This window comes from Bombus fervidus, chromosome 2 (assembly GCF_041682495.2).
Source record: "Bombus fervidus isolate BK054 chromosome 2, iyBomFerv1, whole genome shotgun sequence".
In the NCBI taxonomy this organism is placed as follows: domain Eukaryota; kingdom Metazoa; phylum Arthropoda; class Insecta; order Hymenoptera; family Apidae; genus Bombus; species Bombus fervidus.
Genome location: NC_091518.1, coordinates 7622190 through 8775622, shown reverse-complemented (window position 1 = coordinate 8775622; position 1153433 = coordinate 7622190). Strand labels below are relative to the sequence as shown.

The following is a 1153433-nucleotide window of genomic DNA, read 5'->3' as shown; positions in this document are numbered from 1 at the left end:
TATATGGTAATAGTATATAACGTTATACGTTATAAGGTAGTGCTATATAACGTTATGCGTTATAAGGTAATAGTATATAACGATATACCTTATAACGTAATGCTACATAACGTTATACGTTATATGGTAACAGTATACAACGCTATACGTTAAAAGGTAATAGTATATAACGTTATACGTTACAAGGTAATAGTATGTAACGTATAAACGTTAGAAGGTAACAGTATATAACGTTATACGTTATAAGGTAACAGTATATAACGTTATACGTTATAGGGTAACAGTATATAACGAAATGCGTTAGAAGGTAACAGTATATAACGTTATACGTTATAAGGTAACAGTATATAACGTATAACGTTATAAGGTAACAGTATATAACCATAAGCGTTAGAAGGTAACAGTATATAACGTTATACGTTATAAGGTAATAGTATATAACGTTATACGTTATAAGGTAATAGTATATAGCGTTATAAGCTATAACGTAATGCTACATAACGTTATACGTTATAAGGTAATAGTATATAACGTTATACGTTACAAGGTAATAGTATATAACGTATAACGTTATAAGGTAATAGTATATAACGTATAACGTTAGAAGGTAACAGTATATAACGTTATACGTTATAAGGTAACACTATGTAACGTTATACGTTATAGGGTAATAGTATATAACGTCATAAGCTATAACGTAATATTACATAACGTTATACGTTATAAGGTAATAGTGTATAACGTTATACGTTATAACGTAATCGTTCATAACGATATACGTTATATGGTAATAGTATATAACGTTATACGTTATAAGGTAGTGCTATATAACGTTATGCGTTATAAGGTAATAGTATATAACGATATACCTTATAACGTAATGCTACATAACGTTATACGTTATATGGTAACAGTATACAACGCTATACGTTAAAAGGTAATAGTATATAACGTTATACGTTACAAGGTAATAGTATGTAACGTATAAACGTTAGAAGGTAACAGTATATAACGTTATACGTTATAAGGTAACAGTATATAACGTTATACGTTATAGGGTAACAGTATATAACGAAATGCGTTAGAAGGTAACAGTATATAACGTTATACGTTATAAGGTAACAGTATATAACGTATAACGTTATAAGGTAACAGTATATAACCATATGCGTTAGAAGGTAACAGTATATAACGTTATACGTTATAAGGTAATAGTATATAACGTTATACGTTATAAGGTAATAGTATATAGCGTTATAAGCTATAACGTAATGCTACATAACGTTATACGTTATAAGGTAATAGTATATAACGTTATACGTTACAAGGTAATAGTATATAACGTATAACGTTATAAGGTAATAGTATATAACGTATAACGTTAGAAGGTAACAGTATATAACGTTATACGTTATAAGGTAACACTATGTAACGTTATACGTTATAGGGTAATAGTATATAACGTTATAAGCTATAACGTAATATTACATAACGTTATACGTTATAAGGTAATAGTGTATAACGTTATACGTTATAACGTAATCGTTTATAACGATATACGTTATATGGTAATAGTATATAACGTTATACGTTATAAGGTAGTGCTATATAACGTTATGCGTTATAAGGTAATAGTATATAACGATATACCTTATAACGTAATGCTACATAACGTTATACGTTATATGGTAACAGTATACAACGCTATACGTTAAAAGGTAATAGTATATAACGTTATACGTTACAAGGTAATAGTATGTAACGTATAAACGTTAGAAGGTAACAGTATATAACGTTATACGTTATAAGGTAACAGTATATAACGTTATACGTTATAGGGTAACAGTATATAACGAAATGCGTTAGAAGGTAACAGTATATAACGTTATACGTTATAAGGTAATAGTATATAACGTTATACGTTATAAGGTAATAGTATATAACGTTATAAGCTATAACGTAATGCTACATAACGTTATACGTTATAAGGTAATAGTATATAACGTTATACGATACAAGGTAATAGTATATAACGTATAACGTTATAAGGTAATAGTATATAACGTATAACGTTAGAAGGTAACAGTATATAACGTTATACGTTATAAGGTAACACTATATAACGTTATACGTTATAGGGTAATAGTATATAACGTTATAAGCTATAACGTAATGCTACACAACGTTATACATTATAAGGTAATAGTATGCAACGCTATACGTTATAAGGTAATAGTATATAACGTTATACGTTACAAGGTAATAGTATGTAACGTATAAACGTTAGAAGGTAACAGTATATAACGTTATACGTTATAAGGTAACAGTATATAACGTTATACGTTATAGGGTAATAGTATATAACGTTATACGTTATAGGGTAATAGTATATAACGTTATAAGCTATGACGTAATGCCACACAACGTTATACGTTATAAGGTAATAGTATATAACGCTATACGTTATAAGGTAATAGTATATAACGTATAACGTTATAAGGTACTAGTGTATAACGTATAACTTTATAAGGTAACAGTATATAACGTATTACGTTATAAGGTAGTAGTGTATAACGTTATACGTTATAACGTAATCGTTTATAACGATATACGTTATATGGTAATAGTATATAACGTTATACGTTATAAGGTAGTGCTACATAACGTTATACGTTATAAGATAATAGTATATAACGATATACCTTATTACGTAATGCTACATAACGTTATACGTTATATGGTAACAGTATACAACGCTATACGTTATAAGGTAATAGTATATAACGTTATACGTTATAAGGTAACAGTATATAACGTTCTAAGCTATAACGTAATGCTACATAACGTTATACGTTACAAGGTAGTAGTATATAACGTTATACGTAATAAGGTAATAGTATATAACGATATACCTTATAACGTAATGCTACATAACGTTATACGTTATAAGGTAATAGTATATAACGTTATAAGCTGTAACGTAATATTACATAACGTTATACGTTATAAGGTGATAGTATACAATGTTATACGATAGAAGGTAATAGTATATAACTTATAACGTTATAAGGTAATAGTATATGACGTTATACGTTATAAGGTAACAGTATATAACGTTATACGTTGTAAGGTAATAGTACATAACGTTATACGTTATAGCGTAATGCTACATAACGTGATACGTTACAAGGTAATAGTATATAACGTATAAACGTTAGAAGGTAACAGTATATAACGTTATACGTTATAAGGTAACAGTATATAACGTTATACGTTATAGGGTAATAGTATATAACGTTATACGTTATAAGGTAATAGTATACAACGTTATACGCTATAACGTAATGCTACATAACGATATACGTTATATGGTAATGGTATAAAACGTTATACGTTATAACGTAATGCTACATAACGTTATACGTTGTAAGGTAATAGTACATAACGTTATACGTTATAGCGTAATGCTACATAACGTTATTCGTTATAAGGTAATAGTATATAACGTTATACGTTATAAGGTAATAGTATATAACGTTATAAGCTATAACGTAATGCTACATAACGTTATTCGTTATATGGTAATAGTATATAACGTTATACGTTACAAGGTAATAGTATATAACGTATAACGTTATAAGGTAATAGTATATAACGTATAACGTTAGAAGGTAACAGTATATAACGTTATACGTTATAAGGTAACACTATATAACGTTATACGTTATAGGGTAATAGTATATAACGTTATAAGCTATAACGTAATGCTACACAACGTTATACGTTATAAGGTAATAGTATATAACGCTATACGTTATAAGGTAATAGTATATAACGCATAACGTTATAAGGTACTAGTGTATAACGTATAACTTTATAAGGTAACAGTATATAACGTATTACGTTATAAGGTAGTAGTGTATAACGTTATACGTTATAACGTAATCGTTTATAACGATATACGTTATATGGTAATAGTATATAACGTTATACGGTATAAGGTAGTGCTACATAACGTTATACGTTATAAGGTAATAGTATATAACGATATAACTTATAACGTAATGCTACATAACGTTATACGTTATAAGGTAACAGTATACAACGCTATACGTTATAAGGTAATAGTATATAACGTTATACGTTATAAGGTAATAGTATATAACGTTATAAGCTATAACGTAATGCTACATAACGTTATACGTTACAAGGTAGTAGTATATAACGTATAACGTTATAAGGTAATAGTATATAACGTTATACCTTATAACGTAATGCTACATAACGTTATACGATATAAGGTAATAGTATATAACGTATAACGTTATAAGGTAATAATATATAACGTATAACGTTATAAGGTAACAGTATATAACGTTATACGTTATAAGGTAACAGTATATAACGTTATACGTTGTAAGGTAATAGTACATAACGTTATACGTTATAGCGTAATGCTACATAACGTTATACGTTGCAAGGTAATAGTATATAACGTATAAACGTTAGAAGGTAACAGTATATAACTTTATACGTTATAAGGTAACAGTATATAACGTTATACGTTATAGGGTAATAGTATATAACGTTATACGTTATAAGGTAATAGTATACAACGTTATACGCTATAACGTAATGCTACATAACGATATACCTTATATGGTAATGGTATATAACGTTATACGTTATAACGTAATGCTACATAACGTTATACGTTGTAAGGTAATAGTACATAACGTTATACGTTATAGCGTAATGCTACATAACGTTATACGTTACAAGGTAATAGTATATAACGTATAAACGTTAGAGGGTAACAGTATATAACGTTATACGTTATAAGGTAACAGTATATAACTTTATACGTTATAGGGTAATAGTATATTACGTTATACGTTATAGGGTAATAGTATATAACGTTATAAGCTATAACGTAATGCTACACAACGTTATACGTTATAAGGTAATAGTATATAACGCTATACGTTATAAGGTAATAGTATATAACGTATAACGTTATAAGGTACTAGTGTATAACGTATAACTTTATAAGGTAACAGTATATAACGTATTACGTTATAAGGTAATAGTATATAACGCTATACGTTATACGGTAATAGTATATAACGTATAACGTTATAAGGTACTAGTGTATAACGTATAACTTTATAAGGTAACAGTATATAACGTTATACGTTATAAGGTAATAGTATACAACGTTATACGCTATAACGTAATGCTACATAACGATATACGTTATATAGTAATGGTATATAACGTTATACGTTATAACGTAATGCTACATAACGTTATACGTTGTAAGGTAATAGTACATAACGTTATACGTTATAGCGTAATGCTACATAACGTTATACGTTGCAAGGTAATAGTATATAACGTATAAACGTTAGAAGGTAACAGTATATAACTTTATACGTTATAAGGTAACAGTATATAACGTTATACGTTATAGGGTAATAGTATATAACGTTATACGTTATAAGGTAGTAGTATACAACGTTATACGCTATAACGTAATGCTACATAACGATATACCTTATATGGTAATGATATATAACGTTATACGTTATAACGTAATGCTACATAACGTTATACGTTGTAAGGTAATAGTACATAACGTTATACGTTATAGCGTAATGCTACATAACGTTATACGTTACAAGGTAATAGTATATAACGTATAAACGTTAGAAGGTAACAGTATATAACGTTATACGTTATAAGGTAACAGTATATAACTTTATACGTTATAGGGTAATAGTATATAACGTTATACGTTATAAGGAAATAGTATATAACGTTATACGTTGTAAGGTAATAGTACATAACGTTATACGTTATAGCGTAATGCTACATAACGTTATACGTTACAAGGTAATAGTATATAACGTATAAACGTTAGAAGGTAACAGTATATAACGTTATACGTTATAAGGTAACAGTATATAACGTTATACGTTATAGGGAAATAGTATATAACGTTATACGTTATAAGGTAATAGTATACAACGTTATACGCTATAACGTCATGCTACATAACGATATACGTTATATGGTAATAGTATATAACGTTATACGTTATAACGTAATGCTACATAACGTTGTACGTTATAAGGTAATAGTATATAACGTTATACGTTATAACGTAATGCTACATAAGGTTATACGTTATAAGGTAATATTACATAACGTATAACGTTATCAGGTAACAGTATATAACGTATAACGTTATAAGGTAACAATATATAACGATATGCGTTAGAAGGTAACAGTATATAACCTTATACGTTATAAGGTAATAGTATATAACGTATAACGTTATAAAGTAATAGTATATAACGTATAACGTTAGAAGGTAACAGTATATAACGTTATACGTTATAAGGTAACACTATATAACGTTATACGTTATAGGGTAATAGTATATAACGTTATCGGCTATAACGTAATGCTACACAACGTTATACGTTATAAGGTAATAGTATACAACGCTATACGTTATAAGGTAATAGTATATAACGTTATACGTTACAAGGTAATAGTATGTAACGTATAAACGTTAGAAGGTAACAGTATATAACGTTATACGTTATAAGGTAACAGTATATAACGTTATACGTTATAGGGTAATAGTATATAACGTTATACGTTATAGGGTAATAGTATATAACGTTATAAGCTATAACGTAATGCTACACAACGTTATACGTTATAAGGTAATAGTATATAACGCTATACGTTATAAGGTAATAGTATATAACGTATAACGTTATAAGGTACTAGTGTATAACGTATAACTTTATAAGGTAACAGTATATAACGTATTACGTTATAAGGTAATAGTGTATAACGTTATACGTTATAACGTAATCGTTTATAACGATATACGTTATATGGTAATAGTATATAACGTTATACGTTATAAGGTAGTGCTACATAACGTTATACGTTATAAGGTAATAGTATATAACGATATACCTTATTACGTAATGCTACATAACGTTATACGTTATATGGTAACAGTATACAACGCTATACGTTATAAGGTAATAGTATATAACGTTATACGTTATAAGGTAACCGTATATAACGTTATAAGCTATAACGTAATGCTACATAACGTTATACGTTACAAGGTAGTAGTATATAACGTTATACGTAATAAGGTAATAGTATATAACGATATACCTTATAACGTAATGCTACATAACGTTATACGTTATAAGGTAATAATATATAACGTTATAAGCTGTAACGTAATATTACATAACGTTATACGTTATAAGGTAACAGTATATAACGTATAACGTTATAAGGTACTAGTGTATAACGTATAACTTTATAAGGTAACAGTATATAACGTATTACGTTATAAGGTAATAGTATATAACGCTATACGTTATAAGGTAATAGTATATAACGTATAACGTTATAAGGTACTAGTGTATAACGTATAACTTTATAAGGTAACAGTATATAACGTTATACGTTATAAGGTAATAGTATACAACGTTATACGCTATAACGTAATGCTACATAACGATATACGTTATATGGTAATGGTATATAACGTTATACGTTATAACGTAATGCTACATAACGTTATACGTTGTAAGGTAATAGTACATAACGTTATACGTTATAGCGTAATGCTACATAACGTTATACGTTGCAAGGTAATAGTATATAACGTATAAACGTTAGAAGGTAACAGTATATAACTTTATACGTTATAAGGTAACAGTATATAACGTTATACGTTATAGGGTAATAGTATATAACGTTATACGTTATAAGGTAATAGTATATAACGTTATACGTTATAACGTAATGCTACATAAGGTTATACGTTATAAGGTAATATTACATAACGTATAACGTTATCAGGTAACAGTATATAACGTATAACGTTATAAGGTAACAGTATATAACGTTATACGTTATAAGGTAACACTATATAACGTTATACGTTATAGGGTAATAGTATATAACGTTATAGGCTATAACGTAATGCTACACAACGTTATACGTTATAAGGTAATAGTATACTACGCTATACGTTATAAGGTAATAGTATATAACGTTATACGTTACAAGGTAATAGTATGTAACGTATAAACGTTAGAAGGTAACAGTATATAACGTTATACGTTATAAGGTAACAGTATATAACGTTATACGTTATAGGGTAATAGTATATAACGTTATACGTTATAGGGTAATAGTATATAACGTTATAAGCTATAACGTAATGCTACACAACGTTATACGTTATAAGGTAATAGTATATAACGCTATACGTTATAAGGTAATAGTATATAACGTATAACGTTATAAGGTACTAGTATATAACGTATAACTTTATAAGGTAACAGTATATAACGTATTACGTTATAAGGTAGTAGTGTATAACGTTATACGTTATAACGTAATCGTTTATAACGATATACGTTATATGGTAATAGTATATAACGTTATACGTTATAAGGTAGTGCTACATAACGTTATACGTTATAAGGTAATAGTATATAACGATATACCTTATTACGTAATGCTACATAACGTTATACGTTATATGGTAACAGTATACAACGCTATACGTTATAAGGTAATAGTATATAACGTTATACGTTATAAGGTAACAGTATATAACGTTATAAGCTATAACGTAATGCTACATAACGTTATACGTTACAAGGTAGTAGTATATAACGTTATACGTTATAACGTAATGCTACATAAGGTTATACGTTATAAGGTAATATTACATAACGTATAACGTTATCAGGTAACAGTATATAACGTATAACGTTATAAGGTAACAGTATATAACGTTATACGTTATAAGGTAATAGTATATAACGTATAACGTTATAAGGTAATAGTATATAACGTATAACGTTAGAAGGTAACAGTATATAACGTTATACGTTATAAGGTAACACTATATAACGTTATACGTTATAGGGTAATAGTATATAACGTTATAGGCTATAACGTAATGCTACACAACGTTATACGTTATAAGGTAATAGTATACAACGCTATACGTTATAAGGTAATAGTATATAACGTTATACGTTATAAGGTATCAGTATATAACGTTATAAGCTATAACGTAATGCTACATAACGTTATACGTTATAAGGCGATAGTATACAATGTTATACGATAGAAGGTAATAGTATATAACTTATAACGTTATAAGGTAATAGTATATGACGTTATACGATATAAGGTAATAGTATATAACGTATAACGTTAGAAGGTAATAATATATAACGTATAACGTTATAAGGTAACAGTATATAACGTTATACGTTATAAGGTAATAGTATATAACGTATAACGTTATAAGGTAATAGTATATAACGTATAACGTTAGAAGGTAACAGTATATAACGTTATACGTTATAAGGTAACACTATATAACGTTATACGTTATAGGGTAATAGTATATAACGTTATAGGCTATAACGTAATGCTGCACAACGTTATACGTTATAAGGTAATAGTATATAACGTTATACGTTATAAGGTAACAGTATATAACGTTATAAGCTATAACGTAATGCTACATAACGTTATACGTTACAAGGTAGTAGTATATAACGTTATACGTTATAACGTAATGCTACATAAGGTTATACGTTATAAGGTAATATTACATAACGTATAACGTTATCAGGTAACAGTATATAACGTATAACGTTATAAGGTAACAGTATATAACGATATGCGTTAGAAGGTAACAGTATATAACGTTATACGTTATAAGGTAATAGTATATAACGTATAACGTTATAAGGTAATAGTATATAACGTATAACGTTAGAAGGTAACAGTATATAACGTTATACGTTATAAGGTAACACTATATAACGTTATACGTTATAGGGTAATAGTATATAACGTTATAGGCTATAACGTAATGCTACACAACGTTATACGTTATAAGGTAATAGTATACAACGCTATACGTTATAAGGTAATAGTATATAACGTTATACGTTACAAGGTAATAGTATGTAACGTATAAACGTTAGAAGGTAACAGTATATAACGTTATACGTTATAAGGTAACAGTATATAACGTTATACGTTATAGGGTAATAGTATATAACGTTATACGTTATAGGGTAATAGTATATAACGTTATAAGCTATAACGTAATGCTACACAACGTTATACGTTATAAGGTAATAGTATATAACGCTATATGTTATAAGGTAATAGTATATAAAGTATAACGTTATAAGGTACTAGTGTATAACGTATAACTTTATAAGGTAACAGTATATAACGTATTACGTTATAAGGTAATAGTGTATAACGTTATACGTTATAACGTAATCGTTTATAACGATATACGTTATATGGTAATAGTATATAACGTTATACGTTATAAGGTAGTGCTACATAACGTTATACGTTATAAGGTAATAGTATATAACGATATACCTTATTACGTAATGCTACATAACGTTATACGTTATAAGGTAACAGTATACAACGCTATACGTTATATGGTAATAGTATATAACGTTATACGTTATAAGGTAACAGTATATAACGTTATAAGCTATAACGTAATGCTACATAACGTTATACGTTACAAGGTAGTAGTATATAACGTTATACGTAATAAGGTAATAGTATATAACGATATACCTTATAACGTAATGCTACATAACGTTATACGTTATAAGGTAATAGTATATAACGTTATAAGCTGTAACGTAATATTACATAACGTTATACGTTATAAGGTGATAGTATACAATGTTATACGATAGAAGGTAATAGTATATAACTTATAACGTTATAAGGTAATAGTATATGACGTTATACGATATAAGGTAATAGTATATAACGTATAACGTTAGAAGGTAATAATATATAACGTATAACGTTATAGGGTAATAGTATATAACGTTATAAGCTATAACGTAATGCTACACAACGTTATACGTTATAAGGTAATAGTATACAACGCTATACGTTATAAGGTAATAGTATATAACGTTATACGTTACAAGGTAATAGTATGTAACGTATAAACGTTAGAAGGTAACAGTATATAACGTTATACGTTATAAGGTAATAGTATACAACGCTATACGTTATAAGGTAATAGTATATAACGTTATACGTTACAAGGTAATAGTATGTAACGTATAAACGTTAGAAGGTAACAGTATATAACGTTATACGTTATAAGGTAACAGTATATAACGTTATACGTTATAGGGTAATAGTATATAACGTTATACGTTATAGGGTAATAGTATATAACGTTATAAGCTATAACGTAATGCTACACAACGTTATACGTTATAAGGTAATAGTATATAACGCTATACGTTATAAGGTAATAGTATATAACGTATAACGTTATAAGGTAACAGTATATAACGTTATAAGCTATAACGTAATGCTACATAACGTTATACGTTACAAGGTAGTAGTATATAACGTTATACGTTATAACGTAATGCTACATAAGGTTATACGTTATAAGGTAATATTACATAACGTATAACGTTATCAGGTAACAGTACATAACGTATAACGTTATAAGGTAACAGTATATAACGATATGCGTTAGAAGGTAACAGTATATAACGTTATACGTTATAAGGTAATAGTATATAACGTATAACGTTATAAGGTAATAGTATATAACGTATAACGTTAGAAGGTAACAGTATATAACGTTATACGTTATAAGGTAACACTATATAACGTTATACGTTATAGGGTAATAGTATATAACGTTATAGGCTATAACGTAATGCTACACAACGTTATACGTTATAAGGTAATAGTATACAACGCTATACGTTATAAGGTAATAGTATATAACGTTATACGTTACAAGGTAATAGTATGTAACGTATAAACGTTAGAAGGTAACAGTATATAACGTTATACGTTATAAGGTAACAGTATATAACGTTATACGTTATAGGGTAATAGTATATAACGTTATACGTTATAGGGTAATAGTATATAACGTTATAAGCTATAACGTAATGCTACACAACGTTATACGTTATAAGGTAATAGTATATAACGCTATACGTTATAAGGTAATAGTATATAACGTATAACGTTATAAGGTACTAGTGTATAACGTATAACTTTATAAGGTAACAGTATATAACGTATTACGTTATAAGGTAATAGTGTATAACGTTATACGTTATAACGTAATCGTTTATAACGATATACGTTATATGGTAATAGTATATAACGTTATACGTTATAAGGTAGTGCTACATAACGTTATACGTTATAAGGTAATAGTATATAACGATATACCTTATTACGTAATGCTACATAACGTTATACGTTATATGGTAACAGTATACAACGCTATACGTTATAAGGTAATAGTATATAACGTTATACGTTATAAGGTAACAGTATATAACGTTATAAGCTATAACGTAATGCTACATAACGTTATACGTTACAAGGTAGTAGTATATAACGTTATACGTTATAACGTAATGCTACATAAGGTTATACGTTATAAGGTAATATTACATAACGTATAACGTTATCAGGTAACAGTATATAACGTATAACGTTATAAGGTAACAGTATATAACGATATGCGTTAGAAGGTAACAGTATATAACGTTATACGTTATAAGGTAATAGTATATAACGTATAACGTTATAAGGTAATAGTATATAACGTATAACGTTAGAAGGTAACAGTATATAACGTTATACGTTATAAGGTAACACTATATAACGTTATACGTTATAGGGTAATAGTATATAACGTTATAGGCTATAACGTAATGCTACACAACGTTATACGTTATAAGGTAATAGTATACAACGCTATACGTTATAAGGTAATAGTATATAACGTTATACGTTACAAGGTAATAGTATGTAACGTATAAACGTTAGAAGGTAACAGTATATAACGTTATACGTTATAAGGTAACAGTATATAACGTTATACGTTATAGGGTAATAGTATATAACGTTATACGTTATAGGGTAATAGTATATAACGTTATAAGCTATAACGTAATGCTACACAACGTTATACGTTATAAGGTAATAGTATATAACGCTATACGTTATAAGGTAATAGTATATAACGTATAACGTTATAAGGTACTAGTGTATAACGTATAACTTTATAAGGTAACAGTATATAACGTATTACGTTATAAGGTAATAGTGTATAACGTTATACGTTATAACGTAATCGTTTATAACGATATACGTTATATGGTAATAGTATATAACGTTATACGTTATAAGGTAGTGCTACATAACGTTATACGTTATAAGGTAATAGTATATAACGATATACCTTATTACGTAATGCTACATAACGTTATACGTTATAAGGTAACAGTATACAACGCTATACGTTATAAGGTAATAGTATATAACGTTATACGTTATAAGGTAACAGTATATAACGTTATAAGCTATAACGTAGTGCTACATAACGTTATACGTTACAAGGTAGTAGTATATAACGTTATACGTAATAAGGTAATAGTATATAACGATATACCTTATAACGTAATGCTACATAACGTTATACGTTATAAGGTAATAGTATATAACGTTATAAGCTGTAACGTAATATTACATAACGTTATACGTTATAAGGTGATAGTATACAATGTTATACGATAGAAGGTAATAGTATATAACTTATAACGTTATAAGGTAATAGTATATGACGTTATACGATATAAGGTAATAGTATATAACGTATAACGTTATAAGGTAATAATATATAACGTATAACGTTATAAGGTAACAGTATATAACGTTATACGTTATAAGGTAACAGTATATAACGTTATACGTTGTAAGGTAATAGTACATAACGTTATACGTTATAGCGTAATGCTACATAACGTTATACGTTACAAGGTAATAGTATATAACGTATAAACGTTAGAAGGTAACAGTATATAACGTTATACGTTATAAGGTAACAGTATATAACGTTATACGTTATAAGGTAACAGTATATAACGTTACACGTTATAGGGTAATAGTATATAACGTTATACGTTATAGGGTAATAGTATATAACGTTATAAGCTATAACGTAATGCTACACAACGTTATACGTTATAAGGTAATAGTATACAACGCTATACGTTATAAGGTAATAGTATATAACGTTATACGTTATAAGGTAACAGTATATAACGTTATAAGCTATAACGTAATGCTACATAACGTTATACGTTACAAGGTAGTAGTATATAACGTTATACGTTATAACGTAATGCTACATAAGGTTATACGTTATAAGGTAATATTACATAACGTATATCGTTATCAGGTAACAGTATCTAACGTATAACGTTATAAGGTAACAGTATATAACGATATGCGTTAGAAGGTAACAGTATATAACGTTATACGTTATAAGGTAATAGTATATAACGTATAACGTTATAAGGTAATAGTATATAACGTATAACGTTAGAAGGTAACAGTATATAACGTTATACGTTATAAGGTAACACTATATAACGTTATACGTTATAGGGTAATAGTATATAACGTTATAGGCTATAACGTAATGCTACACAACGTTATACGTTATAAGGTAATAGTATACAACGCTATACGTTATAAGGTAATAGTATATAACGTTATACGTTACAAGGTAATAGTATGTAACGTATAAACGTTAGAAGGTAACAGTATATAACGTTATACGTTATAAGGTAACAGTATATAACGTTATACGTTATAGGGTAATAGTATATAACGTTATACGTTATAGGGTAATAGTATATAACGTTATAACCTATAACCTAATGCTACACAACGTTATACGTTATAAGGTAATAGTATATAACGCTATACGTTATAAGGTAATAGTATATAACGTATAACGTTATAAGGTACTAGTGTATAACGTATAACTTTATAAGGTAACAGTATATAACGTATTACGTTATAAGGTAATAGTGTATAACGTTATACGTTATAACGTAATCGTTTATAACGATATACGTTATATGGTAATAGTATATAACGTTATACGTTATAAGGTAGTGCTACATAACGTTATACGTTATAAGGTAATAGTATATAACGATATACCTTATTACGTAATGCTATATAACGTTATACGTTATATGGTAACAGTATACAACGCTATACGTTATAAGCTAATAGTATATAACGTTATACGTTATAAGGTAACAGTATATAACGTTATAAGCTATAACGTAATGCTACATAACGTTATACGTTACAAGGTAGTAGTATATAACGTTATACGTAATAAGGTAATAGTATATAACGATATACCTTATAACGTAATGCTACATAACGTTATACGTTATAAGGTAATAGTATATAACGTTATAAGCTGTAACGTAATATTACATAACGTTATACGTTATAAGGTGATAGTATACAATGTTATACGATAGAAGGTAATAGTATATAACTTATAACGTTATAAGGTAATAGTATATGACGTTATACGATATAAGGTAATAGTATATAACGTATAACGTTATAAGGTAATAATATATAACGTATAACGTTATAAGGTAACAGTATATAACGTTATACGTTGTAAGGTAACAGTATATAACGTTATACGTTGTAATGTAATAGTACATAACGTTATACGTTATAGCGTAATGCTACATAACGTTATACGTTACAAGGTAATAGTATATAACGTATAAACGTTAGAAGGTAACAGTATATAACGTTATACGTTATAAGGTAACAGTATATAACGTTATACGTTATAGGGTAATAGTATACAACGTTATACGTTATAAGGTAATAGTATACAACGTTATACGCTATAACGTAATGCTACATAACGATATACGTTATATGGTAATGGTATATAACGTTATACGTTATAACGTAATGCTACATAACGTTATACGTTGTAAGGTAATAGTACATAACGTTATACGTTATAGCGTAATGCTACATAACGTTATACGTTATAACGTAATGCTACATAACGTTATACGTTGTAAGGTAATAGTACATAACGTTATACGTTATAGCGTAATGCTACATAACGTTATTCGTTATAAGGTAATAGTATATAACGTTATACGTTACAAGGTAATAGTATATAACGTATAACGTTATAAGGTAATAGTATATAACGTATAACGTTAGAAGGTAACAGTATATAACGTTATACGTTATAAGGTAACACTATATAACGTTATACGTTATAGGGTAATAGTATATAACGTTATAAGCTATAACGTAATGCTACACAACGTTATACGTTATAAGGTAATAGTATATAACGCTATACGTTATAAGGTAATAGTATATAACGTATAACGTTATAAGGTACTAGTATATAACGTATAACTTTATAAGGTAACAGTAAATAACGTATTACGTTATAAGGTAGTAGTGTATAACGTTATACGTTATAACGTAATCGTTTATAACGATATACGTTATATGGTAATAGTATATAACGTTATACGGTATAAGGTAGTGCTACATAACGTTATACGTTATAAGGTAATAGTATATAACGATATAACTTATAACGTAATGCTACATAACGTTATACGTTATATGGTAACAGTATACAACGCTATACGTTATAAGGTAATAGTATATAACGTTATGCGTTATAAGGTAACAGTATATAACGTTATAAGCTATAACGTAATGGTTACATAACGTTATACGTTACAAGGTAGTAGTATATAACGTTATACGTAATAAGGTAATAGTATATAACAATATACCTTATAACGTAATGCTACATAACGTTATACGTTATAAGGTAATAGTATATAACGTTATAAGTTGTAACGTTATATTACATAACGTTATACGTTATAAGGTGATAGTATATAATGTTATACGATATAAGGTAATAGTATATAACTTATAACGTTATAAGGTAATAGTATATGACGTTATACAATATAAGGTAATAGTATATAACGTATAACGTTATAAGGTAATAATATATAACGTATAACGTTACAAGGTACTAGTATATAACGTATCACTTTATAAGGTAACAGTATATAACGTTATACGTTATAAGGTAATAGTGTATAACGTTATACGTTATAACGTAATAGTATATAACGTTATACGTTATAAGGTAATAGTATATAACGTTATAAGCTATAACGTAATGCTACATAACGTTATACGTTACAAGGTAGTAGTATATAACGTATAACGTTATAAGGTAATAGTATATAACGTTATACGTTGTAAGGTAATAGTACATAACGTTATACGTTATAGCGTAATGCTACATAACGTTATACGTTACAAGGTAATAGTATATAACGTATAAACGTTAGAAGGTAACAGTATATAACGTTATACGTTATAAGGTAACAGTATATAACTTTATACGTTATAGGGTAATAGTATATAACGTCATACGTTATAAGGAAATAGTATATAACGTTATACGTTGTAAGGTAATAGTACATAACGTTATACGTTATAGCGTAATGCTACATAACGTTATACGTTACAAGGTAATAGTATATAACGTATAAACGTTAGAAGGTAACAGTATATAACGTTATACGTTATAAGGTAACAGTATATAACTTTATACGTTATAGGGTAATAGTATACAACGTCATACGTTATAAGGAAATAGTATATAACGTTATACGTTGTAAGGTAATAGTACATAACGTTATACGTTATAGCGTAATGCTACATAACGTTATACGTTACAAGGTAATAGTATATAACGTATAAACGTTAGAAGGTAACAGTATATAACGTTATACGTTATAAGGTAACAGTATATAACGTTATACGTTATAGGGTAATAGTATATAACGCTATACGTTATAAGGTAATAGTATACAACGTTATACGCTATAACGTAATGCTACATAACGATATACGTTATATGGTAATAGTATATAACGTTATACGTTATAACGTAATGCTACATAACGTTTTACGTTATAAGGTAATAGTATATAACGTTATACAGTATAACGTAATGCTACATAACGATATACGTTATATGGTAATAGTATATAACGTTATACGTTATAACGTAATGCTACATAACGTTTTACGTTATAAGGTAATAGTATATAACGTTATACGTTATAACGTAATGCTACATAAGGTTATACGTTATAAGGTAATAGTATATAACGTATAACGTTATAAGGTACTAGTATATAACGTATAACTTTATAAGGTAACAGTATATAACGTATTACGTTATAAGGTAGTAGTGTATAACGTTATACGTTATAACGTAATCGTTTATAACGATATACGTTATACGGTAATAGTATATAACGTTATACGGTATAAGGTAGTGCTACATAACGTTATACGTTATAAGGTAATAGTATATAACGATATAACTTATAACGTAATGCTACATAACGTTATACTTTATATGGTAACAGTATACAACGCTATACGTTATAAGGTAATAGTATATAACGTTATACGTTATAAGGTAACAGTATATAACGTTATAAGCTATAACGTAATGGTTACATAACGTTATACGTTACAAGGTAGTATTATATAACGTTATACGTAATAAGGTAATAGTATATAACAACATACCTTATAACGTAATGCTACATAACGTTATACGTTATATGGTAACAGTATACAACGCTATACGTTATAAGGTAATAGTATATAACGTTATAAGCTGTAACGAAATATTACATAACGTTATACGTTATAAGGTGATAGTATATAATGTTATACGATATAAGGTAATAGTATATAACTTATAACGTTATAAGGTAATAGTATATGACGTTATACGATATAAGGTAATAGTATATAACGTATAACGTTATAAGGTAATAATATATAACGTATAACGTTATAAGGTACTAGTATATAACGTATCACTTTATAAGGTAACAGTATATAATGTTATACGTTATAAGGTAATAGTGTATAACGTTATACGTTATAACGTAATAGTATATAACGTTATACGTTATAAGGTAATAGTATATAACGTTATACGTTATCAGGTAGTGCTACATAACGTTATACGTTATAAGGTAATAGTATATAACGATATACCTTATAACGTAATGCTACATAACGTTATACGTTATATGGTAACAGTATACAACGCTATACGTTATAAGGTAATAGTATATAACGTTATACGTTACAAGGTAATAGTATGTAACGTATAAACGTTAGAAGGTAACAGTATATAACGTTATACGTTATAAGGTAACAGTATATAACGTTATACGTTATAGGGTAACAGTATATAACGAAATGCGTTAGAAGGTAACAGTATATAACGTTATACGTTATAAGGTAATAGTATATAACGTTATACGTTATAAGGTAATAGTATATAACGTTATAAGCTATAACGTAATGCTACATAACGTTATACGTTATAAGGTAATAGTATATAACGTTATACGTTACAAGGTAATAGTATATAACGTATAACGTTATAAGGTAATAGTATATAACGTATAACGTTAGAAGGTAACAGTATATAACGTTATACGTTATAAGGTAACACTATATAACGTTATACGTTATAAGGTAATGGTATATAACGTTATACGTTATAACGTAATGCTACATAAGGTTATACGTTATAAGGTAATAGTACATAACGTATAACGTTATAAGGTAACAGTATATAACGTATAACGTTATAAGGTAACAGTATATAACGATATGCGTTAGAAGGTAATAGTATATAACGTTATACGTTATAAGGTAATAGTATATAACGTTATACGTTGTAAGGTAATAGTACATAACGTTATACGTTATAGCGTAATGCTACATAACGTTATACGTTACAAGGTAATAGTATATAACGTATAAACGTTATAACGTAATGCTACATAAGGTTATACGTTTTAAGGTAATAGTACATAACGTATAACGTTATCGGGTAACAGTATATAACGTATAACGTTATAAGGTATCAGTATATAACGTTATACGTTATAAGGTAACAGTATATAACGTTATACCTTATAACGTAATGCCACATAACGTTATACGTAATAAGGTAATAGTATACAACGTTATACGTTATAAAGTAATGCTACATAACGTTATACGTTATAAGGTAATAGTACATAACGTTATACGTTATAGCGTAATGCTACATAACGTTATACGTTACAAGGTAATAGTATATAACGTTATAAGCTATAACGTAATGCTACATAACGTTATTCATTATAAGGTAATAGTATATAACGTTATACGTTACAAGGTAATAGTATATAACGTTATACGTTATAACGTAATGCTACATAACGTTTTACGTTATAAGGTAATAGTATATAACGTTATACGTTATAACGAAATGCTACATAAGGTTATACGTTATAAGGTAATAGTACATAACGTATAACGTTATCGGGTAACAGTATATAACGTATAACGTTATAAGGTAACAGTATATAACGATATGCGTTAGAAGGTAACAGTATATAACGTTATACGTTATAAGGTAATAGTATATAACGTTATACGTTATAAGGTAATAGTATATAACGTTATAAGCTATAACGTAATGCTACATAACGTTATTCATTATAAGGTAATAGTATATAACGTATAACGTTATAAGGTAATAGTATATAACGTATAACGTTAGAAGGTAACAGTATATAACGTTATACGTTATAAGGTAACACTATATAACGTTATACGTTATAGGGTAATAGTATATAACCTTATAAGCTATAACGTAATGCTACACAACGTTATACGTTATAAGGTAATAGTATATAACGCTATACGTTTTAAGGTAATAGTATATAACGTTATACGTTATAAGGTAATAGTATATAACGTTATAAGCTATAACGTAATGCTACATAACGTTATTCATTATAAGGTAATAGTATATAACGTTATACGTTACAAGGTAATAGTATATAACGTTATACGTTATAACGTAATGCTACATAACGTTTTACGTTATAAGGTAATAGTATATAACGTTATACGTTATAACGTAATGCTACATAAGGTTATACGTTATAAGGTAATAGTACATAACGTATAACGTTATCGGGTAACAGTATATAACGTATAACGTTATAAGGTAACAGTATATAACGATATGCGTTAGAAGGTAACAGTATATAACGTTATACGTTATAAGGTAATAGTATATAACGTTATACGTTATAAGGTAATAGTATATAACGTTATAAGCTATACCGTAATGCTACATAACGTTATTCATTATACGGTAATAGTATATAACGTTATACGTTACAAGGTAATAGTATATAACGTATAACGTTATAAGGTAATAGTATATAACGTATAACGTTAGAAGGTAACAGTATATAACGTTATACGTTATAAGGTAACACTATATAACGTTATACGTTATAGGGTAATAGTATATAACGTTATAAGCTATAACGTAATGCTACACAACGTTATACGTTATAAGGTAATAGTATATAACGCTATACGTTATAAGGTAATAGTATATAACGTATAACGTTATAAGGTACTAGTATATAACGTATAACTTTATAAGGTAACAGTATATAACGTATTACGTTATAAGGTAGTAGTGTATAACGTTATACGTTATAACGTAATCGTTTATAACGATATACGTTATATGGTAATAGTATATAACGTTACACGGTATAAGGTAGTGCTACATAACGTTATACGTTATAAGGTAATAGTATATAACGATATAACTTATAACGTAATGCTACATAACGTTATACGTTATATGGTAACAGTATACAACGCTATACGTTATAAGGTAATAGTACATAACGTTATACGTTATAAGGTAACAGTATATAACGTTATAAGCTATAACGTAATGCTACATAACGTTATACGTTACAAGGTAGTAGTATATAACGTTATACGTAATAAGGTAATAGTATATAACAATATACCTTATAACGTAATGCTACATAACGTTATACGTTATAAGGTAATAGTATATAACGTTATAAGCTGTAACGTAATATTACATAACGTTATACGTTATAAGGCGGTAGTATATAATGTTATACGATATAAGGTAATAGTATATAACTTATAACGTTATAAGGTAATAGTATATGACGTTATACGATATAAGGTAATAGTATATAACATATAACGTTATAAGGTAATAATATATAACGTATAACGTTATAAGGTAACAGTATATAACGTTATACGTTATAAGGTAACACTATATAACGTTATACGTTGTAAGGTAATAGTACATGACGATATACGTTATAGCGTAATGCTGCATAACGTTATACGTTACAAGGTAATAGTATATAACGTATAACGTTAGAAGGTAACAGTATATAACGTCATACGTTATAAGGTAACACTATATAACGTTATACGTTATAGGGTAATGGTATATAACGTTATACGTTATAACGTAATGCTACATAAGGTTATACGTTATAAGGTAATAGTACATAACGTATAACGTTATAAGGTAACAGTATATAACGTATAACGTTATAAGGTAACAGTATATAACGATATGCGTTAGAAGGTAATAGTATATAACGTTATACGTTATAAGGTAATAGTATATAACGTTATACGTTGTAAGGTAATAGTACATAACGTTATACGTTATAGCGTAATGCTACATAACGTTATACGTTACAAGGTAATAGTATATAACGTATAAACGTTATAACGTAATGCTACATAAGGTTATACGTTTTAAGGTAATAGTACATAACGTATAACGTTATCGGGTAACAGTATATAACGTATAACGTTATAAGGTAACAGTATATAACGATATGCGTTAGAAGGTAACAGTATATAACGTTATACGTTATAAGGTAACACTATATAACGTTATACGTTATAAGGTAATGGTATATAACGTTATACGTTATAACGTAATGCTACATAGGGTTATACGTTATAAGGTAACAGTATATAACGTTATACGTTATAAGGTAATAGTATATAACGTTATACGTTATAAGGTAATAGTATATAACGTTATAAGCTATAACGTAATGCTACATAACGTTATTCATTATAAGGTAATAGTATATAACGTTATACGTTACAAGGTAATAGTATATAACGTTATACGTTATAACGTAATGCTACATAACGTTTTACGTTATAAGGTAATAGTATATAACGTTATACGTTATAACGAAATGCTACATAAGGTTATACGTTATAAGGTAATAGTACATAACGTATAACGTTATCGGGTAACAGTATATAACGTATAACGTTATAAGGTAACAGTATATAACGATATGCGTTAGAAGGTAACAGTATATAACGTTATACGTTATAAGGTAATAGTATATAACGTTATACGTTATAAGGTAATAGTATATAACGTTATAAGCTATAACGTAATGCTACATAACGTTATTCATTATAAGGTAATAGTATATAACGTATAACGTTATAAGGTAATAGTATATAACGTATAACGTTAGAAGGTAACAGTATATAACGTTATACGTTATAAGGTAACACTATATAACGTTATACGTTATAGGGTAATAGTATATAACGTTATAAGCTATAACGTAATGCTACACAACGTTATACGTTATAAGGTAATAGTATATAACGCTATACGTTTTAAGGTAATAGTATATAACTTTATACGTTATAAGGTAATAGTATATAACGTTATAAGCTATAACGTAATGCTACATAACGTTATTCATTATAAGGTAATAGTATATAACGTTATACGTTACAAGGTAATAGTATATAACGTTATACGTTATAACGTAATGCTACATAACGTTTTACGTTATAAGGTAATAGTATATAACGTTATACGTTATAACGTAATGCTACATAAGGTTATACGTTATAAGGTAATAGTACATAACGTATAACGTTATCGGGTAACAGTATATAACGTATAACGTTATAAGGTAACAGTATATAACGATATGCGTTAGAAGGTAACAGTATATAACGTTATACGTTATAAGGTAATAGTATATAACGTTATACGTTATAAGGTAATAGTATATAACGTTATAAGCTATACCGTAATGCTACATAACGTTATTCATTATAAGGTAATAGTATATAACGTTATACGTTACAAGGTAATAGTATATAACGTATAACGTTATAAGGTAATAGTATATAACGTATAACGTTAGAAGGTAACAGTATATAACGTTATACGTTATAAGGTAACACTATATAACGTTATACGTTATAGGGTAATAGTATATAACGTTATAAGCTATAACGTAATGCTACACAACGTTATACGTTATAAGGTAATAGTATATAACGCTATACGTTATAAGGTAATAGTATATAACGTATAACGTTATAAGGTACTAGTATATAACGTATAACTTTATAAGGTAACAGTATATAACGTATTACGTTATAAGGTAGTAGTGTATAACGTTATACGTTATAAGGTAATAGTATATAACGATATAACTTATAACGTAATGCTACATAACGTTATACGTTATATGGTAACAGTATACAACGCTATACGTTATAAGGTAATAGTACATAACGTTATACGTTATAAGGTAACAGTATATAACGTTATAAGCTATAACGTAATGCTACATAACGTTATACGTTACAAGGTAGTAGTATATAACGTTATACGTAATAAGGTAATAGTATATAACAATATACCTTATAACGTAATGCTACATAACGTTATACGTTATAAGGTAATAGTATATAACGTTATAAGCTGTAACGTAATATTACATAACGTTATACGTTATAAGGCGGTAGTATATAATGTTATACGATATAAGGTAATAGTATATAACTTATAACGTTATAAGGTAATAGTATATGACGTTATACGATATAAGGTAATAGTATATAACGTATAACGTTATAAGGTAATAATATATAACGTATAACGTTATAAGGTAACAGTATATAACGTTATACGTTATAAGGTAACACTATATAACGTTATACGTTGTAAGGTAATAGTACATGACGATATACGTTATAGCGTAATGCTGCATAACGTTATACGTTACAAGGTAATAGTATATAACGTATAAACGTTAGAAGGAAACAGTATATAACGTATAACGTTATAAGGTAACAGTATATAGCGATATGAGTTAGAAGGTAACAGTATATAACGTTATACGTTATAAGGAAATAGTATATAACGTTATACGTTATAAGGTAATAGTATATAACGTTATAAGCTATAACGTAATGCTACATAACGTTATACGTTATAAGGAAATAGTATATAACGTTATACGTTACGAGGTAATAGTATATAACGTATAACGTTATAAGGTAATAGTATATAACGTATAACGTTAGAAGGTTACAGTATATAACGTTATACGTTATAAGGTAACACTATATAACGTTATACGTTATAGGGTAATAGTATATAACGTTATAAGCTATAACGTAATGCTACATAACGTTATACGTTATAAGGAAATAGTATATAACGTTATACGTTACAAGGTAATAGTATATAACGTATAACGTTATAAGGTAATAGTATATAACGTATAACGTTATAAGGTACTAGTATATAACGCATAACTTTATAAGGTAACAGTATATAACGTATTACGTTATAAGGTAATAGTGTATAACGTTATACGTTATAACGTAGTGCTACATAACGTTATACGTTATAAGATAATAGTATATAACGATATACCTTATAACGTAATGCTACATAACGTTATACGTTATATGGTAACAGTATACAACGCTATACGTTATAAGGTAATAGTATATAACGTTATACGTTATAAGGTAATAGTATATAACGTTATAAGCTATAACGTAATGCTACATAACGTTATACGTTACAAGGTAGTAGTATATAACGTTATACGTTGTAAGGTAATAGTATATAACGTTATACGTTGTAAGGTAATAGTACATAACGTTATACGTTATAGCGTAATGCTACATAACGTTATACGTTACAAGGTAATAGTATATAACGTATAAACGTTAGTAGGTAACAGTATATAACGTTATACGTTATAAGGTAACAGTATATAACGTTATACGTTATAGGGTAATAGTATATAACGTTATACGTTATAAGGTAATAGTATACAACGTTATACGCTATAACGTAATGCTACATAACGTTATACGTTATATGGTAACAGTATACAACGCTATACGTTATAAGGTAATAGTATATAACGTTATACGTTATAAGGTAATAGTATATAACGTTATAAGCTATAACGTAATGCTACATAACGTTATACGTTACAAGGTAGTAGTATATAACGTTATACGTTGTAAGGTAATAGTATATAACGTTATACGTTGTAAGGTAATAGTACATAACGTTATACGTTATAGCGTAATGCTACATAACGTTATACGTTACAAGGTAATAGTATATAACGTATAAACGTTAGTAGGTAACAGTATATAACGTTATACGTTATAAGGTAACAGTATATAACGTTATACGTTATAGGGTAATAGTATATAACGTTATACGTTATAAGGTAATAGTATACAACGTTATACGCTATAACGTAATGCTACATAACGATATACGTTATATGGTAATAGTATATAACGTTATACGTTATAACGTAATGCTACATAACGTTTTACGTTATAAGGTAATAGTATATAACGTTATACGTTATAACGTAATGCTACATAAGGTTATACGTTATAAGGTAATAGTACATTACGTATAACGTTATCAGGTAACAGTATATAACGTATAACGTTATAAGGTAACAGTATATAACGATATGCGTTAGAAGGTAACAGTATATAACGTTATACGTTATAAGGTAATAGTATATAACGTTATACGTTATAAGGTAATAGTATATAACGTTATAAGCTATAGCGTAATGCTACATAACGTTATTCATTATAAGGTAATAGTATATAACGTTATACGTTACAAGGTAATAGTATATAACGTATAACGTTATAAGGTAATAGTATATAACGTATAACGTTAGAAGGTAACAGTATATAACGTTATACGTTATAAGGTAATACTATATAACGTTATACGTTATAGGGTAATAGTATATAACGTTATAAGCTATAACGTAATGCTACACAACGTTATACGTTATAAGGTAATAGTATATAACGCTATACGTTATAAGGTAATAGTATATAACGTATAACGTTATAAGGTACTAGTATATAACGTATAACTTTATAAGGTAACAGTATATAACGTATTACGTTATAAGGTAGTAGTGTATAACGTTATACGTTATAACGTAATCGTTTATAACGATATACGTTATATGGTAATAGTATATAACGTTATACGGTATAAGGTAGTGCTACATAACGTTATACGTTATATGGTAATAGTATATAACGATATAACTTATAACGTAATGCTACATAACGTTATACGTTACAAGGTAGTAGTATATAACGTAATACGTAATAAGGTAATAGTATATAACAATATACCTTATAACGTAATGCTACATAACGTTATACGTTATAAGTTAATAGTATATAACGTTATAAGCTGTATAGTAATATTACATAACGTTATACGTTATAAGGTGGTAGTATATAATGTTATACGATATAAGGTAATAGTATATAACTTATAACGTTATAAGGTAATAGTATATGACGTTATACGATATAAGGTAATAGTATATAACGTATAACGTTATAAGGTAATAATATATAACGTATAACGTTATAAGGTACTAGTATATAACGTATAACTTTATTAGGTAACAGTATATAACGTATTACGTTATAAGGTAGTAGTGTATAACGTTATACGTTATAACGTAATCGTTTATAACGATATACGTTATATGGTAATGGTATATAACGTTATACGTTATAACGTAATGCTACATAACGTTATACGTTGTAAGGTAATAGTACATAACGTTATACGTTACAAGGTAATAGTATATAACGTATAAACGTTAGAAGGTAACAGTATATAACGTTATACGTTATAAGGTAACAGTATATAACGTTATACGTTATAGGGTAATAGTATATAACGCTATACGTTATAAGGTAATAGTATACAACGTTATACGCTATAACGTAATGCTACATAACGATATACGTTATATGGTAATAGTATATAACGTTATACGTTATAACGTAATGCTACATAACGTTTTACGTTATAAGGTAATAGTATATAACGTTATACGTTATAACGTAATGCTACATAAGGTTATACGTTATAAGGTAATAGTATATAACGTATAACGTTATAAGGTACTAGTATATAACGTATAACTTTATAAGGTAACAGTATATAACGTATTACGTTATAAGGTAGTAGTGTATAACGTATAACGTTATAAGGTACTAGTATATAACGTATAACTTTATAAGGTAACAGTATATAACGTATTACGTTATAAGGTAGTAGTGTATAACGTTATACGTTATAACGTAATCGTTTATAACGATATACGTTATATGGTAATAGTATATAACGTTATACGGTATAAGGTAGTGCTACATAACGTTATACGTTATAAGGTAATAGTATATAACGATATAACTTATAACGTAATGCTACATAACGTTATACGTTATATGGTAACAGTATACAACGCTATACGTTATAAGGTAATAGTACATAACGTTATACGTTATAAGGTAACAGTATATAACGTTATAAGCTATAACGTAATGCTACATAACGTTATACGTTACAAGGTAGTAGTATATAACGTTATACGTAATAAGGTAATAGTATATAACAATATACCTTATAACGTAATGCTACATAACGTTATACGTTATAAGGTAATAGTATATAACGTTATAAGCTGTAACGTAATATTACATAACGTTATACGTTATAAGGCGGTAGTATATGATGTTATACGATATAAGGTAATAGTATATAACTTATAACGTTATAAGGTAATAGTATATGACGTTATACGATATAAGGTAATAGTATATAACGTATAACGTTATAAGGTAATAATATATAACGTATAACGTTATAAGGTAACAGTATATAACGTTATACGTTATAAGGTAACACTATATAACGTTATACGTTGTAAGGTAATAGTACATGACGATATACGTTATAGCGTAATGCTGCATAACGTTATACGTTACAAGGTAATAGTATATAACGTATAAACGTTAGAAGGTAACAGTATATAACGTATAACGTTATAAGGTAACAGTATATAGCGATATGAGTTAGAAGGTAACAGTATATAACGTTATACGTTATAAGGAAATAGTATATAACGTTATACGTTATAAGGTAATAGTATATAACGTTATAAGCTATAACGTAATGCTACATAACGTTATACGTTATAAGGTAACACTATATAACGTTATACGTTATAGGGTAATAGTATATAACGTTATAAGCTGTAACGTAATGCTACACAACGTTATACGTTACAAGGTAATAGTATATAACGCTATACGTTATAAGGTAATAGTATATAACGTATAACGTTATAAGGTACTAGTATATAACGTATAACTTTATAAGGTAACAGTATATAACGTATTACGTTATAAGGTAATAGTGTATAACGTTATACGTTATAACGTAGTGCTACATAACGTTATACGTTATAACGTAGTGCTACATAACGTTATACGTTATAACGTAATCGTTTATAACGATATACGTTATATGGTAATAGTATATAACGTTATACGGTATAAGGTAGTGCTACATAACGTTATACGTTATAAGGTAATAGTATATAACGATATAACTTATAACGTAATGCTACATAACGTTATACGTTATATGGTAACAGTATACAACGCTATACGTTATAAGGTAATAGTACATAACGTTATACGTTATAAGGTAACAGTATATAACGTTATAAGCTATAACGTAATGCTACATAACGTTATACGTTACAAGGTAGTAGTATATAACGTTATACGTAATAAGGTAATAGTATATAACAATATACCTTATAACGTAATGCTACATAACGTTATACGTTATAAGGTAATAGTATATAACGTTATAAGCTGTAACGTAATATTACATAACGTTATACGTTATAAGGCGGTAGTATATAATGTTATACGATATAAGGTAATAGTATGTAACTTATAACGTTATAAGGAAATAGTATATGACGTTATACGATATAAGGTAATAGTATATAACGTATAACGTTATAAGGTAATAATATATAACGTATAACGTTATAAGGTAACAGTATATAACGTTATACGTTATAAGGTAACACTATATAACGTTATACGTTGTAAGGTAATAGTACATGACGATATACGTTATAGCGTAATGCTGCATAACGTTATACGTTACAAGGTAATAGTATATAACGTATAAACGTTAGAAGGTAACAGTATATAACGTATAACGTTATAAGGTAACAGTATATAGCGATATGAGTTAGAAGGTAACAGTATATAACGTTATACGTTATAAGGAAATAGTATATAACGTTATACGTTATAAGGTAATAGTATATAACGTTATAAGCTATAACGTAATGCTACATAACGTTATACGTTATAAGGAAATAGTATATAACGTTATACGTTACGAGGTAATAGTATATAACGTATAACGTTATAAGGTAATAGTATATAACGTATAACGTTAGAAGGTTACAGTATATAACGTTATACGTTATAAGGTAACACTATATAACGTTATACGTTATAGGGTAATAGTATATAACGTTATAAGCTATAACGTAATGCTACACAACGTTATACGTTACAAGGTAATAGTATATAACGCTATACGTTATAAGGTAATAGTATATAACGTATAACGTTATAAGGTACTAGTATATAACGTATAACTTTATAAGGTAACAGTATATAACGTATTACGTTATAAGGTAATAGTGTATAACGTTATACGTTATAACGTAGTGCTACATAACGTTATACGTTATAAGGTAATAGTATATAACGATATACCTTATAACGTAATGCTACATAACGTTATACGTTATATGGTAACAGTATACAACGCTATACGTTATAAGGTAATAGTATATAACGTTATACGTTATAAGGTAATAGTATATAACGTTATAAGCTATAACGTAATGCTACATAACGTTATACGTTACAAGGTAGTAGTATATAACGTTATACGTTATAAGGTAATAGTATATAACGTTATACGTTGTAAGGTAATAGTACATAACGTTATACGTTATAGCGTAATGCTACATAACGTTATACGTTACAAGGTAATAGTATATAACGTATAAACGTTAGAAGGTAACAGTATATAACGTTATACGTTATAAGGTAACAGTATATAACGTTATACGTTATGGGGTAATAGTATATAACGTTATACGTTATAAGGTAATAGTATACAACGTTATACGCTATAACGTAATGCTACATAACGATATACGTTATATGGTAATAGTATATAACGTTATACGTTATAACGTAATGCTACATAACGTTTTACGTTATACGGTAATAGTATATAACGTTATAAGCTATAACGTAATGCTACATAACGTTATACGTTATAAGGAAATAGTATATAACGTTATACGTTACAAGGTAATAGTATATAACGTATAACGTTATAAGGTAATAGTATATAACGTATAACGTTAGAAGGTTACAGTATATAACGTTATACGTTATAAGGTAACACTATATAACGTTATACGTTATAGGGTAATAGTATATAACGTTATAAGCTATAACGTAATGCTACACAACGTTATACGTTACAAGGTAATAGTATATAACGCTATACGTTATAAGGTAATAGTATATAACGTATAACGTTATAAGGTACTAGTATATAACGCATAACTTTATAAGGTAACAGTATATAACGTATTACGTTATAAGGTAATAGTGTATAACGTTATACGTTATAACGTAGTGCTACATAACGTTATACGTTATAAGATAATAGTATATAACGATATACCTTATAACGTAATGCTACATAACGTTATACGTTATATGGTAACAGTATACAACGCTATACGTTATAAGGTAATAGTATATAACGTTATACGTTATAAGGTAATAGTATATAACGTTATAAGCTATAACGTAATGCTACATAACGTTATACGTTACAAGGTAGTAGTATATAACGTTATACGTTGTAAGGTAATAGTATATAACGTTATACGTTGTAAGGTAATAGTACATAACGTTATACGTTATAGCGTAATGCTACATAACGTTATACGTTACAAGGTAATAGTATATAACGTATAAACGTTAGTAGGTAACAGTATATAACGTTATACGTTATAAGGTAACAGTATATAACGTTATACGTTATAGGGTAATAGTATATAACGTTATACGTTATAAGGTAATAGTATACAACGTTATACGCTATAACGTAATGCTACATAACGATATACGTTATATGGTAATAGTATATAACGTTATACGTTATAACGTAATGCTACATAACGTTTTACGTTATAAGGTAATAGTATATAACGTTATACGTTATAACGTAATGCTACATAAGGTTATACGTTATAAGGTAATAGTACATAACGTATAACGCTATCAGGTAACAGTATATAACGTATAACGTTATAAGGTAACAGTATATAACGATATGCGTTAGAAGGTAACAGTATATAACGTTATACGTTATAAGGTAATAGTATATAACGTTATACGTTATAAGGTAATAGTATATAACGTTATAAGCTATAACGTAATGCTACATAACGTTATTCATTATAAGGTAATAGTATATAACGTTATACGTTACAAGGTAATAGTATATAACGTATAACGTTATAAGGTAATAGTATATAACGTATAACGTTAGAAGGTAACAGTATATAACGTTATACGTTATAAGGTAATACTATATAACGTTATACGTTATAGGGTAATAGTATATAACGTTATAAGCTATAACGTAATGCTACACAACGTTATACGTTATAAGGTAATAGTATATAACGCTATACGTTATAAGGTAATAGTATATAACGTATAACGTTATAAGGTACTAGTATATAACGTATAACTTTATAAGGTAACAGTATATAACGTATTACGTTATAAGGTAGTAGTGTATAACGTTATACGTTATAACGTAATCGTTTATAACGATATACGTTATATGGTAATAGTATATAACGTTATACGGTATAAGGTAGTGCTACATAACGTTATACGTTATATGGTAATAGTATATAACGATATAACTTATAACGTAATGCTACATAACGTTATACGTTACAAGGTAGTAGTATATAACGTAATACGTAATAAGGTAATAGTATATAACAATATACCTTATAACGTAATGCTACATAACGTTATACGTTATAAGTTAATAGTATATAACGTTATAAGCTGTATAGTAATATTACATAACGTTATACGTTATAAGGTGGTAGTATATAATGTTATACGATATAAGGTAATAGTATATAACTTATAACGTTATAAGGTAATAGTATATGACGTTATACGATATAAGGTAATAGTATATAACGTATAACGTTATAAGGTAATAATATATAACGTATAACGTTATAAGGTACTAGTATATAACGTATAACTTTATTAGGTAACAGTATATAACGTATTACGTTATAAGGTAGTAGTGTATAACGTTATACGTTATAACGTAATCGTTTATAACGATATACGTTATATGGTAATGGTATATAACGTTATACGTTATAACGTAATGCTACATAACGTTATACGTTGTAAGGTAATAGTACATAACGTTATACGTTACAAGGTAATAGTATATAACGTATAAACGTTAGAAGGTAACAGTATATAACGTTATACGTTATAAGGTAACAGTATATAACGTTATACGTTATAGGGTAATAGTATATAACGCTATACGTTATAAGGTAATAGTATACAACGTTATACGCTATAACGTAATGCTACATAACGATATACGTTATATGGTAATAGTATATAACGTTATACGTTATAACGTAATGCTACATAACGTTTTACGTTATAAGGTAATAGTATATAACGTTATACGTTATAACGTAATGCTACATAAGGTTATACGTTATAAGGTAATAGTATATAACGTATAACGTTATAAGGTACTAGTATATAACGTATAACTTTATAAGGTAACAGTATATAACGTATTACGTTATAAGGTAGTAGTGTATAACGTTATACGTTATAACGTAATCGTTTATAACGATATACGTTATACGGTAATAGTATATAACGTTATACGGTATAAGGTAGTGCTACATAACGTTATACGTTATAAGGTAATAGTATATAACGATATAACTTATAACGTAATGCTACATAACGTTATACTTTATATGGTAACAGTATACAACGCTATACGTTATAAGGTAATAGTATATAACGTTATACGTTATAAGGTAACAGTATATAACGTTATAAGCTATAACGTAATGGTTACATGACGTTATACGTTACAAGGTAGTATTATATAACGTTATACGTAATAAGGTAATAGTATATAACAATATACCTTATAACGTAATGCTACATAACGTTATACGTTATATGGTAACAGTATACAACGCTATACGTTATAAGGTAATAGTATATAACGTTATAAGCTGTAACGAAATATTACATAACGTTATACGTTATAAGGTGATAGTATATAATGTTATACGATATAAGGTAATAGTATATAACTTATAACGTTATAAGGTAATAGTATATGACGTTATACGATATAAGGTAATAGTATATAACGTATAACGTTATAAGGTAATAATATATAACGTATAACGTTATAAGGTACTAGTATATAACGTATCACTTTATAAGGTAACAGTATATAACGTTATACGTTATAAGGTAATAGTGTATAACGTTATACGTTATAACGTAATAGTATATAACGTTATACGTTATAAGGTAATAGTATATAACGTTATACGTTATCAGGTAGTGCTACATAACGTTATACGTTATAAGGTAATAGTATATAACGATATACCTTATAACGTAATGCTACATAACGTTATACGTTATATGGTAACAGTATACAACGCTATACGTTATAAGGTAATAGTATATAACGTTATACGTTACAAGGTAATAGTATGTAACGTATAAACGTTAGAAGGTAACAGTATATAACGTCATACGTTATAAGGTAACAGTATATAACGTTATACGTTATAGGGTAACAGTATATAACGAAATGCGTTAGAAGGTAACAGTATATAACGTTATACGTTATAAGGTAATAGTATATAACGTTATACGTTATAAGGTAATAGTATATAACGTTATAAGCTATAACGTAATGCTACATAACGTTATACGTTATAAGGTAATAGTATATAACGTTATACGTTACAAGGTAATAGTATATAACGTATAACGTTATAAGGTAATAGTATATAACGTATAACGTTAGAAGGTAACAGTATATAACGTTATACGTTATAAGGTAACACTATATAACGTTATACGTTATAAGGTAATGGTATATAACGTTATACGTTGTAAGGTAATAGTACATAACGTTATACGTTATAGCGTAATGCTACATAACGTTATACGTTACAAGGTAATAGTATATAACGTATAAACGTTATAACGTAATGCTACATAAGGTTATACGTTATAAGGTAATAGTACATAACGTATAACGTTATCGGGTAACAGTATATAACGTATAACGTTATAAGGTAATAGTATATAACGTTATAAGCTATAACGTAATGCTACATAACGTTATTCATTATAAGGTAATAGTATATAACGTTATACGTTACAAGGTAATCGTATATAACGTTATACGTTATAACGTAATGCTACATAACGTTTTACGTTATAAGGTAATAGTATATAACGTTATACGTTATAACGTAATGCTACATAAGGTTATACGTTATAAGGTAATAGTACATAACGTATAACGTTATCGGGTAACAGTATATAACGTATAACGTTATAAGGTAACAGTATATAACGATATGCGTTAGAAGGTAACAGTATATAACGTTATACGTTATAAGGTAATAGTATATAACGTTATACGTTATAAGGTAATAGTATATAACGTTATAAGCTATAACGTAATGCTACATAACGTTATTCATTATAAGGTAATAGTATATAACGTATAACGTTATAAGGTAATAGTATATAACGTATAACGTTAGAAGGTAACAGTATATAACGTTATACGTTATAAGGTAACACTATATAACGTTATACGTTATAGGGTAATAGTATATAACGTTATAAGCTATAACGTAATGCTACACAACGTTATACGTTATAAGGTAATAGTATATAACGCTATACGTTATAAGGTAATAGTATATAACGTTATACGTTATGAGGTAATAGTATATAACGTTATAAGCTATAACGTAATGCTACATAACGTTATTCATTATAAGGTAATAGTATATAACGTTATACGTTACAAGGTAATAGTATATAACGTTATACGTTATAACGTAATGCTACATAACGTTTTACGTTATAAGGTAATAGTATATGACGTTATACGTTATAACGTAATGCTACATAAGGTTATACGTTATAAGGTAATAGTACATAACGTATAACGTTATCGGGTAACAGTATATAACGTATAACGTTATAAGGTAACAGTATATAACGATATGCGTTAGAAGGTAACAGTATATAACGTTATACGTTATAAGGTAATAGTATATAACGTTATACGTTATAAGGTAATAGTATATAACGTTATAAGCTATAACGTAATGCTACATAACGTTATTCATTATAAGGTAATAGTATATAACGTTATACGTTACAAGGTAATAGTATATAACGTTATAAGCTATAACGTAATGCTACACAACGTTATACGTTATAAGGTAATAGTATATAACGCTATACGTTATAAGGTAATAGTATATAACGTATAACGTTATAAGGTACTAGTATATAACGTATAACTTTATAAGGTAACAGTATATAACGTATTACGTTATAAGGTAGTAGTGTATAACGTTATACGTTATAACGTAATCGTTTATAACGATATACGTTATATGGTAATAGTATATAACGTTATACGGTATAAGGTAGTGCTACATAACGTTATACGTTATATGGTAATAGTATATAACGATATAACTTATAACGTAATGCTACATAACCTTATACGTTACAAGGTAGTAGTATATAACGTAATACGTAATAAGGTAATAGTATATAACAATATACCTTATAACGTAATGCTACATAACGTTATACGTTATAAGTTAATAGTATATAACGTTATAAGCTGTAACGTAATATTACATAACGTTATACGTTATAAGGTGGTAGTATATAATGTTATACGATATAAGGTAATAGTATATAACTTATAACGTTATAAGGTAACAGTATATGACGTTATACGATATAAGGTAATAGTATATAACGTATAACGTTATAAGGTAATAATATATAACGTATAACGTTATAAGGTAACAGTATATAACGTTATACGTTATAAGGTAACAGTATATAACGTTATACGTTGTAAGGTAATAGTACATAACGATATACGTTATAGCGTAATGCTACATAACGTTATACGTTACAAGGTAATAGTATATAACGTATAAACGTTAGAAGGTAACAGTATATAACGTTATACGTTATAAGGTAACAGTATATAACGTTATATGTTATAGGGTAATAGTATATAACGTTATACGTTATAAGGTAATAGTATACAACGTTATACGTTATAACGTAATGCTACATAACGTTTTACGTTATAAGGTAATAGTATATAACGTTATACGTTATAACGTAATTCTACATAAGGTTATACGTTATAAGGTAATAGTACATAACGTAAAACGTTATCAGGTAACAGTATATAACGTATAACGTTATAAGGTAACAGTATATAACGATATGCGTTAGAAGATAACAGTATATAACGTTATACGTTATAAGGTAATAGTATATAACGTTATACGTTATAAGGTAATAGTATATAACGTTATAAGCTATAACGTAATGCTACATAACGTTATACGTTATAAGGTAATAGTATATAACGTTATACGTTACAAGGTAATAGTATATAAAGTATAACGTTATAAGGTAATAGTATATAACGTATAACGTTAGAAGGTAACAGTATATAACGTTATACGTTATAACGTAACACTATATAACGTTATACGTTATAGGGTAATAGTATATAACGTTATAAGCTGTAACGTAATGCTACACAACGTTATACGTTATAAGGTAATAGTATATAACGCTATACGTTATAAGGTAATAGTATATAACGTATAACGTTATAAGGTACTAGTATATAACGTATAACTTTATAAGGTAACAGTATATAACGTATTACGTTATAAGGTAATAGTGTATGACGTTATACGTTATAACGTAATCGTTTATAACGATATACGTTATATGGTAATAGTATATAACGTTATACGTTATAAGGTAGTGCTACATAACGTTATACGTTATAAGGTAATAGTATATAACGATATACCTTATAACGTAATGCTACATAACGTTATACGTTATATGGTAACAGTATACAACGCTATACGTTATAAGGTAATAGTATATAACGTTATACGTTATAAGGTAATAGTATATAACGTTATACCTTATAACGTAATGCTACATAACGTTATACGTTATAAGGTAATAGTATATAACGTTATACGTTATAACGTAATGCTACATATCGTTATACGTTATTGCGTAATGCTACATAACGTTATACGTTATAAGGTATTGGTATATAACGTTATACGTTACATGGTAATAGTACATAACGTATAACGCTATAAGGTAACAGTTTATAACGATATACGTTATAAGGTAATAGTACATAACGTACAACGCTATAAGGTAACAGTATATAACGTAATACCTTATGACGTAATGCTATAAATCGTTATACGTTATATGGTAATAGTTTATAATGTTATACGTTATAAGGTAATGCTACATAACGTCATACGTTATAACATAATAGTATATAACCTTATACGTTATAAGGTAATAGTATATAACGTATAACGTTATAAGGTAATAGTATATAACGTATACCGTTATAAGGTAATAGTATCGAACGTTATACCTTATAACGTAATGCTACACAACGTTATACGTTATAAGGTAATAGTATATAACGTTATACGTTATAACGTAATGCTACATAACGTTATACGTTACAAGGAAATAGTATATAACGTATAACGTTAGCAGGTAACAGTATATAACGTTATACGTTATAAGGTAACAGTATATAACGTTAAACGTTATAGGGCTACAGTATATAACGTTATACGTTATAGGGTAATAGTATACAACGTTATACGGTATAACGTAATGCTACATAACGATATACGTTATATGGTAATAGTATATAACGTTATACGTTATAACGTAATGCTACATAACGTTATACGTTATAAGGTAATAGTACACAACGTTATACGCTATAACGTAATGCTACATAACGTTATACGTTACATGGTAATAGTACATAACGTATAACGCTATAAGGTAACAGTTTATAACGATATACGTTATAAGGTAATAGTACATAACGTACAACGCTATAAGGTAACAGTATATAACGTAATACCTTATGACGTAATGCTATAAATCGTTATACGTTATATGGTAATAGTTTATAATGTTATACGTTATAAGGTAATGCTACATAACGTCATACGTTATAACATAATAGTATATAACCTTATACGTTCTAAGGTAATAGTATATAACGTATAACCTTATAAGGTAATAGTATATAACGTATAACGTTATAAGGTAATAGTATCGAACGTTATACCTTATAACGTAATGCTACACAACGTTATACGTTATAAGGTAATAGTATATAACGTTATACGTTATAACGTAATGCTACATAACGTTATACGTTATAAGATAATAGTATATGACGTATAACGTTATAAGTTAATAGTATATAACGTATAACGTTATAAGGTAACAGTATATAACTATATGCGTTAGAAGGTAACAGTATATAACGTTATACGTTATAAGGTAGTAGTGTATAACGTTATTCGTTATAACGTAATGCTACATAACGTTATACGTTACAAGGAAATAGTATATAACGTATAACGTTAGCAGGTAACAGTATATAACGTTATACGTTATAAGGTAACAGTATATAACGTTAAACGTTATAGGGCTACAGTATATAACGTTATACGTTATAAGGTAATAGTATACAACGTTATACGCTATAACGTAATGCTACATAACGTTATACGTTACATGGTAATAGTACATAACGTATAACGCTATAAGGTAACTGTTTATAACGATATACGTTATAAGGTAATAGTACATAACGTACAACGCTATAAGGTAACAGTATATAACGTAATACCTTATGACGTAATGCTATAAAACGTTATACGTTATATGGTAATAGTTTATAATGTTATACGTTATAAGGTAATGCTACATAACGTCATACGTTATAACATAATAGTATATAACCTTATACGTTATAAGGTAATAGTATATAACGTATAACGTTATAAGGTAATAGTATATAACAATTAACGTTATAAGGTAATAGTATATAACGTATAACGTTATAAGGTACTAGTATATAACGTATAACTTTATAAGGTAACAGTATATAACGTATTACGTTATAAGGTAATAGTGTATAACGTTATACGTTATAACGTAGTGCTACATAACGTTATACGTTATAAGGTAATAGTATATAACGATATACCTTATAACGTAATGCTACATAACGTTATACGTTATATGGTAACAGTATACAACGCTATACGTTATAAGGTAATAGTATATAACGTTATACGTTATAAGGTAATAGTATATAACGTTATAAGCTATAACGTAATGCTACATAACGTTATACGTTACAAGGTAGTAGTATATAACGTTATACGTTATAAGGTAATAGTATATAACGTTATACGTTGTAAGGTAATAGTACATAACGTTATACGTTATAGCGTAATGCTACATAACGCTATACGTTACAAGGTAATAGTATATAACGTATAAACGTTAGAAGGTAACAGTATATAACGTTATACGTTATAAGGTAACAGTATATAACGTTATACGTTATAGGGTAATAGTATATAACGTTATACGTTATAAGGTAATAGTATACAACGTTATACGCTATAACGTAATGCTACATAACGATATACGTTATATGGTAATAGTATATAAGGTTATACGTTATAACGTAATGCTACATAACGTTTTACGTTATAAGGTAATGCTACATAACGTCATACGTTATAACATAATAGTATATAACCTTATACGTTATAAGGTAATAGTATATAACGTATAACGTTATAAGGTAATAGTATCGAACGTTATACCTTATAACGTAATGCTACACAACGTTATACGTTATAAGGTAATAGTATATAACGTTATACGTTATAACGTAATGCTACATAACGTTATAAGTTATAAGATAATAGTATATGACGTATAACGTTATAAGTTAATAGTATATAACGTATAACGTTATAAGGTAACAGTATATAACTATATGCGTTAGAAGGTAACAGTATATAACGTTATACGTTACAAGGTAGTAGTGTATAACGTTATTCGTTATAACGTAATGCTACATAACGTTATACGTTACAAGGAAATAGTATATAACGTATAACGTTAGCAGGTAACAGTATATAACGTTATACGTTATAAGGTAGTAGTGTATAACGTTATTCGTTATAACGTAATGCTACATAACGTTATACGTTACAAGGAAATAGTATATAACGTATAACGTTAGCAGGTAACAGTATATAACGTTATACGTTATAAGGTAACAGTATATAACGTTAAACGTTATAGGGCTACAGTATATAACGTTATACGTTATAAGGTAATGCTACATAACGTTATACGTTATAAGGTAATAGTATACAACGTTATACGCTATAACGTAATGCTACATAACGTTATACGTTACAAGGTAATAGTACATAACGTATAACGCTATAAGGTAACTGTTTATAACTTTATACGTTATAAGGTAATAGTACATAACGTACAACGCTATAAGGTAACAGTATATAACGTAATACCATATGACGTAATGCTATAAAACGTTATACGTTATATGGTAATAGTTTATAATGTTATACGTTATAAGGTAATGCTACATAACGTCATACGTTATAACATAATAGTATATAACCTTATACGTTATAAGGTAATAGTATATAACGTATAACGGTATAAGGTAATAGTATATAACGATTAACGTTATAAGGTAATAGTATATAACGTTATACGATATAAGGTAATAGTATATAACTTATAACGTTATAAGGTAATAGTATATGACGTATAACGTTATAAGGTAAGAGTATGTAACGTTATACGTTCTAACGTAATGCTACATAACGTTATACGTTACAAGGAAATAGTACATAACGTATGACGTTATAAGGTAATAGCATATAACGTATAACGTAATAAGGTAACAGTATATAACGATATGCGTTATAAGGTAACAGGATATAGCGTTATACGTTATAAGGTAATAGTACATAACTTAAAACGTTATAAGGTAATAGTATATAACGTATAACGTTATAAGGTAAGAGTATATAACGTTATACGTTACAAGGTAACAGTATATAACGTTATACGTTGTAAGGTAATAGTAAATAACGTTATACGTTATAGCGTAATGCTACATAACGTTATACGTTATTAGGTAATAGTATATAACGATATACCTTATAACGTAATGCTACACAACGTTATACGTTATAAGGTAATAGTATATAACGTTATAAGCTATAACGTAATGCTACATAACGTTATACGTTATATGGTAACAGTATACAACGTTATACGTTACAAGGTAATAGTATATAACGTATAACGTTATAATGTAATAGTATATAACGTTATACCTTATCACGTAATGCTACATAACGTTATACGTTATAAGGTAATAGTGTATAACGTTATACGTTATAACGTAATCGTTTATAACGATATACGTTATATGGTAATAGTATATAACGTTATGCGAAATAAGGTAGTGCTACATAACTTTATACGTTATAAGGTAATAGTATATAACATTATACCTTATAACGTAATGCTACATAACGTTATACGTTATATGGTAATAGTTTATAATGTTATACGCGATAAGGTAATGCTACATAACGTTATACGTTATAACGTAATGCTACAGAACGTTATACGTTATAAGGTAATAGTACATAACGTATAACGTTATAAGCTAATAGTATATAACGTATAACGTTATAAGGTAACAGTATATAACGTATAACTATATAAGGTAACAGTATATAACGTTATACGGTATAAGGTAACAGTATATAACGTTATACGTTATAAGGTAATAGTACATAACGTTATACGTTATAGCGTAATGCTACACAACGTTATACGTTATAAGGTAATAGTATATAACGATGTACCTCATAACGTAGTGCTACATAACGTTATACGTTATAAGGTAATAGTACATAACGTATAACGTTATAAGGTAATAGTATATAACGTATAACGTTATAAGGTAACAGTATATAACGTTACACGTTATAAGGTAATATTATAGAGCGCTATTCGTTGTAACGTAATGCTGCATAACGTTATGCGTTATAAGGTAATAGTACATAACGTATAACGTTATAAGGTAATAGTATATAACGTATAACGTTATAAGGTAACAGTATATACCGTATAACTATATAAGGTAACAGTATATAACGTTATACGGTATAACGTAACAGTATATAACGTTATACGTTATAAGGTAATAGTACATAACGTTATACGTTATAGCGTAATGCTACACAACGTTATACGTTATAAGGTAATAGTATATAACGATGTACCTCATAACGTAGTGCTACATAACGTTATACGTTATAAGGTAATAGTACATACCGTATAGCGTTATAAGGTAATAGTATATGACGTATAACGTTATAAGGTAACAGTATATAACGTTACACGTTATAAGGTAATATTATAGAGCGCTATTCGTTATAACGTAATGCTGCATAACGTTATGCGTTATAAGGTAATAGTATATAACGTTATACGATATAAGGTAATAGTGTATAACGTATAACGTTATAAGGTAATAGTATATAACGTATAACGTTATAAGGTAATAGTATATAACGTATAACGTTATAAGATAACAGTATATAACGTTATACGTTATAAGGTAATATTATAGAGCGCTATTCGTTATAACGTAATGCTACATAACGATATACGTTATATGGTAATAGTATATAACGTTATACGTTATAACGTAATGCTACATAACGTTTTACGTTATAAGGTAATAGTATATAATGTTATACGTTATGACGTAATGCTACATAAGGTTATACGTTATGAGGTAATAGTACATAACGTATAACGTTATCGGGTAACAGTATATAACGTATAACGTTATAAGGTAACAGTATATAACGATATGCGTTAGAAGGTAACAGTATATAACGTTATACGTTATAAGGTAATAGTATATAACGTTATACGTTATAAGGTAATGGTATATAACGTTATAAGCTATAACGTAATGCTACACAACGTTATACGTTATAAGGTAATAGTATATAACGCTATACGTTATAAGGTAATAGTATATAACGTATAACGTTATAAGGTACTAGTATATAACGTATAACTTTATAAGGTAACAGTATATAACGTATTACGTTATAAGGTAATAGTGTATAACGTTATACGTTATAACGTAATCGTTTATAACGATATACGTTATATGGTAATAGTATATAACGTTATACGTTATAAGGTAATAGTATATAACGTTATAAGCTGTAACGTAATATTACATAACGTTATACGTTATAAGGTGATAGTATATAATGTTATACGATATAAGGTAATCGTTTATAACGATATACGTTATATGGTAATAGTATATAACGTTATACGGTATAAGGTAGTGCTACATAACGTTATACGTTATAAGGTAATAGTATATAAAGATATAACTTATAACGTAATGCTACATAACGTTTTACGTTATAAGGTAATAGTACATAACGTATAACGTTATCAGGTAACAGTATATAACGTATAACGTTAGAAGGTAATAGTACATAACGTATAACGTTATCAGGTAACAGTATATAACGTATAACGTTATAAGGTAACTGTATATAACGATATGCGTTAGAAGGTAACAGTATATAACGTTATACGTTATAACGTAATCGTTTATAACGATATACGTTATATGGTAATAGTATATAACGTTATACGTTATAAGGTAATAGTATACAACGTTATACGCTATAACGTAATGCTACATAACGATATACGTTATATGGTAATAGTATATAACGTTATACGTTATAGCGTAATGCTACATAACGTTATACGTTACAAGGTAATAGTATATAACGTATAAACGTTAGAAGGCAACAGTATATAACGTATAACGTTATAAGGTAACAGTATATAACGATATGCGTTAGAAGGTAACAGTATATAACGTTATACGTCATAAGGTAATAGTATATAACGTTATACGTTATAAGGTAATAGTATATAACGTTATAAGCTATAACGTAATGCTACATAACGTTATACGTTATAAGGTAATAGTATATAACGTTATACGTTACAAGGTAATAGTATATAACGTATAACGTTATAAGGTAATAGTATATAACGTATAACGTTAGAAGGTTCCAGTATATAACGTTATACGTTATTGGGTAATAGTATATAACGTTATACGTTATAAGGTAATAGTACATAACGTATAACGTTATCAGGTAACAGTATATATCGTATAACGTTATAAGGTAACAGTATATAACGATATGCGTTAGAAGGTAACAGTATATAACGTTATACGTTATAAGGTAATAGTATATAACGTTATACGTTATAAGGTAATAGTATATAACGTTATAAGCTATAACGTAATGCTACATAACGTTATACGTTATAAGGTAATAGTATATATCGTTATACGTTACAAGGTAATAGTATATAACGTATAACGTTATAAGGTAATAGTATATAACGTATAACGTTAGAAGGTAACAGTATATAACGTTATACGTTATAAGGTAACACTATATAACGTTATACGTTATAGGGTAATAGTATATAACGTTATAAGCTATAACGTAATGCTACACAACGTTATACGTTATAAGGTAATAGTATATAACGGTATACGTTATAAGGTAATAGTATATAACGTATAACGTTATAAGGTACTAGTATATAACGTATAACTTTATAAGGTAACAGTATATAACGTATTACGTTATAAGGTAGTAGTGTATAACGTTATACGTTATAACATAATCGTTTATAACGATATACGTTATATGGTAACAGTATACGACGCTATACGTTATAAGGTAATAGTATATAACGTTATACGTTATAAGGTAACAGTATATAACGTTATAAGCTATAACGTAATGCTACATAACGTTATACGTTACAAGGTAGTAGTATATAACGTTATACGTAATATGGTAATAGTATATAACGATATACCTTATAACGTAATGCTACATAACGTTATACGTTATAAGGTAATAGTATATAACGTTATAAGCTGTAACGTAATATTACATAACGCTATACGTTATAAGGTGATAGTATATAATGTTATACGATATAAGGTAATAGTATATAACTTATAACGTTATAAGGTAATAGTATATGACGTTATACGTTATAAGGTAATAGTATATAACGTATAACGTTATAAGGTAATAATATATAACGTATAGCGTTATAAGGTAACAGTATATAACGTTATACGTTATGAGGTAACAGTATATAACGTTATACGTTGTAAGGTAATAGTACATAACGTTATACGTTACAGCGTAATGCTACATAACGTTATACGTTACAAGGTAATAGTATATAACGTATAAACGTTAGAAGGTAACAGTATATAACGTTATACGTTATAAGGTAACAGTATATAACGTTATACGTTATAGGGTAATAGTATATAACGTTATACGTTATAAGGTAATAGTATACAACGTTATACGCTATAACGTAATGCTACATAACGATATACGTTATATGGTAATAGTATATAACGTTATACGTTATAACGTAATGCTACATAACGTTTTACGTTTTAAGGTAATAGTATATAACGTTATACGTTATAACGTAATGCTACATATGGTTATACGTTATAAGGTAATAGTACATAACGTATAACGTTATCAGGTAACAGTATATAACGTATAACGTTATAAGGTAACAGTATATAACGATATGCCTTAGAAGGTAACAGTATATAACGTTATACGTTATAAGGTAATAGTATATAACGTTATACGTTATAAGGTAATAGTATATAACGTTATAAGCTATAACGTAATGCTACATAACGTTATACGTTATAAGGTAATAGTATATAACGTTATACGTTACAAGGTAATAGTATATAACGTATAACGTTATAAGGTAATAGTATATAACGTATAACGTTAGAAGGTAACAGTATATAACGTTATACGTTATAAGGTAACACTATATAACGTTATACGTTATAGGGTAATAGTATATAACGTTATAAGCTATAACGTAATGCTACACAACGTTATACGTTATAAGGTAATAGTATATAACGGTATACGTTATAAGGTAATAGTATATAACGTATAACGTTATAAGGTACTAGTATATAACGTATAACTTTATAAGGTAACAGTATATAACGTATTACGTTATAAGGTAGTAGTGTATAACGTTATACGTTATAACGTAATCGTTTATAACGATATACGTTATATGGTAATAGTATATAACGTTATACGTTATAAGGTAGTGCTACATAACGTTATACGTTATAAGGTAATAGTATATAACGATATACCTTATAACGTAATGCTACATAACGTTATACGTTATATGGTAACAGTATACAACGCTATACGTTATAAGGTAATAGTATATAACATTATACGTTATAAGGTAACAGTATATAACGTTATAAGCTATAACGTAATGCTACATAACGTTATACGTTACAAAGTAGTAGTATATAACGTTATACGTAATAAGGTAATAGTATATAACAATATACCTTATAACGTAATGCTACATAACGTTATACGTTATAAGGTAATAGTATATAACGTTATAAGCTGTAACGTAATATTACATAACGTTATACGTTATAAGGTGTTAGTATATAATGTTATACGATATAAGGTAATAGTATATAACTTATAACGTTATAAGGTAATAGTATATGACGTTATACGATATAAGGTAATAGTATATAACATTATACGTTATAAGGTGACAGTATATAACGTTATACGTTATAAGGTAACAGTATATAACGTTATACGTTGTAAGGTAATAGTACATAACGTTATACGTTATAGCGTAATGCTACATAACGTTATACGTTGCAAGGTAATAGTATATAACGTATAAACGTTAGAAGGTAACAGTATATAACGTTATACGTTATAAGGTAACAGTATATAACGTTATACGTTATAGGGTAATAGTATATAACGTTATACGTTATAACGTAATCGTTTATAACGATATACGTTATATGGTAATAGTATATAACGTTATACGTTATAAGGTAATAGTATATAACGTTATAAGCTGTAACGTAATATTACATAACGTTATACGTTATAAGGTGATAGTATATAATGTTATACGATATAAGGTAATCGTTTATAACGATATACGTTATATGGTAATAGTATATAACGTTATACGGTATAAGGTAGTGCTACATAACGTTATACGTTATAAGGTAATAGTATATAAAGATATAACTTATAACGTAATGCTACATAACGTTTTACGTTATAAGGTAATAGTACATAACGTATAACGTTATCAGGTAACAGTATATAACGTATAACGTTAGAAGGTAATAGTACATAACGTATAACGTTATCAGGTAACAGTATATAACGTATAACGTTATAAGGTAACTGTATATAACGATATGCGTTAGAAGGTAACAGTATATAACGTTATACGTTATAACGTAATCGTTTATAACGATATACGTTATATGGTAATAGTATATAACGTTATACGTTATAAGGTAATAGTATACAACGTTATACGCTATAACGTAATGCTACATAACGATATACGTTATATGGTAATAGTATATAACGTTATACGTTATAGCGTAATGCTACATAACGTTATACGTTACAAGGTAATAGTATATAACGTATAAACGTTAGAAGGCAACAGTATATAACGTATAACGTTATAAGGTAACAGTATATAACGATATGCGTTAGAAGGTAACAGTATATAACGTTATACGTCATAAGGTAATAGTATATAACGTTATACGTTATAAGGTAATAGTATATAACGTTATAAGCTATAACGTAATGCTACATAACGTTATACGTTATAAGGTAATAGTATATAACGTTATACGTTACAAGGTAATAGTATATAACGTATAACGTTATAAGGTAATAGTATATAACGTATAACGTTAGAAGGTTCCAGTATATAACGTTATACGTTATAGGGTAATAGTATATAACGTTATACGTTATAAGGTAATAGTACATAACGTATAACGTTATCAGGTAACAGTATATATCGTATAACGTTATAAGGTAACAGTATATAACGATATGCGTTAGAAGGTAACAGTATATAACGTTATACGTTATAAGGTAATAGTATATAACGTTATACGTTATAAGGTAATAGTATATAACGTTATAAGCTATAACGTAATGCTACATAACGTTATACGTTATAAGGTAATAGTATATATCGTTATACGTTACAAGGTAATAGTATATAACGTATAACGTTATAAGGTAATAGTATATAACGGATAACGTTAGAAGGTAACAGTATATAACGTTATACGTTATAAGGTAACACTATATAACGTTATACGTTATAGGGTAATAGTATATAACGTTATAAGCTATAACGTAATGCTACACAACGTTATACGTTATAAGGTAATAGTATATAACGGTATACGTTATAAGGTAATAGTATATAACGTATAACGTTATAAGGTACTAGTATATAACGTATAACTTTATAAGGTAACAGTATATAACGTATTACGTTATAAGGTAGTAGTGTATAACGTTATACGTTATAACATAATCGTTTATAACGATATACGTTATATGGTAACAGTATACGACGCTATACGTTATAAGGTAATAGTATATAACGTTATACGTTATAAGGTAACAGTATATAACGTTATAAGCTATAACGTAATGCTACATAACGTTATACGTTACAAGGTAGTAGTATATAACGTTATACGTAATATGGTAATAGTATATAACGATATACCTTATAACGTAATGCTACATAACGTTATACGTTATAAGGTAATAGTATATAACGTTATAAGCTGTAACGTAATATTACATAACGCTATACGTTATAAGGTGATAGTATATAATGTTATACGATATAAGGTAATAGTATATAACTTATAACGTTATAAGGTAATAGTATATGACGTTATACGTTATAAGGTAATAGTATATAACGTATAACGTTATAAGGTAATAATATATAACGTATAACGTTATAAGGTAACAGTATATAACGTTATACGTTATGAGGTAACAGTATATAACGTTATACGTTGTAAGGTAATAGTACATAACGTTATACGTTACAGCGTAATGCTACATAACGTTATACGTTACAAGGTAATAGTATATAACGTATAAACGTTAGAAGGTAACAGTATATAACGTTATACGTTATAAGGTAACAGTATATAACGTTATACGTTATAGGGTAATAGTATATAACGTTATACGTTATAAGGTAATAGTATACAACGTTATACGCTATAACGTAATGCTACATAACGATATACGTTATATGGTAATAGTATATAACGTTATACGTTATAACGTAATGCTACATAACGTTTTACGTTTTAAGGTAATAGTATATAACGTTATACGTTATAACGTAATGCTACATATGGTTATACGTTATAAGGTAATAGTACATAACGTATAACGTTATCAGGTAACAGTATATAACGTATAACGTTATAAGGTAACAGTATATAACGATATGCCTTAGAAGGTAACAGTATATAACGTTATACGTTATAAGGTAATAGTATATAACGTTATACGTTATAAGGTAATAGTATATAACGTTATAAGCTATAACGTAATGCTACATAACGTTATACGTTATAAGGTAATAGTATATAACGTTATACGTTACAAGGTAATAGTATATAACGTATAACGTTATAAGGTAATAGTATATAACGTATAACGTTAGAAGGTAACAGTATATAACGTTATACGTTATAAGGTAACACTATATAACGTTATACGTTATAGGGTAATAGTATATAACGTTATAAGCTATAACGTAATGCTACACAACGTTATACGTTATAAGGTAATAGTATATAACGGTATACGTTATAAGGTAATAGTATATAACGTATAACGTTATAAGGTACTAGTATATAACGTATAACTTTATAAGGTAACAGTATATAACGTATTACGTTATAAGGTAGTAGTGTATAACGTTATACGTTATAACGTAATCGTTTATAACGATATACGTTATATGGTAATAGTATATAACGTTATACGTTATAAGGTAGTGCTACATAACGTTATACGTTATAAGGTAATAGTATATAACGATATACCTTATAACGTAATGCTACATAACGTTATACGTTATATGGTAACAGTATACAACGCTATACGTTATAAGGTAATAGTATATAACATTATACGTTATAAGGTAACAGTATATAACGTTATAAGCTATAACGTAATGCTACATAACGTTATACGTTACAAAGTAGTAGTATATAACGTTATACGTAATAAGGTAATAGTATATAACAATATACCTTATAACGTAATGCTACATAACGTTATACGTTATAAGGTAATAGTATATAACGTTATAAGCTGTAACGTAATATTACATAACGTTATACGTTATAAGGTGTTAGTATATAATGTTATACGATATAAGGTAATAGTATATAACTTATAACGTTATAAGGTAATAGTATATGACGTTATACGATATAAGGTAATAGTATATAACATTATACGTTATAAGGTGACAGTATATAACGTTATACGTTATAAGGTAACAGTATATAACGTTATACGTTGTAAGGTAATAGTACATAACGTTATACGTTATAGCGTAATGCTACATAACGTTATACGTTGCAAGGTAATAGTATATAACGTATAAACGTTAGAAGGTAACAGTATATAACGTTATACGTTATAAGGTAACAGTATATAACGTTATACGTTATAGGGTAATAGTATATAACGTTATACGTTATAAGGTAATAGTATACAACGTTATACGCTATAACGTAATGCTACATAACGATATACGTTATATGGTAATAGTATATAACGTTATACGTTATAACGTAATGCTACATAACGTTTTACGTTATAAGGTAATAGTACATAACGTATAACGTTATCAGGTAACAGTATATAACGTATAACGTTATAAGGTAACAGTATATAACGATATGCGTTAGAAGGTAACAGTATATAACGTTATACGTTATAAGGTAATAGTATATAACGTTATACGTTATAAGGTAACAGTATATAACGTTATACGTTGTAAGGTAATAGTACATAACGTTATACGTTATAGCGTAATGCTACATAACGTTATACGTTACAAGGTAATAGTATATAACGTATAAACGTTAGAAGGTTACAGTATATAACGTTATACGTTATAAGGTAACAGTATATAACGTTATACGTTATAGGGTAATAGTATATAACGTTATACGTTATAAGGTAATAGTATACAACGTTATACGCTATAACGTAATGCTACATAACGATATACGTTATATGGTAATAGTATATAACGTTATACGTTATAACGTAATGCTACATAACGTTTTACGTTATAAGGTAATAGTACATAACGTATAACGTTATCAGGTAACAGTATATAACGTATAACGTTATAAGGTAACAGTATATAACGATATGCGTTAGAAGGTAACAGTATATAACGTTATACGTTATAAGGTAATAGTATATAACGTTATACGTTATAAGGTAATAGTATATAACGTTATAAGCTATAACGTAATGCTACATAACGTTATACGTTATAAGGTAATAGTATATAACGTTATACGTTACAAGGTAATAGTATATAACGTATAACGTTATAAGGTACTAGTATATAACGTATAACTTTATAAGCTAACAGTATATAACGTATTACGTTATAAGGTAATAGTGTATAACGTTATACGTTATAACGTAATCGTTTATAACGATATACGTTATATGGTAATAGTATATAACGTTATACGTTATAAGGTAGTGCTACATAACGTTATACGTTATAAGGTAATAGTATATAACGATATACCTTATAACGTAATGCTACATAACGTTATACGTTATATGGTAACAGTATACAACGCTATACGTTATAAGGTAATAGTATATAACGTTATACGTTATAAGGTAATAGTATATAACGTTATAAGCTATAACGTAATGCTACATAACGTTATACGTTACAAGGTAGTAGTATATAACGTTATACGTTATAAGGTAATAGTATATAACGATATACCTTATAACGTAATGCTACATAACGTTATACGTTATATGGTAACAGTATACAACGCTATACGTTATAAGGTAATAGTATATAACGCTATACGTTATAAGGTAATAGTATATAATGTTATACGATATAAGGTAATAGTACATAACGTATAACGTTATAAGGTAATAGTATATGACGTTATACGATATAAGGTAATAGTATATAACGTTATACGTTACAAGGTAATAGTATATAACGTATAACGTTATAAGGTAATGGTATATAACGTTATACGTTATAACGTAATGCTACATAAAGTTATACGTTATAAGGTAATGGTATATAACGTTATACGTTATAACGTAATGCTACATAAAGTTATACGTTATAAGGTAATAGTATATAACGTATATCGTTATACGGTACTAGTATATAACGTATCACTTTATAAGGTAACAGTATATAACGTTATACGTTATAAGGTAATAGTGTATAACGTTATACGTTATAACGTAATAGTATATAACGTTATACGTTATAAGGTAATAGTATATAACGTTATAAGGTATAACGTAATGCTACATAACGTTATACGTTACAAGGTAGTAGTATATAACGTAAAACGTTATAAGGTAATAGTATATAACGTTATACCTTATAACGTAATGCTACATAACGTTATACGTTATATGGTAACAGTATACAACGCTATACGTTATAAGGTAATAGTATATAACGTTATACGTTATAAGGTAATAGTATATAATGTTATACGATATAAGGTAATAGTACATAACGTATAACGTTATAAGGTAATAGTATATGACGTTATACGATATAAGGTAATAGTATATAACGTTATACGTTACAAGGTAATAGTATATAACGTATAACGTTATAAGGTAATAGTACATAACGTATAACGTTATCAGGTAACAGTATATAACGTATAACGTTATAAGGTAACAGTATATAACGATATGCGTTAGAAGGTAACAGTATATAACGTTATACGTTATAAGGTAATAGTATATAACGTTATACGTTATAAGGTAATAGTATATAACGTTATAAGCTATAACGTAATGCTACATAACGTTATACGTTATAAGGTAATAGTATATAACGTTATACGTTACAAGGTAATAGTATATAACGTATAAACGTTAGAAGGTAACAGTATATAACGTTATACGTTATAAGGTAACAGTATATAACGTTATACGTTATAGGGTAATAGTATATAACGTTATACGTTATAAGGTAATAGTATACAACGTTATACGCTATAACGTAATGCTACATAACGATATACGTTATATGGTAATAGTATATAACGTTATACGTTATAACGTAATGCTACATAACGTTTTACGTTATAAGGTAATAGTACATAACGTATAACGTTATCAGGTAACAGTATATAACGTATAACGTTATAAGGTAACAGTATATAACGATATGCGTTAGAAGGTAACAGTATATAACGTTATACGTTATAAGGTAATAGTATATAACGTTATACGTTATAAGGTAATAGTATATAACGTTATAAGCTATAACGTAATGCTACATAACGTTATACGTTATAAGGTAATAGTATATAACGTTATACGTTACAAGGTAATAGTATATAACGTATAAACGTTAGAAGGTAACAGTATATAACGTTATACGTTATAAGGTAACAGTATATAACGTTATACGTTATAGGGTAATAGTATATAACGTTATACGTTATAAGGTAATAGTATACAACGTTATACGCTATAACGTAATGCTACATAACGATATACGTTATATGGTAATAGTATATAACGTTATACGTTATAACGTAATGCTACATAACGTTTTACGTTATAAGGTAATAGTACATAACGTATAACGTTATCAGGTAACAGTATATAACGTATAACGTTATAAGGTAACAGTATATAACGATATGCGTTAGAAGGTAACAGTATATAACGTTATACGTTATAAGGTAATAGTATATAACGTTATACGTTATAAGGTAATAGTATATAACGTTATAAGCTATAACGTAATGCTACATAACATTATACGTTATAAGGTAATAGTATATAACGTTATACGTTACAAGGTAATAGTATATAACGTATAACGTTATAAGGTACTAGTATATAACGTATAACTTTATAAGGTAACAGTATATAACGTATTACGTTATAAGGTAATAGTGTATAACGTTATACGTTATAACGTAATCGTTTATAACGATATACGTTATATGGTAATAGTATATAACGTTATACGTTATAAGGTAGTGCTACATAACGTTATACGTTATAAGGTAATAGTATATAACGATATACCTTATAACGTAATGCTACATAACGTTATACGTTATATGGTAACAGTATACAACGCTATACGTTATAAGGTAATAGTATATAACGTTATACGTTATAAGGTAATAGTATATAACGTTATAAGCTATAACGTAATGCTACATAACGTTATACGTTACAAGGTAGTAGTATATAACGTTATACGTTATAAGGTAATAGTATATAACGATATACCTTATAACGTAATGCTACATAACGTTATACGTTATATGGTAACAGTATACAACGCTATACGTTATAAGGTAATAGTATATAACGCTATACGTTATAAGCTAATAGTATATAATGTTATACGATATAAGGTAATAGTACATAACGTATAACGTTATAAGGTAATAGTATATGACGTTATACGATATAAGGTAATAGTATATAACGTTATACGTTACAAGGTAATAGTATATAACGTATAACGTTATAAGGTAATGGTATATAACGTTATACGTTATAACGTAATGCTACATAAAGTTATACGTTATAAGGTAATGGTATATAACGTTATACGTTATAACGTAATGCTACATAAAGTTATACGTTATAAGGTAATAGTATATAACGTATATCGTTATACGGTACTAGTATATAACGTATCACTTTATAAGGTAACAGTATATAACGTTATACGTTATAAGGTAATAGTGTATAACGTTATACGTTATAACGTAATAGTATATAACGTTATACGTTATAAGGTAATAGTATATAACGTTATAAGCTATAACGTAATGCTACATAACGTTATACGTTACAAGGTAGTAGTATATAACGTAAAACGTTATAAGGTAATAGTATATAACGTTATACCTTATAACGTAATGCTACATAACGTTATACGTTATATGGTAACAGTATACAACGCTATACGTTATAAGGTAATAGTATATAACGTTATACGTTATAAGGTAATAGTATATAATGTTATACGATATAAGGTAATAGTACATAACGTATAACGTTATAAGGTAATAGTATATGACGTTATACGATATAAGGTAATAGTATATAACGTTATACGTTACAAGGTAATAGTATATAACGTATAACGTTATAAGGTAATGGTATATAAAGTTATACGTTATAACGTAATGCTACATAAGGTTATACGTTATAAGGTGATAGTACATAACGTATAACGTTATAAGGTAACAGGATATAACGTTATACGTTACAAGGTAATAGTATATAACGTATAACGTTAGAAGGTAACAGTATATAACGTTATACGTTATAAGGTAATAGTATACAACGTTATACGCTATAACGTAATGCTACATAACGATATACGTTATATGGTAATAGTATATAACGTTATACGTTATAACGTAATGCTACATAACGTTTTACGTTATAAGGTAATAGTATATAACGTTATACGTTATAACGTAATGCTACATAAGGTTATACGTTATAAGGTAATAGTACATAACGTATAACGTTATCAGGTAACAGTATATAACGTATAACGTTATAAGGTAACAGTATATAACGATATGCGTTAGAAGGTAACAGTATATAACGTTATACGTTATAAGGTAATAGTATATAACGTTATACGTTATAAGGTAATAGTATATAACGTTATAAGCTATAACGTAATGCTACACAACGTTATACGTTATAAGGTAATAGTATATTACGTTATACGTTAAAAGGTAATAGTATATAACGTATAACGTTATAAGGTAATAGTATATAACGTATAACGTTAGAAGGTAACAGTATATAACGTTATACGTTATAACGTAACACTATATAACGTTATACGTTATAGGGTAATAGTATATAACGTTATAAGCTGTAACGTAATGCTACACAACGTTATACGTTATAAGGTAATAGTATATAACGCTATACGTTATAAGGTAATAGTATATAACGTATAACGTTATAAGGTACTAGTATATAACGTATAACTTTATAAGGTAACAGTATATAACGTATTACGTTATAGGGTAATAGTGTATAACGTTATACGTTATAACGTAATCGTTTATAACGATATACGTTATATGGTAATAGTATATAACGTTATACGTTATAAGGTAGTGCTACATAACGTTATACGTTATTAGGTAGTGCTACATAACGTTATACGTTATAAGGTAATAGTATATAACGATATACCTTATAACGTAATGCTACATAACGTTATACGTTATATGGTAACAGTATACAACGCTATACGTTATAAGATAATAGTATATAACGTTATACGTTATAAGGTAATAGTATATAACGTTATACCTTATAACGTAATGCTACATAACGTTATACGTTATAAGGTAATAGTATATAACGTTATACGTTATAACGTAATGCTACATATCGTTATACGTTATAGCGTAATGCTACATAACGTTATACGTTATAAGGTGTTGGTATATAACGTTATACGTTACAAGGTAATAGTATATAACGTATAACGTTATAAGGTAATAGTATCGAACGTTATACCTTATAACGTAATGCTACACAACGTTATACGTTATAAGGTAATAGTATATAATGTTATACGTTATAACGTAATGCTACATAACGTTATACGTTATAAGATAATAGTACATGACGTATAACGTTATAAGTTAATAGTATATAACGTTATACGTTATAAGGTAATAGTATATAACGTTATACCTTATAACGTAATGCTACATAACGTTATACGTTATAAGGTAATAGTATATAACGTTATACGTTATAACGTAATGCTACATATCGTTATACGTTATAGCGTAATGCTACATAACGTTATACGTTATAAGGTGTTGGTATATAACGTTATACGTTACAAGGTAATAGTATATAACGTATAACGTTATAAGGTAATAGTATCGAACGTTATACCTTATAACGTAATGCTACACAACGTTATACGTTATAAGGTAATAGTATACAACGTTATACGCTATAACGTAATGCTACATAACGATATACGTTATATGGTAATAGTATATAACGTTATACGTTATAACGTAATGCTACATAACGTTTTACGTTATAAGGTAATAGTATATAACGTTATACGTTATAACGTAATGCTACATAAGGTTATACGTTATAAGGTAATAGTACATAACGTATAACGTTATCAGGTAACAGTATATAACGTATAACGTTATAAGGTAACAGTATATAACGATATGCGTTAGAAGGTAACAGTATATAACGTTATACGTTATAAGGTGTTGGTATATAACGTTATACGTTATAAGGTAATAGTGTATAACGTTATACGTTATAACGTAATAGTATATAACGTTATACGTTATAAGGTAATAGTATATAACGTTATAAGGTATAACGTAATGCTACATAACGTTATACGTTACAAGGTAGTAGTATATAACGTAAAACGTTATAAGGTAATAGTATATAACGTTATACCTTATAACGTAATGCTACATAACGTTATACGTTATATGGTAACAGTATACAACGCTATACGTTATAAGGTAATAGTATATAACGTTATACGTTATAAGGTAATAGTATATAATGTTATACGATATAAGGTAATAGTACATAACGTATAACGTTATAAGGTAATAGTATATGACGTTATACGATATAAGGTAATAGTATATAACGTTATACGTTACAAGGTAATAGTATATAACGTATAACGTTATAAGGTAATGGTATATAACGTTATACGTTATAACGTAATGCTACATAAAGTTATACGTTATAAGGTAATGGTATATAACGTTATACGTTATAACGTAATGCTACATAAAGTTATACGTTATAAGGTAATAGTATATAACGTATATCGTTATACGGTACTAGTATATAACGTATCACTTTATAAGGTAACAGTATATAACGTTATACGTTATAAGGTAATAGTGTATAACGTTATACGTTATAACGTAATAGTATATAACGTTATACGTTATAAGGTAATAGTATATAACGTTATAAGCTATAACGTAATGCTACATAACGTTATACGTTACAAGGTAGTAGTATATAACGTAAAACGTTATAAGGTAATAGTATATAACGTTATACCTTATAACGTAATGCTACATAACGTTATACGTTATATGGTAACAGTATACAACGCTATACGTTATAAGGTAATAGTATATAACGTTATACGTTATAAGGTAATAGTATATAATGTTATACGATATAAGGTAATAGTACATAACGTATAACGTTATAAGGTAATAGTATATGACGTTATACGATATAAGGTAATAGTATATAACGTTATACGTTACAAGGTAATAGTATATAACGTATAACGTTATAAGGTAATGGTATATAAAGTTATACGTTATAACGTAATGCTACATAAGGTTATACGTTATAAGGTGATAGTACATAACGTATAACGTTATAAGGTAACAGGATATAACGTTATACGTTACAAGGTAATAGTATATAACGTATAACGTTAGAAGGTAACAGTATATAACGTTATACGTTATAAGGTAATAGTATACAACGTTATACGCTATAACGTAATGCTACATAACGATATACGTTATATGGTAATAGTATATAACGTTATACGTTATAACGTAATGCTACATAACGTTTTACGTTATAAGGTAATAGTATATAACGTTATACGTTATAACGTAATGCTACATAAGGTTATACGTTATAAGGTAATAGTACATAACGTATAACGTTATCAGGTAACAGTATATAACGTATAACGTTATAAGGTAACAGTATATAACGATATGCGTTAGAAGGTAACAGTATATAACGTTATACGTTATAAGGTAATAGTATATAACGTTATACGTTATAAGGTAATAGTATATAACGTTATAAGCTATAACGTAATGCTACACAACGTTATACGTTATAAGGTAATAGTATATTACGTTATACGTTAAAAGGTAATAGTATATAACGTATAACGTTATAAGGTAATAGTATATAACGTATAACGTTAGAAGGTAACAGTATATAACGTTATACGTTATAACGTAACACTATATAACGTTATACGTTATAGGGTAATAGTATATAACGTTATAAGCTGTAACGTAATGCTACACAACGTTATACGTTATAAGGTAATAGTATATAACGCTATACGTTATAAGGTAATAGTATATAACGTATAACGTTATAAGGTACTAGTATATAACGTATAACTTTATAAGGTAACAGTATATAACGTATTACGTTATAGGGTAATAGTGTATAACGTTATACGTTATAACGTAATCGTTTATAACGATATACGTTATATGGTAATAGTATATAACGTTATACGTTATAAGGTAGTGCTACATAACGTTATACGTTATTAGGTAGTGCTACATAACGTTATACGTTATAAGGTAATAGTATATAACGATATACCTTATAACGTAATGCTACATAACGTTATACGTTATATGGTAACAGTATACAACGCTATACGTTATAAGATAATAGTATATAACGTTATACGTTATAAGGTAATAGTATATAACGTTATACCTTATAACGTAATGCTACATAACGTTATACGTTATAAGGTAATAGTATATAACGTTATACGTTATAACGTAATGCTACATATCGTTATACGTTATAGCGTAATGCTACATAACGTTATACGTTATAAGGTGTTGGTATATAACGTTATACGTTACAAGGTAATAGTATATAACGTATAACGTTATAAGGTAATAGTATCGAACGTTATACCTTATAACGTAATGCTACACAACGTTATACGTTATAAGGTAATAGTATATAATGTTATACGTTATAACGTAATGCTACATAACGTTATACGTTATAAGATAATAGTACATGACGTATAACGTTATAAGTTAATAGTATATAACGTATAACGTTATAAGGTAACAGTATATAACTATATGCGTTAGAAGGTAACAGTATATAACGTTATACGTTATAGGGTAATAGTATATAACGTTATAAGCTATAACGTAATGCTACTTAACGTTATACGTTATAAGGTAATAGTATATAACGTTATACGTTACACGGTAATAGTATATAACGTATAACTTTATAAGGTAATAGTATATAACGTATAACTTTATAAGGTAACAGTATATAACGTTATACGTTATAAGGTAATGCTACATATCGTTATACGTTATAGCGTAATGCTACATAACGTTATACGTTATAAGGTGTTGGTATATAACGTTATACGTTACAAGGAAATAGTATATAACGTATAACGTTAGCAGGTAACAGTATATAACGTCATACGTTATAAGGTAATAGTCTATAACGTTATACGTTATAAGGTAATAGTATATAACGTTATACGATATAAGGTAATAGTGTATAACGTATAACGTTATAAGGTAATAGTATATAACGTATAACTATATAAGGTAACAGTCTATAACGTTATACGGTATAAGGTAACAGTATATAACGTATAACGTTAGAGGGTAACAGTATATAACGTTATACGTTATAAGGTAACAGTATATAACGTTATACGTTATAGGGTAATAGTATATAACGATGTACCTCATAACGTAATGCTACATAACGTTATACGTTATAAGGTAATAATAAATAACGTATAACGTTATAAGGTGATAGTATATAACGTATAACGTTACGGTAACAGTATATAACGTTATACGTTATAAGGTAACAGTATCTAACGTTATACGTTATAAGGTAATATTATAGAGCGTTATACGTTATAACGTAATGCTACATAACGTTATACGTTATAAGGTAATAGTACATAACGTATAACGTTATAAGGTGATAGTATATAACGTATAACGTTAGAAGGTAACAGTATATAACGTTATACGTTATAAGGTAACAGTATATAACGTTATACCTTATAACGTAATGCTATATAACGTTATACGTTATAAGGTAATAGTACATAACGTTATACGTTATAGCGTAATGCTACACAACGTTATACGTTATAAGGTAATAGTATATAACGATGTACCTCATAACGTAATGCTACATAACGTTATACGTTATAAGGTAATAGTACATAACGTATAACGTTATAAGGTGATAGTATATAACGTATAACGTTATATGGTAACAGTATATAACGTTATACGTTATAAGGTAACAGTATATAACGTTATACGTTATAAGGAAATAGTATATAACGTTATACGATATAAGGTAATAGTGTATAACGTATAACGTTATAAGGTAATTGTATATAACGTATAACTATATAAGGTAACAGTATATAACGTTATACGTTATAAGGTAACAGTATATAACGTTATACCTTATAACGTAATGCTACATAACGTTATACGTTATAAGGTAATAGTACATAACGTATAACGTTATAAGGTGATAGTATATAACGTATAACGTTAAGGTAACAGTATATAACGTTATACGTTATAAGGTAACAGTATCTAACGTTATACGTTATAAGGTAATATTATAGAGCGTTATACGTTATAAGGTAATATTATAGAGCGTTATACGTTATAACGTAATGCTACATAACGTTATACGTTATAAGGTAATAGTACATAACGTATAACGTTATAAGGTGATAGTATATAACGTATAACGTTATATGGTAACAGTATATAACGTTATACGTTATAAGGTAACAGTATATAACGTTATACGTTATAAGGAAATAGTATATAACGTTATACGATATAAGGTAATAGTGTATAACGTATAACGTTACAAGGTAATTGTATATAACGTATAACTATATAAGGTAACAGTATATAACGTTATACGTTATAAGGTAACAGTATATAACGTTATACCTTATAACGTAATGCTACATAACGTTATACGTTATAAGGTAATAGTACATAACGTTATACGTTATAGCGTAATGCTACACAACGTTATACGTTATAAGGTAATAGTATATAACGATGTACCTCATAACGTAATGCTACATAACGTTATACGTTATAAGGTAATAGTACATAACGTATAACGTTATAAGGTGATAGTATATAACGTATAACGTTATATGGTAACAGTATATAACGTTATACGTTATAAGGTAACAGTATATAACGTTATACGTTATAAGGAAATAGTATATAACGTTATACGATATAAGGTAATAGTGTATAACGTATAACGTTATAAGGTAATTGTATATAACGTATAACTATATAAGGTAACAGTATATAACGTTATACGTTATAAGGTAACAGTATATAACGTTATACGTTATAGGGTAATAGTATATAACGTTATACGCTATAAGGTAATAGTATACAACGTTATACGCCATAACGTAATGCTACATAACGATATACGTAATATGGTAATAGTACATAACGTATAACGTTATAACGTAATAGTATATAACGTTATACGTTATAAGATAATAGTATATAACGTTATAAGCTATAACGTAATGCTACACAACGCTATACGTTATAAGGTAATAGTATATAACGATATACGTTATAAGGTAACAGTATATAACGTTATACGTTATAGGGTAATAGTATATAACGTTATACGTTATAAGGTAATAGTATACAACGTTATACGCCATAACGTAATGCTACATAACGATATACGTTATATGGTAATAGTATATAACGTCTTACGTTATAAGGTAGAGCTACATAACGATATACGTTTCCAGGTAATAGTATATAACGTATAACGTTAGAAGGTAACAGTATATAACGATATACGTTATAAGGTAACAGTATATAACGTTATACCTTATAACGTAATGCTACATAACGTTATACGTTATAAGGTAATAGTATATAACGTTATACGTTATAACGTAATGCTACATAACGTTATACGTTATAAGATAATAGCACATAACGTTATACGTTATAGCGTAATGCTACATAACGTTATACGTTACAAGGTAATAGTATATAACGTATAACGTTAGAAGGTAACAGTATATAACGTTATACGTTATAAGGTAACAGTATATAACGTTATACGTTATAAGGTAACAGTATATAACGTTATACGTTATAGGGTTATAGTGTATAACGTTATACGTTATATGGTAATAGTATATAACGTTATACGTTATAACGTAATGCTACATAACGTTATAGGTTATAAGGTAATAGTACATAACGTTATACGTTATAGCGTAATGCTACATAACGTTATACGTTACAAGGTAATAGTATATAACGTATAACGTTAGAAGGTAAAAGTATATAACGTTATACGTTATATGGTAACAGTATATAACGTCTTACGTTATAAGGTAACAGTATATAAAGTTATACGTTATAAGGTAATATTATAGAGCGTTATACGTTATAACGTAATGCTGCATAACGTTATACGTTATAAGGTGATAGTATATAACGTAATACGATATAAGGTAATCGTGTATAACGTATAACGTTATAAGGTAATAGTATATACCGTATAACTATATAAGGTAACAGTATATAACGTTATACGTTATAAGGTAATAGTACATAACGTTATACGTTATGGCGTAATGCTACATAACGTTATACGTTATATGGTGACAGTATACAACGCTATACGTTATAAGGTAATAGTATACAACGTTATACGTTATATGGTAATAGTACGTAACGTTATACGTTATAAGGTAATGGTATATAACGTTATACGTTACAAGGTAATAGTATATAACGTATAACGTTATAAGGTAATAGTATATAACGTTATACCCTATAACGTAATGCTACATAACGTTATACGTTATAAGGTAATAGTATATAACGTTATAAGCTACAACGTAATGCTACATAACGTTATACGTTATAACGTAATGGTATATAACGTTATACGTTATAGCGTAATGCTACATAACGTTATACGTTACAAGGTAATAGTATATAACTTATAACGTTAGAAGGTGACAGTATATAACGTTATACGTTATAAGGTAACAGTATATAACGTTATACGTTATGGGGTAATAGTATATAACGTTATACGCTATAAGGTAATAGTATACAACGTTATACGCCATAACGTAATGCTACATAACGATATACGTAATATGGTAATAGTACATAACGTATAACGTTATAACGTAATAGTATATAACGTTATACGTTATAAGATAATAGTATACAACGTTATAAGCTATAACGTAATGCTACACAACGTTATACGTTATAAGGTAATAGTATATAACGATATACGTTATAAGGTAACAGTATATAACGTTATACGTTATAGGGTAATAGTATATAACGTTATACGTTATAAGGTAATAGTATACAACGTTATACGCCATAACGTAATGCTACATAACGATATACGTTATATGGTAATAGTATATAACGTCTTACGTTATAAGGTAGAGCTACATAACGTTATACGTTACCAGGTAATAGTATATAACGTACAACGTTAGAAGGTAACAGTATATAACGTTATACGTTATAAGGTAATAGTATATAACGTTATACCTTATAACGTAATGCTATATAACGTTATACGTTATAAGGTAATAGTACATAACGTTATACGTTATAGCGTAATGCTACACAACGTTATACGTTATAAGGTAATAGTATATAACGATGTACCTCATAACGTAATGCTACATAACGTTATACGTTATAAGGTAATAGTACATAACGTATAACGTTATAAGGTGATAGTATATAACGTATAACGTTATATGGTAACAGTATATAACGTTATACGTTATAAGGTAACAGTATATAACGTTATACGTTATAAGGAAATAGTATATAACGTTATACGATATAAGGTAATAGTGTATAACGTATAACGTTATAAGGTAATTGTATATAACGTATAACTATATAAGGTAACAGTATATAACGTTATACGTTATAAGGTAACAGTATATAACGTTATACCTTATAACGTAATGCTACATAACGTTATACGTTATAAGGTAATAGTACATAACGTATAACGTTATAAGGTGATAGTATATAACGTATAACGTTAAGGTAACAGTATATAACGTTATACGTTATAAGGTAACAGTATCTAACGTTATACGTTATAAGGTAATATTATAGAGCGTTATACGTTATAAGGTAATATTATAGAGCGTTATACGTTATAACGTAATGCTACATAACGTTATACGTTATAAGGTAATAGTACATAACGTATAACGTTATAAGGTGATAGTATATAACGTATAACGTTATATGGTAACAGTATATAACGTTATACGTTATAAGGTAACAGTATATAACGTTATACGTTATAAGGAAATAGTATATAACGTTATACGATATAAGGTAATAGTGTATAACGTATAACGTTACAAGGTAATTGTATATAACGTATAACTATATAAGGTAACAGTATATAACGTTATACGTTATAAGGTAACAGTATATAACGTTATACCTTATAACGTAATGCTACATAACGTTATACGTTATAAGGTAATAGTACATAACGTTATACGTTATAGCGTAATGCTACACAACGTTATACGTTATAAGGTAATAGTATATAACGATGTACCTCATAACGTAATGCTACATAACGTTATACGTTATAAGGTAATAGTACATAACGTATAACGTTATAAGGTGATAGTATATAACGTATAACGTTATATGGTAACAGTATATAACGTTATACGTTATAAGGTAACAGTATATAACGTTATACGTTATAAGGAAATAGTATATAACGTTATACGATATAAGGTAATAGTGTATAACGTATAACGTTATAAGGTAATTGTATATAACGTATAACTATATAAGGTAACAGTATATAACGTTATACGTTATAAGGTAACAGTATATAACGTTATACGTTATAGGGTAATAGTATATAACGTTATACGCTATAAGGTAATAGTATACAACGTTATACGCCATAACGTAATGCTACATAACGATATACGTAATATGGTAATAGTACATAACGTATAACGTTATAACGTAATAGTATATAACGTTATACGTTATAAGATAATAGTATATAACGTTATAAGCTATAACGTAATGCTACACAACGCTATACGTTATAAGGTAATAGTATATAACGATATACGTTATAAGGTAACAGTATATAACGTTATACGTTATAGGGTAATAGTATATAACGTTATACGTTATAAGGTAATAGTATACAACGTTATACGCCATAACGTAATGCTACATAACGATATACGTTATATGGTAATAGTATATAACGTCTTACGTTATAAGGTAGAGCTACATAACGATATACGTTTCCAGGTAATAGTATATAACGTATAACGTTAGAAGGTAACAGTATATAACGATATACGTTATAAGGTAACAGTATATAACGTTATACCTTATAACGTAATGCTACATAACGTTATACGTTATAAGGTAATAGTATATAACGTTATACGTTATAACGTAATGCTACATAACGTTATACGTTATAAGATAATAGCACATAACGTTATACGTTATAGCGTAATGCTACATAACGTTATACGTTACAAGGTAATAGTATATAACGTATAACGTTAGAAGGTAACAGTATATAACGTTATACGTTATAAGGTAACAGTATATAACGTTATACGTTATAAGGTAACAGTATATAACGTTATACGTTATAGGGTTATAGTGTATAACGTTATACGTTATATGGTAATAGTATATAACGTTATACGTTATAACGTAATGCTACATAACGTTATAGGTTATAAGGTAATAGTACATAACGTTATACGTTATAGCGTAATGCTACATAACGTTATACGTTACAAGGTAATAGTATATAACGTATAACGTTAGAAGGTAAAAGTATATAACGTTATACGTTATATGGTAACAGTATATAACGTCTTACGTTATAAGGTAACAGTATATAAAGTTATACGTTATAAGGTAATATTATAGAGCGTTATACGTTATAACGTAATGCTGCATAACGTTATACGTTATAAGGTGATAGTATATAACGTAATACGATATAAGGTAATCGTGTATAACGTATAACGTTATAAGGTAATAGTATATACCGTATAACTATATAAGGTAACAGTATATAACGTTATACGTTATAAGGTAATAGTACATAACGTTATACGTTATGGCGTAATGCTACATAACGTTATACGTTATATGGTGACAGTATACAACGCTATACGTTATAAGGTAATAGTATACAACGTTATACGTTATATGGTAATAGTACGTAACGTTATACGTTATAAGGTAATGGTATATAACGTTATACGTTACAAGGTAATAGTATATAACGTATAACGTTATAAGGTAATAGTATATAACGTTATACCCTATAACGTAATGCTACATAACGTTATACGTTATAAGGTAATAGTATATAACGTTATAAGCTACAACGTAATGCTACATAACGTTATACGTTATAACGTAATGGTATATAACGTTATACGTTATAGCGTAATGCTACATAACGTTATACGTTACAAGGTAATAGTATATAACTTATAACGTTAGAAGGTGACAGTATATAACGTTATACGTTATAAGGTAACAGTATATAACGTTATACGTTATGGGGTAATAGTATATAACGTTATACGCTATAAGGTAATAGTATACAACGTTATACGCCATAACGTAATGCTACATAACGATATACGTAATATGGTAATAGTACATAACGTATAACGTTATAACGTAATAGTATATAACGTTATACGTTATAAGATAATAGTATACAACGTTATAAGCTATAACGTAATGCTACACAACGTTATACGTTATAAGGTAATAGTATATAACGATATACGTTATAAGGTAACAGTATATAACGTTATACGTTATAGGGTAATAGTATATAACGTTATACGTTATAAGGTAATAGTATACAACGTTATACGCCATAACGTAATGCTACATAACGATATACGTTATATGGTAATAGTATATAACGTCTTACGTTATAAGGTAGAGCTACATAACGTTATACGTTACCAGGTAATAGTATATAACGTACAACGTTAGAAGGTAACAGTATATAACGTTATACGTTATAAGGTAACAGTATATAACGTTATACCTTATAACGTAATGCTACATAACGTTATACGTTATAAGGTAATAGTATTTAACGTTATACGTTATAACGTAATGCTACATAACGTTATACGTTATAAGGTAATAGCACATAACGTTATACGTTATAGCGTAATGCTACATAACGTCATACGTTACAAGGTAATAGTATATAACGTATAACGTTAGAAGGTAACAGTATATAACGTTGTACGTTATAAGGTAACAGTATATAACGTTATACCTTATAACGTAATGCCACATAACGTTATACGTAATAAGGTAATAGTATATAACGTTATACGTTATAAAGTAATGCTACATAACGTTATACGTTATAAGGTAATAGTACATAACGTTATACGTTATAGCGTAATGCTACATAACGTTATACGTTACAAGGTAATAGTATATAACGTATAACGTTAGAAGATAACAGTATATAACGTTATACGTTAGAAGGTAACAGGATATAACGTTATACGTTATAGGGTAATAGTATATAACGTTATACGTTATATGGTAATAGTATATAACGTTATACGTTATAACGTAATGCTACATAACGTTATACGTTATAAGGTAATAGTACATAACGTTATACGTTATAGCGTAATGCTACATAACGTTATACGTTACAAGGTAATAGTATATAACGTATAACGTTAGAAGGTAAAAGTATATAACGTTATACGTTATATGGTAACAGTATATAACGTTATACGTTATGGGGTAATAGTATATAACGTTATACGCTATAAGGTAATAGTATACAACGTTATACGCCATAACGTAATGCTACATAACGATATACGTAATATGGTAATAGTACATAACGTATAACGTTATAACGTAATAGTATATAACGTTATACGTTATAAGATAATAGTATACAACGTTATAAGCTATAACGTAATGCTACACAACGTTATACGTTATAAGGTAATAGTATATAACGATATACGTTATAAGGTAACAGTATATAACGTTATACGTTATAGGGTAATAGTATATAATGTTATACGTTATAAGGTAATAGTATACAACGTTATACGCCATAACGTAATGCTACATAACGATATACGTTATATGGTAATAGTATATAACGTCTTACGTTATAAGGTAGAGCTACATAACGTTATACGTTACCAGGTAATAGTATATAACGTACAACGTTAGAAGGTAACAGTATATAACGTTATACGTTATAAGGTAAGAGTATATAACGTTATACCTTATAACGTAATGCTACATAACGTTATACGTTATAAGGTAATAGTATATAACGTTATACGTTATAACGTAATGCTACATAACGTTATACGTTATAAGGTAATAGCACATAACGTTATACGTTATAGCGTAATGCTACATAACGTCATACGTTACAAGGTAATAGTATATAACGTATAACGTTAGAAGGTAACAGTATATAACGTTGTACGTTATAAGGTAACAGTATATAACGTTATACCTTATAACGTAATGCCACATAACGTTATACGTAATAAGGTAATAGTATATAACGTTATACGTTATAAAGTAATGCTACATAACGTTATACGTTATAAGGTAATAGTACATAACGTTATACGTTATAGCGTAATGCTACATAACGTTATACGTTACAAGGTAATAGTATATAACGTATAACGTTAGAAGATAACAGTATATAACGTTATACGTTAGAAGGTAACAGGATATAACGTTATACGTTATAGGGTAATAGTATGTAACGTTATACGTTATATGGTAATAGTATATAACGTTATACGTTATAACGTAATGCTACATAACGTTATACGTTATAAGGTAATAGTACATAACGTTATACGTTATAGCGTAATGCTACATAACGTTATACGTTACAAGGTAATAGTATATAACGTATAACGTTAGAAGGTAAAAGTATATAACGTTATACGTTATATGGTAACAGTATATAACGTTATACGTTATAAGGTAATATTATAGAGCGTTATACGTTATAACGTAATGCTGCATAACGTTATACGTTATAAGGTAATAGTATATAACGTAATACGATATAAGGTAATCGTGTATAACGTATAACGTTATAAGGTAATAGTATATAACGTATAACTATATAAGGTAACAGTATATAACGTTATACGTTATAAGGTAATAGTACATAACGTATAACGTTATAAGGTGATAGCATATAACGTATAACGTTATAAGGTAACAGTATATAACGTTATACGTTATAAGGTAACAGTATATAACGTTATACGTTATAGGGTAATAGTACATAACGTTATACGTTATATGGTAACAGTATACAACGCTATACGTTATAAGGTAATAGTATACAACGTTATACGTTATAAGGTAATAGTACATAACGTTATACGTTATAAGGTAATGGTATATAACGTTATACGTTACAAGGTAATAGTATATAACGTATAACGTTATAAGGTAATAGTATATAACGTTATACCTTATAACGTAATGCTACATAACGTTATACGTTATATGGTAATAGTATATAACGTTTTACGTTATAACGTAATGCTACATAACGATATACGTTATAAGGTAATAGTACATAACGTATAACGTTATAAGGTAACAGTATATAACGTTATACGATATAAGGTAATAGTATATAACGTATAACGTTATAGGGTAATAGTATATAACGCATATCGCTATAAGGTAACAGTATATAACGTTATACGTTATAAGGTAACAGTATATAACGTTAGACGTTGAAAGGTAATAGTAAATAACGTTATACGTTATAGCGTAATGCTACATAACGTTATACGTTATATGGTAACAGTATACAACGTTATACGCCATAACGTAATGCTACATAACGGTATACGTTATATGGTAATAGTATATAACGTCTTACGTTATAAGGTAGAGCTACATAACGTTATACGTTACAAGGTAATAGTATATAACGTATAACGTTAGAAGGTAAAAGTATATAACGTTATACGTTATATGGTAACAGTATATAACGTCGTACGTTATAAGGTAACAGTATATAACGTTATACGTTATAAGGTAACAGTATATAACGTTATACGTTATAAGATAATATTATAGAGCGTTATTCGTTATAACGTAATGCTGCATAACGTTATACGTTATAAGGTAACAGTATATAACGTATAACGTTAGAAGGTAACAGTATATAACGTTATACGTTATAAGGTAATATTATAGAGCGTTATACGTTATAACGTAATGCTGCATAACGTTATACGTTATAAGGTAATAGTATATAACGTAATACGATATAAGGTAATCGTGTATAACGTATAACGTTATAAGGTAATAGTATATAACGTATAACTATATAAGGTAACAGTATATAACGTTATACGTTATAAGGTAATAGTACATAACGTATAACGTTATAAGGTGATTGCATATAACGTATAACGTTATAAGGTAACAGTATATAACGTTATACGTTATAAGGTAACAGTATATAACGTTATACGTTATAGGGTAATAGTACATAACGTTATACGTTATAGCGTAATGCTACATAACGTTATACGTTATATGGTAACAGTATACAACGCTATACGTTATAAGGTAATAGTATACAACGTTATACGTTATAGGGTAATAGTATATAACGTTATACGTTATAAGGTAACAGTACATAACGTTATACGGTATAGCGTAATGCTACATAACGTTATACGTTACAAGGTAATAGTATATAACGTATAACGTTAGAAGGTAACAGTATATAACGTTATACGTTATAAGGTAACAGTATATATCGTTATACCTTATAACGTAATGCTACATAACGTTATACGTTATAAGGTAATAGTATATAACGTTATACGTTATAACATAATGCTACATAACGTTATACGTTATAAGGTAACAGTACATAACGTTATACGTTATAGCGTAATGCTACATAACGTTATACGTTATAAGGTAATAGTACATAACGTTATACGTTATAGCGTAATGCTACATAACGTTATACGTTATATGGTAACAGTATACAACGCTATACGTTATAAGGTAATAGTATACAACGTTAATCGTTATAAGGTAATAGTACATAACGTTATACGTTATAAGGTAATGGTATATAACGTTATACGTTACAAGGTAATAGTATATAACGTATAACGTTATAAGGTAATAGTATATAACGTTATACCTTATAACGTAATGCTACATAACGTTATACGTTATATGGTAATAGTATATAACGTTTTACGTTATAACGTAATGCTACATAACGATATACGTTATAAGGTAATAGTACATAACGTATAACGTTATAGGGTAATAGTATATAACGCATATCGCTATAAGGTAACAGTATATAACGTTATACGTTATAAGGTAACAGTATATAACGTTAGACGTTGAAAGGTAATAGTAAATAACGTTATACGTTATAGCGTAATGCTACATAACGTTATACGTTATATGGTAACAGTATACAACGTTATACGCCATAACGTAATGCTACATAACGGTATACGTTATATGGTAATAGTATATAACGTCTTACGTTATAAGGTAGAGCTACATAACGTTATACGTTACAAGGTAATAGTATATAACGTATAACGTTAGAAGGTAAAAGTATATAACGTTATACGTTATATGGTAACAGTATATAACGTCGTACGTTATAAGGTAACAGTATATAACGTTATACGTTATAAGGTAACAGTATATAACGTTATACGTTATAAGATAATATTATAGAGCGTTATTCGTTATAACGTAATGCTGCATAACGTTATACGTTATAAGGTAATAGTATATAACGTTATACGATATAAGGTAATAGTGTATAACGTATAACGTTATAAGGTAATTGTATATAACGTATAACTATATAAGGTAACAGTATATAACGTTATACGGTATAAGGTAACAGTATATAACGTATAACGTTAGAAGGTAACAGTATATAACGTTATACGTTATAAGGTAACAGTATATAACGTTATACGTTATAGGGTAAGAGTATATAACGTTATACGTTATAAGGTAATAGTATACAACGTTATACGCCATAACGTAATGCTACATAACGATATACGTAATATGGAAATAGTACATAACGTATAACGTTATAAGGTAACAGTATATAACGTTATACGATATAAGGTAATAGTATATAACGTATAACGTCATAGGGTAATAGTATATAACGTATAACGTTATAAGGTAACAGTATATAACGTTATACGTTATAAGGTAACAGTATATAACATTAGACGTTGAAAGGTAATAGTAAATAACGTTATACGTTATAGCGTAATGCTACATAACGATATACGTTATATGGTAACAGTATACAACGTTATACGCCATAACGTAATGCTGCATAGCGGTATACGTTATATGGTAATAGTATATAACGTCTTACGTTATAAGGTAGAGCTACATAACGTTATACGTTATAAGGTAACAGTATATAACGTTATACGTTATAAGGTAACAGTATATAACGTTATACGTTATAAGGTAACAGTATATAACGTTATACCTTATATCGTAATGCTACATAACGTTATACGTTATAAGGTAATAGTACATAACGTTATACGTTATAGCGTAATGCTACACAATGTTATACGTTATAAGGTAATAGTATATAACGATGTACCTCATAACGTAACGCTACATAACGTTATACGTTATAAGGTAATAGTACATAACGTATAACGTTATAAGGTGATAGTATATAACGTATGACGTTATAAGGTAACAGTATATAACGTTATACGTCATAAGGTAACAGTATATAACGTTATACGTTATAAGGTAATATTATAGAGCGTTATACGTTATAACGTAATGCTGCATAACGTTATACGTTATCAGGTAATAGTATATAACGTTATACGATATAAGGTAATAGTGTATAACGTATAACGTTATAAGGTAATTGTATATAACGTATAACTATATAAGGTAACAGTATATAACGTTATACGGTATAAGGTAACAGTATATAACGTATAACGTTAGAAGGTAACAGTATTTAACGTTATACGTTATAAGGTAACAGTATATAACGTTATACGTTATAGGGTAATAGTATATAACGTTATACGCTATAAGGTAATAGTATACAAAGTTATACGCCATAACGTAATGCTACATAACGATATACGTAATATGGTAATAGTACATAACGTATAACGTTATAACGTAATAGTATATAACGTTATACGTTATAAGATAATAGTATATAACGTTATAAGCTATAACGTAATGCTACACAACGTTATACGTTATAAGGTAATAGTATATAACGATATACGTTATAAGGTAACAGTATATAACGTATGACGTTATAAGGTAACAGTATATAACGTTATACGTTATAAGGTAACAGTATATAACGTTATACGTTATAAGGTAATATTATAGAGCGTTATACGTTATAACGTAATGCTGCATAACGTTATACGTTATAAGGTAATAGTATATAACGTTATACGATATAAGGTAATAGTGTATAACGTATAACGTTATAAGGTAATTGTATATAACGTATAACTATATAAGGTAACAGTATATAACGTTATACGGTATAAGGTAACAGTATATAACGTATAACGTTAGAAGGTAACAGTATTTAACGTTATACGTTATAAGGTAACAGTATATAACGTTATACGTTATAGGGTAATAGTATATAACGTTATACGCTATAAGGTAATAGTATACAAAGTTATACGCCATAACGTAATGCTACATAACGATATACGTAATATGGTAATAGTACATAACGTATAACGTTATAACGTAATAGTATATAACGTTATACGTTATAAGATAATAGTATATAACGTTATAAGCTATAACGTAATGCTACACAACGTTATACGTTATAAGGTAATAGTATATAACGATATACGTTATAAGGTAACAGTATATAACGTTATACGTTATAGGGTAAGAGTATATAACGTTATACGTTATAAGGTAATAGTATACAACGTTATACGCCATAACGTAATGCTACATAACGATATACGTTATATGGTAATAGTATATAACGTCTTACGTTATAAGGTAGAGCTACATAACGTTATACGTTACCAGGTAATAGTATATAACGTACAACGTTAGAAGGTAACAGTATATAACGTTATACGTTATACGGTAACAGTATATAACGTTATACCTTATAACGTAATGCTACATAACGTTATACGTTATAAGGTAATAGTATAAAACGTTATACGTTATAACGTAATGCTACATAACGGTATACGTTATAAGGTAATAGCACATAACGTTATACGTTATAGCGTAATGCTACATAACGTCATACGTTACAAGGTAATAGTATATAACGTATAACGTTAGAAGGTAACAGTATATAACGTTGTACGTTATATGGTAACAGTATATAACGTTATACCTTATAACGTAATGCCACATAACGTTATACGTTATAAGGTAATAGTATATAACGTTATACGTTATAACGTAATGCTACATAACGTTATACGTTATAAGGTAATGCTACATAACGTTATACGTTATAAGGTAATAGTACATAACGTTATACGTTATAGCGTAATGCTACACAATGTTATACGTTATAAGGTAATAGTATATAACGATGTACCTCATAACGTAATGCTACATAACGTTATACGTTATAAGGTAATAGTACATAACGTATAACGTTATAAGGTGATAGTATATAACGTATAACGTTATAAGGTAACAGTATATAACGTTATATGTTATAAGGTAACAGTATATAACGTTATACGTTATAAGGTAATATTATAGAGCGTTATACGTTATAACGTAATGCTGCATAACGTTATACGTTATAAGGTAATAGTATATAACGTTATACGATATAAGGTAATAGTGTATAACGTATAACGTTATAAGGTAATTGTATATAACGTATAACTATATAAGGTAACAGTATATAACGTTTTACAGTATAAGGTAACAGTATATAACGTATAACGTTAGAAGGTAACAGTATATAACGTTATACGTTATAAAGTAACAGTATATAACGTTATACGTTATAGGGTAATAGTATATAACGTTATACGCTATAAGGTAATAGTATACAAAGTTATACGCCATAACGTAATGCTACATAACGATATACGTAATATGGTAATAGTACATAACGTATAACGTTATAACGTAATAGTATATAACGTTATACGTTATAAGATAATAGTATATAACGTTATAAGCTATAACGTAATGCTACACAACGTTATACGTTATAAGGTAATAGTATATAACGATATACGTTATAAGGTAACAGTATATAACGTTATACGTTATAGGGTAATAGTATATAACGTTATACGTTATAAGGTAATAGTATACAACGTTATACGCCATAACGTAATGCTACATAACGATATACGTTATATGGTAATAGTATATAACGTCTTACGTTATAAGGTAGAGCTACATAACGTTATACGTTACCAGGTAATAGTATATAACGTACAAAGTTAGAAGGTAACAGTATATAACGTTATACGTTATAAGGTAACAGTATATAACGTTATACCTTATAACGTAATGCTACATAACGTTGTACGTTATAAGGTAATAGTATATAACGTTATACGTTATAACGTAATGCTACATAACGTTATACGTTATAAGGTAATAGCACATAACGTTATACGTTATAGCGTAATGCTACATAACGTCATACGTTACAAGGTAATAGTATATAACGTATAACGGTAGAAGGTAACAGTATATAACGTTGTACGTTATAAGGTAACAGTATATAACGTTATACCTTATAACGTAATGCCACATAACGTTATACGTTACAAGGTACTAGTATATAACGTATAACGTTAGAAGGTAACAGTATATAACGTTATACGTTATAAGGTAACAGTATATAACGTTATACGTTATAGGGTAATAGTATATAACGTTATACGTTATATGGTAATAGTATATAACGTTATACGTTATAACATAATGCTACATAACGTTATACGTTATAAGGTAATAGTACATAACGTTATACGTTATAGCGTAATGCTACATAACGTTATACGTTACAAGGTAATGGTATATAACGTATAACGTTAGAAGGTAAAAGTATATAACGTTATACGTTATATGGTAACAGTATATAACGTCGTACGTTATAAGGTAACAGTATATAACGTTATACGTTATAAGGTAATATTATAGAGCGTTATACGTTATAACGTAATGCTGCATAACGTTATACGTTATAAGGTAATAGTATATAACGTAATACGATATAAGGTAATCGTGTATAACGTATAACGTTATAAGGTAATAGTATATAACTTATAACTATATAAGGTAACAGTATATAACGTTATACGTTATAAGGTAATAGTATATAACGTATAACGTTAGAAGGTAACAGTATATAACGTTGTACGTTATAAGGTAACAGTATATAACGTTATACCTTATAACGTAATGCCACATAACGTTATACGTAATAAGGTAATAGTATATAACGTTATAGGTTATAAGGTAACAGTATATAACGTTATACGTTATAGGGTAATAGTATATAACGTTATACGTTATAGCGTAATGCTACATAACGTTATACGTTACAAGGTAATAGTATATAACGTATAACGTTAGAAGGTGACAGTATATAACGTTATACGTTATAAGGTAACAGTATATAACGTTATACGTTATAGGGTAATAGTATATAACGTTATACGTTATAAGGTAACAGTACATAACGTTATACGGTATAGCGTAATGCTACATAACGTTATACGTTACAAGGTAATAGTATATAACGTATAACGTTATAAGGTAATAGTATATAACGTATAACTATATAAGGTAACAGTATATAACGTTATACGGTATAACGTAACAGTATATAACGTATAACGTTAGAAGGTAACAGTATATAACGTTATACGTTATAAGGTAACAGTATATAACGTTATACGTTATAGGGTAATAGTATATAACGTTATACGTTATAAGGTAATAGTATACAACGTTATACGCCATAACGTAATGCTACATAACGATATACGTTATATGGTAATAGTATACAACGTCTTACGTTATAAGGTAGAGCTACATAACGTTATACGTTACCAGGTAATAGTATATAACGTACAACGTTAGAAGGTAACAGTATATAACGTTATACGTTATAAGGTAACAGTATATAACGTTATACCTTATAACGTAATGCTACATAACGTTATACGTTATAAGGTAATAGTATATAACGTTATACGTTATAGCGTAATGCTACATAACGTTATACGTTACAAGGTAATAGTATATAACGTATAACGTTAGAAGGTAACAGTATATAACGTTATACGTTATAAGGTAACAGTATATAACGTTATACGTTATAGGGTAATAGTATATAACGTTATACGTTATATGGTAATAGTATATAACGTTATACGTTATAACGTAATGCTACATAACGTTATACGTTATAAGGTAATAGTACATAACGTTATACGTTATAGCGTAATGCTACATAACGTTATACGTTACAAGGTAATAGTATATAACGTATAACGTTAGAAGGTAAAAGTATATAACGTTATACGTTATATGGTAACAGTATATAACGTCGTACGTTATAAGGTAACAGTATATAACGTTATACGTTATAAGGTAATATTATAGAGCGTTATACGTTATAACGTAATGCTGCATAACGTTATACGTTATAAGGTAATAGTATATAACGTAATACGATATAAGGTAATCGTGTATAACGTATAACGTTATAAGGTAATAGTATATAACGTATAACTATATAAGGTAACAGTATATAACGTTATACGTTATAAGGTAATAGTACATAACGTATAACGTTATAAGGTGATAGCATATAACGTATAACGTTACAAGGTAACAGTATATAACGTTATACGTTATAAGGTAACAGTATATAACGTTATACGTTATAGGGTAATAGTATATAACGTTATACGTTATAGCGTAATGCTAGATAACGTTATACGTTACAAGGTAATAGTATATAACGTATAACGTTAGAAGGTGACAGTATATAACGTTATACGTTATAAGGTAACAGTATATAACGTTATACGTTATAGGGTAATAGTATATAACGTTATACGTTATAGCGTAATGCTACATAACGTTATACGTTATAAGGTAATAGTACATAACGTTATACGTTATAGCGTAATGCTACATAACGTTATACGTTATATGGTAACAGTATACAACGCTATACGTTATAAGGTAATAGTATACAACGTTATACGTTATAAGGTAATAGTACATAACGTTATACGTTATAAGGTAATGGTATATAACGTTATACGTTACAAGGTAATAGTATATAACGTATAACGTTATAGCGTAATGCTACATAACGTTATACGTTACAAGGTAATAGTATATAACGTATAACGTTAGAAGGTGACAGTATATAACGTTATACGTTATAAGGTAACAGTATATAACGTTATACCTTATAACGTAATGCCACATAACGTTATACGTAATAAGGTAATAGTATATAACGTTATAGGTTATAAGGTAACAGTATATAACGTTATACGTTATAGGGTAATAGTATATAACGTTATACGTTATAGCGTAATGCTACATAACGTTATACGTTACAAGGTAATAGTATATAACGTATAACGTTAGAAGGTGACAGTATATAACGTTATACGTTATAAGGTAACAGTATATAACGTTATACGTTATAGGGTAATAGTATATAACGTTATACGTTATAAGGTAACAGTACATAACGTTATACGTTATAGCGTAATGCTACATAACGTTATACGTTACAAGGTAATAGTATATAACGTATAACGTTATAAGGTAATAGTATATAACGTAGAACTATATAAGGTAACAGTATATAACGTTATACGGTATAACGTAACAGTATATAACGTATAACGTTAGAAGGTAACAGTATATAACGTTATACGTTATAAGGTAACAGTATATAACGTTATACGTTATATGGTAATAGTATATAACGTCTTACGTTATAAGGTAGAGCTACATAACGTTATACGTTATAAGGAAACAGTATATAACGTTATACGTTATAAGGTATCAGTATATAACGTTATACGTTATAAGGTAACAGTATATAACGTTATACCTTATATCGTAATGCTACATAACGTTATACGTTATAAGGTGATAGTACATAACGTTATACGTTATAAGGTGATAGTACATAACGTTATACGTTATAGCGTAATGCTACACAATGTTATACGTTATAAGGTAATAGTATATAACGATGTACCTCATAACGTAATGCTACATAACGATATACGTTATATGGTAATAGTATATAACGTCTTACGTTATAAGGTAGAGCTACATAACGTTATACGTTACCAGGTAATAGTATATAACGTACAAAGTTAGAAGGTAACAGTATATAACGTTATACGTTATAAGGTAACAGTATATAACGTTATACCTTATAACGTAATGCTACATAACGTTGTACGTTATAAGGTAATAGTATATAACGTTATACGTTATAACGTAATGCTACATAACGTTATACGTTATAAGGTAATAGCACATAACGTTATACGTTATAGCGTAATGCTACATAACGTCATACGTTACAAGGTAATAGTATATAACGTATAACGGTAGAAGGTAACAGTATATAACGTTGTACGTTATAAGGTAACAGTATATAACGTTATACCTTATAACGTAATGCCACATAACGTTATACGTAATAAGGTAATAGTATATAACGTTATACGTTATAAAGTAATGCTACATAACGTTATACGTTATAAGGTAATAGTACATAACGTTATACGTTATAGGGTAATGCTACATAACGTTATACGTTACAAGGTAATAGTATATAACGTATAACGTTAGAAGGTAACAGTATATAACGTTATACGTTATAAGGTAACAGTATATAACGTTATACGTTATAGGGTAATAGTATATAACGTTATACGTTATATGGTAATAGTATATAACGTTATACGTTATAACATAATGCTACATAACGTTATACGTTATAAGGTAATAGTACATAACGTTATACGTTATAGCGTAATGCTACATAACGTTATACGTTACAAGGTAATGGTATATAACGTATAACGTTAGAAGGTAAAAGTATATAACGTTATACGTTATATGGTAACAGTATATAACGTCGTACGTTATAAGGTAACAGTATATAACGTTATACGTTATAAGGTAATATTATAGAGCGTTATACGTTATAACGTAATGCTGCATAACGTTATACGTTATAAGGTAATAGTATATAACGTAATACGATATAAGGTAATCGTGTATAACGTATAACGTTATAAGGTAATAGTATATAACTTATAACTATATAAGGTAACAGTATATAACGTTATACGTTATAAGGTAATAGTATATAACGTATAACGTTAGAAGGTAACAGTATATAACGTTGTACGTTCTAAGGTAACAGTATATAACGTTATACCTTATAACGTAATGCCACATAACGTTATACGTAATAAGGTAATAGTATATAACGTTATAGGTTATAAGGTAACAGTATATAACGTTATACGTTATAGGGTAATAGTATATAACGTTATACGTTATAGCGTAATGCTACATAACGTTATACGTTACAAGGTAATAGTATATAACGTATAACGTTAGAAGGTGACAGTATATAACGTTATACGTTATAAGGTAACAGTATATAACGTTATACGTTATAGGGTAATAGTATATAACGTTATACGTTATAAGGTAACAGTACATAACGTTGTACGGTATAGCGTAATGCTACATAACGTTATACGTTACAAGGTAATAGTATATAACGTATAACGTTATAAGGTAATAGTATATAACGTATAACTATATAAGGTAACAGTATATAACGTTATACGGTATAACGTAACAGTATATAACGTATAACGTTAGAAGGTAACAGTATATAACGTTATACGTTATAAGGTAACAGTATATAACGTTATACGTTATAGGGTAATAGTATATAACGTTATACGTTATAAGGTAATAGTATACAACGTTATACGCCATAACGTAATGCTACATAACGATATACGTTATATGGTAATAGTATACAACGTCTTACGTTATAAGGTAGAGCTACATAACGTTATACGTTACCAGGTAATAGTATATAACGTACAACGTTAGAAGGTAACAGTATATAACGTTATACGTTATAAGGTAACAGTATATAACGTTATACCTTATAACGTAATGCTACATAACGTTATACGTTATAAGGTAATAGTATATAACGTTATACGTTATAGCGTAATGCTACATAACGTTATACGTTACAAGGTAATAGTATATAACGTATAACGTTAGAAGGTAACAGTATATAACGTTATACGTTATAAGGTAACAGTATATAACGTTATACGTTATAGGGTAATAGTATATAACGTTATACGTTATATGGTAATAGTATATAACGTTATACGTTATAACGTAATGCTACATAACGTTATACGTTATAAGGTAATAGTACATAACGTTATACGTTATAGCGTAATGCTACATAACGTTATACGTTACAAGGTAATAGTATATAACGTATAACGTTAGAAGGTAAAAGTATATAACGTTATACGTTATATGGTAACAGTATATAACGTCGTACGTTATAAGGTAACAGTATATAACGTTATACGTTATAAGGTAATATTATAGAGCGTTATACGTTATAACGTAATGCTGCATAACGTTATACGTTATAAGGTAATAGTATATAACGTAATACGATATAAGGTAATCGTGTATAACGTATAACGTTATAAGGTAATAGTATATAACGTATAACTATATAAGGTAACAGTATATAACGTTATACGTTATAAGGTAATAGTACATAACGTATAACGTTATAAGGTGATAGCATATAACGTATAACGTTACAAGGTAACAGTATATAACGTTATACGTTATAAGGTAACAGTATATAACGTTATACGTTATAGGGTAATAGTATATAACGTTATACGTTATAGCGTAATGCTAGATAACGTTATACGTTACAAGGTAATAGTATATAACGTATAACGTTAGAAGGTGACAGTATATAACGTTATACGTTATAAGGTAACAGTATATAACGTTATACGTTATAGGGTAATAGTATATAACGTTATACGTTATAGCGTAATGCTACATAACGTTATACGTTATAAGGTAATAGTACATAACGTTATACGTTATAGCGTAATGCTACATAACGTTATACGTTATATGGTAACAGTATACAACGCTATACGTTATAAGGTAATAGTATACAACGTTATACGTTATAAGGTAATAGTACATAACGTTATACGTTATAAGGTAATGGTATATAACGTTATACGTTACAAGGTAATAGTATATAACGTATAACGTTATAGCGTAATGCTACATAACGTTATACGTTACAAGGTAATAGTATATAACGTATAACGTTAGAAGGTGACAGTATATAACGTTATACGTTATAAGGTAACAGTATATAACGTTATACCTTATAACGTAATGCCACATAACGTTATACGTAATAAGGTAATAGTATATAACGTTATAGGTTATAAGGTAACAGTATATAACGTTATACGTTATAGGGTAATAGTATATAACGTTATACGTTATAGCGTAATGCTACATAACGTTATACGTTACAAGGTAATAGTATATAACGTATAACGTTAGAAGGTGACAGTATATAACGTTATACGTTATAAGGTAACAGTATATAACGTTATACGTTATAGGGTAATAGTATATAACGTTATACGTTATAAGGTAACAGTACATAACGTTATACGTTATAGCGTAATGCTACATAACGTTATACGTTACAAGGTAATAGTATATAACGTATAACGTTATAAGGTAATAGTATATAACGTAGAACTATATAAGGTAACAGTATATAACGTTATACGGTATAACGTAACAGTATATAACGTATAACGTTAGAAGGTAACAGTATATAACGTTATACGTTATAAGGTAACAGTATATAACGTTATACGTTATATGGTAATAGTATATAACGTCTTACGTTATAAGGTAGAGCTACATAACGTTATACGTTATAAGGAAACAGTATATAACGTTATACGTTATAAGGTATCAGTATATAACGTTATACGTTATAAGGTAACAGTATATAACGTTATACCTTATATCGTAATGCTACATAACGTTATACGTTATAAGGTGATAGTACATAACGTTATACGTTATAAGGTGATAGTACATAACGTTATACGTTATAGCGTAATGCTACACAATGTTATACGTTATAAGGTAATAGTATATAACGATGTACCTCATAACGTAATGCTACATAACGATATACGTTATATGGTAATAGTATATAACGTCTTACGTTATAAGGTAGAGCTACATAACGTTATACGTTACCAGGTAATAGTATATAACGTACAAAGTTAGAAGGTAACAGTATATAACGTTATACGTTATAAGGTAACAGTATATAACGTTATACCTTATAACGTAATGCTACATAACGTTGTACGTTATAAGGTAATAGTATATAACGTTATACGTTATAACGTAATGCTACATAACGTTATACGTTATAAGGTAATAGCACATAACGTTATACGTTATAGCGTAATGCTACATAACGTCATACGTTACAAGGTAATAGTATATAACGTATAACGGTAGAAGGTAACAGTATATAACGTTGTACGTTATAAGGTAACAGTATATAACGTTATACCTTATAACGTAATGCCACATAACGTTATACGTAATAAGGTAATAGTATATAACGTTATACGTTATAAAGTAATGCTACATAACGTTATACGTTATAAGGTAATAGTACATAACGTTATACGTTATAGGGTAATGCTACATAACGTTATACGTTACAAGGTAATAGTATATAACGTATAACGTTAGAAGGTAACAGTATATAACGTTATACGTTATATGGTAACAGTATATAACGTCGTACGTTATAAGGTAACAGTATATAACGTTATACGTTATAAGGTAATATTATAGAGCGTTATACGTTATAACGTAATGCTGCATAACGTTATACGTTATAAGGTAATAGTATATAACGTAATACGATATAAGGTAATCGTGTATAACGTATAACGTTATAAGGTAATAGTATATAACTTATAACTATATAAGGTAACAGTATATAACGTTATACGTTATAAGGTAATAGTATATAACGTATAACGTTAGAAGGTAACAGTATATAACGTTGTACGTTATAAGGTAACAGTATATAACGTTATACCTTATAACGTAATGCCACATAACGTTATACGTAATAAGGTAATAGTATATAACGTTACAGGTTATAAGGTAACAGTATATAACGTTATACGTTATAGGGTAATAGTATATAACGTTATACGTTATAGCGTAATGCTACATAACGTTATACGTTACACGGTAATAGTATATAACGTATAACGTTAGAAGGTGACAGTATATAACGTTATACGTTATAAGGTAACAGTATATAACGTTATACGTTATAGGGTAATAGTATATAACGTTATACGTTATAAGGTAACAGTACATAACGTTATACGGTATAGCGTAATGCTACATAACGTTATACGTTACAAGGTAATAGTATATAACGTATAACGTTATAAGGTAATAGTATATAACGTATAACTATATAAGGTAACAGTATATAACGTTATACGGTATAACGTAACAGTATATAACGTATAACGTTAGAAGGTAACAGTATATAACGTTATACGTTATAAGGTAACAGTATATAACGTTATACGTTATAGGGTAATAGTATATAACGTTATACGTTATAAGGTAATAGTATACAACGTTATACGCCATAACGTAATGCTACATAACGATATACGTTATATGGTAATAGTATACAACGTCTTACGTTATAAGGTAGAGCTACATAACGTTATACGTTACCAGGTAATAGTATATAACGTACAACGTTAGAAGGTAACAGTATATAACGTTATACGTTATAAGGTAACAGTATATAACGTTATACCTTATAACGTAATGCTACATAACGTTATACGTTATAAGGTAATAGTATATAACGTTATACGTTATAGCGTAATGCTACATAACGTTATACGTTACAAGGTAATAGTATATAACGTATATCGTTAGAAGGTAACAGTATATAACGTTATACGTTATAAGGTAACAGTATATAACGTTATACGTTATAGGGTAATAGTATATAACGTTATACGTTATATGGTAATAGTATATAACGTTATACGTTATAACGTAATGCTACATAACGTTATACGTTATAAGGTAATAGTACATAACGTTATACGTTATAGCGTAATGCTACATAACGTTATACGTTACAAGGTAATAGTATATAACGTATAACGTTAGAAGGTAAAAGTATATAACGTTATACGTTATATGGTAACAGTATATAACGTCGTACGTTATAAGGTAACAGTATATAACGTTATACGTTATAAGGTAATATTATAGAGCGTTATACGTTATAACGTAATGCTGCATAACGTTATACGTTATAAGGTAATAGTATATAACGTAATACGATATAAGGTAATCGTGTATAACGTATAACGTTATAAGGTAATAGTATATAACGTATAACTATATAAGGTAACAGTATATAACGTTATACGTTATAAGGTAATAGTACATAACGTATAACGTTATAAGGTGATAGCATATAACGTATAACGTTACAAGGTAACAGTATATAACGTTATACGTTATAAGGTAACAGTATATAACGTTATACGTTATAGGGTAATAGTATATAACGTTATACGTTATAGCGTAATGCTAGATAACGTTATACGTTACAAGGTAATAGTATATAACGTATAACGTTAGAAGGTGACAGTATATAACGTTATACGTTATAAGGTAACAGTATATAACGTTATACGTTATAGGGTAATAGTATATAACGTTATACGTTATAGCGTAATGCTACATAACGTTATACGTTATAAGGTAATAGTACATAACGTTATACGTTATAGCGTAATGCTACATAACGTTATACGTTATATGGTAACAGTATACAACGCTATACGTTATAAGGTAATAGTATACAACGTTATACGTTATAAGGTAATAGTACATAACGTTATACGTTATAAGGTAATGGTATATAACGTTATACGTTACAAGGTAATAGTATATAACGTATAACGTTATAAGGTAATAGTATGTAACGTTATACCTTATAACGTAATGCTACATAACGTTATACGTTATAAGGTAATCGTATATAACGTTATAAGCTACAACGTAATGCTACATAACGTTATACGTTATAAGGTAATAGTATATAACGTTATAAGCTACAACGTAATGCTACATAACGATATACGTTATATGGTAATAGTATATAACGTAATACGTTATAGCGTAATGCTACATAACGTTATACGTTACAAGGTAATAGTATATAACGTATAACGTGAGAAGGTAACAGTATATAACGTTATACGTTATAAGGTAACAGTATATAACGTTATACGTTATAGGGTAATAGTATATAACGCATATCGCTATAAGGTAACAGTATATAACGTTATACATTATAAGGTAACAGTATATAACGTTAGACGTTGAAAGGTAATAGTAAATAACGTTATACGTTATAGCGTAATGCTACATAACGTTATACGTTATATGGTAACAGTATACAACGTTATACGCCATAACGTAATGCTACATAACGGTATACGTTATATGGTAATTGTATATAACGTCTTACGTTATAAGGTAGAGCTACATAACGTTATACGTTACAAGGTAATAGTATATAACGTATAACGTTAGAAGGTAAAAGTATATAACGTTATACGTTATATGGTAACAGTATATAACGTCGTACGTTATAAGGTAACAGTATATAACGTTATACGTTATAAGGTAACAGTATATAACGTTATACGTTATAAGGTAATATTATAGAGCGTTATTCGTTATAACGTAATGCTGCATAACGTTATAGGTTATAAGGTAATAGTATATAACGTTATACGCTATAAGGTAATAGTATACAACGTTATACGCCATAACGTAATGCTACATAACGATATACGTAATATGGTAATAGTACATAACGTATAACGTTATAACGTAATAGTATATAACGTTATACGTTATAAGATAATAGTATATAACGTTATAAGCTATAACGTAATGCTACACAACGTTATACGTTATAAGGTAATAGTATATAACGATATACGTTATAAGGTAACAGTATATAACGTTATACGTTATAGGGTAATAGTATATAACGTTATACGTTATAAGGTAATAGTATACAACGTTATACGCCATAACGTAATGCTACATAACGATATACGTTATATGGTAATAGTACATAACGTTATACGTTATAGCGTAATGCTACATAACGTTATACGTTATAAGGTAATAGTACATAACGTTATACGTTATAGCGTAATGCTACATAACGTTATACGTTACAAGGTAATAGTATATAACGTATAACGTTAGAAGGTAACAGTATATAACGTTATACGTTATAAGGTAACAGTATATAACGTTATACGTTATAGGGTAATAGTATATAACGTTATACGTTATAACGTAATGCTACATAACGTTATACGTTACAAGGTAATAGTATATAACGTATAACGTTAGAAGGTAACAGTATATAACGTTATACGTTATATGGTAACAGTATATAACGTCGTACGTTATAAGGTAACAGTATATAACGTTATACGTTATAAGGTAATATTATAGAGCGTTATACGTTATAACGTAATGCTGCATAACGTTATACGTTATAAGGTAATAGTATATAACGTAATACGATATAAGGTAATCGTGTATAACGTATAACGTTATAAGGTAATAGTATATAACGTATAACTATATAAGGTAACAGTATATAACGTTATACGTTATAAGGTAATAGTACATAACGTATAACGTTATAAGGTGATAGCATATAACGTATAACGTTATAAGGTAACAGTATATAACGTTATACGTTATAAGGTAACAGTATATAACGTTATACGTTATAGGGTAATAGTATATAACGTTATACGTTATAGGGTAATAGTATATAACGTTATACATTATAGCGTAATGCTACATAACGTTATACGTTACAAGGTAATAGTATATAACGTATAACGTTAGAAGGTGACAGTATATAACGTTATACGTTATAAGGTAACAGTATATAACGTTATACGTTATAGGGTAATAGTATATTACGTTATACGTTATAAGGTAACAGTACATAACGTTATACGGTATAGCGTAATGCTACATAACGTTATACGTTATAGGGTAATAGTATATAACGTTATACGTTATATGGTAATAGTATATAACGTTATACGTTATAACGTAATGCTACATAACGTTATACGTTATAAGGTAATAGTACATAACGTTATACGTTATAGCGTAATGCTACATAACGTTATACGATACAAGGTAATAGTATATAACGTATAACGTTAGAAGGTAAAAGTATATAACGTTATACGTTATATGGTAACAGTATATAACGTCGTACGTTATATGGTAACAGTATATAACGTTATACGTTATAAGGTAATATTATAGAGCGTTATACGTTATAACATAATGCTGCATATCGTTATACGTTATAAGGTAATAGTATATAACGTAATACGATATAAGGTAATCGTGTATAACGTATAACGTTATAAGGTAATAGTATATAACGTATAACTATATAAGGTAACAGTATATAACGTTATACGTTATAAGGTAATAGTACATAACGTATAACGTTATAAGGTGATAGCATATAACGTATAACGTTATAAGGTAACAGTATATAACGTTATACGTTATAAGGTAACAGTATATAACGTTATACGTTATAGGGTAATAGTATATAACGTTATACGTTATAGCGTAATGCTACATAACGTTATACGTTACCAGGTAATAGTATATAACGTATAACGTTAGAAGGTGACAGTATATAACGTTATACGTTATAAGGTAACAGTATATAACGTTATACGTTATAGGGTAATAGTATATAACGTTATACGTTATAAGGTAACACTACATAACGTTATACGGTATAGCGTAATGCTACATAACGTTATACGTTACAAGGTAATAGTATATAACGTATAACGTTATAAGGTAATAGTATATAACGTATAACTATATAAGGTAACAGTATATAACGTTATACGGTATAACGTAACAGTATATAACGTTATACGTTATAAGGTAATAGTATATAACGTTATACGCCATAACGTAATGCTACATAACGGTATACGTTATATGGTAATAGTATATAACGTCTTACGTTATAAGGTAGAGCTACATAACGTTATACGTTACAAGGTAATAGTATATAACGTATAACGTTAGAAGGTAACAGTATATAACGTTATACGTTATATGGTAACAGTATATAACGTTATACCTTATAACGTAATGCTACATAACGTTATACGTTATAAGGTAATAGTATATAACGTTATACGTTATAGCGTAATGCTACATAACGTCATACGTTATAAGGTAATAGTACATAACGTTATACGTTACAGCGTAATGCTACATAACGTTATACGTTATATGGTGACAGTATACAACGCTATACGTTATAAGGTAATAGTATACAACGTTATACGTTATAAGGTAATAGTACGTAACGTTATACGTTATAAGGTAATGGTATATAACGTTATACGTTACAAGGTAATAGTATATAACGTATAACGTTATAAGGTAATAGTATATAACGTTATACATTATAACGTAATGCTACATAACGTTACACGTTATAAGGTAATAGTATATAACGTTATAAGCTACAGCGTAATGCTACATAACGTTATACGTTATAAGGTAATGGTATATAACGTTATACGTTATAGCGTAATGCTACATAACGTTATACGTTACAAGGTAATAGTAAATAACGTATAACGTTAGAAGGTGACAGTATATAACGTCATACGTTATAAGGTAACAGTATATAACGTTATACGTTATAGGGTAATAGTATATAACGTTATACGTTAGAAGGTAATAGTATACAACGTTATACGCTATAACGTAATGCTACATAACGATATACGTTATATGGTAATAGTATATAACGTATAACGTGAGAAGGTAACAGTATATAACGTTATACGTTATAAGGTAACAGTATATAACGTTATACGTTATAGGGTAATAGTATATAACGTTATACGTTATAGCGTAATGCTACATAACGTTATACGTTACAAGATAATAGTATATAACGTATAACGTTAGAAGGTGACAGTATATAACGTTATACGTTATAAGGTAACAGTATATAACGTTATACGTTATAGGGTAATAGTATATAACGTTATACGTTATAAGGTAACAGTACATAACGCTATACGGTATAGCGTAATGCTACATAACGTTATACGTTACAAGGTAATAGTATACAACGCTATACGTTATAAGGTAATAGTATACAACGTTATACGTTATAAGGTAATAGTACATAACGTTATACGTTATAAGGTAATGGTATATAACGTTATACGTTACAAGGTAATATTATATAACGTATAACATTATAAGGTAATAGTATATAACGTTATACGTTATAACATAATGCTACATAACGTTATACGTTATAAGGTAACAGTACATAACGTTGTACGTTATAGCGTAATGCTACATAACGTTATACGTTATAAGGTAATAGTACATAACGTTATACGTTATAGCGTAATGCTACATAACGTTATACGTTATATGGTAACAGTATACAACGCTATACGTTATAAGGTAATAGTATACAACGTTATACGTTATAAGGTAATAGTACATAACGTTATACGTTATGAGGTAATGGTATATAACGTTGCACGTTACAAGGTAATAGTATATAACGTATAACATTATAAGGTAATAGTATATAACGTTATACCTTATAACGTAATGCTACATAACGTTATACGTTATAAGGTAATAGTATATAACGTTATAAGCTACAACGTAATGCTACATGACGTTATACGTTATAAGGTAATAGTATATAACGTTATAAGCTACAACGTAATGCTAGATAACGATATACGTTATATGGTAATAGTATATAACGTAATACGTTATAGCGTAATGCTACATAACGTTATACGTTACAAGGTAATAGTATATAACGTATAACGTGAGAAGGTAACAGTATATAACGTTATACGTTATAAGGTAACAGTATATAACGTTATACGTTATAGGGTAATAGTATATAACGTTATACGTTATATGGTAATAGTATATTACGTTTTACGTTATAACGTAATGCTACATAACGATATACGTTATAAGGTAATAGTACATAACGTATAACGTTATAAGGTAACAGTATATAACGTTATAGGATATAAGGTAATAGTATATAACGTATAACGTTATAAGGTAACAGTATATAACGTTATACGTTAGAAGGTAACAGTATATAACGTTATACGTTATAAGGTAACAGTATATAACGTTATACCTTATAACGTAATGCTACATAACGTTATACGTTATAAGGTAATAGTACATAACGTTATACGTTATAGCGTAATGCTACACAACGTTATACGTTATAAGGTAATAGTATATAACGATGTACCTCACAACGTAATGCTACATAACGTTATACGATATAAGGTAATAGTACATAACGTATAACGTTATAAGGTGATAGCATATAACGTATAACGTTATAAGGTAACAGTATATAACGTTATACGTTATAAGGTAACAGTATATAACGTTATACGTTATAAGGTAATAATATAGAGCGTTATACGTTATAACGTAATGCTGCATAACGTTATACGTTATAAGGTAATAGTATATAACGTTAAACGATATAAGGTAATAGTGTATAACGTATAACGTTATAACTTAATTGTATATAACGTATAACTATATAAGGTAACAGTATATAACGTTATACGGTATAAGGTAACAGTATATAACGTATAACGTTAGAAGGTAACAGTATATAACGTTATACGTTATAAGGTAACAGTATATAACGTTATACGTTATAGGGTAATAGTATATAACGTTATACGTTATAAGGTAATAGTATATAACGTATAACGTTATAGGGTACTAGTATATAACGTATAACGTTATAAGGTAATAGTATACAACGTTATACGCCATAACGTAATGCTACATAACGTTATACGTTACAAGGTAATAGTATATAACGTATAACGTTAGAAGGTAACAGTATATAACGTTATACGTTATAGGGTAATAGTATATAACGTTATACGTTATATGGTAATAGTATATAACGTTATACGTTATAACGTAATGCTACATAACGTTATACGTTATAAGGTAATAGTACATAACGTTATACGTTATAGCGTAATGCTACATAACGTTATACGTTACAAGGTAATAGTATATAACGTATAACGTTAGAAGGTAAAAGTATATAACGTTATACGTTATATGGTAATAGTATATAACGTCTTACGTTATAAGGTAACAGTATATAACGTTATACGTTATAGGGTAATAGTATATAACGTTATACGTTATATGGTAATAGTATATAACGTTATACGTTATAACGTAATGCTACATAACGTTATACGTTATAAGGTAATAGTACATAACGTTATACGTTATAGCGTAATGCTACATAACGTTATACGTTACAAGGTAATAGTATATAACGTATAACGTTAGAAGGTAAAAGTATATAACGTTATACGTTATATGGTAATAGTATATAACGTCTTACGTTATAAGGTAACAGTATATAACGTTATACGTTATAAGGTAATATTATAGAGCGTTATACGTTATAACGTAATGCTGCATAACGTTATACGTTATAAGGTAATAGTATATAACGTAATACGATATAAGGTAATCGTGTATAACGTATAACGTTATAAGGTAATAGTATATAACGTACAACTATATAAGGTAACAGTATATAACGTTATACGGTATCAGGTAACAGTATATAACGTATAACGTTAGAAGGTAACAGTATATAACGTTATACGTTATAAGGTAACAGTATATAACGTTATACGTTATAAGGTAACAGTATATAACGTTATATGTTATAGGGTAATAGTATATAACGTTATACGTTATAAGGTAATAGTACATAACGTTATACGTTATAGCGTAATGCTACACAACGTTATACGTTATAAGGTAATAGTATATAACGATGTACCTCATAACGTAATGCTACATAACGTTATACGTTATAAGGTAATAGTACATAACGTATAACGTTATAAGGTAATAGTATATAACGTATAACGTTATAAGGGAACAGTATATAACGTTATACGTTATAAGGTAACAGTATATAACGTTTTACGTTATAAGGTAATATTATAGAGCGTTATACGTTATAACGTAATGCTGCATAACGTTATACGTTATAAGGTAATAGTATATAACGTTATACGAGATAAGGTAATAGTGTATAACGTATAACGTTATAAGGTTATAGTATATAACGTATAACTATATAAGGTAACAGTATATAACGTTGTACGGTATAACGTAACAGTATATAACGTATAACGTTAGAAGGTAACAGTTTATAACGTTATACGTTATAAGGTAACAGTATATAACGTTATACGTTGTAGGGTAATAGTATATAACGTTATACGTTATAAGGTGATAGTATACAACGTTATACGCCATAACGTAATGCTACATAACGATATACGTTATATGGTAATAGTACATAACGTATAACGTTATAAGGTAATAGTATATAACGTATAACGTTATAAGGTAACAGTATATAACGTTATACGTTATAAGGTAACTGTATATAACGTTATACGTTATAAGGTAACAGTATATAACGTTATGCGTTGAAAGGTAATAGTATATAACGTTATACCTTATAACGTAATGCTACATAACGTTATACGTTATAAGGTAATAGTATATAACGTAATACGTTATAACGTAATGCTACATAACGCTATACGTTATAAGGTAATAGTACATAACGTTATACCTTATAACGTAATGCTACATAACGCTATACGTTATAAGGTAATAGTACATAACGTTATACCTTATAACGTAATGCTACATAACGTTAAACGTTATAAGGTAATATTATATAACGTTATACCTTATAACGTAATGCTACATAACGTTATACGTTATAAGGTAATAGTATATAACGTTATACGTTATAACATAATGCTACATAACGTTATACGTTATAAGGTAACAGTACATAACGTTATACGTTATAGCGTAATGCTACATAACGTTATACGTTACAAGGTAATAGTATATAACGTATAACGTTAGAAGGTGACAGTATATAACGTTATACGTTATAAGGTAATAGTATACAACGTTATACGTTATATGGTAACAGTATACAACGCTATACGTTATAAGGTAATAGTATACAACGTTATACGTTATAAGGCAATAGTATATAACGTTATAAGCTACAACGTAATGCTACATAACGTTATACGTTATAAGGTAATGGTATATAACGTTATACGTTATAGCGTAATGCTACATAACGTTATACCTTATAACGTAATGCTACATAACGTTATACGTTATAAGGTAATAGTATATAACGTTATACGTTATAACGTAATGCTACATAACGTTATACGTTATAAGGTAAGAGCACATAACGTTATACGTTATAGCGTAATGCTACATAACGTTATACGTTACAAGGTAATAGTATATAACGTATACCGTTAGAAGGTAACAGTATATAACGTTATACGTTATAAGGTAACAGTACATAACGTTATACCTTATAACGTAATGCCACATAACGTTATACGTAATAAGGTAATAGTATATAACGTTATACGTTATAAAGTAATGCTACATAACGTTATACGTTATAAGGTAATAGTACATAACGTTATACGTTATAGCGTAATGCTACATAACGTTATACGTTACAAGGTAATAGTATATAACGTATAACGTTAGAAGGTAACAGTATATAAAGTTATACGTTATAAGGTAACAGTATATAACGTTATACGTTATAGGGTAATAGTATATAACGTTATACGTTATATGGTAATAGTATATAACGTTATACGTTATAACGTAATGCTACATAATCTTATACGTTATAAGGTAATAGTACATAACGTTATACGTTGTGGCGTAATGCTACATAACGTTATACGTTACAAGGTAATAGTATATAACGTATAACGTTAGAAGGTAGAAGTATATAACGTTAAACGTTATATGGTAATAGTATATAACGTCTTACGTTATAAGGTAACAGTATATAACGTTATACGTTATAAGGTAATATTATAGAGCGTTATACGTTATAACGTAATGCTGCATAACGTTATACGTTATAAGGTAATAGTATATAACGTAATACGATATAAGGTAATCGTGTATAACGTATAACGTTATAAGGTAATAGTATATAACGTATAACTATATAAGGTAACAGTATATAACGTTATACGGTATAAGGTAACAGTATATAACGTATAACGTTAGAAGGTAACAGTATATAACGTTATACGTTATAAGGTAACAGTATATAACGTTATACGTTATAAGGTAACAGTATATAACGTTATACGTTATAGGGTAATAGTATATAACGTTATACGTTATAAGGTAATAGTACATAACGTTATACGTTATAGCGTAATGCTACACAACGTTATACGTTATAAGGTAATAGTATATAACGATGTACCTAATAACGTAATGCTACATAACGTTATACGTTGTAAGGTAATAGTACATAACGTATAACGTTATAAGGTAATAGTATATAACGTATAACGTTATAAGGTAACAGTATATAACGTTATACGTTATAAGGTTACAGTATATAACGTTATACGTTATAAGGTAATATTATAGAGCGTTATACGTTATAACGTAATGCTGCATAACGTTATACGTTATAAGGTAATAGTATATAACGTTATACGTTATAAAGTACTGCTACATAACGTTAAACGTTATAAGGTAATAGTACATAACGTTATACGTTATAGCGTGATGCTACATAACGTTATACGTTACAAGGTAATAGTATATAACGTATAACGTTAGAAGGTAACAGTATATAACGTTATACGTTATAAGGTAACAGTATATAACGTTATACGTTATAGGGTAATAGTATATAACGTTATACGTTATATGGTAATAGTATATAACGTTATACGTTATAACGTAATGCTACATAACGTTATACGTTATAAGGTAATAGTACATAACGTTATACGTTGTAGCGTAATGCTACATAACGTTATACGTTACAAGGTAATAGTATATAACGTATAACGTTAGAAGGCAAAAGTATATAACGTTATACGTTATATGGTAATAGTATATAACGTCTTACGTTATAAGGTAACAGTATATAACGTTATACGTTATAAGGTAATATTATAGAGCGTTATACGTTATAACGTAATGCTGCATAACGTTATACGTTATAAGGTAATAGTATATAACGTAATACGATATAAGGTAATCGTGTATAACGTATAACGTTATAAGGTAATAGTATATAACGTATAACTATATAAGGCAACAGTATATAACGTTATACGGTATAAGGTAACAGTATATAACGTATAACGTTAGAAGGTAACAGTATATAACGTTATACGTTATAAGGTAACAGTATATAACGTTATACGTTATAAGGTAACAGTATATAACGTTATACGTTATAGGGTAATATTATATAACGTTATACGTTATAAGGTAATAGTATATAACGATGTACCTCATAACGTAATGCTACATAACGTTATACGTTGTAAGGTAATAGTACATAACGTATAACGTTATAAGGTAATAGTATATAACGTATAACGTTATAAGGTAACAGTATATAACGTTATACGTTATAAGGTTACAGTATATAACGTTATACGTTATAAGGTAACAGTATATAACGTTATACGTTGAAAGGTAATAGTACATAACGTTATACGTTATAGCGTAATGCTACATAACGTTATACGTTACAAGGTAATAGTATATAACGTATAACGTTAGAAGGTAACAGTATATAACGCTATACGTTATAAGGTAAGAGTATATAACGTTATACCTTATAACGTAATGCTACATAACGTTATACGTTATAAGGTAATAGTATATAACGTTATACGTTATAACATAATGCTACATAACGTTATACGTTATGGCGTAATGCTACATAACGTTATACGTTATAAGGTAATGGTATATAACGTTATACGTTATAGCGTAATGCTACATAACGTTATACGTTACAAGATAATAGTATATAACGTATAACGTGAGAAGGTAACAGTATATAACGTTATACGTTATAAGGTAACAGTATATAACGTTATACGTTATAAGGTAACAGTATATAACGTTATACCTTATAACGTAATGCCACATAACGTTATACGTAAAAAGGTAATAGTATATAACGTTATACGATATAAAGTAATGCTACATAACGTTATACGTTATACGGTAATAGTACATAACGTTATACGTTATAGCGTAATGCTACATAACGTTATACGTTACAAGGTAATAGTATATAACGTATAACGTTAGAAGGTAACAGTATATAAAGTTATACGTTATAAGGTAACAGTATATAACGTTATACGTTATAGGGTAATAGTATATAACGTTATACGTTATATGGTAATAGTATATAACGTTATACGTTATAACGTAATGCTACATAACGTTATACGTTATAAGGTAATAGTACATAACGTTATACGTTGTAGCGTAATGCTACATAACGTTATACGTTACAAGGTAATAGTATATAACGTATAACGTTAGAAGGTAAAAGTATATAACGTTAAACGTTATATGGTAATAGTATATAACGTCTTACGTTATAAGGTAACAGTATATAACGTTATACGTCATAAGGTAATATTATAGAGCGTTATACGTTATAACGTAATGCTGCATAACGTTATACGTTATAAGGTAATAGTATATAACGTAATACGATATAAGGTAATCGTGTATAACGTATAACGTTATAAGGTAATAGTATATGACGTATAACTATATAAGGTAACAGTATATAACGTTATACGTTATAAGGTAACAGTATATAACGTTATACGTTATAAGGTAATAGTACATAACGTTATACGTTATAGCGTAATGCTACACAACGTTATACGTTATAAGGTAATAATATATAACGATGTACCTCATAACGTAATGCTACATAACGTTATACGTTGTAAGGTAATAGTACATAACGTATAACGTTATAAGGTAATAGTATATAACGTATAACGTTATAAGGTAACAGTATATAACGTTATACGTTATAAGGTTACAGTATATAACGTTATACGTTATAAGGTAATATTATAGAGCGTTATACGTTATAACGTAATGCTGCATAACGTTATACGTTATATGGTAACAGTATATAACGTTATACGTTATAGGGTAATAGTATATAACGTTATACGTTATAAGGTAATAGTATACAACGTTATACGCCGTAACGTAATGCTACATAACGATATACGGTATATGGTAATAGTACATAACGTATAACGTTATAAGGTAATAGTATATAACGTATAACGTTATAAGGTAACAGTATATAACGTTATACGTTATAAGGTAACAGTATATAACGTTATACGTCATGAGGTAACAGTATATAACGTTATACGTTGAAAGGTAATAGTATACAACGTTATACCTTATAACGTAATGCTACATAACGTTATACGTTATAAGGTAATAGTATATAACGTTATACGTTATAACGTAATGCTACATAACGTTATACGTTATAAGGTAATAGTACATAACGTTATACCTTATAACGTAATGCTACATAACGTTAAACGTTATAAGGTAATAGTATACAACGTTATACCTTATAACGTAACGGTACATAACGTTATACGTTATAAGGTAATAGTATATAACGTTATACGTTATAACATAATGCTACATAACGTTATACGTTACAAGGTAATAGTATATAACGTATAACGTGAGAAGGTAACAGTATATAACGTTATACGTTATAAGGTAATAGTATATAACGTTATACGTTATAACATAATGCTACATAACGTTATACGTTATAAGGTAAGAGTATATAACGTTATACCTTATAACGTAATGCTACATAACGTTATACGTTATAAGGTAATAGTATATAACGTTATACGTTATAACATAATGCTACATAACGTTATACGTTATAGCGTAATGCTACATAACGTTATACGTTATAACGTAATGCTACATAACGATATACGTTATAAGGTAATAGTACATAACGTATAACGTTATAAGGTAACAGTATATAACGTTATACGATATAAGGTAATAGTATATAACGTATAACGTTATAGGGTAATGGTATATAACGTATAACGTTATAAGGTAACAGTATATAACGTTATACGTTATAAGGTAACAGTATATAACGTTAGACGTTGAAAGGTAATAGTAAATAACGTTATACGTTATAGCGTAATGCTACATAACGTTATACGTTATATGGTAACAGTATACAACGCTATACGTTATAGGGTAATAGTATACAACGTTATATGTTATAAGGTAACAGTATATAACGTATAACGATAGAAGGTAACAGTATATAACGTTATACGATATAAGGTAACAGTATATAACGTTATACGTTACAGGGTAATAGTATATAACGTTATACGTTATAAGGTAATAGTATACAACGTTATACGTTATAAGGTAATAGTATATAACGTTATAAGCTACAACGTAATGCTACATAACGTTATACGTTATAAGGTAATGGTATATAACGTTATACGTTATAGCGTAATGCTACATAACGTTATACGTTATAGCGTAATGCTACATAACGCTATACGTTACAAGGTAATAGTATATAACGTATAACGTTAGAAGGTGACAGTATATAACGTTATACGTTATAAGGTAATAGTATACAACGTTATACGTTATATGGTAACAGTATACAACGCTATACGTTATAAGGTAATAGTATACAACGTTATACGTTATAAGGTAATAGTATATAACGTTATAAGCTACAACGTAATGCTACATAACGTTATACGTTATAAGGTAATGGTATATAACGTTATACGTTATAGCGTAATGCTACATAACGTTATACCTTATAACGTAATGCTACATAACGTTATACGTTGTAAGGTAATAGTACATAACGTATAACGTTATAAGGTAATAGTATATAACGTATAACGTTATAAGGTAACAGTATATAACGTTATACGTTATAAGGTTACAGTATATAACGTTATACGCTATAAGGTAATATTATAGAGCGTTATACGTTATAACGTAATGCTGCATAACGTTATACGTTATAAGGTAATAGTATATAACGTTATACGTTATAAAGTACTGCTACATAACGTTATACGTTATAAGGTAATAGTACATAACGTTATACGTTATAGCGTAATGCTACATAACGTTATACGTTACAAGGTAATAGTATATAACGTATAACGTTAGAAGGTAACAGTATATAACGTTATACGTTATAAGGTAACAGTATATAACGTTATACGTTATAGGGTAATAGTATATAACGTTATACGTTATATGGTAATAGTATATAACGTTATACGTTATAACGTAATGCTACATAACGTTATACGTTATAAGGTAATAGTACATAACGTTATACGTTGTAGCGTAATGCTACATAACGTTATACGTTACAAGGTAATAGTATATAACGTATAACGTTAGAAGGCAAAAGTATATAACGTTATACGTTATATGGTAATAGTATATAACGTCTTACGTTATAAGGTAACAGTATATAACGTTATACGTTATAAGGTAATATTATAGAGCGTTATACGTTATAACGTAATGCTGCATAACGTTATACGTTATAAGGTAATAGTATATAACGTAATACGATATAAGGTAATCGTGTATAACGTATAACGTTATAAGGTAATAGTATATAACGTATAACTATATAAGGCAACAGTATATAACGTTATACGGTATAAGGTAACAGTATATAACGTATAACGTTAGAAGGTAACAGTATATAACGTTATACGTTATAAGGTAACAGTATATAACGTTATACGTTATAAGGTAACAGTATATAACGTTATACGTTATAGGGTAATATTATATAACGTTATACGTTATAAGGTAATAGTATATAACGATGTACCTCATAACGTAATGCTACATAACGTTATACGTTGTAAGGTAATAGTACATAACGTATAACGTTATAAGGTAATAGTATATAACGTATAACGTTATAAGGTAACAGTATATAACGTTATACGTTATAAGGTTACAGTATATAACGTTATACGTTATAAGGTAATATTATAGAGCGTTATACGTTATAACGTAATGCTGCATAACGTTATACCTTATAAGGTAATAGTATATAACGTTATACGATATAAGGTAATAGTGTATAACGTATAACGTTATAAGGTAATAGTATATAACGTATAACTATATAAGGTAACAGTATATAACGTTATACGGTATAACGTAACAGTATATAACGTATAACGTTAGAAGGTAACAGTATATAACGTTATACGTTATAAGGTAACAGTATATAACGTTATACGTTAGAGGGTAATAGTATATAACGTTATACGTTATAAGGTAATAGTATGCAACGTTATACGCCATAACGTAATGCTACATAACGATATACGTTATATGGTAATAGTACATAACGTATAACGTTATAAGGTAATAGTATATAACGTATAACGTTATAAGGTAACAGTATATAACGTATAACGTTATAAGGTAACAGTATATAACGTTATACGTTATAAGGTAACAGTATATAACGTTATACGTTGTAAGGCAACAGTATATAACGTTATACGTTGAAAGGTAATAGTACATAACGTTATACGTTATAGCGAAATGCTACATAACGTTATACGTTACAAGGTAATTGTATATAACGTATAACGTTAGAAGGTAACAGTATATAACGCTATACGTTATAAGGTAAGAGTATATAACGTTATACCTTATAACGTAATGCTACATAACGTTATACGTTATAAGGTAATAGTATATAACGTTATACGTTATAACATAATGCTACATAACGTTATACGTTATAGCGTAATGCTACATAACGTTATACGTTATAAGGTAATGGTATATAACGTTATACGTTATAGCGTAATGCTACATAACGTTATACGTTACAAGGTAATAGTATATAACGTATAACGTGAGAAGGTAACAGTATATAACGTTATACGTTATAAGGTAATATTATAGAGCGTTATACGTTATAACGTAATGCTGCATAACGTTATACGTTATAAGGTAATAGTATATAACGTAATACGATATAAGGTAATCGTGTATAACGTATAACGTTATAAGGTAATAGTATATAACGTATAACTATATAAGGTAACAGTATATAACGTTATACGGTATAAGGTAACAGTATATAACGTATAACGTTAGAAGGTAACAGTATATAACGTTATACGTTATAAGGTAACAGTATATAACGTTATACGTTATAAGGTAACAGTATATAACGTATAACGTTAGAAGGTAACAGTATATAACGTTATACGTTATAAGGTAACAGCATATAACGTTATACGTTATATGGTAATAGTATATAACGTTATGCGTTAAAAGGTAGTGCTACGTAACTTTATACGTTATAAGGTAATAGTACATAACGTATATCTTTATAAGGTAACAGTATATAACGTTATACGTTATAAGGTAACAGTATATAACGTTATACGTTATAAGGTAATAGTACATAACGTTATACGTTATAGCGTAATGCTACACAACGTTATACGTTATAAGGTAATAGTATATAACGATGTACCTCATAACGTAATGCTACATAACGTTATACGTTGTAAGGTAATAGTACATAACGTATAACGTTATAAGGTAATAGTATATAACGTATAACGTTATAAGGTAATAGTATATAACGTATAACGTTATAAGGTAACAGTATATAACGTTATACGTTATAAGGTAACAGTATATAACGTTATACGTTATGAGGTAACAGTATATAACGTTATACGTTGAAAGGTAATAGTATACAACGTTATACGCCATAACGTAATGCTACATAACGATATACGTTATATGGTAATAGTACATAACGTATAACGTTATAAGGTAATAGTATATAACGTATAACGTTATAAGGTAACAGTATATAACGTTATACGTTATAAGGTAACAGTATATAACGTTATACGTTATGAGGTAACAGTATATAACGTTATACGTTGAAAGGTAATAGTATATAACGTTATACCTTATAACGTAATGCTACATAACGTTATACGTTATAAGGTAACAGTATATAACGTTATACGTTATAACGTAATGCTACATAACGTTATACGTTATAAGGTAATAGTACATAACGTTATACCTTATAACGTAATGCTACATAACGTTAAACGTTATAAGGTAATAGTATACAACGTTATACCTTATAACGTAACGGTACATGACGTTATACGTTATAAGGTAATAGTATATAACGTTATACGTTATAACATAATGCTACATAACGTTATACGTTATAAGGTAACAGTACATAACGTTATACGTGATAGCGTAATGCTACATAACGTTATACGTTACAAGGTAATAGTATATAACGTATAACGTGAGAAGGTAACAGTATATAACGTTATACGTTATAAGGTAATAGTATATAACGTTATACGTTATAACATAATGCTACATAACGTTATACGTTATAAGGTAAGAGTATATAACGTTATACCTTATAACGTAATGCTACATAACGTTATACGTTATAAGGTAATAGTATATAACGTTATACGTTATAACATAATGCTACATAACGTTATACGTTATAGCGTAATGCTACATAACGTTATACGTTATAACGTAATGCTACATAACGATATACGTTATAAGGTAATAGTACATAACGTATAACGTTATAAGGTAACAGTATATAACGTTATACGATATAAGGTAATAGTATATAACGTATAACGTTATAGGGTAATGGTATATAACGTATAACGTTATAAGGTAATAGTATATAACGTTATACGTTATAAGGTAACAGTATATAACGTTAGACGTTGAAAGCTAATTGTAAATAACGTTATACGTTATAGCGTAATGCTACATAACGTTATACGTTATATGGTAACAGTATACAACGCTATACGTTATAGGGTAATAGTATACAACGTTATATGTTATAAGGTAACAGTATATAACGTATAACGATAGAAGGTAACAGTATATAACGTTATACGATATAAGGTAACAGTATATAACGTTATACGTTACAGGGTAATAGTATATAACGTTATACGTTATAAGGTAATAGTATACAACGTTATACGCCATAACGTAATGCTACATAACGATATACGTTATATGGTAATAGTATATAACGTCTTACGTTATAAGGTAGAGCTACATAACGTTATACGTTACAAGGAATAGTATATAACGTATAACGTTAGAAGGTAACAGTATATAACGTTATACGTTATAAGGTAATATTATAGAGCGTTATACGTTATAACGTAATGCTACATAACGTTATACGTTATAAGGTAATAGTATATAACGTTATACGATATAAGGTAATAGTGTATAACGTATAACGTTATAAGGTAATAGTACATAACGTTATACGTTATAGCGTAATGCTACACAACGTTATACGTTATAAGGTAATAGTATATAACGATGTACCTCATAACGTAATGCTACATAACGTTATACGTTATAAGGTAATAGTACATAACGTATAACGTTATAAGGTAATAGTATATAACGTATAACGTTACAAGGTAACAGTATATAACGTTATACGTTATAAGGTAACAGTATATAACGCTATACGTTATACGGTAATATTATAGAGCGTTATACGGTATAACGTAATGTTGCATAACGTTATACGTTATGAGGTAATAGTATATAACGTTATACGATATAAGGTAATAGTGTATAACGTATAACGTTATAAGCTAATAGTATATAACGTATAACTATATAAGGTAACAGCATATAACGTTATACGGTATAAGGTAACAGTATATAACGTTATACGTTATAAGGTAATAGTACATAACGTTATACGTTATAGCGTAATGCTACACAACGTTATACGTTATAAGGTAATAGTATATAGCGTTATACGATATAAGGTAATAGTGTATAACATATAACGTTATAAGGTAATAGTATATAACGTATAACTATATAAGGTAACAGTATATACCGTTATACGGTATACGGTAACAGTATATAACGTTATACGTTATAAGGTAACAGTATATAACGTTATACCTTATAACGTAATGCTACACAACGTTATACGTTATAAGGTAATAGTATATAACGATGTACCTCATAACGTAATGCTACATAACGTTATACGTTACAAGGTAATAGTACATAACGTATAACGTTATAAGGTAATAGTATATAACGTATAACGTTATAAGGTAACAGTATGTAACGTTATACGTTATAAGGTAACAGTATATAACGTTATACGTTATAAGGTAATATTATAGAGCGTTATACGTTATAACGTAATGCTGCATAACGTTATACGTTATAGGGTAATAGTATATAACGTTATACGATATAAGGTAATAGTGTATAACGTATAACGTTATAAGCTAATAGTATATAACTTATAACTATATAAGGTAACAGCATATAACGTTATACGGTATAAGGTAACAGTATATAACGTTATACGTTTTAAGGTAATAGTACATAACGTTATACGTTATAGCGTAATGCTACACAACGTTATACGTTATAAGGTAATAGTATATAACGTTATACGATATAAGGTAATAGTGTATAACATATAACGTTATAAGGTAATAGTATATAACGTATAACTATATAAGGTAACAGTATATACCGTTATACGGTATACGGTAAAAGTATATAACGTTATACGTTATAAGGTAATAGTACATAACGTTATACGTTATAGCGTAATGCTACATAACGTTATACGTTATAAGGTAATAGTATATAACGATGTACCTTATAACGTAATGCTACATAACGTTATACGTTATAAGGTAATAGTACATAACGTTATACCTTATAGCGTAATGCTACACAACGTTATACGTTATAAGGTAATAGTATATAACGTTATACGATATAAGGTAATAGTGTATAACATATAACGTTATAAGGTAATAGTATATAACGTATAACTATATAAGGTAACAGTATATACCGTTATACGGTATACGGTAACAGTATATAACGTTATACGTTATAAGGTAATAGTACATAACGTTATACCTTATAACGTAATGCTACATAACGTTATACGTTATAAGGTAACAGTACATAACGTTATACGTTATAGCGTAATGCTACATAACGTTATACGTTACAAGGTAATAGTATATAACGTATAACGTTAGAAGGTGACAGTATATAACGTTATACGTTATAAGGTAATAGTATACAACGTTATACGTTATATGGTAACAGTATACAACGCTATACGTTATAAGGTAATAGTATACAACGTTATACGTTATAAGGTAATAGTATATAACGTTATAAGCTACAACGTAATGCTACATAACGTTATACGTTATAAGGTAATGGTATATAACGTTATACGTTATAGCGTAATGCTACATAACGTTATACCTTATAACGTAATGCTACATAACGTTATACGTTATAAGGTAATAGTATATAACGTTATACGTTATAACGTAATGCTACATAACGTTATACGTTATAAGGTAATAGCACATAACGTTATACGTTATAGCGTAATGCTACATAACGTTATACGTTACAAGGTAATAGTATATAACGTATAACGTTAGAAGGTAACAGTATATAACGTTATCCGTTATAAGGTAACAGTATATAACGTTATACCTTATAACGTAATGCCACATAACGTTATACGTAATAAGGTAATAGTATATAACGTTATACGTTATAAAGTAATGCTACATAACGTTATACGTTATAAGGTAATAGTACATAACGTTATACGTTATAGCGTAATGCTACATAACGTTATACGTTACAAGGTAATAGTATATAACGTATAACGTTAGAAGGTAACAGTATATAAAGTTATACGTTATAAGGTAACAGTATATAACGTTATACGTTATCGGGTAATAGTATATAACGTTATACGTTATATGGTAATAGTATATAACGTTATACGTTATAACGTAATGCTACATAACGTTATACGTTATAAGGTAATAGTACATAACGTTATACGTTATAGCGTAATGCTACATAACGTTATACGTTACAAGGTAATAGTTTATAACGTATAACGTTAGAAGGTAACAGTATATAACGTTATACGTTATAAGGTAACAGTATATAACGTCATACGTTATAGGGTAATAGTATATAACGTTATACGTTATATGGTAATAGTATATAACGTTATACGTTATAACGTAATGCTACATAACGTTATACGTTTTATGGTAATAGTATATAACGTTATACGTTATAACGTAATGCTACATAACGTTATACGTTATAAGGTAATAGTACATAACGTTATACGTTGTAGCGTAATGCTACATAACGTTATACGTTACAAGGTAATAGTATATAACGTATAACGTTGGAAGGCAAAAGTATATAACGTTATACGTTATATGGTAATAGTATATAACGTCTTACGTTATAAGGTAACAGTATATAACGTTATACGTTATAAGGTAATATTATAGAGCGTTATACGTTATAACGTAATGCTGCATAACGTTATACGTTATAAGGTAATAGTATATAACGTAATACGATATAAGGTAATCGTGTATAACGTATAACGTTATAAGGTAATAGTATATAACGTATAACTATATAAGGTAACAGTATATAACGTTATACGGTATAAGGTAACAGTATATAACGCATAACGTTAGAAGGTAACAGTATATAACGTTATACGTTATAAGGTAACAGTATATAACGTTATACGTTATAAGGTAACAGTATATAACGTTATACGTTATAGGGTAATAGTATATAACGTTATACGTTATAAGGTAATAGTACATAACGTTATACGTTATAGCGTAATGCTACACAACGTTATACGTTATAAGGTAATAGTATATAACGATGTACCTCATAACGTAATGCTACATAACGTTATACGTTGTAAGGTAATAGTACATAACGTATAACGTTATAAGGTAATAGTATATAACGTATAACGTTATAAGGTAACAGTATATAACGTTATACGTTATAAGGTTACAGTATATAACGTTATACGTTATAAGGTAATATTATAGAGCGTTATACGTTATAACGTAATGCTGCATAACGTTATACGTTATAAGGTAATAGTATATAACGTTATACGATATAAGGTAATAGTGTATAACGTTATACGTTATAGGGTAATAGTATATAACGTTATACGTTATAAGGTAATAGTATACAACGTTATACGCCATAACGTAATGCTACATAACGATATACGTTATATGGTAATAGTACATAACGTATAACGTTATAAGGTAATAGTATATAACGTATAACGTTATAAGGTAACAGTATATAACGTTATACGTTATAAGGTAACAGTATATAACGTTATACGTTATAAGGTAACAGTATATAACGTTATACGATATAAGGTAATAGTATATAACGTATAACGTTATAGGGTAATGGTATATAACGTATAACGTTATAAGGTAACAGTATATAACGTTATACGTTATAGCGTAATGCTACATAACGTTATACGTTACAAGGTAATAGTATATAACGTATAACGTTAGAAGGTAACAGTATATAACGTTATACGTTATAAGGTAAGAGTATATAACGTTATACCTTATAACGTAATGCTACATAACGTTATACGTTATAAGGTAATAGTATATAACGTTATACGTTATAACATAATGCTACATAACGTTATACGTTATAGCGTAATGCTACATAACGTTATACGTTATAAGGTAATGGTATATAACGTTATACGTTATAGCGTAATGCTACATAACGTTATACGTTACAAGGTAATAGTATATAACGTATAACGTGAGAAGGTAACAGTATATAACGTTATACGTTATAAGGTAACAGTATATAACGTTATACGTTATAGGGTAATAGTATATAACGTTATACGTTATATGGTAATAGTATATAACGTTATACGTTATAACGTAATGCTACATAACGATATACGTTATAAGGTAATAGTACATAACGTATAACGTTATAAGGTAACAGTATATAACGTTATACGATATAAGGTAATAGTATATAACGTATAACGTTATAGGGTAATGGTATATAACGTATAACGTTATAAGGTAACAGTATATAACGTTATACGTTATAAGGTAACAGTATATAACGTTATACGTTATAAGGTAAGAGTATATAACGTTATACCTTATAACGTAATGCTACATAACGTTATACGTTATAAGGTAATAGTATATAACGTTATACGTTATAACATAATGCTACATAACGTTATACGTTATAGCGTAATGCTACATAACGTTATACGTTATAAGGTAATGGTATATAACGTTATACGTTATAGCGTAATGCTACATAACGTTATACGTTACAAGGTAATAGTATATAACGTATAACGTGAGAAGGTAACAGTATATAACGTTATACGTTATAAGGTAACAGTATATAACGTTATACGTTATAGGGTAATAGTATATAACGTTATACGTTATATGGTAATAGTATATAACGTTATACGTTATAACGTAATGCTACATAACGATATACGTTATAAGGTAATAGTACATAACGTATAACGTTATAAGGTAACAGTATATAACGTTATACGATATAAGGTAATAGTATATAACGTATAACGTTATAGGGTAATGGTATATAACGTATAACGTTATAAGGTAACAGTATATAACGTTATACGTTATAAGGTAACAGTATATAACGTTAGACGTTGAAAGGTAATAGTAAATAACGTTATACGTTATAGCGTAATGCTACATAACGTTATACGTTATATGGTAACAGTATACAACGCTATACGTTATAGGGTAATAGTATACAACGTTATACGTTATAAGGTAACAGTATATAACGTATAACGATAGAAGGTAACAGTATATAACGTTATACGATATAAGGTAACAGTATATAACGTTATACGTTATAGGGTAATAGTATATAACGTTATACGTTATAAGGTAATAGTATACAACGTTATACGCCATAACGTAATGCTACATAACGATATACGTTATATGGTAATAGTATATAACGTCTTACGTTATAAGGTAGAGCTACATAACGTTATACGTTACAAGGAATAGTATATAACGTATAACGTTAGAAGGTAACAGTATATAACGTTATACGTTATAAGGTAACAGTATATAACGTTATACGTTATAAGGTAATATTATAGAGCGTTATACGTTATAACGTAATGCTGCATAACGTTATACGTTATAAGGTAATAGTATATAACGTTATACGATATAAGGTAATAGTGTATAACGTATAACGTTATAAGGTAATAGTATATAACGTATAAATATATAAGGTAACAGTATATAACGTTATACGGTATAAGGTAACAGTATATAACGTTATACGTTATAAGGTAATAGTACATAACGTTATACGTTATAGCGTACTGCTACACAACGTTATACGTTATAAGGTAATAGTATATAACGTATAACGTTATAAGGTAATAGTATATAACGTATAACGTTATAAGGTAATAGTATATAACGTATAACGTTATAAGGTAACAGTATATAACGTGATACGTTATAAGGTAACAGTATATAACGTTATACCTTATAACGTAATGCTACATAACGTTATACGTAATATGGTAACAGTATACAACGCTATACGTTGTAGGGTAATAGTATACAACGTTATACGTTATAAGGTAACAGTATATAACGTATAACGTTAGAAGGTAACAGTATATAACGTTATACGTTATAAGGTAACAGCATATAACGTTATACGTTATATGGTAATAGTATATAACGTTATGCGTTAAAAGGTAGCGCTACGTAACTTTATACGTTATAAGGTAATAGTACATAACGTATATCGTTATAAGGTAACAGTATATAACGTTATACGTTATAAGGTAACAGTATATAACGTTATACGTTATAAGGTAATAGTACATAACGTTATACGTTATAGCGTAATGCTACACAACGTTATACGTTATAAGGTAATAGTATATAACGATGTACCTCATAACGTAATGCTACATAACGTTATACGTTATAAGGTAATAGTACATAACGTATAACGCTATAAGGTAATAGTATATAACGTATAACGTTGTAAGGTAACAGTATATAACGTTATACGTTATAAGGTAACAGTATATAACGTATAACGTTATAGGGTAATGGTATATAACGTATAACGTTATAAGGTAACAGTATATAACGTTATACGTTATAAGGTAACAGTATATAACGTTAGACGTTGAAAGGTAATAGTAAATAACGTTATACGTTATAGCGTAATGCTACATAACGTTATACGTTATATGGTAACAGTATACAACGCTATACGTTATAGGGTAATAGTATACAACGTTATACGTTATAAGGTAACAGTATATAACGTATAACGATAGAAGGTAACAGTATATAACGTTATACGTTATAAGGTAACAGTATATAACGTTATACGTTATAAGGTAATATTATAGAGCGTTATACGTTATAACGTAATGCTACATAACGTTATACGTTATAAGGTAATAGTATATAACGTTATACGATATAAGGTAATAGTGTATAACGTATAACGTTATAAGGTAATAGTATATAACGTATAAATATATAAGGTAACAGTATATAACGTTATACGGTATAAGGTAACAGTATATAACGTTATACGTTATAAGGTAATAGTACATAACGTTATACGTTATAGCGTAATGCTACACAACGTTATACGTTATAAGGTAATAGTATATAACGTATAACGTTATAAGGTAATAGTATATAACGTATAACGTTATAAGGTAATAGTATATAACGTATAACGTTATAAGGTAACAGTATATAACGTGATACGTTATAAGGTAACAGTATATTACGTTATACCTTATAACGTAATGCTACATAACGTTATACGTAATATGGTAACAGTATACAACGCTATACGTTATAGGGTAATAGTATACAACGTTATACGTTATAAGGTAACAGTATATAACGTATAACGTTGAAAAGTAATAGTAAATAACGTTATACGTTATGGCGTAATGCTACATAACGTTATACGTTATATGGTAACAGTATACAACGCTATACGTTGTAGGGTAATAGTATACAACGTTATACGTTATAAGGTAACAGTATATAACGTATAACGTTAGAAGGTAACAGTATATAACGTTATACGTTATAAGGTAACAGCATATAACGTTATACGTTATATGGTAATAGTATATAACGTTATGCGTTAAAAGGTAGCGCTACGTAACTTTATACGTTATAAGGTAATAGTACATAACGTATATCGTTATAAGGTAACAGTATATAACGTTATACGTTATAAGGTAACAGTATATAACGTTATACGTTATAAGGTAATAGTACATAACGTTATACGTTATAGCGTAATGCTACACAACGTTATACGTTATAAGGTAATAGTATATAACGATGTACCTCATAACGTAATGCTACATAACGTTATACGTTATAAGGTAATAGTACATAACGTATAACGCTATAAGGTAATAGTATATAACGTATAACGTTATAAGGTAACAGTATATAACGTTATACGTTATAAGGTAACAGTATATAACGTTATACCTTATAACGTAATGCTACACAACGTTATACGTTATAAGGTAATAGTATATAACGATGTACCTCATAACGTAATGCTACATAACGTTATACGTTACAAGGTAATAGTACATAACGTATAACGTTATAAGGTAATAGTATATAACGTATAACGTTATAAGGTAACAGTATATAATGTTATACGTTATAAGGTAACAGAATATAACGTTATACGTTATAAGGTAATATTATAGAGCGTTATACGTTATAACGTAATGCTGCATAACGTTATACGTTATAGGGTAATAGTATATAACGTTATACGATATAAGGTAATAGTGTATAACGTATAACGTTATAAGCTAATAGTATATAACGTATAACTATATAAGGTAACAGCATATAACGTTATACGGTATAAGGTAACAGTATATAACGTTATACGTTATAAGGTAATAGTACATAACGTTATACGTTATTGCGTAATGCTACATAACGTTATACGTTATAAGGTAATATTATATAACGATGTACCTTATAACGTAATGCTACAAAACGTTATACGTTATAAGGTAATAGTATATAACGTTATACGTTATAACGTAATGCTACGTAACGTTATACGTTATAAGGTAATAGTACATAACGTCATACGTTATAGCGTAATGCTACATAACGTTATACGTTACAAGGTAATAGTATATAACGTATAACGTTAGAAGGTAACAGTATATAACGTTATACGTTGTAAGGTAACAGTATATAACGTTATACGTTATAGGGTAATAGTATATAATATTATACGTTATGTGGTAATAGTATATAACGTTATACCTTGTAACGTAATGCTACACAACGTTATACGTTATAAGGTAATAGTATATAACGATGTACCTCATAACGTAATGCTACATAACGTTATACGTTACAAGGTAATAGTACATAACGTATAACGTTATAAGGTAATAGTATATAACGTATAACGTTATAAGGTAACAGTATATAACGTATAACGTTGAAAAGTAATAGTAAATAACGTTATACGTTATGGCGTAATGCTACATAACGTTATACGTTATAAGGTAACAGTATATAACGTTATACGTTATAGGGTAATAGTATATAACGTTATACGTTATAAGGTAATAGTATACAACGTTATACGATATAAGGTAATAGTATATAACGTATAACGTTATAAGGTAATAGTATATAACGTTATACGATATAAGGTAATAGTGTATAACATATAACGTTATAATGTAATAGTATATAACGTATAACTATATAAGGTAACAGTATATAACGTTATACGTTATAGGGTAATAGTATATAATATTATACGTTATGTGGTAATAGTATATAACGTTATACCTTGTAACGTAATGCTACACAACGTTATACGTTATAAGGTAATAGTATATAACGATGTACCTCATAACGTAATGCTACATAACGTTATACGTTACAAGGTAATAGTACATAACGTATAACGTTATAAGGTAATAGTATATAACGTATAACGTTATAAGGTAACAGTATATAACGTTATACGTTATAAGGTAACAGTATATAACGTTATACGTTGAAAGGTAATAGTAAAAAACGTTATACGTTATAGCGTAATGCTACATAACGTTATACGTTATATGGTAACAGTATACAACGCTATACGTTATAGGGTAATAGTATACAACGTTATACGTTATAAGGTAACAGTATATAACGTATAACGTTGAAAAGTAATAGTAAATAACGTTATACGTTATGGCGTAATGCTACATAACGTTATACGTTATAAGGTAATAGTACATAACGTTATACGTTACAAGGTAATAGTATATAACGTATAACGTTAGAAGGTAACAGTATATAACGTATAACTATATAAGGTAACAGTATATAACGTTATACGTTATAGGGTAATAGTATATAATATTATACGTTATGTGGTAATAGTATATAACGTTATACCTTGTAACGTAATGCTACACAACGTTATACGTTATAAGGTAATAGTATATAACGATGTACCTCATAACGTAATGCTACATAACGTTATACGTTACAAGGTAATAGTACATAACGTATAACGTTATAAGGTAATAGTATATAACGTATAACGTTATAAGGTAACAGTATATAACGTTATACGTTATAAGGTAACAGTATATAACGTTATACGTTGAAAGGTAATAGTAAATAACGTTATACGTTATAGCGTAATGCTACATAACGTTATACGTTATATGGTAACAGTATACAACGCTATACGTTATAGGGTAATAGTATACAACGTTATACGTTATAAGGTAACAGTATATAACGTATAACGTTGAAAAGTAATAGTAAATAACGTTATACGTTATAAGGTAACAGCAAATAACGTTATACGTTATAGGGTAACAGTATATAACGTTATACTTATAAGGTAACAGTATATAACGTAATACCTTATAACGTAATGCCACATAACGTTACACGTTATAAGGTAATAGTATATAACGTTATACGTTATAAAGTAATGCTACATAACGTTATACGTTATAAGGTAACAGTATATAACGTTATACGTTAGAGGGTAATAGTATATAACGTTATACGTTATAAGGTAATAGTATACAACGTTATACGATATAAGGTAATAGTATATAACGTATAACGTTATAAGGTAATAGTATATAACGTTATACGATATAAGGTAATAGTGTATAACATATAACGTTATAAGGTAATAGTATATAACGTATAACTATATAAGGTAACAGTATATACCGTTATACGGTATACGGTAACAGTATATAACGTTATACGTTATAGGGTAATAGTATATAACGTTATACGTTATATGGTAATAGTATATAACGTTACACATTATAACGTAATGCTACATAACGTTATACGTCATACGGTAACAGTATATAACGTGATACGTTATAGGGTAATAGTATATAACGTTATACGTTATAAGGTAATAGTATACAACGTTATACGATATAAGGTAATAGTATATAACGTATAACGTTATAAGGTAATAGTATATAACGTATAACGTTATAAGGTAATAGTATATAACGTATAACGTTATAAGGTAACAGTATATAACGTGATACGTTATAAGGTAACAGTATATTACGTTATACCTTATAACGTAATGCTACATAACGTTATACGTAATATGGTAACAGTATACAACGCTATACGTTATAGGGTAATAGTATACAACGTTATACGTTATAAGGTAACAGTATATAACGTATAACGTTGAAAAGTAATAGTAAATAACGTTATACGTTATGGCGTAATGCTACATAACGTTATACGTTATATGGTAACAGTATACAACGCTATACGTTGTAGGGTAATAGTATACAACGTTATACGTTATAAGGTAACAGTATATAACGTATAACGTTAGAAGGTAACAGTATATAACGTTATACGTTATAAGGTAACAGCATATAACGTTATACGTTATATGGTAATAGTATATAACGTTATGCGTTAAAAGGTAGCGCTACGTAACTTTATACGTTATAAGGTAATAGTACATAACGTATATCGTTATAAGGTAACAGTATATAACGTTATACGTTATAAGGTAACAGTATATAACGTTATACGTTATAAGGTAATAGTACATAACGTTATACGTTATAGCGTAATGCTACACAACGTTATACGTTATAAGGTAATAGTATATAACGATGTACCTCATAACGTAATGCTACATAACGTTATACGTTATAAGGTAATAGTACATAACGTATAACGCTATAAGGTAATAGTATATAACGTATAACGTTATAAGGTAACAGTATATAACGTTATACGTTATAAGGTAACAGTATATAACGTTATACCTTATAACGTAATGCTACACAACGTTATACGTTATAAGGTAATAGTATATAACGATGTACCTTATAACGTAATGCTACAAAACGTTATACGTTATAAGGTAATAGTATATAACGTTATACGTTATAACGTAATGCTACGTAACGTTATACGTTATAAGGTAATAGTACATAACGTCATACGTTATAGCGTAATGCTACATAACGTTATACGTTACAAGGTAATAGTATATAACGTATAACGTTAGAAGGTAACAGTATATAACGTTATACGTTGTAAGGTAACAGTATATAACGTTATACGTTATAGGGTAATAGTATATAATATTATACGTTATGTGGTAATAGTATATAACGTTATACCTTGTAACGTAATGCTACACAACGTTATACGTTATAAGGTAATAGTATATAACGATGTACCTCATAACGTAATGCTACATAACGTTATACGTTACAAGGTAATAGTACATAACGTATAACGTTATAAGGTAATAGTATATAACGTATAACGTTATAAGGTAACAGTATATAACGTATAACGTTGAAAAGTAATAGTAAATAACGTTATACGTTATGGCGTAATGCTACATAACGTTATACGTTATAAGGTAACAGTATATAACGTTATACGTTATAGGGTAATAGTATATAACGTTATACGTTATAAGGTAATAGTATACTACGTTATACGATATAAGGTAATAGTATATAACGTATAACGTTATAAGGTAATAGTATATAACGTTATACGATATAAGGTAATAGTGTATAACATATAACGTTATAATGTAATAGTATATAACGTATAACTATATAAGGTAACAGTATATAACGTTATACGTTATAGGGTAATAGTATATAATATTATACGTTATGTGGTAATAGTATATAACGTTATACCTTGTAACGTAATGCTACACAACGTTATACGTTATAAGGTAATAGTATATAACGATGTACCTCATAACGTAATGCTACATAACGTTATACGTTACAAGGTAATAGTACATAACGTATAACGTTATAAGGTAATAGTATATAACGTATAACGTTATAAGGTAACGGTATATAACGTTATACGTTATAAGGTAACAGTATATAACGTTATACGTTGAAAGGTAATAGTAAATAACGTTATACGTTATAGCGTAATGCTACATAACGTTATACGTTATATGGTAACAGTATACAACGCTATACGTTATAGGGTAATAGTATACAACGTTATACGTTATAAGGTAACAGTATATAACGTATAACGTTGAAAAGTAATAGTAAATAACGTTATACGTTATGGCGTAATGCTACATAACGTTATACGTTATAAGGTAATAGTACATAACGTTATACGTTACAAGGTAATAGTATATAACGTATAACGTTAGAAGGTAACAGTATATAACGTATAACTATATAAGGTAACAGTATATAACGTTATACGTTATAGGGTAATAGTATATAATATTATACGTTATGTGGTAATAGTATATAACGTTATACCTTGTAACGTAATGCTACACAACGTTATACGTTATAAGGTAATAGTATATAACGATGTACCTCATAACGTAATGCTACATAACGTTATACGTTACAAGGTAATAGTACATAACGTATAACGTTATAAGGTAATAGTATATAACGTATAACGTTATAAGGTAACAGTATATAACGTTATACGTTATAAGGTAACAGTATATAACGTTATACGTTGAAAAGTAATAGTAAATAACGTTATACGTTATGGCGTAATGCTACATAACGTTATACGTTATATGGTAACAGTATACAACGCTATACGTTGTAGGGTAATAGTATACAACGTTATACGTTATAAGGTAACAGTATATAACGTATAACGTTAGAAGGTAATAGTATATAACGTTATACGTTATAAGGTAACAGCAAATAACGTTATACGTTATAGGGTAACAGTATATAACGTTATACTTATAAGGTAACAGTATATAACGTAATACCTTATAACGTAATGCCACATAACGTTACACGTTATAAGGTAATAGTATATAACGTTATACGTTATAAAGTAATGCTACATAACGTTATACGTTATAAGGTAACAGTATATAACGTTATACGTTAGAGGGTAATAGTATATAACGTTATACGTTATAAGGTAATAGTATACAACGTTATACGATATAAGGTAATAGTATATAACGTATAACGTTATAAGGTAATAGTATATAACGTTATACGATATAAGGTAATAGTGTATAACATATAACGTTATAAGGTAATAGTATATAACGTATAACTATATAAGGTAACAGTATATACCGTTATACGGTATACGGTAACAGTATATAACGTTATACGTTATAGGGTAATAGTATATAACGTTATACGTTATATGGTAATAGTATATAACGTTACACATTATAACGTAATGCTACATAACGTTATACGTCATACGGTAACAGTATATAACGTGATACGTTATAGGGTAATAGTATATAACGTTATACGTTATAAGGTAATAGTATACAACGTTATACGATATAAGGTAATAGTATATAACGTATAACGTTATAAGGTAATAGTATATAACGTTATACGATATAAGGTAATAGTGTATAACATATAACGTTATAAGGTAATAGTATATAACGTATAACTATATAAGGTAACAGTATATACCGTTATACGGTATACGGTAACAGTATATAACGTTATACGTTATAAGGTAATAGTACATAACGTTATACGTTATAGCGTAATGCTACATAACGTTATACGTTATAAGGTAATAGTATATAACGATGTACCTTATAACGTAATGCTACATAACGTTATACGTTATAAGGTAATAGTATATAACGTTATACGTTATAACGTAATGCTACGTAACGTTATACGTTATAAGGTAATAGTACATAACGTTATACGTTACAAGGTAATAGTATATAACGTATAACGTTAGAAGGTATCAGTATATAACGTTATACGTTATAAGGTAACAGTATATAACGTTATACCTTATAACGTAATGCCACATAACGTTATACGTAATAAGGTAATAGTATACAACGTTATACGTTATAAAGTAATGCTACATAACGTTATACGTTATAAGGTAATAGTACATAACGTTATACGTTATAGCGTAATGCTACATAACGTTATACGTTACAAGGTAATAGTATATAACGTATAACGTTAGAAGGTAACAGTATATAACGTTATACGTTATAAGGTAACAGTATATAACGTTATACGTTATAGGGTAATAGTGTATAACGTTATACGTTATAACGTAATCGTTTATAACGATATACGTTATATGGTAATAGTATATAACGTTATGCGTTAAAAGGTAGTGCTACATAACTTTATACGTTATAAGGTAATAGTACATAACGTATATCGTTATAAGGTAACAGTATATAACGTTATACGTTATAAGGTAACAGTATATAACGTTATACGTTATAAGGTAATAGTACATAACGTTATACGTTATAGCGTAATGCTACACAACGTTATACGTTATAAGGTAATAGTATATAACGATGTACCTCATAACGTAATGCTACATAACGTTATACGTTACAAGGTAATAGTACATAACGTATATCGTTATAAGGTAATAGTATATAACGTATAACGTTATAAGGTAACAGTATATAACGTTATACCTTATAACGTAATGCCACATAACGTTATACGTAATAAGGTAATAGTATATAACGTTATACGTTATAAAGTAATGCTACATAACGTTATACGTTACAAGGTAATAGTATATAACGTATAACGTTAGAAGGTAACAGTATATAGCGTTATACATTATAAGGTAACAGTATATAACGTTATACGTTATCGGGTACTAGTATATAACGTTATACGTTATATGGTAATAGTATATAACGTTATACGTTATAACGTAATGCTACATAACGTTATACGTTATAAGGTAATAGTACATAACGTTATACGTTGTAGCGTAATGCTACATAACGTTATACGTTACAAGGTAATAGTATATAACGTATAACGTTAGAAGGCAAAAGTATATAACGTTATACGTTATATGGTAATAGTATATAACGTCTTACGTTATAAGGTAACAGTATATAACGTTATACGTTATAAGGTAATATTATAGAGCGTTATACGTTATAACGTAATGCTGCATAACGTTATACGTTATAAGGTAATAGTATATAACGTAATACGATATAAGGTAATCGTGTATAACGTATAACGTTATAAGGTAATAGTATATAACGTATAACTATATAAGGTAACAGTATATAACGTTATACGGTATAAGGTAACAGTATATAACGTATAACGTTAGAAGGTAACAGTATATAACGTTCTACGTTATAAGGTAACAGTATATAACGTTATACGTTATAAGGTAACAGTATATAACGTTATACGTTATAGGGTAATAGTATATAACGTTATACGTTATAGCGTAATGCTACACAACGTTATACGTTATAAGGTAATAGTATATAACGATGTACCTCATAACGTAAAGCTACATAACGATATACGTTATATGGTAATAGTACATAACGTATAACGTTATAAGGTAATAGTATATAACGTATAACGTTATAAGGTAACAGTATATAACGTTATACGTTATAAGGTAACAGTATATAACGTTATACGTTATAAGGTAACAGTATATAACGGTATACGTTGAAAGGTAATAGTATATAACGTTATACCTTATAACGTAATGCTACATAACGTTATACGTTATAAGGTAATAGTATATAACGTTATACCTTATAACGTAACGGTACATAACGTTATACGTTATAAGGTAATAGTATATAACGTTATACGTTATAACATAATGCTACATAACGTTATACGTTATAAGGTAACAGTACATAACGTTATACGTTATAGCGTAATGCTACATAACGTTATACGTTACAAGGTAATAGTATATAACGTATAACGTTAGAAGGTAACAGTATATAACGTTATACGCTATAAGGTAAGAGTATATAACGTTATACCTTATAACGTAATGCTACATAACGTTATACGTTATAAGGTAATAGTATATAACGTTATACGTTATAACATAATGCTACATAACGTTATACGTTATAGCGTAATGCTACATAACGTTATACGTTATAAGGTAATGGTATATAACGTTATACGTTATAGCGTAATGCTACATAACGTTATACGTTACAAGGTAATAGTATATAACGTATAACGTTATAAGGTAACAGTATATAACGTTATACGATATAAGGTAATAGTATATAACGTATAACGTTATAGGGTAATGGTATATAACGTATAACGTTATAAGGTAATAGTATATAACGTATAACGTTATAAGGTAACAGTATATAACGTTATACGTTATAAGGTAACAGTATATAACGTTATACGTTATAAGGTTACAGTATATAACGTTATACGTTGAAAGGTAATAGTATATAACGTTATACCTTATAACGTAATGCTACATAACGTTATACGTTATAAGGTAATAGTATATAACGTTATACGATATAAGGTAATAGTGTATAACGTATAACGTTATAAGGTAATAGTATATAACGTATAACTATATAAGGTAACAGTATATAACGTTATACGGTATAACGTAACAGTATATAACGTATAAGGTTAGAAGGTAACAGTATATAACGTTATACGTTATAAGGTAACAGTATATAACGTTATACGTTATAGGGTAATAGTATATAACGTTATACGTTATAAGGTAATAGTATACAACGTTATACGCCATAACGTAAAGCTACATAACGATATACGTTATATGGTAATAGTACATAACGTATAACGTTATAAGGTAATAGTATATAACGTATAACGTTCTAAGGTAACAGTATATAACGTTATACGTTATAAGGTAACAGTATATAACGTTATACGTTATAAGGTAACAGTATATAACGTTATACGTTGAAAGGTAATAGTATATAACGTTATACCTTATAACGTAATGCTACATAACGTTATACGTTATAAGGTAATAGTATATAACGTTATACCTTATAACGTAACGGTACATAACGTTATACGTTATAAGGTAATAGTATATAACGTTATACGTTATAACATAATGCTACATAACGTTATACGTTATAAGGTAACAGTACATAACGTTATACGTTATAGCGTAATGCTACATAACGTTATACGTTACAAGGTAATAGTATATAACGTATAACGTTAGAAGGTAAAAGTATATAACGTTATACGTTATAAGGTAAGAGTATATAACGTTATACCTTATAACGTAATGCTACATAACGTTATACGTTATAAGGTAATAGTATATAACGTTATACGTTATAACATAATGCTACATAACGTTATACGTTATAGCGTAATGCTACATAACGTTATACGTTATAAGGTAATGGTATATAACGTTATACGTTATAGCGTAATGCTACATAACGTTATACGATATAAGGTAATAGTATATAACGTATAACGTTATAGGGTAATGGTATATAACGTATAACGTTATAAGGTAACAGTATATAACGTTATACGTTATAAGGTAACAGTATATAACGTATAACGTTAGAAGGTAACAGTATATAACGTTATACGTTATAAGGTAACAGTATATAACGTTATACGTTATAAGGTAATATTATAGAGCGTTATACGTTATAACGTAATGCTGCATAACGATATACGTTATATGGTAATAGTATATAACGTCTTACGTTATAAGGTAGAGCTACATAACGTTATACGTTACAAGGAATAGTATATAACGTATAACGTTAGAAGGTAACAGTATATAACGTTATACGTTATAAGGTAACAGTATATAACGTTATACGTTATAAGGTAATATTATAGAGCGTTATACGTTATAACGTAATGCTGCATAACGTTATACGTTATAAGGTAATAGTATATAACGTTATACGATATAAGGTAATAGTGTATAACGTATAACGTTATAAGGTAATAGTATATAACGTATAAATATATAAGGTAACAGTATATAACGTTATACGGTATAAGGTAACAGTATATAACGTTATACGTTATAAGGTAATAGTACATAACGTTATACGTTATAGCGTAATGCTACACAACGTTATACGTTATAAGGTAATAGTATATAACGTATAACGTTATAAGGTAACAGTATATAACGTATCACGTTATAAGGTAATAGTATATAACGTATAACGTTATAAGGTAACAGTATATAACGTGATACGTTATAAGGTAACAGTATATAACGTTATACCTTATAACGTAATGCTACATAACGTTATACGTAATATGGTAACAGTATACAACGCTATACGTCATAGGGTAATAGTATACAACGTTATACGTTATAAGGTAACAGTATATAACGTATAACGTTGAAAAGTAATAGTAAATAACGTTATACGTTATGGCGTAATGCTACATAACGTTATACGTTATAAGGTAACAGTACATAACGTTATACGTTATAGCGTAATGCTACATAACGTTATACGTTACAAGGTAATAGTATATAACGTATAACGTTAGAAGGTAACGGTATATAACGTTATACGTTATAAGGTAAGAGTATATAACGTTATACCTTATAACGTAATGCTACATAACGTTATACGTTATAAGGTAATAGTATATAACGTTATACGTTATAACATAATGCTACATAACGTTATACGTTATAGCGTAATGCTACATAACGTTATACGTTATAAGGTAATGGTATATAACGTTATACGTTATAGCGTAATGCTACATAACGTTATACGTTACAAGGTAATAGTATATAACGTATAACGTGAGAAGGTAACAGTATATAACGTTATACGTTATAAGGTAACAGTATATAACGTTATACGTTATAGGGTAATAGTATATAACGTTATACGTTATATGGTAATAGTATATAACGTTATACGTTATAACGTAATGCTACATAACGATATACGTTATAAGGTAATAGTACATAACGTATAACGTTATAAGGTAACAGTATATAACGTTATACGATATAAGGTAATAGTATATAACGTATAACGTTATAGGGTAATGGTATATAACGTATAACGTTATAAGGTAACAGTATATAACGTTATACGTTATAAGGTAACAGTATATAACGTTAGACGTTGAAAGGTAATAGTAAATAACGTTATACGTTATAGCGTAATGCTACATAACGTTATACGTTATATGGTAACAGTATACAACGCTATACGTTATAGGGTAATAGTATACAACGTTATACGTTATAAGGTAACAGTATATAACGTATAACGATAGAAGGTAACAGTATATAACGTTATACGATATAAGGTAACAGTATATAACGTTATACGTTATAGGGTAATAGTATATAACGTTATACGTTATAAGGTAATAGTATACAACGTTATACGCCATAACGTAATGCTACATAACGATATACGTTATATGGTAATAGTATATAACGTCTTACGTTATAAGGTAGAGCTACATAACGTTATACGTTACAAGGAATAGTATATAACGCATAACGTTAGAAGGTAACAGTATATAACGTTATACGTTATAAGGTAACAGTATATAACGTTATACGTTATAAGGTAATATTATAGAGCGTTATACGTTATAACGTAATGCTGCATAACGTTATACGTTATAAGGTAATAGTATATAACGTTATACGATATAAGGTAATAGTGTATAACGTGTAACGTTATAAGGTAATAGTATATAACGTATAAATATATAAGGTAACAGTATATAACGTTATACGGTATAAGGTAACAGTATATAACGTTATACGTTATAAGGTAATAGTACATAACGTTATACGTTATAGCGTAATGCTACACAACGTTATACGTTATAAGGTAATAGTATATAACGTATAACGTTATAAGGTAATAGTATATAACGTATAACGTTATAAGGTAATAGTATATAACGTATAACGTTATAAGGTAACAGTATATAACGTGATACGTTATAAGGTAACAGTATATAACGTTATACCTTATAACGTAATGCTACATAACGTTATACGTAATATGGTAACAGTATACAACGCTATACCTTATAGGGTAATAGTATACAACGTTATACGTTATAAGGTAACAGTATATAACGTATAACGTTGAAAAGTAATAGTAAATAACGTTATACGTTATGGCGTAATGCTACATAACGTTATACGTTATATGGTAACAGTATACAACGCTATACGTTGTAGGGTAATAGTATACAACGTTATACGTTATAAGGTAACAGTATATAACGTATAACGTTAGAAGGTAACAGTATATAACGTTATACGTTATACGGTAACAGCATATAACGTTATACGTTATATGGTAATAGTATATAACGTTATGCGTTAAAAGGTAGCGCTACGTAACTTTATACGTTATAAGGTAATAGTACATAACGTATATCGTTATAAGGTAACAGTATATAACGTTATACGTTATAAGGTAACAGTATATAACGTTATACGTTATAAGGTAATAGTACATAACGTTATACGTTATAGCGTAATGCTACACAACGTTATACGTTATAAGGTAATAGTATATAACGATGTACCTCATAACGTAATGCTACATAACGTTGTACGTTATAAGGTAATAGTACATAACGTATAACGCTATAAGGTAATAGTATATAACGTATAACGTTATAAGGTAACAGTATATAACGTTATACGTTATAAGGTAACAGTATATAACGTTATACCTTATAACGTAATGCTACACAACGTTATACGTTATAAGGTAATAGTATATAACGATGTACCTCATAACGTAATGCTACATAACGTTATACGTTACAAGGTAATAGTACATAACGTATAACGTTATAAGGTAATAGTATATAACGTATAACGTTATAAGGTAACAGTATATAATGTTATACGTTATAAGGTAACAGAATATAACGTTATACGTTATAAGGTAATATTATAGAGCGTTATACGTTATAACGTAATGCTACATAACGTTATACGTTATAGGGTAATAGTATATAACGTTATACGATATAAGGTAATAGTGTATAACGTATAACGTTATAAGCTAATAGTATATAACGTATAACTATATAAGGTAACAGCATATAACGTTATACGGTATAAGGTAACAGTATATAACGTTATACGTTATAAGGTAATAGTACATAACGTTATACGTTATTGCGTAATGCTACATAACGTTATACGTTATAAGGTAATATTATATAACGATGTACCTTATAACGTAATGCTACATAACGTTATACGTTATAAGGTAATAGTATATAACGTTATACGTTATAACGTAATGCTACGTAACGTTATACGTGATAAGGTAATAGTACATAACGTTATACGTTATAGCGTAATGCTACACAACGTTATACGTTATAAGGTAATAGTATATAACGATGTACCTCATAACGTAATGCTACATAACGTTGTACGTTATAAGGTAATAGTACATAACGTATAACGCTATAAGGTAATAGTATATAACGTATAACGTTATAAGGTAACAGTATATAACGTTATACGTTATAAGGTAACAGTATATAACGTTATACCTTATAACGTAATGCTACACAACGTTATACGTTATAAGGTAATAGTATATAACGATGTACCTCATAACGTAATGCTACATAACGTTATACGTTACAAGGTAATAGTACATAACGTATAACGTTATAAGGTAATAGTATATAACGTATAACGTTATAAGGTAACAGTATATAATGTTATACGTTATAAGGTAACAGAATATAACGTTATACGTTATAAGGTAATATTATAGAGCGTTATACGTTATAACGTAATGCTACATAACGTTATACGTTATAGGGTAATAGTATATAACGTTATACGATATAAGGTAATAGTGTATAACGTATAATGTTATAAGCTAATAGTATATAACGTATAACTATATAAGGTAACAGCATATAACGTTATACGGTATAAGGTAACAGTATATAACGTTATACGTTATAAGGTAATAGTACATAACGTTATACGTTATTGCGTAATGCTACATAACGTTATACGTTATAAGGTAATATTATATAACGATGTACCTTATAACGTAATGCTACATAACGTTATACGTTATAAGGTAATAGTATATAACGTTATACGTTATAACGTAATGCTACGTAACGTTATACGTTATAAGGTAATAGTACATAACGTCATACGTTATAGCGTAATGCTACATAACGTTATACGTTACAAGGTAATAGTATATAACGTATAACGTTAGAAGGTAACAGTATATAACGTTATACGTTGTAAGGTAACAGTATATAACGTTATACGTTATAGGGTAATAGTATATAACGTTATACGTTATAACATAATGCTACATAACGTTATACGTTATAGCGTAATGCTACATAACGTTATACGTTATAAGGTAATGGTATATAACGTTATACGTTATAGCGTAATGCTACATAACGTTATACGTTACAAGGTAATAGTATATAACGTATAACGTGAGAAGGTAACAGTATATAACGATATACGTTATAAGGTAACAGTATATAACGTTATACGTTATAGGGTAATAGTATATAACGTTATACGTTATATGGTAATAGTATATAACGTTATACGTTATAACGTAATGCTACATAACGATATACGTTATAAGGTAATAGTACATAACGTATAACGTTATACGGTAACAGTATATAACGTTATACGATATAAGGTAATAGTATATAACGTATAACGTTATAGGGTAATGGTATATAACGTAAAACGTTATAAGGTAACAGTATATAACGTTATACGTTATAAGGTAACAGTATATAACGTTAGACGTTGAAAGGTAATAGTAAATAACGTTATACGTTATAGCGTAATGCTACATAACGTTATACGTTATATGGTAACAGTATACAACGCTATACGTTATAGGGTAATAGTATACAACGTTATACGTTATAAGGTAACAGTATATAACGTATAACGATAGAAGGTAACAGTATATAACGTTATACGATATAAGGTAACAGTATATAACGTTATACGTTATAGGGTAATAGTATATAACGTTATACGTTATAAGGTAATAGTATACAACGTTATACGCCATAACGTAATGCTACATAACGATATACGTTATATGGTAATAGTATATAACGTCTTACGTTATAAGGTAGAGCTACATAACGTTATACGTTACAAGGAATAGTATATAACGTATAACGTTAGAAGGTAACAGTATATAACGTTATACGTTATAAGGTAACAGTATATAACGTTTTACGTTATAAGGTAATATTATAGAGCGTTATACGTTATAACGTAATGCTGCATAACGTTATACGTTATAAGGTAATAGTATATAACGTTATACGATATAAGGTAATAGTGTATAACGTATAACGTTATAAGGTAATAGTATATAACGTATAAATATATAAGGTAACAGTATATAACGTTATACGGTATAAGGTAACAGTATATAACGTTATACGTTATAAGGTAATAGTACATAACGTTATACGTTATAGCGTAATGCTACACAACGTTATACGTTATAAGGTAATAGTATATAACGTATAACGTTATAAGGTAATAGTATATAACGTATAACGTTATAAGGTAATAGTATATAACGTATAACGTCATAAGGTAACAGTATATAACGTGATACGTTATAAGGTAACAGTATATAACGTTATACCTTATAACGTAATGCTACATAACGTTATACGTAATATGGTAACAGTATACAACGCTATACGTTATAGGGTAATAGTATACAACGTTATACGTTATAAGGTAACAGTATATAACGTATAACGTTGAAAAGTAATAGTAAATAACGTTATACGTTATGGCGTAATGCTACATAACGTTATACGTTATATGGTAACAGTATACAACGCTATACGTTGTAGGGTAATAGTATACAACGTTATACGTTATAAGGTAACAGTATATAACGTATAACGTTAGAAGGTAACAGTATATAACGTTATACGTTATACGGTAACAGCATATAACGTTATACGTTATATGGTAATAGTATATAACGTTATGCGTTAAAAGGTAGCGCTACGTAACTTTATACGTTATAAGGTAATAGTACATAACGTATATCGTTATAAGGTAACAGTATATAACGTTATACGTTATAAGGTAACAGTATATAACGTTATACGTTATAAGGTAATAGTACATAACGTTATACGTTATAGCGTAATGCTACACAACGTTATACGTTATAAGGTAATAGTATATAACGATGTACCTCATAACGTAATGCTACATAACGTTGTACGTTATAAGGTAATAGTATATAACGTATAACGCTATAAGGTAATAGTATATAACGTATAACGTTATAAGGTAACAGTATATAACGTTATACGTTATAAGGTAACAGTATATAACGTTATACCTTATAACGTAATGCTACACAACGTTATACGTTATAAGGTAATAGTATATAACGATGTACCTCATAACGTAATGCTACATAACGTTATACGTTACAAGGTAATAGTACATAACGTATAACGTTATAAGGTAATAGTATATAACGTATAACGTTATAAGGTAACAGTATATAATGTTATACGTTATAAGGTAACAGAATATAACGTTATACGTTATAAGGTAATATTATAGAGCGTTATACGTTATAACGTAATGCTACATAACGTTATACGTTATAGGGTAATAGTATATAATGTTATACGATATAAGGTAATAGTGTATAACGTATAGCGTTATAAGCTAATAGTATATAACGTATAACTATATAAGGTAACAGCATATAACGTTATACGGTATAAGGTAACAGCATATAACGTTATACGGTATAAGGTAACAGTATATAACGTTATACGTTATAAGGTAATAGTACATAACGTTATACGTTATTGCGTAATGCTACATAACGTTATACGTTATAAGGTAATATTATATAACGATGTACCTTATAACGTAATGCTACATAACGTTATACGTTATAAGGTAATAGTATATAACGTTATACGTTATAACGTAATGGTACGTAACGTTATACGTTATAAGGTAATAGTACATAACGTCATACGTTATAGCGTAATGCTACATAACGTTATACGTTACAAGGTAATAGTATATAACGTATAACGTTAGAAGGTAACAGTATATAACGTTATACGTTGTAAGGTAACAGTATATAACGTTATACGTTATAGGGTAATAGTATATAATATTATACGTTATGTGGTAATAGTATATAACGTTATACCTTGTAACGTAATGCTACACAACGTTATACGTTATAAGGTAATAGTATATAACGATGTACCTCATAACGTAATGCTACATAACGTTATACGTTACAAGGTAATAGTACATAACGTATAACGATATAAGGTAATAGTATATAACGTATAACGTTATAAGGTAACAGTATATAACGTTATACGTTATAAGGTAACAGTATATAACGTTATACGTTGAAAGGTAATAGTAAATAACGTTATACGTTATAGCGTAATGCTACATAACGTTATACGTTATATGGTAACAGTATACAACGCTATACGTTATAGGGTAATAGTATACAACGTTATACGTTATAAGGTAACAGTATATAACGTATAACGTTGAAAAGTAATAGTAAATAACGTTATACGTTATGGCGTAATGCTACATAACGTTATACGTTATATGGTAACAGTATACAACGCTATACGTTGTAGGGCAATAGTATACAACGTTATACGTTATAAGGTAACAGTATATAACGTATAACGTTAGAAGGTAACAGTATATAACGTTATACGTTATAAGGTAACAGCATATAACGTTATACGTTATAGGGTAACAGTATATAACGTTATACTTATAAGGTAACAGTATATAACGTAATACCTTATAACGTAATGCCACATAACGTTACACGTTATAAGGTAATAGTATATAACGTTATACGTTATAAAGTAATGCTACATAACGTTATACGTTATAAGGTAACAGTATATAACGTTATACGTTATAGGGTAATAGTATATAACGTTATACGTTATAAGGTAATAGTATACAACGTTATACGATATAAGGTAATAGTATATAACGTATAACGTTATAAGGTAATAGTATATAACGTTATACGATATAAGGTAATAGTGCATAACATATAACGTTATAAGGTAATAGTATATAACGTATAACTATATAAGGTAACAGCATATACCGTTATACGGTATACGGTAACAGTATATAACGTTATACGTTATAGGGTAATAGTATATAACGTTATACGTTATATGGTAATAGTATATAACGTTACACATTATAACGTAATGCTACATAACGTTATACGTCATAAGGTAACAGTATATAACGTGATACGTTATAGGGTAATAGTATATAACGTTATACGTTATAAGGTAATAGTATACAACGTTATACGATATAAGGTAATAGTATATAACGTATAACGTTATAAGGTAATAGTATATAACGTTATACGATATAAGGTAATAGTGTATAACATATAACGTTATAAGGTAATAGTATATAACGTATAACTATATAAGGTAACAGTATATACCGTTATACGGTATACGGTAACAGTATATAACGTTATACGTTATAAGGTAATAGTACATAACGTTATACGTTATAGCGTAATGCTACATAACGTTATACGTTATAAGGTAATAGTATATAACGATGTACCTTATAACGTAATGCTACATAACGTTATACGTTATAAGGTAATAGTATATAACGTTATACGTTATAACGTAATGCTACGTAACGTTATACGTTATAAGGTAATAGTACATAACGTTATACGTTACAAGGTAATAGTATATAACGTATAACGTTAGAAGGTAACAGTATATAACGTTATACGTTATAAGGTAATAGTATATAACGTTATACGTTATAGCGTCATGCTACACAACGTTATACGTTATAAGGTAATAGTATATAACGATGTACCTCATAACGTAATGCTACATAACGTTATACGTTATAGCGTAATGCTACATAATGTTATACGTTACAAGGTAATAGTATATAACGTATAACGTTAGAAGGTAACAGTATATAACGTTATACGTTATAAGGTAACAGTATATAACGTTATACGTTATAAGGTAATAGTGTATAACGTTATACGTTATAACGTAATCGTTTATAACGATATACGTTATATGGTAATAGTATATAACGTTATGCGTTAAAAGGTAGTGCTACATAACTTTATACGTTATAAGGTAATAGTACATAACGTATATCGTTATAAGGTAACAGTATATAACGTTATACGTTATAAGGTAACAGTATATAACGTTATACGTTATAAGGTAATAGTACATAACGTTATACGTTATAGCGTAATGCTACACAACGCTATACGTTATAAGGTAATACAACATATCATTACACCTTATAACGTAACACTACATATCGTTATACGTCATAACGTAATAGTATATATCGTTATACGTTATAACGTAACACTACATATCTTTATACGTTATAACGTAATAGTATATATTGTTATACGTTAGAACGTAACACTACATATCGTTATACGTTATAACGTAATAGGATATATCGTTATACGTTATAACGCGAGAGTATATAACGTTATACGTTAGAAGGAAATCGTATATAACGTTATACGTTGTAAGGTAATAGTATATAACGTTATACGTTATAAGCTAATAGTATATATCGTTATACCTTATAACGTAATACTATATACCTTTAAACGTTATAACGCAGTAGTATATAATGTTATACTTTCTAAGGTTATACCATATAACGTTATACGTTATAAGGTAATGCTACATAACGATATACGTTATAACGTAATAGTGTATAACTTTATTCGTTATAACGTAATAGGATATAACGTTACACGTTATAAAGTAAAGTTACATATCGTTATACGTTATAAGGTAATAGTATATAACGTTATACGATATAAGGTAATAGTGTATAACGTATAACGTTATAGGGTAATAGTATATAACGTATAACGTTATAAGGTAACAGTATATAACGTTATACGTTATAAGGTAACAGTATATAACGTTATACGTTATAAGGTAACAGTATATAACGCTATACGTTATAGGGTAATAGTATACAACGTTATACGTTATAAGGTAACAGTATATAACGTATAACGTTGAAAAGTAATAGTAAATAACGTTATACGTTATGGCGTAATGCTACATAACGTTATACGTTATATGGTAACAGTATACAACGCTATACGTTGTAGGGTAATAGTATACAACGTTATACGTTATAAGGTAACAGTATATAACGTATAACGTTAGAAGGTAACAGTATATAACGTTATACGTTATAAGGTAACAGCATATACCGTTATACGTTATAGGGTAATAGTATATAACGTTATACGTTATAAGGTAATAGTATACAACGTTATACGCTATAACGTAATGCTACATAACGATATACGTTATATGGTAATAGTATATAACGTCTTACGTTATAAGGTAACAGTATATAACGTTATACTTATAAGGTCACAGTATATAACGTTATACCTTATAACGTAATGCCACATAACGTTACACGTTATAAGGTAATAGTATATAACGTTATACGTTATAAAGTAATGCTACATAACGTTATACGTTACAAGGTAATAGTATATAACGTATAACGTTAGAAGGTAACAGTATATAACGCTATACGCTATAGCGTAATGCTACATAACGTTATACGTTACAAGGTAATAGTATATAACGTATAACGTTAGAAGGTAACAGTATATAACGTTATACTTATAAGGTAACAGTATATAACGTTATACCTTATAACGTAATGCCACATAACGTTACACGTTATAAGGTAATAGTATATAACGTTATACGTTATAAAGTAATGCTACATAACGTTATACGTTATAAGGTAACAGTATATAACGTTATACGTTATAGGGTAATAGTATATAACGTTATACGTTATAAGGTAATAGTATACAACGTTATACGATATAAGGTAATAGTATATAACATATAACATTATAAGGAAATAGTATATAACGTTATGCGATATAAGGTAATAGTGTATAACATATAACGTTATAAGGTAATAGTATAAAACGTATAACTATATAAGGTAACAGTATATACCGTTATACGGTATACGGTAACAGTATATAACGTTATACGTTATAGGGTAATAGTATATAACGTTATACGTTATATGGTAATAGTATATAACGTTACACATTATAACGTAATGCTACATAACGTTATACGTCATAAGGTAACAGTATATAACGTGATACGTTATAGGGCAATAGTATATAACGTTATACGTTATAAGGTAATAGTATACAACGTTATACGATATAAGGTAATAGTGTATAACATATAACGTTATAAGGTAATAGTATATAACGTATAACTATATAAGGTAACAGTATATACCGTTATACGGTATACGGTAACAGTATATAACGTTATACGTTATAAGGTAATAGTACATAACGTTATACGTTATAGCGTAATGCTACATAACGTTATACGTTATAAGGTAATAGTATATAACGATGTACCTTATAACGTAATGCTACATAACGTTATACGTTATAAGGTAATAGTATATAACGTTATACGTTATAACGTAATGCTACGTAACGTTATACGTTATAAGGTAATAGTAAATAACGTTATACGTTACAAGGTAATAGTATATAACGTATAACGTTAGAAGGTAACAGTATATAACGTTATACGTTATAAGGTAATAGTATATAACGTTATACGTTATAGCGTCATGCTACACAACGTTATACGTTATAAGGTAATAGTATATAACGATGTACCTCATAACGTAATGCTACATAACGTTATACGTTATAGCGTAATGCTACATAACGTTATACGTTACAAGGTAATAGTATATAACGTATAACGTTAGAAGGTAACAGTATATAACGTTATACGTTATAAGGTAACAGTATATAACGTTATACGTTATAAGGTAATATTATAGAGCGTTATACGTTATAACGTAATGCTGCATAACGTTTTACGTTATAAGGTAATAGTATATAACGTATAACGTTATAAGGTAATAGTATATAACGTATAACTATATAAGGTAACAGTATATAACGTTATACGTTATAAGGTAACAGTATATAACGTTATACGTTATAAGGTAATAGTGTATAACGTTATACGTTATAACGTAATCGTTTATAACGATATACGTTATATGGTAATAGTATATAACGTTATGCGTTAAAAGGTAGTGCTACATAACTTTATACGTTATAAGGTAATAGTACATAACGTATATCGTTATAAGGTAACAGTATATAACGTTATACGTTATAAGGTAACAGTATATAACGTTATACGTTATAAGGTAATAGTACATAACGTTATACGTTATAACGTAATGCTACATAACGTTATACGTTACAAGGTAATAGTACATAACGTATATCGTTATAAGGTAATAGTATATAACGTATAACGTTATAAGGTAGCAGTATATAACGTTATACGTTATAAGGTAACAATATACAACGCTATACGTTATAAGGTAACAGTATATAACGTTATACGTTATAAGGTAATATTATAGAACGTTATACGTTATAACGTAATGCTGCATAACGTTATACGTTGTAAGGTAATAGTATATAACGTTATACGATATAAGGTAATAGTGTATAACGTATAACGTTATAAGGTAATATTATATAACGTATAACTATATAAGGTAACAGTATATAACGTATAACGTTAGAAGGTAACAGTATATAACGTTATACGTTATAAGGTAACAATATACAACGCTATACGTTATAAGGTAATACAACATATCATTACACCTTATAACGTAACACTACATATCGTTATACGTCATAACGTAATAGTATATATCGTTATACGTTATAACGTAACACTACATACCTTTATACGTTATAACGTAATAGTATATATTGTTATACGTTAGAACGTAACACTACATATCGTTATACGTTATAACGTAATAGGATATATCGTTATACGTTATAACGCGAGAGTATATAACGTTATACGTTAGAAGGAAATCGTATATAACGTTATACGTTGTAAGGTAATAGTATATAACGTTATACGTTATAAGCTAATAGTATATATCGTTATACCTTATAACGTAATACTATATACCTTTAAACGTTATAACGCAGTAGTATATAATGTTATACTTTCTAAGGTTATACCATATAACGTTATACGTTATAAGGTAATGCTACATAACGATATACGTTATAACGTAATAGTGTATAACTTTATTCGTTATAACGTAATAGGATATAACGTTACACGTTATAAAGTAAAGTTACATATCGTTATACGTTATAAGGTAATAGTATATAACGTTATACGATATAAGGTAATAGTGTATAACGTATAACGTTATAGGGTAATAGTATATAACGTATAACGTTATAAGGTAACAGTATATAACGTTATACGTTATAAGGTAACAGTATATAACGTATAACGTTGAAAGGTAATAGTAAATAACGTTATACGTTATAGCGTAATGCTACATAACGTTATACGTTATATGGTAACAGTATACAACGCTATACGTTATAGGGTAATAGTATACAACGTTATACGTTATAAGGTAACAGTATATAACGTATAACGTTGAAAAGTAATAGTAAATAACGTTATACGTTATGGCGTAATGCTACATAACGTTATACGTTATAAGGTAATAGTACATAACGTTATACGTTAGAAGGTAATAGTATATAACGTATAACGTTAGAAGGTAACAGTATATAACGTTATACGTTATAAGGTAACAGTATATAACGTTATACCTTATAACGTAATGCCACATAACGTTATACGTAATAAGGTAATAGTATATAACGATGTACCTCATAACGTAATGCTACATAACGTTATACGTTATAAGGTAATAGTACATAACGTATAACGCTATAAGGTAATAGTATATAACGTATAACGTTATAAGGTAACAGTATATAACGTTATACGTTATAAGGTAACAGTATATAACGTTATACCTTATAACGTAATGCTACACAACGTTATACGTTATAAGGTAATAGTATATAACGATGTACCTCATAACGTAATGCTACATAACGTTATACGTTACAAGGTAATAGTACATAACGTATATCGTTATAAGGTAATAGTATATAACGTATAACGTTAGAAGGTAACAGTATATAACGTAATACGTTATAAGGTAACAGTATATAACGTTATACGTTATAAGGTAATAGTGTATAACGTTATACGTTATAACGTAATCGTTTATAACGATATACGTTATATGGTAATAGTATATAACGTTATGCGTTAAAAGGTAGTGCTACATAACTTTATACGTTATAAGGTAATATTACATAACGTATATCGTTATAAGGTAACAGTATATAACATTATACGTTATAAGGTAACAGTATATAACGTTATACGTTTTAAGGTAATACTATATAACGTTATACGTTATACGGTAATAGTATATAACGTTATACGTTATAAGGTAATAGTATATAGCGTTATACGTTATAAGCTAATAGCATATAATGTTATACTTTATAAGGTAATACTATATAACGCTATACGTTATAAGGTAATACCATATAACGTTATACGTTATAACGTAGTGCTACATCACGTTATACGTTGAAGGGTAATAGCATATAACGTTGTACGTTATAGGGTAATACTATATTACGTTATCCCTTAGAACGTAATGGTATATAACGATATACGTTATAAGCTAATAGTATATAACTTTATACGTTATAAAGTAATACTATATAACGTTATACGTTGGAACGTAATAGTATATAACGTTATACGTTATAAGGTAATACTATATAACGTTATCCCTTAGAACGTAATCGTATATAACGTTATACATTATAAGGAAATAGCATACAACGTTATAAGTTATAACGTAATAGTATATAACGTTATACGTTGTAAGGTAATAGTATATAACGCTATACATTATAAAGTAACGCTACGTACCGTTATACATTATAACGTAATAGGATATGACGTTACACGTTATAACGTAATAGTATATAACGTTATACATTATATGGAAATAGTATATAACGTTATAAGTTATAACATAATAGTATATAACGTTATACGTTATAAAGTAAGAGTATATAACGGTATACGTTATAATTTAATACTATATAACGTTATACGTTATAAGGTAATACCATATAATGTTATACGTTATAGCGAATTAGTATATAACGTTACACGTTAGAACGTAACGCTTCGTATCGTTATACGTTATAACGTAACACTACATATCGTTATAAGTTATAACGCAATGGTATATAACGTTGTACGTTATAGAGTAAGAGTATATAACGTTATAAGTTACAACGTAATAGTATATAACTTTATACGTTATAACGTAACATCTCTATATGTGGCGACACATGCGTCATAGGACGAAGCGAAGCGGGAGCGGCTCCTGTCGTTGTTTTGCCTCGGGACATGGACATCGCCTTGACATACGAAACGCAATGATGAACAAGCTCCCCACAGAACAATGTCGCCGCTATCTGCAACCGTCGGTGTAATATAAATTCGAATTTTCTGACTCTCCCCCGACCAGTATAAATAAGCGGACACGAGCTCGAGCGCTAATTAGTTAGTTACGAATAATTCGAGCACCCATTTTGTAGGCGATTATCGGAACACGAAAGCATTGACGAGTCTTTATCGAATATCTACAAGCGATGTACCTAAGCGGGTTAAAATCTCCTGTACCAACGTCTATTGACATTATCAGTTATTTAAGTGCTTGATTTGAAATGCATTGAACAATTACAACAGCAAGCATCCTGATTATTTCTGTATTCAATATACCCAAATCTGCATAGATCATCCGCCACATATATAACTTTATATCTTACAACGTAATATTATGTAACGTTACACATTACAACGTAATACTATATAACATACGTTATACCATAACACTATATACTATATTACGTTTTAACGTAATACTGTATAACGTAATATTATATAACGTAATACCATATAACGCCATACTACATAACGTAATACTATATTACCTTACACGTAATAACGTAATACTATATTACGTTATACGTAATAACATAATACTATATAACGTATTACTATGTAACGTTACACATTACAACGTAATACTATTTAACGCTATACGTAATAACATTATACGTTAGACCGTAACGCTGTATAACGTAATACGTTATAACGTAATACTGTATAACGTAATACTATAGAGAGTAGTAGCATATAACTTTATAAGTTATAACGTATTGCTACATAACATTATATGTTATACCGTGATACTATATAACGTTATACGTTATACCGTAATACTATATAAAGTAATACTATATTACGTTATACATTATAACGTAATACTATATAACGTTACTCATTACAACGTAATTATATATAACGTTATACGTTATAATGTAATACCTTATAACGTTATACTACATAACGTAATACTTTATTTCGTTATACGTTGTAACGTAACACTATATAGCGTAATACGTTATAGCGTTTTACTTTATTACGTAATACGTTGTAACCTATTACGCTATAACGTAATACTATATAACGTATTACTACATTATGTAATAATATTGAACGTAATATATTAGAACGTACTGTATTATACCGTGTTATGATTATATATTGCGTAATATTATATAACATGATGGGGTATTACGTATTATTATATGTCTTAATGCATTATGACATAATAGAATATCTAATTACCATGGTTACTTGTGAAATTCTGTAGTAATCTTATTAGTACTAGCAGATATCTTCTCTATTGCGCAATAATAGTGCCTAATACAAATGAAGACTCGTTACGCTCCTCTAATCATAATGTTAACCCGACATATATATCTTAAGTACTTTTTACCACGGTCAAAATTATTCGATTACGACGGCTATTAATATATTACCTTTTATTGACACCTATTTATAGTTATTTTAAAAATGTGCGTATAGAGATCGATAATTACATGGACGGTATATTTTGAAATTTTTGTAATTGTTTTTTGTAATGGTTAAAAATCCTCATCCGAGTGATCTAGTTTACTAACCATACGTTTTTCTTGTCCAACCTTCAAGTTAAAATTCTCAATTTTTGCTCCTCCTACAGAGTCTAGAATATCATTATCATCGTCGTTATTGAGATCACAATCGATTAAACGAGTCACTGTCACTATCTAGCGAGCCATCAGTTTCATTTGATTCTTGAATAGTCCCTCTCTGACGTCCAGATTTCCGTAAATACGATGCTGTGATATTTGCGTTCTTAATGATCGGCTAGCTATTGTATTATAAACATGTTTTAATAGCTATTATATTAATTTTGTTAAAATAATTACATATTATAACATGCTCTTAAAAATATTGAGAAGAAAACTGCCCTATATTTTTACCTGATTTCAATCGACTACTTGGTTTTATTTTCTTGGAATTTTGTTTTTCTATATTAGCGAGAGGAAGCAGAGACTCGAAAATTAATAGAATTAATATAGAATCATTTCCTTCCATTATGCTTTCAAACTTAACATCTTTTGCCTTCATTTTTTCTAATTGTTTTCGTTTTGTTTCTTGCCTATTATGAATTGAAAAACATAATATTATATTTTCTGCATAGTAAGCATTAATTTTGTTATTTGTATATGTATTTCAAATCTTTCTTACTCTGTCTTAGCTGCATTTTCATACAAGTGTTCAAGGTATGCAAAGTAGCGAAATTTTTTAATGTAGTCGTCATATAAAACTCTTAATTCAGCTTCAAATGTTCCAAATTCCTCCATGAAAACTGGATGTACCTTTCTTAATGTTCGCAATCTCTTTTGATTGCTGTTAAGCTCTGCACGTTATCCTTCGATTCTTGTATCCAAACTTTGCTCTGTGTCCTTTAATCATTAGAGAAATTATAATGGAATATTTAAAGATTAGAGAAATTATTAAAGAATATTTTACCATTCTAAGAATAAAATGAAGAGGTAGTAATACCTTAACATTCTCAATTTGCTTTTTAGTGTCATCAATTTCTTTATGTACATTTTCTATAACACTTTTCAAGACCATCTCAATTTCTGTAATGTCAAATTGTCTAGCAACTTTTGAGTTACGAATCTCTCTGAGATCAACTTCACGACCTAATAAGTCAAAAAGTGATGCACCAGTAACAGTCAATTGACTGGCTAACTGCCTAGTTGATTTTAATTCATTTACTTTATTGGAAATGTCAAAACTAACTGTACTAAAATTACACTGTATATAACAGACATTATACTGTTATTAATACTATTATTTTGTGCATCGTATAGTAATGTGGCTACTTTTAGTAATTCTTTTACAGTATAGCCATCAGCTTGGTATAATATTTTTGTATTTAATTTGACATTTGTTTTTAAAGCCTGTATTAAAATCATTTGACAATGATAAATTTCAGTATAAAAATATAAAAACAACATAGTATAAACAGTACAATATTAATCCATTAAAAAATACAAATATTAATTTGTTATTTTTATTTTTTTATAATTTCGTTAATGAGAAGTTGATACTTCCAGAGGAACTTAAAATTAAAATTAGAAATTATATTAATTAGGTGCCTTTTCTATGCATGCTTAAAAATTAAATAATAATGAAGAAATAAACATAGATGGTAAAAATATAAATTATAAAGTTCGATGATGAAACATTTTATTTTCATGAAATATAAAACTAAAAAAATTAAAAATTACAAACTGCAAGTTTTATTATCATAAATTCAGCAACTGCACGTATTAATGAAATACACCCTTCTTCGGTATTATGTTCACTAGATATATCTGCATCTAGGTCAAATCTTTTGAGCAGCCAAACAAGAATTTCAGCACCCAGTGGAAAATTTGGTAGTGGCAAATTTCCAACAGAAATTAATCTAGGATAACCAAGGACTCGCATCATTTCCGTAAAATGTATCAAAAAAATAAATATAATTATCAAGTTTTATCAAGTTATATTTTGATTTACGTTGAGCACGTTGTCAAGGAAATATCGAGTTTCATACATTATATATATAAGACATTATTTTTCTTTGAATCATAGGTTCAAAAGAAGGCCTTTGAAAATATTACTCAAAATTTTGATTCATACATTTTTTCTACTTCTATTGTAACCATAAATACATACCAAATTAAGCCAATTTAATTGCAATTATAGTAACTAAATCGTAATATATCAATTTTTTTAAAGAATTCCAAGTTTATATAATGTAATACTTATAATTCGCAAATGAATGATGGTACATATTGGTATTCAATATTTACATCAGAATGACAATTATTAATTAATTTAATTATTTTTTCTAAAGTGGATTAAATATATATTTTAAAAAATTCATAAAAATTAATAAAAGTCAAATTAAGAAAATCACCATCTAATATTAAAAATCACTAATATTCGAAATCATTACTGCTATAATAATACATTCATATATTTTGTATTACTGCTATAATAATACATTCATATATTTTGTATTATATTTCATTTATTGAAAAGTGTATTGTTGTATGTACAATATATAACATAAAGAAGAGTAAAAGTCCATAGTAGAAGCTCCTCTAAATTGTTTGATTTCAGAACGTCTTTGTTTTTCAAGAAGTCTTTGTCTTGCTACTCTAAGATACAGTTTTCTTTTCATTTCCAAAGTTTCAGGAGGTATTTCTGATGGTGGTTTAGCCACTTCTCATATTATTTATCTCAATTTTTTAAGAGCATCAGCTAAATTTAATTGTTGAGATCTTGTTACCTCTGACTTGATTATTATGCAACCCTCTTTGGATAATTTATTTTTATATTGTAATGATATAATTATTTAAAACCTTTCTTATGTGAAATTAGTACTTATAGTTGTAACATTTGTTTGTAGTTGTGAAAAATTACAAACCTGTTCGAATAATTTATTTCTAATATCCTCTGCTAGCCACGTAGCACTTTCTACATGCAACCTTAAATCTACTTTACTATTTGTGCGATTTATATGCTGTCCTCCAGCACCGCTATGAGGTATAGGTAGTATCAAGTTCTTTAATTAGTATACATAGTATTCATCATAACCTGAGAATGTTATACAATTATATAGTATAAATAATTCTTAATTATAAGTCTTTATATTTCATAACGTATAAGATAATTTTAAAAAATTGTTTAGTTAAAGTTAGTTATGTTAATTTTATTTTAAACATAAATATCAAAAATATTTTTAGCAAGATTTTAAATAAATAATTAGGAAATTTCGTACGTGAAATCAACAAAATAAAATGTACAAAATAGTAGATTCTAGTACATTATTAAATTATTATAAACTTACGAAGGTTGGCGTGAACCGTATTAAATTGCTTGTGGGATATAACTTATCAAGAAAAAAAGCACTTTTGTAAGCAAAGTCTCTTCCAAGAATACAAAATTGATTATGTATTATATCTGTCTTAAAAATTCAAGTCTACTGTCTGCTGACAATAATCATTTTGTCGTTTCTTTAAATTCTTAAATCATACCATAACCTATACTGCGGTAATAACAAACGTGTCATCTGAACGTTGCTAGTAGCTACAAGTTCCAGAATCGATTCTCACAAAAATTCTTTGTAATATTTCGATATTTCGATATTTCGATTTCAATATATGTTAAGCAGTCAGTGAAAGATGCTCTGTTGTGTGCCTATTTAATGCAATATTAATTTGGCTTATCATAAAAAGTGCATGACATATTAGTGGTTAGTGTTCTGTTTATATCGATTATAGTAAAGCATGTGGTAAGATATTTCAAGTAAGTGCATTTTTTCTTAAATTATAACATTTAATTCATGTAGCAACGCCAGTAAATTTTTTAATGCCTCAGTACCTTTTTAAGTTAAAGTTAATTCATTTCAATTCAGTTCTCAGTATCGTGTTTTACATGTTCTCGCATCACTAGGATAATCAGGAATGACTAATTTAAAATAATTTAGTAATATGCTAAAAACTTATTACAATTTCTTGTATATATGTATATATGTATCGTAAGTATATATACATACGTATTAATATAGAAGGTAAAATTATACAATTTTACATAAAATAGAAATCAATTGAGAGAAATAAAAAACAATAAACAAACTAACAAATAATTAACAAATAATAGTGAGTAAATCGACGAATTTCGAAATTTGAAAAACTCGTTCAATACTATACTAATTAATAAACACAAATTAGCATCAATTATTAAAACGAGTATAAAGTCGCATCAGTATTTTCATAATGCATTTTTGTCTCACGTGTTTAGAGAGCTTCAGAATCCTTTAATCATTATATTGTAACTTTCAACGTTATCGATTCACCATAGAATATAATTATAGCATGTGCAATGGTTCAGAATTCAAACTGTAAATTTTGATTTGAAATTATAAATAAAGTATAGAACAGGACATCGTATAGTCGTAAATAAAGTACGTATAGAATTCTATATATAATTTTACAATACTTGTTTATTTCTATTATAAAGCAATTTAATGTGATTCATGTAGAACAAGTTTATAAGAAAAGGTTATTGGGTATAGAAATTATCATGAGGGCTAGATTCATTTAGTTAAGAAGAAGTACACAAGAAATTGTCACATACTACCAAAAAATCAAAAAATTGTACATCGCATTTAATATTTTACAATTTCAAAAAATAATACGAATCTTGTTAATAGTCCAAATTTAATTACACACGATTAAATAATATTGATTTCTATGTACACAAGTAAGTACAACATACATACAATTATTTTATACACAACTATAATACACAATACATAGAATTCTTCTTTGATGGAATGTTGGTCGCGCATAACACCTGATTACTAGGTATTAAATTTCACAGTGAGTGTGAATGACTATCTCGTAAAACAATGAAAGCACCGGTATACATTTGTTTGCGGTTAGGTTTTATTACCAAAATTACAAACCGGAGAATAATGAACTGGTCAAGGTTGCTGACGTATTACCGCATTTCAAAAGAAGGAATATTCATAAATATTGTGACCAAACTATTTATATAATAATTTAAGAATTTTCTAACATTTTTAATGCCTTTTGAGAATGTTGAAATTATTAATGAATTAAAAGAATACCACAGTAAGGAATATGGTAACCCATCGCAAAACTATATTCGCAAGCTGTATCATTCTTTCTCCAAAATGTATAGTTAACAACACTAACGCCTTGTTAGAAAAGAAACGTCTTAGTTTTGAGAATGTGTTATCATTTTACTCGATTTTCCTCTTTTGCTAATATAAGAATAAGTAATGAAATTCTACTGAACAATTAAGTATTGTATTACTCGGGAAAGTATTTGAACAGTTATCATAGAAAACTTTTACGTATACATTCTGTATATTTTATGTTTATATAAAACGTTTTCAAATTTCATTGACACTATAATGAAACACAACTAACTTGATTATATCGATAAAATTTAAATGAAATTGTGTACAGAAGTTACGAGACATTTACTACAAAAAATGTTTAAGAAAAATTAGTATACGGTACAAATAGCAGTCTTACACCTATAATTAGTATTTAATGCTATAGTATTATAATATATAATATTAATATGTTTGACTGAATATTGAAATTTTTTAGCAGAATGAATAATTGACTGTTTAAATATTTCTGAGATCTCTGCGAGATATGTACTTGCACTAAATATTTTGTAGCTTTCTTCTACAGTTTCAATAGCACATTTCCCACGATATCGCTCTATTACCAATATAATCATGATAATTCTAATCATTATAATCGTAATCTTATCGTAATCTTACAGTTGTATTTTCATTACAGTATTAATGAAATTTTAAAATATTTCTATACGTGACCACGTATAAACATAAATTTCTACAGTTGGTTTCTCTAACATAAGTGTTCGAATACCGTTGTGAGATAGGTTCCTAAATAAACTATACTATTTAGGTTAGTAAATATACTATAGGTTCCTAAGTATTTAAATATCTATCTAAAAATCTAAGAATAGTTCAGATGTGCTATTTTTCTGTCTGGAAGTATCATTCTTAGTCAAAAAACTGATAAGTCGGATATTTAATATTTTTAACGATATTCGATAAAACTACGTATTGTTGTAAAGTACACAAAACTATTGGCGTAATCGTTGTTTTGCAATGGTCTGAAGGATTGCACAAACGCATTCTGGAAAAGACGGTAATAACTGACAAGCGATCTGCCGCAAGGACGCCGAACTTCTTAACTCGACTGTGCGTTTTTCCCGGCTAAATATTGTGACAAGGCCGCTGCTTTACGGTGTTGCGGGTTATTGCACCAACGAAAATTTATTTGTCGTAAGTCGTAAAATCGATTGCACTCATTGATTATTTATTAATAATTAATAAAGTAATTTGTGAAACAGATTCAATAGTAGGATGTACCTTATTTCGTCAAGTACACGTGGATTCTAATTCAATAATATATAGTTAAATTCATATAGAATTGGATGTAGAAAGTATTCGTACACTCTTTAAAACAGAATAACTTTTTTAAAATTGGATCAAACGACTTGAGTCTTTTTGATAAGATAGAAGGATCAGTTTACTAGATGACGTGTACAAAACGTGTACAAAAGAATATAGTAAAGGTTAATTTTTACAACTTTTCTTTTTTCTAAGGCTGTAATAAAAATTTTGAAACGTACACTTTGTAGATGTATGGTCAGCTACATACAATGCTATAGTGAATATTTCATCGAAATCGAATGACGTTACTATGTGCTACAAACAGTTAAAAATGGTGAAAATTGCAGTTTTTCAGTGAGTTTCAAATCTTATGAAACATCTTGTATATAACTGGCATAAATCTTCAAAATGTGTCATTTACATTTTCATTACAGGCTTACATTGAAAAGTTGTAGAAAGCGACCTTTATTATTTTCTTCATAGGACCAATCACAATTTTTTCAAAAATGTTTTGTACATCATCTGTATGTAGTATACAGTAAACTAATTCTTCTATCTTTTCAATAGAACTCAAGTTGTTTGGTCCAATTTTAAAAAAGTTATTCCATTTCAAAGAATGTACAAATACTTTTTATACCCATTGCGTATGTATAATATTGAGGTATAATATCATATATATCATTCATAAGTATTCACACATTTGGCTGATTTGTATTGATAATGTTTGAATTCGCTCAGAACGTGAAAATTAGTAATGAATTAATCATTACAGGCAGCATTTACTATCGTCCTATGGAGTCAACAGACTATATATTACTTAAATTATTTATTAAAAAGATAATAATAATATATTTTATTATGTACTACAGATAGTACTGTATATACATTTGTTATTTAAATATCGTTGCGTGTATTATGTCATCAGAGACCTTTTATCGGTTAAAAGGAATCTTGTTTAAAGGAATCTGACTTATAATTCAGAAATCTGAAGATAAAGAAGTTATCAAGTAACAAAATTCTTCTGCAAGTTTTAACAATTATGAACACTAGCTTTAATACTGCATATTGGTTTTTAAAAGTCTATTTAATCACATCATAATATTCGTAGTATGTTATACATACTTAGCTATAACCATAAGAAATAAACTCATTGAAACTAGATTTACCTATAATTGTACAATTAAGATATATTTTAACAAAAATAAGTATATGTTCGGAAGTATTTTTAAGCGGTGATGTAATTGAATATATTATATACATATATATTACAGAGGTTAACAAACCTCGCTATGATAGAAGTGTTGTATGTTTTATTGGAAAGATATTTTTATGCGTATATATGTATGTGTATATACATGTAGAGAAAATACTACATTATGTATTGTATTAGGTTAAGAATCTATACGTTTGGGCAGATATGAAAAGAAGACTGTGTAAAATAATAGTTTTTAAAAAATTAGATTTATTAGAAATTAAATTCTATTCATTTTGTATAAATACATATAAATATCTTTTTCATTATAATAATATTCATTCTAAAAATATTCAATCAAGATGGAACAGTGTTTCCTAAGAAATATAAATATGAGAAATGAAATTCCAACAGCGACTCGTATAAGTAAAAACAAGTGACTTTACACGAAGAAATCGTAAAAGCGTAAGAATTGAAAAGGTTTCAGTAAAGATTATTTATTTAATGATGTTCCGTACGAAGCTTCAGTTTTTTAAATAATGAAACAATAAACAGTAACAAATGAGAGTCTTGATGCTTTTACGGTCTATATTATCACTTGGCACTGTTATATTTAATATTACTTCAGATAAGACAATTTGAAGCTTTCTGAAAAGGAGAAGAAGAAGAAGATTTCCGACGTTTCGCCAGTATTGCAGCTGGCTTCAGGATATCGCGCTAATACTCGAAAGATGAAGTAATATTAAATGTAATAATACCAAACGTAATGCGAATTGCGATAACAAAGGGATAATTAATATATAAATTAAGACCTCTGTGATTTTGTTAAGAAACACTTTTGCTTTTAGAAAATGAAAGTAATTTCAATTATTAAATGTTCACCATTATTCATTTTTTAAACATCCTAATTAAGCATTATTCTTTTCCTAGGTTCTAAAATTGTTGGAATAACAAACTTCTTTTTTAAGGTAAAATCTCTCTTGCAAATTTTATTCATAAGATTATAGTTTTAAGATTAGTTAGTAATCTTATTATCTAAATTCTTACAAAAGCCACTTCATTCATTCAACGCGTATAAAATTCAACAAGCATTTATAAGCTCACAATACTATCAGATGACGATACCCATAGCTGCTGCCGCACAATCATTCTCAATAATATTCAAATTTTGTGGCAGTTGTTTAAATCTTTAAGTTGTTCACCTTCCGTATCACAAGTCCATTTAGTCCAACGCACAGTTGGAAAGTGGCAAAATTTCACAGGTTAGCAGTGGTCATGATGATTCAATCGAACCAACTCATGAAACAATGTATGATGAAAGTTTACTCGTCGATACTGAGTCGATACTACTGATAGCATTGACACAAAATTGCAATTATCGTAACATTACGCGGACGACGTGCGTTTATATATTTATGATGCGATTTTTCGTATAAGTGTTGTTGGATACTATTTGATTACACGTATGTACATTAACGTCCATAAGTTTAGTCAGCTTAGAAGTAACAGTAGATATTTAAATTTGATCAAAGCGTACAGATGAACGATGAATTAACTAAAAGCAGTATCTATCAGTTACTATCTTTTTATGAAATTGGTAAAATATAAATTTAGGTTGGTTATTAAAGGGCATATAGCAATAATATATGTTACTATTTAATATATATTCTACTACACATATTTGTTATTTAAATGGTACTAATTGTATCAACATTAGAAGTCTTTCTATCAGTTTAGGAGATCCTTCTTAATCTGACTTATGAATCAAAAATCCACAAATCTAAAGATAAAGAGTTTACTAAGTAACAAGATGATTATACGAGGTTTGACAATTTACAACCACCAGCTTTACTACGATACTACATATTGCATTTTAAAAATTAATATCATCGTGCCATAATCTTCTTGTATATTCTATGGTATTGTATTATATCTTATATAATCTTATGTCTATTCTTACATACGTAGTTAAGGTGATTATAAAAATTAACGATCATAATTTCATTTATCTGTAATTTTAGAATTAAAATATATCTTGAATTAAAGAATAAGCAAGTTTCTGGATATTTTTGTATAGTAGTGTATATGTATCATACATATTACCACGTATGGGATTTAATGTTTTCCACTTGTCGTCATTTCGTCTAACAAGGAGCATCCAATAGAACGAACAAATAGAGAAGGAGTGGACGAGAAGGAGAAAAAATGGAAAGAAGGATTGCACAATTTGGCGCATGACCGCAGCCTGGTGGAACGCGCATTCACGTACAAGCGCACGAATACGCGATTTATCTCGTATGAGTCGCGTGGCGGCTAGATTCTATTTTATAGGTGACTGTGTAATTCACGATATGGTTGTCGAGTAAAATATCTTCGTGTCACGCGAACCTAAATGGCTTGCAAGCTTGCTTTCGCGTATTTAATACATTTTGCAGTTGATTGTTTCAGGTTTGATGAGGAATTTTTGTAAATATTTTATTTTTTAGGTTCTTTCTTCTTTTTCCTTTTTCAAATGTTGACTATTTAGATAATTAGTCGATTATTCATATATGGTTTATTCTGTATTGTTCATTCATATTATGAGTATTAGATGTCTTTGTTGTGCAGTTGTGCAGAAATTCACAACTTTTTCTAAATTTGCAATATTTTTTAATTGAACTCGTTCGATTAATTCCTTGCGTTACAATTACTCTGGTGGTAAATGCATTACAGTAAATTAACAGTTCCTTTCCTTCCATTGTTTGGGACCCTATAGTCAGAAGCCGCATACGGTCCCATACATATGTATATGCTCTAATTCTTCTTTCACCACATACACGACATTCAGTCAATCGTCAAAGACAGCTTTTCTTATGTTTATTCATCTATGGACCGTAAAGTGAAAAATGCCTTTAGAAACTCTTATAAATTTTGCAACTGTGCGTGAAATTTTCGATAAAAAGCACAGCTTAAAGTGTCGTTTAAACAAAATCCGGTAAGAACTATCCATATACATTTTTGATAACATATCGTCAAATACGTTACATTTTTATGTTAGGAATAATCGATGGAATTTGTAAACAAATTTGAGAAAACATTTCAATATCGTAGTACAAAAAGAAGAAAAAGAAAGAATGGCCATTATTAATATTTCTAGTCAAAGTAATAATACTCAAGAATACTAACCATACAGTTTTCCAAGTAATATCAACGATAGACTGTCGAAATTGTATTTTGACTTGACATTATCCGAGGACCAAAACAGCACGTTTCATAGCTTCGTTCATCAAATATTTCTTTCAACTTCTCAAATTTTACAATGTAATCTCTTTAAAGAATTTTTTAATCTAATACAATACCACTATAATGATTATACAGATAAAATCATAATATATAACACAATTAAAACGTATGTAACGCGATTTTTATGCCGTTGGACGTAACCGCATTTATGGTGTAAGCATACCTTGCCTTACGATATAAGTGATGAGCGCGATAAAAGATGATCTTTGGTCTTTTTAGAGGCATTAAGATAACCGACAAAATTATTTTAATGAAAGAGTACTGTCGCTACGTGCAACTTACCGAGAAAGTTAGGAGAGAGTCGAATTTGAGTTAACTTTCATACGCTTCGAGAGAATTTTTTATCCGATATGGAAGTTAAGAATTCGTAACATCCTTAAAAGGCATAATTGACGTTTTGAGAACGATCAAAATATACTTCTTTTTATTAATGTACGTTGATATTAATATCATGTAATTTTGTAACGCAACTGTCGTAGACAATTAATTAAAGTCATTTGTTTGTGGTTAATGGCATCTGGATTCTTGTCTTTCAGCGTTAATTTAGTTTGGATAAAGTTGTATTAAAATAATATAAAATCATTATCAGAATTACTACAAATTAGGATTTCCAGTAATTCCTATTCTATATGATAAATTTATTGATAGATGGATTTATTTAAAGTGGGTTAAATAGGAAACGATAGTTATTTAATATGAACTTAATGTAGTAATGTGATACAATTAAGATAACTAGATTCATAATTCACAATTCACAATTAGTAATTAACCACTCATAACAACTCGGCAACTAATAATTAACCAACTCGCAACTCGCTCGCAACTCTCTCTCTCTCTCGACTTAACTCTCGACCCGCAACTAACTCCTCGCAACTAGATTCTCAATTAACAACTGACGATTAATCGTCCTCCTTCCTCAAGCATCCCTTTATCGTCTTTTCATGCCCGCGTTCAGCTGTCATTAATTCAGTCACTTGTGAAAGAAGTTATTTAGAGTATTTTAAACTATTATAAGAACATTTAATAATATATACATCAGTAGCGACAGATAAACAATTGTACGACATGTTCGCTGCATTATCGGCGTCTATTATGTCTTGTAATAAAATTATGATATTACTATAATACGATATAAAAGCTTTATCCTAGAATATGTCTTACAATATAGATGCTCAGTCTCTTGGTCAGCACCATGTTGGCTCTATCACGTACATATACTCATATACTTTTTGAACAAAATAAGGAATCTTAATCTTAGCATCTTAAAATAACATAGCATAAAATTTGTATTTTAAAACGTAACTTTTTAGATAACTAAGTGTATTGCTTTTTTTTTTGAGCTCTTCATCTTTTATTTTTACATCTGTTTGATTATTCTTAAGGTCTATCGCATTTTCTTCTCACTGCCTACTCTCTGTTTAGTACTGTATTTAGTTTGCTTCTTACACTATTATTACCAATAGATAGTGTGTTTTCATTTATTTCCTGTTTAACAATCTTGAATTTACTATTATTTGAATCCCGTATGATATGTTTCTTGTGTCGATTAACAAACCTTTTCGATTTTGTTAAAATATTACAAGATATTCCCGATTTATCAAATACTTTATTTTTATCATTTTGTATTTTAACCTTATCATCAACTGAGAAATCCGAAAGAATCTTTGTTTTCCTGCCAAAATGCTTTTTTTGTGTGATTTGTCTGCCCCACAATTTGGCTTTGTTTCATAATCATTGTCTTTCGTATTTTCATAATTCATATCGAACGTTAGTAAATATTTATTTTCTAATAGGACTCAATATGGATCTTTATTATCAAATTTCGCTTTCTTCAACATGCGTTTAACAGTCTGAATATGTTCTTCGACCATTCCGTTACTTTGTAGATATCTTGTAGGTGATATTCTTAAAATCCCAGTTTTTTCCAAAATTTTCTACTTGTATATTGCGTTCCTTCATCAGACTATACAATCTTTTATATATCGCATCTTGCAAAACTAAACTTTAATGCATTTATTGTATCTTCACTAACGTTTTGTAGAAGACATATTTCTACACATTTCGAATAATAATCTATAATTAGGAGATAGTTCTTGTTCTTAAATTCTAATAAGTCTGTACCTATTTTGATGGTGTTTCTGATACCTCACGAGATATTAATGGGTCTTGTTTGTTACTTTCTTGAAAACATAAGCAAGTTTTGCAATTTTAAATCATTTGTTCTATCTGCATATTTATACCTAGTCAAAAAAGTATATCTCGCGCTTTATTTTAATTTTTTTCCATGTCTAAGTGACTATAGTATAACCTATTTAACATTTCTTTCCTTAGACTATGTGGAACTACAACCCTATCATTCTTAACTTCTTAGGTACGGTTGAATTTTGTTGGGGCTCTTTCTTTGTACGGCAGAGTTTGACGCGAACTACGCGTGAACGATATGTTCTACGCGAACTGCAATGTTTGACGGATAATGCTGCTCTCTACGCAAGCATAAAAGAAATTGGAATAGATATTTTAATTTTTATAGAAACGAAATAATGGATACTTGAATTAACTCTTGAACAACTGACCGTCTAACAGAATTTTCATATTTCAAAATTAATAAATTTTATATTTTCCTTTTAATTTTTCTTTATTCACTAGTTATATAATTTACTTATAAAATATTACTTTTTTTTTGGTTTAGTGAGTTTTAGAAATGTGTCTTTCACATATTCTACATTTCATTGTGATGTTGTTATTGCCAACACTATTTTAAACATTTTCGCAATACATCTCGGTGTTCCTATTTTCGAAGTTTTCCTTTGGTATTTCCAACGATGCTCGCCACATATTCCTAAAGAATTGCCGTTCTATTTTCAAATTTACTAACGCGTCTCTCAATATTTTTAGTTTATTCATTACCTAAGGTTTCAACAAATATTTTTCATCTCAAGATACATCATTAGTACACGTATCCATATTTTCTACTAAATTATTAAAGGCAAAACTTTCGTTTATTCATTCGTTTCTTTATTCAGACATTGCAATATTTATGAAAATGACATTTCGTATAAATTTTTACTTGGAAATTTTTGAGCGGAAGTTCGTGTAATCCAGTTAATGATACACAATCAATTTACTTTTGTACATTACTGGAACAAGTGGGTTTTTTGGATTAAACAGATACTGTATAATTTATGTAGAAATGTGCATTTTGTCCAGTGATCATTTATTAATTGAATTTTATAATATACTTCATGCTTAAATAGAAATAGAAGCTGCAAATCTGTTTCATTGTACAAGTTAACGAATTGCGTCGGGTTCTGAAAAAGTTTACTATCCGTAAGAGTTTATATACTTTGAATCATTTATAAACATTTTATCAATAATTCATATTTACGATGACATTTAGAGTATCTGAAACACTCGAGAACCAAACGTTTCTCCGGGAAGGTACATCAATCGCAATCATTGCTAGGCATGCTGTTCAGTAATACAGGCGGCAACGCGTATGATTTGTCGTTTTCAAGGGAGAATTAGAAAACGATCGCTAATGATCTTTCGTACATCGTTCTTCTTCATTATCTGTACAGTCGACCAAGACATATTTCGCTCGGACATATCGGCATTTTACCGTTTTCGTAATAAATTATGCAGACAAAGATGCGACGACTCACGTGTTCCGCATACGGAACAGGATCTTAATTATTCTCCTCGCCCGATGGAAATGCGATAGTAGCATGGAAAACTTAATCGTTCTCTTTGAAAAAATGGAAATAAGGATCATTAAAAGAAAGGGAAATCCCGTTGGCGTTACTTGTTCTTGTTGGCGTCACGGTTACTTGTGTATGATTACTCTGTTTGTTTGCGAGAAGTTCTGTGTATGATGCGATATTTGATAATATTTAAAAATAGCTTTGACGACGGATTTGAAAGTTATAAATAATCAGTTACTTAGCAGCTTGGACTGGGGAATGACGGCTGCTATATTTGATGAAATGGAAAAAGTGTTTAATTGAGAATTTCTATAAAAGAAATCGGGTTTATGAAGAGAAAATTTGATCAAGGCAATTATCTTTCCAAAGTATGCAAAGATTTGAAGATTAACGGAAAATTGGTCGATTCAATCGATCAAACCAAATTTTAATTATTTTACCTGCAATGCGCTATACTATCTGCAAGGGAATATAGGTATGTCAAGTAGCATTTTTTCTGAAACAAAATTGTGCAACAATTTCTTTAGATAATACATAAAATAGAAGTCATTTAGCATCTACTATGTAATTCAGCTACCCTATATATTAATGAATGCATTCGAAAGTGTCATACAATAAAAACATAATCCATTTCGGTTAATATATTTTGAATAAATTACTATAGTAAATAATTTATTTTAGTAATACTGCATACCGTGTGTCTGGTGGAATAATTAAGAGTCTGAAATAGTAAACGATACACGTGTCAAGAAAGAAAGTTTATTTACTAGAAAATTTTCATACAGAATACAGTAAAAAATTATAGGCACTATATAATACTTTATAGTTACTACTCACAGTAGAATACTTTATTTTACCTTCTCACTAACATAGCTTAGGGCTGTAGTAATACATAGTAATACATAGATATGGATCGTAGGTATCAATTAAGATGTGATCGGAGGAAATGAAAGTATACAAGTGTACAAATAAATAAATTTGACATAGTTCGACATAGTTGACTAGTTCGACATCATTTATTCTCTTTCTAAATCTATAGAGATAATAAATGCAGAAAGTTCATACGTATAACTTTCAAATGACGCATAATTTAAGTATTAAAATTAGCAGAAATGCATTTGTTGTTTCCATTAAAAATCTTTTTTTCTGTCATTTAACTTTTACCATTTGCGCTGTTCAAGTTTGAAATTTCCACGGAAACACCACTTTGAAAGTGAAGCCCTCGATTAACAAAACATTTGCTTCTTTATAATTCTAAAATATTCCATTATGTGTGCATTGTGTGGTTGCATTTGAATATAATATTTCTATATCGTAAAACGAATCTTCTAAATGTCTTGGTATCTGTTGATACAACAAAATTAAGTGCGTCTACACATCTGCAATCTGTTTTACGTGTATACCGTGTTTAGACACAGGTTTATCGAATGTAGACCTTATCTAGGAAATTTGCATTGGCTTTAGATCCTGGAAGAAGTATTTCTATCGACCGTACGGTTTACGTAATTGCCTTTTATCTAATTCGCGCATGATTGATGTTCCGCGATTACGTCTTCATGAAGGAACTCTATTTGTCCATGAACTTCAACAGGCGTTCACGCGAATCACCGTAAGATACAGTTGAAGATGTTTTGTTCTAACCTTGAGAGAAGCTACGCAACACCTGTAGCAAAATTTCGTTTTTAAATTCATCCTCCTTTATTCACCTTCGAATTTTCCATTGGTTCATACTTTTACATTTTATTCTTACAATTAAATATACTTTTTTAAAATCTCATCTTTCATTTTCAATCTTCTTAACTCCTCCTTTTAATCTTATTATAATTTGTCATTGCTCATTATTTTATGCAATAAAGAAACGTTGTGTTCATCTTTCGCAAAAATGTTCTCGAATTTTTTTAGATATGCAGCACTTAAATGTAAGTTAAAATGTTTGTTTTAAATATAAGTTAAAATGTTATAAAAATCAAGAAATATTTTAAAGAAACGAAAACGTTATTGGATAGAAGAATTTCGAAGATAATAATTAACAGGATTAAGTGCATCTTTTATGGCGTTTTTTACATTTTAATTATATGTTAAAGTTTCAATTTTTATAAAAATGAAACAAAAATTTTTTAATGAGACGAGAGCGGGATTAAATATAAAGAATTTCGATCTGAAGATTTCTTATCTTTGAATCACTTTTATGGCGATTTTTTATTTTAATTGTATACAAAAATATTATGTTTCTCAAAATCATGACATCTTTTTGAAGGAAACAAAACCACGATTATATTAGAACAATTTAATTTTTAATTTGAATGATTTATTGAAGTTCTAAAATATCTTAGCTTTTTTTGCTCCATTTTATATTCGTCCAGGATTTCTTTTCTAGATATTTCGTCTCTAAATTCATCATTTCTGATTTTATTCTTTGGTTTATTCTTGTTGATTTGTCTTTATGGTTAATGGGTTTATACATTCCTTTCTGTTCTTGACTGTTCTTTTATATTCCATTTACGCTTTAGATTCTATTTCAGATTCGTATTGATGTATTTCTCACCGATATCTTTAATCTTTTTCCTGAACTTATTCTGTTTAACTTTTCCTCTTATTTATCGTATAAAATCTTATATAATCGTCTCCCTAATTTACTCAAAATCTTTCTATGATACGTAGTATCAAATTCCAGTAAATTCTTGTAAATTTTAAAATTACATACATATTTATGTACATACATACATACATACATATATACATACATATTATTAATATTTCTAGATTTTTTAAATTTTCCTCTTTTTAGATTTTGTCTGTCTTTTCACCTTAAATTAATCTCTTTAAATTTCCTTCTTAAATTTTCCTTAGATCAGTGCTTTTAGATCTTCTTTCTAACCTGTCGCCTTACCAACAAATTTCTTTGAGATTAGAACAAAATTCAAGGCAATATTTAGAAAAAATTTATAATTCAAACCAATGGCCTTTTCATGACATTATATCGAAATTATAATAATGGATATAAATAAATCGTGAAATATTAGCTTTGAAATAAACTAGTACATTCGTTCAACGTGACTCATTCTATCCTTTGAAAGCCTTTGTTTGATTGGTTCATTTATCATTCTAACACTACTGTGTTCGAAGCTTCACGTATCATATTTTCAGTCAGTTATCCAACTTCTTTCAATGTGCGCGGAAGTGAAATTTCCAACAAATTGGGTTTATTGCGTGATTCGAGATTCGACATTTGGACACACAGATTTAACTTTACACAATGAAATAATCGAAAACAACATTCAAAGGGCAAATTCAATATTTGGAAACGTATTCCATTTTAAAAGTGAAATATTGTCTTCCATTGTTTGGTAGAAAATGAATCGTGAAATGCTCGTGGAGTTAAAATTTCAATTAAGGTTTATTAACAATTAGATGTGAGTAGGACTTTATATCCATTAATTACCTTGTTAGTATGTAAGAGATTATTTTATTTATTACGCAATAGGTAGACTACAGATTTTTATGCGTTTATGAGAAATTGAAACGTTCACAAAATGCACATAATACGCAAAAATATATAAAATTCAAAAATTAGAACATTAAATATAATTAAACAGCAGATTTTTTAATAAATTTATGGGAAATTTGTAAATTTATTTCATGCACAGAATGCACATAAAATGTAAAAATATATAAAATATCCAACGCAGAGAATTTGTTACAATATTCAATATCTAAAACATATTTCTTCTTAAGTTTTATTTTGTTATTCTTTGTTTTATTATTTTATTTATCTATTTATTTATTTTGTTATTTGTTATTATATATTTTGCTATATGTTCTGTTTATAAAAATATGAATTTCCATAAACATCTGCAGTCTAATATCAATATTTAATAGATAAAATAATCTGTGCCTAGATTTCATTTCTTTAATTATATTCATAGGAATATAAACTTCCATGAATATGCGCTGTTTAGTATTAAGTTATTATCTTCGTTCGTTCTTCATTTAAAAGCGATTTATTTTTAAAACGCGTAGAAGTTGTTAATTAAATACTTAATACTTTTACGTGAATTTATTTTTATTAAGATTTTATTTTTATCAAGAGGGATTCACAAGATGATTAAATTAAATATGTGGATAATTATTTTGTTAAATTTAATTTGAGAAGCCAATTTATAGACATATAATGCGCCTGTAGTTTTTGAACCTAAGGTATATCCTGAATCAACGATTTGAAATACAGATGGGCAGTTAAAGTTGGTAGAATATCGACTCAGAAATCCAAGCCATCTTACTCCAAAAATATTTCAACTTTAAAAATAGTTAGCTGTTTCATTTTTATATTCGATTTTGGATGTGACTGACAATAAGAAAGTGAGAAAAACAAGTTTAATAAATTGTCCATGTTGACAGCTTAACGATGTTCCGACTACTAAATTCAAGGAAAAGGAATTTTCGACTATCTAAAAATCAGAATTCGTTATGCGATAAATTATCATTCTTAAATTATGATTTAGAAGTCCATTCCTTTTTCAGTTACTTATAGATGAATCTGTGCACCGTACACTTTCTCGGTTATATTATTTTTCCTTATATATATATGTCGATGTATGCACCTATATTTGTATAAAATACATAATGATATTAAAGTTATATTAACTGAAAGTACATATAAAATTCATATAAAAATTATGTCTCAGTTTTTAATTTTTCGACAAAACGTACTTGAATTTCCTATGACATATCGTATGAAGATATGTAGTTTATATGTAAAATTAAGAAAAAAGTGTTATACAAAGTTTGGTTATAAACACATTGTTATACATTGTTATATATATTGTTATATAAAAAATGTTGAGTGAGCAATGAATTTAGGTATAAATTCTTATTATACTTAGGTATAAAAATAGCATCGTTTCACAGTTCATTATTCTGTTCTTAAAAAGCCCCTTATTTCTTTTTCTTTTTTTTTTTTTTTTTTTTTGTAGAAATTATTTATAAATTACAATTCCTATAATTTGTGCAGAGAAATCAGGGACATTCAATTTCAAATTATTACTATTATTAAATCCTATTTAAAACTGACTTTAAAACAATTTCCTTGCATAACTAGGTAAATTATAATCCCAGCGCGTTACTCCAATCGTTTTACGCTTCAATGGGAAAATACGGTGTAGCGCGATACGTGGCTACACAGATTTACTTTTCGATCGGTAAATTATAATCGTTGCAGTGTTACTTTCTCTCGCAATGGCGGAACATTTATATTTACAGAGAATTCGTGAGAGGCGTGTAAAGAAGCGTTGCTGGTCGAACGCGTTGTAGTCAGCGTGGAATGCAAGTCTGCGACTGATTTACCAATCGACGCACGTATGCCTAGAAAATCCAATTTTTTTCTTATGGCACTCGATTACGCAAGTACCTGGCCGACGTGGCGGTTATAAATTGTTTTACCTCTGCAGCGACATTCGGATCGAACGTGATTCAGCCGAATTCTCGGGTTGGATTGTATAAAAAACCGTTCCGAGGACGAGAAAAACTAGTTTACGGGATTACCAGTTATTCTGGATTTTTCGGCGAATTTCATTTCTGCAGATAAATTTCACGACTTTTTGTTTATCGATGAGAGGAAAGATAACGAAATGGTATATCAGAGATAGGATTGTAAGTTTAGTAAAAATTGCAGCTCATTGGAAATTAGACAGATATTCGAAAGCTAGTATTTTTTAAATGACATGTAATTTTTTGAACGATTTGTAACGATTTAGGAGTATTATACGGATGAAATAGTTTTGGCCTTATTTAAAAAGTGGAAGTAAAAAATTAAATATATTTTGTGGTGTACGTATATTCACAAACACATTTTCTACTAGCTTTTTATTTTCTCTTTCATTAATTTGATTACTGTTCTTTTCATTTTAAGATGTCATTCTTCTTTCATATTTTTGCAGAGTACTTTAAAGTTTCATTTTTTTAAGGCGCTCTTCTTATCTCATAAAATAGTACAATTTAGTATGCTATGACATATATGTAGATATTTCTTGCATTAACTTCTCATTTTTACATTTTTAATTTTAACGATTGATGTTCTTTATCATTTTGATCTTAGTATTCTTTCAATTTTACTTAAACATTACCTTAGAATTTTATATTTCTGAAAATATTTCTCTGAATTATTTACGTTCGGTAGATTGTATTATTCAATGTTTATGTGCTTCTAAATTGGTCATTTTTCATAAATGGATAGATAACCTTTTTTTTTAATTTTCTTTCTGCGATAATTATACTATATGAGCTAAAATCATACTTTATTTTTGTAGAATGATTTTAAACCCATTTTCCTTTAACATTTTTCTTTTTTTGCTAAGAATCGAAATAATTATAACAATTGAACAAGATTATGAAATAGCAGTGATTGTACAGATAGTTTAATCAATTCAAATAATTAAAGAAAGAACAGGAATAGAAGATTTCACTTAATAGATATAATCGGTCATTCCATTCTTTATTGTATAGTACTCTGATGTATACATTTGGTTTCGTATCTATATGTTAAATTTATGTTTTTAAGGTAGTCATTTTTAAGAAGGAAACATTGTAATTTTCAAAAGGATATTGTTAAGAAAATTATATAATTTTATGGAATTATATAATTACGTTTACGTGTAACTTTCCATGAAACTTCGATAATTTATTTTATGATCGAACGAGAATCACGTTATATGTTATTTTACCCACAATTTCTGTCTATTACTTTCCTGTAAACTTAGAGAAAAGTGCACCTTTCTCGCAAGTTCTTCTACTCTCGGAATAAAGGTGTTGTTCACAAACCTTTCATCAAAAACTATTTTCCTTAATCTTTTCCAAAATCCCAAATTCTCTCTGACGTAAGTAATACCAAGAACAATTTTTGTGACTCACAATACTGCACCGCACAGTATATATTTTGATCGATGAATTGACTTCTTTAGTTTCATTTTTGGTTTTATTGAATGGCCAAATTATTAAATTATTACGTATGTGTATTCATTATTAGTGAAATTCTATGTTATTTTTTATACTATATGCATATATAAAACTTTGTTAAAATATATTATGCATTGAAATTTATGACAAACATAAATTTACTTCCAGTATTTCATTTTAATCATTTTCATAAATTATGTGCAGTTGGGTTTGTTCTTCGAAATCATTTATCTTTTGTTTGAAATCCAAGAGAAATATTTGGTATTCCATTTTTCATGACTCATTTTCTATCGTGTTACATAAAGATTAACGAAATTGTAGGAACTTTTAACAAATTTATTCAGTTACGAATGTATTGTATATCCATAAATTTGTAAATTTTGTGTATTTTGTAATATATTTTTGCGCATTTCATGTATTTTCATGTAATTTTCCGTAATTTTTTAGAAAATGCAGAAATGTTTAATACATTGTACTTTTAATTGATGCACTTTCACAATTGATTTTTATTCAAAAAATTTTGTTTTGTTTAATTTCACAGAAAACGTTTTATCTTTGGTGGTACGTCATTTTTAAAAGCAAGAGTAGATAAAATTTCTTGTTGCATCAAATAAGGAGAATCGCGTAATTATGATTTGCAATAGCTGTAACAACGTCTAACTAAGAATACGTCTAAAATAGAAGTTAAAAATTTATGCTTGATACTAAATATAACTTAATATTCTACTAAAATTAAGAACGTAACTTATCTAATTCTAAACAATTAAAACATCAATTACAATTAAATTAAATTACATTTAGTAGGAAGAGTTTTTCAAATCGATAAAGATCCAGTGAAGTTAAAATCTGGTAAAAATATTCAATTAAATTAAAAGTACAAGGCTGAATGACTTTAAACGCTTCGTGTCGAAAAATCAACGATTAAATTACGAATTACAATTAAGATGACAAATATTTTAACATTCTGTGTATGTTATTACCTATTCAGTCTGAGAGAGAATTTAGGTAATTAGAGATTCTTAAAAAAAGACAAAATTTACTTTTGATCATCATTTGTTCTCCTCCATAAATACCTATGTGTCGCAAAAAGTCCAATAACCTTCGGCCGATTTTCGAAACCTTTGTTTTTCTTTGGCACTAGTTCGGTCAACATTCTTCGCGGATATAGTCGTGATCGAGTTGAAATTTACGCACTTCGAGACCATGACCCACCTTGATAAATCGTTTGTATCCGATTCTCTGTTTTCACATGTTTGGAATGATCGAATGATCGCACGACCTTCATCGCGTCTCGTCCTCCGAGTTATTTTGAAGTCTGCGTGCGTTCAATCTTCACAGGTAAACTGTTTTTTTGAAATCAAATAAAGATTAAACTATTTGATGAATAGCATTGACGTGGATCGCGACTATAAATACTTTTGTTTATAACAATTTATAACAAATTATTAAAGTTTGATTATTTTAAAATGAAATTTATCCATTTTTCGTGCTCTAGAATATTTCGGACCATGCAAAGAATTTAAAAATATGATATAACAAAAATAATAATAACAACAAATAATAATAATAACATGTTGCACCATCCATACATTCTACTGCTTTCGGATATAATATATTATATTCTGGAATTTAAAAGTGTAAATATTGAAGTAAACTCTGACATGATTTTTATCTGTTTTTGTCAAAATAAATATATCATTTGAAGAGAAACACAAGATGAATTTGATGAGTTCATGGTTTTAATCTACAGCAGTTTTGTTAACAAAAACATGAAAATAATTGTATTATAGCAAATTATCTAATATACTGTTATTCATACCCATTGCTATCTATATCGTATATAAGATTATTAAGGAACCACATGTCCGATCTTTCCGTGTTAATTTAGTGACAGATTAGTAGATATTGTGTAACGATAATTATACAGATGTTACAAAAAAAAGGTCCCATACTTAAAAAGTTTATAGTAGTCATCAGAAGAAGTAAAAAATGTCTAATCAATATAGGTGTTAAAGGTAATCCTTTCGATGTGAAGTCAACTTTTATTATTTATTAGGTTTCGCCCATGACGTCGTTCGCGTCGATTAGTAATACACAGTTTTTAAACAGTTGTTTTTATGAATAAGATATCTAGATATCTTTTATGCCAATAGTTAAACTATTCTCTGTAAAAAATATTAAATTATAAGAATGTTCGACTTCAGAATAAACACGACGTAAACAACCATCGTTGCTTGACATCCCATTTTTTCCAATTGTTCGACCAAACATGAGAACGTATACCACTCAGATGGCAGGCTATGTCTCAGTTTCTACGAAACGGATCAAGATGTAACCTACCCTATTTTCTTTCCGGACACTAAGCTGTGCAACAGAGAAAACTTCATGAAGATCCATAGTTTAAATCAATAGCTTTTACGTGATGCGAGTACAAACATACAAACGAACAAATAGGCAAGAATTTTCGAACTAATTTTTTGTTTCTGGCTGATTGTTATATTTCTTTTAGATTATATATATGTCGGAGATGAAAGGACAACGGGGCCATCCGTTGGAATTACTTGGAAAAACCTCAATAGCATTCATGAAATAACTCAAACACAGCCATTCGAAACTTGAGACAATGAGCTTGGACTCGAAGCGACGACCGGTCGCCGAGTGTAGCCACGGTCACGGGATGAACGTTCCACCTTTTTTTTTTTTTTTTTTTTTTTTATCGTGGGGAAATCCTCATGGACACTCGGCGCTGCGTAGCAACGACCGCGTAGTGTCGGACTCTTACCGACTAAAACCCCACGGTGGTCATCCCGACGTTCAGAGGTGCACCCGGGGTCTCTTGCGAATCACTACCGAGTGCGACCTCGTCGTCTATCTCCCTGCCGTTGTAGTTGTCTAGGGAGGCGTCCCGGCTTGAGTTGGAAAGCTAGGGGGAACCACTCCCCCTAGCGCCACGTCCCCTAGTACGGAGCCCCTGCGACGTTGATGCGACGATCTACTGGGATCGGCTCTTCTCTTCCGGCCTCTTTCTGCCCGCTCCTTTCTCTGCATAACCTCCTCGCAGTAGGTGCGGACAGCGTTAAAGTCCTGGGGCCCTCGGAGCATGGCCTCAACGACCGCTTCCGGAGCCAACCTCTCGCCGATGTCGAGCTGCAGGACGCGCCACGGTTCCGCCCACGCTGGACAAAACTCCAGCGTGTGCTGCGACGTGTCCTCCTCTTCCCCGCAGTGGTGACAGGTGGACGTCACCTCCCGCCCGATCTTCAGCAGGTACTCACCAAAGACCCCGTGTCCGGTGAGCATCTGTGTCGTCCTGAAGGTGAGCGGAACCTCGCCTTGATCTCTCCAGGCCTCCCAATTGGGAAGCACGGTGCGGACGGCTCGGTGTGGCCGCCTGGCGTCCTCCTCCATCAGCTGGGAGCGCCACCGCTCCCAGATTTCCAGCTTTGCCTCTTCCCGGACGTTCGAGGCCGAGAGGCCGTCCGGCGACAGCGCCGCCGTCGAAGGCGGTGCCCTCAGGTGTTCATACACCCGACAGAGTTCAAGGGCCCGCAGCTCAAACGGGGGCGACGCCGCCAGCACTGTCGCCGACTCGTAGGATATTGTTCGATATCCTCTGGCTATTCGGATAGCGGTCGTCCTTTGCAGTCTCCTCACCAGGGTACGACTGCGACAGTTGGCCATCAGATCTTGGGCCCACACCGGTGCCCCATAGAGGACCCGGGACCGGATCACTCCCTCGTAGAGTCGGCGGACTCCCGACCCTGCTCCGCCTATATTCGGAAGAAGGCCGCACAAGGCGTTGGCTGCGGCCGTCACCCTCGGGTCCAGGAGCTCGAAATGTGGTCCGAACGTCCACCGACTGTCGATGGTGAGGCCCAGATACCTCATACGACACTTCACCGGCACCGCTTCGCCATTTATGACCACGGACAAACCATCGGGAGGGGATCCCCTGCGGCGGTAGTCGAAGAACCACAGGGCCTCCGACCTGACCGGCGACACGCTCAATTCCAGTCGCTGAATAGCGTGCACCGCGCATGCCACAGCGTCTTCCGTGAGAATCATGGTCTCGCTCCACCACCGTCCCCCGGCTAGCACCAAGGTATCGTCGGCGTAACAAACCAAGCCCGTGCCCGGGGGCATCGGGCATCGAAGGACGGAGTCGTAGGCCGTGATCCACAAGATCGGTCCTAGCACCGAACCCTGCGGGACGCCGCGCTCCACACGTCTTCTCTCTTCCCCGTTCCTCCCAGTGAAGGTGATCCATCTATCGTTCAGGTAGGCTTCGATGACCTCAACCAGGTACGCCGGCATCTCGAAGTGTCGCAGAGCCTCCATTATCTTCGCCCAGGTGATAGAGTTGAAGGCGTTGCTGACGTCCAGGGAGACCGCTACCGCCATCCCGTAGCGGAAACCATGTCCTCCGCCATGCTCCTCACCCGCTTCACAGCATCCACCGTGGAGCGACCCCGGCGAAAGCCGTACTGATTGTCGTGCCATCCGGGAACCCGCCCCGAGATATGGGCCTCCAGACGGGCGGCGATCACCCTCTCGAAGAGCTCCCCGATCTCGTTCAGCAGGCATATCGGCCTGTACGCCGACGGCGAGTCCGGCGGACGACCCTCCTTTCGCAGCAGGACCAATCTCGCCGTCCGCCACATCCGCGGGTAGATGCCCTCCCTCAGGCATCGGGTAAACAGATGCCGCACGCGAGGGGCCACCACCTCCATCGTCTCCGCCCAGACTCGGCCCGGAACTCCGTCCGCCGCCGTTGCCGTTGACGACGTCTCGCCCCTGCCGGAGGAGAGGGACGATCCCGACCATCCCGCGTCGCTGTCCTGACGCGGAAACAGCGTCCCGATGACCTTGGCCAGCAGCACCGGATCCATGTTGGCGGTCAGCGGGAGGGCCGCGAGTCGTAACTTCCTCGTTACCACCTTGTACGGCCGCCCCCACGGGTCAGACTCAACCGCCTCGATCAGCTCCTTCCAAGACCGAGCCTTCGCGATCTTGATCTCCCGCTGCAGAGTCCGTCTCGCCTCTCTGTAGACTCCGTAGCAGTGGGAGATCTCCTCTTCGTCGCGCGTCCTTCTACGGCGACTTGCCCTCAGAAATCTTCTGCGTGCCCGCTCGCAGCTCGCCCGCAACTCCGCGATCTCCGGCGTCCACCAGTGAACGCAGCGGTTGCGTCCACCGCCCGGGACGGAGCGCGGCATCGACGCGTCGCACGCCGCGCTCATGTGTCCTTGGAGAATCTCCGTCTCCTCGTCGACGCTTCCCAGACTGGTCGTCCCTTGGGCGTCCCAGCTCCACGCCGAGAATCGTCTCGGGCCATCGGGCTGCCGCCCGCAACATCTCCCTGTCCCGCTCCTTCAGGCGCCATCTGGGTGGTTGTGATGGGCCGGAGCGGTTCGCACCACCTCGGGCATTTGGTTGTTATTCTCGTCCACGTCCTCCGAGACCACCTCCATAAATATGTAGAGGTGATCGGACAGGGTCTCGACTCCCTCGGCCACTCTCCAGTCACGAATCCTCGGGTACAGCTCCGAGGTGGCCCACGTGATGTCGACCACGGAGGACCCCCTCGACGCCACGCAGGTGCTCGCCGTACCCTTGTTTACCAGCAGGAGTCCGAGTCCCGCAGCCCAGTCTATCAGCCATCTTCCTCTGGTGTTCGTCGCGGAGTTCCTCCACTGCGTCGAGTGGGCATTGAAGTCCCCGAGGACCAGCACCTGGCGGGGAAAGCACCTTTTGACACATTCACCGACATCGTCCAGAAAGTCCCCGAACGCGGCCAGGCAGCTGTTGGGGGAGATGTAGACCGCCACCACCGCTATTCCTGCCCATTCGACCGCGACGTAGCCGCTGCCACGGTCAAGCAGGGCGCCAAAGGCGCCCAGGGTCGGCGTCCAAGTTACGGCCGTCAATCCGTCCAAATCCCCGATCCAGTTGGGAGCGTCAGGGACGCGATACGGCTCGGCCACTGTCGCGAGGGTGACCTTCTCTCCCGGATGGTCTGGAGGAGCAGGTCATGCGCCCTTCTCGATCTGCCCAAGTTGCATTGGAGGAGACGGTTAAAATCACTCAATCACCTCCATGGCCTCCTCCCGGCCATCCACCGCTGGATGTTCGACGGTGCTCCCCTCTTGCATTACCTCCGCGGTCGGTTCGCGGATCGGTGGCTTCCTCTTAGCTCTCGGCACATCCTGTGGTTGGCTGGCGCCCCCAGCGACTCGCACAACGGGCACTTGGGCGCGGAGGCGGGACACCCCCTGGCACGATGCCCGCAACCGCCACACCTGTAGCACAGATGCCCGCGATCCACGTTGGACGTGCAGGTTACCCGCACGTGCCCCAGCTCCAGGCACTTAAAACACTGCAAGGGACTCTTCGGGATAGCCGTGACCCTCGCCATGGACCAGCCCAGAGCTACTTTCCCGTCCCGGGCTAATTTCCGGGCTCCGGCCACCGAGCACCTTACCCATGCAGTCCCGAGGCCGTATCTGGTGGTACGGATCTCTCCGACCTGCGCCTCCGTGCTTCCGCATCCCGCCGCTGAGGCCAGCGCCTGCCGCAGCTCCTCCTTAGCGACCGAGATGTCTATCCCGGCCACGCTCAACTCCGCCGTCCTGTTCGGGGCCGCTACTCTCACCGCGGCCGGGTCCAGCACCTCGGCCAGACGCGTCGCCAATCGCGACGCCTTTCCTCTGTCTTTGTCGCCGGGGAGCCGCATAATTATACCCCCGGTCATCGATTTCTTCATTCCGAGGGACTCGACGCCGATCTCCGCAAGCGGGACCTTCTGTCGCGCCGTCGCGAGAACATCGGCGTACGATGTCTTAACCCCCTCGTTGATAGTCAACGTCACCGCGGACGTACGCGGTGCGCGGGGGAGCCCGGCCGTTTTCGTCGCCTGCGCCATTCCTTTCTTGGTCACTAGTGCGGCGCCCGTCTTCCGTGCGCCCGTTAGTCTTGACGAAGGAGCAACAGGCGTTCCCTCTTTTTTCTCCTCCTTCCTTGCGGCCCTTTTCTTCCGCGGCCGTCTTTCCACCACCCTCCATTCGCCACCCTCCTGCTCCCTCGGGAGCATTGTGGCTTGGGTGACCCGTGGGGCAGCAGGTTGGTCCGCCTTGCGCCGGGGTTCGGGGCTGCGCGGTCTTCGGCCCCCGAACCGTTCCTCGATGGCCCTCATGATGGAGGGACCGAGTTCGTCCATCTTTTTCTCTAAGGCGTCCAGACGCGCGCCTTCTTGTTTCCCCTCCCGCGGAAGGTGGCCGGGCTCAATAGCCCGACCGTTGCACCGCGGGCACTCGTGGGTGCGAGCGGCCAGCCTCGTTATCTCTTTACGCAAGGCCGCGTTTTCCTCCTCCAACGCGGTCAGCCTTGCTTCCGCGAGCCTGGCGGCCGTGGAGCTACCGCTGTGGACCACCTCGGCCCTCTGCAGGTTCAGCTCCCTCCATGCGGCGGCGACGTAGGTCGCCGCGTCCTTTAGGTCCTTAATGCTTGCTCCCTTCAGGTTCGACGATACCGCCGCCACCCGCAAGATCTTTGACACCTGCCTGGTGAACTCGGCGCTCACGTCGGCCGCCGAGCTCATCCGTATATCCAGTGTCAAATCCACAGAGATTTCCGGGGTCAGCGTCATAATGCGCCTTCTCTTCCCCCCGGAGACAGTCGATCCCAGGGATGATCGCGACGCGAAAGAGGCGACCGAATCCTCGTCATCGGACCTCATCCGCGTTCGTAGCGCCCTTACCGGCGCGAGGCCCGTTACCGCGGCCGGTGCGAGGAAGACGCCGTCCGCTCCACCCGCGGTTCTCCGCGATGCTCTTGTCACTCTTCTCGGAGGTTCCTTGCGAATCTCCGTACTACTGCATCCCGCCTCGCCAGACGTGAAAACACATCCGGGGGCCTGGCGGTCCACCCCCGAACGGCCGTGGTCGTGAGATGACGACGCAGGTGAGCCCACTTGACTACCCACCGCTGCGCCGGTACTGGGGTATCCCTCCCCTGCACCGTAAACCATTTTCCTTTTGTGGTCGCTATCCATAGTAGTATAGTATATATTTTGTTGCCGCGGTCATCAACCACAGTCCGTCCTGGTGCCACTCGCTCTTTCGCACCCTGCCCCGGTCAAAGCCGGTGCAGGGTGTCGGGGAGCCCCACAAGAAGGTGAGGTGAGTGGTCTTGACAGGTATGGGCCCACCAACTTCTCCGAAACTCTCCGCATCGGAAAAATTGACAGGCGCCAGAGGCACCGACCAGCTGCCACCCGACTGTAAGAGAGCATCAGATCCATCAGGGTTTCCCGGGACTTGTTCCTACTGCCCGAAAACCCATGCCCGCCTCATGCTCCCCATGAATGTTCCACCTAACAGAGATATGAAGTTACATAGCTTTCCTTTAAAGAATTGGCCGTACCGGCACTTGACAATAAAACATTCCAGCGGCCACACACAGACCCCATTCTTTGGGTAAGATGGTCGCCAGATGTCGACGCATCATTCGCAGTTTATGTTCAGATAGCCTGAGGAACCGTTACAAATCTTAGGATCTGGTTAACTAAAGTCCTTTAGATTGGCAAACAGTCTTTATTATATCAGCCCGTATATCTGTCACCTATTGCGGCAAGATACGGGAGATCTGCTTTCCTTACGTACGACGTTTCCCGCTAGGAACCCTCTCTCGAGAGCGGCTAGCATCCTTTTCTAACCGCCAACATGGAGATTAACCAATTAACAGCAACGTCTATTTCCCTCACCCTCCGAGCGGAAGCTTTCTTTGACGAATCCGATGACCTCGTGCCCTTAGGCACATCCCACCATAGTTTTCCTCTGCAGCGTCGTTGCGACGGAAAGTCATTCTTTTTCTTACAGTCGCATTAGTTAGATACCTAGTGTGTTTGTACGATCAGTGAATAATCTACGTCTTAGTAGAGAGTTAATCAAGCGATCCTCGTATCACGAGGAGTAAGTCGAGTTTGACTTAGACTTTGAAGTAAAGTAGATCAGTTATCCCGTGGGCCGTGGATTCGCTATACCGACCCCACGATCGTTGTCATTATCGTTCGAGTATCGAGACCGGTAGTTTATCTTGTATTTGTGACAATAAAAGATATCATCGATTGTACACCGACGATGAGCGACCCTGGCGCAGATTCTTTACACGCCCCAAACCCAAGTGTTAACCCTAACCCGACATATATATATATATATGTATTGTAAGCGCGGATCCATTTGTCATTCTAACGTGGCAATTGTAAATATATATTTTGTGAACAATTAAAACCAATTAAAGCCAATAAAAACCGTATTTTCTATAACCGTGTTCCGTACCCTAAAGAGTCTTTAAGAACTTTCTGGAGGGGCCGCTTAAATACTTTGGTCCATCTAGCGCCTATAAATAATGTGTTGCTTTTACGACAACGAATAAGAAATGCGTATCGTACAATACGGAGCATGGAAGGAATATTTGAAAATTTACGATCCACAGATATGTTTCGTGTAAAAATGAAAGGAAAACATGTCGAACGTCTACAAATATGAAGATTTGTGCTACATTTTCATTTATAGAGTGTATAGTATATCCAATATAATAATATTAAAGAGGCTCAGTCATGATATCGGACGCTAATGAATAATAGAAGTTCTAAATGCATTTTAAGTATTCCACCAGATTTTGTATACTGCTACTCTGTACTCACCTGTGTTTATCTTTTTACAATATTTTTTCATGATTATTATCTTTAATATATTGTATAAAATGTTTCAGAATACTTTTTAAGGTCAGTTTTTAAATTAATGTTTCCTCACGTGAAACGAAACCAAAGATTTTCATTACGTGCTCTTATATCTTGATATCGTTAACTGTAATCAAAGAAACCGATTTGTTGACCATTATCGTAAGTTCTCGATTGTGACAATTTCAATTCACTCTCGCCCTTGCGTCTTCGCCATTAACGACTTCCTTTACTATCTCAGATCGAGCAATTAAACCAGCGTTTATGGTAGAAACCAGTCAACCTCAACCCTGATTCGCTCGTCCTTTCTTTCTGAAGCAACGTCACCGAAATTTCTCAATTCGTTCAGTGAAAAAACACCTTGCAACATGATTGTAACATCGTAAAGGTATTAGAATAGCCATTGTTAGTTTTTACATGAATTTGAATATTCATTGTGTAAGATATTAGAGAATGGCAATTGGTCAGTAATTCCACTTAAAAGTATTTAGAAACAGAGACATTGTGCTACTTACAAAGCGGACATAGAAATATTTTTCATTTGAAATATTTTCTAAGAATGTGGTATACAATATTTTGATTTTCTAGGTTTTCAGATTCATAGTCCATGTGCTTTTGTGAACAAAGAATTCTTAAAAATTGAAATATGTAGATTGATTCAATAATTTTTATTATTTATGAATTTTGAATTTCGTACGATCACTACGAAATCATCTGTGGGCGCCTTTACTTAAAATAAAGGAATCTCTGAAAAATCTTTCATATCAATTTTCACATCATAATAGGTATTATCATTAACAATAGGAATAAAACGAATCGTATTAGCATCTTTAATAGCGTTCTTGTCGGTTTAAAGATATAGCAGGAATGTTAAATATGCTTATTTTGCAACTAAAATACTTTAAATTAAAATATTGGCAATTAAAACACTAAACAATAGGTATTTTAAATTATTATAACAATTGTTTAAAAAATTAAATCTCTACATTATTAAATTAAAAGCACAAAATTTTCTTTTACATTTAATGTAAATTACATGTAATTGGGACGTTGTAATGGTAAATGATGTAAGTACCAGAGATGAAGATTTTCAATACAAATGAAAAGCACGTACTTGTTAATTTTGGCACTTACATCGTTTATCACTTGGACGCTATATGCTTTTAACATTTACCACCTTCATAAATCAATAGGATAAATAGATAAATGACACTTTGGTGTTTTCCAACTGCGTGTAGTTTGCACTTACATTTCTAACTTTATCTTAAAATGAATTCTCGTATTTGCTATTTCTTACTACTAAAAAAGTAATTTTTGTTCCTCTTTGATAGTTATACTCCCTTCAAAAGTACGTATTAGGAAACTTATTTACTTTCGATAAGATTACAAAATTACTTATAAACCATTTAAAAAGAGCTTTAAGCAAATAGTTATTTATAGAAATTGCTGAAAGTTTACGCAATATTCTGTTGGATTGCTTGCAAGAATTATATAAAATTTCTGTGACTTTAAAAATATAGACTGAATATAAAACTAATGAAACAGTTTACACAAATTATCAAATGTTTCTTTAGAACACGAATATTCGTCATATTTGTGAATTTCTTCACGTTTTTATTTCTACATTACACAATATTACACAATGGTACATATTTTATCTTCGGTTAATAACTTTTAAATAGTGTTAAACATAATCTTCGCCCAGTGAAACCTTCGTATGTTTGAAGAATTACGAAAATTTATGTTCTAGAATTAAGAGTTAGTACAAATGACTTGTTGAAAGTGAAAATTCAAAATGTTGAAAAGTATTTAATAATGCATTTAATTCGTGACGATGTAGTCAGTTGTAAAAAATATTTAGTTTTAATGTGTTATATGAAACTGACTAATTAACGATTTCATGTAATAATTAGCGAGTGATCCATATCATTGTATACTTTATTACTCGTTGTGTTTGATATTTCTAAGATGGTTGACTTAACATTTCAATGCATGAAAATATAATTATCGCTGGACACAGATGTGTGTTTTGACTAATCTAATGATCTAAAGATCTAATGATCGAAAGATGGTTCGTTACACAAGGTTGTCGGTAGGTATGCTTTGAGAAAGTTTATCCAGGAAATGGGTGACCCTGTATGTTAGATTGAAACTGCCACATCAGAATCAGTAATTATTCGCTTCGTTCAATCTTAGTTATCCTTCAAATGACACGATTGAAATTTTCTTCTTGCAATTTTGTTGCGTACGTATATTGGAAATATGGAAAATTTAAATCTCGTTGAAATACATAGTAAATAAAGTACTTCATTGCTAAACATTTCTTCATAATTGCAGTACAGAAAATAGATTATTTTGCACGAAGTTCTGAAAATTCATAAATTTTGTTAGCTAATCATTATTTAGTTATTTTTTAGCTGAACGTGAATTAAATTCGAAGATTGGGTTGGAAAAATAAAATAATTTCTCCTCTTTTCTTTTCTACTCTTTGAATTTTCTACTCTTAGAATCATAATGTGTGATCTGTAACTTTCAGCATTTTTTACAATTTATAGATAGTTTCATTTAACTGTATATTACTTGAAGGAATTGAATAGAGTAAAATTCAATGAACGAAAGAAAAATCATTAAAAATATTACCTATGCATAATTATTATACCTTGTATGATATATGATTATTATTTCACATTACATATTTCAATATGATGCTTGTTTAATTTGAATAAGTTTAGCTATAAATAATAAATAATTATAGCTATAAATTTCTTCGAAATCACAATAGAAATTAACCTGAAAACAAGGAAAAGCCTCGTGCATGCAATAAAATTTCTTCTTTGTGCAGTTAAATACGACGTCTATAAGAGACAGTAGTACGTAAATTACTGTATATTTTTTATCTTCCGAGATACATTGGATGAAATTAAATAGTGTACAGAGATAACTGTTTACACATGAAGTTGCAATGTGTTTCTCTTCGATTATACTCGTGTAAGATCTACGATTAATATTGGATCAGGTAAACAAAATTAAATTTTGTGACAAACGTTAAGAAATATGCTTTGTTTGAATTATATAATTACGTTTAACAAAAAATAAATAAAAAATAATCCAATAAGATGTTAGGATATCCTTGGATTTAATGACTGCATGCCATCTGCGTGGCACTGATTCAATTAATCGAACACAATGTGCAATCGATATTTTGCACGATATTTTTGTAATTTTTCGCACTAACTCCCACTTTCTTTGTAAAAGATCGACTATCCAGTTGACGTCTAGTGTGATGCCACAAATGTTCAATTGGGGTCAAGTCAGGAAATTGAGTTGGCCACTTAATTATTTTAACATCTTGTTCCAGAAGAAATGTGTTAATTAATTTAGAAGAATATTTCAGAATGGCAACATATAAGATTGCGAATCAACTATCTGTATTAGCGGACCAGGACCATTGTTAGTATAGGTATTTAACATTGAAACTTATTGTATGTTCATGTATGCATCTACACAGCTAATGTATCTCACAAGATGTCGGAATAACACAGTCATTTTCAAGCGATCATTATGTTTCTTTACTTTTATCAGTAAGTGTATGTATATGATGCTATAATCGTTAAGCCATAAAAAATTAAGATGTATTTATATTTATAATCGAGGTTGAAAATCCAAACAACGACTTGTTTTCCTCACTTGATAAATCTTTCTCGATCATTTCAATTAGAATCAACTATCGACCCATTCCAATACCAAACGGAGAGGATTACGAAAAAGAATTCATATACGTAAGTGCAAAAAAATTCGCGAAGGTACATGTATATACAGAATGTCAGAAAACATATGGACGATACCGAGTTTTACATTCCGAAACAAACGAACGAAATTAAACATAACGATCGAAATCCTATCGCCGTTTGTATTAGTGTTTGCGGATAGAGAGAAAAATACATCAGCATATCACTCGTACGTACATATCCAGCGTAAAATAAAATTATCCATAACTTGCAAAATTATTCTGAAACGACATTTTTATACATTAACTTTTTTCACTTCTTTCTTATTCAGAGTTGATCCTATAAGCAGCGCTCATTTCTTATTATCAAACGTTCCATTGCTTTTGTAATAGGGCATTGTCTTTTTAGTTACTGAATATCTATTACTTTCTTCTTACTATAATTAGATTACTTAATACTAATTATACTAATTATATACTATTATTAGATTATCATTCGTAGAAAGAGTATTCCTTGTATTCTAAGATAATGTGATTTGTCATTGATACAGCGTTGCACAGTTTACAAAATACGACCTGATTGATATTCTATTTAATCAATTGTTCTAAAAGAAATGTGATTAATTTTCTCGGCGCATGAAACTACCACGATGCACTCAACGGTGCAATTTTGTGACATCCTATACAAATGCACACGAAGCTCGTCTTGCACGACGATTACTCGACACACAGCATCTACACGCGAGGAATTACGCGCGTCGGTCGTGACGAACGCGCGCGGCTACGTCTACGATCATTAAAGACCAATCCTTCGGTATGGTAGGAACGCGTCTCTTCTTCTCGTCTTTACCCAGAGAGTAGCACGTATAATACACACAGTGAATTGCAACCGTGAGCCAGGGTTGCGTAACGGATCACCGAGTCCCGCGAGTCCGTTGTGTTGCTAGCGAGCAGGGAAACACACTAGCTGACTAATGCACGAAGATGCATCTCTCCCTCGGTTACAACAAGCCGGCCCCTAAGCGTCGTTCAGCCGCCTGCATATTATGAAACAAGGATGTCTGCGACGGAAAGCGGGTCACTGCACGGTTCGTTTATTTGTTGCGCCCGGTTCCTGCATCGTTTCACCTAGCCACCGTCCTCTTTGCTCCTCTTTCTTCGCTCGAGTTATCGAAAACAGTTCGATCAACATCGTTTGCCATCTCGCGCCATCGTCTAGTCTAGCGCGTAGATCGCCAACACGAGAATGGTTTATAGCGGACGTTTTCAAGAGGGTTCAAGATGAATGTAGTGCACAAGATGTCACGCGAAAGAATCTTGTAATGACCGTATAATGGCTAATTTTATGAACTTATGTCGATGAAATAAAAATAGTAGTGTTTCAGCACTTATTTGAAATCATTTTTCATGGATATCGTGAAGCTAATTTGACTCGATTGGAGGTGTATTGGTTATTGAAGTATCAGCTGGAAACTTGATATATGCAGATTGCTGTTTGGAAGTACCTACTGTTTGACCGTTTAGTTGTTCGACATTCATTAAACGTTAGAACATTTTTGTATGTTATATAAGAAAAGAAAGAATACCGGAAGGTGGTTTAGGAAATTTATCCACCTATATTGTTGTACAATGTACCGCTCAGTGTCATGTTTTATCAATCTTTATGGTTTTTCTCATGAATATGAAATATAATATCCGACTGAACGTTTATATATAATAGTTTTGTATCTCGCAATGTAATCGTGATTATTGGAACTGATCGATTATTATCGGAATATCCAGTAATAGGATATCAGAAATTGAAATACACAATTACATTCAATACAAAGAAAGGCATAATTAATTTAAGAAAAATTACATTATACATTTCATTCAAAATGTTCAAATTGTTATGTGTGTGTGTGTGTTTAATACCAATATTTATAAAATAGTTTGAAACAAGTAATCTTCCCTTACATTGTTCAAAATGTTACTATGTTACTAAATGTTACTACTAATGTTACTAACCTAACCCCAATATTCATCATGATTAATAATCACAGGTAATCGTATTTACTGCATGATTTGTCAGACATGATTTATTTGAATCCATCAGGAGATAAACAATTTATGTGATGGAAGCTCACTGATTTTCCCCGTCAATTATGATTTTTTGTTTAGATAAATGACCTTACGCCGTATGTCTATTAATTCTCATTTTACTTGTAATTATCCATACATGGGATATTTGAGGATATTAGACGTCAAGGGTTTAAATGTTAAATAACTAATTTAATCGCTAATTTAACTAATGATTATATATCCACCTTAATTGTCAGTTGGAATTATACATCGATCAAATAAAAATTTAATTGTAAATCACAATTCATATAAAAATATCTTTGTAATTAGTAACTGGTTATCATTAGACTACGATAATTTATACAAATTTATATTTTTATGAATATAATTAAAAAGATGGCACTTGAACAAAAATTTTGTTTGTATAGAAAATTATGTGCATTCTGTACATCTTCAAATTTCCAATAAATGTATAAAAATTCAATCAAGTTATCTTTAATTGCATTAAAACTTGCTCAACACTGATGGCTACCTACGTATGTTTATCTACATAGATAAACATAAATCTTGTGTTAATTTGTACAAGTATCATCATTTCATCAGCCTCGAGAATGTCTCTAATTTATCACGCGAATTTCTTCATCTTTATAAACTAGATTGTAACTCAGACATTGCATAATGTTAGTCCAACACGGTACTTTTAATATGGAGCAAGTTCGCTCGAATTTACTGAAATATTTTATTTTTGTGCTGGAAGCGAGAAATATTTTCTTTGCTTTTTGAGAACCTATAGTTTCTTTCGTATTTCTTAACTACGGCGATTTTACAAAAAAATTACTAATTTAAAAAAATAGATGCGCCTGACAAGTACCTACATTACAAAATCTATTCCTATGGGATTAGAAATTCAAAACAGATTTCACAATATGCATTGCATCCTCGCATTCATTGATTACCGCAACGATTGGCATTACGGTGTTTACTTCTGTAAATCAGATTATTCAACACTCTGGTATGCTTTCATTAATTCAAGAGAGAGTAGTAAAAATGTATGTCATAGTAAATAGGCAATCTATTATTAGAATAAGCACACCCCCGATCATAGTTGTTAAGACGCTAACGTAAAATAAGGTAAATCTTAGAAACGATTAGGAAATCACATTGAAATTTGTGTTAAAGTAAATTGGGAGCATAGAATTTTGAGATAAATAAATACTTGATATATTCAGTATTATCATAAAGATCTCATCTTTCTATATAATAACTTTAAATTTCTTTTCGTTTATATCCATTATGTCTCTGGGTCGTCGCCATACAATACCAGCATTCTAATAATCAATATCAATATTATTAATTTTTCTATCGTATTTGCTCTTGTTTAATTCCAAATTTTCGCTCAAATTGTAGATAAACTTCTGTATTTTGCATCCAGTTTATACAACACATCGTCTTCCTAATAATCTAATATTTATGAACATTAGTGTAGTTTATTATTTCATCAATTCGTGTCCAATCCTATTAGCATACGTTGGGTAATTACGTGTGGCAGTCGCCACGTGTGGTACAATCGCAAACGTCCTTGATACAAGTGTACGTACTTTACGCCACCGATGACCTGCTGACCCATAGCTAACCTGATGGAAAGACACGAAAAAATGATTGTGCTCTTTTGCACACTACGAAAGTCCATCAGCTGAACCGAGTGGTCCAGAGATTCTCAAGATTAGAAATAAAGAGTGTCCTTGCGCGATACGAGCCTCCTATTGCACGTTAGGATAAAATTCCTTCGAGAAGATACTGACTGCTTTCCACTCGAAGCGATCGTGTTTCTCGTTGCGAAGGTTTCGACTAAACTTTTCCAGTTGCACCTCGTGCTCTGTCACCAAGAACATCGAGCAGACTGAACGTCTTTCAGATTCTGTCGTTGATAACACTCGTTTAAATATTCTGAAAAAAGGTATGCATGTACTTTTTCTCAGTGTGATGCATTGGATTAAGTTTTCGAACGGTTTGAAGAGGCATTGTCTTGTTATAGATGGTTTCTTTGAACCAAACTGAGGTCACGAAAAATACTTTGCGCACAGTTATTTTATTCTCTTGCAAGTTAGTTTCGCTCTAATAAAGTTTCGCTTCAAAGTATTTGAGGAATAATTTGCTTGTGATTACTTTACTTCATTTTGGATCTCTCTTATTTAATTATTTATTTTTTTTGAAAGTATTTTTGAGAAATGCTTTGTATACAATTATTTCATCTTCTTATGTTATTTCCTTTGCTCTACAATAGCTTTGTCTCCTCCGAATCTTCTGCTTAAGGTGATTTAATATGAATCACCTTGTATTTGATTAATAAACTTTTTAAATTTACCAACGATACCGACGAATTGTTATTAGTATACATTTTACTTAATTGGGAAGTAAAAGTATAACTAATTTGGAAAGATGTAAATTCTGACCTGCATTTCTGTGCATATGAATAAATTCTACTTTTGAGTGAAAATTAAAATTGTGGGAGATAAGTTAGTGAAAGCTTTAAAGTTGTAGCTTCTACTTTTGCCTATAGTTTCGATTATACTGTTGTAAATCAGCTATAGAAATGGAACTGAAAGAGAACTTTGCTTCATCCTCTAAATTATAATCATTATAACGATTGTTTTATTATGATATATCATATTATATATATTTTGTACAATTTCATGCATTTAAATTTTGCGATATAATTATACACTTGTACCAGATTATAAAACTTGTTTGATTCTTGCGTTTGTAATATTTGCATGTATTCAGTATATTTTACGTAAATATGATAAAACTTTGACTTTGCGTTTGTAATATTTGCACGAGTTGCGTAAATTTTACATAAATAAAATAACTAAAATTCCACGTATCCTTGTGTCATTCAGATAGTTTATTTTTATAAACCGATGGCCATCTTAAAAAACATTCTAATAATTTAGAAAAAGATGCAGGAACATGTATATAATTTTTATATTTTAACACTGAAATTGAACAATAAATCACTTTTGTCCCTGATAATGAACATATAGCGTGACTTGATCTCCAGATTAATGCATTTTCTTCTTGAAATGCGGAAGCGATTATTTGTCGAGAAAAGTTGTATCTCTATTTCAATAACGTTGAAAGATTGTCCCCATTATACTTGCTGGAATAGAAGTACGCGTGGTATTCTTGTTGTGCTGGATGAAGATGAAAACGTATTGAAAACACATGACATTGTACATTACATTGAATAGAAGCGAGTGTTTGATATTGACATGAAGGAGGAAGGTTAATTAGGGTTAACGTCGATGATATATCCACGTCAATGTAAAATAATCCACTGTTCCAGCAGCGAGATATTGTCGGAGAGTCAAACGTTCTACGGGATACTTTATGGAAATCAATACTTCACAGTTTCTCCGACGTTTCAGGAATTTTGAAAATGCGATGAAGCAATAAGATGTTCTAGCAATTAATTGCAGTTCTTATTCATAGAATTTTGTCCATGATTATAACGAAAAGTTATCCTTTTTTAATGGAACGCATAAAATTAATTTTTTATATAGAAAGGTAGAAGTATGATTGTTAAATACATTTTGATATTTTATTTTTAGGAAATTTAAACTGTAGTTTAAAATTACATATGGTTATATAATGCTTAACAAAACAGTAGTAGCAATATAGTTTATTTATTTAGATTATTTTTATCTTATGAATTTATTATGATAACGTAACATGAAGTTTATAATGATAACAAAACAATAGCAATAATATATTTATTTTCCTTACTTCTATCTTATTAATTTATTTTCCTTCACTTTTCAAAATTTATTTTTTGATTTATTTCGTTGTTAGAATATTTGAAAGATATCCTCAGCCTCAAATATTGTGAAGTATTCAATTAATAAAATTAAAAGTTAAACAAATCAAAGAAAAAATTTTAATGTTTCTTGCATATTATTGTATTTTCATTGTCAGACTTAATCGGTTATTAAGTCGTGAAAAGAATATAACGTTGTTTAATACGTTCACAGTTTCTCGGATCCAACAATTCACACGTACTCTTACAATGTTCATGTGACTAACTCATTGCTATATATATCATGTAAGTTTCGAAAATACGAAATTTTCTGGAAGAAACTTTCTCTGATAATTTATATAAAGTATAAATAAAGTTTTTCATATATAAGAATTGTCAAATACAACACTAAAAGTATATAAAGTTATATAATGTTATATATATAGTATAAACAATGAAAATTTGATCAGCAGTAAACTAAGAATTATAAAATAATAATGAGAATAAGAAAGATTAGGGAATGTTAGCAAGTAATAATTGTTTTTATTTTGATTAAGCTATTTTTAAAGTTATTTATTTTTCTACATATATTTTTGTCATTCATAGTCATTTCATTAATAATTCTGTATGGAAAATATGCGTTATAGTAATACGATTCGTAGTGACATTTCTTCGTCATATTATTATAGGTACAGCGTAAAGTGACATGTTCGACCAATAGAAAATTTTCATTTTTGCGTAAATTTAATTCAAAGGGTCTGAATTCAGCTTCTTTAAATATTAAATGATTACTTTACACCTATAATAGATTTATATGTAGTATTATTCAAAGTAGTATAATTACATTGTCATTTGTTCCATACAGAAGCCAAATCAATTAATTCCATCAAAATTCATCATTCGATTTTTAAAGAATTGTATACCGATTACGTACTACAATACTAACAAACTTTCAGATGATAATTAAAATGTTCTCAGAGAATGGAATTATTCAGTTTAACTTTTAGCAATGAGCAACGACGCATTTAAGTAAAGAAGTAAATGAATGATTCCACTGTGATTCTTCTATACTAATTTTATATTTACTTGTCATGATATTACACGATACATGTGCACGATAAAGTCAAGCTTACTTTAAAGAATTGAGTAACTCTTCCCAATTAAGATTCATTAAGTCCACTACACGCTGATAGCGTGAATCCGATCGATACTCATCCTGTTCGCGATTGCATTCCAGAATAATCCTCTTGGCGTAACAAGATGTAACGCAAGTAGGAGAAAGTTATGTTTTTAGCGCATATTACCTGCCATATTCGACCGCATTCGGTGACCAATTCTCTATACGTAAACGTATTGTATAAGAATGAACTATATTCGTGGCCAACGAACGCGTACAATGATGTGCAAATCAACTGGACGTGTAATTACACTTCGTTTGTTTTCCAGAACATATTAAAACATCTCTGACTAAATGACGCCTGTGTTTAAAACGTATACAATTTTGGTATCAGAAATCGTGGTATTTTCATGAATCGCCGAGTTGCTAACGAATAAAAGGAAACTTTTATTTACGGCTATATAACAGTATGTAAAATTGTTTACGAAATTGCGTTAGATAATGCGATTCAAGACAGGATGAACAGTGAGTCAGGTAGTCACAAACTGGAAACTACCGTTTGCGAAATTGAATAAAGAATTGTTTCGTGCAACTCCACTTTCTTTGTTGTATGCGTTTTGTTTAACTGTAGTTAAACATCGCTGCTCGTTTTCATGGAAGTATATTCTGCATTTGCTAATGGAAAAAATTGATTATATTTCTTGAGATCATAAAAATGTATCCATAGCACAGTCTAAAGCTATACAATAGCTAGACGGAGAAGTTATACGATACAACTTAATTAATTATAAAACTAAGGGAATTTAAAAGTTAATATACGTAACTGAATTTGAATCTCCAGAATCTTGACTTGCACCAATGTGATTTTCAGTCTGCCATGCTGTTGTTAAAGATGATTATTGTGATACTGTTTATAAAGGAACATTAGATTTTCCATAAATGAGGAATTTTTATATCTTTTATTTTTCATTGCGTGAATGAAGATTTTCTTGTATTGTGTACAATGAAAAGATAATTATTTTCTTTTATTCACATTCACTTGATTAATAATTGTAATGTAAAAATCATAATACTAATAAAAATAACGATTCTTAATTATTTTTTGCAAGATCTGAAAAGGAATGACTATAGCTTTTAAACGAAGAGAATCGAAGTTATTATTTGAAAGTTAGATAGAATATATTCAAAATCCAAAATTCAATCCAATAATTTACGAATGCTCGTCGATTAAATTCGATTCTCAGTTTTCAAAGGCGTTTCATTCGTGTTATATTCATCTGGTTTCGCTATTTGATACAACTTTTATTTTATTTATTAGTTTTGTAGGAATTTTAACAACATAATGATAGCAATTTAAAATAAACGATTCATTTCGTTGAAAGATGAATAATAATGTTTAATATCACGATTGCTTATGCAGTCACTTCTTTTATACCTAATCGTTTAAACAAGTGCTTACTCAATTTTATATTTTACAGATATACCCACAATATGTATATTAAAATAATCAGAAGAACGAATCAGGAAACATTAATTATAATTAATTATTTTATGAGATTCATAATTATCCTGTATCCAAGCATGAAAGTATTTAATTATACAAAGTCATCTTCATTCAATTGCTTTCGCAGAACAGATGCATCGATGCATACATATAATCATAGTTTCTACCTGTTCCTTATCGGTATGCAAAATTAAAAAATTATCATATCGGCAAGCAGAACCTATTTCATTAATTGATGTTTGTAATTTTGTAGTTAATTTCTTTTTAATTTACCCTTTAAATGGAATCAGTATTTATTCAACTTCTATTACATAATAAAACTTTGCAATTAATTTTGTAATCTCATAGAAAGCATAACTAAATATATCCAAAATATAATTATCAATTCATTATTCACTATTATTATGAATTAATATATGACATAACCAAAGATATTACAAATATTCTGAAGATGGTATTTATATTATATTCTCCTAAAACTATGCTTACCAATTGTACATAAATATGCAGGAGCTGAATTTAAAGACAGGTATTTCTACAGTATATTGTTACAATGCTACAACATATAATTTAAGGCGTGAATTGCAATCATTCTATATCTCTGATATATGTATCTACAATCGATAAATGATTATACAAGTATAATAGAAATCTGAGAAGCAGGAACTTATTAGATAGTGTTCTAGAAGTAAGCGTAGTATTAAGTCCGCTGGAACCTGACACATGCACTTTCTTCACCGATTACAAGTTAGTTCTGATTATATGAGCAACTGAGTATCTATAGTGTTACTAAAATATATGTATGTAATATATTAGTAAATTGCTAAATTCTGAGTTGTATGTAGATTTCAATTGCACAAACAATGTATATAATTTGATAATTTCACATCAAACAGTATAAACAGCTGACTTATAGTTTATAGAATTCACTTTCCCCCTGACCCATATGAGCTAAATTAATATTATTAAAGAAAGTTTACAAATGACAAATTGTAAATTAGCATTGTTAATAAATACTCTTGCATAATAACCAATGCTAACTAGTTTGATAATGACAAAACAAAGAAAATTTTGTAAATAAACGTTCCAAATTAAAAAATCCTCTTATTGGGAGAAAAGTTGTAAAATCAAAAGGAAATGTCCATAACTTATCATCATAATTATTATTTTTAACACTTAATATTATTAATTGTTAAATTATCGTACAAGAGAAAGTCATGTTGCTAATTTCTAAAATTATTTCAACAATCACTTTTGTTAACAAACTTTTATTACCATGTAAACAAATTTATTAATAGTACTGGTAATTTGTAAACTGTGACTTAACAAATTTCTCTAATAGTATTAGTCTAATTATGCAAGAAGATAAAGTTAAAAAAAAAATCCAGGAGGTAAATTAAGTTATCAAAATAAGGAGTCAACAAGGGTTAATCTAATCCTTCGATCATCGAATTTCCTTCCATTGTTCCATTCGATGAAAGCATATCGAATAGAAGAGGTCTGTACGTGAGTCAACGTTATTTTTAAAGGCAGTTGCGTTTAGGAGCCCGGCCAAAAGCGGACTTAAAATGCGTACGTGTCGATGCTCGTGTCTCGCTTCCGTTTACGAACCATCGCATTCCGATGCGACGTGAGTTAATCGATGATAAATCCGAACCTTGAACCGATTTCGAACGCATGTTAGACACGAATGTAGGTGACGCCATATCCTTCATTCACCGGCGAATATTTCGTAGACGAGACTTTTCAAGGTCTTATTGAGGCCGCTTATACGTAATCTTGATGACCGATCGAATTCACCAACTCAATGCGTTTCGCGTATTATTACGATATTTTTCATCTAGTCGATGAATGCTTAATGATCGTACCTATATATCAGATTGATCCGAAAATTTATTCTTTCGTGTTTGTTCTTCGAATGGGAAGAGGTTAATTGTTTTAGTCTGCATGTCTATCAATTAGTCTTCGATGTAATATTTATCATCTCATATGATTATTTCTTACTTAACTCGCGATTCATTTGTTCTGTTGCTACTGAACTTTTCATTTTTGCTATTGAAATATTTTTCTATCCCTGAAAGTAATAGAACACTAAATACAGATTCGTGAGCCGTCAAAACATTACAACAAAGAATCTGTGCAGCTGATCTATCTTAAGAAAACTAGACAAAAAATACACAAGGGATTTAATTTGCTAAATCCATGATATAGACCAATGAGAAAATATCTGCGTGAATAAATGATAGTATTAAATTTATACGCGGTGTTTTGTGACAGATTATTGTAACAACCGTAGTTTTACAGTGAATACGTAAATATGGTGTACAAAGCTCCGTATACAATCTAATAAAGGCACAATGTAATCAAGTTTTATAGATACTTTATTCTATTATTGTATCTATGTATAGAAATATAAATGTATAGAAAAAGGGATGAGAAACGTGACTTATTTCTTTTTAATTTAAACTGGATCGGTACAAGTTATAAAATGCAAAGATGAACAATTTTACCCCGCGAAGGGTAAGCAAGAGACTTTATGATGATGCAAGACTGCAAGAATATGCTGAAATGTTTCTTCCAATAAAATATCTAGAAATTTATTAAGAGATGGATCATATGCATAGAGGATGAAAAGAATTACGTAGAAAAACATTATATGCCCTTTTACTTTTTTACCTTCACTCGGACAAATTGAATACATGATGCGTTTCAAATTTGTTTTGAAATTTATTAACAACTATTACCAAATATTTTAAGCCTTTTACAAATGTAAATGGACCGTGAAGAATATTCTTTATGCATTACTATCGGAACTTTAACAAAGGATTCAAAAATATATTATGTAAAAGTAAAAATGATTTCTCAAAAATCATTTTTATCAATGAGTATATTAATTAACCTATTTTTGTTTATATTATAGAAATATGTGTATTAATACTTATAAACTATTCTAGCAATGATAATTTCGATTAAATTGTTTTTAATTTGTGCTTTTAATTTCATACCTCTTATTTTCTCTTGTATTTATATTAATAAGCAATTTTCTAATCTTCATCTAGTGACAAAATAATAAATTAACTTTTTCTCAAATAAAAAAATATTAAACATTCAATTGTCAAGTGGCAAATATCATAAATATTATATACTGTATAATAATACTGTTTAAATAATACTGTTCTTAAATATTAATACTATCGTCTTTGTTAATAACTAAATAATAAAAAGAATATATTATTATTATATAATACGAAATTTACATAATATTTTCCAAAATGCTATCTTCATGCAAATTAGACGCACCAAATAATCACGAAACTGTCGTTCAAGTAACTGCATTCGTCTGATATTCCATATCGTAGTACCTTCATCGTAGTTTGTCATCGTTAAACACAAGAAAAGCTAACATGCATCATCAGAAAGTACTCATTTAACCCAGTTAGTTTAAACACGCTAACGAGAAACAAATGTCAGGATGTAGAAGCGAAAACTCCTAACAAAAGTGACTAACATAAAAAAACAGACAAAAGAATGGAAAGATCGCTACAAACATGACCATAAACGCGTGATACTTTTCTATTGTAATCTTCTTGTCCGGAAGGGTACGCTTGGAAAACGTTTTCATCTCAATCGATTAATAAATATCTTTCATCCAGGAAACACATTCTCATGGAAAAAGCGTCATAACTATAGCTCAACCTAGTTAACTTTACTTTCTCTCACTTTGCTCGATAAAGTTGATAGAGATAATAACGCTCTGTATGACATTGGGGATAACGTACAAATTCTATTTCTGCTGTTAACCGCCATATAACCATTTTATCACCTAAATTGTTTAAATTCTAAGATTCAGAAGTAGCCGTTTTGAAAAACTACATCTCTATAACATATACTTACATATTTCGATACGATGACGCAGGTAAAACAAACTATTAACTAAATGACCAACATATTTCACGAAATATATTATGTTATTTCGCAAATATGCAATGAGTTCCAACAGATACATATTACCGACCATGATACGAATATAAAATGAATATCGTCTATCCATTGCTATAGTAGAGAATAGATTTGTTGTAAAGTTTTGCATATTTTTAAATTAGTATGTGTTCTATAGAAATCAAAATTTAAAAAGAAAAATCTACTTAGAATTCTGGTTTTAGAAGATCTTCGTAGAAAAATTTAGCTTTTGTCAAAAATGTATTGAAAGGAAAGAAATAATTATTAATCTACGGTATTAATTCTAAACTAATAATAGAATTAGCGAATGATACAATATATAAGTATGTATAACTAGAAATATGATTCCATATTTGTAAAAATTTATAACTAATATATTGAGAATTAAATAGTTGTTTTAGTTATATTATTATTCAGGTATTCTTTTGAATCAAAAACTTAACCGATCTTTATCAAAATCTATCTGTCGTTTCCATTAATCGGTTAAAGATGACGACCATTTTTAAACACCAAACGTGTAATTCTATGGCGTATTATAGCTACGTGTCTTCGAATTCCTAACCATCCTTGGACATCCAACACTTTCTCTAGCAAAGAGGCGAAGTTACTAGTATAAATCGCACGATAGTACTACAACGGCATCGGATTAATTGCTTTCGACAATATTTTAAAATACGTCGTTGCTAAATGCGTAGGCGACAAGTTAAATAAGAACTCTCTAACGTATATCACCGATCCATGATGTGCTTCTGATGGTAAAAGCGTGATTTGATAATATTAGCTTCTTGCATGTGGAACGTTGTCCTTTCAAAGTTTGAAATAAACATATGGCATAAATGCTATCTGAAATTTCTTCAGTAATAATTCATTAGTTCTTAATATCAGTAAATTGATAAGCGTTAAGTTGTAGGTTATATGGACAACTGTTTCATAAAAATTTATTCAAGCATATATGCATCGCGTTATGTATAATAGAATTATCTCTTTTGTAGCTTTTTAAGAATATGTTATATAATTAATACAATAAGAATTGCTTACTAGTGTGAGCACCCTGTAATCTGACATAACTTAGTATGAGAAGAATAGAGAATTTCTTTTTAACTTCGCAAGAAAAAATCAAGAGATAACTTATGATAGCGCAGAATCCTGATTTTGATGTAAAAATTTGGAAGTTCGCAACTCTAAATTCTCGGAATAATAATACTTTTTCGTTTATTTTATTTTGTATTATTTTCGTCAATTTTGGCTTGAGATTTTCGACAATACAACAAATAATTTAATATATAATTAATATATTTAATAATTTAATAATTTACCAGTACCTTTCTTTTTATTTTTATCAAATTCTCTACATTTTTTACTACTGTTCCAACAGTTCATTCGAGTAATGAATAGTATATACATATAGTAAATAGTAAATTTATTCTTTCACATGTAACAAATAGTAAATTACAACATAATTTACACGGTAGTTTTTATGCGCGATCTTAATTTACGCGGCCAGTCACGTCAGTGCTGTAAGAGATAAGGATAAAAGTACATTACGTCGCGCTAGTCATCATACGTATACATATTTTTTCTTTCGTTCTGATAGACTTTATTTACGCGATCTTCATTCGCCTAAAACGAATCCATGTGGAACGGATACTCCGCGTAAATTGAGGGATGGATGCACCTAAATATATAAATGTCAAAATTAATCGATATGTATTTTATGTTTCTTTTAAAAATTTTGATTTCTGTGACTTACAGACGCACATAAAGATCCTCTTACTTTATTAAGATTTTACTACTTAATATATTATAAAAAAAAGGTTCGATTTATTTACATAAGGCATTTAGTAACGTCGTTTAATGCTTTAAATGTCATGTAATAATAAGTTTATTTTTAAGACAATATGAAACACAATAGTCTACACGTATCAAATAGATGTTGATCTACAATAAAATAAAAGAGCATACTATAAAAGTTTTTATCTTCTAAATCCTAAAGATTTTATATATTTAGATTCTGAAGGATCAATTCAAAATAAACATAACGTACCCACACTATATCATTTTTTTAAGAAAGTTTAATGAACATTGAATTACGTGTAACATAATCAATTAATTATTGGGTCAACTTAAGGTTGAACTTTCTCAACTGTAGCTTTGATGATTTAGACAAACACCTTGAAAAAGCGTATTTATATTGATAGTTAGATAAAAAGAAGTTAACGTATTCTATATAAAAGTATAATAATGTAGCTCATCGAGCATTGATACGTTCAAATTACACATAAGACAAAAAGAAGAAAAGGAAGTTTGTCTGTTCTTTATTTTTATTTTTTTTACAAGTTCAACTATGGTTTTAAGAGCAATATATCGGTGCCCATCTGCCATCTTCTATGATCATAATTAATGCGAAATTTTTATATACACAGAGAAAACTGTTCTATTACAATGAATTATGTACGTATTGAAAATCGGAGGAATAGTTATGATAATAGTTGTGATCAGATTTAATTAATTTAAGTTTGTGTTGAAATTTCTTTATCATGATAATGTTCAGCGTGTAATATTTTTCTCCCTCGGAGTGTAAATCGTAATCGTGCAAAAATCCACTGAATAATGAAGAAAATCATTATATTAATTCTTGCGCTCTGTTGCTGTATCACGCAAACGAAGAGAAATACATTCTCTTATAACGCTAGACGTATATCTGGGGGGTCTATTCGCGTAAAAAGGAGATTTGTTGGATTTCAGAACTTAAAATTTGTAAGCTTTTGTACATCGCGAGAATAAACATATATATATATATATATATATATATATATATATATATATATATATATATATATATATATATATATATATATATATATATATATATATATAAAGAAAAAGTGTGAGTGTGACATTATAGGAATCCGCGTTACAGCAAAATGCGTTATATGGAGGATTCGGTGTGCTTCGCATAAAAATACTTCTTTTTAGTCACTATATATTTTTAAACCATCGATCCATCCCTCTCGTTCTCTCGGCATCGCTTGCGTATTACTTTAGCCACCGAGCAATGTTATAAAATCCAAAAAGTCAACAAAACTGGACTTATATCTTTCCCGTGCTCTTCATATGGTGATGTGACACGAGTTAACGTGACGCGTACGGACGCGGCATGGCGTTCGTGCACGCGTATGCTCGTCACACGCAAGAATTGCTCATTGAGTAACGCTCACTCTCGCTATTGATACGAGCCCGTATGACACACTGACACAGAAATCGACTTTATGGCGGCTGCTCCTCGCGTCACCGATAGAGGGGCAAAAAGAATCTCGACGAGTAAAAAAGAAGGAATCAGCGTTATCGTGAACGGTGCTTGAGTATTTTGTCGGAGGTAATAATTTTAATGTTACGAACGTTACGAAACGCCTAGGTGAAACTTGTTATTGCACCTCCTTTATTTATTCACTTCGTTTTTATTCGGCTTGGACGGTTTGTAAAGTTACAGATTAGTGATAAAACAGAGAGAAAGAGAGTAATGACTTGGTGTATTATTTCTAGGAAATGTTCTTTTTTCATAATGCGATTTGTTTCTTGATTGCAATGATATAGATTGTTAATGAAGACAGAAACAGATAATTGCTAGAACCAGTTTCTTTTTTTAAAGAAATTGTATCGTATCGGTTCAGTAGAAATAAATGATAAATGAAGTAGTTGTTATACGGTAGAATCTCAATTATCTAAATTAATGCTAATTAAAGATAAAAGTCTCAGTCTCTTTACTTTCAAATGAGAAAAGGTTACTTATCTTGAACTAACTAGCCCCAAATCTTCTATTAATCGATGGGCAATCGATTCATAGTCGATCGTTTTATTAATTGATGTTCCAATAATCGAGATTTCACTGTACTAATAAATTGTCTTGTTTTTGTTTGAAAATTGTTTGAAGAAGATTCTTTTCTGTTCTTTTTAGCCAATTTATAGGGAAGAATGATCATGTTTTGTTTTCGCATAAGAATAGGTAAATCCGTTCAACCTTGTAGTTTTTCGATAAAAAAATGGAGAGAAATTTTTCCTTTCTTTTCTTACTTTTCCTTTGGGAAATTACTTCCTGTTCATCCAATCGAACTTATGAGGTAGATTTTTAATAAAGACTGAAGGAAGGTACAAAAATACTGAAATTTTACGAAAAAGACTTCCACCAGTAAAAATACATTGATCTTCTTTATAACGCTTATAATTACATGAATGCATTAGAATAACCACTATATGATCATATTGTAATAAATTTGGGTTTCGAATTGTTCTTTTCATTATGTTCCGAAAAATATTATTCCAAGTTTTGTAAAATCCACATAAATTATGAATTCGATATTCCTTATTTTCAAGTATCGTGAAGAAAAACGAAGAAAATTTAGAGAATCAGTGACAAATAACAGTATTACAGTTTTCTCTTCGAAAACTATAATAATTCAATTTCATGCCTATTCATCACAAAGGGCATACTGGGAAATTTCTCATGTTATTTTAAGTAGAAGATATACGAAGCAAAAGATCACAAATCGACATTTAATTTTATATATGTAGATCATATTGCAGGTAAACGATATACACGCTTCTTGATATAATCTATATAAAGAATCTGAAGCGTTCAAATGAACATTTCATAGGTTACAATCTAATATTAAAATACATATTCATGTACTGTTGCATATACATGCTTGTTATAGATTCTAAAATATACATATACATATGTAGCTATGCATAATAAAAATATTCGCACAGATTAGATCCTTTTGTAAAATTTTATGTAGTTTCGTGAAGCATAAAATTCTATTTATCTTGTTCTTTTGTAAAATATAACGTTCAAAGTTTCGCGAGAATCGATTCTAGAACCGTTTTGGGATTAAATTATTTATTTGGGAGTAAAATATAATGACTCTAGATTGATATATTGGGCCTAATATTGGTTCTACGATAAAGTGAAACTTAAAAATCAAAGTAACATAGAAAATAATTTTCTAGCTGTCTTATGCAATGTATTTAACCTTTAAATTCGAATTTTATATTCGATCTTTTCAGTCGAAATTTTACAAAGGAATTAATTAAAGAATCATGTTTACAAATCTACACAGAATATGACAAAACAAGGCACCCTATAGTCACTGTACATTATATGATATTTTGGTGAATTAATTTACTGAACCTAGATACAAGAGTTTAAATTTCTTTCATGATACTTTGCAAGACAATGCTGCTTTCTTTTGTTTAGTGTTTAAATTGGATAATCGAATGTATTGATTGTATTTTAACATCACTGTTTATACTAGTATAAAATTATTCCGCAGTCATCCTCTTGGAAAGATTATAGGCATATCTAGATTAATTAATTTTTATGGGGACAATAAATTACTGTTTTTTCCTACAAAATTTTTGTCCGGAATGCATTTTCTACTAATTTAATTTATAACATCCACTTCTATGGACATTTTGTCATACTACTTTTATAAAAATCTTTAAATTTCTTTTTAAAAAAGGATTTGTTCTATTTTCACCTGAAAATTATTTTATCTTTTCTAGTTAAACCGATTATATTCCCTGAAAGAATGAATATTCGTTGGTATTAAGTTTTTCATTATAAAAAGCTTTCCTATGTACCCAATTCTTAAAGGACTAATGGAAATATTTTATTCTCATCTCTTGTAAGCTATAGAAGCAAAGTTTACGTTGACTTATATAGCAGTGTTTATTATATTTATTATAATATTGTTAATACTAGAACTACCACTCTATAATACATACTTAGATATCCTACATGTAAATCATTATAATTCAAGTGATATTAATGAAAATAAATATATTTAAATTCATTTTATGTCTCTATTCAAATAACAGTTAATATCGATCTTAGCAAAAATATCTGTATGTTTCCAAAATATAATCGTAAAAAAGGAAAATCTGAAATCTGCCATGTTAACGGGTTTGGTAATTCCAGTGTTAACTTATTTATATGAGTTTATATTTATGAACGAAGATGGTTATAGAATTTAAAATAACTTAAATAAAAGGACTTAAATGGAAAATAAATTAAATACTATTTACAAAATAGCAGCAGTAGCAACGATTTAACATTATCTGCTATTTATTAAGTTTCTTGTTCGAAGTTATGTATATAATGAATTCGACGAAAGAATGTAAAAGGACGAGTAACTGAACATCATATATGCTCACGTGGAGACTACTCGGTCACATTGTAGATTGGTGGCATGCGTCGCGTGCAGGTAACCTCGAAAAAACGACCTTTCGAATTTCACTGGAACACCAATGAAATTCCTCTCCCTCCTACTTTTTTTTCTTCCTCCTTTTCCCTTTACAGCTGCCAGTCAAAGGACCCGGATGATCGAGTCATTGCTCTTCTTACGTTTGCAAATTAAACGATTCGGTCAGAGAAATTTCGAAAACAAGGCTCGCGGGATAGGCCGCTCGCGAGTCTTCGAATCTCGAATGCTCTTTCATTCCGCATTCGTCGAAGGCAGAGAGAGACACCGGAAGCACAGACGTAACGATCCATAAAAGAATGTTGCCTCTGCACGCGTGACAGCGAATTCTTATACATACCACCATTTTCTTTGTTCTTCTTTTTTTCTCTATAATGGAAGATTGCAAGAGAAGAATAAAATAAGTCATATTCTGTCGGGAAGCAGTTTCAGAATTCGGTACATTGTTATTCAATTTTATATTATCAAAATTGTCTTCTCATTTGGTTCTGGAACCAAACGTGTATTGCTCCGCACTCTTTGTAATTTTAAAAATCTTACTTGTCATAATATTACAATTTTAGAAGATATTAAAGTATCGCTTGCCTTAAGAATTATAGAAAAGTCAAGTTATAAGCTATATTGAACCCCTTGATATACAAATTTTTGTCTATTATTATTACAAATTATTACTAATTTCTTATAGCAATTAACCGATACCTTATAATAACTAATTGACACCGAAACATTGAAGATAAAGGTATAATGTATCTTTTGTTACATACATAGTAAAATATTTTAGTTTAAGATAGCTTAAATTAATGAAGATGAATGAAGAAAATAACTGATAGAGTAGAAAACAATCTATTATAGACATATACACCGTATGTGTCTGTCGATCTAATATTTTATTTTTGTTCTTAACAATGCCATTTTAAAATACTACCTTTGTCATAAAATCAACAAACATATGCTTATGTTTTTCTCCTGTGATCTTCAATTGATTCAATAAAAGGTGATATTTCGTTTTTATTAGTTCAAGACGATATAATATTAATTATACTGTAGAATGGATTTATTTAATGAAATAGTAGCAGATCATAGGTATTGTTTTAGTTCGAGCAGTGATTAGGAAATGAAGTTTGTTGTAAGATGTTTAAGAAAAGAATAAGCAGGAACTAGTATAACTTTTAGGAGATTTTCTGAGATTTTAAAATTAGATTTCGCTCTGTTATATAACATATACAATTACTTTGTTTATATAAACACAAGTAGTTAACAGTATAAATGCCATATTATATTTTAATACTGCTTAAATGCTACTAGATAATTATCCCTTTCACATTCAGCGTTGTATATAAGCAATGTTGTGTTTTTAATAAATTATTAAATAAAAATAAATATATTTTTCTATCTTAGATAAAAGCGGTTTCAAACTTTTAGAAATATTCAAAACTGTGGCAGAAATACGTATCTATGATTGTTAATTAATAAACGATAGTTTTTTCCGCATGTTAAAGAGTTCGTTTCTAAAAGGCTTAATGATTGAGTAATTAAGTAAAATAATAAATTTTAGTAACTGAAAATTAATACTTGATGAAATTTATGTCTATTAATATTTATCAATTTATTGGGTATTATAAAGAAATATTTTTTTAAAAAAGGAAAAGAAATGCGGAACAGCAAAAGTTTGCTATTCCTATTAAATCATTTTTGTGCCTTCTGTTCATATTTAAATAAGGTGCACGAATTACGTCTATAAAGAACTTAAAAATGATAAAATGAAAATATCTTAACTCGGCATTTAAGAGCATGTTCTTTCACAGTGGTGAAATTTTGTTTAAAGTTTAATAAACTGTCTGTTAGGAGGGCAATAATTTAATAAGGTCTTGCTTCTTTGTCGTTGAAGTACAGTTTTCAATTTCAAGGAGGATTACGTTACCCGGACGAGTAGAAAGCTAGCGGTGCTCTCGGACATTGCGGTTATATCATTACCATGATTTGTGAGTATCAATCAATATTTGAATTCAGAAGTGGCGTAAATTAATGCAAAAGGAGAAATTTTTCCTGGATCACTGTGATCGTAGAATTTAAACTTTGTTAGAAAGTCAATGTTTTGATTCTGCTTCTCCTTTTACATTCGTTCGAATTCGTTTTCATTATGCTTCTGCAAGTGGCTTGTATTTCTTCACGCTTCCGGTAAATTCCTGTGCTTTAATTGTTTTAAATTGCTTTAATTGCAAACGGGAATGTTACTTTAATTAATTTGCGATTTCATATCGATTATAGCACATATCTTTTCTTTTCTTTTTTTTTGTTTTGTTTTTTTTTTTTTTTTTTCTTATTATGTATAGGATTATACTTTGAATACAAGCTATACTTTACAAATTGGCATCTTATAGAAATGATAATCTATGACTAGAAGCTATTTCTAAAGTATAGTGTATTTATAGTATACCAGATACTGTGTTTTTATCTAATAACAGAGAAGCTTATAAAACTTTACTAATGTCAGGCTACAATGACTTGCACAAAAGATATTATAACGAATGAAAGGGAGTAGATACTATAAAAGACAAGAAGAAAACATTCGTGTCCTGAAATCTTCTGTCTTTTTACTTCCTGTTTTATGATCACAAATATTTATAAAAGGTTATTGTATGCCGTAGTTGAATTCATCAGCAACATTTTTTTTATGCAAGAAAATACTTTTCCATTGAGGGCGGCCATACGTATTTAAAAAAAGATATTGCAAATATAGAAAAAAATTGATATATTTTATGATATCGGTAAAAAACGCTGTGAAACATTTTCTTCTTTTGCTTTCTTCATACACTTATAATCTGTGAGGAAAAGGGTGCCCTGTATATGTATGTGTTTTTTAATATTGTTTACTTCAGTTTAATTACTAGTAAATCGTTATACAAATGAATTAGCAAACATCAACTATTTTCATTCCTCTCTTTAAGTGTGATTAATGTACTCCAAAATTATATATATATATATATATATTTATATAATAATAAATTATATATATAATCGCCGTCCCCTTACTCCCTAAAGTTTACAAAAAACAAATATACATAAAAGGTTACTATTAAAGGCAAAAATTGACAAAAAATTTTACTTTCCTCCAGTTATAAACGCAACAGGATTTTTGACGCGCTTCCATTTCTAGATATCTTATTAGAATGCGGAAATGTTAGGCAATACCTCGTGTAAACGTAACTTAACGAAACAACTTGCCATTTTGTCTACTACAGTCTGACGTTTTTCAATAAATGTCGCGTCAACAAGAATAATAAATCGAGGAACGACTGGAACACCTCCACAGTTGATGTTTCATGTGAACATACTGAATAATTGGAATTTATAGAATATTTAGAATATAGAATATTTTTGTTATAAAGTTACAAATTAAAAAATTGATTATTAATTAAATAACATTTTTACGATTTTTTAGTTAAATAACACTCCAATCTGAATTATACAGATGGTGTCAACTTGCTATGCTTAATAGTTCTGCCTAATTTCTCATTTTGTATTCTGTTCGCCAATTTACGTACAGATTAATCCTATTTATTACGTGAAAGTACTAAATATTAATTTAAATTATAAATCAAATTATAAATGAATTATTGTAAAATCGAATAAATCAAGCTATTGTAAGTCATCATTACAAGACAGACTACAGTAGGCTACTATCATTAAAGCAGGCTACAGTAGGTGATCCATAGTGATCATCAGACTCAAGACTCACGAGACAAATAGAAATATTGTTTTCTCTATTATTGAAGTATCTATATTGTCAGAATTTTTTATCCCTTGGGAATAATCGCGATTTCCTTTCTACGAAACTGTTGTCTAACCTTTAAATCAAAGAGTTGTTAATATGCAGTTAAAATGGGAAATTATCTTATGTATGTAATAAATCTTTCTTATTTATTTCAAACTTTTGAGTGACAGGAGATGCGATTGGAACATAAGTAATTTAAGCATCAAAGTAGAGGTAGGTAAGAAGGATGCAAGGGGAGAAAATCTGTAGCAATAAATAATAGATTCTATAATATTAATCCTTATGTTAAATATTTTAACATAATTTACTTATTTATATATTTATACCTGAAAATTCCCACTTTTCCATTACTCCGTTTATCTTTCTGGGCACGAATTATGATACTGATTAAAAGCTGGGTAGAATGAATAAAAAATTTGGACATTCACAATTTTCATATGCTCAGTAATAGAATTATTAGTAAAACAATTTCCAAGATTTTTAATACTCAAACTCATCACAATCAATCATATAATTACATGTTCTTAAGCTAAAATAGTATGTTATTTCAATATATGAAAATAATGGAAAGTAATGTAATAAAATACAAATACTTTATACATATACATACATATAACATGTTAAATAAATTTTATTGTAAAACGAAATATTAGATATCATTTTATATTAATAATAAAATTTTAATATATCAGAATGATGTATTAAAAAATGAATAAAACACAAAATATAGTAGCTTAGTCATAAGATAAAATTTTCGTGGCTCTATTGTTAAACAGGACACCTTGTATATACATATCTGTTTCTCGATTTCCGCGAGTCTCCGTACAACTCGGCGATTTTTCACTCGTCTCTTTGGCTGAACGCACATCGGCGTTGTTAACGTTGAGAACAAAGAGGGGAGTACTTTATAGCCTCCTTCTTTCTCCTTCAACAACACTTTCACTGCATGTCCCGTGACTCTGATCCCCTTGCCTCCCTCGTCGCTCTTGCCCTCGTTACGATACAGGTGTGCACGTGAAATTTTTGTCCATTCGAGGTTCTTGTTTCCTCGTGTAACTCCCGGACAATAGCTTTCTAGGGAATTACGGAATGAGGAAAAATAGTGGTGAGCCATTTTCAAGATCAGCTTCGACGATCAACCAATGAATTCGGAAGCTTCTTTCGACACGGATCCATCGACTTCCTAGACGAATTGCTCAACTATATTTCGTGTTTCTAGGATTGCTTGTGATTGTCGAGTGCTTGATAGAGTTTATGGTTATAATTTGTCACGTTAGAGAGTGAAAATTGTAAGTAAAGAATGATCTTATAACGTTTGCAACAATATAATAGTATACGTCTTAGTATTTATAATGCACTGTTTAGAGTGAATATGTTCATATCGTATTTCTGAAATTAATCGAGATATTAATATGAAAATTTAAAGATATACTAAGGAGATTTTGATTATTATTTCTATATTATTTATTTAATATTATTCAACATATATGTTATCTTATATCTGTACTTTGCAATATGATTATTCCACATAAACTCCAATTAGCACATTTCATCGTTAAAGTGTTAATATGAGTAGATTCGTCACTGCATTTATTTTATTTTTACTTCATTGATGATTATTTTTTTTTTTTTTTTTTTTTATAGGAAAAGAAGGATCGTAAAGTAGTTGGGACAAATAGGTCCATAGAATTTAACTGAGACAAAACACACATGCGTTATGAAATCATTATGGAACTAGGGTTGCTTTCAATTATCATAATTGAGGCTAATACCTTAACTATTTTTGTTTTTCTATAAATTTTTAGATCTGTTTGTTAAAAGCAAATTTCATAATTTATCATATATTATCAATTAAGGGAATTTATTAGTTATTAGTATCGAAGGAAAGATTAATACAAATTTCGATATAAAAGAGAATACAATAAAAATATATAGCTTACTTTTTATGTAATATTTAAAGCATAATAAAAAATGTCATTATTAAATATCATTGTTTGGTCTGAAGCTATTTTGTTATTTCTTGTTACCAATTACCTGTTCTTGGAAAATATATTTTTAGCTTATTTTTAAAGACGATATGTTGTAAAATAAAATAATATAAATGATGTATCGTTCTCAAACAAAGCGTTTCCTACCAAAACTGCGCACCATTAAAAATTGCTAAGTGGTTTGGAAATCAAGAGTACCAGGTGTTATCTAAACATTACGTAAAATATAGTAAATTGTAGAAAATCTTAACCTATTGTATTTTTGGTAAAAATAGATTTCGAAGAAGATAACGGGATAGAATGTTTCGCTTTCTTGCGTTTACACGATAGCAAGTTTTGCCGTGGCAAAGTGTAATTCAATTAAATTGCGTTCCTAATCGTAATGTTGTTGTTTTTTGTCTCCAATTTGCAAACTTTGAGCAACGATAAAATGTAACACAATTTAGCTAGTACATACATTGGATTTATAGAAATATCTGATAGAAAAGTAAAATTGATAACTAAAAATTAAAATTTTGAAGAGAAATATATAAAACGTTTTTCTTTAGAAATGTGAAAGTAATCTATTTGTACTACAGTTTCTACAATGTAAGCAACTTTGCGATGTTTTCCTGTTCACTTATGTATATTTCCCGCATTTGAAAATATTCCCCCAATGATGGTATAATTACGTTGTGATATTTGCATCATGGTACATGTTTCGATAACTGAACAATTGATCACTGAACAAATTTTAAATACTTACCGTTTTCAAGAAATTCATGAAGGATGAACTTTCACGAAAATTCGTATCAAACTTAAAGTATTTTGCACGTACATCACACATACACACACACACACACACACACACACACACACACATATTTTGAACTTACCTCAATTTTATATTAAAGGAAATTGATCAAATCCACAGAAACTAACCGTTCGATTTCTGGAAACTTAAACCGCAATAATGTATCGTAAGATGTAAGAACATACTTAAAACTTAGAGTAAGAAGATGATTGTTGTTTTTAAGTGGTACAATAATTGTATTACTATTCATTTAACGTATCATACATTTGAATTTAATTGACATACATTCCGTCAAATTATTTAAGTCAATTATCTGTCAGTCGATTTTAACGATACTTAATTTTATTTATTAATTCTGCTTCTATTTATTATTCTAATTTGTTAGTGGTAGTGAAATAATCACCAATGTAATTTCCATAAAGTTGTTAGCGTTTTAAATCCTACGATATAATTGTAACGAACAAATGTTTTAAACTGTTAGTTATCAAAAAGAACTGAATGTTTGAGAACAAACTGCATCTTAAAGACGGAAGTAAAAGTTACCCACGGAAATATGAACCTAAAGTGCAGCCTGCCAGTTAAAGCATCACGAGTTCAAAGCTCTGAATGCAGGAAGTAGTATTTCACCCTCAGGCGAACAGTCACCTTGGTTTTAGAACCCGGTTGTTTCTATTCCGTATACCTTCCTTTCTTCTTCTTTGCCTCGTTTCTCACATGTTTCCATCTTCATCGATGTACTATCGCTATTTATCTTACGCCCCTCTTTTTTCCAGAATTTCAATTTTTTGTAGGAAATAAGATTTGTTCGAGCACAAAAATTGAGACAAGAGAAGAATTTAAGTCGAATAAGCTTCGTTCGAAGAGTGCAATTTTTTCCAAATTAAAACGTTTATTGTCCGTATTATTGGCAACTTAATTTGTCTTTATGTCTAACAATTATCGAGTATCAATTAGAGTACGTTGGAGTACTGTAGTTGGAATTGATGGAATTATAAAATATATCGGTGGAGTTTTTATCTGTAAGAATGAGAAGGATTTGAAACTGTCCAAAGATGTATAAGGCTCCTAATTACGAGACCCTAAATAGAAAAAAAAAAAATAGGTCGTCAAATTGGGATCATATACAAAAAGTTCACTTTTCTAATTAGCAAGCACGTTATAAGTGGCAAATTATTCTTGGCTACACAAATGATTAATCGATTAATTAAATACGTAAATGGTCGCGTACATGGTAATTAATTTTCAGGGCGGACGTAAAGATTTGAGAATATTTTGTCTTAAGTTTGGGACGAACTGATACAATACAAGAGTAATTTCATCAGGAATTGATCGATCATTCTAAACATTTTTTGTTTGAAACAGTGAAATGGTAGATGTAAAAAACAATTTGTGATTTAGTAACAAAATCGAAGTTTCTCCGCGGATGAAAGTAGAATTACAAGCAGGATGTCAATTTATATTCAAGGGTCAAGGTCACGACATGGCTTTAACGTCGAAACAGAGTTGGGCGTTGTAGGTAGGGATCTCCCCATGTTCTACTTACTTTTATGTGGCCTCGTTTTTATTACTCGCTCAGTTTATTGAAATCTATTGATTTAATCGTTTCAGGATGTTTTCTCATGAATATGTTGATAATAGTTCAATATCATTGCATAGGAACAATTTGTTACGTGGTACTAATTCTAGATATAATATAGTTATAAATTATTATGGACAGAGTGAAACTAAAATTTTTGCTCGTTTTAAATATTTTCTTGTATTCTAATTCAAACATCAGGTTAGATTTTAATAGTTTTCTTATTTATTGTAATGTAATAATACATAGTTCATAATTGTTTAAAAGTATGTTTATACCAGAATTTGAAAATTATTTTTGTATAGAACAGGTGTACTAATTAACTTATATTGTGTTTTATATAAGAATATGAATTTTAAAGATTTAAACATATTCTACATAGAAATATAAATTGTGAGCCTGATTTTTCATAAGTATAAAGAATTTGTAAAATGAAGAAAATATTTTCCTAGGAGAAAAGATAGCTTTATGCTCTATGGTTGGAGTTAAATATTTCACTTTTTGAATGAAGGGATTGAAAAAACAAGTGATACAAATGATAAAATCTGTCAGTAAGAAAGATTATGTGAAATTTTAAATATAAAATAAATAACGTTATAAAGTTACACTTTAATAAACATATTTTCATGTTCTTAAACATCAAAATACGTTACTATTCATATTAATAAGGACTTGAAAATTCATAAGAGCAACTTTTAGGTAAATATGGATCGGATGTTTCATTTTCTGTATCTATCTCGTTTTGGGGAAAAATGATGTTTGTACCACTCTTTCCTAACGGGTCTCTCAATTATGAAGAACATTCTAAAACTAAAATTTCACTCCATCAGCCATAAGAATCATTCGCCGCTTCTTTATCCGTTCCCCGATCATTTTTAAAAACTCGACGCAACTACTAAATTACTTCCTTACAATTTCACTTCATTCAATTTTTTCCTCATCTAAGTATTCTCACGAAGTGCGCGGGAAAAATCGTATAGGGAACAGTGAAGGTGCGAGATATATCGTTGGACGATCCTTTCGTCCGATCACATGACAATTACGACACTCTATTCTGATCGTCGAGGATTCCTTATTCGTCGTTTCTAGGAATTTTTGTAACACTCTCGTTTCAACCTCTTCCTTGAACACCTCGATACCGAAGCGTCGATCCCATCGATGTTCACCAACCTCCATCTCTTATTACGCGGACAGGAATGAAAAAATATGAAAAACAATAGGAGAGAGAACAGAAGAGACGAGAGAGATGAGCATAGACGCATCATCATCGCGTACACTCATGTGACGAACCGAAGGAGGTTCGATAGCGTAATGCTGAATGCTTGTAACTTTCTGTCTTTCTACGATTAAATCAGAGTGAAACAATGGTAATCTATAGATTGTTTGGTTTTTATGCATTTAAAATAGAAAAATATGAATAGAAAAATACGATGGCAAATAAAATAGGTACAATGTATTGGTTTATAAAATAAATTCGTCTTGCTTTTACATCTATTATATAAACGGAGAAAACAGGTCGAATGTATGTTACAATATGATCTAATATATCTAATATTTATGTTATTATAATAATTAGTATTATTCTCTCGTTAATTTTACTTACATTTATTATATAATATTACTCTATAATGATATATAGTAGAACATATAATTTTTCATTATATTATTATTTTGAAATATACTAAAAAGAAATACGCGGTGTTCCGCATAATATACTCGTAATACAGCTACGGGGTGATTCTATATGAAAGAATAAATACAATATTCTAAAAAATTTTCTTTATCTAGGGCTTAATTTTTGAGAGAATCAACTTTGAAATCTGTGTACAATTCTACTGTAACAAAATTCAATAAAAAGAAGGAAATATTTACATATGAGAATGTAGAAATATATATAAGCAAAGAATATATAGAATATACAATTAACATGTTACTAAAATTTCGATGCAAATGTTATTTAGATAGAAACATTATTATGATCATAATTTACAATTAATTACACATACCTATAATTTTTTTCTTTTCTAAAAATGAATAGTATAATATAATCGAAAAAATTAATATTATTATTGAAATAATGACAAAATATTTAGCTATTGTTATGAACCATTTCTTCAACCACTTGAGATCTGTTTCCTTCGATCCTTTTTCCTTCCTTATTAATCATTTTTCTTTATCGTTTCTATCTTTGGTTATTTCAATTATAATCGGTATACTGACGTGACATTTTAGCGTCTAAGATATCAAGCGATTATTTTTGATTTACACATTTCGAAAACGAAAGAAAAATGGAAGTTTAATAATAGTTGTTTACTAATTTTGATAAAAAATGAAATAATTTTATCAGTTTCAGATTAATTTGATGGTTATTATGTTTGGTTCTATCAATTTATAATTCCTATAATTAATTTATAATTATTACTCTGAAATTCCAAAATAGAAATGTTTCCAACTTTTCCTGCCAATATTGATTCCTTTATAATCGTTATATTCTTAATTATTTTCCCAGTTCTAATTTTCTTTAAATTTAACGACGGAATAAAATGTCTTTTTATTTATTTCTTACACGTTATTTTTCGTTTCTTTTCAAAATTTTGACTTTATATCTCTTATAGGTTTGAAAACAGGTAGCTTTTAATTCATGATATACAATGTTTTATGGAAATCTTAACAAATACCGTACAAAATTAATGAAACTACTCCGCATTAAAAAAAAGAGCTGTAAAATCTAAAATCGTGTAGTTCTATGCACAAAAAACATGGAACGATGAAACTGTTAAATGCTTCAACTATGAGTTGTTCTAGGTTCCCAGTATTGTAACTGGTTCTATCCAATACGCAGAGAATACAGCAACGCCGAAGCGCTTTTCAATTACCCTCTCTACAAATTGGTTCCGCGAAAAATCGAGTCGATCCCTCGTTCCAGCAATTTTTCTATATCACTTCCCGTCACGTAACTATCGTACCAAAACCATTCGTACATACAGTCACGCGCAAATCTCATTGCGATGGTTTCGCTTATAGGATTAAACATCTATACATATACTAGAAACAGATAAAAATATTTGCAATAAAATAAATGTTTAGGGTTAGTTACATACAGTAAAAAGTAAGTCAAATGGTAAATTTTCTCGACTAGATATATCATTACATATTATTTTAAATTTATTGCTTTCTACGATTTTAATAAATAGTATTTGTGGTAGTTTTTTAAGTATAATATCAATATGGACTTTTATCCATAGAGCAACATTTAAATTCCTGCATGTTATTTTCGTATATTTTGTTTCGAAACTATGATCATTTGCAATCGACAGTTTCCTACTATTTGTTCTTTGCAACTTCTGCGCTATTCTTTTCGGTTTTTGTTACCGAATTTCCGAGAAATAATTTATATACAATAATAATTGTACAATTCATTGTAATGCAAGTAATGATGCTTTACTAACATTTTAAATTCTGAATTTTAATCAGTTTCCGCCATTCTCCTTTATAATTTATCTTGCATTATATGTAATTACAAATACAATATTGTGAAAGAAAGTAAGAAAGATATCGGTGCGATTTATCAGCGACAAAATATTTACAGGATAATTTAGGTAATAGAGTGAAGATAAAATATCTGCGCAGTGTGTAAAACGTAATTATGCAATTGTCTACAAGAAGCCTTGAATGAATTAACATTTGATTAGTTAAGAAACATATCCGAAGAATGACAAGAATTTGCAATGTCAATAAGAATCTAACCATGTAGTTTTTATCGGAAAGTAGTCAAATAAATTGATAATTAGCACTCGATAATTCAACTCTCCGTTATTTAATTTATCATCACATATTTCTACTATAACAAAGAAACGTCAAAGATTTTGAAAAATGTTTCTGAGAAAACAGATTTAAAACAATTTTACGTATGGAGCAAATATCGTGAAGCTGAATAAGCAATTAGTAACTAATCAGCATCTCAAACTTTATATCAGTACCAGTATTATTAAGATATATTTTAAAGTATCGAATAGTGAAAAAGAAGTAAGAAGAAATTCACCAAAATGTGAATGCTATAGATTATTACAGCTATTTGATTATCTTTGATTTTTAAATATAATCGCATTCGATCCGCAGTTTTCAAAAATAGGCCTAGGGAGCATATAAGCTATATTTCATACATTTTATATATATTTCATTTTATATATTTCATATATAAGAAGGAAAGAAGCATATATCACATTTCTTGGGAGCATCGCGTCGAGAGAAGCCAAGGAACAGATCGGTCAGCTCGCACGTGAGAGTCATCGCCGAGATTGAATCCGTCTGAAAAGCGGGTGAACCCGGCGCGTATCAGTAGGTTCCTTCCGCGTGGTGCTTTCGCCGTCGTTCCACTCCCTGTCGTTGCAACTCGTTCTGTTCGGCTCCGTTTTCTTCTTAGCACGTGACGAGAGGTTCCCCCGGACTCTTCTGCTCGTCCTTGTCGGGTTCCACTCGTTCCGTCCCACGTCAGCCTACGGTTCATCCATAAATGCCTCCCGTTTCTCACATGACCGGTAACGTGGTGCTTTCTCTCTCGCTTAAATCGGTCTATCGAGTTGCATGTAAGAGAAGAGGCAACAACAGGCAGCGTTCTAACAACCACCGATCGTTCGATCCTTCTTCTCCTCCATATCCCAGCGTCATCGTTTCTTCGTCTTTTCTTCGCGTGTATTTTCCTTCGTCCTCCACCTCGAGTCCCTGTAAGTACGTTCTTCTTCCCTCTCGGAGCGTAATTGCAGCGTCGTGCTTTCTTGCTCGCTTCAATCAGTCCTCCTCGTTGGATGTATGTACGTAACCAGGAGGACCATCGTCCTCGCGCTTCCACAGAGAACGTCTATCCTCTTGACTGCTTCTCTTATCCTCCACCTGGTAACTCGTAAGGTTTTCCTTCTTTTCACGTGACTGAAGTAACTCGCTTTCTCGCTCAACTACACGATCCTCCGTCTTCCTCTTTCCTGTTCGAACTCGTGACTCGTCGGTCTTCGCTGGTGCCTCTCGCGGCACCTCTCGCTTTCACTCGTCCGTGTGAAGAGGCTATCGCAGGCCCTGAGAGCTCAGTATCCGCCGGACCGTCGCGTGGTTCGATGTCGTGCACGAAGCACGACTGGTGCTAAGGCCTGAGAAGAAGAAAGTGTTTTTCGCTTAGTCGTTATATCGGTACGTTCGTCTCTTAAAAAGAGTAAAAGCTAAAATCGGTAAAAAGCTAAATCAGGCCTGTGGACACGCGTGACCTCTCTGGAAAAATTGTGATCACTTCGAGAGTATCGAGACAAAGAAATCTTATCAGGGTATCGTGCACCGTGCTCAATTGAACATGGGCAGATTCGATTCGTTCAGGTAAGGATTCTTCACTTGTTTCTTCAGAGTAACTACTCTGGTCTTGTTGGATGGTATAGAGTATGATTATAAGGTCAACTAGGAGGTAGAGTCAATGGGTTTGGAAGGAATTAGTAACTGGCAAGGCATTTTCTTTTTGTTATCGTTGAAACACGTATTTTGCAAATATCGCTGTGAGAGTTTTTGAATTTTTGACTTACTGTCTTGCGAAAGAATTGATTTCGACGAAATCAATTGCCTTCTTTTGAAAGGGCACGATGATACATTCAGTAGTATGATCAATATAGCGATCCGAAGACTTAACCCCTTGGAATACCTGCAGTGCGCTCATAACGATACAGAGAATGTTCCGAATATGACGAAAATAAATTATTCTTGTTAGAAACATGAATTTTAGTAGGTAAATTTAAAGGACTGACAATTGTCGAATATAGATTGCATATAACATTTTAATGCTCTTTATGCAATAAGATATCAAAGTATATAACGACTGCCAACAATTGTTAGTCTAAATTATTATTTTATTTCGATCGAAATTATATATTGAACTTTGTATAAATAATTTTAAATATTGCATTCAGGAAGCTATCATACATCACACGTTACGCTTGTGCAATAGGCTTTTACTTTCAAAATAGTATGATAATACTATCGTACGTATCCTCTGTCAGAAACTTCAGTGAGTCTTTCTTATATGTATTCTGACAGCCAGGAAAGGAAATATGTTTCTTAAAGAAATTGCGAGACGAAGGATTGATCCACGACGTTGGTTCCACGAGAATTACGAAAGTGGCTCAAATAAAAAATTTGGCATTTTGTCACTTACTTCGTATCTTTTTCTGACCAATATTGAAATAACATATATTCGCTGTCAAAAGAAGTAATTGAGGATTAAATATTTTAGCAGGGATGATATAATATTCAGATATCTCTATACGAAGAATTGTGTATTTAACAACGTTAGATTATTGCAAAAATTGCAACAACAGAAATTGAAATATATAACAGATATATAGCGTAGAAATTAAATTTATCCATTTATTAATGAAGATAATAGAAATATTTAATAATAATAATAGAAAAGAAAGAAAATCATGAAATATTACGTTAGAGAATACGTATTCATTTATTCCAGTATTGTTATTTATAAATTTATATTTAAAGCTTTTTAGATAAATATTTACAGTTCAAAAATAACAAAACAAAATGATTAATGTCCAAGAATATTTTTGAGATTCCTATTTTTATTATTCCTAATTGAAAAGCTAAAGTATTCTCTAAAAGACATAATTTGCAATCAAATTATTTATGAAATATCAAGCAAATGTAATATCACATTTACCAAGAGAAAGTATTTTCTTATTTTATGACTGAATTTAGCAACACTCAATGATATTTCTGAGATAGACTTGTTACTTTAAATGAAGTATTTTGTCCACGAATTAGCTCAAAAGATATTTATAAATAAATCGATATTTTATATGACCTCCTTTTGCCTTCTCAGAAGCGGCTGTTCTTTTGAGAAAGTTGCCGAATAACTTTTTAATAAACTTGTTGAGCATTTTCTATCATTTTCTCCTCGATACTTCAAACAGCTGATTCCCATTTTTAACATTTTTAACTTTCTTTCCGTTCCTGACTCATTTTAGACAATTTTATACGTATTCTACATCACTATGTTGTTTAACCCTTCTAACTCTACCTCAGTAGCATTCTGTAGCTGAATTTTATATCTTTAATTTCTTATCGTAAATACAAAAGATAAAAATCTTTGCTCAGAAATATTTTCTAATATAATTTTATAAGTATTTTGAATATTATATGCAATTTCATACAAGTACTATGAATTTTTAACCAAGAAATATAAAACTTATGTCGAAAAAGTTAAGATAAAAGGAACATGAAAGAATATAATGTGGAAGGAAAAACAAACTAATGCGCACATATTTTATAAAGAATCGTTCGAAGGAATGCTAAAAAAATAAGTCATTATGAATCTGCAAATGTTCCCTGAAAAATCTCGAATTGCTAATTTTGATTCCGGTAATCCCAGTATCACAGACTTAAACGGAGATTTAAACACGAAACGACTAACGTGACGCAAAAACTATGTAAAAATTCATTTACATAATCCATGGCCTAAAAAACATTCCACCGAAAATATTTCGTCGTGATCAGAAGACCGGCAAACATATACAGGCTGACTTTTGCACAACACCGGTGTGTGTACGTGTTCGAGTCTAATAAGGAGAGACACAGTCGAACTGACCGAAGTCTGACTGGAATAGGGTCTCGGCTTCGAAGGCTGATGCACGGCGAATCCTCGACTCGGAGGCTCGTTGCGTGTATCTTTAATTGTGCTCGGTTGCCTAAGATCTGACGTGTATCAACGTAACGAGTTAAGTAACGCGTGGGCGTTCAGTGTGTACGCGATATAGAAATGTCAGATTTCTCATGGTAATCCCGTATGTTGTACCGTTGCGGATACCGAGCATCGCGAGTCATTTCTGTCGATTGTGTGTGCTCGTTGCGAGCGCGTGCAGGGAATCAGAATCGATCGTAAATTCGTCGACGGGACAGGAAGTGGACGTACAACAGTGAAAGTCGACGGATACGTTTTTCAAATTTTCGAGTCACGAATCACGCTTCTTGACCCTCCTGTTGTTTAGTGGCACAGATAGGACGTTGCTGATAACGATGAGTCGTTTGGTGGGTAAAGGGGAATCATTTTATTGTAATGATACGACGATATGTAGCAATTGTGTTATATTGGTGATTACCGGAATGATACGACCCGCATAACGAAACAGTTTCGGTTGTCAAACTGGCTCTATCAAGAGAAACTGTGGCTTACACTAACGTTTAAAAGTATCCGGATACCTGATTATTTTTAAGATGCATTTCTATTCCAAAATTAAAAGCAAGTAGATTCGTAATAATTTTATTTTCTTTTTTTTTTTTTATAATAATCGTAACTATACACGTTCACGAAAGTATTCGAACACAGAAAATTTTTACGTATATATAATGTTTGTAATACGAAACCTTGTAAAATTCCATTAATACTGTACCGAGACACGACTATCCTAATTATACCGATAAAATTTAAAATCAATCTTGAATCAATTTGAAAATGTATATAAAAGTAGCGAGATATTCGTTGTAATCTTTTAAGTGAAAAAATTGAAAATACATCTTTTAGTGAAAATTTAGTATATAGTATGAATACTTGTCTTAAATATACATATAATCAGTGTTGAAAAGATGATATTTAAGTTCTATTTCTAAAAAGAAACTTTTATTTAATGCGATTAAATGAATTCCTGATTCCATTTATCTGATCGTGAATTCCTACTATATGAAAGGAAAATCATAGGCAGAGGGGTGAATCAGTGAATTTTCATTATATGTAAACTCCACTTATGCACATACTATTTTTCTGAATCCTACTCTAGCGTATTTGTTCAGATTTTTATTCTATCTGTGATTTTTATTTTATTAAAGTACCTCAGGAAATATTTCACATTTTTAAATGTGAGTTATTAAAATAGAATGAAGAGTAGAAACGTAAATAAGGAGAAAATATTGTAACGCTGTAATTAGTGTGGAGAAACCGTTCAGACGATACATCTATATGGCAGCGTGAATCATATATTCTTACTTAACTTATGCATAACGTTTATTGAGTAAACGATTGTACACTGAAGTGTATTTTTCTTGAACTAAAAAACATTGATTTCTATGAATTAAGTTCGCGTTTCACGATACTATAGTTGTGATTTCTTATCGGGTATGAATAGTTTTACTGAAATAAAATAAATAACATTAGAGTAATTAAAAATTAATATTTCGATAAACAATTTAAAAAAGTGTGAAAACGACAAACAGATGTACTTAACATTTTGTAGAATATCTTAATAATGTAAATATATTCAGAGTAGAAAGTAGAATACTAATTATACCAAATATTAATTTTTAACTTACTTTACTATCTCCAATCTTTATATTACTGCCACATTTACTTAATTTTTTAGTTGAAAATCAAAGGACATAAGCCAAATAATAAAATAGGAATTACATTCATAATTATTAAAATATATAACTAATTCATTGTACGTAATCCTTAAGGATTAACAAGTGTTAGTTACAAAATTTTCCCAATAATAGATTTGCACAAACGTAATTATAATGTATTTGCTAAAGGAAAAATAAGTTTTAACGAGATGAACACTTTTCACTTGATTCAACAAAAGACGATAGAAACGAAAACGCGTGATTTCCACAAATGAACTGTTATCTTGTTAAATTTCCAGTAAACTATCTGACGTTAAATATCGAAGGAATCGTGAATCGATTTTCCTCGTGATTATCACTGATCGATCGTTGTAATTGAACCGTTTAATCGCCTATAAACGCTACGTAATCCTTCTTTATATTCTTAGTACTTAACCATTATTATGAAGCTATTGTTTAAGATATAATGTAAGTTGCAAATTTTATAGTGCGTTGATAAAATCTTCCATAAATAATAGGAGCAATCGATTGTTGTAAGTTTCGGCGCATTGAAGTATGTAGAGCTTCCAGTGCAAGTAGTATAAGACGCTATAGGTCAGACTCGAACGAATTCTCGTAATAGGTGAATTTTATATTTGATCTTATAGTACCTTGGCTTTTATTTTATACAAAATGATATAATAATTCATTTACAATAGCTTTCCTTGCCAAATTTGTGACTCTAAATAACGAATTGGTAAAAAATAAAGATGATATTTTTGTTGCACATATATAAAGTTTGAAATATGTTCGAAAAAATTTTTTAAACGAGGTCACCATAAAAATTACTTTATAGATTATTTATACGTTTAAAGAATTTAATGTAGAATATTTTTCTTATATATGAGATTAAATTTTGGAAAGTACTTATTAATGGCGAACATTAATATTTGAATATCAATTTAAAAATGCTTTGGATTTTAATCGCAGTCATCTTATTCTCTAAGATAATTTTTTGACATACTTTTAATTATATTATTTGAAACAATAAAAAAATTTTTTATTTTTAGGATGATGATCAAGGTGTAATTATTATTTTATAATAATTATAATTATTAATACTTTCAATATATAAATGAAAAGATTTTAAATTGTACACACTTATCTGTAATGGTATAATTGGGTACAGCGTGATTCTATGTGAAAAAAATAAATTAAGAATATGGAATTTTTTCATATGACTCTTCGTTTTTGAGAAAATCAAGTTTGGAAAGTTATTGAGTATACTTAAACTTGTCTAAGTGGAGACTAAGCATGACTAAACAGTCAGCAGGAGATTATTACATATACGAAAATAAATCAAAACTGTAAAATAAATTTTGTCCATTTAAGCTGTCATTTTTCAGAAAATAAAGTTTGAACGTTTAAATGCTAAGAACTGGCCAGGCGTATGATACATTCTCAAATTTATTTTTCTCTAAAAGAAAGCATTTTATGAAAAAAATTTTATTCCATATTTCTAACTTATCTTTCCTTGTAGGAATCATCCTGTATCACTTGTACCACCAGTTACGCAACATCGTGTATATATTTAAAAAAATTGCTTATTTCAGAAACATAAGCTACTAGACTTTAAGATCTAGTTGATCATTTAGAAACAAGTACACTTTTCTGACATTTACACGTATACGTACTGAAGAAACATTTACTTCGCTGAATTTTGTAACATTATTCAAGTAAATAATTGTATTTAACAGTATTTTTATCGAATATTTAGATTAATTGGTGTGAAACTATATGCGAATGACTATCGAGCAGCGAAAACCCGATAAAATGAATTTCGATGTGTTTATAGCTACATGCATTTATGTAAAAATACATTCTATGGATCGTAAAAGTAGTAACGATTTAATTGAATAAAGAGGATTCTCTTATTACTGAGAATTACTGGGACTTGAATCACGAGAGTTTCCGAGAGATAAATTATACTAATACACGAAGAAAAATTCCAGAATCAATCGTGGAAAACACGGTGAGTAAGAAAAGTATGCCTGTTAATGAAAGCATTTAGAATTCACTAAATTACCGAATATGTTTAATGAGTTTGATTTAGTAACAAATATTTTATTAATTTAGAGAGCGAAATTGTTCAAATAATAATAAATTGTTTAAATAACGTAAAGCATGTATTTTACAACTTCTTTTTTATGAAACTTCAAGAATTTGAATTTATATTTGTTATACACAATTTACTTTAGATTTTTTATAATTCTTAGATGTTTTTTATTATTTTATAATATTATAATAACGAAGTTTAGCATCAATACGCGAAACAATTTATTTTTAGAGCTTTATGTCATTTTTGTTAAAATTGAAATGTCCTTATACTAGTAATACTAGTTTATATTTTTCTATGGGGAATTCATTTCATGATAACTTGAAAATTAATGAACACTTTTTCGGTTAGCTATTCTGCTTATTTATCAAAAATCACTTTCCTTTTCATGATCGAATTACGCAATTACATAGTCGATAGTATTAGACTCGTGATATATAGCGAAATGATAGTGTACAGTATACATCAAGGCATACAATTTTTCATTAAATGGATCGAGTTAATGTGTTGCATAGTTTTTTGTCATCTTACCGTAGCCGACAACCTTTAATCCTTTCAATTACGGTATCCTATTCAATGCTTCCTTATTGAGAAGATATTGATCTCTCGCTTTGAAGGACATAATCTGTATGATACACTATGGTAAAAAACATGAATATTTATGAAGATAAAAAATAAACGTTCTACGATTGAAATATACTAATATTTTTAATAATTTAGATATTTAAATAAATGTGTTTCGTAAATATAATTACGTTGTTAGATTTTAGACACGAGCTATTGATCGTAGACAATTAAATGTAATTAGCAACCTTCACGCAGTTTTGTTGGATACCGACAAGTGTGATATTAAATGAGCCATACGTAGTAATTATAGAAAAATGCCATGAAGTTTGTAAAACTTTATAGTTCTGTGAAGTGAATGTATTATAACAGTAAAAGTTAATAAATCTTAAAACTTTTAAATCAATATTTAATGAAATCTGGATACTTGAGATTTTATATAAAAATTTGAATATTCCTATATAGCCTTCAGCAAAACCAGCTTGCCAAAACTACGAAAACTTTCACGAAAGAATAATTATTTCTTATGTAATTTTTCATTTCTATAATTCGGTAAAAATTTGTACGTTTTAGCTTTAATCGTTTGTAATTTTATCGAAGAAGTGTTAAATATTAATTTTGAAAGTGTATCGAAATTTTTATAAGCTATATGGTTTAATCGCTACAACGAACTCCACTGGATGTCTCTAATTATATTCCAAGCTTGAGCGATTGTGTTTCGCAACGTTTAGTACGCATTATATAAAATATAGAAGTTAATTATTTCATACATCGTTACCTTTATTATCATCACTATGGTAATTGTTATTTCTGGTATTTCATTTCAGTATAGATTAAACATTGCGTTTTCTTTTTTTAATAATCCATATACGGTACTGTGCAAAAATCTGAGGCACAGGAATCGAAATCTTTTACTCCAAATTGTCGGCTCACAAATTTTTGAAAAATATTGACTAAAGACGTGCATATACGAAATTGTTTAGAATGTGGCAAAAAGGAAATACTAAAGCCATAAACCAGTATTTGGAGGTAATATAAATAGAATGGCAGGAACTAGTGAGTCTACTGAAAAATTATTACTTGAAATAATTCTCATTATCTAACAAGTAAATAAAGAAAAATGAAAATACATCAATAAAATTAGTACTAGCTAATTACTAAATAGTAATTACTTACAAACTAGTGTTACACAGACTAAATATTACTAATTAATATTAAAAACGAAGCAAATATTAATTATTAAATCTTGAATTAAGTACTTTTTAAAACACACAAACTTAATTAAAATAACACCAAGAGTTTTTTAGTCAAATATTAATTCATGAAAGTGAAATATTTCCATTAGTAATAGTAATATTATTAGTAATAGTACTTTAAACTTTTTGTTTGATTAGTTCAGTTATTTGGAATGTCTCAGAGGCATACATACTGTTAATAGTCTTAAGTAGGTATTTCTACAGGCATCGTGGACATAAGAGAAGCACGCTTTCACGCGTATAGTGTAAAAATATACTATCTTCTCCTCCATTTTGATACGTGTTTCTAGCTCGTTTAACGCAAACGATATATTATATAAATAACATATCTGCAAGAGTTTTCCATTGATAGAAAGTAAGCGTAAAAGTAAAGATTTATAGAAATCATGCGTGCACGTACAGTGAAATCTTTGCCATTCTCGTGCAAAAGTTCTGAATCTCATTTTACTTATCAACGTGCCTTCTACCGAAAAATTTTAAGAACGGCGATTAAATTCAGATTTCCTAACAAATAATGAAAGAAAATTAATTGTATATATTGTATTACTGTAATGTAGGTATTTTATAAAATTGGAGTTATGGTCAAAGTGCCTGCAAAAGTATTTTTAAACTGTGTATCATCATAGATTACCACAATAGTTACTATTATTATTACAAAGCATAATACTCTAAAATTAATTTTGGATTAGATTACTTAATTTTAACGACCACTACTAACAATTAATGCATAAAATGTAGAATGTAAATTAAAATTATATGTCGTAAACTAAAAGTAACGGTACACAAAAATCTATTGAGATAGGATTAGTAATAGAAACATAAGTAAAGAAAATTATCGAAACTAGAAGATAAGAAATAGAAATTAATATATCGTTACTTAATTTAATTTTAATAGTTTAATTTTGAGTTGAAAATAATTTATTAGGAGATGCAATGGAAACGTGGCGGGAAAGCAAAGATATCAGACAATAAAATCAGAAATTAAGAGTGAAAAGATATATGTGATATTATAAAACCGGATGCACGCATGGAAATAAAAGAAAAGCTCAAAATAGTAACAAATTTGTGTGTATTTGTTTTTAAAATTTAAGAGTGACTAAAAGAAAGGGCGACCAAACGTAACTAAAATTACTCTCTAGCGTGTTATAGTATAATCCTTATTACCATATAAGACTATAAAGAAACGATAATTACGCAGTTTTTTAATTTTTGCATTGCTTCTTCAATACTGCAGCACCAAAGTTAGCTATGATGTGTAATAGGAAGCATTTTATGCAGTTTTTACTTGCTCATAAATCCGTTGTTTTGTATTAATCATTCTTTACGAAGTGCGGAATATACAAGATGTACTGAAGTGAAAGGAATTAGTTTTAAATGAGATTCTTCAAATTCCTCGTTTAACATGCTCTAGGAATGTCGCGGTATTTTTCAGGTGACGCGATCAACTTATTTATTTTGAGTGACTTAAGGAACAAATCGTTCTTATTATAATCGAAATTAATTCTCCGAAAGTCCGATTTTATTTAAATTGTAAGTTTCAAGAAACAGATACTTCTATACAAGTATATTATTATCAGACTTTTTTACAAACTATTCTCTTTCCGTGCTATAAGCTCTATGTACTACATAAAATATTATACAAAAAAAGAAAATAAAGTTCTTAATTTCTTCTCAATTACAGGCTAATAAAAAGTAATACATACGAGTTTAAGATCCCGAATTGTTTTTGGACATCATAATAAATTTAAATGGCAGATAAAATAAAATACACCAAGAAAATGCTAAAATTATTTAGAGAATATTTTATTATAAAATATTGGGCATTGTCAGTTGTTCTTTATCATATAATTTTCTGTCTTATTTACGAAGAAACCTATATATGCAACTGTTTTTCTGTTACTCCTTCTAAAGAGATTACATTCTTCGTTATATTATTTGCTTAATATCTTAAAGGATTATTTCTCATTTATAATATTTATCTCATTCTTATCGACAACTTTTCATTCCTTCTATGATAATACTTTTCACATTCAGTCCTTTTTAAATGCTTTCTTCAGGGGAACTACCATAAACCAAACTGCTCAATTTCATGCCATGATTTTAATATGAAAATCCGTGACCTTATTCGCATGTAATAGTATTAACTACTTGTATTATGATATTGAGTCACAGTCGCCGTACAGATTATGGTTCAAATACAACAACGACACGTTGTATTCGTAATAAAGTTTCTTTTTAACACCATCTTAAGCTTTAGTAAGGACCATCAGACATAAATTACATACACTGTTTGAATACTTCACCTCTTTTGCCAAGTGCGAAATCATCCCTGCACGAGCACTTTTTCGGTAGAAATACATCACATTCGACACGGTTTAGAAAATTACTTAAATGTCTTCTAAAAAGTCTTAAGGTAATGAATTGGTCCAAACGATACAGCAGAATTCTAGGGTAAAAGATTTTCTAATATAATCAAAATTTTCGTGGCCCATCCTTTACTTTGAACCTAACACTATAAGGATGTAATTTTAGGCGAAGTTCGTATATTATAATTGCACAAAAGGATTAGAAAAATCTTAATGAAATTCTTCCTTTAAAATCTTGACATATAAAACTTCTTAAAATAGTCGAAGCCCATGACCTCTTCTACGAACCTGGTCGTTCTATTGTAGAGCTACGTGAATGCAAGTTTAGGAAAAAATCGTACGTTACAATGGTAATTTAAACGTCATTCAACAAAGTAGAGTCATATATTCAGAATTTTTAGGTAAAAATCTTTCTGTAAGGTGATATAATTCAAATTCATAGTCTCCTTTCTTATTTTAATCTTGATCGTTTTACTGCAATGTACGGTAATTTTGAATTTGATCGTTCCATTTTAACGTCATAGGAAATTTTACGAAAAGTTCGTACCTATAAATATCGCAATGTTAATATGAACGATACCTGAAAAAAGAGTTAAAAAGGTTAAAGAAATGCATATAAGATAGAAGCCCAAATATTATCGCCCAAAATAATTGATTCAGTTGCCTGTCCTATATTTTAAACCTGATGGTTCTCGTCGAATTATACGTATACAAGATACATATCTGAATATACGAGTGCAATTTTAAGAAATAGAATGTTATCAAGTGTATTCCGCGGGTCTGTGTTACGGTTATCATCCCAGATGACGTACGTTACGACGATTAGTAATCTAATAATGCACGTGTTCGTTCTACCGTAAATCCACTACGGTTGTAAACACAGGTATCCTTGCGGGAGTGCAACGTCCTTCGTTGTCTCTGTTGCAGATGCGCACGTCCTCAGTTTCACTGGCGGCCGCGACAGGAAATTTTCAAACGACTAAACGGCAAAACGAAAAAATTACAGCTTGTCGAACGGAACTGACGAGTCAATGAACACTGGCGCGGCCACGGTTAGATTACATGCCTGCGGAAAGTAGCTTTCCGTGATATGTAGCTCGTTAATCATTTCGCAAAATAGCGCGTATTTCGTTAGTCGCGACGACAGCCTAGCCAAGTAATCGCGTTAGGTCCGTATCATTTGACCGACACTGTTTTCACCGACAACAATTCATCGACGCTAAACTTCACCGATACTAGACTTCACCGACATCAGCTTTGACCGATGACAACAGTGACCGACATAGAGTTTAACCAACTGCTTACAGCGAGCTCGGTCAAAGTACGCATTTAGTTTCCAGTATTGTATCGGTTTGCGTTCCATTTTCGCCCGTATAACACGTGCAACACTGATTTAACGTACATACGTACGCGATGCTCGTTCGCTCCGCTCGCTCGAAAAAATCTAGTCGAAACGAATATCAATTTGCCACGCGAGCAAATGAAAGGAACACATTTTCGTCGAAAATCATCCCCTCTCTCTGAATTGGTATTAATTTAGACTATAATTCTCCTGACGAGCGGGCAACGCTGACGACTCTAACACTCGCTGCTATCCATAAAACACAGCATGCCTTACTAAAACTCGTAAATATATCGTCGATCATTGTTGTCGGTAAAATCTAGCGTGGATGAACTATGGTTAGTGTACCGTTGTCCATGAAAACTATGTCGATCGATTCGGATCGGCGAAATAATCCGTATGCGACCAAATAGCTCGAAATCGAAAAGCGAGAGGATGTTTTCACGCTACTTGTGCGTTTATAAATTTGGTCCGTTCGCTTGAATATCGTTTGACCGTATCTGTATCATTGTGTTGAGAGTCACATAAAAGCGATATTAACGAAGTCTACTGTTATAAAGTATTTTTATTACAAATTAGCTTCTCAACACTAGCTGTCATGAATGGAATATATGAACTATGTAGGAGCAAAAATGTTCCATCCTATTAAGTGAAAATTCCACAATTTTAATACTAGGATGCATAGTTAGTAATGCTTCAAGAACGAAACAATTGACTTCGATCAGCTTAACTTCTCTGTGGTTGATCAAAATAACCGACTTTAATGACGTTAATTAATTTCATTAAATTGATTAATATTTCTTAGCAATCGTATAAATTTACAATGATGCATTTTTGGAAATTTGAATAATTTCACGTAAAATATATAGATAGACGCTATAGATAGATGCCTTGTATAACGTGGTAGAAATGAGATAATAGATGGCAGGAGGAATAGATGTGATTTGTTCTACATAGTACATGCTTCTCTCACACAGTCGTGGAGACACAACATCTTTGTTGCGGGTTAAAACTGTCGTGTCTCAAATTGAAACCTGCACAGCATTGCGTGATGCAGAAAGCAAACGAGACACGTCAGAAGCGAATGAAATATGAACATGAAAGTACTGGCATAGATACACACTCAGAGTCTTAAGACTAGAACTATCAAATCTATTAAAGTAATAAGAACTTCGAATTCTTGACTTCATAATTACCGGAAATAATATTATATTATAAAGCAATAATAATATAATAAATGTACGTTTCTTTTTAGCATATCATTTTAATTTTAATCATCCATACACAGAATATGTAGGTACATATCTATCTATCTATCGATTATCTATCCCAGTACTATATCAAAGTGTGTCGTCAAGACCTAAACTGTAAAAGTACCGGTAATATTAAAAGTGAAGTCATACGAAACGAACATAATATTCTTCTTGTCCCTGTGTGGCATAGTTATCTTTTCATCTGTATTTCATGCGATTAGGAAATGATTCCACGTACGAAAATAAGTCGATCGTGTGAAATAAAATTTACATTACATTAACATTTATCATGCGAAAAGCTTCCTTTCGAGGAAAGTTAGCATGTAATATGTATCTAATTAAAAATTTAAATTTTAATTTGCATAGACGAAATTAGATGCAAATAGTAGGACGAAGATTGATGTTTCGCAACAGAGTATTGCTTTAAAACAATATTATTGTTTTTAAAAAAGTAACAAAAAAAGGGGAATCCGTGTGAATAGCAGATATGAATTGTTTAAATAAAAACTTTATTCAAACTTTTCTCGAATTAATTAAACATGTTCGTCATTTTTTTGAACAGATGATTCAGGAAGATATTTTCGTCGGCACGTGCACGGAGATGAAACAAGTTTTTGTCTGAGATAATGCACGTACTAACAAATATGAATGATTCATAATTATCATGATGCATCTCTAAGTAACAAATTAGATCATAAGGCAAAAGGTCAGTATTGTCAGTGCGTGAAAACAATGACATTAAATCATTTTTTCTGTACAATTTTTTTGTTTCCTTTTACTATCTGTGATACCTGACAGTTTATACATTCACGTACAATATGTGTAGTAAAGCTAAGAAAATCTAGATATATTTTAGATACATTCGTCAGATACATTTTTCCATTATCATAATGTACCTCGAGTATCATTTTGAATCAATAGAATATATCAGGTTCTTCCTCATCATATACTAAAATTTTGTTATGCTCGTTATTTGTGACAGTTAAATCTCCGCACTGAAGCTCTCCTCATACTTGTTCTTTTCTTTGAATATCTTATCATATTTTAATGTTAACGACCTGCATAATCATATTCCACGATAGCTGCGAGTCGACATTGCTATAGCGAAAAAATTAAGTCACTGAAAGTAGCACATTCTTTTTAATCTTATGATAGGATGAAAATTTTGAATTTTGAACTATAAGGTATTTGCAACGTCTATACAGCCGAATTTTCATTATGTATTAGAAATAATTTTATCTTTTTTCTTTTTAATGCGGTTACTAATATAGTGTATAGCGTATAGTGTATACTATAGTTGTATACACAAAGTGAATATCATTGAATATTATTCCCAAGGTATTTGTATAGTGACTCACGAAAGTATTCGTACTTGTAATCACTTTTTATAATTATATTATGTATGTTATACGAAAGATTTTAAAATTCCATTAGCGCTGTCATAGGATTCGACTATTATGACTACATTAGTAAAACTTGAAATAACTCTGAAAATATACATATATAAGAATTACAACACATTTAACACGAGTGTACATTTTGGATATATGATAAAAATATTTAACCAATCAATCATCTTATTGTTAGTCAACATTCAGGAGAATCACCTTTAATATTTGTTGTATACTTAAGATTACCTACAATTTATATTGCGGGCTCGTGTTTTGTTAAATAATTTTTTATTAATTTTTCAGCAAATATCTCGTAACTTCTATATAAATTTTCGAATTAGTCTGAAATTTTATCCATGTAATCATGACAGTCGTGTCTCATTACCATGCTAATGAAACTTCGAAATTTTTTTCAAAACATACACGATATAAGCGTGGATAAAATTTTTCTACGATAAGCGTTACAAATATTTTTGTTAGCCACTGCATACACAATTATCGATAATTAATTAATTGTTACGAAATTGTAACTGATTCTCACGTTTTTCAATCTATCGTATAGTTCTCGACCCGCAACAAAACATTTTTTATCGTAAATCGTGATAGGTCACTGCCATGAAAAGATATTGTCACCGCGAACAGACATCCGTGATAAAACGTTGCGATTATTTACAGTGTTCTTTGAATTTAGACTTAATCCTTGAAATTATATTTCAAACTCTTTTTGGTGTTTAACAAACTTTCGAGCTATCGTAAAGGAAGCTTTATTTTAAATTTACATTCCTTAATTTAACTCTGATCACGTCTCAATAAATGAAAGGATTTATAATGTTTTAAGAAAAATTTTGACACAGAATTAAAACAAGAAATCATATATATTAACAACAACTCTATCATATTTTCTCCAAATTTAAGAAGTTTATTAATGTTTGAAAAATATAGTTCAAATTATAGCAGGATGAATAAAAAAATCTATAAACTACAAAATTTGATATTTATCATCTTTCAGATTTATACATATTGTTAATTCGTCCAGTCGCGGGGAGACGTCGCGTTGTAGCGCGTCAACGGGAGTCGTAAATTCCCGCTACGATTGCACGAATCGACACCACGAACAGGGCGATCCCCTTATTTCTTTTGGGAGAATAGGGGGTGATTGGGTTGGAATATAACTGGACTTTACAGTTATATAATATATGTATATTTATTTACACTGGATTACAATAGTTAACGTGAACCGAACGTGTTTGAATTCGTCGTGTCGGAAAGCGCCGTGATGAACCCGAAGGTTGTTCGATTTGATAGTTAGAGCAACGAGAACTTGACTGAGTTATGTTAGAACTTGACGGCCCGATGAGTGTTAGAACCGTAGACTTGACTACCCGAGGGGTGTTAGAACAGTGAACTTGACTGTCCGAGGGATATTAGAACAATGATTGACCCGTCTCGTACTATTTAGGAAGAAAGCTCGATGTGGGTGTATCCTTGTTGAACTAAGAACACGGATTCGTAGTTCACACTTTTCGGTAGAAAAGTGAGGGTAACGATCAGCGATGCCCATTGGGTTTTGCCAATGTTAATGAATAAAATACGAGGAGACAGTCCTCGGCAGATGTGGTTCACGCGTGTTTCTGCCCTTGAGAAAAACTCGATACCTCGCTGGGCAAACCTCCGCTTTCTCCGTAATGAGTGAGAGCGTGCAATAAACCTAAGGACCCTTTTAAGGGACCACTCATAAACCGAAGATGTTCAAAGAATGCAACTTTATAGCTAACAGATGTGGGCTATGGTGGTTCCTTGGGTTTATTGCGGGTCAGTGTGACGATGTGCAGGCCTCGGCGGCCTGACCATGAGGGACGTCGCAGGTACCGACTCACGCGACGTAACACATATTTTGTTTTATTTATTCGAATTGTTTGTTTCTTTGTTAGACTAAATACAAGCAGGACATATTTGGCATTAATAAATTTGAAAAATTTCTTCTGCACCAGTACAAGTACGAATTCATCTAAGAATATAACAATCATTTACCAAAATAATATTCTAAATTAAGACTTATGTAACATTGATAACTCAATGTACGTATTTGTTCAAAATATCTCTTTGAAAATTCTCAACTATTTAATTATAATGATAAACGCTTCATTTATTATACTATACTACGTCGACAAATTAATCGATCAATATTTTATACTTCCGAAATCGTAGAATTTGTATCCATCCACTTGTACACAATAGACAATTTCCTCCAATTTCGACTTCCGGAGAAACTTAAACACGCTATCCCGTAAATATTCAATTGTGCCAACGTTTCTGCCAATTTCTAATCTTCCACGGTTCTTGTATACGGACATCCGGATTTCATTAAAATAATCACATTAATTTGAAAATCGAAGCGTACCAATGTGTTTCGTTAGAGAGAAAGCAGAGTTTACCCCAACACTATTAAATGGATCACAATTATATACGCGATTCGTTATTCTCCACTGCTGGATGTGTAACTACCTTTTTTTATGCGTTGCAATTCCTTGCTTTCGAAGAGCGCGTGTTGAAGTATATCAATGGGAAGAGAGTAAATACTTCGTAGCTCGTAGTTTCGAGAGAGAAAGTAACTCGCATGTTACTTGTGGAACAGCGTAATTATGCGCACATACACCTAGAAATAGTCCTCTTTCGAGGCTAATATATTCTTATTCAAACTCAAACAAGGAATCAAGTATAAATTTCAATAGTATTGTACTTATTGAATAAAAAGTAGAGCGAAACAAGGAAGAGACGTAGAATTGAAGATAAGAGAAAAAAGAAGCGAAAAACATAGATTGACAAGTACATTAGAATAATAATTGAATATTATACAACGATGAACACAAATGTAAATTATGTGATTACAGTTACATTAATGCAAAGATAATAAGTTACTTGTGTTATCGTTTGAACAAGCCTATTCTGTGATATTCACATGTAACGAAAGAAAATATTTAAAAACTTCGGTACCATTCGTATTGACTGGAAACTGTTAGAAATAAAAAATAGACATACGCATATCTCTATATATTTGTATATATGTATATATGTTGCCAATTTTAAATTCATACAACACAAAATTTGAAAATGTACTTAAAAGTGGAGATTAATTTATGCCATTTTCCAGTTATCGAATTAACATATTAAACAACTTAATTAACGAACTACTGACTGAATTACATTGATTTATAATTAATCTATTATTATATTTTACAATTATATTTTACCTTAATATACTTTATACATTAGATAGGATTAACTGGTTATTATCTCGAACTTAACCTTCTATAACCAGGATTTCATTTACTCATGAGAACAAAACTCATAATCAATTACACTTCCTGACTCTGATCTAAAAATCAACGATTAATAACATTAGACATAAATTACTTGGTACAAACAAAATAATAAATTAATAAAATATAATAGCGCGATAATAAGAAAGTGAAATATCAAACTTAAAATATTTAGATACGCGAGCAATATAACTTTCTCTATAACCAAGCAGTATATTACGGTATATGATAGTTAATATCCATATTACGATGATCTAAGTTGGAAAGCTTTTACCTACGAAACCAGCGTCAGCGATCAGAAAGCAATTAATTTTAAAGACCAATGACTCCAGTGAATTATGCCGCGAAGAAGCATGAGAAAAGTTACGTAAATTATTGTCACACCTGTATCTTGTGTGATTACGGTAAGAAGCGTGCGTAACGAGGATAACGATGTCAAAGATGATGAAGTCAAGGAGAGCGACTTTTAACGACAATCTTTCTCTTTCTTGTTCGCATCTTCATGACAATTTCGATTTTTTCTCTTCATTACTCTGTTTTGTCAATATTACGATAGACTCACTGCCAGTCAAAAGAAAAGTTTCTTAAAATAGAAATTAAAAAATTTCTCTAAAAATGTTTTTCTATGCTATATATAAATATTTTTCATATAATATAGTTCTTACTTGATAATTCTTCAATTGTGTATGAAGAAACATTTTCAATATTTAACATATAAATGTGGACATAATTTGGATATAAATGTAGATTTAATTTGAAACTGCGAAACCATGATTTTTGAAATTGTAATTTGATTGTGTAACTCACTGTAAAATGTGAGGTGTGAAAAAGAGTAGTTTATTAGAAATATAAAAATTTGGTATGTTTGCATTTGTAAAATGTACAGGTTTATTTTTTCGAAATAACAGCAAATAAACGCACAGATTTGTAAATTCAGAATATCAAATTATGGTAATTCTAGAAAATTATAATATTTACCTTCATGCAAAATTTTTTAAATGCGTTGGAGGATGTTTTCACAATTAGAGATCTTCCAATAAATTTGCATAATATTTAAAAAAAATTTAATTATTATATCATGTAATTCGATTCTTTTATATTGTCCAAGTAATAAACAATAAATATACAACTTTATACATACAACATATGAAATTACTGTATTTTTACAAAATTATAATATCTTAATTCGTACCGAATTTATAAAACGATTTGCTTTTCTCACATTTCGAATTTCGTTTTCTTCATTTTTTTAAAAATAAGAAGTAAAATATAAAACTGTAAGTGAACTATATGAATTACATTTAAAAAATCTAAAGCATAACTATAAAGCATATATTATAACTTTATAAATTCAAGATGTTAAATTACTATACTTCAAAAAAATGATATTTTACTTCGTATAAAACTTATAAAATTTGCTTGTAAAATTTTGATATCTGCTCTTCTCATTTTTTTAAAACACTAAAAAACTATATCTCATTTCCTTCTTATAGAATTGCTTAATTCTTTTATGCAATCATTTCCTTCTATACTTAGGATTGTCCTTATATTAAACGTCGTTTTATTTCAAAGGTGTTTAATGTTAAACAAGCCGTAAGACACACTTTTCTTTTTCTTTCTCAATGTATACCTATTTGCTATTACGTGGCTGATAATTTATTCCGTTTAAATGTCGCCGCCATGTACAGAGCTTAAATGTAATACACAATTGGCTGAAATTAAAAAATTGCACGTACTGAAACTATCTGATCGTATAGGTCGATAATCCGATCTATTGTTCAACGGGACTAGTTTGCTCGATATCTTTAATCGTTGATATCGAAACGTAGAATTATTACGTGCAAAGAGAAACCGAATGAGTAATCTCTACTGATTGTTTTAACGTAACGATAATGTATTAATTGTAGCTACGTATATTCGTAATTTGAATTCATTTGCATTTTATTTGAATGAATTACGAATTACGGATACAATTTATTTTTAACTTTCAAGGTACGTATGCCATTAAAAATGGGAATTACATATGTCATATTGTTGTTTAGAGATAAATCATTGATAATCAAAGAGTATTAATAACTTGCTTCCATGCTTAATAATTTATTTTCAAATGATAGTATTATATTCTATAAAATATTATATCTTATTTATTTTATCTATTATATTTTATTTCTCGAAATAAAGATTCTTAAAGGCATGATTGAATATATTTTGTATTTTCCTCTTCTTTTTCTTCTTCTCCTTCGTCTTCTGCGTTTTACTGCGTTTTACTTCGTCGACTGCGGGACGCACTAACAACGACGTTGAGTCTGGAACAGAATATAGTGGGAAAATGGTTAGAATAATAAAAAGAACAGATTGTTAGGTATATATAAATATTTTTGACATATCCTTAGTAAAGGCATTTTGTTTTCTTCATTTTTTAAATGTTTAGTAAATTATTTTACCCGTTTATCTTGTTGCATAATAAAAATTGATATCCTTGGGAATCGTAAAACAGTACTTAAAAAGTCGCAGGTGACATTCGGTTACATAAAAATTAACGAATATGCTGAATTTTTGATCTCATCACTTTCACTTTTATTTGCTTGTCCAGAATGTTTGTAAGATCACCTAAAAGTTCAGAGAAATATAGTGTCATAATTTAAATACCTACAGATATTCTGGTAAAAGCTATACGATGATACGCCATACGAGATTACATGTGCTATATACATTTAGATTAAAGATAAATTTTTTAAAAATAATTAAGATCATAATCTCTCTATTTAAATTATCCACCTATTCATCCTGCATAGTTAAATTTAATTAAGAGGTTGCGCGGACTAGTTAGTTAATAAGAAAGGCAACCAGGAAAGTATCATTTAAAATCAAAGATTAAAATCAAATCAAAGAACTCTTTTTTGAAGAGTTTGGAGACCTTGAAGATTTTTGAAGAAGATTATAATAATAATTGTTACTGGATTCTTAAATTGAAAGATTGTTTAATTAGACATCAATGTGTGCGTTAAATTTCTCCACTTCTTAAATTTAACAAGGTAATACCATAAACTAGATTTTGTTGTATCATCTATATATTAGGTATTATTAATTACAACAAAGAAAGATATTTAGGAAATATGCATCGAATACTAAAGAGAATACTAAAAATTGTTGAAGATATCAATAGAAATATTAAATATTAGAGCTTCCATTGTAATAGCGATCGATAGCGATGTTATAACAATATTATGAAATTTGTGTCATTTTTTATATAGAAATTAATTTGAAGTAAATATATTTAAACTGGTTGGAGACACAAGTTTAATATTATGTAAGCGTTAGTTCAACCTTAAGCGTAAAAGTGTATGACTGATAACTTTTCATTGAAAAATCGACTGAAACGCAAGAAAATGCTATCGAGAAATAATGGAAATAAAATAATCTACGATTGATGACAGGGAAAATAGTATTTCCGATAAAAGTAAACTATTTATTTTACCATTATTCGACGCTCGACTCATACGGAAATTACTTTGATTAAATATACATTAATTGCAACACATGACGCTTTAGAGAAACATCAGAAAATTTTATTTTTACAAGCTTATTTTAAGCGTTGAATAATGATGGTAATAATGTCTTTCAATAATCTTGCTATTAAAATGTTTGATATTAAGTTTAATAACAAAAAATAATTCGTATATCCACGCATATAAATGTGAGAGACTAATAAACTGTTTCGAAAGGAAGAAACTACAGTAGCGCACGATGAATTTTGAAATACCAATATGGTCAATAAATTTCTATAAATCTACTATGATAAGATTAATCACTTGCGGAAACAAGGCTTGCATCCACCCAACGATAGATCAGATCTTGCGAATTTCACCGATATGGTGTCGAAACTGGAATTCGACTGGATTATCGTGGTCATGGTGACCTTCGATTGCAACGTGGAAAGACGCGTCCGTGTCGTCCGACACGGGGCCGTTTTTCTCGTGGGCAAACGTGTCGGACCGCTCTCGAGAAACGTCCCAGAAGCACTTTCACCCGCGGACACTTCCTCCTTGACAGCGTCGATTTTATTCCTCGTTGATAGCCCGGGGAAACGGTCGACCCTCGCTCGGCTATGCTCATTCACCAGGCCGCCCTTCTTTTTCCTCCGAGCACGTTTTCAGCATCGAAGCTCACCTTCTCTCTTACGAACCGGCCAGGGAAAGAAGCAACAAGGTCGCGCGGCCTTATATTGTGCAAGGCGAATGTTGAGACAATGAAACTAGCACAAAACCATAGTGCAACCGACGTTTTTCGCGCACAAATCACGCCTGTTCCAACAGAATTTCTTAACGCTTTAATTCATTCCCGGCATTCATTAGTACCGTTAGATGCCTAAATGTTTAATCGAGTCAGCGAAGGAAAGTCGTTTGAGAATTTGTTGATTTGTAGTATTTGGCGAATAGGGTAGGCGATTTTTTGTTGAATTAAAGTTTAGTTTATGCTAATATACTTATATGAAAGGCTATAAAGTATGTTGTAAAGTTTTGTATTATATAGAGTACGTATTATTTATATTGCGCTACAGTTTGTTTCGTATCGTATCAATCATTTTGAGTAATTAGTTAAGGGAGCGGGAATATTAAGTTTTTTATTTTCCAAGAAATTGACATTGAAGAATAAATTGAATTGCGTAATGTAAAACGCTATAGTTAATTTAATTACAATCAGGATTGCCTTCTTTAATCTTGGATCTACGACCAGAGAAATTTCTGATTAGAAAAAGACAAACAAATTAATTAGCTAAACGTGTTTCTAAATATTCGGTATACGATTTAAGATGGTAATAATAAATAATCTTTTTGAAACAGCTAAGGCTTTGGAACAGCTACGTATTAATTAATTATTCAAAGGTGAAGATTGAAACATAGATCTTTGAAAATATAAACAGCTCTTTCATATTCGGATTTTAATTCATAATAACTAAATTTAACCTATCTATTTGTAAAATAGATTTACCTTTACAATACAGATTTTTGATGAAAGATTTCTTATTTTGAAGAAACGTTTCATTAAAGAAATAGAAATCTGATCATTTTATATTTTTTGTACTTTTGATAATAATTTGTAATAAATTATTGCTAAAAAGTTAATTGATATATTATTTTCAAATAGAGGAACTTTAAAGATAGCATTTGGAGAATTTTCGAATTCTGATATAACCAACAACTTTTACAATATTTTTAGAATATTTAAGCTAAACTGTTTTTAAAAGAGGCATATAGAATCACGTGGAAATTATTTTGATTAAATACCCGATACGTCGAGGAAACTACTTACGTGCAGTAAATATTTTATTCGAGAAAATCATTATCAACAAACGAATAAAATTTCTTGATACTTTGATTCGATGGATTTTTTGACGACTTATAACGTACGTGGAAAAAGACAGAAGGCGGAAGCTCGTTAAAAGTATGTACATCGCGAAGCATCTCAACCATATATCGCCTCTGTAATTATTTTAGTCAAATTTATATCATTTACACCGAACAGGAAGAGCAATTAAAAATCATATCGTGGCTTTCTAACAAAACCACGAAGAAAACTAAACTGCAACTCTGGTCGCTTCTGAATATCCCCTTTCTAAGTCAAACATACGACTCTAAAATTGGCGATTGGTCAGCAGGCACGTTCACTTCTCATCGTTCCAGGGAACGTGAAAGTAACAAGTACAGCTGAATCGTCCAATAAGATCAAGTCCAAAAAAAAGAAAGGGGGAAGAAGCAGGAAAATGAAAGCAGAAGAAAACGAGTGGAACAAGGTGTGTGTGTCTGTAAGAGAGAAAGAGAGAGAGAGGGAGAGAGAGAGAGAGAGAGAGAGAGGGAGAGAGAGAGAGAGAGAGTGAAAGAGAAAAGTGGATTTATCTAGACGCGTTCAGAGATGCATGAACCATCGAACAGATAGATATTCGTCTGTAAATCTTGTCTGACATTGATTTTTCGAACGACGAGGGATGTACACACCGTATCCTCACAAAATGTGAGATTCTTGAAAGAGAGGCACGTGCGTAGTCGAGGAGAAAGATTTCTCCAGTTTCCGTTGACCCACTGACACTGAATCACCGGTGTTCGTGCGCGTACTCGTGTCTCGTATCCAGCAAAGAAAATAACCTCGTATCTACCTGGCTGGTACCAGGCCATTATCGTTTCTGGTAGCCCGTAAATGCTGAGCATCGTGTTTGTTACGCATCGAAAACGTGGCCCTTAAACGAAGATCGTTAGGATTCTTTCACAGTACGAACATTGTATATAAAACGATACCGATTGCCATTCGATAGTTTCCCATTAGAAAGCGAGGGTTGCCCTTTTCTTTTGTATTTCCTCACCTTCTAAGATGATGGTTGTTTTGTAAACTACGCGGTGATATGCGATAGAACCTCCGTATTCGAGTACAGAGACATAATTATTATTCCGCGATGCTTATAAAAAGACATTTGCATACCATTGTGTTTATTGTAGCATTTACATATTAAGTAATTAGGCCTCGGTTTATTAAATTTCTTATTATGCAATAGTACTTTTACGTGACTATAAAGATTTAAGATCGTGGAAGTGAAATGTAGAACCTGATAAAGAAACACTTCATTGGAAAGTAAGGCTGCAAATACATTTCGTAGTCACTGTATATCTCAAAGAAAGTAGTAGGATGTAAATGTAGTATTTCTTTAATTACTTTTAATTGCTATATCCTCTTCGCTGCCAAATCATATAAGTTTTTTAATACGTTGGATCGTGTTGAATTGCATTCGATTTGTCCCTATAAAGTCACTTTTACCTTATTCTTATTCTATTTCGGTATGAGGATTTAAAATTTAGGTAATAGTATTTATTCAAATTCAATAACATAGGTACAGGTAATGACATTTCTGTATTTGTTTGACGTACAGTGACTATAAAAAGTATTGGCACATACCCTTACGTTTCAACGAAGCGTCTTTATCATATTCTACGTTTCATTTTCATACATAAGATCAAATTTTTATAGTCATAAAAGTACTATCAAGTTATTTGAAATTTAAATGTGTTTGAATCTATCTAAGTAGTACATACATGTCATAATAGATAAAATGTTGTAAAGATTTTTTGTAGCCACTGTACGTTCATATTTGCCAATACTAAATCAGAAAATATCGTTCGCTTGGTAGAACATTTCGATAGGTCTTTGAGTACTGAAGATTCCATTATTCTTGATTACAGCATTTACGCATTTAGTATAGAATCTTCGATCATTGAAAGTAAAACGAAAAGCGTACTTCTCTGTTTGATGAAAAAGTTCTTGAAATTCGGTATTAGTATTGAGCTATTCGGAAGTTCGTAGCGTATTTGACGGTCGGTCATGTATTTAGGGGAACAGAGAAAGATATAATCAGATGAAATGCAAATTTGACATCGTTTATAGTTAGCAAAGGAAATTAAAATGTCCGGAATTGGGTAATTACAAAGATTTTCTATTTTAGTAAGACAAGGAAAATAGGTAAAAAATTCAATTTCATTGACCGGATGTAACATAGTTACGCTGCCATTTGTTCTGGCTTCTATAAAACTTGTAAGACCGAAATTAATTTCGAGAAACTGAATACTCGTGTCAGGGACATCAAAAATATTTGAGGTAACGGTGTATATTTTATTTAATAAGATGCTAATTCTGTCGAGATATATTATCTTCACACTTTTCTTAAATTTCTCTATAAATTTTCTGAATACTTTAATACGTCCTGTGGAGAAAACGCGATTGCTATAGTATATATTGATCGAAGCAATTATTAGATTGATATGCGTATAAACTGATTTTTTCTTTTTTTCCTTTTGTGAGAAGGAAAGAGGAATTTTAATATCTGAAAAATGTTGCAGTAAATGATAAAGGAATAATATTTGAAAACTGGATCTGTAGTTGTCACCTCGTGAGTAAAATCACTTTGTAACTATTTTTTATGGTTACATTGTTGGAACATTAATCTGAATTATTGGAAGAATATAAAATCCGAACTTTAATTTCATGATACGATGACCGTAGAAAATAATTAGTCGAGGCCGAGGAATATTGTAAAACGTATTTGTTGAAATTTATTAATTTCTTAATTTAAGTTTGATGGTAAGTATTCGAAAATAACTAAACGATATTGCAATCCAAATAACATAACGAAAGTAGTAACTTTTACTTAGTTTTTTCACATAGTTTTCTCAGAAACGTTTTTATATGTAAGTACAGAAGATAAATAAAGAGATCTTCTTGTAAGATATATATTTTTACTGGTACTGCCTACTTTTTACGTAACCTGTAAAAATAATAAGTAAATATTACCGATATGTAAGAGAAATTTATATTAATCTTATATCTGAGCTAGATTTATCGCGCAAATTTATATTAATCTTATATCTAGGCTTGATTTATCGCGGAAATGAATCAAGGAAAACAAAAATTAAGTTGCTCTAACTTAAAAAAGAAACATAATTGGGGTAACTGATAAAACGAAAAATGTACACGTTATAAATAAAAATGAAACTTCCCGTTAAAAGGAAACATATTTTATTAGAATCGAACAATTTATAATTCAGCAACTTCTAATACGTCTATTATTTGGCTAACACTAATTTCATCCTGGTGGTGAAAAATAAGTTTAAGCGAAGGATTTAAACAGTTTCAGAACCAATTTAACGGCTGTTCAAAGCAGATTAATTTAAATAATTGCTTATAATAAGCGATAAGGGTAGCAGAATTAGATGAAATTACATTAAAGATTTAACATTTTGTATCTGCACATGCAAAAATAATTCTTTCCAGTAGTTAAAAATTTGATAAATTTTTATAAACAAATAATTTTTACGTCCTATTTGTAAAATTTTATTCTAAGCGGCGAAGGAAGTTTTTTGTTACAAAAAAATTCAAGATGAAAACATACTGTTAATTATTAATAAATTACTTAAATTTCTTCTGATTATACCGAGTGTCATTCTTTTCGAATTGGATAAACTTTTTCCATATTTTTGCATAATTATGATTATTCGATATTCGTATTTAGTCTAAATGAAATACCACGTTCTAACAGAATTTTGTTTATTGTGTCATTTTAACGAGTTGCGTTAAATAAAGGAAAAACTACGGAAATATCATATCCTCGATACTAAGTTCAGTAAAAATACGCATTTTGCACACACTCTCGGAACTTTCCAATGTGATGTATTCTTATTCTTACTATCTATATGTTTGTATTCTTAACGCATAGCATACGTGCCTAGACATAATTTAGTAATTTTTACCCACTCGATATTGTTATGTTAACTTTAATGTTTTAACGATCAACATAAAAGTAAAATAAGACAAGCTCTGAGATATGAAGCCATTATTCTTAAATATTATATTATATTGTTTCATTCATTTTTTAATTTGTTTAGAGTATTTAAATAAGTAAAAAGTATTTTACATAGATAACATCTAAATATACGAGAGATAAATACTTAAATTGAAAGTTATATATTGATTTGTAATTGAGTTGCTATGTTTAGTATATGTTTAATATATTAATATCGGTTATATCCCTGTATACTATATTTCTAGGTTTTTAAATATTTAAACGTTTCTAATACCAATTTTGATTAAATTTAACATATATGTTTTATGCATAATTACTCTTAAAAGTTATATAACAAAATTAACAAGTCGAAATAATAACAATCAATGCGTCATATATTATACGATAAAACCATTCGTTACTGTAATAAATAATCCCTACCTAAAACTGAAATTAATTCGAGTAATAACGAATAAAACCAAAACTGATTTAAATTGGGTATATCAATTAAAAGCTAACAAAAGGAATAAGAATTTCCATTGATGCACTGTACGGTTCACTTTCTGTTTCGTTTTCTCTCTCACTCTTTTTCTTACTATTAGTAAGTACTACGCGCAAATATAATAACTTGTAAGCTTTTCTTACCTCACGTATTCATAAATTCTCCGCAGTCGACGTTAAATAGTTTCCTTAACTGTGTGCCACTTATCTGGCCTAAAATGGTAATTTCTATGCTAACAAACGACAATACAGCTGAAAGTCATAAAAGAATTTCGTTTTTCACGTTGAATTCTCGCAAGGGATAAATCTCTGAAGTGACTTAGTAGAAAAGGAAATTGTCTGGATTGGATTAGGAAGCGGCCTAGGAATTTCCGCGTAACAGCCAAGTAAAGTCAAGACCGAGAGAATAAGGAATGAAAATCAGTATCTCTTCGAACTCTGATTGATGTCTATTTAATCGCAAATGTGGTAGATCGATCGTTTGAACAAAGTGAAATCTGATAAATGCGTCGTCGTATTCAGAAAATTTCCTGGCACGTGTTTTAATTGCACTGATCGATGACTTTCTTATGTACGTTGATATAATTTGAAACGTAAGTTAATCGACATATGGAAATAGGAATATCGTATAGTAGGAAATTATGATATTTGAAATAGGAATATGTATCGCTTAATTGGAAATGTTGTTGGAATAGAATATGGTGCAATGAAAAATGCAGTTCGATAGAAATATTGTTTAACTGGAAATTTCGTTTAATAAGAAATTTAGTTGGAATAAATATATCGTTAAAAAAGACATTTAATCGAAATAAAAATGTTGTAGAAATTTATGTAAAATGGAAAATTGCATTTGCGGAGTAGAAAAATTACATTCCAATAAAACTTTAACGATTCACTGATTTATTTATAGAAGAAAGAATGTTTCACAATAATTTAAGAGAGAGAGAGAAACAGAGGAAGACAATTTCGATAGCTTTTAACTAAACACACGCGATATTTCAAGGATTTACGATCGACAAAACAAATGATATTTATTGTTTAAAACACAATAAAAGGAATTAGAAATATGTGCCGCTTCGTAATAAAAATTAATATTATAATGAATGCGAAGGAAAATCATTTCATTCACAAAACAATTTAACATAAATTAGATATTTTTCAGTACACAAATATCGTGATATCAAAATTTTAGATTTACATGTAATAAAACGAAGGTTCAAATAATCTCAAATAAAAATTTATCAGATATTTGATAATTCATGTCGATTGTTTTGATGTATATTATGTTACTAAAATAATACATTAAAAAGCGACGAAACTCTGTAATCAAGAAGGAAAAAGTATAATAGTAATCAGAAGTCTTTTTGCATCAGAATGTGAAAGTTTTACGGGATCGGAAATGAAAATCAGAAGTTTTTATAATACGTCACATTAAAGATGGATTGCTTTAGTCGAATAATGTATATATATGGAACATGTGATATCGTGATCACGAAAACTAGAACAGTGTAACGCAGAAGCAAGAAAACTGTACTCTGCTCGCGTTTCCTGACATTGAAATGATTTATAGAAACAGTAAGGAAAGTTTCATGCATCGACAGGCAGAAAAGTGAGCGTTCATTAGGTGTAGTGAAGGTGAACAAACCGTAGAAAAGTACGAAGTCACTTGCATTGTGCTTATCGACTTGGTTCGAGGCTAAAGGAAAAGAAAGACGAGATTCGTTTGATTTCTAATTTATTTATTTGTTTTATTGTAAATATGGATTTGCGTAAAAACATGTGAGAAAGTTCCAGTGATCGTAATGGCAGAGTAATAATTTTGTAGATGTAGAAAATATTTTGTTCGGATGAAAGACACATTTTTTGTGTAGTCAGCGTGAAAAATCCGATCATTCGTATCGATATGCTGTTGGATATATTTTTGAGTGTTGATTCAGTGTATTTCTTTACAGTTCGATATATCTTTTACATTTTAAACCAGAATGATGGAGTACATTGTCACAAACTAAACGTATGTAACATATATATAATTACATAAAACTTATACTTATAACATGTATATAACTACTAAAACTACAAATTAATTAACCTTCTAATAATTGTCAATATTGCTCTTAACTCTGTTCATAATATATTTCATATTTCGGTAATTGATACAGTGATATGCTTAATATTCTATCACGTGTTCTTCTCAAATATGATATTTTATAATTCATTTCTGCGCAGTGATCCGTGTAAAGTAATCTTCAAAATTATATACATATTCTTTCCCTCATTTTATTTTCGCATTGTACAAACCATTTCTTTAAACTGTTCCATATCAACTGACTAAATTTATCATAATTATTTTGAAATATTTTCAATAACATCTAATTTATCCTTCTTAGTAATAGTAACTAGTGCATACATTCGACTTGATAATTTAAATCTTGGATACATACTTTTCTGGCTTCTTATTTCATAAAGGTTAGACAGTTATAAATACTACAAATTTACGACAAATCACATATATTCAATATTTAATATTCATGTATTGAACAGTATGTACATTTACACATATTAAAACGATTTGTAATAGAAATATGAAAAATTGAATATTGGTCATCATAAATGATAGTCGTTTTATACGAAATTTTTAGACAATATGAAATAGAAGTTGTCGAGAAACGTGGCATTTAAAGAAAGTTAAACACATCCTTTATTATACTTGGATTATTTTTAATAACAAATATATAAACATAGAATAATGAAATTAGATGGTTATCGAAAAAGTGCACTAAATGATGATTGACGTAAGAACTACTTTTATGTTTTATTTGCGAAGTCGACGTTTCATATTGCACCAATCTCTAATGTTCTTCAATATTTCAGACTCTTCAAAGTTCTCGTTATCACAAGTCTTATCACAATTCAAACTCCTTCATTTGCACTTACATCAATTGCACCCAGAACCTGTTTGCACTGGAACCAAACTTTCCAACACGCAAGATCACAGCGTTCCATCATGACCGAGAGAAAAGACAGATGCAAGTTCACCGAGTTTTTCCAAAAGAGCAGCCATTGTCCGTGACCCGCGGAGTTAGAATCACGATTTAATCAGGTTTTCTGCCTCGTCGAGAGATCAGACGAGGCAGATTGAAAGCGCAAGTCGAATCCAGCACGAAGCGCGTTAATGCGATCGTTCGCATACCCTTTGGATGGATCTGAGGCCGTGTTTTCCCACGCACTTAAAAAATTTCCATACAAACAAACGACATGGTCGTTCGAAGCAAAATAACGAGTCTTTATTAAACAGGTTCTCTTTCTTCCAGCGACTTTCTTAACGCTTTCGAAAGCCGTGAAAGGAATTTCATGCCGCTTCTCCTCGATAACGTCCGATATATATATTGGGTTGTTCGGGAAGTTCGTAGAGAAATTTCAGAAAAATTTCAAGATACGATAGAATCTCGACTATCGGGACATCGATCAGATAAAAAACTCGTAGACAGTCCCTTGCAGAAAATAGTAGGAAACAAAAATAAAAACTGAACACGATTGTTGCATTTGTATGACAAACGTTTTTGTTCCTTCTTAATGTTAATATTTGTAAAATACCTTGAACAAAGTTATATGTTTATCAAAAGTGCTTCTACGAATACTTCTATTTAAAATTATCTGATTACAATTTGAATTAAATTATAAAAATCTAATTGATCACAGTTCTATCGTAATATCATCGGTTGATTTTGAGAGGCTTGTAAAAATTAAATCTAAAATTGAAGTATTTCGTAGGATGAGATTTTAGCGACAAGCAGTAATGCACATTAACAGCAATTATTCGAAATAATTATATCTCATATTCACACGTTGTAATATGATTATTTAATATAATATGCCAATAAGCGTGTTGCGTGGTTAAAGTATTAATACGAGTAAGTCCTACATTGTTCACTTTCAAATTTTTATTTGTTTCGTCGCCGATTTTTTCTATAAAAGGGGAACGTTCGAAGTTAGTTTTATAGAACTGAATTGAAACAGTAAAAATAGCACATGTTTATAGGATTAGAATTATTGTGGATTAAAATTCGATAAAGTTATTTGGCGTGTTCGGTGGTTAAAATATTAAGACACCTAAAATTAATACACTAAATAAACATTCATTAACACGTTGATTCCCACGCGATATTTCTATATGTTTCGCTTACGGGCCGCGATATTTAATTTTCATAAAATATATATTACGTTGCGATAAAATTGATTGAAAGTCATTGGTTGTCAAATAGGACACTTTTCATTTCATTCCGTTGCTTGCGTTATTTAAAATTTTGTATTCTAATTTATCTTATTATGATCATTGTAACAATGTATGTTACAATGAATCAGCATATAATTTCCTTAGCCAAAAAGATGAAGATCGATCCGATGTGAAAGAGCGATAGATATCATTTAAACAGTCCACTTCCTGTTCGATTCTCGCGGGAAGAACAGGGTCGACTCACCCTCCTATGCAGGAATTCTCCAACTTGCTCCTCTCCGATCTGGTTTCTATTTGGCCCCGGGGGAACCGAGCAGGCCCACCTTTTCCTCTGTCCACCTACATATACGCGATATCATCGAAAGTCGAAATCGAAAGGCCAGTGTCTCCCAACCGATCGTCATTGAAATTGTGTTTTTCTGTAGTGGCGCGTAAGAATGTTAGAGTTACTTTCTAAGACAAGATCGACGAAGCAAACGTCTTTTCTTCATCAATGGACTGCGGTACCTTTTAGATCATGGTGTTTGGAAAGGAGATTGAATTGAAATTATTAGGTTCCGGTTGAAAGATTGTATATTGTATTAGTATGGCGGAGATTAGTTAACATTCGAGTCGAATTGGTAGCATCTCGTTGTTAGGTACGTTCAGGTGTTTTAATAGGTTTAAAGGTTAATTGTAAAGGTGGTTTGATGGTTAAATGTCTCAGAATTGTTAGGATAAGAATGGTTAGAATATTTACTTATTTATTGAAATATACAGAATGTAGAATATTTAGAATAGTTTAGTGATTGTACGTGATATAAATGGCAGAATTTTTAATTTGAAGGCGCTACAGATTTTAACAGAATGTAAAATTTTAACAGAAAAATCTATGTATACGAATATATTGGAACGCGTTACTATATCCTTCAAAGTTCACGATAAAATGTGTTAAAGAGACAGAAATTTTATTTATTATTTCTTTCAGTAACCTTGATTTTTAAGAAACTACATTTGTAATATATTTTCTTTGGTCCTTTCGATTGACTAAAAAATTGAAAAGATGGTTTCATATATAGATGCAATTAATTGAGGTTCTAGCGTTATTAACAGTTCAAAACTAAGAAATGTTCTAATTTTACGTTATGTAATTGTATTGACAGTCTGAATTACACAAACAGATTGTGGTTGTATTAATAAAATAATTAATATTAAACATACACAAATATTAAACAAGATATTCTGGTTTTATGAAGAAAAATTATTGCGATTAGTCCGGCTTGAATAAAAGGAAATGCATAAATGAAAATTTGTTCAATGCATGAGTTAAATTGCTAAATTTAAATGAGTTTTATTAAATGAATTTTAAATGAATGCTCACATACATACATAGTTATTTGTTATAGTTTAGTAAAGCTGAATTAACATACATACATATTTTGTACTAATTTACAATATCAATATAAAATGATATCGACTTGAACTTTTAATTCATTCATAGCACCTATTATAAAATACCATCTCATATGGCAAAGGAATTTCATTTTAATACAATTGATTAATATTTTAATCCCATTATTCTTGTATTATCCTAAAAAAATAAGTAATAAAATAACTCACTTAAATCCGTGTCCTGATGTATTTAATCCATTACAAATTTATGGTTCCAACTTAGAACCTGAAATTTTGTACTATAATTTATTGATGTATATCGTAAATATTATATACAACAATTTTAAAGCAACTTTAATACATGATATATATTTATTACGAATATTAGTACCAAACTTATATTTAGTATGAATATATGTACGAATGACATCGTAAAAGAACGCAGGTAGTTAACAATTCAATCTTTAAAATCTCAAATGAACGTGGACATCAGATTGAAGCGTCAAAATATTAACATGGCTTGTTTTTACAATCATTCAAAAAGAATAAAAGGAATGTAAAGCTGTTAAAAGGAAGCTGTTTAAAGGAAGCTGTTAAAAATCAAGAATGGCGAGATACCTACTCGACGCGATTTATAGTACGAAAGGTCAACGATTACTTCGTAATCGGCGTTTTTCTCTCGGAGAATCCTCGTTCCTCACAACTCGCGATCACCCACACACTCGGCTCACTTTCGAAAAAATTCCGCTTAATTCAGCTGTTCTCAATTCTCCATTCTCTCTTTTGTTTTCTAATAACTCTCGTCCTTGCCATTCCCATTACTAATTTTAAACAATGATAACTCTCTTTTCGTTTTCACTCTTCTTTAGGCAATAAAACATCAATTTATTAAAAAATATTAACTTCTCCTAAAGAATACTAAATTTTCAACATTTTAACCAGTTATCTCCTAACGTTTATTCAGTTTTACCTCCTGTCTTGTTATACATCTATTATCAATATAATCCTAAGATGACAACATTAAATATTGATGTTTATTAAGTTTTATTTTCTATCTTGATATAACGTTTATCAATATTTATTTAACATATTCACTTATGTTATTAAAATATAGCTATTTCTTTCTAGAAGTTGTATATCGTTTTTATCAGAAATATCCTCAGTTTACTATAGATATGACTACCATCTTTTGAAAAGAATAATTAGAAGATGGTTTTACTATAGTTTGCGATTTTTATCATAACATTTATATTGCCCAACATTCTTTGGAATAAACAACCGTTTTCTAAAACTAACTAGAAGAAATACGAATATTTAATTAACAAAGTAGATTTAGACCCAAAATAGAAAGAAATGTATTATTTTCCAAAACATCGTAAAAATATTCCGTAATATCTACGTGAAATAATAATGCTTGTTTTAACCTCATTGCTTACTACTTACTGCTTTATTTTCCTCCTAAATTCTCTTTTAACTGTATAAAAATAAGAACCCATTAATATCCGTAATTATTACCACTGGAAATCTAATAATCTCGTTTTAGATAATTATTTGCCACGACATATATGCCAATACCAGCGAATGTTTTAAATAATTTATATATATTAATTCAATTTGTCAAACTAAATTTATTAGAAATATTTCTCAATACTCACAGTCGTTAATTTCTTAACCCCACGCCAATTTCATCAAAATTCATTAATCATAAATTTTATTGGTCTTACGTCACTCTACGTCTCTCGCCTATTTCCAAGTGTAGATCAAAGAAATCGAATTAAAAAAAAGCGGTTCTTTCCAAGTAAGAATTTCACCAAGGATAATCGTTAAAAGGCGCTTCATCTTTTCTCCCTCTTTTTTTTGGATCGCGCGCGTCTCGTCCACGCGGGAAGATCGCTAAGCAGCGCAGACTTGCTGAAAGTTTGCTGGTTGAAAACATTTCGACGCTTGTAGTTATTTTCTATGAATACATCGTACATATTATACAAAAGATTTTGAAATTTCATTAATATTGTAACGACTATCGTGGTTATATCGATAAAATCTGAGATAGATTTGAAAATGTAGGTAGAAACACAGAAATATTTAGTGCACGTGTGCAGTTAGTCACAAAAGTATTCCAAGACATATAACAACTTGAAATTTTGTTAACATTGTCGTCAGACTCGACCATTATGTTTGTATCGAGAAAGTTTGAAAAAATTTGGAAATGTACATAGAAGCTGTAAGATATTCAATGCAAGTATATATTTCGCAGAATTACAAAATTGTTCAAAAGAAAAAGTCAATTTATATTAACGAACCTCAATATACAGCGACACCATTTTTGACATTTATTATTCATGCTGTATACTAATTTTCCATTATATAGGTATATACTTTGCAGTAAAAATGTTGTAATTTCTATGTAAATCTCTCTTCAGATTGATCTCAAATTTTACCAGTATAATCTTGCAGTCGTATTTCATTACGACTAATGCAAATGAAATTTTCAATGTTTTATACATAGCAGGCACAAAATATATAAATAAAATTCCTTCGTGAGAAGTGTTGAAATATCGTGGTGAGCCACCCACGATACGTGTAAGAAACTCACGGCACTTTTGCTGTTTCGATGATCTTACTTCCAAGAAAAAACGAGATGAGAGGGAAATCGTTGTTGTAAATAACGTTTTCGATGCGTAACTCGCGAGTCGAGATTGCGATAAAACGTCGATCGGAGCGGGGAAAAATTCTTCTACCCGATTCTCGAGCGAATCCGCTCGCTGCTCTTGATCTTTCATGGCCTTTCTCTCTCTTTCTCTCTTTCTATCAATACCAACCTCCCTTTTTCTCTCGTTCTCGTTGTCTATCTTTTCTGTCTTTCTTCAGCACCGCATTTCTCTCCTGCTCTCGCAGAGAAAGTATGCGCAGTTCAGCAGAGACATTCGTCGAAGTCGCATACCGATGATTTTAAAGATACCTGGCAGTATTTAGTACGAGAGAATCGTGTTCCCCTTACTTGCACTTAAACTATGGTTGAAATAGGTTTGAAAGAGAGAGAATAAGAGAAGAGAATGATACTGTTTATGGATGTATATGACCGTCTGCAATTTTACTTGATTTAATTAGAAAATTGATGACACACAGAAAGATCTATCATAACTGTGATCTTTGTGATTGTTAATAACTGGACTGCGGATTTGTATGTATTTATGGACAAATTTGAGAATCGAAAATGCACACGATGCATATATATTATATGGGAAAATATATAAAATATTCAAAGTACAGTGTTTATTATGATATTTATTGAGTACAACAAGGGTTTTGTCTTCCATTTATTTAAGCATGTTCATAAAAATAAAAAAGTGTATAAAAATTCGGAGTATAATTGTTACAGTTGTATGCAGTAAATGTAAGTTTACTGCATACAACTGGAATATTATGAATGCGAATAATATATTTATATGAATATTAATATTAGACACAGTGGATAGGAAATTGATTTTTAAGAGCTACTATAAATTTACATCTTTACGACTGTCTTATGCAATTGAAGCAATATTATCAGTGAAAGTCTACAAGTTACAAAATTCAATTTCCTTGCATAATAATCTAATACAAGTATAATAGAGTCCAGTAATAAAATACGTAAGGTTGTATAAAAACTTTAAAAGTTCTACTTGTGATGTACTGTGTTCCTTTTGATGTTTCATCTTCTTAATCATTCCTATTACCACACCTTTACTATTTCAAGATAAAAAATTTAACATATACGTTATCACAACGTATCATTTTAATGTACATACATATATTTTATACAACATTTTAATATGCTGTCCGTAAATTAAATAATAACAAATAAATAAATGATTAGTCTTACAAGTTTAGTCTTACAAAATTCTGTTTATATGGACGCTTAAATGTACTAGTTATATTACTAATTTAATTTATAACAAAATTACAAGTTTAACTTATAATAAAATTATAATATACTAATATTATAATTATGATATGATTATAATATTATAATAAAATTATAATATATATGTATATAGAAAGTGTTTGCGTAATAGAAGCCTATAACCTGAAACGTACGACACCATCTATAATTTATTAATAGGGTATTAAATGGATAATATTATGCAAAATTATGTATCGAATGAAGGCTGTTTTTCTAACTGATAGAAGAAAGGTTATCATCACGATTAACTCAAGGTGTGATATTTAAAACCGGTAGGTATGTATGTACATCAACGGATATTGAACTATAATATTTTACTGCTGAGCTGTATAATAGATACTATAAACGTGTAACTTGCTAATATCATAAACATATAGCAAGTGCTATATAATCATTAATTTATTTTAATATTTTATCATTAATACATTTCACATTAGTATAATTTACGTTGTAGAACAATTATTCCTGTATTATTTCGACATAATGCGATTCGAAATGTTTCCGAAAATATTTTCTCTTCGGCGTGAATATTCATCGTCTGACTGAATTTGTTCTTTTATTTTTTGCTTCAGGTGCAGCTTAGATCTGCTATCCACTATAATCTTTGTAGCCTTGGCAGTCACAGCGACAGTCCACCATTTTGATATTTCAGGCAAGTAGAAATTCTTAATTAATTCCTTCGAAGTATCTGAATATATATAGACTACGCTTTAAGAACCCATTTCTTCAGCTAACCAAAACCATTGCTTATAAATTGATAGCTTACAAGGCAATTGCTTGTAATAATATTGAAAGAAGATCTGAAAAATAATAAGAATTATAGTTACTAAATTAGCACAATAAAATTCATATAAAATTAACGATTACTATTAGAAATATTTAACAATTTCTTTTAAAATGTTGATGTAAAAAGAAATGAAAATCATAATATTAGAAGGATTAATTTATTTCCTGAATAATATTTGTGATGTTTGTTCGTAGTGTTGAATAGTATCGTTTAGACCTTTTATTTCCAAAGTTTTGTTTGTCATTCAGGTTAAGCAGAAAGGATAAAACGAAAAGATAAAAATTATTATTTTAACTATATCTTAATTGTTTTACAATCTCTCTGAAATATTCATTAACACTATCAAAACCAATACGTTGTCTTTAATAATTTTCCTTATACATTTGTTATTCACAGTTTTAGCGTGCTCGACGTTATTTTCCTCATCTCCTGGCCATTGCAAAAGTTCAAAATTGCAAAGTTCAAGGAATCTTTCAGCGTGCGTTAACAAAATTAAAATATGCACCGAAAACTCGAAAATCGTGTTTTTTTTAATAGCCATGTGTCTGTTGTGCAACGAAAAAGGCACATGATTGTTGCTGTTACAATTTTGAGGAGAATTGTCGAAGACAATCGTGAGATTTCTCTCACGCCGCAGCAAAAATTGGTTGTTGTTGTTGATCGCGATGATGTTCCATAGTTACATCACAAAATCAACTCGCGAATATCTCGTTAGTATTAAGGAACTCATTAATGTAATCATTAATCATCTTTCATTCGCTGTACGTCGCGTCGCGTAGTAATTCCTTTAAGTTACGCTGGCACATGAAACTATTTAATCACTTGCCACAGAAAATTTTTATGAACATATTATGTACAAGTACATTAAAGGAATCATTTTGAAATTTCATTACCACTGTAAGAAGACAGTGTAAAGACTATCGTCATTATATCCATAATTGAAAATGTATATGGCAGATACAGGAAAGTTACCTTAAACTCTAAAAGATTATATAAGATATTTATTAAATAATTACCATTACTACAGATATGAATAGCGATCTTAAACGTAACAATTAGTACAAATTGGTCTCATTATAGTAACAGTAAATAATTGACTGTTCAAATTCTTTGACGCTTTTTACAAAGTGCTGCAATAGCTATCTCATAATTTCCATATACATTTTCAGATTCGTTTCACCAGTATAATCATAATGGTCGTGTTTCGTTACATAGAATTCAAATATTTAAAAATGTTTTGCATAAATTATTCATAAAATTTTAGATAAATGAACATATTTTTAATATTGTTAATCTGTGAAATATCGTTATATAAATGATTTGCAATTAATCAATAAATAATAGATTTTACATTTTCTAAAGTCACGTAGTTATTTCTTGAATTAATAACTTTTCTTAAAATATGCGTATAAATATATGTTTTGGAATATTTTCATATCAAGAAAAAAAAAAGAAATGTAATAAATTGAGAAACCCAGACACTATAATCTATTGCAAATTTCTTATATACTTTCTATATCAATTTTGAAAGTTTATTTAATTTATTATCTGTTTACTTTCTTGTACTAACGTTTTTTAATACTTTTCTATATTACTTTTGCCCTCATGAGTCTATGACGTAAACTGTGATACTTAAAAGCTTAAGTTTTATGCAGAAGTATAAGTAATATGATTAATTGCGTTATTTTTATTGACACGAAGCTGTCAAATTATATATGTAATAATAAAAAAAACGATAACTTTTTATAATGAAACATTTCTTTGCTTATGAGATAGAAAAATGATTAATTATAATTGACAATTTCTTAATCTGGTAAGAAATATAGAAAATAACAACTATTGTGAATATGATGCTAATAACGACGAAATAAAATAATAAGCATAAAAGATAGTATATAAAAAATATAGATATATAAGATGTGACTGAAATTATTCTATAAATAAACAGCAATGATTTCTTATGCAAAACTATTCAAATGTATGGAATACATTTTTTTTCCATGACTTAGGCTCTGAAAAATTTGAATGTAAATATTCACTGTATACATACGTGCATTCATATACACATACATACACGTATAGACAATATATTATAGGATATTAATATTTTTCTCCATATTAAGCATTGTTATTTGTTAATAATAATTTGTGAAATAACTATAGTCTGCAGAATTTGTAAAGCGTTGAGAAAAGGTTTACTATATATATTATACAAATAACATTTTACACAAATAATATTGCATATACTATATATTTTTATACACCATGATATTCCTACTAAATTTATAAGAAAAATTATGCTCTATTCGCAGATTATGTTTATGGAGTTGATCATGATTTGCAAGCAAGAGCACGCGCAGGAATCGAGGCAGAAAGATTCACTTACCAAACGAATGCTAGGTAAGTTTGCCTATCTCTGTACTGTTCAATATCTTATGTCGATTTATAGTATAAACATCTTAACGATTTTTCTTAAACTGTTTTATTAGTTGATGTACATTAATCTAAATTTTCTTAAATGTCAAGTAACAAGTATATACATACATATACTTTGTATTTAATAGAGGTCTTCGTTTTATATGCCATTATAATAATTAAGATCACGTCGTCTATTACAGTTTGGATTTCCATGATATTTTATAAATATATTCTACAAAATTGTGAAATTTTCGAAATGCGATTCATATAAAAAATATTGGCATTTTTAAACGTATATACAATAGAATATTCATGTACGATGTTTATCAAGATATTTAACTGAGTTATAGTAACCACTGGCGTCAAATGTAACGTGTCATTAAAAACTAATTAATCACAGTCAATTGAAATGGTTTATCAAGTAATAAGTATCGAAGAATATCGATTCGTCACTTTCTCCTCATTAATTGTGTAGCAGGGCGCACGTTACTTTTCGTTCAAAGCAACAGGACAGTTCCGATAGATTCAATGCAATTACCTAATTCATTAATGTTTTAGTGAATTTTTTATGCCAGAAATATCGAAGGTCCCTTGCTCCATCTAGTTTATAATGAAACTCGTCACAGCTGAGTTAGTGCAATTTCTCGGATAAAAACATTTGTTTGTACGCGTTACTATGCATCATAAAGCATAAAATATTCTCTTTATTTTTCATTTATTGTTACATAATACGTTGAAAAGTATATGGAGAATGTTACAAATAACGAAATAATATAAATATTATGTTGTTCCATATTGATTACTTTTATCCATTAATTTTTGTTCATTGTAGTTTCTCTAGAAATTTGTTCGTCTTTTAAATAATATATAAGAAATGTATTAATAGATCTTCAAATATATTTGTAATGGAAAAATAATTTTAATACGCATCGTCTAGATAACAGCTTGTCAATCGTAGATTTCATAAAACTGACTGATTGATTTTGTTAAACTCGTAATTTTAATATAGAACTTCCTCAGTTATGTTGAATCTAACTTGTTGAACTTTACTTCTGATTGAGTGAAAGAATCTTGTACGCTGACTCGAATACGAATCGATTTGATACAATTGTTGATGCTGTTCTCTCAAAAACAACTAGAGAGGCCAACTTTTCTCTATCATAAATCTGGTGTAGGTAGGTAATTATCTCCAAAAGATTTTGGAAAAAAGAAAATTTTCTGTTTATCATTATTAGACTGCAGATGTTCATGCGTTTTAAGTAAAAGATTTAAATATTCAGAAAACACAAGAATTAATGTGCAAGAATATACAAAATATCCAAAGTAAAGCTTTCGTTATAAAATTTAGTATCTGAAATGAATCTGTACATACTACGATTTCTATTAAAAATATAATCTGCTATATAATCAATATAATATTATTACTAGATTGTTAATCACAATTCGCTACTGTCCTTCCGAACAATGTTTCAATAGATGATCAGTTATTCATTTTTCATAACGAATTTCTTTAAAAGTAGGCCATTTCTGGTCATAAACGACCTTGTTCCTTAACAAACACTTCGTTAGTTATGTTCTAACCATTGACTATTTATGTACCGACCACTAACGGTTACGTTTATGTCATCTCAAGGCAAGTTCGGGCCATTACATTGTGAAGTCAATAATGATAGTCAAATAATATTTACTGCAAACTATAAAGACCAGTTCACACCCTAGAGTTAATCTCTCCCATATGAAACTTATAGTTAGTTACTGTCAATACTTAGGTCAATATTGTCTTAAACCCAGCTGTTATTAGATTGTCCGAAAAGTTTCTTTCGTTTTATAAGGAAATAACTTTTTTTTTCTTTGTTTTTTAGTAGTTTATTAAATTACGTACTAACATAATAATAAAAATAGAACGAAATGGATCACACCTAATTCAATAAAATAATATAAAACAGAAATTGTTGTTCATCTATTATCACCTTATGAAACGAAAGAAACTTTTCGGACAACCTAATATATTCATATAATATTAAAATAATATTAAATAATATTATACGAATATTATTTAATATTAAATAATATTATACGAATATTATTTAATATTCCAATAGTAAAAATATTACATCAAGGCTATTTCACGATAACAATTAATATTTATAACATTCTACTGAAACGTACCTTGTATACACTGAAAACAGACATATATATTTAGAAGCTTGTTTAAATTAAACACTTTCTCTTACAGCCAATTTTATTTTGCTATATACGTATGCTTTAATCCTTTTGATCCTATGCATTGCTTGTGAACATACATATTAGATATTCGTTATTCTATGAATTTTTATGACTCGAATACGTTCAACGAAATTTACGATCATTCTTTTTCAGAAAAAACATGCATCATAATTATGCGGACTGTTTATTTATTATTTCTTCATAAACTTTATAGAATGATCACAAATGTATTATCCCTTTAACCTAGTAGCTACGAAAAGTAAGAGCGCTCAATACTTCGATTCCTAATCTCTTGGACGTAAAACTCTTTTGTACTTATGAGCCCATTATTTTTTAATACGTTCCTTCGTTTCTATCGAAAATAAATTATACCTACAATTGCTTATAACGTAGATAATTATACTATTAGGTAAAACGTCTTTATTAGTCTCTATTAGGTAAAAACGTTCATCCCGTGACCGTGGCTACGTTCGGCGACTAGTTGTCATCTCGAGCCCAAGCTCATTATCGCAGATCTCGAACAATTATAATCGGGTTAACTTATGAGATTAAAGTGTTGCGGATTTTCCTAAGAATTCCAAAGAGAAGACAGGTATAGGGAAGACAAATATTACTTAAACTTAAATGTATAGGATATATAACGTATATGTACATATATAAAAAATATATATACATAAAATAAAATTGTAATATAAATATAAAATTTAATATAATATAAAATATAATATATAATAGAAACATAAAATATGATATAACAATATATATATATATATAATATATTATAGTATGTATGTAAGCATGCTACGTATATAGGCAATTGTAACTAAAAGAGATTCTCCTTTTCATCAACTACATCATCACTACAAACTTCCGATCTACCGTACAATATTCTCTTCATCCCTTTCGTGGCAGATAGTCGTTTAATTTTTGCGGGTGATTGCGCAACGTCGTTTCCAAGGAAGCTAGGTATTCGCAGAGAAAACTGCAAAGCGTCGGCCGAATTAAAACGGCAGATTAAAAGCGCATCAGCCTGACGAAACGGCCGGAACGTTGCAGCGCATATCCTGAAACCGCAAAACGTAATTACCGTTCAACCTCGTGATACCTTTCGCCGAATTGGAGAAGGTGAATTGCCCGATGCGGAAAGTGAATCGCAATTACAGTTAAATCGCGAATTATGTCGCGATATAGTTGCAAAACCCGACTTGACTGCTACAGTTACTCGCAAAAATTAAATTATGTGTATAGCTATATATCTAGGTTAATTAGGAAAGTATTTGTTTAACTCTTAGCTCTCCTTTTGTGAAACGTTATAAAGTTGTACTTGTATTAAAGTTGTATTTCTTTGAAATATTCGTTGAAATTGAAATTGATCACGTTCAATTGTTTTGTGATAAAATTTGGACAAATTTGTTGTACAGAATAATTCACGCAACTGGAACAACTCATATCAGTTTTTCGATTGGAATTATTAGTTTGGGATTGTTCGTTTTTGAATTTTATGAATTAAATTTAACCATGAAATTTTTCCTGATCGTTATCGATCATATCGAGGAAAAAGAAATTTGCTGGAAATAACGTGTATACCATGTTACAATGACTTATAATACAGTAAATCAGATTTCTTGATAGGGTGTACCAAACTGTCGATTTTTCAACGATTTTTCAGGCATTTCCGTTAATTTGACACAAAAATGTCTTGAATAAGAAACTAATTAATCGAATAAAAATGTTTCAATCGACTACATATTACAATATAGGACGTTCCGAGAAAGTTGTTTTTTTTTTACAAAAACTCAATCACCTTGTCTTTCTTAACGGCGTTACGTATTTTCGACTACATACTATGGCAGCTTACGTTAAGTCGAGTTTTCTGTTACGTCGTGACGCTTCCACTGGTACAAAGAACCGAAGTACTGTTTTTATAACAGGAATTGTAATCAGATGTTACAACTGTTACCGAATACTTTGGGAAGTAACTGTATATTTGCCAGTGTCCTGCAGAGGAACGTCGAATTACGCCAAAACTTGAGCAATATTCGAGTTTTCGGAAAGTTTGGGCCAAATTTCGTTTCATATGACTCTGGCCAACGATTATTTACTCGTAGACGCAAAAATGGGTTTGTCTCACTTTTTAAGCATTGGATAATGCGACGATAATACGAAAATAATGATTCAGTTTAAGAATGTGGATTTACGTTGGTAAAAAGGACTGTACGTCCAAAATTTTTTGTTTACTTACTCCTGGTTTTAAATGGCGTTTAATCTTGGGTAACTGTGGAAAGATTAATGGTTCTTCTGCAATTAGTGACGTTTCTTGTGATTCACGATACTGTGTATTATGGAACATGTATCCTGTAGGGACAGTTTCGTTGTTGCAATTTCAAGAGATTTATTGTATTGGGGCCTTTTAGAGAGTTTCTATTAGTTAAAGTGAAGTGTTTCGTATATTGATTGTGTATGACGTTTTATACTCAATATTTACCTTGGTCCATAATTTATATTGCTGAATCGTGATATGAGAAAATACGATTATCTCATTTTGTTGAACACTACAATAAGACTTTTCGAATAAGTCATAGTAATTGTACGTAATTGTACAGTGCAAGGTATTGTCTCGTTCAATTCTTTTTTCTCTTAATATTTTTACTCGCATTCAGTATCTAATAAAAATCAAAATAGTTTCCAGATATCAACTTTGTACAAGAGCAAGTTTTGAAGAAAATAGTAGCTTTTAATTGAATTTCTTCATTTTTATATTAACAGATAATGATGTGAGATTATTAAACAACACTTGTCAAGTTTATAATTTTTATAATTTTGTGAACACTTTGTTATAACGAAACATATTGTAATAAAAGACATAAAATGTACACCATAACTTTAAAATGTGATTTTTATAATATTTATAAAATGTTCATAGAAATCGAACTGGTGGAATTCAAAAGCTCACACAATATGTACCATCGAATTATCGAATTATTTATTATACCAGTAATTCTCAAGTATATTCTAAAACGAGGTCTTTCTAACAATGAAACTAGATCTCAGTCTAAGTACACCAATATAATACTCTTTACAATGAGCTCCGACTAGAATAAATAGATGTGATTGTGAGTGCTAAATTTATTATATATCGAATCCTAATTCAATTTCTTCCCATTCGATTTGTTTGTATCTTAACAACGCTATTAACATATAGCTAATTTGCTATCGTAAAAAATCAACAGTCGTTGACAGTATCTCTAATTCTCATTCCCAACTTTCCTACAATTAATCCTAATATAAATTAATAACATAATGCGCGAATCGCAAATCAGCCACAATTACAAACTAAAAAGTTCCGTCAACGAGATTTAAAACGAAACGAAAGATACAAGACCCTTCGAAAATGCCATTGTTCTACATAATACTGCCTTCAAAATTCAATTCGCCTACCTTATTACTCTTCTTCCCACAACACGTCCAAATTCGACAAACAGAGAAAGAACAAACGAAGCAGCTTCGCAAAACAAACGTAAAAGGGCACTGCGAACAAAAAGGAAGTGTCGAAGGAACAGAAGTGCAATAAACGGACGTGACGAGGCTTTCCAGTAGCTCGGCCAGTCCGGCCTCCATCCTTCTTGCTCTATTTTCTTGCTTTTTCTCGCGGTAACTCTGCCACGAACGAACTTTTACTTTCATGGCCGAGAAAAGGAGTGTCGGTTGCCGGCGCGTCCTTCCGTGGCGGCATTTCAGCCACGAGGAAGGTTTCTCATCCGATCATTACCGGTACTATCGCCTTTCCTCGGCCACAGAAAGGTGGCTGGCCGCGCATCGGCGCGCGCCACATCGCGCAGTGCTTGCAAACGGATATGTCAGCAGGAATAATTCGTACTTTTCATTATTTTATTATATTTATTCCCCGATTGTTGTTTTGCCTTGAAATCTCTATATTCCTAAGAATCCTTAAATAGAACGTAGTCTATTTTTGGATAGACTTTGGATGTTTATTTGATCGAAACGAAGTTTGATCTTCGTGTACGTCATTAACACTTTCGATACAGGAGAAGTTTCACGATTCTTGCTTTCTGTGACGAACATTGGAGAAATATTTTTGTACGTGGTTTTAACCTCTTAACCTTTACGTGGAATAACCTCCTGTCAATTATTTACTTCTGTCCAGTCTGTAATTAGCCAAGTTCAAGACAAATTTTGAGATTCGATCTTTTCGAAAACGATGCATCATATGAAAACACATTATTCTATACTTTCGACCTGTTTCATCATCTTATTGTTAATCTTGTCACGATTGTTGAGATACTCTGTAATAATTATATAAATCTTCCATAATTATAAATCAATTAAAAATCAATCGGTGGCCGCCGCGTCGATGTTGCACCGATGAGAAACGCGAAGACCGCGATCGTCGTCGCAGGGCTTCCTTCCTGGCTGACCGAGAAATCCGCTAGGCTCATCGTTTCTTTCTCCGCAAATTGTTGTTGCAAGGTCGGTTTTTTTTGCTACCGATAGAAAGTCGCTACGGTTGCTTTAACTCCGACCGACAGGGTCGTTTTTTACGCTGTTCCTTTCGGTTTCTATGCCTTCTTTGGATGAAAAAGCTCGTAGAAATATGTACGTGTGCGTTTATGTTTGAATTTGATCATAGAATTCTATACACACCTCGCAAAATTTAATTTTGTATAACTTTCGCTTGTGTAAGATCCATTAGAAATCAGCCAATTTTATTGTAGTTCACGCGACACTCGATAAACTCGGTTTACGATTGCCGAAATTTTCATCAAACACAAAATTATTCATCAAAGATCCGTTATTAAATGGAATACGAAATCCAATATCCTTTCAATTAACTTATTTTACTTGATATATTTGGCTTGTTGGATGATTGCAAGATCTACTTTGCTATCTATCCTAAACTACTTATAGCTGGATGGAAGAACCTTTACAATATTTGAATATCACGTGAAAAAGTTAAAATGGTCTCGTGCTAATTTAGTTCGAAGGACATAATTCTGTATGCAATAGCTTTCCTAAATTAATAATACGAATCTTACTATCTTTTAAATTTACAAAAGCATTCAAATTAAACGTAGAAAGCAAGCTGATAATAAATAAGAGTAATAAATAAAAAATTAATAATAGAAAAATAAAATATAATATAAGATATAATATTAAGAGGAAACCAAATCATGACGCTATCCATATTCAGAAATACATAGAAATAGGTAGAGAGTGAGGTAAGTTGAAACACTGTTAATACATTTTTTAAGTCGTTCGTTTTGAAAATTAGAGTACACATAAAAACTTTATTGTGTACTTTTCGACTTATTATTTCATAATGAATATTCTATGTATTTATGTATCTATGAAAAATAAAAATGTGGAGAAGCATAGACAATGCACATAATATACAAAATATTGGAAGTATCCCTTATAGCATTTGAAGAACGAAATAAATCTCAATTTACTTCCTCTTTCTTTCGTTGTATTTGTAAAAACATCCATGATCTAATAACGAATGATCTCCATTTTTAGCACATTCAGTCCATAGTTGGTAAAGATAGGTATAAAGAATGTTTGAATATGTGTATAAAAATGATGAATTTCTAAAAATTGAAATAATCTTACTGTTCGTATCGTTTTTCATAAGAAAGTGAAAGAGAGAATCCTTTGATTTAGTAAATTATTAAAATAACTTAAATTTAACAATCTCACAATGATTCTCCTCTTTTAAAAAGTCTCCCTCTTGGTGTAAAGACAGGAGGAAAATACGAATTAAGAAGCAGATCTCATTCTTTCGATTATTCTTTGTTCGCAGGGAACTGTAGTTCCTCTAATTGATAATACTGGCATACGTCCGATACAGCTTCAGATATTGTTCCCGCGGAGCAATTTGTACGTACATAACACGCAATCCTTTACTGTGCGAAAGCGATTTGATTTATAACCATGCACATGCATCAGCAGGCAACTTCTTATTGTTAGACATTTTACATGGCTCACATGACTCACGCATGAATTATACTTCCTCGTTGTTGTTGTACCATAAATTCCTCATGGAAAAATCGCAAATCGTTTCCTTTTTTTCTTATCATTTTTCTTTCCATTCTTCTCTTTTCTTTTTTTTTTCAAAATCTTCTCCACGACGATTCAGACGTCCATTTCCTTGCAGAATAGAAAGTCACGACGATTATCTACGTTACGTTAACTGATTGAACGGTTTGAGTGTCACGAGTAATTTATTACGGCTCGTAAAACTCGCACAGGACTTACTTAAATACGAACGCGAACCGATCACACTTGATATGTGTTATATTATTGCAACATTTGGACGTTTTAGCTGACACGAAGATTACTTGTTGAGAAAAATCAGTGATCTTAATTAAGGGTTTAAATGATGGCTTATTAACCTGTTGCGTATACGATCGAACTCGAAAAAGCTTTTTCGAAAAATGATTTTTTTCAGAAATACCGACTGGATAGTTCGTTATAGGGTGGAAGAAGCAATAAGAGAACTGAATAGTAATTTTCCTATTGCTTCTTTCGTTTACAATGAACTATCCAGCTAAAATTTTTGAAAAAATCAGTTTTTGGACTTATATATATGTCGGAGATGAAAGGACATCGGGGCCTTTCTTTTGGAATGTTTCGGAAGGTTTCCAATACTTTAGTCCAGACTTTTTATTATAACTGTACTTAAACAATAAAAGTCAATTATGTTTGCCCGAGATTTTAGACAGTGGACTTGAACTCGAAGTGACATAACGAGACGCTGAACGTAACCACGGTCACTACAACTATTTCTTTTTAAAGAGAGCTATACAATTATTCTATACCTCTATTAGGTAAAACGTTCATCCCGTGATCGCGACTACGTTCGACGACTAGTTATCGCCTCGAGTCCAAGCTCATTATCGCAAATCTCGGACAATTACAATTGGGTTAACTTATAGAGATTAAAGTATTGGGGATTTTCTAAAGAATTCCAAAGGAAAGGTCCGGTGTCCTTTCATCTCCGACATATATATATAGTAACTTATGTTAGTGTTCGTCTTTTCTTCAAAATTTCTCGATATTAGTATACCAAAAATAATTTCATGTACCTATGTTGATTCGTTCTAATAAATTTAGTTCAGCTTTTTTCAATTTGTTTCGTGTAATTAAAAATGGACTTAATTGATAAGATTTATTTTATACAAATCCTTTGATATTTCCAGGTACCAAAATAGGCCAGAATCGAACGATGCTCCCTGCAGAATCATACCGGATAGACCTTGTCCGCCAAGCAAGTATAGGACACCTTCTGGTGCCTGTAATAATATACGACATCCTGTTTGGGGTGCTCGTGGTGCACCCTTCTTGAAATTACTGCCACCAGTATATGCCGATGGTAAGTAATTATATTCATGAATAATACATATACCGAAGCGTGAATAAAATAATTCAGATCAGATATCAAAAGGAACACGAAAGCTACATGAACGTTTAACTTGAAGAATGAGGAAAAAAAACAGTAAAATATATTATTTGCACAGCTATCATCTTTTGCAAATTAATCTGAGCAAGCGCGAGTCAATATTTTCATACAACTATCGTTATTTATTTTAGACATTATATTAGTTGTTTATAGTTCTATCTATCATTATAATAAGTTACTAAAAACTCGTTTATATTAGGTAATTTTTGGTCGAGCGATTGAGTCGACGACCTTAAGTTGTGCAAATTCACCTGGGCAAACACAGTGTTAACCAAATCGAAAATGACTTATAGTTGCCGAATTGAAAATAACACGTTCTTCTATTTTTGGATGAACGACCTGATCATTTCAACTTAATCGCCTAATGTGAACACGACTTAAGGATCCAGTTGAAAACATACGTTGAGTTTTACAATTTTTGCAAAAGATTCGTTTGTTTCAGAAATTTTAGCGATTGAAATATTTGATTGTAATTTGTTAAGTTTTCTCTTATAGAAGTTGAATTAATATCGATGCGTATGGTTTATATACACAATGCAGAATAGAATGATCCGGTTTGTTTGTTACATAAAACAAAACAATCTTCCTATAGACTCCTATTTTATATAATTTCATTTATTTAATTTCATAATTGTTTTTTCTTGAAAATATGCATATCGATAAATGGAGATTCATTCACTTTCTTCGCATTTCATAAAGTATAGCGTTCCCTTTGTTTTTCTTAAATTTTATAATCGATACTTCGGAATGTTCAAGCTGTAGCAAAATTTTAAACTCGCATAAAACGTACGACGAATGAAACTGAAATGTCAATTTTGTATTTTTTGTTGTGTTCGGTTACGTAATCATACTAGATGAATCTTACACAGAATTTATCAGCTAATAAGCTAACAAATTAATTAGATGCGTTAATTAATAATGACATTCGATATTTATAATTGGATTATAAGAAAAATCTAGTAAACTAAATCTTCTTTACTACGAATATCAAAGAACCTCTATTTTGATATTGAAAGATGTTAACGTGAAATTATATAGCTTATGTTTTTTTTTTTTTTTTTTTTGTGAAAGATATATAGTAAAAAAACGAATGAAATGCTTTTATATGAAGTTTCGTATACAATGCTATAATCGAGGCTATTAAAATAAAGAGAAGTATTCTAAGCGATTTTGAGAAATCTAGTCTATATGTAAATATGAGCGAAATTATAATTTATTATTGGTATTTTATATCACAGAAGATATCACAGAAATTATGCGTAGAAAGTTTTAAATGTCAATAGTTACGTAACTATTAAATAGTTTTCAAAAATTTATTAATGATTGCTCTGTGTAATTTACTTACATTATACGTTACAAAAATGATTAAAAACAGGTTATTATTAAAGTCAGATAATAATTTCTAATAAGATATAAGCTTATTTAAATAAGATATACATTAAAGACAGATAATAATTTCCAGTTAATTAATTTGTATATTTTCTAATAATTTTAAAGACCGAAAAATGAATTACAAACTCAAACTGATAAACTCAAAGTTTAGTTTGTCCTTTCTTGTTGCACTTGTAAAAGAAATACAATCGTAAGAAATTATAGTTCGTTTCAAGCATTCTTTTTCCTCATTTAACATTTTTTTCTAATTATAATCAAAAAAATATAGGAAATATATTTTTATACTGAAATATGAATTATATGCACTATCTTGCATATCTTACTGTCTATAAACTACGGATCGCTTAGCACATTTATTGTTAGTACAGGCTTAAGTAGCTTAAATTAGTGGTGTTAACCAGGCCATACTTCAACCAAAAATTTCTCTAATTGAACCTCTCAAAAGTCAAAATGACCAATTAGGTAATATTTTCTGTAAATTCCTTAATATTTTTTCTAGTTGTCTTAAAAAAACAGATTACCTCTTTCCGTAGATTCACTTGTCACAAGGAGACAGCATAGATAACAATAAATTGAAAGGAAAATTTGCAAAAATATTTGAACGTATCTTCGCGTTTTTCTGCTTTTTAATTTATCGAATTAGTAAAAAAATGTATATCAAAGAAAGATCAGTTTCAAATACATCGACCAACCAAAGCAGATGTCAATCCTTGCAAATGTAAATGCGATATAATTTATTTGTAACAAAGATTACTAATACGATACTAATAACGATCACGACAATTGTGTCTCATTACAGTACTAATACAATTTTTAAAGAATTTTATGTAACTGGAGAAACGCGTTTATTATAAAAAAAAAATCTAAATTGTTATATATCGAAGATTTTATTACAAATCTATCTCACTCCAATTAGCGTGTAATTAGTGTTCCGTAATTTATGGGCGAGAGCGTACGTGCAAAGATTGTTCGAGAGTATTCGGTCCTCGACGATCGTCCCCAGATCCGTTACAACCACTTTCCGTATCGCGAATGGAAAGTGAAAATTGGAACGAGCTAGACGTACGAGCTAGACCTACGAACTGAGAGATCCATTTCGAAGAGCGTTGGCATGCTCGCGAGGATTAGAAACGGCGAATTAGCATGCCAGAGGGAGCGGCAAGCCAACGAAATAGAGAGTCCCTCGCCGAGTATCGATTGCGCCATCGTCCGCGCGAATAATAATTGATTCCACCTGCGATCACCGTCCTCTTCGACTTATTACGCGTTCACCGACAAAGCGGAACAATTCCGATCAGGAATTTTTTCTGCGCGAGGAAAACACGCAATCGAACGCTTCTTCCTGCATATTCTCTCAGTGTGATATATATACAGAGGCTCGCAGAAATATTCCAACACTTGCCACAAAGAATGTTTATTAGTGTATCATCTGTTTTATATGAAACTTTTTGAAATTCCATTAACACTGTAACAAGACACTGTATAAGACTTTTATTAGAAACGGATGCTAAAGATGATCTCGTTAAATACAGCTTACTAACATAGTCGATAGCTGATATAATTGACAGAGCGAGTAATCGATTGTTCAAATAATGTTTGCTTATTTTTGTAATGTGTATGCTTGTAACGAATATCTTCCAATTTCTAAATAGGTTTTCAGATTCGTTTCAAATTTTAGCTATATAAGTACGATAGCCGTGTTTCATTACAGTGCTAATGAGATTTGGAAGAATTTTGTATAACACGTATAATTCATTTATATTGTACAATTGTTTATGAAAATTTATGGAAATTTTCTGTAGTAAGTATTCAAATATCTTCATCGGCCACTATAACAGTTTCGTTCGATTTATCGATTGAAATGATGTTGCAAAATGTGGTTTTTTTAGAGAAATTCATTGGTGCTGGCGTTGATTGGAAGATATTATTGGCAAATTGTGAAAGCTGATTGAAAAATAAAATATAATTGTTAAAGACAGTTTAATTAAAGGTTTATATTAAAATTCAATTAATTTCTTACAATATAATGTAAGAGAATAAAATACTCGTAATTTTGAACCGATATTATTCTATTTCTTTTTTTTTTTTCAAGTTAGTATTTTGAGAATGACTTAAAAGTTGTGCACAGCTATGTATTAATCACGTTGCAAGTATATAGTAACCATTTGCTAAAGACACGTATAATATATGTTCTTCACAACCGCAAAATTATATTTTTTCCATTCATTTCAATTATGTAAAATGATTATTTATATGCGTATTGCGTATTGCTATTTCGATCCGAATATGAAAAACATTTTCAGTTAGAAGCGATATAGCTTGAGAATGCAGAAGTTTTTGAACTTACAAAGTATAGAAAATAAATTTTACTATCCTCAGCCTTTTACTAATTGTTACACAAACAAAGATGTTTGATTTGTATTGCATCTTGCTGATTCTTCAGTATGTTTGAACTTCTATTCAGACTTAGCATGACTACGTTAATCTTACTTTTTACGTACCTGCATATATGTATGAACTTAAATAGTATCTCATTGTTTAGTTATTTTTCTAATCAAAATCTTCGTGAAATATTTTTGAAAACTTAATAACCACGAAAAAAGAAAATAGAAAATTAGTAACTACATTTTATCATCTAGAAAAAAAAAATATATATATATATATTTAATACGAAATTCAGTCCTTTCTCTTGATTCTTGATATTTTGCTGTGCTACGTAACACTTTCTTACTACCTTCTTTCTAATTTTAAGTTTAATGTTCTATGATGAAAAATTAACGGCATTTTCGAAAGTTTATTAGTTACATAATGTTTGAATAATGACATTTTAGCAAAATGTACTTCCATATAACCGATTTCTTTTTTACTTTACTACAGTTTACTGCAAGTATAGAACGATACGTAAGATCTGAAATTGAATGGTTCCAGAGTAAAGGAGAAGAAGAAATTCTTGTGAAAGTGAAGAACCGTAGAAGGAATTAAATTATAATTAAGGATTGAATTGCTCGTAATAATTAGATCCTGATCTAAGTTCTCGTATATAACAATTTACCACCTAATAATATCTGTGTATTCGCGATTCACAATTTCTGAGTTATAAACTTTTCATTCATAACTTTATAATTTCACGTCAAATTAGATAAAAAAATAAAGTGTAACTTGTAGAATTTTTCATAAACTTTCAGTTGCTTTATTATCGAATTAAATAAAATTACCAAATATTAACTTATGATACGTAACTTCCGATTTATAAAATTTTACTAATAATATTAGCGAACGTTTATACATTTCTGAAACATGTATGAACATAAAATGCATAGAGTGCAGAAACGTATAAAATATGCAAGGCATAAAAGTTACAACGTATATAAAATTATAATGTGTACGTGGATAAAACAAGTCCTTGGTCAACGACAGGTCTTGTTTCTTTAATTGTATTCATAAATATGTGAATTATATATTACGTAGCTATTTATCGTAAAGTAATAAGATATAATAAGATGTATAAGATATATAACTAGGGGTCGCTGAACGCTTGACAGTTAGGGATGCGGAAGAAAAGCGAAACTACGGATAAAAATTGAATAGAAAGTTACAGTCGCATCAATGAGTGTACACGAATAATCCTACATTATGAATAATTCTCGTACGAAAGGCATTTTCCACGTTGTCAGATTAGATACGCGATCATTATTAACGTAACCTAACACAATTCACAAAAGCTTCGCGATCGATGTTCACTTCCTCTAGTTCTAGAAATATATCCGCAAACTTTTCGTAACAGTTCGCACACAATATGCGGTCTCCCCATGTACTATCTCAATGCGGTTTTAAAAATGATTCGTTACATCCAGCTTTTTCTTTGTACTTTTTTTGTTTGATCTCTTTTTTATTTTAAAATTAATCGCAACTAAGAATTAAGATTTCATTTCGAAAGTCAATTTTTGTATCGTTGGATAGCAAACCTTTGGTTTTTTAAAAATAAATTGTAAATTCTCTGTTCGTGTCAATCTAACTTACATTGAAAAGATTCTATTTTTAAAGTAAATTTATGTCTAAACAATAATTTACTTTTAAAATCAGTTGATATTATGTGTATTATAATAGCATAAAATCACATTAAATTGCGATTCATTCTACTGGATATTATTTTCAAAAATCACATTAACATGTCAAACAATTCCTCAGCAGCTTGTGGCAATGTAGCGCAGAGAAATTATTAACTAAAATTTATTCATATTATGTTAATAATATATAATTACTTCAATACTTTAGGAAATATTTTGCTTGTTAAAAATTATTTTCGAAATGTTCGTTATCTTCTATTAAATATAGTACACTTTAATTAGTAACTTCATCTTCTGCTTCAACGTCATAAATAACTAAAAAGCGTGCTACGAAACGTTAGAGTGACTACTAAAAATTATTTCTAAAAAAACAAATTAATTTGCATTACAACTAACGCGATTGTCAGTTTATTCGACAATTAAATCTGACAAAGTGTTAATTAAAACCAGGACAATGAAATTCATCGGAAGTGTGATTTTGGACGCGGCAAGGGAAGGCGCAAGACAGTTGGCGCCTGTATCCAAGGAAAAAAAAGATGCAAACGAAAATATGAAAGTGAAAAGAGCGAAGAAAGTGACTCGGGTGCTCTGGCCAGTGGTTCCCCGTGCCTACCTTTCAACAGCGTTGACCCAAAATACCTCTGATCGCCATCGAAGAGTACATGCTTCCACGTATTTTCGTCGCGTCGATTTAATCGAAAGTCTCTCATGTAGCTAAACTGTCGGTGTTGACCAGAATAGCAATCGGCTCAAGAATTTGTACAACGTAACATGTTCGATTGAATGAGTTAAAATAATGAACTCATCAAACGAGATGATCGATACTTGTCAGAATGAGGAATTTGCTTACCCGAGTGCACTAGCGTATGCAGTGAAATCTAACAATAAATAGGTGTGCACCTTATTCTAAGAATTAATCTATCGTTCTAACTTAATCTATAACTTAACATGTCCTTTCTTTTAAATCTGGATATATTAACATTTGTCATTGTTTTAACTTCGCCTATATTTTCTTTTCGTATATAGTAAATTTTGATATATCAAGGCCTATAATTGTAAAAAAGTCAATCCAAAAGGATTATTACCAGATTATAGTTTATGAAAAAATTACCTAAGAAGAATGTGTTAATCTCTGAATAAAAGAAAAGATGGTAACTGTTGAAGACGATTAGGAGAAGAAAATGTTATTGTTTGTTACTAAATATACACTAAGTATACATTTATAGCTAATCTTAAAATTGTTGATAAGTTTCCAGCTCCTAGAAAAAAATCATCATGCATCACATTATACATTGTTCGAATCATATACATACATAATCTTTTCTAACGAAATTCTTGCCTATCTTTTACTCTTTTGACGTTATGGCTTGTTTTAGCGAAGGAAAAAGACCTTACGTAAAAATTATTTTTCGTAACCATTGGCAAACCAGAAGCTACCTCCGACTTTGATCATTTTTTTTATCTCGACCATATATCAGATAATATTTAATGGAATATAAATTTTAGGAATAATATTATAGAACGTAAATTTTATTCTATCGAATACTTTATTATTAAAAAATAAATAAGAAATTAAAATAAAATTTATGTTCCATTCAATATGATTCTTAAAACTTGTATTCTGTGCAATGCTATTCCTAAAACTAGTACATTCGTGGGCTGCTTCAATTGCTAGGAACACCCTGTATATGCATCGTAGTTAAACGCATTTACAAGTAAACCAAGTTTCGTCTCAGACATTTACGAGAATATTTAAATGCCGCTGTTTCCCATGCTTGTCTCTACACACGCATATGAATCAACCTAATTAGGGGCAAGGACAGGTCTTATTGAAATACTTTTCGAACTCTGTTCACCCGTTTCCCATCGTTAGACGAATATTCGTAGCAATCGACAGATTGATTAAACACGTCGATTCAACATCATCATCGTGTCACCATAAATCCTGTCGGTACAAACGTATCGATAGACATATCGAACCGTAAAAAGACGATTGTAACCGCGTAAGACACGTGTGCCTCATTGTCAGCCTACTTTAAAGTCGAGATTCATCGAGTACGGATAGACACGCGTAACCATGACACAGAATTTCGACACACCTTGTACATTTCGAGGTTTGTTAGGTCCTCCTTTCCTCCTGCGTCACATCGTCATTAAGGTGAATCTGAATCATTCTATGCAACCAGAAATTCAGAGAATTTTTTATCAGCTTCGATGGAATTGACGATTTTGGGTCAGGAAAGTAATGTCTATTTTAATGATCATGTAAGTGAGTCAACTATATTTTATTTAGATCACAATAATTATTAATATAATATATATTCTTGCGTATTATGTGTACTGTGTGCTACTTTTGCATCTCACTTAATATCTATTGTTTTCTATGATTTTACCATCGCTTCCTTGTACCATTTTCATAAAAAAAGCTGATTCTGATATTAAAAACTGGTATACGATGTTCGATTCCAACTAATTTTTTTATATTACATCCATTTAAATAATTCTGTATTGACCAAAAATAATGATAGTCTCATAGTGCCATGTTTAGAGAATAGAGGGGATGAGAAAGAAATTCAAGTATGTACTCTTTTCAGATTCATGTAATTGAAACAAAAACAGACTGCCGCGTTTCATGCCTAATTATCAAAATTGTACATTGACTTTTAAGCTTAGATGAAGATCAAGTGCTTTATGAATACAAAAAATCATATTTACAAAATAATTTTATTTTAAACTGCGGTGCATGATCCATCTAAGAGCGGTTTTCTTGGTACGGTCAAAAACCGACATTACTTTCCCACCAATCTAATAACACATGGCAAGAAGACGATTCGAGAATTCTTCAGAAGTAAAAGGATTGACAAATATCGTGAATTTCTGAATCAGGAATTTTTTATCAAAATATTTACGTCATATGAGAGTATGATTTGGAACACGTAATGTATACATGAGATTATGAAGTTAGCAAATTACATAATGCAATACAACAGTATAGGGAATTATTATAAAAAAAGATAAATTTTCCTACGTGCAGAAATAAATAGCATATTTTTTTAATGGAATAATAAATCCGCTCGTTTGTTGATTATTAGTTACATTCATTAGTCCGAAGAAATATTGTAAGAATTGTTACTTATGCTGCTACATCCGAAATGGACAAATATTCAAAAGGGAACCAAAGAATCTCAAACAGTTTGTATAATTCGGTTTGCTTGTGTTTAAACAACATGAAAATTATAAACAAATGACATATAATGCTATATATTATACGTATGTCTAGATATTACACGAGTGAATTCAGAAGATGTAAGATGTAAGATGGAGAGATGTAGAACTTTCTATTTTTAGACCTGCATATTTTTAAAGAAATTCCGATAAATAAAAGAAAGGATTATCTTTGAACGTGGTAGATAGAAAAATTGTTTTAAGTCATATCGATAATACCGATGGACTATGATGATATGAAAAGGTATTTGTAGATTCATATAAAAATTTTAAATTTTAAACATTTTTCAAAAAATACCGAATAAAATGTAAATATCAAAATACCGAAAAAAATGTTCAATTCGGAATGTAATTTATCGAAACGCTTAAGCAATAATATCTTAACTTCGGTGCTATTATCGAAGATTAACTCATCCAAAAAGAATAACGTTAATACTAAATAACAGTATTTTCTATCATGTCATATACATCAGTTCGTACATGTGAAATCAATTTGTCGAATTACATATACATTAACGTGTTTTTAGAATTATTCAAGAAAATTATCGTTGAAAAATATTACTGTTATAAATTGCATTAAGTACTAAGTACCATATTGCATTACTTTTGTTGCTGCATAATCTTATTCAACATTGAACAATCAACATCACAGCTCAAAGTCTGGCACCTCATAAAATAATGTAAAGTAACTTTCTACTTTGAATGAATATTACTATTCTGCTTCTTAATATAGTATACCTGATCTCACTTATGATTAAAGATAGCGAAATTTACTACAACTTTCTAGACCAATACTTATGTTCGACAAATCAAATAAATCTTATTAGAAATCGAAAGCTTTTTGTCAGCATCATATAAAGTTACTATGCCTATATAATTCAAGCAAATTCCGTCTTTATTTATGAAAATAATTTCCAATTTTGCAATGTTGAATATAACGTAAAATATATAATAAGATATAAAAATATATAAGAAATATATATAATAAATAATTTTTATATTAAAATAAATTCAATTTAATAAGGTTGATTTAATTAAATTTTATCTGAAATTGTTATTCAACACTATTCTTATACTTTTTTGAAAATAAAATATTAAATTTAGCTGAATCAAAGAAACTATCGTTCGTTTAAAGTTGCTAATTAGAAAGGAAGAAGAAAATCAAAACTTTTGTCGAGTATCTAATAAGAAAAATAACAAAGCAAATGTGAAAATAAATAATACAATACAGTATGTACAATAACTTGCGATAGCTGACGTAAAAAGTATTTGAATTTTTCTAATACGAAAATTTTAATCAAGTAATTCTCTTCCTATTATTATTCACATTAAAGTAATATCAAAACTTAATATTCTACGTATACATACATGCACGCATGTGCCTATATATATCTTCTAAAAATATATTTTCTACTTTGAAGCATCAACATTAAAAAAAATCAAACTTGCTACTTTTATATATAATTTATTACACCATTTATCATACCACGTTTAACACCGAAACGCAATTATCCCGTACTATTGTTAGGTTACAACTACGTACGCCAAATGATTCTTCATTATTCATTGTCGAAAATACTAAAGGCAAAATTACCATCATTTGACACAATTTGTCGCGTTAAAGAGTATAAATTCTTGTACCCGGAGCCACCGTAACTCATCAATTTTCCATGTAATATGACCAAGAATAATAAACTGTATTGGGTAACGTTTAATTTAACGCAGATATTGCTGATCACAGTCTGCGCTGGCCAACCATTTAATCTGATTTACGTCGCACACCCCCGTGAAGTAAGAATGGAAACCGCGGCCATAATAAACTCCGTAGAGAGGAAATTATCTTTCGTTTGTGTGATAATATACTATAGTGCAATGTAGAGAACACGTCTACCACCTTGTCGCAAGGCTTGTTTCGACAACTTACAATTGATGCGCTTGTTATTTAAAAAATATTATGCTACGACATTTGCGAAAGATGTCAGAGACACTCATTTTCTTATTTTATTTGTCATATAAAAGACCTATTATAAATTGTTAATAAAACTCATATAGCATGAAAATATACCAGCAGATTTATTGTAACGTCCCTTACAACTCCGTTCTTATTTAGAAAGCTATTTAAAAAATAAATATTTAAGATTTTAAAAGTTTGATAAATTCCACAATTGATAGATAAATAGCTTTGTATAAATAAGTTTTAGGAAATAAAGTAATAAATATTGTTATATATATTATAATTATTATAACTAAACTGCGGATGTTTAAACAAAATTCGTATCTTTATGAATATAACTAGAGAAACAGCCCACCATAACGAACAAAATACTTTAACATAGTAACTAAATGTTGTGATTAACACTATACTTTGACATATATAGTTTTATATATTGGCATATTGCGCATATCCAGCAATTTTTGCTGTTTAAATTTCCTATGAAGCCATCCGTTTTTAAACGGATTACCTATGTAATAATTCCCTTTTAACCGCCTTTTCTACGATACGCAGCAATTACGTTGGATCTATTCTTCTCCTGGACTATTTATTATTATTATTATTATTATATTACTATATTATTTCTGTACATAACATACGTATGTTATTTATATTAATATTACACATATATTTCATAAATATGAAATTATAAAATACATAATTCACAATATAATAATATAAAATTCAGAAACAAGATGAATCAGTGTAGAACTAGGAAATTGATATAAATACATATTTACAGCGTAATTAAGTTGAAATTGTGAATATGTACATTTCTGTGAATAAACATCAAGGCGCTTATGAAAAACGAAGTAATGATAAAAAATTGAAAACAATTGTTGGAAACTTATCTTTACCCAAATATATACATATATTTGGTACCTTATTCAAAAAATCGACTAAACATAAAATTTGTGTCTCACCATCAAACTTAAATGCAACTACTGTCTGTTATCAGGTATCGCTAGTCCGCGGCAGTCAGTCGGAAACCACGTGCTCCCAACTCCTACAAAAGCAGTATCAATGCTGATTAGCCATCTGCGGCCCACCTCAGAAGCTCACGAGGGTTTAACGAGTTTGTCTGGTGTATGGTCAGAACTAATACTCCAAGACATCGCATCTACAGTACACCCATCGAACAAGCAAAATATCTGTTGCTCTGGAACGGCAAGACACCCGGAATGTTACGAAATCCGCGACGAACAAGGCAAATGCATAGAATATTGGCGCTCTGTACCAAGTCTGACCATGCACAAATGTAACTTCGAAACCAGAGAACAGATGAATGGAGCATCGGCGTACTTAGATGGTTCCCACATTTATGGACCAACGGACGAACAATTACATCGGCTGAGAACGTACAGTGAAGGGAAAGTGGACGTTTCTAACTGCGAAATGTGTAATAATACAGAAGATAAGGCTTTAGGAATGATATACGCTGCTCTTTTGAACGAACATAATCGAATAGCAAATGAATTGGCCAGGGCCAATGAGCATTGGGACGACACGAAATTATTCCTGGAAGCTCGTCGAGTGGTCGTCGCACAGATTCAACATGTTACTTTGAACGAATACATGCCGAGCATTCTCGGAGAAGGCGCTCGAACGGATCCAGAATTGATGCCTGTTACGAGCGGATTCTACAATGGTTACTCGTCTTCGAACGTGGGAGGCACATACGATGCGGTCGCGTTGGCGGCTCTCCGTGCTCTGACATCGCTCCGTAAACACGCTATGGACGATTCCACGTGCTTGGAAGACCACGTGATCGCGTCAGCCAATCGCGTGAGTCTGGATTTGAGTCAATCCGCTTTCGAAGCACGCGTTGATGTAAACGCACGCTTCGTACACGTGGGTCGCGATCATGGCATTCCTGGATATGTCAAGTTTGTGGAGGATTGTTCTGGACACAATGTCACGGTAGGTTTATACCAATTTAATTATACGTGAGATTTATTTATAGGTTAGAATTTTTGATCTCATAATAACTTTATAAAATGTAAGTTTCATGCACTGCATAATATGTGTGATAGTGACTGACCGTTTCTTACATAATATTAAAATACAAATAAAATGCAAATAATAAAATACATACATTATATAGCGAATAGGTATTATTTAAAACTATTAGCTTATACGTATACGTATACGTAGAGTTAGCGTTTTCTTTATATTAATACGTCCTTAATAATCTATCTTTACAATTTTTTATTTTTCTGTAGCCTTAAAAAAGATTCTAAATGATGACAACATAAAATTGGCAGATTGGTCTAAGAATAGATTTTAGAATGTATTAAAATAAAAATTTAGACTTATTTGTAATTATTCGTGTATAGATTTTTCGTTTCGTTTTGAAATATGTATGTTAAGAAGATTTACTTTATAGGGATTACAATCACTAGATCCTATGTATTCTAGATTCTAAAAGTTGAACTAGAGACTTATTGCCCATCACTAATCTGAATTTTACTTCTCTTTTATTTAAATTATTGTCAATCTGATATTAGTTATATTTTTATTAAAATTTAGTTTAATAATGAAATTATAATTTATAAAATATTATGCTTATATCTATATCTTTTTTCAGCATAAAATTCTTAATTATTTCGTATTTTATGTAATATGTGTTGTATGAAAATTTAATCTTTTTTGTAAGTTACATTGAGTTATTTTCTCATTGAGAGAATTACTTATAGAAAATGATAAAATTATATGAAAAGACAATTATACTTAGATTTAATTAACAATTTCATATTTTAAATATTTTACTTTAAACTTCAAAATAAGACAAAAGATACTATAGAAATGTGCTTTTTCTTTTTTTTGCAGCTCCAAAATTTCATGGATTTGGAACATGTTATGCACCCCACGCACGTAAGGCTATTGGAATCCATATATTCACAAGTAGAAGACATCGACCTTCTTCTTGGTGGAATTTTAGAAATTCCCAGAAGGGGTGCAACAGTCGGCCCAACGTTCGAATGCCTTTTAAAGAGACAATTCATCAAAACTAGGAACTCTGATCGATTCTGGTATGAGAACGACATCCCGCCTTCCGGATTGACTGCAACCCAATTGGCCGAAATTAGAAAAGTTTCTTTAGCTGGTATCCTCTGCGGCAACACGAAAATCGAGAGAGTTCAGCCAAAAGCATTTATCCAGCAAGATCCATATTTAAATGCTAGAATTAATTGCGATCAACACAGTGTACTTGATATAGCTCCATGGAGAGAAGAACCTCTTCCAGAGCCTACCAAAGAAGTGGTAACTGGCAGCAGATCTGTGATTCCAGAATTTATTCCAGAACTCAGTCCTAGTTTGATAGCTGCAGCTGTGAAGAAAGCTGAGGCAGATCTGATCCGAAGGAAACAACTGGAGTACAATTCCTGGTTACAACAGAGAATAGCAGATCCTAAATCTCCAGCTGGGACGGCTGCCAGTTTCTCGAAAGCCAACAGAGATGCTCTTTTATTAGCCAACTCTTCGATTATGTACGAGTTAGCTACTAATGAAATTTTGAATAGTATTCATAGCTTGAGACGTAGGAAACGACAGATCTTCGATACCACAGACAACATCCTTGGTTTTCCTACTAATGACTTCTCTGATTTACTACAGAATGTTGATATCTCTGGATTCTTATCTCAAAAGAAGCCTACTAATCACGACGAGATCGAATGTCCCGTAGATGACAGTCCTTGCGATCCAACTAGTCCATATAGAACGTTATCAGGTCACTGCAATAATTTACGTAATCCTAATCTTGGGAAATCGTTGACAACATTCGCAAGATTACTTCCTCCAGTCTACGAAGATGGAGTGTCAAAGCCGAGAAGCACATCTGTTACTGGAGTACCTTTACCAAACCCCAGAGTTATCTCTACAGTGATCCACCCTGATATATCCAATCTTCATAATCGATATACATTAATGGTCATGCAGTATGCCCAATTTTTGGACCACGATCTCACAATGACGCCGATTCACAAGGGTTTCGCTGAGTCTATACCAAGCTGTCGTTCGTGTGATTCTCCTCGTACGGTTCATCCTGAATGCAATCCCTTCCCAGTGCCTCCTGGTGATCATTATTATCCCACCGTGAACGTAACTTCCGGTGCGCGAATGTGTTTCCCGTTTATGAGGTCTCTACCAGGTCAACAGCACCTGGGACCTCGAGAACAGATCAATCAGAACACCGGTTTCTTAGATGCATCCGTGATCTACGGTGAAAATACTTGCATTTGTAATGTTCTGAGAGGTTTTAACGGCCGCATGAACATCACTCAGAGCCCACATAGAGGAAATAAGGACCTTTTGCCACAATCTCCCACGCATCCAGAGTGCAAAGCTAAATCGGGCTACTGTTTCATTGGTGGTGATGGTAGGGCATCTGAACAACCTGGATTGACTGTTATGCATACGATGTGGATACGAGAGCATAACAGAATCGTGGAAGGACTAAGACAGGTGAATCCTCATTGGGATGGTGAAAAACTCTTCCAGCATTCTCGTCGTATAATCAGCGCCATGTTGCAACATATTACGTATAACGAGTTTCTTCCGCGAATTCTCGGTTGGAATGCAGTCACTCTATATGGATTAAAGCTTCTACCTCAAGGCTATTACAAAGAATATTCACCTACATGCAATCCTAGCGTGCTTAATGAATTCGCTTCTGCTGCTTATAGAATTGGTCACTCGCTCTTGAGGCCTCATTTACCTAGGATGGATCGTAATTATCAAAATGTAGAACCTTCTATTTTATTGAGAGATGGGTTCTTTGATCCAGATATGCTGTATCAAAACGGTATGATGGATGAAATGACACGCGGATTGGTGGCCACTCCTATGGAGACCTTGGATCAATTTATAACCGGAGAAGTAACCAATCATTTATTTGAAATTCGTGGAATTCCGTATTCTGGAATCGATCTTGTTGCGCTCAATATTCAGCGTGCCAGGGATCATGGTATACCATCGTACAATAATTACAGAGCTCTGTGTAATCTGAAGAGAGCTACCACTTTCGAAGATTTGTCGAGGGAGATGGCACCAGAGGTTATAGCTCGGATGAAACGAATCTACACATCGGTAGATGACATCGATTTGTTCCCTGGCGGAATGAGCGAAAGACCTCTTCAAGGTGGACTCGTAGGACCCACGTTCGCGTGCATAATCGCGATACAGTTTAGGCAGTCGAGAAAGTGCGATCGATTTTGGTACGAAACCGACGACCCCAACATCCGATTCACTGAGCATCAACTCGCAGCAATTCGGAAATCTACGTTGTCTAAAGTTTTGTGCGAAAACATGGACGAGCATAACGAGATGCAACGAGCGGCATTTGATTTGCCAAGCAATTTCCTAAATCCACGAGTTCCTTGCGGTTCTATGCCACATATAGACTTGTCCGCTTGGAGAGAAACGAGGCACGGTTGTCAAATCGGAGGAAGAAACGTAGCTCTTGGAGAGTCTGGCTTCCCTACACCTTGTACTAGTTGCGTTTGCACAGCTGAAGGTGTACGTACCCTTTACTTTTTATTTTAATTTATTTAGAAAAATAACGTATCATTAATTCTTGTACGTTTTATGAAAAGATGGGAATTAAGAAAATTTTACCTATATTATATGTTATTTTAATTTTCCTCTTTTTTTTGTTTTCGTTTCAGACTCAATGCGCTTCTTTGAGGATTACCGACTGTAATCAGCTTCTACGTGAAGCTTCTCGAGAGGCGATTTTACGCGACGACGTATGTACGGCACAGTGCGGCTTCGTCTTAGCAGCGACGGAAGCTACCTCGAGACTTCAGCAATTCACTACACCAACCAGCTTTCCCGGTTTCGTGCCACACAGAAACAGCCTAAGAAGCGTACCAACGCCGGTTTCGTTCAACGGTTTCAAGTTACCCGATCTCTCGCAATTCATCGGTTGAACAAGAAAATGGTCTTCAAAAAGACTTCTCGTATAACTGGTCGCTTATTAACTATCACACGCAAGAGACCACTGTCTTCCTTCAAGAGACTGTACAACGACAGTGACGTTGGTTTTGTAACGAGCTGCGCTCATCGTTAATAATCGAACAATTTTCTCTGTACAGAAACACGAATCAAGAATTACGCATGCCGGCTCGTACATTTCGATAAAAATCATCCGTGAAGAGAGTGAAGAAATAATATATTAAGATTCGCATATGTATTATATATACGACTGGAAACGTTTTAAACGAGACACTGTTTCATTTTGTAAGAAATATCTCTCATGTTTTTTTTTTTTTTTTTTTTTTTTTTTTATTTGTTATGTTTAGTAATATTATTTTATAGATTATAAGAAGTATTTAATTTGCGCGAAAAATCATATACTCAAGTAACAAAAGTGTAAAGAGGTCAGTACACGACGTGCCCTGTATAATAAAGCTGTCATTGGCAGTTGGAGGAAAAATTGTACAGTGATCTCGTAGTACGTAATTGCAGTGTGAAGATAAAGACTTTAATAAATTGTCACAGCACTTAATGAAATAGTGACATTCGTTAGATAAAAGGAATACACAAGTGAATATCTTAATGGGCGGATGAGTGATATGTGTATCAAAGGAGTTGCGCTGGTGTTTGACATAGCGAAATTGTTTTTATACTTGTATAGTAATTATAATGCGAAAATAACAAATGCGAACACAAAATTTAATTCTGAATGTCTTTCTTCTTATCATTACACCTCTATCTAATTTTGTAGTATAATAGTGACATGTATAACGTTAATAAATGTTAATGTTTCTTTTTCCTTTTCTTCTTTATAATAAATAGTGAACGGCGTCCCACACTTCCATGACTTATTAGACTATAATGAAGGTTGGTCCGCTTTTTAGTCTTCTCAAGAATACCACAATTAATAGGCTGATTTGAGACGTTGATTATACAGATCTGATATTTACAAAAACATATGGTAGATATCAGCCAATTAAATACAATTCCAACACGAGTCATTATGAAAATTCGTTCTGTGTCGTTTCATTTAAACACTTCTATAAATGAAGTGTTCGTTCCGTTTTTTTCTTTTTCTTCATTTAAAGTACTTTACACTATTTGTGAATCGTTAGATTTTTAACTGGCAGGAACTTCTTGTTTATTATTCAGCACAGCAGTATTCTCTTGTATTGCAGGCGTTTGTTCTATACATCGCCAAAGACCATATGTTTTGCCAACAGTTGTTTGCCATAATCTCAAGGTACCGTCTTCTGAACCGCTAGCGTATAATTCACCATCTGGCGAGAAACGTACACAATGTACAGGACCAAAGTGGCCTTTGAATGATTCTGAAAATGATTTTAAATATTTGTAGATATATTAATATTAAAGAAATATGTATAGCTATTTGCTCATTTTGTAAACTTATGTATTACAATATTAACTTACCAATTTCTGTACCCGTAGCATAATCAAACTTGTACATTTTTAAGTCTTCTCCTCCACATACAAAAATACTACAATCTGGATGCAAACTAGCACTATTCATTTGCGTTGGCGCAGTGTACTCACGTAACTTGGTTAATCTGCACAAATAATTACAATTTTCCTCAAGTGCTACCAATAAGTAATGAAGAAACATGAATAAAAGATATACAATCTATTAAAATGTAAAATATACACTGGAAAGTACTTCCTAGTGGGCCAAGGTTAACTTGGAGGTTCTGTAGAAAATCCATGTTCAGGATATTAATGTGTCTGTACCAACAGGTGTACAAGCAGGTACATTACACACTAACCTTGAACTTGTTTTGCTGACTTCATTTATTTTATATTTTAAGATATGCTGTACGGATTATGGTAAAACAGAAAGAAATGGACATACTCTCTGCTATTCCAAAAGGTGACTATGTTGGAGTGAGTTGTGGTAATAATGTTCCCATCTCTTGACACTTCCATAGAATTTGGAATTGCTGGAAAATCTAACCTTCTTACTTCTTGACCACTCTTTCTGTCCCAAACTCTCAATGTTTTGTCATCGCCACAGGTAATTAATGCAGTATCATTATTGAAAAACGTAACATGCCTGATACCATTTTTATGACCTGAGAACACCTGTTGATGTTACTGATTAAATAAAGCAGTACTAAATATTATATCTTTGTAAAATATAATTATAAATACACGATATGTACCTGTGGTGCTGCATCTGGTTTGTTAAGATCATAAATCCGCACAAGTTTCTCATTAGAACCTGTGCACAAATAATTAGAATCAATGCTGAAGTTGACAGACTTCACAATATGTTTGTGTTGAAATGAATGAATTTCTTCTCCTTTAATTGCATCCCAAACTTTAGCATTAAAATCCGCAGCTCCTGAAGCAGCTCTTGTAGCCCGAGGGTTTAATGCAACACCCCATACCGCTCCTTTATGTCCTTCAAATGTTCCAATCCAATCTCCAGTATCTCCTTGTCGTAACATAGGTTTGCCATCTAAAAATACATCAATTTGTTTGTTAGCATAAATTTGCAACTAAGGAAGCACTATAATTTTGAAAATTCATTCATCGTCTAACAAAATGGAGTAAATAAAGCAGATATTTAATTTAATGTACTTTAATAAAATAGATTAGTCAAAAACTTTCATCCAATTAGGATAACATACATAGATGTATATGCACGTAAATACATTAGCGAAATATAGCGAAATTTAAGTAATTCATAAACCTGTTTCGATACTATAGAAAAAATTCATCAGGAAATCCATATCGTCGCAAATGTATAGTATCTAACCTCGAAACCCGTAACTTATAAAACCTTGGTTTTCAAAGAAACTGGGCCAAGGCGATCAAGAACTGAACGTTGTCGATCGCAGAGAAAAAGAAGATTGACCGATACGAATCAACAACGAGTTCCTTCTCGAGGCAGGAGATTAAAAAATTAATTACCTTTACACGCCGAAATCAGATAATATCCAGATTCAGTGATATCGGAGAATGCAAGATGCACCACAGGTCTAGTATGTCCACTACATGTCAGCGGAGTTTGTCTCAAATTCGCCATAGTGTGTAATTACAATCGCAAACAATGGGTCGTCCTCTTTTTTCGATGCACCAACACCCCTTAGGGTGCGAGGAAGAGATTTACTTGCAAATCTACTTCCACACTCCCTGTGAACTTTCCACGATCTCTAAAACCAATTCCAACGAACCGTCACCATCTACGTACGACGCGACACTGATCGTCGTGAATGTAGCAAGCGCACAAAACTGTAGGCCAAGTTCAGACAGGAAGAACGTTATGGCGGCCTCGAGAACTTTTCAACTCGCTTCAACCAGTTTCGAGGACGAAACCTGAAAGTGTATTCCTGTTCTTCCTTTAACAGACATCCAGAAAATTGTCTTCTGTAGATCAGTTAACAAATATGGTAGTCAATCTGTGTGTACATTATACGAATTTTCTAAGCAGCACATTATCTGTTTATTTATAATTTTCACGTATTTGAACAAAATACTTAAACATATGTACATTATTCTGTTTAAATATTTTCTTAGAAGTGTTTGAAGATATACTAAATACATATGTATATTTAGAAATCTATTCAAGGGTCAACTATAAGGAATTAAAAGAATCAAAGATTTAATTGTAATTTATATACTATATAAAAAGTTCATCATAATTTAACACATAAATTTAATATATGAGTAAGTACATATTCGGCCAGTATAATGTAATATATTAATAAATTCATATATGTATATATTTTATTATTATAATAAAAACATTTTAATTTCAATGGCATTTTACGACAACGTCTAAAATAATACTTTTATATTATGAAATATATTTATCAATTTTTCAATATGAAACCATAATTTTTTACATATATAGAAAACTTTATTACAATCCTTTTGTTTACAAATATAAAAATAAAAAGAGAAATATTAAATTAAAGAAAATTTAAATATCTATACATGTATATGTAGCGGATTTTAATTATTATCGAAGAGTAGTTTTATAAAATTTGTTGTCTACTTTTTCGTAATTTTTTTATTGTATGGGTAATGTATAAAATATGTTTTAAAGAACGTCTGGATCGAACTTTACGTCCTTGATAGCTTCTGTTGCCTCTCTCTAAAATTCGTGGTTTGTTTTCGTAGTATCTATATCTATCTTTGTTTACCACGTGATTTCGTTGACGACCGTGAGTGGCTACAACCGATCTCTTTCCCTTCGAATAACCTTAAAGCCTGTTCTGGGAAATGTAAACTTATGCATCGTGCAAAGACTGACAAGCAGTAGAATATGTGAAACAATGCGATAAAAGTAGGTCGAGTTAGAGAAAAGAATGACGAATACGAACTGTGGATAATAGTTTATTGTAAGTACAATTGGAATTTAACCAATTATTGCAACATATTACTTCTCTATTACTAACATTCAACAGATATAAGTATAGTTCAGTGATTCTTTCAGTCTATTAATGAATGTAACTATAATGAATGTAATCATAATATTGCATACAAATTTTTCTGGAAACAGAATAAAATTAGTATTAACTTCGAATGTGTTATAAGATACTGAGAGGAATTTATACGACAAACAATTAATTTAATATATTTTTACAAATAATTAATTTATTTATATAGGTTATGCTGTTTTCAAACGTGCAACAAAAATTGAATCAACTGCAAAACAATAGTTAAAATGTACTTTATACTGAAATAAGACACATTTGTATTAACGATATGCTAATGTTATATTTGCCACATAAAAAATATATTATTTATATTTCATAAATGTTAGAGTTGGTTAATTTGAATATATATTTTTGAAATTAAATGAAACCGCCCTTATCGCAAGCCGAAATAGCTCAGTTGGGAGAGCGTTAGACTGAAGATCTAGATGTCCCCGGTTCGATCCCGGGTTTCGGCAGTTTTCTTTTTCTTTCATCTATTTTTTTGTAAATATTTACGTCTTATGTTCAAGTAAATACTATATTCAGCTAAGAGATATATTTTATATGTCTTTGGATGAATTAGATTGAATGTTCGTTATTAGAAATATATTCACATACATTTGATTTAGAAGTATTAATATAAATTATATATTTCACTAGAATCTTATTTTTGTTTATAATTTTCCATACTCTTGTATACATATGTTTTCTAAGATTAACCATCATTTTCACATATTTCCGATGATTAACAAAAATTGTTAATATTATTGATAAAAATTATTTAATTTTCGGTCTGATACATGTTTGAGTATTAAAAATATCCAAAAAATTATTTTTTAAATAAGAAGTCAAGGCGACCTTGAATTTTTAAATGGCATCATATATTTTGGACTCCACAGAGTAGCAGCTAACGTCAAGACGAATCAACGTCCTACAATACTATGACTCTTAGATGACCTTCAGATTTACAAATCCGAAAATTATCCCATTTCTATTAAAACATATATTAGATATAAGGCTAATACTGTCAAATTAATAAGTTTTTAAACTTATCCAACGATTATAATAATATTGCCTTGCACTACATCAATACACGTTAGAATGAACTAATACTGTTGACTTAAACTTGTTAAACTTAAATTTCTGAGTTCAAGATCATCTCAAAATGATCTCAGAATCATAATCAATCATGGCGATCTCAATTTTTTATCGCAAAAAAATATTTTTGGAAATTTTTAATTTACAAACATGTAGTTGATCGAAAATTATCTAACTTTTGTGCAAAACATTCCTTCCAGAAGTTGTAAGAAATGCCGCTCAGAAATACTTGAATATCAGAAATATTTGAAAATTGACGGTTAAACTTACAGGATATACCCTGTATATATTATTTGAAACATGCGTTTGAGATTGAAATAATACTGCAGTAAGTAATACTAAATGAATATACATATATAAATAATAATAAAATTATTGAAAGAACTAAGAACATTTATTATATATATTTTATTATGTACTTACATATATATTAAGATGTATGTATTTTTGAATGAAATAATTATGTATAGTAATAATTACATTAGTGATCCTTTTTACCATTTAATAAATAAGATTTCAATAACTTTCTAGCTATTTTAGGTAGTATAACAATTTTTCAGAAGAGTTATATGCATTCATCTATTACAGATTATCTATGCTAGTATACATGAAAACTTATAACTTTTTGCAAAATATTTAATATTTGATTACATATGTAGATAAAAATATAAGCAACAATTTTTCAATAGTAACGGTAACAGGGAAAAAATGAAACTATAAACTTAGTACAGTAAAAACATCGTATCTATAATAAAATTGTTAATCATTAGTAGAAATATCAACAAAAATCTATTATATTTACATTTATTGTTTCTATCCAATATACTAACAATATAACTTTTATATAATATAACTATAATAATTTATTATAATATAACTTTTGGAATATTTAAAATTGGATTTTATTCCAGTTGTTAGTGAGTAATATCCATTTTTCATTTCGTTATTTCGTATAATGTTCTTTTTTAAGTATTTATGACAGTGAAAAAATTTTTCTATGATAGTATTTACGTTAATACGTGGTCATGTTTATGGTTGAAATAATAACGTTCTTTGAAACTGATGGGCTACATATCTGGCTAATGCGTCTGACAGCGACGAATACTCTCATGCGAGTAAACACTAAACGACCCGGTTGTGGGACGAAAAACAATACAGATTGGAATTACCTTGCGTAAATAATACACGGAAAAACTGAATCATGGTTGAACGAGAATTTTCAGATAATATTTTATTGTTTTTGAATCGGTAAAAAAATTGATGGAAAGCTAATTTATCTTTTAAACTTATATTGGTATATACACTTACATATGTGGAACGTATAATAATAACATTGTGGCATTTTTTCAAAATATGTTTATGATTTTTTAAGCTACTTTTTATTAAATTCTAACGTAATGATAGAATAATGAAGTTAATATTGGTAATTGTTTTCATTCCTTTTTTCCTCTTTATTTTGATACCTTTTCTTCTATAGCATTTTGATATTAAATAACTTCTCATATTTTTGTTTGAAATATTATACATATAACATTTTGTATTAATATGTGTATTTTATATTATAATTGTTTCAATATTGACTGTATTAAAAATTGATATGACAATTACAATGTTTTGAAATAAATTGGTATATGTATCATCCTTTTTTAACAAAAGAGGGATAACGATATCGACATGTGCTGAAACAACATGTCAAAAGTTACGTGTCCATATAAAAGATTTAATTTTCCAACGAAAAATAGTTGCAGCGCATAGATCATGGTTTCAGTGTTAGGAACCTTTAATTAAATCCATTACGGAATACAGTTTCTGGAAAATAAATGAAATTTATGTTGCGATGTATATAACGAGGAGAGATTGGAAACCTAATCGCATTAAGCGTATACTTTGTTTAAGTATAATGAATGAAGATTGAATAATTAAACTTTATATTTAAATTTTATTTTTGATATACATATTTTTTATGAAATGAAATAAACACAAGAAAAAATAATGAGATTATGAATAATTCCATCAAGAATAATATTAATATTATTATTAAATTTATTATTATTAATATAATATATAATATATATAATATAAATATTATTATTAAAATTGATATTATTTTAATTTTATTTAATTAGGTAGCAATTGAATTTATTTTATAATTTTCGAAGAAAAAAGGTACATTACATGGTAAATTTAAAAAATTTTTATTATGTACATTTCATAGTTACATTATTTAATATAATTTTTCATATTACTGACCTTTTAATTTTTACTCAGTTTTTTTTTTTTTTAATTAAATGTAGTTACTCATTTACGAGTTTTTAATTTCTTCTTTAAATTAAATAATTATGGAATTAATTATTAAGTTATAATTCACTTTTATAAGAACATATTTTACCTTAAAGAAGGATCGCAATTTCAATTATTAAAGACTGAAAAATTTCCCAAACAATTTCTCATATTCTTTCATTATAACTTTTAATGCAAAAATTCTCCAAACAATTTTAAAGCATTTAGCTGTTATTTGAATTTGACTAAAAGAGAATGTTTCATTTCAGTCTTTTAAATGTTTTTTTTTTTCAATGTTTACTTTTTCAGAAAATTATTCGTAGATATCTTCTTCCATTTCGAATTTGGGACAGATTTTGCATGCACATGAAAGGATTATGAAATCAATGATTTTTGTGCGATCTATATCAATACAATCTTAATTTTAGGTCAGCTTATCAGATTATGTAAAGCATATAAAAGCTTGTGGTTCATACCACTTTGTTGTTTTTAATATGCATATGTATGATTACTGCATGGAAATATGTCTTCCATTAAGTGAATTATCTTCTTGTACTGAAAAATTAAAATTTTGTATTGAAATTAAAACAAAGTTCGCTGTTATAAAAATTTATTTCCATTTTTAGTAATGTAGAGACTTGATGTTATTATCTATTGTTAACAAACTTTACATTCGAACAGAATGGTCTTATGTATTTATCTCGAATAGCAATGAATTTTATTTATCTGATCTTTAATATATTGGCAAAGCATATTTACCTATATCTGTAGATTTCAATCCATCGTGAACAATTCGAAAATTTAATTAACAATTAATTTTTTTGAAGAAAGGTCAAATTACAGTTATTCAGATTCTTCTCGCCTCTACTTTTTATTCGTGCTTAAAAAATTTCGCTTATATCGTTCTTAAGGTATATCTATACTAAAATATATTTTTGTATTATTAAAGTTTTTCTTTCAATTTATGGAGCATTTATAATAAAAAGTGAAAAAGGAATAAAAATTGACCATCTAAAATTAGAACTTCCTAGTAAGTACAATATAACGTATATTAACTATTAAGAACTATAATAATTCTTAATTTTTAAATCTAATTGAAATTAGTCGAAAACTTATTAAATATTAGCTAATAAATAATATAATTTCAACATACATATTTTCTCTTCTGTCTTCATTAGAAACAAAGATAGAAAAATAAAATGAACGAAAGCAGTTACATATATCAACAATTATTCATAACCATTAGGCCAATTTTAGTAGTTAACGCAAGTGATTATCATCAAATTCTGACAATTAAAGTAAGCCCGAACTCTAATAAACTTAATTATATTATTAATAATCAAATAAAACTAAATTCATACTATCATAATATTCTCGAAAGTTATTTATACAACTTATTATTTACCTGTGTTTCGAGAGTTTCGTATAAAAAAAACAGTAAACATTTTTTGTTTCTAGAAGTTACAACGAGTGTCCCATTCCTATCTTAACGTTTACTGTATTAACAAGCAAACGTCTTTCGAAACACGTCGCAGCTCATAAATATGAAAATGCATAATGCCTATAATCATCATAAATGAGAAAATTATGTTTCTCCATAAATGTGTTTTTGAACGTATAAACTCAGATTTGATGTTCTCGCGTGCCTGTTGCTCTGCAGCGCATATGTATGTACTCACTAGTTAAAGCATATATACATACACAAACACCCATATGCGCGCACATACTCACACCTTTGAAGTCGAAGTCGCGTATTACACGGGGACAAACTAGGAAAGGAAAACCACGTCGGATGTCAGATTTGCGCGACGACAGGAGCTTGCGAAGTCTGTTTCCGTGGTATCCATGGATCTCGTGTACGAAAACAGGGAAAGGCACTTTTTAAATCTGAGAAAAAAGTTGCTGAGCGTCGCGTGCGGTTAGCAATGGCCATTCGCGCGATCCGATTGGTCAATACTCGCACGTGCGCGTTGCTGCTTTTTCGGAAACGGTGCAAGGAGGCTCGATGCACCGTGCTCAGTCGGTTTTAGTCGTCTTCTATGGGAGGATGTTGGCCGGTGGTTTACCTGTGACGAAACGTCAAGCGGGATTTTCTTAACTTTTCCCATCGACTCCTCGTGTCAGAAATATTAATTGTTATGAGACGATAAGAGATCAGTCTTATCTATCGTGTTCAAAAGTTTGACGTTGCGTATAAACGTGATAGTCCTTGGTTGATCGCGATTGTTTACGTGGTAGGAGTCAGTGCACGGACTAAAAACATAGAGGGCCCCTTTGGAGAACCGCGATTGTGCAACGTTCACACGTGCTTTCTCACGTACGATCGTCAATCGATTTAATCGTTCGTTTGTGAGCAAGACTGAGGAACGAAGCTAGTGAAAAATGAAAACTGCATCGTTAATCGCTCTTGTTGTCTGTCTGCAATATCATATCACTGGTTCCTTGGCTGGTGAGTCGTGTTTTCTGTCAGTTTGCTAATTTTTTTATTTTCAGCGGTAATCGTTATTGTTGGAGATAATGTATTTAGTCGCCAACAGATGGCAATTGGTGCTATCGATTGACACCTATAAATCAATGGTCTTTAGCTTCATGTTTCCGTTATCCCGTTTTCCTTGTTTCGAGCGGCGTGTGAGCAACACTTTGGTGTGTGCTTTGATGATCAAATGTTAAGCAGTTTTCACGTTGGTTGTTTTATAACTTTTACTTTTCCTACCTAAACATTATTTTCAATAAAAACCCAACAGTCGTGTAATAACATTCTGAGCAAACTTTGATTAGGAATTCAGATGTTGCTGTTAGATATTGACAATTACATGATGATCAAGGATGTAATATTTCTTACCGTTATAAATATGTATATTATTTTTAACGTAATTTGATTAATTAGGAATAACTTTCATAAAGAGCTTAGAATTCTTATTTTTGTTTGTTATGTAGATTCGTGTAATGTAAATCTCGAAGTATACAGGGAATGTTAAATATTTGATGAATATTTTAATTGTATCTACTTTAAATAATATAAAATAAAATTTTATAAAGGGAGAGAGATTATCACAATGTGAAGCGCTTTCAAAAGGAAAGCGTAATATATTTCCTTGTAAACGAATTAAAGAAACTATGATGGAAATGACTAATGATGTAGGATCTATATGTTCAGATTTTATTTGCTATCGATTGTATGATATAAACATATTATATCATGGAGATAATATATGAGAACAAAGTATCTACAATTAAATTTATTAGAATTTCTTATTATTTAAAACTTATTTAAGAGGAGTAGATAGAACAAAAATAATATTAATAAAGAAATAGAAGTTAATACTATTTAGAGAAAAGTTTTTGTTTACGTAATACATATGCTTTATATAACCTATTTATGCTATTTTTGTTAAAAAATATATTTTGTATTTAATAATAATTAAATTAGTTTGTCATTCCACGTGCAAAACATTTCTCATTCATTTTCGATACTTAAAATTATTTTTAATTATTTTCACCTGGATTTTTCCTCATTATACTAACAAAATGTTTTTGTTTTATGTAAAATGTTGTTTAATTATAATTACTAATTAGTTGTTAAAATTATAAATCTAGAAACTGTGTTACTCGCGAAAAATATATTGAGATAAAATAGCTTCTGGAGTTAATTCTTCCGATTGTCAGTTAATATTGGAATCCCTTGTCTCGGAAGCAAAAATAATAATATATTTGCATTCACAGGTTACATATTGAATTAAAGCAAACCAGATTATTCTTATAAAATGTAGAATATGTATGTATATATTAATCAGGCTTAATAATGTAAAATATACATCTTACTAAACACACGGACGTGCATGCATCTCTTACTAAATCAAAAAGTCGAGTATAAAATATAAATAGAAATTCTCCTTTTCCGTCACAGATAAGCAAAAAATTATATGTTGTATCTCGTAAAATTGATGTGTCCTATTTACTCTTACGTTTGCTTTTTCTACGTTCGTTAATTCTCAACAACTGGAACGAACTTACCGCATCAAATACCGCAAAATCGATTTAACCCTCATCCATCCCTCGTGTCAATTTGACACGTTGCCATAAACATAAAGAAATACACGCACATGCTGCTTTATTATTGATGGAGGATGCGTGTGATTTTATATTAGAATGTATACAATTTTTATTTATCTTATTTTTTACTTTTAACAAACACATTCACGAATTTATAACTGTTTATTTCATTGATTTTTGGTAATAATTGGTGTCAACCTGATATGAAGAGACAAATTAGCTTAGGAAAATGGCAGTTAAAAACCCACTATTACATATTTCACTTAAAGTTCCATGTGTTAGCGAAATCTTCCTCAGAGTTGTAGAAAATAACTTATCTTCGCGAAATTTCACGTGTACAAATAAGAAAAAAGAATAGAATTTCACACAGGCAAACTATATAATAATAGATAATCTAATAAATAAAAAACGATGGTCTGTTATTTTGTTGCTTAATTTCTATATATCGATTGTTAACATTTTCCTGCTAAATTCTTGATGTAAATGATGAACGTTTTATAAACGTTTTAAAGATGTCGTTTTTTGTTTATTTAATTAATATTGTTTTCATTTATAGTGATCTATATTTATAGATTTTTTGTAAATAGATATGGAGTAACATCACATATTCTTTTATTAATCTGTATCACCATATTAATACCACTACGAACAAATATGTTTCTAGCTAGTGAAAAAATGGGGGTAAAATTTCAACCATTTCTAGTATTTGCCAAAAGGAATAAAAAAGTTGTTGTCATTATCGTATCGGTGTATATTCCAGAAATCAATCGATACTTTTTATGGTAAAATGTACATAATTTTGTATTTCCTGGTTGGGTCACTTTATATGTTTGATTTACTCATCCACAATGAATAACGCGGTGAAATTAAAACAACAAATGGAACATTTGAGACATTGAGAGAAGGTAGAAAATTGTTTGAAATTGTATAGATATTTAGTTTCACACACATAATTTATACGTGTGTATGTCGCATTGAAATAAAAGAAAAATACATCAAACATCTCTTATAAAAATTAAATTAAATAATTGACTATGATTTTTTTGTTAATATTAATAGTAAATTTTTTATAAATTTTTATAATTATATACTATAATTTCTCCTTTTACTCCCTTACTTATAACATTCTGTAAATCCACTGGTTGCCTAGATTCACAAATTCTACACGTGTCTCGATACCTCTGAATCTGCCATTGTGTACGCTTCTCCGATCACGTTGTACAATATGCCTCTACTAAAATCAATGGAGTCTGTAATCGAATTTCCTTCGAGAGAATCGATATGTGTACGTAGGTTTGAGACCTGGTTGATATCGAGTACGATTACTTTTGATTTTTCTACACACTACGTAGGATCATGGGCGAAATAGAATGCTGATGCTGCTTATGACCGTCTGTGTATCGTAGATAAGCTGTATAGTTGGTTAGCATAATACGTTCGTGATTGTAAAGACGAAAATTCCTTCGAAAAAACGGTTACCTTCTACGGATGGACGAATGTTCCCGAGAAAAATATCGCTCCGCATCTCACAGGGTAATCCTTCTCTGACACAAGTTCAAATTGCTCGTATTTTTCTTGGCCAGAAGACTGTCGTTGAAGGTCCTTAGTGTGCGTGTTGGATTTTTGTGTTTGACGATGTCGAGGTCGCAAGGTGAACGAGTATCTTGAGTATCTTATTTGTCGGGGTTGTTATTTTAATACTCGCGACGAATCTGAGGTTTTTGTTGTATAAAATCATAATAAGTTTTTAATCACATTCATTTATTTACTTCCACAGATTTGTAATTTAATTACGAATATAGCGAATCTTGGAGTTCCACTGATAATAATTATTATCAACTGGTATCGTCATAGGTGGCTACAATAGTTGGAGTTAATATTAGAATAATTTATTTTAATTCTTGTATTTTGTAAAATAAAAGTTTATAAATCCATGCATGAACACAGTGAGCTTCTGGAAGACCGACCCTAGGGTTCCAGTTAATTTTAAGATAATTAATTTTAATTTGTGTTTTGCACTTTATACAATAAAGATTGTTAATAGCGTTTATCATATAAAATATAGAATCTTCTCTTCCAGTTCAAATTGAAATTAAATATTCTGAAATTAAACAATTTCTGTAGCTCGAATTATAGTTGTCATCTGTAACCTAAAGATACTAGCTAGTAATAAATTAGCTTCTTATACGATCAATTTCGATCGCTTGTAATTTCTGGAAGTATATTACTCTAACTTAAAAGAAAAAATGTTTGAGATAATAGATACTTGGTCTTTTATCGTACGTTATGTATATGATTCAATATATTTGGAATTTCACTTGTGTATACTAATATTTGAGTATACTCCTGGTTTAACCTCCATAGGGGATGAATAGAGATTAATTCTAACCCACATTTATAGACTCAGCTCTATAATATTTGAGATAAAATCCATTGAACAATTCTCCAGATGTTCCCAAATTTATGCGTGTAGTAGAATTTTTAAAGAATTTATGAAGATGTAATATTGATGATCCCAGAGTATGTAATACAGTAGAAATTGTATTGTGTACTGTGAAACTATATTGAAACTGTATAGAATTGTGAATATCTTGTTCGTTATAAGTTCATATTGTGATATTGGTGATGGATTTATGACTTGCAATATATGTGTGTAAGAGAATGTTTTAAATATTTCATTCTTTTTATAGGTTGGTATTTTAATATTCATAATAGGTTATAATATGCTAGAATTTTCATTATATCTGAAGTAATCGAAGTTATAATTATTGGAGAACTTGAAATATGAGAGGTATCTATAGATATTGGAACTTGTTAAGAGCCAAGTAGGACCAAGTTATTTTTTTATGAATAATTATTGGAATATCAATTTCGTGTGCGGATATTTACATCTTTATAAGAGGAAATATTTAAGAACATTATATTATTCGGATATTTACTATTCTGTTATCAGAAAACGACGATTTTGTATATTATTTGAGACGAATAACCTATTTTACTACAATATTAAGTGACTCATAAAAATCCATGGCATTTTGAATAGACATCAGTGTTGAATTTTTTACAGATTTAATGAAAAAAGACACTTGTAGTTATTTTCTGCTAAATAATAAGTCTTTTCATTCGGATAAATAGAACTATGTATTTTCTAAAATTCTCCATTTTTAATAACAAGATGCAGGAATTAAACTAGTACTTTAGAGTTGTTCAATAAGAAAAGTATCGTTCTGCTTCAATAAAATAACATTAGATTTGATCTTCGTACGAAGTGTAAATATGAATTCTTTCACCTTTCTATCTCCTCGGTTTTATTCGTCGTTTTCATTTATCTTACTTCTGTTATCAACTTCCATTTACATATTTTTGCAAAATTTTATTTTTATCTTTAAATGACAAGAAGAATTGGATTCACTGGATAAATATGAAAATTATTTTGAAAAATCTACTCAGTTAAATGAAGAGAAAAAGCAAAATTTATACATGCGTTGTTACATACATATATGTATATACATACATCACTGATAATAAATTATAATTATATTAAAATGATAATTCTAAACTATAAATTTTCTTCAAATTCGTCTATGAATTTTTCAAATAATTGGATAAATTTTAGAATGATTATTAATCCACAAATATTCCATGAAATGCATATAGTATCGCACACTAACAATGAAATTTCTCGTTTCTAAAAAATAATAGAACCACCTTCTTTAACGAAACCATCTATTATACATTACTTTATCTGTATTCGTGTTTATTTCTTCCAATATGTACTTGTATAAATCTCTTTAATACGAATCTGTTAAGTCGTTTTATAAATTCCTTCGCCTGTTTGTCACCAATTTTCAATAAAGCGCTGTCCCAAAGCACAAGCAGATACTCAAAACCACGTTACCTTTTAATCGTTTATTTTTTAAATTGATATTTAATTTTAATGAATGCGTGACTTAAATTACAAACTTTGCTAAATGCAAATTTCCAAATTCCCCTATTAATATTTATCTAACGCTAAATAATTTCAATTCCAACGTACACATCTGCATTTTCTACAAAAATTCTCAACAGTCCAATCACCATTCATCACATGGTTCGTTCTGTAAACAATATGCTTCCATTGTTTCTGTCAAAATTTCCTGATTTAGGCTCACGCAGGTTTAGTTCGTCGCGAGTTGAAATTCTTCGTAGGCAGAAGGGTTGTATTACGCCGGTCGAATGGTCGAGGGCGCTTTATGGGAAACTAGAATCGCGCGTCTACACGCTCGTGGAAGTTGTAACAGCTAACGAGTAGGGTGGAACCGCCCCATCCTCTGAAGTTTCCTCTCTGGCGGTCTTTAAGAAGCGCGTCGCCTCCTAGAACGCTGCACTCGTCCTCGGAAACGTTTGTTTCAATGCTCTCTAGCGGCGAGAGGGCAGGGAAAAGAGCCGAGTAATTTCCAGGGAAATTTTTGGAGCTGAAGTAATGCCGGCACAATTTCAACGATAACCTTTTTTCCCTACTCTCTCTCTCTCTCTCTCTCTCTCTGTTTTTTTTCTTCAACCTTTCTTCCTTTTTTATATTTCCTTCTTTTTTTCTATTTTCTGTGTTCGAGTTGTTCGCATGGTCTCCACCTCTTGGACATTTTCGAGCATCATTGTCGGTGTTCACTAGCAGACAATACTCGTCGAGGAATTATGAAACTGGCCAAGCAATTGTTAAGAGTAACAGGTTTCGTTAATGGCGGTGGTTGTTGCAAATGACGCGTTCTATACAATTTTTTTAAGAAGAATATACTATGGTTATTATTAAGCAACGTTTTGGGTTAATGTTTGGGGAAAATGGTCGTTGGAGCGAAAATATGACGATTTTTGATAATCCGTGAAATTTTGTTTCTCAGAGAGATATTTCTTTTTTTTGATATGTAAATTGTGTACAAAAAATTCAAGAAATATGAAGTATTGTTCTAAGACAGTATTAGAAACAAATATCTATATTTCTTACGAAAGAAGAAATCCTTTGGATTGAGGAAATGTTTGATACACTGACTAACATGGCTACACATATGAAGCACTGATTACAGAATTTATATAAGATAATGAAAGAAAGTAATCTAATCACAATCGTAAAAGTGTCTAATAAAAATAGCGTACAATTCCTGAATTTGTAGTTTCGCAAATTACAGCGGTTAAATTTTACCGTTTAGGGTATATGATACAGCACCTTACTCTAGATATTGTTATCTTATTATGAAGTTATGATATTATTATAATGTTAGACTTCATTGTTAGGAAAAAATATCTATTTTATAAATTTAAAATTCAATCAATATATTAATTTAGTACTAGAGAAGGAGATTAGTTGTAGTAGATACATTTGCAATAACTTCCTTAGTAAATCTCATTAATCTTCCAATTGAAAAATGAATTATTAGATATGTCGAATATAATACGACAAATAAGAATAAAGAAATACGAAGAATATCAAAATGATCATTGTTACAGCAAAAGGTAAAAAACTTGAATATTGTTTATTTTGGAGTTATTGTTTTAAATATATATTCTGGACATGTAACGAACAGACAAATGTTATTATTCATAATTATTCATAGAAATAGAGGAATTTCAGATTTTAATAAAATTTTATTCTCAATATCTAGTTTTTGTTCTAAAGTATTAAAAATTTCTAATTACTTAAGATATCTAAAAAATTAATCAGAATATTTTCTACGTTTTCTATTATAAGAACAAAGATACTTGTGTCGTGACAAAAAATTTTATTAAATATTTTTGACGTTTCATATATTATTCTTTATGTTGTACATAGATTCTTTAGTCCATGTCAAATATTTCTTACACCGAGAGGTTTGCTTCTGATGAGAAATATATTTATAACATTGTTTCTTTACATAGCTAAAAGAATATTTTATATTTCTTGAACTTTTCTCTACAAAATTTACCTATCGAGGAAACGAAGAATATTCCATCGAAATCGAAAACGTTAAAACTTAATGTATTAAAAATTATCTCGTTAATTTGAAAAAGGATTGCATTGTTAATTTGAGAAAAAACATCGACTTTGTGTAAAAGAGCACAAATATTCGTCCAAGAACCTAAAGTATTCAGATCTTCCTTGGATCACTAGTATATGCGTTAAAATTAAAATTTCTTGTGCGACAATTTCGTCAAAGGAATTCTTCAAAGACCCGTCTAACGATCCTTCGTTAACAAAGCGTGTTCCAAAATTTATTATTAATCCACAAAACCCGTAACGTGCACACTCTATACTCTCTGTCAGTGAACAGCAGTGAACAGTACTCGTAAAAAATACGAGCACTTGACCCTTTTATAATTAGCGCTCGTTGCTCTTTCCTTCTCTTCTCATTTTCTCTTCAGTGTCACCGACCCGTTTCATAATATCGAAATTTACACATTAAAAATTTATTGTTAGTAAAAAGTTTCAATATATGCCGTAGAAATCGGCTAAAAAGAATATCTCTCTCACTCTCGATCCTGGTGAAAATAGCTATAGAAATGTCCCAGAAGAGCCTAAGATATTTCAATTTTTGAGAAAATGTTATTAGTGATAAAAAAAATTGGATTTCGGAAGAATTTAATGCGATAGACGAAGAGATTAATGGAAAATTCCTTTCTTTGAAAGGTAGATTAGAAAAATATGTAGGTGATAGAAATAACAGCGGATGATTATTGAGAGAAATTATAGATACACATAATATAATTATAATATAATGCACATAATTAAAATGGATAAGATAATAATTCCAGAGACACATGTACCTATGAAGTTCCTGCACACTTCGTTGTGAATAAATTGTAAATTTTTGTGCATTTGTTTCTATTCATTCGAGTATTTTATTTTGGATATTGTATATATGTATTTACACAGTCTACCTATGATCTTCCCTAACATGTAAATTAACAGCATTGTACGCGCTTTATGCGGCAAATGAGCCGCTTATTTCCCAGATTGGTTAACCCCACGAAGCAGAAAGTGGAGAAGACCAATGAAATTACATCAGATAAGCATCAATCAAGTGTTACAGCACTGAAATTTCAAAAAATGTGAGAAAGTGGAGTTGATCACTTTGGTCTATAAATAACTGAAACATAGCAAATATAGCAAGTTCGCGTCTTGATTTATAAAAAGTCTATGAAATTTACTATTCCTCATCTTTCGTTGTCTCTTGGGTGTAATCGATTCGTTTCATCTTACGGAATTACATATATCAAAAACTTATTAGCAAGAATTTCGAGTATATTCCTTAGGAACCAGTTACAAGGAATATCTCTTCGTTATCTAGGCGAAAATGACCGCGGAAAAGTCCCAAAGGAGTCTGAGATAGGATAAAGTGTATCGCAATAGAAAGACAGAGGAATTTCCCTGTCGAGTTTGGCCTAATCGACGGGGTAAATTTTAATATTCCGAAATATATCGTCGTGCAAGCGTGAGTAATTCGTAGCTATTGCGCACTGCGTCAGAAGATTCTTGCCAGCCACGAGTCTTGATTAAATTTCTTGATTATCTCGTGATTCGCCGGCTATGCGGATGGATGGCGGTTTCAAAGTCGAGCTTTCGTGGCCTTGAAGGTCTGTCTGGGAAATACATAGCTGGTTACGAACTGCAGTTTCCCTTTTTTCTTCTTTTCTCCTTCCTTCTTTTGTTGTGTTGCCTATGGTGATTGTAGCGTCTTTGATGAAGTCCGACGGTTAATAGGATAAATTTTTCATTTTAACAAGATCGGAGAGACGAAGAAGCAGAATGAATATAGAAGTTAATAGAAGAAATGTTTCAGAATTATGTCTTTTTTGTGTGAATTTCAAGTTTTTAAGTCCATAAGATAGATTTGATGATAACACTGAACATGATAAGCCCATATTTTTTCATTTTCTGACCTAACGTCGTATAAATAAGTCATGTTTATTTTCATCTTATTAACAATTTTATATGCAGATATAAATGAAAACACAATTTTGAAATAAGAAAGCCATCCTTTATTTGGTTTCTGCATTAAATTTGTATCTATGTTCTGCTCCTCCAAAATGTTTAAAAGATCACAGAAATTCTTGGTTATAAACTCCGATGAATTTACGAATGTCAGAAAACCTACAAAGATGGTCTTATCACGTTTTTGTGATCTTTATGTGAAGTAGTTGAAGAAAGTAAGCGATTCGAAGATGTAAAGCCTTTTGAGAGTTGATAAATGTTTTGTGGGAAACGAATAAGACTAGTTTAGTATCTATATTAATTTATCTTTGTTAATATTGTTAGTCTGCATATAGTTAATGTTAGTAATACTTTTTAAATGTTCAAGAAATCAATAGAAACGTACATTTAATTCTGAAATGAAATGGAAAGGTAGTTTTAATGTAAAATCGATTGACAAATTTATTGAATTTTGAAATTACTCTTCCATAAAAGATGTCACTTAATGTTTCAGAACTCACTTGAAACGTGAAAGTAGATATTGTTGATTTAATATTATTTTAAACCGCAGATGATGGAAGCACGTAATAAAGGAACGGTGAAAAGGTTATAATCTTACAAAATGTGATTGAAAAGTAGGAAAACATGATAAAGGAAATTTTCATAATTCTTTTAGCAAAGAGGAAAAATTCTATGAAGCGATTTTGTGTGACGAAAGAGTTGCAATGCAAAATATAATTTTATTATTAAGTCATTTTGTATGGAAGAAAGTTTTTTCTGTTTCGAACTTTAAAAATAATACACAGTTTTATTGGATATTATGAAATGCTAGTAACGAAGAATAAATGCATATATAGTTACTTGTTTTTAATTTGTATTACCATTTATCATTTTTATTTTTAAATTTATATTATTGCTTATTATCTTCATTTTGTATGAAAAAATGTTTATTTATTTTTAAATAATTCGCAGTTTTACTAAATATTCTAAGATAATAGTTGAGAAATATAAGTTATTGTTTTTTATCTTCAGTTTTAAATTCAGATACTTATATTTCTTGTATCTTAATTAAAACGTTTACATTTGCAACTTCGTTGATGCTTCATTTAGAAAAAGGAAGACATTTTATGCAAACATCTGCAGCTTAGCTTCCGTTTTTTTCCAAAGTATATATTTTACTTAAGTCGCCTCTTTGTAATTAGCAAATTAATTAACAAATTAATTAACAAATTTCTCAGAGTTAGACTTTATATTTTTTTACATTTTTGTATACATTTTTGTATAAATAAAGGAAGCTGTTGATACAATGAATTTTTGCGAAAAGTATCGTAAGATGTAGTAAGAATATTACTGAAAAATTCACTTAATTTAAGCTCAACGGATTTAACAATACGTTTATTGATCCACGTTTAATTTTATACCTCAGCCGTATTTTACATATTATCATTTAATTATATATATATATATAGGATTGGTTATTATAATTGGCATTTATTCCAATTACTGAATTATATCTATTTAGTGTACTGTTTGTTGAAATTAAATAAAATTGATGCAAAAATTTAATAATATACCAACAAATATGATCAGCATAAATTTTGTCAGTATTGTTTTAATCAAGCATAAAATTCTTTATAATTTGCATGAAAATACGCGTATTTGTTATTATACACTGTCTCGTTAATTCGTCTTCTTTTAATTTTTGCAAAATTCATAAATACGATTTGTGATCAGATCAATGCTTGGTGATCATAATAAGTCAACATAATAAATTTTTTTAACTTTTTCATATTTTGCACCGCTATTATGTATGAATACAAAATTCTAATGGATCAGCTATTTCTTTAATAGTCTGAGTTATCTCGTCTTATATGTATGAAATATAACGATGTATTATACAACACCAACGTATTAAAATTTACACAAATTATTATACGTATATATGTACTCGCACGAAAGTATCCGGACATTTGCTTTGATAAGACGTATCATCACATTTAAGTAATATAAAATAACATTTAAATCGGACCTTCGGTATTTTAAATCAAGTTGTCCCGTTGGATCTCTTTTTATGAAACCTTTAAGGATTTTAATCTGTACGTCATCGATAAATAATGTAGCAACTTTACAGCAAACAGAAAATAAATGTAATATAATGCGAAAAATACCTACTTTATGCTACAGCACATTGAAATGAAAGGAAGACACATCGAACGACAGTTTACAGAGATGAAAACAAATCGTTATATTTTGTATCAAAATATTTAATTCTCTCTTCAGATTGGTTCCATCTTTTGCTCGTTCCAACGAGTATTATAACAAACTCTTAAATTATTTTTCCGTAACACTTTTTATAGCAATATTATATCGGTATATCGTAAGCACTAACACACATAACCATAAGGAAATAAACGTTTCTAAGCATCGCGAAGTTAAACAGCTGGTAGGAATCCGTAACTCAACGTGTTTTGACATTTTTTCGCTAACGATTATATTAGAGAGCAACGACCCTCGACACCAGCGCTCGTACTTTACATAAACCCATTACTTATCCTCGTTTCTCGTATAAAATTTGCAAATTGCTGGGAAATACCGGAAGCGAAATAAAAATAGGCTGATCCGTGGGATATTTTGCCTCGCGTAAGTGGACCGCGACCGAGAAACTTTCAGAAACATTGACGCCTACAAGCGTACATATAAAGTATCTTATAAATATAGTATCGCTCGAAAGGAATCGAGCAATTGCTTATTTTTGACAGAATATAATTTTATTACAATATCACGAATGATAATTGTGTATTAATAAATAATGACTATATTCTTTATTATTATTTGTTGTTACGACAAAAATTCGTTTTAATCAGATAGAAGATATGGAATGAGAAAATTTCATGTGTAAGGACGAAGTAAAGTAGGGCGCAATTTTTGAACAAAATTTATAATAAATATATTTTAGCAATATTATTTACTCTTAAAGTATCTACATGTTCTCTGAAATGTAGGTCAGATAAGAAAAGTTTTCTTAAACTTATACTGTAATTAATTCAGGCAACAATTTTTCGAAATCAGTAGAAACACTGCCCATGTATTTTTAAAGGAAATAATTAAATGTTGCTACATTAATTTGGTTCCATAAGAAGATGACAAGTATTGTATCACTAAATACTACTAACACTATTGCTACAAATTAGCCAGTGTCCGGATACTTTTGATTGGTTGTTATAAGTATGTATTTGTACGTAGAAAACAACTTTAACTACAAAATTGTGGTTTCAAACTATAACATCTTTATACTTTTTAATCAGCGTAACTACGTATAATAATATATTATATTTCGAGTGAAGTGATTTCTGAAAATTAACATGTAATAATAAAATTGGCATTTGTAATTGCCAAAACTTATACAAGTACTTTTTTCTACTTGACAAACTCTTTATCTACAGATCTTTTGATTGTTAAATTATAAATTAATTACATTGAGAAGGTTCTTCTAAATTGATAAAAAGATGTTGATATAATCAATGATATTTAAATAGTAAATGTAACTGTGTATATGTACAGTAGTATATGCATGAAGTAAATAGTAAAATATATTTTTGGTGTTTTCTAATAGTTCGTCATTATAGTTTAGTGATTCCATACACGGATACTACTAGATACTGTTATTAGATATGTACATACATACATGTGGTGGCTCAAAAAAGTATTTGGACATCTACCATAGAAAACATTCATATGTATATTATGTGTGTTGTATAAAACATTTTGAAATTTGTTCCATGTAATGAGATATTGTTAATGTTAATTAATGAGATATAACTGTCATGACATTATTATTGGCAAAATTTGAAATCAATTTGAGAACGTATATAGAAGTTACTATATATGCATGTAGTACTTATATACATAGTAGAAAAGATATCTTTATATAGATCATAGTATCACATATGTAGTAAATATTTAGTATAAATAGCTTATTTAAAAGTAGAATAAGTAAATTAACGCAAGTTATAGTTCCATTGAATATTTCGACGTATTAGTATACCAGATAGGTGTCTAAATACTTTTGTACTCTCTGCGAAATATATGTACATGCACTAAATATCTTGTAATTCCAATATATATCTTTAGATTCGTTTCAAAATTTATCAATACAATTATGATAACCGAGTCTCATGATAATGCGAATAAAGTTTCAAAGTGTTTTATGATATTATAGGATATATTTATAAACAGTTGTTATATGTGTTCAAAGACTTTCGTGAGCATCTGTACGTAATCTGCACGAACGAATAAATACATACAACGCACTAATATCATAGTTTCGTTGGCTTTCGACCTTCGCCGGATATTAGCACGAATTTAAATGTCCTTTCTCGCAAGCGAAGTGGAAAAATCTCTCGTTATCTTTGAAAGCCGTTTCGTCCCGTGGCAGAGCCTCGAAGCTTGCCACACACCGCGCCTCAGGGACGCGAAAACGTGTCGAGGTATAAAGTGAAATTGAAAGGAGACCCCAGGAATTTTCCCTATCTGCCTCTCTGTCTCGAATCCGGAATCGTCTCTTTCTTACCAGACGGCAAACTGGTATACGAGAACGTTGGATACGAGGTTTGTGTAAAGCCTCAGGCTTTGCCGATGTTATTTAAGCAGTGGTAGAGCCGTACGTACGGCCAGACGAACCACATTCACTCTGCCTTATCCTTTGCCACTCTACTTCTTCGGACGTCGTGATGCGAGTCTCGCGTCGCGTGTTATCGATGCTTCAACGCACTGTTTCTTGGTTGATTAATCGTTCTTTGATTTCTTTCGTAATTGGTTAATTTTCCCATTGCAAGCAATGCCGAAATCGCGTTCCACCTATTCTGTTAATTTCGGTGACCGCGCTTTTTTTTATCATATTATGGTATTCGAAGCTTAGAATGACTTTTTTACGATTTCTTTGAAATTTGGACAACGCGTTATTTAATATATTATTTATTCACGATTGAATTTTTAGAAAGTTAAAATCTTAACATGTAATCCCTGTAGTCACAGCCGCAGAGATGTTTTTTCGATTAATTACGGAAAAGCCTTTCTTACAAAGTTGTTAAGAAACTATTATGTTGCGTAAAATGCTTTTCGAATAAAAGTAATGTGAAATATGTAACATCAGTAATTTCGGCGTCCAAAATGTTATTTGTAATACGTATTATTATGTGAAGTTCTGTTCTTCTCTGAATTGTCTGTTAGTATGCGCTTGTAAAAAGCTTAGACAACCAAGAAATTTCTTCCTAGAAATACAATCTGAGACGTGCACAGAAAATATGGCTTTCGAGTCTCGGTGTGTTTTACTTTTGGGAAATATTGTCCCACTACAAATACCTTAAAAGTCTCTTTATGATAATCCTATATAACATGTAAATTTCATCCGCGATTTTCTATAGGGAGATATGAAAATCGCCGGCGGCTAGTAATTGTTGATGTAGGAAATGTAGAGACGAGATTGATAGTTGGTAACTGAACGTTGTTGTTTTTATTTAATTTTGTAGAATTTCATAGGTTATGTAAATTTTTAAGGAAAGCAATATATCTGCATCGTTGATATAAAATATTTTTAATTAAACAATTATGAAATACATATTTCATGTAAGAAATTTCGAAGAAGAATAAAAATGTATATAAATTTCAGCGAGTTGTAGAATATCGGGGATAATTTATAATACATGAATTTAATGTTATTCGATTCTGGAAATAAATATGAAAATAGTGCAAATAATTTTTTAGCATCTAACACATTTTACAATGATTGGTGATTGTTTGATTTCAAGTACGTAGTACGAGTTTGAATAAGTTTCAATGTAAAATATAATACGCATAATTAGTTTTGAAAATTGTGTTGAAAGAGACTAAATGTTGAAGCTATCTAGCAAGAAATCAAATAAACAAAATTCTTTATGTATGAAGAGAAATAAGGAAAAAATTACTACAAACATTGAAAGTTTATTTAGAAATTGTAACAATTGGATAAAGATAATATTTCTAAATATTCTACTTTAATCCTAAAAGGTTAACGTTAATACTTTGCTTTCACCGATACATGTTATATCCTTCACCCTCTTCTATCTTTTTGTAGGTTATTAAATACTTTGTAATCTATTTCTATCGCACGATGGTTAACCACAACAGTGTAAAATCTAATTTTGTTATGTTATTGTAATTTCCTAATAAACTGCTTGTAGACCTACAACTAAGATTTTATCTTATGGACTAAAATTAAATCTAAAATTAATACAAAATTTTGTCACGAATATAATTTCTATTTATGTAGTGTATGAGTGTACCTTATAGAAAAACCGCAATCTGATAACGCAAAACAAGAGGTTTTGTTTAAAATGTATAAATATAGTTTTTATTATGTGGAGATAATTCCAGTCCTAAATTTCACAAGCTGCAAGGATTAAAGAGATTTATTTTTCTACACATATTTGCGAGAAGCAATATATAATTGCTTTTTACATGAACTAACTGAAGGTCTTATGCAATATACAACAGTATTATCTGTAGATTGATGCACTTTAATAGATTAATACATTTTCAGTTATTTTTTATGTATAGACATACAGTGGGAAACATCTTTCTATACTTTTCTAATCTCGTTATCTGTGCTGGTTATACTAATTTAATACTCTATCCTAATAGATTAAACTTTGGAATGATTAAAAAGTAGCTATATACTCTTAAGGAAATATCATACCTGAAACAAGAAATAAAGCTTTCTTGTATTAAAAAGTTAGTTCATATGGTAAGACATCTCATTGATGAAACATGATACTTAAAATAAAGTATCACGTCCTAAACAGTAAATAAACCTTTTTTGCATTAGAAAATCAATTCGTGCGATGAAATACTTCACTGGCGAACGCTTGAGCTCACGAGTATCTAAATTAGTCTGGGATCCATATCGCTGCAATTTTTTCATCACGATATACGAACCCAAGTAATACAAGAACCGATTCTCTATATATGTTATTAGTTTGATTAAAATTTGATATCTTTCAAATGCAGCCATCGAGGAAATTGTTTTGAAGATTCGTTTTATTCTTCGAACGTTCATCGATGTTGGTCAAGTATCAAACTTTCAACGTTTTCTGTTATTTTGGCTAGCGACATTGCAGCACGATAAATATTTCAATCACCGTGGAACGTGAATGGTTTCAGCAATTTGCCAAGCTTGCGTGGTAAGTGGGTCTAATCGTGTAAATCTATAGCTGCGCGATATCAGTTTTTCAGTAAGTTGTAAACTTATGAAACAAGTCTCGGGAATATCCTCTTTCAAATGTCATTCCTATGAGCGTACGGCTCATAAGGCTCGCTACTTTTGCCATTACCTCTGCCTGTACTTTTACCTCGTAGTTCGCCGCGCGGTTATACTTATCCTGTTTTAGCTCTTCAGAGCTCGAGTTGCTCGCGTTCGGGCATGTTCAGACGTTAAAACTGCCCGGGAATTGTTTCTCTTGCAGCAAATAAGAAAACAAGAAAGCGAAGAGAGGATGAGCTGTTTGTGTTATATGGAATTGAACATTTTCGAAAACTTTGTGCGATTTTATAGTATTAGATATATTTACGTTATTTATTTACAGAAGTATATATCTATTTATTATTTTTTTAATTATATTTTATTATATTTATTTACAGAAGTCATGCACTGATCGTGGATATTTATAGCAATTGATATTTTTATGAAAATAATCTATTTCTAGTAATAGTGATTCTCCATTAATCTGTATTATCGTTCCCTTTTGTAGGGACTTTATTGTTCGTTGGAGAAATAATCTCGAACAATGGTATTGTCTTCTTTATAGACTCTGAATGTCTTTTTTATCCTACGACAATCAGAACAAATGGTATTCGGATGGTAAACCAAATTAAGTAATTTTGTAGTTTAATCTTTTAATTTTAGAACAAATATAAAAAGACACTTTTTTTGCCAATGAAATATTATTAGTTTTTTATTAGGTTTTTTGAAGTATATGCAAATATCCGTAATCATAGTGGTAGAATAAATAGGCGAGACTATGAAAACAGTTAATTACTAGCGAATTACTTATTGTTAGTAGAACATAGTAGAACACAAATTATAAAATTTTACATCTAAAGAGATTATAGTAAGAAAAGAAACACTATTGAAGCGAAGAGGTATAGATAATTTTAATTATTTCAAATGATCTATTATTACTAAATTGATTGGTATTTGTGAAACACGTTAATAAAAATAGATAGCGATACAAGTCGTATTACAAAGTTTAAGTATCATACTTTTTATCGAGAGAGCCCTTCTGTAGCACTGAAAGTGAAATGTTTGCTCACCCAATAATGAATTTATAAAAGTTCCATTATATTATTTTATAATATGAGATATCCGTTCGGACACTTCAGATTCTTTTTGTAAATTCCACCACGAAGAAATCTTCATCTACGTAACTATTATTATTATTATATGTAACTTCTAATATATAGTTTAATAGTAATAAGAATTCGTATAGTTGTGAATAACACGTTCATCACACAATTCGAGACATTATAATCCGCAAAAACAGACTATGACGTGGCACTGTAACGAGCTCTGTCATAATGGGAGCATAAAATTTTTAACTGAGACGTTGAAGTAAAATTCTCGCTCGTAACAGTTTTTGTCCTACTTGAAAAACTTATACCAAGCCATATTTTTCACGCTGGTTTATGCGGTCGTTTGCTTGATCTGGCGCGATTTCTCTTCTCCTTGCATCATAATGTAAACTCTCTAGACTTGCTATTTTCTTTCTCTGCTCCCCTTTTCGGCGTGCTTTCTTTTTCAATTGCACAGCCGTTACACGCGTGTTTGTTTTTTGTACTATTAGCACAAAGGCAAATTGTTGCCCTGCTTTGAAGTCTTTCTGCAGTGGACGAAATATGTAGGTACGTAGGTAAAAAGCTGTAGTCTTTTATTCCGTAATAATATAACTGCTCGCTGGACCCGTATAGGTAAAGCACTTTTTGTTCTAAGGAAACACGAGTTTCGTGTCATTTCTTTGCTTTTTCGTATCTCCGCTTACATGTTTATGACATTTTGACATTTACATTTTTATACAATTTTATGATACAATATGGATACAATATTTATTATTCACGTTATTATTCCTTGTGACATTTTGTATGTTCCTTTTCGTTCACACATATTGTATCGTTGAAAAGAATAGAAGAACTAAACGGTTAATTAAAAGTCGAGGGGTTTATTTGAACATTTACAGTTTACATAGAGCTTAACTAAAACATTAAATTTACGAAAAATGTTTAGGCTGCGAGGAATTCTTTCGCAAGTAAAACTTTCTCCGAGCAATATTGAATAACGAATACTCGAATAACGAACACGATGAGAGAGTCGGCGCGAAGGCAGCTATCTCCGCGTGGAAACAAATACCTTTATATGGTACGAATAATGTAGAAAATTCCTGAAAGTTTGATGGATGATCGGTAATTATAAATTCGGGAGCGAATAGCGTGTTGTTCAGTTACGTTGTTGACTGCGAGCGAATCTGTCTATCTGTATTGAACAGTAAACAAATAATTAATTCCCTTGCAAGAATATTCTTTTCCCGCTTCTCTTCTTACAAGATTATAATCATATATGATATATTGCTTCACTTTCGTGTAATTTAAGTGACCGAATAAAGATTAAAATTATAAGTCTATTATTCATTTTCTTAAAGAGATTTTAATTCGATGAATTCAACATGATTTTCTCGACAAGTTTCTCATATGTAGATACTTGTTAAATTTCAAAAATAGAAGGAAATTACTTTTATAAGATTGTGATTAATGTTATGACGTTAGTTTCGACATGAGTTTCAGGAAATTGGGAGAAAATTTAAGAACTTTAGATATTCTTGGATATCTCTGGATGGTAGATTTAATAACTAATTTAAGAAGATGAGATTCCACGTGATATATCAACGTATAGAGCGTTGAGAACGGTTTATATCAAGAATATTATATGCGACTATTAAAATATGTTTGAAAAATTCAAATAGAAGTTTAATTAGAGAATTTTTAAAGTAATTTAATTTTTCTTGACGCGGAGAGATGTCTGACCATTGACAGTCCACTATCACTGATGCCCCTCTATTCCTTTATAAGTTTCGTTTGCCTTTCATATCTCATTAGTCAAATTAACCTCGCTTTCATAAATTTCATTAAATTATAAGACTGTAAAATCTTCGAAAAATAATGTTTACTTTTTAAAAAAATATTATGAAATATTTCTGCATTATTAGTACGAATATAATCTCTCAAGCTTCATCTTTGTTCATAATCTTTGAAAAGACTAGAAAATTGATTTTCTCTGTAATTTACAGGAATTTCATAACTTCAAGATTGAAAGTAAGTTCACGTCACATGCGAATAACTGCAACAAAAGACTGTTTACAATAGAGTTATTACAGTATGTTAGTTTGTATAATATTCTTTGAATATTAAAAATTAAAATTTTTGGAGGTAAATGGAAAATAATTTTGTACATTACTAAAACTAATTTTCGAAATTTCTTTTGTTATTATATTTTAATTTTAAAATATAATAACATATGTATATTTCATAACGAAATATGTAAATAATCATTCACCAAATAATTTAGTATGTTATTTATGTTAAGTTATTCACAGAAACAGAAATAACTATACCTATATATATAATCTTTTAGTACAATTAAAGACTAAAATTAAAGCTAAATTTTAATCCTACATTTATTTAAAATGCTATATAGACGAAAACTGTAGCAACTTTTTTAGTGCTTTTTTAAAGTACTGTTGAAGATTGCATTTGTAGAGCGCTTCATCTTGAAGCAAACGGTATCGTCTTCTTATTTCGCTGAGACACTTTCCGTTTCATGCGATTACCGAACGAAAGCTTCTTCTTTATTCCAACAATGCAGTAACTGTAAATTCTTATAATCAAGGTCTTTTTGTAGCACCAGCCATCTTCTGATTAAGTATTAATTTTTGAATCGTAAATTTATACTTATATAATAATTTAATTTAATCCTATTGCGTTCCTTTGGTAATTCTCGACTCAATCGGTTTTACGTCTAAAATTTTCGTTTTATAAAAAAGCGTCTTTGTGTTGTAAAATGATTTCATATGGTTGGAAAACTTTTTAAGCTTGAGAAAAATATGGTAACAATGCCATTAATCACTTAGGGAGTGAATTAAAAAATAATCCTATGTGAAATCCAAAATTTGTGTTATTATCAATTTAATAATATTTCATTGTGCTCAACTATAAATTACGATTCGAATTATAAATATATTTGGAATGTTTTTGTAATATCGTATCCTAATGCTTTGTTATTCTAATTTTAGAAATTTTTAATATTGTAATACTAATACTTTACTTTACTTTATAATATAATATTATCAAGAAATTTATGCATATTTGTGTACATGCGTTTTCAAATAAATAAACATAGGGTACTAGTGAGTGAAGCAAAATTTTTATATTGCATCGTTTTGACTTTATGTTAAAGCTTGTCATAAGACGTTAAAGATATTTTTGTTTGTTGAAACGAGAACAAGGTTCAGACGTAAAATTTGAAAAGCCGTAGTATGTTTAAAATATTAATATAAAATATTCAATATAATACTCGAAATAGGACGAAATAAAATACTACTGCTTGATTTTCAAACATTGCAAACAGCCATTATATTGTAGTATTAATAGACGTTAATAAAATGTTAAATGTTAAACAATATGGTAAAAAAATTAGGAATTGCACACAACACCGGAGACTCGATACTGTAATTAATTAAATTATTTAAACCTTGCATATAACAGTTTAAAGCATGATCACATGACTATAAACTGTGTTATGTAATTTGTGGTAATTCGAGACTCTCGAATGAGTTTGATTCAGAAAGGAATGTTGTTCAGTTTGAATAACAATACCTTCTGTTTCATACTCCCTTTGTGAACCATGGCGTCTATTCTTGCGTGCAAATGCATCTCTCTCTATATGTAGTTAGTTAACTCGTCTTCAATATATTATACTTTGGTTTAAGGTAATAGTTGTAGTCATAAAACTGTAAAATGGATTTTACAAAGAAGCGAATATTTTTGAATTTCAATGTTTCAAAAATGGAAACCAAACGGTTTCGTGTTTGGATAAATAGTATATAATCATGTTATATATCGTGTTTAGGTAAATGATGTAAAGTAATATTAGATGTGTGCGGTTAATCACCCCTGAAAATGGGTTTGTTTCGGGAATTTTTTTCGGGTTCTGGCGACATTCCGAAAATTTTCCTGACACATAAACATGTTGGCTACGTACCCGTAATTTCGTGACCCGATTTACAATTCGGAAGTGATGCTATTATGGTGGCACTTGACGACGCAACTTTCCGACGGCTTCGCGACACAAAGCGCTATACCATCAAACCGTAAGGCCGACATTATAATTATTTCTTATAAATATTTAGCCGATGAAAGTTTTGACTCTGAAAATCCGCGTAAAATCATGATCGTGCAGAGCGATAAGCGTTAAGCGACAAAACAAGTAACGCAACGGCCAATACCAATGTTCCCAGTGCCAATTTTAAGGTTTACTGTTTACCGCTCTCTGTATGGTCACGATCTAATCAGCCGCTTCACGGCAACCTGCTAATAAAAGCTAACCCAAATCGAACCCAATACTCACGATTCAAATGTATTGAGAGTAAGCCATAGAACAGATTAAAACTACTAAATTTTTAACAAAGGTATCGTCAAAATCCATGAGAACGTGCATCAACAGATTGGCCAAAATTTTTTACGGTAACCTGGAAAACTCCTAAAAAATGTCATTCTAACCGAATGTTTTGCAGCGCGGATGCTATACTAGAACCATAACTTTCTCACCTTTTAATATTTTAATTTTAAATTAGTCCTCCCATTAGAGCACTATTCAATTTTTGTTTCGTCACATTTTTAATTAAGTTGTTTTTTCTTCGTATCGTTAGATTTTCAGCTTAAGTTTTCTGCTTTTTAAACCGACTTTTGCAAATATATATTTCGTTTCAATTAACGTTTAAGATGAAATTGACGGTTTAAAAGCAAGGCAGATTTTTTAATTTGAAATGGAACATGTTTTTCACTTTCCAAAATTGTTAGAAAAAAGAATTGTTTAGAAAAGGTAACACTATGCGAAAGTAACAGTTTGACGAATAAAGTGACTTTTTGCTATATTTTAGCATCTTTCTTTGCCATCATAAAAGAAAATGACAGAACTTCCTTGGTTACCTGATAGGTACATGCGTCGCAGATAGCTCGTGCAAAGCGTTACACGAGCCGCATTATAAGTACGTCAAACAAAATTGATTCCAAAAGTGAACTATTCGCTATGGTAAGAGTACCATAATCACATATCCGATAAAAGTATAACGTTTAACGAGAAAAATGTCATAATGATGAAAAACTGTTTCACTATCTTTTTTAATAAATAAAATTTAATAGCGAAAAATATTTATAAATTTCACTAGTTTATTATTGGTACACATAATATTTTATTAGGGAATTTTATGTAATATTTTATTAAAGAATTTTATGTAAATTGAGAAAGAGCGCAAATTCTTCTTGCTAGGTTATTGAGGAATTAATGTCTCTGCTTATTATTATTAATTATTGCTTATTCTTAGCCTAATTTTCTATTTTAAAATTCACTTTTCTTAGTTATGTTACTTCTTCTTAACAGATCGATGATATCTATCATGCTTTACTTTAACTTAAGCAAAAAACATCGTTATAAATAAATACTTCTAAGTGTATGAAATTTCTTTCACAAATATTCAACTTCAGCGACCAATGCTACGCATGGCCACAATATTTTTCTCATAAGCAATAAAAAGTTCTCGCCTTTCTCGTAATTTTTTTTTAATAAATTTACCTTCGAACAGAGGAATTCAACTTTTCAATAGGATTCTCACTTTTCCCCCATGACACTCGTCTTCTTCTGACGAATCATTTTATTTTATAATATTTTGCTTAATACAAGGTTGGTCAAAATGTTCGCTTTCTAAGTAACTTGATGGGATCTAAACATCAAAACGATTTACACGAGGAAGCTGGTGCAACTGATTTTCTGCACTTGACTTTAATGTTTCGAGTATGTCGGTTATTTCCCGCGTGGTATAACGTTGAGCGTCCTCAATTAAATTGTTCGCTATCAACCTTAACTGATCTACCCGACCGTGGAATAACACCCAACAAGAAATGTCCAGTACGAAACTTGGCAAACCACTTTTGACACGCTTGATCAGTCACAGCATTTTCTCCATGCACTGCACAAATCCTTTTTCGCGTTGTTGTTATTGCGTTCTTACCTTGTCCAAAATAATACAGCATAACATGTAGAAAATACTACTTGTTTTCTTCTATCTTTTTTCTTCTATCTTCAATGTTAGCACAATCGCAGCCAGCCCTGTCACGCGAGTCTATAATTTTCAAAGATTATTACCATCTCAGCGTTGTTATTCATTTGTTTATCGCTGAACGAACGAAAGTTTTATCTGTCGTTCGCGCTCTAGTAATGTATTATAAAATAACTTTTTAAAGATCCATTCGATAGGATATCCAACGTTTTGCAAACCACAAGTTATGGCTTATGACTGTAATAGTGGCGCCATTGATGATTTAGAGAAAGCTGTAACAATAAATAATAAAGTTCTCATCGTTGTGAAATGCACATAACTTGCACGTGGATATGAACAAGCAGCTATAGATTTTGAAATATTAATAAATAGAACTATGTGGTCAGTTGCGAATGTGTTAAAATAGCTATGCAAAAATTTGCCAATCTTCATAATTTTTCTAAAAATGCAAGCTATTACGATAAATTTCATAGCATAACCTGGGGAAACTATATTGGACAAAGTGCGAGACGTCTAAAGCGTTGCTAAAGCCACCTTGTGGGAAAAACTGAACGAACCTTTTTGGCCAACCCGATATAATCTCATTCTTCCGGAATCACGTAGCCACAAATTTTGTTTTCTTTAAACGACCAGGTGCATTCACGAGGATGCAGTTGTATCAGCTGGCTCAGCCGCGGCGAACGATGGCCGGCGTATACAGTTTTCGACAGGATAAATGGCGCGGTGTATAAGGGTAATTTAATGGGCGTAAAGGCAATGGACCAGTGGCAATTTATCTTTCCAACGGTACTCGTTTTCGTTCTAAGCGGTGAAAGAAAGCTTGGGAAATACCGTGACGAAGAATGAGAGGGCGTAAAAAGGGACGACGGTGACCGCCGAAAGAAAAATGTCGAATGGTGAATGGACGAACCAGGCTAAAAAGAATAGGAAAGAAAGAACAATGGTCGGTCGGAGTCGATATTGTAATGCTCTCGTTATGGTAAACGTTCGGTCGAATCGCGAGTTTCGATTCGATCAGCCGTTCGTAAATAATTCTGTCGACGTTTTTTAGAGATCAGTTAATCGAATGGTCGATTTCGTTAGCGGCGAAGATACAGGTTCGCATCTTCTTTCGTTTCTCTTCTTTTAGGATTCGTAATTCTAAGTTCTAACAGATTGGTAAAACAAATAAGTTCGATCGTTGATTAGATGTTTCAATTCTAAAACGAGAGCGTTTCTACAATTACTAAGCACGTATAAAATATTTTGGGCGAAATTAATTAATAAATATTGTTTTTTATTAAATATAGATATATTCCTATCTTATTTTCATCGTGTTGATTTCTATAATACTATAATGCGCTGTAGGTATACAAAGATTGGTTATTTTAGTGCTAAATCTTGAGAAATAAATGATTATCGGACAATGTCGTCTTCTTTCTATTTTTATTTCTACTAATACGATTATATTTATATTTATCAAAATATGTATACATTTATAAAAGAAGTTAATTTACTGGAAGATTAAAATGTATGTTTTGTTATGGTAATAAAAGCTAATAAGTAACGAAGTAACAAAAACATTGGAATTTTGTATAAATTTGTTTATGAATTTTAGGTTGATAAAGGACTGCTTTTTTAAATACTTATCAATGTCTTTTGTAAATTAAAGTATCATGACAGTGATGTTATATAATGTTACTAGGTATATGATAATGCATTATAATTTTAATAACTTTAATAAATCAAGAGTGTTTCAACCTACAAGTTATTCCTCACTTGCGTTGTTAACAAAGAATCGTTTGCTATAAAAGTAACTTAACCGTTAAGAGAATACGAGTTTTTCGAAACATTACGAAAAGTAAAAAAAAAAAAAAAAAAAAAAGAAATGGAGTATTCAGAGCGATTTCAACTTCAGCTGCGTCGCTACAAAACTTCAATGTAGAGCAGCAGTATTAAAAGCAGAAACGTGTAAACAACTACCAGGAAATTCGTTAATATAGTTGAAATAGCAGCAAGCGTTAAGAGCATTCAAAATATTTTATAAAGCTGTAGGTGTTTGCAGCTACACAGAATTAGAAAGTATTCACCAGTTAGTTAATGAAGGAGTACATGTATTATAATATTTTCTGTTTTTTTCTCATTTTTAATCGAAACTAGTAGTTTATGAGTTTACGTCTTTTGCTCCTTACATTGTGAGGATAGTAACGGCATGTAATTTTCTGACTGTGGTATATATTGCGATTGATGTTTCTTTTTACATAAAATTTAATTTTTGTGGAAAATCAATAACAAAAATCCAACTGTGCTGCTGAGGCGACGTGAAATAAGGGGAACAATAAATTACGAGAGTTCTTATATTAAATTTAACGTAACATGGTATATAATTATTACGCAAAATAAAAATTTGAAAGCTACTATATATTCCTATGGCTTGATGCTAGAAATTCCAATGTCATATTTTCAACGACCATAATGGCACTTACATATGCTAATATCCAAATTTTTCACAAAATAAACCTTTTGCAAAAAATACCAAAGTCGATATAGAAAACACAAATAGCACAAGTTTTAATTTTCTCTTCTTTTACTAGAAAAGAAATTTGAAAAAACAGAGACATCTTTGCTAGAAATTATTTTAACAGGTATCACAGTAAGTGATAATATCTCAGCTTCATCAATGCTAACGTTGATACTTCTTGCACCAAGCCACAGATTTGTAACGTTCAAAGTACAACAACTGTATTTTCAAATCCTATATTGTAGGCAAAATGAAAAAGCTTTTCATTATATAATTAATCGAACTTATTATTTACCAGTAAACATCCCTCAATTTATACGTTTGCCACTGTGTATAGACGAAAATGTAGACTTTTGCGGCTGACTATATAATATAGAAAATACAGGGAATTTAACTGGCAAATTTTAATCTTATTTTTATTCGTAGAACATACCAGCGAAGTGTAAGTTCGTGAAAAATCCTAGAACACGGTGTATAACAATTTCTTTCCAACACGATACAGATGTAAAAAAGACGATATTTCACATTTAAGGAGTGGGTCTGTGTGTTTTTTTACAACTGACTGCGGAAAATTCATAAAATATAACTGTTTACATTTCAATCTTATTTTTAGCTACATAATATTATAACAAAGCTTATATGAACAAATTCCAGTGCACGCTGTATAAACGTTTCTTTTCAACGTGATACAAATGTAAAAAAAAAGGAGATATCAGCGTGGCCACAAATTATGAGAACGATTGATTATTACGAATTGTATAATACATAGGTTTCGCGATGCGCCCTATTAATTGTTTTTTATATTATTTGGACCATAAATTTAATAATCGCAAAAAACGCGGAAAAACGTTGCAAGTGAATTCCCTTCTGACCGGGGAGATGGCGTTACATCAATTTGTGTAATCATATTCGAGCGAATGGCTTTCCCGTTGCACGGATAACAATGCGCGCGGCTAACGAGCACAACACAGATCTTATTTATGATTTTATTTTCGATATCCGCGGTATGTTACTTTATTCTCGTGCGTTTTCCTTTGACGAACGATAATTAAAGCGCAAAATATATTCGTTTGTATTCGCGAAACATTCTGTCATTTTTGCCAGTTCAACATCAGAGGAGTTGTTAACTTTTACCATGTCTTTTTTCTACGTTCCTCGTTTATCTCCAGCTGTGTCGTAAACCTGTTCTTGATTTCTTTCAGTAGTGTAAATTGTGGTATATTTTGCACTGTTAATCTTGCTGACGGTATAAAGAATGCACATTATGTGATCTCTTCGTACTGATATGTTTTTGCAAGGGAAAAAGAAAAACCATTGTAACGATAATGTGAAAACATCGAAATAATGTTCGCGCAAATTCGTGAGATGTTTCTTCGCAATATTTGTAGGTACATATATGCATTCTAAAGAAAAATGATTTCCAGCATGATATTGATACAATTGGTACCGTCGACGCAAGATTATTTAAGTTTTCTTCATGAACCTTTTGTCTTTGTATCTTGTCTAAAGAAATATGTCTAAAAGAAAATATCTGTTAGTGTAAAATTGTGGAAAGTTTTTTTTTCAAATATATATATATATCTACAATATAATATACAAAACATCTTTTTACTTCTTTGTAATTTTTACTTCTTTGTTATATTTATAATCTCATTACTTATCTTATCACTTACAAGGAGATGGCAAGAACTGTGAAAGCTCGAATAAATTGGCTGTACGTGTATTCGATGCTTTACGTTGATGGTAAAATAGCCCCAAAAGTATTTGAGTGTCTGGCATTTTGTTTTCGGGAAATTAACCGAGAAGTTATGTTTTTGGTTCAGCCATTTTTTATGTTGTAGATCTTTTTACTGCAATTTCTACCCGCAGAATTGTAAAAATACGCAGCAGTAGCATAACAGATAAAAATAATCGAAATTTTATCTACCAAAATAAATTCTAAAAACTTTAATATTAAAGGGAAACATAATATTAAAATTAAAAGAATTTATAAAGTAAGACATGAAAAATATTTATTAATTTCTCGAAAACAAAGGATAATACACTCATGTTCTTTTGAGACTATTAGGTTGGCAACTAAGTGATTGTGGATTTTGGCAATAGGTGGTATTCCATAAATATAAGGAACGAACGCATTGATAACAAAATAATGACGTACTTATTTCAGCAAAAGTTATCAAAAGAATCGGTTAAGAATGACTTACCTTTGTGACCTTTAAGATAACAAGGAATTTTACCATCTACTAAAACGTCGAATACACATACAGTGAACTCGTTCGAGATTTCATAGTTCTTATCATATTCTTGTTAACAAGACAAAATCAAAGCATATCGATGAGATAAATGTGCTTACTTATTCGTGCACAAAGAATCAAATCTTGGCTGAATATTTGATGTAACAAGGTTCTTCGAGGTTAACCGATATTTTAGTATTACGGTCGTCAATGATGAAGATGTCGTTTTGCAATAGATATATATGGTATAATATATCGTAAGCGTGTTTAAGCCCATTTTAGAAATTGCCAACAATCCTGTCCTAATTTAAAGCAAAAACCCACTTAAACGATTTTTTAAAATGCTGGTGTTCTATAGCTATGTCGATAATAATTTAGTGAATTCCTCGTGATCCTCTAATGGGATGATTGGCATTTTTCGTTTCGCTAGTGTGTGGCAGTTGCACAAATTTTTATGTTCGCATAATTCTATTGCACGACCACGTTTTAGTTAATTTAAGAATCCCTGTTCTAAGGAAAGAGGTTCTTGATACGACGTTTACTGTTAATGCAAAGTTGCGAAAGTTGTACAGGAAAATGGATACTTCACAATATGTGTTTTTGTATTCGTATTTGCTTCTAAAGAACGATAGCTCTTGGTATGTGACACTTATCGTTAATGTAAAATTATGGAGGCATTTTCTATAACGTTCCTGTGTTCGTATCGTTATCTTAAAAGTATAACAGTTAGTTAGTTAATGTATCTAAAGCGTGAATTTTTTGAAGAAAAATGATTTTTGACACGTGACACTTAATCTTGATGTAAAATTTTAATCAATGAAATGCGAAGTGTTTTTATAACATTCTGGTGTTCGTATCATTATCCAAAGGAAGAAGAACAACGATCATTAATATTAAATCATAAAAGTTCTTTCCATAATATTGGTACATTTGTATCTTTTTTTTAAAGAAAAATGACACTCGATGTAAAATTGTGAAAGTTTTTTTAATATCGGTTTTGCATTCGTATATTTACCTAACATAGTATTTCCGTATTCATACATTTTCGTAAATAAATTTGAGAAAATAAGAAGTTATTTGGAACAGTTTATTCCATTCACGTTTGTAAATAAGTGTATTCGTAGAAAATATTTCAGGATAAAGTGTTGACTAATATATTTCCGTCCAAAATGGGTAGAATAGAGAAATCATCGTACATTGTACTGGCACGACGAAAAGATTAACCTCCCTTGGGATGTTGTATGCTCTATTCTGAGAAGATTTGCTTTGTGCTGCTTATCATCTATTCGAAAACGGTCAAGAACATTATGAAACATGACGAAAAAGTTTCTTATCCTAGATTTATGGTAGTCCCTTACCATTTTTATTTTTATTTTTGCTTGCTGCACAATGTATCATTTATTTATTTTGGATTATAGTAGATAGACTACAATATAACAAAGCGGAATAAAGAATACTGTTAACAGAAAATTCTATGCAAATAGTATGAAATAAGATTCGTGCGATATAAAAACATAAATATAAGGAACGAACGCATTAATAAGAAAATAATGACGTATTTATTCCAGTAAAAGTTATCAAAAGAATCGGTTAAAAATGACTTAGCTTTACAAACTTTAAGATAACAAGGGAGTTAAACAAAGCAATTTCCTTAATCTCATTTCTTCTCCGTAATTAATATCCTGAAAAATTTTGCAAAAATCTAGCTCATTCTTCATAAAATCTTATTCTTCTTAATTTTCAAATTACTCAAGGGCTGAAATTTGCTTCTGAATTTAAGATAAAATTAACATTTAAACACCGTTTTAACGTGCGCATACACGACCTAATGAAATAAATTTCCACAAAGCTGTTAGCCATAAAGCTCGCGTCTCATCATAAAATAGCAAAACATCGAAGAATACAGTTCCTGTGTTTGACCCGTATGGCACGAGAATAAATACGACTATTCGAATGTAATCCATCCTTTATGAGCTTTTGTTCTATACTATCAATGAAACTTGGAAACCAATGACCGTATTTAGTGCCGAGCTCGACATACCGACACAAACTATACCGCGTGTTTTATTACCTACATCGCCATTAGAGCTTACCGATCAGTCCACAAAAGAAAACAAAACTCATCATTCAAATAATATGTTAACCTTCTGCGTTCTTTGGATTATTTTCAACACAATTATATTTTTCTGTTGCTAGAAAGTTTCATGTGTACGAGAGAAAAGTTGTTACTGACACGTGTGATGTATCATTTCAATTTTAGATTTCCTTCGAACACTGCAAGTCCTTTCGTTTTTTAAAAAGAAATGAAATGAAATGAAATGAAATGAAACGAAATGAAAACGTTGAGATATTGGGAACCCAGCATAGTTACAAATTGAAAAAGTAGGTAATTTTCAGTCAATTACCTTGAAAAATTTTTTAAAGCATATCTCTTTCGTTCTATCGTTATAACGTTCTGTATAAGTAGTAAACCTTTCAACGTTCAACGAAATTTGTTTCACCCACTTTTTAATGCATTTCTAAACATGGCAAAGTTGTTCATGTTTTGAATCTAGCATAAATGGAACAGCATTTTAATCATTTAAAGTGCACCTCTCCTGTGGACCTTGAAGTTTCAGTACGCGGTACATTCGATTCAACGCGTGTATAGGAAGTTCATGAAATAAATATAAACTTCTCGCGTAAAAATGTTTTATCCTATCTTAAAATACGAGAGAAATGAAAGAGGAATAGTGAAAGTTATGCAGTTCCGTTAAATAAAATACGTTTAGAAAGTCAAATGTAATAGAAAAAATAATATAAGCAGCTTCGTGTAACGATTTTATTTTGTAATTATCTTTATTTCCGATGAACAATGGGGGTTGTAAAACAATTTTATGCGTGAAATAAAATAAATATATCGTTTGGAGCAAATTTCAATATCACTCGACGACACAAAACAATATAAAATGTCTTTGCTATACAAAGTTACTCAATAACACGAAATAGCTTTTCGCTCACAATTCCATTCGACAATTGTTCCGTGCACGCATTTTTTGCATAGTATATAGGGTGTTTCGTTTCGATATTTCGCATTGAATATAGATACTTTCTTAAATCAATATTCTAGACAAAAATAAGGAAATGTTTAATTTCCCTGCTTTTTTTCAAACTATTGTTATTTTATTACTTTATATCATTTGAAGGTCGACATATTATGGATAATTGAAACCTATTCTTCGTCAGATGCAATAATACGATAATAAAAAATATATTATTACGAGACTGTGAATGTTTAGCTTTCTATGAACACAACTAGAAAAATGAAACCTTGATAGAAATTTGTTTTACTTACTAAATATTATAACGAGAACTATATCTACTCTTACATATTAGACACGCACATCCTGTACATTTAAATTTCTCATAAATGCATACAAGTTTTCAACAATCGTAAAAACTCAAAGAAATCAGCTGGAGGGAAAAGATCATCGATCATTACATTTATACTGTCTATTAACTTGGCATATTTTCTACTTCGATAGGAGTAATGCAGATATTAAAATGTTTGAAGAAAATGAAACACCCAGCATACTAATAGCTGCCCGTTACCTCTTTTTTTTTTTTTATTTTATGGTCTCTTTTACTGAATCCAGGGAAGCTGACAAACGTACTCAGGACACATTTCGTGACGTCCATCTAAAACCTTGGGTGTCCATACGCTTTTCCTTTACGCCCTAATTCCATGTATGTACTAGGTCCTTTCCCGCACATCTAACACTCCAAATCGTGTGATTAGAAATAAAGATTCATGTTCATTTATCAACTTCTCACGTTCGTGAATATTACGTAATTTTTGAAACATTAAAAAATAACAATTTAGTAGTTTCTATTTGCAGAATTATTATTAATAACGTTCGCCGTTACTCTTTCAAAATATGTATTTTGTACTTTTCCCCTAATCTAAAAATCTTCTATTTTGTTTCTAAATAACTATTTGTAATACATGTACCGTATATTAGCAAGAAACAATGTAACTGTTAGCGTATCATAATTCCTTTCTAAAAAAATATTTAAAGAAATTTTCTTTCTGAAGGAAATTAAAGACAATTTGAAGGAAGATCGAAAGAAAGAAAATTAAAAATGATTAAAGATCCTTAGAAAATTAAACGATATAATGGAAAATGACAGAAGTTGAAGATATTTTTCACAAACGTCTAATTTATGCAGCATATTCAAACCAAATCCTTTCTGAACGTTACCATTATTAAAACAGCTGCCGCGTTAATTATTTTCAGCTGCGTATTAAAATAATCCTTTGAAAATTTAAATATATCTTTTAAACTGTTATGCTATCTTGTAGGAAGATGGATTTATTAATATTCCCGTTAAGTAGTTATTTGTATTATAAAAGAATTAACATCAGAATGTAATTATTTGTAGTAATGGTTGTTATAGTAATAAATAAAAATATCAGAAATTTTGAAAACGTATGATTTTATTATTAATTAAATTTATTTTCTGCCGATTTTTTTTCATGGAAGTGAGAATGAATAATGTGAGATCTTTAAAAAATATCTAATTAAGGAGTGAATTCCAAACTGAAACTTCCAAAATACCTAACTTTTAACATAAACTGAGATAATTTAAATCTCAACATCACACATTTATTTATTTTCCTATCGACATTCTAATTTCAAGTGTGCAAGTGTAGTAAATTCTGCAAGAACATCTGATACGCGTAATATTTATTTGTCGTTAATAATTTTTATGAAAATGAAAAACAAATTTCCGAAGTACTCGATTTCTAAGATCATTCAAAACAATTAGGACTAAAATAATAGAATTCACCCAATGCATCTATCTGCTCTCGACAAACCTAGAAGTGTAAGAAGAAAACTGGAACAAGTTTCGGAAAAGTGCGTAATATCAAAAAATAATACAAATGCATTTTTTTCAAGCAGATAAGTATTTACAGAAACTAATGCGTATAATCCGTGTATAATAATTATTCTGTATTCTAACTTCGATCGAGAGAAAGAATGTTCGAAACGTTAAGTGAATTGACATTCAAAGTTTCTTTCTTCGAAATTATAATAATAGCGGAGAAACGAATAGACACAGTACCGAGTACTGAGAGACTACAAATTAATTAAATTAAAGAATATTTTGATATTTCGAAATATTCAGATTATCCTGTCAATCTTTATCCATAATTTAAAAGATTTCAGAGACCAAAGATTTTCCAAAGTTTTCGAATTAAAGATTTCATCCGGATTTCTCTCCTCCCCTGAGCCGCTCGATTATTCATATGTTGGACGCAGCACAGACATTCGCGAACCATCATGATCGACAGTGAAATGGAAAAAAGGGAAGTAAAAACGGAGGAAACAGTCGATAAGTCTGCGTCAATAAGGTTCCATCTAAAAGTCGAAGTGACCTGCGAAGTATCGATACAAGTAGATCCGGCGAGACCTCGAAATACGTACGATGAATACGTATATCGTTTCTGTCCCGATACGGTTTAGATCACAGAGAGAAGTTGTTTCGTTTGACAAAGTATCGTGAGGTAAATAGGATTTGAGCACAGAACTTGGTACGAAGTTTGCGCAGCCGGAACACGAAAGACAGAGACGAGATGAACTTGGACTTTCGCTCGCGACCCTACCTTGAATTTAACTGTAAGTTTGATGGAGTTACTCCGACGAGAAATAAATTGCTCGATGAATTTTTATTAGAATCGCTTTCTGTGTAATTCCTTCAACGTGCTAGGGTCAAGGTGATTTTAAAATGGATTGGATTAGAACGTTTGTAGTCGAATTAAAATCTTGAACTGTTCCTTTCTTCATTGCTTGTAACTTGTAAGTTAATGAGTTTTTAAGTATTTCTCTGCAGTTTGTTTCCGTTGAATCTCATAAGTTTTGCTTTAAAAGTTACTCTTTATGTACTACGGACAATATAATTAATAATACGATATAGTTTTATTCTAAATTTTTGAAGTTCTGTTCTTTTTTAACCAAGCATGCTAATTACATATTCATTTATGTTGCAGCATAAAATTAAATCTACATTAATCTTAAAGTGTCACATACGTATGACGTTAGTAGCGAACGTGTTATCTAATTATTTCAGGTTATTTAATTTTTATCTGTAACGTACAACTGTACGTATCACTGTATCAGTGATAGATAATTAGAAAATAATTAATAATTACAGTCGTAATTATAGTTAATCATTTAAATAGGAATAAAATAGGAAGATAATTTAGATAAGCGTACGAAAGTAACAATTCTTATTTTAATCAGAATATTATTCAGTGTCCTATGGTAGAAATCTAATACATTAATGAATCTTACATTGCTTTAAATAACTGAAAGACTCTTTACTTAAAGAATTATTTTCTTAAGTTTTAGATTGTATCTTAAATTTTGCAAATGCCAAAATATGGTTAATCCGATTTATTTATATGTTACTCTCATAAATTGAAAGCTATAATATATGTATTCTTTTCTTCTAATATATTCACATAGTCTTAGAATATATTCATTATTTAAAAAAAAGACAGTCAGTATTTTAAAGAAACTTATGTATGGGTAATGGAATAAAAAGCTGAGTATAAAAATATGCATTCCAAGGGGCACACTCAACCACCTATGTAAATTTAGCGACTCGGGATTTCAAATAGTTGAAATAATTGAGAACTTTTTACTCTTGCATTTTGATGAAATGATAAAATGACAAAAGTAAATGAAAGAATAAGAAATTAATTATTTTTTAAATTATTTACTTTTATGACGGAGAAACGACGATTAGCACAATTTATCTGAAAGACACTGCAAAAATAATTAAACTTTGAAACATCTAATTTCATAGTACCTAAAAATTACCATCCTTAATAATGTCTTTTAAAAAAGTAAGCTAATTGTTTGACCTCGATGATTTTAATGTCCTCAAAGTATGTTATCGATGTTAACATTCTGAACAACTATTTTCTATACACATAATCACCGCTTGGTCTTAGTTTTCTAGATATTCGCCAACAACTTCGATTATATTTGGATTACGGTTATACTTCGTATAACTGTATAAAAAAAAGAAATCAATAGATTATAAGTCAGACCAAAGTACTTATCTGCATATACTGTTCGGTATTTGATCGTCATTAGGCAGCTGGTAACATTAGCATGACGTAATTTTGGACAAATCGAATGATATACGAAATGTTGCACTTTATTCTAAACTTCAAACGCTCAAAGATGTAACGGAGATACCTATCGTCACTGAAAAATTGTTTATGAAACAAAAATTTATAAAACGAATCGTCAAATAATAATAATAACAATAAAAGTTAAAACCAAACGACCGTATATATTACATAATATGTATAGGAAAAAATTGTTTAAAATGTTGATCTTGACAACACGTTTCAAAGTCATTGAAATCGATGAGATCGCGCCTGTTGTCGATAATTACCAAAAATAATCTGCATAGGTATCCGCAGTCTAGTTATTCGTAACCAAATATCAGTTATGACAGCTATGGTTCCTGTAACTAACATCGTTCGAATGATTCGAACCGTGTGATTCGAACCTATTCACGACACACGCGTATTATCGACGCGCAAGAGCAGAAAGGAGGTTGCGAACGTGATGTAGAGAGTAATCAAGCAAAATGTGAAATATTAAAGGCAACGGGCGTCTTTTAGTTCTTGGCACTTGAGAAGATAACGCAGAAGGCCTGTGCCTGTGCCAGTACCGTTTTTCGCCTAAATGTTCTCCGTGGCTGGCCGCTTTTAGCGAAAAAGCCCTCAGCCTTGTGTATAACGCTCGCTCGTTTGTCCGTGTGTTCGTGACCGAGACTTTTTATGCAGCCTATACACTCGTGAGTTACACGCTCACACTCGCTAATGCACGCCTTCATGCTGGCGAAAAAACAAAAGACTTGACGCGTTCGACGGGCCGTGTATGACGTATAACACGATGTCGCGATTTTAAGCGAATCTGGTCGCCTTGGGAGGTCGCTTTATACTCGTTTAAAAGTGGAAAATATCCTAACAGGCTGAAAATTAGACGCATTTTTAAGGCAATTTTCATCGCATAAACAACAATACAAGTAAATCAATTTATTGCTTATTACGGTTTGCTACGCCCCTTGAATCATTTTCCACCTAATCGTGCTTTTCTATGGTTAATAAACTTTTTATGTTTGAAGGAAGTACGAGAGAATTGATTTTAACACACGTAATTTTACAGTAAAATATTTCTTGAAATATGAAAATATTAAAGATCTCTTTACTTAACAGAATGATAAGAAGCTTAGGATATAAAAATTCGCAGTTTATACAACAGAGTTAATACGGTATATAAGGGAAATCTATATAAAAGTTTTAACTTTGTATGTATTTATAACTTATTAAGTTACAACATAAATTACGCGATCATAAAATTGTACGTATTGAATGCCTTCATAATGGAATAGAAATAATAATACGATAAAATAGTAAGGAACGTTCTTGAATAATAATGATAGTTTTCATTGAATATCAAGGAGTCTTTTATTTAATGAAAGCACATCTTCAATGGTTAATAGATTTTTTTGAATTTGAAAAGGATATTGTTAATTTTAATTTTGATTTTAAAATCGTTTTTAAAACATTAAGATTAACAGGATTAGGGGAAACTAAGGTAAAACCGAGACATTAAGAATGAAATGGGATAACTCTGAAATTAATATACGTATTTAAACATAAATCTTAAGTGTAATTTATGAAAGTAATAATTTTATTAAACAATATTTTACCCCGTGGTCTGCGTAAAACCTAATACACTGTACTATTCCCAACATCTGTAACATTGGAATTCGTTCGATTCTTTAGATTTCCAACGAGTGCATGGATCCACCTAGAACAAGTTATATACTGCACCCAACTTTCATTCGATCTAGATACACCATAAGGTTCCTGGCAATAAATACAAATATCTTCATTGCGATTATTTTCTTTTTTTTTTTTTTTTTTTGTTTGCGTCGTTACTACTGTTATTATCACTTGGATTCCTGTTTAACTTTGCGCTTTTACAATCAAAATAATAATACGTGAAACACTGTCTCAATGCGTTTGTAGTACGGACACTTGTCTATTGGAACAAAACCGGGTGATGGATTTTATCCCGTCCGACTTTTCTAACGTATGCAAATCTACGAGTATCATAGGTTACTGATGCCACCATGGAAACTTGAAAAAGAATCACTTACATATTCATGCTTTAATAGACGACATTATATTTAAACAACAAATAGCATAATTGTTACGAAAAAGTACTTACTTCAACAATACCGTTAATCAGAAAGTTTATAATTCGTTGAAAATTAGATCACAGTACTTACAAACATGAAAAGCGTCATAATGTTACAAAACATAACTGTATCGCGATCGTATTGTGTTTATGCGCTAATTCAAATGACGACAATTGATGGCTACATTGACGCGGAAAAGCTTTTTAAAAGTTTTAAAAATAATAGTAGGTCCCTGTATGTACATACGTGACACACCTGGATGGCAGTGACTGGTTCCTATCGATCTTGAGATGCCAGAGACTACGCGGTTATCTTCGCGGTTATGGTGACCGAGCAGTTACAACGGATCGAAGATCTTCGCAATATATGACATATCGACCGTTTCGTCATTTCGTAGTGCACAACTGCTCGACGGCATCCCAGAAATTTCCAAGCATCTTCGCCGTTGTCAAGTCGCCCAGAATTTTCGACTTGATCTGACTGTCGATCAGACCAGTGAGGATTCGAGACTCGTTCGAAGCCCACTGCCGAATGTCAAGCTCTCTTTCGTGGAACGGATCAATGACCTGATCATGCGTTCGTGCCTTCTTGTATGTATCTACGCCAGTTAACCGATCGTCTATGTATAGGTCCCATTGTGTCGGTGGATGCCGCTATCGGGAAGTTTCTCTGTTCGTCTTCCGCAAGTTCCGCAACAGACATTTTGTGGCGAGATAAGGCGCTGGCGTCAGCCCGACTGTGTTTAACTCATACGTTAGGAACCGATCTTCGTCGTCTCTTCGCAGGATACGTTGATAGCAGCGATCTTCCAAGCGGATCACGAGTCTCATCGATACATCTTTTCGATATCTCCCGCTAACGCGTATGAGTACATGCGGAATCAAAGGAACGCTGCAAAGATGGTGTTTTGTACTCGATTTTTCCGATCTATCAGAAACCATTCGAACCTTTCTTGTGGAACTCGAGAGTTTGTAAACCGCGTCATGCGACAGGTAGAAACCTCGCGCGTTGATCGCTTTTACGCGCGCCATAAGCCCTAGTATGCGGTATTTGTTTATAATCGCGGTGTACTCGTTCCATAAGCCCGGTTTGTGTTCGAGTTTTCGTTCGAACGAAAGAAACCGATGCAACGCGATTCCCTGAACTGGGTCTTCTTCTCGTTGAACAGCGATGCGACGATGTGGCGTCCGGAGTTGTCACGTTGGTTTTGTCGGACGAAGCAATCCTCGCAAATTTGTTCCTCGGATGAGGAATGTTATCTGGTGCGTCCCTCTTCTACTTCCCAGGATTTTTTCATATCGAAAACCAACGTGATGACGAATGTCTTTTGTGTCGCTCTTTTTCCGGCTATCGGTACGCTCACCCCGATGATCTATCCCAGCTGTATTTTCTGCAGTATGAGGTCCGAACCGTCGGGAGGGAATAGGTCGTGCTATCCGATACTGAAGCACGCCAGTGTTGTGTTGCAGCCAATCAGCATATCGACAGGGGGTGGACGATACAATTCCGGGTTGGATAACTTGAGATTTGGCGGTATCTGTAACCTCGAGCGGTCGGTCTGCACTTCGGGAATCGATTTCGCAATTTTCGAAACCCTGAAGAACTGAAGAACAATTGCTCTCGTTCGAAATTCGACGAGCGCAATTTGATTGACACCGATGGCCGTGGATGCCCCTGTTCATGGCAACCGTAGTCTCGTTGCGAGATCTTCCGCCATGAAGCTCGATCTCGATCACGTATCGACAAGCGTGCGTCATGGTATCGGTTTCTTGTCCGGCTGAGTACGTATATGTGCGCAGCCGCCATTAGTTCGTCTAATTCTGAGTGATCGTATGTAATAAAAGTTACGTCGCGTCGTCGTTGGAAGGGCTGTCCGGATTGAGATAACTAGGTTAGTTAATCCCTGTCTGTTAACGTTGCGATGCAATCTCGTGTTGTACGTTCGATCGCGCACGGTTGTTGACTGGCTAGATTTGAGGCAGTTGCGGCAAAATTCAGCCTTTTGAAACTGCCTTTATACGCTGTTCTACGGACATGTCAATGAATTTCGACGTATTCCTTCAACGATGTTAACTACGTCTTGAACATGCGTTGCTTGCTTTTAAATACGCGAATGCGTTGATCGCTATCGATATTCGCGGATAAAGACATTTTCAGAAAACATTCAGAACACATTTCGAACATCTCGAAACATTTCGAAATCGAAAATTATAAACGAAATGGAGGAGGGGATGCAGTTGGTAACTGGTAAACCGGTAAAATTGCAGGATACGATATCGATAATCGAAACGAGCTTACCACGACCTGCGATCGTTTGCCTTGCTTGTTGGTACGAAATGGACGCCTTGTCCCTCCCCGTGTTTACCTCGATGTTGCTGACTGCTCTCCTGTTGCTCTCGTGATGCGCAGGATCTTCTGCATCTCCTGAAATGATGATCCGGCTCGAGAGCCTAAAGAAGTGCACGTGCCTGTGTGTACGTCGGATGTCGATGACTTTGCCTGCCGAATTGAATGAGCGATGAACAATCAACGACGCTAAGGGTAATTTTTCTCTAAACGATGAAAAGGTTTCCAATTGTCCCCGACTGCTTGGACAAGATTCGCGAATGATCGTTCAGAATGGTTAAACGACACGTTACTCCACGAATGCCTGGCGACGATTGCTGCGATTAAAAGGCTCGCACGAGGCTGTCCACCGATCGTTCGACGGATTAAACGATGCTTCACTTCATGAAAGTTTGGATGCGTTGACGAGTCGGAAAACGCAGATGAGACTGCTCTTTCCAAACGCTGAGATATTAAGCTATTTTTACTCCGTGTCTGGTGAAAAAGGCGTTGACGATTCGTAAGCTAGAACAAGACTGCCTCTCTGAGAATGCTGGAAGACTAATGATTCTCACTCCACGACTGGCGGGGAAGATGTTAACGATTCAAAGGTACGAACGAGACTGTCGTGCTAGACTCGACCGGGTATTAGCAAGGTCCTAAAATATGCATGATAATTGGTTTTTAGCGAACGCAAGAAAATGCCTAATCAGCATGCTCGCTCGCTGGGTGTTATTCACTGTACTTTCATGCACGAAGAACGGAAGATCTTTGGCAGAAAGGGCGCGAGCGATACCTGCAGGAGCCTAATGCTTTAATGTTAATTGGGCAAGGATCGTGGTAATTCTTCCTCGATCGATTGGATCGTTACAATTAACTGTTATTTTGACAGTAATCGCGCTCATAACACGCTCGACTACTGAGAACGTGGGAAATTAAAAGAAGTGTCACGATTATTGAAAGGGGTCATTTTAAATGCTGAAGTCTTGTTCCCTAAAATAGCCTCCTGATTGCGAGAGTGAACGTCGTAATCACATTTTCCACGACAATCCTAACGTTTCTTGTTTCTTTGGATGGAACAGTTTCTGCTTTACCCATGTACTCGGTGCCGGGCTCCTAATATAAATATTTGTATAGGGAAAAGGCGTACAACGTTGCATGCTTGAGGCTACAGATTTCTAATAATTGAATTTATGAAACGAATTGTGTAATCAGAGTTATATATGTTTTCATAATCAATGAATTAATAATATAACATAAACATATATATCTATGTAATTCAAAGATTCAACATACATATAATTCTCGTATTACTTAGTTGGATGATGAAGTAGAATCTTTTCTGTTCCCGATTTATCCCGTATGAAAAATCATCTTCTTATTATTGTATTCCTTAGGTTCGTCTGATTCGGCATTTCTTCCCGACAGATTTATTTTTTCATTGCTATTATAAAAAGATTGAACAGTAATATAAAGCTTAAATGGAAAATTTATAATTCTGAGGAATTCTAAATTTTATACTCCATTTTTAAGTGTATTTATTGGAATGGAAATAAGCGAGAAAATTCGTTGAACAATTTTCGAAAATGTCACTTAGTAGCATCGTGCACGCTCTCTATCTTACTCGACTAATTGTAAGTCAGGTATCCTGTGCGTCCATGTCAGTGATTCTACGATAATTAGAAGATCCGTCAGTGCAGGTGTCCGTTGTTATCTACGCGTGTGCGCGGCGTTACAAGAGGAAATTCAAAGGATAAAAATAAGATGTATCAATTATTATTAGAAGAAGGCGACAAACGTTTAAAATGCATTTTAACTTTATATTTTTCTCTATTGCAAAGTTAGTGGCATCTTGTATCAAGTTAAGAATTTCAAAAAATAGTAGTAAATGCTTTTTTTATATCGATGACTTAGCATAGTTTATCTAGTCCGTAATTCCGAAAGAGGTATTTTATGAAGGTATTTTACCAGATAATAATAATAAAATATTTAGGAAAATAATTGAACATATCCAGTTCATTTTTTCTTTATCTCTTTTTATTTGCAAAGCACGTTAGCCATGAAATCAACATGGCAAGCAATTCATAAACTGCTTATTGGAAAATTGAAAATACAATAACGTCGATTGTGTACCACAGTTTCTAAAATATTTTAATTCTAAGGCTGTCATTTTTTCTTTTTTTTTTTTAATTTCTCGGTTCTATACTGCCAATTTGTGTCAGTTTTATCTTTTTTTTTTTTTATCCAGTTTAAAATATTGAATCATTATATATTTCACAGCAAACTGTATGACGTAACTTTGCTTAAAAAGTAAAAGACGCGGATTATTTCAAACGTTTCAACATATCTTGCAAAATGAAAATATTCTAGATAGGATAATTTAAATAAAGGAGATGGTATGAATCATATACATTGTGATTTTATACTGTTTGTCGATAATATGTTTCCTTAAACAGAAAATAAAACCGCAAACGAAAAAGTAATATGTAAAAAAAAAAGTAATATATAAATTTGTTCAACATTTAAGAATCATGTCTATCTATACAAAGAATTGAATGAACATATGCTTGAAATTCTGCTGTCTCACGGTTGTTTCGCTGTTTAACGACGAGCGCCTTAGGAGCAAGAATCGAAGGAAAGTCGCGGGGTTACGCAAGCGCTCGTGAACGAAATTAGCGATTCAATTTGGAAGTTGCGGGAGAAAAGAGAAACTCGCGAGAACAGTTTAGGGAAAGTTTGTTCGTGGTTATTTGAAAATTAGCGGGGAAGTTTATCGGATGCAAAAGAGAAGGAAGCGAAGAGGAAGAAGCCTTGTGCGAGGTGTAAGAACCATGAGGTTTTGTGGTTGCTTGCAAGAAACGGACAGGAAATCTTTGGTAGCTTTGAATTGTTACGATTTGAATTTCAAGTTGGAATTTGTGGAGAAAAGGAGAAATTTGTAAAAACAAAAGAAGGAATTCACTTTTTATCGTTTAAAAACATTTCGGCATTTTTTAAGCTGTTTACAGAGGAAAATAAGCGAGACGGTATAATAATATCTTTATTTAACAGTCGCTTACGTTTTTTATTTGTCGCTTCATTTTTCTTAAGGATAAAATACCACATTTGCATTTACGAAAACTAAAGTTCGTTTAATTAACATTGATTTGTTTCATTAATTTCCAATTTCGTAATTTTCGTTAAGGATAAATTGTGTGGCAATTTACATTTACATTCGCATCTGCAAGGAATAAAGCTGGACCTAATTGGAATTGATTCGTTTTGATTAATTTTCAATCTCGTAACTATAAAAGTTTCTAATTAAAGGACAACTCTGTTAACAGGTTAATACAGAGGAAATAATAAAGTCGACTGAAAATTAAGTAAATCTGTTTATCGTTGTCTGGAAGTTGAATTGTTTATAAAGCTGCTTGGAAAGTTCCATAACGTCATTAAGAAATGTTTAGTTTAGTGTTTCATATTAGTTTGAAATATCATCAGGAAAAGGGAAGATACTGTACGTTCTTTAAAAAGAATCGTATTTTCGAGGATAAAAACTCGCACGAAGAACATTTATTTCAAATTTGTGAAACGATATCTTTCTCGTAAAAGGAGACTTTTCGCTTTAAATGTGCATCCAAACTTAATATTAGGGAACATTTCTTTTTTATTGTTCTTATTTTTTGAATAATTATTAGGATACTCTATGGAAATTAGTCGATTCTTTTTTAGGTACTTTATGCGATATTTTATTCTGCAAACATGGCAACATTCAAGCAGGCTATGCAGTTTCAGAGAGAAAAAGAGAGAGGAAAGTAAAAAAGCTCGCGTATCAGTGAAAGCTCCAGCTTCATCTCGATTGTTGCGTGCTACTAGAGAGAACGAAATTTTTTCTTCCATTTTTCCCGAAACTGCAGGTGGAAGCATACAAAAGGTACACGGATTACGTAACTATGCAATTGTTTTGTCTTTGTTGCATTCGCCATTGTTTCATATTTCTAGCAAGTACGTGATTGTCGTCCATAAAATTAACCATAAGAATTCAACACCACATTGTTTCATTGTTCCAAGATATTCATTTTGATTTAATTTTTTGATTGAATTTTTCAGTGAATTTATGAATAGACGTTTTGGGTGTGTTATAAGCGTGTATACAGGATGTCCCATTTAAATCGTTTCCTGCGAATATCTTTCAAAAGATTTTATTCGTGATACCGCAAAATGTTTCCAACAAAAGTTATATGGTTTTGAGAGGGATGCAATTTTATGTTAATAGTATTTTTCGAGATGAAAACGTAGAACGAAACATATAAACATCAACTTAATAGTTTTCAGTGAAACTATATAGTTTTTAATATATTAATCGATCCGTCTTGGCATATCCTATAAAAAGTTTTTAACTTAGTTATATCGGAAAATCATTAGTTTAGCAGATATTTTAACTTTTATTTTCTAGAACCTATCATGTGAAAGAAAAGGAAAGTAGTACGTTTCTCTGACGTATATTCGTATATCCTCTACGCTTGTACCAACAAAACAGCTACTGGCGTCAAATTATATCTCTTTCGAAACGATTTAACTTTTGCTCAAAACATTTTTCGGTATTATGAATGGTTTCAGAGATATGCGCAATTGAAGCTTTTAAATTGTTTGATTGATTAATGCTCACGTTTAATCCCTTCACTGTTGAACTGATAGGTGTGTGATATGGGCACGCCGAAAAGTACAAATCGTTGGAACTTATAATGCATGAGTATTTTAATATTATATATATAATATTAAATATACATTTAAATATAACTATTTATATATATATGTGTATGTATGTATTTTCTGTTTTAAACGTTTAACGAATATAATAATAAAATGACGAAGAATTGAGAATAAACGATTTAGGAAACAATTATTTTTTCATTTGCAAGACCTTCTGAAGTATATATTAATAAATACGTTAGGTATAATGACATGTAGGATATGAAATTTATAGGACCATATTTAACGGTTTGCCCAAGTAAAGGATTAGAATCTATCATATATGGGACTACTTACTAAACTATGAGTGACTAATTCTACATAAAATCCACATAAGACAATTTATTCTAATTTTTCCAATATGCTTATTGTAACGCACTTCTATTTTAATAAATTATGGAAGGGTTTAAAGAAATAAGTGGGCAGTTGGTAATTATAAATATTGATCGCTAATAATCACTAAATAATTAATTGTAGCACGCATATAATTTAGCACACTGATATAAATCTACAAAATGTACTTTTTATATTTTCTGTATATATGTATATGTATTATGTGTTCTGTGTATGTATTATAGCTGCAATATTTTCAACAATTTTTTACGCGTCATCTAGTAAACTTTTAACTTCTCGAGTCGTTTGATCCAATGTTAAAAAAAGTTATTTTGTTTTAGATCTATTAACCATGAAAACTGACTCATACTTGATCTTGAGATTAGATTCAAATATTAATTTCACGACAAAGTGAGTTTTAATAATTAATTTTTAACCCAATTGACGATTAAATATTTCCTCTAATAATCGCAGATTGCAATTACTCATCGATTAAATAGAGATTTAATGGTGGTATTTGATGGTAAAATATTCCAATCGAAATTGCTTCTCATTTGTATTAAATATAATTTCATCAATTGTATTAAATATAGCCCAATACTCATATACATGTATATAATAATTATATTAAATATAAACAAGATATACAAATAAATTTGTAACATTAAAAGCAAGATAAAGAAATTTGTAAATGTTAAATTTGTAAAGAAATTTTGTTGCATACAGAAACATAAATTATATGGTAAACATTCTTATCTCATAGCTTGTCGAATAAAATTTATTTCATGTTTCTTTACCTATAGCAGTTGCTTTGTCATTTATGACATTGTTACGATATTCTTGTGAATTTGAATAACGTGATATGTTTTGTAGCTAAAACCTAGATAATGTAATTGTCTGAATGCAGCATAATCAGATGAGATATACATACAATACTGCAACGGATCGAAATAATGTTACACATGACAGAATCGCATGCAAATTTTCTCATCTAAGCCTGCACATTGTACATTTCTCTTTCAGAGGAATATCATCAAAGGTTGTGAAGTTATATTTGTAAGACTATAAATATGACATAATTAAACTGTTCTTGCATTATTCGGTCAACGATTTATATCATTCCTCAAGAAAAATTTCTACAAAGTGTGGCATTTTAGTTATAAAAATATGATTAAGCACACAATATTTAATATTAATTTTTACCGTAGGTAAGTAACTGATTAATAGTTGTTATTAAAGATTTACACTTAGTATATAAATCGGAACTTGTTAACAATCGAATAGCTCTTTTTGTTATTAACAATGAACCGTTGATAAGTAAAGTTGTATACGTTTATTCAATCTTTTTAATGGTTATCCTATTTTAAATGGCATTTTTAAAATATTTATTATAATTGCATATTTGTGAAAAGATACACTCTAAGCAGTACCTAGTCTCACAAATAGAATAATATTCAGAAGTGGTTTAAAATTTTGAGGATTAGTAATACAGAATATTAATGTGATCCTATATTTGATGAACGGAGAAGTGAATTAATTAGGAAGCTAAAAAATTTAATCTTTTTCTTCCATTATCTTATGTACTCGTTTCCCCAAAACTGTAATCTAATAATATAGAAAAATGTATTGTAATTTTAAATAAATTAGTGCATTTCTAATGTAATTTTAACTGAATAAATTGTATTTGTAATTGTAATTCGTCTTTTAATTTGGGAAATGTACCGCAAAATAATTTCTTCGCAAGGATTTAAATTACTTCTATAAAAGAAAAGAAATTATTCGATTTAATAATAATAATAATAATAATATTGACCATTCCATATAGAAGAAGAAAGTATAACTTCCATATCCGAAGTTTTCTTTTCCTTTTTTTCCCCAAAATTAACATTGACAATTCCGTACTATGAAACATTAATTCTGCAATAACTCAAATTTCTATACGATTTTGTTCTTTCGTTTTCTAAAACAATTACGTAACGTAATATCAACAACTACGTAATATAAAAAATTGCAATTCAAATAATCTAAATTTCCTTGTATTCCAAATATATATTTTTATGTAAAAATTAACATTTACGATTCTGCAGCATGAGAAATGAAAATCTAAATGCTCTAAATTTTAGGAAGCAGAATGGTAAACTTTTGCGAATTAAAATGTAAAAGCTAAATGCCTTAAATGATCGTTTCACATCATTGAAATTAATATTTGAGTAATATAATTATCATACAGTTTTTGTTTTATTTCCCGCAACAAAAGTTAACGTTACTGATCCCATTGAAGGAGAAATCGAGACCCAACGTTCCAAACCTTCGTATAATCGTTTTATTTCCCTACCCAAAAATTATCACTAGCAACCCTATATGTGTAACACAAAAAATTGAAATCGAGATACCTGAATTTTTTGTGCAACTTCTCCCTCTCCTTGCAACCTTTTGCTTTTTTTATCGGGAAATCAACATCAGAAATTTCATAGCCATGAACGATAGAACCCTAAATATCTGGGATTTTTATAGGAAATCTTCCTCTCGCCTTTTCAAGCTTCTCGAAGCAATCACAACGAAAAATGATCGGCTCTTGTGGTAAAAGCGCGTGTGCGATTAATCGAGCGCGAACGATTGTCCGTAATGAAAGCAAAAACGTGCGAAGTCTGAGCGCTTTCAAGGGGGTTTGACGTATTAAAAGGGCACTGTATTCTCCTTATACGCGCGGAACGAGGTTATACGAGTGCCTTGCAATTACAGGCTCACTTGACACAGATTGTCGTGTCTGAAAGTTCCCGCCGCCTACGACTTTAACTGCCACCGGAAATTAGTTGGCGACAAGTATCGCGTGGCCGTCCGTACGCGTGCAAAACGCATTAAAGTGGTTACATAGTTTATGGGAGGGCTGTTACTTCGCTCATTCCTACAATTTAGTTTAATTCATGATCTCTGCCAGGTATACGACATTGTGTCGCGATTCTAAGCGAATATATGACACTTGGAAGACTTGCTTCATACTCGTTTCAGGATAAAAAAGACTCGGAAAATTGTTTTCAAATAAACAGTGCACGTAAATCCAGTTATTGCTTATTACTGGTCCATCCTAAGCTAAATTATTCTGAATCATTTTCGACTCAGTTGCATTTTTCTGTTCTTAAAAGGCTTTTCTAAGCTCCAGGACGATACGAAAGAAAGGACTGCAGGTATACGTAATTTCTAGTTTCAATTTTCCTGCTTTGTTTCTTTTTCTCGAGATTTTTCTTTCTTGTGTTCGGCAACAAAACGAGATGGAAACAAAATTTCGAAGCAAAGGTTGATATAATAAGAGAAATCTACACAGAAATCGTTTACGTACTTCAAGTTTTAGCTTCTATAACCTTTCAATTTGCAAAATAGACCAGAACTGGTACTTGTTATATGATCGATATTTCATAATCAGTATAACACGAATAATGTAATGTACGTTGTACGATATAGACCCCGTTCTAAATATCCGAGCTAAATGACTGCGATAACGTTGGAAACCATTCATCAGATTTTCTCTATTATCTTCGGCTACTCTTTGTGACAATGACATACAATTTAAAAATTCATATGCATTACTATTCTCTTTAGACACGCGTTCGAAACGTAGTTACTTCGATCATTACTAGAATATAGTTTAATTAATCTCTGTGAAATTACCGTTTCTCTGAAGCTTTCTATGAAACAGTGATCAAAGAATTTAAAATACCATCGAAAACAAATCTATGTACGCTTTGTCCGTACAGGTATTGTATCTACTCTGCTCTAGTTACGTACTCTTTGCTTGCACATGCATTATAACCTGTTTTAGTTACATGTGTGCCGTTTGTTTATACGAATATTCTAAGTATTTGTAAAGCTGAAATAAGAAACAGCGGCGGGACTTATGTTTCTGATCTGGAAATTTGAACGATGCGAGCAGGTTCCGATAATTGTTCATTATGCAGCCAACGTTTGCATATTGAAATGGGGAAATTGGTTATTGGAATTGCAATAGGGTAATTATAATATTTAGTGGAGTAACGGTACTGTTTGTATCAACCTCATTCCTGGTGATATTGTGCTTGTAATTGTTAACGTGTGTAAGAAATTGTTTATACAGAGAAGGTAATATTTGGTAGAATATCAAGGTTTTATTCCTTTTATACTTTAGGAATATTTGCTAACAATGGAAATGTTTATATTATATCATGAAATATTATAAAGTTTTATTTCGGTAGAATTAAAATATTGTTATTTAAAATTGATAATATTAGGTAGTTGGTTACTCAAGCATCGACAATTGTTCGTAAGCTATTAGTATTAATATCTGATAGATTCAATATTTGATACCGACATTTTATGTGTGAGTAATACGTAGCTATATGCGAACAGGAATTAAGAAACGAAACGAGGACGATTAAAGATATGTATACTGTGATAATTTACAATATTAAAATTCTGTTGAAATAAAACCTTCTTCTTCTTCGTAAATATTCATATAGTACGGATACGTCTGTATGGCGACTTAAATTCGTTAGATCACCATATCGATGCGAATCAAATTTAATTAATTTTAATTAACTAAATACACAAAGTAAACCAATGATTAATTAACACTAACTAAATAGGTAAACTACTTAATTACCAATAATACAAATAATGTAATTGCTACTGGTACTTCCATAATATGGCATTGCATTATTTTTGGTCATTTCAATTTAGATAATTGAATTTGTAATAACAGCAATAATAATAATAATAATAGTAATAATGATACAATAGTTCTTTTTTCATTTATTATTCGAATGTTTTAATTGTTCAGTATAAAAGATGAAACCTTCGCAATTGTAATAAGCCTAACTTTACGAAGCATCGCTATTGTAAATTAAATTCATAAGATTTTTCACTACGTTTATAAAATAAATAAGCATATATTTTTTTTGTCAATGACATATTTTGGATTATTTCGATATATTTGATATTACACAAACACAATATTGCGGATACATAGAAGAGAAACGTAAAATTTGGTTTGAAGGCATTAATAAACAGTGACGAAAAAATATCGTAATATAAAAGTATTATGTCACAGATAAAAATTCATTATGTTTTCGGTTCAAATTTTTCTCCCAATGACCATTTCCAATAATTGATAAATGTCTGCAATATTTATAATAGTTACTTTTTGATTTATGGTAGTGATTCGCCGTGTTAAATGCAACTGAATAGTATACAGATGAATACAATATCAAGCCTTTATACATTCATGTTCCAGATATTTTTGACACAACATTGATTTGTTTTATGTATATAGTGTTCGAATAATGTAATAGAAGGATATTGTAACTGAATAATTTCGCAAACGAAAATTTCATACGATAAAAAATTGTCAATAATAAATCATTATTTGTCCACGAGATCAAATAGGTTACACTAAATAAAAAATTTATCAGACATTTATCGAACAATGATTTAATTAACTATTTGAAATCTCATGCCAGATTTATTTCAATAGATTTTTTAATTTTTATATAGTATAATTTTTATAATTCGAAGCAACACTAAAGTTAATTAGAATTTCAAATATATTTTTATTAAATCAAAATAAAGTTAATTTTCATAATTAGTAATAATAAAAGCAACGATGACAAACAGTAGCAAATATGTGATCCATTACCATTATCCACTAATCATTCAAACGTAGATAATTCGTTTCAGAAGCAGGTAAATATCTACGTTAAATGACTTAACGAATAAAATAACTCGTGATCGATTTTAGATCGAAAATGTATAATCAATTTATCGTCATTTATTAGCAGCAGATTTATTATCGAATTGGTAAATCAAATTATAATTTATCTCTAGGCAATTGCTTACAAATCAATCTCGTATAATACATGCTTGTTTTGGACACGCATACAAATACCTACAACACGGTTTATCTAATATGGTGGTTGGTTTCGGTGACACGCCGCAATTTCTCTACTTTAATCAGACTTGCGATGAATTTTGCTGTGACAGGTTTACTTTCAATAACGTCCCAATTGTTAATACCACGGTTCGTGCAGATTAAAAACTTTTGGGAATTAAATTGTAACACTTGTATGAAAGAGAAAAGCCGTATTTACATCGAAATCGTACACGTGTATGTGTATATTGCATTAAAGAGACAACATATTCAAAATATATGGAGCATGAAGTATTTAGTTGAAATATTAACACAAAGAGAATAATGTAAATACAAAACAATTAGTAAAGTGTCATAAATTATAAGGGATATATGTATCTTATACTGGGTGTTATGTAACTGATACAACCTTGTAGAGGATGATTCTATTTGAATAAATAAGTCGAAAACATGGAATAAGATTTTTTCATATTACGCCTCGTTTCCGAGAAAATCGAGTTTGAATATTTGTCGAGTTTACTTAAATTCAGCCAAGTACCAACTAAGTATTATTTACTAGGTTATTATACAAGGAGAAATAAGTAGCAATCGTGAAATAAAAGCATCGATTTTCAAGAAAATTAAGTTTGAACATGTTTAGTTAGGAAGTGGTTTGGTATACGTGCACTGTACATATTCAAATTTAATTTTCTCGAAAAGAAAGCATCCTATTAAAAAATTTTACACTACATTATTAATTTAATTTCACATGTAGATTAACTTTCTATCGATTATTTACTCCTCTTCAGTTCAGGATTAGTCAAGTTTAAGTATAGTTGACAGATTTTCAAACTCGATCTTTTTGAAAACGAAGCTTCATATGAAAACACTTTATCCTATATTTTTGACTTTTCTTTTTACATAGAATCACTTTCTACCTGATTTTAATCAGTTGCACGATACCCTGTAAGTATAAAGAAAAGATAAAGCAACGCTATGTCTAAAGCAAAATGTTATTAATTTCCTTAAATATTTCTAATTGGCTTATGATAGTGTGCGTATAGTACAATTTTACTGAAGTCAACAATTCGTCGAAAGCAGATTTATTACCTATTATAAAAGTTGAGTCAATAAATTAGCATAAAACAATGAAAATATTTTTAATGAAAGAATAAATAGTAGTTTATTTAGCATCTGAACAAAATTGAAGAATAAATTATTTGAAATTTTAATTTTTGAACTTTAATATTGTAGATAAAAAATAATGAAATCTAATATAACATAACAAAATTCAATTTCATTTCATTTTGTTACAAAACTATTGTAGCAGTTGTTGTTACTACTATCACTACTATTATTGCTATTTTAACAAACAAGAAATACGAACAACAGCGAAATTTCTAAATTAACCATTCATTAATGATCCAAACATAACGAAATACTTTTAATTGCGATAATTCATCGGCTTATAATTAAATATCTTATGAAGCTCGTTAGCCTCTTTATCAGCTTCGCTTATTGTATTTTGTAATTTAATATTTTTCAATGAGATTGGTTACTATTGTAGATTTAATTTCAGTACCTAAGAAATAAATTTATCGAGTAAAACTATTTGATTGTTACAGATTTTGTCGTCTTTTGCTCATATATTTACATCTGTTTGAGGCTTTTCATAAATCGTAGACGATTGAAACGTTTATGTTACAGATATATCGTTAAAAAGAAATTTATGAAATATTGCTGGAGAAATTATCTCTTTTATTGAAAATTTAATCCATAATTTTGTTCGTTTTGTAACGAACTGCATCTTAGAGGCTGCATTTTATGCGAGTTTTAGGTGGAATAATTTGCAATGCGGACAGCTTCCATAGCTTTCTTTAAATATGTAGATTAGTAATTCGTTTTGATCGTCATGAAACTTTTTGACAGGAGAAATATTCAATATTCTGTACCAGACTATAGAAGAATATATTAATAATAAACATGAAAAATTCAACTGTGACTGAATAAACGGATTGTCCAGATATATCGACAGATAATCACGAGTAACAATGAATTATATCGAAGAAGACTATAATACAAACTTCGGTTAAAACAATTAATTTCTTTCATTTCAAAGAGTAAATACGACTAATCTTCGCGATCAATCTAATATGTACACTCCTCAATGTTGATATCTTATCTTTAAAGTTTGCCAAAGTTTTCACATTTGATACGAAATATTAAAAATTTCATAAATCAATCGAAAAGTGCGCGGGGAAGTTAGACCATGTTGACGAAAGAATTTCTGTAACTTTTCTCAAATTTTCGAGCCATCCATCCCCGAAACGGATTACCCGGCGTAGACAGGTATAATGCGACTGCAATTTAGAAGAGATTTCGTTGGTAGCTTATGAGCCGACGGCGTGCAATCCTCTTGTTTTTTCCGCTTTGTCGAACGGTTAAAGCGACCGAGAAAATAGGTCAGCGGCACATTGCGAAATCAACGGCCGAGCTTTATGAACTGCTTTATGAATTTCTATATTTTTGCCACGCGAAAAAGTTCTCCTTTCTTCTCTCCCCTTTTACCGCAAGAAATACCAATCGACTCGAAATTATATCTTCCGACTTGAATAGAGAATTCTGTCGCGTCAATCGGATTTTAGATTCCCGTTTATAGAGATGGAACGAGTTATCTGTGGAATTGAAAGAATTTTTCAGAAAATCTTGTCTATCGCAATTGAGATTTTTCTTTTACGACGATGGAGGAACTAATTTTCAAAATGGGAAATTTGTTGGTAATGTCGATTTTTCAGAATCAGGGATTCTAATTTATTAATTAACTCGATACAGTGTAAGTGTTATACTCCATACTTCAGGAGGACGAATCTACGCACTAAAACATGTTATGACTATATGCTCCATATAACCATAGTGACCTACGTAGATTATGAGTTCTGAATGTTTAAAGATAATGTATTGCAACACACACTACTGCATGTCTTATCATTCAGTTCTGTACCTGCTCGTAAATACCAGACATTCTTCGGATGGTCTCAAATCTATTTTCTGTCCTTTCTCTCGGATGATCTACATCGTTCACCTGCGTTGAATAAACGATAGATTTCACATAGCCTCAAAAACAGAAACCCTGATGAATAGATTAGATTCAATTTAGACTATAGTAGCCATGCAACGTAAAAAGGAAGCAAAGCAAAAACGTCAAACGTTTTCTTTAATCATCCATAACTCGGAAACTGAGGCTGCACGTACAACACACGTTCGTATTTATTTTATAGATTCGCCTCCTATGAAGTATGTATTTATAGCACAGTCTGTACATTCCTTTATATTGGTTCCTTAGTGCGTTACTTTATACATACAGTGGCTACAAAAAAATATTTGTGTACGCGTCCCAACATGTTGTGAGCAGGTTGACGGAGGAAAGTAGTTGTAGACCAAACAGTTGATTACAAAGTGGACTGTATGATTTTATTAGATGCGTGACTTAATAGTTGCCTAATAGGAACTGTTCCTTCTAGATATGATGCATAATATGTCGTGTTCGATGATCAGACTACGACCCTTGAACATCGTAAGATGAAGGAAGACCGTACTCGACCAATGACTGTTCGTAACTGACTATCGTATCTCGCGGTTGGACTTCGATTGTTGAATCTCGTAAGACGAAAGAGAACCGTACTCTATGACTGACTCGTTGAGTCTGACTCGTCGTGTCCGGCGGCCATACCATTATCTAAGGGTGTCGTAAAGCGGAGGAACAACCCTACTCTTGATGACTGCTTTTTGGCGCCTCTGCTCTTTGTGTATGGCGGCCAGACCACCTTTGGTTTGGTTTCCGTCAGGTGGGAGATAATAGCTCTAGAGGATTGATTCTTCGCATTTGCCCCGCTGTTGATCGCTTATGTTGGGGGTGAAGGATAAAAGTTTGCTACTTTTACCGAGTGGTTTATGACACTGTTAGTCGTCCAAGAGTTTTCAGGTCCAGACCCTTCTTAGGACCCATTCTGCAGTCTCATAAATCCTTACCTTTTCAATGGTCCTGAACAATTTGCACTGAATAATTAAGTGAAATATATTAAATTTCTTATCATTTAGTAGCATGTACTTACTTTCATACGATTACAATAATTTGGTACTGAAAATGAAATGTAGGAACTGAGAAAAAGGCACCTCATTGAAACTATAGATATTAAATGTTTTTGATTCTTTTACATATTTTTTTATATTACAGTCTAAAGATACATCCAGCTATATCTAAAATATATTCCAGTGTTATACTCGATAATTATATTCTCAAATGTTTATTATAGTAATAATTTAGATGATTGTATCCTAATTCGGCACTTGGAACTTAAAATTTCAGAATTTTTCAAAATTAAGTAAGATGACTGAGAAGAACCATTCTTTAGATATATCATAAGACTATCCTGAATCGTATTTACTCTATTTCAAATGTTTTCATGAGAAACTTGTCTGATCTTCGGTTTTCAAAGTAAACTATTACTGCTTCCGTTATTGTTTTATACAAACGTATATTCTTCCACGAATATCGACTCTGTTCTGTGAATTCAAGAAATAAAATGGGACATAATAAGAAACCTCTTTGTATCGGTTAGCTTTTATCTGATTCGAGAAATGTAACCAAGATTGAATTTCCAATGGGTTTATTGTTCATTGGAGAATGGTTATGCTTACTATTCTTCGCGATACTGCATTGTATTATTATACAATAACGTTTCTACCAAATAGTCTATTTGTAATAACTATTGTTGTTGGTAGACTGCAACATTTTACGCAGATTAATACAATTTTTATGGACACAATTAAAGAAACAGAACTTAAATAGATCCGAATCGTTTTGCTTATTAAAAATTATAACAAATACTGTGCTTTGAATATTTTATATATTTTTGTATTACATCGTTTAGACAATTCGTAACGAAATTAGCGAAAAATTTAATTAGAATTAGAACCTTCGTCGTGTATAACTTCACGAGTCTCTTCTTTCAAAACAAATTCTTCGTTTTTTCTAGCAATGAATTCCTTTAAATAGCTTTTGCAAACTTTTAGAGTATTTAATTTCTTGTCTACTTCTTTTGAATAAATTTTTGTTTTTAATAATAAAAGCATACCACATTCGGCGAATGAGATAAACAGAGGTGAATATTCGAGCTATCATAAACAATTTCTTGGATATATAAAGTTCAACAATGTCACGATGAAAAAAAGAAATCTGAAACCGATTAGGTGCAGTGCTTATTCAAATGTTTCATTATTCGATAAATCATTAAAATTCGTTATTTGAAATCCACAATAAAAACGATCAATCCAATATATTCTATATCTAATTATCACTCTAGATGTTAGTTTCTATCATTCATGCTACATTTAGAGATAGTAAATAATCGTATTCTTATACCGTCTTCAACAAAAATCTAATTGTAAGCATTTAATTACAGCGATTACAATTACAAACAGTAATTACGCTTATAATAAGGAAGAAACGAAAACAGAGTCGTTTAAACGGAAACGTGTATGCAGTTACTATCTATCATTTATCGGTGCGTGATATTAACAATAACGAAATAATTTTTCAATTTCAACAATAAAGCTTTTGACGTCTCTAATTAGTAAACGTGAACGTCGAAATCAAAACATGATGCAATAATGGTGTTCTTTTATTAATATATTTTCACATTTCTCGTAACGTCAATTAAATTGTTTAACTTTTTGGTAAATCATTTTGGAATAAACATAGTTTATTTCTACAGTCCTAACAAATGTGCCGAAAATGTATCAATTTGACATTGTTTCAGAACTGAATAATTTGTGTTGGAATAAAAAATAAAGTATAATATTTGTTATTGATTTCTTTAATTTAAGAGGTTACAGACTCATGTAAATAATATAGCTATACGCATAAATTTGGAAACTTTTATACATTGTTGTTATATGTTCCATTATTTATATATTATTTAACATTTAATACTTCTTTATTATTATTTATATACTATATGTTATGTTGTTTACTATTTATGTATAGGTATAAAAATGTGTAAAATCTAGTTAAAGTAGACTCTCCTAAATTCATTTGAAAAGCTACGTCCAAACGATTTACCAAAATGATATAGTACTATTTAGCATATCTAAAGCTGAAATACCACACATCAAATTAATCTCGTGTGGCTAGCATTGCACGATGATTAAAACATGCAGTTGGCACGAGGTTAATTATTTCAGCGATATAAACAGAGAAATTTAACTACGATTTATATATGACATTTATTTGTTATTTAACTCTTCGCAACTAGAATTTCGTTTGCCTACGAAGATAAAGGTATAATTGATTATCATTTTTATACTTCATTTCGGAAATCAAGGAATCATTAATTCCTATAAATATTGGATTGTTCGAAAAGTTTGGAACATTTTGGAGAATCGACTAAATCCCTTGACACGCATTTGACCAAATTGGAAGGATTATTTAAAAAAAGAGGATTGGTCACTATGAACTGTGTTCGATAACGGAACACTGAATTTGGATGAATATCGCTCCCAGTCGGAAAATTTTAAATGCGGTAATTAAAAGATTTCTTTATTAAGAGAGTAAGACAAGAGGCCAGTTTCCAGAGTTTCTAAGAAACTGTTGTATACGTCATTCTGAAACTTTGGAGTTCTATTCTATCTGTTACATACTTTTCAGGAACATATAGCATCGTTTGGAGAAAATTAATCATTTAGTTTGAAATTATGACAGTTTTAGAACGCACAATGAAATATTCTTTTAGACGACAAATTTAATATCAGCAGTTGCGACTGAAAGTTCAAAGAGAATCCTAATTAATCTATAACTCATGAGTGCAGTTGTAGTCTGAATTAGAAAATGAGAGAAAGAGAAAGATAGAGGAATAGAGGAATGGTATTGGTTAGTGAATGTTAACATAAATCACAAAAGGATATTTATCGAACATTTCTAAAAAATTTAGAGCAAATCGAATAATCTATGTCTGAATTATTAGCCGTTTTGGAGAATTTTTCTTTGAGAGAAATACCTTTAACATGCACATAATACATAAAAAACAATATATCATATTTATAATTAATCAGCTACCTCAGATCCGAGAAGAACGTTTTCCTGTAGACAATGTAGAATTCAAAACAGAATTTTAGCCATCTTCGACGTTTACTTGTATCTTTTCTCACTGATGGGAGAAAAATCTAGTAACAGTTAATTCCTTACTTCGTTACACAACATCATTATTCTACTCTTTACGAAATAACATTGCTGAAAAAACTATTTGAAAGATTACATTAAGGAGAATTTTTCAAAAGAAAGGTAGCTAAAGCTGATAGTTAATCGAATCAGAGATAACGAAATGCTGATCTTGGACGAGTGTTGCTTCTAAACATATTAGAAGACATAATTTTTCAACAAACTCGCGTTCAGCTTCATGCATATTATATCGATGTAGAACCGAAAAGCAGGAAGAATTGGATCTCAGCTGGGTATTTTAGCTCATCCGCCCTATTTCCCGTTTCCCAGGTATAATATCATCCGACTATCATTCATTTCGACCTTTGCAAAACTCCTTTCATTGCAAGAAATTGTATGAGAAGAAGCTGGCAAATGCAAGCTGGAAGAACTTATTTCTGAAAGGTACGAAAATGTTCTCCGAAGAAGATAGGTTATGACACATAAACTGTGTCTAGTAGTTGAAAAATCGATTCATACAATATTCAATATGAATACAAAGACGTATATTTAATACTATATTAAGTGCCTATACACGTGGAATTCAAATTTTTTATTGAATCGATTACAGCGTACCTACCACACAGGTTACATTACGTTTTTTCATTGCATAATCCGTCGACCACTATCAAATATAATAATTCTCGTTGGAGTATTACACAAAGTTCACAATTACGTATTCGCAATGAAAATTCTATACTCTACTAAATATCCTTCTAGTAAATCATACATATTTGTGTCTGTATTTATACATAATAATAGCAAACAATAGTAATAATAATAATAATGATGATAATAATGATAATAATAATTTCATTGGTAGGATTAGCGTTAGAACTATCGATCTTTAACCTGTAGTTAGATATATTATACAGAGAAGATTGACAGATTTTGTATCATATTTTTAATCATATTTTCTCCCAATAAAATTAAGTACTAATTCTGTCAAAAATGCCTATATGTATTTGATAATTGTGAAGATAAAAATTTGAAAACTGTAACTTTTTGTGTATGTGTATGTGACTGATTTCACATCAATAGTCAATCATATAGAGGACTTGTGTAGAGGATGATTGATCGTGAGATTTATTAGACGAGATTGCCCGTTGTTGAAACCGTCAAATATATTTAAAATGATTAAATAAATAATTACAGATAACGTTCAAAAAGACGCTCGTACTAACGGATTCGCTAAGACAGTGTATAAGTCGCAAAATAAACTCGTTGATAATTGATCGATACTCGGTAGATACTCGTTGGTAATTAATTGATACTGCTCGATAACTGTTAGATCTTACGGTCGCGTTCGTTTATTTATACTGGTCGGGGGAGAGCCAGAAAACTTGAATTCGAGTTTGTACGTAGCGGCGACATTGTTTTGCCCGAAGTTTATTTATTATTGTTAGGAAGATGATACATTTACACTGTACATGCGAATGCGTGTGTAAGCGTCAGAGGGCGTCCAGGCTTTAGTTGGGACAAAAGACGATTGGCAGTCGTTTAGAAGCATCTGAAAGAGTCGGTTGACAACAAGCGTGCGTGCGAGTAGGTTTCCGAGGTCTTCAGAGTATAAGATATATGTATAACTGTTGTGTGCCGAATAAAGTAAATTATTTGTATTTCCGAATCCCTGCTATATCTTTACAATTATTACATTACGTGTTTCATGATTTGATTTGAACATGATTTGAATTGTCCTCTAGCTCATGTGCCGCTACAATCGTATGTATTGCAAGTTTCAAAAAACTCTACGAATCGTACCACTAATTAATATCTAAAAGCCACATTAAAGTTGGAGAATCTTGGCAAATTTCACTGTCCCTATAGAAGCCCATAAGCCTATTTACCTTACATAGTAACGCAAGGATACGTCAAAGATATCGCTTTGTTACACTCTGAGAGTTCATTTCGATACGATATTCACTATCTACGTTGGCTCGCGAAAGTATCTGAATTTACCACAGACGTTCTATGTAACTTTGCACTTTCAAATTTCCTGTGAATGCATAAAAATCAGCAGTCTACTCATAACAGTGGTAATGAAAAAGATATTCCCTGTGACACATACAATATAAAAGATACCTTATGTTGTAATATAATATGGAATAAGTGTCCGAATGTTTTTCTGAATCTGCGTATGTACAACTTTCTTCCTTCCTCTCTTTAATTTAACGTAAGACTCAAATCGATATCGTTTATTAAGTCGCTGCGATTTTTTTTCTCATTCTCCCAAGAAGATTAAAAGAAGGAAGAAAAAAATAGCTGCTTCTACATTGGAGCAATTAGCTTTCGATTGTATTGGACCTTCGGCCGAATGGCCTAATCAACTTAATTCCACGATAGTAGACGCCGTATCAATGTTGCGATGCGGTTTAAGTGCACTAATTTGTAAATGGTATCATGTAATTTGCACTCGACAGTCAAGTGCAATTTCCATGGAATCGATCGTCCGACATGCGTACACATTGCGTCGTGGAATGCTTTGAACAATCTGCAGCTTGTTGTTTCAGTAACGTATGCTTACACTGGACCAAACCACTGTTTGATATCGTTCACAAAGTTGCTATCGCCTCCTTCGTGACTAATCAATGACTTTATGATAGTTCGTTCTCTAACATTTCCATCTTTTGGAAAGTTTTCAATCTTTTGAACGAGCTGGTTTGGGGTTAAGCGAATGTTCGAATGAGATCAGTTCGAGCTCAATGTAAAGAAATTGATATTGGTGTTGTTTCGATTGCATGGTTTATGATACGAATAGGACAATTCATGAAAGGATAGATTGAATAAACTGTATCGGAAATTTTAATTCTAGTTTACCAGAGCTCCTCCCCTGCCCACGCATTTGATTTACTATAAATACTGCTCATTAAAATGCTCACAGCACGATTCAGGGTGATGATTTTGATAACATACTGAAAAATTAAAAAATTATCGAAATCCGAGGTGGCATCTTCTTTGTAAATATTTACTCGTACAGTAATCGGAGTACGTGTTTCCAATCACATTCAGAAAGTTTATATAGATCGTATGAGGTGTCAATTATTTATTAGGCAGAAATATGAGACTCGAGTGATGCAGGTATATTTCTTGTTTTAGTTTCACTTTAGCAGATCATTTGATCGCAGTTGTTACAGAAAGTAAAGGATTAACAGTAGATAAATGTTCTTCTATCAGAATATTGAAAGTATAATGAAGATATCGATATTTTGATCAGAACCGCACCAAGTGCTCAAATACTTACGCACAGTTAGATTCTCTTTTCAGAAAACCAATTTTTTAGAGATAGAGATCTGCATTAACAGCCAGTACGCGATTTAGTAGATATTTATCAGATTTGGGCGATATATGTCAGCTTTTTCGTATCTTTCTATGCCTTGATAAGAACACTATTCTGTTACGAACCTCGGAATTTGCAAAGCTCGATGATGCTCAATTAATCACCTAATGATTTTTCACCTAATGAATTTAATGATTTTTCCATCCAGCTCAGACTCTGTGGAATTTTTATCTTATCACCAAGCTATCATTCATTCCCATGCCAGAGATATCTATCTATGTTCTGCTTATAAAGACAGATCGCGTTGAAGACGTAATGAAAGAAAAGGTACTAAAAACCTTCAATTATAGTTTTATATCGTTACGAATATTCTTTCTTTAGAACATAAATGTATGTTTCAGATCACTCTTCATAGAGTTCTAAATCAATCTTCCTATACTTTTATAGGATCTTTGCAGCAAATACAACACAGAATACCTATCACGGTTTTCGTTACATCATCACGTTTCACGTCTGTCAATTTGGATAGTCCTTCGAGAGATACCAGTCGATATATGCACACATGGAGATCTTTTTCAGCTTGAAAGATCGTTTTCAATGTCGTCAAATAACGGAATGTTATTAACTCCTAGTACCAGAATCTGATTGAAATCTGCTGATCTTCGGTCGGTTTAGTTTGGTTTTGTACTTACGTTTATCGAACGAGAGTCGGTGATTAATATCGATAAGTACTGTTTTTAAAGTTACAACCGAATCTATTACGTTTTTAATAAGCAGCAATGAAGCATATGTAAGCATTATATGTAGGTACATATAAAATGTTTTGTCAGTGTAAAATTGTGAAATTCGTAAAACCGTCGACGTAAAGCTAATGTCAATTTGGAGTACTAGAATTGGATCGGAAAAATGATTCATGTAAATTAACCTTTGCCGAATGACACCAAACAAAAACACCAACGTGACAAACCAAACTGGGTCACTTTCTGCTCACGCATACGTCGTACTTTTGAAAACTAAATTAAGGTCTGGTCTCATATAAAAGACAGGAGGAAATATAAATATTCTATAAATTTAGTGTTTTTTATTTGTAAGTTAAGGTTTATGAGGAGTATTTACGTCGTTGCGCACACGCGAACCGTTAAAAGGATCTGTTATAGAAATGGATATTCGTTTTTCATACGCCACATAGCATAGCGCACCGCGTGTACCTCGTTGTATTATCTAGTTTAACCACTATCATAATGTAATATCATGACAAATGTCGTATATTATAATAAAATATATTTGTAATTAAATTGCTAATATAGACGCAGTGTATTGATTTATTAGACACGTAACCATAATTTATTTACATAGAGTTTGTGTAGCAAAAGGTATTTTGTTTTGTCGCATGCTGATTACGTATATATTGTAAATATTTTGTACATTTTGTGGGATATTTGTCATTATTTTTGGTCCAGCTATTATCGCAGAAATATCGCAGAATTACGCGATCGAGTATACCCGATGTGACGCAACATTGTTACCATTGGGTCAAAAACATAGGTCAAAAGTAACCCGGTCGGTCTGCATGAAGGTTAAAAATCTCTTCCTCGCTGAAACGCATATTTTGTTGTAACTCGTAACAGGTGTAGCATCATACAAAGCATTTGATAATTATATATAATTAGAAACAATTTTAAGCAAAATAAGCCAAGAGCGATGAAAGTTCGATCGAGTCGTGTGGATTTTCTGGCTAAAATTTCTTATATATCAAGGTACAGTTACCTGAGACATCTGAGCTTCAACGTGTTAAAATTCAATCTTGAACTTTGCGCAAAGTATTCAAACTTTTATATTATAAGATACCACTAGTGTTTAATATACGAATGAAGGAATGAGAAAGTGTCGTGTACCTTAGCTTCAGCAAGGAAAAATATTAGAAACGAGAAAATGATTGAAATTGCGCTATAACAATATAGTCTAAGTCAACAAAGCGACATTGTGTAACGTAAACGACAAAATAGCTTCCAGGAAAAAAGTAATACACGTCACTGAATTATAGTAATTTATGACTAGTAGAATGAGTAGAAGTATCCTCGCAGAGAAGAATGATCGTCGAGCTCTCAGTGTACATTTCAAAAGTTATTTTTAAAGTTTCAAATTAAATAGTCTTTTTTTAACTTTACATCGTTTAAAAATTATTCGTAACCGAACTTGCTGAATCACAAGGCAAATTATTTTGCTTGAGGAGGAAAAATTGAAAATCTCCGTAGAACATGCAGAGCATACACCGCTGCTGAGCAAAGAAGTTGCATAGAATTTGTTCTTCTTGTAATATTCTTCCACATCCAGACGAATGTTTTGAAAAATATTCTACGCTATTGAAATATTAATACTTCATTCAATTGATGAATAAATTCATATAAAACGTGAATGTATATTATATAGGATATATGATAAAGTTTCAATAATGATGATGTATTTGATGCACTTTTTTCGAAAAGTTCACCGTAATTATGCTATAATAGACTGACAATGAACGACGACAGGTGGTAAGATATACGCGGGAGTCGGCGATAGTGCAATAAGTGGGAATTAATGGACAAATGTGCCTAATTCTTATTATGTCACTATATATTGTAAGTTCGTCAAATTTCGAGTCCTATTATTTAAACATCCGGTGTATATGTCAGCCTTCGTAATTCTATTTTCGACCAATTCTCCAATTTATCAGCAGGTATAATAAATTCTGTTAAGTAGGAAATTTTCATTTAATTTACATAATTAACATGACAACTTTGTTTGTCAAGCTGTTCGCTATTTAATATTCTCATATAAACTACATTACAGCAATTTCAGACAAATCATTGTCACGTAACTTTCACGTAATATTAGTCATTTGGGATCAAGCAGATTTAGTTCGTACTGTATAATTTCCAATGGGTTAACATAAACGTTATATATCGCTAACAGTTATCTTCTATTGATTATAATTCATGCGTTATCTATGCTCGACTATTGGTTGTCACAACCGTAACTGCATCCCATAATTCAGGCAATTTAATACTGGATAAGTTTACGAGGTCCCTATAACTGTATATTGTATTTATTATTTATTGCCCTGTAATAGTATAATAGGATATAATAAAATGTATAGTACCGTATGATTATGTGACTGTACAGTGTTTAGTATAACAACACTTACCATGTCTAAAAGTGAGAAAAATTACCATTTATTTAAATCCAAGTTATTAGATTTATCGAAATTACAAAATATCAAATATTCGGAACTCTGTTACTTTTGCAAATTTTTAAATCTTCTAATTTTCCAAGCTTTACATTTTTACACCTTCGAACCTTTAAATTATCAAACTTCGACTTAATTATTAAACATTCGAATTATCAAAATTCCCGGTTTTTTAATGTTCATATCGTCAGATATATTTCATTTACCAACAATTTCTAAACTTGTCAATTTTTCTATATTTTCATTCTCAAATACGTAAATTTTCAAGTTTCCAAATTTTGAAACCTTCGAATTATCAAACTTTCTGTTCTTTCTTCTTAAATTCCTTAACTTCGAAGTTCTCGAACTTCTCAGATCAGAATGTTATCAATTACAATATATTTCTAGACGAAGGGACAATTGTAAATATTATTTCTTTAGCCTTAATAGAGAATTCACAAACTTTCTAAAACGCTATTGTACTTATAAAATTTCTTTCATTTAATTTATGAAAGCCTATGATATAATAACAATCAATCATGATATATAAAAGGCAACGAAATAAAATTCCACATTGCCAGGAGGAAAAAGCTTTAACTAATTTCAACAGTCATTTGTTCCTTTGTCTTATTCACTCCATTGTGTCTATTAAAAAAAAAATTCGCGCATACGTTTTTATTTTTTCTCTCGAAAGAAACGGAAATGAAATTTCTCTGAAAAACGAAAGCCGGGCGCGTTCATTTTTTTTTTTTTTTTTTTCTCATTGTTCCGTTTGCTCGCTTTGATCGACGATATGAAAACGACGAGCTCGGCGAAACTTTTCGCCCGAATCGAATGTAACTTTTGCTAGGAACGTAGCGAACGTCGTCGTCGGTTTTGATAAGGAAACTGGTCGGGAAGGTCGGAGGAGGATCGGTAGACAAATAGTTCTTTTCAGTCAACCGTGGCACGATGTCTTCTCTTCGAATGAAAGCGAGGCGAACGTCTCGTGATTTTTCACTGACGAGAAATATCGACGTCACCGATATCTGCGATTTGTGTCCTAGTACTATTGTGTATTGTCCATATCAGAATTCTACGAAACACGATTTAACTGCAGGTTTACCTTGTCTTTCGCGATACAGGAAAAGAGATAGATAGGTAGATAGTGAGAGAGGGGGAGGGGAAGAGAAAGATAAAGGTTTTTATTCATAAAAAAGTGGAATTAAGTTCTAGCGTTTATTAATAATTGTAGTAATATTTATTCTTTGATCCGTTCCAAAGGAAACAAAAAGGGCCTTTTTCTTTGTGGAATAGTAGAAAATGGTGACCGTCTTACACAATAATTTAGGGATTCATAACAAAAATGATCCTTGTGCATATTTTTCTGTTTTTCTGCAGAACTCTAATATTTTTAATTTCCATTCAATATATTTCAAACTTTTTGATACAAAATATTCATCATATTATACAACTGCTGGAAGGCTATTTGTAATTATATCATAAAAGGATTGTGTTTAATTAAAAAATGGAATTGTATTTTGTGTTGAACATTAACTTACTGTTAGAACCGTTTAATTTTCATTTGACTGTGTATTGAGTTCAGACATAGATAATTCTTTATGATATGCCTCTGACTACTAGGATACAGAATTATCCAAAAGGTCGAGAAACTTTACAAGAGTCATTTTTGTAATGAGCTTTTTAATTGGAAAGCGGCAAGAGACAATTTGGAAAATAACAAAATTCAAGATTAATTAATATATTTATCAAGGAAACTAAATTATTGAACAAATTAATAATGTTTCATACATATTATGTACTACAAGCTGTATACTGTATAATACTAATTATATATATATATATATATTACATATATATGTCGAGTTGTCATTAGGATTAGGGGCGTGTAACGAATCTTCACTTGAATTAGCCATCGTTGTTATACAATAGAGATAATGTTTGTTGGTACAAGTATGGTTATTATAGATTTCGACAAATAACCGCGGTGATTGGATACTCCAGATACTAATGACAATGGTCTTAGGTTCGATAACGCATCCACGGTCAACGGGGTAGCAAATGTACTTTCTTCCAAAGTCTAAGTCGAACTCGACTTACTTGTACACAGTACAAGTATTACTCAACTAACTCTTTGTTAAAACGTAGAGTATTCACTGATCGTAAAGTTGTGTAACTCGTTAATGAGATCGTACGTGAATGACTTTCCGTCACGATGATGCTGCAGAGGAAAACTATGATGGGGTGTGTCTAAGGATACGAGATCATCGGATTCGTCGAGGAAAGTCTTCGTTGGGAAAGTGAGGGAAATGGACGTTGCTGTTAATTGGTTAATTTCTATGTTGGTTGTTGAAGAAGGATGTTAACCGCCCTTGAGGGAAAGTCGCCAGCAGGAAGCGTCGTACGTGAGAAAAGCAGAAATATACTGTGAAGATGTATCGACATTTGACAATCATCTTACCCGGAGAATAGGATCTTTGTGTGGCGAGACACGGGACAGAAACCGTTAAAAAGTTTACCGTCGAGTGCCGCTACAACTATATTTTTTTTTAAGGAGAGCTATACATACCTCTGTTAGGTAAAAACGTTCATCCCGTGACCGCGACTACGTTTAGCGATTAGTTGCGTCACTGCGAGCCCAAACTCATTGTCACTAATCTCGGGCAAACATAATCAGACTAACTTATAAACAATTACTTAATTACAGCTATGATAAAAAGTCTAGACTAAAGTATTGGGTATTTGCCCAAAAATCCCAAAGGAAAGGTCCCGATGTTCTTTCATCTCCGACATATATATTATCCCAAAATACCGCCAATATCCCTGTAGCTGATGTCAACAGTAAACACTAACTCTGAAACGAAATCAATGTACATATTTCTGTTGTATATATAGTTCTTTGTAATTTTTCAATATTATGTCAAATAGGACGAATAATTTGTAAAATTTCCTTACAAACTTTTGTTTTATTATCGATATTTTAATCTGTTTGAACGTTGGCAAACTTGTTACAATATGCAAACGAATTTATTAACAGTGGTAATTACCAGTTTTTGGCTCGTAACATTTCATTAATAACAGTATTAATTCATTTTTGCAAGACGATTGTTATGATAGGAATAGAATGTTTTTTCGTACTTCTGTTTACTTTTAGATTTATATTTTGCGAAACATCGGATGATAACATTAACATTAGAAGTCAAATTGTGAAACAAAGTGCAAAAATTGTATAATCGCACAATTATTGAAAAAATAAATGAAGCCATGTACATGTTGTTTTTAACATTTTACTAAAGAAGGTTTTCAACATTTGTATTGGTAAATATTTTAACGTGGAAATGGTAGACAAACGTTGAGGAATTTTTCTGGTTTGAGTTATGAAGGATTGAGAATTTGTCAATTAAATTCCTTGCTCGCGTAATAGAACATCTGTCATCCGAATGTTCCAGCTTCTCTGATTTTTATAATGGTCGTTTTTTACCCTTTAACGTTAGTAATAATGCAGTATGATAAATTTATAACTTTATACGATTTGTTAAATTGTTTATAATTATATAAAATAATCGGAAATGAAAGACGCCTGAAAAGATTAATATACCGTGGTAAAATTTATTTACAAGCAAATAAAATATCCAATCTTCTATTATTGCACTTTGGCCTATAGCATACAAACTTTGATACACTACCATCACATCATTTTAAAGATGTTTCTATCGCATGACTGACATCGTGCTAATACTTTCAAGATCTAAATGTTCGATGGATAACGAATTAAAAGAATAGTTTGCAGGACTCTAATATCTTATGATTGAGGCAAATGTCGCAAATTTGTAAAAATAGATTAATAGTGTATTTTATTCAGAAGAAAAAATGGTGTGTTTTAAAATGTCATTATTTTCGTCAACCATCTAAATTAATTCTTCTTCTATAAAAGATAACTTGAGAGATTTTAATCAAATATTACACATTAATTAAAACAGATCAAGCTTGCCCGAAAAATTAAAAAATTCAATTGATGGTTTCAATTGAAAAAGTTTCAATGCAATAGATAGTATTCAGTCAATTAAAAAAAATTAACTGCAATAAACAAGATTCGATCGATTAAAAGAGATATTACAATCTACCTATATTAATAATTTTGTGGAGAAACAATGGAACTGAAAAATACATTTAGTTTTCAAATGAATGAAGCAAGATTACAGAGAAGAAATTATTATGCTCAATGAATAACTAAAACGGTAATTAAATAAAAACGTATTCTACGTAGAAATTTCCATGAATTAAGAGTATCTATATAAAGGTGCGTTCAGAAGTACAATAACGGCTAATTTTTAAATAATCGTTCAACTTTATTGCGTTCACTGACGTGTAAATATTCGTACTTATCGCAAGAAAATAATGTCAATGATCTCTACAGAATGTATTATAAAAATCATCCAAAGCTCGTTTAATCCTTGATCCCACAAGAACGAAACAAACAAAGCTTTATATTCAGTTTTTAATTAATCAAAAGAATTGGATATTAATTTGAACATCGAAGTTTATTGAAATGTTAAAAACGCGTCGACTTTGTATATAATTGATTTTACAAGTGTGTTTTATGCAAATAAACTACATTAATTTCATAACAGAAGACTAATCCTTTAAGGATTCGCAAAGGTCCCACTTGAAACGTTAGAATTATTTCTGTAGACACTTTAGAGAAGAAAAGAAAATATACAACGAATAAATTGATATTCGATTATAATCTTTTTATTTTTAAGATGTTAATCACTCCTGACGTCTCATTTTATTCACATAATTTAATTATTTAATCATAGCTATTTATTTTCTTTTATTCTATATTTTTGTTTATCTTTATTCGCAGACATTACAACATGTTAAAAGACCCTCAAATATAATACATTAATAATTTAAAAAAATAATTAAAACGCTATTTAAATAAAATCAGATATATTCACGATAAAAAATAAAATATAAATAAATGTACAGATTAAATGTATAGATTAAATATTCCATCTATCGGTAGTTAAGTAACAAAGAAACAAAATAGAAATGAAAATATAGATAAAAGCTAGAGATAAAATATTCTATCTTCAGTAATTAAACCATTCCATGTCAACTTTATCCAACTTGTCACTTCACAATATTTCTTCACATACTCTATAAATTAATTCTCTCGGGAAACTAGGTTTACATTGTCCAAGCGGAAAATCAATTTGCTCTTTCACTTCGATATTCTTTCGTATCGAAACTCCTGCAATCAAGACACACGAGCTCTTTGTTCAAACATGTACGCTTCACGCAGGAATAACCAACGTTATTTCTCGGGCGCGTTTCAAATTTGTCCTTTTACGACGAATCTCGTAAACGTTGGCGCACTCGTTAACCCGTCCGTGACGTAAGTCACCGAATATATGAATAGTGGCAACGTTATTTTACGAACACCGAGTGGGTGGCGCGATATTAAACGGCGGAAGGAAGTATTTGAGCGATGAGGAAAAAAGAAAAGGTGAGAACTAGGAATGAGAATTCCTCGTTGGCTGGTCCAAGAGGACACGATCATCGTTTCTTTCCGCGTTTATCTTCACGCCTTCTGTCTCTTTTTTCACGTCTTTCCCTGTCATATTCTCTGTGTTTATATCATTTTCTTATTTCATGTTTACTCGTTCTATTCGTCTCTTTTGTCCCTTTTCTTTTTGTTATCCTCTGATCTCTCTTTTTCTTCTGATAGTGCCAAATTTTGTAATTTTCTATTTCTTTCAATTCAGTTTTTCTCCTGGCTACTTCATTCTTCGTTATTTTCTATTTACTTTCCCATTCGGTTCTTTCTCCTTTCACCTGTGTCTTCTTTCGATTTCATTTTCTAAATTTTCTATTCCTTTATCAATCCCTCTCTTCTCTCCTTTCTTTTGTCTACCTTTGATTGTCATCTTTGTTCCGATCGCCCCTGTCTTCGTCATTTTCTATTTCATTGTGCATTATTTCTGTGTCTCTTTCCCTATATTTTTCTTCAATTTCCTTTTCTTCTTCTAGATGCTTCTATCTTCCGTATTCTATATTTATTTGTTCGACCTTATCTTTATGCTCTTTCGTTTGATTTTATTTGATTTTCTCGCCCCTGTCAGCAGTTTTTATCTTCACCATTTTCTATTTACTTCCTTTTTCTTTGTCTTCTTTTTTCTACCTCCTTTCAGTTTCTTTTTTTTTCCTCGGCTGTTCCTATAATTCCATACTGGCTTTTACGAGAATTAACCACCATTTTTTCTTTCTGAGTCTATATGCTCTACCTATTTCTTCCTGCTGTTTCTCGTCCTATTTTCCGCATCATTCCTCACTTCTTGTTTGTTTACTCCTTTTCTTTTGTTTTCTCTTGATTTCCCTTTCCCTCCTTGTTGCTACTCATATCCTTTTTATTTAGTACCTATTTATCCATCATTTTCTTTCGTTTCCTTTTTCTCCTAATTACTCCTACCATCTTCATTTTCTATTTGTTCGTGCCTATTCCTGATTTCTGTCTCCTTAGATTTATCTTCTCTTTACAGCTATTGCTATTGTCGTTATTTTCCATTTTCCAGTCTGCTCATTTCTCTGTCCCTTTTCTTGTATCTTCCTGTGATCTCTCTTTTTCTTCTAACTATTCCTGCCTTCCTTACTTCTCCTTTACTTTCCTTTCCTTACTTCTTCTTTCACTTTTTCTTTTTTCTGACTACTCATATTTTTGTCGTATTTTATTTGTTTGTCCATCTCTTTCTTTAATCTCTCTCGGATTTGTTTTCTTTACAAAGCCAGCTTCCACTTTTGCCATTTTCCATTTCAACGGAATTTTCCATTCCAACTATTTCGATCCTCGTAATTTTCTATTTACTTGTCCGTTTTTTTGTTTATATTCGTTCTTTTATCGTCTTCCTTTGATTCCTTTTTTCCCAGCTGCTCCCAGCTCCACAATTTACTTTCATTTACTTGCTTTTTCTATCTGCCTTTAATTCCTCCTTTTCCCTCAACTACTCTATCCTCGTTTCGTTCTACATTTTACAAATTTCTGTCTTTCCGCCCTGCACTCTGTTTCATCCTTGTGGCGAGCTTTCCTTTCTTGGAGCATAGTCACGCTCGTATCTCGGACAATTCAATTGCATTTGTTTACGAAACACGAGGACGTGTTTTACAGGCGTTTGAACACAGCTAAATCGCGCTATCCGTTTTTCTCGAACGTCGTATCTTGTTCGTTGCTCAAAGCACTTGTGAAGGAGACTGCTTTAACGACAGTTTAACCGTCAATGGTTGTTTAAGTAGTGTAGGACGAGCGCTGACAAAAGCCTGCTGTTTTTTACTCTAGTTTTGCGGACAATATCAGCACAGGAAATTTGACCAAAACTTTGCATGTTGCTGGGAAATCTAAATACACGGTACATGTATGTTTCTGCCAGTTGTAATCCACACACAGTCGGTGTAATTGAAATTTGGTAGGTTTTGTATCAGCGTTAATTAATGTTCATAATTTGAAATCTTTAGCAGTCAATGAGCTGGTTTAGTTGCCAATGATTTGATTCAAATTGTATTATTTGATTGTATATTTGATTCAAAAGCAGCGCTTTACAGCGCAGTCGTTATATTACAATCAGCGAATTCATATATGGATATAAAATTTTATTTATCGCGTTCCCTGCCTATAGTTTTTATATTTAATCCCAAGATCGAATAAAGAAGTAGTTGCGTAATATCGTGTTGATAGACAACGCAATGAATTTAAACTTGACTGAAAGAAATTTTTTTAAATTGTAAAGTATGTCTTATTACATTTTCTCTCGTGTAATCTTCATTTGCTTACTAAGCTGGAATTAATCTTGACTATTAACTGTATTAAAACATAAAAAGATCCTTTCCATTTCAGTTATAGTTTTCTAAGAGTCGAAATTGTGGACGGACATCGATATCAAATATAACTCGACATCTTAAAATTAATGAAACGTAAAAATTCTATTGTACGCTAAAGTCAATTTTCAGCGTAAGTCAACAGAAATCAATATTATTTAGAATCATGACTTTTACTAATTATCGGAGACTGAATGCACTGTATTGTTAACGTTACTTAATAATTTAAACCCAACGAAATTGGGAAAATATTTACATCGATTTCTAAAAGCTGAAACTGTGATTAACAGAAATTGACGAATAAAAATTGCAGCAGCAAAATCAGTGGATTCAATTTAAAAGACAACGACATTTCTAAGAATTATATTCATCCCAAACCTATGTGGCTTACTTAAAAAACGATAATTACTAATAATTACATCTGACGAAATTTATGAATTTTATTGGAGGAATGACAGTTCCTAAAGATTACATTTATCAAAATCTACAAAATCATATTCATCCTATTATTGCCAAACGTCTCTCAGTAACTTAACAACGACGGAATTCAGAAATGTTGTTTATTTTAAGGTACCACAACTCAAAAATAATTCGAATCTTCGCGTTCTACTTAAAAAGTGGCTGTTTCCGAAAATTACATTCATCGTGTTATTGTAGAATTATTATCGGAATAGATAGATAGATTATCGGAATCCCGATTAATGGAACGATCGATTACCGGAACTTCGATTGTTTGAATAGCGTTGTTTCTAAGAAATAAGGAGAAATATGTATTTATGTCCTGTTGAAGTGGTCGCCACTTCTAAGAAAACTCTACTCTGGTCTTTAGTTTTCTCAAGCACTGAAGCCATCGACAGCGCATAGACAAAAGATTGCGTCGAAGACAAACCATAAGCGGTACATATGCGACGTTGGCTTCAGGGTTTTTCAGTCTTAGGGTAACTGCTAACGTGCGGATCTGGACCAGCTCACATTGTATTCCACACTTTGTACTTTAATATACACAATATATATATATTTCTACCTTACAATTTATCCACGCGTTTCTTTGTATCCACATACATCAAATAACCTTAACATGTCCAATGTGTGTATATGCTGTGTGTTTATTTTGACGATGTCTTCGGGTTATTATTAGTATTTATACATTTGATTCTATCAGTAATGTTCGTATTTCTTACTATATGAAGATGTCAGTGAAACGAAAACGTGTAGTCTTATCCTTAGAAACGAAAAATGAAATAATAAATGGATTATAACAGGGTGAAATTATAACTGACGGATATGGGAGTGGTAAATCTCAGATAACTATGAAACGTCGAAATCCCTGGATTTCTACTTGGAAAATGCCGGTATCGGGGAGAAGATCCGCAGCACCAGCGCCTTTGTGTCCTCAAGGAGTGATCGTGATGAAAACTGATCCGACATCCCCATTAAATCGCAGCTATGCGACATACGTCGACCTGGCTCCGAGTTACAGAACATAATGGACGGAAGGAATGCAGCTGCACGTAGTTCGATAATCACAGGCACATTACGCCGTATCGGTCGGAGGAAGCAAACATTCTCTCTCCCTCCCTCTCTCTCTTTCTCATTCGAAAAAAATATATGAGAAAAGATCTTCCATCAGAGAGCTCGGTACATATTCGCTGGATTTCTTCGCAGAAATGTTTTTTTTTCTTATCCAAGTTATGTTCACGATATAGGGTATTTATCCGTAGAAACGAATGGAAAGAGATATTTTATTGATTTAAACGTTTTATATCGCGACGCAATGTGTCTCAGAGATATCTGCGGAGAGACGAGATATGAAGTAGTTTCAGCGCACAGATATTGGTGATCCTGGTTCTCAGTGAGGTGAAAAGGGACAGCGGAAACATTGATGAATGTTTATATGCATTCATGGAGATATTTATGTAGGAAATTATTTAAATGAAAATCATTGAGAAATGACCATTTTATATAAATATGATTTATTTATTTGGCTTATTTAAACAAAAATAATTGAGAAATGATTATTTTATATAAGCGTTATTTTATTCGGCTACGTGCTGCTTGAAATGATTATGACTTAGTTTGTTTAAATAAGTAAATTTACGTAATTTTTTTCAATTATTCCATTATGCAGCTATCAAATCAAATAATTTTTTATTGTATACGTATGTAATATTTAACAGGCTTGAATATTATTTAAGCAAAATGTTTGGGAAGTAATTATTTGAATAATATATTCTTAGTTAATGGTAATGTTATTTTGGAACAATTAATATATTAGCCTATGTGAAAAAGGAAATGAGTTTGTCCCAAATTGTTTCGTTATTTACCTGTGACATGGAATAATTTCATAATATATTTAATATTCTATATTTGAATAGATGTGTACCTTACTTTTTATCTTAATATTGGAACATAGTTTTCTTGTAGTTGTTGTTTTGTATAAGTGGGGATGATTTAAATATCGTGTTGTTTATTCTATTTTTTGTATCTCATTTTAGTTTACCTTTAGTTTATTCTATTTTGTTCTTCATTCTATTATTATTGTAACCTTAAAATACGTAAACAATTTCTTTCTAACAGTATAACGTTTAATTATAAAATAGGTCTTTCGTTTATTTTCACGTAACACTAATATTCGTGTCTGTTTACGTTCTGGAATTTTTCTAATCGGTTTGAATTGCGAAGTAAATTTAATTTATATAATTATTTTGTATAATCTTAACACCAGAAGAATGTAACGTCAATATTCTTATAATATACCAAGAAGTGGTTCATATTCTCATAAAATAAATAGTACGATATCTAAATCATCCCGTTTTATGCAAACCAACAAATATGGAGATAGTGTTGTGTCTGAATATTAATGTAAATAACTTTATATCCTGAAATAATCTCTTGAATAGTTTTTTTATCTTGTTATAGAAATATTATCAACTACGTCAGAAATACTAACAGAGATTTCCTCACAGTATTTCACGCACTCATGCTCAGAAATTAATAGCTGTAATTCAGAATAGAACAATTCGTTCACTGCACCATATCCTAATATAATTCAACTACATTATTATGGTATAAAATTATATGAATCAATATTATTTGCTATTCTATCTGAGAGAAGTAGAAAACGGATAGTCATTTAAAAATGTCCCACACTAGCCGGCGTCCCTTTCCCAGAGGACGCGTGGTGTCCATGAGAATTTCCCCACGTATAAAAAAAAGTCATTTAAGAATAATTTATTCAATGTCAATATAAAACAAGGTTCCTTTTCGTACATTACTTTTAAAATGAAAATAATAAAACAGTTGAAAACATACATTATTTCAAATTATTATATTTACAGGATTAAATTAAAGAAGATATTACGAAGTTACTTTTTTCTTGTCTTTTGTTTTATTTACTTTTGTTTTGAAATTAACAGATGAAACGCATAGAGGATTAAGCAGAATTTATTTTTCCATAGTATGTTACCAATGTTGTAAAATGGTAAGAAATATACACATAAGGAAATATACAAAGCTTGTAAACCTTTCTCAAAAGGAACGTGAATAATATCAGAGACTCAACTGTGCACGAGATGCTACTCTGTATTTCAGTTTCTCATAATTCACAAAATTACATTTCACGGGTAAGTTTATCGAATTCTGTTTTACATAATTTACGCTCACTCGTCTCTTTTAAAGTGGATAAAGAGACATCTATCTCTGACAAAACTTATCTTACTTAAATAAACGATACAAATATTCACTCTTTGTCAAATCTTTAGTCTTAATGAGAAACGTTAGTCTTAAATATTTAGCGTAATAGATTTACAGCTTTAATATATTTTTCTATTTTTACCTTATAATGTTGACACAACACTGATTTAATTATGACTATTTAATTAAATTTATGATACTTATCGTAAATAATTTGAATAATAAATTTTTATTTATTGAAATTTATTGAATTTATATGAAATTTAGAAGATTATAATGATAAAATGTTAGCTTTCATAGTTTTTGATTTACAGATTGCTGCTATAATTTTAAAGGCTATTATTTATCAATGATTATGTATCACCTTAAATCTTAAAGCTGAGAATTTTCTCTTTCATATAGATGATTCCAATTTTTTAATATTCAAGTAGATAATGTTACCTTATTGTTTAAAAACTGTTTACCTTTGGATTATTTAATTTTCTGAGCTACGAAGCAAATATTTCTTCTGACTGTGACACAGCAGAGACTACAGATATACCAAAATGTGGTATATAAAATTTGCAGATTCATCAACGAGTCGCCTATTTAATTGTAAAAAGAAATATACATAATGTTGTTAATTCTTTAACAGGCAATTTAAATTCATAATCTGCTGAATTCATAACACTGTTGCTAAGTATCGCAAATTTTATCATTTGATAAGATTCAACCTACACTTTTTACTACAACAAATCTACCAAAATGACAAGTTCAATTTTCTAATATTTACATTATTTACGCATTCTTTTCATGATTCAGTGAATGATGATTCTTTTAAAGGTTGCCATTTTGTATGTCACAACCTATAATTTAAGCGTAATATCCAAAGTATGTGAAGTCTTTTGACTTTTAAAGGTTAAAATACCATTATCCTACATTAGATTGCTCTTCAAACTTACATACGGTTTCAATTCTTTGATCTTTCCTGTATAAACACATTTTTTTCGACATTCAGTAAAGTATGAAGCATTGGAAAACAGACGTTTCATATAATTAGGCTGATTTTTATGCACTTAGAGAAAATGTGAAAGTGCAAAATTGCACGGAATGCATATAATATGGAAAAAAGTATATGAAGCATACAGAGTATGGTGTTTCTTACAATACTTGGTAAGATAAAACAATTGGTAAAACAACTTTCTACGGAGATTCTACTTTTTCAATTATATTCTCAAAAATATTCTGCATGAAAGTCGAGATTCTATACGCAATATTATGACCTTTGGACTTGCAATAATTAAAATACCATTACTCAACAAATTAAATCAATTCCTAAAATCATTCATCCTCGTTAACAATTTCTCCCTTCTTGTACACGTTTCCTCCTCGCTAATAATTTTCAACCGATTTCACCACGACCAAAGCGACGAAACTTCGCCCGATCATCGAATTTCTAGCGAAGCTAGGCTTTTCAACTATCGGTTTTAATCAAATCCGTCCGCGAAAATTAGTGTCCGCGCAAGCGTGGCAACTAAGCACGACCTAATTCCGTAATTAAAGCGAGCGTTAAGCGCGTCTGCCAATGGCTGGATGTTCGGAATCGTGAAGAGCAACACGATGTCGTTTCGCAGCCCTTTGCGATCAATCGTCGTCGATCGAGCGAAAAGGCGGCAGAGAACGGACTCGCGCCGTGTTAAATGCGAACCTCTTCCACTGGATTGAATCCTCGAACGGGTGGACAGGCTGGCGGCGGTTGCCGTGCCACGATTCACTGGCTTGAATAATTTACTTCATCGTCCGGGAACCGCCGACGCTGAAAGCGTCGCGCTGACTTTCGACTTTCGCCGCACAGATCCTGCAGACGCAGCTTACAATCGACTTTCCCTTATGTCGTCGGATCTCTCCACCTTGTGTGACTTTTTATAAGAATTTTTTTTTTTTTTTTTTTTGTAAGACAAATTGGAAGTTTCCGATGATATAAATGCTAGACTGCGATTTATGGAATCTTCATGGTACTATAAGCGTATTTGGAAGAGTCGCGCGACAGGTTAAATCTTATGCAAAAATAAACCGAGAACATAGAACAAAACTTTTTGACACGAGGTTTATGTGAAAATTAAAATTAATAATATCTATCCTGTACGTAATATGTAATGACTGTTGCATGTATGATTACGTTAGCATCGTTTTGATAAAAGCATTTGCAAGTGTTGATTTTTTCCTTTCTAGCTTAGTTTCTGAGAAAATTAATTTTGGACGTTCATCGCATACATATTAGGTCAACCGAAAAGTTTCCTTCGTTTTATGAGGAAATAATGGACGCACAACATTTACCGTTTTATATTATTTTATCGAATTACGTATGATCCATTTTGTTCTATCAAAATGAAGATCACAACGTTCGACAGATTAGGTTTCATGTTTGTATAAAGATGCATCGTTGTAGAAGAAGAAAAATCAATGTTAATTTTGTCAAAAATTCTTATATATGTTTATATATTACTTCCATTGTATTACAATATTATTTATTTATATTACTTACATTATATTACTTATCCACTATATTACTTTATGTTATAATACTTCCATATGTTTGGTAATTGTGGAAGTAAGAAATGTGGAACTTGTTTATTTTGCCGATTTTGATCATGTTAGTGTTAAGATTCCGATACATACATAAGTACATAACAAAATTAGCACAGTGATAAGTCATAATATTCGTAGTAAAATTTTTTTCTGTATTTTTTTAAACCGTAAGAAAAACAAAGAAATATGTAAAAATTTGTATATACATCATCCATATATATCCCAGGACAACGTTATTTATTAATTTTTCCACTGCTAGAACAACGATGAACTCATAAGCAGAAAATACCGATTACCTGAAGTTCTATCTGATTCATATCGATTCGCTAGCTTTAGGTCTCAAAATATGCATCAGTTATGTATGCAATCAATGCTGAAACATGGAGTTGCGTGTGTTGTGACATCAGACAAATGCTTTGAATATTTCCTGTAGTCATGCATAACACGAAAATTAAAATACGCAAGACACAAGTGTATATGACGTATTTTACTTATTTTAACACGTACATTTAACCCCTGAAATATGGACATGCATTTATGAATCACCCTTATACGTATAGCTATACAGCAGATAATTTTTTAAGGCCATACATTGATACGTTTTTAAAGGCCGAATATCTAAATATTACAAGAGTACATGAAAATAAAATGAAAATAAAATTAAAGTACCTATAATTGAAATATAGCTTAAATAATATTATGAAACGATCTTGGTTTCATTATTCCGTTTATTAAAGAATGCTAATCAATGTAATTTACCACTTATTAAAGAAATGAAAAGTAAAAATGAACGAGACCAATCCACGATGCTAGCATATGTAAAATAGCTTTTAGCACGAAAGCTCTTTTTTGTTAGTGGATTGAATCTCGACTATCTTTGTCTGAATAATTCTGACGCACATACATAAATATGCGGTTTTGCTCTAAGAGCAACCGGAAATGTTTGTTTTCATTGCTTTCCCAAGAAGATTATAGTCGCTACGATGTTTCAGGAATTAGCTACGAATTATGCAGTTGTGTGTGTTGCTATCTTTTGCGGCCGACATTTAACGTTTTCCAGGCACGAACATCATTTTTACTTTTTATTTTCATTAATTATTAATAATATCTGCTTATTTCTTAATGCAGTACCAATTAAAGGGAAATTTTATTGATAACTTTGAATTTCATTTTATTTCATTATTATTTGATAACTACTCTATTACTTTCTATAAAATATTTCTTCCGTTATATACTTTTGTCTTAAAATTTCTAATATACTTCTCGTTCCCGAATTCTTCACTCGTTCTTAGAAATTTTTACCCTCATACACATACCTACACACACACTTTTTCATCCACTATGCTGTTAGGCTACTGCGCTAATAAGAATTTCTACTCTGTTGGTGCATAATAAGACCTCGTTTTTTTAAATAAAATATAGTTAATCTTGCATAGTACCTTCAAAATATCATGTTATTTAATCAAAAGGTAATTATTTTGATAATTCCAGATTTATAAAAACTATTATCCGTAGTATTTAAAAATTCTTACAATGGAACCGTTATTAATATATCTGGCTATGCTACCAACCAAACAGCTATGCGACTTAAAAGTCAGATAATCAACAAAAATGGACTTATCATACCTTTTCCCGTATGCTTTTTATTTCCTATCGTTTTGCCATTGCTTCAGTCACGGTATAAGTTGACCATTAATTGCTTATAAATACGAACAATCAACGGTTATAATCAAGTCGAATTAGTCATCGGTACGACGAACCGCAGTTTGGCGGAAATTCGAGTTTACGAGCGGTCACTTCGATTTCGCGTAAACGTTCCTTCTCGACCGATAGGAAATTTCGGAAACATCTAAAGTGACAATTAGGATAATTGCCGTGTGATGTCGTCGTTAGAGCCGATTTGGGTTACGTACATCCACTCAGTAACAGAATAGAAAATAGGATTTACTTTAAAGCGGAGCTTCCAATTGAACGTTGTTTCTACCACCACTATACAGAACAAAGATGCGAATATTTAAGTAATTACATTTACTGTAGCGATTGCCAAAGATTATTTCAACTGCTCAGTTTCAGTTTGTTCCAATCTCTGAGCTAAATAATACAGGCATCATCCATCTTAAAGCGGAAGTAACGAAGTAAAATCTTTTTGTACGAAATATAATGGCTCATGGAACCATTTGAACGCTACACTATGTGTATTACGCGAAATACTTTGAAATTTCATTAATGTTATAATAAGACACGGCGATCGTGATTATATGTAGTAATCAAATTTGAGATCAATCTGGGAAAAATTACAAGATTTATTACGAATATAAATTTAGTAAAAAATAAAAAAAAAAAATACAACACGAATAATCATCTCAAATACAGTTATTATAATAAGCATTGGAGATGGTCCTGTTTAAATATCTACTTACACTAAATATCTTGTTGTTTCTATATGTACATTTTTTAATTTATTTCAAACTTTACCGATATAATCACGATAATCGTGTATCATTACAGTGCTAATGAGACTTCAAAATGTTTCATATCACACAAATAATATATTGCTAAAAAATCTCTATGAATGTTTGAATATACTCGTAAAATACTATACTTTTTAAATTAAATAAAATGATATCTATCGTATTGCTTATATGGCATTCTTGTTGAATCTAAAATGTGTCTCATACTGAAAAAAGTAGCTTCGAATCGATAACTCACACTCGAGACGAAAATAGAAGCTACTTAATTCGAGACTCGTATCCTTAACCCTTCGCGATCAATTTTCAAAGGGCAGTGTCAGATATAGCGTATATACGTTCTTTGGAATGTTTTTCCATTTATTTTTGTTCAACAAAATAGATGATCTAATGTTTCAATGTAATGGATACAGTAGAAAGAAATACTTTAAACAAATTCTGTAATGGAAGAAGTTTCTATATGTTTGATGCTATTAAAATAAATTTATTGTTTTCGCTAGAAGCGCCATTACATTGATACAAGTAATAGACTGATTTAAGTAATGTCTAGATGCACTGTACGAAGATTATTTATAAAAGGTAGGAATGAAAAATCATAAACTAAATTAAAATTATGTAAATTCCAATAATAATTGTAAATGAATGAAAATCACGAATGATACGTTGAAGTTGGAGATGGTGAAATATAAATAGTTTATATCCTTCATAGAAAGTCAATAATTTCCTTTATTATTATTTATCTTTTCAATGTCTTCTTTATCTTTTATCAACAGATCTTCGGCATCTATAGACGAAAACTATCTGTAACTTAATTTTTTATCTTCTTCTTTGTCAAAGTAGGAGTAACAAGACATAAAAATAAATTTTTCCAAATTAATACGAAGCTCTATAAAATAACCTAAAATTCAGTTTATCTAAATTTATGCTTAAATTTACATTACTTTCTGTTTTTTACTTTCAAATAATTTTGCAACTTTTTAAAACAATTCTTATAATAATCTCACATATTGTTATCTTAGACTCATCAAACCTTCTTCTCTTTCTCATTTCGTTAACTAGTTTTCTCAATCTTTATATTTATCTATTTCTTTTACCTTCGACATAAATGCAACTTCAAAAAGACAAACTGTTTTCATTACTAAGACAACTTGAACAAAGAAGACATTATATTCGTGTTATGTGTGTACATGTACATAGGTATGCATATCAAAACTCGTAGAATATTTTGAGCGTATTTGTTGAAAGTTTCTGAGCAGTCGCCAAGCTTCAAACAAAACCTGCTGGTGCTTCAAAAGGAGACTCCTCAGTAATTAAACGTGTTTCATCCTTTCGGTACTTCCAAAGGATGTCCCTTTCTTTGCGTCCTTTTTTTTACATCTTTTGCCTCTCCCCTCTTCCTCTTCCTTTCTTCTTTCTCCACTTTTTTCACTTCTCTTCCACTTGTCTTTTCTTGTTAATCTCTCCTTCAGTTTTATCTATGAATATTTCGCTCCTCTTTTTCTATATCGTCGCAGCATGTTTCATATTTTATTTTTTATTACGTTCCAGCACAGTTTCTGGTATTTTACGTTCTACTACCTCTTCTCTTCGTTTCTTTCTACCGGGGGAAGTTTTCCATATTTTTGCTCTTGCTTCTCCGCGTTTTTTTTTATTACTCTTAACACTATTCTTTGATTCATGAGTTCTCCTTGGTATTTCCATTTGCTCTTTATAGACAAAAAAGATTATCATCAGGAAACGTTTTATTGTTTCATTTCCAAATTGCAACGTTATTCTTTGGTTTATTAATTTATTTCATTTTGGCATTCTATTAGCACGTTTATCAAATTGTTAAATTTATACGTAGTTTGTTTACATTAAGTTAAGAGAAGTTTGTTTAATATATTATACATTATATTCTGTTTTACCGTGATTCTTGAGCTTCATTCGCAATGGCATAACCAGTGTGAAGTTATTTTATTTGATACGAAACGTTCTTTGAAGTTTCAAATGAAGTTGAGGTTCTTTCAATTGTGCCTTCAAACTTTATTTTTTATTAACCTTACTCAAATCTTCTTTTTCTGAGAGCCTTACACAGCTATATAAAATTAACTGAATATGGTATTAGGTTACAAAGTTCGTACAAATACATTCGTTTAAACTTGGATATTACGTTGTCTGGAAACTCGAAACAAATGTTAGACGATTATAAATTGCGTATAGCGGGAATTGAAAACAAACTCGTAAAAATGGGCGTTTCCTACTTTTTCTTGTGTGAAGGAAATTTTACTATTAGCAATATTTCAGCAAATATGATCTTCGTTATTCATTACTTGAGGCCAGTTTATTCGAACTGAAGTAATTTAACTGCTATGAGCACAAGCTTCACTCGAAGCTATGTGACTAATTTGGACAAGACTTTAAATATTTCACTTGTGTTTGATAGTAAAAATGGCAGGAGAAAATTCTTTTTCCCAAAGAGTCAAATATAATAAACACGAAATTTACCCACAGTTATATTTTTTAAGATTTTGAGGTTTTATATATTTTTATCATTGCAATATAATAATTGAGATCAAAACCAACCCATTCCTATATAAATATTTACTTGGCAAATTCTAGTTTCTCAAACAAAAGCGACTGTGTTTTCAAAGGTTCCAACCAATTTTTTTTTTTTTTTTTTTTTACTAATTTTGAGTTTTGCTATGACATACAAATTTACTCGTATTATATAAGATAGAATGAAGAATGATTGACAGAATAGAACATTGCATAGCGGACAATACATGACTCGTTTCAAAATTTGATCGACTACGAAGATTGCGTTATGATATTTTCTTTCATATCTTTCAAGTTAAAATCAATAATAGAGACCAATTTCTGCTGACGCTATACATATATTTTTTTATCATAAATACACATTTACGAATCATCTTGTACATTTCTGTTAGATAAAAACACACCCATATGACGTAACAGAGCAACCTAGAAAACAACACTGAACTTTTAGTAGGTATCGGAAACATGTGCAATTAACAGTTGGCTATCCTATAGGTATATCGATCTGCCTAATACCTTCTTCCTCTGCTCTCTGTTTCTCTTTGTTGGTAACTTATTCTCCATCTATGCTATTATCCATAAATTTAATCAGCCACGTGCGCGTATCAAACGAAAAACAGAAGAACCTTGTCTACCGTTGTTTTATTGCAAAATAGTTATTAGTTGACAGGCGAGTGTTGTCATTTTGTGTATTTTGTATTAGATTATTTAGAAAGACACGAGCATTATTTTTTTTTCTTAGAAACTTTTCCGAGTCGTTGTTCATTAGCTCATTAGCTCTAATGAATTTTATTTGAATTCTTTAAAACTTTTAAAAACCTTTTATGAAAACTAAAGTATGTTACGTCTGATAAATGGAATCGACCATTCTAATTAACATCTATTGTCTATTGTCTATCGATGGATACGAGTTCCGTCGTTAAGTTGCGGAAAGACGAAATGTTTGTAATTAGTTAACTTCAAATATTTCTCTTTGATTTCTTTTAATATACGACTAAGATCATAACTCGGCATTTTGTCAAATTATATTTCTCGCAACACACCGACTGTTAGATTGGTTACGGATTTTTCGATATATTTAGCCAAATATATTTAGAAATTTATCTGGCGATATTCACAAATCGGAGATAGTTGAAATGTACATGTAGTTATATTTTAATTATTTCCAGTACTTTAATAAATTATTAATTAAGTAAATGATAAATGTATTTGTTCTTGATAAAACTGATCTCAAATTTCAATTCCTTAAAAAATTATTCGAAGAAACCATTCCTTTTATATGCAAAAGAAGAACTCCGCCGGCAATAGATTATTCATTAAAACGTAAACTCTTATCAAAAATATGTACCAAATATTGTTTGAGAAATTATTTGTCGTCAAAAATTTAATCAATAAATTATTTGATAACGAAGTGCATTTTATACATTTTATATTGCTTCTTTTTCTTTTTAAGCAGGAAGAGTATTGCGACCAATTCTCATAGGGAATTTTTTTATATTGCTAGATTGATAGATAGAAGAATTGTCGATCGAAGAGATATCTCAACACGTTTTAGATGAATTGATAGTTTGCTTAGAGCCTGGATATTTAAGAAATATTTTGACAGAAGAAAGTTCAATACTTATAGCATTGTAAAAATTTTAAACGCTATCGAAAAATTTAAGTAATTTTTTGCCTACATACGCATTGCACATATTTTTACAGTTAAAATGAATCTTACATTTAATAAAAAAAAAAATATAGTTAGAATCTAACTATATCGACACTGAAAAGGTACGACTATTTTAAAAGTTCAACAGCCAGAGAATAAAATGTTTAGATATCTGATTAGATAGGCGAAAGACAATCGAGTAACAATAAATATTATATCGAATGTGTGGTATATTCCTTTTGCAAAAACCAAAACGATGAAAATTTCCGATCATCCTAATACGTTAATAACGTCGCTCCAAAAATTGAGCAAAGAACAATTGTACATCGTTCAAATTGACTTCTTTTTCTGAGTTTTTTTAATGCTCTAATATATGTATACGTACGTTTATTTAATTTCGACCTCGCGTACAATTTCCTCTAAAATAATATACACATGTCTCTCCATCGCACATTCTCATCCTTTCATATCTGTACTTTTCCATTCTTTTTACTCTATAACAATCTTGCGATTAACGTATTACTCGCTCAGTTAACTCTACTATTACGCTTGTTTATTCCGTGATATTAATTTTCCTTCTTTCCTTTTTATTATGGATCAGATAGCTTTATACGTTATCTCTGTCACAGATTGGATTACTGAGTTGAAATCGTTAATACAATACAAGTCAGAAAACCATATGCTCAAAGATTTCACAAAATAACTTTAGCCTCCGTGTATCATCAATGTCATTAATATTATAATGCTATTTCAATTTAAACAAAATTATTGATAATTCAAAGTATGCCTAAAATTGGTCCGTGTATTTAAAATAATTAAAATAAAATAAAGTCACATTCAACTTGTACTAGTTTTCAATTAATGTTCTAAAGCGGAATTTGAATTTTGGATCAATTTCAGTCAGAGATTGGAGTAGTTATGACCAGAGATGATCGTTGCTTTGCTAAATCGTAACTAGTAGTGGCTGTTTGTTTGATTTTATCCGACCACTCTTAACCTTATCTGACACCTAACTGCACTGAGAGAAGACGCTGGTCTGATTCTCATTTCCTCCAGAGTGTTCCTGTCGAGAGAGAAAGAGAAATTGTTTTTCAATCTGATCTTCAGAATTCGTATTTCCTTTCGTTTTAATAGATCGGCGTATATGAAAGATCTCTTCTCCGAAGTTCAAGTTCGATATTTTAGAAGCAATAAGATATGTATCGCAATTTCTGAAATCAGATCGCGATATGTAACATAACTTTGGATATATAATTGGCCAAATTAGTTGACGTTATCACGTAATTCGATTTTCATCAAAGTGCCTTTCATTATCCTGTACGATCGAGGCTCGATCTTGGTTATTAATTTCTTCGAACCGTTCAATTTCCACAGGTATCCGTTTGAAAATGGATCGGAATTTCTTGATCACATTGTAACAAGTTACGAAATACACCGAACTATAATTTTGTTAATGACAAATACGAAAGCAAAATAGTGAATTGTAATATATAATAAATTTGTCATTTGTTCGCTTTCATCTGCAAACGGAGAAAACGGGACAAAGTAATATATGTTGCAGCATAATATTACGTATAATATTATCTATCGTAGGATGATTAAAAAGCGATGTTTTATAATACAGTAGCTCGTCGTTTAAACTAAATTGTTACATAACGGACTATTTGAAAAGCTTGTAACGTTTTCAAGATTAGAAGATAATTATTTGTCGTAAGCTTCTATGCAATAACATGCTGAGTTTAGAGAAATGTTCTTAATTGGATATTAAATGTAATAATTAATAAGAAGAAGTTCGCGATCGATTAATAGTAGTTGTTTTCTAACGAGACAGAATTAGACTTCGTATTTATGAACAACATGCCAGAAATGTTGGCTTTCATTAACAATTGAAATATTCAATTTCATTTGCCTCATTTAATAGATACATAATTTATCCTGATCTTTATGAATCTCTTTTTAATGATAGTGATCGTGAAACTGTCCAATAAACCATAAAACAAACAATGTTGGGATTATACATATAATAAAATGTTGTAATAAAATTCTAAAAGATAAATTAACTTTAAATTCTTCTCAAATTTTGCTTTCGAATCAAGCTTTTCGAACAACGCAATATCTCAAGCAATTTTATTTCCTATCAGATACCTGGATGTAGAGGATATAAGATAATACTATTTCAATAATGCTATTTTATATACGTAATAGAGAAACGTTTTTATTTCGTTTGGACAATTTATATTGACGAACGTATAAATAGGGGAATATTTGCTCATAAATTCAACTAATTCTATTATAAAATGTTTTATATTGATTTATTATCCTATAATATGAGATTTAAAAGTATTTATTTAAAACTAGAAAAATGATCATTTTTTTTCACTTTACCCAGTATTATTTTTACGCAGAATGACGGGAAGATTCAGTCTATACAAAAAACTTGCATTTTCGTTTTAAAAAAACAATACAAATATTTAATGCACATGCATCACTAGCATCGCAGTCACAATGAAGTATGGCCGCATGGATGTAATATTTTTTGAAACATATATTTTCTCCTTCTGACATTTGTTCAAATTTCACGGAGAAAATTTTACTTTCTTTCCATCTTATATACATTCTTCTGTGATTACTTATGAATCGTAATTTATGAATCACGGCGTATATTCGATCTCTCCATCTTTCATTTTGTCTTCTTTTCCCATTCCTCTTTCCATCTTAGATTTGGTTGGCAGCGATCAACGACGCGATTCGCATATGAATCGAGCTTAACGAGAGTCGGTTGTCTGACTGAGGAGACCAGGTAGTGCAAATTTGTTCGTCTAGAGCGCGAGCACCGGCAAGAAGAGAAATATGAACTTGGCCTAAGGTTATGAGCTCGGCGCGGCACGTTTCCGGTTGCAAATAAGCTCGCCGGCCGCCTAGAAATTTTCTTAAGCATAAATTAGCCAATGAGCAAGCCCCTGTGCCGCTGCGGAAATTGCCAGAACTATGGAATGTTTTCCCTAACTTTCTGACATTTTGTTAAAAGCATGCGATGCTGAAAGTCGCCACACTAATTTCTACGCGGGCTTCTCCAATTAACTCCTTTCAAGTGTTTTCCCTCTCCTCGTTTCCCATTTCTTTTTCCTATTTCCATCTCTCTCTCTCGTTCACTTCCTCTCGTTTCCCATTTTCTCTTCCATGTCTTTCGTTTTGATTCTTTAAGAGTTGATGAAAATTTTATGCTTTACATATAAAGTGTCGGAAAAATTACACCATGCGAATTTTTCTCTTTCCTACGCTGTTCTCCCTTTTCTTGTTGTTTTCCTTTCTCCTGTGTAAAGATTGTGCTTTCACGTGAAAATGTAATTCTCATTGGAGTGTAAATTGATTTATCTTGTCTGATCATGCTATGCATAAACTTTCGCTGCAAATACGTATAAGCTATATTAGTATGGAGTAAACCTTAATAGTATTATGCAACATTGAAGTTACAATACATGGACTTTAACCCTTATCCGTTTCCTGTGTCAATTTGCCACGAATAAAAAAGTAATATGTCGTGCATCAGATTTGAGAATTATGCAGGTGACATGTTTGAAGAATAATTATTTAAATAATACGTTATCTTATTTCTATCAAATCAAACAATATTTTATACTGTTTGATATTTTCTATTTAATACGATTAATAATTTTGAAATACGAATAATACTTCAAGTAATTTCTGATTCTATCATCTCAACATCGTTAGTTGCATCAGAAATACACTAATTTCTTTAAAATGTCTCGAAAGCCCAGTCACGTATGATCGAAAGATAATTAAAATTAAAATAAGTCTGAGAGCAAATGCTGTTACCTTGTAAAATAATTCGGCTGTGTCTTTCATAACTCAAATGAATGTAAAATACAATATTTAGAATTCAAATAAATATAACAACCCAAATTAATTGTCATTTTATTTGGAAGAGTTAACTAAAGCATTATTTGAAAACAATTATTTGAAAATGACGTATTCGATTTTTTCTGTCTGAAATTTTCTCATTGAAATAATCCATTACTTTAAATTGTCATTTTTTATCTTTACCATCTTTCTTTGTATCTTTTTTATGAATTTTCAGCGTACATATAACTGACGAAAATCTACGAAACGTATTGTTGAAATTTTCGTTACTCATATAAAATAGTTGTAAAAAGCGACCTGTACTATTTTCTTCGCTATTTCGACCAATTGCAGTTTACTCAAAATTTTTTAAACGTCGTCTGATAAACTAATCCTTCCAACGTCTCAATAAAACGAGTCGTTTGGTCCACTTTCAAAACAGTTATTCTATTTTAAAGAGCGTAAAAAGTATCATCTTTTCTAATGTCAATAAGACAATTCATAAATGTAACACAATTTATTGTTCTACTATACTAATTTTTGTTCACTTTGCCAATTTAACACCAAAAAGACTAATTAAAGTAGGAAAATGGTAAACAGATAGCGGTCAAACAAAGTATGTTTAGGAAATTGATATTAGTATGATTTAAACTTTAAGAGTCTATCTTATATTTATGTATTTAATTTCAGAATTACAGTATATATAGTCTTTAGTGTATAGCCATGATACTTAATATCTTTCAGAAACTTGTCTACTTACGTATTATATATACAAATTTAAGAGTTAGTTCTACTTCAATTACGTAATGCACTTCATAAAGCGTCACGTCGTCCATTTAAATAACTTTCAGTAGCATGGAAAAGTCTGTGACGTTTAATCCTTGTTTGCAAACTAATTTTCCACTCGCGGAAAGAAATCGCAAACCATGCTCCATTACATAATAAATTCCATATTTCTACTTGATAAAGTGATACTACATTACAGTATCATTGTAATACGCTGCACTGGTTCTTTACATTAATCATTCATTATTATTTCGATCTCATAAGGAAAATATTATTAAAAATAAAATCTGGAGTTTAGCATAACTTCTTTTTTTATGAGAAAAGAAAGATTACATCGTAGAAGGTTAACATTAGCAATGGCGATTTTAAAAATGAAAAATTTGGAATATATCTTGCTGATTGAATACATTACATGTACGATGTGATTTATTTGAAATATTATGAAAAGTTGGTGAGTTTTCTTTGGCCATAGACCTTTTTTCGTGGTACAACAATTTTTGTCACTTACATGTATGAAGATTGATGAATATTTAATAACCTGCAATATTTCTTAAAGTAATGACTGCTGATTGAAACGTAGAAAATATATTTTTCTTCCAATCCAAAATAAAAGCCAATCGAATGATTATCGTACAAAATTCTTAAGATAATTATTATGTGAACTGGAGAATTAGGAGAGATTAAGCAATCATTAAAAGTTATGAAAAAATATAATTCGGCACTTGATATTTGTGCAATAAAAAAAGGTATACCATTATTGATATACTAATAAATTTATTTAGAAAATTGTAATTTAAAATGTACAATTGAAATGTTACACAAAATAATAAACGTCATAATCATTTTGAATGAGATTTTGTAATTAATACCTAAAGATCCGAATAAAGCTATTATTTTCCTATAATTAAATATCCCAAACACTTTGGTGTTTGGATATTGGATTTTTTAATTTTTTTGAATAAATTTTACTTTCGCCGGCGACATACCTTTACGCAGTAATAAACTGGGAATGTAGAACGCCAACCTTTATTGTAATAAATTATTCAAGAAAATGACATTTTCAGTTCTCTAAAAAAAGATGAATTGAAATAAAGGTGCCGATGATAAGAATATGCTACCATGAAATATTGATTAGCAGGAAGTCGACACATTGAAAATCTTCAAACAAATCAAAAACACAACTGAATACGTTATAGTAAGCTTGTTCCAATATCATTTTTTCATTTCAATTTTTTTTTTTTTAATATTAAGTTGCAGATATTCTAAACTACAAAAAAGAAGCATAAAATAAAAATAAGTCAAATAAATAAGTATCAAAATTGGAAACGAATATTAAGATTGTCTGATGATTATATTTTTTGTGATTATTCATCTTCTATCAGCAAAGGGTGATACAAATAAAAATGTATTGCAGATTTTTACTTTAATACAAAGTATGAAATGAAATAATAGAATCATTTATCTCTGGTTTCTTCAAAAAGCTAATAAATTCGGAAGCCGCACAGTACCGTGTTATAGCTAAACACAACATTTAATAATTATTCCTTGTCACGATGCACATACGCTCTCGAGGAAATTGCCACTGACAAACGCCGATTTTCGTGTAATGCCGATCCAATGGGCAAAATTCCGCAACACAGTTTAAGTTCTAATAATCCACGCGACAACACATGGATTTATACGGTCACGGAAACTTGTTTTGCATGGCTAGTGCATTCATATAAATGTGGCTTTTAATTAATTTACGTAATTTCTCATACTAGGTTGATAACGTAAACGGGACAGACGTTTACTGGTTTCATTAATTGCGCAAGACAAGTTTTGCAGTTTGGGATCGTTCCTCTACAATGATACGTGACTATGAATTATATTCGATGTTTGTCTTTACTTTTTTCTTGTATTTTCCTTCTCTTTTTTACTTTGTTTTATGTGTCTGCTTCCGTGCAGCATTTTTCATTTCCACGTTAAATGTAAACGTCCTAACTCCCGATTATTGAATTTCCTTGTGTAAACAGGAAAATGCAGTTTCTCAGCGACCAGATGCAAAATTTAGAGATACTGTTGATACAAAAAATTCAACGAGACTCGTTCCGATTGGACAACGTTTAATAACGGCGCGGTGCGCGACGATCTGAATTTTGAATTTATTCGATTCAATTCTACCACCTGATTAAAATCAAGATCCACACTGACGTTTATGAATCAGTTAATCAGTGACGCCTTTAACAATCAATCGGGGCTCTGAGATGCGTTTAAAGCTACATATATATAGTACGCACAAATTTTATGAAATATATTTAAGGTAATTCATGTTACTATTATTAATACACACAGGTACAAAACTATAAAGAAAGAACGCGATTGTGTATATGTATAGGAACTTATATAATACATACATAAGTCTCATTTTCCTTATAGAAAACTAATTTTAAAATAATAAAACAGATTTTACTTGAAATAACAATTTCAAAGTAAAAAGGACGCTTTTCATTTGGTTCTTGCATTACATCTGTATTTTTTCCATTCTCCTGAATATTTCAAAAATATCCTTGGTTTTCACAAAATGTTGGGAATTTATCAATTATTTCTAGATGTTTTTTTGCATTCTATATATGTATTATGGATTATATTATTTTGTTGTACTAAATATGTACTCCCTTTTAAATATCTGATGATATTAAACTGGAGTAAACACTTTTTCCTGTGATCTTTATATAATTTATATAATCAAATTATGTTATAAAAATTTAACACATGTGACTATATTGCGAAACGAATTTAAATTACCAAGAGTACCATTACATTTAGAGAAAAGTATGTCATTCTAGTATTTATTAAATCATTTTGTTTTTCAGAAAAGTATAATAAAGGTATTCGTTTATAATGATTCTTCCTATTTTTTCCCACTTCTGCAATTCTTATCTCTTGTGAAAGATGAAATCTGTTTTTAATTTTATTTTTATACGTGGCTGTATAATTTAAACATTTTCTACTCAATGTTGTTCACAATCAACATAAAGGCATGAAAACTTTTTTCTGCTTGATTACATGATTCATTCCATGATTCTACACAGTGGCCCATATCTGGATTATATCATTGTTTGCCATATCTGTCCGCCTATTAAGACCTTCAGGATCATGTTTGTAATTTCTGCGACTGATGCTTGATATTCCAGTGCTTTGTGCTTGCTAGCTTATCTGGTTCGTATACATTTACTTCATATCTTTCGCTGATACAATCTCAAAGAGACAAGAAAACTATAATTTTATGAGAAATATGTATAGAATATATTACAGTAAATTCAATCGAGCGAACACTTGTAAGTTTCATGCAAATGAGTAATAATTCCGGTGGACCTTACTTGTAGCTCTGAAAGTATAAAACAATAAATACGAACATCTAGTACGGTAATTAAATATAGAAAAAAAAGTATGTCTTTCTGTATCTTATAGCATCATGCGTTTGAATTAAAAATTTGTATTTTAGAACAAATTTGATTCATTGATATGTTTAATAGTTAATAGTGTCTGTAGTATACTAAATACTAAAACTATAAATAATGATCTAAAAGAGTAAACCAAAATGATGAATTATTCGATATTTTTAACTTCATCTTTACTTAACTGTAAATTTTTCTGGGGCACGTTCCATTTTTCGCTGACTACTTTTACGAATAACTTTTTTAATTCTTACTTGTGTTATACTTAGAAGTTAGATGTAACTTTCATGTAATCTTTACTTCGTAACTTTAATTTACTTTGCTTTATACGTTACTTTTGTTATAAGAAAGGAAAGAACAAACTGTAAAGAATAACTTAAAGGATTATATATCAAAACATCAATTAATTGGTCCAGTACCCACTATTCCTCATTATTCGAATAACCTGATATCTAAACGTTCTATTATACTATCCGAATATTCTGTTATACAAACAGGATGTTTGCTAGTAACAGATGCTTTCTTCTGTTACAAATATAATTATTATATATATTATTACATTTATCAGAGCATAAACAATGCACGAGAATGATGAAAATCACTACGAACAAATGAAATTTAATAGTATTATCGGAAAGTTCCATTATTCGAATATTTTTATCCCCTTATTAGTTCCTGATATTGGAAACTCTACTGCATCAAACTACAAACCTATATACCTTTCTCAGGTGGCTAATGGCTTGTACAAATGTTTAACGTGGCTTTAAATAACGAAAGGAAAAGAGATATTCAAAAACATAACGATTAAAAATCCATTTTCCATTAACATATTTTCATAGAACAATCTTCTGTTGTAGAAAGGGAGACGTTATAAAAAATTCTTCCTACACTTCATACAACATATGATTATCATTTTACAAGAACGGAATAAAAAATCTCTACGCTAGTTAATTGTGCATTTTGGCCAGCTCAAACTCTTCATACTATTTGATTGACAAATTGACAATATTCTTTTCAACCAAACAGCGATATTTACGTTTATTTCATTCTACAATAGTTCCAGTCAGCAATAAAACTAACGTTCAGTATCATTGAGTAGCCCTCAATAATAGAACAACGAACATCGACAGCAATGTATACGATCGACTATCGATGAACTGTAAAGGCCACGATACAACGATGACATTAACTAGTTAACGCCCTGAATAATCTACGTTACCGCATTACGCCACGAATGAAGTACCAATACTACCAACTTTCATTCTGTTGTATCCTGACGGATTAAATTACGCTATAGGCTTAATCGTAATTTCGTCATATTACAATAAAGTACTTGTCAGTAATTAACTTTCCAACAAAGAGACTTGCGTCTTTACACGAGTTTCAAAGAATTTATGGAATCTATATTATATGTGTAACTTGTATTTTACATGTGATACGTGTAATGCGTACATTATAATGAAGTATAACTGGCTCGTGTTTGCCATAAAATTTATTGAGCTAGCTATTAAATACATAAAAATCCGGAACGATCTTGTAAGAGTTGCACATTGGCTCATAAAAGTATTTAAACGGTTACCATAGAAAATTTTTATGTTCGTATTGTAGGCTTTATGCGAACAGTTCTGAAATTTCGTTTAAACAATAACGAAAGACGACTGCTATGACTGATATGATCAATCTGAAAAAATATACAGATGTTGCAAGATATTTATTGTCGGAAAAGGTATGTTTGAATGTGTTTAACAAACTCTGTAAACATTTTCTTTGAGTATCCTTTCTTGAAATTGAAAAAATGTGTCTCCTTCAAATTTATGTTGGAATTAATGCCTGCGTCGTTCTGACCATTTGCCTTTTATTAAGTTTGACAATATTTATTAACAATTTTTATAAGGAGGTCAAAAACATATGTAGGTCATAGATATACTGATATTGATAGGTTGTGGAAACGAATGGAGTTGTCAGATAAGTGAAATGTCAATCGGAAATAGCAATGAATATTATATTGAAAACTAATTAATCTAGAGTAATAAAGATTACTAAATACTCAAGCTAGATTTTAAACTATAATCTTATAGGATACATAAAGTTCGCTAATTTCCACGCGTGTAGATAAAAATACTGCATTACGCATAAGTGATAACTCGTCTAATTCAGAACGATGTTTCCTCGGTAGATAATAAACTTGTTACATTGTATGGCACAGCAGAGACGAAACCTATTTGCAATATTTTCACGTAAGGCTGTCTAATAATTTTCATCGTGTAAGCGCACGGGACATTCCTATATCCAACGCCATTAACTTTTTCACGCTAAGCTTTGGGATTTTTAGATAGAAAGCAGCCTGATGAGGCTGTCCGAAATTGCGCGTTCGCGTGCAGCATGTTGCTAATATTTATGTGTATACGGAGCTCACGCCATGGAACGTAATATCCCTTGGACAAACAGTTTAGCTCCAGGCTCGAAAATGCGCTCTACCGTGCAACACTTTTCCGAATTTTAAAAAATATACGCGATCAACAGATACGGAAATTTTACGATCAAAGTCAATTGTTGCACTGTAAAAATAAAGTAATAACGTTTGAATGGTATCAGGTTCGATGAAAAGGTAGGTTTTTATACGGAAAAGAAGAAAGAAAAAAGTTTGTGCATATATCACTGTTGACCAGAAAACGTAGCCACCAGCTGATACCTCCAATATGCATGATGCAACACATACTAATGCATGTATTTTTGCGATTTTAGAGGCATTTATTCGAGTTTTTGCATCCGAATGATTGCAATTTTCATGCAAATCATTTGATCGAAAGCAGCCTGTGCTTTTTGATCACCCTTTAATTCTTTTTCAGTTACATTGCGTAAATATAGCTTACAAGTAGAAATCAAGAAATACGATACCTCGGATGAGTTGGGTGTACATGCTTTTGGTGGTAAATTATTAGTTATTGATGGTAAAACGGCTGCAAAATGAATTGAGCGTATGGTTCTTTGAAACGTTAAAGCAGTATCGTCTTTTACTTTTGAACTTCGTACTAATTAAAAACAGACACGTATCACTTTTAATTATGTTTAAATTACAAACGTACCGAAATGCTCCTAAAAATATTTTCTCTGTAAACATATATCTATGATATGATTTATATGATATATCAAAATATTTCATTTTTAAGCATATTAGTAGAAATAGTAAGGAATTCTGTGCTCTCAGTTATATTACAATCTATATTTTTTATTTTTATATTTTTATTTCTCTGTAAAACCTTTATAGCGTCGATGTTTTATTTTTTAAATATCATATCACTTATTATTGTGTTTGTACTATAAGCCAGAAAATGATTATAAACTCAATGGCAAATGATGTGACGTTGATTTAGTAGCCAATTCTCTTCCAATCTTAATTTAATGAAACCTAAGCTGAAGTTATTAAAATCAATCCATCCACTTTAGTCTCAACGTCATAGCAAATAACTCTAATAGCAAATAACGTGTAAAAAGTGATAATAATGTGACAGACGTTTTAACTTGAAAAACCAATCAAGTGCCGATAACTCCGAAGATTCACAATTAAAAATCAAAACGCAGTAGCGGCAATAATTATTAAATCAATGTTTCTGGAAAATGAATACATACTTGAAAAACGGGGGAGGGATGATACTTGAATGATTGAAAAGTACTTGAACTGCTTGGAGATACTTGAAAAACGCAAAACTACTCGAACGATTGAAATTATTTCGACTTTCTATAAATGCACATAAAAGTATTGAAAAATTATGAACGAGATGCGCATTCATTTTCGGTACCTCGCGTTTCATAAAAGAAAGATAAGAGATTCTGCAAGTAATATTTTTAACGTTTACCAAGACAAAGTGATTTGATTTAGGAAAGCAGATTTTTATTTGGAAAATCAGCCACGTTCGGAATATCTGTCTCGAGTAGATGAAGACAAAATTAAAAGATATTTTTATGAAAAACGTCAAAGAATAAAAAGGTGCTATTGCATCAAAACAATAAACGCCATAAACTAATTCGATGATCCAATGATAAAAGCATACAAAAATATTGTTTTTTCTTCGAGCCCAAAAAGGTCATACACATTCCATTCCATCATACCCGGATTACAAGCAAAATAAATGGACCTATTCCATGATTAAATCACAATCTATTAACTAATTGCCAGAGTTTTAAAAAAGCTGGTGCTAAAATCGAATGTAAAAAAATGCACGAAATAAACCGAGCGAATCGAATAACGATGTCAACCAGTGATATATATATATAGATGACGCACAAATCCCATTCTGCAATACCTTTTCAACGGGTGCGCGGATTAACGCATAGTCCTCCCAAATCAATTTTCTCGCGATTCAAGGGAAAACGGGCCGTAAGGACGAATATTGCTTTCGATAAATCAGCATTTTCGCGAGACAATAGAAAAGTGTTCATTTCATGCACACGCTGGAGAAGAAATAGTTCGCGTACGTTCAGACTCTTAAGCATCTATTTGCCCGTTCTTTTTCCATGCTTTTTCCCGCCTTTCCCGCGTTTCTCCTGCTTTTTCCCTGCTTTTCTCCCGCTTTTTTTCTTGTATTCTCCGGTTCGAAATCCCGCTGGAAGAAGCACAATCGCTAACGGGTCTCATTTTCCGCTCTCATACGAGAACAACATGCTATTTCCCGTCTCATTCCCTTTTTCTCTCCGTTTATCCGTTTCTCGTTGTTTGCACGCTCGTCCGTGCATCGAGTGCTCCACACGACCAACCGCGGAATCTCCTAGCTTTCGATATCTCTAGCAGGATTTTTCTGGGATCCTATCAAGGTCTGTAGAAAATTGAAACGTCCTTCTATCGTTTTTATCGTATTGTTTTGATTTTTCTTCGCCTCTCGTCTCTTCATTTTAATTCGCGTGTACGATTCGATAATAGGAGACATATTAATTTATCGGTTACTTAGATTCGTGTGACGATGACGGTAATGCGGTATGATTACGGCGAAATATATTATTGAATGTGTTAATAAATTGAAAATTGTGGCTTATGTATTCATGCGAATAACATATGTTCAATTATATGCATGCTGATGAGTTTTCACTAACTTCTGTGGAGATATTTCGTATTATTTAAATAAAATTGTCGACAGCAAAATGTTAAATTATTTCTTTCTAAGAAATTTTGATATTCTCGAAATTAAAAAATTTTTTTACAATTTCGATTATTATAGAATTTCTCGTAAAATTTTCTTGACCCACTATCTAAATAATTTAGATGATTAAATTGTTAATTATTCGAATAAGCTTTGAATCTAATTTGTAGCGGAGAATCTGATTTACATGCCAAAGAAACTAATAAATATGAAAATTATGTAGAAATATATTTTGCACGCCTTTATACTTTCATATCTCGCGTTTATTTCTTGATATCTGAAAAACATAAAAATTGCTTTCGTCGAAATACTCTTGACTCTTTAAATCATATTTTCGGAGAATTTTTAGTAAAGGATATGATCCACATTTAGAAAAAACTATAGACAGGTACACTTAGTAAATAGATTGCAAATGTTTGTGCAAATTTTCTAAACACAACTGAAAAAAAAATTGTTTTATATTTTAATTTTTAGATGGAGTACTATTTTATTGTTATGCACATTCTATACATTTTTGCGCTTAAAAATTTTCCACAAACACATTACATCTACATCTGCAGTTTATTAATAAGCATAAAAACTATATGCAAAAAATGTCATTCGTATATTTCCATGCTATCAGGATACTTAAAAAATTTTCTTATATATTTAGAAAACAAAAAGAGTTGATACAATCCTATAATAATCCAATAACTCTCCGATACAATAGAACCATCCGTGCCACCAAATTATCACTAAATTATTAAAAAAAAAAACTGACTAGGACCTCGGTAAAAAGAAAACAGAGAGAAATTTATTTGCACACGATATTTCCTAGCACCAGATAATTCACGTTCCTGACCAGTCACTGCAAACAAGATTACCAATTCAATAACGTCGAAGACGACGTTTTTTCTGCCTTTAATCTCGCTCGATCATTGGGAATTCAATTAAACTTCAAAGCGATCATTCATACGATCTCGATGCCTCGTTAATTCTTCATCGCGATTATCCGTTAATTCTTGATTACCCTAAGCGTCCCTGGCGACCCTCTTTTCGCAGTTACACAACGAGCTTCCGCCTTTTCTCTTGGCTGGCTTCCCCAATTTCTGCTTGTTTGCGCGCCCGTTGCTTCATTAAAGGCTCTACGGGACTGGTCTCGTAATTTCCAGTTCCCAGATGTCTTGATCGAGCTTCCTTCAACCTTTGTCTACACCTTCCATCTGTTCTGCTCTGCTCTATTTACCTCCTCCTGCTTATCTCGTACTTATGTTATATTCGATAGTACCTATGTGTTTTGTTAGAGTTGATACGAGTGTCTGTCGCTTCAAAGTGCAGACTGTACTCTTTTTTCGTGGAATGGAATCTTAATGGTACTGCTGGGAAATAGAAAAAATTCGATATATTCTGCTGAATACTATTCTCTTACATTGTTCGTGCAGTATAGCATAGGAGGCTTGTAATATAGTGTTCTTTGTATTGTAAATTGAGTTAATTGTAAGTATTATGATTTTTCGGTAATTCGATCCAATCTTTTCACTTGGAGTTTGTATGTAATTCATGAGTTTGCCAAATTAAATTATCGATAGGTTTTTATCATTGTTAATTAACCAAATGCATGCTAATTGATACACGTACAAAATGTTAGGTATTTAATTAGTATACTTTGAGGGCATCCTGTTTAGCTACTTATAATTTATTATTATTACAAAAACAGATTCTAGGTTTTACATACCTAGATAGTGTTAACAAATAAAGTAACTACTCTTGCTGTAATTCCTACAGTTTGTAATATCCGCGTGCAATACAAATTTTCCATATAAAATAATTAGAAACACACATTCTTCAAACGTAATTTAGACGACTGTTAAATGGTAGTAATATCCAATATTACAATTTTTAAAATATTCAATATCTTTCAATATCTGGCTCATAAACATTTCGAAACAATTACTATCCGTATTTATAGCGCATACTATTTACGTCAACGCTAAAATAGTAACTAATTACTTTATTAAACAAGGCCTTTATTGAATATTTGATGATATAATTTTTGTATGTTTGGAAAGAGATATATAAAAATTGGTCTTTGTTATTACAACAACTGCCTTTAATTACTACCGTGGATTTGTCCTTTTATAGTCTACGTGAGCATGGTTGAAAAATAAATTACGTACTTTCGTAAGTTCGTCTACCGCAAGGGGGTGGCGTAAGTAATTCACACAAATTCTCAAAAATAACTTTTGTAACTTTTCAATTTTGAAGTTGATCAATTGTGCTTTCGAGTGGCTCATATAATTCTGCTCTTGTTCCTCACTTTTGTCATCTACATGTAGTTCTAGTCTACTCTTAATGGAAACCACGATCTCGATTGGTTAATATCCCAGTATCGTCCACAGCTTAATAGCCAATCACGTGGCATGGCCACGATGTTCATTTGTTTTGCGGGACAATGTGCCATCCAATTTTCTTCGCGTACAATCGATTTCTCCGGCCAACCAGGATGCATGTCTTCCGATGTTCTCCCGTTTGTCAGCTGTCCTTCCTCCTGAACGCAACCCTATTTCAAGATTGGTTGGTCCACAATCGACCACCCCATTCTAGTTTATTTATTCCTAAGGTTATTTATTTGGGTGACAAGGTTTTTTCCAATATCTGCTTCATAACAGTTCGTCGATTTCAGTTATAGTATTATTATAGTTTTATCATTGTAGCTATTATGAAACAAGCCGATCAGTTTTATTATTTCTTTTGTTTGTGACCGATAATGATGGTAATATTAATGGACAGATAATAAATTTTAGTAAAATTTATTAGTAGCTAAACGTACCATTGTCACAAGTTATTTAGTCATTAAAGACTGTAATTGCTTTATCCCATTAGGATTTTAGGTTTACATGGTTATATAGGTATACATAAGTATACATATACTACTCGCAAAATTAGCATATTATGATTCAAATAATATATATACACAAATATTACATACAACTAAAATTAAAGAATTTGGGTATTGTATTTAGACATATTTATTTATTTATTAGATTATTATTTAGATGCATATTATGATATTTAGATGTTATGTTTGTAATAGAGACAAAATTAATTTTTTACAGTGTATTCTAATATTAAAAGTAGGTCTAAACTTCTAATGGTTTAAATATAATTACATATGTAAGAGTAGTATTTTATTTTATTTAAAGTATTGATAAATTATACATACAAGGAATTGTTTCTTTCTTTACAATTCGTCTAAGTAAATAGTTTCTTATAAGAATAGCTTTTAATTTATAAATATAATAATATGAAACAGTAAATTATGTTTTGTTGTTAAGTTACATTTTTAAAACACTCTACGTTCCTTATTTTCCTCAAATATCGTCCATGGAATAACAAGTAGATCCTTATTGTCAAGATTAATTAACTCTTCGTTCTTTCCACTTAATTTAATTTTCCTCGCTTTAGCAACATCTCTAGAAATGTTGATAGAGAACACTTCTTTATTGTTCGCTTTATTCTTTGAATTGCTGTTAAGAAGCAGTTTTAGGACTCTTCTGGAATTTTAAAAAAATCTTTTTCAGCATAAGAATATTCGAATTATTTTTAACTTTATATTCTACGATTATATTTCTAGGACTCTCCACATTAAAATACATTTGTGTTTACCAGTAATTTATTTTTTATCTACTCAATGTAGGTGAAACTTTAATTTAAAACCTTTAATATAGTGCCGTACATATATTCAAGCGTAGATAAAAGACAATAATCTTATCTTCTTCAGTCTCCGTAATTTTTTTCTTGCGCTTACGTAACAAGGCAATGAAAAACGAATAAAATAAATGAAAAAGGAAAAGAGTGCTGATTTTAATGTGTATACCTACTTTCATAAAAAGCCTTTAAAGTATCTTATCGTAGAGGCAATAAAGATTTCGCTTTAAAGCCTACATGCAAATCTACTCAAGTTTAAATCACGCTTCAATTGAATACTCAGGATAAAAACGATATACACTTTTTGCCGCTGCACAGAAAACAGTTTCTTTTAAAATAATGATTCTGTTGGGAATTGTGGATCTTAGTCGCCGAAATAAATGTATAGAAACATTTACATTACACGTAGGAATGATATTAAAATAGTTTCATATTTATTTAATATGTGATTTACAAAATATCCGTAGATACCCATTGCACGTGTCTCAGCATCTTTTTCCCACCATGCGTACGGAACAATTGCATTCTTTTGTTCTACAGGACGCTGCGCATGTACATATTCCCACACACACACTCATACTCATATGCGTGTCACTACTTCGCGGCTAATCCGGTGTAACACACAAAATTACATATATCTCAATAGATTCATCGTTACATAACGAAACTTCAACGTATTCTTTCCATATTTGAATCGAACTTTTTTAACTGATAATGCAAGTGATCTTCCGTGTAAATTGTGAAAATCGTTAAAAGAATGAAATTTTACATTAAAATATTAAAGTAACCATGGTAAAAAGAATACAGTTTCAGTATGGTTTTAATCGAACAGTAAATATGAAATTGTTAAGATAGTAAATGTTTGGCGTAACAAAAAGGGGAATTTTGAAATTTATAAAAGTTATTTGTACAAGTATGTAAATTCAGTGCAGACTTTAATTAAACGTAATAACTAGGTTTTAATTCAACAGTTGTTACCTTTTAATATTTCTATATGATTACATGCAACGAAAGAAATAGAATGTAAACAAAGATTTTTTTCATTCATTAAATATTACAGCAAGTATTTAATATTTTTTTGTATTTATATAAGTTTGTTATATTTTATACACATATTTCTAACATTCATCTGACTAACTGCATTTTAGATATTTTTATTATATCTTTAAATATCATATCAGTATTTCATGCATATTTTTATCATTAAATTTTCCATAAATGCATGATCATTCGTAATCTACTTATTAGTATCTAATAAGGATATTTATGCATTTGTGAAAAATATAAAGATGTAAAAATACAGATAATATATAAAAATGCATAAAATATCCGCAATAGAATACTTTCTGTAATATTTAATAGGAAAACCAATTTCCTATCTAGATTTCATCTTTTTCATTAACATGTTCGTAATAAAGATGCAAATTTATATAAATATCTCCAATCTATTAACAAGACATTGTCTATGTTTATTATCTCAAGAATACATTCTGCAAGGATGAATGGATATCCGAGAATCACGAATCCTTTTAACAAAATCCTTAGATAAAATCTTTTATCGATAAGTACAAGAATATAAACTATCCTATCGTATCGTAGCATGATACACGATCAAAGATGTAGGTACTATCACGTTGAAAGAAAAGAGAATAAAATGTGTAAATGGAACATATAGAGACTTTTTCAATTTTCTGCTCGACGCGACTATATGTAATCTTGGCCGGAGATTCGTGGCACAGCTGGATTCGCAGTAGGGAAAAGTCATGGACGACCCTAATCCTGAAATCCCCGATGCCTAAGAAGATCCTTCTCACGTGGAGAATATCAAGAAGCAGGTGCTCATCCAGGTCGTAGCAACCTCCGCTGCTCTAATTAAGAATTACTGCTAGCCTGACTTTGGTTTCTTGATAAGATCAGTCTTAGATGCTTTTAACGGTTTAACTTCGTGTTTATTTTACTTCAATACAATCGCTATTTACGAGGATCTTTCAACAAAACTTAATTGTAAGAGAAAATTTTTACTATTTTCATGTACTGTATAGGTAGTGTTTGTTTAACACTTTATCTTATGCGCTATGATATTTGATTATGGTTTGATGTTGTTACGTAAAGGAAGTGCAGCATATTTGGAGTACTGTCGTTAATTTGGTATATCGAGTAATATCTGAAAAATGACTAACGTTATCTAATTTATAACATCGTAATTGATAGAGACGAAAGACCTGTTAACCAATGACATTTGTGGACGAACCGTAATTTTCACATTTCCGACTCAATCCGCAGAGTAAAAAAATGTCATTTTGCAAATGATTTTGATCAAGTATTCAATCGTTATAATCATGGTTAAAATATGTTAAAGCGTTAGAAGAAATCATTTAATCTAGCCATTTGTTCGTATATTAAGTTCTATGGTTTCGTGTCAATTTTACGACTGTGGCGGATGATGTATGGAGATTTGGGTATATTGATTACAGAAATAATCAGGATGCTTGCTGTTGCAACCGTCCAATGCATTTCAAATCAATTACTTAAATAACTGATAACGTCGATAGACGTTCTTACAGGAGATTTTATTTCGCTGAAGTAAATCGCTTGTAGATACTCGACAAAGACTCGTAAATGCTTTCGTGTCGTGATAATCGCCTACCAAATGATTACTCGTATTATTCGTAACTAACTAACGCTCGCGCTCGTGTCCGCTTATTTATATTGGTCGGGGGAGAGTCAGAAAATTCGAATTCATGTTTCATCGACGGTTGCACGTAGCGGCAACATTGTTTTGCCCGGAGTTTGTTTATCATTAAGTTTTATGCGTCAAGGCGGTGTCAATGTCCCGAGGCAAAACAACGACATGAGTCGCTCTCGCTTCGCTTCGTTCTATGACTCATGTGTCGCCACACGACATTTCGAAAATACAAAAAGTGTCGTGAAATAGGTTTTAATGCCATGTTGCTAATGTGGAATCCCGAAGGAAAATCTATCGAGAAAAACGCTGTGTGTCTTTTCTGCGATGTAAATTGCAGCGAAGACGAAAGAGGAGAAAAGGGGGTACAGTATTTCATATGTGAAATACTGCACTTGTGATTATTGCGAATGAATTTGATGATTTAGAATTGATGTGATGTAATTTTTGCGTCTATTAGGTACGAGAAAATAATTGTATTATCTGATTTTTTAATTTTGTGAAGCAAAGGTAAGTTTCTATTAATACTAATACTATCACTAATAATTTTATTATTAATCTACTAATCTAGTTTCTACCAATGACAATCTACTAATACTCTAATAATTAGACTAAAGTTTCATATTATACTTTTTCACTATTATTGGGAATTTAAAATATACATAAAAGTTCATTAGTTTCCCTGTGATATTGTGCAATTTTATTTGTTTCCATCCTTTGCCATAATGTTTTACTCGTTTTAAACAAATTACCTATTCCAAATACGTTGCACTTCCACTATGTACTTTCACTGCAGAATTCGATTTTTAATTTCCTGCTAAAACTTATTCCCTTTTATAGTAGAAATTGATGACGAGTTGATGACATATATCACTAACACCTATATTAGTAGAGTAAGAAGTTCGACAAAGCTTGATAATTCAAGACATTGCTTCTTTCTACACTTAAATCTATACGAAAATATTATACTGTTTAAATTAAATTAATTGTGGATTTAATTAATTGTGGATTGATGTGTCATGTGAAATATCTATTATTTGATATAATATATCGTATGGTTTGAACGATGTTAGATCGATAGTATAGAAATAATAATCAAAACTTGTTTAGTATGTCCATAAATGTTTATATTATTATTTTGAGTAATTTAGAAAATACTATTTGAAAAATATGAATACGGTAAAAGTAGCCTGTCGTTAAAGAGTTAATCTAATGCGCTTATCTCACTTCTATTTTCTTCCTTCCATTTTTTCTCCCTTTCTTTACTTTTTTCGCTCTTTCTTTTCTCTTTTTCAACGTGTATTGCCACAGGAAAGTTTAAGATTATTTCTAATATTAACGGGTTATGAAGAAGCGTAAACTAGAAATTAATGTACTTTGTTATCTCTTATCTTCAATAAAAATGTTGAAGATATTTTTCCATTATATCGTCAAATCTGTGCCTTTTATTTTCGTAGTAATAGTAGTAATAGTAATATTTCATTGCTTTTTTATTTTACACGCTTTGAACAAATTCACAGATTACAGGATTTTCCAACTGAAAATTATTTTCACATATCTTAAGGAACTTCTTGTTGCTACTCGTTAAATAATTAATTTCCTACAATTGCAAGTATAAGATTAAATACGAAGACAAGGAATTGAGAGTATTACGTCAGAATTCGTATCATAAACAATTTTTATATGAATACAAGCTTGATTAGATATAATCAAATTATTCTACTATAATTGTATTTAATTTAAAATATATAAAAATCCCAATACCACATTTATATGGTATATCACAATATTCTTATCATTTCCATTAAAAAATTAAACCTGCTTTTCATCAAATAATTGATTCCAATATTTTGAGTGACGGTTTATTGGAAACTTAATTTATTTAGATCTTCTTATGAATAATGATTCTAAAACCTTTTTATTGTTCGTATATCTACATTCAAACTTTCTTTCATCATACGAGATGAATAGAAATACTAGATGGAAAATCTGAATTAAATTCTATAACCGTTCAAACCACTGGCGATTTTGGCTAAAAGATTCATAGTAACGCGACAACGTGGACTGCGTGATAAAACATTCAATCGTGTACTGAACGTATGATCACATATATGTATGTATATGCATGTACCATTTTTTAAATTTAGTTCTTGATTGAATTTCGTTTAAAAACCGATCCATAATACGTGACATTTTATACGTTTCAGTTGTATTGTTTTCCAAGCTGAAAGAAAATTTTGTCACGTAACGTTCTCCGTATGAATTGGCCACTGGGAATTTTTCAAGGCAACGAAGTTTTGCTGATCTAGCTTCAGAACTTAATAACTTTTCCACGAATTAACATACCCTCATGAAATTTTTATCATGCTTTCAAATGAAACGAACGTTGGTGTGCGCGCGACATTGAGCTTTCTGCAAGAAAAAGAAACTATTTTAGTTTTTATTGAACAGCCTTCGTACTTGCACTATCGCCGACAGAAATATTTGCTCATTCAGTTCTTTCCACTTTATTGAACACATTCGCTGCCTCGGTAGATTGGAATAAAGGGTCCGCCACAGATTATATTTTGTTTTTTGTACTTTTACATTTAGTAACGCAATATACTTTCATTATAAACAAAATATATTCCATGATACATATACATTCGATGATACATGCATATTCTACGCAAATGTACATAGGCATACAATCTTATTCATAGATTAACACGTTCGTCGCCACGTCGCACATATCTATGCGACGGGTATACTACCGTGGGGGCCACCAAATGATGGTGACGCTCTTCTTGTTCGAGTTAATTAATTAAATATACGATATTATATATAGGATATACAACATAAAAATATTAAAAACACATTATACCATACTTTTTATCAATTTATATTCTGAATAATATATTACATTATCCTATATCGTATGGTATTCGTTAAAACATTCCAAACACATTTGGGGTGATTTTGGGCACTTCGAAAAATAATTAGACTCCGTTATCATTACTTTCCTCACTTTCAAATATATTTTCACGCTGTTTACTGAACATTTTGACGATGAAAAAATCACCGATGTACGTCTCACAAGTATGCTTCTCGACTAAATGAAAGATCTGAGATATCTGCCATGAGATCCCTCGGAATACTCTTGCTGGATAGCTTATCGCTTTCTCCATTTCAGAAATAAATAATCTTTTCTTTATAATGAATCGAAGGCGATAAACAATGAATCGAAGGGGATAAACAATGAATTGAAGGCGATAAACAATGAATCGAAGGCGATAAACGACGAATTCTTGCTTGTCGCTCTATTTACGTTCTGCGTACCGGCGGTCGGATTTGGGCCCCGTAGGAAACTTAGCCGAATCACGCTGGGCGACGAACGTGTTAAGGAAATGAAGTCTTTGGCTCCTAATTCATAAATAGGCCGTGTAACTTGATGTATGAATAAAAAATATCCAGCATGATAAACTTATCTAAAAATACAGTTTATATCAAATATGTTCATCAATTGTACAATAAAATTTTTTTTATTAACACGTGGCCAAAGCTGAAAATAGAATAACTGTTTTAAATGTATTAATCCATTGTGAGACGTTTTCAGTACGATTAAAGAAACATTGTATCATGTCCTCACATCTCTTCGTAAAAAGAAAATTACAGTTAAATACATTACCATGCTGTTCGTGATACTTTTAATCCTTCCATAAAGGAATTACTGTTATTTTTTCGCCGCAAGTTCTTAATTACAGTTCATGGGGAATTTATTATTCCTCTGTGTCATTATCCTTACGCTTTATAGCAAACTTCTCCTTCGTTCGTAATCACGAAATCGTGCTTAATTCTTATTACAATTGCTTGATTAAAATGCACATTAAATTGTATTAATTCCAAAGTAGGTCCGTTTCGATGAAACAAATATTTCGCCGAAATTCTATTTTAATTGCGATACATTCCGATTAAAATGCATATTAAAATATAGTCCGGACAGATTGTATCACATTTCAAAGGCGAGCAAACTTTATTTAAAAGTAAAGCGACGCGGATTTGAAATAACAATACCATTTCGAAATGAACACGGTATCGATCTGTTTCAAATAATAACTGCTGGAAATGACGAAAACAATTTATTACCTTTCATTTTAATATTGAAACAACTACATGCAGAGATGCTTCGTTTTATTCTTATCTTAGTAAACTTCAGTACGTGACAATACGAAATAAACAATTATATAGAAAATAAAACGCAAACAAGTCGTTTATAATGTCGTACAATATCGCAGAAATACTTTCACAGAGAATCTCTGAATATTTTTGTCAGAGACATTTTAAAAATTCTTTTTCAAATAATTTTTTTCGAATTATTAGGTCTATGCGAACATTTGTTTATTTTTTGTATCAAATTACTTTTTGTTTTTATTAATTAGTTTTTGATGAAACTTTGTAAGCAATCTGACAGTATAAATGAAATTTTATCCTAGAATAAACAAGAATTTTTATATTTATTAAAAATGTTTTGAGAGAGTTAGGTCGATAAAAAAGTAAATCATAAATGATTCAATTTGCTTATATAATGTGAAGAAATGTTTATCTATGGAGCATTAATTTTAAAATCTTTTACCCAAATGGTTGTAAAACGCTGATAATGTGATATCTATTTATTATAAAAGAATAAATTTTTATAGTTTAAATACAATGAACTTTTTATCGAACAAAACTTTTACATCGTCCTAATTACAATATTGCATTTCAAAAATAATATTTAAAACAATTTTTTGAAAGAACACAATATGTTTGTGTATTAGGTATGTTATAATATTGCATAGATAGGATTAAATTTATTAAATTATTATAATATTTATTAATATTGATAACAAAATATTAATATTTGTAATAGCTTTGAATTATTCCATTCTTATTTCTGATTATATTTATAATGCTTATTTAGATTATTGTCATTTACAAAGATATTTATTGTTTCTGAAATATTACCAAATTTAATATACTGTGTTGAATTTTATTCACTGAAAGATCGCAGTCTGATTTGAATATTGCTGAATTAACCAGAATAGAAACGAATTGCTAGAAGTTTTTCTTATGAGCTTTTCTTGTGAGAAGATGCAAAAAATGAATTTGAACTAATCTTGTTAGAAATGAAATATATAAAGAATACTTGAAAATAAAACTAAGTGTGAAAAAAAGAAAGATTGTATTTCGTTGAAATATTTCTTTGATGAATTCGGTATGTGATAGAAATTATTTATTCCCTACACTATGTTTTTGCCTATAATTAGAAGAATTCAAGTACCTAACACATTCCAGGTATTATATAAAATAAATTAACGTAATATGAATTTGAATAAATGAACGAATAATCAAGCGAAAGTTTAAAAAATATAAAAAATTAATTTAAAACTGTAGCGTGTGTTTCATTACTTTTGCAGAGTTACGGTTTAATTGTTCTCATTATGCTTTGTAGTCTAATTACAGTTCCATGGAATTCCATGTACCCTTTCTGTCTGTATGAGGTGGGTACAGAATTCTAGATCAGTTTGTAAATTGTTCGCGTCTGTGTCTAGGAAATAGACGATAATTGTTCTGTTCGAGTCTGGAATTTTACTAAATTAATTTTATTACAGTGTGTCAAGTTTCGTATTTGTTTATAAAAATATAAAATAGAAATACATTAAATATATTTTATTAAAATTAAAAATTCATATTTTTCAGAAAAGTCTTTTATGTACTGAAATGAAATATTTAAACAACTTTTCGATAATCTATCGTGCATAATGGACGCTTGACTTCGATAAAAAGCGATTACCAATGATTAACAGTTTATTTATCATTTCTGAGACGTGATTTCTCTGCTAGAATACTCTAGCAATACGTATACACGTATCTGATCTCGTGCACCGGTATATGCACGACGAGGAATTGTTGAAAGGCTTCTCGAGAGAGATCCTAATCCTATAAACATAATCCGCAAATCCTAACCGTCTAAGCACCTCGTTGCACGACGAATATCAAGAAGCAAGCGCTCATCCAGCTCTTGCCTCGAGATTCACTGTAATCAAGGCTCACGCTAATGTATATTTTCTTTGCCAGCTCTTGCATAGGTAATTTAAATTCACGACACACTGAATTTTTCTATGTGAAAAGATATCCATTGTTTTCTAATAGATTTTCGAGATTTTAAACGATTTACGAAATCCTGTAAGAATTCTAAACATTTTGTCAACATTATATATTATCGGTATTAGTATTATCAATTATCAGTTGAATTTATTAATTTTTATAGGTTTTATTAATTATTATCTTTGCTAATTGTTCGTGTTTAAAAACACAAATACGAACAGAGACAGAGGCTTGTCGACTTGAAGTATAAAATTAATGCGCGTACCTGAAAAATTCTCAAACTTATTTTTCGGCCTATTTGTACAGAGGGAGTTATACTTTGTAATATGATAAAGAAAGAAAAATTTGTTACTCTAATAGAAATAATATAAGAGTTACAAATTTTCTTTTAATAAATGCAATCTTAAAATACTACTCAAACGGATTAAATAGTAAGATAAAGAAAGATATTAAATACTTTTACTTAAAAAATTTCCCTCTTCTTGGGTTCTTTGATTACAAATGTTATTACATTTAATTTCGTTAAAAATTATCGTTTTGACTGTCTATAATTAACTTGACAAATACCAAATAACTGTCATTTTACAATGCGTATTTTGTAATATTCAATGAAAGTAAACACCCAAGTCAGCAACATTATCAAAATATTTCGGATAATAATTTCTCAATTTATTCTTATTTTTTCATATATAGTTTCATTTGTTGTTATATATAAATTGATTTAATTAAAATTTATCTGTCTTTACTATTAATTTTTAATTTCATTATTATATGTAGCAATTTCTGGTTCTAAGGGACCAGAATTACGCACATTCTCTATTTCTCCATTTCCTTATTCCCCACTATACATTATGACATTATGTGTTCGTAACAATTTGTGACACCTTTGATATTACCAAAAGCTCTATATTTCGTTAAGAATTTCATTCTTTCCAAGAAATATTTTCATACAAATTCTACTAAAGTTAAAGCTAATTCTAGATAAAAGTTAAGAGAGAAAGGGAAAATAGGTTAAAAGACACAATGAACGAGCAACATAATAACTATATCGCGTGAATCTTGATTTCGAAATTAATTCGCCTACTATCCTTATAATCTTTCATTCCACGGCAATCTCGAAATTTAACGAGTTATCCGACTTTAATCTTTTAAGAAGAATTCTCTAGACTCCTGACTAAAGTTAGTGAACTCGTTCTTCTTCTGAGATGGATCTTAAATCTCCTGACTACTTTAGTCAGCAACCAAGAGATTTTGTATTTTGTTGAGAATGAATTTTACAACTAATGCTTATAAGTCTTTTCCAATGGAAGCACAAGAAAGTTATTTATGCAAACTATTTTGATTTCAAATACGTATTTTTATTACAACAGCGGAGAAGTGAAATGTTCTCAGCTTTACGAAACCCATTATATTCTAGTCCATTATCTATAATATAGCAGACTGCAAATGTTTATGAAAATTTGTATTTTTCTGAATACAATTAAAGAAGTAGTACTTATACAGAGAACTATTTCATTCTCTAGATATAACAATAACTATTACATTCTGTACATTATGTATATTTTTACATAGTATTATTGATGGTGTAGTATCGTAAACTATTATGATTAATTTACAATGAATGGATTGTACAGATGTTGATTAAACAGGAAACGATGGTTGGTTAACGTGAACTAAATACAATAACGTACTATAATTTAGACAACTCAATAGTTAATTTGCAACTCTCGTCACCACGGATCCAACGCTCTCTTTCTCACGCGGACCACACTCTCTCGACAACACTAGCAACACTATCTCGACAACGCAACTCGCACTCCCTGATTTCTCGATTCACACTCTCTGGCTTCTTCACCGACACTGGAGTGCTAATTCGTCCTTAGCATCCCTTTGTCTTTTCTTAGCCTCATCACGCACGTGTTCCGCATCCGCTCATGGCCAGGGTCACGTACGCCTTTTTTACGAAACTATTCAATTTAAGGACCGACGACACATTTGTTACGTAAAATCACAAGTCACAACTCAGATTATAAAATATACAAGAAGGTTGGGCCGAAACACAGCTATTAACTTTCTTTCTTATTGCACTTTATTATGCACTTAATAATTACAATTGCGTGTACACTGAGTTGGCACGTATAAATTACACTTTATATAGATCTAAGGGTAGAAACACGGTAAAAAGGTGTTGACTGTTCGAAAGTTGGAGAATCAGTAAAGTTCAGTGACGATGTTGTGGCGGAGGAAAGCTAGTGATGGGTGGGTTTAAGGACACGAAAAGAGCTGATTTATTAAGGAAATAGACTTGGCTGTCAATTGGCTGATTTTCTAGGTTGGGCTAACCGCCCTTGAGAGAAAGTTGCTAACGGAAGATACCGAACGTGAGAAAAGTTAACTTTCCCGCATCTTCCTGTAGTAGGCAAAAATATAAAGAACGCTTGCTTTTGGCCTGAAGGACTTTAATTATGAAAATGGTTTTATGGTGGGTCCTTAAGAATTTTGAGAGTACGCGGCCAAGATGTGTAGACGTCTGGTTGTCATCTTGCCCTCGGCGTGCGGCCTGGTCCCTGATGTGGTTGACGTTACATATTGATGGGCCTTCCGACACCTCGGCTCTCTCGCGACACTATTTGTGGTTCACTCGATATCTCTTAGGCCTTTTGTCCACGATATTACAATAGTTAGTATTCTGTAGATTTTTACACGTTTAAATTTCTCATAAATATATAAAAATCGGTAGTGTATCTATAAAAATAAAATTAACTTTAATAGAATACTATTTCAATCAGTCAATTTTGGTATTTTTATAGCTTAATATAGTATTTATAAAATCAATGCAAAATTTGATTTTATTGATTCCAAAACTCTGATTGTATAATATATCTCTTAATACGATTTAATAATCTTAATCATATAATTAAATCGAATAGTAATTTGGTGGTACATTTAACTAACGAAATAAATTAATATCCATTAAACTAGACGTAAAACGCGTTGATGGATAATATCGCTACGGCAAACTCGTTCTAGCATATTAAACAGATGATTTTGTAATGATGATGATCTAGCAAATCTTTGTCATGTGTAAACACGTTGTATTGAAAATTGCACAAATATACCGATTCTGCCGAATAAAAATTCTTATTCCTATTTTAAAAACATTAGCATATAGTACTAATAAAAAAATAGTGAAAAAATATAATAAATGAAATACAAATTAGACAAATATTAAATTTTTGTGCAATAACCGTTATTAAAACATATGTATATTTTCAGTATAGTTATCAGATTAAAGCTGTAATGCTTCACTTTTATATCGAGTTTTATTTATCCAAGGTGTGAATATATCTTCATAGCGGACCTATATATATGTAAATTCTATAGAGTTCAAACTACATGCCAACCGACATTTTTACTTTTGTTTTGTTTTACCGGTAGTCATTTGCTGAATCGAATGAATCACGAGAAAAGAACGGTAATTTAGGACTTAAAAAATCGATTCTCGATTTTCCAGGTAAAATTTATAGTAGATCCGTTATTAACTGTTGTTGTATTTAATTTAATTATTTCTAAAATAAACTCGATTTTCCAAAATCGATCATCATTACCCTAAGGATTTACGTTATTACATATATATATATTGTTTATAGCTTATAGATTGAAGGATGATTATTTATAAAGATTATAAATTTGTAACGGAATGCCGAATTTGAAGAAATGTTATTCTTAGCTAAACATTCCAACTCCAGTAATTCAAGAGTATTCAACTTACAGTAAAATTTCCTTTCAACAAAACGACGGTGGGTCTGATAAAGGTCGATATAATGTACGGACGCGCTGTCTCCGGTAGTTCATCGACCTGGACGCGAACATTGTGTGTTAATATAACTGCGATTATCAGCCACAGTGTACGAATAATTAGACGAGAGGAATTGAAGTTTGCACTCGTTTACATGCGATATTAACGAGACACTTGTATTTTAATGAAAACAAGAAGCGCAATCGAATATAGCACAATGTATGTAATTCGTTGTTTGTAATATATTTGATACCTGTGATCGACTGCTAGCAGATGTATTTTCAATGGATGTTACAGTATGTCTCAACTATCTGGTTACGAAAGCCAGAAGCTGTCTCTGCTAGAAGACTAGAATGTATATTTCCCCAGTAAGCTGGAATGTGTGTCCTTCGAGGAGGCTGGAATGTGTCTTGACGAAGGTCAGAAAGCATTCGCCTGCTGGGACATGCGCTGATTCATCGTCGCCAAAAAATTAATTTTCCAATCAACGGCCCGAATGCCACGGCCACCTTTCCATGCGTCTTTGGCGTGCCCTTTCCTGCTAAGGGTGTGGTGGTACTCGAATACACGTGAGATGTTCGATTTTCTTAAAGGGTCGTACTACAAGTCAGAAACCTCAGCAACTCGTACCGTCACCATATGAAACCACGTTTCAAAGTACCCTTCGGAGATATCGAGTTTCTAAACACTTTCTTGACGATTGAGTGCGAAACAAGCTAAAGATCCTAAATGCAAATGTTCATGGCCCCCTAACAAATCTAAAGATTCGAACTGAAAAACAGTCCTCTTTACGATCGTGTCATAAACTTTACCGAGGAGTAGCTCACGTAGCTGCTTGAATGTTCTGGATGAAACAAATAGAAATAACTTAACTTGAAATTCAACACCATCCGTCTTATTGATCGGATCGTCAAACTGTCATTTACTCTAATTGTTACAAAAGTTTTAATGGCACGAAACGAATATGTTGCAGCCGCACAAAAAATACGTAGAAGCTCATAGCGTTGAAGGAAATGAAACATTTTCAGAAAAATGAAACAATTTGATGAATAATAAAAATCATCGCGTCATACTAAAATAAAAGGTGCTAGCTCCGTGAAAATATTTCTGTGCTTAAATATTTTCAAACGCTACGAGTATTCCGAATAATCCAAAATTTACCTTTTCTTACAACGTGAACTTAACACTGTAAAATTGTGATATCTGTAAGTAGTTATAAATTGATATGAGATTGTCCAATTGCGCATTATGTTTGTTTAGCTTTCCTTGTTGATCAGCTTCTTCCTTTTTTCAAGTTCCAGAGCACTCTTGTATAATAATTTGTTAACTAATACTATTAGTAGCTTGACAAATTGCAAATTATGGATTATAAACTTCCTTTTCATAATTTCACAATTTTACACCAAATAAGATAATTAGTTTCCCTATTATTTATAAAAATTACATGTATGTACAGTTTCACTGATTCTATTACCAAGCTCGTTGCTGTTATACGGGAAATGGAGATTGTTCATGACATTATGACTCGTTTATTATGACTCGTAACTTTACATTAATAATATCAACTAATCGTGCAAGATTAACTTATTATTATATCATATTTTATACGAAGCATGTCCAGAAACACAAATACATAATTCAAAACTAAACCTCAAAATTCATCACGTTTTATGATTAGAAATTGATTTTGAATGAGAAACATCGCTATGACTATAAATCTGTTGTATCATTATCTGCATACATATGATTATAATATCATGCATAATGTACAATAATGTCATCTATTTAATATAACTATAATTTAATTACAGTTGAGAGGACATTGTTGCATGCACATCACGGTTCAAGGAATTAAGATTCGCTCTTGCGTGTTAATTGATTTATCGAAAATTCATGCGAAAGCCAGGCTTTGGCCGCATTTAGTCAGTTTCTGACTTTAGGATAAGCTAGTTTCCACGAAATTAGAAATATATGCGACAATCTCGCGCATTGTACGCATGATGAGCAACAGGGTGGTGCTGCCGGTCGTATGTAAAATTTAGGTACGCACTGCAATTCTATTCACAGTTTTCACCCACTCGGCTCGCAAATCTCTTAAAACATCTACAAGAGACAGTTTACTGTAATTTGAAAAATTGCAGTATTACAATGGGTATCGGAGAAAACAGTTGATACATTAATAAATATTATTATTAGATACACAGTCGCATAATAGTCGTATACATATGGCAGTAAATAAAATTAACTTCAAGAGATTAAAAAGTGTTATGATTAGACTGAGAATTAGATTATAGCGGGATTTTCTTGCGGCTCTTATTTTGTAACGCTCTTAAAAACGTTAAATTGTATGATATTTGCATGACAGAGAAAGATGATATCACTAACTTCATGGGCAGACTATAAATCTAATTTATTTATATTCAAAAATTCTCAGTCCCTTGTCACATCACAACCACAAAATTTATAACTCGTATTCAGTAAATGAATTTGCAGTTATTTTACAATCTTTCCTTTTTATATATATTTTACAATAGTCATATTTATCACTCATATTTATTTTTAGTTTAATTAACTTCATTTTATTGACAAAAGACATCTATAATCTTTTTTACTACTTTTGTATCTCAGTCTTCTGTCTTTTGTTTTGAGATCATTTCTAAAAAAAAATGATATATATGGTATTAAGTAAGAAATCACGCGGCGTAAGTCAAAAGTAATCGAGCGAAATTAACGCATATCTTACATTTTGTAACAGATGGACATTCTTGTTTACCTGACATTACCTGACAATTTTGTTGATCACCTATTACAATCAGTCAGCTTTTCAATATGTTAGGAATTTAAAATAATGCGTTATATGATGATACGAACTGTTAGGCATTTACGTAAAATTTGAAAATAAAAACATGTGCAGAATGCATATAATACAGAAATATACATAGAGTATTCAACGTAGAGTACTCGTCATAATTTGTAATAAATTCATTATAATTATAATAAAATTTGATAGTTCTGTGCGTAAATATTTATATTTGTATAAAAATGCGCAATCTACTCCAAAATATAAAAACAGGCTAACACCATCCATTAGATTTTGTTCTAGCGTCGATCGCATTGAAAAGAAACTTTATCGTAACATACGTGTATTAAATGCTTTTAAGAATTATAAGAAAAATACTTGAACTTCTTTATTATTCGCTACCAAAAATTAAAATATTCGTATAGTGTTTTTATATTAATCCAACTTGGAAAAAATGTCGTAAAAATAAACAACATAAGTGAGTAAACGTAAAAGTAAGTAAGTAAACAACATAAATGTAGCATTTGAAGAAAGTTATATAGCTTATGTTTTCTTTAGGTGTAAGATAAATGTTAGAGTAGTTTAACGTTGATTCATGAAACTCAGGATAATCTTTCATTACGGAATACACCAAGGGAACAGTTAAAAGATGTTGACAATGTTCCAAGAAATATTACTGAAAATTATCCACGACAGAGAGCAAGAAAAATATCATTTCGGATGAAGGTAATGTATTCTAGTATTATTCGTTACTCGAGTTAAAACTGGGAGAAGCAAAGTATGTTGACAAGTGAATTCAACATCAGTTAAGTGATATACAAAAGTTTAGATAAATGGCGATTCTTCAAAAAAAAAAAAAAAAAAAAAACAGGTAGCATCCATTTTTAGAATGTATCATCGCTTTTAATCAGAAGTGAATCTTTTATGATAAAAAGAAGTTAAAAATGATAAAAGATTAATAAAACATGAATATTCAGAACACTTTATCAACCGCTTTATCTGAAGAACATAATTTCTACAATCTGAGACTAGAATTATACCAAGCACATTTACAAATGTTGATGCAAATAATAGATGGTATACACTTGGAATTAATATAGAAATAACACGCAATTTATTGGACAAATGGAAGCTAATCCTGCATAACGCATGATCTCGCGTATCGAAAATGATAACGCAAAAGCTTGGAGGAGTACAGCATGGAACTTTGATACAATCTCTTCTTGTTTCCATGATCTCTCATTGGATTTCCTCTAAATACCTAGAGCATTTTTTAACGAATCAATTGTTTCCAAAAAAAGATGCAAAAGCAGTATTCGAAAAATGTCTGATTTCTTCTTTTTTCTGCGTTTATATATTTACTTATTTATTCTTTTCGATGGAGTATCTACACTCGCATCAACCATTATTAGCGTCTCGATTGACTCATAGTCCAAACTTTATAATTTGGAGAAAATTGCATCATAATAAACTATAAAATTTATTGTTTTTATTTGTATGTATGTGTACGTTTGATAAATAAACGATACTCGTAGACTGACAAACAATACAAGGGACATTTTTTTCCGAACGACGAGCTTTCTCGTTCAAGTTTCTTGTCTGTAATTGCCGAGACGAAACGAACGGTTTAGAAACTTTAATGAAGCTTATACTCTCCGACTGATGAGAAATCAAACGACTCTTGCTTCACGACTGCTTGAAGAATACGAATACGTTCGAAAAGCTCGGACGAGACTGTTCTCTCCGACTGTTGACAGATGTATACGAATGGAAAGCTCAAGCGAGACTGGCCTGATCCTTTCGACTGATCGAACGATGCCTATCAATGTTTAAACGATACTGATTTCTCCGACTTCTGAGAAATGTCATCGAATGCATCTCTCTAATGAGACTGGTCCTGTTAGAATTGACCGATTCCTGCAGATTCAAGCGGAAATACCAAAAAATATATACGCTAATTGGTTTTCATCGATCGGAAGAAAAGTTTAACTTGACGGTGAAAGGATATGCGATATCTGAACGAACGCAAGATTCGAATCAATTAGGTAAGGATCGCAGAAATTGCTCCGGATGGCCGTGTTTTAGAATAACATAGATGTACATGAAACAGTTCACACGGGACGGGGCAGCGTCACTGCCGCGTCAATTTCACGTCGCGATTTAGCATAACATTGATTTATACGAAGCGGTTCACACGGGACATAACTTTGGGCAGCAACTATTGGGTTGGCAACCAGCTAGCAAGGTAATAATAAGATTAAATTCTAGCATGAAACGAAACGTATATGAATATGAGCTTTGAAAAGTAAAATATGTTGTGAAATGCTACCTCACGATTTAGGTTCTAGCCTCCCTGCGTAATTACAGGTCTATTTTGTCGTTCCTAAGAGACTCCGATAAAGGTACAATAAGTAAGAATGCTCAGAATAAATACACATATGTAGGTATGTTGACTTTAAAAACTTGTAATATGACAACTACAATTCCCAAGTGAACAGCGATTCGAATGTTAAATGATGTGGCATTTTTTCAATCTCTCGTTTCAATCCTGAAAATCTTCAATATTAATCTAACTTGAATATTGAAATTCTTAAGTACAATTAGGGAGCAATATAATGGGTCTCAACATCAGTCTCAGCCATAGTACCTGCACTTTAACGCGAATAATTACTAGCATACACAATACTCGCACAAAACACATACACTTACTCCTATGTGACATCAAAACATGACACAAACTCACATCCACTATCCACTCTATTCACAAACCAGATCTCTATCACTTGTAAATACATTATTTAATTTACAATTAATGTATATTTGAAAATATTTATCTACAATGATATTTCTTCCTTTATTTATTTTGTTTTATTGTTTTAGTTAGAATGGTTTAAGAAACAATATTCTTATCACAATGTACAGTAATCATTTTTACTGGTGGAATAGCAAGGACCATAACGGTGTTCTGAGACATCAAATTTTCATTAATTTTTCCATTTAATTTGTGAAAAAGAATATTCGATTATGCAAGAAATGTTAAAAACGTTATCTTATTTTCTCTCGAATCGATAAATATAGAAGTAAATGTTCGTTTGAGAAGACTAGCAGGAGTAAAGTGTGCCCAATATCTCCTTTTTTAAGTAAAGTGATATAATCTTAAATAATTCATATAAAGGAAATACATATTCTTCATAATGTTTGTTATGGATGGCCACTCCCATCGCTGAATTGAAACTGAGCAAATATGCGATTTGAAAGCAAACGCAAAACGCGTGACGGAAAATGAACGCAAACCGCACGTGCGAACTACAAGAAAAATTGAACGCGCAAACGCAGCGGTGACGTTTCCGCAAATCGCTCGTCTGGAATCGCAATTGCTTTTGAAAAATACACGTGTTTATGACACGCTCGGCTATTAAGAATGCGATGAACATAGAAAATAAAAGCATGATTACAATTTTTGAAAGCGTATGTCGTAAAATTACCTACGAAAATTTTCATGTCTCTTTATTCCTCCGGACGAAACTTTATCGATGCAGATTTGTAATTGTTCTAGTATCCCACGTGCGTAAAAATCCCTAAAATTAGTTATATTTCTTGTATGTATATTTATTATTCGAATGGCTAACTATATGTATATATATACAGTTGTATGTATGTATGTATGTATATCTAAACTCTAAACTCATGAACTACAAGAACGAAAAATATTTGATTTCTAGAATCGAATATTTTTATTAACCCGTATAATATCAAATTATTTAATTGTTGAGGAAAATGTATAGAATTATATGGAAATTACTTTGATTTGATATGTGATATTTTTAAAGTATATATGATTGAAATAATTTCTTTTGAGAAAGTAAAATAAAATAAGACAAAATAAAACAATACGCGTGTGAAAATAATATCTCATATATTTTAATCTAATAGATTATATTTTTTGTAGATATTAACAATTTAGTCATTAAAGTGATGCGTTTGTAATTAATTAATCCGTCTTGGATGCAATTAGGTTTCCGTTACTTGTTGATTAGTAGTATGAAATCAATTAGAGGTCTGATAGCTAATTGGTATTAACGACACTTAGGATTCTGCCGGATTAATGAGCAATTAGGCCCAAGTTGCTGTTTCAAGGGCTATTAATGGTGACTAAACGATTAATTGTGATCCCATTTTTATTCATTAACAAGTTCGTTAAAATCGAACATTCTTAGATTGTAAAGTATGTATAAACTATTTTCAACTAAGAAATTATTAAAAATTTAATTATCATTTATCGTGTTTCGTAATGTAAACTTAAAATTTCAACCAAGAACATTATGCACCTCGTTGATCTTAATAGTTATTCGAGTAATATAATTGAATAATTATAAAAATAAATGTATGTTCCACTATAATTTCAAAATATTTTATTTCGTTAAGTAGAAAAATTATATATGACATAGAACGATTTAAATTTCTAAAAACGCAAAAGAAACCGAAGAAAAACGGTTTTAATAAAATATTAAAAAGGAATATCTTGCTTAATATAACAAATTATTCGAATGTTCTCAATGTGAATCATTGACGGTGCTCTTCTAAAATACCATCTACAATTATTAATACACTAACGTTATGTAGTTTAAATATTGCAACGCATTGTAAGACGTAAGAAGTAAGTAGATTAAACTGTTCTACCTCATCTGTTACGATTACTAAACCATCGTTAACCCGTTGTTTATCCTATTAGTGATGCAACAAGTATTTCAGCACTATGTCGAGCTAAAAGTTAAGTATTAGTAGCTTTAGACTTGATTATCCGAGTAAGAACAAAAATTTGACAATACTCTTAACCGTATTAAAAAATGACACTTTATATTAGAAACGATAAGTAAATTATTTTCAAAGCGTCCTTTTTGAAAATAATAAAACAATAATAAGTGAAAACAAATGCATATGATGAATATAAAATTCATAAAACTTGTCCTTTTATGTTCTTCGCATCATATATGTGTGTATATGCAAATTGGAAAACAAAGAACGATTAACTTCATGAAATAAATTATGTTTTTCTCTAATTACACTGTTATCTGTACATAATAAATAATTGTTAATCTGAATTACGTATTTTTGTAATAATTAGCGTTTATAAAAAATGTATTATTCGAAAGTAATATTCGGTATAATATTTATTAATCTTATACATTTTTACAAATTTTATAAAAGTTATATTAAAAATTATGTTATAGTAACGTCATAAATTTTTTACGCAATCCACTGATTGTCTGATTATTGTAATACGATCTATAATTATTAGATTCAGAATTACATATCAATAGTAACACGAGGATAAAGTCATTAACGAATTTGTAATTCAAAAGTTTCACTTATGAATGTCAGATATAGCTTATGCCAAAGAATTTCTCCATAATTAATTACTTCTGTAATCTGTTGCTACTTTTGAAGCAATTAATGTTTAACCAGCTTCTAATAATAATCTATCATCTACTAATCAATTGCGAAAAACAAATATTTTGTGGGGTTATGTATATTTTGTATTCTTTAAAATATAAAAGCTCACTATAATATATGAATAATTCATACTAAATAAATATCCAATCAGACGTATCATGCAATGAATCAAAAATATATTTATAGACATCATTTTTATTTTTTAAATATCTTTACACACTGAAGTGGTATATTAATACAGTAATACAGTACTATTTTTTAGTATTTTCGAACGTAAAGAAGCGGTATATTCTTTCAAAACATCTGTTAATGTAATTTTGAAGATATGAAAAAAGAGGAAAAATTCATAATGAAAAGACGGAATCTAGTCTTGATCATCATACCTATCAATATGTCCTATACTAAATATAAGTAGAGCACAATTTATTCTATGATATTTAAGATTCACTTAACAATAAAATAATCGTTTCTTTAAATCATAATTCAGATCGACGCCTAGAGACCATTTTCCCGATCCCAGTGAAACTTTCGTAACCATTCGTGAATTAACAATATTCAATTAGCGTATAAACGTTTCACAGTTTTTGCACGAACTTAAGCATGGTAGAAAGAAAACTTGTTCATCAATGTTGTTGTCCACAAATCCTGTTGCCCAGAGGGAACTGATTCGTAAGAACTGTTTTCAAGTGAAATTAGGAACACTTCGAGGGCTAAACTTCGAGGAACACTCGATGTGGTTGTACGATGATGAATAAACTTACCTTAAAGTCTGATGAGTATTTCCAATTACGTCGTAGTCACGTATTGAGATAGTCTCTTGGTGTGAACTAAGCTTAAGGACGGCATTGAATGTTGGCCAACGAGTTACGTGCCGTTTTCGATGCGTGCTCTCAGAACATCGTGAGGTCACGTTTTCATTCCTGTTCCCTATCGAAGCAGAATGCCGATGTATCTCGAAGCTACATTAATTTTGACCCGAATCTGGCGATGGGACTTCCAACGATCCAAAATCTCTTGGGCTTAAGACTGAAACTCCGTGAAATCTCACAACGTTTCGTTAGACATTTGTGATACATCATCCGACAGAATCGTTCTGCCTAATGGAATTGTGTCTCAGACTTGAATTTTTTGGAAGGTTATAAGATGCTTTTGATCAAATAAACCGATTAGTAAATTAATTAATGTGGCTTAAGTGAATAAAAATAAGTGGTTTGTAAAAAGATTGATAAAGTTTCTTTGATTGAAATCTTCTGAATTTTTACGTCACTTTTGACTGAATCGTATTTTTCTATCATTTGATTTGTGTACTAAAGATTTTTTAGGAACATTAAAAGTTCTTTTCTCGCCAATGAAAGCGGAATTGAGACACAAAATTTGAGGATCGCAGTAAGATAAATAAAGAAATATAGTAGGGACAGTTATCATGAATAAAATTAGATGCTATAACGATCTTGATTTATATCTCTTTCTTTTTATACTTTTACGATTATACTTTTTATCGAGAAAAGCTGATTCATAGCTAAATATGTGTAGTGCATAGTTCTAACTATTTTTATATTATTTGTATCGAACATCGTCTTTACACTAACAAAAATTGCAAAATATTCGTGATGTGTTGTGTATTATGGCGCTATGTTAGTATTATGTGTAGTATATTTTAGTTGTATTTTTTATAGTATATTTCCATATTATGTGTAGTATATTGTGTGACAACAGTGAAGATTGGATTACTATTTCGCGAGTGATGATCTTTTCATGTAAATTTGAAGAGAAGATAGACAGAGTATTAATAGTTATTTTAATGCACAGTTAGTTATTAAATAAGAATCCAGTATTTGATAATCTCGTACAGTTTCTGGAATTTTATTTGATTTTAATATACTCTTTATGTAACTTTCGTCGATTTCGAGAATTTTACAAAAACACTAACAACAATCCGTAGCATGATTTCACGAACTTTATGAAGTTTTAAAAGGCTTGAATGTTTTAAGAGTTGTGGAACTTTCGACTTCGAATGTTTGATAGATTTAAAGGTAAACTAGAATGCAAAAATGTGAGCGAAAATTCCGAGACCGGATTTTATTGACATGGTATATTTCCTTTCCCTCTCTTTTTTCTTCTTTTGCAAGATCTAGAACATCATTTTCGAATTCGACTTATTGCATGAAATATGAAATTTTACGTCTATTGTGATATACGATCGAGATTACGTACTCATACTATTCGCTTAACTCGAACTCCCGTTTTGATAAAATGATAAAATGAAAGAGAAATTTAACTTCAGAATGAGGAATTTCATATAGCAGGCGAAACTAAATTAGGAAGCAATAATTTCGTCAATGAGATTCCTAATTATACGAAATATCGCATTCTCGCTGGTCGTGTCAAATGTTCAAAATGGTGATTGAAAACTCCTTCCTGGTTGTTAGATCTCTCGTGCTTCTGTATAATTTCTAAAGTCCATAATTCGTATTTCTTAAAAATATATACGATATCAAAGTATTTTAAACACATACTGTGAAATCAGACATACAGGGGAGGAAGAAGAAGAGAAAGATGCAACATGTATCGATTTATAGTAAATGTTTTAAATTTTAACAGGATGATAATGAGATGATTAATTCTTAAGATTCTTTCGTCGCCTTTCCTGATTATAAATTTAATACATAACATGATTTTTTGCGATGAATTAAAAAATAATAGACGTTTACATATATAAACAGGTGGTTGAACAGGTGGTATTTTTCTGTAATTTTGTATCAAATATTTATTAGATTATTCCATAAGTAATTATATCTTATTTTACGTCTAGAATTGTTAAAACAAAATCAAGTGATAAAAAACAATCGGTCGGCATAGCGGAAAAAACATGAGATAAAATAAACTTTTATCAAAATCTTTCAAGACAAGAAAACTTTAATTTAAAAATTAACGCGAAGATGAAACGTAGTTCCAAAAAACAATAGAGAATACATTGTTTATTAAGAAACATGATAAAGACTTGATTTGTTTCCAAATTTTCTAAAGAATATAGCTAACTGAGAATCATAGTATTTCATAAAATAGTGTTCTATGGTTGTTTACTGCTATGGGAAATTCATTATATTTTTCAAGCCGTGAAAATGATAACATATCTGTGAAATTAAAGGGTTGATATTTGTGTACATTAAAATACGTGACTAAATCCCTAAAATCTTGACCAGTATTATTTTTAATTTTGTAAAGTTAAAACTAAAGTCACTCGTACAAATGCGAAACTACATTTGCAATGACTTAATTAGTAGAAATACGAAAAGCTTGTAAAACAACACAATGCAACCAAACCTTCTATGACACGGTTGATTCATTCCGCGTTGTATTAAGCAAAACCAAAATAGTGCGATGAAAACATTTGTGCTATACGAAAGTTGTCCAAGTTTATTAAGTCGTGCTACATGGAAATTGTATTAGAAGAATATCGTGTTATAGGAGGATTGTTGCAATTTTTGCGGCGTGTGATATCGAAGCTGTGTTTTCAGAGTACCGTGATATAAGAGGATTTAGTGTATTTAACTTTTATTACCAAGAACTGTCAGAGTCACAATGAATATCCGCTAAAGTACAAGTATAGGATGTATAAAAAGCAACTGTAAAAATCATCGTATCATGATTCTACACCTTTGGATCAGTGGAAATTTGCAAAAACAAGCGTGCGAAATTCACCTTGATTTTCAAGGTCAGTTTTTTCATCGCAACGTATTTTACTCGTCACAAAGAACAAAAGTCTCACAGGAACCATGAGTCGCAAATGACCTGCTTTCTCGGAAAAAATATTAAAGCTTTAATAATTCTTAAACTGGAATTATTCACAATGTGTTTGCATTTATATTCACATTTGAATGGAAACGTAGCGTGCTATTTAGAAAGCAACAGGAAACTACAGATTGGCTAGTGAAATATATCAAAATACAGGAATAATGGAAGATCTCTACGTGCAGAAGACATTCCGTGACGCTTCGATTTTCAGCAACTATATTAACAATTTGGTGATTAAGAATTAATATCGTGATGTCTGAATGCAGTTCGAACTCGCATAAATTGGCGTAAAGAAGAATAGATTAATTGCCGCCTTTTCTTGTACTTATCCACTGTTGGACTTACATACGATAGTTCGTCGAGTGAGAATTAATTACATGACAGCGCGACGAATAATTCGAAAAGAAAGCCTACGACTTTACAAAATTCAAACGCTCCAACTAAATGACTGCCAGTCCACGAAGTTTTTGTCGTTGGATGCTACATAAGTTGTAATACGATCCATGACTTTTGTATTATTTACGGATGAAAGCAGTTTCTCAAGTTTTAGCATCTTCGATCGACAAAAAAAAAAAAACTAGAATTTAGGCTTACAGAAAATCACATGAACTGATTAAAATATTTAATCAAGAACTTTTGCTTTTCGTAACATATTCGCGATTTTTAGCTTTTTAGCAGAGTCGTCGTTTCATCTATTTTATGCACGATGATGCTCCATCTCATCATAGTCGACCAATTTCTGAACGACAAGTTTAGATCACCGTGCATAGGATGCAGATCTGCTGCTTACGTGTCTGCTTCTTACGAGATTTGACGGTAATGAATTTTTTCTTCGAAGAAGAAAATTATTTATAGTCCAAGCGAGCAAATTACATCCGTTAAACAGTTGTAACGTCCGATTAAATATGATTTTTACCATGCAAAATTAATATGTAATCTTGGGGAGAAACTTGGCGGAAACGTAGAAAATGACTGTTTATATAGACTAAAAGAAAAAGAAAAAAAGAAGAAAGAAAGAAAGAAAGGAAGAAACGAGATATATAATGGTATCTGGGCCGCCTACGTGCAACAATAAACGCTGTTCTCCTGCATCTGACTGCAGAATGTAAATGCATTGTGAATAAATCCAGTTTAAAAATTATTTAAACTTTAACATTTTTCCCAGGGAATTGAGTTATTTGTAACCCATGGTTCCTATGAGACTTTTATTCCATTTTCAATAAAAAAATTGATTTTGAAAATCGCGTTTAAGGTCAATTTTGCACGAACTTTTTTTACGAATCTCCACCGATCCAAAGGTATAGATCCACGCTACGATAGTTTTTACACTTACTTTTTATACGCCCTGTACATATATCTTAGTAACAGACTGCTTTTAACGATTCAAGTCAAAATGTAAATTTCTCCATAGATTTACGTTTTCAAGGGTAGTTTCGATGAATGTATGCACATAACAGCGTTGAGACATAACAGCGAGGAATGAAAAAGATATTTATTAATTCCAACGAGAATGGCGATGCGTCTGTTAGTTCCGCGTCGCTGGAAGCTTTCTCGTTGGATACAGGAAATTTCAAAATGTTATTTATCGGCAGTACGGTGATGGGAGGTACGTTTCTCGCAGCGTTTTATGGATTCGTTTCATCGATAACGCGTTGAGAAAAGCGTCGGCTCACTCGTTCGGAATACAGAACACGGTTCTTTATGTCGATATCGGCTAGCAGAATTATTATCTGTGGTCGAGTTTTCCAAACCAAGTCCGTGTTCCTATGGAAAATACAGACCTCCAAAGGATATATGGCTTCGGAAGAGTCTTCCCAGAATGTATCAATAGTGTATACTGGGATTTGATGTATGAAACGAACGAGAATCTAGTTCTGTTGTTAAGACTGCGAATTTCGATAGATCTCTGATGAATTACTTTAAACGATTACTTAGTACCTTTTGCAATTTAACGAGAATTTAAAGGAGTTTTTAAATATTGCGTGTATTATAATCAACGCTAGAACTACACAACCCGTAAAAATGATGAAACGACTTTAAATAAAAATAAGAAAATATTATTGACAAAATTAATGGTAATTTTTATCGAAGTAGAAACATAATTTTATATACATACATACATCTACGTATATTTAATTTCATTATATCATTTTAATTAAGATCATCTGTACACAGTGTATCTAAGTACATATCACAGGTCAGTTATTCTAATGTCAAACTGTATCACATAAGATGACCACTTGAATTCGCGATGTGTTTTCAGTTAGTTGTGATAATTTAGCAAGAACTAAATTAATCTCTTGTATCAAGAAAGAAATGTAATGTAACAACAAATATTTAATAAACACTTCCTTCTCTCTCATAACAAGATTAAAGTTAGAATTTCTTTATACACATATTTTGATAGATATTCGAACCAGTTTAACAACGAATTCAAAATATTATAATGTAGAAGTGGATCCTGTTGTGTAAGAATTTATTAGTGAATAATATTAATTACAATATTAAAAGAAAACGAGTGTAGAAATAAACAGCTATTCTTTTTAACCTCATTTTATATGTTTAAAAATAGTAAAGAATAAAAGAGTACGACTTCTATGTGGATTCAGTAACATTGAAATAAAGAAAAATTGCGACTTTAAGTACGCTTTCGGTACTGGACGACTAGAAAGGATTGATAAAGATAGAAGCGGCGAAAATATCGGAAAAGGAAATTAAGAAAAAATCCATTTATTCCCCGGCCTGTGCACCACGTGTACCTATTGTAGGTGTACCTACCACGTTTGTCAGTATTCCGTGGATGAAAGAAAGATCCTTGAATATGATGAGACAAAAGAACAGAAAAACTGAAAATATCTATAGAAATTTAGTAAGAAAGAATTTAGGACAAGAAAGAGAAGAAAATTTTTCAAAGGGCATAGAAAATTGTAGAACCATTTTAGAACAAAAGCACAATGATCAAGCATGATGAATGAAGCAAAGAATAGACATAGCCCAAACTAAAATCATATAGATTGATTATGTACCGACTATAATATTACAAGATCATTTCAGAAAGAAAGAAACTTTTTTAAAACGTTCTATCAGCATAAATATGTTTTATTATATTATAATGTAGTATTATAATGTAATTTTGTAATTACATATATACACAAAATATATCTTGTTATAAATGGATAATTGTCCGAATACTATTAAACTTTATTATTATTGTTGGAGTTTCGAACGCTATTATTAAACTTTTATAAAGAACTTTGAAACATAAAGTAGATACATATATCGAACAAAAATTAACACGTATGATAAAATAATACGAAAAATTCATAATTAATTAAATGCAACTTGTAAAAATTTGCTTCTAATTTGTTTCACCGCTATCAATGTTGTGATTATCGACAAGAACAGTAAACGTCTTGAGATAATATAATAGCTACAAAATTATACATAAATATAACTTTATTTTCAAAGATTCTTTAACTATTAATTTTGCTTATAAATTAATAGATATTTGTTGGTTTGGGAAGTTCGTAGTATTTTTGGTAGTAGATTTATTTCGTTATAGGTATACGGTGGCGTGAAAAAAATTTTGAACTTTTTCTTCGTGCTACAATAAAGAAATAAGAAAGTAAAGTAAAGAAATATATATATTAAATTTTTTTAACGATAACATATTTGCGATACATTGTAATGTCTTGCTTTTTTCGATGATAAGTTATTAAATAACGGATATTAATGTTCGTATTTTTTTTCGTTTTTCATCATGTTAAGTATACTTTCTACTTTTTCAATAATAACAATAAGAATTATTTACTTTCTACCTTCAGTGCATAGTAAATTATAGAAAATTAACCTGTGTCAAAAGTTAAATAGAACTGATTATGAGATACCCGCCAATATGGCCATTTCCAAAGAATCTTCTACACCTTTTTAACAAACAATTACCTACGCTTTATTCGATATTTGTGTTGAAATTGTTGAGAAATAAAGTACCTTTTGTGAAAATGATTCCAAAATCCACTGTATTTTCTGAGATTTAAAGAAAATTGTTTATTATGAAATTTTGCTAAATATCAAAATACTGAATTCGGCTAGATGCTGTTCTTACAGCAATTAGACAAATAAATTACATACAACAAATAAGGAAAAAATTTAGAATCGATAGAAAGAATGTCTTACAGTGGTTACTAGAAAAATGTAATATATTTAGGAGGAACTGGAACAATCTGTTTAAATATATCATTATCCCTATCACCCGCCAAATCTCCATATCAACCAACAACATCATGAAATTCCTTAATCAAGACTCCAATCATCTTCCCTAGTTTACACACTTCCAGGCAACAAGGGATAGCCTAAAATGGCTTCGTAACCACTTCAGTGATCTTTTAATGGTTTCCCGCAACGATGATAATACGATTTTCATCGAAGATCCAAACGTTAACGAATGCATCGTTCGCTTTATTAGCGCGAACCCATCATCAGGCCATAGAACGAGACTTATGTAAGTGGTCTGAGCGTGCCAGGACTCGTTCTTGTCGTGCTTAATTAAATTTTGGACGATTAATGGGCAACGGGCTGGCTCCGTCACAGAGCCGAGAACAATGGGGCTCGATGTCACGCTTGATAGATTCGATTTTAGGAGCAAGTGCTCGGAAACTAATCGGCCAGCTCCAGAAAGAACCAGCCAGAATGCTTGCTCGTTGAATGGCAAGCCTTGCGCAGGAATGAGAATCCCTGGGCTTTCTTGCACGTGAAAGAATATTATTAATCACCGTGAACCCGAGGAAAGACCGTCGCGTCGTCTACATGCAGGCTCGATTACGAACTGGATACAAGCTGGATTACGAATGATCTTTCTGGTCTTAAGCACACGGTTGGTCGTTCCGTGACGAATAAAATTGATTCAATTAGTTTTCTAAGTTTCTGCCGTTCTATCTTAGTTACAATTTGCTATTGATACGTTTCTGTGGCTTGATGCAAGAAGTACCAATGTCAGTATTTCTAAAGTCGATATATTAGCACTTAAAGATACATTGAAAGATTCGTGTTCAAATAATTTCTAGACACAAAAATTTCTATTGTTTGAAACTTCTTTTCTAATACGAAAAGAGAGAACTAAAACGTATTTGTGTTTTTTATGTTGACTTCGGTATTTTTAGTAGAAAGCTTATTTTATGAAAAATTTTGACATTGGCATTTACAAATGCCATAATAGTGATTTCTAGATAGAATTTGAAATTTTTTATGTAGAATATACAATTGTTTACAAACTCAGTACTTCTTGCACCAGGGCACAGATTTGTATTCTGATAGTAGTTCGTAAAGAACTGACGTTGCTCATTGCTCGTTGCTCGTATCAAAATGCTTGAGTAATTTGTTTATTGTACTTTCTCAGATATCTATGTGTTAAAGATCACACGAACCAAGATACACAGGTATCCGTGTACTGAAAGATACAGGAATTGAGATACGGATGTATGTAATATATGTGTACAGGTGTCTACACGTACCATAAAAATAGCTAGATTGTAATGTGTTTTATTTTTCTAATTGATCTAGATATCTCTTTCCCCTATCTTGCAGAATTTTTTGGTAGATATACAAACAGAGAATGAAATTTATCAAATTTTAAAGTAATTACAGCCATTCGTACTTACATCCAACAAAATACTTTGCTCATTTCTATAGAACATATTCCGTAGTTTCATACCTACTTAGTACAAATAATAGGTAAATTAGTATTGATTGTCTTAATACCTATATTTGTTTCAACACATACTGTTTTATTATGTATGAAGTACTATGTTTTCTTTGAACAGGATCTACGTAAATCCGAATTTTGTAGGTTTACATACGTACATATAATAAAACTTACATATAACTCTTTTTTAATTCATCTAATCTTGTGTTCCACTGATCAGAACTTCGTTTCACCAAGAAAAGAAGAGGGAAATATTTTGATTAATTATTTAAGTTGAAAAATATTCAATACTACGTTAAAATAACACAGATTGTTTGTATATATTACAATAATTAAAATGATTGCTTAGTAAATACAGAACGTTTAAACCTCTGTAAACTATGTCATTGACGTCTGTTAAAAATAACAGTAATATATCTTCTCAAACACTTTCTGATCTTTTAATACGAACTAAAATTTCAAAAATTCTTCTTTCAGAGATAAAATATTTTATTCTAGTTTTGTAATAATATATATTCGATAATTATTTTATAAAAATGTAGTAGTATTATTATTTAAACATCCAAATTTTTTATTAGAATATTTTCATTCAAAATAAAATTTACGTTTTTTATATCGATATTTCGGGAATAAATGGCCATTATTTCTTAATGATGCTCGATAGATTTGAACGTTCTATTTAATAAGCTGAAAATTTGAATTACTCTAATTAAATTCGTAAACTGTTCTTTACGTGCTCAATTTATTTTGCAGCTTCGAAATACGTAAAAAAGTACAAAAATGGAGGTAAAAAGATTAAATCAACTTGGTCCTTCTCCTAAAAGTACCCGTCTGTCAAAAACAGAGAGGGTGATCCTTCACAAGAAAAAAATATGGCATTCGTGAAATATTTTTCGTGAATGTTGTTTCTTGGGACAAAATTCAGTTACAAAGTTCATTTTATTCACGTATCTCTCGATTACTTTGAAACATGTGTTTGTAAAATATTTATTTCTACAATCGTCTGTTATTTTTCAACGGCGACAAAATGAAATAAAAGCTATCAAAAAATACAAGATTAAACTTTTGACAAAAATGTCAATAATGTCAACCGTGTGTTTTAATTTTAAAAAAATTGATTTTTCTCCGTAATAACAGGATTTTAACTGGAAAAGGATTTTCTGAAAAAAAAAAGAAAAAAGAAAAAATATATGATCCAACAGTTTTCTGTGTTGTTGATATCAATCTGGTGATTTATTTTATCAAAAATAGAAGAACTTCGATTAGACGAAAAATTTCTGTATTTTCTATATCAAACTTGTACCAACTGATATAGGTACACTTATTTCTTCACACGTAGAAGAATTTTGATCGAGGAAAGAATTTCTGGTTAAAAAGTTCATAATAGAGTACTTTTTAGTTTTTCTATAGTTTTAATGTCAAACTTGTGTCATACACATTCCGAATTTTTAGGGAACAGTAAATTAGTTTTTAACAGTTCTCGGCAATCGATACGAGGTTTCAGACCCTCGAGGAAACTCTGTCCGTTAGTGAACTTCCGTCCATCGATGGACATAGGACAGGCATCGTTACTCCGGAGGGAACGAATCAAGTGGGAGGGTGCGAATCCTGTGGGAAGTTCGGTTTTAACGTCCAAGGTAATAGTTCTTTAGAAATCGAATAATACGTAGTAAAACGAAATTTAAGTGTTTAATTAATCTATTGTCGAAATTCGTTAATATCAAAGAGCGAATAAACGAATTATATTGAATATTGTCATATTTTTATATTATAAATATTAAATTTTTTAACGTTACGTACGTTATAAATTATTGAGGAATTCATATATCTATGATTTACATTTCATCGAGTATTTGTTGGGAAAATCGTATTAAAAAATTTTCCTACGAGATCAATATTCGTGAAAACCTCTGAAAAATTTAGTAGTTCTGATATTTCCGAATTTTTTAGACTCAGTTGATATCACCGAATCGTGGATGATCCACAATACGCTGAACCTCATACTGTAACTATAAAATCACTCCAACTTTGTCAATTCTTATACAACACGAAGAACAAGATAGAATAGCATAAAATATGATTGAAAACATACAGAGTTGAACAGTTAAGCTTATAATACTTGTTGATATAGTTCTCGATTTTTATATAATAAAACATTCTGTTACGCTAATTGTACAGCTGTAAAAAGGAATGAATTAGGATTTTTTCATTTTTACGGCGAATATAATCTACGCTTTAAGTAACGTGCTTTGTATCTTATTCCCTTATCGCGTTAATGTATAAAAATTGAAAATATAGCAGTTTATAGTTATCGCAACATAAACCGAATTAATTAGATTAATTTTTAAATATTTCACTTTAATCTGTATTTTGTATTTTACGCGATAAAGAGCATTAATTTCTAAAACGCACTTACTATGTGAGATTAAGTAACTTATATAGACCCCGAAACATTATCATTATCTATGGTGCAATGAGACTAGTTAGAAAACCTTACAGAGTCTTAGGTAATAATATTGTGATCCGTTAGAAAAATGTATAGGTTTCAATAAATGTCATTTTGATTGATATAGATATAATAAATTAATGTCTGTATCTTATGGATTGTGACAAGAATCTGACATTTATTTCCCATTAATACATAATACATCTTCTATTTACGGAGAAATATAATAGGGATCACAGCCAATTAGTTCACATCATCTATTATTTCAGTTCCATAATTGCTAAAATAAACAATTTTTAACAAGCCTGAAATGTCAACAATTACATATATAACAGTCAAACGATATCATTATTTTCCCGTAAGAAGTTCCTTGATTTTCATATCCAAAAAATAACTTTAATCCCCAATCGAGGAGGTAACAAAACATTTAACCAACTCACCGTTATTATGTGATGGAATCATCTAATAAACCGTTGAATATTCATGTAGAAATATAGCGTGTCATTTGCCATTTCGATTCACCAATTCGCCAATTCACCACCACTTTCTATATATTAGGTTGTCCGAAAAGTTTCTTTCGCTTTATAAGGATATAATAGACGCATAATGTTTTTTGTTTTATATTAGTTTATTGAATTATGAAATAGATCATGAATTATGAAATAGATCATACCTAATTCAATAAAATAATATAAAACAGAAATTGTTGTTCATCTATTATCACAATACATCGCGACCTTAAGATACCCACAGTTAAAGAAGAAATATCCAAATTCAGTAACAGATATAATATAAGAGTTAACAACCACCAAAACTCATTAGTTACCCAGTTACTTGACACGACGGATCAGATCCACAGACTAAAAAGACAATACCCTTTAGATTTAAGCATTAGATTCAACTAGAATCAAACATACTATAAACTCTTATAATCCAAGTTACAGTACCGCGCTAAAATAATTTACTTCTAATTCTCAAAGAGAATTGATTGTACAAAGTATACCAAATAAAAAAAGATCTATTATCACATTATGAAACGAAAGAAACTTTTCGGATAACCTAATATAATCATAATCGCTTACATATTTCAATCTATTTGAAACAACTTTACATCTGAAACCATCATCGAATTCTTCCTCCACAAGTTTCATAGTATCTGGCAATGATAATTTTTTCAAGTCAGACTTGGCATAATAAGCACGAAACGCTGTGAAAGAGGAACACGCGGTAAAATCGAATCTCGCGAATAAATCCAAATGTTGCCTAAGCATGAAACCAGTGTCACTTCTTGTCGAAAAAACTGGTTGCGTATAGCGAGGCGTGGCAGCTAGGAGCCTAATTAAAAATACTTCCGTCACGAGCCAACGAAGACAAAAGGAACTTATGAATTACACGGAGAATCCTTCAGCGACCACCGCAGCTCGGCTACGAAGCGCGGATAAAAAGACCATGTGAATGGCATGAAAAAAGAAAAGAGTCCCTGTAGTTTTGATCCTCAATGGTACGTTGTCACAATTACGAAAGAGCAAACGAGAATAAAATTGTATGTTTGAGTTAGACACGGAGATTAATTACGTTTTTACCTTGCCTTTGGAATTTATTGGTGGGAGGCTTTGGGAATGGTTGTGTAAAAAATGGAATGTAATATTCAAATGTACATAGAATATCGAAAGTACATGCTTCGATATTTAACAAGTGAAACAAATCTATATTCAGGCCTGTTTCCCTTATGCTCATAGAAGTATAAATTTTCAATCTAATCATGAAACTTGAATTCTAAACATCAACGATAAAATGTTTCAGCGTTTATATGAACTTTCCCGAATATTAAATTTGTGCTTTCAGCAGCTTTTATGATGTATTTTTCAAGTTGGAACTCATAAAAAAGTTACGCGAATATGCCGATGATACATGACATCAAATAACAAAGTTTTAGATAGTAGCTTTTAATACTATTATTTAATATTCATAGTACTTTAAATATTCAACAGACGTGCAATTATAGTAAATTTCTACCCTTTTCGCGTTTTCTAGCAATTGAATAACGAATAAAATTTAATGTACACTAATTAGTCAGAAACTTTGAAAAACTATATTTAACGTGCATGAAACCGATACAAACTTGCAATTTGTGTTCGTTAATAACTTAGATATAAATATAAAACGAGAAAATAATTTTCAGATTTTTTTATTATATTATTCATTTAACATCAAATAAATTCTCTGTAAAGGTGTCGTATAATCATGACAATCGTGTCTTACAGTGCTAAAATGTAAAAATGTCTCATATAACATTAGTAAGTGTTGAAACGCTTCTGTTAGCCAGTGTGCATATTAAAGGTCGTTGGCTCTAGCGTTAAAAAGCCTGACGAAACGGTATTGTTAATATTTAATAAGCTAAAAACACTGGTTTCTGTGAATGATATTGAAATAACAATTAAACTGGAACAGCGGAAAGCGGTCGGACGTTTGGAATACCTTCGAAGAGAACAGAATGAGCAGAGAAGCTTCATTCCTCTGTGAACTCGGAGCAAACAAATCCGTCGGATTTAGGCACATTTGAAATATTTAGGTTAGTAGGTAAATCCATCCAGTGGGCGCGCTAGGCCTGATGATCGATATCGAATCAGTGTCCGATGCTCGTCTCGCCGAGTGACGGTGCAACGAAGACACCACGAAGTGATTAAACGTGACTTTGACGCGACTAGACAGTGATTAATCGGTTGCCTGACGAATCTACGATACGCGTAATGGAGACGGTCTACGTGCTTTATCCTCTACAGTCTAGACCTAAATATGAACGCTCGATTACATTATATCGGTTCGATGAAAAATATTACAAAATGTACGACACTGGGTGCAATATAAAATAGACAAAGCTTTTCTGTTTGTTAATATGTGGAATCGTTAAATGTACGATTTGCTTGTTTTTCCTGGAAACTTTTTAACGTAAATGTTTAACTCTCTATGGAAATCTTGAATAAATATTTTGTGGTTATGAAATAAGTAATTATCGTAACAAACAGCGAATTAGTTGGCTATGTATTTCGTGCCTAGTTTCTATAAATGTATTTCCAAATTAGTTCTTGAATTATTAATAGAATTATTTTATTACGTAATATATAATAATCAGGAAAAATCGATTAAGTTTCTTGTACCCCTGAATGTGTATTATAAGACTTTGAGCTATTAAATTCTAATTTTAAATTCTAATTAGATGACGGAAAGAAGTAGTATGTATGCCAATGTCTGACACATAACGATCGAATAAGAATTTCGCAAGAATTCAAAGAAATATTTCTCGGAGCTTATTAAATGAAATTTTATTAAAACTATTGTTACAAGTATTGCAGTGATATATGACAATCATTTAATAGACCAAATAAGTGTATAAGATAAAATATTTATACATAATACTAACATTTAATAAGGAAAACAACATTTTAGGTCATAAACGATATATTAAAATCGAAACCGATGCTACATCCAGTGACAGTAACAAGAACAAAATTCTTCTAGAAATATGTATATTAGAAGAATAGACATATTTTGTTAACTATTTATATAATGCTTTTAGTTAAATTGCTAGCTTATTTGTATATTTGATTATAAATTATTCATAAAAAGTAATTAGAATTATATGAATATGATGATTAAATGAATATAAATTAACGATTAAAAACGTGTGACGTTGCACAAGGATAATGTCTGCACACATATGTGTTACACATAGAGTTCGAGAAAGTAACACGTAATACTTTAATTTAATTTAAATAATACATTCTTTTTTCTTCTTGTAAATATTCAAATTCAAGGCCACAAGGGAAAAACGATAGGTTGCATTTTTTTTCTTCATATTATATATTAAAATTCGATACCTTATCTATCAATTTATATCTAATCATCTTACGAAAATTGCCTTTTTATTAAATTTGATTATACGCTTCCTTTGAAAAATATTTAGATACGTAAAAAATATTGGTTTCGCTCGAAACTACTGATTATTGTATTTTAAATATTAGTATGGATTTGTCGTCTATTGCTAAAAAATTTATATATCTGAATCGAATAAATTATTCCCTTTTTTTACCATGTTACATTAAAGTAAACGCTTTTTAACCACAAAATAATATCAAAATCAGAAAACCAACAAAATTGTACTTATTATATTTTACTCTTGTATAATATTGCATTTATACATATTTGCAAATCTTATTTGCTAATACACTCTGAAATTTAATATCCATGTACACTTAACATTTCGCTCAAACAAAAATCAATTAACAATTCCAAAACCAAGTAAAACTCATAAGTATGAATATACTACATATCGGTTCACCCCCTTTTTTTTTATCCTCATTGTGAATTTAGCGAGTATCGATAACGATCACGTTTAACAAGATCGTTATATCAAGATCAGTTAATATCATGCCAACAATCAGTAGCGAAATGGTAACATCGAAAAGTCGTAGCCATGGGTCATTCTCGTAAATTTCGCCGGTAAACCGAGATGTTCTATAATCGTTTTATCGGCATTCGACGAATTCGACAAAAACTTGTCCTCGATCCTCCGAGGATTCTCTTATTCGTGGATTTGTTTCGATTAACGATCGACCATCGATTTGTAATTTCAATCAACGTCTTGCGTCGCATAACGATTTAATTTCCCTATATAGAAATCACCGTGTATTTCCTGTGGGAATTTTTCGTCCTATTAAAGTATTACTTTGATAACGCACATTCAGATATTTAAAATTTCTACTAATAACACGAATCCTCATTGTAACACAGTGTGATTAAAATTAATTTAAAGTGTAATTTTATTTTGTAACGATATTCAACGATGATTGAAATATGATTAAAACTGAGAATGGGTCAATGCAATTAGTGTCAGTTCGTTAAATGTTGCACGAAGTCTTTGTCGAGTTCCTAAACAGATTGTGGAGTTGTGGCTGTTTTAGTATAATTTTATTAGGTTTGTACACACGGGAAAATGTGGTAAACATATTTTTGTCCAATTATTTATTTTAATGTTAAAGGAATATTTTAATATAAAATAGCTAAAAATAGAAATAATCTTAGATCGAAAGATATAGGTGACAAAATTTCATTGAGGGCAAAGGTATAACAATTAAAACAAATGATATTTAAACATTAAGGCAATATTTTTTAAATTATGAAACAGATACAGAAATAGATAATTATAATTTTGAATTTTAAAACTGCTGCCGTGCGAAGAATGGAAAGCTTTCTCGTGTTAATCATCTGTAGTCTGCACATGAAATGTCGTTGTGTTGAAATTTGAATTTGTACGACTAATTAAATGAAATTAAATAATGAATGTTAAGAAGATTTATGATAAAAATATTAAAACTTTATTATTGGTCCTCGTGAACGATAAGAATATTCGTATAATTTCTTATGCGAGCTTAAATTGTTTTAAATATTATGAAAGTAGCAGGAAATATAAATTTAGCACTTTGGAAAAATTCGAAGTATTCTCTATTCCACTTAAACAATTTTTTACCCAAAGAATTATTTTTAAAAGAAGTTTAAATGAAAAAAAAGCTGTAACAGTTCCGTTCCAAGAATTTTTGAGCACAATGGAAGTATCGAATCCTTGAGAAAGTCCATCGAATGTGGAAATTATTTTTATTAAATATGAAATGTTTTGAAGAATAATAATTTTTAATCGAAAAAACTATATACATAATACGTCAACAAATTAGTCGTGTTCTGCAGGAGGAATTTGATACTATATTTGAAAATGCAAAGTTGAAAATTCTACAAATTTCAAATCTTTTAATTGATAAAAGTGTTTGAAAATTGTAAAAAAATCTTACAAGGGACCAGAGAAGGTTCTTTGAAAGTTCAAAAGAAAAAGTTTTTAAAGAGAGGAGAAAAGTATTCTAAACCGTGATGAAAAATTCTTTAGCTTCCTAATTGCCAAGTTCTGACAAACTTTGGATGGGTCCTTGTAGAAATTCCAATAAATGAGACAAGTAGTAGACGAGTAAGTAGGTACCGTCAATACAGAAGAGTTCGTGAATTTTCGATAGCAGCTTCTCATAATCGATACGAGTGTAATCTGCACGACCGTTTATTCATTTAACGAGAAAGTACTCCTGTCTGTCTCGTGCATATTGATTTTAACGAAAACGTGCAAAATAGTTTACAAAATTATAGTTATTTAACGTATGTTTTATCAACATTTATTTATATTGAAAATGTGAAAATGCTTCTGGATAAAAGGCTTTTTACTAAACTAAAAATTTCGAAATTATATATTTCTAATTCTTTTCAAGAATGTGAACTGAGTATTTAATTAGTTTAGAGGACTTTTTAATGGTGAAATCTATTAAACAAATAGATATCGGTTTTCATTTGTTGTTTCAACTTCGAATTAATAGGAAAATTAATAAGCTATTTAATATTGATACAGTTATAGAGGTCACTATATTTTCAAAGAATAATACAATACCTGTTATTACTTTGTAACTGAATGTCACGATTTTGGAACTAAAAAGAGTATAGATAAAACAAATAATGTAAAAGATAAAAGAGAACCATTTCTGAATTTCGAATATTGAAATAACAATATAACTATATATAAATAGAATATTCTAAAGTATGAATTAAGAATTTGAAGATTATAAATCTTAAACTAATTAAACATTTGACACAGATTTGTTGTAAAGTAACCGTATACAGAATTTAATATTAAAAGTATTAACTTTAGAGCTACTTTCATTACTATGTTATTAATAATACACATAGTGATAAATAGTGGATGCAATTTCACATAACAAAAAATAATTATTCTTCATAAAAGAAAACAGATAATCAACAATTATCCGGCACAAAGTAAGCTTCAAGATCATTTTACTTTCATAAGTATTTCAGACAATCTTACTGAACTATTAAATTTATATAATTAAATTATATAAAATGTTACGGATATCGTTGATTTCCTAGAAAACTCACATTTAAAATTAAGAAGAACAATATCACAATTCGATATGGAATTATTCTTAATTTTTATTATTTTTAACACTATTTCTAAAATGACTTATTATTTAAATAATTATTTCTCCAATATTTTACCTAAATAATACCTACTCAATCCTAGTTAGATCTTAATAGCTTAAATGTGAAGATTGCAGGGAAAAACATGGTATATATACTTTTGTTGATTTTCTCGCTGCATAATTGAAAGTGAATATCTTAATATAAAATAATTAAAAATGGAAGGAATCTGTTAGATCCAGTCCAAAGCACAATTAACACATTTAACACATAATACAAACTTATTAATGTGACTAATTGTTTTCAATAAGTTTTCAATATTTTGAAATTATAACAAAAAATATATTTTAAATTATGAAAAACATTAAAAAATATGTAACTTAACATAAACGATTTTGACCTCAAACTCGAATAAAATAACAATTTTTACAGCATAAAACTACTTTACAACATAATGAATTTTAAAACTGCTATCTTATAAAAAAATATGAAGTCTGATCCATGTTCTTCTTCCGTAGACTTTACATTTTAGAGTTTTATGGAATTTATGACTTTTATTTGATGTGTAACCTACCGCAAAATGGTTTAAACCTTCGTAAATGCTGAAGATCTGTCCCGAAAGTATCCAATTATTTTGAGCATCTTGAGGATTGATCGCATGATCCCGATATAACTTGGCAACCGTTTAAAGTAAATATTTCTTCTGTACGTATAAAGAATCAATCTACTGTGAGAGTATTCAATCAGCAGTGAAACGTCGCATCATTGAATGAGCTTACATATTGTGTGATTCTCGCTTGGTGTTAACTGTGCGAGTAGGTGAGTAAATTTACGTGTTTAGTGTGGTAAAGCAAACTGTGGTAACTGAGGAAACATAGTCAGGACGGAGTAATTAGATTCGAGGGATTTGCATTCGTGAAACTAAAGAAATTTGTTATGAATGTTCAATTTGTTAGAAAAACGACTACGTTTTAATAACTTTAATTTAAACTATAAAAAAGTTAAATAATTTTACTAAAATAAATAAAGACTTGAGCACTGGAAAGGAAGAAATTTAAATGGCGATGTATTTTCAGATTAGTGCAATCTTTGCTGTTAATGCTTTCTTATAATGTGCAAACGTTATCCCAGTTATGTTATGATCAGATATTTCAAAGAAATATAAGTACCGGCTTGCATAATAAGTTCGTTCGTTATTGTATTTTGAGAAATATTATAAAACCTTTACTTTTATTAGTTTCAATAGGTAACTATAGATAACATGATTAAATATTATTGCATCATTTAATGACAGCAATAGGGAAAAAAACGAATATTATACACATTAGATTACACATTACTTTCATTCGATATTATTCGAAGATTTATTGATTAATTGTTCCAATATTTACAAAATTTTCTCAGCACATATAGAAATTTGTTAATAAAAGAAGAAAAAGCTTTGTACTGACACAGCAAGTACTTGATTACTTAATACACTCGCAAGGAATAATAAAACAAGATAATACTTACATTACTGATTACAAAGATCTAACATAGATTACATAGAGGAACGATTTTCGAAAAAAGATCTCTTTTAAAGAAATATGAACGAAGAAATTCTTTATATTTTAGCTTATATTACACTGCAAAATATTACAAAAACTTGTCAATGTCACTCCGGTTTACTGTGTATGTTATAAAATACACTTTGCAAATGTTAAGTCACTTTTAAAGGCAAAAGAAGAATTTTTTCAGATATATAGAATTGGCAATTCCATGACTTTGAGAAGATTATTTTTAAATTTAATACGGTGCCTCGATAAACTTAAACAATCCCGATCTTTCATGAACCAGCAAACGAAAAGCTTGTGCTAGAAAGCTTGAGCGACAGTTAAACGGCACTTTCGCACGTTTCAATTAAACGGCCATCAGAGGTCAAAGGGTCCAGCTGGGAAATATCCGAACGCCAAAAAAGTCGCTCGCTATTTGAAACGAGCACGCTTCGAATGAACGTATCAATTCATCGGCTGCGTTAATTCGTCATCTATTGATTTCGTCGCCGTTAATTGGCGGGTTATGAAATAAACTGGATAACGGTAAGGTGCGATTCGACATTTGGTTGAAAATGGAACGCGATCACTCGAGTGCAACAATAAAATCCATGATTTTGATTAATCGAGATGCAAATCCCCGAGTTCGTGAATCTCGATCGACTACGGCTCTTATCGAATTAAGGGCTCCGTTAATGAGCACGGAATCCACCGTTATCCAATTTGTGATGGTTAGCTCACGATCATCGCTTCTAGGAACCGTAATCGACGACGCAACAGCGACGCATGCAGGGGGCGATAAATTTTGATCGTTGATCGGTTGCGTGAGATTGAAATTGCTTGTTTCGGAGTAACTAAGTTGTAGGGTTGTTTAATTCCTTCTTTCTCCTGACAAATCGAATATTTGTTTCAATGAAATAGCGATTGTGTATGAAATTTCTAATTTTGAGAACATATTCGATTTTGTAAATGAAACGTTTTTTTATAAGATTCTACAAACATATATATCGCTATCATAATATCACACTTTTGTAGTCATATGTCGGTGTTACTTAATGACACGAAACGTAATATGCACTGATTCGGGGAAGTATATTTATGTATATATTATTGTATGCGTTATATATAATATTCTGAAATTTCGTTAGGACTGCGATGACACAAGACACAATTATATTGGTAAAATTTGAAGCCAACTTGAAAATGTATATGATACCGGCAATGTGTTAAATGCTGATAATTCATATAATGCCTAGGAAATCTATAGAGTGCGTTTCCAAGCAAAGCATGAAGTGTCTGTGTTATTTTAATATATTTTATATTTTTCCTAGACATTGTATATAACTAGGCATCGTACAGAACGGCAAGTAATATCTAGGCAAAGTATGGGAAAAGAGTTATGGCAAGGTTTTTGTTGAAAATATACGTGTCAAAGACAAAGTACTTAGATGAAAACGATAGAAGTAAAATATAAAGTAAGGTACAGGACTTTCTTATTGATATACAAAAGAAAAGAAAGGTAATTTGTATATAAAAGGATACACTTCACTGATTTTCATGAAATTTAAGTACGTTGTAAAACTCAATATTCTGAGGAACTTTTTCCTATACATATAACCGCAGCTTGGCTTTACTTTCTGAGATATTCGCGAAAACGCTGTCGGTGTTAGTAAAGCAAATGCTACCTATAATTGTACGTTCGTGACAGCGCTGCGTTAGTATTGGTTGTCAGCCAGCTTACAGCGGCCTAGTAAAATACCATCTAACCCAAATTCTTATCTTTTGTTTATGGTTTATGTAGGTTTGGATTAACTATTATTTTTTATCCGGTCGCGTTACAGCAGCCAGTAACGAACTTCGATGCATACGCTGCCTACGGTCGCACAATTACAGAAAAAATTCATTGTGGTAGTACCGACAGTTCGTTGCAAATATTTCGGAACTAAGATTGAACAGCGGTTACGTTTATAAGAGAAAATCATTCAGCATTTTCATCCTAATAACATATTTCAATTTCATCAAAATCCTTGAGGTGTGCATTTTTATGCACGGTTACCAAAACAATTATACATGTTGCAATAAGGAACGATAGAATGGCGTTGTGGCACTTAATTGTCTCTTTGACAGAAGGGCACTTGGGAAACGTATTCGACGGAAGAATTTTATACTTAGCCGGCTTTTTTGTATTCCATAGAATGTTTGACGTGTAAAATATTAAGCGTTTCATACTTCGTCGTCCCATTTATGGCATTCTATAGATTTCCTGGGCGTCGTATAAAATGCCAGCATTTTATATATCGCCGGTAACATATATAATTATATGTATAATTAGTTAAAAATAAATTACGAAATATTTATTACAAATATATATCTAGTACTAAATATCTCCTAACTTTTGTACATGTTTTTATATAAGTAGTAAAGGCATAGAGATATAAGATAAGAATATAAGAGGAACATTTTAAGGTCAAGTTTAAGTCGTAGGCGTTAAGTATAAATGTTAAGTACGAGAGATGTTAAGTTTGCTGGTTGGAAAAGTAGACCAAGTCCGTCCTAACTTGGAAAAGGAGGACTATGGAAAATAAATATGAAATATATGTATAATTTTAGATTTTTCTCAAACTTCACTGGTCGTTATAAATTATCTTATTTATCTTGCTGATTACATCGATTATATTATATCGATAATCTAATCTTTAGATTATCGGCGCTTAATCCACCGCGAGCGTCGATGACTAACGGGTCTTCGAGAGAGATTTTTGCGTTTTATCGCCTGCATAATGTTCTGTGTTTATAGTTACTAAAAGCTGGTTATATTTTTTCTAAAAAAACAAGATGTTTTGGATATTTTTCTTTCATTTTCTTTAATATCCACTTCAGCAGTACTTGTTTGAACATTTCATTATTTAATAGAAATTCATAATACACCCTAATCTAAACCTAATCCAAACCATTACAATACTAAACTGTTGAACAACCCCAATAATTTTAAATATCGGTTTCATAGAAGAACGATATAAGTAAAAAACACAAATTTTTTTAGAAATCAGTTTGCGTTAGAAAATTATCAACTACACGGTCATCTTCTGCAATGAAACAATTTTCAAGGTAGTTAATATTTTTTCACTTCTGAAGATTTTTATAAAAGCTATTGTTTATTTATATTACTCGCTATTAAATAAATTCTGAGAGCTCTCTTTTATAACAAAAAATTGCAAAAACAAGATCATTCACACAAATTGAAAAAGATTGCGAATGAAATGTTACGTAAACACAACATGTTGATCCTCAACGGGTTAATTTATTTTATGAAAAATCTCCTCCTCGATCATCTAAACGAGTATGCAAAAGCTCCTCCACGAACATACATATTTGGAAAGTTCATTTTTATAAAATCTAGTCGATGGTTAAAGGACCATGGTGACGAGAACAAGTGTCTAATTAATCTGGAACGATCACGAGGACTACTTTTAATTCAAAGTCCTTTGTTTCGGTGGAAAGGAAACGCGACCGTTGTCCTAGCGAATAATGCAGCCATTACGGCTGGCATTGTGGCATGCGGAACTAGTCGCGTTTAATAATGCTATGCCGAAGATGCGCTTCAGTATCAATAGCGCGTGTGCTCCTTCCAGTACAGGGAAATATAGTTGGCATATTAATTATTAAACGCCACCTCGATGTGATTGCTGGCTGTCGACAACAGGGATTTCATATTCTGACAGCCATAATTAACGGGCATAATGAGTGGTGACGAAAGGAATTTCATAACAGTGTTACGTCGAAGCGAATCTATTTGAAATATTTATCGAACGTGGACTGCCATCCTTTTCGAAATACCGATCGATCGGGAATACATTTTTCCAACCTAAAAATACGACAACAATTTTATCAGGGCCAGACAAACCCTCGCTTTAAAAAGTAGAATTTTAAATGATCGCTTTATAACTGTCCTAGTTACAACTTGTTTCACGTGTATCGTGTTTTATAATTGTCTCACTTTTGTAGAAAAAGGATACTAATTGGAGATGACAAAAAGAAGACATGCTACGTAGATATTCGTCGATTTTTTCATTCCTTTTCTTTTTTCTTTTTTCTTTCTTTTTTATACCGCTTTATGACTAAAAAGAAGTATTACGATATAAAATAGGTAAGAATGGAAAGGATCTGTTAGGTTCAGTTGAATGTATGATTGGTAAGATAAATAATATTTTAGAATCTCTAATATTTTATTGAATTTCAGTATTGTAATATTACGATAATCAAAAGTTTTCTAAATTCTGAAAAATACATGTTCAGCCTCGAAATCAAATAAAAGGAAAATTTTGGTCAGGCGAGATTAATTAATAACATGCTCAATTTTAAATTTAATGTAAAATTGCATGTGAAAAATATGGGATGTGACGTTTTATCATCTAACTAGAAAGTTTTTAATTTATATATTATATTATAAATAAAGATTAATAATTAATTATTAAAATTCTCTTCAATAGACACTTATGAATTTAATATTCGAATGTAACCTGGAATTCAATACAAATTAAGCTTAGCTTTAATAATAAATGCAGACAACTTTTAGTTTTGCACGCAATACTCAAGATAAAGTAAAAAATAAAATTGTTTTATTATATTCAGAACAAAATCATATAATCTTGCTTATTTATCTAAATTAAAATATAAAATTTATATATCAGGAATTATTTTGGCAACTAAATCACGTAATTTTTTCCAACACTCTTAGTTATATATTATTATGTTCCTATTGGATAAATCATGAACGATTTGAGGTGATTGTGGTGCAGAATGCCAAAGAAATACTCAGCGGTGTTCAACAGTATATTCGTTTAACAATCCTCGCTTTAGACTCTTCGTACAATTCTCGATTCCAACTGACGATTCACACATCTCGGTTACAACTCGACTGTTTCCTTGATCCGATTCGTTTCCTTTTTTCGTCCCTCAATATCTCCACTACGCACGCGTTCGTTAGGCTTCCGCGACCCTTGCCATGTACGTCTTCTTCAAAATATTCGGCAGAAGGATGGTAGGACGCTTCGGTGGTATACTTTGTATCGACGAAACTGTCGGAAGGTTCCGTTGTCGAGTGTCGCTACAGTACCCCTTTACCAGTGATAACGTTTTTTTTCTTTTTTTATTTCGCGCAAGTAGATCTTACATGTTAGACTTATCTATAACCTGCCTGGAAACGATCAGGAAAGCGAACTTTCCTGCCCGCGCGCGTAACATACTTATTTCTTACATTTTCGTCGCTTAATACTTGCTCGACAATCGTTTCGCTCAATTTGGATTTCAGACAGCATTGACACGTCGCGGGTTTCGGCGCTTTGTCGCTCGATGTAGTTGTCACGTCGGAGACACAAAAGATCGCGAAATTAACGGATCGCCGGTGATCTCCTCGCGTCGCAGCACGAACGAAATGATTCTTTCACGAATAGGGTGAAGAAAATAGAACTTCGTATGCGAAAATGAGATTTATTGCAGAAATCCAACAGAGTGACGGTTACAACAGCGTGGTTCGGAATGTTAGAACAGACAGCTTCGAGATGCTACGACGGACTGTTTTAACGCTGATTTAGGAAGGTCCTTCTACCGAAGGTCTAATCCCTTTGGAGGGGCCTCTTTAGTTATTGTTTTAACAGATGTGGTATGCAGGGTGTTCGGTCTATCTGGTTACTGAGCGGATAATCTTCTTGAGTGTGTGACATACTCAGTTACAACGAAGGCGGGTTTTAGTCGGTCTATGGAAACTATTGTGTCTTTATTGTTGATTTCTATCGTAAAATTTTTATCTCCGCGTTATATCACCTTATATGACCCGTCGTAGGGTGGTTGTAATGAGCTTCTGACGGAGTCGTTACGTAAGAATACGTATGGTGATGACGCGAGTTCGCGGAAGATAAAGATTTTCTTTATGCCATGTCGCTCGATCGGTTATGTTTGCTTCTATTGATGTGTTCTTTTACTCGGTTGATGTATTCTGAGTTCGCTTGCTGAGTCGCGGGTAAAAAGAACTCTACCGCTAATCGCGTTCCGGTGCCATAAACCATTTCGGCCGCCGTTGCGTTCAAGTCCGCCTTAATGACAATGCCCAACAAAACAATTGGTAAGATCTCTATCCAGTTGCTCGTATCGTGACATTTGATTGCTGCTTTCTGTTTGATTGCTGTTGGACGCGAAGTGATAGGCTGTCGTGCGTGAATTCTTGATGCCGAGCAACCGGCATAATTCCTCAAATAATTTTGATTCGAATAGGCGGTTGGTCAGATGTTATTGTATCAGACGTTACGTTTAACTAATAAATGTAATTGTAAGTATTAACTCCTAGAATTTAAAAATTTCAAGTACAACACAAGATATTCTTGTTTGTCATGATCTAATAATATTTAGGTAGTAAAATAATATTTAGATTGTCATAGGAAAATGTAAAAATTTTTTTATTTGAATAAGACTTTTTACAACTCTTTTGATTATAAACGATTGATTTGATTCATTTCCAGACCCAATAATTGCATAAGATGGACAATATAATAACATCAATTGCTTACCAAAAGTCACGGTAAAATTTTTATAAACAATTGAACGGTAATGTTTTTTATTAACTTATTTATGACTAGAGTGTAAATTAACATACTGCCACTAGTTGATCGCCGAGAAAATGAAGAAAAAGTATGTAGAGGTTTATTTGCTAAATACAAACTACGGGACATATAGAGGACAAAGTGAAGTGTTGTGGAGTGAAGTACAATGAAGTGTGTTGTTTCCTTACGTGTATTTGGTCTTTTATATTTACTTTACCCACTCTTACATTTAGACAAAACTTTGTGGTAGCTGCTTATCATTGTATTTATTTTAAAAAATTGCTTGAAGCAAGATACACACATGTATTTGGATTGTTTGAAAAGTTTCTAGTGAATTTTGCATAATATATTTCTATAGAATTAGAATTTCATTAAATTATTTATGCATAGGTTCTTTCATGATAACTTTTTTTCATTTATCGAATAACTTTATGGTCGCTTTTCTGGAGGTATTTTCGCCTTTTGTTTGTTTGTTCGCAATTGATTGTTTCGTTTAGTTTTATCGAGTTACAAAATATTCTAGTCCTTGTCATTAAAAAAAGTGTTGAATAAATTCTGAACTCCAACATTAAAAAAAATTTCTCTTTCTATCAAGCGATCTTAGGTTTTTCTCTTTAATTGCTGTTTTTAATATCAAACTAGAATGATCTGCTCAAATTTAATATTTTGATATTTCACAAAAGTTTGTAACAAATAATTATCCTCCAACTTTGGAAACGTTGCGGTTTTTCCGAACAATCCAATAATTTAAAGAATTTCTACAAGTTTATATAGGTATTACGTTCTGCAGAAAATTACATTTTTTCATTTTCCCAAATAACATTTGATCATTTAGACATTTATTTTTATTAAGTATAAAATAATTTGTTAACAGCTTTTTCCCAAAAATTGTTTTCTATCTATGACATTCACACCTAATAAAATATTAAATAACAACTCATGTATGAATAAGTTGCATTGGTCGGATAAATTCTATTGTTAGAATTAATTGTATGCAGTTACAAGATGTAAACAGATCTGATATTTATATAGAATTTGAACAGTCTGAGGTGGATGTTAATTAATTTTATTTGGTTCTAAATGGTTCTAAATCAAAACAAATTTATTCTTAATTGGAAGAGATTGCCAGAGATAGAATTTGTATTAAGCCTTCGTAACAGAAGATGAAAATTTCAAGATTTTATGATATAAATGCGTTATGGAAAAAACTGTGGTATTTTTAGAAAGTAAGACAGTAAAATAATTTAATCGCTTCCATAAAGCGATATAAATTTAAGAAAAATACTAAAACTTGAAAAAAAAATTGCATATACAGCAGATCAATTTTTTTGCTTCAATTTTTTGTTAAATATGTTTATTTATGCAAACGTGTTTTATTCATTTCTATTTTATTTTACATAGCTATTAATAACATGTTATTATTGAAATTTTAGTTAACAAGACAAAATATACTTCGTTTAATGAAATTCTTTCCTTGCCAGCAAAATTTTTTAAAAATATTTTTTGCGATAAAACGTGAAATACATTGATTTTGGGCCTCTACTTTGCCTGTTGCTGTTACAATATGCGATCGAAGTAATTCAGCTTTCCGAAAATAATTGAATTTTTTATTGTACTATTAAATTTAAAAACCATGTTGAGAAACTTGATTTAGATCATATTAATTAAATCAGTTTAAGTCACAATGATTTAAATCTTCCATGCCAGTCACATTTCCTATGTATTCATTATTTTGAATCCTAAAAATTACATATAGTTATTGAATTCTACTAAATTTAAAGCATATTGAATATTGTATACAGTATTATGTGTATGAATTCTATAGGATTTAATTTTTAGTATAAAATAATGCTGCATGGCAATCCTTTTATTTTTAAGGTAGAGTAAAATCTGAATTTTATAGAATAAACTTCATATGTTATATTAAATTAAATGTTCAAACTTGTCATAATATTCTCTTGTGTATTTGTGTGTATGTGTGCGTGTGTGAATATATATATATATATATATATGTATATATATATATATTATGTTATATATTCCCAATAAATTATATATATTACATTATATATATTCTTTTTTTCTTTCGCATCTATAAATAAATTTAAAAATTAAAATTATTCTCAATACGTCATTATTTATTTAATTAATTTGAGCTTGGAATAATTTCTCGTTCGCAACCCTTTGCAGACTTAGTTTTCTCTTAATTTGGTAAAACCACTCTGAATTCGAAAACTAGTTATGCGTAATTAAATATTCTGTAGCATTCATTTAACAGATAGAAGTTTCACTTCACAAGACACGTCTCGTCTGCGGAATGTCTGCTCGGGATTGCGCTTGAAAGGTCGGGGATCGTAAATCACGTCATTCACGGGTCTAAGAGCTGGACACGTGTCATATCTTGAACCAGAGAGGACTTTATCATACCCTTGCCATATATTCGATACGAGATGCAAATCTAAGTCAAGGAATTCAGATAAAAGACTGTACGTGAATAGAATCTCGTCGAATCGATGATGCTGTAGGGATGAAACTCTATGGATTCTGAGAAAAATTGTATCCAGTGCGATATTATTCTGAAAATCAATTCATCTAGTAATGCAAAAAATATTTGATTCCTTTATTTTTTTTTTTTTTTTTTTTGTGGGTATCAATATATTCATTTATATTTTTCTTGTTAATTTGCCTATGTTATAAAAAATATTATATTAAATAAAAGACGTAATTTGTAGGTGTGTATAGGAAAAAAAACATTTAGAGAGGAGGGGTGAAAATGTGTGAAACACATCTTTTAAGCAATTTTTTTTCTTCTAAACAGTGAACTCTATGGAAAATCTATTTTATGGCGTTTATTATATAACTATCAATGAATAGAAAGAAAGTTGCGCATTTCTCAGAACTGTTAGAGATGTGACATAGACGACAAAACCAAGAATTTTTATTTTCCACGTGCTACAGAAGTACAATGGGGAGTTTTGATCGGTTGAAAATATTTGTTTCCAAAAAACATTTTTGCAGCCAAACTTTGTTCCAAAAGTACAATTTTTTCTTCAATCTTTCAGTATCTTCATAAGAATGTATATTCTTGAAAATTCCATTTTTATGTTAGCAACTGAAAAGGGAATGACTTGTTAGATTCAAAGATATAAAAAAGAAAAGAAAATAGGTAATACATCCACAAAGTATTATACAAAACCAATTACATAATTGATATTCAAACTTTACCAATGTTTCTGAAATATTCAGTTTGATAAATTACTATTATTGTTAGTATATTATATTATACGAATATATGGTCAATCTAAAAACCAAATAAAAATATATAGTGCTGCTAATATAAATTCAATGGACGGTAAAATTCGAGAAATGTAACTTATAGTATGCCACTCTCGTGTGTGGTTTTCACAAAGTAGAAATTTTATTTGAGAAAATGATATTTGGTATGCATGAATGGAAACGTACACTCGAGTAACCGGACTGCTCCTTTATTAGGTGCTCGATGAACAGTAGTAGCAACCGTTCCTGGTCCGACAACGCGCTGCTTGCTTCTTCTCTGGCCAGTGATCGATACCGACAATTGGTCGAACGCAACCGATGTCAATCTATGAAATGCATCTGATCGGGCGGAATTTATCAGCAGCTGGCTATTTGTTATGTTTATACGGCGACAGGGAAATTAATCGGTCCAATTGAGGTTCGTGCTGGCAAGCGGCCGCGATTCAAATCGAATGGAATCGCGAGTGGACGCGACTGTCACGATAATTCTGTGTACTTTACGCGTCGAGATTTACTTTCGCGCGTTCACGCGACTCGTGTTTGTCCACGAGAAATAGAAATCGTTCGTGAATTTGCTCTCGTTGCTCGTTCGCTATTCATTCGACGTCGATGAAAAACTTGCGTGGAACGATTTTCCGTCGTGTTTCCCTCACTTCAGTTGCCGTTCTCGTTTTTTGGATCTATTTTCCTTCCAATTTTTCCCCTTCTGAATTTTCTTCTAAGTGATAAGGGGAATACGATGGATACGCTTGAATTATGGAATATATTATACACGATAAGATGGATTGCTTGAATTATGAAAAGTAGTCGTTTTGTTAGGATTATAATAACGTGGTAAAGCGTTACGTTACTTGGGAAATTTGCAATGAATTTCCAAGGCAGATCAAAGACTGTGTTAGAACCTTTTTTGTCAATTATAAAAAGAGACCAAAGAATAACGCATTTTATGTTTCCATGCTTTACACGAGACAATGTTAATATAATTTGTATTACAAATTTTTATTAAGGTTTGGATATTTGAAAGTTATTTAATATCGTGTACAATAACTCTGGCTAAAATAAACACAATTTTTGTGTTGCCTTCGAAATATATGATTTGTATGACTCTTTGTATTAAAAATTTGCAATTTAGGGTATCGTAAAAATATGAAACTTTTTAATTCAATTTAATTTAAAAAGATCTCATAAGGTTAGTAAAAATTTCCTCGATGATTACAGTCTTTTTTGCAAATGAAGCTCCGTTATACGTGTCATCTTCATTTTAAGAATATCTTACTATATCTTGCTAGTTATTTAAGCATGTATGATTGCTTAGTTTTAAATATTTTTAATTCTAACATATTAGGTTGTCCGAAAAGTGTCTTTCTTTTACAGACACGTCTTTTACAACGACGCATCTTTATACAAACATGAAACCTAATCTGTCGAACGTTGTGATCTTCATTTTGATAGAACAAAATGGATCATACGTAATTCGATAAAATAATATAAAACGAAAAATGTTGTACGTCCATTATTTCCTTATAAAACGAAAGAAACTTTTCAGACGACCTAATAATTACGTGTTTATTTCTACAAGAAAATTTTACACTAGAACTAAGTTTCTTTTCCGCGGTAGATTACAAATCTAACTTTTATACATAACTGCATTCTTTAATGAAGCCAAAGTGGCTTTTTACTTACCTTATCGAGAGCTTTAAATTGATTTTTTCATTCTCGAAATTAGCAACAAAAGTTGAATTTTTTCGAAACAGCTTTTCATCCAAAAATTCACATGACGTAGGAACAAAAAACGATATTTTCTCCCTTTTATTTTTTTGCCACAATACACTAGTTTGTCAGCTGTTTCAGGCAGGTGTGAACATAGCCCTGTTTTTGCCCTCAGTTATTTCCACACGGTAATTTTGTTTTATTCCTCTTGGTGATGCTTCTGAGCAAAACATGTTGCAACCAAATTTTTTATCGATTGAAAATCATATAAAATTCCTAGATTGAAACTTCCTAGACACTCGTATTTAATTAACAAAATTAAATAAATTCGTGAATTAACTTTAAATTATATTTTATTCTCTTTAACTTCATCGTTTCAAATTTACAATGCATGCATACATATAGTCACAAGGAATTTTACCATTTTTCATGTGAAAATGGATTACGATCATCATTAAAATGCAAAAATAATATTATGTAGTAAGAGTAATCCAATATTTTACGTGTTTCGAAACACGTAAAAACAGTACAAAGCTTTTATTTCAATCTGCTATAATTTTTTCATTTTTGTGTTACGATCTCATGCTCGTTTCAATAAATGGGAAGATTGTTAACTTTAAAAAAAATGTTGCAAAAAATTGAAACGAGATATTATGTATGTTGACAAAATACCTTTCTTATTTTTCTGAAACTTCAGGAAAAAATTAAAATAAAAATTTAAAAAACATTTAACAATGAGAAGATATGGAACAATGTTCCATCGCCATTTTCAATTTAAACTGATAAAATATCCTGATTTGCAAATAAAAGCAATGAAACATTAATAATTCATACGTGTCAGATTACACTGATAACGATAAAATATTTGTCAAACGATAGTCGAAAATTTTGGAACTTAAAATCAATAATATCGCCACTTATTTGTTTTGTTCCACAAAATTATAGAGAAAACAAGGAAAGATATTAGTAATTTTCTTATTACTGTCTTCGCTTTTTGTTGCTAGTTATTCGATATTAAAATCAAAGCTTTTAGAAGTAAATTTACAAGTAATTGAGATTCATTATAATCTTAATAATCTTCGCGAACTTTAGTTACGTGCAAGCATGTCTCCAAAGTGTACTTGACTCAGAGAGCGCAAAGAAACTTAATACAGAAATGCAATTAGAAAAAACCTATTAAGCGGAAGATTATTTTGCAAATAAATACAAGACACGGCAAGTTCAGCGTTAAATAAAAAGGAAAAAAGATCAAAGGGACATATATGTACGTGCTATTTTCAAGGAATTTTTATTTAATCCTTTAAGATATACCTACATGTAGGAATAAAATAATTTTTTCCTTAAAATTATCTTTTAATATCGTGATTTAATAACTTATATTTAATTCGATTATTAACTCAAAGGAAAACCATATAAAAGACAAATTTACTGTCTCTGATTGTTTTTTATTAATTATTACATCAATTTTTCAAAAATTATAGCTTATTACATAGGAGTATATTCTGATTACTTTTCAATCAAGTGTCTTGAAATTTCTCTACCAATTGTAATAAATTTTTCTCTCGGAAGAAAATGAATCTTCTTAAACTAGAAATATAACAATATTTTATATAACATCATATACTAAAATATCATTTAATCGATTAGGAAATGAATTCAATAGGCATTGCATAATTAAAATTCCTTACAAAATAGAATATACAATGTATACCGAAAAGATTCGTTTTTAAAATCAAATAAGCAAAAATAGAAACTTATTGGATTGTATTTATTTTTCTATGATGCCACAGCTGATGTAAATTCGTAAAATGTTTATTAAACGTAAGCCTTATCTTCACTGGATTAGGATTTTATTTTTGCTTCCTTCTAAAATGTTAGAGAATGTGATTTAAATATGATAGTTCTATGTATTTAATCGTCTTAAGTGATGATTCTAAAATCTCGTAGTCTACTAACGCAAAAATATTTTATCAAAAACAACATGATATCATTCAAGATCTCAATATTTGTTCCAAAGCCACAATGGCGAGCATATGAATACGAACATCTTATTTTCATAACTCACATAAAATATATACTATTCATAAATTAATTTTATTATACTATGGAATATGATATTATTTAAAATCTTGAACGCTAGAAATTCTGACAGTTGATGCGACTTAAAACAATAAAGCGAACGAACGAAACCGTGATTACTAATACGTGTATAATTAGAAAGGTTGCAAAAAGCATTGACATAGCTATATGATAATCAATACCAATGAATCAGATCAGAAAGCGACGGTTTTATCGACTCAGCAATGAGTTATATTCACTGACTTACACTTTCATTACACTGACTTACAGACATTAACACTCCGCTGAGAACACATCTACACGCACTACGCGTAAATACTTAAATCTTCAAAGTTGTTAGAATAAAGTGTATATTTAAGCTATTAACTCGATGCTATAATCATTTCAACCACTCCTATTATCTTCATCAAAGTAGGGGAACGACTGATTCGTGGCGTCGATTATTGTATTATAGTATCGTGGACAGATTGTCTAAGAAATATCGGGAGAACTATAAACAACGTTGCGAGGAAGCCTAAGTACCGACAGGCCGAAAGGGTCGGGAAACTTCAATGGGCCAAGCGGCCCTCGATGTATCTTCGATCCTTCGGTCGAATAGTTATGCGGAAAAAAGGCCTACGTGACCATGGTCGCGGAGGGTTGCGGAACACGTATGTGGTCGGGCTATGAGAATAGACAAAAGGATGCTTAAGGAAGAAAAACGAATTAACGGGCAGTCGTGAGTTGAGAAGTAAATGTTGAGGAGTGTGGTCAGCGTGAAAAAGAGCGCTGGAACCGTTGTAACGAGAGTAGTGAGTGACGAATGATGACTGTGTGCATATAGACTGACGGAGCGTCATATTTGATTTTGTGTTAGTGTGAACGATATTGAAACAAATCATACCGTTACCAAACCTATTAGCACTATATTTTCCCACATATTTAAAAACATTACATCCTATTTTGCAGACGTAATTGCGAAATTCTATAAGAAGTAAAATGTTTAAGCCAATAGCGAATCCGAAAGTGGTAATTGTATATGGAGCAATAAAATATTAGTAGCTTTTCAAAAAAGTAATCAAAAAATGACAAAGTAGATAAAATATAGAGTTAGAAAAAAATAAATAGTAAACACATCGTTAATATATATTATTAATGTAGCAAAATGGTATAGTGCTAGTAGGTAACGGTATGATTGTTACAATATCGTTTGATGCTCCGTCAATCTATGTTTACGCAATCACTATTCGTCACTAACTTCGTTACAACAGTTCTTTTAAAAATACGCTGACAACACTCCATGATAATGTTACGTCGGAGACGAAACTGATAGATCGTCGGTGATCTCCTCGCAGTTCGAACGTTTCACGAATAAGGTGAAGAAATTGAACTTTGTATATGATAATAGAATTTATTATGCAAATCCAATAGAGTGTCGGTTCAAAGTGTTACAACAGAATGATTGAAAGTGTTATAAAAGACTGAGTCAAAATGTTTTAACAGACTGGGGCGAGCGCTTATTTTGGAGGGTTTTTATACTGAAGTTTTAGTCCCTCTGGAGGGGTTGTCGTCTGGTGTATCTCAGAGGCGCCCATTCCGTTATTATTTGGTTATTGTTTCGATGGCTGTGGTATACAGGATGTCTAACCTATCCTGTTACTCTTTCTGAGCGGGTGATCTCCTTGAGCGTGTGATAACAACGCTGACAACACTCCATGACAACGTTGATAATACACATCCGATATCTCCCGGGAAATCCGTCCACGAGACTACATTACATTCCTATATTAATATTAATATTTTCCTAATTAATATGTACTGTAGACTTTGTATAGTTGTCTAGGTGTCCGTTGACGATGACATCTACGAATCCTGACTATGAGTTGAACTATCAAACGACTAATAAGGGATTTTTTCCAAAGAAATCTCTTATTCTACGAATGCTTGGTGTAGATGTTCCTGACAACTGATCATTCTCAATGATCAAACGAGTCTGACTCTCTCTCTCTCTCTCTCTTTGACCGGTGATACTAATCCCAATGATGTAATATGCATTATATAAATATAAAATATAAAAATATGTATGCTGATTCATTTTCACCGAACCGAAGAAGATCCAATCAGTATGCTCGTTATATAGCACTTATATCCTTCCATGCGCAAACATGAGGCCACGAAACGATTAAGTAAGGGTTGTGGAAATTCTTCCTCTGCTTCTTAGCATCGCTAATGATTCTTCTTAATGAAATGGCCGCGTTTATGGCACGCTCGGCTATTGAGAGCAGGATAGATATAAAAAATAAAAAGGATCGTTACGATCATCGCAAAGAATCGTTTTGAATGTTGAGGTCCCGATTGGAAAATAGCCTTCTATTTTTCAATACTGCGTACATGTTACGATATTACCGATAGAAATTCCTACGTTTTTGTTCTTTCGGAATAGACTTATCACATTTTTAAATCTGTTATTGTTTTCTAGTTACGTACTTAAACACGATATTACTTGTAAAAGAGCTAAATATTTCTACCTATTTATACGCTCGTAATTCTAAATTAATCTTCAAATTTCCGTGCATTTCATGCTACGAAAATTCTCATTTCCCTATCAAGCGTTTCAAAGCACATAACACACCACGATTCGAAAGAGAGAAAGCGTGTTTCATTCGGCGTATCGTGGAATAGAATTCAGCAAGACGAAGTCACCGTTGAACCCGGAAGCCGGGTTTTAGCGAGATATCGGAATTCAAGAGTTGCCCTAAACGCTAGAAAATATATCCGCTACCGGCAGAATTTTCTCTCAAATGCTTGCACCGTTGACTGTTGCTCTTTTGGTTGCTCGACCCGCGCCTCTTGGCCCCTTTTCAATAACGAACGATAAAAGACTCGGATAGACACGAAAGGGAAAAACGCTGGCAAACGATGCGACTAACCCGTCCGTGCGCCATTTACGGACCAGTTTCAAAGCATTATTTGACATAACAATGCTGATTGTGGAAAGCATGCTATACTGTGTAAGATGTTGACCCTAAAAACATCAAGGATAGCTTAAGCAAATGAAGCAAAGCTGCTCTCTTGTTGTTGTCCCGTTCTGCGGTATATCGAAAAGAGATTTTCTTATTCAAACGTTTCTTGATAAGTAGAATTTAGTTTTGGCGAATGTTTAAGAATTCTTTCTGAATTATTGCAGGGATTCGTTATAGAAGTTAGGTATAAAGTATGAAAAGAAGAAAGAATATGACGGAAAAACGTTAAACATAGCGATCAAACACATCACTCAAGAACATATGATCTAATTTATGTAATACAGATTCACATAATTAATCTCATGGCTGAGTAATAAAATAATGAATGCATTTCTGGTGTAAGGTATAAAAAATACAACCGACGCTTTTCATAAAATAAAAATAATAATTACGTCACGTATGATGATGTTTAATGTAATAAGTTCAATTATTAACAACTGCTTTATATAAGTTAGTTTGATACTCTATAATATCTCTATAATGAATTTAGTCATAGTAAGTACATATACATACACGTTGAATACAAATCAGAGATGATTCATCAATTTCTGATGAAATCTTACTCAAAATCCGATGAAAATTTACTCCAACGTCTGTTATACGTGTCTTTTGAAAACATAGTTTTTTATAGTAGTTTACCACATGGTAACTAAATAATAAACAACAGAACAATCCAGAAATTCAAAATAATAGTTATTTTAAACACTTTTTGGAGAAATATCAATCTGTAAACATTAATTTTCGTTTAAATGGAAGCCAATTACCAATAAATCTCAAAGAAATTTCTCAAAAAAATAAATGATTAAAATATATTAATTTTTACTTGTTTTGATTACGAATAATCAATATGAATGATTAAAAATATTTTTACTACCAGTAATCACTAACTATGACAGAAATTTAATTGTGATTACCAGTAACCATTACTCATGGCAGAAATTTAGTTTCGGTTACCGATAACCAATATAAATGACCAGAATTTTTTTGGTTACCAGTAACCATTATCAATGGCCCGAATTTTATTTTGGTTGTCCATAAGCGTTACGGAAGGCGGCAAATTTTTTTGACTACCACTGACCGATATCGACGACATACTGCAACAGAAACAAATATTTGTTTAAGTCTTTAAAAGTAACAAACATTCTGTTCGATAACGGATATGTAGTAGAACGTTCAGCTATTAGAGTATATACATATATAAATTCTCCTGTTCACATACAGTCTTGTTAAATTTAAATTAAAAAAAAAAAATAAAGAATAGGGCTTATATGGAGCAAGTATTTGTTACAGTTATATTTGTTCCGTACACTAATCTCGCGTTTCCCTAAAATATTTTTAATATCTATATAAATTTGTTACAAAATTTCCTGTATCAGTAGTTATGACAAGTAAGTTATGCTACGGAACTAATAAACGACAAAATTTATGAAACGACGTAGTGAGATATTTAGCGAATAAAATATAATCTTCTATTTTCGAGACTGTTGACGATACTAGAGTTTAATACGAATTCTGTAAACGTGCAGGTTTCTCTTAAAAGTGGAGTTGTTGAATCGTTCAAAGCGATTCATCACGGTCACCTTCCCCCTTATTCGACGAACGGGTTAAAAGTAGGCTAAAGTGAAAGAAAACTCGCGCAGGAATAGGCAACATGTTTCACAAGGAAATGCTGAAAGATTTTCAAAGTACCCTTAAATCACGAACTTTAGCCGCGTGCAGTTTTCTCGCCCAACGAATGGCTTGCGTTTTTTCGCATCGACGCGGAAATATAGCGCCGGATGTTCTCGATCTTCGCGTCCTGACACATACATACTTACTTAATGCTCGGAAATCTTTCTACTCTTATAGATGGAGACGTGTTACGTATCAGAGAAGTTGCTGTTTTCCTTGTAAAAGCATGAAAAAATAGTTGGAAAATATTTAAAATTAGGTTAGAACAGAAGAGATCTCGTACGATGTATTTCGTGAATGATTTAGTACGAGTAGTTTGGAATTTATTTTTATATTTATATTCTTACATATCGTAACATAAATGATTAACCACATGGATGATATAAATTATTGCGTTTTATTGTTTGCGGCTGATGAGAGGTTTCGTCGATAAACGTAGACTTTCATTAATATTAATATGAATAAATGTATATATTTATTCATATTAATTTAGTATAACAACTATTAACGGAGTTACTTTGTTTATAACTGTCTAATTAGATATTCCCCTGTTTTAATCTGCTGATTTTGTTTTTGTGTAACAGTACGAAAATTCCTTCTTTCGCTGAATCATTAACAAATTATGCTTTTCTTATTTTTATTTATTCAAATTAATTATAGTTAATTCTCACAGTATCGCGAGTATCATAAGCAAATATGATACCGTTTATCTTGAAACGACATTTGTTATGCAACTACGTCATATAATAATTGGAACAAATTGGATAAATTGACCCATAAGTATTATAAAACGCATAGATTAAATTTCGAACTTTCACAATTACAAGCACATAATTTAATTGCAAGGAAATTGAAATTAAATCTCCTTCTGTTTCGATCGAATTCTAACTACACCAATAACGGGCCATAATTTATTGTCTCTAATTACAGAAAATACAGGAATGTTACCCGTCTCATGATAAAAGCTGCTTAAAATAACTATGGCTTCGTAAATATTTTAATACTTTTAAAATACTTGCATAAACAATAACGATAATAAAAATAATAAAAGTAATATAGAAAATAATAATAAACAGTAATAAATAATACAATCAATAATGAAAGAGATAAGAATGATTACTAATAGAAAGTTTTATCTTTTTCTCGAAAATATTTCTACATTATTTTGAATAATATAACTATTATATATTTCTGGATCTATATTTCACAAATACTATAAAATTCACATTACACTATTATATCCTACAAGAGATTGAACTTCCGCTCGCACGAATGAAACATTTGATACGCAATTCAACGATAATATCTGCGGTGCGGTGTTGCGCGCTTTTTAAAATACAGGGAAACGATATAACACCATGCGCCGCCGTAAATTGGAATCGTTGCACTCACACCAATGAATCCAATCAGCGAATCAACAGCGCGATAATTTCGTGCCGCGACAATTTCGTTTCATCGACGTCGATGAAAAATCGATATATGTCAACATCGATGCTGAATTATGCTGATATCTAGCGATGGGATAAAGTTCAATACGTATCTAGTACCTACTTATAAATCTATGTCAAATTCAATACTCGAAGTTCCTTTTGTAGACTATTCTATAAATAGCTGTTAAGCTTCGAAGATTTAGAAATCTACTCATTCATATTCAACTATCACAATCGAACCCAATTACTTGTAGCAATTAATAGATAAAAATTTATTACAAAACTGCATTTACTATATACCGCAGTGAATTATTAAGCTCTTTGCATTTTCGAGAGTTCCAGACTTATTTTCGACAGTACTCAAAAGTGTCTCATAATGTTTTGATAATCTGTAAGACAAGTTGCACGAAGAAATTTATTGATAGTATCTATTTACGTTATATTTCGAAAATTCTTGTCAATTATTTTCGTCTTCATACTGAGCTGTAAGCAACATATATTCGTACATTCTGCGGCACATTCTGTGGTAAGATCGCCATGTAAACGATTACTTTCTAAACCCTACTGTTCATAAGCTGCGGATTAATCTTTCGACAATGACAATTAAAGAAAAAAAATTGACGAATATGGAAGCCAAAAAAAAAAAATAAACCTAAAAGAAGGAACAACGAAAATGATTTTTGTGTACATTGTCACGAGGAATATGGTGCAAGGAACAAATAAAGATTGCATACAGTGTATGAGATACAATATTCGGGAATTTAACATCTGCAGTGGTTAAAGAAGAGGTTTCGTTCTATTGTTAATTCGGGTAGCATATTTGAACTTTTAAATCCTACTTTTCTTATTTTATATTTATTACAAAGATATTTAACAGATACAATGTTAATGATACAAGTTGTTTGGTAAATTCGAAACTTATTAATTCTTTAACCTAACTTTCTCGTATCTTACGATGCTTGTTTTCTTCAAACTGCTTCTAGATGTTATTTGAACGTAGTCAATTAAAAGTCAATTAAATATTCGAGGCCACTTGCGACGAACTTAAGCCCATCACTACTGATATCGTAGCCAAGAGAGGCGCGTGCGTAAAATTTTCCCATCGACTGAAGCTATTGCAGAGGAAAATTCATTGTTACGTGTTAATGTACCCGGTGGCTTCGTTAATATTTATTTGTTAGCTGGAATTTCGTGACGGAATCGTAGCTTGTACCCGGAAGCACAAAAAATAAAATGGCGTGAATGCAAATGTCACGAGGCTGTAGAGCCTATGAACAGAGTGGCACGTTTAAACGCGGTCGAGTGGTCCGGTTGCAGCGAACGCTGGATTTTTATGCATAAAAACGGTGACATGAACCGTCTTATTTATTATATTCAATGATTCTCTGCTCTATTCGCGTCGCTACGTTCTGTGATTCACAATTTACGCGCTGAATACAGGAAACTGTGCATCAGGACTGTAAAATTGCAATGATACGAGTTTTTGCGGTTTTGCTTTCATCGATGCGTGTTTGGATTTTCAATTGCATAGCGAGTAATTTACGATTGATATGTGCTCTGTACGATTCGCTAATTTAGTTACAATTTAGATGTTCTTCTACGATTATTTCCTTTTTTTTTTTAACTTATTTTGTACTCTTGGAATATCGATTCGGACAAATTTTATTTGAATTAAAAATAAAATGTGACAATATTTTAATTGGCCGTCTGTTTGTACTACTTTATTGCTTTACTTTTGAAATATAATAATTTTAAAAAAGTAAGCTTACTATTAAGATTGAATAAATCATTTTCGAATAATTCTCTATTTTAGGTAACCCATCCAAATAAAAATATTTACATTTTAATTATACTAATTCTTATCAATAACTGCATATTTTTTCATCACAAATGAACTAATAATGTTTGTTTTATCACACTGTTCAACGTTTCGTTGGTCTTTCTACATTGTTTCATCAAAACCCTTAGAAACAAAACAATCATATCAACATCATTGCTTTAATAACTAAACCACCGAAGTCGTAACGTCCAAGTTGGACCTCCCAATATTTCTAACATCTAATACAATTAAACTTCCTTTTGTATATCGTTTTGTATAGTATATTCTTAAAACAGTATTATTGATGTAACTTTGATATTGAAATATGTAGAAAAAAATGAATATGTTTAACATAATTCGTTCGTTCCAATAATGGTATATCAATTATATATCTGGAATCATCTATAGTTATACAGTAAGATTTACAATAAATACATATTTCGACCGGACGCACGAAATAAACAAAGCAAAGATAATTTTTATAATAATCGTAATATAATACGGAAATATGTTAATGAAAATTTTTCAAAGGCTACGACCATCGTTACAGATACTTTGATGAGACACGCGACAAGAATAAAGTATGCACAGACAATAACCGTATATCAGAATATATCTACATATAGAAACTCGAGAATTCTCGCATACAAACGCATATAAACGCATATAAACGCATTTCTGCTTTACAGACAGGGAAGAGACCGTATGTTCCAATAAATATTTCAATAAAGCACATCATATACACAGAACCTAGACAATGTTACTGCGATTCGAAAGTCTGCATGGAAAAACGGCAACGCTCCTTCTCTTTTAGGACGAGAATGCACCGGCGGATCGATCCGCCGCCAGCTTTCAGTTTCTGGAGTTAAAACAGAGCGACGGGGGAGAGGGGGTGGCTTTCAGGGTTACAATTTAAACGCAAATGTAAACGGCCCGTTTACCAGAAGCGTGCAACAACATTCATGGCTGGCAGAAATCGATTCTTGCCATGTCAGTGCCCCATAGCCAGAGCAAGACTCAGAATATACGCAGAGAATAATGGAATCTAGGATCAGCCGTAGAAGACGAATACGCTTCTTCGTCTATCTTCTTCTCTGTCGTTTCCTATCTTACAAGACCTCTTACACGTTGGATAGTCTGCATCTGTTTTTATTCGTCTTCTCCTTGATCCCGGTGTATTTGTGAAAGCCCTGTCGTACAAACTGTCTGTGGATAAATTACTATTTTAAAGAAAATAAAAAATTAATGTTTCGATATCAATAGACTGGGGATGTTTGTGTGTTTCTGAGTAAGTGAAATGCGCTGATATCGATAGGGGAAGCTAGAAAATATCTATAGTACAGTGATAGTTGAAATGTTTAGAGGGTGAAAGCTATTGGGATTCCATTTTTTATAGGTTATCGTAAAAATATGAATTTGCATAAATATCTCGCTAAATCTATGTCATTATGTTTTGGACCAATTGCTTGTACAGAATATTTCTTTTTTCGCATAAGGTTTATTTTTTGTGTTGGATCCAAATACGAAAAGAAGCTATGTCTATCATGTAACATTATCTTGTAAAATGATGATTCATAATTTTTTGGTTAGACGTGAAAATTTTAATTAAATTATAACAATCTTATTGAAAGGCGTAAAATAACGATTTCAAGTATATAATTCATACGATTCATTTAATCTAGGCGAAGTTATTTGTGTGTTAGGAGGAATAATGTAATTAACATGATAATCATTAAAACTGTATAATATAATTGCTTTTAATACATTTCAAAAGTTAAAATTTATTATATGAATTTTTGCAAGATAAATAAAATTTACCAGCTAGGTAAGAGCTTATGTCTCGCTTGAATATAAAGTGGAGTGAAGAATATTGCACCAGGAGGATATAAAAAGCTTGTAATTAATACAGGGGTGGGGAACTTTTTCACAAATCCTATTATGTATGCAAAGCAGCGATGGAATAAATTTTGCACGCGAAATTGCGTAACGTATACAGGTCACTAAGAAAAAATAGGAACAATCGATAAAATTTTCAATTAATAAAACATGAATCATTCAGAAACCATACAGATCAACTCCAAAATCGGAAAGTAAAGAGAATTGATAGTATTATAAACATTGTTTTTTTTAATTTATCTCGAAAATTCCTATTATAAATACCATTTTCTGCGATAAACGAATTTATCTGACTAAGCCGTTTATTGTTTTAAAACTGGACATGAATTGTGTGCCTAAATAAGGGAATCGTAGAATTCGTAAGAAGCGGAGTTAATCATTTTGACTTCTGAGCTCATATAATAATGGCTCATATAATAATAATAATAATTTGACCACGCAGTCATTATTATTACGCTTGAATATGTAGCGGCACTCGACAGTAAACTTTTCAACGGTTTCTGTCCCGTGACTCGCTACACAAAGATCCTCTTCTTCGCATAAAATGATTGTCAGATGTCGATACATCCTCGCAGAATATTTTCAGTTAGCCTAAGGACCTGCTATAAATCTTAGGATTCATTTAGCTAAGGTTTTTCTAACGAACAAAAAGTCTTTGCCTTAACAGTCCCTAAATCTATCACCTACTACGGGAAGATACGAAAAATCTGCTTTTCTCCCGCTAGCAACTTTCTTTCAAGGGCTGTTAGCATCCTTTTCCAATCACCAACACAAAATTAGCCAATTAACGACGACGTCCATTTCCCTCGCTTTCCGAGCCAAGGCTTTCCTCAACGAATCCGATGATCTCGCATCCTTAAACACACCCCATCACAGTTTTCCTTCACGTATTTTCACGTCGGAGACATAAAAGATCGCGAAATTAACGGATCGCCGGTGATCTTGTCACGTAATTTTTAAAGTGAAAAACACAAGATTCGGTCTGAAGTCAAGTTTATTTTTCACAGTTAGGTTTTGCTACAAAAAGATCGGAAGAAGAACTGTTTGGTCCTGGCTCGTACCATCAGGGAAGAAAGCTCGGTGTGGGTGTGCCCTTTTGAACTCAGAACGCGGATTCGTCGTCCGCACTTTTCGATAGAAAAGTGAGGGTAATGATCCGCGATGCCCATTGGCTAATGAATGATAAAGAAAACCAGATATGGGCATCCTTGTTCCTGGGAAAAGTTTGTTATCTCGCCAGACACCCGCTTTCTCCGTAATAGTTAAGAGCGTGCAACAAATATGCGGACCATCTGTAAACCGAAAATGTTTATGTGAAGAGAAATGAAACAGAACAGATTCGGTTTACGGTGTCTCCTTAGGCCTGTTGAGGGTTAGCGTTAACAATGGGTAGTCCTTAACGCCCAGACTATGAGGAATCTCGCAAGGGCCATAGCATCTAGCGTAGCACGTGCTAAACAAAAATTTGATCCGTGACATTCCCCCTTCTTAGATTTAACTTGGTCCCTCAAGTTTTTCTCAGGAGGCTTTTGCGAAATCGTACTCGATGTGGTTTGAAAATTACACCTGATTCCTATTTTCCTTCGGGGTGGCATGTATTGGTTGAGGTATAGGTGTTGGGTGTTGCGGCCAGGGCGTTTGGTGCTGGTGGGGCTGTTGACTAAAATTTCATTTCGGCAAAAAAAAATAGATTAATAAATAAATTGTTATACAAATATTCTTTTCTCTTTTTTTTTTCTTCTTTTTTTTTTTTTTGTAAAGAGAAGTGTCGACCTGGAAAGTAGGGCTTTAAACGATTGCTGTGTATCTTTTTGTTTGTATGAATAATTTTCGTCTCGTCTAGTTAGAACATGTATTCTAGGTAGTGCGTCGGCTGCGGTATTATCTTTTCTTTTCAGATTGACTGTTTTTGACACTGTTTGTTTTGGGGGTACGTCGTTTTCCCGTTGCAACAAGAGAATGTTATTGTCTAGTTTGAGTTGTTGGTTTGATAGTTCAAATTTAAATTTAGATAGGGCTGAAAAACCGAGTATGCCGTCCTCTATGATCGGAAAGTCATTGTCTACCACGAAGAATTCTACAACCTTACCAAATAATTTTATCAACGCGTGTTCGTTAGTCTTAAATCTAGAGTGTCCCATCGAGAATTTCTGTTCTTTCACTATTGTTGGTCGCAATACACATCGTCGTTTGAGTATATTAATTCCTGCTCCGCTATCGACGAGGAATTTAAGTCGTCGTCCGTCGGACCGTAGAATCACTGTGGGTAGTCTTCCTGTTGTGGCGTTAATTCGAAGGTCTGGTCTGTTGGTTGTTGGTCGTCGCTGCTCGGGGAATCGTGATCGTTCCGTTGGTCTTGATCGTCGATTTCTATCTTCCCTGAGGTATCGCTCGACGTAGGAGGCTCTGTTTTCGGCTTCGGCGATATTGTATAGTGGGTAGCCGAGTAATATTCTTCCTATTTCGGGTTTTAACCCTTGGATGAAATCGATTATGGAGTCTCTTAAGATCCTATCGTTCGTCGTTCGCCTAGTGATTTCGTCATGGTACTCATTCGTTATGCTGTTTTGTAATTTATTGAGTGCTCTGCGAAATCTGATAATGTAACTCTGAACACTTTCGCCGTGTTCCTGTCTTGTTTCGCGTAGTTCGTCTTGTTGTTCCCTAATGGAGGTTTGAGTGGCTACGTTTCGTCGTAGGGCATCGTACAAGTGTCCGTATTCGTGGATTGGTACATTGCGGATAGCCATTGCGGCTTTACCCGTAATTTTCCCGAACTTAATCATTCTGAGCAGTACCGTTTGTTCACAACACAAGGCTCGCACTTCGCGCACTTCGCGTATGAACTCTTCTACTCCGATATCGTCTTCGAGGCTTAGCTGTGGTAGACATGCCATCGCCTCCATGGCTCGTAACCTCGGAGGATCGAATCGCGGTAAACGGTCTTCGTAGGAAGGATAGTTTTCTGCTTCTGTTTGAATTGGAGCGAATGGTGGGGGAGTTCTGTCTCTCGCGGTAACAACTTCGTCCACGGTAATCATGGAGCTCCGTTCCGTATTAACGTTGTGTCCTAACGTAAATTTCGAGATGTTTTTGTTTAATAGCTCTATTTCTGCTGTACGCTTCTTATTTTCATTGTCGGTTATCTGTCGCGTTTCTTCTATACGTCGCGCAAGAAGTTCGATTTGTTTGACGAGGTCCTCGTTTTGTTTCTGTATCGCGTCGAGTATGGCACGAGTCGATTTATCCATAACTCCGGTTGCAGAAACGGTTTCCTTTTTGTCCTTTTGTGGCATGGACATGATTCCAATCAAGCTTATCGAATCGGAATTATCGTCGTTTGAATTCGAAACGCTTGGGAAACTTGGTTTTCTCGCACGGTAACGCGAAAATGAATTGAGTTTTGTAGCTTACCGTAGTAGCTATGCCCGTCGAGGAGTCTCTGGGATGTTTCCTCTCTGGCTGGTTCTGGATTCCGAATCTTATTTGTAGGCTTGCTCTGCGCTGACCGTAGTCCTCTCGTCTAGTTTCACCGTAGTGGAACGTTGAAAGTTGCTGCAGGGCTTTGTGGTAGTGAAGATTCACAATGGTCCGCTAATCCTTCGATCTTCAATGATGCGCGTACGCCGAAATCGTGATTTCGTTTACACTGAAGCGAATGGATCCTTAGCAGGATCGCCAAAATGTCACGTAATTTTTAAAGTGAAAAACACAAGATTCGGTCTGAAGTCAAGTTTATTTTTCACAGTTAGGTTTTGCTACAAAAAGATCGGAAGAAGAACTGTTTGGTCCTGGCTCGTACCATCAGGGAAGAAAGCTCGGTGTGGGTGTGCCCTTTTGAACTCAGAACGCGGATTCGTCGTCCGCACTTTTCGATAGAAAAGTGAGGGTAATGATCCGCGATGCCCATTGGCTAATGAATGATAAAGAAAACCAGATATGGGCATCCTTGTTCCTGGGAAAAGTTTGTTATCTCGCCAGACACCCGCTTTCTCCGTAATAGTTAAGAGCGTGCAACAAATATGCGGACCATCTGTAAACCGAAAATGTTTATGTGAAGAGAAATGAAACAGAACAGATTCGGTTTACGGTGTCTCCTTAGGCCTGTTGAGGGTTAGCGTTAACAATGGGTAGTCCTTAACGCCCAGACTATGAGGAATCTCGCAAGGGCCATAGCATCTGGCGTAGCACGTGCTAAACAAAAATTTGATCCGTGACAATCTCCTCGCGTCGCGGTTTGAACGAAATGATTCTTTCACGAATAGGGTGAAGAAAATAGAACTTCGTATGCGATAATGAGATTTATTGCAGAAATGCAACAGAGTGACGGTTACAACAGCGTGATTCGGAATGTTAGAACAGACTGCTTCGAGATGCTACGACGGACTGTTTTAGCGCTGGTTTAGGAAGGTCCTTCTACCGAAGGTCTAGTCCCTTTGGAGGGGCCTCTTTAGTTATTGCTTTAACAGATGTGGTATGCAGGGTGTTCGGTCTATCTGGTTACTGAGCGGATGGTCTTCTTGAGTGTGTGACAGCATCATCGTGACGGAAAGCCAGTCGTTACATATCGGTCCGAAGCAATAGTTGGTAGTTCGTAATAATTGATCAGAGTTCCTCGTCATCTTAAGCAATCATCGTCCGAACTTATATCGCGCATCAAAACGCATCGATCAGAAGTCTAACTTGTAATTGCGAATCGCGAACCGCTAATATAATAATCGCGAGTTCTACGCAAAGTGTACACATTGAATATATTATAATAAATTGCTATTGTTAAATATACTCAAGTGTTTCTTCCTATCACTATCACGATCCATCTCCTCAAATATTTGTATAAAAGTATCTGTAAATCATTGTACGCGTACATAACGATTATTATAAATTTTAAGCTACTATAAATAACATTTTTAATTGTAATTTATTGTTATCGTATAAAATTGAAGTGAATTGAGCAAATATTAAAACAGAGAGCTTCGCAGTACGCAAATTGCTTAGAATAATGAGAAAGTGAAGTTTTAATTATTAAAGCGTTGTTGCAGTTATGAGATTGTAAGTTAATTGGGGAAATATGAAAACAATTGAAATTATGCGATATACGCAACGTTCCAAGTAATGAAACTGTTTATAGACAAATTGAACTACAGGCGTCCGTATCTTTTTCATTATCTCGCACATATAGATAATTCTTATAGATTATTCTATATTTTTAATTATTAAATCGCTACATCCTAAAAAGTAATCTGATATATAATATTATATACACAACTATTTTGTGTCGATGATACACATTTGATTGTTAACACTTTTTTACGATTGAAGATATTCAAGTAGAGCTTATAAAATTATTCACCAAATTGGTAATAATGAATAAAGATTCAAACTTTCTTGAGAAACGAATATGTAGTATGTAGTTAAGACTAATTACAATACTAAATTGAGTAATTATTCAAGTATTTAATTTAATATATATTTACTGTGTGTATATTAAATTGAGTATTTCTTTTGTAACACAATTTGATTTGGATTTATAGTATTTAGTATCAGTAGAGTATTGACCGAATGCTACTTCATTGAATTTCAAATTTTCCTAAATTTAGAACACTTCTTTTGCAAGAAATCATTAGAAAATTTGAAATGTATAAAACATATATGTGCACAAATTTTCTTATAAAAATACAAGCAGATTATGAGTGATAAGATAACTGAGTTATTTAATACATTCGTAGGAAATAATGAAACGAAATACTAATTACTAATTAACTGGATAGAGAAGGAATTAATTTTATTACACATTGTAAAGAATATGTAAATGAATTTAATACACGATGTAACATTTATAAATTCAAAATAAAATGCAAAAGTACAGTTTCAAAAATCGAACTTCGACAAAAGTAACAAATTATTATATTTTTATAGAATCTACAATAGTAGAATTAATCTACTTTTCATGATTATGTTTAGTAGCTTTTCTTGCTGTATCACATTAAAGTATTGTAAGATTTTGTACAGTTCTGTATAGACAATATTACGATTCAGTTTCCATTTGGTGAAGTTTTATTTATTGACGATTATTTATTGTAAGCTTCTCTCATAATACCGAAACTGTGATAAAATTCTATCATAAAACTGCGAACTGTAGAGTTTGGTCAAATCTCAGCTGGACATTACATAAATGCAATATATAAAAGGAAACTTGGAGATTGTTCAACAGAGAAAGTATTTTTCAGCAATATCTGATATATCGATGAGGAGTAGACAAGAAATATTGGATTTTAGTTAGAATTTTCAATCCTATCTATCTTGTTCATCGAACGTATCATCTGACTGATATCTCTTCTGACATTTACAAAACTTTTTTAATAAAAAGAGATTCAATACGTTATAGAAATCTGTGAAAACTATTTCAAAGAATTCATTGGTGAAAGAGACAAGAAGTTTTCTGCATAGCAATCATAAAGTTGCACGATGAGTAGCAGAAAATCACTTAATGAAACAATGTATATGTATATGATTTGATAGCACATTGTTGTAAAAGGAAAAAATAAATTATTCTTCGATTTTACTATGAAATTTTCGAACGGCTCAATTTATTATGCAAGAAACTTTCGATGTGTATATAAAATTTTCCAAATTTCTATATCTAAAATGACACTTTCTTCTAATTTTCTTTCCTGCAAATTATTCTAGATATAAGATAATTAAATTGCTTTGGATATTTCTATGCATTTTTCTTTAGAATATTTCTTGGAATATTTTTTACTTCTATGTTTCATATATAAATTTTTCTATTTAATCATTAAATAAATTTTCATCGTTCTTAACTATAACATCGTAAGATCACCTTTATTATTTTTTTACATACATTTAAACCTCGGTTGGATTTGTTTATAGGTGCTAATTGGTAATTGGGGTTGAACTTGAGTTAACAAATATTTAATTTTTATTTGTATTTAGTATTTCATTGTCTAAATTAGTCATTGACGATACTCTTTCTCACATAAAACACAGGATACAAAATACGATAAAGCTCTTTATCGTATTTTTTGAAAATCATCTTACCATCATCAAAGTCGTATTCACGTCATATTATTTTCAGCCTAATAAGTGTTCTGTAGAATTACCTTTGTATCGTACATTATTTCTGCATTGAATATCTTATTCTATTAACCATAATTTGTCACTATACTAAACTTTATGATAAGCTGTTTATACTGTACAAGGAAAGAAAAAAATGTACACTCTTATACACGATATTTCTACAAAATAGTAAAACTTTTTAAACGGATGGCTCTTTAATTACTTTTGAGCACGGTATACTGTTATCGAAACTTTGTAAAACTATAATGAAAAGAAGTTTCGAACGATCGGTGAAGACGTGTCCTTTTTACTATGCAAGCTTCGTCTTCGAGATTTATCGTCTTCACCGTCTCTTCGATAGAGACGAGATTTTTCACGAGATCACCTTGTATCTTTCCTTAGAGCGCAAAAAGAGTACGGAAATGTTCGTAGTGTCGGTCGCCGAGATTGAAGAAAAAGGCATTGGTCGTAGTCAGCTGGCGAGGAATCGATAAGTTTTAGATGCAGAGTAGGTTACTCCTCGCTATCCATGGAACAATGCGCTAAATGATGAAGTAATAAAAGCTTCTCTCGTTTATTTCGATCCCTTTCTTTCGCTCGGAGACCAATTTCGATAGATCAATTCTGCACCCACACTTAGAGTAATTGCCACTTTATTGTGATATTGCCGCACCTCAGGCGTATATTATTAATTTGTAATTAGACAGATCGAAGTAATTACTTTCGCGATAAGTGTATCTCGTATGCAATTAATATCATTCGAATTTTCATTTCGTTGAATGGTGTTGGTGAATTTTATTGCGATAAAGAATGCTCGAAAGTGTGACAAATATCTCGAATATAAAAGATAACGTTAAATAATTTTAATGTAACATTGTCGTTACAACTGTTAAAATTTTTTAAATAAATAAATCTTCGTCATAAGTTAGAAAGCTCAATCTATGATTTTAAGTGTTGCAAACAGTCAATTAAACAAAAGAAATAGCGCAGATTATTATCAACACTGAATTTTTCTCCCTTTTTGATAAAAAGTATTTTAACTCTAACCCGTGTAAAAAGACAAAATTATTGAAAACTAAGTTTTTATCAAACCTTACAAAATTGTAATATAAAGAATGCTGCCAAAGTTCTTTCCTTAATTAATATTACAACGTTAATATTACAGATAATAAACAGAATAATTAATACTATCGAACATTGAGAGATATATAGGAAATATTAGGCGAATATTAATTTAAGAAGAAGGATTATACAAAACCTGTCTTATTGCTAAGATAATATTCAAATCTTAATCAAAATTCAACTAATCTTCTAATTGGAAGTACATCAGTTGTGTGAATGATGTATCTAACAACATATAAAATAGCGAATAAACGTAAAGTTAAATAAACGCGGAATTGTGCTGCTATAAATTTTCGAGTTTATCTGCTCTCTGGTGTCATCTCCTAGCGTTCTAATGTCGTAGATGTGTCGTATGACCGCCTGTTCAAGTCAGAATACCGTACGTCAACATGTCAGTCAACAGTAATTAAACGGTCCGTTAGTCCAGATGTCTATAGTCGTTCACGTGTGTGCTTTTGGCCTTTGATCCGAAGAATAAGATTACCCTACGTCGATTTGCTACACAACAATAGGTGCTAAAGCTTCAAAGTGCTATTTTATTGCCCAGAGTTTTTTTACCAACATTATAATATTCTTGGGTTCATTTTGTCTGTTTCAAAAAATTTTTTATCTCTCAAGCCTTCAGGAATACTTACTAACGTCTCTCTTTTATTATTCAATAGATTTCTAAGCTAACTATCGTAAGATTTATTTTAATATTAATCGAAACGCTTCAGGATATTCGAAAACGAAATTTCGCACGTACCCAGATACATTCCAGGGTATTACGGAGAATTAAACTGACAAAATGTTGGATTAGAATATTTCGATTGTGAAAAATAATATTTTATCCGTATCGCATCCTCTGTATTTCGCTGCTGCGACGATATACATAAGGTGAAAATTTTTATTTACTTTTGTTTTCAATTAACAAGAAAAAAGGCAAAAGACAGAAATGGAAAGAAAACTATCATGTAAATAAATTCACAGTCATCGATAACTAGACTGTGAATTTTTATGCAAATTTACATTTTCACGAACACTGATAGAAAAGCAAAGCTTGAACAAACAAAATTTCGTATCTTTTTAGATATTTTATATATTTCTGAATTTATGATCATCTTTGTACATTTTTTCCATATTTACACTTGTCAGAAATTCATAAACACCTATATCCGCAACCTTTGTTTCTTCGAGTCTAAACTTTTGACACAAAAGAACCTTACTATAAAAATATATTGGAATTTCGTATCGATCATACCATAAAAATTGTTAAAATACAAGAAATTAATATAATTGATATTATCCTGCAAACTACCGCACGAAGCGAACAAAATGACGCGGGTCTCGTTCATTTCGTAGATCCATCATTCAGTCCATCGGTTTATTGTTCATGCTCGAGGCTATCAATATTCAAAGTTATCCACAGCAACAAGTAACAAAGCTCACCGCGATCGATCGTATATCACCAAATAGCTTTTCCATTCGTCTGAAAAGCTCGATCGCCTAAGCCAGTGGAAAAAGTTCCCCCCCTGTGGCAGGACAATTTGTATTTTTCAAGCATTTGGGCCCGAAGCAATACCGGGAATCATCAGTTAACTAACAATGAACCGAGTCTGTGTTCCAGCACAATGCACCAACATATCGAGAACGAGTTAACAAAAAGAGACAGACAGACAGATAGACAGATGGCGACGGAGACAGAAATAGATATCGTGACCCATGAAACCATTCTACTTATCAGAGAAATTTTTACGAATATATTACGTACGTAATACGAAATATTTTGAAATTTCTTTGGTACCGTAACGAGGCACGTCTATCGTTATTATTTTTGTAAAATACAAAACCAACCGACAAATGTAGTTGAGATTCTAATTAGATCGCAGATTTTTATGCATTTATAGAAAAGTTGAATGTGCAAAATTGCATAGAATGCATATAATACGCAAAAATATGTAAAATACTCGAAGTTTAATACTCGTTATTTTATTTAAAATATAAATTTATTATTAGAAATATAAATTTGCTTAAATGTCAACAGTCTAATTATGATATATCAATTTCTTTTTAACTAACTTATTTAACTCCAAAATAAAGCACTAACATCTTACCAAATAAAATCTAAGAATCAAACGGATCATAAAATTATTTTAGTATATTCATTCTAATACTCTAAACCATTCATCATTAAAATTTCATGAGACTCCAAGTTTTGTTCCATTAACATAGTTACTATCAAGATGCAACGCCTATAGTAACACCTATATAACTTCTGAAAGTATTTCAGTTTTTATTGCGTTCGTGTAAATATGTATATATATTACACGTGTATTATGCAAAATTCTTTATATGCATTGGCAAAATAATAAATTTTAATAAAATATAAAAACAATTTGAAAACATAGAACTTTCAACATATGCATTGCAAATATTTTTTAAATATAAAATTAGTATGAATACTGATCTTAAGCACAGGATTAATACTAAAGATGTCCTCAAATAAATATTATAACCAATTTATAACGAATAATTGATTGCTCAAATATTTTGGTGATCTTTATGAAGCGTATATTTTCTGCTTCGTTTCAAAATTTTACCAATATAACCATGATTGTCGCGTTTCATTATCGCAGTGTTAATGAAATTTCAAATTGTTTTGCGATATACGCAGGATATATTTATAAAAAGTTTCTATAAATGTTCAGGTACTTTCGTCAGTCATGCATAAGACAATATTAATAATATACTAAACATAAACGGAAATAACTAAAAAATAGATTATTTATATATATATTAAAAAAAAAGATATGTCACATTTTTCGTCTTATAGAGGAACAATTTTAAAATCCAGAACATGGCCAATCAACTCTATGTTATCGAAACTGTCTCTTTGCCTAGTTTTCAGATTAGATATGTATGTATTTTACCATCCCTTTGAATATTTCAAATATTTAACGAGTTCGCATCTCAAGCGCTGATTATATGTTCAAATTAAAACAACTACTCTTTTGTCAACTTTAGGAGGATGTAGGGTTGCAACAGATAATTTCTAACTTGTGCAATATATGTGCATACATTTTCAGATTCGTTTCGCAATTTTCTAATATGATCACGACTCTCATAGCAATGGTAATGAAAGTTTCGTATTACACACGGAATATATTCATGGATAATTTCTATGGTAAGCATTGAAATACTTTTGCGAACCGCTGTAGATAGACAGAGAGACAAATAGAGGGGAAGAGAGAGGATGGATTTAAAGCAAGACAGCGAGCAGTCTGTGTACAGACGGAGTTGGTCTCATGGAGCATAGAATCGATTTGTCGTGTTCACGCCCTCGAATACGAGGGAGACAGAGGATGGATGCAACGAGTAATGGGATGTAGGATTAACCCGGTGAAGAAGGATTGCTTGTTCCTTTCCACGAATTACCTTCTACTCGAAGAACGCTCTCGGTGTTTGCTGGCTCTCACGTTTTCCGTGGCACCATCCCGATGGAAATGTTGGCAGCACCACTTCGATGTCTGGCCACCTTTAAGATCTCCACCAACTTTTCCTCAACGTTTAATCCGCTCGAGAAACGTAAATCTCGAGCATTACCGACGTTCAGTTTGTTGCGGAACAATCCTCGGATTCTAAAGTCGACGAATGCAGCCGTAGTTGGATCGTGGAAACAAGAATTTTCATTTATTGCTTTTGGTTATTGCGCTCAGACGTCTATGCGTACGTAAATCTAGTTGTTTATGCGCACATTCGTTGGAATTCGCATACTTCGGTCTACTGCTGTATCCTTGTAGAATTTGCTTTATGGAGAAGTGGCGTGCATAAGTTTTTCGTAACGTGCAAATTAATTGGTAAACTTTTCGACAGAACTGGCGGAATCAGTTCAGGGTGTGGTATCAATTTATGATCGCTATTGATCGCGTTGGAGGTTGCAGATCTTGGAACATTCGATTAACAGATATGTATGCCATTGTATTTTGTATTTTGTGTTACGAGATGATTAGAAATAATTGAACATATTTTGCTTCGAGGCTTCTTTTTTTCTTATTGCAACGCATAACGAAAAGATTTCAATTGGATAAGATATTACAAATTACTGAAAATTGATTCATTTTAGATGTTAGAGTAAACGTCAACGTTATAAAGAATGTTGTTAATGTGATTATAATACGATAATAGTTTATTTTTATGTTATATTGTTGCATAAAATGTTCTGTAAATAAACAAAAGAATAATATAATACCAAAAAATGCAAGTAGTTTTCAACTTTACGTTTCAAAGACTAAGATGAAATTTACTATAGATTTATCTAATCTGAATCAATTGATTGATTTTTAGACTGATACCAGTAAAAATCGCGAAAAATATAATTTATAGCGAATGAAGAATAGTAAAAAATATAAAACTAGATAAGAATTTAATGATGTTATGCAAGTTCTATCTTATTCTATATAGAAGATTTAAAACATAGAGCTTTTAAGATATACGAGATTTGTACATGTACGCTTATTACTCACAAAATAAAATTGAAAATAGTATCTTATATTAATTTTGTCCATACTAACCGATTGTTATTTTGATACAAACTAATTGTCATTATTCATTACCTTTACATACATGTATGCTCAATTTAAAGTGAGCTGTTAAAGCGTGTAAAATCCAGAACAGTAGTTTCTATAATTATTTGATTTAAAGATTTATTCGTATACTATAACAAATTAATTACTAAATTATAAAGCAATGCAACATGCTAAAACTGAAACTATTTTAAACGTTATTCCACAAATACACTTTGCACTAGTCTAATAATATGCACTACTAAATCAAAGAACATCACATATATACTAGCTGAATATTAAATTTAATATGCAAATAATCAGAAGTTAGATATAAAGACTTGAAAATCGAAAACAATAAAAGGTGATATAGGGGAAGAATAATTGCAAATAAGCGATGAATATAGAGGTTATCATATTAAATCAATACTCTGATAAAGACCAATATTCATTGGCAGTCGGAGTTCGAACCATTTCGCCCATTTAAATTCAAAAGGGAGACGGTTTATATTCTTGGAATAAAACCAGAAATAGTGTGTCCCACTTCCATTCGTTAACTCGGAGTGCTTTGTCAGTGCAAGCAACTCAAGTTAGTGCGAAGAGACTGCTTTCTTCATTAAAATGTAGAGTGTTCACCTTATTACCAGCGACCGTTTTTCGCGTAAGTGACAGGCGAACGAAGAAAATGAAAGAAGAGGTTCGCTTCTACTATCACTTAATAGCTTTAATAGAATTTCCTGGTACAAAAATTTATAATTAAAGATATTATATACTTATTACGCTATTCGATATTTCATAGCGTAAACTTTCAGTTGAAATAACTCAGAAATTCATTGATACCTACACAATGATACCTACAACAAACATTTGCTTATTTTTGACAAAATATATTTTAATTACAAAATTGCAATAAAATCAAACTGCAATGATTTTATGCTGCATAATCAACATAACTACGTATAATGGTATATTATAACCCTATTATAATATGCAATGATCAAATTGACGTTCGCAATTCGTTAGAACTATATCATTATGCACACTGTATATCTGCAGATCCTTTAATTTCTGAATTATAAGGTATATAAAGCCATATTAAAACCTGTTTGGACCTATGGGATCCAACTATGGGGAATAGCGAGTAATTCTAACATAGAAATTCTCCAACGATTCCAATCAAAAACTCTGTTAGTTCGTCCAGTCGCGGGGAGACGCGATCGCGTTGAAGCGCGTCAACGGGAGTCGTAAATTCCCGTTACGATTATAATAATCAACACCACGAGCGGGTCGATCTCTTTATTTCTTGCGGGATAATAGGGATGTTTGTTTTGGAATACAACTGTAGTCTACAGTTATATAATATGTATATATTTACACCAGCTTGCAATATTTGTTGTGTAGACAGGAATTGTTTGACTTCGTCGTGTCGGAAAGTACAGTAGTTGATTGACCCGAAGATATGAAGAGACGATTTAAAGATCAGTAGAATTGACTGCCCGAGGATCGATAAAACAGTGACAGATCCGTCTCGTACTATTAAGGAGGAAAGCTCGCTGTGGGTGTGCCCTTTTTGAACTAAGAACGCGAATTCGTTGTTTACACTTTTCGGTAACGATCCGCGATGCCCATTGGTTATAGCCAATGTTAATAAATAAAATACGAGGAGAAAGTCTCCTGCAGATGTGGCTCATGGGTGTCCTTGTTCCTGGGAAAAACCAGCTATTTTGCTGGCCAAACATCCGCTTTCTCCGTAATTAGTAAGAGCGTGCAATGAACCTAAGGACTGTTTAAAGGACCATCCATAAACCGAAAATACTTATATGAATAGAAATTAAGCTAAAAGATTCGGTTTATGGTGGTTCCTTGGGTTTATTGCGGGTCAGTGTAACGAGGTGTAGGCCTTGGCGGCCAGACCGTAAGAGACGTCGCATGGACCATCTCGCGCGACGTAACAAACTCTAAGATACTTAATAGAAGCATCTTGGTATGTTACCAACGAAACAATACATCGTGATCTTAAGATATCTACAGTTAAAGAAGAAATATCCAAATTCAATAATAGATATAACAAAAAAATTAACAACCACCAAAACCCACTAGTTACTCAATTACTTGACACGACGGATCAGATCCGCAGGCTAAAAAGACATTACCCCCTAGATTTAAACATTAGATTCAGCTAGAATCAAACATACGATAATCATTTATTATACGCGTTATAGTACCACGTCAGAATAATTTACTTATAATTCTCAATGAGAATTGATTGTAAACTGCTTCCAAATAAAAAAAAACATTATAAGGTAGATTAAGGCAGGTCTTTTTAACTGGCGGGAAAACTTCAAATGTTAATACAATCAGATATTTAAATAGCGTTAATATCTTAATAGTAGTATATATAGTAAATATTCAAATATATTATTGCTATATTTGTAATAACTGATTAGATTTATATAGTTTTTTTTTTTTTTTATCTAATTTGTACTTTACAATTTGGCCAACTGGATATTTGGTCGATTTTTCTAACTTCATTGCTAAATAACATGTGGATGGCTACCCCCAGCGGGATACTTTCTTCGAGTTTGCCTATTTTATTTCTTTAGTGAGTTCAGTGAGGTGTTTTCTTTTTAGTCTTCTTTCTATATGGGTTTTGCTCGTTTCAGTATCCAGCTGGTTTGGATGTGTTGCCATTCTTTCCTTGTATTTTTTGCGTATCTGCTGATTTCTTCTTTAACCGTTAGTATATATATAGTTCGGCGACTCCATTATAAATTAGTAAATACTGCCCCTAATTATTAATTCAGCGTTAATTTGTATAACTTGGTAAAGTTCACATACTGTCATTATAAATTGACCAAAGTGTTGGGATATTTATGAACGATAATATATGATGAAATTTCGTTGAAGATTATATCTGTACAATTTAATTCAAATTAATCCCAATTTCTACTCTTTTTGCAATTTTTATTAACTTTCAGAGATATTGAAATATCCCTAGCCAGTTAAAGTTTCGCTTTGAAGCTAAAATATAATTTTAAAAAACATAATGTTCGGGATTTTGTGTGATCCTCAGTTTGCGGCACAAACGGCACACTTGCTACTTTTTGGGAAGTTGGAATTTTCCACACTATACCATATATTCTAAGGTTTACAACTCGGACCGCATCGAGAGCTCAATTGGCATCCTAAGCACTCGACGAATCTTCTCAACGATAAACCACGTGGCATAAAGCTCGACACCCGATGAAACTCGACAATGGACCAAGGACAATGGCACCAACGAGACGGTACGCTACGCACCTTCGACCATGAACGCACAAGACGCAAAACATGCGTGACGCTCACGACAGTTCGACAGTTGCAGGATTCGATAGAAACAGGTTCCCACTTCACAGGAAACGTTGACTAAACCACATCCCCTAGACTGACAATTAGAATATAAGCACCAGGCGCTTCAAGAGACGGGACTCATCACGCACTCGCCTAAGTTTAAACTCCGTTACTTACAGTTCATACTCTTCCGTTTATACTAAACAGGAGCTGATAGACATCTTTAATCTACCTCCACCTTGAGCGTTAATGTCGTTCAAGGTTCGCGACCTCGACCGAACAGTTGGAACCTGACCGATCGCTACCTAGTTGATAGGTCGCGACACATAATTTAGTAATAAATTACAAAAATATGTTATACAAAAAATTTCCAAGATAATTGGTATGCGACATTTAGTGCCGTACAATATAAGTTTGCCATTTCATGTAACAAATAACGTTTTTCCACATTATTGCACATAACCACGTATCCGCGAACTACTAGCAAATTATAAATTCTCCTCTCGTTATACCGCACAATTTATTCGCAAATAAAGCTTTATCGAATACGTTATTAAAATTACTTTCCGCAATCTGTCGCACGCAACGTTCGTTGCTGTCATTATAAATTTTTGACTCCGGCGAATTTCTCGCTTATCGTATTAAAATTAACATCAAACGAGATCGACCAGGCGACGAGATTTAAGCAAGAGAAAAAAGCTAAAAAGAGAACAGAAAAAAGAATAATGTTATCGGAAAAATTGCAATAATTTTATCGTTGCTTTTCCATAGTGTTCTGACGAGGGTCAAACAAAATGTAAAACACGAGCGCGTAAATGTATGCGATGTGCCCGTACGAATGTGAAAAAATGCAAAGTGGACAATACATAACTGACTAGTTTTTATTAATTGTTATTAATATCGTTATTAATTTTTATATAAAATGAGAAACACACAAATCTTTTATATTAGCCTGTGAGTTGTCTATGATATATAGAGGACTGAAGAGAAAACACCCCACTGACCTCACTAAAGAAATAAAATAGACAAACTCGAAGATGGTATCGCGCTGGGAGCAACCATCCACGTGTTATTTAGCAATAAAGCTAGAAATATTTGCTGAATGTCCAGCTGGACAAATTGTAAAGTACAAATTAAAGGATAAAAGAATCTCTAAACGATGAACAAACTCTTCTCTTCTCTCGATCACGTTTCTTATTTTATAGTATCATGTTTTAGCTGTTCAGGATTAGATGATCTGTTTTAATTATAGAAGAGTATTCGTCGTATCGAAGAGCTAAATCCTTTGACAGGTTGTGAGAATGTACAATTTTGGAATGTCCAATTCTAATCCATGAAATAGTCGCTTGATATCTCCTGGGAAGTGAACTAATAGACTGTTTATGTTAAAATATGACAGCAGCATATGAGATCTATGGACGTAAAATATACACAGATAAATATGAAAAATATGTCAATAACATGTTTGACATAAGTTTGGTGTGTTGGATATTATTTGTTATACAAAATTTAGCAATAGATATTTAACAATACTTTTACATTATTTTATGCGATAATAAATTATAGACGCCTTGTCAAAATTTGCAGTTAGTAACTGATAGAATTTACGTCTCTAATATAACGTTTGTTTATCTTCCCAGGCATTTGTTTTTTAAAAATTTAAGAGAACATGTCCTATGTTTACTTGTTACTCACCTAATTCACGTTGCAGATAATGATGCTATAATTTTAATCAAACCAAACCATCCTCATTCGAAACATAAACTAACAACGTACACTTAACCAACTAAAAATTACAAATATACCGTAACATCTGTTTCGTATTTCGTATCGATCACTACTATTGTTATCAACAGTTTACGCAGTTATCAGAAGATGAATCTATTTAATGAGATAAATATATCACAAAAGTACGTGATACGCAATATGTTTTGTATATAATATATATGTAATTTTGTATTTGAAAATGCAAAGTAAAGAACATATGTTTAGAATCTTCTAACCAAGCTACTTTGGTTTCGTTTCTCTGCTTGCATTCTAGAAATATAGATACATTCGCATGAACATCTTAACTTTCTGCACTTCTTTCAAATGAACTAATCTTATTTTCGATTCTTCTCAGAGGTGTATTATAATACTTTGGTGATTAATAGGTAAATTGTACGAACAAATATATTGACAATGATTATTATTATTAGATATCAAATACAACTATCTGATATTATATACCGTACATAGCTTTCAAAAACTAATAAATGATTTATGTCAAAAAGCGCGTTGTTTTTTACTTTATATAAAAGTTAATAACAATAGGTTCTTAATCATTTAGGTATATATCGTTCATCGTATATAAAGGTTGGAAAATGGTCAAAGAAAACCGGCTATTTTCGCAGTCGAGCCGATATTGCAGTCGAAGCGATGTAATCTCGTAATGCCTCGTGCCTCAATTACTTCTAATGGCTTTAACCTGTCACCCCTCGTGGGCAGTCTGTCAATATTTATAAGGTGTTTCCACCTATGTTATACGTTATTGCGTTCTAGGTGAGAGGATCCGACGGAGATTGCTTCTTTCCTTATTCCTTTTTGGTACTTTTATAAGTCACGAGCGAAGTTAATGGCTATCGAACACTGTTCCTCTCGTCGTCTTTGTCGATTTCGCAATAATTGCGAATTTTACGCCTTAAAGGTTATTAGTCGTCTTTATTGCATAGAATATAGAATTCAAGTTAAAATTAAATAGGAAATTATTGTAGTCACATATAATCCAACAGCATCATTCGAGGGTTCAATGGGATGGATGTTGTATTAGAAATAAATTTTGATTCATAAAATGTTAAACATTGCTACGTTAAACATTGCTACGTCCAAAACATTTCCAACTCATTCGTGTTTTATTATCGGGAAAATATCTTTTATATTTAAGAAAAATAAGAGAAAATCGTGTTTAATGTACGTAATTTCTTGCGTTGAGGCATTAATAATCTTTTGGCTCGTATAAAATCTAACAATAGAGATTTTTATATTCAATAATAAAATGAAATTACATAACATCGCCGACTCGCTTCGGTTAATAACAAACCACTAAGAAAGACACACGAAGGAACGTCTCCTTTTTTCTCTCGATCAGGACCGTCCAAAATTGTTGCTATTCTATAAAACTGCTGCCACGTAATTGTAATAAAATTTGACGTTGTTCGTATAGTATGCTCCGTGGTTGATCGTTGCACGAAGGTAAATATAACTCGTCATAAATATTCAATGAGGGCAAGAAAAATACGGAAATATATAAATGAGACAAAATGACGAGTTCGAAGGAAATTGTACGTGTCGAAAGAAAGCCTGACATTCTGCAATCTGTTTTACGCTGGTTCGTTGATTTTCGAAGCGGCCTCCATTTTTTTGTATTTCCTTTTCTTCCCGCTGTAACATTCTCATCTCGTTTTATTTTCTTTTTATTCATGTGAATCGTCCTGGGCGTATCGTCAAGAATCGCGCGAATGGAAATGTAGCACTGTTGGTTTCTCTTTCAACGTTGAAAGTCTTGCTTTTTATCGTTTTCTCGTATCAGCAATCAGTCTTAAATCGCTGCAATTTTTGCGAGTATCTTTCTTTTATGTCTCTTCTCTTTATTCTCTTCTTCTTATTAATTCAATGCCCCCTTTTATTTCCTGAAAATTATATCCGTTACCAAAAATTGCCTTGTCCGAACTTTTATAAGCGTAATAAGAATTTTTTCTGTATATGTGTAAATTACATTACTAAGTCTGGGTTGTTCCTTTTGAGTCCTGCAAAATTCAGTCGAACATTAAAGATTTTCCCAACGGAATAACATAATTTGGAATTATTAACACAATGAAAAAGTCTATCTCATTGTTTTATTTACTCTTTGAAAATATTTATGTGTAGAATATATATAATATATATGGCAAATTAATTATCGTGAGAATGTAATAAATTGATCGTTTTATTGATCGTATAGCATAATTTTTGACATATTTTAGCGTAACTGACATTTAAAAGAAAAATTACGAATGATATTGATACATTCAGAATATTGTGTACAAAGATTGTGAAACGAAGAGATAGTTTTGTTAATTGTTATTTCATTTATTTGTTTACTTACTGGTTTATTCATTTATTTGCTTACATATATGTTTTATATTCTGATTATATAAACTCATTTGAGCATATAATAAAGCAAGTGTTACATGTGTGTACTAAGAAATACAGATATGTTATCAAATGGTAATATATATGTCGGGTTGGGGTGAACACTTGGATTTGGGGTGTGTAAAGAATCTGCGCCAGGGTTGCTCATCGTCGGTGTACAATCGATGATATCTTTTATCGATCCAAGCTCATTGTCTCGAGTCCAAGCTCATTGTCTCAAGTTTCGAATGGCTGTGTTTGGGTTATTTTGTGAATGCTATTGAGGTTTTTCCAAGTAATTCCAACGGGTGGCCCCGTTGTCCTTTCATCTCCGACACGGCCATCCTGACTGTCACACGTCCTCGGGTGTATCTAGAATATTGGGTTTTCCCCGTGTTAGACTCGATATCATTGATGTTATTTACAATTTAACTAAGTATTAAAATAGGTCAAGGGTCCGGTTTGACAACAAAAATTTTGGTCAGATGTTTGATAAAGAGAAAGTTAAAAGAGAGCGGAAATTCGGAACGTTATGATTGATATTCGAAGTACTAGTTGCGTTCTGTGAATTATCAGTCCGAGCGTAAAGGCATGATGGACCATTCTCGATCTCGTACCTCGACGGCTCTCACTTCCCTGGATCATGCTACCACACTGAGCATTTGTGAAAACGCATCGTATCGCCTCACTGGGCACTCGTGCGAACACTATGTTAGATGTTATTACCATAGTGCCACGAAACCATTGAACTCATCGTATGGCCCCACTGGGCACTCGCAAACTCATTGTATCGCCCCACTGGGCACTCTCAAACTCATCGTATCGCCCTACTGGGCACTCGTGCGAACACTATACCATAGTGCCACGAAAACATTGAACTCATAGTATCGCCCCACTGAGCACTCTCAAACTCATCGTATCGCCCCACTGGGCACTCGCAAACTCATTGTATCGCCCCACTGGGCACTCTCAAACTCATCGTATCGCCCTACTGAGCACTCGTGCGAACACTATACCATAGTGCCACGAAAACATTGAACTCATAGTATCGCCCCATTGGGCACTCGCAAACTCACTCTATCAAGTGCTGTGGTCAAAATGATCCTCCTCTGAGGCCGGGGCACTCGCATCGCCATGGCCACTGCTCTCACCCTCACCGCAGACGTCCAATTCAGTAGGAACGCAACTATCAGGCATTTTCTTCAGCCTATCATGGCTGTATTTATACGACCGTTTGCCGTCTAACGTTTTTAAAATGTATCTATCTCCTTCCAAAATTTCTGATATCACAAATGGACCCCTAAATTTCGGATCTAATTTCGTTTGATTCCTTTCCTCATTTTTCTTTAATACAAAATCACCGACATTGAATTTAACTACTTCGGCTTTCGTTTTATCGAATCTTTCTTTATCGTACTGAGCGCTGTTCTCTATACTTTGTACGGCCTGTTGTCTTACGTTGGAGATGTCTACTTCCTTTTCCTCGATATTTTCCGATAGTAATAACCCATAGGGTCTTGCCGTTTTACCAATTAATAGTTCTAACGGACTCGATTTAGTTACACGATTGGTTGTACAATTTAAGGCTAATTGAATTTCTCCGATCGCGTCTTGCCAGGATCGTCCGGTCGTCTCTATTGTCGTAAACATATTTTTCAACGTCCCCATAGTACGCTCTACCTGTCCGTTAGCTCTACTAGCACCGGTGGCTATTAGGTGAAGTTTGATTTGTTTATCCTGACAAAACTCTTGAAATTCCTTACCGGTAAAACATCGCCCTTGGTCCGCTATTACCCGAGAAGGGCTGCCAAATAGGAATATGACAGACTTGAGTGCCTTAACGGTGCTGAGTGAATCTATCTTACGGGTATGGTGTAAGTATACAAATTTAGTAAAGGCGTCGATTAAGACAATGACGTATTCTTTCGAATCATTTTTGCCGCTCAATTTTCCCGTTAGATCTATGTGAATCGTATGCCAGGGTATGTCGACAGGATTACGCGAAAAGAAATCTACATGAGTCATGCGTTTACCTTCTCGGTACATGATGTCAAACGTAAAAGTCTGTAGATAGGCCCACCACCTATAAACTCGGTCGCTCAATTTCACTTTATTGCGGGCTGCCTTCAACGAATTGCAGTCAGTGACAACAAGAAATTCCCGTCCGTACAGATAGCGGCGAAAGTATTTAATGGCGTTTACAATTGCCGGCGTCTCTAATTCATAAGAATGATACCTGGATTCCGCGGGACTCGTTCTTTTACTATAGTATTCTATTACCCGGTTTTTGCCGTCAATTTTGTGCATTAAAATTGCCCCATATCCGTCCTTCTTCTTTACGAGTAGCATAGGGCTCGCGAACGGCGAGTTACTAGGCCTGATAATTCCCGCCTTAATTAATTCGCTTATTCGCTCGCGTACTATGCTTCGCTCCGCCTCGCTTAGTCTATAGGGGCTTCTTTGTACGGTGATGTTAGGATCGATCAAACGTATTTTCAACTGTCCCGTCTTTACGCGTGTACGCGGGAACCCCGTAATAAACGAACTCAAATTTTTCGAGAATAGAAATTAATCGGTCTCTATCTTCGCCGAGCACCTCGGTGTCGAGTTTGTTAATATCGATTTCGTTTTCGACGGTTTTATTACAACTATTGACGGCCTTTTCCCTGCTGATAGTGACACTATTTCGAGAAATATTTATGTTAAAACCTTGGCTTAGGATCTCATGATGTCGCACTCTAGATAGCTGTCATCGAGGATATGAAAAGTTATCTCCAACGCAAAATCGTTGATGCGCACTACGGATGAAATTTGTGATGTGCAATTAATACGATTGTTTCCCATCCCTCGCATTACCATTACATCGGTCGTTCTTTTGCCGGAAAATTTCGAAGCCATAGATTCTCTAATTAGCGAACATTCGGCTCCAGAATCGAAACAAAATGAAAACGACTCACCCAGATGGCTTAATTTATCCGTTGTAGATTCCACCACGCAGGAGTTGACTCGACGTTCGTTATTGGAGTCGCGGTTTGTTTTTCCGCAGTAACGGGCAGTTAGACGCGATGTGGCCCTCTTCGCGGCACTTGAAGCAGGACACCTTGGATGATGCAGCTGGTTGGCTTTTCTCCGGACGTCGTGTAGTCTCTTGTCCCTCGGTCTTCATTCTCGTACGGCATTCCGCTATTTTATGCCCGGGGACACCACAATGATGACACTTAATCCGGGGGTCGGACGGCTTCCGTCGTTTTGCTTCGGGGCCTGCGGATGAAGTTCCTGAGGAAGGTGTCAGCCTCTTTTTCGCGTAGTGGAAAGCGTTCATCTCCGCCGCAAATTGATCCCTAGTCCTCACATCAGTTGTAAGCGCTATCTTCTCGACACGCTCGTCATGTAAACTCAGGTGATAAAGAACGGCGGCGTTGACTGCTTCGGTTATTGTCAAATGTTCCCACCTTGCTCCAAGGAGAGAGCGGAGACGCATGCCATAGGCTCCCAGAGATTCGCCCTCCAGCTGAGGTTCGGCTAGCATCTTCATCAACGCTGAGGTTGCCGTCTCTTTCCCACAAAAACGTGCAAGAAAAAGTTCTTCAAACCTTGCCCAAGTGTAGTCTTCGTCGACAGGTATCTGCGTGAGCCACTGCGAGGCAGTACCCTTTAGTGCACGGCTTACGGTGAGAAATAATTCGTCGCCTTGAATGGGCCTTCTCTTCATGAACAGGCTGGCGGTTAAGCACCATGCAGCTGGATCGGCGTCTGCGTTTTCGGGATTGAATTCTGGTAAGGGTACTTCCTTCGGTTCCCCGCTCACACTTTGTCCTCTCGATTGATTCATGATGGCTATGAACTGGTCCAACGTTACAAATGGCGACGATCCCACATCTGATGTCGGGTTAGGGTTAACAATTGGATTTGGGGCGTGTAAAGAATCTGCGCCAAGGTCGCTCATCTTCGGTGTACAATCGAGGATATCTTTTATTGTCGCAAATACAAGATAAACTACCGGTGTCGATACTCGAACGATAATGACAATGATCGCGGGGTCGGTATAGCGAATCCACGGCCCACGGGATAACTGATCTACTTTACTTCTAAGTCGAACTCGACTTACTCCTTGTGATGCAAGGATCGCTTGATTAACTCTTTACTAAGACGTAGAGTATTCACTGATTGTACAAACACACTAGGTATCTAACTGATGCGACTGTAAGAAAAAGAATGACTTTCCGTTGCAACGACGCTGCAGAGGAAAACTATGGTGGGATGTGCCTAAGGGCACGAGGTCATCGGATTCGTCAAAGAAAACCTCCGCTCGGAGGGTGAGGGAAATAGACGTTGCTGTTAATTGGTTAATCTCCATGTTGGTGATTAGAAAAGGATGCTAGCCGCTCTCGAGAGAGAGTTCCTAGCGGGAAACGTCGTACGTGAGGAAAGCAGATCTAGACTTTAGTTAACCAGATCCTAAGATTTGTAACGGTTCCTCAGGCTATTTAAACATAATCTGCGAATGATGCGTCGGCATCTGGCGACCATCTCACCCAAGAATGGGGTCTGTGTGTGGCCGCTGGAATGTTTCATTGTCAAGTGCCGGTACGGCCAATTCTTTAAAGGAAAGCTATGTAACTTCATATCTCTGTTAGGTGCAACGTTCATCCCGTGGCCGTAGCTACACTCGGCGACCGGTCGTCGCCTCGAGTCCAAGCTCATTGTCTCAAGTTTCGAATGGCTGTGTTTGGGTTATTTCGTGAATGCTATTGAGATTTTTCCAAGTAATTCCAACGGGTGGCCCCGTTGTCCTTTCATCTCCGACATATATATTTAACTTTCTGTTTTAACATCAGTTATTTCAAATTGTGTAATCTAATATGCAGAAAGAAAGATCAATTATTAAACGATAAATGATTAGAAAATATAAAAAATTTCATCTTTCTAGCAATTGAATAAATCCTGCAGATTCTTATTATTTCTCCAAGTTTTTGTTAAAAATATTTTATTATTCCTGGAAATATGGCCAACAAAAAAAAGACAGAATATCGTTTAATCTTGTTATTTAGTTAACAACCATATACATCTGTCTGTAATTTTGTTTCGATTACATAATAAATAATAGATTCATATAAATATTTCGAATTATTAAAAAATTCAAATTAATAACCAGTAATTATCAATAAGAATTATTTGTAAATTCTATTTGAAACCTATCTGTAACATTCGAATTCATAATTCTAAATACGTAGTCATACGACTACCATGGAAATAAGAGAGTCAAATTGAACAGGTACTATCAATAACAAGAGCACAAAGACAAATTTCGTGTTACTTAACCTTACAACAGTTTACAACTTCGTCAAAAACAATTAAAAACCGACCATTAAGAAAGAAAAGCAACCTTAGAATCTATATCCAAAGAGAATTCATTCTGCGAAACGATAAAAGCGTCGTTAACTAGCTAGTTGAAATGGAGCCATGAGAAAAGCATTAGACGACGAGTTGGTAGTAAGTAAATTTTCCTGCAAAAAATCGAGTAACGTGGAACTTCCAGGATAATGGCATTTCGCATGCAGCGGTGGAAACTTTTCCCATAACGAACAAGAATAAAGCGATTCGAAAGGAATGGGAGAAAAAATTATAGCGAAACTCCAGAAGAAAGGGGAACAAAGAGAATCGAAAAGAATTAGCAACCAAATTTTTAGACATTATTAATTCTAACAAGTTTCATTTAACGCTGTACATTTACTCTATAGAAGCTTCGGAAAAATCAAAGCGTTCTCTCTATTTGAGTAATTGAACGTTTTAGTAAATTATGAAAAAGAGAACGAATAATAATATCCAAACTTAATACATTTCATGCGAGTTATCGTCGATGACAGTTTTTATTTTTTACATTCCTATTATATATCGTTACATTTTTGTGAATATTTCCAATTTCTAGTAACATAATGTTAATATCGAATACAGTGACAATTTAATACATTACCAGCTCTAATCATTCTTCTGAAGAGTAATTTTAGGAAAATTGCTGGGTAGTTATAATATGTTGCATTTTATTATAAATGAGACTACATATTCTATTCTTATAATCATGCCTAATTTCTTTTTCTTTATTTTAGTGCATTATAATCAGTACCATTATACTTTTGCGTTCGTTATTAAATGAAAAATTCATCTCGAAAGTGTTAAATATAAGATAAATGTTTCGATGCTGGTAGATGTAACACACAATATATTAAAATCTACTATACAAAAATCACTCTACTTAAAGACATGACATCGATCATGCATGGCAGCAATTTATCCACAAGATCTTTCTTCTTTATAAATTAATGATGATACACGATGACATTGATGCGAATTCTGAACTAAATGACGATCAGTCAGGTTGCAACTGATCGGTTGATATCGCGAACCGTGAACGCCATTGTCACGTAGGAGACACAAGAAATCACGAAATTAACAAATAACCGGTGATTTCCTCGCGTCGCAGTTCGAACGTTTCGTGAGTAAGGTAAAAAATTCGGGCTTTAGATATGGTAGTAAAATTTATTGTAAGAATCCAATAAAGTAACGGTTCAGTGTTAGAGTTTTTTTTTTATTATTATTATTTAATTTGTACTTTACAACTTGCCCAACTGGACATTTGGTCAATTTTTCTAACTTTATTGCTAAATAACATGTGGATGGCTACCCCCAGCAGGATACCATCTTCGAGATTGACTAATTTACTTTAGTGAGATCAGTGGGGTGTTTTCTCTTTAGTCTTCTTTCTATGGGAGTTTTGTTCGCTTCAGCAGCCAGCTGGTTTGGATGTGTTGCCGTTCTTTCCTTGTATTTTTCTGCGTACCTGCCGATATTTTCTGAAACGTCTCGATAACTATTAGAAATAGAGGGATACTCGTCAGTAGGCGAGTTTTGTGTGACAAATTCTGAAAAGATCAATATGTTTAAATAATATATTAACAATTGAAATTTCTTTTTCTAATTTTTCTTATTTCGTGAAATTTTGTTTGTACAAACTATGTATCTAAACTCAAAATTTGATATTTTACGAATTAACGAGAGTAATTATTATTTAAGCTTGATCGAACATTTACCTATGGAGTTAAAACAAAATTTTACGATCTAATATGGATTTGTAAATGTAGCGATAAAGAAAGATACGTGCCGAATATTTGTGACTGTCATTGGCTATCAATCTGCAATTTCGTCAAAATCGGCGTACGACGCTTAATCATTGTGTTTAAAAAAATTATACCTAATCGATGGGTTCACAGAATGTAATAACTTTACAACGAGAATTCATTATTGACGTTACTTTCGTGGCTGCCCTTTTTCATAGAAAATAGAAAAACTTTGTTTCATAGCAATAGTACCGACGCTTGCATGATAAAAATTAAAACGGTTCAGCTGTCCGCTGTGTCGACGAAAAGCGAATTCGAAATGGAGGTCAAAAGCCTGGCTATATTTTTTGTATGTTCCTCTCCATTTTTAAATAACTATCGAGCTAGTATTTATCGCACATTAAAAAACAAACGTACTGTATTCTCTTTTTTTATCATTTTACAACGCTGATACAACTAGCAGTACAAGCGGTACAAGGTGTTCCAGAATAAGTAGGAAATATTTTTAAGTGGTTTCAACTAATCAGACCAGTGAAAAAAGTTCGTATTAACATATGTTCTACATATTTGACTTTGTCTTCGAATTACAGCAAGTTTAGTATCCTTGTAACCTGTTTCCTGATCGTTTCCAGGCAGGTTTTAGATACGTCTAGCACGTAAGATCCACCCGTGCGAAACAAAAAACGTTATCACTGGTAAGGGGGTACTGTAGCGGCACCCGACAACGGAACTTTCCGACGGTTTTATCACGTGAAATAAAAAAAAGAAATCGAAGATGAAAAATAAAAGATAAAAATAAAGAATTTATTTCTTAACTACAATTCACTCCTGAACTCCAGCCGCGACTTTTCAAGACTGAAGCTCTTACAACTTGACTTTCGGCGGAATCCGATTCTTTTTCTTTGTCATCCTTCAATATCCCTACTATCCACGCGTTTGTTAGGCGTTCTCGAACATTCGGCGGAAGGACCGTTGGGATATTGAGGCTTCATTAGGCACCTCGCTTCGGCGACATACATTATCGCCAAATACCGCCACATCTTTATTTCCGTCATCGGCCCATCGATTCCGAAGCGTGGCATGGTCGCTAATGTGGATTGAGATGTGGGTGATGTTACAGTTTTGTCGATATAAAATATATCACCGAAGCGTAAGGCCGACATGCCTAATGAGCCATCGATGTCCCTACGGTCCTTCCGCCGAATATTTGGAAGAAAGCGTACCTGGCAACGGTCGGGGACACCTGACGAATGAGTGCGTAGTGGGGACAAGAGAAACGAATCGTATCAAAAAAACATTCGAGTTTTAACAGCAAAGCGAAGAAAGTCTAGTTGCAGAAGCGAAAATAGTGAGAATTTTACAAAACGAGTGTAAGGCCTGTTAAATAAATATATCGTTGAACACCGCCGAGTATTTTTTTGGCACCCTACAGCAAATACCACCTCATAATTGTGAAATTGGGTTGGAATTGAGCTGAATCATTATCCACAATGAGCGAAGGATCAAACGCGGATAATAACATCGTTAAGGTTGAAGAAAGGTGCGTTGTTAACGATAAGCTGAAGCGAATCAAAACAATGGAATTTGCGGAGTTGAAAGATGAGCTCAGAAAACGAAGATTAAGGACAACCGGTAAAAAGGAAGAACTACGAGATCGTCTGAGAGTTTCCATCGCCTTTGAGGTCGAGTACGGTGAGGACGAAGGAGACGAAGGGGAAGAAGATGAAGAAGAGCGCGATATGACCGAAATTATTTCCGAAATAGGAAAACTTCAATGGTCCAAGCGGCCCATCAGTGTATTCTCGATCCTTCGGTCGAATAGTTACACAGAAGAAGGCGTCATAATCATGCTCATGATCGCGGACGGTTACGGAACACTTACGTGCAAGAGGTATGAAAAAGACAAAGGAATGCTTAAGAGAGAAAGATGAATTAATGGGCAGTCGTTAACCGAGAGTAGAGTTGTGAGGAATCGTTAGTTGAGAGTCGAGTTGTGAGGAGTTGAAAGAGTTGAGTCGAGAGAGAGTTACCGAGTTGTTATGAATTGTAACCTATTAGTTGAGTTGTGAATTATCAATTTAGTTGTCTTAGTTATATCGCATTACTGTATTTAGTTCACGTTAAATAACCATCGTTTCATGTTTAATCCACTGTAAATAGATCTATCTATCAATAAATTTATCATATAGGATAGAAATTATTGGAAATCCTAATTTCTAATATTTCTGAATAAATAATCCTATACTATCGTAACGAGAATTTACGATTCTCGTTGGCGCGCTCTACCGCGACCGCGTCTCTTCCCAAACGGTCGATCAACTATATATGTACTAATTGCTAAAAGAGTTGTTAGTTAATGATTATTCTCTTTATTATAATCATTATAATTATAATTATATAATTAAATTATATTTCTATGTAGCACATTTATACAATAATTTTTTTCTTTAATAATAACAGTAATAATTTAGAAAAGATACGTTAGCGTTGAAATTTTTTCAAATAAGAATGTAAAAAAAATCGAAATATCTTATTAAATTTCTCCCATGAAGTCGAACGGCTTTCATTTGAAACATTTTTTAGCATTTCTGTTATTTACAGGAATAATCGTGTGACACATTTAAAACGGACATATCGTACATAACTTATATGAATGTATCGCTAACTCCTATATTGCTAACCTCGAATTTTTGTACTTCAATCTCATTCTCACCTTGACAGATAAAAATGATTCGCAATCCTTTAAGGAAATATTCAACATAAAATTTACAAAACATATCACGCATCTCAATAACAAATTTTCATTTCATATTTAGCTCAAACTCGAGATATTTTTAACGCTAAAAAGGTACAATTGAGTAAAAAATGACCGAAAGATGGCAATAGAGTTAAATCTTTCCTGTCGTATACGTTTTCCAATAATTTTATTTCTCTAACGAATATTTGAATTAACTATATCCTGCCATTTCTCCGTTCAGAGAATTCCCACTTGACGAAATTCTTCTATTTCTGAAAATTCTAGATAATCCATCATTCATCATCCCATAAAAGTAAAATAGTCCTCGACATTCGTTCTTCTAAAATTATTCCTACGATATGATCAAAGGATAAAAAGTTTGCCTTTATCCGTTGATTTTGATTGGTCAGAAAGCTGATCAGAAGATTGGTTTCACTCAATTTCAGTTGCCACTTCGTCTGCCGACTTCGTTCTCTAACATTGATTCCAACTTTTTAGTTCCAGCAAGAACGACCGGGCAGGTTCTCCTTGGACAAGTAGACATTGACGTGCAAGAGGATGCCGGAAATGAATTAACGACGGAAGAATCGTTCCCGAAAAAATGCATCGTCGATGACAATACATATTCTCATGGCCAGACGGTACGTACACAAATCTATTTACGATCAATTTCTCGTCCTTTTTTTCGCTTTTTGTACTTCGGCAAATTGATTTTTCTGATCGCGAGATATCCGGACTGCCCATGAAACGATGCCAAACGGTTCTTATTTTCATATGCTGTGTAAAATAAAATATCTTGATACTTTGAAGAATAAAAGATAAAAAAAAGTAAAAAAGAATAAAATACTTTGATAATGTTTGCGTCCACCAGGATTTATACATGTGAAATCCAGCAGAGGTTTGCTCTTGCTGTCAACTGAAATGTTTACACATATCGTTCGATAAAGGGCTTTGAAAAATGCACCGGATATAGGATATTCGTTGGATCTGTCGCAATATCGTCTAGCCATGTTTAAGCCAATTACAATTGCACGACATGAAACTTTTATTTATGAATGTAAGCTATGTGCGTGATAATTTAGTTATTATTCTAATATTATTAGGTTATTTTTATATACAAGCTTTAATAATTTAATATTTTTTACTTTAACATAGCTACTTCTATCTTCTAATATTTTTCATTTTAATATAGAAACTGGAATCTTGACTAATTTTATCAAATATTATGTATTCAGGGATACTGAAAGTAGTATTACTTAAGTTAATCAGTTGAGAGAAATTATTCTTGAGACAGCAATTTTTAGTTACGGATGATATGATTAAATATTGTCAAATAATATTGAAATAATGATATTTTCCAGACATGGAATTTTACGAAAAATTTGTTAATTCAACGTATTTTTTCAATATTTCTTTACTTTCTCTTATCATTTCATATATTTATGTTCATTCCATCGGCATTCTATATCGAATCAAATTTTAGAAAAAGCGACATAAATATTCTGCAGAAATTCGAAATTGCACAGTTGAAGCAAGAAAAAATTTTGATAACATGAAATAGAAGTACGAAAACGAGTTAATAATCTCAGAAATAATATGTTTTTAATCTGTAACAAAAATTATCATTTCATTAATTATTGATAGTAGTAGATATAATAATCGATAGTAATTTACTAAATTGGTTTTCTATATTTATATAAACTATATAACTTGCTGCAACTTATTGTATATTCCTTAAACTTTTAGAAAGGAATTATAAATTGGTAATTTTAATCATTCGAGTAATTCTAGCATCAAAAGTTGTGTTTCTTAACATATATTTCATTTTTATGTAAACTGTATGAAAAATTAAAAGCTAGTCATTTCGATGATTCTAATAATTCTAATATCTTTATTAATAATTTATGCATTTGTATGAACTATATCATTTATTATATGGTCATAAAACGTAAGAAAAATTGCCGGTTGATAACTTTAACCATGCTGGTAGTTCTAGCGCTAAAAGCAAATCACATTAAAACAAGCTTCAACGTGTAAAAACTCAATAATCGTTGGTTCGATCCAGTGTCGCATAGTATCACAGATTCCAAACAAGTTCCCTCATTTTATCGACTGGATTATTGCGTTACGATCTTGCTACCTTACAGAACTTTCCGTAAACTGTGCGTCACCGTGTCGAGAGGAACAGGCGTGTCACGTTCCAATAATGATATCGGCGTAACGCTGAGCGAGCGAACACACTGATGAGATAGAACGTCAATAACGAACGAATAAACGAACGAAAGACGATCTGAACGAGGTTCTGACGACAATTCCACCGTTGAAATGAAATACGTGCAACGAAACGATTATAAAGTTCATTGTCAACGTCTTGGTGGTTAGACGTTGAAGGGATTGGATAGCAAGTTTTGGATCTATACAGGGTGTCTCAGTCAAACGTAATAGCTACCTTATTTACGATTGTATGCAAATACTTCTCAGGACAAGGTTGAACCATTTCAATGGGCATGTGTAATGCTAGAAAGAAATTTTTCGTTTTTTTTTTTTTAGGAGATTTCTAGTCGTTTCAAGTTATCGATATTTTTGTTAAATAGGGCTCCATATATTTGTTTATACCAATGGATATGACTTTTTTTTGTTCTCTGCGCGAAAGTATCAAGGTAATTGCGTAAGAAATGCTACTTTAAAAGATATTCCGATTTTAATTCTATCGAATGTAGCGTAGGAAAGACAGGGAAACATAAACCGTATCACTTTGCGCCGTTTTACGAGTTTTACAAAATTAAGGTCAAAATATCTTTTAAACTAAGCATTTTCAGATACAAATACCTTAATACTTTTGTATAAAGAATGAAAAGATACATCGATTTATGGACAAAAATATAGGATTACATTTAAAAATATATCGATCACCCCTTGAAATACAATAGTTGCCTTCAGAAGTGTTTTTTCGTACAATCGTAAATAAGGCAGATATTTAGGTGATCTCGTTTGTGAGACACCCTGTATAGGTTCAATTTGTGGCCGTAGCTTTCAACACTGTTACGTGATATCGATACAAAGTACGCATCGATTCTGAAACGTTAACACATTGTGTACTGGAATTACATTTTAAGCGTATTGGAATTACGATATCGAGTATTTTCCGATATTTTTGATCCTTTGCGTGTGATCCTTTCGAGCATACATGTACGAGTTTTATAAATATGTATTTCAATTGTTGGAATTCTTACATTACTCGAACTATGAGAAGCCTCCTTCTTTTAAAAGATTGATGGAAAATTAGTTGAACATTATATTTTGACTACCTTGATTTTCTCAATAAGGAGTTCACGAAATATTTTATTCTAGAGAAGAAATGTACTAATTTTCATGGGCCGGAAATAAGATTCAAAGGATGAATTTATTTCATATATATATCTACAAATTTTAAACAAACTGAAATCTTACTAAATTGTAAATTACAGAGATTTTATGAGTTATGAATAGAACAGTTTTTAAATGAGAAAGGCCGAGAGAAGATGACATGCTGCAATAAAAATGTAGCAATTTATTTCGCGATTTATATTTGAATACAGTATTGTAATGCAATAAAATGTAACAGGGAAAGTTAGGCAAGCCGAAAAATCAAAAGATTCTGAAACCTTGCGTACAATTAGGGGATGTCATTCGTAATAATGTCACCGTTCACTTCAAACATCTTTCCCAATAAGCTTGGTTTAAAAGCGGATATTTAAAAACGCATAGCAGCGAGTTTCAGAATTTTGTAGATTTCTGTTACTTTTGTAGTGAAAGACCATTTACGTGATTTGTATCTTTGTTTCAAGCGTTTCTACGAGGAATATCATTATGGTGCCAATTACAAACCGCGATTTTCGCTGCTTTTATCGTTTATTATTTATAATACAACTCTTCGTTATGCAAATATATACAAGAAAGGAATTCAATGTTTAAAAGTCAATTTTATTAGTAAAAACTGTTATACCGTTACAATTAGATTTGATGTTGATAATCTTTGTGTAAATTATGTAAATAATGTAAATTATTTAAGTATTGCGTTATGAAATCAGTTTATTAAAGAGAAGCGTCAAAATTGATTAAAATTGGTTTTATTTATTATAATTAATGTCTTTATTTATTTAAAGAAGAAATGTTAATGTATAAATCATTTACAGATATGAAACGATATTCAATGGTATTTCAGTATGTGTAGTAAACAACATGTTTTTATGGGGTGATTTGGGGAAGGGAGGGCGGTAACTCGAAAATCATGAATTTTTCGAAAATTTGTTTACATAGTTAAGTAAATACGATAAAACGATGCAACTTTCGTTTACATTTTTTTGTAGATATCTTTCAGCGTTTTTGAAATATTTCGCTTCAGATAGAAAATTCTGAATTTTTCTTCAAGGAGCGATTCCACCCCTTAAAATCGAATTATGGCAGCAACGAAAAATATTACGGATGGCTTACTTGTACGTAAAATTTCACAATTTTTTAAATTTTCGAGCTGCTTGAGTTATACATGTGAGAGTAAAAGTCCTTTATATTCCTTAGGGGAACGAATAAAATTTGATACTACTTTAGTTGCTGCCTTGAAGAATATTAAAGCGTATGATACCTTGTTCGAAAGTTTCTGTCTCAAGAATTATAACGGCGGTGGTCCGAAATGCAGCAAATTCATAATTTTCGAGTTATTAAGAAAAATATATTACTGCTATTACGTTTCACTCTACTTATACATACGAGTATACGTGTAACTGCGTACACAATCACTGCCGCCGCGATACTCGCTTCGCTCGCTGTTCGACGGTGTATTTACGGTCGATGCAAAGGGCGTCGTAACATCGTCACGGTGACGGTGTACGATTCGACGGGTATACGTATGTGTATGTTGTTAATCGTTCAATACACACGAGCATACGATTCACATGCTGCGACGTCTGTGACACTGCAATTGAACAAACGATATCGCAATGATCGTATGCCTTTTGCCAAATTGTAAAACGATCGTACTGGCGTGTAATGGAGAAAACAAGCGGAATGGATTCTTTCAACGCGGAATTGTTTATCGAAGAAGTCGGAAATTATCCGAAAATTTACCGTGAAAGCTTTATACCATGGCAACCCAACATTCCATGACAAAAGTAAACAAAATTTAACTCGGTTACAAGTATGAAGAAACTTATATTCGAATTTCGGAGAAATATCTGAAGCGGAGAAAATTTGCACCAGTAAGCCTTTTTCTTCTTAAAAAATATATGTTGCAAGCAAATGCTAATATTGACAATCGTTTTAATATTTATCAGCATTTCTCAATATCTTAACATTTTTATAAAAAACATAATTCTCTACAATAGATACGAATCCAAGCGTATGTATATTTTATTTGTTTTATACAAAATAAGTATCATTATGTTGATGTAATTCTTCGTCAACATTACGCTGAATGTGTTCGTTCTGTCAGGGCACTTTTCCATTATCACTAACAAAATAGTCCGCGAGGTTGTTTCTTATTTGTTTTACTGTTAAACCTCCTTGTCTCGATTCTCAGTGCAAGTTTTATTATGCAATCCCTTTATAATTAAATCTTCTTACTGATAGTCATCTCTACTTCGTACTTCGCATTATGTAGAATGCAACAACACTTTACAACATCTACAGTAAAAGATAATTTTATATTCAGCGGCTTACGGAAAACTTTTCATTTATTCGATAATTGCATATTACAACAAAACAAAAGGCCCGAGTTAGTCGGTAATTAAAAATACTTTCTTTATGTTAACGTATTTTCGCTGTATCCCATTCCATTACGTGGCTGATTTTTTGGGAATATTCAGAACATTTGTAATTTTGTTTACAAGATTCAATTCTTTCAAAAATATAACTGTCAGATTCTTTTCTGGCAGTTCTTATATCTATGTAATATTATTATAATATTAATTTATATAATAATTACATAAAATTATATTATATATAATTTGAAATATAATAATCCATTATTCCGAACGGTACAACAGAAAAATATTTTTTATAATTGTAATGCAACGTAGTGGACGTTTCTGGTTTTATTATTCTCACGTGCTTGTGATCTATGATTCCTACACAGTTTGGAAAATTGGAAACATTTTAGAAACCCTCATATATTATTTCTTATATTATTTTTTATATTATTTGTTATTTATATTATTTTTTATGTTATTACAGATATTTCTAACTATCTCTCTTTGGAAGATACGGGAAAACATTCTTTTTTTAAGGTAGAACCAAATAGCCTTACAAACTTTTCTTGCAATTGTGGTATGTCCAATTCTATAACTGTAACATAGATCTATTAAGCTATACACGTTACTTAAGTATTTGTAAGAAAATAAACATTTTAAAAAGTTGGTTAATAAGTGGGGAAATATTAAGGACATATTCATGAGAAGCATTCGTAGAAAGTTGAGATTTGGATGGAAAATATATATATGTGGAATAATTGTCATTTTTATTAAGAAGAAAAGATACAATAAATTCAGAAAATAGTATGCGATACGATCCTACATATAACAAGACAACAACAATTCAAACACACAGGGCACACATATTTCAAATACACAAAACATTTCAGTCACCACTGAACTACCTAGGAAACGCCACCCTAGAGAAACAATAGAAGATTCGTTATTGAATTTCATAAATACACCTACTCAATCTACTACAATAGGTGAAAATAAATTTTTTTTTCGTTTCTTATGATCAACTGTCAGACTGTTTAATTTAGACCAGAAATTGAAATTTAAAAGTGAAATGTTGAAATTAATAAAAAATATACACAGTCCTCCTCATCATGCACTCATCATTTACAACACTCAGTGTCAGAATTGATATCTTACTCGTAGTAGAATTCTCAATAAACATATTTTGATCGTAATAATACATCATCGCTTATTACGAGAAAAAATTCCATTCCATACAATTTATGTAACAATACAATAGATTTATATGATTTTTAATATTGTATATATCTAATAATGTAACATGTATATAACATTTATTTTCTTTCTGCCATTTATAATTTCACTACTTATATCAATATCAATTGGTTATTATAGCTTTGCTATTAAAAAATTGTTATTATAATTATTGGCTTTCTATTAATACTACTTTAGATTTTCGTTTTCCGTGTGTACTTATGTTGTCATTTATTTAATTATTTAATATTAGGTTTCCTGTCTTTCTGCTCTTTCTTCTTTCTTCTTTCTTTCAATCTCAAGCATCTATCTACCTATCTCTTTTCCAGATGCAACAAATATCCCACATGTGTCCTCAAACTGATACCTGTATCATAATTTTCAATCAACTTTCCATAACTACCATCTATCTCAAAGCTTGCATTTATCATACTCCAGACAGAAATTCTCAATTGCCCTCTTGGAATACAAACGAACAAGCTCTATGTTTCATTCTGAAGCGTAGATTTCATGAATAAATATAAATCTAAACGTAAATTTCGTGAATAAATCTACGTTACCGTACGTCGAATTAGCTCGATGAGATGAATATTCTTAAAAGTAATAATAAAGACACTATCAAGATAAAAAGAGAGAGAGAGAGCTGTTTTTCTTGATCGAAAGGGTTACTGAATATGAAGATATATTATTCGCTGTTCAACTGGAACTTTTATACTCTACAAAGACCTTTTATTTTTCAAAGTTCTCTGCAACTCTACAGTATATTCGATACAGTTTGGAAAATAATACTCTTTTAAATTAAATAAACTAAAAATAATGCTCTTTATACTTAAAATTCTGAATTTTTCTGATTTCTGTAAAAGCAAATGTTTTGTAACTGACGGATATACTGCGATTTCATACCAAAACTTTCAGCACGAAAAGCTGTTTTATTTACAACTGAACGTTGAATGTTCCTAGTAAACTATTCAAGTGGATATTTTATTGTAAAATAAGAATTTTTTTACCTCTGTGGCATCTCAATCCTTTTTTTTTTAATTTTTTCAACAGAAAATTTATCAACGTGGAAAGATTCATCATGAATCATGGAATTTTTGATCCCAAATTCTTCTAATAAACTATTTAAGTAGATAATCTACCATAGAAAGCGAATTTCTTAATCTTTTTGGTATTTCAACTCTTTTCAACTCTTTTCTTTTGTGCTGTTTTAGAACGTTATAGCAAAAAGACTACATAACTTTTTCTATCATTATTTTACATATATATTCATTTATAATCAATGTTACAATGTTCATAAATTTTTCTAAGAAGGAGTAATCAAATTTTCGTAATATGTAATTACCAAGAATACTTGTGCGATTATGATAATTAGAAAAATAAAAAATCAAATACTAGTCATTTTATCTGATTCGCTACATTTAATGTTGAGCAAACTCCTCATCTACTTCATTTGATATAAATCGGCAAAAGAAGCTTGAGAAAAAGCAAAGAAAATGGCCAACTTTAATCGAGAGAGTATAACAGGACGTGAGGGTCAAAAGTGGCCTTAAAGCGATGGTACCATGTGACACACCATTGATGCATCATAAACCAATTTTCAACCCTTTAACTCAACCGGAAGTGACGTTATAGGCTAAATTCGAATTTTCCGTCTTTTTCCTATTTTTTCTATTTGATGGTACGTAAAAATTCTAAAAAAATCGTAGGACATTGTAAACAAGTGATTTAGGTTAAAGAAATTTTTGTTAGATTTTTTCGTTACAAATCCCAAGTATAAAAATTGAAAAACGCTAAAAGATGCTGAAAAATATGGAGTTAATATTGAAGTTTCAGAGCGTTTACTTTGTTGTATTTACAATATCAACATATTGGCATAACTATTATTCTCAACCTTTTTCAAATTTGTTGGTAAGATGCACCGTAGTTGAACAAAATTGAGACAGAGTAATGAAAATAGGTTTGTAACGTTTGCTTTCGGTAAATTATCGAATGGTGCGTTGCTTGATAAAATCGGTTTTTATTCTGGATGTCTTATCCTGCTATACCTTACATGATAAATAAATTCATTGAATCGCTTGAGGAATTTATAATCGAGCCATAACCAGAAAGTCTTAAGTTCTCGCACGAGTTCGCAGAAGATTTTAAAGGGTGAAACAACCTGTCTCATATGCGAGAATTTTAGCTCGACAAACATTTTGCTACGTCTCGATATACTCTACAAGGTACATATAACACAAACAGAGAGAGCGTTTTAAAGCGTTCGTTTTGTTTTATTTGAAAGCTTCTTTGTCCGGAAGAAACGTCTCTGTCGAAAGTATTGTTCGAATTGACTTTGTCGACTCGTCGAATGGAACACACACAGAGCCATAGGAGATGTTTGAAACATGAAAGGAACGAAATTTCCGTATGCTGGCCAGCCTGTGTCTATCTGTTATCATATTCGAGGCACGTGCTATTTGAAGCAATAGAAGCACGCGTGCGAGCGCGTATCTACGAATATTCGTGCGAGATTATTAATACGTCGTCAGGATGCACGAGATAAGGAATGAATAAATATTAGGAGAGACAATCGAGACTGGGAAACTGTTAACTGCATCACGTTAATTGGCACGTGTTCATTGATTTCATGTGGCGGCTGCTCGATCTTGTTATTGTTCCGTATTGTCAATTAATTGCGCGATGAACGTGCAGCAAATTGTTTTAACAAATGTTAAACGACTTGAACGCACATTTTGAGTTTAGTTTTTAGAAATTGACGAATCTAGAAAAAAACTACACACGACACGATTTCGTAAGTTTACACTGGTTCGAAAAAGTACTCGAACATTTATGGAAACTTTTAATGAACATATCGTGTGTGGTACGAAACATTTTGAAATTTAATTAGCACTACAATCCAACTATCATGGTCGCGTCTGATAAAGTTTGAAACAAATCTAAAAATGTACGTAGGAACTGCAAGATGCTATTTAGTGCAGGTACATATTTCCTAAAGATCGAAAAGTAAATTTAAACACTCAATTATCCGTTATATTACCCATTTTATTCTAAATATTCACTGGTGCCATTTTTAACGTTTATTATATGTATAAAATGCTCTCCATGGCTGTGTACTAATTTACTGCGTGTATTATACACATTTCTAGATTGATTTAAATTTTTGCCAATATAAGCATGATAATCCTGTCTCAATGTCAATAAAGTTTCAAAATATCATATACGTATTTATATTTAACACGCATAGTATATACATAAATGGCTACAGTCCAGCGGAGCAAATTTTGGCAAATTCGATACTGAAATCGCAGTTATTTGAAATAGTAATTGAATTCATATCGATACAATATCGTTACATTTTTTTACGAGATTTTTAATTACGTCTTATTCTGAATGAACCATTGTCATTGATTTTCCAATTTTGATATTTTAATTTAATTCAAAATATTGAGACAAGGACCTAGTTCGAAAGTATTTCTACGCACAACTAACAAAATTTCGGCTGCAAGAAATACATTTTTATACTTCTATTTTATTTTATATTGTGTGATAAGAAGACCATCTATCCTCTTTTCCATTTCAATCGTCGTATCTTTATACTAATACATCCTTAAATTATTTTTAGCAATACCGTTATGCGAATAAAGTAATTTCAATTATTCCTTTCTGTTACATCTTTAATTTTAACAATTATTTTAAGTAGTTTTTAGATTAACTGCATCAACAATGTTCAACATTTATAACTATATGTGCATAAGAAAAGAAATATTGCAATAATACTTTCAATTAGACTTTGTTAGTTATACCTTCTCAGTTACTTAATCTTTCAATATCATAAGAACTTTTAGTTTTATAATGACAATATTTCTCTCTTAATCGTAGCATTGTATTTATGCATGTATATAGTCTGACAATACATCCTCTTTCTTTAACGAATTGAGTTCAATGTATTTTTATTTCTTTTGTAATTGAGAGTATTTGAAAAGTTGAAAAGAATTGCAAAGCATCCGACTGACTGAAATATACATTATGCATAAGTTCGTATAGGAAAACACATAAGATGACAAATGAATATATAGGGTGGTCTAAAAATCAATCCCCACGATTTTTCAGACACTTCCGATAGTGGAACAAAAGATATTTTGAACAAATGTTTATCAGCTTTCAATCGACTACAAAGAATTTTACTTCAATTGAAATTCAAAGTCACCTCTATTATTTTAAACGTAACAATGCACTTTTTTCATAATCCATTCAACACATTTTTTAATTTTCTCCAAAAACATATTAAGGTACTTGGGTCAAAAAATGATTAGTGTAAACGATATTTTAACTTTAATGTTGCAAAATTGATCGTATGAAAGACGAGTAAAATATAAAAGCGGGAAAGTACTACGCTATCTTTCCTTGTGTTTCATACGATAATTTTTTCAACATTAAAGTTAGAATATTTTTTTAACTGCTTATTTTCCGACTTTAATACCTTTTTTGCAGAGAATTAAGAAATGACGTATAAGAAATATATTGCTCCATTTAAAAAAATAGAGGATACCTTAATTTCTTATCGAAGTAAAATTGTTTTTAAGTATTTGACATTGCAATTTTTAGTCAATTAAAAACTGATAAACTTTTCTTCGAAACATTTTTCTGTCCGACTATCGAAAGTACCTGAAAAATCGTAGGGGCAGAATTTTAGACCATCAGATATATAACGAGTTAAATATGGCGAGTGGAGAATTATTAACCTCCCAATTACACATTTTTAAACACTGTATCGAATATTATACCAAATACAAAGAAAAATTTAAGCATTGGAAATTTGAATATTTTCAAAGAGATTATGTATTACATTATGACGATTCATTCCGAGCCTAATACTAAAAATTCCTAAATAATTCAACATTCGTAGATATTAAGTTTTTATATCCACACAAAAGAAGAATAAAAGTTCTTTCAGTTCCCGTAGAAACCTACAAGTACCACCTTCTATTTATTTTAAAACATTAGTAAATTGATATGGGTTTATTGCATTCTAATTTCTTCAGTATATTAATTCATAATACACCAGGATCCTTGGTTTCGTTCATCTTTCAATTGCTTTCTTTTATTGTTGAACTTCTTCGCTGTTCACTGAAATTGTAACATATGATTGAAAAATGTGTAACTCGTGATAAAAATAAAAGGAGCATATACTTTACATATATTTCAAAATGAAGTACTGAAATCTATCACATATTTTGTATCTAGAAATGGATAAAATTTTGCATATCGTTCTATGAAAATTGGAAGATTAGGGAATGTTACGACAGTTCGCGGAGAGACGCGGTCGCGAGGAAGACGCGTCAGCGAGAGGCGTAAATTCTCGCTACGATTCGGCTAATCGACGCCGCGAAATAGTCGTTCCCCGTGTTTCGGTTAGGATAATGTCTCGATGCGATAGTTAGACTTTGCAAACGAATTGATTTGAAGGTAGAACCGTGGTAGACTTATTGACTGTTCGGACGACGAAAATGAACTACTCTGAGAGTGACGATGCTGTGTCAGAGGAGAGCTAGGAAAGGGTGTGTCTAACGCACGGGATCATCGGATTCGTAGATGACAGTTTTTTGGCCAGGAAAGTGAGGGTAATAGACATTGTTTCTATTGGCCATTACGATTGTTGGTGGACTAGGAGGGGTCTTAGCCGCCCTCGATAGAAGGTTTGTGGTGGGAAGCATCGCACGTGTGAAAAATAACTAATTTTAAGTGTTTTCCGGACACAAACCAGAGATCTTAGAAAATACTTTCGTAGAAAAGATCCTTGTTCGACCTGAGAGTCTTTAGTTGAAATTTTCTAAGATTTATGGTCGGTCCTTGAGGTTCTTTAGAGTACGCAATAAGGATGTGCAGACATATGGGTGCCATCCCGCTCGCGATGCGACGCCTGGTCCAGGTAGAGGGTCGGCCGACGTAACAGGGAATATCCTTCGTATTTTCATAAATTCGAAATTAAATAAACATTGAAAGCTGAACGAAGTGAAAGCATACGATTTTCCATAACAGCGATAAATTTTCATTCAAACAGTCACGTTAAATCAGACATGCTATGAATCATTATTTGGCCGGTTGCGATTTCATTTCACAGTCCTAATTTGATCAATACGACGTTCCTCTCGAAATTGAGCAATCTTTCTTACGAGGAAGCATAACAAATCGACGCGACGTTCACGAGATGAAACTTGGAAAAAGTTTCCACGTCATGTTGGTGATCTCGTTTCGCTGGAAATCTCGGCCGACATGGTCGCACTTTTGCGTGTTCGCCAGGAAACACATTGACTTGCTGGCTTTCAAGCTGGAAAGTTTCGCATCTCGACAAGAAAGGAGGACGAATACCTACGGAATTTTTGCCTCTGTCTAAACCGCCCTCTTTCGTTTCCGTTTGCCGTATTTCTTTATTCTTTTGCATGAAACGGAGAAGAAATTAGGCTGGCTGTATTGCATTTTAATGACGGAGTCCGTAGTTATTTGGTATACAACACAAGAATATTCAGATATTTGCAGACATATTTTACGAATGTATTATTCGTGTTATACGAATCATTTTGAAATCTCGTTAGCACTGTCATGAGTAGATGGCGGATGTTTATGCACCGTAAATGTGTAAGAAATATATGACATCTATGCATATAGAATATGCAAATTTGCACGAGAACTATGCAAAGTATGTTAGCAATATGTTTGATATAAGTTTAGTGTATCGAATAGTATCTACGATAAGATATCGAGCGATAGATTTTAGATTAACAATGTTTTTCCGATTATTTTAGTACGTATAGCTTATGCGATAATAAATTATAAGTGCTTTGTGCATATTTGCAATTGTAAATTTATGAACTTAATCAAACCGAATTCTCCTTATTCTAGACACAAACTATTACATCTTACGCTTAACCAATCACTCGGAATTTCAACTATACGATTTCATGTTATCTATATTTTACGTATTTCACATTTTCACATATAATATTTTATATATTATTGTTATTAACGGTTTACGCAATTGTCATAAACTGAATCAATTTAATAAGATAAATGTGTAACAGAAATACATGATATACAATATGTTTTCGTATATGATCTTAAACACATTATGCAAAAAATTAAAGTGAAAATCATATTTTTATAATCTTTTAGTCGTAAAACAAATTTCTATTCGGGTCATGTTGCTTTCTTTCTTATTTTGACAAATATTAATACGACAAATAAAATAGGACTTATGCCCCGATTTTCACTCAACCTTCTTGTAACATTCTGAATTTAGTGATTTTATAAAACTTCTCACTTAATAAACATTGATTAAGTTTCTGTTATTGTATTATCTTGCTTTTAAATAATTAATATGACGTCCGTTCGTTTTGAATAATCAATAACAGAGCAGAATAATAAATGATTTGTTACCTGTGTAGCTTAGGAGACAAAAAATTGTGTTTATTATATTAAGTAAATAGAGTATATTAAATTGTGACTAAATTAAAACAAAAAATTTTATAAAAGATTAAAATCGAAAATTTCATTGTAAATTCTATATAAAAATCTAAATTCCCTACAAAATTCTTCAAAAGATTAAATTGTAGTTAAACTGAAATTCGTTTCTTGTCTATATCTTCTCAATGGTAATTGACAATGAATTTTAACTTATTTTTACAAAGATTCTGGAAATCCTTTGACTTTTTATTTGATGAAATTTCAATCATTACTCAGAATGAGTTATTATGTACATATTTATAATTAATATATTATAATAGTATTAATATATTATACTATAATATAAATCAGTGACAAATGTGGAAACGTTGTACGTACTGTAAAGGATTAATTATAAAGGATTCATTTGATAATAATATAAAACTAATCTATTTCAACCTTAGAAATATTAATTTCAATAATAATAATTACTCCAATTTGTACATACCTATAATTGCAACATTAAAAACGTATTATCATACATTTTGCGCCCGTTTATCATAATTTTGGATACTTTCTCTAGTTTCTCGTGAAAAATGAGTTTTATACGATAATCTAGAAACGCGTACTATATTGTTAAGCTGGAACGACTTGTTCAAACAATAGCCAAGTTTATATATGCGGAAGAAAATGGCTTGTACGGCGAGATAGGAAACAGCCTCTACATTACGAGTTGTATTTACCTTAGAAACAAGTAATTTTCAGAGGCAATTAATTTTTAATTTTCACGACTTCAAATACTGACGGCGATGATTTGGAAAAGACGTACAATCTTACTAATAAAAGAAAACATTTTCCAACATGGAAACATAAAATCATAATTGTGGTTTTGAACATAAAAAATGATTTTATATAATTTCCATTATATTGTTTCATACATATGTGTACTGTGCACATATGCATAAATCATAAATGATGAAATGCATGACATTTTATGGGTTGATAATTTATTCATTAAAATCTGAAATATTTGAGAGCTTTAACACCTACTGAAATATTTAAGAACATTTAGTTATATTATTAAATATCAATTTTATAACTCGAACAATTTTTTCTGTTTATTAGTATTTTTACATTTATTTAAAATTAAATCAAAATAAAAATGACGAATCAATTAAACAAAAGATACGTAATTAAATCTTTGAAATATTTTAAACAATTACTAGAATTTCAATTAATTTATTCGTTTCTATTTTTATGACTAAAAGTTTCTCAATCAAAATTATCGAAATGCTTTTTAAGAGTTAGGCCATTCCAAAATTAGTATTGTGTGCTAACAATTTATCCACACCTGAATGTTTTTTAGTTTCTACGGAAGTTTTAATATCTTTTAATTGCTTTTGACATTTTACCATTTAAATTATCGCCAAAAGTAGGGCAGACAGTAAAATCAAGCTACATTTTTCGTACTAAAAGAAAACAAACTCGATCTGTCTGACTGTTTTTCTAACTCTACTGCGTACTTCGAGTCATTTGAACTCGATCAGAATTTACAGAGACCACAAAATATTTGTGATTTTTCGGATTTCTACCATGTTTTTATTAGTAGTTACATACGTTGCGCTTTTCAGGGTGAAGAAACGAATTTGAATGTTCACGCAATGAAACGTCGGAACGAAGCGCAACATACTAATAAAGACATTTTGATTGTAATTCGAAGAACTACAGATGCATCATCTAATTGTTGTATAAGCTTAAAACCGAAAGTTGTAACAATTATTGTTAATATGCACGATCTTTTGATTCTATTTCGCGCTAAAGTTTTTTTTTTTACCGTTAAGAGCCTTTCTTTGTTAAAACTAGAACAAGATTGAAATATAAAAAAGATGTACTAAAACAGGCAATCTATGAATTCGATGTAAAACTACAAACGATATTGTTGAATCATATTCTTTCTAAAATTTCAAACCGTCCTCTTTTCCTTTTCTACTCATTGTTTCGTCGATCTAATAAAAAAAGTAGCACAGGAACAGGCAAAGCAGATTCGATATAATTTAAAACCGAAGAATATCCCGAACTGGCTTCGATTATTCCATTTTCACGCATTCGCGTGTATATTTCAAACGTTTCCAGCCATTGACTTCTGTGTGTGTGACGACCCAAAAACCATTGTTCCATGTCGAATGTATCGCAGTTCTATAACAAATCCAGCCACATAACTTTCACGCTACGAAAACAAACATGCCCACAGGTGACGATAAACAATATACCTATTCCAGATAAAGAGTCAGTCAGATATCTGGGCATGATTCTGGATAGAAGATTGACATGGGAACAACATATCTTAGATAAAACCAAACAACTCAAAGCAAAATTTAAAAAGTTCTACTGGCTCATCGGCCGACGTTCCAACTTAAACACGCAAAGTAAAATTACACTATACAAAGCCATATTAAAACCTGTTTGGATCTATGACTTCCTCCACGGAAAAAAAAGGACATTACCGTATTTAGTTCAATTTAAATAACCATCGTTTCCTGTTTAATCCATTCTAAATAAATAAAAAATCTTACATTTGTAAGAAGTAAAATACAATAAATGATATAATAAATGTTATAGTAATAAAATACAATAAGGAAGTAAATATAATATATATATATATATATATAATATAATATATATATATGCAATACGTTCAATACATTTAATACATTTTGACCATTATAATAGAATCAGTACGTTTTGACCTGATGTGTTGAAACAACGAAAATTTTTAACTGATCCTTATTAACGATATTTCGATCCATTTTTAACGTTTGCATTTCCCAATCTAAAATCCCAATCTAAATTTTTCACATTAATTCATTTTGTTTTGTTCAATTTTCCTCCTGTTGTTAGTACAATAAAACAGTTATGCTTATAAAAATCGCAACTTCCTTTCTCTTCTATACTTACCTTGCTTTCAATTCCTTTAATAATGCTAATTTAAAAATAATTCCAACTTTTATACTTTACCCTAAAATATCTGTTAAATGGTATATGACCCTTCAGAACTTTTGTTAACGCCATACAAAATGACTATCCCAACAGAACTTTTACAACAGAATTAGAATGTCAAGGTATAAAGTTAACGTAGAGCAGAAAAACATTATTGAAAAGTTGGAAGTTCAGAGAACAACTTTTATCTATAAAAGTTAACTGCTTCATTCGATCCCTGCTAAGAACACATATTTTAATCACTCTCAGATCCAGATAATGAACAGATGCTCTTGACTCAGATAACATCGCAGTATCAGTTTTCATCTATTCATTTTCTATTGTTGCTTTTTCATTTATAGATACCAATAGATTTTGGCTATTGTTTATATCGATATCTATTAGTAGTATATGGTTATTTGAAATAAAATCAGGGGCAAAAGTTTATTGAAATAGGCTGTTTAAATATTGTATCGACGTAAGCCGATGACAATTCCATGCTTTTTTTACGTGACTTTTGTAACAAGCTACATAATCCGCAAAAAATAAGTACAAAGCGTTCTGTTAAATATGCGTTTGTGGGTAGCAAAGAATATTCCGTTTAATAAAACATTCTCTTCAAAAATCAAATCCGACAGAATTAAAATAAAAATTTCCATTTGAAATAGTTATATATATTTTACGTATTCGATTGGTGCATATGAAACGTCATTTTTTCAAATCAACCTTTAACTGCACGTAAATGTTGTGGAAGTCAATTTCCAATTCATTCAAGGTACTTTCTCGGTGAATATTCAGTTTCGTTATTACAGGTTTTTAAGAATCACCAACTTTAAGATAGAATTTCTTATAATACAGCTGTTATAATTTTCTTCATTTACAGCTTTTTTGTGTTAAAGACCTGACTGAGTGATGTAGAGAAAGTGTTAAAATCTTCCTAATATACTAGGTTTGTTTCTAGCAACTTTCATGTTCTTCTTTCCATTTTGAACTTTTGTAACAGGATCATACGAACATAGCGATTATCTATGATGACCAATAATGAACTTTCAATGTGTTCGTTATAAATCTCTCTAACGTTCAATGTACGTGATTTATAAGAAATTTCTTCATCCATAATACTGTTGATATTTAACGATATGAGAAAATTTCATAATTAGTAATATTGCTTGCTAAATTGAAGTTTTAGAGAAACAGCATTTCGTATGCATTATCTTGATGTCTGCAATAATTTTCAAGTGTTCGAATATTTATGCAAAAGTTTGGAAATAACACTGATATAGTATACGTATCGTACTCTGAGACATTGTCAAAATGCGATATTGTTTCATATCGTAAAATTCAAAGGATGGAATGGACGCGTGAAAAATTCCGAACCATGCATAAAAGTCACGATTCGTAAATATTCGCAACGCGTCTCGTAAATATTCCATGGAAATATCGCCGAGACACCTATATACGAGTAACAATGTCTCTCTTGAGATAGGAATCGGTATCCAATTAATAGGCGCGTTATCGAGCGATACCTGCGAGAATAGATCGAAAGTCGTCGTTGCATCGCGAATTTCTCCGGTGAAATTAATCACCTCGCATCGTTCGTCTGACTCTGCACCCTCTTTTGCCATGCTACTGTTTTTTTTTTCTGTTCTTTGTGTCGTTTCTTCCGACGAGGCCTCTCTCAAGTTTCGAACGTCACATGTACAGTACAGTACACATTTTTATCCATCTATAAGAAATTTAAAGGTGCAAAAGTTATTATATATAAAATATCGAAAATATTTGAAAAATTCCTAGCGCTTTTGACATTTCCACATTTTACATAATGAGTAAGTATATGTTCTACAGCTTGATGTATTTATGATGTATTCTATATATTACATATATTTATCAGATCTAAAGAAAATTATCTAATAAAAAAAATTACGTAATTTTGCAAAATACTGTTTGACAAGCAGTTTTTTTAATTAGACGTCAAAAATGTGTCGATTACAGATATCTTTTTGTAGCAATATTTCTGGGTAATAGAAACAGTGTGATTTCCAGCAAGGAGAAAAGATATTATTTCCATGAAAAATAGGCAAAGGTATTCATTGAGAATTTACCCCATTTTATTCGTATCTTGACATTTCCAAAATATTTTTTACATCACAAAAAAAATCGTAAAGCTATCCAGAAAAATAACAAAGTATTATAGAATGTGCCGCTTAATGATACGCTAATTCTATAATGAAAGTATAATATCTTTAAAATTTTCTTAAATTTCGTTATAAACTTTCGAAACTGCCTAATAAAATACTTCTTATGATATTTAATACGTGAAACAGTTCTCTGCCTACGTTTCGTTTCCTTAATTATATTCATAAAAATATGAATTTGTATAAATATCAACAGCCTATACATGATCATTTCCGCTTTTTTTCTATATGGTTTTCTTTGATGTTTACTCAATTTTTCTCTCTCCTCTTTCTTTTTCTACCTTTTTTAGAAGCGTTCTTTTGCTCGTCGATGTCATATCAAGCCTTGACATTATTAATTAATGTAGGACCTAGGGGACGACTTCCAATGAACTTCGAGTGGCAACGCCGCCGTCGCGACGGATTCACGTTTCTTCGTTAGGTACGAAGCGTGTATAGTAATTAATGACATGTTTCGCCGACTCATCGCGTTCTTTTTATTCGTTTTTTCTGCGACCTTTTTCTACCGTCGAGTGTATATAGAAAATATGAGCCGTTTCGTTAAGCTCTGTATGTACATTCGTTTCCATAGATTTTCAAATGTTTTATGCTTTTTCAAATTTAAAAGTGTCGTGGGAATTGAGGGAAATCCTCCAATGCTATTTGGAAATATTGTTTTACTCATTTAATTTATGCGTTTTTCTTTCTTAATGAGAAAAATTGGTGATATCTTCAAACCTTTATATTTCTATCTTGGTCCGATTAGCAATCAAATAAGGTTCGCAATGTTTTAAGAAAATGTTTACCATTAAATTGAAACGGGAAATAGTAAAACGTGTTAGTAAGAACTTTTTTTATATGTTTCTCAATCTTGATATGTTTGTTAATGTTAGAAAAATGCGATTGAGTCAAAAATGGTTGAAAAAGTTCAGTTGCTTTGATTATATAATTATTATAAAGTATTGATTATTGGAATTTACAGCGGCCATAAAATGTATTGGCACGTCATTGTATTTATTATAACATTTGATATACTAATTAATTAAATCCAAGTATATTAAATATCATTTAACAGTACTTTCATATGAGTACAAATATTTTATATTATGAAAATGGAATATATAACTACTATAGCCATTGTAACGTGTCTCGTATGCTTTTCAAATTATGTTTAAGTATATTAAAACAGAAAACAATTCATTTCCAATTTTTTTATTTATTCTCGCGTAAAAGAAATTACTTATTTAGATGCTTGTATCTATAATTCATTTTATTGGAATTGCACGAAGCAGATTTGCAGGATTGAGGTTAATTAATAATACATTACGAATAAGCTTCTAGCAGATGTAAAACAAGACCTTGTTAAATCTTAACAAGCACATTCGAATAAGATCTTCAACGAAGCACTAAAACACATACATATATCTTCCAATGTGGATGAAACTAAATTGAATATATATATTGTTATATTCCTTGAAATGAAGAAAAATTCCATTCCCAATTAAAATACGGGCAGAAAAAGCTAAAATTTCATAGGTAGTTCAGTTTTTATTTGTTGTATATTTAATTAATCGCACCATACATTTCATTAATTTTGAAAAAAAAAGGAAGAACATTTCTGAAATATAAATTAGACTGAAATCATAAAAGTTATACAAGTATTATTATACATCGGATTTAAGGTTTTATCCATTAATTCCTTCTGCCTCTTATCTAATTAATTTCTTTCAGTCCCTTTCACGAAGCTATTTTACATTTCGTATACTGTAATAATCTTTTTACTATTCTGCAATCATGCTAATTCTGAACTGAACTTTTAATAATTAAAACGTGAATGATGTCAAAATTTCATGCTTTGAGAATTTATGTTATTTCATTTCATTGATTTATATATACGCACATATTTCAATATTGAACAAATTTTTTTATAAAAATTTATGAACAAATTTGTCAAAATGTGTTGTACAATCTACAGTTACCAATGTTTTTTTTCGGAAACTGTTTATCATGCCAAAAAAATAGTAGAATATAAAAGATGCGTCGTGTCTAAATCTACAACTTTTTGCTATAATCAAAAGTAAGGGAATAATAAGATTACAAGATAATCGAATACAATTATATAATTATTTAAGTAATAATTATAATATTTAAGAACCTAAGGGTACCATTTCCTCTTATCCAATCGAGTTCAAAATTTGCGCAGATTAATTTTGTATTAATTGAAACTATTCGGGGAAGGAGGTGGCGCGAAACAAACCTTAAAAAAGATTGTCAGATGTAAATAAGAAAGTATTAGATTTTATTCGGTAAAATATTAAAAGAATGCTGTATCGTTCTAGAGTATCCATAAAACTCTTGTTCGTAATTTATTAGTTGTTTATAAATATGAAATTCTCCTTTCTCTTTACGGTTTTGTCATAACGGATGTACACCAAAATCTTTCCTCCTTTTGTTGGTACATTTCTTCCTCTTGTTCGTCCAAAAGTACCTTATTCTTATAGGTAATATAATAATATAATAATAATTAATAATATAATGATGTATCGTGTATAACTTCAACCTGACTGGCACATTCATCTCGGATACATCCAATCGGATACAACAAATATTAACGCATGAACGCCCGAACATGGCACGGTCACTATACGTTTTCGTATAAATGGATCTTAAGTGGATCTATATTGCGAAGTTCTTACGGTAAAAAAAAAATGGAAGAAGAAGAAAACAAATGAACTGTGGATGAAATATTGATATATTATACCGACAAATGTACATATGTTTGCTATTTCTGTAAATGAGTGTTACGTATTCAATATCCAGTGAATCTAGATGCTCATAGTGTTGATTGTTGTCGCGAGCGATTATACTCGTCTGTAATATATATATGTAAATTCTATAGAATTTAGGACACCAACCGACGGTTTGACTTTGCCTGTGTTTACTGGGAGTCGCTCGAACGATATAAATAGAGAAGGACAGGGACTTAGGAAGGAGAATAAAACAGGATTTCGAGAAGCGAAGATGGAGAACAACGAAAATGAAAAGCAAGTTAAGAGCTAGAAAGAGAAGGAGAAAGAGAAGAGGGATTAGAAGCAGGGATTTTAGGAGATACGGAAGAAGACTTTAGAAAATCGATTCTTGAGTTTTCACGACTCGATTGCCTGATTTCCAAAAATATTACAACATTACATATATATATATGTCGGGTTAGGGTTAACACTTGGGTTTGGGGCGTGTAAAGAATCTGCGCCAGGGTCGCTCATCGTCGGTGTACAATCGATGATATCTTTTATTGTCACAAATACAAGATAAACTACCGGTCTCGATACTCGAACGATAATGACAACGATCGTGGGGTCGGTATAGCGAATCCACGGCCCACGGGATAACTGATCTACTTTACTTCAAAGTTTAAGTCAAACTCGACTTACTCCTCGTGATACGAGGATCGCTTGATTAACTCTCTACTAAGACGTAGATTATTCACTGATCGTACAAACACACTAGGTATCTAACTAATGCGACTGTAAGAAAAAGAATAACTTTCCGTCGCAACGACGCTGCAGAGGAAAACTATGGTGGAATGTGCCTAAGAGCACGAGGTCATCGGATTCGTCAAAGAAAGCCTCCGCTCGGAGGGTGAGGGAAATAGACGTTGCTGTTAATTGGTTAATCTCCATGTTGGCGGTTAGAAAAGGATGCTAGCCGCTCTCGAGAGAGGGTTCCTAGCGGGAAACGTCGTACGTAAGGAAAGCAGATCTCCCGTATCTTGCCGCAATAGGTGACAGATATACGGGCTGATATAATAAAGACTGTTTGCCAATCTAAAGGACTTTAATTAACCAGATCCTAAGATTTGTAACGGTTCCTCAGGCTATCTGAACATAAACTGCGAATGATGCGTCGGCATCTGGCGTCACATCAGCAATGAGTCACATAAGCAAAATAGAAATAGAGCAAGCAAAAATCTTAAGGACAATAGTTAACGCTCCATGGTACGTCAGAAATGAAGACCTACGAAAAGATCTAAAAATTCCAACAGTCAAAGAGGAAATCGCTAGATACGCAAAAAAGTACAAAGAAAGACTTGCAGCACACCCAAACCAGCTGGCTGCTGAAACAAATAAAACCAAAATAGAAAGAAGACTGAAGAGGAAGCATCCCGCAGACCTCGAAATAGAGATGCAATAGGAAACCTAGAAGATGGAACCCCGCTGGGGGTAACCATCCACATGCTATATTTTATTTATTTCTATTTATTTTTATTTTTTTATTTTTTATTCTTTTATTCTCTAAGCTATAACATTTTACCAAATGTCCTTCTGGACAAATTGTAAAAATTTAATAAAACAAATAAAAAAAAAAAAAAAAATCTGGCGACCATCTTACCCAAAGAATGGAGTCTGTGTGTGGCCGCTGGAATGTTTTATTGTCAAGTGCCGGTACGGTCAATTCTTTAAAGGAAAGCTATGTAACTTCATATCTCTGTTAGGCGGTACGTTCATCCCGTGACCATGGCTACACTCAGCGACCGGTCGTCGCCTCGAGCCCAAGCTCATTGTCTCAAGTTTCGAATGGCTGTGTTTGGGTTATTTCGTGAATGCTATTGAGGTTTTTCCAAGTAATTCCAACGGGTGGCCCCGTTGTCCTTTCATCTCCGACATATATATCTAAAACCTTGTTTGCATTAGGCAATTTTTGGACGAACGATTAAGTCGATGAACCTTATAATTAGGTTGTTCAAATTCGCACATTTAAATACATTTTCAATCAAGTTGGAATGGCTTTTAGTCGTTCAACCAAAAATGGTCCTAAATGACGCGGCGGAGCGCGACGTTTTGTGACGAATGACTATAATCGCGTATAGTACGTACATATATGAATAGCATTTAATAGAGAGCCACTATAGTCGTCCGTCGTAATGGAAGGAACAACAAATTGAATACATTCAATACATTTTGACCATTGTAACAGAATCAACACGTTTTGACCTTATATATCGCTAATCCTTATTTAACAATATTTTGATGCATTTTTAATGTTTGCATTACCCAATCTAATTTTTTCACATCTGTAGCAGCACTTAGCAGTAAACTTTCCAACGGTTTCTATCCCGTGGTTCGCTACACAAAAACCCTCTTCTTCGCATAAGATGATTGTCAGATGTCGATACATCCTCGCAGAATATTTTCAGTTAGCCTAAGCCGCTATAAATTTTAGGATTTATTTAGCTAAGGTTCTCCAAAGGAACAAATAGTCTTTCTCTTAGCAGTCCCTAAATCTATCACCTACTACGGGAAGATACGAGAAATTTGCTTTTCTCACGTACGATGCTTCCCGCTAGCAACTTTCTCTCAAGGGCAGTTGGCATCATTTTCCAACCACCAACACAAAATTAGCCAATTAACAGCGACGTCTATTTCCCTCATTTTCCACACCAAGGCTTTCCTCAACGAATCCGATGATCTCGCATCCTTAGACACACCCCATCACAGTTTTCCTTTGCAGCATCATCGTGACAGAAGGTCAGTCGTTACACATCGGTCCGAGTCAATAGTTGGTAGTTCGCAATAATTGATCAGAGTTCCTCGGCATCTTAAGCAATCATCATCCGAACTTGTATCTCGCATTAAAACGCATCGACCAGAAGTCGAACTTAGTCGAGTATATCATAATAAATACATATATTGTTAAGCATACGCAAGTGTTTCTTCCTATCATTATCACGACCCATCACCTCACATCAATTGCAGGCTATCTCTCCTCCTAATGTAGCTTCTGCAAAATATTACAAACAACTTTTATCACATTGCTTTAAAATCTACAGTTTTCTGAAAAAGAACAGACCGAAATTTGACGTTGATTTATGCTTTGTTTCAGTGCATAATACATCTCTTTGTAATAAAAAAAAAAAAAGAACTGACAAAACATCGATCACGTTGCGTTCACTTAACTTCAAATTTTAAATCGAAATCTAATAAATATATAACAGCATTTTTTGTCACTAAATTTTGAACAATTTTACACATTTCTGAAATCAATTATTTCATATAGAACGACGTAGCAATATCAAAGTTTCACTTACTATAACCCTACTAAAATATAGCTTCTTCAACATCCCCGTAAAAAAGCTGAAATTGAAAAAGACATATCTGTCTCTAACAACGTATATTCGTACTAACTACCTTATCCAACTGTCGTGGCGTCGTGTCACACAAGGATATAACATGGCATACAATCATACGAGACTGAACGTATGAATTTTCTCTTTCCGTTCCAGATACCATCGTACGACCCGAACTCTCATTGTCTGTGCGTCGCCGGTGAAGTATATTGTTGGTGGCAGAATTACAATCCGAACACCGATCCTTCCGCCGGCCCCTCGTTCCTCCCATCGACGACGATAGAAAGTAATTACACGCCGTCGCTGGAGGGAAGCACGGATGCCGTCGACAGTTTGGAAGCTTCCGGTGATCCGGCGGAGGAGCCTTCTGTCGAGCAACAGGGATACGCGGAGATTAACGCGACCTACTCGACTACCTTGCAGCCTGTACCAACTACGTGTCTCGTGATGGGTAATAGATCAGTCGTAGTTTGTTTCAAGTCGGTTCTTTACACGGCCGCAAACTATCGACTAGATAGCCACTATTCGAAGTAAATAGAATTACGGTGTAATTAGTTTCGCATCGTATGGACGGTTTTTCACGAAAAAATACAACGAATACAAAAAATATTAGCACGCCATTGTATTTAGTGTAGCATTTACAAACGAATTAAGTTTAAATTTCGTATCGTTCAATGGCATCTTCAATATGACTACAAAAGTTTGATACCACGAAAATAAGATATAAACATTAATAAAAAAAGGAAAACGATTCGTTAGAAAATAGGGATACGCGTAAATACTTTTTGTAGTCACCGTACGTAAGAGAATAACTATTTGATTACGTGTTTTCTTGAAATGTCTAATCGTTTCGTAGAAAAGTTGTGCAGATGTATAAATATTCCGGATTCCAGGAAGTGAGAGAAAGAAAGCAGAGGATTAGACGAGAAAGAACGGACAACGCAGCTTTCAAAAACCCAAACATGTCTCTGTATCTTTTTAGGAAAGTTTGTATGGAAACTCCGCATTAAACCGTATATATATAACGCCTAATTTTTTTAGTCCACACGAAACAAATTGTGTACTCAAAATTGTATTTATCGAGTATCTTCTTAGTTAACAAAAAATTACAAGAATTCGAAAGTTCAAACATTACATTGAAGCTAACGATACAAAAAAGTTGCTTCTTTTTCGTATAGGATATAGGACGATAATACTGAAAATCATCGAGTTCAAATGCGCAGCCAATGCAATTATCATATGACCAATCCACATCTTATACATCATACACAATTTTCATTTAGTTTGCATCATGTTTCTCTCGACAATACGCATAAAAGTAATTTTCATTATTATTTCTTCTAGGTTCGTTTATCTTAGTTTTTTGGTCGCCAATCTTTGTTTTTTTAACTGTTATTACCAAGAGATTAAACGGTAGTTTATAAACAATTTATACAGATTCAGAATACAATCTTTTATGTGGCATGACATACGAACATAATCTCCTGTTGACAACTAAATACCACGGCGAAAATGAGCGGCAATAATTTTTGAGATATAATGTAAACGGATAGCTTTAATATATTTCATCGTATAATTTGCTATAAAAATACTATAACACGCTGTCATCGCAAATAAAATCGATGCATTTAAAAAAGTTGAAAACATAAAAAGATTAATAATTCATTGCAGTGTACATATCGTGTAATAAATTTCTTTTGACAAATTTTTTAATACTATCTTTAATATGGTGAGGACTAATTATCAAATGGCAACCTTTCTTTTAATTAATTATAGATATGAACACATCTTCCCCTATAGGGAATATTAAGAGAGTGTGTTGTTGATTAACTCGCTTTTGTGCAAACTCGCGTTTCACCGGAGTGTTTTACTTCTATTATGACTTCTGCCTCATTTTTCACTGATTCGTATTATTTTTTCTTTTTTTTGTCGCTAGAAAGTTCATAAAATTTGGTGAAAATATGTTAATATACGTAGTTCGTCGTTCCAATTATACCGTTAATGTATTCTTAAAATATTAAATTCTCAATCGAAACAAAGGCGAGATTAAGGCATAAAGCTGAAGTTAGAGTATAGAAAATTGAGGAGTTTCTGTCAAATGTTTTAATTTTTGAAACAATAATGCATTTTCGAAATCATACTCACAACGTAGTGGAATTTTCATAACATGGATTTTAATTATGTAAGGGAAATTAGAACTAATTTCTGTCGTGAATAAATTAGTTTTCTGTAATGTGGAAATATCGATTTGACATTAGAAATGTTGACCTAGGGATGGATAAGTTTGAATAATATTTAGTGGAGGAATTTTGTCAAAAATGAATACATATATAGACTTACATATACATACATATGACACATATATATGTATAGATAATCTATGAATACAATAATAAAACAATACATATATAATAATAAAGAGATTAAATTGGTATCAATATGCTAGACCAGAGATTCTTAACCTGTGGTCCGCGGACCCCCAGGAGGCCACGAAGTCCTTACACGGACGATTTGTATTATCGTATTATTCGAATAAAAAATATTTATTATTTATTGTATGTATAGGATGTATAGAAGGTAGATCCAAAAACCACTGTAGCATGATTCCACACCGTGGATCGGTGGAAATTTGGATCGGTACAAAATTGACCTTGAGCATGACTTTTACAGTCAAAATTTTTTTACTGCAATGTATTTTGCTCATCACGAGGAACAAAAGTCTCAAAGGAACCATGGATATTAAATAACCCTTTCTTCAAGAAAAAGATGTTTATTTATGCGGGCACGGAATGCTTTTTGCACGCAGAGATCTTCCACTATTCTTGTATCCCGATATATTTAACGAGCTAATCTGTAATGTTCTACTGCTTCGTAAATAGCACGCTATTTCCTCATTAAATACGAATATAGATGTAAACGTATTGTGAGTGAAGCCAGTTTAAGAATTATTAAAACTTTAACATTTTTTCCGGAAGATGAGATCATTTGGTTACCATGGTTCCTTTGAGACTTCCGTTCCTCGTAATGAACGGAATACGTTGAAATAAAAAATATTTAGCTCTAAAAATCATACTCAAGATCAACTGTGCACAACTTCTTTTTACAAATCTTCACTTATCCTGGTGTGTATAGTCATGCCAAGATGGTTTTTACGCTTACTTTTTGTACAATGTACAAAAGTTATACAATAATAAAAGATTTACACTGTACATAGTTCTCGCTTAGCAGTTAGAATGGTCCTTCGGCTTTACATCTTTCTCTTATCTTCTCTCACCCTCTCTCACATTCTCACCCTCTTCGTTAATCCTTCTCTATCTACGCTTTCACTCGCATCCTTACTCTCCGTCTGTAGACTATTGTCATACAAACATATATTTCTACATTTACATATCACATAATACATATCGTTCTCCTTGTACTCTCCTAATACTCTCTTGAACCATTGTATAATAAACAACAAAAATCGAGAATTGAAAGCGTAGAATTGTCTGGTATTTTCAAACAACTTATAGATAGGCCAAGAGAAAAATCCAAGAGAAATGTAAAATACTGTGTCCGAACGGACACGATATTCTGATTACAGGAAGGGAATACCGTGAGGGCGAGGTACTTCCGCATTCGACCGGAAACTGCATTGAGTGCAGCTGCGGATCCGAGGGCCGTGTCGAGTGTTCCCCACGGGACTGCGTGGCCCTTCGACCCGAGATACCAGTTGCACCAGATATACCGGACGCACCAGATGGCGATTTCGAAGTTTTCAACCTTGCCAGGGATCGGGGAATCGACGAGAGCTTCTAAAGAATCCGATAATAACGATTATCGCTTGTTCCATGAAATCTTCGAACGCGTGACTCGTGAGAGACTCGACTTTCGCGTAATCGCGGTCTTCGACGAGTTTCGCCTTTACCTATTAAGTTTTTCTTTTTTATTCGGAATTTGTTGATCGATATGAATTATACGTGAAGATCAAACAATGTTAATCATTACGTTAACGTTAAAATGAATTATTTAAATTTATGTGGTTTTTCTGATTTTGAAAATGGCGAATGAAGAGTTAGTATTGTATACATACGTGAATCATAGTTTAATTTTCATGAAAGTGGGTCAGGATTTTAAGAGAAATAATGAATTCCTTAAATAAGTAATTATCTTATCTGTAATATTATCTTTTTATAGTATCGAAACTATAGTGGATTAATCACGCTTAAAAAGTAAAATTACAACTGTCGTATTCTTATTTCTCACAAAGGTGTACGAAAAAGCTTGTATCATCCAAATGGCAAAGCATGCTCCAAACTTTCGAGTAGGAGTATACGAATGTGTTTTGTAGCATGTAAAATTTATTGATGATTTATGAATAATTTGTAACAATATGATTGCTATAATTGGGAATATAGTGAAAAATAAGATTGGTTATTTTGTACCATGATTCGTACTAATTATATTTGAGAATTACTTTAAAATAGATAAAATCTTAAATATTAGATTTTATTAGAAATTTATTCCATTAGAAATATAACGATACATTAATGATAGGAAATATTAAAAGTGATACTAGTAGTTATACGGTTTATTTATGTTATTTACAATATAATTTAGTAGTAATAATTGTAGAAATAATTTTTTTATAAACTTTGAGGAACATATTGGTATACATATTAACCGTAAATAATTAATTTGTATTGTAGAGTAAAAATTGAATACAATTTCTCCCACGATTATTTTCGTATCGATCAACAATATGTTGATACATATCTCTACGATCATTGCGTTTTAAACATCAGTTTACGCAAGTAATCGAACGTTTAACGATCCTCCAACCGTATGGAATGATTTTCTTATTAAAAACATATTATCTGTGGATCGAGATCGACGTTTTTAACAAACGGAAAGAATTGTCAAAGCATTTTTTACGCATCTCGCAACATATTAAAAGTTACATGATTTCAACGAGAAAAATATTCTCGACCGGGAAGTGATTACACGGTTGAAGGATCTGTAAGTACTAATTAGTTTAATTTATATACCTTCTTATTCGTGTTCTCTCAAGCCTTAAGCTTTTCTCCTTTTGTTTGAAACGCGATTCCGCTTGAAAGAATTCTACAAAAGAGAAAAAGAAAACTCTGAAAAATCGATTACCGATAATGAAACAAAAGGAACCTTAACTACTTTCTTTTCACATACTTGAATAATTAAACGAGACGGGAATTAGATATATATAATTATGTATGAGAAAAGTAAAGAATACTTGACTTCAAAGAAAAATATATTATTACAAATTACAACGATGATTAAAGAGAGAGCAAGGTTCGATTTCAACATCGTCGAGTTATCGTCGTAATGATCAGTAGCATGAATCGATCCAGGCCAAGCCAAATAATATATTTATGTTCAATTTAGTGATTTAATGAGATCGATAGACAGCTTTAAGCCAGGATGCTATTCCAACATTTACGAGCCAACTGTAATTTATTACCCTCAGAACTTCTAAACGTTTCACTAGCGTGGGCCTAATTTATCAAACGATGGATCTTAGAAACAATCCGTTTAAATACCAATTAATTACGAACAAATTCTATCTAATCGTACTGCGTTTACAAATTGCATTTCTTTATCAGGATTAATATTGTTACCATTTTTACCATCCACTAAAACTTACTATTACCTAAGAAACGTTAACGAATCTTGAGAAAATGTTCCTCACGCAAGAACCTCCAGCGCCACGAAAGTACCAAACGATAGATTAATAGCAATTAAGTACTCGTTCCTTAAGAGAACTCACATTCCTAATACTTCCTTTTTATTTCTAACATTTTAATTCTTCGAATAACTTCGAAAAACTAGTCTCAGAAAAAAACTCCGTTTTGAAAAAAATGCTCCGTTTATTCATCTTGCGTTTGATAATCCTCTTTCATCGATGGAAAAAGTCGAGATTTGCGCATCAGGATAGATCCTCGAGCGGTACAATTTTTCTATAAAACGACCTACCGACGATCTATCCTCATACTGACGAATCGTCGCCACGATCGTCACTAAGTATCGTGATCAAGTGAGAACTCTCGGTCAATTTGGCCACACATTTTCTATGTAGACACCCGTAGATGTTAGAACGCAAGTTTGAACGATAGGTCCCGCGCGTTTTAATTCTCTAAATGGGGGATCGTTGTAGTTCTCTCGTCTGTTGTACGATATTTTGTACGCGTTACGAGAATGGAAGCGGTTACTTCCCACCATGTTAACGATACACAAACGATGAACAAAACTATATAATTCTGTAGACGTCGGCCTACAACGTACGAATTAATAAGTCGGGTATGAGAAAACCGGCCTGTTCGGTCTCGGGATCGAGTACCCGTTTTAAGAGAAGAAGCGTTACAGAGCTTGGATAGTTCTGGATCTTCGTCATAAGATCATAGATGATACTCGTGTCATTCATATCTTTCGTCATATTCTAGTCGAGACGTAGCCATATCCTGTTCACGGTCGATACGTTCGGCCTTGTAGCTTGAATAGTAGGGACGGCAATGCCCTGCTACCCCTACGAAGAAAGCATGACCTGTACGAGACGTTCAGAAAGCTTATTGAACAAACTCAATTGGCTTGTGGCTCGCAAGCTGGCAATCTGGTGAAACGATCTTTGCACGAGCTGATCTATCTAGCCTCTACTGTGTATAAAATATTGTTCCAGCTGTGCTTTTTGCTTCTGTTTCGGTGATATTGGAAATTGGATATCGGCGAGAAATCATGTTCCGTGTTTGTTTAGCAAGGTGAAAAATTTCAAATCGCTAATAAAAATCTAAAATCGAAGAACTTATTAAAGATCTCAATAATACTTGATTGTAAAATTTTATTGTTTGCTTGTTTTATTGTAGATCTGAATTAATGAAAAAGACATTCTTTTTTGTTGAATAAATTTGAATAATTTTAGAAATTTCTTGAAATTCTAAATTTAAATTCATTACTCATTTATGTTTACAACCTATAAGAATATTTATTCTATTAAACAAGTGAATATTTTTTGTTTGGCTGCGAACATTAGTGGGGAAGTATGTAAATGTTAATACCGTTGCAAAGGAATATTATACATTTCACACAGTTCTATTGTAAAATGAATAACGACTTTTAATTTAATTAAGAAATAATTTTTTATCAATTTACAGGCATAAATATATCTAAATAATCGTAACAGTCGAAACTAAAATTTCTAGCAAAATTATTTTATTAATATTATTTAATTGTATACGTATCCGAAACATATGCTCAATTAATATTAAATTTTAATTCACCGGGCAAAAATGCAAAGTTCGTGTCAATCAGATCGAACATCTCGTACATTTTCATCATATCATGAATGAATAAACTATCAGCGAGAAAATACCAGAGTTTTAAGACGAATCGATTAGCATAGTAAACGATTTAATGTAAGAATTAACTAACGAATGTCTAAATAACAGAAGCATAGAATGGGAGTGAGTTCTCGAGGATAGCTGACATTCCTAATCTCACGTGCAGATTAATCACTTACGATACGTATATTAGTAAAACCACGTTATAAGATGAAGAAAGAAGATTTTTCGTAGAACGATGTTTCTGCTACATATGGAGCGATAAAAAAAATATTTAATAAAAATCGGTAGCGTAATTCGCCGATTGAATTTAGTATTAAATAGCCTCCTAATCTATATATATATATATATACTATATATATACTATATATATACTATATATATACATATATACATATATATATTCCTTTTAATGACGGAGACAAAATGGAATTCTGTGTTGTATGGATCAACATGCACAATTAATTGATTTAATACATACATATAAATATTATATATTCATATATATATATTATATATATACATGTACACGTACACGTACTTATGCATACACGAGGAACCAAATATCAAGAGATAATTATTGTACGTAACTATGCATATAATATATGTATACATATAAATTATACATATATAGGAGTAGGATACCCAAGCGTTTTCAATTGCTGTGCACCTTTTGTAGATATAAATTCGTCTCTTCGTTTCACAGTACGTTTTCTTCTGTGTAATTCCGATGTTTCAGTAGTCCAGTTACAATCAAATTACAATAGAGTTATTTTGAGAAAAAAATAATTCCGCATTCTGCTAATATAAATGTAATATTGGGAGATAGATGGACCACCTGTTTCGAATGCTTCTCGTTTATTCTGTTATAAAGTTGATAGTATGTATACATTTTTGCTGTGATTACAATACGTGTACGTTATTTTTAATTATATGTAATAGAGATTCAAATTGGAAACTATGGTAAGAAGAATTGTAGAGCAAAAAAATAAAAGGGTATCGTGTCATCCAAAAATTACTTGCAACTCATTGAAAGATGAATTCTCTATAATTATGTGTATATGTATGTACATTAGCCATAAGTTTAACATTATTTCATTTCTATTACATACTTTAGTAGATTTCTTCCATGTTACTATTATAAATTTTACTTGATAAATTGTAAGCAATAATGGTGGCAATCATGTGTACTATATACGTTTGGCAATGAAAGGAATAAAATGAATAGAGACAAGGAAATAATTATCAGGATAAACATATCAAATAATAATATTATCCTAAAACCTAAAAAATGATCCATCTATCTTCAAGCACGTTGTCACAGATACGTTTGATTATACAGAGAATTTATCTCAGCGTACAAATAGTTAACGATCTTACGGTAGCACCGATTATCATGCAGAATCAAATAGGAAAAGCAAAGAGTTGTAATTATACTTTTACGATGACTAGTTAATTGTTCATAGTTAGTCGCATAGTTAGGTAGAGATCCAATGTGATATATACATTCAAAAGGTAACTTTGTCTAAAAGTTTTACTATACATATAGGAAGAAGATACGACATCTTATCGCAAGATTTGCCGTAAACTTCTACGAGCGTTCGTTCAATTAGGTGTACCTAAACCATAGAAAATCAAGCAACGTTCCGAACGTTATCGTCGAGTTCGCTTCTTGCAATGATTCAAGTTTATTGTCATACACATTCGTTAACGAACCAGCGTAATCGCATCATCATAACACGGCCTGTACTGATATTACCTTTAACGATAATCGAAATAGAAAACAGGATGATCTCGAATGTTTTGTGACCACTGTGGAATAACGAATCGAGACTACTATTTTTTAACTGCGGCACTTTTCGAGGGAATCGTGAACAATCTGTGTATTATCGTCCTAGAACAATCTATCCCCTGGAAATTCAAACATGAGATTGCATTAAAGAGAAAATACAAAAAATAGAAAACGAATGGGAAAAGTAAGTAGGATTATCACGAGATCACGCGGGACCATCATGGCAGTTCGTTTTTCTCGTACGTCTTCCAATCATTCCATAAACCGTTGTGTCTGTCTTGTATCCGTGGGATCGCCTGTCTTCTTAAAAAGGGTTGTACGCTAAATAAAGGAAGATCTTACGGTATGTCGATTTTCTTTCGATTTTCACTCTATCCTTATATTATCTATATTATATATGTGTAATATACGTCATGGTTCTAAATCCGTGTAAAGTCAGGGAAATTCTGTGACCCGAGATAATATGGAAATCAAGAATAACAATATTACGTGGAGGTTTCGATTTTGAGAAAATAAAACTTAAAAGCGTGTCAAGTACATATGTATACAAGTTTGATTCTCCATTGGACAGAAATAAACAATTGATAGGAGATTATTCAACATGCGAAAATAAATAAAGAATATAGAATAACATTCTCTTTGTCTGAAATCTCGTTTTCGAGAAAGTCGAATTTGAAAATTTGTCAAATATACATATACCAGGCCAATCTTTTATTCAATATGTTCAAATCGTATTTTCTCGAAAACGAAAACTTAAATGAAAAAGTGTTATTCTACATTTTCTCACTTTTGACTTATTTTTGCATAGAATAATTTCCCGTATTATATATCTATTTGCCTGAATAAACTAGGCAAGTTTTCTGACTCAATAATTCTAAAGAAACACCTCCGATGTAATAGTTATTCTATTATTACGTATATATATATATATATATCACGTCAACAACCAATGGTTTTTCCATTATTAGATTGTTTCGCAAAACTGTGCTTTTGGATAATTACTTTATAGAATTGAGATAAATCATTTAACATTGTTATATTAATTTATATTATTAATACTGTCTCCGGAAAAAATAAAATAAAGAATAAGGTAAGATAAACAAATAAGATAAAAATAAGATAAACAGATTTGTTACATCAAATAAAGCATTACACTAAAATTAGATATTTACGATACGTTCAATTCAAAAATATATATGTCGTATATTATTACAATATCACAAGAATATTCATAAGGCAAATTGTTTAAATTTAATAACATATTAGTGTCGCGTCTTCTATACAGATAATGATATGTGTCGAGGCATCTCGTAACTCTCAAGAGTTATCGGGCTACTGATATTTATAATCTTAAACTTGGCAATGACAACTGAGTTAAGACGTAGCGAATTCTAAAAATGATCATGGAAATAAGGATGATCATCGCAGATGTGTCATCTACAGTAAATGTGAAGGATGAAAGCCACAGTTTTTATACTACTACACTGGTTGAATTCATTTCACCAGTCTGAAATATTACAGGTTTAATTAAACATAATAAGGGTTAAATTTTGAAGTAAATTAAACTAAATAATAATATAATTCTAATGTAATAAAATAATTAATAACATAAGTAATAACATAATTTTCAAACGTCTACATATAGAAATAAATTATTATTCGCGAAAATACAGATTTGTAACAATAAATGTAATTTTAACAATAACCCTCAATAGATAAAAAATACAAAAAGTTTAATTACTACTTTTTGGTTTTTAAATAACGATGCACAAGCAAACAGATTTTACCAACCATTTCCGACTTTTTTGGATAACTTCAAATTAAAAACGGGAAACGTCTCCCTAATTGTATAGTTGTATAGGTAATACGACCTTTTCCACGAGTTGTAGTTTTCGCACAGTCAATGCAAGAACTACATATGGAACTTTTACACAGCCCGCAGCGAAAATGAAAAAGTTTTATAAATCTTTTTCTATGCTTTATGGGCATTCAACCAACAAGAAAAGAAAATCACGCATAATATAAGTCATAAACTGTAGAACAACGCCCGTTGCATTTAGTTTAGCGCAGACCATTAAAAAAAAAAAAAAAACCCATCTTGGAACCAATCGATCCTAGAAAAACGTCTTTTTCTTTAAATTACGTGGAATGATTCCAGAAATCAATAAAAGCAAGTCCCACGACGACAGAATGTAAATTGCAAAAGTTATTGTATTTAACAACAAAATAAAAATAATTATCACTGTATTTTAGCCATGCCTTTGAACGAAAACATTTTTTTACACTTGCATATCTATACTATAAGTCTTCTACATAGCGTAGAAGCTTGGAGCATGAACTAAGATAAACTCACATATTTTTCTTACAAATTAAAAATTTCCCGTTTCGTAAATTAATTAATTGATTTTACAAAAACTAACAAACGAATCGATTTGAAATTTGGTATCCTATTTTGATATGACTGATACCATAAAACCTCAATACTGTATGACAATTTTAACTTTGGGTTTTAGTTATAAACGATTTAAGAAAAAAGTCTGCACTATTTGCTAATGTATAACATAAAAATTGAGCTTATTGTTACGTAACGAGTCTCATAGATAATTTTATTATCTACAATTTTCTACTGACACTTTTTCACGTATGATAAATAATTTTTTAAAACTCGCGTTTTTTTTTATTTAATCGATATGATGTTTATAAAGTTATAAAGTTGCTTGTTTTGTAAATTAGATTATATTATCTATACAATCTAATCTATATCGTTCCGAATCATATAATACAAAAATGTTTCTACTAAGAATTTGTTTCTAATACAATCAGATTATATTCGATTATATTATACAATCAGAATACATATCAATTTATTTCGAATAGAATATTCGTAGGAGGGCCGTTCCTCTCCGTGACAGTGAACATACAGTTTTGTATCGAGTCAGAGACCAGCTGAGCATCTTAGGAGTAACGATAGTGAAATGCAATTCAAATTGTATAATTGAGAAATATTACAAACCGTTGTAAAACGTATATTACTTACAGATTATCCAAAGTGAAAAGGTGTAAATTTGGCTTTATGTTGTAGTTTCGGTTCACGATAAGGATCCTGATATTCTTCTGATTGATTCTTAGGAAACATGCGCGTGTGACGATAACTCGACCTGATGATGCTGCACGACGCATGTAGAATGATAAGGAATAAGGACGTCTCACAGCTTCTTTTCATTTCTGGCTAGTATCACGCGCGACACCGAACAAAGATCAGCTATATTCTTTTTAATAGAACGATCCATTTTTTAACACGTTAATCAATCTGTTATAGCATTTCTAATAAAGGATAGTAACCTATTTATGTCGAGAAACTATTAGTACTGAACGAAAAAACTTTGGAAAAGCTGAATAATATAAATAAAATAATTAAATTTTGGGTTTTTGTCATTTTTTATCACTATAATATTAATTATTTATATTAAGGGTATTATAAATTATAATATTATATACTATTATAGTATTATTATTATATATTATAACTAAATAATGTTATGTAGTGTTATAAGTTAATAGTGTTATATATTAAGACGTCCTTAGTGAAAAGTCCCCACACTTTTAGCAGCAAAATGACGTTTAGTCCCGCGCGATTGTTCTGGCTATGGATATAGCACGTACACGTTCCATATACTTTGTAGTCGTAGGCGATTGACTTGTCGCGGTAAGTCGCAACTTTACAGTCGTGCGCGATCCTTAATCGCGGTAGTACGAATGAAAATTGTGCCATATTCGGCAATGGATTTTATAATCGCGTGGCTAGTCGCAAATGGAAAGCACACTTCAGACGGCAACGTTGGAAGACCAAAAAAATCAAGCTCTTCTGTCTCACAAAAGAAGGATACATATATATGTATTTCCTTATTCTTTCAATTTGCGTGGCGCTATTGCACCAATTTACGGCTATTAAAGTATGGAGAGGACTTGGAGAGGTATTATAAAGAACTTTATTCTAATATTCACGTAACTGCTCGCCATGTGGGCTACTCGCCAGAGACCTAGGGCACAAGATTTCACACTGCACTTCTCTGTTTTTTCTCAACGGAGTCCTAGGCTATCATACAACGCTCACATACATACTATGGAGGGGATACATACTTGTGTGTGGTTGTGCCATACGTTCCCTCACTCTCGCACGTACAATACAAATGTACCATATATTCAACAACACAAACCGCTTGTCTGATGCCGGTCTTAGTTTGAAAAACCTGACTACGGAGTAGGAAAGGTGATAAATGATGAACTTTTGACAACACTGATAACGAGTCAAACAGTTCAGTACTTTCCTCAGAATCTTGAGGGAGAAAAATTATCTAGAGAAAATAATAACAAATTTGTTAAGTTTATTAATATATTCACATCGTAGACCGTAGGCGATACATTGTATGTCCCATGAGACAAGCGACATGCCGCGAGACCAAGCACCGATTGCCAATTTTTCGTAGCTGGGCATAGATACACAGCTCTTGTAACTATACTACTATTATCAGTACCAGAAATGCGTTGAGTTGCCGTCGATCGTTTGGTAGTCGTCATATTATCTTTGAAGAGAACGCTTTGTATATAGTAAGTATCTATATTAATAAATTACATGTATGTCTTTAACATTATTATTTTGCATAGTGCTTCTCCCTATAATATATATTAATATATAATATAAAATTTAAAATTTATTTCCGGTGACTTGAAGGACATAAGTATAACTTGTATGACTTGTGTATGGCTGTGCATTACGTTATTTGAAAATTAATTAACAACAGTAATTAATTTAAGTTTTTAGTATTATCGTAATAATAAATGATTATTCTTAGGAACAGAATTACTTTGTACATGCACATATCTTAAATTACTAAAAGTTAAATTACAACAAGATATGTAATGGATTAATAGTATACGATAATTAAAAAGAATGTCATTTTTTATAAATTACGAAAAAGTTACTTATACCTGAACTAAGAAATGTTATAAATATCATGAAACGGAAGCAGGAGAAATATAATTGAAAGAGAGAATGAGAAAGAGTAACAGATGCTTTTCAGTAACGTTGACGTATACTAATTTGATATTTTAGACGTAAAGGTTAGGTGTTAAATTCTAAGCGAATCTAATGAAATATTTAATTAAATATAACGTGTTAAAGTATTTACTTAGTTATGTTTATTCCAAATTGTTTGTTTCGATATAATTTTTGCAAAATATTAAAGAATATATACTTCTGTAAATAAGAGTATTACTTTTAAAGTTGAAACAATCATATAAATATTGATATACGCACATTATAAATTCATAATTTTATTTCATATATTTTGTTTCAGATAGAGAAATGAACATTTTTTTTGCTCATTAGCAGTTGGTAGATAATAGTATTAAATCATGAGACGTAAATTGATATGCTAGTTCCGTTTGATGTGAACACTATCAATGCTCTGTATGATTACAACTTTTCCGGTGATGCAAATAAGAAGGAAAACCTTTGTTTGAGTTAATGAATTAAAAACTATTTGGAAGTGGTCTGTAGAACAGTATAAATCAGAGAGATGACAACCGAAGTTACAGAGTCACAACCTTTCAAAAACTTAAAAGAATTATTTGATAACGTGGGTAATTTAAAACCATGGCCAGAAATTAAGGAACTAAGAGATTCAACCGATTATGTGTACAGTGGTTTAGAAGTAAGCGCAGAAAGAATGCAGTTAGAAAAATTGGATAGAGAAGTACAACCGAGAACATTGCTTTGTCATGATATGAAAGGCGGTTACCTAGAAGACAGGTAATATTTATAGAAACCACTATATAGAAACCACTATATTTCTTAATTCATATATTATACATAATATACCCGTGATTTTTCAGATTTATATATGGATCAGAATCTTATGATTCTTACCTATTTTATCATTGGAGTGTTATCGATACATTTGTGTATTTTAGTCATCATTTCATAACTGTGCCACCTTTTGGATGGATTAATGTAGCACATAATCATGGTGTAAAAGTTCTTGGTACTGTAATTACAGAAAGAGAAGGTATCTGGGATGTTATACTTGAATCTCAGGAAGAAGTAAGAAGGTTCGCAGATGCACTAATACTTGTTGCCAAATTTTATAAGTTTGATGGCTGGTTGTTAAATGTTGAAAATACCATTAAAAGTGAGCAAGTTAATAATTTAATTTATTTCGTAAAATATCTGACAGAAAATATTCATGAAGCAATTAGAAATTCTGAAATTATATGGTATGATAGCGTAACCAATGAAGGAAAATTAAATTGGCAAAATGAGCTTAATAGTAAAAACATGTAAGCTTATTACATTCTTATACTTTTACAATTGTTTCTGTTTGTAAATTTTATTTAATGTTATAAATACAATATTTCAGAGATTTCTTTTTAAACTGCGATGGCATTTACTTGAATTATAACTGGACGAAATCAAAATTGGAAAACAGTTTGGCACTTGCCAAAAATCACAGCAGAGATATTCATGATATTTATATAGGACTTGATATTTGGGGAAGAGGTTGTCCTGGTGGTGGTGGATTTAATTCAACATATGTAATTACAATATTACTTATTTTATTGTAGCATATAGTCATTTAATATTTCATTAAACCATTATAATCTACAGGCTTTACAAAAAATACGACACGAAGGACTTTCTGTTGCGATTTTTGGTCCAGGTTGGACTCACGAATTTTTCGGATCTAAGACATTCCAAGAAATAGAAGATCTATTTTGGGCACAATTGTTTCCTTATTTATATGTTCATGTACCTATCTACGAAGAAGAAGTATTCAAAACATCATTTTGCCGTGGCAGTGGTAGCTTGTATTATCGCTGTGGTGAGGTATATTAAATGTCTCACATTATTTTTAACAAACTGAATTTATTACATGAATATATTATAACTGAAATGCACATATTTTACGCAGGCAGTATATGAAAAGGACGGAAAATATTTTAAACACAAACCATTTTACAATTTATCCCTGCAAAATCCACAAATTTCAGTACCTATACCGCACATGAAATTTACATCCTCGCCTCAACTTCCAGAACCGAAAAGTGAAAACGATCGAAATGAGTGTTCAAAAGAACCGATACAATATGTTTATGAAACGAGGAAGAATGTTATTCGAGTATTAAAAAATGTTGTAAATATTGAAAATAAAATGCCAATGCTACATGTAAATAGCTTCGAATTTTGTAGCCAGTTTTCTTTCGAAGGTGGTGGTTGCATAAAATTAACTACAAATGATCTTACAACTAGGTCATATCACAGGTGAGGGAGTTCTATATTTTGTAATTAAATTTATGATACTTCGCACAATTGTATTTTTTATATTAACTATGTGTTTAAATTCATTTACAGACTATTTCTCGTTCACATCGAATTTCAACAAGACATTGTAGCAATCATTGCTTATAATAAAATGGAGTCGTCCGTAGCAAACGGAAGTCAACACGAACCAATACTAGTTCTCGGCAATAATACCGGCTTAAAATCCATCGTTCATTATAAATCAAAGAATTTGGTTGCAAACTGGAAAAAATGGTAAGTCTACAAAATATAAATTGAAATATTTGTAACATAAAAAACAAGAAATAATTAAACCTAAAAAACATTTTATTAGAAGAATAAAATAATTGTAGGGATATGTAATGTCATTGCATTATATTAAATATTTATATAGTATGAGTTATGATTATACTCTAAATAAATGTACCTCACACACATATATTTTTCTTATTTAGAAAGCAGGTATATATATGTCGGGTTAACATTATGATTAGCTGCGTGTAACGAATCTTCATTTGGATTAGACATTGTTATTACGCAATAGAGAAGATATCTACTAGTACAAATATGATTATCACAGAATTTGACAAGTAACCGTGGTAATTAGATATTCGAGATACTAATGACAATGATCTTAGGTTCAATAACGAATCCGCGGTTAACGGGATAACGAATGTACTTTCTTCCAAAGTCTAAGTCGGACTCTTTGCTAAAAACGTGAAATATCCACTGATCGTAAGGACGTTGTTTTTCTTGCTGATCAGATCGCACGAGAGAATGTGTGTTCCGTCGCGGTGATGCTGCAGAGGAAAACTATGATGGAGTGTGTCTCAGGGCACGAGATCATCGGATTCGTCGAGGACAACCCTCGTTCAGAAAGTGAGGGAAATGGACGTTGCTGTTAATTGGTTAATTTCTATGTATTTACTTAAAATTCTGTATAAGAATTGATCGTAAATATTCTGCTAAATAAAAAAAAATTTCTATGTTGGTGGTTAGAGAAAGATGCTAGCCGCCATTGAAAGAAAGTTGCTAGCGGAAAGCGTTCGTTCGTGAGGAAAGCAGATCTCCCGTATCTTCCCGTTCATAGTAGGTGACAGATTCACAGACTGTTAGGATAAGGACTGTTTGTCAATTTGAAGGACCTTAGTTAACGAAATCCTAAGATTCATAGCGGATCCTCAGGCTAGCTGAACATATACTGTGAATGATGATGCATCGACATCTGGCAATCATCTTGCCTGAAGAATAGGATCTGTGTGTGGCGACCCACGGGGCAGAGGCCGTTGGAATGTTTACTGTTTGGTGTTGGTATCACTATTTCTTTTTGAGGAGAGCTATGCAATTCTATACCTCCGTTAGGTAAAAGGTTTATCCCGTGACCGCGGCTATGTTCAACGACTAGTTGTCGCCTTAAGCCCAAGTTCATTATCGCAAATCTCGGACAATTATAATCGGTTTAATTCACAAAGATTTATAAGGACTAAAGATTTATAAAGATCGGTTTAATTTATAAAGATTTGTGAAGACTACAGATTTATAAAGATCGGTTTAATTTATAAAGACAGTGTTGGGAAATCTTCCAAAGAATTCCAAGGGGAAGGCCCTGTGTCCTTTCATCTTCGACATATATATACTTGTAATTGATAATTTTTAAATATTTGTTCATACTATTTTTTAAGAACATAGTGTAATAAATGCAATTGGTTACATGCTACAAACGGACTAATTACAGTTAGCAATAGTTACTACCATTAATTGCTACTGTTCAATATAAGGAACGTGTTAAAATTACATGATTCTCGGGAGTATATAACTTTAAGACTATTTTTCATTGTGCTATGCTCTTGGGATCTGCCATTTCAAAGTACGATAAACTAGGGCTCGAGCTTAAGTTCTTAGAACTACGACATGAGACACAAAATACAGTTTCTAACTTCTAAGTTAAGAAAACGAAATTTTCGAATGAAAGTATATTGCATTACGTAAAATTTTTAAATATTCACAAGACTTTTTATTTTTATATTTTAAAAACTTATATAACAGTAAAATAAAAGCATCTATTTCAATGTCGAAAATTAAGCAAATTAGATCAAAGAAAATTAGTTTTATTAAGGAAGTTAATTGATAGTTGATAAATTATGATCTTATATTGAACTGTTAGTTTCAGTTTCTTTCTATAAAAGGTTCCATGTGCTGCTTTTAACAAGGATAGTTCTGGTATTATCTTAAATTTCAAATCGTAAATGGAGATATATCAAACCTTTAGTTTGAAAATTAATTTAAAGTTTTTAAAAGGTGTCTTTAAGTTCATAATCTTTTTTAACTGTTGCATAAATGTAAAAAAATATTCTATTTAAACGACAATTTAAATTAAAAAAAATTCATACAGGAGAATATTAACAATAATTTTACTATTAATTCTATGTAAAAAAAGAAGTAAACAATATTCAAATTATTCATTTATATAAACTTATTTTTATTTATTTCCTGAAATTACATAAACTTTTCTAAATTCCATAAAATAAAAATCTTTTTCAATGGAAGAACATTTTAACAAAAAGAGTCTCTTAGATTTAAGGTATATACAAAAATGTTGTATGTTCCTGATTTTCCCAACAAAATCATACAATACATAATTTCCTATTCCAGAATGAAAAATCTAGAAATACCAATATAATCTGATGTGTGATCTCGAAATTCTAAGAGCGTCGAAGAAGTCACGCTCGTATTAATGTTCGTAATACTATGTTCTTTCTATTTAACATGAAATTTTCCTTTTTGTTGTCAGCGTTTACCGGACGAACATGAGGACTGTGAACGAAATTGGTATATCTTTCGCGAAGAGTAACGTCTGCTATCTGGGAGAGATTATCCTCAAACAAAAGGAGCGACACCTGAACGGTAAGTCTGCTTCTCGTACTTTATACTGTCGCTTGCATTTCGCGTTCCCTCGAGAAATGTACATAGCAGGTGGATTGCGTCACAGTAAAAGTGTATTGCCAGAGGACGAGGGTTTCGACCGTGTAAAAACCGTTCTCCGACTATCAGACCCGGCTACATACATCTTTTCATCTTTGAGAACCACTTTAGTGAAAGGAATACTAACGTTTCACCATAGGATGTCTATCCAACATATCTTATCGCTCGATATTTCATGGGTCGGCTTCGCGATTATACGATAAGCCCATTTCTCATTGGTCGACCCTACGGTATTAGATCGAGATCGCGAAGCTAATCTTTGTCATTTTTCCTTCTCTCGCTTCTTCTTTTTTTACTTATTCATGCACAGGCGCACGAAAACATTTGAACAGTTATGCACATATTTTTTGGTATTATATATTATGTGTGTTGTACGAAACATTTTGAAATTCCGTTAACACTGTTATGAGATTCAACTATTATGATTATATTGGTGAAGCTTGAAGCGAATCTGAAAAAATATATACAAATTACAAGATACCTAGTACAAGTATACATATATTTTTTACAGATCACAAGAATACTTAAGCAAGAAATTATTTATTACTAGATTCTGGATTTTTATGCAAATTGATATTTTTGGGAATGTAATTAAAAAAAGTAAAATTTATATAGAAAATTGTGTAATTATTTAGAAAGCTGCTGTTTTGGATTTCCATAATTTTTTCATATGTTGTAGAAATCAACATTTTTAACAACTTTTTTTGCACGTTACTGCCGGACTCCTGTAGTTTTCAAGATATGTGCAAAAAAAAACTGTTGGTACCGCTACAGTGAATTCTGCCTATAATTGCCTAGAATTCCATGATAGCGTATGCGTTACTGTTGGCCTGATAAAATGATACCTAATTCAAACCTATACATATAAACTATAAACAAAAAATGAGAATTAGGTTTGGGTTAGCCGTTATTTTATTGGATTAGGCTTCACAGCGGTCGACAATCAGCATACGCTGTCTCGGACGCATAATTGTACAATAGGTAGAATTCAGTGTAATGGTACCGACAGATTTTTGCAAATATCTCGGATATTAAGGCCGAGCAGTGGTTACACGTGCAGGAAAAAGTTGTTTAAAATCATGCGCCCGACAACATATTGGAAAAGCATAAAAATTCAAGACGGCGGCAGCTTTCTAAATAATTACCAAGAATTGTTTTAAGTATCAAGTATCATGGAACACATTATATATTGAATATTTCACGTATTTTTTATACCATGTGAATTCTGTACAATTTCTTACTTTCAAATTTCCTATAAATGCATGAAAATCCGCAGTCTATTCATTACATTAGTAAATCGCAATATTTAACGAGATCGTAGTTAGCAATATTTATGTGTTTAAGACCATTATTCATAATGTATACTAAGTTTTTATTTAAATGTTTGCAATAAGTATCCTGTAATTTGTATATACATTTTTAAATTGGTTTTATATTTTACTATTATAATCACGACAGTCGTATTTTATTAGAGTGCTAATGATTTTTCTATTTAAATACTTCCTTTAAATTTCTGCTTAATTTGCAACTTCATGTTTGCTACAGTTTAACTCGTTCGACGGTTATTTTCCCGATGCAAGGGTATCTGCATTCCGCGGCGATAATTTATTTGAAGGAAAGACGAAAAATGTCTGTATGCCTTCTTATATGGAGAACGAACGGGGCCGCATGAACGAGGTCGCGACACCATAACTTCCACTACTTTTTTCATTCATTAGTCGCATTTCATAAGTTGTATGCTGGATACGATTGACTTCGATTCATCATTTTCGATTGACACGTTAACGCAGAGATATACTAAGATTCTGGCGGCAAATTGATGATACGGACTTTCTTTTTTCTTTAATTTCATTCATGGTACTTTATCTTTTTGTAATTTACATAATGTTGCATGATGGTACTGATTTCTATTGCTTCCTGTTTGCGTAATGTGGCCCATTGGTAACTCACAGTGATACTGCTATTACATTTCCTTAACGCACATAGTGTATAATAATTTGCAAAATGTAAGTTCTTTGTGATAATTGGACTTTAAAAGTATTGAATTATTCAGCACTTAGGCATAGAAAACTCTCAATGAATTGCCAATATATTAAATTTTGTGGAATGTTATATTCTATGAAACTGATGGATAAAGCCATAAAATAAACTAAATGTCCGCGTTTATTTCTAACGATGGAAAACTTGTATTCGTGCGAAATAATTTGCTAATTGATCACACTAAAGTTATATTTTATTAATATATCAGTAGCTCACGAAAGTATTTACATATTTACCATAGAACATTTTTATGAATCTATTATGTACTTCATACGAAAATTTTCGGAATTTTATTAGCACTATAATGAAACACGTTGTCATGATTATAATATTAGAATTTAAAACTAATGTGGAAATGTGTATAAAAGTTACAAGGCATTTATTGCAAATTAGTGTGGAGAATGAATAGTTGCTTTAAACATAATTAGTACTAAAGATGGTCCCACTAAATATTAATATTTATTGAAATAACAGAAAAGTGACTAAATAATTTTGTGATCTTCGTAGAGTTTAATTCATATTTTATTTTAAATAATTTTGATCATGAATAATCATTACAAATGATTAACAAATTTTTGATTACCGGTAACCATCGTTCATGACAAAAATTGTTTTTGGTTACAAATAATTATTATATCTATGAAGTTCTCTTTGGTTATCGGTAACCAAAAAATATTTTCCATCAAAACCAAAAATAATTTCGGTCACCAACACTGATTATCGGTATAATCAAAAGATTTTTAATTATTTCTAATAGTTATTCGTAAGCAAGACACTAAAAAATTCATATGTCTTAATCACTTGATTTTCTAAGAAATTTTATTAAGATTTAGCGATTGCTGTTTTCCATTTAAACAAAATACTTAAGCGATTATCATTACTCAAAATTTTTAAAAATATCTATTATTTTTGGTTTCTGGTTGAAATACTTTCGCGAGATAATAGAAAGTTCTCGGTGGGCTACTAATGACCCAAGCCTGTTTATATCATATTAGGTAACGTTCGCTTTAACCATACACAAATTGTGTCAATATAACAATGTATTACCATACTACGTGATCGCATAGTGATCGATAACTTTGCGAGTGACAAGTTGCGCGGTTTAAAATTCATGTCACATTGTATTACAAATCTTGACAATGCACAACACCCACTTCGAAACGAACGGTAAGTTGTAAGGAGGACAATCTGGTTGGCATTATTCGCGAGTATAGGTGTCGATGACACGCAAAATATTCGCAATTGTGGGATGTAGCACGTTCCACGTGTCCCGTTTCAATTTCAAATTTATCAGGAATTAGCGCATCTTCTTACGATTCGTTGGCATTACGAAACTTAATCCATGTTTATGCCAATAACACGTAACTTCTTCAATTTTTCTTACGACTTTGTTTTATTAAATTCCTTTAAGGTTTCCTTATGGTTGATTATATTATTTAGGTCAGGAAGCAACACTTCGATAAAGCTCTATATTCATAATAAATTAAATTCGAGATCTATTGAAGTGGAGGAAGAATTTAAAGCGTGCGCTACTTGAAATATCAGCGAACTAATTTTAGAACCGCACAATTCTTGCAATATTTGTTGTAGACATTTACTTTAGAAAATGTTATTAGGATAACACTTTTGATTCAAATTTTATTTCTGGGGGTTATGAGCCTTATCTTTATAAAAAACAAAAATATTTACGTATATGTGTATACTTGTTTATGTATATATAAATATTATGTATATATTGATAATAATTGTAAAATTTTGAACAGTCGCAATGTCGTGAAAAAAGTGTCATCAACAATCTGTGCGCGTATATTTCACTTTTTTATTCCTGTTAAATTAAATTACATCTTCGAGTAAATAATTTAGGGATAAGAAGCTTTCCCTTTAAGATATAGTACCTATAAGATAGGTACTTACACAGATTGTTGTACGATTTTTTTTCACTAGTTACAGCAGCTCAGAGATTTACTTAACTCTTTCGTCTCTATGGCCGAAATATTTAAAAAATGGTCGAGACAATATTCCTCGTGCGACACTTTTTTTCTAAACGATGCAAAACGTGTAAATTGGATTGCCGTATCTGTCTCCGATTGTTCATCTACTTCCAACTTGAAAAACTTAGATATTCTTTATTTCCCGAGAACTGTTGGATTAAGGAAATTTATTGGAGATGATTGTTTGTTTGATTTTAAAATATAACAACTTTAACACTAGGTTTACGCACATTTCGAATGCGTTAAATAGACGCGTATAGATATAGGTATACCACAAAGAAAGCTTCAAAACTAGAAAGCTTTGCAAACAATGAATTTCGATATACATTTATCTTGCTAAATGGATAAAAGTCAGTAGGAGAAAAATGTAAACGGCTCGTGTAATTTTCCGCATGAAATTCGAAATACGTCAAAATAACGTCTCCCGTAAACTTAGTGTTACTATCACTGTATAGTATGAGCTACTAACATTACAAGCGTTTATGTGTTCCAATGTAAGTATGTATGTATAAGTGTTTGATTGCACCGAACCGTTCGAGTATAGGTTTAACTCTGATTTCGTTTGAATCCATCTGAACTTGGTTTGTACAGAATGCACATTGTTTGGTTGCCGTGTACACCGCTAATTTTCCAATCAACGGCATTTCGAGTGTCACGGCGACACTTGCGCTCTAGTCGCACCCTTTCTTGGTGACGATGGACTAATATCCGAACGTATAGTAGGTGAAAATATTATCATAAAATCGGACAGTGGTTAAAATTTACAACCTTCGATGAAAACATTAAGTAGAGTCACCGATTAGACGAAAACCTGGAATAAAACCTCGAATGCTGTATAGCGCATTTTCATCAAAGTTGAATTAGTAGATATTGCAGATTGCAGATATTTCGTCAGAAGGCGATGTAATGTTGAATACAAGGAGCACGTTACGTGTTTGAAACTTATGAAACAGTATAACGCGGTAACTTCACCAAAATTCTAAATAGACCTTTATTCTAGATTTACATTCGATTGATCTAACCATAGCTAAGGTCGTACGCATTCCATACACACACGAGCACTTACGTCAGTTTTTTGAAATCAGTTCCTCTCATTGTTACCTGTTCAACAATGAGTCATAAAATCGGAGTTTTCAGAATATAGATTAGAAGTAAATTATAACTGTTCCCCTTTACAAGGATACGATCTTTTTAGAAATCTCATTACAAACGAAGAACTGATTCTGGACGAGGGTTTAGATATTAATTGTTGCAATCGGAAGTTGTACCACTGACCGATGTTATGACATCTCTATATCACTTCCGCATATTATACATGAGATATTCGCTTTTTCCGCAAGATCGCGGGATTTCCGCCACGTCATTTGGATAACGAGTTGTCATTACGAAGTGTTACGTAATTACCTTTCGGAAATATCGAATTTATTATACGTCTACGGCTATTCAGCACGAACTAAAAGTCTTCAGAAGGAAAGTTGCTGTTGATATACTAAATTCTTTTTTTTTTATTTAAGCTTAGATATTCAAACTTTTATTTTATACCTAAATAAAACAATTTTTATATTCAAGATATTGATATATCCAATCCCCAATTGAAAATGATATTGATATAATATTTAGCTATTAATCGGTGTATACGGCAGTATAATGCAGAATATACTAAATTTCATTTTTGTAGGAAATTAAAATTATTCTATAACTTTTAATAAAATTTATATTTAATGCACTAAAATATTGTTTTAGACGAGGTAGTTTATTTTCGTAATTTTAAATATACACAAATTCATGTCGTTTCGTATAAAGGAAAAATCAAACTTTGACTAACAAAACTATAATTATTTATGTTCCGGACCAGGAATCGTAAACGAGCACGTGAGATTTTTATCGGCAAAGCAAAACTTATAATTTGATAGCAAAGGAAGACTATTTTTTAGAGCTGTATAAACCTGCAATATTTTAGTGCATTAAATATAAATTTTATTAAAAGTTATAGAATAATTTTAATTTCTTACAAAAGTGAAATTTAGTATATTCTGCATTGTACTGCCTTATACACCGGTTAATAGCTAAATATTATATCAATATCATTTTCAATTGGGGATTGGATATATATATCAATATCTTGAATATAAAAATTGTTTTATTTAGGTATAAAATAAAATAAAATGGTAACTGCAGAAACCTAGAGTTAGTAATTAAAAGAATGAATGCTACTATGAATATTAATGATTAATTCTAATAAATTAGAAATGAATTCTGTTTCATGGTATGCTCAGTTGTACACAGTAAAAATGTTACAAATAGTATAATCGACAATTATCACGCAATTAATTGTGTCTTTCAGACTTCACAAATCTTCATTATTTTCAAGTGTTACGCTAACAGATTTCATTTACGGAAAAACTTCCAAATAATACCGAAATATTTTCCATTATTTATATTTATAAGACAGGAATTTAAAAATTACCTCAGTGGTAAGACATATTCCAGGAAAAAGCAAATGGTATATACTCGTGAATAAATTAAATTTTTAAAAATACAACGTTATTTGTGGAATGATCTATGTACATATGTATATAATACTTATATACGTATATTTGCAAGTACTATAATTAATTTAACTAAGGTTAATTCTTTTTGTAAATTTTTAATTCATTAATTTTAGACATTTCTGGTTAAGAAATGACCTAGTTAACAGGTTAACAATTTTCTATCTGCCTTGGCCAATATGAAATTATTCGAAATTTGGTGTTTAATCGTAGCCATCGGCACACTCGGTGTGTGAAAAAAGCAATCGCGTGAAACTTAGCCGGGCAATCGATGCGTTCCAATGATTTGTTACAGCATGGTCCAATACCGTTTAAACCGTAACCGACAATAATCAACAGTTTCACTGACCACGGTGATAAAGTTAGCGCCAGCAATTTTCGGGCGTGCACCAGACACTAATAGCTGCCATCCATTGCGAGCTCTGATGTTCTCGAAGCGAACAGCCACGGGCCAGTTGCTCGTTTGTTTTAACAGTCACATCGCGAACGAGCAACCCAAATTACGTTCTGCCTGCCGTGTGTCGCAATAACAACTATTTGTAATCGGAGAATGCGACCGGCTCATTGATATTCCTGCGGTTATCGGGTCGAATTTTTCTGCGGTTCTACCTGCTGTTACACTTTGCATTATAAGACTTCTTTCTTTCTTTCTTTCTTTTCTTTTCCTTTTTCTCTCTTTCCTTTGTTCACCATGTATGTTTTACTTGTCAGTTACGTCAAGTACTACTTGCACACAGTGGCTCATGAAAGTTTTCCAACACTTACCATAGAACATTTTTATAGATATGTACGTTGTACATGTTATGACACTGCTGACGTTTATGCAAATGTGCTTTTTTATAGAATGCAAATAGGAGAACGAAATTTATATAAAGATAGAAGTTTGTTAGAATGATTAGGAGACTATAAAAATGTATTGTTTTATTTCACATTCCTTATATGATGCATGTTTTGCATATTTATGTATAAGGGCATATGCAAAACGTATCACGTATTTATGTGACATATTTATCTCGTCAAACGTTATACGTAATTAAAAAATCTAATGACTCCACAAGAAGATAATAAATATGGCTTTAATTATTAATTTGTCATTGATCTATATATTTTAGTAACATTCGTGAATTGTTGAAGTAAATCGACAAAATCGTCCACATGTTTCGACTCATAGAAGCCACTCTATGCACTTGCAGAAATTTTTATCGATATATTCTATTTGCTATACGTAACATTTTGAAGTTTCACCAGTATTGTAATGAAACATAAATATCATGACTACGCTGCTCAAATTTGTAACGATTCTGAAAATGTATATAGAGGTTACAAAAATTATTATATTATATTATATCACACTATAATAACAAATTGCGTTTTGCGAAAATTCACACATATTTTTTTTATTTATCGAAGCTTTTGATGTTATTATCTACAGCTATCTACTGTATAAATACTTACACCTTCGCGGAACGCACATTGCTTTCGATTTGCATGTAACCTTTCACAGCTATTATTCTTCTACATGGTCTTCTAGTTACCTGTGCGTGACAATTGTGTACGCATTATAAGAAAGTATTTTTTAAAATTGTTTTATAGTTTCTTTGCATTGTTCTGCTCTTAAATATCGTACGATTTATGAATTAACTTTTAACCTATTAAGCAAGTAGTCGACCTTTAACCAGAGATTTCTATGCTTATGAAATTAAAAATGAATGGCAAATCAAATTGTATTATTATCAGTTCACATGGAATTAGCGTAATCTTTTATATTACTTAGTAATAATATTTATTAAGAAAGTATTTCAGTCTGAAACACCACTTTCTAGACTTACTTTGGAATTCTTTTATTTAAAATCTGCGAGACTCTTCGGTATCAATTTTTTCACTTTCATTTATTTATGTTTCAAAAATATTCACCATTCTTTGTGTCGTAAGTGGATACAATTGAAATTAATCGAATTATAAAGCAGTTAGTGTGGTTATTTAAAAAATTATATTTTATCGGCTAACAGGTTCCTCATCGAAATTAATTTGTCTTCGATTAACTACCGACGAGGAAGATATAAAATTTACACCACAGAAACCAGAATGAAAAATTACGTGAAAAGATATACGGTACCAGGAGAAAAATAAATCCTCATTCGTATATTTAACAAAAAATTATTCAAATCTCTAATAGTGTGCTATTGTAAATGTATGGAGTTTCTATAAAAAATTTCGAATTAGTTATTGCACCTACGCTGTGGTGATTCTGTCGTTAACTTTGATCGGTTATAGAAGTTTTTGATCAAAGGATGACCCTAGTTGATAGGTTAAAATTCATCGGAGTCTTGATACCGAAAATCATGCACCGTAAAAGTAAAATTCATTTCACATGTGGGACGATAAACGGTACCAAAATCGTGTTACATCGCGCGATCGAACCTATTGTCGAAAATGCGATAAAACGGCGTATGATGACGTGCTATAGGAAAATAATGGTTCGTTATCTCGATACTAGATGCTCGTTCGACAGGAACTATAATACTTTTAAGGTCCTTGATACGGTGTTTAAATTACGTCAACGATGGCCAGCTCGTACGATTCACGGAACGTATAATCTTCGACAGCGAGGATCGGCTCTGTTATGGTCGATAAAGCGAAAGAATGTCGTCTCTAGTCCTTAAGGTATTGCATAAACGTTCTTTCGTAACTATTCTAAGTACCAGTATCTTAGACGTTTCTTTTGAACCGTGCCTCCTCGACCGTGTTTACAGCGGAAGATCGATGACTTCTCTCTTCCGTCATCCATACCGTGTTGGCGCATCCTCCAGCTTCCATCCGCGTGTAGGAAGCAACACAGTGGGTGTTGAACTCCGCTAGAAGAATTTTACAGGAATTACCAGAGGTTTGAGTACTTCTTGAAAGAATGTGTTTTTTTTTGCGTTCATTTATTCGTGTGGTTTACAATTTCTGTAGTACATTTATTGATAATTATAAAAAAAATAAGTAAATATTACTAGCATTATTATCGAAGTCTTTGTAACAGTTGAAAAGAACCTCCTTCATCTGACTTCAGAAATTAAAGAATCTGAATATAAGCCTGCCAAGTTAACGAAACACTTGTATTAGGTTTAACGAATCTAAATGTCAGCTTTGTTATTGCATATTGGCTTTTGAAAGTCAATCTAATCGCGTCGTGATATTTTATTACATGTACAGAGATTATGAAGCGAGTATCAGATGATTATAATTTTATATAGTCAAAATACTTATTATTATTATTTACTATATTATTAATTTGTAATTTTATTTACTATATTAGTAATTTGTAATTAGTAATTTTACTATATTTATATTAGTAATTTACTATATTAATATTACTATATTAGTAATAAACAGTATTTGGTAAAACTATCTTTGCCGTTAATCATATTAATTTAAGACCGCTATTCGTGCTGTATTGCTCTTTTAATTGATGCATATTTGCGATTATTGCGCCATAAGCTTTATATACACTTTCAGATTGATTTCAAATTTTATCGATATTATTATGGTTGTCGTGTCTCATTATAAAACTAATGAAATTTTAAAATATTTGACATAATACATAATATATAGGTATATAAAAAATTTCTATGATATGTGTTCGAAGCTGGAATATTTTTATGAGCTACTATATTTTTCTGAGATAAGTTTTCAACGAAAATTTGTGATTGGTTAAAGCAAGATCGACGAGAAGGCTTCTACTGTACTGAAGAATATTTGAAGATAGAAGTTTGCAATATGAAATGCTCGTATCAAGTACCTAAGTTAATTGAGAACAAAATAATGGGAACTGAATTGCCGGTTGTGTCAGTAGCATTCGAAATGTGCATTCTGAAACGATGCTTTGTGTGAATCACGTCCCTTGTTTCTAACACTGCAAATAAACTTTCTACTGTCATTTGAGCAAGATTTTCAAGGCTTTCACGAACATGATCTTTATAGTTGCACTATTGTTCGAAGCTTCTAGTGTTTCTTGCACAAAATTTATTAGCTAATAATATTACTGTATTGACAACTGACTTTACACCAACAGCTCTTACAATTTTAAATCGAATAGGATAACCGATTAACTTTTTGCCCTTTCGTAAGAAAATTTACTAGCACTGGTAATTTGTAATAATATTACCTCAGTTGTGAAATTGTGCTTTCTATAAAATTATTTTCATGCTTCGGCAACACATTTAATATTCTCAAGAATATACGCGTTTAACATTCGCAAGATATCTCACATCGCCTTGATGTAACATACAATTGAAGATTACAGGAACAGAGAATTACAGGATAATTTTGTCGATTTTCTGACATTCTGAGATAATGTACTTTAACATAACATAGCTACAAAGAGGAGTAACTTGACCGATCCAAAAACATGAGCCTTTTAGCAGTAGATAATAAGTTCATGAAGTTTTGTGAAAAAACTAACGACACATTTAATATCTACGATGTGATAATCTGAACTTGAGAAATTAATGTGATATAAATAAGTTTCAAGAGAACTCTATAACAAAATTTAATAAGTTAATAAGATACTGAATTATAAAAATGTTCTCGTGTGCAATACAAAAGGTGTATGTATCACGTTTTTCCATTATTCCTGTGTTCTTCAATTATTATGTATCTAACGATAATTCTTTTATTTACCGAACTGATATTAAAAATTGTGAAATAGTTCATACAAACTACTTCTAATTTTCCTCAAACGTACAAGTTATTTTAATATTAACAAAAAAATGAAGAAGAAACACTAACATATAGAATACGCTGACTCCAAGCATGCGTTGATAAAACACTGGTATCGTGGATATAAAGGTAACAAGACACACTTTTAGTCACTTTAAAAATCGTTTACATAGCATATATAGATAACAATAAAATTAACCTTTCATTATAAAACTATATTTTGTATTGAGAATATGAAAACGTTAAGGACATATTAACCTTGACATCAAACATTTCAATCAAATCAAAGACAGAATAATATTGAAGATGTGCCAAAAATGCATTCAGGATTGAATAGGTCTTCTGATTTTTAATATCAACTAGAATGATCTAATCCTAAAGCATTCCTTTAAAACAAGCATATCCTCTAACGTTATTAGTTATACTGTCAACTAGCTATCGTTCTGTTATTTAATTTTATAAGACATTTTGAGCGAGGAAGTGCTTAATTATTAAATTAGTATGTATATAAACATAATTTAAGTTAACTTCCATATTATGGTACAAAATTCTGCAACACGCAGTATGTGTAGTTAGTAAAATTCAATATGCGTATAACGTATATAGCATAAAGTATACATTTCATAAAAAGTTGCACAAAAATTTTGAATTACCACCCAGTTAACAGAACTCTGAAATATTTGACAAGATTCCTTCGAAATTTCAGGAGTATGATTATTATGTACATATATATTATATATATAATAAATAAGTAAATATATATATAGTGTATATATTATCTATATATGTATATAACTTGTTCTTATTTATGATACTATTTTCATCTTTTTCTCTATACATCTACTTACGCATCTGGTCGTCATATTGTAAGAATCATATGACATTGCTGAAAAACTGCAACAGTCATTTTTTATATACTACTTTCAAATCCGGTCAATCATTGACTACAGATACAAATCTGCAATTTGTGCACTAAGATTTGAAGTTGGAAAGAATAAACAGGCAAAATGTACGTATATATCTAACTTATAACCAATGAATCTATCTATTGTAATATGATAATAGGAAGACTATAACGAAAATAATGTACACATACAAACGTATTCAGATCCATAAGAATGATGACTCTAAAATTAACAATTTTCATAATGGGAATAAAAATAATGTCATAATCAATAATGTACAATTTTAAAGACGTAAAAATTGAAGAGACGATATGTAAATACTTGAAACATTCAAAGTGTAGTATTTTTTATAGTATTTAGCAGGTGTATACGTACATAAGGGATAACGTAAAAATATTTATTAATATAATATAATATACAAAAATAATACGCAAATATTAGATACGTATAAATATTATAATACTATGTACATATGGAAATTAGATTTGTGAAAATTTATGAAAAATCATTAGTATTTTGTAAAATTTGGCGGCAGGATAAAAACTAAATTAAAAGTAGTGAAGAGGAAAAATAAATTACGTTAGCGGTTTAATATCTGAGAGGATTATGTACTGGTTTTATAGCAGTATTAATTTTCTCTGGTTCTACGTTGTATTCACGTCTGGACAAAATTTTCTGACGTATATGTTCCCGTATTTAATTGAAAAACACATTCTTGTTTCTGCAAATAATTATTCTGGTTTTTAATTTGTCTATCTGTCTACTCTTCTAGATTTATCAAAATTTCCTCAGCCTTAACTAATAAAATTTCAAAACGGGAACATCCATTAGAAACATATAAATTTCTCATAACGGCATGATATAAAGAAACAACATTTGCATAATATGATAATTCGAATCTTTGAAGGAAACGTATTTATATAAGGAGACGTATGCGTCGTTAATTTATTCTGTTTGACATGTATATGATTAAAATACCCTTGGCGTACATTTTGGCTAATTTTATTATAAATCTTTCAAAAGGGATGAAGGGTTATATTTATAAATTTATCGAGATATCATCGAATTTATTTCTCGATAGAAAGACGTGACATAATTCTTTCATGGAGGTTCAATGACACACACGTATTTCTATTTCACTTCTATTGGGTCAACGACCAAATAATTTCCCGGTGAAATCTTGGAAACATCTCTGTGCAGCATTTCAATTGCTACGTACTATTTTACACAGTCCTTTAATGCATAGTTTATTTTCTAGCTATGAATTCTTTAAGCACTGTCGCAAAATATTAAACGGCAACAGTTTGTGTAACACGTAATTTAATGAATGTCAAATAAATAGAAATTGTAAATGTCTAAAAATATATCAATTTATATCGAATCAAAGAATTAAATACTTTGTTCCAAAGCTTTAATGAAATTTCAGTGAAAAGTAATTTGAATTCTCCTGGTAATATTGACACTTTGTATTCTTACACTTTGTATTTAAGAATGTTTGACAGAATTTGCACGTAATACATACGTCATTAATGGAAAGAAAACAAAAATTGGTTACTTCTTATAAGGATGAACAACATTTTAAACGGCTAGGTTAAATCCTAATTTGTTAAAAGTCTTTCTGAAAGTTAAATTTCAGTTTGTTGTACAAATAGGCTGATTTGTTTCATTGCACTTACATCCGTAATATTTATTTATCTATATTCTAAATTTTATTCCATTCGTATTCCTGATTTCTATTTTCATTAACAAATCTCCTCCATTGTTTTTAATTTGTTAAAAATTCACATATATATGATAAGCGATCGTGACATTAAAGTATACTATATAACAAAATATGTGCATGTTATTATTAATAACATACATCGTATAAAGTGTAGAATATCAATTAAAATTAAATACTCTGAAATTAAATAATCTAACTTGTGTCTAAACCAAATTGTAATGTTTACGTAGGATTTAACGTACAATGCAGACTTGTTTTGACAATGCACGAATGTTACTAAAACGTATGAATTAATGATCTTTAATGATCTTGTTGTGGAATAATTATTCATTTAAAACTACATCAATGTCGTATTGAAATTAAATACATGATTCATCTAAGTGTTAAATAATATTAAATATTATTGCTTCGGTTAATCACAATAGTCTATCTATCGATTTATTACATCCATCTCCATCATATCTACTGTACATATAACTTTATCACCAAGTGAGCTAAAACAAATGGATTCCTTAGGTAACATAACTCCTCCATAATATTTGATAGCTGCAGGCATAACAGGCAGTTATAATATTCAAGGATAACTGTAACAGAGAATAAAGTCGTCCTGGATCTTTTTATTCTACCATGCGTTTTAGTAACATTTGTGTCTTGTTCATACAAATCGATCAAAGTGTGCATTACTCTTAAAAAGTATTCAAACACTTGTTCACTTTTGATGTATATTTTATAAAATTAAGAATAAATTACTATAACTACGTTTATAATTACTTTAGTTTCACATAATACTATATTATGATCGAATTGAATTAATTTTTGGAAATTAATACGTAACAATAAAACTGGTGTTTGTAATCGTAAAATATTACAGAACTATTGACGAAGTCTTCAGCTACAAATTTTTGAATTTTTTAATCTTTTGGTTATAAATTAGATAAAGAGAGATCTTCCAGACAGATGTAATTTGACTTCCGACATTAAAATCAGCGATATTTAAATAATAAATTATACACGCTAGATAGGAAAATATAACGTTGCTACTGTTTAATAGATAATTTATTATTATAGTTTGGTGATTGCATAAAAAGGCACACGTGGCTACAGAAACTATTGGCATACCATTCTATTTATTATAGTATTTACATGCTAATTAATTAGGTCCAAATATACTACATATCATTTTCATATCAGTAGTACTTTAATATGGTTATAAAAATTTGATGAACAAAATCTGACGAAAGACTGCTTAATTGGAGAATAACAGTATGTGCCAATAGTTTTTGTAGTTATTATATTAGGCTTCTAATTCTAGCTTCTAATTATCAATTTATCATTAATTTGTACACTTCAAATAAATCTAAATAATGTTATCGCAAATCGTTTCAATTGTCTAGACATATTATCAGCTATCAATGATATCATCACAAATTACCAATGTTTATGAACTATACTTATCAACAATGCTTATGAACTATACTTACGAGCAACAGTACACTACAACGGAACATTACGATGCAATACCTCTAACCGACCTGTAGTTACAATCTCCATTTCCCTAAGCTTCAACCTTCCACCTCTGATACTTCCGTCTATCGTTCAACCCCCTCAAATAGGCGATCGACAATATAGAATCGAGACGTATAATGGAAACCGATAGTGCCTATGCGATCGTTGCTCCCCCTCTAAGGAATAACAGCCGTGCCATTTCCATAAAATCTTCGGCATTTGGTGCTTGTTCTCGAGAGGCAACAAGAGGAGGAACGTTCATATTTACAAGATGAGATCAGACTGTTTTCCTGTTCGGCCAAGGCGATCTAGTCGTTGGTTTTAGCATGGACGGGGCAGAGAAGAAGCGAGTGAGGTCGAGAGTCGGTTCGTGTGCCTCGACCGCGGAAACATTTTCAACGGGACAGAGCCTGTCTTCGTTCTCGTATCGTGCTGAAGCTTTTACATTCCACGTAGTACGTTTGCTGCGAATAAACGCAGTCATCGTGTCGCAAAAGTAAAACGTGCCTGGTCACCAAGTCGATCGGTAGATACGATTTGAAATCCGCTCGGCAAGCGAATCAAATCAGCCCAGAAAGATTAGATTGGAGAGTTAACCAGTTGGGGTTGTAGCGTGAGAGACGGAACGTTGAAGCTTGCAAACTGTTCTTCGTGGGATCACGAGATCGTAGATACGTAACGAGTTGAGAAATGTTGTATCTAGTTTACCAAGTTTCAGATTGTTTGTTAAAGCTTGACATTTAGGGATTTTGACGACTTTAGGAAGTCAAGATTTGGATAAAAATTTTACTCTCTCGAATTATATATGTAATATTGTAAATCTTGGGATAATTCAGGGATCGATTCTGAAGTCTGAAAATCGAGTTTTTTTATTATGAACGTAATTAGATAAAATACAAAAATAAACAACAATTGATATCCGTCTATAACAATAAATAACAATAAATTACATAAACGAGAAATAACAAGTTTTGTACAATGTTTACCTGAAAATCGAGAATCGATTTTCAACGTCCTGAGCTACCGATCTTTCTCCGTCAGTCTTCAAAATTTTAAATAACTATTCTGTAATCTTGTCTGCCTCTAATGTTACTCTCTGTCTGTCCGTTTGAGAAAATGCGTGCTTCTCAAAAATGGTTGTCCGTAAAACATAAGAGGGTCGCTCTGTCCATGAAACAAAGAACGTCGTGCTACCCGTAAAACAAAAAGAGTCCCTATCCCACGTGAACTCTAGGGAGTTTATATATATATTATATTAAAAATCATAATGCAGTAAATACAGATTGTGCCAAAAATTATAGATATTAAATTTAAATCTACTGTAAGAATAAAAGTTAATATAAATCCTATTTTATATTGAAAAATTTTATTATACGAGGTTTTTTTTTTTTTATTTGTTTTATTAAATTTTTACAATTTGTCCAGAAGGACATTTGGTAAAATGTTATAGCTTAGAGAATAAAAGAATAAAAAAAATAAAAAATAAAATAAATAGAAATAAATAAAATATAGCATGTGGATGGTTACCCCCAGCGGGGTTCCATCTTCTAGGTTTCCTATTGCATCTCTATTTCGAGGTCTGCGGGATGCTTCCTCTTCAGTCTTCTTTCTATTTTGGTTTTATTTGTTTCAGCAGCCAGCTGGTTTGGGTGTGCTGCAAGTCTTTCTTTGTACTTTTTTGCGTATCTAGCGATTTCCTCTTTGACTGTTGGAATTTTTAGATCTTTTCGTAGGTCTTCATTTCTGACGTACCATGGAGCGTTAACTATTGTCCTTAAGATTTTTGCTTGCTCTATTTCTATTTTGCTTATGTGACTCATTGCTGCCGTCCCCCATAATGGGACTCCGTATGTCCAGATTGGTTTGATTATTGTTTTGTATATATTTAGTTTATTCATTGTGCTTAATTTAGATTTTCTATTGATTAACCAGTACATCTGCTTCCTTTTTGCACTTATTCTGTTTATTATTGATTTTATATGGTGCTTCCATGTAAGGCGTGTGTCTAAATTTATTCCCAGATATTTGACTTGCTTTGTTTGTGCTATGTGGGCGCCGTTCAGTTGAATATCTGGTGTTTTTCCTTTTCTAAGTGTAAATGTTATGTGGTTGCACTTGCTGGTGTTCACTTTTATTTGTTTGTTTTGCAGCCATTTTTCTATTTTTGTAGTGTGTTCTTGTAGTAGTGCGGCGGCCGTTTCTAGATTTGCATGCCTCACTAGTATGGCCGTATCGTCCGCAAACGTCAGTGTTTTACTGTTGACAGTTGTTGGTATATCTGCCGTGTATAGTGTGTATAATATTGGTCCTAAGACACTTCCTTGCGGTACTCCTGCCTTGATGTCCTTAATTTCAGAGTATGCATCATTTATTTTTACTACAAAGGTTCTGTTGTTTAAGTAGGATTTGAGTAGTTTGTAGATTTGTTCTGGAAATTGCTTTTTGATTGTTTGAAGAAGTTTTTCATGGTTAACTTTGTCGAATGCTTTTTCGATATCCATAAAGAGTGCTGTGCAGTATTGTTTTGTTTCAAGCGATTGTAAGATTTCATTGACGAGTCTATGCATTTGTTCTATTGTGGAGTGTTTATTCCTGAATCCAAATTGATGGTTCGGTATTAGTTTTTCTTTTTCTATTGTTGGTTTTAAGCGGTTATATATTATTTTCTCTAATAATTTGGAAAACGCAGGTAGTAATGATATCGGCCTGTAGGATGCAGTTAAATGTGGGTTTTTGTTTGGTTTGGGTAACATCACTATCTGTTATTATATCATTATACGAGGTGAGACGATAATCGCAGTACAACCGGCCAGGGGTGATTCTACGTGAAAAAATAAGAATGCAATTTCGTATGGCATTTGTTCATCTGCGGCTTCGTTTTCGAGAAAATCGACTTTGAAGATTTGACAAGTATACCTAAATTTGGTTAATTCCGGATAAGAGTAAATAATCGACAGGGATTTAAATTTCATTTGAAAATAAGTAAAAAAATATAGAAAAAATATAACAAAATTAAAGTATGCTTGACAAATTTTCAAATTCGATTTTCTCAGAAACGAAGCGTCATATGAAAAAATTTTATTATGGAGTTTCGACTTATTTTTTCATGTAGAAGCAGCCTCTTTCCGGTTGTACTACGACTATCGTCTCTATTTTGCATATATATAACAAATAAATTGTTCTTATGTGTATATCAGCTTTGCCAACTATTTGGTTACAAATAATCCAAAAATGTTTTTATTGCCGATAATGCTAGTGATTATTCTTAGTCAAAAACAATTACCATCGTCGATGATAGTTATTGAAAATGAAAAAAATTGTAATCATTTATAATGGTTAGATATTTGTAACTAAAGCATTTTTAAATTGATAGCTTTTAACCATTTAATTTGTAGAAAATCCTTTTAAGATTTAGAGTTCAGTGTCTTCCATTTCCATTAAAATGAACTTTTTTTTAAATCTTTCTTCGTAATAATTTTCAAAATGACTTACTTTTCGTGCCCAAAGAATGAATACAATGTCGAATAGGTTTTGAAACGAATTCTGTCATAGACATACCCGATTAACCGTGACTTTCTACCAAGTGTAATTAGCGCATTCCTTATCCGACGAATTGCAACCGCGAACGTGATTCGCGTTAGTAAAAATATCCGGAGGGAGGATAGTTTTCGCAACGTGGATCGCTTCCGCGATTGCTATTAACCAACGAACAAATTAATTTGCGATCGCGTGTCCGTCGCCGAAAGTAAATCCAACGGTGAAACCTATCGTACCTTAATTAAAATAGATCGTGTCTTAAATCTTTAAAGGAATGAAAGTAACTGGTCGCGTGAAAACAGCCTTTCGAAATCTTTAGAAGATCGTGCTTCTCCATTAGGGAATGCAGACGAAAGTTAAGTTAAGATAAGTCTGGATTTATCGGGAAAAATTTAATTAAAATCAATTTAATTAAAAATATCAATTCGAGTGATTAATCGTTCGATTATTGTTAACGATCGTATCTGATACGCGTATATATGCAATAATAATAATAGTAATAACGTACTTAATAAATATAACAATGTATTATAAGCAGGTATATATAATGTTACATATGTTGGAAATGAAAGTACACCGAACCTTCCCTTCGGAATTCTTAGGAATATCCGTAACACTTTAATTTTATAAGCAACCCGATTATAATTGTCTATATTGTCTATATTGATATATAATTGTCCGAGATTTGCGATAATGGGCTTGGGCTCGAGGCGACAACTAGTCGCCGAACGTAGCCGCGGTCACGGGATGAACGTTTTACCTAACAGAGGTATAGAATTGCATAGCTCTCCTCAAAAAGAAATAGTAGTATCGACACCTAACAGTAAACATTCCAACGGCCTCTACCCCGTGGCTCGCCACACACAGACTCTATTCTTCGGGCAAGAGGATCGCCAGATGTCGATGCATCATTCACAGTATATGTTCAGCTAGCCTGAGGATTCGCTATGAATCTTAGGATTTAGTTAACCAAGGTCCTTCAAATTGACAAACAGTCCTTATCCTAACAGTCCGTGAATCTGTCACTTAATATGAACGGGAAGATACGGGAGATCTGCTTTCCTCACGAACGAACGCTTCCCGCTAGCAACTTTCTCTCAAGGGCGGCTAGCATCCTTTTCTAACCACCAACATAGAAATTAACCAATTAACAGCAACGTCCATTTCCCTCACTTTCCGATCGGAGGCTTTCCTCGACGAATCCGATGATCTCGTGCCCTTATACACGCCCCATCATAGTTTTCCTCTGCAGCCTCTTCGCGACGGAAAGTCATTCCCTTTCTTGCTGTTTCATTAGCCAGTTATCTAGTGTCTGTACGATCGGTGAATAATCTACGTTTCAATAAAGAGTTAGTCAAGTAATCCTTGTATTGCGAGAAGTAAGTCGAGTTCGATTTAGATTTTGGAGCAAAGTACATCTGTTATCCCGTTGACCGCGGATTCGTTATCGGACCTAAGGCCATTGCCATTAGTGTCTAATTACCGTAGCCACTTGCCAATCTTGTGACATTCATACTTGTGTTAATAAACGTTGCCTCGATTGTGTGACAACGATGAATAATTCCTGTGAAGATTTATTACGCGCTCCTAACCCTAATCTTAATGATAACCCGACATCAGAAGTGGGATCAGTGCCGATTGTAACGATGCAACAGCTTATGACCATTGTGTGCGAGTTAACTCAGCCGCGAGAACAAAGATCGAGTGCGGAACTTGGAAATTTAACGCTACCACGTTTTAACCCCGATATCGCGGGCGCCGACCCGGCTGCATGGTGCACAATCGTCAACTTGATGATGAAAGAAAATCCTTTACAAGGCAGCGAGTTATTTTCTGCCTTGAATCGTGCTCTAAAGGGTTCTGCAGCGCATTGGCTTACACAAGTACTGAACGATGAAGACATTACCTGGCCAATAATTAAGGAACTTTTCATTACGCGTTTTGGTGGCCAAGAGACGGCAACCTCGGCGCTAATGAAGATATCCAGGGAACGACCATCGAAGAACGAATCTCCAGGAGCTTACGGTAATCGTCTCCGTTCCCTCCCGAAGACGAGGTGGCAAAATTTACCTACGACCGAAATAATTAATGCCGCCGCTCTTTACCTACCGAGTTCACAAGATCAACGCTTCGAACGACTAGCACTCACGAGTGACATCAAGACGGAAGACCAATTTCAGAGTGAAATGCGATTTCTCCCCTACGAGGAGAAGCCGACGGCTTCGTCAGAAAGCTTATCGACGGGCCCTGAAACAAAACGATGCAGGCTATCAGACCCCCGGATAAAGTGCCATCACTGTGGGCACTACGGACATGGAATGTTGGGGTGTCGCAAGAGGATAAAATTGGAGCAGGTGAAGAACATACGAAACTCGGAGGAAAACCGACCAGCCGCATCGTCGAAGGCATCTTGCTTCAAGTGCCGCGAGAAGGGACATGTCGCGCCTAATTGTCCGTTATTGCGGAGAGGAAACTACGATTCCAATAACGAACGTCGAGTCGACTACTGCGTAGTGGAAGCTCCAACTGGTAGATTAAGTCATCTGGGTGAGTCATTCCCATTTAACTTCGTTTCGGGAGCTGAATGCTCACTAATTAAAGAATCCGTAGCCTCGAAATTTTCCGGCAAAAGAATGAGTGATCTAGTAGTATTGCGAGAAATAGGAAACACTTGTATTAAATGTACATCACAAATTTTGTCCATAGTATGTATTAATGGTTTTACATTGGAGATAATTTTTTATGTCCTTGCTGATAGTTACCTAGAATATGATATCATGATTGGTCGTAAAATTTTAAGCCAAGGTTTTAACGTGAATATTACACAAAATAGTCTCGCTATTTGTAAAACAAAAGTTGTAAATGACTGTGACAAAACCGCTGAAAACGAGATCGATGTTTATGAAGTTGATACCGAGGTACTTGGTAATGATAAAAGTCGTTTGATTTTTGTTCTCGAAAAGTTCAAAAGTTCATTCATTACGGGTTTCCCACGTACTCGTGTAAATACGGGCCAGCTAGAAATACGGCTAATTGATCCTAATGTCACCGTGCAAAGAAGAAGTCCTTATAAACTAAGCGAGGAAGAGCGAAGAGTAGTGCGTGAGAGAATAAGCGAATTAATTAGAGCAAAAATCATAAGGCCTAGTAATTCACGGTTTGCGAGCCCTATGTTACTCGTAAAGAAGAAGGACGGCTCAGATAGATTGTGCATAGATTTTCGAGAACTAAATAAAAATACGGTCGCGGATCAGTATCCTCTACCTCTTATTGCGGATCAAATCGCGAGATTGCAAAAGGCGAGGTACTTTATTAGCCTAAACATGGCCAGCGGGTTCCATCAAATCCCCATTCATCCTAATTCTACAGAATATACAGCATTTTTCACCCCCAACGGGCAATACGAGTACACAACGATGCCGTTTGGATTGAAAAATGCACCGTCCGTTTTCCAAAGGGTTATTCTCAAGGCCTTGGACGACCTCGCCTATTCGTATGTTGTTGTTTACCTGGATAACGTTCTAATTATCGCTGACTCGATAGACCAAAAACGTAAAATAATTCCAGGCACAAATGCTGCAGGAAACCCAGATACAGGAAAGCAGCGATGGCTGCAAGAATTACCTTTAAGAAACTCCTTCAGCTCACTAACGGAAGAAATAGACAATGACCCGACAAGCAAAACCACAACTAAAACACCTTACATATCAAAACCACCACCAATATTTGTTGAGGCCCAAATAATAGACCCGCTTATTGATCGACTAAACAATGTAGTCGGGAAAGATAACTACACAATAAAACAAACAAAATTAGAACAAGTAAAAATTCAAACAAACACCCCAGAAGTTTATAGGAAAGTGATAAATGAACTAAAGGAAAAAAATGCTATATACCACACGTACCAACTCAAAACAGAAAGGAGCTATAAAATAGTTATAAGAGGTTTACATCCAAAAACTAACACAAAAAAATTAAGTGAAGAATTAGGAAAAATTGGCCATGAAACAAGAGCAATAAACAATATGACAAGATACGATACGAAGCAACCATTGCCACTATTCTTAATAGAACTGGAACCCAGAACCAATAACAAGGAAATCTATGAAATCAAAAAAATACTAAATACAATTGTAACAGTGGAACCACCACGCTACAAAAAAGATATACCACAATGCATGCGGTGTCAACAATACGGACACACAAAAAATTATTGCAACAGAAGCCCGGCATGTGTTAAATGTGCAAAAAATCACCTAACAATACACTGCCCATACACAGGAAAAATAGAACAAGTTAAATGCTATAATTGTAACGGAAACCACCCAGCCAGCTACAAAGGATGTGAAATAAGGAAACAAATACAACGTAAACTGTTTCCTCCACTTCGCAACAGATCACACAATGACCATCAACCACAACAAAGTATAACGGATAACGAAACAACATTGAAAGCACAACAGGAACTAAACGCTATAAGCAGAAACATAGATCCCCAAGGTAAACGAAGCTACGCACAAGTAACTAAAAACATTAGCAAACCAACGCTTGCAATCAATCAGAATGAAAACAATAACATCGAAGACGTTACAGACATCAAAGAAATGCTCAAACAATCCATTAAAGGTATGGAAATGTTAGGAAAAATGGTAAGTGATCTAAACACAATACTAAGACAACAAGCACAACAAACAACAATCATGTTACAACTACTTACTAACTTGCTAAGTAAAAAATAGAGATGGACATTTTGAAAATAGCAGTCTGGAACTCCAATGGCTTGCAACAGCGAGCCCACGAAACTAAAATATTTTTGTATAAAAATAATATTGATATACTACTTGTCTCAGAAACACATTTCACCCTAAAAAACTACATGAAAATACCGTACTACACCATATACGATACCAAATCCCTCAGGTAAAGCACATGGAGGAACTGCAGTAATAATAAAAAATGACATCAAGCATCACTTACATAGTCAAACAAATCAAGAACACCTACAAGCAACCACTGTCACAATACAAACCAATGACAATTACTTCCAGATGTCAGCAGTATATGCACCTCCGAGACACAAAATGACACTTAAAAAATGGGAAGAGTACTTCCAATCCTTAGGCGACAAATATATAGCGGCAGGAGACTTTAATGCAAAGCACACATTATGGGGTTCGAGAATTAGCACACCGAGAGGTAGAACATTGGAAAAATACATTAGAAGCAGCAACCTCAACGTACTATCTACAGGAAAACCAACGTACTGGCCGACAGACCCCAATAAAATACCTGACCTGTTGGATTTTGCAGTAACAAAAGGGCTAAATGTAAGCAAATTAAAAATAACAACCAGCCTCGAGCTTAACTCCGACCATACACCAATTATAATAGAATATACAAGCAAACCACTACTTTATAACAAGTCAGAGTCGCTTTGCAATAAAACCACCAACTGGCAAACTTTCAAAGAACTGATCGAAAACAAAATCAACTGCAATATCCCGTTGAAAACACCTGAACACATTGAGCAGGCAGTAGCAACTTTGACAGAAATAATACAGGAAGCAGCGTGGGCAACCACCACCTATGAAACAAATAGCAGGCAATCAAAAATTATTTCGCAGGACATCCTAGACAAAATCAGGGAAAAAAAGAAAAGCGAAAGCAAAATGGCAAAAACAGAGAACACGAGAAAACAAGAAAAACCTAAATAAACTTGCAAAGGAACTAAAGAATAAAATAAGGGAACATCATAATAACGAATTCTCAAAATTCATCGAATCACTATCCGCGCATGAGAATACCGACTACTCCCTATGGAAAGTCACTAACAAAAATAAGAAAACAGTAAAAACAATCCCAGCAATCAGAAAAATGGACAACACATGGGCTAGAACCAACGAAGAACAGGCAGAAGAATTCTCAAAGCACCTACAAAATATATTTTCGCCGTATGAAATTAATAACAGCATCCCTGGATGGCAAACAAATGAAGAAGTGGAAAATGCCAGCAACACAACTGATAAACGCTGCACCATACTCAGCACAACAGCGCAAGAAGTTACAAACTTAATTGAGGCAACAAAGACAAGTAAAGCACCAGGATTTGACTTGATCAATGGGAAAATCTTAAAAAACCTTCCCCCAAAGGCAATAAGACTAACGACTTAGGTTTTTTGATGCATAAGGTTGACAGTAAAAACCGGGTAATAGAATATTATAGTAAGAAAACTAGTCCCGCGGAATTCAGGTATCATTCGTATGAACTAGAGACGTTGGCAGTTGTAAACGCCGTTAAACATTTTCGCCACTATCTACATGGACGGGAATTTCTTGTTGTTACTGATTGTAATTCATTGAAGGCAGCCAGTAATAAAGTGAATCTAAATGAGGGGGTTTACAGGTGGTGGGCTTACTTACAAAATTTTACTTTTGATATAATGTACCGAGAAGGTAAACGAATGGCCCACGTAGATTTTCTTTCGCGGAACCCCGTAAATAGCGACCGTGTACCATAACTAACAAAATCAAAGGAACAAGGAAATATGCACCGAGCAATAGAGAATCCTTGTGGGCTTCGTAAAATCGACCACCAAATTTTCCGTGACTTAGATTGATTTTGAATGACCTTGAGGAAATATAGTCGTTGAATTCATCATTATGTGTAGCAAAAAATATGTAATAAAAAATATGTATTTATAAAAGAAGGTAGCGAACTTGAAATGCCCTCGTATAAAAAATTCAATTACACTAAATTTTCTTCCCCGTACAGTATTTTTGATTTTCTTAACATATTTTTGTATCATCAATATTTTCAACAGTATTCAGCTGTCATCTTATATGTATATAATAGTCAATATTCAACTTTACATCCTCATTCTGCATAAACTTTGAGTTAACAATTGCAAATTTGGGCAAAAACCTGATAATTTATTATCGCACAAACTGTACATACCAGAATAATTGTAGAAGTATTGTTAAATATCGATTATTAAATATTGTATCGTGAATAATATTCGATATATTACCTTATATTGAACATATTGCTGACATATATTGTGCATATTTTATATGCGTATATGTCATATGTTTCTTGTAAATTTAATGTGCATAAACGTCCACAATTTAATTATTGCAAACAAAAAATGACACGGTTACAGTGACTGCATTATAATACATAATCGTATCATATTGCAAGATAATAAGTACAATACATTATTTAACATAAAAATACAATAATATATTATCGTAAATTATATGGGAGACATTACGAAATGATGATATAAAGATAAAACTACAAGATAGGTATACAACGATTATTTATTGATTAATAAGTGATTCGAAATTTTAAAATTATTATAATAATTAACGAATTATACATGGAAGTATAAAAATAAAATTATGATTTTGAATTAATTACACTAATTTTATTCTCTTTATAAATAATCTTATTTTTATAATTCCAATTATTGTGTGGCGATCAATCATGGTACTAAGTTACCTCTAATTACAGATCACGTGAGAAAATATAAGTGGATTTCTGTTGATACTCTGACTTTTATATCACTCGCTGATTAAAAAAGGTTTTGATTATAAAATAGTAGATAAGAGGAATAAGCTGACAGATTTAAAGGTATAAACCTTTTTAAGCAGATGATAAATGCACGATATTTTGTAAGAAATGAATAATATTAGTTTAATTAATTAATATTTTTAATACTTTTGTATAGATTACTATAAATACAATATTATTATAAATATTATTGATAAGTAAATGATGTGAATTATAAAAAAAATTGTAATAATTAATAGATTACAAATGAAATTATAAAAATAATTAACATAGTATAAGAATTCAACGTGAAATCACCTAAAAATATTCAAGATATTTTAATAATTATTACATCAATAAAAGTGTCTCTACGATAAATAGAAACTTATTTATCGGACTTGTTTCCGTTAGTTTTATATTTATAGTTAACGCCGTATTAACTGCAAAATGGTTATTGGAAACGAAGGCAACGGTTAAACTAGTACGATAGTAACTGGAGCGTTCAGATCAGATTCTGTTACGTAAATTATATTAATTGTTCAATTAAATTCTTATCTTCTTAAACAGTAGCGTAAGTTCACGGACTCCTGCAACTTCATCAATACATATTATTTCTTGAAATCGCTTTCAGACCGTATCTCTCGCTCGCGGAACAAGATGAGTACAATTAATTGGTTAAAATGAAACTGATAAATATTCGAAATGGTACAATAAAAGCTATTGGCATGCTATTGTTGCGTATACAGTCTTTAATATCTAATTCTACTCTCGTCATTTCCTTTTTCAATAATAAAGATCATGAATATTGTTCCACCTGAATAAATATATATCTTTCTGCATTCTTTCAAATTAGAGATTCTGTAATAATTAATTCTTCAACTGCAAACATATACTTGGGTATTGTTCGTATCAATAATTACATCAGCAAATAATAATGAAATACATCTGTACATAATTATATGTACTAAAACTAAAGGACTAATACTATAATATAATACAGTAATAAATATATGTAATATATGTATAATATACATACATGTATTATAAGTCATTAAATTTCTTTGTAACAATAAAATATCCAATTCTGCAACTCAATACTACCATAATACACTATCATAAGCTCCCGTTCATAACTATTAGCACACTTATGAAAACTAAGGCTAAAAAGGAAACACCCAACAGACCTCACAAAGGATATAACCTAGCAAACACGACGATGGTACCCCGCTGGGGGTAGCCACCCACATGCTATATTTTATTTTTGTTTTTTTTTTTATTCACTTCCACCTAGATATAATACTTTACCAAATGTCCTTCTGGACAAATTGTAAAAAATCCAAATAAATAAATATAAAAAAAACTTATGAAAACCTAAGTGTCCTTGAAGAATCATTACGAAATTATTAAAACGTCAAAAAATTATTATCTTATTCAAAATAAAGAATTCATATTCAATATTATAATAATAATCCCATCAATTTCCTATAATGAAATTAATTTATCTTCATCATTACCTGTACTTGTTATGTTTGTCGTTAATTATTGCATTCAATTTTGCTACTTGCTATGTTATTATCATATAGTAAGCATATTATTACTGCATTTGTTGTTATTCAATTTCATGCACCTTGTAAACGATTTTGCAGTACAGATTTAGATTTTGTGCAGATTTTTCGAAACTTCTTATTTAATTTATTCTAAATTTTATCTATGAGATTTAGATTAGAAGACTGTGGGGGGGGGGGCGTAATTATTATACTAATTTACTTATGTTATTGCAGATTTAATAAATTTTTACTGTGTATCTTAAAACACAATTTTATGTGAATATAAAATCTCGGTCGACTAATCCATTTCTTGATAATTCATATTTTATATTACATATTCTGGTATATTACTTGGTTATGCATATTAATTGTCAAATTTCACACGAATATCCTAATACTTATAAATAGATAGCAATAATGATTATAAAGAATAAAATCATTGCAATAATGTTGTAAGTAAAATATATCTTGCGATATATATTGTGAAGTATATGACGAAATATATAATGAAATAATGTATCTAAATGTTAATGTGGTGTAAAGGATAATTTTTGTGCGATAGTATACAATCTGACTCGAGAAAAAACTTTCCCCTTTTCAAGCATTAACGTATAACTTTGTGTTAAATTCCCTGAAATCAGTTTATGAATATCTCACATACCTTATTTTATATGCTACGCGATAATTTACACAGATTTCGAAACTTAAATCGTTCACGAGACAAGCATTCTTTCTCGCAGCATTTAGTTTAAATACCTACTTCCTGGAGAACGTGTAAGAAAACTAGTAATGGCGAGATTGTATGTATTATATGCACGATATTAAATGCAAGTCTAGCAATAATACTTCTTTTTCAAGCGTTATTTTCAAATAAAGTTACTTGGAGTAATCAATCTTTTTATTTGCTATTTTTGTTTCAAACAAGAAATATCTAATCTCGTATCGAAATTATGTAACGAATTATATATTGGGTAAAACGTTTTATCAAATTTCTACAATCTGAAAGTTAAGTGTATTTGGTTCGTGTTGCAATGGATAGCGCGTGATTATATTGTTAGACGATTTAGGTAATTATTAACGAGATATTTATGTACATTTGTATTTTATCGCAAAAACTTTCCATCATTGTTTCGAAGTGGTTCGATGCATTTATAGAAAAACACGTGATCTGAAGATTAGATCGAACGCTCGTTAAAATTGGTTTTATCTGTTAAATTATCAGCTAATGTTGAAAATGTGAAATTTGCAATTTTATGTTCTTATCTAGTGTAGAAACTACTGCTTTTTCACAAAGCATAATCGAAATTGAAATTAAGTGGAAGAATATGTACACTACTACAATTGAAGATATTACTGCAAAACGCTTTCGAATGTTACTGTATAGAGAATATTGTATAGAATATATATAAATTTAATTTTTCATACGTGAAAACCTCAATATATATATAAATATGTCGGAGATGAAAGGACACCGAGCTTCTCCTTTGGAACTCTTTAGAAAATCCTCAATACTTTAATCTCTATAAGTTAACCCGATTATAATTGTTCGAGATTTGCGATAATGAGCTTGGGCTCGAGGCGAAAACTAGTCGCCGAACGTAGCCGCGGTCACGGGATGAACGTTTTACCTAATAGAGGTATAGAATAATTATATAGCTCTCCTTAAAAAGAAATAGTTGTAGCGATACTCGACAGTAAACATTGCAATGACCTCTGCCCCGTGGTTCGCCACACACAGACCCTATTCTTCGGGCACGATGATTACCAGATGGCGATGCATCTCCACAGGACATGTTCAGCTAGCCTGAGGACCCGCTATAAATCTTAGGATTTAGTTAACTAAGGTCCTTCAAACGGACAAACAGTCTTTATTCTAACAGTCCTTAAATCTCCCACCCACTACGAGGAGGTACGGGAAATCTGCTTTTCTCACGAACGACGCTTCCCACTAGCAACTTTTTTCTTTTTTATTTAGAAACGTTCAGTCAAACGCGGTCAGTAGTTTAGTCAAGTTATAAATTTATTTTTTTTTTTATTTGCGTTTATTTTACAATCAATTCTCGTTAGGGAATTTTAAGTAAATTTATCTGACGCGGTACCATGACATGATTAATAAGTGTTTATAATATGTTTGATTCTATTTGAATCTAGTGCTTAGGTCTAAGGTGTAATGTCTTTTTAGCCTGCGGACCTATTACGACGTGTCGAGTAGTTGAGTAATTAGAGTGTTTTGGTGGTTGTTAACTCTTGTGCTATGTCTATTGCTGAATTTGGATAATTCTTCTTTGACTGTGGGTATCTTGAGGTCGTGATGTATCGTTTCGTTGGTGATGTATTAAGGTGCATCTATTAGGGATCTTAAGGTTTTTGATTGGAATCGTTGGAGAATTTCTATGTTGGAATTACCTGCTGTTCCCCATAATTGCAAGTTATAAGTAAATTCAAATTTACACTGTCTCACTGTGGATCAACACAGCGGACAATTCATCGGAAAACGTCGCTTTAGGCGAATTTATGTTTCACTTTGGACGAATACGATGGATAAACGCTGTTTCCATTCGTGTTCCCCCAAAATGAAACAGCATAAATTCGGCTTTTTATCATCGTTTCAACCGTAGTGATTCTTCAAAGTGGACAGTGTAAATTCAGCTCTACCTGCTACTCGACTAAATTATTGTCCGTATGTGAAAACATATTCTTAATGCTCATGTCACTGCTATCTCAAAATGAGTTACGTAAGTACGAGGGCATTTTAAAGCAAATAACCTTAATATTCTTCTATAAAGAATAAATAAATGTATCGATTAGAGAAAATATAAAAGAACATACGATAGAATTTCATTTTCAGAAAATGATCTTAAAATCTCGTAAAAAAAAAAAAAAATGAGGAAAAGTTTTTCTATCATTACGCGATTCTGAGCCTGTATTATGCCGGAGTGTATCCCCACAATTCATCACGATGTTACTGCAATTGATAAACAAATCTACAAATCGGTCACAACTGCCAATCCGTAAAAAAAAATACGATCTGTTTTATTATAATACATTTTGCAATCTTTTTGACAATTCCTTTTTTCATAAATGGTAAAAGAAAGTAGCGTAACATTGAACCAACGAATCTACTTCAAGATTCCATTATCAAACTATCATACTTGGCTATTTATTCGGTTATCTTGCGTTTCATCTCGAATTAACTCATTCATATTGACTTATAACTGATAACTATAGATTTGTGTATTCTGTTTGTCTAACTATGTGTTAAATGTGCATATGTAAGTTGTGTTATATTCTAATTGATTAATCCTTTAAATGCTCACTGAACTGCTTCTAATTGTCGTAAATAATGTGGTGTGAAATATGTTCTATTTTGATTAAGTAACCCTTTGTGTGCTCAATGTTCGTGGATCAATGTTTGTATGAACTAAATATTAAAAATGGCAAAAACTGCAATTTTTCACGAAACCTGTTTTCGATCTATAACTGTAACAAATCTAAAGATTCTTACATCTTTCTGCATCAATTGATTTCGATGAAACTTCTAGCATGTATATAACCGACATAAGCCTACGATTGTTAGAAGATTGCAATGATCATTACAGGTTTAGATAAAAATGTCAAGACAAATGACCATTACTGTTTTCTTCGCAGTCCCGACTAATTGCAATTTTTTTCCAAGTCTATCTTCCATATCATTTGGTGATCTACTCCTTTTAACTTCTCCAAGAAATTCAAGTCCTCTGGTCCAATTTCTAAAAAGTAATTTTGGTTTAGACGATCCGAATATTAATGTGACCTACTATATTGTACAATTTAAAATCTCCGAATTTGTATAATATTACGAGGATAATTAAAAAAGGAGGACATCATAAAAATATGTGAAATCAAAATATAATATGAAATGTGGTTAATAAAAGGAATTTTTAAAATATATAATAAAACATTTTCTATACAGTTCACTGCATTAATTTTTAATTCGATTATTTCTGTTATTTTTGTCCATATTGTAATATAGTTAACTCTACTGCAATATTGCTACCAGGATTTAATCATTTCCAGATACAACGTCGAATAAATCTATCGCTGCAAATATTGCGAATGTTAAATTTGATATTGACAGAGATGGCCAAGAGGAGACTGATGTTACAATATCTAAAAATAACTTTGCATGCGACACGCTTGAAGGAGGAAAAAATACAAATAAAGCAAAGATAGCTGAAAATACAGTTTCGTCGATCTCAAAAGATAGTATTAAACTTCAAAGGAATGGAGATAATGATGTAAAGACTGATGTAAAGCAAGATTCAGAAAATCTGAAGAAAGACTCAACGCCAGAATTTCCAGCGATTAAGACTTCTAGTACAGTATTAGATACATTACTTATTTCCAATGCTTTTAATGCTCTAACATTGTCAAATAATAAATATGTAAAAACTGCGCAAACACTTGAACCAGTTTCACGTACATGCCAAGAAGAATGGATCCATAAACAGAATAACCTTGAATTTGCAGCTCCCAAATCATCAATTTTAACACAAACTACTTTTTGTTTACTTAATAAACAACGTTCATATGGTGACACAAGTACGAGTCAGTTTCTTACTTTTCCAACGTCAAAAAGTAAAGAGTCAGCATGTAATAACGCAGAGAATAGATCTACGCCTTTCTGTTGGAAAGCAACAACGACAACATTATCAAGTCCAACATTCCAAGTAACTACTGTATCACAAACTTTGCATAATTCTGCAACATCCAAATCATCAATTTTAACATCACCTACTTCTAGTTTATCTAAGAAACAATATGCATTTGGTGACACAAGTACGAGTCAGTTTCTTACTTTTCCAACGTCAAAAAGTAAAGAGTCAGCGTGTGATAACGCAGAGAGTAGATCTACGCCTTTCTGTTGGAAAGAAACAACGACAACATTATCAAGTCCAACATTCCAAGTACCTAGTGTATCACAAACTTTGCATAATTCTGCAACATCCAAATCATCAATTTTAACATCACCTACTTCTAGTTTATCTAAGAAACAATATGCATTTGGTGACACAAGTACGAGTCAGTTTCTTACTTTTCCAACGTCAAAAAGTAAAGAGTCAGCATGTAATAACGCAGAGAATAGATCTACGCCTTTCTGTTGGAAAGCAACAACGACAACATTATCAAGTCCAACATTCCAAGTACCTAGTGTATCACAAACTTTGCATAATTCTGCAACATCCAAATCATCAATTTTAACATCACCTACTTCTAGTTTATCTAAGAAACAATATGCATTTGGTGACACAAGTACGAGTCGGTTTCTTACTTTTCCAACGTCAAAAAGTAAAGAGTCAGCGTGTGATAACGCAGAGAATAGATCTACGCCTTTCTGTTGGAAAGCAACAACGACAACATTATCAAGTCCAACATTCCAAGTACCTAGTGTATCACAAACTTTGCATAATTCTGCAACATCCAAATCATCAATTTTAACATCACCTTCTTCTAGTTTATCTAAGAAACAATATGCATTTGGTGACACAAGTACGAGTCGGTTTCTTACTTTTCCAACGTCAAAAAGTAAAGAGTCAGCATGTAATAACGCAGAGAATAGATCTACGCCTTTCTATTGGAAAGCAACAACGACAACATTATCAAGTCCAACATTCCAAGTACCTAGTGTATCACAAACTTTGCATAATTCTGCAACATCCAAATCATCAATTTTAACATCACCTACTTCTAGTTTATCTAAGAAACAATATGCATTTGGTGACACAAGTACGAGTCGGTTTCTTACTTTTCCAACGTCAAAAAGTAAAGAGTCAGCATGTAATAACGCAGAGAATAGATCTACGCCTTTCTGTTGGAAAGCAACAACGACAACATTATCAAGTCCAACATTCCAAGTATCTACTGCATCACAAACTTTGCATAATTCTGCAACATCCAAATCATCAATTTTAACATCACCTACTTCTAGTTCATCTAAGAAACAATATGCATTTGGTGACACAAGTACGAGTCAGTTTCTTACTTTTCCAACGTCAAAAAGTAAAGAGTCAGCGTGTGATAACGCAGAGAATAGATCTACGCCTTTCTGTTGGAAAACAACAACGACAACATTATCAAGTCCAACATTCCAAGTATCTACTGCATCACAAACTTTGCATAATTCTGCAACATCCAAATCATCAATTTTAACATCACCTACTTCTAGTTTATCTAAGAAACAATATGCATTTGGTGACACAAGTACGAGTCAGTTTCTTACTTTTCCAACGTCAAAAAGTAAAGAGTCAGCGTGTGATAACGCAGAGAGTAGATCTACGCCTTTCTGTTGGAAGGCAACAACGACAACATTATCAAGTCCAACATTCCAAGTATCTACTGCATCACAAACTTTGCATAATTCTGCAACATCCAAATCATCAATCTTAACATCATCTACTTCTAGTTTATCTAAGAAACAATATGCATTTGGTGACACAAGTACGAGTCGGTTTCTTACTTTTCCAACGTCAAAAAGTAAAGAGTCAGCATGTAATAACGCAGAGAATAGATCTACGCCTTTCTGTTGGAAAGCAACAACGACAACATTATCAAGTCCAACATTCCAAGTATCTACTGCATCACAAACTTTGCATAATTCTGCAACATCCAAATCATCAATTTTAACATCACCTACTTCTAGTTCATCTAAGAAACAATATGCATTTGGTGACACAAGTACGAGTCAGTTTCTTACTTTTCCAACGTCAAAAAGTAAAGAGTCAGCGTGTGATAACGCAGAGAATAGATCTACGCCTTTCTGTTGGAAAGCAACAACGACAACATTATCAAGTCCAACATTCCAAGTATCTACTGCATCACAAACTTTGCATAATTCTGCAACATCCAAATCATCAATTTTAACATCACCTACTTCTAGTTTATCTAAGAAACAATATGCATTTGGTGACACAAGTACGAGTCAGTTTCTTACTTTTCCAACGTCAAAAAGTAAAGAGTCAGCGTGTGATAACGCAGAGAGTAGATCTACGCCTTTCTGTTGGAAGGCAACAACGACAACATTATCAAGTCCAACATTCCAAGTATCTACTGCATCACAAACTTTGCATAATTCTGCAACATCCAAATCATCAATTTTAACATCACCTACTTTTAGTTTATCTAAGAAACGATATGAATTTGGTGACACAAGTACGAGTCAGTTTCTTACTTTTCCAACGTCAAAAAGTAAAGAGTCAGCATGTGATAACGCAGAGAATAGATCTACGCCTTTCTGTTGGAAAGCAACAACGACAACATTATCAAGTCCAACATTCCAAGTACCTACTGTATCACAAACTTTGCATAATTCTGCAACATCCAAATCATCAATTTTAACATTACCTACTTTTAGTTTATCTAATAAACAATGTGAATTTGGTGGCGCAATTTCATGTAAATCTTGCACTTCTCCAGTGCTAGAAAATAAACCTACAGCTTGCGATTCAACAACAACAAACCAAAAAGAAACAACATGCAATATAACACTTGGGATGCCAACTGCAATACCAGCTGTATTTGTCACATTGTCAGCGACATCAATAGTATCTGATAATATTACTGTTACAATGTCTACCAGCGAGTCAACGCCTCTTATACATGTACATCAAACATTTATATTTAACGCCATTCCTACTGAAGCCGCTGGAATGCCTAGGACTCAATTCAATTTTTCTACGAATATCAAATCTGCTGTATCGATTCAGAATCAAGCATCAATTGATTCCCCCGGTTATACATTTAATGGATCTAATCTGGAACTAGCAGCATTTCCGCAATGTACAACTAGAAGTTCATTTTTTACATTGCAACCTGTTACGCAAAGTCAACAATTGTCTACTTCATCATCTATTCCTTTAAAATGCGCGTTTAATTTTGATTCGTCACCAGGAGATTGTACAGTTGTAAGTAAACTAAAAGTATTAAGTCACTGAAAATATTCCTAGCATATTCGATGATCGATTTATTCTGTTATATTCTGTACACCCTTGTACACTCTTCTGTTCACACTGAACACTCGTAAAAATCTTTTAGCAATAGATTAGGCTGTCCCAAAAGTTTCTTTCGTTTCATTCAAAATTCAGTAAAATAATATAAAACAGAAAATGTTGTGCATCTATTATTTCCTTAAAAAACGAAAGAAACTTTTCGGACAACCTAATATTATATATGTTATACGTAATATTTTCAAATTCCATTGCCACTATCATAAGATATGACTATCATGACTTATTGATAAACACTATTATAAACAAATATACAGAAGAGTAATATTTCGAATACTGCAATGACCTGATACTTGTAAGAGTTATTGTATTTCTATTTTTGAAAGCTCTTTTACAGTGGTATAGAAAGAAATTTACAAAATTGTATTGTAGTATATTAGAGGTTCGCGATACCAACTATGTTAATGATTGTGTTTTATTAACATTATTATGATTAATATATGACTTCCTTTTTAGGAACCTGCTTCAATCCAGTCTGAAGGATTTAATTTTAATCCTCCAAATACTAGACCATCGTTCCGTTTTAGTGTTTATGAATTTAAGTATGTACAAATTATAAAATTATTCTACACATTAATAGCAGGATCTTTTTTCCATAAGTTACCATGTGTTGTTTTAGTGCACCTATTCAAGTACAACGAGGCACTGCGTCTACTCAAGTACAAAGAAAGTACAGGAAAGGTTTTAGAAGATTAAAATAGGAGTCAAGTAACGGCATTCTTTTTATACAGTTGTTCATGAAGGTATTCATATTCTTGTAGAAGACACCTTTTATGAATATACTATATGTCTTGTAAGAAACATTTTGAAATGTCATTAGTATTGTAACAAAATCCGATTGTCATAGTTATATTGGTAAAGTTTTTGGCAAATCTGAAAATATACATAGATATTACAAAATACCTAACACAAGTATGTAGATATTTTGTACAAATCATGAAAGTATTTAAACAGTCCATTTTCCATATGTATAAAATAAGTCTAAATATTTACTGGAACCACTTTTGAGACTTATTCTAGGCATACCTAAGGAGGCTATTAATACTGTGTGCTAATCTTTATTAAATATATGTTTGTAAATAACTTCTATGTATATTTTCAGATTGGTTTTAGGCTTCTCTACCATAAAAATAGTAGTTGTAAAATACTTTTATGAGCCATTGTATCTATTTCATACAATCGTGAGAAAACAAGTCGAAGATGTAGAATAAAGATTTTACGTGTGATGCTTCGTTTCTGAAAAAAAAAAAAAAAAAAAAAAGAAGAAAACGATTTTGAACATCTGCTCGATGCTGCTATACACACATACTCTTTATGATATACTAATTCTTCGATTAATAACAAACTTTCTTTATTGATGAGCTGTTAGTGGATAACGAAACTTAATAAAATATTGAATGTCTGCAATTTATTGAGAATAACGAGTGGATGTGGGTATAGATATATCTTTTGAGTAAGCGTAGGTCTTGTATAACTCGTTTTATAGCTGAGAGAAAATACTAATCAGTACTAATAAAATTTATGAATTAACAACTTTTTTTTGTAATGTTGCGATGTATAATGTACAATGTATTGAACTTGCTTCATACATTTAATTACGGTCTACTTAATTGATTCTGAACAATTATCTTTGCTTCATTAATTTTTAATAAATTCAGTATTTGCGACTTAACAATTGTAATAAAATTATATCATTCGGATAATAAGAAAACGCGTAATAATAATTACTACGATGCAAAAAAATAATAAGTATGTGTATAATAAGAGAAAATATTAACAAATTTATAAATATAAATATAGCAATATACAAATAATAAGATTTAGGATATAAATAATAAGTTTGTGTATGAAAGTAACTTATTGGCAAATTGACAATGTATTTTTCAACGTAGAAATCTTGCAAGTTGTAAAATATAAAAGGACGAGTTAAGTGTTCCGAGGCCTTATTATAATGTTAGTTCGTAAGTCTGTTGCAACTGTGCATAGCTATTTGCAAATCAAGATGCGTAGATGTTCGAGATGCCGATGCACTGTTCGTTATGAATAACATGCAGCGTGGTTGCACCTGTTACATCTCTGTCGAGCACAATTACTATAGTTCGTTTCGTAATCTACCTGAATATACTACCTCACTTCTTGGTAATAATACGGAAATTGCAGAGAATGTGATAACGCAATACATTGTGTTTTTTAACTAAAGATGAAACAAGCATAATTGTGGATTATGACATTTTTGTCGGTTTTCTGATTTTAATGTCACTTGATGATCAAGCAGGAGAATCTAAAAGTTGGTGTGACATTTTAATATATATATGTCGGAGATGAAAGGACATTGGGGCCTTTCTTTTGGAATGTTTGGAAAGGTCCCAAGTCTTGTTTGTTGTTTATGAATTAATCCGAGTATGGGTGCCCGAGATTAATGACAGTGGGCTTAGGCTCGAAGTGATATAATGGGTCGCTGACCGTAGCCACGGTCAGGGGAAGGAAGTAATTAAATAGCTCTTTAAAAACAAAGATTGATCCGAGGGGTACAGAGAGTAGGTTTTAATATCGTTTACGTCAACACAAAATCAAGTATGATGCACCGTCAATCTACATGTACGTAGTCACCATTCGTCACTCACGTTACAACGGTTCCAACACTCTTTTTCACGCTGACCACACTCCTTGGCAACCTGACAACACTCACTTCTCAACTAACTAACTCAACTAACTAAGCCTTATACCATGGCTCCCGTATACCCGGCACGCACAGGTTTCACAGACGTGAATGATCCATAGTCAAGTAGATCTTCTTAATTTCTCAGGGTGTTTCCCCGATACTACATATATATAACATTTATCGATATTGGGTGGCATTAAAATCAGAAAACTCTACAACTTATATGTTTCCAGAATATGAGCAACAAACAAATAGAATTTGATTTTATATATTTTGCATTATTTTGTATACGTATATAACAAAATTACTAACTTAACTTATCCTAAAATAAACTTGTATTCAAATGTTACAGTATATAAAGATGATATAATAGCTTTATTAATAAAATTCGTATAAAATGAAATAATGTTTTGTCATTTTTGGATTCTATACCTTTTTTGATACACTTCTTAGGATCTTTCAGATTTGCTATTTACATATTACATAAACTTAAAAGGCTTCTATTTATCCCTATTTTTATTTTACAGCATGTTTACAGCATTTATTATCTAAAACGATCAATGGTATATATGTACTTACATACATATAAACATAGATGTATATATAAACTATAAAATTGTATTTTTACATATTATTAAACTGTTTCAATAAGCTGAAATAGTCATATATCTTGATTTCCTATTCTTCAAACACTATGCTTATATTATCATACTTACAGAATCTAGATTCGATATTGTGATATAAAAATTAGATTTGAGTTATTTCTATGAACTATTCATATGAGATTTTATCAGACACGTGATAAATTATAAAAAGGAGAAACAAGTAAAATTATGTCTGCCTCTATCATACGCAATATATACAGGAGTTACAAGATTGTTTTATAAAGATATTTAAATTATATATTACGTGATACATTGGGTTGTTCGAAAATTTCGTGCCGATTTTCAGTAGGTGGCATTAAGACAGGTCTGAATATATCAGAATGATTGAAAACAAATGAATTGTGTACATATTGTAAAAGGTGATATTTGATGCATCTTTAGAAAAAGGTTTGTTTAGAATACATTAATTTTTGTTAGTTTCATACGCTCTTAAACATGGAAGGAAACAAAGTGCATTATAGGCATTTGATGCTTTTCTTCTACCGAAAAGGCAAAAATGCTACACAAATAGGAGACAATATATGCGCTGTTTATGGTGACAAACGACCAGACGATAAATTCGGAAAAATATTGCTCGCAATTAGACGAATTAAAGACAGCAATTGAACAAAAACGTCCAGAACTAGCGAATCGGAGATCCTTCGAGCTTCATCAGGACAATGCGTGGCTTCGCGCGTCTTTGACTACTCGACAAAAGATGTTGAAGCTTGTTTTAGCACGCCCACCGTATTCACCAGACGTTGTACCCTATTTTTCACCTATTTAGGTCATTACAAAATTCCCTTAATGAAAAAAACTGTAACTCTTTGATCGACACAAAAAATCATATTGTAAAGTTTTTCGCCGAAAAACCTGAAAAGTTCTGGGATGATGGAATATTCAAGTTTCGTGAAAGATTGAGATAGGACAACAGAACTTTTGACGTAAAGAGAAAATTAAAAATATCAAATAAATAAAATATAAATACTTATTGGTACACGATATTGCAATAAGCAAAAACTTGTATAAAAACTATATCGATTTATTACCCTCTGTAATATTTATTTAAACATTTATTTACCATCAAATTATACGTGATTGTGTATATCTGCATTTCATGAAAGAGACAAGCATACTTTTTCCTTATATACAAGATAGTTACGTATAAATACATGTCCTTTTGTTCTCGAATATATGAAAATAATTTTAATTCATGGAACTTGATTATAAATGCATGTATACGTACATATTCATTTAAACAGAATTTTTCGATTTGTAGGTATTTATGTTTATTCAACGATACAATTCTTACATCAAATTAGTATGAAGGAAGGATTATTACGTTCTGCCATTTTATCCTTTCATCCATAAAACAAGATGCAAGGAAATAAGTGGAATTTCTCTATTTGTATGTACAAGTTGTTTGTGTATGCTAATCTATAGGTCAAATATGTAAATAGTTTACCAAAAGTTCAGTACCACTCGTATTCTTTCGAATTTCTTCTTATTCTAAATACTCGATGCTTCACATTTGCAAATGAAAATTCATTTCTTAGATTATTAAAACGTACAATGATTTCTGTACAAGGTATTAATAATAATTAGATAATTACATTCAAATTCAAATCGATGAGATAGACAAGGACACAACAGATTCATCAGAATTTACACCTCCAAGTAAACAGTTTCTGTTATTTTCGTCGTTTCAATATTCCATTTGTTATGTTTACGTTTTTAATCCTTTCGTATTTGAGAACGAAATATTTTACAACGCAATGTCGTTCGTACAACGCCTTATACGAAATACCTCACAGTATCATTCATGCGATGCTTTGAACAAAATATCTCGGGTTCAAATGTTGTTAATCGCTTTGGAACCACGAAAGAGATACGTATGGCGACACAATATTGCTCGCACGATGTTATCCTGTGAGTCTATTTTTCTGTAATTACAACTTTCGCCCTAATAAGCGAACACGCGGGATATTTCCGTAGCCTCGTACGAACTGTATCGCGTCGTGGGGACACTCGTCAGTCGTTCATCGGCCACTTTGCGCGATAGTATATCGTTTCTACGTTGAATTCGTAACAATAGTTTTCATTTAGCATTCCGTAAGCGTAGTAATCATGGTGCGACGATATACAAAGAACCGTATTATTAGCGATAGCGAAGACAGTAGTAACGATGATGCGCAACGCAGTGACGATGACGCGCAACGCAGTGACGATGACGCTCGGTCATCAGAAAGATTAAATAAATTTTCCGAAGAAAGGCGGTGGAAAATACCAACAGCTACGACAAATTTTGAACCACGCGTTATAAATTATATAGATAATAATAATGGAGTGCAGCAGGCATCTGGTTTGTCAAAAAATAGTTGCCCCACTTCTATTTTCGAATACTTTTTCAATCAGGAGCTCGTTGAAATGATCGTGAATAAAAGTAACAAATACAGACAGAAAGAAGGTTTCTCCAGGGTTCCTTATAATATTACCGTTACTGATATGTATTCTGCCATAGCTATTATTATTTACATGAGTATAGTCAATTTACCTACGATCTCTATGTATTGGAATACCGATCCCATGTACAACTTTCAATTCATAAGAAAAGTTATGTCACGAGACAAATTCCTACGAATCCTGCGATTCTTACATTTCAGCGACGAGGATAATGAGAAAATAAATGGAAGGGATATTGATGCAACATATAAGGTACAACCTGTTATCGACATGTTACTGTTGCGTTTTCAAAGCGCGTATCGACCAGGAAGAAATATCGTCGTAAATGAAAGCGTGATGCTATGGGAAGATAGGCTGCCATTTGACCAGTATATTCCTAATAAGCGAAGATCATTTGGACTAAAAACCTTTGTTTTGGCTGAATGTGAAACTGGTTATGTATACAATTTGAAACTTTACAGTGGACAATTGCTACGTGAACTGAATTCCAAACCACTTGGTGTCTCTGGTTCAGTCGTATTAGATTTAACAAAGCATTTGCTTCAACAAGGAAGAACTCTGTTCCTCAATAATTACCATTCGTCTCCCGCCTTGTACGAAATATTACATAAAAATGGAACTAATGTTTGCGGTATTGTACGTCTAAAACGAAAGGAAATGCCATGTTACGGGACGATTGCAAGAGATATAAACAGATTGGAAAAAGGACAAATGCTAGTCAGATATACCGAAACAGTGGCTTTTTGTGCGTGGAAAGATAAGAAGCTAGTGTCAACTCTTAGTACTGTACATGCTCCCAGCTTGGTGATGTCTACTAATATTGATCACGTTACGGGACAATACCGAAAAAAACTCAATGTCGTTCTAGATTATAATACATACATGAGTGGAGCAAATGAAATCCATCAAATTTTACAGGAGAATTTGACCATAAGTAAATTTATAAAATGGCACAAGAAGTATTTTCTACATTTGCTTAACATAACGATATTTAATTGTCTTGTAATATGGAACTCTTGTCACGAAGATAGAAAAACTTTTCGCGAGATAAAAGAAGACATTATTTATGGATTATTACAGAAGTATTTTACACCAGCTGAAAATTTTCATGACAAAACAAAGAAATCTCATAAAAAGTTCCCGCTTTGCATTAGGTCTCGATGTTTCCCTAAGAAAATAGCTCCTACGATAAAGAAATGCTATCCTACAAAACGCTGCGTACTTTGTAAGGAGAATAAGTTATGTAAACAAACGAGGTATTGTTGTAACGATTGTAACGTACCATTATGTATAATACCGTGCTTCGAATTATTTCATACGAAAAATAAATAAGATCACTTGCTCATAGGAACAGATGCTCCGTTTAGCGTCTTTAATCTCTTTTATATTCACAAATATGCAGTACCTTACGAATGGATTTTTATGCGAATCGTTGCGCGAGATCTCTCCTTCTAATGAAAAAAACATGTAAAATACGTATCACGTCCAAAGCGTCACATGAGCGATATTGCTCTGCGAGCTATCTCGTACAAAGCATCATGCGAACGACATTGCGTCGCAAGATATCTCGCCCAAATTGTATCACGAACAACTGTGTGGCAAAATATTTTGTTCTCCTATTGTTCCTATGCGTGTTCTACAATAGTCAACAAATTTAAAACTCAAAATTTTTTTATATACCTTTAAGTAACATAGACTAAAGTACAGTGGTTACAGTGGAACATAGTCTTTCGTTTTCATAAAATTACATTTCGTAGCCTTATGAAAGTATTATTAAATGGTTCGAAATTTAATATACTCAGCTCTAATCAATTACTGTGCAAATGTTATAATAAATATAATGACGTATCGATATTTCTTGTAGCCACTGTAGATATCTTTTGCTCTTAAGTTCCAGATTTCATTGAAACGCTTATCTTCATTGAACTATAGAACATGTTAATCTGTGCCGAAGGTGTAATAGTGCACAGATTGCACATAATATGTGGAAATATGAAAGGTAACTGAAATATCATACTTATAATATTTACGACTATTGTATGTTAATTATTTAATATAAGTACTATATTGACATTAATGTAGAATATTGATACATAATTCAGACAGTGAGAAAGAGAGGAAGCGTGTGTGTGTGTGTGTGTGCGCGCGCGTGTATGTGTGTATGCATGAACGCATGTGTGTAGTAATCTGCTAGGTGATCCATTTGAATAAGTCTACTAAAATATCTCTTTCAACTGTGATAATGCGAAAAGTATTTTACAGGAAATTCGGCTAGTATTAAGAAAATATCTTTCTTCCAAGGTTTTTTTCTTTTTTTAGAATTTGCAAGGCCATTTTAGCACACGACTACATACATTTTTGTTTTCTATCGCCTCGAATAATTAATGATACTATACGGTTATGTATGTATAGTAAGAAGACCTTGAAGTGACATTTAGTTTCGAAAATTAAACGTGAAATCTGAAACGACACGCGAGAGTCGGTAAATGTAAATGAACATGTTTACTATCGCACAGATGACTCCTTAGGATCCGAAGACCTAATCGCTTTCAATTTGTCAGCGTGTCGATGTACCGTTCGTAATGAATTAGTCGAAGCAAGAAAAAGTGAAAGACGATAACTTAAGAGAAAGTAAGGGATAAATGCCTTATTTTTATGATCAAATCTTTTAAATATTACTGCAATAGAAAATATTTCCTTATATTCTCTGGTTTCGACGTCCACGTTTGCTAAAACCTGCGATCTCGATAGGCATAAACTTCACGAGATAAAGGTCGCTTCGAGATCATGTTATTATACATATCTAGGTTACTATAACCATAACTAAATTTTATTATCAGCTGTAAGATGCAATAGAAAAAGATATGTGGTTGTGTACAGAAAATAAAAATTAAATGGATCACCTTGTATTAAAGCAACATAATAGGATAAATAAATAAATAAATATTAGTACTAGTGAAAGTAGACGAAACAAATATCTGTCGAGGTTTTAATTCTTTAGTCGTGTTCACAATACATAATGTTGTATAAAATCCACAGTGTAATGATAATTTTTATATTTAACAATTCTTAAATTTATTTACTCGCTTTCTACGTTTGCTCATCTCGTGGATACACGTATCTCTTTATACCATCGTTAACATCAAAAGTTTCATCGTTATCAGTAGTTCAAAATAAAGCACAGGCTCAATCACATCGCCAGATCGATGTTTATTTAGACAGTCGTTGATTAATGGTAACTGTTTTATTGTAAACTCCATTGAGAAAGACATTAGCGGATCGACATAAACAAAAACAATGCTTGGAAAATCGAGTATCTATCGGTTGATCGTGAACCTTTGTTTAAAAATTTCAACTTAAACAATCTTATTTATATGTACACCGCCATATATAAACGCGAGGACATTTACTGACACATAGGCTTATGCAAGTATTCAAATAATTGTAAGCATCTTCTATGAATATATTACATTTACTGCACGAAGAATTTTGATATTTCATTGTTGCTGTGATGAATAAACTATGTATCTTTATGTATTTATGGGACATTTGAAAGTACAAAAATGCATAGATACAAAATACAAAATGCAAAGATATATAAAATGTATGATACATAGTAGACTTTATAATATTTAGTAGATGCAACATTTTTTAAATTCCATTCTGTAAATTACAAAAATTTAATATTGAAATTTACAAAAATTTGCATAAATATCTATGATCTAGTTTTAACCGACGTAGACGACTATTATGGTCATCAGTAAAGTTTGCAACCAATCTAATAATGTATATAGAATTTACAAATATTTAATACAAATACATATAAACATATATATAATATATTTCGCACAGAAATATTTAAATAGTTATTGATCGATATTATGATGTCGCTATGTCGTTTCAACCACCTATACATTTACATTTTTATATTTTTTTATATAAAAGTAGCGAAACTGCTGAAAACGTGAGCATGTTCAAATAATCGCATTTAATTCCACTAGCTCGCAAAACTAGTTGAACACTTATTATTATAGTAAACTTTGTGTATCTGCCATATAAAACATTTTGAAATTTCATTAATACTGTATTGAAAGACGACTGTTATGATTATATTGCTAAAATCTGAAATGAATCTGAAAATATATATTAGAAATTACAATATATTTAATGTATACATATATCTTGTAAAAGCTTATTATACGACATGAATTGAATAAATCGTATCTTACGCATATAATAAATACTAAATATAGTTTTATTGAAATTGAGTTTGTTGGGGCCAGAAGAGTGCTCTGCTCAACAGTTTCTTAAGAGATGTTCCCGAAGGAATTATGATGGGTCTTCGAGGAAACGGTGGAACTTTGTCAGGAAAAATCTGTAGATCCGTTTAGAGGTTCCAATTTGAACATTCTTGAATGTCTGTCTCAAGAGTTTAAAAGTGGATCTAAATACAGTTCTGTCAATAGTCTGTGGCAATCTCTCTTTTAATATTAAGATCAGGAGTGGGATAGGATGACAATACAAAGAAATTTGTTAAAGGAGTAGCCAAGATAAGACCATGTAATGCAAAATATAACTATTAGACATGGAATCTTAAAGCAATCTTTGGCGTCTTAGCTCAAGAAGATTTCAATGATTCTTTATTCTTAGAAAAATTATGATTAACACGTTGAATGCCATGCCAGTTTTACAAGGTTTGGCCGTGACGCTACGGTGAATTTTTTATTATGCGATACATATAATGTTGAAATATTACCTACAACAGATATGTTACGGTGTATAATCATCATCATTAATGAATTTATCTCACTGAGATCACCGGTGACCCCCATGGCGCTGTAGTGCAATTTCGCTCGATTCACTTATTTTTGCCATTATCAATTATCTCATATTGTTTCTTCACGTTGCTAAATAATTGTTGTTACATCCCGGGTCCTACCATAAATCATAATCCATTCCTCGGTCATACGTATTCGGACCCGCAATAATCCTAAAGAACCGTTACAAGATTTAGCATTTTTTACTTTACTGTCAAGGTCCTTAATTGCCATCAAACATCTTTCAAGTCGAAACGTTCCATAGGATTATTGTTCATTAAGGTAAAACACGGAATTTAAGGTAAAAGCGGGCTTTTTCCATGTTCCACAGCCAGTTATGTAGGTGCACATAATGGATCTATATTTCATGTATAAATAGAACTATTTTTATGTTTGATGCTGCATTAATTTCGTCACACCATTGTAGTAACGATGGTAATCATAAAGAATTTATAACTATTGACATTTGCTCCAATTATGTATTTCTACTAATCTTTGTGCGGCGGTCACCGGTGACTCCCATCGCATTCAACGTGTTACAGACAATTACTCTACTTGCTTTGATCACTGGTCACCGTCTCCTTCGGAATGGTTAGGTATCGTTACATGTGTCCTTCAGGATTTATCGCTTATAAAATATGAGAAAATGAGAAAAAAATCTGAAATAAGAATATCTGATGGGACAAAGACCTCTGCATTAAGTAGGAAATAATCTTTACTTGTTATTCCTCGGTACTAGAAAAAGATAAATATTTACCCTATGTAAACTTTAGGTAGTTATTTAGTTCGAGCGCGAAAGCTCAGAAATGCAACAAAGAACCTTTTTATTTCTCTTAAAAAGTCACATAAGTACACTAAGTCGGTGGGTTAAAAGTTCCTTAAAGAGTAATGATGTTGATATAAAGAGGTTCTCTGCTTATAGTACTCGACCTTCCCATATCAAAAGAAGGCTCAGAAGAAAATATCCCACCGATCTCGTTAAGGAAATATAATAGACAAACTGTAAGATGGTACCCGCTGGGACCACCTAGCCATCCATGTGTTATATAGTAACAAAGTGTTAACAAACATTTACCAAATGTCCAGCTGGACGAATTGTGAAGAAAAAAAGAAAAGAAACATGAAGATTCAAAGGCTCCCGCCAGATTTTTTGATTTATCGATAATACAGACAAATTAGAAAGCTTTCTTTTTGTGTAATCGCTACTTTTATTCTAATACGTTTAAGTATAATAATAAATCTTAATTCTTCCCCTTTTGTTACAATTGAATTTACATTCTTTCTGTTGCCATTAGATGCCTTAAACATCCGCCAATCGATCTTGAGGAAGGGGCGCCAAATACAATTGGATAATTAAACGAATTTACCTAAGTGAAGTTCAATTATAATTGCATGTAGCTTCTCGTTTCCCAGTTAACTAACTAAGCCCAAATAATAACGGAAATATTCTAAACTAATGGCATGGCAGAACGCAATTTGCGATTTCTAATTTGTTTTAAACATATTGGCAACTCTGGTAACGAAGGATACTAGCAATTGATTTCTCGGAAGAGGTGCTACATACAATTGTAATTAAACTTCGCTTACGTAAATTCATTTAATTATCTAATTTTACTGTGCGCCCGCATATGAAATGTATGTGTCATGCGCTACTACGCAGAACAAACAATTGGTTCGGCGAATGAATGATTCGCCATAGTGTGAATAAGCTTTTATGGTAACTGCTATTACAAACTATACTGAATCCATTAACTCATATGTTTGGGAGCTGAACGTAAAGCGAAAATACAGAAACGCGTGAACGCTGCTTTCGACTGTTCTTTACCGATTCGGTAATAATGTTATAATGTAATGGTTATAACGTTTCTCGTCATTAAAAAATCGATTATTGCACGTTGCTTGAATCTCGTTGACATCGTGCCCACATTCAACTTCATCGTAAACGGTATTTGTAATTGCGTTAAATACATTTATTTATTTTTGGCGTGGTTATAGAAGAGGAGGAATGAAGCTACAAGCTGAGTATACCCGGTACCATTGCATTTGTTTTTGTTGTCGACATACGTGGCGAGTGAGCGTTATTTATCAATCTATCTCCGTATACATTGTGTGTCCTATATAAAACACTGAAATTTCATTAGTATTTTAATGAGACGCAATTATCGTGATTATATTGATCGAGACCAATGTGAAAATGTGCACAGAAATTACCAAATGTTTACACCAAATATATAGCGTGTGCACAAATGTCTGCAGTTGGAAATAACTGCCAAACGGTAGATGATACGGAAAAATGTAAGAACGTCCCTTTTATTATATTTTACGTAGATCATGATAACGCGAATAAAAAAGTTTTCGTTAAAAATTTTCAAAGCTAGTCGAAGGTCGTTTTGCATCTTTTGGATGGGACACCACATTTTAATTCGCATGTCATAACAGAGTAAAAGAGATGAATTCAAAACGCTACTTTCAGATGATCTTGAATCGATGCAACGTCGCAATAGAAAAAGTATCGTTGAAATGAACAAGTTTTTCAACCATTTGTTCTACTACACTTGCACATGTATCAGTAATTCGATTCTTCCTATCTTCAAGAGCTGTTGGTCCCGTTTGGTAAACAATGCTTTTCGCGTATCCTCACGAAAAGCAGTTCACAGATGTTAGGTCCGATGATCTTGCAAGCAAATGGTTTCACACGCGTTGCAATAAGTGTATCCAAACAAATGGTTGCTCTGTATTTCCAAACAGAGTACTGCAGCGTTTTAACTGATGTGCAAATTTCGAACGTACGCTGTAAACTGAGAGAATAGCGAAACAGAAAGCTCAGTCCTTGTCTGTTTCGACATTTTCTCTATTGCGACGTTGCATTAATTCAAGATCACTTGAAAATAGAGCATCGAATTCGTCCTTTTTGGCCCTTTCATTATACGGGAACAAAAATATGGTGTTCCATTTAAAAAATGCAACGTGAAAATTTTTAACGGGAATTTTTGTATTTATCATAATCCACGTAAGAAAAAGCTTAAAAAGCACCTCTTTGTGTCATTTACCGTTTGGTAGTTATTCTAAATGATAGAAATTTATAGACACTCTGTATATTTAAAAAATAATTAATATACAGCATGAATAGTCATCTTAAACATATAATAAATATTTATAATGTTTCCACTGAATAGGCATGTATTTTATTGTCTTTAAATACCTTTATGATCTTTACGAAATAGCTTGTAGCTTCTATGTACATTTTCCGATTCGTTTCAGACCAATAGTATCATGATAGTCTCATTACAGTACTAATAAAATTTCAAGATGTTCCGCGTAACACACATAATGTATATTTATAAAAGGTGTCTAGGTTCGAATATTTTTCAATCACTTTTATATAATATTATTATTTTATATATATTTTATTTTTTATTATAAATTTCATAAAAAATTGGGATACATAGGAAAATTAGAAGAAGCACAATAATAATTTTATAATGTTCCTATCGCATATGTGAAAATTAACGAAGTAAAATCTCAGCCACAAAATGTTTATTCGAAAACAGTTTTTACATTTCCTAGTAATAAGATTTCCTGCATCGTGAAACGTTTGTTAATTGTTAACCTATTATGCTTATCTAGAAAGTAGATAATCCCTTCCGCACTTTCTTTCTTCACTTCAACTAACATCCACTGTTTTGCTAATTATTTGAGAATATAATTTTAGACAAGCTGTGATGCATTGTGTACAGATTATACGAGTATGTACTCTTTCAATAATCATCTATTTAATAAGTAGAATGCACGATATTCAGCCATCAAGGTATGTAGTTCAAACTTTACATACAATCTATACAGATCTTGATGTTAACAATATACCAAGTGTAGAATACATAATGCTCTGAATTTTACGGGGAACATCATGCAATAATGAATATAAGAGAAAACTAATAATTTACGTAAAAGCTACAAAATATTTAGTACAAGTACATGTTTCGTACAGGTCGTCGAAAAATATTTAAAAGATGAATTACATGTTGTATTACTAAACTAATTTTGTTAGCGATCTGTTCGCTGTGGTGTTTAGTTTAAAGTCTCTCGGCGATTATATAAAGTAACACTTCACGCATAGAAAGGTCGATTTGTTTCTTGCCACGCGTATTCGCACCATAAATTAAGAATTCCGAAGGATCTCGACTGGTGTCAAGTACTAGGGTTAATTATCGAGACTCGGAGGAATTATTTCACCGTAACCGGAAAAACCACCTTCGACGATTCCTGGAATCACTTCACTCGCGTTCCAAAAAGGACGGATTCCTGATTGATCCTTGTTTTTAGGCGAGCAAGCCAATTAGTAATCTCGAGGACTCTTGGTCTTCCTCTCGGGTGAGAGCAGAAAGACAGTTTTAGCTTTTTCGAGTTAAGGTCGGAAGTAAAAAAATCACTAGTTTCTTTTTTTTATTATTTAATTTGTACTTTACAATTTGTCCAGCTGGACATTTGATAAACAAGGATGCCTCCCTCAATAAGGGAGAACACGACGAGGGGTGCCCCCTGGTAGTAATTCGCAAGAGAGCCTGGGGCACCTCCACTAAACGTGAGGACGACCACCGTGGAGTTTTAGTCGGTAAGAGTCCGACACTACTCGGCTGCTGCGAAAGCAACACCGAGTGTCCATGAGGATTTCTCCACGTATAATAAAAAAAAATTAAAAAAAAAAAGAAGCTGGACATTTGGTAAATTTTTCTAATTTAATTGCTAAATAACATGTGGCTGGCTACCCTCAGCGGGATACCATCTTCTAGTTTGACTATTTTATTTCTTTAGCGAGGTCAGTTCTTTTTAGTCTTCTTTCTATGAGAGTTTTGCTCGATTCAACAGCCAGTTGGTTTGGATGTGTTGCCGTTCTTCCCTTGTATTTTTCTGCGTACCTGCCAATTTCCTCTTTGACCGTTGGTATTTTTAAGTCTGCGTATATCCTCGTTTCTGACATACCATGGGGCGTTGACTATTGTCCTCAGTATCTTGGATTGTAGCGACTCTAGTTTATTTATGTGGCTCATTGCTGCTGTCCCCCATAGTGGTATTCCGTACGTCCAAATTGGTTTTATTATCGTTTTGTAGGTTTTTAATTTATTTTCTATGCCGAGTTTAGAACTTCGACTAGTTAACTAGTTAACCAGTACATTTGTCTTCTTTTTATCCGTATTTTGTCTATAATTGATTTGGTATGTTGCTTCCATGTAAGTTGTGTGTCTAAGTGGACTCCTAGGTATTTAACTTGCCTTGTTTGTGTTATATGCGTGCCATTCAATTGGATATTTGGTGGTTTCAGTTTTCTTAGTGTAAATGTAATGTGGTTGCATTTACTGGGGTTTGCTTTTATTTCTTTGTCTTGTAGCCATTTTCCTATTTTTGTGATGTGCTCTTGTAGTAATGTGGCTGCTGTTTCTGGATTAGTGTGCCTGACTAGTACAGCCGTGTCGTCCGCAAATGTCAGTATTTTGCTGTTGGTAGATGTTGGTATGTCGACCGTGTATAATGTGTATAATATTGGGCCTAAGATGCTTCCTTGCGGTATCCCTGCTTTGATGGTTTTTTACTTCAGAATATACATGCTTTATTTTTACTGTAAAGGTTCTGTTGTTTAGGTATGATTTGAGTAAGCGGTGGATTTGTTCCAGGAAGTGATCTTTGATTGTTTGTAAGAGTCTTTCATGGAAATCACTAGTGAGATTAGAAGTTAAAAGCGCATCACCAAGTTTGCTCAGTTCAGTAAATTTCACCATATAGTAAAATTTAGTCAGTTCAATTTTCACTACATTTTATGTTCAATCAGTTTCGTTCGGGAGACTCAATTAGAACGACGTTGACAATAAGTCGAAATTGGGTGATCCTTTGAACATAGATGAAACGGATTGCACGGTACTCAAGGTCGAAAAAAACTGTTTAAGGGTACGCGGTACCCTTCCAGACCACCAAATGAATTTTATGAATAGGAACCTTATAGAGATAACATTAATTAAATCATCAACATAATACATCGCCATTGTTGGCGATTCCAGCGATTGAATCGGTTGACAATCGGGAGTCCCGCTATTTGTTATGATTCATTCATATACATAATCATAATAATTAAAAAATCAGTCTTAATGTTGTTTAAAAAATAAGATAATTATAAAACTAATTATAAAATTTAATAAAACTTACTTACCTCAAACATATCATCAATCTCTCTTCGGAACTGATGCTTGTTCTCATAGTTGTGTTCTCTTCTGTTAAATCCTTTCCCATTCTTTTTAACAGATTATCAAAAGTATTACTATAGATATTGACATAATAAATAATTAAAAAATTTTATTTCAACTCTTCTTGGTTGAGACATGAGAATTCGATACAAACTCAATTGATCTTTTACGATAAGAAATAACCAATTTCCTCTGTTAATTCTTTTTCTACGACGGCAATAATAATATTTACATCCATTTTTCCTAACTACAAATAACACAACGAACGAACAAACAAAGAAAGTAACCATACGCGTGACAGTTGAATTTTCAGAAGATACGGCACTGTGCGAACGCTATTTTCGATTATTACCAATTCGGCAAAGATTCTGAACCGATCGAAAAACCATATCGTCTGAACTGGCTGTTACACGTACGGAAATTCATCGAATTTCCATTCCTTCCCTGAATTAAATAGGATATTGAAGGGGACGATGGGGAGAAAGCAGCTGTGAAATCTTTTATCAAAAATAGGTCGGCAGAATTCTTCGCTGACGGAATAAAAAAAATTTGTTACGCGTCAAAAATGTATCAATGTTATCGACGATAATATTGAAAACTAGATATGTTAAGTTCGTAGCCAATAAATTATACTTTTATTCGTTTTCTTTTCTTGCTTCATTTTGATAGCTGTATTCGTTTTCATGGTGCAGTGTAATTGTATTATTTATTATATTATACTTTATCTTTTGTTTTTGTTTCATTTCAATAACTGTTTTCGTTCTCGAGATACAAGCGGTCGTGCATTTAATTAACTTGCACATAAAAGTTTTCTATACTAAATGTTCACGTATTTTCGTCAGTCGTTGCAGATATATTTAATGAACAGTCAATTAAATTTGAATGAAATGTATTAAAATGTTGAAAGTAGGTATTAAATAGATCTTCACGCTAAAATTATTATAGCAAAGGATTCACTAATGTTGCTAAGAAAAATTACATTTCTATTATCTAAAAGTATATGCCTGTATAAATTGTAATAAAACAGTTATTGTATTATATTTCCATAATTATCTGGTAAAAAAATCTATTTTACGCTAGTTTGCAAAATACCAAGAACATAAACTGTTTGAGAAAGCGAGGAAAATATACGTGATTATATGATTTAACGAATCGTGTTATTTAAATTGTAGGAATAAACGTTAAGTGTGCAATAGAACAAAGAAGATCACTTTCAATTCTACTCTTCGTTTTATTTAAAAAATCTGTATTGCAAGGTATAATTTGCACTTTCTATTGTACTTCATTTTGTTATAGTTAAATAACAGAGAATAGCTTTGAAATTATTTGAATATATTGTACTATAAAGTTGCTTACATAAACCTACATACTTATATACTCACGTAAATATATTCATCTACATTTCGAATTATATTTCGAATTGTTCGAAAACATCGTAGCGTCTTTGTTGTGAACTTCCATTAAATAATGAAATGTTCGAACAAATGTTATTTCGAATTGAATACTAAAGAGAATTGAGGAGAAATATTCAAAATTCGCTAATAAAACTGGTTTCTTAATAAATAAAACAAACGATGTTGAACTTTAGGTAGAAATTCTTACTTCTTAGCTGTTCACCTCTGTTTCATTCGTTGAATATAGTATAATCTCGTTATTATTTATTGTAGCATTTATAAAGCTTAGTCAAAAAACGACGGCGAGAAATGGGATACTTTAGAAGTCTATAAAAATTATTATTTATTCCCGAAAAAGGCGAACAATTTTTCAAGGAAGACTCGTGAAATTATAAATATTAAAAGTCATCTATAATATATTACTCAATCAGTGCATATATTATTCGTTTAAATAGTTTTTTTTTTAACTTTCTGAACAACCCATAATTATAATTTTCATAACATTTTTAATCTGATATAATGTCCATATATTTTTACTTTAAACAATTTATTCGCAGAATTTTAAGATCAAAGTAACCGATTTGTCAGTTAGATTTACAGCAAAAGAAAAGAGCTAAAGATAAAATTCCACGGAGATATTAATAGAGAAGTTTAGCTTTTAAGCACATTTGGATTAAATCTGAGGATTTAATCGTGTGATTAATAGCATAGATAAACCGACAACGGGACAAATTCCTTTCGTTTCTCGTGTTGTAAAAGAAATTACGGAAGCCAACGTTGAGAATATGCTGTAGCACCGTATGTCATGTTGTGTGACAGTGGAATCTGAAATAACAGGAAGTACAAGATAATTTATCTAAATATCGCTAATGTGCCACTTGCTTCACTTAACAGTACAATGCAAATTTAACGGATCGGAATTTAAATAAACTCCTGGAATATTTGTATACACTAGAAGATCAGGATGACCTCATAAACGTAACTCACGATGAGTATTCTGTTGCATCAAATATTGTTTTATTACTTTTTTAAATATTAGCCTGTTGCAAAAGTTGCTTGCGTTTTCGTGATAGAAAAATAATTGTCTTATTATGAATTTTTGTGAAATTACGAAATACTAAACTCAACATTTAAAGAAAACAATTGTCCACCCTTTTAAAAGATAATATTAGATCTTATACATACACGAAAGACAAGTATTGATTTTATAAGATTAAGATTTTATAAGATTAATTTAAGAAGATTATACAATTTTTGTTATTTCAATTTTTATATCATGAAATTAAATTGGTTTTAAAAATGAGTTTGATATTGAAAATTAAAATAATACTTTACCTAATACATCATCAAATATATCAGAATATATGCGTATAAATTACGGCCCAGAATCACGTACTGTTTGAAGTTAGGGTTTAATTAAACATCCTGCTTTACACACGGCAAAATTCAAGCATAATTTCGTAAAAGCAATTCTATGAATGATCCTACGAGACGTTTGTTGATTAGAGTTGCACAAGATTTTACGAGATCATACAAGCTACATCGGATACGCTACAGATTAGAAATTTGAGTTTAGTTGCCTATATCGTGTATTATTTCAACAAGTTATCGAATAATTCGAAAAATTAAAAGAAATTTTATTATTGTGCAAGGTCTTAGTCTTTCTTTATTGTTATACTATTTCTATTCAGGAAAACATCTAGGCAATCAAATATTTGCCTTAATTGTGTGGGAGGAAGAAAAGAGATATTATATAATTCAAAAATCCATGAAACGGAAGTATACTTACATCTTGTTTATTATTTAATTAATTGCGTTAAAATCGTGGCTTCTCTTTAATGGAAGATTATATTCAAATTGGAAAATTGTCAAAGATTTATCAAAAGCAAGTAAACACTTTCTATTATCAGTTATGTGATATTACATGAATAGAAAGAAATTATATAAAGAACCTTAGGAACCATCTATACTCGTTTCGAAATTTCGTCTATATTCATTTTTATGCTATTTAACAGGAGTTCAACCTTTTTATAAATACATACCACCAAAAAGAAGTATAAACTATAATGTATACAATACATAGCAATTTAAGACCAATACATTCAATCTTCAACCTTACCACATTGCTCCTAGCATAATCACTCAAAATTAAACTGACCACATACGTTAACATTCAAAATAAATTTTTCGATAATACAATTTTTATTCATAAATGATTTGTATAGTGTATCGCACAAATTATTTACGCCACTGTCTTTCATATATCACAAATTTAGAACTGCTGATATATGTACGTATTATTTCTTCAATTATCATAAAGTTCCTTAGGAAAACTTTCTTAAAGTTATCCTTGCATGCTGCAACAAGGCTTAATGTCTTAATAATTGCTTTCGAAAGAAACTATGCGTGCTAACCGCAGACTTCCAGCGCAAGAACAATCTAAAATTCGCGATCGATAACGCGTCACGCGAGAAATGAATGCTGTCACTGGCAGTGACGAGTGAATGGCTCGTACAGTCGGTCGACGAACCTCTTGATTGAAATTTAAAAAGATCAGCCGACAGAATCCGCGCAATGGAAGCCCGTATCAGGTGGAGGAACGGTCATTAACTTCTCTCAATACAAATTCATGACACTTTTCTTGTTTGTCTCCATCAGGTGTATAGTGAAAGTATTTGAATGCTCATAGACACCTTTAATGTATGTATTAGGTACATGAGCCATATGAAACATTTTGAAATTTCATGTACGTTGTAACGAGATAGGATCATCATGACTGTATTAGTAAAATTGGTAAGTAATAGCAGCTATTGTTAAATGGCAAACTGGCAATATATCTGGCTTTGAGACCAGGAAGTAATTTGATAAGAATCGTCTTTTGTTTAGTTTGCAGTTCCTTATTGCTTTCAGACGCAATGTATCAGTACCTTGGCTAAGTCTCTTCCGCTGAACCGAATTTCACTGATGGAGTTAGAGTCTGTTTCACTTCTTTATGAAAGACTATTTTATATCCTCTAACGCAATTCAATATAAATTTATCTCGCGTAATCTGACTCCAATTATTTAAAAAATATTTCAACCTACCAGCGGTGAAACCTACATTCATTTGAACCTAATTTGGCCTGTCACTTTGTTGTATACTTGATATCGTGCCCTGTTATCGAATGACTGCTTCGTCCGGAAGACCAATCGTTTGACCTGCTCTGCTGGATATTGGTATTCTTACTATGTATCTGACTGGTTGCGAAATGGCCTTTTTCCCAGTAGGCTATTCGAGTTTAAAGATTGTCCGGATATCGAAACTGAACCTTGAGTTTTATAAGATTGAGTTTTATAATTGCTGTTTAATAGAGTTGGCTACTGTGTCCATTACTTTGGCTCCCTAGATTTTTTCAGATAAACTTTTTCCAAATAAAAAATCCTCTGCTTTTGTATTCTCGAGAATAAGCTTCTCATTTCTTAATTTATTCTTGCCACGATGCATTTCCTGCATTTCTTCATTTAGTCTGACTATGCATAATCTTTGTAACGAGTTTCTTTGCATCGTGTAATTTTTCCACGAATTGAATTTATCGATACTATCTGGTTCTTCGACCAATGCTGTCATAGGCGAGCCAGGAGCTGCTAACGCTGCTATCTCTTGATTTTGCATGCTTTGACGAATTTAAACGGATTGAAAAAATTGACCACTACGCAAAAACACGCGTCATTTCCAACGCACTACGAAAGAATATGAAGATGGAATGAATCGAGAAGCGAAAACATTGTTCCTGCTTGTGTTCTGCTTTTCCTTTACTTTAGACGTAGTGACCTGTGACGGATATCAAAGGCAATACTACACTTGTAATCGAACGTACGAAGCGAATGGAATACAGTCAATGTAAAAAATATTTGTACAGTAATTGATTTGAACAAGAATATCGTAGAACATCGCTTATTAACGAAATTTTAATAACTAAAAAAATATGTATATACTTTTAGGAGTCTGCACAATAATTTCCAGAAAACAGAAGATAAGATATCTATGTTCCTTGTGAAAATATTAGCAAATATCTAAAAACTGGCATTGAATTTATCAAATTGACGAGTAGTTACACGAAATATTTTTCCATTCTTCTAAAAGAGCCCTCTCTAAATCATTTCTTGGTGAAATATGGGCACCTGGAAATATAGGTATCTTTTCTTTCAGGTGGTCTCATATATTTTTAATAATGTCTTTTGTTCAACGATTGCGTAGGTGTTTTTAAATGTTCTCCAACAAGTTGAACGCTTACGTATCAATAGTATTATTGCTTTGGATCGTTATCTTGCATCCAATTCGGATCAAGAAATAATTTAAAGAGGTTATTTTAGAAGAATGAAAAAATATTTCAGGTGAAGTACTTATTAATTTGGCGGCTTTAAACCATAATAAAATCGAAAGGAAAACCCATTAAGTAACAAAATAATTAAATTTAGCGATTCCTTTCCCCAAATATTAGGTAAACCTACGAATATTTATTACGTACATATTTGTGGAATTTTTAAAATATTTGTTAATATTTTCTCAGAGTACATAGATATATCACTCTTTCTGTTATAAAAATTATTTTATGGGCTTGTAAGTATATGTACAATATTGAATCCGTTATATTTTTTATTAATAAACGATGTTCTACAATAGTTTTGCTGAAATTAATTACTATACAAATACTTTTTACACTGATGTTATAATTCCTCATAAAACACCAACCTGTTCTTGAGTATTTATGTATTTATTCAAAATACACTACTACCTATATTGAATAAAATTCATTAACCAAAATAACTACAAAATTAATAAATTCATTGTATTCATTGTAAATCATCCATCATTAGAATTTCATGAAACATTAATTCTTCACTTAACTCGTTTACTACTAAGAAAAAAAAAAAAAAGTAACGCATATAGTTATTTGGACGATTATGTACATTGTAGAATATTACAATACTATAATGAAACATTGAAACATAAATGATTACAGTCATGATACCAATATTGGTAAAATTTGAAACCAATTTGGAAATGTACCTACATAAAAGCTACAAGACAATTGCAAACGTGCACTTCGCAAATGGCACATTGATATATTCGTGCAGTCAATTATTCATATTATTAATAAGCTTCACTGTTTGATGCGACGACACGTAAATATTACGTTTAGACAACTGCTCGTGCTGTGCACAATTTTTTTACCACATGTGTGTTAACAATAAATTTCTTGTAACTAACATACCTATATATTTTTCATTTATAATTGTAGTATTATATTGCATCATTAATTTTCAAAACTTTTGTACAACAATATATGTAGATGTAACGTAGTCAAAATTGTCTGTGATAAATATTTCAGTACTTTCATAAATCACTGTACGACTACATAGACTTTCACCTCACTGCTCGTTAAATAAATAGATTGTTAAGAAGAAACGTAGAGACCGTGACGTGCCTATCGATTATCCTCGATCGATCTATTCTTCGAGGAAGAATTGGTTGAATTATCCTAGCTTGTCTCGTAGCTTTATAATTCTCTACTTATTTATTTTTTTTTTTTTTTTTTCGTTAAATTGTAATAGAATTTTCTATTTAATTGCTTAATTATACCGAATATAGGTAGCTCTTTGAAATCGAACATTCTTCGATCGAAAGGTTCGATGGATAAAGTATAAGCACGAAGTAATTGCTCGGACATGATGAATAGTAGGTGATGCATGAACTTTGCAGAATGCAGGAACTATTAAGACGTACAGACGTGCATTTATAGGATGCACCGACTTTTATTACTCTGTTAAGTGAAATTCAGTACGCTTTTTATTACTCTATTTAGTGTATTTCAATGTAAAATGATGAAGTTGAAAGGTTGAAAATATTATGTTTAACATATAATGAGATATTGAAATATGGAATAACGAAGTATGAGTTATACTTTGAACTCGATCAAAAATGAGAATGTATTTCGATGTTGAGCAATTCAGCTTTGAAAATCATAATTTTATTGAAACAGTAATAAATATATATTAAATATTACTTATAATTAAATAATTTATAATTATTTATAATTTAATTTATAATTAAAGAAAGTCTATCACGTTTTATTATTAAAAAAAAGTATATTTATAGTATCATAAAGGTTGCGCTGTTTGTACGTGAATTTAAAACTGTTCATGACATGTATAAATAACTGAAATACGAATATGATTAACGCAATTAGTTGCACGTAAAGTTTCACGACTTTATCTACATCATACTATATCTGATCGCGAAATAATATGGAAGGAGAAATGTGTGAGATTTCAAAACTTTGAAATATTTTCAGTTCATAGGATAGAATATAAATATAATTTATGAAAGTCTTTAAAGAAAAATATTCTTTTCTCTTCAAAACGATAATTTAGAAAAGATTTATCTTCTTAATCTTTCAGTGCTAACTAAATTTCAAAAAGTTTCGTATAACACATAATGTATTCATAAATAGTGTTCAAACATTTTTGTAAGCCACTGTATGTTCGAAAGCTTAGTTTCTTAGAAACAGAGTTTTATGCAAGAAGATTTCCATTCTACGCTTTTAGTCTCTCGAGAGCATTCACCCTCTTCTATAATTACGTTACGTATTTCATCACACTCGATACGAAAGTAACTCCAAGTTGAACGACATGATGAGTACATGCTAAATTAAAACCAAATAAAGTCTGGCAGCGCACGTCGATAAAGATAAGTAATGGCAGAATTTCAAAGTAATGATTTCCTTTCTCGCGGAGGCACCTTTCCAAAAGGAGGATCAAACGATCCGAACTACACCGATTACGGGTTAATCTTTCACGTTCGATACCGCGTTTCGATTTTATAACCAAAGATGGACATTTTGATTCATGTTATTGTGTCATTTATTTATTCAAATTATTGTGTCAGACAAGGCTACCCTGGCTTCCTCTTTCCGCTCCACTGGATGTTGCATTTTATAACGCGTTATCGTGATTCACAGAGAAAAAAGGAAAGGAAACATCGCAGAAACTGGATTTTCCGGTCGACGGTGTTCCTTTTCTTTCGGCGTGCGCGTTTCAACTAGAATGAGATAACAAAATAATTCACCGGGCAGATAATCGCGAACGTACGAGTGGATTTCAAAGTCCTGCTTTGTAGATTGCGTACAATTTGCTGGTTCGTTCGTTTAGAAACCGTATTGGGAATGTCGGTTAATAGAAGTTAATAAAACCTGTTAATACGACTATCTGAATTCAAATATGCGATTTTTAGATTAAGATTAAGAAAAATTTTTATGGGCAAATCGTGTTACTTAGAAAATTTAATAGCTTCAACATATATATAGCTTCGCAATTAAAGATTACAGAGCAAAGATATGATAAGTACAATTTAGTGGTTAACAATTTAGTGGTTAATATAACATAATTCGAAATAGAAACAGTCTATTCGGCCCAAACATACAAGTTTTTTTAAATAACAAATCCATGATGTGTTGCAAAAAAAAAAAAAAAATAAGCGGCGTACCTAATATTTGTAGTATGATAGTCAGCACTATTGAAATCGATATTTTGGATGTAAATGTTTTTCAAATATACTTCATCAACAAATTTAATTGTTCTGTTGATTAGCTGATATTGGATTATAAAATCGACCTCGAACGATATATAAAAAGTGTTACTTATTAATTATCGTGTTGATATACATCCCCGTTCATAAATATTACAACACCTACTGGTTTGATAAGAAACGCGACAACTAATCTAACTTATCAAAGGAAAAATAAATCGATCAGAATGTCGTATTTGTGCAAGATGGCAATCCGATACCTATAGGTAAAATATGTGATACCTAATTGTAAGAATTACAGTGATTTAATAAATTATTATAATTGGACTGCGGATGTTTATACAAAAATGCATTTTTTATAAAATACAAGTCAAGGAAATTTAGATAAAACCTAGATAGAAACTTGTTACATGATTAAAAGTTTGTAAAAATATGTTTTTTATCTTACATTTTTCGCATAATAAATATATTTTTGCATATTTATGTTCAAAGATATACTTTCATATCATCATGTAATTACGTGACCTATTTATTTCATCAAATTATATATAGTTCAAGATATATAAAATGATACAGACCACATGAAATCATACATTTTTTGCGACTTTTAATGTTCGGTTAAAAATAACATGTAGTGGCTTTGTTTCGAATCAGAACAGTTCTATTTGATTAAATTTATAACATCATAACTTGCAACGTAAATTGTATGGCGAACAAGAAACATGTATGGGAAATTTTTTCCATAAACGAATATTTTAAAAAATAGGTAAACATTAGATATATCTTAATAGATGTAAACGTCATCAATTGATAACTGCAAATCAGAACAAAATGCCTATTTATTATTGTAATTGAAAAGTATCGTTAAGTACCAGTTGTTAAATATTGTAGATAATATTCGATGTACTAAACATATATCAAATATGTTTCCAGCATACTTTGCATATTTCATTTGCATAAATATTATATCTATATCTATATTTCTTGTTTATTTAACCGCTTATTTAGCCCTTAATTTATAATTACGTGTTACCCGTCGTAGGTTCTTAACCCATGTAAATCTTATTGGAAAGAATACGAGACAAATTGCACAGAAAGTTTCAGGAAGTATAGCCAAAACCTAAATATGAATTGCATTTATATAGAGATATTAGGATATAAAATTAAATTTATACATTATTTTTTATTTATTTTATGAATTTAAACAGTGGTTATGATAGCAAAGGCAAGATTTCCATAATGTACAGCTGCAGGAACATCGAATGTCTAACTGAATTCTTTTAGATTTCAATACTCGGGAATAGCTGTTAACTGAACTTGTTTTTGCGTACACAGCTAAGGGATCACGCAAGATCCTGCACGTTTCCTGCACGATGACTTCATGTAACATGGATTACATTCTTTGCCTTTTCTTGCGACGTTCACCATTGCTGTTCCCCTGTAAATTTTATTCGAAGGAAAAAATGCCAGGTACGCGGTTTGAGGCAATTACGGGATTACGGAATAGCAAATTAGATGTCAACAACGGAAGAAATACTTCGTATTTTAATGTAGTTATAGTCTTGCAGTATATTCAACTCTTTCTTATTGAACTATTCTATGAAATCCTTAGATGAATTTTTGAAGATTTTATTTATTACGAATATCGTTTTGTAAATAGCTTTTGCATTTGCAAAATCGTGTACTAAGAATGTAATAGTGTGTGTGTGTGTATACATGTATTCTATGAAATCCTTAGATGAATTTTTGAAGATTTTATTTATTACGAATATCTTTTTGTACATAGATTTTTCATTCGCAAAATCGTATATTAAAAATGTAATAATGTGTACATATACATATATATGTACTAGTATTACTATAATTACCATATTTGTTTAATAACAGTAACTAGTGTTTTTAATGTTACTGTATTTATCAACATCTACATTTTAAGAACTATTTCCAACAAAATAATAATAGAATGGCCTTTTAATTACATTCTTTATTATATTCTTATATAGCTATAGAATCCCTTTAATAGTATTATCATGATTTGTACAATTAACGGCTACACTATTAATTTTAATCTCAGTATAATATCGTGTTATCAATACATTCGGTGTTAAACTAAATATTTACCTCATGACCACCGAATTTCTTAACATTAAAAGGTATCGCAATCTGAACTCTAAAACAAACACTGAAGTCTTTTAGAGCTTTATCAAAATCCGCTTTTCACGAGAAAAAAAGCTAACAGCTTGAGACCTAGACGAGCTTTTCTAATACAGATTGCAATGTCGATTCACGGAAGCATCCAAAGAGGAAGCGGGCGATTTCGATTCTAAGAAAGTCGAAATGCAGCGATTCGATTCGAGGCAGAACGAAAGTAAGAGCAAACCGAGGCCAATTTACTTTTAACGCGTACCAGCGTCGGATCATTGCACTTGCCAGCGGATATTATCTGCCTATAATCGGGGATCGATTTCATTCCATTCGATCGGTTTCGATATCCCGCGATTTCCCTTCCATTTTCAAGCTGTTCCAGCGAATGCAAATCCAGAATGCGTTCGTTCATTCGCATTGAGAATAATACGCGCTGATATTGGAATCTTTATTATTGTCATTTTATCATTGTCAAACCCGTACATGTATATAAAACCTTATGTTTAAAATTCTAAATCCATAATTCTTTAATTTACGAAACAAATTACGGGACCAAAATTGCTAGGCAATTTACGAACAGTGGAATTCAGCATACGATCTTGTACATGCTGGTGTAACCTCGTGCAATTCTACTCCACAACGCGACGTACGAACACGATCTCTTGCTTTACAATAAAACGAATAGAAACTGTAAGTGTATTACTTTGTGAAACTTACCTGCTAATTACCAACACACTGTAATACGTTTTTGAGAATCGTTGGAAATAAGATTGTAGCGCTCGAAAACACAGGGAACTTATTAACTGCAATACGTATTAACCAGTTGGCCAACTGTTTCAACCTCTTTGAAAACTTTGAAAAGTATGTACCTAAAATGTAAATCCCGGAGTATGTGTGGCTGTTATAATATGGAATTAAATTGTAATAAAATGACTGTTTTATTTTGTAATTTTATTACTGATAGGGCTCGTTATAGCACAAAATACTGGCATTTCTTCATGACGAGTATGCTCGTCACAAGCTAACCGATCAATAAATTAGTTATGAAGATAAACTTGATGCACGACTTTTATACGCATTGCTATACGGTTTTGTACAGTACAAGCTTTCTCTACGATCGTAACTGGTCGTGATGATTTCATTGGTATTAATATCGACTTTGTATGTTTGTTCTTTGTTCGGACAAGATTTTCTTTAACTGATTAATTAGAATCAAAAAGCATAAAGAGATATAATCGGTTATCGATTGAATTAAAATCTGTCAAAACTTCCGATATTTCCTATTTTTTTAGCAAAATTAAAATGCGCAAGAGAATTTTAATAGCAAACATTTTTAACTACTGTGATGTCATACACAATTGTGTTAATAATTTATTTTTCCACCATTCGCTCTTTGCAGCTTATGTTCTTTCTAACGCGTTCCATATCTGCTGCCTTTGTGTCATCGTTTTGATCAACATTCTGAATGTTTGTCCTCAGATAGCGTAATGTAATAGTAAAAAATTAGTACACAGGTGATTCGATTGAATATAAAGATATTTTTCGATATGATATAGTAATAAATTAAATAATTGTTATATGTATTTGTGATTATAGAAAGTATTTTCGCGTTATTGTATTTATTATAGCATTTACATCTAATACACTTGTATTTTTATGCAAATTCACTTTCTTATGAACAGAACTAAAAAGACTTTCAGCCACTAAATATTATAAAGAGTATTATACTTAAGATATTCTGTACATCTTTTGCATTATATATACTACATGAATGTTTGGATCATTATGATTTAGGAGAGAGTATATACCCTTTGTCTTACGATTTTTTTTTTATATCTTGAACTAGTACAGATAAAAATCAAACATTCGAAAAAAGATCTGTACTACAGATAGAACTTACTTAAAGGAGAGAAGTTAAGTTTATGAAATTCAACAATAAGAATTGAAAATTTGCAAGATCAAAAATGTTGTAATTTGTAGTAAATGAAAAATTATTGTCCAGTATTGATCAATTATTTAATTAGTAGATGACGATATGAATGATTAATAATGTTAAAAATAAAAGACATTTAGATGTTAGAATACACACTTTTATTCAAATTTTGTTCTTACAATCACAAGTAACATAATTAATATTTTTTTGGTTTGTGTATTTGTCGTGTGCCTAAACTTCATATTTGTCGTTTTTGGATTATTGGATCAGCCTCAAAGCTGTATTCTTGCTCTCCTATGTCACTTTCCCTTTTTCTGCACGAAGAAGCAGAAGAGAGATTAAACGAACATCTTCTAATTAACTCCAGTTGCTATCAGATCGAAATTTAGTCTTGACAGTTGATTGATTGGTACTAGACGACAATTTGGTGGTCGATGCTGGACGACATACGCGACGAAACGTTTCAGATTATAAAATTATAACATGTATAATGTACAAAGAAAATTGCAAAACTGGGGCTCGTAATTACACTTACTAAACTAGATATAGTATACATAACAGAAAAAAATTATTTACCTGTCTGAGAAATAAAATATCAGCTCTAGAAAATAACATTTAACACTCAGAATACCAGTGTCTAATTTAAACAATATAAATGTTACTTTGTAAAGTGCAAATTTATCGTTGTCTAATCAGACATGCAAACTGACGTTGCTCGATATAACACTTACATATTTACTATATGCATGAATATACATGTGTGTTAGCTAAGGACACAGTAGGCCTCTAGGCGTTCTCTTTCTATTCCTATATCGCTTTCTTAGCTCGCTCACGCACTCCATCTTCATATCTCTATGTATGTTACACAGAATTGTTATATTCATTTGTTTATTCAAATAAGAGTGCTAATATTTGGTGAAAAAGCCAGAACTAATTTTGGTCGGTTGTCTGTAGCAGTCGATACTGCACGACTCTCCTCTGCACGATATATTGTAATTAGAGAAATGAAACTTCTCTATGCGGTCTTAATTCGATGGCCAGAAACTGCAGTATGATGTTAATGTTTCGCACGTTAGAATATTCTCCCATAATGTTGCTAATTAGAAAATAAACAGAAATATTCTCACGAAGTTTGTCCAAAGTCGGTCCAATTCGCGAACTAAGGACGGTGATGAAACACACGACCAACGTCACGGAGATCCTCCTTTGTCTCGAGCAAGGTAATTACTTCATCGCCTCCCGTATTTCGTATGCCAGCCGTTATGTAAATTAAAATTTTGCAAGCGTGCACAATTGCCGGGTCGCGGCTTGCATTACGCGCTTCACGGTTTGTACGACTTTCCACTGCAGAAAAAATGAGAAATTTTTGCCGATTCTGCCGATCTTTTATTACTTCCGTATCGAATTGCATTGACCTGCGCTTCTTCTTGCACCGGTGCATGGCACCGAACAGAACGTATCCGCTTGCATCGATTTGCATAGATGCTTTTTCTAGAAACGATCGTTACTTCACGGCCGGCCAGGATCGATTAAATTAAGTGAAACTCTCATTCACACGAAATTTGCTAGCATTTCATCAGAATAGAAATTTGTTTCACCTACTAAATATCATAATAAGTACTCTGCTTTGGATATCATATATATTTTTTCATATTATGTGCATTCTGTAGACCTTGAGAATTCTAAAATTGAACAAAAAAATGTCTGAACATAATATGGGACTCTAGTAAAGAATAAAATCGGGTCTTTTTATTTGTAATTTTCTAACCAAATTACGTTCTATCTAAAATAACAAATATCTATTAGGTTGTCCGAAAAGTTTCTTTCGTTTAATAATAATAGATGAACGACAATTTCTATTTTATATTATTTTATTGAATTAGACATGATCCATCTCGTTATATTTCTATTATTATGTTCGTGCATAATTCAAGAAACTAATATAAAACAAAAAACATTGTGCGTCTATTATTTCCTTATAAAACGAAAGAAACTTTTCGGACAACCTAATATATATTTTTGAACTATGCTGTATGTTGCTGTGAGTTTTAATGATTTTGTAAATGTTATTTTGAGATATGATATAGCCAAGGAACTATGTTGTTTCCGAAAAACTGTTATGCCACAAATATTATATGTGCATTGTGCAACCATAACTCTCGTTTTAAATCATGATATTAACCTTCACTCCAGCAACGATATAATATAATTATATATAGAGTGTATATATAATAAAAAATATTGAAAATAAAATATAAATATATACTGTAGATGAATCTTTTCTTAAATTTTACTTCTTCTATTTATGCTTATAAAAATATGAATTTGTAAATGATGAACGTTTTACTAATACAATTACGAACGCTATGACACGAGTATTACAAGTGGCTGGCTCTGACGCGATTCCACAATCGGCTGGCAAAAAAGTAGGATTTTATGTTAACTGATGGGATAACTGGACGAAGGATCCACGGGAAAAGATGGGGAATGTAAATTTTAACGAATCTTAAATTTAACATTTTTTCGTGTGCTGCTGTCTGTGCTCTTTATCATTAGCTACGTTGTATTAATTTGAATAGAAATTTTTTCAGTTTTACAGTAGTCGTAAGAAATTAAGGTGTGCAACATACTTTTCATTTTTTACACTTTAATGTATTATATGCATACATATTTAAAATTATAAGCAAAAGTTCAAAATTATGCAGAATAAAATGAAGAATAAAATATATTACTGTGATATATCTATGAAAAAAATACGAAGTTGTAACATTATACGGTGTGTCGCAATTTAAGTTAGACAGCAAAATATCTCGAAAGATGAGCTTGGTAGAAAAAAACATTTGATGCTGACCTTGCCATAATGTTAAATCAAGGCCATTCAGCTGAATCACAGTCAGCTTAGTTTTCTTAAACGAGTACTCCCATTTGTACAGAAGATCTCGGTTATGTAGATTCGGCTGCCTGTTCTCCCAATATTTGATTTGGAGTGAAATAAAGATCATCTTGAATTTTTCAAAACTTTTTTGGATTTTAACCATACAATTGAGACAGTATCAAAGGAAAATGTGTACCTGAAGATGCGTATTGATTTAAGTACGTCTTCCTGTGTGTATTACATGTTCATGTCATTCACGTATACAGCATTTTCACACAAATAAAAATCAAGCAGATTGAGATCTGACGACTTCAGAGGCCACAAAACTGCTTCTTCTCGAACTATCCATCGATTTGGTTATTTCACATCTAGGAATATCCTAACGTCGCTAGCAAAATGTGCATGAGCATTATCTTGCTGAAATCATGATCTCTGTCGAACATCTTGCGGAATAGTTTCAAGGTATTCTGGTGAAAGATTTTGGAGAAAATTTAAATAAATTGAACTGTTAATAGTCCGTTCGAGGAAATGCGGTCTGATGATTTGACCATTCAATATTTCAAGCCAAATATGTAAGCTTCAACGATGTTGATCGAGCACTTGTCGGGACCAATATGGATATACTGGTGACCAACAATGACAATTTTATCATTTTTACAAAATGTCGCTTCGTCGCTGAAGTAGACGTTATAAAAAAATTCGATTCTGTTCAAAATTTTCAAGTGCCCATATACAAAACCGAATTCTTTACCTGTGATCTCGATCGCTCTACTCTTATGCAGGATTGACGTGATTGCATTGTAACATTCGATGAGCCGTAGATCGAGAGATGCTTAATTCTCGTTGTATTTGGATTTGATGTGATGGATCGTGATAGTGAGAGGAAGAAACACTTGAGTATATTTAACAGAGAAATTTATTACGATATAATCAAGGTGTACAGTTAGCGTAGGACTCGCGGCTATTAAATTGGCGGTTCGCGATTCGCGATTACAAGTTCGACTTCTGGTCGACGCGTTTTGATGCGCGCTGTAAGTTCGGATGATGATTGCTTAAGATGCCGAGGAACTCTGAACAATTATTATGAACTGCCAATGATTGCTTCGGACCGATATGTAACGACTGACTTTCCTCATGATGATACCGCGAAGGAAAACTATGTTGGGGTGTGTCTTAGGATGCGAGATCATCGGATTCGTTGAGGAAAACCTTGGTTCGGAAAGTGAGGGAAATGGACGCCGTTATTAATTGGCTAATTCTTGTGTTGGTGGTTGGAAAAGGATGCTAATTGCCCTTGAAAGAAAGTCACTAGCGGGAAGCATCGTCCGTGAGAAAAGCAGATTTCTCGTATCTTCCCGTAAGAGGTGATAGGTTTAGGGACTGCTAAGAGAAAGACTGTTTGTCACTTTGGAGAACGCTGGCTAAATAAATCCTAAGATTTATCGCAGGTCCTTAGGCTAGCTGAAAATATTCCGTGAGGATGTATCGACATCTAGCAATCATCTTATCCGAAGAATAGGGTCTTTGTGTAGCTAGCCACGGGATAGAAACTGTCGAGTGTCACTACAGATTCAAATAGACCATTCTCAAAGCGACTAAAAATCTAGGATCGTTACAATTTTGTATTCGATTCCTTTGTCTCTGACAACATATTATGCATTAGCATTTCATCCAGATCTCCTTTCAATATTTATTATTTGCCGAGCATTCGAACGCTGATATGACAATTGGGATATCGTTCATCATAACGACGGAAAGACGTTAATTTCTATGGCACTCACCGAGAGTCATTAGAATATCGACTACTACGTTAAATGCATAATTTGCAAGTGCAGTAGTAACTTGCTCTTTGCCTTCGGTAGTCGAATACCTGTTCTTACACACGCAAACCTCGTTCATGATTTCGCCAACGTGTGATTTCATTACGTCTCGAAGAACAAATACGACGACTAATCAGATCCGTCGACAGTTGTCTCGAAGTATGTCACTTCTACCATACTAGCATCCTCAACAAAAGACCAGTGGAAGAGATAAAAGGAATGCTGACAGAAATACATTTCGGGTTCAGGAAAAACAGGGGAGTAATTGACGCAGTCTGTGTCCTAAGCTTTGTAGTGAACAGGTAACTGTTTGCACTTTTCGCTTAAAACCTTCTTCGTTTAAAATCCGCGTTTGCTCGATTGGATGGGAAAGTCATAAAGAAGATGTTGGTAACATCTGAAATCAGCAACCAATTGCGGCTGAGAATAATGGACATTTATAAATGCTGAAGGTTGCAGATAGCTGTTCGGAGGAGTTCTGGTCGCAGAGGGAGGTCAGGGGTTAGGTTTGATGAGCACGTTATTTAATATGTACAATTAATGTGTATATATATACTTGACGAAGTTAGAGAGGGATGTAGGGAGAAAGAAGATGTAATTCTGGATCACTGCATACGCGGACGATGTAATTTTGTTAGCAAAAAGGGAGGCTGAATTCAGAGAGGATGAAACGGTTCAGGAAATGTCTAAGAAAGAAAGATATCTCACTCCCAACTCTCCTGCTTCAACTACAGAGCGATAAGACAATGTCTGTGCGTTGGAAAGATGAGATACGGAAGTATCTGTTAAGTCCGCTTTAGCGTCCGGACTTTTGTCCAGTTTAGTTTACGCTCATATCTCCACCAATTCTTCGAAATAAAGTCTTGGCGTGAGCTTCAAGCGTGTCGTATTAAGTTACATCGTCTCACTGCAGTCCACGTGCTACTATGCCGAGTATCGTTATTTCGTTCACACTCGTTCTTTTCCCTCCTCTCAGTCGAATTCTCAGACTTTACTAATGCAGATAATCGTTCTGATTAACCCTGGATCGTGAACGATCTGTAGGTATGTAGATGGACGTTTCTGCAGATATAGCAACTTCTTTGAATGGTCCAAGTGGACTATTTAGCGAACAGTTTCCGCTAAAAGATTCGCCGTGCGAAGGTTAATCTTCAAATTAAGTATCTAGAAAACAGAAGGTCAAATCGAAAAACCAATGAGAATAAAAAGTATTTAATTCTTTTTATTTGATTTCTGAGACAAGGTTGACATCGAATGTGTCCCTCAGAACTCTACAGCTTTTGTTTAAAACATTTTTTCCGATAAAGCTCAGCTTCCGAGATATTTCGCTGCCTAAGTTAAATCGGGGCACTCTGTATATTGAAAAATAAATTTTTGTTTCCTGAGAAATCCTGAAACTTGACATTTCTCCCCTTTTTCCTGTGAGCTCTTCACATGTATATGCATGTAAAACGTACATCGTTATGTTTGTAATAAAAAAGGCAATCTGTTCTCTTATATGCACAGTCGCTGGAGTTTTTCAAGTAAATATGGCAGGAGCATCTTTTCTACATATTTTTGGCAATCTTTTATCAACTACGGATTTTTCCTAATATTTATTAGAAGCAATCAAATTTTTTTTATCTATAACTACTTTTTTACGTAGGCGTAACTTGAGTTGCCGTAAGTTATTAACCGTTGCTTGTAAGTTACAAGATATTTATTTAAGAACTTTTTTAAAGAATTAAGCAGCTGTATATACCTACATATGTTACAGAATTTAGTTTCCGAATTTGAACGAAGTAAATAATTTTGAGCTTCAGCATTTTCTGTATCGATATAATATTTGATTATTAAAAGGGTGAGTAGAATAAGTAGTACTTGGAAAATTGTGACATAACTTCTAATTTGTAAATAATAGTTGTTTTATACATATGTATATTGCAAGAAGGAAGCAATTTTTAATTATATATTTTGGTTACATTTATTGTTTTGCATTTTACATATACTTGCATTTTAAGTTTCAATTCAAGCACAGTTGATTAATTTTTTCCTCACAAAACTAGTCTAACATAGTCTAACACGTAACAAATGACAAAATGAAATATCTGCAGTTACCACGTTATTATGGCGGCTAAAAATTAATCATTTTTTAATCTAAAAACTTGTTAAAATTCTGGAGGTTTTATTTATTTTTGTCTAATATACGTATTTTCCATTTATCATGAATATTACTCACTTTGTAGTACTATTTAAATATAAAAATTATACAACATAACGAGAAGATAATAGCAGAGTGAAAAAAGAAATACGCTAATAACATTATTATAATAATTGTGAATGAGCCATGATATAAATGATGTTGCAGGAAGTCTCAAAATCCATAAAGCAGTGCAATTATTTCTAAAAGTGGAAAATAATTAATAAAGTTAATGTACTCTAAAATTTATTCGGTTAACTATCCGTGAAAACTCAGTTAATAATTATTTATTGTCCGGTACTACAAGAAATATTGCGATAATAATATTGCTATCTCTAGATTCCATCACCAATTTCTATCACCAAATAAAAATTTTAATTAATAAGAAATTTAATTATGTAATTTCAATTATTAATTATATAATAATAATTGATAAAGGCACATCTGCATTTACACATTAACAAATTTCTATATCTTATTTATTTTAAACGCATAGAACGCAATGATTTTTTAAATTTTCCTTTCTAAAAATTATTTAATTTTCCAGTAAATTAAAATGTCCCACATAATATCTTCAAAATTAGCAAATTCCTTAATCTCATTCCTTATCATATACCTATTTTTTTTAAACAATTTGCTCTTAGCATCTTCCGATATTATTCAATCGCTTTTCTGAAAATTTGAACTTTTTTAACAATCACAATTGAATTGATAATAATTACAATATTGGTGGTTGTAATAATGGTAATGGTTATATTAGGTTACAATAGTAACGATTATAGGAATAACACGTTTTTTAAGCTTATTTATTTTAAATACGTAAGATATAACAACATTTTAAAATTAATTTAACTTGCTCCTTTGTTATTGTCATTATTTTATGTAAGTTTCCTAACAGGAATTAAAATCATTCTACGCGTATTGATTGTAAGATCAACATATTCTTTAACTTCATTTATTTTAAATACACGAAGTGCGACAACTTATTTAAATCAATTTTATTTTCCCCCAATCTTTTATTATTATTTTTATATAGTAATTTCCTAACAGGAATTTAAATCATCCTTCCACAGTTTCATTTATCTCAAACATATGAAATAATCTTTTAGAATTATTTAATCTCAACATACTTTGTTTTTATTCAATCATTTGCGAGGAAAGTAGAATCGTTTTTCCACGTGATGGTTGCAAGATTAACAAACTCTTCAATCTCATGAATCTTAAATACACAAAATACAACAATTTTTTTAAATTAATTCTATTAGCTCTCAATCCTTCAGAAGCTATTAAAATCATACTTTGCTAACTTTATTTACCTCAAGTACACGAAACACAATGATTTTTTAAAACTAATTGCTCTCAACATCCTCAAGAATAAATCCAATTAACTTACATTTTCTCGCGATTCGAATCATCATCGAGATACCAAGTGTAATTTAAACAGAACGTGGAGGCAGATACTTCAAAGTTGTGCCACATAGACCTCTAAAAGGAACGCACTACCGATGGAAAAGGTCAGGTTGTTGCATCCGGGCAGATTGTTTCTCCGGCGAACGCACAGACACCTAAGCACAGTTCTATTGCGATTTCTATACGTTAAACGTCCTCGTGATTTCCCACGAACGGCGTTTTCTAACTTTCATCGGTATTCAGCTAAGATGAATTTGCAAGAAGTGGACAGTCAGACGCGTAGAACTTTCGCTCATGCCCTCGTAATCTATGCATAAATCAGCCTTTAATGAATAACTTATGATGACATAGATCCAGAATCTGAAGTATAATTTCAAACTTGCCTGGTAGTGCTCGTTAAGGAAAGGGATATCGATTTAATATCGATTTAAATAATAGGGTGCAACGTCATAAACGATATTGTGAAAATGACGTCTGAAGGAATTCGTTAAATTTATCTTTAGAGATATTATTAAATTAAATGAAAAATACAATATATTATGTATACAGCGAATTTCGAAAGTATTTCGATTCTTGCCATAGAGGAGTACACACCATACGCGAAAATATAAAAAACATTTATATAACATTATATAAATATGAAAGGAGAATATCAATTATAATAATACGTATTTAGTATTTATGCGAAGCAAATTTCTACTTCAGTTTCATTTCTTCAATTTTGTTCCTAAAAATATGGATTTTTATAAATATCCGCAATCTACTTATGAAACTTTCGCGAACATAATTTTATCTTTTGATACAATCGGCTGCAGAAGGTGGAAAAAGCCGTGTTAAAAGTGAATTTCCGAAGGTGCACCAGACAAACAGATAGGAATGATGAATTAGATTGCTTGGCGATTTGAACGACAACAACTTTCTTTGACCTTCGTAAAATAAAAGATTAAACATAGACACGACATGGAACTTTCGCCAGTGTAGCATCTTCCGATTTCTTCCTCGGTGAACAGATGTCAAGCAACTTGCGAACCGTGAATAAAAGGACAATTCCTTGTAAAGAGCAACAAAAAGCTGCAATTAATTTTTCTTCTTCGCGATTTTGGACTAGAGTAATATAAAATTTAATTGTAGAAATGCAAAATAATTAAAACGTCTTAAGCTGCTAGATCAACATTTTAGTCTTGTTTATTCTACTTCAGGGTAAAGTATTTAAGTGAATTATATAGTAGAGAAAAGTGTTTATTATTGAAAATTAAATATACCAATTGAATTAGGTATACTGATCATTGTTTGAAATATTTGAAATTTGTTTAAAAAATTTGACATTCTTCGGGTCTTGATGTATGTCTTTTATATAACGGTTGTTTATAATATAAAATAATATTATTTGATTTTCACCATTCTATTAAATATTTAAAGCTTCGCCTAATTCTAATCATTGTACGTATATATTATTTTGCTCACGCATAACGTTGCTTAAAAGATACTTTCTCTACGTTAATTTATTTTAGAAACGTACTCTTAAAATGATAACCATATAAGTAGAAGACAATAAAATTCAAACGAAGCGATGCTCTTAATGTTTTACTATTGATTATATTATGTTTTTAATTTAAATATTATTTTAAATTACTCTGGCTACATAAAAATATACTATTTATTTCGAATTTCTCCGAAAGAAGTTTTAATTACATTAATTTAATTTTTCCACTTCCCTCGAGCATTTCAGATGGCTTAACTGTCATAATTAGTGATGACGTCCTTTTATTATATTTTACAGATTTATCACTCATTTTTGCTACTTTATTTTTGTCATTTATTGCGTACAAATTGCCATACGTACGATATGTTATATCAAAATGTTCCCTCTTAGTTGGCGACACGAGAGAAAAATCACTAAACTGCTTAACAAAATAACTGAATTGTTGGATTTCAGTCAAAATCTGCTGAATCTTCTTTAATTTCTGAGATCTACAAAATTCTTTCTGAAATTATAGACTATCAATTGTGCTGCGTTGCTAACGATCAGCACTATTGAAGCAATGTTAAATATATATATATAAAAAAAAAAAGTAATATTAAAATCATGCATTATTATGTGTATTAATAAATTATGCTCGTTTACAAAGGACTTTAAGAAAGATGTTTCTTTTTCCTCTCAATCTTTGTCTTCACTAACTTACTATAATTTAATAGTTGGTGTCATTATATTCTACGTTTTTATAGCACTTTTTTGATACAAACATATTATGTTTTATATTATATTTTCTTAAATATTATGAATTTCCTATGTTATATTTAATAACTAATATTTTACACTTCTAACTAATATTCAAGTAATGCTGTAAGATCTTTACAGTTTAATTTTATTTGAATTTTATTTGAAAAGAACACAGGAGCTTCGCGAGTCTCTTCCGAAAAACGCAATGAATCTTGCACGTGCCGATCACGCTCTCGATCATCGGTACGTTTTATTTGCTCATTAAGGCGACGTAGCGCGCACATATACGCCACAAAATATTATGCATTGTAACAAAAATATCGTACGATATTATATTTTATATCGTGATCTTTTATATCATGTGTTATAAAACTGACTGAATTGGAGATGAAAAAATTAACGAATTTTGAAAGTTTATTCTAATTCGGCGTAGTCACTTTTTGTTTTTCATTCCGTATCACATGTATTAAATGTCAACGAAAATGAACTTATTTTCTTCAGTTATTACAGTTTTCCAAAAATGAATAGGGTCTGTTGTTACAAATCGCCACTGCAAATTAATCTAATGCATAATTCAAACGGTGTCGATAAAACAAAAAAATTAAAAATACTTATCTCGTACGTATATTTGAATATTTGTCTTTCACAAAACTTCACCAACTTATAAATTATTTTTAAGACTTACTTCTCTGGCAAGTTTGTTGGTATTAAAATCCTTTTGTTTAATCACAAACATGTTATTTTATTATAAAATCGAAAAGATCAACAAACATGTACTTGTCATGTTTTTCTCCTGTAATCTCCATGGAGTTCATATTAAAAGCTCACGTGATATAAATCAACTAACGATGGTCTAAAACGTCGAAGGAACAAATCGTGTGTACGTGACAGCCATCGTCAAAGTATTAAAAGATCTGACTTGGTCGGATTGAAAGGAGGATTCCGGCTTCTCTTCGGTGGCGCATTTCTCTCGAGGTCGCTTTAGAAAGGCCGGAGAAACGTCTGGAAGGCCGTGTACGAACACTCGGTCTCGCATCGCGATCGCAGACGTACGACGCGACGTACCGTTCGTTGAGGATTTTCCAGAGCTACCGGTGCACGTCGGTTTCGTTCGCGTAACTTTTCAGTATTTCACCTCGAATATTTTCTGACGAATATTTCCAACCGAATGTTCACGATATTAACTCGTTAAGGACTAAAGTTACGTTAACGCGTCATTTAAAGAATTAGGACATTGGCACTTTGAATTAGAAATGTAATAGACTTTACAACTGCAAGAATAAAACTTCCAGACTTTGGACTTTAGAGTTAATTTGGAACTGTTGGACTTTCCAAATCTTTCTAGAATTCGTATATTTTCGGACTTTTAATCGGGACTTTCGCGCAAAATTTTCGAACTATTAGCAAATACGTTTCATGTATTTGTTGAATATTCGACTGTAGGAATTGTACGAATTTAATATTGACTTAACAACATTTAATTCGTAATTTCTTTTTAGTCGATTAATATTATTGCATTTTGTTGAATTCACAGCGCACTTATAAAATTGAATTCCAATTTTCTCAATATCTTTTTCGTTACATACAATAAGTTCATTAGAATCCATAAAAGTAATATTATGGAGGAAAATATTTCTCGATTGAATACAAAATGGTACTAATTAGAGGTTTACCGACTTAGTTGGCAAAAAAGAACGATGGATCATACTTAAATTTTTAGAATTACTGGTAACTTATAACACACAGAAATAAAAATACTTCTTTCTTTCTTTATTGTCATTAGTATAATTTTATTATTTTTTGATACGTATATACTATTTCTTATAGGTACATATTTGTATATAATATAATTGCTACATAAAAGATTGAAAAGAATAATTAGTATTTATTGAAATAAACTAAATATAAGCACCGATTAACTACGACCTTTGACCATTATTTCTTAATTTTACCATAACAAAAAACTTTCCACAAGAGAAATGTCTTTAGAAGAAATAAGATGTAATAAAATAAATATAGCAAACGCTGCTAACAAATTTTCTTTTTGAGTTCGTAATATTAAATAATTTTAAATTTGACACTTCTTGTTGCGGTGTTTCAAAATCTTCGGCGGAGACTGCTTCTTGGGAGCCAATTAATCGGATGATCAGCTGCCGATCAAAATCCTAACCGGTACATTTCCAATATTAATTATGGTTGATGACAAAATATATAATACTATCGCTTCATCTACAAGAAAATGTTCCAATTTTACAGCAATTTTACAAAAGTAAAAGTAATGGACATAGATCTAAGTAAGCTCTAATACGGTTTGTTCTCTTTACAGGGAAGAATTTAATTCTTCGAAAATATGAGCTCCACTTGTCTTATAAGATATCTGTTAAAAGGTAGGCTATAAAAGAGACAGATGTCAAAGAAAAAGAAACTATTAAGACCCGGAAATTAAAAACCTAGAAAGTATTCAAAAACGAATCGAGTTTACTTGTTGATATTCCAAAACTGGTTTTTGAAAACACCAACGACGGAAACACTAGCAAAAAATATTTTTCTAATCCTAATTTTTCTGCTGAAATAGTAGGATTGCAGCGGGATCTTATATATATGTATATTGTACAGGAGTGATTTTGGAAATGTCGGGTGGTCATAAAATAAATACGGACAAATTTGCAAAATGCACATTGGCCACTGGCAAATTATATTGATAGATTTGTATCAATATAATGATATACCAAACTACCCCTATCTAACGAGAAACATCGTGCATTTAGGATGCAGCAGGCTCAGGATGTAAGAATTTCGGTGGTAGGAAATAATTATTAAAAAGGTCCTAATAGACCGATTTTGTTATCGTCTGAATGATCTAAATTAATAAATTATTGGAAAAAATTCTTAAATAGTTTAGATATTCATCGTGTGATTCTTAATAATGTGGGAAAATGGTGTTTGAGAGATGATTTACGGAGATTACCGATACTTATTATGCACATGAAAATATGAACTTTCGGTAATATGCATATATATATATATTGTAAACTGGGATTTCAGTAGCAAAAAAAAAAAAAAAAAAAGAAAAAGATATATTTGCTATGCTCCATCAATAGTGACAATACATTTTATAATTTCTTACGATTCGTATTTCGCTTGTCAAGTGTTGTAACTATGGAGTGTCTAGAAGTAAATTAAAGTCTTGTAGTAAAATATCGTATATAACGAGGTTTTACTTAAATACTGCATTTATACACCCGGAAGTTAGATTTCTTAATTACGAGTGATACGCGCTTATGATTTTTCCAGACCGCGGAAACATGTTGCTGTTTTATACCATTTCATTGAAAATATACATACCTACATACATATGTATATCGTTCAACTAGATCCCTCCTGTAAGAGCGAACACTTAGTTACTATTTTCCATTACAACGGTCTTTACTGTTATTTCAGCTGATACTAATCAATCGATGATTAATCCTGTGGAATGTTGTATTGATAATCTAATCCTTGAACTTTAAATAAGAGGAAAGAAAAAAACAATCTCTATATCGCATGAATGTAATATAATTAAAGTTCAATAGACGTTTTATATCCGTTTCCCTCTCTCTCTCTTTTTCTTAAGGTGGTTTCATCTATTTTCTAGCTCAACGTTTACATTTCATTGCATTTCACTTATTATGAAAATGTTAGAAAATGTGTCCTTGTACTATAAACGCAGCATTTTCTAATAGGAGAATACTCGTTTTTTTAATATAATTGGCATAACGTAAAAATATCAAAAATATCTGAAATTTTATTCGTTAGACTACCGATATCTATGCAAATTCATATTTTTATATCTATAATTAAAAAAATGAAATTTAGGCAGAAAGTTGTTTGATTTACTCGATATTATAAAGAGTACTATACTTTGAATACCTAATATATGTAGCGGCACATGAGTTAGAGGACAATTCAAGTCATGTTGTTTTGCCTCGGAGTATTAATATTGTCAGAAAACACGTAGTGTAATAATAAATAAACTCCGGGCAAAACAATGTCGCCGCTAATGTGCAACCATCGAACAAAGACGAATTTGAATTTTCCGACTCTCCCCCGACCAGTATAAATAAACGGACGCGATCGCAAGCGAGTTAAATATCTAGAGTTATCGAGCAGTATCTATCGAGTATTTATCGAGTATTTATCAGCGATCTTATTTTGCGACTTACACACTGTACGAGCGTCTCAACGACACACGTTGCTGTTTTATACCATTTCATTAAAGATATACATACCTACATACATTTGTATATCGTTCAACTAGATTCCTCCTGTAAGAGCGAATTTTGGTTATTTATATTTATTTATTTAATTATTTTAAATATATTTGACGGGTTTCAACAGCAAGTTCTCGTTATTCTAAGTACCAATCCTCTACAATCCTACATTGGTAACCCCAACGTGAGTTAAACACGACCAATGATCCTCCACAATTGGTGACACCGTCGTGATTTGAACACACATCTACGTATATTTTAAAACTTTATTTGCATCTTCAAATTTCTTATAATGCATAAAAATCTGTAGTTTGGTGGTGACCTAAAAGTTTATAAATTTATAATCATGAAAGAATAAAACTATCACTATGTAAAAGAATAAATGGAAGAAATTTACAATTAAATTCGCTAAAGGAATAGAAATTTTCAATTCAGTTTTGAGGAAACTGCTAATAAATATCGATTGTTTAGAAAGACGCGATAAGAAAAGCATTATAACTATTACCCAGGAATGCAACATCATTTCTTCGAAAGGATGATTTTATATTTATTTCGATTCCTGGAGCACTATTGACACAGCTCAATGTCTTCTGAAATGATTCATATATTCTTGTAAACTAAGTAATTCTTGTAAATATACTAAAAGGACTACAATAATAAATTGTAATCAGATACCAAGTAATAAAAAAGTGACATTATTTTCAAAAATATGGCAAAAGACTCGGGAATATATGAATTAAATATAATTAATCAAAAACACAATTATTTTTTTCTATATTAAGGATAAAAATGTTTATTTAAGATCGATACGTTAATATGAGAACAAATAATCACATGCAATACTTTAGTACTAATTAATTGGTTTCTTGGTTAAAATATAATAATATAATGATATTAATAAACATTACTATAATTGATTAGTAAATATATTATTACGATTAATTAATAAATAGAATAAAATTATAATATGCAAGTGAAGTATTATAAAAAGAAATCTGATCGTAAATATCGAAAGTGATAAGAAGTGAAGCGTCGCGCTAGTCACATTATAATTAATCAAACGGTTCGTTCAATATGCAATCATTCGAATAATCGTGTATCCATTAGTCGTAGAGAGATCGTCGATTTTCATTCAATCACGATTATCGTTTGCTTGTGATAATCATTATGTCAATAGCTTATCGTTGCAGAAAAGTCGAACGTTGCAGAGCTTCGAGAAATCGTATAGTGCGGCATCATTTTAAATTCCTTACTATTAGTATACATATTATTAAACGCATTCCTTCTATATGCATACTAGATACCTACATGAAAATGAATTTTGCGACAGTGTCCCAAATTTCATTACCGATACGTATACATACAGTATAGAGACTAATTTTTCTACATGTCCGGTTGAAGTTATGATTAAGGGTAGAGGCGTGTAATGAATTTTCACTGAAATTGGTCATCGTTGTTATACAATCGAGGTAATGTTGATTAGCACAAGTGTGAGTATCACAGAATCGACAAGTAACCGCGGTGATTAGACGCTAATGACAATGGTCTTAAGTTCGATAACGAACCCACGATCAACGGGATAGTAAAGGTACTTTTCTCCAAAGTCTGAGTCTGATTCTTGGTTAAAATGAAACGTGACAATATTCACTGATCGTAAAAACGCTGTTTTTCTTGCTGATGAGATCGCACGAGAGAATGTGTGTTCCGTCGCGGTGATGCTGCAGAGGAAAACTATAATGGGGTGTGTCTAAGAGCACGAGATCATCGGATTCGTCGAGGAAAACCTTCGCTCGGAAAGTGAGGGAAATGGACGTTGCTGTTAATTGGTTAATTTCTATGTTGGTAAAGATTAGAGAAGGATGCTAGTCGCCCTTGAGAGAAAGTTGCTAGCGGGAAGCGTCGCTCGTGAGACAAGCAGATTTCCCGTACCTTCTCGTAGTAGTTGGTGGATTTAAGGACTGTTAGAATAAAGACTGTTTGCCCGTTTGAAGGACCTTAGTTAACTAAGTCCTAAGATTTACAGCGAGTCCTCAGGCTAGCTGAACATGTCCTGTGGAGATGCATCGACATCTGGTAATCATCGTGCCCGAAGAATAGGGTCTGTGTGTGGCGAGCCACGGGGCAGAGATCATTGGAATGTTTACTGCAAGTGTCGCTACAACTATTTCTTTTTAAGGAGAGCTATACGATTATTCTATACCTCTATTAGGTAAAACGTTCATCCCGTGATCGCGCAGTTACGTTTGGCGACTAGTTGTCGAGCCCAAGCTCATTATCGCAAATCTCGGACAATTATAATCGGGATAACTTATAGAGATTAAAGTATCGAGGATTTTCTAAAGAGTTCCAAAGGAGAGGCCCGGTGTTCTTTCATCTCCGACATATATATTTCATAATATTATGGAAATGAGATTGAAACACATATAGATATGGTATCTCTTAAAATGTTGATACATAACTATAGAAGTATATTCTTTTCTATGTAGAAGAAAAATGAAATTTATAAACAATAAATGAATTAATTCATTCTATTTTATTTTAAATCTCGAATGATATTATTATGTAATGTAAACGTTAACAATATCTATAAATAATCTTAATAATTATATTCAGTAAATAGATTTCGCTGCATAATTAAATACGTTATATTTTATGAACAGATCTTGGTATTTCCTCTAAAAGTGAAATTTTATTTTACTTTCGACGTTTCGCGACTCGAAGAACTTTCTTGATCATAATAAGAGCCATAAATCCTTAACGATCAGTGTATTAAGGCAATGAAAATATATTATTACAAATTATATACTTTCAGTTTCTGATATGAAGTTTAAAACTATAAAAGTTTAAGCTGTGTAGTCAGACAAAGTACATTAAAAAGTACATACTAAAATTATAATTACTTAGTTGCATATACCTTTGTTATACCTTTTACTTTAATTGTCATGTTATTTAAACGTACATATATTGTTAACATACAATGTTTAACTTATAAATTATGGAGATACAATAACATGTCGAAATTCATATTACTAAACACTGTAATAAAATTTTTATATTAGTCCGTATATAAATATTACATCAATGAATAGTTAATTAATAATATCATCGATTAATATATAGAAGAAGCAACGTTGAATAGAGAATAATCTATTATTTTTTTTAATGTTTACAACATCAATGAATTTCGTCTATTGGGAATCCCTATTTATCACATTAGTTAATTCATAAATGAAAAAAGTAAAATATTAAAAATTTCAAAATCTTAAAAAATCTAAAAAATTGTTCGATTATCAGTTTTTAATTGTAACCTATATAATTAAAAAAAGAGCAAAATACTGTATGATGTGTAAGAAATGGAATAATATTTAACATTCCTCCATTAATTAATTTCTAACAATGCTTGTATTCAATGCTTATATTTATATTTATATACTTATTCATATTATATTATTATATTATATACTTATATTTAAATACCATTATTTGAACGTGCATATTTTTAATACAAACAAATATAACGATGCAATAGTACATGCATCAACATACAGTAATCACTATTAACCGTTGCCAGTATTTCTCCATTGCAATGAATTTTTCTCCAGCCATTTCTTTTTACATAATTCATATAAAATTTTATCGCCATCGTTAATTTTTAAAATAGCGCTAAAATTGCTCATAAAATTTCGTTTCAACTGCTACGATGGTGTCCTCAGTTTCCCTAATATTTTCTTCATCTACAGTTCCCAGAATCAAACAAAACAATATCATATTATCATTCATTGATATCATCATCGTCGACACTTACACCGTGGATATTTATGTAAATTTATAGTATTCGCTAATTGCATCAGTATCCAGTAACTCAAGAAAGGGAAAATCTGTCAAACAATATGAGCAGCCTATTTAATTCAAAGGAAAGTTTAATAAATCCTACACAATTCCTAAGCATATTAAAACTGTACCAAAGATTGCGAATTATCTAATATTTAGTTGATGATTTTGATACGAACGAACAACTATACAGTGCTGCTACCAATGTTCTTCGGTATTTGAACAACATTAAAGACGATTGAAAAAAAAAAAAACGATTTGAAATAAAAGATAGAATCCAAAATATCGATTTTGATGAATAAAAACATAAATTTGCATAAACATCTACAGTCTAGTCATTATGTATCGTTCGATCTGTACTTCGAAATGTCTTCGACGATCGCGTAAAACACGAAAAATTAGTAAACAACTTTATTGCAAATCGTTCGGGCATGTTTCTCGAGCAAAATTGATTTTTGATTGGCCCATCGCGTTTACGAAGCGATCTTGGCCAATGTTCACGCCCTCGAGATCGTCTCGGAAGAAGGTTTCGCAAGAGTACGGCGAACTCCAAGTAACGTATACACATAGAATGAACTATACATTCGTGTGTAGACTGCATACGGATCACGTTGATGCATAAACATAAACGGACGCATAAGCAAGCCGAGAATACCGTAAGACGAGCGTGCAACACGTAACGTAACGATCTCCTGTCAGGAAGAAAGGCTTTTATTGTGAATGAGCGATCTCGATTGCCTGATTCCAAAGATGTTTCGTGCGTGTGAAATATTGAAATGAAATTTTCGTTGCTAGACGTATCGTAAGCGAGAACTGTGTAGCATTGATATATACCGTGAATAAGACAATATATTATACATTTATGAGAAAGCGAAACAAGAATACACATTTAGCAACGTATGCAAAAATAATATAAAAAATATGAAGTATAATATTTGTTGTAATAATTGGTTTTTTTATTGTGTTAATTGAAATACAGATTTACTTAAATCTATGAAATGAAAATTAGGAACAGCATCGTGGCAATTGGGATGAAATGTTATAACAGTTGATTGAGTGCTGTTTTGAAGATATTAGTAAGTATACTACAGCTCTTATAGATATTATTCCAAGATGTATGTTATTTTCGAAAGCAAAATATATTACGTTATACATTATCATAGAGCTGTTAAAAATCAGTTATTCGCTCTTTAGAGTCGTTGGAAGATTCTCTTTTCTTGTTGAGTTTAAATTTATTTTTCCTCGACGGTTGTTTGTATTAATTATTCGTACAATGTATTTATAGTAAGTTCATTCTTTTAATTTTGGCAAAATGTGATCTATTTTTCATATTGTAATACTTGTATATGCATACGAGTATCGTAATTTGAGTTATTTTTGTGCCTATAATATTTAACTCAAGTACAAAATTCATTACTTCATTTCTTCATTTCATTTCGACATATTATAGTGCTTTATATATTTTTTCAGGCTTCAATCAAACAGCTACTGTAGGAAAAACGTACAAAAATTATGTAAGCTTTATTGTATGATAGTTGTTCATAATGTTTTAAAAATTATACTTTTAATGTATCGAAAAAAAACTTTAATCAAATACTCATTTTAATAATAATAACATAATTTAATTTTGGTTGCAAAGAGAAGGTGCATTGTAACATCTGAAATATTACTTTTTAATAAATTTATTAATTCATTTTCATCATTCATTTACTCTACGATATTACTAAAATATAAAACAAAAGAATAAAATAAGATATATTTTCAATGTTTAACATCAGTACGAAATAAGGTGTAATGATGTTAAAAGTATTACTCTCTAAAATTCAATATATACATAAAGCACGTCCATGTGAGACATTTTAGAGTTTAAAATAAAAACAGACTTAGAGGTTTTCCTTTTAATCTTACATCTCAATCGCGTACAAAATTTCAAAATATCACACAAGCAGCTAAAAAGAAATTGATATCGCAATATCATATTAGTAGATTTACACCAAGTTGTGTAGGGCTTAAGGATTTGTTCACATTCCAAATTTTCCAATCAAATGCATTGCGAGATCTTCAAGCATCCTCGATTTGCTTTCAACTTTCAGATCATTTAACGTTTCAGCGTCTCGATTATATCGATTGCATCAGCTTGGTATTAGCAAATAATCATTTTCTAGAGATCCAATACCGTTATGATTAATTAAACATTGATACTATGCACTTTCATATTTCTGTAATCATAGAAACATAGTACTTTTCATTTTTATATTCATATTATATTTTAAGCTATATATTGAACGAAAATACAATGCTATAACAATAAAGGGTTGTCAATCCTTAAATAACAAAGAGTTGAGCTGCACAAAGAACTTTTCTTTGATTGAAACGATCTAAATTTCCATGATGAAATTATTTCGCACATTACTTTGAACATTCTTCGTTACAAAACAAAGTACGAATTACAGATACATTATTCTCTCAACTTGTAAAGTTACTGTTTTTCAAACATAAATAAATGAAATTACAAATCGTTACTGTAGAAATTTGAAATGACACAGGTATATTAGGTAGTTATAGTACAGGTAATATTACGATATTAAGAAAAGTTTACATCAGTATATGAGGTCTGCATATATTATAGATCAGATTGATGTTTTAAAGAGCAGTAGAGAAATATATTTCACACTGATACAATACTGATATTATAACCCTGGTATTTGTATTACCTTTTTCATTTTTTTATTATGTAGTCAAAGTTTTCTGTTGTTCACTAAAATAGTAAAATATAACAACAGAGAGGGTAAAGTTGCAAAATAAACGTATAGATCAGTAAAGTCAAAAGTTAACAATAATCTGACCTGTTAGAATTAGGAGATTAAACCGAAATCTTTTAATACATTATCAATAATAAAATGTATGTAGCGGTACATGAGCGTAGAAAAAGTCAAATTGAAACGAAAAATTCAAATCTGGGAGAGACACATATTATTGTGCCTTTGAATACTAACGTTGCTTTGGTTTACAAAATCTAGAGGCAAATGAACTCTGAACAGATTGTTATTGGCGTTTCTTGTAATTTCCAGCCAGAGTTACATAAGAAGGTTAACTTTTTGTGATAACGTTCGCCGATATAAATGTATTAACGTGCTCCCTAAGACATAGTATTATTATCCTTTCTTCGATCTCCATAGTAGCGTTGAGCGAGCAACGATTACAACCGGCATACACTGTCTCTGTACTTGTACTTACACTGATTTTAATACAACTGACTATTCGAATTCATCCACTCGTTACATTATTAAATACACCCACACGTTTAATCCACCTCATATATGATACTAAGCAGCTTTTTTTTTTTTTTTTTTTTTTATCGTGGGGAAATCCTCATGGACACTCGGCGCTGCGTAGCAACGACCGTGTAGTGTCGGACTCCTACCGACTAAAACCCCACGGTGGTCATCCCGACGTTCGGAGGTGCACCCGGGGTCTCTTGCGAATCACTACCGAGTGCAGCCTCGTCGTCTATCTCCCTGCCGTTGTAGTTGTCTAGGGAGGCATCCCGGCTTGAGTTGGGAAGCTAGGGGGAACCACTCCTCCTAGCGCCACGTCCCCTAATCTGTCGCACCCGGGGCAGCGACGGCGGCGCCGCGCCCCTGCGTCGCACGGAGCCCCTGCGACGTTGATGCGATGATCTACTGGGATCGGCTCTTCTCTTCCGGTCCCTCTCTGCCCGCTCCTTTCTCTGCATAACCTCCTCGCAGTAGGCGCGGACAGCGTTAAACTCCCGGGGCCCTCGGAGCATGGCCTCAACGACCGCTTCCGGAGCCAACCTCTCGCCGATGTCGAGCTGCAGGACGCGCCGCGGTTCCGCCCACGCTGGACAGAACTCCAGCGTGTGCTGTGCCGTGTCCTCCTCTTCCCCGCAGTGGTGACAGGTGGACGTCACCTCCCGCCCGATCTTCAGCAGGTACTCACCGAAGACCCCGTGTCCGGCGAGCATCTGTGTCGTCCTGAAGGTGAGCGGAACCCCGCCTTGATCTCTCCAAGCCTCCCAATTGGGAAGCACGGCGCGGACGGCTCGGTGTGGCCGCCTGGCGTCCTCCTCCATCAGCTGGGAGCGCCACCGCTCCCAGATCTCCAGCTTTGCCTCTTCCCGGACGTTCGAGGCCGAGAGGCCGCCCAGCGACAGCGCCACCGTCGAAGGCGGTGCCCTCAGGTGTTCATGCACCCGACAGAGCTCGAGGGCCCGCAGCTCGAACGGGGGGGACGCCGCCAGCACTGTCGCCGACTCGTAGGATATTGTTCGATATCCTCTGGCTATTCGGATAGCGATCGTCCTTTGCAGTCTCCTCACCAGGGTACGACTGCGACGGTTGGCCATCAGGTCTTGGGCCCACACCGGTGCCCCATAGAGGACCCGGGACCGGATCACTCCCTCGTAGAGTCGGCGGACTCCCGACCCTGCTCCGCCTATATTCGGAAGAAGGCCGCACAAGGCGTTGGCTGCAGCCGTCACCCTCGGGACCAGGAGCTCGAAATGTGGTCCGAACGTCCACCGGCTGTCGATGGTGAGGCCCAGGTACCTCATACGACACTTCACCGGCACCGCTTCGCCATTTATGGCCACGGACAAACCATCGGGAGGGGATCCCCTGCGGCGGCGGTCGAAGAACCATAGGGCCTCCGACTTGGCCGGCGACACGTTCAATCCCAGTCGCTGAATAGCGTGCACCGCGCATGCCACAGCGTCTTCCGCGAGAATCACGGTCTCACTCCACCACCGTCCCCCGGCTAGTACCAAGGTATCGTCGGCGTAACAGACCAAGCCCGTGCCCGGGGGCATCGGGCATCGGAGGACGGAGTCGTAGGCCGTGATCCACAAGATTGGTCCCAACACCGAACCCTGCGGGACGCCGCGCTCCACGCGCCTTCTCTCTTCCCCGTTCTTCCCAGTGAAGGTGATCCACCTATCGTTTAGGTAGGCTCCGATGACCTCAACCAGGTACGCCGGCACCTCGAAATGTCGCAGAGCCTCCATTATCCTCGCCCAGGGGATAGAGTTGAAGGCATTGCTGACGTCCAGGGAGACCGCTACCGCCGTTCCGTAGCGGGAAACCATGTCCTCCGCCATGCTCCTCACCCGCTTCACAGCATCCACCGTGGAGCGACCCCGGCGAAAGCCGTACTGACTGTCGTGCCATCCGGGAACCCGCCCCGAGATATGGGCCTCCAGACGGGCGGCGATCACCCTCTCGAGGAGCTTCCCGATCTCGTCCAGCAGGCATATCGGCCTGTACGCTGACGGCGACTCCGGCGGACGACCCTCTTTTCGCAGCAGGACCAATCTCGCCATCCGCCATATCCGCGGGTAGATGCCCTCCCTCAGGCATCGGGTAAACAGATGCCGCACGCGAGGGGCCACCACCTCCATCGTCTCCGCCCAGACTCGGCCCGGAACTCCGTCCGGACCCGGTGCCACATCCCGGGACGCCATCTTCTTAGTCGCCGCGAGAAGCTCCTCCTGAGTGACCTGCAGCTCCTCGCTCCGCTCCGTCGACGTCGTCGCCACCGCTGCTGTTGACGACGTCTCGCCCCCGCCGGAGGAGAGGGACGATCCCGACCGCCCTGCGTCGCTGTCCTGCCGCGGAAACAGCGTCCCGATGACTCTGGCCAGCAGTACCGGATCCATGTTGGCGGTCAGCGAGGGGGCCGCGGGTCGCAACTTCTTCGTTACCACCTTGTACGGCCGCCCCCACGGGTCTGACTCAACCGCCTCGATCAGCTCCTTCCAAGACCGAGCCTTCGCGATCTTGATCTCCCGCTGCAGAGTTCGTCTCGCCTCTCTGTAGACCCCGTAGCAGCGGGAGATCTCCTCCTCGTCGCGCGTCCTTCTACGGCGACGGGCCCTCAGGAATCTTCTGCGTGCCCGTACGCAGCTCGCCCGCAGTTCCGCTATCTCCGGCGTCCACCAGTGAACGCTGCGGTTGCGTCCACCGCCCGGGACGGAGCGCGGCATCGAGGCGTCGCACGCCGCGTTCATGTATTCTTGGAGGATCTCCGCCTCTTCGTCGACGCTTCCCAGACTGGTCGTCCCTTGGGCGTCCCAGCTCCACGCCGAGACGATGGCTGCCGCCCGCAACATCTCCCTGTCCCGCTCCTTCAGGCGCCATCTGGGTGGTTGCGGGCCGGAGCGGCTCGCACCACCTCGGGCGACTTGGTTGTTATTTTCGTCCACGTCCTCCGAGACCACCTCCATAAGTATGTAGAGGTGATCGGACAAGGTCTCGACTCCCTCGGCCACTCTCCAGTCACGGATCCTCGGGTACAGCTTCGAGGTGGCCCACGTGATGTCGACCACGGAGGACCCCCTCCACGCCACGCAGGTGCTCGCCGTACCCTTGTTTACCAGCAGGAGTCCGAGTCCCGCAGCCCAGTCTGTCAGCCATCTTCCTCTGGCGTTCGTCGCGGAGTTCCCCCACTGCGTCGAGTGAGCGTTGAAGTCCCCGAGGACCAGCACCTGACGGGGAAAGCACCTTTTGACGCATTCCCCGACATCGTCCAGAAAGTCCCCGAACGCGGCCAGGCCGCTGTTGGGGGAGACGTAGACCGCCACCACCGCTATTCCTGCCCATTCGACCGCGACGTAGCCGCTGCCACGGTCAAGCAGGGCGCCAAAGGCGCCCAGGGTCGGCGTCCAAGTTATGGCCGTCAGTCCGTCCAAATCCCCGATCCAGTTGGGAGCGTCAGGGACGCGATACGGCTCGGCCACTGTCGCGAGGGCGACCTCTCCCTCCCGGATAGTCTGGAGGAGCAGGTCATGCGCCCTTCTCGATCTGCCCAGGTTGCATTGGAGGAGACGGTTAAAATCCCTCAATCACCTCCATGGCCTCCTCCCGGCCATCTGCCGCTGAATGTTCGACGGTGCTCCCCTCTTGCGTTACCTCCGCGGTCGGTTCACGGATCGGTGGCTTCCTCTTAGTTCTCGGCGAAGCACATGCCGCCCCGCACATCCTGTGGTTGGCTGGCGCCCCCAGCGACTCGCATAACGGGCACTTGGGCGCGGAGGCGGGACACCCCCTGGCACGATGCCCGCTACCGCCACACCTGTAGCACAGATGCCCGCGATCCACGTTGGACGTGCAGGTTGCCCGCATGTGCCCCAGCTCCAGGCATTTAAAGCACTGCAAGGGTCTCTTCGGGATAGCCGTGACCTTCGCCGTGGACCATCCCAGAGCTACTTTCCCGTCCCGGGCTAATTTCCGGGCTCCAGCCACTGGGCACCTTACCCATGCAGTCCCAAGGCCGTATCTGGTGGTGCGGATCTCTCCGACCCGCACTTCCGCACTGCCGCATCCCGCCGCTGAGGCCAGCGCCTGCCGCAGCTCCTCCTTAGCGATCGAGATGTCTATCCCGGCCACCCTCAGCTCCGCCGTCCTGTTCGGGGCCGCTACTCTCACCGCGGCCGGATCCAGCACCTCGGCCAGACGCGTCGCCAATCGCGACGCCTTTCCTCTGTCTCTGTCGCCTGGGAGCCGGATAATTATACCCCCGGTCATCGACTTCCTCATTCCGAGGGATTCGACGCCGATCTCCGCAAGCGGGACCTTCTGTCGCGCCGTCGCGAGAACATCGGCGTATGAAGTCTTAACCCCCTCGTTGATAGTCAACGTCACCGCGGACGTACGCGGTGCGCGGGGGAGCCCGGCCGTTTTTGTCGCCTGCGCCGTTCCTTTTTTAGCCACCAGTGCGACGCCCGTCTTCCGTACGCCCGTTACTCGCGACGAAGGAGCAGCGGGCATTCTCTCTTTTTTCTCCTCCTTCCTTGCGGCCCTTTTCTTCCGCTGCCGTCTTTCCACCATCCTCCATTCGCCACCCTCCTGCTCCCTCGGGAGCATTGTGGCTTGGGTGACGCGTGGGACAGCGGGTTGGTCCGCCTTGCGCCGAAGTTCGGGGCTGCGCGGTCTTCGGCCCCCGAACCGTTCCTCGATGGCCCTCATGATGGAGGGACCGAGTTCGCCCATCTTTTTCTCTAGGGCGTCCAGACGCGCGCCTTCTTGTTTCCCCTCTCGCGGAGGGTGGCCGGGCTCAATAGCCCGACCGTTGCACCGCGGGCACTCGTGGGTGCGGGCGGCCAGCCTCGTTATCTCTTTTCGCAAGGCCGCGTTTTCCTCCTCCAACGCGGTCAGCCTTGCTTCCGCGAGCTTGGCGGCCGTGGAGCTACCGCTGTGGACCACCTCAGCCCTCTGTAGGTTAAGCTCCCTCCATGCGGCGGCGACGTAGGCCGCCGCGTTTTTTAGGTCCTTGACGCTTGCTCCTTTCAGGTTCGGCGCTGTCGTCGCCACCCGCCAGATCTTAGACACCTGCCTGGTGAACTCGGCGCTCATGTCGGCCGCCGAGCTCATCCGTATGTCCAGCGCCAAATCCACAGAAATCTCCGGGGTCAGCGTCATCATGCGCCTTCTCTTCCCCCCGGAGACGATCGATCCCAGGGATGACCGAGACGCGGAAGAGGCGACCGAATCCCCGTCATCGGACCTCGTCCGCGCTCTTAGCTCCCTTACCGGCGCGAGGCCCGTTACCGCGGCCGGTGCGAGGAAGACGCCGTCCGCCCCGCCCGTGGTTCTCCGCGATGCTCTTGTTGTTCTTCTCGGAGGTTCCTTATGAATCTCCGTACTATTGCCTCCCGCCTCACCAGACGTGAAAACACATCCGGGGGCCTGGCGGTCCACCCCCGAACAGCCGTGGTCGTGAGATGACGACGCAGGTGAGCCCACTTGACTACCCACCGCTGCGCCGGTACTGGGGTATCCCTCCCCTGCACCGTAAACCATTTTCGTTTTTTGGTCGCAATCCATGTTTATCATTGTTGTCGCCGCGGTCATCAACAAAGTCCGTCCTGGTGCCACTCACTCTTTCGCACCCTGTCCCGGTCAAAGCCGGTGCAGGGTGTCGGGGGGCCCCACAGGAAGGTGAGGTGAGTGGTCTTGACAGGCATGGGCCCACCAACTTCTCCGAAACTCTCCGCATCGGATCGGCAAAATTGACGGGCGCCAGAGGCACCGACCAGCTGCCACCCGACTGTAAGAGAGCATCAGATCTATCGGGGTTTCCCGGGACGTGGTCCTACGGCCCGAAAACCCATGCCCGCCTCATGCTCCCCATGATACTAAGCAGCTAACAAGAAATTGAAATTTTTTGAAGGATATAAAGGCAAATTGAATTATTTAAACTTAAAGTACAAGCATAACTCTGTTATCTTATTTTAATGCAATGCTTTATTGCAACAAGAATTCTGTTCAAATGAATTCTCTATCAAATTTTAATTTCGCTCAGTGTGGCAGATTGTCGTTCGTAGAACAGATCCATAAATCGTGAGAGTTTGCTCAGGCAAATACGGAAGATGCGCATGATACCGTGATACACACGAAAGATCGCGTGTTCCACGCAAGAAGAGCACACATTCTAGAGGAAGAGCGAATGATTGGAATTTAGGAATAATCCTTATTAAAACGCTCCTAATGGATCGTGTGAATGAATAATGCATGACTCAAGTTAAACAACATTTCTAAGAAAATATATTTGCGGAAGCATAAATGATAATGAACCGATAACAGAAAAATATTTACTGTAACGATCGAGATATAAACGTGCAGACTTCTTGAAGTCCTTAAACTTTCTTAAAAATTAAGGAATATGTATAATGCGTGGCTGGTAAATTATAATACACTCAACACAATCATAAAGATAAGCACGTGTATTTGCCTGAAGTGTCACATGTACAAATAAAATAATATAGCAACGCACGATGGCAAGCCCTAGAAATCAATACATGGTTATCTATCATGTATACTTTAGGACAATCAGAAAAAAATTATAAATTGTGTGCTAAACAATGGGAATTTGATAACTACACTGTAGACGCTTATATTCATTTATATAAGAAATTTAAAGGTACAAAAATGAATAGAATTATTATTATCTTTATAAGAAAATTAATACTATTAATAAACTATGGATTTTCGTACATTCATATACATTCATATGGGAAATTTAAAGATACAGAAATGCATACGACGAACATAATATGCTATGTAAATATGTAAAGTAGGGTCTCGTTATATATATACAAATAAATAAATAAATATATTTTTTTCAAATAAATAAATATATATGTTGTTATTATTATTAATTTTTCCATAAAGGATTCGTTATAATATTTAATATTCAGATGATAGAAAATTCTACTTTGGTTTCATTCCTTTAATTGTATCCATAAAAACATGAATTTGCATAAAAATCCACGATTTACTGATAACAAATTAGAAATAATATTGTAGCAATTAAAGTGGAATTTTATAACAGCAGTTTCAGCGCTATTTTAGCAATGTTAATGAGTATTCTATAGGTCTTATAAATCTTATTTCAAGATATATCTTGTTTTTGAGAGCAAAGGTGTCATATTACATTATCCAAAAAAGCTGATAAAAATTATCCAGTTATTCAATTTTTCTAATTAATGACAGCAATAAGTAATATTATAATCTTAATAAATTACAGTAGCTCATGTTAACACACCTGAAGAAACGTTTTTCTATACTTATGAATTATAATATTGTGTTCATTGTACAAACTGCGTGTTTTGAACCAATATCTTACAATACACAGAAAATATACCTACACACATAAAAGTTTTCCATGGTATCTTTCATGGGCCACTGCATAATTGCCGTATCAAATTAAAATTTTTACGGCATAAGGAAATCTTGAAAAAGATTCAAAGACGATAAAATAATAAGTAATGTAGATGTAATTGTGGATGTAGATAAGAGTAACAACAGCAACAATCGTAGAACGATAAAATATCATGCATATAGTGATATTTTATAGCATGAAACATTTGAATGTAATCCAAACTCTAATCTGAGTTGGAAACCACAGGTCGTATCTATTATCAGTTATGCAAACTTCCTTATTCTACCACAAAAGAAAGGTAAAAACAATCGTACTACAACAGTACGTAGTACATAGCTTTTTACAAAATCAAAATTTATTTTATGGTAATAAACGTCTTCTCTTGAGGCACGCGCATAACAAAGAATAAAAAGGCGAAAAAGAATGCGACATTACGTCTATATTTTATGTTTTATGTGTCGTGTACGTTTGACAATAAACAATATTCGATTTGTGATATTTGTTTCTACATTTTGAACCGTTTTAATGATACGTTCCTTTTAAATAGTTTAGACAACATTTACTTACAACGTTTAACAAAATATTCTTAACTCCAAATTAAATAAAGAACAATTCTAATAGAACTGAAATATTACTTATAAATTATAATCTCTGCATTACAGTTATTCTTCATACTCTAAAATAAATTTATTTTTGATTTCAAAAATCAATCTAAAAATCATTGCACTCTTTCAACTAGGTTAACAGTGCACTTTGTGTTTACTCGACTATCATATTTATGCAGATTGAAGTAATTTTTTAATAATAAATATAGAAATAAATTAACAACTGTGTTTAGAATTGTGATTAGTATACTTTTATAGCACAGTTTTAATTTGTTTCAAATACAATTATTATACTTTAAGGGATTCTGTACAGTTATATTAATTTACATTGCTATCTGCATTGCTATCTGCATTGCTAATTGCGCTGTTAATTGCATTGGTCAAAGAAGTCTTATGAAAGAAGTAGGTATCGTAAATAATTAGATAATTAGATAGGAATTTAAATAATTGGATAGAAACAGTTTAAAAAGATAGAAAACGGTCTGAATAAAACAGTTTTAGAAAAATGATTCTCAATTGAAAAGATTTCATATATCGCAGTTTAAAACGCACATTTAAAGTTTAAAAAATGTATTTTAGAGATACAGCTAAAATCAGAGCTAAAAAGTTTTCAAATTTAAGAAAAAGCTTACACAAAAGTTAAGAAACTTTCGATTATCAAAGCAATAAACTTATTGTTAGTATTGAGCCGTACATAAAATTGTTAAGAAATACGCAAGAATCTGTAAACAAAACCAACATTCTATACGTGCCAACTGAATAAAAATAAGCCAAAATTATCACTAATTCTCATTTTAATTATTTCTCACATATCACTAAATTTTAATGTCACAAAATTTTTTCCTCTTTTTACAGCATTACCTATATATTGAGTTATTTATTTTCCTACAATCAGTACAGTAAGAAAGTATCAAAGAAAGAAATCAATTGACGTTAATCGATTAATATTCAATCAATTAAAAATTAATTTCGTATAAATCGATCGTTCCATATTTCCATATTTCGTGCAACAATTTCAATGGTTATTCTAAGCCAAATGTTCTTATTTCCGCGTTGCACCATTATCAAATTATCAACAGTGAATTTTTCTATCAGTTCAATAATGCGAGAAAATTAATTGGAGATGGTATTTTTAAAATGACGCAAAAAGTTACAACAGTTTCTAGTACTTTTCAACGAGCAGGTGCGAAGTGAAACGTCATAGCGAATTGATTTTCAGCCGGTACAATGATCGATGACTCGATTGAGACAATGCACCGCCTTGCATTGTCATTCAAACGACTCTTATCCCATGCAATTGACATTTATTAAAAATGTCGCAACCACGTGCATACCAACTCCCATATAACAATAGCTAAACTTCCTGTTGCAGAAACGAGCAACAGAAAACTTAATGTGAATTATATGTTTAGAACATTATACAATTTGTACATTGATTTGTTTCTTTATTCTTTGTTTAATCTTATATATTATACATTAACTTTTTCTTTTAATTAATTTATATCATTCAATTCCGTTTCACAACATTGTGATTACGAAAGGGAATTTGAAGGATTTGCATAGTATTTTTTCCGTCATTATTTCCCCTTTCGCTCAAGTTGTACAATTTTATAAAATTTAAAGAAATTGTGCTGTTAGTGGTACTGCGATGAATTGTTCCTTTTTTCCCTTTTTTTTTTAGACCGTGCCTGATGGGTTTTGTGATTTGTATAGTGGATTATTAAGAACTATTGATACTCTTAATTAACTAAATTATTAATTTTCTATATATTTTTGATAAAAAAAATATGGAAATTAGTTTACGTTGTCCAATAATGTTGCGTTTATGAAATTTTACGTATTATTTTACAGTTTGGTTTTTAACGGATTAATCTGGCGATTGTAACACGTACGGTATAGAATATTTAAGAAAATATATACCTTTTTATTTTGATATTTGAAATTGAGTTTTTATGATTAATTATTTTATTAAATATATATTCGTTACTTATTACTATTATTATTTATTTGAATTTGATACTTGATATTCTCGTTTGAAGCGATCCTTAGCAAAAAGGATTCTCCTTCTAAATAAATGTTTATACATTTATACAGAATACAATATTTATACATAATATTTATACATAATATAATGTTGTATTATACTAAATCACACCTCATCAATCTCTTATGATTGAGTAGAATTAGATATAACAGTAAATATTTACAGTATCCGAATGCAAGGTAAAAATGTAAATAAAAGATTCACAACTAAGTTTTGATTAATTTATATAGGTAATAATAATTTTATTTTACAATATATTACACCTATATGCTTTCATGAGAAAATGTATCTCATGCATATCATATCGTCTAAACCACCATTTCTTATTTTATTTTATTAACGTTTTTATTTTTATTTTATATTTTTAGTTCTATTTTATTTTCTTAACGTAAATAATAAATAAATAATCAAAAATTGTTTCAGGGTATTCAAGGAAGTTATTGATAATTATTGATAAAACACGTTGATATTAATACACTAAAAGATATCATTTATTAATTATTAGATTATGGATGTTTATGCATTTATGGAAAATTTCGTTTAGAAAAATATACAAAACACAAATAGTATGCAAGCATATATGAAATATTTAAAGTAAACTACTTATTGTAAAATTTACAGGATGAAAAAGGTCTCTATTTACTTAAATTCTATTTCTTTAATGAAATCTATAAAAGTCTAAATTTGCATGAACATCTGCATTTTATTAATTACCGTACATTGATTGTAACTTTGTTATTAATGTACAACTTTTTTGAAAACTTTTTTTTGACAACTATTTTTCAATTAGTAGAAATTGATATACGCAATATGAATACTATATTAATATCTAAAATACATGTTATGTATATACATCGAAGCAAAAAATTTTCATCGTGGTTGCTTTCTGGACTTATTCGAAGTACGTACATACTTAATTTCGAGATATTAAGATTCTTGGCCGAATAACTTAACGATAACATGCAATTACTATTATTAAGTTTAATTCGGGACTTGTGATCCTCAATTATTACAACTGCCTTGTAATCATTCCACTCGTATGTAGTCATGGTTATTAAAAAGTGGTTTCATTCTTTGGGATTATAGTAATTAATTTCCGTCTCCTTTTTCATCTTATCTTTTGTTAATAATAGTTTATTTCTTGTTTAACTTCATTTTCAATATCTCAATGTAGAAAAAATATAAATCAGGTAAATCGAAATTTGAATTGATACAAAAAGGCTCGTAAATAGATTCGCATTAAAGAAAATGTGAAAGACGAAGAAAAAAGCGGAGAAGAAACGTAGAAAGTAAATATACAAATTAACAAAATAAAATTATATTAAGTTGATTAATCATTGTCAACAAATTATATCCTAACAGTGATTTAATTCTTCGATTTCACTATGAAAAATATAATTTACTTAAATCAGCAAAGCGGAGGAAGGAAGAGATGTTCGTCGTTTTAAAAAGCTCTAAATGCTACTTTAATCGATTATTATCATAAACTTTTACAGCAATGATTACTTTAAACAATATATACGTAACTGTATGCTTTTTATATACTTCTTCCACAAATTTCAAATAAAGGAATATTTCATAGAAAAGTAAAGGAAATAGAAAACGATAAAGATGTAAATGATTAAGTCGATAAAAGTTTTAACGATAAAAATATTCTAAGGAAATATAGTCTTCGAAAGTTAATGTTAAAATCTATTAACAGATGCCGACAACGATAAACTTTCTCTTATAAATTTCTCTCCTTTAAACGTATAATACCTAATCGTGGATTTCTGATGCATCGACCATTATTAAGAAGTAGGAAGGCATTCCTACACGTCAAAGTTTTAATCGTGATCCCAAATCTTTGGATCGAGTCGAAATTTACGTGTTTCTAAAAATTTCTAGATATTTAAAAAATATTTGAATTTAAAAATTGCAAAAATTTATCGGTTATCGGACTTAAATTCCAAAAATAAATTGTACAGAATTTTATTAAGGAAACTGATTCTCGATATTAATTAAAAACAATTTAAGAAATATGGATCGTTAGATTCGTAAAATTTATAATAATTTAGAAACGTATATAGAATTTATAAAATTTATAAAAATTCGTGAACGAAAAAACTTTCAGAAAAATAATATATTAATTCGAAAGAACACCATGACAAATAATGCATGGCATTCAGCAACTGAAGCATCTAGAACCATATTACATCACAACATAGAGTTAAGACCTTAACCTTTTCCTTACTATGAGTTACACCCTTCGCATTCAGCTAGCGTTGAATAATGAAAGACTGTAGTCACCTTTAGCGGAGTAAATGTTAAAATCAGTACCAATAAAAATGAAGTTTCTTAGCCCAATGTTTAGTTTCCTTTTCTATATAGGAATTCTACATAAGAAATAGTTTCCGATATTACGTAAGGATCCAGGTTACGTATCCAAACCATAGATCAACATTGAATTCTAGTTTACTTTTCTTGTACCAGTTCAGATTTCTACATAACTCGATAAAGTTTTCGACAAAGTTCGTAGATCTAAACATAATTTAAAGATTGAAAATTTCAAATATTGAAAAGCGAAAATTATCCAATTATAAAAATTTACCAAGATCAACTAAGATCTTTAATTACGATAATTGCAATAGTTTCAATGAAGTCGGGATATAATTTTTTGCACAACTAAGATAAATACAAAATTTGATTAAAACGACTGTGTTTAGAAGATTTTATTATAGATTTCCAATTCTTTATAAATATGTATAATGATAATAATGTTTTATCCCTACTACTTTAAATCATTAAGAACTCTGTCGTATTTTGCTATCATTTAATCATTATCAGTTTGTAAGACTGAAGATAAATTAAAAGAATCATTGTTGATATATTTAATATCACAGTTAAATCGAGTGCATTGAAATTTTTATGCATTTAAACAAAAGATGCAAAAATTCAAAGAGCACAGCAAGTTTAATATTTTAGAACGTACAAATATTTTTATCACAGTATAGAATTTCCTCAAATTGTAGAATTTATAATATTATTTGTACGCGTTCTCCTCTGACCTGAACAAGGAACTTTTAAGAAAGGAGAAACTAAAAAAAGCAACGAAATGTTTACAACATATCAATATCATCGACCATTGATAAGTAACAAACCAGATAAATAATAGATCAAAAATTACTGCTTTTCATTGAATTCTCTTGACTGTAGCCATAGTAGAGCACCGATATTACGGACACAAAACTTACCCCGTATCTCTTCCACTTTCTCTATTTTTACTTGCAGATCATTAAAAACCAAGGAATTCCTGAGAATTTTCAGCACAGAATCAAATTAATCGATTCGTATCGAGCGAGCCGAATAATGCCCGTTTAATCTCAAACTACACGCTTTGATATAAAATGGTTAGGATAAACGGATTCTTATGCAATTTCGTATCTTTGTGTACTCGGTTAAAGAAATGGAATGAAAATAGCGATTTGTTTCGTTTAAATATCTCAACTACTCTACTCTAAATATTTTACATATTTATACATGTTACACGTAGAGCGTTTCACTTTTAAGTTTCATAAAGAACTCACAGACATCCTTAGTCTAATTACAAGCGTAATTAGAATGAAAAGCAAGCTTTACAGGCGGAAACCTTCGATTCCCACGGTAATCCGGCGCGCGCGTTAGCCGCGATTTACGTAGCGCGTAAAGATCGCTGATCGGTCGTTGAGCAATTTTCGGGGTGTTCCATGGTGGAAAGAACGACGGCTATTGTACGGAGAGAGGGTCGGAAAGGTAGAGGGGTGATCATCGGTGTTACACCTTGATGCAAAGGAAGAAAGAGAGACGGAGAAAGGCGCGAGGAGAGTAGTAGTCGCGAACTGTGCCGTGCGAGCCAACACGCTCCAGTCACCGATCGGATGTACGAGAAGCCGGTCGTACAAGAGTATCACAAGTCGAACTCACTTTGCACAAGTGTCTTTTGCCTTTTCGTTCCTAGTGTCTGACCGCGATCTGGACCAGGTGTAACCGTAACATATAAGTGCGTGACGTTCGATCAGTGAAGTGTGTTACGATCCCTTGCGGCGGATCATGTGATGACAAGGAGGAACTGCGACGAGCTACGTCGACCTGGTACGTTCATTCGCGAGCCTTCTGCGACCTCGTCTGCAACCTACGAGCGCACAGTGTTTTGGAACGCGACATTTCGTCGCTAGAATTCAATTTTCCAATTTTAACATTCGAAAAAAAAAAAAAAGAAAGATGCTTTTCTATTAGCTGACAATCCGAAACTTCCAAATGCAGCGACAATTTCCATGTTTCTGATGTTGTCGTGTTTTGATGAATCGTTTGACGAGTCGTTCACCAGATAATGAGAGATTTTTCTGACGAAGAAATGCTTCGTTTGTGAAGACTGGGCGATTTTATCCGAGGCTGAGTTCGAAGGTGACGGAATCGTGCAATAGTTAATTTGGTGAAGAAAGATATTTGATTAGGGGATGATTCGGAGGATTGTTCTGACAGAGAAAATGGAGTAGAATCGTCGCTTACTTTAAAAGAGAAAATTTTAAAGCAGAAGAGATTTCTGATCTTTGGGAACGTTTTAAGCCAAAAAATTAGATCATATCAAATTTTAGTTCTAACTTGTAGATGGTTTAATGATAAGAGGGATTTTCTTTTATAATTTTGATTTTAACAACTATGTAGACTGTTGAATAAGAAAGAAAAAGATGTCTTATTGTGATCTAGTGAATTATATTGAAAAGGTTTATCATTAGGAAGGTTTTGTTAAACCAGATAATGGGATCGTGTGAAATGTTAATTTCAACAGTGAGTTTATGAATTATAAATATGATATTTATTTTTTTAGTGAATTGTGAAACGAGAAATTTACAGGTTTCAGAAGTTAATGAAGTTGTTAATAATTGACAAATTCTTGTTTAAGTAAACTACTATAAGGTTTAGTTTTGGTGTTATTATATGAAATTATATTTAATTTACTGGCGAAAATTGTTGCAAGGAAATTTTAATGAATCACTAATAATTAGGTTAGATAGAGTTTTGTAAAATTAAGAAATAATAATACCCTGTACAATATATTAATTTTGACAGCGAGATAGATTTACAGTAGAAAACGTTTGTAAGCCGACATAGAAAGTATTCCATGTTTGAAGTGATCTGAAGAAGTTATTCAACTGCAAGATTTGATTTTGTGATATAATAAATTAGATAGGAAAAGAATATTTTTCGAATTAGAAATCCATATTCATAAAATGTTTCTTGCGATCTAATATAAATTTTTAATGAACTGTATCAAGAAAGAAAATGTACAATTGAATCTTTAGAAAATTAAACAGGGATATCGTTACGATCAAAAGATTTTATTTGATCGAGAAATCCTATAAGATTTCAATTTTCAGATACGTTTAACTTTGAAGATAAGAGGCATTTATTATATTATTTAGAGAAAGTTTGTTATGAATTTTTATGAAAATAATTTACCTTCAAAATCTTCAAGGGAAGAGATAACACAACCGTAGATAATTGATAAATGTTTAAGCTAAGTAACAAGATCGCGTGAGATATTCGAGATATAGCAGGTTTGCTGATCGAAGAAAGTTTCTTAAAACAAGGAAAGATCTTTATCGAGTTTAAAAGACAAGATTTATTGTTGGTGGATCCTCGGTAATGGAAAAGGTAATTTAAGAATAGTGGATTTGGTTCTGGTACAATTTTCCTTATAATTTGGTGAAAGGTCTGTATAAATTATTCTGCGAAAGATATGTATCTATGTATGAATAATTTATTATAGTTCGACAATAAACTACACGAAATGACTTGAAACATAATTGCTTCGACCATTGGACAATCTTCTTTTTTTTTTTTTTGCGATAATTTAGTGAAAACTGTACGTGTGCTATTCTTAGAAGAATCCTTAATTGCGTATAAATCATTTTCTTTAACTTAACAATGAGATTATATGTAAAAATGGTTTAAAGTATAATTTGAACGACTTTTCGTCTAATTAGATGGAAGATCTGTGTAAAATATTTTAGGCTAGATTTACACTTGTACGTAAATCATTTTCTACGCGTGATAAATACTCCTAATAAATTTGCAAAGCCAATTTCTTCTTCGTACTTCGTTGAAAGAGTTACATGAATATGTGAAGGATGATTATAATGAAAATCTTACTCTTTCAATTTCAGTATAATTTTTTATTAAATTTCATTTTAAAGTTGCGTTTAAATTAATATTTAACTCCATTATATTTTTCGAAATTAAATAATAATATATTGAAATATATATTTTATCGTGCAAAATTTATTTATTTTTTAAGATAACAATATACTAAAATACATATTTTATCACGCAACATTTACTTACTTCTTCAAACATTAAAATCGGAAATACAGGTTGTCGAATAAAAAAATTTGTTTTTTCCCTTTGAATTAATACAAAAATTTTCTACTGCTTAAAGGTATCTTACAAAATTTTAATCAAACATTATAATTGCTAAAATTTTTACAACGGATCAATCTTTCCCAAAATTATAAAACTCGATCTATAATCTCAACTAAGTGGCTAATAAGTTATTATAGTGGTTATTATAATGCAAAAACACTAATCAGCGTTATAAAATAATTTATATCAATCTAATTTTATATTACAAACACTCCCATATATATTATAAACAATCCCAATCCTCTGTGCAGAAAGCATTCGAAACTTGTAGGCACCTGTTGTGAATATAGTATGTATGTTGTGCGAAACATTATGAAATTTCATTAGCACTGTTATGAAACTCGACTATCATGACTATATTGGTAGAGTTTGAAACAATTCTGGGAATAATACGTATACATGTACATAAAAATGACAAGATATTTAGTACAAGTACAATATTATATCTCGCAGAGAGCACAAAACTGTTTATTCTATTATAATACTTAATTACTTTTGTACGTTTAAAATGGCTAATTGTGCTGTATACTGATTGTTATACTGAATATATGCTTCCAATATGTATAAATATCTTGTAACTTGCTTATACGCGTTTTCAGACTGCTTTCTTTTAGTCGTATATTATTACAGTCTTAATAAAATTTCAAAGTGTCTTATATAAGACGCACAATATGGACATAAAAGTTTTCTACGGTAAGTGTTCAAATACTTTCGCGTACCACTGTATATTATTACTACAGATCGACCAAAGTATCCCAACACTTGTAAGCTTATGAGCTAATTTTAACACACAATGGAAAACTTCCTTTTTTGTTTCGATTTCAATTTCTCTTTGTCAAAGCTTCGATCCAATCTTACCAAATATTCCACTGCATTCCGTACAAATAATTACACCGCAATTACATACGAGTATTTCGCATTCAAATTAATGCAACGACTCAATCCAATAGTGGATTGTGCCATCCGTCAGCATAAAGCTAACAATGTACATAACTGTAAAGCTGTGCGTTTACGTGTGAAAGTTCTTGTTCGCGTCGTCCGATGATATTATGGCCACGAACAGGTGAAAAACCACTACTCTGTTGACCGATTCATATTCCACTGCTTGTAACAATTGCACCATTTAGCAGCGAGGCCTCGGTTGCGTGCTTGCTCGCAATTCATCGCGATTCTTCAGCCATCGTGCTTGCGCCGAGGATCCTTTTCCGGTCAGAAATTTACCGTACACGCCGCCGCCGGTTTCGTCTACCGTGAAATATCCATCGTGGAACAACGTCGTTGAACGACGCAATGTTTTCTAAAATTTTACGAATGAATTTACGCGTGTATTATGCCAAAAGCGTTAAGTAGGTTGGAAATAGATAATTGCTTAATTAATCACGTGAAATACGGAAGTTTGGTTGTGGGCGAATTCTGTGAATAGAGAATATTTAAGCGTTACCTGGTTGATAGTAAAATTAGTTTGTAAGAGAGAGTTGTTCGACGGATTCGGGCCACGTAAATTGTTCGCTTTTATCATATTATTCAGATTCTCAAAATCGTACGCAAACTTTTATCAAGTACAAAATAAATTCAGAACTCGAAAAACTACAAAGATACAACATATTAAGATAGTATACTATATATTATGTATATATATATATAAAATTTTTATTTTAATGCGAACTTTAATATATTAACAACAATTGCTATAATAATACATCTTGTCACGACTGATGAAAATTCTTTCTAAACAAAAATTAAAACTATCATATTATGTACAATAAAGTGCAATGCTGTTAAAATTTTCGTTAATAATCATTAACATTATCTTCTTTTTCTCCTTCTTCTACGTTTACGTTTTACGTAGCATTGATTGCGAGGTTATTAGTCTAACTAGTGACGATGTTATATATATTTGTTTCCTCAAAGCAGCGTATTGTATTCGTTATTAAATTTCTTGGATATTTTATCAAATTGCTTATTCTTTATTACTATGCACATAAAATATAGGAAAAGGTGTAAAAATTATATTTCAAATAGACTGGGATTAGTAAAATCATATACGTATTTTCAAGACTGGAATAAATAAGTTCGAAAATCGTACACGTAATCCATTTACATGGAAACCGATGAATCGAATAAAAAAATGAACGAATAGTTCTAATTTCATCTCTTCTTTCGCCTACGGAAGAAGGTCGAATTCATGTTACTTCAAGGTCGCTGCACATGACGAAGTATAGAATTTTTCCGGGTTGATCGTCTTAACTGTACTTGATTTACAGACATTGAGCACTGCGTGGTATTTTTCTTAGCCAACAAACGTAAGAGGATCGATTTACGATGCGTTTCAGGTAACAGCGATGCCGAGTTTATTGAGCTATCGCCAGAGACGATGTTGAAAAACGAAAGGACGCGTTCCATTGCGTTTTATTAAGTAATATCACGCAATATCGTTGTTTCGCTTGCCGAGAAAGTTTTCCAGCTTGTCTCAATTATTCTTTATCCCTCTTTTATTAAAATACGAGTCATCGCATTAGAGAAGCGTTATTAGTGCCTTTGAATTTTTATATTTGATTTCTGTGCCATCTCACGCTGTCATTCTGACAAAACAAGAAGACGTTTAGCACTTTATCAGGCCCGGTCAAACCGATTTCAAAATTTAATTTAAAATTGTATGTTCATTGTTATTTCTTTCGTTCATTTAACTTTATGTAAATTGTTATATTAAGAAAAATTGAGAAACTGATGAATCAGATGACATAAGAATTTACATAAAATTAGATGGACAAAAGAAATAGCAATGAACGTACAATTTTAGATTAAATATTGAATATTGGCAAGGTTAGTGTTAATGTTGTAAACAAACTTCTAACAAAAATTTCTAATGAAAAATCATGCTGGTCAATAACGATTATTTTATCTTTTCTTTAACCTTGTAAATATCTAACGAAATACGATTGGTTTAAAAATGATTCGATTACATTATAATTCGTATTGATAGCAAAATAATGATAACAGTGACTGCATTGACATTCCATCGACTACAAAATTATTAGCGACTAATTTAGGTTGAACAACGTACATTTTTTAAATGATAATATTATCATATTAATTGTTAATATCATTTGTTTTTATTACAATAAGACTTACTACCTGATACGATCATTAATTGTACACTCTGTTGTAAATTTAAACGTTATATGCTATGGCATTACATATGTACATTACTTGCATGTGAACACAATATATTAATTTTAAAGAATACTCTTAACTTAATTTAAATTATATTCTTATGTATATATCTTATCTTGGTTTTTAAAACTCTTACACTTCAGTCTTATACTTTTAAATATATGTAATATGTTTCTTATATTATTTTGTATATCTTACAATGTCTTATCCCTAAATATCTTTCATTTGTCTTACTCTTGTAATTCTTTAAGTTTTCCTTAAGCAGGATAATTATGATTCTAAAAATATTTCTACTTTTTTGAGCAAAAGGCGTTGAAGTTCACATGTACTTGGCTTTATAATGATAGTGCAAATAACAAAATATGAAAGTAAAAATAATGGAAATAATACATTATCAAAGTAAATAAAACAAATATATCCTTTATTAGAAATGAGATTAGGAGATGGTTTAAAAATAATTTTTGTGATTACATAATAAAATAAAATGATTCGCAATTGTTAATTCATTCGTAGATAAGTTATTTTAATTGACTTAAATGTTAAGAATGTTTGCATGTAAGTTAAAAATGAAATAGAAATATTTGACTAACTTTTCTTACAACTAAATACGAAAATAGCTCTAATTATTACCAGCGAATACAAAGATTAAAATAATCTATCTAATGTATCAAAAATAAAATTGGTATATAGGAGAAAAAAAATTTTTTTCTCCACTATATATGATTCTAGAATCATCTAGTTTGCAGCAATTATTTCGTTGAAACATGAATTATTAATTTTATAAATAGCGAGTTAATAGTGCAAGAGAAATATCTGGAAGATCTTTGAAGTTCTAATTAAGTTTTAAAAAAGAGGTAAAACAATTAGATATTTCAAATTAGATTAACAAGATTAGGCTAGTATGAGTAACTTAATTTATATTATTAATCTATTAATCGAACGATTATCTAATTCGGTATGATAAAGCTGTCTTCCTGTTTAGATTTTCTTCGTATGTATATGTGTGTATATATATATATAACTAGTTTCATTATTCCAGATTTATGAGAATTAACAAATTCTTGGAATGAAATTATTTTAGTTGTTTTAATAAATTGTGCATCAAAAAATTGCTTAGATAAACTAGAGGACGTTTCTAGCAGCTGCCACGATACTCTTCTTCATATAGGAAAATTAACCAAATATTCTGGTTATTCTAATAATGAGATTTTATTTCTATAAATCTTCTTAACACTGAATATATAACAAATGGTATATAACAAATTTACTCTTCCGTAATATATTGTTAACTGACAATAGGATAAAATTTAATGGGTAATATCAGTTCGTCAAATCCAAATAAAAGATATTTCATATGCAGCAACTTAATATTTTATATTGAAGTTCTTTTTAAATAGCAACTTAATGAAAATGCATTTATCATGTTTTTTTTTTAATGTCCTTCATACATACGTATTTATTTTGTTCTTCTAATTTTCTGTATACGAGATCATTTCTCCTTGCTGATGGAAACTAAGTTGATTTCACTATCTCGTTCTTTACTGTTTTATACTGAAAGTATATTTCAATAAAATACTACGCTATGATATAACTGACCCTTGGTAGAAATCGAACGTTCCTCTTACCGCAACTTCGATACTGTTGAATGATTATCAACACAGTTGTTGCTTGCTTAATTTACAGATCATTGGGATTCAACGGAGTGTGTTAACCGGATCAGCGACCTCGGCGTCTATTGACCTTACCTGATCGCACAATACAAAGAGTCGCTTCGAAGCAAAACCAATCGAAAAAAGCGACGATTCCTTCTAAAAATGTTATTTTAATCCTAACTCTTATCCTAACTACAATTTATAATAAATGCTTATTAAAATAAAACTAACAAGAGAAATATAGTAACTGTTGCTAGATTGTTTGAAACGAATATACGGGATATAAAAGATTAAATAAAATACAAATATTTTATACAAGGCACGAAGAAAAATAATAGAAGAAAGAAAAAGAGAAAAAGAGAGAGTTAAATAAAAAAGGAAGCTCATGAGAGACAAGAGCAAATAACTAAACGTTCTTGGAACGCTGCATGGTAAAGAAACAGGAAGGAACAGGTGTGTATAGTGATGCATTAAAACGCCTTTAACGGGAGAAAGAAGAAGCATGGAGAACGCGACGATTGCGCTTGATTCGACGGTCAGAAGTCAGGATTCGAGTAATTCGAAGGACTCGAAGGAATCGTGCGCATCGGATTCAAAGCCGGAGAGTTGTTTGGAGTCGAAGCACTCGAAGGAGATCCTTATCTCTGAGAAACAGCAACGACAACAACAACCACGAACACAGCAACATCCGGACGATCGACAGAAACTGCGGAGTACGGAGCCTAAAGATGATTCGAATCTTCTGATGTTCACTTCTTGCGGACAGTTGCTACTTGGTAAGTCTATTTTTGACACATTTATGGATAATTATTTCAAAAATTATTTCATATTTCATACATGATCAGGTTGAAATACACAGGCTCAAAAATATATTCGCACACCTATAGACACGTTTAAGAATATATGTGTGTTATTATACTTATATGTGCTATACGAAACATTTTGAATTTTTAATTAGTATTGGCTATAAATGGCAAACTCGCCTATCATGATTATATTTGTAAAATTTGAAACAAATCTGGGAATATATATATGACAATTAAATGATATTTTTTAACATGTTGCCGAGGTCATCACCTTGGGTAGTTTTGTAAAGGTTTCATATAGTTGCGGGTCATCTCTTATTAAAAAGTTATTATCAAAAAAAGTTTGTTTTTAACTTATTTTGTATTTTGATATTGTAGTATCAATAAGTAAAAGGATAGGCGAAGAAGCGATTTCCACCTCAAAAAATGATCTGACCTGACCTAAATCTAATTTAAGTTAATTCGAAATGAGTTTAAGTTAGATCTGGGTTAAATCTAGATTACCTGGGTTACCTGGGAAAAAAGGTCTCGGTTATTCACGCTCTATTAAATATAAATGGTATGCGGAAAATTACGTACTTTTGTGTAAACTTTTTTTAATAATAACCTTTTAATAATTAGCGGTCCCCATCTTAACAACATATCAAAACGTTATCGACATCGGAAGTCGCTTCCTGTTTCTGAATACCCAAGTTATATTTCACAAAGGCCACAAAAGTATTTAAACGTTCAATAACATTATCCATTATATTAATAAGCGTCAATATTCAGCGGCACCATATTTAATACTTATTATGATAGTTAGATAGTGCTTAAGATAGTTTCATGTTGTATACTAAGTTTTTACTAAATGCATGTTCACAATAAATATCTTGTAACTCCTGTATACATTTCTAGATTGGTTTCAAATTTATTCGATATAATACTGATAGTGGCATCTTATAATGTTAATGACTTTCAACATACAATATGAACATAACAGTTCTTTGCGATAGTTCTTGTTCAAATACTTTCGTGAAAGCGTATAATTATTCTGGATAAAGTACTAATGTATTATAAACGTAGTTTTACTTTTAGAGATTTATCAGTATATCAATGTTTATTTGAAGAGTATGATAAATTTGCAGAAGGCACACTTTTGTGATTGATATCAGAAAGTAACTTCTGGAATTATTGAACTCTGTGATAACAAAATAGATTGGAACGCGCTATAGAAAAATTTGTTCAACGGTATGATTATTACTCGAAACAATAATCTGAAAGCTGTTCTATAACAATCTATAAAATCTTCAAGGTACAGGAAATGTGTTTTTAAATCCTATATTGTAGAAAGGAACAGAAGTAAAACTCGTTATAGTATATACAACTAATTGAATTACAGATAAGCATTTCTGTACGATATATTATATATTTTATACGTAATATGTAATATAAAAATTGATATATTATATATATTCTATATTTTATGGAAAGCAATTTTTAAAATGATACCAGTATACGTACAGTAAACATTTTTTCCAAAGGATTGTGCAACGTAAGTGACGTACGAATAAGATATTGGAGACAAATAATTAAATGGCGCGTGTATAGCAAGGGAAAGTAGATATACTTGAGAAGCGTATTTGATATCCACTACAATACTATCCACTACAATAATATCCACTACAATAGAATCTACGTTTGAATATAATTTTGTATATATGTATTACTTCGATAATTATTCCAAGATTCTTAAATTAATAATAAAATTAAGTAAATAATAAATTTAATAAACATGTTATTCAGTACTGTTGGATTATCATTAAAGAGAAGCTTCTTATTTTCTACAGAAATGTTAAATTTCCTTCGCTGTATTATATGCAAATTTTACATTAGAAAACTAAATATTTAATTTTATCAGCAATGAAGTAGTAGCTTTTTCTTTTATCAACAGCTCCATCTCAAGTTCTCAAATAAATTTCTGCAATTATTAGCCATTTAGACAAGATAATATTGCTTAGAAAGTTAATTAGACGTTTGCAAATAATGTTATCGTCAAAATTGATTAAAAAACGAATAATTAATTCAATATTACATACAATATACTATAAAATAAAATACGATCATTAATCTTTTCTAATAAATCTAATTTTCAACAATGACACATTATTTGCGTATTATTTACATACTTGAATAATAACAAGATAACTTTGATAGTCGAAAATCGATTAAAATCTAAATGACTGGAAGAACCTGTTTCATCGGAATTAATCCAATTATGTAATAACATTACAAATTCACAGCAAACGTGTTTGCCAGCCGTTTCAATATCAACAAATAGCGAATTCCAGATTAATTAAACGTGATCCTTAATAGCGATCAGTTATTTAATTTCATGTAAATACACATATAAGTGCAGGTTCATTTGTTCCTCATCATCCTTGATGACATAATAATCCATATTGATTGCTAGGAAATGAGGAAAAAAGATATCTCGATCGAAAAGTCTGAATATTTTAATGAATGAAATGCAATTAGAGAAAAAGAGAGAGAGAGAGAGAGAGAAGGAAAGAGAGAAAGAGAATCAAAAACAAAATTGTAAAAATACAGTACAAGATACAGTTATAAAATTAGTTTAACACGTACTCTACTTAATTTTTAGTTTAATGATACATATTTATATCACTCAATTAGGAGATTATTTGCTGGAAAATCTAGTTCTCAAAATCGTCCATATCACAGAAATTACACCAGAAATGCTGTAACGTACTAAATGTGTTAATTTTTTAAAATTAATACTTTATTTTGCAAATATCAAACACGGTAATTATTTTAATTAGTTTATCTTTATTAGGAGGAATATTTTAAAATGTCTTTCAATCAGATTAATTAATTTTTGAAGTTTCAAATGTTAATATAATCAGCCTGTGGGAAAAATGAATAAATAATTTATAAAAAGAACAAAGTAATCTGCATACATGTAGATAATTTTTAACAAGCAATTTTTACATTAATTTTTATTCATCAGCAGTATTTATTCTCTTAATAATTATTGTTACAAGCATGACAAAAATTAAACAACAGATATTACAATATTTATTTCTTCCTTATGTAATTCTGTACTTATTTAAATAATAATGTAATAAGAAAGATAATAATAATGTAACCTGTAGTTTATTTAAATATGAACAGTTTATTACATACAATCACAAAAGATCTATATTTTTATCAAGTCTAGGACTTTGGTTATCCGAATTGATCACGATATGCTGTCGAATCGAATTGTTCAGAAATATTATCTATTCCATATATTTCATTATTTTTTCTTATTTTAAATAAAAGACAGAAGGTCATTTAGTTAAAACTATTTTATAAATATTAGTATTAAGGAGCGCCAAAGCTTTCGAATAAGAATGTAATAATTTCTTTAACATTCTGTTCTTGTTTCTCAATGTCTTTCAATGTTTCTCAAATCTTTTCTTGCAAGGGCCCATCTTTAAATTTTTGATTACTTGATGTTCTGATCATCGAGTCCGTAATAACATTAGAAAACATTTACTTACGATAAGAAAGCAAAAATATTTTTGAAATTATCATATAGTACATAAACAAGTAACTCGAGCATGCTATGATGCGGTTTTCACTTTCGCGTAGTATCTTGATTGGTTTGGATTTCTATACATGAAAAATACACGAATTCCATTGACCGGCCGAGCATACATTTCTCCAAACTGCATAGAAATCGGCGTAAAAGTGAAAACATTTCACTTAGAAAGTCATACTTGTGTAACTCTTTCCGCGGGTTTGCAAACCGTAGAGAATTGCAGCGCTGCAATTCATTGTTATTCGATGTTCTCTGGCGACACTTTAATGAATACAATTATTTCAATGTTCACGTGTACTCTGTTATTTGTATAGGAGACAAAAGTGAGTTTCATTGTAGAAAAAGAGAGTTCTTAAACCAATTTCATATATTTTAAGAAGACACTCATTTTATCTTTCACATTGCATTGTGAATCATAATTGATTTAAAAATGTTTCAAAGAGTTGATTACTATATTTTAGAAGGATTAAGTTCTAGAATGAAAGTAAACGAAGATAACCATGTATATGTATAATTCTTTGCAATAAAAGGTTTCCTAAACTTTTTAAATATCCTAATAATATAAATTCCTTTCTAATTTTGAAGACTATGTTTAAAATTTTACATATCTAAAAAATTAAAGAAAATTTTTAAATCAGAGTGTTTTTTAATTGGTATTTTAAACTTATGTAATTGTAATCTTATACTTATATAACCCTATATACGATTTACATTTATATATTGAAACTTAATTGAATCATATTTTAATTGTTATCATGCTAAAACACATTATAATATAAATCGATTTTAATGTCTCTCAGGTGTAGTCCTCGTAGTATTCGGTATCCTGGTGCTGGTCCATGGCGCTGCGTTAGGCGGTTCCGGTGCAGGACTGTGGGCAGGTGTAGGTGCCCTTGTCGCAGGAGCGTTGGGTGTTGTCGCGACGCTTGCAACATCGTCGAGCAAGACAAATTCTAGCTTTTCCACGGCTCACCTTGCAGCGAGCCTCGTTGCCCTTGCCCTTTCGAATATGGCTGCAATTACGGCCTTGACTGCTATCGTCAGAGACTCACAGAGGACACCGGAAGTGACCTTGCTCACTGTTCCGGTACGTATTGTCTGTACTTTCACCGGTACCCTCCTTTCTTATTTCTTTTTCTCTACTGAACATTATGTTGCAGTACTGAAATGTTAATTACTATTTTTCTACGTTACTTTTGTTTTCTTTTCCTTCAGTTAAATTCTTAATTATTTAATAATCCATACAATTATTTATATAGTAAATAACAAGTATTGAAGCAATGATCAAATAAATGTTGGAGAGGACATACATATTTTTATTGAAAACTTTCAATAATTGTGCTGAACTATATATAATTATATGATATAATTATAATAATATTTTGTATTATGATTTGAATTATAAGATAACATTCATTGAAGATATATCGTGTAAGCCAAATCTCACATTATTGCCAGGACAATGCTAAATTAAATTTCATCCGGATAAAAGTTGTATATATTTAAAAATGCTTTTCCATTAAACTAAAATTTATCTATCAAAATAGCTTCACCTTAGATAAAGTATTCAATGCTTTATTACATGAATTAAATATTTTTTTAAAAAGTATTACGAATATTAAAAAAGTACCTAAAATTGTTATCGAAAATGTACTAATATTTATTACTTACTAACAATAAGTTATTATTGTCTCTACCAGAAGAATTTTACCGAGCTAAGAATTCTGGTTCTTACAAAACATTTTTTATTCCATCTCTTTCAGTCAGTACCTACTTTATTTATACTACTCGTAATTTGAGATTATTTCAAACATAATATATATATACTTTAAAAAATATCGCTAATGTTAAAAAATTAATTAACATCACATCTCTATTCGTGGAGATGATTCTGATTCATTATAGAAAATTTATATTTGTATTATATTATTCGTAATCTCTATGCAGAGTCCGGTTTTATGCAAAAGTTAAAAAAAAATATAGAATAAAATTTTTTCATCCGAAGCTCAGTTTTCGAGAAAATCGAGTTTTAAAAATTGTCGAATATAAAGAAGCACGTCGTGCTCGCTTGTATATGTATATTATTCGGCTGGACTCTGTATATATTTCCAGATCTCTTCCAAACTATACCAACATGACCATGAGAGTCCAGTCTCATAGCAGTATTAATAAAGTTTCAAAATGTTTTCTATGAAACACATACTATATACATCTTTTCATGAAAGGTATCTACAAGTGATCAGATACTTTTAGAATCCTGTGTACATTTTCAAGTACCTATACTAATGTAATGCTTACATTACATACATTTACAAATAGGTAAAACATTATCTAATTAATAAATTCTTCTTAGTCATAAATTAGCACAGCTTATCAAATTGATGATTAACAGTACATGCTATTAATTTCCACCTTACTGCGCCAAGAAATTGGAATTTTTCAAGCTAATAAGCAATAATAATGTTCCCATTTCACTGGTTTACACGCGACTATCTTTCATGCAACATATCGCATCTTCAGTGATAACATTTCAACTCCTCGAGTTGCATTAGCAATCGCCGTAGATATATATTATAACGCGAAGGTATCAATTACGATCAATCATTAGTGAAGCGATAAGTATAATTCAATGCCCGAGGAGATTCTGTTGGCGCGTGCCTATTGCGCGAAGCTGCTAAGAAGTTAACGGTGACTTCATCAGCAAATTATTACCGTGATGTCGTTGAATACTGCTCTATGAACGAGAAGCAGGTTTTCTAAGGATCGATAAAAATTTCTCACGTCGATAGAGAAGCTTGTGTAAAGGTTAACATAGGAGATAGATCATCTTACTCTATACTTTCTTTTCTTCCATTTTCTATTGGAATATACTAGCAGTCGTAATTATTACATTAGAACGACCTGGATAGTTGATGGACAGTTTTTAAGAACCTACTGGCAGAAGGATCCGTAAAACGAAATGATGAATTGAGTTTTAGTTCTAGTTTTTAATATCACCTATGTTTCAATCGATAATTATAACGGCTCTTAAAGAACTTTATTCTTTTTATATTTACTAAAGGGATAAAAATTTATTTTTCTTTTCTTACAGTAAAGTAGAACTGTATTATGAAATTTGGTAGAGTCTGTTTTTAGAATATACGAATTTTAAATTTTTTAAATTTTTCAAAGAAAAATATAAGAATATAGAAAAAAAACACGGTAAGTCACATTTTCCATTTGATATAGGCAGTTCTAAAGTTAAAGTATTGTTGTTTTAATTTTAAAAGTACATCCATTTCTCTACCCTTTTCACGATTCTAAAAATATTGCTCATCATAATATTTAAATAACAAATGCCTTAATAATTGTATCTTTAGCTTCTAAAAAACTTCATCAATTATATCTTTGAATCTATATAACAGATTCGTCGCATGTTTAGCTGTTTTATTTTAAAACATTCCCCTTTAGTCTTAACATGACATTCAAATTAAAAACAGTCGACAAACATGTACTTATCATGTTTTCTCCTATGATTTTCATATACTGAATCTTATACTGAATTTTATTAATTTTCTTTTACTTAATAAATTTTATGTGTACAATAATCCAACTATGTAACTTGAAATTACACTCGATATCTGTATATTTACCATAGAGCTGTAGACACCTTTCCTGATTGATATTCTAATATGAATTTTGATATGAGTTTAAGACCCATACAATTTCTACGTTAAAATAACATTCATTGTATATATTAGCAATTGCAAGGAATCTTTACTTAGCTTTCATTATAGAAATGAAGAAAAGTATAGAATGTGGTATAAAATAAAGTATTGTTTGAAATAATTATGGACGAAACTGTATATGAGATACATGGTTGCATAAGTTACATATAAGTTGATAAAATTTATTATAGCAACATAGTATAATGTCTGTATCAGATTTGGACAAATTTTGTTTAGAATAAGAATAGAAAATAACAATTTCAAATAATGAGTTATTTCAATCATTTAATTTGTTATTTTATATAATTTATGATTTGTGTATTATCACAAGAAATTATTTAGTAGAAATAACTTTGTTTTATGTGAAAATTAGAAGTATAATATATTTTATTTTGATTCATTTATCTTTCAAATAATACAATATGAAATTTTACATACTATATTCTGGATATATTTGGCTTATAAATAATAGAATCAAATCATTTTAAAACGTAGCACCATTTGCTCCCACAGTTGTTTAATTTCAATTACCATTGAATAATGTAAGCTGTATAAGCTTGTAAACGTGAAACACTGTGAAGAAACTCCTCTATAATAGTACCGGAAATCATCTGAGAAATTATTTGGGGAACCGTTTTTTTAGATAAGAAATAAAACAAAAAATGTATTTCGTTTAATAATCAAATAACGAAATAATTGTACAATTTAGCTAACGCATAATCGTTTGAAAATAACTTCAAAAAGCAAATAAAAGAATGACCAAAGATCTAATTGAATAAATCAAAGATAAATATCCAAATCCGATAACTCTGGTAACTTAACATAAGAAAATAAAAATTAATGATTGATTAAATTAATTGTAAATCTGTCTGACAGAAAAATAGAAAAGTAAGAAAACGTTATATTGTACAGACCGACATCAAAAAGATGCGAAGATCTACTTTGAAGACACGCGATGCCTCATTCTATGAAGAGTCGCGAAAAAAATCTTTATAACCATATTTTGACGATCTCAAAACGATACTTTTCTCATTTAAAGCTTACCGTCAGTATCGTCTATAGTTTAATAGTTTACATTGTCGCTGCTCGCTATTAAAGGAACTTATTAGGAATTTTTTAAAGGTACCATAGAGGTATAAAGAACTTCATTTATTTGAAGGGTTTTGAAGGCCTAATAATGTGGAAATTATAAAAATTTCATTAAATGAACGAAACACGTATCTATATCTTGTACCCCTTCATTTTCTATAAAATTTTTTAAAACGTTTTATTTTTAATAAGATATTCTTCCATTTCTAATAAAATAGAAAATAAAATAGAACTTTTAGATGATTTACGTTGTTCAATAAGTAAATTAATTTTGTGGCTACGTAATTTTATATACTTCGTATTGAAATACGAACCATGTAAACTATAAATTCTGCGTCTCGGAGATGCATAACATTATGAATGAAAATGAGATGTGGACTTTCTTATTTTACGCTTCGTTTCATTTTAATAAAGGAGACACATCTCCATGTGCATGTTACATCCGTAAATTCTGCTTTATGATACTCAATTTTATGAACATGAATGTAGTAACAGTTTTACGCGTATATAACACATAACTGTAGAACGTGTATACATAAAAACATAATTTTCATTATTTAAAATTTTATTACCTCTAATCGGAAAAATCATAATTATTAGCAGTTTCTTAGTCATAATTCGACCCTCTAAATAATATTATAGACACCTCGTAATTAATATATTATATATTACATATATTACATATATATTAATATATTTATATTTATATATTTATTTTTTATTTTTATATTTATATATTTATATATTTATTTTTATATTTATATTTATATATAATTACTTATATATTAATATATTACACGATATATTGACATAACATTAAAAATGTTAAAACGTCGAATTTATACAAATTGTGTATGGCCATATTACTTTCTCATTTTCATAATTTCTTCGTTATTTTGTTATTTGTAAAATTTCAAAAACTTGACATTAGTACTGAATATCTCGCAAGATAGCTATCTATCGATCACAACGTTAAAATAATTTTGTACGATGTATAAATAATTAAGTAATGATTTCATTCACGTAAGTGTTTATAAAAAGCTCTGCGACTAGCTAATGCATATGCACTATTTCATTTGCGAAAAAAACATAATTCCAGAAAAATAGATGTCAAAAAATGTCATTTCAGAGCTGTACTCAAGAATTGTTGATCGATCGTATAGAAAAATTCTCAAAGTGAAAACAGAAAGCGACTAACACAGCAAACGTTGTATTATATTTAATGCTTAAGCTTGTAGTGCAACGACAATCGTTGATCGATTCATATGCTAATTAGTAACCAACGTCGGTGGCCCAAATTCGTTTCCAATCGTTTTCTCATTCATCGGTCGGGTCGACGAGTTTCGGCGTCGCAAACCAACCAGAACAGGGCTTGAAACCGTTGGAACCGTTTGATCGCCGGAGAAAGTTTCCAATGCCAAGGCTAAAACGCGGTCAGGGCACACACCATCGTGAAATTTCACAAAATTGCTTCGCCTTTAGACCCCGATGGAACGCGCCTCTTCCGGTCAATGATCTATTGCGAAATACATTTTTCGAGATGCAGTAACCTGGATTTTAAAGGAGGGAATCGATGGATCGGAACTGCACTGTTTTAAAGATTAACAAATCGTTATAGCGTAATAGGAATCTAAAGAAGCTTCGTGAAATTTTCGTATTTTAAATAGTTTCGTATTTGATAGGTTTTTATTTTCCAATGTGTATATCAGTATATTTTTCCTGTTTCTTTCAAGAATTTGATGCAGTTTATATGTAAAAAACATGATATTTTATTGTGAGAAAGAATTGTTTATTATACTTAATGATACAAAATATTTCAATTTCATAAAATTTTAGAAGATTGAACGATGGAAAGAAATGGTAATGAGAAAAATATCGAGGAAATTCCTGCAACTAAATTGGCTGAAAAGATATATGAAGGCCTGAGATGAAAACCATGATAATCCATATTATCTATCATTTATGGAAGAGTAATTTAAAAATACACTGTCAAGCAATTCTACATGAAAATTATACTTTCATTTTATTTTCGAATTAAAAGTGCTTCTAAATCTTGGCTTCTTGAATAGTTAAAAAATATTAATAACATTATTTTACAAATAATGTTAATCGTTCCTTACAAATTACTGTGTTTTTGTCATCTATTTTTGAAAGATTTATATCTTTGAATCAGTCAGGTTATTCCCTTCGTCAACTGTTTCATACTAAAATATTTCTTAAAAAAAAAAAAAAAAAAAAAATTAGAGAATCTCTTCATGTTTTATATGAACTGTATAGTTTTATATTATTCTCCAATTTGACATTTATACCTTGACTGTAATATTTTGAAAACGACCACTCTTATTAAATTTGTTAATTTTACCGAAAATTTATACATATCAGCAATTATTGACCTATTCAATTACTATCCTTCTATAAATGTCAGTTATTATTTATGGAACTCAGTTTTCTATTGTAAAAACCTGTTCGTAAAAAGTTAAATTTTAATAATATGTATGTGTGTATTCGTAGAGATCAAAGATGTACTATTTTAAGAATTCATAAATTCTTGTTATGTAATAGAAATCTAAACAAGTTTCGCGAAAGAGTGGATTACGGAATTAATGATGGATCGAAGATGTACAATCTCAAAGATTCATAGATTCTTTTAATATAACTTGAGTCTGAGAAACTATTTAGAAAAGAGAGGATTGCAAAAGTAATGATTGATCGAAGGATTTATAAATCTTTGGATTTAACTTGAGTTTAAACAGCACTGGAAGAAAGAATTGTCGAAACAACGATGAATTCGAAGTACACCGTTTTAAGGATGCATAAATCCTTATAAGAGGACTCGAATCTAGGAAATTTTTCACGAAAGCAGGATTATAAAAATAACAATAGATTAAAAGATTTATAAATCTTCGTAATTTAATTCGAATCTATACAAATCTATACATCGAAAGGTAAAAAGGTGAATTACAGAATTAATCATGGATCGAAAGTATGTTATGTTAAGAAAGTTAAGAAAGTTTGTGTTGATTTCAAAAATGGTAATTCGAAAGATAAATGCACTTATCCTTTCTAGTGAAATGATCAAAATGTGGTAATAAATGAACAATATTAATATTAAACGATAAGAGTTTTGTGATAATAATTGTGTAAAATAATGTTAAAAATGTTGTAGCTTGCATATAAATTTGTATATGTTTGTTGGGTATGTATTTAACATACTAATACTAGTATAACAGTACTAATATGAATTTTCAGTAAAACTAATAAATTTATTAATGTAAATTCTGTAAATGTTATTCAAAGTGTAAATATTAAATAAAAAGGTAGTACAAACATATTTTAACTCGTTTATAAAAGAAACACTTTTGGGAATAGAAAATACTCAAAGATCCACATTGTCTTAAATTTAAAAAATTCTTTGAATAGAAAATCGTTGATTCTAAAAATAATAATGTAAAAAAACATTCTAAAAAGAATAATAAAATCCATCAACTCCATCACGTTGTTATTAGCGATAGCTAATAATAACAATATTAGCAGAAAGGAATTTATTATTATTAGAATATTATAGTTAAATATCGCTAAATAAGGACATGCCTTTCGGGAAGGAGAAGACGCGTGAAACTTGAGTTTTACCATAGAGATTTCCACCTAAAGCTCCTTTGATCTGGTATTTGTTACGAGAGTAATTGTATTTAAGACAGTTTACAGAACATGTGTTTGATGGTAATTTGACAATTACACATATCGTACGTTGGTTAGTGTTAGGTTTTGACGAATTAGATTTTGAGATTAGATACGTATGTGCAAGTTTAGTCTGACCAATTCTAAGTCCGTTTAATACAATTTCATGTCAATGATCGACATTCCTGATACCTAGGTTCTTGTTAAAAAATTCTTTGTTGATTTCGACTGCATTCGAGGCTGCAGAGTTTGTCTATTTCATTCGTTTGGTGATTCAGCTATGTTTATAGCTGTTCCAGTTGAATCGGAGACTTTTCAAATTTTTTTGTTAAAAATAAGGTAGGCACGTCCTTTGCTATCTTGTCCGCCAATTCATTAGAATATTCATCTATGCAAAAATAACTGTTTCACCTTCATTAATTACAGAGTGATTTGTTTCCAATGTATCAAGTACGATATCATCAGATCTCTATACTTGATAAATGTGATAGCATCCCTATTATCGGTGAGAATACTGTAGTTTTTGATTGCTCAATTATAAGATGTTGAATTGCTATTAATTCTGCTGATTTAATGCTAATATTGTTAGGTAATATAAATTTTAATATGTCATCTCCATAGACGATAGCACATTCCGACCGTGTTTTAGAAACCGTGCCATTAATATACTTGTATGGATTCTGGACATTTATTTAGCAAGGGTTAATGCCTTGAATGATTCTGGATATTTATTTAGCAAGGGTTAAACGAGTCTCAAATGTAACGTTGTTGGGTCAAAGTAAATAGACTTTGACGAATATAAATTGCTATAGTTTCGTTCAACCGCCTGACAAGAGAAAGTCTTCCGAAGTAGGTACCCTGTACCTGTATATTTATCTTTACTTTTCAGTCGAAGAAGTACCAGCTTACCGTTCTTCTACAGTAACGTACCTCGTTAATTATTCCGAATATTTCATACGTCTTTATACCTCATTTGTCTTTCATCGAGATAGTATTAAACTTTATGACCCACCTTTTTTTACCAAAAGATTTTTAAAAATCAATCAAACCTTACACTTTTATCAGACGAAGAAAATTGAAACTTGCTGTTTATATTACGATATAACAATATTCAAGTTAGTACATTAAATTACATCATATTTTTGTGCGACATTCAATGCAATGAGGTTGCAGAAACAATAGGAGAAGAAACTAATAGCTCAGCTGAATATCGAGTGACAAAAGTTTCAAAATAGACATTTATACGTGTTTTTAAATACTAATACATTAGTTAAATTACATATTCCATAAGCAAATGTAATCGTACGTGTAATAAAACTATTTATTATTTATTTGTTAAAAAATATATAATAAACGTAAACATATTGAGTAATAAATATATAATTTTATTATATTATATAATAAAAATTATTCTATATTAATTATTACAATAAATTATTCCATATTCTATATTCTAGTGATAATAAAGATTATATATCTATAAATCTTAAATATATATTTTACAATAAATATGCACTAAAATTCCTTATTAAAGATAATTACCATATTTAAAGTCGAAAAAGGTTCATAAAATGCAAAAATTTATAGAAAGTCTAAGGTAATTAATAACCCAGATTAATGTAAATAATCAAATGTAATTATCGCTAATGACCTTGTAATTAAAGTAACATCAATCATTAATAAAATAAAAGTACCATATACCATTACAAATTGCAAAGACCATCATTTATAATATACTTGTAGTATGTTATAATTTTTGTTGTCCAGTGAATCTTCTTTTTTTCCTTTTTCAATCTATTTAAGAGTAATCGTGATATATCTTTGTTCTCTAACACTAATATCTTCTTTCTAATTCTTCCGATAATTTTACACAGTTTACATGTAATAGGCTAAAACTGACAAAATTTACATCTCTTGTTATTTATAAAAATTGATGTATCATTCAAAGTGCTCAGAGAAAGAACGAATAAATGAGCAAGTTTTTCATTGAGAAACACTGCAGCTAAAATGTTACATTTTAATAAGAAAAATCGATATACTTGTAAACATAATAGCGAAAAAAAAGCACTTTAAAACAGTAAAAACATCTACCTGGAAAAGGAACTTATAAAACGGAGTGATGAATTGAATAAATTTGCAAGTTTTTTAATATTAGTTACGTATGAATTAATAATTATAATGAATCTTAGAAAGCTTTGTTTCTTTTATGTTTACAAAACGAATAATAATTTCATGAGAATTCAGTTACTTGACTAAAAAAAATACAATCGATATCTATATAGGAGACGTTTCGAGCAAAACTAGACCAAGCTCAATATTGAACAAACTGAGTAATGTATGATTTAAAGTAGATGTGAGCACACAATATTCAATGCAACAACTAATTTCTTGTTATACTGTCTAGTGTTACTAATTAGTTTCTTATGTTGCCTAGGTTTAATTTGAACAAAAAAATTAATTCCTCCTCTTTCGTTTAATCAACACAGCTTATCGAAATAAATTAATGTTTAGACTCATATTAAAAAAAGAAAAACTGTGGCTCACTTTTCTCAGATAGACGGTCAATTGTACCATCGGGTACCAGGGAGAGTTAACACGATAGAATCGAATCACAGAGCTCTAGGATAGTAAAAGGAAACGATAAAAAAATACAAACTATCGTCTTTTTACAGGATGAAAACAGTGAAGCAGCCGATGTGGAGAATAGCTGGGCCGGCCTATTGGCAAGCATCGGTTTGCTAGTGACCAGCGTGGCCGAGCTGTTGGTTTCGGGCTACAGCTGTCTGACCTTGACTCCGAAGCTCTGCGGATGTCTTCGAGCGAGCAACGTCGACGAAGTAACAAACGATGGTCGATTGAAGACCCGTAACATGGTCCATCAGTGGGTCACCGCTCAGAACCACGTGCCGAAAAGTCAGCCTATTTACGTGGTGCAGCCGATGCTACCGATGCATCCGATGATCCAGGTGAGGCCGGATCCTCTCCCACGACCCTTCGTACTCGGCTACTACGGCTCGACCTCCGGCGAACTGGAGGTAGGGATAGGTCAGTGACACGCGAGCTAGAAAGTTCAGACGACAAGCGTCGAGAGAAACTCCGAGCTCCGGGCGATCTCCGTGCCTACATTTCGGAGATGCACGAGCTCGAGGTGCAGGTGTTTCTGTGTCAGCAGGATAAAGCAAGTCAGCTTCTCTCCCGCCTCGCTTTTCGGATTCCCCTTTGAGTTCTCGAGGATGCTCCAGGCATAATACGTGTTTGCGGTCTGAATGCCTGCGAGATTCTTGCGGTGAATAGTTGCGATTGGTTTCGACCAGGAATGCGTGCTATGTTTATTCTCTCGTTGGTGAAGTTTACTTTTGTTTTTCGATACGTGAGATGAGATGGTTTGTTTGGTGATTAAATAAGAGATCGGAAAGGAAGTTAATGTTTGGTTGAATGATAGCGGTAGATGATATGGAACATACAGTAGAACCCCATGTAACGCGGTACTACCATAGAACGTGATCAAAACATTGTTACTGCCTTCGTATAACGCAATTTGGAAAATAACGATGAAAGTAAAATGTTTCTTAAGAAAATAATTAGAAGAAAATATCTGCGAATAATGAATATGCCCAATTTTGAAACTGAATAAAATTCAACCAACAAAGAAGCTGTGTCAGTATCCAGAAAGTGATATTAGTGGAACCTAATTTTAAGCAATTCGATAATATGTTTTCTATGTATATACATATATAAATTTCTTCATTATATATTATATGTATTATATGTGTGTGTATATATATATAATATGTTATATTATATTATATAATGATGAAATTTTTATTGTTTAAAACTAGAATGCATATTATCTTTTGTCACATCAAAAAACTTACTTAATTCTAACGTTTTGTACTGCGAATCCATATATAACACATATGTATAGCGCAGAATATAGTCGCGTTATGAGGGACAACTCTACTGTATTTATTTATTAATGTTTATGTGGTGAATGTCACAATATTTAATGAGGCTATAGTAAGGGAATTTACTGTGTTAAATATAGATTCCATAAAGCTTAATAGTATAACCCTATTTTAATGTAAAGACAAAGAATAATAAATTCTATGCCTTTTTATATAATACAGAAATGATTGACCTACTCGTCAATCGCACAGTCCAAACCGGTGTACCTAGAAACGTACAATTTGCACAGTATACTTCTTTTATGACGTAGGCATGAGATAAAGAAAGATTTATGGAAACTACAGATCCTAAAGGGGGAAAAATGGGTCAAATTTTTTTACAGGATAACCGTATCTCTATGTCCACTAAAGTTAGAGATGTGAAATTCGGCATGCAAACTTTCCACTAGAAATAAACGAACACGTGTTTGGGCGTTTTTCGAAATTCAACTCCTAGAAACTGTTTAAAAAGAGTTTAAAAAAATAATAAATATAAATCCAAATACTGTTATATTATAAAGTAAATTTAATAAGATCCAAACTCATTCTTTTAATTGTAAATGAGCTAATCATGAGTTAAGAGAGCTTGGTGTGTCATGCAATTTTAATGATGAATGATTTAGAATGGATGCAGCGAATGTATTTTATTACCTTGATGGTGGTTGAACTTATTTAATAAGATACGGATATCGTCCTATTTAATATACTGAAGTAGATTAGGCAGAGAGAGGTTGATATCTAATGGAATTTTATATTAGTGACGGATAATTTAGAATGGATACAGTGAATTTATTTTATCCATTTTATAGGTGATCTAGTTGTTGAATTCTATTTGATGAGATGTAGGTGTTGTTTTGTCTAACAGTTAAGTGGGTTGGGCAGAGAGAGGTTGATGTTTAATGGAATGTTAGTGACGGGTAATTTATTGCAGATATATATGCGACATTGATTAATGTTCGTTTTTAATTTGAAAGTACTTTGCGGAATAGGTCATGTAGTGAATAATATGATGTGATCTGTATCAAACTAAATGTTACGTTATAGAAAGTATTAAGTTTGATATAAACGGATCAGTTTAAGTAATTATCTTTGAATCGCTTCTTTGCTTACGTTGTTATTTTTTAAGCGATTTTATAGTTTGTGTATCGAGTGGCGATACTAGAATCACTCGACTTGCAAAATTGATAATTGCTTTTTTCAATTTACAGCAATTCTCTTTCCATTAATATGACATATATCCTAATGTACGCTTCAACGTAGTGAATACTTTTCTAACATATTGATAAACATTCAATTTTATAACTGAAAGGTAAGATGAATTATTTTTATAAAAAAAATAAACAAAAGTTCTTCCTCTTTTTCCTATTCGTTTCAACCTATTTTTAGAGATTTTGCAATATACAAAAATATGTGGTAATGCATAAATATTTCGTTACATATATTTCAATAGCATATTTAATATATTTTAATTGATATATAATATAAATAATTATAAAAAATAGTACAAATAATTCTTTGATATACTACACATTTAATATACATTTCTGGGTAAAAAAGAAAATCTTGGTCTTCGATGAATCGTGATTCCACTTAAACACATACAAAGCACAAAGTATATACCAGTTATCGTAACCAAATATTAAAAATATTTTCTTTCTTTAAAAGATACAAGTTTTATAACGAAATCTAATCCCTCGTGTTATACACATCTCAACCATCATCTTCACAGTGTGTTACTCCAAAGATTTGGACAATCTGTGAACATTACAAGTATTACATCTCGTCACACGAATATTACATTTAATGTTATTACATATAACGTACTCATTAAAATGAATTAGCTAGGAAAGCAGAAAATAGATATCTTCTATCGAGAAATTTTAATGATAGAAGTTCCTTGTGGATTGAAACTTGCTAACACTAAAAACAAAGAAAAAGACAACAAAATAATAAGTTAACAAACTCTACTTTGTGACAGTCGCCTTATGCAATGCCTGGCGCTCCTGCAAAATTTCCTGGAGGATTCGTGCCTGCTGGACCATTGCCCATAGCTGCCCCAGCTTATGGTGCCGTTCCTATGCTACCACACATGCCATACGCAGCTCGTCCTCCATCGCAAATCGTAGGTATCCGACTCAGCATAATAATCCCTTCGTATTTCATTCACGATCTTTCACGCTAGAAAGTATCGCCGTGTCAAAATAGCCATCAGTATCTTTGACATCGATTTCTGCCGTTTCCCTTTGCATATATAATTATATGCGTAACCACGGAAAAAATTCTTGAACCGTTCTTGTCGCTCCTAATTGCTCTTTCGAAATCTTTCTTGGCAGATTTCAGTATTTGTGAAAGCGAAACGTAGTGAATTCTATTTCTTAAGTTTCCTTTTGTACTTGATTTGATGCGTAAGTGTTCTTAAGATTGTTGAAATGGAAATCCATGGAAAATGGTTAATCCCCTACTTACTGTGGCTATAAAAAGTATTACTACACCATTGTATTTCTTATAGTACTTACGTATCAATTAATTAGATTCCAGAATATTAAATTTCGTATCGCTTAGTTAATAGTTCTTTCATGCGACTCCAAAAATTTCAGACTGTGAAAATGAAATATGGAACCTGATAAAAATAAACGTTTCATTTAAAAATGAGAGTATGTGTCAATACTTTTCGTGGCCATTGTATTTATTTGAATTCATTGAGAAAATAATTGGTAATAGAAGATTGTATATAGAATATTGTGCCAAAATGTTTTATCAAAATTCAAACTCTTGATGAATTTATAATATGACTATAATATACACATATACCTATATATAGCTCTGTAATGTCATATAATTAAACCATCAGATTTAATAGAGGTGAAATTCAATTAAGAGATATGTCACCTTAAAATTTCTCTTGTATTTTCTTCGAAATTACAATACTTTCTGATCCGGCTATCGCGAAATCTCTAGAACTATACATCAAATTTTCATCAAATTTTATTCTGTATAATTTACTATTATTTATTATAGCAGAATTATAGAATTTTGCAGATATTTTAATTATTTACTTTTCCGAGATGTTCAAAATTTTCGGTTACATTCTTTTCTATTCAAACTATTATAATTTTGTTACAACAAGGATTTGTTAATAATTTCCACCATCGCAAGATTAAGAAAATGAACACAAACCTCTAAATAATTTCCAAAGCAAAAGTTCACAAGTATGATCTGTTTTCACGAAAATAGGCCAAAGTTGTATTTTGCAATTTAAAGCTTTATATCTTCGGAAGAAATTCAAAACAAATAATGTAATGCCATAAACTCTTCCCTTAATTTCACATGCACTATGTCATATTTTATTCTCAAAAAACGTTCCTTACACCGATTGGATTGGACGAAATAATCCTACAATGGAACGACTTTTATTTTTATTATTTCTTTAAGGCAGACTAATGAAAGTAAAATGCATAACTACTATATCTTCATTGCTGTAAGGAATAAGAATAAGTACATAGAATAGTAATTTATAAATCAATTCAATTAATAAATTACCTATTTACTATTGTTAAGTGTTTTAAATAATCAAACATAAAAACAAAAATATATGTAAAATGTATATAAGTTTAAGAAATATATTTATTAGACACATATATCTAAGGAAGAAATTTCTTTAATATAAAATTAATTTAGATACAATATAATTTAGTATACTATCGTTTATATTCTTTAACGATAGTCAAAGGAATAATGAATAATGGTATTTAATTTTAGATTCGACCAAAGCAGAAACGTCACATAACTGTGGAACACGAAGACACCATGGAAAGAAAGAAACAGACTGAAAGAAAAACGGAGTCCCCAAAAAGGATGACTTCCATAGGAGAAGACCAAGTAGATCTAGCTCAAACATACACAGGATTGGACAAAAAGATTTCAGAAGAATTCATTTCAATCGCTATGGATCCAGAAAGAAAGTCGAAAGCTTCCAGTAGTCACGGTAGCGAAATCGGAACCGCGAAAAGCTCTTGAAAACATGATATCCACATTTTCAAGTTGTATCGTGTTACTTTCGTAATTAATGTACAAAATTCTTCTACATTGACGCATGTAAATGTGCATAATTTAGTATTAAAGGAAGAAAGTTTTTATCATTTGAATTATCAACGCTTTGAAAATTTGTTAGACGCAAAATTCATTGTATGATTATAATTGTATTAAAGAAGCCATTTGAAGACTTCTCTCGAGGCTCTATTTTTTTCTTTTTTTTTGTTATATGAGCGTACATCGTTACAAGTATATACAAGTACGCATTGAAATTTTAATTGATTGTTGTTGTAGATATTAACTATTGACCTTTGGTAGCCTAAACTATTCTAATGAAATCTGTTTAGAACAGAGAATAGATACATATTGTTGTGTTTCTCATTGTATAAAAATGATTATATTTAATAAGTAAGATTTAAAAATTAGTAAATTTATTTATTTTTTATGGTATTTTATACCAGCTGTTGTTTATTATATGTACATTATTCATTGCAAAATGCAGCAATATGTACTTGGAGAAATAACTTAGGCTTTAAAGGAATAACATATAGCTTTGTGTATTTGTTATAAAATAATTCCAAAGGTAAACTATAATTATAATATTTCACTTTATATAATGTAAGATAAAAGTATAAATTCATTTTAGATGCACAAGACTATTAAAACGTTACATTGGAAAATGAGTAAGAAAAGTTAAAATATTCTATCTCTTTTTAATGGTTGAAAACTATCTGTACTTAAAAACTACAGTTTTATACTGCCAAAGTTGTCTACATAATTTTTTAGTATATTATATTAAATTATATTATATTATAAATTTGTAAGAATATTTTTACAATTTTTATACTTGTGCTAGGCTTGGAATACATCCTGCAGAAGAATGATAATCATATTTTACTTGATTTTTTATTTTTCTCGCGAGTCACTAGAGGTTCTTACAAGTAATAGCATTTCTTTGTTTAATTATTGAATATATTATGATTTATTTCTTTGCAATCTAATAAACAGCATAAGTTAACTTAAGAAAAATATAAAACTGAAACAAGCTGTACAGATATTGCATTTACCTTTTAAAACATGTTTTATCATGTTTAATTTAAAATAATGATTATACAATAATATATGAAATCAATTTCAATATAGAATTGCAAAGAACTAAAATGAAATACATTAAAATGTTTAACACAATCTTTGGAATGTACGATTGCATATAATAAACTAAACTCCTAAGATATTTGATTTTAAAATGGTTTTTAAAAAATATACATAGATATATTATTAATTACATATAAAGAACGTAACACAAAACTTTACTATTTTTATTTGCATAAAATTATTCGAGTCATTTGTAATTATTGCTTTCTATAATTTAGCCTGTAAAAAGTTACACGTGATGCCGATTTAATATCGCCATTCTATTGTATAGTCGTAACGTCACTGCTCGAAATTAATTCGACGCAAAATCCATCGTGTATATATATATAACGTGTAACATGTCATGAATAAATAAATTTAAAAAATAAAACTTGTCGAACGTAATTATTATTAACAAATAAAGAACACGAAATACAGCACACTCGTCTTTTAATACTGAACATTTTATTAATGAATTATAAATAACCTATATGCAAGTATTATTTACATATTTAATTCGCTACAAACTGCTTACAATTATATGTAATCGCATATAATTCGTGGCGTATATCTTTTAAAAAAGATGTGCACATATAACTAACATATACGTGAAAATATGTTGTACACGAAATATAAAAATATCTTATATTTTTTTAATAGGAATAAATTTCACTATTTACTGTTATTACCGTTGTAACATCCCCGGACTGCCAACTACCAGGATGAAAAAAGATTTTTCTAAGATTATTGTTATTATTTTTATTTGTTTCTAATTATCTCGACTTCCAGTTCCATTGTCGGTAACAAAATTCCTTCATCTTACGCATATAATTCCTCCTTGTCCAGCTTATTCTTTTTCTGCATCTGGAGTACGAAGATAACGACCCTGCTACCACTATTCTTCTACGGCATTTGAGGTACCTGATCTGGACGGAGACACTTTCTCCTATAAGGTGGTGTCTGACAATATACCGTAATTTTCAGCACAGTCCCAACAAATTCTCCCTCCTTGTTGGGTACAAATATTCATATATACCTTCCAAATAACTATAATGTATTTTCCCTCGATCAACCGTTCAGGATATTCTCGGAGCATTCTTTTTTATCCTGTTGGTCCGGAGACGTTATATTACTACTTATTGTTATCACTATTATTTCTATAACAAAATATATAAAAATACATATGTAAAACCATCACAATTATTGGAATACTTAATTCGTAAATACATAAGAATACATCATACACAATACCATTAAGAACAATATCTTATCGTGAGTAATACATAACATAATGTAACAATTCTTTTAGATTCGCGATTGAGCGAATGAAACTATATTATCGGCATTCTTTATTTTATTTCTTTTATAAGAGATAAAAAATTTATTCAAGTAATCTTCGTTTTAAGTTAAACATATATAGAAAAGGATGATAGATTACAGTTTGTGTATCCAGTTATATTTTCAACGAGAAGTATAAGGCATAGATTTTTATGCACTATTACTATGAATAATAGTAACTTTTGTCAATGTTACTATTATTATTACTATTGTCGGTATTCAAAAAATGAAAAGAATAGTTTTTAACATGTTGAAATATTTTGAACATTTTAGAATATAAATGTAAAAATACTTCTATAAAAATGCTATTGCAATTTTAAGTACTTGGTACCTAATTCAATATTGGGGGCTTACTTATTATCTTCATATATTTTGTTAAAACATCTACCTGTATAAAATCTAATCTCCTTCTGCAGTCACTACATATAAGCTCTTGTGTTTCTTAATGCATATTTTATAATTGTCTTTTAGAAATGTATTGTATCGCATAGAATATAAAGGTACATGGGTACCTTACATATTAAATGTATTATTTAAATAATGTAAGAGACGCTGTAGTCTAGTAAATTTTATATATAATTAGTTCAAATAAATACAATTGTTTGATGAGATAAGTTACAAATACCACTTCCCAGTGACAATTAATCTAGAACTTATATTTGTCACCAAAAATTATGAACATTATAATGTAATGAGTGCTTTCCCTTTAATTAAAATTATAATACTATAATAACAAATAGACTGTACTATTGCTCGTTGCAAAATGAACAAATGTACATATTAAAATATCAACCCTGTTTCTACATACAACTCACTAATATCTATGTACAACTATTATGATACACTTTATACATTTCTCAAGTATGAATCTATGCATTTATTAATCAAAATTGAAGACCATAGTACCTAATAAATATATATTAACAGATATATCACTAATAAAGTAATCTATCTTTCTTTGTATTTACCAACTGAATACTAATTAGTAGTATACAGTTAATTCAAGACTTGTTTAAACAAAAATTATTTTCATACATTATTAAAGTAATTAAAAGCATTTAAGTCTCTCAAATCAGTTTATTAGCGATAAATCATATGTTAAGTGTCAAAACAGTTTTATGGAAGACACTGTAGTATAAATATCATAGAAATAAGTTATTAAATTCATAGTTTAATAAACAGGATATATACAAGGCACTTGTTCAGTTCAGCCTCACAATCTTCAATTTTGATACACAAAGGAAATACTAATTGTTCATAAAGTATAACCTGCACTCTTTCTAGCAAACTATTGTCCTATAAAAATTACATTAAATTTGGAATAATATTGCTTTGCGTAGGTTCTGATAATAAAACAATTGAACTATTTTCAACTGGCATTTGATATATCTATATCAACTGTTTCTTCTTTGAGCAATGCCCGTTTGTCTTCTTTACTTGTAGCTTGTCGTTTACCACCAACTTTACGTTTACCTCTATTGAGTACACCATTTTCTTCATCCATCATACGCAAAATTTGCGTTTGATCAGAACTTTCTATCGGTGCGATCGAAATATCACGAACTGCACGAAATTTACCACAATTGTTTAAATGTTCATTTTCTAATCGGAAGAAATTCCAAACGAATCGCCTTAAAATGAATATATTTTTATATACTAATTACTCTAATTTAAATATTCGTTGAGGTACATATAAATAACAAAATAACTAAAGACGTACCTGAAGACTTCAAGAGGTGCTACTATCGATGTCATTAAATCACTAGATACATATCCACACTCAATAAGAACGAAACTCGCGATCCATGCAAACCTCAGAATAAAATCCTCGATTATAGCAAAATAGTAGAATCCCTAAAGAAATATCAAGTGCAATAAATAATTGACTAAAAAAGAAAGATTAGAACATACTTTTATTTACATACCGCTGCTGAATATACTACTTCCTCGCGTAAGAATTTATTTTCACCAGCATTGCTATCTAAAAGACCCCAATCCATTTTTAAATCCCACGTTAGTGAATAAATAGAATTGACAATGCAACTAAAGATCCAAAGCCACAACCATGGATTTTCCCAACGATTTGAATATTCCGCTAAAATTAATATTTTTTATTTCCTTGATTGAAAATAATATCAGTCACACTAGAAAATTGTTTGTAACTTACCAGCATTGTAGGCACACATCGTATTAGATATGACAACAAGGAATGTAGTTGAATATTTTCCAGCATTAGCCAAATGTGGAAATGCCTCTTTAGAATCACGATATCGTCGTATACATTGTGCAAAACGAAACCATGCAGGTAGACAATTAACAATAGGTCTAACAATTAAGGACCCAGACATACATTGCGTAGTATCTCCTGCTTCTAACCAATTTCCATTGGTAATATAAAAACACGTTAAAAAGTGGAAGTCTAACAGTGCCGTGGCCATACTATTTAATTGATCTGCTAACCAGAAATCAGCGAAATTCACGTACGCAAATGGTGATATTAAAACTCTTCCCTAAAAATAAAAATAAAATTTTATTTCTTATAAATTGAAGCAATTCTTGCAGTATATGTTATGTTAATAGTACTTACAATGATCTTTAATAACCAAAACCGTGCCTCGTGACGAAACATTTTTAATGGATTTAAGAGGAATGCTAACATAATACAGACTAAAACTAATGGATTCACATATGGAGGAATGCTTAAGCTGACACTGTATAAAAAACTTAATAAACTGAGAGTCCATATAACTCCAAGAACAGCTGCTAATTCCATAAGATGTTGTTCAGATAAATGGTTTCGCGGATCCAATTCAAATATCAACACGTGATTCACACCGGACGATCGCCATCCATAAACATTCACGCCAATAAGAAACAAAAATTCTATAATAAGCAGAGGTCCACGATATAATCTAAATGCAATTTTTAAGTTTTCACCGCCATCATGAAATATTGCTAGAAATAAAATAAAAGAAAATAGAGTATATAATTATATTTACTTTAATTATTACATACTTCTTGTTATTACCTGAAAGTACAACTGCCACAAAGAGAACAATGAAACTACCAGAAAATAATCCAACTTTAAAAGTGGTCCATGGACTTTGATGCTCACCTAAAGGTGGTACACGTAAACGTTTCATTGCACGTTGTCTGTCTCCACCTTCCAAATCGTTTGTTACTGTAGTTTCTGTATCTTGTATGAGATTGTCTATATCTTTTGATGTATAAAAATGTGCGGTTTCTACACATTCCATCCTCCATTTTGATCCGCTATCTACAGACAATAACTGAAAATAGAAATAAAGATAATATTACACCATGTACATATAAGACACAAATTGCTATGATGTATGAGGTGTGCTGAGTTTTTACTTGTGTTTAATAGGATAAAGGACTTTAAAATAAGTATTAGTTCTTTCCTTATTTTTTCATTATTGTTTAAATGAACCTGTAAACCTAGAGAAATACAACAAAAATAAGTATGAATTAATGCAATAATAAGAAACAAAATCTCTTTTTCTATGTACCTTATCGTGTTTTTTAAGAATCTTTCGAAAACCAGTGTAATTAAGATTTTGATAGTTCTGAAGAAGTATAAGAGACAAATAAAATTCTGAAAATGCAAGTTTCAATTCTCTCAGCTTCCTTGTTGGTAAATGAGGTTTAACATTCACTTTCCCCTTATTTTTCCCTCCACCATGTTGTAATTCTAATGCTGTCTTCAATTCGCTTTGAAGAGCTGCATATTTACGCGTGGCTTCGGCTAACTTTTCTATACATATATAAAGAAGATCAATGTTTATTCAAATGTTTTATTCTTAATAGATATGATTGTAAATTTCCATTTATTTGAATTTATATGTACATAATCATGTAGAAAATCCTTACCAGAATAAAAAGTATTAATTTTCTTCAATTCACGGTCACAAAATGTAAAAAATACTTCATCAAAAGAAGCAAAGTGTCGAGATATCACTTCTGGTTCAACACTTTCAGCTGACGGTGCTTCTTCTACAGCAGTATAGAGCATTGCCTTCATTTCCTATTAACCCAAAGAGGTCATTTTAATTAATAGTGTTCTGATCTTTTATTGTACAGAGTGTCCCAGAATAAATAGGAAATATTTTGGGAGTGGCTTCTGCATACCTAAACCATAAAAAGTTCATATGAGGATATGTCCTATTTGACTTTCTTTTCAAATTATAACGGTTTTTCTTTTGCAATTCATATTTCTTACCGTAGACAAGTATTGTGTTTCTCAAGTTTCTAGCAAATACAGACTACATCTGGATATTTAAAAATAGTAAGACAGTCATTGGTAAGATATCTGCAAAGCTTGCATTGGAATATAAAAATACCATCTCAAATACCTTTTATGAAAAGTAGTATATAAAGTAGTATACAAAATAAAAGAATAAAAATTAAATCCACTATAACTCGAAAACAAAGTCAAGTAAGATATATTTATATGAAGTCTTTCTATTGTTTATATATGCAGAAGCTACTCCTAAAATATTTCCTACTTATTCTGAAACACCCTGTATATTTCCATTGGCATAGAAATAAATTTTTAACAAAGATAATTAAAATATAAATATTATAATTTCCAACACTATTTTATTTTACCTCATAGCTTATGTATTGCTTACGCCATTCAGGCGTAATGTGAGCAGACAGATGTTCTGCAAACTTCATCTTGCTTCAATTAATGCAATAATCTGCAATAAACAAATTCATTTAAATTATTGCTAAAGCGATATAAATATATAATATTAAAAATTTCTATAAAATAATTATGTATATAATAAAGCATACATAAAAGAATGAGATATATAAGTGAAGTACAAAGTGAGAAAATCATATATTATAATTGAAGAAACTTCTTTATTTCTATAGTCTATATATCTTCATAAACAACATTTACTCGATGTATTAATTTATTATTACAAACAGCGTATACCAAAAAAATAACAATATAATAAAATGAGCAAAATGAAATATTCTGGTAATATAATTACAAAGTAGAAAATGAAAAGATGAACAATTGAATCAAATGTTTCGTTTCACGCTCATCTTTAAGGAATTAAACCACGAAAGAGGTTACATACACATATAATGCACTTAAAACCTTTGTCGGCAGTATTAAGTCAATATTTTCTGAATTCGTTTACTTCATGATAAATTATTATTACTTACATATATATGGATGTCTTTATTCTTACTTCTTATGTTTAGCTGTCAAGTTTTACACGACACATAGCACCATTGTTTCTTCATACGTACAGGCGATATTCATTAGACGGCTACAAGTCTTTTTATTATTTAATTTAAAACGCTTTTCGCGAAGATAGATAGCTTCTAGTGCCCATTTGCTAGTAAGGATTGACGAGAATTTTCCGATTAAATACCTTTGATAATCTCATCGCTCGAAGATTTATTTCAGTTAGATAAAATGCTTATATGTGATATGTATATAATCTATAATAGTTATACGTAGTTTATAATGTTAAGCATTTATATTTCGATTCTTATTTTACAAAAAAAGATTTTGTTTATATGTTTACGTACATATGTATATATGCATATTGAATGTAAAAAATATATCCTCATATACATATGTATATTGTTTTTTGTACAAACGTTTTATTTTTATTTTTTTTAACCGAATTATATCCATCAAATAGTTGATTATATATAAGAAAGTAGAACTATAGCACACAAATAATTACAAACATTTTTATTTGAAGTTGGCTATGTGGATTTTTGTATGTTTTATCAGATATTGCGTTCTTTGAGACAATCTTTTATTATATTATTACGCTCAGAATATTCTCTCAATTAACATTTACTTTGAATTTAATTTTTAATATAAATAAAACATTTTTTTCAATTTTGTCAAGGATTTTTAAATGTTATAACAATAATAAAATTTTATTAAATATATATGTGAATTCAATCTTCTACTTTGTAAAAGATTGCAACATGCACAAATATATATTTAAATATATATAAACAGAACTATTAAATATATAAAAAATAAAATATTATAATATCATAAGATAAATAGTACAATGCATAAAAAAAATGTATAAAATATTAAAAATATGGTTTTAGTAGATTGTATAATAATTATCTTTTAAGAAGTAATTATGTGTATGTATAATCAATAATAGAAGAAGATTCTTAATGTAACTCTTTTCAAATGAAAAAAAAAATTGGATTTTATCTATTTATATTTAATCTAATTAACATTCGGTATAACAAAAAATAATACAAGACAAATAAGTGTACTTACGAGTTACGTTAACAATTAATATTACACAGTTTACATTGACAATATTTTGACTACATATATCATTTATTTAAAATCTAAAATGTTTTCATATATTTAAAGCCATTTTTGGTAATGTTATCTGGAACTTTTATATCTGTCTTTTTTTCACGAACTATTTTCGTAAAATGATTTATGTGCTTTTATTTGCTAACTTATACTCGTATATATGATATATATATGTATGTATATATATCAATGTAAATATTTGCATATTTATTCTAATAAACCGTTTTATAGATGGCGCTATCAAAAAATATACATACTATATCAGCTATACATATAATATATATATATATATTTTAGACTGCACATATTACAAGCTGCTACAAGCCAACAAGTTAACAATACACATATAGTGCCTTTGCAAAGCAGCAATATTAATCATTACATCAATTTTACAAATTATAATGTTTTCTCTAAATACTGTATATATTAAAATGAACTAAGTAGATTATTCAATAAGTACTATAAAGAAAAAGAAGCTTTAAACAGGAAAGAACAACTTATCATTACTATAAAATTTGTAAGTATATTCCTCTGCTTTTTATATTTATATTCTTTTAGTTTTATCATGTTGGAAAGATTGGAATTTAGTTCCAAACATGGTTTCAAGTTAATGTTGTAGTACTCATATATAAAAAACACGTGTAAATTTGTACAAGAATAATATTAGTGCCTATATTATAAGAACTAATTTTTAAAATATTATTTCTGTAAATAATAAATGTAAGACAACTTGTATTTTAAAAAGGTAGTATTAACTGTGTTATCGTTATGTTTTAATTTATTAGAGAATAAAATTGATAAAATAATATTTGTAATATATTAATTTTTCATGTGTAATATAAATAATAAACTTAGTTTTTATTTTTCCAGAATGCATATTTTATAGTTAATCCAAACCTAAGATACTATGAACCGTTTACTACTATTATTATTCTTCGTTAATTTCATAAGTAATAGTATATCATGGGAGACTTTTATGAGGGGTCGAAGCAAATATGGTAATCTAGGTGCTCCAATTTTATCTAAAGATCATGAACTTCCAAGTGCTGAATGGTTTACACAGTTTCTAGATCACTTTAATCCAACTGATGCACGTGTTTGGCAACAGGTAATAAGAATATATTAAATATTTCTTAATTTTTATTTTATATAATAAATCTTTTTATTATTTTTTCAGAGATATTTTGTAAATGGAGAGCACTATAAGAAAGGTGGTCCAGTATTTTTGATGATAAGTGGTGAAGCTGCAGCAAATGCTAAATGGATGGTAGAAGGTCAATGGATCGAATATGCTAAGCAATTTGGAGCACTGTGTTTTCAAGTGGAACACCGCTTTTATGGACAAAGTCATCCTACTTCGTATGTAACATTGTTTATAAAATATATAATTGATACATTTTAAGTTATAATGTTATGTTTTCGTTATCTGCAGGGATCTTGGTGTGAAAAATTTAATGTATCTTTCATCGCAACAGGCACTTGCAGATTTGGCTTACTTTATAGAATTCATGAATATTAATTACAAGTTACCGGCTAGTACTAAATGGATTGCATTTGGAGGATCATATGCTGGATCATTAGCTGCTTGGTTGCGTTATAAATATCCTCATTTAGTACATGGGGCTGTTTCTGCTAGTGGTCCTTTATTAGCAGAAATTGATTTTCAGGGTAAATATAATATACACTTAAATATAAAAAATATTTAATTTAAAACAGAAGTGTTTTATATTAATAATTATACTTTATAGAATACTTTGTTGTTGTTGAGAATGCCCTCAAAGAATATTCTGAAGCATGTGTAAATGCAATACTAGAAGCAAACAAACAATTTCATATAATGTTACATCATCCTATCGGTCAACAAGGAATAGCTAAAAAATTTATGTAAGTAAAAGTAAAATTCTTCATTTACAAATCAAATATATCATTATTGGAAAATTATTTTTACTTATAGTTTATGTGATCCAATCAATGAACATACCAAACGTAATGATATTTCGAATTTGTATGAAACAATAGCAAGCATCTTTGCTGGTATTGTACAGTACAATAAAGACAATCGTAATAATTCTGCAATGGCTAATTTAACAATCGATAGTGCCTGCGACATATTAACGAACGAAACATTGGGTATTGCTATTGACAGACTTGCAATTTTGAGCACTAAAATATTACAGGCATCAGAAAAAAAGTGTTTGGATTATATGTATAATAAAATGATTCATAAACTTCGGAATATAACATGGGCTAGCGAAGAAGCAGAAGGGGGTAATGTATTTTTTTACTTATATTATTGCTATTTTAATTTTTATTTATTGTATTTTAAAATATATTTCTTGTAGGACGTCAATGGACGTACCAAACGTGTACAGAATTTGGATTCTTTCAAACTTCGACAGCACGCCCAAAATTATTTAGTGAAACTTTCCCAGTAGATTTCTTTGTACAACAATGCGTTGATATATTTGGCCCAAGGTTTATTTAAAATTACGATAAATACATTTCTCAATTATGATAAGTCATTAGCTATAAAATTATAACATTTCCGTATTCTAACAGGTACAATATTCATTTGCTGAATTCGGCAGTGAATAGAACAAATATTCTGTATGGAGGATTAGATTTAAAAACTACAAATGTAGTATTTGTACATGGATCAATTGATCCTTGGCATGTTTTGGGAATTACAAAATCACCAAATCCGCAAATACCTGTCATTTATATTGATGGTGTGTACATATTAATTGAAATTTTTCATTTTTCATGTAATACAAAAAATTTATTTATTATTATGACCATAGGTACTGCTCATTGTGCCAACATGTATCCTCCTTCCAAAAATGATCCACTTCAGTTAAAAGCTGCCAGAGTTGAGGTTGGACATTTAATAGATGAATGGCTGCATAATTAAATATGATATTTTTAACGCTGTGTGTGCTACATTTAACTACTTTATGATAAGTAGTTTTTTATTTTTGAAACAAAAATGATGTATTAAAAGAATTAAATTTATTTTATTAACTTTTTGAACAATTTGTATTTTCCTTTATGAACTTATGTGAAACAATTATGATACATAAATATTTTTAATTCAAATAATTCGTGCATAACTAAGACTAAAACTAACTATGTACGTACATAACAAGTTACTGAAGATACACGAGTGTTCACCATTCTGTGTTTATGTTTAAACCACAAGAATGTATATATAGATACAATTAAACAAGTTTGCCCATAATGGCACTATTACAATTTTTTGTAGATTACTGAAGTATTAAATAAATACATGTACAAACTTACTATGAATATCTTACGTCAGTCAATGAATAAATACATATCTATTAATTATATATGTTTTATTCTTGACAAGCATGGGAAAAAATGTTCAACTGGTTAAAATAATACTAAACATAAATAATTCATTAAGGTGTTTTAAAATCTGCAAAAACAGATCCGACATGAATTTTAATAAGTGTAAAGTGTCTTAAAATGAGCACCATAACTAAATGAATTTTGATTCTGATATGGATAGCGTCGGCCTTTCCTTAACGGTACCATCTTCGACTATCGTTTCGTTATGAGTTTGTTCGATTCCTTTAAGGCGAGGCCAAGGTGCCCATTACAGATATTGATCAACCGAGTATGCGTATGATTTTCGTAAAATATTGTCAATCCTATTATAATCAAACATTCTTATAATAGTTTGTATAGAATTCGTTTAACAATTATTAGAATTCGTTTGATCAGTAATTATACATATACATATATTACTCTCTCATTTTTTTGGCATATCCTTCGATCAACTCGTGATCCTCCTACATTCACAACTTTCATCTTTGACTTACGCTACTGCAGTATATGGTATTTACATTACGTAACAAGGTAGTCGTAAATAATTTACTGTATAACAGAACAATAAATGTAGGATGAATTAGTTTTTCTATCTATGAATCACGCTTAAAAATTCTCCTACGCAACGTTTGAATTGTTCACCACGTTCTTTTAAGTTTCCATTTTAAATGGAGTTACAAATTATTTCATAAATGATATAGCAGAATACATGGATGGATGGTGATTTAATGCTAAAAAGAAGATGAAATATAAGGAAATTTACCTACATGAAATTTTATTTCTAAAAAAAATGATTTTAAATATTTGTCAAACGTTTGTTATGATATATATGCATTTGGTAATATTTTATTTTACTGATTTCTTCGTCAAATGACTACAAAAAATTGTTTTACGAATATTAGATATACATGTACATATTTCTTGAAAAAATTTGGGACAGATTTATAATTTATGATAAATATACATTCTTCTAAGTGAACTTTGAATTGTAAATGGCAAACAATATACATTTTTGATATTCTAACTTACAATTAGCTGAATTACTAGAAACAATTAGTTGAATTTTAAACACAAGATTTTATACATGTTTCAAAATGTATATGTGTAATTTAGATCTAGAATATTATAGAAAATGTCAACGATCCACCTCAAAAGCTTTTTGAGATAGATGTGCTTTTCTATAAAAAATAAAGTTATTTAGAAATTAAAATTGGAATTAAAGCAATGTATAAATTCATCAATATTTTTCTTAAAGAATCAGATCAATATATAAAATTCACATACTACTGTATTGAAGAAATAAAAAAGAGATGTTTATATATAAAAATACACATATACAAGAAGTATTTCACCTATGTAAACAAATTTGTCTACATAAAAATATTTTTAAATCAAAATATTACCAAATAAACATTCAATTAATTATATCCTTCACATTCAACAAATAATCAAAAATACATTTGCTGAAATTAAAACTCTATATTGAAGGAAGTTTACCTTACATTTTGTATGTATTTCCTAACATAAAATCACCATCTTCCAGTGCGTCACCATTTATAAAATATGCATACAGCATAAAAAAAAAACGGCTTGCTCGTGATCCAATCGCGACTCGTCACAATAATCGATTCACCGAAAATCTCAAAAAAATAAGCGGTTCTAGGTAACCGATTTTATGTTTAATATCTGTGATGAGACTGAGACTGCCTCCACTCGGGCGTAGAGTTACCGTGGTGATGATGATGATGATGATGATGGCGTTTCTTGTCAGAAATGCTGGCGTGCTTGTTAGACGGGTACGTGGCTACATCGCTCACAACTAATTCTGAACCATCTCTCTCGGTGTTGTTGCCACGGTAATTTTCTCGGTATCCTGGTTCATCCAGGGTCTCCTTGCGACGAAGAGGAGGATGATTGGTCTTATGACCGGCCGTCTCATGCAGATTTTCCCAAGCTTGACGGTAATATCGATTCAGTCCTCCTCGACTCTCAGAGGAACTGCTTCCAAAGCTGGCCACGGTATTGCAATCTGGAGATGCACGGTGTCGGTAATGCTTGCTGCTTCTACCGCGATTTCTGTGTGAATAGTTTAACAGATATTTATTATTATTTCAACTTCAAGACCTTTATGCATAATGATTTACTGCTAATATTTGTAGATTGACAAAATGATAAGTTGTAGGTTACAGATTTAAGTTGTACAATTTTATATAGAACATTTGTTGAATAAGACTAATTAGTAAAATTGATGTACAGAAGTAGTTTTCTAGAAAACTAATGTATAGAAGGTAACTTATAATTTGTAATATGTAACATTTCACTAATAACATTAGTTGTATTGTGCAAGAGGGACCAAGTAATATTTTATATTATTGTTTTATTTTTCTAACTTGGAAACAATACAATATTATTGTTGCGTTTAATTTATACACCTTGGATCTAAATTTATAGCATAAATGAAGTCAGGAGAGATTCTCTAGTTCAAAATAACACGAAAATAAAAAGATAAAATTGCGTCGAAGATCTCATTTTATAGAAAATCATGTTTGGTTATTCATTCAAATCATAGGTATTCATGTATTTGATTGATTTTCGACTGGGTAGGAGTAAGGAATTGACGGGATGTTATTCTACATACGAAAATAAATTAAATTGTTTCGACTCGAAAATATAGAATAAAATTTATTCGCTTGAAGCTTAATTTTCAAGAAAATAAAATTTGAAAGTTTGTTGAATATGCGATTTCTTGATCGAATAGGATCAAACTTTATTTTCTTCAAAAGGAAGCTTCAAACGAAAAATTGTTATTTTACATTTTTAGACGTAAAATAGTCTCTTGTCGATTATTTATTCCTGTATAGCTGGGAATGAAGCAAATATATATGTACTTGAAAAGTTACACATATAAATTTTTTCGAAAATAAATGCTTCGATGTAATTTTGTTATTTTTATTTTGAATTTAGAATCTCGCTGATTTCATTCGTTTTAGACCCACAGTGTATTTATAATTAATAATTTATGATCTTCCTTCTTTCCTCTTAGGAACATATATATATACAGTAAGCAAGATATATATGCGGTTTGTCGTAATGTCGATTTGGCTTTCAGATATTTAGATTGTTCTTTATAGAAAATTCTTATTCAAATATTTCTGGTTTTTATTATAACACTCTAGTTCAGAAACTGAAGCCAAATCGATTGTTTCATTTTGTATTATGTATGTTTGTTTGGGAAACATAATTTAGCAAAGTGTAATTAAAGCAATTTGTAGTGAAATCATTAGCAATACCACCACCAATTTAAAGATGGAAGGAGCACCAAATAGTTAGATATAGATATAGATATATTAGGAGTTTATTATAATTTGGGTCCCTTGTGATTTTATTAAAATTATTTTAGTATATATAGTGAGCCATTTTCTAGTAATCATCGCATTTTTCCTTCAGCATAGCTTATTGTACTACCAGAAACTTTATGAAACATTATCAAACTATGCTGTTAAATAAATTTTAATATTCACAGATATAATTGTGAATATAGAGATAGTAAATTTTAATTTGTTGAGATTATACTTATTTATTTTATTATTTATTTATTATATTAAAGTTCTATATTTACAGTAACTTCCAAAACTGTTGCAACACTCTTTAAAACTAAATAACTGCTTAAAAATAGGACCAAACGGTTTGAATATCTTTGATAAGTTAGGAGGATTAGTTTACTAGATGAAGTATAAAAATAGTTTTAAAAAGATTGCAATTGGTTGGAATCGTCAAGAAAGAAAGTAAGGATCGCATTTCCCAAAATTTTTTCTTGGACTTGTAATGAAACTTTAAACAACATTTCGAACATTTCTATCAGTTGTACATATACATATATGCCGAAAATTTTATTGAAATTGGTTGACGCGGAAACAAGCGACAGGCACCGAAAGACGTAAATTTTAGGCCATGAAAACTGTGTTTTTCACCATCTTTAAACTTTTGTAGTTCATAGCAACGTTAACCGATTTCGATGAAATTTTCAGCATGTATATAACTGATATAAATGTCTAAAATGTATCGTTTAAATTTTCACTACAAGCCCAGACAAAGAAGTTGCGGAAAATATAATGTTTACTTTCTTTCTTGGCGATTCCGACCAGTTGTAGTTTTTTCCAAAAATTTTTTTATACTTGATCTAGTAAAATAATCTTCCTAATTTCTAAAAAAAAATCCAAATCATTTGGTCCAATTTTAAAAAGGTTATTCAGTCTCAATGGGTGTGGTAATTTTGAATGTCGCTGGAATTTTATACATTCAGTTTTATCGTATTATAATTATAGTCATAATTATATCATGCTATTATTTCTGATTATTTAAGCCTATAAATATCAATTAATTAAAGTTATCTGACAATTTAATGATGTTCCACGTGTTTAACCCGAAGTAATAGAAGAGTTATATCAAATAAAACAACAGGAAGTATTTTTACGAGCAATGAAATATCGAAATACAAATAATTAAATGAAAGTTCGAAAACAGTTGAATATGTGCATTAGTACTAAATTGTTAAAAAAATTCACATGTATTGAACAGAAGGAATATAGTGGGAAATAAAATATGGAAGCACAGCGGCATTTCAAGTTGAAAAGTTAAAACTTTAGAATACACTAACAAAATATATAATCTAATTTCAATTTAAACGATAGATGCTACTTAAAATTAAATTAAAAACAAAAAAGAAAACAAAAGATATATATTTCTATATTGCATAAATTGACATATAGTGGAAATATCCAGTTTGTGCAAACCTATAACATAAACCAGCAAGCAAGTAGAAACATCCAGTTTGCTCAAGTCCGTATAATTCACGAGTGGAGTCAATAGGCTGATCACGTGCCGGTTTATTTGATTTAAACATTGATATTATCGAATCGAAACTATCTCTTGAACGCCCTTGTTCAAAAGTGTTAGAACATCTCGTATTTTTAATAAAATGTTTGTATTTGGTATAGATCATGAATTTTCAATTACAAGCGTGTTTTAATAAAATCATTATGTATATTAGTAGTGTATAATTTCTTCACTGTAAAAATGCTATTTCTTGATGTTTTTATTATATATTTAATTTTTTCCAATTTTGAGCTAATATAATAACTGTTTTATAACTTTTGAGCGATGATGTATAACGTCCCTCGACAACAAGATTTGAACCTTAAAGAGTTAATAAAAAATCAGTGCGAATATCAGTTTAGAACAACTTTTCATGCGAATTGAGTTATGTTTAATAGTCAACAAAATATTATTATATTTCTTCCACTAATTACTTGTTTATTTGTAATTATTTTGTCTTATTAAGCTATCTAGCAATTACTTTTCCTTTATTTATTTAAATCACGAACCATTATTGATCGATGGGCAAGTTATATTAATTCAGAGACAATTACTTTTCAGAAACTGAGCAAATTTTTTCATAGAACACTTCATCCCATCTAACTCTAAACTTCCCACTATACCTTAAATCAATTATTCTTTAAATTATTATTATTCAATTATTCAATTATTCTTCCCTTAAATCAAATCTCTTCCATTAACGAAAAGGATAGTGCCCAATCCTATTTAAACGATGTGCTAAGAGAACAGTATACATAGATGAAGCTACTTGGGGGGAGAAGAAAGTGCGTGAACGCTGCATTGACGTGTGTGCGTCCGGAAGAAGAGGAAAAGCTTTAAAAATACACTTCGTGGTGAGCTGTGGTGAACGAGCTATCGCTATATATGGGTGCTCATTATAAACGTTGCTCGTTTACCTTGACTAGTAATCACTCGCGAGGGTGGCGCATGGCGGTTGTAGTGGTACGTGGTGATGGTTGATGTAGTGGTGGGCGGTGGTTGCGTGGAGGGTGAGGGCGATAATGGTGGACTATATATGTATGTATATATAGGAAGTAATTGTTTGATCTTAAAGGGAAGGGTTGGAAAAGTATCCAGCGCGATGGGCCGCCGAGAGACCGAAGGAATAAGGATGATCGGTGCCGCGGCGAGCCGTCAAGTCGCGGCGCCCCAGGTGCTGGTCGGGGAAGGGCAGCGCCAGTAGCGTATACCAACGCGAGGGCATCCCGGTATCACCCCTTCCAAGGCCACCACTACCGCCACCCCTCAACGCACCAACCCCACCAAGCCCCCTGCGGCGCCTTCCTCTGACGCTGCCACTGCCGCTAGCCACCGCAACGCAAATGGGCTCAGTGTTAATTGTTATTTCTTGATCGTTACCTAGTTTCCTCCGATCAATCTTTTTCTTTTATTTTTTCCACTTTTTAAAATTATTTCTTTTTTGCGGACGTTACAATTTCTTTTTTAACCCTTTACGATCGTATTCAGCTGAGATATGGGCACCGTGCTAGTTGGAATTAATTTTCATTGAACAGATACTAGTAATTAAATTGCGGATTTGCATTTTATGCAAATTCGAGGGCGCAAAAATTTATAGAATGTGCGAAATAATGTGCGAAAATATATAAAATAATCCAAATACTGTGCTCATTATAACACTTAATAGATGAAACAAATATCTGTCTTGATTTTAGTTCTTTTTAATCATATTGATGTATGTAAAAAATATATGCAAAATATGCATTTGCATAAAAATTCGCAGTTTATCCATCGAACCAAAATGAAATTATCGCTATTTTCGATTTCACAGTATATATATGTATTATATCATTCAGTTTTCTTTTTGCTATTTTGGAGCATCCTTTATCAAATAATTCAAGATAAGAAAATATTTAATTGCACTAATTTGCAGAATCCTATTAAGATGTAACTTCGAAGTGAAATATGTTGTCAATATGAAAAGTTAATATGATTATACAATTAGAACGGTTCTTTTTTTTTTTTGGTAGCTGAGAATAAACATACGACCACAAAGGGTTAATGCTGATAATTTTTCTCTTCCCGTGAATGATTGTTTTATTGGTTGGATTAACCCTTTCGTTGCTGAGATAATTTTTAAATGTAAATCTTCATCTGTTAACGTATGTAATAATTGAATTTTCATGGCAAATATATTGTTAAAGAAAAGTGAGTATTTTAGACACTATACACTGCGTCCCATAACTATAAAACCATTCTAAACTCTTCAATTCTTATACAAATAAATTAGAATTATATTCGAAAGTTCAAAATCGAACAATTAAGCTTATCGAAATATGATATTGTGACGAAATATAAAAATTATAATATGACATATAAAAATTGAAAGTTTTTGGATGGTTTTATAATTACAAAACGTAGTGTATAAATAGATTTGTTAACTTTTTAGATTATACAATGTAAATATTGAGGTAAATGTCATACTTTAAAATTTGTAATTTTCGATGTTATAGTTAATTACAATTTTTTTATATGTATATCGTGTATGAAATAGGTAATTAACAGCAATGAAAGGATTAGTTTGAATCTTCTATGTAGACGAGTTTGTCTAATTTTAAACTTCTAACCCTTTCGTCACAGAAAATAATCTACAATAATTTGTTCTCTTGAGAAAAAAAGAATATTGTACGCAATCTCATTAATAAATGATTTTTGACGTAATGAAAGATGCAGAGAATTTTTTAAATTATTATGCTTTTTGAAAAGAATGGATCATGTTAGTAATATCAATTTTAAAGAATTGTAATGAATATAATTAGGAACATGTATGGTTTGATTAACAAACATGGACTTTCAATTTAGAAAGTGTTAATCACCTGCGAAAGGGTCGATCATTTTGCCGTTTCTTATAATTGTATTCTCTTATAACAAAAATTTAAAAAAATCTAGTTCTACATTTTCTAACGCAAAAATCATATGTCTTATGTCAATTTTTTAATCAAACAGAATAATTCATGTTTTGATAAAAGATGCAATGGAACCTCTCATTTGAATTTCTGTTAAGAATTCGTGTTAAATCATTCTATAAGGTACGTAATTTTTTTATAATGTATTTTTTGTTCTTTTTCTCTCCTCTTTTTTACAAAATCAGATTACCTTATATGAATTCAATGATAATATAATGTTCTATATTATAATGTTATGCAGATTCGAAATTTCAATGATTTCAATGTCTATAAAAACTAACGTTTGGACTAAAACTCCATTCAAAAAGAAATTGCGATTCCTATGTTTCTAGAACGTATGAAACTAAGAGAAAAAATATATTGCGTTTCTAAGAATTCAAAAGTTTCCAGTCTTTCGAATAACAAAGATTCTACAATATTTCTTTTATCAACCAAAACTTGGAGTGTAGTTCGTTGTAAACTTTTAAGCTGCATCCAAAATAATTCACAATGCACATCGTAAAAGCGTATTTTAGATATAGATGGAAATTTTCCAGAAGATATCTTGGTCTAAGAATGTTGTATTTTTTCACTTAAAATGTAATGTTTTACAGCATGCTGCGTAGAAACAACATTTATAATATTACCAGTCGACAATATTAAAAACAAAAATATAATCGAAATTAAGAGGGCCTGGAGGTTATTGATTCTTACACGTTTTCTTCTGCAAAGACTGTTTACGTAACAACTCTTTGTTACACTAATTACAACACCCGGAATGGATTACAAATTACAATATTTCGAGGGAGCTACGAAACGCGAGTTTAGATAAGAAGAAAATAGGCAAGAAGACAGATGAAAGAATAAAGAAAGTTTAAACAAATGTAGAGTAAGCGATACAATATACACACGTAGGGTCAAAGAGCGAATGTATTGTATGTATATAGAAGCTATAGTTATGCATAGTCTGTCCAAGAAATAATGCCTGTTAGAGAAGTCGAAGGCAATACAATTTTTAAATTGCAGATAACAAGAGAACGAGATGATTACCAATATAACATGTTTCATGACACAAGAATCTAAAAGTCAAAATGGGAACAATGTAACATGCATCTACGCTACGTATATTTGAATATTTACGGTAATTGATAGTCAATGGTAATGACGAGAAAACCAGTCTTTTAAATAAGTAGGTTGCCATCGAGCCATTAGAGAATTAGTAAGAAATTTCCTCCTTATAATAGAGTAATACGATAAAAGGAAGTAGTATATGTATAAGAGTAATTTTATTAGCTTCCACCATTTATATCTTAAAATTTCTATTCATTTGAAGTGGTACGAAATTTGTTTAATTCCCATAACTGATAGTATGTGAAAATATCAGGATATTTCTAATTTTAGGGAGTTTAATTGTAGATATTAGAAATTAAACGAAATTAAACAAATTCCAAGGATTAAAAAAAATGTATTTTGCTACGAAATAAACTTTTTCAGTATTTAAAAATTTCAAATCAAGTTCTATGCATACAGATTTTTCCATTTAATTTTCCAATTAATGCAATGCAAAATATTTAAATTTATTTCCTAATTTTGAAATTCAACGATTAGAAATTGAATGTTAATTTCTATTAAACATTCAAATTTCCATTTAAACACGCGCAAATTATTTCGTTTCAAAATATAGAATTGAAATTACTAAACGATTAAGTACCATATTAACTCGTCGCTTATATGTCTTCTTCTCTATCCTTACTCATAATAAAATAATCTCTCTAGAAAATAATCCTCAAATTGCTCTCAGCAACGAATGAGAAACGAATAAATAACGCGCTAGAAAACGAGCAAAACGTAATAAACAAATAAAAACAAAGATAAATATAATGTGACATCACAAAACAGGCGTTACTTTTGGTGCAACCAAATCACAGAAATCAAAAGAACCGACAACAACTCGATAATGCCATCATTCTACACGCGATTCGCGGATTTAGGTGAGTGATTTGCTTTTACCTGCGTATGAGTATTACAACGGTGGTGATTACAGCAGCAAGGAATACGAAACCACCGAAGACACCCAAGGCGATCACCGCGCCTAGATTTAATTTTGCTTGATGAGTGTTACTCGACTGGTCGGCGTTGTCCACCCTGAAAGGTCCAGAAGGTTCAGGAACACCAGTTCCAATGCCAGCCTGAGCATTGTCCACTCCACTGCCAGAAATTTCGTTGTCCTGAGGATGATCGTTGGTGTCGTCGTTCAAAGGTGGCGACGGAGGCGGTGCTGGTCTCTGAAGACCAATATTTGGTTTCCTCGCGATGGTTTCCCGGACCGTCGCGGGTAATTCGGCGGTACTAGCCACTCTTCGTGGTGGCACAGAGGTGGTTGTGGTTGTGGTCGTCGAGATTGTTGTGGTTCGAACTCGAGGTGGTAAGAACGTGTGTCGGGTTCTGCTGGTCGTTGGTCGCACGGTTGTTCGGGAAGACACAGTCACGGTGGTACGTGGTTCTTCTGTAATAAAGAAATTTTGGAGACGTTGGTTCTCTTGTAATTCTAATCTTTTACATAGGTTCTGTTAAAGAAAATCTTATGGTTATTATTATCATTATGTATTATCATAATCCCTTAGGAATATGTAGATTCCCAGTTAACTCGCTTCCGATTATATGTAAAATTTCTTTTATCCCAAGTTATCTTAGACCTCCTGTATTAGTTTAAATTAAAAGAGCCTTTTTGTAATTCTAATTATGATATATTAGCGAACGTATTAATATAGTTTTAAATTGATAACGAAAAAATTGAGTACATTTTTGATTGAATTTTGTAGAATAAGTCGGTCCTTAAGGGGTCGATACGACAAAAGATTATTGTTTGCGATCTCAACAAAAAATTAAATGTAAATGATAATCTACATATATCGTTATTGAAATTACGGGAATTAATTATTGAAATTATTGCAACTACAGTTATTGCAGGTATATTATAATACAGATTTCATACGAATTATATGTAATTTCGTTTAAAACAATATTTTAATAATATACATAATAGTATTATACTATTTTTATACACACACACATATATATAACAGTCAAGTACACAATAGTTAAGTAGAATTTGGTTGAAAACAATACTGTTGTAAATCAGAATTCATTTTGAAATTTATATATGTATATATTAAAACAATTATCAATTACTTATTAATTCTTTGAGTTGCTACGCGCATAAGAAGTATATGCATAAATGAATTTAAGTTCCAAGTATAAAATAAATATCTCATAAATTGGATTGAAAAACGACTTTTGAATATTCTCATATTATATCATTTACATTAATAAAGATTCAATAATTAGTTATGAAATTAAATTATCCTCGTATTTGAAGATTGCAAACACTATCACGAAAAATGACTTGCTTTTCTAAAGAAATAATTAAATTTGTATTTATTCCATAAAAATAATTAAATCACATACCCGTACAAGTGGGTGCGACATGATCATATAAGCCAGTAGGCAAGCATAATATTTGTCGGAAGCCAGAAAGTCTATAACCCTTCTCGCAAGTGTATGTAACGATACTGCCTACGAGAAGACTTCGACTGAAGTTCGTTTTCGATGGTACTGTCTCGGTCTCGTCGATTTCATCGATTTGAATATAACTATGTGGAACAGGAGCAGGAGGATCACACAGAATTGGCTCGCAACGTGGTGGCGGTCCGTTCCAGCGCTCATCGATATCGCATGTCAGTCTTGCACGACCTGTAATCGGAACAAATTGTTTCTTCTGCAAATTACTAATTCATTATAATTTATTAATGAGCTATAAACAATGTCTATGTAGCGTTAAACTAAAAATGAAAAGTCTATTTATGTAAGTTATACATATCCTTCTATATTATTTTTTATAAAACCGTTTTATAAAATTTTTTTATACAACATTTTGGCTCTAGTACTATATATCGGAGTTTCATTAATAAATCTTGTAGCATTTAATGTCTCATAAAAATCGAAAATATTTTGTTTTAATCTCAAATTAGAAATCTTAGAAAGAAAATATAAAAATCTGATTATAATATATTATTATAATGTATCGACGAGTATCTCGGAAAATGTACACGTGTACATATTTATATTTATATCTGCTTAAACTGAATGTACTCCATGATTTTCTTTTTACTTTTATTGCTTACGGTCGTATGAAACGCTTGTGTAGATTATTGGCAACATGGAGAGAAAAAAGGGAAAGGTTCATTGCATTACATTATTACACTATTTATTCATTTTCATGAATAAACACTACATAGTGCAACTGGCACACAAGTTTATCAGTTGTACAACATAAGAATTCTCATATTAAAATCATGCACACATTCAAAGCTTATCTTCAATCAGATTAATTTCAATCTCTACCATAAATCTCCAAAAATTCAGCCTCGCATGATAAACCAATTTAAACGATCCTAGAATCAGGAACAAAATCAAGCCGCAACGAGAGGATCAAGAAACAATCAGAAAGATGATGCCATCAGGATCCAACACCAACTAATATTCTTACCAATTTCCTTCAAAATGCTCGTTGGCGAAGCGTTTCAACACAGGTATCAAAGTATTACCCACAAACGATAGCCATTTATCAAAGAGAAATAATGGCTAACGCCACGATAAATTCTTACCAGTCATCTCGTATCCTTCATCGCAGGAATAAAGCACCTGACTGAGATAACTAACGGTATTGTTGATAAGTGTGTAACCTCCGTGTTTTATGTTCGCTGGATAACCGCACTCGATGCCTGAAACGAGCAGAATGTTGAATTTAACATCGATAGGACGATCGTATATGGTTCACCGAGTGGCCTCTGTATCTAATTCTTGCTCTCTTACTTTTGCACACCGGTGGAAACTCGTTGTAGAAGCCAGTATCGAGGCATGTACGAGTCGACGGTCCTATAAGAAGGCTGCCGGCGTTACAAGTGTAATCCACTGTCGCGCCAACTTCATATGCGCTTCCGGAATTCCGATCTGTCGTTGTCGTCACCGTCATCGTGGAATTCGGAGGCTGTTCTGGTCGACCACACGCTCGTGGTTCTAACAGCAAACAAAGAATTCCTTGGTTTTACTTGTTGTCTCACATTGTTTGTTAGAAGAAAGTGACCAAGTATGGAATAGTATCTATCTAATATAGAATAGAGACATTTATAAAAATCTGATAAATAAATTATACTAATCAAATCTGGCAGATGACTTATCTGTCAAACGTCAGTAGGCTCGCTCACTGCCTCACTTAGCACCGTTTATTTTTCCAATAACTTTTCTCGCGATACTCTGGTGGAGAAAAATAGCGCGGACATTGTGCACATGGCGAACGTATTGGTTCAGAGTTTGATACTTGAGTATGTAATTTTTCAAAAATTTTATAAGCAAAGTGTCTTAATTAATAAGGAGAATAATTAATAAAAAGAATACTCTTTGTTTGTTTTCCATGAAAATATTGTACCTGATGTTAAGCTTCCAGTAGTTGAGTACCTATTTCTTATTAGATATAATTCATGCGTTTTTAAATGTTAGTTCAATATTGAAGATTGCTCGTAACGTTAGGAAGATGGGACTGCTCTTAAATTGAGTGTAAATATATGATTGAATAATTTAAAAAACAAGATGATATTCCATACATTTGCTTACTTTTCTCCACTATCTTTTTCAGAATGGAGAAATAAGATCTTTATTTTTTATACATAAGCTTTTCAGCAACCGTATTGATCAATCCCATAAATTCTAAAATACAAAAAGTTGATAATGATATAAACATTATTTTTTAAATCTACTATCACAGAATTTACTATCATTAGTGTCATCTTTTTGTAATAAATGAACTGATGGAAGGAAATCATTCGTGCCTTGAGAGTTGAACATTAATCATGTACTTGTGTAATGAAATTGCGAAATGAACAATAAGCCAAGTTGTTTAGTTTAGCTTTTGAGAGATTCACATAATATTTTTCACCCTTTATTTAATATCTTTCTATTCTTTACGCATTGCTAAAAAAAATTAATGGATTGACTATATTATCGCACCAATCAAGCAAATAAAAGCGGAGAAGTTTTATAAACTTAATATATCAACATGCTATTCGTATGATACCATGATGTATTCTAAAAATTGATCTTAAATAATAATTAAAAAACAATGTACAAACACAAGAAGCGAATATAAAAGACAAAGTGATATGAGAAAAGGTGCTCTAATTGTTTTGTGCAATGTGTCATCATGTACGTATTAAGATGTCTATAAAAAATTAAGTATATATATTTCTATAGTAATGAAGATGACATTTATATAACCATTGAGTAATTCGATAGTAATGAGAAAATACTTGGTACTCACGGTGTTGACAGATGAAATTTAATCGAGCTGTGCAAGGGGTATCAGACCAAAGCCATCCTCTGCTACCATCATATCGAGCGCAGTCTTCTTCGCTGCCTTGAGGTAGACTCCAGAAAGAAACAGAAACTTCGTCGCCGCTTCCTGTCCACCTCCAAACCGTACGATCCTTTTGATCTCTTACTGCACCCATCCAATATTGACTCGAAGTATCACTCCTTAATAAAGATAAGGTATATCTTTTTAGAAATGCTTGTTGAAAACACACTTATTACACAATGAACATTGAAGATTTTTTCGTTTGTGATAATAACTCTCTTTATGGTAATTTACTTTTCGTTTAAACTATTTGTATAATAATTTATTAAATTATCTATATATCAGAGTCTAAGAGAATCTAATTATTTATTATTGCTCGTATTTAACTGCTACATATTAATTAAAATTTATTTAATATTTTACAAGAGGTGTATTTTTGAATTCTATATTAAAGAAGAAGAATAGAAACGAAAGTTTTCACTCTAATATTACTTGTATTTATGAGTACAAGTTATCCTATTTTTATACTCGCCACTGTAAACAATTTACGTAAGAAGGTAGGCTTAGTTTATTTCATGGTAGTAATAGGAGAAGTAATTTAAAATTACAAGGTACAAATAGTACAATAGGAAAATTGACTTGTTTTAAAGCTAATTATACCTTTCCTGTACACATTTTTATTAACTATTAAATATGAAAATAACAGTTTGATGAAAGTTGCCATTAGTATTAGATATAATAAATTGTCTATTGTAACGAACTAGATAGGTCAATCTGATTTTGATTAAATTGAACTAGTTGTATCTTACAGAAAAAAGCTGAAAGCAGATAGCGAAGCGTAGAGGTGGACAATTAATGAATTCGGTACCTGTGCCTCCTCCATAGTTCCCACGAAATAAAGCCTTGTAACGCAGGATTACTTTCATCCACTAAAGTACCACCTCGTGCACGACAGAATGCCAATGCGTCTCGGAATACCATCGGTTGGCGATTGTAGAATATGTAACATTTTCCATTGTAGGTTGCTGTCGAACCTGGTGGCTGATCTCTAAATTGTGGACACCTCTCGATGGGAAGAGCCTATATAAAAAAGTAATTGCATTACTTTAAACTATAAAAAAGAAAAACCCTACATAAAAAAGAATATACACATAAGAAAAGAATAATCGATATAAAAGTCAGTATAAAAACCCTAAAACTCAATTTTTTCTAGTAACCCTGGTTCATTTTAATTGGTATAAAGTGTTAAAATACTGCTTATATCTACAAAATGAATTACATTATCAAAATATATATAAGAAATGATAAATAAGGTATATATGAAGTATCTTTTGAAATGTGATATTTTTTAAAACTTGATTATCCATTTTTAACAATTGAAATTCATATTAATTAGTCCTTTCTGTAGTAAACATAATTCACGTTCATGAATTCAAAATTTATGAAGGTAACTAAGAGGAAGTTTCGTGAAAGTTTATATTTTTATAAACACAATTTAAAAAGTTGAACTTACGTGGAGATTTGTTGCACCTACTAAATATTATAACAAGCATTATACGTAGTTTTTATATATCTTTTGCATATTGTATACATTGTATAGATTATATAATTTACAACAAAGCTACTTATAATACTTAGATAATTTTATTTGTTTGAAACAGGTACAACAAATTGATCGTACCTGATCAGTGTACACGAAGGCCTCGCACAATGAAAGTTGCACTGGAACTAGCGCCGGTGTATTTGCTTCCAAGTGTACGGAAACGAAAGCTCCAGGCATAGGCGGATTACAGGGTAAAAAAAGAGGTTGCCCTTCTTCGAGGGGACCGGTGAAACGATTGCAAATTGGATTCGTTCCCAAGTCCGGCCGATTGTTTCCGACACGAACAACAATTGTTCCGGGTATACCATCACCTGCAATCAGGGAATGTGTGAAAAATTTGAACTTAATATCTTACGAGTGATAGAAAGTGATTCAGAAATTGTATTTCTCGACAATTTAAAAGCACTGTTATTTGTGTATAATAATATCTTCAGTGAGTTATTGATATTTGATTTAATGCATACATACATGTATAAAATAAAGTACATATATAAAAGATCAAGTTTTTCATTGAAATATCAGCTTTTTCGAAAATGTAGATTAGGGGAACTTTTTTATTAATGCACTTTGCATACTTTTAGATTTATTTTATCTATTACTTTTATTGTTATATAAGTAATTTTTTAACACTGTTATAGAAATTGATGTATTTTTTCAGTTACTTGGATAATAATGTTAAATTATTAATTTATTTGTACGTTCGATTATTGCTTATTAAAAGTACTTAAATTTATTTTCTGTGAGTGTGGTAATCGTAATCAAATACGAATATTGTAATTGCTAACGAAAGAGAAAGTGATTTGAGAAGCAAAAAATATGATGATTTTAATTCAATTTAAATAAAACGCCCGATTTCCTTTTGTTGTAAATATTCCTATATTAGTATTCCATTAAAACACAGTTTTTTATTACAGTGATTTAAAATCATAAATTGGCAAAATCATTAGATAGAATCTAATGTCCTCAAATTAAAACTTCCATAATACAAAGAACAATTATTTCCACTGACGAGATAAATTTGCCTTTATCTAAATGTGGAAGAAAATGATCGCATGAAATTTCAAGTTTTGAAACAACTACATTGTAGTAATGCACAATACAATAAATAAAAGACTAGAATCGACAAGAACGAATATACAGAAAATAACCCTTTTATTTCTATCGATAAACTCGATTCTATTCACAAGCTTCCATCGATCAAAGACGGAAGAAGAATACCCTGGTATTAAGATAATAAAATATGTTATATTACATTACTGAATAAGATACTTCGGAAACAATCTAGTAGAATGCAGTTCGCATCGATCTAGGCTTTCACTGGCGTCTCAAATTGCTATCCTGTCGCGGCAATTGCATTTGAACGGATAAAATCATCTGCAATAATCCGATGCTAGGTAAGGACTACATCTTCCGACCTGGAAAACATTTCAGGTGTGACCAGATGGTCAAGTCGCCGCCGAGTTCATAGCCACCAACTCCAATTACATGCTTTCCACGTTTTGTCCCTTGTAATCGTCTTCGAAATGGCGACAATTTCTTGTTTACATAAAAAAGTATCCAGCCGGAGAAATTTCTCGAGTCATTCTGCGATATTAGAAATCGCGTTTCTAACGATGCATCGCTGCAGCGATAGTTTCCGCTTCTTTGAATTTGTTTAATATATATTTATTTACATGTTTATATGCTCATTTATTTATGTGTTAGTATAATTGTATATTTATGAAATAATATACTTATTTCTATTTATTTAATTTGTTGAATTTAGTGTGAATCAGATAAAATGTAATGTAATAAAAATGAAAAAATTTGTTCCGAAATCTTTCTCTAATTTTATAAATATAAATTTATATTTATATTATTTTCTAAATATTTTACTTGTATTTTTATTTTGTTCCTGATTTATTTGTATACAGGTTGCGACTATAGTATTTTACAGGTGAGCAGTAGACGATTCTTCATACAAAAATAGATAAAAAATCTACAATATGGCACATTCGAAAAATACACATCCACATACAAAAATTTACACGAAGGTGGATTAACATTTAGAAAAATTATCTGAATAATTCAAATTTGTGATATATTACTTATATAAATGATTGCTTGTAGGATTTTGTTTTTCAAATTTTTGGATCCTCATTCAACAATATGAGATTTAAAGGAAATTTATTCTTGTATCTTCTGGTTTTTAAGATATTTTGCATGTTATTAATAAAAAAAATATGTATCAAACATTTTTTCGAGGACGATCTCTCATACTTTTATTAAAATAAACGAGTGCGTTAAGGTGCTGAATCTGTAAAACTGATAAAAGTGTGTGATAAACAGATAATTAGAAATTAATAGATAAAATAAAATATCGTTAATAAAATTTCCTATTACGTTTTTCAGAGCTAATAACTTATAGAATTTCTATAAGCATTATATACGCGGATAATAAGTTTTGGATAAGCAAAACTATAACTTAAAACTTTAATTTTAGCCTTTTAATTTATTTTTCTAACTTTCTGTTGCAAAAAGTCTGTAGCAGATGTAACAGGAAGTGATTTCTAATGCAAAAGTGTAACTTTGCTTGCAGGAAATCAAATAAATTGAACAATCAAACAAAACAGGAAATTAAAAAAATATGATTGTTATCAAAGTGCTTCATATATTAGAAAAAATTTTCAAACAAACGCAAAAAATTAAAAATGGGATTTAAAAAATAATTAAGAAGAAGACATAACGTTATGAAAACGCGGAATAAGCAGGTTTTATAATTAGAAAATTATTATTAGTATGGAGGTTTCGTAAGTGAATTGATTAGCGAGTTGTGATACATAGATTAGTAGGTGATTGATACTTATACGTGATAATATTAAATTGCATACAAATCTGAATCTGCTTAAAAAATTAAAAAAGGGAAAGTCGGTGAAAAGATAATACTTATATACCTAGAAGATCTTTCTCTCAGATCTTTCAATTAATGTTACTCAATATTTCCTTGTTTCTACGAGAAAGTGTTCTTACGTTCTCCGGTATCGTAACACAAAATAAATTTAAGTCTAATCCAAATAAGTTTCAGTCAAAACTCTTAAAAATATTTATAGCTCAAATCTTTTATACTTTACCGCGCATGATCTATACAAATCAAACGGCATTACATATACGTTACATGTATAAAGCGATCTCTATGTAAAATATACCTCTTTTTTAGAACAGCGAAGAAAAACACCGCACTCCATGCACGTCGCATGCGTTGTATCAGGTTGAGTATTAATTCGATTATAATTCTCTGATTATACATTCTTGATCAAAAATAAAAATTTCATATTTTATATATGTAAAGATATTTTAGAGCAGATAGTTCAAGATTTGATAGTGAACTTCAGGTCTATTAGTCTATATAATCTATATACAAATAGGTATATAATTCTATTAATCACAATCTTCAATAAAACAAATAAAAACAAATTTTTAACAAACTTCTCTTTAACAAATGTAAACTTTTGTTTAAACGAATTCACTCTTTTTCCAAATAATTCACTCTTGCTATCGATGAAGTAATCGGCTTTGTATTTGTCAATATCAAAATGTGACCTTTTATAAGCTATATTCCAAGATTTTATTTTCTTAACATCTTCCACGATGTAACATAATAAACATTTCAGCAAGCCATAAAATATATTATAGTGTTAAAAATTTCATATTATAAATGTCATCATATGTAGTGCAAATTAATATCTATGCATCTCGAATAAAACGTTGAAAGCACATATTTTTCGCATCTGATATAAATACAAGAAAACTCAATGTCGTAGAACTAAATTGTTCTACTAATTGTTCTAAATTGTTCATCCTAAATTCTTCGTTATTTTATTACTTAGTGAAAGGCTTAAATATACATATCACTTCTACTTAAAAATTTTAATACAGTTATTACATTTGCTACAAAATCAGAAATAGTTAAGTAATCGTTAAAACATATAAAGAAATGTTTACCCTAATACTTTATATGACAAAGAAATTAATATTGAATACTATATTGAAACTTTATTAAGAATAGAGTATGTCCTTAATGAGCGTGTACAGAGTGCATGCCCATACATCACAAATAAGTACTCTGAATCTCCAATTTTCAATCTTCACAGCCTTCACCTCAGAAATTCCTTTTTTGCTCACAACTATCGACAAGGAAGTCGTTCATTTCGCATTCTCCAACGCAAAAACATGAGCAATCTTTCGCGACTCACCTTTTGCGAGTTCACCTTTTTCATTTTTTTGAATACATATGTGTCTCGAAGTATTCAAACTCACGTACAGTAGCTCACGAAAGTATATGAACATTTATGAAGACTTTTATGTATACTCGTAATATACTATGTTTTATGACCACTACACTGATTATCGCCATAATACTGATAGAATATGAAATCAATCAGAGAATGTATGTGGAGGTTACAATACATTAACAGACATCAATTTCTCTTTTACTAATTTTACTAATTCGCTTAATTTCGAGACAAAGCACTAACCATATACATTATCAAATAAAATCCAATAACCAATAAATTTATTATAATCGTTCTAAATCGATCATCGTTAAAATTTCATACGCCATCCAATCTTTTTTAAATAATTTATTTGCTATTAAGGAAAGCAATGTCTACGGTGGTTCATAAAAATATTTGAACATTTACTGTAAAAATTTTTATGAACATATTGCAGGTGTGTTATACAAAATTCTTTGAAGTTTTATTCGTACTGTGATGAAACACGAGACACAATTATCAATGGCCATACAGACAACATTTGGAATCAATTTGAAAAAATATATATAGAAATCTCAGATTATTTGTTGGAAATATTCACCTAGTAAAAAATTAGATGATCTCACTTAATGCTGTGGCTTATTAATAATAAATAACCGACTTTTCGAATACTTTAGTGATCTTTGCAAAGTGTATGCTTCTCTGTAAATTTTCAGATTTATTTGAAAATTTACCAATATAGGGAAGCTAGCAATGAAATTTTAGAATGTTTCACGTAATATATTCAAAAAATGTTTTTATAAGTATTCAAATATTTTCGTGAAACACTGTATGTGGACGCTTTGGTTGACTTGTTTTAATAATGACACGAGTGTTACTAAAATGTATGAATTAATGGCAAACTACAGATCAAAAGCAACATTTACCATTGCTTGTGGAATCAATAGATAAATACCATCTAACATACAAATTATTTATTCAAAACCTGATTAATGTATTAAAACAAAATAGATAATTCGTCAAAGTGCTAACCAACTTTAAATAACATTACTGGAATTAATTATGATAGCTCTTCTGCCAATTTTGAAGAAATTTCTCTATTTTATTTATGACTTGACAATTAAACGATTGAAATAAAGGAGTTTGTATGACATACGATTATAAGCACATTGATATACTTTAAATTAAATCTGGAAATATAGGTATGTATACCTATAGATAAGATTTATTGCAAACATAAATTTTACTAAGCTTAGAAAATTATTGAAACAATCAATTATCCATTACATTTAAGTAAGTCTCGATATTTAATGGGGCCATCTTTACCACTAGTTATACGTTTACAACAGCTATTTACATACTGCACGCTCATTCTTTACTAATTGTTCGCGATAAAGGTCTTTATTTAACCTTTATATATATTTCCAGGTTAGTCTCAAATTCTAAGTCTATAATATTATGATAATCATGTTTCATTACAATACGAATGGAATTTCAAAATGTTTCATATAATACACGTAATAAATTCACATAAGGTGTTAGAATTGTTAGAATATTTTCGTGAGTTACTGTACATTACTCGTGCTTTATATTCCAAAACGAATCTTGTTCATGTCTATCGTCAAGGAAGTCGTTCGTTTCGTATTCGCCAACACAAAAATACACACGATTCCCAATGAGTTATGCCAGAGCAATGGCATCGTGTCTGTTTCTGTTCTGGCGGAAACACGAGCGAGTTCGCCAGTAGCAAGCGATAACCGATCTTCAACGTAATTAAAATGCTCTGCTAACAGCTTCTTATCGGTACGTGACCGCGTGAAAGTTGCCGCTTCGTGTAAAATATCAATCAATTTAATTACGCCCCATGCGCGTTTACTAGCGAAACACGAAGATTATCGTCACGTACGAATGCCAGCTGAATCGTGAAGATCGCTTTTAAGAGGAACGCTTTTAGTATCGAGTTACTATCTGTTAGGGTAACACGCGATTTTTGCATGCATAACGAAAGCAACGAAAGTATAATCGGGGGCATTTTATTGGATGCTCGTTAGAGATCTAAGACTGGCTCAGACATGGCCAGTAGTTTTAATCAATTTAATGGCACTGTTTCACTGCGGATGACCCGTGCGGATAAATCATTAAAAACCGTCGCTTTCGTCTATATTTTATCGGTAATCCTGCAAAGTCAACAGTGTATATTCGGCTTTGCTTGCTACTGGGATAAAGCAATAGCCGTAATCGAGCCAGCCTTTAGACCCTAGCAGATGTAAAAAATATATCCATATCCTTTAAATTTGAAATATATAATCTATTCTATATCTATTTGTTGAATATTCATTATATTCTACATCTGTCTATCTTTTTATATTCTTTTTGATATTAAACTCTACATTGATTGAGCTCAGACACGTTTATATCGCAATTTATATCGCAAATTTAAAAAAAAGTAAAAAAATTCAAAATACAATTTTACAAAAATGTCTAATACACATCATATAATATTATATTATATACGTTATAAATCCACAATCTTTTGGCATTCATGAAATCGCAAAAGATAGATGTATGTAGACTTTTGTGATTGGCTGTATGTGAATCTTATTAAGATATAAATACAAATTAACAATTAAGAACTTACAATTATTTTCTGAAAGTAAAAAATTACAAATTTATGTTATTCGTTAAGAAACTTATGAGGCACATCTTACAATTAAGTATATAGTTCATCTTGGTGAAATTAATCACGATAATTACAAAAATTAAGGCTGGTATATTTTTTATTAAATTTCTAATCTGATAATATCTACACTTTTAAAATAGAAAAATTCATAATATATAGCATAAAAATTACACAATCAGAAGATAGAAAACTTCTCAAATAATAAAATTGTTTCATAAAACGAACACCTATGGTCGCCAACTCTGTCATCGCATATTACTTTCTTTCTTGAAATCAACTATTATTTGATTTTAGAAACTAAAATAATTCTAATTACGATAATAATAAAAAAATGTGTTGCAGGTTTTATCAATAATCAATAAATAGGATTTAAATATTAAATAAACAAGGTATTGGATATTTTTGTAACTTAATGAGATAATATACTTGATTGCTTTATTGAAGGAAGTAGTGAAACAAACTTATTAAATTCGAAATGCCTTCCTCATTTCACTCGGGTTATAATATTTATTTATAAGGACTAATCAGTTAAAATTATAAGATATAATTATAATTAATAATTATATATAATTATAATATATATAATAATTAAATAATAATTATAATTATAAGATTGATATGAAAGAAAATACGACACATAATTGTATAAGGATATGTATTACTTTACGTTATATATGTATGTATTTGAATAAATACATATTAATTATTGATAATAGAACAGAGCTTCTATTAAATATAGTGAAATATTTGCATTATGATTATGCTTCCAATATAAATAACTTACTTTTAACTGTATAATTAATTTATTACTTATTATTCTTTAAGAAGCTTTCAATTTCCTTCCAATTGCCTATAATTTTATATTTTATTAGTGGCGATTTACAAATAATATTTTTTCCTTATTTTAATATATAATTAATATTATTTTATAACATATATTTTATAACATAATATAATATTAATATTATACAATTAATATTAAATAAATATTTTTATATATAACATATAAACTGTATAAGACACAAATTTTATATCAAATGTAAATTATAAATCAATATATAAAATATAAAAATACGTATTACCTACTTCAAGCAAACAGAAAACAGGTAGCAAATCTCAAATAATTCCATAAACTACGTTTAATTCTTGATAAAACATCTTTAACGCGTTATTATACAATGCAGTACGTCCAATGCACGGACTGTTACTTCGTGAAAGGATGAAAATTATTTTTTTGAGGAAGAGTGCAGCGAATTCCTTCCCAGAATAATAGAGTGGCTACTCTCACTCTTCATTTCCGTATAAACAGCGCGTCTGACGCTATTATCAAGCATTTTGTTTAACGGTGAAAGTCTGCCTTGTTTGATCGGTTATATAGACTGCCATTACATTTAACCATAAGCAAATCTACTCTCTGCCATGACAGAATTGCGGAACTTGTACAACAAGAAAATAATAAGCGGGATCGTAAAAGTCTAATAACCTGTCGTAAAAGAAATTTCTGGCAATATTGTAACGAAAATCAGCATGTAATTGTCAATAGTCGTCCATTATAAACTCAAGTATAATATAGTTTACGTAATAAAAGACGCTGGGATACTTTATAAAAATTGTAACAACTCCATTTTGTAATAAAGTTAATGATAGTTTAATAAAGTCGAGATTTAGAGGAACCGAAAGTTCGTTGAGCAAAGTGAGGTGTCCCTTCCCTCAGAGCAAAAGATTTTTAAAAGGGAAATAAATAACTTACTGAAAACTGAAAAAGAATTTTAGAAATTTTAATCTAATTTAAGGTGACTAAAATGATTTGAGATAACGTTACGCTTTGCCATTTTTCATTAAATGTTTTACATTACGATAAATATTTATAAACGTATTCGTAATAATAGTTTGACTAAAATTTATTCTAGGGAGTTTAAATTGTTTAGTTATCAGTTAAAATACAATTCATCGGCAATCGACAATTGAACAAACATGTAACAGAGAAATTCTAATATTTAAAAAAATACAGCTGTGAATATAAAGTAGGTAATTTAAATGTTTTAAACACATATTCTTAAAAAGTTAGATATATATACAAGAATTCCAAAAGATAAAATAATTTCCTTGCAATATTTAATAAAGTCGGAATACTACTAAAAGATATTTTACGGTAATTAATTGGCACTTTCTACTTAAAAAGTGTGTCGATGCGATCAATGGTAGCAATCGAAACGTAAAATGATATCGTGTCTTTTAAATGCGGCCGTAAAATCCGCACATCATTTTTCTTTTCTTCCTTCGTTTACTCTATTATTATTGACCGTAAGCATTATCGGTACGTGAAAACTTCTAGAAACTTTCCAGTGCGATAGCGAGAGTGTTTTCACTTTTTATTGCTAGAAAACAATGCATCACTCCTTTGACCAATTATTCTTTATGCATACATGTTAATTCGTTCGGGAGTAATTGTGACTTGATACGCTGCCTTGCATACTTTATTTCGTTTTATTACCTATCACTGAAATTGGCACATTCGTTTCGCCCTGATTTTACGCGTGGCTTCTAATTTACTTGAATAACGATATAGAAATATCAATCATGAATAATGAAAATAGTAGTCAATATTATTATATTACGGATAAAATAATTATAAGCAAATAAAAATATTAAAATGAAATAACAATTTTTTACATTTTACTAAAACGAATTCGCATTTATGATGTACTTACATACATATTACAAACTTTTCCTCAGAAAATTTTATCTTGTATTGTATATGTGTATATCTGGATTCTTTTTCTCCTATGAAAGAGGAAGATTGTTATATACTGTTACAAACAGATCGATAAAATGATACAATCATGATAGAATAACGGAACTAAATGTGATAATGCTGAAAAATATGTGATAATGTTAAAAATATGTAAATCTGTAGCATAAATAACTCGATATATATAACTTTCAAGAAACATAATGATATAGAAAATAAATAAAATTCAAAATATTCACGATAATATATATATATAACTTTGAGAAAGATAATAAGAACTAATATCTATCAGTTTTATCAAATTTTCAATGTGAATGTCAAATCCACTTTCTCGAAACAAATTCGAAACCAGCGATATGCAAGTACATATTTGGAAAAAAATGAATAAAAGTAAAATTTTAAAATCTTAGGAAATATAAATAACAAAATAAGAAAGAAATACAAGTTGCAAACAACGTAGTCTACATAAAGTATTATCAATTATGACTATATATAAATATGAAATCTATATAATATAAAAATAAAATAATTATTTCTTCAAATAAAAATAAAATATATTTGTTAATTCTATAACATCCATAATTTCTTTAAACCAAAAGATAAGTTATTGCTTTTACTACAGTACAATTCACAGTTTTGCAACATAAGAATTAAAAAAAAATGGAAAGAAACCACTAAATATTTTTCTTTAATTGAATAACATTTAAATTATATTACTATACCACTACAATACTATGTAGATATATCGTTGTAGTATAATAACTTCTCAATTCGAGGAGGAATGATAATCACGCCTGTGGCAAGGTACAATGGCCTGGAAATTGTAGCAAAAGATAAAATCTAAATCGGCATGAATGAAAGTGTCGATCTGGCGCGGCGTTTACGCTAACGGTGTATTTCATGCTCGCCTTGTTCGTTATTACGCTCGCCTTCAGAGTATTGGATCGCGAAAATTTTCGCTCGCAAAGCGCCGTTATTACTCCGTAATTGGCTGGCGATGCCGGTTTATCGATAGAAAGCCGGGAGATCGCGTCATTGAAATGAAAGTGGCGTTCTATCGTATTAGAAGGATTAAACTTTACTGTCCAGTAGATCGCCTAAAGTATCAGTTCTCTGCGTCTTCTGATCCATTTCACTAACGATTCATCAAAGTGATTTATTCTTAACTCTGATATAGCCTTCAAACCTTTACTACTTAATCGCGTTCTATTTTTTCTGAGAAATTCTCTTATTTTTAGAGAAAACTTTAGAAAACGTTCAACTTAACGGTGAAACGAGGAAACGCGCATATTAAATCGTTTATTGCTAATCTAATTTTCGTCCACTACTAATAGATACGTATTACTTGTTACTGCCTTTTCTCGTTCTTGTTTTGCTTTCAAATTTTTATGTGTTCATAAGTGTCAGTCATTTGTGAATACTTTATAAATTTCTATGTTTATGTCTGTGTCTTTTATGTATTGTTTTATATATTTGGGGGGTAGGGAGTCTTTTTGTTTTACGGGTAGCACGACTTCCTTTGTTTCACGGACAGAGCGACCCTCTTATGTTTTACGGACAGCCATTTTTGAGAGACACACTTTTCCCAAACGGACGGACAGAGAGCAACATCAGAGACAGACAAGAGCACAGAATAATTATTTAGAATTTTGAAGACTGACGGAGAAAGATCGGTAGCTCAGGACGTTGAAAATCGATTCTCGACTTTCAGGTAAACATTGTACAGAACTTGTTATTTCCCGTTTATGTAATTTATTGTTATTTATTGTTATAGACGGATATCAATTGTTGTTTATTTTTGTATTTTATCTAATTACTTTCGCAATAAAACTCGATTTTCAGACTTCAGAATCGATCACCTGAATTATCCCAAGATTTACGATCTTACATATATATATAAACGTTAATATTTACACAATATGACACACAAAAAATCTATTTTTATATTGTACAAGTTTATTGTACAAGTTTAAACATATATACCGTATATAAAACTACATGTGAACTCGAATTTGAAATGTTCGTAGAGCACAAGTCATTTCTTTACAGTTGCGGGTCTACTTTGATGGAATTCACAGAAAAAGATACTTTAATATTTCAATTCGTTGATTAGTAAATTTCAACTAGGTATTAGATTTTCGTATAGTGAAATAAATAAATGAAACGACATTTTTCAGATAAAACAATTATTCATGTCAAAACATATTAATTTGAAATTTCATTTGTATAAAATTAAAAACATTGGGATCTTTGAAGTTGTACAGAGATTTTTATGAATTTTTATAGTAACAGCAATTATGTATTATAAAACTCGATTCATGAGATAAAATACAAAACGTAACGACTGAAATCTTCCGTTTAAAAACGAGAAACATAACTCATAATGAGCATTAATCAAGGACAAGAATAGAACTTGGCCTCAACTAGCATCTTGTTTCTATATTAACAATAAAAGATGATCTTGATATAAACCGAAACCAATGAACGTGAATAAATAGAAGAACATTCTTTGCTGTTACATTGCAAATATTCTAGTAATTATTGTTAATAATGGCACATATTACGAACGAAATTAAAAATCTCACTAGATTTATATCTGATTGATATTCTCGAAAACATAAAAATATATTTACGTTTTATGTTACTAACGATATATTACATATATCAATGACGCAGCTAAACAAATAACTAGAAACAAATAAATCTTTCTAAAAATATTAAACATCGATAGAATTTATTATTCTATGAAATAATAAAAAGTAATCGCCGATTGATTACTAGAAATGCTAATGTTATAAGTAATAGTCGACAACGCACAAATAAATGTTAATATAAAGATGACTTTTATATTACTTACCGCAACATGGTTTGCCAAAATCCAACCGCACGAGTTGCACCATATATGGTTCAAGCAAGTTCACGTACCACCACGGCCTGTGCTCTGGTCTTGTAAGGGTGCAAGTTTGAGGGGTATAAATTTGTCCACTGCTGCCATCGACAGCACGCTGCGGGATTCCACCATCTGAGCTGCTTGATTGCATAGGAGCTTTACCTCCGGCAACATTTAGCACTGTAATAAAAAGAAAAAGATGGTAGGTGTTAGGAACGAGTTTGAATACAATTCTTTATTTAGTCGTCGTCCACTTAATTTCACTTTGAACATTAGCAAAAAGTTAGAAAATTTATTTTAAGGATGAGAATGAATTCCCTGATGTATAATGTTAATGTGGTCATAACTGTTCTTTTTCAATACTAACTATATACATAAATTGACCTAATTAATACCGTTTATGTAAGGATTTCATTTTTCATTTTTAATACAGTAAATTTGAGAGTGGAAATTTTGTAGACGTTAAGAGAAATTTGTCTTTACGAATTATTAATAATAAGAATATATTTTCTGTGGTGTTTTTGTAAAAGTGATACAATGCACTAGAATTGTGCAGCGATTTTGAAAACAAATGTATGTATTATCAAGTTGGTTGATAATTTGTGAAGTACACGCAAGACTAGTGTGAAAAGATTAAAAACTCCATTGAAGGATTTCGTCGACCGGATGAAATAATAAACGACGAGACACGCGACAGGAAGAGTGGTTTAGTCTTTTCTTGCGCATCTCTCATGCGGTTTCTGCATTCATAGTTACGAACTGCATTCAATGCTATGCACTGCACAATGCCCCGCCCCAATTGCGGTACTTACAACACGTGCTCGTGATGTGCAAAATGTTACATTAACCCATAGATAATTACTACAGGCTGTGGTATAGCTTAAAACTAGTTATACCTGATTTTAACCGATCTTGACGATTATCGAGTGACTACCAGATCGTTTATTCACTGCATTAAATCTATTAGTTAAAGTGGCAACTGTATAGACAGCTCAATTAAAATTGAGATCGATCTGTGATACACTAGCCAATCTTCTAAAGAAAGATCTGATGATCTTGATGTCTTTCTACTTCTAATTGCGTTTCATCAAGTATGCAATTTTTTCTCCAATTATTCAACTTGTGAATGTTGATATAATTTCGATACTGTTTAATTTAGATAATGAATTTAAACAACAACGAATGGTAATATATGTAATACCTATGTGGTAATGGTAATGTATGAGTATCTACCAAATATCGATAGTATACCGAATACATTTTTTATGCGGTGCCAGATGTAGTTGTTTTTATGTGAATCTTAATTTTTTAAATGGAGTCATATGTTTAAAATATAGTCATTTACTGTAGAAAATATAACTATAAATACAAAATGTTACAAATAAGTAGTAACAAAAAAAGTTAAATACAATTTTAACTATAGTGCATGAAAAATTTAATTCATCGATACGAATAAATCGTTAATAATATATTTCACTAGTCCAAGAATATATTGTTACAAGTAGATATAATATTATATTATTACAAGTAATTAATATTTAATTAAAAATGAATTTTAATCAATTCACCGTTTGAAAATCTATGACAATATGGCATCATTATGAAAACTAAAATTAATATTGAAGTTCATATAAGTAATAATCTTATGATAGATTGAAAACATTTCCAATAGTTCCAAAGAATAATTACGTACACTACATACACATTATCCATAAAAAAAAACAAAGTAAAACATCGAAAGTAGAATTAAAAATAGAGAGAATCTTCTTGTTCGCAATCTCATGCTCTGATCTACTTAATATTATTAATTAACGTCCTACATACTAACGAGCGTTCTCAAATACTTGTCCAACGTCCCCTTATTCATTCTCCGCTATCCCTTAGTATTGAAGACAACTAATCTGGAGTATTACAATAGAATTAATTGCTGCATCCACAGCTGCAAATCTGAACAACTCGTTATTTTCAATCGTATTAATTCAGAGCGATTAAGTTACTTGAATTCGAGTGACACAGTATTTACGCTTGAAGTTTAGATTCCTGTGTTTAAAAAAATATTTTTCTTTTTATATATGTAAACTCCCTAGAGTTCACGCGGGATAGGGACTCTGTTTGTTTACGGATAGCACGATTTTCTTTGTTTCACGGATAGAGCGACCTTCTTTTGTTTACGGACAATCATTTTTGAGAAGCACGCATTTTTCCAAACGGACGGACAGAGAGCAACATCAGAGATAGACAAGATCACAGAATAATTATTTAAAATTTTGAAGACTGACGGAGAAAGATCGGTAGCTCAGGACGTTGAAAATCGATTCTCGATTTTCAGGTAAACATTGTACAGAACTTGTTATTTCTCATTTATGTAATTTATTGTTATTTATTGTTATAGACGGATATCAATTGTTGCTTACTTTTGTATTTTATCTAACGACTTTCACAATAAATCTCGATTTTCAGACTTCAGAATCGATCCCTGAATTATCCCAAGAAAAACGATCTTATAAATCGATTTTCGTTACGCCATGCCGTTAACAGTGAAGCTACGTATCGTCATGAACGAAAACGCAAGAGGGGAGAAAATAGAATGCATAGAATCCATAAGAAAACCAGAAGATGAAATATGCTATGTCTTCCCCCCAGAATATCAAGCAAGAGACCATCATCCACATTATTCAGTTTATCGACAGTGAAGAAAGCCGCAACCAGCTTAACCAAGGTAGGCCATTGCAGAAACATTACAATAACGATGGATGACGCAACGGCAGCGTCATACACTGACACAGACCTAAACTTCGTATTTCGAGATATTTACCTAGAAGAAGCAGAAGTCATTCCCACAAGGAAAATAAAGACCGAAACCGAGAAGCCCAGTCTTCAAATAGAAAGATTATTAGAGATTTTCCAAAAACAAAACAAGTATGAGAGAGAAGGTACGGACTTTGCTATAAAACAATTTGATGGAACACAGAAAACGACAGATTGGATACTAGAGTACGAAATGGAATGTGAAAAATACGAAATCCAAGATGATGAAAAAAGAATCAAGAATTTAAAAAAATATTTGGGAAAAACAGCAGCAGAATGGTACCAGACAAATCTGCTGAAGGAAGAAGAATACAACTGGGAAAACTGGAAGGCGGCATTCCTAAAAGCTTTTAGCAATAAAGGTTGGTCTGCAGTACGATACGCCTATAATTTTAAATATATTTCAGGTTCGTTCGTTGAGTACGCAATAAAAAAAGAACGGTTAATATTGGAAGTAAGGAGGAAGACTTCCGAAGGGACAAGGATAAATTTAATTGTGATTAGATTACCCATATACATTCAAGACAAAATTGATACAGAAACGGTACAATCAACAAATGACTTAATCGGACTTTTGGGGCAATATGAAGATCAGACAAAAAGAAAAAAAATACAAGAAAGTAATGTAAGATTAGACAGAAAGTCAGATCCACCACCCAAGAAACAACCGTGCGTGATTTGTAAAGCGCTGAATTTCCCAGGCCGATTTCACCCAATAGAATTATCAAGCGATTTCAAGTTAAATAACTTGACTTGACTTATGGAAACACGAAGTACATGCAAGTCGTCTGAATGCAAGTAACTTAATTAATGCGAACAAAGTTTAAGATATGATTAACTCGTCACCGTGCCCGAAGGACGAGGGAGCGAGCGACAAGGTTCTGAGAAAATCCCAGCGACTCATTGCCATTCTCATTAAGTAAAAAGAAGGTCGGGCGTGAGGCAAATTGCACGGGTGAACAGCCAGACGGCACGCAGATGCTGTTCGGAAACTTTTGTGCTCGCCGAGCGGTGCACATTCGCGAAGAAGTTACCGGGCTTGCGGTAGTTTTACTGTACCGTAACGTGAGAATTTTATCGGCGCTAACTGGCATTGCCTCGATCTCGGTAAGTCCTCCACGCACATACGGCGTCGAAACGAGATCGTCCCTTTTGCCGCGTGCCTGATTGCCGTCAAGGTCAATCCTTGTATCGCCAACCAGTCATCCATTTCCATATTTCCGATTCAACTTTTTATTAGTTTCTTAATTTATTATTAACAATTTCGAGATTAATTTAGAGAAACGTACTAATTCCATAAATTCATTCATCACAAGGAAATCGTATCAATAATGGTGAATTTTCTAATCTAGATTTGAGAAACAACGATACCGTTTGCAATATCATCACTTTCTTGCACATTTCAATTTATGGTGTTAATCAATGTGGCTTCTGAACGGGCTCGTTTCATTATCAACCACTCCATTCTAATTTATTTTAGAAACTTACATTATCCTACATACCCGTTGCATAGTCTAATGTATCTTAATTAACTTACATTATGTTATATACTCATTATATATTCGATTGTATGTCAGATATTTATATTCTAATCTACCTTAGAAACTTACATTATGTTGTAATCTTTTACAAAAGTCTTTATAGATCTTATAGAAGGGCCATTTTTATTTAATTCTTGAAATTTGATTTTTTCAAATAGAATAACATTTTTAAAATTGCCAATTTATATTATATTATTTTACTTAGAAATAATTATGTATACAATATGTAGAATATATAGCAGACTAATTACTACGAAAGTATGGTAAATTGTTTATCCTATTTATTATATAAAATATTATATAAATCTTGTTCTTTATATAAATAATATAGTAAAATAATATCTACATATGTTACTGAACCATTCAAGTTATAATGTATGAAGATTCTAAAACAAAAGTAATTTGTGTATTTATTCGTTTAAATTGATATTTTATCTTCTAATTGTATAAGTTTTATTCGCATTAGGAAATATAAATATACTACCAAATGGCAACAATATCCATTTAAGTGTTAAATAAAGCTTATGTAACATGTTTATGAAGCGTATTAATGTATTTATTTCTCAACTTATAAAATGATACTAATATAGCTCTTAATCGACTTGGCATAGAACGTACTATATTTTCGATAAAACTCTTTGGCATTCTATTTCAATAAGAATGGAATGACTTTTGAGTAACTGTAATTAAATACAGTTTACGATATAATACCTCAGAATTTTTATTTACGCATTGCAATAATGTATTAATATACGTGAATTTATTTAATAGTTACTAAAATATAGATAAGACATTGATTATTTTTATAATAACGATTTCCTACCAACAGTACTTTCGCATTAATTTAGATAAAAAAATCACAAACTTGCGAAATGAGTGTGTTAGTGCCCAATTATAAATAGAATTATAATTAAAGATCACATCGCAACTTGCCAATCTTTTTCATGTAAATTGATAGTAAATGCTGTTGATAGTGAATGGATGTGTTAAGTATATCACGATAGTGATTTCACAGCAACAATCGCGTACCTGTTGCATGTGGGTCTCAGAAATTTCAGATTTAGCCTGAAGAAATAGACTACAATGTTTACGAAACGTTGGTACAAAGTGCGACTGCAAGTTACGCGACTATTGCTGCGAAACTAATGTCATATCTCGTGAGAGCTTGAAACCTAGGAATGTTAAATATAATAAAAAAAATGTATGTTTTGGAAGTTAATAAATAACTTCATGGGGGTCAAGTAGAGACATTGATGTCATGAAATAATTAATTCGTCGTTGTTAAATATAAATAATTTTTACTTTCTATTTACTTCTTCTATCTTTCTAATTATGAAATTTCCTAAAATGAAGTACGACGAAAGAAAGAATAAAAGTTAATTTAAACTCAGAAAGATGGTAATGTATATTTTGTAGAATATTACTATGATCATCGTTTATTCTTGTACTTAGTTAGCAAGTCGGCTTAAATCATGCAAACTAAAATTATTTCAATGGAATGTTACTATATCACATGAAAATAAATTGGCATATTAGTATAATAGTACGATATAAATCATAACTGTAGAAGACGAATAAAAATCATAAATATTTTGTAGAAGATTTAAAGCCTATTTTGCTTCACGCGATCAAGGTTAATCCTGGTCGACCCCTATAAATCGGCGTCGCTAATTTATTCAAGCGACAGCAAGAAATTATAATCGCAGACAGTGTCGCAAAGAGAATCTCTTTAATGCCGTCTCTAGTGAATGTAGAAGTAGAGACGTAAAATTGATGATATTCAACATATTGGAGAAGATTGAGATTTTGATTATATTTAATACCTATAAAAAAATAAATTTCTCCGTATCGATATTTGAAATAAAATGCTTTAATAACTTCAGTTCTTATTTTAATAGTTTCACAAGTAAACATGTTTAAAATAAATAACTTTGTAGCTTAGTGAGTAATGATATCTAAAATGAATAATGCCATAGTTTTATGAGTAACAATATCTGAGATAAATATTATTAAAAATATTCGATTTATACGATGTATGTTGAAAAGATTGATTTGCTTAAAATGTAGCTTAAATGTCTGATACGATTCTTTCATGCATAGATAAAATTTAGTAAATGTCTTAACGTTGAATCACAGACTATTGTCTAGCATTGTCTCAAGACATTTTTACGGATTCATGAGTATAATCTGTTACCACGACCTTAAAATATATACTTGCAGAACAATTGAAGATGTATGAATGAGACAGCAAATGCATTGTGCAGAAGATATTAGTCAGAAAACAAGTCTGTTATAACGTTACTTGCTATACACTACAAACCATACCATGTTCCTAACTGTTAAAGTTTTAAATATCGTAGATAAAAAGCGATGAGTTACAATCTAATTATACCTACAGTTATGAGCTGCGGCATGATAACTTAATACATAACTGTTTTAAGATATCATCTTCTTCAGCTCCATATACTTTATATCGACTTTTTAGCTACATTTTAAATAAATCGATTTACCATCGAAGATTTGTAAATTTTTAAACGCTTCATAACAGTAACATTTGTACTAAATGATAAAAATAAATTATAATTATCAATGAAATATATTGATACGTAAATTCTTAAATTTATATGAATTGCTTCTATGTTGTTAACACACCAAATGTATAATTGGTAGTTTAAAGTAACATTATTATTTTTGCACGTGAAAGAAATCTAAAAAGGAAATATTATCTGCTAACGCTATATAGGGACAAAGAAGGTTTTCCTTGAACGCTTTTCTAAATTCAGTCATAGTGGCATACTGGTTCTTACATACTAATTACTTCCAAATAAATCAAGATTTATATATACAATCGTCTATCTCCCTTCCTTAAAACGACACACGTTTTTTATACTTAATAGCTTTTTATACTTAATATAAAAAAAATGTTACAAAATACTTTTGTGTAAGTTTTGTAAAATATTCTAAATACAAAATACAAAATTCCGAACTTATTAAGTAATAGTTAAATAATAAAATAAAGCAATTTAACAAATATGATTATGGTAATAGGATGTTAAAATAAAATAAAGTTAAGAAAAGTTACTGTATATATAAAAATACTGTATACATAAGTAATACAATTTTTTAGTGAATTGTTAATATATCGACATACTCTATTCCTTATAGATATTCTTTCTACACAGAATTTGTTATATTAATATAAAAAATATTTTTAATTGCTTAATTTAAGCTTAATTTTTCCTTAATTTACATTAATTACTTATAACAACATTTTACGACGATTACTCAAATTTGTCTAATCTTAGAACAAATATAATAATTAAAAATAAGTATAGTACACAATACAATAATTCATCAAAGGCCTTGATCACTATATAAAACAAGATCTGATAATAAAACATTTTATAATAAACATAATAACAACCCAGTATAATAATAATCCAATCGCTTATTTTATAATAATTACCCAGTCACATTCATAATAGATTATAACTGAAAAACATACGAATAATAAAACAAATTTTATTTCAATTTCAAAATTAAAAATCATTAAATTCAAGTTATAGTATGTTAACTAACTCAAGTTATGTTATATGTTTCATATTAATGTCACAGCATTCCATGTAGAAGTGATCTAGCAAGTGTAGCCATAAAACAAATCATAAGGCTAGGAGTTAATTGATATTCATTTTGATTATTATTATTATTATATTAAACAGTATGTATAAAATTCATTTAATAACATTCAAAAGAAATTTGTGTCATTGCAGATATAGTCATGATCAGAAATATTGGCACGGACCAGTTTATCTTGTAACATTCTGAGAATTTGTAAAACGACACGATTCTTTATGTAAGTCTCTTTATGGAACATAAAAAACAATGATTGAAAACAATCCCGATATCGATGTCGTATCGTAAAACAATTACGTCAAAGCTGCATTCTGATTAATTGTTATAAGAAGCTGAAATTTTTGTTTCGATGATCGTTTCTATCTTATACCACCAGAATCATTATTTTTCGAAAATAGTTCTAAAATCAGTTTTTACAATGATAAAAATTTTACAATAATTAAAATTTTGTTTTCTTAAAAATAAATTTTTATTGCAAAGCTACTTAATGATGCTGAATTGTAATATATGTATTTAAACTCCAAACTCGAAAGTTTAAAGAATACATTTTGTACATAAATTTGTATAGAATTTTATAGGGCTATCTGTGTCAATATTTTCGTTCATCGCTGTAAATCCGGCAAAAGAAATCATTAAAGGATTCCATTTATTTCCAATGAATCGATACTACGGACAACATTCAGAGTATAATAAACTGGCGTTATTTGAATCGCCTAATTTCAATACTTTTTAAGATTCAATCTTAAAGTCTGCACGAACCTATTATATGTTACAAAATATCATTAGCCTCTGGTATAATTATAAAAGAGTGAGAAAATATTACGTACTTTAAGCCTAGCAAGAAAGCATATCAAAAATAAGAAACTAACTCAAATAACTATATAATAACTAACTCTAATCAGTAAGGAGGTATTGTATAAGAACTAAATAAAATTAATTTCCAGAAATATGACTATTTAATTAGGATAATTGCAACCGATATTATTAACGTTAGCCGAACGAACTTTCCATTTAAGATGTCATATCCCAGTAAAAAACTACGTTCACCGAGCTGTTAATTTACACGATATATTTCACTCTTTATCACGCCGCTAATAACGAGTTAAATAATCTGTTCTCAAATGTAGCTGGCTTAAAAACTGTTTATAACCACATTGGATAAATTAGCAGCCACTTGACGGATATCCTATTTACCGAAAAAAAGAATTGTTTCAGTTTTTATTAAGGCAGGGACCTTATACCATATTCGAATTCGATGGAAGCTTTCGATGGAGCACATAATCGTGAATATCGAAGGTGGGAAGTCGATCACAAAGCCAAGGAATTCGAACTATTGAAGCATTCAAGCAGCCAATTTAAAAAAGTATCTGATTACGAAGTCAATCTAGATTCTATCCGGGCGCAGCTGTGAACAGGTAGACTACACACAGAACGTGTAATTGATGCGTTCTCGACCTAAACCTACATACCGATTCCTTTGAGTTAGCGTACACGTCGCACGCGTTCCCACACGCATTCTCTCAACACACACGTGGATACGTCATAATTTACAGTTATTTCTTATACGGATTATTACGAAAGGTTTCATCTCCACGGCCATGTTATTCAAATACGTTAGATCGAAGAAAACGATCAACAGCTTCAGCACTTGTTGATACATCCTGATCGAGCGTAGAACAAAGGAAAACGATTCCTGTTATTGAATTCCGAGCCTTTTGAAATCTTTCAGATATAACAGTACGTTTATTGTTGAAAATTGACGTTTATTTACTTCTTTGGACGTGGAACACGTGAGTACAGTGAAGTTTTCGAAACTTCCTGTTTCTTTCTTTCGCGTGATTCATTTATGTAATATAGTAAGTAATACGTATGTATGCGTATTGTACTGTACGTGATGTGTGGTGTAAATTATTGATGTGCAACGACTATACGAAAAAGATGTGATTTGAATATTTTTGCTTCTTCATATTATATTACTGGCCGCGGCATTTTGATTTTTATATTACTGGTTAATATTCATAATTTTTCATAGAAATTTATATTTAGAAAATAAGTTTCTATGACAATGCATTTATGTGAATTTGTATAATTTTTTTTCAAATGTTGATAACAGGTTATTTTTTTGTCTCGCGTTAAATATATTAGATAAAATCCCAAATAACACCAGTGGTCGATCGAGACCAAATTTTGTGGATGTCATTGGACGAAATAATGAGCTTGAAATATAAAATCTTAGATTGGGAAAATCACGCATTGCGAAGATACAAGCCTCTATATCATATCTACAATAGATTTTCATTGTTTCTAGAATTCTGAATCGTGTTGGCGACAGCGTTGATCTAACCCAAACCAATACTAACATTCTTTAAAATCTCTGTAAAAGGAGTTGATTGTCTTCTTTTCGCTCATTGATCATTTCTGATCTTAATATATACAAACATACATATATTTATCCCTTAGCTATATACATCATTTATACTTACATTATTATATTAATTGCCGAATATTTTGGCTAATATCAGTAAAAGATTATTATACATATGTATATGTATGTATGTATAAGGAGCAGTAATCTTTAAATGCACGCTTTCCTAAAGCTAAGATTCCATATTTCAGATTTTATATCTCATCCCATGATACATATTTACTAAATTTCAGCCGATATTATTCGGATTTTTAAATTTGACCAATAGTCATCCTGATTTGAGCTAAATCGATTGGATTAATTTTTTCCCTGCTTTGAAACTGTGTTCATATAAATATTTGAATTTTATTATTTCTAAAAAGTTCTTTATTTCCATGAAGTTTTATTTCTCATTTTCACTTTTATTAATCAATTCCCGTTTTAACTAAGGTCATCAACAAAACTTAAATATGTATCGTATTTTAGCACTATTCGATTTGATTTGATTATAACTAATTATTCTTTGAATTTATATCATATTATTGTGAAAAAGGAAACACATAAAAATTACAACGAGCGGTTTGCAGACAAATAGTTGATATAACTGGAATTAATATACGTGTGTAATAGTTCACTGGTTCTCGCTACCTATGATTTCTCGACCAAATAATTGGAATTCACGTTCAAATAACTGGATTTAGTCGACGGAAGTGCAGTTAATTCTATTCACTAAAATATCATCCTAATGAATAAAGTTTAAGAAAATGGAATTCTAAAACTCGGAAACTGTATGACATGTACGATGACATAATTAAAAAGTACATGTATTGGCAAACACTTCACGAATGATTAACTATTTACAAGTAATAGATTATTAGATATTAAATACAAATTAATACAATTGAAAACTAATTAAATGACTAAACAGATAAACATATTTTATATACAATTAACGATATTAAAAATTCATTAATTATAATGCAAAGACTTAAATGAGATAAAACACTATTAAGGCATATATGCATATATCCAATTATATATAAAAATAAAGAAGAAATATACATACACACCTTATATTAATAAATTATATTTTTAAAACCTTGAAATAAAGTATATGTATATATTTTACATGAAGCTTTGAATTCTGAATTTATATGCTCACCCGCAAACCAATAATTATCACTACGTCATTTTCTACGCAAATCACGTATCTATACGTGCATTATTTAAATATTTATGTTACGAGTAGCCTATTTGTATTCTATTAACGATTATAATACAGATATAAACGATTTACATGCCAAGAAGCGTTCAAGCGATTGAACCATGATTGATCGATTGTAATTGTTCAATTCTGATGATCACGTCACAGTTAGTGGTCACGCGTATGCATGATGCGAACACCTTTTCTACTTCTATGCACGAAGTAAGTTTAAGCATAGAGAATGTTAATCGTAAATCTTCTAATATGAAAGTATAATTAATGCGAGGATGATCATGACTCTGTGGTGTTTTATTTCTTTAAGAAAATCTAAATAAATATTCCACTTTAGACAGGCAGGTAGTAGAAATAATTACCAATTAATTTTCGTTAAATACAGCTAAAAAGTATAAATATTAATTTTAATTATTTACTAAATAATCGATGTATTGCAAAGATGTAATAATTAAAAATTAAGTATGTAATAGTAATTTCACAGTTCGATTAAGCTTTATTAATACCGACTTCCATTAATTGTCCACTTATCTTTTCCCCCAGCTGTATTATTACGTAACACATAATATCAGTAAATTAAAATTTACGAAGTTCTTCGCAAATTTTTGTAGGTTTATTAATGTAATTCTTCGCACAAAATGCAAATTTTTAATATCTGGCGATACAAAGAGTATCTAATATTCGTCTTATACAAGTATCAAATATGTTGTTATTTAATTAACTTTTAATTATCAAAGTATTTTTTACCTTTCTATATCTTGTTACACTAATTTTAAGTCGAAAAGAGATAAAGTATACAATATAATAGAAAATATACAAAAAGGAGAAGGGAAAATATATATTCGGTACAATATCTATTCTATCCTTATTATGATCTTCTAAAAATAATAGGGACAATATGAAAATGATATTTTCGGACACAATGTGCAAAACAAACGTTAAAAAATGTATGAAAGGGTTATAACAAAATATGAAATAGAAGGGAAATGATAATTGTCTCGCTTCTAATATAATATACAGAAAAAGTGTTAAATTTTAATGTAATAATTATGAATTAATCTCTGTTACTAATTAATAATAAAAATTTGAAAATGCATGTATATACACATACAGTTAGGTACTATATTAGATCTATATATATAAAGATGTATATAATATTTAAATAAGCAGTATGACGTCACCATATTAAATTTATTCAACAAACTAATTTTTTACTTAATATATTTAATGTAATAAATCACTATAAAACACAAACCATATTTATGTATTTTCATTCCGAATGTACTGCAATGAAAAAAATGCATATATTTCCTTTGCATTTCATATTTTTATAAGATTTCATTAAAATATCGATATGCGCGTATTTATATATTCTTATATATTATATATATTATTATATATTTATATATTTCCTGGTTTCTACCCGAAGAACAAAAGCAGCTGCATAATGCATATAATTATAGTTAACTTCATGATAAACTTATTTGAATAAATGAGAAAACATCTCATTTAATGAAATACGTAAAAACTTGCAAATACAATATTATTCTTAATGGTATTTTTACATGTTTCTTAAAAAGTATCTTGTAGATAATGACGAAGATTAACATAACAGATTAACGTTCTACATTCATAGAAAATATCGCTGTTTCGTGTCACTCGTAAATACAGTTAATGCGATTTTACGAATTCGAGGAAAACGGTCTGCAAAAGCACAAATGAAGGATACCAGCATTTAACTGTCGTGGTGAAGATCTAAAGATAATGATTAGTACCTTTACGGATGGAAAAATTGAAAGAAAACAAGTGAAAGTTGGCGTAAAAGTTACACACTGCAACTAGAGATGCAAAAACGTGATTTTACTTGATAACTAGTAGAAACGAAACTGCGTCATCAGCGCATTAGTTTCGTTGCAATGCATTTTGCAGAAACGATTACCATGCATTTCACAAAAGATTTGTTTAAAATATTAACAAATCTAAGAAATAGAAATTAAGCGCGAATTAGGAATAGAATATTACATGAAATGAACAAATAATAAGAAGGGCAATGATAACTAAAGCTTAATGTAAAATATTAAATTTTAATATTAATACTCCGCTATTATTCTACTAACCAAAACTTAGTACTATAATATTAGTACTTAGTACCGTAGTTGGTACTATACAACTATATTAATTTTATATGCAAATATACACTTTTGGGTAAACGTTCTATTTTTGATAAAACTTTTGATAACTTTTGATAAAAAATTTGACATTGGTAACATACCAGTACAGATATCCTTCACATAACACAGTATTCTTACAACACGGATTCGCATTAACACGGTTTCAAAATTGGGAAAACCCCCGTACAACGGTATTTCTACAAATTTCGCTCTACCACGGTTCAAGAATTGGAGAAATTGGAGAAATCCGTACAAAAAGGAACACAATGAGAACTTTTAAGTGCAAACACTGTCATTCGACGTTTTTTAGCCGAGCAAGTGCGATGTGTTATCTTACATTTGCGTTTGGAATTTTTCAATACTGAAATTTTTAATCTATTTTTAGTTCGTAGAGTGTTAACTCCGTGTATTTGACAATACTTTTGCTATAAAGAAGTAGCAACTCTAAGCTTTTCAGATAAAAAACCAGCGAGATTTGTGAATCCTTTAAATTAATTATTTACAACTATTAATTATTTCTCTCGGTTATGAAGGAGTAGAATATGAACTTTTGTTAACTGTTGACAATAATCATCATTTTTGCATTAATTCTTCATTTCGTATACTATGGTTCCACACGATGCAGAATTTTTTCTGAACCTAAGTTTATCCTTCACAGATATAGATACTTATAGATTTTAACAGATTCTTTCTTTTTATAATACTTATATCCGCAAAAGATGTTTTTTATTTTCTTATGCCAATTACTTAAATTTTTCTAGTTTTCCAACAGATATAATGATTATCCTAAGAGTTTCAAACGTGTTTTACATATGTCAAATATTTTGAAGCTAAGTGTACCAGTATCTCAGAAACTATACAATCTTTCAATTTCATTATAAAAGGTTCAACGTATTTAAACAAAATTTTTTTACAATAAAAGATCAATTTTGCAATGTTAAAAATTATAAACAAGTACCTATCTTATGAAGTTATCCTTCAACCAACAAGAAATGTAATGTGACTCGAATCTGTTTAGAATGGCATCGATGGAATGGCTGGTATTCTTTTCCTTTTTTCACATTCAGTTAAAATTACGGTATAAGCGCGATTACGCATCCAGTTGGTGGTGAACGGTGCAGAAGTTTACCTTCGAAAAGTCAAGTTCACGCATAAGCGCGTAAGTGGCAATCCGCCTTTGCGGTTGGCAGAAAATTACGAGAAACTGCAACTCAAACGCTAACTGACCAATTTCCCGCTGAGATTCTGAATTTGTTTGCTTGTTTATTTGCGATGAAAACGGGACCGTGTCAAATTAATCATAACCAGCTATTTTCTCAACAAGTACTATACATTTTGTCAAAAAAGGGGGACTGCGTACGTGATTTGTCTGTCAGAAATAAGAATGGCAATAATAGTGGCTGTTTGATACTGTTACGAGTCTCATTCAAAAGTTATGTCATTGTAAAATTAACTAATTCGTTATGTAAAGGAGGTTTATATCGTTGGCTACACATAGAAAACCACATAATAAATCTACTTTTGTCGATTTTTTACCTTTGATATTGTTTGGTGGCTAAAAAAGGCCAATATTTTAGTGACATACTCGTACATATTAACATACTTGGGAGTGGAATAACATAAATATAAATTATATAAAAATTAATATATGCTTCTAATTTCATAAAAACTCAAGAGCGTGATTAGTACCGCGATAATAAATCGTTAAAAAATGTTCAAAAGTTACAATAAAGGTACGCGTTTGACAAAACGAAACTGAATAGAAAGATAATTTTAAAATTATTTCCCTATAATAAAAATCCAAACATTTAGCTTATGGTGTTTGTGAAATTCATATGTTATATCATTTAGCTTATGGGTGATGAATATCGATACAAATAGGATTATAAAATAATTTAGAAAAGTATGCTCCTGTTAATGTCTATGTAACATATATATTAATACGCGATTATTGAAACTGTTAGCGAAGATAAAATTCCGTTTGTTCATTTTAAAAAGAATTTAGGTATACTAAAATATTAAAATATTATAAGAATAAATGTAGTTATTAAGTTGTTACTAAAGCAGTACTTTATAAATTAATAGTATAAATTACATGTTTATATTATTTGTTTCTGATCTTCCTGATCATAAATAATTAAACAATTTTGTATAGCCTATGATGCTTTATTATCAATTTAAAGCGAACCGAAGCTTAACTTTCGGAATAAATGAAGTTGAAAAATCGAAAATCCTTATGCTCCAATTAGTATCTTTCTCCAGTTAAGATAGCAACTAAGCTTTAACTATCGCTTCATTGGCTGTTCAGGTCTACTGATTGAAGTTACCAAAGTGGTACGTTTTCCCTCAGTTGAAATACCATTTGATGAACTTAGAAAACTCAGTACTTAAATATCTAATTATGATACTGATACAACGATGGAAATTAGTGCTTGCAATTAGATTGCGGATTTTTATGTGTTTTTGGGAAATTTATAGATTAAAAAGATAAATAGGATGGTTGCAATATGTAAAAATATATAAAATATGCAACAAAATTTAACAGATGCAACAAATTACTGTTTTTTAGTCGTGTTCACAAAAATATCAATTTATAGAAATTTTCTCAGTTTTCTCTAGATAATTAAGCGTATATCGTATCATTATATTAATAGTATTGAAGAACGTACCCCAAATATATTCGTAACTATCGATATTACATTATCAAAACTAAATTAACATCGATCTTCTCCTAGTTCTTTCACATTCTTTAAATCTGTAGTTTATTGTAAATTTCAATTACTTGACATTAATTAAAAATGTTCATATATGTGTATGTAGGTATAAAACAAGCAATAGTGAAACACGTATATATGTAATTGGAAATGGAGGCCAGTTTGATCGTGTGAAAGCCTTGAAGCTTTCAGAATCGAGGCCTGTGCAATCAATATTCTTCGACATTTCCGGTTGTAAACTGCATCCATCCTTTCACGAAGGACTTCCAACATTCTGCTGTTATCAATATTTATTCTAATACCGATACTTATAATCATATGTATAAAAATAAAAATCAGACAGCAATCGATATTTACTTCAGGAAATTTTTGTACATTCTCAAACTTACAGTGAAGTTAATTATAATACTAATCAATCAGTTGTTATAATATTAACTATGTTTGAAAATGATCTACGCATAATCGAATATTATGTCTATTGCTTATTGTCAACAATTAAAAATGTACATTAAGATGTTTATAGTAATCTTACAATCACTACTCGCATTTAACTACAAATTTTTGACTTTATTATGTTATACGATAGCAAACTTGATGTGTAATCTTAATCTATAGTGGAGTATAGTGAAACTTCTCGGAAAATGATATTACTTATCTAAGAATTTATAACAATAAATTACATCATGAAATACGTGGTGTTTCTTATAAGCATATAATGCATATAAGCAAATGGAGTGAAATTGTGATGATTTTTAATGGACGATCTTTCACAAGTTTATAAAAAATTACTCTAAGAGTCTGTATTCTTTCTGAAATTATCGCTATATATCTCTAAATGCGTATGCTATAATTAATTCTACAGTAGGATCTTATCCGAACCAATTATGGCACAGTATTCTGCGGATAGTAATTTTATTTTCACATAATAGGAGGCCAGTTTTGTTGAACTATTCTATAAATATTAATGTCGAATAGAAGCAGAAAATATAGAACATAAATTAATAATTTCTTCCAGTTGTTATTCTTGTTTTCAAATTATCGTTAGGAGCAACCACTTTTAAATTCATCGATCGTATTAAGCGAAATTTTTAAGTAGTTTAAAAGATATTAAGGCTGAAAATAGCAATCAGTTACTGTCTTATTATTTGTAAATTCTTTCGACGTACTTAACTATAGATTTTCCAGTTAATAAGAAAAACCTGTTCCTTACCAAAGATACTGACATAAAGGTTCTCTTCGCTCGTAATCAATGCTTGAAAGCATTAGCCAACACATTCTACTGTTGCTTCTAAGAAATACAATGCTTGCATTATGAACAATTCAAAAGATTGGCACGTTTTTCCAAGGCATAAATTGCGTGATAGAATTTAGCAACGGTAAACGGATTAATGGGGACCTGGATTCGCAATGGAACTACTTTCCAAGAGACACACTTTAGCTATGTGTATTGATGCTTCATCGATTATTTGCGCTTTATAGACTTCTAATTTATTTATGAGGGTCTAATGATAATTTATAGCTGATTAATCCAATAGGTACGACGAAATGCTACTTATTTTCCTTTTTGTTTGGTTCGTTACTTCTAACGATAATTAACTATCATTTACGTTTTAAATATTATAAATAGCCTGGTAATTGGAATGTACTTGTGTGCCTTTTCGACTGCAAAAATGAGCTGAATAAGGTGGAGGACAGTCCTTGTGATAGTTGAAGCGTATCGGAATCATGTACTTCTAATTTGTGCCATGACGACCCAGATCTGAATCTTTTACAGTGCTTCTTTGGTTTTCTCAATTAGATATATTGCCGTAAATCGCACGTCGAATAATATGAATGAAAGTTGCGTTATCACAATATATACACATACATTGTATTTTATTTCTATTACTCTATATATTTTATTTATTATTATACATATGTTGTATTTTACAATATTGTATTTATTGTATATTATAATCCTGTTTATGCTATTATTCTATTCTGCTTTTTTAAATTTCAAACAATTACCCATGTTGAAACTGATGTTTTGATATTGTATAAATATATTAAGGTTATTGTCTCTTTATAAATTGAATAAATTATATGTTTTAATATAGTTACGTTTAAATTAAATATATTAGGTATGAAGAAGTAAAAGAATTATTATATGTAATATTGTAATCATAACGCTTTCAGCCCTCTTATTACGTCATTCAAATTAATTGCTTTTGATTAAAATAAACTATCAGAAGAAAGAAAAACATGCTAATTCGTGCATATAATATCTATTTTAAATATTTAATATACTACTCGTAAACCAAACAACGATGTCACTCAATTGTGTAATCCTTTAGTTTGCTTCTTAACAGTACGTATATATTCCAAAATATTATAATGTATATATTTTCTAAAGATTTCAATACATTAAGTGACACAATATAATTGTATAATTATTATAATTATAACGTTCCAAGTCATTCCTCTTGTTTTTATATTACCTTCTATTTCATACTGTCTCAAAAACTGTAGGAAAAAAAACGAAAAATTCATTGAGCATATATTTGCCCATCAGCTCAGGCTCATCAGTCTCTTTCTTTTTTAAATCTATCGAACATTTGTAACATAAAAGCATGCGATTAGATCTCTACATTTTTGCGACATGATCCTCGTTATTTATAGAAATTAAGGTTGAAGAATTTAAGAAACAGAAGACTTACAGTTAAATTTGGTTTCTGACGCAACTCGTCATTTCATAATTTTTAATAGAATACTTTTAATTAAATGTCTTTTAATTAATGCTAATTGTTTTTATTATAAAACAGATTGTTGCTACAATCAGACATTTACGAAAAAATCGTTCTATCCATTAATCATTCCAATTGTTTCCATTATAAATAAATCGCATAAACTACCGTGAAATATTCTATCCTGTGAATTATTCTAATTAAAAAAAAATTGTGGAAATCCTTTGCATACATCCTAAAGAAAATCATCACCTATTCAAATAATTTGGTCATTTATTTACATATCCAATCCTCTACGAGCGTTTCAGCTTCGAGGAAGCTGTACATCTTTGTATTTTCTATTACATTCTTTACACTCAATTTATATCGTTCAGGAATGCGATTTTATTCTCCTAGATACTCGTATATCGAAACTTCGAATGTTTAGCATTCAAAGTCATACATATTTAAGATTCTTCGGCAATTCTTCGACAATTTTTTAACCTGGAAGGTATTCACGAAAGAATGGAACGTCGGAGGAGGAAGTAAATTCGAGCTGGACCGGGAAGGACGAAATGGTGAACCTATGTCAGTAATGCGCACCAGGTTGAGAAGGCCGCGGGCGTTCTTAGGAGGTAACAGGTTCAGACTTAACGGTGTAATACCCCCACTATCTTTAGCATTTCTTCTACTGTCGTCGGTCTCCTCGGTCAAGGACACGCTGAATCAGGTTAGTCGCCTTCCGAAATTTTAGCTTTATATTTCTTTTTTACATCTTCATACGAATATTTTAGATTTTATATTTTTATACAAGTTATTTTAATACAGGAATAACGTTGATTGCGTTGTCCCTTTGTTTCAAGAGCGTAAAGAAAACATCCACTATCTATGTGCTTTAATTTTTATTTCAAACACGTCATCTTTGATTTGTTTGCGCTGCCAATTAATTCACTTTTGTCTAATACTTTATCATTGATTAGATTTATCAATATCGTGAAAATTTAAACAAGTTTGTCAGCTTTCAGTGGAGAATAAATGATATAATGTGTGAATAAATAAATAATGTCAATTTTTCTATTAGATGTGTTAGTCTATTTTATGACATTTTTACACTAATGCATATTGAGTGTTATAAACAAAGAATTCACAAAAGAAAAAAGCGAAATGCTTCATATTTAAGGTAAATTATCATGGATTTGGAATATTTTAATTACATTTATATAATTGTCATTTAAATAATTTAGAAATTAGCTAATTATTAATAATAGTAATTTAGAAATCACAAATTAATTATTAGTAAAATGCAATGTTACATGACAATGATACATCATTAAACGTCATTACATCATTTCACCCAAAGAATGGCTCTGAGTTTGTAAAATATTATATTACAAACAGAATTTAATTTCTACAATATTAAAGACATCATAAATAGAGATGACAAGTTTCCATTTATAATATTTGTGAATATTCAAGATTCACTTAAAAACAAAAGTCTCTGATGTTAATATGGTCATTACGTTTTAATACAATTTTATGTTTCATAAATAACAATTCGTAACGCGGTGAAATACTTCATACAGGCGTGACCGGAAGTACGCATAAGTTTCCTCGGAACGTCAAACTTTCTCTTAAGCCCACATCCGCGAACGTATTTCCCCGTTACACGCCTATCTCAACGACTCGTGCGAGAATTTTTCTATCAGCGCAATCTATTCACCGTGTCTTTTACATACAATATTCTCTTCGCATTTTTATTTAAATCATCGAACACTTTACGATTCCTACATTTCAACGCAACACTAAGAAGAAAAGAAACTGGGGGAACCAACATTCTTAAACGAACAAAGAATCGAAGAAGCTACTTGTAAAAATGCCAGTTCAAAGGATATGTACCTAAGTTTTATAAGAATTAAAGTACTTTAATGGGTAAATAATACAAATAATGCTTGCAATTTACTGCCTAATCCGTTATATTGAAATTTTATAAAACATTCACGAAGAATCGACCACCTTGTAATCTATATATTCCTTAATATTGGAAGCGTTTTAATTTTTGAAAAAAATGAGAGCCCGACCAAATCTGAGATTACAGAGGATAGAGTAAAATATAGAAATTTAACTTCTTATATTTAGAATTCATAACCCAGTTCCTAATCTATCTAATACTTAAATAAATGTAATATGTTAAACAAAGTAAAAATTTATTTCAAAGAATTGCTAAGTAAATATTAATCATTTTTAATCTTATATGAAAATTTTAATAACTCGTATTGAGATATAACTTATAATTAGATGTCATAGATGACCAGAAATTACCTATATCATTTATAGGCTATATTTTAAAAGTTAAATAATAAATAGTTTGGTTAAGTGAAATATAAATAATTTAATTATTCTTATTTTTGCATTCTTCTTTATAACAAGTGATATATAAAACCTAAATTTGCTGGAATATTAGAAAGTTTCCTGAATATGATTAACTTTACAAATATAAAACAAATAAAAACTTTATAAAAATAAAACAAATGGAATTTTACAAATTTCAAATTATTCGATCTGATTTGGTATAAAATTGCGACATTATAAAAGGGAATTCAATAATTTATAAATTGTTACTCGTCAATTCTTCAATACTATTAGTTGACAAATTATCGTCTAAAATAACCGAAGAATTGAATCTATCACTTGTCGAACTTTTTCATATAATTACTTTTCGCTTGTTCAAGAATATAATACGGAAAAACAGATGCAAGAACATCCGAGCACTTGCAACACAAAACGTAAGAATTTTCATTTCTATGGTGGACTAGTATTGTTGTATAACTTTTTATACAACCCACATTTGATAAATTGCATGATATAATGGGAAATAGGTAGAACATATTTTTCACTCGATCCTCATACAATTTTATGTCTCATAATGCCTACTGAAGAAATAACATTTTCTCGTAACTTTTAAAGAATATGTGGACTTACCGCAAAATGGAACCCCTTCCGGTGTCCAAGAGCCATCAATCTGACACTGTCTCCGCGCAGGACCAAGGAGTTCGAACCCTCGTTCGCAAGAATACGTAGCGACTGTGCCTTCGGGCAATATCGTGTCCTTTAGAAGGGCATCCTCTTCGTCTATAACGTCTTCGGCACCTGTTCCTGTGAACCGAACGCTACTGTGTGCAGGAGCCCCAGGGTAACCGCATCCGGCACCATTGCAGCCTGTAATCCAATACAAAGACGCGATCATTATCAAGTAACTGACAGCGGTTATCAGACTTTAATGTGTTAAACACCAATGTAAACGCGGATGACCTAATAATAATAACGAGCAGTTTCGCGCCTGTCATCAATTCGTATTCTTGGATTATAAATGATCCATAGGAGTTCAAGCTAATTCTGTTGCATCTTTTGCTCCGTTTTTAACCAAATTGTATTTTTTTATCATTAGGAAATTTTTCAAATTGGAGGAAAGTGTGAAAATATAATTACTAGTCTGCAAGATTTTTCGTTTCAACTATATATCAAAGATTTTCTTAAGATATTAAATCTTTTACTCGTCTAAAATTAAAACGAGATTGAGACAAAAGATTGGAGAAGTGCAGTAAGTATTAATTTGTTCATTTTTTAATACTTTATTTTCAATCGCATTCTGTGTTTGACGCAATAAATACTATCAATGGTGTTTATATGTAAGATGTAAAATACAAATTAAAATTAAGTAATTCCTAGTTCAATTCTGTCCGAATTTCAGTAAATTTCATTGAAAATAAAGATGTATTAAAAAGTTTTCTAACAATCGATACATCGAACGCTGAATATAATTATTTTATAGTAAAGTGGATTTAAGAAGGATATCATATAGAGAATTTTCCTGTGTGTGAATTAAAAGAAATACGTCCTTTGATAATTAGTTGAAGTTTCTTCGACATACACTATAAAGTTTAGAAATAAAACAACATATCGTTATAATATAACAATTAATTCTGGATAGTAATTACTTATTATAATGTAGCTTCTACCAGTATTCAAATTACGCAGTGATCACTACTTTCCTTTAAATTCCTAAAAATAAACAACGTGGAATAAATTTATACGCTTTGTACAATTATATGAGAATCTTAAGGAAAGATCTTTAGAAAACTATTTTTACATATATTTCAATATACAAGAACCATTCTCTTTAACTTTTGAAAGAAATTTATTCTTGGGCTCTCTTAACCAATATTATTGACGAAATTCTACAGGTTATAAATTACCAGTGCTAATAAATTTTCGTTTATAACAATAACAAGTATAATAAGGAAATTAAATTTAGTAATAAAAGTACAATTCTACACACGTAAATTTTATAAATGATAGGTAAGCTGATTACTCCATGGTACATAATATTTGAAATAAAATTATTGTATTTAAGATGAGATAAAATTAAAAATAAAATTGTACACAATTTTAAAAACTATTTGTGCAACGGGAATTTATAGCCCACGTCTTACCATTTATTAATTCGTTACTACTATTAATTAGTAAATTAAATATTTATTGCAATAAGCTACGCTTGCTTTTCAAACATACTAGAAACTATTCAAGAAGGCAACATTCTAACGTCAACAAAAAATATTAAACTCTTCAAAGAGAATAAAAAATATTTTTTGTATCAATTTTTGTCGCATATGAATACCTCCAATTAATGAAAGATTTTCCACTATCGGACGAAGAACGAAGAAAGCTTTGTTTTGATGGCACATTGATCAACGACAAAATAAACAATCGGTCGTTTCAATCGATCGTCGATTCTAATTGCGTAAAGTGAACGGCAGAAAGACAAAAGGTAGGAAAAAAAACGGAAAGGTAGAATCGCTGAGCTGAATGTCTATTTGCGTTTACGGAGGTGACGACGCTCTTGCCGGCCATTGAAATCATCGACTTGAAAACTCCAACGCTCGATGAGGCAACGTCCCGCTTTGCAATGACTTTAATGCAGCTCGTGCGTGATGACGTGAGTTGCATGTCCCATCAGAGGCCAACAGCAACAGTACCGTCAGCCACACTTGTCCGTGGTGCCCACCACGTATTTACACTGATTACCAAGCGAGCAATAAAACGTTGCGTTATTTGTGTAATTAGTCACGAAAGATTGAAGTGCAATCATCATCCCCGTTTCTTTTATAATATATTTTTTCCTTTTTCTTCTTGTAATTTAATGTCAAATTCGTGGTACAGTTATCTGTAAACTGTGGATGATTGTTTATATTTTTATGTAGATAAATAAAAAAGTAGAATCTAAACGGAGGTTTGTTTCGCTCTAAATCAGTGTTTTCCAACTTTCTTTAAGTCACGATTCCATTTTATAACGATAAATTAACCTGTGATTCTCTCCGGCGCATATAGGTATAAAGAAACACATTTTATAATGTGAAGGAAATACATGAAATGTAAATATTTCATAATATGATTATAATTAGTATATGTATATATATTTTTTATATTATTTGATATGCATTTTGAAGGGCGCGATGCACAAATTAGGAACTTGTGCTCTGAATATTTTTTAATGCTATCCACGCATTCTGTACATTTTTTCTCACTTTCCAATCGATATATAATTATCTTCAATCTACTTATTAATAACGATCAAAACAGTGATAATTTTTGTTTGCGATTAAAGTAAAATATAATATGTAATATAAAATGCTGGTAGTCGGATCAAAATTTTCTTTGCTTACTATGAATCTCTCGTAAATTTAATATTTGAATATTTTAATATGATGTATAAATCAGATTTTTGAAATCCAATACACTTACAAACTTTTATGAATCTATCTACAAATGATCAAACGATATTAATAGTAAAATCATAACGCTTAAGAACTTAATATTATTGTGATTATTATATTTTCTAAATCTAAGCAGCTCATATCTAATTACACATAAATCAATTGTTATATAAAAGATTGAAAATTAACACTAGTTGATAAATTATAAGATTACTTAATACACGCTTCTTCGCTTATAGAATCTCGTGAAAAACTAACTTATTTATAAATTAATACTTTTGATCGAGATAAAGAATAATGTTCTACCATTACACTTTCTCCCAAGTAAAGCCAACTTTTATGCGAAATCTTTTCAATATCCACAGTAATATCATTTTACCGATTGTATTTTATTGCCTAAAACCTTAGAGAATCTCGTTCAGGTCAGCCAAGCTACGTGAACTCAAATTCCTTAAATTCAATTAACTTGATTTACATACAAGTTACTTGATTCGAGGTAATTTGAATTCAAATCAACCAATTTTAACTGGACATCTTAACGGAAATAGCGTTAAAGAAGATGCTGCGTGAAGATAGAAGAAGAAACTAGAAATAATATTGTACTGCCAAGTTGAAATAATCTCAACTTCGCCTAAAATCTAACAGGACATTGCAGATAAATCACAGGTTCACGCTGGTAAAGTGGTTTCAAGTTCTTTCAGTTCCAGTTTCTTGAATTCAGATATGGTATGATGAATTCCAATGAAATCATAAATTATACCATGATTTTTTAGCTTATTTTAAGGACAGGTTTGAATTTGTTTTATTGTTGAAACATGTTATATTTCAGACAAATTAGGATTCGTAATGGTTCGATATAGGAGATAAATCACACTTTAGTTTGCGTCGTGAAACAAGTTCCTTTAAGAGATAAAAGCAATAAATAAGGGTTAATTGGATGCAGAATACTTTCATGATATATTGAATTATAGAGTAATTTAGTTCTTCCGGAGTAATATAGATGTTATTTCATACCTCTGCAAGAATATACAGTTTACATTATTCTCCAACAAATAGAGAAAAGATAATTGAACGTACATGAACTAACGCGAAGAGAAATGAAATTGAATTGAAGATGTACTCCCTTAACTACGAAGTTATTCGTTCTCTTTGCCATGCCTTTAGAAATTATCATCGTAATCGGCTATTGCATACAGGATGGATGGACTACAGCGATCTTAATGTAATTCGTGTAAAGGATTTCTACGTTTCATTCATTTTTATTTTGTATTGTTCTATTACTTGTTTTCTGTTATTATTTCTATTAACCCTCAACTGGTACCGTTAGATTACGACAGTTCGTCTCAAGATCACACTTTGCCATTATTTAAATAACATATTTGAGAAATGATTATTCAATATAATAAATAAGATTTAATACAATATTATGTCATATATATATCATATCGTTTGACTGATAGTTACTACGCATTAATATGCGATATTATTATGCGACAATAATTATGTGTCACTTTATTGAAATAATAATATAATTTTCTTATGAATTATTTCATAATCTGGCTACCAAATGCAGTCATTTTTTATTTGAAGAAATATTTAGCGAAATAACTTCTCAAATAATTCCTGATTTACACATAGTTCACACATTTGTAACTCGGAGATAATCGTGATGAAAACAAATACAGTTACGTTATAAAAAGAAGTCCAACGATGTAGTTTATAAATTACTTAGATCATACTTTAAATACGATATTCAAAACCCTAAATCTTTTGTTGTTCCATTTAAAGAGATTAACTAGTATAAAAGATTATATACGGATGCTTTATTTTATCACGAGGTAAGATGAAGTTACTTTTCGTAAATTATCTTGAAAATAAAAATTAAGTTAAAGTAATCCGTTATTTCGAATTGAAAATTGTTATTTTTATTCCAAATAAAACTCATTCGTATCAATATTTTAAATACAAAATAAAAATGAAATAAAAATAATAACTTCATTAAAATGACTCATTACTTCCAGTCGAAATGTTCTTAGAACTTATTCACGTTGCTATATCATCGATTCACTTGATTCTCCAATTAAAGACAGTATAAGTACTACAATCGTGAATGAATTGATTCCAAGTCAGCAGATTGTAGTGTGAGCATCAAGAGCCGTTAAATCAATAATCTTTGGCAACTACCGGCTGCTCGTGGGCGTAGATAAACAGAAGGAAACACCACGATTACCACGAACCCGTAACGGAAACGATAATGCAAGCAGCTCACATCCTGCGGCTTTCGCGCAATCACCTAGGAAGTCATCGGCTATGCCGACGTACAACGTACGTGCACGCGTGTAAATCCAATGGACAAAGAGGGAACTGCATGAAAATGGAGAGGCCTCGCAAAATTTCACCTAGTCTGCTTGCGTAACGCGACAATTTTTCTTCTTCAACATCGTCGATTCTTTTCCTTTTCTTTTCTTGTTTTTTTTTTTTTTTTTTTTTTTTTTGTCATCCGCCCGATGTTGTCGTTCTAGCCATTGGACCGAGAGGTTCGAGTTGCTTTCTAACACGATTCGCATTCCACACGCGCGGATCCATTGTTCGCTTTTACACGAAAACCAAATGATTTCTAGCTGTTCTCTCCTTCAGCCTGTTGCAATCTTTTTTGTAAGCATCGAGAATTTATTGTCGGGGAATTTATAGTCGAACGTTTTTCGACTAGGAGCCGAACTTAATTTCATTTATTTTACGCGATGCTTGGAATGACGGAATAGAAGCGTTACATTGTCAAGAAAGCGGAGTCGAAGATTAAAAGTAGAATGATTTTGTAGTTTGAACGTTTCAATGACTTCTTTGAGGGTAGCGACCCACATATCGTTCGATAATCAATGAATACTTCTATGAAACGTATCGAACACTATGAAAATTATTTTAAATAAAAATATTCCAATTTGGCAGGGTTATATTCTTCTAAAACAAACAGCTTAAAAATACGACAACTTTCAACGTGACCTAATATTAGCTCATTGGATTTTCTTGTATGGGAAACTTATATTAACTGAAAGATAAAAGAAAGGTATAAAACTGGTATATGTAAGTCGTATCTTCCCTCGAAGAGAGTAGATTAGGAGATTCGAAAGTGGTTTGCAATAGAAGTCTGGTATTTAGGTTTATTGCAGGATGTCGATTATCGAAGATACAAAAGAAGAATGAGACAAGATGGGCCTGAGATTTATAGATAACGGCTTCTGGCATGTCTCAATAACTAGGTGTTAACTGTAAATATATTAACTTGTAGGATTATTTAGGAGACAATAGAAAATGGCACGTGCGCGACTACAATGCCATACAACTCTGAGAAAAGATAACGGAAGTATTGTGACATAAATTTTTCAGAATATGTACGAGTATCGATGCATGTACATTTGTTAAAAATGTCAAAGTTAACTCTTAACTCTTGTGAAAACCGATTCATCAACGTTACACTTTTCAATAGGATAATAGTTGTTGAGAAATCTGGAAACATTTATATAATGTCTCCAAACATCTGAAATTAAAATTGTCATAAAATTTTTGATAAACGATTTCATCTTAGTTTAAATTACGGTAAATAAATATTGGGAGTCCGTAGTGTTTCCAAGATTGAGGAATGATTATATGTTATAAACTTCTGTAAAATAATGAAACAGAAAATTCTGAAAAATGCTATTAATTCGTCATTAAATGTAACGAGAAATGTTTGCGGGAAAAGATGCAAGATCAGTGAACAGAAAAAGTGTTTTTCAAACAGACAATATTTAGTTTCAAGTATAAAACACAATTTTTTTAATGACAAAAACCAAACTGCTTTAGAATCACGAAAACTGCTTGAAACAATGGATTGCAAAGAAATATGAACATCTTTCGACAAACTTTATGAGGCTATCCAATAAATAGCTAAATATACTTGAAAAGAGGCAATGCATGAATTATTGAATAAAATTCTAATTTCTATAAAAATATATTACCGTTCGTTTTTTTTTAAATATTACTACGAACTTTTCGAACAACCTAATAACATAAAGTGAAACACATTAGTGTAGTGTCATGTTCGAATTATCCCGAAAGCGAATGACCTACATTTACAAAATAGAGATTAGAGATATTTGTTGGACTTTATTCTCCCAAAAAGTAGCAGATGCTTCTAATTGATTACCATGGCTGTCGAAGCGACATTCTTCAAAGGATAACTGACTAAACGGTTCCGAATGTATACACAGAAATGATGACTACGTAACGGTTCAGGCCACGCGATTTACATATTTATCAGTTACTTTGTCTGTTCTTCCTGCCCTATACTGAACGACCAGAGTATCAAAACGTTTAAGCATACGATACCTACCATCATTTTACCGTATGTATTTCCCACCGGTCAAACATTTGTTTCGAATGGGCAAACAAAGAAGACAAAAGTGAAACCGTAACTGGAAATGAAGGATGGAGCGTTGATGCAATCGCTATTTGCTAATATGAGTAATATTATAGTCATATAAGCAGTGATGTCAGCCTATACAAAATAACTTTTTCAACTTGTTGACAAATATATTACTATATATGTACATATGTGTGATTCGCAAAAATATTCGAACGTTTGCCATAGAGCATTGTTATGCATGTATTATGTATGTTATATGAAAGTTTAGGAAATTTCAGTAGGATTGTAATTAGCGTCATTACAGTGGTAAAATTTGAAACCAATCTCAAAGTGTATATAGAAATTATTACAAACATATATCGAGTAAAAGATTAATACACAGCAATTAAATAGTATTATATACATTTAACGTTAACGATGACTTTACTGAATATCGAGGGTTATTATTGTCAAATATATAATTATACGAAATATCTTGTAGCTTGTACGTACGATGTACATTTTCAATTTTGTTTCAAATTGTTCCACCAATCAAGTTTCTTGTGTATAATCAAGATACAATCGATATCCCTTAAATTCTCGATAATTCGCTAAATACTCAATGTAAATTGCCAATGCAAATGCCATGTTGTACGTATTGTTTCTAATATAATTAACATCAAAAATGTAGAAACCGACAAAATTTTAATTAATAATTTTCTAAATTATATATATAAATATCTCTTCAATTATCTTTCGTATTTTTCTATGGCTTTAATATTACTTCAATATCGAAGATCATTGTAAAATTATATTGTTTGACAAAATAAACGTATTGGAATATAAGAAATTTGATTCTAATTTTTTCCCCCATTTATGTCGACGCATTATTTTTACTGCGCTCAAGAATGAACAAGCGACCTGCTTCCACAAAGGTTTGCGTATGCTTGTCGAAGATTATCGAGCGCCTTGTTTTCTAAAAAAGTTTCATCGTAGTTGAGCTGACGGTTCGTTGCATCCGCTTAATGTAGGTTGCTACCTCGTATCATCGTAATTGTTAAACCGCAAACCGGGGCAGAACTTACGCTGAACCTCAAGATATAACGCCACACGATACTTCTTGCTTGTCTCTTTTACTCTACCAATATTTGTCTTATAATTATACTGTGATTTAGCTCCTATGTATGTACAGAAGCGAAAACGGAAGTTATTCGTTCCTGACGTGGGTAAAATATTAATTGAGCATACGTTATCAACACGATATAATTTTCATAATAATAATTGCTTAAACTAAATAAATAATATTGTCTATACATATAATTGTTTTATATTATTAATGCGATTTATTCTATTGTCCTATTTAGTATCTTTCTATTTTCTAAAAAATATTGAAATATTTGAAGTTCCCAGGGTTTCTTACCTTTTAAATAAATTTCTAAAGCTTATTCTATAGCATTGTTGTATAATTCTTACGTTTAATACCACACACTCAATATACGTATACATTACTATGCATATATATATATATATATATATATATATGCATTGAAGTAATGATTAAAATTAAAAATATCTGATTGCATTGAAAGAATCAAATGTTCATTTAATATCATAAATTCATAGAAATATATACTCGTATGTAGAAAGCAATAAAACGTAGCTGAAATTTTTAATAAATGGTAGGTACATTTCCAAATTTATAAAAATAGGAATCAGTAAAACCTTTAAATCTCATAATGCAAAAGCCTTCGTATAATATGAAAATATTTTTGTACGTAAGATCATTAGGAAATACGTATAGTATTCATTTTTATAAGTGAAATATTTACTATTACTTGTAGTACTTTTAAAAATAAACAAATTACTCACATGAATAATTTTATCATTATTTAAAGCACTTAATAAATCACGTGGTTAAGAAACATAGTATTCTGAAGGAACTTTGATGCATACGATGTACAAGATTTCATTCATCTCACACTTGAATCTTCTTTTCAATTCCAAAATGAACTGAGCAGTATATCGAAACTCAGATTATAAAAGAACAAAAGCATAAAAGAATGAAGTAATAAAAAGCAATTGATAATAATACGTTTATCAGCTATTTTTATGGAGTACAATCATACTAGAAAGTTACACTTCCTCCTTTGTTCCTGTACATAGCATTTTAGCGATGTTACAGAGTAATGTTAAAATTATATAGAATTATCTGATATATCACGATCAATCATAAATATATATATACATCAAGTGAACTTCATGCATAATAAGTACAATATTTGAAATACGGCTTTTAATAAGAGGAATTGTATAAAAACGGAAATCATTTCGTGAAAGCAATTTTAATTAAGGACCAAAGATGGTAAAGGTAACTTGGTAAGAATCTCAATTATACTCATCCGCACAGGTTGCAATGGTGCGGCGCAGCGCGCTGCTCGATGAAAGTTGGCACAATTATGCGTGAAGGATATTTCTTGCCGTGCTTCCAAAGATTCACGGTAAGATCAGTATAAAATACGTACATCGATGAACTCATAATGCGTTTCTGTTTCTTGTTACAACACTGTTTAATGTTAGATGTTGCTCTTGTACTTACAATTTAATTAGATTTTGATAATAATCAATTAGAAATCAGGCTACCTTAAAACTTACTCAGCCTTGTTCCTTATATATGTATATCATTGCAACATTATTATTAGATCATTCTCGACGTTCTTGATACTTTAAAGTTATCAATTTTTCAAAGAATATAACTATATTAAAATTAAACATTCTTATCTCAAGTAATTTGTATTATGTTTAGCACGTTTTTCTCTTTTTTCTTTTTTTTTGTCAATATATTAAGACTTATACAGACAGGGATAAAAATAACAATTCTTTTGTGTATGTATTAGGTTGTCCGAAAAGTTTCTTTCGTTTTATGAGGAAATAATAGACGCGCAATGTTTTTCGCTTTATATTATTTTGTCGAATTACGTACAACCCATTTTGTTTTGTTGAGATAAACACCGTGACATTTCACAGACTTGGTTTCACGTTTGTATGAAGGTGCACTGTTGGAAAAAACACGTTTGCGAAAGAAAGACACTTTCCGGACAATCTAATATATGCAAAATTCATATATTTATAATAATTTATGTATTTTTTGCTTAAATAAAGGACGCGATGAAAATTACCGCAACGAACGATTTTAATCATTTGCTGTGATTATTCCTGAATACGATCGTTTCAAACAAAATATAAATTCTTATAGTACATATATCTGAGTTACTTTTTATATATTTTTTATGCATGTTTGATTTTTTAATTTGAGTTATAACAATTACGGCCCCTCTATACGTATAACAGATTGCAACGCTCTTTGTTTTTTGGATGAAACAAACTTTGCCGCAAATTATTCTGAGATACAAGGATGTGTTATAATTGTAATCTCAATTTTTAAATAGGATTAATTACAGTTTCAATACTATGAGAGAATAATATTGTAAATAAAATATTCATTTACTTAAGGAATTATTATTATCTCTTTTGAAATTTTAACATGCTCCAAACTTTTGAGCTGGACACAATTTTCCAGGCAAATATATATTCAATCATATTTATGTATCTGGTTATATTGTTATTGTCTTCCCTATTTATTATTACACATCATACTCCTGAAAATTTTAAATTTTTATATGTCATAATAATAAATTTGAAACAATTCGAAATTATTTAAAACAATTTCTCAAACTTAATTTCTCTAATTACATTATCACAAAAATGTTACAAAAATAACATATGTAATAATTTTTGTATAAAATTTCTTTTTGATAAATTTTTAATTTTCTCACGGTCCTTATCGTATCGTAGCCATGATGAAACTTATTTGTTGTTCAAAAAATTATTGGTTGCACAAAGTCTACTTATATTTCGCATACGCATGGAATATATGTAGGTCAGTAGAGTGGACACAGCGAGTTACAATTGCATGGAAAGGGTAAAAGTTATTCCGGTGCGAATATCAGGTCACCGCTATTTCAACCGTTATCTTTTAGTAGTGATTATCATAGCAATTTTATCGATTATCCAGTCTCTCTATCGAGGCAAGTGCATTCCATTGTCAGATCCTTAACCTTCCTTTTGCCATTAATTAAAAAATATTCACACAACCTATAAATCTTATCGGTTTTCTATTGTTTATTCTAAAACAGCGAGATAGGAAAGAAGTTTGCATGACCGCTTAAAAAGATTAATGCACAAGAAAAATAGAATTTTCAAATTTTTCATCTAACTCTGAAATATGCATAAATAATACTATGTAATACTAATCGTAATCAATGTACGAGACATTTCAAAACTCAATAAAAATAAATATCGATCAAATTGTTTTAATAAATAGAAACGTGATTAAAATAAAAACTACTTTATATTAAATAGCTTATCGTATTTATAATTAAAATGAAATAATTTAAAATTAAGTAACTTAATTGTGTCTCACTTATGATCTAACGGTATTATCAGAATTGAGAATTAGTAAAGTTTCAACAAATATCTAAATCATATTAAAATTATCTGTAACTGAAAACCTAGGAAACTAAATCTGAATAATTTCTTAGAGCTAATATCCGCACTATGTAAAAACATTTTAGTACTAGGTTAATCATCGCCTAATGTATGGTTTATAATTAAAATTGTATGTTGAACATAAGATAGGAATACCTCTAATTATATGTATTTTGACATCAATAAAAATTAACCTTAATTTTAAGAAAAGCATATCCTTAGTTATCACAAAAAACAGGAAACTGAAATCTACCACTTTGACGGTCGTTCCAGTGTTAATAAAACATCTTTGAACTCACACATTTACTTATTGCTATTCATAAACTGGTTAAACTGGTTAAACTAAATCACTTTATTCTAACATTCACCTAATTCTATGAATTCATAAACCTACTAAACTATACTAAATTAAATTAAATAGAACTAAAATAAAGTTTTACATAAAACTAGATATTCTTGAAAGATGTCTATTTGTTGAAGTCGTAAGAATATTAGTATTATATTAATGTGTTACATACTCACTCTATTCATAAACTGACTAATTAAACCAAATCCAAGAGAAAACAGGTTCTGCACCAAATTATTCTAGAAAGATTTCCATATATCAAAAACATAAAGAATAATATAATGAAGACGAGGAAAAGAACATGGTATACGTATAAATCACATTTTTCTTTTTTTTTTTTTTCAATACGAGAGTAACTTCTACGTACTCATTTACAGTAAAAAAAACAATTTCAAAATAAAGACATTTTCTATTTGTTTCTTTTTAATCCTCATTTCACATTTCTAAACATTCCAAAAACATCGATTGCCATTTTTAGTAACATATAAGATATATATGACTTTTTTACAAAGTTTTATGAATTTATCAACTGGTTTTACATCTTCTAACTTTCTTCAATTCATTTTTTTACTTTTCTGAATTTAACATATTAGTTCTCTTTTGAAATACCGAGTAGGATTATGATTAAAAAGATCTACAAAAGTGAACTTTTATTCTCTGTGATTTTCTTTTATTCGTATTTCACACGAGAATGAAAATGAAAATTCTCATAAAAATATTATGTGACGTCTAGACGGCGGATTTTTATGCATTTGAAATGCAACGTTTAAAGATGCAAATATACACAGAATGTACATATCTAAAATGCAAAACTGTATAAAATATCCAAAGTAGATTGTTATAACTAGTAGATTGTTATAGTAGTTATAATATTTAGTACATGAAACATATATCTGCTTAAATTTGCATTGATATCTACGGTCTAGTGGTACGGTTTTCATAGAAAGAGAAACATGCAGAGGAACGTCAGCCAATCGTGGACGTTCTAACTGGATATCCGTAACACAACACGTGGTTTTGACGATTCGCCCACGTCCAAAGAAAAGTGGATAATCAGGGCAAAAGTAGGTGAGAAGAGGAAGGTCGAACTCCACCTTCTTCTTCTTTCTTGTTCACAGTCTCCCGTTACTTCATGGAATCGTGGGAAATTAGGAACCAAGCCAGGCTAATTAAACACGTCGACCTTTTGTTTTCAAGGTAGAAACTGACGCGTGTTACATCGTGTGTACGCGCGATGCACATACTTATGTGTAACACGCACGTGTCAGTCGCTTTCGATCATTTCACGGGCCCTACCAGTTTTCCGATCTCTTCCTGATTTCTACACCGCTGGTCAGTAGGTCGATACCAAAATGTGAATGTTCGCTTTGCAAAATTTTTGCCTGCCGATCGTAAACCACATCCTTATCATCGATTAATATTTATGATGATAAATATTGCAATATAATTATTGGACTACCACTATTTATATAAATGCATATTTTTTTACCAGAAATGGATTATAAAGTAAAAATTTGTTCTATTTAGAAGATTTTGAACATATTCATTTTACATATAAAGGACCTATATAATTGAAATATAAAAATGTTATAATAAATACTACTACTACGACTATAAAGGATTTATATATTCAATATTGATAATAACAATTCTATTAATTTGATATAATAAAATGAATCTTCTATTTTCTGATTATTTCGTTATTATTACATGCATAAACGTGCAGTGATCGATCTTATAATCAAAATCAGATTCTTAAACTTTTCATTTAATTCATCTGAAATTTTTCAATAGGATTTAGATCAAGAAACTATAATAACCAACGTACTGTTATTAATTTATTATGTCTTTGTAATTCTTGCGAATAACTTCAACAAATTTTTATGTTAACGACAAATTTTTCGCTCTAGGTATTGATCGTACTTTTTTATTAAATACAAGATTCTAATCCATTAAGCGGTTCGTTTACAACCTAGGTTAATTATCATGTTTCTTATAAGACCAGAAGGTTCCTAATACTTATGAACAGTAATGTGTGTTCTACATTTTGTATACATATATCATATTTATTTAAAATCGTAATATAAGTAATGATTATTTATATTAATAATTACGTTAATCGAGCTTACGTAATTATTAAATAATATCAGGAAAATAAATAACAAAAATCTAGAAGTGTAAAATCAAAATGTGGGAAATAGAATTATAGCGAAATAAAATATCGTTTCGAAACGAACTGCATTACTTTCAAAACTATATTAGAAAAGAAATTTTAAGCAGTTAAGATAATAACTAAAAATTAAACAGCGCTAATAAAACAAATTTACATGTAGCCTCATCACATCATATAATGTTTCAAACTATAAATGTACATGAATTATAAATTAATTTTAAGTATAGATTTTTAATTTTAGTATAGATTTCTCGACTTTACAAGCTGTGAAAATAAAATAATTAAGATACGACTGTATGTGTATTTTAATTCCTAAAATATCAGTGGATTAAACAAACATATTGAATGATTGTTATTATCTTGATATACGATTTTAATGTATTAATTTAGTATTTGTAGTTAATAAATTAAATAGCTACCAGAGTGTTAGATTCTTACGATTGAAATAGTAGAACTGAATTAGTTATACGATAGACATATTATATATACGAAAGTAAGAATATACACATTCTCAGTAGATTTAAGGTAACTATTGTTACATCAAAATATTAATTACGTACTAATAAATTTCTAATATATAGAACGTAATATTCAAGATCCGAGAATATTCTAAATTTCTTTTATCGATGATATTATTCATTATCATTTTAAATATAAATATAGAAATATTTATATAGAAACTTGAAATACCAAACTTAATTTGGATTAAATCTTGTAGCATATAAAAAATATTGACACGATTTCTACTCAAGTTTCCAATAGATAGGTCAATAAAGAGTTCCAAAGATATTTATTATATTATTTTTTGATAAATATGCAATCGGTTCCAAAAGTATCCAACTACTTGAAAAGATACATATTTATCGATATACAGTAATGAACGCATAAATAGGGAAATACTTAGTAATAAATTCAACTAATTATTATATATTGAAATATATTCTCGTATTTTGAAACATAACATAGAAAGACTTTCAAATTTTTACTTCAATTAATAATTATGATCTAAATCTATTGATAAGCATTATACCTGTTTAAACACTCATAGTTGTTTAAACACTATTACGTGAAATAACTATCTTTCTAACCAACTATATTATTTAATTATTTAATTTATTGTCATAATTGCGTTATTCAGTTACGAAAACTGAAATTACTACTTCACTATAGTTTTTCTAGATGTCGGTACAATAATGTATGCTTTCACTAAGATTTAATTATACTTCGCGTCAATCGAACACATAAGACGATAAAAAAAGAGACAAGGAAAGCTATTGTATTCGCGATAAGAATTTAATACCTGTGTGAATCAAACACCGAGGGATAATCGTTCGATCGATCCGATCGTTCGAAAGAAAGCTCGTAAGAATGAAAGATAAAAGATAAAAGAATGAAAGGGCTGGAAAAGAAACGAGGGGAAGATTGACACGACTGAGTAGCGATCCAAGCGGAAGAATGTAATTAGTTGGGAACACAGTATTCAGGAAGTAGTTGAAAACTGCGTAACAGAAAAGTGTGTGGCTCCCGATGAAACGTGGGAAATACGGGCAACCGTCACTTTACTATGAGAAGTGATTGCGATCGTTAAACGTAGAAAAGCCACTTTTATGAATCGCTTTTCACACACAATCTAGGTGGACTAATCGTGAAATCTACGACGACTTTTCTAATAGTATGTAATGAACACCTTGCAAAACAGTTTGATCACATAACACGAGTCAATTTGGAAGTATCTGCAGTCTTCTGCAGTACATATATATATATACTGAAATTTTAGTACATTCTCTTTATACATAGTTAACACTGAGATTTCAATAAATTCTTTTCTAATAATTGAGATTAAATTATATAAAAATAAATTTTAATTAAATTATACTACACTTATACCAGTGAGAAAAATGTATACATACAGAATTAAGGCTAACATATAGGAAGGATACATCACTCACAAATTGAAAACAAATGGTCCTAATAATCGTGGGTTGAGAAATAGATATCTTAATATCTTAATATATCTTAACATCTTAAGGGCTCGGTTAATTTTAGAAAATTCGAAATACGATCCGCAATTGATCAAACGAAAGCTACGTCTTCAGATTATTCGCATGGGTCATTCATCATATTTTCATATTTATCATATTTTTATCGAGCATAACATTAAGGAGTTGGAATTTTAGAACAAACGTAATATTACATACACCGTAAGGGGTAAACATAGGATAGGGAAAATAGATACAGATTTTTAAGGGCAGACAAATCTAGAAAACATGTCCTATAAACATCGGTCGAAAATTAACATTTTCGAAGCTATAAGCAGTTTTTCGTAAAAATAACAACTTATTTGTTATGGAACCTATGGTTCTCCATAAAAGCAATGGGTACTTTCCGTGGTTACAAAAGATTTTTATAATACCATCATCTAGATTGCACTAGAAAATTCCGAAGAAATTTATGAAAAAGTATAGAGTTCCTTGGTATGAAGGTATCAGGCAGGTATCAGGTAGTGTATAAAAATAAAAGGAGGAGATATAAAGAAAAGTCATAATTATGAAAAGAATAAATATGTTTGTACTATCTATCGATTTTAAATAAATGAACATTACTTAGAATTTGAATTTGGAATTTGCCTACCACTTATTCTTTAAAATCTGAATTCCCGTTTTATCGCACTATATGTTTTCATGCGGTTTACGAAAATGTTCGAACACTCTGTAAAACAGAATATCTCTTTAAAAGTTAAACTAAACGACTAGTCTTTTTTAAAAGTTAGAAGAATTGATTTACTAGATGACGTAATTTTGTTACTTAAGACATTATATAAATATTGACGTAGATATATAATTATATTTATATATAATTTAAAAAATATTATTATTTAGTAATTAGCTAACTAATTATATTTTAAGAATATTGATATAGAATAGAAAATATATGAAGACCACAATGTATTTATTTTACATGAGTATTAACTGATTAGGAGAACTTATTGGCATTTCAAACTAACATAACAAGTATATTATGAATATCATAGAATTATAAAATATGTGTAATTTATTATTGGTTGCCTATACATATATATAGAATGATAATTCATGAAACTTCAGTTGAAGAAACATTTATAGTATTTAATGATATTAATGCTAACATCTATGATTTATGAATGAAATAGATCAACAAACTGTTCACTTACAACATTTATTTTTGAATTGGATTGTATTAAAAATTCCTCACTTCTATTATTTATCTAAAGAAAGCGACGTTAAGAATAATCAACATCAATCTATTTTTTACAATTAGGAAAAGAGAAATAGTAACAAGCATATAACAAACAGTATACTCAAAATAAAAAAATAAAGAACAAAAATTCTCATTAAAGAAAATCCATATCAAATCATCGCCTAGCATAATCTACAGAAACTGACTATAAACACTACAATAATTAAAATGGTAAATTTATACAAATGAATTGTTTATAAGATCTTGAAATAATATTAAAATATCAAAATGTGAAAATGAAAGAATAGACGTTTTACATTTCATCACGCGTATGAAACCTATATTTAATAATTTATAGTACGAAAAATAATATAACGAAATATAAAGAAAAATAATAATAAAGCTAGAAAGTAAATAATGAAAGCTGGTAAAAAATAATGAAAGGAATGAAATACCAACAAATATGTAGCTATGTCATAAATGATAATCTTTCACAGCACTTCCCATTAAATGCAAAAAGCATAGATAGAAAAGTCAATTTGACACGTGTGCACGCGAAGGCAAGTACATTTGCCGCTTTACACTACAAAAATGGATTTACGCGTTAAGAATAGATGCATCCAATCGGGAAAATGAATTTGCTACTCTCGTAGTCGGTGATCGATGCTGAAGAATTACTCGCACTTCCGAGGTAGATGGAAATACACTTTGAAAGGCTTATATCCGGTTTTAACACATCAAGAAGAATTCTTCGTTAAAAAAATACGACAAACGGAAACTTTTTTATATTTCGACAGATCTACGAATATATTTTTAAGTGAGATACTATATATAAATTTCATTGAAATAATAATGTTAGTATAATGTAATAGTAATAAATAATTGACTTCTTTATCTCCTTTATAAGCAAATCGTTGTTTGCCAAGATATTCAAAATTAAGATTTCAACTTTTACATTTAAGTAAGCTTAGAAGAAAAGTGTTAGTTTAATTGAAATTATATTATATAGACAAATGCGCTAAAATTATAAAATAATTATAATAATTATTAATCAAATAGATAAAATTCAAACGATCGTAACGCAATTTTTCTTTTGCTTTTAATTATTTCAAATTACTTTGCTTTGATCAATTATCAGTAAGAACTATCAGACATATCGTTCTTAAACAATAATTACTAGGAGGCAGTAAGAATATCATAATTTTTTAATATACGTTGTTAAATTTTCGTGTAATTAGGTAACAATTTAAAAAAATCTGCATTTCGATGTTTAGTTGTATTCATCGAAAATACTAATTTCTGAATCTCTATCAGATAATCATATATTACGCATCGTATTTTATCATGATAAAAATTTATATTGTATTCTGCGCAGATTTTTATCTCTTAGAAAGAATGGCTTTGTTCTTAAAACTCCCGTGAATTTTCCATACTCTTAATTAAAAGAGCAAAAAGATGCTCTCTTTAAGATAGGCAGACAAGAGATTTCTAAATGCTCTTTTGTAAGGAGTTTAAACGTGAACTCTAAAGTAAACTTGTCCTTTACTACGGCGTCGTATAATGTTACGTATAAACAAGGAACAATATACTATTACCTTCCCTTATTTTTCTTCATTTAAAGTATTTTACTAATATTAACAAGATAAATAATTATTTTATAATATGCAAAACCACATATTACTAATAATTATTGATTACTAATCGTTTACATTTTTATAATTTCTAATATTTTCCTAAAAGAATTTACATTATTATCAATTACTTGATCAAAAGTTTTATTGTACCTATTGGAGATACTAATTAAAAGAAGAGGAAAAATTATAATTAGAATTTAATTTTCGAAGTTTCATCTTAATTGTAATAATGTGACAGCAACAGAATTATATCGAATATTATATCAGTATACTTCCGATATAATATTTATTTTATCGTTGATTTTTGCAATTAATCTGTTAACCAGGTCATCCTTTATCCAGAAACTTCTATAATCTATGAATCTAGAAGTTAATAAAAATAGATCGACTTCAATTCTGTTAGAGACATAGCAGCTATAACAAAAGTTTCCAGAGAGATAGATTTTTCATTTTATATTCCAAAAGCGAAATCTATAACAATTTATATTACTATGTACGAGGGCACGACAAATAAAAGGCAACACTGAAATAGATACTGTTATATACTTATACAACATTAATTAAAATTCTTAAAAGTATCATTTTTGGAATATAAATTAAAAAATCTAGTTGGCCGCTAACTTTTGCACATCGCTCCAAATAAGATATTATTTATTTTCGACATTTAATATATTTAGATCTAATTAATTAGGATATAAATTCTATAATAGATCCAATTGTATACAAATACTTTTGTCGCCACTGCATGTCTAATACTTTAGAAACTCGAATGACGAGTTAACTTTTTTTTGATTAACAGATTGAATAGCAATTTTCCAACACAAAACCCACAAAAATTATTGCATAATGTAGCTACTTTAATAAACTAAGTGTTTTAAAACGAACCTCGCGTAGCCAAGCCGACGACAATCAGAAGAAACACAGCTGTCCTTTCCATGTCTTCGTAATCCGCTTCTTCCAGTCAACTCTGGCCACGAACGATCAGCTGATAATCGTTTCTTCGCGACAATGATCAGCGAAGAATCTGTTCTGGTATCACACCGACTGGCGATCTTGTTGTTAATCCAGCAAAAAAAGGTCACTTTCGAATTCGCGAGTTCACCGAACGTACCGCGAGGCTAACGTCATTTCGCGATCGTTTCCGGTTGAACACCGACTGAGAACCGGAACTGTTCCAAAAGTACGACTGTTCCGGACGAGACGCGAGTTCCTTCCTCCTCCTTTTTCTTCTTTTCTTTTTCTCTTTCTTTCGATGAAGATACGTATTCTCTTTGGTGATAGGTAACTTTCTAGGATATCGTGGACTCGAACGACCGACGTGAAACGATCTTTTCTGAAGACTGAGGTGCTTACTCCCTGGCAGGAAGTCGTCCAGGTGTTCTGCTCCCCACTTGTTACTCTTCTCTACCACCTCTCCAACCAGGTAACGACCGATGTGCTGGTTGCCATCGAGAACGAGGCTGACTTGTGCGACTGACTGACTGTTCGTCCTCTGTACTTACGTACTCCTCCGGTATTCAGGCCAACTTTTGATGGGACATCGCTGAGCTTCGAGATGACAGGACCCTCCTAGCAAACAGCCGTGACGAAAATTCGATTTGAACATGTTGATTCGTTGAATGCATCGCGTGGACACATTGATATCTTGAATCTGGAACAGGCGAAGCAATGCTTAAGCGAAGTCTGGAATATTGGAAAGTCTAGCAAATTCATAGTACATGAAGCTTCCGCTGCTTCAGAAATGTTTAAACGTTGCATAGAGAATTAAATTCTTCGTTTTGATATCTGATATGATTTGATTTCGAAATTTTAAATAGTAGTTCAGATGTACAGTAACTCACAAAAGTATCCGAACGCTTATCTGGGAAAATTTTTATGAATATATTATGTGTGTTATGCACACATAAAAGTTTTTGAAATTTCATTAACACCGTAATGAGATTACCGTGATTACATTAGTAAAATTTGACATTAATTTGAAAATATATATAGACATTATAAGATATTTAATCCAAGCACATATTTATTAATATTTATTAGTATACCCCATGAATCATAGTAATTTCGAACATATAATAAGAGTCCCACTGAGTATTGAGATATATTAATTTAGTGGATAATTGATTGTTTAAATATTCCCCTGATCTTTGTGAAATATATACTTATACGTAATACTTTGTAATTTCTATACAGATTTTTAATTTTGTCTCAAACTTTATCAATATAACGGTGTTAATGAAACTTCAAAATGTTTTGCATGACACACATAATATGTAAAAGGTGTCTGCCAGAATTTGAATTCCTTTGGTGAGCAAGCGTTTTCTTATAATAACTTATTATTACTCATATAAACCGTGCTGACTTCTTTCGGTCTTTTTCGACACAGTCGTGTTTTTCTATTATTGAAGAACTTCCTTAATTTCAGAAAAATATGACAGAATCAATATTAATACGCATGATTCCTCGTTGCAGTTTGTCTAAGTTCCTCTTAAAATGGTACTTGCTGAAACAGAAAAATGAAATTTTGACAATATAAAAATTCAAGAGTAAAGTAACAATCTTCGTCTGAGTACATATATTTAAGTATCAGTACTTGTTTCACTATTTTGAATCTTGTTTATGTAAAAGATATCGATATCAGAAATACAATACTTTTGATCTGTAACGAAAGTTCCAAATTTTTAACGTTAGTATCTTGAGAAATATGTACACATTTAACGTAACATATGTTATACGTGTACAAACTTCTTATTTAAAACATTATATAATTAAAAACAGCTACAAAACTATCTCTGAAAAGTCTCTAAGATGTTATCTATATGTAATTTAAATTTTGCCTTTCTTGGGACGACTATAAAAGGAAAAAAAGAAAGCTACGTATTAATCAAAATAATTAAACTTATGTATTCCAAGAAATTGATAATGTATTCCTGTGTAAATACTCACATCTATAATATCCATTTCATAATACATAAGTAGTTGACAACTTATTCACAAATATCGTTCATTTGTCTTAATTCCATTGGAGGAGAACCGAAACAGCTATCTAAAGAAAAAAAGATAACATTATTAAGGAAAAACATTATTGAAAATGTTAATAAGTCATTGTCTAAGATCTATATAATACTATTTTATTGATATGATATATGATATTATACGATGATTGATATACTGTATGATAAAAGGTCATTTTTTCTAAATCTCATCTTATTGTCACGAATAAAATATTTGGAAATGGTTCTACATTAACAAGATAAGAGACTTTGAAATATTTTAAACGGCAATTATATTCTAATTAATGATTCTATGATTAGTAATCGTAACTATTCAAATTAACGTTACAGAGAATACTCAAATAAAGAGACACGAATTAATTATACGTACATATTTTATATTACTATACATATATACGTTTCACGTTCTACTTTAACTTTAAAAACATACCAATTTGCATAGAATGTTACTCGAATTTTCCTGTCTGTGATGATAACGGGGTAATGTGTACAGTTTAGCTCACAAATTTATTCGCGTCTAATCATGACATTCACTTTAAAGAAAACTAGCAATTATGCTGTTATTAATGTTATGATGAATGGTCACAATGACAGTGTTAATTAAGGATAATTAGAGATAATTTTTCTTATGATTTTTACCAAATAATTCACATAATTTATATAATAAAGAGAAACAAGTACCTGGATAAACAAAACTGGCAATGTATAGTTTATCGATACAACCATATGTACGACTGTGTTATGTTGTCATGTTATCAGCCATGTTACGAATATATTAATTTTTATACTTCGATCATAACCAAACACTGTTGCACATTTCCTTAATTAGTACAAATAATCAAGAAGTAAAATAAATCTAAGTAACAATATTTAATAAATAAAATTTAGTTTCCTCCTCTGCAAGGATCACTAACGGTGTATGTTACTAATAAAAAATACAAAAAGGATTCGAAATTAAAAAATTTTTCTTTCTTATACAATTGAAAATTACAAAAATAGATGTAGAAATTAATTATGCACCTATAACGGTTAAATTAGTAAAGATATTCCCTCAAAGAGAAACTTTAACGTTTCTTTTTCAAGCGAGAAAATCAATTCGTGCATATGCATACATCTGAACCGTAAAGTTCTTAGCATTCGTTAATACTTTTATTAGTATTATAAAATTCTTCATATGTTTCCTGTGTTCCTACTGCATATATAAACCTCCAAAATAGTAAAATGTTTAATAGAAGAGCAGTAAAAGTACTTTTATTTTTCAAAAAAACAAGATCAGTTCTGGACACGATACGTACCTTCATAAGTAAATTTAATACTATATTTTAAACTTTGGAAACATACGGATTTTTTTATCGAAATTTACCGTTATTCGTAGTTTTCTAAAATGAAAAATTCCGTCGCTTGTACTAATTCTAAAAAAAAACATAATTGGAAAAGGTCCTCATTTATTCTATACTTTTGCAATTAAAACGAGGAATCTTGTTAATATCTTACAGTCGTTTCGTCCGTTATTTATAGGCATTGCGTTTATTTACTCATTTATTGAACACTAATATATTTCAAGATTTTTAATAACTTGATTGATAAATTACCCAATTCGGTTCACGATAAACATTAATTCATGATATTATCGTATTTGCCTACTAAACATGCAACTGTGAAAGAATCGCTAACAGTGGCGTGGCTCGGGCATGCGAAACACTTTCTCGCGGACTATTAAATTTCACGGCTACGTTAATCAACATGTTCGAGGTGAAGGAATGATCGCATCTCATTGTTAGCGCGAAGAAGAAGCAACAATTAACTTGACTAAGGAAGCTTGGCCATCGAGGGTTAGACGATCCGGTTTAGGGTGACGCGGTTCGTTGATCATCCTACTAGTTCTTTCTGCTTAGACGCGGTTAAAATCTCTTTTTCATTCTTAATAATGACTAAACATGGCACCTATAAATGTGAGAATTGATCTTAGTAAACATAATTATAATATTCTTTGTTTTAATTATGCAAATATAATTTTAAAATAAGTGAGCATCTCTATCAATTTCTTATGCCTTTTCTCTCTTTTAGAATTGATAATAATATTAGAAAATGAAAATTAATAATGATAAACGTCAAATAATTTCAGATATTTAGGATCGATAATAGTAAATTTCTATATGAAATATTGATCTTTAGATATAAAAATTTTCGAAGGCTTCTCGAAGTAGCAAATTAATTTTTATTTAGATATTTCTCTTTGATAGAAAAATTAGTGACTTCTTTTAAACAGGTTACTTTTACTTTTATTACGATTATTTGTACTTTTAAGAAGATATTGAAACGTACGACTGACCCAACAAATACTCATTTACTTACTTTTAAAAAGATAATGTATATTTGTCTGTATATATATTAAAATAAAATGGTTTTTATATATCTCTTTCTTTATTACACATAAGAAAATCAAATATTGTTTGAAGTAGATTAAAATATTTGTATTTAACACATAAAACGTTCATATTATATGCTACATCTATTAGTGCACAAGATAAATGCGAGTTATTTAGTTTTTAATGAAGACATTTACTATCTGACTCATAAATGTTAAATATAAATCAAATTATAATGTTTTCATATGTGAATGAAATATAACTATTATATAAACAGTATTATACACCTCACTTCTGTATTTTATCATTAATAAAAGATAAATATACATTTTACTGCGTAGTTCTAAATTATAGAGAATAACTATTTCACACGAAATTTCAATAAAATTCACAACTTATGTATCGATGTAACATATAAACGTCAAAAACTTTCTGTGTCGTTTGTTAAAAAGTAGCTCCTAACCGCGTTCCTCGTCCCATCGATGTCTCGTTTTCCTGGTGCATTCCGTGTCAGTTGTTCGCGAAGAGGTCGCGCTTGGATATTCAATTAGAGACGTAATGCACAAGCATACGAGCTACGAGCTACAAGCATACAAGTGAAGTCGTCGAGGACGATTGCAATTTTAAATATTCAAACGGCAAATTACACAGATTCCTGTTTTACGATTTTACAAATCGTAATTATATTCTATTATAAGAATCTGACGACTATAGTTATTAAATAATATGGCATTATTCTACTTGAAGTAGTTATTATAGCCTTGTTACTAGAATATGCTTCAAAAAATATATTGAATTTTATAAATTATACATATAAAACATAAGAAGATACTGGATTTAAAATTTACTAAACACTGTATCAAAAATAACAGTCATCCAATCAAGCAGAATCAAAATTGTAGAATAACAACTGTTAAATCGAAATAATTTTTTATTACATACATATTAGACATTAAGAAATATTCAATATGCGAAGATTCTTAAATATTCACTTCAAATATTATCATAACCATAAAAATATAATACTCATCTACTCATTTCAAGTCATAAGTGATAAAAGTAAAGAATGTACATCAACAATCAATATAGGAGAAACTATATAATTTTCGCGATATAAATAATATCATGTATTTATAAATACTGTAATTAGTAATTTATGAGAATTTTCTATTGGACATAAAATGTTAATGTTTTATGCAAGCTTACGGCTAATTTAATTTAATAATAACTTGCATTTGATAAAAGAGTAATGATCTAATGGCCTCAATGGCGAATCTAGAAACCTTTCTTGTGAGGGGGACAGGTGAAATGTGTTTTTACATAATGTATATTATACATATTTTTGTATATAAATACATTTTTAAATCTTCTTTTACAAGAAATTTGCTTATGATTTATATCTTAATATCTCATTTCAAGTTATACCCTAGATAATTAAATTCACATTAATCAGAGACTGGAAAGTTATATTCGAATCTGGACAGATATAACAAACTGCAAATCTATAAAGTCATTATCAAATCCATTTGTACGTATGAACTGCACATTTGGGGCATAATTCCCAAGTTGAATATTTAAAAAATTGAAAATCTCTGATCTATCGTTACCTTTTTTAGACGTAATGATTTTGTGAGATATGACGATATAAGAAAAACATTGCAAATTCCCTCGGTTAAAGAGGAAATTATAAGTTGTACTAAAGCACATCTAAACAGAATAAACAATCACACGAACGTATTTATTAAAAATTGCTGCTCAGATATGCTCAAAAGATTAACACCCGACTGATCTACTCATGCCCAAGCAATAATATACCGCACATAAACATACACAACATTTAATCTACTCTAGCAGTTGTCGATAAATGTACCAAAATTATCACGATATTGAAAATAAAATTCATTACAAAAATATAATTAATGGTATGAGACAATTAGAAACATTTAAAAAATGTGATATAAAAAAAGAAACAACTATGTACCAAATAAGTTTTTTAGAATGTGACGTAATATTTTTATAGGTAGGAGACAATCGACCCTGACGACTCAATAATGGCGATTACTTTAAACATTTGACAAAAACTTTTAATTGTTTAATATAAATGAGTAAATCGAATGTTTATTCGTTCATTGTAGATATCTTTACCTTAAATTACACAATATGCTCTGTATATCATAAATCGACATATATGTTACACATATATGAAGTAATGTTATCTTTACAATCCTAAAAAAATCAGTTTCAAACTACACAACATTAAGAAGATTTCAAAAATAAATTGTTTGCAATGTGAAGATTTTGTAATTTCAATAACGAAAAAGACATTAACTACTTCTTTAATTTAAAAATGTGATACAATTAGTTTTTAAAGGCTCTAAAAACCACCGATTAATGAAATAATTTATAATTTCATACTTTTCATCAATTCTGCAAGATACAAAAATTATTAACCAGATAGATTTTTCACTTTATAATTCAAAAGTCATATTTTCAAGAATTTTAACTAATACTATATGACAATAAACGTAACAGTGTCCATTCGTTATACTTCTACTACTAAAATTCTTCTAGATATCGTTTTTGGAATATATAAAATGAAAAATCTATTTGATCAAAAATTTTTACGCGAGACTATATGCTTCCTTAGTGCTCAGCTTAGGATTAGAAGGTCACTATATATACTGGAAGTAACGATACACTTTTATATAGAACACGTGACTGAAATTCGTAAGGGTGTCCGAACATCCATTCGCGGAACTAGGTGACTCGTTGTCAACGCGTGCTTTAGTAGGGCACTTTCAGCATCACGATAACCGACGAATTGCGTAGGACCAGATTTGGTAGAGGCGGAAATTTGGTGCGACGAAAGCTAGCGGTGTCGAGTCACTTGTTAGTAACATCGCCTTCCTGACCCACATACCACGACCGCCATACAAACGTAATGCCACATACATATGTAAGTATGCATTTACGGGGATATACAGATACAGAAGCGCACGTCGTATACGAGAAGTCACCATCGTTCGAGGATAAGGTCCTCGTTCACGTTCCTGATCATTCTGACATGCGAAGCTATGGCTATCGATGTCGTGCTTTAACCACCACTGACATTCTTTCGCAATTAAACGTGCGATATTTACATTACAGATAGATTTTTCATTTTATAGTTGAACTTTAGTTATGTGAATTCCATTTACTTGAACAAGATTTTAGTTAATGCCCGATTAAATTCTGTTGATTGGTTTTACTTATCTATACGTGAACTCTTATATGAATGAAAAAATATAGGCCGTAAGGAGAATTAGTAATCTCTTATAATGAAAGAAAAATTGTATAAACTGCTTGTTCTTCACGCTGACGGATACATGTAGACGAAGTTCTACTATATATCTCAAGAGAATTTTAACTAATACAGTGAGCTTCACAACTATATTAAGATGGTTTTTCTAAATTGATATGAAGATTATTAACATTATTTCAAGCAGTGAAATTTAAAATCAAGACGTATACCAACGTGTTAGTAAAAAAGGAAATGTGTACCATATTATTAAGATTAATAGATAATTTACATGTATAGTTTAATAGCTCAATATACTGTTACCGCAAGTCTACTAAAGCACCCGGCTACTTATTGACAGTAGTGTAAATATTTTATAAGATAAAGATTTTATGATTTCCAAAACCAAATAGCCTTCTTTAATTTAAGAATGTTGTAATCAAAATTTTAAAAAATCAAACACTGATAAAACAATCCACAGTTTCATAATTTTCATGATTTCCGCAAGATATGCTGTTATGCCTGTTATATCGCGAATTTGAATATTGATAAGTTTCAATTTTGAATATTGATAAGTTTCTAGGTGCTGAATAATATAGTACAATAGAATAGAATGTAAAGGTACAAGCTAATGAGAAGTGTACAAGCTTCCTTCAAATGGCTGGTCTAATATCATAACAGTTACATATCACAAGTATTAGAAGAAGTAGGATTCTCTAGCCTGAGCTCTATATTTATGCGATCTATCTAAGAATAATTATAAGCAATGGTTAAAAAAAGAAAGTTCTTTCTGAAGATCGTTGAATTTCCCTTCGAAGTCGATGATTGTGAGAAAAAAGATTCATATAATGAACATGCAGAGAATATATCGTGGATATAGAATTTAATTGTATACAAATCGTGACCCATTATGATATAGTGATTCACAGTAATATTTTTATGAAAAATATAATATATTTGTGAAACAATTTAGATGAAAGAAAAGTTTAGTGAAAATTCAATTCATAATTATGAAGGTTTCTCATTTGTATTAAAATAAAACAGATACATAGAAATTTGACACGATAATAATTTAGGACGAACACTTGACTTAATCTCTTTTGAGTTACATCAAAATTAATTTGATAAAAAAATAGTTTTTACGTTTATAGAAACTACAAATTTTTACCGTTGGATAATTTAATAAGTCTCAAAATAATAAAATATAGACATACAACAATCTACTTTATATCGATTGAATATAATAATCTTTAAAAAAATTGTTAAAACATAAAAAACATAAATATATGAAATGCTGACAATGAGAATCATAATGATGTAAATCAATTCACTACTATTTTTCATAAAATAGTGTTCTGCGTTTATTACAATAAAAATTTCATTACGTCCTTTCAAATCATGAAAACGCATCACGACAGAGAATAAGATTATTAGTTATTGTTAATGATGAAATTTTTATAATACCCAATTGATTAAGTTCAAACTTTCAAAATCTTGGCTTCCATCGTATATGATTTTCACATGATCTTTCACCATCTTAGTAGAGTAACATAAATCTTATATAATTTACTGTAAAACAAATCATTATAATTGTTAATTATATGAAAATTGATACACTTTTCCATTCTCTACATTTTATATCAAATACTAATTAAAGAGAGTACTTCAAAAGAGATACATAGAAGATTTAAACAAACCGCACGTATCAAACTTGTCCATTTCAAAGCATAAAAAGAAAGGCATGAATGTTTCCCAAGTCATCATTTATAGCTTCCAAAGATCAATGAATAAGCAGCAGAAGGTTCTTTTACTATGTAAAAGTAAGGTCATCGACCGAATAGACGTCTAATCTGACCGAATCAAGTTTCTCCGTTAGTCGTCTTCCGTGACTATATATCGATGACATCGGTTTCTTTCATGCATACGAATTCGATGACCACATCCTAAAATTTTTGAACTGTCGAATAAGTATCTATCCATTACGTGATCCTTCCTCTCTTCAATTTTTCTTCTCTAAACGTCAAAGCGATAGAAGCTTCAGAATTTATTTTACATGTCTTCACCAGTTTCATACTATTTTTTTATTTTACTTATCTTAATTATCTTACATATAATTAATACTAGAGAGATGCGAGAATTGTTTACGTGTGTGAATTTTCGTTTCGTCCTATGTTTTTTTAATATACCTTTTTGTATTTACGATTAATCTGCTATCTTAAATAAGAAAATATTCACGTTCTTCTAATGTAAGGAAGTGACAAACAATTAAATTTGTATTAATGAAAATAGTAAATTTTATCAATTTTTTAATAGGATATTTTTAGTGATAATCCGGATAGTGAAAATCGAGTTTCTAGATAAACTTGTTCGGGTTGTGTCGCTTTTAAAATATACTATGTACGATATAATATTCAATATATAATATATATGTATAATATTAATATACTGATGTAATATTAAATAATATTAAATATTATATATATAATAAAATATAATAATAAAATTAAATATTAAATAATAATTAAAATAATGTAATATTCAAAAACTGTATATAACAAGTACTATATATAAAATATACTATATATAAAAAGTTTAAAGCTTATAAGATACAGAATAATTTTCTATTTTCTTCTTTATAGTATTACAGTAAAACATGTCTATATTGTTTGGATATATACAACGCATTTCCATAGAATAGTCGCATAGTTGTGTTACCCGCAGCAATAGCGTGACCCCGATTTAAGCACCTGCAAAGATTCCTCGAGGCACTCGATGTTCATGGAAAGTCAAAAGAGTAAGAAGATCCTAGATACGAATATAGTTATACATATTGTTTCCCGTTCACATGTGCAACATGTATGCGTATCATTTTCTCACAATTTCTAGCTTTCCTGGCCCATTATCTGCTACTCTTGTGCAATTTTGATTAATTAATTGCATGATCAATTAGCATTTAATTATTCCAGCCGGCCAAATTTCGTAAGTGGCTAAAAAGCCTCGTACACATGGCAAAATAAAAGAAATTTGTTTTATGGAAGAAGTTACATCTTTCTGCTCTACTTATCTTGGATTAAAAACTACTAAGAAATAATTTTACGATTAGATACTGTAAGTTATGAAATTTTAAGACAAACAATTTCAAGTAGATAAAATGAAAACTGTTGAAATAACTCGAATTCGAATTTTGACATTTCTGATATTTTAACTAGAAAAATCTATAAAAAGCATTAAGATGCTTGTGTTTGTGGAAATGATTAATTTAAAAGATATTTTAAAGGCATCAAAGATATAAATACAAAAATACTGCTTCGTATCTTTCAAATTGTATTTTATCACTAAAAGTATGGAACAACATTTAAATAAGGATTTTAAATGTATTAGTTATATGCAATGTAATTAAAATAAAATAACGATAAACAATTATAAAACCAACAATGTACAATATCGTACATATTTATGATCAAACAACAAACACATTAATCTGATGTAATAATGGGTAAGCTTATGAAATACAATTGTATAGAATTGTAGTTGCTAATAACTTGCAGAGGTTAACTACTCTAAGTAAATAAATTCAAAAAGAAATAATAAAACTTAGTAATATTTCCAATATAAATATAAATATAATATTTCCAATATAAATTCAGTTTAATGAAGATCTTGATATTTTCCCTTGATATTTTCCAATCCGTTAACATGTATGCATTACTATAACGATAACAATAAAAGATTTCATATATCTGTCGTTCACATTTTTACTTTAAAAAAATTATGTCTGTTTTACATACAATACTATTATTCTATCTCGCTCGATATTAATAATAGAAAAATGCTCCTAACTTATATTTTCTATTATTTACTAATTCCAATGCAATTTACATATAATCTTCCGAGTAAATAAATTTTGCTTATAAGGAATATAATATTTACATAAATATATCTATTGAGGGGACAGCTCGACTATCCGAATAGTATTATGATTTCTTTTGCACATTTCACCGTTTATTGGAGTATTATCAGATATTCTATATACATAATTATATAAATATATGTATACAATATTTATGTACTGTTATATATTATATATTATATATTATATATTATATATTATATATTACTTTGTGTATATATACTGAAATGTACGCGTGGTGCAATAAATATACTTACTACTGTAAATACATCTATTTATCAAATATATCTATTTTGAAGCTTCTTAGGAATTTACAAATGTATGATACATATCTATTGATTTATGCGTTTAATGTTTTCTCCACGAATTTAATTTTTTACCAAAAGTAACATCTCGACTCAGATTTAATTTAACACTAGAGAAGCAAGATGTTGGAATACCTTCAGTTATTTTAAAAGTAGTACCACAATTAACGTGTTTGCAAGATTAATAGCACCTCGAGAACGTCCACACATTCTCGCTTTCGACCTGTCACGCGAGAACAAACTGTCCCCTTTATGTTTGGTCGAGATTGTACCATTATTTCCGCCTTCCTTCCTTTCCACAAATTCAACGATCATCCGTCTGTTTTATTTCTTTCTGCAATCGTCAGCCTTTCGAAATTTTCGTCTTGTCCGACGAGCATCAGTCAATTGCGACATGAAACTGATGTTATACATCATCACAACAACACGTACACACAAATTTTGTAACACTTTGTATCATTTAGACTTCTTGTTGACTAATTGAAACTGTTATTTTGCTTTCGCTGCGCGTGAAATTGTGTCGCGTCTACGTATTAACGTATCTTTCTCCTTGTGTTAATATGCTTACTACATATGTTATTCTTTCTGTAATTATATTATTATCCCAAATAATTCAAAATTCTGAACAATTACGTTCAATAAATAACAACTGATGACGCGATACTAACCATGTAAATATTAACTAATTATCACATAATTATACATATACATATATTTCTCATCTATTTATCAATTTCCTTAACCATATATTATTCCTGCCCTTTTATTTATCAAATATTCGAAGTTATTGAATCTTCCTACAAACATATGAAAAACCATATTCTGTTAATCCTTGATTAAGAAGAAAAATTAAGTACGTCTAAGTCCAACAGTAGTTTTTACTTTAAGAATTTAAGAATTCCATATACATTGTTTTATTTCGTATTATCTTTAGAAAATATAATCTATATTCCCTTTCATAAATAGTAATGAGAAGTAAAATACGTTTTTTATTTATAATGCTGTATATTGTACATTTTATTAAGAATTACAAAGGAATCTTAATTAGTCTCTTTAACGTATGATTCATTAATTATTTCGTTGTATTTATAATTTGTAGTGTCCAATATGGCATTTTTTAATCGATCAAACCACTGTGATATATGATTCCCTAATTACTTTCATCGTGATAATCCGCTTTAAACATTATTATTATATCAATCACATGATTTGGAAAAATGTAAACATAAATATAAATCGTATTTAAAAATAATTATTAAAATCGAATCACACTTCCAACATCTATATATTAATATTATACATAAATTTAATGTAGTACATATTTTATTATGTTATATATAAATCCAATATGTTTGTTTCTTTTTTCGTGTATAAATTTAAAATCATGATATACCTCAATAAAGATTATTTACGTATAAATTTTAAGTGACGTTTAATTACATAAAAATAACAAAAGAAAGGCAAATAATACATTTATCTAAACAATAAGCCAATATTAATTGTAAATACGACTAATTGTAAGAGCAATGTATTTTAAAATGAAGATAAATAACCGAGAGTTTATCTTACTTCCTTTTCATAAATTTTATAATTGCGAAACTTAAACTAAAATCAAAAAAGGAAGTACATACAGTATATAAATATGTTTAACACATGAAAAAAACAAAGTAGTGAAAAGGTCAAGTTTCTATTATAACATGCTTTCTCTCATAATTAAGGTAGAGAACATGTATTTAGTAGAATCACTGAAAATCCTCATTAAAAGCCAAATTATCATTTCGACCCCATTAAAGAAGAAGCGGACTTTTATTATAATTAAAACAGCACTTTGCGATAACTCTTAAGAACTGGTTCTTCATTTTGATGTTTCTCCATTCTATTAAAAACTTTCGTTTACTATTTTGCTGAAATTAACGAGTTACAAACCGCCAAACTAAATCGATTGTCACCGATATTTCCGTATTTTGCGAACTTCATTTTCTTCGCGTAATTTTTACAAATACAGCTTTGTCGACATACTTACACAGCATTTTTTTATAAACACCTTGCGTTATAAATATTTTGCAATGCCTAAACGACCAACCATTGCAATAAAACTACACAAACTTGAAAGCATTCTGTAAAATATTATATTTTTTACATTATTCTTTTAATAAGATCTAATCTTTTAATTACACTTTAATGTATAATGCAAAATTGTGTTATTCTAAATAGTGATAACTCTTTTTAATTTTTCCATGTTGTTTCTTCGTGCACACTTCTTCGGCATTCATTTAAATGTAAATTTTTATGCCTGAACGCATTCCTTAAAACGGAACTCTGAACCATATTTACATATTTGGATGTAAAAATTAAACGTACATATTTCACTATTTATTACAATGATAAAGCTATTACTATTTATAAAAAATTTCTTCATAAATACTATTATAAATTAAATAAATAATATAAATAGTATAATTAAAGAACAATAATCCTGAACTCTTCTAAAAATGTAAGTTTTACTTCTGAATTATTATTATTATTAAAATGGAACTTCTTAATAATCTTCTTTTCTATTTAATCAAGAACTAATGCATGTTGACTACATTATAACGATATACTATAATATATATACATATAGCATATATACACTCTTTTATTTCAAGTTAATAATAAAATTTATTCAACATAAACTTATTTTCTAATTTTTCCTACTTTAAATTGAAGATTACTCAGCGAACATCTTATAATCTCTTTTCTCCTCTAAATTCTCCAAGTAATTGCTGCCATCAATTTTGCCATGACATTAAATTTTACTCTTTCTCCTTCTCCAGTATCCTTCTAATTATAATATGTATCACTTTCTTCTTTTTAAATTACGTAATATAATGTCTACATGCATATGGTTTCTATTACTTCTTTACTTTCTTCGTATCCGCCGTTAATAGTAGCGACGATAAAGTACCGTTCATACCTGTACTTCCTTCCCTATTATTTTCTTCTATTTTCCTTATTGACATCCCGTTTTTTCCGTTTATTAGTTTCATTAACGTTACATTCTTCCGTCGACCTCAGCCCGCTTTCTTTCTCTGCGCAGAAATTGCAATAGCACGTTTTTTATCCTTAACTTTCGATTATTCTCTTTGTTATAATGCAACATTTCTATTTTTATGTGTTTCTTTAAATGTTTCCGTTCCTTTCTGCACTATCGAATACTCAGATGACAATTCATTGAACCCAATCAATCACTTCTCTGAGGCTTTTTACTTTCTCTCGATCTGTCCATCCCTCGAACTTTCTAACCAGTTCTATAACGTTGTCAATGGTTCCATATCTAGTTGGGTGTATTTTAAATCTTTGATTTACTTATCTGATAATTATTTAAATATATGTTTTATTTATTATTTATTTATTTAAGATACTTTTCAGGTATCTATTTAATTATGTAATATATAAAATATTATAGCAATAGTAATAACGATATTTAATGTTCTGTGGAATGCATGTCTGCTAGATGGAGTTTATTTGGTATACGTTACTCAACTGTAGCTCTGAACGTTTCCTTGTGATGTCATCATGAGGGAGATTGTACCGCTACTGAGATAAGTTTGCCACAAAATTTTGCCTGATCCCAATTTACATATGCATAGTTTTCGCTCTCTTCAAATGACAGATCAAACACGCGAGATCTCTATCGGAGCGTGAAAATTGCATCTTGTCTAAAGGCGCGATAAGCTCGAGAAAATGAGGTCGAACTAGATCACCCAACGAAGGTCTTAGCCACTACTTATTTCGCTTGTTTGCCGGAGAAAGCTACGCAAATTTGCTAAACGTGTGACTCATGTGAAATCGTTCATGCAAAATACTTAATTCTGTGTCACAGCTACATCCGGTGCAATGTAGTCAGAAAAATGATTTAGTCACCTTCTCCCTAGGTTTCACTTTTTATGTATACGTATATAGTTTCCTTAACGATTCGCTAACTATTTCTATTTATTTAATTTTCTATACAATGATATGATTAATTAATAGTATTATAGCTATGATTATTCAATTTCAATTATGTCTGTCCAGAAGCCTTTATTTATCTATAGGGACACAATTGAAATAATTTATATGTAATAAAGATTAAAATTTTTGATAAATATTCGTTAGAAGTTTAACGAAATGAGAAAAGATTTATATATAAACAAGAGTAGTTAGTCAATTTTGGGGAATATGTACTTACCGAAAATAGCATCGACCTTTTTCGCATGTTACACGTTGTTAAAATATTAAGGGCACGACCAGTTCCACGTATTATCCACGGAAGTTCAAAGCGAGTTGTACTAACGGTCCCCCACCTGTTATTTCTATAGTATAGTCTATTTCAGTGTCCTGTAACAAATGTTGTATAAAGGATTTATAGAAAACAACAGTTGAGTATTATGTAAATTTAAGCGAATAGTAAAACAAATACATCAAATAGAATAGTATTGTTTAAAATTACTGTTTGAAAACTAAGAAACTTTATTTTTAATATCTCATTTAATAATGTCTTCAAAATTTGCAAAAATATATATCAAAATCGATATTAACTAATTAATGTAAAGATATGTTTCAAGAATTGCTATTATTGATTAAAAATTCATTAAATCTGCTGACTTATTACATGATTAAATATTTATCAACTAGCCGTCTAGTCGAAATGCAAGATGTTTACTATAAAATTAGTATAGAGCGTGAATAGTAATCATAAATATAAAATTAGTGCTAAAAATAGTTCTAGGAAATATTATGGCTTATTATGTCATTATGATTTATTATACTAATAGGTAATTGACAGTTTAAATACCCGCCTTGTGATATTTGCGAAATATATATATACATATATTTACACTAAATACGTCTTACATCCTATATTTACACTTTCATAAACACTTCAAGCTTTATCAAAACATAATTATGATAATCTGGTCTCATTATAATGCTAATGTAAAATGTTTCGTATGACACAGGTAATATACATATGCATTTACAAAATGGTTCTATAAGTGTTCGAATACTTTTGTAAGCTACTCTGTATATGGCCATAAATCTTCGCACAACAATAGTCACTATTGATATTCTAAAGTGTATGAATAATAATAAATAAATAAGTAAATAGATAAATAAACAAATAAATAAATAAAACTTTTGAGAATGAATCACGACATAACGTTTCTTCTCTCGTTGAGCTTATTTTGCACGGTAAGAATTTAGAAGGAAAAATTTATTCGAGCATTCGGTGAAATACCTTTGAGTGATGTTTTTTGGAACAAGTAGTTCAATTAAAATAATTGCAGAAAACAAAAGTATTAGACGACTCGCGAATTTTAATCTTAAAGATCAACTCATATTATTTTTCCTTCTTGATCCGCGGATGAAACTTTCACGTTGTACTACATTCTTCGAGACATTATCTCGTTTCGATCAATTTGACCTGCAATTGGTTAATTTAATACGGTGAAACTACTCGATCTATCGACGATCTCGTAGTCGTTGTGTTAATGCTGCACAATTTCAAGCGATACTATCGAATCTAGTAACCTCGATAAGTAGTGTTAAGAATAATGTCCCACCATTTTTGGTAATTGTTCGTGCTTAACGTGTCACCATAGTCTATGATATACAATGGCTGAGAAAGATATTTAAACATTTATTATAGAAAATTTTTATAAATATATTATGTACGTACGAAACTTTTTGAAATCTCAATTTTATCAATTATATGAATTTTATTTTCGTAATATAGAATATTTCTAATAAAATGTTTTATAGCTATTATTTAGTACTAAATTTGGGCTTAAACTTCATAAATGACTATTTTTATACTTAATTCAAGAATTCATACCGCTACAAAATTACATCTCAAAGAGTAAGTCTGCATTTACATTATATATTCATAATTATTATTAATGAAAATGAAATGAAATTTAAATGATCAAATAATTTTAAGTGTATATTTTAGGCACAATGGTTCACAAAAATGTTAAATATACTTCGCATAGACAATTTTTATATACAATTTCTCGAAAACAAAGGGCCGTGTACTCAAATACTTTTGGGAGCTGTTTTACCATCAACCTAAAAAATCGAATGTACGTACAGCCAATTCATTCGAGATTTTGCAATTCTTGCCATACTCTTGTAAGTAAACAATTAGTATACAACATATACATTGGTTTTAAACATATATGTTAATTCGTCCAGTCGCGGGGAGACGCTCGCGTTATAGCGCGTCAACGGGAGTCGTAAATTCCCGCTACGATTGCACGAATCGACACCACGAACAGGGCGATCCCCTTATTTCTTGTGGGAGAATAAAGGGTGATTGGGTTGGAATATAACTGGACTTCACAGTTATATAATATATGTATATTTATTTGCACTGGATTACAATAGTTAACGTGAACCGAACGTGTTTGAATTCGTCGTGTCGGAAAGCGTTGTGATGGACCCGAAGGTTGTTCGATTTGATAGTTAGAGCAACGAGAACTTGATTGAGTTATGTTAGAACTTGACGGCCCGATGAGTGTTAGAACAGTGAACTTGTTCTAATATCCCTCGCAGAGGGATAATAATAACACCCCGAAGCAGATGGGATAATCCGCATGTTACGTCGCGTGAGTCGGTACCTGCGACGCCCCTCATGGTCAGGCCTCCGAGGCCCGTATATCGTCACACTGACCTGCAATAAACCCAAGGAACCACCATAGCCCACATCTGTTAACTATAAAGTTGCATTCTTTGTACATATTCGGTTTATGAGTGGTCCCTTAAAAGGGTCCTTAGGTTTATTGCACGCTCTCCCTCATTACGGAGAAAGCAGAGGTTTGCCCAGCGAGGTAGCGGGTTTTTCCCAAGGACAGAAACGCACGTAAGTCACACTTGCCGAGGACTGTCCCCTCGTATTCAATTCATTAACATTGGTAATACCCAATGGGCATCGCGGATCGTTACCCTCACTTTTCTACCGAAAAGTGTAAACAACGAATCCGCATTCTTAGTTCAGAAGGGCACACCCTCACCGAGTTTTCCTCCGTAAGTGACATGCGACCAGAGTCAGTCTAGTTCTCGCTGCTCTAACGATCAAATCGAACAACCTTCGGGTCCATCACAACGCTTTCCGATACGACGAATTCAAACACGTTCGGTTCACGTTAACTATTGTAATTCAGTGCAAACAAATATACATATATTATATAACTGTGAAGTCCAGTTATATTCCAACCCAATCACCCTTTATTCTCCCACAAGAAATAAGGGGATCGTCCTGTTCGTGGTATCGATTCGTGCAATCGTAGCAAGAATTTACGACTCCCGTTGACGCGCTATAACGCGACCGTCTCCCCGCGACTGGACGAAAATACAATATAGGTAATGTCAAAGATAGTCTCACTAAATTTTGTGATTTACTAATTATAGTGAATAATTGACTAATGAAATACTTTGGTGATCTGTGTAATTAAATATATAAATATTGTATATAAATGAAATATGTACTTATAGTAAATATCTTATAATTTCTATATATATATATCATCAAATCTATTTCAAACTTTAGCAATACGTGTAATCATGCTAGTCGGATCTCATTACAGAATTGTAAAATCGTTGATTTTTAATTAAAACTAGTCCTTTTTTTTCTTTTACGTAAGGAAACCCTCATGGACATCCCGCCGCTCTTCTAGGAAGCGGCAGAGTAGTATCGGATTTATCGACTAAAACCCCACGGTAGTCCGTCTGACGCTCAACAGGGTGCTCCGGGAGCAAGTGACTCTAGTCTGCCATTGATTTAAGGTTTAAATTTCATTACTGTTAGTTTCATTGTTTCTAACTAGCTTTCTTTTAAAAATTCTAATATTGTATTCCATATCTTTTATTCAAAATTTATAAATTAATAATTTATAAATTATTGTCAGTTGCAGTTATTAATTTTCTTATTCATTATACTTTTAACAATACTGAAAATTGTTGGCTCATAAATGATAATTTTATTGCATCATCTAACATATTGTGAATTATTCTCTGGAGATATCAGAACAATCCAGAAATTCATAGAAATTTTATACGCCTACTTTTATACGCTAAAAATAAGAGACTGATGAAAATCATTCTTCTAAGAAGAGATTTAAGATGATAAAAAGTTGTACAAAATAATTACAAATAAGAGCTATCTTATCGTGGCTAAAAATGTACACGAAGTTATAGAGAATACTTATTCGACTAATAATATTACATAATTAACAAGTTACAACTTTAAGTTAATACATTATAGACTTCGACTACATGAACAGTTTTTTCAATGTTGCAAATTACAAACTGAGTTATTAATGTTATTATTATAAAAATTAAATGTTATTTATAAAAATATTAATTCCTGGATTTTTCATTTTATAAGTCACAATAATTTACTTGTAAAATTTTTACAGAGGAGGTTTTAGAAGATTAATAATTTTTATTACATATTAATTTTAAAATTAATGATTGTCTACTAATCATTGAATTTTTAACTTGTAACTTATAACTTGTAAATTTTCGTTAATAATATTAGCTCGATTATGCAAGAGAATCCTAATATTAGAAAAAGGTTGACTATGACAAGTCGAAGACAATATAGACGTATACTTACATATACGTATATGCACATGTATATTGGCCACTGTGGCTGTATGTAAAAAACATAGTCAGACATATCGTATATAATAACGTATCTCGCTGCATTTATCGTGGGAATCACGAATATAATAACGGAGATACCATCAATGAAGCCGGTCAAAACAATTCTGAGAAAGAGAGAGAGAGACAGACAGATAGACAGATCAGGGAAGGGATTAGCTGCCAATCGATGAAAATTATTAAACAACACATATCTAATTATTAAAAAACACATATTTGATACAAATAAGAACAGTAAACAAAATTTACTGTAAAATATGCTACATTTCAAATGTTTTAAATTTTAAAAAATGATTATTAATATTTATTAAGTTATGAAACTTATTAAATAATATTCGTAAACCGGAATAATTAAAATTTTGTAAATTTTTTCAAGGAAAGAATTAGATATCAAAATACATATATATCAGTAATAAATAATATACTTTTTAAAGATTTTATTGAATAATTTTAGTTTGAATAATATGAATTAATTAAATATAGACTATTATTGTGATTAATAATATGTTTAGTAATTTTTATATCTATTTAATTATGCCACATATATTTCGATTTTACTTTTCAATTTTATAAATGGATATAGTTGCTTGCGACTATTTCCAAGGAAAATATTAATTTAATTTCAGTGGATGTATTGTTGTATTATTATACTAATACACACTGTATGCATACTAGTGGACTAGTACGTAACGTGAATTACCGATATATGGAACAATTTTTAAGCAAATGAATATTTATGAATGAAATAACTATATATTTTTTATATTAATAGTTAAGTTATTCTCTGTACTAAAAAATATTAGATTACAAAAAAGTTAGATTTCAAAACAAACACGACGTAAGCAATAACCATTGTTACTTGACCTCTATCAATTTTCTTTTTCTGGATAATAAACTATACGATAGAGAAGACCTCATCAAAATCAGTTCAGTTCAGTTTTTACGTGCCAAATTTAGTTCTTTGGACTCCAAAGCTTACGCTGTTTCTAGATAACTATCTTCAATATTTTATCCAGGTACAACCTTTTACTGCTTTATTATATATATAGATACAGCATTATCATAGTACATAAATAAATATTTCGTTTAATAAATTCAAAATATTTAAATTTCAGATTTCAAATTTGGAGTATTACAATCTTATATTATTTTTAAATGATTAAATTAATTATAATTACTTAAATTTTAAATAAATATATTGTTACAAAATGGATTTACTTATAGCGTAAGTACATATATATAAGAATATAATCTTTAAATATTAAAAATAAAGTCTTAGAATAGAAAATTATCAATAGTTATCATTTTAAATTCAGTCATTTAAAACAAAATTTTTATTTAAATCAATAAGAAAGTTGATAAAACAATTATATCCACTATATGCAAAATATATGCACAAATAAATAGAGAATAATATAAATAAAAGAAGTATCTGCATTGCTTTCTATCATAATGGAAAATTGTCTAATTTATCTAATTTATCTACTTCTATGTCTTTTCAAATATAAGATCTGAATATATTTCTATCACAAATCCTAGTCAATATCTCTATGTATGTATATGTTTGTATGTTCGTACGTTTGTGAAATATGTTTACAAGCGAAATTGGTAAAGTAGAAAATAACTGTTTTTATTATCTGTTGGACATCTAGTATGTTTCTTATTATCTGTTGATAAATCAAAAGAAAGTGAAATGTAATAAGAATTATGTGTGTAATTAAAATAAATATCTTCATTTTAATATCTTAATCAATTTCCTCATTTTAATCATTTTAATGCACTTGCTCGTATGTTTACATAATGCTTCAAAAGTCGAAAAATCATTTTCATTCTTTTCCATTTCACAATATCATATTTAAAATAGATTAGGGAAACTTATAATTATGTAAACGTTTCAATATTGTACGAATATAAAATTAAATCATATAGTATAGATTCAGAAAATTGATTTTAAAAGTTTATTTTGAATTATACATACATATATTATACAGACAATCATAATACAGACAAAATCTGTACTCCAAACTTTATATAGAGAAATTCTTAAAACTTAATCTTCAAAATAATCTATATTATAAAATATTATAATATGAAAATTAAAAAAACATGTACAATGGTTACAAATAGTATTTGCACATATTTTTATTTTCCAACGAGGCATTTTTCTTACCAGTTTCTGTGCATTTCATTTCAAAATATCATTAAATAATGCGAAATTTAATATACTTGAACCTAACTAATTATACGGTATGTAAATGCTATTATAATCTTTTTCGACAACTGTATATGTTACAACAAAATAAACAAAATGGATATAGCCGATACAGGTTATAAAGTGTCGATAATGTATCAACCGACCCCAAGCAGTTACAGCACTATCTATAGACAGGATATAAAATTGTGGACTTTCTTTTTTTGAATGAAAGCGTTCTTAATATTTTATCTACGAGATTCATACTTACAAAACGTTACATATTACTTATTATTATTACTTATTATTAGACACGGTTGTGCATGAGCATGCGTGTGAGTGCATGTTCTTGTATGCATATGAATATGCGTACGTACACATGCTGTACACAATGCACATGTACATATATATACATATTTACACACACACACACACAGATGGCATATATATATATACACGCTACTATACAATATACTATACAATACATATATCTTTTTTCTACCCTGTTAAAATATTTATAAATATTTATATGGTTTATTATATTATTATCAGAACATTATAGGCCTTTAGATTAGAATTAGTAATTAATTAATTACTAAATAATAATGTATAATATAATCTTAAGCTACAAACAAAAGCCTATTACGGATTATGAAAGAAAATGTTATATGTTAAGAAAATAGATATTTACTAATTGCAATACTGATACATGTAGTGAAATGAGGTACGCCTCGACAGTCATAATTCAATAAAGAATAAAAAATAAGGAAAGCTTTCTTAAGAAGAGATAGCAGTACCACACGCCAACTTTAAGGCAGTGAACGCATACGATGTGTCACGTGGGCAAACGCGACAAGCGCATATTCCAGAGAAACCTGGCGCCCTGGTGGCGGTCTTTGGGGCGGCCATATTTTCTCTCGTGGATTTTAGTCACGAAGGTGGTGGTTCGCTGACAATTTCTGGGATGCGCCGTTTGAAGACATTCTCGCGTGTTTTATACTCATAAATAGATGATCAGTGCCAATCATGGCTAAACGGAGTAACAATTTGAGTGGAAGACGATCATCGTCGCATAATACGAAACCCTACGATGCAAACAATGTGAGTATTACCTCTTTGGCACGAGTCTGCCGCGACAGAAACGAATTTGCCTCATATCCAATGGTTCTTCGCGCCTTACCGCTTAAATTAGACCTCCCAACGAATTTGCTTATGTATGCTTTATGTACCAACCTCTTTTCGGACTGCCTTTTGTATGACCTATGTTTTTCTAAAATGCTATTTCAACGGATCTGGACGACGTCACGGTTATGTGAATCCATTCGATAACCTCAATGTTTCCCATACTAAGTAGATACTTACAATACTTCGCTCATGAGATACCTATCAAGACGCATATAACATATAACCTTGAAATGTGATTCCTTACCAGGAAAATTTTGAGGAATGTATTATGCGATTCAATTCTCGTAAATTTATCACTCTGTCAACTTAAAGAAATTTAAATGTTACCATTTGCATCTAGTATGTATGCGAAAAAGACACGCGTGACGTTGGAAAATCACGTTTTGCGCAAATTCATGCAATATCTTGTAATCTTTTCTGGAAATCATTTTTTTTCTTTCAAATGATAATATTCGTTTAATTCAATCGATTTAAATAAATATGCAATTTAATCTATTTTCGGTCGAATTGTTTTAACCTCAATTTCTAAGAATGACTTTTTATGTATTTTAATTGTTACTGTGTTTGCGCAACTACACATGTTAGTTTGACGAAATATTTATAGATAAATCTTATATCTTAATAACCAATTTTTCATCCCTAATTCTGTGTATATTTATTAGAATTATTATCTAACAAATATATTAAATGAAATATGACTACATATAATACAAACATGTATAATGTACATGAATAATTTCATTTTATTTAATATAAGTATATATACATATAACTTCTTTCCTTTGTATAGTTTATATTCCATTTGTTTTATTAATGTTTTGTATTATGTTTATTATAATACTACACAATTGATATTATATATATGAATATTATAATATATTTATTATTTAATATTTCTTTTCTTTTTTTCTCTCTCGAGAAGGAGAAAATGCTATTACGCATATCCAGTGATTAAGTATATAGGACTCGGCGGATGGAGTCGCCATACCTACTAAAAACCCTTCCTTTATTCGCTCCTCTTATGGTACAGGAACCAAGCCCGGAACTGCCTTTCGACATTACTTCAGGGTTGGCCTTAGTGTGCACCCATCACTAGTTCAGTCTTCTCAATTTAGTCTACTAGCTTGTCTTTTCTTCTCCTCCACAATCATCCCTTGCACTTGTCTTTCTTGTATGATCTTCGTGGAAAACGCTTGGAACCTAGTCCAATTATTCTCTTTCTTGGTTACTGCCTCTACCTTTCCACCGTAAGTGGCATGCCAATGTAACTTTCAAATTCAGTCCTCTTGTAAATCCACCTAAGGCAGTGGAATAACACATGCTCCGCATCGTCACCATCGGTGTCACAATCCCAACATCTCGAGTGATCCTCCTTATTAATCGTCTTTCAATACACATTAAAAATCCTGTGTCCGGTCAAAATTTGCATAGTCCAATGATCGATGTATCTTTTGTACTTAAAGGTTAAAGGAGGTTAAAAAAGTACAAGCGTTAGAAATTAATTCCTGGTCCAATTGTCACTTCTATAAAAACTCCATTCCTCTCTCCACTTGTCGTCAATGTGTTCTTCCACCACCCTCATTCCCTCCACAAAATTTGAGGTATCTCCTGCTCTGGAACGGATCTCATACTATTCCTGTTGATAACTCCTTTTAAATTCATACATGTACTATTTAATATCTATGGATTTATTTCCTTTATATTTCAGTCTTTTGTAAAAAAAGTAGCAACAAAAGTGACTGATCTTTTACCACAAAGGTTATGGATTAGTAAGTGGTTTAATACATCTCAAAATGATGAAGATATATTAGAGGACAATGGAAATCCTGAAGAAGTTGAATTAGAAGAAGATATTCAGAAACCTCCACCATTAAAACGACCATGTATTCGTATGGATGTTTCTCATCCACCTGGTACATTTTCAATTCAACCAAGAACTAAATCAACAATTAACAAAGCCAGTTCATCTAAGCAACAATATTTCATTCATGATGAAACGGTAATATATAAAAAGTTGTTAATCTGAACACATTTTCTTCAATTAATAATGTTTTTGTAGAATGAAGATTTTTCTAAACCTGCAATGGCTGGACCAAGCGGGATGAGCCATTTAGTATCTTCTACACCTGCAACACAGTCAGATATTAGAAACATAGCACCACAGAGGTCGGAATTAAATTCATTAGTTGCTACTACAAATAATGGAACTACAAATGGTATGGATGATAATTCTGAATCCAGTGAGAGCACTAGTGGTTGCAGTTCTCTTATTCCACAAACCAATAGACAAGAAGCTCCATCAAATGTCTCTTATAGCTCTCCATTCTCTAATAGAAAAAGGTTTAATAATGACAAATTAAATTTCAGTAAGTAAACTTTATCTTCTCTGTGATTTTATATTTAATACAAAATATTTTTTCATGTTTAAATATGTCAAAAATATATCATTTCCTCTTTTAAAAATATAAATTCTTATTCAAGATATATTTTAATATACAAATTTTTTTTAGCCAGCCATATACAGTCTCCAAGATCTTTATTTTTAGATAATACCCGAGATTCCTTAAGTAGTCGTAGACCAAGCTTTAATGCATCAATCATGACAAACACGCCGGATCGTGCATCTCCCTTGGCATCTCCTTTCTACAGTGGAAATACCACTTTTGGTGGAGCAAATGCAGCTGGTCTTTATAAACGAGGACGTAATTTGTTTAATAGTTCAAATGAGGTATGTGTTATTAATTTAAATTATTGTTCTTTAACTACTTTCAATATTATTTATGGTATATCAATTGTTACTAATTTCAGATTCAACTTCAAGTTCCTAAAAGAACATGTGTTGAAGTAAAACCATCTAATACTGATTCATCTGGTATGAGTCAAACTGCTAAAAAAATATTGGAAGCATTAGAACATTTTTCATCGCCAATAACTGATGCTAAAAAAATTCCATTAAAAATGATGAATAATATATCACCAACAAATAAAAAGAGATCGAGAGAGGAAATGACATCAACAACTAAAGTTGGATTACGTCATTTAACTCGCGAATTAACTGTACCAACCATACCCGATATATTAAAATTGAGACGGCGGCAGAAATTACAAGATACGACAGCTGCAGCTAGAAAAATTGTTTCGGCACGAAGCGAACCACCGCCTCCTCAAGAGTATCATCTCAGGTGAATATATAATTATTATTTATTCAAAATATTCGTATATATAATTATTTGTTAAATAAACATTGGTAATCATTAAATATACAATCATAATATATGTAATTTCTTTTTTACAGGACTCAAATTGATGAAGATTCAAAACATCATGGAAAAATTAAAACCAAAACAGCAAATCTTGAGCAAGAAGATACAGTTGAACCAGTTAATTTACCAAACATACCTCTACCTATATCTTCTTTACCTAATTTCAACTTTATGACATCTACTAATACAAATATAGGAGACAAAGCTAATACAGGCAAAGAAGATACCTTCACATTTGCAAGTCCTATAAAAGTAACAAATACCACAAAGAACTTAAAATCTATCAATAATTTCACATTTAGTAGCCCAATTAATGCTGATAAACAATCAATCGATAAATCTAATAATTCAGATTCTCCTTTAAAAAGAGTTGGTGTCAAATCCACTTCATCAAATGACTATATACCTCCTGTAACACAAAATTTTATTTGGTCTGGTTCATCTACAGCTCCTAGACTAAAAGAAAAAATAAAGAATAATGATAAAGCTATTCCTATTACTTCGAATGAATTAAAATCAGGAAGTGTTATGGATATTCTTTGTTCTAAATCTAGTACAATAAAAGCTGAAAAATTAGATGAATCAAAGACGCAGTTAGAGTCAAACAAAGAATCAACCAATAATAAAACAAATACAATTGACCCAGATACAATTAACGACGATAATATTAAAAAAATTGGAAATTCACAATCCAATATACAAAATACTTCAATTATGTGGGAATGTTCTGAATGTTTGTTTAAGAATAACAATTCTGAAACACAATGCTTTGCTTGTAAAATTACCAGACCCAGTTTTAAAGATAAGAAGACTTCTGAATTGTCAATATCAAGCAATGTCAGTGAATCAAAAACTACAGCAAATGATAATTTTGGCTCGCAGTTTAAACTTTCAAGTAATCAGTGGGAATGTACATCATGTTTTGTAAGAAATAAACAAACTGATACTAAGTGTGCTGCGTGTAGTGCACTAAAACCAGATACAAAGCAAGAAACGAAGTCTGGGAACTGTCCTAAATGTAGTTTAAATGATTCTGAAAACCCAACTACGTGTACTTTTTGCAATACATCTAAATCAAGTATATTAAAAATGAGTGTACAAGACAGTACGAATCCTACAGATAACACAAATATTTCTGTATGTCAGAATATAATCAATACATCAATTAATGAAAATGAAGGTATGGATAAATTAAACTCAAACAAGGATACATGGGAATGTCCTTGCTGTATGGTTAGAAATCTTATCTCTATTGATTCTTGTCCATGTTGTAATACAGCTAAACCTAGTACTGGGATTGCTACTAAGAATGCCCCTCCTTTATTTTCAAATGGATTTGGAGATAAGTTTAAAAAACCTGAAGGTGCATGGATTTGCAACACTTGCATGCTGCAAAATGAAACAAAAGTTACTACATGTGTAGCTTGTGGTGATGCAAAGCCAGGCTCAAAGAAACCAGATAACTCTACTTCTACAAATACTAATTCTAATTTACAATTTAATTTTGATATGCCTGCAAATACTAGTGGTTTTAAATTTGGTATTGACAAAGCTGATCAAGAAAAGACTGATACTACAATATCTACAAATGGTTTTAAATTCGGCGAAAAACAACAAAGTAATCAAACTGGTCAATTTACATTTGGTATTCAAAAGGAAGATACGAAAACAAGTGAAGTACAGAAATCTGATAACAATGTCTCTTTGACCTCAGGAAGTGGTTTTGGAGTTCCAATTAAAGCAAATAATGCTGAAAAGACTGATGTAAAACAAGATTCAGAAGACGTGGGAAAAAGTTCAACACCGCTATTTTCATTTGGTATAGCTAAAAGTGAAAATGGAACAATAGAAAGTAATAAGCAGATTGTAAATATAACTTCTACATCAATTGCACCTACCTTTACATTTAATACGCCTAAGCCTAGAATTGAACAATCAGACATAAAAGAAGAAAAACAAACTCCTCTGCTGGAAAATACTGTGACAGAAGCTGCTTCAAAGCCAAACATAGAAGCTACCGAATCTACTACTACTAATACAAATACATTACCTTCAGTAACTCAAAGCAGTATACAAGAACCTAAATCAACTGCTGCATTTTCTTTTGTTGTACCAAGTAGCACAAGTGCAATTAATAGTAGTGCTTCTACAACTGTAGTATCAAGTCTTCCACCCTCTACTCAATCTTCCTTTACATTTCTTGAATCAAAATCAACTACACAAGCACCAGCTGTACCAACATTTGGACAGATATCAACATCAGCTCCTACTTCTAATTTATCTAATACCTTTACATTTGGAAACAGTAAAACAAAGGAAGGATCCTCAATAACTAAAACTTTTAGTACATTACCAAATGCCTCTCCAGGAAGTTCATTATTCTCAAGTATTTCTAGTGGTCCATCACTGTTTGGCAATAATGATACAAAAACTGTACCAGCATTTGGACAAACTTCAACTGAAGATAATAAACAACCTGCATTTGGTGCTGCAAATACAAGTAAATCCTCAACTTTTGTAGTACCAGGGAATAAAGTACCAATATTTGGTAATACGGAAAATAAACCTAAAATTTTTGGTTCAACTGACCCAAAAATAAGTGTATTTGGAAACACAGATAATAAACCAACATCTTTATTCAATCCATCACCCCAAGCACCAACTGCAACACCAGCCTCTTTTGGCGCACCGTCAGCTACATCAACACTTTTTGGATCATCTGTTACTCCCGTTTTTGGTAATAATACTACTTCGACGTTTACTACTGAGTCAACACCTAACATATTTGGATCTACCTCAAAGTCAAATGAAACTAGTACACCAAATTCAAACATATTTACGTTTGGCACTACTCCTGCTCAACCAATAGCGAAACCAGCAACTGGATTTAATTTTTCTACAAATAATAATCCTGCTGAATCAACTCAGAAACCATTATTTACGTTTGGTAGCAATTCATCTACTCAGAAAAATGCTAATTTATTTGGGAATACATTCAATAATCCTACATCAACTAATTCTTCTGGCTTTCTATTTAATGCACCTAAACCGGAAGCATCAGCATTTTCTCAACCTACAGCAACAAATCCAATATTTGGTGCATCACAACCTGGTACACAGAATCAAGCGTCGTCGTCGTCGTTCTCGTCTACTCCTTCAAATACAGGATTTAATTTCGGATCTACAGCACCTGCTGTTACGTCAGGCGGTTTTAATTTTGGTACTGTAAGTATACTAAAGTACAAGATGTCAAGATGTCTTGAATAAGTTGAATTTAATTAGAATTAAATTTTAATAATTAATTTATTTAGGCATCTGCTTCTACACCATCTGCAGGATTTAATTTTAATGCTCCTGGTATTACACCAACATTTGATCCTAATACTCCACCAACATTTAACTTTACTGGTGGTAATGCACCTATAGCATTTAAGTATGTATAAATTATACAAAATTATTCATCATATTAATTACAAGAATTGTTTGTTATATATTATCATATTTTATTTCAGAGCAATACCTACTCAAACTCCACAACGGAAGTTCAAAAAAGCCATTAGAAGAATGCGGTAGAGGGCAAGTAACACACGACCATAGTTACACATACACTCGGACGCATTTTTTTATATATATCTCATGCAACCGCGTGTATGAATATGTTTTTGAATATATGCTTAAGTTACAGTATGATACAATGAAAATATACCAACCATCAATGGTCACATCAATGTGGTGGTATACCAAGCATTTTATGTAATATATTAATTTGTCAATAGGATATGCTTGCGTACAGCCACTTGTGTTCTACAGGATCTGTAAATTATAAATTATTTAAATTATACAATAATAACGAAAGATACTTTGATGTTGGCATGAAGCCATTTTTGAAATTATGACAGATCATACATAATCTGCCATCGCATTACTAATACCTTGCCCAAACAAGACACTATGTGTGCGTATTGACGTGACAAATTAATTTGCTGAAAGAATACCTCGATAAAGAAACCTAACAAAGCACTAAATATGTGCAATTTATTGAGGATAACAAGTGGGAGTGTATCCCTCAGGTAAGTATAAATCATTCACAACTCGTAACAATACTTTTGTAACTGAGAAGCGAGAGGGACTAAATAGTGCCGAAATACATTAATTAAAAATTATTTTTTGTAATGAAAGAAACATTGTAATAACTTGTAATGCCTTTATTCTTATATTTGTATGTAAAAACAATCATCTGTACCTGACTACTTATTTTTAATGTATTCAGTATACACAGTTTTACATAGTCAGGTACACAATCTTGAAGGAGCTTAACGAATGAGAAATATATAGTTAACAACAGAATTATTTTATTCATTTTCTCTATAAATTTTGACACGTTACGAGTATTGTGAATTGATTGAATATCAATGAAATCCCACTGCGTATAGACATTAATTATATTTTCATTAGAATTGTGCGGACAGTTCTACAGTCTTTGTAGTACTAGTCCAAGAAAAATGTATCATAAAAGAAAATGGCATTCGGATAGTACAAACTCACGATTACTGAACGATTGCATTGAGTAGTCGAAATTGTATATTTTTTTTATATATTGAATGAACTAATTCTATAAGAATATACTGAATGCCATTTTAATAGAATTAAATTATAGTAATGTTGCGTGTTTTACCATAGAATGAATGAAAAATGAATCAAGGAGTATGTTGAATGGAAATAAATTATTATGGGGCTTCTAAAGAGTTACTTTTTCTTTTGTTACTAAATTGAATGTATTTTTATAGTAAGTTTCTGAAATTGTTATTAACTTTATATATTATCGTTGCTTCTACTATGTATATTATGAAAACGTATCACTCTGTATCACAGTAAAACTAAGTATATTACAATAAAATTCATAGAGATAATATTACAGAATTACACATAATTTTCAAAAATTGTAGACACTTATTTTTAAGTCAAATAATTTCCTTTTTTTAAGATTCACTTATTTCTTTAACAGCATTTTTACATTTTAATTGCGGTGTTTGTGAAATAACAGATTTTTACAATGAGTGCAGTTTAGCCTAGAGTGATATTAAAGTAAATGTAAGTATAGGAAAGTTATTTCCAAAATATTAAAAAGCCATAAAAGTAACTATTATATTTGGAAGTCCCTAAATACAGAAAGTAGTTAGTTGACGTGTTAATGATTAATGATTAATGATTAATAATTAATATGAAATCATGCACGTCCTATTTAAGATTAGGATAGTTATATCTATAATGTTGGCTTAAAATTGACAGTAGCCAAGAATAACTCGGCACAAGACCCACCTTCTGCCATAGTAGATATATAGGTACAAAAACAACTCTGTTACATATTGTTACTTTATATGTTGTGTAATATTTACATTATAGGTTTTAAGGCGTTTTTAATTTCTGCATATATTTTCAAAAAGTAAGAATAATAGATAACAAAGAAGCCTTGATTTCATGTTGATAATTTACAAATTGCATACTCTGCAAATACCCTTCGTAGTTATTAATAGGTAATACTAGAATAGTATTGCTAAGTATGTAAAAAAATGTATCAACATAATTAATCAATTTTTTCTTTGTATAATTGTATAATTAAAATTACAATTAATCTACCGTTTAATCGTAGAACGAAATCTATAACAATTCAGTAATTGAAATAAACTAGTTAATACTTACAGTACCTCTTAATGTTATCCTTTGTATAAAAAAAATCTGATCTACGAAGGGTTCTTCCGCACATAGTTATATTGTTTAACTTAAGGAATTGTAGCTTTGTATAATTACCAGCTGAAATACTAACCAATGGTAAAGTGAGGCTGCGCTGAGATATGTCTATGCTGCTGTCTTACACTGTGAACATTCTCTGTCGAGGCTGTGTCGTCCATTTGTCTATCCTTAGACAAATTTCCAAATTAATGAATATATCAAATGCTGCCTGAAAGGGGCAATACCTTTGTAATAAATCTCGTATATGGCCTTAAAAAACATAACGAGCGCGTGACGTATATGTATTAACGATTGTACAGCAAATCATATTGGAATTGTTTTGTAGCAGTTTGTACTCTCCATTGCAATATGTTTGCATAAATACTTGAAGAGCACTACATTAAAATCGTTCAACAATAGATATGTAACATCTCGTGACTCATAGAATTTGTCTTTGTATTTATTGTAAATACTATAAGTTTAAAATTACTTCTTATTGTGTATTAATTCGCGAATTAATTACATCTTAATTGTAATAATTCAATTGTATTATTTGGAAAGTAAAAAAATATGTAATAATCATAAGATAAAGATAAAAAATTTATCTATAAAAAACAATAACTACCGATAAATTGATAATACATTTTTTAACAAAATGTACAAAAATCCTGTGAGTTATGAGATGTAAAAGAATGAGTCAAATGTTCTGAGGCCTTATTATAATCTTAGTCCATGAAAATTATGTATGGTACTGAATTTACATGAATATCTGTAATGATTATATTGAGAATGTATTAATTAATGATCTAATGTTCACAAATGGGAGAGTTTGTTATGAAATAAGTCCAATGACTGCCTGTAATTAAATAAAATGTACATGGGAGAATGTTCACTGTACGCTTCAGGTGCTATGGAGATGTTATAACATTCTCATGACATGGTATAATGTCAGATAATATTGTGAAGGAGTATCGGTGTTTCTCAACCGATAAACCATTTATAATTCAATAATTTTTACTCGCACAAACAAAGTATGGAAATACAGATAAAAACAGAAATGCTTATTAAATCGCAAATATTTTATTTAAAGAGAAACATGAAGGGGCAAAGATATATTTGATTCATTGAAAAGTACGTAATAAGCACAAGATTATAATTAAAATAGTAATGTACATTACATAGGATGGAATTAGCATCTATTTACGAAACGAATGTATAAATGTAATTATGACGAATGAAAAACTCGATAGCCTCATATTGTATAATTTATTGAATAAATGTGACGTTGCTTTAACGCGTAACATTTGCGATGACGAGGGCTATTGAGCTCGTGTTGAGAAACACCGTGAATAGGATACATTCACGTTAACATTACTACCATTATTATTCTTAATACTATCCTCCACTGTATTCATAATAACTATATTATACAGTACTAGGATATATGAAAAATATCAATTGAAAACAATGTTTAATTTTGGTTTACATTTTTATTTTGTAGCTAGTAAAATAAAGATTTTAGGAGGGCATTTAGATAATGATGCGAACCAAGGAGTTTTTAACTATGTACAATTAACGTATAATGTAATTACACTATAAACTTTAATTTTCTTTTTAGCAAATAAAATATGCGAGGACAAAAAAATACGCGTTGTACTTCGTAAAAACCCTTTGGTTCGCATAAAGAAAGTAATCGAAAAACGAATGTTAGAATTCAATCGCAATCTTGAATTCTTAGATCAAATGTATTTGTTTCATGATTACATTTCACGTTGCTTTTTATTTCTATAAGTATCAAGCTCACTCCTTAACAGTTCCTCAAAGAAAATATACAAAATAAGAAATCCATACTATAACTTACTCTAATATTCGTGATTTTAACATCCTGATATATATATATATATATATATATGTCTGTTCTATACGTTTTTTTAGTAAAAAATATCTTATTTTAGTTACGTTGTATATCTCAACTCATAATACAGAAAAAGTAAAGTATCTTCTTTGAACAAAATTAGAGTGGGCAAAGTATATAAATATTTTTTTCATAATTCAAAACTTTTACAAAATCAAGTGATTATAAATTAAATTAATTCTACATAATTCTATACAAAGTAGCCCAGTTATTACTAATTAAAGGTTCCAATTCATTATCGTGTCACATTGTCTACTATAAAATCTACGTATTCAGTTTTCGCTTACAAGAGCTATACAATTATACAACATTAAGTCATTTTCTTATGTGGTACAGCTGTATGAGGAGTTTATGCAGAAAATAAAAATTATCTAAGATTGAGATACACTGAGTGTTTGACTTATTTAACCTGATTTTGGCACACTCTGCACAATCTGTGTTTGTAATGCCGTGTTAAGGTGCTTTCAAAAGATTGAAAATGAGTAACATATATTAGGTTATTGTAAATCTTTAAAATTATTTACAAATTTTATACAAGTTCCAATTTCGTCCACTAAAAATTTTAGTTTTATATAATTATTTTTTTTTAACATTAATATATTATTTAAGGACAAATTTCAAATAGGAAAAAAGATTGCTATAATTATAGAGCAAATCTACTTCCTCCTATACATATGGGAATTAGGTAAGACAATGGCGATAAAGAATTGAATTAAAACTTCTGGCACGAATTTTATTCCGAGATTTACAACAAAAATGTTTCAACTAGTTAAAATGCCGCTTAATCTTGGGATATGAAACATTGACACGTATAACATAGGTAATACAAGACGATGTGGACAATTCAATAGTTTGCAATGAACTGATAGAATAGATTCATTTTCTATTTGCTTAGTGTGTTGTGTCTGCGTGTGGATAGGCCTCCTGTGCTTCCTAGAGAGGTGGGTTTCCTAATCAGTTGTAATATGACTCACCATCTGATAAATGGAACAGCCAATCCTCTCTGGGCAGCCCATATTCATTACTATTTTTATCACTTCTATCATGATATTATAATTTAGGTACAATCTTAATTATTCAATATTAATGAGAATATTAATAATTATGTTTTATTTTTGCATGAATCAATTATAGATTGTAATTATAATTACTTTATAAAGTTTCTTACACTAAGAATCGTCAGACATGAAGGAATTTTGGGATTTTAGCTCCTCCAATGTTTGAATTTGTTGACGGAGAAATAATATCCTAGAATGTTAAAAAAGCAATTGATTTAATTTAATATAATTATTTTCTTTTATATGATTTTGATATAATGATATATACCTTTGTTCCTGTAACGTTGCTTGAATTTCTGTCAGCCTCACTATCGATCGTGCTGTCTTTAACTCTGCCGACACTCTTGTACACTGCAAACTTCCCATTGTGTGTGCTTCTTCACTAAGCTTCTGTGCCTAAAAACAATTACCCAAATATTGTTCAATATATTGTTCAATGATTCATTATAATATATAATTTTTAAAATATATAATCTACAATTTTCAAAATAATTATATATACATCATATACCTGTTTTTCAAGAATATCAGCAGGAAAGGCACGCACGTGTTGCGTTAAATCTTCCCGATAGTGATTAGCAAGTGATGGTGTTAAGGAAGGTGTTAAAGGAGGCTGTACTCTAGACAATGCTTGTAAACCTGTATTACTTAAATTTCCAAGGGAACCTAATGTACTAAGATTTTGCAATGAGCTTAAACCTTGTACTCCAGAATTCGTCGCCCCAGGACTTGTTACTATGAAAGGAAAACAAGTAGGCGATTATTAATTATTACGATTACTATGATTTTATTAAATACAAATTAATTTACTGATTATCAACATACATTTTCGAGCATCGATACAATCCTGGGTTTCCGAATGTGTGGGAGTAGGTGGTCCCTCACTTGTAACATTGCCGCTTGTATCAACCTTTAGTGGAACCATTACGTCATTTCCACTATTATTTCGGTCACCACTAGCTGACTGCTACATAAAAACATAATCGAATAATTTAAACAATTATCGCATTTCTTATGTGTAAAATTTCTTATTTGAAAGACTAAAACAACTAAAATAAATCAATTAAAATTACATAATATAAAGACACATTATTATCAATTTAACAACACAAATTAGTAAAAAATTAGAGTACTTTTACATATAGGATGTTTCATTTAACTCGAAACGATAGAATATCTCACGAGGGATTAAAGTTATCAGAAAAATGTTTTAACTAAAGTTGTTTGGTTTAAATGGGGGCATCATATGATAGAAATTGTATTTTTGCAGATCGCAACGTATGAAAGACAAAGATAACATAAATAGAAGAATGTCACTTCACATTTTTCCCTGTCTTTCGTATGACACAGTTAAAATATCTACAAGCACTAATAGTTTTTCGACATAAATAGGTTAATATTTTTTCATAGGAAATGCTAAGATGGATCAGTTAATGTATTAAGAAATATATAGTTCTATTTAAAAAAATGTCCCCTTTCAAATCAAATAAATTTTGTTAAAATATTTTTTTGATAAGTTTAATCTCTCGTGAGATATTTTACCATTTCCAGTTAAATGAAATACACTGTATATCTTAAAATTTAAATTATAATAAAAGTTTATAAGAGTTTAAATGCCAATCTTGAAAAGCAATTTTGTATAACTTTGAAAAAAAGGAAACTAAATATTTAATTATATAGAAAATGTACAATTTTCAAGAAAAAAGATACAGAAATATTAATTTATGATTAATAACTAGCACTTCCAGGTATTTTTAGTTAGATCTTCTTCTATTACTATGCGTACACATATATATTTATTTAATTATCATACACACACACACACGCGCGCGCGCGCGCGCGCGTGTGTATGATAATTTTTCATAATACAAAAAATATCATCGATCATTTTAAAATACATAAAAATTTTTTAATTAAGAAGATTTGGAAGTAGAATCAAATTAAAATACGTAAACAGATTTTTAATACAATATTTATGAATGAAACGTAATATCGTTATGTTAATTAAAATGTTATGTCAATTATGTTATATTAATTGAAAAAAAAATAATTATCATTAATTTAAAAAAAATAAGAATTTAAACATGTAAACATAAACTTACTTGTCTAGACAATAGAATAGCGGCTGTTTGAAGTGTTTGTAATGCTTTCTGCGGTGTAATGTCGGGTTGTTCCTTATTGCCTGTGATTTGAGACAAAAGTCTTGGAAGATTTGCTAATGAAACCGGTGGACCTGGAGCATTACTGTTTCCTTGTTGTGTTGGTGAATTAAGTTTTCCAGGTGTTTGTGGTGTAGACGGTGGATGTGATGTTAACCGAGGTAACGCTGTAATCAATTATCAATCTATTAATATAATCTTCCTATTTCTTTTACTTTTCATTATTGTACTGTTTGGATAAAACATACCAGTGGCTAACAAAACAGGACCTTGAGGCAGTGGATCGTGGGTACAAGATGTCAGAGGTTCAGAGGTTGGAGTAGAATCACCTGGAGATATATCCATATCTTGTGCTTGACGCTCCACTCCCACTTCTTCTCTACCTGGTTCCCGATCTCTTTCGCGTTCTCGTTCTCTTTCCCGTTCTTTTTCCCTTTCCCTTTCCCTAATAGAAACATCTTCTCTACTACTACCACCACCACTTCCACTGCATGAGCTCCAATATTCTCGTTTGTCGGACTGACGCGATGATTTACCATCTCGCACACTGCTACTATTTGACCGCGAGTTGGAATGTTTATCATGATCTACGAGCAAAAAAATGAAATTCTATACTGAACAACTCCTTTAATGTTAAATATAATACATGTACTTATAATGAAACGACAAATCATAATCATTAAAATATTAGAAATTGTATTTTTATAAAGAAAGATGCTAACAGTGAGCAAAGAATTGTGTTCGAAGGAATTTATTTAGCGATATAATATTGTTAGACGTACTTGACCTAGAAGAATAATCATTGGATTGACGTTGTCGGTTTTCTGTTCGACTAATCCATTCCCGTGGTTTTTCCCACTGAGAAACTTCTGTTTTGCAGTTGTAATAATACTTCTTGCCCGAAGAACTCATATGTTCTGACCAATCACCAAACCTGGCCGAACGTTCCATTGTACCTCCTCGCTCATCACCACGTTTGTCCTAAACAGACTGTTCTAAAATTTCCGGAAACGATTGAATCGATGGAAAATATTCATATGAATTCCAAAACTTGTTCGAAAAGTTGAAATTACATTTGTCCATGATGTTGATCCTGTGTACCCCCATTGAACTTCAATACTTGACAATTTTTTAACTTTTGAGATGACGCATTATACATAGCAATTTAATAATATTCATTTAAATGTTAATAATTTATTATTAAATTTTTGTATTGTTTATCACATCAAATATGTGTAAAATATATATATAATATATTTAATTCAAATTGTTCAATAAACATGTTCTTTTCATCTCTATTATACTCTTTCAAACTATTTCTAACTATCTTTTGATTTATATGTACATCGTTTTAGTAACAATCATATGAAGTACATTTTATACTGACCTGACAGGAATTATGTGATGGTTTTCTCTGAGATGATGACTCTCTTGATGAATTCGATGATAATTTTATAGGATGTAAAATCTGTAAAAATAAGCAAATAATATTCAGATATTATATATCAGTAATATATTTCTATATAATATTATATCTCAAAAGTATGCAACTTGTATAAAATATAAGCCATTTAGACAAATTGGAGCTGCAACCATATTCAAACTGTTCCACAGTCCAACTACTATGTAAATGTGCAAAAAAATTTTGAATGCAACATTATGGGAAAATTCAATGTACTCATTATATGTAAATAATTTTATATTTATGAAGTCCAAATAAATTATATTTTTAATTACCATATGATAATCAAACATTTAAGAAATATTGAAAATTATATTTATATTAAAGAATTAATATTTAATATTACACAAACCTAAAAATTAATTAGATAATAAATGATAATATTCTTACCTCTCCACTACTCCTATCATGGTTGGTCCTGTGTTCTGAATCTCTGCTCTCACGGCTTCTCTTGTCTTTTGGGGATCGTGCACAATCTACACATATGCAAGTAAGCATGTTACAGCTGAAAATGTTAAGACACAACCCTGTTTTTATACTGAAGAAAGAAGGAATAAAACTTTAATTCTCAAAGAAATTATACAGCCGATTTTGCTATAACACAGATTTCATAATTTTAAAAAATATAATTTAAAAAACATTGAAATAAAAGCACTATTCACTTATTATTCTTAATGAATATATGAAATATAGTTAAATATATAACATCTCTTTTATCACTCATTTTCTTACACATTTATTTTTCTTTATACATATATAGTCTTTCTTTATGTGTTTTACATCTCATAACAATAATAGAATATTAATTTGCTAAAACATTATTTAAAACAACACTATAAAGGTAATTAAAGTAAATTCTAAGTAAAAATATATCATGTTCATATCACTTGATATTAACCTTTGAAATCCAGGTTCATATACATATGTTGTAACATAAATATTATTAATTACGACTAGTGAGTATGATACATAATATATACATATTTTTATAAATATCAAATCTTATTTTATTACTCTTAAATATGATGCTCTTTTATTGATAATATTTTTTAAATGTATCTTCATTTTACCATATATTTCAAGAACTTACAAAAAATTATGTTATCTTAAAACTTACTTGTAACATAATTCTCATGCTTTACGAATGGCATCAACAGGTTATAGCAAAAATGACTGTATTATTATTTAACATAAAATAAAATTACATTTACCAAGTTTTTCATAATATAAATATTTGACAAATCTTTATTAAGCTTTTTGAATACATCTTTAATGTATCATATGTTTTGAATTCTATTTTAAAGTATGATAATTCTGAAAAATGTAAAAAATATTTAAATGTTATTTACCCGAGTACTTGTCCCTAGAGGAGGATAACTTGTAGTCTCTGTTTTCTCTCTCCTTCTTGTATAGGGGCTTGGATGTGTAGCTGCGAGGGCTGTCTCTATCTGTTCCCATGCCCATACCCAAGCCCCCTGCTGGACTATAAGAGTTGCCATTTGGGGAATCTCGCATACGTCCCTCGTAACGACTATCTGATGATGTTGTTGATGAAGAGTATCCACCCTTAGAACTGTTATACTTTGCGTTCTGTGTGAAAATATTAAATATCAAATATGATTAAATCAAATTTTCAATAAATTACCTTTTTTTTGACAGATTAATTTCATAAATGTTAATTTATTTACTGTTACACTATATGTGTACCTCTTGTCTCTTAAAAATATAAAAAATAAAGTTTAAAATTTTATAATGATCATAAAAACTTTCATATACTTCTTATTATATTCTTTATTGTTAGTAATTATGAAAAATATCAAAAATATGTTGTTATGATATAACAACTACCCTACAAAAAATTATTGTATACAAAACTGTTTATTATATTAAACTCCAATTCTACACAGGAAATATTTAACAATACATTGTGTTTTTCATTAAAGAATAGTTCAATACTATTTTTACAGCCTATATGAGGAAAAAATAAATGAATTAAGCATAATTGAAATATCGTGAAATTGTTTATTACTTTTACTAAAAAACGATCGTTGTAAATAATGTATTGTAGAAAAAAACCTTCATTAATATATACATGCAACACTTCCAATGTACTATTAGTAATCTGCATAATGTAGAAGAATGAATTATTGATTTTCTAAAAGTGAGGTTATGTTTACAAGATTAAGTAAAATTTTTATCTTTTATCAAAAGCAACAAAATTACATCGATTTACGCACTATTTTTCCGATATTGAATATAAGTTGCAAAAATATACTGAAACGTGTATAGAATTAGTGTATTAGTGCATTTTTAATAATACTAACAATTGAATGAATACTTCAAGGACAATATATAATTGAAGCTTTTGCACAGCACTTGAAGAAAATGTCAGACTTTCCGTTACATCTGCCTTAATGTTTTTGATATATAATCAAAAATACAAAAGAAGAAAAATAAATTTATGCACAAAAGAATTACATACACTCAAACAATATGTATAATTTAATAATTCAATCTGTTTTTACATTTATAAGATGAGATTTTATGATTTTTCGAATAAAAAATAAACAATAACCAAGTTCACTTATTCAAATTTCAAAGTATCGAACTTGTAATGTATAAAATTGATTAAACTCATATAGAGAAGAGAACCGATATTTTTCGCAATATATATGATTTACAATTCGTGTTTACAGTCTCTTATAAAATTATACAAACGAAATTACTTTGACACTCGATTACGGGAATCTAAAGCAAGAATATGCATATATATATATATATACATGTGTGTAAATATATATATATATATATAGCATATACATCAACACACACAAACTAAGCGATACTTGCACTGCATGAAAGGGACAAAATAGGCGGGCAAATTGCACGAGAAATATTAGAAATGCTAGAAGAAAAGAAAATATCGTACACTCGAATATTATAACACAATCTTTATAACTAATCTTTACGAATTGTAATTTAGTTAACAACGGACTATTAGGGAAAGAAAGATAACGTAAGAAATATGAAAGAGCTACTGACACAGTTGATCACGTAATTATCTAAAGAAAAAAGCGCGAATGAAATGAGTGAATTGTTTTATTTGATACGAGAATGAACAGAATCGCGGTAAAATCGTGCGTACAATCGCACTGTGAACGAATTACCCCACTCCTAAACCCCCGACACCAATTGCTCGAATGATATTTACCTGATAGGGATGGGCCTGGTGCTTTTCGAAGTACCTGAAACCATAGAAAACAAATAGTGAATAAAATCGCTAGACAGTGGGCATTCCAGGATGGAAAATAATATTTCCATCGAGGAATCTCTCCCACGAATAGCGGTAGTAGTAATATCGAGTGGGTCGGATGGACGGACTTTGTAGATGAGAGGTGAGGTGAGTAGAGGTTGGTTGTGTCAGGATTGGGTATTTGACGTCGGTACCCTACCCATCGCTGATCCTTTGTGGTTTCCTCGCATGCATTACCATCAATGCCGGTGTCTGTGGGAAATTCGCGGCCTCGGATGTTCCCTTTTCGGTCGGTCAATGTCATAAAAACAACATTAACGCTTATTTAACAGTCAACTTTCTTTCTACCCGGACGCCATGTCACATACGTGATCGGCCGCTAGCGGTTATTATAGCCGAAAAGTTCAAGTAACGTCTGCGCTTCGGTGTGCAACTTCTCTTCTCAGGACCGTATATACTGAACTTTTACGGCCGATTTGAATGAAACTCACGTGACAGCGTGAGCTATTTTACGAAATTCTTTTGTCAATTGAATTGACACTACTTGCGACAGAGTGATACAATTTTATATTTAATAGAAGAGACGTGGTTTTTATGTTTGCAGATGGATTAATTTGTGAAACATGCATGTGGTATTATGATAGGGATATATAAAATTATATAATCATATTATTTTATTTATTTTTTCAATAATACATATAAATAATAATTTATTTTGAAGAAATTTATACTCGTTATATATGTAAACATAGAAAAATGTTGAATTTAAGTAACACTAAATTTTACAATGATAGAGACACGATTATGATTTCGAAAAATCGAATCTACTTTAACATTTGGAGAAAAAAAATTTATGAAATTTGGATAAAATACATGGTATTTCACTAGTAATGATAAGTAAGAGAAAGGTTATTTTGTACCATATACGAGGGTTCCTTGATGGGTGCGACCGTACCTGTATCTGCAACTTCCGTAGCGACGATCTGAATGTTACGACAACGACGGCGTTGATTTAGCATCGACGCCAGGCGCTGCGTTTTACTCGATTTTCAAAGAATTGTAAGTTTCGAGTACACCAACAACAGGCGGCGCAGATCGCAATAAATTTACTTTCGTGTACGGCTGTGCTGTTGCAAATGCGAAAAACTGAAACTATGAGTTCGCTTATTTGCGAAGAAATGAAAGTGACGGCTATGCCCGTTTAGTTTCATTTTGTTGCGTGTATGTGTAGTAAACGATGTAACACAGTGTGACTGATGGAAGTGGGGGTATTGAGTCTCTGCATTTTTGATGTGCTTCTAAAAACAAATTCACATTAAAAGAAACTTGCAGCCTCTTATTGTTGATTATTGACTGTTACTCTTTTAAATTTTCTGCATGACATGTCTAAACGTCAATACGCAATTGTATTATGAATCGTACCGATGTTTCGATTATATTAAATATTATGTTACAACACGTGTACGATTATTGCTGACTGTGAGTAGCTCGATTTTGTTTTCTTTGGTTTCGTTGTTATAGCACACGCTTGTTCTATGTATAGAGCAAAAAGTATGTAATAATTCTTCGACTCATAATTAAGAAATCAATTTCAGTTAACAAATAGTTAATAAACATGTCATGTAGAAATCATTGATTTTGTTCATCGAAATATTTCGTCAAAATATTAAATAAATTATTACGATATATGAAGACTACAGAGAAAAATATGATAAGTTAAATTTCCTATTTTTTTGCAGCAAAGGAGTTTAAAATTCACTACATTGTCAATCAATCCTGTGTTACCAAGATTGTCTTTTTATTTGATTTCGGAATAAAACATTTTCTTACTTTTAAAAATTTTAAAGATATTACTCATTATAATATTATAATATCAAGGATAAATATTGCTTGTCTTAATAATTATGACTTTGGTTTTTGTACAACTTTGTCAACTTATCAGCTATTTTTCAAATACTAGCATCTTTTGATCTGACAGATTGTTTCTGTTTTTCATTATATGATGTTAAAACACTCCTATTTAATCATAGAGTAACATCAAAGCTAAAAAATTAACAAAAATGTACTTATCACGTTTTTCTTTTGTGACCCTTGTATATATTATAATATGTTATATATACATAATCTTGTTGTTTTTTTTTAGGTTTAATAAGATTATTTTTAATGAAAATTATGGCTCATTCTACACAGGACACAAATATAAGCAGTTCTTCTACCTTGATTGACAATTTATTAAACAATAATTCATTGACAAATAAATATTATCATTCTAATATATCATGAGAGGTAGGGAAAGAAAGAAGAAATAAACATATCAAGCAATAACATTCTGTAATCTTAATTGAATGTTATTTAATGATAAATTGAAAACATCATATATTTTCAAAAAATTATATATTTTTATTTTTTTGAATATTTATATAGTTTAGAAAAAGAAATAATAATGGATGAAAAGGATGAGATAGATTTAATATGGATATGCAATAGTCCTATTAATGTCTCAAAGAAATACAAAAATCAAGAACATGAGGATAATAGCCTCATTGATGTTAAATCATCTGAAAATATATTTCCATGGCTCAGTAAATTTAATAAAATAATGTGTTCATCTGTGGGACATAGAAATTACCAATTATTAAAACATTTACTTTTCCTTTACACACAGTAAGATTATTGTTTTTTTTCTGAAATTAAAATAAAGATAATAATAACAAAATTATTTACATTAAAGCATATAATTGCATTATAATTCATGGTTTAAAACTAATTGATTAATATTTTGTATTTCAGAAATATTTTAACCAGTATAAATACATATTGTGAAAAGACACTAGATATGATAAAATTAAAAACTCATCTACGTAACACACTAATATTTTTTCATCTTTACTGGAATGATATTAAAGAGGTATTGTTAAAAATAATTAATTATGAATTTAATAAAAGTGATAACATACTAGTAATTTACTGATGAATGTTTTTAATAGCATGTTAGCGATTGTAACTTATATTTAAGTGAGATGTCAGTGATATTGGGAATATATATAGATATAGAACTCAAAACTTCTAAACACACTATGGATTCTTCTAAACTTGCTTCAAAACTTCTTTCAGCATTATGGATATATTTAAGTAAGTTAAAAAAGGTATAATATAAAATATATTACACCAATAGAATATAATAAAAGATGGAATGTCATTTTTCATACTTATAAGACACAAATAACATTAGAAAGTAATATTTACTTTTGTTTCAGGTAATTCAGAAAAGCATATTTTCAGAGTGCTGCTTAAACTAAAGTTTGCTACTAAAAAATATGCAAAAGTTTGTGATCTTATATTTATGTATGTAAATATTTTATATTCTTTGCTTCTTAGTCTAAAAATAAATGTAGTATAAAAATGTCTTTTTATGTAATATAAACTATTCTTTTTATACCAGGAAAAGTTTTGCTAATTTCACAAAGAATGTAGATTCTTTGACAGATGTAGATTATGTCAGGTATTTGCTTGTTTTAAAAATATGGAAAAGGATAAAAGAAACTGTTGAAGAGAAAAGGCAATTGAATAAGATGGCTCTAAGGATATTAGGTCCATGTATTCCAAAAATGCGTGACGAATTATTAAACATCATACCTAAAGCACCCACAGGGCTTGAAAATGAGACTATTTGGCTATTGCAGTCAAATGCATTTGACTTAAAAACTGCTTGCAACAATTTTTTAGTATTTGAAGAAACAATGTTTGCTGAATTTAAAGAAACCCCCTTAACAAGAACTTCTGAGCTGAATTTCCAATTATCACAGGTAAATTTTTTATTAAATAATATTTGCAATGTTTATATAACTTAATTCTTACTTTTTTTTCTTTTAGAATTTGTCATATGATGTACACAAATTTTTTGCAAATTATGAATTGAAGAAAAGTCATACAGGTAACTTAAAAAATAATTATTCTTTTGAAGAGAACATGAAAAACAGTAAAATTAGCAATCAACAACTTTCTCCACCAAGAAAAAGAAACAAATTTGAGAAGTATAAAAAAACATCGAAATTAAAACCTGGAGAAGTAATTTTAATTAATTTAGCTGAGGAAGATGAATTAGGAATTGACAAAAAGAAAAAGAAAAAAAGATGTCAAAGAAATTTAGAGTGGTTAAAAATGGCAAAGAAAAAATATAAAGTGCAGAAACAAATTGATGAAATAAAATATAGAGATCCAATAGAAATTGCAGATGCTTGTAGTGCAGATAACTTTAAAAATTGTTCTAACAGCATTCTTCTAGGAGATTTACCAATTTTAGACAATAAAGTTAGTGAAAGTACAGCAAGTTGTACTTCAACTGAACAAAAATCAGTTCAAAATAATATTGATAATTTGGAAAATATACTTAATCGTATATTCGATAAGAGAAATACTGAATTGAAATGTATGTTTCAACATAGGTGGTGTGATACATGTACTTCATCAATAAAACAAACTGATGTGCAATGCAGTAAAATTCTATATTTACTGAAATTTTTAAGCACTGTGGGACAAAATACTGAAAAACCAAAAGCCATATTAAATCTACTGAGAGAAAGTAGGGATGAAAATATGTCTTCTGATAATAGTTTTTCTTTTAGAAACACGGCTAATGAATCTAATGAAATAGATACTCAGGGTAAAGAATTGTTTTCTCAGCCAAAAAGTTCCATAAAGACAATATTCTTGTCAAGTGAGTGCCAAAATAATATTACAAATGTACAATCTATAAAACAACAATTGCCAATAAATACAGATTGTAATGTGATAGAAGAAAATACTTATTGCCAAACTGAATCTGCTTATGTACAAAATGATGATCATTTACATAATTTACGATCTATGAGTGGTCATAATTCGCAAGTGGTAGAGACCATGAAAAAGAACATTGTTCAGGAAATTCATGAATGTACAGGATGTTGTAAGAAGATTGAGGTAAAACCTTTCTCCTATTATAACAATAGTATATTTAATACAATAAAGAACGAAGATGTAACACATAATACAATAGATAATAATACCATCGATAAAACAACAATTTGTGACAAAAATATAATGTGTATGCTAAGTGATCTTGACAAATGTATGGACGTTTTAAATCGTATTGGTGAACATATTATGACCATTTATGCAGAAAAACAGCGCCTAGAATGTTTAAACAAAATGGACATATGTACTGTTTCTACTACAGATTTGGGAAATCAGTGTGCAGAATCATCGTCATCATTGTCATCGTTGTCGTCGTCATCATCAGATTGGATACAAAATATTAATTCATTAACAAATACAGAAAAACTTAGTAAGATTTTGGAACTATATGGAAAAAAGAACTTATTGAATGTATGTAACTGTCAAAATCTTCATTTTTTAAATGAATTTCATAAGTCAACCCCTCAATCAAAAGAATATCATTCTTATGGAAAAAATAATATTTTTTCTGGAAGCAAACCATCTTCAAACCTCATCTGTAATCATATAAAATCTGAATTTGAACAACCTATTAAGAAAGAAAATGAAAATCTTAAAATTCTAAAAAATAATATACAAAACACAGATCAACATAAAATTAATGTACTAACAAATAATCAAACTTGTGACATATCTTTTACACACAATCTGGAAAATACTAAAGAATCAAATCAAGATATGCATTGGGAATCTACGTTGCAAAATTTGTCACAAGAAGCTAATATAGAAGAATCACATTCCATAGAGGAATTTGAAAATATCACTATCTTTGATAGTATTCTGAATGGTGATGAACAAGAAACTATTGAAGACGAACAAAAAATTTGGGGAGATTTAAAATCACCATTAATTTATGATAATTCGGATAGTGTATTAAATAGCATTACAGAATTTTTTTCACAGCCTGAACATTTGCATACTAATGAAATGGAAGAAAAGTACATATTGTCAGATGCAGAAGATTCTCAAACATTATTATCTGAAGGCAGCTTTGGAAGAACTGGAATATTAAATTTTTTATTTGATTTTTATTTAACAAATATGGATTCTCCTTCGAATAATTTTATGTATTCAAATATACAAGCAGTTAATCCTCGGTTGATTGAGAAAACATTTGAAGAAAAGACAGCTGAAAAGAATGATTTAGAAAATACACTTTCACAAGAGGATAAGGAATTGTTTAGTAATCAAAATAATTCTATTAATAATAGCGTGGATATGATTGGATTTGAATTGAACACAAGTAGAGAAGAAGTGCTTGAATTTCTTCCAGTAATTAAAAGTACACCTTCATTCTCTGGTCAATCAATTAATTTAGTCAATTCAGATAGCATACTTTCTGAAGAGAAAGAATCGTTTCCTAAATGCAGTCTTTCTAGTCCTACCGATAAGTTTAATGTTGGTAGTCTTAAAGAAACATTTTATATTTTTCAAAAGGAAGATACTATTAATCAAACCCAATCATTCAGTGATATAAAAAATGAAGATTTACCTGAAATTTGTATTTTCAACAACATTCCATCAGATGAATCTATGAATTATATATTAAATCAACAAGAGAATGATATTCATTCATTACAGAAGTATACATGTGTAGAACTTGAAACTAGTCCTTTAGTAATAAAAGAATCTTTAGATTCTTGTGATTTATTGTCTTCCACAGATTTAATATCATGTAATACTGATACAACACTGCAGTGTATTGAACAAACAGATGAAAGTTCTTTAAGACAAAAAATTTCTCAGGAAAACATGGAATACAGTTGTGAAGAAAAACAAAATCATATTATGAAATGTAGAACAGAAATTAGTGGTCATCCACAATCCAGATCACCTAAACAGATGTTAAAATGTAAAAAGAAAATTAAAATAAAGAAAAAAGAAAAACAATTATTTTCATCTATTGTTCAATCTAATCAGAATGAATTGAGTTTAAGATGTTCACAAATTACTATTGTTAATCCTTTGGATCATCAAGATGTGCAAAATACATGTGAATCATCACTATCGACATTTCACATGTCATATTGTAAAACATCACCTAAAAATGGAAAGAAACAACTAAACTGTGCAAATGTTCAACAATTGAAGCGTATGTCTCAACAGAAGCAACAAATAGTATTAAATTTTCATGAAGATTCTATGGTGAATTACAAGGAAGATTCTAAATTACAAAATCTCCAGTGCATCATGGAAGATAATATCTCAGAAGATTCAAGAATGTTAAATGTACCAGAAAAATCATATGCAACTGAAGATAAATCTCATTTCAAAATATCAAAAAGAAATATGAACATTGATACTAATATTACAAAAGCAAATTTTATAACAGATAAAGACATAACTGAAATTTCAAATAATATAAAGTCTGCTAAGTGGACATCACAGAATATAAATGTACAGCCATCAAATTCTATTAAAGAAGTAGAAATTTTAGATGAAGATATACCTTTGAAGAAAAGAAAATTAACTTCAAAATTATCATCAACTGTAAACACAAATACAAGTGTTAGTTCTGTAAATCAGCAAAGAATGCGAAGAAAGCAATATGTTTCTACAAAGAAAGGTAACTATATGTTTGATATCTTTGGAAATTTGCCTTTTTCCTTGAAATATGAGTCCATTTTCAATATAGTTATAGAATATTATTTTGAATAAATAAATAAACGTCTTATCATTAAATGATTGTATTATATAAGAAAATTTATATGTATATTTTACATCTTATATACATATCCAATAGGAGTATTAAAAACACATAATGATAGTTCTTTCAAATAAAAGTCATCATACTTATTTTAATATTTACATATTAAATTTCGAAATAAAGACAAAATTAATAATTTTCTACATGGAAGATCAACATTGGAAGATATTTTAATACTTTTAGTGTTTCATAAATTCATCATAATTAAAATTCTTTATATAAACAAAAATGCAATTATAAGTGAAAAAAATGGTAATGTGATATACATATTTACATATTTTTCATCTATCTTATTAGGATATAATAAACTATAATATATTTACATAAATGTATTATCTTTAAGAAGTAATATTATCCAGAGGTAAGTTTATTTCATATTTTTAGAGTTTATGTAAAATTTTAATATAATATTAGTAGTTATTCATTTTTATGAATATAATGTTATAATATTTTTTATAAATATGCATTATATTACATTAAATTATGTTTTTGTTTATAGATGTGATGTATACAAATAAATTGAAGAATATAGTAGGTAAGTCAATTGAAATGTAAACAAATTTTGAAAATAAGTTATTCCCGACAAAAACAAATATTAGGTTGTCCCAAAAGTTCATTTCGTTTTATAAGGAAATAGTAGATGCACAACATTTTTTGTTTTATATTATTTTATTAAAGTATGTATGATCCATTTTGTAGTAATAGAACAAAATTTATATTAAGATTTCTAAACTGATTAAACAAAGAAATAATATATACACTATTTAATAAATTATAAGTACATGCACTTTCTTGAGATAAAATAAATTTTTCATAACTACTGAATATTATATATTTTTAATTGAAAATAAGATACACATTATAAAATTATAAATAATAATGACCACATAATAATTTGTAAGAATAATTACAATGATTATGTTAGTTAGTCCTAATATCAAAAAAATTGTTATTATATGATTATATATACTTTTATTAAGAATGATACATATTTTTATTATTCTAACATAGCAAATTTAGTAACATTATTATGCAATTTTAAGGGATAAAAATTATTTTATTTTATTATGATTGTAAAATTACTTGAAAACATTATATTATTATCGTAATTATCTTTTATTAATGTCATTTCAATTATGATACTTTAATTACAGTGCAAAATAATGATAAAATAGAAACAAGTTCTACTGAAACAATAGAGAAGGTTGAAGCCTCTCCCGTTAAAGGAATATTAAATTACGAGGAGAAACAGGAATCATCAGGTGCACTACTCGAAATTTCAACAATGCAAAAAATATTTGAATCGCAAATGATATCGAAATCATTAAAATGTACAAATATTGCACAAACTGAACTCTGCGCGCGACCAGAATTAGAAATTTGTAATTTCGACAAAATAAAAGAGGATGTAAGAGAAAATACATCGAACGTCACTAACATTAAGGAATCTATTTTCGAATCTTTTTCTATGAATGAGAAAGATATTTCTAATGCAATTAATGGAACGTGATTGAATGAAAATATTGGAAATAATGGAATTTCTTATATTGACGCAAACTTTAAGAAGCAGGATATAATAGACGATAAGTGCGATAATAAAATTCGCAAACATATTAATAAAGATGTGCCCTATGTATTTAACGAAGTATTTGGTGTGTCATCGCAGATAATAATAATATTCAAAAGGATGTAATAATTTACATAAAGTGACAGATACTCATCAACCATTTTACCATTGATCTATAAAAATTGTATTGGCAGTATAGAATTATATGTGTCACATCATATGTATTGTACATCAGTATTATGTAATTTACAAATTAATGTACACAATTTTCCTTCATTCGCACGCAAAATTCAGTAGACCATGTAAAAGGTTGTATTGCTGCTAAATTGCACTACTATATTGTCGCACATTGCAAACAGTGTATACGTCTGGCGATGGATATCCATATGTTTTGTACCAGAATAATTCCTATTTTTTCCCAGTGCACTCATCAATACCAAAACCTTATCAATTATTGTGTAAAATGGAAAAATTTCTTTACAAAATAAAACATTGGTGGCACTTGAAGTACAGTATGACTTGGAAAGAATGTTTAAAGAAGATACGAAAAATAAGTTGCCCTTTTAAAAAAGACATGCTATAGCTTACGGAAAAATGTCAATGAAAGTTAAAAAAATAGACAGTTATTCAGCTATACCTAAGATAGATTGTAGCTGCTGTAAAAGAGTTACACAGTACGCGAAAGAAGTCCGATGAAATTGTTCAATCCGAATACGAACAATCTCTTGTGAAGAGAAAAAACCGCATGGTGATTATTACTGCAGTTTGCATTTGATAGAAAGAAATTATAATAAAGACGTACATGTTGCCAGTTCGCATCAGAATCTCGCGAAAGAAAGACTAAAGCTCACTGTCCACAAATATCCGTTTATAGTTGCAACATACACCTTTCTACTGACAGTGTTAACGTCAGTCGTCATTACGAAAATGATTCGCTTCCTTTTTTTGGACAAATGTACGTTACTTTACAATGACTGCTGCATGGATGCGTACTGTTAACATCAACACATATATGAAGCTACACTTTGTAGACAATGGGTGTAAGAATGCCAATTTCGATCGACAAAGCATCAAACTGATAATATCGTATTATCAAGGATCTCCAGAGAACAGTTAAAACATCCACGCGACGGAAAAAAATCAATCGTTTAAACTGACTTAACAGAGAACTGATGGAGTAAGAAGGAACGTACAAAAGAGTAGAGAAGAAATAATCGCCTCTACGGGAAGAAAGAAGGAAGAATGGAACGTTCCTAAAGTAAATTATTCTTACACCGATGCTGATTCAGAATGGAGTCCGTCCGGTGAGTCAAAACGCAAATGGAGAAAGGTTAGTCGATGATCGATATTATGGAAATTCACTATTGTAAGAAATTTTTCTGAGATACAAATAATCAACTGTACATTACTCCATAAGACTGTGGCATCGTAAAAGGGTCCTTACGTGATAGCACGCGCGTATATGTGTGTATGCATGCATATTGCCAATATTTCAGACTTCTCAACATTATTGTGCATGTAAAGAGATCCTTAAATAATCAATATACATATATTAACCCTTTGAGGACGGGACTGCTCGACGAGCGAGCGTTGCTGTGGACGAGAGGTATTGGCGCGCGCAGTTGAGAAAATATACATGTTGAACGTTTGCATTATTCATTGTCGAGGCTTGTATATTATTCATCAATATTTAGTTCATCATCACTGTCACTATTATTAGAAATAATCTGAGCCGATTCCTTGTTAAACGGAGTTCGTTTCCATTGTCTGAAGCACTGTCGTCACCTTCTATCTTGTCAGGTTCAAAATAATGTTCGTCATGACTACTATCACTATCGAACATGTTCTTTCTGGAACTTTAAGGCATCCTGTATAAGGTATTATAAAAAATATATAAATTATATAAAAAGCTTTCTGATTCATCTGGCAATGCCATTGAAAGATTGAAATTCGTTCTGACTCGACCAGCATTCTGCATCGCGAGTTGTACCCATACGCATAAGATTGTCGTTCGGAAAAATAGAAATACGCCAGCCACTTCAAAATAACTGTATAGAACTGTGAATAGATTTGGGCGACTATATGCCGACACGCGTCCGCAAAGGATACAATATACATATCTGAGGATCTCCTTACAGGTATAATAATATCGTGTTCAGAACCCTGAAATATTGATAATATATATATTGAGATCATTTGAGGGTCCCTTAAGCTTATAAATACTGTACAAATGAGAAGATAAATTATTGTGGGGAGATATTTGCATACTGGAAAAGTGTATAGTACAACAATCGAAGATCAACATTAGAGTAATTTTTTGAAGAATCCCAAAGTAACAATATGGAGGATGTTTAGATATCATAGATCGTACGTGTATTCTGTTAGACACAGGCAATTTCATATTAAAAGAATAAGAACTCTTTTAGTGTTCGTAATTTCCTGTGTGTAAAATTGAGCAGTATTATTCTTCATTTTATCTAATTTCAATGACTACTTAGTTTTGATATAGTTCTAATAATTTTAATTCAATTGAGAATATCTATAATCATTTAATGAAAAATGTTCTCATTTATGAAAAAATTACTTTTGTGTGTAATTATGTAAATATAATATTGTAAGCAAAGTTTTATAACTCTTATATAGTATGTGAAATAATTTACATTAACGAATAATTCCGAATGTATTATATCAAGCTGCATAAAGTATTATAATGTGGCATAAGACAATTTGATATTTTGATGAGAATTAATTAAAAACAATATTTATTAATATTAAAATTAGCTGAGATGCAGATTTTCTACAAGATTGTGCATGCATGTGTATAGAAGTCATAAAGTTTTATGCAACAAAATATAAATTATTGTAGCGCAAAGAATTGCCATTACTTAATGTTAATTACTATTGACATTACTTTAATCTTTTCGATACTGCAAAGTTTTAGATTTTATATTTCTTAATTTATAAAATTATTTAAATTCGGAAGAATAAGAAAACTTACTATCCAATTTGTTAATGTACATAAATGTAAATAATACAGCAAAGTATGCTTTCAGATACAAAGTTTATAAAAGAAAGCATTTGAATGATCTCTCCATTAATATTTAAATTATAAACTTTTTTAAGATTTTATTTGCTAGATTTTTTGTTATTATGTTAGTTTTTTCAATGTACAAAATACATACTAAGATTTCAACAAAGTTTTTAAGGTTACCATTTAACCATTCCTAAAATTTTGAAGAAACTCTTGTTTTTGTTTACTTTATACTAAACATAATATTTTACAAAAATTATAACTTTTAGAGAAGATATGTCACGCCAAATACCTTTTTTAATTAATTTAATTTGCAAAGAATATAGCAAAGTATATTAAATTGCTAAAAGTCCAAAGTATGATTCTAGGCAGTTTATTCTTTTTTAAAATAAATATTATGTATATCAAAAAATATTAGTTACATATTCAATTTTGTAAGGTTTGCTTGAAAAGTATCATCTATTGGAAATTTATGGTTGACAGTAATCTTGAAAGCAATGAATATGAGACAATATTAAAGTAATATGTGATATTTTAATTTTAAAGTAGTTCCATTTGATTTGTTGAATTTTATACATCCTATTATGTTAATAAATTTTATAAATTAATTCTTGTCCTTGTGGATACAATCAAAATTTATTGTTAGTACAACTTATATGCAACTTATTTTTAGTGTTGATAGTTTTTATCATTATCTTTATATGTTATATGTTTATAATATTTATGACAATTTTAATATTAAATATTAACACTAAACCTACCGACACTTCTTGTATATCTATTCCTATTGTGCCCGGTCAAAATGATCGGTTCTTAAAAACAAATTACTGCTTTTTGTTGCTCAATGAATTAGTATATGAATAACTTCCATAAAATGACGATACAAATTTATTTTTATATAATTTCAATTATAAACTAGGAAAGAGGTATATAGTTTCTTTCATTCCTATACACCTTATATACACGTAAATACACATTTTTTTAAATATATAAATAATATATAATCTTATTCGCCTTCACTGCATTTTTTACAAATTATTCTGTTCTCCAATGTACATTTGCCGTACACATATTTTTTGCATCCCCTAAACAGATTTTCGTACATGTAAATTCGAACTTGTATTTGTTGATGTTTTTGGTACATTTTCTTCTTCCCGCCATTTTTAATACGCAGCGCAAAGTTCTCTAACTAACTGGAATAAAAATTCCTGCTTTAAAATTTTTTCTCCCGTTGTTTCTTTATACAAAACCCAGGCGTTTATTCCAGCTAGATCCAGAATATTGCAAACACCTAGAGGGGCCAGCTACAACATTTCAACTTGATAATGCATTTTTCTTGCCATTTGGTTATTTCTTTAGAGAAATGCCATATTCAGATAGCCTTTCTTTTAGATTGATTGTATAAGTTTAGGAAATAATAAGTTTTAATACCATATTATCTCGAGCGGTCAAATAGATCGGCGACGGTAAGTAGGATAAGCTACATATATTTCTTGGAAAAGAGAGAGAGAGAGAGAGAGAGAGAAGTAAATACTGAAAAATACATTGTATGCATATTTTAAGAAAAGCTGTATATTTTGATGGCTATGTGATAATGTTTAAATATGTGAAAGTTGTACAAAAGTTTGAGAACGGTCAACTTGACCGATAGTGGTAGGTTTAGTGTTAATTGCTTGAAAAATATAAAAAAACATTTTATTTGATATAACAATAGTGATTACTTCTGAAACAAACCTTACTAAGTTACATATTAGTTTTTATAAGATATAAAAATTATATAAGCAAGTAATCTAACAGTATATAAGTAATTTAACATATTTAGTATTTATTAGTTACTTTTATATTAAAAAATACGTTTCATTTTTGTTTTTTTTTTTTCCTTCCGAAGTACAAGAATGATACAAAAAGACTTAATTTTCAGTATTTTCGAAATATTATTAAAATAGTAATTAATTGTTACTTTTCTAATAAAGTAGTGTGTATTTTATGTTAAAAATTAAACACAAAATAAAATTGTTTATGCGGATTTGTATTTTGTGTGTTTATGTAAAAGAGATATTTTTATTTTACTTAAATTGTTTTATGTATTGTTTGCAAGTATTATATTTATTATAAGTATTATATTTAGCAAATTAAGTTATTTTAGTATTATATTTATTATAAGTATTATATAATGTCTTGTTTATAAGTATTATATTTAGCAAATTAAGTCACATTATTGTATGGTACTATTTGACCTTAATAATGCAAGCTTTTAACCATTCGCCATTCCATTTGATTGCCTAAATAGAATTGTAAAGAACTATGATAGTTATTCTTAGTCAGTTTATAAACTATAAATTATTCGAGATCATTACTTTTACACATATTATATTCGCCATGTAATTGAAATACTTTTTTAATTCAACTAAGAGAAATGCAATTAGGAATAAAAAATTATTTATCTGCAATATATGTAAAAGTAAGATAACGAATTATTTTGTATCCCAAAATCGTAAATGATACTGCGTAGACATTGACAAAGGTGTGAACAACCTTTGCTATTTTGTAGAAAATTGTATTTTCGTTTAAATATTTAAGAACTGGATTTTAGAAATATGTATAAAAGATTGCTTATATATTTCAAACCATACAACATGTCACTAAACGGCGTATAGAATAAAATAAAAGTATAGACATGCTTATATGACACAAAAGAACATTTATTTGTAAATTCACGAAATGTAATTTAATTGAACGGTTCTTCTATTATAACTTTGTAAATTTGTTTTCTTCCTAATATAATTTTTCAAAACTTATGTACACCTATTGGGCATACTAAATCCATGTTTTATAAAATACAACAAAAAGTATTGTACTACAGTTTAACTTCGATTGCTGAAAAGAAATAGTCAAATAAATTAATCCTGTTTTCTTTATTAATGTTCCCAGACATACAACGATTTTACCAATATAAAATTGAGCATAAGAATCACCCAAATATGTATTGGGTTGGCAACTAAGTGATTGCGGATTTTGTTAATACCACCTAATGACAAAATTATAATTAAAATTATTATTAAGGCACATGCTATGTGCCTTACAATGTGGGGTAACCGTATCTCTATAATAAAATCGAAAAACAAATGCATAACAATATATTGGGTTGGCAACTAAGTGATTGCGGATTTTGTTAATACCACCTAATGACAAAACCCGCAATCACTTAGTTGCTAACCCAATATATTGTTATGCATTTGTTTTTCGATTTTATTATAGAGATACGGTTACCCCATATTGTAAGGCATATAGCATAATTTGCTTTGATTTTCGTTTGTTATTTCGCACCAGTTTAACAACGACTTCGGAAAGAAAAGAAACTAATATTTCTCTTCGATAAATTATTGTATATTTCGTAAAGGAAGGATATTTTGTAAAGGAAGTTCTCTGCGGAAAATCAATAGTATAGTTAATGGTAGAGTCCATTTTATTGTACATAAAATAATAAATAAATTTAGATATGAAGGTGCAGTAAAAAATAAGAGCGATCGAGGCAGAAAAATACTCTTTCCGAGCATGACGAAAGATATGTAGCGCGAGAAATTAAAATTAAGCTCACTACTAATGTGCCAAAATTACCAATAGATGATTCTTCAAGACTTAGCAAGCCTGTCAAGGGGAGCAATTCGTCAAGTTTTGCATAGAGAGGGGTACCACGGTCGAGTATCTCGAAGAAAGCCCTATATTTTCAAAGCAAATAAACAAAAATGTTTGCAATTTGCCAAACATGTAAATTATCCAGAAAGTTTCTGGAAAAATGTAATTTTTTCTGACGAAATTAAAATTAATTTATTTGGTGTAGACGGTAAAGAAATAGTACGGAGACGGTCGAATGCGGAGTTCCATAAAATTCATATACGACTATATGAACAACTTTTAAATACAGTGGCAGATTAATCATGATACAAGATTGCATGGCAGCAGATAGAACAGGAAATATCGAATTTATAGAGGAAACAGTGGAGAAGATGAAACATCTGGGCATTTTAAAACGAAATTTATAACCATCGGTTGGAAAATTACAAATGTCATCAGTATATCATTTACAGCAAAAGAAAGCAATGGTTGCATTATAATGTCCTAACATTATTGAAAATACCACAATTACCGGGTATGAATACAATAGAACATTTATGGAAAGAATTAAAAGATCAATTAGAAAATTGTAATATAAAAAATAAAGAAAGTGGAAAGGAAAAAGTGGTAGAAGTGTGGGAAATGATTCCAATTTCAGTAATACAAAAATTAATCGAAATGATGCCGAGACGTCTGCAGGCAGTCATAGATACTCACGGAAATGCGATAAAGTATTAACGTAGTACAATTCTTAAAAACATTTCTTAAAAAGATTTTGCTTTTTTAAAATAAGTTTATATAAATAAAGTTGTTTTCTTACTTGTACACTTAATCATGAGTTTAATTTTAGTTTGCGAGATATAAAATTATCGCCTAGAATACAAAAATGCAGGTCTCAACTTTAGGGATCCAACGATTCAAAAGTTATATTAAAAGTATACAAATTTAATTTTTAATTTTATTTATAACAGAGAGATACTGAAATAATATATAATATTCAATTAATGAAGCCGCACATTTATTTATTTTATACATATACTTCTATTATACATGTTATAATAGATGCATATAGATTCGTATTTTTACTATTACCCTATCGAAGGATTAACAATTATTCATGAAACATCACACAATATTTAAGGAAATCATAGTTAATTTTAAATAAATAGAATGTACAAAAAAAGAAACAGTAGAAATTGCGGTGTTTAATTAAATACTTTATTAGGATACTATGTATTAAATGTATGAGAAATACCACTTTGCGATAATAAAAATATTTCTATTATATTACTGTATATTCAAACCTTTGCTAAAAGGTAGGAAGAGGGAAAAGAAACTGAAATATTTTAATCTGACCAATTCTTGAATAAAATACTTGTACTATACATGTATTTAAATACCATAAAATATTTTCTTTTTTATATTATATGTATAATTATAAAATCAGTTATTTAAAGATATGTATTAGAGTTAAATTAGATATAAATTAGATACACATAAATTATATTGATAATGATTTATAGACATAAATATAAAGTTATAAATGTAACGCTATGATCTGTACGTATGAAAAATGAAATATGTGCCATTATGTTTCACTAAATAACTCTGTAACAAGATTAATATGAACGTTAGGTATTTGCATTACTTTGTACACATTAATGTATTTTATGCGATTAACGTATTTTAATCGAATGATTGTACCAGATTTATATAATTTACAATTATACTAGCTTGTCCACAATGTACGATTTAGAGACTGAACAAAAGAATAAAGACAACGCAGCACTTTTATATTTATTTTTTTCTTGTCTTTCATGCAATAAGTTTTAGAAGACTAAAGTTAAAATATCTTTTAAACCAATCGTTATACCTTAATACCTTTTTATAAAGAATTAAAAAATGCATTAAATAGTGTATAAAAATGTAGTTTCGCTTCAAAAATTACATTGGTATTAAAATCTCTTTAAATAAGAATGTAAAAAGAAATGTAAATATCTTATTAAATATCCCCTATGAAGTTAAGCAACTTTTATATGAAAAAATTTTTCATATTTTCAATAATTAAGAAAATAATAGCGTGTATACGATTAAATTGGGTATACTGTAATAGAATAATAAAATTATATAGAATTACATGAATATACATCTTATCTCTACAAAAATTTACTAAACATACTTTAATAAATAAAATTTACTTCAGTATTTTATTATATTTTTAATATTATGTTAACAAATGATCTACAGATACTTAAAGGTGTATATATATATTTACAATTATATTGTACACAAATATTATAACTATTTATATATTTCTAAAGCTTTTTAGATCTAAAATAACTTTAATTTTCATATCTTCAATCTTTTTTTCCTTTCGAAAGTCCAATTAAAAATATTTTTGATGCATAAAAACTACAACTATACATATTTTTATCTCTTAAAATTTAAAATAGTTTTATTTTTCATGCATATCTTATTCTATTTGCATCTTTTATTTGAAGAATGACAAAATTGTACAAACTACTATATATTATGGAATATGATTAGAAAACAAAAATATTTTTATTTGTAGGATACTGTAAAAAGGATAAAAGCACTTTAATGAACATATAAAATAACTATGTATATTAAAAATGCGTTTTACATAATGTATCGTAACACAGAGTCAAGTATTAGATGAAATAAAAATCTCATAGATACATGATTTTAGATATTTAAACTAAAAATAATTAAATATAAAGGTATTAAAAGAATACATAAACGAGTACCCTGTTACAAACTACGTCTAACCCTAATCGTAAACGTAAAAAATTTACGCTAGGGACGTAAATATGAGGTAAATATGTTTATACCATGTTTCTTAAAAAACCCAGTCTATGCACTGCGTAATGCATGTAATTTACAACTGTATGTAAATACAAGTTTATTCATTATTATGACATAATGTTCTACACATACACAGTACTCAATTTATTTTATGAACACGAATGAATGAGGCATCTGATGCAATGTTACTACTCTAAATTATATTTTAGGATATCAGACTTTTGCTAATAAATGCTTGGCGCTTAGGATAATTTTCTTAATAACAAACTATCCATATGGTCATGTGCATAAATAGAAACATTTGGCAATCATTTAATCGCGATTTTAATAATTAATATCGAATTATGTTACGTTAACTTAAACCTATCAGACTTTTTTTTTTGAAAAAATAAATGGTAACGATAAAGAAGGAATAATAAACGTTTATCTGCTGCATTAATATCGCATGTCTTTTTTTTATACATCGTAAAAGTTATTACCTATATAATTTCTGTAATCGAAACGAAATTTCGTATTATTTGTACGAAAAAATTGGATTGCAAAGTAGTTTGTCTTGATTATGATTATTTCTCTATGTAGAAATGTTTATAAACAACAAATCCAGATTAATTATAAATTTCACGGATAGTTTTTAAGTATTCAATCAAATACATTTTTTGTACAATAAAACACGTTACTAATTTAGCATTAGTTAGCTAATAATCACAGATATCAAACACAAGAATATGGCACTGAACTATGCAAATAACCTTGTATTTTCAAACGAGTGAATATACGTGTTATATATAAATGAGAAATAATAATAGAAGAAATGTAAATTAACTATTAGAATTCTTTAATCTCTTTAAAGTTTAACTTCCAAAAGTTACATTTTCTTATTTTTAAATCTAGAATTTGTACAGCGAGATATATGTACTTTTTCCAAACACTTGAGAAAAATAATCGAGTAATTTTTTAAAATATATGTTAAATCTTTAAAGCATAAATTATGTAAAGGCGCTATAAATTCGAGTATCGTATTGAATGACGTTTCATGTAACAAAGCTCTATCGTTTTGGTAAGTATACAAAGTCTAAGTATATTTTTTTAATTTTACGTGATGTTTTCGATTTTAACCTGAAATTTTTGAATACATATTACTTTCTCGAGTTTTATTTTAGTAACATGTAAACTAAATAAGTTTTAAATCATAATTAAAAAGCGATGACTAGCTATGTTACTTGCATTGTGATATCTAAGAGTATATCTATAACAAATAATGCTGCTATATGTATTAAAAGGACAGGTTAAAAAATTGAAGGAAGTTCATTTTTCCTGTTCTATTTTTGTATGACGTTACTGTTATTTCTATGTTATTTGGCAAATTTATTGACATCACATTTTGCGAATTAAGCAGTTGCTTGAAATTTTTCAATATTAATCTGGAGGAAATAATTAATCTGGAATAGAAAATGTTAAACTTCTATAGTAAAATATTTTCTTATTTAACATGCAACTTCTTTTATATGGGCTAGAAAGGAGAATATTTAAATATACATATATTTTATTATGTTATTTGATTTTTAATCTTACCTATCCAAATTCTTTTAAACTATAATGTTGTCATGAGCCAGCTTTTCTCATTTTTCTGAATTTAAATAATTTTGTTCCATCAAACTGAAAAATATAAAATCTAATGTTTTAGAATGTCAGAGATTAAAGTTGGTAGTAGTTTTATGCATTGCGGTAATTCATACTTTGCTACATAAAATTTTATGCTGTGAATACATACATGCATTCAATCTAACAAAAAATTTAATTTTAAAGTTGATAAAGAATATCTTTTATTCCTTTATATAAAAATATCAAGTTGTTTGTACCACATCATGGTGTTTCATGTAGCTTAGCAGAATGTATTTAAAATTATATGTTAACGTAAATTATCTTACCTTCTATATACGAGTTATAAAATCGTCAAATTTGCATACAATTATTTTGGATTATAATATATTTACAAAATTATATACAAAAGTAATTTTTATCCGATTCATATAAAAGATTTTAATTACGTTATAAATGACGAAATTTTGCTCTAAATGATTACAAATATACTAAATTTAATTAAAATCAGGAGAACTATATCAAAATTAACTAACAATCTGATAAAATGAAGTATAATACTGCACAGTTTTATACACAGCAAATTACGAACACTAAAGAATTTTCTATTGTTTTAGTATGAAACTGTGTGTGTCCGACAAAATATACGTACAATCTACAAAATGTAAATATCTTCCATGATGCTGCTTAAAAATTTAAAAAAATTACGCTAATATTGATCTTCGAGCATTGTACTATACACTTCGCCGGTATGTAAATATCTTCCCAGGATAATTTATCTTCTCATTTATACAACATTTACAAGTTTATGATGCCACAGTCTTATAGGAGTAATGTACACTTAATTATTTAAATCTCAGAAAAATTTCTTACAGTAATGAATTTCCATAATGAGGTGGTATCGATCATCGACTAGTCTTTTTACGTTTGCGTTTTGACTCACCGGACGGATTCCACTCTGGATCAACATCGGTGTAAGAATAATTTACTTTAGGAACGTTTCTTTTTGAGCTTCTTGTTTGCCGTAGAGGCGACTGTGTTTTCTTTACCCTTTTATACGTTCCTTCTTGCTCTATCGTTTCTATCTCAAATCGCTTTATCGACGTCACGTCTAATAGATTCACCTCTTCCTGTTGCGCGAACGTTTTAACTGTCCTCTGAAGGCAAGATTCTTGATACATAGTATTACTAGTTTGATCATTTGTCGATCGAAATTGACACTCGATCTTTCTTGCATTTTCGTTCGCGAGATTCTGATGTGATTCGGTATCCTGTACATCTTTGTAATAATTTCTTCTTATCAAATGTGGATTGCAGTGATAGTCAGCAGCATGCAGTTCCTGCTTTTTCGTAAGAGACGGTTCGTATTCGGATTTAACGATTTGATCAGACCTCTTCCGTGTATTGTCCAACGCTTCTAAAGCAGCTATAGACATCATAGGCATAGCTGGATAATTGTCTATTTTTTCAGTTTTTATAGGTGTCCCCGCATATGCCATAGCATGCGCCTTCAGCCTTTTCTTTAAAGGCAACTTATTCTCCGCATCTTTTTTAAACACTCCTTTTTCTGAATCGCACTGTACTCCCAGTTTTTCCAATGACTTATTTTGCAAAAGGTTGTTCTCTATTTTACACAATAATTGATCGTCGTATAATTTTTCTCTAACGACTTCATTCTTTGCTCTGTCATGCTCTTGGACGGCAGGGCTTTGTACTGACGAATGCGTTGGCAAAAAATACGGACTACTTTCGATACAAGACACGTGAGTATCCGTCGCTGGATGTATACACTGTCTGCAATGCGCGACGATATCGTAGGTGCAATTTAAACAGGAGCAATGCGATCTTCCACATGAACTACCCGATTTCGCGTGCGAATGAAGGGAAGTGTTAGCATTAATTTGCAAACTACACGATACTGAGGTGCAATGTTTATGATATGGTACGCATAATTCCCCATTGCCTGTACAATTTCCATAGATCGGTGGTAAGGTAGTTGGATGAGTGGCAGATATATGTAAGGGATGTTGAGCATTAACTTCGTGTGGATGTGAGTGAATTCCATTGAATGCCGGGATCGCGCAGTTCGGCGCGATGTGATTAGAGATATTGAACTCTTGCTTGATATTTTGTCGAAAGGTGAGATTCGATTTTGATTTCCGTTTATCCATCGATTTGCTCATTAGGTTTACCTCCTGATACATTTGCGAATTGACAGAAAGCATGTCAGTCGATAGCGGTGCTTTTTTTGAATATGCTTTCGTGTCTGCAAAATTCTTATCTTCCGGTTCAATCTTGATCCCTTCTACGGAACACTTGTTCTCTTGATACGATAATTCCTTGTTGTACGAAGTTAATTCCAAATTACACGATGCATAGTCCAGAGAAGTTATAGCTTCGAATTGTCCACAGTCTTCAGTTGGAGATATCCAATTTTTCTCTTTTAACCTATTGATCTCTTCGTCGCTAGTGTGATCCTCCGAATTTTCAACTGCTTTGTTTATAATATACAGATTACTGTTAGGAGACTTTTGCAACAAAACTATGGTTTCTCCGTTTAGTATTACGTTTGTATTCTCTTTCACGGTTTGCGCATTATTCTCAATGGGGGCGAAATTATGCGTCAGCGCGTCCGTGTCGTAATTTATGCTTGTTTCCGGATGAGAAATGACTTTACACAACTCGCTATCACCGTTTCCACTCTCTGCTTCGTTAGATGTTACTTCTACTCGGAGCTCGACTTTATCTATGGTGTCCTCGGGATAAATGCCAACGATTCTATTGATTATTTCTGCGGATGGATTTTCAAGTAATAGGGAAACGGTATTTGACGAATCATTTGTATCAGTCTCGTCATCGGTGATTTGATTGTAACACGCATACCTCAAAGATGCGTAATCCTTTACTTTTATTTGGTCGCATTTTACGTCGGATTCAGGCTTTAAATGTGGTATATGCTGTGAAACACTCGCCAACAACGACAGACCATCGATATTGTCTTGTAATTCAGAATCTTGAACGATATATTTATTTTTGGCAACTGTACACACATTTTTTTCTTCTATTACTTTATATAAATTATTACACTCCTTTGACGTGATTTCTGATGAAACTTTGTCAGATTTGCAAGGAACATCTTCCTTATTAACATATTTGCCAATATTATTATCGCACTTGTCCCCTACAGGCTTCTTAAAGTTTGTATCGATACAAGAATTTTCATTATTTTCATTATTTTCAATATTTTCATTCGGGCACGTTGCATTAATTGTATTAGAAATATCTTTCTTATCCGTAGAATAAGATTCGAAAATAGATTCTCTAATATTATCGATGCTTGATTTATTTTCTCTTATATTCTCGTTTATTTCGTCATAACTACAGATTTCTAATTCTGACCGCGTGCAGAATTCATCTTTCGCTCTGTTTACACACTTTAATGATTTCGATTCCATTCGCGATTCAAACTTCTCTTGCATTGTCGAAATTTCGACAAGTATACCTGATGATTCTTGCATCTGCTCATAATCTAATACATTTTTAACAGGAGAAGCTTCAACTTTCTGGATTCTTCCAGTAGAGATTGTTTCATTTCTATCATTATTTTGCGGCGTAATTAATTCCTCACGTCTAACAGTCCTGTTAGAGTAGTCAGATTTACAAACACTTTCACTGAAACAAGTATTATTTAACATTTTATCGCTCGAGACATTTTGATTATTCCTTTCGAGCTCTAAGTTTTCCGACAATGTTATTCTTTCAGTTACCTCGTCATTAATTACATTAAAATTAGAACGATTAGAACTATCAGCGTTATCTTTGGAATTATACTGAGTACAAATTGTGGTATTATTTACACCTGGGCATTCTGTTTCTAGATCACAGACTTTTTTAAAACTTTCAACTTTTTCGCGTGTTTCAGGCTCTGAGAAAACGTCTGTTTCTGTCAATCGCTTGATCACAGTTTGTTTATTAAAACTATCATTCTCCTTCTCGTCGCTCTGTATATTCGAAATATCTGCATTACTTAAACAATTACCATTAACAACGCTGTTTGAAATTTTTGATACTTGCTTCGTTAGCGGGAGTATCTCGGTTAGAACTGTTTTACTGATCATAGTAGACGTTTTAATATTTACTTCTTTAGTATTGACTTCCGTACCAATCGATTTTCTTATACTTTCTGTACAAGTTATTAACTCTTTGTCGATTTCCATCTTATTTTCATCACTTTTAAGGACAACCGTTCGGCACGTATTAGATTCGTTTTTTTCACTGAGACTTTTCGTGGCACATACCGATTGAGAGGAATCTTCCGATCGATGACTAATATTTCGTGAGGTATTTGATGGATGTGTAGTAAGCCCGACATGTTCCTGCCTTTTCTTCCTGTGTGATGCTTTTACTATCTTCAAATCGATATTCTTTTTTGCTTCTTCTAACCATGGTAATTTTCTAGACTTCCTTTTCTTTATACATTTCTCGAGCACTATATCATTAGTTAAATCGATAATTACAATCTCATTGGACTTTTTACATTTCCTCCGCAAACGATTTTTATTTGATTTAATTGTTTTAGAATTAACATGCTCCGTAGAAATATTATTCGAAAAAGTACCTAAACATTTAAAACTAGTTTGTTCTTCCAAATTTGAAGTTTTAAAAGTATTTAGCAAAGAAATAGATTTATTTTTTTTATTTTTATCTGATATAATTGAATTCACGTTATTATCTACATATTCTACATCTTTCTTAACCATATCTTCCGACTGATGTGCATGAACATAAATTATTATTAATTTTGTCGTAATTAAGTTATATTATCTTTATGTGATTAATTACTAGTTTTATTATTTACATAAAAATAACTTTATGCAGTAATTAGTATAGTTTGGAAAACGTTATAAATAATTTTGGTAGCAATTTAAAAATGATGATTAATAATTATAAATGTGTCAATTGAATATAACAAATGTGCATGAAAAGAAATAATTAGTATATAGATAAATACCATTTTCGAATTAATTCTACTGGACGAATCAATGGGAGTTATAATTCCGTCCTTGTATACACTTCCATTGCTTTTTCTGCAATATTGTGCAAACATTTCACAATGTTTTCTTATATCAAATTTATGCTGCAATAGAGCTTTTGTAGAATTTGGTTGACTCTTTGGCACTTTTGGCAATACATCTTCTAATATACTTGATGAGAATGTAGATGGCAATGGCCCCAGAGATGCAATTGCAGCAGCTGTTATTTGATCTTTTACAGCCACATTTTCATTTATTTTTCTCCACAAACGATAAATAAAGAAGTAACGAATATACATAATACTTGATTCTGGGTGAATGGGAATATTTTTTATTATTTTCCTAAAAAGGAAAATAGTTGTATGTATGTATGTATGCATATATATAATTATATATATTGTATGTATATATATATAAAATAATTATATATAATAATATATAATATTATTATTATATATATATATATAGAATAATACCAAAAAACGAGAGTGAAATTAATTTTTAATATAAGTTCTTATTTGGTGTAATTTTTAACTGAGGCAGTAATTCTATTGCAAATGATAAAACTAGTTTATATTTCTTGATTGAATTTTCACAAACTAAAAATGGAATACAAAAAAGTCAGGAATAAACTCTTTTATTTTGTTTTATACTTACGTTATAATTGGATCTAAAATATGATGATAACTGCAACACATCAGTTGTACCTTGATTAAAGTATCTAATAAATGTTCCATGGAATGTTCTGAAAGAGACATATATAAATTTTCTTTTAGGATAACATACAATATTTCAGCATTTTAAATCATTTCTATTTCAATTAATTGCTGTAAAATATTTGTGTGAACATCATCATACCTAGATAAACATAAAGGCAAGAAGTAATCCTTGCACAAATTTTATCATGATTTTCTCTGCTTTTCCTAGATGCTTTTAGTTCCATATCTATATAGAGCGCTAATAAGTCGGACATATTATTTAAATAACTGAACCTATCATGATCCTAAAAGGTGAAATTTATTTAGTTTTTAGTAACATAAAAAACAGTTCAGCATACAAAAATATTAAAATTAAGAAAGAGGCTTACCTCAGAAAGTTCACGATAAATATATAAGAACAACATTAAAGTCTCACTAATAGAATCCTTCAATTTTGCTGCTCTTAAAGGCCTTGTGTAACATTCATTTACACTGACACTTACATTTCTGTAAGCAAATTATTTACTGAAACATTTTTCATTTTTTTAATACAATAAAACTGATAAATTTACAACATGCAATCCATTTCTATCCTATCTAAAATTTGCAACTCGTACAATTTTTTATATTATTTTATTTATATATAACAAATTTATGCTTAAACATATAATTCATCAATAATTTATTTAAATAATTAGTACGAATATTATATATATATGTAAACATATCACTGATATTAACAGATATCAAACAGATACAAAAATTTAATTATGTCCTGAAAGCATAAAAAGTTTAATAAGTATGATTACAGGATTGTACAAAGTTATTGAAGTTTTCAATAATAAATATTGTTTTTAAAGTAGCCTCGATGTGATATAAAATAATTAAAACAAACAATAATTTTTATAGTATTAGTAGTAGTAGTATTTATTTACTGTCTTATCCCTTATGTAATAATATTTATTTATTACGTTGTCCCTCATGTAATAGTATTTATTTAGTGCATTGTCCCTTTTGTAGTAGTATTTATTTATTGTTTTGTCCCTTACAACCTCAAAATTTTGTAATAATTACATTTATTTCTATTTTTATGCTTAATAATTTTTATATACATTTTTGATTATTGATATTAATTTATAATTTGAAAACATTTTATACTGATATTATTGTTATTATATCACTTTCATTTAGAATTGTACTCAATATGTTTTACAATAATTATTTGGTGAATATTTCCTAATGTTTCCCTAATATTTCCATTGATCATAATTTAATATTAAAAAAATTATATCTTTTAAATTCAGGACCATATAGTCACTTTCTTCTTTATATTTTTCGTACCACTTTATTCTACTGCGTTCTAATAATCTTCCTATTACAGATATTCTTAATAATTTTAATTTGATGTTCATAAAGGAAACACGCTTATATTGTATATATAAATTTATTGTATATTATTATTATATATATAATTACATATATATATATATTTATAATAATACCTACATATAATGTATAATATCTAAAGAATTAACTTATCTACTTTTACTGATTTTTAAACCAGTTCCCCGAAAAAATATTACTGGTAAACTGAAAATAAGGATGATACAAACTTATGACGATATAATCATTACCTCACATAAAATTGCATAAGTTCTGTTAAAGATGCCATACTTTTTTCTGTATGTATACACCTGCACATTTTTTTAAACTCTAGGATCCAAGGAAACAGCTCAATAATTGATGGTTTAGATTCATCATTGTTCAATTTTAGTCTTCCATTGTTTTTAACCATTTCCTTTTTGGTATCTGTACATTAACAAATAAATAATTGTTGAAAAATTTCATTTAGAAACATTTTATAAAAATAGTTTTGTAAATGGTTATGACAGCAACAGATTTTTAAATACATTAAACAATTTTATTTTTTTTGGTTTTTATTGTTTAGAACAAAATTTTAATTTTTCTATCCAAATTGAATTTTTCTTTAAAGAACTCATTCGAAAGAAAACAAATTTTATCTTGTTCACTTCATAATGTAAATTGTTTAAACACAGATGCCGCACGTATTTAGCACGAATAAAAAGTTTCAAAAGAATACCACAAGCAAATGTACATAATATACTTATATAACATAATAATTGAGGCAATGTTATAGTAACATAACATATCACGTGTAATCAATTTTTGTATTTATTTGAAAATTTATATGTAATAGAAAATATTTTCTTCTTATCGATATTATTGTACATGCACTTATGCCACGAGCTCAATAAATACTTTCAGCTACATTTACAAATAGAACTTATGCAGAATTTTCTAATTAATATCAGGAATTCTAATTAATAAAATTATGCAAGGGTGTGAAAAGATTTAACGAATTATTTTTACTAATTATTTAACGTTCTTAAATAATACGAAATGACGAAAATACGATAGTAACAGAAATCAATGAAATTTAACATTTGAAAGTCGGAATAGCAGTTTAAACACTCTCTTTATTATTCAATAAAGTGTTAACAATATTTATGGTTTAGTAAATCTATTATGGCTTTATTAAAATTTTTTCAAATTGATACTTAAAGTTTATAATAGATGTAAGAATTATTTTTAAATAACTTGTATATATATGTTTGTGAAAATTATACGATATCACCAAGTAATATGTATTCACATAGAGATTAGAAAACATATCGAATTAAAAGTGTATTTAATAAATGATTTAAAATAAATGCGTTGAAAAACGTAATCGAACGGTTAATTCTGGTGTTACACACAGATGCATTATCCACTTAGCACAAGAATGATTCTTCACAGAAAATTTCCAAAACTATCACCAAAAAGTGTAATACGTTTATTTGGAGATTTCATTTGCATTTTTAGAGATTCGGTTGGTAGTCATTGAATTGGCAATGCCAATAAATGTAGCGACAAATCGATCGAATGCGCGTCGAGGAGGTTGCGTGCGAAGACTAGCGTGTTTCTGCCGCTAAACATTCGTAAACAACCGGTGAAAAACACTTTTTAACGAACACGATAACCACATACCTTGCACCCGAGCGTTTTCGTTTTGCATGCTGTTTATCCGCTCTTCCACAACACAATTCATTTTGTTGAAATTTTTCAATAAATATGTTAATATTTCGTAAAAACGTTTTTCCCTACCAGAGTGTACTTCATGTTAGAGACCGAAGAAACTACCGCGTCCGCGTCTCTCCACATACTGCGCTCTCGGTAACGGCCATATTGACACTGGCATTTGGTGCATCCACCACGAGAGCGCGTCTCTTACACCCCACTGTTACCAAGCTCACATCTATTATCTTACACTTAAAAGCACACACTAAATACCAGAATCATCTTGTATATTCCTCCTCTTCTTAGCTTTTTATTAATGAATTTTTATCAGTGTTGTTACATGTATATCATTCAATGATATTACGAATTATCTTAGTTGCCGATAACTCTAAGCGGTAAAATTTCGATATTTGGCGTTCTTTGAGGGTTAAAAGCAGCAAGGGTTTAGAAATAAATGGCTGATTCGTCGGTCTTTCAGGTAACTCAGCCAATGGAGACCGAGCAACATGTAGCGCGCAAATCATGAACCGAGAACATCGCCATCCCTCCCCCGCAAAACAGCCCAATCAGAACCGAGCAATTAAGTAATTACAACACACGGTTGCTTGTATACATATACGTACATAGTTATTTTTTTATGCTTAGTCTGAATGTTTTTTTTAACAATGTTTCCCGTTATAAGAATTTAACTGCGGTGATAAAATAACACTTAATCAAATTGAAGATCGATTGTAGTTACACTTAAAGAATATATATGAGAAAGGTGGTAAATGTGGAAGATTTTTCATATCGCACTCCTTGACTATTATTTCCTATTTCTGAAAAAGATAAAAATAATTAATTGATTTAATGAACTGAATATATGAGACGCAATGATTAGCAAAATTATTAAATTATAAAAAATATATTTGTTTGTTGAATTTGATATATTGTTGTTTTACAGATGCAATATAAAAGTATGTAAAATTGAACTATCAAGAATAGAACGTTTTTAATATTTTAATAATTCATATTACATAGTTTTGTACAGTATAGCATATATTGTACACTATTAAATTGTAGACAACACAAATACACGTATTATACTATATATTAAATTATATCTCTTTAAAATGAAGTTGTTGAGATTTAAGCCTTTGTAAACAAAAAAATATAAATTTTTTAATAAATTTTTTAAAAAAATTATAAATTTTTTAATTATTTAATTTTTTAACAAAAAATTTTCGTATTGTAAAATTAGAAATAAAAACATAGGGAAGAATAAGTATACATCCATTACAAAAATTTTCATGTACCATCTCTGAACTAGAATCTCACAAATGCATTTCAACTAATTTCTTACTCACTTAAGTTTTATGTTAATCAATGGAACAATTAATTATGCTATCAATAATATTCTTACACATTGATATTTTTTAGAGAAAAAATGGTAATGAAACTGGTGGTTGGCAAAGAAAAAGTAATGGATCTGAAATCCAACGGACATTTCAATAGCTAAAAATTGATTGAACTGTGAGGTGGTGTGCAAGGGCGCGTGCGCAACAACATCTGGAAAGCTCGGCTTGCTCTTTCGGTTCTTGTCGGCCGTAGCCGCGATCCTCGGTTCCGACGGTGTCGCCTACCTCGAGCTCAGTGAGCCGATGTGTGAGCGCCGCGACGCCCAGAGCAGCCCCGACGTTAAGCGTCGCCGACATAGGTTCGAGAGGCCACGTTTTCTTTCTCGTCTTCGTCGTCATCGTTGTTGTCGTTGTAGTCGTCATTTTCGTCATCGATTTCTTAGTTGACTTTTTTCGATCGGCCATCGTGGTGGCGCACGCGGCTGCACATCGCCGATCGGTTTGGTGCGCGACGAAAAGGGAGACAGAGAGAGACAGAGACGTGTACAGTATATATCTTCCTCTATCCCTCTCTCTTCTTCTCCTTTTATCGGTCTCTTTCTTTCTCTCTCTGAACCTCCACCGCCCTGAGCATTTCTGTCTTTCTCAATCTTGATACTCGTATATGTTCATTCGCTTTCGACACCATCGTCTCTCGCTGTCGCTGCTGTCCTTTCCATCGGTGGTTCACGTGTCCCGTGAATGCGTCGCAAAACGTATCTTCTCTCTGCTCTCTACCGGCGATCTCTCGTTGCTTGGGGAACGTATAGCCACGAAAAGGAAAGGGAATGACCGTGGCCGAGGACATGATCAGCGATGAACCAACAACAAGGAAAATTATATAACACGTAAACGGATATTTAAGTACTTACTACATGCATATTCGATCTGTTTTTGCAACAAGCGATTCAATCTGCTACCTATGGATATCCTTCGATAACCGTAAGAAAACCATTCGTAGTCGATGCTTCTTTCACTCCTTCGTTCGAACGTGCTGTTTCTCTGTTTTTTGTTTTATTTTCTTCTTTACTTCCTCCTTTATCTTTTATGTTCGTTGTTCTGGGTGGAGTATGCAGAAAGAGGGGAATACAAGACAAAAGATACGCATAGAAAGAGAAAGAGGTAAAAGCGAGAGAAAATGTTTGAGTATGTGGGTGAACTATGGAAAAAAGGTGGGGGGGGGGGAGGGGGATGAAGCAATTGGGAAATGATATATATGTATGTATACAGAGTGGCTGTATGGAACAGAAGGGGTGCATGACAGGGATGAATGAAGATAGCGATGCGCTTCAATATTGTTTCACGAAAATTCTTCCAAATTACGATAAAGCAGTGATTACAACTTTTACGACGCTCGAGTTTACTTGATATCATGTCTATCTTCGCGAAATTTTTTAACAATCTTCGCTGATAGATCAAGGAACGTACATCATATATACCAACAAAAGATATCGTTAGAAAAGCATTCAATGAATTATTATATTCGACTCAAAAGTTCCCTCCCTAATAGCACTGGAGCGAATGGTTACCTTTTTTCTTTCCCTGTTCAAATTTCGCCTTCAAGCACATAATATATATGTAAAGTGTACATATATCATTTAAATGGCGATTAAAGATTTGATTCAGGTTCGACCTGTTGATTTTGCGGAAAACGCTTGTTATGCGAGGCATGCACGTTTAGTAATTTACCTGATGTTATCAAATCGGAATATACATACTATAGTCAACGTGTAAGCACACGATGTTATACGTTCGAAGTGGGTTCAACCACTACGAGATACGCTCAGGGTGCGCTCTGTTGAATGAACAAAAATTATACTCTAATTAAACGTTAAACGGTCCTAATTAATTCACTTTATCTGCCCTGAATCATCTAATCAATTAAATTGATCTTTATAATACAAAAAGAAATATTTTATAATATTAAATATATTATCGTTATAATATTTTTATCAGTTTTTAATAATCTCATTCTTTATTTATAGTTTTATGCTTTCAATTTTATAATAAATTTTCCAATGATTTCTTTTATGAATAGAAATTTAAAATATTTATGACAACTCTCTTAATAGTAATTAATTAAATCGCTATGATACAAGGAAACATTTTATTGGAAATGTTGTCATTATGATATTTTTGTAAATTTTTATATGATTTTATCCAAATTTGCTTATAGTATCACAGTTTCAATTCTACAATTAAACTTCTCAACGACTTCTTTTATAAATATGAATATATAAAACATTTATGGGTACTGTTTTTGGTGTGAAAGTTTACACGAAATCGTAAAATCGAGAAGTTGCACATTACGACTCGTTCGATCGTTTCCATATTATCGTCTACGCCATATACAAGCATTTTTGAGCAAATAAAACCTTTATATTTGCACAACTGTTAACCGGTATAAAATGAAACTCGTAAAATGCCCAATTCGTGGAAAGAAATTTCACATAGTTGTACGTAACTTTATGGTACGATGCATTGCACTTTACATACGGTGTATTTTCAAATAAATATAACATAAAACAGTTTGTAAACGGTGTAGAGCAACTGAGCCTGAGATACGGAATATTCCTTCATTGTTTTCCAATTTATGATCTCATCCTGCCATATTTGTATCAATATTAAAGTACGAAGAAGAGATATAAAAATTAAGAAGATACACTTAAAATGATTCTTCTGAAATTCAAGGTTACAAGAAAACTGGAGGTTATTTAGAGATCGAAATCGAAATTCTTCTATTGTTTTAGAACACATGTTTAAGTTTATACATCCGGTGTTTAGATAAAATCGTAACAATTCAATTTACTGAAAGTATAAATGAAGTTACTGCAACAATTTTTTCAGTACCGTAATGTTACAGTATGTAAATATCTGACGTATAAGAACTTACTTTTGACACTGATATAAATTGTAAACATGCGAAATGTGGGTCAATAAAAATTTTTTTTGTTTTTTCATTAATGTCTAATTTTTAAAGATAGTTTGGAGAAAAATAGAATCCACGATTTATTAATATTTTTAAACGGAACCAAATTAATGGATAAATTAATTTTATTTGCTTTTTTTATTTGTTGATTTTTGCATTGACTAATTAGCAATCACAAACAAATTAGATGAGTTAGTACAATTGTTGATTTTTCGTACATAGTACATTTTAGTAATTATCGTACGAATATCGCAAATCTCCAGATTACATAAAAAGATATGATCATTTCAAATAAGTATAAAATAATCCCAACCAAAAAATATAAAAGATCTCACGATTCATATTAAAAAAAATATATATTTCAACATTCGAAATATTACATAAATATTAATACATAAATATTACACAAGACGGAACTATCATGCTGCTTATACTTAATTCGCTAATATATCGAAACTTAAAGAATATCGATCTCGTTATTCGGCAAAATGCCATTATCCAGTTATGCAATTTTTTAATTACTTTAAATGGCGTTTATTCAATTTATTCGAATAAGTTGAAATTCGCATTTATGTAATCAGACTTATGTTCCTCTTCATCACAAGAAGAACAACGAACACCTTTTTAATCTTCTAGATTATCGAATAGTTTCATGTGTAGAGCCTTTTGCTACGTCGGTTCGAGACGGAAATATAAAACCACGTTTAAGAATTAGATGATAGTTTGCACGTAGGAGTGAAAAGCACGATAGAGAACGCGAAGAATCCGTTCAATTTCTCGTTGCTCACTTTGAATGTCGATGCGAATACTCACGGCAGTGAACCGGTTACTTATCGTTTGTGAAACATTGCCACGAAGAAAATTCATATTTCTGTGTGGATCATACGTGTTGCCGTGTTACTACGGGACTAAAGCATAGACGATGAAAGTTTATTAGAATAAATTCGTGCATACAAGATTCATTGCTGGACGACATCTATATGGTGAGTCCTACTTATTGATGGTATATATGTTGTCCTTTTAGAATTAGTCTTTGTTTTATAAATTACAAATTTTGTACTGGTTGATTAAAGAATAAATTAGTGGTAAATTTGTATTCGTTGGTTAAAGAATTAATCTCAGTGTTTATCATTTGCATTCGTTCTTAAATGAAATGTTTGTTCCAATAGAAGACTGCATGTTTCGATGTTCTATATGTTTGTAAATATAAATGAAATTTGAGGGTATACTCTGTATTATCCAATAATTGCGAATAATATTCCAAAGTCACATTATATATTAAATTTCGTAACCCGTAATATGTTTCGTATACACGTGCTGCAGTAATTTATTTAATCAAAACCAAAGGTTTGCAGATATATTCGAATAAATATATTTTGGTATATAATTACAGTTTCATCGAAAACAAAATTTATTTCGCGTCATTAATAAACCATGATTTGATACACATTTTACACTTTCGTCGTTGGAACTTTTAATTTTTTTATTATAATTGACTCATACATGTAGTATTAGGTTGCGGATGTGTATGCTTTTATAAGAAATTTAAAGATGCAAAATATACCAAATAGAATACTTTACATAGAATATGTAAAAATATATACATAAAATATTCAAAGTATATTATTCGTTGTAATATTTAGTGGATGAAATAAATCTATGCTTAGGTTTTATTTTTTTAATTATATTCATAAAAGTATGGATTTGCAGTATTGATTTTAAGTAACGATTGAAGTTAGATTCGAGTTAGATTACTTAATTTTAATTTTTATTGTATATACACACTCATACCTTACGCAATAAATATCAAAAATCATTTTATCTCCTAAAATACAGAAAATAAATCAAAATGACGTAAGAACTATTGTGTGCCACTTTTCAAGTTAATGATTATCATTTAAATATTTTTAAAAATATTATATATCTCAAAAGCTTAGTTCAGCTATAAAAACACACAAAAATGAGAAACATAACATTTGAAATTAATTAAAAATACTAACGAAAGGTGCTTAAATGTTTTTTTAGGTAACTTTTGATACTAAGAAATATATTTCTATTTGTTTTATATATACATTCTTTTCACTTCTGATATTGCAACAAAGTTTGATTAAAAGAGGAATAACTTAGCGAGAGAAGAAAATGATCATTCGATCGGTGATCATTTCAAAGTTGTTTTTAAGTTGGTATCAAGGTTCAGTCATTTTATATCTGTACAGTTTAGAACTGTTAAAAACTGTTAAAAACGAGTTAATAACTTTAAAGATGAAAATTTCCACAGCACTTGGTGGAAGATTTTAGGATATCGAAGATTAATAAATGCCAACCAGTTGTTCACGAATACTGGTATAAATTCCAGGCATTAACAGGAGAGTTGAAATTTGAAAACTTTAAATGATTTGAATATATTTCTTTATTTTATATTTTTTGTATAATTATATCATTAATTTAATATTTGTACAGCATATCATCTGAAATAACTCGTTATCTACTGACTTTATCAAAAAATGTTTGAAGTGAAATTACTTATTATACAAGTATCCTCATTTGTATGTATCCTATTTTGATTTTGTGATGTCTTATATTTTTTTGAGATATCAAGGTGATCTGGAGATTTTTTAACAGTCACCCTATATTTTTTATACTCCATTGCAAAAGGTTATGAATTCAACAACCTATAATAAGATGACCTTTAGTTGACTTTGTACCTTAAAACGAAATGAAATTTTGTGAAAAGTAACTTACTTTCCATGTTTCCGTTTAAAATAGGTGTATAGTGAATTATGTCTCATAGGTACACTGCAAGCCGTTCGTGTTTCGTACCGACGCGACATTACGTTGCGTCGCGCTGTTTGGGAAAATGTCGACACATGTATGAACGGCCACAACTTTGAACATTTACTTTAAATGCAAACATTGATAGTAAGTTACTTCTCACAAATTTTCGTTTCGTTTTGAGGCTCAAGATCAACTAAAGGTCACCTTATTATAGATAGTTGAATTCATAATCGTAACCTTTTTAATGGCTATAATGGAGTATAAAAAAGGTTGGGGTGACTGTTAGAAAACCCAAGGTCACCTTGATATCTCAGAAAATACAAGGCACCGAAAAATCAAAATATATTCATCTGATCAGGCTCCTTTCATCAGGCTCATTTCACTTCAAATAATTTTTGTTAAAGTCAGTAGATAACGAGTTATTTCAGGTGACAGTTCTTATTGACTCATTCTATATAAGTATCACGCTTTAATCAAATCAGGTAATAATCATTTTACTTATTAAATGAATAATACGTGTTGAATGTTGAAGATTAGATAAATGCAGTTGTCTATATTTCTGAATACTATTTTGCATCTCCATTATTTGCATTATTATACATATATCGTTTTGTTTAGTTACTAAATAATCTATTTACAGTAGTAAATACATTTTTCATTAGAATGAGGAATTAGAATAAGGATTATAAACAATTATAATCTTTTCTCTCATGAGCAATGAAAAATTCACTTGAATATAATTGGATATAATGTGATGTATAACGAGTAAAATTTTCATTAAGCATTTTATTAATTAAAATTTGTTATATTTAATTTCTCAAAGAGAAACTTCGTGAGCAATTCATTCATAAGAAGTTTTGGTATACTTTTCTTTACAATGCATTAGTATGAATATAACTTCTTTAATTTTTTTATAAAAAATAAAAAAAAATTACACAAGTTATAATTTTCTGTTAACTTAACGTTATATAAACAGTGTTTTACCTATATTTTGATTTTGTTCGAGAGCATCGATAATTTATTTATAGTAAAATAGCAATTGACGTTTTAATAACAAATCATTTAAATACTTTCATGATGCATTGGAAGAGAGAGAACAACTTTGTCCTGTCACGAAAACGTCAAACTCTCTTAGTTTACTTGCAAGATACCTGCAGAAATACGAAAATATGCGAGATACTTGCAAAAAACTGTCAGCAGTATCACACATGGTAAATTTTGCTTATAATTGTGCGTCCGTGACAGTGGATGCCGATGGATTGCTGGCCATCTCACGGTGGCCGGATAAGATGGCACCTAACCTAAAGCTATATAAACTATAAACAAAAGATAAGAATTAGGTTAGGTTAGGCGTTATTTTATCCGGTTATCGTAAAGCGAGTTTCATGCGGACAGATTTTCGCGAATATCTTGGAAAGTAAGAGAGTTCGACATTTTCATGAAAGGAAGAAGTTATCCCAAATGTTAACTTTTACAACATGTTCAAAAATTACTGAATTTAACGTACAGAATAAAATTATGAATAATTATTAAATTTATACGTTTAATTTCTAAAGTTCTCAAATTCAGATGAAAAGATATAAGTATAAGCAACTATTTTAATTGACATAAACAAAATCAAATGAAACTCTTAATTAACGCAAACAATTACTTAAAGCTAATTATGTACGTATATGCAGTACATACTACTGTTATTTTATTATCTTTACGATGAAAGAGATAATTAGATATTTCATTTCTGTTTATTGGTTCAATCCTCTTGAATATCTTTTCTACCATATTATCATTGCTATAATGCATGATATGAAAGAATTAAATCTTCAACGATGAAGCTCAAGTTGCTTTCCAGAATAATCGAATAGAAAGCAATGATGTAGGGTATAAATTATAAATGAAAGTGAAGTCAATGAACTCATATAATCCTAATCCGTGAATATATTTATCGATCCTTTACCGCTGTGTATACTCTACAATTATACCATCATGAAGACTACCGAGTTAAATGGAAGAATATCACGAATACCCTGAATTTACAGTTCAAATTCCTGTGTAGAGTTTTCAATTCAGTTTCCATAACTATGCATTTTTTTAAAATACTTTATATTTGAAATTAAATTATTTGATTATATTGTCTTCAAGAAATGATTAATTTTTATGAAATATAATATTTTTTAAGTAAATAAAAAATATCTGAAGGATATTCTTTTCTTATGGTTCTTTACTTTTTACTAATGACAAATATTCCTTAATTATGACTAACATTCCTCTTTTATAATCATATTTATTTTAAGCAATATTTGTTTGTAGTTTAATAAAGATTTACTGATGTAAATGAATTACAAAGTCTTAAAAATATGATCTTTTGCAATTGATATAAATCTTCTAAATAAATAATTGATTGAAGTTTATAAATCAATTTTACAGTTTATTGAAAAACTGGGATAGAAGCAGCATTTTTAAAGACTGAAAATCTTTTTAACAAATTAGTGAAGGTTTATCAGTGGATTAAAAAGAACATCTGCTACAAAAATAACACAGGGAACCATTCGTATTTGGAAAAGAATCAATATCAGATTTGAATGTTTATTTTGATAACTATTATACGTATGTTCTAAAAAAAGTTACATCTTCTCTCATTTTTAAAAAGATAACTTACTATCACCTATTAAAACAATACATAATTCTTTATTTCTTTAAATTGAATTTTAGAATATTTGTATCTACAATTTTAATTTATTTTTAAAAAGAAATTGATGAAGCAGAAAATATCTTAGGTGAATTGTATATTGTGCTGTTTAAATATTAGCACAATTTCTTTCGAATATCTGATAAACCTCGAAAATATCTTTAGCTGACTTTCATTTCGCTCTGTAAATAAGTAATATTTATGACAATAGTACGTTAAGTCTGACTCACATTAAATTCACAACTGAAGCAAAATATAAATATTTTCCTATTAAAAAAAATAACAATAATAATTATGCAATTCCTATATATCTTGTGTTTTTATATCTTTACTAAAAATATTTTCAGTGCATATTATAATCTTATACTATTAATTAAGGAGGCATACAATCCTGTAGGCTTAAAAAAATACGGTAAATTTTATATTTTTCTTTAAGCAATACTTTAGTCTTAATATTTGTTTTATTACACAAAATTACAAAATGATGAAGTGGTATAACATTATCTGATTCCATATCTAGCGGAACTTTGTTCACTTGCACACAGCAGCAAATGTGATTGGGTTGAAAAAAGTAAAAAATTTTGTGCGAACATATACAAAAATTCATTATCTTCAATGTGGTGTATGATTTTTCCATAATTTTGAAAAATAAGAAAACGAATACTTATAAACGAATATTTATAAAAATTTATAAAAATTCAACGGACTAAAAAAAAAATTATAAACTACAACCTAAATTATATTATAAGATAGATAATATAGGATGGCGTGTAAAAAATTCAAGTTAATCGGCGGAAGAGTTGGAAATCTACTGGGAGCAAGGTGGAAAAATAAAGTTTCGGAAAAAAAAACACGTTTAAGGTTTCAAATTAATCTTTTTCTAAATAAAAAAATGCATTCGCATTAAGTCTTATAATTGCCTTTTCTTAGGTTTTCAAAATATCATTTTACCAAAGTATTATACAAATATCAAATTGTAAAAAATGCAAGGAAAAAGAGATTTCGATATTTTAAAGGCGCATGGTTTTGCACTCCCTTAATCCAATTTTAAAATATGGACTAATTAATATTGTTATTGCGAATAGAGAATTTATATAAAGTTATTTCATAACGCTACTTTATCATTACATTAGATTATTCTATTTACTTTTACTGCCTAAATATTATTCAATTATGAACAAATATTATTATTTGTTTTCATGTTATTTTACTATTTTATAATTCTCACATTACTTTGTCTCGATAAGAAAAATGTAGTATAAAGCAAAATCTAATACAAAATTATTTTATAACGGTAGAAGCTATTCTATAAATTTATTTAAATCTCTCCTTATCTAAATTTTATTTAATTATATACCAACAATTTTCAGTATCTAGTCATCTTCATATTATTTTACTTTTTTATTTTATCATTCCATAGACAAGATGAAGGTCCTATATATCAAAAGTTTATAGAGAATTACTTTATAATATATACTAACAATTTATGGGACGTAGATCTTTCTAAATCTTTTCTTATGTAAGTTTTATGCAATTATCAGCGAATTGAAGTACTAGATTACTTTATATCAGGTTTAAGTTGTTAGTTTCATAATCTCAAGAAAATTGCAATATGACATTTAATATTGTACAACTCTTGGTCTTTAATTTCATATTTTTCTGAATAATGTGATTTAAACCCACGCTTATTACGCGGTGGACTTGACGAAAAGAGGTTCTTTTTTTACGTTTGTGAATCGATTAAAAAGGGTCTAGCAAGCTAGGTTTACTTCAACGCCTATCAATCTCTTTAATGCACACTATCACATTGTTGTAACACGCCATGATCAAAAGAAGTGATAGGTGATGTGTATTCAAACGAGTAGTAGCCGCATTTCTTGAGAGCACAGCTTCATCTTAAGCTTGACGGCATTAAAATTGCCAGATGAAATCCTATTAAAACGAATATTGTACGCAAGCAGAGTATGTAATACTCGTACTTTTCACGATCAGAAGCTTATTACATGGTTTAAGTATAACCAGATTATTATTTCAATAAAGTGTACGTGAATTGTAGGATAACATAAGATTTATTGAGTTACCTACCTAGAAATAAACATCTTTTAAATGTAAATATCTTATTTATTTTTGTTATGAGAAATAAAGGAATTCTTCACATTTTAGAAGTGTTCGATATAATCGTTCTATTTTCATTTTTTAGATGATAGAGTATATTAGATATTACTACAGAATATATTTTTATAGGAACTATTAAATAAAATAAAACCATTATTTAGTATTATTTGTGTTTAAAATAAATTAATAACATTATTTATAGTTAAAAAATGTAGCGCTACAGCGGTTTATAATTCTGGTGTCCGTTATATCTCTAGAGAGATATACTAAAGAATCCAATATAATAGAACAAAAATTATGAACGGAATTTTCAATCTGTCGTAAAAATTATGCTTTTTTTAAAAAGTATATAATATTAGATATAACTATATATGTACTTCGCTTTAATATTTTGTAATAAGCTGGTATAATATGCTAGCAGAGTACGTAATCTGCTGGATATTGCTCTATATTAGTGGTATAGTATACAATTAGATAAATTATAATTAATAATGTGTAACCTAATTCCACATCCCACAAAATGTTCTGTACGTAATCGGTTTATAATTCAATTATTAACATCAAATGTTTGTAAGTAAATATTATATGTACGCGGAGTATAATGAAATTTAGATTATTCCCGCTGATATTGCAAGTAAGAAAAGAACAACTAAAAGAGCATTTGTTAATGATAAGAACAATCTTTTAAATATCAGAGCTAATTTATTACTAATATTAAAATCTGTTTTGATAGAGATTTTTAAAGAAAAATATTTATTACAAATATATATTATTATTCCTTTTAATGTTGAACTAATATCAATGGAAATATTCAGATTTCTATTGTTAGTGGGGTACTTCGTATGTAAGAAATTAATTATTTATTAAAAGAAAAATCTGTTCTAAAATTATTTATTACATCTATAAAGAAATTTTTACAAATATATAAATTTTGAATTCTTGAAGAAGTTTAATATCTCTATAATAGATATTAGTCATGACAAATTATAATCATTGTTTGTCATTGTTTTATAACATTAAATTAATCTATGAAGTAGGTATCACATGATAGGTACACTTAGAGATTAAAGATCCACCAACTTGGTTAACAGAGAGTTCAGGAAAATAAAATTATTTATATTATACGTTACTTATTAAAAATGTATCATTTTAAATATAGAAATACATACTATAATACAATTATTACAATACTAATATCTTTATTATAATGTTATAATTTATTATTATAATTTGTACCTATTTAAAATTTTTATTATACAATTTGTTATTCTCATATTACTAATTGAAACATAAAATAAAGATTTAATTCTACGTACATATATTGAATATTGATAACAAAAATATGTTTCATATGTAAACATATTTCTTTGCAACTGTTATACATATTAGCATAAGAATAAAAAATAGATTACATATTAAATTAAAAAACTAATTATAAAATCTATTATGATATAAAATTTGTTTTTTATAATGAATAAATTTTGTGTCATGATTACTTTCAATTATCAAAAAGGCAATATTAATATTTATTTACTAAAAATAAAATTCAAAATAATCCTTATAATTTTGAAAAATTACTATCATTTTTATCTTTTTTAAAATAATTTATTATAATAAATAATCATATATTTTTAAAAAGTAGTACGTTTGTGTGTCTACTATATTATTCTATAAAACCTGTTTATCTAATAAATTTGACGAATTCGATGTAATCTTAAACCGATAGGATTTCATACAAGTCTGTTCATATTCCAGTATGTATAAAGTTTCTGATCGTGTCACATCTCGTAACTCTTGCTTCTTTGTACTTTTTAAGTCAACCTTATTTAAATGGCCAACGACATAAAGAACTCCATATAGATATTTGAGTGCCACATGAGCTATATATGTAAATAGATACATATAAAGATTCTTCAATTTCACATCACATTTATTATAAAACGATGAAATGTTCCAGCGCCTTGATGTTTCTTCCGCTTCATTACTTTTCACTGTTCATTGATTGCATATCAAATTTGTGAACAGTATATTAATTCTATTCTTTTGTATTTATGCAGAAAAGATTTGAATTATATTGCTTTTCAATAACTAATTTTTTTATATATAAATAACATGCTGCATAATATGTAAGATAACATAATATTTAAAATATATATTCAAAATAAACGATATAAATGTAGATCAATATTTTATAATTCATCAATATTTTAATATTCAATATTTTATAATTCTATAATATTCTTTTAGTATTTATTATTATTTATTATTTACCTCATTTATCCTTTCTAGCATTAAGAAAATTCTTATATCTGCTTCTAACATTATTTTAGTACAGAGATCATAAATCGGTAAATGAATTAATAACAATGTAAGATATATTAATCTAGATAGATCCATGCGCTTTGTTAATTTAATTAATAAAAATTTTAATTAAAAATAACATTGGTGGACTCACCCTTTTTAAAGTTCGCGCCATGCACATATAGCCGCACGTGGTCCATCAATGGGTGATCTAACCTCAAATACACACTTCACACATTGACACATTGTACACACGGTGACATACAATCGATATTTACAGTCGATATTTCCTTCGGCTTATTTTCTCCTTTAAATATCCACTACGCCACTGTATACTACATCGCTGCTTGTCACGTTATCGCATTCAATTCATTTGTTTTTGTTTTACATTTTTTCTTTCGTAAAATCACTTTCTCGTTCGTAACTATTTTGGACGACATTTTGGTTGCGACAGTTTTTCTACGAAGTTCACTGATAGCTTGTAGATAATCGATGTTGTCGGTTCAGACTACCTCACACACCAGAAAAGGTCTTAAAGAGCTTTACTCGTTTGAAGGTCATTTGCCGCTTAAAGGAGATATAACAGTTGTCGGACAATTACAACTCGCAGTTCGATACCGGAGAAACCAATAGATGTTCTGGCGAGTTCGTTCGTTTTGTTTCGCCGACGTGATCAGAATCAACGTATTCCGAATCGATAACATTGCTCCGAGTGGCCGCGATATTTCTTAGAAAGAGGTTAGGTCTTGTTGGGAATGCAATTTTATTATAATATAAGTAATATAAGCATGATCTGGGAACAAAAACCGCGATTCGTATATACATATGCGTGGAACCACGGCGTAGAATAGAAGTTTGTGCAATGTGAAATGAGCAAAAGTATCGAATTCGTGATATCGATCAACAGATTTACACGTACACCACGCTTAATATCATTCGTATCTCATTCCACGAATACACTACTTTGGTAATTAATTCACACAGAACTCGCGGTATAAGTCGCTCAGGGCCACTAATATCAAGACTTAACGTAAGAGAGTACGCTTGCTGTTTTTATCACAATGGAACCCGTTCACCACTTTAAAGATACTCACCGACAAATAACGGTTCGATCGGACCTTTTTGAACACACGGCCATCGATCGACTGTTTCTTTCCCGAGGAGTCCAATATTCGTCACTGTCTGTAAGTCGTGACTCGCGATTGCTTCCAAACAAACGCAACGTGTATAATGATACGCCTTCATATGTATTGTGCCAGTGTTTCTCACGCTCATTGGATAGTGGCGACCAAAAGCTTAGTAACATGCTGCGATGAGTAAGAAAAATGGAATGCTTCCCTGATTGTCACCAACTTATCTGTTTGTTCGGTGCATTTTTCTTTTTTTTGACATTTTTCTGTTTGCGCTTGCTATTGACTCACTTTTTCACGTGCGATAGAAAGAATATTTCGTTACGAAATCATAGAATTTATATACACGTTATTTAGAGAGATAAACAGAGATGGAGCTATAGCGTAAATGGTTCGGATCAGGTTAAGCTTATAACAATGTAAAGCAGGATTTCTTTGCTTTAAGACTGCAATCCTTTTGGAAATACATTTATAATTTATGTAACAAGGTTTCAAGTAGATTATCGCTTTCTATATCTACATAAATATGTACATACCTATGTACAATATGTATACTATAAAATAACATAATAGCTTTTAATTTTATATTTATTATAGGAATGAGCATCATAACAAGAACTTTTGTTACAAAGAAAAAGACTAAAATATGTTAGTAAGATATCATTTTTGGTTTATGTATCTTTATTTTAGGTGTATTAATATTACTTAAAAAGAAAGATTTTTTTAATAATAATGGAATTAATATCAACCTTTTCGCTTTAAGTCTAATAATAATGAAAATTTCATTTTTGTTCTATCTAAAAGAAACTTCATATCTAAATTGAATTAAATTTGCAATATTATAATTTAAAAAGTAATTCAAAGAAACTATTTCGCTAATTTAGATTTAGTTATTATGATTATAATTAAATGCACAGCCTGTTCCGTTTTGATTCCATCAAATGGTGTCAGCATATTCTATGATTAGAAATAAGAAAAAGATGTTATATAAACATAGGGTCATAAATGTTTTATTACCAAGTTATAACTAGAATATCAAAATCATAAATGACCGGTTGCTTGTTTGATTCTGCAAAAAAATGTTGTCAGTGTTGTATTTACAAGAACGGATGACACTTTGAACAAGAACTTCAGTAAACATCATCAATCGATCGAAAAACAATCCAGTCATTTTGTCATTTATAATGTATGATTTCTGTATTTTTGTTATAATTTTCTAATAAAGCATTTAAGACCCTATTATTATAATTATAATTAATTAATAATATTCATTATTAACAACTAATTGTTTTAAATTTTAATGTTTTCCTTAATTATACGTAAATGTTAAATGTTATTGTCAATTTCTGTTTCGAAAATATTTCGATTGAACTTTACAGCAATGATATAATATGAACAATGGAAATGCATCAGTGATCAAACACTCGTGCACTCGTGTGTAATAATACGTATTTCTACACAAATGACTGCTTCTGTGATACCTGTCGTATGCATAGAAATGATGAAAATATGAGCGGAAGTATGGAAATTCTATGTTGCGAAGAACATTTATGATTAACACATCGGTAAATCGTAATTATGATATATATGCGTAAATATACGTAAATTTCTCTCCATTTTATTAGTTTACAAATTTTATTCATCTAAAAATATGAAAATTACTGAAATGCAATAATTCGAAATATGTGATCGAATTATCAGTTTATGTCATAAAAAAATTATGCAAATGTGTAAATTCCAAGGCATTATAAAAATGCATTGCAGAAGACAAAAGTAAACGTTATTTATATATACATATTTATGTATACATATCTATATATATGTACGCATATAAAAATTTATTTATGTGTCTACAGCATATTTACATGGTGAAATTTCTATTTTGGGTTGGAAACAATCATACGCCGGCGACGTTGGCGATCCTTGAAATACGATTTCGTAGTCTGCTTTAAATAGTCGCCGTTTGTTTCAAGCTGAAAATTTACGTTGTGTAATACGAACATTGTGCCCAGCTGTAGAAGCTGATACTTGGACTTCGATTGTATTTCTTTATTGATATATTTTTCGGTGCTTTTTCCTATCTTTGTTCTACTTATGGGTATACTATATGCATCTACAAGAAAGGAACAAGTGATACGATTGGCTATAAGTGGAGAAGATTATTTACTAATCTAAATGCGAAAAAGAGAGAAGAATCGGATATTTCCGGCAGTAAGATCAAGTGGATATTGCTGGAAATATGTTTCTTCGAGATTTTATATGGAGATAATGCAGATAATGTTCAGAGCGTTCCAGAGAAGTATACGTATAATGGAAAATAGATTAGGTTTGGAGTATATTATACTTTTACATTTTAAATGAATAAGTATTATTCCGTAGGTAATATATGTATTACAAATTAAGATGAAGTTGGATTTATAAAAGTCTTTTTATTTGAGATTTATTATAGAAAAAAGGATCATGATAAGAAATTTTATTACGGAAAAACTGAAATATATTAGTAACATATAATTCTTTGATTTGTAAATATGCATTTACGTATGTTATTCATGTATAAATATTACTTGGTAAATTTCTTTTTAAATGGAGTTAAAATAAATATTAACTATCTAAATTACATTAAATTTCTAACATTATGATTTAAGAAATAATAAAAAAATATTACTTTTTCAATTTTAATATATTTATTATGATTTGAATGAAATCTATATATTTAAGAACTAAATGTATAAAATTTCAAGTTATAAAGACGTTGTAGATTCTTAAATTGTAATATGTAAAATTTCAAAATAAAGGTACTTCTTACTTCGAAGACATCTTATATAAAGATAATACAAATATTATCCGAAGAGTTCCAAAGAACTACGGAATAAGATGAAATACAACGTATACGATAAATCATCGAATACGTTTCAAATTACATATTTTCTTGGAAAGCATCGAAGGCTATACGATTTCACGTGAAGTTCTTGATACGTGGTTCACTATATGTATATCTTGAAGAAGAAATATGACAAAAACTTTTATAGAGCTGTGCTACGGTGTGTTGAATCTCTTAACTTTTAACCAGCAGCTTTTCAGGATCAAAGAAAGGTGGGTGCAGAAGAGTTTTAAACGAATTATTTATGAAGACTGTTTGAATAACTTAATCACAATCGTTGCTTATTATATTTTTCACTATATTTTGTCATCCATTAAGGAAAGAAGTATCAATTAAAAATTGATGAATAATATATATTGTTCAAAAGAAATGTTAAATTTTATGCAACTAAAGTTAATGATAGTCGTTTTTAATAAGTAAAACAATTTATGTACTTTTGTTCCTATTATAATTATTAACTAACAATACATAATATTATAATGAGTAATTTACAATTTTTTTAGGTTATTCTATAATTAGTTTGAAATTTTGTCATTATTAATATTGTAAATTTTATTTTATGAATGATCTTATCTAATAAATAAATTCAGTCGTTTTACATATTTTACTAAAAGTGAGGCTTGAATTCAAAGAATGCTTATAAAATTTTATGTTATTAAATTTATTGTAATCAATTTTGTATGACATTCTTAATGACAAGTTTTGTACTTATTTTATGGATTGCAAAATAATATAAATTTATTGAGAAATTAATTTTTTCAATAAATACTTTGCACTTATTCTAAAAGTAACAAATTAATTAAAAGCAATTCAAATTAATTGCTTGACGTTACATACTTATAAACTGCAATGAGGTAATTCTTTATGAAAAGATACGAGAAAAATGTAGAATCCCGTTTTTCCGTTGGAGGTTTGGTTTTTTAAAAAATTCAAATTTTAAGTTCATTATATATGTATACACTTAAGATTTATGCTACTCGACTTCAAGAATGTTTTTAACATGACGGTGCTTCACCTAAAACGCTTCAACTAGAAAGTAAGTATGTAAAAGTAACTTTCTTAACGAACAATATTAAAATATTGGATTAGCTGTGGAGAAATAATCACTTGGCTCTGAAAATTTTCAGATTTTATGTCACTTGATTTTTATTTGTAAATTCATCTTAAAACCGTTTACAATAGAGATACTGAAAATTTGAATCAATTAGTCCAAAATATTATGTATGATACATAAGCATATGCAAATGAAAAATATGCATATACAATTTGTTTTAACAATTCTGTAATTGACGCAATAACATATTGTCGATAACGTATTTTGTTTAAATTCAGAAGTGTGAATGTTGCATAGGTCTCTAAATACATACATATATTATGTATATTATATACATATATTAAATACATATATGTATTTATGTATATGTATGTCCATTATGCATTACTATGTTATATGCCTCTTGATAAACCGTATTTTATTGTATTTTAACTGTAACTGCATACATTTGCAATTTTAAACTGGATTTCATTGAAAAATAAACCTTAAAAAGATTTTATCTATATTTTATACCTTTTTCTTATTTACTCATGAAGAATTATAAATAATCCAGCTGTAAGTAATCTGTATAATAAAATTTAAAACCTTTTATAACATTAATTTTTAATTATTCATACAATAATAACTTAATATATCCAGGTTATCTTAACTCTTCTGCAATTATTAGCATCTTTTATAAATATACTAGATTCTTCAAGATTTAGATAAAAGTATGTGGTAAATATTGTGATAAAGTTAACAAGGTATACATAAATTATTTTTACAATTGTAACGTAAAGATACATTAATTACTTTATTTAATGTGTATCTAATAAGCACTCTTAAAGATATTCAGATAGAAAGTCACCAGTGTCCTAGGATCTTGTGATTTCTAATCTCAGAAGTCGAATATATTTACTGAAAGATATTAAATTTAATTATTTCTCACATTGTAAGTATTATACTTAATTATCTATGCAATTACATTTAGTCATGGATTTATGAAAATAATTTTACTTTTATATATTATGAAATACTACTTTGTTCATTCAACATCCCAAACTTCTTATATAATAATTGTAACTATATTAATCTTTTTTGAATAAACTTTTTTTATTATCTATTAAAAGAAAAGGCAAAAATTATTGTATTTCTGTGGAAAAATGAATAATAGAAATTTTGGTGTATTTTTATATGTATGTTACATTATATAATATACATATGTATATAATCTGTAGTATTCTTTTAAATAGAGAAATACAAAAATAGTTTTACCTTTAAAAGAAACCTTAGTTTTACCCTGAAAACACGAAAAAAGAAGAAAAATGTTACTTCTCTTTCAATTTCCCTGCACGCCTTCGTACCAGAATTTAAGCACGACGAATAGTTCATAAACTGACTGAACTTTAGATACAGGGTACTGGTGTACATATACGTACACAATTATTCTTAAGGCTGCGTCCTTAGCAATAAAAATACAAGTTCCGTAACTTATCTACTGATATATGACGTTCTCTCGAAATAAATCACGTATGTTACTTTGTAGATGCTGTGCTGCGAAAGAAAAACTCTAATAATTTGATGTTTACTAAATTTTTCCTTTAACTTTTCTCAGCTGACATAAGCGTAAGTAACAATGTAACTGTAGTTTCTTCATCTTTATGGTTCTTTTTTAACACATCCTTTGAGCTCCATGTTCATATATCTTGTGTTTGAACTAACGTAAGGAAAAGTTACTTTTGCCGTATTTGCGGCTTGTAAGAACAGTGAGGTAATAAAGACATTTGGCCAAAGCCCAGGGACGCACGTACCATCCTTCCGTTGTAAACAACCGAGTCGCAAGAGCAACTGTCTTCCTTCGCGCCGGATGCTTATTCTCTGCAGATTCTATAAAGTCACGCTACTTGTTTTATAGAAAACATATTGTCTTTGAAAATTTCTTACCTCACATCCGGCAACACTTTCTGGTCGCTGAACAATGCACCGCTCGAAGTATAGAAACAAATAAGAAATAAGAATTTGATTTTACTTATGGAAAGAAATAAAATTTGTGAATTGAGTAAGACCATGAAATGGAAGAAATATTATACCAGAATATTATAATATATTATTCTTATTTATTATATTTATGTTATAATTATTATGTATTATTATTATTTTATATTATTAATTATTAATATTATAAATACTATATTAAATACTATGCCGTCGTGCACAATGATTTATCAATTAATGATATTAGTGAATTGAGAAGTTATAAGTTACACGTTCTAAACTTTTATTTTATAATCTTACAATTTTACATGAAATGGAGAAGTTAGATTAGCTGAATTGTAATTTGTAAAATTTACTGGAAGATCTTTATTTGTCTCATTGCCAAATTTAATGCTATTATGCAAGAGAATTTGAATTTTTGCTAACTCGTAGAATTTCACTAATAATATTAATGTTACTAATGATAATATTACTAGCGAAACTAATATTATTAGCGACATTGTACAAGTTACAAGCTACAGGTCACAGGTTACCAGTATCAATCCATTAGCGGCCAAACAGGAAATAATGCATAAAGGTTACACAAATGATAACATTGTTGAGAAATGTAAAGTAAATTATATAGTTTTATCAAGATATGAAAAGTATATTGGAATATTAATGTAATCTTACAGAAGTTCACTATACAAACCAGAAACATAGCAACATTTTTGTGATTTGAAAAGAGATAATTTACTATAATACTATAGATACCTCGGAGTTCATAAAATTGTAAAATGCAAAAGGGAGAAGAAATAGCCATGAAAATATTAACAAAATTTTTGGGATTCCCTTTTGTAATCATAACGTTGGAAAACAGAATTCAATAACATAAATTAATTAAAAAGTATTAAAACGAAATGGTGCGTTAACGTAACGTTGATTCTAACAAATTACTTACTGTGCTTGCATAATACAATGAACTCTGACTAATATAAATTAGTTGATTATTAAGGTATTCGCATTCTATAGCATTTTGAGCATTTTTTATTTTAAAGAGTGACATAGTAACGTATATTAAGTATAAAATATTTGTTCTTTTTTTTTATTATTTAATTTGTACTTTACAATTTTTCCAGTTGAACATTTGGTAAATACATGTCTTTTCTAGGAAACTTTATCTATCATTATTAAAAAATAGATCTTATTCTTATTATTATTATCTATTATCTATTATGAGGTATGAGGCATATTATCTATTAATTGTTTGAGTATCCTAGACAAAATATTAATATTAGTTGTAGGAAATGCCTATGAAATAGTATAGGTATAGGTAGTAGGTATGCTTTTTATAGATTTATACGTTTAGAAATGACGTGACGGGGAGGAGTAAGTGATAAGAAAAACGGTTATATAAACCAAGTCCATGTGTGGCCTTTGGAGCTAGAATGAACAATAAAAAAAAGAAGAAAATATATATATTTTAATATTAATTAACGATTTGGAAATAAAATGAGGTTTTTACATATATTGTTTCTTTACAATTTTCATTAAATGATCGAAATAATGTACATACAAAATATTAAAAATAAGGGTGCTTGATTTATATATTTGTCCTTTTCCTTGTTTCCGTTTTTCTAACGAAAGTACAGAATGTCTTGAAACGTATCATTATGCACCCCCTAGAGTTAACATGTGCTCTAGAAGTCAGAATTTTCGACCCACGGCTACTTAATAGCTTTAGGCTAAATAAAACTAACTAAGCGGGTGGGATTTCCGCGAGACTTCCAAGGAAAAGTACTATCTTCCTTACCAGAAAAGAGTAACATATACATATTGTATTTACCAAATGTCCAGCTGAACAAATTGTAAAGTACAAATTAAATAATAAAAAAAAAATATACATATTGTATATAATGTGTAATAACATGTAATGTATATTTTACTACTGTTTTATTTTATTTTATTTTTTTTTAATCTTGCAATTATTTTATTTAACACCTTTGCTTTATTTGAAGAAAATTGTAACTGTTTTCGCTCGATGATTTTCAATCAATCCACCGTTAGCAATCCTAATAGCATTTACCACAATCAGATTTTCGTTTTCTTTCTGTTCTGAGTCTAACTCTGTTTCGCTTTTCTTCTCTGTTCGTATTTCGAAGAGTCTGCATTCCTCCTTTTTCTACTGAAGGTATTATTACTACCTCCCGTGTTCGTTTTATTTCGTATTATGTAATTCCATTATTTTCTTCGTTCTTCTCTATGTACTACTATGGATTCATTTCCGGTATATTTATCCCTCTAAGATTTAAATTCCTAAGAAAAGAATACAATTGTACCTCATTTTCTCTGCATTATATTCACAACTGATATACAACACGTAATTTTTTGTATTTTTGTTATTCACTATGAAATCCGATAGAACATCTTATGATGTCTTCTTCGATGTAAACAATATTTTTGATGTATACAATGTGTCTCAAATATTTTTCTATTTCCACTTCTGCTTTGTAAGGAACAGTGTGTTGAGTACCATGTGACTACTCAGTGTTTGATTGTTGAAGTTAAAACAGTCTATTTTCAATTTCCAAGTGGACTTCGACCCACTTTTTGTTTTGTTCGTTTTAGTACTGTAGTTAGTGTGGTAGTCCCTATCGAGCAGACACCCTTCTTCAACGCACTGTAGTCACACCTGGCCTGTTTTTTTCAAACTCAGAGATCCTCAAACTGTACCAGTTCCAAATATTTAAAAAATCTCTCATCCATCCCAAACCTTACTAAATAAACCTTCCTTGAAATTATAAATAATCCAAAAATATTTTTAAGTAAATAAGACAACTGATTTAGAAATTCAGTACAGCGACTTGCAATAATATTCGGGTATTATAATGTGTGAAATATTGTTGTATACATCTATTAAAAATAGTTAACTAGTTGACTTCAATACATTAGAACAAATTTCTAATTATCTTCAATATATATTAATAACTTTTTAATATATATTAAAATATATATACATTAAAATATTGTATTTCGTAAAGGAACATATATCTTATTTATTTAATACATATACTTTTCTTAAATGAGAAAGAGAAGTTAAATAATACTAAAGAATCATGAAATGTCCGAATATTAATGTTCAAATCATTGTATATAAAAATTTTACATTAGAAAGAAATGAAACAAAGGAAGATAAAATCAAAGAAAACATAACAGTATTTTTGCCTGCAATTTATGGGGTTATTGAATTGAGCAAAACCGGAAATAGTGTGGATTTGGCGCTTTTACATCCATATAGATTTTCTTTTTAATTTCTAATGATTCTCTTTCATACAATAATAACCCAAAAAGAGCATTTTACGGAGAGAAGCATTTATTCTTTCGTTTCTCCATTCTATGATCGACAACATCCAAGATAGGAATGCAATTTTCTGCTAACGCAAAAATTTGATTATTTCTTTTGTAGCCAAGCTGAAACGTTTCCAGAAGAACAAAATATTTGAGAAACTCTGTTCAGGAGTACCGTGGTCCGTCAATTTTTGAAAGAATATCGTCTGCACGCGTCTCTCCAAATTAGGCAGACTAGTTGAGAGTTAAAAGGTCTAAACTGGAAAAGTTTTGTAACCTGCTTTTCTCTCTCTTTTTAACCAATATAACATAATGATACTGATAAAATTTTGTCGTTTTGGTTTTAATGGAAGATTTAATGGATTCCTTAACCAAATTTTTGGGAACTATAATTTTAAAAAGTGTAAAATATAATTAATATACACATATAATGTTAATAGAAATTAATATATTTAAAATGTAATTAATATTTAAAATATAATTTCTTAAAAATAATATTTACTTTTTATAAAATATAATTTGTTAATTATCGTCTTTAAGCCTTGTTAAAATAATAATTCTCAATATTTATCCTATTAATTATTAATTTTCATCATAACATACTGGACTTTCATAAGATGAATAAAAGATGTTTAACTGATTATTTTAAGAAATGACAATTTCTTTTTTATTTTTGTAACGCAAATATTGTTTTTACATTTATAAGCATATCTCTTTTATTTAATAAAGTAAGCATCTTATAGAAATGAAGAATTATTAAAAATTTTACGAAGAAGACTTTGTCTTTCAGTAAAAGGATGAACGAAGATATATTTAATTATAAAAATGAATAAAATTCATTATTCAAGATTTTATTGTTCAATTTTTAAAAAACAATCAAAGATGTTTCAAAATGTAATAAATATTTAATAAATAAAATTAAGAGGAAAAATTCTACATTCTTGTTACTTAGAGAATTAATATAACAGAAATAAAAACATTATATAAATATTTATTATTTAAATATTCTATAATAAATTTCTTAAACGTTGTGCATTACAAATGTACAAAGTCTTAAAACATTTTTGAATGTTTTATCTATATTCTTTCTTTTCTTTATTTAGTCTTTTTTAGTTGCATTAGCACCCATGTTACTTACATGACAGTAATTACATAAGGTTACAGGTTAGAATATATATTATGTTAAATTAAACGAAAAATACCCATATCTTTCAAAAACATATTTGAGTGTCAGTTTTCCGAAGCGTGTAGACGTGTGTCTAGTGCCCAGTGAAGTTCACAATAAATGACGACCCTCCGTCGAAAGTGAGTTGAAGCAGAAATAAATCAAGTGTTTTCTAAACCTACTCGTCGAAAATCCAACACTTCTAATCTCTAATCCAAATCATAGCCTATCGACTAGTTATTTCAATTTGAATTAACTAGCTCGAAGATGGCCCAAGTAACCAGATCAGGCCCTAACCAACAAAACTACAACCGCACCGTTCTACCTCCTTCGTGGCAAAAGGATAATATATCCCGCCTTTCAAACCACACCAACAGCATCAAAAAACGTAACCTTGATTCAGTAAAAAAAAAAAAAATGTAAACACTAGTCAGAACGAACCGTCAACAAGTCACATTACCACTTACAACAGATTCGCAATATTAGAATCTACACATAATTCTATGGACGTAGTTGAAACATCAACAAATCAACATACACAAAACAGTCCTCCTCCCCCACCAATCTTTATTGATGATGTTATCAACATTCAAACGATGATAAAGTCCATCGCGAAAGATATTAACAAAGAGGATTACATACTAAAACAATCAGGTTAAAATCCTGCCGGCCAATCCAGACTTCTACAGAAAACTAACAAAGTTACTAAAAACTCTGAACGCAAACTTCCCCACATATCAACTGAAACAAGAAAGACCTTTTCGCGTGATACTACGCAATATCCACCACTCAGCTAACTTAGATGAACTGAAACTTGAACTCTTAAATCATGGCCATGAAGTAACCAACATTAGCAATATAAGACATAGAATCACAAAAAACCCGCTATTCTTATTCTTTATTGACTTAAAGCAAAAACCAAATAACAAAGAAGCCTATATGTTACGACCGTTCGCGGAGAGACGCGGTCGCGAGGAAAACGCGTCAGCGAGAGGCGTAAATTCTCGCTACGATTCGTATAATCCAAGCCGCGAATTAGTCGTTCCCCTGTTTCGGTTAAGATAACAGAGGTGGTTCAATGAATTTAACACTGTGTTAACAGGTTAATATAGCTTGTATATTCAACAATAAATTGTATAATAATAAAAGCGTCACAAATTATTTAGCGATGAATACAGTTAATGCGTTACAGAAATTCGACCCGACTTTACGATACCTCTCAATGAATTCGTTAGACTAAGCGACTTTATTCGTCAAACCTCTCGATGTATGCAGTTAGAATTTTCAAATGAGACTGATTGCCCTTAGATCAATTCTTCTCGGGGAGACGACCCCCACTACGCTCGGATCACGCCACCGTTCGCGCCTATGATCACGTATACCACCTTCTTTGTGTGGATGAAATAACGTACCGAAATCGACGTTTCTGGAACTCGCTGCTTAGTGACAACTATGCGCTTGTCGCGTCGGTTCGAGATTATTTCGCGTTCCGCACGTAAGGTGGGAGATTCCTACTTCAATTATGATAGTTATTTCAAAATTTATTATAAAACTGACAGAGTAACGATACAGAATGTGTAACAGAACAGAATAGGAATGGAATATCGAGTACTGACTTGGGAGGATTTTTTATATCAAGGATTTGGTTCCTGTGGAGGGGTTATCGCTGGATGCCGTCACACAGGTATGCTGTTACTGCTTAATTGTAGTTTCTATGGCTATGGTATGCGAACTGGTATGTGAAATATGATTATCCTATATTCCGAGATCACCGTGACACGCTCGTCGATACTTTGTATATTTTCCTTCGGGCAGATAAGACGATCTGTCTGCGACGCTGCCCGCGAGCGACGGTTAGAAATACGATCTATACTAAGCCTCGTGGCGTAACACTATAATATCAATCGTCTAATGAATTCGGTAATAAAAATTGAACCACCTTTTATAAAAAAAGAGATAGGTCAATGTAAAAGGTGCCAAAGGTACGGCCACACGCAAAAATATTACAACCACAATCACCGCTGCGTTAAATGTGCAGATATTCACCCTACAGATCAGTGCACAAATTCTTTAGAAACCCCTGCGAATTGCATCCTTCGATCCTTCCATCGAAGTTGCACAGCCTACCTACCTATCAAATAAGTAACAAAGCTATCAAGGAGCTTCCCACAAAAGGGATTGCTCTCATTATCTTTGTTCTTAATGTAATTCTTCGCTTTGAGTACCATCCTAAGTCTTGGAAAATATCATTAATTATCCTTATCCCTAAACTTGGAAAACTAATACACGAAACTAGCTCTTATCGCCCAATTAGTCTTCTACCCACTTTGTCCAAACTATTTGAGAAGATGCTAACAATGCCGGATCATCAATTTGGCTTTCGGAAGCATCATTCTACGATGGAGCAAACTCATCGTCTAACTCATAAAATCAGCCAAGATTTAGAAAAGAAAAAATACTGCTCTGCGGTATTGCTGGACATTCAGCAGGCGTTCGACAAAGTGTGGCACGAAGGACTTTTGTTCAAACTAAAGAAAATCCTACCACACACCTACTACTCTATCTTAAAATCATATCTAACCAATAGGCTGTTCATGATTAAATACTTAGACGCTATAACCGCAACATTCCCAATAGAAGCTGGCATACCCCAAGGCAGTGTCCTCCGACCTCTACTGTTCACCATCTACACTACCGATTTACCACCCTTAAGAGGTATATTTATAACCACAGCGACATTTGCTGATGACACAGCTTTATTAGCATCCCACTCAGATCCGATAATTGCCTCCTCAATTCTCCAGCGAGATCTCGACTCTATGGAAAAATGGTTCCACAAATGGTGCTTCAAAATAAATGAAAATAAATTCAGTCATATAACTTTTACACTGCGAAAACAATCCTGCCCACAGGTGACCATAAATAATATTCCAATTCCAAACAAAGATACAGTCAGATGAATCTATCTAGACAGAAGAATGACATGGAAACGGCACATCGTGGAGAAATCCAAAGAACTGAAAACAAAATTTAAAAAATTCTACTGGCTCATTGGCAGACGCTCCAACTTAGTAAAGTAATGTTATATAAAGCCATATTAAAACCTGTTTGGACTTATGGGATCCAACTATGGGGAACAGCGAGTAATTCCAACGATTCCAATCAAAAACTCTAAGATCCTTAATAAATGCACCTTGGTATATTACCAACGAAACGATACATCGCGAACTTAAGATACCCACAGTCAAAGAAGAAATATCCAAGTTCAGAAACAGATATAATGTAAGAGTTATGAACCACCAAAAGCCATTAGTTACCCGATTACTTGACACGACGGATCAGATCCGCAGACTAAAAAGACAATACCCATTAGATTGAAGCATTAGATTCAACTAGAATCAAACATACTATAAACTCTTATAATCCAAGTTACAGTACCACGCCAAAATAATTTACTTAAAATTCTGTATGAGAATTGATTGTAAATAGTCTACTAAATAAATAAAAAAAAAAAAAAAAAAAAATATTTGAGTGTGACTTCACAACGAGTCACTTCTTTAGGATTTTCGTTGATTTGGTACAATCTGCCTTCATTTTTATTTGATTTGAAATGATCGATATTTCAGATTATCGATTTAATTGAAAGTTGGGAAAAATTTGTTGTCAAAAATATGGTCATCAAGAGTAATCGTTCACATTCACGTAATTGGTATTTGGTATATACTGCATTTCAGACAGAGGCAGAAGTCAATGGCGAGAATATTTGAATTTCAAAATATGTCGTTCATATTGGCCGTGATCTGCAATGAGTCTGTGCGAGAAATATATTATCCACGACATCGCGTATTCGTATTCACGGATGTGGAAAACACATCGATCGTGCTATTTATTATACGGCTGCTCCAGCTGGAAGCCAGAATTGGGAAAAGGATTTCAAGATTATGTAAATTATATAAAAAGTTAGCAGAATTTTTTGAAAAATAAATAAAAATTCAATTGTATTTTCTGTAATAAAACAAACAAAGAAGGAAAATTTTATACGAAGATACGTTTCTATTCTATAGAGAACTTTTATATTTGAAAAAGTGATTACTAAATATTAATAATAGATTTTACTTATTGTTACCTATGATCTATTATACGGGATTTTATCTACTAATTGTTTGGATACATAGATAAAACATTGATCTTAGTTAACTCTATAAATGCAAAGGTTATTATTTCATTCTTTACAATGTCTATGTAACAGTATAAAGTAGCTCAGTCAACTATTTTAAAGTACTTCAACGATTTCTCTGTAAAAATTATGCAGCTTATTTCCACACTTTTTATGGACGCAAACACGTATGTAAATTTATACAAAAATTATGGCACTATTTACTGCATAAAATAATTTTATATGTTTGCTTCATCGATCTTGAGAAGACTTTTATATTATTAATAGTACACTATTAATTTTGATTATTGATGACTAATATAAATGAGAATATCTTGTATGTTTATATATTATAAAATATTTGATCTTTCAATTGCAAATATTTCAAGTATAGAATTTGTGTAAGACTATACATAGAAGTCTCAGTATACAGTCAAGTCACGAAAGGAAATTCCACGCTAATACAATAATTTTGTGCTAAGTTAATGTATAACAGTGTCGGAAATGTTCAATAAATACTTCGTTATAGCTATTATATTATTATATGCTTCATTATAACCACTTCAATGATTCTATTTACATGTTACAAAAAGAAAGAATTGTATTTTTATCATAACGTGTGTTGATATAATTTAACTTTGGCGTTGAATTATATTTTTATTCAATTACATTTATAACATATACTCAAGCAAAGCATTATAGTGACTATAACGAATAATAATTCGAATAATAAGTTTTAATAATCACTATTAGGTAAAGTAAAGAAATAATAAATTAAAAAATATTTGTACGAGATATTTTTTACAAACAATTTTGTTATACTCTGCAATGTGACATAATCTTAATTCTTGCATTGTGGATTTGATATTAAGAAAGGTATTATACGAAGACAATAAAATTTTGAATGAAAATACTTTTTCTAACCAGATATGTATATATTCAGCGTGCCTGAAGCTTTTGCGTTCTTACAGAAATTGAGACAAGAAGTCGCGAAATTAAATTATACAGAACAGTATGTTTTATAAAATGTATGCACTTTAAACGATAGCCTTCTTACTTTCTACATACATGTCTTAATAATATTACGTATTACGTAAAATATAATAACTAAGAGCTCAATCTGTAAGAATCTGATATAGCGTAAGAAATTAGAAATAAGAATAAGAACAACAACTTGTATTACGTAAGTTTATCCGTAGGTATCATAACTCTGCATAACATTGTTTATATGTATATATGTAGCGACTACAAAAAATATTTATACATACTCATTTTCTAATGGACCATTTTTTATTAGGTTCAACATTTCATTTGCATGGTATCAAACGCGAAACTACTACTAAATAATATGAAATTTAACATACTTGGATTTAATTGATTAGTACGTACGTACTATAATATGTAAATACAATGGTGTACAAATACTTTTAGTAATTACTATATGTATTTTTTAATATTATATAAGTAACAAAATATTCTCTTATCTCTCTCTTTCTCTCTTTTATCTCTTTTATCAAATTTATTTACTACTGACAAACATTAGTTTCCAACTAGAAAATAATATTTTATATTTATTTTAACTGGAATGAAAAACTTGTACTTCTTTCAACAGACTCTGATCTCTTGCTCAGAAAGAAAAAATAAGAAATAACATCTCATTTATGTTAAAATGTCTCTCATAGCTACATAGCTACATAACTACAAAAAAGATTAGTTCAACAGCGTAACAATCCCTTCATTCTATTTCTCTCTTTTGAAACAAATCTAAAACAAGAATCAAAGAGGTCATAATAGCCCAAAGGTTTCTTTTGCATTAAAAATTGGCTGCAAAATGATTATTTAGAGAGTGTATAAAAAATTTCTGTATTTATATAAAAAGAAATTTTAGCTTTATAATACTCATTTTTTATATTTTCCATATTCCAAAATGGATTTAGTATATAGTTTGAAAACCATGAAAACAGCGTTAAAGTTCATTCATGTTAAAAGTACTTTCTGCTTTATATCTTATTTAAAGATCTTGTAAAATCCTCTACTTTACTTGAAAAAATTATAAAGACCTTTACTTGTAGTTACTCGTTTACGATGCTCTTATTCTTTAAAAGAAATTCAAGATTGAATTCAGAGGAACAAGAGTTCAAGTTTAACGCTATGCAATGTGAAAATCTTATGTTTCGTTCATTTATTATTGCATTATTGCATGTCATGGATATGTCATTATATTGACAGCAAACAGTTTTTTTAAGTACACATTATTGATTTCTAAATTTCAGACAAAATTAAGCACTGTGATTAATTATTAAGTTGTATGGAAAATGTAGCGATCCATAAATTTTGCTCTGGATTTAGTGGGATTAAAAGAGAATTATTTATTATGAACTCTCGTCAAGTAGTGAAAAATGAGACGCTCGTACAAATTTATACGGACATAATCGAAAGAAAAAAGAAAACAGGAACCCAAATAAAAAATCGTTTTATCTAAAGAATGTTTTGCTTTGCATATTTCGTATATTTTTTACGTATATATTATTACGTGCGTTCTCTACATTTTCGCCTTTTCATTTATATTTTATACACGCGTAAATGCATAAATACGAACAGTGTAGCAAAAACATTCTAGTAAAAGAAGATCAAACCTTTCAATCCACTAAAAATCTTATTTGACTTTACACGTTCTTTGTTGTTTCACAGTGTACACCCGTATGTGTATCATATCCGAAATAGTTACAGAGTTACACATTATGCTTCTTACTGAATGCCACTAAAACGCTACGTATTACGTATACATATATTTAATACTAAATATCACTACATACATATTCGCACTGTACTAATTTCAGCGTGGAAATTTTGGTATATAGACGCAGAAGAACGCCTTTCGAGCTGCGATCTAATTTCTAATGGGTAATTTCATTTAGGTGCATCGTTTATAGTAGAATGCGAGAGTAACGCTTACTTCCTATCCTCTCTTTCCTATACTCATGGACTTTAGCAATTTCGGAAGAGTCGTTTACGCAAATCAGACCGAAACGCTTTCTACAGCAGCGTTTTAATACACGCGTTTCACTTGAAGTTACGTGTTTCCCCATGTATGAGTAATTTCTCCGATATCTTCCTGTTCCCCGAGATCTTTATTGGACGATCTACAAACGATTTCCATACGGCTGTCGCCATTACCGGAACTTTCAAGCAAGCAAGTGTTCGCGAAACGAGAGTTCTTCGCTTTTAATGACAAGAGTCTGGAATCGTATTATCACTGCTCTTCGATCTTGCACAACCTCGGGTAATGGCATTTTTGCAGTCGAATGACGTCTCGATGAGATTCGGATAGGTCATCCATGCTGTTTCCATTAATTCGATAATTTCTACCTTTGAAACTGTTGTTTTATAGCGTTGTTAAATATATAATGTTAAGTCGATTATATATTTCATTGGTTTTGTTCTGTTTAGGAAAAGGAAATTGGTCTTCCCAGTTGAATTCTTATGCATGATGTCTTATGTAACTGGATAATGTTCATACTTTGGAAAGTATTGCTTTATAATTTGATTGATTATAAACACAAGTCCTAAGATTGTAAGTCTTAGAATACTTAGAAGAATGAAGATAAATCTTAACAATCTTTAGAAACCTTTAACAAAAGGAAACTGTTTAAAAGATCATTTGTAATTTCAATACTTTCCTCTCTTTTGAAGGAAAATAAACTGGTTTCTTATATTGAATTTCTATATATATATATACATTGATTATGCTTGTATATATATTTGTTCATAAGTATTAGAACACTTAATAAGACAAAATACAAAGATCTTTAGGATCTTATTCAAATATTTAGGATTATCATCTTGTTTGGAAGCTTGCGACATAAAGAATCTATCAATATATTATTTTACACTATGTTATAATAACAATCTCATCAATTATAAATAATAAAGTTAGAATAATAAAATTTTTTCAATTGGGTTTGTGCATTTCATGAGCTTTCCTCAGTTAGGTTCAGATTTTTAGCACACTCCTCTGGATTTTCTACTTGATTTATCTAAAATTTCCTCAATGAGTTTCAGATGAAAGAATTGTGGGCGTCGGTATATAATAGTAAATTTATTATTTTCCTATAATTCTTACAAATAAATTTTACAAATTTCTTCTGTATGTTCTAAATTGTCATCTTTTAAGAATAATTGTGTTCATGACAAATAAACCGTTTAATACTCTCCCTTATAGTCTGAGTCAATTATAACGTTTAGTACCAGATCCGTAAATATGTTTATACTTATAAATAAAAGAAAACACGTTAATACTTAAGAACGCAGGTATGCGTGTACAATACATAATTAGATTGATAGTACATTCGTTAATATATATGTAAGATCGTAAATCTTGGGATAATTCAGGTGATCGATTCTAAAGTCTGAAAATCGAGTTTTATTGCAAAAGTAATTAGATAAAATACAAAAATAAACAACAATTGACATCCGTCTATAACAATAAATAACAATAAATTACATAAACGAGAAATAACAAGTTCTGTACAATGTTTACCTGAAAATCGAGAATCGATTTTCAACGTCCTGAGCTACCGATCTTTCTCCGTCAGTCTTCAAAATTTTAAATAATTATTCTGTGCTCTTGTCTGTCTCTGATGTTGCTCTCTGTCCGTCCGTTTGGGAAATGAGTGTCTCTCAAAAATGGTTGTTCGTGAAACAAAGAAAGTCGTGCTACCCGTAAAACAAAAAGAGTCCCTATCCCACGTGAACTCTAGAAAGTTTACATATATATATATATGTAATGTAATTGTTTAGAAGTCAAACGACTGATTTCAATAAAGTTGACAACGAGCGAAAAACAGAGATGTAAAAGTAAGAATATATGTAACTATCAGGACGACACAACCGGAACTCGGACAGTCGCCAACTAGTCGCTCGTTCCTGGCAAAATAAATGAAAAAGGAAAAGAAAATAAAAAAATGGAGCGGCAGCCCTCGTAAATCGAAAAACGAGAACGTGTGGTAAAAAGAAACAATGGATTTCCACTCGACAGCAGCTCGACCGGGCAGCTTCAAAGAACGTCTGGAGTCTGGAGTTCGTGTCGAGAGCGGCGAAGTTGCAGCTAGCGCGTCTCGTGTTGCACGGTTAAAAAGGCAACAAAAGCCGAGTAGCCCTGGTGAATACGTCAAATTGTCACGAAGAAAGTTTCCATGTCGTTGGCTAACAGGTGAAGAAGAACGGCTCGCAGAGAACAGTGTACTGCGTATTCAACAACGGTTGCTTTTTGCTCCAAGATTGCAGCTACCAGGAATTCTTTTAGCGAAAATACCATGCACTCTCGTTTAATAGTATCCGGACACTTGCTTCTTTTCTTTTTTATCATAATTACAACTTTGTGTACACGCTGCACCAAGATTTAACACAATTATCACAGAATTATCAAATCATTCAAAATAAGTGACTTCACATTTCCTGTCTTCGCAATTACAGAAATATATACATATCTAAGATTTTTTCACAAAATTAGCGTCGAGTTTTATTAAGACAGAAATGCTTATATACAGGATGTTTCATTTAAAGCTTTATACGTAATAAAATTATCTCTTAAATTATTCAGGATTGCAAAAAAAGTTTCAAGTAAAATTTACTTTGCTTTGAGGCGAACATGATTTCCTTGCAACAATATTATGCAAATTTTTATTTGAAATATTTCTTGGAACAATAAATAGTTTGGGAGATAATTACGTGTCAAGCTTCCAATGGAATATTTGTATATTTTTATCACATCTCTTCATGTATAATTTTCTATATATATATACAACATATTTACATAAGCATAAACTGGAGACTGATACTTTTCGTCTTAACACTTCAACTTTGTCAGTATATTTTATGAATATAGTCAGACAAATATCAATGTAGGATATTTCCAGCTTTGGTAAAAAATTATAATAAAAATACAAGGTATATATTAATATAGTCGTCACGAGTGGAGGTCCCAAATGAAAACCAGCCGCGTTATTTCCGGTGAGTGCTTCTTCTCGTTCTTCAACTTGATTTCGGTTCTGTTCATGCAGCTAAGTATGTATTCACTGTAGGAAATCTATTGTCTTCCAGATGTCTCTTTAAACATCCCTAGGATATTTATGTTTTCCTATTTTGAAACGTCACATTTTCTTTCTTCGTGCTACATGAATCGCCGGAAATGAAAAATACTCGAAATTCTTGCTGGAAATAACGCTGCGAGTACTTTTGTTTTTGATCATTTACCACGTAATTGTTAATTTGGACGATCGTGAGACGGGCATTCGATTGTTGATTCCTTGTTTCAGGGTAGAAATGGTTATTGGTTTTCGAAGAAGTTAAAGATTAAAGAATCTGATTTTTGTTCCTGTTAGGTGGATGAAGGTCATATGTGAATGACACAACTATAAAATATATTTATCCATACTGTCTATAGTATATTTGCACACTGCTATTAGCATATAGTGATTCACAAAAATACTTGGATATTTATAAAAATATTATTATGTATTATACAAAATTTTTTGAAATTTCATTAGGTTTGTAACGAAATACGACTATCGTGATTAATACTGATTATATTTGAAAAGAATTAAAAAAAGTATATGTAAATTGTAAGGTATGTATTTATACATTTTAAAAAGATTACCAAAGTATTTGAACGGTGAAATTATTCACTATATTAGCAACTACGTTTAGTGAAATCATCTTAAGCAATTATTATGCGAATTACATGTATGTTTAAGACCACTACATATTCACGTTACATACATATATACATACAGTCTCGTTTCATATACGTTTCAGTAACGTTCTATTACGTTTGCAGGAAATATCTTGCAATTCATATACGAGATGTGTCTAGAAAGTAATGAGATAGATTTCGGTTCTCGGGAATCCGCAACATCACATCAATACAGCGATGCTATTTGAAATGTAATATCTTTATTCTGCCTTCAGTATTAATTTCAACTTGATTCAGATAACACGAGTGATTTCGCGACGAGTTTCATAAAAGTGTATTTTAGTGACACATTACGGAAATGGAACCGTGACATATCGAGTAGTATTTTACACTGCACTTTCTGTAAATGAAGTTTTGGCCAGCAAACGTATTGCTGTGGTTCCACGGCCTCCACACCTCTCAGATTTAAGGCCACATGGTCTTTTTCTTTTCTCAAAAATCAAAAGCTATATCGAGGGACATCATTTTGGAACCGTGGACATCGCCAACAAGCATTCTAACCAACTAAAAGCAGTTTCAATAGAATTCCGGCACCGTTGCCAGGAGCGGGAGCATCGCCCCCAGCGGTGTATTTATCCTTCTCAAGGAAATTATTTCGAAGGATAATAAACGTTTTTTATTAAATTACATATAACAATGTTTATAAGTCTATTACTTTTTACATACATCTCTATACATTTTCGAATTAATTTTGAATTTCACCAATGTAATCACGATAATCAGCTCCCAGTACAGTGCTAATGAAATTTGAAAAAGTTTCGCATAAAATACATAATATATTCACAAAAATAAATGTTCGAATACTAATAAATCATATACCAATAAATAAATATTTTGATTTATCATTCCAAATTTCTTTTAAACTTATTTAAATAGTGCACAATACATGTAATATTTGAAATCTGGACAATATAGTTCTTTAATTTAAGCACATTTTATTTCTAAAATAAAATATTATGAAATATTTTACTTATTTACTTACACTGAAGTATTTACCAAAATAAAATAAACAAAATATTATACGTGTAAATTAGAATTCAGTATTTTGATAAAACCTTTAATTATTAAATACAGTCTATTTTAAAAATGTTGCTTTTGAAAGAATATACATCGAAATTGAATTAATCGTAACGAACAAGGAAACACTCTCTAGGTGTCTTTTGTGAACATCGAGGCGTAATTTAAATATATTGTCGCACGAAAGACGAGAACATGAATGTTTAAACGTACATAAATTAACCAGATAGATAAAAGGATGACTATTTGCAAACAAAATAAATGATAGTTTGAACGACACAGCAGGTGTGTGGGAACGTACCTATGAAATGTAAAGAAAAAGACGGTAGGGAATGATAAGAAAAAGGTGGTGGTGGAAGAAAAGTTTCAAGTTTACTAACTAAGGCACCTTCGTGGATCTGGTGGGAAATGTGTAAATGCTTTCTGTAGATATATACAATATACGTACAGAGTTGCAGCAACTGTGACACAATTAAGATAATTAAGAGAGTCTAAGACAGTTAAGACAGACGGTTAGATAGGTGAAAAAACAAGTCGAAAATATTCATAGAATACAATTTTTTCATATGTCGGTTTATCTTCGAGAGAATCGTTTGAAAGGAAAAAAGTTTAAAAATTCGCCAAGTATGCTTGAATTTGGTCTATTCCAGATTGAATAAGAGCTTGATTATTATCAACTATTGCGGTTTGTAAATATAAATGATTACCAACACATATGAAAATGACTGGTTGTAAGAATAAATAATTTTTAAATAACAAATTAAAATGTTTAGTACCGTAGGCCATTTTTTACACTCTTTCATAATGTAGTTTCAGTCAACTATACTATCATAATTGTCACATATATAATGTAATTATTGATATTTATTATCCATGATAAAATTTTAAAATATGTATTTTTTATATTTGATATCAGAAACGTAAGAAATTTTGATGATAATGAAATACCGAATAATTTCCTAAATCGTTCATTTTGAATTTTACTATGTCATTGCACTGTCGCAGGATTAATGATTTGATATAATAATAAGCGAAATAAAAGAAATCATTTTTATATTCACGTTTACCAGTTTCTCTAATTAAATTGTTTTCGCGAGTTAAACTTACAAAATTAAATTTTTATATTCGATGATAATTTAAATTTTTTAAACTTGTTTAAAACGTGCGTTTTGGAGTTGTAAATAGCAAATATCAACGGATCAGCACAATAAATTAAACGTTTAAATTAAATGCAACATCCGTAGGTGTATTTAAAAATATTCATTATGTTCTTATTTTCAATACGCTCATGTTTGTAATATCGTGCTCCATAATTGTTTGATATTATGCAATAGTAGCATACTGTTATAAATACATTGTCAGCGATGACCTTTAATTACTTATGGGTACTTGACGAGCAGAGGAGAGCAAGTCACTTGCGTAATTTGAAGGGAAAATCGCATATTACTTTGGAAGGGTTAGTACACGGACCTACGTTAGCCCTTGTAGATAGGAGGTTGAAATGACTCTATCCTTTCAGATTACCCTATCTGTTTTATGGTAGATAAATTTATTACATGTATATCGGTAATTTTTGCACTGGACAAACAGTTTATAGTTTCATAATAGGAGGTTTTTTCATGCAGTAGCTTCATAATATGCAAGTACCTTTAAAGAAGCGTGTTATTTATTTATTTATAAAATGTGAATCGCATTTTACTATTTGTATATACAAGAATGAATAATATCAATATTTCCAAATTTTGTAAGACCTAATCGAAAATGATTAATATCGTTGTTATAAAATGAAGATTATTCAGGTTCATTAGTAATAGCTAGTTATATAAACTAAGCTGTGTAAATTTTTTAATCAATTAAATGTCTTTCCTTTTTCATAATAACAGTTTATAACTTGCTTCGGATTGAAGATTAAAAATTCCTTATTCTGAAACTGATGCATTAAGAAATAAATAAAATGAATAAGCAATAATGTCCATCGTATTATCAAACAAATGTACAATAAGTGATATATAGTAAATACAGTAGTATTTTTACAAAATATCTATAGTTTTGATAGAATGTAAAATTTCTAACACATTATAAAATACATATACATTTAATGGCAGCAAACAAATTTATAAATTATATATAAAACACTTTTATCAATTATGAACTACCAATAAAGCAATTTAAGAAGATATATGTATTTTAATTATATTTTAATTGTTCCAAAGGGGATGGGCTGTATTTGCAACACGAAAATAATAATTTAATTGAGATCTACATGTAATTTCTTTTAAATATGTCAAGTACTATATAGAAAGAAATTGAAAGAAAAACAAGAAAATCAACACTTCGTGGAAATCGAATGTTCGACGCAATAAAAATCAACAAACTCTTATTTTAAGTGCTATTGATTCACAAATTCGGTTCACTTTGATTCCATTGTAGCAATGTACAGGGTGTACCACGTAATTGTTGCCATGATTTTTCAGGTATTTCCGACAGTCTGATAAAAAAATATTTTGAATAAAAGTTCATCAGTTTTCAATCGGCTACAAACTGCAATATAAAAAATTTCCAAAAACTTGCTTTTTCGATATTTTCATTAGCTTGAGCTTTTCAGATGACATTACGTATTTTTGACGGCATAATCTTGTAGCTGATATTAAGATAATTCGTGAAATGTTGGCATAATCGAGAGAAATATTATCGCTAAAAATTACTTTATCTCAATCAAAGTTTTGAACAAGAAAAATCATATACGCATTACAAAAGGGTCATAAACAGCGTATGGCGAACAGGAATAAACATACCTTGCGTAATGTTACAATATCTTAGTAAGTTCAATTATAATAAATGTATTATAGTCCATAATTTTGCAAACACAATTCAGAATGATTAAAAGCATTACAAAGAAGAATGACTATCATCCTTATAACATGAATAAAATAAGTACATTGCAATAACGGATGAATAACGTGGTTCAAATTTTATAGCATAGCTAGCTAATGCGTATAAAAGTAATAACGAAATATTAAACAAGTCCATAACAATTGGAGCATTTATTATAATTGGATGCAGGAAGTTACTGTAACATTACACAAGGTAAGTTTATTTCTGTATGCTGTCTATGCTTCTTTTGCGTATGATTAACATTTTTCTCGTTCACAAATTGGGATCTGTAATTTGATCGACACAAAGTAATTTTTAGCGATAACATTTCCCTTGATAAGCCGACAATCTAAGATTCAAAGTCACCTCAAAGCCATAGCATAGTAGGTCGTTGAACTCGTCTCAACATCAGCTACAAGAGTATGGAGTCAAAAATACGCAGTATCATTTAAAAATATTGAAGGGATCTTGATTTTTGATAGGAAAACAATTTTTTGGTAATTTCTCATATTGCAATTTGTAGCCAATTGAAAACCGATTCACTTTTATTTAAAGCACTTTTCTGTCAAATTATCGGAAGTGCCTGAAAAATGATGACAACACAATTACGTGGTGCACCATATATGGTACACGTATCTCGCGAAGTAAAACTACTTTTAGTAATCTTATAATATATGCATAGGAACATGTTTCTCTAGGGGGTCTGAACTTTCTATCAAACCATACAATATTATACATGTATGAGTTCAGCATCCACTATAGTCATAATGGTGACTTGAGTTTGTTGGAATTGCGTTTGGTCGTGTGCTGGATGTCGATTCCCCGAACCCGAGACGGACATTTCGGATCCTTTGTAATCTAGTTAATACTTTATCATGTTATATATGGAGGGCATTTTTTGATGCTGAATTCCAAATAACAAATCTTTATGTACACATTTAGCTACTGTAAATCATATCGTTTATCGTCATTTTGATTCTTGTATTTCTTACTTGTGTTTTTTAATGTTTGGCTTAAAGTCAACATTTATTACAATGTTATGTAGATAACATATTCTGTTTCTTTGGTTGATGCAATAAAACCAGTTACCATTTTGACTAATGAACAATCATTTAGAGCTATTTGATCGACTTTAAAAGTCGATGAATGTTGTTGCAATAATTTAGATTTGAAATATGTACAGTTATATTCAATATATAATAAAAGCAGTTCTATATATTTAGTTATTCTGTGAGTGACACTGTGCACAGAGTAACAAAGAACGTGGCAATTAGATATTTTTAAAGATATCAATATTCGCTAATTAATTAAAATTAAAATGCACTGATTGTGAATAAAAGATTTATTAATTAGGCAAAGTTGACATGTTGTACAGACCACATCTTTTGATATACTCTATTATTTTTTTAAGAGATTTTAGGATTGACAAATGTCTTTCAAACGTTATACATTTATTTTTATATCCATAAATGTGGTTCATGTTTAAACTAATTCAATAACCACGATCATTTTATAAAGAATAAGCAGTTCTTTCTTCAATCATATTCATTTCTAACATCTTCATGCTTTTTACTATTATTACAATATTCAAGATAATAATCTTCAATTTTTTAACATCCTAATCAACGTCACTGTTATGTTCTAAAACATTCATATAGTTTTTAATATATTTAAAAGAACCTACATGCGAATCTCAATCGAATTATTATTTATGTGTTAAAAATATGCTTTTATTGTATACTGTGAAATTGTTGGCGTGAAGTGGTGAATTTGAGATAAATGTATGATTTATAGGACATGTCAAGTTTGTGTCAAAACGATGACAGAAACGAATGAAGAAGAATTATCAAATCGTACAAATTACTTGCTTGTACTTTTAAAGTTTCTGTATAAGTCACGTCAGTTGAATTCATAAAATATTTGTTTCCATATCACGTTTATACAAAATGAGTTATCAAATGTGATAAGAATGGTACATTTGAAGTACCCACTAGATAAAAAAATATTTTCTTCTCTCTCTTCTCTATTTATAAAATCTTAGATATTATATTTTAATATTCCTGGATGATTAAGAAAAAATGTAATATTCCTTTACTTAATTAGAAAGTTCATATATTCACAGTTTGCATTTACTTGCATTTTTATGTATATTTGAATTAAATAATTTCCAGTACGGTTCTTTGAATTTCTGTCTATATTTGTTTAAAATTCCTTCAGCGAAATATGAACAAAGTTTATGAATATATTTCGCTGACTCTGGAAAGAATTATTTAGAAATTTATACGCCTTTCTCGACAGACTATTTCTTATCCCAAGCACGTCAAGTAGTTGTAGTCCATTTATTACAAAACGGACTCCAGGGTATCCTAAAATACCAAGAAAGAATTTTGTCGTTCTCCCGAATAGCTCCCGGAAGAACACTTGTTTGATGCTTTAGAGTGCAAAATATATCTATCCACCATGAATGATTCAATATTATTGTAAATTGATAATGACCATAATCAGTGGAGTTCGGGAATAGAAGTTTTCTTTTGTTATTTAAAGTAAAAGAAATGAATTATAATTCGTCAGATTGCTATAGATGCCTTAATCTAATTTATTAAAAAACTAAAGTAATTGAAATTAAAAGTGATTTATAAAAATAAATTTTCAACTGCCCTGTGTTTTATCAATTTATACACTAAAAATTGTAGAAGCATTTTATATTAAATGCTATTTAACTAATAAAAAGTTTTACTCAAATTTATCAAAGGAATAATAAATATAATAATAGACCAAGGAAGTTGTTTGGAAAGTAAATACAATTATTGTCAATTATATCAAAGCAATTATCAGTATTATTTAATATTAATTACGTTTACGTTACGTTCAAATTGTGAAAGTTTGCATATTTAATATTTATAATGTAAAGAAATGCTGTAAGATAACTTCTATATTATTATTAAAAATAAGAAAAAATAAAGAACGCTATATATTCTATAAATATTAGATATTAGATATATATATATTAGATATTATATATTAGATAATAATAATATTATATATTATATTATATATATTAGATATCGATAGCAAGAGCGAAACGTGGAAATAGCAAATATTAAACGACTGATGAAGAAAACAAGTGTAGGATTATTGACCCGATGAAAAGAATTACGTGTAATATTCGCAAAATCTGCTAAAATGATTGAAAAATTAGAGGGATAGAATGGATTAAAGAAATAAAATCCTTTATGATTCGTCAATATCAAGCTTACATTCCTGATATTAATTTTGATTCTATTTTTTATTGCATTTTGTGCAAAAGTTCTTCTTAATTAATCGATCCTCTTCGATTAGTATTCATCAGCAATGAACGACGACGTTCCTAGCTGAACGGAGCAACGCTGATATAATGTGTAAAATGCAAAATGGGTCCTGCGGTAGTTGAAGTGGTCTGCTTGTTAAAGATAGAGTGTTGCAGCTTGGCTTATCGCTTCCAATCGATCGGGAATCTTCGTTACGTGATGTCCTGTAGTAAGCCAACAATCGTTTCAAGCCTGTTTGAGATGCAAATCTTGATCGCCAACGTGCTCCTTCTGCTACTTCATTTGATATCCTTCCCCGTCGTGCACTTATACACATGTACGAGCTGAAGATTGATTATTCACTCCGTTACTGTTATTACATTATCAAGACTGTTAATAGCCACCACTTCTACTTCAGTCGATCCTTCTTCCTTATCAATCATTTTATAGTCTCTACAGCGATAGTATTTTCATCAAAATATTCTTTTTTTCTAGTTTTTAAGAAGTTTACTAAATTTTATGTGTTCGCGTTGTACGTATTTATTATATTTTAGATATCGTTCTGTAGATTTCTTGAGGATTAATTTATTATAACGAAGAACGTATATGTAACATAACGAGATTGAACTTTACTATAGAAACGTTGAGTGTACTTCGAGGGCTGTTAGTTATTCTTAAATATCATTAGAAAATTGTATATGAACAGATTATTATATTATATATGTATATAAAATACAATTAATTTTTCTTTTCTTTATTACTGAACAAGCTTTACATCGATGCTAAGCCATAAGGGATAAAACTAATGAAACTATTACTTCTAGAATTTGATATCTAGAATTTGAAAACTAAATTGAATATACGCGGGGTGTATCTTTTAACATCAACTACCGATTATGTGCTAAAAAAATGCTTCTAATAAAAATTAGCCAGTTTTCGGCTCGTTACACAATTTCATACTAAAAATTTTCTAGAATTTTTCTGACAGAAGATCGAGATCACCTTGAATTTTTTTAATGGTATCATATACTTTGGACTTGACAGAGTTGTAGCTGATATCAAGACGAATTCAACAACCTACCATACTACTACTTACCTTGAGATGATAAAAAGAGACTAAAATATATGGTGCCACTGGAAGAAACCAAGGTAATCTTGATTTATTAGTAAAAAAAGATTGATTGAATTTTGTCCAATGTATTTTTTGGGGGGAATTATCTGAAAAACTTGAGAAAGAAAAGTTCATCTAATCTTAGTCTACTCTGTAGAGTAGTAACTCCCAAATATTTATTACAATATAAATGTATATGTAATAGTATGGTTGTTATATTTATGTAATTTCTGCGCAAATACGTGAAATATGTATCAAACTATTTTTCGATGCAATACTCTTTACTTCAACATGGAGTTTCTCCATTTATAATATTCATAGTGAAAAGATATGTATGTGTAAAAACAATGAAGTATTATTTTAGTTTATATAAGTATCGTTCAAAATTGTGACGTTTAGCTGAAACATCTTTTTGTAAATATGTAAGATTCAAAATATGCTATTTCGTGCTTTTATTTATCCTTTAAATAACAGTAGAAAACATTTTTAGACGGGAGACGCAATCTATCGAGCAAATGAACTTTTCTTTATTTCATAAATGAGACAATAAAACTAAACGATATACTAAATTGAAAAAATAATATTTCACATTTTATATTATAATTTAATTTCTTTATATTTTACGTATACATATTTCAATTTATATCTTTGTTTTTGGTACTTTATTTATATCTTGGTTTAAGTTTTTATTATTCCATATTATTTTTTAAATATTTTAATTTCTTTTCTGGTTGCAACAGATACAAATTCCATATTCTATGATTTTTATTTAGTTTCCATGGTCCTTTCTCTTCTGGTTAGAGCATTTAGCTGATTATGCTTATGATCTACTTACAAATTCTGCATAATTATTGCACTAATTTTCTTACTTCAATTCTTTTCGTCTACTCTGCGATTGTTGTTCTTCTCGTTCGTCTCATCCAGAATCATTTTGCTTCAAATTTCGATTTTAGTACAATTAACCAATTCACCAAAAATCGAATGGAAATCGAATGAAAGCGAAATTCTTTTCTGATAAAGTTAGAAAACGTGGAGATTCGCACGATTTATTATAGCATCCACGATTAATTTCACACAGAATGCCCACTTCTGGTGATGTTTGCCGCGACATGAGTTCCGATCACAACTGATTTAATTACGAATGCACATGAACGTGCGTGGAATACCTATCATTACTGAGTACGTAACAATTCAATTTTATTTTCTCCACTCTGTTTTTGCGTCTGAACCGGTCTGATGGGAATCGATGCCGTTAACTTCAGCCAACTTTATGGAACGAGCATCGTGGAAATCATCCGTTTGCCATCTGTTTATTTCTCTTTTACAATGAAAAAAAAAATATATATATATATACCAGTGAATGTAATGTACCAGTGCAACGAGAGATCTTGTTGTATATATTCCGCATAACGGTTCATGGCTTTTTTATTCTTCTGCCTTCGTGTGTCTCTCTCTCTTTCTCGTAACACTTGGAAGAGTGAGGAATAACGACTCTCTTCGCACAAAATAAAATTGAAGGCTTTCACTTGAAAGCTATAGATAGTATATCAAGCCATCAATAATATACAGTGTGTTGCTATAAAGAAATACGTGAACAATTATGGATCGTTAGATGATACTACTAGCAACTTGTTCAAATTGTTAATTTATTGTTCTAATTTTTTGATTTACTGTTTAATTAAGAGCTTGAATTAAGGACTAACGTTACATCAACACAATAGTATATATAATCGTTTATTATTTTTTTTTAAATGTTTATAATTTTTTTTGATTAATTTAGATTATTTAATTGATTGCCATGGCTAAACAATGATAATATCGGTCAATTATTAATAATTAAGGAAAGAAGAATTTTCTCAAATTCCTATAGGTATTACATTTGCCTTAACAGCAGAAACTTGAGAACATATTGTTACGTTTGATGTAAAGATAAAAAGGATTGGTTGATTGGATGACTGAATAAGGCCAAGTCAATAAAAAAGTTCTTCTCTTGAACTCGATGCTCAGTGAGGTTTCAGTTTCGCAAGTATATGAAACGAAATTATTGCTTGTATTGTTCTATTGATCAAATCTGTTAAATGTGATTCTCTTTTTTTATCCTTTAACGCATAAATTCCCCTTTGATTTACTAATGAAAATGAGATTAAACTTTTTTGTTATGAAAATCTACCTAAATATCTAAATATTAGAATCAGTTCATAATATATCGAGTTATTGGAAAAATTCATAGCGCTTTTATTATGAATTTTTATCAAATAATGAAATATTGTGACAGACACTCTTTTTAATCGGATATTAAAGACAATCAAGAAAAAGGTTCAAAAATTCGTTAATAAAATAGTTTTCTTCTCATCAATGAGATAATACATCTCACATATCCAAGAAATTTTGAATCATAACTGGAATGTTCACTTGTATCCGTTTTATTTACCGAACATTTACTCTCATTTTTATTGAAACCAAATTTTACACGTTAATGACTAATGAATTCAAATTTTCTGAACTCATGATCATCCGACCGTCATAGCGTTTACATCGTTGAACTCGTCTTAACATCAGCTACAATGTTGTGAAATTAAAAATATATAGTGTCATTTAAAAAAGTTACGGTGACATTGACTGTTTATAGAAAGAAGCATTTTTTGTGATTTTAAGTATTGTAATTTGTAGCTGACTCAAAATGGATCAATGTTTGTCTGAAACACCTTTTTGTTACGTTATCGAAGTGCTTCCAAATCGCGCTCACGATTTTCCTGAACATTCTGTATATATTTTAATATAAAATATCGTAGCTTGAATCAATGGCTAAAATGATCAATCAGTTAAATTAAAACTGACTAAATTAAAATTATTCTTGTATACGCCACAAGTATCTGTATTAGTTGCTAAATACAATTTACAATTAATCACGTTGCCGCAATTTTATCTGAAAATAGTTGAAGGAGCACAAAGATGGATTCGAGGAGAACTTCGATTTTAGAATTGTCAGGAGAAAAAGAACAATTTGATTACAGCATCCGGATTACTCGGTCCAAACCTATCATATATAAAAAAGAGATTGCCTTACTAATTAAATTCTTTTTCTCAAAGTTTTTTTTGATTTAATACAGTTGTCACGTCCAATTAGAAACGTTTGGTATTACGTATCAACAAATTTCAATATATTTATTCTTAAGCCTACTTATTATTGATTACTATTGAGTTGTTGCGACAAGATGAAGTGATTGGATTCTTCATAAAACTTACAACTGTTCACGATTTTATAGAATATAACATTTATTAACCCATGATAGTGATAAATCTGATTCGATACATTGTAGAATAAAGTCGTTTGTGTCTTTATTAAAAAATTGTATATTTTTAGACGAGAGAAAGTTTTCAAAAGTATTTCTTACTGCAGTTGTATTTCTAAATCCTTTTGCAGTTAATTTGTGATCTGATAGTTTGAAGATATGCGAGTCTTTTTGTTACAAGTTACTATTTTATGTAACATTCTTATAATAGTTATCGCTGTTCCTGAGAATTCATTAAACTTTCTCTAATTTTGTAGCATTTTTCATAGCTTGTAAGAGAAAGTGCTGAGTGAAACGAGAAATTGTTATACAATGTATATTGTAACGACAATTGTAATTAATAATTGACAATTATCGATAAGTTGGTTTGTCAACTACGCGATTCAGGCCCGATATTCGTATTTCTAAATCTGAATTTTTCACATTAATGACAATACATTGATTTAATTTATTGTGTCCCCTCTGAGCAACAAAAGTGTACTACAATTTAATTTTCATCTATGGTTTGCTCTAATCTTAATATCAATTAATTTAATTTGATATTTATATTCATATAAAATATGAAATTCTATAATATAAAAATTTTTCCTTTTATTGAAACCTCTTATCATATTCTTCATTTCATTTTACTATCGGAATTAAATTAAACTGTATGCCCGAAATAAATAGAATAATTATTCAAGTTCAAAGTCGATAAACCATATTTATGGTAATATTTGCAAGCTATCGTATAATTACCATATAACTTAGTAATAGGAAAATTAATAATTATAAACTTCGGTACACAGCTCTAACGTTAGATTACGGAGACATCGATATTTGAGTATGGCAACGTTCTACGTACAGCAATATCATTAAGTCTTGATTTACGTTGCAGCTCCAATCACGGCTAGATCACGAATCAGAATATTATTCAACGCTTTTCAAACAAACCTAACGTCGATCAATGTTCACGTTCCAATCACGTTCGGCCACGTTGAATAGCGTTTGTGCACATGTACTGATTGCTATCGTAAATCGAACGAAATTTCTTCCTGTACGAAACTGTTTCGAATGGCAACGCGTGCCACAACAAACTTGAATTTCCCAGCTAAACAATAGCTGATGATATTTTCTCATTTGCAATTATTTAAACAATAGAGTCGGATCTATAGTGATGGGTTGTAGTGCGTTTCAAGCGTGTATTAGGTCATCTCTACTTAAAAGTACTTACAAATATAGATACACTTACAACAATTGAATAATACGATGAATATTTTGTTTAAAAAATTAGGATATATCGAAGAGAAAATTATAGACGTCAAAATTTTCCTTTTCTCGAAATAAACACGGGCAAACATTAGTTTGATTACGAGCTCTACAGTTTCTGGTAGAGTTCGACCAATGTTCGGTTATAATTGAATATCCCATTTTTGTTTCTCAAAGTTTCATAGAGGATTCGAACGCTTGAACCATTATATATTATCGGTATTGGATTTGATTAGAGTTTATGAGCACTTAAAAAGCTCGATCTCATCCCTACGAGTCCATGTAATTGCTACTGTAATACCTGTCTTTTCACGATGATCCATTAGCTCGAATCACAATTTCTGATTTATCTCTTTCGTTTTATCGCGGATGATGCGTTTGGCTCGTTAATCTCTGTAAGTCCACACTGTTTTGCAACGAAGAGTTGGTTTTTGGTAGCGATTCGAGTCTGTCACAATGTTAGCTGTCAGCGTCTAGTGGTCATCGATCGTCACATGTTGCAAGTTTTGAGCATGTGGATGTTTTTGCGCATGCAACAGTCGTTTAAACCGTTAATCAATCGATCGGTTGAACGTTAGTGGGAATATAGCTGGACTTTCAGTTTGAAGTGTTTAGCGTAGTTTAATGTTTCCGATCACGCGACCATTAACTGGTTTATAGATCGGTACACAATAGATAACGTTATATACATTGATAATCGGTCTATTGTCATGGAGATGCGAGCTTACCGTTATAGTAATACAAACTGAGTATTCGATCAAATGTGGTATTTATAAACATTTCGAGAAATCAGTTTGTGAAAAACTAGTCTAAATATGAATTTCTGCTGAATACTTTTTCACATTTCCGCAGTTTCAAAATTTTACTTTTCCCTACTATAAACTTTCTTTCAATATATACTATCACTCATCGCCATTTTTAACTCATTTTTTCTATTTTTTACTTTCTCGTTCCATAATCTTTGTTTTATTATTATTATTTAACACGTTCGTCGCCACGTCGCACATATCTATGCGACGGGTATACTTCCGTGGGGACCCCGTCACCAAAGTATGGTGACGCTCTTCTTGTTCGAGTTAATTACATATACGATATTATATTTAGGATATACAACATAAAAATATTAAAAACACATTATACCATACTTTTTATTAATTTATATTCTGGATAATATATTACATTATTCTATATCGCATGGTATTCGTTAAAACATTCCAAACACATTTGAGGTGATCTTGGGCACTTCGAACGATAGTTATAGACTCCGTCATCGCTATTCTCCTCACTTTCAAATATATTTTCACGCTGTTTACCGAACATTTTGAGGATGAAAAAATCACTGATGTACGTCTCGCAAGTATGCTTCTCGACCAAATGAAAGATCTGAGATATCTGCCATGAAATCCCTCGGAATACTCTAACTGGAAAGCTTATCGCTTTCTCCATTTCAGAATTAAATAATCTTTTCTTTACAATGAATCGAAGGCGATAAATAATGAACCGAAGGTCATAAACGATGAATTCCTGCTTGTCGCTCTATTTACATTCTGCGTACCGGCGGTCGGATTTGGGCTCCGCAGGAAACAAACTTAGGAAACACGCTGGGCGACGAACGTGTTAATCATCTTTATCATTCATTGTTAGACTGTGGAAGTTATGTAGTGAATATGCAAAGTACAATATATATATATGCAGTGGCTCACGAAAGTATTCGAACGCTTACATATGCAAAATTGAATGGCCGAAATAATGTGCATTAAAGTAATTTGCTTAGACAAGCAGATGTCAATAGGAAGATGAAAGTCTTAAGACTATGTCAGTAAAATTTGAAAAGGATTCAACAACGTAGATAGGAGTTACGATACATTTATCAGAAACACGCATTGTAAGTGACTCATAAAAGTATTTGAACGCTACATATATTATTAAATTATTTAATATTAATATTTTTTAGAACTACCTTTAGCAGCAATAGTGTATCTCAATCGACGTTCCATAGTGTAAATCAATGATTTTGTAAAACTACGCTCAACGGAGTTCCATATTTCTATAATTTTATCTTTCAGTACTTGCTTTGAGATTATCTGAAATTTATTTAATCTTTTTCCGATTTCAGCCCATAAATTTTCAATCGGATTTATGTCTGGACTTTGCGGTGTAGTAATTAACATGTGCGGTGTGTTATATACGATCCATTCTTTCACAATTCCAGCAGTATGCTTAGGATCGTTATCTTGTTGGAAGTGAAAATCTTCCAATAATCCTAATTTACGGGTACTTTCATTAAGGTTATTTTTTAAAATATTTAAATACTTATATTTATCAAGTATTGCATCAATAAATATCAAATGCACCTCCATGCCATGATCGATCCACCTCCGTGTTTCACTGTTTGATGTAAACGTCAAATTTTCAATGTCGTATTTGGTTTTCTCCACACATAATTTTGACCATCCGAGCCAAAAATGTTAAACTTTGACTCGTCCGAAAAAATGACTTTGTTCCGAAAAGAATTATCTTTATTAATATAGGTTTTTGCAAAAGTCGATCTTTTTTTATGATTTACCGCATTAATATGTGACTTCTTTCGCGGTACTCCGCCATGAAAATCATCGTTTCGTAAGATTCGTCGACATAATTCCAGGTGAACTTCTTTATGAAACATATCAGCTACCATACTTGCGAGTTAAGAAGCGGATGTAGTAGGATTTTTGTTTAATTCGCGAATGATAACTTTCTCCTCTTCCAGTCAATTTCTTTGGTCGACCTGATCGAGCTTTGTTTGCAAGTGTTCCCTTATTCTTTGACTTTTGTATGATATAATGTATCGTGGACTTACTTCTGTTCACAATTCCGGAAATCTCGTTATATGATTTGCCATCCTCGTGCAATCGGAATATTATTTCTCTTTCACACTTTTTGGTATTCATTTTAGATACTATTGTGCGCACTTACGTTACTGTTACCGGAACGATATCCTAACGTCAAGTGAACGTACCAATATTTTCATTTAGCAGTGATGTTTACATTCGGTGTAAAGGAAGATGAAAAACTATCAACAGTGTTACAGCGTTGTGAGACACTTAACATGAATGTTTCTAATGAATGTGTCATAACTCCTGTTTCTATTATTGAATCGTTTTCAAATTTTACTGATGTAAAATTACTTACTTATTAATTGTATATACACTATACTTATTATTATACTATACTTTACGTATTAGTTGAAATTTGTAAGTGTAAGCGTTCGAATACTTTCGTGAGCCACTGTATACAATTTAGTTATTATAGTCCGATGTATGTAGAATGACAAGGTCGAGCAAATTATCATAATAGATTGACCTAATTTTTAAATAAATTCTGTATATGTAAGAAATATACAAAATACATGCAGTATGCGAACTAGAAAATATATTTTTGAGACTTTTTAATAATGAAATATAGTCCTATCAAAACTCTAAGTGTTTTCTCTCTACTTCGAAGTCGCTACATAATTCAATTACGATTTAGTTGACACTACATGCTTTACATCACAGTTCAAATGCAAAAGACTTAGAATTCAGAATCGAGGATCAGTCTAATATCATATGCGCGCATCGTGCTGTGTCACTCACGTCGTCTTGGTTAGAGCATAAGAGGCAGCTTGTGATTTAATGTAAAAGTATTCGACAAACCTTTGGAATAAAAGATCAAAGTGACCTCTCTTCTTCAAAAATTTAAGAAAAATCAATCTCATATAAAATTTATTTGCTCAAGAAGTAACTTATTTATCGATTTATTTATAACTTTATATTAACGTTTAATATTAACGATTAATAATTTATCGTTATTTATTATTTTACTTACATTTATTAATTTATTTATGAACATACATATGTTTTGTATTTAAAAATTCTGATAATGTATCTTTATATTCTTCAAATAATTTTTATAATATCCTTCGAAACTAATGAGAGACGAACGAGTTTATTACATAATGCAACATTAATTTTCAGAAAATAGATTTTTATTATTTTCCTGAGTTTGGTTTCAACAAAAGCACATATCACTCTCTCTCTCTTTTATTCTTTATTTATTATTATTTATTATCTATATTTAAAGGTAAATTAAAGGAAAAGAGAATTTAATAAAAAGTTCCTATTTTTATATCATGACAATATTAACGTATATTACACAATGTTATGAATGCTAAAATACTGTAACGCAATAATTTTTCCACTCTTTAATGTAAACAAATGAAACGAAAAGGTACTGATCTCTTTGAAACTAAATGTTAAACTAAAGGTCACTTGCTCATATTTACATATAAATATTATAGCATAGTATACGTATATATACATATTATAATATAGTATACGCACATATACACATTTAATGTATATATTAATGTATATATTACAGATATATATTTAAGGAACTAATAATTTTAATTCGTTGACCTTGAAAAGTGATACAAGAATTGGATTATGATGTGTTAGTATTTATAACATTGTATAATATACGTGAATATTGTTATAACATAAGAATGGGAATTTTTAGTTAAATTTTAATTATCTGTTCATTGAAAGAAACACTAGAACAGTCATCCAGAAACAACTGATAAGCTATGGAGCCCAAAATATTAATTTTTGGAATCCTTGTCTGTCTGCTTCTCTGTTTATACTCGCGTCACGTAAAAAGAATTGAACGGATTTTGATGGGATTTCCTGTTACATAGCCTAGTGCCCGGGAAAGAAAATAAGGTATGTTTCATCCCAACCCGTTTTGTAGAAGCTAAAAAGTAGCTTGGCGTCCGAGTTGTATATATTTCCATGTTTGATAGCGGTCAAACAACGACGATTGTTGTTTACGTTGTGTTTATTCTAAAATTGAACCCTATTTTAATGTAATATTTTTTACTGTGGAAAATATCCTCACTGTTAGTATAGAAAATATGTAGCTACTTTATTCGTAAAAATTTATCTGTTTGAAAATTGTTCCGTTTTCTAACAACCCACGCGAACCAAGTTGTGTGCGAAAGTTAGTAACATGTAAATAATACTTGCGTGTGTATGGCATATAAACATGCATCAACTGATCATTTGCTCATGTAATCATGTATGTAATGAAAAGAGTTTAATTAAGGCCATTGGGCCTGTGAAGAGAAAATCTACCGTATTTCTTTCTCTTGGAAACCCTAGAAAATACTAGTAAAAATCATAAGCTTATTACCGCACTTCTTGGAAACGTACATACATATGTAACATGACATTGTACCCAGAACTGTGTTTAGAATTTCTTTGCAATTTGCATTTGGTCTTCGTCTCCTTTAACACAAGAAAGCTTTTTTTAAAAAAGAAAATAGATTTGTAATTCAAAGTTGTTATATTTGTCATGGTTAACCATGTATGTCTTCTAATTAAAAACAGTAAATTAAAATTTGTTCTTCATTTTAGGTAAAGAAATAAAAATATACTATAAAATATGTATTTTTATCGCTCTAATAATTATTAACTTATTACAGACTTATATATTTTTTTATTTATTATTATTGCAACTGAACCGTCGAAATTATAATAAACAGTAATACAGCAAATAATATAGTATATTATGGGCGAAAAACAGTTTCTCTGTTATATCTGTTGAATATTTCTTCGGGGATACTCGAAAAAACAAAAACGCCTTGTATTTCAAATATCCTCTAACTAAACAATGCGGGAGGCAACCACGGTTGAGTTGGATAGCTAGCAAATTGCAGTGAGAACTACACAGGGAGTGCCATTTCTCAGAAACTTTGAAGGCATTAGTTTTCTTCGTACGCAAACGCATATGCTAAATGATAAATTTATAAACCACCTGATCATGAAATTTCAGGATTTTTATGGTGTATAAGGAGCCAAATAGTCATAATCCTTGGTCAGACCGTAACGAAAAGTCTCTATACGATTAAGAATCACTTTAGCGAGATCGGACTAAATCGGTTCCTTTTCTGAACTACAATTAACCTTTCAAAATCCTCGAGGTGCTATAAATTCTTCCTTTTATAGTTTGACATTACTTCTTAACTATTTTTAGTCCACGAATTATCAGTATGTCAAAATCGATCAGGTACACTCAGGTACTGAATGCACGATTGTACACCATTATACTCATTTATTCGCAACTCAATAAATATATATATAATGGTGTAATAAGTTTTATTGCAATATACTTTGAACCTATCTGTGTTTTCCTATAAATTCTAGTTTAATTATTTCAAAACTAACATTCAAGTCGACAATCCTTCACAAACGTAGTTGAACGCATTCACAATTTTGAGTCGCGTTGACTTCTACTAATTAAGTTATGAAGCCTGTACTAACACTTATTGTGACTTTTTGATTTCGTATTGCGTTCATTCGCTCCTGCATTTCCCCGATTTGGTATCAGGCCTGCACTTTTTCCAATCTCCTAACGGCACTCGGGGCTTTATGTCGGGGCTTTCTTTTTTTATTATTTAATTTATACTTTACAATTTGTCTAGCTGGACATTCGGTAAATTTTTCCAGCTGAAATGTCGGGTTGTCCAACTTTCTAGCGACTGCTCGATTTCGTATTGAATTTGTCTGTGTCATCTTTCCTGGTGACTCCCCTATTTCACATCGAGTTCATTCACGAAGTTTTTAACTTGCTGCAGCTCCCTAATCTCGAGTCAGGCTCATCCGCACCTGATTCCATGCTAGAGATTCCTTGACTACGCGTTAGGTTTGTTCTCGCTTAAAATAATTCCAGCGGCTCCCGGATTTCGTATCAGGTTCGTTATGTACCTGCTTTTACATTTACGACCACATTACTCAGATAGTAGTAGTCTCGGTTCATAACAAGCAAAGCACAGTAAGTTTATGTAAGATTTTCTGTAAGTGTGTATGAATCTCACATTTTTGGATAATAATATACTAATGCAATATATGTAAGTTTATAAAGATATAATAAGTACCGCATATATAGTTCATAAAATAATTTTTATATTAATAAGGTGATTAAGTAAAAATATAATTATATCAAAATAATTTAAATAACATGGAGAATACTCAAATTCTGGTACATTACTTTACCTCTTACAAATAGATATACTTTAATAAATATACCCTCTTAATAAATAAATATATTTGCTAGTAAAGACATTCATGTAACGTATATGTACTTTCAGCAACGAAGTCAACCAACACATACTAGCCAATTTTACATAAACCAATTTCTTAATATCATATTACTTTCTTTTCAGCGAACAACTGAATCCAAAAGCGAGGTCCTATAAACAATTCGACATTTATTTCTAATACATACACCTTCACCCACCTATCCATACAAACACGAGCAAAGTTCGTCCATTACCTTCTATCACGGCTGGAGATAGAATAGCCGATTTAGGAACAATTGATAATTGCCAAGTTGTGCAGATAGAATTAACCGGTTGTTGAGCCATCGAGCGCGTTCGTGTGTGTGGCGTATGTATGTATACCTTTAAGGAGCCCGCGCACGACCGATAGTATTGATAATATTTCCCACTGAAGGAAAAGAAGAACGCCACAGGTGAAAAACATGAGTTTTATCAGTTTTATTTCCCGTTTTACATAGAAGAACAATTTTAAAATTCAATATGACGTCAACCAATTGTATATCAAAACTATTTTTTCATTTGATTTTTGGATCAAATATCGGTTTTTGTCACTTTCTGTTTAACGAGTATTAGTAACATTACTTCTGCAAACTAATACTAATTAAGTTAAGTTAATGTAACAAGTAAACTGTTATTTGTTTCTTACGAAACTTATGCAGTTACCGCATATTTTTAACAGACTTACCTTGGAATCTAGTAGATTATTCCTTTCTCCAACTTGGTATTTTATGTTAAACTTCTATGTACTTATAGTGCATATTGAAATACTTTCTTTTAGTCACCAAATGGCACAAATGGTATAATTTTGAATAGTTTCGAAGTTAGAAAAAGTGCATGCTTAGCTATAATAATTCCTTTTCTTTAAAATGTTATATAAAACATAATAGATTAGAAATCGGAAGCGATATTCACGAATTTATTGGAAAATAATTGCTTTAAAGAAAGCAACTATTTATTTCAATTACTTTAGCGTGAACTACAACACATTTCAATAGCAACGAGTGTTCATTGTAACATGAAAGTTGAATCCAAATGTTTCTTTAATTAACACTGTGCTGTCAATAATTACTGTTAATAATATTCCAATCACTTATTAGTATTGACGCTTGGATCACAAAATATCAAAATTTTCGTTAATTCAATCTCAATATTTCAATATCGCACAGGATATCATGTATATTAAATACTATAAATGTAAATGTTGAGAAAAGAGGTCTTGATATTGACGTATATTGTCAAGGACATTCTTGTGAAGGTTTCAATCGTTGCCCGTTATCCCTCAAAAAGTTATTAATAGAAATATGTTACTACTACTATGTAAATACATAGCATTTTGCTTGTACATAAATACATATACATATGTAACTACGAACACAAACGTAGCCGATGCGATAGCCGCGTCTATTTTCCAGTTTTCTTCAAACAAACACTGCACGTATTGCTCGTTCTTTCGCAAAAATCTAACCCAACTCAATAACAATTGCACATGAGAGTGAAAGCGCTACGATTTTTGGTTGGAAAAGATTTTTGTTAAAAAATCCCCGTTCTTTCACTTCGCTCACATATGGGATTGGTATTGAGTTGGACTAGATTTTGACGAGCCAGTGGAGCGATTGAGCAACGTGTGCGGTGTTTCATTACCATACGTAAATGAATAAATTCTGTAGATTTATAAAAGATTCTTTTTCTTAATAATCTTTAAGGAATAACGCGTTGGACGATTATAAGCTCCTCTAAAGGTTACTCAGCAAAGAGTCCTTAGCATATATCAAGGTCAAGGTCATCGGAATTAAATCTCCTCTGCTCACCTTATATTAAACATGCTGACATATACTAAATATTAATAATAAATCAAGTAATAAATCATCGATCAAAATTTAGATATTTTGCGCTCCAAGCGTCAATACTCATAAGTAGTGAGGATATTGTCCATTACAGTGATCGTATACGATTAAAGCTCAATATTTTGCGATATAATTATTATGACAATATTATTGATCATGTATGGACACCTATAGGTGTCCGTGTGTAACACCTTGAAAAGTCGAACAGACGAAACGATCGTGACAGGGACCTTCGTTTAAGCAACGAGTTCGAGCAACGTGTATGCAAACGCGATTCGATTAACTTAATTACAGGAATCACGAAATCTGTTAGTCCAACGGGGCTCGGGGTCTATTCATGGCAGCTCGAGCAAGCGGTCCTTTGAATATGGTCGATGGAACACGTAGTGTAAAATTCGCTGGCTTTCCACTAGCAGGCTTCGGAGGAGGGTGCAGAGCCGACGGAAGCTGCCAGTGGTTACCCAGCAAAGCCTCCAATCGATACAGCTTCCCTTTACGTCCTACGCCCTACGCCCCTTTCGTTTGGGTGTGGTAGTGGTGCTACTATCGGGCTACCTGTTAGATATGCTACGTGTATACATTTTATTTTGTTCGGTCCCTCGACGTTTAGGATGTTTATGGACACATTTTGCACAATACGATTATAATATTATGAAATGTTGGAAATGTCAGTTTGACAGCCAGTGACATATTGTGAAATTGTACAAGTTGTAAGCTACAAACTATTAGTATTAGTGAGTTCTTTCCCATAATTGGTACAATTTTGATACAAAAATACATGGCATTTTTTAGAAACAAAATTTCTTGCAACTAATATTATTTTTGAACTTTTATAGGTCACAGATTATAAATTATTGATATCAATAGATTATTTTACACAATGGCGACAATTTTGATAATAACGTGAACAAATTTTGTGTAAGTAACTTTCACAAATTACGAATTGTTCGTATTATAAAATTATAGAAATATAATTGTATCTTATAATCGCGAAATTATATAAGAGAAAAGTCAATGATTTATATTGCTTGTTACTTGCCATAGTAAACTATCGTACGAGAGAGTTTTGACATCGTAAATTTTCTATACCGCAACACGTTCGTTATTAGTATCACATATATACAATGTATATGAACAATGTACATGTGTGACGACCTAAGATTAATTTAGATTTAATTTTAAGTTGCACAATATGGTACTGTGCAAAATCGTGAGCCGTCCATGATAGTGATCTTTTAGTAACGACTAATTATATTTTTAGGAGATATTTGCACATGGAGATAGAGTCAAACTGGAATTTTATTATGTCGTTAATAGGGATAGAAATTGACGTAAAAGGTTTCTGAAAATATAAAAGTCATACAAGTATAGTATGTACTATAAAATAGATTAAATAAAATAGTGTATTATATACAATGCAATATTGTAAACATTTTTGCAAGAAGAAAAAGGAATCAAAAATACAACTACATGATATTTGGCGACTTTTGACAGTTATGGTGTATCTTTATAAAATTTGGAACGGGTAATTTGAATTTTTGCTCTCTCTTATAAATTTCTTGTTTACTTGTTGGTTAAGTTAATGTATACTAAAGAATAGAAATATCCCTGAAGAAGATACTAAAGTGATTTTAGCACGTAACGATATTAATAAATAATATTATAATAAATAATGCTACTAAATAACAAATAAATAATAACTAATAAATAACTAATCACTAACTATATAAAAATTAAAAAATCGAGAAAGCAAAATGTTTCGGTTCAAACTTAAATTTCTTCAGTTAGTCCTCGTACTATAGTTGATCCAAGTGTTAAAAATAATGTTAGTTTCATTGTAACCGCATCTTGTTGCAGCAAAATATGTTTATAGGGGTGGAAGCTTCGGATATCTATTTGGTAGATATATCTTACTTTTTGGAATTTTAGCGTAGCTTTGTTCAAGCAAGTTCTCAACTTGCAAGATAATAAATAACAGGCTTATAAATTTATAACATATCGTAAGCAGTTTTAGGAAAGTTTTGTTGAAAATATATTGCCCATTTTTTTCTTTTTCTTTCACTTTTTGCTTCACTTTATTATATTATCTCCTTGGCAATGAAAGAGAGCAGTCCCATTGATTTAATGAACTGTGACAAAAATTTCCATATATCCAAAATTACTTTTTCTAGAAAGCGTAGGATTTTTTGTAATATACTTTCGTAGATTGCAAAAATCAGGATTCATGGAATTTATGGAATTTTGGAAAAATAAACGCGTGATTTGTTACTAATTTTAGTAACTATTTGAGTTACTTTGGTTTCTTACGTCTCTTGAGTCATTTTTGACTCAATAGTGGTTTTATATCGTTAACAATTTTTTTAAATATGAGAAAAAGGTAAAAAAATCATTGTTGATATAAATATGTCACTTCTTATTCTAATTTCATGATAATAATTTTTCTTGAAATGTCACAAACCTTTTGTTTATTACAAGAGCGATATTGGAATATACAAATTTGAATAGATCACGCAAATTCAGCAGAATGAAATCGTTAAATGCTTCAAATCTCTCTTTATAATGATCGAGTTAATCAAAATCTATAATTCGCATGGCGATATTATGTAACGTATAAATGTACATTATGTGAAGTATCTGCTTGTAAGGTACAATTCTTTTGTATGGAGCGTGAATTAGATGTAAAGAGGAAAGTTTTGTAACTCCATACGAGATTCGATAAAATATTATTGCAATAAAATCTAATCTTAATTTTTCCTATAACAATTTAATCGACTAATCGGTTAAGGATCAATGTTGTATTATCGCAACGCGTTTATTACATCGTCTTTTACATTGTACTTAAAAATTCGAGAAGTTGATCAGTATATTTTTCGTTATTATTTCTTCGAAGTCCTACAATTTGATTAAATTTGAAGAAATTGAAGTATCTTACAGTACTGCGATAAACTACTTTTTTCAAATTATAAAAACTCTTTCCATACTTCCGATTGGTATAATGGGCTTCTGTAATGTATCCATTATTGTAATACATTTTGTAACTCGATGAAACAATTAGTTATTTCTTATTAATATTGCATTTACGCAACTTTTACGTATTATTCCATTGCTTGGTCCTCAATGGTCAAATTAATATTTTATCTTATAATCAGCATTTTCGAATATGCAAGTTAGGTATACTTATGAAACGAATAATCAATCGGTTCGCTATATGACAGTACAAATTCATATATTACACGCACCATTTTTGTAAAATTTCCAAATAACAAAAAATGAAACTCACTATTATTTTATAACTTTCAATGTTCGACATTGCGGTAGTTAACCACGAATATACCTTTGAAACACGTTAACCACATAAAATTAATTCCGGGCATTGCAGTGCGGATTCGTAAAACACACGAAGCAAACCCCACGAAATTCGATTTTCAACGTTTAAAACCAACATTTTGTAAATCTGATTGTCCCGAATTCCCTCGTGTATCACAATCTATCGAATATTCCAGTCCCATCGCGGCACTCGTTCTTCCCCTGTATCAACTACCATGCGACAGTATCCAGCAGAATTTCCACTCCAACACAACGATAACGTAACATAATAACAAAGCAGTACACGCTCCTATATATACAGTGACCGTATATAGAAGGTCATTGTATTTATCATAGTATTTACACAGCATAAATTAATCAGGTCCAAATACATGTAACAAATTTTGTACCATTTAGAAGTACTTTTATACGTATAATTGCAAACATTTGATACTACGAAAATGTACGACAGAGGTATGCAATCTGATAAAAAAATATTTCACTAGAAAATAACCATTATTGGCATATACCAATGTACTGGCAATACTTTTTGTAGCCACTGTACATATTTCAATTTTGTACGATCACGTTTCGGCCCGTAATTGCAATTTGACCACGACGCGTTTTACGGGTGTTTCCTGAGCGACATATTTCCATCGGACCAATGAGCACACGTTAGCATGTAAATTCTAGCGAAGGGTTCAAGCAGATTCAAACACTGGCCGATTAAATGCAGTTCTGTAACTATTTCGAAAAAAAGGAACAGTAATTTCATGCGAGGTTCACAGGTGAGAAACACGATAAGTCATATTTTCCCCGGCTTTCGTAGAGAAGCAGTTTGAAAATTTCTTTCCATTTGATTTTGGTACTAAATAGGTATTTTTCTCATGCTTCTTAGGTATTTGAAAAATATTAATAGCATTAGTTATACGCAGACTAATATTAATCAGTTAAACTAATATAATAGTCTTGGCCATCAAATAAAAATCATTCAAAGCTATCAATACTTTTGATATCTTCGCTTGGGAAACTTGAGTGAGTTCTAAGAACAAAATCTATTATTTACTAGGGTGTTATATGGGGTTTATACGCGTACCTTTCAATAATTTGCGTTTTGCCTTCATTACAGCTTATATCCTTTCCAATATGCTCCACCTGCATCAAGGTATTACGTTTTCATTACTTTGCGAAACATTCTGTACCCTGTCTTAAAATTTTAATGACAGAACTTCCATATCAGCGTACATGCGTGATTTTACTATATTTCAGACATTTTCAGTGATATGGTAATAAGACATATTTAATAATTAGAAGAACTAAGGTCGGTTTGCCACTTATCTGACATAGTATACGTGTAGATACAGACATATATTTAATTAGAGAAGCGATATTTCTGCATGTGATCATAATTCGTTGACCAGAGACCATCTGCAATAGATGAATTATTATAATAATTGTAAACTATTATACTGTACTGTTAAATAATTATTATACTGTAGATTGTTACAAACTGAACATTAGGTAATGAATTTGATCCTTATTTAAGTTGCGCTTTGAATTTGATCCTATCAGTAGCAAACTGATGCAGGTGCGCGCGTTAATTACTCTCCAAAGGGTAAAACGCGTTGTAGTACGGTTTTTGAATGACGAACCAGTCGCGCGGAATGAATCGCATTTCATGCAACAATCGGATGAAAGATATTGTTACACAAAGGCTAGGGGTGAATGCATATTTACGGACAAACGACGAAATATTGGCGTATCAGTGAAATCGTCGGTTGCTATCGGATCGATTCGATCACCGATGCATCTTTCAATATTGGTCATTACGCCAGTGCATGAACGGCCCCTGCATCTAATTTTCTCCTTAAACGATCCCAATGCCATCACGTAACGTTCCATTATAACGCCATCGGGGGTTTTGGAATTTATGGTGAGAATTTTGTCGAATTGTTTGACGAATAAAATTTTTTCTTAAATTTCAGTTTGGTTAATCTTTATCGGTGTACTGACAGAGCTGATGTTTCTTATGGGAAATAGTAAAGTTAAATATATAAAAAGTAACTCTTAAATACGTAGTACGTATTACTATTTAATAACATAAATTATATTTTCTGATGTAGGTATCAATGCTTACTGTATTATGTATGTCAATGTATTCATATCGATAGGATATAAAATATCAACACGTGTATTTAAATAAATAAACGGTGAGTTCGTTTGAAAATAGATTACTTTTCGTTTTATAATTTTTCCATGCTATGAATCAAATATCTTTTTTCATATATGAGTATAGGATATTATTACGTTAATGAAATAAATAATTAAACAAGTAACTGGTAAAAGAAATAATTTATTGTATTTTCACAATAATCAGTTTGTAATTTATTTATATGTTCTATCTGTATCCATTTGGCGACTAGTTCTTTTAAAAATTGCTTTCTCTATGGTTTTGCGTTCTATACGCTGATTTAAAAATGTCTTATTATATTTGCAAAGGTGATGCATTTGAAAGTTAGAGAATGACAGATGATAATTAAAAAGAAGGTGGAATAAAATTTTGTCTCGCAAGGTTTCATTCAATCCAGTTTAAAACTAGAATTATCAACTTTGTTGGCAGATACAATGAATTAAAGATTAACGATTATCAGTAACTCATTGATACTAGATTTGATTAAAACTGTGTTCTGGAAACGATATTGTTCATGAGATAGCCTCATTTGACGTGTTAAAATTACTCATTCTAAGATATTCTTATCTTATGAGAAAGTAATCGAAGAATGTAGCTAATTGCAAACTAGTTCTAAGTCGCTCAAATAAAATAAAATAAAATCTAAAATTGTAAACGTTAGTTAAAATTTCATCTTAAAATAAATTCGAAAATGTATCAGAAAGTCACGATAGTGTTACGTCTCTGTTTACTACTTTTATATTTACTTTCGATCGATTGAAAACGTTTTGCAAAATAATTTCCTAGAATAATTATAATTTTTATCGAATTCAAATATTATTACGATAGAGTTTTCATAGTTCTACATTGGTCATTTCTGCTTAGCTATATTATTTGCATTGAATTATTATGAACAGATCTCGCTTTATAGAAGATTTTTATATATTCAAATATAATGCGCATACATGCAAAGGTATATAATGTATCGAAAATAAGATAACCACTATAATATTTAATAAATATGACAGATGTATCAGATATTCATTTAGGTTTCATTCCTTCAATTATGTCTATAAAAATATACATTTTCATTAATATCCAAATTCTATTAACACGTTCGTCGCCCAGCGTGATTTGACTAAGTTTCCTGTGGGGCCCAAATCCGACCGCCGGTACGCAGAATATAAATAGAGCGACAAGCAGGAATTCATCGTTTATCACCTCCGATTCATTGCTTATCGCCTTCGATTCATTGTAAAGAAAAGATTATTTATTTCTGAAATGGAAAAAGCTATAAGCTTCTCAGTTGGAGTATTCCGAGGGATTTCATGGCAGATATCTCAGATCTTTCATTTAGTCGAGAAGCATACTTGCGAGACGTACATCAGTGATTTTTTCATCCTCAAAATGTTCGGTAAACAGCGTCAAAATATATTTGAAAGTGAGGAGAGTAGCGATGACGGAGTCTATAATCATTGTTCGAAGTGCCGAAAATCATCCCAAATGTGTTTGGAATGTTTTAAAGAATACCACGCGATATAGAATAATGTAATATATTATCCAGAATATAAATTAATAAAAAGTATGGTATAATGTGTTTTTAATATTTTTATGTTGTATATCCTAAATATAATATCGTATATGTAATTAACTCGAACAAGGAGAGCGTCACCATACTTTGGTGACGGGGTCCCCACGGAAGTATACCCGTCGCATAGATATGTGCGACGTGGCGACGAACGTGTTAATTACATAATATATATGTATAGTATTCAAGCATGCATAGTATTTCAAGAAATATCCTACTGTTCGGATAATAGAATATTTACACGAGAGAACGTTTGGACAGTGTAATAGGAAGTTCAAATAGTAGCATACGGCCTACTGCTTATTGTAGATCCAATAATAATAGCCAAATGTAATCACATATAATACAATAGGTACCTTCTACAAGCTAATAGGTAAGAATAGTGTGTTTAACGCGATATTAATTATAAACTTAAAAGCGGTATTGTTATTATTACCATTAGTAACGATCATTTTAACACTACATATAGAACTTAATTGCTTGTATACAAATACATAGAAAACTACTAATGTCATTAAGTTGTCAAGCATCGATGTAGTTTTTTTAAGTTTTGTACACTGCGTAGAATATGTTAACACCACCGTATTATCCATTTTTACGAGCAAGTCATAACGAGATTCTCTCTTTTATGACTATACTTTGCACGACTTACCTACGTGATATGGAAGCCAAGGTCTATCTTTGATTTGTAATTAGGGAAACTAGATAGTCGTCTAGAATTCTAAAATGTAAAGATCCTGCTTAATTTACTATTAGTCTCATTGATTTATTAAGAATTATGTCATTTAAGCGATATGTCATTTTCGATTATTTCTATCAAATTATATCAACGAATGGTTTTTTAAAAATTGTGATTAGAGTTACGATGAAAAAATATAATGAATGCTAATTTATTTTAAGATAAGTATTATTTACAGTCGACATAAGTTTTTTTTAACTTGTTGGAAATTAACATATATACTTTAACATAGACTAAACACTAATGGCTACTAATATACAAATTTTCTCTCTTTCATTTTAATTTATGGAATCGTTTAGTAGATAAAAGGGATGGTATCGGTATCCCCGAGGATATTACATCTGCATAACGCGTTCATGTTTGCGAGAATAGATATCGTTAAATATGACGCTGCAGTAAAAATGGTACATCATCGTTTCCGTAATGAAATTACATACATACTTTCTCATTGTTTGATTTTTAACATCCGAAAAGGATATGTTGAATATGCATCTTTATGCTGTGAAAGTTGAACAAATATCGTAATATTAATTATAATTAATATGACAGAAGGGGAAAATTAATCTATTCTTTCTTGCTATTATAGAATTTATAAGTTTCGTTTAATTTTAGATGGTGATTAAACATCGATATTAAAAAGAATATTTCTTCTAGAAAATGTAAAAGTATGAAAGTATATTCACAATAATTTATATTCACAATAATGTAATTTATTTCTATGTATATCACCTATAAGAATCTCGTTTAATTATCGATTTGATGGAGTGTCTAAACGTCAATTATCGATCTTATCACATTATTAATCTGCTCTTAATTAAAACCAATCACAATATTTGATTTGAGAATTTCATTCAAATATTAATGGATTTTAAATCACTGATTGAATTCGGTTAAAGTTCTAATACGATACATATTATGTATGCATACAATACCAGTCACAGCTTAGGTGTCAGTTATTTAAATATTAATGAAACTTAGTGTGTATACAGTATAAGTCACAACTTAAAAATAACTCATATTGAATCAATATTCAAATTTTGTACTTTGGTAATTATTACAAAGCCGATGACTTCACCGATTTCAATAATCTCGAAATATGTTGTCAAGATCAACATTCTGAACAACTTTTCCCTATACGCGTTATCCTATACGCGATAGCAGATAGATGATTTTAATAATCGGATAGTCGCTTTTCTCAATATCATAGCTGAAGTGTTTCTAATTTCGAATAATTACACCATAATAGCTTAGTATGAATTATATTCGACTTATTATTTTATATTTTGACTTATTTCACAGTTGCGTTACCCGCGGCCCCACAGCGCGACCGAATATCTAACTCGAGCCTAATCCATTGATTTATGATTATCGAAAATAAACGCCGTGAAGCCTCCATCTATGACAGAATGAAGTAATCGTAACATAAATTGAATTGAAGTTTATTGCAAATATCTCGGAAACTAAAACCGAGCGACGTGTATAAGTAACATGTATAGGGAAAAGATATTCAGAGTGTTGACTTTGACAATATATTTGAAGGAATTTTGTTGAAATCGGCAGAGCCGTCCGCTTTGTAAATAATTACTTGTAGTTTTTAAATAGATACAAGATTTGTGGTATTTATTTAAAAATTTTCACTTCAAATACATTAGAACTATTGCAATTATTATAGAGAAGGGAGGGAGGGATGGAGAGAGAGAGAGAGAGAGAGAGAGAGAGAAGGGGACTATTTATATTATTATATACAATAGTAATATACTAACATATATTATTATTTGAAATGATATAGTTATTAACAATATTAGAACTAGATTCTGCTGTAATATAATTTCATATATTTATGTCAATTTTAATATTTAATTCATATTATTACTAATTTTTGTTATTGATGCTATTTAATACATTCTGACATTATAATATAATAGTGAGTGATCTTTCCTGTTTTCACATTTTTGCTTTCTTGCATATTATATATAATATTGGTTTTAACTGTAAAATATCTATACATAAAATGAAATAATAGTTGTATATAATGCTTGATACTGAAACTTGATTCAGAAACTGTTCGTCCCTATAAAATTCTACTCTTAAGAGAAAAAGCGATAACTTATACAAGTCAGAAAATCAATTCGAATTACATTTATAATTTGAAACGTATATCTTGAAATACTAAAAAATATTCATTGGAGATTTTCATACAAATTTATAATAAAATAAACTGGATTATTTTCAACAAATTTCATTAACATTTTCCATGTTTATATCCTTAGAATCTTAAAATAAATTCATCAGTAATTCGATAATTTATTAGCATACACAGAAATACCATGCCAAACATCTCGAACGATGCGATAAAAAATGCCAATTTTCACCAAACATTTTCCAATAACCAACCACGGATTATCCTATCAGGCGTTCCATTTTTCAAGCGATTCTGCATTTTGAAGGGCTTCAGATGATCGCGGGTGGCAGAATGCGCTCGACGTATAGCCTCGGCCTGCGTGCCAATTGATTGACGTGATTGTCAAATGCAGTGGCAATGGAAATAAGGTGATTAGTAGTGTGTCATTCAACGTGAATAATTGTGCCGCGATGCACATCGAATGATCATTTGGACTGAACATTGATTAGGTGCATGTTAGGAATGTATAACTAAGCGGTCAAGGTTTGTATAACTTTTTATTAACGTTCTCGTTAATAAATTCTTGCTATTAGGTTGCTTCACGTGAAATGTCGTGTTCTCAAATAAGATTGTAATCATGGCATTAAAATAATTGTCACGCGATTCTTAACACTTCTCTCAACAATTGATAAGTTTCTTTATTTGTTTATGATATATTTATGTTATTACGAGTGTTGTAAAAATGTGAATAATGTTTATTGAATAATGTACACTATCTTACACATATGCACATTCTTTTACTGGCAATATCAGCGTGCAAATATGTAATATATCTATTTTTACTTTTAAAGAAAATATTATATCATTTTTATTATATTATTTTATTTATTTTATTATATCATACACACAGTAATATTATGTTAACTTATACATATAAAAATATTAGATATAGTCTTCTAATTATGATTTTTATCTTTTACGTTTTATATTAATTCGTTTTATGCAACTATTCATACAAGAATATAAGATTTCTTTTTTATAAGTATCAATATTATGGATTGTATAAATACAAGATTTGTACTTATACAATATATATTATACAAGAATAAAAAAATACATATAATACGTATGAATAATATATATTTACAATAAAAAAACATATATGAATATTAATCTTATATGAATTAAAATTTTTCAGACCTGGGGTGACACACACATTTATTTTTCCTATAAAACTTTGTCAATATATATTATAAGTGTAAGGAGGAAAAGACGTGATATAATATAATTTATGTAACTCTTATATTATGTTATTTCTTTTCCGTAATTTCTTACCAAAATATAAGAAGGAAAATATGAAATACGAACACAATAGACTTGCAGTTACCATGATATAATGATATAATGAAACCATGAGATAAGAAGAATACATTGACAATGAATATAATTATTAGCTATTAATAATAGATTATTAGGGATAAGATATTCATCTTTCCTGTTAATAGATAGAACATTGACAAGACTAAAAAATTGAATTTATTACTTTATTTACCAGTAAATCAATCATCAATTCTTCATGTCTGTTCACTATATGCGCGTTAATTCTTGTTTGACATACTCTTTCTTTGAATGTTCTTTAGATACGTAGAAGTCTGTTAGCTTGAGATTGAATAATCTTGAAGATCATTTCTCCTCATTTTTTAATTTTTATTATATATAACTTTTTAATATAGATCAGACTAATGTAGATTTAATATAGAAATACATTTTATTGAATAAGATCTTTCTCTATTTATATATTTTGGAGAACAGATTTTTCCAATCCAATTTGATTGGAAAAACCTGGACCACTTTATATAAAAGAATTTTTGTACAATAAATATTGTTTTTGAGGCAGAAAGTGTCAATAAGTGTAACATGTTTTAAAATGAGAATTTTTAATCAAAGTATGTACCATCTTAATCAATATAACTTTTTTCTGATTGTGACATATACCACTGTTCATAAATATTTGTGCATTTTAGCTAATTTATAATAATAGTATTTAACCAAAATGTACAAATGAACGATTAATTAACAATTAGAGACAGTATTTACTACATCTTTATGGAATCATGAAACTATGAATTCAAATTATCTATTAAAAGACCTGACAATATATTACAATTACATTTTACTAAATAAATACTATTGTTTGTATAGGTTTATGTTCATGAAGAAAGATTCTTCTAAAATCTTATTGGTGTATATTGCATTACAAAAAGAAAAATTAAGACGTTGTTACTTCAAACAAAGTAATGCACAGTCAAAAGAATTAGAACATTATTGCTCCAAACAAAACAATAAACCTTTGAATAAAATAATACATTATTAAGTGTTTTATCATTCTTAAATGAAGGACGAACAATTGCAAACAACACTACTAAGTTTGTACGTAATTTAGATCCTAAAATTTGCCATGTTTTCGAAAAGGAGAATTTTTGTGCTAAAAAGATGTTCTCGTGATCGAAACGAAAATGTATCACTCTTATTAAATCACCGATTGAAACGCTCTTCTCATGTGCGTTTCATGGGAAAGTAACCTTCGAGAACGCAGTTTTACACTCAATTTTACAACCAATCGTCTAAATATTTGTACCAATTGTAAGTTAATCAGCAGTAAATGACCTTCTATGTTTAAATTATCATAATTGATATAATCATACTACAATCACCAACTTGCCAATTGTTAATTTACTAATATTGTTAGTTAATAAATTTTTGCACCTGAGGATTTGGGATACATAAATGTCATTCGATTTCGCAGAAAAGAAATGACTAAGCATTTATTTAAAATTAACCTTTTAGCCAAGTTAAAAATTGATATTTATTTCTTATTCTTTTTTGTGATGTATATACAAAATGTATATTTGAAATGGGATATTATTTGTTTACATTCTGTGATATATGTTTAGGTACATACTGATTTTTAAGATTAATCGTTTTGTTCTAAATACTAAATTCATAAAATTGTCAATTTAAGAATAAAAAATTAAGTTAGAAAAATTTATCAAATGTCCAGCTGGACAAATTGTAAAGTACAAATTAAATAATAAAAAAAAATTTAAGAATAACATACTAAGTGCTTCTTTTCCATCTCAGATAATTATGTATGTATGAATCTATTTCCTATATACTAGAACGGTTGTGTCGTGTTCGAAAATCATTTATTTAGGAATTATAAAATAGTAAGTTGTTTAGAAATTGTAATTAAGTTATGAAATATGAGATCTTCTCGTTGTTTGTTAATTAGTATCGTACAATGTTTCTCTATTTTGTAGCTTAGTACAGGTGTCTGTTGCAATGTCATGCTGAAATAGCGATACTCCTGATATTTTACGAATTAATACGAATGCATTTGCAATATTAGTTCGCCTAAATCTAGTCTCTCGATCTCTATTGAAGTTTGTCCTTAATCTCTGCTTGTTTTATGTACGCACTGTTTTATGTGATTCCATAAATAAAAATCAAGCGCTGTTAAATCCACTATCCCAGCAGGCTAAGCAATTGATTTAAGGTCGAGGGTATTGGCGTTTAAGAAAATAGCACACGTTTCTCCCAAAATCAATTGAAGTAACATTGTGTTAAAATTATGCCAATATATATAATTTACCTTCTAATAAAATAGAAAAGTGGAATCCTAAAAAGTGAAATTAAAATAGCGTGATTTTTGCAATGCACGTAAATAGGTAAATTCCTTTCATTTATCTGATTTTTTTCTTGTGTATCAATTTTGCGTCAAGTCTGTAAAACATTACATATTTTGTAATAGGTGACTGCTAAGTTTTAGTTGTTTTATCATTTTTATTTAAACGTTTAAAACACATTTTCTCTTATTTTAAGTCATTTATAGCATTTATAGCTATTATATTTAGAACGTTACTTCTATTTTTTCTCATTGATTTATTGTTTTTGAAAAATATTTTCTTATTATTTTAAATGGATTAGAAAATGAATCACTAATAGTTGAAAACGATTGATGTCAGAATAATAACATTCTGTAAAGTTCTACCGGTCGGTATAATTTGTAATTTATACAAGCAGGTGATTTTTTTTCATCAATATGGTCTCCAATTTATACAAATAAACAAATTTTTTTCTATTTCATCTCCTATGTTGTCTCCATATGTATATCTCATAATATACATATAGAAAATAACTTTCAACCATAAATCTACCTATTCTATTCACATTTATCTACCATAAATGTTTAAAAGACGTTTTATTTTATTACTAGCAATTTCTAAACTAGGCTTGGGTATTATTTAAGTAAAATATTTGGAAATTGATTAGCTTATTTGACTATATGTTACTGTAAAATAACTATGCGTTAATATAGTAGTATAGTAATATAATGGTGTAATAAACAAATAATTTTTCTTCGACTAGTTACATTATATATTATAAAATAATTCGGCTATATCGTTTATGATTCAAATATATGCCAAACACATTTAAAATTCAAATTAATATTACAGTCTAAGTTATTTCTTCTTTTGTTTGGGAGAGTTAACTAGGTAAAAATGATTTAATACTACTACTCTCTACTTTAATAATACTATTTTCCTTATATTATTTTTATATAGAATAACATCGGATATAAGTAAATAATCAATAGGAAATTATTCTTCATGCGAAAATAAGTCAAAAATTTGGAGTGAGATTTCTGTTTTTAAGACCGTCTTCAAGACAATAGAGTTTTTATACGTTTAGTTAAAAATTCTTATGATGAATTTGAAATTATTTTTTCTCGGAAACAAGGCGTGTTGTAAAAACATTTTATTCTACATTTTCGAATTATTTCCACATTTACAATAACATTCTGTCGATTATTTACTTCTGTCCAATCTGGAATTAGGAGTTCAAGTATTCCTGAAAAAAGTTCAAACTCGATTTTCTTAAAAACAACGCGATATATGAAAAGATTGTATTTTATATTCTCTTCTTATCTTTTTGCGCAATATATACGCATTCATTTTATTTTGTATATATCATACTAAAATTTTACTTATATATATATTGTGCGAAATTGTATTACCTAAGTTCCATGTAAGAATATTACTGACACTGTTTTCTTTGTTGCTTCAACTGACATATTATAAATAAATAAGCTTTTCCTAGTTTTTTATAGCCACTGTGCATTTAAAAAGCATCGGTACCCTAAATCCACCGCTGGACCTCAATTATATTTCGCCCTCGAGTTTCTCGGAAATAAATAAATCCTCGTATCCCAGTCAAGGAAATTCGTGTTGACAACAGAATATTACCCCGATTGCTATTTATTACTAAATCTCGTGCAAATCTAATGTACATATAGGGTGTTCGGTAATTGGTGATACAACCGAGCAAGGAGTGGATGAAAGAGCATAAGTCAAACATGTAGAATAAAATTTTTGCCGCATATGAGATTTCGTTTCCAAAAAAAAAAAAAAGAACGATTTTGAAAATCTGTTCGATACATGTATAACATGAAGGTGGAAAGAAGTTTGGAGAGACGACACAGAGGCAAGAGAGGTACTGCTCTCATCGTTCATCGTCACGCGATGCTGCATTGTGTTATTTGTACATGTCACACTTTTGATCAATACGAATGTTTAACATTACATTTGTGTTGAGTCCGTTAAAAACAACCAATCAGATTCGCATTCCTTACAGAGGATTTCTTGCTCGTACATACTAACTGTATGTTTCAACTCGACCAACTTCTGTTCTTATTCATGTTTGCATTTATATATATGGGCAATATCATTATCTGATTTTTATCATTATTGTTATCATATTTTCTGTCGATTTGTACTATTAGTTTCTTTTCTTTTGTTTAAACCGGATGGTTTCACAGGGAAGGATAGTGCTAAATATGTATTATTTTCGCACAATAATTTTATAATTGGAAACTGTTCAGAGTGTCGACCAGGATATTTTACACACAGTTGCGCTCTTGGAACTGTTATAAATTATTATACAATTTTTGTAGCATATTATTTATATCTGTTAATTCTTGGACAAGAAGAACAATCGCCACTTTTAGTTCTTCCATGCTCCTGCTATCTTTAAAATACGCTTTTGGTTTAATAAAACATTATAAAGAAAAGTAAAATTAAATATAGAATCAGTAGGTAGACGTACGGTGTACCGGGTAGACTTTCAAAATCGTTTTTCTCGTATGTAGAAACGTTGTTTTACATTTTCAACACTTCTTTATGAGGAACCATTCTCGATTTGTACCTTCGATTACCGGACATCGTGTACAACTATACTTCTGTGCTCCATAACACGATGGTAATCGCGCGAATAACTGTACTCTCATTGATAGCACAAAATATTTATGGCGAACAAATATCTTGAAGAGCTAACAGTGATTTTTCATTTCACGTAGCTTCTACCTGTGGCTTCTGCCGATATTCGTTGTCTTCTTCCTTCCCCTGAGAGCGCTGTTCTGAGTTTAAGGCCGGCGGTACATTGTGAAAGGTTAACGCGATTTATGAGTGTAACACTCAGAGAATTTTAACATGGTTCCCCACGAGACACCCAATCACCGGGCACTTTTTCGCCATCCCGACCAACCAAACGGGATTAACTGGCAATCAGAGCAAGAAGTGAAGCGCAGAGCATGATTATCTATTACCTTTTTCTTGTGCCCACATCTTGGGGATATTCGATGTACATACTTTGGTGTTAAGAAAAAGTAGCTAGGGGATTCACAGGTCTCCACTGTTTGAAGAGTTCAAGAAGAGTATCGTGGATAATATAAGTACAGTGGTTCGCAAAAGTATTCGTGATCTTTTGCTCCCTTGAGGCTAAAGTACTTTGACCTATTTGAAAATAGTTAATTCTTTCGTTATGAAAGAAAACATATGTATGTTAGATTAATTAGAAAGTTCTGAGGTTTCCAATCTTTGAAATAAAAGAGATCAATTTTAGAAATCAAGATTTAAGTGAAATTTTTATTAGTTAGTCTTCGATATAATATTCATTATTACTTATGACTTATCTGATAATTCATTTATGCATTCCTTATATATAGTTCCTTGCCTACATTGGATAAACTGAAACTTTTTTTGAAATAATTATTGTGAATAAACTATTTAGTCTATGTAATGTTATAGTATTTAAATACATCGTACAATGGTAGGTGAACAAAATAAGATTTAAAAAATATTACTGAAAGTATTACAGATTATAGAGAATAGCCAAATGTATTGTCTTTCTGGATTCTTTGTGAGTTGTAATATAGAAAATTATAGCTTGTCGTATTACAAATGATAATTACATTTAATTATTTAAAATATCACAATTTTATATTATCGTCTTTTCGATTTCTAGACTCGTCATATTAGGAAACATTGTTTCAGATTCTTCCTCTACTTGAAGTCTAAGTTGATCAGATTAATTCTAAGTCTTTGAATCTAAAATATAGTCTTTGAAAATAAAAGAATAATGTTACATATTGTAGACAAATATAATTAAAAATAAAATTAAAAATCATACGATAAAATTATCTTGTGATCGCCTCTCTATCAAAGTATCTAGAATATCTAATAAATGTAGATAATACACAAAATTCAATATATCAATATTTACATATTGACAAAAGAAGGAGAATACATTTTTCCGCAGTATCGTTAACAAAGCCAGCATCATATTCAACTGGTTGCATATTTCCTTCTATTCGTTAATATATAAAATACATTAAAGCGAACTTCAAGGGAATCGACTTTAGTTGCGTCACGCATGAAAGTACAGAGAAATTCACACTTTGGTAAGCTGTCCTTTCGAATGAGCGTTGTCCGTGGTCTGTGTGGATAGTATTCGTGATATCCTCGTTAACCTTATCCCACGAGACAGCAAAATGCAGACCGCACCCGGGGCAGTTCTCGTTATCAAACGGATTCCCTATGTTTTAACAATATACTTGCGAGACAGTATTCATACTTTGCCGTGAACAGGTCTCGCTTCCGCATAGACACGAACAGTTGTGCGAAGTTGCGAGATCGCGAGACGTTCGCAATGTTTCTCGTGCTTCTTCGATGAAATTTTGAAGACGGAAGAGGTTTGAAAAGTGGATTTGCGTATGCGTACAAGTATTTACAGATTTTTATTATTATTTTTACATCAGTTTATATTATTTAGTTAAAAGTTATTCCACATTATATTTTATTATTGTATTATTAAGTTATAATTCCATATAAAAATTATCTTCCCATTTGATTTTGGATTTAATTTAATTTATGATTTTTATAATCTTTACTATTTTATTATTATGTTATTCTATATCAAACTATTACATAAATGATAAGAGCGTAATGTACGTGGGTACTACAATGATGTGTGTTGTTTAACTTAAAGTAGTCGCTAAAATAGTCACAGTCGATGCGAATTTAAATAACGATAACTACAAGAGTATTATTTATGTTTACGTCTACGGTTTTGTGAATATCATATTTTTATTTTTACACATATTGTTTTACATCCCTATACTATATTATTTTATTTTATTTTATTTTATTTTATTTTATTACATGTATACGCTCTCAGCTGTAAGCATTAGGGCACGTATTTATTTAGCACAAATCGAATACTTTTCGCTGCTTTTATTTTCTAATTATTCTATCATATAGATATCTTATTTCATTCACATTATATGTATACGCTTATAACGTAAAATACTAAATAAAGTATAGTTTGTTCCAGTTAAACGTAACCAATAATTGTTTTAATATTTATAAATTATAATCCTATATTATTTTCCCTATTTTTATGTGTAATACTTTCTATATTGTTCTTTTACATAAATCTTCTCGTTCGTAATATAAATAATATAGATAAATACAATCACTGTTAGTCTTTTCTAAAATACGATTAGATATTACATCGTTATAAAGTTTATTTTTTATTTATACGACAGTTTATTATATCCCTTCTTAAATTTAATGATGCGAATAATTGTTTCGAGTACACCCTCCGTTATCATAAATAAATTACGTTCTTATTGGAATTGTTGAGGAAAATATATCTCTCTGATTACGTACAACTTGAATTATAAGGGGCAAATAGAAGCGATATTCTTTATACATAATTATACGGTAGTTGATCAATGCTACAGGATAATATCGTACTCGACTAAGTCAGAATGGTCAAATCATAGGAACAGAATGACACAAATAAACATCTCAGTAAGCAGTGAATAGGCGATAACGTTAATTTGCACGACCACGACAATTTTCTTGTATTATAGGGTTAGATTAGCAATCCCCGAAAAAAGAATAGAGCGCAAACTAAGGATTAACGATGATTTGTATTACGTGATTAACAAAATTATAGGTAAATTACTGGTTATTCCCTTAGCAATTTCAACCGTTTAAGTTTTATTAAACGCGCTATTACATTGCCATTGTGGCGAAATTCTTTTCATTTTGATATAGAAATGAAGGAAATATGAATATACAAAATTGCTGAGATAATAAAAATAAAAATAAGAATATTATGTATATTTTTCTCGAAGTGAGGTCATATTTATAAGTTGTAATAACGTTACCAGTAATGTAAAACAAGATTTGGGTTTTATATTATATTGATATAATTATATTGAAGAACATTCAAATGTATTTAGAAGTTAGAGTTGACCTTGTAGAACCGCTTCGTCCTCTCCGATTTCGACGATTTTTTAATGTTATGCAATCATGTATTATGTGCAACGCTTACGTAAAATAATAACAAGTTAATAATTGATATTAATTTACGAAATAGAATAATTGTTACGATTTCACATAAACGTATCAAATCTAACCTCAATACATCGATAATATTCATTATTAATTAAGTTCTAAGTTATAGGTTATAACAGAACATTTCTTGCAGCCTTGCATGTGGATGGGGTTTGTAAGCTCGCTTAACCTTTATTTATAAACAAAACATAAACGGCAATCAACACTGACACAGTGGCATAAGTATAGGCAAGAATACACTGTAGTGGTATCTGCAGTTTTTTGCGAATATCTCAGAAAACTAAGCGAAACCGGCGATTATATGTATAAGAAAATATTGTTCAAAATTTCAATTTCCATAACATAGTAAAAAATTATCGAAATTAAGGAGCAGGGAACAATAAGTTCTATAACAATAAATTCTATAAGTTCATTAAAATTAATTTTATCCTTTTCCCCCTTTTCCAAACCACTGTGTTTTGAAAACTTCTTTTCTTTCGCTATTTATAGTTATATCAATCGCTTGGATTGGGTTATTAGCTATACAAAAGAATGAAAAGTTATTACATATATATACGTATATATGCGCAGTAGAAACGTTAAATTCAATGTACACACTTCCCCAAAGAAGTTTTCTGGAAGAAATGCTGACCTGATTGGTTCATTGTTTGTTTTTGACAGACTCAGCACAATCGTAAAGTTAAGCACGCGTATTGATCGAAAATGTCACATGTACAAATAAAACAATATGCATCGCATGATGGTGAGTGATAGAGAGTACCACTCTTGGCCCTGTGCCGTTCCACCAGACTTCTTTTCATCTCCGAACAGTATGTACTTACACAAAATATAAATAAAAGACAAAGGTTAGGTTTGAGTTGGTTCACTGTCTTATTACTAGGTTATCCATTTAATTCGGAACTCGCGCTTGCGAGAACATGAGAATGGCAACAGTGTAATATATATGTTTACTACTACAGTTAAATGTCACTCGCCATCTATGAGCTGTTGCTAGAAGTATAATTAGACAAAAACACACAGCGGTTTGGTCGTCGTTCGAAGAACTCTAAATTTGCCGTCACAATTAGGGGAAGACGATCGCCGAAAAAGCGAGCCACTTGTTTTCGTTCGAAAATTTCATGTCCTTGCGAGTTCCAATACATTGCATTGTGTCTAACGTATATATATCTAACATTGTCGCTTATGAATCAGCAGTATAAACACTAATTGTATGTGTTCTTGTTCAAACAGAATCGTTTCATAACATTTGTATAACCTTAAACCTGAAAACGATACAGAAATTTGAAGATGAAGCAACTCGTAAAGAATAAGCGAAGAAAAGAAGCAGCATTGTATCTTAATTTGAAAATTGGAAACAAGAAAAGAGAAATATCAAATCTCGATGAATTTTAACCCTTTGTATTTGACATTAATAGATTGCAAGTGTTTATGCAATTATGACAGGTGAATATGCAAAAATGTATATACAAAGATATGCACAAATGCAAAATTGTATAAAAATAAAAAATAAAATTTGAATTCATTCAAGTTGAAATTTTTTATCCGTATTTGTAAAAATATGAATTTGTATAAACATCTACAGTTTAGATATTAGTTTCTATCATCTGTATACATCAATGTATTAATTTACGTTTGTAATAATATATTCATAATGCTTCAAATTACAATATTTTCTAGAACAATTACTTGTATATTTACTGAAGGAATAATTATGAAAAAAAATTCATTCATTTTGAATACTGTAGATTCTAATTCAGAAATTTTCTTCCAGAATGAAGTTTGCTGGAACTTGTATTTCGTTGTATTTGCTGTATAAAGCATCGCTCAACCGCCATTAATTTTACATAAAACTTTTTGAACACTCCAAAATGGATTACGTTCGAAGCCATCAAATACAACTTTAAAAAATTCATTATTGAATATAACGAAGTTTCTCTAAAATGTGATCGTAAAGCTGCACAGATGATAAATTAAGTAGTAAAAATTTACTAAACGTACTATTAAATATTTCTTAAAATGATCAAACTTATTAAATTTGCAAATAGACAATATAAAATGTTAATTCCACAAAAATACATTTTCTAATTTTTCTCAAATTTCTTCACCAACATTTCGAGTAACTCAATGTATTTTTGAAATTGAATATGTTTTTGAAGTTCGAGTTTAATAATTTTGTAGGCTGGGTTATTAAATATGATTATAAGACTCATACAATACTGAAAAAACCACAACAGCACGATTGTTGGAAGTATAAAAAGTTAAGAGGGATCATTCCTCCCGCGAAAGGATTTTACATGCAAAATTTATCAGATGCTTTCAATTTACGACGTTGTGTGTATATCTAAAGTTTTAATTTACCAAAGAACATGCTTGACCCGAGCACGTGATGCCATTTCGAATGCACGTAAACCGTATATAGGACAATTATCCTGCGAATTTCAGGATTCCAAGTAATCGGTACTGCGATGTGATATAATGCGCTGATAGAACCGTATTTTTTTTAAGGATGAAGTCATTCCGAAAGTATTAAATTGATTGAAAAATTAAATGAAATTTTTAATGGAGAATTAAGTAATCCTATGATTTTAAAGAAAATTTTTGCATTTTGTATTTTGTCTTAACTCTTTCGCACTTTAATAAATTATTGAATAAGTAAAACATAAATGTATTTACCCTTTATAAAATTAATTGCAAATATCGGTGCATGTTTTCTTTACAGAGTTATCCGAGGAAATATATTTCTATCTTTAAAAATTAATAAAAACAAATTTTTCTTATAAATTAAAAAGTATTCAGTTTTAAAAAAGTTAATATATATTAGCTTTGCAATTGAAGAAGTTTCAATATTTCTTGTATTTCTCTACTATTGTGTGTCCAAAGGATTGTAATCTTTACCTGTAATTAAATGAGAAACTTTTGATTTGTATCTCCATATTCTTACAATACTTAAATAAAGTTTATACATATATAGGGTGTCTCCGAAATCATCGCACAAGCGGTCAGATGGTGATCACAAATGTCAAAATAAGTCGAAAAGAAAGAATAACATTTTTTTCATTTAAGGCTTCATTTTCGAAAAACATAAGTTTGAAAATAAATATCAGGTATCCGTGTATTGTCTGGGAGTTTCGAATTATGAAATTTATGTTTCTGGCCGTGTCTGTATTTTTAAACATGGACAATGTCACGATTTGCTTCCTGCTTAATAAAATGATTCTTAACAACTACTAATACAAAAAAGTGCAAAATAAAGAAAAGTAATAATCGATATTGCACGACAGGAAGAAAATCGTGACATTGTCCATGTATAGTAAATAGAATTTCATAATTCGAAACTTCCAGTTAATACACGAATACCTGATGAGTTTTCGTACACATCTTTCTCCAAAAACGAAGCCTTAAATGAAAAATGTAATTTTTTTTTTTTTTTTTTTTTTATTTATTTTTGCATGTAGAATCACCACTTGGCCGTTTGTATTATGATTTTCGAAACACCCTATATATTATATTGTATTAGTACATTGCGTGACTTCTATTGACAAAATTATAGAAACACTTTTTTTAATTTAGCCTCTAAAGGAGGCTAGGAAAGAAATTAGAGAATTATGTGGTTTTACATTCTCGCTTACCTTTATTTTTCTTTATATTCTGATAATTTTGAAGTTTGAAATTAAAGTCAATTATTAGTCGGGATTAATTTCTAATATTCAATCGCTGATCTAATAAAAATCATAAACATTATCATGTTATGTGCCATGTCATAACATGAATACCAACAGCGCCATTTATTATTTGCATGTAAATGTATACATTTTGTTGCTCTATTAAAATATATTGTATGCTTTCCTTGTAACATAACATTTGTTTCGATCGAATGAACAATTTTGTAATAACTAGTATAGAAATAACTTCACTTTTGATATCGTCGATGTAATATCTCAATTAACGTTTTAATAACATTTGCACAGAATCCTGATGAATGAGCCTTCGTGGAAGCTATGAAGCATTAGGCACACCTCACTGGCGAAGGCACACCCCTACGTTTAAGGTAAGTTCTTAAAAGAAGGTAACGCTCAGCCAGCAACCATTTCTGCACGAATATTTGTCCTAGAAGGTACAGAATGTATAAAGAGAGAAATTCGGAATTTCGGAACGTAAATATCATAGAGAGTGAACGTACAGCTATGCCATTATCGTAGATCCATAAATCGACCTTATTTGAATAACCGAATTTCTGCGAGTAATATATGTTCCATTATATTTATCAAGTATAGACCAGCAGCAGATCAGAAAGTGATAACAGACGAACTAGAAGAACGTGATCATAAAACATGTGCATTTGCTTACAATATAAGGCACAGGATTATTTACTTACTATTCTTCTTTGTCGACTTAGATCCATTCCTAGACAATAAAAAAATCTTTACAATAAACTCATCTTACAAAATTTATAAGGCAAAAAAGCGACGGTACAGCTACCCAGAAAAAAAGAATTAAAGATTTGCCAACGCTTTGGGCGTACTCACAATCTTCAGATGTGTGAAATGTACAAAGAATCGTCTCACTTCAGATAGCAAGAGAACAAAACAACGACGAGAATATCAAATGTACTAATTCGCAGGGCGATCATCCATCCAATTACAAAGGATACATAGTATATAAAAAAAGTCTGACTATGCAAATACCAACCAAACTTCAATATAGAATATAAAATGATGTCATTAGAACATTCCAATAGGAGAGAAGGACTGTTATATGCAGATATTGTTGGACAACGCGGTAAAACAAGAATAAACACTTTCAATCAAGACATTAATCCTGAATAAAGTAATAGTAAAATGACTAATATGATACAAATATTAATGGAATTGTAAAATATTGTAAGCGAATTGTTAAGGTTATTTGATGTATGTGGAATCAAAGAACCGCGTGGGTAAATTGTAAGATATTGTAAGTATATATATATATTGTGAATATTAAAGTACAAAGTGTGGAATACAATGTAAGCTGGTCCAGATCCGCACGCTAGCAATGCTACCCTGAGACTAAAAGAACCCCGAAGCCAACGTCGCAGATGTACCGCTTATGGTCTGTCCTCGACGCATTCTTTTGTCTATGCGCTATCGATGGCCTCAGCGCTTGAGAAAACCGAAGACCAGATGTAGAGTTTTCATAGAAGTGGCGATCACTTCAACACGAATAAACAAAATAAATAAATTTATTATCAATTACACTTAATCATCTGTTAGAAAAATTATAATTGTCTCTTTCATATAATATAACGCTCTGGAATACTAATGGCCTTTGCCAAGACGATACCGAAATTCAGGCATGTATAAACGCTGCAAATGTTGGCATATTTTTAATATTAAAAATTCATTTTACGTCACATAGTTTCTATAAAATACAAGGCACTTTACATAATTAATATTACATAATGAATATTATAATATTCAATATATTCCTCCGAATGGCAATGCTCATGCAGACATAGCGATAATTATAAAAAATACCATTAAACACCATATATCAGCACCTGTGAATGAGGAACACCTACAGGGCACAAACATCGTTGCAGAAGGCTGGTTCAGTCCACCAACTGTTCCCGCAATTTACAAACCTTCTAAGCACAAGTTGATTACAGAAACGTACAAACGATTTTGTCATCAACTCGGCCACAGTTTCATAGAGTTTCTAAAAGTTACAATTCCACAATGCATTCAATTAAACAAAACAGTAAACGAATTATACCTATTGGTTCACAGCACTAATGAACCGGCTTAGTGATGCGAAACATTCATCAAACCTGTTGGATTTGTACATTGTATAATAAAAGATATACTGAGAAACAAGATTACTGTCAAATCATGTTTAGACCTCACATTTCCGACTTCTTCGTAGTAACTGCAGCAATTAACACCGCCTGGACCTCACAACGTCAAAACGGATTAAAATAAGTTCGGTGAAATCATTGATGACTTTATTCAATTAAATATCCCATTAAAAGCAGAGAAAGATATAGATGATGCAGTAGAATAGTTTGATACTCTGGTACAGCTGTATGGAGAGTCACATCAAAAATAAGCAAGAAAACCAATAGCTATTATCTGTACCATTGTCCAGAAATTATAGGAATACTAAATCGTATGAGATCACTTAGAAAACATTGGCAGCACACTTAACATCCGTACGATGAAATGCTATTAAATAGAGCTACTAGAAAACTAAAATATTTATTACAGGAAAGAAAGGAGAGCACTTCGTAAAAGAATAATTGGAGAACTTGATGCTTGAACTTGTTTCAAGACACAAATTACTCACTTTGGCGCGTCACTAGAAAAATAAAACAATCAACAAAATCAATTCCATCGATTAGAACGGCATGGAGAATGGACAAGGGTAGATAAAGAAAAAGCAGTAACATTTTCCAAATATTTTCAAAAGACTTTTCGCCCGATTAACGGCGAAGACGAACATCCACGAACGAACATTTGCAACAGAAATTGGAAACACCGTTTCAACTTTTATCTCCTATCAAGTAGTATACTATTGCAGAAGCAAAATCCGGTAATCCGCAAATTGCTAAACTTCAAGAAAGTTCCTGATTTTGGCTTAATAATCGTGGAAACTCTAAAGGAACTTCTAAAGAAAGCCATTACTCTTCTAACCCTCATCTACAATGCGATACTGGGAGTTAGTTACATACTTTACCCTTAATTACTACATAATTAGTCTATTACTTGGAAAATAGCCCAGATTATATTAGTTCCAAAATTAGGTGAACCTACGGAAAACGTTTAATCTTACCGACCAATAAGCTCGCTATCAATTGCTTGGTACAAACTGCTTCTGACGAGACTTGGACTCTTTTTGAATACTGAAACACCAATTCGGCTTTAGACATAAACACGCCACTATCGAACAAATTTACAGATTTTTTATTTAAAAAAATCTTAGAAAATCTAAACGATAAAAAGTACTGTTTAGCTGCTTTCCTCGGAATTTTGCAACCTTTTGATAAAGTATGGGATATGTGACTATTATTTAAAATTAGAGAGCAATTATCCGTATTACCTCCTTTTGAAATCTTATTTTTCCGATAGAGTTTTTGAAGTAAAATTTCGGAAAACTACCTTCGACCTAGATCTAATACGCTCTGGTGTTCCACAAGGAAGCATACTGGGCCCAGTACTTTACACCTTCCTCGCCGCCGACATACTGACAAAAATCAATACAGTAATTGCAACATATTTGGACAACGTACCAATCTTAGCCCCGAGCATAGCCTAATCCAGAGGTAGAAATCTCGGAGAAATTGCAATCGCATCTGCAATCGCTTTGTTGCAGCTTTGTTGAGAACATGAAAAATAGAAGCAAATACCAGCAAGTCGGTAGATACATATTACTTTAACAACCCGAACTAAAACTTGTCCGGTAGTCTGACAATCAGTTTAAACAGCTTGGCAATACCGCAACAAAATATAATTAATACTTATGTGTATGAGAAATGACGCAGAAATTTACGGGGTTTTATCGGCGAAAATCATAATTCGACATTACAAGCAAATTATTACTATACGAAACGATTTTGAAATCAATTTTGACATATGCCTACCCTACATGGGGACGACACAGTACCCAAATTTAAAGATTATTAGAAGATGGTAGAACAAAATACTACAAAGAATCTTACAGACTGGTACACTGAACACACAAATCGATAAAAACACTGGAACATTATATGCTAAATAAGAAATAGCTCGCATTAGCAAACACTATCACGAAAGCCTCGAAGCTTGTACAAACTGGCTGGCAACGAACTTGACATGTCTTTCTAATGAAGAATACAGAGATCACTTCTTATTGTAGTACAAGACCTTTAATTGCATTTGCTTCCATGTAAGAAACGAAGGCGACAAAATTATTTATGTAACTGGAACAGAAACTTGCGTACCACTCAAGCAGGGTTGATTTATGGATCAGTCGTAAATATCATCTGGAAACAGAATGACCCAGATTGCTCTAACGAAACGTTGTATCCCTTTCGCCATAGTGGTTTATACCGTTACTACATTTATGTACTTACTCTTCTATCAAAAAATTCTATATTTGATTCAATACAAATTTGGAATATAATTATTTAAGCAAATTATATATTTTTCTAACACAGCAGAAATAGTATTGCTTAACGAATTATTGGATAGATTGAAACATCCGTAGCTAAGTGTAAGAAAAATAAAAAAATAAGAACTTAAATGAATCTTCCGAATTGACTAATCCAAGTCACTTTTTGAGTAGCTTCACAAGCATTTTTTTGAAAAAGTTCTCGTCCTTTTCAGAAATGAATTCCTTCAAATAGTTTCGAGACTTTTAATAGTATATAATTTATTATTACAAAAAATATTTCAAAATTTGTTAAATTTTAATATTGAAGGATATTTAATATGCATACACTATGTACATATTTATACTATCTATACTAATATATACTATCTATGTATATATTAATGTCGGCGGTCTATGTATCTATGTATATAGATAGTATATATTGGAATAGCGGGTCAGATCGCCCACATTATTCTTCGTTTGTCGTCTACTTCATTTCCGACTGAATTTTGCTCTGCGGCTGTATTTATGGTGTTTGCAAAAATACTTGCGCGTGATTTTGTCTCCAGCGGCGGTGATATCACTTTTTGGCTTAAATGGACGCTCGTGTATTCCGCACGTGAAGTTCGTTTGATGATTCTTGCACGACAGGAAGAAAATCGTGACATTGTCCATGTACAGTAAATAGAAATTTCATAATTCGAAACTTCCAGTTAATACACGAATACCTGATGAGTTTTCGTACACATCTTTCTCCAAAAACGAAGCCTTAAATGAAAAATGTAATTTTTTTTTTTTTTTTTATTTATTTTTGCATGTAGAATCACCACTCGGCCGTTTGTATTATGATTTTCGAAACACCCTATATATTATATTGTATTAGTACATTGCGTGACTTCTATTGACAAAATGATAGAAACACTTTTTTTAATTTAGCCTCTAAAGGAGGCTAGGAAAGAAATTAGAGAATTATGTGGTTTTACATTCTCGCTTACCTTTATTTTTCTTTATATTCTGATAATTTTGAAGTTTGAAATTAAAGTCAAGATAAAGTTATTATATGACGCTCGTGTATTCCGTACGTGGAGTTCGTTTGATGGTTCTTCGCGTGGAGTAGGCGCGTGCAGGAACATCCGCGTGCAATTTTTGTATTGAATTTTTAAATTATCCTTTATATACACAATTGTTCGCATTAGTATCCGAACGCTCTTCAAAATTGAATAACTTTTTAAAATTGAACCAGATGACTTGAGTCTTTTTAAGAAGTTAGAAAGATTAGTTTACTAGATAAAAAATTGCATTTGATTGGTGTTACGCCGTATGAAGCGGCCAACAAGTCAGCCCTTATTACTTGACTGTCATCGGCCCTCATACCGTTATTCTGACCTTCTACAGACCCAAGGACCCACCATATACTCTAACGATAGTTTAATGTCTAACGTATATAGATGGGTCAATCGGTCTGCACTAAAATTACGGGACGTAGAGTCCCAAAAAGTACTTTACGTTTACAGCGGGCTATTCCCCACTACCTGGAATTTATTACGTGCTGGTAACAATCACGAATAAAACAGGTATCTGCCATACGGAAAGAGCGGATGTGTATACAAAGAAAAAAGGGACTTCATCCCAGAAAACAATATCATTCACTACCTAAGACGGTAGAAAGTCTCCTACTCCTGAGATGGCGAAAGAACGAACTGTGAGTCGAGTCTAGGCCAGTCTGTGCCACACATCTCCCGGGTTCCTTTGGCTCTTCAAGCCCTCGCGACAGTCAAGTCAACTGTTCGTACGACAATCGGGCATTGATATTAACTCTACGTTCCGTCTAAGTAATCAAATTCACCGACTTCGCTTGTGTATGAGAGTGTGTTTCCGTGCAAAATAGAAATAAATATATATATTAATAAAACTGTAGACTACAGTTTTATTCCAACTGAACTACCCCTATTATCCCAAAAGAAATACGGGGATCGACCTGCTCGTGGTGTCGATTGATACAATCGTAACGGGAATTTACGACTCCCGTTGACGCGCCTCTTCGCGAACGCATCTCCCCGCGACTGGCCGAATTTACAATTGGAATCGTCGGAAATATAATAACGGTTGCTTCTTGTAACCTTTTTATCCGGATCTGTAATAAAAATGTAAACAATACGTGTTGTAGATTTATGTCAGTTGTATACATGCTGAAAATTTTGTGGAAATCGGTTGATGCACAAACAAGCAACAGGCATTGAAAGATGTAAGAATCTTTAGATTTATTACCGGGCGGAGAGTCGTGGAAAACAGCGACTTTCATCATTTTCAATTGTTTGTAACTAGTAGCAATGTTAACTGTCTTTGAGGAAATATTCAGTAAGAAAATATATAGCTAACATAAATTGTTTAAATTTCCATTACAGGCTTAAATAAAAAAGTTATAAAAAGTGATCTTCTTACACATCTTATGTTTAGTTATTTGGTCCAATTTTGAGAAAGTTATTCGGTTCCAAAAGATGGAATATTAATGCGAGCGACTGTAGTAGGTTTTTCATTGAATTTCCGTCTATAGCTGTTTTGCATTGGAGGATACGATGTTCTCAATTCTTTTCAAGTAATGAAATGCAGCAAAACTATTTGTAATTTGTCACAAAAGTACGAGAAGAAACTTTCCTATTGCGTGACAATCTGATTTATGGGAACTTGAGAATTAATTATTCTGTATACACTGAAATTGTCATTCTAGCATGTTGATACTTACGTCGTACAATATTTTCTTGTTAGATTAAATATTTTTGAAGCAACGAGCTATGGTAAAAAGATCGTAATAAAAACAAGAGAAAATCTTGTTATTGTATCAGCTTCTGCGTTATAGGAATTGGAGAGTTAAATATTCTATCTATACCGATACAACGCTGTGATTGTAGCATGTTGATATTTATTTTGTTTCTATCGATCGTTTACAGTTAAGTTAAATTTTCTAAATTAAGAAAGTCTGAGTATGGAGAATGAAGATTTAAACATTCTGTCTATTATGATTTGTTTTCTAATCATCCGCGTAATATTTATGCGTTAATTAAAATTCATAACGCAATCAATTCCAAAGCCGATAATTTTAATCGAAGTTCACATCAATTTCGTATTAGTATAAATTGTATAATTCCCAAACTCTGTATATGCTGACTTTGCGTTATCTAAGGAACGTTCTGTTATATACAAGTACAAGCGAAAACCACGCAGCATGATTTTAATTAAATTATCCGATGCGAAATAAGTTCCCATTATTTTGGGGAATTTTGCCTCGGAAAACTGCTTCATTCACGAACGAACGATGCCATTCGTTACGAAAATGGCTTGTTATTGCCGTCACGTATTTTTAGTCGAGTATGGAAAATAGCTTTTTGATGGCGAAACGCACGCAGGCGATCCATTTTAATCAGACTTAATTCGCATGATTCCGCTCCGACACACAATGCGACGAACGAACCATCGAGTTGTGTCGCGTCCCTCTTACAATAGAAGAGTAAAATTAAGCAGTTGATTTGCCAATGGTTGATATATACTTAATACCGTCGAACCGAAAAAAATAAGGAATTTTATGCCGGGTATTTTATTTCAGAAGACATCTTAAAACAGTTTACATGAAATATTCTGTTCTCCTATTGAATTACGGTTTGTGTCTTTAATTTATATTTTTAGAATATTTATGGCTTTACCGAACTGGATACCCCAACATGATATAATTGGCAAGGGAGCAATTCTACATGAAAAAACAAGATCTATATTTTTGACAGTCTCGGCTCAATTTTTCACATAGAATTACTCTCTTGCCAATTGTACTATAATTATAGGAACACCCTGTGTGTGAATTTATTGTAAATTTTATATAAACTGAAACTGCAAATGAAAAACGATAGGCCGTGCCTTCGTACATTGGAACATTGGAAGCATTCGGAAAAAATTTCGGTGGTTTGATACGTAAAAAGAATTACTTATGTATCTATATGTATTAAGAAATTTCATTTTTGAAAGTCGAAAAAATACGGAATCCTTCGATGATGAGACAAATTGGTAATATTCTTAATCTCTACTTCAAATAAATGAAATTTAATATCAGGAAAATGATTATTTTATTATCCAAAGCTTTTATTATACGATTCCACTATTTATGTTAGATGAGTATAGAAGAATGTTTTATAATCTAAACTAAAATACATGCTAGGTTTCCAGAGAATCATCGAATATTATACTTTTCAATTGTATACATATAGCGTTCTTAGGATCTGTTTAAATGTTAGGAGATATTAAACTTGGTAATGTTTTTTATACAGATTATGATATTATTATATTTTAGATTTTCCACTTATTTTCAATTTATTTTTTATATAAAAAATTTAACGAACTTCAAAATACTCTACGTTGCTGATAACAATCGAATCGAACTCGATCGATTTCAAGGTTCTTGAAAGTCTGTTCTATTTATTTTTCGTTTGGACTTTGTTGATGTTGTAGTTGGCTGTACTCTTTGTTAGTGGGTTTATTAATGGTCTGCTTATTATTCTTTGTGCGAGGTCTTTGATGTAGCTAAGTGAGGTCTGTTACGGAGTTGCGATCTTTTGAAATGTTTAGAATTATTCTTAGAAATCTCTTTCATATCTTCTAAGTATTTTGTGAATGTGCTCACGCCGTGCACTTGCACATGTTTTATACATTTAATTTTTATTACAAGCTTAAATAAAAAAGTCATAAAAAGTGATCTTCTTACACATCTTATGTTTAGTTATTTGGTCCAATTTTGAGAAAGTTATTCGGTTTCAAAAGATGGAATATTAATGCGAGCGACTGTAGTAGGTTTTTCATTGAATTTCCATCTATAGCTGTTTTGCATTGGAGGACACGATGTTCTCAATTCTTTTCAAGTAATGAAATGCAGTAAAGGATTTTGTGTCTTGTTGACAGTGAGCTTCCTTTACCTATTAGTAGAAAAGGAACTCTGATTGTTCCAATGGATTTTCGTACAAGTCTAGCGTGGCTAGTTCCCAAACAAGTCTAGTTTTGAGAATAACGATCAGATAATTTACTTGTTTCTTTTTCATTCTATTGCTTCTTGTTGAAATATTAATTTATTATGTGGATGATCGCTTTTGCTATCGAATAAGTTTGTCCTTAATTTTGAGGTAAGTTACAACTTGGAAAAGATGGTGTAAATTGCCAGTTGGTTCTTTTGGCTGTCAGGAGAATGTGCATAATACAGTGTCGTGGGAATATGTATATGAGTGTACTTTCTCACTTAATGGGATATCGTTAAATATAAATGTTGAATAGAGTACGATCTACAATGGGCCCTCAGGGGACTTGTTTGAATAGGTTTTCGGGAGTCTCACGTGCAACTGAAATATACATGATATATCAAGTAGTTTGCATGCTCTTGCAAGTAGTTTGGTATTATTTTGATTAGATCAGGTGTTAATTTGTATTACCTCAATTATAAGTCTATTGTGTCATATATTGTCAAAGATTTTTTAAATGTCCAGTAGGGCCAGGACTGTTGATCTATTGTTATTCAACTCAACAATGATGTATTCTGTTGATCTAAGAATTTCCTGAATCTTTGAATGCCCTGATTCGAAAGCGTATCGTTCCTTTGTTATTACATTTTGTTGCCTAATATGGTTATTGAGTTGCAAGATTTTGCGGAGTGTTTAGTAAGCCGATAGATTTGTAATCTATAAAAAATGGATTATTTTTTCTTTTCTTCCATTTGGATATGGAAAATATTTTCTACTATTTTTTAGGATTTACGGAAGTAGGATAATGAAGATGTACCATAATATAGCTGAAGGATTCATTTTTCTGCGAGGTTTTTGATCCGTAGTGTTGAGATTTACAATTTTGTTGTTCTTTTAATATTTTAATAACGTAAATTATTGGAAGTGAATATGTTTTGCTATTATATATACATGTTTAGCTGAACTACGTTCGTATTAGGTAACGAAGTTTTCCAAGGGTGAAACAATGTGGTTTATAGAGTTGTATGTTATAGAAGGTTCCTACGAGGAAACCTTATCCTTGTTTGAGAAGATAATTTCTCCCCAGGTTTCGGGAGGGAAAATAGACGCGAATTTAGACTATAAGGTCTTCTATATCTTCCAGACGCACTTTAACTTCCAGACGACTAAGTGATATTAATATTTAGGTTTTTGTTGCCATTGTATAATATATACTTGTTTTGAGTAGAAAATCTGATTTCTTACTTGAGCGGTAAAGGTATTTCTTAGTTTGCGTTCTGCGAGTCCAATTTTTTGTATTTGTTTTGTGTCTGTTTTTATGTTGCACAAGTTGCTGGGGCGCGTTGTCAAGTGTAAACGTTTGTGAATAGACTTTGAATTTAGATACGGCTCGATTACATGTCCGGTGAATGGTCTTTTATAATCTGTTAATTCCTTTGTCTGTGCGCTATGTGGAGGAAAGATCTGAGTTCATGGACTGATTGGAGCAGAGTTTCCTAGTTTGTGCATGTTATAATTTTATCGATAAAATGTGTTTGTTGTTTGTGGAGATGAGGATGATTAGTAAGTGGTTGGAGGGTCGGTCGTGAGTGATTTTACACTCTGTTTGCGTTAATAGGTTTGCGAGGAACATGTTTACTTAAGTCTATGGTAGTTGTTAGTGTTGGTGCGGTTAGAAAGTTTGTTCCCGTTTGTATTAAAGATGAAGTTGTTTCATATCTCATATTTTGTGTTGAGGTTTCCTGCTATGAGGAAGTTATAAGTGGATATGAAGTCGAGAGTTTCAGGTGTTAATTTCAGTATAGGGGATAAACATGTTGCGATAGTTAGGACTGTTTTGATGTTCATTCTAGTGAATACTGTTTCTATTTCTACTGTCAGGTTGTACAATGTCTACGGTTTTGAAATATTTGCGTACAAAGGTCCCTATATCTCCGCTATACACCGTGGATCTGTCTTTCCATATTGTGTTGTAATATTTTGAAATGTACATGTTGTATGTTGTTTATAGGTTTAAGCAAGATTATTGCTATTTCTATCTTACGCGTTTCCAGAGAGAGTCAGAGCTCAAAGATTTTTGGTTCTAGACTGGTGGCGTTTGAAAGTAATCGGCCTTCTCCTGGATGCGGCAACAGACCAGAACACTGGCCACAGTTTGCCGGGTGATTTTCTTTGTAACTGTAGCAAGTTGACAGGAATACCAAGTTTCCTAGTGCATTCGTGAATGACAACTCCCAGCGCAATTTCACGCAATTCGAGTGCTTGTTGCAATTGGTCGAAGTGCGTTCGTGCGTTTAGCAACGAAAGCACAGTATGTGAAAGTTTTTAGAGTCATATCTTCCCCAATAGGCTCATGAACGAACTAAGATTCCAGAATATCTGTTTCGAACTTCTTGGCTTACTGTTTCAGATAAGACTGTAGTTTTACACGCAGTTTCTTTTCCAGACGTTAAGGATTGAGGTTCTGAAATCTTAACGCAGGTAGCACACACTTATGCTTAATTTTGAGCAAGCCTTTTATCACAAGGTTACTGCTTTTTTGATTTCCAGTGAATAGGTGTGAAATCGAATACCATTTGAAATACAAAGTTCTCTGAATTTTCTATGATGGTGAGTGTCGAGAATTGTGATATGATTTCCCAGAAATATGATTTGTAACCCAAAACCATACGTGTTTCGAAAACTTTTAATTAGTGCTGTATAGTTTTCTTTACATGTGAGTGAACACAGATGGGGAGGGGAACGGTTGAGTGATTCTGATCTGAGTTTGTGTTAGAGATTGTGTTGTTTGGAGCTGAGATTGTTTTGGAAAGACGTGTTTGTTTGTATATCGAAACAACTACCAAAAGTCGAAATGGACTTGATGTGAATGTGTTACAGGAGTGCTGTAGCCCTATACTCACAGGCATCGAAGTACATGTCTGAATGATGGTTCTTCTTGATGAGTTGCTCGGTAATGTGCAGTGCTTCCCGATTTTTATCCTGTGAAGTTCCCTATCTAGTTTTAGTTGTTCTTAGCTTGTTCTGGGTTTCCCACCAGAGACGCGTTGAAAGTGTGGATCGATGGTAGTATCTCCACATCCTGTTCTCTTCGGGTTCCAGAAGTTTTGCAATCTTCCGTTCGTGGTATGATTTCGCTAACATTAGACGTGTATCGAGTATCCACCACTGAATTCTCGCTAATGATGCCCGTGTTATTGTCTTCTACTACCGAATGAGAGGAGTCGATGAATCTTTATACGATCCTTGGTAGTTGCATTTTTAATAACGATAATAGGCAATTAGCGCCTATGAATACACGTGGAGTTGATTTTGGCTAAAAGATTGAAAGGAAAGCGGCGACGCAACGACAATTCGTGACTTTGTTGACGGCATGCTTAGCTTCTGCAACACACCCAAACCAGCTGGTTGCTGAAACAAATAAAACCATAATAGAAAGAAGACTGAAGAAGAAGCATCCCGCAGACCTCGCAATAGAAATACAATAAACAACCTGGAAGATGGAACCCCGCTGGGGGTAACCATCCACATGCTATATTTTATTCTTTAAGCTATAATATTTTACCAAATGTCCTTCTGGACAAATTGTGAAAATTTAAACAAATAGATAATAAAAAAAAATGCTTAGCTGAAATTCCGAGACTATCATCGCAGATGTTAGATGACTGGCAAGAAATCTCATTTTATAAATTTGATTTTATTGTTACGCCTCAACACTATTCATTTTTACATGCAATGATCCCAACTTTACAAAACGTTCCGCATCCATTCGCGCTCAACACAAAAACATTCTACGATACTTTACATAAAATCCTATCTGTTTAGTTTTCTGTACCACCAATTCAAGGAAGCAAAAATATCCTATAATTCTGCATACAAGGTCCTATATTGATTTGTTTGTTCTGTAACACTTTACAAAAAATCTCATATTCTGTGTACATCGGTCCTTTCATTTACGCGGTAATTTGTATGCATGACCTTAAATGGTGTATGAGATAAGGATAAAAGTACAACACGTTGTGTACAGTCGTCATATGTGTACGTACTTTTTTCTTTTGTACTGACAGACTTTATTTACGCGATTTTCATTCGCGTAAGTTGAGGGGCAGGTGTACTTTTGAATATGAATTATTTAAAATATAAATTCTATGATATTATCATATTGTATACACATAATCCCATCATCGTATTCATTTTTCTATACATTTTCTTATTTTCACCAAAAACATTTTTTAAAAAATAGAGTACTCTCTCGGTGTTCAAGAAATTTGATCGAATACATAGCTCGACATATCCTTCCGAATATCATAACATTCTCTGGGAAATGCAAAATTTTACGACTCTCTTGCAGAACTAGGAAAACTGTACCTATTCCATTGGAACTGACAACCTCTTTTCATAGGTTGTCGTTGTCTTTAAACGAGCTTGGCATATAAATGCGACGTTGCTTCCTCTGCAGTACTCCTACACTGACAGGAAAGCTTCTACGATAAAAATGTAAGCACATAGGTATCGACGGACGGGGCACGTTTATGCGATTCGACCACGCCAATCGTTTCGTTCGTGACTGGTTTTCTCTCATTTTTTTTCTTCTGCAACTTGTATATAAACATCTAGATTTTTTAACTCTGCTACGACCGTCTTTTCCTATTTTACTCGAAAATGTAGTTTTTTTTTCTTATTGAAAATAGAGTTTACGAGAGCGAAAAAAAAAAATAGAGAAAAATAGAGTTAATTTATTACATAGATTCTTGTTGAAGAAGTTTAAGAGTGAGTAGTCTTGAATTTAAGATGACTTGGAATTTTTGCAAAAACTTTATTATTATATTTACACTATTTTGTATTTTTATGAATATAGTTGAAGAAATTGACTAGGAAAGAAAATTTTTTCTTACTGGATATTACAACGAGTATTCTACATATAATAGCTTGGGTTAGGTTTGGATTAGGCAATCTAATTTTGAGTTATGATGAATTGATTATATTTTAACATTGATAATAAACAATAATTAAAATAAATGATAAAAAATTAAGAATCAATAATAATAGAGAATTAATAATATTCTTCCCTTTATAGGTTTCAAGATACTTACGCGTTTCCAGGTATGTGGGACACGCTGTATATAGCACAATAAAATTAAATTCTTTTTAATATTTATGCAATGTTTATCAGACAACGTTACTTTATGACGGGCAGCTTAAATAAAAAATAAATAAAAAAATTTCTGGAAAGGTTATTACGAAGAACAAATAAAGTAAAGATGTCCTTGTTGGAAAAAAAGTTATATATATTTTGTAATAAAATTTACAAATTCTTTTAATAGTAAAAGAAATTTATAATATTCTTTTATATTAATATATAAGACAGAAGTTTGTCATAAACGGTCGAATGAGAAAAACAATAGCCATTATTCTGCCTTTAGTAGATTTTTGAAGGTTTATAGCAAGTTACGAAATCCGGAGAACGCTTAAAGCAAACGAAAATCTCGCTATTACGGCAGAGGAACTGAAAATTTTCAAGCAGGTTTGCGCAATTCTTTTCAACGCGAATATAAAAGCAGTCACGTCGCGTGAAATAGATGGACAAAAGAAATAAAATATTGCCGCACATTTTCTCACGTTTTATGTGATAAAGGGATAACATTCTAACAAAGAGGAAAAAAAATCAACAATTTTGTTAGAATCAGTGAAAATTAAACATACCAGGTAAATGACATAAACAGTATTTTCTTTGTTTAACATACATATATCACAAACTCTAACGAGACACGATCAAAGTTCTCTTGCATAATGAGTTATCAACAATTAATGCTAATGAATATACAAGTTACAAATTGTAACGATGAACAATTTTTACAATTTCACAAGTTACAATTTAAATCGCTAATATAGCTTATTCAATTTTTTTGTAATTTTTGTAATTCCAATTGTAATTTTAAGAACCATTATAGAACATGCAAAAGTCGCTCATCATCTCTTGAAAGAGAAAAGAAAGTTTGTAAATTGCATAAAGTTAAATTAACTGCGATAGAATAAATATTTTTTTTATAGACGATAATTATATTCTTTGTAACATTCTTCTGCGTCACTCATATTTTTACCGTGTTTTGACGCTATTTGAGTATTTTGAATTAAACTGGACAACTGGACACATAGTATATATATAATATAATACAATATAATTGTCCAGTTTAACTCGAAATACTCAAATAACGCTCAAAAACGCTAGAAACACAAAAATTTTAAGTGACACGAAAAAATGTTTCATACAAAAGTTATATGACATCGTATACTATATTTTTGTCTGTTTGATTTTGCGATGATCTTTAAACGTTCTGTGATGATTATATCGAATTTTAAATAATACAAGGAATCATTCACGGAAATATGTATTTCAGTTATACAAATATATGTACTGAAGTGGATGGACATGATTTCGAATACCTGTTGAGGTCAATTTTCCTTCGTCAATCTCTTCATCATGATTATTTTATTATTCACAGTTATTACCAAACGTTTCTGAATTTTTCGTACTTAGGATCATGTATGAAGGTCGTGATAATGTAACTCATTGGCTCGGTCTTACTCAGCTATAATGCCACGATGATAAAAATATAATCCAGTTTAAAAAAAAAACATCGGTGATCTTGAAATCTTGAAAAATACTACTTTAGATACATTTCGTATTTACTAGTACATTTATCCTTCCGAATCAAATACTGTTCCTCTCTGACATTTTCTTATCAACAATGATAAGTGAGACACTGAAAGTGTCCAAGTTAGGTGGAACAGCCTGTATATATAAATTGCATAAAATTTATATATACATGTAAACACCCTAGAGTTCACGTGGGATAGGGACTCTTTTTGTTTTACGGGTAGCACGACGTTCTTTGTTTCACGAACAGAGCGACCCTCTTATGTTTTACGGACAACCATTTTTGAGAGGCACGCATTTTCCCAAACGGACGAACAGAGAGTTACATTAGAGGCAGACAAGATTACAGAATAGTTATTTAAAATTTTGAAGACTGACGGAGAAAGATCGGTAGTTGAAAATCGATTCTCGATTTTCAGGTAAACATTGTACAAAACTTGTTATTTCTCGTTTATGTAATTTATTGTTATTTATTGTTATAGACGGATATCAATTGTTGTTTATTTTTGTATTTTATCTAATTAAGTTTATAATAAAAAAACTTGATTTTCAGACTTCAGAATCGATCCCTGAATTATCCCAAGATTTACGATATTACATACATACAAGCTATATGAGGTTACATAAAAATACAATTTTTGAATCAATATAAGATTGACTAAATTTTTTAAAATGCTTTTAATTATATAATAATCTACAGTGGTATATAATTTTTCTATTTGCGTATAAATTTACATTCGTATCGCTAATAATAATTCATATAAGAAGTTAGTATGCGTATAAATAGTAGACATATAAAGAAGGATATTTTCAGATATGTAACAACGTATTACGATTGCTAGAAATGGTTAGGTCGCATAAAATATTTCCTAGAAAGTTACACATACAAACGGCTTATTTGCTAGAAAATTTCAAATTTACAAGGAACCTTGTAAAATATTCTATGCAAAGAATATAGAAGAAATGGAAGAGAAAGACAGGGTTTAGGCAAATTTGTTTCCTGCGCGCGATTCGCTCAAAGCGACGCTTCCATTCACCAGGGAAAATGAATTTCTTTGTGACGCGTAACGCTTTGTTTCCCTGTCGTGAAACGTATGTCATGTACGCAGGAACATTTAATAAAAGCCATCTGCAATGATGGTTTATCGATCAGCGTTTAATCGCGTCGTTCGATAGAAAGAAAAATCAAACGAGACGTCAAGCTGACGAACAATAATAACGCTACGTCGCGTCGTTTCAGCTACGAGAAACAACCTCGTTGTCAAATGTGGACGATGGGGTCATGTAATTTCGCTAGAGGACCACTCTCCGGAAGTGCTTTAGGCTTTGCCTTTTATAGCCTTGCGCAACCTCATATCCTATGAATCGCTTTTGTTACTGTCGATACGATTGAAATCAACGAGACACGTGAATCTCCCGTAAAATTAATTTCCAAGTGGAAGAAACAGAGCGAATAACAAAATTTGGGATCTTTTGTAAAATTATATATTTGCGATAAGCGCATAAAATGTATGGATTTAGGTTTTTATGAAAAAAACCTTTGGGTTTTTTACGGAATTACATATTTTATTATTACTGAGACAAGACAAACGTATAGCAATTAGATCTTATTTAGATAGGTTTAGATCAGAATTAGTTTTATTAGGTAAATGAGAATGAATAATTAAAATGTTCGAAGTTTTTGTAAAATTACAAATTTTGTCGGTTTTGATTTGTAACAAGCATATGTTTATAATAAGTAATAGGAAATATACATTGAAATTTCAATCGGTTTTGATATAAATAAAAGTGAATACTTTAGAGATCTTCAATTTTTCGAAATTTATGTATCTCGTCGTTTTCAATCTAAGATAACAATTTAGGTGGGAGTTAATTTCAAATTGGGGAAAAGAGAATGATAAAAAATCCTGAATCTTTCGTAAAGTTATACATTTTATTTTTTCTAATTTGTGACACGTATATATATGCGAGATATGCATTTAGGTTGCAATTAGTTTCGAAGTGGAGACAAGTGAGCAAGAACTTTGAACTTTTTGTGAAAATATACGTTTCGATATAAGATAATTGAATTTTTTGTGAAATTATATATTCTATAGGTTATATATATATATATACAGGGTGCTCCCGAAAATTGTATACGAACGGACACGAGTCGATTCCTCATGGAAAGAATACAATTGTTTTATATAATGTCTCGTTTGCAAGAAAATCGAGTTTCAAAATTTAAAAGGTAGTTGGTTAAGTGCCGACTGGATATGATTAAAAAATCAATAAGAGATTATTCGACATACAAAATAAATAAAAAATGTGAAAGAAAATTTTTCTGTTTAACGTTTCATTTTGAAGAAAATTGAATTTGAACATGCAAAGAATTGGCCTGGTACACGCGAATGACAAATTTTCAAATTTATTATTCTCGGAAAGAAAGCGTCTCGTAAACAAATTTTATTTTATATTTTCGACTTATCACTTCCTGTCGATCATTTACTGCTGTTTGAAATTAGCCACATCAAGTACACTCGATAAATTTCTAAACTCAAAATGTTGTTCAAATTATTAATAGGTGATACTTTTTGAAATGTTCAAATTATTGATAGGTAGTACTTTTCAACTTAAAATATCAATACCTTGCATCGATCTAGTGACGATATATTCTAGTATTGCTACTTAACTCATAAATATCGAAATTGTCAAATTAAATTTTAGGGTCAATTAAATAATTCAGTTCTGAGGAAACTAGCAAAAATTCTTTAGCAATATGTGCAACATTCGTTTTCGTATGAACAGCTATCCTCCAATATAAACAGGGTTGTAAATGAAGCTCTAAATGAAGAAATTTGCAATAATTGCTACTTTTAAATTCACTCTCTGTCAACGATTAGTATTTCCAGTAAAATATTCTATATTTGGTATTTCAGTTTGATATTCTATAATTATGTATTTTTGTATATTTAAAATATTTAATTTAAAGAAGCAGTTTATTTTCATTTTTGGATTTAATTATCAATACAGATGATTTATCCCTGATAACATACGTACGAATACATCTGTCATCGTGTCTGCGTATCAATACACACCGATGTCAAATATCGATACAATTCAAATGCATCGCCATCGGTAGTTCAAATGTTTGATCTACTAGATACTAGAATTTATTACTTAATATCACTTATTATCTATTTACTTAGCTTTAGAATTCGAGTACAGAATTAGAGTTAGGTTTAAAAGTAGATTTAGAACTGGGCTTGGACTTAGACTTAGAGTTAGGCTTGCAATCAGATTTACGCGGCAATTTCTGGAGTTGAGATAGAATTTGGATAACGACTAACTAGGCCACACTGAAAGCGCATCCTTATAAAGGAAGTTTCTCCTCTCCTGTCCTCGTGGCGGTAACAGTGTGCAAAAGAGAAAAACTGAAAAGGATATCGAATGTCCTCATGAATCTTTCATACAAGTATCACGTGGTTGGCCAAGTCTAAACAATTACCAGCGACGTGGGAAGGTGTCGGAAATATAAACCAGGTGCGACACTTTGACGCCTAAAAATACTTCAGAGTCAAGTTCTCGAGGTTTCGTACGTTTTTAAGTGGCGCGTCGGATTCATAGCGGATTTATTGCACTAGATCTAGGTGACCTTTGCTCCAATACTTGGAAAATGCCTGGCTAAGTGTAATGTCCAGCTATTGAAAGGTCTTCGTTGTTTTCCCGACAATAAGAGAGTCGAGAGGCGGAGAGGCTCGCCGGTTATGGACGTAGTGGACATATGAAAAAATGGTAATTTCTTCGGAATCAGGTGCATCGATTTTGATAACCTTAAAATCATGTTGCCTTAGTTTCCGAGACAAATGAAATAATATTTTTATCACTATGTGTCTTAATACTATAAAGTTAATTAGTAGGAAATAAGTATATTACAATTTATAATTATTAAATATATTGCTGCGTATTATAATTAATAAATTGTAACCGTACCTTCTTTATTTTATTTTATATTCACCTTTAATTCCTATTTATTTTTATTATATATTTTATTTTATATCGATATCTACTTATAGTTACTTATATTTTATTTATTTATACCTTGTTAATGCTCTGCTGGACTCTAAGGATTTTGACCTCGCTATTCTCTTTCTACTTCGGATTATTGAAGTTACGGTTGGAATTCTTCTTAGGTTTCAAAGGTAATAGAAGATTCGAGGCAGACAAGTGGAAACTGCTTGACTGAGAAGACTGACCAAGACCATGCTTTACAAATTTCCACGGCTAGTCAAGCGACCGGTTATCGGGAAAAAGAATTCGCTTATGTAGGCACTGGGTAGCAGGAGGCAGGCGAAGAAAGTTACAATACACTATTGATGTGAAAACAACTTGTCGATATATTCTGACTTCGTAAGGTTACAATATTCACATCAGATGTTCGTAACGCTTGTTTTCGAATGTCAATGCTGTGTACATGCTCCAAAATAAAAGATAACAATTTATTTCCATGGATCTCCAATTTTCTCGTTCTTCACACATCCTGTAATTTGCGTTTAAGGCGGCTAATAAAATAGATGGCACGAGCCAGGAATAGCCTTGGGAAACGCTCTAAAAGCTTGCGATTCGGCGCCTGCCTCAGCAACCAAATATCCCTGGCGAAATTGAGAGAGACTCCCATATGGAGACACACACAACTCCTTCGCCAACGGTAACACCTAGGAGTTCATAACGAGGTACATAAACCCCTGACTTGCTCCGATGTTGGTTGTTAGACTGCAGCAATGCTCAGCTTCGTCGCACGCACTCAGCGACGAACTCGTGCAGTTTACCCGGCTGCAGTTTTGTTGGTATCCCCGGCCAATATTCAACAAAACGAACGCGATCGTAAGGAAAGGAAAGTTTTCATCAGTCTTTTATTCTTGCGATCTCCTTGGAGAGTTACACATCGTCTTCACGAACAGTGTATACCGAGCGTCACAGCGAACGTTACTTTTGTGCTTCAAATTCTATTCTAAGTTTAACAAAGAGTTAGCCCGTGGACCGTGGATTCGTTATATCGAACCTAAGGTCATTGTCATTAGCGTCTAGTTACCGCGGCCACTGGTCGATCTTGTACCATCTATATCTGTGATAATAAACGCTATCTCGATTGTACAACAACGATGAACAACCCAGGCGGAGATTCGTTACACGCCCCTAATCCAAGCCCCAACGTCAACCTGACATATAAATAATAATAGATGGTAGGAATCGTATTTACGATACACTTACAAAATGGAATGAAATAAAAATTAAGTCATATTAGCGTTACCGGGCGCCTCACGGCAAAGTGTGGCGGCTGCGTATTAATCTACGCAATCTGTAACCAACTGATTTATTTTTCTTTATCTACATTAAGGATAGGTAATTAAAATCAATGAGTTAAGTTTAGGTTGGGCTATAGAAAAATGCGAACACCTGTATGTCAGAATAAAGTGTAATGGAAATTCAACTCAATTCAAGTTTTTGTGAATATCTTGGAAACTAAAACTGAGCGATGGTAACATGTATAGGTAAAAGTTGTTCAGAATAGTGACCTCGACAACGTATTTCATCAAAATTGGTGAGGTGTACTTGATCCCCAATAACTTTCAAAGAAATTTTGTTCTTATTTTTTCATAAGAAATCACCTCATGTTCGCTTATGCATGACTTTCGGTCGCACCCTGTATACATATATTCGTGATAAGCATATGAAATATACAGACATAGATTATAACCAGTTTTAAGATCGAAAGAGAAGTGTAATTCAAAGATTTTGAACTTAGCGTCAGATTATACATTTTGTCGGTTCTGATCCGAGATAAATATATGGGAATTGTAGATTTACGTCTATGTATACATATATCTTATTTGATAATGTCATGTTTGAAACATTGGATCTTTGAATAAATACCGAATGAATTTTAAAATACTGTATCACAGTGTCTAACACTGTTAAAGGTTTTAGAACAATATTTATGTCTAACAGCAAAGGATTATCGACGACGTTTAATCAACATTCCAGTTAGCTCCATCAGTGTTCTAAAGACGCAGTTTATGTCTTGACATTGATGTGCGTCTCGAAAAACACTCCTTTTATAGTGCTTGTGCTTATTTCGGATCGATGATCAAGATGGCAATGAACAACAGTTGGGTGGTCCAACCGACTATATGTTTAATTGGTCGTTTGATCGGACAAATGATAGGAGAGTGCATCAGATAAGTGAGTCAAGATGAATTGATTGAGGTGAATAGTCCTGTCTCTGTTGATATTGTTTACATATTTCGTAATCTTCATTGTTTTACATTTCTTGTTTGTTCTTGTCTGCTTTCTACCAACACGGATGTCGTACCAAAGAACATTTCGTGCCCTGTAGACAATTGATATTCCGTTATGGCTGACTATGTATATTTGAGTCTAGTGCATCTCTCATGTTAAGCCGTATGATGCTCACGTTCCTTCTTGTTTTTCCGATGTACAATTTCCCACAAGAGCAAGATATTTTGTATACCCCCAATGTCTCTAAGTGTGGCTCGTTGGAAGAGATGAAGATTTGAGAGATGTTTATCCGTGTGTGGAAAATTGTTTCAGTGTTCTCTCTGTGGAGGATTTTCTTGATGCGGCCTTTTGTACCCTCGTTGTAGAAAAGAAGAATATATATATGTATGTGAGCTTGGATGGTTGATCAATATTTTAGTTATCTTGTGCTTGGGTCCAAGTAGTTTATGAATGATACGGTTAATTCTGTTAAGCTGAACAACAGCTTTTCTGATATGGTTCAGTTCTAATTTTAAAAGTTCTTTTTCTAAAAGTTTTTTTTATGTTGTTGGCGAGATTGATTAACGAGGAAATGACCGAGACGCAATAACCCAGCCCGTAAAAGTATCATTCTGGACTAAAGTATAATTTTATCTTATTTTACCTTTTTTCCTATGTATGTGAATATTTATTTAAATGTTAACATTCATTATTTATATTTCAAATATTCTGGTAAATTTTTGCTACATTATAAATTTAGGGGGAATGCATTACGTTAAAGTTATAAATGGAATTTTTAGTATATATTATCTTTTTTACGGAATAAATTTGTATATTAACTCTATGTGAAATTGAATTCGAGCAATAGGTATCATGGGTGTCACTCTCACGTTCAAACATGGTAAATATAAAAGAGTATGTGACACGACTGTGCAAACAACAGTCGTAGATTTGAATTCAGTGAGTTGTAACACGAACGTTTCACCTCATATTTCTTTCCATAAGATTGATAAAATACCAAAACATGAACTTCTAAAATTATAGTGATTAGAAAAATTTAAAGAATGAGAATGAAGAAGAAATAAATGTAAGACATGCTTTGTTAAAGTTATCTTCACACAGATATTTTATGAATGAAGTATACATTCATTAGAGTTGATTTGCATTTAAACAGAGCCCTACACAAAACCACCAGCTTTTAAGTAATTTTGGCATACGCTTATGTGAATTAAAAATTTCGTTTAGAACATGAAAGACAGGTTATTCTTTAAAAATTCTCTTCTCGTACGTATAAATACTTAGAAGTCTTGTAAGGGAACACATTTTCCTTTGAAAACGAAATTCACTTCACTGCTGTATCATGTTTTATCGAAAGTATATGAAAAGTATATATTTTGTTTTTATCACATTTAATAGCTAATCATTTTCTGTATCGTACTTTTATTTATTTCGTTTTATATAATTATAGAAAACATATATCGCGAAGCAAAATATTTGGAATAATTACCACGAGTTGTAATGTAAGATTTTTGTGATTTTAAATATTTGCATTGTATTTTAGCTATGATAAAAAAAAAAGCTGGAAGTTCTGTTTTCTCAAGAATTTGACCGTACCTTTCGATCGTTAAACAAGTAATCAAATAAAAAAAAAAATATTTGATGTTGCTGTCTCTAGTAAAATAAAATATCTATTTCAAATTTCATATGCACTTATTACCTTCAATTCTTAATATTAATGAGATGAGGATAAACAATCACGTGGTCCTTAAATCTATAATTTTCCCTTTTGTAAATATATGAAAACAATAAAGGAAGTTTTAGTGAGCCACATTTTCTGTGTTTTATGAAGGAACAATTTCAAATTTTAAAATGCTTTCAATCAATACCATATTATGAAGACAGTATTTTTATTTAATCCTGTTTACTAAGTATAGTAGATTTTCTGAATATTTCAAGAATACTCGCGATCATAATGTTCATAATGTCTTCAGCTTTTTTTTACAAAATTCCGTCGATTTATTATATATTTTTAAAAGATTCATAGATATATTTGGACCTCAAGTTGTACTTTTCAGTTATATATAATATTAAAGTGCTTCTTCCTATCTATCAGACGGTATGAATTTCAGAAAATAACCAGAAATGAAAATAGCTTATCATGAGTGACGTGTCTAAAAGTCACTAATTTTTAGATATCTACGAAGAGAAGTCTAAAATTACACCAGTTACTACGATAAAATGTTATAATTAGGCAATAAAATATACTATTCAATAGAAACAATATCACAATTCCTTTTTAGTAGCAATCAATATCGATAAACGATATTTAATTAGAAGCCCAGAACATCTAAGGACTAGTAACTAAATTAGAAGAAAATAGTGTCATTGTTAAATGAATAATGATTAATAATTTTGTACTTTAAAAAAATTTTCTACTTTAAATTAATTCTCTGAAAAATGTATTTATTTTTTTTAATTGCATAGCAGTTGCCTCTAACAAATCGACAATACATATTTTCTTGTACTTTCTCATAGAAACGTCAATTTTCAAATGTCTGCAAAGATTAATTTTGGAAGTTAATTAAGTTAAAGAAATAGTTTCTAATAAATAAAAAATTATATACATAATTTGTATCTGATGTATAATCTTCTATCTTGTATTATCTCTCTCTTCTCCGTTATATAAGTTACTTTTTTTGCAGACACAATACTTTGTATTACGTAAAGAACGACTTTTGAATAGAATTACGTTCAAAGAATGTGAGCAATACCTTTTATGAGTAGGATTTTCAAATAATTTTGTATAAATATAATAAAATTGTAAAAAGAAATATACGTATAAGAAAACACATTTTAATTGCATTCGCTCGTTTGAAGGTAAAAATTTCTTGTTACGTAAATACTGTCGCACGACAGAATTTTAGTCCAAACTTAAACAGTGGCGAGAGGTAAGCAATAAAAAGGTCTTAACGAAAGGTTTGCAAACAAGTCGTTTTCAAGATAAAAGAATTTGTTTGGAACGTTACGAAAATTTCGAGCTTTTATTGCGTTAACGACTCGCGCTTTGAAACTTTCATATTAATACTCGCTTGACGCGAGTTATACAGTTCTCGACAAATAGTTTCGTGAAGATATTTTTTGAAACTTTCTACGATCGAATATCTTTTCATATCAAGGTCTAACTTTTTGAATTAAATTTTTCAAACATCTAGAAATAAATATCCTGGAATTATACAATAGACTTTAAAATGCACTAACGAAAAGAGAATTTTTGTTTGTAGAATTATAAAATTGGAATTTTATTTAATACGAATTGTACATTTTATCTATTTAAAATTAATTAAATATTTGAACAGATGTTTTGTATGCACCGATTTACTTTTACATGAAATTATTTCGAAATAAAATCAGACTCTTCATGAGAAAGTAGTGCAATTTTTATCGGATCCATTTTAGTTTTAATTCAAAGTTTTTTAGATTGTGGATGCATGTAGGTCTGAAATAAAATTCACGGAATAGAATTTTCTATTGTGGTTTTATTCGTTCTTCAATCCTAGTTCTACCGCAGTTCTAACTATAATTGCATACAAACTTACTATATTTTGCGTTTTTTAATTTACTTATTAAAAATCTACCAATTCGCTAAATTTTATTTAATTACCATAAATCAAATTTTATGAAAAAAACTGTAAATACTTTCTAATAAAACAATTAGAGCAATTCCAATTGAGGAGAATAAAAATTCTTCTACGTTTATTTATATAGATACATTTCTACTCAAAAGTGTTAGGATAATTATTATTATAATTTGATATATATATATATATATATATATATATATATATATATATATATATAATTACGTTCATAATAAAAAAACTCGATTTTCAGACTTCAGAATCAATCCCTGAATTATCCCAAGATTTACGATATATATATATATATATATATATATATATATATATATAATTAGATAAAATACAAAAATAAACAACAATTGATATCCGTCTATAACAATAAATAACAATAAATTACATAAACGAGAAATAACAAGTTTATTATTATTATTATTATTATATATATAATTATTATACTTACTTCAAAAATGGAAAAAGTCGAATGATCGATAAAAGATTTTAAGGAATATAATAATGTATACTCTTAATTTGATATTTTATATGGTAGTTGAAGTAATTAATGTATAACCTGATAATGATTTTATTAAAAGATGCATGTAATTTGAAATGTATAATATATATATATATATATATACATATGAAATATAATAACGTTTTATTAAGTGTAAAAAATGACTTAATGTTTAGATATGCGAAGATTCGATGTTTGTTGTATTCAATTCGTTGTACTGAATATTTCGATAACTAACATGCTTCGTCTTTTTTTAATCTAAACTTTTAGTTATGTTTTATCAAAAATATAAAATCTCAAATAAAACTTTTCTTGTAAATACACTTCGTCTTCTTTTTACTTTTAATTTGTTATATATGTATGTGAAACTCTATACGCAGTATTCTTAGAACTTTATAAAAATTATTCCTTATTAAGTTGTACTTTAATCTTGACTAAAAGCATAATTATTACATTTTCTAAAGAAGACATTAAAACGCAATTAAACTTCTTACCGTATATTATTCATCTTCTTAAATATCCATTAAAAACCTTTCCATATTTTACTTCCAATTAATTACGCTGCTCAAAACCCTGCTTATGCAGCGTGAAACAATCGTTCATTAATCTTCCTACGTTTCTTTACATCGAATCCTTTATATAAAGAAATATAAAAAGCTACTATCCCATAGAAGATGAATGCGATATAACGAGATCATAAAATCAGTCAATAGTTAAAGTTTACTATTCTTTGAAGAATATAAAATCTAGAACTTCGTTCGCGACCGTACGGTCATCTTAAAATTGTAAATTCTGATAAAATCAATTTACACTATATTTAGAACGTTTCGTTTCTTTGTAAAGAAGACTACGGATATTTATCCAAATCCATAGTTTTATGAATATAATTTGTAATGAAATTATATGAAATTTTAATAGAGAATTATTTGATTTACTAAATATTATAATAAATATTATACTTTGGATATTTTATGTATTTTTGCATATTACGTGCATTATATGCATCTTTATATCTTGGAAGTTTTAATTTTAGGAGACATTGCTGAATTGCTTACGATGCAGACGACAGGAATTGATTTAAAAATAATGATACAGTATGTATTCGTGTTTATGTAGAGTTCAGCTGTGGTCAGAGACTTAGATATTATTTAAATAAAATATTTTTAAATGTTATTTAGAAATTAGTGTATTTAAATTAGTTGTATATTAAATTAGCGTTGTATAGAGATGAATATAAACTCAAAATAATGTTTCAACTAATTTCTGATTCTAGTATGTTAAAATTCTCAACTGTATTACCAATTTCTTCATAATATTCTATACACACAAATTGAGATTTATCGTATTAATCTAATAGTAAATGAAGTTAAAATAATTTTCAGGACAAGTGTAACATTAAAATCATTATTTATAACTGAAATGTATACAACATACAATATTCAAAATACAAATTATTTCCTACTTTGATGCAACAGACTTATTCGAAAATAATTTGTGCCATCTTAAGATGAAATAAAGTTGCTTTCGCTGTTATTGTAAAATAATAAAAATTATAAAGTAGCTGAAATAATTCATTATTTTTGATTATTATATTTTATTTTTATTTCAAATAAAATATGTCCAACCTGACTTTGATTAGATCAATTGGTGACTCTGTTTAGTATTTTACTCTACTTACTATATCCACCTACTTAAATAAAATTAAAATATTAAAAGTCTCGACACGTCAAAAACAGTCGAACACGTATCTAAGAAGCGTAGTAAACGTCTCAAAAGTTCTTTAATCGGTTATTATAGCTAAGCATGTTTTTAAAGTCGATATATATGGTATTCCTATATTTCGTGTTGCATTTTTTACAAATTGTACGATAAGTGAAAAATAGCCATAAGAAAGGAAACTATTCGTAACAGGAGAATCCTTGCACAGTGTAACTTTCGTGGAACAATAAGGATGATCTCAGCCAAATTTAAATAATCGAGCACATCCTTTCATCGACCGCGGATCAAGCCTTTTATTTTTTCCCCTGTAGCTTTTCGAAACTTTTCAACGCATTCGAGAAACTTCGAAGTTCCAGGCGCCTTTCTCTTTAACTTTCCGCCAATTCCACCCCTTTGAAACCGTTGCGAGATCGTTCTCCTTATTCAATATGATTCAACATTGACAGGGAAATTGCTGTACCGTGAATAAGCATTTGGATACTTCCAAATGATTGCAAATATTAATATTGGTGCGTATTAATATAAATTAATATAAATGAGCCATTCAGAAACCATATTTATCAACTTTATCAACTGAAAAGAACGAACAAGTGATGGTATTGCAAACACTATTTTCTAAAAAATACCTTGGAATTTACCATTACGTACGTCATCTTGCGATGAGAGAATTTGTGGAAGTAAATCATTTGTTGGTTGAGAACTAAACATTAACCGCGCACTTGTATGATGAATTTTGAGAGGTTAGAATATCGAGTATTAAATTTGTTCGCATGGCCAATTATCAAGTACATCAAGGAACCAAAAATTTGCTATAAATGGCACATCGTATCATGAAGTGTTAATAAGATTTATAATGCAAATATCGTAAGCTCATTATCGACCATTACGAATAGTCACAATATTGTGCGATTTTGTCACATGAGTTTAACATTTGGAAATAAAGATATGAAAATTATTTCCCCTATTCCATCTAGTCAATTTTTTAATAAATAAATTATTTTAGGAAGGCTGTCAAAGAAAGAAGGAAAGAAAGAAAGAAAGAATTTTTCAATTCCCAAAACTGATAATTCCTAATTAACAATAGTAAATTAGTAGATATAAATTACTACGACCGTACGCGGAGAGACGCGGTCGCGAGAAAAACGCATCAGCGAGAGGCGTAAATTTTCGCTATGATTCGTATAATCGACGCCGCGAATTAGTCGTTCCTCTGTTTCGGTTAAGATAACAGAGGTGGTTCAATGAATTTAACACTGTATTAACAGGTTAATATAGCTTGTATATTTAACAATAAATTATATAATAATAAAAACGTCACAAATTATTTAGCGATGAATATAGTTAATGCGTAACAGAAATTCGACCCGACTTTACGATACCTCTCAATGAATTCGTTAGACTAAGCGACTTTAATTTCAATCGTCACACCTCTCGATGTATGTCGTTTGAATCTTCAAATGAGACTGTTTGCCCTTCGATCATTTGTTTGTCTCCTCGGGGAGACGACCCCCACTACGCTCGGATCACGCCACCGTTCGCGCCTATGATCACGTAGGCCACCTTTTTTGTGAGAAACAAATAACGGACCGAAATCGACGTTTCTGGAACTCTTGGCAACTATGCGCTTGTCACGTAAAATAATAAAAAAGAAAAAAGGAAGGAAAAATCGAAGACGTAAAATAAAAGATAAAAAATGAAAATAAAGAAATACAAAGACAGAATTTATTTCTTCACACTTGGTTTACACTTGCCTTCCGAACTCTAGGAGCGACTTTTTAAGACTGACGCTCTTACAATTCCACCTTTAAAAACTGATTTGTTTCTTTCTTTGTCATCCCTCAATATCCCCACTATCCACGCGTTTGTTAGCCGTTCTCGAATATTCGGCGAAAGGACCGTTGGGATATTGAGGGTTCATTGAGTACTTCGCCTCGCCGACATACACTGTCGCCTAGTGCGGCCGCATCTTTATTTCTATCATCAGCCCATCGGTTCCGAAGCGCGGCCCGGTCTCTGATGTAGATCGAGGTGTAGTTGATGTTACACGCTTGTCGATACATTATATGTTATTCGTCGAGCAGATAAGACGATCCGTCTGCAACACTGTAGGACCGCGAGCGACGGTTAGAAATACGATCTATACTAAGCCTCGTTGCGTAACATAAATAAAAGGACAATAATTGGAAGTGGATGAAAATTGGTCCTGCGGAGACACCAGGGTTAAATGACTTTAAGTGTACTTATTCAATGTTAAAATCATAGAGCGATTGAGATATGTATTTGTAGAAACATTCTAAAAGTTCATGTAAATGTTATGAAGTTACGCATGGAATTTGAGTGACGCAAGTATATTCCTTGTGTCAGTTTAAATCTAGTAGAACATTTAATCCGAGGTATGACAAAAGATCAAGGGTTAACTATAGAATAACATGCCTCTATAACGTTGAAATTATATTGAAAATATCAGCCTTTTGATCAGATTGCATAAGTACCGTGTTCCACAGTTGAATTAATATTATTTGCGAAATTGCACAAATTACAAGTTGCTAGTATTAATAAATAATATTAACTTATTTGATATTATCGAGGTCGATAATGAAACAAATAAAATTTTACAAATTATAAATTACCTAGTTTTCCTGTTTGAAGAAAAAATATAAAATTGTAAAAGAAAAATCCATAACCTACAACTCGTAATTTCTTAATTTACTAATATTATTAGTTGATGCAAGTATTGTGCAAGAGAGCTCCTGTGTAATTCTTATGCAGAGTAGTGCATATGGTGGTGAAATTTTGCTGTGAATTTCACAACCCAAAACGTAATCAAATACATTTGTTCGCCCGGGGGAAAACAATTTTCCTCGATCATGTATGTTTTCTATCGGAACGTATATTACTAGAATTGTGTTTAATGCTCGTATGTATTTTCACATGCTACAATTACGTCTCCGATAACGAATTAATGGTATTGAAAATTATTATACCTGCGAAGGCATTTGAAAATAATTTCACCTGCGAGAATTCCGAATAATGAAAAATTCTCGGCGGAATGAACCGATAAAGTAAATGATATCTCGCGTGTTCTTTGTACACTTTGTATATGAATGGCGCAGTATGATGGATTAAAATTTTAGAAAAATAGAAATATGATGCGGTGTAACAAATTGCTACACGGAGTGAAATAGTACAAAAGATAGAACAGTAATTGTGTGCAAAGTACAAAGTAGTCTCTTCATGATGATAGAAATCCAAATTGTCTCAATAAAAGAAGTAGCAGAAATAGAAAGAATAGATGAAATAATAACATAAATAATAGTATTATAACAGAGAGTAGCAGAGAAATAATAAAAGCAACAGAGCATTGCAGTGAAATACTATAAAAAGTAATAAACAATTAAAACCAGAAAAAGGAGATCACAAATAATAAACTAAAATTGGAAGAATTTATTTTTGAATTTTAGGGTTTTATTAATATCTTATTTATATTTACTTTATTAATATCCTTATTGCTTCATCATAGGTATTGTACAAAGTATTCAGAACGTTAGGTGATTAAAGTTTACGTCGTCTTCTTTTTTATCATATTATTTTTGTTAAATCTGATATTATTTGTTTCATTTTCGAATAAATATAGTAGGAATGAGAACGTGAATATTGCGCACGTTACTAAGTAATTACTATTTCCCAATTTAAGACGTTAATTAAATGTCATCGGAAATATCTAAATATAAATTAAAATATCAGAGAAACAATTATTACGTCGAAATGAAATACAACTTAAAGGAGATATTCTGATTTTAAGATAACATTATGTAATATTAAAAAGCGAAATTATTGAAATTTATAATTATGAAATTAATAATTATTGAAATTATCGAAAACTCAGTAGAAGTTAAATGGTACCACAGGAATCTGTTTAAATAAATTCAATTAAATATCGTTCAATTAATAAATAAATTAAATTTTATAAGAAGTAAACAAGAATTAAATTATAATCACAATATTTAAATAATAAAGGTTCCATCATGCATACAATATACAACAGGTTTTATTATTGTAACGCTTAAATATAATTATTTCATATTTCACATATCACATATGTTTCAAAATGTCCTATATTTTAAATATTTTATCACTAGAATGCGTAATCATTCTCAATTCAATAATCGGTATAAATTGACGAACAAGCTTCTGATTCTATGCTATAGGGAAAAGATAGTTATGTATTATAAATTATTAGAAAATTAAATTAATAAAAAATTATAATTGAAACGAGTAAGAAATTTTCATAGTAAGGATCAACATGACCAAATAATAAAATATTTATTTTCTAGCCTTTAAGAATCTTTTACCTTTATAATACAGTGGAAACAAGCAAGTAATCTTCCTTATCAAAAGAAAGAAGTATAATGCAACTTGTATTTGAACATCTTTATATAGTACAAGTATACGTTATGTCCTGTCGTGCTATTTTACAATTTTATTTTACAATTTGAAAAGCTGTGATGTTAACCAGGACATGGAAAAAGTTTTTTCCACTTCCATCTTTTTTAACGAGACTTCATATTTGTGTTGGAAGCGCATATTAAATCTTTATTCACAAAGTGAATATGAAATGTGTCCATGCATAGATACGTAATGGTTTTTTTCTTCATTTTCTTTTTGTTTTTATTTTTAATTTCTGCCCTACAATTTGTCCAGCTGGACATTTGGTAAAATACGTAATGGTGACAGTGCATAAAAGTATGTAGTCCGTAATTTAGGAGAAAGGGCCACGAGACACTAGTCGAGAAAGAACAGACGATACTGTTTATAACATTTCTTAAAATTTACTCTATTGGGTTTTTTGTGGTTACAAAAAGTATTTCTACATATCCTTATTTTTTAATAAAACGTTCTTTATCGAGTACTATACATTTCATTTTCGTAGTACTAAATTTTTGTAATTATACTGGAGTTATACTGCTAATTGTAAGTGGTACAAAATCTAATATACTCTGAATTAATCAATTATGTAAATACGTGCTATAATAAATACGACGGTGTGCAAATATTTTTTGCAGTTTTATGTTCTATTTTATACATTGTAAAAAATTTAAAGATGCTATAGATTATTGTAAATTGTAACAAATAATGAACTCTCTTTTTTTCTCTGATGAGCTTGAACAAATTTTATTCTATGAATTGTATGAAAATACATTTTCTTCTAGTTTCATTATTTAAATTTCGGTACGAACTTTTCAAACAACCAAATAGTAATTTTGCATTATTAAATTTTTTACTTTATAATGGAATAATTCCCACATTCACCGTTTTGCTTATTAATTTCAAACGAAATGTTATCCATTGAAGCGAGTTCTGTAACTTGTAACAAAAGATCGTTTATTTGCACAGTGGTTAGCAAATTAATGATATTTCAAATAACGATGGACTGTGATTTTGTCATCCGTAAAGTCAATTTAATTTTGCTCTTTGTGATATGAAGGTTGATATAAAGGACAGGATACGGACATAGAGCTGTTACTAAGGCTGAGGTCACACGAGCGTCAAAACAAAGTTTGTAACGGACATTATAACTACAGTCACAAGAACGTTATTTTTGCCCTTCGTAATTTTTTCACATCAATGTGCAGCAGGTATCCATACGAATAAAATGGAGGATGTGGAATTTTGATTGCCGTTTACGCTTTATTAAAAATCCGAAAGAAGAAACATAAGTAAAAAAAAATAGTACTGGGTGTATTTTATGAACAATTCAAGATTACTAGAAGTTGAATTTTACACACTTTATGACGAACTTCAAACTGACGAAGAAAATCTTTTTAGTTATTTTCGCATGTCGCGGTCATCGTTTGATGAATTACTTGTGAGGCAAAAAGAAGTTTCCCGCTGGGATATTAGACTTTCGCTGGTTTGTGTAGGTCTTATTCTTGCGATATAACGAACATGAATTCGCCGTGCGTGTAACCAGTCTTAAGTCTTAGAAAATTGTGTGACAGAATTCTTAAAGAAAGAAAATCGAGGGTAGATAGATGTGTTAAGTAAGTACAGTTGTCTGGTTAAATTATTATCATTGTTATCTTGTTATTAAGTATAATTTTCTTCATATTAGTTGACATCTCACAAGTAAATATTAGAACACTTGTAGACAACTTCCATGAGTATATTACGTATGTTATACGAACATTTTGAAATTTCATTAGCGTTATATTAAGATTTGACTATTACGATTACATTGGTAAAGCTTGAAACATATTTGAAAAATTATATGTGCATAATACAGAAATTAAAAGATATTTAATACAAGTAAGTTAAACTTAAACAATCACTTAAACAATCCATTCTATTAACAATCTAAACATTCAGTGGAACTGTTTTAACACTAATTATATACGTAATAATGCTATACGTAATCCTGTATATTATTAATTAATCATGTTTATAGTAAATGTCTTGTAACTCGTTATAAATTTTATCAATATAATCACGGAAATCGTGTCTCATTGTATTGCTAATAAAACTTCAAAAAGTTGTATATGACACGTACACACAAATATATCTGGAGAACATTTTTCTATGATAAGTATTTAAGTACTTTCAACAGCCAGTGTGCCTGCAAATTGCAATTTCTATATATAATATGACTATTATATTTGTCATCTGTATTCCTTTTTGCTATAGCGGGCAAGAGACGACAGCTGCTTCCGTTATTCGATTCGATAATTCCGCGTTTAATTACACTGCGGGAAATGATTTTTAAATGCTTTAACCCCTGGTCGAACGATTTCCATCGGTAAGTCGGCAGAGATCTTGCCTTATAAGCGAATTCTCGCGACGCGACGCTACGATTGGGTTAGACCTGGCTGCAAACTTGCCCACTACCAGTCTCACCGCGAACTCGCCAAGAAACTGCAACCCTTGTGGTTGTGATCGAGTCGGCACCATTCGCGTAAACGGAATAAAGGCCTTTTCTCGTTTCATAATTGCTTGTTACACCGCTGGCAGGCAAGTTTAATTGGCTAACTGGTTTTGCTGTACTAATCCAGGTTTCAGAGTACAATGGATTCAATGAAATTTTAATTAAGGACCGTAGAACTGAGATTTTCGGCATTAGGATGGAGAGGAGCTTCAATATCTTGCATTGTAAGTTAGAGACAATTGGATCATTAATATAAAGTATTTTAATAGATAAGTCACTACGTAATCGACAAGTTGATATCCATACTGGATATTTGTACAAAAATTACGGATAAAGTCAAAATGTGTGGCCTGCAATTTCGTAAAAAAGTTGGTCGAATCTGTAATGATATATTTTCTGATATTTGCTGTGATTTTTTTTTTTTGCGAGAAAAACGATTTTTTTTTAATTTCTTTATATCACGTATTTTTAGTGAAACAAATATTTAATTTCCTTAAATTACAAATTTTGCTGGAATGAATATTTTATTCGTTTACGTTACGTATTTTTGATGGAATAAATATTTTATTCTTCCACTATGTAGGTGTATTTTTATTTCAAAATTTGTGAACTAGATATTTCGAACTGTGTAAAAGTTGTTTTAACAAAATACGTAGATTAATATGAAAAGTTCTTTGAATGAAATGGAAAGACGATTTATGTCGCTTCCAAACTAATTTTATTTTTCAATATAAGCTTCCTTAAAATTATTTGAACGAAATTCTAGTTCATCATTAGTAGACAGCACCTTTTTAAAAAATTATCAACGTTATTGTTTAAGCTCGTCATAATAACGCTAAGTTTAAGTTCATCGATTTTATCGTTGCAAATAAAGTATTAAAAAGTTAGTAATTTTTTTTTATTAAAGGTTTCAAATAAAATAAAAGAGCATGTATATCAACATTTATTTTAACATAAATCATATTGCAGAAAATCTAGGTAACTAAATAAAGGATATAAATTTTCCAAATGATCACTTCATATACAATGGTAACCTTTTTTTTTTATTGACTATTTGTTTAAATTTTTACAATTTGTCCAGAAGGACATTTGGTAAAATATTATAGCTTAAAGAATAAACATATAGCATGTGGATGGTTACCCCCAGCGGGGTTCCATCTTCCAGGTTGCCTATTGCATCTCTATTGCGAGGTCTGCGGGATGCTTCCTCTTCAGTCTTCTTTCTATTACGGTTTTGTTTGTTTCAGCAACAACCTGGTTTGGGTGTGCTGCAAGTCTTTCTTTGTACTTTTTTGCGTATCTAGCGATTTCCTCTTTGACTGTTGGAATTTTTAGATCTTTTCGTAGGTCTTCATTTCTGACGTACCATGGAGCGTTAACTATTGTCCTTAAAATTTTTGCTTGCTCTATTTCTATTTTGCTTATGTGACTCATTGCTGCCGTCCCCCATAGTGGGACTCCGTATGTCCAGATTGGTTTGATTATCGTTTTGTATATATTTAGTTTATTCGTTATGCTTAATTTAGATTTTCTATTGATTAACCAGTACATCTGCTTCCTTTTTGCACTTATTCTGTTTATTATTGGTTTTATATGGTGCTTCCATGTAAGGTGTGTGTCTAAATGTATTCCTAGATATTTGACTTGCTTTGTTTGTGCTATGTGGGCGCCGTTCAGTTGAATATCTGGTGTTTTTCCTTTTCTAAGTGTAAATGTTATGTGGTTGCACTTGCTGGTGTTCACTTTTATTTGTTTGTTTTGCAGCCATTTTTCTATTTTTGTAGTGTGTTCTTGTAGTAGTGCGGCGGCCGTTTCTAGATTTGCATGCCTCACTAGTATAGCCGTATCGTCCGCAAACGTCAGTGTTTTACTGTTGACAGTTGTTGGTATATCTGCCGTGTATAGTGTGTATAATATTGGTCCTAAGACACTTCCTTGCGGTACTCCTGCCTTGATGTCCTTAATTTCAGAGTATGCATCATTTATTTTTACTACAAAGGTTCTGTTGTTTAAGTAAGATTTGAGTAGTTTGTAGATTTGTTCTGGAAATTGCTTTTTGATTGTTTGAAGAAGTTTTTCATGGTTAACTTTGTCGAATGCTTTTTCGATATCCATAAAGAGTGCTGTGCAGTATTGTTTTGTTTCAAGCGACTGTAAGATTTCATTGACGAGTCTATGCATTTGTTCTATTGTGGAGTGTTTATTCCTGAATCCAAATTGATGGTTCGGTATTAGTTTTTCTTTTTCTATTGTTGGTTTTAAGCGGTTATATATTATTTTCTCTAATAATTTGGAAAACGCAGGTAGTAATGATATCGGCCTGTAGGATGCAGTTAGATGTGGGTTTTTGTTTGGTTTGGGTAACATCACTATCTGTGCTATTTTCCATAGTGTAGGAAAGTACTGTATTCTTAGAATTGCGTTAAATATTATCGTTGTTAGTCTTATTGCCTTTGGGGGAAGGTTTTTTAAGATTTTCCCATTGATCAAGTCAAATCCTGGTGCTTTACTTGTCTTTGTTGCCTCAATTAAGTTTGTAACTTCTTGCGCTGTTGTGCTGAGTATGGTGCAGCGTTTATCAGTTGTGTTGCTGGCATTTTCCACTTCTTCATTTGTTTGCCATCCAGGGATGCTGTTATTAATTTCATACGGCGAAAATATATTTTGTAGGTGCTTTGAGAATTCTTCTGCCTGTTCTTCGTTGGTTCTGGCCCATGTGTTGTCCATTTTTCTGATTGCTGGGATTGTTTTTACTGTTTTCTTAATTTTGTTAGTGACTTTCCATAGGGAGTAGTCGGTATTCTCATGCGCGGATAGTGATTCGATGAATTTTGAGAATTCGTTATTATGATGTTCCCTTATTTTATTCTTTAGTTCCTTTGCAAGTTTATTTAGGTTTTTCTTGTTTTCTCGTGTTCTCTGTTTTTGCCATTTTGCTTTCGCTTTTCTTTTTTCCCTGATTTTGTCTAGGATGTCCTGCGGAATAATTTTTGATTGCCTGCTATTTGTTTCATAGGTGGTGGTTGCCCACGCTGCTTCCTGTATTATTTCTGTCAAAGTTGCTACTGCCTGCTCAATGTGTTCAGGTGTTTTCAACGGGATATTGCAGTTAATTTTGTTTTCGATTAGCTCTTTGAAAGTTTGCCAATTGGTGGTTTTATTGCAAAGCGACTCTGACTTGTTATAAAGTAGTGGTTTGCTTGTATATTCTATTATAATTGGTGTGTGGTCGGAGTTAAGCTCGAGGCTGGTTGTTATTTTTAATTTGCTTACATTTAGCCTTTTTGTTACTGCAAAATCCAACAGGTCAGGTATTTTATTGGGGTCTGTCGGCCAGTACGTTGATGTTCCTGATAGTACGTTGAGGTTGCTGCTTCTAATGTATTTTTCTAATGTTCTACCTCTCGGCGTGTTAATTCTCGAATCCCATAATGTGTGCTTTGCATTAAAGTCTCCTGCCGCTATATATTTGTCGCCTAAGGATTGGAAGTACTCTTCCCATTTTTTAAGTGTCATTTTGTGTCTCGGAGGTACATATACTGCTGACATCTGGAAGTAATTGTCATTGGTTTGTATTGTGACAGTGGTTGCTTGTAGGTGTTCTTGATTTGTTTGACTATGTAAGTGATGCTTGATGTCATTTTTTATTATTACTGCAGTTCCTCCATGTGCTTTACCTGAGGGATGTTTGGTATCGTATATGGTGTAGTACGGTATTTTCATGTAGTTTTTTAGGGTGAAATGTGTTTCTGAGACAAGTAGTATATCAATATTATTTTTATACAAAAATATTTTAGTTTCGTGTGCTCGCTGTTGCAAGTCATTGGAGTTCCAGACTGCTATTTTCAAAATGTCCATCTCTATTTTTTACTTAGCAAGTTAGTGAGTAGTTGTAACATGATTGTTGTTTGTTGTGCTTGTTGTCTTAGTATTGTGTTTAGCTCACTTACCATTTTTCCTAACATTTCCATACCTTTAATGGATTGTTTGAGCATTTCTTTGATGTCTGTAACGTCTTCGATGTTATTGTTTTCATTCTGATTGTTTGCAAGCGTTGGTTTGCTAATGTTTTTAGTTACTTGTGCGTAGCTTCGTTTACCTTGGGGATCTATGTTTCTGCTTATAGCGTTTAGTTCGTGTTGTGCTTTCAATGTTGTTTCGTTATCCGTTATACTTTGTTGTGGTTGATGGTCATTGTGTGATCTGTTGCGAAGTGGAGGAAACAGTTTACGTTGTATTTGTTTCCTTATTTCACATCCTTTGTAGCTGGCTGGGTGGTTTCCGTTACAATTATAGCATTTAACTTCTTCTATTTTTCCTGTGTATGGGCAGTGTATTGTTAGGTGATTTTTTGCACATTTAACACATGCCGGGCTTCTGTTGCAATAATTTTTTGTGTGTCCGTATTGTTGACACCGCATGCATTGTGGTATATCTTTTTTGTAGCGTGGTGGTTCCACTGTTACAATTGTATTTAGTATTTTTTTGATTTCATAAATTTCCTTGTTATTGGTTCTGGGTTCCAGTTCTATTAAGAATAGTGGCAATGGTTGCTTCGTATCGTATCTTGTCATATTGTTTATTGCTCTTGTTTCATGGCCAATTTTTCCTAATTCTTCACTTAATTTTTTTGTGTTAGTTTTTGGATGTAAACCTCTTATAACTATTTTCTAGCTCCTTTCTGTTTTGAGTTGGTACGTGTGGTATATAGCATTTTTTTCCTTTAGTTCATTTATCACTTTCCTATAAACTTCTGGGGTGTTTGTTTGAATTTTTACTTGTTCTAATTTTGTTTGTTTTATTGTGTAGTTATCCTTCCCGACTATATTGTTTAGTAGATCAATAAGCGGGTCTATTATTTGGGCCTCAACAAATATTGGTGATGGTTTTGATATGTAAGGTGTTTTAGTTGTGGTTTTGCTTGTCGGGTCATTGTCTATTTCTTCCGTTAGTGAGCTGAAGGAGTTTCTTAAAGGTAATTCTTGCAGCCATCGCTGCTTTTCTGTATCTGGGTTTCCTGCAGCATTTGTGCCTGGAATTATTTTACGTTTTTTGCTAGTCTTTACTAGCTTCCAGTTTTCGTCCTGGTAACTTATTTTGTTGTCGTGTCTGCACTCCTCCTGTCTCCGCTGCTCTTCCATTTCTTCTATTTCCATATCATTTTGGTTGTTATTATTTTGCTGTTGTTGCTGTAAGCCTGGTAAATCTGACGACCCTTTTATGTAATATTTTTCTCCATTGGTTGCAATCTTGATCGTTGATATCTGCTGTTGCATTGTTTGTCACTATCACTATTCGTAGCACTTCTCTGAATCACTTGACTGGAGCACACATTTGCTTACACACATCTGTTCGCCTCGGTTCCCCGAGCGAGACTCCTGGACGCACATAATATTTAAATCTAGTATATATGTATTATATATATTATATATAATTATATATATAATCCCTACTTTTCATTTTTAGTTTCATAGCATATCTTCAAAGCATATGCCTGAAAATGTGTTTTTTCAGATATATTTAGATAGCAACTTTTCGAATCTACTTTTTGTTAGTACTGTAATAAGATACACCTATTACGATTATAATGATAAAATTTAGAAACCAATCTTTAAATTACGTAAAAGTTAAAGGATAATTCAACTAAGGGGTTAAAGCAATTCCACCAACAGTTAAGGATTATAATAGGTATTTGACCGTTTAAATAATTTTACGGCTTTTGTGAAGTTTTGTTTACAATAAATATTTCATAACTTCTACGTATGTACATATTCTGTTTCAAACTTTATCAATGTGATTATAATCATATCATATATCCTATACAAAATCTTTTATATATATATGTCGGGTTGCCGTTAGGGCTTGGATTAGGGGCGTGTAACGAATCTCCGCCTGGGTTGTTCATCGTTGTTGTACAATCGAGATAGCGTTTATTATCACGGATATAGATGGTACAAGATCGAGCAGTGGCCGCGGTAACTAGACGCTAATGACAATGACCTTAGGTTCGATATGACGAATCCACGGTCCACGGGTTAACTCTTTGTTAAACTTAGAATATATTTTGAAGCACAAAGTAACGTTCGCTGTGACGCTCGGTATATACTGCACGTAAAGACGACGTGTAACTCTCCAAGGAGATCGCAAGAATAAAAGACTGATGAAAACTTTCCTCTCTTTACGATCGCGTTCGTTTTGTTGAATATTGGCCGGGGATACCAACAAAATTGCAGCCGCCGTTGCTAGGCAGACCCGCGTAGCTGCGACATTGCTCCTCCTGCTCGGGGTTTGATTGTTAACACAACGTGTGTCTCATAATATTGGCACTTCTCTGTTAGGTAGAACGTTCATCCCGTGACCGTGGCTACGCTGGGCGATCGGTTGTCGCCTCGAGCCTAAGCTCATTGTCTCAAGTTTCGAATGACTGTGTCTGGGTTATTTCGTGAATGCTACAGTATTGAGGTTTATCCAAGTAATTCCAACGGGGAGGGGGCGGGGGCGGGGTGGTTGTCCTTTCATCTCCGACATATATATGTCGGGTTCTCATTAGGGTTAGGGGCGTGTAACAAATCTTTCTTTGAATTAGACATTGTTGTTATGCAAGAGCGAAGATATTTACTAGTACAATTATGATTATGACAGAATTTGACAAGTAACCGTGGTAATTAGATACTCGGAATGCGAATGGCAATGATCTTAGACTCAATAACGAATCCATGGTTAACGGGGTAGCAAATGTGCTGGTCCACAATTCATGTGTAACTAGTCCACAAGTAGAACTCCAATCCTTGACTCTAACTTTCCAACTTCCTCAGTCCAAGTCGAACTGTACTGCTCGGGCCCGCTATATTTTTAAGGAGAGCTATACAATTACTCCATACCTCTGTTACGTAAAACGTCCATCTCGTGACCGTGGCTACGTTCAGCCACCTGTTATGTTACTTTGAGCCCAAGCCCATTGTCATAATTCTCGGGTACACATAATCGGATTAAGTTATAAACAACTACTTCTCAGTTTTATTATTCAAGTATCGCTATACTGAAAAGTCTAGACTAAAGTATTGGGGAAATATATATATGTCGGAGATGAAAGGACACTGGGCCTTCTTTTTGAAATTCTTTGGAAAATCCCAAATACTTTAATCTTTATAAATTAATCCGATTATAATTGTCCGAGATTTGCGATAATGAGCTTGTGTTCGAGGCGACAACTAATCGCGGAACGTAACCGCGGTCACGGGATGAATGTTTTTACCTAATAGAGACAGAATAATTGTATAGCTTTCCTTAAAAAAGAGATAGTTGTAGTGGCACTCGACAGTAAACATTCCAATGGTTTCTGCCCCGTAGCTCGCCACACACAGACACTATTCTTCGGGTAAGATGATTACCAAATGTCGATGCATCTCCACAGTACATGTTCAGCTAAGCTGAGGACCCGCTATAAATCTTAGGACTTAGTTAACTAAGGTCCTTCAAACGGACAAACAGTCTTTATCCTAACAATCTCTATCTAAATCTATCACCTACTACGGGAAGATACGGCAAATCTGCTTCTCCTCACGAACGACGCTTCCCGCTAGCAGCTTTTTCTCAAGGGCGGCTAGCATCCTTCTCTAACCTTCACCAACATAGAAATTAACCAATTAACAGCAACGTCCATTTCCCTCACTTTCCGAGCGAAGGTTTTCCCCGACGAATCCGATGATCTCGTGCCCTTAGACACACCCGACCATAGTTTTCCTCTGCAGCACCACCGCGACGGAAAACTCACTCTCGTGCGATCTCATCAGCGAGAAAAACAACGTCTTTATGATCAGTGAATATTGTCACGTTTGTTATAAGATTTGTTATACGCCCCTAACTGTAATGAGAACTCGACGTATATAAAATATATATTCAGAAAAGGTTTCTATAAGTATGAAAATACTTTGGTGAGTTATTGTATAGCTCCAGAATGAGTAGTCAATGTGAATTTAATGCGTTCTTTGCGTGGAACACTGGTGTTTTGTGATAGTATTCCTAGTTGTAAAAATCTCATTAGATGGATGGAGGCATCAGAGAAAATGGAACTATTAAAAAAATAATGTGTTTTTTTTCTGTGATTAACTATTGCAATAGATTGGATAGATTAATCTTTTCACTTGATTTTTACATTTTATCGAATTTCTTTATTTTCCATGAATAAATTATTATTCATATAATAACGGATATTAAGAATAACTCTGGTAAGTAGTTGGAAATATCAATTTTTTGTTTTGTTACTTAAGCACAGCACATTAGAAATTTAGAAATAAGAATGACAAACCGTATCAACTGAATTCGATTATCTAGTTATGATTTACAAGCATTCCGTAATTATTCTAACGAAACTAAAGCTTTTGATTTCATTTAAAAATTTGATCGAAGTTATTATTATAGTCTTTATAGTTTGTGTATAATATTAAAATACCAGTAATTGGTATTACATATCATTCTATCTTACATACATATGTTCATACGTAATTACAAAAATGTTTCAACATTGATTACGATCATTTTTATTTGTCTTTTTATTTGTTTTGTTCATTTAATTTCAATAAACTAAGAAACTAAAAAGAAAGAAACAAAGCTAAAATTTCAAAATGCATCATATCTTCTGGCAAGCTTTGATACGATAAAAATATACATACACTACTGTTCACAAGTCTTAAGATACCTTTTTTCAAATAAAACTACAGTACATAAGGTGGATTATTCAGTATCTGATGTAGTATCGAGTTAAACGACTAGATTCTTTAACTATACCTACTTTTCCCAGCTTTAAAGCAAAAACAATAATTATCCTAAGACTTTTGAGTGGGAGTGTACACACACGCACACGAACACGCACACGCACACGCACACGCACACGCACACGCACGCACGCACACGCACACGCACACGCACGCACGCACACGCACACGCACACGCACACGCACACGCACGCACACGCACACGCACGCACGCACACACACACACATAATAGTATTTTTATAATAATAAATTCGTAGGTATTATTGCAGAAAGTATTCGATAGGACTTTAGTACTATGTCTACTGTGTATTTTATAGTAACTCTATATTCTAACTTATTTAACCGCCTTTCTAGCTCAATTATTTTCAGTTCAAGGTTTCTTCTCGTCTTTATGCATTCACCTGACACAATAAAATGCAGCTATGAGACGGGACGTTAATTTTAAATAGGGTAATGAAACTAAATTCCGCAAAGGGGCAAGTATGAAAGAATAAAGTGTTTATGTATATCATGAAATATAGCAGGTTGGACTACTAGTGTAAATATTATACCTCTTTTTTTACAGTAGGAATTTCTGGAGGAATTACTGTTCCATTTTAGTTTCTTTTTGTTTCTTTTAATCAGTTCATTAATATTATACATACTTAATACGTTATTTCTTTAACTTATGTTTCATGAATTTTATATATTAAATACACATTAACCAATTAACAAAAAATTAAAGACATATCGAAAAATATATATAAATATATAAATAACTTTTTTAAAACTTTACAGCATAGGTATTAGATTGCAGCATAGATACCCCCATTTCACATGTTGATAAATGTGGAAAAAAAAAGTATTTTCTACTCCTTTGTGAAATAGAAATTTATTTATTACTAGAATAGATTTTGATAATATAAAATACGTAAGGTAATAAAAGAAATAGGCAAGAAAAATATCTAAATATTTTAAAGTGAAAGTACAGAAGAACAACAGAAATGGTATAATATAAATAAGCATAATAAAATAGAATCTAGGAAAAGATATATAATTTATTATGAAAACGTTAATATATATGCGTTTTGAAATATTATTTATAATCGAATATTACGATATGTTCTATTAACACAATGAAGACATGAATATGCTTTCTTGGATCCAATCTTACAAATATCATTATTTACTATTGTATTTTAAATTAATGGCAAGATTATTGCTTGTTTTCAACGAGGAGTTCAATATTTACTAAAAATGGTACACAAGTAATGTCTTGATAAATCATATGTAGTGGAGTCTTTTCTAAAATAAGATAATTCAGTTTTTCGAATAATCTATAACAATTTCGTTTTCGCACGATCATTTACACTTTGAACTATTTTACAAACATTAATATTAACTAGGAATAACAATTTTTGGACAAAAATATTATTTCTTTCTCAGTTGCTATTCCTATTTTCTAACTTTTCTTACAAGGGACTATCTCCAAAGTTTCCATAAATCGATCCCCTTATTAATCGTTATTTTGTTAATTGATATTATACTTAATTTATTTATCCTGTTTCTAATTAATATTTCATTTAAAATCCCATTTTCCACGTACGCGATATTATCCAGTTAATAGTGAAATTTAGTTTTAGAAATTTCTCACGGGGTTGGGTTGTGAAGTGCGTAAATAAATGCAAGCGGCGACGAGTATACACGTCAAACGCATCGAAATAAAGTTTTTGTTTGACGTGTATATTCGTCAAATGCAGTTAACTGGTTAAATGTATTATACCACAGTTGAGACATTCCGTGAGTCCGTTTGTCTGTATTTATTTGTATGTATTTATGTGTTACATGTATGTATTACAAGAAAAACAAACAAAATTGTTCCTAAAAGTAATATGTCCTTCGTTCGCTATGGGATTTCCTGAACTGATATTTTTTAAATTATAACCCTCATCGTAACAAACAAACACGTGAGATATCTCAACGTAATAGGACCGATATTGTGTCGTGAGATAATTCGTTCGTGCCATCGAATGGACAATATTCGAAATACGTCGTCTGTGGTTGCGAAGCGGTTAAAGATCCGCACTTTTAACGTTAAAGATAATAAAAAACGATGTTATTTAAATATTTTTAACACGTTCGTCGCCACGCCGCACATATCTATGCGACGTGTATACTTCCGTGGGGATCCCGTCACCAAAGTATGGTGACGCTCTTCTTGTTCGAGTTAATTACATATACGATATTATATTTAGGATATACAACATAAAAATATTAAAAACACATTATACCATACTTTTTATTAATTTATATTCTGGATAATATATTACATTATTCTATATCGCGTGGTATTCTTTAAAACATTCCAAACACATTTGGGGTGATTTTCGGCACTTCGAACAATAGTTACAGACTCCGTCATCGCTACTCTTCTCACTTTCAAATATATTTTCACGCTGTTTACCGAACATTTTGAGGATGAAAAAATCACTGATGTACGTCTCACAAGTATCCTTCTCGACTAAATGAAAGATCTGAGATAATATCTGCCATGAAATCCCTTGGAATACTCCAACTGGAAAGCTTATCGCTTTTTCCATTTGAGAAATAAATAATCTTTTCTTTACAATGAATCGAAGGCGATAAACTATGAATTCCTGCTTGTCGCTCTATTTACATTTTGCGTACCGGATGCTTGAAAAGATGATAAAGATGCCTGAAATATCACTTTTTAGAATATGTACACATGTTATTTGTTTCCAATCATTCTAATATATTCAGATCTGTTTCAATGTCACCTATCGTAAATCGGTACGAACTTTCCGATCAACCAATAACTTTAACGTTTAAATTCTTCGGTAAATTTACATCGCAGTTCGAACTTTCCGAACAGAAAGGAAAGGCGTGACATACGATATTTCTTTTAAAGTAGCTGATAAAAACCCGTTTAAAGTGTTTTGTCGGGAATTAAATAGCTATTGGTTCGTATCGACAGGTAAAGTAAAGGACACCGATAAAGTGGTTCAATATTTTCGAAGCAGTTTAAGGTACAGTAGGTAAGAACGTTCCTTAACAAGGTTCACCTTATTAATTTTATTTCCGACATCGACTAAGAGTTTCTTATCCTATCGTATCGTTTATTCCGAAGAAAGGCGATCGGTAAAAGTTAATTGCGGACCTCCCAGAGAAACGTAGAGTCTCACATATGCGTAGAACGAATGCCAGAATTGGTTAAAATAACGGTTCAAGGACAAAGTTAATAAATGAATAAAAGGCTGGGTCAGAACATGTGGAAATTACAGCATGGTCTGCTTCAGCACATTTAAAATAAAAAGGAGAGTTCATATAAATATATCCCCGATATGACCTTATTTTTGAGTTACAATTTATTCTGTGATGCTGAATGTTACTTTAGATCAACGACTTTTTAACAAATGGATAAGGTCGTGCTGGCCTTATTTCCATAATTCAATCGATTATTAGTTATGGGGTCATTTAAAATCTCTTGTTTATAAAACGGCAGTTGGCAGTGTTGGAACTCTTCATCAACGTGATGAACAAAGATACCGATAAATCCGTGTAAGTTATTCGAACAAACTTGACAGTCTATGACAGTATATTCGCGCTTCTATTGAAGTTGGATCTGGTTATTTCGAGTAATTTTCTTCAAGGTAAGCAAATATTACAACGCAAAACCAGCTGTTATTCGAAAACAAGGTCTTTTCTTCTTATATTAATAAAGATAAAAAATTATTTGTATTGAAACAGGTCCTGCTGTATACGAGGCTGAAATTTTTATTGTAGCATTGAATATATCAATTCTTATTTATCTTAACTTCTGTAGCTCATAATTTATTTTTATACTATATACAGGTTCACGTATTTCAATACCAATAGACATCTTTTATGAATATGAGGTGGATAGGTCGTGATAGGTGCTGAAGAAAACTAGAGTATAGTTAATATATTTATTAATAAATTTCAAATTAATTTATTACAAATTAACAAATTTTTCTCGATGTATACTTCGCGTAGAGCTTGCGATTACAGTTAGCGGTTCGCGTTTCGTGGTTACAAGTTCGACTTCAGTTGATCAGATGTTATTTTAAATGGCACGCCGAAACGATATCCACAGAGGAGGGCCGAGGCAACAGTTGCCGCTTCCATATTGACAATGGAAATGGCTTCGGGCCAACGCGAAAAACGGTCGATGTACGTTAAGACAATATCGATACGATATTGTCTTCGAATGTTTCGACGTGCCTGGTTACTTTTCAATTTACACGGGATTTTTACACGGGATACATTGTCGTGTACGTTGTTGCAATTAGTTCATGTTAAATAACCATCGTTTCCTGTCTAATTAACATCTGTATCAATCCATATTCTTAAATAAACCATCAATTTAATCATTTAATTATTAAGTAGTATAAAATTCATTCTCCGATACTACAATATATTTACACTATTTACACGGTGGGAGATTTGAGCGTTGCCGCTTTGTAGTTCTTTCTCTCGTTATTTTTATTATGGTTTCGGTATCCACCAATATTTTTTTATGTTTTTTGTGATGTTTTTTTTTATGTCTTTTTATGTGTCTTGTCTTTTTCACTGCACCTCCAGATTGACTGGACTTCTTGTTATTCTCGATTTTGGCCGGCTTCACAATCGATTTTGTTCTACGACACTTCTGTTCCTCGTACGGATTGTCTCCTGTCCTTCCGACCACATGCACGTATCCGCTATTTCCTCGAACGACTCGAACCATCACTCAACATTTTCACTTTTATCACCACTAAACGACTCTAATGCGTCTTGAACGTCTTTGAAGCTCAATGTCGAACCAACACATGCCTTTCGATAATATTCGTCACAGTTCTGGTACACCCTTCTCGTACCTCTCTTGTATTCTCTTACGTTCTATCGTCTTCATCCTCACTTTCGTCGTCAGTTTCTTCTTCCGACGATGTATCGTTTCCATCCATGGCCGCTTGTAACTGTGCGCGTAATTTGGTTTTCCTTCCTGTCGTTTTTAACCCCAAACTAGCGAGGCGCTTTTTCAACTCCGTCTTCAGTTTCTCGAGGTTTTCGTCTTCGTCTCGATCTTAGTCTCGCTGGTCAGTTGACTCTTCACCACCCGTCGATCCCTTAGGATTCGATCCTCCAGTCCTACACGCTCGATTCAGCCTGGCAATCAACACTGACCTCGCACCAGATATAGGCAAATTCATCTGTGCGAGCTTACTTCTCAATTCCTCCAGCGTCAAACCTTCTTCACTTGACAATCGTTCGTCCTCAACGTTTGCCATTATGCATAACGATTTAACTCGATTTCAACACAACTTCACAATTACTACACGAATAGTGTGAATAGTTCGGCACCTCGGCTGTCTCACGACATTGTCTATGGTTTTTCCGATATCTCTTACGCCTTTTGTCCACGATATTACAATATGTTGAGTTTGTAGGAGTTGAGGGGAAAGGAGAGGATCCCGAGTGCACTACGTGTTGGGCCATGTGCAAAGGTAAGGTCAGAGTCTAAATGTTCATTGCCATGTAGCGTAAAATGACGCGAATTTTGGTATTTTTGGTTCCGTTTTTAGTATTCCAGGCGCATGGGAAGCGGCACTTCTTTGCGTGCTCTTGAAATACTGCATGATAGTAACATAGTCCGAGACTCCGGAGTTGGTTTTTCAAATTCGATTTACGTTGACTCCGGATTCGTCTTCGTGCAGGGCGAGTCCTATCGAGGTTCAGCGCTTTCATTTTCGTTTCTATTCGGGCCATCTGTTCGTTCATCTCGTTGATGGCGGCGGCTAAAGGATTGCTTGTTCCAACTTTTTGTGCAGGTTGATCGGTTACCGCAGTTGTTCGGTTTGCGCTGACCGTGACAATCCGTCCTGCGTTCGGGCGATTCTCGTGTATGACATCAGCGATCTGGGTTCGCGTTTTGGCATTCCTGTTCTGCACGGCGGCCAGGACATGTTGCACATGCATCGGCAGTCGGTTCTCCCAGAGCTTGAGAATGAAGTCATCCGGAGTCGAGGGGGTGGCAAGATCTTTCAGATCTTTATAGAATTGCGATGGAGTTCTGTCTCCCATTTCTTTAAATTCCAATAGCTTTTGCATTATCGCGCTGTCATTCGCGGTCGTCGTGCGTTCGGCTCCGTCGGTACTAATCATCTCGAACACTCTTAGATTCGCGGGGATTTCAGTCTGGCTAGCACTATCACAGTCACCTTTTTCACTGTATATCACTGTATATATGTATACTTTGCGTAAAACTTGCGTTTACAATTAGCGTTTACAAGTTACAAGAATTTGGATGTTGATTGCTAAGATGCGTTGAGGAACTCTAGTCAACTATCGACTATCAACTATCGACTATCAACTATCGACTATCGACTATCGACTATCGACTATCGACTATCGACTATCGACTACCAACTGCTAACTGCTAACTAACAACTAACAACTAACGACTATCGACTATCGACTATCGACTTACTTTCCGTCACGATGATACTGCAGGGGAAAACTATGATGGGGTGTGTCTAAGGATACGAGATCATGGGATTCGTCGAGGAAAACCTTCGTTAGGAAAGTGAGGGAAATGGACATTGTTGTCAATTGGTTAATCTCTACGTTGGTGGTCAAGGGAGGATGGTAACTACCCTCAAAAGAAAGTTGCTAGTGGGGGACATGGTATGTGAGAGAAAGGTTATTTGTTTGTTTGAAGAACCTTAGGTATAGAAATCCTAAGATTTATGATGGGTATTTAAGTGCGGGTATTTAAATACATTAATGCTGTAAAGATGTTTCGACATTTGCTTATCATCTTGTCCGAAAGATAGGGTCTTTGTGTAGTGAATTACGGAACAGAAACCGTTGGGAAGTTTACTGTCGAGTACCTCTACAAATATATTATGCGTATTATACGATACATTCTAAAATTTCATTGTTATTGTTATGAGATTCGACTATGAGATTATATCGGTAAAGTTCGAAACAAATCTGAAAAATGTACATACAGTGAATCGTACAATATTCGGTCACTATGATGTACGAAATATTATCGCTCTTATATTTGTTTACAATAATATTAAGAAGGTAATTGTGATATCGTGCATGAAAGTAAACATCGTAGATGAAAACAAAACATAAATTTTATCTATTTAATACACATAGATTTTTAAATAATAATGCATAGATGAAATAACGTGGAAATTTTATGTCATAAAAATGTTCACGTAACAAATTACATTAATTTCATATGAAATATGCTTATTAAAAAGATATTATAGTGAATATTAATACTTTGTTGAAAAATCAGTTTGTTTAAATAACTTCGTGTAATCGTTTTGGCATATTAGAAATAATTTTGCTTTATATTCCTGCGTATTACAATTCCGTTTTTCTATTAAATTGTTTTAATTCCACTATTATACAATACTTATACAATATTTATATACAATATTATATATATTACATATTATACAATGATTAATACATATATAGACATTTTCGAATAATATGATTTAATTGATAAATTCTGTTTTAAAATATTAAAATATTTGTATTCTTTTAGAATGTCATTGTTACGTCGCGTGAGATGGTCCGTGCGATATCCTTCATTGTCCGACCGTCAAAGGCCCATGTACCGTTATGACCCTCTGTATTAATGTAACCCTCAAACTTAATCCTATTAACTTGTAACAATCTTTTTTGCTGCAAGTATTTTCGCTTTATGGTTGATCCTTAGATTTAATCGTTAGGTTAATCCTTAGGTTTATTATTCGTTTTTAAAATTCACGGAAAAGGCAGGTAGTTATTTAACGGGGAAAGCGTGTATTTACCTAAGGGGGAATGTCACCCATGAATCACGTTGGTAGGAGGCTTTCTCCTCCTATCTTCTTTCCTTTACGTAGGTCATAACCAATGGGCATCGTGGATCGTTACCCCCACTTTCCTAACGAAAAGTGTGAGCTTTCTTCATACAACAAACACACCCACCCCGAGCGTTCCTCCGTGATAACACAAGAACGAACTTCACTTTCAGAGAATTAATTCGCCTACATCTACCATCGAAACACAATCCCATAATTATTACAGTTCCATAACCGTGTTTTATTGTCGATTTCAAATTTTTTATTTATATTTTCCTATTTCGTTCACGTCTGACCATTTTACGCCCGTTTGATCCGAAAACATTAAATTTGCTTTCATTTACGAATATTATATTCTTCCATTATGTTTGAACATTCAAAACAAATTCTTTAGCGTAAGTCAATCTCGTCTTTCTATTCTTCACGTTTATATACGGTTTTTATCGAGCTATTCTGCCATTGTATCCATGATTTTTCAATACACCCATTGCGACCGGATACACATTTTTCCCAAATTCTTCAAATAATTCATTGGTCAATTTAGCAGCACTTAATTCAGGATCCTTTTTTACTTTACAAACAATTTTTCTCTATCTCGTGTATCAAGTAACTTTGGACGTCCTTTATTTGGAATTGAGAGAATATGCTTTTCAACATTGTGTTTTTCTATGCAAATTACTAGTTGACTTTCGCGATCGCGTCTCCCCGCGACTGAAAGAAAAAACAATACGTATACTAATTTTTATTAGATATTTGTTTGTAACGAATATTTTTTTTAGACTTTAGACTGGTTTCAAATTTTGCCAATATAATTATGACAATCGGGACTCACAGCGTCTCATTCGAACGCTAATGAGATTGCAAAATGTTTTATATAATACATACAAAAATGTTGGAGAAAAATGTTTTCTTCGGTAAATGCCGAAATATATTTTTATAAGTGCCAGTATAAATTTTTAATCAGATAATAATTCTTAAATAGTTTTCTAAATATTTCTAAGCATAACATCACTTTTTGTAAATCTTCTAATATTTATCAAGGGCGATGTAAGTGCCTATATACACAGATATACATGCATATTGAAGAACTATAATTTTATTATTGACGTCTTCTCGAAACTGCGTTTGGCGGAGTTGCTTTATCGATTAGTCACGCAATCCACATCGCACAGCAGGAAGTCAGGCATAAATCGAGTTTATATCGGCAGTAAAATTTCTACCTACCTGTGTCGAGTAACGAAACGAAACCCGATCCGATGTAACTCTGACATCCAGCCAATATTATTATATCCTCAGGCACTAATGAATCTCGTGAAAAATAGTAAATATCAAATCTTTTGCTCCTTCCTCTTAGTTTATTATGGAAATTGTTAACCATATACTTATTTTGTAAAATCATAGAAATATATAATTATATAAAACCATAAAACCATAAAACCATATATAATTGTATAAAATCATACATTTCGCAATACACTAAAAGGAATCTACGGTTAGACGTAATCTTGACATGTAATAATATTCTTTTGGGATCCTCTCCTTGTAAAAATATGATATTTCGTAGTTTCGCTTGAATTATATTAATAAATAAATTGTAAATGCATGACGAGATATATCGCCTTTCACATGCTATCGCTTAGGACTGTTGGTGAGATATGTAGGACTTTGTTATCAAACGAGAGCGATTATTATAATTCAGTACAAGTGGCAATAGATAGAAGATTTTTGTAGAATTTATTCGAATTAATTTTCTGAACATTTGAATTATGGATAGTAATAATCAGATTACGGTTGTTCATGCAATCGATTAAAAATACTGCTCTTATTTGCTTACCCTGTATGTTTAATCTTTTTGCCAGTCCCAAGATATACTAATCTTTGATGCAAATATATGAACATGAAATATATGTCGTTGACCGATCTACCGGTCCCGTCTGTTTTCGTTCAGACTTTCGAATTCGAGACCTACTTACGACGTATTTATCAGAATGACAGGCGTTTCTTACGTATACCATACTGTGAAGATTGACAATAACAGGATTAAGGCAATAATATGCTTTTACTATTATTTACTATTTACTATTACTTATGTCATCTTCTTCTAATAAATTTATACTAATGATATTGTTCTAATAATTTTTTTTCAGAATCGAACATTACTTGTGTACATATGTAGTGTAAATATGAAATTAACAGACAGTACAATTAATCGGTTTAGCTTCTCAGAGGCTGATATATATAAAATCTTTTAAAGTAATTTTGCAATCGCGTTATATGAGGGCCGGTAGCAATTTTCTGACCCACATTATTATTACGAATAATATTATTATTTTATACTATTGTAGGAGTATTTACTTATAGTTATTCATTAAACGACTGTCCATTGTTCCTAGTATATATACACTGTGTTTACTTGATTTTAATTAATTGGTTATTTGATACCTAATAAAAAAAATAAAACAATCGGTCTTGTGTCATTAGAAGTGCACCCGAATTCATATAAGTTTACATCGACGTAACATCCTAATTATTGAATCGCTAAAATTTATATAGATATACTTTTTACAATTTCCGAATTAGTTGTATCATATTATCAATAATTGTTTCAAATTATTAATTGTTTTATATCTTGTGATGTTTTCGAATACGGTATTTTTTCCTCTTCCATAAGAGGAGATATCAAGCAATGATATTTCGGATGAACGGCTATGAAACGAACGTTTCAGCTGACCACGAAATCCTATCCATTGAGGAAGATTCTATAAACTCTATAGAATTCTATAGAACAGAGTGCAAAGTGTAACTATTACAGTACCTGCGGTAGGCTATATCGATACCAATCACTAGATTGCAGAAAATAAAATACTGAAATCATTGTGAAATAAACAATAATATCCATCAGGGTACACATTCTCAATTTTAATGATGTCAATATCAAAATATGATGTCGAGATCAACATTCTGAATAACTTTGTGCTATGCACATAACCGTGATAACTGATCCTTAGTTTCCACGGAAGTGTTTGATGATTCAAATAGTTCGTGTGTTGAAACTATTTGACTTACTTGAAGATTCAAGCGATTCAGTTATTTAGCGATCCAAACAATTCGAGAATGCATACGAGGAATTTTGATTGTTCCGTCTTTAGACGAAAACGCTTATCGAGTAAAGTACTATCGGTGCTAATCATCTGGGCCCAGTGCAGACAATATTAGGTCTTAGGCCCAATTTTGCTAGGCTGGTAAATATCGTAACCAAGGATTTCCCTTGGGAAGTCTCCTAGTTTCCTACGAACCGAGCAAAAAACTTACCCGGGACAAACTTTATTGTTCTCGATCTTTGGGCTCCTAGCGACCTTAGATCACAATAAGAACTATTCAATTAATGTTGCATAATTCTAGAAAACAAAGCAGCAGCACTCATCCAGGAACAAAACTGTCAGGTTTCTGCGAAGGTCCAAGAAAAACGAATGGTCTTTCGCGAAAGTTCAAGTAAAACATATAATTTAAAGAATAAAGAAGGGATTCATCTAAAATGCCGATAAGTTATCAAAACGACATACGTTCGGAACGTTGACTTTATTAGACTCGGGAGAGTCCAGGAGAGTTCAAGCCTGGATAGTCCTAAAAATATGAATATTTAATGGTTTCCACTGAACGCAAAAAAATACTATTAGCATGCTCATTAGATATCGTTCATGTTCTTCCATGCACCAAGCGCACTCTGTGCGGGCGATGTCTGAAAGAAATAATAAGTTCTCGAAATGATTAAATTCTCCGAGTGGTCCTCAACCGATCGGACCATTACATCTCACTAATGGTCTTTCGGAAATGACCCGAAATAAACGTTTGTTACTCGTGCTACATTAAATACGGTTCGAGGAATGGGATTAAGTAGTGACCTGTCTGTGTGCGTCGAATTTTACTTTTACTTTTGTAGAAAATGCTAATATGTAAAATAACATTTGTACATTTTTAAGCATAAAAGTTGAACTATTGTATTATTATATGCTTGTATTATCGAATTATTGAATTATTAAATTGCCAAATTATTGATTGAATCCAAACTAAAAATACGAATACTAATGCAAATTTATATTTTTATAAATACACATAATTAAATAATGGTAGGAAATACTTACTAAATATTACAATGAATGCTATAATTTGAACACATTATATAGTTCTATATATTTCGTGCATTTTTACACTTTTAAATTTCCCAGAAACGCATCAATATTCGCAATATGATCGTGACATTTGCATTTTAACAATCGCAGCGAAGCCTCGCATACAAAAACATTTGATTCTACATTTCCGACTTATCTTTGCAGGCAGAATTACGCCCTGATCGATTGACCGCGTTATTGGGTATACAGGGGACACCCTGTATATATATACACGTATAATATCTTCCTTACTTTTATGCAAATATTATTAACATATTTCTGTGAAATTTTTATTTTTGAAGTTTATTTTCTTCAAAACTGCGAAGCAACTTCCATGGTAATGTCCAATAAGAAAATTAACGTAACTCGTGACATAGCATTAGGGGAAATATCGGCCTATGATTTTCAATTCGGGCTGATCTACGATAGGAATTTCATTAATTTTCCCCGTATAATGTACAAGATATTGCAATATCGAGGAGAATTACACTAAGTGGTAACTATGGTGAGGCACAGCTGGTCACTGCAAACTTATTGAGCGTCCTACGCTTTTTGGAATTAAAGCAGTGTGACGTCAATGATGGCGGTGCACTCAACGAATTTGCATAGAGAAAGAATCTCCATTACTTGCTAAACGTATTAGCACACCGCACTCTTTTTCCCAAAATTCTGCGAAACTTTATCTATTCTCTGTAAAAAGATACCTGAAGGAAACGTTTTTAGAAAATATACCTTTCAAATTCAAATATATTCGGAAAAAGGAGTCGAGATTCAGTTTAAGCTAACATTATTACAGATGAAGATTTATGTGACTAATTTAATAGAAAAAGGTTATTACGTTTTTCCGGATACAAAGTTTACATTTTTTTTTTAATTAAAAGATAATTGTTCCTAACATAAAACCTGTTTTTCAGATTTAAAAACTTAATGTGTACTTGACTAATAAAGATGATGTGACTATAATTGTAAAGTAAATCACTCATTTATAAAGTACCAATAGTTTACAGTGAATTAAGTTAACTATAGATTGATTAATAAATACGAATGTAAGCATGATAAAATCGAAATTGAGATTTGTTAATATTTTTCATGATATAAATGAAAACTGTGGAGTTTCTAGTATTTGAGGGCTATAAACCATTAATAATATACGTTATATTATACATACATTGAATCTTATATTATACTTCTTTTACTACTTTATTGTATGCTATAAATGGAACCTTTTGTCGTAACATAACAATAGGACTAGCTTTTTTTATTATTTATATACTAAAAAAGGTCTTAGTCAATTTTCTTGTCTAGAAGATTTCTTTTTATTTCCTTTTATTACCTAATATAAAAGCTATTAATCGATAAACAAATATTTATATTTCACAAAAATATATTCCGTTATAAGAGATACAAAGTATAAAAATGTACTCAATTATAAAAGCATATAATTATATCTCCTTATCTTCAAAAACCCAATGCTTTTTGTTTTAAATTATGTTTACGATTACTTATATCTATATAGTTATAAAACATATAAAGTATAAAAATATATTTAATTCTAAAAGCATGTCGAATTTTAAAAATACATTTAGTCCTTTTCTTCATCTTCAAAGCAGTTTTCGCTTTTAATTAATCCCAGGAGACGAAGCCAGAGAAACAAGCCATTTCAACGTACAAGCCGCTGTTCGCTCGAACGCTCTCGTTAGAAATTTTCCGACACTTTTGAAAACAAGTTACGTAACAAGCTGAGCATTTACTCGTTTTCAACGCATTAAATATGTACGCCATTGTGTCACGTGTTCGTAACACACCATGTATATCGAACAGTGGCGTCCGGCTCGAGTTAATGAGAAGTTACAAATCACTATGCACGATCGAAGCTACTTCGTGGTTATTTGCGGGAATTGTTACCTTCCCATGGTTACATAATTAGGATTGAAACTTCAGCTTTGAATAGCTGAACGCACTTTTCCGAATAATGTAAAGTGGAAATGGAAATTCAGAACGTTAGCCCTTTAATACATGTTGTATTCCTTTTTGTTTCGTAAATTTATCATTTGCAGAAATATTTGTATGTAACGTAACGTAACGTAGAGAGATGGTAATGTTTTAATGTAGAAATAGTTGTATATAGTTTTTATGTGCACTGTTATGTATAGAATATAGAAAATATTAATGTAACTAATATCAATGTTTTTTCTTGTCTCTCAAATATTTCAAAAGTACCGATTGTCATGATACTAGAAGTATCCTTAACTTTTTATAAAATCTCGTTTTAACATCTATTTTTAAATTTATTATTCTTTTGAATTCAACGCTACTGCTGCTTTTAGCTATCAAATGACATAAAAATCAGAAAAACGTTGTTCATTTCAAATTAAAGTAAAATGTATACATTTCTATGTATAAAAAACTTAAATTTCATTACTTTTATATTATTCAATTACGAATCCTATGAATATGACGATCATTTCCTATCTAATTAGCATATAATAGTCCATAATTATTCTCATACTGTTCATGTTTTCCAACTTCAAGTTATAGAATATTTAAAATATTTTAAAATTTGTCCTGCTGTTACTTACAATATAATAAATATATTCTAAGTAATATAATTATTTATGATGTAAATAATTATAATATAATTAATTATTTATAGGTATCTTAAAACTGATACAAGTTCCCGTCCGTAGGTGAAGTTCACATTTATACCACCTAACTGTTTCGTTAATAACCTTCTTTAATCAAAAATTCATTCAATTTACATATTGATAAATAAGTTGAATAACACGTAACCAATTAACACAATTCTCGCGTAAAAGTCTCTGTGACCTATATTCCTCCCTCCAAGAGTTATAACGCAATCTTCGTGTCTTATTCCAATTACACGTGAACGATTTCTCTTTCAAATATTGCTCGAGCAATATCGTAAATTTTCGTATCTGCGAAACGAAATAACCATTCAGAGAAGTTAACGAACTGACTGTTTAAAGCTTAAATTACGCCGACATCTCTAAATAACGAACATCGGTAGAATATTCTACGGTTCTCTTTTAATTGCTCGAATTTCTTTCGACATTATCGATCATGGAATCTTGTAACGAACAATTCATATCGTTTAAAGAGAAAGTTTAAAGAAAATAATGCAAGAACAAAATGTGGATTTATAATGGAGGAACAAGTTTTGTGCATCCATTATCAGGGTGCAAATTTATGTGAGCCTTTTACGAAGTCCATGTTTTTAGAGAGTCGATAAGATTTTATTTACACGTTTAGCTTTCTTGATTGCAATTAATTTTAAACAGTACCCAAAGAGCCTCGTTGGAATCTTAACGAGTAATCGACACGATTTCCTCGAATATTTTTGATTAAAGTTGCTCTGTGTGCCGCTTAAACAGCACCGATAGACGGCTTACTTGTCAAAGGCTGTCTGTCTCTACAGGGTGTTCCACACATCATGGTATAATCGATACGGAGCTGTAAAAAACAAGTTCGAAAATTAAGAATAAAAATTGTCATAAGACATTTTGTTTTTGAGAAAATCGAATTAAAAATTTGTCATGTATACCATACCTAAGGTTCATTAATTACCATCTAGGTATCATCAAACAATCAGCAGGAGACTATTTTACACGTGAAAATACGCCAGAAACATGGACTACAATTTTTCCATTTAAGGTTTCATTTTTAGGAAAATAGATAATTTTCAAACTTTCCACGAAGACAAAGCATCGTGTAAAAAAATGTTATTGTGCATTTTCGACTTGTTTCTTCATATAAGATTATTATTGCCAATTGTACAGAAATTGTTGGAGCACGCGGTATGTTTTGTAGAAACTCGGAATGACGTTTGATAATAACAGTGTGGACACGTTGGGTGCTTCGTTAGAAACGTTTTGGTAACTGTATCGTTAAATTGACAGTCGCGTCGGCACGGATTGGCTAACGAAACCAATGCAACGTTTTTTCAAGTTGAATTTTGGATGCAGAGGATTTTGCCAGCTGACGTTCGTGCTGTTTTATTTCAACGTGTCGTAACTTTGGTATTGTAATGGTACACAGTTTATAGCTTAACTGCACATGGTACATTTATGAAGTTTTCAGACTGATTTTAAAACTATGCTCATCGAGCTGTAAATGTTGTCGGATATTCATCAAAAAATCGCTCATATCGACGCAGGCATGTAACTGACAACAAAATAAATAGTTTATTCGTAAATAAACGCTTAAGAATTATTCATAACTAAATTTGGCAAAATACAATGCAAATTGCTTCGCTTGGAAAGTTTGATGGGTAAAATACATAGAAATGCATAAAATTTAATCTAGAACACGTCTTATTCCATGTTTTATGTTCCATTCTATCACAAGCCCATTGACATTGGCAAATTAATTAAGAATTAATTGTTAATATTAAGCAAACATCACTATGTGAAAATATCCTATATGTAAACTACAAATGTTATATAAATGATATTAGATGACTACAGCTAAAGAAACGGAATCTAAGTAAGAATTCGTTTCAACTATTAAATATTAAAACAGATACTGCACTTTGGATATTTTAATTTTATATATATATTATTGCCTATTACGCGTGTTCTATACATTTTTGTATCTTCAAATATTCCATATACGCATAAAAATCCGAAATTTATGTGTAATAAATTAAATACTACCTTTAATGTTTGAAATTCATGCTCTGAAATTCTCTTCGGGCCTCGTAAATCAAAGGAATATTTTATCGTTGTAATCTAATTTTACGATATAACGCATAGTGACATGACATATAGAAAAATATTATCCACGTTTTTCTTCTTATAAATGTATGAATATATGAAGAAGCTACAACTCACAAAATTTCTACATTATTCTCCCAGGAACAAGAAAAGTCCTATGGTTTTAATATTAACGTAACCTGTGTACATTTTATCCATTTTATAATGTTTATAATTTGAGATAATTATAAATACTTATGTTATTTATTATTGCCATGTCATAATTTAAAGCTAAAAACAGATTTATCCGAGGCATACAATTTAATGAGATTAAAATTAACAGATTGGTGGAGATAATTGTTCAATTCGTCTAATTAATGTAAGGAGAGAAACATTTGCAAGAAATTCGTAAAGAAAATTTATTATAGAGACTTTATTCTACTTTTCGTAATAGCTTTAATATAAACGATTTTTTATAAGATATTTATGAACAATTATGAATATAATTATATTTCCTTTTGACTATCTTTTACATGATGTCAACGAGGTAATGGGAAATAAATTTTTACTTATTTTAATTTACAAGGTAATTGATTTTCAATATACTAAATTATTTGATATTAAGATTTTAGAATATTTATAAAACATCTCATTCTTATACTTTCTCTAATCGTATTTTATACATAGCACAGAAAATAATGTAAATTAAATTTTTAATTGTTTTAATCTACAAAATTAACTTCTACAGCTCCTAAGTTTGTATGTTTTGTGAGGTTCGTTATTACTTGTAGAAAATTGATAATTTTCTCTTTCATATTATGGCAATGTCACAATATTTAACGGTCGATAAATTATTTTATAGTTTTAATTTTATATTTATTCCATAATTATCATATAATAATTTTATAATATTTAGCTTCTCATTTAGCTCACTCCATTTCATAAGTCCTTAATTATGAAACACCGTTATCTAACAAGAATTATTCATAAATCCTGCAATAATGTGTAATTTATCTCAACATAATCTGTCTGGTAATAACATACCTAGATGGAATCAACAAATGTGAAATTAATATACGTCTAATGAAATATCTCTGCTCTGAATTTATCGCAGAATATATATTCACATCGTTCAAGTAAATATAAACCTGGAAAGAATGCTGGCCACGGTAATATGCAATGCGAATAAATTATAAGGATCAGTGCAAGGGAATGGAAACTCAGTGCTATTTTATTAGCATGCAGAAGTATGTTTATATTTATGGGTTGCTACGTTAGAGGAATGTCACGGAGCGAGGAAAAACAAAATACGCAACGTAAAACAGTCTTAAAAACAAACGATGCTGTTGCGGTTCATAAACACTGATGTATTCCAATGAAACACAGGCAGACATTTGTCGACTAGTTAAGACAATGATCACGTGCATAATGCTTCTTATTTGTCTTAAAAATTACTTTATTAAACATTTGATTTGTGTGGGCATCAGCGTGCTGCATAAATGACATTAAAACATCACTGCAGTCGTCTTCATCATTAGCGTATAACGATTGTGAATGTTTCAATAATGCATATCTCTTTTGGTCTGAATTGAAATCTGCTTTAAATTGCATTTAGCTTTGAGATATATGATAGCGTGCAGCTTCGAATGATAATAGATTTATTAATTCAAGTAGCAAGATATTCGATTTTTTAAAAGGCTTAGTACGTCGCAGAAGATGATACATAATATTTACATATATTTTGCTTAATATTTTGTTTTATTTTCCGTAGTTTTAAGATTTAAATGCATGTCTTATTGAAAAATAATAATTAAATACTCGATTCTGTAAAGGACGACATCCAAAAGATTTATAATTGATACACTATTATAAGAATTTAATGAGATGTATTTAACATAATGGTAAAAAACCACAAAGTCGTACTTGAATATCTTATTTCAATTTTGTATTTATGGACTTAACACTTGAATATTATGTTTAAGAACTCTATAATTTAGTAGCCTTCAGATTGATTATTATAACATGAATGATTCGTATTTTTATTCGTATTTTTAACGTCTTTCATCAAACTACTTATATCATTTATTCAATAGATTGATTTAAACCAGTTATTCTGTCAATTATCTATTAATCTGGTCGTTGATGATATTCTGTATATACCATTTTTAGACATGATAATAACCATGAAATAGCTCGTTAATTTTAAATTTTCAGAATTTGGAGGATTTATGTTTTAAAATCTTTTTTTCTTGTACTAAAGAAGTTTTCTTGTATTAAAGAAGAAGAGGAGTTAATAAACGACGCGAGTAAAGGTTTCTAATAGAAACAAGAATCTTATTTCCGTGCAGTTTGTTATCTATGTCATATATTACTTGAAAGTTTCAATACTTTTACAGATTTAGAAAGAGAGCAAACATTATATTTTTCGAAGTCATATATCTTTAACGAGACTACATATTTTTAATATTATCTTATGATAGTTAAGATTAAGACTAATTTAGTCACCTGCATATACTCGATGGAATTATAATACTTTTTTGTATATTTTTGTGGTGGAATCACAGGAAAAACCGACTATTTGATTAATCAATACTTTCGGTCTGTAGATACTGATGATGAGTTTTTTACTATTCCACCTGAAACTTCCACTTAAACTTAAAAATTCCACTTAAAATCCACTTTGTATTATAAAATTAGTCTAAATCAAGAACTAAAAAAGCAAAGTGAAAAGCTTATACCTACTCTCACCGAAAAGTTTAATATATCATAATTTTAAAATGATAAGGAAAAGGAACTTTACAGTATTGAAAAATTGTTATGCTCACTACGTATGTTCGTCTGTATGTATCTAGACCGTTAAGATATTGATGCGTGTACTTCAATTGCAATCTGTTATTTTGTAAGCAACACTTGAATTAACACTTTGATAAGAGATAATAATGAGAAAAATTCAGTACACATAAGTGCTAGCATAGGGAAGAACGTTGAAATAATTGTTATAAGATATACAGGGTGAGACACGTAAAACAGGCCACTTGAATATCACGGCTGTTATTGAATGGCGTCTAAGGACATATAATTTGGTGTAAATAGTTTTTTGAAAGGTAGACGCGTATAGGTTATATAAAGGTCAACCTTTTTTTTTAAATAATATGATGTTTTTTGATGAACTGTGGTTCAAGATAACCGAAAGTCAATTGCAAGGGAACATAATTTACTTTATGAGAGCGATCGAATATTTTATTTTATGTAATGACAATTTATTAAAGTATCAGTACAGTGTTATTTTGAAAGTTAAAAATGGTGACCTTGAGCATCGATGCATGCTTTAAACCGTTGCAATTGATTTATATCATGGCATATCGAATTTCGTGATTAATCACGAAACAAGTTCATGCTACACGTTCTCTTGTATCTTTTCTCATTGTCGAAGTTTGATTCTATACTTGCTGCTTTAATTTTTCCTATACATAAAAGTCAGCGATTAATCCGATCGAAATTCTACATGCCATGATATATCTCTTGCAACGCTTTAAAACATCGATGCTCAAGGTCACCACTTCAAACATTTTATGAAGTAGTGCAATTAAATATTAATAAATCATTACTACATAAAATAAAGTATTCGATCGCTCGCTTAAAGTAAATTATCTTCCCTTGCAGTTGATTTTCTGTGATCTTGAATGACCTTGAACCATAGGTCATTGTACGTGTCTCAAAATAGTAGATAGTACATATCATTTCGTATTAATATTATTTAAATCAAATTATGTACCCCTTGACACAACATAAATTTGATCTGACATAGTTTTTTCTATCAGCAATAACAACTTTCTTGAGATATTCAAACCTGTTTTTGGTGCGTCACCTTGTATAGTTTAGATTTGCAAATTGGAACTTATTTAAATGAAATCGCGTTTAGCATCATTTTCATTGAAAGAACTTTAGAAATTTGATGAAAATAATTCCATAATCCTGCAATAAGAATTATGAAATTTTTGTTTGATTATCCGTATTCCTGTGATACGTATAAACAGTTGAGTCAGCATCGATCACGCGTTATAAATGATGGAATCGATCGCTCCGTCGAAGCAGTTACAGAAAGTGATTAACTCTGCGTCAGTTAGGACTCGTAATACAACTGATAACGAGCAAGGAGTATAAATAACATTTTCTCGTCTGACATCTGATTTTTGAGAAAGTTGACTCTGTGAAACTGTAGTATACACTCTGAATAACAAACATTCGATTGCAAAAATAAAAACAGATATGCAGCAACATATAAAATACAAATGTGTGTGCATATAAGGTGATCGTAAATCCTCGGATAGCAAAGGCTGCAAATATTTTACGTTTATTAGTTTTTAAAATCATATCTTTTTAAAATCCTTTTCATTTAACTACGTATAATCCCTACTCGCAGCAGTAACGTCGAAGCCTTCGCTAAGTGAAGACTAATAAATTAATTGTCATGACATTGCCACTTCCTATTAATACCTACAGATAAAGTCTGGAGATAATCGTATGCACGCGTATGCAGTAAATTTTCATTTGAATGTTTTGAAAACAAAATGTCAAAAAGAAAATTTTATTCTTCTCTTCCAATTTATTTCCATATGTACAGTCCCTAACAAATTGCCCAGATGTACCACGCATTTTGATATTCTCCATATAACTTGATGCATTCTTGAAATTTTTATTCCACGTTTGTACAGGGTGTTCCGAAACATGTGGCCATAACTTCACTGATGGATTCAATACACTAAAAACGACGTTCAAGATGTTTGTCCTATCTGACCTTGTTTCTGAGGTGTAGCCAAGTTTCCATAGTTGGACAGTTTTTCACTGAGAGATTTGTAAAACATTTAATTTGTTAGACAGAAATAGATAACGTTAGCATACTCCGACGGAGCACTGAGGGTCGTCAATGAAATTGGACAACATTTGGTAATTTTGTTTGTTGTATTCGAGGTGAACATGATTACTTCGAACAATTTGCAGTAAAAGCAAGCAAACAAACGGTACAATAGAAAAACGGTTGTATCTCAAAAATAAATTCAAATAGGACAAATGTATGTATGAACTTTTCTTCCTATTTTAGTGTGCTGAATCTACTATCCTTTTGGAATGTCCTGTATAATGACACGTTTATTCATGGCTAAGGTCAAGCGAATGACAGGATGTATTACTAATACATACGAACGTATTTTATTGGATTGAATCAAGCGATTGTTATTTAAGTTTCATCTTGTCACGTATTAAGTTCATAGTTCACAAGCACAGCAATTACGATTTATCAAGTTCGATTTGCGATTCTTGTCTGGTTACTTTATAATGACAAGATATGGATTAATTTAAAGTCACTGTTACAAGTTCGAAACATCTGAAACTTTAAGGTTGTCGTTTGAAAGTTACGTGAGGTAGGAATCCTCCACGTTTGACTACAGGATGGTGTTCAGCGTTGAAACGACTTCACAGGAATAGCTACAGCTTCAAATTTGTATGCATCTTTCTTAGTACTTTGGCTATTACTTTTCGACACAACTGTGGACTAGCAATTTCCATTTCTTATATTTTACCTCCGTTCTGTAAGTACGTTGCTAAATATAACATTTTTAGGATGGATGTTACTTTATCGATACAAAATTATATTAGTAATTATTGAACGTAAATTATTTTCATAATAAAAATTATTTGCTTTAAACATATAAAATTTAAATGAATATAGTTCCTTTATAGTTATATATTCGCTGGATTGAAATATATTGGTTATATATTGATGTTTACAATTTTTTCATGTAATCTTCATTATAGAAAATTTTTGATGGATTAGGTAGGAAACTCTGAGAAGTCAACTGAAAGACTGAACCTAAATTGTGAAATCAAATTTAATATTCGTGCAATCAAGTGATAATGAATTAAATAGGAAACTCAATAATACGAACATTATAAAACCAATTTAGAGTAAATATTATATTAGTAATTATTTTATGTAGCGATTGATATAAAATTCGTTGAATAATAAAATAAATGAAACGAGACGAAATTTATCTATTTCCACGTGTATGAATATGTTAATATATTCATTATTATACAGAGACTAAATATTTAAACATGTCCTCTCAATTTTTGCACTTTTTTCTCCTTATGATCTGATTTTTTAAAATACGTATGTCATTAATTATATCAATAATAATTAGAGCATTATTTCCAACATTCTGTCTTGTTGAATTATTTCTATAAAATATAATTATATTTGTTAAAAAGTATAAATATTTCATATAATTAGTAGAAAATATACTATAAAATAAACAGAATATAACAAAATTTATTTTGATATATGACAATGCTTAAAAATTCATAAATGAAAATCTTCATTAATATACGATGTCTGGTGCCTGGTTGAAAGCAAAGTAAGATATTTATTTTACATTTGATTTGCATTTGAAAACTTCTTACTTCCTTCAAACTATTTGGAAATCAGTAAGCAGCATTAATCTGCAATTCTGTACGTCTCGGAAAGATACTTCGAGTAGAATGTCAAATATTACTTTTACCTGAGAGGCATACCTGCTAGGCAAGGGTTTAAAAAGTGTCTTATAGTATACATTTGTATTCCAATATTTTCTTACTCTTACTGTAGAATATTTTATCAGGATTTTGTCAGAACGCGGTTTTACATTTTTCACGAATACAATATGTATATATTTATAAAAACAAATATATATGTATATCGGGTTGGCGTTGGGACTTTGGTTTTGGGCGTGTAAAGAATCTGCGCCTGGGTCGCTCATCGTCGTTGTACAATCGATGATATCGCTTATTGTCACAAATACAGAATAAACTACTGGAATCAATACTCGAACGATAATGACAATGATCCTGCGAATCCACGACCCACGGGATAACTGATCTACTTCGCTTCAAGATCTAACTCGCACTCCACTTACTCCTCGTGATACCTGTCCCTCGATTAACTCTGTACTACTCACACACTAGGTCTCTGGCTAGTAAGACTCCAAGCAAGAGAATGATCTCTCCTCGCTGCCGAGCAAAGCTATATGAGGTGTCCTTACGGCACCAGATCATCGGATTATTCGGAGAAAATCCGACAGAATAAAGGCTACCTGCCAATTGTGTATGACGCGTCACCCTCTGGCGACCATCTGTATGTCACTAACTACGGGGTCGTTAGGTCGTTTATTGCCAAATATCGGTACGGCCGATTAAAGGCAGGCTATGCAATTCCACGTCTCCGTTAGGTGGAACGTTCATCCCGTGACCACGGCTACGCTCGTCGCCTCGAACCCAAGCTCATTGTCTCAAGTTTCGAATAACTGTGTTTGGGTTATTTCGTAATTGCTACAGCATTCGGATTTTTCCGAGTGATTCCAACGGGGGTCACGCTGTCCTTCCATCTCCGACATGTACATTTTTTTTTAATATTAAATTTATTTTCTTAGAACTCTAATGAAAATTATTAGAAAGGAATATTAAAGGAAAAGAATCGATTGCTGGGTTTAAGGATTAATTGGCAATTAACAAAATATAATATTCCATTTCCATAATATTCCACGATCGAAGCATGTGTAAAACTATACTAAGTTTTTAATATATGATGTTCTGCTTTGGAATTCATTATATAGGTGGCTTTTAATAAAAATTTCATAATTGGTTACTAAATGAATAGAAAATATTAATTTGTCATATATGAAATGGCCAATTTCACAATTACTAAATCATTCAGAAGTCATTTGGAGGTTAAAAGTATTGTTAAGTAGTATTTACTAAATGTCAGTTTAAAGTTTCATGCAGCACAAAGCAGTACAATCGGTGTTTTGCTAATTATATGGCTTCGACTTATATGAATTCGAGTGTATATTTGATAATATCTTAATATAGTAAAGCTTTCATATATTTGTAACATTAATACAAGATTCTGAAAAGCATCTTCAAGAAAAGGGACGAAGAGACGATGTAGACATGAAAAATTTAGATTGGGAACGACAAATATAAAGAATAAACCAAAAACGATCAACAATGATCAACTCAAAATTTCAATCGTTTTAATTCTAAATAATTAAGATTTTGATTAATATTATTTTCAAGAAAACTATACACATTGAAAGTATTATTAAGAATTTGATTGATTCTACTACGATTAAATAGGTGATTAATTAAAACATGGAATTATTGCATCAAAATGGTGTTATTAACTTTTCATTGTTTTCAAGTTACGAAACAAGTCCAAGTTTGTTGTATAATCTATGACAGATATATAGAGATCTGCATATTATTTATTACATTTGGTTTGGATAACTTCATGGTTTAGATTGAAGGATATTAAGTTTCTTACGATCTGAAGGTATTTTAATGCCGCCATAAAATTTTGATGTCACGGAAGCGAAATGAAATAAGAGAACTTAATCAATAAACGTCTCAGTGAAAAATATACGAATGTGCGTTTTCCACTAAAAGCTTTTTATATTTGCTCCAATACTAACCGTTCTAATGTATTTTCCAATAAATTGCTACGCTAATATAAAGTTTTTCGATACGGTGATACCTTTTGCTCACATATATACATATATTGAAAACCAACAAAGTTAAATTAAAGTACAAAGTTTTACCACATTGCATACGTCCTTCGGATTCGTTTACAGGTTTCTTATACTGTTTCTGCATTAAATAAATTTAGGCTATTTCTCTGTATAAAATATGAATTGAAGTGTTTTAAGAATTTATTGATTCACAGATATTAATTCATAATGGTATTAAAAGTTACTGGCTTATATTCATTTTTCAGAAGAGAAATATTGGAATTCGTGGGTTATAACGTATGTCGTTTTTATTGAAGAATATAAAACATATCCATGTGAATTATAATAATTTGCAAAGGTGGGCACTTATTTCGCGTCAATAATAGTAATAAATAGTAAAATGTTATTGGTGAATGTCACGACTATAATTTTTATAAAAAATACTACATTAACATTGAAGATAATTTTAATTTTATTGAAATAAATAACATTTATGATAATTAAACAAAATATGAATATTCCTACACTCATTAAACCAAAATAAAATGTGAACAATTATATTTAACATAAGCTACTCAAAATTCTCAACTGATGAATTAATTGGGTGACATTTATCAATAATAAATCTGTTTATTTATTGCCATAGATTTACTACTATAGTCTGTTGATATCTTCGATATGTCTGGTTCTGAACGATGAACATTTCAACGTTTATTGTATCATAAGACCATAAATCAGTTACTCTTTATCGGCAAACTTTATGGCACATCTCTGTAAAAATAACTATAACACGATCTTGGACTTTACCTATCCGATCAACTGTAATCTTCAAAGGTTAATAGCATTCAACGTTTATCATGGAGGTATGTTATTTCAGTGTTTCTTCCTCTGCCATTCCGCCCCTCTCCTTCATTCACTCGTTTATTGATCTTCATTTATGCAAATCTCATAACAATATTATTATTAGAAAATGATTTGTATTCAATTTATTTTAAACAGAATAGCAAGCTGACATATATTGCAATATAAAGAAATCTGTTTTAATTCAATTTCAATACGTCTTTCATTAATTTGCAAAATATTATTCAAAATAATGTGATGTAATATTTCTTTTAAAACTTGTAGCAAAGCGAATTATAATTTCGTTTATTCGATTTGTAAGAAAATGTAATCTAACAAATTTAAGAAAATAAAGTATTTTGTCTTGCAGTAAACAATAATTTCTCTATGGAAATTCAAATTATCTCAATATCAGGAGTGGGAAAAATATTATATCACATCATTAATACATTAATTTTTATAATATCTACTCAAGAGCGAAAAGTACAATGAAATATTCTTACAATCGATAATCAATAATATTAAGTTTTTCTATATCTTCCACAGGCTTCGATTAGAGATTTCTAAACACGTATAATATTAATTTTTGTTCCGTGATTATATCATTTAGATTATATACATGTGTATGTTGTATGTTCCTAATATATATTAATAGAGATATGTATAAATAACACATAAATATATCTACGTATTTATAAAACATATAAATAGCATAATACATGCTATATACAATATAAATAACATAATATATAACACATACTATTTATGTTGTTATATAGTACATAATATATATTTACATACAATTCACATGTCATTTATAGGTTTTTATATATAAATGATAACATAATTAATATTCAAGTAATGCAATAAATGTTGTCAGGAGTTTATATAAATCCTTTTCTGACAATATCTATCTACTAATAGGAAGTATCTTTTTAACGAAAAAAACAGAATACCGAATGACCAAACGAAAATTGAATATTTCAATGTCGCTTACAATGCAAGACAACTGAAAAATTCAATTATAACAGCGTTAATGGAAGAATCTGCTAATATATTTATCGAGTTGACGTTAGTTATCATCTTTACTGGCGAGTTTGTGTCTGTGACCAAATGAAAAATTGAACGAAAATATTTCAGCCGTCGCCATATGGCAGATTCGATTATGAAAGTTTTTATTTGAGTGACTGTATCCGATTTCGTTGATATTTTAAGGAATTACTCTGGTCACTCACGTCATTTAAAATCTGCTGACACGCTCTTGGAAGAATTTACGCGATAAAATATGCTATTTGAGTCTTTCAGCGATTCTATAATGACGATAACGTATAAATTAAAAATCCTATTAAAATATATAGTTGTATATTAAAATGGTTTTTTTTTAATAACATTTTTTGGGCCCTTTTAATAATTTTCATTACAGTAACTGCATGTAAAATATGTAAAATATGAAAATATCATCCAATAAAAACATAATCTTTTATATAATATTATATAATTATATTTATATAATTTTAATATAGTATATAAAATAAGAATAACACAGACATATAAAATAACAAAATGAATGATATTAATAATAAATAACAATAAATAATTAAAATGGTAAGTTAAGACTTCTTTTGTTCTTATATGTATTTCGCAATTGACAAATTGTTTTGCAGCCTATACCTGCGCTTCTCACTCCGTTCCTCATATTCTCTTTTACCAACTCAATCTCTTTACACCGCATCAGACATAAAAAGCACGGAAAGTAATCTCCAACCGTAATATCGAATCAATCTCTAAAACGTCAAATCCCATGTCATGCGTAGTACATCAATTCACCCCTTAAACGTACAATTTTTTCCTCGATCCATTTTCTCCCAAAATAAAATTAGAAAGAAAGCTAAACGTAAGAATATAAATAGCAGTAAATAGCAGTAAAGCAACGTAAATTTTCTATTCGGTCGTGCAGAATTTATCGTCGAAGTCAAGAGGCGAAAGGGGAAAACGATTCCTGAAAACGATTTTGCGACAGAAAGACAGAGAAGGGCGCAGACTTGGGGACAAGGGTAAAAGCTTTTTACGTTAATACAAGCGTCCAACTTGCATGTGCCACGCATTTCATGTTCATCGATCTCCGGTGCTGAGTCGAGGGACGATGGGAAAATGTCGCGATCGAAGCGGGAAACAGGCGAGATTAGACCGAGACATGAGATTTCTGTGAAATAAAACGTGGTGACGAGCGAGAAAATTGGTTTCGGGATACTTTCCAAACCCTTCTTTTTTTTTCTTTTTTTTTTGCGATAAGTGAGCTTTTATTCTCTTAGAGGGCAAGTTTTTCTTACCATGAAAATTCTATTGAGATGGAATTGCGTTGAGGTAGCGCGCGTTGTTAAGGCAGCAACCGGGAAACTTGACAACGTGTCTTCGCCTGGATTTGATTTAATGAGGTAGAAGTATGGTTGGTGAGGGAGATGTTGAGAAAATTTGCAAATTTAATCGGACGTTAGGGCAATGTATAATATATGTATATAGCTGGAAGTGCCGAAGATTGGGATATGTTGTTTTTTAAAGAACCATTTGGAGGAAAGGAGTCATTGGTGGATTCTGAATATTTCAACTTGATATGATGCAAGAAAATAATTGAACACATAATATTCGAATTATTAAAATATTAAAAATATTGTGAAATAATATAAAATATTTTGAGAATTTGAATGATTTGTTGTAAAACACATATGTAAATACTTTCATTTTTTCTTACATTATATTTTTGTATATTTCACTAATTTCAGTTCTTTTGGTTTATACCTCAGTCGTCGGTACTTTTAACGTTAATATTTAATTAGCGATATTGGCAAAGTATAATTTCAATTCTTTTGTGGATACTAACATCGCAATAGTTATTTGATTATATATTTCTATAAACAAATGGTAACTATAGACCAATTTATGAAGTGAAAATAGCTTCTTTATGTATGAAATTTTGGGTTTGAATTTACTATGTAGAATTTCTGATGTTAACTACTATATTTTCGCTTATTTCATTTATGTATTTATATGTGATAATTGTATATTATTCGGCTAGTATTTGTTAATAAGTTTACGTTTAAACCGAAAATTATCTATTTTAATTCACGGCATAAATTGTTTATTCTAAACATATTAAACGTAGTTAAACGTATTAATCATATTTAAAGGATCTGAATCTATTTAAACGTGTTTAAACATGTTAATCGAAAAAATACATTGGATATATATTTTTGGGTAATGAAATATATTGGAAGAATTTTCAGGTAAAACATATAAATCTTTGATCAAAGAATTTGCAAAATTGATATTTAAAGCACTTTTAACCGCTAGGTTACACGATTTTTATCAAAGTAAAGCAATAAATTAATAGTAAAAATAAAAAACGACTTGAAAACCATTTTTTATTAATTGACAAAAGTTCGTAATAAATAATCTTCTAATCTCACCGTATATCCAGCTGAACATACCGATTGTCAAAAACCGTATAAACTTATTTAACAAGCTTACAATGTGTACCATTGTTGAGATTTTTATTATAATATTGAATATGTATGTACATGAGTATTCTAAAGGATCCACATGCTTGCTTATTCTTGACAGGAGATAATCTAATCACAAAATTATGAATAAAAGAATAAGGTTATCACGTATCCTTTTATACACTGAAACATCCTAATGATAAAATTTATTTTTGAAAGCTAATACGTACTAAAAATCGGCATATATATTTAACAAAGCTTGTGAAACTATTTTATTGCTTAAAAAAATTTGTATGTATATATGTAATTTGTATATGTAATATATATATATAGTAATTAGATAAAGAAAGTTCTTCTAAGCTGGCATAAACACTACCAACACTATCTCAAGCAGTGATACTTAAAATTAAGGTGATCATTAAAAAAGATAATCTAAATTTTTTAACATAACATTATAAAATGATAATAAATGACGCTTCTATTTATTAATTTGCCATTAATTTGTATATCCACAAAGTCCTAAATAATAAAGCTAATGACTCTGAAAAATATCAATAGGTTTCTTTATCATTTTTCAAGTGTATCTTATTTTTTTATATACGTACTAACTTTTATCAACATGGTTGTGGCCTTAGCTAATTTTATCTCTACATACATTTTATACAAAAACTTTCTAAATGTAAAAAATTTTAATGCGACAATTCTTTTCATAACAGAAATTATGAGTCGTTAAACTTTTATTAACTTGTAATTTCAATTGAAATTGCCATTGTGATTTATGCTCGACGCAACGGCCAGATTCTGTTACATGGGAATTTCTCTCAAGTTTCAGCGGTCTGCTGAATTGTAACAGAAAATGCAGACGAGCTGGTGTAAATTGGCCGCTGTCAGTCTTTTGTATGTCGCTAGAACATTCAGGACCATTGTGACACTCGGACTAGTGGATAATAGCTGACGTTGAGAAATACCCGCGTCTTGTGGTGTGACAAAATCCTCATATCAGTCAGAATTTTTTAATATCAATACGAAAGCTCACCAGAACTTCATTCGGTTATTCGTTAACATGTCCTCTATTAACCAGGGCCATTTTTCACTATAATTTACCAATTAATAATATTAGTGAATTGATATTGGTCGATTAAAATGGCCAAATTTGTAATTTATGAAATTCGATTGTATGTTTGCAAAATTTCATTTGATCTACAATTTGAATGTTCTATTTGATCTTAGAATTTGTTACTGTCATATAAGAAATTTTAAATGCTAATAATAATCTATTACAGCTTACATAAATATCTTTAATCATATACAAATATTTAAAAATTACATTAATAAATGTTTCAAACGTTTAACAAAAAAATATGATAGTAACGATAATACTAGCTAATTCAATTGTGTAAGGAGATCCAGATTTCCACTCCCGATGATATAGAACAGACAGATCGAGAATAAAAATTGTACTTTAGAATGCGGTTTCGCAAAATCAATTAGAGTTACAAGAAGCTTGCATCCTCATTCATAAGTATTGCCTAACCAGAAAATGAGGTAAGCCTTAAATATTATTAAAAGATTATTAAAATCTTTAAGAACTATTATCTCGTTTGAAATCCTAGATTAAGACAGATAAATATTATAGAATTCTAGATAAATATAAGAAAAACATTCATATTACGTAATGTCTACGCTTAATTTCGCATGATTGAAATTATAAGTTTAGCTTCGTGATAACGAATATCAAAATTATTACATGATCCAAAATAAAAATGAAAAAATCATTACCGCTACTGTTTAACTTGAGTCGATTCTGATTCTCTACGGGGTCAATACGATTATAATTTAAGAAAAATTAAAATATCTATCAAACTTATCAGAAATATTGATAAATAAAAATACTGTACGGTCAAATCAAATTACTCACTCATTGTCAAACATCTATAACATAGATTGCATAGGATTCCTAAGTTTCGAAGTAAATGGAGAGAATTATTTCTCACAATTGCCAGAAGGGACTCTTTTACCTTTCGTAACGAGTTTCTCTAGGGAAATAACTCTCTATTTTTACGACAAGGCAACCTTGAATTACTCGCTATCTCTAAAGTCTCTCATTCTAATCAATCAAATTTTCGATACCCAATAAGTACATGATTTCAAGTTACTATACATCGTTGGATACCTGCATATCCGTCCTCGTACTTTCACTGGACAGGCACAGTCTAAGTACATGCCATAAATTATCCCAGGTTGAAAAGCCTCTGGCTAACTGACCTGGGAAATACCTAATTGGGTATTTATACACTTCATCCTTTCACTGATGTCTACTTCTTACGATTCGTATGCTTTGTAACAAACATTTTTTAAATTTCTGTTTTCATTTACTTTTATCTTAAAAGTGTCTAACATATATTGTATTTTCGTCCAGTCGCGGGGAGACGTTCGCGTTATAGCGCGTCAACGGGAGTCGTAAATTCCCGCTACGATTGTACGAATCGACACCACGAACAGGACGATCCCCTTATTTCTTGTGGGAGAATAAGGGGTGATTGGGTTGGAATATAACCGGACTTCACAGTTATATTATATGTGTATTTATTTATACTGGATTACAGACCGTGTTTGGAAAGCGTGGTGATGAACCCGAAGGTTGCTAGACGTAGTAGTTAGAGAGGCAAGAACTTGACTGACTTGCGTTAGAACTTGAGGTTGACTTGACTGTCCGCGGGATATTAGAACAGTGGACTTGACTGTCCGAGGATTGTTAAAACAGTGGACTTGACTGTCCAAGGGATCTTAGAGCATTGGACTTGACTGTCTGAGGGCTAGTAGAACAGTGATTGACCCGTCTCGTACTATTTAGGAAGAAAGCTCGTTGTGGGTGTATCCTTGATGAACTAAGAACGCGGATTCGTAGTTCACACTTTTCGGTAGAAAAGTGAGGGTAACGATCCGCGATGCCCATTGGGTATTCCCAATGTTAATGAATTAAATACGAGGGGACAGTCCTCGGCAAATATGACTCACGTTTGTTTCTGTCCTTGGGAAAAACCCGCTGCCTCGCTGGGCAAACCTCCGCTTTCTCCGTAATGAGTACGAGCTTGCAATAAACTTAAGGACCCATTTAAGGGACCACTCGTAAACCGAATATGTGCAAAGGATGCAATTTTATTGTTAACAGATGTGGGCTATGGTGGTTCCTTGGGTTTATTGCGGGTCAGTGTGACGATGTGCAGGCCCCGGCGGCCTGACCATGAGTGACGTCGCAGGTACCGACTCACGCGACGTAACGTATATTGTTTAATGTTTGAAATAATGATTTATTAAATCAGATAAAAGAAGAGCGTCGACACAAACACTACTATTATTTAGAAATATTAGGACATCATAATGTAGATCAACAAAGGATCAATCAATCAGAGTTGTGTGTTTATGTTTATGCAAAATGAGAAATATTACGATTTGGAATGCATAATAAAAAAACTTCCAATTTTCTAATTTAGACCTCACAATTGAGGAAGTTCATGGAACCTGCAGAAATTTGAATCTAATTCGTGGAATCGTTTACAGAATGTGTGGAACTGCTGCATAACAAATACAATGAAATAAAAAATCTAATAATATAAATGCCAATACTAGTTCGAATAGTGGTTGAGAAACAAACATAAACGAAAAAAGAATTTAATTCTATTATTTATGAGATTCTTATTGTAATATAAAATATATGAATAATTCATAACGCAAACGAAATAACAGTAATAAAAGTTTTAATGGCTGCCAAATAATTTTTCAGATTCATTTCCTCTTTTGTAAGTGTCTTACTACTTATGGACGGGGACGTACATATATTAAGGTCGTCGTCGAATAATTGTTCATTTCGTGATCGAGAAAGCATCTTAGAACAGTCAGTTAGTTATAAGTGTTTCGATTATAACGAATTAGATGTTAGACTTTCGATAATTTCTCGGAAACGAAGTTCTACAGAAGTGGCGGCAAGGATTATGAGGATGAAAGAAAAATCACAGATAATGGTTTTGGCCAAAGGCGATTAAAGCAGGGAGGTCAAGTGAAGAGTTAAGCGGCTTGATACGAGTACACGTACCAATCTTATCGTTCGAGGGATTTTAAAATAAAAAATTTTAATCTCTTCGTAATCTTACCATTGATCGTATGTATCGATAGGCTGCTTTAGCTGGTATTGGATCGACTCCGGTCAATGACGTTGCAATCATCTCTGAACATGTTCTTGAATTTTGATTACAAACTTTAATTAAATATGCATAGCAATAATCATTTTTAAATTCCAAGTATTGGAAATTTGGTTATAGATGCTATAAATTGTTTCATTTATGCAAATGTTAATGCTTCGTTTTACATATTTATAGGTATGTAGCCCATTGCCGTATAGATAGTTTCAGGGTTGAAGCGTATGTGTTGGCCGCATGGCCTGCGAAACGCGCTTTCGCTGATGTCACGTCGGACACACAAAAGATCGCGAAATTAACGGATCGCCGGTGATCTCCTCGCGTCGCGGCACGAACGAAATGATTCTTTCACGAATAGGGTGAAGAAAATAGAACTTCGCATGCGAAAATGAGATTTATTGCGGAAATCCAACAGAGTGACGGTTACAATAGCGTGGTTCGGAATGTTAGAACAGACAATTTCGAGATGCTACGACGGACTGTTTTAGCGCTGGTTTAGGAAGGTCCTTCTACCGAAGGTTTAGTCCCTTTGGAGGGGCCTCTTTAGTTATTGTTTTAACAGATATGGTATGCAGGGTGTTCGGTCTATCTGGTTACTGAGCGGATGGTCTTCTTGAGTGTGTGACACTGACGCCACGATGTTAGCGCATCCGGTACCTGGCGCACCGGTCAGCCTCGTGGTAGACGCGTCTGATTACGCTACAGGAGCGGTCCTGCAGCAGCGTGTGAACGACACATGGCAGCCGCTGCGATTCGTTACGAAATCCCTGATCCCGCGCAGCGAAAATACAGTGTATATGATGGCAAACTACTTGCGATGTACACTGCGGTTAAACGATCTAGACACGCCGTGGGAGGGAGAAACTTTGCGATTTATACAGATCACAAACCCCTCACGTATGCGTTTAATCAGATAAGTGTTTGCCGTGTTAATTTCGATACTTTGATCATATCAGACAGTTTACGACCGACATCCGATATATCAAAGGACAAGACAACAACGTAGTCGACGCTATAGCTCGCACCGAAGTGACCATAAACTCTTGCCGCCGCGCAAGAGAACGACACCGAGTTACGCGACATCATCAACTCCGGCACATACGCGTTGCAATTAAAAAAGATACGTTTTCCTGATCACGACGTGGAAATATATTGCGCCGTATCAGGCGACGTATTTAATTGGCTCCACGGACTTTCCCATCCTGGAATACGCGCCACGCAAAACCTGGTGACAACGCGTTTCGTTAAACAAGGACTATCGAAACTGGTCACGACAATGTATTCCGTGTCAGCGATGTAAAGTCATCAGGCACATATTCACACCAGTCATTCGGAGCATTAGCAGGCCGATTCAAACACATACACGTAGACATTATCGTGATGCAATATATGCAAGGATACCGATATTGTCTAACGTGTATCGATCGTTTCTCGCGTTGGCCCGAAGCAATCGAAGCAAGCAAAGCCGATATGAAAGAGTCAGCCGTTGCTTCGTACCCTTCGTTTCGGCGTACCCTTGAGAATAATATCCGGCCGAGGACGCCAATTCGAATTAAAACTATTCCGAGTGTTATGCCGGTTACTCGAGCGAGGTTACTGAGCGATTGCATCGACAACTGAAAGCAGCGATCAAATGTCACGATACAAGCAACTGGGTAGAGATCTTTCCAATTGTTTTGTTGGGCACTCGAACTGCCACCAAGGAGGACCTGAACGCAACGGCTGCCGAAATGGTCTATGGCAGAGTTCCTTTTACCCGCGGCTCAGCAAGCGAATTCAGAATACCTCAACCGAGTAAAAGAACAGATCAAAAAGATTAAACTACAAAATTAAAGGACACGGCATGAAGAAAATTTTCATCTTCCGCGAACTCGCATCATCACCATATGTATTCTTGCGTAACGACGCCGTCAGACGCCTTTTACAATCACCTTACGATGGGCCATATAAGGTGATACAACGCGGAGGTAAAAATTTTACAATAGAAATCAGCAACGAAAACACAACAGACTGAAACCCGCTTTTGTAGTACCCGACGACACCTAGCATCAACAACTTCACGAAAACAGCGCCAACCCCCGCGACGCGTTAATCCAACCCGAAACCCAAAACAATCAAAACGATGCCGGGTGGGCAGTTCAAAACTTAGTTACGTCACGTTACGTTAGTATGTCACATTACGTAGTCCGACCTAAAATGACTCGCACTAGTCATCGAAATAAACACTGTTGAAGTAAAACATCGAGTACTTTAAACACCCTACAAGTCCGTCGCCTGAGGTAATGGTTATTAAAAATCAAGTTTAAAAAAATCACGTTATACCTAACTTGCATTTAACTTACTAATTAGAAATTAGAAATTTATTATTGTTCCAAATCGTTATGCGTTAGAAAGTATGTCAATGCAACGAGCATCATTCATCCTTATACCCCATAGCATCGTTTAGTAAAAATAAGAAAAGGAAGAGGTAAATAATGGTGCCAGTTTCAGAAACACGTAAATACGAACATAAAATCAAATCTTATGCTTGCTGCATAATTGCAGAACTGGTTTCAGGCAACCGACGTAATTGTTGGTGATTATCCAATGGGATTCCATGATTTAAAAAAGATTGAAATTCCGAAAAAACGAAATTGCTTACGGACAGCAGAAAATTCCACGTCACTCCGATCGAGAAGCAAGGTCTGTACATTCGAAGTCAGCGTAGAAGGGCGGAACTCATTTCTACCGTAACCAGAGGTTATGATTATTTCAGTTAAAAAAGAAGAAAAAATGAAAAACGGTTCTGCCAGGATAAGAAAATGTAATTTAGTCGTGCGGGTTCTGACCCAAGTAAAACACGGACTTGAATCTTGTATTATTTGGTACTTGAATATTCGTACCAAATAAATCTCACATAAAGTTTTTGTAAAATGTTTAAAATGATTTGAAAATATAATATATAAAAAAGATATATATAACGCAACAAACATTTAAAATTTTAATGCACTATATCTCCTTTACAGGAACAGCAGAACAATTCATCACTCTATTACTAATAACTAATTCCTTATTTATGCATAAAAATCTGCAGTCTACTAATAAAAAACAAAAAAATATGGTTTTGAAAATGGCTGAATTTCAAATTTTTTTATTTACTTAAAAAACTCTTAAATAAAATACACACGAGCACGCGCGCGCGTACACATACGCACAAAGCACGCACACATAGCACGCGCTCCTTTTAGTTATTTTCCCTTTTAATAAACAATACGAGTAAAATACAAATGAAGATGAGAATAAATATTTAGTTTTCTTTTATTTACTTATACAAATTTACGTTTCTCTTTATAAATATGAATGTTATCACATTTTAATTTCAAAGTTTAAATTATATTTGACCAAATAATAATATTATACATGCAAAATCTTTGCAATAACATTTTTTTCTATTTTCCTTATTTATTTAATTTTGCGTATAAATAAAACGCTGACGCGTGTAAGAAGCTATAATATCAAATTACGAACCACCACGTTATTTTCTAGTTGTTTTTTCCATACATATTACTTTAAAATTGTAAAAATCCATATTTAGTTAACAAAATATTAGATATATATATATTATCATATATTATATATATATTATTTATATTATTAAATATTATATATATAATATTTAATAATAATAATAATATTTAATAAACAAAGTTGTCAAAATTATATATATACAATATATAATATATATAATTTTATATAATTATATAATTATAATTATAATTTATATATTATATATATAATAAATATATATATAATTTTGACAACTTTGTTTTACTTTTGCGAATTAGTACAATACGACTATTGATAAAATAATAATTTTACAAATTGTTTACTGTATAAAATTATTTCAAAACTACATTTCTTTCGTTATTTTAAGTATATTTTATTTTATTTCATAAAAATATAGCAAATATTTTTTTTCATATTTTACCCGAAAATCTATTAAATGCTTTAATTAGTAAACAAATATTGTAGTTTATTAAGATCATCATAAGATCAGGATAGGATTTTATCGTTAGAAAGAAATATTGCACGACATGCATATCATTAGTTACGTGGTTTCAAGTTCAGTGTCAATGTTTCAAATGGAAATTTAGATTCTATTTCATAGGAAGTTCTTAAACTTAAATATTCTGTTCACTTCAGAGATGATTATAACGATCAAATTTATTTTTAACTGAAAAGAATTTTGTTAGGCGTTTAGATACAAATAAGATGAGATTCTCAAGAAAGAAGCGGTTCCCTATTTTAATTTTGACAGTGAACATGCTAAATTACTTGCATGATGTTTTATGAAAATAAGAATTATAGTTCAGGACATACTACATTACGATATAATATAATATAATATATCTTAACGCGTAATAAATTATAATTTTACATTAATTATAAACATATTTATAAATAAATTTTTGTATTTTTTTTCTTTTTATTTCTTTTAAAACCATCTCTTTTTGTTTAGCTCGATGCTTATATATATATATATATATAAACGAAGTGATTAAAAAAAGTATAAAAATTGGTAAAGAGTTTCCAAATTTGATCTGTCGATATTTTTTGAAAAACGATTCTCTTCGAAATGTGTATTTGCATTAAATCACCAAACAATTTTTTCTTTCTTTATTTTACAAAAGTAAAGGGGAAAAAAACAGACAAACATTTAACATCCAATACTATCACTCACATAAAAATTTACGCGATTCTACGTAACGAAATATAGTAAATGCAGCCGCACGAACGATTAAGAGCAACGAGATTGTGTACACATCTCTCTTCTTAGAACTAAACCCGTAATTTTCGGTGTGAAACTTTGATTACAAGCCATGTTCTCACTTAACAGACAGAGTCTTGTAGATTCGTCACACATTTCAAGCGAAGCCTGTTGCTACCTGGCATAAAGTTCTTCCTTTTTGTTCTTCGAGAGACCTCATTAGTGTTTACTCTGGAATCGGACCACCTTTGTTAAAAATGTCAGCGCAGAAAATGCGGCTACGGTAATTCTATCCGTGCCGAAGGTACTCCCCTCCAACGTGGACTGTTCATCGCGTTACTTTCCAATTAAACTTAAACCCTTTGATTCCCGTATACCCGCAGCATTTACCCAGGTCACCTTTTGTTCACGACCGATTTTCACGTCGATTGACGCAACTTGCGTGCAGCTCACGAGATGTTTCGTGTTTAGAAAACCGAGTTTCGAGGCTAGAGAAGGGAGAGAACTCGTTTTTACGAGCTTTTGGAATTGCACAACGAAGCCTCGATGAATTTAACATGACGCAGGTCGGTTGTTAGGCTGTCAAGAGGATAAAGTGTTGGAATAATGGATGGTAGAACACAGTTTAAAATGTACAGGTATTTGTTATATACAGGAAGAAGGGTAATTCCGTTAATTATGATTATTGTAATTAAGAGAATTAGTAAATTGTCGTGGAGGTTAGTTTTCTTGGAATTTGTTTTATTTTCTGTAGTATTTTTATATTGGTTCTATTTTTGTATGGATTATTGATGGAGTATTAGGGTTTACTGGATTTCCTATAATTTTTCTATTCCATTTTCTACATTAATGTCGTTATTAATAGCAAAAATATATTACATTTATTTTAGAGATATATTTATATTTCATATAGATATATTTTCTCATATATATTTCTCTTGGCTACGTAATACGTAGAGATTATGGAAAATTGAAGGGGTGATGAATGAGTATAGTAGAAACTAAGTGTTTTTATACTTTAAGTCACATAATAGCGAGTGAATAAAATTTTGCAACAATTTAATAATTCCACCATGCATCATACGATATATCTAATTGATTATCTTTATATTTATATTTATGCAAAAAAATTTTGTTATTTTTTCTTTCAGAAATGAAACAAAAATATATTTTTGATATAAACATTGATTCGAAGTATTTGTATTAAAATAGTTTGTACAAACATAAAAACTAGAATCAGGATATTTTTAAGTTTATTACGTACTAAATAGTGTTGAACAGCGAATAAAACTCATTTCAACTGAATCGCTAATAACCTAATGTAGCAGTTGATATGGAGAATTAATTAAGAAACAAAAATAAATATAGTTGATAGATTAACAAAATTAAATACAAAATGACAGTGAAATAGAAAAGTTGGATATTTCCAAGAGAAAAGATACATCTGATGAGAGTAATACATATTTCAGAAATAATATATTACATTAGCGAGATTAAGGAGAATAGGGAACACTTATCTGGCTAGTATTGTCACATTCTATAAATAATCTTGCGCACTAAGTGCACAGTCGAATTAGATTGTATGTTTTTATTGAATGGAGCAATCGACTAAAATAAAGGCACGAAGCATCGTCAGCAAAAGTTAAATGGAATTCGATGTCATTGCATCTTTTCCGATTAAAATGGTTGATATATTTATCGATGTGCTTTAATTTGTTATTGAAATTCAAAGAAAAGAATTAGTAGCAAGAATAATCGCATTGTGCTGACATTGTCAAGTACTGTATTATTTTTTATTTTTTGAGAAGTATCGTCCCATACATTTATATTCCCAAAAGCTAAAATGATTGTTCATTTTTGTGTACATTTTTTAACTTTACTATTGTATTAGTAATTAATACAATCAATGTTCAATTCTCAGAAAAATAAATGAATTATTTTTGTAAATACGTATTGTAAAAATATGTTCCGAGAAAAATTAAAAAAGAATGTTTCTAATAGCTACATTATAACCTTCTGTTATTTTTCAATTTATGAAGTTAATCAATGTGGCTTCTGTATGATTTACATAACTATTACTTTTCGTTTCTATAAATGTAAATTACTCATTTTAGATTATATTATTACATGTTAACCTTATTAAAAAGACGTTTATATAAAATTCATTCTTTAATCAGTTCAATAACGGTTGAACCACCCAAGAAAAATTCTATCTTTAAATATTTATAAAAAGTAACGAGTATCGACCCTCATGTATATATGCGTGTGTGTTTTTTATATTTTCGCATGATTGTTATTTTTTTAGAATATATATATTCACATATTTTTTTCTGCATAAATATATAATTCTATTTCAGAATATTTTTTACGCATATATTTCGTACTATCTTAAAATTATTGTTAAATTAGTTTAACTAAGACAATCGTTTCATTTTATCTCAATATTATTTGATCCCAAAGAATAATTTTGTTTCTACATTTCCGCAAGATAATTCTTATTCTCTTTTGATAATTTCCACGGGAAGCATTTAATTTTTAGATATTCAGATATCTCTTAACTTTTATAACACATCCACTTCCTTCATTTTTCATTTTTTAGTTGCACGTTTCGTGCCTGAAGCTTTACAATGGCACTTGATCTGGATACCAGTCGATAAAACTTGAAAAATTCAACTTTAGACACCTTACACGTACCCGTATAATCCAATCTTCTGAAAAATAAGCAAAACATAATTATGTTAGGGACCTTAATATCTGTCAATAACGTGTTTTTAATGATAAATACGTTGTATGTTATAGCAACCAACATAAACGTGATTTTTGCTGCTTCCAAAGGCTTTTTATTATTTTTCAAGTCGCGGTGAAAAAATGGAACGTGCATCGTTAGCCATGAAACGAAATTTACGTGTGGTTACGAGGTTCGAATATGGAAACCGATCACGTTCGCAACTCTTGTTAGTGAAACGTATTGTTATGCGTAGTTGTCGCAGATCTGTCGAACAACTAACAGTAACGAAAAGCTTGAAAATAACGCGATATGCACAAAACACATAGAAAGTGTACATAAATTAATTAATCAACAATATTTAATTCTTTTGTCCCTAATGGCTATTACTTCTCATTCATGGCACGGTTTGTAACTATTAATATAAAAAAAAAATACTTTTCAGTACTACGATCATGTTAATTATAATTATCATGTTACATATATTCTATGAACGAAAATTCATCTATTATCGATACACGCTAATATAGTTTAATGTTTAAATACAATGACGAGTATATATATAAAAGTTCATATTCTTCATTTTCATAATTTGTATGAAATTTTTACTATTTACTTTTAAAATAATTGAAGTATTTAGAGTGTTCGAATACTTTGTAAAGTATTTGACAAACCGTAATGAATGAGTATCTAAAAAGTAGGTAATGTAACATAATATTTTAGGAATAATATACCCATCTAAAATGTATCAACAAAAAACAGTTTCAGTTAATTTGTTAGCAATACCTGTATTTACTTATATTTTCCTCATTGTGTTGTAATGTTATTCTATACTGGCTTCCACAATTATGTTCTGTAATATCTGATTTTAATAGCTATTACCAAAGTGAAAGGGTTTAAGTTCACGAATTATGTTGAGTAAGTAATATGTAATTAAAATCGGAGTTGACAATAGAGTATAATTTATTTATTGCTTCCATAAATTATCAAATAATAAGTACGTAATTCGATTTAATTATTAAGAACAAATGACAAGTATAATTTGGTAGACTTTATCCGATTGAATGTCTTCATTAAGAAATTACCTAAAATATGTAAATTATGCTATAATTCATATTAATCTTCCGAGTACGTATAATCGCGCCTGACGTTATTTAGCTTTTAGTCTGAGTATTACTAAACCATTATTAAACTAAATTCTATAATCTCTAAAATTAGTCTATTCTAAAATCACTGGTTATAGAGAAGACATTTTAAAGCGAATAATTGAAAATTCAATTCAAAGTGAATAATTGAAGATTCAATGAACAACAACGATTGAGATTTGCTAAATTGACACAAGGATTGCTTTTGGCATAAAATATTTATTTATTATATTAGTAAAATATAAAGTTCTAGGAATTTAATCAATATTATTGTTTCTAAAAGAAGTATACAGATACATAATAAATATTAAAGAGAAAAAGTAAACACGAACATAAAGTAAATATTGTGTAATAATCGTAATTCGAATATAATAATTTATTTAAAAAATACAATGCTACACGAAGTGATGGTTTAACAATTTATATTCCAATTATTATATCATTTGCTAATAAAGCGATTTTTAATGAGGTTCTATACACCATGCACGATTAAGAATAACAAAATTCTATTTTCGAGAAAGTCGAGCTTGAAACTTGTTAAGTGTAATGCTCGTTGAGATAGAAACAGACAATCGGCAAGAGGTTATTCTACGTGCGAAAATGGTGTGCCACATGATAAATACATAATAAATACTTTTTATAGTCATTATATATAAAATAAATTTAAACAAACAATTCTCTTTTCATGAGGAATATGTAAAAAGGAGCTCAGGCGCAATACATAACACCTCCTTTTGCAAGTAGATATCAGTACAAATAAATTCAACGCAAAAATCTTTCTAATTCTTTCTAGAAAATATGCAGATTTAAATTTTATAAAAACTTTTTTTCAATAAACAATTCTCTTTTACGGAAAGAATACGCAAACGGAAGCTCAAATTCAACGAACAAACAACCACTATACATGTACATTCCTTGTGGCAGCTCACGCTTCAGAAGTTCTAGGATTAAACCACACTTCCAACAATCAGTCTGTCAGCCTCTTCTTCTCCTACGACTACTGTCCACACTCGGCACGCGTTTCCTTTTCTTTTCTTCCTTTCTCGAGTGCATTCTCGTCTCATATTCGTCTTTCTTTCGCCGAACAAAGTACGACGCACACACAGCGAACAACACACATTCGCATGTCGAAGGCTTTCAAGCCTTGCCGTTTTACGAAGTTTCGTGTGAATCTGTGAAAACGCAGCCGAGTGTTTCGCTCTGGCAAGATGAATGTTGTTTTTTCGCCATTTCTTCGAATGTTGGCCATCATGTCGTGGCTCGTTCCACGAGATGGCTGCGTTCGACCTAATTGCGTCGCCGTGATTCACAGAAGTTGAAGTTCCGACGCTTTCGACTCTCGAGAGTTCAGTCGGAAACGCTGAGGCTCCGTTTACGAAGCGAGGAAAGTTCCGAGAAAAAACTTGCCGCCGTTGCTAAGGTACTTTTTTAATTACGTTCGCGTATGATGACTGGCGCGAGCGTGAATGGCTTTTTGCACGCATGCGAACTTGCTAGCCACTTTTTTTCCATGGTTACTACAAGGGACGAAAAGGACAGGCGTCAGGGTGAGAGTTCACTGTTTGGAAAACGTTGATGATCCTTTTTGCTTCGATTGACTGCTTGAAGAATTGAAGTGTTTTTAACGAGGCGATTAGGAGAGAGAAATGAAGTAGAATGTTCGGGCGTTTCGAGCTATTGCATACTCTTCATTCTTTTTTAATTGGTTGAAAATTGTTAATTGTTGTAAATAGTTGATTTTTAGAATTACGTATTATTTTCTAGGGATTGAAAGTTGACTATAGACTGCTACGTTCATATTTCTATGAGTATCACTAAAGAGATGAAGCCTAATACAAACCCAAGCAGAAATCTGTTTCATTTAGTAAATATTGTAATTAGTATTTTACTTTCGATGCTTCGTGTGTTTTTGCGTATTTAAATTCCTTACAGGTGCATAAAAATTCGTGGCTCGGCTTTGAAAATCTTATGGCTAAATGAAATGTAATATTGAAAGAAAGCTTCGTATCGTATAACGCAACTTAAGTGCCTGTTACGTAATATACTGTTGCGTTAAGTACTTTTAACTAAAAATAAGAAATTGGAATTGATTGTACGACATCTTAAATATACTTTCATTAATTGATATTTTCTTTGTTTCGGAAGAAACGATATGACTGAGGTGAATAAAATAGGAACAACTTAGCGTGGCGCTGCCCACATGGATTTACTATTATCCACAATACTCGCTGCAAACCTGACAAAAAAAAAAAAAAAAAAAAAAAAGGGTATTGTTCACTCAGTGATGAACAATATTTCTTTGGACTTTTGTTAGATAGGTATGTATAATTGCCTCAACAGAGCCTACTTTGTTGGCACGCGCTTTGCGGACTTCGCTCGTAACTCTATATGTACAGATTTTATAATGCTATTTTATTTCCTACAATATAAATATTTCTACAATATTGGGGGGTAATTAATACAGATAAATACAGATAAATTGATAGAAGATCGTATTAGAACTAAAATTACAATTGGGATAATAAATTATGTGTTTAACATGATAAAATAATTGAAAATAAAAAAGGGCTAGGTATGTTTTATAATCTAAAATTTATTTTAACGAACGATTGCAATATGTTAAAAATTAAAAAGTTTTATTCCAAATCTTTCTGTACGTTCTTTTTTCTCAAAAGTTCAATAGAATAAGACATTAATCTTGAGATTCCAAGAGATACTTAGCACAAATTGCTGAATTTCATCAGGAAATCGATTTAAAGAAAAAGCGTAGCTCAGTTAATCGGAAAATACGATCTTCCTAAGCACATAATCTAATTAAACGGGTATATGTTACGTGAAAAGTACCTATGTACATTACATACTATACTGGATAGCAGAAGCCTTACTGAGATAAATACGAACATGTTCTTCGGTAAAACCATTCTCTTCTATCATCTTCTATCGTCATAAGTTTTTACAACTTATCAAGGCATTTCTCTTATCAAATCACACGATTCCTTAAAGTTATTTACGTATTTAGAAATACTTGTTCGCTGAACGTAATAATTTGCTGTTCTTTCTTTCGTAAATATAACGAAATAAGTGATTACGATCGAATATTATGTAACAGAAGATTAAATTTTTGTGGTTTTCTGATTATTGCATTTTGTGTAGCTCTATACAATTTGTATGATTTAATTAACTTATTATGCAACTGTACGTAACAGCTATTGGCATTATGCTTAAATTTTGTGCTTTTGCAATAATCGTTTAAAACTTTTATCTAAATTTTTGGTATCAGTTAAATATTTTCTATTGAACTTTCAAAATTTTGATTTTGTTTTGAAAAATTTTGATTTTAATTTTCTCACTGATGGGGCTCGTCATAATACAAAATATTGCCATTTTTTCATGACGAGTATACTCGTCAAAAATAACTAACTGATCAAGTGTTTGACAAATACTTTTCTTCAAATAAGTACCTAATATTCATATATTAAATTCTTTAAATTCTTCATCGTCAAATTTATCATTTTAAACTTACGTGATTAAGCACTAGTAAAACATCAATAAGAAGCTTTCAAGTAGCGTGAAAACAACACATAAAAATCCGAAACCGATCTTATTTCTGAAGAAACTTGTTAAAAGAACAAGAACACGTGATCCGATTAGTGAATCGAGATTCCAAATATGATTCCTTGTTTGTCAAAACCATTGTTTTATCAAAGTGAAGTATTTCGTTCATTTTTCCCAGCTAATTCAATTTTCTTCGTTATTAATGAAATTTTACAAGACAAATTGTCGGTACTAATAAATTATCTTATATAACTAATAAATTATTTTAACGAATCAGGTAGTAAATTAAGCGAAATTTTACAAGCGAATTGTATAAATTATGCAGATCCTCCAATCTATTTCACGTAAGACTATAACGAGGTAAAAACGAAATCTATAACTTACTATTATAACTATTGTTAGCAGAACTAACAATATTAGCAAAATTTTCCAAGTCAGAAGTTATCACAAAGATAATATTTATTAAATTTTACATATTATCTATTATAATATTCTAAATGTCAATAATATTTACTAGATTCTATAGGTATTATACTGTCTAATTTTATTAATACTGCCAATTTAATAAAGTTAAATATCTAAATGAAAGTCTAATGTATTAAATGTGTATGTAATATACCTTCCACACATATATATAAATTCCATATATATAGCAACAACATTACTTATTTATTTATTAACATAAATTTTAGTTTCCTTTTGTGGTTATATAAAATATTGTTATATAAAAAGACTCAAGGTCAGCTTGATATTTCAGAAAATGTAGGGCATCAGAATATCAAGATGTATTCATCCGATAAGTCTGCTCGAATACAATAAATTTCATTTCAAACATTTTTTAGAAAGTCAATAGATAACGAGTTACCTCAGTTGGTAATTCCTATTGACGCAACCTGTATAAATGCATAAATAAGAGTATATTTTCCCCATACAAGAAAAATATGATAAATTCATTTTTATTACTTTTCTGAGTTTTATGTCACTTGGCGGTTAAAAAGAAGTATTTTGATATAAAGTAATTGAGGAAGGAGATATAACTTAATAATAGTAATTTCTGATTACAATAAATAGTCGAATAAGGTCGAATAATAGTCGAATGATCTAGCGCAAAAGGATGCTGGTGCAATAATTTCAAGTCATCACACAAATTCCAAATACAAAGCGTGATCTAAAACATTAAAGTTTCGACAGACCGCAGACAAAGAAATTAATTCCAGCAAGACCTATAGACGAAAGCTGGAGCATTTGCAGCTTATTATTTTCCTTGAAACTTCCTTTTGCACCACAGAATCCCTGTCTGGTATTATCAAAAGAGGAATCCTAATTATTTACGAAGCGGAAATGAGTCCGATCTCTAAGCAGCCGGTTTAAATAACCAGAAAGCGTTTTCAACCGATCTACGCCGTTTACGTTTTCTACTTAGCAAAGATACCAGTCGTTGAGAAGGAGAGGGTTTAACGAGCGTCTCTGTACAGCTTTGAATCGTCTGCGCCGAGGTATCGAGCGGGCCTGTACCCGAAGAAGCTCGAGTTTTCGCTCGAGTTGCTCGCCGACACACTAGGGTGACGCTACTCAAACGAAATGACGCCTTTGAGCCACTTTCTAACGGCTAATTAACGGAGCTAGCCCTCTCGTTTAAGTAGCACCCGCCTTCTTTTGCCGGACAACGTCGGGTAAATGCTTTATTAGTATAGTTACTCGGCAGCAGCGTAGTTACAGAGCATCTTTTTGTTGCGTGTTTTCTCTCACCGATCGAGAACCGAGCTTTGCTCGAAAGCGAAAGAGCTGCTGCTCTCCCTCGAGTCATCATGTTAGGTCACCGAGAAACGTTCCAGATAGTTTGAGATAATTATTTCGGAGAAATTGCTCGGTTGGACTGTCACGGTTGTAGAACCGGCGAGAAAGCCACTCCGTGCATCGCGAGTGCGATAATTGGTGCGGGCAAGAGCATCTGTGATTTCTCGAAAGTACCCGTTATAACGTTCCAGTCGCGAACCGTTCGTCTAGCCTCCGGCAAGGATGTAATTGCGGACAAAATAAAACGTTCGACTGTGTTAATGATTTAACTTAAACGTGTGTCGTGAAAGTAGAAGCTTTCAAAATTACAAATTTAATCGAGCAATCAGGTTGGAATATGTAATTGTGAAAAGGAAGGAACTCTAAGGAATTTATTAAAAAGTTGCAAAATGAAGTTTACACGCTATCTATATGCCGTCGAAATTACACATTACAATTAGTTAATAATCTATGGTTCAAGGATTACAGAATCTCCTTTTTTAATAAATTTCTTTGTATTTATAACTTTTATAATTTAGAATTTGTGGATTTGGTAAATCATTAATTTTGTTAATGATTGGATCTCCAGATCTGAATAAATAAACATTCATTATTATACTTCCTTTTATTATTATTATTTTATCCTAACGTAGAAATGTTGGTTTATGTTCTATTGTCATCTTATTTTTATTTTTATATATATCGAGATAAATTTTATAATAATAATTACCTACATAAAAAAAGTTATCTTTAGATTTTTATCAATTTTCATTAATTTCGTGAACAGATTCCTTTCGTTCTTCTTTGTACTTATATTCTAATAGAAACATTAGAGTAAAAAATACTTTTGAACATTAAAAGTTTGTTTTGGATTAATTTGTTATTTTTATTTAGAACGATTATATCTGTCTGTAGAAATGTTCCACACTTTTAAACATTTTTTAAATATATGAATACTATCTAATCTGAATTATGAAGTTTAAAATTTGTAGTTTGTACAATTTTATTTCATCTGAATAATTTATCTCGTCATTTTATATTAACACAGTTCCATAATTGAAAAATGTTTCCTAATGAAAGATTAATTAGTTAAAAAGGTTATAAAATTATTAGTAAATCTAAAACTATGTAATGGAATTAACGAAGCAACTTCTTAATCGTAACTATGAAACTTTTTTCTTATTTGAATAGAAACGTTTGTACCATTTATTTTTAATTTTCACATACATTTAACAATTTCCATATTTAGCTTTAGATGCTTAGCAGTGTACTGATATGTACATGGTATAGATATAGTGGTGCAATTTTGGACTCAGAAGTTTATTATTATTTTGTAATTGTTAACTTTCCTGGGTAATTTCACTGAAACTCGGTATAAAATTTATGCGAGCACACCTACGTTGTTCTTCATTCTGAGTAAAATATTACCGTTACTGAAGCCACGTACAATTTCCAGGCAATTTGACGTTATAGCGTGTGAAATAATTTGAATTAATTTTACTTATTTTCACGTCTGAAGCATCAAACGTGTTGAAGAAAGAGGTAATTGTGAGTAAAGAAGTACAAGTTCAGTCCATTTCGAGATAAACGCGTTTAATTAATGGAAATAAATTTATCGTGTTATAAAACATGTAAATTGAAATTAATTCGAAATTAATAAAACGTCGAAAAGAAATTTCGACTTGAATCGTGGTTAATGTAAAGAAACATATTTATGAATGAAGGAGTATTACTATCATTGCCTGTGTTTTATTATATTCAGGAAGTAAATATTGTTTTTAAACAAAATATAATTAGATTGTTTATACTCTTTGCGCTCGATGTTATAAAATTTATGTTTATAAACAATATTGCACTTCATAATGTAATTAACTAATTAAATGATAAATGAATATATTTTCAGTAGAACTGATTTTTATTTTAGTACATTATACCTCCCTTAGAAAGAACATAGAAAATAAATATATTTCTATTATCAAAACGATTGACAACAGGGAGGAGGAGGAGGAGGAGAGAGAGAGAAATTCAATTTAATTAATTAATAAACGATACAAAAAATTAAAATAATATTATACTCTCCAATTATTGGATGATAAATTAGCAGTTTGAATATTTTTACTTTGATTTTTATACTTGCTATACGTAAATATATGTATAAACGAATTTACATCATTTATTTTCATAATATAATTTCACAATTCATTTTTTTATATTGGAATCCAGAATTCAGTTAATTAAGAGCAAAAGATAAAAATATGACTCGCAGAAGAAAGTTCGTTAAAGCATGGCGTCATATACTGTCATAAAGAAAAGAAAATTAAAATATCGATGACAAGAGGAAATTATCTACTATGTAATTCATTGGCAATAACATTGGATAAATATTATAAATTTTACTATACGTTTACAAACATACAAAGAGAAAGAGGAAAAGAAAGGGGGGAGGGAATCGACAATAGCAAGTACACAATTAAAAACTTGTTTACTATTTTAATATTAATTAATAAATTAGGAATAAAAAATATTTTTACCTAATAGGAATGTATGTAATGTACAAAAATATATAAAATATCTAAAGCAATTTATAAGTGGAACAAACCTCTATATATAGGTTCCATTCCTCTGACTGCTTTCATAAAAATATAAAATTGCATAAAACAATCGCAGTCAATTTATTAAAAACATAAAGGGCTAGTTTGCACATACGAATAATTTATTAAATTTTGTCTTAATATCATTTATAATATCATACATACGACGTTTTAACAATGTTATATTATCTATTATTAGACCAATTTTAAATGCTATATTAATGTTAATGTTCTTTTGTACGGAGAGCTCCTAGCAATGGGCTTACGTATTTAAGCATTAAGCACTGCTTATGAGGCAAAAAAAAGTTATTTAAATCCGATTCAGCGAAAGATTAATTTTAAATGTATACGTGAGATTATATCAGCGAAACTTGTACAGAGACTTTGCAAAAAGGTTCGTATTGTTTTAACGCATTTGCGAGAGAATCCGATTACGTTTCTCAAGCGTGCTTTGTGATTCAACGAAAACAAGAGGCATACAATAAATAAAACCTATTTTATTTGCATTAAACTAATTTAACACTGAAACTCTCTGTTGCAAGCTATAATGATTGATACGTCCTCGTTGGACTGTGATTAAGAGCGACGTAAATTTAATCGTTGACTGGTTTTAACCCGTAAGATAGAAAGACACGTTTGAAGCGTGCCATGCTGTTAGGATTATAGTTAGTTCCAAGTTTGTTTAGGATTAGTTTAAGGTTAGCTTACGATGCAACTTAGTTCAGAGTTTCTTTGGTCTTAAGTGCTGACTTTAGTAAAGACTACGAATGTTGTTTGTTTAAACGTAATTGACCAGTCTTATTGCTCTGGTTCTTTCGAAACACTTAGCTATTATAATGTTAAGTTGCTTGTAAATGTGCCTGCATCTAATTGATTACAAAAGTACATGTCTTTCTCTTTATTCATAATTGTTGAAGTGATCGCCACTTCTAAGAAAACTCTACATCTGGTCTTCGGTTTTCTCAAGCGCCGAGGCCATCGATAGCGCATAGACAAAAGAATGCGTCGATGACAGACCATAAGCGGTACATGTGCGACGTTGGCTTCAGGGTTCTTTTAGTCTTAGAGTAACATTGCTAGCGTGCGGATCTGGATCAGCTTACATTGTATTCCACACTTTGTACTTTAATATTCACAATATATATACTTACAATACCTTACAATTTACCCACGCGTTTCTTTCATTCCACATACATCAAATAACCTTAACAATAATAAAGTTGATAATTTATGTAACTGATATCTATAGCAAGCAAATTGTTTGTTATTAAAAATTGGATGAATTTCTCAAATAGCTACCTCCCCACCGATTTCTACACCCTTTAAATATATCGTCAAATTCATCATTCCGAACAATTTTTTCTAACAGATAACGAATGCTCGATCTAAGTTCTCGAATTATCATATATGTATCATATATTTACCTTGTGACAAATACATACATACGTACAACGCGGCTAGCTTACGCGAGCTGCCATCGCTTATAGCTCAAGCGTATATATATATGTCGGGTTGCCGTTTGGGCTTGGATTAGGAGCGTGTAACGAATCTTCGCCTGGGTTGTTCATCGTTGTTGTACAATCGAGATAGCGTTTATTATCACAGATATAGATAGTACAAGATCGACAAGTGGCCGCGGTAACTAGACGCTAATGACAATGACCTTAGGTTCGATATGACGAATCCACGGTCCACGGGCTAACTCTTTGTTAAACTTAGAATATATTTTGAAGCACAAAGTAACGTTCGCTGCGACGCTCGGTATATACTGCTCGTTAAGACGACGTGTAACTCTCCAAGGAGATCGCAAGAATAAAAGACTGATGAAAACTTTCCTCTCCTTACGATCGCGTTCGTTTTGTTGAATATTGGCCGGGGATACCAACAAAATTGCAGCCGCCGTTGCTAGGCAGACCCGCGTAGCTGCGACATTGCTCCTCTTGCTCGGGGTTTGATTGTTAACACAACGTGTGTCTCATAATATTGGCACTTCTCTGTTAGGTGGAACGTTCATCCCGTGACCGTGGCTACGCTGGGCGATCGGTTGTCGCCTCGAGCCTAAGCTCATTGTCTCAAGTTTCGAATGACTGTGTCTGGGTTATTTCGTGAATGCTACAGTATTGAGGTTTATCCAAGTAATTCCAACGGGAGGCCCCGTTGTCCTTTCATCTCCGACATATATATGAAAAAGTTATTCAGAACGATGGCCTTGAGAACAACCTTAATAACATCAAAAGCGTGGAAGTCGGTGAAGAGATAGTTATTCGACAGATTGACCAAAAAATGTAAATTAAGACGAAGATTCGTTTGATATAGATGAATATTACATTGATCTTTGAATATTCATTAAAATAACAAAATGTAGTAAGAGAAACACCTTCCGTTTTTATAGTAATAAAAATTGAGATCAGTACATTCTTGTTGATCTCTTTACTTTAATGTTGCTTTGTGACTAAAGAAATGTTTTAATACAAAGTAGCTAAAAATGAAAATGGAGCTTTGTAGAAAGCAAATAATATAACTGTTATGGCAAATGATATTTTAGTATTATGGCAAGCAATATTTTTAAAATTATGAAGAGGGTAGAAAAATACATATTTAACCAAATATCTAATAACACTTTCTTTTGCTATGAACACGTACTATTTAAACTCCTAGTTGATTTTTACACAATCTCTTAGCTAATTTCGGTAGAAAAATTGTTGGAAATGCTGCAACGAAACGGAAACGTTATAAATCTCTAGTAGAATTTCGATGTGCTTCAAAAAAAAATTCTAATTTGATCTTACCTACGTCATGCTTATAAAGATCAATTCATTTAAATATTGGTGAAACATTTCGTGTTATGTATTAGTCGAGGAGGCCACTATGACACTATTTATAAAGTTTGTAGTACTGCAGGATTCAAAAATAATGTTTAAAAATTAATCATTTATTGGAAATAAACAATAATGAATATCGTTAATCGTCAAAAATCTTGAATTTGCAAGCTTATAAGAAAACTATCTATCACAATTTATCGTTAGTCATTCAAATATTATCAAATACGTGTGCGATGTTCGAATCTAATCTCAGAGTTGGTATAATAGAAACGATAAAGAATAGATTTTTCCATGGATGCAATACTGTGCACGATGCGTTGTGCAAGGGACATAATGGATTGTGACAACTAAACGAGCTCTCGATTAAATTCAGGATTTGTGGACGGATCCACGGGCGAAAAGGAAGAAAACACAAGCGAATTTATTACGTCTGTTCTAGGCGTTTGCTATCTACTAGTCTGTCGAGGAGAAAACATATCCCGACCAACAGCGAAAATGACAGAGAAACGTGTACGCTTCGATTCACAACCGTCTAAATCTTACACCTGTATGAAATCTGATTTCAAAGGTACAAGCGAGGGAAATTTCGTATAACCGAAACGTTTCTGTTATTTATGCGGAACAGAATGTGTTTCGTATACTGAAAAATCGATTTCCTAGCGACTTGCGTATCTAGGCGTTGCCGAAACGGCGAAAACAGGCCAACTGCAAACCTGTTTCAATGACCAAAATGATCGATTTTATGGTTGTTGGAGAACATGAGAACGTTGATAATGTAAGCAACAGCGACGAATATAAATGATGAAATTTTTAAATCGATTCTATGTGTTGTGCATTACTTGTAGAATATTTATGTTGGTGTTATGAAACATGTTAAAAGGTCGGTATGCGTCAATAGCATATGAACAGAGTATGTCTGACGTAATAAGTGTGAATGGCAGTACGGAATATGCGTAAGCTCTGTTTATTTGAAATAAAGATAAATAATAATAATAATATAATAAACAATGAATCAATAATTTCAACTGCTCTGTACTTTTTATCTCAGAGATGAGATATGGAAAGTTATTTTGTGTTAAAATCGAATAAATCGTTTAAAAAAAACTATTTCATTCGGTAGCTAAATAATTAAATTGATCAAATAAAAGATTATTTGTTTATTCAAGTAAAATAACGTATATTCAAAAATTTAGTCAAATATAATAATATATTATTTAAATGACTATTTTAAAAATATTTTCTTGTACATTTACAATCCGTAAATCGGAACCTGGCAATAAAAATAATATTTTAAGATCAACGTTTCCATGACAATTTTAAACATTTGCGTTGTATTTAAAAATTTTTTATGATTTCTTTGAATATTGTTCTATAATTATTATATTATTATTATTTATAATTGCACAAGGCATTTCTAATATATTCAAAATAAATTTTTCGATTTATTTTATTGTTTACTTCCCTTCCTTTTATAGCTCCGCGTCTACTTTTATATTCTTAATAATACGTACTAGCTTTGAGAAATTTCGTATTTATCATTGAAATCACCAAGGCAGTCAAAATGACCAATCACACAATCTTTGATAATAATTTTATAGGTTTATTATCTTTTGAAGAATTTGAACGATTTTTTGCATTTTTAAAAGTTATTAAATGATTTTTAGCAAAATACATAGACACATTGTCCTTTTTTCTTGCAAAAGGTACGTAGTATCCAACATTAATAAATAAATAAATCGATAGATTTATTCAATTATTATTTTTATATGTACTTAAGAAAATTTTTTTAATTACAAAATTTATATTAGCCAAGTAGAATCTAATTAGCAACAACTTGTTCCCCTGTTTATAAGTACATATATGTCCGTAATACTCTGCTATTATTTCTATGCAACGTATGATGAAATAAAAAGTCTCACTGGAACGTAATTTGCATACATGTTCAACGTACTGAAACCATTATCTGGTATCAGCCTTCTAGACTGCACGCATTATTTTCTGATAGTGAAACCGTAATATCCAGTTTACATATATAATGAATTTAATTCCTTAGCGTTAAAGGATTGAAATAAATTTTTACTTAAAATTTTTTTATCACAATTTTAAGATTTGGTACATAAACACATACATATGTATATTAGCTTTCAAGATATGTTATCTGTTGAATATTAGATGAAGCAGACGAAATTCTTACTATTATATCTTGCTTCACGATATAAATAATATTTAAATAATAACTAATCTTAACATTTAATTAATATAATATCAGTAAAGTAATAACCACTGGGTTATCATAGGTAACAGCTTATCTCGGTAAATCTATATAAATTAAACATTTTAAAAGTCATATAAGTAAGATCGAATACTTTATTATTATTCAATACCAAATAATACCTTACAGTAATTACACATAATATTATAATACCATGATATTATTTCAGAACGATAATGTGGAAAGAAAAATTTTATATGAGGTACAGTCTTAAATTGTAATCTGAATTTTGTGCAATTGTTTATCTATTTTCTATTATGTTGAATGATATATTATCTACGATTAATAAACACCTAGAATAATTACAAGTGGCGAAACTGTTAAAGTTAATTTTCATTTTGTAGAATCTGATTACGCGATGAACAGTGCAAATTAATGTAGACAAAATAAATAATTTAAAGACATTGGTTCCCAAAATTTTTCTACAAATCAAAATAGCATGTTCTAAGATAATACCAAATTTATAATGAAATCTAATTCTATATTTTCCCATTTTTTTTCAAGAATTTTAAACATATTCTTTTGATGTTGTATGATATTTGTGAATTAATCACCGTTTCTCTGCACCTATTACTGTGTGCAATATACAGCTTGCATGTAAAATATATATATTTAATAATATAGAAAATATTTTTCTTTTTATTTGTGCAATAATGCCCTCCTTAATTCACACCTTAATGCCCTGTTAATTTTGATACAGTTTAGAATAATCATTAGTTACATTTAACAGGTAATATTTATTATTAATTTATCATGTAAAATTGTACACACTTACGATTTATGTAGACATGTGATTCATAGATTTACAATTTATACTTTCTTTAATTTTGTTACAGATATTGGAGTACTAAAATACATGCAGCTCGTAAAGGTAAGTTCCACTTCTCTACATTTTAACAAAATGAATTTATACTCTGCATCTTTCATTTTATTTCTTTTTCATTGATAGAGTATTTTATAATTTTGAACTACTAACAAAAGCAAGCCACATGTTTAAGGCAGATTAAATAAGCTACATTAATAACATCAAAATAATTTAAAAAATTAACGTTTTAAGTGTAACAGAAAATTTGCATAGATACATAAAAGAACGTATATGTATTCCTTTTACAGTCAATTTTCTTTAGAAATATCAACTTTTTATGTTGAGCTTTCAATTTTTGGAATTTTTTACCGTTTTTATATTTGTATAAATTTTTTATATGGTTACGTTTATGTGTTCATGTGCTACAATATACACATTAACATTTTACAGAATTTAACATTCTGTATTGTACATTAACAAAGCAAAAACGTATCATACTTCAATTTATGCATCAGTAAAGTAATAATCAGTAATAAATCTAAAAATACAGAGAATAGTTAAAGTAATAGCGGCTTTTCATTTCAGAAAAAGAAATTTCGAATATTAACGTATATATTTAAACGCTAGTAAATTATATGAAATATCATATTTCTCAATCGTCTTATTAACAGTAAATTAAAAACGACTTTTCTACCAAATAAGAACCTATTATTTTACGAAAACGTATTCATTTTTAATACGATGTAATTAAATTACAAAATTTCAAGTAAAATGACTTGTTTCTTATGATCACCGTAGCTGTGTATAAAATATCTTGACACGATAAAATGCAGTTTTAAAAATTAAAAACAAATGTTCATGCAATGGTAGTTGAAACCGGCGGATAAAATTGCAAATTATATATTTTACCGTGATCGGCTATTCTGTAGAGCTGTAAACTTTTAAAATGTATTAATAGATAATTTAAATTTATGGATTGTTGATTCCATAAAAAAGTAATAAAAGCTGCTTTTATTAAGCACAAATTTAATATGTATAATAAATAAAATTTAATAAAATTTATATAATGTAACCATAAATCGATTAAAATACTTGTATATACATATGTATATCTATATCTGTCTACATCCACATCTCTTAATTGATATATAATATATTGAATCAATTATTTTTCGATTGTTATAATCGTTTTGTAGCAGATATCTCGCTACTGGAAAGTGTTTTGGAGTGCGATGATTACACACAGAATGAGTCAATAAAAATTACTACTCAAAATAATGCTTTACCCACAAATTATCGTTTCGTTTAGAATCTCAAAACTCGAGTCGATTTTCGGGCTTCGCTCTTCTCAAATCTTCGTTCCTTTATAGTTACCACAACATAGAACTAAACAAAATATGCGCTGCCACTTAAAGACGTTAAGGTCATACTGATATTTAAGAAAACATAATTTAAAAAAAACTGAAAAATGTTATTTTATTTGATCAATCAAATATAACAAACTCTGTCCTAAAATTTTTTTTAATAAAGTCAATAGATTATAGTTATTTCGAGTGGTAATTTTTATTAACTTTTTCGGTATACGAGAAGAATTTATTTATTGCCTGACTAACATAATATCTATGGTTGAACAAATTTAATACATTAATAACACATTGTGTTAAATCTTATATACAAATAGTGTTAAATCTGATATCTTGTTGTTAAAGCTGTAAAAATTGTTAAAGCTGATATCTTATAGACAAATGGGGTTAAATGATGATCACTAGTGCTCATATATCACAAAGTACAATAGCTGAGGAAACATAAAGAGAATATCGCGATAGAAGATTACTATTGGTACTAAATAAATTATAATAAAATGTAACAGTTTATTTACACTATCTTAAGAATAATCAAACGTATTTTTCATTTAATTATAGTAGGAATTTAGCACTCATTTATAGACTATGACTGTTGTGGATTATTAGATATTTGTAAACCAGTTTCAAGTATTTTTATATTATTTATATATTTTCTATCATTTATCGTAATTTCACTACGTTATGTATCTGCAAAAGTAGATAAACATAAAAAATAAAAAGTTATATCCGACACTGACAACATTGATCTCAGAGTTATGTTATTATACGAAATAAGATACATCAATGAAAAGATTGATTAGTATTACAACATAAGGATGGGTAAATATAATATATGTATATTTTCTCGTAATATGTATTTATTTGTATTTGTCATTTTTTCGTACAAGTACATCAGTTTATTTAAAAAAGGATTTCAGAGTACAAAGACCGATAGCTATCCTGCTAAGCTGCGGATGTTTATACAATTTAAAATTTGTATAAATACATTTAAAGAAATGCAATATAAGCAAACATTCATCCCATTGCTTATAAATATTATAGTCAGTATTTTATTTTGCATATCTTGTAAATTTTTGAATATTATATCTGTATATTTTTGTACATTTAAATTTCTCTATAAGTGCAAAAGTGTTCATAGCTTAGTAGTAACATCTTAATATCATTGAAATAAATCATTTCCTTTCCTTCGCAAATATTCCTACAATATTGATTAAATAATTTTTATGTAGGTACTTGTAAAAATCTTCGAAATTTTAATACGTGCTAATATACTAACCTCCAGGATACTTAATATCCAGGATATTTAATATATCGAAAATTACTATATTACCCTATGGGGAAAATTTTCAACAAAAAGTAATTACATTGTTGAAGAATAATGCGATCGGGGAAATTACTTCAAACGATAGAGCGGGGATTATTAATTTGATCGAGGATCTTTGTGTACACCGGCTTTTTTAATTCGTCATTAGCGTAGCTTTAATTACGAGCATTAATGTCGTACATTAATTCCTTAGGATTTGTGTCTGCTTTTATCTTTTCCAAGCCATTAAATTCGTTTTTTTACAAAATTGTTTTCGCTTCTCGACCGAATAAGAAGAATGACTGATTTGTCTGGCGTTTGAGTATTATTCTCTCACATGTATTTTTCTACATACAGAGTGTTAAAAAAATGAACGATATTTATCAGCTGTGAGTGTAGGTAGCAAAACACTTTGAGAATTTGAAGAAAATCGGCTCTTATATTTAACTTCGTTTACCTCAGAGCGAGAAACGTGAAGTGCGAGTGAAATAGAAAGAAAAGTTCTTCAGCTGATTTATTAAGTAATAATAACAGTCAATAGATTATTTCCAGCGCAAAATTAAATTGTTTATAATTTGAAAAATTAGCTCCAAAGGATATATTTGTTCACGAACTCTCTTTATTGATTTGGTGTCTAAAATCACAACTAACAGACATCATTCAAATTTTGTTAACACCTTGCATAGAAGTGCATCATAGATTCTCGCATATCGAGAAATATGTATGTGTAATACATGGAAATATATATCGGAGAGACGTATTTCACTTTGATGCACTACTCTGTCCTGCATATGAAACGTATGTTTGCATTACGTGCTACGCGAATTATTACTTTCTGTTTTTGAAATATTCTACAATATTTGGAGAATAATATGTGTAAACGACTAACAACAATATTTGCTAATGTAATAGCAAAAACGTGATTTTATGTATCATTTTTTCTGTAAATAAATAACTATTCGCGTACTTTACGGATATTTATTTTCCTTTATCTGCATTAAATAACGTTATAGAATTATTCAAAGAATTTTATAAATGTTCGTGCTTTTTGCGCAGATTAAATATACAACTATTGTGACAAACTATAGTGTGACATGGTCCGTGCGCCGTTATTCAGACCCTCAGTAAACCTAAGGATCCATTATAAACTTAAACTTTTTAACTTAACGCTTGTTTTAACGTATGCTTTTTAAGTTAATCTTTTCAGTCTGAAGCTTATCAGCTCGATAACAATCAAAACACAGTCGCCAACACGAAAAGTGTCTTGGGTCGTACTCACTCGTAGTTTGGCAGTCAACATACTCACAAGTGTATCAAATATTGAAGTTATTGCATTGTTGGAAATATATGTTATTATATAGTCACTCAACCACCCCTATTATCCTAATAAAAATAGGGGATCGATCTATTCGTGGCGTCGATTATTCGAATCTTAACGGGAATTTACACGACTTCGAGATTGCGTCTCTCCGCGAATGGTCGAAATAACTATAGTTCTTTAGGTTCTAACATTCTTTTATACAATTTTACTTTAGAAATATACATGGGCCTGAAAATGTCAAAAAATAGGAATCCCGGGACAGTTTTGCGATGTTTTTACATAAAAAATTATTAAAGGAAACATTGAAGGATTAACTTGTTAACGAATAAGTAATAGATTAATATATTAATATACAAAAAAGTTGCATAAACGTAACGTTATTAAATATGACTTAAATTATTTAATTAATAATGAAATATTATAGTAATATTATTAAATAATTATTAATTAATGATTATGCAATTATTTAATTATTAATTGTTATAATTTATCATAATGTTATAAATTACAAGTTTAATAAAATTTACTAAATGGAAAACGAAAATAATATTAAGCAAATTCTTGAAGCACCTATTCATAATCACAATATGAATTCAATAAAGTTCAATAATCTCAACCGACTGAAAGGAAATTATAAATGAATGTGAACTGAAATGATCCTCAATGAGTTAAAGAAAACATTTAATGAATAACGCAGGCAAAAAAAAAAAAAAAAAAGGTTTGATTCCATTGAAAGCACATAAATGTTCATACATGGCAGAAATAGAATTTTTTCCAAAGCATAATTCATATATGTGTCGATACACCAAGAAACTATAGTTTTCTCAATGCACATGTTCGTAAGGACGAAGAGGTCAGGTATTTCAACTCCTTTGCCTCGATCAGTCATGCATTACGCTTTGTTAAACATGAAACGGCTACAAAAAGTATAATAAGTTCGACTTTGAAAAGAGTGTTCTGATTCTATTTTCAAAGGCAAAATGTTATAATTCGAGTGTAAAGCATAACGAATTAGCAACTGTGTATTATGTATAGATGAAGTTATCTCACACGACAGTGGTGATAAGTACTGATTTATGTATGTATGTATATAAAAACGTACGTGAGAAGTGTCACGAAAGGAGAGCAACAATTGCAACCACTCGAGCACTTTCAAGGATGTTGCGTAAGTTATATTCTAATGTAGTCAAGTCGACGCTTATTGTGAAATGTTAAAGTGTCTACAAGCAACCACAAAGAAAAAATGCCTTGGAAAACTCGGTAGAAAAGTGGTTTCCACTACAACGCTACTCGATCATGTTCCGTGACAGGCACACGAATGTTATCGTGCAAAATTAAGTTTGCAAGCGAAAAACATTTACCTAACAGCTCGGACATTGTATTTTGTGATTTTCGTGTGTCTGGTTCAATGAGAAAATTTATAATTGCAAAGCGCTTTGTAATTTCGCCTCTTATTTTGTCCCTTTACTTTTGCTCCACGATTTTTAAATTACCAAGTCGTAAGTGTCATCTATACAAATTGATTTTTACCATCCTGACTCATAATTTCTCGCAAATTTTTATATATATATTGAATTCAAATAATTAGACTGCGGATGTTTATGCATTTATGGAAAACTTAAAAGTGTAAAAAGTGTACAATATGCAGATAATACCTGTACAAAAATACATAAAATATTCTAAGTATAATACTTGCTGTAGTATTTAATGAATGGTCTGAAGCTCTACTTAAATTTTACTGCACTCATCAAAATATACATTTGCGTAAATATTCGCAGTCTATAACTTATTCATAATTAGATAATCCTGTGATTAATAGTTCATTTCTTGTGTGAAATTTCAAAATAAATCATACAACGAAGGAAGTAACCTCACGAGAGTAGCTTCACTTTATATATATTGTATAGTTATATTGTAACTTATTTTATAGAAAGGTGCGTAATCTATTAGTTGTTGGAAGGAGCAACATTGAAGCGATAGTTACTATAGTTTTGTAACAGATACAAATTTATATAATAAAATCATAGAAAGCATAAATTATGAAATAATGTATTCGTGTAACGTATATACGTGTATCTATTAATGTGAAACAACAAGACAAGATTTTACACTGAAACCCAACAACTTGGCGTCGCACACTAGATAACATAAGAAAATCGATTTGGACTTAACTTGTTTCTATAAAGTGTTATTTCATTATAATATTATTATTTATAAAAACATTATTTTATTTCCTAGTTTGAATGTTATTAAAAGTTTAATATCTTTTTCCAGAAGGAGGGGTCATTTGCGACCCACGGTTTTTTTGAGATTTCTTTTTCCTGTGACAAGCAGAATAAGCTGCAGTAACAAAATTTCGATCTTGAAAATCATGCTTAAGATCAATTTTGAACGATATCTCTGTTACAAATCTTATACATCCTATACATATGTGTGTGAAATGTGAAATATGTTAAGTATGCGAGTTTTATACAAAATCCACTATATAACAGAATATAGACCAACTACTATTTAGTCGCTACTTCGTGCACAGCTCACAGCTCCATGTGTGGTCACAAATTAAATCGTAAGGCAAGAGGTTAATTACGTAGCGCTGCGACTATCACCATACCTTGATAGTAAATTGCAAACGTTATATTTGCACGTTATGCTGCAACACGTAAATGTTTGCAGGTACTACATAACTGTGTTGAGAAATATCAATAGACAAGCATTTATATTAGTATATGAGTGTTGTATTTTCTTCATTTATAATTCTATTAGTGTAATCTTTCTGAGATTTTTCTACTAAAAAAGATACCAAACATAATTATATTTGAATGTACGATACATCATTTAAAACAGCTGTTGAACTTTTCTTTCTATTTCATGTTGCGTGTTTCTCATTTTTTCTTTCAGTATACTCAAGAACGTGTATCTAACGAGGCAATTTTGTAGCAATTTTGTAGTTGGTTGATATTTTGCATTAGTATGAATAACAATTTTTGTTACTTTTTTATGTTCTTTCTAACATTAATGCACATATACTATCGATTTATGGTTAAATATGCTGTAGCTATACATGTACAACTATGGTATAGAATAGGCATACAGGTGAAAAGCTGAATGCAGCGTGAATGACGATTGAAGACCAGGGTAATGAAATCAAATGGTAACGTTAGAATTGAAAATAATTCGGGAAATACACGTGAAGATTGAGAGTGCGTGGTTCTACGTGGAGTTCTAATTAGACTTGACAATTATGTGTATCGTACGTATAAGGAATCGAGAACGTCATGTAAGAGTAGTCTGAGAATCATTTGTGAATGAGCTGATCCTCTGACAAGCTGTCGTGTGAGAATCATATGTGAAGTTGGTCGAAAGTTTTGTGGAAATATTATAAAATTGCTAAAGTATATTAATAAAGAATACCAATGTGTATATTATACATTTAAATGCCGTCATTTTAAGGAATTATTATCTATAACTATTACCTAATCTGCAACCATGCTTTTGTTTTAATAAGACTCAAAATTAATTTTGTCAAAGGTATTAGCATATCATTTTATGCTAATCTTTATATATGTATATAATGGAATTAATAAAATAATTATAGAAATGAAATTTGCTTCCGCGAAGTTAATGTTAAATAATCCATATGACTAATCTATATATATATATTTATTTATTCGTCCTTATGATTGCTTGTTAGTAAGAAAAGTCATTAAGTTTCTAATAAACACTGAATATGAAGGATAGTTATTTATGATCTTTTTGCAATGTAATATTCCATTCAACAGGGTACTAGAATTAGTGAACACAAAATTATTTCCATAATTCTTTCTAGTAGTTCCTTGAATTTGAAATAAAATTATTTTCAATATTGCAGAATTCTGTTGGATAGCGTTTGCAGTAACTGTTATTTTGATGTAAAATATAACTAATCTCTTTTTCATCTTTTATGCCTGTCCTACGATGTGTGCACATATAAGCTATTAGAATTACATATACTATAAGCTGTCGTGTCTTTTGAATTTTTCATTGATATTTTGAATTTTTTATTTTATAGAATAAAAAATATATATATATGTAATATCGTTAATCTTGGGATAATTCCGGGATCGATTCTGAAGTCTAAAAATCGAATTTTTTTATTATGAACGTAATTAGATAAAATACGAAAATAAACAACAATTGATATCCGTCTATAACAATAAATAACAATAAATTACATAAACGAGAAATAACAAGTTTTGTACAATGTTTACCTGAAAATCGAGAATCGATTTTCAACGTCCTGAGCTACCGATCTTTCTTCGTCAGTCTTCAAAATTTTAAATAACTATTCTGTAATCTTGTCTGCCTCTAATGTTACTCTCTGTCCGTCCGTTTGGGAAAATGCGTGCTTCTCAAAAATGGTTGTCCGTAAAACATAAGAGGGTCGCTCTGAGTTTACATATATACTCGCGTGTTACTTTGTATACATTTGGTAGATGTCGATTTTTATTGTATTAAAATAAAGAATTTCAAATTTTATTTTTTACGATAAATCCAGATTATCATGATCTTTAATCTTTACAAAATTACTTGAAATTCTTTACTTGCAGAGTGTTTAATCGACTGTTCGCGGAGAGACGCGATCGCGAGAAAGCACGTCAACGGGAGTCGTAAATTCCCATTACGATTAGATAATCGACGCCACGAACTGATTGATCCCCTTATTTCTATTAGGATAATAAGGATGGTTCAATTGGTGGTTTACACTGATTTAATAAGTATGAAATAATGTTTATTCCAACAACTTTGTAAAAGAGGATAATTACGTTGATGCGTAGGTACAAATTAAGTAAGTGATTGATTTAATGGTAGAGACCAGTTACAGATATGTATTGATTATTCTAACGATGAAGAATAAATGAAGTTTAGTGATGATGCTGTGTTGGAGGAAAGCTAGTGATGAGTGTGTCTAGCGCACAGGACCATTGGATTTGTTTAGACTTTGGTTTCGAAGGGCGGTCGTGCTCTGAGTTGATCAGCATTATACTTAGTTTCCTTCTGAGATGTGTCCCGATGCTGAGGCTGTGCAAGAAATGCGCTGTTGCGTCCTTCCTGGCGCGTTCATCTGTGGGAGGCTAGGTGGACCAGTTTGGTTGCTCTGACGGGTTGTGAGGTTCTTCATAATGTGATAGTTTGAACATTGGAGAATGTCCCGGCATTGTTGGAGCCAAGGGCGACTCCAAAGATAAGGTGGTGGTCAGAAACTTGTCCGATGTAGCGATCTGTGGGCTTAATAAACAAGTGTTGAGATCCTGCGGTGTGTTCTGAAAACTATCGATATTAATTGAGTGATTAGTCATTCGTTCCGATTCGGGTCATTCGCAGGTGTTGCCCCTCTCGCCCTTGGCGAAGGGGGAGTCCTCACGTTATGTCCCAGAGAATGAGTTTCCGATGCGATATTTATTTCAGGTGTTACAGGTGACGTGATGCGGGATAGGTTATCAACCGTCAAAGTATTGATCGAGGAAAACCCGTTCCTGGATAATTCGATCATCGTGGATTCCGCAGTCTACCAAAGGTTTCGATTCTAGATTGACCTAAGTGTCATTGACGGGATTTAACCCGTTACTCTCTTCGTTATGAATTACAGAGAGAATGTCTGCCACGACTTGTCGCCTGGTGAGGTTTTCTCTTTCTTCCGGTCCAGAGGATCATAAGCGGTTGGCTGATTCAAGGCGTTTGGTAGCATTGAATCAGATTGTTGCGATGCTGACGACGCGAATGTCACACAATCAAGAAAACCATCCGCTTAGTAACCAGATAGACCGAACACCCTGCATGCCGCATCTGTTGAAACAGTAGACTAACGAGACCCCCTCCAAAGGGACTAGGTCCTCGGTAGAGGGACCTTCCCAAACCAGCGTAAAAACAGTCTGTCGTAGCATTTCGAAGCTATCTGTTGTAACCGTCACTCTGTTGGATTCCTGCAATAAATCTCTAACTTGATACGCAAAGATTAAGTTCTATTTCCTTCACCCTATTCGTGAAAGAATCATATCGTTCGTGCCGCGGCGCGAGGACATCACCGGCGATCTGTTAATTTCGCGATCTTTTGTGTCTCCGACGTGACACGAACGTAGTTGATCACGTGTAGGTGACACGTTGCGAGTGTCATGCTCCGCGTATGATGAGCTCCGCGTATGATGAGCTCCGCGTATCATGCGACGGTATCGACGCTAGATTCGATGCGATATTTTCCGTCAGCGGAGTATGATCATTGGTACTGTTGTTATTGGAATTATTCTTACGTCCCTGGAAATGGTTAGACGTGTTGCTGTTGCTCTTGGGTATCGATAGAGTTGCTGCTTGTGCGCTTGTTAGGAGATGATCTATCCGTATTAATAGATCGTTATACTGGTCCCTTATCGGGAAACTGCTCACTTGTGTTTCCTCGTCTTCTGCCAGTTGTTTGAGGCACCGAATGGCTAGATAAGGGGCCGCTTCGCTAGATAAGGGTTCGGACAGTCCGAATGTTACTGTGTTAAGTTGATAGGTGTCAACTTCTCCCTTAGAGTTACGCCACAAAATCTGGTGGAATTTCCGATCCTCTGGACGCATAAAAAATTGTCGATACATTTTCCCAACATCGCCTGTAAGAACGTATTGATGGGAACGAAACCTCAGGAGAATGAAAAATAAGTCGTCGTGTAGTTTGGGTCCCATATGAAGTACGTCGTTTAATGAAACTCCGGTGGTGGTTAGTGCAAATCCGTCAAACACGACTCGGAGTTTTGTAGTTTGGCTGGATTCTTTGATCACGCCGTGATGTGGCAGAAAATATCCGTCGTCAGTGGAATGGTCCGTGGTGATTTTCGTCATGCGTCCTAATTCCAAGTATTCTTGTATTATGGCGTGATAGTCGGCTTCGAATTGTTTGTCTCGTTGGAACCGACGGCACAGACATGCGAGTCGCTTCATCGCCATGGCTTTAGAAGATCCAAGCGAAGGAGCTGTTTCGTTAAATGGGAGAGCGACAATGTATCGCCCTTTGTTGATGCGTTGGACGTGATTTCGGAAATGTTCCTCGCATTGTCGTTCCGCTTCCGAAATGTGCAAAGTGGGCTTCGTCGATTTCCCAAAAACGGGCGAGGTCCGCTTGTAAAGCCGTCGTGGAGGTGTGAAACGTGTGTGCTGATGATTGCGAGGTTGGGCTCCCCCCGATGACCCATCCGAATCGCGTTTTTGCAGACGCAAGTCAGTCCCGTTTGAGTGACTGATGTCAAGTTGACTGACACAGAGTGATGCTAGTGTTGGTCCGACGCTTAATAAGATTTCGATCGCAGCAGGTCTATGGAATCTTGAATCGACTAATTGGAGATTCCTAGGTATTTGTATCATGGTTGGAATGGTTGAGTTTTGTTGTTTAGGATGTCAACCTGCGCTGTCACTAGCAGATTGTGATGTAATAGTTCCGAAGGAAGAGAGGTCAGTGAATCCGTTTTCTGCGATTCGGTCCCTATTAAAGTCGTCTGATGCAATCATTGCTTTTCTTGTTGTTGAGGACTCAGCGATGTATTTGATCCGGTTACCTTTGATCGTGATGACCGAGATTCGCGTTTTGAAGACGTTCGAAGAGACGGTCGGGGAGACGCGGAGGATCGTTTCGAACGACGTGACGAACAAGGTGTCGATGATCTAAGTGGTGATAGTTCGCCAGATGATTCGCCAGATGATTCGCTCGACAATTGATCGTTCGATGATCGGTCGCTAGATCTTCGTGATTTGACATAATCTTGATCTTGATGTAAATACGTGTGATGTCGTTGACTGCATATGCGACATAAACCGGCGGGACAATAAGCCAGAGAGTGCTTTTTGTTTAAACAATTAATACAGAGCGATGCCCTTTTGACGGTTTCAAGGCGATTTCTGGCCGACTTCGACCTAAAGACGTCGCATTTCCAAATTTTGTGTTGTCCTTTGCAAGCTGGACACGCCAACGTCGTATGCGTAGTGTGGGATCGCAGCGCGATTTGTCGCTGATGGTTATGTTGATCGGGCGGCCTATCTGTCACGGTTGTGATGGAGCTTGTCGTATCGCCGTTCGTCCGTGTTTTTAGGAAGTCTATCAAATGCATATACGACGGCATCTTTTTATTAAGTAACGTGTGTTGCCAATTACGAATGGTAGCTGCTGGTAGCTTAGAGGTGAATAATTTGATCAGAATGACGTTTGAGGTGACTGGTTCACCTAGTTTCTCTAAGGCTTGAAGATTAACTTTAACTGTTTCTAGAAAATCGTCTACTGCTTCGGGTGTCTCTTTCGTTATTTTCGGATAGTCAAAAATTAGGTCCCAGTGACGCATGCAGACTTGACGATGGCAGTCGAATTTTTCTTTCAGAACATCAATAGCTATCGAATAATTGAGTTCCGTAATATCTAACGATTGAATGCTCCGCGCAGCCTTTCCAGTCAAGGACGATCGGAGATAATGAAATTTTTGAACAGGTGTCAGTCGTTCACTTTGATCTATCGTGGACGAGAAAGAGTCATAGAAGGAATACCAATTCTCAACGGTACCGTCGAAAATAGGCAAATGAATTTCCGGTAATTTTATTGAAGTCTGCTCGGCGACAGTGGATGGCTTGCAGTGTGGCGGTTTCCACGACGATGCTAGTATATTGTCTAAGAGTGTGTGTATTCGTACCACTAGATCATGATATATATTTGTGATTTCGAAAACTCGCATGTCTTCTATCTCGCCTAAATTTTCTAGTTCTTCTTGTAATAATCTGTATTGTTTCCATGTGTCGTCGAGAAGTGACTTGAAGGCCGTTAAAGTGGCCTTATTTTGTTGACTAGATTGTTCAAATTCATCAAGACGTTTGGATAAGTTAGTGAATCGACTGATTTGGAACTCTCGTCTTCGATGCAAGGAGATAATTTTGTTTCTGTTTTCCATTTTTTTAGCGGATTGTAAACACAATACAATGAACGAGCTTACCTTGTAGCTATGAGTTTAATAGTGTTGCTCATCACCGTGTCTGTGTCTAGTTTGACGTGCGGAAGTTGGCTCTCTAGTTGTTGGCGTGAGGTTCCATGATTGCGTTCTTCAACCACCGGGTTTTGCCTCTTCAGAATTGACGGCCCTGGCGTTACTGACTTCGCTGTAGTGTCACTTTTCACTTGCCAGTGAATCCGGTTCGAAGGATCAAGTTTAATCGACCGTTGTAAATTCCCGTTACGATTAGATAATCGATCCCCTTATTTCTATTAGGATAATAAGGGTGGTTCAATTGGTGATTTACACTGATTTAACAGGTATGAAATAATGTTTATTCCAACGACTTTGTAAAAGAGGATAGTTACGCTGATGCGTAGGTACAAGTTACGTAAGTGATTTATTTAAAAGTAGAGACCCGTTACAGATATGTGTTGATTATTCTAACGATGAAAAATATATGAAGTTCCGTGACGATGCTGTGTCGAAGAAAAGCTAGTGATGGGTGTGTCTAGCGCATGGGACCATCGGATTTGTAGATGACAATTTTGGTTAGGAAAGTGAGGGCAGTAGACATTGCTTGTGATTGGATGATAAGAAGGTTGGTAGACTAGGAAGGGTCTTAGCCGCCCTCGATAGAAAGTTGCTGGTAGGAAGCATCGCACGTGTGAAGAACTAACTTTCCCGTGTTTTTCCGTAACAAACCAAAAACCTTAGAAAACGCTTTTGTAAAAAGATCTTTGTTCGATCTGAAAGACTTTAGCTAAAATTTTCTGAGATTTATGGTCGATCCTTGAGAATCTTAAGGGTAATAAGGATGTTTAGACATCTCAATGCTATCCTGACCGCGGTGAATGGCCTGCTTTAGGTAGAGAGTCGGCCGACGTAACACAGTGCAAAAACATGAAAAATATGATCATTTGTTAAAGCATTTGTTCAATTCCGCAATTGAAAACTCACATTTCTTGTATATAAATTGCATTAATCTGCTTTTTATCTCAAGTTTCAATCAGAAATTTAAATACTTTGCAGAATACGGTGACAAATCTTATGGAATTTTTTAATTGAAATGGTCTTCTTTAAGAATTTTGAATATCAAATAACAGCTCGTATCTCATTTTAATTTACCTCGATAAGTTAATCGTTTTACTCGTACTTTTACAATAATATTGTGTAAAAATTTTTTTTTGGGTCAAGAAATTTACGAAATGGTAGAATAGTGTTATAGTAGCCACCGGATTTAATTAATTACATAAAATAGATATATACTCGCATACAAATTTTAATATCTAATCCAATATAAAATCAATAGTTTGGCTGCCAAACTATGATTCAGTTACTATAAAAATGATAAATATTTTTATTAAATAACTATAACGAATATATAAGAAATATCTTCCTAAGAAAGACACTATACAGTGTACAGTGAATCACAAAATTATAATAATATAATAACTTTACTATATAATAACTATAACTTTAAATAATAAATTTATAATATAATAACTTTAACTATATAATGACTTTTTAAAAATATATCAATAAGTTATTATTCTGATGGAATTAATATTTTATAGAACACTCTTTTTGCGGTGTAATGTTGATACTGATGATATTACTCTTAACATAAATTTTTAATTTGAAAACAGGATAAAAAACGATTATAGCTTGTTTCGAACTTCTTTCATAATTTTTTCTTAAACTATATGTTGCATATTTTAAAATAACAAGTATCAAAAATCTGTTTATGTTGTCTTATTATTTGATAAAGTTTTGTTGCATTGTCCGCTGTGCGAATGATTTTGTGACTCGTTGTATCTTTAATAAGAAGTTTAATAATATATTTTGCTCTTTTTGTTATTACCTTCTAATTGGCTAATAAAATGCTAAATGACATTTGGGGTATTTAGAACGAAAATAAACGAAGCTGCCTTTATCTATCAATGTGACTCCATAGTATTAGATTATTCAAGTAACTTATATTTTAATTATATGCTAAAGTGTAGGAATTAATTGTCCTCAAATCAAATTCAGCTAAACTAACAATATCAGTTGTTACATTGAATATTTTGTACTCACAGTTATTATTATATTGCTCATACTTATAAACCGAATTATTAATTTGTTCCTCAATGTCCCATTTGACGATTCATAAATTTATAAAAGAGGCGTTCATTGTTCAAGAAAAAAGAAGATTCGAAAACATCGAATTGAGAAATTGAGGAACTGTTCGGAGCACGGTGATCAACTGACGGTGGTGAGTGGTTATTATGACGAACGAGGTTCGGAAACGGAGTTTAACCGGCTCGATAATTGCTATTCAATACCACGCACGATTCAATTTTCGCCACTCGAAATTCACTGCGCGTTCCAACCGCCTATTCAGTAAAAGACAACCAATTACAGTGCAATTGATTATATAACTTAGTCTAGAAAACCAAGTTAAGAAAACGTAATAAATCCCTTTGCGCAAAAATCGTGCATGAGAAGAATTTTTCCATGATATGAATATCTATTGAGAGTATAATTGGTTTAATAATACACGTGTACATTATGGGTGATTTTGAAGCGATAGGGACATTTAACCCGTATCACCTCGAGCAATAAGTGAGGTTAATGAAATGATAATAACATTCAGCAGATCTTTAGAAAATTTTTATTATACAGATGACCCTTTTATAATACAAACACCCATGCCTTAGAATAGAGTGTATTATACGAGAGCGAAATGTTATTATTCGATGAATACCAAAAGGTAATGTATACATACAAAATTTGGTACTGTATTTCAAAAAGTAGGTGAAAAGAGATTCATGTTTTAAAGATTCGTAATAATTTTACAAATTCGTCATATTAGAAATAAAGTAACAAAATCAACTACAAATTCTACTCTATTCTTTTTATATCATTTCAATTCACAATAATATTAAAATTAAAATGATATGTAACAATAATATCAAAATATTAAGTACTAGAAGTTGAAGAAAGATTCACAAAAGTTGTACTTTAAAAAGTTTAGTAATTTTCATTTTTATTATCATACAAAAATGTTTTTTTTTTTTAATTTGTAAAATATATACGATATACTTGTACAATTTCGTATAATACAACATTATTATCTGATTATTACCATATTTTAATGTATTATGATGTATTACAAAATTGGTAATTGTACAAAAAAAAGGCGTATCTCACTTATTTCAATGTTATTGGAATGTGTTGTCAAAATTAACATTCTGAGCTAATTTTTCCTATACTTATAACCGCTGGTAGGCCTTCGTTTCCGAGATATTCATAAAGAACTTCGATTAAATTTAGTTTCCATTGCACTTCTTTTTGGTGTATAGGTGATCGCATTTTTATATAGCCCAACATAAACTCAACTTATTGATGCTAATTATTTTTAATATAAATAAAAAATATAATTGAATGGGTGGATTACATTAATATCTTTATTAATATTCCTGTTGTGTATTATCATAGCAAAAAATTAATTTTTTTATATAGAAAAAGTTGCTTATCCCAACATTAAAGTAATAGCATTAATGGTAAACAGCTGATTTTCAACGAGTTGTGCTATGAAGTTCAACTACTGATAACTCGTTTACAGTTCAGTACAGTTTCAAATTTCCCCAGCACCTCTGAATAACGAAAATTCATCAACTGATGGATTTGCTTCCTATGCGATTACGTGAAAGGTCAAGCGGATATTTTTGTCCTGCTGCATACAGATAACGTTTGAATAGAGAATCCAATAACCACTCGATATTTAAATATTGCAAAACTGGTTCATTTTTACTAACAATTTTGAGCCATGATATTAGATTCTAGTCGTAATAATCTCTCTTATTATATCATTTCATAGGTACATAAATTTAAAACGTTAAAAAATGAAGTTTGAAATATTTATTATTGTTTATTAATACTCATATACACATATACATTATTTATCGCGGACATAGCATTTGACAATCATAACGCTGGAATTTTTTATATTATATTATATTATATTATATGGAATTTATATTGTATTATATTTTATATTATATTTATATTATATTTAAATATTATATTATATTTTATATAATATTTATATTTTTGCTAGAGATCGAAGAAAATAATTTTACAAAAATTGATAAAAATTTCAAGATATTTTTTTACACCTCAAATACACGCAATAAAAGCAGCCAGGAGAAGAATAATAAAAATGACACCGTAGACAAAACATATTTTAATCGAATAAGGCAAATGTATGTAATAGAAACCATAATAGATATAATCCTACATGCAATAATTGCAAAAAGTACATACATTGAAAATGCATGTCCTGTGTAAGATTTTACTATTTTTTGTAATTGAATTATCACACACGCACACACACACGCGCGCGCGCGCGTGCACAAATTATTTACTTATAATTATAATACATATCTTTTATAAGATTATATATTTAATACGTATTTGAAATTTCTTAAACTTTAATATTGATTATACCTAATTTACGTAAAAATAATAATGTATTGTTTATTGTATTCTGGGATTACGTGTTTTACTTTGTTGATAATTTTTAAACTTCGTTTTTGAAAAATTATATATCTATCTTAATTATATATATATATTTTTATATTATATATCTATCTTAATTATATATATATATTTTTATATTATATATCTATCTTAAAAGCCTCTATTTTATAAAACTTTTTACTCCTTATAGTATTTTGTAATTTAACGAGATAAATAAAAAAAACTATCAGTATTAAGCAACAAGTCTAAAGAATTGAAAGAATGACGTAATAATTTCCAAGAGAAGTATACTTTTTTAGTTTATATAATTTCTTAACTGTCTATAATCAGCTATTTTCATAATAAAAAAACAGAATTTCTTTTTCGATACATTAACATCAATGTAATATTTGGGTAGATATTACCTTACAAATTCAAAGTGTAAAATAGACGATATTACTTGTCGTTTCAAACATTTCTAAACAATTCTTAGCTAACATTCAGAAAGAATATTCATTGTCAGATAAAGAAAGAGAATTATTATGCTCAAGATCAGTGGTCTTATCCTTTCATGTGTAAATTCCATGAGTTCAACAATCGCTACGTCTGTTTGTGTTCGAGTATTCATATTCAATTGGCAACTATATATTCCAGTCGCGAGATACATTCACACTTGGTGATCTTAACTCCCTTAAAGCCAAAATTATGCGCATCCTTAATTTTCAGCCAGAAAAACGCGAATGAAGAGAACGTGCTATGGAATTTGCAACAACTTACGTGGGTGTACCAAGGAAACTTTAACCATAAATATTGATCATTCCTCGTTTTCGTTCATCTTCCTTTTAAGCCTTGTACTAAATCAGCCCTCCACGCGAGTTTAATGTTAGTTATCTTTAATGCCGCGTAAACGTTGCGCAAATATTTTGAGGGAACTGAATTAGAAATCATATTATTCACGTCAAAAGTGCAGATATGAGTGATTACTGTTTTTAAAGTGAAATATATTCGAAGATTTTTATGAGATGTAAGAGATTGTTATTTGAACATAACTGACTTTTTATGAATTGTTGGGTAGTTAATGATAATTTATAATGTTTAAGATAAATGAATGTTCTTATTGTTAGTACTATAAGAATCGGAAGAATATAATATGAATAATGAAAATAGAGAAGATCATAGACTAAATTAAATTATGTTACTACTACTACTTACATATGTATGATGATATTGGTGATTATGTGCTATTCATATATTATTAATATGCTTATAAAAATTTAATGAATGATTATTAACTCATTTCGCTAATACCTTAAATAAGTACAATACATGACAGCAAAGATGCAAAAGATGTAGAGGCAATTTTTTAAATTCCTTTATTTATCCATTTGCTATTATCGCTATGGATACGAAAGATATAAACAAAAAATACGCTCGAAAAAAGATAAAAATAAAAGAATGAAAAATGCAGAAGTACTATAAGCGTTTGAGAAATTGATTATACTAATACGACAGAATTATTAAAACTCGTAAACTATTTATAATCTTCGTCATTAAATGTCCGCTCTACGTCTCACGATGTAATCGGTGCTTATTCAAACTTATTGTAACAACATTCTGGTACATTTATCGGTATTTCTACGTTCTTGTTATCTAAAATACTTGAAATTTTTAATAATTCCGAAAATCCTACATCCTTTTCTATAATAGTATTCAGTTAGTAGCATGAATTGTTCCTCTAATTTCTTCATAACACATTATAAGCAAGACTTTTTTACATCTTCACTTCTAATTAATAGTCTCATTCACGAAACTTCATACATGATGCTTTTTTATGTCTCTTCTTATTGCTTGCATATTTGAATCATAATATAGTAATCATTTAAATAATTTTTCCATAGTATTGATTCGTTCGGAATAGTGCGATTTGGTATAGCTATATTTCGTCAGACAATTCCTCTATATATCATTATTCAAAGCTCCCCAAGGAATATTAACAGCAAACATTGTTCGTGTTAAGTCGGCATAAAATTCATTTTTTCTTGAGCCCGTCGTTTCGTGCTCTGAATTTTCCCTTCCGCATGGCTTAGTTGCTTCTTCGACTGCTTTCTTGCGTGTGGCAGTATTTATACGTTGTACTAATAGCCATTTCTTTTCACATTTCTAATTTTTATTATAAAGGCTACAAGTGCTTTCGTCATCATTTTCGTTAATGACAAATATGGAATCATTTTCGACTCTACTTTAATGTATCTAATTTCTTCGAACATACATACCGATGTACTGTTTCACGCACATCACATTACAATAATCAACCTGAACTATTTGAATTCCAAACACAAACTGTCACATCCAATGCTCAATTAGCAATTCAGGATAACAAAAACATGATTTGATATGATCTACAATTAGCTTTGGTTAGTTACACATTACTAATAACGATACTACATAGTTATGATATAGGAGTTTACTGGTAGAGATGAAATTAATTTAAAAGATAGATACTCCACATAAACACGATATATGCATATGCACGGTAAATAACATGATGGTATATGATGGCAAGTAATATATTCTCGCATGTGTTGTTAAACATGAATATGCAAAGCATATTCATTATGCAAAAAGAGTGAAACAAAAAATATATTTTTATAGTTCTCTAATCACGAAACCTGTCCAGACCCCATTGCTTTACCTGCTAGCTAAAAAAGTATACATTTGCATAAACCTCCGCTGTCTAGTCATCAAATAATTCAAGTAGTAGAATCTTGATTATCTGAATTAATTATAATATATACTCTATGGATAATCGAATACTGTTTGTTTTTGCATGAGAAAAAATCATTTATTTTGAATTATTTTACAAATATTAACATTAAGTAGGCAAAAACAGAAACATTGGAATAAAATCATAATAATTCTTTTATTCAAAATTTTATTCGTTTCCTAAACTTCGTTAAAAGTAACCATCCCTAGATTTTTTGCTAATCAAAATTAATTATTATAAAATATACTGATATTCTGATAATCGCATTCTCATTCTGTCAATAGGGATTTTAACAAGCGACCTTCTACTGTATTATGGACAGAAATAATAAGAGAGATGTAAAAAACTGTCACAGTTTTCAAACTTCTCATCACTATTGTACATAATATATTATAATATTAATAAAAACATTATATACATTTATATTATTATTACATATATATTATATATATAATGTTTTTATTAACATTATAATTGTTACGTCGCGAGGCTTAGTATGGATCGTGTTTCTAACCGTCTCTCGCGGTCCTCCAGTGTCATATACGAATCGTCTCATCTTCCCGACGGAACATACAATGTATCGACGAGCGCATGGTTGCCGCCCGGCCGCGAGTTCCAGAAACATTGATTTCGGTCCGTTCTTTATTTTCACAAAGAAGTCGGCATGCGTGATCATTGGCGCGAGCGGTGGCATGATCCGAGCGCGGTGGGGGTCATCTCTCCGAAAGGACAAGGAATTTATCCAAGGGCAGTGTCTCAGTTCAAAATTCATATTGCATACATCGAAAGCCCTGACGAACAAAATCGCTAATCTAACGAATATCGAAAAATATCAAAAGTTAAGTTCTCGGTGCTCTACCCATCAAATCGATCAACCTTCGGGTCCATCAATTATTATACTTTCCGGCACGACGAAGTCAAACAATATCTGTCAACGCAACAAGTATTGTAGGCTGGTTAAATAAATAGATATAGATTATATAACTGTAGATTCCAGTTATATTCAAAACCAAACACCCCTATTATCCTATAAGAAATAAGGGGATCGCCCTGCTCGTGGTATCAATTCGTTTAATCGTAACGGAAATTTACAACTCCCGTTGACGCGCTTCAACGCTACCGCGTCTCCCCGCGACTGGACGAAAATACAATAATGTTATAATATATATTATAAAACACAGTTTTGAATAATTCAGGCATGAAAACTCCACATAAAAAATAAAAATCTAATTATTGTTTAATATCGGTATAAAAGACGGTAGAATAGTGATAATAAACTGCTTACAGAATATGGATCCCTACTTTATGATTCAGCAACCGTCACAAGCTAATTTTCCAAGGATTTAATTTTCTATATGTAGTAGTATTGATAAAAGAAAGCGACTTTTCTCATCAAACATGCACGTAGTTCACTTAATATTTTCTTTTCAGCTGTTTCCGAAATTTCACAGTTTTATGTACCATGTCTTGTCTCGTGTAACTTAGAAACAACGTAGAAACCCCACCTTTTCACATTTCAATCAAATAAAACAAATTCTTTCGAAAATTCTGACATACTACCAACTGTTACTATTGCTACCAATTGTTGGTAACTCTTAACACAATACATTCCATTTGATACTTTCTATCTAAACAATGTTTTTGATTTTAATTTCATTTTAACTTGTCCTTTCATTAGTTAGATATTCTTTTGTTACGACATTATATATTACTATTTTTCATATAAGTAACATATTGAAATCATCAGTAAATGAAGTCATTTATCTGTTATATTTAAATTATTATAAAACTGTTTAGCCATACACATAATATTATGGAATATTTATACTGATATAAATGTATATATACAGTGTACATAATAATATTGATAATTATATAGAAGAATAACTAGAAAGAAGTTTAATCGAACTAGTACCAGTATTATATTTATATTGTTTTGCAAATGAACAAACTTTGAGTATCACTTAATAGATATATTGTCAAACCTTAATGATTTATTCGAAATAATATTCTATCTTAGTATCATAACATACAACCAATTATATTACAACAGTGTACTATTTTTTGTTGTTTGTGTAACACAACAGCTTGTGGGCTGTCACAAAACATTTTAGATACTTGCTTATTTTTGATAAAATCTAACTTATTTACAAATTATGAATACATAAAATTGCATTGGTTTTATTCTTTATCACTTTATATACATTGTATACTTATACAGATAATAATAGAAAATTATGATATGATAAATTTGAATTTGAAAAATTACTACGCAATAATAAAATTATAATCTGTAAATGTCGAAAGTTACGAAACAGCTTTGTTGCGTTAGAAATTCTTTATTCAAGTTTTTATTAAAGTTCTCAAAGATCCTTAACAAAATTGTTGGTAATTGTTCGGAGTCATAGCCTCGTCACCGATTTCAAATAGTTTTGAATTTGTTGTCGGGAGCAAGATTCCGAACAACTTTTCTCTATACATATCACCGCCGCTTGGCCTTACTTTCGAGGCAGTCGCAAGAAACTGCCGATACCACTACAGTGAATTCTGCCTATAATTGTGCGTTCGTGACAGTCTATACATTAGTTTAGTTGTTGACCGCCTTACGGTTCACGGCGCTGGCCGGATAAAATGACACCTAACCTACTCCTACTTAAACTATAAACAAAAGATAAGAATTCCATTTAGGTTAGGCGTTATTTTATGCAGCCACCGCGCCAAGAGGTGGCCGGAAACCAAACTGACGCGCACAATGCCACATCACAACAAACACATAGACAGAATTCATTGTAGTGGTATCGGCAGTTTCTTGCGAATGTTTTGAAAACTAAGGTCAAGCAGCGGTGATATGTTTAGAGAAAAGTTGCTCGGAATCGTGCCCTCGACAGCAAATTACAAAATAATTGAAATCAGTGATGAAGCTAGGATTCCGAAAAATTACTAAATTGTTCAGTTCCTAATTTCTAACTCTTATGCCACATATCATATAACAATAATCTTTTAAAATTAATAAGAAGGTTAGGTGTAGCTGTAATATTAAGCGACATTATCAACAAGTCAAAAACTTTATCTTAATTTAACACCATAAAACTTTCTGATAATATTAGGTCGTCCGAAAAGTTTTTTTTCGTTTTATAAGGAAATAATGGATGCACAACATTTTCCGTTTTATATTATTTTATCGAATTACGTATGATCCATTTTGTTCTATCAAAATAAAGATCATAACGTTCGACAAATTAGGTTTCATGTTTATATAAAGATGCATCGTTATAAAAGATGAGTCTGTAAAAGAAAGACACTTTTCGGACAACCTAATAATTATAACTAGTTAATACAAGTGTAGTATGTATTGTTTATATGTTGAACTACTATGCTTGGAAAAAATTTAGATCTGTAACGTACTTACATATTTTGGCAAAATTCATGTTATGAAAAATCAAAGTGTCGAGACACTTATGACAGGTAGTGTACGTAAAAAGCCATAGTAAGTATACATATAGATATTACGAGACAAGGTGAAACATAATACTCTTACCTTCAGGTCTGAAACTTCCTCGATGGCCCTCTCACAATTAAAGTGGTTCTCAAAGTATTTCTCGAACTATAAATATAGATACAATTATTTATAAATTAAATGTATAAATACTATGTATATATATAAATATACAAATAAATTAAATTTATAAATATTACTATAATTTAAATACAATAAATATAGATATAATCGTAAATTAATTTCAGCTCATATAAATGATAATAGTGGTTAATATAAAAAAAGTAAATCTAATTTGTGGCACTTTAAATTGTAATCATAATGTGTAAATAACTAAAGATTCCATTATCTAGACGTATATCCACTTCCATATTGCATATATCACATATACTTACACATAATTCATGCGTTATATATATGTTTGTACAGGAGATATTTCTCAATATGAGCATATATTATATTTTCAAATTTCACATGCTTTATTGTATATTTTGATTCATTTCAAATCGCCGTTCTGTACGCATTGGATCACACGGTTATGTAAATAGAAGAAATTTCGCTATCGGTCAGTACGCAGACTGCACCCTTTCAGATATGTGCAACTGTTCCACTATTTAATACAAACGCAACGACGCAGTAAAAGAACAAAGCCTTTATGAATAAGTAAATTATCACGTATTAAAACATGGACAATTGGAATAAGTCAAGTTATCTTTTCTAGTCGACAAGTTAAAAGATAAGATCCCACTTATGTATATTGCTGTTATATTGTGCCATTAAGCATATAACCATTCACCTCTTCACAGTGTAGCACGGAAGTAATTCGGGCAAATTAGTACACATAGTACTGCATATAAATTTCACATCTCAAAATTACATGATTATTAACATTTATTCCCTAGAAACATTTTAAAGTATGTACATATCTTTTTTACTCGATAAAACATTTGATTACAGAAATATGAGAAATAATTAACATACTTTTGGCTTTTTGGATTTCGATCACGTTCCAATCATCGACTGCATTTTACGCTGTCGTTTCGAAAATATTGCAGTTCACTTTCTCAGGTTTGCTGAAATCAGAGTAAAAATTATATTAAAATAAAACTCAGTTTCCAAGAGAAATTTTAATTTTGTAATTATGCTATGAATTGGTAAAATTTAAGAAAGTAAAATTATTGAAAACCTAATAGGAGCTAAATTATTGTTTGTTTTGAATTTCTCGTTATATTTTTACAGTATTAAAAGCTAAACACATAAACGTTGCTATGCTCTGTTACTACCCCTGTTCCCATACAACTTATATCTATTGTATGTAGACCACTGTGTATTCGAATGTATTCATACTGTGTGATGTTTTACATATGAAATTATTCAAAAATTCTGGATCATTACATTCGACTCTTTTCGGAAGTTTATTATAGATACTTTTATATTTATTATAGTTGGATAATAGATAGATATATATATATAGGTTATAGATATTATAGATTATAGATAGATAAGAATAGATGTACTTTTTCGATGAGGGGTTGCCCTAAGTTAAATTAATACAACTTTCAGCAAGAAATTAAATTAAAAAGACGATATTTGAAAAAAAGAGTTATGCAAAGACTAGACATTATATTGGAGAAGATTAGAAGATTACTCGCGTAACTTTCGGAAAATACTTGAAAACATTACTAAATGCAACAATAAAAAAAAGATAGTATGACTCAGGGTGATGGATATTAGCCGGCTATCATAATAGTCCTATAGCTTATAAGCCCTTAAGGATATGAGTAAATAAATCGTGCCAAGCAGTATATCTATAGACAAATTATATTTATATCATAACCTTTGATGTATAATCTAAATGTCTCACAATTGCAAGGGGCACCAGCCAAGCATAACACGCTCATTTTGATGAAACTTTGCAGATTCATAGTGCAGCTAAAAATATTTGACATTTATTTATCGTTATCGGTAACTGTTTACGTTTAGGAGGCAAAAAGAGCACTTTAACGTAGGATCGAAAATGTTTTCCAGAATATGGATTCGCCTGAAGGAACACAAACGTGAGAATTTTCGTAATTTATGGCGCTCACTTTCGTAGTCAAGAGCCTATTTTAGATTCAGGATGTTAGCACATACAATTAGATCGATTTCTTTTGCCAATTACAACAGTACTTTTCATTTTTCAAGTATATCGTGTTCTTAATAGCCGAAAGCATCATAAACGCGGTTACTTGCGAAGAGTAATTTAGCTACTCCGATCGGTCATGAACCATCCAGAAGAACTTTCGCGACTTGTATCTAATTAAATTCGAAATCTCACGTTCGTCAAAATATCGCTCATCCTCTTCCCGCCAAGAGTCTCCCGCGTTTTGGACATACGGAGTATGTGAGCAGTGAGTGACAGCCAGCGAACGAGTATACTGATCTTTTGCGCTCGGTGAAAATTAATCAGCACGCATATTTTCGGGATTTCCATTTTTGAATCTTGCCGAACGCCCCGTTGAGTCTAGCACGGTCAGTCTTGCATGAGCATTTGAATCGTTAACAGCTTCTCCGTCAATCGTGGGGGAAGAATCGTTTTAATTTCTTAGCATTCGGAAAGAACAGTCTCGTCCGAATTTACGACTCCCTTCAAGCAGTCGCGAAGTAAAGTATCATGTGAGCTCTCCAGCTGCAGACACGATCTTCAAGCATTCGTAGAGCAAAGTATCGTTTAATCACTTGACACGATTAGTTTTCAGTCCTGGGCGAATTTTACATTTCAAATCGGAGTTAATCCTCGGCATTCGGAAAGTGAAGCGTCGTTTAATTAACGATCATTCGTAAATCTCATCTTAGTAGTTGGAGAGAGTTCGAGATCATCTCATCGTTCGGAGGAGGACAACCCTTAATGTCATTCACAGTTCATCACTCATTCAACCATTACTCTCTCTCGTGAATCAGTTACTTCAGGTCAATTCGGCTGTTAACAAGTGCAGAGCAGTGTCATCGACATCCAACAGATATATACGCGTGTATATTTTGTGGTTCTTCGAAAAGGAGAAGCCCAAGGAGATGCAGAAAATCTGACACATCGCAAGAGCAATCGAAGAACAGTCAGTGACGCTAAGAAGGAAGAAGGTGACTGGAAACCAATAAGGAAGGCGAGTGAGCTCAGGTCAAGGTAAGCTGGTTTCGATTACCGGTCATATCTTAAATTAATCACTGCTCAGTGATGAGGAATTTCGTCGTCCATTTCATTCGTAATATGCGTAAATATTTTTCGGTTCGAAAATGTCTTTGCCCGTAAATAACAGTGTCGACGAAAGTATACGTGAGCTCAAAAATAAGCAACTCACATTCGAAACGCAATTAACGTCGTTCAATAAATACATCGAAACATTTGTCGACGAAAATAGTTACGAAAATAGTTTGGAGTCTTCAAAAATATTCAAGACTCGCCGAAGATATCGATGAGATGGGATAGTGGAATAACTTCGAACATTTTTGGCGACGCCATCGCGACCATCGTCACCATGTTGCTAAAGCTGAAACGACCTTCCTTCATTCCAATTAATCGCTCCAATAACGTTTTACTCACCACAGTCGCATCCGCCGCAAGTAGTTCTGCGACCATACGTGTACATCTGCCGAAGTTCGATGGCAAGCTTGAAAATTGATTACATTCAAGCATTCGTTCTTGAACATGATCTATTCATATCCGGATTTGAGTAATACCCAAAAGCTTAACTACCTTCATCTGTCTCTATCTGAAAGAGCGGAATCGCCAATAGAGTCCTTCACAATTAGCAAGGGTAACTATACAGCAGCCAGGGACCAGCTGTTTGACGCATACGACAATAAACGCGTGATTGTTCTTCGCCATGCCACGTTATTAATCGACATGCCGGAAATGATTGACGACTCATCGGTGTCGATCCATGACTTCGTAGAACACATGCAGGCGCCCATTTTATCTCTGCGTGCATTGGCACGAATCGGTGCGACCCGGAACAATCTATTGGCCAGTTGTGATTACTTGTTCATGGAAGAAAGAAACAAAGATGCCTCAGCTCGATGAGGTATTCAACTACCTTCAGAACGCGTCACGCCGATAAAAACAGCATTTTGATTCGACAGCTGTGAGCCGATTAACCGATCTGCAATCGCGCGTATTCACATATTTCCGCGAATATGCCGAAAAACTGCGGATCAGCTGGGAACAACGCAAGAAGACAAACATCGCGGACTCCTCCGTCCGCTCCAAGAAGCAAGAAATGCACGTGAAGTGTGCTTACTCTATGGTCGCCGCGACAACACAGACGCAGGACAAATCGTCCTGGAAGATTTGTAAAGAAGGACATCATGAGGCCTTTCCATATCGAAGATGCTTCAAAGACTCATCGAACAGCGACTGAAGACAATTTGAAAGGCTCATCTAAGAGACTTTGTCTCAACTGCCGCAAATCGAGCCATTCAATCACCGACTGGACGATGTCGCGTACGCAATCGGACGCACAAAACAAAATCATATCGCGACGCGACGCGAATAGACGGGGATTAAATAACCGAATCAATTTGCACAGTCTGGCATAATTTTCATTACAAACACTCATTTAGGTGAACTAATGGCGATGGCACAGGTACTTGACCATGATAAGAGACCCATAGTGCAGCACGCTTGTCGATATGTATTCGAACTCGAGCTTTCTGACGGAAGATCTCGCGACGAGATTGCATTTGTCGCAGACGTGAGCATCCGTAGCCGTCGGTATACTGGATCAGCTTAGTACCATTTCAAATAGTTCGATTAACGTTTTTCACGATTTCGGAAATTGCGCAATGCTCCCGAAGTGCAGATCAGACGCTCAAGCTAACAGATGTCGCCGAATCTCAAGCTAGCTGACCCGAAATTTCATTGTCCAGACTAATTGGCTCCGGTCCAACATTGGCGTGCCTTGGTAACGAACAACACTATCTGTCTCTTCCGAACTGTCCGGATTTTTTTCTAGAAGACGTAGTTGAGGTGGATCATCGGCGAAAACGTACCGACAGCCGCAATAAGAGTGATGCACAAGACATTTGTCACCACATTTTGGTCATCATTGATGGTTGTCACAGCAAAAGAAATTCTAGGAAATGAAAGAGAAGCTCACTAGGCAGCATTTCTCATCCGAAGAACAAGCATGCGAGGATCACTTCGCTCAACACACCCAACGTGACAATGCCGCATGCTATATCATCGCGTTACTGAGAAGAAATATCAGCTTGGGGAATCACGAAGACGTGTCCTGCATTCATTTCTCTCGCTCAAATGAAAATTGGTACGCGATCCAAGATAGCGTAATGAATACGTCAGTAGTAATAAACGAATACGATCATAAAAGAATATTGTGCACTTGGGCATATGACATAAAAGTGACCGCCGCAGGAGCTTTCTACTATCAGGCAGTTTAGACTCCAATACATTCTAGAGCTCGACAAAGAAAGTTCAAGTAGTTTCGAAAGACTCGGCGAAATTGAATAACGATCTATCATTACCTTCGATTTTGTATGTATACGTACGTGATGGTACGAGACTTTGGATGACTGCCGGTGTCAAAGCATCATGTGGAGAAACAAAGAAGGCTGGCTCGTAACGTACGAGTTGAGCACACTAATATTCGGACTTATCAGCGTCTTATCTCGTTACAAGATGCCTGCAGCAACTACAGACGACGAGCAGAGAAACTTTCCGATTGCGACATGCATCGCCAAAAGGACCTACATGTGAATGATTTGTTAATTGGCGCATATACATATGTGAAGGCAGGAACGTTGCGTGATTAGATTATCGGTCAGTTCCATCGAGGAAGGCTCAATATTCAGCAATGGACTTCGAACAAGTCTTATTCTTAAGTCTCTAAGTCTTATTCAAGTCAATATTCTGCGATTCAACAACTTGCAGTTCGATGAAGACACTGTGAATTTCCTCATATGCACGAAACTATACAATTCTTTATACCGTCGCGTCGAACTACTGTGTATGACAAGAATGACGGAATGATTGATATTGTCATGTATCGCGAACATTATCGACTCGCTGACTTGGAACTGCTCGTTCCAATCACCATAATCACTAAGATTATAATGCAGCGTCTCTGGCAGTTCAAGATGGATTGGGACGAGTAATTGCCATTCAGCATTTATAGTGCGTTGACAATGTTCAGACACCTCCATTATGTTGCATTCAAATAACACATAACATTCTACGTAGCCCGGAAAATCATAAAAGTAAGAAATAGCCCGAACTTCACGGATTCTGCGATGTGAACGAAGAGACGTATGGAACGCGTTTATACATCCTCGCGATCGACGAATTAAGGATGACATTTCACAGCTGCTCTGTACGAAATATCGCGCGCCATCGCTCAAGAGCATCAGCTCTCCATCAGAATTTTGCGACGCAGCGCTTCTCGCATTGCTATTCATCACTACAATATTTACCTCTCAACGGACTCGACAATCGTCCTGGACCGAATAAACAAGGAACCACGCGCGTCGAAGACGAAGGGTAGTCAACCCTGTGGCAGACATCCAGGCGAAGATCGGTGTTTCAAGATGGTAACACATCAGATCCCAAGATAATCCGGCGGATTTGTAGTCAAAAAGATTAATATGCAGTCAATTTTTTGTTCGTCGCACTGGCGCCATGGACTAGGATGACCATAGAAAGCTGAAAAAAAGGGTAGTCGAAATCGAAATTCGTGATATCACCATAACTCAAACAGCTTACATGCCTTAGAATGGCAGTTTCATACGACGGGTTACTCGCACGCTCTAACTGATGTAGATCGAGGTGTAGTTGATGTTACACATTCATCGCCAAGCTAAAACGATTCGTCGTGAGATATGTGGGTAACATTTACTCGAATAACGGGACGAATGTGCCAGTACTGAGTTGCCGGCCTTTTGCCCGAAAGACAATTAAGATTTAGAGATTCTTCAAGGAAGCGTCGTCTCACTTCGGTGGCCTATGGGAAGTAAACGCCAAGTCATTTAAATACCACGTCAAATTAGCAGTTAGAATGATTTCTCTCGGCGATTGTAACAATGCTTTTAATTTTCCATGTTTATTGTATTCTGGTTGGCACTCACAGTTAGAACGATTCCTTTTAACAATTCTAGCAGTACTTTTCATTTTTCAAGTACATTGTATTCTTAACACCCGAATGTATCATAAACGCGGTTACTTGCGAAGAATAATTTAGCTACTCCGACCATGGGCCACCCGAAAGGAATTCGATCTTTCTCTAATTAAATTTGAAACTTCACGCTCGGCCAGATATCACTCACCTTCTTCCAGACGATGGTCTCCCGCGTTTCAGACGCACGGAGGTGCAGTGGTTGACGGACAGCGAGCGAGTATGCTGATTGGCCATTTTCTTGCGTTCAGTAAAAATCAATTAGCATATATATTTTCGGATCTATCGTTCTTGCCTTGACACGGTTGAGTTTAGCACGGTCAGTCTTATACGAGCATTCGGATCATGAACAATTTCTTCATTAGTCCTGGAATAAGAATCATTTAGTCTCTCAGCATTCGAAAACAACAGTCTCGTCTGAGTTTTCGACTCGTCAGCATCCCCAAGCATTCGTGGAGTAAAGTATCGTTTGCTTGTCATCAACATAAGACACACACGCGCGCGCGTACAGATATGAAACTATTTGAGACAAAGGAATTATGTTAGGGGAAAAAATTTGTGTTCTTGAACGACGAATCTGGTTATGTAAATACATTCTAACAAAATCCATTTGTTTGAATAGCATATGAAAAATTATAATTACTTTGTTAATCTTTCTTGTAAATATTTATCAATTTCTATAAAAATTTGTTCGCGCAGTTTGAGTAGATTTAAACTCAAAATAATCAACCAAACAAAAACACTCAAAACGCATATATCAAAATTTTGATTTTTTTATGACTTTACGAACAGTTGTTCCTAAAGTTTGCTTGAACAAAGTGTTCCTCTGTGGATAAATAAAATTTTAGGAATTAATTTAGATGTCATCAGTGTGATAGGTAAAAATGACTTTTATAGTAATAAAAAGTGCTTACTCAGAAAAGGAATGTCTGTATCGCTAACTTTCATTAGAAACAATACGCAAAAATTTATAATATATAATACTATGTATATAATATATATATTATAATATATATTATATTAATATAAAACCAAAAGTCTAAAATGAAATTAGGAAAAACTAATCCGTTTGAACTGTTTTCACTGTATATTTGTCACGCTAAATTAGCTTCTATTTTTCTAATAATGATATAGGCATACATCAACAAACAAACTAGAATAATAAAGATGAATGGCATGAAAATATTTAGAAAAGATTTAAGATTATAATGAATCAGAAAAGCGTATCAAGCAACATCATCACCTAATAATAAAACATCATTTTGTCCTTTCTGAATATTATTAATATTATTATACGCAGAGTGATACTGAAGTTATCTCGTATATATGAAGTTTAGTTTACTTGTAAACTCGAGTTTAATTGAATGATTGAAAATTACTGATGTATTAACAATAGAAATGTAATCATTTTACTGAATTTATTCCTACTTTTTAAATTTCTCGTTATTTATAGATTGTGAATGTTTATGCACATTTATATGTTTATTGGTGTAATTAAAAATATCAAATGCCAATACAAACTTGTTTCATCTACTCGATATTATAACAAGTGCTTTACTTTCTATATTTTGTACCCATATGTAAACTCCCTAGAGTTCACGTGGGATAGAGACTCTTTTTGTTTTACGGATAGCACGATTTTCTTTGTTTCACGGACAGAGCGACCCTCTTTTGTTTTACGGACAACCATTTTTGAGAGATACTCATTTCCCAAACGGACGGACAGAGAGCAACATCAGAGACAGATAAGATCACAGAATAATTATTTAAAATATTGAAGATCGACGGAGAAAGATCGGTAGCTCAGGACGTTGAAAATCGATTCTCGATTTTCAGGTAAACATTGTACAGAACTTGTTATTTCTCGTTTATGTAATTTATTATTATTTATTGTTATAGATTGATATCAATTGTTGTTGTTTTCTATATTTTATTTAAATACTTTCACAATAAATTTCGATTTCCAGACTTCAGAATCGATCACCTGAATTATCCCGAGATTTACGATCTTACATATATGTTCGCATGTTATATGCAATCTGGAATTTTGTGTACATTTCAATTTTCTACAAATGTATAAATGTCCATAGTCTAGTTATTTGGGTTTATAAAAGGTAAAGGTCAAATTTTAATAATTACTAATACATAATTAAAAAAGTAAAGGTTGTTATAGCATATACATATAATATTTAATATGTTATGTACATATACAATGATTCGACAATAAATCCCAAATGAAAAAAAATGCAAAGCACAGAATAGAATTGTATTTTAATCTATAGTATAAAAATTGGCAATTTATATTATTTACAACAGCTTTATTATACATAGTTGGAAAAATTACGTGCATTTAAGATTTAATGTTATCTCAAATGTGTGACAACGAGACGAGTTCCAAAGCAAAAGTTTACAAAGTTACATAGCAACACCCGTTACGTTAAATATCAGTCAAATGCACGCAAACTTCATCAGTATCGATGCAACGCACGCAAACTCATACCGTAACTTCTGCGAAAGTACAAGTTTAACGAAAAAACGAAAAAAAATGCAGCTCGGAGTTCCATCCATTTTCGTTCCATTCAGGAACTCCTGTCCATTGGGAATAAAATACAATCCATTCAGAAGACTGGTTTGTCACCGGTATTTGTATCGCGTGCCAATCTTTTTATACGATAGATTGATTTCGTGGAGGTCGTCGTCGCCGACGTTAGCGACCGTTGACGCCAGTACCGCCTTACAACTGGCAACGGACCGATACACGCAATCCTATTCTGTCGTCGTTTACCTTCTACTTTTGGCAAGAAGTTCGTGGACCTTCTAGTACCACTAAAACCGTGTGATTCTGGTGTAATGGACATAAAAGATTGCTTCTCTACCGGGTTCTTATTTGGAGGTAACAAACTTTAATTAAGCACAATCGATTGGCTGTTAGCTGTAAGAATTGTGCGAAAATAATGATTTATAATGGTTGAAATAATAAAATAGCGTAAAGTTTCTAAAAAAACGACTAGTTTAGGATAATCTGTATTTGAGTCCCTCAAAAAATGTTATCAACTTTATAAATTAAAATATAAATCGTAAAATGGAATATCTGGTAACTGGTGATCAAATAAGCAAGGGATGCTTCTTCATGAAGAAATAAATCGAAGATGTTAGCATGACAAGTCGAAACTAAGGGTTAATACATATATAGGTATGTATACATAGCAAACCTAACAGCTTTCTAAAATCGGTTTTTTCGATAACGAAACTTCATATGAAAAAAAAATTTTATTCTACATTTTCAACTTATCTTTTCATCGGGAATCGTCATCAGTTATTGTACATCTTGTATATTCATGAAAGCAAGTCGTTTATTTTTTAAGATATTTAATTTTAATTATGTACTTGAAATTGGTCTGTTTCGTTTCTGACGATCTCTTTCGCAGACGCATTCGTAATGCGATGTTTCATATAGAGAGTGAATACATTATCAGTGACCAACGGTAGATAACAATCGCTGGAATTAACGAATCGTCCGAAAGTTCGGTAGAGTCCAAAGGAATACTAGTTTTCATCGTTCTTGTTAAAATGACGTTTTGGAAGAAGCGAAATCTACGCGTCCCATCCTCATGAGAATCAAAAAATCATTATCTTATGAGACGTTACATTCTTTCCTGACAAGCAAAGGGCAAAAGTGGCAAATGAAGTGAAAAACTGAAACGTTCATCTATTTTATTCTGTAATTTTCGCTGCTTCTTCTTGGGATTTAAGGCAAACTGGCCATTATCGAAGATTGTATTTGCTTGTTATTTCATTAATACAGTGACATCAAAGCTATTTCTTGCCATTTTCTTTAGAAAATCTTTAGAAAATATTTAAAGGGAAAAGTAGTCATTTGATGTTTGACATTTCTTATTTGATGTTATAAAATAATAGAATGATTGTTTCACTGAAATGGTAATGTGTTTTGGATACGGTTCCACGCCACATTAACATACATACATCTAACGGAAGACAGTAGTGATAACCATGAAAATTTCTTTTTCGAGTGGAACGAAAGTATGTTACGTACAATTTTTAACTTTACTAACTGTACGTGCGTTTTCGTTTTTTTTTTATAATTCATACGTTTTGTTAAATGAAATCTTTTGAATTCAATAAAACTATTTAGTTTCCCTTTAGGTTTATTTTTTAGTTGAAAAAATCGTGTTTGGGTAATAAGTCCACTTTTCATACGTAGTCCGAGTCTTACATATGTATCGCGATTTTTACAGTACGCCTTCTAGAACCTAACTCTTACGTTATCCAAAGATCACCTATACTTATAAATAATTCGCATAATTTCGTCTTTCTCGTGTCCTTCTTTTCATAATATTCCGTCGTGCTTTCATATCGGTTTGGATTATTTAATTCCACGCACAAAGCATCAACGAACGATGTTGTAAACACTCGATTACCGGTTACTAATTGTTAAGTATTGTGTTCGTTCCGTTTACTACCCTTTAAAACCTGGTTCGAAACCAATTGTGCGTACTAATTAGCTCGATAAACACTCTCGGATTTGCAATCATTTTTGATAGCTTGTAATCACAAATGATAATTAACGTGTATTCTTGTACAAACGATGTTCCAAGTCCTCGCGAACCTCGATCGATCACATGAAAATGCACGAGAAAAATATTTAATTGTCGACGATAATCAAAAGCTATTGAACTTAAAAGGGTCGGAGGAAACTAAAAAGCTGTTCTTTTAACGGAACAGAAACGTGGATGAAGGTAAAGCTAATGCTTTTTTCAATTGATATGAACTTTGTCTTTTCTATTTAAAATATTTAGTGTGGTACAAATATTCTTAATTGTAATCAGATACATCCATTACGGATTTTTTATTTGCGTCGTTGCTATATTTATAACCTCGCACAAATATTTTAAATAAATTTTAACGGTTGCACGAATAAGTTCCCCCTGTGCGGTTGATCACAGTGCCTATAATCTTTCAATTTTATGGTGTAAGAAGAATTTGCGTACAACGGTGTAACGTTTCTGCTCTTAGCTGTCCCGCATAAACTGATAAAAGAAACAAGAAAGAAAAGGAAGGAATACAGTAAAGAGAAAAAAGAAGTGAAGCGATAGAAAGGACAAACTTTTCTATAGAATGAGAGAAGTGGGGGGGTACGAGTGTTTAAGGAACTCAGAAAACCGGTGGGATAATAATACCGAATGAAAAGACCCTTACAAATCTTTGTACGAGGGCTTGGATTTCCAACTAAAGGAGAAGCCGGTTTGTGCCTTGTGACGAACGTAATTAAACGTAAAGTAATGCACTTACACGGTGCACGTACACTTGAGATGCGGGGACGAAAGCAATTAGAACGGCAAAAAGGAGCGAAAATCGTGTCGCGTTGATGGTAAAGAAAGACGCTGCATAATTGCACATTTATTGTGAGTAATATTGGCAGTGTGAATTGCAACAATATTAATACCAACTTTAGTACCTACGTTTCATTAATGTCGTGTTTATGAGGTTGTGTGTGCATGTGTGTAACATATATTATAAAAACCTGCTTTCTATTATGAAATATCACTTATATCGGTAAGATTGTAGATGTTACGTGATTCGATTTCAATCCTTAATTTGTTTGTCTGTGTTTTGCTTACGATCCATAATCCATTTACTTATTAATATATTATTTATTTCTGTGGTAGTTAATTGCAACATCTTATTCCTTTATGCAGTATTTGATTTTAATTCCTTGTCCTTTATTGGAAAAGGAAATTTATTTATTTGGAAGTTTTTGTTGGATATAATTATTTTCGATTCATTTGGAAAAACATCATGTGCAATTGTAATTGGTCGTTTTACGTAAAATATACGTCTTTCTGACAAAACCGATTTTATTCTATCGTCCTACAGGCGGTAAAAAATGTGGCGGTGATTATAAAAGTTACTATAAATTAAATACAAACAGCAGTCATTGGAGAAATCTATTCTATTTGAATAATAGAACAATTAATTAGTTTATTTCTTATCGATGAATATCGATTTTATATATTTCTTATAATTTATGTTTTGTTATATTTATCTATCATAATTTTATCCAAAGTAACTTTTGTTTAATGCTATTATCGAGATACAATAGCTTACAAACACTTTGCTCAGACAATTCGGAATATACAAATCTGAAAATTAAATTTAACATATCTTGTTACATCTTTTTGTATGAAACTAGCAAATGCATTTTTATGTGCAATGATAATGTTTGAACTAAATGAAATTTAAACTCTAATACAAAATGACTTAACTATCATTTCTTTAAATGATAAATAGGTTCAAATAGTTTTTAAAAAAGGCAGTTATCTAATGACGACTTTTAAAAAATGTAATTTCTTCTACCGTATATAATATACGAATAATGGTCTCAGTTTAGGTAATTAATCTCAGTTGGTTAAATTTAATTGTATAACCTAACATTCATACTTGTATTTTCTACAGTATTTAACAATATATCTTTTGTTTCAAATGCTCAAGAATTACTTAGAATTCTCTATGACAAAATTAGAATTCATATTTTCAATAATGTCTAAACGTCTAAGCTACTATGGCATGGGATGAGAAGACAGGAAAACGGAAATCCTTTTCGTGTTGCGAAGCCATATCCTCTTATATGTATATACATGTATATAGAGACATGTATGTACCATTGCGTGTGAAAGATATAACAATGATTTGTGGAACCTACATACTGCGTGACTTATTATACTGCCTTACTTAGTTCCAGTATAGAATAAAATTTAAGTGTTCAAACCTGATTTACGATGTTAAAATACAGAATAATATGCCCATAATAATTGATTGGATTGTTGTGTATTTATTTATTACGCTTATACATTTATTGTTTATTAGAATTTAAATTGTATTTAGTTTAGACGATTGAACTTTGGTCGTGGTATTTCATTGTGCAAAAATTAACTTTTTATGATCTTTTTATATTATTAATTTTAATATTTGATTCAACCGTTTTCTTTAAATAATTCCTTGATGATGAACAGAATAACGTAAGATGACTAACTTTTATAAAAACTAATAAAATGAATAAAATAGTGCTAATATTGAAATTTATTTCAGTTCATTACCTTATTATTTATTTATTTATTTATTTTTTATTTATTGTCACATTGACTAATAGTTTCTGTTTATTTCTAAATTTAAAGATAATTGAAGAAAAATTCCTTTCATACAATTTTTCGTTTCAAAGATACTAGCTCCTACTTTTAGATGCCTCGTAAAATCAAAGTTTCCAATTAATTTAATTTTGAGATCGCAGAAAGCTCGTTTCATGATTTCACGAAGATGTAAATTTACAAATTTATTTTTCACATAGGTCAAAATATTATAATCATAGATTGAAAATAAAAGCGAAGATAAATGAAGAGAAACGAAGATAGACTATGATATAATTATTACACTTAAATAAAATGATAGCCTTATCAAAAAATTCTAATGTAAATAACACTCAGTGTCTACGAATTATAGTTTATGAATTTATGAATGAACAGATGTAGCATTTAAAGTGTACGATTTTAACAGTTTCATTATAAATAATGTATCAGATGGCATTGCAATTAATTATATTATTAACGAATATGTTACCTCTTGCAATGACGAAGTGCTACATGGAACAATCAATATCGATGGAGGAGAACAAAGTAATGAACGTGCCTTTGTTATCGAGCAAAATTCATTATCTAACGTAATTAGGTACTTGTTATGCATGTGCGCGTTATGTCTTTGAACGCTACTTAATACTGATAAGACTTTAAGATTGCATGTCTCTTTTATATTTTTTGATTATAGTTAAATAAGCAAACTTCAGATTTTATAAAAAATATAATAAAATAAAATGAATATTGAAGTTTCTATAATGCTATGTTTATTTTTACTTTGTCTTTAGAGGATAACAATAATTTTACTACAAAATGGATTCATTGTAGTATGTACAATATAGGCTTGTACAAAATATTTATATAGTGACTACAAAAAGTATTTGCACGTATGCTTATTTTTGATTGAAACACGTTTTACCTGGTTCTATACTTCATTTTCATAGTATCAAAATTTTGCAGCATATATACGAAGATACTACTAAATGATGCAAATTTAATATACTTAGATGTAATTAATTAATATATACATAAAAGCAAATGCACAAAATACATACTATACAATAGTATGAAAATACTTTCTGTAGTCATTTCATTTTTAGTGATACTATATCCCAGTAATATACTATTTTCATTTACAAATCTTCTATACCATATTCATGTTACATTTCGTCATTACATTACATTTTATGGTATTAATTCTATCTACTATATGAATTATCAAATAGATGGAATAAAATCCATAAAATATCAAAATACTTCACACTAGAAATCCTAAAATTGAAACTACGCTTTGTGGTGTATAAAATTTCGCAGTGTACATCCTATTTTTATTGCACAAACCAATCTACTCTGAACTAAATCTCCAAATCTTCTTTAATCTTTCCCCAATCAACCCTAAATATAGCGCAATCGCAAAATTTAATCGAAAGGGGCGAGATTATACGTTATTCTTCGTCCAAGCTTTCACCTCTAATTTTTTATCGAAATTACAGACTGGTCGACTGGCGATTTTTATCTAACTGATGTTTCGAAGCCATAATTCGCAAAAGCTTTCGGTTTATTTCAAAGCAAAGTACAAAAAGCTGACAAAAAATGACTAAACAGTACGTACACTGTAAGAATGAAGATTGCATGATATTTCACTCTGTCTGAAAGTTTCGTGTATCAGCTTTAATTCCCCATCAGACTGGTCGATTAGCGAGATTAGAGTTTTGTTTAATCGATGTCTTGAAGCTACTCGATAACTTGCGGAAGGATTCAATTCATTTGGAGTTTCTTGAGCGCATTTTTCAACGTCATCGTCTTCCTATTTGCACCGCGAGAAGTTCGCTCTAAGAAAACGACCCTCATTAACAATAACGAGTGTTAGCTCTGTTGATGAAGCAGTTGAAATAATAATTATCCTGCGGCTTTTTTTCCTTCACCTAGGATGAACACGTTTAAAGCAGTCTTATTCAACTCTTATTCGCGAATAAGGGCTCATTTATCCTATCTATTCAGAAACAAATCACTATTGAAACAGTTTTGTACTTGTGTTAACCGTGTGATACGGTCTCTGAATTTTTATATTCTAATTTAAAGGATAGATCGATGTTGCAAGAAAAATATTAAAAGATTAAGACAAATTTCTTCGTCAAATTAAAAGAAGAGATCATGAATATTAATAGCGATTCTTCCATGTTTTAAGCTGTTTCGAAATTGAGAAATTTTTTAATGATAGAAAAACAGGATGTGGTTGAAAGGCTGAATTGAAAATTAATTTAAATCTCTCAGACGGGGAAGCAATTAAATCCATCTCTCTCCTGAATTTCTTAATACCAATTTTCGGATGTGAATAAATGATAAAGCTTAAGGCTGGGGGCACACAGTTGTTGAAACGATAACTATCGAGACGAGCGTTATTTCATGTATTTGTAGACAGTACGGACTCGTTTCTGTTTTTCCTTTTTTTTTCTCTTTTTTGCGTCAATTGGCAAATGAAGTGCAGGAAATATGGAGGTTTGTCAGACTGTAACGTTTTCACACATAACGTACATACATATTTATATTTGAAAGGCAGACGAAAGAGAAAAACGAGCAAATTGCGAATGCGTCTCATAAATATGGAACGATATCAATATGGACATTACTTCACGCTTTACAAACAACTGCATGAAAATCTACGTTACACCTTTTTTTTCTATCTCGCTAATTAATGACTCAGTGTCAGTGTTATTCGACATTTCTCTTGTTTCTAATAACAAGCCAAAGCGATGACTATTTCGCATGGTTATCAAACAGTGGACATCCGACAGTATATTCGTGTGACTTCTATTCACGGGTGTACAATTCAGTGCGATACATGTTCAACGTCCGTTCTAATATAAATATGTCGATGGAAAAATAATGGACGTTGCACGGTACGTAGCCGGTGATGTATGTTCCCAACATATAAGTTCTAATAAACGACAATATATTTCTATAACGGATGTCGCGTCCATATTCGTGTGTCCCAAAAGGAAAGTCATTAAAACTGACTTTCAGAAAAAACTTCATCCGTCGTTATTCCATGCAGTATAAGTTTGTCTCTGGAGACTGCACGCTACCATTAATAATACAGATATTTAGATATTTCCGTAAAGCCATAAAGCAAATGTTAATTTGGATCATTTCAACCATTACATTGTATATAATTAAACCTTCCAATTTCTACATCCGTTAGATTATTGAAATCTTTATATCTTCTTTCCTCTCTTTTTCCTCTTTTTCCATATTTTATAGAAATAATATAATAAATAATTTCCATAAATAGGCTGCTTGATATTAATACAATTTTAACACATACAATAATAATAATTAATATTATAATTAATAACACTATACAAATACATTAATACAGTACAGTGATAATTAGACTGCGGATTTTCATGGAAATTCATATCTTTGAGAATATAATTAAAAAAGTAGAATCACGGTAGAGAATTGTTTCACCTACCAAGTAGTACAGAAAGCATTATACTCTGGATATTTTATATATCTTTTTATATTATACGCATTCTGTGCAATATTGCACTTTCGAATTTGCTATAAATGCATGAAGATTCAGTCAGTTAAGCAATAATACATAAATTACGTACATATATATAATATGACATAGAAGAGAACAAATAGAATGTAGAGATTTATCCACTTATGAAAAATTTGAAGAGCAAAAATGGACAGAATACATAAATATATAATAATCTGCGATTAAAGTATTATAAATATAGCATTCGTTATAACATCTAATAGCTAACCAATTTCTAATTATCATCGCAAAAGTATAAATCATAAATTGTATAAATATCTGCAGTATAATGGTACATAAATAAATTAAATTTTTAAAATGTAGGTCCATGTATATTAATACATAACCATCAAGTCATATAGGTGTATACAGGGTTGAAACAGTTTGTCATTCTTTTCTATTTTAACCAGTCATGTTGGATCTATAGATCTTTTTCAGCACTCTCTGTCTAAAGAGAACAATGCTATATGTATATCATAATGAGCTCCATCCATGAACAGAACTTTGTGAGAAGAACTCGTTGCTTACGTAATACCACCGAATAAACTAGTTTCTGGCTCGCGTCGATGTGATACGTGAAGCGTTTGTTAGGCGAAATTCTGAGCTTGCGACGCGAGGTGTGTTCGATATGGGCGACAAGTACCTGGTTAGCAAACGCAATTTGCTATTTCGATCGAAACTTATGCAAATTTTTCGCGGCTGCTCAAAAATTTAATTACGTTTACTCGTTGCTCCGCTGTGAATTTATCTATTATAATTTTCCAAAGGACAAACTAAAAATCTGGAAAAAATATTTTAAAATATACGATAGGAAAAGGATTATAAAATCTTGTAATGAAAAAGTGACTTATGGGCTACCCTGCATAGAAGACAAAAGTGTTCGTATGGGGCTATTAATTAATATAAGTATCCGCTCTGTTATTCCATGTTATGAGCAATATTTTGGAGGCTTCTCTTTTTAACAAGCAATTACCTGTAATCAAGTGGGCATAAACAATACTAAGTTTTTACTAAGTTTCGTCTAGACGAATCATCGTGTGAATCTTGTCTTACTAAATTGACAAAGAACACGATTAACATTTATTTGTATATATTTATTGCTATAAGTATCCGCGTATAATATACAATTGCGCATATTTGCACTTAATAATACAGAAAATATTGCTTTCCTTACTTCTACGTTTCAAGTGTACGTATACTTTTATCTCTTACTATAGTTGTGTCGCACTACATTCCCAAAGAAATTTCAAAATGTCTTACATAACAGACATAACATATTCATGAAAGGTTTCTAGAAATGCCCAAAAAACTTACGAAAAACAAAACATTATCTCCGTTTATAAAATTTAATACAATATCCAAAATTATGTCGAGAACGAACGAACAGATTAGATAGGACTAAGTAAAGTCAGAGCAGATGTCAACTAAGTAAAAATGCGATTATAAGCGAACAAATAACAAGAAAAAGTCGTTATATATACACATAAAAGTAAAATAACACGTCCATTCGTAGGTAGCGAGCTGTTAGAAAAGAAACATCCAGACAATATCAGACCATCGTGGATCGAAAAAGATCGAAACTTATGCAAATTTTTCGCGGCTGCTCAATATGACGTGATTTTTATGAAAATTGACCGACTTTCTCAAAGGAGAACACGGTTTATATATGCACATAGATCAAGTTTAATAGGGATGAAAACTCATCTGGACTTTACCGCAGGGACGAAGAATTCTTTCCAAATGGAGGAAGTTATTAAGGTTGTTCTTATTAAATTCTTTCCGGATTTGTTGGCTTTCGTTTCGGCATTTGTTAAATATATTATTTTTTAAGTGGATTTCGCAGCATTGCAATAGACTATCTTGGACTGGATGAATCAGCGTCATTTATTGAATATCGTTATATTCCTATATGCGTAGTCATAAATAAAGCTAAATATATATAATAATTATTAAATATAATTTCTTTTGCGTTCCACCAGTACATTACCTTTTCAATAAAATCTTATACTTTGTATCTTAGTAAGTTTATGTTACAAATGTAAAAACTAATTTGTTTCATAACGAATAAAAATAATACTTTTGAAAAGCTAAGTCGATGAACGTTACATCATCATTCATATTAATGTAGTAGATATATGTACATTGTTACATATACAAAATAATATATAATATATAATATTATATATGTTTACATATTACGGTCACAGTACAGCTAACATAATTGAAATGAATTAATTCGCCACGTGATGTGGTTAAATTATCTATACAACTGTTAAGAGTCTAAACTATTAGAAAAGTACGATTTGAGTGAAAAACTAAACTAAATTTTAAAAAATGACAAAAATATTTAGTAAAGATTTCTTAGAAAAAATTTCAAAAATTTATAGATTTCTATGAATGTGAGTTATATTTAAAAACTGAAATTTAACAATACTATTGTTCGTTCACTATAATCTATTAATTGAACGGGAAAAGATTCCCTTTTGCAAGGGTGATATAAAGTAAAAGGATAATAAGTGTCGTAGTGATATAGTCGCTGCGGGACAGTAAGACAGACAAATGTATAAATACGCTGAGCTGAAACTACTTTAATGCACCGCTCAGCTTAGTTAAGGCTATATAACTAATACATATATATATATATATATGTCGGGTTATCGATAGGACTTGGGTTAGGGGCGTGTAATGAATCTTCACCTGGATTATTCATCGTTGTCGCACAATCGAGGTAGCGTATATTAACACAGGTATAGATAGTACAAGATCGACAAGTGGCCGCGGTAACTAGACGCTAATGACAATGACATTAGGTTCGATATGACGAATCCACGGTCCACGGGATAACGGATACACTTTGTTCCAAAGTCTAAGTCGGACTCGACTTACTCCTCGCGATACAAGGATCGCTTGACTAACCCTTTATTGAGACGTGGATTATTCACCGATCGTACAAACACTAGGTAACTGGCTAATGAGACTGCAAGAAAAGGAATGACTTCCTGTCACGATGACGCTGCAGAGGAGGACTATGATGGGGTGTGCCTAAGGGCACGAAATCATCGGATTCGTCGAGCAAAGCCTTATATATATAAATATACATAAATCATCTTTTCAAGATTGCTGATTGAGGTAGAAGAGGTAAAATGTTAATGCTATTGCATAAAGTTATTGCTTAACTTACATATATAGGCCGTTTATATGGCCAAATCTAGAGAAGGACGGAGAATGGAATAACAAGGAAGAGCTAGAAAAGTAGGGTGGAAGGTGATAATGCTGTGGTTAGTCGATAAATCCATTTAAGATTTTGGGTAGAAAAATAGTTTCGTCAGCCACTTGTCTGGTACAAAGTAAATAAAATCTATATTTTACCATGATATGAGTGTAGTCGTGGTCATGGACACTCAATGGGCAGCGGGATTTATAAGCAAAGAACCTCAGAAAAAAGTGATATCTTATCTAACTGGTTTCTTTGCTTGACCGTAAGGGGTTGCCGTACAGAATTATATAAGAAGATAACCATAGACTCTTCTATATAGGTATCAATTTTCAAATAATATCAACTAGTTATTTTTTAATATTTTTTATGTCATATAACTTTACTGAATCGATCGAGCAAGTAATTATCGTTTAGAAATTCAAATCAGAAAAGTTGTTCATAATAAAACGGGAACTCATGCATTAATAATGACGATAGACAAACTTTGTGAATTAGATTATAAAATTTTATTTTCTACTCTTTCCTAGTTTCCCTGTAGAGCTCATCCAATCAACCATCCAAATCATTTATTATACTTAATAACCGTACTTCAATCAAAGTTAAAATGTACAAGTTTTGTCGTTTATTTTTCCTCCTATTGTTAATCGTAAGCATTAAAAATTAATGAAAGGTATCGATGAGCAATGTTTCTGTCAAAATGACTATTTTTAAATAACTAATCTTCTTTAAAAAAGCATTGCTTATGAAAATTACACAAATAAGAACATGACAAGAAATTTTCATTGAATTATCCACAAACATTTTAATTGGATGCTTATCATCGCATGAGAACGAAAGTGTGTTTATCTTCTATCATTCTTCGAAAATTTCCCAAGCAATTTAATCCTTTTGTCTGAAGACCCTATATATGATTATTTCCCCGTAATCCCGCTTAAAGTCTTTTACAATTTTATATTGGTATAAATCAGAACTAATTGTAAGACTAAAGGAATCATTTCGGAAAAAATAAGAAAGATAGCAATATGGTAATGTTTAGTAAACAAATATAGGATACATACCATAATAGTAAAAATAATCGTAGAATATGATGATAAATGCATACATCTAAGTCTATAGCATCATATTTAAATATATAACGCTTTAAACTTAAATAAATAATTCTTACTTAACAGAAAGTGAAAAATATTTTATTTTATAATATGTGTATCAAATTATCTGATACAACTTCACAAATAACCTGAAGAGCCATCTTTTTCAAATCACAATTTCTTATGTATGTTATACATATATGCTTTTAGGGTGACTGTATCGTATATGAACCACGTGAGATATTTTTTCGTAAATATGAGAGAGTTGATACAAGTTGAAAATAGTCTGATGGAATATCAATCGAAAACATGTTTGATTTAATGACATTGCTATTATGAAACAAGTGATATTTGGTTATTTTTAAACTAGTCCATATTTTAATTTTGTATTGTGGAACATATCTTTATTTTGATTCAAAGAAAATTCACGGAAACAAATACAAAAGGTAAAAAGACCTAGAAACGAACAAAGTATCGATTGAAACAATCTTGGAAAATGTTTATCGGAAAGTCTCCCGCGAAAATTATTGCATAACATTTAACATCTTCTTTTGATCGCGAATCTCATAGAACTCTCTCATAAATAATGAATGTGCAGCTTCGTTCGGAAATGAAGCAAATAGTTGCAGCGAATATCGCACGAGATTTTCCGCCATCGATTTTATGCTTTCGTCAAGAAAACATACTCCCCGCTGCTTGCGTTTTTCTCGAAAACAGAGTTCCCGGCGTTTCAAAAAAGAGTTCTATTTGGTGCACAATAAGTCTGTTATAATTGTCATGTACTTCGTTGTTTGAGATGGTTTACTGTATTATGACAGAGTATTTAAAAATTGTTTAAGGCATCTATTGATATAAATTATATTCTTTTCATAATGTATTATCATAATTTAGATTATTTAAATTATTTACATTATCATTATTTAGATGATCCAAGTAACCCTTGATAAGTGCAATTTTTATGAGATAAGAGATCTTATTTACTCGTCAAATGTTTTATCTTTTTATGCGATTTATGTTGCACGTTCCTAATAGCATTAGGTTATAGTTTTTATATACATTATAGCCTAATAGCATTAGGTTATAGTTTTTATATACATTATAGCCTAATAACATTAGGCTATTAGCATTTCCTAATAGCATAAGGAAAAATTGACAAAACAAACATATTAGTTCTAACAATCAAACAGTCAAGCAGACAATCAAAATAATTATTACGACAAAAATAATACATATCAAAGTTAAAAATACTAAACTCAAATATCCCATTCTGATTCTCAACTTATCACATATCATATATACTTAGGTACATGTTAGTACATACGTGTATTGTGAAATTATTTTTCTAAAATTAAGTTTAGCTTATATATGAAAATAAGACTTCAGAAAAGTAATAATTGTATCGTTACTTTAAGGTTTATTTTTGCATATTCTTTGTATATTTCATTATAAAAAGTTTTATATAGAATATATACCTATTCTATGAATAGATATGTAGATAGAATATTTTTGCAAAATATTTTCAATAGAGAACATAGATATATATTATATGTTCTTCTGCTATGAAAGTATATTAATGTGAAATATGTATTGTACATATGTAGATGGTCTATTCTTCTGCAATTTTACGCTTCAATGTCTGATTTAAATACTACATGCGGACGACAAATTAATGTGCAACGTGTATAATTATCGTCTTCATCCTTTATTCCAAGGGATTAAAAATTGTTCACTTGTAATTCATTCAAAAATTCTAATCAACGTATAATTTTTCTTCTCTTTTGTTATATCCACACTCAAATTAAATTTTTTATGTTTGTCAGCAGATATCAACAAAATTATTTAAAAATATACATATTTTCTTTAATTCAGTTCTATACAAATGGATAATTCATAAGGAAACAAAACAACATATAATTTCTATTAAGTACTTACGAGAGAATTTTTATATAAATTTAATATCTATGTAATATCAACTTCATTTTATTCACGATGAAAAGAGCCAAATAATAAATATATTTTGAATATTTCATACATTTCTCAGATATGTTTTTTTATTACTATTTCATTCATACAATACAGTTTGATAATATCTATTTTTTGAGAATTTATTACATTTAATATCTGTCGACCTATTCGTGTAAAGAAAATATTTAACTTTGTGAGAACTTGAATTTTCACAGAATATTTGCACTTTATAAATATTTCCAGACAAATTTTGATATACGAACTGTTTAGAGATAATTTGATACGTGACAACCTCAATACCTCCGAGTCAAAGTGTGAATAGGTAACATCACGTCACAGACAAATATGTTTATTATGCAAATACTGCTGCACGTATGCCACAGCATTATATCAATTATCATTACTCCTTTTTTTTAATCATTACATATCAAAATAAATTTCTTACATTATTATTACAGCATAGATATCTTCAAGATCCATAATTTATAGTCTATACATGAAGCTTTAAGGAAACTCTATTGCATTAAGTTGCACTTTGAGGCAGTTGAGTTACAGTTTGCGTGAACGACCTCTGCAAACAGTATTATATGCTCCTTCGAACCGGATAATCTTGCCACACCAAGCGTCAGTGCATTTGCTAAAACATTCTAATACATCACAATCTCAGTTCGGCAAAAATGGACCCACACACGACGTTGCTTCAGTTGATCAGTCGACCTAGCACGATCACACGTCGTAGCTGCTATTATTAATAAACTGCTTAAAATATTTACAGGATTTTATTATTTATGCTTCTATTACAGCAACTGAACGAATAGAAACGAGAGATTCCTATAAGTATGATAGAATGATATTCGATCTATACAATGCTATGATAAAGATCGATTTTAAGACAATCACACAAAATTTTGAGACGATCAAAATATATAATTGCAAATAATGGATTTAAAAGTCACGTGAAAATAACTCTCTGATTTGGTCGGCGTATTTATCATTAATTTACATTTCTACTGACAATATTTCTGTATTAATTTTTTATAGGCAAACATTTTTATGTTTACAACTAAAGGAATGGAACCTACACAGAGATTTGTTTCATTGCTCATTATTATAATGATTATTTTATTTTGATTATTTATATATTTTTTATATTATATGTAGATACTTTGTACATTTTTACACATTGAAATTTCCCATGAATGCATAAAATTCACAGTCTACTTATCATTATATGTATGTGTATTACAGTATATTTTATATTTTTTGGCGTCAAGCCAAACTTTCTTTGATAAAAATGAAAATTCGGATGAAAGGAATTGAAGCGTAAAATGTCAGGATCGTTACCGACCCAGTTTGCCACCACAGTGTTAAACTATATCAGATATGCATATCACATACAGTATACTTATATACGTATATCCGGGGCTTCAACCATCCGCAAAGATGTAGTTTAGAATCTTCCCTAGCGGATACGGAAGTTCAGCTGTATTGTCAATATGAATAGGACAAAAAATTAAAGATAAAATGACAGAAGAATGTTTATGGGTTATTTCTAAATTAATGTCCCAAAAATGGAAAAGGAGTTGAAGAAAACGTTGTGTAGTAGGAAAGTGTTGTAATGAAAATATTGAAATAAAATTATTTTTTTGAATAAAATAAAAATATAACTTTTTACAAAACATATATAAAATATTTTCACCAGAAAGATACATATCTCAAGTACAGTTAATTTGTAAGAGATGAAAGGCAGAATAAGAGGAACATAAAAATCTGGTGGTACAATATAAATTAAAATAAAATATTATCTTACTTTAATGAAATGGAGATATTATAAATTATCATTAACATACACGCAATATTTTCAACAGAAAAATATTTAAGAATTATATTTTAAGTAATTAATTTCCAAGAAATGAAAAGTAGGAAAAATGGAACGTAAAAATGTGGTGTTACAATGTACGTATTAACATCAGATATTTTCTTATATGAATAGAATTATTACAAAATATATTATGTAGACCCAAAAGTTTCTTTCGTTTTACAAGGAAATAATACATGTTCGAATAGAACAAAATGAATCATACATAATTCAATAAAATAATATAAAACAAAAAACGTTGTGCACCTATTAATTCCTTATAAAAAGAAAGAAACTTTTCGGACAACCTAATACACGCTGAATATTTTCAATAGCGACAGATTTAAAAGTTACATGTTAAGTAATGAACTTGCAAAGCATAGAAAGGAGCATTACAGATGGGGAACATCGGTCTCTAGTTACCGGCCTCTTATTATTTACCCTGTTATTCTAAAATGTTTATATAAGCAACGACACAGCTGCGACTATGCTGGAATGTCATTTGGGGTTACATTTTCTATATGCGTACGATAAACTTCTTGATCCATATTTGCCCTCTACAATTTCGAGATTTTTACAGTGTACGAGGCATCCGCTATCAGGACAAAACATTACGAAAAATGTTACCATGCTGCATTACATTGCGCACATTAAGAGCCAGTATAGTGAGATCGGACTAACGTTTCCATTCGGTCAACGTTAACTCCTTGGAATCCACGAGATGCTGTAAATTCTGTTCGGCAACTTCTCAAGTAGCTCTTAATCTGCGCATTGCCAGTGCAACAAAATACTACGGTAATATACAGTCACACTAATTTATTCGCGACACATACACTTGTAACAATTTTCTGATTTCGGTACAGGACCTATACCTGTGTTACGCATGAATTCGAGGCTAATTATTTAAAGTCTAACGATCAAGCCTACAATCCTGTACAACATAGTTGAACGTATACACGTGATACAATTTTACCATTCGAATCGTGTTGGTTTTTATTGATCAAAATTGATTATGAGATGTTACTAACATTTCCTGTGTCTGCCTGTTCTCGCATCAGGTTCGTTCACAGGTCTCAATCCAGAACAAACCTTTCCAACGTTGTGGCTCCTCGACTTTGCACCGGATTCATCCACGAAAGTCAAACCTTTCTTGCGACTCCTTGATTTCGCATCAAGTTCATTCGCATCCTGCAGCTCCCTGACCTCGCATTAGGTTTACCTGTACTTTCTCCAACTTCTTGACAGCTCCCTGGCTTTGCGTCGGGTTCGTCTGTGCTATCTTTCAATCTCGTAGTAGCCTCTAGGAGTAGCTCGTAGGAGTTCAGACTCCACATGCGATTAGTTCACGCAATTTCACCTACGACTGCCTGACGGCATCAGATTCGTCCCCGATTGATTCCATCCTAGAGGTTCGTTGATTACGCATCAGCTTTGTCTTGACAATAGTCTTATCAGTTCTCTGACTTCGCTTCGGGTTCGTCTGTATGCTTGCTAATACACTATTGCCGTATTACCATAAAATATTCTCGCCGGTCTCTCGCGCTACTCGAAGATCCGGCTCCGGTAACAGGAGAAAAGAAAAAGTTTGAAAATCTAACCTAACCCCAACCTAACCCCAACCTAACCCCAATCTAACCCCAATCTAATGATGCCATATAAATATTCATATAGGATATCTTCCATATATCAATGTAATGAAGATATAAATTATTACAAAACACGTTTTTTAATACGTTCGTTATAATTATTGCAATTTATTTTCATTTCTTTGTAAATAAGAAGCAAATTGAGTATGATATTTATGTACGTGATTGTCATATCTACGTAAATATGTACAATACCTTCGTTTCTTTATCAGATATGTTGCCATTGCTAGTTAAACTTTCTTGTATATCCATCCTTTCCTCGCAACTTTTCATCTCGAACGAAATAAAAGTTATGATTGGTTACAGTTACGTGATCGATGTCGCAATATGTCAACGTGAATATGTCCATCCAAAGGTTTCTTCACACCAAAGGTGATGAAGCGTCGAGAGCACGTTCACCCTAGTCCATTTGCGAAACCGTATTTTACGTTTAAGAAGAAGCAATATCTTCGTTTATTACTTGCCAGTTACATATAGCGTTCCATAACACTGGCTACAATTTTTCGAACCGACATATCGCCGTTATTTTGTTATCGTTGAACTCAATGTTCAATGGAATTACATTGGAACGGAACACTATTCGCTATGTTATCGATGACATATCTACCATGAAGATAAAATTGTCGCCTGTTGGACTGGAAGCCGCGGAGTTAGCAAAGTGAAAACACGTACTATCTCCAAAAAGACGAATAACACGGTTACGGAAGTTTACGTGGAAACAATATTTTTCTTTTGATTAATCTTTCCTAGGACTTCTGTCAGATAAGAAACTTTGAAAGTGCAAACTTTGTGACGTCTGACATTGATAGTTTCGTACTTGTTGTTTGTAAGTTTGGCAGGTATGACTACCTTTTTTTGTTTTCTATATTTTTTCGGTAAATATAGCCTTGATCTGATCGTCAAGTTATAGTTTATGATCAATATTTGGAATTATTATCGTTTCGAATAAATTAAGTCGCGAGAACGTAAGATTATTATAAACACTTGTGTCCCCCTCCCCCAAATATTAAGAACAGTTAATTGAAGAAAGTTCAATAAAACTAAATTTTGCTATACTAAACAAAAATTATTCAATTTTATACTTGTATATTGTAACATTTATTATAACAAAGCAAATTAAAAAAAAATGCAGTATCTAAATAATTTTTTCGAATTTCTTTTCCTTTCTTTTTTTATAATAATACATTCTAATTGTAGGCTTTAAATAAATTTATGACATTAATGGAAAATTCCTATATTTTAGCATTTTCGGTGATTTCCTGGTTTGCCTATATATAATAATAAGTCAAGTATCGATCCTAATTCCTGTTATCAAAGAAATGCAATTGTATTCCCTCTGTACGTTTATTATATATTTTGTGACGTAAATTTTAAAAAATTTGCATATACATAATGTCTGAAAGATTGACCATTGTTTTGTGAATAATGATTGGAATATTTTTAATTAGCTTGTGAAGTTTCATTAATTATATACTATACACTTCTTAGTATAATGTGACACTATAGCTTTTGCCACTTTTATGAATGCCATACTTATTTAAATAACACGTTGCTTGAAAAAGTCCTAAAATGTGTCATACATTGATGAATTGATAAAATATCTAATACATTGTAGGTCTTGTATTAAGTAGATGTTTAGTAAAAATTTGTTAAATAATCATGTCAATATTTTTTCATTTTTTGTGTTCAATCAGATGTAATAATTTCGAATCACTTTAAGGAATATACACTTATTCTACTAACTACTAACTAATTCAATGCAACAAGGACTTTTAATATTGAAAACTACAAAGTATTGCTCAGATATCCTAAAAACGTGATATTTTATTCAGTTTTATTGATTCATCAATTATAATTGAGTTGCATAAAAACGTGTAAAAAATTTTGTTACTACAACTACACTTCAAATAAATTAAAATATTACTAACACTCATTTTTAGTACCTTCCACGAAAGTATTTACAAAGAGACTGCTTTTTGTGAAGTAGTACATCACATTTTTTTCTAACAACTGCTTTTATTTGGTTTGTTATAAAATAGTATTCTATTGTGTAATTGATCAGTTATGTTGACTACAATGATATTGTGCTTTCTGTACTATTTGTGGTGAAAGTGTGTTTAAGGAAGCAAGAAATCTTCCTAGTCGATTAATCTAAGGACGGAAATAAGTGACATAAATGCACATGTAACGTGTCATTAGAGTAACTGTAAGTTACTAAACAATGGTAGCGACGGTACATGCCGAGCCACAAACGGTTCGTCTAATTGCTATACGTACATTCCACTTGAAATTATTCAGAGAATAAAGGAATAATATATAGGCATAAAGGAAAAGAAAACGTATGTTAGTGGTAGATAATTCGTCTTATTATCATTATAATATCTTTGAAGAAAATATGTATAATCTAGAAATTGACCTCTTTTTCTTTAATTTTGCTACGAAGTATATAATGGATAATTATCTGTTTAATTAACTTTGTAATATTTGCAAAGGGTATGTTCGCAATAAAATAAGTACTTCTTGTTTTCTTTAAAATTTTGACGATATAACCACAATGCAGAAAAAATATGGACAACGGTTTTAAAATAATATAAAATAATAATAAATAATAATAGGAGATGTGTCGGCTTTTTCCACTCTTTCGGTTTGCATCACAGCTGTTAATATTTCGAGTCACAGGGCTTGTATTTCTATATCTGTTGAATTGTTCGGAGTTTATTAACATACACTTCGGGTGCCGTTAAATCGGACAATCGGGAAGGCCAGTTGAAATTGGAGGATCGCGAAATTTAATTATTCAAAAATTTAATTACGTTTACTCGTTGCTCCGCTGTGAATTTATCTATTATAATTTTCCAAAGGACAAACTAAAAATCTGGAAAAAATATTTTAAAATATACGATAGGAAAAGGATTATAAAATCTTGTAATGAAAAAGTGACTTATGGGCTACCCTGCATAGAAGACAAAAATGTTCGTATGGGGCTATTAATTAATATAAGTATCCGCTCTGTTATTCCATGTTATGAGCAATATTTTGGAGGCTTCTCTTTTTAACAAGCAATTACCTGTAATCAAGTGGGCATAAACAATACTAAGTTTTTACTAAGTTTCGTCTAGACGAATCATCGTGTGAATCTTGTCTTACTAAATTGACAAAGAACACGATTAACATTTATTTGTATATATTTATTGCTATAAGTATCCGCGTATAATATACAATTGCGCATATTTGCACTTAATAATACAGAAAATATTGCTTTCCTTACTTCTACGTTTCAAGTGTACGTATACTTTTATCTCTTACTATAGTTGTGTCGCACTACATTCCCAAAGAAATTTCAAAATGTCTTACATAACAGACATAACATATTCATGAAAGGTTTCTAGAAATGCCCAAAAAACTTACGAAAAACAAAACATTATCTCCGTTTATAAAATTTAATACAATATCCAAAATTATGTCGAGAACGAACGAACAGATTAGATAGGACTAAGTAAAGTCAGAGCAGATGTCAACTAAGTAAAAATGCGATTATAAGCGAACAAATAACAAGAAAAAGTCGTTATATATACACATAAAAGTAAAATAACACGTCCATTCGTAGGTAGCGATCTGTTAGAAAAGAAACATCCAGACAATATCAGACGATATCGTGGAAGGGTATAATGTGACATCAGAAGCGAGTCCCTCCCCTTGGGCAATAATAGTTTGCGCGTGACAGACGAAATAGACTCAAGAAACAAGATGGGTTTGAGTCAAAGGCGCGTGATCTCATATCAGATTCGCTTACTCTACTCATCCATACTCTGAATTCGCACGCGGAAGGATGATGTAGAGCGTTTCGAAAGCGCGTCTATCAGAAGGAATGATATATATTTACCACATACCGGCGTCAAGTCTGAAATAGATACATATATGTATAGAAGTATCGGTTCTCGTTTGGAGTTGCATCAAAATGAGGCGAAACGCCGATAAGGAGTTCCATTTCCTCGTCCAATAAAATAAAGCAGTCTACAAAGGCTTGACACCTCGATACATTTCGAATTTTCCGCTAGAGATAACCTTGAAGGCATTTACTTGTCTATAACTATATAGCCGATGAAGTCACGTTTGAAATAAGAGAACATTTCACTACTTACTTAACTTGAGTCAGGAGAATAAGACGAATTGTACTGCTGATTAAAATGGGTAGTGTCATCTTTGGAAATGATAAAGTCCCACTACTTGATTTTGAAATCGATGTTCGATATCTGATTAGCTGTAAAAACATCCTGTCCAAACGAACAGAAACTGAGGATTTTCGTAGGTAATTTTATGATACACGCTTTCGAAAGCAAAATGCTGGTTTTAAGTTGGTATATTAACATTCAGAAGGATTTCTTTCCAATAATTGTAACAATGTCGCGGCGAAAGTTGTTTGCAACAGCAGAAGTTCGTACCCACGCTGAAACTCGCAAACAGTTGTAGAATTTTTCAAAAGATCAGAAGATGAATGTGTGAGCAGTTCGTTGTAGACCCTGCACGTTATGTGCACATGAAAATTTTGAAGATTAACGTAGCATCTGAAAATCTGTTACTTGCAGTAGTTGCATATTTGATAATAAAACGAGTGTCGGAAGAACAAGGAAGCGTTAATGCTAACAGAAAAAGATTTTTAAAAACAAGAATCATGTCAAATGGAACAGGTTTAATAAACCATTTATTACAAAACGAAGTAAGATTTAAAAACTTTATGAAAATTTTAACGTCATACGATGACCGTGAAAAATTACTCAACATAATTGCGCAGTAAATATAAAAAAGGTGTACGAATTTTTGAATTCCAATTTCAACTGATGAAAGATTATGAGTCGCATTATATTCTCTAGAAACGAATCATCCGTTTCTAGATTCTTATTTAAGTTTAATGTACGCGTATGTGAAGCTTTATTAGCAGGCAACAAAGTTTTGTGACGGTGAAAAGCTTTCACGTGTTAGGTACAATGTACCTAGACATGTTCTAGGCTTGCGAATAGTCTCTTTGTACCGTCTCCAAAGCGACATGTGTTCGCTATTCGTAGATGAGTTCGTTGTAATCCGCTCGCATTTCGCAAGTGTCCACACTGTCAGTGAATATGGTTCGTGAACAGTGTGGACGTGACATAAGAGGGTGCTTTGCGTAGATGCAACGCAATATATTCACTGAAAATAGTATTATTCGTCTGATAGAAACTCTAGTTAGAGGTTCAATTTAATACTCTATTTAATACTCCGTACTAACTAAACTAATTAAGATATATATAACCTGAATACTTTGATCAAATGCACAGATTATAGTAGTTCATTTGTTTACCAAAACTATCAATCGGAAAATGTGTTTTAAAACGATGAGTTCCATTATCTTTGAAATAGATGCAATGTGGATGAAATTGCATAGGATTATTTGTGAAGATCATTTACGTTAGTCGACTGATTTTAGAATCTATTCATCTTTTACTAAAATGTTTATTTAAAAGCTTAACGAGCCAATCAAATGTATAACGTATCTTTTCACGTGTATATACACTTACTTAGCTTCTATAATAGAAGGTACGATGCGTATAAAAGAATTAAGCATCGTTTGAATAATTATAGACAGTATCGTATATGCAGCATAACAATATCATTTGTAAGAATTGTGATCAATTTTTAATACAAGCAAATGTAATATATAATATATTAATGGCGACTAAATGCAATATTTATTATTTTCTTGAAGTATGAAATTGATAGATGTACATATATCATTCATTTAAATTATGTATTTCAAAATTTTGTATGAATATATAAAAGTATTGAATTTGAATTTTAACATTCTAATTTTTCGAGTCGAACGATGCTTATACATATAAAGGAATGCGATAATTCCGCTGAAAAGTCAACACCTATATTTCAAGTTTTGGAATCCAAAGACATTTATGGTATAGAATTTTATGGAATAATAAAAAATTTAACTATTTAGGCTGAGGCGATAAGAAGAGATAAAAATCTATGAGAAAAAAATGATTAGCGTTAAGTATAATGAATCGATTAGAAGAGTGAATTTCGAAATGTACTGGCTTTCGTATAAATCGATGTCATTTCGAACAAAATTATGTTGACCAAAAATTAATGATTCAGATCAAAGAAATTCCATTCCATTAACATAAAAAAGAAATTAATGATAAAAATGAATAAAATTAAATTTTAGTCTTAATATTAAATGTAGCATTAAATGTAGGATTTTAATTAAAACGTTAATAAATTTTTTACTTCAACTTTACAACTTTCTTCAATGTTTTTTTCATCTAATCATTTTTTCATTCTTAAAATAATGTTCCATTTTTCAGAAGCTATATGTCAAATATACTAAGTCTTTACGACAATTTCCTTGGCTCTTGCTGTACTTGATTTTATCAACACATACCTACATAAATACAAATAATACATGTACAAAATATTACAAATATTGAATTGCAAATATATTATAATTGTTGAATTGTAAATATATTATAAATATTGAATTATATAATATTATATTTTATTTTAAACAAAAATATATAGTCTTAAAAAAGTTACGTTCTTTCAAATTGAACAGCTCAAAACTGCGGAAACATTTAGGATAATCCAATACTATAATATAACTTCATGTTAATAAAGACTAACAAAAGCCTTTGCGCTTTACAAAATTTTGAATGCAAAATGATTCGAAATTCGAAATTTTTTTAATACGAGAAAACACGATTTATCTTATTTCACCTGCTACAAATACAAATATGACTTAATAATAGGGAAGCGGAGCGGGTGAGGGAGCGGGATTCCCATTTCGAGAGGATCGGCCGACGAGGGCGCAGCGGTGCCCGTGGACGCAGCGGTGCCCGTGGACGCGCCTACACGGGGCGCGCGAGGGCCACCGCGACCTTCGATGGGGGTTGAAATTAGGTGCTGGACCCGGGGGCCACCTAGCAGTCCGGTTGGGGATCCGGACGGCCTCCGGGGATGGGACGCGACGTGACATGGCAGCACACCGCGTCATTTGCGGACAGATTGTTGTGCGCGGGGGAGCCTGGTGTGTCGCCTCAGCGATTCCCAGGCACCCCTCGATCGCAAGAGGGACGGTCATCGTGGAGGTTTTGGTTGGTTGGAGTCCCACACTACCACGCCGCTCTTCCCCCTAAAAGCAGCGGGTGTCCGTGCGGATTTCCTCCACGAAAAAAAAAAAAAAAAAAAAAAGAAAGAAGAAGGTATAACATGGAAATTAGAAACGAAATTCAATAACTAAACAACTTTCTCATAGGAAGAAAGGATTTCTGAATGACTAGTTAACTCGCTATCATTTGCTAGAAAATTAATTATGAAATTTGCACCTTTGGAATTTTATCTTTGTATTTATACTTAGCTTTGGAAGCATACACTTACACGCAAAATATACTATTTACTTTATTTAATTTGTATTACATTAGAAAACTTCTAATTATTTTATAACTAATTATAAATCTTATATAATTATGCACCTCATAATTGTAATTCATGTTTACAAATAATTATCTCTATGAGCAACTATCTTTTCGTAGATAACCACAAAATGAGAACTTCTGAAATGAAACGTCATCACTATTGAACAATTCATTCGCTAAAGTTTTATCGATTTATACAAATGAGACCACGAAGATCGCTTTATACTTCAGATCCAATCTTCCGGATATTGATTTCCATTTGTCAGCGCATTTTTCAATTATTTCACACTGTTACGAATCTTCAGTGTCCCATAAAATTACCAGGCACGCATCTCATCGCAAAAAGTAGAGTACTTCTACTTCTCAATTGTCGATACTCCTATCACGATACTTCATCGTGAACGTCTTGATTACATTGTCAACGAGAAAATTGCTTTTTCAAAAGCTAGTCGCGCAAACTCTTTAAAACTGTTTTCTTCGTTTCCATTTCTTCTCCATTTTTATATAGAAAACCTAATTTTTATCGTATTTCCAGCTTTCTCGTTTCCTGATTACCGTACATAGTTAAATCTCGCAAATTACAATATCGTTGATTTTTTAAGCCCGTGATTTAATTGACGATTAATTGTTTCGACGTTCTCGCGCAAGGAGATTCCTTCGAACAATCAGATAGGCGAAACATTCCCCTCTTAATTGCTCGTAATTGCGTTTTTCATCTGTTTGAATGCAGTCGGAAGAACTGTCACACGGGACGCAACCCAGTCTGGGCAAGTTTGATTTCGTGTACAAAAAGTAAAAAGGGGTGAACATCGATTTTTAATTATAGTTCATATCTTGGTATTGCTGCGTTGGCCAAATGCATTATTTTAGATCGGTACTGCGCTGCGTCTCTGTGAAAATCTGACGGTGGAATATTTAGTATCAGGCAATTCACATCTGAACATTTTTACGCAATCACGAATTATTAGTAAACTTTTTGGAATTACGAATTACTTGCAATAATAAATTCCCCTTTGTATTAATATGTAATAAGTTGGTAATAAGTGCAATAAATAATGTAATAAGTTTAGTAATAAAATAAATTAAATCTTACGAACTCCATTGAAATTATCAATTTGTTTTACGTATGAACATAAAATTGTAAAATTATACGTTTACAACTGATATGACTACTCAATTAATTGTCCGTCATTAGTAAGCTGCGGATGTTCACATGATTAATATAACTAAAGATATAGAACTCGAATAAAAGTTTTATTTTATTTTACATTTTGTTACGTATCAAATAAACCCGCTAAATATTGACAAAATTTCCAACAAAATATTATAAAAAGACCATGACTTTGAGTACTTCAAAAATTGTTACACAGTGCGTATTCTATTTGCATAAATGCATAAATACCTAATTATTATATGCATAAGTCGTAGTAATTAGTATTATTAGAGCCCAAAGTTTGTTTGTACAATTAAGCTAATATTGCTAACGATATTTAATAAATCACAAGTTTCGAGTTACAAATGCCATTAAATATTTTCTTGCGCAATAATAATGATTTTAGTAATGAAATAAATGAAATATTATAGGTAACTTTTATAAATTATTATTTTACACAATTAGTAATCTGATTTCCCTATTTTGCAATGTAATAGATTATTTTATTATTGAAATTATAAAATTGTGGAATAGAAATCTGTAATTCACAACTTAGAATTTATGAACTCGTTAATATTATTATTTAGTAAATTTTTATGTAAAAGGACCTCATAATATTTAGCAGGAATTGTTTCTGCGTGTAATTTTTTATTTTTTATTAACTAATCTCAATAATAAAAAGTTTAGATACAAAATATTTAGGTACAACTATAAAATAAAAATACGTACAACTGAGAAGAGTTTGTGGAAGAGAGAAAAATGAAGTTTTAAATATATATGCATAAACTATATATGTGCATAAAATAAATATAAAAGATAAACTAACGAGCAGGAGAAAGGGTAGTGGAAAGGGACGGAGTTTAAGAGTTGATTTGAAAGATTAACGGAAACAATACATTTAGTGGAAATTTTGCGTGAATTATAACTTACAAAGTCGAACTATTTATTGTATCAAAAAGTAATAAATATACCTTTAATAAGACCATTATATGCGTTTACCTAATACACGATATCAAATAAAAGATAATAAATAGCCTCTATAACATATTTATTTGAAACTATCGAGTTTTAGTAACTGCACATAAATCTAGGAAAATGCTTTAACTTTTTCCTTTTTTGATTATATTTCAACCTTGGAGGCAAACGTTCGTAATAAATTTCTTGTCTATAACAATATCAGGGTATTAAGTTACAAGAAAGGAATATGATCTCATTTAACTTAAATCATAACAATTTAATAACGAATTAAAAGCGTTCAATCAATTAATTACGTCATTTTTTAAGTAGAAACATTTATAATGATAAAATTGGAAGTTAAACACAAATTTATCTAACTAGCTGAATTTTAGTCCTCGGAAATATACCATGGATATAAAAAGTATTTTATTTTTATTACAGCATTTAAATACTAATAAATTGGGTACAAGTATATTAAATTTTATATCGTTTAAAAGTGGGAAAACTCATGAATAAAAAAATGATTATGTTCAAGGAATCAGAAATTCGAGCGATGAGTTAACTCGTTTTTCTCGGTTAACAAGTCAAAGGCGAATACTGATGAAGCACAGCCTAGTATACATACTTGAAGGCTTGCTAAAATGCAATAAAGCAGATTCCATTGAACCTCAAGGATACTCGAGATTAAACACAAATGTGTTATGCATGCATCTTTTACTATACATATTATTTACCACATCAGCACAGGAATTCTTTTGACATAGTTCTAGTAATCAACACCTTCGTAAATTAATTAATATAGAATTCATTTATGTTTTACTCGCTTCTAATTAATATGACACTAGTACTGAAAAATTTTTCTATACCTGCAAATTTTTTTTATTATAGTTCTGAAGTTTATATGAAGCACTAGTGCTTATAAATAATACTATTTTTAGATATTAACAATAGATTTATATTAAATGAAAAGTACATTACATTGCATTTAAGAAAGAAATGAATAAGGGAAGACGTGATTTCTTTTCTTTCTGTGTAGATAGTAAGAATCCAGAATAAGCAAATAAAAATATATTAAGTTAAAACATTTGTGAAGAAGTTCCTAAAATAATTTTTCCATGATCTGTAAGATCTATTTAAGAATTTAGTTATTATGAAAAATGATATTATAAATACAAATTTTCAATGTTAATAGTTTAATAGGACTTTATTATCAGAATCTAAAAAAGGATTTTTCATATACTTAATTGTTGATTTTGACTATAACATATCTGATTTCTATAATTCATAAATCTCAATTGTTCTTTGTAATATATTTAATATAAATACGACTGTATAGTGTTTTATGTTGTTATTATCTAATTATTATTTAAATACATAAATGATAACTTCGAACCTAAATAGAAATAATATAGTTGTTCATTTATATACATTTTAAATAATAACAATAAATAAACTAAATAAAACAAAGCTATATAATTTCTTTAATTTTCCATTAACCACTATAAGACGCAGGTAGCGGTTGAGTTTTATCATTTCTGGAAAAGATCGATTTGTCTTAGAAGTCTATCTTTTAGTAATTGTAATGTTCGATTAGTGTTACGTCGCGCAAGATGGTACGCCGAGGCCTACCCATCGTCACACTGACTCGCAATAGACCCAAGGAACCACCATAAACCACATCTGTTAGTTATTCAACTCTATTCATATAAATATCTTCGGTTTATGGATGGTCCCTTAAACAGTCCTTCGGTTTCTTGCACGCTCTTACTGATTACGGAGAAAGCAGATGCGCCCAGCGAAATAGCTGGTTTTTCCCCAGGAACAAGGACACCCATGAGCCACATCTACAGGAGACTTTCTCCTTTTGTTTCTTAACATTGGCTAGAACCAATGGGCATCGCGGATCGTTACCCTCATTTTTCTACCGAAAAGTGCGAATAACGAATCCGCGTTCTTAATTCAAAAAGGGTACATCCACATCTAGCTTTCTTCCTAAATAGTACGAGACGGGTCTACCACTGTTCTAACACCCCTTGGGCAGTCAAGTCCACTGTTCTAATTGTAAAGATATAGGAGGGATTCGGAAATACAAATAATTCACTTTATTCAGCACACAACAGTACACATATCTTATACTCTGAAGACCTCGTAAACCTACTCGCACGCACGCTTGTTGTCAACTGACTCTTCCAGATGCTTCTAAAGGACTGCCAATCGTCTTTTGTCCCAACTAAGGCCTGGACTCCCTCTGACGCTTACACACACATTCACATGTACAGTGTAACTGTATCATCTTCCTAACACTAATTCTTCTCGGGCAGTCAAGTCCACTGTTCTAACACCCCTCGGCCAGTTAAGTCTACTGTTCTTTCACTCATCGGGCAGTCAAGTTATATCATAACTCGGACAGTCAAGTTCTCGGTGCTCTATCTATCAAATCGATCAACCTTCGGGTCAATCACTGTGCTTTCCGACACGACGAAGTCAAATAATTTCTGTCGACGCAATTATTATTGTAGACTGGTGTGAATAAATGTATATATATTATATAACTGTAGATTCCAGTTATATTCAAAACCAAACACCCCTATTATCCCACAAGAAATAAAAGGATCACCCTGCTCGTGGTGTCGATTCGTGCAATCGTAACGGGAATTGCTATTTATTTTGTTCGTTTCGTCCATCTCCATTAATGTTCAAATACAAGACTCTGATAGGAACTAAAATCAATGCACGGCGGCCAAAAAGTTTCAACTATAGAAGCTACTATATGTAAGTTAAAACAAGAATGAATTACACGCAACTGCAGTCTATACTTATGCAGACGCAACGAAAGACTGAAATCATTGAAACATGCAGAACGTTTGCTTCAATATCAATTTGAGAGATAGTATGAATCGTTCTCTATCGGGGTATAATGAGATCCACACAACATTTTCACAGTTGAACGACGTAAAGGATAGAATCGATTCTGCGAAGGAGTATTCCAGCAGAATACCTAAATAGACGCAGAGTTAGCATATTCCCCGGCGCGCATGAAATGAATTCACCTAGCAACGTTCTGTTTTAAATCCATCGCAAAATCCTGTTCCGTGTTTCTCTGTGTAACGAAAAAGGCTACTCATAGAATTTTGTGCTTCATTATAGCATCTGGTGAATCAGAAGTTTCTCTTTCACTCTTTTTCTCTGTAATGTTTACTTCCAAAAGGAGCAATTTCGCGCGCCCTTTTCATTCAAACGCTTTACGTTCGAAATACACCACCAGTCTCTTTACCGGTGTATCGCGATTCGTATACAGGATGTTTCCCACTGTTCATTCGAATTTAATACGTTCTGTGAGTAAGGATAAATCCAACATGCCACGCAACAAAAAGTCTATAAGTTTTCCATTTATGACAAAAATATGGAACGTGAAGAGAATACGATAATACTTCATGAATGCTATACCTAACGAATTAGTCGAGAGGGGACAGCGTTTGGCTTCCTAGTACAATTGACTCTATATATCTCCATCCTTTAAATATTTATTTATGAGAGTCTCAAAGGAACAGTTTATAATACAGAAATATTTACAAGAAATTAATTAATCGTGAGAATTAGTGTTACATATAAAGAAATTAAATAAAATTACAAAGAAATTCAATCTACGTTAACATCAAGTTTAAATCGGTAAGAGTGGGCGACACTTAGAAATAGAAACAGATTTCTGCTCATGAGCATTAGAACACTTAGAGGAAGCGAGGTTACCTTCAGGAATTATTAAAAAATAACTCGAGAACTGTTACTTGATTCGAAATTTACGTAAAAAGAAACGGAGACTATAGAATGTTTATACATTAGGTTGTCCCAAAAGTTTTTTTCGTTTTACAAGGAAATAACCTATTGGAATAAAACGAATCATACATAATTCAATAAAATACTATAAAACGAAAAATACTGTGCATCTATTATTTTCTTATAAAACAAAAGAAATTTTTGGGACAACCTAATATATTACATATAACATTTAATCTCTTTTCATTGGTGATAATTACGTCCGGTCGTTGTCTTAACAAATTGTGCATTTTTTAGTGCATTTGTTCCTAACTAATTTCGATTTAAATTTCAGATAAATTTCTTTAAATTTTGGATCTATCATACAACACTTTTTCGACAAGATTTAAATTAGCACATTCAATGCTGTACACAAATGACGTTTCTGTAACATGTATCCATTTGTTCGCGCGTTATCCATAAGAAAATAGGAAACTCCAATGACGCGTACGATCACATTTTCTGTAAACACCAACACGTACATTATGTTTCTCTTGCAATTCGTAGAAATATTTCTTTTATAATCCTTGCATGTATGTTACATGAACAGGAGATCATGATTAATTTGATAATAATTTAAACCAATTGTTGCATATTATATGAAACCAGGAGATGTCTTAATAATTATGAACACAAGTATAAATAATACTAACATTGTGCAACATTTTAGTTTTATTTTTACACGCATAAAACACACTGGCGAAATTCGAGCAAAACAGTATGAGACATTATGTACACATACGATACGTACGCGTTGCTTTTTGAATTTACGTTGGCGAACATCGGTCAAAGGAAACAACGCACAGCGTTGAATAAATGGATGAAACGAGTGGAAAACATTTTTATGTTTACCGGAATGCTTAGAATTAACGAAACGGTATAGCGAACCGTTTTTCGCAAGCATCGTGCATTTCGTTTCATTTTATTGATAAATGAATCTCTTCGGGATACTCGTCATTACAATTAACCGAATTGGAAAATCTCAATTTTCGCCTGATAAATAATTCATCGAAGACGATCCTCGATGATTTTCACCAAAGTCAGACTTCAATTTCTTCCTGTTACTGCCAATCAATCAGTGTATAATTGTTTGAATACTGAATAGCTGCCGCTTACAACTCAGAAACAGTACTTTTCGTAGCGAAGAATACGAAACTTCTCGCGAAATGAAGCGTTAACCTAATTCGCCGCAGTGCAACGACATTGAATACATTTAGCAAAGGGGAATCCCGAGCGAAGAGAACCGATTCGATTGCGAGGATCTCTCGAGCGGCACATAAAGACTCTTCCAATCGACAGTTTATTTCCCTTGGAATCTTTCAAACGAGTGCATTCCGCTGCGACGAATTTGTTTCTCCATTTCTACTTTGCAATTCTGTGGAGATACTCGCCGTATTCCCATGTATAATTAACGTGAACCCTACTTTTCTTGTTCCATTATATTTGTCTCGTTTGCATTATAAAAAAGAGAAGTGGAAAGTAAAAGAAAAGATGCACGCAAATAATTAAAATTAATTGCCGTAAAATATGCCTTTCTGAAGAACCAAAGATATTATCTACGTGCAACTGCTCGACAGCTTCCAGTCATTTCTATAATTAAATCTGTTTCCTTTCTGGCTGGTTCTTGTTAAGTCTATATATGTAAAATGTACAGTAGAAGACAAAAGAAATTTTAAGAGAGAAATAGTACGAAAAAAAAAACACCATAATTTTACAAAATGGTATTATATTTCACAATAGTAATGAATGAATGTAATATACAGTCTGGCCTATAGTGTAACTAGGACAAGCCATAGCTCTGGAACTGTAGAAGGTAGAAAAAAATTTCATTAGGCAAAATTAAATAGTTTTGAATAATACGATCTAATATTTATAACTATCTTGGAAACGATGACATTTAAAAAATGTTAAGATCACTTCCACTTTTTAAAATAAATTTATAAATTTGGTTGTACATCGATCGATGCATTTTTTATCCTCTATACAAAAGTATTGGGACACATGTATCTGAAACTACTTAATTTGAAAGATATTTCAATTTTCATTTCATCAAACTAAGGGTATGAAAGACAACGGAAACATACCTAAAACCATTGTCTTGTCTTTCCTTATCTTTTGCACGATAAGTTGTATAAGTTAACACAGCTTCATAAGCAATCACTTTGCAATCTAAGCGTCCTAATATCTTTTTATAGAGAATATCTATATGTTATTTATAATGATTTCTAAATATTCACAACGGAAAATTTTCGAAGTGGGCATCTACATTTGATCATACATCATTCGAAACCTTTTAATTTTGCCTAATGAAACTCTTTTCTAACTGCTACCGTTTCAGGACTATGGCTCGTTCCAGTTGTATGGGAACAGTATACCGCAGAATAGCTTACTATCTTCAATATGATAGAAAATATCCAATATAAAAAGCCCGAGCACTCATAGAGCATCAATTTGAAATTTTCTTTCGTCAAATTATCATTACATTATCGATAGAATGTTTTTATCGAAAGTATTTTCAGAAAACGGGAGGAAAGATTCATCATTTTCACGAAATTATTTTATTTGATGAAAGAAATTTCAATTATTCAGATTTTGATGCTAAATTTGAGTAGATTCGGTAGATTTGAGACATTAACATAAAATTTAAAGATATCAAAGGAGGCTTTGATTATTATTCCTGCATTCTCTATCTATTACTATTTATATTACATATTATTACTGACACGTATGTTTTCATATCGCAATGTAATTATTTCATACACAAATATACGACGCCAACTGCCATTTTCAATAGCAAATATAAGTTCTAATTAGCATAGCAATTAGCATGTATCATCGTGGATGCGTTAAAACGTATCTGTCTGGCGAAGTTCCATAAAAATAATTATTTCTATATTCTTTATAATATATTTAACAAAGAAAAGGTCTTAAATATTATAATAGGTTTCCTTTTTACAAATCACTAGTTGTGTATTATGTTCTTTTGAAGACTTTTACGTATCTTAATCCTTTCAAAACTAATGAGACGATACGTCCCAAGACACCTCCAGCTGTCATAATAGAAACAGCAGCTATTCTTATGGTACAGTGACAACTTAAAATAATTGAATAATATATCTTTAGTCTAAGGCCCAGTTTAGACGAACAGCTTTTCAATGTTGCCTTCCTACGTCATATATCTGTCTTTGTTGTTTTTAACTGGGAAAACAAAGAAAAATTAATGAAGGAGCGAGGATTCAGGTTCGTTCCCACTGGACCTAATATGACTTAAATAAAGAAGGAGCCTATTATTTATGTATACTTTGTTCTTCATACATACTAAAGATTCCATTAAAACTGATGTTAGGGCATTCCCTTTGTTTTTTCTAAATTGAACGTTTTGATTAAATTTAATTAAATTTTCTAAAAACTAACCATTCGTTCCAAAGAATATTGATAATGTAAAAAACTGCTATAAAAATCGGAAAATATAATAAAATTATCTGCAATTATCCTTTTGAAAGGATGATAAACATACATGGATTAACGTGATTCAAAATAATGACATAAGTTGACTACTTTTAAAGAAAAGAAATGTGAGTTACAGTCAGTTGTCGATCAGTTATCAACCAGTTATCAACGAATTATCAGCGATCTAATTAACGAGTCATTAGCGATCCTATTTTACGACTTATACACTGTCTTAGCGAATCGGTTAGTACGAGCGTCTTTGCGAACATTATCTGCATACTAATTTATCATTTTAAATATATTCGACGGTTTCAACAATGAGCAATCTCGTCCATTAAACCTCACCGACCAACCATCCTCTACACATAAACCTCTACAAATTGGTAACCTCGATATGAGTTGAACACGACTAAACAACCTCTACATTAGTTATTATCATCGAATTATTACCGAGTCATTATTTGCGAATTAACGGAGTATACGAGTCTTTGAGTTATCCGCGAGCATTTTATTAGCTAGCTTCGCGACTACGATTGTACAAACGTCTATCGACGGAACTTGTAAAACTTTATAATAATATCTATTCTAAATATACTTAACGGTTGCACTAGCAATCTTTTGCATAATATAATTTAAATTCAAATAAGAACTGTTCTACTAACATCATCATCACTGATAGTTTTTTTTAAATGTAACTATATACATACAACTATGTATATATGTACACACGTATATATATGATCTTACTCTGGTAAACTGGACGTATCATACCTAATGTTGTATGATGTTAAAATAATTTTGAATTCCCTTCGCACAACGCTGTATCTCTTCTTGCATCACCTCCATGTTATAAAACATAATACATAGCGTTAATCTCCTTAAAATATATTAAATTATCTTTCATACTATGACTCAGAATTCATACTATGTATTTACTTGCATGACGTAAAGAAACATAACCCCACAAATTTACTCATTTCCTTTTGTACAGTCCGAGAACTTGTAATTGGCTGTCAATCATCTTCGAAATTTCTAAATAAAGCAAATTGTTAGATGTGTTACTATAACTACAGTTATAATTATACACTTATTCATATTTGGAAATTATTTAGAATGTAAATATTTAATGTTATATTTATTATATATTATATTTATTTTGCAAATAGGAGTATCCACATAGGTAAATATTTACAAAGAGGGAGCTACCTCCGATTTCGATAATTTTTAATATTCTCTTAAAATTGTTAATTTTAATATGTCATCGCCTTCAAAAGTATTGTAAACGTCTTAATCGACGGTACTATTTATTACTAAATCATCAAAATACATATTCGAGCTAATATTGTCTACTACGAAATTAATAGGTAGTTAAGCAATTATTTTCCAAACTACATAAAACAAATAATCTATGAAATTAACATCTATTGACCTCTGGAAAATCAATGAAACTAATATCCGTGATTGGCAATGTGTTCAACTGGACATAAACAACCCTAGAGCCATCAGAACTAATGTCACCTGGACGTCAAGGTTGACGTTTGCGATCTCTAAATCATGGAAACTAATATCTGTGATTGCCAATATATCCAACCTGTTGTAAGCCTACCTCCGGTAATTAGATATCGACAATTTGCTATTCTCGAATTTTAGAATATTCATTCCGTAGATATTACAGTCAGTATCGATAATTGTAGTCGTGAAAGACAAGATTGATCATGTCAAAATTATAGGAATAGACATCGAAGAATTTGATATCGTCCATCTTCCAGTTCTTATGATTAATATGAATTATTGCGAAGATCTTATAATTAATACAATTGTAAGAATTTTAGAATATTCATTCCGTAGATATTACAGTCAGTATCGATAATTGCAGTCGCAAAAGATAAGAATTATCATGTAAAAATTATAGGAATAGACATCGACAAATTTGATATCGTCCATTTTCCAGTTCTTATGATTAACACGAATTATTGCGAAGATCTGATAATTAATACAATTGTAAGAATTTTAAAATATTCATTCCGTAGATATTACAGTCAGTATCGATAATTGCAGTCGCGAAAAACAAGAATGATCATGTCAAAATTATAGGAATAGACATCGAAGAATTTGATATCGTCCATTTTCCAGTTCTTATGATTAACACGAATTATTGCGAAGATCTGATAATTAATACAATTGTAAGAATTTTAGAATAAGTGAAATAGATATTGATGATTTCTAAGCTATTTTCAATTCATTAAAGCTGGTATTGGAAATACTAAATGTCTTTAAATTAGGACAAATGTCAATAATTTAAACTTTTTAACTAATCTCTATTTGCCAGTACATTTATATAATCCTATTTATATTGTAATATATAATGATAGATCACACGTGTCGCATACACCTTTCAAATATTACTATATATGTCTAATATAAGATCATGTATGCCTAATGTAAACTATTAATGAGAGTTATAGGTCTTATTAGAAGAAGTTTAAATTTGACTAGAAAAATATTTTATCCTAAAACGTAAATGACATGAGTTATAGAAACTAAATTATTTGAAACAGAAAGTTAAAAATTCAAGACGTTTCATGGGAAAAGATTAAATCGCTAAATATGTATAATATAATATTGACTTCTAAATTATTAAGTTTGATATCAATAATAACAACAAACAATTTTAAATAGTCAATCTGTTATCAATTATTTGTATCCCATTAAATTTAATATTATTTCATTTAACATAACTTTTAAAAATATAAAAAATTATAGTTACGAATTTTGTTTAGAAAATTATTTGTTGATCATAATCTATAAATGCTTATATTTCTTTATATTATAAAATGTTAGAAGATACTTATTTTCATAAATTATATATTTATTATTATTTGTGCATATTTGATACAAAATTATTGAAGCTATTAAATTAAGGAAATGACAAAACCACGAAACAATTAAACTATTAAAAAATAAGGAAGATTACGCTATACATACTAAATTATTAACACTGTATATTAAATAACAAATAAACTACAAAATTAAATCGTATCATTAAAACACTTTTTCTCTTTACAGACCAAATGGGTTGCTAAAAATACATTTTTATTTCGTACATCGTCCGAGTCTCGTAATTGGATGAGAGTTAAACCTTCATGTACAGTTTGCAAATGGATCATTATTTAAATAAATAACGTATTTATTTCTTAATATTAATGCTTAATAAAGCAATAATGAAACATATCTTAATCGTTTTATAGTAGCATAGAACGCAATAACGCACTAAGTATTTTATTTTAATAAAACTAATCTTTGTATGGAGTATAAAAAGATTTTTATGGATAACTGTATGTAATTTTCAACCCCTTAACAGTGATATTCCCCTCCCCCTTCCCAAATTATTAGAACAAGTACTCACCAACGATTCGACACTATCCTATTCCACCACTGACTTCAACCTCAATGATTCTGAAAACAGCATCAAGTGTTGCTGAAGCACGAAAAGCATAAGCGAAACGCAGGGATTATTGACTACTGATTCCGATGATTCAACAGCGATAATTCTGGAAACATCGTAGTCAGTCACGATAACAGCCGGTTCGTACAAGTCAATACCACTAAGCGAGCCTAACCTTGTGGAATTTGAAGAAGATAATTCGACTAGCATAACTTGGTAATGACGACCAGTAAAAGACGTATTTATCCAAGGAAAAAGGATATCGAAACATAGACAACGATAGAATTCGCATTTTTTGGCTCCTAATGTTTTCTCGCACCCTATCGAGGTCATTAACATCCAAACCTTCAATTCAAAGATCGTTTCCCATAGTTTAAAAATCATGCGCATCGAATTACTTTAGACCAACGCATTACATTTTCTACTATGTTCATGATCTAAATATCTCGTCCTTGTACAGTTATTACCTGGCACGGTGCTTCTGCGAGCGTTAACCCGTGTCTAGTGGGGTGCAGTCTATCAGACCTTGGAAAATTTTATTTTTATGGAAATATGGAAAATATCCGTCGTGAGACGTTATATCATGACTTGCTAACACATACTTTGCTACTCGTGTGTACACTATGGTTCAAAAGTATCCAAATCTTGCTTATATTAGACAAAATGCGTTTTAACTAAAAAATTACGGATAAATTAAACTGCAGTGATTTTATTTTGTATAAAATAATCGTCTAAACATTGATCACTAAACATTTGTATGAATACGCCAAGGACTCTTTTCACATGGTTTTTAAGCTTGTTGTTAACTTTGTTATTAGCCCTTATACGGTTTAACTCCTTTTGGTTATAGTTGTGCGGTTTTTTAAACGATATTTTATAATTTCACTGTAGATGATACCAATTTGAAACGTTCTACACGCTTTCTACATTTGCAGAATTATTAAATGAAAAAACAAAAAATATGTCATCACAACTAATAAAAGAATACCTAAGATGATCAGACGAAGGGCATTTCAAGCGACGGAAGTGAATTCTTTCCAGTAATAAGAGAACGTATTAATTTAATTAAACGTTGTAATAAAATAGAAAGTGCCGACGAATGAAATGTCAATCTTTGAAAAAACAATTTTTTTAGTTTTCCTAATTATTCATTGATAACTGTGATATTGGCTGTTTATATGACTGTTGAAGTCCGATAATATTATGTTATTTCTCATTTTGATGCCATTCGGATTGGATTAAGGACTATAAATTTAATTCATTAAATTTTCTTCACATTAAATTAAATTGACGTTATGACCAAGAATATTTCTTACTGATTAAATAATTATGAATTCATACTGGAAAGAAATTTGATTCTTTTTCTTTTCTTTTGGAGCATCCTGTTTGCTATTTGATCATTGTTAGTGAAAACATGATACATAGTATATATAGAATGAGAAATCTAATATATACAATAAATATATAAAATACCCAAAATGAAACACTCATTATAATATCTAATACATGAAACAAATCTCTATTTAGATTCCACTGCTTTTGTTATACATATGTAAAAATATGAATCTATTAATGATATATGGATTATGATCAATATGAATTATTTTTTAAATATACAGTTTTGATGTTATACAAATTTTTATAAGAATTTTTTTAATTTGCATAAATATCTCTAGTTTATGAATAATATTAAGAAAGATCTCTTTGAACGTGCTCACATATTAAATTTAAAATGTTGCACTTTCAAAAATCATTTTTATTACTGGAACTTATATCTAGGAATGTGCACATTTATATATGAAAGAAAGGAGAAATTAAAATGCAGGCCTTAAGGTTTCTTTTGAAATATACACGATAGCATCTCCATCGAATATTAAATTAATGACCCCTAACGGAACATTATTTCTTTCGTTACTGCCCACAGACCTGTTTCTGATCATAAAAATCATTTATTACCTTTGGTACAACCTACATAGTAATTACTAAAAGAATAGTGTGATGTGCTTGTTACGCGTCTAGCTACCATTACCTTAATTAACCGTATTCGTTATGTCGTGCTTGCGATATTAGAAAATTTCAAGTTCTGCCTTATATATCATTTCTAGTTTACGAAAACGCATATTAATGTTTCCTAAATATTTTTTTTGTTTTTTTTTATATTATACATTATACATTATACATTATTCGTTTATTTAAATTATTATCTTATTAATAATGAATTAACGAAACATATAAACGCATTTCAAAAACCATTTTTTAATTGCTATGTATTTAAAGATATTGACAGTGTCTACTATTTGTTTAGTGTTACATTTATATGGAACTTAACTTTTATGTCATTAAAAAGAAATGTTGAAATTTTTCTTGTCTCGAAAAATATTCTAGTTTCTAGTGTCGAAATATTTTATTTTATATTTATATATATTATATTTATTTATATTATATTTTATTTTAAGCATTAATACGTTCGCCGCCACGTCGCACATATCTATGCGACAGGTATACTTCCGTGGGGACCCCGTCACCAAAGTATGGTAACGCTCTTCTTGTTCGAGCTAATTAAATATACGACGTTATATTTAGGATATACAACATAAAAATATTAAAAACACATTATACCATACTTTTTATTAATTTATATTCTGGATAATATATTACATTATCCTATATCGCATGGTATTCGTTAAAACATTCCAAACACATTTGGGGTGATTTTGGGCACTTCGAACAATAGTTATAGACTCCGTCATCGCTACTCTCCTCACTTTCAAATATATTTTCACGCTGTTTACCGAACATTTTGAGGATGAAAAAATCACTGATGTACGTCTCACAAGTATCCTTCCCGACTAAATGAAAGATCTGAGATGTCTGCCATGAGATCCCTCGGAATACTCCAACTGGAAAGCTTATCGCTTTCTTCATTTCAGAAATAAATAATCTTTTCTTTACAATGAATCGAAGGCGATAAATAATGAACCGAAGGTCATAAACGATGAATTCCTGCTTGTCGCTCTATTTACATTCTGCGTACCGGCGGACGGATTTGGGCGCCGCAGGAAACTTAGCCGAATCACGCTGGGCGACGAAGTGTTAAAGAGAAATTTGTAATTTGTACGATTTAATTTTTAACCTCTTGTTTTACAATGTATTTCATGGCTACACTTATTAAACATAACTATTTGCATTTAAAACTCTATGATTAATATGAAAATCTTAAGTCCGAAGATTATTAATCTTACGAAACGAAACGAAATTTGAGATTAAAATGAAGATTTAATTCGAATATAAGTATTATTTGTAATCTGTCATCCATAATACATCAATCGTGTGTTAATGGTGTGACTAAGCAATTAACATTGCTCTCTTGTATATTATAGCAAAAATGTCTTGCTATCTATTCAAGATTTTTAATAAATGAAATGCGCAAAATACAGCACAGTTGTGAAGGTGTTGTAATATGTATTAAAAACAGTATAAAAAATAAATGTTAGAATTTTAGGCTGGTAAAATCCGGAGATAATAGAATCACATATAAAAAAGTTACATAAATGTGCATTATTACTTCTTATATTTATATATCATCTTATGTTAATATAGAATTGAGTAGAATTTGGCTGCGAGAATATCTGTAGGCCGGCGTTTTATACTACACAAACGGAATGCGTGATGGCACCAGAAACGAGAGTATTCTATATGCAAAAGTATATCGAAAATTTAAAATAAAATTTCTTTCATTTGAAATTCCGATTTTGAAAAAAATGAATTTGAAAATTCATCGAATGCGTACTGAATTAATTTATAATTAAACATGTCTAAACTACATTTTTATAAACATGAAAATTTTTCAACAAAAACGGAAAATTAATTAAAAATATTTTATTTTAAATATCGACAATTTTTGCACGAAAAATCTTCTGTTTATCGTATCACGCATACTGCTACATCTTATGCACTACTTTTCTTTTTAAATTTAGTTTTTTACATTAATTAATAGCTAATCATATCTATATGTAGATATTTACACGCAAATCTATACCTATGTATATAAGTTTTTTCTTTAGTAATACGCATTTACGCTTATTATATAATTATTTACCCTCCTTCATATTTCAGGCTATTAACATAAACCACATGAACAGGAAATATTATTAAACCTGCTTTCCTTGGAGGACGTAATTGTATTTCAAAGGAGCTAAATTTGTTAAGGTGCTTTTTAGCAAAATTTCATTGAGTATCTCTCTTTTGCTTGTTATTAGTATTTTTCTTTGCCTTGAGTATCTCATTAATAAATCTAAAATATTAATATAAGCACCTAATAGGAGGTAATATCATTTTATGTTGCTAGTTCAAGTGACGCTATTAAATTGTGGGACTATAACATGAAACTTGCGTTAAATGATGGTTGAATAATTTAGACATGTAGGTAGAACTGCATAGTGCTATTAATAGTAGTATATTTGCATGTTTCGTATATGCCATTAATATTATCTTGCATCGAAGGAAAACTAAAATTGAGACTGTCATATCGCTAGAAATACACATGATATTAATGATATCATATATATATGTCGGAGTAGAATTGTTTGAGTTTTGATTATGGGCGTGTAAAGAATCTTCGCCTGGATTGTTCATTGTAGTTTCACAATCAAGATAACGTTTATTAACACAAATACAGAAGAAATAAGTTTGAACAATAACAATAGTAACTAAACGCTGATGGCAATGATCTTAGATTCGATATAGCGAATCCACGGTCCACGGGCTCACTTTTATTAAACTCAGAATAGAATTTCTACACACAAAAGTATCGCTCACAATGACGCTCTTTATATTGCTCTCTAGACGATGTGTCACTCACCAAGGAGATCTCAAGAATAACTGAGTAAAGGAAACTTTCTTTTCCTTACGGTTGCGTTGGCTTTGTTTAACGTTGGCCTGGGATACCAACAAACTGTTACCGTTGCTAGGCAGACTCGCATAACTGCGACATTGCTCTTGCCCAGGGTTTGATTGTTAATACAACGTGTGTCTCACAATATTGGTACTTTTCTGTTAAGTGAAACATTCATCCCGTGACCGCGGCTACGCTCGGCGACCGGTTGTCGCCTCGAGCCTAAGCTCATTGTCTCAAGTTTCGAATGACTGTGTCTGGGTTATTTCGTGAATGATATTGAGGCTTTTCCAAGCAATTCCAACGGGTGACCCCGTTGTCCTTTCATCTCCGACATATATATATATATATGTAAACTCCCTAGAATTCACGCGGGATAGGGACTCTTTTTGTTTTACGGGTAGCACGACGTTCTTTGTTTCACGGACAGAGCGACCCTCTTATGTTTTACGGACAACCATTTTTGAGAAGCACGCATTTTCCCAAACGGACGGACAGAGAGTAACATTAGAGGCAGACAAGATTACAGAATAGTTATTTAAAATTTTGAAGACTGACGGAGAAAGATCGGTAGTTGAAAATCGATTCTCGATTTTCAGGTAAACATTGTACAAAACTTGTTATTTCTCGTTTATGTAATTTATTGTTATTTATTGTTATAGACGGATATCAATTGTTGTTTATTTTTGTATTTTATCTAATTACGTTCATAATAAAAAAAACTCGATTTTCAGACTTCAGAATCGATCCCTGAATTATCCCAAGAATAACGATATTACATATATATACATAAATATTCATGATATTATTCCATCCTTTTCAAAACATTCAAATATACCAATTTTGTATTTTTTAGAGGTGAATAGCATAAACAGCTTTTCTAAGAAATAAAGCACTAAATGCAGGATAGTAGGTAAAAAGAAATTTGTCTTTCATTCAGAGGAATAAAAAAAACTTAATAAATAGAATTAAATATGCGCTGTAGTACATAATACAATGTTTATGTAATAAATGATATAAATATGTACTATTTCTATATAAAATACAAACATTCGTTTTCACATTTGTATAATCCGATTTCACCTTACACTTTAATGCAGAACTTATATCAGTAAATCATTGATCAACGTGTATTTTAAGGTATTTTTTCCATTTTTCATAATGTACAATATGAATTTCTGTTGTTGATGATTGGACTTAAAATCTTTAAGCATCTCCTTAAAAAAATATCCAAATGGTTCTTTTATTTGCATCTACTTTGTTGCAAAAAGATTCATTCACGACATCGATTCTTGTAAATACAAAAGTAGGTTTTACAACGTAAAATTTGTTAATTTGTTCAAAAATGTTAATTTTAGGACATACATACATTAAGAGGATATGCATACTTTTATTTTTCCTGCAGTGAGGGCCCATAATATCTGAGACCTTATTCTTTGTCATTACCTTTGTTACATTGTTCTTTTACTAATATGATCAGAATTATCAAGCTTACCAAAATTAGTATCCTCTTGATAACCATCCAATATTCATTTATAATTCTTTAAGTGTCTTTTAATAATCATCAACTTATGAATCTAAATCTCTAATAATTTTAAAATATCTAACCTAATCTAACTAAATTTTAAATTGTCAATTATGTGCAAATGGAGGTCTCAACTTCAATTTTGTTGAATTTCGGATATATCGTAGAGGAGAGGGTCCTGAGTAACGTCCACCTTGTTCGAGGCGTGGGATGATCGTGGTTCAAAAATTGCGATCATAATAATGATAAGCTAAGGTTAGGTTACGTTAGATTATGCTATGTTAAGTTAGGTTAGGTTAGGTTAGGTTAGGTTAAGTTAGGTTAAGTTAGGTTAAGTTAGGTTAAGTCAGGTTCGGTTAGGTTTCGTTAAGTCAGGTCGGGTTAGGTTAGGTTATGTCAGGTCAGGTTAGGTACAGGTTTGGTTAGGTTCGGTTAGGTTAGGCTAGGCTAGGCTAGATTCCATGGGGAGCATGAGGCGGGTATGGGTTCTCAGGTATGGGTGCGTAGGACCACGCCCTGGGAAACCCCGATGGATCTGATATTCCCCTATAGTCTGGTGGCGGCTGGTCGGTGCCGTTGACACCCGTCAGTTCGCTGATCCGGTGCGGAGAATTTCGGAGAAGTTGGTGGGCCCATACCTGCCAAGACCACTCACCTCACCTTCTCGTGGGGCTCCCCGTCACCCTTCACCGGCTTTGACCGGGGTAGGGTGCGAAAGAGTGAGTGGCGCCAGGATGGAAACCTTTGTTGACGACTTGGCGACAATTCCAAAATACACATGATTTTGACAATAAAAAGAAGCACATTTACGGTGCAGGGGAGGGAGACCTCAGTACGGGCGCGGTTATGGGTGGTCAAGTGGGCCCCACCGCGTCGACATCTCACGACCATGGCCGTTCGGTGCTGGACCGCCAGGTTCCCGGACGTGTTTCTGCGTTTGGCGAAGTGGGAAGAAACACGAAGGAAACAAAGGAGGAGGACGGAGAGCCTCCAAGGATGGTAACAAGGACTTCGCAGCGAACTGCGGACGGGTCGGTGGGCGGGTTCCTCGCACCGGCCATGGTATCGGATGCCATGTCATCGATGGCAGGAGGATGAAGCAAGAAGAAGATCATGTGCACAACTCCGGATACTTCCGAAGAAATGACACTGCAAATGAGGACGAGTTTGGCTGCGGACAACAGCGCTAAGCTAACAAAGCATGTCGCCGAGGTAATGATGGTTGCGACGACATCGTCCAACCTTAAGGTGACATATATCAAGGCCCTAAAAGAGGCGGCAGCTTCGTTCGTGTGTAGGTCGAGCGAACTAGTGAGGAGGACGGGACCAGCGCACAGTAACACCGGAGCTACAAGGCTCGTGGAAGCAAGGCTGTTCGTGTTGGAGGAAGAAAATGCAGCCCTTCGCAAAGAACTGTTGAGGAGGTCTGCTTGAGGGTAAGAGCGAAAGTGTGCGTCTCGCTGCTTCGGGGACCGACTACGCATCCCTGAAGCGCGGCGAAGAAGAACAGAACACTCTGCCGCAGGCCGCACCACCCAAATATCATCGCTCCCGAGGAAGCAGGAATGTGGTAGATGGAAGGTGGTAGAGTCAAGAAAGAAGAAGAAGAAGAGGAAGACAGTCGCTGGAGAGGCGGCGAAGAAAAGGAAGACTGGGTCTCCACTGGCGAGAGACCAGCAGCCGGAAACAAGGACGACAGATCAAGAACAAACAAGGACCGGCACCAGACGTCGAAGACAGCCACGCTCCCTCGCACACCGCGAACATCTGCGGTGACTCTAACGCCGAGCGAGGGATCAAAGATGTCTTATGCGGATGTTATAACAACGGCCAGGCAGAACATCCCTTTTGCCGAGATCGGCGTTGAATCCGTGGACATGAAGAGGGCCATGACGGGCGCCATCATAATAAAGGTCCCTGGAGACAAGGACAGGGAGAAGGCGTCACTGCTAGCGCCGCGTCTGGCTAAAGTACTAGACCCGACCACGGTAAGAGTTGCGGCTCCAGTGAGGATGGTGAAACTAAGAGTGGTCGAGGTAGACATCTCGGTCACGAAAGAGGAGCTGCGGCAAGCACTGGCCTTGGCGGCAGGATGTGGCGGCGCAGAGGTGCAAGTCGAAGAGATTGGTGCCTTTAGAGGCGGCCTCGAGTCAGTTTGGGTGAAGTGCCCGGTGGCTGGAGCCCGGAAATTAGCCCAGGCAGGAAAAGTTACCTTGGGCTGGTCCACCGCGAGGATCATAGCCATCCCGAAGAGGCCCTTGCAGTGTTTTAAGTGTTTTAAGTGTTTGGAGTTGGGACACGTACGAGCAACTTGCGTGCCCACTGTGGATCGAGGGCACCTGTGCTACAGGTGCAGCGGAAGCGAACATCGTGACAGAGGCTCTCCTGCCTCTGCACCCAAGTGCCTCCTGTGCGAGTCGCTTGGGGCACCGGCCGACTACAGGATGGGCGAGGCGGCATACGCGCCCACACCCCCCCCCCCCCGCAAGTCAAGAGGAGGCGACCCATTCGCGAGCCAGCTGCTGCAAAGAGCCAGGGAAGCACCGCCAAAGAAACAGTAGATGGCTTGGAGAAGGCTATGGAGTTGGCGCAATAATTCAAGCGCCTCCTCCAAAGTAACCTCGGAAGATCTAGACGGGCGCAAGTCGTGTTCCTCCAGACCATCCGAGAGAGTAAGGTCGTCCTTGCGGTGGTAGCTGAGCCGTATCGTGTCCCCGACGCCCCCAACTGGGTCGGGGACCTAGATGGATCAACAGCCATAACGTGGACGTCAGCATTCACTGCCCCTGACGTCCTCCTTGACCGTGGTAGCGGTTATGTAGCGGTCGAGTGGGCTGGAATGGTGGTGGTGGGCGTTTATGTTGCTCTAACAGCGGCTCGGCCGCGTTTGGGGACTTCCTGGGCGGGGTTGGCGAATGCGTCAGAAGATGCCTTCTCCGCCAGGTACTCATCCTTGGAGATTTCAACGCCCACTCCTCGCAATGCGAAAACGCTAGAACGGCACCGGGTCCGGATGGAGGCCGGAGGATGCCGAGGCCGCTCGACGGTGGACGCAGTGAAACGAGTAAGGTCCATGGCGGAGGCCATGGTTTCCCGAGAAGGGGTGGCGCTGGTAGTCTCCCTAGACGTCACGAACGCCTTCAACGTCATACCCTGGGACGGGATAGTGGAGGCCCTGGAACATTTCGAGAAGCCGTCGTATCTCGTTCGTGTCATCCGGACGTATCTGAGGGACAGGTGGGTCGCGTACAGCGGCAAGAATAGTGAAGAGAGGAAACCGGTCGAGCGTGGTGTTCCCAGAGTTCAGTATTGGGTCCCATCCTGTGGATTACGGCCTACGACTCGGTCCTTCGATGCCCAATGCCCCCGAGCACAGATATGGTGTGTTACGCCGACGATACCTTGGTCCTGGCCGGGGGACGTTGGTGGAACGAGGCTCTGAGCCTCACGGAGGCGGCCGTGGCATGCGCAGTATGCGCCATCCAGAGGCTCGGCTTGAGCGTTTCGCCAGCCAAGTCCGAGGCCTTGTGGTTCTCCGATCACCACTGTAGAGGAACCCCTCCTCCTGGACTGTGTTTGGACATCAAAGGGGAAAACGTCCTAGTGAGGCGCGAGATGAAATACCTGGGTCTCACCATCGACAGTCAATGGACGTTTGGGCCGCATTTCGAGCTCCTCGTTCCTAGGATGACAGCTGCAGCCAACGCCTTATGCGGTTTACTATCGAACATTGGTGGGGCAGGAGTTGGAGTTCGCCGACTCTACAAGGGAATGGTTTGGTCTCGAGTTCTTTACGGTGCTCCGATATGGGCCGAAGACTTGCAAGCCCAGGCCCCTCAGGTGTTCGTACACCCGTCGGAGCGCAAGGTGTTCGTACACCCGTCGGAGCGCAACTCGAACGGAGGGGACGCCGCCAGCACAGATGCCGACGCGTAGGATATGGTTCGATATCTTCTCACTATGCACATGGCGGTCGTTCTGTGCAACCTCCTCAACAAGAGTAAGTTGCGACGACTCGCCACCAGGTCTTCGGCCCATATCGGAGCACCGTAAAAAACTCAAGATCGAACCACTCCCTCGTAGAGTCAGTGAACTCCAACTCCTGCTCCGTCAATGTTCAATAGTAAGCCGCATAAGGCGTTGGCTACCATAAGTTGCTGACCTGCAAGCGGTGGCGCTCTCAAGTGCTGGAGGAAGATGCTGTGCGACCACACCGGGCTGTTCGAGCCGTCCTTCCCAACTGGGAGGCTTGGATGGACCGAGGCGGAGTCCCGCTGACCTTCAGGACGACGCAGGTGTTCACTGGACACGGAGTGTTTGGCGAGTACCTGCTAAGGATTCGGCGGGAGGTGACTTCCATCTGTCACCACTGCGAGGAGGAGGAAAACACGGTGCAGCACACACTGGCGTTTTGTCCAGCGTGGGAAGAACCGCGCCGCGTCCTGCGGTTCGTCATCGGCGAGAGATTAGCCCCCCAGGTGTTCGTCGAAGCCATGCTGAAAGGGCAACAGGAGTTTGTCGCCATCCGCTCCTACTGCGAGCAAGTCATGCTCACAAAGGAGCGAGCGGAGAGAAACAGGGAGAGACGACGTTATCCAAATAGAGTGTCGCACCGAAGGGATTCGGCACGGGGTTGCGCCGCCGCCGCCGCCGCCCTAGGTGCGTTAAAAGAGCCGTCACACCGAGGAGGGTCTGGGCCCCCCCTCGGACTTGCACGACGGCCCAGAGAACGCAGCGTTAGGGGGGAGTGGTCCCTCCCCTAACGGTCCAATCAATCAAGCCTCCCTCAACAACAAGGAGAAGACGAAGAAGTGCCCCGACAGTAATTCGAAAAAGGCCCCGAGACACTCCTGCCAAACGTCAGGATGGCCACCGTGGGGTTTTAGTCGGTTTGAGTCCGACACTACCCCGTCGCCTCCCAGAGGGTGACGGGGTGTCCATGAGGATTTCCCCACGTAAAAAAAAAAAAAAAAAGGCTAGATTCCATGGGTGGGTGGTGGGGTGGAAAGATTTAACCTAACTTAACTTTTGAACCACGGTCGTTTCTTGCCTCAAATAAAATGCATGTTACTCAGGTCCATCGCCTCTAAAACATATCTCAAGGTCAGGGTTATCGGAGTTAAGGCTCTCCTTTGTGCATAATTACCTTCAAATTTTATTACAACTGTATAATTCGAAACCTCCAGAAAAGGTTCCTCAAAAAATTGATGCAGAGTGTAAGGTAAAGGGTCGCATTAAATTGAAATATGAAAACGAAAACCATTGAGCAAATACAATAATGAAAAGGATTGTTTTGAAATAATAATTCAGGCAAGCCTTTAGTATCAAAGGCTAACTAAGCTTTCTCGTAGAAAATTTTTCTCTAATAGCGGAAGTGAATAAGAGTATAGAATAAGGTATAATAATCAGTATAACAATGATGCGTAAATAAAATACGCCGTTAAGTTGCTTAATTGGCAAAATGTACGAGACACACCCCGTTGTCTGGGACAACTTAAATTTACGGCTGGCCTGCCGGGAAAGTCAAACGTACCAATTAACTTTTACAAATACTTCACACGTTTTCGTAATAACGATGGCTTGGTAACAGATGGCAACGCGCTCCACGTGTCCACAATGCAGACATTCCGAAATTGCACGAACCTGTACCAAACACCACATCCTCGAAATATGTAATTATGTAAATCTGCGAACGTAACGGTGTATTTGTTTTTCAGATTAACAAACTCGCACTAGTGAATGCGTCGTTATATTTGCTAACGGTTTGTCCAAAGATTGTGCGTGTGAACTGCATTTGACGCAATCTGAACCTGAAATTTTGATTACTGTAAACAATGAAAGTACTGATAGTACTAATACATAGTCTGAAATCTATTTTGGTAATAGAACTAATTTGAAAATTCACTGACTCACAGAAGAATTTGAACACTTACTATCTATGAATATGTTATGTTATAATTTTCGTTAACACTGTAATAAGATATAACTATCGTAATTACCGAAATTATCGAAAATACGAACTAATAACTAATTAAATAATAATTAATAATAATAATCCGTCAATTTATATAGAAATTTAGAAGATGTTCATTGCAATCATACACTTACAATTAATAGAAAATTAATATATAGTAGAATAGTAGTCTTCAACGTATAATTATTGTCAAAGATGGCCTCACTACATATTATTAATCTAATACTTATTAATCTAATGCATAATTGATTATTTAAATACTTTGATGATCATTGCAAGACATGTATACAAGATGACTCGACTAAATAAGATCACCTGATATCTGCCTTATTTGCGATTGTATGAAAAAATTTCTCAGGAGTTAAATTCAAGATAAAATTTAATTATTTTAAGAGGTACATGTAAACAAATTTTTGTCTCAACGTTATTTTTCACGAGATTTTAAAGTTATCGGTATATTTTCATGGAACCCTATATTTTCCTATCCATCAAATAATGCGTCCTTTTTTCTATATAAAAGTATTCAGATGCTTGTGTCCGGAAGTGCTTAGTTTAAAAGATAGTTTGATTTTCATTTTATAAAACTTGGCGTGTGAAAAACAAGGAAAGGAAGTGATACCCTTGAAATTATGTTTTTCTTGTCTTTCATACATTACAGTTGGTGCATTGATGTAAAAAAATATATAGAGTTTCGTTCGTAAAAATACCGCTGATCTTGAAAACTCCTAAAAAAAAAGCGAATTTGAGAAAAATTTCTTCTACCATTACACATGCCTTTTGAAATTGTGGTGACACACGAGTCATAGGACGAAGCGAAGCGAAAGCGACTCATGTCGTTGTTTTGCCTCGAGACATTGACACCACCTTGATACATGAAACGCAACGATAAACAAACTCCGAGCAAAGCAATGTTGCCGCTACGTGCTACCGTCGATGGAACATGAATTCGAATTTTCTGACTCTCTCCTGACCAGTATAAATAAACGGACACGAGCGCGAGCGCTAGTTAGTTACGAATAATACGAATAATCATTTGGTAGGCGATTATCACGACACGAAAGCATTTACGAGTCTTTGTCGAGTATCTACAAGCGATTTACTTCAGCGGAATAAAATCTCCTGTAAGGATGTCTATCGACGTTATCAGTCATTTGAGAAATTGATTTGAAATACATTGGACGGTTGCAACAGCAAGCACCCTGATTATTTCTGTAATTAATACACCCATATCTCTATATCACATCCGCCACAAAACAGTTTACCTTTGTTCTGAAAAATTTTTTCATACGATTGCAATAAATGTCTCGTAACTTAACGGTAGCGTTGAAGCGCGTCAACGGGAGTTGTAAATTCCCGTTACGATTAAACGAATCGACACCACGAGCAGGGCGATCCCCTTATTTCTTATGGGATAATAGGGGTGTTTGGTTTTGAATATAACTGGAATCTACAGTTATGTAATCTATATCTATTTATTTAACCAGTCTACAATACTTGTTGCGTCGACAGATATTGTTTGACTTCGTCGTGCTGGAAAGTACAATAATTGATGGACCCGAAGGTTGATCGATTTGATGGGTAGAGCACCGAGAACTTGACTTTTGATATTTTTCGATATTCGTTAGACTAGCGATTTTATTCGGCTTTCGATGTATGCAATATGAATTTTGAACTGAGACTGACTGCCCTAGGATAAATTCCTTGTCTTCTCGGGGAGACGACTCCCATTGCGCTCGGATCACGCCACCGCTCGCGCCGATGATCACGTATGCAGACTTCTTTGTGAAAATAAAGAACGGACCGAAATCAATGTTTCTGGAACTCGCGGCCGGGCGGCAACCATGCGCTTGTCGATACATTGTATGTTCCGTCGGGAAGATGAGACGATTCGTATATGACGCTGGAGGACCGCGAGAGACGGTTAGAAACACGATCCATACCAAGCCTCGCGACGTAATAGAAATAGTGAATATTAGAGAAAAATGACTAACATAAAACAAAATATAACCTTTTTAAATTGTGTCATTGGCTTCCTTTTTATTTTAAAAATGAATCATGCAATGTGGCATTTTTATAAATTAAGGACCATAGGAAGAGAACATGTTAAGCAATTTTAAGATCTAATGTGCCGTCGATATATAGTTCCATAGCAATTATCTTTTTTAATTGATTATGTGATTAAATATGTATTTTGCACTTCGTTGAACATTTCAAAAATATCGATAATTATCTATTATTAGGATACTTAGGAAATATTGAACCTAGGAATTTGTTTCGTTTCCAACTACAATATTTTAGTCAACAATTGATATCGAAATCAAAAAATCAATAAATATTACTTGTCAATCTTTTGTTCATGTACATCTCAACTATTATAAAGAAATAAAGTAATTGTCATAGAAAACTATTATTTAAAACACTTTTGAAAAATAAATAATTTTTCTAAGATGAAATTCTGCTTTTACATTAGCCACTAATTCGAAAAAAGGTCAAAGAAAAGTAAAGCATGTTTGCTATAGATATATGCACAAGGAGGAGTATATAAGTACCTTAAATTACCCATTATTTCGTCTTTTTATCACTTTCAAATTTGCATAGAGAACAACGAAATAATATGTTATAGTAAACATTGACAACTCTCATGTATATTGTATTACTGTATTGCATGTCGCTGGTAACCTTAGAAGTTGATGCGACATTCATAAATAAATAAATAAAATAAACATAGTGTAGTAGTCTAAGGCAGATTATAGGAAAAGTAGAAATGGAAATAAGAATGTAGATATACCATGACAAAAAGTAAATAAAAAGTTTCATATTGAACGAGAGCATGTATATAAATGACACATACTTCGATGTGGTCCATTGCGCCCGATATTTTGCTGTCTAGACACTTGTTGTTGTTCTTGTTGCCATCGATGCCTTCGACTACTGTCAGTCGTCCACCCTCGCTTTTGGTGCATCTTTCTACATGTTCGAACTGTTCGATCCCCTACATTATCTTGGAATATCTTCAATTTCCTTAGTTTTCGTGTATAGAATAATTTTTCGGATAGTAAATTCCTTGTTTTTCTTGGAATCAATTCGGGAGAATTGATATTGCCATTATGACACCACTTTATATTATTCTATGTATTACTGTTATTTAGTTCCTTCCAATTTAACTTGTGCATTAGAATTATAATCATATTAATACAGAAAATGTAGTAACTATAATATATTCTATGGGGGATATTTATTTATTATATCAGAAATATTTATTTATTTATACGAGTCACTCGTCCGATATTTTATACTCTTCAAGTACATATATCAGAAATATTGATCGTGTTAAATTTTGATAATAATTAAATTAGAATATTGGTATAATTATCGGTAAGGAACAAATTATAATATATATTATAATATTTACAATTTACAAATTCTCTGCAGTTATAAATATAATTTAAATGATTATATATTAGAATAGTCTAAATTTATTTAAAAATTGATTTAAAATAGTTTAAATAAATTAAGATATATTTAATACAATAATGTTTTATCGAGCAATTAATTTCACTTTTCAAATTTATTAAGTTTGTTAGATACTAAATAATACAATCATTTGCATAGCCATCTTGAATTCATATATTAAATTATGAAACATATGAAAATATTAAATAATATATATGAATATATGAAATGTGCAAATGCATTTCCATGTAAATAAATTGCAAAGTTTTTATTAAATTACTTAATAAGATTTTGTTTCCCTTCCTAGATAAAGGAAGAGAAGATTATTTCGTAATAGGAGCATTCAAATTTCCAGAAATAATATTTAGAAAGCACTTTCACGTAATAAGCTATCGTGTCTTAAGAAATTTCCTGCCTAATTTCCTTGCTTAACGTTATCCTGCATAGCTTCCTTTCTCATGTTATTACTCGCTGTTGAAAGATTCAAACGTATCTCAGTATCAAATCACAATTTCTTATGTTCAAACACCTACATCAATCGCCAAGAACGTTTATTAATGGAATATCTAAACAAAAGTGACTATGATTTATAGAATCATAATTTAATAGTTGTATAAGATATTTTAATGTATTGTTTAGTAATATATTAGTATTTTGTCCAATCCTGGACTTGATTGTTACAAACATCAAAAGTTGAGATTATTCCGCGCATTGAAATTTCACTATTTCTCACATACCACTTGTAACTGCGATATTTCTGCAATCTGTCAAATGTCGGTGTATTCTGCGTTTCTTTTCAGAAGGTTAGAGTAAAACTTGTCATCACACGAGTTTTTGGGAAAGGTCGCAGATTTATTTTGGGTTTGACGTTATAGTATTGTCTACTATATTTTAAGGGTTAGAAAGTAACCGGCTTAGTCACAAGCTATAGCGAAACTGTTCGAATCGAGTTAGTGAAACCATTTGTTTGGCCGTCTGTGTGGAAGCGCTCATTTCCGCTCCGGAAGTTCGTCGTTCTTGGTAAGTAAACAGTAACTGAACTTGATTGCTGGGACAAGTGAAGCATGCGCAATTTCGTGGCCTCGTAAAAATTTCATAGAAGCATCGAACTATACGGCGCATGGTAATTGAATTTTTATTGCCACGCGTCTTTGTAAAAGATCTCAAGAATGCACGATCGGAAATGAAACTCGGAAGAAGAAGTTCACAAGGACACCATTCGGAAGAGACACTCGATTATTTTCGGTTTGTTGACAATTCCTCTGTACACAAACTACATATGTTGCTACGCCACGAGGCTTAGTATTTACGTCGTATTTCTAACCGTCGCTCGCAGTCCTACAGTGTTGCAGACGGATCGTCTTATCTGCCCGACGGACAATATACAATGTATCGACGAGCGCGTAGTTGCCAAGCAGCGAGTTCCAGAAACGTCGATTTCGGTCCGTTATTTTATTCTAACAAAGAAGGTGGCCTACGTGATCATAGACGCGAACGGTGATGCGATCCGAGCGTAGTGGGGGTCGTCTCCCCGAGAAGACAAACAAATGATCGAAGGGCAATCAGTCTCATTTGAAGATTCTAACTGCATACGTCGAGAGGTATGACGAATAAAGTCGCTTAGTCTAACGAATATATCGAGAGATGTCACGAAGTCGAGTCGAATTTCTGTAACACACGAACTGTACTTATCGTTAAATAATTTGACGTTTTTTTATTATATTTATTATTGTTGAATATACAAGCTATAGTAACCTGTTAACACAGTGTTAAATTCATTGAACTATCTCTGTTATCTTAACCGAAACAGGGGAACGACTAATTCGCGGCGTCGATTATACGAAACGTAGCGAGAATTTACGCCTCTCGCTGACGTGTTTTCCTCGCGACCGCGTCTCTCCGCGAAAGGTCGTAACATACGTACTAACGCTCTGCGTGGAAAGTTATGTATATTTATATACTACGGTCTTGTCTGTTACAAGTTTAATTGGAGGGGAACAAAGTACTATCTTTCTTCAAATATTTACAACTAGTTCCTTATATTTTCTACTTGTAATAATGTACTACTCGATAAAAATTTATTTTCTGGCTGGAACAGCCGCATATAATTGTTCTAAAGATATTTTATTCCAAGAAGAAAATAAGTTGACGTATCATTCTAAATTTTTTTTCTCTGAAGATATACGTAAACGCTTTTGCACTGAAATATTAATTATTATCAATCATCATTTTACATATAATTAAACATTTATAATTATTACATGTGATAGTATTATATATAAGTTGACGTACCATTCTAAATTTTGTTTCTCTTAAGATATACGTAAACGCTTTTGCACTGAAATATTAATTATTATCAATGATCATTTTACATATAATTAAACATTTATAATTATCACATGTGATAGTATTTTTAAATATAAATGTTAAATATAAATTATACTCTTAAATGTAGCATGCTGAAGTTGCATGTTACACAAATTAATAAAGATCATTTGTGGAAAATGGATAATATTTCGAAAGAAGACTACGTGAAACTATAATAGGAAAAGATCGATTAATAGTAAAGAAACTAAGAAGATATTTTGTTTTTTTTTTTTTTTTTACGGCGAGTGATCATATCTGACGTCGTATCTAAGAAGTTGTTTTACATGAATGAATAGAAAGATTACATTGTGTATACTCTTTTCCAAACATTTCTTCCATGAAATAAAATTTGAATCGCTTTTGCTTCAGAAACAAAACTACATGTAAAGAAAAAGGATATTTTCAAGCCAAATAATATCATATCGACTATGAAACATGGTAGTTGTTTCGTACTAATATGATCGAATTCTAATAGAAGAAAATTTATAATAGTCTGTTACAAAATTTGAAATGGACTGGAGTAAAACTATATATATATTAGGTTGTCCCAAAAGTATATTTCGTTTTATAAAGAAATAATAGACACACATTTTTTGTGTTATATTATTTTGTATATTGTATATTATGTATATGAATTATGTATGATCCATTTTGTTCTATTGGAGACGAAAGAAATTTTTGGGACAATCTAATTACCTCTAACAGGACAGTAATCTTAGTCTGAAAACTTTTTGAAGAAAGGAATATTAAAGCTCCCAAATAAAAAAGATAAATAAGTCTTGACAATCTTTAATAAGTTTAACAGTTAAACAGATCTTTTTACTATAATTAAATATATTAATTTAAGATATATATTACATTGTATAAAGCTTTAAACACCTGTTCTTTTTTCATTAAAAATTTCACATTATCGCTGATAATATACGAAGTTCAGAATGAAATACAGATCTGTATTGTACTAAAATATTTTGTTAACTTGTGCTTTGTATCAGTACCGTAATTTGTATCAATACTTACAATTAAAAGTGAATATACACTGCCTCAAAAATATATTTGAACATTTTTATGTACAACTAGATATATACTGTAATGTGTTATATAAAACATTTGAAATTTTAGTAACGTATAATGAGACTACTACTGCCATGATTATATTGGGAATATACATACAATATACATATGAATATTGAGGCTTATTGATATAATGGGAAATTATTTTAAATACATCTATAATCTTTTGCGATATATATACTTGTACTAAAAATCTTGTGTAATTGTTATATATATTTTTAAATCTGCTTCAAAAATGAATATAATTATGATAGTTGAGTGTCGTTACAGTGCTAATGAAATTCTGAAATATTTCCTATAACACATATAATATATTTATAAAAGGTGTCTACAAGTGTTGGAATATTTTGCCTGTGAACCTGTGTAGTTTAAGGTGAATTTAAAAACCGTTCCAGTAACCGTTGAAAAATGTGCTTTTAAAGGTCGTAAATGGCGACACGCGGTCCGAGAGGTTCGGCTCTGCAGTTCAGTTGTCGTCGCTGAAGTTTAATTGCAAAGTAATTGTGCAGAAATGAAGATTTATGGAATAAGCACTTCTCGTTGATATTCCGACAGTGGATTTAAAGCAATGTTGTTCCTCCAAAACGCGTAAATGCTACTTTCTTTCTGCTTGAAAAAGAGAAATTTACTTTTATATGTCTTACTGAATCCATAGCTTCGTAATGGCAGTAAAACGGATGGTAATATTGCGAAGAAAAAATTATCTTTCAATAAACATAAAATGAGTGGCACACAAAAATAGTCATTCTAGTCGATGATTGATATCCGGTCACATTGATTGATTTACAGTGGCACTTTGAATGTGACCAAAGTTCAAATTAATGATAAATTAATAATTAAACGCAGCACTTATTATCTTTCTATAGAATTAGCAGACTATAAATTTAAATTATCTATTATAATTATAAGACGTAAGAATAATATACTTTACTACATTTACTACATTTAATATCATTACGCTAGCATCAACGTTAGAAAACTTGTTATCAATTCACAAGAATTTTCTTAACCTAACATGGTTCAAAAGTTTAAAAAATAGAGATAAAGAATTTGTTACGAGCGCCAATTCTATCATTGCATTTATGTTGATAAAAATCAATTTAATCACGTGATAATATAGTAGAGCCCTCCTTATTCGAATACCCTAATATCCGAACATAATATTTCCCAGTAACATATACAGTTTCATATACAATATATTTCTTCTTTTATTAAATTCAGTGAATTCGACTTTAATATGGAATTAATAGCGTTCTAACTAGAAACAAAATGAGACATAGGTAATCAAAAACTCAAGAGCGGTTTAAGTACAACAGAATTAACAAGAATACATGGTGTTGGGACAGGCACAATCACGGACATTATAAAACAAAAACTGAAAATGATCTGAAGCACGTAGATTCCTCTGATGCTGGCAAAAGTATAAAAACGCTAAATTTACTGATATAATGAAATGGTTTCATTGCAATAAAGACAATAATAATGGCGATTTTACACAAATGGAAATAGCAAACGAAAGTGGTAATGAAGAGGTACCTTCTCATACCGTGGCATTCGAAAAGGAGCTTCAGTCGTTCGAAGTACAAAAAGAATCTCTGTGTAGTTATTTATGTTAAAGAATTACGTGTGTTACGTCGCGAGGCTTAGTATGGATCGTGTTTCTAACCGTATCTCGCGGTCCTCCAGCGTCATATACGAATCGTCTCATCTTCTTGACGAAACATACAATGTATCGACGAGCGCATGGTTGCCGCCCGGCCGCGGGTTCCAGAAACGTCGATTTCGGTCCGTTCTTTATTTTCACAAAGAAGTCGGCATACGTGATCATCGGCGCGAGCGGTGGCGTGATCCGAGCGCAGTGGGAGTCGTCTCCCCGAGAGGACAAGGAATTTATCCTAGGGCAGTCAGTCTCAGTTCAAAATTCATATTGCATACATCGAAAGCCGAATAAAATCGCTAGTCTAACGAATATCGAAAAATATCAAAAGTCAAGTTCTCGGTGCTCTACCCATCAAATCGATCAACCTTCGGGTCCATCAATTATTGTACTTTCCGGCACGACGAAGTCAAACAATATCTGTCGACGCAACAAGTATTGTAGACTGGTTAAATAAATAGATATAGATTACATAACTGTAGATTCCAGTTATATTCAAAACCAAACACCCCTATTATCCCATAAGAAATAAGGGGATCGCCCTGCTCGTGGTGTCGATTCGTTTAATCGTAACGGGAATTTACAACTCCCGTTGACGCGCTTCAACGCTACCGCGTTACTCCGCGACTGGACGAAAATACAACGTGACTTACTGCTAGCAACCAAGAAGATATAGGATCCATAAATATTTAAAGAAGCTATCAATTAATCTTAATTCATATTTGATTAGAATAGAAACTTCATATCAGAAACGTGATTGTTCTATTATCCGAAAATTCCATTATCCGAACAGTCTTATCTCCATATTAGTTTGGATAAGCGAGGCTCTACTGTATTATATTATACATAATTGAGTGATTATAAAGGATAAACTCATTGCACCTCGAGTTGTTCGTAATTTTCTAATTAAATATATGTACATTTCTTTAAAAATGAATAAGTATCAGATATTTTTAATCCTTCAACAGTAGTAAATATATAAATATATGCATGTACATATATATCAAATTTTGAAGCGATGTTTTGCAGAACGGCCTAAAATTTCATCTGTGAAATAGATACTAAAGGCCTAGCTCTTTTAGCACGAATCAATGTTTACAGAAGAACATTCTAATTGCTTTATCCATTACGCCACCCATCACTCTGTGCTCCTGTAAGGGTTTTCCATTTCAGGTTGCATAAAGCGTTATTTATTTCCAAAGTGCCAAATTAATTAATATTAAAATAACATTATTTGGTGTGATTTTGGTAAATTATCACAAAAAAAAAAAAATAATTTTGCAATATGTAGTCAAGGTCATCACTCTGAGTAGTGCTGTGAGTTTAGTAATCTTACTTCATTTTATTTATTTTATTTGTTTCGTCTATTTATTTATTCACTTTTTTTATGGTAAAATTATTTTGTATTTTGATCCAGTAGCATCAACAAGTGAAAGCGAGGGTGAGGGAACTCTATACCTTTACTCCGAGAAAAACCTAACCTGACTTTACCCCAAATCTAATTTTAAGTTAAAGAGAAATAAGTTTAGGTTAAGTGTGGGTTATCTGGGTCATCCGAAAAAAGTCTCGGTTATTCACACTCTATTAAGTGTAAATAATGCTCGGAAAATTACGTATTTTTGTATAAACTTTTTTTAATAACAGCTTTTTGACAAACGGCAACCTCCAATTAAAACAACACTTCACAAGACTACTCTGGATGATGACCTCGACGGAATATTAAAAAATTATCAAAATTTCAATTGACTCCATTTTTTTTTTTTAAATATTTACTATTATTCTTAGTGAATTAAAATTTCTGTTAATATTTTTATATGTATGTTGGTGGAACAAAGCAAGTGAATAGTTTATTATCACACTTCGTTCATTTAGCATTCGGCAAATTAATTTAGCTTAAATTTAAAATATCTATGTTAATTACACACTATTATTCAGTGTCTTGTTGAACGCTGATATTTCTCATATTTTTGATTTGTTACAGAAAATACAAGCACTGAAATTTCTAATTTTTCTGTTATAGATGATAGATACGTTATGATATATTATATTCAATAAAATTAAATTTCAACAAAAAAATGTAGGGAAAGGAATACTTATTTTTGAATCTGATATAATCAAACATTATTATATACTAGTAATATCTGTATGAAGCTTCTATACGAAGAATTTACTGACATTGTAACTTATGTAATTCGATTTGTTATGAAACATTCATATCTGTTTGAAATTAATAATAATAATAATTACTGGGTACTAAACTTTCATTTAACACAATATTATAAAATAAAAAAAAGGAATACATAGATATATTCTTATGTATTTGAAAATCATTCTAGTTTTGGGATTTAAAATATGTAACAATGTCTAATTCAGCTGTTTTCATTCGAAAACAACGAATTCAGGTTTTTTTGATTCAAAATCAGAAGAATTTTTAAAGAAGGATCTAATTACCAGAAGCCCCAATAAAGAAACTTAAAATTGATCACACCACACTCACACATGCCTATTTAATCTCAATATCTAACTCACCAATCTGTGATATCTGCAATTGTCAAATTATCGTGAAACATTAAATTGCCTTAAATACAATTACTTTCACAAACAAATACCAGAACCAAAAAGCTTTAAATGAAAATCTCTGTGATAAAAATCAAGTTTCAAGAAAATCTCCTTTCTGAAAGACATATGTATCATTATTTAAGAATATTTAATTAGTAAATCTCTTTCTGCTCACATTGCCGTCGCTAATAATCACATAGTTGCAGCTGATGTTCAAACCTATATAAAAAATTGTATAGCGCGCGAACAATACATTTTATGTAAAATAAATAGCACTAATGAAATAATCAGGACTTTCTTATGGCCATGTGACCGTAATTGCGAAAATATGCAAATTCATATAACAATTTACTTTGAAAAGCAAACGTGCATATCAAAATATTGCACAAAGCTTCAACACGAACGTCGAATTTATTGTAAATCAGCAATCCTAACAATGACCGTGGATATTTTAGCTTATTGAATGAGTTCCGACTGAGCAGCTTCATTTAATTACCCAAGCAAACAATGAATATATTCCGTTATTGTCCAAGATTTAAGCTGATTATTCTGATTCCGTTGCATTTGTATTTCTTCTTTTGCCAAACACAATGGTCATCTTTCATAGGGAGAACGAGAGTACAACGAGCTAGATATTTACGCGTCTTATCCAATTTAAGGTGTCCAATCTGAGGCTAAATTGAGGTATTGAAAAAGTACAAAAGAAACTTGGACCACTGCGTACTCGTCCATTTTACACTAGCTACCCTTTCTGAAACGCTGTTACCGTTTAGTTAGAAGTCAACGAGCATTTCTTCTTCTGTTGCTCAAGAGAAGAACTCCCTCGTTTGTCTGTCAATATGATAAAAAGTAAAACGTCGTGAAGCCGGAGACTTTCGAACTTTCTCTCTCTCCCTCTCCCTGTTCCTTTTGTCAAATAAACGGAACGCTTCTTACCGAAATCAAAAGCTAACCAGTGATCTTTATTCCCGCTATAATATATCATTATATGAAATTCTACTTCGTCAAAGGAATAATCGTTTGAAAGGAATGTTTCATTCATCCTAAAACGGATTTCCCCACTACAAACGAGGTCTTTTAGTTCAAAAATTTCACTCGTTGCTCTCTGTTCCATTAACATCTTGCTGAGATATTCCATTAAAATGTTGAAAATTTAACGTCTTACTAATCTGTAACATTTCATAAATTTCGTTCCTTACTATTTTATACTGTATAATAAATACAATAATATTGTATACTGAAATATAGGAGGTATTCGTTTAAAAAATGAAAATGAATACAAACTTATTATATTATGTTAAGAAGCTGCAACGTAATACCTTCTTCCAACGTTAAGTAGAACGGTTGATTCCATTTCGCATTTCCGCCGAGAAGCATTTTTCCGTGATTCCAAATATTTTCTATACAGTTGCTTCACGCGAGAATAACTTCATAATGCAACAGTAGCTATGATAGTCCCTGGCTGTTTATTGATGCGAGATCGACAGTCGAAGTAAATCTACTTGAAGAACTTCTTGTTTCGCTTCCCTAGGTCGAAACTTAAGAAATCCTTTGGACGAATCCTCGAGACGAAACTCGAAAGCCAGAACAGTTTTATATCATCGCGCGGATACTTACACTTCAGATATGTTTAAGAAAAGTTGCCTGTTTGCTTCGGTTCTTTCGAATGAGAGAGAAGCTGACTGGTAGCTGGCTTGATAAACGAGAAAAAAAGTACGAATCGAATCTAGCTAACGAGGTCTTTCCTCTCTTTTTTTTGCGAAAAACTTGGGTTTCGATGATATTTTCCAGGCAAATCGAATGTTCGATCACTTTGCAAAACTGTAAAAAACATTTCAACAACGACGAACCATTTTCTCCAAATGGAGGTAACGAATGTATGGTTTGACGGAAATTTAATTCTACTCGCTGAAATTGCCCATTTTGAAATTAACTGTTTCATACTAATAGAACGATTTGTGTGAGAGTAATGAAACAATTTGTTGTATCGGAGCTTCTGTTTTCCTAATTATATAGCATTTAAAAATTTTAACAAGCGATAAATTTATGTGGAAATATATTTACAGAAAGTATTTATCTCGTTTTATTAGGCAATTTATATAACCATTAATTTTTATTGGTTAAAACTTATTTATGTTATTATATTTCAAATGCCTGATTTTTAATTATTGTGATATATTTCATTTAACTTTGTCTCAAATATTAATATTTACAACAGTGTGTACATACATTAATAAAGATCACATGTTAAATTTTCTTTTGTCATTATATATGTAATTTTATTACCATCATCTAATAATTTATAACTATAACTATAATCTTATCATATAATTTAGGCTTCCTTATACAAGCTTCACAATGATCATAATATCGTAATTTAGAATTATTTAATTTTTTACGACTGTCTTCATATCCGTGCGTATAATTTTCATCCCTCTATTAATTACTATTAATTTTGTAATACTCGGTTTTCAGCTAATTTTTAATTTTTACATTCTGTAAGTCAGTTAACTCGCAATGTGCATGTCTGGTATATTTCTTTCATAACTGCACATTTCTTTAGACCATTTATGTTAATCAATCGTTATTGATTCTTATACATTTTCGGAAGCACTGGAAACAATTCAACAACAAAATTAAATATGATATAAAAATACATGGTATTCTATCTCTTGTATAAAAAGCAAACAAATTTTATTGAATCAAAAATCTAAACAGTTTAGCAAATAGATGGGCGATGAAATCTAAATAATTTTATCAATTAATTTGGTTCTCTTCGAAAAGTATATGATGTTACCAATACAATAATAAAACAGGTTGTCCAAAAATATTTGCGAGACACTTATAGGATCGACCTAGGTACCAAGATAATGAGAAAAATTTATGTATATACAAAGTTGTTTAAAGTTTATTTTTCAAGCTGCACATATAAACGATAGTATTTTATGCTAGAAATGTATTGGTATTAATGAATGAGCTGACAACTCCTTTTCTCCGTCTTCAACACTCTTCTCACTCAAATAGAAATTCTATCAAATTCTGTTACTTCGTGTACGTTTTGAGGGTTTTGGAGCGAGAAACGTGAAGCGAATGAGTATATGTATTTCTAAAGCAAAATTGAATTGTTTATAACTTGAAAAATAAGCTTCAAACAGCATTTTTATATTTGAACTCCTTTCATCGTCTTGATGTGTAAAATCGACCCTGCAAATATCTTCCACATATTTTGGGACACGCTGTATAAATTTGGATTACTCATTTAAAGATTTACCTGTTACACGCTACTAGTAATATAGCAAATTATAAATTTATCTGAAAGAAATAAAACAAATTTTTATGTTCCGAATTCAAAATACCAATCATTGTAGACAATTAATTCTGAAAGATAAAGCTCCAATAAGAGAAAGTGCCAGCTTCTTTGAAAATATATTGCATAACATTGACAGAGACTTGAAGAAGATCAATCTTTTTACCCCAACATTCATTTATGAGCGCTCTTCAAGGCTTTAGGGTCTATAGAAATCAGAACAATACGACAACAAGTAGTTGGCAGTTGGGAACTGTACTTCAGGTTACTGGCAAAATAGAAATGTGAATTTCAGATAAATGATGTAAACAAAAATATATATATAAAATACGTAAATAAAATAATTAAACTACGTTAGAAATGTTAAGAAATCTTTATTAAAACTATTCTTTTAATGCATTATGAAATATTTTAAAACTGGACATAAACTATGATTAAAAATTTCCTCTGTATTCTTATTTTTTTATATTTATATTTTTCTTTCTTGATTAAAGTTTGAATCCACTAAATAAAGTGTTATATATGGTTCTTTAAAGAACATCCAGACATGTATAAAATAAATGTAAAACCGGACCCAAATGAAATGAGTCTCGCCAGGTAATGCAAACCACATAAAACCACGCATATCCATGTAAAAACAGACAAACATTTCATTCACATTCGTAACTATTTCACACTGCACAAGGTAGAAAAATTGTGTAGTTGCTGTTGAAATTGAACGCAGTGAAAAGCACAATTTCCTTTGATGTACGGATATTCGTCAGCGTACGCGATTCAATGTTAGTTAAATTATAAATGCCAATCTAATTACATACATATACTTTGACACTGTAGTGACAGAAAGGCAAAAAATAAACGAATGTATGAATGAAAAAAGAAAAAGAAATATGTGTTCCTCTGCTATTCGCTAATGAACTTACTACTTATAATTAGAAGACTCCAGGTATGAACTGACCTTGAAGTTGATAATATTACATAAAATAATATTGCTATAAAGTATTAAAATATATATTATACATATAAAATATTATTATTATAAAATATTAAAATATACACATATGTCAAATAAAATTAATAAACTAAAACAGATGATTTTAGCTTACATGTACTGATTCGAATATGAAACGTGAACTAAAAATCATGTAATTCTGAAAAACTATTTGGAAGCTTACAAAAAAATTATTTATTAAGCACACAATGTGGTATCTGTCCCTTTCAAAGGTATGCATTTTAATCTTTAATAAGTATAAGTGAATTTTTGTCTGATTGAATTGATCGCAATGTCTTTGGTTGCACTGAATAAAAAGTAATAGCGTACAATTTTATTTAATGAAAAAATTCGACCTGTCTATGAAGATATATGTATGTTTAGAGCTTGGTTCAAAGATCCTTCGATAGTTGTTTCTATTGAAAGTTCCTTTTTAATTCATTAGTTTATTAGTCCACTACTGATACTTGTACAAATGTTTCAATTTATATTTTAATTCATATTTCTATAAAAAATAATAGAGAATATAAAATAATGGAAGTAAATGGAAGCAGAAGTACAAATTGTTTCATCCACTAAATATTACACCAAGTGTTTTAGGTATTATGTATATTTTGTGTAGTTTTTTTACTATTAAATTTCCTATAAATGAATAAACATACATAATATGTGTAATTCTGTTTGATTGTTTTTCAGTTGTGTTGAATTAGATGTGTAGGGATTAGATGTAAGAAGGAATTCTTGTAACCCCGTAGTAGAAATAATGAACTACTACTTCTTCTATTCCTGCCACTACTGTATACGTGCTCCAGTAAAAAGAGACATTTTTGGAATTTTTTGCTAATAGAGATTCTTAGGATTTTTAAACAATACATATTAAAGAATGTTTGTTTATTTACTACATACTCTATTTATATTTTTCCTAACACCTCATTCTCTGGTATTTTCCGATTTTCCATTGGAGCTAAGTTTGTTTTTCAACTACAATAATAAAAATTTGAATATTCTGCCAACTTTCAATTTTATTGCATATTTATCCTAAACTTTTCAAATAAAAGTCAGTGTTATTCTGAACTAATCTTCTCGCGAAAGACAAATAGATTAACCAACTACGAGTATTACTAACATCGGTATTATTTAACAAGATAAGAGTTGTAATGAACGTTCGGAATTCGTGATCAGGGGTTTTCTTCTGACTTTGTAAATCCAACGAACTTTTTCTCGTTGTGATGCAACCTTGCAAATTAAACTAAAGCAACGCGACGCATACTACATAATATGCAATCAATGTTGGCGTACTGAGATTGATAATAAATTTCAACGAAAGGAAACTTGCTTTATCGTGTTGTTTCGTTAAATTATTAAATATCATTCATTTGTTTCCTGTTTTCTTTCTTTTTCTGTAAATTGTCGGAAATGAAAATTTTCAATAGTAACAAAAAACATATTTTTATTAATTTGACAATTTACAACATGTATTATTTGACCCCTATAACTCTCAACACATATTTATTTATTTATAAGCATTTTATTATAATTATAAATTTCCACTTTATTTATAAACAAGTTTATAATACAATTTTAAATGTGCTTGTTTTAATACTATACTTCCATTCTTTACAGTATGTATTTCTTTCAATAATTCTATCTTACGAAAGTCGCAAATAAATTATCTTAACATTCATGTCTATTATAACATTTATAATTTTTTTTTAAATTTTAGCTTGTTATACTTTTGGTAATCAGATCGTTCATCAGTTTTGATCTACTCAATTAAAATATTGGGTTAAGTAATAAATTCGTGTACACTTAAGTGGTGTATGCATTTCAATAAATGTTATAAAAATTGTTCAAAGAATATAAAAATATATATATCTCAATGTTTTAGTAAAAAATATATATTTATAAAGGAGTACGAAAATAAATTACTCCTTCAGCTAGATGTTATATAAAAGTAATAACGCTTGACATACTCTTTTGAGAAAACATAAATTTGCTATTTCTCAACTTACTATGCAAGATTGAAAATTAAATTTATTTTACTCTTACAACCACACCTAGTTCGTACAGCATGATATAACATCGTGTTTTGTTCTGGATCCAATTTACCTTGTTAATTAAGAAACATGAAGTTACTTATCACCTACATTTTTCATATTTTAGTCGTAATACAATTTATCAGTGATCTGTTATTGCTATAATATTGTGCAAATCAGATTATTTATATTCAAAGCATATTATGTTGTATTTATATATCTTCAAGTGTTAGAATCGATCTAATTAAACTAAAACCACTAATCTGTAAACGTCATAAATTTTAAATGTCCTATTCTTGCAATTACTAAAAATGTTCACGTATCTACTTTAGATCAAATTATTGTTAATTTTTATTGAGGTAGAAACGTGATTATGTCTCTTTATTTTCACTATGCCACCTTAATTATAACATATTACATTAATTTATAATATATTCTTTTACAGTTTGGAAATCGACAATTCTAAAATTCAAATCAATTCACAATGATTAACTTCTGACAAGTTCGTCATTAGTAAATAACCCAATTAATAGATGAAAATCTTGAACTTGACGAATAATTGTGTTTTGTAATGGTCAAAGTAAGCTAGCAGAAAAAAGATATATAATGTGTAATACTAACTCACAAATTATAAAACACAAAGTTAAAGTTACTTCATACAAAAGTGAGTATGATATAATAGAAACTAATTAATGGATGACACATTGATTAACCGACACGCAGTGACCAACTGTCCTATTATACCACTTCTAAAAAATTTATATTGAATTCTATATTTTGCATGGGTTTTACCTCAACACCTTTGCTCGACAATATACCGAAGTATAATATGAAACATCATTTGCAATGAGTTGATATATCTAACATTAACAAAGCGGTAGATTCTGATCCCGCAACTTCTACATTCAGAATTCACGAAACAAAAGATCAATGACAGAACCTACGAAGATTCTGTTTAGTAAGAGAACATTAAATTACTATATCACATAAAACTGTTATCAAACTAAAGGCTAATACAATTTCTTCAAAATATTTTCCTCGATGAATGTCTATACTGCATAAAAATAACAGTGAACTGATACTAATACGATTCCAAATTTTCTTTACCATCAATTTTCAATAAAGAAAATCATTCGTAAAATATTAGTACTATTAATTCTAAATCGTTGTAACCGTAATAGTTCCTGAACTCTAGAACATATGCCCTCGATTGGTCATCTAACGAGGGGATGAGTAAATACCTCTCTGCCCGGTTAATCCTCGCAATTTAACGAGCTACTTTGAGTTATAGCCAATTCGTAGCTGACCACCCTCTGTATTATTCGCTACTACCATATGTAGCACATACGCGAATCTCTGAAGTTTGGCCCTTTAATAACTCATCGGCATCGGCAATATTACGCTTCGCCAAGCGTCTCGACACACAGCAGATAAATTGCATCGTCTAGCAGACACGCGCTCGTCTGTAAACCTTTAATCCTTGGGGGAACCAAGTGATATCGAGCAGCTTTATTATATTTCTCTTATCGCAATTTCACAGGTTCTCTGGTTAATTTAATAAAAAAAATCCTGATACAGATAAAAGCGTTGTGCTTCACATTCAGCGATCATGTTTTATGCCGTAAATTATTATTTACTTTAAATTTCGATCGCATTATATATATAATACATACTAATACATACATATTTCACGTCTATTATACCTATAAAACAAATCAGATAACAATAGATCTTCTAAACTAGTCTCTAAACTAAACATTTATGTGTTATCATTTTACCAAATTATTGGGTCACTTCATAAATAATGTTATGTTTTACACAAGTAACTTACATATGTAAAATTTTAAGGTGTAAGAATCTTATCGTATTTCTTAATGAATTTATCGTTGACTATGTTTTATCATTCTTACACTGTTTGGTGGCACGATATCTAGATACCATTTTAAAATTCGATATTATGTTAGGTTTTTAATTTGTATAACATCCTATTGTGATCGAAATAGGTTTAAGAATGGAGCGAATAACACTATCGTTTTTAATTATACTATTTTAAATATTTTTTTAATGTTTTCGATATATATGACTGATCATTTTTCATGGTGAAACAAAATTCCTTTGTGATTCATTCGCATCAGTCATTTCTATCCAATATTATTTACAGTCTTTCTTATCGTTGAGATTTAATTGATTGTCGTCGATTAATTGTTGACTGTAGCTAATTTTATTTTAGAGATTCAAAATTCAAAATAAGAGACAATGTTACTTCCGGAATGATCTAATAATTTGATATAATAAATAACTTTATTTTCTAAATGGATTTCGTTATCGTATAAGAGCAAACAATTTTTTCCTTTAACAATTTTAATATATTTAAATGCATTTAAATAAACTGTTTAAGTGTTTTTTTTATAAAACTATTTTATAAATACTTTTTTACTTTTTAATTATGCAACGTGATGGCACTTGTGCAATCGTCACCAAAGGAATGTGCATAAGATGATCATGCTATTAGTTCTCACCGTTTTTCTTGTAAACGAGAAATATGAGGAAAAGATGAAAGAGGAAGAAGATAAATGATTTTGCATAAATCGAACCCTCTCGTCATTCTACATAAAAAAAAGTATTAGCGTAACATGGTGGAAAATTGATTAATTTAGAAGATATCTTAATCTTAATTTTGTAGAATATCATATGAGAAACAAGGGAAAACGTAACGCAGCTTTGTATTTATTTCTGTATTTATGTTTTCTCTGTCTTACATATGATATTCTACAACATTAAAGTAAAAATATTTTTTAAACCAATCAGTGTTCAACTATGTTAGCTCATTATTATTTTTTTTTTCATAGAAAGCCGGAAGAGATTGATGCGCGTAAAAAAAGAGGTTTTCATTTAAAAAGATAATGCAACTGTATTTTTGAACTTGCGAGAAAGAAATTATCATGAATATGTACTTCATTTTGAACCATTCATCTTCTTCTTCTTTTCATCTTTTCCTCATACTTGTCATTAGTGAGAAAAACGCTAGGAGTTAATAGCGTGAACACTCTGTATACTAAACACGATTCTAGTAATTCCCACTTTACCACTATATATATATAGTGAACAGTTCGTTATTTCCTAACAAATTACAGATACAACAAATTTTCTGTATGAAAATTGCGTGGTACAAGAGAGCACATATTTTGACGAAGTCGAATTCACTTATTAATTCATTAAATTCATAATTAAATTCAGATTTGTTTTTTTTTTAAATAGAACTATATATTTTTTTCCAATCATTTGATAGTACCTCTCAATAGGAATTCATTAATCTTTCATGCATACGACCGATTTCAGTTAGTTGTAGATATATTGAGTTTACAAATGTACTGATTTCCGCGGAAGAAATTCCGCTGGAATAGGTAAGACGGATGGTGGTTTTGTTCGTGTCTAAATGTTGCCTCTTGAAACAGTTTACAAAGAGTCTGTATCAAGAACAACGGGCCTAAATGACAGGCATTTCAAGCGCGATCAATTCTGCCAATTCTATCACTTGTCCTCCCTGTTCCGGCGAAGTATCTTACGCAAAAATCAGTAAATTTATAAGCTTCCAAAAATTAATTAAAAATATCAATACAATATCTCAAAAAGTAATTGAAATCGGTCGTACACATAAAAGGTTAACGAATACATCTTGAGAAGCACTATCAAATGATTTGGAGAAAGATACATGTACATATACATAACATTATTTAAAAAAACGAACTTAACCTTCGTATCTCAGAAAATAATAAAGTAAAAAAAAAAAGACATTCGAATCCGTCAAAAACTGTGGTCCCTGGAACCATGCAATTATACAGGAAATTGCTAGTATCTGCAATAAGTTAGGAAAACATAATGTCCAGAGTTATCGTGGACACCCTGTATGCATAGATAAATAAATAAATACGTACGTATATAAAATACATTTTCTGACCTCGCCACTACTTGTACCCATTTTTTTTTCTTTCTCTTTTCTTCCCTTTCTTTCTCTATCCCCATCTTTCTTTTCTTTCCGTCTCTTGTTGTCGTTACCACACCACAACAAGTTGTTCTTAAACTTGGAATTTAATATAAAATATTAATAAGGTATAATAATAATAAGAAAGTTCTCAGTTACTGTGCGCTTGTTAATAGTTCGTTAAAAGTTATTATTCAAATACTCTGTACATTCTGTTTATTGAGCGGTATTCTTTCTTTATTATAATCTGTAAATCTATTGAATAATTTCTGTGTATTGTGTTATATCATCTATTATTAAATAGTATCTGTGTTTCAAATACATGTTTCATTAATGTAATAGCAAGGAACTAAACTACGGTCAATTAAAAAAAAAAATATTTTGTTTTAACGAGTGTTCAAATACTTTCATATTCAAAGGTATTATTAATTAGTTAGGAATATAAAAAAGCTTCCTTTTGAATAAACAAAATCTCGATTATAAAAAAGGTACAAGTGTATTCTAATTGAAAAGATCTACATTTTATTAAATAATCATTTAATAGAATAAAAATACTCTTCTGTATTGAAACGTTAATTTGTTTTATCTGATTAAACTATGCTAAACTACTATTGCATAAATTATACAAAAATATACAATAAGTGTTAACTTGGTAATTTCAGAATCTCCTTTGACGAAAACAATACAATAGACTACAATTTGCAATGCAATTATGTAAAACTGATTCTGGGTATTAAAGTTTGATTAATATAACATACTACTGTTATACCTATATATATGTAATAATACAGTAGCATTGACAGTTATAACTTAGCTTATTGGCTAGACGCCACCACAATGTGTTTTCTGCACTGTAGCGACTACAGTTTATACAGTTGAGATATAGTATACGCTTTAATAAATAATATTGCCCTCGCGTTTGTAACTCTAAATTAGCTTTGAACGCAATCCTTGCATCTTCCTGTTGCATACATTTGTTCGCGGTATATATATAAATGTACATACGTGCAGACATATCTGAGATTATAATCAATACGCAAGGCTCTGTCACGGATGTGATACGAATTTTGAAACTGAATTCCATTAGGAAAGTTTGGATCTTCCATGTTTGAGTGAAAATGGGCGAATACATAGCTACATTAATTTTAACAGAAAACTTAATTATTTTGCACAGATTCGTAAGTATTAATTTGAAAGATATTGTTGGAAACAAATATTTATTTTTTATGAAGAAAAGGATAATAATAGATGATTAATTTTAAGTGTGAATTTCTGTATATAGGCCCTACAATTAAAAAAATGGAAATCACAATAATTTGATACATAAACATAACTATTATTGTTAATAATATCGTTATAGCGTATCCATAAAAGATCCTAGATTGATAAAATATAGATTTTAAATTAGAATGTATAGAATATAAGTAAAGCTTCTTTTAACAAAATTTAACACAGAATTATTATTCCTTTGAAGACCAATGGCACATAAAATTGCATTATATCTGAAAATAATTATTAAGGTAGATTTCTTTAAAAGAAATAAAATGTAATTAGAACGATTTATCTAACCCTTAGAAATTAGTAATGAGTGTATATCTCAGTATCGTCCTTGGAAAATTTATCATATAATCATATTATTATTGGAATTGTAAAATACAAAAAATTGTTTTAAAAATTATTTTTAAAAAAGTTATGCAAATTTCCATAAAAAATTGAAGAACAATCCTCCTCTTCCAAAAGGAGGAAGTAATATTTCCTTTACAAACTTAATCTTTGACAATTGAAAATCTTCACACCTCTTAGTTATATGAGGTAACAGTTCAATTCATCAAATACATACTATAAAAAACTATAAATCAAATTTATATAAATTTTCACAGAATATTCGCAAAACTTTCTTTCAAAAGAGAAAAGAGATATTCTATTTGCAAAGTTATTAGTTGATCGGAAAATTCTATATCTTGCAACTATATCAACGGTTTAATTCGTCAAATGTTTAAAAGATATAGCATACAATACTCGGCATTAGAGTATAAAGTTATGAGTATTTCACTCGTTGACATTGCTTCTTATTAACAATCGTCTTTCGTTCGAAATATAAATTACTTTTGCGCAGAAAAAATGACCATGAAAATAATATGCAGTTATACCAGCAAAGAAGCCTTTTCTTTTTATTTCAATTTGTTTTGATATGTATACAGATTGGGATGCGTAAAATGCGCGTCACAGTCGTGAGCATGAAGGATCGAGCTAGAGAGCCGTCAAATGCACCTGGTATATTTTTCACGCGTTCCAACCCAGTGACGGAAATTAACGATGCAAATTTTTCGAAAAGGAAATTCGGCGGTAATTCGCGCTACGAGGCTATATAAAAACACAATAAAAATAGGCGACCAATTTTACGTTGGCTAACGTTGTTAAAACCAACAAAACAGACTAAAAAACGGGAAATGGAACCATAATAAAAAAAGCTTGTTTGCAAAGCGAAATTTGATTAACGAATGTAATGTTCATCATATTCGGAAACCTAACAATAGTTTTCCTTCGATGCTAAATAATAAAACGACAATAAATATCTTATACATCGTGACATTTTTCTATTAGGATTTTAATGTATTTTCTTCTAGAAATTGATTGTACTAAGCTACAGATAAACACAGATCAAATTTGAAAGTTGTATGTCAATTTTAGAAATTAAAACATATATATTGTAATAAGTTTTTTGGAGTGAGACATACGTGTCTTGAAAAGGTTAAATAAATTAATAAAGAATAGAAATGGAAACTATAGCACTGTAAAATGGAAAGGATCCGCTTTTTACCTTTCTGCCTTTGTTGTTTTTAACTGTGAAGATAAGGAAAGACACGATCGTCGTGAGATTGTAACAGATCTAAGAGTCATCAATGGACCAATGCTTGCCAGGCGGTAGCATAATTGAATCCGAAATTAGGTATCGATACGAGATAATGCTAGTGATGAAAGTTTTTTACTTTTGGTTCTTCCTTTACGAAATTTACATTAACGCGCTTGTGATATTCCTAATTAAAATATGGGTAAACAGAAACTATAATGTTGATCGTATTCAGACATAAGAATGAAAATACCTAATGGGACATATATATTTCGAAAATGCGCTTCTATGCTGAATAAGATAAATAACAATATAATAGTTTGAAAACTTTTTAAGCAAAACAATTATATCATACTGTAAACTGAAAGGCGAGAATAAAACATGTCAGAAAGATGTTCAATTGCGAGATTTCTGTCATTGGACTCTGCAACTATGTACTGTACCAAAATAAAAATTATTCATGACGTTACTATATTAGTTATTTTCATGATTGTCAGTGAAAGACAGTAGTATATAATCAGATTAACTAATAAAGAATAAAATGACGCACGTATGTGGCACGAATTATTTCACAGAGGACTACAATAAGAGGATCGAATGGGTTAAGGCCATGTTTTTTAAACGTTGATTCCTTTGTAACGTGAGAAAGTATAAAATTTTGTAGTTAGTAAACTTCGTGCAATCCTATAAATTTACTTTTCGTTTATGTTAGAACTGGTTATTGATAAAGATGAATGGAAATGCAAGACATTTGTAAGGATTATAAATGAAGTTTTACAAATAATTTAAAATATATCAGATACCTGGTACTTTGTGCCAGCTCTAACTTATCTCTATTGATTAAAGCGGCACAAACTTTCTTGGTTACCCAATATTTATTCATTTTTCATCTATTTTCTTTAAAATTTTTAAATTTTAGAAACATACAGTATTTTTAAACTATTTAGAACTAGTTTAATATATATATATTTATATATATATAATTTTAACGTTAACTTTTGTCCCACTCTTTTTTTTTTCTTTTTCTTAAATTTGCAGGAAGATATTTTGGATCCCGATCTCTATCACTACACATAATTCTTTTTTAATAAATTATATATTTGGCAGAAACAAAAACATAAAACAAGTTTAAATTTATTAATCAAATATACAGGTTGTTTCATAATAAGTAGAAAATATTTCAAGGATAAATTTAGCACCTAAGAACAATGAAAAGGAGTTCATATGAACACGTGTCCTGTTTGACTTTACTTACGAGATATAGCAAGTTTTGTGTTCTATTATTTCGCATCTGCAATACTTCTTCGGAGACGTCTTGCTAGCGATGTGGTGACCCTTTCAAATATTGAAACCTTAACCTTTCGGCAAGTGTTTAGTATATAGTGGGCTTCAAGTAACCCCATAAATAAAAATCCAATGGTTACATGCACTGAAATGCAAGAAAGGCATGTTGAGCATGTGAAGGTATTTAGATACGAAATGATAGAACGTAAAACTTGTTATATCTTGTACACTAAACAAAATCAAATAGAACATTTGCTGACATCAACTTTCTTTTTATTGCTTTTAGATGCCGAATTACTCGACGTATCGTATAAATAAATGTAAATTTCATGTTGGACACGATAAAAGCAATCTAGAATTTTAAGGGAAAAGTACGTCTTCTATATTTTATAAAAAATGAGAAGAGGGAAATGCAAATTGATGATGAGATTCTTTAATTGAAACTCTAACTCTTAGTGAAGGTATAATAAAAAGGTACTAAACCGCGGCATGTAGTATGAAGATAGATACATAAGAGCTGCCAACCGAAAAGGTTTGAAAAGACCCCATCTTAAGATAAAAAAATTCTAATTAGGGTGTACTCTATTCTAGAATTTAGAAAGAGAAGCTTTTGACGATTTGGAAAGAGATCTCCTCTATCTAATGCCTACTGTCTGTACTTCCTTATGTTAAAAAATATTGCATTATTTTAATTGCTCGAGAGGCTTCAAAATTTAATAAAAACTAAGAAAAGAATTTGTTTACGCATGAAGAATATCGTTTTTACTATTTTTATAAAGATAACGCTTACTCCTTAAATTTAGGTAGTAGAAAAACTTAACGAATTTTATTTTAATTAATATTTGCTATGAAACACGTATGATTCGAATGAAATAATAGATTTATAATAAGATAACTAGAACACGACATAAGCATCATTTCCTAACACTTAGTATATATAATAGAATAAAAAAAATATATATACATTAATATAAACAATGCTATCGTATAATAATAATAAGAAACATTAAACATTTATCTATGTCTATAAAATTTAATTTTTAATAGAAATAGAAATTATTTTTTCAAGCATATCATACTCCTCAACTTTATTTCTTTTGCTTAATAATTTTACTTTTTTTACTTTACTTTTCAGAGACGTGGCATTAAATTCATTGTGTGTTAATTTTTTATATCTCCTTTCTCACAATGAGTTAGATTTCTCACATAATATACGAGAAATGTAAAATCTGCTGCATAAAATTAATTATTTTTATCATAATTGTAATTCTTGAACCACACGAACTGATTATCCTCATAATTTAAGTAATTATTGGCTAGAAACGAAAGAAAATTTCCCTTGAATTTTAATATAAATACCTAAAAGCATAGGTTAAGCAGGATTAAATCGTTTTCAGATATCTGAAGAATCTTCCTTGTGCGTGTAATTAACTCACATTCCAATTATTTGGCTTGTGGAATTTCAGCTACGCGTTCCTCACTAATCTTCCTAATTTTGAAGTTTTTACAGAATCTCATTGCATTACAATATTTAAATAAAAGGATTTCTTTATCATCTAATGTTTTGCCAAAGGTCGCGGATATACAAAAGAAAAGGTGTAGAGTTTTTCTTGAAGTAATTACTTCAACATTAAACATATTCTATACTTTTATATCTAATTTTAATGAAAATATTATGTTTTTATGAAAAGAAATACAAACATTTTGAACAAATTTTAATTTATTCTGAAATGTTTTACAGGCATTTTATATTCTATATTGACAAAATTCACACACCATAAAATGTCTATATTTTCATTCAGAACTAAATTACGAACATGTTAATAAAAGATCATTTTATCTGTTTCAATGAATATCATACTTGAAACAACAAATTTAATTATAATGTAGTCACCTTATTATGTAAATTTCATTAATTCTATACACCGATAAAATAGTCAAAATTAATTTGATTATCGATCTTTTAAATAATGAATATAATTGTGAAGTATTAAATTTATTAAATAATGTATGCCTAAATTATTTAAGCTTATTTATCTTCTATTTCTTTATTGCAGAATATTCAATAAAATCAAGTCTATCGAAATCAAAATGCAAATGTTCATAGTTCCGTGGAATATTATTTTCCTTAAATTTTTTAAACTCTAATTGTAATTATGACGTAAACTCAGTTACAATGTAACTTTCTTTTAGAAAGCGCAACGATCGAAGCTAAAGTAAAATATGCAAGTTACTAGCTTAATGCTGGTTCAATTTCGCTTTAGACGATCCCTTGAAAGTTTATGTTAGGAGAATCCCTTAATCGATAATCTAATGCGATTTGCCAACATCAGCTATAATATATTGTACTTCGCATGTGTACATTATCCAGCAGGGATACTAGATTCCACATAGTAATCTCGAAGCAAAATGTTTGTCCTGACATGTATTGTCTACCCCTATTATAAAGCTGCATATCAAGTAGATCAATTTCTTCCAACCTAGTTGATGCTTTAACCCCTATGAAACTAGTAGCATATTGTATCTCAAGCAAACTTTTAGGGAAAAGACTGATTTTTATTATTTTTCTAGCATCACTGAGACCTATTGATACATAAGGATCTCATTATGAATGAAGAGTATATTGAAAGATCAATCGAAAGATAAATCATATTTTCTATTCTTTTACAGGAAACTAATTTTGAGATTCGCTGCATTTTCTATCAATTTCATCTTACTAAATTTGTCTTTATAGTTGGTTTTGGGACTAAACATGTATTTTTCATCCCTTCCAAAATTTTGAAAATATCCTTCAAAATATTACGTATCGAAGATATTAGAATATTACTTGTTTTAATGAAATCATAAGTAGCTTTTTTGGCTTTAAAAGATCTTTTTAATTTGGATATGTAGGTATTATAGTTGGCATCATTATATTATTACATCCTTTGTTTAAAAAATCTGTCTCGAAAAGGTTGTATTCGTATAGCGACTAAATTATTTTTTGTTCATTCTGTTTGGAAAAAGAAAAAGAAAAACCACTGCTTTTCAAACAAAACAGCGAAACGCGCCATCTTCTAAACCCGGCACTCTGTTGATGAAAGGTTTTACTTTTGTGACTTTCATCAACTAGAAAATATGGAACATGATCGTCTATTTTCAAGATTCTTGTAGTATTTCCTGCGCATAGATCTTTATCATCTCCTTTACATAGGAAATTCTATACAATGAAATATGAATCGGAAAATAATAATTAATAATATAATTAATATAAATAAATAATATCGGAAAATATGAATATCAACGGAAATCGTTCAACCTTTGCAAAATTTTCCAAACTTACTTAAGAGTGACTATTCGTTTAACATACAAGTAGTGCTATTTTTAATTTAATAGTATAGTTTCAAATCGTTAAAGTTGGTGTAAAATATGGTAAATGACATTTTATGTGATATTGTGAAGATTTAATTAATAAATTAGTAATTAATTAATATGAAGAAATTAATAGATAGTATAATGAATAAGAAATAATTGTATAAGGCTACTTGTATAACAATGTTGGTTATGATTAATTTATTTGTATATTTGATTGTGGATTACTAAAAGTAATTAAATTCAGTTTGTATTAGCATAGTAATCGAGTGATTGTAAGTTGGCGTATTCATGCAGTTACGATACAAGTAAAACAGATTGAGTTGAAAATTCAAAAAATGGTGACAGCTAAATTTATATAAATTTGCATTATAGAATAATTTACAATATTCTATATTAATTTAAATGAAACGTTTTCTTTTCATTAGAAATATTCCTATACATACATACCTACATTTCCAAACAAAATTGTTGGCAATCTAGCTCTAGTCATCATACAAAATTCTTCGTAATTCAGTAGAGAAAGTGTTCTCTATTGAATTCTTTTGTAAAATATAACTATCGATTCTAAAGTTTAAGTACATTGCAAATCATAAATTTTAAAGATAGTTGTAATAAAGAAAAAAAAAAAAAAAAAATAAAATACACATGAAGGGCAGTTTTCAGTGGAACAAAAGTATTAACACACTTGGAAAATTTGTTATTACGTGTATTATACCTAATATTTTCAACGTTGTTAAATCTGATATGTTGCAGGATGTTCTTCCATTCAAACTGATCGTCATTTTTTAAAGTCACTGAGAATATTTCACAAAAACGTGAATAATGGGAAATAAAATAAAAGAAAGAATAATCGTTGAAAGAAAAATTGTATTAAACTTATATGAGCAAGGGAAATTTTGTTCGGAAATAGCAAAAATTATTAGCAGAAGTCGTTTTACCGTAAGAAGTGTGATTAAACGATTTCTTTGTAAAATAGATCCAACAAATGTCACATGTTGTGGGCGTCCTTGGAAGCTTAAAGACCGAGAAAAAAGGAAGATAGTCGATACATTTAAAAAAGAATCTAGAACTACATCCTTGCAAATAGCTACAATAGTAAACAGCGAATATAACACGAAAATGCGCTCCATAACGTTTCGAAGAACGCTGAAAACTGCTGGATATGAGAAAGGAAATTTAATATTTTTCAATGTGATGGGCGGGTTTTAGTTTGGCAAAAGCCGAATACTGAATTATATGAAGAAATCATCAAGAACGTATAAGCTCTTTTGGTGTAAGAGATTACCATGACCAAATATAATTATTTAAATATTTTAAAGCAAAAGCGGGGAAAAATGAAATTTAGGACAAGATCGTTATTTTCAACAGGGTAGTGATCCCAAACACTCAGTCCATATTGTTAGACAATGAATCGTTTTTAGTACACTGCATATGTTAATTAACAACTCTGCCACAATCCCCAGACCCAAATCTTACCGAGTGTTTTTTATTTGAATTGGAAAGACAGTTTAGAGCACATCATATTACTTCTAAGAAAGATTTGAAGAAGGTATTTCTTGAAGAATGGTAGAAAATAGGTCCAAAGACCAGAAAAAATTAGTATATCCAATATCTAATTAAATAAATAAAAGCTGTTGTAAAAACAATGGTTGCATACTAAGTATTAAATCAGACGTTATAATAAATTTATACTGCAAAATCGTAAGTGTGCCAATACTTTTGGTTGGCATTGTATGTATAAGCATTATATTAGGTTGTCCGGAAAGTGTCTTTCTTTTACAGACACGTCTTTTACAACGATGCATCCTTATACAAACATGAAACCTAATCTGTCGAACGTTGTGATTTTTATCTTGATAAAGCAAAATGGATCATACGTAATTCGGCAAAATAATATAAAACGAAAAATGTTGTGCACCTATTATTTCCTTACAAAACGAAAGAAACTTCTCGGACGACCTAATATTATCAATCTTATAAAATCAATCATTCTAATAAATTATAAATAGATGTTAATAAGTATATTAAGTTAGATATACAATTATTAATATTACATTCGTCAATACTACATTTCTATAAAGAATCAAATTATACAATTTAATATTTATAGTACTTTGACATTAAACAATTCATCAAATATGATTTTCTTCTTCTTCTTCTTATTTCTTTCAATAACATATATATGTGTACAGATTATTTTAATTAAAACTGAGAAAAAATCAACGGAAACAACCATAACTTGAGGCACTTGTTAGAATACGTCAGTCTACACTCTACACTCTACACCGTCTACCTTACCTGACATCTTCATGAATTGCTGTGCAGACATCTCCCTTTGGCGATCTCTTGACCGATATAAATGAATGTGCTCTATAAACGTGGAGTGAAAGACACTGATTGCCATGTTAACTTCCAGAAGCATTTTTTACTTTTATGCTTCTATGAAACTGAAATAAAATGAAATGTATTATTTATGCACCTCATGATGGTAATTATTTAATTATAAAGCAGATAATGACCCCTTTACGTTTAATTAGTTACGTATGACTTACGACACCTGAAATTATCAGATTACATGTATATTTTGTACGAAAGGAAATATTAATATTGATAATCAAGCTATCAAGGACTAAGCAGTGAGATGACGTACGAAAATAAAATTATCGAGGATGTGGATAAAATTATATCAGCAATTCGATAAAGTAATGAATAGGTACTTCATGAAACTAAGTAAATCAAAAACGTGCAAATACTTTTAATAATTTTTCAAAATTGGCTTGTCATATTTCTGTTTTACCGAATTTCGTAGAATTATAATGTTTTGCTGCAAAAATAAAGAATGACTCAAAGAATACGGAGTAAATCCTTGCAGTGTCCTTTCACAACTACAATGTACAAAACTAAAATTTATCGATATAGATTGACTGGAAGGCAATTGCAAATGAAAAATTCCATTAACGCAACATTCACTCGCGATGATTTAATTGCATCTAGAAAAATATAAATTATAGAACGAAATTAAAAGTATAATGTAGGTTTATATCAAAAGAAAACTTTTTAAATTATCCATACTTTCACGATTAACTTATTATCGATTGTAAAACACTAAACGTAACATAATGCTGCGTACGATAAATATGCGTAAAATTTCTCCTATTTCGAAAGTTTGAAACTACATAGACTAGAGTCAAAAGTTGGAAGAGACCTGTAAAATTGGAATAATACCTATTCCAAGGGACTCTAAGTTTCATGATAACTGATATCACCGGAAGAGCATGACACAGGCATGTGTTGAATGCGTATCGATGTCCTAACGCATCGCTCTGCTAACTTCCTATTCCTATCGACATTTTCCAAATTTTTACACAATCAATTCTGTAATAGTATCGTCTTATTGAAATGATAAACCTTCACATAATAATCGAAGTTTCATAGCACGTGCAATGTAATTCCATTTTTCGATTAATATTTGTTAAATATTTTAAAAAACGTTAACCAGAACAATATAAAATATTAGGTTTTAGCGTATGAGATTTCTATTTGCTTCAAATTTTTGACCTGTGTAGATTGTATCAAGCAACATAGTTTGTATGTAAGTATAGTTTACATAGAATTAAGTGTTGATTTATGCTTTTTCGTTTCATATATCTTCTTGAAATAGCAGATTCTACAAAATGCTCCTTGCAACGGTATAAATACGCACGAAAGTTGAGTCGTTTTCCCTTGTGAGATTAAACTCAATTGTATTATGATTAAAAATATAATAAGAATATTAGTTGATGTTAGTAACGTTACAAATTAAACTGCGGATTTTTATATTTTTTTGGAAAACTTGAACGTGCAAATATGTATATAATAAGCAAATGTATAATATGTTCGAAGTATAGTACTTGTTATAACATTTACTAGATAGAATAATTCTCCGTTATATATCCTATAACTATGCATTTGCTATGAAAACTACGAATGTAGTCTATTAATAATATTTTAAAAGAGGGTTTTATTAATGAATAAACTCTTCATCGATAGTTTCTAAACGTTTAAATAATTATATGAATTATATGAATTATATGAATTTAGTGACTTGAAAGATCGTCCTTTTATTTTGTAAATGTCCTTTAAAACATCTTCTTAATAAAGATCGAACGGCTCCAAAATATTTGAAAAGAAAAGAACCATGAGTTAGGAAATAAGTGCTAATTATTTTCAACAAATTTAAATGGAGGAATCGAACGTATAGAAATCAACTCTTTCTTAATATACTTAACTTTGAAAACTTAGAATTTAAAAAACTTAAAAGACAAAACTTTGTAAACTTAAAAAAAGGTAAGCAGATATACATCCATTATTATGATCTCGATAATTTTAAACTTTTAAAAAATTTGGTTTTTACTCCTATCAAAGTAGAATTGTTTTTCTTTGATAATAGTCAATTAACATCCATTCTCGAGCAAATTTACATACAATTTGCACGAACATGTCTATCAGTGTTCGAGGCCAGTATACATATATACTGCAAAATAGCGGATATGTCAATGGACTGAAAATGATATGCAAATATAAAGAATACGATCAATCACATACTCTGTGAAGTATTCCACGGATCTGTGCTGAACTCATCATCGGTCCCATGAAATCCAATATCGCGTGATAAAAAACTACACCAGAGGTTTAACATACGATACCACAGGTTTCCCACCTTTCGTTTCGTCTGTAATGTAAACCAATCCGAATACCATGGTGTTACTTTGAATAAAGAAATTGAATTTTTGACGGACATTTTGACGAGGGTACATCTTTACAAGCCTGACCGTGTTGAATTTGAATCTGCCACACTATTGTTGCTGGAAATAAAACGTGTTTCCGTCAGCCTTTAAAATTTGCATAAATTGATTCACGTCGACACAGAAAGTTAGAAAGTAGTTAGTTAGAAAGTTTCTATTTAGAGCGAATCTATTCAAGAAAACGTGATTCAAAAGTCTTTCAAAAAGAAATAAAAACGATACGTTTTTAACGGACTCTCTTATTTATTGGATGATCGCGATATTTCGTAAGATCGTGTAAAGTAATCGTATACTGAATACGTAGACTACAAGTTGAAAATATTTTTCAACTTAAAAAATTTTGTAGAAGTATGATTTAATAGATACGTAATGATATTAATTTTATAAAATTCAAGCTTATATGTAGAATGATAATATGTATCATATTGTATATGATGAATTTTTAAAAATCTTATTGGCTAGTATCCTTGACATTCTTCACAAATATTTGCAGATTAAGAAGAAATTATAATAAAAATATAAATTATATTTATAATAAATTATAAGAAATATTATAAGAAATTACAATAAATTATAATAAGAAATTATAATAAATTATAATAAAAGAAGAAATTAAATTTAAGTTACTTTTTATCTAAAATTTAATTTAAAATTGGCTGAAAATTATTTTACATGCAATTAATAAAGGACAGGTTCGATTCGATTTAAGATCATCTTCAGCTTATTTATTTTTCCACATTTTATATGTAATTAAGTATATGGAAATTTCTGCAAATTTGCACAAAATTCTGCACTTTTTTATATATAGGTACAATTAATGCATACTTTTTAAAACATATTCTTTAAGTTAAAAGATTCTTAGAATAAGAACAGTTCCTTGTATAATTATTGTAACATTAATTGTAATATAGGTGCAAATAAATAAAAGAATACGTCGTACAAAATGAAAGATATTATCAAAGGCAAAACGACAAGATTGATAAATATCGCTATGAATGTATTGTGAATATTAATTATACGTATTTAATAATAAAAATAAATGTAGTTATGTGCATATGTAAGTATTATAAATCATTAATTATAGTATTAAAATGTTCGATATAAAAGTAGAAACGCAGTGCGATTATATTTGCTATTATTATTGCAGTATTATAACATTTACATCACATTTCTGGAGAAATAATTTTAGAATATTATTACATTCTGGAAGAAACAGTGATTTATAATAATTGTAAACAATGTTTTGATGAAATATATATACTTCTGTTTCGTTTTCAACAGCATTTGTGTATCATAATGTGGGATGTTGAAGCAAGTACATAGACAATTAAAGATAAAAATCAATAAAATTCATCAAGTTTGGCCTGTAAATAAATACAAAGTAAATAAAATACAAAGTAGTTGTTTCATCGATTCAAATTTTAACAAGTTGTTGTAATATTCCATTTTATTTTAACTTTATGGAAGTTGGACGAAAACTTCTGCTATTTAAGAGCAGCGCAACAAGTATGGAGTATTATATTTTAAAGATAGCAGTTATAAGGATGTGAGTTATTCATTCATTCTAATAAAACCGCATACGTATATGTTTCTCGGAAATTTTCTGTACCTTTATTTGTACCCAAATATACAAGTTTGGAAATTAATAATATGTCAAGTTAAAGCAAATTACGCAACATTATTAAATTCCATATAATATAGGTAAATACATTCTATTATTGATTTACACAATACTATAATATTTCTGATGAAAATGTCTGCTACATTTATTGTGTACAAACTATGTTTATTGTCCTTTAACGTTTATAACTAATTAAAGTAATCACATTATTAAATAAATATTCCATATCTAAAGTAATTAAATTACTAAATAAATATATGTTCTATAAATGAATGTAAGTTTTAACTGAAAATGTAATACGTAGCTCGACATTAATTTTGCACATGCAATATGTGTAATATTTTTGCTCCTTTATATTCGTACATATTCTTCCATGCATTTCTGTTCAATTATACCAAAGAATGCTAATCTCGTGTAACAAAATATTGTTACCATTATATTACAGATGTTGAAACTAAATTTATCTAGCAAACTTATTCTCGAACGTTGTTAATTATACTTAAATGTATAACGTAACGTACACTCATAAATAAAAGATGTCTACTTACAAAAGGCTGATAAAATACAGACATAACGCCGACGATAATAGGGTACACTAAATATTTTTTAAACATTTCTGACAATTTAAATTTTCCTGGCAATTCAAAATAATTCCTCGATCAATAAAATGTAACAAAATAAAATGGAGAAAAATCATAAAATCCTTTCCCCAGCAAGATATCCCTTTTGGTCTACTAGAGCGTAGAGAGCATATCGTGATAATAAAATGCGCTTCATCGTTAAAATTGAACGACTTTATTGCGGTGAAACGACGCCAAAAATTTACGATACGAGAGGGAGCATCGTAAAGTGATCGTAGCACGTGATTATTAAAACATGGCATCGACTTTCGTAATAGACATTGATCAATACTTTACAATTAGGGTTGTCAGCATGTCTGCCTTATTTCCCACAACCTCCGTGCAGCTAATAACCCGATATCGAGTCGCTACAACCTGATTTCCTTCCTGCTTTCAAAGACGGAGTCCGTGTTTCAAGTTTCACGCAACAGCAAGGAATCGTGTACTCCCTTTTTTTTTTGGTTCAGTTTTCTTCTTTCTTTTCTTTCCTCTTCGTTGCTCGAACGTGAAATCAATTCATTAAAGCGGAAGAATTCTGATCGCGTGAAATGGACGTTAAATTTAAGACAGGAGAATAATAATGATTGATCAAAAGGCTATGGAACAGCAGGTTGTTGATCTGTCTTCACGGAATTTCATTAGATAGATTTACATCGCAACGAGCACGCTAATTGCTTCCCTTGATTGCCTTCCTCAAACGTGGCCATTTAAGCCGTACGGAATTAAATCTGTTTGCACTGGGACTTGGCCAGTTTTGACGAAGATGAATGCATCACTTGTAAATGGTCCTTTGCTGCGATCGACGTTTGCGTACGTTGAAATTCCTAGTGAGCTTTCTTCCAATTTTATTCCGTGAGTTTTATGGACGTTCCTCCGAAGAAGATATAACAGATAAAGAGAAATAAAGAATAGAGGAAACGAAGGACAATGGCCTTTCTGTCACACGCTCTACTGTGTACATATAAAAAGAAAAAGGCAGGAGATGAAAGAGCACACCTTTGTCCTTTGTATCGCTAATTTCTGTGTATTTATCATTTAATTCTGTTCTTTCGTGTATTTGCTACTTTTATCAGGTTATTAGCTTATAATTATAATAAATGGAGATCATATAGGAAAAATATAACAAATTTATTTTCGTTCTCCTGTTAATTTCTTGCTAATAATAATAAGTATATACGGAGTATACTATACTATACAAAAAATTTAAGGGGTGATTCCTGAAACTAAAATAAGACAGAAATCAAGGATAAGAAACTGCGTTCTCAACTTTGTTTTTTAGTTATTGACAATTAAATATTAGCCGAAATACCCCTGTGCACCTTCGGGACACCCGTGGATAGGACGGTCGCGGTGCATGTATGAAATTTGTATAAACATTGCTTATATGTACTATTATTTGTTAATTATTTATGGAGGCAAAGGATCAGAGGAAACATTAATCCTCTTTACTCGAAAATTTCATGAGGCAGTTTTTGATATTTTGTTATGGATCTTAACAAGTAAGCAGGTTTATTAGACATTAGTTTAATTTACGAGTTTTCTTACGAAATGTCGCGCGGGATGGTTTACGTCTTCAAATATCATAGTCTTCTTCTCTACGACTTCTACGAGGTAAGCTGTTGCCAATGTATCGTTCGATTTCAGGATCCTGTGCATGCCGTTGCTTAGGCTGACTTACTTTCGTTCGTGTAAAAAGGGTTGCTCGCGCACAGGGATATTTCGGCTAATTTTTAATTGCCAATACTTATTTTAGTTTTAAGAATCACCCTTTAAATTTTGTACACTTCTAGTCGAAAACCTTGTATACACGTATATACAATATATATAATATATATAATATATAACATAGTTGCAAAGAACAGTCGAATTATATTATATGAAAAAATGTCTTAAAAATTGTTAATAAACTCACAAAGTTTTATCGAAAGCAAAATTTCCGGCATAATCATAGTAATGCGATCAATTTGTTTGGAAGGCTCAATGCAAACGTTGGAATTTGTAAAAACAAAATCAAATAAAAAAAGAGCTTTAGTAATATAAAATAACCAAGTAACTATTGCAATTTTAAATTAATCTCCCAAGTATAAAATGGGAGAATTATATACACATATATTTTGTTTATATTAATATTTTATATAATGTTATTAATCTTTAATTATTAATTATAATAACTTCATATACTATTTTCGCCATTCTATATGTTCTGTATACTAAGATGTAATTTTTGCTATAACAATATAAATATTATCTATCTACATTATATAGAAATTAAAGGAATAGTAGAATTATTGTATTACAGCTTTAATGTTATCATTCATATTATAACACATTATTAATCTTTACAAATGAAAATAAATTAATCTCTAATATTTGATATAAATAAACATCACTGGCCAGTGTGCGCGTGGGATGAACCGTATCTAATTAATCTTTATTCTATGCTATACTTTCTCGTTTAATTGCTACATTAGTTACTTTCAATGTTTGCATCTTATTTGTAATCATTGATCATCATCACGTATTTTATTACATTACTACATTACACTACATTAATTTATAAATTGATTTACTTCTATTTCAATAAATAGGCTAGTAAAATGTACATATTACACGATATACTTGTACAATAAACATTTAATGGCCGTTTTCCGATAAACTCTTTACCAGAAAAATCACTACATACTCTGTTCACATATACGTGACAAGGGAGAAAATCAAATTTCCATATGGCCATAATTCCGCTGGCCCGTAAAAGAAAATAAAATACTTACCTTATAATCTATTTGGAACATCTGTGCATCCCAGTATGGCGCTGTAGGATATTTGTCTATATATAGCTGTGATTTTATTGGCCAGCATCCTTTTGTGTTTATTACCTTTTTCTTTAATTAAAAAATATGGGCCAATGTTTCAAACGATTTCTGTTTTACTACTCGCACATTCATTCATGTTGCTTTCTCGTGCTGTTCCGTGGCCACGTATAAAGATACTTTACTTGTTTAAAAACAAAACTTTGTGTGCCTGGACAGTACAATATGCTGGTTTTTATTATTTTGTTAATGATCGTATTTTTTCAGTTTTAGAATGAACGCGACGACGACCTACACAGGTGCAACGAGCACTCTGGCTGGAATTATTGGCATCGAGGATAAAGCGGAAAACTCCTTGGACGGTGACTTTGATATTTCTCCGGTCACTTTATCCTCCGCATGGTCCAGAGTAGCGAGACTTCTTTTGTTAGCATCAATGGCTGTGGGCGGCAGTGTTGGTAACGTTTTCATGATCTCTGCGGTGGTGGTAGAAGATCAACTTAAGAAACGAGGTATTGTTAGCATCTGTTTCTAATGTTTCGTAATTTTAAAATCAACTCATCTAAGGACTACCATTTTTCTTTTGTTATGGCTAAATTAATTGATTTTTGGAACCAATCTAATGAAAAGATCTAATTGAAAAGAAAAAGAAGCTTCTTATTCCAATAGAATTGAAATATTATAGATTATAATAAAACACACACATGGGAACATCACATACAGTGTTATCTTACAATTATAGCAACACGTGGACTAGATCTTGTGCGATTTACTCATGTATATATTATAACTATTTAATTAACTTTTAATAATCAATAATTAAATGTGAGAATAAAATAATAATTAACGGCTGTATATAACGATTCTTACATTTTAATACTACGAAACTAAGACTATTTCTATCTCTGTGGTATAAAAATTATATTGTTTGCGGTGTATTGGTTAAATAACTTCCTTCGCCGCTTGATATTATAATTTGAGAAGCACCATAAACATATTGCTTATGTTAGCTCCAATGAATAACGTATCACAAGTAATGTAACCAAATATAGTTAATAATCGCATTGTTTAATAATAACAATGTGTGTGATATGTATTTGAGATTGTCAGAATATAAAAAATAATAATTCGTAAATATTGGAATGCTTACTAAATTACTAATACTAGAATATATTAATTGTTTCGATATTTGAAGAATTTATTTTATGAGAAATCATTAAATAATGTAAAGAGTGCAAAAATACGTATGTAATATTGTAAATCTTGGGATAATTCAGGGATCGATTCTGACGTCTGAAAATCGAGTTTTTTTATTATGAACGTAATTAGATAAAATACAAAAATAAACAACAATTGATATCCGTCTATAACAATAAATAACAATAAATTACATAAACGAGAAATAACAAGTTTTGTACAATGTTTACCTGAAAATCGAAAATCGATTTTCAACGTCCTGAGCTACCGATCTTTCTCCGTCAGTCTTCAAAATTTTAAATAACTATTCTGTAATCTAGGAAGTTTACACGTATATAATCGGAATATTTTTATAGAACAGCAAAAGCTCTTGAATGAATTCCCTGAATTCTCAATTTAATGATAAACGTTGTAAATTTGGAATTTTAGAATTTGTGGAAGATCTATCTCTGAGAAACGAAAGTTACGTAGCAACTTAATATTTCCCTCTGATCATGTAGTCGATTATTGGCAACAAGCATCGTATCCCATAGAGAAGATGAAAAAAGACCATAGAGAAGACCATGACACAATTCGAAAAGTTTCCTTATCCAAATTACAACTTTTCACGAGAGTTTCAATAATTTCTTTCCTTTATAGCTACTAGTCTATGTTTAACTTCTGTTCTTACCTTTTTCCTCATCCTTTCGCAAACTCTTAACGAGAAACACTTTCTCGAAAGATTTTCACCGATACTTCGTTACCCGTGTATACTGATACGAACGTAAATAATTCGAAGTTTCGTGCAGCCAAGGCGATTTAGCAGGAAAATTTTGTTCCGTTTCTGCTGCACTTTTATCGTGGCAATAAACTTCTTCTCTCCAACCCGTTTCATTAAAGGCCAATACCCATTGGGAACCGTAATTATCGGGCTGTTCCTAACTAAAAAACATCTTCCGATCGTCTATAACAATTTCGTGACTCCGCTGTGATAGTAGCAATTACAAGGTGCTTCGCGCAGCTAAGTGCGAGTATGCATTATACGTAATATCTTCAAAGTAGTTAAAAATAGAACAAAAGTTTAGAACAAAAAGTTAATGTTATATATTACTACGTTTCTGTTTTACTTTTATGTATTTTTTATTATTGATTTGGTTGCAAAATGTAACTGTACTTCTTTTTATTGATGAAACTGTATTTAGTACCTTTCTTGTATAAATTTATTTTCTAGGTCATTCTATACGATGAAACAGTATTAAATTAAATGATATAGCACTAAATAATTTATGAGATATTTCTTATTAAAAGGAAAATTTAAGTACTCAAGGAATCATGCACAAAATATTGTACAGTTATATTCAAGAAAAGACTATGAAGTTGTTCTTTGTAATTTTATTAATAAATAAAAATATATAAAAATAATACCGTACGAAGTATAAAGTATAATTTTCATTCGTAATAAAATACAATTTCGCTCTAAAGAAAAAAGCAATTGCATTTTGTAATCGTATTAACACTTTCATTACGGATTCGATTTTCATTACCTACAGTGCTATATATTCACAAATAATTTTCATACAATACCTATTTCTATATTATAAAGCTTTACATATGTATTTCATACGAACTGTTATGAAATAGTTTTTTACAATTTCGTGCTTTTTTATTTGTGCCTTACATTCGAATCAGTATCACGTACATAATGAAAAATGTGATATATGAACCCTAACAAAACACGAATGTGTTAATTAACAAAATGAAAATTAGTGCTGGTAAAAAAATAGTATTAAATGTCCTTCACTACTTTGATGAATTTATGAATTTATTTCTGTATTTAATTGTTTAAAAAAATGTAGCCGTATCTTGCTGCGTGAAACACTCTCTATATCGTGATGCGTAGTAACAAGAAAAAATCGGGCTTTTCCCCTGAAAATTCTACTTTATATCGACTTTTTTTAGTATCCAATCTCGCATGCATTCACGCGACGGTATTTAAATTGATCTATATCTTTCGTAAACGTAATTTGCTGAACAGGCTCATTTGTCCTAATTGAAAAGAATGGTCTTCATAAAAACAGCATCGACAAGCTGTTAAACATGATATAGTAAAATAACATTTTAATGTCGAAAATAACAGTATCATCTATCAAAGATTACTCGAGGTACAATTTTTTCGAATACGTATTTATTAAACTATTAAAGAATTTCTTGAACGATGTAAATAATTTATTATTAAATTAGTCAGCTATTCCGCGGCGAAGATTATGTAACTGGTATCCAAACAAAATTTTTAATTTTCGCTTGTTTCATCTTTACTTTCTTTTGAATTATGAATACTCATACTTAATGATATAAAAGTATATATTAATGTTCCCTTTATAGAATAAAACAATACAACTTTAAAAATGTACCTTACAAGAAGCTTAGAAACAAGAATAGTCCTTTATTTTTAAGAAAACAATAACTAGATTTAATCCTTTCTGTGGATATGTTTTGAATACTTTACACATTTTTATTATTATAGTCTTTGTTTATTTGTTTGAAATTATCATTACGTAACATAAATATGAATTAAATACAAATATACATAAAGTACACATATACAGGATATATATATATAAATTTTTTCATAAGATGATTTGACAAACTTTATTTTCTTGAAAATAAAACCTTAAGAGGAAAAATTTTATTTCACATTTTTGGCTTATTTTCGCATGTAAAATAACATCCTGCAGATGCTTATTCATACCTAGCCAGTGTTTAGCCAAATTTAAGTATACTTGACAAATTTCCAAACTTGATTTTCTCAGAAACGAATGAACAAATTGTATTCTATATTTTCGATTTATTTTTTCACGTAAAATCACGCTTTATCGGGTTGTACTACCACTTACAGGACACTATATATAAATGTAATAAATAATATAATTTAACATACGTTTATGGTAAATGAAATCTTATTGTTTGCATATTTCTAGTTACAAAACTTATACTTTTTATCTACTTAAGTTACTTAACTTACTTAGCTTATTCATTAAAGTTACGTAATTTTAAATGTCACACTAATATATAGAATATATGGTGTTTCATATATAAGCAATTAGATATATTGAGTATACATAAATTTAACGAAAAAAGATCTCTCTTACATGTTTTGTCTCCAGGACCTCTTCTTCTTATTATTTCTGTTGTTGATAGACTTGTATAGATAGATAGATTTCTTTGGTAAAATTCTCCCCTTTGTTGCTGTTACTTCGTCGTCGTGCTACTTTTTCTATCTCTTTTAAATATTCCTTTAATATTTCACTATCTGTCTCTCGCCTTATCTTCTTTTCAAATGCTACTGCTCTTCTGCCTGTTTCTACTCTAATTTTGTTTCTGTTTATTTCATTCTCTATTATGTATCTTGGAATGTTCCAATCAAACCCTAATATCTATTTTAAATACTTATCCTGACTAATACATATCAGCTCCAACCTACTTTGCACTTTCCATATCCCTACTCCATACAGCATACTTTTTTGAGTCAAATAACGTAATCCTTCTTTTTAAGTCGCTCTTGTATTTCCTTTGCCCAATTTCCTAGACCCATTTCATTGCTATACTGGCTCTTCTCTTGACCACTTCTTGTATCTGCCGATCATCATCTGGATTTTGTTTCAAGATATATCTTAGATTCTAGATACTTCAATTCTTTTACTGGCTCCAGCTCTCTTCCTTCCCATGACCATTTTTCTACTTTTCTCCTCCCTCTAGTTTCTCCAAGAACTATCATGTTGGACATCTTCGCATTTGGCACATGGTTTCTCTTTTTCCATCCTCTTCCTTTCTCAAATCCTCCTCTAAATTTGCGATGTAAATCGCGAACAAGATTGGACTTATATGAAGAGACATGCTGCAGAATTAAACAAGAAGGCACAGAAAAATTCTGGATACGTTTGAGGCAAAGATGCGTAATAAGTCCGATTTCCTTTATTCTTTCTATCCGCCGGTTGTGTATCTTTTTCTTCCTCTTCATTTTCCACAACTTTTTCCCATTTACTGTGTCGAAGGCTGTCTTTGGATCGAAGAAGAAGCCTTAGAACTTTTCTCCTTTCTCTGTATTTGTTTCCTATCGTGTGTCTTAATATACATGTATATGTATGTTATCCATCGTGATTCGTCCTCCTCTGAATCCCGTTTGTGTTTCTGGCAGTATTTTCTTTCTCTCTATTTACCTCTTTCCGTAGCCTTTCCTTTAGCACCATTGCGTAGGTCTTATATACTATATTCTGTATATTATCCTTCTACAGTTGCCTACTTTGTGTGTTATTTCTCCTTCTCTCCAGTCTTTCGGAAAGCCTTGCCCATTCTATACTTTTTTTTATTATTTCTTTTAGTTCCCTTCAAACTTCTCCTTTGTAATTATCCATACTTTATTTTTTATCTCGCCTCTGCCTGCTGCTTCCCTTCTCTTTGATCTTTCTATCTGATGTTCTACTTCTCTGTCGTCCAATTCTTCTGTATGCCCCTCGTTTGTCTTGATCGTTCTCTATTCGACTTCTGGTTTTTCTTCGCCTCCTTGTAACAAATTTTTGAAATGTTATTTCCACTCTTCCATCTTTATTCGGGCACATACCTCTTATCTCTTCTTCCTTCCCCCATTAACATTACATGCCCATATTTCTACCTCTGTTCTACAACTCTTTACCTCTTCTATTTCTTCTTCTGTTTTTCATTCTTCTTTTTCTTTACACAGTGTTTTATACTTTCTTCTCTTCTTATGATACTCTGTTATACTTGTTTTTGTTTCTGACCTTCCTCAGACATATTTTCAGTGCTTTTTCACTTTCCAGCATTCCTTATTCTTCCTTGTTCCACGTTGTGCTTTCTTATTTCGTTTATTCGTGTTGCTTTCCTCATTACCATTTTCAGTCCTTTTTAATCGTCTCTTAATTCACTTTCCGGCAACTTCGAGTTTTGTATCTCTTCTTTGTATCTTTTTGTTCCTTCTTTTATCCAATCCTGTATTTATATTTTCTCCTGTACTTCTCTCTGATTTGCTCTGCCTCTGTATCTCCTACACTCGTAATTGCTTCTGTTGGTAGATAATCCGATTTTAACCTGTTATTGTAAAGAAGGTGATTCTGTGCCAACCCTTCGTATTCACCATCACGTAATCTATCACTGTTTTTCCTTCCCCGTCACCTCCCATATTCCCATTTAATATAGACCAACCTCTATTAACCCCATGGAGTGAACTTAAACTAAGAATTAATGATTGAGAATATTTACCTATAAGACATAAACATCAATGAAATCATGAAGTATTTTCTCTGGAGTCGTTACAGTTATCTTTAGTTGAAGATTTTTAATATTTATTCATTTAATGTTACCTCATTACGACATTAAGTAAACATAAATTGTGCCATATTTTGGAGGAAAGTCGAAAATTACTTAGCTATTTTGAAGAAGATCACAATTTAAAGTAGGTTGAAAGATTTGATAGATCGTCACATGAACTATACTATTTTTTGATTGTCTTATTTTCTGTAGAAATTTTACTGTTATTCATAGCTATGTATTTGGGATTATTTGTTGTTACGTTAAAATATTTTAAAAATTGTGCTATACATGAAAGTAACGATTATTGTATTTTTTATTTATTGTATTATTTAATACTTCAATACTTATAATTAATACTTAATGATATTATTGTATTACTTAAATGATTATTTTCACCATATATAGTTGGTTCATATGTTTTACATATGTTATAACTCTTTTCTAATCGTACAGTAAAAATACAAAACTATGGATGAATTTTTATGTCTTTAAACCATACAAGTGTACAGTTTCGAAATGTTTCATTATACAACATTTGAATTAATCATGCGTTTATAAGTTAAATCTTCGTGTACTAAAATAGCATACTTAACGTAAGTATCTACATTAGTTTGCGAATAACAACTTTGTTCGCAGCAACAAATAACTTTAACGCATGTACTACTAGTAATAGATATTGGATTAGTGAAGTTAATGAGAAATTAGTTTAGGAATACCAATCAAATTGTCTGTAAGGGTATATAACTTCTAATTTGCGGAATGGATCTGCATAATTTACTAGGTGGCTCAACACACTCATGTTTTATGCTATAATGTATTAATCTGTGTATATGGATCGAGACCGTGCATGATAATCTTATTTTCTGCACTTTATTTTGTAAATTTCTTACATAAAAATATTTCATTAAATTACATGCCTATTATGATTTACGATAACAATGTTATTATACAATTTTTTTATTGTATATTAGATCGTTGTGTGCACATTAGATTTAAATATACTAATAGCAAGATTAATTATTATGTTTAAGTTAATATTGCCATTAATATTAAATTTAAATGTATTTTCGAAATTTTTACAAATAACTAATTTTTATTTTCAATAATGTAAAATAATTTTCGTTCAGCGTGGAACTGTATTTGGTATTGAATAATTATTTATAAAAAATCTCCGGATGAAGTGAATAATGTTATGCTTAAATGTTCAATGTTGAGACATTATATGTATCATGCACATGTAAGGAGTAACAACGTCTATACGTCTGTCGACATCATTCTTTAAAAATATTTTTTAACAATCTCACATTTGTTCTCGACATCTTTGAAGTAAAATCAATTAAACAATTTTTTTTCAATATTCGTCACAGAGAATAGGAATCGTAGGAACCTTTACGCATTGAACGTGTTAATAGCATAGATACATGATTAGAGATTCAAAAGATAAATACATAGTTCGATTTAATACCTGTGTATATATTTATATTTACTGTAATATAAGTAACGTATATTGTACAATTTTAATTTTGGTAAAATAATAAATTAATAAATAATAAATATAGATAGTAAGTAAATGTCAAATTGTTTATAGAATTCAGCGTACTGCTTATTTTATCCATCCATTATAAAAATATGAATTAAACTTCCAATTTCTAAAGTCAATATATTTAAATATCTCGCAGTGCTTATAACACAAAAAATGTGTTAATCGAATAAAATATGAACGAATAGAGTTTTATGTTATAAAATACCTCTAAATGAAAGTAAAGCAATCAAACACGTTTCATATAAATAACATATTCATGCAGAGTCGCAAATTATTTAAAATTTCCAAATAGCAAGACCTTCCAAAAGTGCTCACCATAAAATAAATTATTGAAAATGAGGATAATAAAATTTAGATGAAAATAGATCAAAACGAATTATCAAAAAATCGCTTATATTTGATTTAGTCAAACTTTTCATCATATGATTACTATGTCCTATGTGAAATGTAAAAGTGTGACAATACTTATACATATAAAAGTACATGCTATGTACTGTGAGCATGAATATTCAACAACATTATAATAATTACTTTTGATTACTTCATTGCTACTTGAATGCATATCAATCGTATGATACTCTCAGAATTCATCTAACAATTAACTAATACAGTAATCCATTTTAATTAACTCCAAACTATATTCTCTTGTTCCAGGAAATGCGTTTCTAGTGAACGTTGCATTGGCAGATCTATTAGTAACAGGCCTTGTAATACCGGTATCAGTGATTGTGATCCTGGCAGGACATGAAGAGTCATTAAGCACATGCCGATTTGAATGTACTCTCGAGGCACTTTGCTTCCTCGTGACGGTGTTGACGTTGGCCACTATAGCTGCAGAAAATTATACTCGTTTGTGTTTACCACCCGAAAGGTAAGGACTATAACTCATACTATACTTGACTACAATTCAACGTACGAATCATTGTTTTTGATCAATTTTAATTTTAACCCATTGACATATGATTTTCTCACGTTAACGTTTTCTCTGCTAAATGTTCCTGCGTAAATCATTTTTTCACAATCAAAATTACCATTTATTGCTATTAATAATCCATGAAAAATCTTTTCCAACTGCTCAAAAAGCATTCGGCCCTGGAAACGTTAAGCATTGAATTCTTGAACTGCTAAAATCCGAATTAGTAAGGGACAACCACAATGTCTCAAACTGTCTGGCAAATAAATGTACAGTAGCTAAATGGCAAATAAATGTATTCGAACACTTGTAGAAACCTTTTATAAATGCATGTGTTATACAAAACATTTTGCTTCGTTAGCATTGTTATGAAACTCGTGTATTATGATTATATTGCTGAACTTTAAAACGAATCTGAATTGTATATAAAAGCTATAAGATATTTGGTACAAATATATTTCGCAGGGTATATTTAAACAAACAATTATGCATTATATTAATAAGCTTCGGTATTCAATGTGACCATTTTTTAATCGTATGTTTAAGATGACTACTTATGCTCTACATTAACTTTTTACTAAATACATATTTGCAGTGAATATCTTATAATTTTTACATACATTTTTACATTGGTTTGACTTTTACCAATATAATCATGTCAGTAGCGTTTCATCAGTGCTAATGGAATTTATATAATACATACAACATAAATATAATCTTTCTGTGGCACGTGTCCAGAGGTTTTCACGAGACACTGTATATGCCAATGGGTTAATGATAATTGTAATAATGCTGCAGCCGAAATAGAAATTGCGAATGTGCACGTTTCAAGAGCGAAACGTTTATGCGAAGTTCAACAAAATAAAAATGTAACAGACAAGAAAGGAAAAAAAGGAACCATGTGCTAGCGATATTTATTGGATCTATTACATCAAAATATCATCGATTTTCCAAACATTTAAATTTTAACGCTTAATTCCTGAATGCAAAATCTGAGTATTTTTAAACAAATTGTTTGTATATATTTTCCAGTCAAAAATCTCCAGAAGTTCTATATGCGTAGAGATAAAAGTTAAAACCACTAAAATAATATTTAGTTGAATAATTCTTTGATTACATGCACATAATAAGAAATAAAGGAATGGAAGGTAACGGTATGGATGAAAAAGTAATTCTTTCTTTAATATAAATCAAGAACGATTTTCAATTTTTGCTTCTCTCTTTGCTTTGTTTCGTTTTATCGTTAACGTAATACATCTTGTTACGTAAATCCTAGATATTTTAGTTCAGAAGAAAAGGGTACCTAAAGAGTAGTCATTGTAATGTTGAGAATCAAATAAATCCTTGATTTCTATGAACGATTCTAATTAATGCTGAAAAACTAAAAGCCAACCCCCTTAATGTAATCGCATTGTAATCCGATTACTCGTTAATCCGATTAGTTCGCGATCCAAGCACAATCAGTTTGGGACGTAACAAACGTCACTTCACGCAAATTAGGGACTTGCAATACTGATCAATGATATCGAAATAATTTTAATACGTAGAAATAAGTTTCGCTATAATCTAGAATTTCGGGTTTTATTAATAGATAATTTATAAAATCCTATTATTAAATTCTTTGACATAATGATTTGAGAATCATTATCAATAGAAGATGTTCTAAGGACGTGGATATTGCATTGCTGTCGTAAAAATCATGAAATATATTATTGATTCGTCGATACAAATTTACAGAGATATTTATTTTAATATTGTACGTTAGTTTCTTTAAAATTATCTTTCCATTTTAATTCAAGTATAATAATGTCAATATTTTTAATTATTTCTGTTTCGATTAGTTTAGAACTTATTTCGTGGGGGAAGGGTACTCAATTTTTATTTTTACGATAACCTCATTTTATAATTTTACATTTATATAATTTAACCTAATTTTACATAATTACAATTACAGAAGAATTGAAAGTAATAACATCTTTTATTTACAATGATTTTCAATAATCTCTAAATTTTATTTCTATTCTCACTTTAATAATATCGTGTATTCTCTAATAATATTTTACAAATTCTACGATACAAATTTAACGAATAATAAATTCCCTCTACTCAAACTTTAATTATGGTAATTCGTGCAAATGTAAATACATTTAGATGAAAAAAGGTGTAACAAAAGTTGCATGACAGCGTTTCTTTCTTCTGTTGCACTTATTACTTATTAGAAAAATTTTTTCACTTTTTTCGAATTTCTCTTTTATTATATTGCTGCCCTAATAGCTGCTGCTGCTAATAATTAGCTGTCCAAGATACAAACGCGGCTATTAGTGAGCAGCACGTAATTTATGACACATCACTAATGAGCACAAATAATTATTTAGAACCGAAAGAATTCAGATCATAATGATATCCACAATTTCTTAATTATTTATGACAAATATCAAGTAGCAATTATAGAATAATAGATATGTCTTTATTAATAACCTAATTAAATGGGTGGAATCTTTTCATAAAAATAAAAGAAATTAAATAAACAAAATTTTACACGAATTGCATATTATATGAATTTGCAAATTAGGCAAATTTCGAGAATATTTCTTCTTCGACAAAAAAGAAAAAACAAATTTGCCGTAATAAAATAAATTAGAATCAATTACGAAATTCGTCTTAAAGGTATAAACTAATTAATAGTATCTGAAATAAATTAAATGATAAATGTAAATAATAGATTAGCAATTAACAATATATCATTTAATAAATACATTTCATGTTTTATTTCTAATTAAATGTTTTTAAGAGTTATCTATAATATATTCTATTACTATTTAACAAATACGAATAATTATCCATCACAGTAAATTTTTTTCAATTTCCTCGGTAATATTAGAAGAGAAAATATATATTTTATAAGTATCTCACAACTTCTCTAAAATGTAATACAAATTCTTAATAGTTCTATTGAGAAATTTTTAGGCAATTTTTTCAAGCAAACTACCGTTATCTTTTTCATTGCAAAAAATATTTCACATTATAATTTATTATAGTAATCTGGAATCGCTAGGAATAGAAACTATGAACATAGATTCTATTTCCGATAAATTTAAAAAATTACAATTATTTAAATAATTATGGAACGTATTTCTCTATTTATGCGATATAAACATTAAACACAGAAGGGACTTTCAAAATTTCCGATTTCTAAAACATTGCAAGTTTGCAGAAGACTTCAAGTACGACGTACGTTCAATAGTACTTTGCATAATCCAAAAATCGTGGATACCATTACGATGTACGTCCTATATACTCTTTAAAGTTCAATCTTTACTCTTTTAAAGTTCGAAAGCAGTCACACAAAGCACACAAGGTATATGAAACGTTTACAATTCAAAGGGACGAAAGATTGTTTAAAAAAGAGCTATTGTTCTTACAGTAAAGAGGAATGCGGCAATAGCAATTGTTCCTTTGCATTCGCTTTATCTTTTGCTTCGCTAAACACTAGCAGGGAGAGAATCGACCGTAATTTTGAGTACTATTGTTGCCAACAACAATGCGGCCACAAGGGATTAAAATGCTTTCCAAGTAAAGCTTATACCTGCACGTATAGCCATGCCGTGGATAGTTAGATCTACGAACGATCCAGTTGCATGCATTCGCTTAACGATCAAGAATAGATGCACGATCCTTTCAGACTTTCGTATAAAAAAGTGATAGAAATTTATCGTTTCTACTTTCGAATTTCCGAGAAAGTTTGGAATTTTTTCAAATTTATGTTCAAAAGGGAATTGCGAGGATTCCGTTGCTTCGTTGCACAGGCTACTCGCCCTAGAGAAGTACGATAATACTCGACTTGTTCATAGCTTTCATATTGTATCTTCGTGAAAAAAATAGGTACAGCTGCCATTTTCAGTGAATACGGATTTTTTTAAATAATGCTCAACTGCGTATAGTTGGTTATTGTTATGTAGGTCTCTATTTTAGGGAACAGGAATCTTCTCCGGTATACGTTTACAAGAATCGATAACAGTATTTTCGAACTACCAGTAGGTACATGGAGCACGTAAATTCTGCTTGATCAGGTTTTATGAAGATCTGATTTTGAGAGATTTACGATATCTCTTTTGAGGTAGATATATTATACTATCGTACGGGAAGAACAATGTTTGAGAAGTTACTCGTGCAGCATGTTCAGCAATTCATTCTTTGCCTTGTCATCACCCATATTTAAAATTAATATCGTAATAGATCGCGTATTGAAAACGTGAGCAAAAAAGACAACGATAAATTTTCCGTATCCTTCCATTCAGCTATTTTTGTACATTTATTTTTATTTATCATTTGATGATTGATATAGGTATTTTAATCCATTAAAGACCAATATTACGTTAATGGAATTAATTTTATATGTAAATTTTTCAATTAATTTATATCATCGAATTCTATATTTTATTTTTATGTAATTATTATAGTCATCAGACCTTATAGAACTCTTCTATCACTTGACGAATTCTTTTTCTATAAATTTATCAATTGTTGAATCATAAGGGTGATTAAAAATCCTCCCGAACTGATAGAACAATTTCAAATTAATACAACCAGTAATATTTAGGTAGCAAATGTATGCATGTACTTAATATTACCTATATATTGTAAACAATTAAATATATTATTGCTATGTTTTCTAACAAATAATTGAAATTTATAGCATATAGATTTCATAAAAATGTAATCAACAAACAAACAACAAATCGACTAAAGTCTTTTGATTCATACAACTGGTGGTATAGATCTTACAATTTTATGAAGTTTTAGAGAAATTAAACCCTTCGACCCTGTCCAGATACATATTCCAGTGAATTGTTGTGATCCTCTGAATTTTTGTGAAAAAATAAATGCCACATATGTGCTTTATTATATTCTTTATTATTTAATCTGATTATATACTACTATCTTTGAGTAATTGAGTAGTTGAGTACGCTACACCTTATGAGAATAAGCAACCTAGTAATGTGCTAAATAGTTTTTATTTAGGTATGATATGTGGCTGAGAGCTACAATGATAGTAATCGCGTTTAGTAGATAGTAAATACATAAACTGAACAATCTTGTGAAATTTTTTATGGCATCCCTTCAATTTATAGTACAATATAACTATGTTTTGCTTGAAAAGTTTTTAAATTATTGTGTTTCTATTCATTTGATTGAGCAGAGAATTGCCTATGCGTTTTCGGGACACATAGGTGTCCCATTAGGTATTTTCATTCTTATTCTTGAATATTTATATCGCTATTTATATCAATATTTATCAGTATTTATGTCGCTATAATCTTAAAAAGGCTATTCTTATTAAATCATGAAAATTCTTTTTGTATTTTTAATTTGTGTAGTGAAATTCTATAAAATATCTATTATTTCAATATACATTTTATATCTTGATAAAATATTAGATTGTTCAAAACGATTCATAGGGAAAGTTAAGAAAGATGTAACTAAAATTAGACTTTTTGCTACGTATAACATCACGAGTCCTTCCTTGAGAAATTTTTCTTGTTCGGTAATAAATTTCATCATATAGCTTCTACAGCTTTTTACAGTACTTAATTTCTTAACTATGGCTGTAATAATGCTTATGGAATAAGCTTTGTAACATCCAGTAAGACTATACTAGATTCAGTGAATGATATAGATGAACACTCCAGTTCTAATACAAAATTTCTTGGATATATGTATAATTTAACATTGTATTATTAATAAACCTGTTTTATCAATGAATTTTCAGTGTTCCTGTTCAATATTCAACTAAGAGCAAGTTCAGACATTTTAGTATTTGATAGAAATTAAAAAAAAAATGCTACAAACTTTTCAAACAGCCCAATAATATATTGTAAATTGCTTTACCCTCATTTTGTATCAATAATGTTTTTTGAAGTATTGGTCCATTGCTTGGTTCTTAATGAATTACATTGGATATTATTCTCCAATGTTACTAATAATTGCATATGAAGTAATTTTGCAAATTGCAAACTATTTTATATTTTTAATTGACTTACGTTAACTCAATTAATAAATACTTACGAATTAACGCTCTGAATATTTTCTTTAAAGGCTGGAAACTTTTCAAACAGCCCAATAATATATTGTAAATTGCTTTACCTTCATTTTGTATCAATAATGTTTTTTGAAGCATTGGTCCATTGCTTGGTTCTTAATGAATTACATTGGATATTATTCTCCAATGTTACTAATAATTGCATATGAAGTAATTTTGCAAATTGCAAACTATTTTATATTTTTAATTGACTTACGTTAACTCAATTAATAAATACTTACGAATTAACGCTGTGAATATTTTCTTTAAAGGCTAGGATTAAACCACAAAGCATAGGGACCATAATCACTATTTTAGCTGGTTCGTTAACACGTCAATACAGAATTCAGCGAGCTTTTAGTGCAGACACCTTTGAATTGGGATCGTAAATACGCTATTGTTCTCTGGGCTGGTAATGCAGAATAGTAACGAACACAAATTTTCCTGTTTTTTTAGGAAATTAGATCACACGATCATCTTCCAAATACATTCTGTGAATGTAATGAGTGATAAAAAATATGACGATTAAATTACGTCATATGTGCAATATGTCAATAATAAAATACTGTAGTACAAATTACTTATAAAAATTGGAAAAATTACATAAAAAGAGAGACAAAACTATATATACCTGTATTATATCCTTATTTTATGAATAAACATTAATATATCAAATTGTCTTTTTAACATACTATACTTTAAGGTAAGAAAAAAATATGAAACTAATTACAATGTATAGTCGTGTTTCACGAAAGTATGCGACAACTTACCAAAACGTTGTCTGTATCATTTATATTATACAAGAAGTTCTGTATACAACATACAACGCGAGAAAATTATCATCATTAGTAAATTTTGAAACAAATCCAATAATGTATCCAGAAGTTACGAGATATCTATTGCAAACACACACTTCACAAAAATCACAAAATTATTTAAACGGTCAATTATCTATTAGACTAATAGACGTCAATATTTAGTGTGAGCAACTTTAGTACAAATTATTATTATATGTTTGAAGCAACTATATATACTATATTCTAATTTTTAGTTATTATTAATCTATATTTGCAGCAAAGATTTTGTAACCTCTATGTATATCTTTAGGATGGTCCAAAATTTTATAAATATAATTGTAATCATCGTATGTAAGTCAAATGTTGTTGTTTAATGTCTTATGTATCTTCTTTCTTTTTCTTTGTGGCTTTGACAAATATATATTTTATATATATATATATTAATAATATAATATATTTAATGTAATATATAAAATATTATATATTTAATATATATATAAGTATATAAAATACTCCTCTTTTGGAATGCTGTTGAGGATTACTCTTATGTGTTTATATGTCGATTTTACGTCCCCAAATCGGTTTGCCTTCAAAACTTAGTTTTCCCTTAATTTTAATTTTGGAAGCAGAAAGTAGTCGGCGTAAGACAGTTCCGGAAAGTACGGAGAACGATGCATTGCCAAGGCCAATCTTTTCGCCAAAAATGTCGTTAAAATGAGAGATTATTGAAGATACATTGTCCCATCCTTCACGTCATTGTGCAAAGATTTACGACCATTTTTAAAATACTTGTACCACTCAAATACTTTACTAACATCAGCAAGCATTGTCTTACGCTTTTTTCATCATTTAAAATGTTTCCGTGGGAGTTTTACCAAATTTACAACAAAACGTAATTGAATGTCCTTATTCCATTTCAAGAAGAGTGACAACGCAGTAAACTTTGTTTATCGTAAACAAGACATATAATCAAATGACTGTCTGAAAGTTAATGAAATTAACATAGAGCAGGAACGTATATTATCATTAGGTATTACAATTATTATTATAATTCTATTTGACAATTGAAAATGGCACTACTAACATTTTAACTTTTTATTATAGTAATTAATGAACCAGACAAACCCCTTCCGTCTCCGATTTTTGTTAATTGTATTCGTTATTCAATATACCGCTAATATTTAAAAATTATATATATATATATATATACCTACTCAGAAAAATCTCTTATGACAAGTATCCAAAGACCTTCGTGAGTCATTGTAGATAAGGAAGTATTTAAAAAGTTATTAACTTAATTCAGTATTCAAATAGCTATTTTAGAAATATAAAAATTTCAACGTTATTGTTAGCGTAAATCACCATAATTATTAAGATTCTGCACATTCTACACATAATGAAAATCCATCTGTATTTGTAATACCTATTTCCAAAAAGAGTCACTTGTTCCGTTACGCAAAAGACACTCTGCATAGGCGAACAATTTGCACATGGAAATTAGTGGCAAAATGGCATGATATTTCATCATCGTCCATACAGCAATCGAAGCGACAAATGGATTCGGTCACAGTCAAGTTACGCCCGGATAGAAAGCTATTCCCACCAGTGCTATGCCTCGGATCTCTTTTGACACTTTGACTTTGATGTGGATCTGCTTTGCAGTTCCCTACCAATGTCACGATTGAGTTCCTAATTTCACATTCTATGGCACGTTCCCGTAGTTTAACAGCGTGAAATTCGTTGCTGACAGAGTTCCGGAGCCCCTATCTACTGCAATGTGTGAGAAGACTCAAAGCTTTTGCATTAGATAACGACTTTATCCTTAGTCGATCTGTGGAATACTTGAGATTCCACACATATTTCTGTGTGTCTCAAATTCCACGATAATGCTCTGTGCATTCTTGTCTCAAATTTGCGTGTACCTAAGATCCATTAATTTTCATCGATATTTTCCTTTTTCTTATTTAATAACTATTTCTTCGGTCAAGAAATAGTTGAAGGTTTCAAAAATACAAAATAGTATTAGACAGAGATTATGACTTTAAACATGATTAAAATGATGTGTTAACATATCCATGTACACATATTAATATATCCATATTTTAATTTGTATAGCATTTAGTACATGAATACTGAAGTATATGTATAAGTACATTTACTGGAATAATTTGCGATGCAAAATTAAGATTATATTAGCAGCAGATTGCTGCATGAGTTTCACCAGAGTACATTATTATTATTTATTTTATTTACTTTTGTATCGGGCATGTTATATGAAACATTTTGATTTCATTAGCTCTATAACGAAATACGATTATTATGATAATGTTAATGAAAGAAATAAATCTGATAATACACATCATCGACCATAAGTGTTAGGACACTTATAAGAAATTAGGTAAATCTGAAAAATTCTTAGAAAATACTAAAAAAAATGTATATATATCCAATATTACAATAACCTCATCAGTTATATGTACAGTTATACGATATAATTAAATTAAGCATTCTCATCCATATTCATCACGTCTTTCCTAACTATTCCAATTAATTTAGATATTTATACTATTAACTTTTCGATGCTGTAAATAATTCTATAAATTGAATTCGGTTTGTAGACAGACTTCTGAGGTGTAAATATTAATCGGAATTTTCTATCCAGCTTACCACAGAAGTATTATAATGAAATTTAAATTAGGATATTACAAAACTGATGCTTTAACTCATTATTTTTCTATAACGTTTGCAAGTTTTTACTTGAAACCTTTATTATTTCTTTTAGATAGTTATCTTGTAGAAATTAAAAATTTTCATTTCCCTTATCACCTATCAATAAATCGATTTATTGTGAATGGAACTGGATACTTTTGAACGGAAGTGTACGTAAAAGTTACAAAATATTTGTAGCAAGCGTCAACACTTCACAAAAATCAACAAAGTATTTGAACGGTTAATTATTAATTATATTAGTAAGATACATTAGTGAGATCATCTTTAGTACTAAGTATATGTTTGGTAATTATTTACACGAGAGGATACTTCACCGATTTTTATGATCTTGAAATATATCGTCATGATCATGATTTGGAATAACTCTTCTATTAAAAAAAAAACTTCAATTAAATTTAGTGCCCACTTCGTTCTGGCAGATAGCTGATCGCATTTTTATATGACCAAACCTAAACCTAATTCATTGATGATGTTAATCATATTTAGTATAAATAAGGTAAGATAAATCAATGAGTTATAGGTTAGGTTAGACTAATGTTTGTTCACCGCAAGGATGACCTTGATAACATATTTCAAGGTCATTAAAATCAGCCAAGTATGCCTTCATATAAATAATTACCATATATTCAAAACCATTATTCATGATATATAAATATTGATATATATATCAATTTTTTATTAATTGCCTATTTGTAATAAATATCCTGTAACTTCTATATATACTTCCGGATTTGTTTCAGATCTTATCAATATAAGTATGACAGCTGCGTAATGAAATTTCAAAATGTTTGTATAACATACATAGTATGTCCATAAAAAATTTCTGTGGTAAGTGTTAGGATAATTTCGTAAGCCACTGTATGTGAATAATGCATTATGTTTCTTTTATAAATATCTTCAGATTTATCATTAAAAGAATGCGCTGACTATTTTTCATTCTAAATTACTATATTCAATCTTTTCCATCTAAATTGTTTCGTAATGTTCGAGGAAGATGAAAATCTGTCACTATAAAAACGTTTCTGGTTAGAAGGAGAGTAATGAAAATACCTTATTCCTACCTTCTGTAAGCTTTAAAAATGAGAATCACACACTTATATTGATAACAGTATCATATTCATTGTAAGACAGTTTCCTTATATATACGAGAAGGCATACAGAATTTATGTAGCGATTTAATATACATTTTATTTATTTTGATGTTGTTGATATAAGTAACAAATTTTATGAATTAATATATGGATACGTTGATACAGAAGTGTACGTATATTAAAAATTATACAAATTGAACTACGGATAAATCCACACATGTGTAGATAGGCTGCATTTAGATACATGTGAAATGGGAACCTTTATCGCTGTCAGGATATTTATTCCAACCATTAAAATATTTTTTCAAAGAAAATTATTATCAAGACTTTTATTTCACACACATGATACTTGCAGGTATGCCGTATTGACACCAAGCCGTGTAACAGCGACCATCATCAGCGTCTGGCTGGTATCTGTAATGACGGTAGTTCTGCAATCATCGTTGGACGTAGGACCGGACTTCTGCCGTCGCCGATTCAGTGGGATAGCCATGGAACAAATAATCGGGGCTACGGTTTTAGTAGGTTTGCCAACTTTAATGACCACCTTCTTGTACGTAAAGCTGGTGATTCGAGTCCGGCACGCTACCAGAGGTTCCTATAAGCCACCGGTCGCTTTCTCCTGGGACTACGAACTGACCAAGGCAAACATGTACAGCTGCGTGATGTTCGTGATATTCTGGCTACCCTTCGGTATCGTTGTCTGCGTTAACTCCTTCCGACCGATAAGCGCTCGTGTTCTTTACAATTTGGCCTGGTTTGCTCTTTCGAAATCCTGCTTCAACAATTTGCTCTACTGTGTGGCAGACCGGCATTTTCGCAGCGCCTACGTCAAGCTTTTCCATTACTGCTGCTGCAAGACTACGGTGAGTTTTTCAAGGAGAACACGAGGGGATGGTGGCCGAAATGCCAGCGATGTACGCCTCAGGGTTCACATTATCCATTCCTATGCTAGTCCGGGTACCTGTCGCCCTCCTGCGGGTAGACCTAACGGACGCGACGTTTATGAGCTCTAAATTTCAACATCGCGCATCATGATCGGAATATTTGGAACAACCTGTGTCCTCGTCGATACAATTGATCGCCGTCCAATAGAAAATATTTTTCGATTTCTGCTCCTGATCGAGATGCTTCCAATTACTGCAATGGTTTAAGTTGCCCTTTGGTTGTACTGTTGAAAACTAGTACGTTGAACGCGTGTACTTTATTTATGTAATTTATTCGTGTAAAGATTGTTTTAATGCGCTTCAATACAAATTGTTAAGCGAGGAGGACTGTTTCGCGAACTTTGAACTGGTACAGTAGAACCTTTGTTATTTAAATTGAAAAGACAAGAAGATGAATTCTTCTCTATTCGGAGAAGAAAATTTTCATATGCACGTGTTATACTATAAAAGAATAATAATAATAAAGATTGAACATGTAAATATAGTTCGATATATAGCATTCTTGACTTGAAAATTGATGAATTTGGTATAATCTGGTACTTTCGACGATTAATCTATACATTTCTCAAGAATATTTTTTATGTTATACATTTTTTGTGATTATATCAACCTTATTGCAGATTAAAGAATAGGAAAACGTCCGCTTAATATCTTTAACAACTAATTTATATAAAATTTTTAACATTCTCGTGTATTTCATTGTGATAAGATATTTATATTCAGATTACATCAACAGGTTAGTCTTATATATAATATCAATATTAACTTCGTTAATATTAATTACTATCTTCGAGTGTACTTTCGATATTTCAAGCTTTGATCGTAAAAATTCATTGATTAAAACTACTCGTTTTCACCAGCATTATGTATGCTTATGCTACAATTAATACCAAAATTTGGATATCAGAGGTTCTACTGTATGAATACTTGTAGCAGTGCTATTATCCATCCTCTTATAATGTTCGAATATCGAATGTTTTACGATCTTCGTTAAATGATTCTCGAATACCTCCCGTAATTGTTCAACAATTGCTATTACCTCGTTTACGTTATTGTTTTAACGTGTAATTATGTCTGTTTCATATTTATTTATAGGTATATGATAGGTGCGTATAGAGTGTAACTGCAATGACGTTATTATAAAGATATTGAGATGATTTCTCTTACGAAAATAAATCAAAAACGTAGTTTGAAATTCTTTATCTTTGCCTTGGTTTTCCTAAGATACTGATTCGTCCAGCATGGTCGATAAAATAGCTACTCTCGAATGAATTTTTAAACGAATAAAATATCTAAAAATTTATCTTATACGAATTACTATCTTTCTCTATATACTACGTATATATATAGATCTATACATCACGCCGATATAAATCTATTACGAATTATAGACAAAGTACGATGTATAGGTACTATTTCTATCTTGTAATTACTATTAACGTTTCTAATATCTATAAACACAGGAACATTTTATCAATTCTTAAATAAGTATATTCTTATTTAATGATTTCTTAAAATCAATACTCTCGGAAAGGAAATACTATAGGACAAAGTTTCATTCTACATGTTTTCGATTTACTTTTTGCACAAAAATTATCTCATAATCGATTATTCCATCATTGCCGCTACATTTTATATAATCGGATGATGAAATCTACAGTTTCACAGAAACAAGTCTGTTTCTTCATCTTTAGCAACAAATGTTAACACCAAAGTAATATGGCTACTATCACTATCTAGGCACTAAAGGAGATCTTTATATATCTTAAGTTTCTGCTTTCTACACATCTTCCTTTGGCTAAACTTTGTCAGTATATTCTGTGGATATATGTAAATAAAATTAAAACTGATAGAGATAACAAATTTAATTTTGCTATTCTTCGAAGTGCATTTTGATACTGTTTCTTCTACTGCAAAAAAATTATCGATATTCTTCCTGACAGTGTGTAAACACAATTCAATCGTAAATTAATTGTTACAAAAAGTATCTGTTATTAGTAACTTTTTGAATAGAATTTAAATTTGCGTCCATAAGATGCCGATAAGTATTTCCTCTAATAATTAAATTACAATTAATTTGAAAATTTCGTAAAATTCATATACTATTATATAGCTATCATAAATCTACATGATAACACGATATAATAATATAAACATTCACTTATTTATACGTGTAGTACATATTTATTTTTCCATGTTATCTGTAATTTGTTTATTGTTACACCTTTACGATTTTCATAAATTTCATGAACATTCGGTTATAACTTATCAATAGAGCTTCAAACGACCTAATTATATCTATAACGTTTTTTTTCTTATTTGTATTCATAGAATATATTGACAAGTTTTGTTTGAAAAAATCTGGAACACTTTGTGTAAATATTGTGCAATCGTTGACAGAAATCGGGCTAAAGGGCAGTAGAAGAGCGCCATGTCTGATACCGGCATCGAAAGAACATAAATAAAAGATTACTACTGACACTGAAACAGGCAATCGCCGTCCATTGGAAATTTGTTCCCGTTGTCACTCTGATACTAAGGGAATGTTTCCATCTTTCGTCTATATTCTTCCAGTTGTGTTCTTCCAAGGACTGTCTGTTTTGACGAAACGTTCATCGTGATTGCTTCTTAAACGATGATTATCGTGACTTGTTACAACCCCCTTCGTATACACTTATATCAATTCATTCGTAAAAGAGAATCTCTATATTGATATAAAAACAGAAGGTTTTTAATTTTTTACATGAACTTACAACATAGAATATCTATTTTTTTTTTACGTGATGCATTTTATATTCTGTTAGCGCAACTTCTTTCTATTCTTGGACCCCTTTGCATAATGATTTACTGATTAACGATATTAGTGAATTGATAAGCGACAAGATTTACGTTACGGATTTCTTTCTTTTAATTTTACAATTTTATTAATTATGAAGTATGAATCAAATATATACTTTCTTACACAGAATAATCGAATGTTTTACCATTCGTAAAATTTATAGTCTAGATTTCTTTTTTATAATTTTACAATGTCACTAATTCTCGCATATAAAAATAAAATAATCGGATGATTTGTAATTTTTAAAATTTTATTACAATTTATTTTACCTAATTTTCTTTTGTCATCAAACTTTGATTGATTACGTAAAACAATTGATAATTTGGAACTTGTACCTTGTAAAATTTCACTAATGATACTAATTCAAGATGATTGTGCAAAAGGGCCAAGGTTCGTGCGTAAGGATTGAGATTCAACAGATTTAGCGCTATATAAAATGCTATTCCATGATATAAAAGATTCGTTACTTCCTACGAGACTATATTAATGCTAAACTATAATATCCTGTTTTTTAGAACAATACATTGAACTAAAATAGGGATATAGCCAACAACAAAAGTTGCAAGAAAATAAATACTTCTCTATTATCTTATATTTTTTAACATTAACCAATATTTTTATTCTTACAATTACTAAAACTATAAAATTGATTTTGACGAAATTAATGTTGATTTTTATTAAAATGAAAACATGATTTCATACATACATTTATTTTCATTATGTAACTGTATTAAAATCATCTATGTTATTTATATATACACAACAGCATTTCTTATGTTTTAATATTCTATGAAATTAAATATGAAAGCACAATATTACTCGTGGAATGAGCTAATATATATTTAAATATTATAGATTGGTAGACCCTAATGCTAATCAGGAAAGATTTCAATAACAATCTTTTAAAGAAATAACGTTTCTACCTTCGGAACATTAAAAATATCGGTTAAGCAGAGGTTTCTAGGCTCCTATAGAAAATGATGATATCTCGAAACGCGCTGTATAATCTAATACGGAATATAAAGATCGATATCAAGCATTAAAGATCTAAACTGCACGGTTTCTTAATAATATCCTAATACTCCAGTGGAGTCACAATGGAAGTACACGGCACAGCAGCAATTTACGTTCATATAATTTAAAGCCTACTCCTCGGACAGTTTAAGTGCAATTCAAGTAAGAAGGTGTTCTCCGAACGTTAAATCTGAAATTATGATTAATACATCGCGCTAAGCTGTTGGAGAAGTAGAGATTGATGGGGCGCTTTAGATAAGGATATAGTAAAAGCTTCGTATGTTCTCGTATTCTTATGCCATTTCCCTCGCGTAATGCAGCTAAACTGTTCCAGGTAAAATCAATTGCCACAGAGGAACGCGCAGAGCAATATTATTCCGACCTTTTATTTCTGATTCTGCGTATAAATTGAATTTGGAGTTTATGGAGTTAAACGATTATAAATGACAATATAGTTAATTACAAAAAATTGCAATTGAAAAATGTACAATGTTGCTTATTAGCTTTTATTAGTATTAATTAACATTGAGTTAATGCAATAATATGCTGTAATCGTATTATATACATAAAAAAAATTGCAGTTGAAACATTCAAGCATTGAAGCATTAGAAAAACTGTGAAAAGTACGATTTATGCAAAACTAATTTTTTTTATGTAAGAAACTTTTCCAACTCGGGTAGATACGAATAGTCACGCTCCAAGCTAGGACAAAATCATTACCTAAATGGATATTTCTTTCTCCTAAATTATATACATATTGCGTGTATATATATAAAAAGAAGATTAATTTTATTAGATCATCCTGAAAGTTTCCACAGTTTTAGATGATTCATTTGAAATGAAGATAAGTCTATTGGAATTGGAATTTTTACCTTTATAAATACATCCTTGTCAACATATTACAAGAAATTATTACTCGTACAGAAAAAATTCAAACAATTAAAAGACAGAAACTGTAGATCGAACTGTTGATCGAACCGTTAAAAGATGTTTTCTATATTATTAATGTATCATATCCTCTAACTTCTAAGATCTCTTTTATCACTTTTGCGAGGAAGATGTCAATTCAAAAAAAGAAACGAGAATGAGAAAATGAGAATATGCGGGTCGAACACCCATTTGATGCAATTTTCTTTTCGTATATATATAGGAACGTCCTTCCATTTTCACGTTTAACCTTTGAAGTGCGATAAATAAAACGAAATTAGCTAGTCGTTACTTTAAACACAGGCTGTAATGAATATAATGATAAAAATTTGAATATTTCAGATAAATGTTAGCAACATTTTTTTATAATTGATACAGCTTAGAAATAACCATATCCCAATCATTTTTCTTGATTATTTAATTACGCGTACGATTAAATGAAAATATTTCGTTTATCTCTTAAAAAATTACTTTCTTGCAATCGTGGTATCATTATATTTTCTTTCATAGCACTTATTCGTATAATACTCCAAATAAGTATACATTGTATTCTTAAAATCAGATAGAACATGGAAACAAGTCATGGAAACTATCACGAAAACCAAAGCTTCTGCATTAATCATATTTTTAATGATCGAAGTAAGAACGATTTAAAAAATATGATTACAATACGACGTAGAACTTTCCCTCTTCGATCGATCCAAGAGAAATTTCAGTCGAAAAGAGGGGAAACTTTACCGCTTTACAGAACTTTCTCTTAAATTTTGCAAATAACGTTTAAACATAAACCCGCACCACTTAATCTAACGATAGAGAAGAATTTAATTACGAAATTCTTGCAACTAATTGTTCGAGTTACGCAATCTACCTGTATTTAACGCTTGAAAGTAATTGAAGAAAAGTTTTTCTCACGCTATGAAGATCCCCCAGTTTGAAACTTCCGAGTTTACGAGATAATTTAGTTCAAAAGTTCTTTTATCGAGTAAGTAGCTCCTATACTTCCAGCTACGTTCATTTAATTGATATTTATTGTATACATACAATTAGTACTTTGAAAGTTTTATTCCTATCACATATAACATTTTATTCTACTAACGAGTGATACTATGTATATTTTATTAACATTTTATTGTTACTATTAATATTAATCTTGGTATTTTAGATGTAAACTACGTAAACACTTTCTTCGTGGATCTCGTTCATTTTTCGATATTTTAACTTCATTTATGTATACATATATAATGAAACTTCTATATTTTACTATCTAAGAACAGATTAAAGAGCAACACGTGTTGAACTTGCATTTATTGCAAAAACAGAAAGTAAGACAGCCGTGTGTGCTGCGATAGTGTTAAAAGTATTCCAACGTGTTACTACTGGAAGCGAATTAAAGCTATAATATTGAGAGCCTTTTAAGAGAAAAGTCGACACTGTTTCTACAAAGTGGTAGAATTGTCTCGTATCGACCAAACATAGAACTTTTGACACCTGTTTGAATCATGTAAATTGAAAAATGTAACGACTGATATCAGCCATGAAATTATACTCTTTAGACGAACATTCATATGACAATTTTCATTGTCTTACCAGTTACACCGTGTGTGAAACAATTATACAAACTATTCAACAAATAATGTAAAATGTTATCGAACTTCATTCGCCTCCAATTGCGAAGAAGAAAGTTTCACGATAAAGACCGTCTGACATTTTGGAAAAATGAAATTTACATAGAAATTCGTAAATGTGAGAAGGAGAAAATTGATTAGGAATGCCATGTGAATTCTAATGAGAGAGATACGTTATTACAGAGTAAAACAGCTCGGGAAGCAAAAATCGGGAAGTAAAGGTGAAAACATTTTATTCCACGAAGAAAATGCGACTGAATCATAATATCATATTTAATAGATTAATATCACATATGGAATGGGAAACAAGATAAAGTTAAAACCCAAGAATGACTTATAATATATTATACGATTTCAATATTACTAAAAAGCAGTTTATATGTTATTCATTCGTACAAATAGGTAGCTTGAATATATTTCAATCCTGATTGTAAGAAAAAATTATTCGTATTGTACTGCAAATATCTTACTTTTTATGACAAATTTCTCGTTTGACTGATAATCAAAGAATAAAAAGAAAATCGGAGTTAAAAGGAATTATCAATTTGCCAATTCTATGACAGAGCATCGATTAATTGAGTTGAACAATCAAATGTATTATTTATCAGAAACAGACAAATTTTCAAAATATATAAACATTTAGCTTTATTAAATTTTTTTACTCATATTTTTTGTTTTCATTTATCCTGAAAATTATTCTAAATTCTGCAAACTTCATTAGTTTTGTGTTTAGCAAACACGGGTGAATGAATAAAAACAAAATGAAATGTTAACATTTTTTAACAAGGAAATTCAGTACATATAGAAGCATATTGCTCATAATATGTTCGTTAATTAATATGTTTTGTACCTTCGAGTTTTCTTCGATATAATGCATTTCGTTAAAAATATTAAACTATTCCTCAACTTATCTCCGATATATTACTTCAAACTATTTTCAAAAAACATCAATTTTCAAATTTATTTTAACTTTTTTTTCCGTGGAGGAAATCCGCACGGACACCCGCCGCTTCTAGGGGGAAGAGCGGCGTAGTAGTGTCGGACTCCAACCGACCAAAACCTCCACGATGACCGTTCCTCTTGCGATCGAGGGGTGCCTGGGAACCGCTGCAGCGACACACCAGGCCCCCTCGCGCACAACATTCTGTCCGCAAATGGCACGGTGTGCTGCCATGTCACGTCGCGTCCCCTCTCGGGGGCCGTCCGGATCCCCAACCGGACTGCTTGGTGGTCCCCGGGTGCTGGAGAGTCCAGCACCTAATTTCAACCCCCATCGGAGGTCGCGGTGGCCCTCGCGCGCCCCGTGTAGGCGCGTTTACGGGCACCGCTGCGCCCTCGTCGGCCGATCCTCTCGGGATGGGAATCCCGCTGCCTTCTTCCGCAGCATAACTAGCTCGCAGAAGGAGGCTGCAGCCTTCCTGCCCTTCTCGCTCGTCAACAATGCCTCAAAAATCGCCGGCGGCGAGAGGTCGTATCCTATTTCCCCGGTGAGAGAGTGGCGCGGCGCCGCCCACGCCGGGCAATGTTCCAGCGTGTGCTGCGCCGAGTCCACCCTGCGTTGCAGTGGTGGCAAGGCGCGGTCGCCTCTTTCCCGATTCGAAATTTATTTTAACTACTTTGGGTACAACTTTGTTGATGAAATGAAATGTGAATTTAACAAGGATCTATTCAAAGTATTATTCTATAAAAGCAAGAGAATGTATTTTAATTATACAAATAAAGAAATGTAATATGAATATAACTTTACAAATATTTCAACTACAATATTATTAATACATTCAGTTTTCAATATAACATAACAGTAAGTTACAATCATTCATGTTCGTTACTTGATCATACTTTAGACACAATTTATATTTAATAAAATGAGAAATTTGTCGTAACAAGAGAAGAAAAATCAAAAAGATATTAATATTTCTCTTATATCGGTATAATCCCTTATATCTAAGGATATTAAATGTACTTTTAGTTTGTTCGCTCGAAGCGTACTGCAAAATTTATAAAGGAAAATAAAACGCATTCGTTGTATATACATATAGCTCATGTATAGTTCGTCTTCAAATTCTATTTATTAACTGATAATTACCGCAGTGACGTGTCTTCTGACTGCATCTATAATATATTGTATGTTACATGCCTTCTGTCAATCTGTGATCACAATTTTAGGTATGATTGTTCAGTAACGAGGCGTAAATGCATATTACAATTTTCAATTTTGCATAATTCCAACAATTATAAATTTCTACCATTTTTCTACACAAAACATCTATTCCATGCATTTTTCTTTACCAGCATTTGTTAAATATCAATTCTTGATTGATATTTATTATTATTAAAAATTACTATTAAATTCAAACAATATATATAAGTTACCGCTATTATCAAACATTAACTATATTTTCAGCAGTACGTATAATGGTGTTCAGAATTATTCTATATAATTAAATACAAAAACAGTATACTGCAGGTTATTTATAAATGTTTTTAAATGAAAATTTTTTAATTGGAAATTTAAAATCAGATACAATGTATTTTATACCTATCACAAATTAACACACATTAACTTGAGGACCAAATTGGCGCTTTATACACAGCTTCGATATTTTATGTAAATAGAGCTCTTAGATTTTATAAAATATCAATTCTTGGCAAAATATATACGTATATATTTATTATGTATAGCGATAGAATGTCGTATATATTTTATGTTTGTATTATTTATGATTCTAATACCATATTTTTCAACAATTAATAATGATTAAAATAAATTTTTATTATAAGATAAAATAGGTATACGAAAATTTTCCAATATTCCAATTGCAAATTTGTCAAGGTAACAGAATTAGGTGTTCGCTAGTAATTTTTTGATAAACTTTGAAAAGATTATATTTCGATCCGAAGCCGTATTACACGAAACTTTTCTAAAGAAAACTTATTATTATTCCTACCAATGAGAAAAGTCAGAATACAAAATCTTAGTAGATAAACAATTGTAAACACCATTGTATGTTTAACATATATTCTTTTAGTAAACGAAAAACATGACAGTTTAGTCTTATCGAATGACGACTACCTTTAATTGCAACAAAAATTTAACAACTTCATAAAAAAATAAAGCTAGAAACAAGATTATGATTCTAAGAAGTTAATAAATTTGTCATTCTTTCTGAGCTACACAAAAATCAAGCGACAATTTTTGCTAAACAATACTTTTTCAATATAATGAATCGAAGATCAAAATGAAATCTTAATACGTTACCGTGGAATTTCGTGCAAAATTGAAAATTGGTGTTGAAACGACCAGCTGGGCAGAAACTTTGCTAAAAGTTTTGCAAACTCGGATCGTTCGACTACGAGTACAAAGCTTGGCTATGGTAACTTCATCGGATGCGGTCGCCATCTAAATCGGATGTCGAGAATCCAGAGGAGTGGAAAATAAGAAATGCCGATGATGATAATGTTTGAGAAATGGGACCAGGAAAAAGTTTGTTGTAACTACTTTTCCCGGCTGCTTTTTTATTATACACTTTTTTTATTCTGCGACTGTTGCAACAATTCGTCGCAAGCTTCGACGCTAGTCCGTATGTTGTCCGATTTTACTAGTTACCTCGTACAAAACCGATAAGTAAGAGATATTGAAAATTGAAATCATGAAAATCTTATTCGTTGCGTCTCGTCCAGAGTAATGAAGTTACTTGAATTCAAAGATAGAAAAAAGGAGAAGGACAGAAACATGAAAAGATACTTCAAGTTAAATAACAATTGCCAAAGTGGTTTCGCGTTGTTTGAGTTCAAATATTTTGGATTCAGATAACTTGATTAATTTGAACAAAGTGAAAAATATGAGTAAACTGACAAATTATTAGTAATAAATTGAATACAGTCGATAGCAATGGATAGACTTATTGACTTCATTGTGTAAAATAGATTTTTAACCCTTTGACAGTATAAAAAAAATGGCAAACAATTAAGAATAAACGATAATTCAGTTTAAAATATAATCGATTCGTAATACAGTTTGCTTGTAGTAATATATTTCCGGTTATCATTTGGAGCTTTCACAGGCTAAACTGATCGACTCCGCGTTTTATGAAGCTTTAAAACATATTACCTAAGTGTATAATTAATATTCAACATCTAAAAAACAAATAACTTATTTTCGTAACTGGATTTGTCACACGAAGATATAGATAATTACAAATTCCAAAGCGAATTGAGGAAAGATAATACTTATTTGTAATCGTAGTTTTAATATATGAATTGAACTCTTTATTCTCAAGATTTCTTATATTTCTGATATGAGATGACTAAGAAATACTTACTTTCAACTTTTAGTAAGAAATGAATATCACTAATCATATTACGTATAATGACGTTTAAGATATGATATTTAATATATTATATTTGATGACTTTTGACCCGAGTTTCTGTCGGGTTATACTGTTAAAGGGTTGGTCTTAACAATGAAATAGATAACATGGTGGTGAAGTGGGATAAGTAAAAGGTAACTATTTATTTCAATTACAAGATGCGTAGCGATCATAAAATTTTCTGTTCTATTGAAAGAAAAATTCTAGCGGTATAACTCTTTAACGAACTCATAAATGTGCGTATATATAGGATATATTCCGCCTAAAATCAAAAATTATATATTGCACTTAAATAATGCAAGGCACGATATCGTATGAACCATCCTTTACGTATCTTCGAAAATTAAATTCAAACTTTAACTAGTTCAATTATTTATTTAATTATCCTCCGTTCTAGTCTCTAATATTAAATAATTTCATATCTTAATCGTGAAAACATATTTCTATTTATTATTTACTTTTTTTATGTTATGAATATTATCGAACTCAGTATCCCTTAAAAGTTACCATCAACAGCCAATGCTATCAATCCATAAGGCTATCAAGGATGATATTTTACCAAAGTATATTCCTTTATTTAAAAAATCAAGTTAAACATATAAACCATAAAGTTAGAGAAATGAAATTTTGTTTATCATTATATTCAATATCAAATAGAAAGTTAAAAGGTTATTGTTTGCAGTGATTATAAATAACATTACGATCGTATTATTACGAATCGATAATATTTAAAACAACAAAGTTCGCAAGGGGTAAAATTTCATCCATACGAATAAGGTTATGTTAATATTCTTAATAGGGATCATCCATGTAGAGGTTAACAACATCATTCCTACTTATATTTGTTGATAGACATTACTATTAACATTACATCATGAATTATTTAATTACGTCGTGCTGATATTAATATCCTTGCATTTAACGTTGTTCATTATAGAATAAGAAAACCGAGAAACTATATTAACCACGTATATAGGTGGTCTTTTTATGTGTATGAATTATATGCGAGTATGCGAGCATTCAAAAAATGCAAATAAACAGACAGCTAACAACAGTCGTTAATATCGAATATTAACATGTTAAAGCGCACGTGTAAGAAAAATCGACAGGCACTGCATGCGTATTCATATCGCTTGTCGTAAAAAAAGTTGGAAGCATACCTCCGATATTCTATGTTCACGTATATAATTATTATAATTGCTTCTTTGTCTGAAACGCACCTACAATTTATGCAGTGTCCGTCCAAAGTTATTCTTTTGGAGACGCAACTTTTTATTTTTTAATAACATATGTATGTATATCATCGAGGATATATTTACGCAAAAATATTAACTTGTACAAAGGTTATACAATACATACGTATTTTCAGGATAAACGATGGTTTCATTGCGAAGAGAGAAAATGAAATGTTGGAATATATTAAATTTTATTCCACAGTTTACTGTTTTATATCGTCGTGTCAGTTTATATCTGTTATGAAATAGTTCCACTACTCATTATTGAAAGAGCCATGTTAATAAAAATTATTTTACTAACACGTTGTTAGCGAACAATTAGAAAAGCTACTGCGAATTGTAGCATTATTTGTTTTTGAAATCAGCGTAAAGATCAGATAAATAAACGCAAAAAATTTTGTATCAAATAGAGGTTATCTCATTCCTTGAATCGTCTTCAAAAATGAGTGGTACGTAGTATAGCAAATGCCACTACATTGTATGATTATCTGGTGCTACGTGGTATATACCGCCAAATTTAAAAACTATTAACTATGTTTGGAATCAACTATTGTGTTTCGTGTAGTTTAATTGTAGGTGAAAGTAGATATAGTGCAGTTTACGAAATAAGAAGCAGTATACCGATGCTGTATCATATAACTATCGTACTATGTTCCTTTTTAATTAACTCAATAAGTTAACAAATTTTTATCTTTCATATAAAAATATTTTGTATTAACATTACTGCTTCTATTTTCAAAAAGTATGATTCCTTTAAAGTTTTAGATATTTGAGTAGT

General features: G+C 31.0%; 14 protein-coding genes, 3 long non-coding RNA genes, 1 other non-coding gene and 1 pseudogene across 48 annotated transcripts; 11 read left to right on the top strand and 8 right to left on the bottom strand.

Annotated features, from left to right (window-relative positions):
- Nucleotides 1-143709: 143709 nt before the first annotated feature.
- On the bottom strand, nucleotides 143710-145835 carry LOC139996172 (clusterin-associated protein 1-like; annotated as a pseudogene).
- A 584-nt stretch (nucleotides 145836-146419) lies between these two features.
- Nucleotides 146420-147465, bottom strand: LOC139995795 (uncharacterized). Its single transcript, XR_011802065.1, has 3 exons — nucleotides 147223-147465; nucleotides 146800-146969; nucleotides 146420-146633 (listed from the first exon to the last, which is right to left on the bottom strand). It is a non-coding gene; the product is annotated as an uncharacterized lncRNA (long non-coding RNA).
- Nucleotides 147466-161526: 14061 nt separating this feature from the next.
- LOC139998048 (uncharacterized) lies at nucleotides 161527-163938 on the top strand. Its single transcript, XR_011803170.1, has 2 exons — nucleotides 161527-161927; nucleotides 163774-163938. It is a non-coding gene; the product is annotated as an uncharacterized lncRNA (long non-coding RNA).
- Nucleotides 163939-210798: 46860 nt separating this feature from the next.
- On the top strand, nucleotides 210799-278457 carry LOC139998265 (uncharacterized). Its single transcript, XM_072022691.1, has 7 exons — nucleotides 210799-211122; nucleotides 248667-248746; nucleotides 251194-251281; nucleotides 260743-260915; nucleotides 272638-273599; nucleotides 274509-277199; nucleotides 277349-278457. Exons 1-7 carry the CDS (start codon nucleotides 211100-211102, stop codon nucleotides 277610-277612), a joined length of 4281 nt encoding a protein of 1426 aa, XP_071878792.1. The 5' UTR covers nucleotides 210799-211099; the 3' UTR covers nucleotides 277613-278457.
- Wmd (serine-threonine kinase receptor-associated protein wmd) lies at nucleotides 278337-280889 on the bottom strand. The gene is made up of 5 exons (XM_072022692.1): nucleotides 280590-280889; nucleotides 279836-280134; nucleotides 279526-279755; nucleotides 279090-279226; nucleotides 278337-278989 (listed from the first exon to the last, which is right to left on the bottom strand). Exons 1-5 carry the CDS (start codon nucleotides 280702-280704, stop codon nucleotides 278778-278780), a joined length of 993 nt encoding a protein of 330 aa, XP_071878793.1. The 5' UTR covers nucleotides 280705-280889; the 3' UTR covers nucleotides 278337-278777.
- A 1614-nt stretch (nucleotides 280890-282503) lies between these two features.
- Nucleotides 282504-282576, top strand: Trnaf-gaa (transfer RNA phenylalanine (anticodon GAA)). Its single transcript has one exon. It is a non-coding gene; the product is annotated as a tRNA-Phe (tRNA).
- Nucleotides 282577-287494: 4918 nt separating this feature from the next.
- On the top strand, nucleotides 287495-520642 carry LOC139998180 (uncharacterized). Its single transcript, XM_072022520.1, has 4 exons — nucleotides 287495-287927; nucleotides 485987-486129; nucleotides 511315-511609; nucleotides 514742-520642. Exons 1-4 carry the CDS (start codon nucleotides 287861-287863, stop codon nucleotides 514954-514956), a joined length of 720 nt encoding a protein of 239 aa, XP_071878621.1. The 5' UTR covers nucleotides 287495-287860; the 3' UTR covers nucleotides 514957-520642.
- Nucleotides 520643-525238: 4596 nt separating this feature from the next.
- Nucleotides 525239-569644, top strand: Engase (cytosolic endo-beta-N-acetylglucosaminidase). Its single transcript, XM_072022034.1, has 11 exons — nucleotides 525239-525417; nucleotides 525654-526108; nucleotides 526192-526635; nucleotides 526716-526890; nucleotides 526964-527182; nucleotides 527268-527617; nucleotides 527708-527890; nucleotides 530427-530539; nucleotides 562728-566611; nucleotides 567170-567255; nucleotides 567333-569644. Exons 2-11 carry the CDS (start codon nucleotides 525876-525878, stop codon nucleotides 567412-567414), a joined length of 5769 nt encoding a protein of 1922 aa, XP_071878135.1. The 5' UTR covers nucleotides 525239-525417; nucleotides 525654-525875; the 3' UTR covers nucleotides 567415-569644.
- Nucleotides 569645-632325: 62681 nt separating this feature from the next.
- On the top strand, nucleotides 632326-662117 carry LOC139998096 (uncharacterized). 5 transcript variants are annotated; one of them, XM_072022366.1, is made up of 6 exons: nucleotides 632326-632596; nucleotides 639785-640529; nucleotides 644943-645229; nucleotides 655289-655661; nucleotides 658539-658686; nucleotides 660320-660548. In XM_072022366.1, exons 2-6 carry the CDS (start codon nucleotides 640256-640258, stop codon nucleotides 660345-660347), a joined length of 1110 nt encoding a protein of 369 aa, XP_071878467.1. In that variant the 5' UTR covers nucleotides 632326-632596; nucleotides 639785-640255; the 3' UTR covers nucleotides 660348-660548. The 5 variants fall into 5 exon arrangements, with proteins under 5 accessions (XP_071878467.1, XP_071878466.1, XP_071878465.1 ...); XM_072022365.1 differs by having other exon boundaries at nucleotides 632327-632596; nucleotides 655289-655651; nucleotides 660320-660608; XM_072022364.1 differs by having other exon boundaries at nucleotides 632329-632596; nucleotides 658539-658682; nucleotides 660320-660608.
- Nucleotides 662118-662159: 42 nt separating this feature from the next.
- Nucleotides 662160-669515, bottom strand: LOC139998095 (solute carrier family 53 member 1). 4 transcript variants are annotated; one of them, XM_072022361.1, is made up of 10 exons: nucleotides 668264-668579; nucleotides 667694-667785; nucleotides 666956-667109; nucleotides 666595-666839; nucleotides 666093-666354; nucleotides 665652-666019; nucleotides 665232-665574; nucleotides 664990-665159; nucleotides 664785-664918; nucleotides 662160-662883 (listed from the first exon to the last, which is right to left on the bottom strand). In XM_072022361.1, exons 2-10 carry the CDS (start codon nucleotides 667760-667762, stop codon nucleotides 662859-662861), a joined length of 1770 nt encoding a protein of 589 aa, XP_071878462.1. In that variant the 5' UTR covers nucleotides 667763-667785; nucleotides 668264-668579; the 3' UTR covers nucleotides 662160-662858. The 4 variants fall into 4 exon arrangements, with proteins under 4 accessions (XP_071878462.1, XP_071878461.1, XP_071878458.1 ...); XM_072022360.1 differs by lacking the exons at nucleotides 662160-662883; nucleotides 668264-668579 and adding exons at nucleotides 663620-664695; nucleotides 669363-669515; XM_072022357.1 differs by lacking the exon at nucleotides 662160-662883 and adding an exon at nucleotides 663620-664695 and having other exon boundaries at nucleotides 668264-668574.
- Nucleotides 669516-670277: 762 nt separating this feature from the next.
- Nucleotides 670278-672440, top strand: LOC139998179 (putative serine protease K12H4.7). The gene is made up of 8 exons (XM_072022519.1): nucleotides 670278-670515; nucleotides 670585-670766; nucleotides 670840-671075; nucleotides 671156-671291; nucleotides 671362-671675; nucleotides 671750-671882; nucleotides 671967-672136; nucleotides 672209-672440. Exons 1-8 carry the CDS (start codon nucleotides 670315-670317, stop codon nucleotides 672316-672318), a joined length of 1482 nt encoding a protein of 493 aa, XP_071878620.1. The 5' UTR covers nucleotides 670278-670314; the 3' UTR covers nucleotides 672319-672440.
- LOC139998178 (uncharacterized) lies at nucleotides 672398-743773 on the bottom strand. The gene is made up of 11 exons (XM_072022518.1): nucleotides 743285-743773; nucleotides 723313-723549; nucleotides 701112-701324; nucleotides 688651-688883; nucleotides 687838-688049; nucleotides 686934-687148; nucleotides 685433-685636; nucleotides 685225-685341; nucleotides 684026-684310; nucleotides 682568-683063; nucleotides 672398-674834 (listed from the first exon to the last, which is right to left on the bottom strand). The coding sequence occupies exons 1-11, from the start codon at nucleotides 743334-743336 to the stop codon at nucleotides 674438-674440; spliced, it is 2661 nt and encodes an 886-aa protein (XP_071878619.1). The 5' UTR covers nucleotides 743337-743773; the 3' UTR covers nucleotides 672398-674437.
- Nucleotides 703349-704709, top strand: LOC139995789 (uncharacterized). Its single transcript, XM_074112192.1, has 2 exons — nucleotides 703349-703473; nucleotides 703605-704709. Exon 2 carries the CDS (start codon nucleotides 703768-703770, stop codon nucleotides 704707-704709), a length of 942 nt encoding a protein of 313 aa, XP_073968293.1. The 5' UTR covers nucleotides 703349-703473; nucleotides 703605-703767.
- A 22264-nt stretch (nucleotides 743774-766037) lies between the features above and the next one.
- LOC139995203 (uncharacterized) lies at nucleotides 766038-767819 on the bottom strand. The gene is made up of 2 exons (XR_011801911.1): nucleotides 767381-767819; nucleotides 766038-767232 (listed from the first exon to the last, which is right to left on the bottom strand). It is a non-coding gene; the product is annotated as an uncharacterized lncRNA (long non-coding RNA).
- LOC139995039 (uncharacterized) lies at nucleotides 767112-778627 on the top strand. Of its 4 annotated transcripts, none has more exons than XM_072018191.1 (9): nucleotides 767112-767248; nucleotides 769041-769331; nucleotides 769392-769498; nucleotides 769574-769698; nucleotides 769879-770060; nucleotides 770141-770514; nucleotides 770628-773820; nucleotides 773907-774028; nucleotides 774108-778627. In XM_072018191.1, exons 1-9 carry the CDS (start codon nucleotides 767174-767176, stop codon nucleotides 774166-774168), a joined length of 4530 nt encoding a protein of 1509 aa, XP_071874292.1. In that variant the 5' UTR covers nucleotides 767112-767173; the 3' UTR covers nucleotides 774169-778627. The 4 variants fall into 4 exon arrangements, with proteins under 4 accessions (XP_071874292.1, XP_071874282.1, XP_071874274.1 ...); XM_072018181.1 differs by having other exon boundaries at nucleotides 769843-770060; XM_072018173.1 differs by having other exon boundaries at nucleotides 769392-769698.
- Nucleotides 778628-778959: 332 nt separating this feature from the next.
- On the bottom strand, nucleotides 778960-786593 carry Wcy (WW domain-containing adapter protein with coiled-coil wacky). Of its 5 annotated transcripts, XM_072018346.1 has the most exons (13): nucleotides 786301-786584; nucleotides 786131-786164; nucleotides 784269-784509; nucleotides 783310-783395; nucleotides 782845-782925; nucleotides 782240-782438; nucleotides 781706-782044; nucleotides 781401-781624; nucleotides 780124-780265; nucleotides 779810-780033; nucleotides 779567-779694; nucleotides 779409-779488; nucleotides 778960-779243 (listed from the first exon to the last, which is right to left on the bottom strand). In XM_072018346.1, exons 1-12 carry the CDS (start codon nucleotides 786474-786476, stop codon nucleotides 779410-779412), a joined length of 1953 nt encoding a protein of 650 aa, XP_071874447.1. In that variant the 5' UTR covers nucleotides 786477-786584; the 3' UTR covers nucleotides 778960-779243; nucleotide 779409. The 5 variants fall into 5 exon arrangements, with proteins under 5 accessions (XP_071874447.1, XP_071874455.1, XP_071874438.1 ...); XM_072018354.1 differs by having other exon boundaries at nucleotides 778960-779488; nucleotides 780124-780262; nucleotides 786301-786593; XM_072018337.1 differs by having other exon boundaries at nucleotides 778960-779488.
- Nucleotides 786163-799994, top strand: LOC139994975 (uncharacterized). 7 transcript variants are annotated; one of them, XM_072018096.1, is made up of 10 exons: nucleotides 786163-786319; nucleotides 788316-788458; nucleotides 788602-788836; nucleotides 788963-789080; nucleotides 789160-789304; nucleotides 789430-789517; nucleotides 789615-789978; nucleotides 790046-793730; nucleotides 794371-794406; nucleotides 795026-799994. In XM_072018096.1, exons 2-10 carry the CDS (start codon nucleotides 788452-788454, stop codon nucleotides 795379-795381), a joined length of 5034 nt encoding a protein of 1677 aa, XP_071874197.1. In that variant the 5' UTR covers nucleotides 786163-786319; nucleotides 788316-788451; the 3' UTR covers nucleotides 795382-799994. The 7 variants fall into 7 exon arrangements, 6 of the variants coding, with proteins under 6 accessions (XP_071874197.1, XP_071874191.1, XP_071874186.1 ...); XM_072018090.1 differs by lacking the exon at nucleotides 786163-786319 and adding an exon at nucleotides 786966-787231; XM_072018085.1 differs by lacking the exon at nucleotides 786163-786319 and adding an exon at nucleotides 786966-787393.
- Nucleotides 799995-804681: 4687 nt separating this feature from the next.
- Nucleotides 804682-830945, bottom strand: LOC139995008 (uncharacterized). Of its 6 annotated transcripts, XM_072018113.1 has the most exons (9): nucleotides 815289-816035; nucleotides 813875-814049; nucleotides 812630-812747; nucleotides 812401-812545; nucleotides 812200-812287; nucleotides 811521-811884; nucleotides 806839-811278; nucleotides 806483-806566; nucleotides 804682-806349 (listed from the first exon to the last, which is right to left on the bottom strand). In XM_072018113.1, the coding sequence occupies exons 1-7, from the start codon at nucleotides 815347-815349 to the stop codon at nucleotides 807415-807417; spliced, it is 4815 nt and encodes a 1604-aa protein (XP_071874214.1). In that variant the 5' UTR covers nucleotides 815350-816035; the 3' UTR covers nucleotides 804682-806349; nucleotides 806483-806566; nucleotides 806839-807414. The 6 variants fall into 6 exon arrangements, with proteins under 6 accessions (XP_071874214.1, XP_071874222.1, XP_071874231.1 ...); XM_072018121.1 differs by lacking the exon at nucleotides 815289-816035 and adding an exon at nucleotides 829655-830945 and having other exon boundaries at nucleotides 806483-811278; XM_072018130.1 differs by lacking the exon at nucleotides 815289-816035 and adding an exon at nucleotides 817567-817689 and having other exon boundaries at nucleotides 806483-811278.
- Nucleotides 820021-1141902, top strand: LOC139995157 (adenosine receptor A1). Of its 6 annotated transcripts, none has more exons than XM_072018397.1 (6): nucleotides 820021-820606; nucleotides 897411-897490; nucleotides 997306-997340; nucleotides 1120312-1120556; nucleotides 1128743-1128959; nucleotides 1140054-1141902. In XM_072018397.1, the coding sequence occupies exons 4-6, from the start codon at nucleotides 1120319-1120321 to the stop codon at nucleotides 1140712-1140714; spliced, it is 1116 nt and encodes a 371-aa protein (XP_071874498.1). In that variant the 5' UTR covers nucleotides 820021-820606; nucleotides 897411-897490; nucleotides 997306-997340; nucleotides 1120312-1120318; the 3' UTR covers nucleotides 1140715-1141902. The 6 variants fall into 6 exon arrangements, with proteins under 6 accessions (XP_071874498.1, XP_071874512.1, XP_071874488.1 ...); XM_072018387.1 differs by lacking the exon at nucleotides 820021-820606 and adding an exon at nucleotides 879255-879269; XM_072018403.1 differs by lacking the exon at nucleotides 820021-820606 and adding an exon at nucleotides 894601-894650.
- Nucleotides 1141903-1153433: the final 11531 nt, after the last annotated feature.

What these genes read in the sequence shown, in the direction of transcription:
- LOC139998096 (XM_072022362.1), top strand. Translation starts at nt 640,256, where the DNA reads ATGGAGAACGCGACGATTGCGCTTGATTCGACGGTCAGAAGTCAGGAT. An exon ending in TTGCGGACAGTTGCTACTTG is followed by an intron (nt 640,530 to 644,942) that starts GTAAGTCTATTT and finishes AATGTCTCTCAG; the next exon opens with GTGTAGTCCTCGTAGTATTC. An exon ending in CGACCTCCGGCGAACTGGAG is followed by an intron (nt 655,652 to 658,538) that starts GTAGGGATAGGT and finishes ACTTTGTGACAG; the next exon opens with TCGCCTTATGCAATGCCTGG.
- LOC139995157 (XM_072018397.1), top strand. Translation starts at nt 1,120,319, where the DNA reads ATGAACGCGACGACGACCTACACAGGTGCAACGAGCACTCTGGCTGGA. An exon ending in AGATCAACTTAAGAAACGAG is followed by an intron (nt 1,120,557 to 1,128,742) that starts GTATTGTTAGCA and finishes CTCTTGTTCCAG; the next exon opens with GAAATGCGTTTCTAGTGAAC. An exon ending in TTGTGTTTACCACCCGAAAG is followed by an intron (nt 1,128,960 to 1,140,053) that starts GTAAGGACTATA and finishes TGATACTTGCAG; the next exon opens with GTATGCCGTATTGACACCAA.
- LOC139994975 (XM_072018096.1), top strand. An exon ending in ACTGGAATGATATTAAAGAG is followed by an intron (nt 789,081 to 789,159) that starts GTATTGTTAAAA and finishes TGTTTTTAATAG; the next exon opens with CATGTTAGCGATTGTAACTT. An exon ending in ATATGTTTCTACAAAGAAAG is followed by an intron (nt 793,731 to 794,370) that starts GTAACTATATGT and finishes TTTTGTTTATAG; the next exon opens with ATGTGATGTATACAAATAAA.
- LOC139995039 (XM_072018162.1), top strand. Translation starts at nt 767,174, where the DNA reads ATGGCTAAACGGAGTAACAATTTGAGTGGAAGACGATCATCGTCGCAT. An exon ending in GCGGTTTTAATTTTGGTACT is followed by an intron (nt 773,821 to 773,906) that starts GTAAGTATACTA and finishes TAATTTATTTAG; the next exon opens with GCATCTGCTTCTACACCATC. An exon ending in AATGCACCTATAGCATTTAA is followed by an intron (nt 774,029 to 774,107) that starts GTATGTATAAAT and finishes ATTTTATTTCAG; the next exon opens with AGCAATACCTACTCAAACTC.
- LOC139995008 (XM_072018108.1), bottom strand. Translation starts at nt 815,349, where the DNA reads ATGAATTGTGTTGTGGAAGAGCGGATAAACAGCATGCAAAACGAAAAC. An exon ending in CGAAAACGCTCGGGTGCAAG is followed by an intron (nt 814,050 to 815,288) that starts GTATGTGGTTAT and finishes GTTAATGTACAG; the next exon opens with ATACCAAAAAGGAAATGGTT. An exon ending in ATTTTAGATCCAATTATAAC is followed by an intron (nt 811,885 to 812,199) that starts GTAAGTATAAAA and finishes TTTCCTTTTTAG; the next exon opens with GAAAATAATAAAAAATATTC.
- LOC139995789 (XM_074112192.1), top strand. Translation starts at nt 703,768, where the DNA reads ATGCTATGTCTTCCCCCCAGAATATCAAGCAAGAGACCATCATCCACA.
- LOC139998095 (XM_072022360.1), bottom strand. Translation starts at nt 667,762, where the DNA reads ATGAAGTTTGCAGAACATCTGTCTGCTCACATTACGCCTGAATGGCGT. An exon ending in AATTAATACTTTTTATTCTG is followed by an intron (nt 666,840 to 666,955) that starts GTAAGGATTTTC and finishes ATATATGTATAG; the next exon opens with AAAAGTTAGCCGAAGCCACG. An exon ending in GCACCTCTTGAAGTCTTCAG is followed by an intron (nt 664,696 to 664,784) that starts GTACGTCTTTAG and finishes ATTCATTTTAAG; the next exon opens with GCGATTCGTTTGGAATTTCT.
- LOC139998179 (XM_072022519.1), top strand. Translation starts at nt 670,315, where the DNA reads ATGAACCGTTTACTACTATTATTATTCTTCGTTAATTTCATAAGTAAT. An exon ending in GGACAAAGTCATCCTACTTC is followed by an intron (nt 670,767 to 670,839) that starts GTATGTAACATT and finishes CGTTATCTGCAG; the next exon opens with GGATCTTGGTGTGAAAAATT. An exon ending in GTTGATATATTTGGCCCAAG is followed by an intron (nt 671,883 to 671,966) that starts GTTTATTTAAAA and finishes GTATTCTAACAG; the next exon opens with GTACAATATTCATTTGCTGA.
- LOC139998178 (XM_072022518.1), bottom strand. Translation starts at nt 743,336, where the DNA reads ATGGAAAGGACAGCTGTGTTTCTTCTGATTGTCGTCGGCTTGGCTACG. An exon ending in CGTCGGCTTGGCTACGCGAG is followed by an intron (nt 723,550 to 743,284) that starts GTTCGTTTTAAA and finishes ATTGGATTACAG; the next exon opens with GCTGCAATGGTGCCGGATGC. An exon ending in GAACTATGGAGGAGGCACAG is followed by an intron (nt 687,149 to 687,837) that starts GTACCGAATTCA and finishes ATCTTTATTAAG; the next exon opens with GAGTGATACTTCGAGTCAAT.
- Wmd (XM_072022692.1), bottom strand. Translation starts at nt 280,704, where the DNA reads ATGGCGAATTTGAGACAAACTCCGCTGACATGTAGTGGACATACTAGA. An exon ending in AACCAGATGCAGCACCACAG is followed by an intron (nt 279,756 to 279,835) that starts GTACATATCGTG and finishes TAACATCAACAG; the next exon opens with GTGTTCTCAGGTCATAAAAA. An exon ending in TGCTACGGGTACAGAAATTG is followed by an intron (nt 278,990 to 279,089) that starts GTAAGTTAATAT and finishes AATCATTTTCAG; the next exon opens with AATCATTCAAAGGCCACTTT.
- LOC139998180 (XM_072022520.1), top strand. Translation starts at nt 287,861, where the DNA reads ATGAAAACTGCATCGTTAATCGCTCTTGTTGTCTGTCTGCAATATCAT. An exon ending in TATCACTGGTTCCTTGGCTG is followed by an intron (nt 287,928 to 485,986) that starts GTGAGTCGTGTT and finishes CCAACTTTTTAG; the next exon opens with TTCCAGCAAGAACGACCGGG. An exon ending in CATATTCTCATGGCCAGACG is followed by an intron (nt 486,130 to 511,314) that starts GTACGTACACAA and finishes TTTCCGTTCCAG; the next exon opens with ATACCATCGTACGACCCGAA.
- Wcy (XM_072018337.1), bottom strand. Translation starts at nt 786,476, where the DNA reads ATGACATTGACCGACCGAAAAGGGAACATCCGAGGCCGCGAATTTCCC. An exon ending in CTCTAGGGACAAGTACTCGG is followed by an intron (nt 783,396 to 784,268) that starts GTAAATAACATT and finishes GCATATGTGTAG; the next exon opens with ATTGTGCACGATCCCCAAAA. An exon ending in CTGATATTCTTGAAAAACAG is followed by an intron (nt 779,695 to 779,809) that starts GTATATGATGTA and finishes AATTGTTTTTAG; the next exon opens with GCACAGAAGCTTAGTGAAGA.
- Engase (XM_072022034.1), top strand. Translation starts at nt 525,876, where the DNA reads ATGACAACCGAAGTTACAGAGTCACAACCTTTCAAAAACTTAAAAGAA. An exon ending in GGCGGTTACCTAGAAGACAG is followed by an intron (nt 526,109 to 526,191) that starts GTAATATTTATA and finishes GTGATTTTTCAG; the next exon opens with ATTTATATATGGATCAGAAT. An exon ending in GTTGCAAACTGGAAAAAATG is followed by an intron (nt 527,891 to 530,426) that starts GTAAGTCTACAA and finishes TTTTGTTGTCAG; the next exon opens with CGTTTACCGGACGAACATGA.
- LOC139998265 (XM_072022691.1), top strand. Translation starts at nt 211,100, where the DNA reads ATGGGCAGATTCGATTCGTTCAG. An exon ending in ACTTACCAAACGAATGCTAG is followed by an intron (nt 251,282 to 260,742) that starts GTAAGTTTGCCT and finishes TGATATTTCCAG; the next exon opens with GTACCAAAATAGGCCAGAAT. An exon ending in GTTCTGGACACAATGTCACG is followed by an intron (nt 273,600 to 274,508) that starts GTAGGTTTATAC and finishes TTTTTTTTGCAG; the next exon opens with CTCCAAAATTTCATGGATTT.